This window comes from Schistocerca gregaria, chromosome 2 (assembly GCF_023897955.1).
Source record: "Schistocerca gregaria isolate iqSchGreg1 chromosome 2, iqSchGreg1.2, whole genome shotgun sequence".
Taxonomy (NCBI): Eukaryota; Metazoa; Arthropoda; class Insecta; order Orthoptera; family Acrididae; genus Schistocerca; species Schistocerca gregaria.
This window is the reverse complement of record NC_064921.1, coordinates 427,848,778-428,816,648: the sequence shown is the minus strand read 5'-3', so window position 1 is coordinate 428,816,648 and position 967,871 is coordinate 427,848,778. Positions and strand designations below refer to the sequence as shown.

Genomic DNA, 967,871 nt, shown 5'->3' with positions numbered 1-967,871 from the left:
ACTGATTAACGACTTCATGTAACGCCAGACGTTCATATGCTTGAGTGGTGAGATTTCGTTTCGTAGCAAACAATTCTCTGCTTCTTTTCCTCTGCAATGAGTTGTATCATTGAGCTGTATTACAACCAGTTCAGATACACACATCCTACCGTTTTTCATAAGCGAAATAAATGGAGAAATACGTATTGTTTAGAAATGGCACAAAACGTTTTTGCTGTTGCGGTTTCATTCTCGATCTCAATGATAGTGCTGGATTTAAAGTGTTCCTCTACCGCCATATTGCCATTATTTCTATTTTACAAACAAATGAATAGTTGCTTCATTACTCGAGAAATTGTTCCAGTCACACTGTCGTTCTTTTCAGCAAATGTCGAAAATTCTTACAAAACGTCTGCAGAGCAGAGCTTGTAGTTAGCTTAGGTCTGCTGCAATCATTCGTATAGACTTCTTCTTTCCATTGGTGCTGACGACTGAATATGGCTGTCTCCACTGATTACTACCGAGTCCATAGATTGTAACTCATACCTGGCTCCTCTTAGCCTCGGTTCTTTAATTAACTGTATCTTCTCTGTCGTATTATCTTGAGAATCGGGACACGAACGCCTTCAAAATTATCGTCTAAATACGTGCGGGGCATAAATACCACTCTCTTTGTTTGAATTCATCCACACGCCTGTTTTACAGTATGAAAAAAATTGAAATGATCGTATGGCATTGCTGGCCGGAATGTCCCATTCGTGTTCGGCCGCCAAATGCATGTGTTATTTAAGTCGGCGCCACATCGGACGACTTGCGGCCGATGATGAGGATGAAATGGTGAGGGCAACACAACATCCAGTCCACGAGCGGAGAAAATCTCCAACCCTGCCGGGAATCGAACCCGGGCCCAGTGCATGGGAGGCAAGCACCTTACTACCTAGCTAAGCAGGGGACTACTTTACAGTTTCTAATGGTTAATCATTACGGACACATTAAAAAACATGCGAGATATGGCGAGGGAATTGGCATCCATTGAGGAAGCCCTCACAGCAAGTGACGTGGAACAGCTTCATTGTACCTGGACGCAAACTGACCATTGGCAACTGTAAGGGAATTACTCCATAGAATGTTCCTGTTATAGTTGCAGTGAAACGAACGGTCTTTGACTCTAGCCATGAGCACAGATGTCAGCTGTAGCATTTACGACGGCGACATGTTAAGCTACTGATGTAGGCTGCCACAGAAGCATCCTGCGCATAAGTGTATGCGTAACAGAAAACTGCATTTTTTTATCATGAAATAAAAGTAATATTTTTATGAAGCACGGAGTACCTTTTTAATATATTCAAGCGTAATCCCAATGTAAATCAATTTAATGGCTTTTAGAGCTTTTGCTGTATCTACACAAATATTAAAATCATCCTTAGCTCGATTCATCTCCTAAAGCACTTTTTATTTTCGACAGCTTCTTATAAATCCGCCGTCGCATGCTGGCATACGAAAATGGAACAGTGAATACTAAATAGCTTTTTCGTATTCCCTGTGTGGTCTTTATCACAAACGAGTATTCATTCATAAACGTCTGTAAAACAGATTGTAGAGGGTACTGATGGTAGTAAGTATGTCGAGTTCAGCACAAGGAAGTGATGGAAGATGGCAAGAAAAGAAACGCATCATTAATAACATAACAGAGCTCCAAATGTGGAACATCTGATAAAGGTAGCAGAATCTATGGTGTGTACGTGCACAGTGAAGCCACGAATCACAAATTTTCATTCGTCGCTTCAGTCTTCACATAATCAGTTTGCTGTACACCTAGCTGCGCCCCTGAATATCTTCGATGTGTCGCTTCACCATACTTTTAGTGACCTTGTCACCAGCTGGAACAATCTTACTATTGTTGTCGCTTACTTACTTGTTGAAGAGCCTGTGCACTTGACGAGTTCTAAAAACTCGCTAGCACTATTCCTAGTCGAAATCAATAATATAGCTGTTGTACAATCTCATATGAATTTCTGTCCTAGAGTTGTAAGCTGCAAATAAGAGGCAGACGAAGTGAAAAAAATTAAGTCATGCGTCACCCACTGTCCAGCTCAGGATCACTTCATCGGTCTTTCGTAAATGAATGAGGCTCACGAGCAGTTATGGTTGCCTAACAGAAACACACGGACGGGGTGTGTTATATCGCTATTCTACTGGGTAAAATAAAACATGAATGTATAAAGATCATAAAGTACGTTGAATTTTTAACACTTTTGTCGTTTCCGACTCTTTGGCTGATTTCCCCCAACGTGACAAAATAACTTCAACACAACACTGGAAAGCAACGGGCATTTCCGCTTGTTTATTCTCAATATGTTGCATTTGTTTATTTTGAGCGTCAACTGTCAGTCCCTGCACCAACCATAGAGTAGAAATATCTCTGGAGTGAGCATTGCGTCCTGCGCATGTTGTCAACATTAAACTGGAATTGTGACGTGATCTAGGGACGACGTCGATTGTTTAGCGCCAATTCGCGTCCGCCATCAGGTAACATCACGTCTCGTCATATAACACCAAAAATTCTACAATACCTTTGGAATGCAGGCATTCGCACAGGTCGTAAACGGAGCATCACGTCATTTCACGGTACGTCAAGGTTTCTCGGGAAGAAAATTTTAACGGTACCAGTCGGTTAACATCTTAAGTTACTCTATGGCACCAACCATCGCGCCTCTGTTCGCCTTCCCGAGTTTCGCTACGATTTTCTCGCTTTCCGATCCTTAACGATTCCTCGCAGACTTTGGGAGTTGGGGACACAGTGCAAATCAACCACACCGGACCTTACAAACATCAGAATGATCAGAACATCGACCTACACTGGGTTGTCAGTACCAGCCTTCATACAAAAGAATATATGTGCATAAATTTTTGGATTGTTTATTGTTGACGGCACAACACCATGATGGTCGAAACCATTAGGTGAAGGAAAATAGTGGACGGAGGAATAACATTTGTGGTCATAGAGGTGTGTCGTATTGTTCGTCGGTGACTTTGCAACACACCGAAATCGATGAGGTCTCAAACGCCAAGGCTTCTTATACCAACTGCAGTCAGCAACGCACCATGACATTACTGTATCTACATCTGCTGGAACAGCTGTGTGGGTAAAGAACATGACAACATACTCAGGAAAGATGTTCACTGTCTGTTGCTCTAAAAAAGGAGGATACCGAGAAATAAGCACGGCATTAACCGCGTGCTGCCTGGTTCGAGGAACGGATTGAAATAAATGAGAACTCTCCTAAATAGAAATCTGATATTTCATAAATCATAAAATCAGATCCGGAGAAAGTGAGTGCGTGATATTGGAGTATCAAAAATTTCTATGCAGTCTGTTCCGGCGTAACGAGAAGTGCTGGCACGCAGATCAAGAACGGAAAAGCAGAGAGGGCTGTGGGGCGACGTCAGCCAATAGCACGCTGACTATGACGTCACCACGACAGGAGCGGCCTTATGACCTTGTGTGATTAGCTTGCATGGAAACTGTATCTATCAAAGGACATTGATTATTTGCATGTCGCCAGTTGCTTGCGACCAGTCATGTAGAAACAAAAGTTAAGTATTGTCAATTCAGTTACTGTAATAAACTCCATTAATATGATTTGCTTGCAAGTTGACCAGTTATCCGAGAAAACAGCTTCCTAGGCATCCTATAAGAGACGAGTGGGCAGGATCTCATACAGTCTGCTTGGACATCATGAAATATCAAGCAGAAGAAAACCTCAAAGCATAGCAGGTCATCCAAGAAAGTACTAGCATATGCGTCAAGCAGCCACGGTTGATGAAAACAAAGGTGCAATACAGAGCGAAACTTTTCTGGCACTATTGTGAACACGTCACACAGAAATGCAGCACGTGAGATCTGGTAGAAAACCAGGAAAATGAAGGCACAGCATGACATTGCGACTAATCATAAACAGAAACTGTCGTACATTGTCTATGAATAAGAAGGACATTTAATTGTGTAAAATTAGTTACTTATAAATGTAGACTAGATTTGGCACGAAATTGTAAAATGACAATAATAAGATGTAGCTAGTTAGTAAGTTCCGTTTTCTAAAACTCATATTCAGGAAAACTTTTTTATGAGGAAAGTGTCAATACTGCATAGAATGTATACATATTAGTGAGCACATAGGTTTTTTTTAGTTATATTTGAAAATAAGTCTTTTGTTTATTGGAAATTTTATTTCCATAGCCCTTTTACAAAATAATTTTATAGCTGTGAACATCACTGCTTTCTGCGCAAAGAATCCTTTTTGCTAGTGACGTGTCCTCCGAATATCACCCCGCAGGGCATCTTAAATGAAAATATGTGGACTACGTTAACTTATCGATTTCTAGGTTTCCGAAGTTGGCAATCACCCTTAAGGTAAACGTTTTAGCTAATCTACTATAAGGCTTTTTCATTTTAAATTTTAATCAATATGCACACTCTACAACTGAGAACTTTTTGTGTGTCGTAGTAGGGCAAGAAACCAATTCTACTGTTTTAACTTCTGGAGGAGGTCGAGAAGCTTCTACAATATTTAAACATCATTAGATCAGTTTAAATAAAAAAATTAAATAATAAACACTTATCTTTAGAAAATATTCATGTCGATATGTGGGACGATAATACACAACAGAATCTCAGAACACAATCCGGAACTGATCTTCATATCGAATAATAGTACTGTTGTAGTTACAACTGTTTATAGTTCCTGTACTCAATAATTGTTCTACAAGGGTGAGTCAAAGGAAAACCTAATTTTTTTTAAATATTATTTATTGTGCAGAAGTGGTACAAAGCTGTATCACTTTTCAACATAATCTCCCCCACGCTCAATGCAAGTCCTCTAGCGGTTACAAAGTGCATAAATTCCTTTGGGAAAAAATTTTTTTGGTAGTCCGCGCAACCACTCATGCACCGCATTGCGTGCCTCTTCATCAGAACGGAACTTCTTTCCTCCCATTGCGTCTTTGAGTGGTCCAGACATACGGAAATCACTTGGGGCAAGGTCTGGTGAGTATGGTGGATGAGGAAGACACTTAAAATGCAGGTCTGTGATTGTTGCAACTGTTGTACGGGCAGTGTGGGGCCTTGCATTGTCATGTTGGAAAAGGACACCTGCTTGCAGCATCTGTGTATGATGCACTGGTGATCCTTCTACTCATGTAATGCTCCAAAATAACGCCTTTTTCGTCCCAAAAGAGAGTCAGCATAACCTTCCATGCTGAGGGTTCTGTTCGAAACTTCTTTGGTTTTGGTTGAAACTTAGGCTGACGCGATGGAATGTGGCGTTCGATCGACGAGATGCAGAGGATGCAACAGGTTATGGTGACGCCAACATTGTAATAAGTCTGCTGGCGACTTCTCGTCATTTGGCAAGGAACGCTTGGAGGTACGGAATTTAAACGTGTGGACGTTCTAAAGAACCATTCAAAAATGGGTTCAAATGGCCCTGAGCACTATTGGACTAAACATGTGACGTCATCAGTCCCCTAGAACTTAGAACTACTTAAACCTAACTAACCTAAGGTCATCACACACATCCATGCCCGAGGCAGGATTCGAACCTGCGACCGTAACGGTCAAGCGGTTCCAGACTGAAGCTCCTAGAACCGCTCGGCCACACCGGCCGGGTAAGTAACCGTTAGACTGAGGGTAAAAAAGGCGGAAGAGTTACATAGTGTGTGCCACTGTCAGCACAAAACTGTTGAAAACCGCTGACGATGTTTGGTTTTTGCGGCGCTCAGCTGCACGGTCATCAGCCCCTGTACAAATTCCCAATTTTGACACACTCCAGTCTACCCACTGTCACGAATGATGATGAAATGATGAGAAGAACGCAAACATCCAGTCCCCGGACAGAGAAAATCCTCAACCTGGCCGGGGATCGGACCTGGAACCTCGTGATGTAAAGGCCCAAACGCCTACCCACTGGACCACGACCTGCGGACAAAACCGGTTGACGTGAACAGCGGTTCATAGTTCATGACAAGAAGCTCAGGAAATAGAGGATAAAGTCGATACAGTACTAACGGTAGTGATAATGAGGACTGATTGCGTCTACCGACAACAACCATCTCGTTTTCCAGAACGGACCCGCGAATTGGATATGCAAGCGCTGCCACGCTCCGAACGAACGGGGCTACTGAAAAAAAGCCTAGAGGGGGAGCGGGATGATGCCCCGCACAAGCTGTGCAGCGAGAGGTCATTTGCTGAATTTGGTCATCCGTGTGTTACCAAATACAATGACGTCGGGGCGTTGCTTTGTGCCAACCTACCGCAGCATAGCATCTGACCGCGGACGTGTTATTATGCGAAAGGTAGTGACTTGTAGCTGGGTGTGAAATTTCTTTCAAACTACATAGCTACCCATAGTGCACATATTGCAAAAGTTCCCAAAGAACTGGCACTGCATATTTTTATTTGCAAATGTTCGTAGGGAGTGATCTGTCATTGGTAAATATGAAAGTCTTCTGCAGCCAACATCGCTTGGTACATTTATTTTATTTCACAATAGCCAATTTCGACAGAATCTTGCTGCCATCATCGGATCTTCGAGCATTATTATCAACATATATACATGTCACAAACACAATGAAAAAACTTTCCACTCATAGGAAACGACACCACTTTGTCTTGTAAGACTCGTAAAAAACAACATAAAATATTCATTGCGTCAGTTGCGTTCCCATGAATGAAAGTGAATAAACAGAATTTGCAGTCGTGGCCCAAGCATGTTACATGAAAACTTCCAAAGATCAAATGATGGGAGTCACTGTGAAATAAAATAAATGTGCCGAGCGATATGGCTCGACAAGATTTTCCTACTACCCAAAGAGCTGAACCGGAAGCATGTTGCTGCAGTAATACGCCAAAAACGCAAGGCGAAAATTTTGAAGAATTACGAAATCTTGAGAGTCAATTTGTTAACATGATTCTTCAGACGAATCAAACGCTGTGTCGCTACTGACCGGTAACCGAGATAAGCAATCAGTGTTCGAATGTTGTGCAATGGAATTGTTCAACAACTTGCACAGCGTTGACCGCGATGGCACAGCCTTGGAAGGAACAAAGCTGTTGACGGCAGATGATCAATAATCTAATTACACTCTGTAACACCACAAACAGTGGCGTGTACCTCGTTTTCAATGCAGCGCTTTATTGAGAGTTTTGAGACAAAAGCAATAGGCTTATCAGACGAATCAGTTCTATGGGAGAGCACTGCTTCAATCCTTAAGAAGCTCTATATACAGTTCACACAAAAGCCTTAGCTGCATCGAAATGAACTAGACAACTGCGACTTAACAAAACGTCCTTTAAATGCTGAAACGCATCTTGATCTTCGTGGGACCACACAAAGGGAACACCTTTCCGACACCGTCTGTTCAGTGGAGCAGCAATTTAGGCAACATTAGAAATAAAATTAATGTAATAGGTCAGTTTCCCCAGGATGTGCTGTAAATTATTAATGTTATCTGGCGCCGGCAAATCGTTAATCACAGACAAATGCAGGGCAAATACCTTGTGCATTTATTACTTTTTTAAAAATACTCATGTTCTTCGTGGCAAAGGAGCACTTTTTCCCTTTACGCTTTAAGCCAGCCTCGGTGAGAACATAAAACAAACATTCTAAATTTGCCAAATGTTCAGCAGGAGAACGACCCACCACAACTATATCATCCACATAGTTTGTACATAAAGCGACTTTAGCTGTTAATTGTTCCAGGAAATGTTGAAAAATAATAGGCGCTGAAACGCTTCCGAATGGTAGTCTTTGAAACTGCAACGATCCCAGGTGAGTATTATCCCCAAAAGATTGCCTGGACTGCTCATCCAGCTACAACAGTAAATATACCTCAAGTAAATCAATCTTCGAGAAGAATGCCCCCATGCATTAATTTCTGCAGGCGTGACAGAGGAAAAGAATCTACGATACTTTATGGATTTATCATGGCTTTGAAATCAGAGCGCAGACTTGTATCTCCCGACAGCTTTTTACGGATCACCAGGGGGATGCCCCAAGGCCTGCACAAATGGGTTGTATCAGTCCATCGTTGCATTTCATTTGCAACCTGCTCAGTTATTACACGGGGGACAGTGTCTAGCAGCATATACTCATGGTTATGTATTATCTTTAACAATGAACAGCATATAAAATTCTCTAGCCCTTCGTAATCCTGGTTCTAAAAGTTCACTGTACCTATTGCACATGCCAGAAACAGGGTATGAGACACTTTCTTACATGCACAGATCGAACAAGTCAAGCAATACTAAATTAAAAATATTCATTTTGTGACAAGAACTTTCGCAAACACCTGTATTCAGACCAATTTTTTTTTTTTTATTAAGGCGCTGCCGATTTCTTAACTTGTTGCTACATCATTAGGCGCGTATAAACATTAAAACATGGTACAAAACGTGGCTAAGAATATAAAAGGCCCAAACTTCTTAGTTGAAACTATAATGTCCGCAGCGCGGATAGTCAATAAATAAAAAGTTTGGATGGGGAAAACCTGCATGAAAACATCAAATCATGGTAACCAACATGATGGAAAATGTAGAAAGTTCAGTATTTATAGTCAAAATCTTCATGTCCGTATGGAAGATAGTCAGTTGGTAAATAAAGTTGACATATTGACTATCTGTCCCACGGACATTAAGTCTTTAACTGTGAAGGTTGGGCCTTCTACATTTTCCACTATGTTTGTTACCATGTTTTATATGCAGAAGTTTTCCCTCGGCCAACGTTTTAGTCATTGACTATGCACCCCACGGACATTAGGGTTTTAACAAGAAGCTTTGACCTTCTGCGGTCTTTGCTATGTTGTGTACCATGTTTTAATGATCCTGTGTGGTTACAAGCCAGGAAACCGATAGTACCTTATTAAAATTGGATTAAATACAGCTGTTGGTGGAATTCTTGCTACAAAATGTACTACCACAACTGCGGATACCCAAACCATACATTCGTATGCGAAAACGTTCACACTGTTTCTGGAACACAGTACATGGAATGAAACACTTACTAACATCGCGAAAAGTTGCTGGCACACTGCAAAAGCCTGGTACTGGTATTTTGTGTCCATTATAAGCAGACAGAAGTAGGCTTTCGTAGCCGTGGCTGCCAAACATGTCATAGACGTCTTTAGTGATCAGGGAAACAGACATACCTGCATCTAATTGAAATTTAACTGTTTTATGAGGCACTATTAAGTGGGCAAAAAGTTTGTTCTGTCTCTGGACTACAGTAGAAGGTTTCCACTATGCAGAAAAGTGAGATCTTGTTTGTGCCTGCCGCTCGGGCTCAGTCGTTACAATATTAAATTGCTGTTACCTACTACGTGGCTATGCATTACACTAGTGCCCTGTCTGGCGGGGCAGTAAAGAGATATGACCTTGCCACACTGGAAGCAACGCTTCACGACATGGTCATGCTTTCTTACCATGGATAGAAAAACACTGTGGACAAGTCTTCAGTACCTTATTCTGACTTACACCTCGTGTACAACGTGACCAAAATGTTTCACCTTTACCTGTGCCTGAGTGGATTGTGCACTATGAACAAGAAAAACACATGGATCCTCAAAATCAACTTTAGTTGTGTCCACAATGTTCAGTCTCTACTATTGACAGAACTGGTTTCAAACCCAGATCTTGCAATTTTAGGACAGCAGCCCGTATGCGTGTATCTGACATGTTTTGCGTGATTACATTATGTAACATAACATGAATATGATTTTTCTCGCAAGAACAATTGAACCTGCAATGTATTCTTAGCCTCCTAAGTTCAGCAATCCATTGTTTAATAACTGGCCAGGGTGGTTCTCAAGATTAAAAAAAAATGAATCTCTCTGCAGCGACATCATTTTGCGCCTCCTAACGCTCGTCACGTTTTCTAACTAGTTTCTCATGTTCAACATCAGTATCTGGACGACAGTCGGGAAACAATTTGAGACATAGACGATACCTGTAGATATCACGTCCGAAAGTGGACAGAGAGAATACAATGCACAATGTGACTAATTCTGTAGGCTGAGAAATGCGCTTCCAGCTGAGCGCGATATTCCGACCAATCTTCTTCCTTGCAGTTACGCGGGCAAAACCTGGGTGCAGCAACCGACTGTAGTACTGCTTACTGCGTTAGCGAGCCCGTCCTCTGTTGAACACTGAGCAACAGTCAGTCAGTCTCCTGCACCTGAAATGAAGAACTTCTGTTACTGATTGTTCACTAGGCCCTCAGAGATGGTTAGAGATTGTAGACTAGATTTAAAAAATGATTGCCGCTGCGACCAGCGGAATACAAGATACGTCCGTGTTGGCAGGTGAAGACGGAATTCGATTCAAAAACTCCTCGTCGCCATTTTCAGATGTCGTAATAAGCCTAGAAGAAATTTCCATGGTTTCAACGCCTGGAGGAGGTCGAGAAGCTTCTACGACACTTCAGTATCATTAGAGCAGTTTCAGCAAAAAACTTTATGTTGTGTACATAGTTCCGCATAGTCAGCGAGTACACAACTTTCCCACTAGATCCCGCCCCGCTACGCACAACAGCGCAGGCGCAGCGCTCGTCCGTCTCCGCTCTTCGAGATGGCGCTGCCATAAAGACGGACCAAATTCTGCTTCTGCCGATCCGCGTATTAATATGTAACGCAGCCAATGAGATTGTTGCTAACGTAGAACCTTTTCTCCTCGCGGATCTCACTCGCGCAGTGATACCTGAACGCGCGAGGTATTATAACATGTGTACAGACCTCCGATTACTCAGTCCTCATTGGTCTGCACCAGTCTGTACCAGTCTATAGTCAAGTTTTAGTCTGCGCCTAATAAGATTACCATATTCCTGAACATAGCCATGAAGATAAATGAATAGACACTTTGTCAAGTATCAGATATATGTGAGAATAAGATTAACGCACCAAGACCAAGGGAACTTCAGATTGTCAGTTGTAAACATCATCCAGAATCAAGTTACGTAATATCTATGATTTTTATTATTTTAATAAATGTGTCTGAAAATTAATCAAGTTTTGTTTAAAGTTGGTCACCGTCAATCTGATACTCTAAGCGTGCAAGTGGCATTTCTATCGTCTGACCTAAGGGCAGAAGATAAACACGCCACGATAAGACAACGAGACATATTGCTGACACACGCCTACTTCGTTAGAGCGGCAAGTCAAATAATCTGATGGTGTGTGTACCGAAGGTCTTACAGTAAGCACACCACACTTTAATAACAAATACTTATAAGCAGAGAGAAGTAGGAAGACATCCGTGTCTATAAGTGGGACGATAATACACAATACAATCTCAGAACACAGTCAATGATAAACAGTCTTTTGCCTCGAATAATACACTCCTGGAAATGGAAAAAAGAACACATTGACACCGGTGTGTCAGACCCACCATACTTGCTCCGGACACTGCGAGAGGGCCGTACAAGCAATGATCACAAGCACGGCACAGCGGACACACCAGGAACCGCGGTGTTGGCCGTCGAATGGCGCTAGCTGCGCAGCATTTGTGCACCGCCGCCGTCAGTGTCAGCCAGTTTGCCGTGGCATACGGAGCTCCATCGCAGTCTTTAACACTGGTTGCATGCCGCGACAGCGTGGACGTGAACCGTATGTGCAGTTGACGGACTTTGAGCGAGGGCGTATAGTGGGCATGCGGGAGGCCGGGTGGACGTACCGCCGAATTGCTCAATACGTCGGGCGTGAGGTCTCCACAGTACATCGATGTTGTCGCCAGTGGTCGGCGGAAGGTGCACGTGCCCGTCGACCTGGGACCGGACCGCAGCGACGCACGGATGCACGCCAAGACCGTAGGATCCTATGCAGTGCCGTAGGGGTCCGCACCGCCACTTCCCAGCAAATTAGGGACACTGTTGCTCCTGGGGTATCGGCGAGGACCATTCGCAACCGTCTCCATGAAGCTGGGCTACGGTCCCGCACACCGTTAGGCCGTCTTCCGCTCACGCCCCAACATCGTGCAGCCCGCCTCCAGTGGTGTCGCGACAGGCGTGAATGGAGGGACGAATGGAGACGAGTCGTCTTCAGCGATGAGAGTCGCTTCTGCCTTGGTGCCAATGATGGTCGTATGCGTGTTTGGCGCCGTGCAGGTGAGCGCCACAATCAGGACTGCATACGACCGAGGCACATAGGGCCAACACCCGGCATCATGGTGTGGGGAGCGATCTCCAACACTGGCCGTACACCTCTGGTGATCGTCGAGGGGACACTGAATAGTGCACGGTACATCCAAATCGTCATCGAACCCATCGTTCTACCATTCCTAGACCGGCAAGGGAACTTGTTGTTCCAACAGGACAATGCACGTCCGCATGTATCCCGTGCCACCCAACGTGCTCTAGAAGGTGTAAGTCAACTACCCTGGCCAGCAAGATCTCCGGATCTGTCCCCCATTGAGCATGTTTGGGACTGGATGAAGCGTCGTCTCACGCGGTCTGCACGTCCAGCACGAACGCTGGTCCAGCTGAGGCGCCAGGTGGAAATGGCATGGCAAGCCGTTCCACAGGACTACATCCAGCATCTCTACGATCGTCTCCATGGGAGAATAGCAGCCTGCATTGCTGCGAAAGGTGGATATACACTGTACTAGTGCCGACATTGTGCATGCTCTGTTGCCTGTGTCTATGTGCGTGTGGTTCTGTCAGTGTGATCATGTGATGTGTCTGACCCCAGGAATGTGTCAATAAAGTTTGCCCTTCCTGGGACAATGAATTCACGGTGTTCTTATTTCAATTTCCAGGAGTGTAGTACTGCTATTGTTGTAACTGTTTACAGCTCTTCTACTGAATAATTCTTCTACACAGAAATTCCGTCAGCCTAACATGAGTCAAACATGACTTGTTACATTTAACTCTGAACTTTAGTACACTGTCCTGATTGACGGCGCTAGATCGCTGGTGGATCTGAGTACGTTGAGGCTGCTATCAACGTAGGAGAGCGGCTCTGCGCTATGATGTAAGTAGACTTCAAGCAGCGGCGGAGTACGGAACTACTTGCGAGCGTGTCTTCGCCGACGTCTCGTATTCACGGCTGCGGGAGCGGCGGCTGACTTTGATTTGTGATTCCGTCGTGAGATACCAACTTTACTATGGGATTTTACTCTACGGGCGACATTACAGAACTTGCTATCCTACTTATTTTTTGTTACATTTCATTAAAAGCCTTTGGAGTATATCTGAGAGTACTAAACTGTTTCAGGAATGAAGCTAGTTAAACGTGCAAAAGTAGGTAATAAATGTAACAAAAGCTTTACTTAGTATTTTCTCTGCGGATATTTCTTTGCTTGCCTTGCGGATAATACTTAACATCAATTGCAAAAATTAGTGAAATGCAATGGCAGGAAGAACAGGACCTCCGGTCTGGTGGTGTACAGGGTTAACAACGTATAAGGGTAATGCAGGAGTAGCTCTAATAGTGAATAAGGAATTAGCAGTCTGGGTAAGTTTCTATGCACAGCGTAGCGAGCTGATTATAGCAGTAAGGTAGATATGTCGGCAACATCCATCAGAGACGAACGAGTTCAAATGCTTTTGGCTCCGCAGATAATGAAGAGATTGAAACAATGTTTGATGAGATAAAAGAAAATATTCATACGATTAAGGGAGATGAACATTTAACCGTAATGTGAGACTGAAATTCGGTATCAGGAAAAGGAACAAAAAGAGAAATTAGTAGGAAAACATTAAGTGGAGATAAGCAATTAAAGAGTATGCGGGCTGGTAGAATTTTTCATACTTTAATCGTTGCTAAAGAGTCGTTAACAATCATGAAAAACATTTGTATACGTGGAACAGACTTCGAAACACTGGAAATTTTCAGACATTATATAATGATAAGACGTTATATAATGATAAGGCAGAGATTTTACCGAACGTGCTGGTGCAGTGGTTGGCACACTGGACTCGCATTCGGGAGGACGACTGCTCAAACCGCCTCCGGTGACCCTGATTTAGGTTTTCCGTAATTTCCCTAAATCGCTTCGAGTAAATGCCGGGATGGTTCCTGTAAAAGGGCACGGCTGACTTCCACATCCTTCCCTAACCCGATGGGACCGATGACCTTGCTGTTTGGTCCCATCCCCCAAATCAATCAACCAACAACAGATTTCGAAACCAAATTTTAAACTGTAAAACATTTCCAGGGCAGATGTGGGCTCTAATCATAATTCATTGGTTGTGAACTGCATATTAAAGCCGAAGGAAGGTTGGAAATTAAGAACACATGACCTGGATGCATTGAAAGTATGAGAGGTTGTTGAGAGTTTTAAGGAATTTTTTAGACATCGGTTGACTGAAACAGGGGATGAGAATATATTAGAAGACGAGTGACTTGCGTTGGGAATTGAAATAGTGTAGGCAACAAAAGATCGAATAGCTAAAACTACAGGGCCCATTAAAAACCCGTGGATAAGACACGATATATTGAACTTAACTGACAGTAAGACAAAATATAAAAATGCATTAATGAAGCAAGCAAAAGAGAATAGAAATGTCTAAAAAATGAGATTAGCAGAATGTGCGAAATAGTTCAGCAGGTGTGGCTAGAGGAGAAATGCAGTGCTGTAGAGGTGTACATGACTAGGGAACAGATAGATGGGCCCTGCAAGTGCATTAAAGAGAAGCAGCTATAAGGATGTCAATACCTCAGATGGAAAGACAATACTGACCCGCCTGGGTAGCCGAGAGCGCTAACTCACTGCTTCCTGACTCGGGTAGGCGCGCCGGCCCCGGATCGAATCCGCCTCGCGGATTGACGACGGCGGCCGGTGTGCTGGCCAGCCTGGATGTGGCTTCAGTTGGCCTTTGGCTGTGCTGCGGTGAGGACGCGCTGTTTGTGTTCCTGCCGCGGAGCGAGCGCTCGTGTTTGTTTACATCGTACTCGGCCGTTTCGCGCGTGCCGTACTCAGCATATAGATCACTATGGCGCACCAATACAGAAAATCGACGCTGAAATTTACGTTCCGCAACGAATTTGCACGGCCCAAAGCACTCGAAGTCGAACGATTTCTACGAGAAGAAGTTAAAATTCCGGCGACCGACATTCTCGGCTTTCACTTGTCCATTGTGAGTAATATCGTATATGTCAAGATCATCAACGATGCAACATGTGAACGGATCCTTCGGGACACGAAACAGGGCCTCCGTTTCTGCCATGCTGATGGCAATGTGGGGACTGTGCACGTCAATTATTCTGGCATGGGATTTCGCAAGATCAGAATTTTCGAACTTCCTTTCGAACTACCGGCGGAGGACGTCGTGACAGCGCTGCGCCCCTACGGCACGGTCCATGATCATGTTGCGGAAAAATGGACACAATTCCAGATATATCCTGTGCTGAACGGAGTCCGCCAGGTCCGAATAGAACTTAAAAGACATGTACCTTCATATCTGAATATCGGTGGCTGCCGTGCCATCGTCATCTACTATGGGCAACCGAAGACCTGCTCTGGTTGTGGGAAGGAGGGACACCTCAGATCAGAATGTATCCAACGCCGAATCACTCAACTGCCGCCATCGCAGCCGACGCTGCTTCCCGTGAACTATGCAGCAGCCCTCACGACAGCTACCACTTCACCACGACAGCCGACATCCACTGTTGGGTCGCTGCTCCATGCTCCAGTACAGGGCGATGATGACGCACCCGTTCCACAAGCTACGGATTCAACTCCGATGCCGCCTCCCCCGTCGACGGATAACAACATACATGACGATAGCATGGCCGTCGACTCGCTTATTGTGCCTACGGCTGCCTTTGTGCCCGAACGTCGTGAATCGTTGCTATCGTCTGACACAGAAGGACATGCCAGGAAGCAACGCTCTCCGAAGCGACGGAAGCGGAGGCGTACAGCAACCTCCGAACGGGATGCGACACAGCCTCCAGAGGATGGCGTCTCCACCTTCAATGACGACGCTTCCACAGAGGCAGCCGCCATTTGCTTCAGTGTGGCACCACCGAACGGAACTGAGGACGAACCACATATATCTACAGTGGCAAAATCGGATGCCGAAATGCAGGACAGATGATGCCCACCACCTTCTGGAGTGCAAGCACCCATGCCGTGTCCTGAGGAGGCCGATCTTGCTTTGAGTTCCCCGACGTGGGCGGATGACCACGACGACGACGGCACCATGCAAGTCACGCCAACGGGGCCCACGCCATTGGCGCCGGCTCTCTAGAAAGGATTGCAGGTGAGGTTTGGGGGGATGCGGAGGTGTTTATTAACACCTCCGCACCCCCCCAAACCTCACCTGCAATCGTAATTCCAGTCTTAATGGATAACTTAGCACCTGCGGTTCGGCAACAAGCTTATCGTATCGCCACGCTTAACCTCAACACGATACGAACGGCAGTGAAGATCCAGTTGCTGCGTGAGATGCTTCGTTCTTCGGATGTTGACATTGCCCTGTTGCAAGAAGTATATATAGCGGCCCTCCCCGTTTTCTAAGGTTATGTGACATATGTGTCACCGGCGGACCGGAATGGCAACGGTACGGCAGTACTAGTTCGCGACGGGATTGCCATCGAAGAAGTGAATTACCTTCCGTCAGGAATGGGGCTGGCGATCACAGCACTTGGCACGCACATCATTAACATTTACGCGCCATCAGGAACTGACCAACGCCGCGAACGATCGCTGTTCTCCTCGGAGGATATCGCTCCCCTTTTTATCAGCCGCTTCGATCAATATATCTTCGGCGGCGACTTTAACTGTGTGCTCCACCCCAAAGACCAAGTCCCAGATTTCTCGACTTGTCAAGAACTTCGGCTCCTGGTTCGAGATCTGCTTCTCACCGACACGTGGGAGGCAGTGCATGGTGACCGTCCTGGGGCTACATACCTTACTAGTCACTCAGCCAGTCGCCTAGACCACATTTATGTCTCACGAGTTCTAGCGCCGGGAGTATTTGACGCCGAACGTTGGCCGCTTGCCTTCTCCGATCATAGCGCTTTCATATGCACATTCACTCTACAACAGCAGCGGTTATGGCGCAGCCGAGGACCCTGGAAGCTGAATGTGGCACGTCTTCAAGTCCCGGAATGCCGTCAGATTATCGCCAACACATTGCTGGATTCCGAACGTCGTCTTCCCCGATACCCATCGACTCTAACATGGTGGGTGGACTGTGCAAAATCAGCGTTTCGGCGTGTGCTAACACAATTAGGAAAAGAAATCGCAGCTTGGCATCGTCACACATTGGACTTTTATTACACGATGCTTCGCGAACTCGACAGCCAACTACCATCTCCAACCGACAAATGGAAAGCCGCCGAATCAAAGGTAAAATATTGTCTCTTACGAGGAAACGTTTGGAGTGGGTCGTAGTGCGAACGCGACGTCAAGACCGAGCGGAAGGAGAAACCCCGTCTATGCATCACATCGTGCTCGACAGCCGCCCACGCCGACAGCAGCTGATCACAGACCTCGTATTGCCAGGTGGTAGGGTCGTAATGACTCAGGCGGCGGTTACAGAGGCCTTTGCATATCACTATCGCCGGTTTTACGACGAGGTGAATACAGAGGACGAGGAAGCGGACGATCACGACATACTGCAGCACGTGTCGCACACCCTTGAAAATGCAGCAGCGGCGACGCTGTTAGCTGGACTTACGAGGGACGACATCGAGGACGCGCTTAACAATGGAGCACTCAACAAATCTCCCGGGCCAGACGGACTGCCGCTCGAGTTTTATCGGACTTTCCGCGATCTAATGATGCCCCGATGGATCATCATGTACCAAGAAATGATGACCCCCGGTTCCCACGTGCCACCTGCATTCGTGGAAGGCCTCCTTATACCGATACACAAGCCTTCCAGAGGTCGGACGGTCGAGGACTACAGGCCAATTACAATGCTCAACGCGGACCATAAGATCTTTGCCCGACTACTCGCCAGCCGCATACAGAAGGTTCTGCCCCTACTCCTCTCAATGGAGCAAACGACACAGGGCGGAGTGACCAACATGCAACGGCAACCGGCGAATGCAGGGATTTAATAGCCATTGCCACATCCTGTCGCCTTCGAGCTGCTCTGATCTCCATTGATTTCGACCACGCCTTCGACAGAGTTCACCACAAGTTCCTTCTGTCTGTTATGGCCAGCATGGGCTTCCCGCCTGACTTCCTCGACATCTTTCAGCGCCTTTTCCGTGGAGCTGCATCCCGTGTACTGGTGAATGGACGAATTGCGGGTCCCTTTCCGATCCGACAGTCAGTCCGCCAAGGATGCCCACTCTCCATGATCCTTTGCGCGATCGCACTCGAACCACTAGTCGGAGGGTTGAAAAACAGGCTCTCGGGCATGTCATTGAGGGTTCACACCTTTCACTGCAGGATATATGCTGATGACCTTCTATTACTTGTCCGATCTGGTGACGAGGTACGCTCGGTGATACAATGGATCAATCGCAATGGATTGGCAGCGGGCAGCCTCATGAATGTGGCCAAGTCGGCAGCGATGCCCATTGGGAGAGGTCTACAGGACGCCGCTTTAGCCCCACTCCCACTAGTTAACAAGATCCGGTTCTTGGGCATAACATTTACACAGGTTGTGCGCCGCACGGCTGCCATGAACTATGCACGATTACTACAGGCAATACGCACAGAAGTTCGCCGGAACTTACTTCGACGGATGGACCTCCTACAGCGTGTGGAATACCTCAACCTTCACGTGGCAACTAAGATGATTCACATGGCCCAGGTCCTACCGATATCGACAGCGATGGCACACAGACTGCAAGCAGCGTTTGGATATTACCTTACCGCCGGACACCTATTCAAAGTCCGCTACGAAACACTCACACTCCCTCCGCTTGATGGCGGGCTGGGACTTATAAATGTACGAGCGAGGGCTAGAGCATTATACTTGTGCAGAATGATGAAATTGTGGACCCACACAGATGCTTCCCTTACGGGACGTCTGTTAGAGGAATTGCTGCCGGCGTCTCTTCTGCCACCTGTCACGGTTGCGCACATTACACCCTCAGTCTCGCACCTCTCGACATTTATTCTTGAGTATAGTTACGTGCACCCAGACCTTCCCAACACTCGCACTCCCAAGGCGAGAGACGTTTACAGACTGCTGCTAAAGTCCATCCCTCCTAATGTGATGGAGAGGAAGAGCCCTACGACCCTATGGCCTGCAGTGCGGAGAGCGGTCCAGAAGCCGTTCCTCCCCACGAGGGTAGGAGCCGCGTGGTACCAGGTGGTGAACGAGAAGGCTGTAACACGACAAAGGCTGCACGCTATTGGGATGACGGATTCCCCCCTTTGCCCACGTTGCCATCTGCTGGATGCTGACGAACACCGTTTGACATGTGGATCGGCGTTAGAGGTATGGCTGCTAGTGCAGAAGATCCTCGCCTGCTACCTATGTATCGCGTCTCGCACAATTGAGCCACAGCTCCTCTTTTGTCCAGAGGATACTTATTTCCCACCTGCGAAGACTCACGCTTTCACATGGTTTAAAGGCATGTCCATATACTACCTCTTTCGAGATGACGAGAAGATGGTGCTTGATTACTGGCAATTTCTCCAGGACAGTCATAGCACATTTGAGTGTACACCCCGATACCGACAACTATTGGCGAACTACTTGCGCAGTGTCTTCGATAACCCCCCTTACAGTTGGGGAGAAACGGGCAGAGGATGACCGCCTTCATGGGGCACCACACGCTGCGAAATGTTGTACCAATTGGGAACATGGAATCTGTACGTAGATGGGCCATGCACATGGAATGGCGTGCGGGATTTGGTTACATTTTTCTTTCATTATTATCTATCATCACACTATTAGTTTCAAATTCTATTTCATAGTTCAGAAGGAACTCTTGTTCTGTTGTTGCTACGGATGTACATTCTAATATTGTTTGTCGTAACTGAAAGACGCCTTTTTCCATATATATATAAAAAGAAGAGGTTTGCAGAGGAAGTAATTTACAATTAAAAAAATAAAAAACAAAAAAGACAATGAAAAACACAAAAAAGATGGGAAAAAGTGGCAAGCGAGCGAGGCTCCCGTCCAATCGACTGTGGTTTGAGATCCCTCTATGCTACTTTTGTTTTCTTTTTGTTTTTCCAAATTCTTGTTTTAATTTATAATTACTCATGAAACTTTTACAAAGAATTGAAAAAAAGAGCGCTAACTCACTGCTTCCTGATTCGGGTAGGCGCGCCGGCCCTGGATCGAATCCGCCTGGCGGATTAACGACGGCAGCCGGTGTGCTGGCCAGCCTGGATGTGGTTTTTACGCGGTTTTCCACATCCCGCTAGGCGAACACCGAGCTGGTCCTCCCTTTCCGCCTCAGTTACACGCGTCGCAGACATTTGACACACGTCCGCACTATTTCACGATTTACACTAGAGGCAGACAGTTGCGGTACACTGATTCCGTCGTGGGGGGTACGGGATGGCGGCAGGAAGGGCATCTGGCCAACACTAACACTGCCAAATCTGTTATAACCACGTCGACCCTGCGATCGCTACGGGACTATGGCGAAAGCAAAAGAAAGAAAGAAAGATGGAAAGGTAGTACTGAGCAAAGAAGAGAAAGCTGAAAGGTGGAATGGCTGTTCAAGAGAACTGAACTTGAAAGCAATAATACGAAAAGAGAAGAGGAATTAGATGAAGATATGGTGGGAGGTACTATACTGCAAGAAGAATTAATAATTCTAATTTCAAATTGGCTGGTACTCAGAAGTGCGAACACTACCAAACCATCAGTTTAACAAGCAATGATTGTGAAATATTGATATGAATTATTATTCATAGAAGAATGAATAAACTGGTTGATACCGACTTCAGGGAAGACCAGTTTGGATTACGGTGAAATGAGGGAACAACCGAGGCTATAATAAACCTAAGACATAATTTAGAAGACATATTAAAGAAAGAGAAACTTCGGATTACAAAAATTGAAGTTTTTGAAGGACTTTGTCAATGTTTACTGGAATACACCCTTTGAAATTCTGAAGATAATACCGATAAAACACAGGGAGTGGAAAGTTTTCTTTAACGTCTTCAGGAACCAGACTACAGTTATAAGAAACGAAGGAGCAGTAGTTCTCAGGGGAGAGTGACAGGATGTTATTTAATTACTCACACTGAGCAAGCAGTAAGGAGAAATTTAGAAAGAGAGTTCAGTTAGAAGAAATAAAAAGTTCGACGTGTGTCGACGACGTAATAATTCTGCTAGAGACTGCAAAAACCTGGAAGAGAAGTAGAACGAAATGGTTAGAGCCTTGAAAAGAGCATATAAGACGAACCACAATAAAAACAAACTAAGAGTAACGGAATGTAGTCAAATTAATTAAGGCGGTGCTGAGAATATTTGATTCAGATGTGAGGAACTAAAAGTAATAGACGGGTATTGCTATTCGGGCAGCAAAGTAACTGCAGACGTCTGAGGCAAGAGAGGGCATGAAATGCAGAATGACATTCGCAATCGGATTTCAGAAAGATGGAAATTCGCTGACAAGAAATATGAATATAATTATAGGGAAGTTTCATCTGAGGATATTTGTCTGGAGTGATCCCTTGTAAGGAAGTGGGACATGGACGATAATAATCGATACATGAAGAGAATAAAAGCTTTTAAAATCAAGGAGGCGACAAAAGTGATGGGATAGCGGTATGCACATGAACATTTGACGGTAGTATCGCGTACACAAGATATGAAAGGGCAGTACACTGACGGCACTGTAATTTATACTCAGGTGACTTACGTGAAAAGGTTCCGACGTTTAAAGTACTTACGGGCATTCAGCCAGGTTGAATTTTCGACAACTGCCGATATTTCGGCGGATGCACACTCCGCCATTTTCAAGGCTTAACTGCAACGACCAGACGAAGTGCAGAAAACACGAGAGCTCGGTTCTGCGAGTTTACAGGAAAGATAACACACACCAAAACAAGAGCCACCAAAGATGAACGAAGTCAGAGCTATCGATAGTAAGAAACTATGGACTGGTAGTTGAGGAAACGTTAACTCTGTCCCTATGTTTTTTAACAAGTGAAAGAGCAGGATTCCAGGCCGAGTTTAAACAAAAGCCTCCATCCCTATTCACAAGGTTGCTAGCCAATTTAATTTCAACAGACTCCTTAATCACACTATCCCAATAGCCGGACGTGCATGCTAATATCTCGGTATTATTATACCACATGGGGTGACCAGTGTCCAAACAATGTTCGGCAATAGCAGATTTGCTAGGCTGCTGTAGTCGCGTGTGCCGTTTATGTTCAATACACCGGTCCTCCACGGTCCTGATGGTCTGACCAATGTATGCCATGCCACAGCTACAAGGAATGCGATAAACACCTGCCTTACGTAAACCAAGATCATCCTTAACAGACCCCAAAAGCGCTTTAATCTTAGATGGAGGTCGGAAGACACATTTCACATTGTATTTCCGTAAAATACGACCTATCTTGTTTGAAGTGCTTCCTACGTAGGGCAAAAAGGCAATAGATTTAGGAGTCAACTGAGAATTATCATCAGTCACCTGGCGCACAGTTGGTTGATATCGCAGCGCCCGTTCAATCTGTCTTTCACTATACCCGTTGTGGCGGAAGGTAGCCTCAAGATGGGCCAGCTCAGCAGGCAAAGTCTCAACGTCGGAGATGACATGTGCCCTGTGTACCAGGGTACGAAGTACCCCTTCACGTTGGGCCGGATGATGACAACTGTCCGCCTGCAGATACAAGTCAGTGTGAGTACGCTTCCTATAAACTGCATGTCCCAACGATCCATCCACCTTCCTCCTAACCAAAACGTCAAGAAAGGGAAGGCAACCATCCTCTTCCACCTCCATGGTAAAACGAATGTTGGGGTGGATCGAGTTTAGATGTTCTAAAAAGGCATTCAAATTCTCCCTGCCATGCGGCCAAACAACAAAAGTATCGTCAACGTATCTGAAAAAACAGGCAGGTTTCAATGGCGCCGACTCCAATGCACGCTCCTCGAAGTCTTCCATGAACAGATTTGCAATCACAGGAGATAACGGGCTACCCATCGCAACTCCATCTGTCTGCTCGTAATACTGGTCATTGAATAAGAAATACGTGGACGTCAACACACAGCTCGGAGGCTGATCCTATCTCCCAACGTTCTGTGATAAATCTCACAGAGAAATCCCTTGACGACGCAGCGTTATCCGTGCTAGGGAAGGGTTTAAATTTTGCACCAACACCGAAGAGTTTGCCGGTAGTGGATTTTATCAGTTCGATTGAACAGGCAGTTTGCAAACTACCTCCTGTTGATGCAGAGGATGTCAGGAGGGAGACATGTCGTGTTTTGACTAGGGCTCGTCCACCCAAGAGCAATGTGACATCAGCGGAGATGGCTGCTTTACGCTCTCTCAGAGCTGATCCGGACATTGTCATTTTACCTGCGGACAAGGGCAATGCCACCGTTGTTTTGAACAAACATGACTATGTACAAAAGATGAATTGTTTATTATCTGACTCAGCGTATCGCAGGATCGATGCTGACCCCACGAAAAGCGTTGAGAGGAAGACCAACAACCTCCTGAAGAAAAGTGGTTTGCCACAGGACACTATCAAGAGTCTTAACACCTATAGTGCTGTTCCCCCCAGGTTATATGGCCTTCCGAAACTACATAAGGAGGGGGTCCCTCTCCGCCCCATAGTCAGCAATATCGGTGCTCCAACATATCGTGTGGCTAAGCACCTTGCTTCAATGTTAAGCCCACAAGTTGGACGTTGTGAACATCATATTAAGAACTCAGCTGACTTCTTACGGCGTTTGGAGGGAATGCAGTTGAATGACTCTGATATGTTAGTAAGTTTTGATGTGGTCTCGCTCTTTACTCGTGTTCCTTTGTCTGATTCGTTGCGGTTAATTGAAGTGAAGTTTGGACTGGAACTAACTAATTTGTTTCGACATGTGTTGACGTCCACGTATTTCTTATTCAATGACCAGTATTACGAGCAGACAGATGGAGTTGCGATGGGTAGCCCGTTATCTCCTGTGATTGCAAATCTGTTCATGGAAGACTTCGAGGAGCGTGCATTGGAGTCGGCGCCATTGAAACCTGCCTGTTTTTTCAGATACGTTGACGATACTTTTGTTGTTTGGCCGCATGGCAGGGAGAATTTGAATGCCTTTTTAGAACATCTAAACTCGATCCACCCCAACATTCGTTTTACCATGGAGGTGGAAGAGGATGGTTGCCTTCCCTTTCTTGACGTTTTGGTTAGGAGGAAGGTGGATGGATCGTTGGGACATGCAGTTTATAGGAAGCGTACTCACACTGACTTGTATCTGCAGGCGGACAGTTGTCATCATCCGGCCCAACGTGAAGGGGTACTTCGTACCCTGGTACACAGGGCACATGTCATCTCCGACGTTGAGACTTTGCCTGCTGAGCTGGCCCATCTTGAGGCTACCTTCCGCCACAACGGGTATAGTGAAAGACAGATTGAACGGGCGCTGCGATATCAACCAACTGTGCGCCAGGTGACTGATGATAATTCTCAGTTGACTCCTAAATCTATTGCCTTTTTGCCCTACGTAGGAAGCACTTCAAACAAGATAGGTCGTATTTTACGGAAATACAATGTGAAATGTGTCTTCCGACCTCCATCTAAGATTAAAGCGCTTTTGGGGTCTGTTAAGGATGATCTTGGTTTACGTAAGGCAGGTGTTTATCGCATTCCTTGTAGCTGTGGCATGGCATACATTGGTCAGACCATCAGGACCGTGGAGGACCGGTGTATTGAACATAAACGGCACACGCGACTACAGCAGCCTAGCAAATCTGCTATTGCCGAACATTGTTTGGACACTGGTCACCCCATGTGGTATAATAATACCGAGATATTAGCATGCACGTCCGGCTATTGGGATAGTGTGATTAAGGAGTCTGTTGAAATTAAATTGGCTAGCAACCTTGTGAATAGGGATGGAGGCTTTTGTTTAAACTCGGCCTGGAATCCTGCTCTTTCACTTGTTAAAAAACATAGGGACAGAGTTAACGTTTCCTCAACTACCAGTCCATAGTTTCTTACTATCGATAGCTCTGACTTCGTTCATCTTTGGTGGCTCTTGTTTTGGTGTGTGTTATCTTTCCTGTAAACTCGCAGAACCGAGCTCTCGTGTTTTCTGCACTTCGTCTGGTCGTTGCAGTTAAGCCTTGAAAATGGCGGAGTGTGCATCCGCCGAAATATCGGCAGTTGTCGAAAATTCAACCTGGCTGAATGCCCGTAAGTACTTTGAACATAGTTTACGCCAGGAGAAGCTCAGGTTACACAGGTTCCGACGTGATTATGGGCACACGATGGAAATTAACAGAGTTTGATCGCGAAACGATAATTGAAGCTAGACGCGTGGGACATTCTATTTCGGAAATCGTTAATAAATTTGATATTTCGAGATCTACACTGTCAAGAGTGTGTAGAGAATACGAAATTTCAGCGTTACCTCTCACCACGCCCAACGCAATGGCCGATGGCCTTCACTTAACGACCGAGAGCAGTGACATTTATGTAGAGTCATCACTGCTAGCAGACAAGCGCAACTGCGTGAAATAACTGCAGAAATGAATGTGGCTCGTAGGACGAACGCATCCGTCAGGACAGCGTGGCGAAATCTGGAGTTAACGAGCTATGGCAGCTGACGACCGAAGCGAGTGCGTTCGCTAACAGCACGAAGTCGACTGCAGCGCCTCTCCTGGGCTCGTGACCATATCGCTTGTAGCCTAGACGACTGGAAAACCGTGGCCTGGCCAGATGAGTCCCGATTTCAGTTGATGAGGAGAGATGGTACAGTTCGAATGTTACGCATACCACGCGGAGCCATGGACCCATTTTGCCAACAAGGCACTGTGCGAGCTGGTGGTTGCTTCATGCTTTCGCAGCTACGGACGGCTATAGAGGCAGCATGGCTCAATATTTCTGCAGGTTACTTCCAACGACTTGTTGAGTCTATGCCACATTAAGTTGCTGCACTATGCTGGGTAGAAGAAGATCCGACACGACATAAGGAGGTATCCCATGATTTTTGTCATCTCAGTGCATGGTACACTGCAAAATGCTGAAGATTAAATGCATAGGTCCGTAATTAATGAGGTCATATTGAACTGGGAATAAAACAAATTTAAGGCCCAACTAGACAAAAGAAGAGATCGTTTGATAGGGCGAGGTATCACGGAATCGTCGGTTTAGTGATGGGGGGAAGTGTGGATGGTAAGAATTATAGAGGGAGGCCAAGGTTTGAATACAGTAATTTGGTTCAAACAGGTACTGCAGCAGCTAAGAAGATACGAAAAGGCTTGCACAGGATAGACTTGCTTGGAGAGCTGCATCAAACCAGACATCGAACTGAAGACTGCATAATTCTCTTGATTCAGATAAAATGGTAGATCGTTAACATAAATGAACTCTGTAATGGGTCCATGACCGACGACTGCAGGACACCGGTGGTACGTCTCCCCACGCAGATGATGTTCAGTCTCAATTTGTATCACTCAAATATCGTAAGGTAACTTTATGTGTCCTGTTTCTCAACCGTAGCAATACCAAGAGTAGGGTGGGTGTACTTTATGTCCACCGTCTGAAAATATTTTACTCTAGCCAGTTACTTAATATTTCAAAATGAAAAAGAATATTTTTGTTTTTAATTAATACTTCTTGATAGAAGTAAATGTCATAAATATTTCAGTTAAACTTAACCCAAAAATTTAAGTCTTAGCTGTAAACGACATATTGAATATTTTCTGGCTCAGAATCTTAGTTACACATCAATATCTTTTTAAAAAGTGTGTTCAGATTTAGAGTCAACAACAATTAATTAAATTTGCATTTTTTTGTGGTCAAGTACTCCAGCTTGCCCACTCTAAAGCGCTGCCTCCCAAGCGGCAAGGCATGCCGGTCCCAGGCACGAATCCGCCCGGCGGATTAGTGTCGAGGTCCGGTACGCCGGCCAGCCTGTGGATGGTTTTTAGGCGGTTTTCCATCTGCCTCGGCGAATGCGGGATAATTCCCCTTATTTCTCCTCAGTTACACTATGTCGGCGATTGTTGCGCAAACACTGTCTCCACGTACGCGTACACCATAATTGCCGGCCGTGGTGGTCTAGCGGTTCTAGGCGCTCAGTCCGGAACCTCGTGACTGCTACGGTCGCAGGTTCGAATCCTGCCTCGGGCATGGATGTTTGTGATGTCCTTAGGTTAATTAGGTTTAAGTAGTTCTAAGTTCTAGGGGACTGATGACCACAGCAGTTAAGTCCCATAGTGCTCAGAGCCATTTGAACCATTTTTACACCATAATTACTCAACCATGCAAACATTCGGGGTACACTCGTCTGGTATGAGACGGGGTGGATGGACTGCTGTGGCCTGTTGTGGGGTTGTGAACCATTGAAGGCTACTGAGGGAAGAAGCCTCTCCGTCGTTTCTAGGTCCCCGATTCAATATACACAACACACACCCCAGCTTGGTAGAACACTTTACTGAAAATGCGTTGATATTGGTAATGGTGTTCTAAAAGCTATTTCAGGTTCTGGACCGTACTTACACATGAATATCTCTTTAAAAGCTATGTTTTAATGTAAGTTCAAAAATAGTTTACATGGCTCTGAACACTATGGGACTTAACATCTGAGGTCTTAATGTAAGTCAACACCAAATAACGATTTACATTTTTTTATAACTTTTTTATGGTGTGGACACTCCCTCCATCCCTTGGTAATGTGCGTTATGGGGTATGCGTCGGTACTACTAGGGTTAAACCAAGTACTTGCTGAATCATGTGTCTAATAAAAAGTTAATTTATATAACAGAACGTGATGAGTGGCACGTTCAAGTGTTTTCGATAACTGGAGAAAGAAACACAAGAGGAAAGGACTATAAAGATTTTGAATGTGTAACATTCTACATAGATCGCAAGGAACAAACGGACACAAGTATGCGTATGCGGACACACACACACACACACACACACACACACACACACACACACACAGAGAGAGAGAGAGAGAGAGAGAGAGAGAGAGAGAGAGCCCAGCATTCGACGTTCCCTGCCTCTCGCGCGGCACAGACCGCTTGATGCTGTTTGTGTTGCTGCCGCCGCGGCTGGCACCGAGCGACTTCCTCTTGGCCCTTGTTGCTTTTAGCCTGTGCGCAGCCGACTCGCGGCCTCGATGTGGTCAGCGGCGTTGCCCTCTGTTCTGGAGGCCACTGTGCAGTCTGTTTGGTGAGCAGCGCCGTACTCCACTGACGTAGGTAAGTGCCTCCGCCTACAGATCCCGCTTCCACTTTTCCGAGAACACTTTCATGTATCGTGCCGGGATGGAGCTGTGATGAAAGATGTAACCGGTCTCTTGTAAAATGTAGGACTGTAGGGCTTTCCTCTTGGGGCGTTTCGTCTCGCAAAGGTCCTTACCATCAAGGCTATCATGATACTGAGCATTTTCCTATTTTCAGTCGTGTCTATGATATCGCAAATAAAATCATGCTATTATACTGAAGGATGGAGTTTTGCAAATGTGAATGTGATGTGTATGACAATGTATGCAGCCCATAAAGTATGTCGGTGTCATGTTTGGATACAGCCTCTGTTGATTTCCCTTACAATGGATACAGGACTCAAAGAAAGGAGTCTTCTGATTTGGGCCTGGCCAAACTGCGCTCCGTTAGAGCGAATGTTCCGGCGGCGCTCCTCCTAGCTCTTTTTTTTTAATCTCATTTTGTTCGTTTTAGTTCGTTGTATCTGCTCGGGGCGGGCTTCGCAAGACACCCGTTTCAGTTCGATGTTGATCCATTAACTCAGTTTGTTTTATTACAGAGGGCAGCTAACCCTCTGACCGAACACGCTGACTTACCCTGCCGGCTAGCTCTCGGAGCGCAGCGAAGCGGGGCTGAGGGGTGGCGAGGAAGAGGCAAAAGAAGGCTGCAGCTGGACGCCGCTAGAGCGACGTAGTCAACGGATCAAATGGCTCTAAGCGCTATGGGACTTAACGTCTGAGGTCATCAGTCCCCTAGACTTGGAACTACTTAAAACTTAACTAATCTAAGGACAGCACACACATCCGTGTCCGAGGCAGGATTCGAACCTGCGACCGTAGCAGTAGCGCGGTTCCAGACTGAAGCGCCTAGAACCGCTCGGCCACAACGGCAGGCCCAAAGTAGTCACTTTGTCAGATCCCAAGCAGTTTGCTGAGATAACTATTTGTATTGGCACCTTGGGGCAACAGTACCTGGGAAACTGATGCATACAGCTATTTGTGTGCAAATAGCTGCCGGCATTCTTTGCAGATGATGGGTGTTCTCAGAACTTTTAGTTCACAGAACACATAACATTTCCAATGACAGCAGTCTGCAGGCCGAGCTCCATTTAAAGAGACTTTTTGAAGTCAGTGGGTATTCTCAACAGCAGAGACGTAAGACGCTACGAATGAAATCAAAGGTTGCCGTAAGCAATGCAGAAGAGGACGCAGTAAGATATAAATCATATATAGCCGATCAGAGTGGCCGTGCGGTTCTAGGCGCTACAGTCTGGAACCGAGCGACCGCTACGGTCGCAGGTTCAAATCCTGCCTCGGGCATGGACGTGTGTGATGTCCTTAGATTAGTTAGGTTTAATTAGTTCTAAGTTCTAGGCGACTGACGACAGGAGAAGTTAAGTCGCATAGTGCTCAGTGCCATTTGAACCATCTATAAATCATATAAATCAATGACATTCCTAACTCTTGTGGGAAGCCTATCGTCAAAAATAGGACGTGTACTCAACAAGCACAAAGTGAAAGTGTTTTTTCGTCCTTCACTGAAGACAGCAACACTCTTGGATTTTGTTAAAGATAATTTGATGCTTCGAAAGGCTGGACAAGAAGTGGCCTCTCATACTTTGGACTGACGATTCGTTCTGTCCATGGAAGATGTACAGTACACTGCAGGTACACCCGCCTCTTACAGCCAAATAAATCGGCTGTGGCAGAACGAAGTTAAGCGTCTACATCCTCTTTCTTGGACTTGACAGAGGCAATTCAATTTAATTAATAGAAATGGTGGCTACAACTTTGATAAGTTATGGAATCCGGTGCTTTCTGTAAGAAACTTGCGAAGACGTCGTGACACTACAACTCAGAGCGATACATCTACATCGCAACATGAATTGACTGCGCAGGCACGCGGTCAGGGAAATTAAAAGGACGGAATAAGTGCTGGAGCGTTAGTCTTTCGCCACACTCCTAAGGTAGCTGAACGATATATAGCCGAGATATTAGAAGAAGCTGAATTTATGCGGCTGCACACACGACAGTTAATGAAGCAATGATAAAAATCCTGCTTAAGTATCCTGTGTTACTTACCTCTTAGAAGCCGCGCGGGGTAGCCGCGTGGTCTTAGGTGTCCTGTCACGGTTCGCGCGGCTTCTCCCGTCGGAGGTTCGAGTCCTCCCTCGGGCATGGGTTTGTGTGTGTGTGTGTTGTCCTTAGCGTAAGTTAGTTTAAGTAGTGTGTAAGTTTAGGAACCGATAACCTCAGCAGTTTGGTCCCATAAGATCTTACCACATATTTTTTCCCCTTCTTAGAAGTAGTCTTACTGTGTTTAGATCATGTGTACTTAGTTTCCCGCATCTGCAGGCTTCAGCACGTAGCGATCTCACTCACACAGTTTCTCGGAATAGTGCTGTGATGGGGGAAACTCTGGAGCGCAAATCTTCGTCAGACCTACCTGTAGTGTACTAATGCGAGATATTTCCTTCGTAGTTGTTTACGTATCACGATCAAATGCCTGCCCCCTGCCCGGTCCCCACCCACTTCCACCACACCTGCGCTTGCACAGAGAATCTTCATCTGGCGTTAGCTGTATGACGTCTCAGAAACTTAAATCAGAGTACACATCAGAGTACACCAGTGTGAATCACAAAGTATTTTACGTGGAACAACGGACAGTGACACTGGTAAGTGTGAAAGTCGAGCTGCGAGTGCGCCGCCGTCTGCTCATGAGCTATAACTGTGTACTGCTTTGCAGCGAGTTCACTGGCGACATCGCGGGGGCGTCACATATTTACAATGTCGTCGCCAGACTAATGACTGATATCACAGAAAAATGTCTGCATCTGGATGAATCGTCACAAACGGACGCACAGCGTGGAATGTTCCATCGTGGTTACTTCTCATATCCATCAACTCGTACTCATAATCTTATAATATGTTAGCGAAATGTAAGACCCGATACACTTTCCGAAATAGAAACCAGACCATAGCGAGTAATAGGTGGCTACGAGTTACCCGGAGGGATTTGTCCTCGATGCTTCACACAGATATCGATGAGTGCTTGGCGGACGACTCACACAGCAAATACGGCGGCCTAAGTCGTGTCACATTTCTTCATTTGAGATAAAATCCATTGTGTATCGTGAACAGTGAAGCACTTATGTGTAGTTTAAGCATTATCATACGGCCATTTACAGACAGTTCCACACTTGAGGTATGACGAATTCTTCCTCTTTTTTATTTTCCCTGACGTTCTATGAATGAGACCGGTGTTTCAGCATTTTGGCAAACGTCCTTATATTATTTAGCTTCGCTGCTGGATGCACTCACTGACACCACAGTCGTCAACGTGACGTAAGGGAGGGAAATGGTGAGCACCATTTTTCTGTGAATCGTGTAAATATTGGTATGCATGTCATATTTCAACTGTTCGTGGGTTTATACACTGTAGGAAAATGTGGTACAAGCCCAGCATTTGCCTAAACGAGAGTGAGAAACCATACTCAAACTGGTCGGTGTAACAGCCCATGATCGCTAATCCGCCACATAGATATCATCCACAAGCCTGACTCAACCCCTGTGTCACAAGCTAGATCAAGGTGTGCAGCATGAAACGAAAACACTCAGCAGGGCGCGTGCTGCCACCTGACCTCGTGTTTCCCATCAGTGGTAGCAGACAGTTTGTCCTTCAGAGTTTCTCACCACATCCAGCGACGTCCATCCGTTAAGCGAAGCAAAAAGCATTACTCGCCAGGAATGACTAGCAGCCAACAATCGGCAGCAGTTCTGTTTTTACACTATAGAGCAAAGCCATGTCGCTTATGTTGCTGTACGGTCGATAACGTAGCTGTGTACTCCATGAATCTGGTACGGAATTCCCTAACTGCGAGCTACTGCACTGTAACAAGTCAATTGGATTCTACACATCATGTGTGTCGACATTCACCTCGGACAGCAATGGTGCGTGGAAATTTGTTGATGCTACGATGATTACTTCTCGTAGGTTTGTTAGTTCTCACCTAAGAAACTTTCACTTTTGACTGTCAACAGCCTTTGTCCGCCCCTGGTAGCTGAGTGGTCAGCGCGACGGAATGTCATACATATCGGCCCAAGTTCGGTTCCCGGCTGGGTCGAAGATTTTCTCCGCTCAGGGACTGGGTGTTGTGTTATCCTTAGCATCATCATTTCATCCCCATCGACGTCGAAGTCGCGTCAACTCGACAGACTTGCACCTGGCTAGCGGTCTACCCGGCGGAAGGCCCTCGCCATACGGTATTTCCGTTTTCCAACAGCCTTTGCGGTTTTTACCATTAAACCCCCCAGCACCAAACGAATTTCGTATGTGTCAGGATTTTGTATTTCAGCCTCATTTTCAAGGGCTGATGCGAGCTAACGCAGATCAACGACGTTTATCAATATCCTATGATCTACCGCACATTTCAACAGTATGAGTCAATGCGACGGATGTTGTGTTCTTTTCATTAGATCGGAAATTACCTACAGCAAAACGGAAGCTAACATCAGTACAGCCCCCATACTTCACCAGTGCGCATTACATGTGATACTCTCACGAACAACTGAACTACATGCGCCTGCTGAGCTGCAGAAAGGGTGCAGATTTCGCCACAGCGAGTAAGTTTCCCAGTTGCAGTACTCACCAAGAGACCAACTGATATTGACGGGTTTTGGCATCGTACACGACTCAATAATATTAAAGTCACCAGCCAACCGGAGTGGTAGAGCGGTTCTAGGCGCTACAGTCTGGAATCGCGCGACCGCTACGGTCGCAGGTTCGAATCCTGCATCGGGCATTGATGTGTGTGATGTCCTTAGGTTAGTTAGGTTTAAGTAGTTCTAAGTCTAGGGGACTGATGACCCCAGAAGTTAAGTCCCATAGTGCTCAGAGCCATTTGAACCATTAATGTCACCACCGCCTATGTTCGACGTAAATGCAGAAGAACTACTCACAGGCTGTAGGCGGCAGCACTGGTAGTGGAAGGTATATAAAGCGTGTCGGGGGACACGGAAAACAGTGCAGTCCTTGTCACAATGAGGAAATGGAGCGATTTATCTGATCTCGAAAAGGGAATGAGCGTTGGCTTTTAGGCAGAGGGTGGAAGCATTTCCGAAAGGGCTAATTTTGTAAATTGTCCGTGTGTCATCGTGGTTAAAGTGTACCGTGAGTGGTAAAATGTCTCTATCCAAACAGGCTCGAGGCAACAGTAGTGCACCAGGGGCCATAGATGACAGGGGGAATAGATGTGCAACTGTTGAGCAACTGTCCCCCCTGGTAAACCAAGGAGCTACATACATTGTCTCCTCGACGACCGTTCAGCGAACGTTGCTCCCTGCAGCTGGAACCTGAGTCATGCATCCGAGCTACATGATGATCGTAGTTGACAAATGCAACTGGACATCAACTGAGCTGTGACAGGTGGCGTTTTCAGGTGAATCACGTTTTATGCTCCGCAGAACAGATGGCCCTTATGATGTGCGCTGTGAAGCGCCTGAAAGCAAACACCCTGTAACAATCGTCAGAAGGGCCAGACCATAGGAGGGGAATGTTTCCGTGGCATTCCCGAAGTGATCTGGTCATTCTGGAAGGCACTGTGGTTCAACACAAGTTTACATACATCCTTCTGGACTATGCACACCCCTACATGCAGTTTTTTTTCCTAGGGGCAATGGCGTCTACCAGCTGATGTCACACAGCCCGAAGAGTATGTGCGTGGTTCGAAGAGGACCAGAATGAGTTTACCGTACACTTCTGGCCACCATACTTCTCGGATTTAAAGCAAGTCGAGAATCTGTCGGACTACCTCACTAGTGCTGTCCGCGCCACGGACCCTCAGCCGAGAAACCCAGTGCAACCTGCCACGGCACGGGAATCCACATCTCGGTCGCTACCTTCCAGAAACTCAGTAACTCTCTTCCTGCACGTCTCTCAGCGTTCGGCGATGCAAAATGAGGCTATTCGAGCTTTTGACAAGTGGTCTTATTAATGTGACTGGACAGTACACGTGCCTAAAGGAAAACAGCTTTCATTTTTTCCTAGTGCAAAGAAATTTATTGCTTTCTTTTTGTGTGAGATGAAGACGAACTATGACAGTAAGAAAATAAATGAATTGTTTCGAAAGAGAGATTCGAGCAATAATTGCGTATCCATTTGGACGCTGTAATGCCACTTCCTCGGACGAGGAATATAAATCAAAAATTAGCTCCAAATACCTCAAAGTTCCCCCCCCCCCCCCCCCAGTCCCAAATTCCCAGAAAAGTGAATAAGCCGACAAAGTTCCATTTATCACTATTATTAGGACAATTACAAGTAATTAAATCAGGAATCTACGATTTGACTATTTAACAATCTACGAAAGAAAGATTAAATTTCAGTAAAGTAAAATTCAAAATCATAATAAATCGCAAAATTAGCATAAATTAACATTCGCGAAGTAGAACCAAGGATCCAAAAGAATACTCCGTGTTAATACTCTTTGGTAATCGTGAGTAATGACTAAGTATAATTCAATGCATTGTCACTACGTTACGAGAGTTAGCCGAAGCAGGTCATATATTTGAATGATCGTACATGTAGGCGCGCTTAGATTGTTTTTGAGATTGAATAATTGCGATCAATTATGACGCAGTAATACGATCTTCTGACTTCAAATATCACGGCATTAGAATTCGAACGGAGGACTTTTACCTACTAGAATAAAGTGAACTTGTAACTACATAATTGAACTAAACATTACTTAGACAGTGATTTAGGCAACGACCACTGATAGACAATTTTCATTCATAATAGCCAGTGGTTTATGGAACTTCAGTTATAGGTCAGAAGCATAATTTAAATCCCCCCAGCACCTGGGAAAGTTTTATTCTCAAGGCTCGGTTAGGAAGTGACCGATATTGTGCAATAAAACATCCTCTCGTGCCAAGTCGTTCATTTATGACTTAAAATTCTATCAAATTATTGACATGAAATTCCCGAGTAATAATTAAGCGCAGCGATAATATTTGACTGTAGCGCTCGAAGCTCGTGTAGAATCTTTGACTCAAATAACAAGCTCACTGTTACGATTTCTTAGATACTTGAAATTACGACCAGCTTGTAGGGAATTTGTTGTGGATGTGACTCTATTGGTTTTATCATTAATATTTCACCATTAATCAGTTAAACATCGATTACGAACGATTAATTACGATTCTTGGTGAAGTAAATATCTCACGCACGTCGACATTTCGGTTCAGCACTGTTATTTTGTGTAACGTCGTCTTCGTGACTTGATAACGATCTCAACATTGTACCGACTATCGCCGAGTTTTAGGCGAGACCAAGTACAAATCAAACCAAATCATCAAGACGAAGAGGCATTATAACGCTCTTACATCTAACTATTCGCTAAAAAAGATATACACTCCTGGAAATTGAAATAAGAACACCGTGAATTCATTGTCCCAGGAAGGGGAAACTTTATTGACACATTCCTGGGGTTAAATACATCACATGATCACACTGACAGAACCACAGGCACATAGACACAGGCAACAGAGCATGCGCAATGTCGGCACTAGTACAGTGTATATCCACCTTTCGCAGCAAAGCAGGCTGCTATTCTCCCATGTAGACGATCGTAGAGATGCTGGATGTAGTCCTGTGGAACGGCTTGCCATGCCATTTCCACCTGGCGCCTCAGTTGGACCAGCGTTCGTGCTGGACGTGCAGACCGCGGGAGACGACACTTCATCCAGTCCCAAACATGCTCAATGGGGGGACAGATCCGGAGATCTTGCTGGCCAGGGTAGTTGACTTACACCTTCTAGAGCACGTTGGGTGGCACGGGATACATGCGGACGTGCATTGTCCTGTTGGAAGAGCAAGTTCCCTTGCCTGTCTAGGAATGGTAGAACGATGGGTTCGATGACGGTTTGGATGTACCGTGCACTATTCAGTGTCCCCTCGACGATCACCAGAGGTGTACGGCCAGTGTAGGAGATCACTCCGCACACCATGATGCCGGGTGTTGGCCCTGTGTGCCTCGGTCGTATGCAGTCCTGATTGTGGCGCTCACGTGCACGGCGCCAAACACGCATACGACCATCATTGGCACCAAGGCAGAAGCGACTCTCATCGCTGAAGACGACACGGTTCCTGGTGTGTCCGCTGTGCCGTGCGTGTGATCATTGCTTGTACAGCCCTCTCGCAGTGTCCGGAGCAAGTATGGTGGGTCTGACACACCGGTGTCAATGTGTTCTTTTTTCCATTTCCAGGAGTGTATGTTCATAAGGAAAAACAGACATGTAGTCTACATCGAGAAGCAAAAGGTGTCACGTAAGTACTTAAGAACGTACATGCATGATCGTGTTTCGCTTGATGGCAATAAAATTTTTATAATATATAAATTCCGGGGAACTGCTTCCGGAGCCCACGCAAACTTTTGACATTGGTCTGAAAGCAGATCTTCCACGTTTTGGCCATCACCTCAGTTTCAAAGGCTTTTCTACTCATAAATACTTCAACTCATCGAAATACCTAATTCTTCGATTTCTCGGAGGCTGTCAAGTTACGGACCTGATAGGTGTGAACAAAAGTTTCATTTTTTTCTGTGTTGTAAAAAATTCAGTGGCAACAATAAGAAGACAAAGAAGCCAAAAAATTGAAAAAAAAAAGACATTCCGTTTGCGGACATAGTGACTCTCAATGCATTTTATTTTTATTTTTGAGCTAATCACTTTTTTATAACACAATGTTAACCGGTTTCGGCTATCAAAGGCCATCTTCAGATGCTATGGGTGGTATTTACCGAACAAGTATTGATGCGTTCTCAAGGCTTGAACGCTTGTTCATCAAGTTATTAGTCAGAATATAAAATAAACTACCTAAGAACAAGATTAGTTTGCGAATATCATATTCGGGAATGCTGTAGCCGTGACCTTGTTGTGAAACACCTGAGCATCAGTAGCCACTGTGAGATGTCAAGTAGTATGCCTGTGCAACAACAACAAAAAATGGTTCAAATGAATCTGAGAACAAGGGTACTTAGAACTTAGAACTACTTAAACCTAACTAACCTAAGGACATCACACACATCCATGCCCGAGGCAGGATTCGAACCTGTGACCGTAGTGGTCGCGCAGTTCCAGACTGAAGCACCTAGAACCGCTCGGCGCAAACACCAACAGGCCACGGAAATGTAGCAATGAACACCCTCGCAATTTGATAGCTCTATGGGACCTTATCATCAACCAATTGCATAGCTGCATATGCCATACCTGGAGTAACTCGGTGAGTTTCTTTCGCGCCAAAAGGAGACTATTATCAGGGCTAGAGGGAGTTTGACGTGAAATCGGCCTAGTATCTATGGTGGATGTGTAGTATTTTGTCTGGTGTTCCATGCAGAAAGAAGTAACTTGTAAATCATGTGTGTCTGCCACTGTCAGGGCACAGTCAACGTGCCGGAAGCTGGAGTTCGGATCATAATCGGAGCCGGACAATACTAAACCTCGAACCATTTTTCTTTTCATTTTTCTGAAAAAAATGCATTTTTGTAAGACACGATTCAGTTTACCCAGACTTTGTGGCAGACAGTAATAGTAAGTGTTCATCCGGTATCACACCACGTGTGCGTCATACAGGTGGGTATAGCTGGACTGTTTTTCTCTGCAGGCCCAGCTGACTGCGCCTTTTCTCTTTGCCTACCCCAGTTTGGCGTTCCCCTTTTTTTTGTGATACGGCCAGAGGGCGTGTGGCGCGTGCTAATAATAGCGCATTTGGAACGGCGTGCGTAAGGAGGCGGGCAGTCGGTGTGTGTCCCAGTGCCATCGCTGACGCGGCTCACGTGCGCTGCCTGGTGTTTACAGCTTGGTGCCTGCTGCTTGCTGCGGTATCTGGCAGTCGCGTCTCCTACCAGGTACTGCAACTGCCGCTTGTTGTCTCTCTCTTGTAAACCCCTCTACACTAATGGAATATCCTGTCCATCAATCGAACGGTGCCATTCTGTGTGACGATTCACTGTGCAAGTGAGAATATTTATTTAGAAAAGACTGTTTTTCAGTTGTGTGTTCCAGGAAGCGACCGTGTCTTTCAGTTAGAGACTAAAAACGGTGGACAGTTAGTTGAAATAAATCAGATAATTTGCGAGAAGATAGATGACACTAGAGAAATTTTGAATGGAGTTCCACAAGGTTCAATGTTTGGTCCATTATTGCACCTCACACATTAAGTTTTCAAGGGGTGTACATTTGTCCAACATTTTACATAAGGCCAGTTCTGAGAAAGAGGGAGTATTGCCTTAATGTTTTGTGAATGGAACGATTTAGGTCCAAGATCTTTGAAACTTTCATGTAACATTTCTGGAAGCTTGCATTGACACTCAGTTCTGAAAGTGTGACTTCGGTGGTAAATGTGACACAAGAGCACAATTCTCACTGTTTAACCTGACACTTACACGTGCCGTTTCTCATTGTTACTGACGAAAAGAAATCGAGGAGTCGCGTGGAATAAGCCAGATTATCGAGGCAGCGCATCTGATGTGGGGGAAGTGGCCAATGGACGTTCACAACGTTCATTGTTCGCCCTGCTTTAGTCCTTACCCGCCAACTTTCCATAAAACGTGCATATGCCTAACATTTCACAAACGCTACAAAGATATCAATACAAGGGGTTTTCGTTGAGTAACGATGTACAATTTGGGAAAATTAAATTGGAAGGGGGGGGGGATTAGAAATTTGTGGTATGTTCCTAAGGGATCAAAAGTCCGCCCCCGGTAGCTGAGCGGTCAGCGCGACAGACTGTCAATCCTAAGGGCCCGGCGTCGATTCCCGGCTGGGTCGGAGATTTTCTCTGCTCAGGGACTGGGTGTTGTGTTGTCCTAATCATCATCATTTCATCCACATCGACGCGCAAGTCGCCGAAGTGGCGTCAGATCGAAAGACTTGCACCAGGCGAGCGGTCTACCCGACGGGAGGCCCTCGTCATACGACATTTCATTTCATGGGACCAAACTGATGAGATCATCGGTCCCTATACTTACACACGACTTAATCTAACTTAAACTAACTTACACTAAGGACAAAACACACACCTTTGCCCGAGGGAGGACTCGAACCTCTGACGGGGAGGAGCCGCGCGAACCGTGGCATGGCGCACTAGGCCGCGTGGCTACCCCGCGCGCCCAGGGGGGAAGTGGGGCGAGAGGGGAAGTGAATTGTTTTGCTTCACTTAATGCTTGTAGCTTCTTCCTGGAGTAAGACAATCAAGCAAGTATGTAGCTTTCCGATTAGAATGGAGTATTTGGAATACCCCGAAAAAGAGGGATATTTTCAGATAACTGGAGGTCTGCACAGATACGGCCATGGATATCCGCTTTAATAACTACTTTGCGAATAAAAGCCTGCGCTTTCATGCACATTTTCTTGTAAATCTTCAAATATTATCTATAAAAACTTTTTTTGGGCCTGGAAGACAGTAACAGTACTAAGAATTTCGTCCATTTGTGTAACATGAGGATGATAATGCTAAGTTTTAAGTCACTATTGTTATCCATTTGAGATGATGTGTCACTATGGTGAGTTCGACGCCCACTGTAGTGAAGAGGGTAGAAGCTTTGTTGTCATCTGCAATGGCTAAAGATGCCGACATGCCCTTCTTCCTGTTTGTCCCCATACTTACATACAAACCATGATTCCGGTGTATTGGTGCTGCCTTACTTCTGATTGACTCCTGTTTCGTCTACAGTGTAACAAGTCACGTATGTAATTAGGATAAGCTGCCACACAGGTGCCTCAAGGCTCTTCTAGGGCACTATATCCACTGTAAACTTCGCTTCATTGTCTAACATCTGTTTATGTATCACAAATGTCACAAACAATGTGCAGCACAAAATATACTAACGACCCTCTTACATATATATATACAAATACAAAATTCAACGTCTATCACATTGAGAACTATATTATGTTAACATGATTTCATGCTGTTGAATTGAAGTAAATCTGACATTAAACAGTATGCAGTAACTGACAGCATTTTGTAGCTCCATTCGACTGGCCAATTGTCCCGAAGAACATTTCACAGTAATCTTCATAACCCCAGAAAGTCGCAAGTTGTGGAACGTATCAAGAATATGATAGGTTATATTGTATTCAAATGTGATCATGATCGGTCTCTATGTTTTTAATCCGTAGAATGTACATTACAAGCTCTGTCTTGCGAAGACAAAACTTTAGGCTAGGGGTGTTTCAATGAAAAGAGCTCCGAAGAACAGGAGAGGTTAAAAAGATTAACTACATTTAATATCAGTGGATGCAAATGCGGATTACGACACTAGCGGAAGCGTATCTCTGACCTCTGTATGTAATGTTTGTCAGAGCTTGACATTTTTTGCAAACCAGCTGCATGCGACATACTACACTACTGGCCATTAAAATTGCTACACCACGAAGATGACGTGCTACAGACGCGAAATTTAACCATCAGCAAGAAGATACTGTGATATGCACCTGATTAGCTATTCAGAGCATTCACACAAGATTGGGTGTGGCCGAGCGGTTCTAGGCGCTTCAATCTGGAACCGCGCGACCGCTGCGGTCGCAGGTTCGAATCCTGCCTCAGGCATGGATGTGTTTGATGTCCTTAGGTTAGTCAGGTTTAATTAGTTCTACGTTCTAGGGGACTGATGAGCTCAGATGTTAAATCCCATAGTGCTCAGAGCCACACAAGGTTGGCGCCGGTGGCGACACCTACAACGTTCTGACATGAGGAAAGTTTCCAACCGATTTCTCATATACAAACAGCAGTTGACGGCCGTTGGCTGGCGAAACGTTGTTGTGATGCTTCGTGTAAGGAGGAGAAATGCATACCATCACGTTTCCTACGTCGATAAAGGTCGGATTGTAGCCTCTCACGATTGCGGTTTATCGTATGGCGACATTGCTGCTCGCGTTTTGTCGAGATCCAATGACTGTTAGCAGAACATGGAATCGTTGGGTTCAGGAGGGTAATACGGAACGCCGTGTTGGATTCCAACGGCCCCGTATCACTAGCACTCGAGATGACAGGCATCTTAACCGTATGGCTGTAACGGATCGTGCAGCCACGTCTCGATCTCTGATTTAACAGATGGGGACGTTCGCAAGACAACAACCATCTGCACGAACAGTTCGACGACGTTTGCAGCAGCATGGACTATCAGGTCGGAGACCATGGCTGTCGTTACCCTTGACGCTGCATCACAGACAGGAGCGCCTGCGATGATGTAGTCAACGACGAACCCGGGTGCGCGAATGGCAAAACGTCATTATTTTCGGATGAATCCAGGTTCTGTTTACAGCATCATGATGGTCGCATCAGTGTTTGGCGACTTCGCAGTGAAGTTGGAAGCGTGTATTCGTCATCGCCATACTGGCGTATCACTCGGCGTGATGATAAGGGAGTGCCGTTGGTTACACGTCTCGGTCACCTCTTGTTCGCATTGACGGCACTTTGAACAGAGGACGTTACATTTCTGATGTGTTACGACCCATACGGGCCTTTCTGGATACAGAAAATGTTCGACTGCTGCCCTGGTCAGCACATTCTCCAGATCTCTCACCAATTGAAAACCTGTGGTCAATGGTGGCCGAGCAACTGGCTCGTCACAATACGCCAGTCACTACTTTTGATGAACTGTGGTTTCGTGTTGAAGCTGCATGAGCAGCTGTACATGTATGCGCATCCAAGCTCTGTCTGAATCACTACCCAGGCGCATCAAGGCCGTTATTACGGCCAGAGGTGATTATTCTGGGTACTGATGTCTCAGGATCTATGCACCCATTTTGCGTGAAAATGTAATCAAATGTCAGTTCTAGTATAATGTATTTGTCCAATGAATACCCGTTCATCATCTGCATTTCTTCTTGGTGTAGCAATTTTAATCGCCAGTAGTGTAAATGTGAAACCCACTTGTGACGTCACTGCGGAATTTCCACTCCGTTACACGGTGCTTACTTGTACTGTGCAGGCAGTCTTTGTCTCTAAGAAAGACTCAGTGTAAACGCTGAAAAGATTCATGTCATATTCTCCCTCTTACATCAGTTTCAAAATGTATTAATTGCAGTATATTGTCCCATTTTCTAAGAAAAGCTTGGATTGGCTCAGTACCATCATAGTTAATAAAGTTCTGAACATTAATCACGCAGCAAACTACTAGCGTCTAAGCACTGTAGCCTATTCCAGCCCTCTTTGGATGAGGATGGGCGAAAAAAATGCTATGGGAGAGGACTGATAAAAGCCAAGGTGTGCAGTCAAACAGCGGTATTACTGACAGGCGTTTATTCAATTAGCGTCCAACAGCAATGTGGATTTGCAAGTACAGCTGATCGCGGAGTATGCTGAAACCCCTATCAGGAAATTACGTCCGCAGTCCTGAGTCGTGGACGGCAGCCACCGCATTACCGAGCAGCCCATCAGCAGGCTATGCCGAGCGTGTCGCCAGTGGTGAAGAACGTGGGTGCTTTGATGCAGTAGCCGACGATAGACATCCGTTGCCAACACCCGCCCCACTCGCGCTCCCGACCTCACCAGGGGTCGGAGGGATGATAGCCGGTGACGTCTAGGTGGCTACTAGGTCGCGTGGACCCATCTGAGTCCGTCGGCCGAATTCTCTCAGAGGGCCGACGTTGGCCGCCTACCTGCTCCCTGCATCGGTGAAGATTTCAGAGTCCCGCGCCACTACGCCATTGGTAGGCACACCTTGCCACAATTCGATGAGTCAGCGTGCACGGTTGTCAGTCGATCTTCAGCACCAAGAGTGGGTCGCATTTTCTCTGAAACGCAAAAGTCCAGCATTCCCTCCGATTCATGGTGCAGACAGAATCGTGACACGACTGACGAAGCTTTGAGCCCCAAAGCTCAGTTATTTATACCCTCATAGCTACGCCTCTGACGTCGTCCTGTTAGAGGCGGGCTAGTAGGTTTGCTTGTCCTGTAAGCTTTTCCTGGCTCATTCTGCCCTAAGCACAGGTTTCTAGGCCCGGTTAAATCTGCAACATGTAGATTAGATTAGTGCTTGTTTCATAGATCATGAGTACCACACTTCGTGATGATGTGGAACTTGTCAGGTTAGTGAAAGGTATCTACACAAGGTATTACATTACACAAAATATTACATGATACTTAAATTTTTCTGTGGGATTTGGGGAAATTACCCACTTACTATATCCAAAAATTCATCTAATGAGTAGAAGGAGTTGCAATTCAGAAATTCATTTAATTTCCTTTTCAATTGTAAATGGCTATCTGCCAGACTTTTGATGCTATTAGGTAAGTGAGCAAAGACTTACCCCCTTCTGAGCCAAAGTTAGATTTATCCTTGAGTAGTGAAGATCATCCTTTCTCCTAGTGCTGTAGCCATGTACACTGCTATTACTTTTGAATTCGTTCGGATTGTTAATAACAAACTTCATAAGTCAATATATATATTCTGAGGCTACAGTGAAGATCCCTACCTCTTTAAATAAGTGTCTGCAGGATGATCTTGCATGAGCTGCAGCAATTATTCTGACTACACGCTTTTGTGCAATGAACACTCTTTTACTCAGTGATGAGTTAACGCAGAATACGATGCCATGCGAAAGCAGAGAATGAAAATAGGCGTGGTAAGCTAATTTACTGAGATATATATCGCCAAAATTTGCAATGACTCTAATAGCATAAGTAGCTGAACTCAAACGTTTCAGCAGATCTTCAGTGTGTTTCTTTCCAGTTCAACCCTTCATCAATGCATACACCTAGAAATTTTGAATATTCTACGTTAGCTACCGATTTCTGATCGAAGTATATATTTATTAATGGTGTCATTCCATTTACTGAGTGGAAGTGTATGTACTGTGTTTTGTCAGAGTTTAATGAGAGCCCATTTTCAGAGAACCAGTTAATCATTTTCTGAAAAACATCGTTTACAATTTCGCCAGTTAATTCTTGTCTGTTGGGTGTGATAACTACACTTTCTAGTTAGCACGCAAATGCTCAATTTAGAAAATCTTAGTTCTCTCTTGGTCTCACTGAATTAGCTGTTATGTGCGCTCGACTGTTGCCCAGTGTCGCAAATCCAGGTTTCTCCGGATTGTTTTATCGTAATGTCGCCTATTAAGGTCCAGTGGCTTACTTGATTAGCACAACAGTGTAAGTAACCAATCATGTCTCGCACCTCACTATGCTGTTGACTCTGAGCAACTGATAAGAAACGCAATAGATGGGTTACTTGTACGAGGGGAAAAAACTGGAAATAGCTACATAGTAAATTGGATATCGAGATCATGGACTATGGGTTGAAACTTTGTGCAGCTTTGACAGTATAGGGAGAACTTACTTTGTTTGACAGTCTGGGCAGGGAGTAGATAACAGTAACCACAAACGTACCACGAATCATTACTATACAACAGAATATTTTACCCAAGAGGATGCAATTATCATTACGCCATACAGAAGAGTTGCGTACTCTCGGGAAGACATAAAGGACTAATAGAAAAAAGAGAGGTGGACCAAAGAAGTTCAGCATCCTTCGACACAGGTACATTTAGTACGCTCAAGATCACGTACGTAGTTATAGCTCATGTGGACATCTAATGGCGAATCTTATGAACAACGTCGATTCTGTAATCGATTTCGGTTCAAAGACTTCTTGGTATTAGGGTTTATGTATGACTCCGTTCAGGCTGTGTCCGTTCACTAATTGGACTATCCTACCCACCCCAGTGTTTCTATCGTTCCTAGTCCGCTGAAGGTTATCTGAATCTCAGCCTCCGGGGCGGAGTTTTACGGGCTACGTAGCCTTTCCGAGGATGCTGTTTCCAATCCTTTTGTAGACGACGCAGGTACGTGGGAATTCGAACAACAGGTTTTTCACAGTGGGTTTTCCGACCAGAGCCTCTCCCACTGATGACTGACGCCAGTCATTCAGCAGCAGCGTACGTCTTTATTGCCCTGTCAGCCGGGCAGTGCCCTCGCCGACAGCGTTTGTTTCCGTATAATTTGGTAGGCCTAGGCTACTTTGTGTTCTAGACACTGCGGGAAACTGAAATATTAATTACAGAAACAAAAGGGAAGCCGTGTCTTCTCAAGGATAGTCACCGCTACCGGATGCTCAGTAAATGAACTGGTTTTCCCGTGAATTTGGAACGGAGTCGGTGCCGAGGCCATTTAAAAATTGCAAGTGGCAGAATTATCGCTGAACAACAACATTATCGTCCACCTAACGAAGCAGATGTGCACATTGAGAAAAAAATACATAATTACAGGAAAAGAATCCACGAAGAAAAGACTGTGTCTTTCTTCCGAAACTTTATAGAGGATTTTCGATATTTGAAATATAAAAAATTTAGATTTCGTCGCAAATATGCCAGATCATAAGAACTACAAGACTACATGGTGTAAAGCTACAAGGGAAGCTACTGCAACGACACAGAACCGTGAAATTATTTTGGAGAAGAAGTTGAGTGAAGACATTTTGAAAGCAGCTGAAGGTAAAGGTTTTTTTTTAAATTACCGCTACCAGTCACAAACTTGTTCAACTATTGTATTACTTATTTATTTAGCGACATGTTTCGAGGGAGTACCTCACCTTCAGATTCAATGGCATTACAAAAACAACTTTACGATAAGGTCATACTGATGTTACACAGTCTTTTCGTAAATGCTGTGGTCATCCTGTGGAACAATAGAAAACTTAGTAAGATGCGATGTCACTTTGGAAGCTGGTCTGATGTTTGCACGAAAATGTGTTCTAACGGTTTCGTGTAAACATCAGTCCCGCTTCCAAAGTAACATTATTTGTTCAGTTGGTTAAAATACACTGAGGAGATACAAGTCACGGGATACCGATATGTATGTACATATACAGATGGCGGTGGTATTGTGTACGCGAGGTGTAATCAGGCAGTGCACTGGCAGAGCTGTCATTTGTACTCAGGTGAGGCATGGCAGAACGTTTCCGACGTCACTATCGCCGCACAACAGAAATTAACATATTTTGAACTCGGAATGGTAGTTGGAGATAGATGCATGGGACATTCCATTTAGGAAATCCTTAGGGAATCCAGTATTCCGAAAATCCGCAGTGTCAATAGTGTGCCGAAAATACCAAATTTCAGGCGTTACCTCTCACTACGGACAACCCTGTGGCTGACGGCCTTCGGTTAAGGACCGAGAGCAGTTGCGTTTGCGCACAATTGTCAGTGATAATAGACAAGCAACACTGCTTGAAATAAACGCAAAGATAAATGTGGGACGTACGACGAACGTATCCGTTAGGACAATGGGGCGAAATTTGGTGTTAATGGGCTGTAACAAGAGGCGATCGACGCCTTTCCTAACAGCACCACATCGCCCGCAGCGCCGCTCCCGTACTCGTGACCATATCGGTTGGATCCTAGATGACTGGAAGACCGTGGCCTGGTAAAATGAGTTCCGATTTCAGTTGGTTCGAGTGTGGTGCAGACCCCATGAAGCCAAGGACCCAAGTTGTCAACGAGCCAATGTGCGAGCAGGTGGTGGCTCCATTATGGTACGGGCTGTGTTTAAATGGAGTGGCCTGGGTCCTCTGGCCCAGCTGCCATTTGGAGACCATTTGTAGCCATCCATGAATTTCATGTTACCGAACGACAGTGGAATTTTTATGGATGACGCTGGTCCCTCATAGATACCCTTCCGTTCTGGCCGCATCTGTACCGTAGAGGCACGCCAAGGCACTCCATCTCGGCAAGGTCGTTGGTTTGTGGGGGAGGCAGCAACCTTAAACGTGAACACCTTTTGAAAAAAGACAGTTTTTCTTAAAATTTAATTACAAATATTTATTTTAAAATTTTTAGATTAATGCTTTCGTTATTATTTTCATTACAGCTACTTATAAATTGTTATAGGTTATTTTTAAATATGTTTTTGAACGAATTGAATTTCTGTTTGATGTTAATGCCTAAGCCACCTCCCCTCGTCCAGAAGACTTTTTGCATTGCCCCCTCCTTTACTTCACCCTTAGAATATGTAGGCGGTAATACACACACTCAGTTTGTGATCTTTCGGCATATACAGTGTGGTCCATTGATAGTGACAGGGCCAAATATCTCAAGAAATAGGCATCAAACGAAAAAACTACACTCCTGGAAATGGAAAAAAGAACACATTGACACCGGTGTGTCAGACCCACCATACTTGCTCCGGACACTGCGAGAGGGCTGTACAAGCAATGATCACACGCACGGCACAGCGGACACACCAGGAACCGTGGAGTTGGCCGTCGAATGGCGCTAGCTGCGCAGCATTTGTGCACCGCCGCCGTCAGTGTCAGCCAGTTTGCCGTGGCATACGGAGCTCCATCGCAGTCTTTAACACTGGTAGCATGTCGCGACAGCGTGGACGTGAACCGTATGTGCAGTTGACCGACTTTGAGCGAGGGCGTATAGTGGGCATGTGGGAGGCCGGGTGGACGTACCACCGAATTGCTCAACACGTGGGGCGTGAGGTCTCCACAGTACATCGATGTTGTCGCCAGTGGTCGGCGGAAGGTGCACGTATCCGTCGACCTGGGACCGGACCGCAACGACGCACGGATGCACGCCAAGACCGTAGGATCCTACGCAGTGCCGTAGGGGACCGCACCGCCACTTCCCAGCATATTAGGGACACTGTTGGTCCTGGGGTATCGGCAAGGACGATTCGCAACCGTCTCCATGAAGCTGGGCTACGGTCCTGCACACCGTTAGGCCGTCTTCCGCTCACGCCCCAACATCGTGCAGCCCGCCTCCAGTGGTGTCGCTACAGGCGTGAATGGAGGGACGAATGGAGACGTGTCGTCTTCAGCGATGAGAGTCGCTTCTGCCTTGGTGCCAATGATGGTCGTATGCGTGTTTGGCGCCGTGCACGTGAGCGCCACAATCAGGACTGCATACGACCGAGGCACACAGGGCCAACACCCGGCATCATGGTGTGGGGAGCGATCTCCTACACTGGTCGTACACCTCTGGTGATCGTCGAGGGGACACTGAATAGTGCACGGTACATCCAAACCGTCATCGAAACCATCGTTCTACCATTCCTAGACCGGCAAGGGAACTTGCTGTTCCAACAGGACAATGCACGTCCGCATGTATCCCGTGCCACCCAACGTGGTCTAGAAGCTGTAAGTCAACTACCCTGGCCAGCAAGATCTCCGGATCTGTCCCCCATTGAGCATGTTTGGGACTGGATGAAGCGTCGTCTCACGCGGTCTGCACGTCCAGCACGAACGCTGGTCCAACTGAGGCGCCAGGTGGAAATGGCATGGCAAGCCGTTCCACAGGACTACATCCAGCATCTCTACGATCGTCTCCATGGGATAATAGCAGCCTGCATTGCTGCGAAAGGTGGATATACACTGTACTAGTGCCGACATTGTGCATGCTCTGTTGCCTGTGTCTATGTGCCTGTGGTTCTGTCAGTGTGATCATGTGACGTATCTGACCCCAGGAATGTGTCAATAAAGTTTCCCCTTCCTGGGACAATGAATTCACGGTGTTCTTATTTCAATTTCCAGGAGTGTACAAAGAACGAAAGTCGTATAGCTTGATGGGGGAAACCACATGGCGGTATGGTTGGGCCGCTATATGGCGCTACCATAAGTCAAACGGATATCAACTGTTTTTTTTTTTTAAATAGGAACCCTCATTTCATTTTTTTATTACATATTCGTGTAGTACGTAAAGAAATATAAATGTTTTAGTTGGACAACTTTTTTCGCTTTGTGGTAGATGGTGCTGTAATAGTCATAAACGTATAAGTACGTGGTATCACGTAACATTCCACCAGTGCGGACGGTATTTGCTTCGTGATACAGTACTCGTGTTAAAACGGACCGTTTACCAGTTGCGGAAAAGGTCGATATCGTGTTGATGTACGGCTATTTTGATCAAAATGCCCAACGGGCGTGTGCTGTGTATGTTGCTTGGTAGCCTGGACGACATCATCCAAGAGTCCGCACCGTTCGCCGGATAGTTACGTTATTTAAGGAAACAGGAAGTGTTCAGCCACATGTGAAACGTCAACCACGACCTCCAACAAATGATGATGCCCAAGTAGATGTTTTAGCTGCTGTCGCGGCTAATCCGCACATCAGTAGCAGACAAATTGTGCGGGAATCGGGAATCTCAAAAGCGTCTGTGTTGAGAATGCTACATTAACATCGATTCCAACCGTACCATATTTCTATGCACCAGGAATTGCATGGCAACGAATTTGAACGTCGTGCACAGTTCTGCCACTGGGCACTAGAGAATTGAAGAGCATATTTCTTGACAGGTGGATTGGTCGTCGAAGCACCATACCATGGCCCGCACGTTCACCGGGTATGACGTTCCCGGATTTCTTTCTGTGGGGAAAGTTGAAGGATATTTGCTATCGTGATCCACTGACAACCTCTGACAACATGCGTCAGCGCATTGTCAATGCATGTGTGAACATTACGCAAGCCGAACTACTCGCTGTTGAGAGGAATGTCGTTACACGTATTGCCAAATGCATTGAGGTTGACGGACGTCATTTTGAGCATTCATTGCATTAATGTGGTATTTACAGGTAATCACGCTGGAACAGCGTGCATTCTCAGAAATGATAAGTTCACAAAGGCACATGTATCACATTGAGACAACCGAAACAAAATGTTAAAATGTTCAAACGTACCTACGTTCTGTATTTTCATTTAAAAAACCTACCTGTTACCAACTGTTCGTCTAAAATTGTGAGCCACATGTTTGTGACTACTCCAGAGCCATCTGTCACAAAGCGAAGAAAGTGTTCCAACTAAAATGTTCATATGTATTTACGTACTACATGAATATGTAACATAAAGGGGAGGGGATTCCTATTAAAAAAAAAAAAAAACCCGCATTTAATATCCGTTTAACCTGTGGCAGCGCCATCTACCGGGCCAACCATAGCACCATCTGGTTTCCCCCTTCAAGCTAGACAAGTTTCGTTCTTTGTAGTTTTTTTTTTCTTTTGACGCTTATTTCGTGAGATATTTGTGCGGTCACGATCTATGGACCACCCTGTATACTGCGGAAAACAGCTTTCTTGAAACGCCGTGATCGTCTCCCATTGTGACGCAGATGTTTGACATTCGGTTCAAACGTTCCTAATGCCTATCTTTAATATTGTGGAAAGGCGAGGCGCGCTGCAACGTCATCCTCGGATTCGACAGCCACTTCAAACAGGATGGTGTCGACACATGAGAGAAAAATGCCAGAGTTCGGAAGTTCATGTAAGGTAAAATGCGGGTAAATGATGTCGCATTAGCTAAAAATTTCGCTACAATTCTACCAAGCGTCACCGTAGACGTGTCATAAGATAGGGAGGTCGTAACACCACTTCTTACCCACATTCGACCCCTCGTTTTGACGCTCCTCCGATGGAGGTCAGAACTGCAGTCAAGCGGTTTTCTTACGAGTGGCTGAGATAAATATTTCAGGCACATCGCCGCTGAGACTCGACGTCAAAAGGCCGTAGGGGTGGCATAAAGGACGTCAATAAAATCACCCATTTCCTCCGAGCGTTGATTCACAGACATTTCGTGGTCGAAAACGGAAGTTTCCAGTGTGGTGAGCAGCAGGACGACGTTCGTGACAACATCTGAGACTGTTGACATCCTGCAGCCGACTCAACCCTTCTCGAAGGACACTGTGTCACCCCTTTGGAGCGCTCTGTAAACGCAGATTTTGATCTAGTGTACATGGTGGAACCACAAGGGGCCGTTCAAAGCCATTCGACGAAGTCCGAGTGCGATCCGAAGCAGCAGAGGGTGCTTATGTTTTCTTCAGCCTCTGCAGGGCGTCATGCATTTGTACCATTACAGAGGTTGGTTACTGGTATGTTTGAGCTAATTGTCAAACGTCTTCGTCGTGATTAGATTAGATTAGTACCTGTTCCACAGATCATGAATACGACACTTCGTAATGATGTGGATCGTGTCAGGTTAATAAAAGGTGTGTATACAAAATGTTACATTACACAAAATATTACATCACACATAATATTATAAATTTTTTTGGTGGTGGGTGGGGAAATTACCCACTTACTATATCCAAAAATTCATCTAATGAGTAGAAGGAGTTGCAATTCAGAAATTCATTTAATTTCCTTTTAAATGGTAAACGGCTATCTGCCAGACTTTTGATGCTATTAGGTAAGTGAGCAAAGACTTTTGTGGCAGCCTAACTTACCCCCTTCTGAGCCAAAGTTAGATTTAACCTTGAGTAGTGAAGATCATCCTTTCTCCTAGTTTTGTAGCCATGTACACTGCTATTACTTTTTAATTCGTTCGGATTGTTAATAACAAATTTCATAAGTGAATATATATATTGTGAGGCCACAGTGAAGACCTCCAGCTCTTTAAATAAGTGTCTGCAGGATGGTCTTGGATGAGCTCCAGCAATTATTCTGATTACACGGTACTCTGCAATGAACACTCTTTTACTCAGTAATGAGTTAACGCAGAATACGATGCCATACGAAAGCAAAGAATGAAAATAGGCGTGGTAACCTAATTTACTGAGATGTATATCGCCAAAATTTCCAATGACTCTAATACCATAAGTAGCTGAACTCCAACGTGTCAGCAGATCTTCAGTGTGTTTCTTTCAGGTCAACCCCTGATCAATGCATACACCTAGAAATTTTGAATATTCTACCTTAGCTACCGATTTCTGATCGAAGTCTATATTTATTAATGGTGTCATTCCATTTACTGTGTGGAACTGTATATACTGTGTTTTGTCAAAGTTTAATGAGAGCCCATTTGCAGAGAACCACTTAAAGATTTTCTGAAAAACATAGTTTACAATTTCATCGGTTAATTCTTGTCTGTTGGGTGTGATAGCTATACTTCTATCATCAGCAAAAAGTACCAGCTTTGCATCTTCGTGAATATAGAATGGCAAGTCATTAAAATATATTAAAAACAGCAGAGGATCCAAGACCGTACTTTGCGGCACCCCATTCTTGATTGTTCCCCAGTTTGAGAAATCACCAGTTTTTTGCATATTTTGTTAACTGCTCATTTCAACTTTCTGCACTCTTCCAGTTAGGTATGATTTAAACCATTTGAGCGGTGTCCTATTCATACCACAGTACTTGAGCTTATCTAGAAGTATTCCATGATTTACACAATCCTAAGCCTTTGAGAGGTCACAAAAAATCCCAACGGGAGACTTCCGGTTACTCAGAGCATTTAATCGTTCATTAGTGAAAGCATATATAGCATTTTCCGTTGAAAAACCTTTCTGCAAACCAAACTGACATTTTGTTAAACTTTATTTTTACTAAGGTGTGGAAGACAACTATGGCGTTTCGAGGAAGTAATCCTTTAACTGGGTTACACAGTGTAGATTTCAGTGCTAGCCGTTTGCATATGTTGATTTCGTGTGGAAAGAACAAAAATTTCGTATAAATTGATTTATATTTTCGCCGTATGTTTATTATTTTTCGCCAGTTTTTCATAACACGTAAATAGTAGTGTGTTATCAGTAGATTCATTTCGATTTTATATGGACGAATGTCACAGCTTTTGGAGACTGTTGAGCACACGAATTGCACAGTTTCAGGGGCTTACATCGGGGTGAAGGTGAAGGACCGCGGTCCAGCACGGCTGCAGAAGAAGGAAGAGCGAAGAAGGAAGGAAGCACCATGTGGCGGACCGAGTCCCTGCTGATGGTGCTCGTGGTGCTAGCAGGAGCGGCTGGAGGTGGTCTACGCATAGGTCAGTGGCGCCCACAAACACCAGTTACACGGAGGTCACAAAAGTCATGGGGAAGAGATATGTTGTGAGGTGACAGACTTTGAGGCGGATGTGAAGACCGCAGTTTCTGTAGTAAAAATCGCGGCAAAGTGGCAGTCAGGAGTCAGGCATGTCTTGACAGCAGCAGAATCGTGCTATTTTCAGCACTGACCAACAGATGGCGGTACTGTAAATAAAAAGAGTACGGTCAGTTTGGCGTCCAGCCACGTGACGGGGAAACTCAATGGCCGGCACGCTGCATCATGGCGGCTTTTCTCCGGGCCGCTTTTAGCACGAGCTAAAGTAAATGTATGATGCAGAAATAAATAAAAACTGATCCCTATGGGGCTCAAAGGAGCTTGTAGACTCATTTTAAAGCGGAAAATTAGCCGGTTGTACTCACATAAACGCGCCTGCATTTCCGTTGGTAGTTTTTGAATTATAATAAATCGAATATTTTAATAACTAAGTAAGATTGTGAATTGGACACCTTGGAGACGCTCTAACAAAATTTTACGAACGAAGTGCCAAATGAAAGGTCTGAATGAGGAGTAGTAAGATATCTATGTAACTTTTTTTACACGTTTTAAAAATTCAAATGAGTAGCCAGAATGCTGTTTTCGTGATAAAAAATGCAGAATTTTGATAACAAGCAATATGAACTATAAAGATAGCGGCGTTAGGAAAAAGTAGACAGAAGGAAATGGGTAATACAATAATAATATCAGTTATTTAAGCATTGAAAGTACTTTAAATAATGAAAAGTTCTCTATGAAGAACACATAAATTTTAATAATATGAGAATAAGGTCCCGTACAGAGATTCTGATGATCAATCTGAATTCAGCGGGACATTTCCGTCTGAATAGAAGTGTTACATACATTTAATTGTATCTATATTAAGCGTAAAAGTAAATTTTATGTGCAAACAAACTTGATTTGACTTCAGAGGGCTTTTAAGGGCGGCCATTTGCTGTGGTAGGGGGCAGCCATTCAGTTGAGTTGAGAGGGGAAGCACGTGTCACTGGTAAAAGTCCGTGCACGAACTGGACTTAGAATATTTTCGGACCGCAAAGTCGAGTGGAACTTATGATTTTCAGCAGTTGAGTGCTGCTGGACTTTGAATAATTCTCTGTGGTGCGTTTGTGAGACTTGTGAAAATTTCGTGCGCAAGTTGAACTTAGAATATTTTCGTACCACGAAGTCATGTCGAGCATTAAGTCTGAGCAACCGCTGTGGGACATAGTGATTTCAGCTTGAGGTTGAACTTCGGGTTGTGTTTGGTTTATTATTATTTTTCAAGAAGTATTCTCCGCTCGAAACTTTGTTCATCTTTGAGTTTCAGCTATTTTAAAAGAAACATTAAGTGACTAACAGCTGAATGATTGTAATTAATATTTGAGTGGCGCTGTTGAACCAACTCGGTAAATATCTAAGGTCAAATCAAGAACACTTAACAGTATTTCAGTCAAATCTGTCCTGAACAAGTTAAAATAAACTCCAATTAGTTAAAGCTGTGTTTGTTCACCAAACATTATTCCTCCTTGCTAACATTTGTTTTTATAATCTTGAAATTAATTAAAAATTACTGGGGATAGTGCAGCGGATGTGGCTGGCATCCCTCACACCTAACGTAGCCAATTTAGTAAATAAGCCCAACCAAATTTTACAGAACCCCAAGGGGATGCATGCTAAGTAGCTGGTTGGGTGATAATTGTTTTTTTGTTTGTTCTTTTTTGTTTTTTTTTGTGCAGAAGCACGTGGGCTCTCGAGCCATCTAGTTTTACTAGACTTTGGACTAAAATTATTGTGACCACCCATTGCAACCAGTGTGTTTCTCCTGATCTCGCGCATAGAGAGAAACCGTAGCACATCGCAAATGGTTTTCTCGACCCAGCGAAGGTCGCAAATGTGTATTTCTCGTCCGTAGTAGCTCAGAATGTACATACAAAGATAGCGCTAGGTTCGCGTGCAAGGTATAAAAGAACAGTGAACTGGCAGAGCTGTTATTTTTACTCAAGTGATTCACTTGTGAAAGGTTCCAGCGTGATTATGGCGGAACGACGGGAATCTTTAGACTTAAAACGAGGAATGCCAGTTTGCAGCTAGGCGCTTGGGATGTTCCATTTCGGAAATCGTTAGTGAATTCAATATTCCGAGATACGCATTGTCAAGAGTGTGTGGAGAACACCAAATTTCAGGCATTACCTATCACCACGGACAACACAGTGGCCTACGGCTTTCACTTAATGATCGGGAGCAGCGGTGTTTGCGTAGAGTTGTCAATATTAACAGACAACCAACACTTCTGACATAACAGTAGAAATCAATGTGAGACCTACGACGAACTTATCCGTTAGAACAGTGTGGTGAAATCTGGTGTTAATGGGCTATGAGAACAGGCGACCGACATGAGTGCCATTGCTAACAGCACGACATCGCCTGCACCGCCTCTCCCGGGCTCGTGAATATATCGAATGTACTCAAGATGACAGGAAAACCGTGACCTGGTCAGATAAGTTCAAATGGTTCAAATGGCTCTGAGCAGTATGGGACTCAACATCTGAGGTCATCAGTCCCCGAGAACTTAGAACTACTTAAACCTAACTAACCTAAGGACATCACACACATCGATGCCCGATGCAGGATTCGAACCTGCGACCGTAGCGGTCGCACGGTTCCAGACTGAAGCGCCTAGAACCGCTAGGCCACACCGGCCGGCGGTCAGATATGTCCTCATATCATTTGGTAAGAGCTGATGGTAGGGATAGAGCGTGAGGCAGACCTCACGAAGCCATGGACACGTTAACAAGGCTCTGTGTGAGGTGGTGGTGGCTTTACAATGGCGTGGTCTGTGTTTACATGGGATGGACTGGGTCCTCTGGTCCAATGAACCGATCACTGATCATTTGCAGACATTGATGGACTTCATGTTCCCAAGGTACTATGGAATTTCTATGGATGATAAGACGTCATGTCACTGGGCCACAGACGTTTGCGATTGGTTTGAAGACATTCTGAACAATTCGAGCGAATGATTTTGCCACTCCGATCGTCCAATACGAATCTCATCGAACATTTGTGGGAAATAGTCGGGGTGTCAGTTGGTGCACAAAATCTTGCACCGGCAACACTTTCACAATTATACACGGGCCTAGAGGCAGCACTGTTCAGCATTTCTGCTGGAGTCTTCCAGCGAATTTCTGCGGAATAGGAGATTAGAGATATCCCATAACTTTGGTCACAACCGAGAGAGGTGGCGCAGTGGTAAGCACACTGGACTTGCATTCGGCTGGGTTCAAACCCGAGTTCGGCAGTCCTTATTTACGTTTTCCGTGATATTCTGAAATACCTTCAGGCGAATTCCGGGATGATTCCTTTGAAACGGCACGGCCGATTTTCTTCCCCATCCTTCCGTAATCGGAGACTGTGCTCCATCTCCAATGACCTCTTTGTCGACGGGACGCTGTACATTAATCTTCTCCTCCTCGACTTTCGTCACCTCAGTGAACATATGGTCTACACTGTATTACATCCACTTAACACATTCCCGGTAGCCATGCAAACGGAGCTGTGTACGCAGCCGCGGTGCGGGAAGCTGTATGACGACTTTCACATTCATACATAAAGGGCTGGTGGTGCCCACCATTTACCAGACAGCCGTGGCCCTGTGGACGTGCTAGAAGCTTCCACTGCAGCAGCTGCCTGCCGTGCCACACACAAAGTGCAACATACGAGATGTGATCAAAAAGTAACGGGAATATTTTGATTTCGCGGGATTTATATATCAGATTTCCAAGTTTTTTGCATTGTTGGTACATGTGTTACTGATGTATGTTTTCATTTTCAGCTCTTTTCAATATTTGGTTTATTGTTGACATTCGGAAAGGTTATTCGTGTTTCCAAGCACTCGCCGAATTTTTACTTTCGATAAAAAAAATGGTTCAAATGGATCTGAGCACTATGGGACTTAACAGCTGAGTTCATCAGCTACGGTCGAGGATTCGAATCCTGCCTCAGTCATGGATGTGTGTGATGTCCTTAGGTTAATTAAGTTTAAGTAGTTCTACGTTATAGGGGACTGATGACTTCACAAGTTAAGTCCTATAGTGCTGAGAGCCATTTGAACCATTTTTTTTATCGAAAGTAAAAATTCGGTGAGCACTTGAAAACACGAATAACCATTTCGAATGTCAATAATGAACCAAATATTCAAAAGAGCTGAAAATGAACACATACATCAGTAATGTTGACTGTGGCTTTTGGTGAATCTACTGTCAGTAATACAATTGTTTACGAGTGGTATAAACGTTTCAGAGAGGGTCGAGAAGATGCCCTGGACGCCCTAGCACATCAATTGCCGACGACTATGTGGAAAGAGTAGGGAAAATGGTTCAGAAAATCACCGAGTCACCATCAGAGAGGCTGCTGATGATATCGGCATCTCATTTGTCTCGTGCCTAGACAATTTTTTCGAGTGTTTTGGGCATGAAACGTGTAGCAGCAAAGTTTGTTGAATTTCACATAAAAACCACATCGCGTAGACATAACTCAGGAACTGCAGACTGAAGTCGACAGCGATCTAGAACTTCTAAAGAACGTTGTAATAGGTCAAGAAACAGGGTATACGGGTATGACATCGAAACCAGTGCCTAGTCGTTTAGTGGAAGCTACCTAAAGAGCCAAGACCAAAAAAACTCGACAACTTCAGTCAGATGTAAAGGTTCATCCCATTATTTTCTTTCATTACAATGTGATAGTACATCATGATTACCTTCCTTATGGTCGTAAAGTCAATAAGTAATATTACCTGGAAGTTATGCGCCGTTTGCGCGAAGCAGTCCGAAGAAAATGACTAGAACTGAGGCAAAACCACTCGTGGAAATTCTACCACGGTAAGGCTACCGCTCAGATCTCAAGGGCTGTTCGTGCTTGTTTGGCAAAGAAACAAAAGTGCCCTGGTGTCTCAATCACGGTACTCGTTGGACATGGCCTCTTGCTATATCCTTCTGTTCCCGAGGCTGAAGAGAACCCCGAAAGAACGTCGTTTTGACACCACCGATGAGATAAAAATATAATCACTGAAGGAACTGAACGCCATAACGCAATGTAAGTTCCAGTAGTGCTCCCAAGATTGGAAAAACCGATGGCACAAGTGTTTACATCTGTGGGGATTACTTTGAAGGGGACAAAGTTGATTATGCTAAGTAAATAAAGGTTCTCTAAGAAAAAGTTCCTTTACTTTTTGAACGTACCTCGTATCTTTCCTGGTAACAGCCATAGGCTCGTCCTATGCCTTACTGTGGACGCCAGTTCAAAAAAAATGGTTCATATGCTTCTGAGCACTTAACTTCTAAGGTCATCAGTCCCCTAGAACTTAGAACTACTTCAACCTAACTAACCTAAGGACATCACACACATCCATGCCCGAGGCAGGATTCGAGCCTACGACCGTAGCGGTCGCGCGGTTACAGACTGTTGCGCCTAGAACTGCTCTGACACCCCGGCCGGCTGTGGACGCCAGTGCTGGCTTACAATAACCGTGGGGGAAACCATGAGATTATGAGCTGGTAATTTCTGTATTAAGTTTATATACATGCTTGAAAATTATTCATGGTTGAAACTGGCCTATTGGACGGATAATAAAAAGTATGCATCCTACTTGAACCACGTTTTCATTCTCAATACACATCCAAGAAGTGGACTACAAAAATAAAATTTTAAAACCCTGCATTCCTTCTAAATGGATTGTGCCCCAGGTCTACCAGGCTGCCTTGAGGGGTTGTAAGTTATCCGAAGGGTAAGCGGTTCGTGGTTTGTAACACTCAGTGGAAGGAATCATCTGAGAGTCCTGGTAGGAAGCAGGACTTTATAGAGAGTACTTTTGGTAGTAAGAGGAAGTGGCCGATTAGATGCGTGCATTCGGGTCCTGAAGGTGGTTCTCAGAACGACCTGAATGTTTGATGAAAGTTTCGTGGAGCAGATTTGGAGCTTGCGGCAGCGCCTCGCGAGAGTAGGAGACGAGTCGTGGGGCCTGTGGCTCAGAAGTTACGTTGTAAGAGTTTTCCGTATTACCATGCGGTAATCAGATGACCTTAGCGAATCAGGCTATTTAATTTTTGTTAATGGAGAGGTCGAAACAGTTTGTAAGTACGTCTCCCTTGTGCGGGGACAGAGTCGCTTTCAATCGACAAGGAGAGTGTTGCTTTTCGGTATACCTATTACGTCAGTGCCAAAAGTGTCGCTTGAAACAAACTGGTTAGTTGTTGTTCAGATATTTTTAAGCAAAAAATTTTGAACAAAAAATGATCAATTTATTTCAGGAAGCCCATTTAGCATCGACATAACAAGTGTTCTCAATGTTTCCATCACGTTCGCGTGGCACTTTGCGACTTTGCATTACAACTTGAGTGCTGTTGCTTTGTGAGCGTGTACGGCCTCTGTAGGCGGGGCCTCGTACACCAGAGGGTGGACTCAGTAACTTGCTGGAGGTGCTGTTCAATGGACGACGTCGATTTGACAAGGTTTAATTGAAGCCAATAAATTACATTTGTTCCCGTGAAAATTTGGACGTAGTGTGGTTGTGTGAATTTTAGCTGTTGATTTCGAACCATTTCGTCTGTTGCCGGCAGGAGTGACCGAGCGGTTCTAGGCGCTACAGTCTGTAACCGCGTGACCGCTACGGTCGCAGGTTCGAATCCTGCCTCGGGCATGGATGTGTGTGTGTTGTCCTTAGGTTAGTTAGGTTTAAGTGGTTCTAAGTTATAGGGGACTGATGACCTCAGAAGTCAAGTCCCATTGTGCTCAGAGACATTTGAACAATTTCCTCTGTTGTTGTAGAAATTTACCGGCGGAAATTGCTAGCAGTCATTTGGATGTGGTGCACTGAAATGTTAGGGGTGGCGTTTTTCAGTCCAGTGGTCGGGTCTCAGAATTTTTCTGGAAGTAAACAGATAGGAACAAGGCTGCAACTATTGACTCTGGAGTAGAGAGACGTGTATTCCTGTCTTCCGTGACATTTTTGCCCTTTATATACGCAGCACAAACAAAGACTTTTAGCCGATGCTGCCTTGCATCAGTGCGTTTGTGAAGTTAAAAGAGTGTTCTATGTTTATAGATGAGAAAAGAAAAGAACGGGAGCTGCAAAGGCGGCTATTGCATTCAGGATGTAGTAAACAAAATCGTAGTATGGTATTCATCAACTGAAGATGTATATAAAAGCGGAACGCGTCTTTGCATACGTAAGCCGACATCAAATGTGGCCTACTGCTGTATTTCGTCAAGTAATTGAATCCGCAGCCGCGGAACGCAACCACTATAATCATCGATGAATTAATTATTTAAAAACTAATCTCATATCGTGTTCCTCACAGTATTTGCTCAGATCTTTGTACCCATTTAAAAGTACTGGAAGAATTTCTCAGGATACTTGCGGAGCTCTTTAAATAGGGCGTGAAATAACCATATTTGCTACTTTTCGGTTTAATTCGATGAATTCACTTTATCGTTCTCCTTTGTCTTCATAATCTACGTTAACTAAAATTCGTGCCTGCGTTTGATCATTTTCCATTTCGCTGAGACTGTGTTGAGAGTCAGAAGGAACAATATCAAAAGGAGGGGCGAGTGGAACGGTACTGACTAAATTACTTGCCACTTTGATCTGCTGAGCTAGTTAAGATGATTCTCTTAAATCATAATAAATTTGAAATGTTTTGGTGAAAGCCAGAACAGGTCCTACTGTAGCTGACCAACATATCCAAACAGAATACTCTCACCTCACAGTTTATAACGATTCAGTAGTAGGAGTTAAAGTAGTGTCGCAGATAATCAGTATGCCGATGCCCAGACAGGATGCAATTGAACAATCCTAATCAGAATTATCTCAAAACGCCAAGCCGCATTAGTCTGATTCGGTTTGTTGCAAGATGCTTCAATGCTGAGTTAACATATCTACATAAAATTACTATACATTTCAGCTTGACATTACATTGATGTGAGGTTGTTTAGTGATCAAAAAATATAGTAAAAATACACTCGTTGCAAGCAGCTGCTAGATAAATATGGAATCACCGAGGTGTTGTGCTGCTATTCGGACATGCTGTAGGAAAAGTGTGGAATGTGCTTTCATGACGATGGGTCAGTTTTCACTTACTTAACTCGTAGTTGTCAGTTTAAGATTTACCAATCTTCATTTACATTTTACACAGCGAACACTTTCTCCAGATTTACAAGGTCTATGCCGAATTCGTTGATGAAGGAGCTGAGCCACAGAATTAAATTTCCTGTCGAACGGTGACACTTATTTTGACTCAGTTTCTTATTCATTTATTAACTTTCTGTTTCAAATGACATGAGGGAAAGCTGCAGTGATTATATAGTGAGCGACGTGTTGCATTGGTTATTTAATGGTCTTCTATTTGAGAGGATCTGGTTCAAATCGCGTCCCGGTCATTCAGATTTACGTTTTCCGTTGTTTCCCTAAATTTCTCAATAAAAAGTAGGAGAGGACATGACTGATGTCCTTCCCTAGCCTTCCCAAAACCTACGCTGAGCATCAGTTCCAACGACCTCGTCGCTGACGATATTTTGGGTCCTAATCTTCCTTCTTTTGGCCGTACCCCTGTACAATGATTGTGAAGCGTGTAACCGAAACTACTTCTCACATCTAGTTACACCGGGCGCATCACTTGTCAGTAGATGCAGGCGACACCATCGTATTGCTCAAAGGTGAGTTCCGGAGATACGTGGAAACATGTTGGCATTCGTTCAACGTTTCAAAAACATGAAAAATGTCATATGGTTCACGCTCAAAATTAAAAAAAACTACTATTCTTGTAAATTGTCTGTAAATAAAACCAAAATATTACTGAAAATTGTTCTAACAATGTTGATGAACATGGTAGCAGTTCGCCTCGTGTTTGTATTTGGTGGTGTAAGCGTACGGTGCCTTGTTATACAAGCTGATTCAAAGAGAAAGAAAAGATTTCAGCTGTTTATTACAGAAAAACTCTGAAAAATAGAAACACCCTGTGCGTGTCACTGGGTAGAAGGAAGTTCAAAGTCTTCCACAGACAATATACCGTACTCTCAACATCGGCACCATCGAAACAGTGGTCCATTTCATTCCACATACGAATGGAGAGGTCCGTGTTTAGCGAATCAGCAGCTTGAACAATTCGATTCCTCAGTTCTTGAAGTGTAGCTGCCATGTGCGGAACAGACACTCTGTCTTTTATGTACCCCCACAGAAAAAAAATCGTCAGGTGTGAAACTCAAAACACTTTCAGTTTCGGTGAGCCTGTTTCACGTTAGATGGCGATGCTAGGATATTTCTTTTACCCCCAAATTCTTACATGAAATCGGTTTATATTGCCCGATAGAAGGAACGTCGATTCGTCCATAAAGATGAGTCGACGGAATAACTGCCGAATCCTGGAGAACTGAAATGCAGAATTCGTACCTCCTCTTATAGTCGTTGGAACGCTGTTGCTGCAGTAAAAGCAACTTGTAAGTCTTCATATGCAGGCGTCGGTTCAGACGACGCCAAACCGTTGTTCCCGGAAGCTGAAGCTTCTTGGCTGCCCGTCCTGTGTGCATCCGAGGCCCCGTGTGAACGCATCTCGAATGCGCTCGACATATTCATCAGAAGTGTGTAACCGACCAGTGCTCGTCCCACTGCATATGCGACCTTGTACCAAGAATTTATTGTATGTCAATCACAAATCTACATCCGAAAAGTCCAACAAACAAAATAGTTTCTCTTGTGGTGTAGTCGCCATGTTGCAAAAAACAAACAACAGGGCAGCCGTGGTAAAATTTGTTGTACCCTCTATTCACTGACATGCGCAATGTGTTTCTGTCGTTTACAGTTTGTAATAAACAACTGAAATCTGTTTTTCCATTTCGAATCACCCGATATTTAGCGCCGATGTTAAAGGTACGAAAGAAAGATAATTGCTCGTCAGCCTTCACATGGTCTAGTCGTTTGCCACCGTATGACATATTTCTGACTGTCTAATCACAGAAAGTGTGACAGTGTCGCGATAATAAATCTTTTATCAAAGTAGTTCGTTTTCATGCTATTACCACAAAGAAGGGCCCTACATTACTTTCATACACATTGCGACGGAAGGAGAAATTGTTATGCAGGGAAAGGGCGCTCTGATTTAGAAACGTTTCTCTAAACTTGTTATTTGCTAATTAATGTATTTTTTAAGAAACACAGTTTGAATTCAGATTTATGTAATAAGACTCCTTACAGTAAAGAAAAAGATTTTGACATACCATTTTAAGAGGAAGGGCGACAAAAACTTTTTAGTTGTAAAGAAGACGTTTCATTACAGAAGAAGACCATCATATTAAGGAAGAAGCATACTTCAATATCACAGAGCACGAAACCACCTTTGTAATAGGAAAACCAGTCACAGGGAAGGAAAGCCGGGCCGAACCGGCGATCATCGGGTAGAGAAAGGAAGTCTATAAGGGAAAGTTGGAGGCGAAAGAAAAGTAAGAGAGATAACAAAGCTGGGTAAAGGCAACACCACAAACCTCAAGATCCAGGGATGCAGTCTTAAACGATCTAATCATTTTTTCCTGTTTTTTTTTTTTTTTTGGAGCTACAGTTTTATTTTGTTCCAATACGGTTTTTATTACCCTGTGCTACAGGGAACATTGCACCAGAAAATAACGGTTTGTGTGACCAGCGTGCTGACTGAATGAAGTTTTTCGGAAACACACACTACAAAAATACCGATACAAACAACCCTGCATGTAATAATGTCATAAGAAAGAAGCTGCAAGCTGGTACCATGAAAGTTTTTCAATATTAATAGTTTTCGCATTAAAAACCTTCGCACAGTAGACTCTTGAGCACTTACTTGTACTCTGTTCATGAAGTGTGTTTCTGTTTCCCACATGTTATTCGTGGTGTTATTTAATTTCTGTGATATCTAATTGATAATTGCAATTTCCTAGCCTGCGTAGTGGCTGCAATATCGGTCACTGCAGCCAAAGAAAGTGAAAATTGCTTCGGAAAAGAACTCTGCGAGCCTGGTAGGATCATTCTGGCAGAGAGCTGCAGGCCACGTGCTGCAGGGACGTAAGCTCCCAGGCGCACGGCTGACAGTTATATGAATGTTTGTCACCGGTAGGCAAGTACAAAGTGCGTCACAGTCCTACGTCTTCCCCTCACACTGCAGACCGAGGCACTCCAGAGAGCTGCTTTGTGCTTTCCAATCAAGGAGCTCTACTTATTCTAGTTTTCCTGTAGTGCTCGCCTTAATATTGTTTCATCAGCTGATTCCTTTTCTCTTTTTAGATTTCAGAATGTAACTCTTCATAATCCTTTCTAATCTCTTAGATTTATTTTTCTTTCTGCTATCTGCAGTTAAACTGGACAACAATCATTCTGCGTGACTCTACTTCAAAATTTTCCGGTTTAATTTCTTCTATTTACTTCACTACAAGAAGTTCCAAAATTCCAATCTAAAACGTATTCTCCGCTAACTGCCACTGGTGGTGAGCCCTGCATTCTCCTTTATGCCCCTGAAAGCTTTGCTGGCGGGAGCGTGTAAACTCCTGGTAGAGTCACTTTTAGCCAGGCACGCCAAGTGGTAGGATCCAGGACAACTGCAGCCGGTAATGAAGGGCAAGGAAATCAGGTGAGGTGAAACCAGTCCTGGGAGAAGGAACTCAAAAAGAAACGGGAATAGGGATGATAAGTTAGACGCATTTAAGATAACTCCAAGCTCCTCTAATCGCTGGAAACCTCGAAACACTATTCCTGTTCCCTAGGTTTTGCTCGGTTTGGTATGTCTCGTTCACCAAAATGAACAAAAGATAAGCCCTCACACATTAAATTCCAATAGGAACAGATGAATTGAGGAAAGAAAAATGATTTAGCATGGATGGATGAATGACCTGAGTAAGTTGGTTAGGAGAGGCTTGAGCCGGAAAGCAAATTAATTATATCATAAGCATGCCAAAATGAAAATAGCATGAAAATAATTTCAAAGAAAAAACAGAAATTAAAAGGATATAAAGAGCTGAAAAATTGTCATGTTTTATAGTGAAGTAACCAGGGAAAATCGTCCTTTATCTGGAATAGCTATTTAACAGAAAAATAAATAGTGTCAAATAAGGGGCTATCAAAAGGTTTCCGTCTGAGGGCGTTGCTGCAGGGCATATGCAACGCAGTGCGACTCCGATGCGGTTATACGCTGAAGAACCAAAGAAACTGGTGCACCTGCCTAATATCGCGTAGGGCTCCCGCGAACACGCAGGAGTGCCGCAACACAACGTGGCCTGGACTCGATTTATGTCTGAAGTAGTATTGGAGTGAGCTGATGCAGTGAATCGTACAGAGTTGTCCATAAATCCGTAAGAGTACGAGGGTGTGGACATCTCTTCTGAAGAGCATGTTGCAAGGCTCCCAGATACGCTCAATAGTGTTCATTTATGGGGAATTTGGTGGCCAGCGGAAGTGTTTAAACTCAGAAGAGTGTTACCGGAGCTACTCTGTAGCAATTCTGGACGTGTGGGGTGTCGCGTTGCCCTGCTGGAATTGCCCAAGTGCGTCGGAATACACACGCCCCGCACCATTACAGAGCCTCCACCAGCTTGAACAGTCCCCTGCTGACATGCAGGGTCCATGGCTTCACGAGGTTGTCTCCATACCCGTACACGTCCATCTGCTCGATACAATTTGTAACGAGACTCTTCCAATCAGGAAACATGTTCCCAATCATCAACAGTCAAATGTCGATGTTGATGGGCCCAGGATAAGGCGTAAATCTTCATGTTGTGCAGTCATCCAGTGAACAGAAGTGGGCGCCGGAAGCCCACATTGACGCTGTTTCGTTGAATGGTTCGCACGCTGACACTGGTTGACGGCCCAGCACTGGAATCCGCAGCAGTTTGCGAAAGGGTTGCACTTCTATCACGTTGAACGATTCTCTTTAGTCGTGGTTAATCCCGTTGCTGCAGGATATTTTTCCGGCAGCAGCGATGGCGGAGAATTAATGTTTTACCGGATTCTTGATATTCGCGGCACGCTCGTGAAATGGTGGTACGGGAAAGTGCCCACTTCATCGCTAACTCGTAGATGCTGTGTCCCACCGCTTGTGCGCCGACTATAATACCATGTTCAAACTCACTTAAATCTTGATAACCTGCCATTGTAGCAGCAGTAACCGATCAACAACTGCGCCGGACACTTATGGTCTTATATAGGCGTCGCCGATCGCAGCCCCGTATTTCGCCTGTTTAAGTGTCTCTGTATTTGAACACGCATGCCTATACTACTTTCTTTGGCGCTTCAGTGTAGAAGCATAAACTGTTGTGGTTGGCAGGAGAGCCAACACCGTGTTACTAGAGGAGGCCGAAAGGCACGCGATTTAGCTCACGCAGGCTGGCGTGAGGTCTGGAACAGGACAAGGAAATTAGAATTTAGAAACAACGGACGTATCTGGTGGAATACTTAACTTTAATCCATCAAGGATGAACGTCGGTCTTGACGGTACATGATTTACAATATCAATAGTAACTAATAATGGCGCCTTGCTAGGTAGTAGCAAATGACGTAGCTGAAGGCTATGCTAAACTATCTTCTCGGCAAATGAGAACGTAAGTAGGCAGTGAACCAATTTCTAGCAAAGTCGGCTGTACAACTGGGGCGAGTGCTAGGAAGTCTCTCTAGACCTGCCGTGCGGCGGCGCTCGGTCTGCAATCACTGATAGTGGCGACACGCGGGTCCGACGTATACTACCCGACCGCGGCCCATTTAAAGGCTACCACCTAGCAAGTGTGGTGTCTGGCGGTGACACCACATAAACTTGTAGGCTAAGGATTAGTACGGCATTCGTACGACATGCGTGCGATAAATGCGGAAACGTGAACTGTGGCAGCGTAATTACCAATTGCGCCCAGACAGGAATAAAATGATGTTATTCTTTTCTTGCCTGCCGAAGAACAAACTCTGGTGGACATCCATCGCAGAATGTGTAAGGGGTAGAATGTCTGTCGAAAACGACCGTTGCGATACGGTACGCCAATGGGTGCTGCTGCTTCATTATAACGCACGTCCCAACATCGCAAATGTCGTAACGCAGAACTTACGCCAACACAAGTATGGAGACACAAGCAACCGCCATATAGTCCACATCTCTCCCCATGCGATTATTATGCCAGCTATCCCTTACAAAAGGCCGTGAAGGGTCGACGAACCCTATCGGGCGAGGAAGTGCAGCAGGCAGTTACAGAGTCCTTCACGCTTCAAACTGATGCGTCGATCAGATGATTGCCTCAATGCTCACGGCAATTTTGCCTGATTGGCATTTAGATTCTGAACTGTACGGCATTCGAGAGCAAATTTTTTGATTGCTCCTTACTGAATACAAGGCTACAACTCTATGTATCAGCGGATAACTAATTCTAGCGATATAATCACTGTGTGTTATTTAACAATTCTGGCAATTTTCTCCTTACAGAAGGTGAGGAAATAAGACAGCAACGAATATTGTGAACCTTTTCATTATTTTGATGCAAAAAACAATTATTGGATCACTGAAAAGAAGACAGAAAGTCTAAGATTTTACATACTGTAGATGGCAATATCACTACAGACAGAAACCTTCCGCATTATTTGCAAAGGAATTTATGTTAAACGATTAAAAAATACAGAACATGTAAGTCGTTATACCTTCGATGGCGGCCATTGTGAGGACGTCCGGTGTGCGAAAAGGATTCCTGTAATGATTTCCTGAGAGTTGTGCGTTATCGTCTTTAACGACGAACCCGTCCCCCATAAACTGACTACACTGGTGGGCATTAAACTGGAGGTCCATGGCTCGGTACTGCGTAGCCCTCACTTTACACTCGATAATTATGAGATGCGTCTGGACAGCTGCTCGAAACATGGCTCACCTACTTCCGACTTGGATCCATTCGACTACATGCCTGAGACGTGATTTGGTGCCTGGCAGTCCTTACACTGTTCCACTATGATCATCTGGGGTCAGACAAATCCTGAACTCGCCAGTGAAGAGAACCCCATGCCACGACCTATATTCCATTCCAGGTGTTCCACTGCTAACCTTCTTCGCTGGGAGATTTGTACCTTCCTTGGTAATGGGCGCCTAGAGATCAAACTGAACTAATGGTTCAAATGGCTCTGAGCACTATGGGACTCAACATCTGAGGTCATCAGTCCCCTAGAACTTAGAACTACTTAAACCCAACTAACCTAAGTACATCACACACATCCATGCCCGAGGCAGGATTCGAACCTGCGACCGTAGCGGTTCCGCGGTTCCAGACTGCAGCTCCTAGAACTGCTCGACCACCCCGGCCGGCTCAAATTGATCAGGTGTAGACTGTTACGTACTGTCTGTGTCGGCACAACAGTTTTAGTTGCCTCTAAAAATGGCATCGCGGAGTTCCGTTAAATTCTACCCGGGGTACCTAGGAGCTATAATTTCTATACAGTGGGCATCAACAGGAGCTGATGATTGTGGACCACCTTGAGGTAAATCACAAATTGTTTTTTGCCTCAAAATAGCTGTTGAAAGACGCCGCCTTGGTGTACGTTAATTCGCCGAGACACTACCCATCTGACAATTCTTGTGGCCTTAAAGTACAGAATCTACTGTTTTTTACAATAGACAATTTGTTCTCGAAGCACCTTCGCAACACTTGCGTTTTGTTTGAACCTACCGGTAACAAATTTTGCAGCCCGCCTTTGAACTGCTTCGATGTTTTCCTTTAATCGGAGCTGCTATGTATACCAAACACTCGAACAGTACTCAAGAACAGGTTGCACAACCGTCTCCTATATGCGGTTTCCTTTATAGATGAATCATACTTCCCCAAAAATCTTCCAATAAACGGACGTCGACCATCCGCCCCCCCCCCCCCCCCCCCTACTATAATTTTCAATGTTCGTTGCATTTCATATCGTTTTGCAACGTTATACCCAGATATTTAAACGACGTGACTGTGTCAAGCAGGATACTGCTTATGCTGTAGCCTTGAATTTCTTATTCATCCACATTGACTAACATTTTCCTACACTGAAAACTACCTGTCATGCATCACACCAACTAGAAATTTTGTCTAAGTTATCAACTGCGACACCAGCATTATCAGCGAACAACAGTAGACTGCTGCCCGCCCTCTCCGCTAGATCACTTATGTGCATAGAAAAACAGCGGTCCTATCACGTTTCCCTGGCGCACTCCTGACGACATCGTTGTACCTGTAATTGTATTGTGTTTCCTAAGTACAGAAAGCAGATGGCAGTTATAAGAGTCGAGGGACATGAAAGGGAAGCCGTGGTTGGGAAGGGAGTGACACAGGGTTGTAGCCTCTCCCGGATGCTATTCAATCTGTGTATTTAGCAAGCAATAAAGGAAACGAAAGAAAAATAAAATTCGGAGTAGGTATTAAAATCCATGGAGAAGAAATAAAAACTTTGAGGTTCGCCGATGACATTGTAATTCTGTCAGAGACAGCAAAGGATTTGGAAGAGCAGTTGAATGGAATGGACAGCGTCTTGAAAGGAGGATATAAGATGAACATCAACAAAAGCAAAACGAGGATAATGGAATGTAGTCGAATGAAATCGGGTGATGCTGAGGGAATTAGATTAGGAAATGAGACACTTGAAGTAGTGAAGGAGTTTTGCTATTTGGGGAGCAAAATAACTTATGATGGTCGAAGTAGAGAGGATATAAAATGTAGACTGGCAATGGCAAGGAAAGTGTTTCTGAAGAAGAGAAATTTGTTAACATCGAGTATTGATTTAAGCGTCAGGAAGTCGTTTCTGGAAGTATTTGCATGGAGTGTAGCCATGTATGGAAGTGAAACATGGACGATAACAAGTTTGTACATGAAGATAATAGAAGCTTTCTAAATGTGGTGCTACTGAAGAATGCTGAAGATTAGATGGGTAGATCACATAACTAATGAGGAGGTATTGAATATATTGGGGAGAAGAGAAGTTTGTGGCACACCTTGACTAGAAGAAGGGAACGGTTGGTAGGACAAATTCTGAGGCATCAAGGGATCACAAATTTAGCATTGGAGGGCAGTGTGGAGGGTAAAAATCGTAGAGGGAGACCAAGAGATAAATACACTAAACAGATTCAGAAGGGTGTAGGTTGTAGTAGGTACTGGGAGATGTAGAACACTGCACAGGGTAGAGTAGCATGGAGAGCTGCATTAAACTAGTCTCAGAACTGAAGACCACAACAACAACAACAAGGGGGAGATTGAGTACCAGCCGAGCACTTGCGCAGATGGACGTCGGAAAAGGGCTCTGAAAAACCAAGAGTCGACAATCGTCCTCGCAAACTCTCTCTGTATCCGGCTCTCGTCCCTGTCCGGCAAGTTAGCACACTTTGCGTTAAGCTGTACGAGTAGGACAGGTACAAAGAAGTCTGTATTTAGCAATTCTTATAAACAGTCGACTTTTTGCATCCTTTTCTATTTACATCCTCTTCGTGCTTCGCTCCTCTCTTAAGCAAGTTCCATTTTGTGTACGTGCCTGAGTTGCATTTTCTCAGTGTGCCTTCAGCGCCGTAAATCACCTGCAACGTACAAAGGATGAAAAAGTGCCTGGCCACTATATACTTTTCGTATCGCTACCATCGGGCAGAGTTGGCTAAATGTGAGGTGGCCGCCTACCAGCGCTATTTTCTCCCTCGAAACGTAAATCGGTATGATGAATAAATCGGCCTTCCCTTGTGCACGCCTGCCAGGCACGCTTGGCCAGCGAGCCAGCAGCCGCCACAAGCGATTAACGGCGTTCTCTAGCTGGCGCCACGGCGGCCCAGCCTCTGCGTCTCGCGGTGCACATTGTGTGTACACACGACAGGTCCCAGAATCCATCTGCGCAGCCGAGACCGCTGACGCACGCTGGCACCGCGGCATCTGTGCAGAAGACAGTTCTTCGGGCCACTGATTACCCAAGACATTTCCACCACCAGAATCGTCACACATATCCAGTATGCTGGTCCAAACCGCAGGATTGTCTACGGACTCTCATGGAGTGTGCATATGTGACAACGTTGGTGGAAGGTTATTTGTCAATATTGGTGAAAGATCGGATAGCGGTGCTCGAGAGGCGTGTGTCAAAACAGGTTTCTCCCTGCTGCTTCTCAACATAAAGACGATACTGCATACCACAAGCATCTATGACCGTCACCTACAATAAACAGTTCCATTTCAGACACAAACCTCACCCTGCCACGCTCACTCTGATGCACTCCTTTTTTTTTTTTTTTTTTTTTTTTTTTTTAAAGAGAAGATTACAATTTCAGAAAATTTTAATGATTTATTCAAGAGAAAGAGCTCCACAAACTCAGCAAGTCAACAATGCGATGGTCCACTTCTGAGTCTTATACAAGCAGTTATTCGGGTGGCATTTACAGAGAGCCTTTACTAGGAGCCTTTCTCCACCCATACGGTCTGCCTGTTTCTTCCATTTCTCAACTTTCTTTCAGTTTTTCGTTTAGGTTAATATTCCTAAATCCTTTCCTTATAGGCCTATCCTCATTTCATGGAGAGCCAGTCACCATTTAATGAACAGTATTTTAATTTTTTTTGAACGGCTTTCTCGTACTTTTTTTGTGGACGGATGCCGTCTTTGTTGGTCTGTTGACTTTGCCGGGGAAAACGATTTGTGATCTCTGAGCAGACTGGCAATGACACTTAGAGCTCCTTTCCTGTAATGCACACTCCCCATCTTTTTTAAGCGCTGGACACCAGTGCTGCAGCTCCACTTGTGTCCGACCTTTAGAAGAGGCAACCTGTAACTCGATGCTACTGAGAGATGATAGCGCCGCGTAGGGAGACGATAGGACGGTGCGGGGCAGGCAGATGCGTAGCGAACGAGAACGCATAGCAGACACGTTAAGTGGCGCCGCTCGTTTTGCTCCGCTCGATCATCTCGTCACTCGCTCGCTTTCCCATGAGGTCGCGTGGTCCTTACACGAATCAACGTTCCTTCGGAGTTCAGTCTGTTCATTTTTGTATGCAAACTTGAGTTTGTATTCTCTAAAAAGTTGCTGAGACAAGAAAGAACGCGTTCAGCAATTTTTAAAGTCCCAAATAGCATCAAGCTAACTGCTTAGAGTTCCACTTGCGTTCGTCACCCTGAAAACCCAAGTTTGCTGTCGAAAGATGATATAGCAGCAGGCGTTTTCCTCATAACGTTGTATGACTATTCGGACATGACCAGCTATTCTAAATCTGTTCCTCAAGACAGCGTGTAGAACTCCTCGAAGCTTGCATATCAAATAATAAGAAACTGAGCTCTCTAGCCAAATCAAGCCCAAATGGAAGCTTTCTTTGGCACAATCATTATTAATTCACTCGTAGCGCCAGGAAGTCTCTACCAATTAGGAGGAACTCTTAAAAAACAAAAAAATATAATTTTTTACAAGCAAGGAACAAGACTGCCAGGTGAGAACACCTTGGATTTTGAAACTTACAGACCATTTGAAAGCAAAGCCGACGAAAGAATCCTTAAAAATACATCGTATCTGGGGATTGCATCCGCAGTTTCAGAATAAATTCTGAGATTTGTTATCGGATAAACCTTTGAGAAACATATTAATGTCAGTTTCCTTGAAATTTGCAAATAAAATATACAAAGTAACTAATGCACGTATGCTGACCTACAAAAATGTAAAACAAACCCAAAGATGTTGGGAGGTAGTAGAAAATGCAGCTTCCAAAATGCGAAAAAATCATCTGAAAATTTTAATGCGCGAGTTTAATGCACATTTGGGGAAAGAGAAAAGATTGAGGAAAATAGTTGGTGAATTAACTGCGCGCGAAAGGGACAATCAAAACGAAAAGACACTTGGAGACCTGTACAGAAATTTCAACCTGTTTTATGAAAAAACCCTCAAAACAAAAACATGGCGATCATCCAACAAGAATATAGGTGAATTCCTAGTTGGTCGTACCGCGATCTTGTATCTACACGACAAGAAAAAAAAAAAATTAAAATAAAAAGAAATGGAAATCTGTGATAAGGTTTTATGGGACCAAACTACTTAGCTCATCGGTCCATAAACTTGCACACTACTTAATCTAACTTAAACTAAATTACGCTATGGACAACACACACACCCATGCCCGAGAGAGGACTCGAACCTCCGACGGGGGGAGCCGCACGGACCGTGACAAGGCGTCTCAGACCGCGCGGCACATCACAAACATATTTTAAAGTACCCAAAGGAGCTAACACTGACACAGACCTCTACCTAATCGAGTGAAACGAAATTTAATGCCACAAAAATTCAATGCCGGCCGGGATGGTCCAGCGGTTCTAGGCACTACAGTCTGGAACCGCACGACCGCTACGGCCGCAGGTTCGAATCCTGCCTCGGGCATGGATGTGTGTGATGTCCTTAGGTTAGTTAGGTTTAAGTAGTTCTAAGTTCTAGGGGACTGATGACCTCAGATGTCAAGTCCCATAGTGCTCAGTCATTTGAACCATTTTTGAACAAAAATTCAGCAGTAGGATGCCATTAATGAAATTTGATAGTACTGAAATCCAATCACTGCTACTAGCAAACGCATTCGACAAAATGCAAGCTTAAAACTGAGAATAACTCAGAAACCAGTTCCTAAAAATTGCTCAGAACCAAATTTCTCTATAAAGATGGAAAACTTCCTTAGGAGAAATGGTGATTATGAAAAAGCAGTAATATCTCCTCACTAGGCATTCCAAACATGGAATAATAAGAAATCAGAAAAAGCACTAGATTCCTAGCAAGTAGGAAAAAGTTTCAGAATTAATTAAACAAACAAAAACACGATATAAGAATAGTAGCTCCGTAAAAGCGAGGAAAACATCCAAAAATCAACAGCAGGACATTTTTATAAAATTTATAACATATCTAAATTGATACCGTCCTCAAAGTTTCTTATTTAAGACGGAAAACAGAATTGGCACTTAACAACCAACAAAACTACAGAGAACGTTGCAAATTTCGAATATTTCTCTGGTACTCAGGTACTCAGTAGAGTGGCGTAATATTTCGGCAAGCCGACTTCATGCCGTCCTCGGGTGTTTTTGATAACTCATCGTCAGGAGCGCCTGAAGATGGCGAGAAGTCGGCTTCCCGAAATGTCACGCCTTCTGGGCGACGCCACCCGACTGAATACCCGACAAATATCCACAATTTTCCTAGGCAAAAATTTTACAAAGCTTACCAACTGCCTTGAACCCACAGAAATATACACTACGTGATGAAAAGTATCCTAAACCCCCAAAACATAGTTTTTCATATTAGGTGCACTGTGTGGCCACCTCAGTAGTCATTAAACATCGCGAGAAAGCAGAAGGGGGCGCTCTGCGGAACTCGCGGACTTCGAACGTGGTCAGGTGACTGGGTGTCACTTGTGTCATACGTCTGTACGTGAGATTTCCACGCTCCTAAAAATCCCTAGGTCCACTGTTTCCGATGTGATAGTACAGCACAAAAGCGTACTGGCCGACCTCGTCTGTTGACTGACAGAGACCGCCGACAGTTGAAAAAAGTGTTCAGATGTGTGTGGAATCTTATGGGACTCAACTGCTAGGGTCATCAGTCCCTAAGCTTACACACTACTTAACCGAAATTATCCTAAGGACAAACACACACACCCATTCCCGAGGGAGGACTCGAAGTTCCTCCGGGACCAGCCGCACAGTCCACGGCTGCAGCCCCTTAGACCGCTCGGCGCCGACAGTTGAAAAGGGTCGTAATATGTAAGAGGAAGACATCCATACAGATCGTCACACAGGAATTACAAACTGCATCAGGATCCAGTGCAAGTACTGTGACAGGTGGGAGGTGAGAAAACGTGGATTTCATGGTCGAGCGGCTGCTCATAAGCCACAAATCACGCAGGTAAATGTCAAACGATGGATGCCTCGCTTGGTGTAAGGAGCGTGAACATTGGACGATTGAAAAGTGGAAAAACGTTGTGTGGAGTATCGAATCACGGTACGCAATGTTGCCATCCGATGGCAGGGTGTGGTTATGGAGAAAACCAGGTGAACGACATCTGCCAGCATGTGTAGTGCTAACAGTAATATTCGGAGGCGGTGGTGTTATGATGTGGTCGTGTTTTTCATGGAGGGGGCATGCAGCCTTGTTATTTTGGGTGGCACTATCACAGCACGGGCCTACATTGATGTTTAAAGCACCTTCGTGCTTCCCAAGGTCGAAGAGCAAGCACTTCTACATGACTGCTCAACACGAACCGGTTGTATGAGCATACTCTGAAAGGAACGTAACTGGTACAGAATCTGGACCGCAGGACTAGTCATTATTAAAATAATTAAGCTGCTTCGCTATACCTTGGATATCTACTTCTAAGTTTGTCGTATTGGAAGTTGTTCTTGATTGGATTTCTGGAAAATTTAATTCGTTTTCTTTGGTAAAGGAATTTCAGAAAACTATGTACAGTAACTCCTCTTTATTTGCACTGTAATCGGTAATATTACCATTGGTAACGTGCAGTGAAGATGTTGATTGTGTCCTGCTGCTGCTGTACGTCACATATGATCAGAATCTCTTTGGATTTTATGCCAGATTTCGAGGCAGTTTCGTTGTGAAAGCTATTAAAAGCATCTCACATTGAATTCCGTGTTAACTTTCGAGCTTCGATCACACGTCGCCAGTCTTGGAGATTTTGCGTTTTTATAAAATGTGGCATGGTGTTTTCGTTGCTTCTGCAGCAGTATTCTGACCTGTTTTATATACCAGGGGAGGGTCAAGACCAGCTTTTATTAAGGTTAAAAAATTGCAACGTATCCCTGAAGGAAGGACTAATGTAGAACTTCTGAAATCAGCTAGCCGGAAAACTTTACAAGAAATTATACTGATCATGCAAAGTTGTTGAACTGAGAAAATTCTTGATGATCGGAAAACTGCATCGTTACAACCACTACGTAAAACGAAGACAGAATCGATATTGCTAGTTCTTCCTGTGCTACACAAAATTCTGTCCCACTACTCCTGGATCAAACACAACAGCAACTTGAATGTGAAATATTGAATTTCAATCAGGTTCTAGAGGAAACAGATCTTACCTAGAACAAATTTTAGTTCTGAAACTAATTCTCCGGGTATTAAAAAATTGTAATTAGAAAGTAGTTAGTACTTTTGCATATTTTAAGTAGCTTATGGTTCTCTTCCAAATTCTGAAAAAACAAGTTCTGAACTTCAAAACCAGTGCAATTAATAGCGAAATACTAAATGGTACAAAATGTAAAGTTCACGGTATATGTTTTAGAAAATTTTGAAATAGCAGTGAGTGAGATCATGGTCTCTCGCCATTACTTTTCAACTGCGTCTTAGTAAAAATAATCCAAGAGTGTCGAAAACAGAAATCAAAAGTTAAAAATTGTTGAAAGAATTAAATTAGGAAGAATTGGTATTAGGATAGACTGATTAGCTTTCGAGCCGAGCTGAAGATCATATATGAAGGTAATAAAAAGCACAAAAACCAATAGAAAGTGTTAATGAAACAGCAGAAAAAGTAGGGCTTCAAATAGTATTTAAGAAAACAAAATATGTCTAACAAATATCTGTCACCCTCTGTTCTACAACCTAAATACGGGAAAATAAAGAGAGATTCCCACTTCAAATATTTAGGCGAAACCATTCAGGAAACTTTCCTGGAAAAGACTGAATTGGTAGTCACATTTGGAAATAATTTTCAGGCTTGTTAAAGACGTCTATAACAAAAAATGCACCTCAGAATATGTTAAACTGAGGTACTACAACACAGTCGTAAAACAAGAGTGTCTTTTTGGGTTTGAAATACTAATTTTAAACAGGAAGAGGAACTTTGAAGAAATAAGAGAAAAGAACGAAAATTAATCAGAAAAATTCAGATACTATTTTTCTGAAGGAGAAACATACAGACTAAGAGAAAATAGAAATGATGGAAAGTGTACAAACGTTAATTCGGATATGGAAAAAGGCTGCCTAGTATTCTACGAGCATAGTAAAAGAACGGAACCAATCCGGTGAAGTAGACAGGTTCTGGTATTCTATGAGATCTACAGTAAAGCTGGGCTGAAACACTGAAATGGATCGGCGCAGCAAAAGAAGACCTGAAAGAAGCAGAAATAAATCACAGTGATGCACCAGACAGGAAAATTGACGACTGGACTGTTGAAGCAGCAGCGAAAGACAAGGGGACGTCGACAGCTTGGTATAACGATCGGAAAAAGCTCATTCTCAGAGTGTGACAGTAAAAAGGGCAGAAAGAAAAGCTAAAACTAAACCTGGAAAATGTCTCTTGCTGTACAATGCGTGGTCCAGTAGGACCCAATACTGAATATGTATGGTGCCCCAGAAATGTTGCAATAAACTTCGAGTGTTTGTAGAGGGATCGTGAGGAACAAAACGAGGATAAGAACCAATGTCCAGAAACATCACTTAGTGACGCTACAGAGCGTCTTACACTAGGCCACCCCTTCGGCGCCAAACGTGACTTCTTGCGCTGACAAACCGTAGACAGAACGTCTCACGCCGTTGTTTATGATTCAGTGACTGCGACTGTTTGTCACGATCGCCAGGTGGAAAGATGGAATTGCTGATACACATACAGGTTTTGTCTCCTCTGAATACGCTGATTGTTTCGTACAGGGGTTTGCATCCACAATTTATTTTTCTCCTGGAATCCTTAAAATCTCCAGGGTTTTTCGGTATACAGGAGAAAAATAAGATGCGTCAGCGCACAAAGTCACGTTTGCTGCTGCATGGTTGGTCTAGAAACAGGCGCCAGCTCCTATAACTTCGACGCTGTTTAGAGTCGTCGGATGACGTTTCCAGAAACAGGTACCTATCCTCTATCTGTTCGTCAATACACCCTCTACAACTCCTTGAAGTTTGTCGGAACGTTTCTGGAACACACTGTATATATAGGGTGAAGAAAAAATGCTGTACTTGGCTGCTGGCATGTGATCCATCATCTAAACTCAAGATAAAAGTATTGTAGCAAAACCTAGTCCCACCAAAAGCTTGAATAGAAATGCGATTTGGAAAACGAGGCTACGGCAGTGCTATAACTGAGTGCAGCGTGGCCGAGAGCAGATAGCATGAACTCTGCACTATGCCGAAGCTGTCCCATCTGTTCAGTGAGACGAGGCAATGCCGTGGGGAACGGATATGTAGACTCGCCGATATTTGAGACGCGCTGTTGCCGAACTTTTTTTCCAGTTAAAGCGTCAAACTGTATCACACCTGTTTACACCTCCACAACGCGGTATCTTGTGTATGTTTTGTTTGCTGTTGTCTTTGTTTAAACACTATGACGTGACATGAACTTCTTAGAGAGGTAAATGACCACATTGTTTTGACCATGAGACAAATGAATCCAACACAAAATAGTAGTGGTTACAGTAACATCGTCTGTACCTAGTGAGGTTCAAAAGCACAACAGGTACGGTACACTGGTTTGCAAATTACGCTACGCATAAGAATGCCATTCTGTACGTTTGACGTCCAGGATTACATTCACAGAGCCACTCGTACAAGCAATACTCGCTTTAGAGTCGATGTTCAGAGTGACCTTCTTGCATTTGCAAACATTTCTCCATTCGTTGGATCGCACTTTGATGGACCCTATGCAACACACCTGCATCCACTATTGCCCTAGTACCTTGCACGTACCTATTAGGTCGTATACAGCCGTGGGTGGAGTACTGTGAACTTGTTCCTATAAGTGTCCCCACAAATAAAAATCTAGTGGATTAAGGCCCGGCGAACTTGGAGGCCATGGCATTGGGTCTTAACGACCAATCCATTTCCCTGGAAACGCTTCATTTAAGTAGTTAAACACATTTACTCCGAAGTGTGGCGTTGTACCATCATGCTGAAACCATATCTGTCGCCGAGCATCAAGTGGAACGTCAGGCGAAGTATTTCAGGGGCGCATTCAACTCGTCCAGCCACCCATATGACGATTCCAGCCCGCAGGTTTATTTGAAAGCGTGCCTGAAAGCCACTTTACAAGTGATATGTGTGTTGTGTTCTGATCAATAATGGCTATTGTGGAGGTTGAAAATATCATCACGAGTGAAGCTAGACCTGTCAGTCCATTTTACGTTACTTATAAAATGTTCGTTATCTTCCACTTGGAGCAAATGCCTTTCACAAAACTGTGCTTGTCGAATGCTGCCTTCAGGTCGCTTGTGTTGAGTTTACGTATAATGATATAGTTGCAGTTCTACATCGTGCAACACTTCAACAATCAGTTTTTGAGATATCTGGATCTGCCTTGCAATATCACTGGTACTTCGCTGAGGCGATTGGTGAACGGTTTCAGGAATCGTTTCCTGTGCTTGTGGAGCACTTCTAGTCCTTGGACGAGCTCTGTCAATTAGTCGTGGACGAATATTAACACTTTCCCGAAGGCGTTGGTCCAGGCGACGAAAACCATTCCTGTCGGGACGGAGCCTTTGCGGCTGTGGTGCGGCGTATGTACGAGCAGCAGCAACAGCTTTGTTATCGTAAGCAGCCAGCACCAAAAGCATACGGACGCATTCATCGTTTGTGTACTCCATCAGGAAACTGCCTATATCAACTTATTAAGACTATTTATGGCAGTGCACTGAGGGGTTAGTAGACACATACAGGTATTTTAATAGATTACACTGTCATTTGATAGGCTACTGATATTGTACCGCTTACAAACATCGAACCAGAGCAAGTGGGTTTATGACACAGTAGCCTACTCATTGTGTTACAACGCCTGGTTGAGTAGGGCGGGCTCATACACATTCTTGTGTACATTCTGCTCCTCTGCCCGATGTGACACTGCTATTAGCTTCTCGTTTTCGTACATGTATTTTCAAAATGCAGTTCATCTCATTTTGATACATAAACTTTTGTCTTGAATCTGGATGAGGAATCACATGCCGACCTTTAAGTGCAGCATTTTTTCTTTATTCTGAATAAGCTCTCTACTTCTTTTTCTGACACGTTCCCCTAGCAGCCGTTTACGAACTATCACCGCCCTAGCGGTCGTTCACAGTGGTTAACAAAACAGAACTTTGGACTTCTCTGTCCTTCGGTATGTAGACTGTTCATGTTCCATTTATTTGTCATGAAATCCAAATTAATTAAATTGGGTGCATATTTTTAATTCACACTCACATTACGCTGAAACAAGGTTCATGATGCCAGCAATTACGACGACAAGTTATAAGTAATGTTAAAAAAATTCATTTAATTGCAGACAACTTATTTCGGCATATGCATAAAGTGCCATAACTACGAATCTGTCCTGATGTGTACACTTTTTAATTTGAGAATATCCTAGTTCATAGTAATTCCTCTGTGTCGTTAACCATAATTTGATGTTGTAATGTATGTACAGTGCATTCATCAACTTGAATCGCTCTGTATCATCGAATGTGGCGAGAATTTAGAAAAGTTACTCATTATTCCACAACCAAGAGTGCAGTGTTCTGTTATAAGGTCATAAATGGACCGAAGGTATTTACCATATGTTCAGATTCACATATATGTTGTATTTAAGATTAAATGCCCTGAATGGTGGCTTCGTTGTAAGCAAGTGTGTTGAGTAGAACATCGGTCATATGAGTGAATCTTTAAACGAGCCCACACAGCAGATCTCGCGTTTCTTTGCCAGGTGTTTGTTAGTGAGGTAAGATCGTAGAGGTTGGGAGGCCAGTGTGTCACGGGGCCTCAGATTGTGTTAATGGGACTTAGGATATTTTGTTGACACAAACTGAACACTTGGAAATATTTCCGGACTCTCAATTCAATCGAGACTTGGAAAATTTCAAGTCACTTTCAGTGTTTGTTTCTTTTGGAGCCACCTGAACTTTATTATTATTCATCTGTTAATAAGCAGCTGTGAAATGTAGTGACTTTTCTGCATTTTATGATTTAGATAGTGTGATGAAATTATCCCGTATGAAGTCGCAATAATCTTGATGATAATGAACCTTAGATGTCGCTTTGAATGTTAGTGAGATTTCTCGGTGTCAAACTTTTTAAGATTTTCCTATTGGTTCTTCGTATATTTAAGCATTACTCTATACACTTTTTCCACGCATGCTACTGTCTGTAAATGCTCTGTTTGCGATACTTATTTACCTTGCTACTTAGAATGTTGTTCAGCTGACTTATTAATTTGATGTGGGGACACCATTCACACATATCTGTGTGCTTGTATAAAAAAAAAAGTTTACTTAAGTTCGAAAAACACTGGATCTGACAACATCATTATCCTATGAGATTGTTCTTTCCCCTTTAATTATTTATTAGTAATGTCTAACATTCTCAGAATGGAGAAACGGATGTTTATGTGCTTTGTTGAAACATAAAAAAAAATTCAGAGATTTGCAGGTTGATGACTGATGTGATTTTTGATGGTGAACTTGTTTATTCAGCCTGTACGAATGTGGTGTACAGGCAGGCTTAGTTTTGTTGTTGCTGTTAGCTGTAAATTTGTTATTCATATTGTGTTCTAACAAATTCATGCAACTGCATGATTATTATTAGTGGTACGTCTGGTTTGTGTTCAACCTGCATTTAATATGAACGTGATCTATGGATGGTTATTACTTACGGTCGAAACTAGTCATCATATTTTAATTTTGTTATAAAGGCGATACAGGCATTAAAATATTTTTGTGAATCTTATTATAAATTTGAAAATATTTATTTACTGCTCATTTCTTGATAATTTCGCTAATGTGTGTACTTGTAAAAAGTTCCAGGTTTAAATTTGTGTTAGAATTTGGGCTTAAAAGTAAAGGTGCATGACCGACCCCTACTGATTTTAGCAAACCGTACAAAAATATTATATTGAGCATGCCTGCAGCAATATTATTGTTAAGTCGCGATTTAATTGTGACGCGTTAATGTAACAGTTTATTCTGTGGATTTTTTTTCTGAAGGTATTTGTATGTAATGTAGACCTATACGTAAGTGAAACCTGGACGATAAGCAGTTCACGCTAAAAGAGAATAGAAGTTTTTGAAACGTGGTGCTACACCCTGAGGCATAAAGGAACAGTCAGTTTGGTATTCAAACGGATGTTGGTTGGAGTAGGTACTTGAAGACGAAGAGGCTTGCACGGCAGAAAATAGCGTGGAGAGCTGTATAAGGCCATTCTTCGGACTGAAGACCACAACAGGAAATGAGCAGTATGGAGAAGACCTGTTGGAGGAAGAAAGTTTTGGTAAGGACCCAGTCGACGGTAGCGTAATAGAGGACTCGTCAGATTAGGCTTTGCAAGTGTAGAGACTAATGGATGGTATTACTCCTACCTAGGCATTACGGCTGCACTAAAACGATAATCATTTTGGTGTCCAAGCTTGCTGCACGTTTCATACCAATATTATTATATTTGAATAATGCAGGCATGGTGAGGCAAGGTGTTTCCGACCGAACAGCAAATATTTTATGAGGCAGTAGTGTAAACTGTATGAGTAAAACGATCCATATAACATTTGCGCTGCTTGCACTGATAAGCAAAATCATTATGACCACTGCCCATTGAGAGGTTGGGTGGGACCTGGTGGTGCTGCGAGAACGTGACGCGGTAAGGAAAGTACACTACTGGCCATTAAAATTGCTACACCAAGAAGAAATGCAGATGATAAACGGTTATTCATTGGACAAAGATATTATACTAGAACTGACATGTGATTACATTTTCACGCAATTTGGGTGCATAGATCCTGAGAAATCAGTACCCAGAACAACCACCTCTATTCGTAATAACGGCCTTGATACACCTCGGCATTGAGTCAAACAGAGCTTGGATGGCGTGTACAGGTACAGCTGTCCATGCAGCTTCAACACGATATCACAGTTCATCAAGAGTAGTGACTAGCGTATTGTGACGAGCCAGTTGCTCGGCCACCATTGACCAGACGTTTTCAATTGGTGAAAGATCTGGGGAATGTACTGGCCAGGGCAGCAGTCGACCTGCAACATGTGGTCGTGCATTATCCTACTGAAATGTAAGGCTTCGCAGGGATCGAATGAAGGGTAGAGCCACGCGTCGTAACACATCTGAAATGTAACGTCCACTGTTCAAAGTCCTGTCAATGCGAACAAGAGGTGACCGAGTATGGCGATGAGGAATACACACTTCCAATGTGCGTTCACCGCGTTGTCGCAAAACACAGATGTGACCATTGTGATGCTGTAAACACAACCTGGATTAATCTGAAAAAATGACGTTTTGCCATTCGTGCACCCAGGTTCGTCGCTGAGTACACCATCGCAGGCGCTCCTGTCTAAGATGCACCGTCAAGGGTAACCGCAGCCATGGTTTCCATGCTGCTGCAAACGTCGTCGAACTGTTCGTGCAGATGGTTGTTGTCTTGCAAACGTCCCAATCTGTTGACTCAAGGATCGAGACGTGGCTGCATTATCCGTTACAGCCATGCGAATAAGATGCCTGTCATCTCGACTGCTAGTGCTTTGGGATCCAGCACGGCGTTCCGTATTACCCTCGTGAACCCACCGATTCCATATTCCGCTAACAGTCATTGGATCTTGACCAACATGAGCAGCAATGTCGCTATACGATAAACGGCAATCGCGATAGGCTACAATCCGACCTTTATCAAAGTCGGAAACGTGATGGTACGCATTTCTCCTCCTATCACAAGGCATCACAACAACGTTTCACCAGGCAACGGTATATGTTGTAGCAGTCAAAGACAAGCTGACTGCTGATGGCAAGAAGCGTCGCTTCACGCTTGTTGAAGTCTTCACCGACGGCGATATAATATTTCAGCAATATAATAGTCCGAGCCTTTAAGACAGAATTGTGCTACCGTGGTTTGAGCTGTATGATTGCGAACTTACGGTGATATCTTGTCCACCAAATTCGCCTGATGTGAATCCAATGGGACCCATCAGAATCGGTGTCGGACGCCATCACAGCGTACATATATCAGCGGCTAGTAATCTATGGGAATTACATGATTTGGGCATAGACATCTGGCGCCACATACCTTCACAAAGCTACCAATAAACTGTACAATCGATGATACGAAGAAACTGTCTTGTATGAGTTGCAAAGCTGTCTCAACAAGCTATTAAGTAGGTGGTCATAATTGTTTGGTTCATCAGTGTATATTGGTTAAAGCGAAACAATTAACCACAGAAGGTGTCGAGACGCCCTGCTAAGCTCGCAGGACACGACAGGTAGTTTAAGTTGTGAAAAGGGACCAAAATAAGCAGCTGTCAGTTACACTCGAACATACAACCTTTTATTTGATCAAACAATACAAGAGCCAAGAATTAAAAAAAAAGAAGAGAACTTTATATTTGGAACTTAATTAGTTGCCGAATGCACCGTACAATCTCATGCCTTCAGAGCAAGACCACTTTAGTAAAAAAAAGCGGCTGAAAGACAATAACTTAAAGCTGAACCAAAATCAGAAATTTAAAAGGCGAAGTCTTATCTTAAAACAGTTCCTTAATTAGGCTGAAGGACCAAATAATCTGACACTTTAACAGTAAAGAACTTAAATTCCAAATCTGCTGAAGCCCCAACATATAAGACTCAATAATATTAATTTTAAAAGAGCCAAAGGCTTTACGTAAAACAGTTCTTAAATTAAGCAGAAGGCCCAAACCATCTGACGCCTTAGGGGAATAACAACCTTAATCTAAAAATCGGCTAGAAGCCATACAAGTACAAACAACAAGAACAAACAAGAAAAGGCAGTACACCCAAAGGCACTCAGAAGTTCCGAGGGTTGGCCTGGAATTTAAACACTACCGCTCTTTTAGGTGAGACAGGCAGTCGGCCCAACCATTGTCAATCCGACGACAACCCAATCGACAGACAGTCAACGGACCCACCGGCGAGATAACGTCCGCTTCACCCGACCCTCACTCAAGAGGGAGTTCAATGGAACAACGTAGAAGGTATTGGCGCCCACAACCAATTATACATTGAGCTGTGAAACTGCACACCGTGCTGGACAGCGACGACACGATGAGTAAAATACACAGTCTGAATTTACGACAACGGCCAGGGCAGGTAGCCGGAAGGTTAACGACCACAAGGTAGAAGATTCCGCTGGTGCACTTCAATTCAAATAACCAAGTGCAGTTAAACTCCACCGGAGCGTGGCTAAAATCTGCCAACTTGCAAACACACGTTGTTGGTTCAAATGGCACTATGGGACTTAACATCTAAGGTCATCAGTCCCCTAGAACTTAGAACTACTTAAACCTAACTACACTAAGGACATCACACACATCCATACCCGAGGCAGGATTCGAACCAGCGACCGTAGCAGTCGCTCGGTTCCGGACTGAAGCGCCTAGAACCGCTCGGCCACAGGGGCCGGCCACCCGTTGTTGCTCGAGGAAATATCTAAACAGCCGGCAACGAACTCCAAAAGACACAACGTGAACAGTCGTGACTTGCTGGTGGATTAAGTCAAAAGTCAACTTTCATGTCCAGGATCGGTGAGCCACGAACCACGTAGCAATGGGAACGGCACCACACACTCCGACACCGCATAGAGGCCTGGCCAAACTATGAGCTGTGGAGACTTCCTCGCCGCCTCACGCCAACCGACCAACTGCCCGCACACAGCCCAGCCGGAAACTATAAGCGCCAGGTCAAAGACAGTCCAAGGTGCGAATATCGATACACATCGCTGCTGTCACCCGCGGACAGATAGGATAACAGCATAATCGCTATAACCGCGGGAGACTAAACACAGAATAGCAACCAAGGTTTAATCAAACGCGTAGCATGAGTCAGACACGGCTGTTTTGTTAAACGGATGAAAACAATTAATTTCAGAATTGTTTCTTGGTGACTTACGCAATCGGCTTCATGCATTTTCGAAGTTTCTTGACAGTTGCACGAGTGGCTCTTTTGAGGTCCGTTCTGACATTTTTTATGAGGGCAGCAGTGGTTTAATCTTTTGCTGCAAATGAGTCTGCTTCTGATATACTGTTGTAGTGTGTCTCCGAAATTCTGTGGCTCACTCAACAGTCTCTCCGTCCGCTATTCAGAATGGAAGCGCTATCATCGGAATAGCGTTTGTTAATCGTTAAGGCATTTTACACGAGTGCGAGATATATTGTTATGGTGAGACGCGCATTCACCAGAAAGATTAATTCTAGGACCTCCATGAGATTACAGTGGTGAAAGGAAGTCCAACTGTGATGACAAAAATTAAGCATTCTTCGGTGCGAATTTTGAGTGATGATTTCCCTGTTTTTGTACAGGCTGATGAGACGTTTTGAAAAGACTCTATCCCTACATGACTCAAGAAAGAGCCACTCAAGACGACTACACGCACTCGGCCATCAGGCCACAAGTGGCCCATCGGGACCATCCGACCGCCGTGTCATCCTCAGCTGAGGATGCGGACAGGAGGGGCGTGTGGTCAACACACCGCTCTCCCAGTCGTTACTATGGTTTCCTTTGACCGGAGCCGCTACTATTCGGTCGAGTAGCTTCTCAGTTGGCATCACGAGGCTACACCCCGAAAAATGGCAACAGCACATGGCGGCCGGGATGATCACCCATCCAAGTGCTGGCCACGCCCGACAGCGCTTAACTTCGGTGACCTGAGGGGAAGCGGTGTATCCACTGTGGCAAGGCCGTTGCCAAAGACGACTACCCTCGGCTGGAATTCTGGAGAATGTCGAACGGGTGCAACTTCTATTCAATGAGGAGGCCATCTAAAAAATACCACCTCTTGCAAAGTAGGTTACAAATCAGATTAATAATGTTGCTCACGCAGCATATGTTCGTTTTATCGGGCAACAACAAAGTAATTAAACTTCCTGGCAGATTAAAACTGTGTGCCCGACCGAGACTCGAACTCAGGACCTTTGCCTTTCGCGGGCAAGTGCTCTACCATCCGAGCTACCGAAGCACGACTCACGCCCGGTACTCACAGCTTTAATTCTGCCAGTACCTCGTCTCCTACCTTCCAAACTTTACAGAAGCTCTCCTGCGAACCATGCAGAACTAGCACTCCTGAAAGAAAGGATATTGCGGAGACATGGCTTAGCCACAGCCTGGGAACATCCCCCAGGCTGTGGCTAAGCCATGTCTCCGCAATATCCTTTCTTTCAGGAGTGCTAGTTCTTCATGGTTCGCAGGAGAGCTTCTGTAAAGCTGTGAGTACCGGGCGTGAGTCGTGCTTCGGTAGCTCGGATGGTAGAGCACTTGCCCGCGAAAGGCAAAGGTTCCGAGTTCGTGTCTCGGTCGGGCACACAGTTTTAATCTGCCAGGAAGTTTCATGTCAGCGCCCACTCCGCTGCAGAGTGAAAACAAAGTAATTGCCTGTGGATTGTATCGTCAGAATGGAAATAATGAAGTCACTGTAAAAAAATCATTAATTTTAGCACTTATCTTGAATGGATTCCTACATAGATTTCGGCCGGCCGGAGTGGCCGTGCGGTTCTAGGCGCTACAGTCTGAAACCGAGCGACCGCTACGGTCGCAGGTTTGAATCCTGCCTCGGGAATGGATGTGTGTGATGTTCTTAGGTTAGTTAGGTTTAATTAGTTCTAAGTTCTAGGCGACTGATGACCTAAGCAGTTAAGTCGCATAGTGCTCAGAGCCATTTGAACCATTTTTGAACGTAGATTTCGTTGAAGTTGTTATGGCTCATCTTGTTGATTTTAGGGTGATTCCACTTTCCACTTTGACTGCTAGAAGGCCCAGATCTGTATTTTAGCAATATTTGAAGACCTAACAAATGCGTTTTTCAGGAAATTCTTAATGATCTAACATCCCAGATCAGAACAATGGTATTGTAGAAATAATTTTTGACTTGGTGTTCACGATGCTCATTTTTATTAAACTTCTTGTAAATTCACATATACTTGTTCTTAACTGTCACATCATCAAGAAAACGGTTTTGTATCAATCTTCATATATTTAATATCCATTTTAGCCAAACACAAGACATGACGGTTCTTTTACAAAGCGAAATAACAACTTAACTTCTGTAAAGTGAAACAAAGTTTGCCCTGTGAACATTCGCGCCAAAACGGTTACAAGAAGGTCAAAGATTATGACCGTCTTACAGAAGTGAATACACACAAGAACCATATCACTGTAATATATCGATATATCGGAGTACCTATACATTAATAAAACCAAAAGCGAATATTGTCACAAAAATGTGTCTGTTACTTCGCAGAAAAATAGTACGATATTACTGGTATCTAGAACTGGGGTTGGAGTGCCGTAATGGTCACGTAAATAAAGAACCATTACAACCTCTACATCAAAAAGACATTGAGCACAGCAACTCGGGATATCACGACTGTCACTGAGGATAATGAGACAGAAGTTGAACACTTCCCCTTAGAAAATACTACTGTGACAACCTTCGGACGACAGTGACATGGAGCAGCGATATTTTTTTAGCAAGAGAGATGGTTGAGGTCTTTGAAAATGGAGCAGTCCTTAGCGATCAGGATGAGCGTTGAGGCACACCTCTACCTCCATAGGGACACCAACAAACGAAATGGCACCACTGGGGTACTGTGGATGCACACATCCAAGCTGCCTGACATGTTGTGGAACAGCCCCCTTACAGTACCGACCTCAATCAGTATGGTTACTTCTGTTGGGGTTATCTAAAGGACAGAGTCTTCGAAGATGCAATTGCAGCACTCCATGCTCTGCGTGCTCCAATTTACCGAAAGATTCATAGTATGGAAAGTAGTGAACTTGAGAGATGTACCGCTCTTACAGCTGCCGTGTTCGACGAGGCGGACCCGCCGCATCTGCGGTGGGCGTACCTCGCGGCCGTGGAGGCCGTGAACCTGCAGACGGCCGGCTACCGGGTTCGCGCCAGCGGCTCCACCAGGCCCGTCCTGGCGCCGCTCAACGTCACCGTGCCGCGACACGACGGCTTCAGGACCGCCAGGATCGGTAAGCTGTCCAGCCGCTTTCACGTTTACTCTACAGGCTGTCCCACTACAATGAACAATACTCAAGGATTTGACAGTAATGACCATTCGAAGCAAAATAATCTAATAAACATGGCCTTGCAATGTATACCGTAAAATCTGTGGTCGATGCTGTGAAACAACCCTCTTCTTCTGGAAGCTCTTTGCTTCCCATATTTTGACAGGAGGTAGTATAGACCGAGATAAGAAAAAATTATCTAGTAAACACTGGTACTGAAATGCATACCTTAATATCTATGAGCACTTGTTCGGTAGAACAGACTTGTTTCACATTGAACGTTTACTACATATGTTTGCTTGAATATTCTTTCCTGTCGTTGTGTTGATTAGTGTAAAGTGTCTTTTGGAGTGAGGTGTAAAACTCTAGATTTGGTTGTTATTCATTAATTTCTTTCAAAGTGATATTTGTCATTGCTATCTCCAGCACGTTCAACATCCCATCCCGATCCCATTACCCTTTCAGTGGCTACGCATTATCATACAGAAAAATCATTTCACATCACTTATTTACAATGGTCGTATTTCTGTACTGGATTTGTACAGAAATAAAATTCTAAGTAATACTCGAATTATTAGATATAATTAAGAAATTACCCAATATATTAGAAGGAGTTGGCCACCAATAAATATAGGCTCCTATAAACTAAACTTTTTGTATTAAACTCTTTATGGCTGTTGGTGGAAATCAGTGTATCTGAATGACAGAAGCCTTTCTGGACCATAGTAACTGATTTTAAATCCTTGTGAAAGTTATTCATACTTGTGGTGCTGATTTAATGAACTGCATTGTTGGCTTGCAAAGGAAATATATTTTAAATGGGGAATTTCATTAAGCTGTAAATGTACTGGGAAGTAGCATTTTCTGTTTTTAATACGCCGTGAAACAAATCTCAGAATCACCTTCCTTAAACTGTTAAGAGTACTTGTGTCTAAGATATAAAAGGAGCAGTAAGTGTTGCAAATCAATCAGTGCCAAAAAAGTTAATCATCGTTATCGTCTATGTCTCACGTCCATACATGTCTGCACTTCATGTACAAATACCTCCAGAAAAGTCTTAGTAACACTTAAATCTATATTCCTTGTTAACAAATTTCTTTTCTTCATAAATGCCTTTTTTGCCATTGCTAGTCTCAATTTTATGTCTTCCCTATTTCGGTCATCATCAGTTGTTTTGCTACCCGAATAAAAAAAAAAAAAAAAACTGATCTACTACTTTAAGGGTCTTGTTTCCTGATTTAATTCGACTACATTCGATTATATATGTTTCGCTTTTATTGATATTCAGCTAATGTCCTCCTTTCAAGAAACTGTCCATTCCGTTCAACAGCTCTGCCAAGTCCTTTGGTATTTCTGACATAACTACAATGTCATCAGCAGACGTCGGAGTTTTTATTTCTTCTCCCTGGGCTTTAATTCCCATCCCAATTCTTTATTTGGTTTTCCTTACTGTTTGTCCAATGTACAGACTGAATAATACCGGGGATAGGCTACAAGCCTTGTTTCGACTTAGTCCATTCAAAGCTCTGTCAAATTCTTCTCGCAGTATCGTATATCCCATTTGATCTTCATCTACCTCCACTTCCCTTTCAATTAAATTGGCTTCGACTACATCTCCCTTGTGTAAGCCCGCTACATACTCGTTTGCACTCCCTGTAAATCTATTTTTTTAAATGTTTGTATTCCCTTTCGCTTGCTTCATTTGCTGTATTTTTATATTTTCTCCTTTCATCGAGTAAACGCAATATTGTGTTATTCAAGGATTTCTACTTGACCTTGTCCTTTTACTTGTTTGATCCACTGCTGCCTTCACTTCTTCATCTCTTAAAGCTACCCATTCCTTTACCCTGTTTAGCCAACCGTTGTGTAGAGCCCCATTTGAAACTCTCAACAACCTCTGGTTCCAGGTGCAACCTCTTCAATTTCCTAGCTTTTTGCAGTTTCTCCAGTTTTAATCTACATTTTATAAACAATAAATTGGGTCAGAATTCGTATCTACGCCTTGAAACTTCTTAAAATTTAAAATCTGGTTCCTAAATCTCTGTATTACCATTATAGAACCAATTTGAATTCGTCCGGTGTATCCAGGTCTGTTCCATCTACGTAACCTTCTTTTATGATTCTTAAACCAAGTGCTAGCGATGATTAAATTATGCTCTGTGCAAAATTCTATTAGGTGGCTTCGTCTTTCATTCCATTCTCCGAATACATATTCACGTGCTAGTTTTCCTTCTCTTCCTTTTCTTACTGTCGAATTACAGTCTCCCATCACAAGTAAATTTCGTCTCATTCAACTATCTGAATAATTTCTTTCATTTCATCATACATTTCTTCAATCTCTTCATCACGTGAGGAGCTAGTTGGCATATAAACTTGTACTACTGTAGTAGGCATGGGCTTCGAGCCTATCTTCGTTACGATAATGCGTTCACTATGCTGTTCATAGTAAGTTACACGAATTTCTATTTTTTTATTCGTAATGCAATCCACTTCTGCATTACCCCCATTTGATTTTCCATTTATAACTCTGAATTCACCCGACCAGAAGTCCTGTTCCTCTTGCCACCAAACTTCACTAATTCCCACTACATCTGACTTCAACCTATCCATTTCTAATCTACCTGCCCAATAAAGGGGAGTTAGAACGCCCTATCTCGACAATATTAAATTTAGTGACTTGGCTTCCCCGTATTTCAGGAACCACTGTAGCCATTGACTGAAACTTTTACAGGACATTAGACTGTATGTTATGAGTCTAATGAACTTCAGTAATTGCATTTCAGCCACTGCTTTCGGATATACAATTTTTAATTACACAGTTAAAATTTTTTGTACATTTTTGTACGTTTTCCGAAGTAATTTTAACTATACATTACATTACATTATGTTCTTCTAGACTCAGGATATGTATATTATTACTCCCTGAAAATCTGAATACTCTACTCGAAGTGGTTTTTGGGATTTAGGGGAAAATGCAACAGAAAATGTAAATTTTCAGGAATAGCTTCAGTAACTTACTTAATATACGCTTTTTTTTATTTTTAGTCATTCAGAAGCGCCATGCACCATACTGCATATCATTCTCTTGACTTTTTCCAAGCTTTTCCTTCTTTTTTTCTTTCTGGACTCCTCAGTGGCGAACTGTGCGGCACACTCTGCTTTATCAATGCGAACCTTGTCCATCCGTTCAAGTTCTCTGAGGAAGTTTGCTCCAGGATTAATTCCCATACGCTGTAGCACTTTCACCCTACCAATGTTGCCATCATTAAACGCAATAACAGCATGTCTGACCCACCACTTTGTGTCTTCATTCGAACAACAACATTTTTGGTAAGCGAGTCCATATAAGATTACTGTACGACTCATTGGGATTTTGAATCTGACCATGCAGACACTTCTTCACTAATTCAGGATTTGCAATGTCTCTGTAAATAGTTTTTGTGATATCCATGACTGATGATAGGGTAGAATGTTTATGGCTGTATGAACTCTTTGAGTACTGAGCATTGCGGTAATTTGCATCATGAATCAGGTACAGTAGGGAAAAGGTGGTGTACTGCTTTTTCACCAGTTGACAGTCTGTGGAAGAAGGTAGCCCATACTGCCTACTTAATTTCCAACAAATCCTCACTATTATTTCTAAGGGCCATCCCATAATATTGCTGTAGTTCATTAATCATTTTGTCTGCCAGCCTGCCTCTTATGGCTTAGTAGCACTACTGGGAAAATCATTGATGTTTATCAGGCACAGTATCGGTCCTAATATGCTACCTTGCGGAACTCCTATATTAATGTATTTTGTTTCTGATAAGTGTTTTACTAAATGTTTAGACCTATTTGAAGTATGTGTTATCTCTACTCTTCGTACCATATCTGTTAGGTATGATCGAAACCAGTCATTAGCTTCTCCTCTTATTCCTAATGCTTCTAATTTATTTGATAGAATCTTGTGGTCGACTGTATCAAACGCCTTAGATAGATCCAAAAATATGCCTGTGACACACTCGTCTTTATCAAGAGCATCAAGTACAACTTTTGTTAATTCTACTATGGCTGACTCCATATTTTTGCCACTTCGCTTAAAAGATTGAATTTAATCACGTAATTCATTAATCTGTCTTTCATAATTGCTTGTATTATTTTTGAGAATGCTGACAGCAGGGAAATGAGCCGGTAATTTTCTATGTCTTCTGCATTACCTTCCTTAAGCAAAGGTACAACTCTTGCCTGTTTGAACTGCTCTGGAAATGTCCTTGATGTGAAAGATTCATTTGTTATATTTGTTAAGGGGCCTTGTATAATCCCTGTGCATTATTTCAGTACACACATTGGTACTTCATCTAAACCTACTGACTTTTTATTTTTTAGTTTTTGAATTGTTTTATTGACTTCATTCTCTGTGGTTGGAAGTGACATTATTGTATTTAGTGCAACATTACTTACAGGTGTTATATTTGTTTTGGGGAATTTTTACTGTAACTTCTCTGCAATACATAAACATTGGGCATGTTAGTATGCTCTTCTCCCCTTAAAAAGTTGCTTGTTCAGCATTGTTTTCTTTGACACTTCATTTAGGGACTACGATGAAACGGCAGCTGCCTACTTAGCATGCTATGAGCGTTTTGTACAGTTATAGACCAATTTAGATGTAGAATTAGAAATGTGGCAATGAGTTGCTATTAGTAATCAAAGCAACCTCGGTCCCGGGTTAAAAGCCCGCCACTTCTTAAATTTTGATTAATAATCAAGAATGGCCGCCGAAGACTTCCGGCGTAGGAAGTCACACTCCCTCATTCTGCCAACGGCCTTGTCCAAAAGGGCGGAGGAGCGGACAGAGGTTCAGAGCACTCTCTTGTCTTTGGGATGGGAAACTGCCCCTAAAGGCAAAAGAATCAGCAATGATGAACGGCAAGAGGTTGCAAGGCGCATACCCGCAGGACATGTGGCCTATAACTGAAGAAGTGTCATGACGATCTCTCCATTAGCAAAATATTCCGACATAGTCCCCTATTAGGATCTCAAGTAGGGGACTGCTAAAGGGGAGGTGATCCTGAGAAAGAGATTGAATAACCAATGGGTGGACAACGTTCTACAAGTTGGGGCGTAGAAAGTCAGAAGCTTGAACATGATAGGGAAGCTAGAAAATCTGAAATGGGAAATTCAAAGGCACAGACTAGGTATTGTAGGAGTCAGTGAAGTGAAATGGAAAGAAGACATGGATTTATGGACAAATGAGTAAAGGGTAATATCAGCAGCAGCAGAAAATGGTATAACGGGAATAGGATTTGTAATGAATAGGAAAAAAGGGCAGAGAGTGTGGTACGGTGAACAGTTCAGTGATAGCGTTGTTCTCATCACAATAGACAGAAAGCCAACATGGGCAACTATAGTTCACGTATATATGCCGACGTCTCAAGCTGAAGATGAAGAGATAGAGAAAGTATATGAGTTTATTGAATGGGTAATACAATACGTAAAGGGACATGAAAATCTAACAGTCGTGCAGCTGCATGTGAGGGAGCTGAACAAAGGGCTACAGAAGAATATGGGCTTGGGAAAAGGAATGACAGAGGAGAAAGACTAATTGAGTTCTCTAGTAAATTTCAGCTATTAATAGCCAACAGTCTGTTCAAGAATCAAGAGGAGCACGTACACCTGTAAAAGGCCGGGTGGTACGGAGAGGTCTCAGTTATATTACATCATGGTCAGGCACAAATTCCGAAATCAGATAGTGCATTGTAAGGCGTGCCCAGGAGCAGATATAGATTCCGATCACAGTGTAGTTGTGGTGAAGAGCAGGCTGAAGTTTAAGAAATTAGTCAGGAAAAATTAAGACGCAAGGAAGTTGATACGGAAGTACTAACGAATAATGAGATACGCTTGAAGTTCTCTGAGGCTGTAGATACTGCACTAAGGATTTGCTCAATAGGCAGTACCTTTGAAGGGAAACGGACATCTCTAAAATAGGCGATCACGGAAGTTGGAAAGAAAATATAGGTACATAGAAGGTAACTATGGGTAACAGAAGCAATACTTCAGTTGATCGATGAAAGAAGGAAATACAAAACTGATCAGGTAAAATAAAAAAAAATACAGAATATAAGTCGCTAAGGAATGAAGTACATAGGAAGCTAAGACGAAATGGCGGCTTGGAAAATGTGAGGAAATCGAAAAAGAAATGATTGTCGGAAGGACTGACTCAGCGTAAAGGAAAGTCAAAATAACCTGAAACGAAAAGCAAGGGTGAAAACATTAAGAGTGCAACGGGACTTTCACCGTTGAATGCAGAGGAGAGAACGGATAGGTGTAAAGTGTACACTGAAGGCCTCTACGAGGAGAATAATTTGTCTGATGTGGTAGAATAAGAAATAGGAGTCGATTTAGAAGAGATAGGGGATACAGTATTAGAATCTGAATTTAAAAGACCTTTGAAAGGACTTAAGTTCAAATAAGGCACAAGGGATGGATAACATTCCATCAGAATTGCTAAAATCGTCGTGGTAAGTGGTAACAAAACGACTATTCACGTTGGTGTATAGAATGTATGAGTCTGGCGACATACCATCTGACTTTCGGAAAAATATCATCCACATAATTCCGAAGACTGCTAGAGCTGAAAAGTGCGAGAACTATCGCACAATCAGCTTATCAGCTCATGCGTCTGAGTTGCTGACAAGAATAATATACAGAGGAATAGAAAATAAAACTGCGGATGCGTTACATGCCAATGTGTTTGGCGTTAGGAAAAATAGAGGCACGAGAGAGGCAATTCTGAAGTTACGGTTGATAATGGAAGAACGACTAAAGAAAAATTAAGACACATTAATAAGATTTATCGTCCTATAAAAAGCGTTCGATATTGTAAAATGTGCAACGTGTTCGAAATTCTGAGAAAAGTAGGGTTCGCTATAGGGAGAGCCAAGAGGGAATAATAAGAATGGACGACCAGGGACAAAGTACTCAGATGAAAAAGGATGTAAGATAGGGATGTAGTGCCAGCCGGTGTGGCCGTGCGGTTCTAGGCGCTTCAGTCTGGAACCGCACGACCACTACGATCGCAGGTTCGAATCCTGCCTCGGGCATGGATGTGTGTGATGTCCTTAGGTTAGTTAGGTTTAAGTAGTTATAAGTTCCAGGGGACTGATGACCACAGATGTTAAGTCCCATAGTGCTCAGAGCCATTTTAACTATAGGGATGTAGTCTTTTGCCCCTACTATTCAATAAGTACATTGAAGAAGCAATGATGAAAATAAGAAAAAGATTCAGGAGTGGAATTAAAAATCAAGGTGAAAGGATATCAATGACACAATTCGCTGATGGCATTTCTATCCTGACTGACAGTGAAGAAGAATTAAATGATCAGCTGAACGGAATAAACAGGGTAATGAGTACAGAATATGAACTGAGAGTAAATCGAAGAAATACAAAAGTAATGAGAAGGAGCAGAAATAAGAACAGCGAGGAAATTAACATCAGTATTGAGGGCCAGGAAGAATTCTACTACCTGGACAACAAAGTAAACAATGGTGGAATGAGCAAGGAGGGCATCAAAAGCCGACTAGCAAAGGCAAAAAGGGCATTCCTGGCCAAGAGAAGTCTACTAGTATCAAACACAGGGCTTAATTTGAGGAAAAAATTTCTGAGGATGTAGGTTTAGAGCACAGAATTGTTTTGCAGTGAAACACTGTCGGAAAACTGGAATATAAGAGAATGGAAGCGTTTGAGATGTGATGCTACAGACGAATGTTGAAATCAGGTGGACTGATGAGGCAAAGAATGAAGAGGTCCTGCGCAGAATCGGAGAGGAAATGAATACATGGAAAACACTGAAAGGAGAAGGGACAGAATGATAAGATATCTGTTAAGACGTGAGGGAATGACTTCCATGGTACTAGAGGGAGCTGTAGAGGGCAAAAGTTGTAGAGGAAAACAGAGTTTGGAATACACCCAACAAATAATTGAGGACGTAGGTTGCAAGTGCTAGTCAGAGATGAAATAACTGCATTCTTCCACTGCTGACACTAATTCAAAGTGCCTACTTGTTTGTGTCAGGTTACACTGTTTGCTTGCTTATCATAGTATTTTAACGAGCATGTGTTTTGTGCAGTTATAGGCTTGGTCATGTCTGTTTTTTAACGTAGCCTCATTTACGCCTAAAATGAAACGACGACGGCCTTTTCGTAATTTATTATTATTATTTTCACCCATATGTATCTTGCGACAATTCAGGCATTGAGAAAGTACCCTGGCATTTAAGTCCATAGTTTCAGTAAAGTTTTAGGCATGAATTTGGATATTTTATGTGTGGATATAACATTCACATAAATATTTTGTTGCTGATGAAGTTTATGTATTTTTGCAGGCGTAAATTAACGTTGTGACACTTGATGGACATCATGTGGTACGTGGCACAATTTAGAGGTGGAAATATTTAGTTGAGTTACACAAAGTATAGTACAGTGATTGAATTGCATAAGTTCACGAGTGCTGTTTAACCTTTAAATTCATATAAACACTGAATGTGTGTGTGCATGTGTGCATGTCTGTGTGTGTGCGTGTGTGTGTGTGTGAGTGCGTGTGGATAATGCTTTTGAACATGGCACAATAGATTCATATCGTTTGGAGACGTTTGTAGATGGCGAAAATGGTGGGAAGTATATTGTGATTGACCCCTTCGTTTCAGTGGCTGTTACTGTTCCAAAAGAAGTGATGTATTGAAAATGACGTCATGGATAAGAGGACGTGGCTTGTCACTGATGATGATATCATAGACAAAGTGGTAACGCAGGCGGTTGTGGCAGTGGCGGCAGGCGAAGGCCGCCTCATCTGCAGATCTTAATAGTTTTCCAAGGAGTTGCTGATCAGTTAGGAAAAGTTCACAATCTATGTCTATTATTCATTTTGACATATGGCAGTGAAACATGGACAGTTAAAGCGAAAACCGTTAGTACCGAAGTTTGCTCAGCTAGCACTATGTCACAACCCTATATGGACAGAATTATGAAGCAATAAAGAAAAAAATTCTAAGTGCTATATCTGAGCTACTTTAGGGCCACAATAAAAATATATTAATAAAAATGCATTAAGTCATGTTTATATATTATATTTTTAGCGTTACATATTTGCTACCTTAGGCATTTAAGGATTAACTTTTGGCTTGCAAATAATTACATTTATAATATTTTGACACATGAAAATATTTAAGGATTTGAACCTTTTGACCTTCGTAGTTTTTGTTCTTTGTGAAAGTCCGGAAAACATTTCCTTTTCTTATCGGTGCAGAAAATAAAATTACGCTTCTGGCAGATAACTGATGGACCTCCCTTGCCGGCCGCGATGGTCTCGCGGTTCTAGGCGCGCAGTCCGGAACCGTGCGACTGCTACGGTCGCAGGTTCGCATCCTGCCTCGGGCATGGATGTGTGTGATGTCCTTAGGTTAGTTAGGTTTAAGTAGTTCTAAGTTCTAGGGGACTAATGACCACAGCAGTTGGGTCCCATAGTGCTCAGAGCCATTTGAACCATTTTTTGAACCTCCCTTGCAGTTCGACATCTTGCATCTACGCCCCTTGTCAAACACAACTGGCCAGTGTCCAACATTGTCTTCAAAACCAACCTTTCAGGGAATCGACTTCGATACATGCCCTATTTTCATCTTCTTTGGGTATTCATTATCTACACAACATTTTCCGTCTCTATCTCACTTATATATTTCATCATTTTGCACTTGACATCAGCTGTTTCAGCTTTTAACTGACGAAGTGGCCTCGCTTCCTTTTTGGGCACACCAAGAGAGCCACAGTTCCCCTTTTCTGTAGCCATCCACTTACTACCATCATATCAAGGAAATGAAAAAATAACCAATGGGAGCACTTTCTTGATCTGACTCTAAAGGAGCCTCTCCTCCGATAAATTTGTTGTAGAGAAGAATAATTGATACACGGTCAACTTCAAGCTTTTCTTTGGCCTTCTTATCCAGTCGGTTCACCTTACTTAGAGGTATCACTAGAGGAGGCTATAGTGAAACAGTCATCAGGCAGTCTCTCCACCATCTTCACGAGCGACAACACACCTATTCTTTCAGGATCTAAAAAAAGAACAGTTTGCTTGCGAGTGCCTAAATTGACAAATTTGTAACGTTTAAAAATAGGCTAACAAAACTGAAGAATAATGTCTACAATAATGTTTTTTATTCAAATATAACTCAAAATTACCTCAGTCGCCTAGCATTTATTTACAATTGATAACTTGTGTTATTCAAGATAAGTACTAATAATAAATATCAACATCTGAAATACAGGCGTTCATGCTAGTCAGGACTACAAAAATTCAACTATTCAAGTAGTAGAGAATTTCTCCAACTCTAAGTACAGTGCAACTTCGTGTCTTGTAGTCTGAAGCGATACGATATGCTGCGCATGGTGATCGAGAAAAAATGCTTTTCACTATCCAGATACAGAAATGTAGTCTAAGTGTTACAAATTACGGAATTACTAGGAGTGGTATGAAAATTACCAGATGGAACAGGTGTTAGATTGGACAGGAAGACAATTATCTCTGTAATGAAAGTGAAATTGAGGGTGCGGGGCATGTGGCGGTGGAGTGGATGGTAGACTGAGAAAGAAATTTCTTTTATGGATTTCCATAGATAAGAAAACACCGAGAGAACGTGCTAGTGGAATTCGTGTGTAAAACGTTAGAAAATGAGTGGTTGTAAAGTGGATGCGTTTATCTAAAGTCTGTAATCTATGGAAACGTCTCTAGGAGGTCACTACCCACGACGCATGATGATCTTGAGGATGACGATTACATGTAAGAGACTATACGTTATTTATAAACACTTTTCGAACCACTCGTTTCAGAAAACATAGAAACTCGATGTCTTAAAAGTGCCCCAGAAATAACTGAAAAGCTTAATTTACTCACCGGGTAGAACACAGAACTAAAATATACCCGTAAACGTCTCGTTTAGGTCAGAGGATACATGTACACTACTGACCATTAAAATTGCTACACCAAGAAGAAATGCAGATGATACGCGGGTATTCATTGGACAAATATATTATACTAGAACTGACATGCAGCCTCAGCACGATACCACATTTCATCAAGAGTAGTGACTGGCATTTGTGACGAGCCAGTTGCTCGGCCACCATTGACTTTTCAGTTCGTGAGCGATCTGGAGTATGTGCTGGCCAGGGCAGCAGTCGAACGTTTTCTGTATCCAGAAAGGCCCGTACAGGACCTGCAACTTGCGGTCGTGCATTATCCTGCTGAAATGTAGTGTTTCGCAGGGATCGAATGAAGGGTAGAGCCACGGGTCGTAACACAACTAAAACGTAACGTCCACTGTTCAAAGTGCCGTCAATGCGAACAAGAGGTGACCGAGACGTGTAACCAATGGCACACCATAAAATCACGGCTGGTGATACGCCAGTATGGCGATGACGAATAGACGCTTCCAATGTGCGTTCACCGCGATGTCGCCAAATACGAATGCGACCATCACGATGCTGTAAACAGAATCTCAATTCATCCGAAAGAATTACGTTTTACCATTCATGCACCCAGGTTCGTCGTTGAGTACACCATCGCAGGCGCTTCTGTGAGGCAGCGTTAAGGGTAACCGCAGCCATGGTCTCCGAGCTAATAGTCCATGCTGCTGCAAACGTCGTCGAACTGTTCGTGCAGATGGTTGTTGTCTTGCAAACGTTCCCGTCTCTTGACTCAGGAATCGAGACGTGACTGCACGATCCGTTACAGGCATGCGGATAAGATGCCTGTTATCTCAACTGCTAGTGATACGAGGCCGTTCTGATCGATCACGGCGTTTCGTATTACCCTCCTAAACGCACCGATTCCATATTCTGCTAACAGTCATTGGATCTCTACCAACGCGAGCAGCAATGTCGCGATACGATAAACCGCAATCGCGATGGGCTACAATCAGACCTTTATAAAAAGTCGTAAACGTGATGGTACGCATTTCTCCTCCTTACACGAGGCATCACAACAACATTTCACCAGGCAACGCCGGTCAACTGCTGTTTGAGTATGAGAAATCGGTTGGAAACTTTATTTTAGGTATCGCCACCGGCGCCAACCTTGTGTGAATGCGCTGAAAAGCTAATCATTTGCATATCACAGGATCTTCTTCCTGTCGGTTAAATTTCGCGTGTGTAGCGCGTCATCTCGGTGGTGTAGCAATTTTAATGGCCCGTAGTGTATTATTTTTCTTTGAAATGCTCTAAGTGAACCTCATTGTTAGAGGATAAAGAAGGTGAAGTCTTATCGGCAGTGTGCAGGCTGATGGAGCAGGGCGTGGCGGGCATCATCGGCCCGTCGCAGAGCGCCTCCACAGACATCGTCCGCTCCATCTGCGACCGGCTGCACGTCCCCCAGTTGGTGCTCAACTGGGACCCCAGTCGGCCAACCGCGGCCTCCTACCAACTCAACCTGCACCCTGAGTCTCATCTGCTGTCGCAGGTGAGCCACCAGTACTCATGTGAGCAGATATTCGTTCAAGTCACTCAGTAAGAAAAGTTATGTACAGTTATCGGTAGCCAACAATCTATGTAAAAAAAAAGTACCTTGTTAGCCAATGTCGGGTTTGGCAGGCACGAAGACAAGCAGCAGAAATTCTCGCCATGTGCAGGCGGACATAATCCTGCCGAAATGTAAGCCCAGGATGGCTTGACATAACGGGCAACTAAACGGGTCGTAAAATATCGTCGACATACTGTTGCGCTCTAAGGATGTAGGGGATGACAACGAAAGTGGTCCTGCTATGAAAAGAAGTGACGCCCCAGACCATCACTGGTTGATGTTGTGTCGTATGCCGGGCGAAAGTCAGGTTGGCATACCACTCTTGTCAGCAGCGATTCCAGTGGAATTGTCTGTAATGATGAGTCAGTCACACTTCGAGCTGAGGCTCTATGACCAGCGAAGACGTGTCTGGAGTCGCATCAGACAGCAGTGACAGCACTGGAATACCAGCCTGATCGTCGCCCGCCGTGCGGCCCAAACACCAGGAGTGATGGTCTGTGGTCCACTTGTATTCATAGCAGGACTCTTTTGGTTGTCATCCTCTACACCATTGCGACGCACCGCTACGTCGACAATATTGTATTCAGTTTTATTGCGTTTTTGTGAAGCCGTCCTGCTCTTACATTTGAGTAATCGCATACTGCGCGAGTTTTTTTTTCGTTTTTTTTTCTTTTCCCTATGGGACCAAACTCCTGAGGTCATCGGTCCCTAGGCTTACACACTACTTAAACTAACTTACGCTAAGTACAACACACACACCCATGCCCGAGGGAGAACTCGAACCTCCGACGGGGGGTTCTGCACGGACCGTGGTGAGGCGCCTCTGACCCCATGGCTACCCCGCGCGGCAGCGAGAGTTTCTGTTGCTTGTCTTAGTGTTTGCCAAACCTTCGTAGGTCAGCAAAGTTTCGAGATGTCTCATCAGTTGACAACTTTCGGAACGTTATTGGCTGGGCCCTCTAATCATCTCAAGATTTTGACGATCTAACGTGCCAATTGCACAGAATGTGCCACGATACCCCTCAGGAGGATATCCAATAACTCTCTGAACCAATTACAAGCTGAATAACTGCCTGCATAAGGGCCAGAGGTGGACCAGCGCATTACTGACTTGCTCAATTTGTTAAGCTCTTTATCTTGAATAAATCATCCGTTTTTTCTGTGATTGTAATAATTCGTTTCTCTGTGCATGTACATCTACCTATTTCTGTTCCATTCGGGCAATTCCTTTGTGATGCGTCGTTTTCATTTTAGAATGTAGCACTAAGTTTGCTCCAGCAGCCGCTCGCCAACATCTTATTTATTCGTTTATTCATACAAGTATTTCCTGATATCTACATCTACATGGATACTCTGCAAATCACATTTAAGTACCTGGCAGAGGGTTCATCGAACCACCTTCACAGTTCTCTATTATTCCAATCTCGTATAGCGCGCGGAAAGAATGAACACCTATATCTATCCGTACGAGCTCTGATTTCCTTTATTTTATCGTGGTGATCGTTCCTCCCTATGTAAGTCGGTGTCAACAAAATATTTTCGCATTCGGTGGAGAAATTTGGTGATTGGAATTTCACGAGAAGATTCCGTCGTAACGGAAAACGCCTTTCTTTTAATGATGCCCATCCCGAATCCTGTGTCATTTCCGTGATACTCTCTCCCATATTTCGCGATAATACAAAACGTTCTGCCTTTCTTTGAACTTTTTCGATGTACTCAGTCAGTCCTATCTGGTAAGGATCCCACACCGCGCAACAGTATTCTAGAAGAGGACGGACAAGCGCAGTGTAGACAGTCTCCTTAGTAGGTCTGTTAACATTTTCTGAGTGTCCTGCCAATGAAACGCAGCCTTTGGTTAGCCTTCCCCACAACATTTTATATGTGTTCCTTCCAATTTAAATTGTTCGTAATTGTAATTCCTTAGGTACTTAGTTGAATTTACGGCTTTTACATTAGACTGATTTATCGTGTAACCGAAGTTTAACGCGTTCTTTTTAGCACTCATGTGAATGACCTCACACTTTTCGTTACTTAGGGTCAATTTCCACTTTACTCACCTTTTCGATATTTCTTCTAAATCGTTTTGCAGTTTGTTTTGATCTTCTGATGACTTTATTAGTCGATAAAAGACAGCGTCACCTGCAAACAACCAAAGACAGCTGCTCAGATTGTCCCCCAAATCGTTTATATAGATAAGGAACAGCAAAGGGCCTATAACACTACCTTGGGAAACGCCAGAAATCACTTCTGTTTTACTCGATGGCTTTCCGTCAATTACTACGACCTGTGACCTGTCTGACAGGAAATCACAAATCCAGTCACATAACTGAGACGATATTCCATAATCACGCAATTTCACTACGAGCCGGTTGTGTGCTACATTGTCAAAAGCTTTTCGGAAATCCAGAAATACGGAATCGGTCTGAAATCCTTCGTCAATAGCACTCAGTACTTCATGTGAATAAAGAGGTAGTTGTGTTTCACAAGAACGATGTTTTCTAATCCCGTGTTGACTGCGTGTCAATAGACCGTTTTCTTCGAGATAATTCATTACGTTCGAACACAATATATGTTCTAAAATCCTGCTGAATATCGACATTAACGATATGGGCTTGTAATTTAGTGGATTACTCCCACTACCTTTCTTGAATATTGGTGTGACCTGTGCAACTTTCCCGTCTTTGGGTACGGATCTTTCGTCGATCGAACGGTTGTATATGTTTGTTAAGTATGGAGCTAAAGCATCAGCATACTCCGAAAGGAACCTAATTGGTATACAGTCTATCAGACTACGCAGCGTGTATTCGCCACATTGACTGCCAACGGATGGATAAAACTTTCCCTTTTATTATGTTTTCATTACCGCACTGTTAGATTATGAATCCATCTTCAGTAGCTTGTATAGTGTAACCCATCAAAGCTGACAAATCTGTGTTCGAGTTCAATTATTCATCAAACAACTTAGTGGTAAAAGTGTAAAAGGTTCCGAAGTGGTGTGCTACAAAATGGCTGTTCTAGATAGCAAAGGCGTCACATTTTTAAATTTTGAGTCTGAGCAACACCGATCAAAGATAGTCCAGACTCAGGAACAACGCTATTGGAGAGGAAAGGGACTGTACGGAATGATGAGTAGTGGTACACATTGGGAAATGCCCTTGGCACGGTTCTAACACGCCGATAACCGCCTTAGCATAACAGACGTACATTCTTTCAGGTTCTGGAGGTAGTCTCGCGAGCATCAAGATAATACGCGATTAAGCATGACCCGAGATACACATGTCATAGTCAGTCACCGGTGACTGATCCAGGAACCTAGAAGTCCGATCATGTGCATCCAAATTGTTCAAATGTGTGTGAAATCCTAGGGGACTTAACTGCTCAGGTCATCAGTCCCTTAGCTTACACACTACTCAACCTAAATTCTCCTAAGGACAAACACACACACCCATGCCCGAGGGAGGACTCGAACCTCAGCCGGGACGAGTCGCTCAGTCATGTGCATTCGTTTGCTGGATTATGGCCCCTCGCAGCCGACTCCTATGTTCAGCTTGTGCTCATGTTGTTCCCACGTTACTTGATCTCTCCCTAAGAGGACCTCTGTAATGCCATCGAGCGAGATGCCCGCATACCAGTGCCGACTTACCTTCGTGAGTTCTGCGGGTCAGCTGGATGACGGATGAGGTCGGATCTCCATCCACTACTGCCCATGTGTGGTGTCCAAGTTACTACTGGTCACCGTTACCAAAAAGGTGAAAGATGTTCCAGGACGCAGTAGGAGTGGTGTGATTGAGTTCCTCATGAGTATACAAAGATAGTGAGGAAGTAAAATTAATAGCAATAGCAGCCCTCGGTCGCAAAAAAAGGATTCTTTTGGAAAAAGTCGCGGCACTGCTCATTAGTAATAAAACTCAACTGGTAATGTCACATATTAAACTAAAAATCAAACGATAAAGTTTTAGTCACCAAATTTGTAAAACAGAATACATAAAACGCAAGCCACTATGGGCTGCTCAAATGCGTAGAGCTACGGTAGCATCATACTCTGCCTTTTATGTGGCTTTACTTTGTAAACGGTCGCTCACCACGCAGACATGTTCAAAACTTTATAGTGAGGAAGAGTAGAAAATGTGATATCATGTAGCATTCATCGATTAACGATTCTGTATTTCACGTTACTATTATATCCATTATGAATCTTTTAAAGACTTTTCCGTGTGACGGCAGTAAACAAGTAGTATTTCATTTCGATCCATTGTCCCCTCGCATCATAAGACATCAGCAATATGTTGTGCTGCATTTTTAATATATCGCCTTCTGTGCAAATAGTCTTGTTGCCCATTTTTATTCTGAGAGCGGTTTTCGTTGGGACTGCGAAGACTTGCCCCCCCCCCCCCCCCCTCCCCAGTACACAAGGTCTATCTATAAGTATCTCCAGGCTGTCAGAAGATGACAGTGCGAAAACTACAGGGCATTCACAAAAATTACACTTATCAGTAGATAGAGCATCTCTCGAAGTTTCGATTCATAATGTATGGTCAAAGAGCGCACAATTAGGTTGCAGGCACGTCAGAACACGTAGACAAATCATCTGCTCCACATTTTCGTACTGAATTAGTTCGTGCAACCCACTGAACTGATTTACAAAGCAGGTAAAGGAACTGCACGCAAGTGCTCTTTCATCCGTACTGACATTTGCCACATCGCAAGTTACAAACTTGGGGAGATGTTATGTCCACTGACAACTCTCACTTTTCGATATGCCTTGTACTTTTCACGCAGTTGTCTTCCGAAACCCCAGAGTTACTTACCAATAAGCCTTTATCTCTGATAGCGCCACATGGGCCAAGCTTTGTGTTAGTTACAGATTACGGAGGATTAACTCCTCTACTGGGATATATAAATTCCGTTTTAGTCGTCGAAATCTATTCTATTCTAAACCTAATTTATAAACTGACATATAATGTTTTCGCAACATTAGCTCATGCACGCAATTTGATACCCTAAGATCATAGATTTATATATCGACACGTTTATTTCCTCATTAGAACTTTGCATCTGGTGACTAACTGCCGAATCTTTTCAGTAGCTGTGCTGTGAGTAATAACGATCACGCCGTTGGTGCTCTACACGTTCGACTTTTATTCCAAACGAGTATGATTCAGATCCCAGTTAACCTGAGTTCAGTCAAGAGTCCTTCAGGAAGGGTCACATCTGATTTCTCTTCTCATCCTTGCCCAAACTGAATTAAGTGGAAAGGAACTGGCTGGCTAGTAGAAAGCTTGGAATCAGAGAATAAAGTATATGAGACGCCCGCTAAACCCGCAGGGCAGAACAGGTGATTAGGATTGTGGAAAGGACCAAATAAGGTGTCGGTCAGGTTCACTCAAAATTGTTATTTATTGTAATTTAATAACACCTTTCAACTAAAAAGGTACATAGCCGAACCTTTAGAGCTACGAGGTCCAAGTAGGCAATTATTTCACGGCTAAAGGCCTCCAAACACGAAATCTTAAAAGTCAACAAAATTAAAAAATGCAGCTAAAATAGCAAATAAAATAATTAAAATACATATGGTATCACAGCTAGGCTGGAAAGCCTCAAGGCAAAAGCAGATAGAACAAACATATGCAAGGTGCAATACAAGCGGATGACGGCCACAATTAAAATGAAAATTTAAAAATATATTACCATAATCTTTGAAGGCAGAAAGACGCAATGTTTTTGCTTAACTGGCAATTTCAAGAATAAGGTTTTAAGTGGCTTAAGGTCCACAATTGATTTTCCAAAATTAAAAAATGGTAAAGTCTAGTTTAAACTAGAATTTTTAAATCGTTGGCTATGATAGATTATAAACAGACAATTAAACACCTGTGAGAAGGACAGTAAAGAAAACGGCACTCAGAAGCCTCCAGGGATTTCGGTCCGCCCTCGTTCACTTAGGTGAGACAAGTGGTGAGCCAAACTACACTTGATCCATCGGAACCCAACCAAGGGACAGCCACAGACCGACCGACACAACGATTTGCTTGCCACCAATCAGTACATGAGAATTCAAACGTAAAAGGTTACGGACGTGATTATCCACAATAAAATATGTATCAGCTGTCAAAACTACACGCTATGTTGGACAGCGACAGCAGGTGAGAAAAGGACCCTGCCTGCAATTACGTTAGTGGCCAGGGAAGGTAGCCGGAAAATTAATGGCCACAAGGCAGAAAATTCCGCTAGTGCACTCGAATTGTAGCCAACCAATTGCACCGCATGGCGGCTAAATTTCAGCAATAGAAACACTCAGTGTTGCTCACAGGAAAACCTCCCCAATAGCGAACCACCGAAACAAACCACACAACATGAATGGACGTGGCTTGCCTAGTTGAAACCACTGCACAACTTTAATGTCCTAGGTCAGTAAACCACGAAGCTCGTAGCGATCGGACAGCTCCATACACGCTCCGACACTGCGCAGGGACCGCCAGCGGACCCAGTCGACTTCACCGCGCTGAGGTAACTTCCCTGGTCCGCAGCAACCGACCAACTCCGCAGAATACCGACATCTAAAATAGTCGTCAGTGGAAATAACGCCAAGTACACACACAACCTAACAAACACTTGCACGAAGACCTGAATAATACCCAACAGTCAGTAAGCACACACAAAGACACATCGGGAGTCGATATATATATATATATATATATATATATATATATATATATATATATATATATATATATATATATGTATATACAGCCGTAATGAAGGATCGGCGAGCCAAAGCGCGTCGTCCGGTAGGACGACCGATCGACGATCCACCAAGGCCGTGGCCCGGCTCAAGTGATGCGTTGCGGCAAAGGTCGGGCGAGCCATGTCGGCACAGACCTCACTGCTGCTCCAACCCGATTGCAGAGATTGCCGCATTGCAACTCCGCGACTGGTAGGTCCGGACTGCGCTCCATACGCGATCCCAGTGACTAGCAGACCCGAACTCGCAACCCGAACTCGCGACGCAAACTCTCTTACGACAGACAACAACCGGGAAGTAACAGCAGTCGAGAAAAGATACTACGAGAGGGGATATATCGATTCGCGGTGCTATCGCCGCTCACGGTCAGGCAAAGCCAGTAATAGTAGTAATTTATATTAACGTGGTGAGGTGGAAGTACGTTAAAAACAGTTTTGCACTGGCACACTAATTCGTGGACGACTCCATTTAACGTCGACCTAATGAGGTGCCCTTTAACACTCAAAAAAGTCTTATATAGGCCCAGGTATCCTCCACACAAGGAATGATGAAAGTACATAACACCAGATGGACCTGCACATAGGATGTCAGATCTTAGCCTTTCCATCATAGTAGGTATGGAAGGAAAGCAATCCCTAGATAAGCGAATACCATGGTATCTCTTCCCCTTATTTAAGCTGTTTTATTTTCAGTAATTGAGGAACAGCGTACTGTTTTCTGGCTAACCCCCCAAACAGCCCAAGGACTGTTACACACAAGCCACTTCTTCCTCGCTTTGCGAGACATCTGCTGCCTCACATTCGTGTAGAAACATTCAACTAAGGGCGAGAGCCAAGCAGTTACGTGTACTCATTATATTATGAATGTTAAAACGGAAGGCGGACATCCTCACAGCCCACTGGGTTGTTCCCTCCGTCTTCTGCGGCCTAGCTATCATCCATGTCAAGGCTTGGTTGTCGGTCTCTAGGCGTAATGGCTAATGTTCAAGATAAAACCGGAACTGCTCCAATCAAAAAATACAACTAGGCCTTCTAGTCTGTATACAGAGTACTTGCTCTCCGCCACAGATGAAACAAAAAGAATGATGAAAGCACTTAAACGTCAGAGGGACCAGCTCGTGGGGCACAACCGATAGTCTTTCTCTCTCCCTCCTTTTCTTGGAATATGACAGCCGCGGCACCTGAATTTGAGGCGTCTGCCTGTGGGAAAAACTCTCCGTCAAAATCTGATACGCCGAGGACTGGTGCACTAACCAATACCATTTTCAGTGTCCCGAAAGATGCCTGTTGAGTATCACCCCACTGAAAATTCTCAACCTTCCTCTGCAGTTGGTTAAAGGGCCATCCAGCTCCGTTAAGTTTGGAATGATTTTGTGGAAAGAATTCATAATCCCTGTGAATGGACACTTGACACAACATGCCCAAGGAATGGACCAGACTGACCTTGGCAAGTTTTATGTTTAGCCCAGCTTCCCAAAGAAAGTGAAGGACATGCCCAAAATTATCCAGGTGTTCACTGAAGATTTTGCTGCAAATAACCACATCGTCCAGATAGTTGTAGGCCAACTTAAATTTTAAGACACCCAGCAATAACCAACTCCACCAATTGCCAACTCTGACAGAACTTTGTTATATTCATGCAAAATACAGGTGCCATCACGGCCACAGAGTGCTAAAAGACTTGACAACAGTTACGGCACAATCCAATTCCTCTCAGCCTCGCGTGATTTCACACAGAAAAATGAAGTAATCTGACCTCATCTACCCCAATGCACACGGCCGGTCTGTGATCTAGTCGGCTAACATCTGACAACGACCATTGCTTGCTAATATCAAATACGGTTCACAAAAACACAAGCCACTTGGTGCTCTGCTCTGTCTTGCAGTGACCAGTTTCTCCCTGTTCTTTCGTCTCTCACAGCAGGCTAGAAGCTGTGCTCGCCGTTGCTGTACACTGCTGCTGTTTTCGCTCTGCTGTCAGTTCCACGGCGCTCTCCTTCGCAGGGTTTGTCTTCCACGAACCGCCAGCCTGCTCTGTTACGTCTCGTGAAAGCGGCCAGAGCGGTGCTCGCACCGGTTCCCACATTCTGAAGTGGCCTATTGTGGCGCGTACCGCTGCGAACCACAAGGAAACTAGGCTCTAGCGTGGGGAAGTTCAAATGTGCCGCAATACAAGACACAAAACCTTTGCACATATTCTAATATTTTGTCACTCAGCATTACCTTTTCCTTTCTGACCTCTCCTACTAAATGAGTTTTGTTTTCTTCAAATTGATCTTCATTTTGTGGCTCCCTCCTTTAGTATGAATGTCCTACAATGTTTCTGTTCATACTTTTATCCACTTCTAGAAGCATTATGCCGTCCGCAAACATCGTATTCTTCTTGCTCCAATTTTTACTCTCTTATTATCTAGTGCGCAATCTTCATTCATATTCTTCAAACGAAGATTATGAAGGTTAGGGGACACGCACTCGCCTTGTCTTGCTCCTTTTCCTAATGCAATACAGTCAGTGCTTTCTGCCGTAGCACTTGCAGTTTAAATATAAGGTGTTTATAAAACTCTTGGTTTTTCCGAAAAATTGGACTAAGCACTATGGGACATAACATCTGAGGTCATCAGTTCCCTAGCCTTAGAACTACTTAAACCTAACTAACCTAAGGACATCACACATCCATGTCCGAGGCAGGATTCGAACCTGCGACCGTAGCAACAGCGAGGTTCCGGACTGAAGTGCCTAGAACCGCTCGGCTACAGATGTCGGCTTGGTTTTTACATTCCACTCTGTTTACGTTTTATTAGTTATAAACTTATTCCAGGCCGCATTATCAGACGAAGTTTCCAGTTCTATAAAACTCCCTTATAAATCTCACAAATCATCCTACTTCGCCGAAAACGCCTTCCCAAATGTCGCATTGCATTTCACGTACCTGGATTTAAAATTTTTCTCCACCAATTCTTTTTCCTATCTTTTTTCACAATTCTTACCAAAACTTTGGCTGCATGTGAATGACGCTCATTGTCCAGTGTTCATTGCATTTCTTGCTTTCCTGTTCTTTTGTAACTGGAATTAATACCGTCGTTGAAATGTCTTCTGGCTACTCGCCAATCTTTTAGTTCTTGTTCTTTAGCCTCAATATTCAATTTATTCCTACGTTAATCTGACACTCAAGTATTTGTCCTGGTATTCGTATCTGTACCTACTGCTTACCAATTTTTTCATTGCAGGTATTGCACTCTTTACTTCTTCCATTATAATTGGTGGTCCTTTCTCACCATCATCCACATAATTCCACGAATAAAGTTCCGCAGCAGTTGGTTTGTAATCTCTGTCACATAGTTCTTTCAAATAGCCTTCACATGTCTCGGGAACTTCTTCGCTATATTTCTACACTATATTTTCGTCTTTACTGAAAATGTCCAGAGTAACTCGCTTAAACTCTTTTGCTCCCTTCTGCAGTCTTTACTGTATTACACAGTATATCATATTATATCTTCCTCTCATGTTTGTTAGTAGCATCCCACTCTCTCTGTAGCCACACTTTAATCAACGCTGCCACAAAATGTAAACTCTGAGACTGCCCTGAAATGCTGCTGCGAGTTCTTATACGTTAATTGTTACAGAAGAGAATGGTCTATGATATCTCAGGGTAAGAATCGAATGTATTTTATTTCAGTCATTCTGAAATGTGCAGAATGACGCCGCGTGCACGCATCAGCAGGGGAAGCCGCAGTAGGAGAATGGGACAGGACTGAAGCGCAGAACTTTCAAAACGCTCAGTGGGTCTTGCCAGGAGGCTACTGTAGTAGTACGTGTAGCTCACAAGGAACGCACTATACGTTTTCCATGCAAACTGTATCTAATATGACTTCGTAGGCTTTCCCGGCGTAATAAGTCTTGAAAGACTCTTCAGGTTTGCTGCCGGATCCTAAAACCAATTTGACTCGACGTTTCGGCGATCCAACTGGTCACCAAAACCATGTAGAATGCTGAGTCCCGCTGAGAATTGCCGCCAGGCTGCTTTATCACACATAGTCGCCAATTTAATTTATTTATGTAGGACTTCGAGGATATGGCACTGAGGACGTCGGCTTTGCAACCAACGCGCTTCTAGACATACGAGGATGATACTTTTTTCGTCTGGCCGCATGGACGTGATGCTCTTAACAGATTTTTGGACTTCAACTGTCTTCATCCAAGCATCAAATTTACTATGGAGGTTGAAAGTGATGGGATGCTTCCATTTTTAAACGTTATGGTTCATAAAAAAACAGATGTTACTTTGGAAAACAGTGTTCACCGAAAGCCAACGCACACAGATCGGTATCTGCATTCTAAAAGTTGTCATCCAACACACCAACGCAGTGGCGTCCTTAGGACGTTGGTACGCAGAGCATATGCCGTTTCTGACGCGGACAGCTTCTGGGTCGGAGATTTTCTCCGCTCAGGGACTGGGTGTTGTGTTGTCCTAATCATCATCATTTCATCCCCATCGACACGCAAGTCGGCGAAGTGGCGTCAAATCGAGAGAGTTGCACCCGGCGAACGGTCTACCTTACGGGAGGCCCTAGTCACACGACATTTACATTTCGTTTAACCCAAGAACTTGCGCATTTGATGGCTGTTTGTAAGGGAAATGAATACTCCGAAAAGAAGATTCGCCGGCTTTGGAGTTTGGACCATCTCTAGATGTGCATGAAGAGCAACATAGATCGGTGGCATTTCTTCCTTATGCTGGAGGCATATCGTTTAAAATAGGACGAGTTTGAGGAACTTTAACATTAAAAGCGTGTTCCGTCCACCTTCTAAGATTAGGGCACTACTCGGCTCTGTGAAAGATGACTTGGGGCTTAGCAAACCCGGTGTATACTAAATTCCGTGTCAGTGTGGGAAGGCTAACATTGGCAGTTCGATTTGCACAGTTCATGCCAGGTGTGTGGAACATCGCCGTTATACGAGGCTATAACAGAAAAATTGGCAGTAGCAGAACGCTGCTTAAATTAGGGACACGGTATGAAATTTGATGAAACTGTGGTAGTTGCCAACATTTCCGGTTTTTGGAAGAGTGTCTATAAACAGGCGATCGAAATTAGGTTGGCGGATAATTTAATCAACAGGGACAATGGGTTTGCTCTTAGCAGGACGTGGAATCCTGTATCTCGCATCAAAACCGAACGCTCTTCGGTGCGGCCCTGAGTGCGATATATCGTTGCCGCCAGTGTTCTGCTAAGGGCGGCGCCACTTCCCTGGTCCGGCCGGGGTGGCCGAGCGGCTCTAGCACTTCAGTCTCGAACCTCGCGACCGCTACGGTCGCAGGTTCGAATCCTGCAACGGGCATGGATGTGTGTGATATCCTTAGGTTAGTTAGATTTACGTAGTTCTAAGTTGAGGGGAACTGATGACTTCAGATGTTCAGGCCCACAGTGCTCTGAGCCATTTGAACCATTCTGAGCCACTTCCCTGTCTTGGAGGGCAGCAACCTTTGTGGGCGGCGCATGCCATGCGCCGTGTACTGAACGGTGGCCTATATAGGTTCTCAGCGGGGCTCATCACCAGAAGCAGCATTCTCCATGAAGATGGCGAGCAGTTGGATCGCCGAAATATCGAGTCAAGTTGATTTTACGATCCGGAAGCAAACCCGAAGAGACTTTCATGTGTCTATTATGGTTTTTGTTTGTGTAGAAATATGAGACTCAGACGTGGATTCAGACTTCGGTTCTTGGAGAATGGGGAGATGGTAGTTTGTTCCTGCCACCGTCCCTCTCCCTCCCGCAAATATAACCTACTGCCTCCCTCACTTTTAACGATGCGCAGAAGCATAACATTGAAAAAAATATATCAGTGTTTTGTTGTTATCATATGAAAACATTACATGTTATCTGTTGTCATAAGTATTTAGTAGATCGCTTCAAGATACCTATCATGAAATTGAAATTCAGATTAATACATTGTGTGAAAAACATTTGACTGAAAATTTGAGTAGTATGTGCGTCATGCAATTGTTTTAAGAACCATCAGAGCAGCAAACTTTAATATCTTTGACAACTTTCTAAAATGTATGATACAAAATCAAAGAGTGCTACCACCATTATCCGTATTTCACTTTGATCTAGGACTGTAAGCACAGATTTGCACACTATGACTATGCCACCGTATGAATGGGGGAGGGGTCTTACTGTCATTTCCATCTAAGTTCGGGGAGGCCAATCATTCTGTTATTTTATCTTAGTGTAACATCTTTCTCGTTATGTTTCGCTTTCTGTCAGCTTCTTGACGTTTCCCGGTTCCACCTGTGGAGTCACGCACAGTACCAGGGTTCTTGTTAGCAGCAAGTGTTGGCAGATCCCGCGAGTGGGCGCCCTTTCCTGGTTGGAACATTTTCTACAGCCGGTACCCCAGCAAAACAATCCTCTTTGACTGACACCCACGACGGAAACTTGAAAGTACGTTCTGTTAAACGATGCTTATAATTTCTAAGAATTACTTGCCATTATCGAGACTGTTAGTTCTCTCGATAAATCATTATCTGAATGTTAGTTGGAAAGTTTGGAAAATACTATACACTGACATATAGAAAAGAATACGTACCCTGAAAACACGATCGGATGTCAATGTAACTTCATACACGTACACTCCATCGCGGTTTAGATGGTGTAAGTGATAAGAGTTGCAGTTCTCTGGTATGTAGAATGCCCACAATAGAGCATTAGGCAAAAGCGTCTAGTGTTGTTGCCAGGCCTGGTAGGGCATTTAATTGACTTGTACAGTGTCAGATGTTGAGTGATTACTGTGAAGCACACAGAGGTGCCCCGTACTCGTGTGAGACGTCTTTATCAGCACCAAACAGTTTCAAAGTGGACTCACTGTGGGTCTCCGTTGGGTGGCTGGTCGAATCGCGCAGTATCCAAATTTGAGAGCAATCCAGATGCAAGCGTGGACCCACGTTGGACAGCATGTGAACGTGAGGGCTGGCATACTCGTCGTCAAAGTTGTAGTTGCCATGTCTGACCACAACAATGGAAGATCGACGTATTATGCACGAAGCACCTAAGCATCCGCGAACAAGTACTGGACATCCTGCAATATTCTGTGTCATCCCACCCCATTGGTGGGAGCTGGCAGTACTCGGATTAGGGTATTACCATCTCATACAAAGGCTGACATTAAGAACAAAATACAAAACGCTTCGTTTGAAGTAGTGCCTTCACGGGGAAGCATGGACCTGATGAAGGGCGTCACGTTATGGTCAGCGATGTGAGATGACCCTCCTCGGCGAGGAGGGCGGCAATCTGGGAAGAGATCCCATTCGTAAAATTTTTTGTAGAGGCACATCGGTGTTACTCCTGGCTTCGTGATATGGGAAGCCACTGATTACGACGTCAGGTCATAGCTGGCAGTGATTGAGGAAACTCTGGTAACACAAACTACATCAGGATCCTGCGTCCTCCTGTATTACTTCGTGGTGCAATTTCTCAATAGGACAATGCTCGTCCACCCATTGCAAGGTCTCTATGAACTATCTGCCTGATGTTGAGGTATTCACTCAGCCAAAAACATCCTCGGATCTCTCTCGGATGCAACATGTGTGGGACAAAATCGGATGTCAAATCCTTTACAGTTCCAAAATCTACATCTACATCTAAGTGATTGCTCTGCTATTCAGAAAAAAGTGCCTGGCAGAGGATTCAATGAACCACCTTCATGCTGTCTCTCTACCGCTCCACTCTCTAACTTCACGCGGGAAAAACGAGCACTTAAATTTTTCCGTGCGAGCCCCGATTTCTCTTATTTTATCGTGATGATCGCTTCTCACTATGTAGGTGGGTGCCAGCAGAATGTTTTCGCAATCGGTGGAGAAGACTGGTGATTGAAATTTCATCAGAAGATCCCGTCGCAACTAAAACCGCCTTTGTTTTAATGATTGCCACTCCAATTCACGTATCATGTCTGGGACACTATCACTTCTACTTCGCGATAATACAAAACGAGCTGCCCTTCTTTATACTTTTTTCGATGTCATCCGTCATTCGCACCTGATGCGTATCCCACACCGTACATCGCGGTGAACGCACATTGGACGCGTGTATTCGTCATCGCCATACTGGCGTATCACAAGGCGTGATGGTATGGGGTGCCATTGGTTATACCTCTCGGTCACGTCTTGTTGGCATTGACGGCACTTTGAACAGTGGACGTTACATTTCAGATGTGTTACGACCCGTGGCTCTACCCCTCATTTGATCTCTACTAAACCCTACATTTCATCAGAATAATCCACGAACGCATGTTGCAGGTCCTGTACGGGGCTTTCTGGTTACAGCGAATGTTCGACTGCTGCCCTGGCCAGCACATTCTCCAGATCTCTCAACAATTGAAAACGTATGGTCAATGGTGGCCGAGCAACTGGCTCGTCACAGTACGCCAGTCACTACTCTTGAGGAACTGTGGTATCGTGTTGAAGCTGCATGGGCAGCTGTACCTGTACACGCCATCCAAGCTCTGTTTGATTCAATGCCCAGGCGTCTCAAGGCCGTTATTACGGCGAGAGTTGGTTGTTCTGGGTACTGATTTCTCAGGATCTATGCACCAAAATTGCATGAGAATGTAATCACATGTCAAATCTAGTATAATATATTTGTCCAGTTTATCATCTGCATTTCTTCCTGGTGAATCAATTTTAATGGCAAGTAGTGTAGAATAGCTCGTTGCGGTGAGCGTGGACTGAAGCTGGTATGAGCTGGGCGGCCTGTGCAGGCGCTGGTGGACGTGCTGCGCGAGCTGAAGTGGCGCTCCTACACGGTGCTGTACCAGGGCGACGAGTCGCTGGTGCGCCTGCGCGGCGTGCTGCAGGAGAGGGAGCCACGGGACCCGCCCATTGCCGTCCGGCAGCTGAGCCCAGACGGCGACTACAGGTACACCTGCACCGGTTACCTCATATTCATGACAATCATTTTGTCGGTTGAAAGTTATCTTAATAAATAAGAGAGGTTAAGAAGATTTACTTTACTTATGGATTGTTTCTTTCTTTTTATAAATGTAAGCTGTTGCATACCAATAAATTCCACTCACAGAAAATAAATGTGGGCATAAGTTAACCTCACATTTACTGTTATGGACTAACTCTGTCTGCGAGAATGAGAAGCAAATCCGACTGCAAGAGTGTAATGAAGTTGCCTGTCTGAATCAAAACTGTCTGTTGGAAAAATGGTTCAAGTGGCTGTGAGCACTATGGGTCTTAACTTCTGAGGTCATCAGTTCCATAGAACTTAGAACTATTTAAACCTAACTAACCTAAGGACATCACACACATCCATGCCCGAGGGAGGATTCGCACCTTCGACCGTAGCGGTCGCGCGGTTCCAGACTGTAGCGCCTAGGACCGCTCGGCCACTCCGGCCAGCTGTCTGTTAGAAGAAAAGACTTTGATCTTTATCAAGAATAATTAACTCAACACTGTTAATTGACCCCGTGAAAATGAAAACTTGTGTGTTAAGTATTTGGGTCATCTGTGTTGTTGTTATGGGAAACGACGTGCAACTGCTCTCCTGGAAAAAGAAGAAAAGGCGTGTCTCTGTTTCTGAGCTGCTACTAATGAAGAGGATCGTGGCAGTGCAATTCGGGCTCCTAAGTACATGGATGTGAACTAGGTTATCATAAAATTAATTATCTCTCATAAAGAAGAATGTTCATCAGGTGATGGGATCTGCATAATGACAGAATAACCCGAGTTACTTTCAAGACAAAAAATTCTTCTCAAGAACCTCTATTGAAAGATAAAAAAATCTCAAAAATTTCTTGCTACTATTCCATTTACAGAATTTCACCATTGAAAGCTTGGCAAGCAATAAGGAAATATTCGATTACAAATTACAAATACGTAAGATCCACACTGCAGAAATAGAAAACTGTACCTCAACTTGAAGACTTATTCTAACGCAAAAGCGCCCACACTAATGATTAAATTATTTTCGTTTTTTCAAATCCATTATCATTGACTGTGACAAAACCTTATACAAGTAGTAAGAAATTCCTGATTTGGATGTCTGTGTTGAACCAAGAATGCCTAATTAAATGCTGCCGCAATAACGTAACACATGCTCATTCCTCACCTTAAATCCCAAACTTCTCAAAATAGTATCTATCTTAGTTTCTGAAGACGAGAAATTCGTTAACATCGAGTATAGATTTAAGTGTCAGGAAGTCTTTTCTGAAAGAGTGGAGCCATGTATGGAAGTGATACTTGGACAATAAATAGTTTAGACAAAAAGGGAATCGAAGCTTTCGAAATGTGGTGCTACAGAATAATGCTGAAGATTAGATGGGTAGATCACATAACTAATGAGGAGGAATTGAATAGAATTGGAGAGAAGAGAAATTTGTGGCACAACTTGACTAGAAGAAGGGATCGGTTGGTAGGCCATGTTCTGAGGCATCAAGGGATCACCAATTTAGTATTGGAGGGCAGCGCGGAGGGTAAAAATCGTAGAGGGAGACCAATATATGAATACACTAAACAGATTCAGAAGGATGTAGGTTGCAGTAGGTACTGGGAGATGAAGAGGCTTGCACGGGATAGAGTACCATGAGGAGCTGCATCAAACCAGTCTCTGGACTGAAGACCACAAGAACTTAGTAAACCAATCTCATTCAATACATATGATAATATTCAATTTGTAAAAATGATATCTCCCATCAGATCAATAAATTAATTTGCAAGAGCACCATGTTCTGTGTTTTCATGTACAAGCTCACTGCCGCGAAACTCCGCTGCAACTCCCTGTCCCTTCTCCTCATGATGAAGAGTTAGCACCCTTGCATCTTCGCAAAGCGAAGATCACCTAAGCATCACAGCGTCTCTGACTAGGCTGTGCGCTCGTAACTAAGCGATACAAATGTTACATGCGTGTTCTAAGACATCCAAAACAAGAAAATTGCCTATAAAATTATACACACACACACACACACCTTTCAAATCCACTCGGCCTCTCCCGCCAGAACTTTCCAGAGTTAGCTTTGTAAGTGACAAAGATTAGCGTGGAAAATTCTGTATCGAAGTTGTACAATAGGGTAGAAAAGTACATAAGCTGAAACAATGGAACAACAAAAGGATGGGCATAGAAAAGGAACTTGTTTTACAGTAATCTCAAATGCATTAAATCATCGTGCATAGGCGCACAAATAGAATAAGAAACATCATTGTGAACTAGGCACAGGTACGAAAGACGTATAATTCAGTACAATATTCAAATGGTATAACAGTATTACTTGTGGTACTCGTTCCTGTTTTCTATTTCACTATTTTGTGTACATAAAAATGGTTGATGGATACGCACTGCACATTGTATGTGAGACTACTGCAATAAATTTATTTCATCACAAAGATGAAGACAGCACATCACTGAAATGCCATATTTGTATAGCCCTGCGTGAAAGGTGTCACTGTCGTTGTCATATATGCAAGGAAAATCAGTGTCAACATGATTGTACGCAGTACAACAGTAATACGACGTGGAAGAGTGTCTCGAAATAAACATTTTGTCGAAGAGTCAGGGCAAGATAAACACTGTGTTATATCTCATGACCTCGCGAAATGTTGCATGAGAAGATGATCTCATTCGTGAATAGGCTAAGGCCAGACTCAGAGAAAGCAGTGTCAGTCCAAAAATTTTCCTCTGACACCTCGAAGCCAATGTGTCTCACAACCTTGCTGCCAGCTGTAAAGTTTCGGCCTTGCTGTGCTGGTACTGCGAACGGCTGAAAGCAAGGGAAAACTACGGCCGTAATTTTTCCCTAGAGCATGCAGCAAAGTTTCGTATTAAGACGAAAAAGTAGTTTCAGTTCATCAAGTAACTGGTGGTTGATAGCAAACTTATCATAAATCCAACTGAAGAGAGCTAGCCTTTTTTTGTTGTTAAACTGTGCATTACTTGCATAAACACATTGCAGTTCATGTGTCCAGACATAAAGAATCCTACGAATGTTTAGTAGATAAACAATGTTATAAAAGATTGAATACATAAGCTAATATTAAGACTGAAAGATATATGTTACAGTATTATAATACACTAATAGCTAAGGGAAGTTTACACAAAAGAATGAGTTTGGAGGAGGCAGTCAAACCCAATCCACAGCACAAAGCTAAAGTTGAAAATCCGAATGCAAATCAAATGACGGAAAACCATAAACATTGCATACTAAAGTGTAAATGAAATTATTCACATCAGTGGAACAAAATAATCTAGGTAAGAAATCACGAACAAAATATTGTTTCCATACTATAAATTACATGGGAATAGAAAAATTAATGCATCATGATATATTAAATCAATATTCCTGAGTGTAATACTGACCTACATTGGATAAAACACATCTACAGCAATCATAAATCAGAGTATACTTCCTACCGAATTCTCAGGCTCGAGCAACTACTAACAAGGAAACTGGACGAAAGGAGAGAACAGAGGGCTTGTGGACAAAATTGCCATTGTACTTGGTAAATGAAACAAATTGTACTGAAACGTCTGTTGTTAGCCTGTCAAACACAAGAATACTAAAATGTGTGCAACACTGCTTAGTCTATGCTCGTGCCTAGAAACAATTATCATCTAAGAACAATATGATGAATGTATCAAATGGTTCAAATGGCTCTGAGCGCTATGGGACTTAACTTCTGAGGTCATCAGTCCCCTAGAACTTAGAACTACTTAAACCTAACTAGCCTAAGGACATCACACACATCCATGCCCGAGGCAGGATTCGAACCTGCGACCGTAGCGGTCGCGCGGCTTCAGACTGTAGCGCCTAGAAACGCTCGGCCACTCCGGTCGGCCCTGAATGTATCCCACACACAAGAAAGATAATGTAAAATAAACACACCTCACAGATATACACAAAAAGATAAAGAATTAGAATATCAAATTACTACTAAATACGTTTTACCTTTTAAGCTTATGTATACTGACCATAGTTAAATAATGCGTCATTGGCCTGTTGACTGAAAAAACAAAAGTTATTAGAACACGAAAGATAAATACAAACATAAAACAGAGAACATGAACATAGTTGTTATCTACCACAAATATGAATAACCAGAGTGTACTGAAAAGCGCTTATAGACTAAAAGATCTCTCGTCACAGCAGGGCAAATCAAGTAGCATATAATCCCAACAACACCGTATCTCAGTTCAAAAGAAATCCCCATTAGACAAAAATCGCTAAACCATAATAACTGAAAGCGTGCACTACAAGAAAATCATCACATAGTCCCCCACAGTCTCTAATTCCATGAGATGTAAAACATAATTCCTCAAAAAATATCCACGTAGTGATAAAATCACATAACTTCCGAAAATCACAAAACCATCAGGTCAACTACGAAAGAAAAAAAATTATCAATAATATCAATATCCTCCATATGTGCCTAAGGTTTCTCGTGACCCTCCACTCATATAATTTACATTGCATTATTCTGTCTCAGTGGTGACTGCGGAAAATAAGAAACCCCTTCGATCAGCTACATAACATGCCAAACTCGTCCGAAGAATGTCTGATTGACATATAAGTACTTAACATCTTATGCCAGTGTCCAAATTGCTCACCATAACAGTGTATCTGTCTGTAAGATATATTTTGTTGGTTTATCCTGTATCTGATATTAATGTTACATTCTATCAATCAAACTTTTATTGTGTTTTATATTGCTATGTAATAAACATTTGTTGATTTCTCATTCCTTTGTCGCTTTACTGGAATCCGTGTTACACATACAGCAAAAATATGGGAATTATTATCTGTAACCTTAGAGCAATTCGTATTAACACAAATACATGAGGTAAAAGATATACAAAATGGTTTACACTCTCTTTAGTCTCTAAAAACCAAGATCTGCACTTAAGCTCCTACTTACATCTAACAAGATTAATGACATGGAAAATGCACATCCAAACAAATGGTATAATCTAACATGCGATTAACAATACTTATTTTGTAAATAAGCACGGGACTCCACTGCCATCACCGTATTTGAACGTGGGTTCTCTGTTGGGCGTGAGGAAGAGGACAGCGGGCGTGTGTCGACGAATGGCTGCTGATGACAGAATAACAAAATTTATTGATTGACTGCAATACATTCGTTGTTGTCCCACTGGACAAGGTTTACTTCCACGCGTAATATTCTCGGCGGCGATGAAGGCAGCCGGCGGGCGCTCTAACGTGCGCCCACTGCTGCGACTGTAGCTGTTCTTTCTTTAACTGGAAACCGACTCTGGACTGGTGGCGGTGATGAGTGGCGCAGGTTCTTGCGTCATTCCAGTGCCTCAAGACGGTCGATGATGAGCAGGTTGCCCGTTCTTAACCTTCGATTGGGCGCCCCTATGTATAAAGTGCGTCAACCACAGATAATATTCTCTCGTACTGTTCTATCATTGTTTTGCTGTTCTACATCTACATTTATACTCCGCAAGCCACCCAACGGTGTGTGGCGGAGGGCACTTTACGTGCCACTGTTATTACCTTTCTTTCCTCTTCTTCGCGGGAAGAACGACTGTCTGAAAGCCTCCGTGCGCGCTCTAATCTCTCTAATTTTACATTCGTGATCTCCTCGGGAGGTATAAATAGGGGGAAGCAATATATTCGATATCTCATCCGGAAACGCACCCTCTCGAAACCTGGCGAGCAAGCTACCCGCGATGCAGAGCGCCTCTCTTGCAGAGTTTGCCACTTGAGTTTGTTAAACATCTCCGTAACGCTATCACGGTTACCAAATAACCCTGTGACGAAACGCGCCGCTCTTCTTTGGATCTTCTCTATCTCCTCCGTCAACCCGATTTGGTACTGATCCAACACTGATGAGCAATACTCAAGTATAGGTCGAACGAGTGTTTTGTAAGACACCTCCTTTGTTGATGGACTACATTTTCTAAGAACTCTCCCAATGAATCTCAACCTGGTACCCGCCTTACCAACAATTAATTTTATACGATCATTCCACTTCAAATCGTTCCGCAATCATACTTCCAGATATTTTACAGAAGTAACTGGTACCAGTGTTTGTTCCGCTATCATATAATCATACAATAAAGGACCCTTCTTTCTATGTATTCGCAATACATTACATTTGTCTATGTTAAGGGTCAGTTGCCACTCCCTGCACCAAATGCCTATCCGCTGCAGATCTTCCTGTATTTCGCTACAATTTTCTAATGCTGCAACTTCTCTGTATACTACAGCATCATCCGCAAAAAGCCGCATGTAACTTCCGACACTATCTACTGGGTCATTTATATATATTGGGAAAAGCAATGGTCCCATAACACTCCCCTGTGGCACACCAGAGGTTACTTTAACGTCTGTAGACGTATCTCCATTGATAACAACATGCTGTGTTCTGTTTGCTAAAAACTCTTCAATCCAGCCACACAGCTGATCTGATATTCCGTAGGCTCTTACTTTGTTTATCAGGCGACAGTGCGGAACAGTATCGAACGCCTTCCGGAAGTCAAGAAAAATAGCATCTACCTGGGAGCCTGTATCTAATATTTTCTGGGTCTCATGCACAAATAAAGCGAGTTGGGTCTCACACGATCGCTGTTTCCGGAATCCATGTTGATTCCTATAGAGTAGATTCTGGGTTTCCAAAAACGACATGATACTCGAGCAAAAAACCTGTTCTAAAATTCTACAACTGATTGACGTCAGAGATATAGGCCTATAGTGTTGCGCATCTGCTCGACGACCCTTCTTGAAGACTGGGACTACCTGTGCTCTTTTCCAATCATTTGTAACCTTCCGTTCCTCTAGAGACTTGCGGTACACGGCTGTTAGAAGGGGGGCAAGTTCTTTCGCGTACTCTGTGTAGAATCGAATCCCATCAGGTTCAGTGGAATTTCCTCTGTTGAGTGATTCCAGTTGCTTTTCTATTCCTTGGACACTTATTTCGATGTGAGCCATTTTTTTCGTTTGTGCGATAATTTAGAGAAGGAACTGCAGTGCGGTCTTCCACTGTGAAACAGTTTTGAAAAAAAGGTGTTTAGTATTTCAGCTTTACGAGTGTCATACTCTGTTTTTCGTGGCCACTTGCTGATTTAACGTAACATCAGAACTTCCTAGGATTTTCTGTCAAGTCAGTATATAGAATTTTACTTTCGAATTCACTGAATGCTTCATGCATAGCCCTCCTTACGCTAACTTTGACATCGTTTAGCTTCTGTTTGTCTGAGAGCTTTTGGCTGTGTTTAAACTTGGAGTGAAGCTCTCATTGCTTTCGCAGTAGTTTCCTAACTTTCTTGTTGTAACACTGTGGGTTTTTCCCGTCCCTCACAGTTTTGCTCGCCACGTACCTGTCTAAAACGCATTTTACGATTGCCTTGAACTTTTTCCATAAACACTCAACATTGTCAGTGTCGGAACAGAAATTTTCGTTTTGATCTGTTAGGTAGTAAGGAATCTGCCTTCTATTACTTTTGCTATACAGATAAACCTTCCTCCCTTTTTTTATATTCCTATTAACTTCCATATTCAGGGATGCTGCAACGGCCTTATGATCACTGATTCCCTGTTCTGCACATACAGTTGCAAGCACATACCTAGTCTTTCATTATGGCTTCAACTAACACAGCAACAGTTTGTATCATCATACGTCCAAGCAAGCAGCAATAATAGAAAATAAACAGCGAGCTAGGTGAGAAGAAATTTATGATATGTGCAAGAAAATGACCCAATTCCGAGCGAGCAGCACACTCCCACAACGAGGCAGTTGTCTACTAGGTAATTAGTAGCTCAATAAGGCTTTCACAGGAATCTGATGAACCTACATAGTTTAATGCCCCGGTGGAGTTCATTACTGCCGAACACTTGTATACATCAACACAGCGATATAATGAAAGTTTATTCTGTTATTGTTCAATTAAACAGTTATAGTTTATTTTATTATTATTAAACCAGTATTAAACTGATTTTGGCCAGACTTGTTTACCATGGTAACATAAAGACAGCTATTCTTTACGTGTGTACAAATTACGCCATGTGCTCACTTGTGCGTCCGCTCCAGGGATAAATATGAATTTCTGCCGCTCATGATTGCGGCTCCTCCTGCCCAGTAGGTCAGTAGAATATTCTGTTGCTGCTCGGCTAGCGTAACAGACTTGGTTATTGCCCTCGATGTTGACACTCTGGCATGTGGTGAGCTGCTCCTTGTCACGTCCACCCCTGGTCAGTGACACGGTGCTCTCCTTTCTGTTGCTCAGCCGACTCACTTGTGCCATGGTACCATGCTACTGAGCTGTGCAACGGCATGTTAACACACATACGACTTCTGGCTGCCAATATGCCTTCACCTTGTAACTAACTTCATTACTGTAAGACTGCCGGCCGCGGTGGTCTCGCGGCTCTAGGCGCGCAGTCCGGAACCGTGCGACTGCTACGGTCGCAGGTTCGAATCCTGCCTCGGGCATGGATGTGTGTGATGTCCTTAGGTTAGTTAGGTTTAAGTAGTTCTAAGTTCTAGGGGACTAATGGCCGCAGCAGTTGAGTCCCATAGTGCTCAGAGCCATTTGAACCATTTTGAACTGTAAGACTGCTACCTTTAAATACTTTACTTGTACCGTATTTTCTTGGCTCACTTCCTTTCAAACAATATTTTGTGGCTTTTCACCACTAATTACATCACAGTTATTGCTCTTATACACCATTGCTCAATTACCTTCATAACTGTGCGAGCTTTCTATTTAAATAAATGAGATGGTGTGATGTGGCCCTTAACTACGTACCCACTGACTCAGAGTTGCAATTCAAATGTTTTGGCTGGTTTTGATATCTAGCGGCTAGGATACCGAGTTGCCGCATTAAAATCCAAATACTGCTGAATCTACAGTATACAATATGAATATACACGTGAATGGAATGGTCGAAGGTTCCTATCACTCGGCCATTGCGAATGTAACTTAGAAATTTCTAAATGAAAGACAGCAATGAAATAAAATCTGCAGATACCATCTTAACGACTTTAAATGATGACTACGATAGTAGAAGTACTTCTGAGACTGCGGTATATTTTTGCAAAACACTTATTGGTGTCGATTGTCGAGTAATTAAATAGAACGTAAGGTGAATAACAGGGAAACAATCGATTCTTACTTCACGTAATGAGTTACGAGCAACAACATAGCTCTCGAGATATTCACTTGTAAACGCATACTACGTCTTCACTGTAGCAACCACCGCAAGTTCACTAGTCGGCACTCGGAAGTATTTCTATCACCTGCGACCACGCGCAAACCGCGCCGCTATCTGCAAGCCTGTCTCGCGACTGTCAGTGTCCTGTGCCGTACTGCCCAGAACTCTTTGCCCTATTCCATCCAGTCTCCCCATTCACGAGCGCTGTGATTGGATAGAGCGCTCGCGCCACGTCTTCAAGCCAAAGCACCCATACAAACATAATGAAGTACATTGGAAATACTGGATTTGCATTTGAATAACTTGAAATTAAATAAATATTCCTACGGCTGGACCATAAGCACGCTCTAACACACATTATTAGATACATAAACAAATTAAATAAACATATATTAAAGGAATAGAACAAAAGGTAGGTCAGTAGCCTAATGGCTCTGTGCTTTCTAAAACACAGTAAATATTTAACCAATTTCTTCATGAATAGTATATATCGAATATAAAAAAGATATAGGTGAATAAATATATTTATAAGCATGTTGCTGCCGTTTTTTTTTTTTTTTTGTAACTCTGGAGTAACTCATGTACTATTCAAGTTACATACCTGTAATTTATATCAGTTTAGGTTTACACTAATAGCTTTCCAAGACACGTCGATCAACAAAATCGGATGAAGCGTTAAGATTTTGGAAATTCGTTGCTGGGTGATACATGTATAACTTAGTCAGATACTAAACTTTAAACTAATAAAGATATTGAAAATCTGATTACACCATCAGAATCGTCGTGCAAATAATGGTACTGCACATGTTTCTTTTTGTGGTATAATGATTCCTCTGGCTACTACTAATTTCTATATGAACTGTGAAATGTCTGCCATTATGGTTTCACAAAGCCCGCCATCTTAAACTCCCCGCGTACAAGTCTCTTTCAGTGACACAGCGTCACGGAGGAACTCCCAGCCATGCGGCTGACGGACCTCGTGCTGGTGCGCCCCTCTTACAACGGCCAATGTCCGCCGCCACGCGGCATTCCTGCCGAGCACCGGCTAGCCGAGCGACCAGTGCAGCCACGCCAACTCCGAACTTAGAATATTTTCAGGACGCACCCGTTACCTCACAACTGTTCACTCATTATACTGCTGCTTACTTCTGTAGCTTTCCACGTGCGCTAAGAATTACTCCACGGTAGCACAATCATTTTGTGTGGCGGTCATCTAATGCATAGAGGTGAGCAGGTCCTCATCAATGGTATCGTTAAGAAATGGGTGGCCAAAACTGAGGAAGGTAGGTCAGGCATATAAATTAAGTATGGACCATACTGACGACTATGGTTCCCATTATCGCAGCTGGTAAGCGGAAAGTGGTGGAACTCACAACGAGTTCCATTTTTAACCCTTGACACTGTAGAACCAGCCTTTGTGTGCTATCTAACCAGCCCTGCTCAAAACGCGCACTGATAACGACTGGCGACTCTGGCACTGAATGTAGCCAGTGGTGTCCTACCCCCTCCTCTGACAATACTTCCTTAACACATTCTGTGGTCCCCTTCTCAAAATGAAACAACACGAACTTGCAAGGCTTTGGCACTGTATGCATTAACTTAGAAAGGCAGATGGTAACCAGTTCGGTGTGGCAGCGTAGATATTAACACTTGACTGTGTCTAACTGGTACCACTACTAAGTTCTCCTGTACTTTTACTCAGACGCACTTCCGCAAAGAGTCCCATGCTACTGGGTGTGCGTGTACTGCATAGCACTGCAAACATCAGTCTCTACAAGTTAGTGGTATTTGTACGCAAACTTCCAGATGAGTCACTCTCTACTGGCTTGTACCGGTAGCCAAGCGATAGTACATAATCAACGACTCCTCTCTTGCCCGTTTAATAAGTTCCATAGGCGCTGGCATAACAATCTGGATTCCTTTGAAACACGTGAGCAATCGTTCCAGTGGTAGTAGAAGTGGTGTAAGGTGCCTGTGCGTGGCATGCCACAGTGCTTCCAGCAACTCCGCAGTTTCAACACGAGCATCCATAAAGATGTTAGCAAGATTGTGTAATAATGTGGTAATCATTAACCGTGCATCAGTATTGTTCAAGCGATCACCAATAACACGCAAATTCCTATTGGTGGTTTCAGGAGATGATCTAATATGTGACATTAAAGTAGCGGTCAACTCATGATGCTGTCGAGTGTTTTTCAGCACAGAGCTTTGGATAGTGGCGAGCTGAGTTGCGTGCAAATTCACTGCCTCCTGGTACCTTTCCGTCTGTTTCCGAAACTTCTGTAATGCCTTTTTGACATTAGCTATGTCATCTGCATCGGATACATCAACAATGTCTTTAAGATGCTACCACATAATCAAGTCCGTCTGCTTGGAAAACACGACTTCTCTTGACACAGAACATGCCTTAATTGATTTGGCCGCATACCTGTAGTACAGTAGGCCTAACACGATAAGACTCCGTGCTTCATCCCTTCTCCATGACCGAATGTGTTCCCGGATACTCCTTCCATTCTCTCACTGCCCAGGGTAAGAACGTGCGTTCTGTAGGGAATGAAAATCCTAATGTCTGTCCCACGTCCCTGCTCTAGATCTTAGTATATGCCGATAATTCGCCATATTATCCTGTTTCCTTCGCATTGCTTTTTCCTCTTTCTCCTCCTCGCTCGTCGTTTTTCCCCTCCCCCCCCCCCCTCTCCCGCCACCGTCCCTTCTAAGGAAACTGAGGTCACACGAGGCAAATTGCCCACATCGTCTTAAATTTCCGAACTCAGCTCGCGTGGTATTACCTGATAAGAGCCATTATACCATGTCACAAACTTCTTCATCTCCCATTCGGCACACAAAGACTCGTTAACATAACCCACTGAGCCACATTGTACTTGCGCCCTTTCCTGTTTCCCTAAAGCCTTCGTATTCAGTTTTTGTACTTCACTCCAGGTAAGTTTCATTGTCCTAGCGAAATCCTTTACTGTCGAGATGTCTCCTTGCGGGGAGCTATGCACAACTCAAAGAGTGACGGAATCTTGCGCCCAAAAATTATTTCTTATGGGGATAACCCTGTGCTTTGGTGAACTTTCGAGTTGTATGCAGCGATGACGTAGGCCAATAGGATGTCCCAATTGTTATACTAGGAATTTATATAAAATCTCAATATTTTCGCAGTTATCCTGTGGACTTGTTCTGTGCGACCGTTGGCTTGAGGATACAATTTTTTTTTGTCCAGTTGGAAGGATTTATCAGCTTCTGGTAACCTCTGTAATTTAATTTTCTGGTGGCTAAGTTCTGCTCTTTGAGCAGAGGGAACATATTTTTTGACGTATTGGTCCATGTGCTGTTTACACGTCATCCACCAATAGCTCTGCAGTACCCTCCTCTCCACTGCTCTTCGACACGAATGTCCCGCTAAAATCGAAACATGCGCTTGTCTCAACACTTCTTCGTGCAAGCTCTGTGGTACCACTAACTGTGGCCCATTTCGTGTCGGTAGATGCAATACCCCATCTTACGTGCACAACTGCTGTTGTTTAGCAATCTGCTGACAGTCTGTGTCAGCACTTTGTGCTGTCCTCCATCCACGTACGTCAGTGCCTGTGCATTCCTTAGCATGTGCCTTACAACTAAGTCTGTCCACGTTAGTGTGCGACCTTCCTGGCCGATGTACTACCTCGTAATCGAATTTGCTTAACCACAATCTACTCTTTGGACCTTTAAGTCTTAAAAGCCACTTAAGCGCCGCATGATCAATCACACTTTAAATCATTTACCATACTGGTAACAACGGCAGTACCCACTTCCAAAAATCGCTAAGAGCACTTCCTTATCTGTAGAGGAGAATTTCGTCCAGCATTATTGCCATGAAGCGTACGCAACGGGGCGCTACTGTACATCTATTTCCTGACTCAAAATAGATCCTAGTGCAAAATCGCTCAAATCACAACAAAGAATAAACGGTTTTTCAAAATACAGATAGACCAAAACGAGACTGGATGTCAGTAGATCTTTTAACTTCTTGAACGCCACTTCATACTCAGCTGTCCAATGAAACTTCTTTCCATAGCAATTTCTGCAGATTTTGGAATATATCTGTGATAGAAATTCGCGAGCCCCGAATAAGGTTGCAGTTCCTTTAGCTTCGTGGGCGTTGAAAAGTTTTGAACAGCCTCAATTAGCTCTGGATTGGTATGAATTCCATTCTGTCCTATAATGTGACGCAAAGTCCGAGCTTCTTGCGGTACAAAATGATACACTCATGCTCATAAATTAAGAATAATGCTGATATATGGTGAAACAACGCTCTAGTGGACGATTTGCGGGTTTAAATCACCTCGGGGTATGACCATGCTGCGAATTTGACCTGAGATCGTCGCACGGTGGTGCTGGCAGAAGTCCACATATACAGAGATGTGTTGGTGCATGTCAGAGTACGGTGCAGCGAGTAAGTGTGCAGACGTTTTCAGACGTGCTAATGGTGACTGTGTGTTGAAAATGGCTCAAAGAACAAATATTGATGACATTATGAGGGTTAGAATACTAGGGATACTGGAGGCTGCTCAAACACAGCAAGTCGTAGTACGGGCCCCCCCGTGTGCCACGATGTGTGATCTCAGGATTATGGCAACGGTTCAAGCAGACAGGAAACGCGTCTAGGCGCTACAGTGCGAGACGTCCACAGTGTACAACACCACAAGGAGACCGATATAACACCATCAGTGCCCGCAGACGGCCATGGAATACTGCATGTAGGCTTGCTCAGGACATTACCGCAACCACAGGAACAGTTGTCTCCAGACACACAGTGTATAGACGACTGAACAGACATGGTTTATTCGCCCCGAGATCTGCAAGGTGCATTCCACTGATCCCTGGTCACAGGAGAGCCCGTAAAGCCTTCTGTTAACAACACAGTACATGGTCATTGGAACAGTGGTCCCAGGTTATGTTCACGGACGAGTCCAGGTATAGTCTCAACAGTGATTCTCGCCGAGTTTTCATCTGGCGTGACCAGGAACCAGATAACAACCCCTTAATGTTCTTGAAAGGGACCTGTATGGAGGTTGTGGTTTGATGGTGTAGGGTGGGATTACGATTGGTGTACCTACACTACTGCATGTCTTTGCAGAGGAACTGTAACAGGTCAGGTGTATCGGGACGTCATTTTGCACCAGTACGTCCACCTTTTCAGGGGTGCAGTGTGTTCCACCTTCCTCCTGATGGATGATAACGCAAGGCCCCACCGAGCTGCCATCGTGGAGGAGTACCTTGAAACAGAATTTATCAGGCGAATGGAGTGGCCTGCCTGTTCTCCAGACCTAAACCCCATCGAGCACGTCTGGGATGCTCTCGGTCGACGTATCGCTGCAGGTCTTCAAACACGTAGGACACTTCAGGAGCTCCGACACTTACTGATGCAAGAATGGGAGGCTATACCCCCGCAGCTGTTCGAACACCTGATCCAGAGTATGCCAACCCGTTGTGCGGCCTGTGTACGTGTGCAAGATCGTATTCCTTATTGATGTTGGGGTACATGCCCAGGAAACAGTGTCGATTTGTAGCACATGTGTTTTCTCAACATATCACCAGTACCGTGGACTTACAGATCTGTGTCGTGTATATTACCAGTACGGTCGCAGGTTCGAATCCTGCCTCGGGCATGGATGTGTGTGATGTCTTAGGTTAGTTAGGTTTAAGTAGTTCTAAGTCTACGGGACTGATGACCTCAGATGTTAAGTCCCATAGTGATTAGAGCCATTTGAACCATCCTTCTTAATGTTTCTGTATTCCCTATTAGCGCCAGTTTTGTGTATTGCCACGTTGTGTGGCACCACGTTCTACAATTATCCTTAATTTATGAGCATGGGTGCATTTCTTTAAACTCAACTTGGACCATGCTGTGCACAGATGATAAAACAGTTTGAATACACGATTATGTCGTACAGCTACACCATGCACTGTTTTGGTTTTAATCTGTGGGACACACTATCCAGAAAATGCTGAAAGGTTGACGGCGCGTTTTAAGAGTCACGCGGTGAAGCTGAAAGTGCCCAACCAGCGTTGAGAACGCTGTTTATGGTCGGTCCTCCTACTTCTCTTTCAGCTGGTGTTAACCACTAGCATATCCAACGTTGTGAAGTACCAACACTGACACAAGTTGTTCACTGTCTCTATTATATTAGGCATATGGCACGCGTGTGACACGGTTTTCTGGTTGAGGAACCGGTAATCACAACAGGAACGATATGCTTTGCCACCATCTGGTGATTTTTGGCCTACAAATGCTATAGGGGCAGACTAGGGGCTGCAACTAGGTTTTATGACGCAGTTTCAAAGTTGCATCTATAAACTCTTCCATAATCGGCAGTAAATGCCTGAGTGTTTTGCTTCCAATAGGAATTCGGTGCTGAAAAAGCGATGTTGCGGATAAGGAGCCCGACAGATTAAATAATAGTACGTACTAATGCTCTATGCTGATGTTCAACATGTGCTACCTTACTCCTTAGCGCTGACCAATCGTCAGACCCTCCCAGAATTGTGTAATTTGCTGTAAAGTCACGCTCCAGTTCATCCTCATCTAACACTTTTAAATTCACAACCAGGGTAAACTGCCTCAACTTTACTTCCCTGGGGCCAAAATTATCAATACCGACTGGCACCACTCTAGTGCGACCTGCCTCCTGAACGCAGGACACGCTATGTCATATAAAACAACTAACTGCTTCCAGTACTTCATTATCCGCCAATGATTCAGTGATACACAAAGCGTTTTCTGGTAGGTCAGTACCAACATCAATCCAGGCTACCTTTCCTGTAGCTTTCGCTATTCAATCCCTCGAACTAACCTTAAAGGTCCTTGTGTGTAGTTCAGTTGGTTTCTCCTGGCCATAGGGGGACCTTGCGAAAGTGAAGGTAACCCGACTACAGAGCCTAGTTGAACCAAAGTTCCATTTCCTATCGTGTGCCGTTCCAGGTCGATTATGGCGCGATGTGCAACCAGGAAATCAAGTCTGAAAACGTCGTACCTACCGCTAACGACCGAAAGAACTTGTATATCCACTTGGAAGTTAATCTCCCCCACTCGAAACTTCAACATTCCAGCACCGAGTGAATTTACACGCTCTCCACCTACGTCACTTAACGTCCAGTGAATGCATTTAACACCGGCCGGAGTGACCGAGCGGTTCTAGGCGCTACAGTCTGGAACCGCGCTGCCGGTACGGTCGCAGGTTCGAATCCTGCCTCGGGCATGGATGTGTGTGATGTCTTAGGTTAGTTAGGTTTAAGTAGTTCTAAGTCTACGGGACTGATGACCTCAGATGTTAAGTCCCATAGTGCTTAGAGCCATTTGAACCATCCCTCTTAACGTTTCTGTTTGTAGCTCCCTCAAAACTGCGTCAAGAGTCCTCTGCTCTGCTTCTCGTGAAATTACCGACTTAACCCTATCATCGTCCATGAGCACTAAGGTGACGACATTGATTTTACCAATATGATCGGCGAAATTTTCAAACGTTTCATCGTGTTTACGGAAAACCCTAGTAGGTTGTTCCCGATAATATATTGCCGTGTTCTTCTTCTGATGTCTCTCTATTAACCCTTCCTCAAAATCCTCAAATGTTTAACCTCAGATTCTCATTATACGGGTACGCAACATGTGCTCTGGAATCTACCGTTAACTTCGATCTAGTAACACATAATAAATGCTCCTTACTCCACGCGCTCAGTTTGGCCGCTGTAGCCAAAGTGTCAAAAAATATATCAATATCTTCCCCCTGTTTCCCTGGAAACGGGGTAACCAATCCTGCAGCAGCACCATACTTAGAGGGTGGCTTGGGATGTCACCGTTCCCTCTCCGCCACTCTGAGCTCATTTACCTCTATCTGCAATTTAACTACCTGGTCGCCAAGGTGTTCAATAGCCTCAGCAGCTGAAAGGTACTTCGCCATGACTACAGTATAATGATGATGAAGTCCCATACTCCTTGACAGATCGTAGGGGAGCGATGTGGAAGACCCGCACCGCCGTACTAGGCAAGGTCCTAGTGGAGGTGGTTTGCCATTGCCTTCCTCCGATCGTAATGGTGATGAATGATGATTATGAAGACGATACAACACCTAGTCATCTCGAGGCAGGTGAAAATCCCTGACCCTGCCGGGAATCGAACCCGGGACCCTGTGCTCGGAAAGCGAGAACGCTACCGCGAGACCACGAGCTGAGGACTAATCAAGAGAAAAGCACACCAAAAGAATACAAAAATGGTACAGGTAAAAGAGACCAAGGGACAACACAATAGGCTCGAAACCAAAATAACTGAAATCGGCACTTAGTTTCTTTGTTGTGTGGCACACTGTCGCTGCAGGTGCCCCATACTGTTGACCCCTAACTCCAAGAGATATGTCCTCCACTACACCTCAGCAGTCTTCATGAAAGCATCGTAAACAGGCACAGGAATCCACTGACATCGCCTTATTTGAACGTGGATTCTTTGCTGGGCATGAAGGAGAGGATGGTGGGACTGTGACCACGGACGGCTACTGATGACAAAATAACACCATTTGGGTGAGGTTTGTTTCCGTTCGTAATATCCTTGGTGGCGAAGAAGGTGACCGGCGGACGTTCGCAATGCTGCTACTGTACCTGCAGTGGCCCGCTGCGGCTGGAACCGGCTCGCCGTGGGCCTCTGTTGTGACAGTGTCTGGGGAGCGTGGCAGTGGGCAGGTCAGTGCCCTGTCTCCGACGGCGGCTGTCTGGTGTCGGCTGGCCAGGGTCCTCAGCTCCAGCCCCGGTCACGGCGTTTGCGGAGGCAGCGTCCCAGGACGATGTTGACAGTGCGTTACCAAAACTCACCCCAGGCAATGGCTCCCATTACAGGTGGCTGCCTGCTGACGCCGTCCGACGAAAGTGATGGTGAAGCCTGCTGCGGCAGCGCCACTCTGGCAGGTCCCGGGCTACGACCTGCAGTGGTACGGTAACTACTACGATGACTGCGATGACAATGACTTCTACGAACTGGTGGCGGCGCCGAGTGACACACCCCGCTCTCCGTCGTCCAATACTTCCCTATGGTCGGTGAAGGCGAGCTGGGTGCCGATCCTTAAGTACGGCTTTCTGCCACTGATGTTTGTGGTTTTTCCCCAGTAGGTCGGTGGAATATTGAGGTGTTGCTCGGCTGGCGTAACTCACCTGGTTACCGTCCTCAATGTTGACACCTCGGTATGCACCGAGCTGCTTCTTTTCACATCTTCCGCTGGTCAGTGGCAGTGTTCTCCCTCATGGCCGCGCAAGATTAGCCGAGTGGTCTAAGGCGCTGCAGTCATGGACAGTGCGGCTGATCCCGGCGGAGGTTCGAGTCCTCCCTCGGGCAGGGGTGTGTGTGTTTGTCCTTAGGATAATTTAGGTTAAGTAGTGTGTAAGCTTAGGGACTGATGACATTAGCAGTTAAGTCCCACACGATTTCACACTTTTTTTTTCTCCCTCATGTTGCTTAACTACGGCCTTGCTGCAGTGAATACACAGTTTTCCGTCAGATCACCGAAGTTAAGCGCTGTCGGGTGTGGTCGGCACTTGGATGAGTGACCATCTGGGCCGCCATGTGCTGTTGCAATTTTTCGGGGTGCACTCAGCCTCGTGATGCCAACTGAGGAGCTACTCGACCGAATAGTAGCGGCTCTAGTCAAAAAACCATCATAACGACCGGGAGAGCCGTGTGCTGACCACACGGCCCTCCTATCTGCATCCTCTGTTGAGGATGACACGGCAGTCGGATGGTCCCGATGGGCCACTTGTGGCCTGAAGACGGAGTGCTTATGTTGTTTAACTCGGCACTCCGCCGAACCACTTGCGCCATGGTACCATATCATGGTACCATATCACTGAGCTGCACGACACAATGCAGCACGCATACGACTTCTGGCTTCCAACATTCCTTCACATTTTAACCAACTCCACTGCTAACTTAATCGCTCTAATCATTCGACCCTATACAACTTGCTATTGATAAATTTCCAGTCACATAATCAGGATGAGTAGTACTTTGTGTTGTCTCAACGTGAGCATATTCCCGACACTTCGTTGTACCTCGCTGTTGCATCTCTATGAGTTTGGGGATGAAATTGCTGACTCTTGCGGTTCCGAATTGCTGGAAATATGCTGCAGTGGACGGAAACGACTGTCTAACTCATTCAATGAAAATTTCTGCTGTTTTCTGAAACTGTCCCTTCTCCAGTTGTCTTTTCTCCTGTGTCCGTACCGAGCGAGGTGGCGCAGTGGTTAGCACACTGGAGTCGCATTCGGGAGGACGACGGTTCAAACCCGTCTCTGGCCATCCAGATTTAGGTTTTCCGTGATTTCCCTAAATCATTTCAGGCATATGCCGGCATGGTTCCTTTGAAAAGGCACCGCCGATTTCCTTCCCCATTCCGAGATTGTGCTTCGTCTCTAATGACCGCCTTGTCGACAATAATCTCCTCCTCCTGTTTCCCAGTAATTATACAGTAGTTTGTTGGCTGTGAGCGTATTGATTTTGTTGGTATGGCTACTGTCTATGAGTGTGCAGATTGCCGTCTCTGTAGATCACTGTTTCCGCAATTTTAGGCTGAAAGATGACTGAGATCAAGACAGAAGTAAAGGCTTGTTCATGTTACCTTCTCTCTTTTATGACTGTTTCTTGTTACGGTCAAAGTTCGGATTATGTTGGTAATTGTTTTGTGGTGATCTGTTAAAATTCTCTTTTCCCTTGTACTGATTTTGATTATGTCTCTTATTCCCGTACCAGTTGTCTCCGCTGTCATGAACTGATCATGACTGTCCCCTCTTACGTCCGTCATGATAACTGTGGTTATTGAATGAAAAAATACTGTTTCTGTTAGAATTGTTAGATTCCTCAATTTTGAGAAGATGTAAAACATCGCGAAACGAATCTTTATGGTGGACTTTTAGTAATTATATGCGTAATGATCTTGTAAATTTTGAAATGCATAGCTGGTTTAATGGGGAAGATGGGCTGTGTGGTTGTGTTAGATGCAAATTTAGTTGTATTATGTATTCGACAAATTGAATTAAAGTTGCAGACTGTGAACTTTCGGATTTTGGTGGGTTGACAAGCTTGTCCTTGACCTCACGCTGTGTTCTTTCAAACTAGTAAGCGGTAAGAAATGCCGTCTGAAATTCTTCTAATGAGTAAGACTGACGTGCTGTAGGTCGCATACACATAGCTGTTTCTCCTTCTAAAAGGCTGCAAACATATTGTAATTCACTGGCCAAGTAGGCGGTACGGAAAAACTGAATTTCTGAACCCAGTATAAAGAATGTAGCATCAGTGGGAAAGAATTTGAACTTCCTTACTGAAAAGAAATTTTTGTAGTCTAAATTGTAGTGTCTCGGAGTAACACTAAAATTGTGTGTTGAAACAAGTGCGGGGATGATCACGTTCATGAGCTACGTCCCTGTCTCGTGAAAGGCGGCCAAAATGTTGCTCTTGCACATATTCCTGTTCGCGCCCATGATGTATCTCATTGCAACCAATCGTAAAGTAATCAGGCGTCAAATTCTTCTCTGTCTCAGCGAGGTGACTGAGCAATCTATTTAGTTCCTGTTTCTGTTGTTTATTAATTGTCATTTATCCTCCCTCGAAGCGTTCTAGAGATCGGTATGCACCTGTCACAGTGAAATGTGGTGGTTGTGTACCATCAGAGTGATCGTCTGCGTTGTGCTTTCGGCATGTCTAATTGTTCTTTCACACTGAGGTCAGCCTTTCTTGTTTCAGCTTCTAAATGCTGTACTTGTTCCGAATGCTTTTGAGATTTCATTTGCAATATCGTAACCGCAAAGCCAGAAACTACCTAGTTAATCTTTGAAGTAATTAAAGTCTTGTCTTTCTTATATGTGTTTGTGATGTCTTTCACTGTCTCGTCAGCTTGAGCCTCTCTTTGAGAAAACTGTTGTTCTAACTGTGTCTGTGGAGCTGTCATTTCTTCGATTCTTGTAGTGACATTCATTAACTGTGCTTTAATTCCTCTAGTTAAATTCCCTTCGAAGTAAATTGATGTTTTCTTTTGCGTCGCGAGCAAGTGATTTGCTAGTATTTTGTTGTTTTCTCGTAATAACTGCTGAAGCAGAAGTCCGAGGTATTATGCTGCGCCGCACGGAGTAGCCGCACGGTCTGAGACGTCTTGTCACGGTCCGGGCGGCTCCCCCGTCGGAGGTTCGAGTCCTCCCTCGGGCATTACTGTGTGTGTTGTCCTTAGCGTAAGTTAGTTTGAGTTAGATTCAGTAGTATGTAAGCCTAGGGACCGACGACCTTAGCAGTTTGGTCCCATAAGACCTTATCACAAATTACCAAAGTTTCTTATACTGTAGTGAATACGTTATGTTTGTTGGGTTATGAATCAATTTTTTGTGTTTTCGGTGACGTCTATAGCTTCTGAAAATGTTTGCGTCATCCGTGCTGTGTTACTGTCCGACTGTGGAATCTGCAACATTTAATCTAGAACCTTGGGGGTCATCAACGAAAGAAATATTTTTATTCCCAAATATGTTGCTGTCTGTGTTCTGCGGAGTGTCTGTATCAATAAGAGGCTGACTGTACAGAAGGAAACAGCAGTATCATACATTGTTGTGTCAGAAATAGACTCTGTGTTATTGACAACTTAGAAGTACTTAAACCTAACTAATCTAAGGACATCACACACATCCATGCCCGAGGCAGGACTCGAACCTGCGACCGCAGCGGTCGCGCGGTTCCAGACTGAAGCCCCTAGGTTTCTCTAGAGTCAGGCATTTCTTCCCTGTCAGTTGCAACAGTTTTCAATGGATCTGAACGATAAGGAGACTTCAAGTATTACTGCTAAGTACGTTGGTTATGGCAAGGGGCATGTCTGAAACGATCTTTCGATTTAAAAACCGCTATTGTCGAATTTCTGAAGGAAAAAGGAGTGCAGGAACGAAAATTATACCACGCTGAATGGATTGCAGACTTGGGTCTTAAGTGGACTTGACTGCCCACTTCCCACAATAATACAGCACACAGTAACTTCTTTCTGATTTGATGAGGATGCATTTGAAAGGGGGACACATTCTGACAAATACAGTCCAGTTTCCAAAGCTCGCTGCTGTTAAAGAAAACGCGAGGTCTGAAGAATTCATTGTGGCCTTGAAAGAATTAGTTGTATAAAAGTTTTGAGGACACTGCCAATCTTCCCCGTGCTTTGGGCTGTTTTCCTGACAGTTTGCCATTTCAGTTGAAAGCCCTGTGCGTGTACAGACGTAAATAAGTGACCTGCAAGTTAATTGCAATTTTAATTATTTTTCTTAATTTCTCAGGTAGTGTTTCTACGTCTCCATAATGAAGTTACAAAATTGCTACAATCACAGTTTTTGTGTGAAATACGTTTCTGGGATTATGAAGCTAAATAAAACAGGATATGTAGGAACTTGAGTGCAAAACACTGAAATTGTCTACGTCTGCCCGTATGGCGAGAAGACGTGCCAGGTAGAAACTATTTCTTCAGAAAGTAAAAAATAAATAATATTGAAATTTCGTTTAGTTTGTGATTTACATGTTGAGAAATATAAAACCAAGCCGTAGGTAGTGCGACTTCCGCTGTTTTCCTGGCGGTTTTCTCCTCTTCCCCCTTCTCACGCTCAGACAGCATGCGTGCCGGCGTGCCGGTTGAAGAAATGTGCAGTGAGGCCGAGCGCTTTGGCACTCGTGCCTGGGCAAGGGCTGCAAGCCGAAATCTTGGCCTCCGCTGAGTTACAGCACGGTCTATACCGTGACCTCTTACACTCTAAAATCGATAGTCAGGCAATCGATGCTCAAAGACACACTGACCCAATCAACAATGACCGTTACATTTTTAAATTGGTTACTTAGCGTCCTTTAACATCAGCCTACTTTTGTGGCAATGGAGTACATACAGGCTAAGACAGGTGCTAGTACTTACCTTAGACAATCCGTCTGAAAGCTTTATATTTTTCTAAGATGTTACAGGAACTATGGAATGAAAAGTTAAAATTGTTTTCAAACTGAATCATGCATTTCTGAACGAAATTTATGGAAACAGGAAGGAAGAACACTTCATTCACTACCAGTATAAACAGTAAATTTTTAATCATTTATACTGGAACTGATTTCTTATACGTCAATAAATTTAAGAAATTTGTCAGAACAATGCATGACTGAACGTCCTTAATGTTTCTCTCAAGTAATAGGAACAATAAAAGACAGAAAATTCAGCATTACACAGTATTATTATGAATCGGCACTAATAATTTTGCAGTTCTCCGTGTTTTTAATGAAACAAATGCTTAACGAAATTTGTTCACTGTAATTTAGTGCAAAATAATCACCTATTTGCACCTATATCTGAAAGACTACTCTGTGGTTAACACTTAAGCGCCTGGCAGAGGGTTCAGGGAACCAACTTCATACCATTTCTCTACTGTTCCACCATCAAACACTGGGTGGCAAAAGTGAACACTTAATTCTTTCCGTACGATTTGCGATATCTCTTATTTTATTTTGATGCTTATTTCTTTCTATGTGGATTGGCTTCAATAAACTATTTGTGCGTTCAGAGGAGGAACCTAGTGATTGAAATTTCATTAAAAGTTATCAAAGCAACAAAAAGTGCCTTTGTTTTAATGACTGCCACCCCAACACGATTACCATATGCTATTTCACGGATAGTACATAACGAGCTGCCCTTCTCTGAAATTTTTCGATGTCCTTCAATCCTGTATGGTAATGATCCCATACCGCACACAAATAGCCTAACAGAGAACAGACAAGCGTAGTGTAGGCAGTCTCTTTAGTAGGCCTGTTGCATCTTCTAAGTGTTCTGCCAATAAAAAGCAGACTTTGGTTTGCCCTCCCCACATTTTCTACATGTTATTTCCAATTTAAGTTGTTCGTAATTGTATTTCCTAGTTATTCAGATGAATCGTCAGTCGTTAAATATATGTGATTCATCGTGCAACCGAAAGGTAACGTAGTCCTTTTAGTGCTCATGTGAATGACCTGACATAGTTCGTCATTTCGAGTCAACTGCCACTTTTCGAATTATACAGACATTGTGTCTAAGTCACTTTACAATGGGTTTTGATCTTGTAATGACTTTACCAGACAGTAAATGAAAGCATCATCTGCAGGCAATCTAAGGGAGCTACTCAGATTGTCACCTAAATCGTTTATATAGACTAGGAACAGCAAAGGGCTTATAATACTTCCCTAGGACAGGAAAGTTATCAGTTGTGTTTTACTCGATGACTTCCTGTCAGTTACTACGAACTGTGACTTTCCTGACAGGAAATCGCGAATCCAGTCAAACTTCTGAGACGATACTCCATAGAATGCAGTTTAATTGGAAGTGTCTTGTGAGGAACGGTGTCAAAAGCCTTCCAGAAATCTAGAGGTATGGAAACAATTTGTGACACCCTGTCTATAGCAGTCGTTACTTCGTGCGAATAACGAGCTAGTTGTGTTTCACAGGAACAATATTTTCTAAATCTGTGTTGACTATATGTCAGTAGACCGTTTTCTTCACATAACCTATTCATAAAGGTAGATATACCTGTGTCAGTAAATGCAGATACACTTTTATTGACTTACTACAGCCTAATCTATCCATGTTTGCCTTACTGGAGTATAATACGGAAAAATGTAGCCAATAGATATGTGCAAAGTTTATTGAAGATAACGAGGAAGGCTATCTGAAGCCCCTAAGAAGTTTCTGCACAGACTAATTCAGAGAAACTGTTAAATTAACTGTACTCTCGCTATGTATCTTTGAAAAATTACACACATAAAATTCAATACACAAAATGAGGGTTATTTATATTTTGAGGTGAAACTATTCATATTAACTGGAATCGATGCCAAAAGTACATTCATTTTTATTTCTTTTAGATGCAGTCACAGTTTCTGTGATTGTGAATCTCATTGTGTGACTGAATATAAAAGAAACAAAAATATAAAACATGGATAACTTTTCCCAACAGACATCACAATTCCAAAAAAGAACACCATGTGTATAACAAGGAACGTCACTAAATAAAAATCCCACAGAAAAAACGACCACTTAAAAATAAATAAAAATATAGACCTTATCTTTGCTTATCAATATGGTACAAAAACTTATTTAAATACCTACTATTAGAGAGGGACATTTTCAAAACAGAAATACCTTTGTCAAATTTGATAATCACACAGAAGGACTGTAAATGCTGTTTTGCATATTAATTTTCCTGGTGGTAATTTTGCTCTTAATTTCAGTTTCTCTCATAAACACGTCATGCTACTAGTGCAAGCTCTTCAAGGGAAAAAGCGGAATGTGTGAAGTGGAGTTTGTGAAGTGTAATGTGTGAAATGGAGTGTGGGAAGTGGAATGATTGAAGTGGAATGATTGAAGCAGAATGAATGAAGTAGAGTGAATGAAGTAGAGTGCATGAAGTAGAGTGCATGAAGTAGAGTGCATGAAGTAGCGGAATGTGTGAAGTGGAGTTCGTGAAGTGTAATGTGTGAAGTGGCGTGTGTGAAGTGGAATGATTAAAGTGGAATGATTGACGCAGAATGAATGAAGTAGAGTGAATGAAGTAGAGTGCATGAAGTAGAGTGCATGAAATAGAGTGAATGCAGTACAGGGAGTGTAAATGAGTGAGTGAAGTAGAGTAACTGAGTGTGAGTACATTGGAGTGGAATGAATGAAGTAGAGGGAGTGAATCTGTGTGAAGGAAGTAGAGTGAGCTAAGTAAAATAACCAGAATGGAATGAGGGTGGTGAACTGAGTGAAGTAGGGCAGGTGAAGTAGAGTGAATGAAGTAGAGTAAATAAAGTAGAGTGACAAAACTGGAGCAGCTGATGTAGTGTGAATGAATTTGTGACTGATGCGGTGTGAATGAATTTTTGACTGATGGGAAGTGAATATAGCGGAATGAGTGAAGCAGAGTAAGGGAAGGGGAGTTAGTGATGTAGAGTGAGCGAAGTGAGTGGATTGAAGTGAGTGTGTTGTTGAGTGAAGTAGAGTCAGCGACATGGTGTGAGTACTGTAGGGAGTAATGTGATGAGAGTTAAGCAGTGTGAACGAGATGACATGCAAATATATCTTTGTTTCTCTTAAGTTGAAATTACAATAATAATATTGTATAAATGTAGTGCAATTGTGTTTGGAGTTTGACTTTATGTATCTGCATAAATCGTTAAATCCTATTCAGTTTCATGAAATGATGGGAAGACATATAAATACTTCTTCTACTGTGTGCTTTCACTTGCAGGTCTTTGTTGAAGGAGATTCGGCAAGCGGGAGAGACTCGTCTGGTGTTGGATGTGGACGTGGAGCTGATCCCAGAGGTGCTGTGGCAGGCCAATGAAGTCAACCTCATGGGCCTCTACCAATCTTTCTTCATCACCTCACTGGTAGGCATGTTCAGGACGTTGCAACAGGTTCTTGAAGTAATATCCAGATTTACAATTCCGCCTAACTGATTTTACGATTATTGAACTGTGATACAGTAGTTTCTCCAGTTCTCTTCCTCATTTGTGGCTATTGCAGATCTCAGTTGCTCGCGGTCTGGACTTTTATCAACTGTTTGCGAATACTAGAATCCATGCATCATCTTTCTATTTAACCAGTAATTTTTCTCGACCCAGAACAATGACGTACTGTTCCTTGCATCCGACTTCTATGGTTCTGACAGTACTGGAGCGCCAAAGTTCACATTTTTTAAAAATCAATTCTCTGTTTTACTGACTAAATTATTTCATTAATCTCGATAGCCTCTTTTATTGCACTGATGCGAGTAGCACTTGACAGTGTGTGTACAAGCAGATATTGGACAAAAAGTATCAGAAATGAGGCATTACAAATGTGCTCAATGGGGATATAGACTTTGAGATAGTTCTCAACCAGCATGATTTACAACTTTTATATAAACAAATCGCACATGTCATCCAACCCGCCTTCCTCTAGCCATCCCGTCGCACAGTAGTCAGCATGGTATCTTATTCTGTGTTTATTTAAGACCTAGTTTAGAATCCTGGATATTATCCTAATAATTTATTTAACATTTAATTTATTACCTAACTAATTATACTTATCTCGATATTTACGTAACCCTTATAGTCACCGCTGTAATTTATTGGCGACAATGACCATTGCTCTATTTATGTCACCATTATCTTTACTGGTGTAATTTATTACCTAACTAGCTTACCCAGGAGTCCTCATCGCAATAATTTATTATCCAGCGTAGCCCCCGGATATTTTTACAAAATATCACAGGTCCATATATTAATTAATATAACTTATGGCACAATATGGCGACGCAGTCAAAAAATGATTCCAAAAAATGGTCAAAAACATTTTACAGGCATCGACACCACTATGATAACTATAAAATAGCACGAAATGCAAGATAATTAACAGTTACTGAGGTAATATAAATTTTTAGCATTGTTAATTATGAATAAGGATCTTAAAAAGAATTTAGATGCTGTAAGGAACTTGTGCTTACCCATGCAAAATAATCAGAAATAATTTGCAACATCATCATCCAAAGATACACGTATATTAACACAATTTCGAGTCTTTTATTGTTTAAGCAAGTTGGCCTTGTGCATATTGTAGGATACAATGGAACAGAAACATTTTTGTATGTAAACAAATAGAATGACAGAACAGTTCCATGTGCTGCAGCATACCGACAAGCTCGGGTAGGAAAAGAACAGATGTTATTTATACAAGAGCAGGTTGCTTATCATAATGTACGAGTATCATTAAAGATTTATGATTCTGATCATAGCCATCAAAACCTTCTTAAATAGATTGGGTGGGGTTTCGCAGTGTGTATCACTTTACAGCGCAAGGATACAATATAGCTGTCAAGCTACTGCCATCAAACATTTAGTGGTGACAAGATACATTAATAAGTAGAAATTCAGTACTTCACGATTACACTATTGACAACAAGGCATCAGAAACAGTAACAACTGTGTCGCTATATGCTGTGTGAAGCAGTAATGGTAAGTGTAAAACAAACTCTTTCTTTAAAGATAGTATCAGTGCTGCACTTATAAGAGGGAATCGGTAATTTCAATTCCTGTGCGATTATTCTACATGTGCGATCTGAAAAGCAGAATATAGTGGCATTAGTGTGTTTTGTGACTACAGTTCCTTAGCGAAGATTACATCTGAATCTTTCTGGCAGATTAAAACTGTGTGCTGGACCGTGACTCGAACGCGGGACCTTGCGTTTCGCGGACAGATGTCCGTTCGATTCTCGGTCCGACATACAGTTTTAATTTGCCATGAAGTTTCATATAAGCGCACACTCAGCTGCAGAGTGAAAATCTCATTCTGGAAGATTAATTCTGTTTAACAGTGAGTATTTAATTCAATTAAAATTGCCTTTGAGACGAATCCGATGCAATTCAGTACTCATAAACCTTGCTCTTAATACTACACACACCAAAAAAGTTTTGCATCACCCGGGTTCCCAGAACTCCTGCAGACAGACGTTGAACGTGGATATTGTATCACAGACACAGTCCCTTTGACTGTTGAGAGATGTCACTAAACCCGCCCAAAGATGTAAACAATCATGCATGAGCAGCGCCTATTAGACGGAGGGGGTCCGACAGCCGATCAGTTCCAGTCATTCCACCAGAAAGGAGGTACACGGCTCGTGTTGTCTGTAGTTCAACCATGCCTAGACGTTCAATACCGCGGTTCGATCGTCTGCGCATTGTTACTTTGTGCCAGGAAGGGCTCTCAACAAGGAAAATGTCCAGACGTCTCGGAGTGAACCGAAGCGATGTTGTTCGGACATGGATGAGATACAGAGAGACCGGAACTGGCGATGACATGCCTCGCCCAGGCCGGCCAAGAGATACTGTTGCAGTGGATAAATGCTACCTATGGATTATGGCTCGGAGGAACATTGACAGCAACACCACCATGTTGAATAAGGCTTTTTGTGCAGCCACAGCACGTCAGGTTACTCAAACTGTGCGCAATAGGCTGCATGATACGCAACTTCACTCCGGACGTCCATGGCGAGGTTGCAGTTTGCAACCACGACACCATGGAGCGCGATACACATGGGCCCAACAACATGCCCAATGGACCGCTCAGGATTGGCATCACGTTCTTTTCACCGATGAGTGTCGAATATGCTTTCAATCAGACAATCGTCAGAGACGTGTTTGGAGGCAACCCGGTCAGGCTGAACGCCTTAGATACACTGTCCAGCGAGTGCAGCAAGGTGGAGGTTCCCTGCTGTTTTGGGGTGGCATTATGCGGGGCCGACATACGCCACTGGTGGTCATGGAAGGCGCCGTAACGGCTGTACGTGAATGCCATCCTCCGACCGATAGTGCAACCATATCGGCAGAATATTGGCGAGGCATTAGTCTTCATGGACGATAATTCGCGCCCACGTCGTGCACATCTTGTGAATGACTTCCTTCAGGATAACGACATCGCTCGAGTAGAGTGGTCAGCATGTTCTCCAGACATGAACCTATCGAAGTCGTCTTCTGTTCATTGGTAGAATTTTGGGAAGATGTGGTGCATCTGTAAAGGAGATCGTTTATGAAACACTAATTCGGCCTATTCTTGAGTACTGCTCGAGCATGTGGGATCCCTATCACGTCGGACTGAGGGAGGACATAGAAGCAATTCAGAGACTGGATTTGTTACTGGTAGGTTTGATCATCATGCGAGTGTTACGGAAATGCTTCAGGATCTCGGCTGGTAGTCTCTAGAGGAAAGGAGGCGTTCTGTTCGTGAATCGCTACTGAGGAAATTTAGAGAATCAGCATTTGAGGCTGACTGCAGTACAATTTTACTGCCGCCAACTTATATTTTGTGGTAAGACCACAAAAATAAGATAAGAGAGATTAGGGCTCGTACAGAGGCATATATGCAGTCATTTTTCCCTCGCTCTGTTTGGGAGTGGAACAGGGAGGGAAGATGCTAGTTGTGGTACGAGGTACCCTCCACTAACGCTCCGTATGGTGGATTGCGGAGTATGTATGTAATTGTAGATGTAGAACATGCCTGGGATAGATTGAAAAGGGCTGTTTATGGACTGTATGACTCACCAATCACTCCTGAGAGATCTACACCGAAAAGCCGTTGAGGAGTGGGACAAACTAGACCAACAGTGCCTTGATGAACTTGTGCATAGTATGGAACGACGTATACAAGCATGCATCAATGAAAGAGGACGTGCTGATCGGTATTAGAGGTACCAGCGTGTACAGTAGTCTGCACCACAACTTCTGAAGGTCTCGCTGTATGATGGTACAACATGCAATGTGTGGTTTTCATGACAAATAAAAGGGGCGGAAATGATGTTTATGTTGATCCCTATTCCAATTTTCTGTACATATTCCGGTACTCTCGGAACGGAGGTGATGCAAAACTTTTTTTTTGATGTGTGTAATAACAACCTTAATTTATAATTACAAAAAGAAAACCAGCGACTTACTGATTTGTGCACTTGTACTGAAACTTCCACAAAGAGAGTATTTTTCAGTCTCATTTGAACAAAAAATGTTTCACTGATTTTCATACGTGCCGAACATTCAGTAAACAATCAGAGAATCCATTTCTGACAGATTTCTCAACAGAAACTTTGAGTACTCTCGAAAATAAATCATTATTCAGATTTTGATGCAACTACAAAAGATATCAAGATTTTTCAAAATCCTTTTAACACCGATATGTTCATTGTTGCCTGAGAATGTCAAATGCAAATGGCCGATTTACAAGGTAGTGATTTTTATAAAGATAAATATTTAAATTCCTCTTACACATTTGGATCAGTTGTTTAAATTTACTCTTGCTTTCTTCTCCACTTTCGGCACTACTTATCTGTGTGAGAAAAACATTCTCCAAAATGAAGTACAAAAAAATATTTACCGATCCAAAGTAACTGGTTATCATTTGAAGTCACTACTGATAATTTCGGTCAGTAAACTTAATCCAGAACTTCATATAGTTGTTGAGTGGGAAATTATAGCTAAATAAATCTCACTAATCATTATTACGGTGCTTAGTTTCATTATGTAAGTAGGCTATGTGTCTCACTGAAGTAAGGTATATTTTAAGGAAATCTCGAATAATAAATTAGAGTTGAAATATCCAGTTACATTATGTGTATGTCTGTTAATGTGTATCTTAATTGATCTTATAATAAAAGCAACTGGTTATTGTACGTATTCTGTATGATTTATTTGTGTTGTAAATTTTACACAGTCCAGTGTCACTTCGGTTAATGAGCGTGATTCATCCCTGAATCTTCCTCGTAATTAACTGTCGTTAAGTGAAACACTTTTTCTGTAGGAATCCATTTAGAATAAGTAAAATCGTTCCATACCGAGACAATAGGAAAACAGGTTTACGATATAGTAATGTAATCTTTTATTTTTAGGAGAGTAAATCCTGTTTTAGGACAAAGTTGTCTGAAGATGTTTGTTTATGCCCATGTATCAAAATTTAGTGGAAGATACATGGTATTATCGTTAAATCGAATCTTGGCGTGCATATCTATTGCTTTATGGGTATCCGTAGTGAATACGCGTCTGTTACCGACGACGAAACAGAATTGGAATTCATAAACAGATACTGCAAGGGAAAGGGTTGCCAGACGCCGGCGAAGAAAATCCTCTTGCAACATCATTGCAGAGAATGTGCGGCGCCGTCGCGGGCGGTACGGGTGGCGATAATTGCGGCTCGAAGCGCTTTGCGATCAGTTCTGCTGACTGAATGTATCATTTACGGGCTTTCCACTTTACAGAGCGGTAGTTTATAGGAGGACGCGTGACGTAGTGTTTATTTATGGTGGCCAAAGAAACAGATCCAGACGAGAAAGTAGGTTTGAGATGGTTATTAAAGACTGAGAAAAATAACACTTAACAGACTATGCAAAACATGATTCGTTAAGCGAGTCAGTGTTTTCATTTTCTTCTACTCGTTTCTCGAATAACCCTTTATGGGAAGCGCTCGATAGGCAAAGATCGACTGTATTAAAAAAAAAAAAAAGTGCGTCAGATCGCATACCTTGCGTGTCTGGCGTGTCACCGTGAGCCGGATTGATGATGTTCGCGGGCCGGTTTTGCCTGCGAGCCGTAGTTTGATGACCCCTCGTCTAAGGAGAGAGAATGTCGGGTTATATGAACCAAAATAGAAAGCTATATGAAGATGGTATCTGTTCTTTCGGACATGTCCGAAAGAACAGATACCATCTTCGTAAAAATAGGGCTTACTGGCCAATGATCTTCTTCAGTGCGTATGCACTCACATTGCTTAAACTCTTACGGCAATCGGTACATTGACTGCTGCGTGTAATGAGTATAGTGGGTAGGGGCACTACAAATGTAGTGTGTGGACAGTAAGCTGGAAATGTGGGTCTCGTGGGAAGCGTGCCAGAGATAAGTGCGTGCAGTCGCGTTATCCTCCGTGTCCTCGATGGCTCAGTCGGACAGAGCGTCTGCCATGTAAAGGGGAGATCCCGGTTTTGAGTTCCGGTCGGGGCACAAAATTTGCAACTGTCCCCGTTGTTATTTATCAACGCCTGTAAGCAGTTAATGGTATGCATTTCATTGCAAAAATAGAAAGCTGGTTGGTGGTATTTGGACAATCAGAGACAACATCTTTCGCGCTTTTTGGTGCTGGGTGAGGCTATTCACGCGCGGTTGAGGAAGGCTGGTGGTAGAGCACTGCATGAGCGTGGCGAATACGCGTCTGTCTACATCGCTTGCTGTGAGTTCACTCACTCGGTATGACATGGAGCTGACGCACAGAGTGACGGACAACATGCGGGTGCCCTCGCCACGCGGGTATGCAAACGTAGACTCTCCAGTCTACATAACTACGACACTAATGACCCCGGCAGACGTTCAGATGCATTTAGGATTAGAGTTTCTTTTTAGCTGTCGATTTTCTATGTTTTCTATGGAGAAGGTGTGTGCTTTGTACCTGAGATTCCCCAAGTGTTACCGCAGTGCAAGGAAAATTAATGTGATAACAGAATGGTTCAAATGGCTCTGAGCACTCTGGGACTTAACTTCTGAGGTCATCAGTCCCCTAGAACCTAGAATTACTTAAACCTAACGAACCTAAGCACATCACACACATCCATGCCCGAAGCAGGATTCGAAACTGCGACCGTAGCGGTCGCGCGGCTCCAGACTGTAGCGACTTGAACCGCTCGGCAACTCCGGCCGGCTGTGAGAACAGAATATTGAATCTTATTGAAAGATATTGTTTCATTTGTGGAACCGTATATTTTTGTAAAATAATAACTGATGAATTAGTGCTTGTTTTCCGTCAACATCTAAAATCGCACTGAGATTTAGAAATATTTTGAACCGAACAAATTAAAATCGAGTGAGGTAGCGCAGTGGTCAGCACACTGGACTCGCATTCGGGAGGACGACCTTTCAAACATGCGTCCGGCCTTCCGTGATTTCCCTAAGCCCCTTCAGGCAAATGCAGGGATGGTTCCCTTGAAAGGGCACGGTCGACTTATATCCCTAATCGAATGAGAGCGATGACATCGCTGTTTGGTACACTCCCCCGAATCAATGAACCAACCAAGAAACAAATTAAAAAGATTTTAACAGTGGACGTTACATTTCAGATGTGTTACGACCTGTCGCTCTACCCTTCATTCGATTCCGGCGAAACCCTACGTTTCAGCTGGATAATGCACGACCGCATGTTGCAGGTCATGTGCGGGCCTTTCTGGATACAGAATATGTGCGACTGCTGCCCTCGCTAGCACATTCTCCAGAGATTTCACCAACTGAAAACGTCTGGTAAATGGTGGTCGAGCAACTGGCTCGTCACAATACGCCAGTCACTACTTTTGAAGAACTGTGGTGTGGTGTTGAAGCTGCATGGGCACTAGTACCTGTACACGCCATCCAAGCACTGTTTCACTCAATGCATAGGCGTATCAAGGCCGTTATTACCGCCAGAGGTGGTTGTTCGGGGTACTGATTTCTAGGATCTATGCACCCAGATTTCGTGGAAATGTAATCACATGTCAGTTCTAGTATAATTTATTTGTCTAATGAATACCCATTTATCATCTTCATTTCTTCTTGGTGTAGCAATTTTAATGGCCAGTACTACATACCTCTAACCGTTAATCATCATTCGCATAAATTTCCCTCAAGTCCGGTGCTAGGTGAAGTACATTGTACATGTGCACACTGCAAATTCGCAACCTGTATGTAAGTGAGTGCAGGCGTGGCTACGGACAAGCCCTCACACAGTTGTGACAGCTGCGTGGCCTTGTACTTGAGTCAACGCTTGTTATTAGCATAGGTAATTTTCGACAACTTCCGCCGACGTTCACGAAGCGTATCCGCGCTCTCAATCGCACACCGCCGGCGTGTGTCGGCCACGCGATTGCGCCACGCGGTTGTAGGGCTGTAGTTGGTGGTCAGCTCTTTTGATGATAGATGATATAGCCCAGAGCGGTTTACAGTTTTGTTATGTCTAAGTAATAGCGATTTTTTGGAGTTCGTTATTTATCAGGAAAGGTTTCCGTTCGTGGAAATTTCGGCCTTTTCCTGTGGGAGTCAATACTTCCTTTTCGAGGGTAAAATTTCCGCTTGGTGTGCTGCTAGTCTTATCTGTGAACTTCCTAAGTAGAAATGTAATGATTTTCATAGTATTTAGCGAGCATTCAAAACTGTTAAACACTGTGAGTATTCACAGACCATTTATTAATCGCTGAAATTACTATTCTTCGTGTAACAGCTAGGAGTGAGAACCTTGAACGGTCTACGAGAGACTGAGATTACGCTGCAAATATGAAAGGTTGAATACAAGCTGTGCTCACCTTCGTTTTCTCATTTCTGTATCTGAATGCTGGAACAGACTTTGTAACAAATGCATACACAAAACAGTGGCAATATGGAACGGATTTGTCTATTCATTTATCGTATGGATTTATAAGCACAGTGATAAATAGAATGCAAACAATATTACAGGTAATTTACAAAATTAACATAACCAGTTGCATCATTCGGTGCTACCAGGAAATAGAAGTATCACGATAGACCCAGTTGGGACATTCTGTAATTATATGACGAACAGTTTGCCTGGCTGCTCCACAGTCACAATTTGGAATTTTATTACCCCATCTAGAAACAGAGTCTATGCATCTGCCTTTATCAGCGCGTATTCTGTTAAACATTGTCCATATACTGCGCGATTGATCAAAGGTAAGGGGTTTCTTTCTGATGCAGAGCAAGTTCTGGTCATGTGGAGGACTAGCCTCTGTCTAAGAATCGTTCTCGTGAGTCCTATAGGTTGACCTGAGATGTGTGCAGTTCCATGGCTGTATTCATGATGTTTTTTCTTGATCGAAGCCAGTTACTTTTAGGATAACCTCATCTTGGAAATGAATGGAAATGAGTGGCGTCATTGGCCGGGGCAGGTCCGGCCGCCTTGGTGCAGGTCTTATTACATTCGACGCCACACTGGGCGACCTGCGCGCCGGATGGGGATGAAATAATGATGAAGACATCACAACACCCAGTGAGAAATAGACAGAAACAGTCGTGAACGTGGGCTTCAAAAGCTCTAACAGAGAAGCCCAGGCACTTTTAAAGAATTATGTATAAGTCCTAAAAACACAAGAGGGGACGTGGTTTCTCACCCAGACAGGACTCCGAATCACGTTGTGACTACTTCCAGAATACCACAGAACAAAGCTCGCACCACCCACATCAAATAATAATTTACGAATCTGACACATGTAAACCTGATACACCGCATTTTCCCAATCATTTAGTGTCGAGGAAATAACAAGGTTTACTTTCCCTACAACATTATCTATGTGATCGGCCAATTTAAGTTATTCGCAATTATAATCTCTAAGTATTTAGCTGAGTTTACACCCTTCAGATTTGTGTGATTTATCGTGTAACTGAAATTTAACGAATCGTGGATGACTTCACACTTTTAATTTTTAGAGTGCATTGCCAAATTTATACCATACAGCTATCTTGTCTAAATCATTTTGCAATTCGTTTCGATCACCTGACTCCTTTACAGCACGATCATCTGCAAACAGTCTAAGAGGGCTGCTTAGATTTTCTCCCAAATCGTATGTAGATCATGAACAACGTCGAATTGTCGATGTGACGCCTCGTGTACCATTGCAGGACGCCCTGACTCTGGACCTGTCGCACTTACGCGGCAGCGGCGCCGGCGCCAACTTCACGCTGCTCAGGATGGTCCAGCGGGAGCAACTGCTACACGACTCTCCAGCAGAGCTGCGCTCCAGCCGCATGGTAAGCTGCTGCTAACACTCCCCTTCATGTTGCACTCTTCCCGCGCTAACCTCTTCATGTCACAGTAGTACTTGCACCCTAAGTCCTCAGTTATTTGTTGGATGTATCTCAGTCTCTGTCTTCCTCTACAAAGTTTAGCCTCTGCAGCTCTTTCTAGTACCATGGAGGTTATTTCCTATCATCCTATTCCTTCTTCTTGTCAATGTTTTCCAAATGTCTTTATTCGTCTATTCTGTAAAGTACCTCCTCATTCCTTATTTTATTTGTGCATCTAATTTTCAACTTTCTTCTGTAGCACCACATCTCAAATGCTTCTACTCTCTTGTGTTCCGGTTTTCCCATGGTCTATATTTCACTGTCGTACAGTTCTGTGCTCCAGACGTACAGTCGTGCTCAAAAGTATCCGAACGACCTGAATTACATTTCACCTGATTCGCATGCAACCCACACAACGCAGCTGTCTAGCAGGTCCTCTACTCGCTCCTCGGTGCAGTCGTTTTACTATGGAAAATTGTTCCAACAAGTCACCACTAGAAAACACTGCTCTGTATCGCAATAACTCAAAATGTAAAGTTATACCATGATACTACAAATAACAGGGAATACCTTATCACAGATGAGACTGTCCTTAAGGCTTGTAAGCTCACTTTTGTTACAATAAATGACATACCTGAAATGTTACCACTCTCATTATTAGGTCAGATAGGTAATGCACGTAGTAATTTCGTCATATTCATGATTTCCCCTTCAAAGTAACATACCGTACTTATTATTTAACACAAAATGCCATTAAAAAATAAGTTACTCTCCAGCAGCTAGTTGAGAATATGTATGAACTTCAAATGACACGACGAACCGTCTCGTTCTGCATATGGATTCAAATCCAGGTCATGCATATTAAGCAAAGATTTCGTGACTGACAGAAACTAACAAACATTCCTGACTAGGCATGCAGGGAGTGATATACCTCGATTTTAGACAGTATCAGTTAGCAAATAACTTTAAATTACATAACGTAAACATTTTTAACTGACGCGAATTCTTACCCAGCATCTATTGTCCCTGTTAATGAACTACTAGAAATGTTAAATATTGCTTCTTCACAAGTAACTTACTTGATATGCTGTGAGGTAAAGCTCTGTGTTGGACAGGGATTCAAACCCCGAACCTAATCGGATTGTTATCGAAACACAATCAAATGTGACATGGAGTTTCTAGGCAGTAGCTAGATGTTTTAACTGAAATAACGAGACGAAACAGTAATTTTTTCCTTCCCAGGACTCCAACCCGACACCTATTGCTGATATTTTATAGAGAAAACGAAGGTTAAACATGGGTTTGTTACACCAGAGGTGACATGTCAGTATGTTTGAACTAGAATTAATATGAAGAAGAGTTCAGCGCTGACTAGGAATCGAACCCCACACATATCGTTGTTGACTGCAAAAAAAAAAAAAAAGACGTCAGCTACCGAATTTTTCTCCACCAGCAGATTGGAATAACATCCTTGAACTTACAGTGATCTATCAAAAAGTTCAATCTCACTGGGAGTCAAAAACGTCAAAAATGGTTCAAATGGCTCTGAGCACTATGGGTCTTAACTGCTGAGGTCATCAGTCCCCTAGACCGCAGAACTACTTAAACCTAACTAACCTAAGGACATCACACACATCAATGCCCGAGGCAGGATTCGAACCTGCGACCGTAGCGGTCGCGTGCTTCCAGACTGTAACGCCTAGAAGCGCTCGGCCACCCCGGCCGGTTGTTAAAAATGTTTACGTTATGTAATTTAAATTTGATATTTGCTAACTGATACTGTCTAAATTCGAGGTATATCGCTCTCTGAATGCCTAGTCAGGAGTGACTGTTAGTTTCCGTCAGTCATGAAATCTTTTCTTGGTCTGCATGACCTGGGTTTGAGTCCATATGCAGAACGAGACGGTTCGTTGTGTCATTTGAAGTTCATACATATTCTCAACTAGCTGCTCTTGAATAACTTAAACTTTTAATGTCATTTTGTGTTAAATAATAAGTACGGTATGTTGATTTGAAGAGGAAATCATGAATACGACGAACTTACTACGTGCATTACCCATCTGACGTAATAATGAGAGTAGTAACATTACAGGTATGTCATTTATTGTTACAAATGTGAGAGTACAAGCCAATTATGGACAGTCTCATTGTGAGAAGGTGTTCCCTGATATTTGTAGTATCGTGGTATTACTTTACATTTTGAGTTAGTGCGATATAGAACAGTGTTTTTAGTGGTGACTTGCTGAAACCATTTTCCATAGTCAAACGACAGTACCAAGGAGCGATTAGAGGACCTGCTAGACAGCTGCGTTATGCTGGTTGCATGCGAATCAGGCGAAATGCAATTCAGATCTTTCGGATACTATTGCGCATGACTGTACATACACAGAAATTTTTACCTCAAGTTAAGGCTGATGTTTGACAGTAATAAGTTTCTCTTGGCCAAGAAGGCCCTTTTAGCCTTTGCTAGTCTGCTTTTTATGCCCTTGCTTCGTCCATCCTGTGTTATTTTGCTTCTAAGGTAGCAGGTTTTCTCAACTTCCTCTGCTTCGTGAACATCAATTTTGATTCTCCTCGTTCTTATTTCTGCTACCCCTCATTCCTTTCGTCTTCTTTCGATTTACTCTGAATCCTTATTCAGTACTCATCAGACTGTTCATTCCATTCAACAGTTTCTATAACGCTACTTCATTTTCACCGAAGTTAACGATGTCATCTGCGAATCTTATCGTTTATATCCTTTCACCCCGAATTTTATCCCAGTTTTGAACCGTTCTTCTTCTTCCACCATTTTTTCTTCGACTTAGAGATCTTGTCTCCACTCTTCTCTGCTGCTAAAATGTGCATGTTCGAACCACAAGAACTTGAGCACTAATATAAAACGAAAGTAATGCACAAAATGACCCACAAAAATGTTCCCCTTTTTCATAAGGATCACTCGGAAGCGTCTATCCAAGTCTGTTCATTTTGGTACTACTTCATTATGAACTTATTCAGCCCACTAATTCGCAACCTTCTACAGCACCGCTTTTCAAATGTTTCCAGCTTCTTTTGCGGATTTTCTGTGCTTCATACAACTAGTGCTCCATACAACATAGAGTTTAAGACGCACATTTTGAGAAACTGTGCGTGACTACATAGATTCCAATATACGTCTATTGTTGGGCGAGGTCAGACTTCGCTGTGCTTGTCTGACGATTCAGAAGAGGGCCAAGCTACACATACTGTCTGCCTGACAGAACTAAAAACGAAGTCGAAACAATATGATACGTAATAAATTGCATATCGAATCTTTCTATTGCACGGTGCCTTGAGGTAATGGGCTCGTAATGAAGCCGGGCCGACGTCACAAAATATTGTTTTTTGGCAATGATGCGAGGTTGTTACACCAGTGTTCTGTGATAGCTGACGTCACAAGGTTTTCTATGGCAGCAGTGTTCTACACAGCGTTCACAGACAGAACCAGCAGTTTTATTTACATAATTTGCGTCATATGCGCACGGTTTTTTAACAAGGCTGACGTGAGCCCTTTCACTCTAACAGTATGTTCTTCTTCACTCCATTTCCGTGCCTACACTTCGCAACTCCTCAGCCTAACCAATACCGCATCTACCCTTCTTAGTATATCAACGAGACTTCATTTCTTGTCTCCTACCATTTTGTCATAATTAACAGATGTACCTCCACTACCACTCAATCGTTACCCCTTTCGCTCTCTCGAAAGCTAGGCCAGATTACAGGACTTAGCAACGTCCATTCCCACGGCTTTGACCTCACCATTCAAAATGATTATATGCAGCTCACTACCTAGGAGTAAACTTTTTTTACATCGTTACACGCCGTTAGTTTCACTCAGTTTCTTATTGGTGGATGACGGTTTTAATTCTCTTATGGCACCCATATTCATATTTTTCATGATTTGCCTAAATCACAAAAGGCTAATGCCGGGATATTTCCATTGAAAGGGAGTAGCCGATTTTCTTCCTCGTCCTTCTCCAGTCTGGGCTTCTGCTCCGCATCTAATAAACTGGTCGTCAAAAGGAAGTTAATTTTTTTTTTGGTCATCAGTCTACTGACTGGATTGATGCGGCTCTCCAAGAATTCCTTTCCTGTGCTAACCTCTTCATCTCAGAGTAGCACTTGCAACATTCGTCCTCAATTATTTGCTTGACGTATTCCAATCTCTGTCTTCCTCTACAGTTTTTGCCCTCTACAGCTCCCTCTAGTACCATGGAAGTCATTCCCTCATGTCTTAGCAGATGTCCTATCATCTTGTCCCTTCTACAATTCAGTGATTTCCACATATTCGTTTCCTCTCCGATTCTGCGTAGAACCTCCTCATTCCTTACCTTATCAGTCCACCTAATTTTCAACATTCGTCTAAAGCATCACATCTCAAATGCTTCGATTCTCTTCTGTTCCGGTTTTCCCACAGTCCATGTTTCACCACCATAGAATGCTGTACTCCAGACGTACATCCTCAGAAATTTCTTCCTCAAATTAAGGCCGGTATTTGATATTTGTAGACTTCTCTTGGCCTTTTTTGCCATAGCGAGTCTGTTTTTGATGTCCTCCTTGCTCCGTCCGTCATTGGTTACTTTACTGCCTAGGTAGCAGAATTCCTTAACTTCATTGACTTCGTGACCATCAATCCTGATGTTAAGTTTCTCGCTGTTCTCATTTCTACTACTTCTCATTACCTTCGTCTTTCTCCGATTTACTCTCAAACCATACTGTGTACTCATTAGACTGTTCATTCCGTTCAGCAGATCATATAATTCTTCTTCACTTTCACTCAGGATAGCAATGTCATCAGCGAATCGAATCATTGATATCCTTTCACCTTGTACTTTAATTCCACTCCTGAACCTTTCTTTTATTTCCGTCATTGCTTCCTCGATGTACAGATTGAAGAGTAGTGGCGAAAGGCTACAGCCTTGTCTTACACCCTTCTTAATACGAGCACTTCGTTCTTGATCTTCCATTCTTTTTATTCCCTCTTGGTTGTTGTACATATTGTATATGACCCGTCTCTCCCTATAGCTTACCCCAACTTTTTTCAGAATCTTGAACAGCTTGCACCATTTTATATTGTCGAACGCTTTTTCCAGGTCGACAAATCCTATGAACGTGTCTTGATTTTCCTTTAGCCTTGCTTCCATTATTAGCCATAACGTCAGAATTGTCTCTCTCGTGCCTTTACTTTTCCTAAACCCAAACTAATCGTCACCTAGCGCATTCTCAGATTTCTTTTCTATTCTTCTGTATATTATTCTTGTAAGCAGCTTCGATGCATGAGCTGTTAAGATGATTGTGCGATAATTCTCGCACTTGTCAGCTCTTGCCGTCTTCGGAATTGTGTGGATGATGCTTTTCAGAAAGTCAGATGGTATGTCGCCAGACTCATATATTCTACACACCAACGTGAATAGTCGTTTTGTTGCCACTTCCCCTAATGATTTTAGAAATTCTGATGGAATGTTATCTATCCCTTCTGCCTTATTTGACCTAAGTCCTCCAAAGCTCTTTTAAATTCCGATTCTAATACTCGATCCCCTATCTCTTCTAAATCGACTCCTGTTTCTTCTTCTATCACATCAGACAAATCTTCACCCTCATAGAGGCTTTCAATGTATTCTTTCTACCCATATGCTCTCTCCTCTGCATTTAACAGTGGAATTCCCGTTGCACTCTTAATGTTACGACCGTTGCTTTTAATGTCACAAAAGGTTGTTTTGACTTTCCTGTATGCTGAGTCTGTCCTTCCGACAGTCATATCTTTTTCGATGTCTTCACATTTTTCCTGCAGCCATTTCGTCTTAGCTTCCCTGCACTTCCTATTTATTTTATTCCTCAGCGACTTGTATTTCTGTATTCCTGATTTTCCCGGAACATGTTTGTACTTCCTCCTTTCATCAATTAACTGAAGTATTTCTTCTGTTATCCATGGTTTCTTCGCAGCTACCTTCTTTGCACCTATGTTTTCCTTCCCAACTGCTGTGATGGCTCTTTTTAGAGACGTCCATTCTCTTCAACAGTGTTGCCTACTGCGCTATTCCTTATTGCTGTATCTATAGCGTTAGAGAACTTCAAACGTATCTCGTCATTCCTTAGAACTCCGTATCCCACTTCTTAGCGTATTGATTCTTCCTGGCTAATGTCTTGAACTTCAGCCTACTATTCATCACTACTATATTGTGATCTGAGTCTATATCTGCTCATAGGTACGTCTTAAATTCCAGTATCTGATTTCGGAATATCTGTCTCAGCATGATGTAATCTAATTGAAATCTTCCCGTATCTCCCAGCCTTTTCCAAGTATACCTCCTCCTCTTGTGATTCTTGTGATTCTTGAACAGGGTATTCGCTGTTACTAGCTGAAACTTGTTACAGAACTCAATTAGTCTTTCTCCTCTTTCATTCCTTCTCCCAAGAACATATTCTCCTGTAACCTTTTCTTCTACTCCTTCCCCTACAACTGCATTCCAGTCGCCCATGACTATTAGATTTTCGTCCCCCTTTACATACTGCATTACCCTTTCAATATCCTCATACACTTTCTCTATCAGTTCATCTTCAGCTTGCGACGTCGGCATGTATACCTGAACTATCATTGTCGGTGTTGGTCTGCTGTCGATTCTGATTAGAACAACCCGGTCACTGAACTGTTCATAGTAACAGACCCTCTGCCCTACCTTCCTATTCATAACGAATCCTACACCTGTTATACCATTTTCTGCTGCTGTTGATATTACCCGATACTCATCTGACCAGAAATCCTTGTCTTCCTTCCACTTCACTTCACTGACCCCTACTATATATAGATTGAGTTAAATACCAATGCAGATCTTGAACGCTTGGTGCTCCGCAGCTTTCAGGTATAAAGCCCATCTTGTACAAACCTTTAGCTGCACTAGAATGGTTTATTTGCCAAATTGGTTTTCGGTTTAATAATCCATCATTAGTACCATCTGATACCGAAGGAAAGGAAACCAACTGTATACAGGGTGGTCCATTGATTGTGACCGGGCCAAATATCTCACGTAATAATCATCAAACGAAAAGAACTACAAAGAACGAAACTCGTCTAGCTTGAAGGGTGAAACCAGATGGCGCTGTGATTGGCCCGTTAGATGGCGCTTCCATAGGTCAAACGGATATCAACTGCGTTTTTTTAAAAAATAAGAACCCCCATTTTATATTACATATTCGTGTAGTACGAAAAGAAATATGAATGTTTTAGTTGGACCACGTTTTTCGCTTTGTGACAGATGGCACTGTAATAGTCACAAATGTATAAGTACGTGGTATCACAGAATATTCCGCCAGTGCGGACGGTATTTGCTTCGTGATACATTACCAATGTTAAATTGGACCTTTTACGAATTGCGTAAAAGGTTGATATCGTGTTGATATACGGCTATTGTGATCAAAATGCCCAACGGACATGTGCTATGTATGCTGCTTGGTATCCTGGACGACATCATCCAAGTGTCCGGATAGTTCGCCAGATAGTTACGTTATTTAAGGAAACAGGAAGTGTTCAGCCACATGTGAAACGTCAACCACGACCTGCAACAAATGATGATGCCCTAGTAGGTGTTTTAGCTGCTGTCGCGGCTAATCCGCACATCAGTAGCAGACAAATTGCGCGAGAATCTGGAATCTCAAAAACGTCGGTGTTGAGAATGCTACATCAACATCGATTGCACCCGTACCTTGTTTCTGTGCACCAGTAATTGCGTGGCGACGACTTTGAACTTCGTGTACAGTTCTGCCACTGACAGATTTTTGGCACGCGTTCTATTTAGTGACGAAATTTCACTGACCAACAGCGGTAACGTAAACCGGTATAATATTCAATATTGGGCAACGGAAAATCCACGATCGCCGCGACAAGCGGAACATCAGCGACCTTGGCGGATTAATGTATGGTGCGGCATTATTGGAGGAAGGATAATTGGTCCCCATTTTATCGATGGCAATCTAAATGGTGCAATGTATACTAATTTCCTACGTAGTTTTCTACCGATGTTACTACAACATGTTTCGCTGCATGACAGAATGGCGATGTACTTCCAACATGATGGATGTCCAGCACATAGCTCGCGTGCGATTGAAGCGGAATTGAATAGCATATTGCATGTCAGGTGGATTGGTCGTCGAAGCACCGTACAATGGCCCGCATGTTCACCGGATCTGACATCCCTCGATTTCTTTCTGTAGGGAAAGTTGAAGGATATTTGCTATCGTGATCCACCGACAACGCCTGACAACATGCGTCAGCGCATTGTCAATGCATGGACGAACACTACGGAATGTGAACTACTTGCTGTTGAGAGGAATGTCGTTACACACAAATGCATTGAGGTTGACGGACATCATTTTGAGCATTTATTGCATTAATGTGGTATTTACAGGTAATCGCGCTGTAGCAGCATGCGTTCTCAGAAATGGCCGGCCTGAGCTGCCGCGCCGTGGTAGGCACTACAGTCTGGAACCGTGCAACCGCTACGGTCGCAGGTTCGAATCCTACCTCGGGCATGGATGTGTGTGATGTCCGTAGGTGAGTTAGGTTTAAGTAGTTCTAAGTTTTAGGGGACTAATGACCTCAGAAGTTGAATCCCATAGTGCTCAGAGCCATTTGAACCATTTTTTTTTCCAGAAATGATAAGTTCACAAACGTACATGTATCACATTGTAACAACCGAAATAAAATGTTCAAACGTAGCTATGTTCTGTATTTTAATTTAGTAAAATCCTACCTGTTACCATCTTTTCGTCTAAAATTGTGAGCCATGTGTTTGTGACTATTACAGCGCCATCTATCACAAAGCGAAAAAAGAGGTCCAACTAAAACATTCATATTTCTTTACGTACTACACGAATATGTAATTAAAAATGGGGGTTCCTATTTTTAAAAATGCAGTTGATATCCGTTTGACCTATGGCAGCGCCATCTAGCGGAGCAACCATAGCGCCATCTGGTTTCCCCCTTCAAGTTAGATAAGTTTCGTTCTTTGTAGTTTCTTCGTTTTACGCTTATTTAGTGAGATATTTGGCCCCGTCACGATCAATGGACCACCCTGTATACTAGGATTTGTACAAAATGACAACTGCATTTAGTAGCAGTAACATATGTCTGCTCACATTATTTGCCTCTATAGGAGTGACACTATAGGAGATGAAATCTGTTCTGTAACATAAGGTTGTCATGTATATTATTGCTGTCAATTCTTAGGGAGTGACATTCCTTGAAAACGTTTGTCATAACTAGTGTAAACATGGAATTGACAGGTCAAATACTCTACATTATCTCTCTTTTGTTATTTCTAAGATCATATTTATTATTATTTGGGACATGCATTCATGTATATGAATTACAATTTTGCGCCGGACGGGGTAGCCGTGCGGTCTAGGGCGCCTTGCATCGGTTCACGCGGCTCCACCCGACGGAGGTTCGAGTCCTCCGTCGGACACGGGTATGTTTGTTGTCCTTAGTCTACGTTAGTTTAAGTCAGATTAAGTCGTGTGTAAGTCCAAATACCGATGACCTCAGTAGTTTGGTCCCATAGGAACTTACCACAAATCACCTACAATTTTTTAACAACTACTGCAACTGCTGCATGAAGATAGAATATACAAGAGATATAAAGCTGCAAAATGATCGAACACATCACATCATATTAGACAATTTTACATGCAGGACAGAAATTATTCGGTTATAAAACTGTTGGAATTTTGTATATATATCTTCTCGGTGACACTGTTTGTTCATTAAGTTACAGTCTCTGCTTCCTCTCCGTACAGCGGCCTCTTCCTGACCCCAACACCTCCATTCCCAGCCTGCTGGTCAGCTAACGTCGACAGCCGCACCGTGCATGCCCCCCTGCCGAGTTCCCCACGACTGCCATCCGCTTACACCGTAGTGCAGGCGCTGGCCTCCAGCATATGTACTTGAATACCGAAAATTGAAACCAACAGCTGTACTGCAAATCAAGCAACTTTTATTCTAAAAGTAGTATCAATTTCGACGCGAAAAAGCGTCATCTTCAGGCCCCAAGCGTAATCTGCCATCAGCGTACGAACCACAATGACAATGACCAATGGAGTCTTCAAGTGTTAACAGTGCAACATATTAGCCACGTTAAGCAAGCATGCGCAACCAACAAAGTCGAGTGCAGTGAGGCAAAATCAACTGCATTCCGCAACTTCTAGTAACAAGCCCACCAATGGTCCAACTTAAATTCATGCATTTACTCCCGGTCGTTGTCATTTACGCACCACACGCCATATATGTTTCTAGTACCTGTCATAAACGTAACACTCTAAACGTCATCACGCTGTGTCTTGTCTCCAACCCTGGCGCCGTGCAGCTCTAATTTCAACGCATCGCCCTGACTCGATCCATTCACACACTCTGAAGACAAATTCCCGACTCAATTTCATTAGGCGTATACTCTATGTTTACTGAAATCACATACTTCAAAAAATGGTTCAAATGGCTCTGAGCACTATGGGACTTAGGTCATCAGTCCCCTAGAACTTAGAACTACTTAATCCTAACTAACCTAAGGACATCACACAACACCCAGCCATCAGGAGGCTGAGAAAATCCCTGACCCCGCTGGGAATCGAACCCGGGAACTCGTGTGTGGGAAGCGAGAACGCTACCGCACGACCACGACATGCGGGCAAAGTCATAGAGTTCAACGGAACTAACACACCTCTAAACTCCTTCCTCTGATCAGAGCTCCTCTTCCTTTCGTTTATTTCCTTGAATCTTAAGTCAGCCACAGGACTTAGTCACATCAACGGACAAATTTTAATCATCAAAATTGTACGTCTTCTGCGGCATGTAACCTCCCCAAATTCTGTAAGTCCCTGCAGATCCTCGAGTGCCATGCACTCCACTTCACTTTCCGTATATGCCTCCCGTCCCCCACACGGATCCTCTACGACCTGAATCCTTTCCCCCATCTGTTCCTATACCTTGAACATATCCACATACTCTACACCTCCCGCCGGCTTGATGCCCCTCACCCCTGGTTGCTCCTCTCCTCTCCAACCCCTGCCCTCTGCTGCGCCTTCACTGTTGTGTCCCCCCCACCCTCTGTCTCTGCACCCTTCATCTCCTTCCCCAAGGTGGCTTCCATCAACTCCCCCTCCTGGATGATGCCCTCTCTCCCTCCATTTATCCCTTGCATCACCTCTGATCCTCCTCTCCCCCTCCTTTCTCCTGTCCTTTCCCCAGGCTCCCTCTCCCCCTTTCCATCCTGTTTTTCCCCGCCTACCCTGATTCCCTCCCCCCCCCCCCCTCCGAGTCCTTTTGCATTCCTCTCCACTGCCTTTCCCGACTCCCTCTCATGTCTACCCAGCCCCCCCCCCCCCCTCTTATGAATCCTCCTCCTCCATCAGCTCCTTCCTCCCACTTCATTTTTCCTCTCCTTCCCCCCTTTTTCTTTCCCGTCATCTGTCCAGGTTCCCCTCATCTGCCCCTGACTGTGGTGTGTCATATTTGTGCCAACTTCTTAGTGCAGTGTTCAAGTGAGGGGTAAGTGTTGTGTGTTTTTCCAAAGTGTCGTGAACAGAAATCATGCTGTAGTCGGATGTGATTTTTATATCTGTTGTGAACAGAAACCAGACTGTCACTGTGTCTTTTACTTGTCTGTGTATTATTTTACCTGTCTGCTTCCTGCGTATTTTATTAGCGTCACCAACCCTTTGTTTTATGTTTTATGTTTTAAGTTCCACAACTTTCCGCCATTTTACTATTTAAGTCAACGACTTTATCGCCTACTTTATAATTTATTATCTTCATTTTTAAAACAAATTCTGTATGCAGAAGAGCGGCGTACTAAGCTGCTGCCAGCCCGCCCTTTTCGGGGGGACCCGAAACTCAATAAAGGAAAAAAAAGCGGCACGCAAGTAATGATAAATGTTCTGCTTTCTTTTTAAAGAAGTTAATCTTTTTAGTGGCAGATTCCAGTTAAAGATATTTTTTCCATCAGCACGAGCAAATTTACGACGATCTGCTTGCTGTAGTCTGCCGGAGCAGGTGAAAGCATGGTGAAGCTTTGAGAGGTAGTTAACACATAAAACATATGTTTTGAGAGGGTAAACTCAGGCTTATTCTGTTTCAGCTAGAAACAGTTACTCGTCTGTTAGCGTTGAGAACACACTGTGTAACGAGAGAAATGATTCTGCTTCTACTCAGCTACGCAAGAGTGCAGGAGTGGTGGCGTGTTGCAGACGGGAGAGGCGCTGATGCAGGACGCGGTGGACGTGTTGTCCGAGGCTCTGTTCCACCGGGACGCTCAGCGACCCCTGCGGGCTGACAGCCTCAAGTGCGACGGCCCACCCTGGAAGGGCGGCCAAGGCGTTCGCCAGGCCCTGCACGACGTCAGTACTGACACCTGCTGCTTCTCTCTCTCTCTCTCTCTCTCTCTCTCTCTCTCTCTTTGGCTGCTGTTTCACACTGTTCATTTACCTAAATTATGGCAACCATATTTCCTTATTTATTGGTATAATTTTTTATCTGTCAGCTAGACTGCACAATGTATGTAGATGTATGAGGCAGGCGAAATACCCTCAGACTTCAAGAAGAATATAATAATTCAAATCCCAAAGTAAGCAGGGGTTGACAGACGTGAAAATTACCGAACTATCAGTTTAATAAATCACAGCTGTAAAATACTAACGCGAATTCTTTACAGACCAATTGAAAAACTGGTAGAGGCCGACCTCGGGGAAGATCAGTTTGGATTCCGTAGAAATGTTGGAACACGTGAGGCAATACTCACCCTACGACTTATCTTAAAAAATATATTAAGGAAAGGCAAAACTACGTTTCTAGCATTTGTAGACTTAGGGAAAGCTTTTGACAATTTTGACTGGAATACTCTCTTTCAAATTATGATGGTGGCAAGGGTAAAATACAGGGAGGGGAAGGCTGTTTACAATTTGTACAGAATCCCGATGGCAGTTATAAGAGTCGAGGTACATGAAAGGAAAGCACTGGTTGGGAAAGGAGTGAGACAGGGTTGTAGCCTCTCCCCGATGTTATTCAATCTGTATATTGAGCAAGCAGTAAAGGAAACGAGAGAAAAATTCGGAGTAGCTATTAAAATCCATGGAGAAGAAATAAAAACTTTGTGGTTCGCCGATGACATTGTAATTCTGTCAGAGACAGCAAAGGAGTTGGAAGAGCAGCTGTACGGAATGGACAGGCTCTTGAAAGGAGGTTATAAGATGAACATCAACAAAAGCAAACCGAGGATAACGGAATGTGGGCGAATTAAGTCGGGTGATGCTGAAGGAATTAGATTAGGAAATGAGACACTTGAAGTAGCAAAGGAGTTCTGCTATTTGGGGAGCAAAATAATGATGATGGTCGAAGTAGAGAGGATATAAAATGTAGACTGGCAATGGAAAGGAAAGCGTTTGTGAAGAAGAGAAATTTGTTAACATCGATATTGCTTTAACTGTTTGGAAATCGTTTCTGAAAGTATTTGTATGGAGTGTAACCATGTATGGAAGTGAAACATGGACGATAACTAGTTTAGACAAGAAGAGAATAGAAGCTTTCGAAATGTGGTGCTACAGAAGAATACTGAAGATTAGATGGGAAGATCACATAACAAATGAGGAAGTATTGAATAGAATTGGGGAGAAGAGGAGTTTGTGGCACAACTTGACTAGAAGCAGGGATCGGTTGGTAGGCCGTGTTCTGAGGCATCAAGGGGTCACCAATTTAGTATTGGATGGCAGCGTGGAGGGTAAAAATCGTAGAGGGAGACCAAGAGCTGAATACACTAAGCAGATTCAGAAGGATGTAGGTTGCGGTAGGTACTGGAAGATGAAGCAGCTTGCACAGGATAGAGTAGCATGGAGAGCTGCAGCAAACCAGTCTCAGGACTGAAGACCACAACAACAACAGACTGCACAACAGGTCTTAAATTTCCACATAATAATTCACAGTTAATTTCTCATTTATACCATGGAACTATTACTTTTTACAGTGTTTCTTGGAAACCCTGAAACTTATACTAAACGAGAAGTAGGAAAGGTACTAAATTAACTGTGGTAACTGATTCTGAGACGAGAAAATAATGAAGACTGGAAAGATGTACATCATCCCATTACTAACGCATTCCAGGTATAGAGGCGTAGTAATAACTTCGATCCTCGTACCCCTGGACGGCACGTGTCGCTAGACTACTCTAAACTTCAGGTCATCGCCGAAAGTCCGGGGAGTGACGTTACTCTTAGCTGCGAAGGGCTCTAAACTTGCCTTTCTGAATCTGATGTCACCTCTTCACTTGTATTTCTGCTATATGTTGAGCACAAACTAACATCTTCTCTGCGCACAGTACCCAAGGGAGCCAAACAAATTTTTCCTTAAAATGGAAAGTAGGATATACCGAGAAGGCGTCAACCCTGCCAACCGACAACAGACCAACAGCCACTATACTCAGCAGTCGTGGAGGTGATGGAAGTTCTGAGTGACTACTTTTTCTGAGTCATCAATCTTTTGACTGGTTTCATTTTGATGAGGCCCCCCACCAGTTCCTCTCCAATGCCAAACTTTTCATCTTAGGTGTAACGTTTGCGGCCTACATCCTCAATTATTTCCTGGGTATATTCCGATCTCTGTCTCCCTCTACAGTTTTCACCCTCTACATTTTCTTCTAGTACTGTGGAAGTTGTCTTAAGCGATATCCTATCATCCTGTCCCTCCTCCTTGTCAAAGTTTGTCACCTATCCCTTTCTCCGCCGACCCTTTGAAGAACCTCCTCGTGCCTTACCTTATCAATCCACCCAATTTTCTACATTCTTTTGTTACACTTCACCTCAAATGCTTCGAACCTCTTCTGTTCCGATTTTCCCACAATCCACTTCTTACTACCGTACAATGCTGGATGCTAAACGTACATCCTCAGACATTTCTTCCTGAAGTTAACGTCTATGTTTGATACTAGTAGACTTCTCTTGGCCAGAAAAGCCCTTTTTTCCAGCGCTAGTTTACTTTTTACGTCATCCTTGCTCCGTTCGTGATGCATATTTTGCTGCGTAGGTATCAAAATTTCTTAATTTTTTCTACTTCGTCATCATCAGTCCAGATGTTAGGTTTCTCGTTGTTCTCATTTCTGCTACTTCTCAACACATTCGTCTTTCTTCGATTTACCCTCAATCCATATTCTGTACACATTAGACTGTTCAGTCTATTCAACATATCTGTAATTCTTCTTCACTTTCACTGAGAATAATGGCATCAACTAACGTTGTCATTGATATTCTTTCACCCTGAATTTTAATATCACTCTTGAACATTTGTTTTATTTGCGTTATCGTTTCTTCGGTGATAAATTGAACAGAAAGGGCGAAAAACTACAACCGTTCCTTACACCCTTTTCAATCCGAGCATTTCGTTCTTTGTTTTTCTTGTTGTTTCCTTTTCATTCTTGTGTATTACCCATCTTTCACTATAGCTTACCCATGTTTCTCTCAGAATTTAGAACATCTTGAAGCACTTTATACTATCGAACACGTTTTGGGTCAGAAATGTTTAGATTTTGTTCTTCTGAAATTCGAATGGTATGGCGCTAGTCTCATACATTCTACTCACCAACTTCAATAATCGTTTTGTTCCCACTTCCCCCAATTATTTAGGAAATTCCAATGGAATGTTACCCATTCCTTCTGTCTCATTTGATCTTAGATCTTCCAAAGCTCTTTTTAATTCTGATCATAATACTGGATCTCCTATCTCTTTCCTGCCGACTTCTGTTTCTTCTTCTATCAAGTCATCAGACGAGTTCTGGCCCTCATAGAAGCTTTCAGTGTGCTCTTTCCACCTATTCGCTCTCTCCTCTGCATTTAAAAGGGCAACCCTCCTCATTATAATTTTACGTGATATACAGTGGCTAATTTCATAAAGAAGTAATTGTCATTTGATAAACTGATTAATGCGAGACCTTGAGACTATAGTGAAGAAATCGACAACCTGTGTTTATTTATTGAACTCCATAATACACTTTCTTTTAAGTATCCTACTGTGTGGCTACGCATTATTTGGATCTGATAAATGGAAGTTCGTCTTCTGGATGTATTAATTCAGAGAAAGGTAGTTTATTGAATTTCTGGTGTTAACTTAAATGTTAGAGTAAAGTCCGGGAAAACGTGGATTGGCAATAGGTTCCCCCTCCACTTCAGAAAGAAGAGCTGGGCGATCATTGTGTCGTTGCCGTTTGACTGAATTCATGGTCTGCACCTCAGAGAGATCACACGGAACCTATGAAGGTGTCCGCCTTGGCAAGCAGATATTATTTCTGGGATGAAGTATACTTTAATATATGTGACCAATCCGTTCTCTTTCAGGCGATTTATAGTTAGAATAACGTTACGACAACTTTTTGCAGTAATTTTGATAGTCAGTTTTACGGACAGAACTTTGCTTTCAGATGAAAGCATGCAGACTCACTCCATTCATTGGTTTGAGCGTAATCTTTCAGTTCCTTAAGCACACATGAATAGGAATAGCTTTGCAATTCATTTAACTTCATTAATAAAGTTAACATTTAGTGTCCTGAGTAATTTCGGTCTATTTTCCTTTGTAATGTGGGCCTCACTGAAGCAGGTAATGAACAATGCTGAAGATAGTCGTGTCGTGTGAAATCAAACAGGTCATGGATGTGTTAAGTGTGAAATATTTAATGCTGAAGGCGTGTGAAGTTATTTGTTGAAATTTCATGAATGTATACGGTCGGTCTTTGCCTCTGTACTGCCTTACATGGATTTCCTGCGGCAGACCGGAGCGTTACTTTTGAACTTAGTTTGATGAGTAGGAAAAGCGTGTGAATTTGGGCATAGATGAAAATCCAAGACGATCAACGTGTGGAGTAGTAAATTATGCCATTGGTTTCGATCATTCACGTGGTGACGAACTACACAATCAATGAGCTTACAGATCGTACTTAAGGATAGCTAAGTCGAGGTTACTTGTGTGTGAATCGTGTGAGAAACTTTATTATTATCCAACGGGGTGTAAATAATTGAGGTGATTGAACTTAATGACTTGCGTCTGCCTTTGAAAGGAGATGACTGCACAGTCAACAGTGAATGGCAAGCTCTTGGTGAGATTAAATGTAATCGTGTCGAGAAATTTCTAGGATACATTAATTTAATTTTCTTTGTGCATGTACGTCCATGTTCGTGTCTGCCTACCCCAGTTTTCTGCCATTCAATTTTGTATTGTGGTTTAAAGTGAAATTATTGATACCCAATACCCTGGTTGCAAGGATTGCTAAAAACGAATGAATATGAAATAGGAACTAAAGATGACGCTCCAGCACAGGGTTCATTATGCTAGCTATATAATTCCTTTCCCATCCACTGAGCACAAAATAACTAAGAGGGACTATGCGGAGTTGCAGCGAGGTTTGAGGCGCTATGTTACTGACTGCGCGGCCTCTCCCGCCGGAGGTTTGAGTCCTCCCTCAGGCATGGGTGTATGAGTTGTTCTTAGCATAGGTTAGTCTAGGTTAGTTTAAATAGTGTGTAAGACTAGGGACCGATGACCTCAGCAGTTTGGTCCCTCAGGATTTTACACACATTTGCACATTTGGTCAATAACTAAGAGACCATTAATTTAATAAACTGGGTGCCGTCAACGCAAGACAAAAGTGTTCGTTCAGATCTCACTATTACAAGTTTGTCATAATTTTGCTCTTATCCTATGTTTAGAGAAATGATAAATTTTCGATAAAATTATTTGCGCAAAAGTTATTATCCATTTCGTTTCGCGCAATAATCTGAAATCTCACTTTTCCACTGAGTTCCCGATTTCCTGAAGAGAGTAATTCCATTCTCATTGTAACTAGTCAGCTAGTGTTTAAAAATGATTGAAATCATACTACGTAGACCATATTAGTGTGTGATGTGAAATATTCTTCTCATCATTATGAATTAACTAATTCTTTCTATCGGACCGCCCCCTTTAAATGAATCATTGAACCACAGAAGACAGTGACGTAAACAACATTCCAATCGAAATATATGCACATAACACACACTAGCATAGACTAAGAAAGATAATCAAGAGAAACAAGAGGATAGGAGTCTTTTAAGATTTCCATCCAACTTCGGCTTAACTGCCTACTGAGCTATTCATTATCATAGTATCTATAGTCTCAGAGAACTTCAAGCATATTTCTTCATTTCTTAGTACTTCCGTATCCCACTTCTTTGGCACTGATCATTTCTCAGTAGTCCGTTAAACTTCAATCTACTCTCCGTCATTACTATATTGTGATCTGAATCTATATCTGCTTCTGGGCACGCTTCACAGTCCAATATCAGATTTCGGAATCTCTGCCTGACCATGATGCAATGTAACTGGAATCTTCCTGTGTCTCCTATCCTTTTCCAATTACACCTCTTCTCTTGTGATTCTTGAACAGAGTATTCACTGTTGCCATCTGACATAAATTTCAGTACTCAATTATTCTTTCTCTTCTCTCGGTCCTCCTACTACCAAGCCCATATTCTCTACTTGTTATTTTCTGCTCCCTCCCCTAAAACCGCATTCCAGTCCCCTGCGACTATTAGATTTTCGTTCTCCGTTGCGTACTGAACTTCCCGTTGAACATTCTCGTATACTTTCTCTATCTCATCATCTTCTGCTTGGCTCTTCGCGATGTATACCTGAACTACTGTTGTCGGTGTTGGTTTCTTGTCGATTCTGATGAGAATAGCACTATCACTGAACTGTTTACAGTAACTCACTCTCTGCCCTACATTCCTATTTATAACGAATCCTACTCCCGTCATGGAAATTTCCACCACTGTTGATATTTAACTATACTAGTTTGACCAGAAATCCTTGTCTTCTTTTCGTTTCACTTCACTGGCCTCTGCTATATCTAGATGGAGCTTTAGTATTTCCATTTTCAGATTTTTTAGCTTCGCTGCCACGTTCAGAGTCTGTACATTCCACGCCCCGACACAAAGGACGTTGCCCTTTCCTTGGTTATTCAGTCTTTTTCTTATAGTCGCCTTAGACTTGGAAGTAAACTCCCGGAGATCCGAATGGGGACTACTCTGGAATTTATTGCAAATGGAGAGATCATCATGACAATTTTTCAGTTACAGAGCACATAAACTGTGGATACACATTAATGCGACTTTAATGCCTCCCCCCAGGAGGGGACTGTCAAGGCAGACGTGACCATGAGAAAGAGACTGAATAACCAGCGAAAAGATAATGTTCTACGAGACGCGGCGTGGAATATCATAAGCTCGAACGTGATAGGAAAACTAAAAAATTGAAAAGGGAAATGCTAAGGCTCAATCTAGATATACTGGCTCTCAGTGAAGTTAAATGAAAATAAAACAAGGATTTCTGGTCAGATGAGTATAGGGTAATATCAATAGCAGCAGTAGGTGGTATAACGTGAGTAGAATCCATTATGAACAGGAAGGTAGGGGAGAGAGTGTGTTACGGTGAACAGTTAAGTGACAAGGTTGTACTCATCAGGACAGAAAGCAAACTAACACCGACAATGGTAGTCCAGGCATAAACGCTGAAGATGAAGAGACAGAGAAAATGTATGAGGAAGTTGCACGAGTAATTCAGTATGTAACTGGAGTTGCAAATGTAATTGTCATAGGGGACTGGAATGCAGTTATGTGGGAAGGAGTGGAAGAAAGAGTTACAGGAGAATATAGCCTTGGTACTAGGACTGAGAGAGAAGAAAGATTAATTGAGTTGTGTAATAAATTCAACTACTAATAGCGGTTACTCTATTAAAGAATCACAAGAGAAGAAAGTATGCTTCAAAAAGGCTGAGAGACACGGAAAGATTCATCATGGTAGGACAGAAGATCCGAAATCAGATACTGGATTGTTAGGCGTACCCAGGAGCAGATACAGACTCAGATCACAATGTAGTAGTGATGAAGATATTAGTCAGGAAAAATCAAAACACAAATAAGTGGGGTGCCGAAGTACCAAGGAATGAAGAGATATGGTTGAAGTTCTCTAAGGCTGTAGGTACTACGATAAGGAATAGCTAAGTAGGCAGTACAGTTGAAGCGGAATGGACGTCTTTAAAGCGGGCAGTCACAGAAGTTGGAAAGAAAAACATAGGTGCAAAGAAGTTATCTGCGAGGAAACCATTGGTACAGAAGAAATTGATCAATGAAAGAATGAAGTACAACACTGTTCAGAAAAATTCAGGAATACAGAAATACAAGTCGCCGTGGAATGGAATAAACAGGATGTAGAGGGAAACAAAGACGAAATGGCTGCATGAAAAGTGTGATGAAATCGAAAACTAAATGATTGTCGGAAGGACTGACTCAGCACATAGGAAGGTGAAAATAACCTTCATTGAAGTTAAAAGTAAGAGTGGTAACATTATGAGTGGAGTGGGATTCCACTGTTAAATGCAGAGGATAGAGCGGTGGTGGTGGTGGTTAGTGTTTAACGTCCCGTCGACAACGAGATCATTAGAGACGGAGCGCAAGCTCGGGTTACGGAAGGATTGGGAAGGAAATCGGCCGTGCCCTTTCAAAGGAACCATCCCGGCATTTGCCTGAAACGATTTAGGGAAATCACGGAAAACCTAAATCAGGATGGCTGGAGACGGGATTGAACCGTCGTCCTCCCGAATGCGAGTCCAGTGTGCTAACCACTGCGCCACCTCGCTCGGTAGGATAGAGCGGATAAGTGGAAATAATACATTGAAGGCCCATATGACGGGGAAAATTTCTCTGATCCGATAGAAGGAGAAAGAGGAGTCGATATAGAAGAAATAGGGGATGCAGTAATAGAATCAGAATTTAAAAGGGCTTTGGAAAACTTAACATCAAATAAGGCGGAAGGAATAGATAAGATTCCATCGGTATCTGTAAAATCATTGGGGCGAAAGGGCAACAAAATGGCTATTCAATCGGTGTATAGATTGTATGAGTCTGACGATATGTTGCTTTTGGAAAAAGTACTCCGAAGACTGCAAGAGCCGAAAAGTGCGAGAATTATGGCACAATAAACTTAACAGAGTTTTAACTGTCACCCAGTTTCTGCAACTCAGTCCCGAAAAGAAATGCTAGTCACTGTTGTCGCTAGGCTGGAGTTACAGCGCGCTACAGTACTTGAACTGTCTGATCTGTCCTGGTCACGTAAATGTGCTGAAATCTGTGTGGATGGTGCTGGCTCCATGTACACAATCTGCCCTAAAAGTACGAAGACTGCTTTTATTCTAGGCATAGGAGCGATGTTAGCGCTGTAGTATATTGGACTAACAACTGTAAAAGACAGTTCTACATTAGACGAGTCAGTTGTGATCAGGCGGTGTTAGAATGGAAAGGCCACCATGGTGTATTGTGTCAAAAATCGAAGTAAAGCAACGAATGATCACATCCAAATCAAGAGTCCAAGATATTTTCGAGAATTTTTTGAAAAAGAAAGAAGTGCAAAGTCTGTCTCACACACCTTGACTCCTGAAGAAAAAAGGGCTTGTAGATGAAGACTTAATTGCAATGAAAAAATACGGACAGTTCTTTTCTGTAAACGATCATTACGGGTGATAAGAGCTGGTGTTATCAATATGAATACACCACAGAACGACAAACAGAGAATGTATCTCTGACGGCTCTTCAAGACCAAAGAAGGTGCGAATGTGATGCACGAGTTGGACATCTCAAAGTCTTGCAGTTTCACACGGTTGTGTGGACTTTCTGTGCGCTGCACTCAAGTGCATGGAGGTTGTGTAAGACACCTGAAGCATTAAAACCAGCATTTTAACGATTCTCTATTTATATTTATTAAACCAGACTCCAAATTTTTTGACTGGCGGGGAGGGTATAATCGTTTCCACCTGCAATTTGCATAACAATTCCCTTTGTCTATTTTTTATTTAATCGCAGTGCTAAGTATCTCGCATATTATCTTTTCTTGCCAGGACTTCTCCCACTTTTTGATTTATTAAAGTAACGCAGGCTATTTGTTAATATAGCTGTATAACTGAAGCTTAATGTACATTTTATTAAATAGAGAAGTAACTCATAACATCCTCTGAAATGATTAGAGATTAAAATCCTGATTTACGCTCTGCATACATTTCATGCACCTTAAACTACCTGTGCAAGCATCTGAAGGTGGAAATGTCTAGCCGAAATTAACACTGTCGATTTAGTCGCATTTGTACATATAACTCTCAGATAAATGTCCGGCTGACATCACCTATACATTCTTATTAAAGTGAGTGAATATGAGACGAAAGGGTAACTTCCTACAAGTCGAAGTTTGGAAATTTTAACATGGTAGGGAAGCTAGAAGCCCTGAAAATGTAAATACAAAGACTCAGTCTAGACATGGTGAGGAACGTAAGGTGAAGTGGAAAGAAGGCAATGATTTGTAGTGAGACGAACAAAGAAGAAATTGGTGTAACAGGAGTAGGATTCGTTATGAGTAGGAAGGTAGGACATAGTGAGTTACTGTCTACAGTTGAGTGATAAGTCTCTTCTCGCCAGAACTGACAGAAAACCATCGTCAGCAACAACAGTTAAGGTGCAGGTGCTGACATCACAAGCAAAAGATGAATAGATACAGAAAAGCTGTCAAGATGTTGAACGAGTATTTCAGTATGTAAAGGAAGGTGATAATCTAATAACGATAGGGTATAAGAATGAGGCAGTAGGAGAACGAATAGAAGAGCAAGTTAAAGGACTGTAAGGGATTAGTAATAGAAATGAGAGAGGAAAAAGTGTAATTGAGTTTTGCAATAAATTTCGACTAGTAATAGCCCATACATTATTCAAAAATGACAAGAGAAGAAGGTATACTTTGAAAAGGCCTACAGACAAAGAGATTTTCCAGGTAGATTTCATTTTGGGCAGACAGAGAATCCGAAATCCGATGTTGGGTTGTAAAGCATAGCTAGAAGCAGATATAGACTCGGATCACAATTTAGTAACGATGAAGAGTAGGATGAAGTTTAACAGAATCGTCCGGAAGAGTCAATCTGAAACGAAGCGAGTTTGTAGTTTACAGGGCTGTGGATGCTGCCATAATGAATACGACAGTAGGTAGTTCAGTTGGAGAGATACGGACATCTCCATAAAGGGAAATCACAGAAGCTTGACGCAGAAGAAATAGGCACAAAGGAGGTCACTGAGAAAAAACCTCTGTTAAAAGAAGAAATATTTCCATTGATCGACGAAAGAAGAAATATGTTCATAAAAAGACCGGAATACACAGTGATAAGTCAAAACATTGTGACCACCTACTTAAAAGTGTGATGGTCCACTACAGCAGTGATTCCGAGTGCCATGATTCTACAAGTACTTGATAGGTTTCCAGAGGTTTGTGGCAGCATATGCCTAGGCACAGATCACGCTTACCGTAATTTACGGGCGGTTGGTTTGCGGGCGCGGAGCTGGCTCCCGATAACGTCCTAGTTGGGTTTCACCGGATTCGGATTAGCTGAATTTGAAGGCCAAGACATCAACATGAGTTCACTATCGTGCTCCTCAAACAATTGCTACACTATTCTGGCCTCGTGAGACGGACAATTATCCTGGTGGAAGATGCCACCACTGCTGAGGGAGACTTCGAGCATAAGGGGTTACTGGTGATCCACAACTGTCGTGTTGCCTTTGAATGCTACCGTATGTCGCATGGAAGTCCATCTGAATATTCACCATAATATAATACTGCTTCCGCCGGCCTGCGTCAGTCGCGCGTTGCACGTTCGAGCAGCCCTTCCCCTGGCTGAGGGCGTACCTGGACAAGACCATCGATATAGTTTAACAAAAAACGGGATTTAGACGGCTATGGGACGCTATTCCATTGATCCGTTGTCCAATCTCAATGATATCGTGCCCAATGTAGTCATAATCGAGGATGTTGCTGTGTAAACATGAGAACATGTAAGAGTCCTCCGTTGCGGAACATCGTATTCAACAGTGGGCGCTGAACGGTGTTCTCCAAAACACTTGCACGTGTACCGGCACTGTACTCTGTTGTCAGATGTGCCACACATGGCCGCCTATCCTGCTTTAGAGAGCGGGAAAGCCTCCGATCCCTATGTTCTATGATGAGATATGGACGCCTGACTTCTTGTCGCCTGCTCGTTCAAAAATGGTTCAAATGGCTCTGAGCACTATGGGACTTAACTTCTGAGGTCATAAGTCCCCTAGAACTTAGAACTACTTAAACCTAACTAACCTAAGAACACCACACGCATCCATGCCCGAGGCAGGATTCGAGCCTGCGACCGTAGCGGTTCTGCCCGTGTGGCAGCATTATTCACCCACTTTGCATTGACGCTCACGACAGTAGCACTCGAACAGCCGACCGACTTCGCCGCTTCCGAGATACTCGCCCCCAGGCTTTGGGTCACAACAATCTAGCTTTTGTCAACGTCGCTTAAGTCGGCGGATTTCCGCATTTGCGCAACTTATTTGCGCTAGAATGATTCCCCATTTGTCTCTGCTCCGCTCATACGCTTCTCTAACCGCGTCACGTGCCCTCAGCAATACCAAGCAGCATATAACCTCGCATTGGGCAGTGGTCATAATGTTTTGGCTCGTCAGTGTAAGTCACTTAGGAAATAAATACATCGGGAAGGGGGGGGAGACAAGTTGAAATACTTATAGGAAAAAAGGGGACGAAATCGAAAAGTAAATTCTCTTCGGAAGGTTTGACTCAGCATATAGAACAGTCCTAACAAGGTCAATTGAAAATAAAATTCGATAATGTTAAGAGTACACTGGGAATGGCACTGTTAAACGTAGAGGAGAGGGCAGATAGGTGGAAAGAGTGCACTCAAGGTTTAACGACGGGGAGGACTGATGCGACAATGTGGCAGAAGAAGAAATGTAAGTCGTTATAGAAGACGTGGGGGATCTAGAATTAGGGTCAGAATTTAAGCTACCTTTGGAAGACACGCGATCACCCAAGGCAGAAGGGAGAGGTAACATTCCTTCAGAATTTCTAAAGTCATTGGGGAAACTGTTAAAGTTAGTTGTAGAATCCTCGAGACTGCAGACATACCATCAGACTTTTAGAAAAATATCATTCATATGATTCGGAAAATAGAAACTGAAGATAAGTGCAGGAACTATAGCACAATCAGGTTAATAACTGATGCATTGAAGTTGCTGACAAGAGTTATGTACAGAAATGTGGTAAATAAAATTTAATATGTGTTAGACGATAGTTTAGCTTCATAAAGGGTAAAAGCAACAGAGAAGCTGGTCTGCCGTTGGGACTGAAAACTTGAGAAAAATAAAGGCTCGTTTATGAAGTAAAAAAAGCATTCGACAGTGTAAAATGGTGCGAGATACAGGATATTCTCTCGAAAATGGGGTAAGCTATAAGGAAAGGCGGGTAAATAAACAGTACTCTAAATCTGATCAAAAATATCGAGACACCCCTAAGTGAAGCAGAATTAACCACCAAATGTCACGACAGGAGGACCCGCCAGTGTAAAAGGAGGCGGGGAGTATTGTATTGTCAGTAGAGAAAAAGAGACAGTGGAATGGGTCTATCAGGAAACTTCAGTGACTTCGAACATCTACTACTCACTGGTTGTCACCTGAGCTAAACGCCATCAGGAACATTTAAACCATTCGAAAGTGGCCCAAGCGACTTTTGATGTGATTGTGAAGTAGTGAAAAGGAGAAGCGACAGGTACAGCTGAACCAAAGACAGGCAGGCGTCACGTACTGGCGGACAGAGTCCGTCGAACACTGCGTAGAGCTGTTGTAGAAGGCTGCATGAAATAAGCGGAAAAAATCAGTTGTGCGGGCAGTGTGCTATCAGCAGTCCAGCTAGTACACTGTACACTAGAGAGTTAAGAAAATGGAACGCAATGGCCGAGCAGCTTTTCATCAGCCACTCATCTCTCATGTCGCTGCAAAGCGACGCTGGAGATGGTACACTACTGGCCATTAAAATTGCTACACCAAGAAGAAATGCAGATGATAAACGGATATTCATTGGACAAATATATTATAACAGAACTCACATGTGATAACATTTTCACGCAATTTGGGTTCATAGATCCTGAGAAATCAGTACCCAGAACAACCACGTCTGGCCGTAATAACGTTTCAGTAACAGTGTTATTCTGACAAATGAATCATGAAAAAAAAAAAACAGAAAAAAGGGAACTGAACGTCTGTGATGTGGTGCTAAGGATGGAAATCGAAAATTAAGTGCACTGAAAAGATAAGGAATGAGGAGTTTCTCTGCAAAGTCGCCAAAAAAGTGAACGTATGGAAAACACTGAGTAGAAGAAGGGACAGTTTCGAACGTCGCTGATTTGAGGTGGATGTTCTTACTTCTACGAACATAGTACTGCGTCATTTTTTCCGAGAGTGTTTCTTCGCAAGCTTCTGACGAGATGACCTCTGTCCGTTTTCGTATCAAGTAGTCAGACTGGACTATGGATAGCGCTCTGCTGCCACTCTACTCCTGGCGGCGGAAGAGCAGCGAGGCGCTGCTTCTCGAAATAGGTTTTCTTTATTTGCTACCACAAAAAAAGTCCAGTCTTCCACAGTGAAGCTGTCGCGGTCATGGTGCCAAGGACCATACGACTCCCTTCTGCATGGCTTGCAGTCGTATTTCTCCCGGTGCCTGTGTCCGTTCAGAAACAATTTTACGTGTTAAAGCTTGGGTTCATTGCTTGCAATTTTGTGAAACTGCTTAGGAATTCAATAGTTTCACACATTTAAAAGATTGTTGTATCCAAGACACGTCCCTTTGATTTCTTCTTGGTGGGCACCAGATCCCAGATAAATTCTTAGAAAGTGTTCATCATTTCCACCACGATGTTTAGACGAAATAGGCCTATGTGCTTTATTTATCGTAACTGACCATTTTAGAGCTTTAGTTCATTTTAAAATGTGCCTATAGCACATCACCACATAAGAATTGAACACAAGATAAAAACATTAAAGTCTCAACAGCCGAAATGGATATAACGTATTAAGTTATACAACAACAACAAAAATGCGGACACATCCTTCTAGTAATTATAAACTGACCACCCAAAAGTTTCCGAGACTGATTTTATTCCCGGGTATACTGAGGTGACAAAAGTCATGGGACAGCGATGTTCACATATACTGATGGCGGTGGTACCGTTTAAGGAAGGGATAAAAGGGTGGGGTATGGGCGAAGCTGTCATTTGCAGTCAGGTGCTGCAGGTGAAAAGTTTTATCATGGCCGCACCATGGGGATTGAATGCGGAGTGGTAGTTGGAACCAGACGCATGGGACATTTCGAAAATCGTTGTATTTTTCAATATTCCGAGATCCACAATGTCAAGGGTGAGCCGGCGATACTAAATTTCAGGCATTACCTCTTACCACGGACAACGCAGTGGCCGATGGCCTTCACCTAATGACCGAGAACAGCATTGCTTATCAGTACTAACAGAATATCAATGTTGGGCGTACGACGAACAGCGCTATGGTTGACCCGCTAGATGGTCAAACGGATATCAACTGCGTTTTTTTAAAAATAGGATTCCCCATTTTTTATTACATACGTAAAGAAATATGAATGTTTTAGTTGGACCACATTTTTCGCTTTGTGATAGATGGCGCTGTAATAGTCACAAACGTAAAAGTATGTGGTATCACGTAACATTCCGCCAGTGTGGACGGTATTTGCTTCGTGATACATTATCCGTGTTAAATTGGACCGTTTACCAATTGCGGAAAAGGTCGATATCGTGTTGATGTGTGGCTATTGTGATCAAAATGCCCAACGGGCTTGTGCTATGTATGCTGCTCGGTATCCTGGGCGACATAATCTAAGTGTCCGGACCGTTCGTAGGATAGTTACGTTATTTAAGGAAACAGGAAGTGTTCAGCCACATACGAAACGTCAACCACGACCTGGAACAAATGATGATGCGCAAGTAGGTGTTTTAGCGTCTGTCGCGGCTAACCCGCACATGAGTAGCAGACAAATTGCACGAGAATCGGGAATCTCAAAAACTTCGGTGTTTAGAATGCTACATCAGCAACTACTGCACCCGTACTATACTTCTATGCACCAGTAATTGCATGGCGATGACTTTGAACGTCGTGTACAGTTCTGCCACTGGGCACAAGAAAATTACGGGATGATGACAGATACTTTGCAAGCGTTCTATTTAACGACGAAGCGTCATACACCAACAGCGGTAACGTAAACCGGCATAATATGGAGTATTGGGCAACGGAAAATCCACGATAGCTGCGACAAGTCGAACATCAGCGACCTTGGCGGGCTAATCTATGGTGCGGAATTATGGGAGGAAGGGTAATTGACCTTCGTTTTATCGATGGAAATCTAAAAGGTGCAATGTATGCTGATTCCTTAAGTAATGTTCTACCAATGTTACTACAAGATGTTTCACTGCATGACAGAATGGCGATGTACTTCCAACATGATGAATGTGTGGCACATAGCTCGGGTGCGGTTGAAGCGGTATTGAATAGCATATTTCATGACAGGTGGAATGGTCGTCGAAGCTCCATACCGTGGCCCCCACGTTCACCGGATCTGACGTCCCCGGATTTATTCCTGTGGGAAAAGTTGAAGGATATTTGCTATCGTGATCCACCGACAACGCCTGGCAACATGCGTCAGCGCATTGTCAATGCATGTGGGAACATTAAGCAAGGTGAACTACTCGCTGTTGAGAGGAATGTCGTTACACGTATTGCCAAATGCATTGAGGTTGACGGACATCATTTTGAGCAGTTATTGCATTAATGTGGTATTTACAGGTAATCACACTGTAACAGCATGCGTTCTCAAAAATGATAAGTTCACAAAGGTACATGTATCACATTGGAGCAACGGAAATGAAATGTTCAAACGTACCTACGTTCTGTATTTTAATTTAAAAACCTACCTGTTACCAACTGTTCGTCTAAAATTGTGAGACATATGTTTGTGACTATTACAGCGCAATCTACCACAAAGCGAAAAAAGTGGTGCGACTAAAACATTCATATTTCTTTACGTACTACACGAATATGTAATAACAACGGGAATTCCTATTTTTAAAAAAACGCAGTTGATATCCGTTTGACCTATGGCAGCGCCATCTAGCGTGCCAACCATAGCGCCATTTGGTTTCCGGCTTCAAGCTAGATAAGTTTCGTTCTTTGCAGTTTTTTCGTTTGATGCTTATTTCGTGAGATATTTGGCCCGGTCATGATCAATGGACCCCCCTTTATAGTTTGATCAAAGTTACGAAGAGTTACCACTATAAAGTGAAATAATTGGCGTTATTAGCAAAAGGTGCTGATCATTTTTACCTTGAAGTGTGCAGTATAGCATGGTATCATTTTCCAGTCATCACTTGCATGTGGAACAGAAAGTGATTTACTATTGACTTACCAATAACATACTTGTTGTGAATGTAATGAACAGAAATTGTAACCTGTGTGCTGTAGATGTAGAAAAGACGTAAGCTAAAATTGTGAGCTGCATGTGGTGTTAAGGTAATGTACTGAAATTGTAACCTACATATAGTAGTTACATAATGATAATGTAAATGTAACACACTGATTATAGATGTATTATGGAAATGTAACTAGGCTGAGGGGCTATTGGGACAACTAAATGTGTGTAACACAGCTGGTTTGGGAGTTTGGTCTAGGGAAGGGGATGGCAGGGGAATGGGTGTGTCTTGGCAGAGGGAAGCGGGAAGGGGGAGGGGAGCGAGGCTTAGGGTGGGGAACAGTTAGGGGTGGGCGAGGGAGGGGAGGAGTGCGGGAAGGGGAGGAGGACGGTTATGGTCAAATCTCAAATTTGGTCTGAAATAGTCATGCATTCTTACTTGTCCTGAAAGTGTTATAGAAGCTCCCTGCAGCCTTCTACCTGAAGTTGCATCTAGTCGTCTTGAAACTGTAATGACACAAACTTCGTTGGAATCTTTCTCAGTTCTTCTGAGAGAATACTTTCACAGGTACCACAGTTTATTCCCAATATGATGTAGAGGTTTTAGATGGTGCGTCTACAGTCTAGCAGACTCAGGTCCCCCACTCTCTGAACATTTGCTGGTGTGTCGTCAGTTAACGGCCGACCGGAACGATTATCACTATCATTCGATGTTCACACGTTGGTGGAACGCTTATACCAGTCGTAAGCCGATCTCTGACATAATGAGTTCTCCATATCTTGCTTCAACATTTAATGCGTTTCTTCGGCGGTTTACTCAAGTACATAAAATTTCGTACAGAAACGCCGCTCTTCTAAGCTAACCACAGCAAAACCACAAAATCACTTTAAGACAGCAGTTGAAATACGCTTACCGCCAATTGGCCAAACTGCTCAACTTGCAGCCATCTGTCACACAGATTCAATAACTGTGAATGGCGAGACACATGGTGATAACCCGCAGTTCACGTAGCCATTTGCTGGCAAAATTCAAGTTTTTGGAACTTCTGCATGACATTTCGTATAAGGTAGTGAATATTATAGTTTAATGATTGTGAATTTTGTTGATGGATCGTAGATACAGCACGAGGGAATCTCCGGAAGCATCGCATTCGACGACCTGGGCCGACGCGTGGGCTTCTCGCTGGAAGTGCTGCAGCTGTCTGCTGCTGGATTCCGGCGCGTCGGCACCTGGACGCCGGCCCAGGGCTTCTCCAGCACCAGGACCAACAAAGAGGACATGGAGGACACCCGGAGCATCCTGCAGGGGCGGCACCTCATCGTCTCGTCCAGGATTGTGAGTATGCACAAGTGACGAGCTACCCACACATAGCTAACTTTCAGGTGCGAGTAGTCAGAACGGCCAGTTCGGGTGACAGCAAAGTCAGCACTTTCGGCGGTCTCAGATTAAAGCTGACACAATTAACTTTATTATATTCTAGGTCACCCTTTACCCTCACCTTCCCCTATCCCCCCACCCAACCCTCTCTTCTCCTTCCTCCATTTTGCTCTTGGCCGATAGGAATCATTCGAGGTCTGTACCCTGTAGTGAGAGGATCATAATGAAATGCTACCTGCAGGGAGCAGTTGCTTCCTCAAACCAGAATAAAAAAGCAGAAGAACACTGGCAGTAAGTATTTACCTATCAGATAATAACAATAATATTGTTATTAGCATATTCGGTTATACTTACGTTTTGTCTTTTTTTCGGCAGAGCAAAACACCTTTAGCAGGATTGGAAGTCTGGCCTGCACCTTTACAGCAACAGCAGCAGCCCACAGGTGGTCTTCTTAATTTATGACCCCAGTAACTGTAACACGAAGTCATATATCATGAACTGGTCTTTTAGTATACGAGGTATTGATACCGTTCAATCGAATTGTTTAGCTCAGCTGTTTTGTTCAGAAATCTCGCTACTTGCATTAGTGCTTGCTTGAACAAAATCAAATCCACTGCACAGGATACAACAAAAGGAAGAGCCAGATTTGTTATTAATTTAAATTAAGATCAACTGTATAGGGTGTAGAAAAATATCCGCTACCAGTCACAATAAAAGGTTATTTATTTGGCACACGACTGGTTTCGGGCTTGCGCCCATCCTCAGGTGTTTATACATTCATTTAAATGTTTATACCGATAGAGATCATTGTATAAATACAAAAAAAAAATATTTGCTGGTGACTACACAGATACAAGTGCGACAGTTGTAAGAGGTAAGGCAGCATTTGGCGAAAATATGTCAGTACTTACATAAAGATGAAGCACCATTATTACAGTTATGCTGTTTTTGCCAAGTAAAACTGAAATATTGACGTGAAAATGACAATAAGTGTGTAACTAAGTGGCAAAACTGTCACCACAGCATAACGGCTTTGGATCACGTGCCATGAAGTCAGAGACCTGCAAGAAAAGCAAACGTAAAAATGTTGAACAATCATGTGATAAGCCAACGGTTGCATTCCTTCCTATCTGTGGCGCTATGTCCAGCAAAATAGGCAGAGTCCTGGGAAGACTGGGTAACACATCTACACTCCTGGAAATGGAAAAAAGAACAAATTGTCACCGGTGTGTCAGACCCACCATACTTACTCCGGACACTGCGAGAGGGCTGTACAAGCAATGATCACACGCACAGCACAGCGGACACACCAGGAACCGCGGTGTTGGCCGTCGAATGGCGCTAGCTGCGCAGCATTTGTGCACCGCCGCCGTCAGTGTCAGCCAGTTTGCCGTGGCATACGGAGCTCCATCGCAGTCTTTAACACTGGTAGCATGCCGCGACAGCGTGGACGTGAACCGTATGTGCAGTTGACGGACTTTGAGCGAGGGCGTATAGTGGGCATGCGGGAGGCCGGGTGGACGTACCGCCGAATTGCTCAACACGTGGGGCGTGAGCTCGCCACAGTACATCGATGTTGTCGCCAGTGGTCGGCGGAAGGTGCACGTGCCCGTCGACCTGGGACCGGACCGCAGCGACGCACGGATGCACGCCAAGACCGTAGGATCCTACTCAGTGCCGTAGGGGACCGCACCGCCACTTCCCAGCAAATTAGGGACACTGTTGCTCCTGGGGTATCGGCGAGGACCATTCGCAACCGTCTCCATGAAGCTGGGCTACGGTCCCGCACACCGTTAGGCCGTCTTCCGCTCATGCCCCAACATCGTGCAGCCCGCCTCCAGTGGTGTCGCGACAGGCGTGAATGGAGGGACGAATGGAGACGTGTCGTCTTAAGCGATGAAAGTCGCTTCTGCTTTGGTGCCAATGATGGTCGTATGCGTGTTTGGCGCCGTGCAGGTGAGCGCCACAATCAGGACTGCATACGACCGAGGCACACAGGGCCAACACCCGGCATCATGGTGTGGGGAGCGATCTCCTACACTGGCCGTACACCTCTGGTGATCGTCGAGGGGACACTAAATACTGCACGGTACATCCAAACTGTCATCGAACCCATCGTTCTACCATTCCTAGACCGGCAAGGGAACTTGCTGTTCCAACAGGACAATGCACGTCCGCATGTATCCCGTGCCACCCAACGTGCTGTAGAAGGTGTAAGTCAACTACCCTGGCCAGCAAGATCTCCGGATCTGTCCCCCATTGAGCATGTTTGTGACTGGATGAAGCGTCGTCTCACGCGGTCTGCACGTCCAGCACGAACGCTGGTCCAACTGAGGCGCCAGGTGGAAATGGCACGGCAAGCCGTTCCACAGGACTACATCCAGCATCTCTACGATCGTCTCCATGAGAGAATAGCAGCCTGCATTGCTGCGAAAGGTGGATATACACTGTACTAGTGCCGACATTGTGCATGCTCTGTTGCCTGTGTCTATGTGCCTGTGGTTCTGTCAGTGTGATCATGTGATGTATCTGACCCCAGGAATGTGTCAATAAACTTTTCCCTTCCTGGGACAATGAATTCACGGTGTTCTTATTTCAATTTCCAGGAGTGTATTTTCCGACCTCCTAAGACAATAAAGAAGATACTACGCCATGTTGAGGACAGTCTAGGCTCAGGATCCCTGGGATTTATAACATCCCTTATGAGTGCAGAAGCAATTAAATCGGTCAGTCCATCCGCACCGTTTGCGATCGCTGTGCAGAACATCAATGGCATACTAAATACTGAGAACTGGAGAAATCTGCAGTTGCTGAGCACAGCCTCACAAACAAACATAAAATACTGTGTGACGTAACAGACGTTTTTTAGAAGATCTTCAACCATGCCGATGGATATGATCTTACTGTTGCATGAAAGCTAGCTCTCGATGCATGACTAGAGTAATGGCGCCACCACCGCAGACATTGACACCATCTGCGAAGGGGCTACGTAATCGCCGACCAATCAGAAGCTCTCTAAGGGTCATACAAGGCCACTATAGCAGCAGTTTTGGTAGTCACTTACTTCTGAGGAAGAGGTAATCGTCGAAAACTGAACGTTTCACCCTGAACAGACGTGGTAAGAAGTCCGAGGATGTTATAAACACATATTAAAAGAAGTTTTGCATCACCCGGGTTCCAAGAACTCCTAAAGACAGACGTCGACTGTGGATATTGTATCGCAGACACAGCCCCTTTGACTGTTCAAAGATGTTACTAAACCCGCCCAAAGATATAAACAACCAAGCATGAGCAGCGCCTATTAGACGGAGGTGGTCCAACAGCTGATCAGTTCCAGCCATTCCACCAGGAAGGATGTACACGGCTTGTGTTGTCTGTAGTTAAACCGTGCCTAGACGGTCAATACCGCGGTTCGATCGCGTCCGCATTGTTAGTTTGTGTCAGGAAGGGCTCTCAACAAGGGAACTGTCCAGGCGTCTCGGAGTGAACCAAAACGATGTTGCTCGGACATGGAGATACAGACAAACAGGAACTGTCGATGACACGCCTCACTCAGGCCGCTCAAGGGCTACTGCTGCAGTGGATGACCGCTACCCACGGGTTAAGGCTCGGAGGAACCCTGGCAGCAACGACACCACGTGGAATAACGCTTTTAGTGCAGCCACAGGACGTCGTGTTACGACTCAAACTGTACGCAATATGCTGCATGTTGCAACTTCACTTCCGATGTCGATGGCGAGGTCCATCTTTTCAACCACGACACCATGCAGCGCGGTACAGATGGGCCCACCACCATACCGAATGGACCGCTCAGGATTGGCATTACGTTCTCTTCACCGACGAGTGTCGCATATGCCTTCAACCAGGCAATCGTCGGAGACGTATTTGGAGGCAACCCAGTCGGGCTGAACGCCTTAGAAGCACTGTCCAGCGAGTGCAGTAAGGTGGAGGTTCCCTGCTGTTTTGGGGTGGCATGATGTGAGGCTGACGTACGGCGCTGATGGTCATGGAAGGCTCCATAACGGCTGTTCGAAATGTTAATGCCATCCTCCAACCGATATCGGCAGCATATTGCCGACGAAATCGTCTTCATGGACGACAATTCGCGCCCCCATCGTGTACATCTTGGGAATGACTTCCTTCGGGATAAAAACATCGCTCTACCAGAGTGGCCAGCATGTTCTCCAGACATGAACCCTACCGGACATGCCTCGGATAGATTGAAAAAGGCTGTTTTTGGACGACGTGACCCACCAACTACTCTGAGGGATCTACGCCGAATCGCCGTTGAGGAGTGGGACAATCTGGACCAACAGTGCTTTGATGATCTTGTGGATAGTATGCCACGTCGAATACAGGCATACAGCAATGCAAGAGGACTTGCTGCTGGTTATTAGAGGTACCGGTGTGTACAGCAATCTGGACCACCATCTCTGAAGATGGTACAACATGCAAGTGTGGTTTCCATGAGCAATAAAAATGGTGGAAATGATCTCTATTCCAATTTTCTGTACAGGTTGCGGAACTGTCGGAACCGAGGTGATGCAAACCTTTTTTTTATGTGTGTACAACATTGCCTTCGTGAGAGGCTTCGTTCTCATGCTGCTCTTTATGTTTTTATAAGGATAGGGAAGAAAAAGCGTTATTGTCCATATTTTAATATTTGTTGGTTTTGAAGTCTCTCTAAGGTTTTGGAAGAAGTATGGAGAGAGAGATGTTTTTCCGTGATTGTTCGAGATGCGTCTGTCATGGAAAAACATACTGTCACGTACCACTTTGTTCATTTAGCAATATAAACAAAGTCACTTTCAGCTGTTTTTAATACCACCGATCCCCCCCTCCCTAACCTTTAACTGACAGCAGTTGTGTCGCTAACTGATTACTCACTGCCTCTATAATCCCCCGCCACACTTCGTATTCGATAGTCAAACTTAGGCCTATTACACCAACCTAACATAGACAACTAGCGCTCCCCACATTCTCCAGTATCCTGATACACTTCAAGCCTATTTTCTCTTTCGAACAGTTAACTCATAAACATCCTTAAAACAGTGCCCTGCTACGTCGTTCCAGGTGAATTTTCCAGTAGAGCTGTTGTCCAAAAATAACAAATATTAATTTTTAATAGGAAAGAAACACTTTTCAACTAACATCGCAATCCTTTTGGTTTTTACAAACAGCCTCTGAGTTCCTGGAAGCACTGTGGTTCCATAACTACTGCAAGTATCGCAAGGGTTTCATAGCAAACATTACAGTGGGCGGGTTTACTTCGCTGTGTCTGGTGTTTTCTACGCTCTTGTACCTGAACGCATAATTAAGCGCATCTTGCCATTTCACCGCGTCGCTGTACTATATACACATGAAGCTCTCTTTCAGTGGAAATTGTTATGTAGCTAAATTTTGTTTTCCCTGCTTCCGAGATTCTGCCACCGTTCATAGCACATGTCCACCATTCCCCTTTATTTAAAGAATAGCGGGCACCGAGTTGACACATACCTTTAGATTAAGATTCAACTGAATGATACATTAAATGCAAGAATTATGTATAACCAGTTGAAAGTTTTTCCTGAAGGAGCACGAAAAAGACCAATATATTCATTCTTAAAAGAATGACAGAAGAGTGGGAAATCAGCACCTGAATCCTAATTCCACCTTCCTAACAAAAAGTTTTGGCGCAACATAAATCATTCTAAATCCTTTTACACAGTCTCTTTTTGTAGTTAGGCCTTCACATTTAGCATATCCCTCTCATAGCGACTGCATGTTTAAGTCTCTCTCCAACTGTCACCTTTTTCTCCCATTGGTTTACAACAAGGATTCCCTTCCTTTTTAGCTGGTAGACCCCTTTTTCAGGCGAAATTTCGCGACGGACCCCTTGGTAGTCAAGCGCTAAGTAACTGTTGATATTTTGCGTGAATCCCTTCGGAGTTGAAAACTTTGTAATGCAAGTGCCACTTTCACTAAACCCACGACGAATTGAGAGTGTTTCGTTTAAATATGAATAGAAACAACTTGAAACTAACGACGTTCCCATTTGTTTGAAATCCTACAACATTCAGATAATTGCTGTTGAGTTTACTCCCACTGTTGTTTGAAGGGGAATACACTGCAAAGGAAGACAACAATCGCTGGATATAACTTTAATTTTCGGTGGAAAAATATCGATGACAAGAGAATTCAATTAAATATTAATTAACTCAAACAAAATACGGATAGAAGTTATAGTCCGGGAACGTTCACTGCTCATCAGCGAAGAAAAGTACGTTTTTCTTTACTAGAGAAGAGTCTGTAATAATAATAATTGGATATTAATATGAAGGTTGAGAGTGCTTCTGCTGACACAATTCGGAGAAGTCAAGTTCAGTTCTTGACAAATGGTGACGGATTTCTGGTTCAACATCTAGATAGCTTCGGTACCTAGTTTTGTTGGCAGTACAGATCGAGAATCTGGATTCGAAGCTGTATGTTGTGGCAAATGGAAATAGAAAAGTTTTGCTTTTTTAATAATGGCGTAGAATTTCTCGTTTTCAAATGGATCCAAAAATGTGAGTAACCGTCTCTATCGAAAGTAGATTTCAAGGTTGAATATGTGGCAATTTCTATCAACAACTCATATACATTCGACGATAAACTGTTCGGCTTCTTGGATACAGCGAGTGGGTTGTCCACCCATTCGTGTCCTGCAGCTTCTTGTCATGAGGTGCTGAGACGAAAAGCTGCAACGATGACGTTATGCTTCGGAGAAATTGTAGGATATCATGAAACAAATTGTTCTCAAGCTCCAATGTCTTGTCTTTCAAAAAGTAGTTGAGAAGAGGAAAACATTCCATCTCACCCTCCTCAGCACTCTGTGTTCGAAATGTGATTTTCCTCTTGACCACTCGAACTTTGTCGTTGGCAGTGACCATTGTTATATTTTTCCCTTGCAGTGAAATACTAATTTCATTCATTTCGGAGAAAATAACTGCCAAATAAGTAACTATGCATTGACAATTTTCGTAATTAATAAGGTCAGCTAATTTGGTGTTAGTCTAAAAGTAAAGTAATTCATATAATCGAGAGAACGTTTTCCCACGTGAGAGTCACCTCATTTCTGTGCAGAGTAGCAGGAAGCGATGAAGGCTTCCCATATCCGCACACAGTATTGTGAAAAGTCTTGACTTCAACAGCAGTGACTTCATGTAATTAATAATTTGGATGGATTCATCTAAAACTTTCTTTAGGAAGCAGGCATTTGTTTCTTAGCTAAAACATATCTGTGGAGGGCATAATGACTACTGCTGCAATACTTGGAGCTCTCTTTTGTTTTAGTTAGCGCTCCGACGGTTGGATCCGTCATAGCTTTCCCGCCAACTGAGCACACATTACAAAATCGTCCAACAAATGGAATATTTCAGTACCTTCTGTATTGGCAGGTACTGGTTTGCACAATAAGAGGTCCTCTTCGAAACATACTGAGTATTCATAACGGACAAAAGCCAATAAAATCGCTAATCCAGCAACGTCAGTAGAGTCCACTGCACGGAGAGAAAATGAATTGTGTGATGCGAGAAACCAGAGGTTCTTTCACATCATTTGACTTGTCTAGTATCCCTCTCGATAGTGCTGTTTGATAGTGGCACCGAAGATAGAGGTTTTACTGCCTTTTCGTCTAGCACACAAGACGGCTGGTCCCGGCGGAGGTTCGAGTCCTCCCTCGGGCATGTGTGTATGTGTTTGTTTTTAGGATAATTTAGGTTGAGTAGTGTGTAAGCTTAGGGACTGATGACCTTAGCAGTTAAGTCCCATAAGATTTCACACAAATTTGAACATTTTTAGCATACAAGAAGCAATATCGCTAACACTCGGTTTTATGATGGTTTTCGCTAGGGTATGTGCTTTACCTGTCTTTGCCAATCGATAACTTACGAAGAAAGAAACTGTTAATTAGTTTTCATTAATTTTTGCATTAGTTTTCATGAAGTATTGAGAAGCAGCTAATTTAAGTGCTCTTCCTCTTGGAAAAGGAAGTCCAAGTTAGTATTCTCAAAACGACGGCAAACTTTAACTGGAACCATCGAACTGTTTGGAAGGACTCGCGCGCAAATTACACACTGAGCTGTAGTCTCCTCTGTATGAATAAAGATCATTTCTAAATAGCTGTCGTGGTACTTATGCATTTCAATTATTCCACTTCCACAGGGTATTCCAACTAATGGAGCACATGCAGAGTTTTAGCATAATAAATCCGGCTGTGGCGCTTCCTGCGATGGTTCTTCATTTGGCAGTCCTGCCTATTTATTAATTTTCAACCGGGAGCTTTCCTTGTTGTGAAGGCTATGGAAGAAACATCCGCGTCTTCAATGATACCGACTTCAAACATCGATGCATGTTTGAAGTAATAAACTGGCCAAAAAGGTAGTGCACTCACGAATTAAGTTTAATATTGAATGATGTCTCGGACTGTGGTGTCACCGCCAGACACCACACTTGCTAGGTGGTAGCCTTTAAATCGGCCGCCGTCCGTTAGTATACGTCGGACCCGGGTGTCGCCACTATCAGTGATTGGAGACCGAGCGCCGCCACACGGCAAGTCTAGTCTAGAGACTTCCTAGCACTCGCCCTAGTTGTACAGCCGACTTTGCTAGCGATGGTTCACTCTCTACATACGCTCTCATTTGCAGAGACGATACTTTAGCATAGCCTTCAGCTACGTCATTTGCTACGACCTAGCAAGGCGCCATATTCATTTACTATGTTATTGAGATTGTGAATCGTGTACCTAGAAGAGCGACGTTCATCATTAATGGATTAAATTTAAGTATCAGACTAATTATTTCCGCTTTCTGAATTCTCATTCCTTGTCACGTTCCAGATCTCACGTCAGTATAGTTCTACCCTCCTCACGCCAGCCTGTGTGAGCTAAAATACGTACATTTCGGCCTCTTCTAGTAATACGGTGTTGGCTTTTCAGCCAACCCAACACGGGCCACATATGCGCCAGTGAGCTCTCTAATTGATCGAATGAGCTAGTTCCTTTTCGGAATATCATATACGAAAGTTTTCTGCTCATCAACCCCGTGAGCTGGCGCGCTCGCGACCCTCGGAGTTTTGCAGGAACAGTCGAGCAGGGAGGCCGCGTCCACCTGCACTGAACTACGTGCGAGTCACCGCTTGGGAGAGAGGTGCGTCCCCTGCACGCACGCACCAACGTGGTGACCAAACCAAAAGTTCTACCGTCACCTCCGTCAACATGTTAGTTATCTAATAGGTGGATCACAGGATGCTGGGCTGTGATGTTATCCGTGCGTCTGGGTAAGAATACGCATTAACACGGTCCATAGATAGTGGACGAAACGCGAATGAGGGTAGCAATTTGAAGAGCAGAGGGAAACAAGTGCCAAGGCTCGTGCTGTGGGAAAAAAACCTCTGCGACAGTGGGATGGATAGTAAGAGCAGCAGTGGCTTACTAGCTGCGATAGTTCATGCAAGGTTGGGTTTGTCAGTGTGGGTATCATGCATCATTACCGTGGCAGGCGATGGCGATGTATCCCAGTTTGCTGCGGCTGCTGCATTCCTGGAGCAATCAGGATCCTTATATTTTAGTGGGAGATCGCCCATAGATCATCTCACTGTGTGGGGGATGTGGAGAGCTTGTCTGCATGTAGTGTACGGCATGGCTTCCCTGCGTGGTGCCAGTTATTCGATAAGTGTGTTCCAGCTGGATATTCAGTAATGGTGGCTGATAAACAGGGGCTCACCTGTACCGTTGTGTCTGCATGTACTTGGCCATAGATATTAGGTGCTTGCAAGTATGTCTTTTGGTCTTTTATGTTTCCATCTATGGTTGTGGGCGTAGTTCCCCAGATTCAGAATAAACGGGTTCCGCGAACGTTTGGAGTTTCTGTATAGTCTTGTGTTGAATTTGTGGATTACTTCCGTGAGAGTCTCAAGTTGGTATTCCCGGTGAAGGTCCGCGATGCGTGTGTATCGTGAAGCATTGCTTATGATTTTGAGTACTTTGTTTTGTATGCTCTGCAGACGGCGCAGGCGTGTGGGCGCAGCGTATACTCAGACAGGGGCTGCATACATCATCAGGGGCCGAAAAAGTGTCATGTACATGGACCTCGACTTCCTTCCGTCCAGTGCATAACGCCTGTTGAACATAGGGTAGAGCTGTTTGAGCCTCGCTCTTTCTCTGTTGATCATGTGTTGTATGTGGTCCCCCCAGAGTAATTTCCGGTCCAGCCAGACACCGATCGGGAACAGGGACCGCTGACTGGGAACGCGACCTGACGTACTAGTACACATACTTTTTGAACGATAAAAAAATAATACTGACGAATTTCCTTTTGGCATTTTTAATTAATAATTTTTCTCATTATTTTACATATTTTGGTCTAAGGTGGCCGCGGAACGCCTACAAAAAGCGGAGAGACCCCTAAAGGGTTCGTGGGCCATATGTTGTGAACTCCTGGTTTACGTTATTGTCCAGTGTCTCTGTTTCTTCTCTCACTTACACCGTCTCCTTTTGCTTTCTTTCCCTCTGCCACTGTCTCCATCATATCTCGACAGCTCAAAAATTCAATCGAGTCCAACTTACTTTTTCTCCTGCACCCACATGTTAAGGTTCTCTGGTATGTGTGGGTCCAACCTAAAGTATGATCTATAATCAACTATATTTTCATGTCCACTGTTTTCTCTCTCTTGTCTCCATCCATCTCTCTTTCTCTTTTACTGTCACCCTCTCGCTCCCAACAGAACCGATTTACCTCACTTTTTCTCCCACTGGCACCGCCTCCTCTCTCTTTCTCTCCCACTTCCACCGCCTCTCCTCTGTTCCACTGTCACTGCCTCACTGCTACGCTCTTTAAGCACAAGAATGCGCGACTATGTTCGCATGCCAAAATTTTCTTTCAGGAACGTGAAATTGATGATTCAAGCAAATGATTTCCCACTTTTCTGTCAGAGTCTTTTAAAGGGAAACGTATTCACCTTTTTTGTGCTCCGACAGTAGCATTTTTTCGCTGCTTCCCAATTTCCTTCTACTTCAGCGTAGACTGCTTATATAAAACGGATTCCATATAGGTCAGTGATGTTTGACAACTTATTTATATACTTCGACATAAAAAACAAACAAGTATGCATAATTTAAGATAAACATAAAATCGTTTGTTTCATATTCTTTTCTGGATACTTTCCTCGTCGGCCTCAACTCACCGAAAACACCCGGCTTTTGATTTGTATATTATAAGAGTAAAAATGTTATTAAAATATTTTACTGATTTTACAGTCTTCCCAGTTTTAAATAATTTTTGACAGTCATTTTAAGTTCTTTTCTAGCATATTAAGACGTTCTGAGGCCGTTTTCGTCATGGAAGTATCACTCTCAGATTATTTATACAGGCGTGAAATGGTCATTATACAGTGACTGCGTGTCATAAAGTTCTATTGGTGAAAAAATGCTGACTATAAATATAGTGTGGTGACCTCAGAACCCTTGGATAACCTAAGAATCTCTACCACGTATTCACATGTCTCTTAAAACTATGTCTGCGTCTCAGACTGGATATACCGTGCATATTTTACATGCACAAGTTCGATAAATTTGAACTTTTGGATCTCGGTAAAGGGAAATACTACAGAAAATATGTAAAGGATCCCAGAGAACATCATCTTATTGCGCCGCTTTGCCATGACTAGGAATTATAGAAGTGGCCATCACCATAATCAGTAATTTTGGTTCCCAAAAATCGCCCATGAACAAATGGTGCTTTCTTAAGCCGCCAAAGATCCACCCTACATGACACCTAATGCATGGGAAGCAAACGATTTATTCAATTTACCTATGCTGGAGGTGCTTTTAAATGTTTATTTGGACACTGTACTATGAGCTAGCTACATTATGCCCGTTCTTCCGATACGTATACAAATTATCGTTAGGCCAAGGGATATCTAAACACTTGTCTCCTTATCTCTGTGATCAATAGATACCGAGATACCGCCCCCTTAAAGACGCATTCTCGTGAGAGGCATTTTATAATATACTGGTACAGTTCACTGTCGGGCACGGACCGACACAGGGTGAACGAGAACTCCACCGACAGACTTTCATTGTTTGTTCAAGGATACCTTCTGAATATTTTGGTTACAGAGTAATATGTAATTATGAGTTTTTCGACAAAACCTCTAATATTGCCATAACCATAACGTACAAGACTAACACACAACAAAGAGAAATGCAACAGCCATCAGACAAAACATGTACATTTTAATCACATTGTGTCAAGTCTGTTATGCCAGTGTACAGTACAGCACGTAAAAAATGCTGACCGTTCCTTTACAGGCGTTGTGCAAAAGTTAGTCCGCCATGATCACGGCAGGTTGTACAGAGAGGCATCATAGACTGCATTACATGCTCAAGAACTCCAACAGTTGTGTGTGCTAATTCCACCACCATGTCCGTGCGTCTATCGACCGGAGTCTCATAAACTAGGACTAGGCTCTTCACATGGCCTCAGATTATGCAGTCCGTTGGTGTTACATCTGATTACAGAGCTGGCAAAACGGGAGAACTGAGACAAACTCTTTGTTGTCAAACGAAATGCAATAACTGTGCAACAAGCGGCCGGTGTCCCAAGGACCCTAACTCCAAAATATTTAGAAGGTATCCCTGAACAGCCTCTGAAAACTTGCCGATGGAGTTCTGGTTCACCCTATATAACACTTTTGTCTGTGTGTGTGTGAAAGAGAGGGGGAGAGAGAGAGAGAGAGAGAGAGAGAGAGAGAGAGAGAGAGAGAGAGAGAGCAATGTTAACCAGTAACAAATTACAAAAGCGTATTATACACATTGCAAGGAGTACTTTTGACTGATATACCAATGTATTGTCGTCGTTACAGGGCGCGCCGTACCTGATGATGAAGAAACCTACGACGCCCCCGCGGGTTGGCAACGACCGCTACGAGGGCTACTCGATGGACCTGATCACGAAAATCGCCGAGCAGCTCCACTTCACGTTCGAGTTCCAGCTCGCCAAAGATGGCGAGTACGGCAGCCTTAACGAAAAGACCGGCGCCTGGGATGGACTCGTCGGCGACCTCCTCGCGGGGGTGGGTATCCGACTGCTCTCCGCCATAGTCCCATACCTGACCAGGAGGGCAGTGGTGTGCGAGCACGCATAATCAGGCTAAGTAATGACACATCGTACCTGTCCTTGTCCCAACAAGGGTAGCAAGTCGTTCCAAACTTTTTCTTTCAAACTATTAACTACAGCATTCCATCGCTATGTGTGTTATTTCATCAATATTAATAAGGGCCAGATAAGAAGAGGAATTAAATCTTAGAAAGGAAGTGAATGGCATCTTCGCCCTAGGATCCAATGAAAGAAAGAAATTACATCGTATTTAAAACAATTATTCACATTCGTTCGTCAATCGGAAATACGAACCACTGTAACAAATCACATTTCTTATTATTCCCAATATGCATTTCGGAGGTGGATTTATTTCAATTAACCCTTAAACACTAAAGAAGGGGAAAATGTTGCTACTAATCCATTGTAAAATTTACTACTCCACATTTCACTCAAAGTGTAATCTACCCATCACTCACATAATTTGTTGATTGTCACTGACTTCATAATTAACTCTTTTAATAATCTTCGAGAGGTGCAATATTTACAGTAAACTTTTTACTTGTTTTCTCGTAGTTAGCTCCAGTTCTTCACGTCTAGAGCCTAAGTCTTAAAGCTGAAATTTTTGACATTATAGGTTCTCATGGTTCCAATTGACGTAAATAATGCTGAAGTATTGCATGAGTAGCTTATTTTATTCTCTCATTTTTCTATATCACACTGTCTTTACAATTTCCACTTAAAAACCATAAATTACATCGTTATTGCAAAAAAAAAAACACGTCGGATCACAACACACGCATACCCACTGCTAATCCATTCTGCATTACTAACAATACTCCAAAGAGTTTACAGATTTTCTTGACAAATCAATCTCCACAAATTTATATCCTTAATTTATAAATGTATCCAGAAGTAAACATTATACGAGTAAATATCGTCAGAGTGCGCAGTTAATAATAGGAAATTGAAGTGTGCCGGATATTTCGTAATTTCAAATATTTCTAAAAAAAAAGTAATTTTGACTGTACATACAGAGCTAGTGCACATCGACTGTAACAACGAAAATCAAGTAATTTATTTTTATGGATTATAAGCTGAAATATACCACATGGTGTACAAAATCATACGGAATTCTTTTAGAAAAGCAGCTGATATAATATTAACCTATTTAAAAAAGTTGTAATTATTTTTGGTATCGACTACTTCTGTTGAGGAAAAGTAATGCTAGAGGAAGGTGTCTCTTTAAATAAGAAGGTGCAAATTATGATTATGCATTAGTTAATTACAATTATTAGATCGCCAACGGTATATTGCATTCCAAATTAAGATAATGAAGATGCACCACGTCCGCTAAGGACAATTCAGACAAATGTCACTTTAGTGACGATAGTCCATTTTTAATTTATCCAGAATAAACCATACAAAAGGTTGAGAATAAGTATAACTTCGGTGGTCGTAACTGACGTGTAAGGGAAATGTGTAAGGATGAACTATATAGTTTTTTTGCTCTAGGTTACCACATGAGGCGGGGATTTACAAAGTCATCAGAACAGTAGCCACTGCTCCAGAACACTGTATTAACTAATGCAGTGTCGATACATCTGTAGATCGCGCAAGCACAGTATTTGCAGGACCGAGTGCTAATACATCATATGCAAAGCTGTATGTACACTACTGGCCATTAAAATTGCTACGCCAAGAAGAAATGCAGATGATAAACGGGTAGTCATTGGACAAATATATTATACTAGAACTGACATGTGATTACATTTCCACGCAATTTGGGTGCATGGGTCCGGAGAAATCAGTACCCAGAACAACCACCTCTGGCCGTAATAACGGCCTTGATATGACGGGGCATTGAGTCAAACAGAGCTTGGATGGCTTGTATAGGTACAGCTGCCCATGCAGCTTCAACACGATATCACAGTTCGTCAAGAGTAGTGACTGGCGTATTGTGACGAGACAGTTGCTCTTCCACCGTTGACCAGACGTTTTCAATTGGTGACAGATCTGGAGAATGTCCTGACCAGGGCAGCAGTCGAACATTTTCTGCATACAGAAAGGCCCGTACAGGACCTGCAATATGCGGTCGTGCGTTATCCTGCTGAAATGTAAGGTTTCTCAGGGATCGAATGAAGGGTAGAGTCACGGGTCGTAACACGTCTGAAACGTAACGTCCACTGTTCAAAGTGCCGTCAATGCGAACAAGCGGTGACCGAGACGTGTAACCAATGGCACCCCATACCATCACGCTTCCAATGTTCGTTCAACGCGATGTCGCCAAACACGGGTGCGACTATCATAATGCTGTAAACAGAACCTATGTGTGAATGCTCTGAAAAGCTAATTATTTGCAAATCACAGCATCTTCTTCCTGTCGGTTAAATTTCGCGTCTGTAGCACGACATCTTCGTTGTGTAGCAATTTAAATGGCCAGTAGCGTAATATCAACTACTTACACAGTGTAGACTAGCACAGCTTTCAGAACCACGTCTTTAATCGACTACTGGGAGATTGGCGAGGCCAAGCTGGTTTCTTCTTTACCTTGCTTGACTAGCAGACCGAAAACGAGTGCTACGCCAGCGCGCTACGATCACTGGGCCTGGCACCGCAAACAAGTGCGTTCTGTCTGACGGCTGCTGACAGTGGAGCATCACGTTTCACAAAGAAGGTGAGCACTAAAGTCAGGCGAGAGTGGTGATGGGTAACACGAGAGCCGAGAAACGGGAAATTCTCAGTTCTAATTTGTTCTCACAGAACGGCTGACCAGTATTCGATACCCAGTATTCGGTACCATATTCGGTAACGAGGCCTACACCTTCATCTGGTACTATCAAGAGAACAGTTACGAGCTGCACCCGATTTGGAGAACTGAACTTTCTAATCCTAGAACTTCACGATTTTGCCTCTTGGTAAGTGAATGTCTCTCTGATGGACCAGTCAGAAAACGAGGTCACATATGGTCATTTTAGAACAATCTGCTACGGAGTCGTAGATGAGGATGTTTTTGGTATGAGCATCTAATAAGTTGCTGATTCTTCGACGACTTACAGCATAATTGCACCACCACAGCCACGTAAAATGCTGCTGTTAAACTTCCAGTTACTTGCCAAATCGTCTTTTCGTTTTGTTATAATACTGAACAAGTAATATGGATTCCCCCGGTAGCTTCAAGCCTGTCGCTGGTTGAGACACCATGACGTAGACTAGTGAAGTTGCGCAGGATGAGTCCAGATCATTTCTGTTTACGTAAAATAGATTCAAACTGTGAAGTTGTGGGCAACTGTAATCACAATAGCGTTTGGAGCAAATAAATTTGGTACGTTCTATAATTTATAATTTGATCGCTTAACCACATCAATTCAGGTTAACTGTTAATAAAATAGAGTTAATTTAGTATTCGATTCTTTGTAAATGTATTTGGCTAAGGGTAATGAAGGAACACAAATGTGTTTACCTCTTTTGTATTTTTGGACCTTTCAAAGTGTTTGTCTTATTCTCATACGTGTCTGCAAGTTTGACACTTATCGACTCTCTCTCATAACAGGTTGTAGGCATCGAACCACGCTCTTTACTTCGCATACGTACGTTGCTGATTGCTTATTTTGTTGCAGAGGGCAGAGCTGGCTATATGTGACCTTACGATTACAGAGCTAAGACAGTCAGTTGTGGACTTCACCATGCCTTTTATGAATCTGGGTAAGGTTAAAAGCTATTCGCATATATTTTATGCTAAGAAGCTCTCAATAGAAAAATATTTAACTTACGAAAGGTTTGACGAATCAGTGAGTTTGATAATATTGAAATTTCACTCATCTTGCTGTTACTTAATGCATTGTGTTCGTTGAAGAAGACATCTTATGTTGCCTCTATCAGGCATGTTTCAAGAACGATTTCATGTATGATATTTTGTCCAGTCAATCGACAACGATCGTTTTAAGCGTGCTTACAAACATCTTCGTTTTACGTTATTGTTAATATATAAACCATAACTATTTCATGTGAATAAGAATTCGTCTTTAACAGAGGTTTATAGAGAAGCTTTTGCTAATTTCGTCCCACTATCAGTATTTTTTCCTTAGCTGGACATGAGGGTGACCGTTATGTAGGGAATATTTCCTCATGTCACCAAGAAACACTTAGAGAATATAGCAGGAAGCGTTTTCTATTCGATAGGCATACCGAGAAAACTTCTCTTTATGAGGAATTAAATGCGAATGCTTTTAAATACCGACGTAAAAACGCCTATATAGGCCATATTAAACTGAGAAATTACTTAGTCATTAAATAAACAGTACACAAATGTACAGAGTAGTAAAAATACTCACCGTCTGAAACCAGCCGTAAACAAGTGCAGATCAGACTGTGGTACTGGGGGAAGAGCAATTTTTTTCTTTAAGGCTTGATAATCCGCTTTGGGGAGCACCCCGTCCTGCACCTTATGTACAACAAAGATCTAGGAAGAATTGGGTGATTTAGACGGCTCAATATGACGCTTTCAACTCTTTATCGATATCTGCCTTAAGCTGCTTAAAGTGACATCTAAGTGGACTACACAGGTGACCGAGCCGACGACCCTGTTCGGGAGATAAGATAGTAAATCACAACTCTCTCCCTTACAAGCATCCGTCAAGACCACTCAAGTTTGATTTCAGGCCTCTCCTTCCGCCACTGCTTACGAAAGTCTCAAACAGCCATGTTGAAACCTACTCTTAGAAAAATTTGTAAATTACTATTCTGATAAACCTCGTACGTTATTTGATTTTCAAACAGTTGAGCAGAACTGAACGTACTCAGACATTTCTCTCTTTACTTATTCTGATCAACACTTAACTGACACACAATATTTTTAGCCCAACGCAATCTGACTTTCAATAATCCCTACAAAAGAATGGCACTGACTAACAATAACCTATACCTTTCATGAATCACTTACCTCACAAAAATCTTCGTTACTCGAACTACTGCAGTACAGCCAGCGCTAATGCTGCCAGCTAAATAAAAGATTTAACTACTGAAGTCACTAACTGCTGATAGGCATAGTTAGCAAATGAGATTTTTATAGAGAGCAAACGATGTATTTACCTTAATAGTGTTCAAAAGTCATAATATATATACAAGTTCATGACATCCAGCCTTACAAATTTACTGTCTCTGATGGACACACGTCCAGATCATCCGCTCTCAAAACTCCGCCATCTCTCTCCCCACATCCACCACTGCTGGCGGCTTACCTCCAACTGCTCAACGCGACACGCTGTTCACGTCCAACTGCCCAGCACTACAATCGCGAATATTACACCAATGCCAACAAGCCACAGACTGCACACAGCACAGTCAGTAATTTTCATACAGATGGCTACGTGGCGTTACCAATATAAAAACCTAAACAGCCTACTTACATAACACCAATGCTCAACACAAAAAATTTTACAACTTGTTTTGGCTACTGGCCAATACATGTTTGTTAAAATTTTTATATTAACGCTAACACATATATCAAATGCACACTTATCGATACAATGTTGGTCAAAAGCTACAATTTTCTCACAGTCCATAAAGACAATCCTGATCATTCATCACAGTATTAATTACAATGTTATGCACAAAGTCTGAGTAGTAAAAGAAAATGCAAACGGAAGTAGTGGATTTTCATGCAGTCTTCAAGAAGTAGTGTTGTCCTTCCAACAGAATCATAATGTTGACTCTTGACATGCAGACAGGTAATGGTCCACAACAGAGCAAACCCACAGCAGAGTCAGTCGAAGTTAAAGAATATTGGTAGGTAGGTCATCACAGAGCAGACCCACTATACTCGTGGTAGAGAGTATGGTATTGGTGGGCCATCAAAGGTACAGACCAACTGAAGTCCTCGTAGAAATAATGGTATTGGTGGGTCATTAAAGGTGCAGGCCCAATGCAGTCCTTGTAGTGATTGCCAGCAGTCATCTATTGTGACTGTTCAGGTGCCCAATCACCATCGAAGAGTCTTGCAGACAATATGGCAAGTCCATAAATCAACACTTGTGCACTCACAGTGATTTTGGAATTATCCTTAGAACCAGAAATGCTGTTAATCAGTCCCTTGCTGAATTATTAACACATGTGCAAACACTAACAGTTCCAACTTCTCACATATTGTGCATATACTATGACCAACAGAAATGTGTGCAGCGAAATGAAACTTAATTTGAAGAACTGGTGTCTATATAGTTATAATTTACAGCATTAGAATACAATTGCAAAGGCACAAAATACATCATTACAGAACACAATAGTAAATATAGCATTTGCAGTAATATGGACTTTACAAAAGAATAGAAATAAACTTTTACATCAGTGTCACAGGAATTATGACATAAATAAATAAATAAAATAATGATAATAGTTTTCGAAACATTAATTTCACACATGAACATTAAAACAGAACAGAATAAATAATGTGTAAACATCTTTACAAAGTAAATAAAACATTATTAGAAAAATTCTGCAACATAACTCTTATCAGGTAAACACGAAAAGACAGGAAGAACACAAATACACAAGGATACACAAACACATAGCGGAATAACACAAAAGAAAAGGACAGGGTTTGTTTTACTGCAGTATTTTGCAAACAAAACTTTCTTTACTTCTTGGAGATCTCCCTTCATTCATCATTATTCCCAAAAAGTCCTATCTATACCTGCTTTCTGCAATCTATTCATATCCTCTTCTAAAATAATTATTCTTCATTCTACAGTACCATTTTTTTAAGAAAAGAAACTTTTTTCATATAACTTCTCAATGCATTTCTTCCAATTCATCACATCTCATTCTCTTGTATAGCGTACCCCCTCCTAAGCTAACTTAAATCTACTGAGTTCAGATATAGAAGGTGAGTCACCTAACGTTACCGCTGGATATATTTCGTAAACCACATCAAATACTGACGAACCGATTCCACAGACCGAACGTGAAGAGAGGGGCTAGTGTAATTGTTTAATACAAACCACAAAAAATGCACGGAAGTATTTTTTAACACAAACCTACGTTTTTTTAAATGGAACCACGTTCGTTTTGTTAGCACAACTGAACATATAAACAAATACATAATCAGTGCCGTTTGTTGCATTGTAAAATGTTAACTACATCCGGAGATATTGTAACCTAAAGTTGACGCTTGAAACCTCCAGCGTTCAGTTGCGTATTGTAACAAACACGGGCATAAATTGGCCAGCTCGTTCTCCTGATCTTACACTACTGGACTTCTTTCTGTGGGGTACGTTAAAGGAGAATGTGTACCGTGATGTGCCTACAACCCCAGAGGATATGAAACAACGTATTGTGGCAGCCTCCGGCGACATTACATCCGATGTGCTACGGAGTGTACGACATTCATTACGCCAGAGATTGCAATTGTGTGCAGCAAATAATGGCCACCACATTGAACATCTATTGGCCTGACATGTCGGGACACAATCTGTTTCACTCCGTAATTGAAAACGGAAACCACGTGTGTACGTGTACCTCACCCCTCATGGTAATGTACATGTGCGTCAGTGAAAAAGACCAATAAAAACGTGTTAGCATGTGGACGTAATGTGCTGTTCGAGTCTCTTCTGTACCTAAGGTCCACCACCGTTCCCTTTGGATCCCTACGTAATTCGGTGCTCTCCGATATACACGTTCGAACAGCGGAGGAGTGGTACTCAAGCGTCAACTTTAGGTTACAATATCTCCGGATGTAATTAACATTTTACAATGCAACAAACGACAATGATTACGTATTTGTTTATATGTTCAGATGTGCTAACAAAACTAACGGGGTTCCATTAAGAAAACGTAGGTTTGTGTTAAAAAACATACTTCCGTGCATTTTTTTATCGTTTGTATTAACCAATTACACTAGCCCCTCTCCTCACGTTTGGTTTGTTGAATCGATTCGTCAGTATTTGATGTGGTTTACGAAATATATCCAGCGGTAATGTTAGGTGACTCACCCTGTATATACTAAGGGACGATGCAATGCAGTAGCAAAAAAAAAATTAACACAAACAGCAATGACAAAAAATGCAAATTGGCAAAGCTATCAGCAATAAATATAAATTAGCAAAGCAAATGCAACATTACAACAATATGAGCCAATGTGCATCAACAAGAAAAATAAATCAGTAGTAAAACTGGCTTAACAGAGTAATACAAAGTGAAATTCCATAGCACTATGCCTGGCAAACACGTTTGGTTTGTTGAATCGATTCGTCAGTATTTGATGTGGTTTACGAAATATATCCAGCGGTAATGGATATTATACCTAAACATGACAAACCCACAAGCAGAAAAAATAGTACACTATAGACAACAATGCAGATAAGGGAAATGTCTATTCACATCTTAACGTCTATGTCATTAAAGTGGTGCAGCACAACAACTTATTCTACAAAAAAAAAAAAAAATAAAAATAAAAAAAAATATCAAGTACTCGAAAAGAAAATTATGTATGCAGTACTGTTATTAGTCTCTTCTTGTTGTTCTTTCCTTTCCAAGTGCTCCTTTTTCGAAGAACGTGGATCATAAAATTATTATTTAAAAGATCTTTTGACAGAAACTGTTCACATTAGCAAATGCATTTAATTTTATTTTATAAAACCAATGCTGCAACACAGTTGGAAACCATATATCAAATGAAATAAGCAACTATGTACAAAGCAAAGCATAAAAACACCATTCAATGGCCATGTGGCATTTCATAAGTCAGTAGAAATTCTCTCAACTCTCGTAGAAAGACACATAATCAGGTGTGCTGATTTAAGAACATTTTCCATCAATTAATAAGCATTTCAGTAAGTAGCACAAAGTACGAGGTCCACAATATAATCATATGTTTCCAGGTAATAGCGTAGAGTGCGATGATTTCTACAAAGGAATGTCAATAGTGAGGTTAATGGCCTCTTTTTTCTCCACCTAATGGCTTTTTCTCCAGGCAACTGGCGCAGCTGGGCGCCCACAACGCATTATGTTGAGGTCACTTAGCTTTCTTACCAAAACATTTACGACAGCAGTTTGCGCTATAGTGACAGTCTCATATTAAAAATTTCACAGGTCGAGAATTTCCATTACAAATGTGTAGAAACCAAATCCTATAAATATAACAGTGTCCAAAAAATTTTCTCCGGCATTGTGATACATTCACACATGTACACACATTTCATAACTCATAAAGTACGATTCTTGGTTTCCAAAATCCTTTTTCACAAACCAGTCTCTGACCACCACTCATTATTCCTTACCTTATTACACATCTACATATTTGTCGGCACTTCTTCAATATTTCATCATAAAAAATACATGGCATAATGAAATTCCTCATATAGCATCAGCTTATTGATCATAAACATACCTAAACAGCATAATACACATCGTTGTCGTAATAGTAACATCATAACAGATCAATCACATCTCAAACCGATGCTTAAAGTTGTATAAGCATACCATATTAGCTAGGGCTCCTTGTTCTTGCCAAACACATGGTACACAAAGTAAGCGTGTACGACCCCCCCCCCCCCTCCCCTGAGGATTAATGTAATTATACCCTCATGTGTTACAGATTACAGCAATGGAATGAAATGTATCATGGAAAACCTTTGTATCTTTGTAATTAAAAAATCTTTAAAAATAAATGTTTTTAGTACGAAATTAATCACTCAAATACGTGTACTATAGCGCTAAACTATGCGTCTTGTTGTAAGATAACCTCTGTCATTACTTAAGGGTAAAAAATGTGCCCAATGTTGTAATTATCGTCGTCCGTAAGCAAAGTTCTGTAGAAGTCAATGTACTTACCTTGTAATAGACAAAAGTGAAATGCTATGCGTATAGATATCGTAGTTATTAAGTACATTACCCTGATCAAGAAAGTACTATACTGTAGCGTATTGTTGTGCTACAGAAAAGGCTGTCTCATCATAGCTATACCACAAAAGTTACTACTAAAACATGTTTTACTTTGCAGAAGAATTCTGAAAAACTGTGCAGATATAAAACAGATACACCGCAAAAGCAACAATGTAAATTGTGTCACACATTAGTAGCATTCCATACGTTCATTTCAGTTTTTGTCACTATGGTGAACCATGGAGGTATAAATGCCGTGAACCTATTCATATCTTCGGCCACAGAACAAAACAAATAGTAGTCGATCACCGTTCTAAGTCTCTCAGATCAATCCTCCCACATCTCCAAACGGTTATTTCACTTAGTTGCTATTGAGGAAAGATTTATATTTCCATAATCTGAATCTAGATGCAATGGATGTAAGTGGAGTGAAGTAAAAAGAGGACAAAGATTCTGGTCAGATGAGTGTTGGGTAACATCAAGAGCAACAGAAAATGGAATAACAGGATTAGGACTCAGAATGAGAATTTCTAGTTCTGGAAACATCCCCCAGGCTGTGGCTAAGTCATATCTCCACAATATCCTTTCTTTCAGGAGTGCTAGTTCTGCAAGGTTCGCAGAAGAGCTTCTGTAAAGTTTGCAAGGTAGAAGACGAGGTACCGGCAGAAGTAAAGCTGTGAGGACGGGGCGTGAGTCGCGCTTGGGTAGCGCAGTTGGTAGAGCACTTGCCCGTGAAAGGCAAAGTTCCCGAGTTTGAGTCTCGGTCCGGCACACAGTTTTAATCTGCCAGGAAGTTTCAGGATTAGTATTCGTTATGATTAGGAAGGTACGGCAGAGAATGAGTTACTGTAAACAGTTCAGTGACAGGGATGTTTTCAGCAGAATCGACTGTAAGCCAACACCTCCAACAACAGTTCAGGTATACACTCCGACGTCGCAAGCCGAAGATGAAGAGACAGAGAAAGTATATGAAGACATTGAACAGGTAAAAATATAATAGTCGTAGGGGACTGGAACGAGATTGTAGGAGAAGGAGTAGAAGAAAGGTTTACGGCAAAATATGGGTTTGGTACTATCAATGAGAGAGGAGAAATACTAATTGAATACTTCTATAAATTTTAGTTAATATTAGCGAATATTCAAGAACCTAAAGAGGAGGAAGTATACTTGGGAATGGCCGGGATATATGGGAAGATTTCAGTTAGATTACGCACGGTTAGGCAGAGACACCTAAATCAGATACTTGATTTTAAGGCCTACTCAGGAGCAGATATAGACTCAGATCTTAGCTTAGTAGCGATGAAGAGTAGGCTGAAGTTTAAGAGAGTAATCAGGAGGGGTCAATGCTCAAGGAAGTGGGATACAGAAGTGCTAAAGAATGAGAAGACCCGCTTGCAGTTCTCTGAGACTATAGATTCTTCCGTAATGGATAATTCAGTAGACAGTTCAGTTGAAGAGGACAGGAGGTCTATAAGAAGGGCAATCACGGACGCCGGGAAGAAAACCGTAGGTACAAGGAAGGTAATTGAGAAGAAACCGTGGATAACAGAAGAAACCGGTGAAGGAAGAGGGTTCAAAAATGTTCAGTGAAATTTAGGAATACAGAAATACAAATCACTTAGAAACGAAATAAGTAGGAAGTGCAGAGAAGCTAAGGCGAAATGTCTGCATGAGAATGTGAGGAATACGATAAAGAAATGATTGTTGAAAGGACTGAATCAGTATTGTAGAAAAGTTAAAAGAACCTTCGGTGAAATTAAAAGCAAGGGTGGTAACATTAAGAGTGCAATGGGAATTCCACTGTTATATGCATAGGAGAAAGACAGAGAGAAATAGATATGCTCAACTATATTACACTGTGTGACAAAGTGGAAAGCTTGGAGTAAAATTTACAAAGAACTTGCTAAGACAATGAACCATCTCTGCCCTGGTATATGAACTAATTGGGTTCTAATAGCCACGATATCCTCTCCCTATGAAACCTGGCTCACAGCTGTTGCAAATGGTCCTTGACATCTTGGATACTGGCACTGAGCCTAAGATGATATCCCTACGGTTACCACACGTGTTCTATTGGGGATAGATTTGGGGATCTTGCTGCCCTCGGGAATACTTCAATTTCGCACAGGCAGTTCACGGAGACACGTTTCATGTGGGGAAGAGAATTGTCCAGTTGAAAAATGGTACCACGATACTGTCACATGAGAGATAACACGTGAGGTCGCAGCATGTTTGAGACATACCTTTACAAATGTTTTTATTCCAGTCTTCAATCAAAATATCAATTCTTTTGACGATGACCGGTTTCAGTCCGTAATGACCATCCTTAGATCTCTTTTACACCATGTCCTTAAGTGGTAAGGCGATAATGACATCGTCAAAACATATAAATATAGATAGCACAGCATCGTCACATTGATCTAAAATAAGGTGTGGAATAGGCCACATCGTCCTCACAATCATTATCGCAACTGGATACTCGAGTAGCCAATTGCAATATTGAATGTAATGTCTCGCAATGGAAAGTTACTAAGAAGATAAGGGAAGTTGGTACTCTTGCCACTGTGGTTCCAGATTCTTGTGTTAGCTCGCGTCAAATCGTAAGGGAATGTGCAGTTCGTGTTCTGCATCGCCATAAATATCATCCTTACCATATCAATCACCACCAAGAATTAACTGGTATGGATTGTATGTGGTACAGTGAATTCTGCCGATGGGCTTAACTTCAGAATCATAGAGATGACACTTTATTAATTTAATTTTATTTACTGAGGAGGCTACATTCACGAACCAGGGAAATGTTAATTTACATAACGTGCATTATTGGGCAACTGAAAATCCGTGTTGGCTGCTGCAAGTTGCACACCAAAAACAGTGGCCGGTTAATGTATGGTGTGGGATTCTGGAGGACAGAATTGCAGGCCCCTATTTCATCGAAGGAAATCTTAACGGTAGGAAGTACACCACATTCCTGCAAGAAACATTAGAAACTTCCTGGCAGATTAAAACTGTGTGCCGGACCGACACTCGAACTCGGAACCTTTGCCTTTCGCGGGTAAGTGCTCTCTCGTGAATTAAATCCGTGAGGACGGGGCGCGAGTCGTGCTTGGGTAGCTCAGTTGGTAGAGCACTTGCCCGCGAAAGACAAAGGTCCTGAGTTCGGGTCTCGGTCCGGCACACAGTTTTAATCAGGCAGGAAGTTTCATATCAGCGCACACTCCACTGTATAGTGAAAATTTCATCCTAGAAACATCCCCCAGGCTGTGGCTAAGCCATGTCTCCGCAGTATCCTTTCTTCCAGGTGTGCTAGCTCTGCAAGGTTCGCAGGAGAGCTTCTGTGAAGTTTGGAAGGTAGGAGACGAGGTACTGGCGGAATGAAAGCCACGAGGACGGGGCGTGAGTCCTGCTTGGGTAACTCAGTTGGTAGAGCACTTGCCCGCGAAAGGCAAAGGTCCCGAGTTCGAGTCTCGGTCCGGCACACAGTTTTAATCTGGCAGGAAGTTTCATATCAGCGCGCACTCCACTGTATAGTGAAAATTTTATCCTAGAAACATCCCCCAGGCTGTGGCTAAGCCATATCTCCGCAGTATCCTTTCTTCCAGGTGTGCTAGCTCTGCAAGGTTCGCAGAAGAGCTTCTGTGAATTTTGGAAGGTAGGAGACGAGGTACTGGCGGAATGAAAGCCACGAGGACGGGGCGTGAGTCCTGCTTGGGTAGCTCAGTTGGTAGAGCACTTGCCCGCGAAAGGCAAAGGTCCCGAGTTCGAGTCTCGGTCCGGCACAAAGTTTTAATCTGCCAGGAAGTTTCATATCAGCGCACACTCCGTTGTAGAGCGAAAATTTCATTCAAGGAACATTAGGTCTGTTATTCGAAGAAATACCTTTAGGAACAAGGAACAGAATCTGGCATCAACACGATGGGTGTCTGGCATTTTTTTCGCTGATGGCTAGAAATGAGTTGCGAAGACAATTCCCAAAGCGTTGGATTGGATGTGTCGCGGTCGGCTTGTTCGCCACACTTGACGCCTCTGGACTATTTCTTGTGAGGATTCGTAAAAGACATTGTTTATAAAGACATTCCAAATACATCTAAAGACGTGCGAGAGAGAATTGTCAGAGCATGTGCTTCGGTAAGTGCCGATGTGATAAGGAATACCACTCAATCCATGCTAAGAAGATTGCAGCACTGCAATGGTCATCACTTCGACACCTTATGTAAATGGACGTTCATGCCAACTTTATGACCTTCGTAGACCTTCAAAGACCTTACTCTCACACATCATTTGATTCATCTCGATAGGCCCTACCAGGGATTAAGTACCAAACTATAGCATCCCATTAAAAAAAAAAAAACAAAGTTGACTTTCATATCTCTGAAGCAACCCCACCTAGCAACAAAAAACCAACGTCACATTACGGCCCGCGTTGTCTCATGCAACATTTGTCCCACAAACTTTTACGCTTCTGTCACAATTTCAGAGTTATCCTTGGTGGCAATAGTGACTCAAACTGTGTAACTTACGAGGCCTAGTAACAACACTAACCATGAACGACACCAATACACGGTGGTGGCCGTTCTACCTGCCACAAAGAACTGCAACTCTGATCTCTGTTACGTGTGTGTGTGTACATACTGTCATTTAACCAGGACATCTGGGTGCTTCACATTTTTGTCATGCACAGTATAAGCTTTCGTTAATTTTCTGAAATAGAACAACTTTTACAACCTTGTTTTTGCCAAAAAGCTGTTTCACTTATGTCCATTAGGCTGTGGTTAAGTCAAACTCTTCGCCCTATGCCGGCCACTGAGGCAGAGTGGTTCTAGGTGCTTCAGTCCGGAACCGCGCTGCTGCTACGGTCGCAGGTTCGAATCCTGTCTCAGGCATGGATATGTGTGTGATGTCCTTACGTTAGTTAGGTTTAAGTAGTTCTAAGTCTATTGGACTGATGACCTCATATGTTAAGTCCCGTAGTGCTTAGAGCCATTTGAAGCATCTCCGCACTTTTTTCCTCTTTTGCCTGCACAGCAAGAAATGCTCTGTATAGCCTGGAGAAAAACAAATCACAGATTGAAGTTTTGAATCGCCCAGTTAGATGTGCAGTTGTCACGCACTGCCACAAAGTGAAAGGATGTGGGTTCGTGTTCCGAACCGACTCACACACGAATCTACTCCAAACCTTTCTCGCACCTTATTTTGCTCAAAATGGTTCAAATGGCTCTGAGCACTATGCGACTTAACATCTGTGGTCATCAGTCGCCTAGAACTTAGAACTAATTACACCTAACTAACCTAAGGACATCACACACATCCATGCCCAAGGCAGGATTCGAACCTGCGACCGCAGCAGTCGCGCGATTCCGGACTGAGCGCCTACAACCGCGACACCACCGCGGCCGGCCCTTATTTTGCGCCAAAGTCTGAAAACCACACTCTCTTTAATATTTATTTCCCGTAACTGAGCAGCACGTTCTCTCAGTTATCATACTGACTTTAGCGTTACCGGAACAGTCAAGCTTGTTTCTTTGGGAAAATGTGCCATGCCATGCGTATCCCATTTGCAGCAAAACTCTCTTCTTATGCAACCTTGGAGTTCTTGTTCTGTGAACATATGATTAATTTAAGGAATTCTGGGTACGTGCTGAGCACTAATATGACAAATGTGTCTTGTGTAGGTATCAGCATCCTGTACAAGAAGGCTGAGAAGATGGAACGCAGTCTTTTCTCATTCATGGACCCTTTCACCGTTGACGTATGGATCTACGTGGCAACAGCCTTCCTCGGCGTCTCCCTCATTTTCTACATAGTGGCAAGGTGCGTGCGTCTAGTACGATAGATCCAGTTAATTGTTTACGTGGCCGGAATTAGTTTGGCAGGCAACGGGATACAAATAAATCATCACCTTCCATAATTCAGATCAGTAACATACACCACTTTCCAGAAATGTTGCAATAAACTTCAAGGGGTTGTAGTTGATGTCTTGAGGAAGAAATCGACGGCAGGAACCCACATCTGGAAATGTCATCCAACGGCGCTATAAAGCGTCGGAGCTATACGCGCCGGCGTCGGCCGTGCGGTCACTTTTCCGGCAGTAAACGTGACTTCGTACGCTAACGAACCGCAGGTGGAACGTCTCACAATGTTGCTTGTTATTCTGTGATAGTGACCGATTGCCACTGGAGATCACCAGTGGAGAAGATGCCGCTAGCGGCTGCGTAGATGGGCCTCGTCTGCCATGTATGTGATGCTCTGCCGCCTCGTGGCTGCCGGTCTCCATCCGCAATTTATTTTTCTCCTGGAACCCTCTAAAATTTCCGATGCTTTCGGTGTACAGGAGAAAAATATACTTCAGACAGAAACCCTTGCCCGAAATCGCCATCCACCCAGGCGCCAGAGCATCGATTTCATAGGCGACAAGGACTGCCTACGCAACAGCAGATCGGTGGCGTTTCTTCCATAAGCCGTTCAACCTAATTTGATACGGTGAGAATTTTCTAGTTTTAAGTCACCTTGGATATCAGTTAACTACTACAGATAAACACATTCATTAACACTTTTAGATATTCTTCAATAGTTTTTGTCCAACAGTTGCCCACGTAGCGTCTTTGATTGTTAATCAAAACGTCATCGGTCCAGGGTTCGAACCCCGTCTCGCGTCCGTCGGCCGTCCTAATTTAATTTATTGCAGAAAGTAATTGGTAATGGTGATTGTTGCCGACTTACGTGGTGGGCGTTAATCAAAATGATATTTCATTCAATTATGATTTACAGTTAAATGCTTTTGTGACATTCTCTTTTTTAACAATATTAATCTTCAGTGGAAATTATTACGTTAATGAACGTTAGACTCGCTGAATCTTAAAACATGAACATATAAGTTGAACAACGGAATAAACTTTTCATATTAATTTCCTCGGCTAGTCAGTTCACTTTAAAGCAAAAAATCGTAAGTTATTATTTACAATTGTGACCCACACACGTGCGAGAGTATTTATTCTTACCTCCGTTAACCATTGCATTGTACTCGGAGTCCTGGCTCTGGGCCACAGCTGTTGTACTGAAAATAAGAATCTTAAAGCTACGTGTTTTCTGCAGCGTCGGGCGGCTGTGGAGAAAAAAGTATATTATGTTAATAGCGGGCGATTGTTGCACTGTAAATTACTCGAATGCAGGTTAATTCAAGAAAGGCGGATATGAAATCGGAATCACCTCTTACATATTAAAAGTAAACAATAATATTAAATCAATAATTATCTCCTTAATTAGTACAAATATGCCTCCATTTGCCAGGACTCGCAAGACGTCCGCCTACGCGCAACCAAGACAAGAGAAGAAGTGAAGACGACTAAAAAATTAAGAAAAGAGCGTATCTTGTCGTCTCTTTAGATCATTTTGTTACATTTCTTTGCCCTCGAAACTTACACAGAGAAATTATTATAATACAGATACATGAGAAAAATGTATATTATTCAATTTTTAAATGTCTCTTCTTTATAAATACTGTTTTTAAGTCTTTTCTTATTATTTCACTGGGGACGCTATACCGGCCACCGCTTAGATTTTGAATAAAAATCATAAGCAGGGGCGATCTAAGACTTCTGGCATAAGAAGTCACCCCTCATTCTGGCAACGCCCTTGTCAAAGTGGGTGAAGCAGCGGGTACAGATTAAGAGCAATATCTCGCCCTTGGAGTGGGAAACTGCCCCTAAAGACGGAAGAAAAGGCAATGACCAACGTCATGAGGATGCAAAACGCAATAGAAAACACTGAATTAAAAACACGTAACATGTATCCACAGGCCATATGGGCTGTTATTGAAAAAGTGTCATGATGATCTCTCCATTGGCAAAAGATTCTGGAATGGTCCCCTATCTGGATCTCTGGAAGGGGTAACCATGAGAAAAGTACTGAAGAACCAACGAATGAGTAACGTTCTATGAAAAGGAGGGAGGAATGTCATAAATTGGAAAGTGGTAGGGAAACTAGAAAATCTGAATAGATAAATCTGTATACTCAAACTAGATATAGTGTAACTCAGTGAAGTGGGAAGAAGACAAGGATTTCTGGTCAGCAGTAGGAAATAGTGTAACGGGAGTGGAATTACACACAGGAAGGTAGATCAGAGAGTGAGTTACTGTGAACAGTTCAGTGATAGGATTGTTCTCGTCAGAATCTACAGTAGTCCAACACCGACAACAGTAGTTCAGATATACATGCCGACGTAGCACGCCGAAGATGAAGAGATAGAGGAAGTATACGAATTTATTGAACGGGTAATCCAGCACGTAGAGGGAGACGAAACCCAAAGACTCATGGGGTATTGAAATGCGGTTGTAAGGGGACGGGTAGAAGAAAAGTTTCCAGGAGAACATGGTCTTAGTACTTGGAATGAAAGAGGAGAAAGACTAACTGATTTCCGCAACAAATTTTAGCGAGTAACAGCGAATACTGTTTTCAAGAGTAACAATAGGACGAGGTAAACACGAGAAAGGCCAGGAGATACGGGAAGATTTCAGTTAGGCAGAGATTCCAAAATCAGATATTGGATTGTAAGGTATACCCAGGAGCAGATTTAGACTCACAACACAACTTAGTGGTGATGAAGAGTAGAGGGAAGTTTAGGAGATTAGTCAGTCCCATCGACCGAACAGAGTAGCCGCAGCTTGCGCTGTATGCGCCCGCGCATTGTCGTGCAAAATGATGGGTGGGTTGCGTTGAAAGTGTCGCCGCTTATTTCGCAAAGCTGGTAAGTAACGAGTGGGCAATAAATGTAGGGAACGACAGTGGGTCTGTGTGAAGTCAATACCTGAAGAGGCTAAAATTTGTTTGCATTTTATAAGTTATGGGCTAAAGTGATGGTGGCACATAGGCTTTTTGTTTCATTGTTTTTATGCATTGCTACCGTTTAATGTGGGTTTAACTTCTCATGGCCCTTGTTCAAACGTATCGTTATTTTGATGATGAAATAAAGGTCTATATATAAAGCCCAGACATTTAAAATAAATTTGGAGCCCACGCATATGTGATGGGAAATAAATGGAATGTCACCCTCAGAATTAACTGATGTCTCCAAGAGTAGAAAAGAAGCAGCTACTAATCTGAAAGGTAAATGAAAATAAAGAAAAAAAAAGAATATCAGAAACTGAAAAATAATGAAACCTAGAGAAATTAAAATTTTATTAAAGAAAAGATACTAGTAGTTGTCGAATGCTAGATTCTCCCGAAAAATTTCATGTGTTATTTGCTTGAGAAATGTCAATTTCGATGACATAATTTTACTAGGCGTTTTGCATCTGCAGCTAATAAAAAGAACTCATTATGTTATCAGCGTAGGTACAGTGACTGATATTAGTAGTTTTTGTAACAGTTATGGCTTATAAAAGAAACAGAAGTTTTAATCTACGTAAATCAACATTAAACAAGAACTGAGGTCGGAGGCTACGGATATGTCGCTGGCATCGACTTATGGAGAGCTTTTGCGTTACGTGCACTGTGAGGAGAAATAAATAAGTAATCTGTAGGTTGTAGGTTATGCACGTTTTTAAAACGGTGATCAAAAATAGAGATATGCAAGGTTTATAACATAATCGGTGTGCCTGGTTAGCGATGTGTTTATAACACAACGGTTTTACCTAGTTACCGGTGTGTGCATACTCTCTGTTGCCATCAAAACAAGTTATCAAAGTAAGCATACAATGTAACTATCCAAGAACCATTATTTAGCGGCGAACCCATTAACATTTTGTTTATACAAAACACGCTCTAATTAACCGAGATTAATGAAAAGCTAATAGTGTATGATTTATAGTATAGAGACGTAAAAGGAGGGAGAAACGTATTAATCTCTGGTTTATTTCGCTAAGTGGCTCTGGGCATTTTGATAGAATATCATTCAATTAGATATAAGTCAATCGAAAGTTAAAACATCGCTTATATATTGTTGCCCCCTACGTACTAATAACTTAATACGTTACCTGAGAACCTTTTGGCAGTTAGACACGTTTCAAGTTGTTAGTAGACTTATTTCGCTCAATGCTGTTTTAATAGACTATCGAACAAATGTGTATCTGGAGAGAAGGTTAACTGAATGTGAGGAAGAGACCACCAAACTTTACAGTTGCCATTTGACTCGCACTTGTTGTGGTGATGGTTTCTGGTACAGCTGTATATATGACGTGTTGCTTGGTGTTTCAGGGCGGCGCCAATGGAATGGCAGAAGGCAAATCCTCGCGATCCCAACTGCAACGAGCTGGAGAACCAGTTCAGCATGTCCAACATCCTGTGGTTCACCGGCAGCGCCCTTCTGGGAGGAGGCGGTGAGGAGATGCCCAAGTAAGCTCTGTTAAGGAAACTGTTACAAAAAATTCGAAAAAATTCAAAATCTCTCGGAAAATTGAATACATAGAAGGCGACAAGTACGTGAAAAGACATATTATGAACATGAGAGTACGTTAACTGATTATGAATACACGGCTGAATATTAACTCTGACCTTAAGAATGTAGTTTTAGTGACGAAGCCTCACGTGCTCCAATCAGAATCTCCAGACGTCATGCCCTGAAATCAGTGATGAGCTGGATATGCTGATGTGTCTCCGCGTGGGTTTGTATACGAGTCTACTTCCTCGTGGGTGGCCCCCCAGTCTTGTTTCTCGAGCCTTTCCAAAACGGTGGTTTTCGACAGATATGCTGCCACATATACATTCTTTATTCTCCGATGGATGTCTACCTGGGTTTGTCCGTCGGTAGACAAGGAAAGGTCCTGTTTGGAAGCATGTGGTAATAACGTCGCCATAGTTCCGTCTCAAACGCACGCACGTCGGAAAGAACGAATGCCACAGTAATCCTTACCTACGTATCGGTGCTAACATACCCGCACTGGAGTCTCGCTACGTTGCATATACCCTGCGACAACGCCGTTAAACGGCGCTCTTTTTATAGGATTTTACAGCACAAAACTGCACTGATAGACACAAACGAACACCTCCGGTTGCGGGCAAACTTCTGCATGTCCATCGCTGATTGGGTATCGTATTATGGTCATAGATATATAGCGATGCGTTCCCGATCCAAGGCTATTTTGGAAAATATTCTTGATTCATCATACTTTAACTAGGAAATTTTTCTCAACGTTGTTTGCAGATGCTTTAAAATGGCGTCGAATCAATACTTGACTAGAAATTTCATCCAAAGACGATACAAAATACTATCTATAGTCGCCTACCTAAACTCACCGGTGCATATGAAGAATGTGGTTGTGAGGGAGGTATTCATTGGCAGAACACATGCTTCGTGTTAAAATGTTTGTCCTATACTACGCATAACGCATTACATGATGTAATCGATACACACTGAAGCGCCAAAGATACTGGTATAGGCATGCGTATTCAGATACAGAGATATGTAAACAGGCAGAATACCGCGCTGCTGTCGGCAACGGCTATATAAGACAAGTGTCTGGCGCCGTTGTTACTGCTGCTACAGTTGCAGGTTATCAAAATATAAGTGAGTTTGAACACGGTGTTAAAGTCGGCGCACGAACGATGGTACACAGCATCTACGAGGAAGCGATGAAGTGGGTTTTTTCCCGTACGACCATTTCACGAGTGTACCGTGAATACCAGGAATAGGGCAAAACATCAAATCTCCGACATCGCTGCGGCCGCAAAAAGATCTTGGAAGAACGATGACTGAAGAGAATCGTTCAAGGTGACAGAAGTGCAGCTTTTCCGCAGACTGCTGAAGATTTCAATGCTGGGCTATCAACAAGTGTCAGCGTGCGAACCATTCAACGAAGCATCATCGATAGCGGCTTTCGGAGCTGATGGTCCACTCGTGTACCCTTGATGACCGTATGACACAAAGCTTCACGCCTCACCTTGGCCCGTCAACACCGACATTGGGATTTTGATGACTGGAAACAAGTGGTCTGGTCGGACGAGTCTCGTTTCAAATTGTATCGAGTGGATGGACGTGTACGGATATGGAGACAACCTCATGAATCGATGGACACCGTATATCAGCAGGGGACTGTTAAAGCTGGCGGAGGCTATGTAGCGGTGTTGGGTGTGTGAAGTTGGAGTGATATGAGACCCGTGATACGCCCAGATACGACTCTGACAGGTGAGACGTACGTAAACATCCTGTCTGATCACATGCATCCATTCATGTCCATTGTGCGTTCGGACGGACTTGGGCAATTCCAGCAGGAGAAAGTGACACCCCACATGTCCAGAATTGTTACAGAGTTTATTATCGAGCGTATCTGGGACGCTTTGCAACGTGCTGTTCAAAAAAGATCTCCACCCCGTCGTAGTATTACGGATTTATGGACAGCTCTGCAGGATTCATGGTATCAGTTCCCTCCAGGACTACTTCAGACATTAGTCGAGTCCATGCTGCGTCGTGTTGCGGAACTTCTGCGTGCTCGTGGGAGCCCTACACGATATCAGGCAGGTGTACCAGTTTCTTTGGCTCTTCAGTGTATGTCATAAGTATTACATTCTTGGGAACACATAGTACGTACACTTTTCAGTTTTCTATTAAAATTTACTAATATAAAAGTGGGTTGTCTTTCAGGCCTGCATTTTGCATTTTTCCCGACGAATAGACGAGTTACGTTCCTAGCTTCTATTGCTTCTTATGTACCCCTACTGATTGCCACAATGCTCAATGATGAAGGTGTGAGAAAGCTCTGATCTAGTGGCTACTGGTTTCAGTATTTTCTTAGTGCTCTGATACTTTGTTGGGATTATTTCACAGACATTCCCAGTCCGCTATTTAAAAAATCTTTGAATTGCATCGTAGTTTTTGTCAGTATCATTTTTAAACACGCTGTTGAATCAATTTATGGGAGCAGCATACTCAGAATCTTGCTTCTGCATAACTCTTACGCTACCAGCCTGTGAATGTGTTGTTCTCGCCGTCAGGGCCGTATCGACGCGGATTATGGCGGGCATGTGGGCCTTCTTTAAGCTGATCATGCTCGCCTCCTACACGGCCAACCTGGCGGCGTTCCTCACCAGCAGCAGGATGGAGTCTTCCATCAACAGCGTCAACGACCTGGCCAAGCAGAGCAAGATCAAGTACGGCCTCTACGGTTCCGGTTCCACTGCTGGCTTCTTCAAGGTAAGGGATGGAGTACAATGACGTGTAAAAAAAATGCCATGTATAATAACCACTTTCATATGGCCCATAGCTTCTCGAACGGACGGTGGGGATTCACCTTCAGGCGACGCAGAGAGACGTACAAACGTTCGCGGGCTAGAAGAAGGGGAGCGGAGGCAGAAGGCGTTCGTAAAACTCCTTCTGGTGTGTCCATATAATGTTCTTAAAAACCTAATGTAATACTTACAACAGATTTTGAAGTCAAAAAGTCAATTCGCTCGTCGATCTGGCTTCCCTGTGTGACAAAATACCGTCAGATTTGCATCACTAGTAACAACGAGACTAGTAATGCGTAAACGGTTGTAGAGTCCACAACGTATGGATCAAGTTTATACGTGTTTGTCACACAGTATTTGTCCTGATGTTACAAAATAATGGAAGATGTCGTCTCATGTGACTAGCAAACGTGCTCGGAATTATACAGAATGGAAGTCAGAGGAAAGTTCTCATCGTAAGGGATCTAAAAGGCCTAAAAGTCCACTGCTGATTTAATGAGAGAACTACAGCAGCGTCGAAGTATAGATGCAAAAACAGCGCAAAATGATTACGTAGCTGGCGCATCGGGCATACAGCGGCCAACGACAGTCAAGAAATCCTATAACCATTACTCGGCTCTATACAACCATTGTATTAAAGAGACTGATAACTATATTACGTTCTAATACGAAACAGTTGTTACGATTTTGTCGCGAAGTTTCCTGAAAAATTACGGCGCAGTCCGAACTGCGAACACAAAAACTTTTGCTTGCATAGCAACAAATAAATTCAGTTATGCTTACAGATATTCCCAGTTACTCCATGCTTTATATAACAGTATGTAGCAAAATATTAGTAACAAAGAGCAAATTTCTACTGTATGTTGTAAAATCTTGTCTTGTTAGGAATCGTCTCTGCAATTGGTGTTAGCTGAAGATTAAAGACAGTGCACGGCCTCAAGGAGTAGCAGTAACATCTCAGTATTCAATAAGCACATAGAATTAAGCATAAAAGATGATCGGATTAAAAAATTTATGGAAAAACGTTATAAATTATTAAGTCTGCCAACTTAAATACTGATCATAAGTACTTTCTCAAGCGACCGGGAGATGACGATAACGTAATTATGACGCTCATAAACCTTTTCAGCTTCGTTTCATTTATTTTCAAATACTTACTTGTGAGTCGCTTTTCTCAGTGAACTGAATATTCAAAGAAGTCTCGGACTTGCTGCCGGTTTTCGTTAACTACAATTCATGAAATTTCGAGTGGGCACCTGCCAGTCATCTTCATGTGAAGTATCGAAGACTTCGATGACTCACCTGAAGATGACTGTTACGTGTTCAGTCGAAATATCGTGGATTATAGTTAACTATGACTGGCAAAAAGTTTGTAAGTCCTTTGATTATTCAGATACGTTGTTGACTCTATCGAGAAATATTGGAAAATTAATGTGGTTGAAGCTGAGAGAGAACTGTTTTATAAATTTCCTAGTAACGCCGCTGGCCTCAACGAATTTCATTCATCATGACAAGTGTGAATGTAAATAGTGATGTTCCTTGAGAACACAGGTGCTATTCCCCCATTTTTGGGGATCGGTATGCATTAGAAATTAAGTTACAAATTATCACGAATATAGTGATTTCTGTTAAAACGGAGCTTGCTTGTTCCATAAGGGATTCTCCTGCAGGTGACGTTGGCGTCAAAACGTTTCCAGTCCCTGGCAACCTAGCATCAGAGAATCGTTTCTTAGGAACTTGCTTCAAAAAAGACGCAGTAAGGTTGGCCACGAAAGTAGGTTCGCTGTGGTCAGCCGAATGTTTTTTCCTGGATACGAGTCTTCAAATAGAACTCATGGATAATAGCCACTCTCAATTTTGAGATACGTCTCAAGGAGACATGCTCTTCTGCATTCGGTATTCTCTGCAGACAGTTCACAATTTTTCAGAATGTTCCATTAAGTGTTGTATCCGCAGAAGAATAGTTAAGGAAACCACTTTGATGAGTTATCAAATGTTCAAATGGCTCTGACATAACAGCTGAGGTCATCAGTCCCCTAGACTTAGAAGTACTTAAACCTAACTAACCTAAGGACAGCACACACATCCATGCCCGAGGCAGGACTTGAACCTGCGACTGTAGCGGTCGCGCAGTTCCAGACTGAAGCGCGTAAATCTGCTCTGCCACAGCGATGATTTATCATTTCAACTGTTTAGCTACGTGCAAGTCGTCATAACTTTCGGCTAACTTAACGAAGATAGCATGAATGAACGGTCGCCACCGTTCAGGAAACGACAAAAGGTTCTGCTGCCAATTTAGCATTACACGTCTGTATCACTCTTTTTCTTCTCATTGTCCAATGATTCTGGTTATCTGAATTTCCGAGTAATGATCGTCGGATTTGACATTTTGACAAAACGTGACTTCTGCCGCCAGACACAGGCGCGGACCGCGTTGGGAACACCCAATGTGGTGGGCGCGGAGCGACTAGGGAGCGCCCAGCACGTTACAGGCATAAATACTGGACTCGATCTGCCCATTCTTGGGTGTGTCCTAATTAACTTGTGATGATTCGTGAAAGACATTGTTTATAAAGACATTCCAACTACATCTAAAGACATGCGAGAGAGAATTGACAGACGCGCGAAATTTGGCACGTACTTCGATGCGAGATGCCTTTAATAGGTTCCACAACGAAACATTGTCTCGAAATTTGGTAGAAAATCCGAAGAAATTCTGGTCGTATGTAAATACTGTATTCAAACATTATGAACCACCTCGAAGGGAACGATCTATTGACACGTAATCAGCATTGCTTCAGAAAACATCGCTCTTGTGCAACGCAGCTAGCTCTTTATTCGCACGAAGTAATGGCCGCTATCGACAGGGGATCTCAAGTTGATTCCGTATTTCTGGATTTCCGGAAAGCTTTTGACACCGTTCCTCACAAGCGACTTCTAATCAAGCTGCGGAGCTATGGGGTATCGTCTCAGTTGTGCGACTGGATTCGTGATTTCCTGTCAGGAAGGTCGCAGTTCGTAGTAATAGACGGCAAATCATCGAGTAAAACTGAAGTGATATCAGGTGTTCCCCAGGGAAGCGTCCTGGGACCTCTACTGTTCCTGATCTATATAAATGACCTGGGTGACAATCTGAGCAGTTCTCTTAGACTGTTCGCAGATGATGCTGTAATTTACCGTCTAGTAAGGTCATCCGAAGACCAGTATCAGCTGCAAAGCGATTTAGAAAAGATTGCTGTATGGTGTGTCAGATGGCAGTTGACGCTAAATAACGAAAAGTGTGAGATGATCCACATGAGTTCCAAAAGAAATCCGTTGGAATTCGATTACTCGATAAATAGTACAATTCTCAAGGCTGTCAATTCAACTAAGTACCTGGGTGTTAAAATTACGAACAACTTCAGTTGGAAGGACCACATAGATAATATTGTCGGGAAGGCGAGCCAAAGGTTGCGTTTCATTGGCAGGACACTTAGCAGATGCAACAAGTCCACTAAAGAGACAGCTTACACTACACTCGTTCGTCCTCTGTTAGAATATTGCTGCGCGGTGTGGGATCCTGCAAAAAAGGGCAGCTCGTTTTGTATTATCGCGTTATAGGGGAGAGAGTGTGGCAGATATGGTAAGCGAGTTGGGATGGAAGTCATTACAGCATAGACGTTTTTCGTCGCGGCGAGACCTTCTTACGAAATTTCGGTCACCCACTTTCTCTTCCGAATGCGAAAATATTTTGTTGAGCCCAACCTACATAGGTAGGAATGATCATCAAAATAAAATAAGAGAAATCAGAGCTCGAACAGAAAGGTTTAGGTGTTCGTTTTTCCCGGTCGCTGTTCGGGAGTGGAATAGTAGAGAGATAGTATGATTGTGGTTCGATGAACCCTCTGCCAAGCACTTAAATGTGAATTGCAGAGTAGTCATGTAGATGTAGATGTAGATGTAGATCATGTGCTTCGACAAGTGCCACTGTGATAAGGAATACCACTCAATCCATAGTAAGAAGATTGCAGCACTGCATTGATACCAATGGTCATCATTTCGACACCTTTTGTGAATGAACGTTCATGCCAAATTTGTGACCTTCGTTGACCTTCAAAGACCTTACTGTTACACATTGGATTCATCTCGATCAGCACTTCGATCACTAAGTCCGTTGCGCGCAGCTCTTAACTCATTACCTAACTTCTTTGGGGAGCGATTTGACTCCCAGTAGATCAGGTAAGCAGATCGTTATACCAGTCGGTAAGATATCGTTCTTGGCCCGGTTGGTCTTGGCATCTGCACAGCGGATGACAGGAAACTACTGATGAATCACACTATTTTGTGTCCATCCGATGGAAGAATTTGAAATTGGCTGACCTCTGGATGACGCTGCCCACCTTCATGTATAGTGTAGTGTCATTAGTGAACTACGGAGGGGGGGGGGGTGAGGGGGTGGGAGGGGGGCCCTTGCAGTATGGCTGTGTTTTCTGGCAGCTATTCTGCGGTCCCCTTAATGGGCATGAGGAAACGCTAAATGCGAAAGAGCATGAAAACATTTTCATTTTACGTCATCGTGTACTGTTTCTAGTTGAAGGACAGTTCTGAAACGATGATTGATTGTATCAGCATGAGAAAGCAACTTGTCATAAACAAGGATATGAGAGCCAATGAAACATTGCTGAAGTGGACTGGCCTGGACAGAGTCCCGATTGAATGCAATGGAACAATTTTGGTATGAGTCAGTACGTCGACTTTGCTCCAGATCCCATCGTCCAACATTCTGCGGTTTCGGCTTTTGAGAAAAATGGGGCTGCCATCCTCGACAGACATTCAGACATCCCATTCCAAGTCTCCCCAGCACAGTTCAAGCCTCAATAAGTTGAGAGGTGGACATGTCTCGTATGAACGTCCACAAATAGGTGTTCGGCTTCTTTTGATCAGATAATGTAGAATTGTTACCCATCATTTACGTGTTCTCGTAGTAGCTGGCTCTTTCCCTGTTTTTATTTGCTGTCAGTCAGTCTCACGTACCAGAACATAACTTTCAGCATTTTTTAGCTAATTCTCGTCTTATGTACTAGTTTATGCCATGAATGTACTACAGCTTTATTTTAACAAAAGGAAAGAGCATCAAAGCACCTGCAAACATACTTTCTCTCGTGCATTGCTTTTCTCATACATATCACTGTTGATATCCAATCACTCCCTCTGCTGCCATTGCTAGACAGTCTTACGAGTATCTAATATGTGGCCACGGACCGTTGTCCTTAGAAGGTTGCTTACGAGGAAAGACATTATTCTTACTAGCCATTTAGTTCGCATTCTACAAGATAGCTTATAATCACACCGTTGTGCTGCTCTCTGAAACAAGAATAATCTTCATTGTATAGTAAGTACGCAGCTTCACCAATGGCTAATACTACTGAATAGAAATACTGGAATTAATTTCACCGTATCAGTAGCATAAGAAATATAATACACTGATATCATTGTTCCTACAGTAAGCTATTACGCATTTCCCCAATTTTGTCAAAACATAGGCAAAAGAGAAAGATAATATAGACAATGTTCCTCAAGCAACAGAGAGAGAATTTTTCGAGAACGTCTGCAAATTTATTGTTAGAATCGTTTCTTAGAGGCAGCTGCTGAGAAAGAAAGTTAACTGATGAGATACAAACGCCACATATATACGAAAAAATTTAAGTTCACACATCGAGAAACTTTCCCAATTGTTCCAATTGCAGCTGTTACAGGCAAGGCAAAAATGACATTAGATGATAAATAAATTACGTTCTGAAACAGGTGGTAAATTTCTAGCTATCAAACTGCATTTCTACAGCCGTTTACAGACAACGCTCATCAGCCATCTAACCTGATCCACAGCGACATATAACCCAGTATACCATCACTCCATCGTGATAACAGGTACTATTGCTAACGAAATAAAAACTTCTCATGCGAATAGGTCTTAAGAAATCACATACGCCACACCATCAGGAAACTTAAAAAAGGCAGTGGCACCAGCGTCGAAAGCTGTAGCTGGTACCCTTGCAAACTCAATACAGAATCACGATCAAACAGACTGATGGGAGCTAAAGTTCTTTTCGTTACGGCCGGAGATATGAAAAGTCGATGATGGGTACTCTTGTAAACGAAAATGAGAAATTCCGAGAGGATAACTGTTTACACAGATGCTTTACTCGTTAACGAAGCTGTCGTACACCTGTACTGTTGTTGGTGGTAGGTCAGTGACTTCATCCCACCTTTGCACTGACTTACAAAAAAGTTATAGTGGGACATACAGTTTAGCATGAACCTTGAACGACAGAACTTTTCTCATGTTAACATATTCTTCGCAGAGGCGAAAGAAAGTGAAATGGACAAGGATGCCCGTAAGAAGCAAGAACTGGTGGACAATAATTCGACGCTATAACGTTTGAAATATAACTTCTGAAATGTGTCCGTTTGCTTGCTGTGACCTTGCCGTTGATTCACAGGATCATATGTAATTGGAAGAATCAAGGATGAAGCAAAGTAAGGCCGTGCTGTCGTCTCTGAAATTTGCCACTCGCCCCTGGAGCACCACATGCCTACAGCTCACACTGGATAACTGCCCCCGATCAGTCTGTTATCACAATACAGTCAGAAAGCGAGGGGTATGTTGTATAGAGATAGGACACACCAATATCTGTCACTTGCAGCGCATTTTGGCTTCCATCTACTTTCGCGCAACCATAATCAAACACGCGGTGATGGCTGAGCTACGTGCGTTTACTACGATAAACGGATAAACGGATGTTAAGCTTATCGAAAAACATAGCTTTCACAACACTACAGTCTTCAGAACTACGAGGAAAGACTCAAGGATCTTACTGCTGGTTAGTATTTGTATTTTCCTTCCGACAACAACATTATTAATCGCTTGTTCTTCGTTTCCGAACGCTGAAACAGTGATCCTTTAATTCGGTCTGCCTATCATGTAAAATTATCTACATGTAACTACCACGTCTGACTAGAATAAAGAAAAAATAAAACTGTTACTAATATAGAAATGCTTTTCCTGTCAGAACGCTTTAACTGAGCAGATTTCATAAGTAGCATATAGTTCGGTTGAGAAAATTTCTCAAAATTACACTAATTCAAATTAGCAATTGAATACTTAATTTTTATAATGAACGTTCAAATTTCTACTCTGTTCTTTATTTCTTTCCTTTGTTCTAGAACTATTTGTTAGCGACATTAAATTGCTAAAGTTTTCACAGAGGCGGAAATTATTTAAGGAGTTTACACAATTTAGGTTATCAGAGTGTCAGTCTACAGTGGCAGGACACAAATTCCTTTTACAGTGCAATAAAACATCAAGTGATTAACATTGTCGATACTTGTGGCTAGCGTCCTGAGGTCGTAACTGATAAAACCAATTTATTATCACTTTTCCCTACGAAGGATCACTAGAAAAATATTTGACACCCGAAGGCACCTCTTCCTTCTAAACAAACAAAACAGTATCCGATTCACTTCATCCCAAAACGATATAACTTTTGATGGTGTTGGGACAGCAACCAGCCACAAATTTACTTTCAGATCCTTTATTCAAAGGGTACCGTTAACGGTTTCGAATCGCTGTGATTCTTCTTTAGACGATTTACATGCTTTCCTTATATCATGTGGTGTGTTTTTTCTACGGATTAATTGTCCTAAAATATAACTAATACATAATTATATGCACGCCACACACAGATGGTTGCGTTACAGATTTTCTTTGCATGTGACTTACGTGAAATGTCGGTTTGGAATGTTAGTTTTCATAACATTCGTCCAACAGATGTGAATACATTCCCACTGCACTTCTTACTGTTGCACACGTAAATTTTCTCACTGATCACTTTAGATTTGTCACTGAGAAGATTTCTACCACGTACCACATGTTTAGATACATACAAAGAGCTTACAAACATATGAATATTAAAGATGCTATGATATATCGTAACATTTGAAGATGTCCTATGTTTGGAAAGAATCATATTTTCACTTACGCAACTGAAATGCATTTTACACTAGTACAGAGAAACTGATTTTTTGAGTTGATACTGTTACATTAATCATAAAGGTTTTTTTAGTACTGTATAGGTAAAAAAGTATATTATTTAATTACATTTAGCATCATGAGAAATATAGTAACATATAATTTGCTACTTGATCTGCAGATAGGTCTACTAATATTATTTGCTTTGGAGGTTGGAAAATAATTTTTCGAAATTTTTGTGGAAAGGGGTGTTAGCTAACTCTGTTTGTTCATTGAGGACATAGTCTGAGGTGCTGTTTGTGTGTGTGTGTGTGTGTGTGTGTGTGTGTGTGTGTGTGTGTGTGTGTGTGTGTGTGTGTGTGTTTGTATTTCTATTTCTTCTCATTTATTCATGGTGGCTCCTTTTTCTGCTAGATTGTAAATTTTTAAGTTGTTCTCTATAATTCTCACTGAATGGTTTCCTTCAGCAATATGGGCTGCAAATGCAGATTTGTTCAAGTTACCCAGTCTTAAATCATCATGTGTACTTAGCATCTAATTTCAAAACTTCTGCCTGGCTATCCAATGTAGAATTTTGGGCATTTATCGCATTTGAGTTTGTATATTCCTGTTTTTCAGTATGGACACTTGGAGGTATTTACATCATGGATTACTTTTTCTTGTAATTTATTATTTGTGGAAAAGCTGATTATGATATTTTTCTTTTTAAATAAGTTTGCTATTTGGTATGATAGTGGCCCTATGTATGGGAAAGTAGCATATTTGCTGTCCCAACACCATCAACATTTGTCTTCAAATAACAGTCATGGTCTCCAACCATGTCATCATATGACAGAATTGCATGTATAACTTTTCTTTACACTCAGACGCTATCCACACAAGTAGAACAAGAAAAAGCGTTGTTGTTCGGATTGCATTGCCGGAGCAGCTGTAAACGACAGCTCCCCCCTGAACATGCGTCCGTTCTGGAAGATGGATGCAATTCGGCCCCTAGTTTCATTAAATAAACAAAGAAACAGCGGTTTTCCCCCCTTGTAAGAATGTCAGACATTGTTGCATATGCAAATATGGCTTACATTCAATGATCAGTTGTATTATTTCATAACTGCGACGTGAATGACTAATGTATTTTTTATTTGTAGGTCTGAGTTCTGTAGTCGTAGTTATACAAATATTAAAGGATAGATATCGTGGTCATTGTAACAATTTGGTTTTCTGTCTCGGGTTCCTCGGCCGACATTCATCTAATGATTTTACTGACGTTTCGCCAGCACGAGTGGCTGGCGAAAAGTTAGTAAAATCAATAGATGAACGTCGTCCGAAGAAGCCGAGACAGAAACCAATAGGCAGTTTGTCAACAAGTGGCCACGAAAGCCTTAACAATTTTGTAATTTGGTTTTCCTTACAAATCTGTTTGCAAGAACCTAGACAGTTTTCCTGTTTTAAATAACTGTTACTCTAAATGCCATCCGACCAGGCTTCGGAAGGCCCAACGGCATCGACTCTACGTGTCAACCTCAGCCGACAGGCGTCATAGGATGTGGATATGGAGGGACATGTGGTCAGTACACCGCTGTCCCCGTCTTTGTCAGTTTCTGTCCAATGACCGTTGCCCAACAGCATTAGGCACAAGAGTTTCACCCAGTAACCCCTCTTCTTCCTACTGCTAGCCAATCCGGACAGCGCGTAACTTCGATTAATGTCAATACGCTGCATCACCCACCACTGGCTGACTAAGTCTTCTGAACCTCCACCCTACTTCTGACACTGCACATAAATGTGTCGATGGGTAAGGGCTTGAGGTCCTCTGATGGAGATGGGTTGGAGGTGCAGATGATGCTGTCAGCAGTGATGGATGATACAGTTTATTGACTTTGTTATAAGACATGTCAGGAAATGCGTGCCTATGGGAACGGGCATCAGGCGGCGAGCAAAGAACCTCTGACCAGAGGGAGAGCTGCGCCACCATAGACACTTCAGCCCAGCATCAGTGCTTTTTGCCCATGTGACTTTGCAGTGAGTGACCTTGCACAGCTGTGCATTCAAAGATGCTTTGCAGTACTGTGTCAGGTAGTGCCACCTCAGCTCTCAAAAGCATGAGTGGAGTGGGTCAACCTACAGCTCAGAGATATTCATCGCTGGCTGGAGAGTAGTGGCTGCCGGTGGTGGCCCCAGTAGTTGGGAGGGCCTTCATTCGAACAACAGCCCATCTAAGCTGTGGTGGGCCATTGAGCTGGCGGTCCCATCGAGATGGCAGAAGAGCTTCGGTGGCCTCACCCGGCAGAAGCCTACACAAAGGCGACGTCGTTTCGAAGCCCAGAGGTGGTTATGATGAGCCTGGTCGGACGACCAACATCTACATACGACGGGGTAGGCCTCGTTTCTCTAAATATCACTTAAAATACTCGCCAAGTGTCGCCAAAACGGAATTAAATGTGGGTACTAACTTATACAACATAACGCTTACAGCACTAGCTTATGAAGCAGGGGCCAGTTCCGTCACTGGATTACGAACTGTTTGTATGGTACACTGGCCAGTCTTCTAAGTGGTTTTAACTCGTTTTACACTACTGGACTCCAAAATTATGACATAATAATGGATAGCAAAAAACTTAATTTTGCTTATTTTGTGTATACAATGTAGGACGAGAATACACGTTTAAATTTCTAGGTGATATGGGATTACGCGGAGTGTGAAATTCAATACACAGTGTTTCCAACCTCTGGCTGCAACAATGGCTGTAATACGTGTGGCCGTCATATCGAAGTGAGCTCGCATGACAGATAGAAGTACATCATTGCATGCTGCTTTAACTACACACTAACATTCATAATTCGTAGTGGCTGATGAGTAGTAACACGCCGGTATCTCGATATCCCAAAACAGATATTTTCTGTAGGTGAGAAATCTGGCGAACGTTCTGGCCAGGGCAGTAATCGAAAGTTCACTAAACGGAGGTACATCAGCGGATAACTGGCAGCATGCAGTTTTGCCTAATATAGTTGAAGGATAATCTCATAGGGACTCCAAAGGTAGTCCACAAACAACAGCGTTAAAACATCCAAAATGTGGTGGATGCTGTCCAAACTACCGTGTCTGTGAACGCCTGTCACATGATACCATCAAAACAGGTTCAAAATGGTTCTGATAACTATGGGACTTAACATCGATGGTCATCAGTCCCCTAGAACTTAGAACTACTTAAACCTAACTAACCTACGGACATCACACAACACCCAGCCATCACGAGGCAGAGAAAATCCATGACCCCACCGGGAATCGAACCAGGGAACCCGGGTCTGGTAAGCGAGAACGCTACCGCACGACCACAAGATTCAAAGCAGGTGCTGGGCTCGTATGACGAGGCCAAATGCAAGTTTTTCTCCTCGCAGCCACCACACACATTTACATCCATTGCGGTTCTGAGCGCAGAACTGGGAATTGCATGAAAAGACTATGTCCTGTGTTTATCATTGGGTGCAGCACTGTCTGCTGCAGTGTTAAGTAAAGCCACAACAACGGTCGCCGTGCTGACAGTTCGTGGTGCTCCAGACAGCGTCGCACTGTCTGTGTGAACACTTTTGGCTCAAGCAAACCCGTTTTTCTAACTTAATTAACGTGACGTGGATGTACGTCCCCAGTCAAGTGTACAATATGTCATCTCAGGTGTTAGTTGCGTGTGACCTTTGATGTCCTGCATAGTGGTTGGTATGCCTCTCCTGAACCCATCGATTCCATATTCATTTGACAGTTGTGGTATCTCGATCAACATGAACAGTGATACAGTGGTGTCATAAACCACAGTCTCGAGAATCCTCGATCCTGGCGCTGTTGAATTCTGACACATGATAGTAGATGTTTCTTCTGCTTACTACCCGACCACGATATTACTGAACATGGGCTCTTATGGTCACTATCCGAAACTCGCTGTGTTTACTGTACACAAGTACAGCGGTGGCAAAGGAAAACACATCATACTGTGAATGATTTCAAGACAGTTGTGCGTATGCTATCAATTCGTTGAGAGCGTCCTCGTAAAATATCACGAAAAGCTGACTGAAGTTCCCTCACTGCCAGGTGCAATAATAAAACAAACATTTAAATGTCATTTATGAATGAGAGGCACACTGCGTATTCTTTCCTTATGTACAGAACGTATACATCACCCCTCCTACCTTATATAAACAGTTTCGTTGAAACTCTAATGAATTACGTATCTCAGCAAGTATCACACTTTATGTTGCAATTTTAGTGCCCAGCAGTGTAATAACCGCCTAAGTCGATGCTGGGGTAGTTACGACGTACCTAACACAGAAAAAGTGCATGAAAAAATTTGAAACGCGAAAATACTAAGCACTGAGCATTTTTAAGCTGTTTTCCGACTATGTTCCCGTTTTAGATGAAGGTGATGTTGAAGGATCTTGTAGTATATTGCACCTGAGAAAAACTTCCAGGTTCAACATGAACGCAGATTTATCAGCACAGCATCTCTGAACAAAACAGCACCGCGATAGGACGGAAAATATGTAGGCTTCAACGACGACTGAATTTACATTAACTACCAGAAGCAACCATAGATTCATTAATAGACTGAACACTATACTCTTTCAAAATTACTGTTTGATTAGCAGTTACGAAGGAAGCAGTGAGACGAGGCTCATGCAGGAGGCACAGCACGTATCCAACCAATCTCATGAGACACGTAGCCGCAGCAACCATCAGCTGTTGCCAAATTTTCATTCCTACCACCACAACACGTCTGTGTCAACTCTTGGCTTCAATTTCTGGCTGATCAGAAAACGTAACAATAGGTTAAGTATAAACCTTAAAATTTAGTTACTGATACGAAACGGGCAATCACTTAAATCTTGAAACACGACTGGAAGATTAGGAGTCACGTGCGACTGACATTACGAGAGCTGAAAAAACAGTAAATTACGATTGGTCGCGAAGTGGAAACCACAGTGAAAAACATAAATGTTTTATCTTAGCTGCAGCTTCCATTTGCTTTCCCACCTAGGTGCCGCTCAGACTTAAGCATGAGTCGTAGTCTTCTGCCAGCTTTCAAATACCTTCGTCATAGAAGACAGCCAACTGTGCATTCCGCCAATTACCCACGCCAGTCTGCAGTTCGTTGTCTGTGCCGAAAAGCTGTCTTCGTAGCCAGCATTTAATGTGAGCTGAGTTGAAAATTTGATTGAGCACATGGTCAAACACTTCCCGTCGAAAACACTGCAAGAGCGTCTTCATTGGCCCTGCAGTATGTAGCCAAGAATTATACGAGAAAAAAAGTGGGTCAAATGGCACTGAGCACTATGGGACTTAACATCTAAGGTCATCAGTCCCCTAGAACTTAGAACTACTTAAACGTAATCAAACTAAGGACGTCACACACATCCATGCCCGAGGCAGGATTACAACCTGCGACCGTAAGTTCTAGCGGCCTGATGACCTCAGAAGGTAAGTCTCTTAGTGCTCAGAGCCGTTTGAACCATCTTTTTGTCTATGGCGCGTCGTATTTTGAGTCTATCAACCGGAGGATTTCTATCTCTAGCAGTAAAAGGTGGAAGCAATGTAGTACGAGGTTGACAACGCTTCCTTTGGCGGCTGGCAACATTATCAGCGGATGAGTACGATGCGCCGATGGACGTAGCGAGGAAGCAGAAAGTGGTCCGTGTGTGTGAGCGCCATGTGGGGGGTGGCACGCCGAACTGCTAGGCGTTAGGCGGCTAGTGGCGGCATCTCAAAGTATTCGTTGTGTACCCTTAAGCCTGGTACAGAACAACAGCTCTTCCAGACCAGATTTGTGGCAGTTCCACCCATCTTTGTAATTGAATAATTTGCTCTGACTGATTGAAACGCAAGATTATACATGGTTTCCATGCGGGATGTGGCAACTCTGCTCCGAATTCTACGTGCTGTTGCCAAAGTGTCAGTCCTAAAGTAATTCTGAAAAAGGATACAGATTATGCAGGTTTTTGTGTCAACAGGAAAAATTTTGAGCCTGAAAAGAAACCCCAGCTATTGTGGAGGGTACGAATGCTGCCTCGGGCATGGATGTGTGTGATGTCCTTAGGTTAGTTAGGTTTAAGTAGTTCTAAGTTCTAGGGAACTGATGACCTCATCTGTTATGTCCCATAGTGCTCAGAGCCATTTGAATTTTTTGTGGAGGACCCACGATATTATATGACACACGTTCGTTTGCTGTTCTCATTTATTCCCGAATGACTCAAGTTTGCAGGAAGTAGCAGATGTCTTAGATTTTGACGTATGGTGAACGTGCCAACAGAACTCGAACGACAGCCTGTACCAGCGGATGTGGACCATCATGAAGCAAGCGCGGCCGAACGTGTTCACCAAGGGCAACGCCGAGGGCGTGGAGCGCGTCAGGAAGGAGAAGGGCAAGTACGCCTTCTTCATGGAGTCCACCAGCATCGAGTACCAGACGGCGCTCGACTGCAACCTGCGCAAAGTCGGCGGGCTGCTCGACTCCAAAGGCTACGGCATCGCGCTGCCCAGAGGTGAGACGGCGCCCTGGACTCCACGGCTGCTGCTAGCGATCTGTCATAGTATGCGAAGTGGGAGGAGCATTTTGCTTAAAGTACTCTATTACACAAAAATTCAGACTTCAATATCAAAACCCAAAAACTTTGTTTTCCCTTTCACAGAATGAATAACATACGCTCTGTACTTCGTATTACAATTTCTAATAACATCATGCTTCAAGAAATTACAGTTTAACAGCCTGATGGCGATCCCCATTAAACCAAACAGCAACCACAAATTTTACGCACTGACTATATCTCTGGAAAAGAGGTGTCAAAACTCAAATGACTATCAAAGGCTTCAGATAACAACTATAAAATGACGCATTCACTTGATATAAAAGTTAAACCTTGAGCTGAGCAACGTCATTGTGATTACTAAATTTTGACTTAACCCAGTTACAACATTTCCACCTGGTCAAACTAATATGACCTTTCAGCTATAATGTAAATTATTAAACCTTGTAAATGGGGCTACGCCAGAGTTAAATTCAGTGAACAGCTTTAAAGGAAACAGTAATTACGTAACTTCAGTTAGTGAACAACTTTTGAAATTTAAAGCCAGTGTACACAAATACGAAATAACATTTATCACAGGCACACAGTCTTTCCAAACTGGTACCTATCTATAGGAGCCCATTTACTCCTTTACAAGGCACTCGGTTCAACCAGACAGTTAGACAGTAATGACAGCTTGGAACCAAATAGAAAATTTCCAAAACTTACAGTCCCCACAGTACACAGAACTTGAAAAGCAAAGTAATAACTACAACAGACTGACTTACAATAGGATTTTAAAAAATGGTTCAAATGCTCCGAGCACAATGGGACTTAACATCTACAGTCATCAGTCCCCTATTACTTAGAACTACCTAAACCTAACGAACCTAAGGACATCGTACACATCCATGCCCGAGGCAGGATTCGAACCTGCGACAGCAGCAGTCACGCGGTTCCGGACTGAAGTGTCTACGACCGCTCGGATTTAAAAATCTAGCTACAAATAATAACACACAGGTAAAGCCCCACTGTGAAATGGCTGTTCCATGCGTTTTTCTAAAACGTCAGTCACCAATGTGGCCTTTACAGTACATTAAACAGAGCAAAACATTTGGATAGAAACATCTAAATTTGCTGCCACGAGTAACCCACATATGTAAATCCTAATAGAAGGCACTTATACACTAAACAGGGACTGAATTATTGTTGTCTGTTGCACACAATCGCTACTGATTTAAAACTTAACAAAGCGGGACCAACTTGAGGTCACGATACTGTTACAAACGTGATAGGAGAAACATTACTCGGTTTTTAGGTGTAACTAGGGTTCGGGAACAGTATAATAAGCGCAATAATACTCTCCGGCTTCTGGAGAACCCGGAAGAAGAGAGCCACTGCCTCATATTATGTGTTGTGTATTGAACTGGGGACCTAGAAACGACGGAGAGGCTTCGTCCTCACCGTAGCCCTCGATAGTACACAACCCTACTACAGGCTACAGCAGGCCACTCACCCTACCGTCGCCCCAGACCGAACCCAAGGCTATTGTACAGTTCGGCCCCAGTGGACCCCGAGAACGTCTCCATACCAGACGAGTGTACCCTCAAAGTTTGCGTGATAGAGCAATTGTGGTGTACGCCTACGTGGAGACAGTGTTTGCGCAGCAATCGCCGACATTGTGTAACTGAGGCGGAATAAGGGGAATCAGCGCCCTTTCACCGAGGCATATGGAAAAGCGCCTTAAAAACCATCCACAGACTGGAGAGCACACCGGACGTTGACACTAATCCGCCGGACGGATTCGTGCCGGCCACGGGAACGCCTTCCCGCTCGGGAAGCAGCGCGTCAGTCCGATCGGCTAGCCGGGCGGACTATCGCATCATTGCTTAGTTCTCAAGACCAACTAGGAGCAACTTCGGGGTACAGGCTACCAGGGTGAAGAAGAGAAGACAAAACTCCCACAATGTCATCAACTCATTTCGGCCTGCACAAGACTACGCTGCCCGCGATTCTAGAACATCAGCACCTTGATTAATACTTTAGGATGCTGAAAGAGCTCTTACAGACGCACGTGCCTCTAGCAGTCGCAAAGCGGCCCATGCCATTAGTCAAGTGACAGCGACGTCGAACACTCCACAGCCCACTGCTCCGGCCCCTGTCACCACACTCCGCGCTACTCGCAGCACCACGTGGGGAGCCACCACACAGCCCCAGCGCTGGAATCCAAGTCTCTCAAACGGGAACGCGCACGCGCCCAAATAGCCTGCCCTTCTCTGCACAGGAAACCCTCTGACGGGAAGTTTCGAGAGAACAATCGAACCACCCAAAACAATAGAAGACGCAACAACACCAGCGCAAAAACGATTTATTAAAAGTTACCCGTGGATGGTGCATGAAGAATACTCAGTATTGTAGAACACTCAGTATAATGTCGTTTATTGAAACTGAACTACACATCTTGAACAATCACAATATACACTCACAAAAAAAGCTAATAACTAGTAGACGACCATTCATCAAGAGCGTTGGTGAGGTCCGTCGGAGCTGGTCCTAGCTCGGCGAGCAACTGGCTGTACTGCTGCTGCGCTGCCCTTATAAAGCCGGCGGAGTACTCCAACTTTCCCTGCGTCTGTGAGGCGACCTCTGCAGAAAAAGGTTCGCATGAGTCTCTAGTAAGTTCTGTTTGTTTCGAAGAATTGTTATCCTCTTGATTGCGCCTGCAAGTGCTTGTGTATGTTATATGGTACACAGAGGTGTCTTGAGTGTAGTCTGCGTGGCAGGCGTCGTCTGTGACAACGTACAGTTCAGTATGGAAGAAGGCTCAACAGGGTGGAAAAAGACATCCTAATAATTAATCAGAGAGGGGTGGGGGACATTGAATCGAGCTAAATTTTGTATCTAAGCTTGCGCCATTGAGGACCAATGTCATAAAACGGCTGCCAATCGGTGACGAGTGTATGAGAGAGGAAGTATTTGGGTGACATTTTCTGGCTGTAGCTCCTCAACGGTAGCTTTTCTTCCTGTGGTTATCTAGGAAATTTTACACGATTCGACATGCCTTACCCTGCTCTGATCTTACTTTCGGGTCGTTTTACCCCACACGGTAAGAACGGGCAATATCGTGGTCGGCGTATCCAGGAATACATACGATCAGCAAAGGCTGTACAAATCAGCTCGTTAATTGTAGTAACTGTAACTAATGCATATGATCAGGCCATGAAGACTCTAAACCTACTTGATAAGTTAGATAAACAAGACAAAGTCAGCACTATGTCATTTTAGTTATTCAAAAGGCACATACATCCATAATTTTCAATAAATAATGTCGTTTCCTTCCTACTCTGAATCCCACAATTTCTTTTAATCACTCCTAAAGAGCCGTTTTATATACGAGGATACATTCGGAATCTATCTCTTTCCATGGTAAAATGATAGATAGCTGTTTTGTGAACTCCAAAAGCTTTCTTTGTAATCTCAATAAATTCGAACGCCAATCAGTGCTGTAGTTCCCGTCTGCGGCCGTCTTAATGCGGTGAAGTGAATGAGCACTGCATACGATTCAAATTCCGCACATTGAAAATTTATTTCTTCGTCACGCTTGGGGCAGGTGGAGCAGATTAGTTCTTCCTTACCTTTCTGTGCACAAACTATGAAAACTGTAACAAAGGATTTAGTATTTGAGGAGAATATTACCGAAGTAACTAAAAAGAGTGTACTATGATTATCGTATCTGGTCGAGTTATTTATTTATTGCATTAGTAATATCAATTAACATTAACTAAAACGATACTAAACCAGGTTATAAAAATCAAAACACTCACAATAATGTTCTTCGAGTCAGCAGACCCGTTAAATCACTTGACGAAATGAACAACACAAAGGTACGACAGTCAGCTGGTTATTATCTCTGTGGGCAGAGATATTAAAGTATTATAGCTAAAGAGTGTCCTGCTCTACAGCAGCGGCACACAGACGTCCCGACATGACGCCAGTATTTGAATTCTATTACGTACTGTTTCATGACTGTAGGAAGTGGATAGGACTTTTTAGTACCGTCAGGCAGTAAACGCTTAATATCTTGCTTCATCTGACGATCGATAATCTTGTGCTCTTTTTCCATTCTCTCCACGTAACTTGCTACATCCTTCATTATGTATCAAAATGTTAAGCTCTTAATAAGGTTCAGTTTCACAATTATTCACCCAGAAGAGAGATGAAAGATCTGTAAAAGACGATAGTCTCTTCCACATCCCCTTGCCCCTCTCATGACCAGTTACCTAACAGTCGGTATGTCCACCTTCGGCACGGATAACAGTGGCGACGCTGCGTCGCATGGAAACAATGAGGTAGATCGCTGGAGGGAGTTGGCACCACATCTGCACACACAAGTCACCTCATTATTGCAAATTTCTTGGAGGGGAGGGGCGGTGAGCTCCGACGCTACGTTGAGTCATATCCCAGATGTGATCGATAGGGTTCAGATCTGGCGATCACATTCCTGATCTTGTGACAAGGCGCACTAACTTGTTGAAAAGCGCCACTGCCGTCGGTAAACACGATCATCGTGAAGGGGTGTACATGGCCTGCAATCAGTGTGCGGCACTAAATGGTTCAGATGGCTCTGAGCACAATGGGACTTAACTTCTGAGGTCATCAGTCCCCTAGAACTAGGAACTACTTAAACCTAACTAACCTAAGAACATCACACACACACACCCTTGAGGGATGTAGTGCCTAGAACCGTTCGGCCACTTCGGCCGGCAGTGTACGGTACTCCTTGGCCATCATGGTGCCTTGCACGAGCCCCAATGGGACAGCTGATGCGCACATGAATGTTCCCCAGAGCATAACGAAGCAGCTTCCAGCTTGTCTCCGTCCCGCAGTACAGGTGTCAATGAGCTGTTCACAGGAACATGGCGGTTCTTGCCCTCTCATCGGATTGACGAAGAAGATAACGTGATTCATCAGACCACACAACGCTCTGCCACTGCACCAACGTCCAGTGGCGATGTTCATGTGCCCATTTCAATCGTTGTTGTCGATGTCGTGGTGTTAACTTGGCACGTGTATGGATCATTGGCTGCGGAGATCCATCGTTAGGAGTGTTCGGTGGACAGTGTGTTCAGACACACTTGTACTCTGCCCATCATTAGAGTTTAATGTCACAGTGTGCCTCCTGTTCTGTTTTACCAGTCTTTCCAGCCTACGACGATCAACATCCTACGACGTTAGACATTTGTAAAGAGGAGTGGCCGCCCAACCCCATGACGTCTGGACGTCCACTTGGTTTCAACACTTGTTGAAGACACTCACCACAGTGCTCCTCGAACACCCGACAAGTCGTGAAATTTCCGAAACGCTCGTGCCGAATCTCCAAGCCACGACAAACTGCCCTCAGTCAAAATCAGATAGATCGTGAGTCTTTCCCATGCTAAACACAGACAGCACGCTCACTGATACTACAAGCAGTGTGAGTTTGTCTGACTAACAGCCATTCCTCGTCAGGTGACGCTTCTATCGTCTGGACTGGTTTATATCGATAGTAGTTAGGTGGTCATAATGTTGCTGATCAGTGTAAGCGAGTCTTAGAAACTCTTTGCACTCAATGGAAGACTGTGCCGTGTTAATGGTAGTATAAGAGGGTTAGCAATACTTTCAATTATCTCCTGAAAAAAAAATGCAGCAGTAGCCTGTAAACAGTCGTTCTCTGCTGTGTTTTAGTGCAAAAGTTACTAGTGCTCGTGGAACAAACATGTGTATGTAAAGACTGTGCTGTTTTACGATGCATGGACATGTGTGCTCGCACTACTTAGCAGCGTTACGAATGTATCTAACAGCAAATGACAACGACTTATAAATGTGTCGGCGTCTATAAAGTTGACATGGATTAAAGCCAGAACATCTGCTCTTGATAATGGCCTAAGGCCGAAATTGCATCAGTGGAAATAAAAATTTTACAGTCACTGGTAAACATGATGTCCTTTCTGTATAGCGTCCCCTCGATTCTCCATTGCTCATATTGAATAAATTATGTATGCAACGGGTAACACAAAATCAACATTCTGCATTTCTCATTTGTTTGACCTTTTCTGCCCACGCCCCATTCCCCATCAATTACATATGGAGACATTTCTATACGTCTTTCTCACATTCACAATACCAGATGGTGGCCAAAATTGGACTTAATTTTTTCCAGCGTAAATCGGCTCCACATTAACACATTAGAATATCTACTAATTTTCGCTGCCATACGTTAATTACAACCCACACTGGACCTCTGTGATAGCTCCGCTTTAATTAAAACACCCAGCTGGTATATGAAAAGTAGGTGTGGGGCTGAGAGTTACTCGAAAGTAAGGAAATCAATCCATCCACGAAAGAAGTGGATTCAAAGAGACTTGCTGGACCGATTCTTAAATATTGGTCATCAGTCTGGGAGCCTTACAAGTTTGGATTAATAGAAAAAATGAAGTGGACCCAACAAAGAGTGACTCGTTTTGTTACGGGATTGCTTACTCGACTCAAACGCCTTGTGGCAATAGTTACCAAACTCCAATAGTAGACGCTACAACTGAAGCGTTCTGCGTAACGGAGAGCTCTGCTGTTGAAGTGTAGAGAGAGAGTACTTCAAGAAGACTCAGGCATCTACATATGTCTCGTAAACAGACGAGAAAACGAGTGAAATTAGAGCAAACACAGAGGTTTCTCCTCAGTCGTTCTCATGTCCGAATGGATCACAGAAGGGAGGGAATAACAGCGATATCAAGGTGGCTTGCAGAGTGTAGTTGCAGATATAGATACGGAGCAATCTTAACGGATATTTCTCCAGGGAGGCTCATCTTATGTTGGTACAGACTCACCCTACCGGACAGCCATCAGCGGGGCAGTGCTGACGCTGCAGGAGCGAGGCAACCTGACCGCCCTCAAGGAGCTCTGGTGGAAGGCGCCCGAGGGCAAAGAGTGTCCCGCTGAGGAGGAGGGGCCTTCCAGCAGCAATGCCGAGCTGGGCATCCTCGACGTGGGGGGCGTCTTCCTTGTGCTGGGCTGCGGCATGATCCTCGCCATCATCATCAACGTCCTGGAGTTCCTCTGGAATTGCCGGACTATCGCCGTTGAGGAACAGGTGCGTGGAGCTACAACCATATTTGTGTAACTAGGCAGCTCATTGCTAAAGGCCTGACACATGTTACATGTGCTGCTACACCAATAACATTTTCTTTTATTCTGGAGGTGGGCTGCAATACAATCACCACTCACGTGCATCAAATGTGTGAAAGTAAACACAACAGATGAATTTAAAAAATATATATGTATAATTATTTCACATGAGTGTACACTGTGCCTCCGTAGCCGTTATTCGTCAGTGAGATATTGAAAGGTTTGTGCTAAGGTCTGATCAGGGTAGACCCAGAAAATAAAGTCGATTGTTGCCAACTTCAAGGTGGAATGAGTATAATATCTTTGCGTAGGAGGATCTTTGATGGTTAAGAGAGCCGGGCGTGCACAGTAAAAAACTGAGTAGTCTCAGCTAAGTGCTCGGAGGAAGCAGACGTCTGGTGACAGCTTTAAGGTAGGATTCGCGCTACGTATTTTTCAGGTTGTACACTGAGCAAACTTTACCACGTTTATGGGAGAAGCTATAAAACTATTTCAAAAATGGTTTTTGTTAGATACTGTTCAGAGCATGGATTTGTATGTCCAAGTTTTGACGCGGTAGGTATTTTATAAAATTTTTTGTAAGAGTGATTCGTGCCGCAAAAATGTTGGAAATGGTAGTTTTTGTATATGACTTAAATTTTTATCAATATTGTGTTTAAATCTAACAGCCTGAATCATAATCCACATCCTTTGCTTGTACGGGGTATGAAAATGAGTAGTAAAGTAAAGTTACCCACCAAATGAAACAACGTAAAGAAAATGAGGCCTCTATCAAATATATATGTGCAGTTCATGGTTCGAAATAGATTTTGGTATAACTTAAGTTATGTGAGCTAAGCTATTTCAAATAACTACTTTTATGCCATTGGACAACTGGCATTATTCAAGTTAAGATATAATTTCATTAAGTAAACATCAGAGCCAAAAGTTAATTTTTCAGTACCATCTTAATGCCACTGCACAAACGGCATTATTCTCTTAAACTTGATTGCTGAGTCAAATACATGTTTCCTTGCTGGGAAAATGGAGGAGTGCACGAAACAAGTTCGCAGACGCAGTCAGATGCAGGTTTGTTGAATAATTATTTTGGAATAATTTTATCTTTGATACTTCCATTAATTAAAAAGGAAACAATTTTGCTTAGGTACTTTCACTTTTAAAGATTATTTGGACATAATACTTTCAATTTTAAGAGGCCCTGAAGTAATCACTGCAGTGAAAATCGTTGCTCTCTTTCCAACGAACTGTCTACAAGACGTTGCATGGTGTTGAGTTCTTCATTACATTGGGCACAGATAGTTTGATACAACTGCAATGTTCGCGACGACTTGTGCATCGGCCTCAGAACAAATAAGTGCAATAAAAACGTCAAATAGGACAGACAAACAGAGCATGTTGTCTCTTATGAATGATATGAACACGCTGATCAGAACTGCGTCTATGCCTTCGTGTTTGAACAGGTGGGGTTGGTTTATACAGGGTGACTTTTTCCACCGAATTCAAACTCTGACAGATGAGAGGATACGGAACAAAAAAGATGTAATGAACTTACGTACGGAAATGCATGGTTTCCATGCTAGAGACCATTTATTCAATCATACTTTGTTACAGAGTCTGGGTCTTATACTTGCACTACCATGCAGCCACAGTTACAGTATGCATTTCCTCCAAGAGGATCATACTGTTCCTCATACGTCATGCTGCAGCGCCCTCTCCTACCTTAGTAATTGGTAATGTTGTGTCCGATTCATTTCTCTTGCTGACTCACCTTGTAGTGGATGTGATGCACCGTTGTACGCAATGGTTCCGTATATGAATCGAGAGCTTGCCGACGTGGTGTTAACTTACGGAAAGGCAAATGGCAACGGGCGGCAGGCAGCAATGTAATAGCAGGAGACCTATCTCCTCCGACAAAACCCACAGCATTCAATGTTTGCAACAGTGTTTCGCCGTTTGTCTGAGATAGGGTCGTTTCAGGATGCAGGAAATCGTGAAGGACGTACCCGAAATGTTCAGACACCAGACTTAGAGGAAAATGTGATGAACACTGTGGAAGGCGACCGCTGTGTCAGTACCGGGCAGTTGACTCTGCAGTACAGAATAAGCCAGACGACCGTGTGGAACATTCTCCATGACAACTGTTACTACCCTTACCACTTACAGCGTGTGCAGGGCTTACTAACGACAGACTTTCCACATCGGATGCAGTTTTGTCTTGGGTTTCTTCACAAGGCAACCATGATTCTGGGATTTGTGTCATCCTTTCTATTCACAGAATAGGCCACCTTTACGCGGAGTGGTATCTTCAACTTTCATAACGGTCATCTGTGGGACAGTGTGCAGAACCCCCATGATAGCGAATCATCAGCATCGGTGCAACCGGAATATGTTGGCGGGATTATTGGCGACCGTATTTTGGGGCCAGTCTTCGTTCCACGTTGCCTAACAGGCTGAAACTATCAGCGTTTCTTACGGTGGCTTTTCCTCCACAGCTGGAAGAAGTTCCATTGATGATTCGGAGGGTTATGTTGCAGCTATATGGTGGTGCTCCAGACCACTTCGCCGTTAACGTCCGGATGCATCAGAATCGTGTCTTCTGTGGTGGATGGATCGGACGAGGGGGTCCAGTTGCATGGCCTGCTCGTTCACCGGACCTCAATCCGTACAATTTCTGGTTAGGGTGCCATCTCAAAAGTATAATGTATGTAGAGCCCATTCCAGATGTGAAGACACTGTAGCAGAGAATTCCTGCTGCCTTTGACACTGTTTGGATGAAGAACGGCCGACGTGAACGTGTGAGACAGAACATGCTACGGCGCGAAGGTAAATGTGAATATGAATTGCTAAATCATACTCCAAAATTTTACCCTAAAAGATTTTCAGCAACCTTCGGCTCGACAAATGTAGACCCTCGATTCTTGGCTGCGATACTCTCCACTTACAGCCAACCAGTAAATTTCATGCTTCATAATATGATACTGGAGTCTCTGAATGTACTGCAGTAGTCAGACTTGTTTCATTTAATGGGTAGAATCAACTGAAAAAATGCCTATAATTAATGCATGCGATCTACAGAGACTCCAATGCTCTTCTCTACAGTTAACTGTTCATTTTGTTGAATGGTTATATTCTTGAAATTAACGTGGAATTAGGTGCCTTTAATACTGCACTGATTCATTAATTGCCTTTTCTTCTTTAGAGTCGTTTCTTGTGTTTTGCATTACTATAAATCCGTATACACTGTCTGGCAGTAAAAGTGAAGCACTCAGGACAGGAGTAAGAAAAAAAATGAAACTCGATGGGTTGAAAGGGCATGTGATTTATTTCTGTGATTACGAAAACGAGTCAAATCTGCTAAGAACTTGGCAGTATCAGCCCACTCATCAGTATGACGTTGCGTCTTCTCAGGCCTGGTTGCATACACTGATTCGGTTGGCAAGGGTGCCAACAAGTCGTCGTATCGTCAGATGGGGCAAGCTGGGCCACAACTGCTGTAACTTGTCCTTGATATCCTGGATACTGGTAATAGGACGGATGTGACGTCCGAGCTGGTTCCCATATTTGTTTCATTAGGGATAGATCGGGAATCTTGCTGACTGCAGGAGCACTTCTTCATCGTGCAGACAGCTCATTGAGATACGTATCACGTATGTATGAGCAGTATCCTGTTTGAAAATGGCACCACAACACTGTCACACGAGAGATAACACATGGTAACGCAGACATATCGTTGTGCTGTCAGACTTCTCTCTGTCACTATTAGCCGTGACCCGAAGTCATGCCCAACTGCTTCATACACCATGATGCCAGGAGTAACACCGCTGTGCCTCTCCAAAACATAGGAAGAGTGGGACACCTCCACAGGGCGCCACCATACTCACCAACAGTAGTCAACCACGTTAGTGCAGAACAGAGATTGATCGCTAAACGCAATGCCACACCACTCATCAGCAGTTTCACAATATCGTGATCCTCCCTTGTCGTGGTCAGACATGGTCAACCGGAAACTTGACGAGGAGTATGCCTCTCGTCAAGTTCCCATGTAGTTCCACTGTCACATCCGAATGACCCACGAGTCTGGATATTACATGATTCCACCAACCAGCCAAATCGAGGTCCACAATGAGGCCACTTACAAAGTCTGTCAGTTGCAGGCACGCGACATCTCCGTGTCCTTCACAGTGATTACTCAACATCTGACGCTATGCAAGCCCATTATATACTCTACCAGGCCTGGTAACAATACTAAAAACGAGAAACACAACTGAAAATCTCCAAGATTGGGGACATTTTACTGAAGCTCGAAACTTAGAGCGGAATTCAATGCGAGACACATGTGATAGTTTTCGCAACGAAACTCCGTCTTGAAATCTGCCGGAAAATCCAAAGAGCTTCTCGTCGTATGTTAAGTGCACCAGAAGCTATAACACCCCCCTGCTTCCCGCGATTTGCGAAATTACTAGTTGACAATGATCGTGAATTATGAATTTTGACCCGCGTCGGGATAAAGCATCCGATTCCGAAGTAAATAATGATTATTCCGGGAGGAAACAGGGAACGTTATAGCTTGATTGTTACTGAATGAGTAATTTCATTCAGTAACGATCGGTAAATGAAATAATGGAAATAATTTGGAAATAAATTTTGCCAGTGAAAATTTTGCCGAAAGAAATGATTAAGTTGCAAAAGCAATTAAAAATATCGGTCGCCAGCTCAACTGATGAGCGACAGTACTGTTAAGTACGTGAATAATTGCGTCAAAAATAAAGTTTACCTGTTTGTAGCGCAGCAGGTGGAACGGGAACTTTTACGTAAGTGCTATGTGCGGCTCAGTAGTGACATAAAACAATGTCATAACAACTTAACTACACTTAAATATTAATGGTTCACTTTTAATAAGTATCTTGATAATTATTTTGTTCATAATTTGTCAGCTAAGTGCATGCTGGCAACGCAGATAATTATCTATAGAGATTTTGAATAATGGACTGTCATTCTGTCTTTAAAATTAGGTACTTTGTACAGTTTAATCTACTGATAATGAAATATATTGCCAATAATTGATTAACTATGTTTTGAATGACAATAATTCATAAATTGGGGGATTGTCAGGTGGAATAAGCTTTATAGTTTCATGAAATATCCTTGAAATTCAGCTGAATATGCATTGAAATAAATCTTAATAATCAAATTTATTACTTCAGTCTATTATTAAGTCACTACGGTTGGCGTAAGCTTATTAAGTGCAACAAGTAACAACGATAACCAGTCTGAAATTTACTCTTCACCGTCTATGCAAATAATTTGATAATTAACATATTTTCTCTTGATAATGGCGCGACACACTCGGTTCAATAAGGTAAGGATCGGAAGGAACCTACTTAGTGTTATTGCCGGGTGGAATGTAACTGCAACACTTCGATTATAAAGTGTTTGTTATTAATTGTTAGACTTCAGAGAAAAGAACAGTCACTGGCAAGATTTCTACAATTTTATCGTACTAAAATTCGTAGATCTTACTTCCCTCGTTGTCGGTGGATCGATGGAAGTCCACGGCAGTGACACAATGTCTCAGCGGGCTTTTACTTTTGCGACTTGGGCCCACAGTGCGCTTCACATTTAAGTCCTCGTTTCTTCAGCACTATGCCCATTAATCCATAATAACTTGCCCGGCCATGCTTCTAGACATGCCGACCATTACTTTCCCGTCGTACGTAGATCCGCACACTAGCCGTTCTATGTAACACAGCTAAGTGTAGCAGCACTCGACTGTACGTCTTACTCAGAGCACAGCGTCACTGCTACTACGGCCCGCTGGCACGCTCCCGCGCCCAGTCTATCTGACTTCAACGTTAACTAAATATTCCCTGACTTGCCAGTGTTAAATATCACATAATTTAAATATAGTATTTACAATACATATTTACACTAGACAATACATCGTTTACAAACAGTTTCATGTGTTAAGTAAGCGAAAAAAATTCATAGCAAGGACTGCGTTGTAGCCTCACAAGGCAAGACACAATCAATACTTTCACCAGAAGTAATATTACCGATGACATCGTCATTAAAGCGGTGTTATTACACACAGTTTTCCGAAATTCCTTCACCAAAAAAGACAAAGTAAATATTCCAGAACTCGAATCAAGAAGAACTGCCAACATGAATAGCTTAGAAGTAGATACCCTCGGTGCAGCTAAGTATCTTAACAAAGGCAAGTCTTTGGTTTCAAATGGTATATCGATATTTAATTTTTTTGTGGTATTCAAAAAATTTAAAACCTTTCTTACACCGGCCTGATTTAGCTTCACTGATCAGGATAGTAACAACATGCGTATGTTAAGGTAATTTTCATTCACAAAGCAGGCTTATCATATTCACACAGTTCAATACTGTTCTATCCTGATTAAATAGAGCTTAACTTAAATTCCATAAGGCAGTGAATCAATTTCGAAGTCTCGGTGCGACGAAAATTGTCAGTCGATCTCCTGAAAACATTTGTAATAATTATTAACTTTCGGTGATCACATGGGGAAGACCGGAGATCTGCTGGTGAAACCGTGTTAGCCTATTTATTTGAAGTAACTGGATACCTTGAGCATACAAAACGGCAGATTCGTCCAGTGTAAATCAGACGTTCCCCACTGATCCCGTGCAACACACTGTAGTAAGCAGACACTGTCAATAATAATCAGTTAAATAATACGCGAACACACTTACGTTAGTTTAGGGGCTAGCTCAACAATACATACATATACATCCTCCTTCTTTCACGGCTAATCGGCAAGATCTCTCATTCTTTTCATAAGAGAAAACAGATAGCAGAGAAGCTATTCCATGGAGTAAATGGACGCTCCAAGGAATAATAGGGCTTGAAACTACTTTGCATTGATAATCATCGTATATTAAAGTTTAAGAATCGGTAAGATAAGAAGTGATATTTCGAGGTATGTACTGAGTTATATAATTTATAAAATTTCTGAAATCTCGCGGAGAGACCGCTGCAAGAGACATTAAAAATACTGTATGCCGATACAAGAGCCCCATACTCAGGAATCACATACAACCACTCGCTCGACGAAAGATCCGTACCTGAGACCGGGAAATTGCGCAGGCCACATTAATACTCAAGAAAGGAAATAGGAGTAATCCGACTAATAATCGACCCATATCCCTGACCTTGGTTTGCAGTAGGGTTTTGAAACAATCACCGAGTTCGAACGCCGCGCGGATTTAGCCGAGCGGTCAAAGGGCGCTGCAGTCAGGGACTGTGCGGCTGGTCCCGGCGGAGGTTGTAGTCCTCCCTCGGGCATGGGTGTGTGTGTTTGCTCTTAGGATAATTTAGGTTAAGTCGTGTGTAAGCAGTAAAGTCCCATAAGATTTCACACACTTATTTGTGTTCGAACATTATGAATTGCCTCAAAGAAAACGGTCTATTGGCTCGTAGTCAACAGGGATTCAGGAATTGTCGTTCTTGTGAAATACAACTGGCTCTTTAGTCATACAACGTAATGAATGCTGTCGACAGGGGAGTTCGATTACCAGACGCTTTTGACATCGTTCCCTACAACAGACTTCTTATCTGATTGCATGCTATGACGTATTGCTTCAGTTGTGCGACTGGATACGTGATTTACTACCAGAAAGGTCACAGTACATAATCGACGGTAAATAATCGACCAAACAGAAGGGATATCTGGCGTTCCCCAAGGAACCGTTACACGCCCTCTGCTGTTCCTAATCTTCTTAAATTGTTTGTAGATGATGCTGTCATTTACCTTTTAGTAAAGTCAACATAAGATCAAAACGAATTGAAAAAAGACTTAGACACGATATCTGTACGATGCGAAAAGTGACAGTTGTCTCTGAATAAGGAAAAATGAGAGATCATTCACATGAGTACGAAAAGCCATGGGCTAAATTTCTGTTGCACGATAAATCACACAAATCTAAAGGCTATCATTTCAACTAAATGTCTAGTAATTACAATTACAAACAATTTAAATTGAAACTATCACATAGGTAATGTTGTCGGGAAGGCAAACCAATGACCGTTTTATTGCCAGAACACTGAGAAAATGCAACAGGCCTACTAAAGAGACTGCCTACACTACGCTTTTCCGTCGTCTACTAGAGCACGGTTATTCGGTGTGGGATACGAATCAGATAGAATTGACAGTGCACATTGAAAAAGTCCAAAGAAGGGCAGACCGTTTCTGTTATCTCCAAATAGGGGACAGAGTGTCACGAATAAGCGAGTTGGGGTGGCAGTCGTTAAGACAAAGGGGTGTTTCGTTGTGGCATGATCTTTACACGAAATTTTAATCTCCAACGTCACCCTTCGAAAGCGAAAATATTTTACTGTCGCCAACCTATGTAGGGAGAAATATTCAACGTAATGAAATAAGAGGAATTAGAGCTCGTACAGAAAGACTTAAGTGTTCATTTTTCCATCGCTCTTTTAGAGAGTGAATTGGCACAGAAATAGTCTGAATGTGGTTCGAAGAAAATTCTGCCATGCACATAAATGTGAATTGCAGAACAGTCACATAGGTGTAGAACACTAATGTACTGTGGTGCCCATTCTACCCGTCACACAGGATTGCAACCCTAAACATCTGCATACCTGCCGGTGGTACAAATGTACGGGTGTGAAGTTACAATGTCATCCGACCATGTCTTGTGGGTGCTTCACTTCTTTTTCAGGCAGCACAGATTTGAAATAGCAACCACGACTATGTTTAATTCTTAACAGTGATTATGAATGTATCCTAATTCTTGTATCAGTTTGATAAAATGTGATTAGATTTGTGAGTTGAACCATCGTACAGGTCAAGATATGAGGACAAATACTGAAAATTAAAGGCTGCTACGTACTTTATTACTATGTATTCCTGTGTATCAATTGGTGGAAGATAGTATATAAGAAATTTTTTTCAGTTGAGCTGTTATTTTACAATTCAGTATAAAATCACAAAGTAATTACGTGTCTTTTTAAATAAGTGATAACAAAATGAAATCTTGGATATTCGGGAATCCAGCCGGATGTTCGCGTCGTTCAACAGCGTGCCTCGCTGTCTTCTTCAGGTGCTACCTGATATATCAACTACAACTCATAGAGTCCATATTTCTACTATAACTATTAGAGAGCTGCAAGTAACTTTAGAAAGCCTCAACTTGTTATTAAAATTAATGCAAATGCCTTTGTGTATTAAATTTTTAATGCTGGTTACTTTCCATTTATGTTGTGTGATGTTCATTATCGTTACCTAAGAGATAGAGAGTGCTGTAGAAAGACCGTTTCAAAACTGAAGGTAGCTTCCTAGATATTTTTTCTTTCTCTTATTTTTTTAAACTCAGTTCATCCTACAGTTCCCTTAACTGCATTTATTAAACTGGATTATTGTTTACACACTACCAGTAGCTGAATTTTTGGTTTATAAACAAGCACGTGGTTATAAAAGATAAGATACCTGCGATAGATCAGCGAATGTATTCATCCAAAATTTTTGTTGACATTTTTGGGGAATAGCGACCTTGTGAGAGTCCTTGTAGCGTTTCATACAATTTAAACTCCTGGTTTCGATGGAGGTAGTGTCTTACATGCATGAAAAACTTCTGTAGTCTGTCAGTGATCTAAAACTTCTGAATCACTCCTTAATGGGAAATGGAGGAGTAGACCGGAGACTCATATACTCCGAGATAGCTAGAAATTAAACCTACATGTGAGACTGTTTGGGCAAAACTCAATGTAAAGAGCGGACATTAACTTATAACTGCATATATCTATCGACAACTAGACGAACTTCCACGTGTAACATAAAGCTCCACAGAAAACTTCAGCTCGCTAGTAATTATGTACTCCAACCAAAGTGCCATCGGAGGAGGAGACTTGAACCACCAAACAATTTGTTGAGTCAATTACAGTTTTGTAGGTCGTGGGTATGAAAAGAGAGCCTGCGAATCTACATTAAATACGTAAAACCAGTTAGAAAGCCCACTCATGATGCTGATGTATTGTGTCTAATGAAAAGTAGCAGACCTCACCTCTCTGAATATATCTACGTTGAAACTGGTGTCAGTTATCACGTGGAAAATTTGGGATCGCCAAAGTGCAATGAACAAGTAAAGCTAGTAGAAGGATTTATATGTTCAGCAAACTGGCAGAAGTGGCACATCGCAAGGAGGAACTTGAGAAATGTAACTCTGGGAAGGACATGAGTAACAAGTGTGGCCCAAGTTAGAAAGAATAATTTGTCAAGTACTGCAACCCTCTGACCAACCTGTTCCACACATACACTCTGTTTCTGGCTGCAGGCTTGTCTGTACTGAATTCATGTCACCATTTTTCTTCATGAAACGGACAGTATCTTTGGTAGCACAAGTCATGGAATAAACCGCTGGAACCTCATTTACCAAACAATCGCCATCGAAAGTCTGTTTCAGGACTGTGTTCAAAACTAGTGTAATGTATGCATAATGCTGGAGAGATTGAAATGCCTTGCATATCTTTGCGCCTTGGTTAGTGACAAATGAAATATTATTAAAATGGTGATGATTTACTCCTTCGTCTAGTTCTACGTCTACATGATTACTCTGCTATTCACAATAAAGTGCCTGGAAGAGGGTTCAATGAACCACCTTCAAGCAGTCTCTCTACCGTTCCACTCTCTAACGGCACGCGGGAGAAACGAGCACTTAAATTTTTCTGTGCGAGCCCTGATTTCTCTTGTTTTATCGCGATGATCATTTCTCCCTATGTAGGTGGGTGCCAACAGAATGTTGTCGCAATCGGAGGAGAAAACTGGTGATTGTAATTTCATGAGAAGATCCCGTCGCAACGAAAAACGCCTTTGTTTTAGTGATTGCCACTCCAATTCACGTATCATGTCTGTGACACTATCTCCCACCTTATGCTGATCCCACACCGCACAGCAATACTCCAGAATAGGGCGGACAAGCGTTGTGTAAGCAGTCTCTTTAGTAGACCTGTTGCACCTTCCAAGTGTTCTGCCAATGAATCGCAGTCTTTGGTTTGCTCTACCCACAATATTATTTATGTGCTCGATCCAGTTTAGGCTATTTGTAATTGTAATCCATAAGTATTTAGTTGAATTTACAGCCTTCAGATTTGTGTGACTTATCACGTAATCGAAATTTAGCTGATTTCTTTAGTATTCAAGTGAATAACTTCACACTTTTTCTTATTCAGTGTCAATTGCCACTTATCGTACCATACAGATATATTACCTAAACCATTTTGCAAGTCGTTTTGATCATCGGATGACTTTACAAGACGGTAAATGACAGCATCATCTGCAAACAATCTAAGACGGCTTCTCAGATTGTCTCCCAAGCCGTTGATATAGATGAGGAACAAAGTTAAACAACGTTTTCTTCAAGTAGTTCTTAATAAATTCCCCAGTTTTTTCCTGTCACAAAAGTGAGTTGTCACCAATACCACATTTCGCATTGCTTAATCTTTATAAGCAAATTGCACTGTACCAGGTAGCTAACACATTATTTGATCGGCTTGTCTTTCAGCGTTTCGCGCTAGTGTCGTAGGATGAGGCTAAATATTGAAGACGTCTACATGTCGCAATTCTTTACCGATGTCTACAAGCTCCTGACAAAAAGCGTGAAATCCAACGCCTAGTATTAATGTAATTGACGAAGATCTCTGGCATGCATATCTAAGCGCATTTTATTGTCTTAGCTTTCTCGTGTCCTGCAGACATGTGTCTTCATATGTGTGGTGGCGGATCTGCGAGACGGGAGAGCAGAGCACTTGCCACAGCACTGATATCTTTGTCAGTTACTAAGGAAAATCTCAAACATTGTTACGATCCACCATCTTACTTCTTACTCAGGACATATTCCTTCGAATCAAGCTTTCACACTCTCATTCATCTCACGTTCGAGCGCCAAGATCCTACAGCGAGCGACTGAACGGCGCTCTGGTAACTAGGAGACGGTGAGGCAATTCGAGCATATGGTGCTCGAACGAAGTTCGACGATGTCGAGTACAGTTGCTAGCCGAGGCAAAAGCGATTGTACTGACACCTGCCGGAATTACGCGGAACTACTTTCACCTAGCAGTTCTAGCGAGCATAAACGTCAGATGCAGAGCTGTAAAAGTCACATATCCTGCTACCTCGGGCTACCAGATTTTGCCTCACAGTCCGCATTCTCCTGACATGGCTCCCACATACTTCTCTCTCTGAAAACCATTGTGTGGCAGGCATTTCCCCAAAGACGCGAGGTTGTTTCCGAGGTGTAACACTTCCCCAAGAGTCAAAACGCAGACCTCTACAACCAAGGTGTCCATCAAGTCATCTATCTTTCGGAAAAAGTTTGGCTTTGAAGGTGGAATGGGTAACACCATCATCAAGTTTCGTGATCGTAGCTTCATTTTTTCGAGGTGATAACTAAAACGTTATGACTAACTCTTGTAGAGGTTCATAACACAGGGTGCGTCAAAAAAATGTATACACACTTTGAAGCGTCATAGAAAATTTATTTCCCGTTCTACAATCTTAAATTTCTGAAAATGGAAAACTTAAAGTCCAATTGGAAAAATAAATATACATTCCAAATGTGATTAATGTTCAAACTGGTGGCCTTCAGCATCAATACATTTCTGAGTGCGAATCACCACTGATTCCATACATCGTACCAAAGTGTCGAATGAGATTTCTGCGCACACCGCCTGAATCTCATTCCAAAGTGTGTCGAGGTTACGTGATTTACATTTGTACACCTCATCTTTTACTGTGCCCCGTAAGGAGAAATCCAGCGGCGTGAGGTCTGGAGAGCGTGCAGGAAACTCGATTGGTCCCCTGCGTCCTATCCACTGGCCTGGCACATTGTGATCCAGGTATGCTCGTACGTCCATATGATAGTGTGGCTGGCCGCCATCTTGTTGGAAATAAAACTCATCATTAGCGTATAATGCTGGAATGGCAGGGAATATGGAGTCAGCAAGTATTGTTAGGTACGTTTCTCCAGTAACAGTACCTTCAAAGAGGAAAGGCCCAATGAGTCCCCTTGCAGACCAACCACACTACACATTTACACCAGGCAAATTCACAGCCTTTTCAACTGTAATGTGAGGATTATCTTCAGCCCAGTACACACAATTGTGCCTATTGACAGTACCATTGAGTTTGAATTGGGCTTCATCCGACCAAATTATGCTACCCATAAAACCCGGTTCACGTCTCACCATCTCCTGAACCCATTCACAAAATTCTAACCTTCGATCTGGATCATCGTCACTTAGCTCTTGCACCAGCCTTGGGATGTACACACGAAACTTGCCTTTCTTCAGGATGCGTAGTACACTACTAGCACTTACATTACTCTCACGTGCCGCTTGCCTTGAAGATTTTTGAGGCGAACGGTGAAACAGTTCCAAGACCGCAGTTGTGGGATCATCACTTGTAGCTGTAAGAGATCGCCCTGATCGACCTTCATGCACATCACACACTATTCCATGAATTTCGAATTGGTCCCGTAGACGTGTAATTGTTAACCTTGGAGGTGGTTCTGTACCATACTCACTTCTCCACTGTCTTCGAACTGCAGCTACATTCTCAAACTTCCAGTACCACTTAATTATCTGATTCTGCGCTTCAAAGCTCAAACGCACGGCCGCCATGTTGCAGTTACTTCCTTGCCACTGCTGCCACCTGTCGAAGAAACATAACATTACTTTCTCACAGATATTTAACCTTGTAGAACGGGAAATAAATTGTCTATGATAATTCAAACTGTGTATACATTTTTGACGCACCCTGTATAACGCTAGTTTTCAGGGCACTGCTCTAGGTTTACAGATCTTTTACCAAGTCAACTAAACTAACAACTTCTACTATAACAGCGGTAGGACAACAGTTTTTTTTTAAGTCGTTGTTCACTTCGTAACGATGCCCAGGTATGAGCGTACCAGGTACTGAAACCATTTTGATGGCAGACCTTCGAAATCCTCCGAACCAGGAGATCCAATTGTCTACAAGTCAGCGACAGCCTTTTATTCTAAAACGCACTGACCGCATGTTTCAGATCTCGCACTGGGACGCGTTCGTGTCTGAGCTGAAACTGGTGTCTCGCCTCTGCAGCGACGTCAAGCCTGTCCGCAAGAGCCACCTGCCACAGCCGGAAGGGCCGCAGCCGCCGGACGTGTGCGGGTAGCCGCCGCGCCTACCTCGGTGGTGTGCGACCAGATGAACGCAGTGTTAGTGCAAGTGCTCACAATCAGTCAAGTCTGTGGCTACTGGCATTGGATCCGAAGCGCTTTTCATAAAAACGACTCTCGCTGTAAGCACATAATAGGTTTCTGCAGTCTACTGGTTTACGCACCTACCTCCACATTTATACCCCGGAAGCCAACTTACTGTGTATGGAGGTGCGTACTTCTAGTGTAATCAGCTGTTGTCCTCCCTCTTCCATTCGCCGATGGCGTATGCGAAGAATGACTGTAGGTAAACCTCCGTATTAGCTCTAATTTTTCGGATTTTTTTCACTGCGGTCATTTCTCGAGATATTTGTCGTCGGGGGTGTTATATCAAGCACATGAAGGGCTTATTTTAGTAGTGGTACAAGTCCATTTTTGTTCATTCTGAGATACAGAGTCCTAAAGTTAAAAGAGCGCTGTAAAATCTGCAGTTGAGATACCAGAAATATTCAAGTACTGGGTGATCAAAAAGTCCATATAAATTTGAAAACTGAATACATCACGGAATAATGTAGATAGAGAGGTACAAACTGACAAACATGCTTGGAATGACGTGGGGTTTTATTAGAACCGAAAAAATACAAAAGTTAAAAAAATCTCTGACAGATGGCGCTTCATCTGATGAGAATAGCAATAATTAGCATAACAAAGTAAGACAAAGCAAAAGATGATGTTCTTTACAGGAAATGCTCAATATGTCCACCATCATTCCTCAACAATGGCTGTAGTCGACGAATAATGTTGTGAACAGCACTGTAAAGTATGTCCGGAGTTATGGTGAGGCACTGGCGTCGGATGTTGTCTTTCAGCATGTCTAGAGATGTCGGTCGATCACGATACACTTGCGACTGCATGTAACCCCAAAGCCAATAATCGCACGGACTGAGGTCTGGTGACCTGGGAGGCCAAGCATGACGAAAGTGGCGACTGAGCACACGATCATCACCAAACGACGAGCGCAAGAGATCTGTCAGACACTCTGTGAATTTCTTTTTTGTTCTAATGAAACCCTATGTCATTTCACGCATATGTGTCAATTTTTACCTGTCTATCTACATTACTCCTTGGTTTATTAAGTTTTCAAATTTATACTGACTTTTTGATCACCCGGTATATATACTTTAATATTTCTGGCATCTCAGTTGCAGATTTTTCAGCGCTCTTTTAACTTTACTTGAATATTTATGATATCTCAACTACAGATTTTTCAGCGCTCTTTTAACTTTAGGACTCTGCATCAGAATGAACAAAAATGGACTTGTACCACTATTGAAATAAGCTCTTCACATAGCAGTATACGACCGATAGCTTGCACAACATAATTCCGAATTTCAGTTGATAATCTCTCAGTGACGCACAACGCCTCTCTTGTACCATCTGCCATTGGAGTTTGTCGTTTATCTTGGTGACACGAACCTGCAACCAGTCCATGACGAAACTGCGACGCTCTTGGTTGAGTCTTGTCTATGTCTTCCATTAATCCAACCTGATATGTTTTACATTTCCCTCACGCTCTTTCTGTGTATCTCATTCTGTCATCTGCTTCTTCTGCTATTTGTTTCATATGATTGTTCCACTTTAGGTCACACCAGATGGTCACTCCTAGGTATTTAACAGTAGTTTTTGTTTCCAGTGATTTGACACCAATTGTATAACCGTAAAGTATTGGATTCATTCGCCTGTTCCTGCGCAACATGTTCCATTTACTTTCGTTCAAGGGTAACTACCAGCCCCTACATCAATCATAAATGCTTTGCATTCGCTATAGGCTTCTGGCGTTCCTACCATCCTACAGACAACACCATCTGCCAACAGTTTCCGCCCTTATCCACTAAATCATTTACCTATTTTGTACAAAGTAACAATCTTGTTACACTTCAAACTGTACTACTGAAATAACCTTTATATCTGTCGGTTTTGTTAAGTTGTGAACGCCGTGTTGCGTTCTATCTGCGAGGAAGTCATGAATTCAGTCTCACATGTGGTCCGACACTTTCTTTCACTTTCCTTGTAATTTATATTAACTGTTGCCAAGCAAATGTTACACCTTTCTGTGGCAACATTTGATTGGAATTTTTGTAGTAACCTAGTTAATGGCTCTCAATATAGCTCTAAAAGGTGACTTTTCGATATTTACGGAAAACAAAATAACGTATAGATAATGCTACATGGAGTCTGAATGATGGACTACTTTTCACGCTGTCGCTAACATTCTGACGCTCATAAACACCAAGTTAGAAGAACATAAAATAACTAATTAATGCGTGAAATGGTCCCGTTATAGAGATTTGTGGGAGCTGCTTTGTCTAAATGAACGCTGCTACTCGTAATATTCAGAAAAAATTGACTTAGTGAACAAGGCAAACAGCGTTATGACTTTGGAAGCAGTTTATTTTTTCCTGGCTTCGCAAGCAGGGCTACTTGGCGAATACAGTCGGGCGAATTTCGTGTACAGTGTCTTGCAAACATGGTGTTAAAAAGTATTCCGTATTTTGACGACTGGCTGTACGATCGAAGCAAGAAGAAACGTCCATTAATCATGGACTCTGAAATGCGTACTCGAAGAGCTATGAGAAGTTCATCTCCGCTCCTGCGAAACATGTCTCTTCTATAGCAAAGCTCGTTGCTGTTGCGAACGACCTACAGAACGCAGTAAACAAATGAGGACAAATTTCTCTCTTATTGTTCATGGATACAGCATGTAGTAAAAATCTGTTAGTGTTGTTACTTTTACGCTGATGGCTAAGTGCAGCTCATAAATTAGTTGTAATGGAACCACTCTGTGTCTTGACATATCTGTGAAAAGCTTTTACATTACGGTTTTATCTGTGCACTTATTAGCGTAATGGAAGTCTGTTACTTCACACGGAAATTGGCAGACGTAATATTCTTTTACTATCCGGAAAGCCCGCCTGCTTAGCTGGTTGGTAACGTGCTTGCCTCCTATGCAGCGGGCCCGGGTTTGATTCCGGGCCGGGTTGGAGATTCTCTCCTCTCGTGGTCTGGGTGTTATGTTGTCCTCATCATCATGTCATCCTCATCACCGGCACCCAAGTCGCCCAGTGTGGCATCGACTGGAAAAAGACTTGCACTCGGCGGCCGAACGTCCCCGGATGGGACATCCCTGCCAACAATGCCACACGATCATTTCATTTTATCGTACGGAAAACAGAAACAACTGTCGAATCATGTTTGCCTTTTTCCGTGTGGAATAATAGGCTTCCATTGCGCTGATAGGCGCAAAGATAAAACTAAAATGCAAAAGAATTTTAAAGACTTATCCAAACACTAATGTAGAACTAATGTATGTGCTGCACTTACTCAGAATTGAGAGTACGATTTACAGTAACAACACTAACAGATTTTTACTACATCCTGTATCAATGGACAATAACAGGTAAATTTCTATAAGTCCTTTGTGTTAGTAGAAATTACTTTTTTTTCATAGTAATGAAAATGACGTATGCATTTTTAGCTCATGATTACTGGACGTTTTTTCTAGTTTTGATTCATACTACTACCTCTCGAAACACGGAGTACTTCTTTAACACTCTGTTTGTCAGCCAGATGTTGTCAACATGGACCTGGAGGACTCCAGTACGGTTGCTTGTCCAACAGCCATATGGGTCTGCCTGTTTCAGTCACAGGCGCTTTCCGAAAATGGTTCCCATAAATAGAAACTATATCCATTAATTATTTACTAAATAATTGGACAAAGAAATTAAGTGGTAGAAGAATTTTCGTCTGTAGGTTGTCTGTACTTTCTGCAGGTAACGTTTCCATATGCATCAAAAGTCGCTCGTTGCAAAGGACTACAGTTGATTTTATATAAACTGTTAGGAAACCTAATGCGTAATTAAATTCTGCATTCACTGCATAGGATTTTGGTGAAGCAGTACAGAAAACATCAACGTCTTCAGACAAAGCTTACGAAAAGACTGCTGACGAAGTTTTTGAGATGTATATTTTATTATTGTTCTCATGAGAATCACGTTGTCAAACTGAATACTTATTTCCTGTAGCCTTAATCGTCATTGAAGCCACCACTAGTAAGAATTTTTTTAAGTCCGGGATGAAAGCCTAAAGTACTATTTCAGACTGACGATACTTTGTAGAAAATGAGTGAGTCTTTGATGATCTAGCGATTTGATTACAGATACCATAAAAGTCTGGCCACAATTTGAAAAGTAATTGAATAGGATGGTCTCCTATGAAACTCTGTATGAATTATGCTGCTTGACAAAGGAACCCTAATTTTTTTCTATCATTCGTATTTTTTAAAATTGTGTTACTAGTTCTGCGTGTTTTGGAAAACTGAAGTCAATGAGGCAGACACATTAGCCACATCTTCATGTCATTAATTATATGAAACGAGGAAATAAATTTTTGTTATTTTAATTTAGTTCATTCCTTATACTTCTCACTCCTCCTATGTAATTTTTCCCTTGTGTGATTAATACAATGTCCATTAGGGATGTAACAGTAGTGTTCGAATGACAACTTAGGTGATATTTTATTATACAATTCAGGCTCATGAGGAAGCAGATAGAGAAAATATTCTCATTCTGAAATAATTTCACAAGTATTAAAACCCACCAGCAGCACAGAACTGACTTGAAGGTAGCTTAATTTAGAATTAATTCAGTGTATAGAAAGTGCAGTGTAGGGAAACCTCTATTTTTTCTGCATTCTTGGTGCTTAAACCCATATTTATTTTTCTCGCATTAAATACTTGCATTATTACTGTTAGGGTGAGTGAACACAACTTTCAATCCGCTGTTGAACACTTATTACAGCATTTCATTTAGTTGACAGAAACATACTGCATCGTTGACGAATACAATTACTGAGGTTAGCAAGACACATATTTGCGATATACTTTTGAAAGTGTACGATTTTTGACGTGGTACACTGTACATATAACTGCTGTCGCTTATTAATGTCAAACATTCCTTCAGAATATTTTTAGTTGGCTTAACAAGTTACATTAATAATATAATTTTATTGTACTTTGGGTTAACGTTCCTGCGTAGTTACGTGGGCTATTACGTCTTGCGTCTATCAAGCCCACCCCATTCCAAAACACGAAATACACACGTACTGTGTTTTGGCTGACAGACAGCAAAATATTTGAGATAATACAATTCTTATTATTGCTCTGAATCTACCTCTAAACTTGTACCTGTTTTTCTACTCTAATTTGCAGTGAATCTACCTCTGATACGTTTCTTATATTTATTGAGATTCGCTGTGTAAATATTTTACTTACATTTGTGGTGAATACACCAGCAGATTTGTACCAGAAAGCTTCCTTAAATTTTTAATTAACCTACTTTTACATTTACATTTTTATCTGTTATTGTAAGTTGGTATAAATTAAATAAACACACTGCATTTGAGTTTTATGTTGTTAGAAGCAACAAATGCTTATCGTTTTGACGATAACGTCGTCTATGTATTTTCTATGTAAAGCTATTAAATTCGTAAATGAATGTAAGATACTGGTAAAACAATGCTGGATGTTCCACATCTTTTGTGGCAAAGACTATATATGATGCCAAAGTTTGCGCCGCAAAATATTCTTCTTAGTGATCTTCTCAGACTTAACTACTTTCCACTCAAAATATGTAGCTTGTCATCCAGGATTAGGTTGTTCATCGTTTCCTGAGCTTCTTCTAGGTAGGTATTATTTATTACCTTACCTGACCTTGGGCATCCAACGGCTATTTAGGCACTTTTAGATTGGAAATGACCCATCAATTGTTAGAGAATGGCAAAAATATCGCTGCAAGCCTAACCTCTCTGACATGTATCTCTGTTGCTATAGTGTACTCCTTGCTTTCACTGAAATAAAGCACTGTTTATCGTATTAAATTCAGTCCTCTTCTGTACTGATCTTGTAACCTCCCCACAAAATAAAATAATATGAATAATACTCTCATTTAGCGTAACTACCCAATAATGAAAATATAATACAATGTGACAAACCTATAACCTTTTAATAATTGACAGTCAATTTACCCTGGTAAATTTTGGACGTCAGAAATGCTGCGTCATGGCCCTGATACATCATTCTAAATAAACTGAAAAATCTTACCTTAATTAGATCGTCGGATAACGCGTCTATATCTGCTCCTATAAGAAATTTTCCTGGCGCAGCTAAGTGCAATGCTGGCCGATAGATTTGTCTTATAAAAAAGGAAAGAACTGACTTTTCTTTTCAGTAATCGGGATTGCCAAGGATTAGAGAAATTAGTGAATTCTTTAAATTGAGATAAATGTCAAAAGTTACTTTTTATGAGATAGATTATTATTAACAGATTTTTTAAAAAAACTTTTACATGGGACTTGATGTAACAATACTATATATGCGCGAGGCTGCTTTTAGCTTATCCTACAACGCTCAGGCTCCGCCATCGCTGCACACGACCGGCCCAGCCAACACGATACACCAGACCAGACTGCTCACTAGCAACAACATACTGCTACTGCAGTCAATACTGCTCTTTGGTCTCAGATTCTCTTCTAGCTTACATATCGCAGGCAGCGCGTGACTAATACATCGAAATTACATCAGCTCGAGTGCGCTAGCAACAAATTCTTTAATTATGGACCTCTTACAATCTTTCACAAAATTTGGTGCAGAATCCTAGGAGCAAACCAAGGAAGTAAAAGCTCGAGAAAATTTAAGAGTATTACATACTGACGATGACACTTCAAGCGACTTAGATCTTGCAGTATCGAGACGCTGAACTCGGAAGCAGTAAGTTGCCGCAACATTAGTCTTCTTTGTTTCTTACTGTGATCACGGAACTTGCACAATAGACAACAGCTTGTAATTTAGTAGTGCGCTCAAGCATTCTATAGTTAGTGTAAGTGGCCATAGTATGTTGCTGAGTGTGTGTCACCGCGATAAATATATTTCGCAAAAGCTAAAATATTCTAACGAAGTCACAACTCGAATGTAGCGCTGTGGCTGTTGCTTGTTTATTTGCCTTTGTGAGAGATAGCGTATTCTACGATCTACTGACGAAATTAGCGACCTGCAGGACACACTAGTGTGTGTGTCTTTAGAGAGGTTTGTAGCTTGAATGCACACCACCATGACTGCGACGACTCAATTTCTGTCAGAATTATGACGTATAAGTGACACACAACTCTCCGACACTGCCCGATTTATTCGCCAGCTAAGTACATTACATGTTTCCAGGCCAAAGAATAAAACTGAAAATACTCAGGTATTTTTGTAAAAAATTTAAATCCATTAGATTATAGTGTGTAAAGCATTCTTCAACATACAAAGTACGACGCTGATACTCGCAAGTGGACTATTCTCAGGGAAAACGACCTCTTCGCAGGAGCAGATTCAGTGGATGCGGATGCCATTGTTAAACCCATCTCTACACCAGTACCAAGCCAACTTATGCGTTTATCGAAATCATGGTGCTAACCATAAAATTTTAGACTTTTCCTGTCATACTGAAGCTTGTTCCAGATAATATTCAATCAGCATCACCGATAAATAGACTGCTAGCACACTGCTCATTTTCGATTTATAAAAATCAAGATTTCTGAAAACATCAATATAAGGCTTTTATTTTACAGAATTTTGAAGCAAATACTTTTCTCTTCTTTGCTGAGGAGTACTTTAACATAACACAAGAAACAACACGTTATTCTATTTAGAGCGAGGAAGTTGCAACTGGGGTTTATAATCCGAGTTTCATTCCTTATAGTGTTGTAACTATCACAGAGGGAGAAATGGCATTCGCCTTTGCAATTGGATCAAATGGCGTTCTTTTGTTTGAAACATGTTTTTTGTTATGACGCTCTTAAGTCATAGGCAATGGCGGTTTATGTGTTTCATTGTCTCCTTCCTAGTCAGTAGGTTCATTATCTATCTGCATTCCTGGCCCTGGTGCCACATTTCGTGATGGTACACGCTCAAAGAACTTGACTCTTGTGCCCGCTTCTGCTGCGCCTTGATCTTTATGTGAAACTTGAAAAGTTTTGATTTTTGGGTTGCAGTCGAAACAATATTTCCACATATCTCGCACGTAGTAAACGCTCCAAAAATTTCTTAGTTCCATAAGTCTGTTGCTCTCTGAGTTGATTATGGGCTAAGTGTAACATGTACTTTGCCCTTTAAATTCTATTATTATCTCACACAAAGGGAAAAAGTGGATTACATTATCTACCAAGTATCGGCTTTTGTAATTTGAAGTCATATTGACTATTAATCGACCATAACTGTATCAAAAATATTAAGAAGTTTCCAAATATCGCTACCAGTCACATTATTTGTTGACAGCTAAATTATTTGCTTAGCGAAATGTTTTGAGGTAATAACACATCGTCAGGTTGAACTGGTATTACGAAAACGTTTAACACATGTTTATAGAGGTATTAATAATTCTTTACATGACTGTTGTGATCATCCTGTGGAGTGAGAAAAGAAGAACTTAGTAAATAGCGATGTCACTTCGTGTATTGGTCTTCTGTTTAAACTTCTTTTCGAATTTCATTTCAGTACTCTTAAAATACTATGTACACAACATCAATATATATATGACAGCAAGGCAAAAAAATGGCTCTGAGCACTATGGGACTTAACATCTGTGGTCATCAGTCCCCTAGAACTTAGAACTACTTAAACCTAACTAACCTAAGGACATCACACACATTCATGCCCGAGGCAGGATTCGAACCTGCGACCGTAGCAGTCACGCGGTTCCAGACTGAGCGCCTTAACCGCGAGACCACCGCGGCCGGCACAGCAAGGCATACAGAAGACACTGTTACTGATATCAGGAAGAAGATACTGCTACTGATATCAGGATCCACATATCAATAGCCAAATCTAAACTAGCCTTATTTCGACCGCCTTCTTGTGTTCTGCACTGCTGATTTCTTTTGTATAACGTGCTTACTGACACCGTCGTGAAGTCTGTGAACAATGGTGAAGAAATCCAAAAGAGCCATGGAAGTAGTGCTGCCTCAACACATCACAAGAAAAGTGCTACACCACAAGGGCTAAGTGAGTGAGTGCTTTATAAAATTTTCTTGTGAACAGAAGACCAATACACAAAGTGACAGCGCCTCAACTAGGTTATCCTTCTTTCTCTCCACAGGATGATCACAGCAGTCATAAAAAAGCTTTATGTCTTTATAAACATGTGTTAAATGTTTTTTAATGTCAGTATTGCCTGATTATGAGCTATTACCTCGAAACATGTCGCTAAATAAATAATGTAGCTGTCAACAAATTTTTTGACTGGTGGCGGTATTTGAAAATTTTTTCACAAACCTTTTTGTTAAATCCTAAACAATAATAACGATGTCTTGGCAACAGTACCACATTAAACTTTCTACAAATAAATGCAAATAGTAATTATCTTGTACTCACATCATCCAATTCTCACTTGCATAATCAGTTTCAAATTTTAATTAATATTGTCGGAAATCGATTCCACGGCAAGATCTTGTTGTTCCTGATTTTTCCCATTGTGGCGGAAGGCAACTAGTCGAATTTTTACCAGTAAACCTACGCAAACTGTTGTCTATCATTGTTAGCATATAACTAACTCGGCTGGTAAAACAAGTTTGAGGGAGAAGAGTAAGGCTGACATTACTGCAAATATCGTGAGAGGATACAAGAAGTTGATTTTCTAAACGACACACATAGCTTGTATCGTCGTCATTTGCACTATTGTACATATATTTTCCGTGTAATACAGCTACGAATGAAAATATAAGTACAGAACAAACCAAAATGTCAGAAACATCGGCTTAACGAATCTCGTTCATTTTCGTGGACATATCCAAAAATTTCAGTACTTTTGAAATATGTGCACTTTAGTGCATGTGAACTGGTACTTCCTTGTCCTTCCTCTTGGTCTTTTGTCTCCTGTTGGCATTTCATGAGTCTACCTTGGTATCCTGCCAACTCACATTCATTTAACATTTCCATACCATTTTAGTTTTGTCTTTCCTATGCTCTCTCATATGGGCTTACGTCAGTTGTGTAAGAAATTGTCACTGCTAGTGACTTGTCTCTCATTGGAACTGATTCCTTGGAGTATAAAATGTGAGATGTATCGTTTACTTTAGCGCTTTTACTAAAATTACGCAGGCCGATGTGGCCAAGCGGTTCTAGTCGCTTAAGTCTGGAACTGCCTCGGGAATTGATGTGTGTGATGTCCTTAGGTTAGATAGTTTAAGTAGATCTATATTCTAGGGGGCTGATGACCACAGATGTTAAGTCCCATAGTGGTCAGAGCCATTTGAACTAAAATTTCTGTGGTAATTCCCTAACTTTCTGATATCTTTTTTTCCCTTTTCTACCATCTTCTTGAATTTTTCTAATTGTTAGTCACACTTTGTAGACCAAGTCAGGATACTTGATACGGCTCAGGTGGCTAAAGGAACCACAACTCTAAAAGAGATCCTTTGTTTGGAATTTACATTTTCTCTGGCTGATAATATTTACTTCTAGCTTGCAATAATAAAGTGATATGCTGATCATTCTCGAGGAGGAGACGCCTTTCAAAAACAGATGAAAATATTGTTGAAAATATTGCTGACGTGGCCTGCCCGGTTGGCCGTGCGGTCTAACGCACAGCTTTCCGGGCGGGACGGAGCGCCGTCCCCGGCAAGAATCCGCCCGGCGGATTTGTTCCCCTTGTTCCCCTATTCCGCCTCAGTTACACTATGTCGGCGATTGCTGCGCAAACAAGTTCTCCACGTACGCGTACACCACCATTACTCTACCACGCAAACGTAGGGGTTACACTGGTCTGGTGTGAGACGTTCCCTGGGGGGTCCACCGGGGCCGAACCGCACAATAACCCTGGGTTCGGTGTGGGGCGGCGGAGGCGTGAAGTGGACTGCGGTAGTCGTCGTGGGGTTGTGGACCACTCCGTCGTTTCTAGGTCCCCAGTTAACATACAATACATACAATTCAATTGTTGACATTGCAACGGAACTGACTACAACCCGGCCTACACCAAGCAAGTGCAAGGTAAAAGACAATTATTGTAAGATCGATCGTGAATTACAGTGATGTGCCAAGTCATGGGATAGTGACACCCACGCACCACGCATACAGATGGTGGTAGTATCACGTATACAAGGTATAAAAGGGAGTGTATTGTTGCAGCTGTCATTTGACCAGTGGCTCCTGTGAAAAGGTTTCTAACGCGATTATAGGCCCACAATGGCAATTAACAGGCTTTGAACCTGCAATGATGGCTATAGCTAGACACACGGACATTCCACTCCGATATTCATTACGGAATTCAATAATCCGAGATCCACAGTGTCAAGAGCTCATCGAGAGCAGTAAATTTCAGGCATTACCTCTCATCACGAACAACGCAGTGGCCGACGGCCTTTAGTTCACGACCGAGAGCAGCCGCCATTGCATAGAGTTGTCAGAGCTAATAGACAAGCAACACTGCTTGAAACAATCGGAGAAATCAAAGTGAGACGTACGACGAACGTATCAATTAGGACAGTGTAGCGAAATCTAGCCTTAAGAGACTATGACAGGAGACGACCGCCATGATTGCCTTTGCTAACAGCACGACATCGCCTGCAGCGTCTCTCCTGGGCTCGTGACCATGTCGGTTGTATCCTAGACGACTGGAAAACCGTGGTCAGATGGGTCCCGATTTTAATTGGTAAAAGCTGATGGTACGGTTCGAGTGTGGTGCAGACCGCATAAAGTCATGGATCTTATTTGTCAACAAGGCATTGTGCAAACTGGTAGTGCCTCCGTGGGATGGGTTGAATTTACGTGGAATGGCTGGGTCCTCTGGTCCAACTGAACCCGTCATTGCCTGTAAATGATGATGTTCGGCGACTTGGAGGCCATTGGCAGCTATTCACGCATTGTGGAAGGCAATGCGCCATGCCACTGGCTCACAGTTGTTATCTATTGGTTTGAAGAACATTCTAGACAATTCGAGCGAATGAGTTGATCATCCATATCGCCCGATACGTATCCTATAAAACATTTAATGAACATAATCTAGATTTCAGTTGGTGCACAAAATCCTGCCCCGGCAAGACTTTCACAGTTATGTGTGTCTCTAGACGCAGCTCTGCTCAGTATTTCTGCAGGGGACTTTCAACTTCTTGTTGAGTCCATGCCGCGATGAGCTGCTACGCTACTCCGTTCAAGAGGAGGTACCACACGATATTAGGAGGTATCCCATGACGTTTGTCATCTCAGTTTAAATTCAGTGCAGTCAGTGACTAACGTAATCCTAACGCACTGTGCAGTGCACCAGAATCAACTAAACTCAATAAATTCTTAGTAGTTAACACTTTCATCTATGTCGGTAAGTCTGTGTGTAATAACCAATTCACCTTCAAAGTTCGATCACTGTTAGGTATCATATATGCTTTACATCGCAAGTTGATAAACAACAATTTTACTAGTTGTAAGTCCCAAATTAATGCACACCAAAATATTTCTAACACCGAGTACACTCGAACACATTCAGCTCTCTGACCGCTCAACCTTACAAATAACCTTATCCAACTAGTAACGAGCATCAAAATCCACGAAACATACTCTGCTTTCCTCTTTGTCACTATTGTCATGATATTGCGATAATAAATAGTTCCGCTAGATGGTGATGAGCTCAGCTTTCAGAAAGGTGAAGGTACCAGAGAAGCAGTTCTTAGACTAAGGTTGAAAAGGGAAACAAGGCTTAAGAAAAATCAAAACAACTTCATAGCATTTGACGACCAAGAAAAAGTGTTTAGCAATTTAAAACTGTGCAAGATAATAATAGGAGTATGTTATAAGGAAAGACTGGTGATACACAATTCGCACAAGAACCAAGATGGAACAATAAACATGGAAAACCAGGAATGAAGTGATCGGATTAGAAATAGTGTAAGACAGGGATGCAGTCTTTCCCCTCCACTGTTCTCTCTACACATCAGAGAAGCAACGAAAGAAAGATTCAAATGGCTCTGAGCACTATGGGACTTAGAATCTGAGGTCATCAGTCCGCTAGAACTGAGAACTACTTATACCTAACTAACCTACGGGCATCACACACATCCATGCCCTAGGCAGGATTCGTACCTGCGACCGTAGTAGTCGCGCGGTTCCGGACTGAAGCGCCTAGAACCGCTCGGCCACCGTGGCAGACGAAAGATTCAAGAGTGGGATTAAAGTTCAGGACGAATAGGTATCAGTGAAAAAATTCGCTAAAGACATTGCCATCGTAAGTGAAAGTGTAGAATAATTAAAGGACGAATATTCCAATGAATACATAATATGGATTGAGAGTAAACTTAAAAAAAAAAGTATTGAGAAGCAGCAGAAATGAGATTCGCGGTAAGCTTAATATCAAAATTGGTGATCACGAAATAGACAGAATCAAAAAAAAAATTCTTTTACTTTGGTAGCAAAATAATGTGTGACGGACAAAGCAAGGAAAACTAAGAGGCGACTATCACAGCCAAAGACGGCTTTACTGGTAAAATAAGTCCACTAGTATCGCACATAGGAAGAAATTCCGGAGAATAGACGTTTGTTTGATGCACAGGATGATGGGCTGTGGAAAGACTAGAAATGAACAGAATCGTTGAGCTTCGTAGGTGGTGCTACAGATGTATGTTGAAAAGTTGACAGACTGATAAGATAAGGAATGACTAGGTTCACTGCAGTATCTGTGAAGATCAGAATAGATGTAAGAAACCGACAGTATGATAGGACATATGTTAAGACAACAGTGAATACTTTCATGGTACTAGAGCGAGCTGCAGAAGGTAAAAGCTGTAGGAGAATCCGTCCAACAAGTGATTGAGGAAGTACGTAGAATACAAGGGCTACGCCTAAATGAAAAGGATTACTCAAGAGCGGAATTCATAGACGTCCGCATGAAGCCAGTAAGTAGCTATATGACTTTAAAAATGCATCGGAATATTTGTTTTGTGGGTCAGTCGTAAGTAATAATATGAAGACCTTACTCGAGTAGGCTCGCATCTCGTGGTAGTGCGGTAGCGTTCTCGCTTCCCATGCCCGGGTTCGCGGGTTCGATTCCCGGCGGGGTTACGGATTTTCTCTGCCTCGTGATGGCTGGGTGTTGTGTGATGTCCTTAGGTTAGTTAGGTTTAAGTAGTTCTAAGTTCCAGGGGACTGATGACCATAGATGTTAAGTCCCATAGTGCTCAGAGACATTTGAACCTTACTCGCATAAATTTTATAGTTAGTTCAAGTTAATTATTGTAAATCATAAAAATACATATTCTGAAGTTTCTTACCACCTTTAGGCACAACAGAGGAACCTTTATACAGTTTCATGAACGTAATTCGATATCTTTCCTTCAGATCAGTCCATTGACAACTAGTGCAACATCAAACTTCTTCTCTGGAATAGTGTGAGGTGGCGCAGCGACTAACACAATAGACACCAACGTTTCAAAACCCTGTCCGGCCACGCCCGATTTCGTTCCCCATCCTTTCATGATCTGAGATTTAGCTCCGTCTTTAGAGACTGTGCTGTCGACGGGACGTTAAACTCTAATGACTTTCATTCCTTTCATTCTTGAATTCCTCTTTTCACCCTCGGCAGAGAATCTTACTTTATTTCTTCTATACGATAAACGGTAGCTGTTTATATAAAATGTATGGCTTTTTCAAGTGGGTTGCGTGGTATGTTTGTTTTACATAATTCTAAATTGCATTATTAGTCAAATTTGCTCCCCATCTGACCGAATAGCACGCCTCTTCCCGGATTCGGAAAGTTACCTCGGCCCTGGACCCAATCCACACGGCAGATTAATCGTGTGGATTATCGATGAAGGTCAATCTGCATTCCAGCTTGGATGTTATCTTTAAACAATACCGGGCTGGTACCACCGTCCCCTTAGATTCACGTTCGAAAACATTTAGAAAACTGCTTAGGAAAGCATATTTCAGAAAGCAGCCATTCCGCTCCTTTAATACACTATTAGCCATTAAAACTGCTACACCACGAAGATGACGTGCTACAGACGCGAAATTTAACCGACAGCAAGAAGATGCTGTGATATGCAAATGATTAGCTTTTCAGAGCATTCACACAAGGTTGGCGACGGTGGTGACACCTGCAACGTGCTGACATGAGGAAAGTTTCCAACCTATTTCTCATACACAAACAGCAGTTGACAGACGTTGCCTGGTGAAACGTTGTTGTGACGCCTCGTGTAAGGAAGAGAAATGCGACTTTGATAAAGGTCGGATTGTAGCCTATTGCGATTGCGGTTTATCGTACCGCGACATTGCTGCTGGCGTAGGTCGAGATCCAATGACTGTTAGCAGAATATGGAATCGGTGGGTTCAGGAGGGTAATACGGAACGCCATGCTGGATCCCAACGGCCTCTTATCACTAGCAGTCGAGATGACAGGGATATTATCCGCATGGCTGTAACGGATCGTGCAGCCACGTCTCGATCCCGGAGTCAACAGATGGGGACGTTTGCAAGACAACAACCATCTGCACGAACAGTTCGACGACGTTTACAGCAGCATGGACCATGGCTGGGGGTACCCTAGGCGCTGCATCACAGACAGGAGTGCCGGCCGCGGTGGTCTTGCGGTTCTAGGCGCTGCAGTCCGGAACCACGGGACTGCTACGGTCGCAGGTGCGAATCCAGCCTCAGGCATGGATGTGTGTGATGTCCTTAGGTTAGTTAGGTTTAATTAGTTCTAAGTTATAGGGGACTGATGACCTAAGATGTTAAGTCCCATAGTGCTCAGAGCCGTTTGAACCATTTATTTGAACAGACAGGAGCGCCTGCGATGGTGTACTCAATGACGGACATGGGTGCACGAATGGCAAAACGTCTTTTTTTCGGATGAATCCACTTTCTGTTTACAGCATCATGATGGTCCCATCCGTGTTTGGCGACATCGCGGTGAACGCACATTAGAAGCGTGTATTCATCATCGCCATACTGGCGAATCACCCGGCGTGATGGTATGGGGTGCCATTGGTTACACGTCTCAGTCACCTCTTGTTCGCATTTACCGCATTTTGAACAGTGGAGTTACATTTCAGGTGTGTTACGACCCGTAGCTCTACCCTTCATTCGATCCCTGCGAAACCCTACATTTCAGCAGGATAATACACGACCGCATGTTGCTGGTCCTGTACGGGCCTTTCGGGATACAGAAATTGTCCGACTGCTGCCCTGGCCAGCACATTCTCCAGATCTCTCACCAATTGAAAACGTCTGGTCAATGGTGGCCGAGCATCTGGCTCGTCACAATATGCCAGTCACTACTCTTGATGAACTGTGGTATCGTGTTGAAGCTGCATGAGCAGTTGTACCTGTGCACGCCATCCAAGCTCTGTTGGACTCAATGCCCAGGCGTATCAAGGCCGTTATTACGGCCAGAGGTGGTTGTTCTGGGTACTGATTTCTCAGGATCTATGCACCCAAATTGCGTGAAAATGTAATAACATGTAAGATCTAGTATAATATTTGTCCAATGAATACCCGTTTATCATCTGCATTTCTTCTTGGTGTAGCAATTTTAATGGCGAGTAGTGTATATCTCTATCTGAAAATTCTCCCTGGATTAAAAAGTAACCAAAGCAAGACGAATATTAGAATCGATAAAGCCCAATCTGTGTGCTTGGGGTGAGCCGATCAACGGATAATGTTATTTTAAAAAGTTTGCTTACGAAATTTTCTGTAGCGAATTTTATCGTTTTATACTCAGAGGAAGAGCAAGGAAATTCAACTCACTATTTTCGTTCTGGAATTCTTTAGCGAACACTTATCTCATGAAACTGAATAAAAGTATGAAACAACTGATCTAATTCAACATGAGTGCCTTGGAATACAAAATTAAGTTGTCAGCATTCCGAGCATAGTAGCAAATGTTCGTTCTTTGCACAGAATTATTCTGAAAGAAATCCCATGGGCAAGCCAAAAGGCTACACGCGTAAGTTCTTGCCAAACTTCCAAGTAATTGCGTTCAAGTACTATTGTAAGCAACGACATATGTACATAAGTTCAACACTTTCAGGATCTGTTAACTTTTTGTGAAGACGCAAAGTAGTGTCGTCTGGGAGATTGGTGTATAAGCTAGTGATGTCGAATGCAGCTAGCATGGCTTGCGGGGAACATGTGATTTTTCCAACCAATTAATCAAATATACTGAATTTTAACAGAAAAACTTCAGACTCATAGGCTTCTTTAAGCTTTGTATGGAGAAACGTGGCTATGTTATGGTGAGCACTGCTAGTGCTGTGAGTAGCTGGACGGATTGTGTGTCCATGTTTATGTGTCCTTATACTGGCTCCTCAGGGCCGGCCGGGATGGCCGAGCGGTTTTAGGATCTACAGTCTGGAGCCGCGCGACCGCTGATGACCACAGAAGTTAAGTCCCATAGTGCTCAGTGCCATTTGAACCATTTGGCTCCTCAGGACTGGTGGTTTGGGATCATATTTATGAGCCATTTCTTATGGAACTCTCCAAGAATTTTTTTAGTATTTTGTAAACCATTCCAATTTTTCCCTACAAACTAGTAGTCGGGTACACATCAATATCTACGATGCTATTTTCCTCAGAAAAATCTGTTAGTTTTAGCCATGTACTGGTATTCGCTCTTGTGAGTAACTATTACATTATTCCCTTTATCTGAGTTATTTACGAAAGTAAAATAGTTCTTGAGTTTGCGGCTCATACTGGTAATTAGCGTCTGTGCTACGGGGAACACGCTGTATTTAGAAGAAAAATTTTTTCCAACATCTTACAACACTCATTAGCAATCCTAACCTGTTGATATCTCTACATTTTGGAACTGTCAAGACCAATTTTAAGTTGTACAATAAAGTTTTCAATAACATTTGGATCAGTAAGTCTAGACTTCATATTATATTTAAGAAATTTACATAATACATCTGTTTTCTTCCCGTATCAAACTAATATCAGTCTTATTTACCATCCTATCGTAGAATCAGTGCCCATGCTGATTACTAGGAGTTACACAGCGTTATTAGTCACATAGCAGTTTTATTAATAATTTTGCTAATTTCTTTTCGCGTCTGTCAGTAATTTCACATTTCCGGTTATATTACAAATCATTGACACAACACCAAACATGTCTATTTGAAAATTAAATTTGTCTTTGAAAACTTTAGTTAAAATAAATAAGACATTTACGCTTCTCGTTCAACTTATCTTTGTCATCATAGGGTTTCACTACTCTGTTAGAGATAATTGGTGTTAGTTTGTTTCTACTTGACTGAGCTTTGTTACACTGTTTAACATTGAAATATGCTTTTACGTAATAGGGTATCGAACAACGTTTCTTACATTGTTTATTAAAAGCAACTGCCAGGCCCGGATCCATGGGGGGCAAAGTGGGGTATCTGCCCTGGGTGGAAATTTCAGGGGGCACCAAATTTATATCCCTGAAGGAAAAACTCTTGTTTCACAAAGCGCCTAACCTACCAACGTACTGTGGACTATCGATTAAACATATGATCTTCAAATGCACATCTGTTGGTTTCTGAACATTTTGAACTCATTCTAAGTTAATTTCTGACGGATAATAAGTTAATTTTTGAATGCATGCATATTGCAAATTATGTCTCTACAAAGGGAATCCCCGTCGCATCTAGAAATAAAAAACTTTCCCGCAGACGAAAAGGGACGGGGCTATATGAGCTGAGCCGAATAAACCCGAACGGGTGAATGGCAATCGGCGCTATTATAATTGTTGGCGAAGTCACAGATTCAAACTATCAGAGTGGAAATAAACAACTAACAGGCATAACAGGGAAGAAAGATTACGTATTATATTTTGACAGAAAATATTTGTCACATCCCTACGCTACTAAGGGCCAGTTATACAGTCCACGTTTAGCAACCGCTAAGTTCTATTCTCGGAATGGCGCGGAATATCTGTTTTACGAACACGTAATAACGCCTAACCAGAAAATAAACACCGAGTAACTGAGCCCGTGATTCTGGCAAGGTTAGTGAAGTGAACCAGAGACTAAGTTTTGACAATGGCAGGAATAGTTGCAGAGTTAGTGATGACGATATTGTTTGTTAGAACGAGGAAGGAGCAGAAACGGGGACATCCCACAAATTATACGTAAGAATATGAAGATTCCAAATTTATATAACAATTTCGTACTATTACTACTTTTCGATCTCATACCTGAGAAACTGGAGCATATGAATGAAATGTAACACTGTCTCCTAAAATAAAACTTTTTGCTCGCAGTAGGCCTAATAAGCATTTAATATTGGTATTCTCTTGTGTTGTTTACGTAAATGAGGTAGATAAAAATGACCATTTGTGCCAAAACGGTCTCGCTTATTTGGCGTATGTTACAGTTACTGCAATATTTGAAAAGCTAGTTTCGTTTTACTAGCAGTCAGTGACAAAATAGACGATAATCAAATCGAGAGACCACGCCAGTCTTAGGTACTATTCGTATTAACAGCTTTTTCAGTATTAGACAACTACATTTTGATTTGTCATGTAGCAAAACGTTTGACGAACTTTGATGAGGTAACAGGTTCTTTTGCAGGAAGGAAAGCACGCTGAGTGAAGCCTTGGCAAGGTTAGAGAGAAAAATGATGGGACGTAAGAATTGAAGAAATGCGTACTGCCTTGTTTGTCTCTTGTCTTTACTTGCTTTATGTTTCCTATATTTCGTTTTATGTCACACAAAACAAGAGTCATTAGATAATTGACAATAAAGAGTGCAAATTTTCTGAAGAGTTCTTATTCTCCTGGTAACAAATCCCACCCATTATTAATGGTGAGTTTTTTTTTTTTTTTTTTTTTTTTTTTTTTTTTTTTTTTTTTTGAGGTGTCATGATGTAAAAATGGCCGACTGGGAGCGGGAGAGGCGCAACGGGACATTTTAATTTCCACTGTTCTGAAAATAGGTTTAATGGCTTCCTGTACAAAATGTACACGTTTGAATTCCGCAAGGTGAAATACAGTGACGTGATGAAGAAGATGAAACGTCCCCTTAGAAAAATTGTACAAGACTGTGCTTAAACTGACACACAATATTTATGGCGCAACGCAATCTGACTTTCAGTAATCCCTACAAAAGAATGGCCCTGACTAACATTAACCTATACGTTTCACAAATCACTTACCTCAAAAAAATCTTCGTTACTCGAACTACTGCAATACAGCGAGCGCCACTACTGCCAGCTAAATAAAAGATTCAAACTACTGAAGGCACTAACTACTGATAGGCATAGTTAACAAATGAAAGTTTTCGATAGAAAAAAAGACAATGTATTTACCTTAATATTCTTCAAAAGTCATATTATATATATCAGTTCATGACATCCATTCTTACAAATTTACTGTCTCTGTCCAGATCATCCGCTCTCACAACTCCGCCTTCTCACTCCCCACATCCACCACTGCTGGCGGCTCACCTCATTCAGCTGCCCAACACTACAATGGCAGACAACAATGCAAACTAGCCACAGACTGCCCACAGCACAGCCAGTGATTTTCATACAGAGCGCTACATGGCGTTACCAATAAGAAAACCTAAACAGCGTACTTACATAGCCCCCACGCTCACCACAAAAAAAATTTTACAAATTGTTTTGGGCACTGGTCAATACATATTTGTTAAAAAAATTTTCACAATTACACTAACAAAGAAATCAAATGCACACAGTTATTGATACAATGTTGGTCAAAAGCTAAAATTTTCTCACAGTCCATAAAAACAGTCCTGATCATTCATCACAGTACAATTGCAGTTTTATTTTTTTTAAAGTCTGAGCAGTAAAAGACAATGCACACGGAAGTAGTGGATTTCAATGTAGTCTTGAATAAGTAGTGTTGTCCTTCCAACAGAAAGACAGTGCTGACTCTTGACATGCAGACAGGTAATGGGCCACAATAGAGCAAACCCACCGCAGAGTCTGTCGAAGTTTTGAAGAATATTGGTAGGTAGGTCATCACAGAGCAGACCTACTGTAGTCCTGGTAGAGAGTATGGTATTGGTGGGCCACCAGAGGTGCAGACCCACTGCAGTCCTTGTAGAAATAATGGTATTGGTGGGTCACCAGAGCTGCAGACCCACAACAGTCCTTGTAGAAATAATGGTATTGGTGGGTCATCAAATGTGCAGAATCACTGTTCTCCTTGTAGAGACGGCCAGCAGCCATCTGTTGCGACTGTGCAGGTGCACAATCACCATCGAAGAGTCTTGCAGAGAATATAGCAAGTCCATGTACCACCACTTGTGCACTCACAAAGTTTATGGAATTGTCCTTAGAGCCAGCAATGCTGTTAATCAGTGACTTGCTGAATTATTAACACATGTGCAAACACTAACAGTCCTCTTTTTTTCGCATATTGTCACCAACAGAAATGTGTGTAGTGAAATGGATGCTTACAAGTTACTTAATTTGATAAACTGGTGTCAAATACAATTTTATAACATGAGAACACAATTACAAAGATACAGCAAACATCATTAAAACATAATAATACAGATAACATTTGTAGTAATACAGGCTTTACAAAAGAATAGAAATAAACATATACATCAGTGTTACATGAATTATGACATAAGTAAGTATATAAAATAATGAGAATAGTTTTCGAAACATTAATTTGACTAACATTAACCTACACGTTTCACAAATCACTTTCCTCACAAAAATCTTCGTTACTCGAACTACTGTAATACAGCGAGCGCCACTACTGCCAGTTAAATAAAAGATTCAAACTACTGAAGGCACTAACTACTGATAGGCATAGTTGGCAAATGAAAGAGTTTGATAGAGAAAAAACAATGTATTTACCTTAATACTGTTCAAAAGTCATATTATATATATCAGTTCATGACATCCATTCTTACAAATTTACTGTCTCTGTCCAGATCATCCGCTCTCACAACTCCGCCATCTCTCTACCCACGTCCACCACTGCTGGCGGCTCACCTCCAACTGCGCAACGCTACGCGCTGTTAACATTCAGCTGCCCAACACTACAATGGCAGACAACAATGCAGACTAGCCACAGACTGCACACAGCACAGCCAGTGATTTTCATACAGAGCGCTACGTGGCGTTACCAATAAGAAAACCTAAACAGCCTACTACAAAGAACGCTGTGTGGAGAGGCGTGGAACTGGACTTTGGCACACTTAAGACCAAATAACATGTCTTAAATTTCCTCTAACATGTATGTTTTATCCATCAAACTCTTCATGTATGCTACAAAGTAAACATACTTTTCAAAATCGATTTAAAAAAAAGTTTGATGTCCTATATCAAACGCTCGAGGGGGAGTCGGGGCGCCACCATCAAGTTTTTGCAAGGTTCAAGAAATATCGTAGATCCGGGACTGTCAAGTGCCATGCTTGTTTTTAAAATTTTGAAAGAAATGTCCATGTACCTGGCAGCACCTTTAGATACCTGGGCAGGTACAAACTTTAAAATCTTGAACATGTCAGCACTCAGCAACTGTAGAATTATGGACACAATGGGAATCACACAGGCAACAGGTTGTTGAACATCGAAAGTTTATTCAAGGGTTCGTCTAGGTTTCGACAGACACCTAAAAATGGCTTATATTACAACCAGTATGTGGAAGTCATATGTGCAGCATAAAGAAACTTCAAAAATTTCATGGAGTGTTCTCTAAGGAATTTCAGAACGGCGATATTGAATTGAATTTCCTTGATCTTACTTTGGGTTTAAAAAACGATTAAACTGACATCAGAATCCTCCGTAAGAAACTTATCCAAGTTAATTCAGCTCACCTCCAAGCGCACAAACTTGCCTTTATCGGTTTTGATATTCATCGTGCTTTGGGTACTCCGTTATTCCCGGATAATTTTCGGGAAGAGATATACACTATTTGATCAAAAGTACCCAGACACCCCCAAAACATACGTTTATCATATTAGGTGCATTGTGCTGCCATCTACTGCCAGGTACTCGATATCAACGAACTCAGTAGTCATTAGACATCGTGAGAGAGCAGAATGGGGCACTCCGCGGAACTCACGGACTTCGAACGTGGGCAGCTGATTTGGTGTCACTTGTGTCATACGTCTGTACGCGAGATTTCCACACTCCTAAACGTCACTAGATCCACTGTTTCCGACGTGACAGTGAAGAGGAAACGCGAAGGTACACGTACAGCACCACAGCGTACAGGCCGACCTCATCTGTTGACTGATAGTGACCGCCGACAGTTGAAGATGTTCGTAATGTGTAATAGGCAGATATATATCCAGACCATCCAAACTGCATCAGGAGCCACTGCAAGTACGATGACAGTTTGGCGGGACGTGAGAAAACTTGGTTTTCATGGTCGAGCGGCTGCTCATAAGCCACACATCACGCCGGTAAATGCCAAACGACACCTCGCTTGGTGTAAAGAGTGTAAACATTGGACGATTGAACAGTGGAAAAACGAAGTGTGAAGTGACGAATCACGGTAGACAATGTGGCGATCTGATAGCAGGGTGTGAGTACGGCGAATGTCCTGTGAACGTTATCTGTCAGCGCGAGTAGTGCCAACAGTAAAATTCGGAAGCCGTGGTGTTATGGTGTGGTCGTGTTTTTCATGGAGGAGGCTTGCACCCCTTGTTTTGCATGGCTCTATCACAGCACAGGCCTACACTGATGTGCTTCCCACTGCTGAAGAGCAATTTGGGGATGTCGAGTGCATCTTTCAACACGATCGAGCACCTGTTCATAATGCACGGAGTGTGGAGCAATGGTTACACGACATTACCATCCCTGTAATGGACTGGCCTGCACAGTCCTGACCTGAATCGTATAGAACACCTCTGGGATGTTTTGGAGCGCCGACGTCGCGCCATACCACTTCTCAGTGCAGCACTCCGTGAAGAATGGCCTGCCGTTCCCCAAGAAACTTTCCATCACCTGATTGAACGTATGCCTGTGAGAGTGGAAGCTCTCATCAAGGCTAAGGGCGGGCCAACACGGTATTGAATTCCACCATTACCGATGCAAGGCGCCTCGATGTTGTAAGTCATTTTCAGTAAGGTGTCCGCTTACTTTTGGTCAGATAGTGTATCTGATTGAAGCTGTAACCGACAGTGACGGCTTCGAACTATAATTAGTAGACCGACTATTGGATAATGAAACCGCTAAAAATGTTCCATTGTGGAGCGTATAAAATAAAATGTAATGATTGTCCTTGTTTCTATACAGGGCAGAGGGAAAGCGCAGTGAAAGCTAGATTCAATGGACATTTATTGGGTAAAGGAGGCGTAATGTCTGTGGCTCTGCTTACGCCGAGCATCTCATACAATGTACACACTCCCCCGTTAAATTGTAAGACGAGCTTACTGTGCACAGAGGAGAGAAGGGTTTTAGAGTGGGCTTGTTGGAGGTATTTAAAATATTTTAAGTACAGTTTCAGTTATAGGGGCTTCATTCTTAAGGTTTAATTACAGTTTAAAAAAAGAAACTTTTGTGATAGCTTTCGGCGTTTTGTAGACTGACACAGCATCTGCATCGTATTTTCCGTGCTGTTTCCCGATTTTATTTTCCTCAAAGACACCGTTAGTTGTTATCTTACGTTAATGTACGTCATAGTTTTGGTCAACATTTACACAGGTTTATACATTTTTAAAAAAATTTTCATAATTTTTGTTGTGTTATGTTTCTTTAACGTTATTTCAACGTAATTTTGTTAACATGTCATGTGTTTTTTGTGGCTTGCAGCGCTTCTTACGTGAGCGCCACTTGGATGTAACTTCCCTGATGGCTTATCCGTTTTGTCCTGTTAGTTGTCTGTGCTGTAATGCACGTCTGCCTTAGATTTTACACGGATCATGTTAACGTTGACTAAGCCTTATGGCTATGCAATTGACTTATGTGGATCATTTCCCTCTTGACTGAGTCCTATCACTCCGTTTCACTGTTCACACAATACGTAACACGGAAGTTTACTTTATAGTTCACATGTGCGTAACTTTTGATGTTTCGTTTTGCTACACTTGTGAATTGCATGTAATGGATGTACTATACCCTACATTTACGTGTTATTACTTCTTAATAGGAAGACAGGTTCATATCTGCCGAAACCTAGGTAAAGGTTTGAATAAAATTTTGACATTCAGCTGTTCTCTGTATGATTCACGTTGCATCCATAATTGTACAGTTGCTAAGTGCTGCCATGTTCAAGATTTTAAAATTCAGAAGTCTATTTGCAGTAAATACTGTGCAGCAGACTATAGTCGGCAGCGTTGATTCGCCAACAGGTGCTGAGATATCATCCGATATCCACCGTAGACGTGGCCCATCAGACAACTAGAAAACCTTTTATTCATTTATTGGAAATTATCCTTAATATTCTTTTATTTGTCATGTCTTAGTCACTAACTTTTCACATGATATTAAAACTTCGTGAAATATTTCTAATATCTATTTTGTGTGCTTTATTTATTCTAGGAATTAGCATATTTACTCAATTGTTTAAGTGCAATGAAGGCATACATAGGAAATATTGGAGCAAACTAATACTTACTGATAAGGTTACAAGGGTTTTGGTTTGCTTGGAACGACCTTAAATTCCAGAGTTATTGAGAAACTCGTTTGCTATGGCCGTTTTGATAATAAAGAATACTATCATCTTACTGCAGATACTCAGTTTTTATACGTTCAACACATGAATCTATCGTAATCCGACAGGAAGGAAAGCATATTTTTCTACCATCGTTTGCCGGCAGCGGTGGTCTCGCGGTTCTAGGCGCGCTGTCCGGAACCGTGCGACTGCTACGGTCGCAGGTTCGAATCCTGCCTCGGGCATGAATGTGTGTGATGTCCTTAGGTTAGTTAGGTTTAAGTAGTTCTAAGTTCTAGGGGACTGATGACCACAGCAGTTGAGTCCCATAGTGCTCACAGCCATTTGAACCATTCTACCATCGTTTTGTATTCACTACGGCTTTCATTGTCATTGTTTATGGCATTTCTACGTAATAAATTTTCCATGTGATAAGCAATTGTCCAAAATAAATAGAGTTGGCAGCTTTGCAATTGGTGTTCTAACAACTTTATTACTCCTAACATAAGATTAGATGTCGCCAACTTGCAACTCGAAACTGCGACAAAGCAAAGTTATTTACGACGGAGGACTGTGGCAACGGGAGGGAGACTATGATTTAATCTTCCACCCTCACGAAGATCATCAGTTGGAGACTGTTGGTGCGGAAATGGGTTATCACTTACTTAAAAGCAGAAGGGTCATAAAACATTTGAAAACGCACTGATTCATGGACTAATGTAGGTAGAGAAGGCAATCCTTGAGAGACATGCCTGAAAGGACATTGGATTTTATTGGAACCAATGAGAAGTTACTCGCCAGTGAGGCCGCATGAGAATCGTGTATCAAATGAATTGTAGTGGGAGAGGGAGTCAGATGTGGCAACAATCGGGCATGCTGACTCCTCAGAAAACGCACTGTTAGTGAAGCTTTGCGATAAGAATGAGGAACCCGCCACAGCAGCTTTACGATCCTATCACCATAGGAAGGGTTTTCGAAGAAAAAGATCACCAAGTTCCATAGATACCTGCTGGAACGTAGAACATTTATGCAGGATGGCGATCCAGCTCATATTGCTTCATGTGTATAAGATCTTTCCCGCACATCGTTCGGGGAGATTCGTGTGCTGAATCGCCACTTCCGACTTACTTGGCTTCCGATTTCCCAGACATCAATTCGTATGATTACTAGTTGAGGGTTTACCTGAAGTCGCAAGTGAGCATGTTGAAAATTTGTTGTATAGAACATCGTATTTGCTAAAAATTAATTGTTGATCTAATAATTGCTTTTGTGTCACATGCAACGCCATCTGTTGTCCATTTTGCGCATTTTTTGGTTTCAATAAACCCATGTAATTTCAAACACATGAGTCAATTTTTACCTCACTACCTACGTTATTCCGTGAAGTATTGAATTTTCAGATGCAAACGGACTGTCGGAAATCACGGCAAACCTGAATCCTGAATTTCGGTGGCTGCAATGAGACTTTAACTTCAATGCATGGAAGCCACCCATGCCACTCAGTAATTAGAGAGCTTTCGGCGCGGCGACGAACCATAGTATTTCATAGCACAGAACTCGGAAGATACCAACAATTTGGTTCCTTGAATTCGAACACGTCTGCAAGGTCAGTACGGTTGAGGATTGCGACATGTTTTTCGAGAGAATATTGCCACGTAGAGGAAGGTGTAATTAGATGAATGACGAACACTAACTTCACTTAACGATGGTTTATTCAGCACTTGCACATACAAGCGTGCGGATCGAAGTGCCTCCGGCCAGAACACATAGTCTATATACAAATACAGAACATTCCAGTACAATGATTCTTGCCATTTGTGGATACTTCTAGAATGTACTCGAACCGGAAATAGAAATTAACGTTATACAGTTGAGGTAAGTTTTGAACTCACGACCCTCCATGCGACAGTTTAGTATCATAACCACTACAGTAATTTTTCTTAAATTCGTTGCTGATCTCATTTTGTTCTATTTTGCTCGTTGGGTATATTCGGGGCGGACGTCTCATGACACCCTTTCAGGTTGTTCGTTGATCCGTTCATTCAGTTTTTTTATTACAGAGGGTAGCTAACCCTCTAACCGAACACGCTGAGCTACCGTGCCGGCTACACTACGGAGACTGTGCTATTCAGCTTCTATTTCGACTATAGAATTCGCCGTAAGAAACTTCCCGTCGCAACTATACACTTTTAGTAGCCAACCCGATAGCGAACAGTACATCTGAGCAGTTTGATCTCAAGGTAAAAAGATGTAATCCTGATTGTAGAAATATTTACATCACCGACATTTGGCTCGATAGTGAAGCAAAAACCGTGGCTTGAAGTTCCTACTCACTGGAGTGCGAGTGCGCGCGCGCCCGTATGTGTGTGTGTGTGTGTGTGTGTGTGTGTGTTTATTGTCCGCTATCCTCTATGAATTGTTTTATGGCGTAAGACTCTTTGGATTCGCCCAGAAGATAAGGCGCATGCTTCCAATTCAGGACGAGCGCAATTGAAAACCCTGCTCAGCTGTCAAGTGTTTGACTATCTGAGTTTCGCTAATTCGAGTACTGCTAACGCTGGTATCGGCACCTTCTAAAAGGTTGGTATGGTACCTTCTAAAAGATCATTCTCCTATAAATATTCTGGTATCTCGGATTTTGCTACGTGTCTAATCATACAATCGTTGAAGGAATGTTAAAACCTAATCTTTCCGCCTTCTTTACGGAGGGAGGGAATGTGAAGTTTCTGAGGACATCCCATGATGTCGTTAAGCTCTAACGCAACTTGATGTTGTGTGCCGGCCCAACACAAGTAAGCGAATGTGCTAAACACGCTTTCACAACGGTCACAAAAGCTAGGACCTTACTGTGTTGTCATTAAACGCACATTCCGCGAAGAAGTCTACATGCACGTAGTGAAACTTTTTTTAATGAGGCAATGAACGTACAACTCGGGACCTGCTTTACCGGCGTTTATGACAATAAGCCATATTAACCCAGCGAATAATTTCACGTTTAATTTGATTCCTGCGATAACAATAATGGAATAGCAGTTTTCAGTTCGAAAGCTGATTTCTTCGTGGCAACACTTTGCTAGAGATCGTCTTATTAGAGGTGATATTTTTCTGCGGTCAGATATTATATGACTGCCTGCACTATAACGTTGGTTGTAAGTCATGGACTGAAGTACCGGCGTTTATGACAATAAGTCATATTAACCCAGCGAATAATTTCACGTTTAATTTCATTCCTGCGATAACAATAATGGAATAACAGTTTTCAGTTCGAAAGCTGATTTCTTCGTGGCACCACTTTGCTAGAGATCGTCTTATTAGAGGTGATATTTTTCTGCGGTCAGATATTATATGACTGCCTGCACTATAACGTTGGATGTAAGTCATGGACTGAAGTACCGGTTCTTTCATTTTCAAGAAGTTACATTAAGCGTAAAATAAATACTAGAAAAGATCTATAATCTCACTGAGTACCTTTCAAATAACAGCCGCACTCATTAGCCATTAACTTTCAATATTAATATCCCCACGAGTAAAGGATTAGAAAAGGAAACCGTTTTTTCATTGCATGCCGAACATATCATCGACTTTATACTTTGACACATTCAAACAGCGGCATATACAGACGCTAGGCTGACAGTATTGTCCCAGCAGCAAAAAAATGGTCAAAATGGCTCTGAGCACTATGGGACTCAACTGCTGAGGTCATAAGTCCCCTAGAACTTAGAACTACTTAAACCTAACTAACCTAAGGACATCACACACATCCATGCCCGAGGCAGGATTCGGACCTGAGACCGTAGAAGTCGCGCGACTCCGGACTGAAGCGCCTAGAACCTCTAGACCACCGCGGCCGGCGTCCCAGCAACAAATTAATGATAGTTCCAATGCTCCGATTACAAACGAGATTTTCAAGTGGTTTTCATTTTTTAAGGTATATGGCAGAGCTGGAAACCCCACTAAAATTTTTGACATTTGGTTAACTTTACACCCGAGCTCGCTGGGATTTGGCTGAAGAGAACTAAAAGTTCTACAATGCGACACCCTGCCCACGCGGAAAGTGAATTAAAGACGGTAAGTTGTTAATAACTCAATACAACAACAAGCCGCAAGGGATTAAAAAGTTTTATTTTAATGTGACAACATCAGTCGTTCCTTACACCACTAAATGAAAACTGTCTGAAACGTTAGATACGTTTCCTATAAAGTGTAAAACATCCTCTGCAACTCTTCTGTGACGCGTAATTGTTTCGTGCATGTAGAATTATGCTACATGGTTTGAATTGTGGCAGCGACTATAATGTAGAGCGCCAACATGATTATGAATCATTCTGGATAAGTCCGTACCAGCAGAATTAAGACTAATATTTGGTTTCCTCAGATGTCTGCGCACATGCCTAGTTAATTGATAATAGTTGTGACACGCTTGGCGCTAACTTAAGAGCGAACTCAGAAGACGGCGTTCTTCGACATCGCCAGCCTGCTTGTTGCTTGGCGCGTACACAACAGAGCGCGAAGAAGTGGTATCCAGTTCAGAAACCAGCATAGCCAGGTACAAACCAGTTTCCAGCTCACCATGGGAGCTGCGTCGCAAGCTGGCAACAGTCTTAGCCAACTTGACCGCTGCGAATTTCACGCCCCCTTCTAACGATGTTATTTCGTTTTATATTGGCAATTGCATAAAGCGAGAGAATATGTTATTTGATTTTGAAGTCAGTTAAAAGCGAACAAGCATCTCGCGGAAAATATGTCTACTTTATAATCCCAACGAAGAAAGCGCTTAAACCGTTTTCTCCTTATCTTCACTCATATAATAATTTACGATATACATGCAAACATTTCAGACATTGCAGTACTTGCAAGATGGAACTCAGAGACTTACAGATGTTACCGAAGATGAACTACAATAAAAGGGGTGTGTGACTGGCCACACCATTGGTGCACATATTTTAAACTTGCTCACACTATCAGAATGACGTAATAGTTTAATAATAAATGAAAAGACCCAGTTTGATTTTGTTCTACATATCTGTTAATATGATAAAATGTGCCACAAGAGCACAATTATCCGTCTTTTATAATAGATTACTGAGACAAAAAGTAAAGTCTACACAACACATTTGGTTTAACAAACAGTGTTTGCAACGCAAAATTACTCCAAAATACATCTCCATAAAGTCAAGAGGAAGATCCGCTGCTGCAAACAAAGCCGTTGACGTCGCAAGATACACGTGGATAAAGGAAAAAATGAAGAAAATATTGTAGAACAAAAGCAAACTGGTGCTTTTCATTTATTATAATGTTGCTCTACCAAGAACCGACGGAAGATTCTGTTAATATAATAGTTTAACAGCAAATTTTACATTGTAGACGTTTAAGGTAGGAATACATTAAGACTGAAGGTAAAACAAGATATCTGTTGTATGTGTTACGCGTGTTTGTAGTGCTGGTACAAGTACGCAAAAATATTCGTATTTACAAGCGCACTCAACACATGACGATCAGTGCTTAACGATCTCCTTAGCCTTCAGTATGTTATGTATTACAATAGTTTTGTGCTTAATTTTGATGAAAACGCCAATACTTTATTTTGATCGAACAACGCGCCATTACGTTTCAATGAAAGTAAGTTACCTATATCTCTTGATGGTGCATCAAGATGTCGCAGTATACAGATGTTCGTAAATATCAGGATATTTTACAGTATTTTGACTTACATTCAATACCTTCAAAAATAATTTTATAGATCCTACTTCCGTAAAATATCAAAGTACCAGCAGGATTGCTTGTTGTGTTCTTGCACTGACAGATGTTTTAATGATTCCCTTGCGTTTGGCTGTAGGAAGAGGATCAACGCTTATTGCTGGCGGCAAGACGACTTTTTTTTAAATGCAGACCAAAAGAATTGTTCACTTCTTGGGGTTTCATAGTTATTAGAGTAAAGGGATTTTGAACTGTTCCTGGGTAGTCCGCCAGATGGCGTCGTCCAGATGGTGCAACATTCGCTATTTTGGTGCCATCTTCAGCCGGTGCTGATGAATGAATGACTTCCTGCGGGTGCTTCCTTATATATTCACCTCATCCTGCTGTTGGTTGCGGGACCTCAGCGGCCACACATGGCTTCGTTAGCGAGGCAGAGGAAGGGGGGGGGGGGGGCAGTTGTGCCATCGAGGCACGAACGGCGGACATCAGTCGCCGTGTCTCAGCCGCAGTTTACAGGGCTCACCTGGAGCGGAGGAGCTATGTCGTTTTGGTACATCAGCGTGGTATAAAAGGATCTTCTATCTGACTGATATTGTTATGGCCAGACCTGTCATACTGAAACATGTATTGACTATTTTTACACCGAGCGAGGTGGCGCAGTGGTTAAACACTGGACTCGCATTCGGAAGGACGACGGTTCAATCCCGCGTCAGGCCATCCTGATTTAGGTCTTCCGTGATTTCCCTAAATCGCTCCAGGCAAATGCCGGGATGGTTCCTTTCAAAGGGCACGGCCGACTTCCTTCCCCGTCCTTCCCTAATCCGATGAGACCGATGACCTCGCTGTCTGGTCTCCTTCCCCAAGAACAACCCAACAACAACAGCTATTTTTACTACCGCTAGTTAACAGCGAAAACCATACGCACGCATAATTGTAGCTGCTGAAATGAACTGGAAGTCACCTAAACAAAATCACAAGAATGGCTGTTTTTCTTGCTTGGCGCTTGCAGTTGGAAATAGCGAGTCTCGAGCTGTCGGTATGGAGAGCGTAGCGCGCATAGTCGGAAAATGCGGTCGCCTTATCGCAGCGTTCACTAAAGAGAAATATTGCTGCAAGGTTTTGGTGAAAAAGGAAAACTAATATTCGTGTCCTTGGAATGAACTTTCTTTCAATTTCTGGTATGTATTTCGAAACATAGCGTCCTGATACTAGTTCGAGGTGCGAAACATATACTGTACATCTACATATGTACTTCGCGAGCCACTTTATGCTGAAGATTCAGTCTCCCTTCATAGGCGATAGTGAAAATGTAAATGCTTTGCTGCTGGCTACAGAGACATACAATACACGCCAAATGAAGTCATAAACAGAAAACACGCTTGAAGAGTATGTAGAGTGCGAAATGGTAATTAAACGTCTGGAAGACCATGTAAATAGCGCAGACATGTGGCTAGAAACGATTTAAACAATTGTTATCGTGGATTGCGTATCCACAGACGGCCAAGAAGCTGAAGGAAGTTGTACTTATTAAGACTCTTCGAGTGACAGAGGTACGTATAATCATCAGTTATCTCCGAATAGTAAGAAACGCCTACGTCTCACTATCGTTCAACATAAGTGTTGCTTTATCCGCTCTGAACGTGAATTGTATAGATGGAAAAAGGAACTCTCCGAATAACGTAAGATTCGACTGGAATTTGCGATTGAGTTAATGTCCGAATTTTTGAGCGAGTTACCGAAGACAGACGAAAGTCATTTATTGTCAACGATAAAGTTTTACGTGATTGAACGCTAGATACTGCAACGCGGTAGGCGCTAAGGAATTTACAGCTTCTCACAGTTGGATTAGTCACTTCAAAAGATAACATAAAATTGTGGCAAGAAAAAGACAAACTTTGTATTGTAATCAAAATGAAAAATGACGTGTTTCAAAGCGAAATTTTAGAAGTTTTCATTATGAATGCGAAGCGTAGCTTCGCTAGTGTTAGTGTATCTTACATTTACAATGGAGACCACTCCTGCCTCCACAAGGAAATGCGTGCTAAAAGAAAACATGCAAACGAGAATAGAATAGAAAGGCGACTGCGCAGCCCATGCTTTTCTTTCGTTCTGCAGGAACAAATTTCTTCTCCTACTAGATTCGCTGTCAGACCATAAAGGTTATGATTCATTAAAAGATGTATTTGGAGCTCACCCTGACAAAGAAGGAGAGATAATTCAGATTCTACCGAGCACGACGCACATAATTCAACCTTCAGAAAGAGAATTTTTCTATCAGTGGAAGGTATTCTTCAGAAAACTAACAGAAAAAATTATTGTGGACTGATCACTGCAGTTTATAGTCTACCGCCATGACAATATTCTCCAGTTTAAATTATAGTACATCATGAGTTTTCCTCTAGAGGATTTCAAAATTTAATTAAATATGCATGGAACTTCTACAAATATAATGATATAAGGCCAGATTCATTTCTAACACCGGCCCAGTTTTGTGCAAGGCCCTCTATTAACGTCTCTGACTCACTGGACTGCTATATATGGTCTTTCCTTATACGTTATTGGTGCACAAAAAACATATGTTTGGAATACTGCATCAGTATTTCGCATTTTGCGGTTGTTACAAGAAATAAAATTAACTTTGACGTGTCCTAAAACGTATATTTATTTGTGTCTATTTCATAGAAATTTGGAAAGAATGTTGTAGGTAACATCAGGTGTACTGGTCAACGAATGTTTAATTATCTTACAGTCGCTTTAAGGGGGAATCATCTCTCTCAGTGCTGGGACATGAGAACGGCGGCTAGCTAAAGTCACCTTATCCCTAGATGGCGTCGACACAACGTGGCGAGAGAGGTCAGGGCTGTAGAATACGCAATTACAAGCGCGGAAATCATGCGACAAATGACCAACTTCATACAATTTTTTTTACAGAGTTCCAGATCATATCAGCAGCTAACATATTGCGTACGGACATTTTTCAACGTTAACTCACAGCGGTAAAAAAAGAAAAGACAACATAGTTTTCTACATGCCAAGTCAGACTATTCCCGTGTGAGAAGAGCTGGATCCCATGCTTTACTAAGCTGCCAACCATTGTTACTTATTGAAGAGCTCGTCGTGTAGCCGGATCTCCACTGGTATCTTACAGACGCTGTCCCGGAAAGTATTGGCCTGTTTTAAAACCTTCTGTAAACTGTGGAGATGCAACACACTGCGACAACGTCGATGGCAGATAACAGACAACAGAATAGTACACGTGTAGTGTTGAATTACCTCACACAGCGTGAAAGTTTCTGGAACTGGTAAATGTCAGTTACCATAATTTTTCGAAATGTGTTCTTCTCAGTGTAAAAATGATGAGGAGGTTTGCAGTGATGTACCTTGGTGGCCTCTTACTGCTACTCCGGCTTAGTTCGTTGAGTCACTAATAGCGCTCGGCTCTCTACTAATTCACAATAACTTCTCCCGTCCAAATATTATGTGAATTTCCATCATCGACTAAGTCATTGGAGATGTTACAAAGTTCGTAGCTCGGACTGGAGACAAATGGGAACGAAACTAGATGAAACTTACTCGGCCTTATGTGATTTGAGATCGGCGACTGGATTTCCGCTCCTCTTGAAGGCTCTGTACCTCTTCGTCACTCTCTGTGTTGCATAGCCGATTAAGGTGATAATCTGTTTCAAATGTGGTAGTGATGTCGTCTTGTACGATGGCGAATCAAAAAGTAAGTTACACTTCCAAGTTTGGCCGCTTATTAAGGGGGGTAGGACGTCAAACGGCCCGACTTGAAGCAGGAGAGGCACCACAGGACATTTTAATTTCCACTGTCTATACTTTCACAAATAAATTCATAAAACTTTGTCAGCATGACCACGAAGGATTCAGAATTCTTACTCATAGCAGTGGAAGTTCGAAAACATAACGAAGTAATTTTTTTTTACATGTGAAATTTCATCATTTTTTTCACGTACTAATGACAGCATTTGTTGCTATAGGTACATTTTTGTTCATAAGTAAGAGGGACACGTTGATGAATTTTGCACAGCATACAAACCATACTTAAAGGTGTATGAAACTCTAGAGTTTTCCAAATCTATTAAAAACTGTGGCAAAAATTGAGGTAATTAACTATAAAATTTGTGTTTTTTCTAAACATGAAGTTTAAAATATAACAGCTCATTCGTTTTTTCATAAATTAAATAAATTCTAGAGTTTCATACACCTGTAAATATGGTATGTATGCTGTCATTCATCGACGAATCTCTTTAACTTACGAAGAAAAGCGTACCTATAGCAACAAATGCAGTCATTCGTAAGTGAAATTTCACACGTAAAAAAAAATACGTCGTTATGTTTTCGGCTGAATCCTTCCTGGTCATGCTGATAAAGTTTTATGTATTTATTTGTAAAAATATAGACACTGGAAATAAAATATCCTGTGATGCCTCTCCTGCTCCAAGTCGGCCAATTTGAGTCCTACCTTCCTTAAATGACATGTATATGGGCAACACGACTATGCCGACATACAATTTAAGTTCACTTTTCCATATAGTCCCCAAGAGACGGTAAACATTTCTAGAAAAGGTAACGAACTTTTCGATTCCGGAAGCGAAGAAATCACCTGCAGCGCTGTGTAACCACCTGACTACAACTGCTTTCACCTCCTCATCGTTGCGGAATCGTCATCCATCGAGATCCTCTTTCATATTGCCAAACACATAATAATCGCATGGCATTAGGTCTGGACTGTGTGGAGGATGTTGCCATACCTCGCACCTGAACCACTGCAGCAGTTCTGACGTTTGACGGGCTGAGTGTGGTGTTGCGTTATCGTGAACATCATCACATCGGTGTTCAACATTCTCGTCACTTTTCTTTAATTGTTTCAGTATAACAACAGTCTTGGTTGAGGAATTATTCAATCTCAATGAGGCGTTTCACCCCTCTGGGGCATCATCAGATTTTCTATAAAAACAAGAAACTCATCATTCAGTAACAGATAGAGGAAGAAGAATGGTCCTATCTTGCAAGACTGCGCAGGTAAAATAAGTGAAAGCAACGAAACTTCCGTAAAAATAGCTAGATATGAAACCCATGCGTCGAGCCTGTATAGCCATATAAAATGGAAAATGGACGCAACAGTAACTGGACGTGTAATCCATCCGACACAGAATCAAGGTGGACCTAGTTAAAAGAAAAGAAACCCGCTAGTATATCATCAAGAAGGTATAGAAAGGCGACGAACAGATTTCATCGTCGCGCGGGGTAGCCGAGTGGTCTAAGGGGACTTGCCACAGTCCGCGAGGCTCCCCTCGTCGGAGGTTCGAGTCCTCCCTCGGGCATGAGTGTGTGTGTTGTCCTTAGCATAAGTTAGTTTAAGTTATATTAAGTAGTATGTAAGCTTACGGACCGATGACCTCAGCAGTTCTGTCCCATAAGACCTTACCACATATTTCCAATTTACAAATTTCATCAGCTATCGCGTGTTACTTTGAACGCACCAACAGACACCGCCACAGTAGTACAAAATAGGCCCACGCTTACAAAAATAAACGCGGTGCGAGCCGCCCGCAGCACAATGTCCTTTCGGCGTGCACACAAATAGTACTGTGACAAAACAAGATGTAAACACAGCGTTTAGTATGACAAGATGAGCCCAGGTGGTGCGCATGACTGGCGTACACCACGTTTACGAAATATAAGAACTACATAAACCTAATGAATTAAGATACATATAAGCAAACCATTGCATTCACACGATGCCGAGAGTTCATCAAGGTAACCCCATACAAAACAGAATAATTAGTTTAAATTGTGACATAAAATAAAAAATATTCAGGAAGAGGGACATTCGTAAGCATTGCCACTATTGATTTTTTATATTTTTTATTACAATTTGAGGGACATAATTACTAGCAAAGGTTGTTTCGTGAGGACTACAAATGTATTTCTTGATAACAGCACCTAAAACACGCCTGGCCAACGTTTGGGCTCCCGAAGCGCGCCCGCACTTCGTGAGCGCAACCGAGTCTACTCAACGCTCCTGTTTTCCATATCACTGTGCTGTTCCGAGCAGGTGTTAGTGAAATGGCTGTATGAAGAAAGGCTACACATGTCCGAAACTTATAAAGACGTATTTGCAGCACAGTGCCACTACTTCTAACAGGCGAATAATGCAGCATACTTTTACAAGTACGATTTTATCGCGTGTTCATTTTCATCTTTTTACTTTTTTGTTTGTTTAATGAAATTAGTATGTTAGTGCTAACGTGGTGATAAGAGCTACAAAAAGTTTTACATACAATATTTATCATTAAGTTGTGACGTTTACAAATTCATGCTCATTTCGATTTTACAAACTGTAACATATCTAGAATTATTGTTCGTGATATCGAGTTTAACGCATGGAATTACGCAGGTTCAAATCTGTTAAACTCCAACTTTGGTGGGACGTCGTCCATCTCATAACAGAGAAGAAACTTTCGGACACATACTTGTGTTGAATCAAACATTGAAACAACTTTAGCGGCTTATCTGTGCAGTCGAGTGAGTGCGAAGCTGTACGTCTACAGCTCAAGTTGAAATTAATGACGTGTATCAGGAGCCAAAGACTGAGAACGACACGACAAATAAATCGAAATCAGTTGGAATAACTTTGGGAACTCATGATGGAATGTGTCTATCATGGAAAGGTTGTCAGTCACGTCTGGTCCACAAATGTCTGCCTTGAGTTCCGGGAAGTGCTCCATGCCACGAACTAGAGTCCGATTTTTTCTTAGAATTAATTATTGTTTTACAGTATCACTCTTTCCCGACATATCTGTTACCAGATGCTATTCCCCTTGCACTAAGAAACTTAAAGAATTCAAAAATAGGTGATGTCGACCATAAAATATTTTTTCGCCATTCTTCTTACCCTAAGCTCAGCCAGTATTCACTGTCGTATATAAAAGACAAGTGCCTCATCTCGTCTCTACGGCTAGTGTTGTAATGACGTTTCATTGAGTGTTTTTCCAGATCACGATAGTGAGAACGCAGATTAAGCACTTTGCGTGGCCTACAAACTACACACACACATAAAAAAAGCTTTGCATCACCACAATTCCGAGTGCTCCGGGACCTGTATAGAAAATTGGAATAGAGATCAACATAAACACCATTTCCACTCTTTTTGATGCTCATGAAAACCACACATTGTATGTCGTACCACCATACAGCGAGACCTTCAGGGGCGGTGGTGGAGATTGCTGTACACAAGGTACCTCTATTACCAAGTAGCACGTCCTGTTGCATTGATGCATGCCTGTATTCATCGTGCCATACTATCCACAGGTTCATCAAGGCACTGTTGGCCCAGATTGTCCCACTCCTCAACAGCGATTCGGCGTACATCCCTCAGAGTGGTTGGTGGGTCACGTCATCCATAAACAGCCCTATTCAATCTATCCCAGGCGTGTTCGACAGGGTTCATATCTGGAGAACATGCTGAGCACTCTAGTCGAGCGATGTCGTTATCCTTAAGGAAGTCATTCACAAGATGTGCGAGATGGGATGCGAACTGTCGTGTGTGAAGAATGCTTCCGCAGTGTACTGCCGGTATGGTTGCTCTATCGGTCGGAGGATGACATTCACGTATCGTACAGCTGTTACGGTGACTTCCATGACCACCAGCGCCGTAGGTCGGCCCCACATAATGCCACCCCAAAACACCAGGGAACCTCCACCTTGCTGCACTCGCTGGACAGTGTGTCTACGGTGTTCAGCCTGACGGGGTTGCCTCCAAACACGTCTCCGACTATTGTCTGGTTCAAGGCATATGCGACACTCATCGGTGAAGAGAACGTGATGCAAATCCTGAGCGGTGAATTCAGCATGTTGTCGGGCCCATCTTTACTGCGCTGCATAGTGGTTGCAAAGATGGAACTCGCTATGGACTTCGAGAGTGAAGTTACGCATCATGCAGCCTATTGCGCACAGTTTTGAGTCATAACACGACGTCCTGTGGCTGCACAAAAAGCATTATTCAACATGGTGGCGCTGCTGTCAGGGTTCTTCCGAGCCATAACCCGTAGGTAGCGGTCATCCACTGCAGTAGTAGCCCTTGGGCGGCCTGAGCGAGGCATGTCATTTACAGTTCCTGTCTCTGTAAATCATCTCCATGTCCGAACAACATTGCTTTGCTTCACTCCGAGGCGCCTGGATACTTCCCTTGTTGAGAACTATTCCTGGCACAAAGTAACAATGCGGACGCGATCGAACCGCGTATTGACCGTCTAGGAATGGTTGAACTACAGACAACACGAGCCGTGTACCTCCTTCCTGGTGGAATGACTGGAATTGATCGTCTAATAGGCGGTGCTCATGCGTGGTTGTTTACGTCTTTGGGCGGATTTGAACAGTCAAACGGACTGTGTCTGTGATCCAATTCCACAGTCAACGTCTATCTTCAGGAGTTCTGGGAACCGGGGTGATGCAATACTTTTTTTGCTGTGTGTATAATAAAAGGTTATAAATTCCCATTCTTTTGTGGCAAAGTGCATAGATGACGTAGTATTCCTAATGCAGAATGTAAATCTAATTTAGTGCAATATTGTGTGCAAACTGCTTGGAGTCTGACAAGGCGCTGCATTGCTGTAGCGACGTCCCGCTGCAGCCTCCATCCTCCTGTTCTTCCAGCCACAGACGGCTCTGCGCTGAAACGACCAGGTAGGAGCGTGGCAGGAACGCTCGCGACCGCGGAGCGCTGTTTGGCCAGACCTGATTTAAAAGAAGACAGACTGGCACGTCCTTCGACGTCTGTTTCGAGTAACGTACATACAAGAACAACAAATCAGTACTGGGCCCTCAGCTTAGTAAAGAAAACATATTGTTATCAAAAAAATTGTTATCTTGGTAACCTCTACCACTAATATTGTCAAATCCAGATTAACATGCCCACCTCGCACAGATACCGTAGCAGGCCAGGGAAATGAAGAGGAGTTTCATTGAGTAAAGTACTTTTATACGATCTTTTACAATTTTCATGTCAACATCAAACGACTAGGCAGTAGTCCGCCAGGGAATTTACTTTTATATACATGATCCATCTCATGAATATTCATTGACAATGTCGTTTCCGCGTTGGTGAGACTGAACAACAGAATGAATTTCACAGTATTACATGTTTTCTGTGCTTTAGTTTTGACGTACCCTTCACAACATCTCTTTTAATTATTAAACTTATTTGCCTTGTACACTACAGGGCATTAAAATTGCTACACCAAAAAGAAATACAGATGATAAACGGGTATTCATTCGACAAACATATTACACTAGAACTGACATGTGATTACATTTTCACGCAATTTGGGTGCATAGACCTTGAGAAATCAGATTCCAGAACAACCACCTCTGGCATTAATAACGGCCGTGATACGCCTGGGCATTGAAACAAATAGAGCGTGAATGGCGTGTACAGGTGCAGCTGCCCATGCAGCTTCAACACGAATGCACAGTTCATGAAGAGTAGTGACTGGCTTATTGTGACGAGCCAGTTGCTCGGCCACCATTGACCAGACATTTTCAATTGGTGAGAGATCTGGAGAATGTACTGGCCAGGGCAGCAGTCGAACATTTTCTGTACCCAGAAAGGCCCGTACAGGACCTGCAACATGCGGTCGTGCTTTATCCTGCTCAAATGTAGGGTTTCGCAGGGATCGAATGAAGGGTAGATCCACGGGTCGTAACACATCTGAAATGTATCTTCCACTGTTCAAAGTGCCGTCAGTGCGAACAAGAGGAGACCGAGACGTGTAACCAATGGCACTCCATACCATCAAGCCGGGTGATGCTCCAGTAAGGCGATGACAAATACACCCTTCCAATGTGCGTGCACCGCGATGTCGCCAAACACGGAAGCGACCATCGTGATGGTGTAAACAGAATATGAATTCAAACGAAAAAATAACGTTTTGCCATTCGCGCATCCAGGTTCGTCGTTGAGTAGACCATCGCAGGCGCTCCTGTCTGATGCAGGGTCAAGGGTAACCACAGCCTTGGTCTCGGAGCTGATAGCCCATGCTACTGCAAACGTCGTCGAATTGTTCGTGCAGTTGGTTGTTGTATTGCAAATGCCCCCATCTGTTACAGCCATGCGGATAAGATGCCTCTCATCTCGACTGCTAGTGATACGAGGCCGTTGGGATCCAGCACGGCGTTCCGTATTACCCTCCTGAACCCACCGATTCCATATTCTGCTAACAGTCCTTGGATCTCGACCAACGTGAGCAGGAATGTCGCGATACGATAAACCGCAATCGCGATAGGCTACAATCCGACCTTTATCAAAGTCGGAAACGTGATGGTACGCATTTCTCTTCCTTACACTAGGCATCACAACAACGTTTCACCAGGCAACGCCGGTCAACTGCTGTTTGTGTATGAGAAATCGGTTGGAATCTTTCCTTATGTCGGCACGTTGTTGGTGTCGCCACCGACGCTAGCCTTGTGTGAATGCTCTGAAAAGTTAATCATTTGCATATCACAGCATCGTCTTCCTGTCGGTTAAATTTTTCGTCTGTAGCACGTCATCATCGCGGTGATAAACATCATGATTCACTTTACAACAAGTATGATAATACATAGAGGAAGTTTATTCGGTCTGCTTACAGATATCTGTGTTACTAATTCACATCCAGTATTGCGAGAATAGCGCACATATTAAAGTAACAAAAAATTAAATGTTGGATACAGAAGACGTAAAACAAGTACTGTAATATAAGCGTGTAATAGACACTGTATCATAACCCGCTGCAGCTCACAACAAAGCTCCAGATTTATTATGCCAGTTTTCACACTGGCGGCAACATAAGAGAGGACCAAATACGAACAAGTGTTGTTGCATGATTTACAACGTGAATATCTGGGATGAGCTTTATTGTGCCTTCGTACCCACTTATGCAGAACAACTGCCGATAGCAAAAGCAAATGACGTGGTCATTCTTCATGGCAGTCGATGACTCATATTTCATACCTGCAATAAGCGTACGGATACTATAGAAGACATGGTTATGTGCTTAGAGGCTGATACGGTGGCGAGAGTCGGACACACATGACAACAACAGTATAAAATCAGGAAGTTAGTAACTTCCTGCAAGAGCCTTTTGATTAATGGCAGTACACTGGGTAGTATATTTCCATGTAGTACAGCTAACATCGAAGTAGAACAAGTATAAAATGTGATTCTGATTGAGAATAATTCCCCTTCTTCTAATATGAGAAAAACCAGATCACGTGATTTCAGTCCTGGCAGATAATTCTTCGGGCATGCTTATGGTAAAATATTTCAGAGTTAGTACTGCTCCTAAATGTGTACTATTATCATTATTGGTAGAAGAGGATAGAAGATCACAGGAATTTCCACAAACTCCGTGGATGCAATTGTGGAACTAAGAGACACATCTATCAGATGGAGAAAAAAAAATTTGTAAAAACTCATCTGCTCAGTTTATCTTAAACAACAATACATATTTTGCATGAGTGCTTCAATGCGAAGAAAATGCTGCACTGATAGACACAGGACCGTCTTACCCACCGTGACTACTAAACACCTGTTAGAATATTTATGTCCACTGTGTTCCGATCCGCCAAGGAGGGTGCCAAACCGACTGTATGGCACTTGTTGCTGAAATCAACTCTACCTAACGTTTCCCGACATTACATGGAACAGCAAAGAAAAATATAAAGATAACAATGTGTGCTGTATTAGGTTCATGCAGCCATATAAAGAGTTTGTCACATATAGCCGAACCTCAAACAGAAAGTTTTGAACTATTGGAACATCTTCCGTTATTATAATAACTCTCCACGTTGGACAAAGTACAAAAACACTCATTTTTCACAGGCCAAATATTTCAAAACACCAGCTAGACAAGTAGAAAGTAAGACGAGGAAACCACATTAAGAGGTTCCCGGGTTCGATTCCCGGCGGGGTCAGGGATTTTCTCTGCCTTGTGTTGTGTGATGTCCTTAGGTTAGTTAGGTTTAAGTAGTTCTACGTTCTAGGGGACTGATGACCATAGATGTTAAGTCCCATAGTGCTCAGAGCCTTTTGATTTGAACCGCATTAAGAAAACAATATAGTATAAGGCAATTCTAGACCAGACGTTTACATAGATTCAGCCTTGAACTGTAGGTTTCTTACTCGCAAGCAGACGCTCTGGTGAAATGTTTTCGACTGTGAAACTACATACGTTTGTAGTAAATCGACTGAGGAAGGAGTAAGTCACAAACCATGAACACTATGTTACGAAAAACCAACATTACAATGACCCTAGTTTAGGCCTGATTTCCGCTTCACAGAAAATGTGCAAGTATCGCATTTTAGCCGTAGCTGACAAACTATTAGTGACCGGGCCAAATATCTCACGAAATAAGCATCAAACGAAGATACTACAAAGAACGAAACTCGTCTAGCTTGAAGGGGGAAACCAGATGGCGCTACGATTGGCCCACTAGATGGCGCTGCCATTGCACAAACGGATATCAAATGGTTTTTTTTTAAATAGGAACTCACATTTTTTATTACGCATGCGTGTAGTACGTAAAGAAATATGAATGTTTTAGTTGGACCACTTTTTTCTCTTTGTGATAGATGGTGCTCTAACAGTCACAAACGTATAGATACGTGGTTTCAGGTAACATTTCGCCAGTGCGGACGGTATTTCCTTCGTGATACATTACCCGTGTTGAAATGGACCGTTTACCAATTGTGTAAAAGATTGATATCGTGTTGATGTATGGCTATTGTCATCAAAATGCCCAATGGGCTTGTGCTATGTATGCTGCTCGGTATCCTGGACGACATTATTGAAATGTTCGGACCGTTCGCCAGATAGTTACGTTATTTAAGCAAACCGAAAGTGTTTAGCCACATGTGAAACGTCAACCACGACCTGCAACAAATGATGATGCTCAACTAGGTGTTTTAGCTGCTGTCACGGCTAATCCGCACATCAATAGCAGACAAACTGCGTAAGAATAGGGAATCTCAAAAACGTCGGTGTTGAGAATGCTACATCATCATCGATTGCACCCGTACCATATTTCTATGAACCAGGAATTGCATGGTGACGCCTTTGAAAGTTGTGTACAGTTCTGCCACTGGCACAAGAGAAATTACTGGACGATGACAGATTTTTTTCACTCGTTCTATTTAGCGACGAAGAGTCATTCACCAACAGCGGTAACGTAAACCGGCATAATATGCAACGGAAAATCCACGATGGCTGCGACAAGTGGAACATCAGCTACTTTGGCGGGTTAGTGTATGGTGCGGCATTATGGGAGGAAGGATAATTGGCCCACATTTTATCGATGGCAATCTAAATGGTGGAATGTATGCTGATTTCCTACGTAATGTTCTGCCGATGTTACTTCAAGATGTTTCACTGCATGACAGAATGGCGATGTACGATACTTCCAACATGATGGATGTCCGGCACATAGATCGCGTGCGGTACAAGCGGTATTGAACAGCATATTTCGTGACAGGTGGATTGGCCGTCGAAGCACCATAACATGGCCAGCACGTTTACCGGATCTGACATCCCCGGATTTCTTTTTGTGGGGAAAGTTGAAGGATATTTGCTATCGTGATCCACAGACAACACCTGACAACATGCGTCGGCGCATTGTTAATGCATGTGCGAACATTACGGAAGGCGAACTACTCGCTGTTGAGAGGAATGTCGTTACACGTATTGCCAAATGCATTGAGGTTGACGGACATCATTTGAGCATTTATTGCATTTATGTGGTATTAACAGGTAATCACGCTGTAACAGCATGCGTTGTCAGAAAGGTACATGTATCACAACAGAAATAAAATGTTCAAACGTACCTACGTTCTGTATTTTAATTTAAAAACCTACCTGTTACCAACTGTTCGTCTGAAATTGTGAGCCATATGTTTGTGACTATTACAGCACCATCTATCACAAAGCGAAAAAAGTGGGCCTACTAAAATATTCATATTTCTTTACGTACTACAGGAATATGTAATAAAAATGGGGGTTCCTATTTAAAAAAACCTAAGGCAGCGCCATCTAGAGGGCCAAACATAGCGCCATCTGGTTTCCCCCTTCAAGCTAAACAATTTCGTTCTTTGTAGTTTTTTCGTTTGACGCTTATTTCGTGAGATATTTGGCCCGGTCACGATCGATGGACCACCCTGTATAGAAAGAAAATTCTTGCTAAAAGCAAGGTGGAAAGTTATGTATACAACCAAATATGGAACAAAAGTATGAATTCACAAATGTGCTAAAAATAGCTACTACGGCCATATCGCAATCTGTGTGTAACCTTATTAACGTAACACACCTATTGAAGAAATAAAAGAGTTCGCTGATTGTACACGATCCAGTAACATATTCGATGTCAACGTGCAACAATCACTCACAGACGGCAGGTGGCAGCACGAGCAGAGGTGTTGGGGTGAACGTGGGAAACAGTGCAGTCGTTGTCGTAAAGCCGAAATGTGACGATTTATCTGACGTCCAAAAGGGCATAATCAATGGCTTTACGGCCAAAGGTAGAAGCATTTCGGAAAGTTCGTAAAATGTTCGTGTATCGCAGTGCTTAAAATACACGGTGCCTGGCAAATTGGCGCTATCCAAAACAGGCTCTGAGGCAACTGCGGTGCACCATGAGTCATAGATGACAGGGTTGAACGGCGACTGCGGAGATGTGTGTGGGCGAAAAGCAACTGACCGCCCTGATGAACCAAGTGGTTATCAACAATATCTCCTCAGCCACTGTTCAGCAAAGGTTGCTGCGTATGGGCCTCCGCAGCATAGGCCTGGTATATGCACCCATGCCGACTGGTGTTCACCGGCGACGAAGGTTGGAATTGGCACGCTGGTACCACGACTGGACCTCCATTGAGTGGCAGCAGGTGCCTTTTCAGACGAATCATGTTTTATGCTAAATCGGACTGATGACCGTTGACGTGGCGTGTACGGCCCTGCAACAATCGCTAGAACCGTCCAGGCCGGAGCAGAGGCTGGGAAATATTTTCGTTTTCGTGGCATTCCCTGGGCGATCTCGACATTCTGGAAAGTACAATGCAGCAACAAAGGTATGCATGGGCACCGTATCCTGCATACAGTTTGTTTTCTCTTCGCCATGATGACATCTACCAACAGCAAATGGTTCAAATGGCTCTGAGCACTATGGGACTTAACAGCTGAGGTCATCAGTCCCCTAGAACTTAGACCTACCTAAGGACATCACACGCATCCATGCCCGAGGCAGGATTCGAACCTGCCACCATAGTGGTCGCGCGGTTCCAGACTGAAGCACCTAGAACCGCTCGGCCACACCAGCCGGCTACCAACAGCACAATGCAGCTTCTCGTACACCTTGCAATGTACGTGTGTGCTTGGCACAGCACCAGAATGAGTTCACCGCAGGCCATCAAACGTCCCTGACTTAAACCCAATCGAGAATCTGTGGGACCATCTCGATCGGCTGTTCGCGCTTGGATCCTAAACCGATGGACCCAGCACAGCTGGCCACGACACTAGAATCGGTCTCAACATACCCGGCGGCACCTTTCACTAACCCACTGACACTCTTCCTGCTCGTTTCGCAGCTTTCTGCGCTGCAAAAGGTGGCTATTCAAACTTTTGACAGGTGGTCACGTAAATGTGATTGGACCCTGAAGTACTGCAATACTAAAATATTTTTCGCTATGAGGATATTGTTTATGCACAAGGCTGCTATCTCGAATTACTTCATATGTAATCAAGTAATGAAATTTAATTGACAAAGTAAAATCGTTTGCTGACCAGGACTAGATACTGAGCCTCTGAATTTCGCAACAAATGCTCTGAGGCTATTTCATAGCTACTCGCATGACAATTTCTGTGACGCTAGCAACGTATGTAGGTGCTATTGGTAGACTGATCTCTTAATGGATGTTCTGAGGGGTGAGTACATAGCACAGTCGATCAAAACATTGATGAAGAAAAGATTCAGTATTTGTCGTTTCCATAGATTTAGACTACCAAGAAGTCTTGTGTTGTGTGCATACTGTAAGACCTTCGGTACACAAATCATCAGATTAGTTGACTTGTCGCTCTAACAAAGTAGGCGAGTGTGAGCAATATGTCTCGTGGTCTAATCGTGGCGTGTTTATCTTCAGCCATTATGTCAGACTATAGAAATGCCACTTGCACGCTTAGAGTAGCAGATTGACAGTGACGAACTTTAAACAGAACTTGATTAATTTTCACTCATATTTATTAAAATAATAACAAGCATAAAAATAACTTAACTTTGTTCTGGGTGCTATTTACAATTGACAATCTGAAGTTCCTTTGGTCTTGGTACGTTAATCTTATTCTCACATATCTCTGATACTTGTCAAAGTGTCTATACATTTCTCTTCATGACTATGTACAGGAATATGATAATCTTATTAGGTGCAGACTGAAACTTGACTACAGACTAATGCACATAGGTGCAGACTAATGCAGACTCGTACAGACTAATGCAGACTGACTAATCGGAGGTCTGTACACTCGTTATACTACCTCGCGCATTCAGGTATCACTGCGCGAGTGTGACCCGTGAGGAGAAAAGGTTCTACGGTAGCAGCAATCTCATTGGCTGCGTTACATATTAATACGTGGATCGGCGGAAGCAGAATTTGGTCCGTCTCTAAGACAGCGCCATCTCGTAGCGCCTGCGCTGTTGCACTTAGCGGGGCGCGCTCTAGTGGGAAAGTTGAGTACGCACTGACTATGCGGAACTATGTACACAACATCTTGCTATGAAACTGTACATTCCATTACAGTGTGGAAGATTAGTTTTAATTAAGTAGTGAGCTTCAAAACAGCAGAACTGGTCAACGTTCTTACTAATTATATCTGCACCTATCTAGACCTACTTCTAAAAACCGCGAGCCACCTTATGGGATGCGGCTTTTCCTGTTCCAGTCACATATGGTACGACAGAAGAATGACTGTTGGTAAGCTTCTGTGTGAACTCGAACCTCTGCTTTTACCCTCATTTTCTATGCGCAACGTATACGTAGGAGGAAGTAATAAGTCGACCGATTCTTCCAGGAACGTATGCTACCGGAATTCTAATTATAAACCACACCGTGAGGAACAGGGCCTCTCTTGGAGCATTATCCACTGGAGTTGGATGAGCACACCAATCACGATTTTCCACTTACTTAAGCAGCATACGACGAAACACTCCGCTCTTTACTGGATCTTCTCTAATTCCTCTATAGGCCCTATCTGGTATGGATCCCAGACTGACGAGCAATATTCAGATAATGACTGAACGAGGGTTTTGTAAGCCACGTCATTCGTGGATGGACTACACGTCCAGAGGCTTTTTCCACTGAATCTCAGTCTGGCACTTGCCTTTCCTGTGATTTGTTTTACATAGTCGTTTCACTTTAAATCTCTTCTTCTTAAATGTGCTTCCAGATATTCAATGGATGTGACTGCTTCTAGTTATGATTCTGCAATCGTGTGATTATACAGCAATGCGTCTTTATGTCTGTTTACTGCAGTACATATGTAATGTCTTTCTAACTCTACTGTTGAGCGACTTTCAATATTACAATGAACAGATTACCAGTAGATAATGAAGTGCAATTATTTATTTTTAAACAAAGAAACATCACATATTGCCACAGCTACCATAAATCAACATAAGACGTCATTTACATATGGAAAACAGATTCTGGAGTTATATATTTTTTAAATAAGATATTAATCACGGAAGACCAATTAACTTTTGATGGGTATAAAAACTTTTATACTGTGAAACAAAAACTTTTAACTTTTTTATTGGATAAGCTTACCTGTTTTCAGTAAGAATATGGAAAGACCTCCCGACCCCTGAACTTGACTACAATACATTAATATCGGTGAGGAAATATATGAATATCTCGGATTGTAAACAGCGACAAGCGAAAGTCGATGAGAAACAGAGTTATTGCATATGAAACATGGTATACGATGTGCCTTATTCAGATTAGTTAATAGTTTCTCGCTAAACCAACAAATCAGAGATTTATCTCAGAATTCAGATTCTCACTAATGGCAACTTTGTCAGGATGTGTACATTAATATCGCGGTAAGTTAAAGTGGCTGCCAGTTGTAGCAACGTGTGCGGCCATCATGCCAGAGTAAATGCTTTTCAGGGACGATAGTTAAAAATCCGATGATGACATGGATAACTACAGCTCAGATAAAGGTCCTAAATATATACCTGAACACAAACGCGCTTCAAAGTTTGTTGCTAATCTGTTAAATACGAATAATTCTCTAAGCAAGTAAAAAGTGCTAAGCTGTGTTCAGTGCCACTGTTTACGTTAGTTTACGTGGCAGACGTGGCAGATATGTTAAGGGACATCCTTAATATTATAACTTACTGTTTCAGGTTGTTATATTTCATTATTTTAAAACTTGGCAATGGATATCTTAGTATCATAAACTGAAACAATTCGGACTTTCTAAATTTATATCTTTGAGAGGTTTCACAATATTGTTTCGTTAAATCGCCTAGCAAGTAAACAATAGTAAGTCAATGGTAACTTATGTATTGTGCACTGAGTTTGTAAGTAAACATTGTTGAGTGCCAACTGACGTATTTTTAAGGTAAAATTTTGGATCGAATTTAAGGTTTTAACAGTTTGTCGTTACTCTAGAAATATTTTAAAACAATGGTTTAACTGTGTAAAGAATCACTGTTGATGTACTTGAAATATATGACTTATGAGATTTTATTGATATAAACTGTGCAATTTCTCGCCATCGTTTACAGCCTAAGTCTTCATTTATTTAAATTTTGGAATAAATTTTTAAATTTTAAAGATTGACAAATAATTTTTCAATACGTATGTAGTTCATTCTTAAAACAAAAAATGACATGGGTTGTAAATCTCGCTACGAACTATTGTCACATTGGCAGAATCCGATGTTCTTTATTTTCAACTTTCGAAGACCAGCCAGAAAAAATGCTATGATTTCAACTGGATTCTGGTTATTGACCTTACAGCAAGTAAAAATTTTTAAGACGTTTCTACCAGTGAGTTTCACTTGTTTCACAATATGTGTGGAACAGAAAAAATGGTGGCGTTATTACACATACTATAAGGGAGAGTGGTGTACAGAAGATGCTATTCCATTGTTGTTTTAACCACATTAGAACAGAGTGTAGATATGGACATCTGAAAATTGATAAAAATGTGAGTAACTAAGAGACCGATGGCGGGAACGAGACTTGTCGAACATTTATGTGAATGCGAGGTGTTAGGCACCTTGCATTCACATAAGCCTGGCTGAGTAATGGATCCACTTTCTTAAGTGCGAATCCTCTAAAAGATGTCCAGCCTCCTGCGGGAATCTCTGAGTGGCGAACAGGAGTATGATGGTCAGGGACTACGGATAGGTGGCGATCAGTGGGAGTATTGATCGGCCGTGAGGCGTACCGACATACTCCTTGCTGTTGTGATAACACTGAGTCCTGAATTGCGCAGTGGTAACCACACCTGCCTAGTAAGCAGGAGCTACTGGGTTCGAATCCCAGACTAGCACACATTTTCACTCTTCATCACTGATTCCGCTTAATGTCCCACTGCAGCTGACAGTAGTTATCCCCCTTCCATTTACATACAACTTGTCGAACAGCTGTCCCCCACCCTCACCTACCTTGGACTCACCATTGACCGTCACCTCACCTGGATCCTTCATCTCCGCTCCATCCAATCGGAAGCCCACAACTGCCTCCGACGCCTCAAACTCCTCTCTGGCTGGACATGGGGGTTGAAACCCTCTACCATCCTCCACACCTAAAAATCCTTAATCCGTCACATCCTCCGTTATGCCAGTCCAGTCTGGATGTCCGCCCCCCCTCCCGGAATTTTATAAGTCCCTCCAGATCGCCGAGCATCATGCTCTCCACCTCACCTTCCGTATAAGCCTCCCGTCCCCACACGGATCCTCTACGACCTGATTCCTTTCCCCCATCTGCTCCTATTCATCGAACATATCTGCGTACTCTACACCTCCCACCGCCTTGATCCCCCTCATCCCCTGGTTCCTCCTCTCCTCTCCAACCGCCGCCCTCTGCTGCCCCCCTGATCCACCATCTCTACACCCTTCATCTCCTTTCCCAAGGCGGCTTCCGTCAACTCCCTGTCCCGGATGATTCACTCTGTCCCTCCATTTACCCCTTCTATCATCTCTGATCCTCACCTCCCCCTCCTTTCCTCAGACTCCCTCTTACCCCTCCTTCCATCCTGTTTTTTCCTCACCTACTCTGTCTCTGCCTCCTTCTCCCCCCCTCCCAAGTACTTTTACATTTCCCTCCTCTGCCTTTCCCCACACCTTGTCGTGCCTGCCTAGCCCCCCCCCCCCCCCTCTTATGAGTCCTCGTACTCCGTCGACTCCTTCCCCCCATCCCCCACTTCATTTTTCCTCTGCTTCCCCCTTTTTCTTTCCCATCATCTGTCCAGGTTCCCCCCATCTGCCTCGGCTGTGGTGTGTCATATTTGAGCCTACTTTTAAGTGCAGTGTTCAGCTGAGTGTTCAGTTCAAAAAATGGCTCTGAGCGCTATGGGACTTAACACCTGTGGTCATCAGTCCCCTAGAACTTAGAACTACTTAAACCTAACTAACCTAAGGACATCACACACATCCGTGCCCGAGGCAGGATTCGAACCTGCGACCGTAGCGGTCCCGCGGCCGTTCCGGACTGAGCGCCTAGAACCGCGAGACCGAGTGTTCAATGCTGTGCGTCTTTCCAAAGTGTTGCTCACAGAAATCATGCTGTCGCTATGCGAGATTTTCATATCTCTTGCAAACAGAAACCATAATGTCGCCATGTTTTTTAATTGTCTGTGTATTATTTTACCTGTCTGCGAGCTGTGTATTTTATTAGCATCACCAAGTCTTCGTTAATGTTTTAAGTTCCACAATTTTCCGCCATTTTACCATTTAAGTCACCAATTTTATCGCCTGCTTTTATTATTTATTGTCTTCATTTTTTAAAACAAATTCTGTAGGCTAAAGAGCGGCATATTAATCTGCTGCCAGCCCGCCCCCTTCGGGGGGGGGGAATCATAACTCAATAAAGGAAAAAAAATCAGCTGTCGTATGACGTGTTCGTGGTACATCACAGTTCTAACGAGGTAGCACCACAGTGAGCCGGTGGCGGCAAACTGCGGGGGAAACAGAGAGGCAATAACGCCGTCAGACACAAACAAACAGAAATAGGCGGACGCCGTGGAGCGGTGGTCGCAACTAGTGTAAACCAGGCTGGCGATATCAGAATACGCGTGCGCGCCGCGCCGAGCGCCCTGCTATGTATAGCAGGTCGTGTGCTCAGCCTCTGACAGCGGCGCCGCTGCACCAGTCTCAAGACGCTGCCGCCCGCGCGCTGCTAGACACCCACCGACACACGGTAAGAACTCCGCCCGGTGGTTGCTTGCAGCGCATGTAAACAGCGCACGTGCGCCTTGTGATGAGAGTTCTTTTTCATCGTGCCATCTCCTGTTTTCATTACTCCACTGTGGCACTAGAAAAGATTTATCTGCAAGGCCCTTTACGATGTTATCATTCGATCAAAAGAAGAGAGTGCCTCGATGGACAGCATGTATTTCGTTAAGATATAAGGTGCAATTTACCAACGGCATTCGTATTTCTTTTTTCATTGAATTCTTTACTTAGAGAGGTGAATTTGTAGGAAATGGAAAAAGAATTTAATCAGTGTTTCGTTTCTCATTTTCGGTACAGGATTTTCTTTTCCTACCAATCACAATACGGCTCATTGCCGTCCTGCCGTGCTCGACCGGGCTACAATTACAACGGACCGCCTGTAGCACACGTATCTGGAAGACAGAAATTATTGAAAGCGTGGTGTCTGTTCTTTTACAGATGTCAGAAAGAATAGGCACTATGGATTCATATAACTGATTCACCTCGATGGGTAGTCAATCCATCACCTTCAGTCTAGATGCACAGTTACGCCCGACCTCCTGTAGGAAGAAAATAAGTCAGCCGATTAGGTCTTAGAGGTATCTAAAGCTATCTCGTCACTCTTAGTGTACGGATTGCGCGCAGCCGTACGGTGCGTTAACACGAGCTCGCCAGCCGACCTGTCTGGAATGCTGACAATCTGCTTGGTCAACAGACGCTTGTCCTGCCGCACTGCGACGGAGAGTACGCATCTGGCCGCCGTTCTCAGTGGGCAGTATTAAGCAGCCTCGCTCGCGAATATGTCACTTTTCTTAGCTCACCACGGAGCCTTTCGATAAGACCGTAATTAGGATGTCAGACACAGTGATGATGGGTGCACATAGCGTGCGTGTCTTATAATCCCCCTTTTTTAATAAAACTGTTTAAACTTACCTCTCGTGTTCGCCGGCCGGGGTGTTCGAGCTGTTCTAGGCGCTACAGTCCGGAACAGCGCGACCGCTCCGGTCACAGGTTCGAATCCTGCCTCGAGCATGGATGTGTGTGATGTCCTTATGTTAGGTAGGTTTAAGTTGTTCTAAGTTCTAGGTGACTCATGACCTCAGAAGTTAAATCCCATAGTGCTCAGAGCCATTTTTGAACCTCTCATGTTCGCCTATTGCCGTGCCTCAAGGACCCACCGCTTACAAATCCTGACAAAATATTCGTGTAATCATCATCCGGTGCAACAACACAGACTATATATACAAAGGTGCTGTAACTAAACGAGAAAGCATTGGTATGTTGATAGAGACAGTAAAAAACTCACAAACACACACACACAAATTTCAAACTTTCGCAACCCAAGGTTGCTTCATCAGGAAGGAGGGAAAGAGAGGGAAAGACGAAAGGATGTGGGTTTTAAGGGAGAGGGTAAGGAGTCATTCCAATCCCGGGAGCGGAAAGACTTACCTTAGGGGGAAAAAAGGACAGGTATACACTCGCACTCACTCACTCATATATATATATATATATATATATATATATATATATATATATATATATATATATATATATATCCATTTGCACATACACAGACATATGTAAATGCATTTACATATGTCTGCCTGTGTCTGTGTAAGTGCGGATGGATATGTGTATGTGTGTGTGTGTGTGTGTGTGTGTGTGTGTGTGTGTGTGTGTGTGTGTGCGAGTGTATACCTGTCCTTTGTTCCCCCTAAGGTAAGTTAATGTTTACATATGTAAATGCATTTACATATGTCTGCCTGTGTCTGTGTCTGTGTATGTGCGAATGGATATGTGTGTGTGTGTGTGTGTGTGTGTGTGTGTGTGCGCGTGCGAGTGTATACTTGTTCTTTTTTCTCCCTAAGGTAAATCTTCCCGCTTTTGGGATTGGAAAAACTCCTTACCCTCTCCCTTAAAACCCACGTCCTTTAATCTTTCCCTCTCCTTCCCTCCTTCCTGATGAAGTAACCTTGCGTTGCGAAAGCTTGAAATTTGTGTGTGTGTTTGTGTGTTTTTTTATTCTCTCTATCAACACACCAACGTATTCTCGTTTGGTAAGTTACTGCATTTTTGTTTTTATATATATTTTTCCCACGTGGAATGTTTTTGATAGGAGTCACATCACATCTGATGTATGACTCCTATATGTCAATAATATATGTCTGGTTTCAATGAGCACAAACATCATTTAATAATGAGACTTTATCCTTGAAACTAATTGTGAGAAAGTAAATTAACAAGTAAGTCGCTGTTGCGGAAAAGCTATTTTCTACGGAAGAACAATAATTTCCTCGGAAGGAAATGGAGTTGTCTGAGAAGAATGTGCTTGGAAGGCATATTGTAGCATCGGCAGGAACAATGGTCAGATGTGACATTACAACTGATAGTTTCAGCGGGGAGGTGATCGTCGTACCGCCCGCTGAAACGTAGTGGATTAGATTTCAGACGTCTCACTTCAGGACAGTATTCACAGACGTATCTGTTTGTGGTGCTTGTAGCACACGTATTTCAGTACAACACATACTAGGAGAGTGGATTTTATAATATAAAGCTACTTGCTACCCTGACGTTTGTTTTAGCTGGCGGCGTGGTGCCTCTACTAAATTTTTTATTTGGTATATGTCTAATGCGTTTGCTTTGAAGAGTTTAGTTCCTGTCTCGTGCTATTCTATGTTCTAGATTGTCAGTTACACGTATCTTCTGTAGCATTTCAATTGCTTCTCTTTCCTTGTGTCGTTTCTTTCATAGTTGTTATAAAATAGAGAATCCCTGGCTCTGTGTCTTTCTCTGCCTATCTCTCTCTCCCTCCCTCGCCCCCCCCCCCTCTCTCTCTCTCTCTCTCTCTCTCTCTCTCTCTCTCTCTCTCTCTCTCCCCCTCTCTCTCTCTCTGTGTGTGTGTGTGTGTACGTAGATTTTAACCAAAATCTTAACATTTTGAGATATAAGATATAACTACGTACAACTTTACTTTCAGTTTCTACCTTATACCCCATATCTTGTCAATATTTAACATTGGTTCCATAAACAATGACCCCGTTAATAGGACATATTTTTGAATTCATTAGGTAGAGCTGTAAGACCTAATTTGAATTTCAAAGGTGTCCAAGATCTTTGTTTCCATTCAATTGCACGTCACAATAAACAAAAGGCTTTCAGATGGTATATGTGATTCATGTCCCTCCCTTAGGCACATACGTTCCTCTAGTTCACTGACAGTCATTTTCATGCATATCGCTGCACCCACAGGGGTTCTTCCGCCGTCACATCACAACAATGAGAAAATGTAAATCGTCAACAAGACGAATAGGGTCGTTAGACGATGCAGTCGTTATAGTATTGTACCACACAGATTGGAAATGGTATGCAGAAGCACATTTTCCAATTCCAGCTGCCGCAGCACATGCACACGTACGTGGTTCATGTTGCGTCTGGACACATGACGGACGGTGGGCAGGTGCTCCCTCACAACGGTCTTAGTCTGCCGAGCTTCTCGCAGTCTGTGGAATGTTACTCGCACATCACAGCTGATCTCCAATGTGGTGAACTGAGTCTAGACGTGCACTGTTGTTCCACATAACGCCTTTAACCATGCCACGCAGATTTGGAAGAGTCTAAGGTTGGAAAACCTCCTAGACAGACCGAAACGATATTCGCAGCAAACGCGAGATATGTTCGTAGGTCGTAAGACGTGTACTCCACGAATAATGACTGATGACTTGACATTACGAGCTGAGTGCTTTGTTACAGTTTTGTTTTCTTACACCTTTCTGGAGTCATCATATGCACTAAGATTGAACAGGGAACTAAGCCCGGCTCCGTTTCTACCATTTTGTGAGTCAATTTCTGGGACTTCTTGCACTTGTCGCGACATAACACTGGTGACTGTTAAAGGCTGCAATGCACAAACACTCCCTTTGACAGTAGCCAAATTCTTTTCGGCAACGAAGGACGGATCTCGTAGAAAAGCCAAACTTAGTACGGCCCCATTGTGTCTTACTTCAGCACCAGTGACTGAGCAAAACCCAACAATTTAATATACCTATATCGTTATGGGAAGTCTCCAGCACCTCGTTTATAAATCTGTGTTGACGACCTTGGCTTGAAGGTTAGCTGCCACAAGCGGACGACGTGCGTCGTGTTGCTCCTTTTTTGTGAGATATACTGTCTCTTCCGCTTTCCTCTTTGGCACGTTAGTAACGTGGATTGTGCTAACTGTAAAAAGAGTGCAAATCACACATTTATTTACTTTTACTTACGTATGTAAGTCAGATTAAGGTATTTTTGTGATCTCCGAGTAAAATTACGAGCGACAGTAAAATCATTTCCAAAACTTGGGTCCACAAACGTGATGTAAAATTGAAACATGTTTCCCGTGTTTATTTTACTAAAATTCATGCCAGTGTCGTGATACGCGTGTACTGTGTAGTACTACATCTTTAATTGCAGACATGACCTGTACTTTCCAGAAACATGTATACTGAGTAGCATTGCATCGTCCGTTTTAAGGTTAACCTTAGCTTTTGAGAAATTTTTGGCCACTGTATCCTTATTTAAACCAAAATTTCCCCACTTTCATTATACATTTACATGAAAAAGGTATATATTTGAGAATTTTCGGAATTTTGTAAAATATTTCGTAATTTAGTCTCTCGTAATTCATGAACTATTTCGTAGAAACGTCACTTTAGTTTCTAAAATGTATACTGCCTGCATTTATCGTAAATTGACGCTATTCTCGAATCTTTTAACGACGACAACCTTTCAGAGAAACGACAAAGCTGGAACGAAAATTTCTTTCGTCGTAAGAGATAGCTCATGGCTCGCCAGTGTTTTAAGACAGCTGTACAGGCAGGAACACCTACGTTGGAAAACACAGAAGCAGATATGGTAACTCTACCTTCAGATGTAGATGAGCAGACATAAGACGAAAGATGCCTTGTTAGGAAAAACCTATGTAAGCGATATAACAGTTACTTCTGAAATTTTACATGCAAGAGACAACGGATACATTACTCGTGTTTCTTTCAAAAGATCCTGTAAAGAGGAAGTTAAATAGATTGATCAGATTTAGGGACGACAGCTTCTGGTCTGTCGGCTGAATTCAAAGAAATGTCGTATGACCTCACTCCCATATAATTTTTTGAAGAACTCTAAACTGAAATGTACGCTAGAGAGTGTAAGAACGAAATACCTTTTTCAGATGTACCTGAGGAAATTCTTGTATTTGTTGGGTTCTTGATCTTTACTGGCTATCGTAAATTGTCCATTGGAAGAAATTCTTGACCTGAGGTAACGATCTTGCTGTTCAGACATTGAAAGACGCCACCAATCATAGCAGGTATCTTGAACTGAAATCTGTGTTATATTTCAATGACAATAAAAAGGCTAATGATAACACAAGTAACAAATCTTTCAAAATAAAACCATTAGCAGAGGCTCTGGTTCAAAATTATCTAAGATGGGGAGCCTTTCAGGAAAATGTAGCAGTTGATGAAATCCTATAAAGTAATTTATAAGACTCAAGCCCATACGCTTTGGATATACTGACGGCTACTGTTACAACTTCTTACTCTGTTGTGAGAAGTACCAGAAGAATGGCAATGAAGATTTACCACTGGATTCCAACACTCTTTTGAAAATGCTGTCAATTATTGATGAGCCAAACAGTCACAAAGTATTTTTGACGATTACGAGTCACAACCTGCTTATCCAAGTGAAGGAACTATGATTCCATGTAAGTGGAACCATAAGAGAAAACAGAACAAGCAAGTGTCCTTTATCACCTGATAATGTAATAAAACAAAGGGGAGCGGATTTTTTAATTCAGATTTGCTAGAAAGAAGGAAATTGTGGTCACAAAATGTAATAATAGCAAGTATGTTGTACTATCAGCTAATGTTAGATATAATCTATCATTGATCCCTAGAACAAAAAACCGTTCCCAGTAGTTGGAAGAAATCACAGGTCACACCCGTCTAAAAGGTCCACAAAACGATTGCCAGTGTTCTTGACATCCATCTGTTGTAGAATCTTAGAACATATGGTGTTCTGTGCCCAAATACACTCCTGGAAATTGAAATAAGAACACCGTGAATTCATTGTCCCAGGAAGGGGAAACTTTATTGACACATTCCTGGGGTCAGATACATCACATGATCACACTGACAGAACCACAGGCACATAGACACAGGCAATAGAGCATGCACAATGTCGGCACTAGTACAGTGTATATCCACCTTTCGCAGCAATGCAGGCTGCTATTCTCCAATGGAGACGATCGTAGGGATGCTGGATGTAGTCCCGTGGAACGGCTTGCCATGCCATTTCCACCTGGCGCCTCAGTTGGACCAGCGTTCGTGCTGGACGTGCAGACCGCATGAGACGACGCTTCATCCAGTCCCAAACATGCTCAATGGGGGACACATCTGGAGATCTTGCTGGCCAGGGTAGTTGACTTACACCTTCTAGAGCACGTTGGGTGGCACGGGATACATGCGGACGTGCATTGTCCTGTTGGAACAGCAAGTTCCCTTGCCGATCTAGGAATGGTAGAACGATGGGTTCGATGACGGTTTGGATGTACCGTGCACTATTCAGTGTCCCCTCAACGATCACCAGAGGTGTACGGCCAGTGTAGGAGATCGCTCCCCACACCATGATGCCGGGTGTTGGCCCTGTGTGCCTCGGTCGTATGCAGTCCTGATTGTGGCGCTCACCTGCACGGCGCGAGACACGCATACGACCATCATTGGCACCAAGGCAGAAGCGACTCTCATCGCTGAAGACGACACGTCTCCATTCGTCCCTCCATTCACGCCTGTCGCGACACCACTGGAGGCGGGCTGCACGATGTTGGGACGTGAGCGAAAGACGGCCTAACGGTGTGCGGGACCGTAGCCCAGCTTCATGGAGACGGTTGCGAATGGTCCTCGCCGATACCCCAAGAGCAACAGTGTCCCTATTTTGCTGGGAAGTGGCGGTGCGGTCCCCTACGGCACTGCGTAGGATCCTACGGTCTTGGCGTGCATCCGTGCGTCGCTGCGGTCCGGTCCCAGGTCGACGGGTACGTGCACCTTCCTTCGACCACTGGCGACAACATCGATGTACTGTGGAGACCTCACGCCCCACGTGTTGAGCAATTCGGCGGTACGTCCACCCGACCTCCCGCATGCCCACTATACGCCCTCGTTCAAAGTCCGTCAACTGCACATACGGTTCACGTCCACGCTGTCGCGGCATGCTACCAGTGTTAAAGACTGCGATGGAGCTCCGTATGCCACGGCAAACTGGCTGACACTGACGGCGGCGGTGCACAAATGCTGCGCAGCTAGCGCAATTCGACGGCCAACACCGCGGTTCCTAGTGTGTCCGCTGTGCCGTACGTGTGATCATTGCTTGTACAGCCCTCTCGCAGTGTCCGGAGCAAGTATGGTGGGTCTGACACACCGGTGTCAATGTGTTAATGTGTTCTTTTTTCCATTTCCAGGAGTGTATAACAAAGTATCTCGAACAGAATGACCTCCTTCATCATTCACGTAAAACCCAACTCTCACTTTTCTCACATGACACTGATAGCTTTGGAACAAGGCAGTCAGGTAAATACGGTATTTCTTGATTTCCGAAAAGCACTTACTCAGTACCACGCTTATGCTTATTATCGAAAGTACGATCGTATAGGAGATCAAACGAAAGCATCGGTCGGTCTAGAAGTAACTTCAGCTGGATTCCAGGCAAGTGTGTTGAGTTCCTTGCTGTTCGTGTTGTATGGTGGTGACTTTGTGAAGAATATTAATAGCAACCTCGGACTTTTCGCAGCTGATGCTGTTATCTCTAATGAACTACAGTCTGAAAGATACTGCACATATCTTCAGTCATATCTCGATAAGATTTCAATCAAAATGGTGCAAAACGTAATACCATGTGACTACAATATCAGTGAGTCACAGCTGGAATCGGTAAAATCGATAGTCATACAAACACCTTGGTGTAACACTTAAAAGGGACATGAAATGGAACGGCCACACAGAGTCAGTGCGAGGGCGCTAATCCATCTTTTTCCAGGGAACAGCTCTTTCACACCCGTGTTCCTGGCGACGGCTCATTGTGCTCTTTTATGCCCTGGGGAAAATTCACGTGGCCGTTCATGGGTCCATTGGAGCTCGTGCAAGGCACAACGACGGATAAGGAGTACAGGACACTGGTTGCAGACCACGTACATCCCTTCATGACGCTCATGTTTCCCGACGGCAGTGACATTTTTCAACAAGATAATGCGCCATGTCAAGAGGCCAATAGTGTGACTGAGTGCTTCGAGGGACACAGTGGCGAGTTCCAATTGATGTGCTTTTCCCTCAACTCACCACATCTGAACCAGATCGAACACATCTGGGATATGATTGAACATGGCGTCAGTACTCATCGCTCATCGTCCTCCCCCCCCCCCCCCCTCCCATTTCCGGAATGTATGGTGATTAGGTGACTTGTTTGTGCAGATGTAGCACCAACTTCCTCCAGCGACCTACCAAGGCCCCATTGCTAGCTTGCCACTACGCGTCGCTGCTGTTACCCGTGCCAAATGTGGACATAACGGCCCTTAGGTAGTGGTCATAATGTTCTGGCTGATCAGCGTATACAGAGGAGCGCGGCACAAATTGTCATAGGTTTGTTTGATCGGCGGAAAAGTATCTCAGGGACGTTGGAAAAACTCAACTAGGGGACTCTTCAAGGTAAACGTAAAGTATACCCATAAAGCCTGCTTACAAGGTTTCAAGTAACGGTTTTAAATGATGACGCTAGGAATATACTTCAACCCCCTACCTATCGCTTCCATAGGGATCGGGAGGAAAGATTAGATTAATTGCAGCATGTACAAAGGCATTTAAACAGTCATTCGTCCCGCACTCCTCACGCGAATGGAACGGGGAAAAGCCCTTATAAATTGTACAGTGGTATGTAGCCCTTGCCATGAACATCACAGTGGTTTGAAGAGCGTCGATGTAGATGTAAGAGAATTGTTCTCTCCTTATAATGATGATTCGCGATGTGACTTTGACTTGTTCCTACAGCTGAAGCTGAAAGAATAGCAAATTTATGAGACTGAGAAATCCCTCCAAGACAGAAGATGACAATGTGTCCACCTCTCATACGATATTTTGCGTTGTGATGGCTGATCTCGAAAGATGCTTGCAACGTAGAGAATATTACTACAAAAAACATGAAATATATAACACAGTATTGTGAAATCTTTATAATTGCGTTAGTATTAACAGGTGTCATCATCTAAAGACGTTCTCCATTGTGACTCTCGATGTACCTAGCATATAATCTTTAGACCTGGCCCCGACAGGTGCAGTTTGTCCACAGTGGTATGAATCAAATAACACTAGAAATCGTTAGTTTCATGCCATTCATAATGGAAGCTGCGACAGGGCTAAGGCTGAATACAATTTGAATCTAATGAACCAGTTTGATTTGCAGATAGGCCCCTACGTGTCAGATGCATTTAATAAACTGGGTGCAATCGAAACGGAAAGAAGAGGGGTTGGCTCTGACAAATCAGTTGCTGGTGAGTTTTTTTTTTTTTTAAGTTAATAGTGATACCAGTGAGCAAGTGGCTCATCTCTAAATACTGAACTCAAAGATCGGTAAGTTAGACCATCGTTTACTTCAAAATGTTTTAAAGGGGGAACAGCAGATGACAAATTAATGTAATAGTTAAGTCCCTCACACATTCGAGATGAGTGGAAGTTTTAATATCAAATGCATATAGTTAACAGTTGACAGAAACTGAGCGGGAAAGTCCATGGGGAAGGGAAGAACATAGTCTGGTAACTAACTTACGGAGTCATTCGGGTAAATTAAATACACCGTTTATATAGGACATGCTTATTGCGTCGTTCTGGTAGGATTAAGAACCGAGACAATTGAATCATTGTTAAGCCATTGGCTGCCACAGCCTGACTTAAAACGACACCATCAATGCTTCACATGAAAGTGTGCCTACTCCTGTCTCATCGATAACTTCTCGCTCACTATGCTGCCAGAACGTAGAAGCTTAAGAGGCGAAGGGACAGGCTGGTGCTTCAGCACCTGCAGAAGGTATCTGCATTCGAGTGTTGCCCACACAGTGTTTGAATTTCTCGCCTCGGTCCCCGTCCAGCCGACGAGAACTGTTCCACCTCGGTCCACAAAGAGGACAGTTCATCTTCCGCCCATACTAACAGAACTTTATTGCTTCGTGTCCCCACCAGGAGAACTTCCCTAGTAGGCGTTCCGACTAAGAGTTTTTCTCTCCTCCACGCAAAGTGATCTTTTGAGCTTCGCTTCCCGACTGATAATACTTCAAAAGCGACTCTCCTCTGCGTTCTCTCTGGAATTGCCGGGTGTCCAATCAGGATGCTAGAAACAACGCCTCTGAGAGGACCGCAACTAAAATTTTCCTCTCTCTTCCAAAATGTTTGTTATTACTTGTACCATTCTCTTAGTTTTTCAATTTAAACGAATTCACAATAATTTGGTGCTAGATCCCCATCCAGGGAAACTGTGGAAGCTCTGGTCAATGCGAGAAAACTCACACATCCGCCCCTACTACAGTCGGCGCCAGTTCTCTCACTCCGGCTAATTTCAAGATGTCATTCAACTGGCGAGTGTTCTATTTCCTGCATCAAAGCTCGGCTCCATAACGCCCAAGTTGGCAGTGGCAGTGGTGAAATTCAGGAGTTGGTCTAATGTATGAGACAGTGGTTCACGTTCTCCACCAGATGTTATCTTCATCCCAAGCTACTACCCAAATTACCCAGAAGTGTCCTATCGTCTCGCCGGGCTAGTGAAAGTGCAAAGCGAGCATAATATTTAGGTACTTACTCTCCTACAGCCTCTGCAAGATTTTATTTGCATCCAGTACAACTACCCAGAACCTCTGGACACATTCTGTGCTCAGCGCTATACGCGATAGCACTGCGAATAGTCAGCGTCCACCTAGAGTGCTCGGAACTGGGCATGAGGGAGAGCCGACCACCATTCTACTGGGGCGGGGGGAGGGGGGACACTTATCTGAGGGCAGGGGTATTTGTTCTGCAGACACACTCTGCACTAAGTGATCTCTTTGCCACCAACGGCCTCCGGCGGCCATTCCAAGACTTGTAAGAAGTGCTAGCCAGAACCCACATGCAAACCGGTACGCAGTTAAGGAAAAATATTTTATTAGAGGAAAATTTTAATCGCTGCAGTCATCATGTAAGATTTGTTTGCATATCAAAGCCCGTATTATACTAACAGAAACAAAGGAGAACGAATCTCGCTGTCTCTTGATGAGTCGTTAGTACTCTCGAAAAAAAATGAAACCAGCGGACGGGCTCTATCCTTACACGTTTTAGCACCACAGGTGAGAAACTGTGTCTTTCAGAGCCAGATCTGCAGCTGATTACCTGTACAGGTAAACATCGATAATCCTTAATATAAAAGCATTCTGATTCAGACAGTGATTGTACATTCGTTATAACAACTGAGTTCACGATTCCTGAGATATGGCATCCATTATGACGTATCAGAGTTAATTCTGTATTCGCCGTATTTGTTGATAGCAGATGACTGAAATGGGTCGGTGTATGGTACGGTGTTGTTGTTGTTATGGTCTTCAGTCCAGAGACTGGTTTGATACAGATCCCCAGCCTACTCTATCCTGTGCAAGCCTCTTCATCTCCGAATAACTACTGTAACCTACATCCTTCTGAATCTGCTTAGTGTATTCATCTATTGGTCTCCCTCTACGACTTTTTCCCTCTACGTTTCCCTCCATTACTAAATTGCCGATCTCTTGATGCCCCAGAACGTGTCCTACCAACTGATCCCTTCTTCTAATCAAGCTGTGCCACAAACTTCTCTTCTCCACAAATCTATTCAATACGTCCTCATTAGTTACGTGATCTACCCATCTAATCTTCAGCATTCTTCTATAGCACCACATTTCGAAAGCTTCTATTCTCTTCTTGTCTAAACTAGTTATCGTCCATGTTGCACTTCCATACATAGCTACACTCCTTAGAAAAACTTTTAGAAAAGACTTTCTGACATTTAAATCTATACTCGATGTTAACAAATTTCTCTTCTTCAGAAACACTTTCCTTGCCCTAACCAGTGAACATTTTATGTCCTCCCTACCTCGACAGTCATAAGTTATTTTGCTTCCCAAATAGCAAAACTCATTTACTACTTTAAGTGTCTCATTTCCTAATCTAATTCCCTCAGCATCACCTGATTTAATTCAACTAATTCCATTATCCTCGTTTTGTTTTTGTTGATGTTCATCTTATATCCTCGTCTCTAGACACTGTTCATTCCGTTCAGCTTCTCTTTCAGGTCCTTCGCTGTCTCTGACAGGATTACTGAGTCGTTGGCAAACCTCAAAGTTTTTATTTCTTCTCCATGGTCTTTAACTCCTACTCCAAATTTTCTTTTGTTCTCTTTACTGCTTGCTCAGTATGCAAATTAAATAACATAGGGGATATGCTACAACACCGTCTCATTCCCTTATCAAACACCAATTTCCTTTCGTGTCCCTCGACTCTTATAACTGCCTTCTGGTTTCTGTACAAATTGTAAATAGCCTTTCGCTCACTGTATTTTACCCCTGCCACATTCAGAATTTGAAAGAGACTATTCCAGTCAACATTGTCAAAAGCTTTGTCCAAGTCTACAAAAGCTATTAACGTTGGTTTGCCCTTCCTTAATCTGTCCTCTAAGATAAGTCGTAGGGCCAGTATTGTCTCCACGGAATCCAAACTGACCTTCCTCGAGGCCGGCTTCTACCAGTTGTTCCAATCGTCTATAAATAATTCCTGTTAGTATTTTGCAACCGTAACTTACTAAACTGATAGTTCAGTAATCTTCACACCTGTCAGCACCTGCTTTCTTTGGGATTGGAAATAATATATACTTCTTGAGGTCTGAGGATATTTCACCTGTCTCATACATCTTGCTCACCCGACGGAAGAGTTTTGTCATGGCTGGCTCTCCCAATGCTATCAGTAGTTTTAGTGGAATGTTGTCTACTCCCGGGGCCTTATTTCGACTTCGGTCTTACAGTGCTCTGTCGAATTCTTCATGCAGTATCATATCTCCAATTTCATCTTCATCTACGTCCTCTTTCATTTCCATAATATTGTCTTGAAGTACCTGCAATTGTTTAGATCCTCTATATACTCCTTCCACCTTCCTGCTTTCCCTTATTTGCTTAGGTTGGTTTTCCATCTGAGCTCTTGATATTCATACAAGTAGTTCTCTTTTCTCCAAAGGTCTCTTTAATTGCCCTGTAGATAGTATCTGTCTTACCCCTAGTGATGCATGGTTCTGCAGCCTTAAATTGCCCTCTAGCCATCCCAGCTTAGCCATTTTGTACTTCGTGTCGATCTCATTTTTGAGACGTTTGTATCCCTTTACGCCTGCTTCATTTACTGCATTTTTATATTTTCTCCTTTCATATATTAAATGCAATATCTCTTCTTCCAATCTCTAAATATCGTTTGACCCACTTCGCAACGAATGTCTTTGAGTTTCTAAGAATTTTAGCAGCAGCTCCATATGAAAGCTTTGGCCCCTTTGGATGATTACAAGGATCACTGCCTCATGAGGCTTCAGCTATTTTGCACTGATTTTAAGCTGTAACCGACAATACAGGACTCTCACTTTGTTTATCCATACACTGTGCCATGCACTGGTTACAGATTCTAGACCACTGCCAGAGATGTCGCTGCGGACGTTACTTTTAAAATTATGGCGTACACTTTTATTGTGGACCTGACTGTACCGCCAAGAACTGCCATAGCACAAAAGTGTGTTGAAGACCTCCACTGCCGTGACAGGTTAGTTGACTAGAGATTTGGGGCGGCAGAGTTCAGCATCTAACATGTCGGTAACTAATAAAACATCTCACTGATCATGAACGCAACTGATGTCTTATTGAAGATTTTTTACCTTTTTACACTAATGTATTAATATGAAGCTGAAATTATTGAGTTATTTCTGTTTACCCAGTTTCCATGATTCCATCACGAAGAGGCCATTGGCTAGATATCTATCGAAGGCGTTATCACTTTTTACACAGTCATTCGAATGTGGATGTCCAATTTTCGTTTTTGTGTAATTCTGAGGAACATGCATTGGTTAGGTGATTGATAACCAGTTCGTGAGATAGCAGAAGCTTCTCTGCAGTAGCTGTAATTTTCTTTGGTTGATCTTTTCCCGCTAAAGACATTAGCCATTTTACTAGTACCAGGGTCACTTTGTAATTAGTTCACAGTGAACGTAAGAATCCGGCCCGTGTTCTTACTCTATCAGGAAATAATACTGATAGTATATAACTCCCCCCCATGAACCATGGACCTTGCCGTTGGTGGGGAGGCTTGCGTGCCTCAGCGATACAGATAGCCGTACCGTAGGTACAACCACAACGGAGGGGTATCTGTTGAGAGGCCAGACAAACGTGTGGTTCCTGAAGAGGGGCAGCAGCCTTTTCAGTAGTTGTAGGGGCAACAGTCTGGATGATTGACTGATCCTGCCTTGTAACAATAACCAAAACGACCTTGCTGTGCTAGTACTGCGAACGGCTGAAAGCAAGGGGAAACTACGGCCGTAATTTTTCCCGAGGGCATGCAGCTTTACTGTATGATTAAATGATGATGGCGTCCTCTTGGGTAAAATATTCCGGAGATAAAATAGTCCCCCATTCGGATCTCCGGGCGGGGACTACTCAGGAGGACGTCGTTATCAGGAGAAAGAAAACTGGCGTTCTACGGATCGGAGCGTGGAATGTCAGATCCCTTTATCGTGCAGGTAGGTTAGAAAATTTAAAAAGGGAAATGGATAGGTTAAAGTTAGATATAGTGGGAATTAGTGAAGTTCGGTGGCAGGAGGAACAAGACTTCTGGTCAGGTGACTACAGAGTTATAAACACAAAATCAAATACGGGTAATGCAGGAGTAGGTTTAATAATGAATATGAAAATAGGAATGCGGGTAAGCTACTACAAACAGCATAGTGAACGCATTATTGTGGCCAAGATAGATACGAAGCCCACACCTACTACAGTAGTATAAGTTTATATGCCAACTATCTCTGCAGATGACGAAGAATTTGTAGAAATGTATGATGAAAGAAAAGAAATTATTCAGATAGTGAAGGGAGACGAAAATTTAATAGTAATGGGTGACTGGAATTCTAGTGTAGGAAAAGGGATAGAAGGAAACATAGTAGGTGAATATGGATTGGGGCAAAGAAATGAAAGAGGAAGCCGCCTGTTAGAATTTTGCACAGAGCACAACTTAATCATAGCTAACACTTGGTTTAAGAATCATGAAAGAAGGTTGTATACATGGAAGAACCCTGGAGATACTAAAAGGTATCAGATAGATTATATAATGGGAAGACAGAGATTTAGGAACCAGGTTTTAAATTGTAAATTTCCAGGGGCAGATGTGGACTCTGACCACAATCTATTGGTTATGAACTGTAGATTAAAATTGAAGAAACTGCAAAAAGGTGGGAATTTAAGGAGATGGGACCTGGATAAACTGAAAGAACCAGAGGTTGTACAGAGTTTCAGGGAGAGCGTAAGGGAACAATTGATAGGAATAGGGGAAAGAAATACAGAAGAAGAAGAATGGGTAGCTTTGAGGGATGAAGTAGTGAAGGCAATAGAGGAACAAGTAGGTAAAACGACGAGGGCTAGTAGAAATCCTTGGGTAACAGAAGAAATTTTGAATTTAATTGATGAAAGGAGAAAATATAAAAATGCAGTAAATGAAGCAGGCAAAAAGGAATACGAACGTCTCAAAAATGAGATCGACAGGAAGTGCAAAAGCAGAAAAGTGGAAGGAGTATATAGGGTCTATACAAGGGCGATGTACTTGAGGACAATATTATGGAAATGGAAGAGGATGTAGATGAAGATGAAATGGGAGATACGATACTGCGTGAAGAGTTTGACAGAGCACTGAAAGACCTGAGTCGAAACAAGGCCCCCGGAGTAGACAACATTCCATTGGAACTACTGACTGCCTTGGGAGTGCCAGTCCTGACAAAACTCTACCATCTGGTGAGCAAGATGTATGAAACAGGCGAAATACCCTCAGACTTCAAGAAGAATATAATAATTCCAATCCCAAAGAAAGCAGGTGTTAACAGATGTGAAAATTACCGAACAATCAGTTTTATAAGCCACAGCTGCAAAATACTGGAACATGTGAGGCAATACTGACCTTACAACTTATCTTAGAAGAAAGATTAAGGAAGGGCAAACCTACGTTTCTAGCATTTGTAGACTTAGAGAAAGCTGTTGACAATGTTGACTGTAATACTCTCTTTCAAATTCTAAAGGTGGCAGGGGTAAAATACAGGGAGCGAAGGGCTGTTTGCAATTTGTACAGAAGCGAGATGGCAGTTATAAGAGTCGAGGGACATGAAAGGGAAGCAGTGGTTGGGAAGGGAGTAAGACAAGTTTGTAGCCTCTCCCCGATGTTATTCAATCTGTATATTGAGCAAGCAGTAAAGGAAACAAAAGAAAATTTCGGAGTAGGCATTAATATCCGTGGAGAAGAAATAAAAGCTTTGAGGTTCGCCGATGACATTGTAATTCTGTCAGAGACAGCAAAGGACTTGGAACAGCAGTCGAATGGAATGGACAGTGTCTTGAAAGGAGGATATAAGATGAACATCAACAAAAGCAAAACAAGGCTAATGGAATGTAGTCGAATTACGTCGGGTGATGCTGAGAGAATTAGATTAGGAAATGAGACACTTAAAGTAATGAAGGAGTTTTGCTATTTAGGGAGCAAAATAACTAATGATGGTCGAAGTAGAGAGGATATAAAATGTAGACTGGCAATGGCAAGGCAAGCGTTTCTGAAGAAGAGAAATTTGTTAACATCGAGTATAGATTTAAGTGTCAGGAAGTCATTTCTGAAAGTATTTGTATGGAGTGTAGCCATGTACGGAAGTGAAACATGGACGATAAATAGTTTGGACAAGAAGAGAATAGAAGCTTTCGAAATGTGGTGCTACAGAAGAATGCTGAAGATTAGATGGGTAGATCACATAACTAATGAGGAAGTATTGAATAGGATTGGGAAGAAGAGAAGTTTGTGGCACAACTTGACCAGAAGAAGGTAGGACATGTTCTGAGGCATCAAGGGGTCACCAATTTAGTATTGGAGGGCAGTGTGGAGGGTAAAAATCGTAGAGGGAGACCAAGAGATGAATACACTAAGCAGATTCAGAAGGATGTAGGTTGCAGTAGGTACTGGGAGATGTAGAAGCTTGCACAGGATAGAGTAGCATGGAGAGCTGCATCAAACCAGTCTCAGGACTGAAGACAACAACAACAACAGTATATAAATTTTCTCAGGATACTATATCAAAGTTCGTTATCCTATGACTGTCACTAATGTATACGCAATTTTCTCCGATTTGCTATGTAGTCGGCCTTCCATACCATTCTCAGCTTTGGAATGTCCATTGGAATCAGACTAGTCATCAGGTATTTCTTAGAGAAGACTTGCTTTACCGACCACATGTTCTACAAACATACAAATCTTATGTTTTGACGTATTGTACCGAGCAGCAGCTCTCGAAATAAATATGATGTATGATTTGTTGGTTGCCATTCAGAAAATTTCTCAACCACAGTGAATCTGTTCGTAGATAACACAAGTGACTCTGAAAAGACCTCTTTTAAAGCAAAAGATACTTCCCCTTTCAACAGAGATGTATTTGTTCCTCGTTTTCCAAAACTTAATTGCAATGTATTGCTCAAGGCTTCGATGTTAACACGTTTAACAGAAGTACACTGGGCAATTATATAGCGTCTATTTCTTTGTTGCTGCCTACAACCCGAAGACTAATTTGATGGAGCTTTCCCCGATAGTCTATCCTCTGTAAATCTCTTCATCTTAGTGCAGCTATTACAATGTACTTCCGCTACACCATACCGACTATATCCAAGCGTTGCTGTTGGCCCGCCTCGATAGCTGCGAGGGGCCCACTTTTGATTCCCGGCCGGCTCGGAGATTTTCTCTTTTCGGGGATTGGCTGTTCTGTTGTCCTTACTTTCATATCGTCATAACTGACATTCTACTTGTTGGATGTCAGGCCCTCCAGTTATGCAAAACACCGTTTTTTTCTCTCAGTACCCATAACTTGCGGACCTCACTGCAAAACACGGCCAATACAAGAAGCTGCAAATCAAAATGATGAATATGACATTCTACTATTGAGATAGCTGAATCGACACGTCCCAAAAGCCAATAAACTTACAAAAAGCTTTGGTCTTCCTCTACAAATTTTACACCTTACGATTCCATTTTCAAATTGATTACTCTTTGATGCCCAGAACATCTCGTATCAGTCCATTTTTTCTTCTCGTCGTATTGTGCTACACATAGTTTTCTCCCCAGTCTGAAGCGTTTTCTCTTTATTAGTCACTTCATAAATTGATAAAATGTTTTGTCTTCTTGAGTAACATTTAATGCCAGAAGCTCTGATGTCTTGTCGGTGCTGTTTGTCGTCCAGTTTTAGCCAGATACCTATTAGTGGACATTGTGGCAACGGCCTTGCCATAGTGGATACACCGGTTCTCGTCATATCACCGAAGATAAGTGCTGTCGGGCGTGGCCGGCACTTGGATGAGAAGCTACTCGACCGAATAGTAGCGGTTCCGGTCAGAGAAAACCATCATAACTACTGGGAGAGCGGTGTGCTAACCACATGCCTTTCTTATCCACATCCTCAGCTGAGGATGACACGGCTGTTGGATGGTCCCGATGGGCCAATTGCGGCCTGAAGATGTGCTTTTATCAGTGAGCATTAATATAGGGTTTTGTCCACCCATCGCCTTTATAACGACTTGAACTCTGCTGGTAACACTTTCAGTGAGGTGTATGAAGGTCTGTGAAGCAATGCCAGCCATATCTTCATCTAGACCCTCACCAGACAAGATAGAGATGTTGGATGCTGCAGTCTGGAGTGATGTCAGCGTTTTAACACATCCCAAATGTGTTCCACTGCAATCAGATTACGACACTGGATAAGATAACCCATTTCAGGAATGTTGTTGTCCACAAACCATTGCCTCGAAGATGCTGCTTCATGGTAGGATGCATCCTTATGCTGATACAGTCATCGTGCACGAACTGTTCTTCTACGGTACCCTTTGCACAATGTTGTAGATTATGTTGATATCCTTCCACATTTCTTAAGCTCAGTAAGTGAACCGCATGATAACTATGACAAACACCCCAGTACCAGTATACTACGTTCTCCGTACTTCACTGTCGGCACTATACGTTTTTCAGGAATTCGGCGAAGTCAAACCGTTCCATCGGACTTCCACAGGATACAGCGTAATTCATCACAGCAAATCACTCGTTTACAGACGTCTTGTGGTGTCGCTATTTACACCATCATAAACGTCGCTTAGCTTTGACTATAGAAATATGTGCGCCATTCTTTTTAACTCATTACTCGTTGTATTGTGCTAGATGGGTTGCTGGTAGCACTTTGGAACTCACCAGTGACTCCTTCCGCTGATTTCATGCGATTTTTTTACATCTATCCTCTTCAAGACTATCCTTGTCCTTCAGTATATAAGGTCCAGCTGGTCGGTCGACGAGATGGGGTTGTTACTCAAGTGATATCTAATGAATAGCCTATACTCGAAATCACTGAGCTCTCCTGACGGACCGATTGTGCTATTATTGCTTCTCTGTTGACAACACGGTACTCCCTTCCGCCTGACTCACTTCAATCTCAATTGTGTTGCCCGTTTCATGTGCTTCGATAGTTAACTTTAGTTTGCTTTCTGTTAAGTATGCAGGTAGCATTTGGCTGTCTGGTTTTTAGTCTTGTTACGTTGATTAGTTCGAGAAATGTATTATAGTCAACACTATTAAAAGCTTTTCCTAAATCTATAAATGGTATAAATGCGGACTGATGTTTGTACAACTTATTTCGTTGGACCAGTCGTAGGGTTTTCCGTCTCGCGTCATCCAATATACTTTCAGGACTCAGACTTACCGTCTCCCAGGCACGCTTACACCAATCGTTCACTTCTGCATAGCGTTTGTAACCACCTACATTTCGAGCTGGGCCTCAAGGACTTAGGTAGCAGAAAGGGACAAGGTAGGAGACTTCCTCCATCGAAGCGACAGCCTCTTCCCTGTTTGAAAATTCTGATCTTATTTTTTCGGTGCAGCAAATTCATTAGTTTATATGAGGCTAAAAGTTGTAGCAAGAAAATCCACAAAGGTATCTGTCAGAGCCATGTCCAGAGTTTCCTTACTTTATAGTATATGTACGAAGGTTTTTAACCAGCTGAGCTTCCAGTGATCTAGCTTTATACTTCAAAAATATTGCTGCATTTAAGAACGTCTGGGGTCACGTGGTGATAGACAGCAAATCGTAGGGTCCGAGCCTGGGATTTTTTCTGTCTCTTGCCGCTAGTTCCTCACACCGAATAACAGTTAATATAAAAAACATCAAGCCTACAACTCAAAATACGCGAAGGAGTCGAACAGAAACAATTGTTAAATTTAATACTCCAATTTATTTATGTACACAGTTATGTGTTCAACATAGAAAACGAATAATCAGAAACTTGTGACAGTTATATCTGTCCTAAGTTTCATGAAGATTAAGGGGAAAGCAGTGTCACTTTCCTATAGGTTAAGTTACTTCATTCCCTCTTAAAAATTTACTCTCTCTCGATGATCACAGTAACTGACAACTATTTAATCCTGCAATTCTCGATCGAAACAGTGATTGTAAATTGGTGACTAAAATCCGGAAGTCCACACTTTCATTACCAGTGCAAAGGGAGATGAGGCAGGCTATCGTCCTGGATTCCACAGTGCTGCGAATTACGCTCACTGTATCTGTGACTGGGCTGTGCCGAGCTTTGTGCTGCAGGCGTGCTGGTTTCTTCACGAAGACGGAATGCTCGGCATCTTTGCGAGTTTCCAAAATGTGGCACTGCGTTGCTACACCACGTCGATCAGGACACCATCACACCCTACTGGAACGTCGAAGTGGAGACTCTCACGTCCTACTGACGAGTGCTTCTCCTGCGACATTTACTTATGTCCTGCATGTTCCTTGCGACCAAAATTTGCCACTCACTAATCGCAAAATTAGGAACCACTATGGCCCAATCTCGAGACTTTTCTCCAAAAATCCCGCTAAAACATAGTGCCTCTTTTGCAGCCTCCAGTGACAACATCACACATTCCTCTACTACCAAAAGCGTTCATTTCAACGCTGAAATCTGACATCACATATCTTAACGCCTACTCCAACTGAATTAAAGAAATTCGGAGATGACCGCTACAAGACTAGAGGTTGTTTCATGGGGCCTGCGCCTTCTACAAGTCACCGATGCTAACCTACAACAGGAGTCAGGAAACACTGAGAGCCACCATACCAAACCTGGCGAAACCTTAAGCCACACACTCGTACACTATGCGATCAAAAGTATCTGGACACCTGGCTGAAAATGACTTTAAAGTTTGTAGCGCCCTCCATCGGTAATGCTGGAATTCAATATGGTGTTGGCCCACCCTTAGCCTTGATGACCGTTTCCACTCTCTTATGCGTACGTTCAATCAGGTGTTGGAAGGTTTCTTGGGGAATGGCAGCCCATTCTTCACGGAGTGCTGCACCCAGGAGAGGTATCGATGTAGGTCGGTGTAGTCTGGCACGAAGTCAGCGTTCCAAAACATCCCAAAGGTGTTCTATAGGATGCAGGTCAGGACTCTGTGCAGGCCAGTCCATTACAGCGATGTTATTGTCGGATCGCTACATTATCAACAGTGATTTGTCACTCCACACAACGTTTTCCCACTGTTCAGTCGTCCAATGTTTACGCTCCTTACACCAAGCGAGGCGTCGTTTGGCATTTACCGGCGTGATGTGTGGCTTATGAGCAGCCGCTTGACCGTGAAATTAAAGTTTTCGCACCTACCACCTAACTGTCATTATTTGGAATTCCTGAGTGATGGTCTGGATAGATTACGACCCTCTTCAACTTTCGGCGATCTCCGTCAGTCAACAGGAGATGTCGGCCTTTACGCTTTTGTGTTGTACGTGTCCCTTCACGTTTCCACTTTACCGAGGGATGTTTAGGAGTGTGGAAATCCTGCGTACAGACGTATGACGCAAGTCACACCCAATCACCTGATCACGTTCGAAGTCAGTGAGTTCCACGAGGCGCCCCATTCTGCTCTCTCACGATGTCTTATGACTACTGAGGTCAGTGATATGGAGTACATGGCAATAGGTGGCAGCACGATGCACCCAACATGAAGAACGTATGTTTTTGGGGGTGTCCGGATACATTTGTCACATGGTGTAGGTCGACTGGTCAGTCAATCCCCCTGCAAAGCGGGTCTCTCCCCAGAGATGTGTGCTTTTGTGTTGTACAATTTTATAGTAGCCGGTTCGAGGGCCCAGGTGTGTCGGCTCCACCTGTACACTGTTACCTGCTAGGCCCTAGCTCTGTCTGACACCCACGCATATGTCCTTTTCCCTTCTGTTTTGGGATAGTGAGGTCTGCCATGCAACTGGGTACAGTTAGGGTCTGACATGCAGTCGCAGTGTACCCACAGACAGTCAGACAGGTCAGCGATCTGCTCAGCAGGGGAATTGTCAGACTCTCCAGCCTGTGAATCGGTGGCTTTGGCCATAAGCAGTTATCTGTGAAGACAATGCTTGCCACCCCCTTGTGGGTTCTGGGGGAGCCTCACTTCCAAGGATCTTATATCGCCCAGACCACAGGCGTATCCATCGGTCACCAGTCTGCTTGACCGAAGTGTTTTGTGTTGCTTTGTCTCATGTCCACTTCTCTGCGCATTCGCACACACAACAGAATCATTAAAACGGTTATCGAGTTAATTAAGAGAGGCATGCAAATTAGAGTATCTTACAGCCAGTGACCACGCTTTGTAATACACTACTGGCCGTTAAAATTGCTACACCACGAAGATGACGTGCTACAGACGCGAAATTTAACCGACAGGAAGAAGATGCTCTGATATGCAAATGATTAGCCTATCAGAGCATTCACACAAGGTTGGCACTGGTCACGACACCTACTACGTGCTGCCATGACAAAGTTTCCAACCGATTTCTCATACGCTCAGTTGACCGGCGTTGACTGGAGGAACATTGTTGTGATGCCTCGTGTAAGGAGGAGAAATGCGTACCATCACGTTTCCGACTTTGATATAGGTCGGATTCTAGCCTATCGCGATTGCGGTTTATCGTATCGCAACATTGCTGCTCGCGTTGGTCGAGATCCAATGACCGTTAGCAGAATATGAAATCGGTGGGTTCAAGAGGGTAATACGGAACCTCGTATCACTATCAGTCGAGATGACAGGCAACTTATCCGCATGGCTGTAACGGATCGTGCAGCCACGTCTCGATCCCTGAATCAACAGATGGGGACGTTTGCAAGACAACAACTATCTGCACGAACAGTTCGACGACGTTAGCAGCAGCATGGACTATCAGTTCGGAAACCATGGCTGCGGTTACCCTTGACGCTGCATCCCAGACAGGAGCGCCTGTGATGGTGTACTCAACGACGCACCTGGTTGCACGAATGGCAAAACGTCATTTTTTCGGATGATCCATTCGTGTTTGGCGACATCGCGGTGAACGCACATTGGAAGCGTGTAATCGTCATCGTCATACTGGCGTATCACCCGTCGTGATGGGATGGGGTGTCATTGGTTACACATCTCGGTCACCTCTTGTTCGCATTGACGGCACTTTGAACAGTGGACGTTGCATTTCAGATGTGTTACGACCCGTGGATCTACCCTTCATTCGATCCCTGCGAAACCCTACATTTCAGATGGATAATGCACGACCGCATGTTGTAGGTCATGTGTGGGCCTGTCTGGATACAGAAAATGTTCGACTGCTGCCCTGGCCAGCTCATTCTCCAGATCTCTCACCAACTGAAAACGTCTGGTCAATGGTGGCCGAGCAACTGACTCGTCACAAAACGCCAGTCACTACTCTTGATGAACTGTGGTATCCTGTTGAAGCTGCATGGGCAGCTGTACCTGTACAGGCCATCCAAGCTCTGTTTGACTCAATGCCCAGGCGTATCAAGGCCGTTATTACGGCCAGAGGTAGTTGTTCTGGGTACTGATTTCTCAGGTTCTGTGCACCCAAATTGCGAGAAAATGTAATTACATGTCAGTTCTAGCATAATATATTTGTCCAATGAATACCCGTTTATCATCAGCATTTCTTCTTGGTGTAGCAATTTTAATGGCCAGTAGTGCATAAATAACATTCTTATATAGATTTTCGGCGCGTGGAGTGGCCGTTGTTTGTGGCGCCATGTCACGGAATGCGCGGCCCATCCCACCGGAGGTTCAAGTCCTCCCTCGGGCAAGGGTGTGCGTGTCGTTCTTAGCATAGCTTAGTTTGAGTAGTGTGTACGTCTAGGGACTGAAGACCTCAACAGTTTTGTCCCTTATGAATTCACACACATTTGTACATTTTTTTATAGATTTTCTCTGTGGTGAGCATAAGAATAATAAATATGTTCTAATTATTGATAAGATTTTCATGCAAAAAATGCTTCTCGTGTTTCACTAGGACATCAGTGTAACTCGTACTTGGACATCAGATGAGTGTAGGACATGGAGATGTTTCCTACTCCTGTGAGACGGTTATCATCACGTGACAGAGTTTGAAAGATGCCTCATTGTGGGTTTCCATTTGACCAGCTGGTCGAATAGTGGATGGGAGCACGAGGACAGGCATACTCACATAAATGTTCCGGCTGACCACGTCTGACCACTACAAGAGAGGATCATCGTATCGCACATTGTAACCCCTTCACATCTGCATCTGCCATTCGATAACAAGCGAAAGACTCTCTGCAGCAATCTGTGTGATCCAGCTCCATTGGTCAGAGACTAGAAGCAGCTAGACTAGGGACTCGTCCCAAGAATAGGGTGCCTTAACACCACAATACAAATGGCTATGTTTGCAGCGGAGTCGTGACCGGAAAGCACGGACTGTTAACAAATAAATGTCTTCATACTGTGTTCAGCGATGAATCGCAGTTATATATACTAAACTGGACGATCATCGTCAGCAAGTGTGGCGGCGACCTGCGAAGAGAATTCATTCTTCCATTGTCTTCAGGAGCACGGCGATGTTACTCTTGGCAGCAAATGTCACTAGGACCCAAAAACTGAAGCAAGAGTAAATATGTGTCTAATGATTGTTCTTAAACTTCAAATGGCTCTGAGCACTGTGGGACTTAACTTCTGAGGTCGTTAGTTCCCTAGAACTCAGAACTACTTAAACCTAACTAACCTAAGGACATCACATACATCCATGCCCAAGGCAGGATTCGAACCTGCGACCGTAGCGGTCGCGCGGCTCCAGACTGTAGCGCCTAGAACCGCTCGGCCACCCCGGCCGGCGATATGTCTTATCTCAATGGTACATACCTAATATTTGTTACTGTAATCGAATGAGAAACAGCTACTTTACACGCTAAAAATAATGATCAGTACCTTTTCCCTGATTGACATATTTCGATTCTTTCTGACCAGCTCATTTACCCGACACATCACCGTTTGAACACATAGGATTTTGTAGGGTGACTCGCACGTGATACAAATGGAATAAACAATATAGCAAAGTTCCGGTTTCAAGTAAATATTCAATATCTCGGCCGCAGTTTCAAATCTTTATTTGGTGATCCATCATGAAAATAGTTTTGCTGCAGTAAATGGTGGTTTGCTTGTTTATGTAAAGAGCCATGAGGTATCCGAATCACGGTCGCCACCTGCTGATTGAAAGTCATTAACACCACCTCAATTCCTTCGTAATGGCATCGTAATAATATTATTAAAGTTCAATTTCCCGTTCACGATTAGGAAACCCACGCTCGGAGTGGGGCAGTGGGAGGAATAAAATGGTCATGTCTAATTTTCGAGCGATCATCATGCTACAGTAGCTTCCACTTACTTTACAAATTTGGTCGTAAAGGTCCAAATTGTGGTGAGCTTGGCAAAGTGACCAGGAAACCTCCAATAGTACGACAATTTCAGCCCTAAAAAACCGCTGTAGTTCACGAAACGTTGACAGTTTATCCTTTAATGCGTATTGCATCCATACTTATGTCTGTTTGGACTGTAGTACTGACACACCAACCTTGTCAACTGATTAACGCATTCCTAGATACTACGTTCTGACGAAAACCAGCACATCTACACTACTGGCCATTAAAATTGCTACACCACGAAGATAACGCGCCACAGACGCGAAAATTAACCGATAGGAACAGGATGCTCTGATATGCAAATGATTAGCTTTTCAGAGCATTCACACAAGGTTGGTGCCGGGGGCAACACCTACAACGTGATGACATGAGGAAAGTTTCCATTCCATTTCGCATACACACACAGTAGTTGACCGGCGTTGCCTGGTGAAACGTTGTTGTGATGCCTCGTGTAAGGAGGAGAAATGCTTACCATCACGTTTCCGTCTTTGATAAATGTCGGGTTGTAGCCTATCGCGATTGCGGTTTATCGTATTGCAACATTGCTGCTCGCGTTGGTCGAGATCCAATGACTGTTAGCAGAATATGGAATCGGTGGGTTCATGAGGGTAATACGGAACGCCGTGCTGGACCACTAGCAGTTGAGATGACAGGCATCTTATCCACATGGCTGTAACGGATCGTGCAGCCACGTCTCGATCCCTTAATCAACATTTGGGGACGTTTTCAAGACAACAACCATCTGCACGAACAGTTTGACGACGTTTGCAGCAGCATGGACTATCAGATCGGAAACAGTGGCTGCGTTTACCCTTGACGCTGCGTCACAGTCAGGAGCGCCTGCGATGGTGTACTCAACGGAGAACCTGGGTGCACGAATGGCAAAACGTCATTTTTTCGGATGAATCCAGGTTCTGTTTACAGCATCATGAGGGTCGCATTCGTGTTTGGCGACATCGCCGTGAACACACATTAGAAGTGAGTATTCGTCATCGCCATACTGGCGTATCACCCGGTGTGATGGGATGGGGTTCCATTGGTTACACATCTCGGTCACCTCTTGTTCCCAGTGACGGCACTTTGAACAGTGGACGTTACATTTCAGATGCGTTACGACCGGTGGCTCTATCCTTCATTCGATACCTGCGAAACCCTACATTTCAGCTGGATAATGCACGACCGCATATTGCAGGCCTGTACGGACCTTTCTGGATACAGAAAATGTTCGACTGCTGCCCTGGCCAGCTCATTCTCCAGATCTCTCACCAACTGAAAACGTCTGGTCAGTGGTGGCCGAGCAACTGACTCGTCACAATAAGTCAGTCACTACTCTTGATGAACTGTTGTATCGTTTTGAAGCTGTATGGGCAGCTGTACCTGTACACGCCATCCAAGCTCTGTTTAGCTCAATCCCCAGGCGTATCAAAGCCGTTATTACGGCCAGAGGTGGTTGTTCTTGGTACTGATTTCTCAGGATCTATGCACCCAAATTTCGTGAAAATGTAATCACATGTCAGTTCCACCATAATATATTTGTCCAATGAATACCAGCTTATCATCTGCATTTCTTCTTGGTGTAGCAATTTTAATGGCCAGTAGTGTATTCTTCTTTCTGCGCAACCACTTACCACAGAAATCCGGTCAGTGACGTACATAACAATAACAATATGGAATAAAAACAATTACTATAATTATTTTTTTGGCCATAAAGTCACATTTCCATAGATAACGTAGGTACCAGTTGGGTACCTCTGTCTTTCCGTAAAACACTGCGCAAAGAATCAAACGGTTACTTTTTTGAAACCCCACAATTTTCCTCCATTGACGCACAATTGTAACATTTGGCTCAAAGGTGACTACTACTTCCTCTGTAATGGGGGGAAATCCTGGTGCCCTGCAAAGTCATCAATGGGTTCGGCGACGCTACAAATAGCAAGGCGTCGACACATGCGAAAAAAGGTCAGAGGTCAGAAGATCATGTGAGGTGTAAGATGGATTAATGATGTCACCTTGACATCATGTTGTTGTTTGAAGCGTCGTCGAACCCGACGGTGCCTCACTTTTGCACCATTGCAGGGGAAGGCTGTAGACACCTTTGAGTCAAATTTCACACTTCTACGTCGCAGTGGGAGAAAATGGTGGAATTTGAAAAATAACGTGACGCTTAAATTCTTTTGCGCAGTGTAGCCGTAAGGTCACGTTGTGAAGAAAATACCTTCATTACGTCTGACGTTCACTCACTACTTCTTCAAAAATTTTCCATATATTTTTTTTCACAAGTGTAGTAATTGGAATTGTGTCCTTGATTAAAGACCTACTTATGCATTTCTGAAGTTTCCTGCTTTTCTGGAAGTTCCTTAAACTGTTCCATTTTCGGAAGTTGTGCCACAGTATACGTTTCAACGTGCTGCAGATGCCAGATGTTTCATTCGAAGCGCTAATCCCTGTACTTACATTTTTACAGTTTCTCACTCCTTTTCCTCAGGGTAATTACAGTACCAATAGTTATTCCAGTCTCGTTGGCTGTCTTTTAGTCTTAGTACAGACCTGTCAAATCGCAGCCACTTAGTCGCCTTGAGTGTGAAGTAACTGTATCGTGCGTTTATACAGTACTACCTGTTACTAGCGGCTACGCTCACTTATCGGCAGTTTTGTTAGTCTGATTGTCGGTGAGTAAGCAAGCTGATAACTTATTAATTTCTGTGTATGTCGTGGTGTAGAGACGTATGTATAAGAAATTGTATGCAGTTCGGCTACGAGGATAGGTAATGCATGTGCTTCTCTTATTTTCATGTGTATCCATTCTGAAACCGCGCATTATATTTTCTAATTATATTGCAAAGATACCTCGATTAATAACATTCCAGTAGCAGAGTTCTAGGGATTTCCCCGCCTAATCTACTACTGGATGTGGAATTTAGTCACCAGAGTAACACCTACCAAACGTTTCTTCCTTCCATTTCAGGGCATTATGCTGCCTACATTTTTATCTATTCCCCTAAGATGACTAATTCGTGATTTACATAGTCAATTAATAGATCACAATCAAATGCAGTTTCACCAAAAGTCTCCAACGTTCCACACGTAACAGTACGACGTCTCTCTGCTGTCGTAGAACCTATAAATGACGCCGTTGTTGTGTGCCTTCAAGCGTCGCGGCAGCTAAGAGAGGCGCGTGACGCTCAGCGTCTAAACTAAGACGGGCCTGTGGCTGCTCTGTTGTCTCTGTTGTACTTATGGCCGGCTGACGTTCTGTATCGAAGTTCCAGTGGACATGAGACTGCCCCTAGATTAGTCGGATTCGGGAAACTTTTGCAGCTCGAGCTCTTTCAGAAAGCTGCGTTAAATCAGCCACGTTCGCGAGGCTTATCGAAATAGTTTCAAATCAGGTTGTCGGGCTTACCGTCGGATTGTATTGTTGTACCGCTAGCAAAACTCCCCAGCTATGCCAGCTCATGTAGCAACTCAATATCACAAGCCGCGTGTACAATAACATTGGACTTCACTGTGACTAGTGTGGCAGTATGGATTAAACACGTTGAGAACTGAGTAAGCAATATATTGATTATGCTCATACTACGTAGAAAACATCAAACAAAAAAAGCATTTTCTCAAATATGATAAAGTTTAAAACTGAGAGAGAAAACAGCTTTTTCAAATATTAAACATTTTTCCTTAATTTGTGTAATGTTATTCAAATCGATGAAAATTTTGTACTACACAGTTTATGAAGTAGCCTACCCTCTTCATCAGAGTTCAAGCTATCTCATGCCAAATATCACGGATATCTGTTCAGTGGTTTAGTCACGAAAACGTAAAAGAGTTACATTCGTTCTTATAATGTCAGTATGGAATTATGAATTTGCATTGATTTAACACTTTGAGGGTTGTATAAGCATTGTATCCTAGCTTTAATCACGGCTGCGTTCGCGTATCAGTAAAATGAAATTAAATGTGCGTATGGAGACATCGATTGGGATGTTCTGGAGCTTGGTGCAAGTCTTTTCATTTGGCGCCATTTCGGTGACTTGCAAGTAGATGATGGTAAAATTATGATGAGGACAACGCATACGTCCAGGCGAGAGCATAAAAATACCGACCCGGGTGGCAATTGAACCCGGGAGCCCACGAATGTGTAACAGCACCGCTAACCGGATGACCACAACCTAAAGACTGAACTCTGCGCGAACAGGCCATGAAGGCCCAACGGCACCGATCGGCCGCCGTGTCATTCTCAGCCCACAGGCGTCACAGGATGAGTATATGGAGGGGCACGTGGTCAGCACTCCACTCTCCCGACTGCATGTGAGTTTACGAGACCGGAGCCGCTACTTCTCAACCAAGTAGCTCCTCAGTTTGCCTCACAAGTGCTAAGTGCACCCCGTTTGCCAACGGCGCTCGGCAGACCGGATGGTCACCCATCCAAGAGCTAGCTCAGCCCGACAGTGCTTAACTTCGGTGATCTGTCGTGAAACGGTGTTACCACTGCGGCAACAGAGAAGTTGCAATACACGCATGAGGCTTAGCGACTAGAATGTGACGAGTTTGTGACTGATATTAGTATGAAGTACGGATTAAACTCATAGGGGATTGTATAAGCGTTATATCCACTATGTTGAATCGTATTACGTAAAACATATCAGATGGTGAAAGCAACTTCACGAATATAAAGTTCAAAAGTCAAAGCGTAAATAGCTATTTCAAAGAGTAATCATTGCTCCATATTTCGCGTTACATTCTTCAAATCAATAAATATGCTGTTCTACAACTTTTCTAATGTAGCCTATGTTCTTCCTTAGCTTTCAAGCTACCTACATACTAGATTTTATCAAAATCGGTCCAGCGGTTTAGTCGTGAAAGCGTAAAAGACAGAGTTATTTCGCATTTATATACTAATATTGACTGCCGTGAAATGCGTGCCAGCACATATCCTAATCCTCTTGACTAACACCAAGGAGCTTGACTGAAGGGCCTCTGACTGAAGGAACGCTATCAACTGTCACATGTCCTTAATGAGACTCTCTGGAGAGGTCTCACATTTAATAGCGGACTTTGGCCCAAGTGTGGTGACCAGAGAGTTTGCTTTACCATGTCTCCTCCCTTTGTCGACCAAATATAGCCCATCAAATATTTTTCCAGCTCCATTAGAATTTATCAATAATAACTACAGGTGATTTTTGCTGAGAAATGATAGAAGAGTAGGGTTCAAGATAATTAGAGAACCAGCACGAGCTAGGTAAGGGCAGGGAAGGAAACTGACCATGCCCTTTACAAAGAAACCATCCAGCCATGAGCTTTAAGTAATTCTGGGAAACCATGAGAAACGTAAATCTGGACGGTTGGGCGGTTAACGGTTACGTGAACCTTATTCTTTCGGAGTGCTAGTCCAGTACCTTACCCACCGCTTCATCTTACACGTTATTATCTGCGATAGTCGATTACCTTTGCGGTCAATAATGGTCCGCTGCAACACGGCATATGTTGTTTCTGTCCCTTGTACCACAGTAGTGTGTGTGTGTGTGTGTGTGTGTGCGAGGTTCTTTTTTAATTCTTACAAGCCACCTAAGGGCCACCTCAAAATAGCTATTGATATCTCTTTTGCTTCATCGTCTTCCAAGACTCATTTATTTTCTCAGAATGAGCTCTATTCTCTCAAAAATGGTTCAAATGGCTCCAAGCACTGTGGGAATTAACATCAGAGGTCATCAGTCCCCTAGAATTAGAACTACGTAAACCTAACTAACGTAAGGACATCACACACATCCATGCCCGAGGCAGGATTCTAACCTGCGACCGTAGCAGCCACGTGGTTCCGGACAGAACTGCCTAGAACCGCTCGGTCACAGCGGCCGGCTCTATTCTCTCCTATGACCATTTGACAACAACTGTTTTAGAGTTTGTTTTACCTTCCTGGAAACCTTTGATTTTCTTGATTTTTAGTCGGAATTTAAGGTTGTCTGTTTTCGTGATGTTGCGATATTTGGTTTGTAAAATCGTTGAGTTACATTCATTAGTCATGTATTGCGTATTTTCAAACGATGTTTGTAGCGCTACCTTTCAGATGTCTCGTTCGGAAGTTTTCGCCTTTCCTTGCATTCTGTAAGGTTCCGTTATTATCACGAGATCGTCTGAAAAAGCTAAACAATTTATTTCTTCTTCACATCTACTCAATTTTAAGTAGTTATTAACCTTTTCTTTTAATTTCTCTATTTTCTATTCCCTCATAACTTCTCCCAGCGCACACTCGAATAACTATGGCGATAAACGGTCTCGTATGACTCCTGATGTAATTTGGAGGGCATTAGAAGTTGTTTCGAGAAATTTAACTTTATACTGCATTTATAAGGGTTTGTCTCGTTTTTCCAGAGATTACCTGTCTACTGCAAATTCCTTCTGGTTTCTTATAATGGAGTCTCTTGCTATTTGATCACATGCGTTTTTAAAAACAACCGCTATTAGCGGTATCCTTTTATATGATACTGTATCTTCGTACGCCTAATTGTTTTTTAAAAGTTTAAAATTTGCTCTGGACAGGGTTTGTCATTCCTAAGGAGAACTTAATGCTGTCCAGTTTGTTTATCTCGTGGAGGACTTGATTTGTCTAGAAGAGTTTTCGACAGGTTTTTTTATCCTCTGGGTAGTAGTGAAATACATGTGTAATCACTGATATGTTTTGCTCCCACTTTTTTATGAAGCACGTGAATTAATGCAACCTTCCATTTTTGAGGAATTGTTTCGGTGTCGCAGACCTTATCTAGTTTTTCTTTTGTAATTGAGGCACCTAGGTGAAATGAAAAGATCGTGTGGCATTGGTGGGTGGCAGGCCCCAACCGGGAAAGTTCGGGCGCCGGGTTGCAAGTCTTAACTCAGGCGACAGCGCAATTGGGCGACGTGCGTGGCGGTGGTGGTGAAAGGATGATGAGAATAGTCCACGAGTGGAGATAACGTCCGACCCGGCCAGGAATCGAATCTGGACCTGCGGCATGGTAGGAAAACACGTCACCACTGCGGTGAGGCCAGCTTCACATGGGCCTTTGTTATGTTTTAAGTGTTTGAAGTGATTTTTTACGATATCGTAGCTTGGTGGTTTTCAGTTTTCATTTGGAATATTATCATGGAATTCCAGTTCTTTGATTGGTCTGTCACAGTTTTTCAAAATATGCTGTCAGTTTACTTCAGTGTAAAGTGCGAGTTTTCCATTTCCATTCCTGAACTATTGAGGAATATATCCAAACAAACCGTTCTTGAATGTTTTGTAATACGTTCTTGTGTTATTTATTTATTTATTTTTTGGAGTGTTGTTCGATAATTCTAAGTTTCTCTTTTTCAAAATGCTATATCTGTGCCCTAATAATGTTATCTGGTAGATTTTCCCATTACTGTTTGTTTTCTTGATAAACTAGTCGTCCCTAGCTTCCTTTTTCAGGGATCCATATCTAATGCCAGAAGCTGATTTATTAACTTATTATTAGACTGCTGTTATTGGATTTCTCTGCTTCGGATCTCAAAAATGGCAACATCATCTGGCTCGACAGTTATTGAATATATATTTATTTAGTTACGATCGAGATTTGGCCTATGGTATCATTATGAAGTAATAGTTCACTACGAAGTGCATCAACGTATATTCATTCTTGTTCAGAGGGTAGTATACTCAGGGCAGCTACATTTACATCATTTAATGTCAATTGCATAAGAAAATAGTGTTTCCAGGCATCTACATAAAATATCTTCAACATTTCGCGGCCCTGTCACCAACTGTATAAATATTAATTTTAATTTTAATCATCAAGAGCCTCAGTTGCACCGTTTACCTAGAATGTATATAGGTTTCAGTCGTGATAACCCAACCATCTTTAGAATAACAGTTAACTACCGTTTGTACGTTGTGGACATGGTTCCAGCGGTCGCGAAGTGGGGCCGAGTCAGTTCCAGATAAGTTTTATGGTCTGAGGATAATTTATGGATTTGTAGTTATAGCTTGACGATGTCCGCTATGGACAAACGGTAGTTACTGTTATTCTGAAGAAGGTTGGGTTATCGCGATTGAAACCTTGGTAAATTCTAGGTAAACGGTGCAACTGGGGCTGTTGATTATTAAAATTAATATCTATATAACAGCACTTCATACGATAATTACAGCTGAGTTCATCTTAGTGCTGCACTCTCATTTATCACTGTGCGTTACGAATCACGAGCGCGGTAGTACTTTGAACGACTTCCCGCCGTTGCCCGTCAGTGTGTTGCAAGTGCGCAGTTTTTGTGGCGGCTGAGTGTAGAGACAAAGCAAGGCGGGTGTGGGCGGCGACGCACCAGTGAGACCGCGTCTGGCGCGCCGCCTCCTGGCAACCGCACAAACGGCCGGACCGCCCTGGCCACGCTCTCGCTTTCCGTCTCACTCTTCCCTCCACATATCCCCCCCCCCCCTCTCTCTCTCACTCACCCGCTGCGTCCTTCTAGTTTCCCACTCTTCTTCCACTAGGCAAGACAACATCGTCTTCACGCACGATCTTTGAACCCCATACAACATTCCATTGTACTATGACTTCAGATACGACACAACCGAAGGAGAGCATAGTCCACGGCATTTTGGATACGGTTGTTAAGACAGTTAAAAATACGATCTAAGAAAAAGAAAGGACGCACTACGAAAGAATCGTCCGAATTAGACGGAAATCGTAGATGTGATTTACATGAACAGAAAAATAAATTATTACAGTTTAAGAAAAATAGGATGATTTATTCAAGAGATACAGCGTGATAAATTGAGCAGCCAATAACTCGATTGTCCACCTCTGGCCCTTATGCAAGCCAGATTGACAGAGTTGTTGAATATCCTCCTTAGAGATCTCGTGTCAAATTTTGTCTGTTCGGCCCATTAAATCGTCAAAATCCCAAGCTGATTAATATTCCAAACGTTCTTAATTGAGGAGAGATCTGGCGACCTTGCTGTCCAAGCTACGGTCTAACAAACACGAAGACAACCAGTAGAAAAATCCTCAGTCTGCGGGTATGCATTATGTTGCTGAAATGTACGCCTCAACATCAAAGGCAACAAAACGGAACGTAGAATATTATCGCGATATTGCTGTGCTGTGAGAGTGCTGCGGATGACAAGCCGGTCCGAGTCTCCGAGCGGTTCTAGGCGCTACAGTCTGGAACCGCGCGACCGGTGGATTTATGTTCTTGCTTGTGAATGTCAGTGAGTTATGTGTACAGTTTCAGAATGTTGTGAGCAACACCAGTGGGGTATGAGATAGCGAGAACAGGACAAATCGGTAGTTGTTGAGAACAGCCTCACAAGAAGCGTTAAATTACATTTGAAGAATCAAAAATCTTGCCCTTTGACCCAGCCTATTTTGAAATTCTGACATCAAGAAAGACGTCGTGATCAGAACGTAAAATTATGTCTCAGAGAACGGTAACAAATTTAGCTGTGCACAGTAGTGGACTTTAGGCACCGATGGACTACGTAGAAGTACACCAAGTTATTTACTTATGTTCGCGAGTAATAACGTTAGTGGCGTTCCTCCATCACAGACACCGACGTAACCTTTAGCAGCATAAGCAAGTTCATTCATTTCTGCATGACGTGGATTGGTCGACCATTCATGGGCTATTGGATACAAGGCTAATACGTTAAAAGCCACCATACGGTAGTCAACTGTACTGTAGCAGTGTACGCGTAACACAATTTATCGAACACAAGACAAAATACGCTTTAAGCACTGATAAAACTGTACTCATACTGATGAACATCGAATAGCCAAGTTATTAACAGAATACAGGAACATTTCCACCCAGAACCAATGATCAATCCGCAACAATTCTGTAGCAGTAGTCATAGTTAGAATTTTTGGGATTTGAGGTCTGCCAGTTATGCAACGCACCGTTTTTTTCTCAGTACCCAAACATGTTTCGACACCACTGTGCCATCATCTGTGGGTTATCACTTTTATTTATTCTGCAATGTGAATATTTTTGTTACATGATTATAAAATTATGTGCATTTTTAGTTCGAACAACAGATCGTTTCTTTTTGTAAATACCTTTACATTTGGTGAGCATGAATTTTCTGGACCACTTTTGTGATAATTATTACAGGTAGCTTGCCATCTGCAACCAAACGATGTTGATGAGAAAGATTTTTTTTGCTGAGAGTTAACCTACCATCTAGAGTGTAATTTAGTTTTTCACGATGTTTCCGCGCCTATTTTCGCTTTTACTTATGTTTTCGTGTGGCAGACACTTCCATTCTCCGCATCATGGTGGGATGTTGTGATGCATACGTAACTATAACAAGTATTTTTCACAAATACCGTAGTAAAGCGCTTTTCACTACACCAGAACACAACGTGATTGTGGTTTATTATGTTTCCCAGTTCTGTCGATGTTCATTTATTCACTAGAGAGTTCGGCGCCACATTTGAATTTTATATATATATATATATATATATATATATATATATATATATATATATATGTGTGTGTGTGTGTGTGTGTGTGTGTGTGTGTGTGTGTGTGTGTGTGTGTGTGTGTGTGTGTGTATGTGTGTGTATGTATGTGTATGTGCGCATCTGTGTGTGGGTTTTCTGTGTGTTTCTTAGCTGCGTGTGTTGTCTTTTATATGGTATTGCTATTTGTGTGCAAATGGTGCGTCTTTGCAGATTTTTGGGTACAGAGAAACAACGGTATTTTGCGTAACTGGCGGATCTCATATCCCAAAAATTTTAATTGCAAATACGGCCAATACAGGGAGCTGTAAATCAAAAGATGGATACATAGTGAGAATAGTTTGCTGGTGGCACCCAAGCAGCATTTGCTTGGAGGAACAAAACTGGATACACGGCTTCTTTTTTTCTTCATTGCTCATTTCATTCTGTCCATATGGGGACGGCTAGCAACAGCCCTATTGGTGATCTTCAACCAAGTGATGTTAAAATTATGGATATCTAGTTTTCTTATGTTACAAATAGTAAATACGCAAAAAAAATCCAGTGGCAGACGCTACAAGGGAGGCGTTGTGCATAATGGCTAGGTTTACTATTGAAATTTCGAGATATCAGTTTGCGGGAAGAGTCGAACAACATACTACTTTCTCCCACACACATTTCGCGAAATGACCACAACAAGAAAATTCGAGAAATTAGAGCTGCTAGAGGGACTTACCGACAATCATTCTTCACAGGCGCCAGTCGCGAGTGGTACAGGGTAGAAGAGGTCAGTCAGTGGCTCCAGAAGTGTCCTCCTCCACACCTGGTTAGGTGGCTTCCGGAGTATGATGCAGATGTTGATGTAAAATAATGGGTTAATGTGCAATAAAATGACTTCTTAATGGCTGTGTGGTTGATGATAAGATAATTAGGATGCTGCTTCTGGCAACTCCCTCCAGTTCAGCTCCCAGTATGCGTTCGAAGAAATTATGAAGAGATGAAGGACAACAGGAAATTCAGATAAGTGGAACGTATGTGTGGGATCGGGGAGGAGTGTGGATGATGTTCATCTGAGAAGTGGAATATGTCAGTGGCGGCTACAACAGAAAGGAACGAGGATAGGTTTATGGTGTTTACGATATTGGTCGAGATACTGAAGTTTATATATAAGGAAACAGCATGATGGATGTGGCTACTGTTGGTAGGATGAGCAGATGTCGACTGATTTCCTAGTCGGGAAGAGGGGACTTGTTGAAGTTTCCTTTCTGTATGATATGGAGGTTGTGGAGCTTGGGAAAAACTCAGTGTTTTGATATTCGAGTTTACGGAATGCTTAGGATTAACAAAAATGTTCCAAGACTCTGAGGATTATGGGGTGTGCATACGGAGAAGGTAGACGGAGTGCATAACGTCCAAGAACTTCTAAGGGGTGGTTCAATTTTGAGGGTGTGGAGATCCAAGGGTAGGGCTTCTGTAGGTGTGGATGAGTGTAATCCCGTATGTATTAAGTACAGTCTGTTGTAGGCTTTTTATTGGATGGTTAGTAGACCGGGTGCCAAGGTAATTTATGGTTAATATTTAGTCAGGATATATTAGTGTGTTAGTAAGATGAACGGGATGACTGTGAATGGATAGATAGAAAGCGGGGAGACGAAAGCAATGGGAAGTGCGTTCTGTGATTATTGCCTAGGATTTGATGGGATGAAGTACGTCCTGAAGTGATCGTCGTTGCAGGGCACCGCAGGCCAGGTTGTGGCGCTCGATGACCCTAAGTTTCTCGTCCCGACCGAGAGCAGCACCGCGACAAGTGTATTTTTTGGCGATACCGCGATCGGCGCTTTCCGTATCGGAAGGGGCCACAGGACGTTGCTACTAACGGTCACACTGAAGGAAGTCATCGAAAGCTTGAGTTCGTCTTCAAAACTGACACAACCAGAAGACTGAGGACACATTACCCTGAATTGTGTTTTCCTATGTTTCCAGAATTTTTTGAGGTGAATACTGTGCTGGTTCCTTAAAATAACTCGACATGCGATCTCCTTCTTTCTCTTGTTCAGATCGAGCCTGTGCTCTGTGTGTAATAATATCGACAGGACACTAAATTCTGTCCTTTCCCACAGTCTCGTGCAGGTGCCTGTTCATTAAAAGGAATACAGTGTGGACATGATCGTGAAGCGCTCTTTGTGTCTTTTTGCAGGTATATGGCCTCTTTACCCCCCTGAAGGGGGTGTGCAGCTGCAGTGGCGCCATGCCGCCTGGTCACCATGCGATGAGTCTCGCTAGGAGCTGGTGAGAGCTCCGGGCAGCATGTGGCGGCTCAGCACCGCTCGCTCGCTCTACACGTGGGCGTGGCTGTGGACGCTGCTGGTCGGATGTCTCCTGCAAACGCACGCCGCGCGCAGACCAGTTTATAGTATTCGCATCGGTGAGTCTCTGCCTAGGAATGTCCCTAGGTACCTGGGCCATTGAGAGAACACTGTTGTCAACACCAGCTAACTTCAAGTGAAAGGACCTGTAAAGTGCACATAGCAGCCAGTCGGTTTCAGAGTGTCGATTTTTTTTTTTTTTGTCATCGGTCTTTTGACTGGTTTGACCCAGCCCGCCACGAATTCTATCCCTGTGCCAACTTGTCATCTCAGAGTGTCTATTGCAACCTAAGTCATCAGTTATGCGCTGCATGTATTGCAGTCTCTATCTTCCCCTACAGTTTTTAGCCTCTACTGTCCTCGGTTCTACCGTTGAAGTTATTCACGACGTCTTAACAGACGTCTTGTCATGCTGTCCCTTCTTCTTGTCAGTGTTTCCCATACATTCCTCTCCCTGTGGAGGACCTGCTCATTCCTTATCTTATGGGGACACCTAATTTTCATCTTTCCTCTGTAGCATCATATGTCAAATGCTTTGATTCTCTTCTGTTCCAGTTTTCCCACAGTCTTTCTTTTACTACCGTTGAAAGGTCTCTGTTGGATTCCTTTCATGTTAATTTCTTAAAACTGTTGTCATTTACGGCATACATTCCACTTCTAAATTTACTGTGGTGTTTCTGACTATCTGGGAGGAGACTGAGCAGTGGAACGTGTTACTTTTACACATAAACAAGAACGATCTGTCGCACTACTACACTTTAAAACACTCTTTATATGTTATTCATCACACATAGTCTCATACGGAACCTACATCCGCTTCCTTTTATATACTGTACATGGTAAGATACTGTTATCCCCCTTCCCTTCTGTGTGAAAGTATGAATGATCAAATGTGTTTCTAGTTGTAAGCTTGATAGTAGCAGACAAGCCTGTCTGTTAGGGAACAGTAGGACCAACATCGGAACAGATAGCTACGCTTTCTAAAAGCAAAGAGGTTTCTGTTCTTAGTATAGTCCTGTCCGTCCCTTGTCATGTTGGTATAGGGAGCTGCCTCTCTGCTCACTTCCGTTTGTATCTGTGAAGCACCTTCGGTAGGGACCCACGGCAGTCTGTCTGCGGCGAGCGTCTGAAGTGGTAAGATCTCCGGCTAAGCGCGTCTCTGCTAAGTCCGTAGGACAATGAATTTCTTAAGTTCAGCCTAACTGAAAATTTAACCACCTTTATTTCACGTTTAAATCTAAAATATTTAATGTTATCTTAAATTGCAACGCAGTGTAATTCGAGTGTGAAGTTCAGAATATCTTCCAGTAGTTGCCACTACTTTGTGAGTAAAGTGGAACCACGTGTTGAAGATCCGTAACTGTAACTAAGATCATCAATCTTAAATGCGAATGTGCGTGAGATTATAACGTCTCGTTTTGACAATATTTTTCAATATAGCAACTTTTCTTTATGTTCAACCCACGTGAGGTGTACTTTGTGAGACCAGTTCCACGTGCTTATACCATTGTTTGACCCATCAGGTTAATAGTAAGACGATAGTAAGCACTTCGAAGTTTTTCTTTTGTAAACTAAGTTTCGATGTAATTTATTTTAATCATCAAAATTATTGTGGAGTTGCGCTCTTTGTGTAAACCAAGATGACCACGTGAAGCATGTGGTGTAATCATCAAAGTAGGCCTCAGCTATTCTTTTCCGGAAGATTTCACAGAGAGTCAGTATGAAATTAATATACCAGTGTGTGGTAATTTCATGACGGACAGGATTGCGCTACAAACGTAACTTCTTTGGGTGAAAATTGAATAGGTCGGTTGTGGTTAATTTCCTCTTGCATACGTTTCAACGTTCTTCGTGTGTTATATTATGAATACAGTGTTGTATGCAGTCTCCCATCTTGGCTCCATATTTGATGTGTTCCGTAAGATTACAAACTCACATTTTCACAATCCTAAAGAAGACACCAGTTTAGTTATGAATCAAGTTTAATATGCTGAAATTTTAAACGGAACAATGATCAATGTTAAAATATATGTCCAAATACAAACTGATTTATTTCTTTTTATTTAAATTCTCATATATATATCACCGTTTGTCGTATGACTATTAAAAGTTTATACTTAATGTTAGTCTGGTTGGGAATTTGGTACGCTAGACTGGATACCTGGTGAAACAGATGCTCTGTAATGCAAGGTTAACTTCCCCAGATAGCTCACAGCTTTTAACTCGCTTTTATTGTCTTGAATATCAGCACCGCTTTCAGAACAACTTAATGCATCAACATTACACCGTATTATTATTTACTTTCATTTTTAAATATTCATTCCCTACTGAAGTTGACAAGACAGGCGTTGGTAGATGTCGTGTGCTTTTTCAGTCAAATTTCATTGAAGATGTCGCTCACTGTGAATGTCTGGAAGGGGACTGCCAATCTGGAATTCACCTGATAACCATGGAAAAACTCCCAAAAGTATTAACCAGAACTTCGGGATTGCACCTATTTCAACTTTTTTCTGGAAGAACTTTGTTTCGGACAAAGAAAGAAGTATGTGTGCGTGAGTGAATTGTAATAGTTCCTTTTTTCTGTTACTGGCCAAGAAGTGAGTCCATTGTAGATCTCGGTTCCAATTCAGCCGTATTCTGGTTGACTGAGAGTAGAAATGGAGCAAAAGAGTTCCCAACTGAGAATATTTGGGAGAGTCTTTCAAGTTCCGGAAATCGCCTGGTAATAAAGGGAAAACTCCCTAATGTCTTGGTGGGAGCTTGAGGAATGAGACCATTTTCGTTTCACTGCCTCGGATGATGTTAGATATGGCAGTCATGCACAACGCATTGCACAACTGCGAAAGATCAGCCTCTGGTAAGAGCACAAAACGAACAAAAATTTCATGACACGTTATGAATGGCCAGTTAAACTGAATCGGGGTGGACGAGAATACATTTGTCTTTCTAACTCTTTCCCATGTCTTTCAGATATAAGAGGCGTAGAGGTTAAAGCACTATATTCGCATTTTGTAACGTAATAGCTCTGAGCACTATGGGACTCAACTTCTGAGGTCATCAGTCCCCTAGAACTTAGAACTACTTAAACTTAACTAAGCTAAGGACATCACACACATCCATGCCCGAGGCAGGATTCGAACCTGCGACCGTAGCGGGCTCGCGGTTCCAGACTGTAGCGCCTAGAACCGCACGGCCACTACGCCCGGCTATTTGCATTCTGGAAATATTTAAATGTTCATTCGATCGCCCAGATATAGAAGGTGATTCGTTAGCCTTGTTACAAACTTTCACCGATGCTGTAGAAGGGTAAGTCAATTTGAGGTAAGGGGCCCTGGCCCCGGAACGACTGATTGGAACTCAAAATCGTTCTGACACCTCTAATAGTTGAATACATGTAGCGAGACTGTCATTGCTAGGATTGTACTGTAGGTTAGGCAATCACCACGAGATATAGAGGCTGCGATGATTACTCAACCAATACAATATAGTTAGCGAACTGTGTACTGACATGAGCAATCCTGGCGTACAGTGTGTGTACTGTAGCAAACTGCAGTCTGCATTTACAAGTGGAAGTATTAATACTTCAGCTTCAACATTTCGTTGAAAAGGAACAGCAACTTAATTTAAATTCCTTAAAGCAGTTATTAACGGTTCTGTCAACAGTTGCCGACCGCGGTGATCTCGCGGTTCTATGCGCGCAGTCCGGAACCGTGCGACTGCTACGGTGGCAGGTTCGAATCCTGCCTCGGGCATGGATGTGTGTGATGTCCTTAGGTTAGTTAGGTTTAATTAGTTCTAAGTTCTAGGGGACTAATGACCACAGCAGTTGAGTCCCATAGTGCTCAGAGCCATTTGAACCATTTTTTGTCAACAGTTGCAGTATTTATTAGGCAACTAGTTTCGAATCTTAAAAGTTCAATTTCAGGCCTGGTCTACTGAGGCTGCACTGACAGTGCCTGGTCTTAATAATAAACGTTGAGTGGCAACATGTGCTCTATAAATGTTTGCACGATGAATGCCAGAATACTAACCTACCTGTTACCAAGTCTAAAAAATTTTGCAACTGTTGATATAATCATCAATAAACGCCTTAAGGAAGTACTAATGTCGATCAGCCATGAACAAGGAGAGTCGTACCCCTTGCGGAACTTGCAGACACGATTTTCGTGCATAGGCAACTAAATGGAAGTAGCGGAGAAGAGGAAGGGCTGTATTGGGTCATCGACGCTGGAGGACGCCATTTTTAAATACTGTTGTAAATGCAGCAGCTTGTGAAACTAGGACATGTGAATGGAATTCGTAAGTACTGTACAAGAGACATACGACTTCCAGTCTCTCGCTGATATCAAGTTATGTTTTCCGTTACTGGTCCAGGGAAAATTATCTGAGGATATTGGGGAATATTCAGCGGGAATTCTGTACGTCATGATCAGGATTCGGAGGTTGGGGCTCTTAGTTTGAGCGCTGAACGAGGTTAAGGCGGAACTTGAGTATATATTTGTTCATGTCTTTTGACTTGGTCGTTTCCCAACTAGGGTCCTTTACCTCAAACTCATACATTTAACCTTCTCCTTCACCCTTGAAAACTGGTAACATTACCACGGGAACACTCAGTCTATAATTAGGGTGACTTCATCGTCTTAGAGTCGTCAAACCATAATCTTGTTTCCTTTCTTTCTCCCGTCCTTTCCCTTTCACACACAATTGGACAATTCTAGTGGTGAGACACGTCCCACTTCCAGAAGGGCTTCCTAATGCCAAATTCCTTATCGGTCGAAGCTGTAGTAGAAAAATGTGAGGAAGAATAATTAGATGGAATCAAATTACAGAACTGCTGCCGTATGCACCTACTCCTTAAGGATTTCAATAGCGCATGCTTTGCCGGCGGAAGTTAGTAATAGCAATTAGTTCGACCATTTTCAGTCGGCTCATATCCCTGAATGAGTGTGGTAGCGAAACGGTTGAAGGACAGGACCATCATTGCGGAAGGTGTGGCTTAGATATCCCTCTAACCTCTGAAAAGTCCTGTGTTTTCGTCAAATCTCTACACGCGTTACCAAGATATTCCTTTCACCAAAGCCACAACTGATTTCCTTTCGATGTCCTTACCCACGTAAGTGAATATTTAATAATTATTATATTACTTAGAGGTAGATGCAATGTGTAACTCTAACCTTCTTGTCTCATGATTCCTGCAATATTCTATAGGATACATGGCGTATGGTGGCGATTCCCTACATGAAGCGGCCGCAGAATTTCCACAGTTCCTTCACGTAACACAAGACATCTCGACATGCAAACCGAATTCGTATTCTGCCAACAAACGAAACACAGCCTGGAGATCCTAATGTGACAGGCTGAAGCTTTATCCAAACATTTCATTCTACCATCAGGAACCGACTACTTTAACGATTCAGTTTAACCTTCTTACAACCTGCGCAAATAACTAAATTGTACGTAGTGAAGTGACTGCAAATATTATTCACACAGTATCATAATGTAGATCATAGAGTTTTCCATAGCAATTTACTGTGACTTTGTTGCGGTCAAGTCGACTATTACATCGAGCCCTTACAAAGAAATAGAAACTTCTCCCAAATTATTGTTACAGCTGATGAAAGTATGAAATCGAATTAATACAGTCCCGGGGCGAATATTCCCGTTTTAAGAAAGTGCATAAAATTAACACGGAAATTTCTCCCAGTAAATTAGCCACTCGTAAAACTCACTTTATTCAACTGTTTGCTCAGCTGGCGTGTTCGACGAGTCGGGCCCGCCGGCGCTGGTGCAGGCGTTCCGGTCTGCGGTGGCAGCCATCAACATGCAGACGCGGGCGGACGCCATCCTGGGCCGCCTCGACCGCCGGCCCCTACTCGACGCCCAGGAGGTCACTGTCAGCGCGCTCGACAGCTTCGGCACTGGCAGGAAGAGTGAGTCTTCGCCTTTTCTTGCCGGCGATAACTCCCAGCGAGCGTGTACAGAGCACGATAACTTCGCTAAACAACTTGTTCATCTACACTGGTTACAATAAATTAAGGAAAGAAATAGGAGTAACATATTATGTAAATTGTTGGTTGAGGGGAGGGCGGGGTTGGAAGGAAAAGAAAGGGAAGGGACTATTGGTGTCAGCTGCATCGGAATCAGTGTGCTGACAACCGAAATGTACGCCGGACGGAGACCCGAACCAGGGCTCACCTGCTTACTACGTAGTTGCGTTAACTACTGCGCATACTGGACACAGTGTTTATCCCAATAGCATGGAATACCTCGGCAGGCCTGCTTACCGACCCACGTTTCCACTCAGCTCCACCTATACACAATCCCCACCCTCCATGCTCGTTACTTTGAGTTTTCCGTAGGAGGTCGAACGTGCACTGGTGGTTGAGTATTCATTGAGGACATGTCCGAAACAACAGACACTACGCATTCATGTAACTGATATGCCTAGAAACGGAAGGAATCCACCACTTTCAGTGCGGATGCAAAGTTACGTTACACCTCCTGCCGGGATCTCACAGTAGCGACCATGAAGGACGTGGAAGTGGACTTCGGATAGGTGACGCTGGTGGGAATGTGGGTCGACAGAGAGACATACCATGACAGTCCACGCAATTGCGATAAACACTGTGAGTGGGTGGAACTATGGTTAACACAACTGCATATTAAGCAGGAGATCCCAGGTTCGATTTCCAGTCTGGCACACACCTTCACTCGTCGCCGCTGATTCCGCCTATAGTCCCAATGCAGCTAAGACCAATGGTCCCTTCACTTTCCTTTCCTTTCTCCCCCCTCCACCTACAATTTATACTATGCATCAAAGCTGCTGATTCCTCGTGGTGTCTGTTCTTTCAGACACGTTCTAAATCTTTTGTAGCGAATGTGAAGATAAATACTGACAACGCATGACACAGGAAAACGTAATTTCAGGCAGGTGGTTTAAGTTAGAAGATACACTACTGGCCATTAAAATTGCTACACCACGAAGATGATGTGCTACAGACGCGAAATTTTACCGACAGGAAGAAGATGCTGTGATATGCAAATGATTAGTTTTTCAGAGCATTCACACAAGGCTGGCGCCGGTGGCGACACCAACAACGTGCCGACATAAGGAAAGTTTCCAACCGATTTCTCATACACAAACAGCAGTTGACCGGCGTTGCCTGGTGAAACGTTGTTGTGATGCCTAGCGTAAGGAGGAGAAATGCGTACCATCACGTTTCCGACTTTGATAAAGGTCGGATTGTGGCCTAACGCGATTGCGGTTTATCGTATCGCGACACTGCTGCTCACGTTGGTCGAGATCCAAGGACTGTTAGCAGAATATGGAATCGGTGGATTCAGGAGGGTAATACGGAACGCCGTGCTGGATCCCAACGGCCTCGTATCACTAGCAGTCGAGATGAGAGGCATCTTATCCGCATGGCTGTAACAGATGGGGGCATTTGCAATACAACAACCATCTGCACGAACAATTCGACGACGTTTGCAGCAGCATGGGCTATCAGCTCCGAGACCAAGGCTGTGGTTACCCTTGACCCTGCATCAGACAGCAGCGCCTGCGATGGTCTACTCAACGACGAACCTGGATGCACGAATGGCAAAACGTAATTTTTTCGTTTGAATTCATATTCTGTTTACACCATCACGATGGTCGCTTTCGTGTTTGGCGACATCGCGGTGCATGCACATTGGAAGGGTGTATTTGTCATCGCCTTACTGGAGTATCACCCGGCTTGATGGTATGGAGTGCCATTGGTTACACGTCTCGATCACCTCTTGTTCGCACAGACGGCACTTGAACAGTGGAAGATACATTTCAGATGTGTTACGACCCGTGGATCTACCCTTCATTCGATCCCTGCGAAACCCTACATTTGAGCAGGATAAAGCACGACCGCATGTTGCAGGTCCTGTACGGGCCTTTTTGGGTACAGAAAATGTTCGACTGCTGCCCTGGCCAGTACATTCTCCAAATCTCTCACCAATTGAAAATGTCTGGTCAATGGTGGCCGAGCAACTGGCTCGTTACAATAAACCAGTCACTACCCTTGATGAACTGTGCATTCGTGTTGAAGCTGTATGGGCAGCTGTACCTGTACACGCCATTCATGCTCTATTTGATTCAATGCCCAGGCGTATCAAGGCCGTTATTAATGCCAGAGGTGGTTGTTCTGGAATCTGATTTCTCAGGGTCTATGCACCCAAATTGCGTGAAAATGTAATCAAATGTTAGTTCTAGTATAATATATTTTTCCAGTGAATACCCGTTTATCATCTGCATTTCCTCTTGGTGTAGCAATTTTAATGACCAGTAGTGAAGGATAAAGATGTGTCATAATGGTTCATCGCAAGTAGCGTTAACTTGGTGAATACGAAACAACGTATTTCGGTCATTATGCGTCGGGCACTAGCGGAGCGTCATTGCGATTGTGAGCAGCCTATGAAGTTAAATGAAGCCGGAGTGTTTCTGAAATGGTTATCGATGCGCACTCGCAAAACGGGAAAGGCAGCTGAAATCCTTGATCAACGTAACAATATCAACTAATGGACGGCTGTCAGCCGTCCCAGTAAAGTGGGGCGACTTGGACCCTCAAGTCGCGACAACACATCACCGGACACTGCCACGACCGACTAAAAACAAACAGCACACGTGTAATTCGAATCAAAATCAGTGTCCAACATGAGTAACTTAGAGGTAGATATTCTCGGGTTAGTGAAGTAACTTATATTACTAAACAAATGTAGGTCTTCGAGCCCAGGTTGTACATAAACTAGATTCTTTTCAGAGTATGCTGATGTAATAGCCGGCAGCTGTGACCGTGCGGTTCTATGCGCTTCAGTCCAGAACCACGCTGCTGCTACAGTCGCAGGTTCGTATCCTGCCTCGGGCATGGATGTGTGTGGTGTCTTTAGGTTAGTTTGGTTTAAGTAGTTCTAAGTCTAGGGGACTGATTACCTCAGATGTTACGTCCCATAGTGCTTAGAGCCATTTTTGAACTGATGCAGTAGGTCTATACCTAACAATGATAAACCACCGAACGCTTGAAGAAAGATCCGTTCCCAGAGGCTGGGAAGCTACACAGATCACGCCAGTATTTAAGAAAAGCAATAGGAGTAACCCAGTAAATTACATGCCCGTTTCATGAACGTCGGTATACAACAGGATTTGGAAACATATATTGTGTTCGAACATTATGAACTACCTTGAAGAGAACGGTCTATTGACACACACTCAATATGGATTTAAAAACATCGTTCTTGTGAAACACAAGTAGCTCTTTTCTCACACGAAGTGTCGAGTGCTATCGAGAAAGGATGGCAGACCGATTCCGCATTTCGAGATTTCCAAAAGGCTTTTGACCACGTATCTCATAAGCGACTTCTAATTAAATTGCGAGCTTGTGGAACATAGTCACAGTTACGCGACTGGATTCGTAATTTCCTGTGAGGGAGGTCACAGTTCGTAGTAATTGACGGAATGCCATCGAGTAAAACAGAAGTGCTTTCTGGCGTTCCTCAAGGTAGTATAACAGGCCGTCTATTGTTCATATAAATGATTTAGGAAATAATCTGAGCAGCCGGCTTAGGTTGTTGCAGATAATGTTACTTTTATCTTCTAGTAAAGTCTAGAAGATCAATAGCAATTGAAAAACGATTTATGTAAGATATCTGTGTGGTTCGGAAATTGGCAATTGACCCTCAATAATGAAAAGTGAGAGGTAATTCACATGAGTCCTGAGAGAAATCCGTCAGTCTTCGGTTAACGATAAATAAATCAATTCTAAAGGTCGTAAATTCAACTAAATACCTAGGAATTACAATAATGACAACTTAAAGTGATAAGAACGCGGAGAAAACGTTGGGAGGAAATCGAACCAAAGACTGCGTTTTATTAGCAGAACATTTAGAAGATGCAACATTTCTACTAAAGAGACTGCCTATGCTACGATTGTCCGTCCTCTTTTGGAGTACTGCTGCGCAGAGTGGAATCCTTACCAGATAGGATTAACGGAGTACATCGAGAAAGTTTAAAGAAGGGCAGCGCTTTTTGTGTTATCGAGAAATAGGGGAGAGAGCGTCACGTACGTGATATAGGGTTTGGGGTGGACATTATTAAAACAAAGGCGTTTTTCGTTGCTGCGGCGAGATTTTAACATGAAATTTCAATCACCAACTTTCCCTTCTGAATGCAAAAATATTTTGTTGACGGTGACCTACATAGGGAGAAACGATCATGATAATAAAATAAGGGAAATCAGAGTTCGCTCGGAAAGATGCAGGTGTTTCTTTTCTCCGTGCGCTGATTGAGTGCTGAATAGTAGAGAATTAGCGTCAAGATTATTCGATGGTTCGATGAACCTCTACTAGGCACTTAAGGGTAATTCGCAGAGTAACTATGTAGATGGAGAACTGCCGCCGGTTTTCCGCCATTCACAGCGCAAAACACGGCTCCCATACCAAGTATTTCGTGTCAGAATCATTGTACAAAATTCTGTCGGTGTACAGACAGCGCCACTTCTGAGCTGCAACTCGACCTTTCGAAGATAAGCAAAAACGTTTTCGTTAGCAGATGGTATCGGGGCAACACGATTGTAATCTGCCCTCACGGAGTGGGTACACTGCACTAGATCTTGGACCAAATGAATTCCATACACTCAAAAATTGTATTTACTCTGTTGGTAGAAACGGAATGTAAGTTGTTGTTCTTCAACTTGTTGGTCCCCCGGAAATTAGATGGAGATTGGGTCATTGAGTCTAAAGAAACCCGACGCATACAGACGCATATGAGGGCGGAGGGGGGTCGACGCATACAGATGCATATGAGGGGGGAGGGGGGTCAGTAAGTAACGCAACACATTTTTTCTCGGCAAGTTTCTGTTGAAAAAATGCGGAATTTTCTGTGGAATATCACTGGACTGTCCTTCCCCATCCATCCTACAGCTCGGATCTTGCATCTTCCGGCTTTCATACGTTTCGCCCAATGAAGGACGCACTCCGTGGAATGCAGAAGGTGGACAACATGGAGGTTGTTGATGCAACAAGATGTCAGCCGCGACATCGACCATTAGAATGGGATCATGCGGGCATAACAAGCTCTCCCAGTAAGGTCGGGTAAGGCCGTCGCATTGAACGGACATTATGCTAAAATACAGGGCTTTCTAGCAAAAAAAGACGAGAATAATATGGTGTATTGGAATCCTGAATAAACCAACTTGGTTTCAGAAAAATACACTACTGGCCATTAAAATTACTCAACCAAGAAGAAATGCAGATGATAAACGGGTATTCATTGGAAAAATATATTATACTAGAACTGACTAGTGATAACATTTTCACGCAATTTAGGTGCACAGATCTTGAGAAATCAGTACCCAGAACAACTACCTCTGGCCGTAATAACGGCCTTGAAGCGCCTGGGTATTGAGTCAAACAGAGTTTGGATGGCGTGTACAGGTACAGCTCCCCATGCAGCTTCAACACGATACCACAGTTCATCAAGAGTAGTGACTGGCGTATTGTGACGAGCCAGTTGCTCGGCCACCATTGACCAGACATTTTCAGTTGGTGAGAGATCTGGAGAATGTGCTGGCCAGGGCAGCGGTCGAACATTTTCTGTATCCAGAAAGACCAGTACAGGACCTGCAACATGTGATCGTCCATTATCCAGCTGAAATGTAGGATTTCGCAGGGATCGAATGAAGGGTAGAGCCACGGGTTGTAACACATCTGAAATGTAACGTCCACTGTTCAAAATGCAGTCAATGTGAACAAGAGGTGACCGAGACGTGTAAACAATTGCACGCCATACCATCACGCCGGGTGATACGCCAGTATGGCGATGACGAATACACGCTTCCAATGTGCGTTCACCGCTATGTCGCCAAACACGGATGCGACCATAATGATGCTGAAAACAGAATCTGGATTCATCCGAAAAATTGGCGTTTTGCCATTCGTGCACTCTGGTTCGTCGTTGAGTACACCATCGCAGTACACCAACGCGAGCAGCAGTGTCGCGATACGATAAACCGCAATCGTTATAGGCCACAATCCGACCTTTATCAAAGTCGGAAACGTGATGGTACGCATTTCTCCTCCTTACACGACGCATCACAACAACGTTTCACCAGGCAACGCCGGTCAGCTGCTGTTTGTGTATGAGAAATCGATTGCAAACTTGCCTCATGTCAGCACGTTGTAGGTGTCGCCCCCGGCGCCAACCTTGTGTGAATGCTCTGAAAAGCTAATCATTTGCATAACAAAGAATCTTCTTCCTGTCGGCTAAATTTATCGTCTGTAGCACGTCATCTTCGTGGTGAAGCAATTTTAATGGCCCGTAGTGTACATTTGGAAACTTCCCCATTGAAAATTAAGAATGATAGTGCTGGAAAAACTCTCAGTTATTTGATACAGAGACAACCGAGTAAAACTGAACGTACTCACATAGTTTTCTCTTTACTAATTCTGATCGTCACTAAACTGACACAGAATATTTTTAGCGCAACGCAATCTGACTTTCAATAATCCCTACAAAAAAAATTGTTCAAATGGCTCTGAGCGCTATGGGACTCAACTGCTGTGGTCATTAGTCCCCTAGAACTTAGAACTACTTAAACCTAACTAACCTAAGGACATCACACACATCCATGCCCCAGGCAGGATTCGAACCTGCGACAGTAGCAGTCGCACGGTTCCGGACTGTGCGCCTAGAACCGCGAGACCACCGCGGCTGGCTAATCCCTACGAAAGAATAGCCTTGATTAACAGTAACTTATAACTTTCATGAATCAGTTACCTCATAAAAATCGTTTTTACTCTAACTACACAGCCAGCGTGAATACTGCCAGCTAAATAAAATGTTCTAATTAGTGAAGGCATTAACTACTGATAGGCATAGTTAACAAATGAAAGATTTTGATAGAGAACGAACAATGTATTTACCGTAATAGTGTGCAAAAGTCATTATAAATATCACTTCGTGACATCCATTTTTACAAATTTCCTTTTTCTGACGGACACACGTCCAGATCGTCCGCTCATAGTAACCTCTCAAAACTCTGGCATCTCTCTCCCCACATCTACCTCTGGTGACGGCTCACCTCCAACTGCCCAAAGCTACGCGCTTTTCACATCCAACTGCCAAGCACTACACTAGCGAATAATCCAACAATGAGTCCAATCAGCCACAGAGTGCACTAAGCACAGTCAGCGATTTTCATACAGAGCGTTACGTGACGTTACCAACATAAAAACCTAAACAGCCTACTTACAATTTACAGTCGCCGACCCCTATAACTTCGAAGCTCCGTAGCGTCGTTGGATGACGTTTCTGGACATTGATTCATGTATATAATGTCATCTACTGACTCCCTCTACAACATCCAAAACTTTGTAATATGAATTATGAAACACCCTGTATACGTGTTATGATTTGCGCGGCTGGTGAGTGTATTTTGTCGCTAGGTTGTAGCGTATGCCGTGCCCAGTTCACTAGGGTTCTTCTGCGCTAGTGTGCAACCTGACGCTGGAAGGCGTGGCAGGCGTGGTGGGACCTCGGCAGAGCGCCTCCACGGACATCGTCCGCTCCGTCTGCGACCGCCTCGAGATCCCGCAGATCGTCCTCAACTGGGATCCAAAGCCGCCGCCTTCGCGCCGCTACCAGTTCAACCTGCACCCAGACGCCGAATTCGTCGCACAGGTGGGCAACCGACGACCGACACTGCAGTAAATTCACTACCTACTTCCCCAAATAATACTGCGAAATTGTGACACTTCAAAGTAGGGATGTGAAAAACCCGACCTCTCAAAACCGATATCGGCATTTTAGTTCTGAACCACTGGTATTTTTCGGTATTTGTCTGGTCTTAGTTATAACATGTGTTCTTTTCATTTTGTTATTAATTTATTATTAATAATCCCAAATATCAATAAGCCGTAGAAACAGTGCGGAAGTATGTCGTTTGTAAATAAATCTTGTTTTAAAAATTTGTTTGAAATATTTCGTTAGTATAGAAAATGGGAAAAACGATCAATGCTGTTTTAATAATACCGATAGAAGCGAGCGACAAAAACAAAGCATAAGTATTAGTACAGCAGTGCTGAGACAATAACTGTCCCTGTTGCCGTGTGTCGTAGCTTAAGGTATGCGTCTATGTGGAGTGTGCAAGACGTACCCCCTCCCCCCCTTCACTCCCCCCGCCCCATCGACTGATCTGTAGAGTAGTTTACCGCTGTTGTCACCGGACTTCCGTTGTACTGCAGAATGGGATCAATCCTAGATTGTAAACATTTTTATGAAGTGACGTAGCAGTGAAGTGCAATGTTTGATTTGCTTAAAATACTTGAATACTTGTCTGCTCTGCCTACGAAATAAAAATGAGGAAGGAATTATAGCAACGGCAATAAATTAAAAACTTAACAATTCATTTACAGTTTACAATAGAAATAGAAACTAGTTGATCTGTTGCCTGTATTTACATAAAATGCCTTTATCTGCTTGCAGTTTTAGAAAACGGACGAATTAACACGAAAAGTAGAGTTCTTTAATCTCAGTTTCACCCTCTAGCACTGGCTACTCATAATGCTCAAAAAGTGGTATGTTCCCCAACTATAATATGACTTTTGAGCAGGTTTTTTTTTGTTAGAATCAATAGGAGAATAATGGTGATTATTTGTAGTATTCGACCACTTATCACTTTTCGAGAAAAGCAGTGAACGAGGTACAAACTAAATTTACTTTTATTTCATTATTTAATTGGATATTTGATTCCACGTATCTTAAAATTGAGAGAGAGTTAATTTTAAATCCTTGTTCGATGTCCACGTTTATGACAGGAAATAACAGGAATAAAAAACTAAAAGTAGGCTCTTTCATAAACCGGGTATTTTGAGAGGTTTTAACCGTCAGGTTAAAATGGCGTGGCAAAAAACCGATATAACAGAAAACGTGTTGTTTTAGCGATAACCACCATCCCCACTTCACATTGATTTATCATTTTCTTGAGGCCTTATTCCCGCTGCAATGCGAGGACGGCCTGGTCACTATTGATTTCGCAGTGTTAGTTGCAGAAGGTGGCCGGATGCCTTTCCTGCCGCCACCTCCTTCAGATTCATTAACCTGGAATAAATTCTGAGATTACAGATGTAATTTTTACTTTCCAGAAGACTGTACGCTCACCTGAAAGTTCCTAACGATTACAACTGTGTGCTTGAAAGCACTCGAAACCGGATCCTTTGCGTTTCGCGAACAAGTGCTCTATTGACATAATTTTTTCTTCACCGCGTGACATCTCTCAGATTCCATCGATGGTAACTTCACTCTCTTTTTTATTACAGAGGGTGGGCCGTCCAATGAGTGAACATTGCGGCGCTGAAATATCCAGGCACGACTCACGACCTACCTTCACAGCCTTATTTCCACCAGTACGTCATCTGATACCTTCCAAACTTCACAGAGGTTCTTCTGAGTACCTAGCGGGACTATCGCGTCTGAAAGAAGGGATATTGTGTGGGTATGGCTAAGCCGTTGTCACAGCCACGTTGAAGTCCCGGTCCGGCACACAGTTTTAAAATGCCAGAAAGGTTCGCATTCTGAGGTGTTCTGTGTCTGTATTGTTCACTAATTTATTGCTCACGAAGTTACAGCTACAAGAAGACAAAGAACAGCGACTATTCCCTTGGAAAACTAGTAAGGGAGAATAAGCCGCTGCAACGGCGTATCCAAGGGGTGGTGCTAAAGGTCATTGCACACACACCAACACCACAAAAAAATAATAAAAATACAGAATGGATGCGGTTTCGTAGCATCTGGTCAGCACACCGCTCTCACAGCCTTTGTCAGTTTACGAGACCGGATCCGCTTTTCTCAGTCAAATAGTTCATCAATTTTGGGTGTACCTTGCTTGCCTACACTGCTCGGTAGACCCAAACCGTCATCCATCAATGGCCGACAGCGCTTAACTTCGATGATCTCATGGGAACCGGTGTTACCAGTGTGACAAGGATTAACATTCACAAATTTCTCAGCTTTCGGAGACTAAAGTAGCAACAAAGCTAAGATTCTCGAAAATGACAATGAATTCTAGACCTCACGAACCATGTTTAACACATAATTATTCAGTTCTAGTGTCAGGACCAGACTATTTGGATTGGCTTGGGATTTGACCGTCTGCGGAAAATATTCCAGCTAGGAAAAGGCGCTCATTGACAGACCCTGCTGTCAACAACAAACTTTAAATGGCTCGTGAGTCCACGGTACGCTCCGCAAACCACTGAAATTTTAGTAAAGCAATACAGAGAGAGAATGGCTCTCCTCTGAGAATAAAATAACAGGAAACTGACTTCCTTGACGTAGGCAGAAGCGACTAAAAGATACATCATTCCCCATATTTACAGACCGTCGTATGCGTGATCTGCAGATCTGAGTTCTCAGACGTAGTGGTGACTGAAATACTGATAATAATGAGCGCACACTTCGATTTCGAGTTTGATAAATTATAATGTTGTTGAAGCTATTAAAGTTTTATAATGTTATCATTTTTAAATCATGTACAATGGCTGTGAAAACGGTCTTTCACCTCAGCAACCACCTCGTCATCACTGGCAAAATGTTGCCTATTGATTGGTTTCTTCATTTTTCGCAAGAGGAAGAAATCTTTAGGTGCCAGATGTGGCGAATAATGTGGATATGTTAAGATTTTATAGCCAAGGAGTGAAAAAATCATTCATCGCCACTTCTACTTGATATCAAGCTACAAATTGGTGAGTAGATTTTAGTAATCCTGTGCCAGAATGATGTGTTCCCTTCTTTGCGTAGACTCTAGATTACTCCTAAAAGACAGACTGTGTAATCCTCCCACAAGAGGATTGCTCCAGTGTCTTCTTTGGTGGAGGGGAAGGTGTGTGTTTCCATTTCTGGCTCTTTTATTCACACGAGTGCTGACTGCTGATATAAATGGGATTTCGAGTTGATCCCATATTTCTAGATTTCCATAAGGCTTTTGACACCGTTTCTCAGAAGTGGCTACAAATCGCGTTCCTACGGAGTACCCTCTCAGTTGTGCTACTAGATTCGTGATTTTCTGTCACGGAGGTCACAAATCGTAGTGATGTCTGGCGTTCCCCAAGGAAGTGTTATACGCTCTCTGCTATTCCATATATTTATAAAAGGTTTGGGAGACAATGTGAATAATCCTCTAAGATTGTCTGTAGATGATGCTGTCAGTTACCGTCTAGTAAAGTCAATAGAAAATCAATACAAATTACGAAATGATTTAGACAAGACATCTGTATTGCGCGACTAGTGGCAGGTGACAAGAACAATAAATAGTTCGAGGTCCTCCGCATGAGTACGAAAAGAAATCCGTTACATTTCGGTTACAAGATAAATAAAAGAAAGCCGAGGGACAACAACTACGAACTACTTAACTGCAATCATCACACAAAAAATGTCATGGGAAAGACGAACCAAAGACTACATTTTATTGGCAGAGCACTTAGAAGAAGCGACAAATCTGCTGAAGAGAATGCATCTCTTACGCGTCCGTCCTCAGCTAGAGCGTTACTGCGCGGTATGGGATCCTTACCAAATAGAACTGACGAAACACGTCGAAAAAGTTCAAAAAAGGTATCTTGGTTTGTACCATCGCGAAATAGGGGAGAGAGTGTCGCAGATGAGATACGAGAGTTGGGCTGGCTATCATTAAAACAAAGGCGTTTTTCGTGCAGAGATGCCATTTCACGAAATCACCAACTATCTCTACCGAATGCGAATACATTTTGGTGGCTCCCACCTACGCTTTGAGAAATGTCCAACGTAATAAAATAAGAGAAAGTGGTTCTATGGACACACTGCCGAGCACTTAATTATGAATTGCAGAGTATTGATGTAGATGTAGACGTAGATTCTGTTTCTGGGCTTTATTAATGAACCCAAAAATCTTCCGTTATGAGTAAATGGATGAAAAACCCGTCTTTATTTTCTTTCAGTTTCTCTACATTCCTGCAGCAGATATCGTACGATGCTCCTTATGAATGGTCGCTGACAAACAAGGAACTCTTTTGTAACGTCCAGTGCACCATGCAGAAGCTCGTACACTCATCCTACACTACTGTCATCCTCTCTGGCGACTGTCTGCATGATAATGCACGAAGCAGATCACCTACTTTATAAAGATCCTTGGCGCTTCCAAGAAAAAAGAGTCTGTGTGACAACACTGAAACATCCTTTTCCACTTTTTCACAGTCTCATACGTAAATAGCTTGTCTCCATAAACAATCATCATGTCCTTCTGGATATCCTTTGTCGATCCCATTTTGAAATGCAAATGACGAGTCGTCGGCATACCTGGCCACGTTACGCGCCACAGTATATATCCCATTACATTTTGTTAACAGCAACGCCGGCAGGTGACGTATGACAGAAGGAATTTACGAGCAACAGGAAGACAAACAGTGGTTGCAATACGTATGGGAACATTCACATACTCGCAAAATATTTATATACTCGGCATTTGTTTGACTCTTGATTTGTTTGTTCCCCTTGTCACTGGACTTTAGCAATTTCGTGTGGAGAATTTTGTTAGCAATGCTACATACACTATGTGATCAAAACTATCCGGGTACCCCTACATAATGCTGAACAGACCACTACATGTCACGAGAGAAAGTATCGCCAGAATAAAAGGAGGCTGGGAGAATTGCAATAAGAGCTGAACGGTTCGACCAGAGGAGCTCACTGACTTCAAAAGTGGACTGGTCATTGGAAATCAACTGGGCAATTAATCTATTAGTGACATCTCACACTTTCTAAAGCGAGATGTCCAAGCAGACTGTAGGTTATGTCATTGTGAAGTGGAAACGCGAAGAAACAACCACAAGTAAAAAAAATACTGGGTTTAAGTCAAGGAATGATGGACAGGGACAGAGGCACATTGCGGATGTTGCTTGTAAAAAATTGCATGAAATCAGCGGATGGACTCACTCGTTAGTTCCAATGTGCTGTCAGAAGTCCAGGTAGTACAGTGACTGCGCGTGTGGATTTAAAAAGAATGGAGTACAGTGATCGAGCGGTTCCTCGTAAGTCACAAACTTCTGTAGTCACTGCTAAGCGACGTTTCAGGTGGTGTAAAGAGCGAAGCTATTGCTCAGTGGAGGACCGGAAACGAGTGATTTTGTGTGATGAATCGCGCCTTATCCTGTGGCAATCCGATGAAAGGGTTTGGGTTTGGTGAATGCCTGGAGGAAGTTACCTGCCACCAAGTGTAGTGCCAACAGTGAAGAACGGAGGAGGTTGTGTTATGGTATGGGGGTGTATGATGTGGTCAGGGTGAAGTCCCCTTATTGTACAACAACTGCAGAACAACTCTTCAGTGATGATCACTGGTTGTATCAGCATGATAATGCACCCTGTCACAAAGTAACGTCCGTGATGGAATGGTTTGTGGCCAAAAACTTGCTTGAAATGGATGGCTTACCCAACGTCCGTCCTGAACCCAATCGAACACTTTGAAGATGAGTTAGAAGGCTGACTTCGCTTCAAAACCAATTTCCACAGACAAGCGACGAAGTTGCAGCATGCTGCTGATTTCCGTCCTGTGTGGTGTGTTTATTGTTGTTCAAATGATCAGACAGCTCTGAGCACTATGGGACTTAACAAAAAGATGGCTCTGTGCACTATGGGATTTCACATCTGAGGTCATCAGTCCCCTAGAACTTAACAACTATTTAAAACTAGTTAACCTAAGATCATCACACACATCCATGTCCGAGGCAGGATTCAAACCTGCGGCCGTAGCGGTCGCGCGGTTCCAGACGGAAGCGCCTTGAACCGCTCGGCCACACGGGCAGGCTTACTGTTGTTGAGTCGGTCATAGTGCCGCTTTGATCATCACTGCAGCTGCAGTTTTTGTTCTTAAGCCATAGCCTGTATCGTCACACTTGTGATATGGATGGTTTGAAAACGGACACACGTGCCGAAACTGTGCGTCACCATCAAGAAATAAAAAAAGGCACTTCTCAGTACAACTTATGACGGAGCTGCAACCATTTATTTCAATCCATAGACATCCAGTTACCTAACTGAAAGTGTCGTCAGTAGTGCTGGATGGACACCACCCACATTAATATCGATTAAACGGTGTGATACACTTTTTATTAGATGGTGTAGTTGGCCAACCCGTCCAGATAACCGCGTGTGTTAGCACTCGGCTTCCGTGATCGGGAAGATGCGCCGGCTTCAGATGGAATCCACCCGGCGCACTAACGACTAGGGTCGCTGTGACTGTCAGCCTGGATATGGGTTGTAGGCGGTTTCCAACAGCCTACTATGTAAATTCCAGGTGATACCCACATCTTGCCTGACGATTCGCACACTTTTACGTGGATAATACCAGACACAGGCAGCTGGGTTGCTTTTTTTCCGTCCCAGCAGGTAAAGGAGTGGCGGCAGGACACGCATTCAGCCAGTATCGGCAGTTAAAATACCCAAACCCGAAATTTAACTAGCCGACCCCAACTCGATCTGGCATAAAGGAAAAAGAAAAAGACGAAGAAAAGTGTACAGCTGGCCAAGAATCAGAATTTATTAATACAGAGCGAAATCCACATCAGCTGCATTCTAGGGCTTGAATCCATTTACTTACGTTCATGGACTTTGCTCTACCAGTTGAGCCACACAATGCATCGTATGAACTACCCCTTCATTAAGAGGACCCGTGGCAGATTGAAACTATGAGTGAGTCTGTCAAGAATGTTGGACTCAATTGGTAGAGCACTGTTCCCTAAAGACGGACATACACTTTCTCGTTCTGGTCCAGCACACAGTTTTAACTTCACTTTCAGAATTTCAAACACAGATCACTCCGGTTCCAGTGTTTATACCACAACTAAAATACCATTTCCGTTGACGTTTAAGTGAGTCGAGCGGTAGAGGCTGTGTGGTAGCCACTCACAACTATATCCTGCGTTCCACGTGATCACTGTGTTGCCCGTGGCTTACCAAACGACGCAGGCCCCAGGAGGAAGGATGGAGCACGTGGAGACAGGCCGACACTTTCTTATATGTACAGTGGTCTGGGTGGGAAACTTGGTTTTTGTGCGCGTCCATCTCTCGATCGCTAAAGCACGTGACCTGTTGTGTACGCGCCGGAAACCCCGCCCACCAAAGACATCTTTATTATTCCTATCAAAGTGCAGAGTAGGTGATCAGTTTCTGTTACGTTCACCCATTTGATACTTTGACGCTGGTGTCGCAGGCGCTGGCGGACGTGCTGCACGAGTTGCAGTGGCGCTCCTACACGGTGCTGTACCAGGGCGACGAGTCGCTGTTGCGCCTGCGCAGCGTGCTGCAGGAGCGCGACCGCAGGGATCCGCCCATCGCGGTCCGGCAGCTCGACGAAAGCGGCGACTACAGGTGTGTGCCTGTAACCTCTACACCTAAGAAATTATTAGAATAGGCAAGGCAGTTGCACCACATTTCATTGTCGTAAAACGTGTTTTACACTGTCAGAAGGTAGTCATCCTGGCGGCAATTCCTTATAGTAACATGCATGTTACAGTCAGATTGATGTGACCACCGCCTACATTCGACGTCAACGTGCAACAACCATTCACAGACGGCAAGTGACACAACTAGTGACGGGGGTATATAATGCACGTCTGGGGAAGGGGCACGCGGAAAATAGTGTAGTCGTCGTAGTGTTGCGGAAACGTAGGTATTTGCCTGACGTCCAAAAAGGCATGGTCATTTTGGCCTTCAGGCCAAGCGTGGAAGTTTTCGGAACGCCTTTGATTGTAAGCTAATTCTGTGATGCCGTGTTTAAAGTATACTGTGCGTGGCCAAATGGGCTATCCAAAACTGGTGCTGAGGCAACAATTATGCACCACGAGCCATTGATGACAGAGATGAATGACAATTGCTGACAGTCCGGATGAATAAAGTGTTGCCAGCAGTGTCTCTCCGACAACCGTTAGAGGAGGCTGCTGCGTATTTGACTCCACAGCAGATGCCTGTTTCATGCATACATGCCGACTGCTATTCATCGTCGACGGGGCTCGAATTTGCTCGCCAATATAACTTGACCCCCCCCCCCCCCCCCCCATGAACCATGGACTTTGCCGTTGGTGGGGAGGCTTGCGTGCCTCAGCAATACAGATGGCCGTACCGTAGGTGCAACCACAACGGAGGGGTATCTGTTGAGAGGCCAGACAAACGTGTGGTTCCTGATGAGGGGCAGCAGCCTTTTCAGTAGTTGCAGGGGCAACAGTCTGGATGATTGACTGATCTGGCCTCATAACATTAACCAAAACGGCCTGCTGTGCTGGTACTGCGAACGGCTGAAAGCAACGGGAAACTACAGCCGTAATCTTTCCCGAGGGCATGCAGCTTTACTGTATGATTAAATGATGATGTCGTCCCCTTGGGTAAAATATTCCGGAGGTAAAATAGTCCCCCATTCGGATCTCCGGGCGGGGACTGCTCAGGAGGACGTCGTTATCAGGAGAAAGAAAACTGGCGTTCTACGGATCGGAGCGTGGAATGTCAGATCCCTTAATCGGGCAGGTAGGTTAGAATATTAAAAAATGGAAATGGATAGGTTAAAGTTAGATATAGTGGGAATTAGTGAAGTTCGGTGGCAGGAGGAACAAGACTGTTGGTCAGGTGAATACAGGGTTATAAATACAAAATCAAATAGGGGTAATGCAGGAGTAGGTTTAATAATGAATAAAAAAAATAGGAGTGCGGGTAAGCTACTACAAAAAGCATAGTGAACGCATTATTGTGGCCAAGATAGACACAAAGCCCACACCTACTACAGTAGTACAAGTTTATATGCCAACTAGCTCTGCAGATGATAAAGAAATTGAGGAAATCTATGATGAGATAAAAGAAATTGTTCATGTAGTGAAGGGAGACGAAAATTTAATACTCATGGGTGACTGGAATTCGTCAGTAGGAAAAGGGAGAGAAGGAAACATAGTGGGTGAACATGGATTGGGGGAGGGAAATGAAAGAGGAAGCCATCTGGTAGAATTTTGCACAGAGCATAACTTAATCATAGCTAACACTTGGTTCAAGAATCATAAAAGAAGGTTGTATACATGGAAGAGTCCTGGAGATACTAAAAGGTATCAGATAGATTATATAATGGTAAGACAGAGATTTAGGAACCAGGTTTTAAATTGTAAGACATTTCTAGGGGCAGATGTGGACTCTGACCACAATCTATTGGTTATGAACTGTAGATTAAAACTGAAGAAACTACAAAAAGGTGCTAATTTAAGGAGATGGGACCTGGATAGACTGAAAGAACCAGAGGTTGTAGAGAGTTTCAGGGAGAGTATAAGGGAACAATTGACAGGAATGGAGGAAAGAAATACAGTACAAGAAGAATGGGTAGCTCTGAGGGATGAAGTAGTGAAGGCAGCAGAGGATAAAGTAGGTAAAAAGACGAGGGCTAATAGAAATCCGTGTGTAACAGAAGAAATATTGAATTTAATTGATGAAAGGAGAAAATATAAAAATGCAGTAAATGAAGCAGGCAAAAAGGAATACAAACGTCTCAAAAATGAGATCGACAGGAAGTGCAAAATGGCTAAGCAGGGATGGCTAGAGGACAAATGTAAGGATGTAGAGGCTTATCTCACTAGGGGTAAGATAGATACTGCCTACAGGAAAATTAAAGAGACCTTTGGAGAAAAGAGAGCCACTTGTATGAATATCAAGAACTCAGATGGAAACCCAGTTCTAAGCAAAGAAGGGAAGGCGGAAAGGTGGAAGTAGTATATAGAAGGTTTATACAAGGGCGATGTACTGGAAATGGAAGAGGATGCAGATGAAGATGAAATGGGAGATACAATACTGCGGGAAGAGTTTGACAGAGCACTGAAAGACCTGAGTCGAAACAAGGCCTCGGGAGTAGACAACATTCCATTAGAACTACTGACGGCCTTGGGAGAGCCAGTCATGACAAAACTCTACCATCTGGTGAGCAAGATTTATGAGACAGGCGAAATACCCTCAGACTTCAAGAAGAATATAATGATTCCAATCCCAAAAAAGCAGGTGTTGACAGATGTGAAAATTACCGAACTATCAGTTTAATAAGTCACAGCTGCAAAATGCTAACACGAATTCTTTACAGACGAATGGGAAAACTGGTAGAAGCGGACCTTGCGGAAGATCAGTTTGGATTCCGCAGAAATGTTGGAACACCTGAGGCAATACTGACCTTACGACTTATCTTAGAAGAAAGATTAAGAAAAGGCAAACCTACGTTTCTAGCATTTGTAGACTTAGAGAAAGCTTTTGACAATGTTGACTGGAATACTCTATTTCAAAGTCTAAAAGGTGGCAGGGGTAAAATACAGGGAGCGTAAGGCTATTTACAATTTGTACAGAAACCAGATGGCAGTTATAAGAGTCGAGGAACATGAAAGGGAAGCAGTGGTTGGGAAGGGAGTGAGACAAGGTTGTAGCCTCTCCCCGATGTTATTCAATCTGTAAATTGAGCAAGCAGTAAAGGAAACAAAAGAAAAATTTGGAGTAGGTATTAAAATCCATGGAGAAGAAATAAAAACTTTGAGGTCCGCCGATGACATTGTAATTCTGTCAGAGACAGCAAAGGACTTGGAAGAGCAGTTGAACGGAATGGACAGTGTCTTAAAAGGAGGATATAAGTTGAACATCAACAAAAGCAAAACGAGGACAATGGGATGTAGTCAAATTAAATCGGGCGATGCTGAGGGAATTAGATTAGGAAATGAGACACTTAAAGTAGTAAAGGAGTTTTGCTATTTAGGGAGTAAAATAACTGATGATGGTCGAAGTAGAGAGGATATAAAATTTAGACTGGCAATGGCAAGGAAAGCGTTTCTGAAGAAGAGAAATTTGTTAACATCGAGTATAGATTTAATGGTCAGGAAGACGTTTCTGAAAGTATTTGTATGGAGTGTAGCCATGTATGGAAGTGAAACATGGACAATAACTAGTTTGGACAAGAAGAGAATAGAAGCTTTCGAAATGTGGTGCTACAGAAGAATGCTGAAGATTAGATGGGTAGATCATATAACTAATGAGGAGGTATTGAATAGAATTGGGGAGAAGAGGAGTTTGTGGCACAGCTTGACAAAAAGAAGGGACCGGTTGGTAGGACATGTTTTGAGGCATCAAGGGATCACAAATTTAGCATTGGAGGGCAGCGTGGAGGGTAAAAATCGTAGAGGGAGACCAAGAGATGAATACACTAAGCAGATTCAGAGGGATGTAGGTTGCAGCAAGTACTGGGAGATGAAGAAGCTTGCACAGGATACAGTAGCATGGAGAGCTGCATCAAACCAGTCTCAGGACTGAAGACCACAACAACAACATATAACTTGACTTCCATTGGGTAGCGACAGGTGGCCTTTTCTAAGGTCCATCAGACTAAAAGCATGCACCCTGGAACAATCGTTATGATCTGGGCAATGTTTTCGCGGCATCTCCTGGGTGATCTCGTCATTCTGGAAGGACAAAGGATCAACACACACATGCATCAATCCTCGTGGACCATGTCCACCAATATCTGCAGTTTGGGTTCGGTACGATGGCATCTGCTTGCACCCTTGTCCCAAAAGCCAACGATCATGCCCTTTTGGTCGTCAGATAAATCGCTCTGTTCCCACATTACGAAAATGACTACACTGTCTTCCGTGTCCTGTCGACACGTTTGCTGTATCCTCCACTGCTATTGCTGCCATCTGCTCTACTTGAGTGGTTATTTCACGTTGTCGTTGTGAGCGGCGGGATGCTATTCTGTCATTCTGCACAACGGATTAATTTGAGATGTACTTTTTACCCTGTGGCTCCTGCAAGATGCAATTTCCACCCCCACACTACTACAGAAGTCTGACAGACGCTCCTGACGCTCTAAAGAGAAATGCCTGAAAAACTATCAGCAATAAATATCTTCTGGAGTCGTCTGCTGTAAGGAAATGACACAAAAATTCACAAAACTTCTTACGTAACTAGTGGGATACTTGGGTACGGGAGTAGTGCTAGTTATTGTAAGAAAAACATGAAACTAACGACGATTATTATTTATTTTGCTAAAATTCTGAGAAAATCACAATGGCACTTTTAGTTATGAACTGAATAAGTTATTTCCGGGTTCTTTTTGGAACGTGAAGTTACCTCTTAACGATAAAATTCGCTAATGAAATTTCTGTACAAAGTTTAAGATTATTATTGACTTGGCAGAATGGCTGAGAGCCGCACCTACTCAACTTCAATAATTATCTGTTAGAATGTTGTTAGGTACGGTCGAGGCTGTTGCGTGTGAAATGCAGTGAAGTGTACTGTCGTGGAGGAAATATGGGGCTCGCAAGAGCTGTAGCGCACAATACCGTAAGCTGCGATGACAGCTGTCTGTGCCGCTCGCTGCTGACAAATAAGATAACTCTCGTTCTATGTGGATTGCCCTTCGACAATCAAACTCTCCCTACGCCTTGATCAAGTCAAGGACTCCTATTCGCCACTATTCTAGCTACTGGCGTGGTACACCAGTCATATAACCAGTCCACCGCGATGCCACTCAAAAATTCGGTCGTTGGCGTTTAACTATAACTCTGTCCGTTCACACTGCACAAGTGTGGCGGCCAACACAGTGAACAACTCAATACAGAGTCGCTCTCCGATTCACTCTCGACAGAGGTGCTCTTCTGAGACTTATTCCTCGCTTTTTTAGTACACATATGAGCTCCCACGCTCTCGTTACGTGTTCTCGCTCCAAGAGTGACAACGGAACGGCCCCTCTCCATGCCAGATGTGAAGGGGTATATATTTCGGTCTTTTCCATTACTCCTTCAGCTCAAGGCGTCAGAAATATCGTCTGCCAATCAGTATTGCTCTTCTAAACCGGGAGAATGACGTTTCGTTTAAGGCGACCAATCCGGAAATCTGTAGCATCGGCGTTTGGCGTTTGCTGTCTCCCTGTGAAAACCTTTGAAACTGCGTGCTATATTTGTAAAGAATGCGTAGGCTGGCCGCTCCCACACAATGCAGCGAAATTTGATTTTAAGCCGAACTCGGGGTCGTCCTTTCACTCGGGCAAACGCTGTCTGTTCTACGGGCGGTCACTGTCCGACGTCGATAGATTGGGACGGGCCTCCTGGCGTGTGGTTGCTCTCACGAACTAAAAGCTTTTGTGACCGTCGTGTCTGGAACGTATGTGTGTGTACACCAGCCTCGAGTATTTCAATCTTGGAGCGCATTTGCGATTTACTAGTTATTTGGATATCATTTACATGAATTTATACAACATTGACTTTATCTTATCGAGTTTGGGTTCGAATGAAGCGTCTTGATGTACAGAATATGATTGTGAGGGCGGAATATGTAAGCAATGAAGGTCAGGAGACCACGACGTCTTACAACTTGAAACAGGCGGTGATCATATTAATGTGTCTGGATCGTGTATTTGGCCAGCCGTGCATGATCATAGAGCGAAGACACAAACATTGAGATAGGAAATGAGCTTTGCAGCAAGAAAATATAAACACAGTCAATGTGGTGATGTGTAGAGTTCCATGGACTCTCGGAAATGGCTCTAATATTCCTGCTACCTTTGGTACGGCAGCAGAGGGAGGTATGCCAATAGTGGTGCGTCCCTTGAAAACATTGGACACCACGTCGTCTTTTTAGGCAAGCCCCGGTTCTGCGAGCAGCGACACGATGGACGCAACCGTGTCTGCAGGTTCCATGAACGTCGCCAGACTGCATTCTCCATCGTCGTATGGGCCCAGCAGCTGGCATGAAGTTATTTGGTTCCGTTGGACATCATTTCTGACTCTCACTAGCAGTATTTGGACAGCAGCCGTTACGTTTCTTACATATTAATGCTATTGACTCCGCCCTCCCTAGGAGGTCTCTGTGACGTAATTTTTCAAAAAGATAATGCAGTATCGCGTGTTGCCCGTCAAGTCCTGGCCTGTCTCGGTACAAATGGTGTTCTAGTGTTGCTCTGGCCAGCATGTTATCCAATTATCTCATCTGTTGGAGACATGTAGTCATAGGTCCTCCGGAGACTGACACTTCACCACTGACCAGCTGTTACGATTGATGAATTCTGGGATAGAGCTGAAGCAGCATGGAATGACATAACCATATCTGTCATCCAAGCTTTGTTGTTGGCATCATTGGTACCAGAGGTAGCAGCTTTATGTACCGAATTTCGTTCTCTGTGTACACTCAGGTTACTTCCATATTTAGTCGTATATTCTTTCTACGATACCTACGCAGCTTTCAGTGTTTTGGAATCCACGCTGGTGTTGCAATTCCAAGATTCACAGTGTGTTTAGCGATGTAACTGGCATTGATTTCATAAAATGAATAATCTTGACAATAGCCTCAACTAGCCACTCTCTTTGTTGTGCTTTCTGTTTCTCTTCTTTTGTTTCTGAAATATCACAAGTGTAGGGTAATACGTATCATTCTACTTTCTGTACGGTGTTTTTAAACAAGTACGTAATAAAGCAGTTCTGAACGTGTTACTGTAGTACCGTTTTCATCGTAAGTGTTTAGTTTTTAGTTTGAGTACAACTTTCTTGTGATCAGGCTAATAAAGGTATTAGCTATTTCTAGATTCACATACGACTTCGTGTCGTACATTCTTCCCGTATGTGTCCTGATGGAACTGTATTTAGTTGTCCTGTATAGTCCAACAAGTGCTCTTGTTGACATTCACGAGCACATTTCGCTATTCATACTTCGCATTTCCAAAAGTATTTTTGCGCGTGTTTACTGTACGAGTTTAAAGCGTGTAATATTGCCACCTGCGCGATTCGTTCCCCACTCCACTCTTGTGACTGTTAGGTGGCTGCATGTATATCAGTTTTCACTTTTTGTTCTGCAGGCCTGTGCGTATGATATAAACGTGTGTGTGTGTGTGTGTGTGTGTGTGTGTGTGTGTGTGTGTGTGTGTGTGTGATGGGCTACTAAGGTACCAGGAGAAGGGGGAAAATTTGGGATGGGAAAATCAACAATATTAGTTTTTATCATAATTTATGTGGGTGCTTTTTTACATAGATAGGAGGGCGATGAAAAACGACAGGAATAGACTATTTATTGTTTAACAGGGCTCTAATCTGGATCTTCATTTGTCACTGTTTCAACTATGTCGATGGCTAATACAATCAAATAATTGCTAATTATTTCATTTGGCCACTCAGTACTTCCCTAGTAAATGCGCATTTGTGCATGGAAACTTTCCTGTAAGGTTCGCAGGTTTCTGCTGTAGTTGTAGTGTGTAATAATTGTCCTGTTGTGTTCCATGTTCGATAGCTCATTACCATTCTTTATTATGTGCTCAGCAAATGTTGTCTGTCTTTTTTCATTCGCTGGAGTGTGTCGTTAAGTCAAATCCATCTACGCTGCTGGTGATTCGTTTGTCAGTTGGGAACATTTAGGTTAGCGGAATCCTTGCTGTTACTTTGGAGCAGTGGGCTTCCACATTCATAACCATCCACAGCAATATAAAAGAAGACTACTTCACATTGAACATTGAACACTGGACATTGTCACCGTACAATACACATACACATTTGAGACATAATACAGAGGGCCTAAGAAGGTAACGACCCATCTCCAGTAGGATATATAAATAAATGTACTAGGACACCTGTTAGTTGAGATGTATATTATGGAATAAGTCCACATTTCGCCTTTATGGTGGCTTGAACTCTGCTGGGGACACTATTAATTAGTCATCTGAATGTCTGTGAAGGACTAGCAGCCCATTGTTCCTCAAGAGCTGAAATCAGAGAAGGTTGTTGGATGCTGCGGTCCGGAGTGAAGTCGACTTTCTAACTCATCCCAAAACTGTTTCATTAGGTGCAGATGGAAACTGTGATAAAGCCTCTGCATTTCATTAATGTTTTTGTCCACAAACTACTCCATCTCAGATGCTGCTTTGTAACAGGGTGCATTACTATGCTGAGAAAAACAGTCATCGTCTCCAAACAGTTCCCCTACTGTACACAGTACACAATGCTATGAAATTTGTCCATAACCTTCCACACTTAGCGTTTTCTTAAATGCAGTAAGGGGATCACAGCCTAACCAAGAAAACACCCCCGTAATTCCGCACCTCACTCTTGGCACTACACATGATGGCAAGTAACGTTCTCCAGGGATTTGCCAAAGCCATCTCTTCCATCGGATTGACACAGGGTCCACAGTAATTTATCATTCCAGATCAGCAACTTCCTGTCATCCACTGAACAGTGGCATCGCTCTTTACACAACGCAAAGCGTCGTTTGAGATTGCCTACGGAAGTATGTGGCTTATGAGGAGCTGATCAACCATTGTAACCCATTCCTTTTAACTCTCAACAGCTGGTGGCACATTATAACTGATGAGTGATTCCTTCCGATGATTTCACGAGATTTTTTACAACCACCGTCTGCAATGTTCAACGGTCCCTGCCCATCACTATATGAAGTCCGTCTCGTCCTGGTTTAGCTTTGGTTGTTCCTTCACGTTTCCACTTCGTAATTACATCACCAAAAATCGATTTGTGGAGCTTCAGAAAAGGTGAAATATCACTAATGGATGTGTTACTCACGTGAATCTAATTACTTGTCCACGTTCGAAATCACTGGCCTCTCCTGACTGAATGATTCTGCATACAGTCTGCCACTGATTTTAATATTCGATGAGTAATTCTTTGGTTTGGATCCTGCGGAGAGAAAAGTCTCTGTCGCCAGAGGTGGCCGAGGAGGCTTATGTGCCTTAGACACAGTTCCAAACCTCTTGTGGTGCCTCAGTACAAACACCTGTTACCAAGGTAAGTGTTTATATTATAAATTATGTGCTAGTTTGATAACATCAGTCGACTTCGCAACAATTGTATGTGAACCACAATGGCGATGTGAATATGTCGCAGTCAGTTAGCGTCGTACCCAGAGAGAAATATGACGGGTGGTTTTAGTACAACACTCCTGGTCTGATTAGACATTCACTGCCTGAACATACCTTGTTGGATGTGACAAATATACCGGCTTTAAACCGGTTGTAGACGGAATATCCCGTATGCGTAAGCCAAGTCCAGCGGCAGTGCTTGATACTCTAGTGAACGACATACTCAACGCTAAGTAGGTATAAGCCATAATCCGTAATGGAGACAAATGGTAGAACTCGATAATCTTGTGAATAACATATCCAACGACAAATTAGGTGAATATCAAAATACCAGAAGTCTTCAACGGGAAAGTCAAGTCGACAGCAGTCATATTAGTTCATTGTGAATGTAGGACCAACCGGTTTTAACGGCTGCTACAGAAGGAGTAATATGACCCGGGCTAGAGACCAGGTCAAGACGTGGCCTCACTATCCCACAAGTTAACTGTACCGAAAACAGAGGCAAACTAACTATTAAAATAATATTTTTTTTAGTTTCACTAAGGAGGCGGGGACGGTTGTTCGTTACCGTTTTCTCCTGGAACATTCAAAGTGAAATGACTCCTGGTGAGAGTGATGGTGAAACGGTGTTGGCTTCTGGAGCAGAGTCACTCTACGTTTGTAGTGCCACCAAAATGATATCAGGAAAATTTTGCTGATGACACAGTGGTAGTCTCAAACCATAGAAACATGACGGTTTTGTGTTTGTAAGACTTCCAGTGGATTGAGTAATGTAACATGGGACAGGGTACATCAGTAATAGTCACATTGTCGTAATACAGTGTCTATTGATGATAGGTAGTCACACCTTGCTATATTTCAGTAACGGAGTGTGGACTATGAGTGCTGGAGAACAAATATCTGCACGAATAACAGGAATTAATTGCTAAGTAAGTTTAAAATTGTATTTAACGTTGCAGTTCGTAAAGATCTATTTAGTTTTAATTGTTTTGATGGTCGCTCTTAAAATACGTATTCTAGCTCTATCAGTGTATTCAACATTGCATAGCAGATGTATGAACACATTGTTTTAAACGTGTGCAGAATTACAATTTGTATTACACAACCTTAATTAGGCAAGATACTGCATGTTTAATCTGTAACAGCAATAAATAAATAAATTAATATTATCTGAGTTCGTTGAGGCATAATGCAGTACTCTCTCATTATTCGTTCACTGGATAGTGACATTAGAGTCAACGACTGCTTTGCTGTTCGTCACGTTTAGTAGACTACAAAGTTGGTGCATGGAGAGTCACCGTCTGCCACAGAACAGCCTTACTCTTTAAAAACAACTGTAATAGTCACCTGTACTATATGGCTCCACGCGTCAGGACGATAGTAACAGCTCTGCGACTTTTCCAATGTGTCTGTTCACTTTCCTTGGGTCATATTAGACAGATGTAGTGCTTAGCAACACAAACATTTATTTAACATTCACTGAATTTGGATTTGGGTTTGTTGCAGGCCAATGCTGAAGGCCATCAAGCAGTCGTCAGAGTCGCGGTTGGTGCTGGACTGTGACACTGACATGATCCTGGCAGTGCTGCGACAGGCTGCCGAGGTGAAGCTGACGGAGGTCTACCAGTCGTACTTACTCACCTCCCTGGTGCGTTTCAAACTCCGTGAGCTCTGCACCAAACTATGAACTACACTGTCTGACCAAAACATAACGACCAGTGCACACCGAGAAACTGAATGCCATCTGGTGCCACTGCGGGCATATGACGTGGAAGGAATGTATATAAACGGAGCATCAACGAACAGTGAAACATTCTACGGAGGATAAGGGCCTAAAATGGGGAAATCCACTGATATAAGCAACTTTGACAAACGGCAGATGGCTATGGGCCGGCATCTCGCAACGATCACCTCACAAATGGTAAAGCTTGTCAATTTTCTCGTGCTACTGTCATGAGTATCCATGTAATTGGGTGAAGGACACTGAGACCATAAGTAGGCGAAAAGTAGTTGGATGTCCTCACCTATCACAGAACGTGGAGGTGGTGCACTTGCTCGTTCTGTAAAGCAAGATAGGTAGCAGCCTGAGATAGATCTGATGACAGAGTACAGTGCTAGTGCAGATACATGTGTTCTTGTGTACATTGTTCAGTGCACATTCGTGAACATAGGTTTCCACAGCAGTTGAACCGTGTGTGTTCCCATGTCGCCCTAAAGGCAGCGTCAGTTACGATTGCTGTGGACAGGGGTCATCATGATTGGGTCATTGACCAAAGGAAATGAGTTCCCTGGTCAGATAAATCATATTCTTTGTTACGCCAGTTCAGTGCTCGGATCTGGATACACCATAGACGAACAGCAGTAATAGGCAAAAGCAAAAACCAGTGCATGCTGCATTGTTGCTAGATTTTCCCCCTCCTATATAGGTCATCCCATCCCCCATGCAGCGATGCCAGAGCTCCTCCCACCTTCTCAAAGTCAAGGTCACCAACCCTCTTCCCCCCCCCCCCCCCACTCTCATTCCTAGATAATGAGTTTAGCCCACCTTGGCCTTCTAGATATCGGAAATGGATAGTGGTATTGCTATTTTATTACCAGTGCCTTGATGGTGACCTTAAAAAGGGATTTAAAAATGGTTAGTTGAAATTATAGCAAGATCTTGCAAAGTGGTTGACAGCATAGCAATTCTTATTTCTTACATATATTATGAAGTTCAATAGGACTATTAATCCAATTCCTCCTTGAATTACAGAAGAACTAGTTGTTTACTTGTGGAGTTGCTGAGATGTCTGCAAGTTACAGGAAGATTATTGTGTTCTACTATTCTGATACAAAATGTTACTATGATCAGCCATCGGCACATGGTTCAGTGTCTCAGATATTCTGAAAACACTTTGTTACAAAATTATAAAACAGGGTTTCATCTCTTGATATCACTATGCCTCTCCAATATAACGAATACATCATATGACAAGAATATTTATTTCATGGCCATTGCCTCAGATGTGGTGTGCCATAGCCCATAATGCCAGCTGTCAATATATACATCACTTATTTACTCAAGACTAGAAAGAGATGTAGCTCTCCTTGTTAGTTATATTTAGTCTGCAGCAATGTATAATCTAAAATGCATCAAATGTAAAATAATCAGTGACAACGATATATCGTAATACATTTGAGGAACAATGAAAAGAGAGGCAGTTCATTAACAGACTGCGACTTGGGACTGTAAGATGCAAAAGAACTGCATCTCTTAATCGAATGGTTTTCTTAAAATCTAAAGATCAATACTGAATGGCAGAGAAATTCAGTAACAGTCGTTTTGTAATTTTTATGCATAAGTAAAATTTTTACTAGAGAACTAATAACAAAAACACATGTAGCTTTGGTTTATATAAATAAAACATATTTTTAGACATATGACAGATGTGTCAGTATGTGATTCTTCACAGCTGGCCAAGTGGCTACTGGACTCGGTATCTTATCTCAGTACATCTTGAGTTGTGGAAATATTCCACTCATATGGCCCCAGACTTCATATTGTACTGATTTCATTTAACTTTTTTGTACACATGTTTCTGAAAATACTGCCTAACTCTATCTGCTATCTCAGTAGCTTCTTAATGTTGTTGGGTAATCATTGCACATTTTTGTATTCACGCACATCTGTTCTGTTTTACTTTAGTTGCTTGCCATCTCACAGGTCTCTCTTGTCCTACACAGGAATGTGGTATGAATCAGACAGATGGATTTAATTTTCTTACACAAGATTTAGTATTGATAATAACCATTTACTTCTGCTCTTAGCTTTCTCCGCCATAATGACATTTATCAGAATATTACATGTCACTGGTTTCAACTTAGCCTACACGGACAACTGCGACATGAAGGACCATCCTCGAGTGTAGCTGTTCCTGACGTGGTTGGATGCAGTCTTGTCCAGCTCTCATCATGCTACCTGCCCTAGCGTAATTGTTTCATCATCATCTACATCCCTAATTGGGCATTTTGGTCCATTCTGCCTCCTTCAAAATTTGTTAAACAATCGCTTCATTCATCTTACTAAAGATCTTTTGCCCCTTGGTTAATATTGTTTCAGTGATTCTTCTACATAGCATAATGGTTACGTATTCTTTCCATCTTATCTGAGATTATTTTATTGTGTCGCTTGTGTTTTGCATATTCAGTTCAGCTCAAATGTCATCATTTCTGTTTTTATACCTTAGATTACATCCAGCCATGTATCTAAGGAAGTTCATTTCACATATGTCTATTCTCTTTACATTCTCTTATTATGGGTCCCGTTTCCACATCCATAGAACAGTGCATGTGTATGTATCACCTTACAGAACGTCAGCAGAGTATCTCTGTGCGCTTTCTTTCTCAATGTTCTGTGTGTAGTTTCATAGAAAGGGTTAAATGTGTCTCACTTATTTTGCGTTTCATTATTTGCCATGTATATAATACTAAGCAATAAATACTTAAATTTATTAACTTGTCCTCCTCTGATATGCTTGTCATTTTCGTTCTTAAGTTATAGCGAGTGGGTCTTGTTTGTCAACAAAATACAGAACACTTATTACATCCACTTTATTAATTTTAACTTGTCTTATTGTCTGTGCTTTATTTTTGATTACATAAAAAAGAGTGGGCGAAATGGGGACAGCCTTTCTTAACTCCTTGATTTACTACAGTCGTATTATGCTTGATGTCGGCTATATTTATTTGTATTTTGTTATTCATATACACTGATGAGCCAAAACTTTATGACCACCTGCTTCGTAGCTTGTTTATCCGTCTCTAGAACGAAATGCCGGCCGCGGTGGTCTCGCGGTTCTAGGCGCGCAGTCCGGAACCGTGCGACTGCTACGGTCGCAGGTTCGAATCCTGCCTCGGGCATGGATGTGTGTGATGTCCTTAGGTTAGTTAGGTTTTAAGTAGTTCTAAGTTCTAGGGGACTAACGACCACAGCAGTTGAGTCCCATAGTGCTCAGAGTCATTTTTTTCTAGAACGAAATACATTACTCATTCTGCCTATCAGGGATCCGACAGTTTGTTGGTGCGTTGCATCTACCCACAGATCATGTAATAAGCATAAATAACGGGCCACTGATTTGAGTGCTCGGTGACGGCGCCCAATAGCTATCCAGATGGGTTCAGTACGATTTATATCAGGCGAATTTGTTCGATGAAACATCAACGTGAGTTCACTACAATTCTCCGCAAACCACTGTAGTACGGTTCTGGCTCAGAGACACGGACAGTTACAATGCTGAAAAATGACATCGCCGTCTGGGAAGACATCAAGATGAAGAGATGCAGGTGGTTCGCTGTGTAAGCGTGTCCTCGATTACTACCACAGGTCCCAAGTAAGCACAGGAGAATGTCTCCCATAGCACAATAAATCTCCTACCAGCCTACGTCCGTGGCGCGCTGCACATTTCGAGGTGCTGGTCGCTTCAATGACGGCGTTTGTGGAGACGACCATCAACCTAGTGTAGCTAAAGTGTGATTCACATGAAGAGCAGGCCCGTTTCCATTGATCCAAGGTCGAATCCCGATGACCCCGTACCCAATGCACTCGTATCTGAAGATGTCGTTGAGTCAACATGTGAACACTTAGTGGTAGTATGTTGCGGAGCTCCATGTGTAACACTGTACGATGAACTGTGTGCTCCGAAACACTTGTATGTGCACCAGCACTGTGCTCTTTCAGCAGAGATGCCGCATATCACCATCTATCCTACATTACAGAGCAGACAAGTCTCCGAACTCCACGTTCTGTGAGTAGCCGTGGACGTCCTACCATTTAGCGCCTAGTGGTGGGTTCTCTGTCCTTCCACTTCTTTCCATAAATGCTCACGACAGTGCACCTGAACATTCGACCAGTTTCGCCGTTTTCGAAGTAACCGCTCCCAGCCTCCGTGTAATAGTAATGTGCCCTTTGCCAAAGTCGCGCATGTCAATAGATTTCCCTATTTGCTGCCCATATCTTCACTAGGGTGATCCCCCTTCCGTGTCTGTTCCGCGTACATAACTTTTGCTATCGTGCCACGTGCCCACAACGCCATCAGGTGACATTAACGTCGCGGTGGGCAGTGATCATAATGTTTTGGCTGATCAGTGTAGAAACACTGGATGTCACTTATAAGGTAAAATAGGATCCCGCTGTTTCTTAAAATTTCTCACAGTTCATTTCGGTTCATTTTATCGAATACCTTTTCGTAGCCAGTAAAAGGCAAGAGAAGCTGGTGAACTGAATTAATGGTATTTTTCTATTGGCTGTGTCATAGTGAAGAGACAGCCTGAAGATGATTTTCCGTTGCAGAAGCTATGGTGGGCATCTAATATCGTCTCAGCGATAGGAAACAGTCATTTTGTAAAATTTCTAGCACATAATTATTACATATAATTACACTATTGACCAATAAATTTCTTACACCAAGAAGAAATGGAGATGATAAACGAGTACTCATTGGACAAATATATTATACTAGAACTGATATGTGATTACATTTTCACGCAATTTGGGTGCATAGATCCTGAGAAATGAATACCCAGAACAACCACCTCTGGCATTAATAACGGCCTTGATACGCCTGGGCATTGAGTCAAACAGAGCTTGGATGGCGTGTACAGGTACAGCTGCCCATGCAGCTTCAACACGATACCACAGTTCATCAAGAGTAGTGACTGGCGTATTGTGATGAGCCAGTTGCTCGGCCACCATCCACCAGACGTTTTCAATTGTTGAGAGATCTGGAGAATGCGCTGGCCAGGACAGCAGTCGAACATTTTCTGTATCCAGAAAGGCCCGTACAAGACCTGCAACATGCGGTCGTGCATTATCCTGCTGAAATGTGGGAATGGCAGGGATCGAATGAAGGGTAGAGCCACGGGTCGTAATACTTCTGAAATGAAACTTCCACTGTCCGAAGTGCCGTCAATGCGAAAATGAAGTGACCGAGATGTGTAACCAATGGCACTCCATACCATCACGCCGGGTGATACGCCAGTGTGGCGATGACGAATACATGTTTCCAATGTGCGTTCAACGTGATGTCGCCAAACACGGATGCGACCATCATGATGCTGTAAACAGAACCTGGAATCTACCGAAAAAATGACGTTTTGCCATTCGTGCACTAGGTTCGTCGTTGAGTACACCATCACAGGCGCTCCTGTCTGTGATGCAGCGTCAAGGGTAACCGCAGCCATGGTCTCCGAGCTGATAGTCCATGCTGCTGCAAACATCGTCGAACTGTTCGTGCAGATGGTTGTTGTCTTGCAAAAGTCCCCATCTGTTGACTCAGGGATCAGGACGTGGCTGCACGATCAGTTACAGCCATGGGGATAAGATGCCTGTCATCTCGACTGCTAGTGATACGAGGCCATTGGGATCCAGCACGGCGTTCCGTATTACCCTCCTGAACCCACCGATTCCATATTCTGCTAACAGTAATTGGATGTCGAGCAATGCGAGCAGCAGTGTCGTGATACGATGATCCGCAATCGCGATACGCTACAATCCGAACTTTATCAAAGTCGGAAACGTGATGGTACGCATTTCTCCTCCTTACACGAGGCATCGCAACAACATTTCACCAAGCAACGCTGGTCAACTGCTGTTTGTGTATGAGAAATCGGTTGGAAACTTTCCTCCTGTCAGCAAGTTGCAGGTGTCGCCACTGGTGCCAACCTTGTGTGAATGCTCTAAAAAGCTAATCATTTGCATATCACAGCACAGTCTTCCTGTCGGTTAAATTTCGTGACTGTAGCACGCCATCTACGTGGTGTAGCAATTTTAATGGCCAGCACATATTCCTAAAATCGAGTATTCTTATTTTTACAATGTTTGGTGCAAATTTTAACAGTGCTATGTCAATCATGTTACATGTAGGAATCTTCCTGTTCTTACTGTACATTACTGCTTCTTGCAGTTCTCGCAGCGTCGTTAAATTTATATTCCCGTGTGCTTCACCAAGAATAATTCATGTATCTTGGATATCTCAGCAGAGGCTTTTGTAACAATTACTTTCAGAAATAGTGTTGAGTTCTAGATTGTCCATACCTTCTCTATTTGAATGTTTCATGATTTTTGGGTGCTTTGTCTTGTCTTCTTCTTACTTCGTTTTCATTATCTGTAATATATTTTTTTCCAGTTATGGTTTTAACTTACCTGAGTGTCTTTTCCACTACTGCTAATTTTCTTTTATGATTCAATCTCTTATCTTGTTCATCTGGGGAATATAACAGTTTTCTTGTTTTCTTCTTTGTTTTTCGGCTTTCTTTTTCTGCAGTTATAGATATGCAAGTTGTTTAGGTTAGCAACCGTCTTTTGCAATTCTAATGAAAGTCTTATTGTGACCAAACGCATTTCGCTTTATTCTAAAGCATCTTCAATGGTCATTGTAACAATATGGGTTTGTTTTTTTTACTATTTTGTTTCCTGTAACACATTTTTAAACAGACTTGTTGCTAATCTTCAATTAGACTCCATATTTCATAAGAATCACAGACCTATTAAAAGAAGCTTACTTTTCTTTCTTGTAACAAGTTGCTACTTCAGTTATTACTTCCTTTATATTATTCCTTTCCTGGTTATGTTATACACTTTTAAATTTCAATGTATGTACTCTTCAAGCCTTTTCCGATAAAGTAAGCAGATGTTCTCTCCTTTAAGTAAATGTACTTTAAAAGTTGTATCACCATGATTTTGTTTCTCTTTAGAAATTGTCTTCCATATTGAAAGCAGTTTTAGTTTTGAGGACAATAACAAATAATCTGAGGACATACGGAATCTTTGTCTACTCTTGTGTCTTGCACTAGAGGCGAAATCTTAATATTTGCTATTACATAGGCTACAATTGTGGATAAGTCTCTCCCGTGTCAGCTATGTTTGTAGATCTGTTTATTCCTGCAGAAGGTGTTTGATATCCTTAACTCATTATTCAATGAGAACATCTTCATCCTATATCCATTATTATTTATTTCATTTTCCCCTGCAGAACCAATAACATTTGCCTTGGAGATCTTCCCATCCTTGCATTTAAATCTCCTTGTATCATCAAATAATTACTTCTCTTTATCTTATACAGGATTCTTCGCAAAATGTTGTATTCTTCAGAATATCGTCCCATCCCTACTCCATTATCAATGAATACCGTTTTATATCTTTGTTCTGACCATAATTATTTGTTCATTGATCAAAGTTGAAGATTGTATTTTGTTCATTAAAGTGTTCTTCCACACAACATCAATTCCAGTACAGGCATTTTTCTTTTTAGGGACTCCGCTGCAGATCATATCATATCTGTTTATGTTGGTTTCAGTTATAATAGCCATGTCAATATATTGTGAATTTAGTTCATTTTATGCTTCTTTATCTCTGCGGACGTTCGAGCTAGCCAATTTGAATACACTGTCTATTCAAAATCGTTTGTTATCTTGTATGACAAGATCGTCTTCGGTTTATCCATCTGGCTTATTTTTCTGGAGATTCTCGGTATTTTTACGGCTCCACCAGAAGGAGTTATTGACTGCTTGCTGGAGAAAGTGAGATAAAGGGGCTTCCATCTCAAGGCCTTGTGATGTGCCTGATTTTCTGTCAGCGTTGGCTCTCTTAGCCGAAACACCTCAATTTTAAGACACCTGGGACTTGCCTGTCCTCTTCCGCTGGCTACACTCCAAATTAAGTACTTTGTATGGAGTTATTTCCTGGTAGAGCTGCTAAGAAACTGTATAGTCATTTCTCAAAGATTTGTCACCCTGCCTCAGCTATCATGGGTCAGTGCCCTTGAAACTATGCAAGACTTAAGATTCACAATAATTGTTTAACAACAACTCCTCACCCTTACCCAACATCTTGAAACACAAGGAAGCTAGATCCACCATTTTGGATCGAGGGGGACAGGGAGAGGTGGGAGGGCGTGGATGACATTAATGTTGAACCTGTGATGGAGGGGTTGGGGGGAAGTCTGGAAACGCTGCATGGGGAATGGGGAGGACTTGATCTTGAGAGGGAGGGTGGAATCTGGCGTAATGTGGCCTACACTGGTTCTTTCCTTTGTCCATTACTAATGGCTGCTCAAAACATGCACTGCACTACAGCCATGGAACAGTGGTTGCAATATTACACTATGAGGAACATGCATCTGGGCTTCCATGGCTACTATAGTAGTAATCCAAAGCACCACTTTAATACATTCATACCCGATGTCTTCCATAATGGCGATGATACAGGGTGTTTCAAAAATGATCGGTATATTTGAAACGGCAATAAAAACTAAACGAGCAGCGATAGAAATACACCGTTTGTTGCAATATGCTTGGGACAACAGTACATTTTCAGGCGGACAAACTTTCGAAATTACAGTAGTTACAATTCTCAACAACAGATGGCGCTGCAAGCGATGTGAAAGATATAGAAGACAACGCAGTTTGTGGGTGCGCCATTCTGTACGTCGTCTTTCTGCTGTAAGCGTTTGCTGTTCATAACGTGCAAGTGTGCTGTGGACAACATGGTTTATTCCTTAGAACAGAGGATTTTTCTGGTGTTGGAATTCCACCGCCTAGAACACAGTGTTGTTGCAACAAGACGAAGTTTTCAACGGAGGTGTAATGTAGCCAAAGGACCGAAAAGCGATACAATAAAGGATCTGTTTGAAAAATTTCAACGGACTGGGAACGTGACGGATGAACGTACTGGAAAGGTAGGGCGACCGCGTACGGCAACCACAGAGGGCAATGTGCAGCTAGTGCAGCAGGTGATCCAACAGCGGCCTCGGGTTTCCGTTCGCCGTGTTGCAGCTGCGGTCCAAATGACGCCAACGTCCACGTATCGTCTCATGCGTCAGAGTTTACACCTCTATCCATACAATATTCAAACGCGGCAACCCCTCAGCGCCGCTACCAATGCTGCACGAGAGACATTCGCTAACGATATAGTGCACAGGATTGATGACGGCGATATGCATGTGGGCAGCAGTTGGTTTACTGACGAAGCTTATTTTTACCTGGACGGCTTCGTCAATAAACAGAACTGGCGCATATGGGGAACCGAAAAGCCCCATGTTGCAGTCCCATCGTCCCTGCATCCTCAAAAAGTACTGGTCTGGGCCGCCATTTCTTCCAAAGGAATCATTGGCCCATTTTTCAGATCTGAAACGATTACTGCATCACGCTATCTGGACATTCTTCGTGAATTTGTGGCGGTACAAACTGCCTTAGACGACACTGCGAACACCTCGTGGTTTATGGAAGATGGTGCCCGGCCACATCGCACGGCCGACGTCTTTAATTTCCTGAATGAATATTTCGATTATCGTGTGATTGTTTTGGGCTATCCGAAACATACAGGAGCCGGCGTGGATTGGCCTCTCTATTCGCCAGACATGAACCCCTGTGACTTCTTTCTGTGGGGACACTTGAAAGACCAGGTGTACTGCCAGAATCCAGAAACAATTGAACAGCTGAAGCAGTACATCTCATCTACATGTGAAGCCATTCCGCCAGACACGTTGTCAAAGGTTTCCGGTAACTTCATTCAGAGACTACGCCATATTATTGCTACGCATGGTGGATATGTGGAAAATATCGTACTATAGAGTTTCCCAGACCGCAGCGCCATCTGTTGTTGAGAATTGTAACTACTGTAATTTCGAAAGTTTGTCTGCCTGAAAATGTACTGTTGTCCCAAGCATATTGCAACAAACGGTGTATTTCTATCGCTGCTCGTTTAGTTTGTATTGCCGTTTCAAATATACCGGTCATTTTTGAAACACCCTGTATCTTCCAGCAGGACAACTGTCTGTGTAAGAAGATCATAATGGTTGTAAAATTGTTTCAGAAGCATAATAGTGAACTCACGTTACTGTCTTGGTTACTAGACACACCTAACCTGAACCATGTGGAACATTTCTGGGATACTTTTGGACGTCAGCTCGGCGCTTGCAAACCAGTGCCCCATAATTCAGACGGATTGTGAGACCTTTGTGTAGACGTCTGATACCATAAATGTTTAGAAATCTTTCAAGGACTTATTGAATGCATGCCACAAATGATCGTTTCTGTTCTGTATATTAAATTATAATATAGACCATACAAGAGTTTTACATACAACTTCGAGACATCCTAAAGTTTCCCGGTATCCAAACGATTCGAAGACAGTCATTTGCTTCAATTTTAACGGAGCCTATGGTATCTTTTCACTTCGTTGTTAGTAACGTTTTCAATAACAAAAAATTGCCGATGAATCATGGTAATGGAACCGCTTTTTCCTAACTCTTTCTTGGCTTTTATGACTTCTCCGTCTTCTTCTTTTCCTGGCCCAAACCCTTATTGAGCGACAAATTCTCAATTAATATTTTTTACGGCCTTGTCGTACTTTCCTCTTCTTGTTTTCGAGTGCAGGAGTGTGTAACGTCTTACTCTTACGTTGTATCATTTCTGGCATTGCGTCCAAATCTAAGATTTTCTTGGCAGCATGTAGATTCTCTTCGCAGTTTCACTGGGTCCGATAACTAATAAAATAATGATAAGTTAATTGCCGTTTAGAATCACAATGTTGCCACATAATCGCCAAAGGACGATGACACGATCTCAAATCTGAATGCGGTTAGCTGTTCGTTAGGGATTCGGTTACGCACCGTCGCTTTTAGCTCGTTTATGAGCATGGACCTCTCATGAGGCGCATTAACCTATATTTTACTACCTTTACATATTTCGAACATACGTTACATACACATTCAGATAATTTCCACTTTGATGTTATATTAGTGCATGATAACCATCGCAGAATGACCATCTTTTATTTAGTCTTTATGGAACAGCAAGGAACTAGTTTAGTTCACGTCTTTATTCAGCTTGCTGCTGCAGTACTACGCTACTTGAATGGTCATCTTATAGATATTAACTTACCAAATTCTCATCAAAGAAACACAAGAAATTGGGATAACAGAGCAAATCATTCATGGCGATGCTGATCTATAGTGTATATGTGAAGAAACTATTGTTTTGGAACTACAATTTAAAATATTCAAAAACTTTTATAACATTTTGCGTATTTGTTCAACAATAACACAACAACATTTAATAATTTTATTTATTTTTAGTCAACATTTAATAATAACAACATTTGATAGCTCCCTACAATGTCTACCCAACTAGATGTCATCGCATACGTACCGTCTATGTAGCATTTTGAATCGGTTTTACAGACAATTTTGCGTATAAATGTTAATAAATTTGCTAATATTTACTTCATAAATACAGTAATAACTTTAGTGAGTTCGTCTCTTTATTGTGATTTCAATGTATCACTACATTTTCTGTAGGACGTGTGCTGTGTCGTGTTTTTAGCAAATATTCAAAGCTCTAGTTTCACCATGTATTGCTGGGCATCCATAAACATGCAGTGGCACAGTTTATCCCACCAACATGGGATTTCCAAGCCCCCAGCGCACAGCAGCTCACTGGACAGCTGTTCCTCCTGTACCTTTCGCTGCAGTGATTGCGGAAAGCTGCTTAGTGTCCTCTTACCTGGTGCAACCATATCACGGCACTCGACAAAACTCTCCATTTTAGAATACCATGCATAGCAGACATATTAATCGTAACGTTACAAGTCTGTCCACTATTCTGTCCAAATATTCTGAATCCAATTCAAAAACCAACAACAAACTCCATCTTTTCTGATCTAATGGAACCTAATGAACAACTTCCTTGGTACAGCTACCGACCTTGCCAATCTACTTACATGTTCCTCTCAATTCCATTTATTTTGAATGACAGTAATAATTTCGTCATCCATTTCAGTCTTCTCCGTGATCCACTTCTTCGCTTTCCTGTTTCCCAAGTAATTCCAACATACCTCCTTTGGTTGATCAGCAAACCACATTTGGAGAAAGATATTCACATTAAGTGTCTATATCTTACGGCTGTAAGTCAAAACTGGTAACACACAATGTCTGTAAGTTCTTGTTTTTTGAAACTTCGAAGTTTTTATTTATTTATTTGATACTTTGCTTGATTTTATAAAAGGTCTCTGTGCCACTTTCATCCATCTATTCATTTATTTTGCTTTCCGTCCAGCTACTCTTCCTGTGGTTTTGTTGTAAATTGTTTTCTTTTCGATATGTTAATTATACCTTATTGCAGTACTGATTTTCTGGCCTGGTTTCAGTTTTGCTCTGATAAGGTAATCAATTCATAGTTGAAATCCAAGTATTTTAAAAAATGTTATGTTGCCTCTCTGCAGCAAAGTTTTCCCATAAAATGTCCTCACAAATCTTCACCAAGCAGCGGGAAAGCTCAGCCAGTGACTACCAACTAAATGTTAAGAAACGGAGAACATCCCATCTATCAGATATTTTAAGCCACTCAGCGAGGTTCTTTTCTGGGTTGACAGAGAGAAAATTTTTGTGTCCGTGAGATCTTGCAAGCAGATGGCACTACTCCTCCCTCACAAAAATGAGAAAATCTTTAACAGTAATTGCCACTCAGCTTCCCGATGTGAGAGTGGCGAGTAGTTATCTTTTGCCCAGCACGGGTCCCTCAAGATTTTTTGGAAGGCTTTCAGCGAAAAACGCATCCCCGAGATGTTCTTTTAGCAGGGACAGCAATGTCATTTATGGATTTCGTACAGTTAGTTGAAGGTGTAGCCAGATGCCCTTCCTGTCACCTTTCCATTACCCACTGGGACGAAACGTGAATACCCCGACTGTTTGGGTGTTGTGTTATGCACGTGAAAGTGAGCGAAGGTTTTCTAAATGTTTCCGAATCGTGTAACTGAGGTGGAGCTTGGGTATCAACCCGGTATTCACCTAGAGGTAAGTGAGAAACCGCCTAAAAACTACATCCATGCTGGCTGGTACACCGACCCTCGTTATTAATCTGCCGTGCGGATTCCTTCCAGTGCCAGTGCACCTAGTTGTGCCAGAAGTGACTCTTTAAGACACAAAACTAGCCAGGTGGACATCATTACCCTTGACAGCGTCATACAGATTTATGTAAGTCGGAGCAATAAAAGAGAGACATGAAACGTACCAGCCGAACATTTGGCTTATACATTTCAGAAAATATTTTTTTATAGAGATTCCTTTAATATAGTTTTTATTCGTCTAGTTCACAACTAAGGCCACAACTGACTTTCCTTTTTAACGAAACAAATATCCTCTTGTAAAAATATGTTTGTGTTTCGTCTTTTCGTCGCATTTCCGATACCTCTAATGTATCTCGTTTGACTTTGTTTGATTCCTTTACCAAATACGTTAAGCTTCGTTTGGTTTCTAAAGTTCTGAAAATTATTGTCATTGTACAGAATATACGCATTTTTTTCCTTTCACTTTCGCAGTTTAGTCATCTAAGTGGTGTTTCAAGAATATTAGACTAACAGAAGCGTGTTTTGTACAGGAAGAATTTTTTTGTATTTTTTCATTCCTTTCAATGACCAATGAGAGTAAGTTACTGCTTTTAATCACAAAATTATCATCGCGGACAAAACCATTCTGCAGGATTCTATCGCCATTTTACCAACAGACTCCAACTAACATAATATCTTCATAATTTAGTGGTCTCTAGAATGCAGTTGTGCAGTTTAAGAAATACCTTTCAATACCTAATAATGTTAATAGTAATCAGAGAATCAGTAATCAAAGACACTTAAAAGCATGAATTGGTACCACTAGTTCCAACTTCTTCGTGAAATGGAGTGATATTGATACCACCAGAAAGTTCTTCGTGTCTGTGAAAACTGCAAGGAACTGAACAATTGCTATAGACTCATTTGTATCACTTGATTCGCGCTATGAGACCATATGCGAAGTTACCGTTGTATCCAAGTGCATTCAGTTTTACTATTCTCTACAAATTCTACTAACATGATGATTTCTCTTATTTCTGATAACCAAACCAACTGTGTGTTTTGGGCTACGTATTTCATTTACCCTTGGTACTACTACGTAGAAACTCCGATAAATGTAAAATTTTTCTCCTTTTACGGTACAAGAACTCAAAGGCACACATCCTTATTCACATTTCCGATCATACTCTAGAAGACATGATTCGAAGACACGCCTTACAGCTAATATGTGTACCCGCCGCCGGTTTATAATTCTCCCGAAATATTTTTATAGTTGAAACTGAACGCGGTTGGAAACATAAACTTTTCAAAATTCCTAGATATTTCTTGATACAAAGTGAATTGTTCATTAGTTACTTCTTTACTATATTCCAGTAAAAATTAAAATAGCATAATTACAAAATTCAGAAAACCAAATTCTATTAACCAAAACACGATTTTCAGTAAGATCACTTTAAGTTTCTGTCATGGTTTTATATCCATAGTTCGATATTTTGAAACGTTAATGTCTCTTTGAAACAGACAAATAGCCCTCATTCTTTCTTTCATATATTTTCCTTATTAATACGCAGGATGTTATGATTTTATGTTGACAGGATGCCCACACTTTGGATTTGACTCAGTTTCGTCTCAGTGGTACCAACATCACAACACTGCGACTCATCCAGCCTGACAGCGAAGCCGTTCTGAAGACGATGCAGGACTTCGAATACCGTTGGAATAAAACTCCTGTCACAATCACTCCGCATACGATGCGGGTATGTTTTATTCTTGCTAAACTCCTCACTTAAGCATCGTTGTCTGTTTATTCTTTTTATTAATAGAACAAACAGCAATTTATATTTAGTGATGATTGGAAGTTGCCAGTAATAATCTAACAAATTTCTGCCTTGAAGCCACATTAATTGTAATTAATCTCAATGTCGTATTCTTGCTTCCACAAGTAAATTTAGTTAGAAACGATGGCATAATACCGCTGAACTGCATTGCAAAACCTAAATTTTGATTATTATGTAGCATATGTATGTGGTAATCAGCATAACTGGAACAAGCAGTGTTTCGGTACCTACAGTATTAAAGCAGTGGTAACATAATTCGACCCTGCTCTATGACATATGTTTGATACTGGATCGGTGTACCTTGTTGATCAGATGTGGTTTTTTTAATATTAGTGTCTGTCACTGCGCGTGATTAGAATGTGAGGCAGGATACAGTACTTCCCAGACGATTTCGTAATAGAGATAGTTTGTTATCGGCCTGCTCCTACTTGTGAGTTATACAACAGCTGTGAAGTTGTATTATGTGGACAGTTGTTATGAGTGTTTGTGAAATATATAGTCGTTTTGTGTCTGTGGCTAACAGTTATTACGTAACTGAAATGAAGAGACGGGGTGTTGCCTGGTTCTGATTCATTAGTTGCTCGTGCGTAAGCACCAAGGGGCGGCAGAAGACCAACGGACAAAAGTGTCTTACCTTCATTCCGTGGGAAGTCGTGAAGACCTATTGATTTAACTCATAATACTGGTGCGTAGGTTGGTATACAGGAACTCTACTCCATTGTATATCCATCCTTGTTGTCGTGGACTGATACCTATTCATTCATAGCATGGATACTCGAAGGGTGACACTGAGGACCATATAGTCTAAAATAATTACCGCATCCATTTTTCCAACTAAGAGTCTATTAGCAGTGAGTATTAACACACGAAAATCAGCACTCACGAGTGATATCGTTAACTGCTGAACAGATAATCCGACATGAGTGATGAGACAGTTCAGTCATCAGCTTGAACAACTTGCTTCTTCAATGAAAAGCTAAATGCTTGTAGAACGTTGACTACACTGAATTTCTGTTCACTCAATGAAAGCGTTACACGATGTAAATGGTGCTGAGATCATGTCCTGCACGACAAAGGTTACTGAAATTCGTTCATGTATCGTGTTCTGAAGATTCCATCAATAAGGATACCTAGTCAAGGTATACATTTACAAAATACAAGAGAACCTTTAAAAAAATTGTAGTATAATCTTTATGCTGTATTATCAAAAACTATCACTATACTGCTTAGTAATATTTGTGCTTGTGCCAGCAAAAGCTTACCTCACAAATGAGGGAGACAACTGCTACTTTAATAAAACCAATGTTGTCTCAGTCATATTAAAGAGTTGTTGTTGACCTCCTATTGGTACCTTGATGTCAGCTTACTTACATGGATATCTTTCAAAGAATGTAAATGGCTACATTTGTTAATACACAGTCTTTCTTACAACACAAAATCAGTTGTAACACAACTTTACCACAAAAACTGCTATTTCCCATGTAGCTAACAGAATTTTTCAATCCTTAAATCCAAATATTCAGATGGTTTGCAAAAGGGGTGTCTAAAGGGTGATGTTCTTTTCTGTTTTTATTTTTAATTCGTTAGGATTACCAATTTCTTGCTTCGATAAGACATAACTTCTTGTTGTTGAAGGGTTGCTTTCTTTTAGCATAATGCATGTTTTTCTCTTTGTTAATAACAGACGAGGATTTGGAAACAATGATGGGAATGATGTTTCATCTGTTGACTACAGGTCGTCCTCTGAATTAGATACTCTCTCTTTCTAGCACAATATTCTTTAATCACAGGAGTTATCAATATTTTATCCTTGATTCTGTTCAGTTTCTTCTCAGTTAGGTGAAAACAGACGTATAGTTATCAAAGATAAAAATGTTTCAAGTCTCATTGCTATGTCTTATCACTGTTTTCAAGCAGCCATTTCGTGTGACGTGTGAAGGATATAACTGTGCTGTGTGTAGCACAGACAGGGCATGTCAAATGTTAGACTCATTTGTTATGGATTAATAATAAAATGTAACAAAGGAAGAAGATAAATCAAGGCCTGTGCAGATAAATTACTGTTCTCAAAATCTGGCAAGGAAAACTTTACGCTTTCATTCTGTGAGTGAGTAGGGAATTCGTATGCTCCCGTTCCTTCTTCGAAATACTATAAGTTATTTAACTTCACAGCACTCCGGTATTCCGAAGGAAGACAACTTACAAAAGATGATGGCTGACATATGATTAACGCGTGCCCCGCTGCCCGGAAGTGCTCATAATTAATTGCCACACAAAATTAATAATTAGTGATGTCAACGAACCTCTTCAAGTAAACGAGATGTCCTTTGAATTAGTTTATTAATTTTAAAGCAACAAAAAAGGTGTAACTACGTCCTTCCCATTCACACTGATATAATTCACAAATTAAAGTCCGTTTCTTCTACAGTTTGTTCATGTTAGTTCAGTACGAATCTGATTATAAAAGTAGTAATGTCACCTATGGAGTTATTCAGCGTGCTGATGTCCACGCTAACACGTAAATTTACTGCCCCTCAAGGCGAAAATTTGTTAAATTTATGTCTACTGACTAATCTTCATACAAGGCCCGACAAAAAAGTATAGTACCGAAAGGACACGGTGGGATAGAGAAGGTATAGTACCCAAGGGGCATGACTGAATATCAATATAACTTCGTATACGTACACACCATCGCCGGTTACGTAAATAATTTGAGTGACCATATTCTGTAAGGGTCAAAATGGCTCTGAGTACCATGCGACTTAAATTCTGAGGTCATCAATCGCCTAGAACTTAGAACTAATTAAACCTAACTAACCTAAGGACATCACACACATCCATGCCGGAGGCAGGATTCGAACCTGCGAACGTAGCGGTCGCTCGGTTCCAGACTGTAGCGCCCAGAACCGCACGGCCTCTGTAACGGTCACCCGGGTGCCTTAGTGTGGCTGGTGTTTAGCGTTGTTACCTGGTAGAGTAAGTAAGGGGGATGAACAGCGTCAGATGTTAAGTGAGCTCTGTGAATGGCAAGGAGATGCCGTGTGTGAGACAGGGTTATCAGCACCGGACAGAGTTTGATAGGTGCCATGTTGTAAGTCTCCAATTGGCCGGAAGGTCATATCGTGCAATATCCAGATTTGTGGGGCTTTCGGATCTGTCACTGGCTCCAAGGAAGAGTGACTGCGTGTGAATACAGGAACGTTGATCGTCAAGGCCCCCATCAATCATGTCTGACCCCGATATGGGAGGCTAGCCGAACTGTGCGCTTCACGTCCGCGCCGGCCATCCGAGAAAAGGTTATGAGCTCCCTGCAACATTCTACGTCGTCCCGCATCTTTGATCGGAGACCAGCAGCAGCCGGACTAGGTAACTACCGTTCCATGGGTAGGCTGCCGTTTAACACCACAACACAAATGAGCTGCGTTTGGAGTGGTGCCATGACTGGGAAGCATGGACTGATGATTATTGGCGCCGCATTGCCTTCAGCAACGAATCGCGGTTCTGCGTTACCCCCCAATGACTATCATAATATAGCGTCGGCCCGGGGAGAGGCTCTGTTATTCCAATTTTACTCCCGGCTTAATGGTGTAGGAAGCCATCCGGGCCGGCCGGTGTGGCCGTGCGGTTCTAGGCGCTTCAGTCTGGAACCGCGTGACCGCTACGGTCACAGGTTCGAATCCTACCTCGGGCATGAATGTGTGTGATGTCCTTAGGTTAGTTAGGTTTAAGTAGTTCTAAGTTCTAGGGGACTGATGACCACAGATGTTAAGTCCCATAGTGCTCAGAGCCATTTTTTTGAAGCCATCCGGTGTAATTTAACGTCGCAGATGGTAGTGACTGACGCACCTCTGAAACACAGCTGTACGGCAAGGACATCCTCCATACTCACGTGTTACCTCTCATGCGACAATATCGTGGTGTCATTTTTCAACATGACAGTACTCGTCCACACGTGGAACTAGCCTCTACGAACTATGTGCGTGGCGTTGAGGTACGCACTGGGCGAGTAAGATCATCAGATGTGTCCCCGACAGAACCATCTCGGACATAAACGTTATCCCAGCACCAGTACCCTGGATCTCGAGGACCAGTTACAACAGTTGTAGGCCAACTGGCCTCAGAAGAGACACTCTATCCAAGCGAATCGAGCTTGTATCCAGGACAGAGGGGGTGCAACGTCATACCGATAAGTAAGCACATACTCCCAAATTCCTTTTAAAATTGACTTGATTTTGTAATCACTGAAATAACGTCACCCTCTCAAACCCTGAAGCTTCTTTTCCTCCTCCACTTCAAGGAGCTTCACTTTTCTTGTCAAGCACTGTATTTGAAATTATATAACCCTGTATATAACAGCTTGAACACCTACCACCTTAACTATCATGTGTCTGTTTCCCACCTTAGGTGTTAACTCAGCCGCCCTCAACTTCTACCTTCAAAATCACTATGACCCCGCGAGCTGGTGCTGCAACCATTGTCTGAACTACACCACAATTGCTAACCACCAGAAAATACGCATAAGGTAATGTTTGGCAGCTATCACATGCAAAGCCAAAGATAACGAGAGTCTAAGACACGATGCTCGTACACATTTTGCAGACTTTACGTGTTTAAATCAAAACTTCTGTCCTGAATAAGGTGGTAGAAGTGTATGTCCTGTCGTCTCTTATTTTCTTGCTATTGGTATTTCTAAAGCAAAATTTCTTCGTAGCACCGGAAACAGAACCGAACAAGTTTAGAATGGGTGCCAGTGCCAAAGCTGCAAATCACAGTGAATATGTATGTAGGGTGATTTTTTTCCAAGTGGTACAAACTCTAGAGATTAACCGCTGAGAGGATACGCAAAAGAAGCTCTAATGAACTTGTCTCTAGGAATGCATTGTTTCCATGCTAGATACTATTTATTCAATCATAAAATGTTACAGCGACTCCGGTCTAGTGCGCGCTGTACCATGCAGCCGCAATTACAGTATGTTTGGAAAATGGTTTCCACGTGGCTCAACGCATGCATGTAGCTGACCGCGGTGGCCGAGCGGTTCTAGGCGTTTTAGTCCGGAACCGCGTGACTGCTACGGTGGCAGGTTCGAATCCTGCCTCGGGCATGGATGTGTGTGATCTCCTTAGGTTAGTTAGGCTTAGGTAGTTCTAAGTTCTAGGGGACTAATGACCTCAGATGTTAAGTCCCATGCTACTCAGAGCCATTTGAACCATTTGAGCATGCATGTATGAGCCTAGCATGTTCTGCCTCACACGTTCACGTCGGACAGGTTGCATCCGAACACTGTCAAAGTCAGCATGAATACGCTGCTCCAGGTGTCCACTTCTGGAATCGGCTATGCATACACGAAACTTTTGACATGGCCCCATAACCAGAAATCACACGGGTTGAGATCCGGTGAACGAGCAGGCCATGCAACTGGACCCCGACGAGAGAAGACACGACTGAAGTGCGTCCGGGCGTTAACGACGAAGGGAGTGGGTCTGTTAGGCGAAGACTGGTACCAAAATACGATCGCCAATTATCGCGGCCCACGCATTCCAGCTGCATCGACGCTGATGGTTTGCTGTCACCATACCACGGTGATCACTGATACGAAAGCTGAAGATACCACTCCGCGTAAATGTGCCTTCATCTGTGAATAGGGTGGATACACAAATCCTGAAATCGTGGTTACCCGGTGGAAAAACCATTGACAAAACTGCTCCCGATGTGCAAAATCTGTCGCTAGTAAGCCCTGCACACGCTTAAGTCATAAGGGCAGTAACAGTTGTCATGGAGAAGGTTCCACACGGTCGTTTGGCTTACCCTGTTGTGGCGGGCCAACTGCCTTGTGCTGGCAAGACTGTCGCCTTCCACAGTGTTCATCACATTTTCCTCCGAGTCTCGTGTCCGAACATTTCGGGTAAGTCTTTCATGATTTCCTGCTTCCTGAAACCACTCTGCCTCAGAAAAATGGCGAAACCCTGTTGCAAACATTGAATGCTGTGGTTGTTGTCGGCGGGAGTAGGTCTCCTGATACAACCTTGCTGTCCGCCGCCCGTTGCCATTTGCCTTTCCGAAGGAAATACCATGTCGACAAGCTATCTATTCGAATACGGAACCATTGTGTACAGCTTATATCACATCCACTACAAGGTGAGTCAGCAAAAGAATTGATAGACGCAGTATTAATTATTACCATGGCAGGAAAGGGCGCTAGGACATGAAGTATGAGGATCAATACCACCCTCTAGGAGGAAACCATGCACACTGCAGCTGTGGTTGTATGGTACAGCGCGTATTAGACCCCAGTCTCTGCAACAATGTGTGACTGAATAAATGGTCTCTAGCATGGAAACCATCCATTTCCGGGCGTAAGTTCATTAGACCTTTTTTTATCCGTATCCTCCATCGATCAGTCCTGGGTACAAAAAAATCAACATGTATATACATCCTGAATGGTGATAAGCAGGCCTCGGCGCACTAGAACAGATACGATGTATATTCACTGGTCTCAAGGATTTGTATTTATACGATGTCAGCGCTCCAGAGATGTAACGATAGCTGTTGTTGTTAAATGGCTGGAGTGTAAACATAGTGTAAACAGAAATCCTTAAGACCAGTTAATATACATGGTACCTGTCCTAACGCACGGACCGTTGGATATTTCTATTCAGTTTGCTTAGGGGTCTGACTATGATAGCAATGTAATGTCAAAACTGGTCGTGTAATTAATTTTGTTGTTGTGGTCCTCAGCCCTGAGACTGGTTTGATACAGCTCTCCATGCTACTCTATCCTGTGCAACCTTCTTCATCTCCCAGTACCTACTGCAACCTACATCTTTCTGAATCTGTTTAGTGTATTCATCTCTTGGTCTCCGTCCACGATTTTTACCCACCACGCTGCCCTCCAATACTAAACTGGTGATCCCGTGATGCCTCAGAATATGCCCTACCAACCGATCCCTTCTTCTAGTCAAGTTGTGCCACAATTTTCCCTTCTGCCAGTTCTATTCAATACCTCCTCATTAGTTATCTAATCTTCAGCATTCTTCTGTAGCACCACATTTCGAAATCTTCTATTCTCTTCTTGTCTAAACTATTTATCGTGCACGTTTCACTTCCATACATGGCTACAATCCGTACAAATACTTTCGGAAACGACTTCGTGACACTTAAATCTAAACTAGATGTGAACAAAATTCTCTTCTTCAGAAACTCTTTCCTTGCCATTGCCAGTCTACACTTTATATCCTCTATACTTCGACCATCATCAGTTATTTTGCCCCCAAAGTAGCAAAAATCATTTACTACTTTAAGTGTCTCATTTCCTAATCTAATTCACGCAGCATCACCCGATTTAATTGAAGTACATTCCATTATCCTCGTTTTGCTTTTGTTGATGTTCATCTTATATCTTCCTTTCAAGATACTGTCCATTTCGTTCAACTGCTCTTCCAGGTCCTTTGCTGTCTCTGAAAGAATTACAATGTCATCGAAGAACCTCAAAGTTTTTATTTCATCTCCATGGATTTTAATTCCTACTGCGAATTGTTCTTTTGTTTCATTTACTACTTGCTCAAAATACAGATTGAATAACATCGGGGACAGGCTACAATCCTGTCTCACTCCCTTCCCAACCGCTGCTTCCCTTTCATGCCCCTCGACTCTTATAACTGCCATCTGGTTTCTGTACAAATTATAAATAGCCTTTCACTCCCTGTATTTCACCCCTGCCACCTTTTAGACTTTGAAATAGAGTATTCCAGTCAACATTGTCAAAAGCTTTCTCTAAGTCTACAAATGCTAGAAACGTAGGTTTGCCTTTCCTTAATCTTTCTTCTAAGATTAGTCATAAGGTCAATATTGCCTCACGTGTTCCAACATTAATCTTCCCCGATGTCGGCCTCTACCAGTTTTTCATTCGTCTTTAAAGAATTCGTGATAGTATTTTGCAGCCGTTTCTTATTAAACTGATAGTTCGGTAATTTTCACATGTGTCAACACCTGCTTTCTTTGGGAATTTCATAAAAAGCACCACTGCTGGTATTTCTTACTCCCACAATTTTATGACCAGCCGCAGCCCGACATCCACATCAATGATGGCTCATCTTAAACTAAGCAGAGCTTTCCCCATGATTGGGTTGCAGGTGGAGTCAGCGCTGACGTACGACGCCGTCCGCGTGCTGGCCGCGGCGCTGTTCCAGGCCAGCACCATCGGTCGCCTGCGGACCTGGCCGCTAAGCTGCCTGGACGAGGAGGCCGTCTGGGACCACGGCATCAGCGTGAGGGACTTCATCCGCGACGTGAGTAAGCGCCACCGTGACAAGTACCATGCATCGTCAGACGTGGATGTCTCGGCGTATAAAATGCTCAAGGAGCTTACGGGAATGTACCCGCATGATGTCTTAGGCAACCACTGATATTGAGCACTCCCTCATTTTTAGGGCATAATGCAACGAGAGAGCGCATCCAGCATCATAACTGTCATCATCCTACTCATTGAGAAGGGTTACTCCGTACCTTGCCGACGTCATCTGAGACCATCAATTTCAGCCTCGAAGTCACGCTTCGCCAGAACAGTTATAGTGAAAGAGTGATCAGACATGCATTGCGCAATCCACCTACAGTGAATAGTGTAAGTAGTGAAAATAACGGGGTGTACTTATTTCGACGGCATTTTTGGCTTACGCAGGTAGCATTTCCAACAAGATTGGTCGAATTCTGCGGAAACGCACGAGAATTATGTATTTCGACTACCATACATGGTCTATAAAGTATAACCTTGGTTTGCGTAAGACTTCTGTTTGCCGAATTCCTAGCAGTTGTGGCTTTTCGTGCATTCGTCAGACCATCAGGACTGCGGAGGAACGGTGCATAGAGCATAAGCGTCACACACACTTGCAAGAGCCAAGCAAATTCGCTGTTGATGAATATTCCCTTGGTACCCGCCGTCCTATGCACTATAACAACACAGAGTTTCTGACGTGCACTTCCAGCTATTTGAAGAGTTTGCTAAGGAAGCAATTAAGATTAAATTAACAGGTAACTTTATACTTAGAGACGGGGGTTCTTACTTAAATTCTGCTTACAATACATCTTTTTGCCAAATCAAACAGCAACGGGAGAGTTTTATTATTACTTAGACATCAGTTAGTAATTAATGTTCACTATCGGTAGGTTATGACGTTGGTCATTCTTGACTGTGTGGTGGCGCCAGTGTGTGTGTTCTCTTCATGTACACGACGTACTTGGTTCTTCGTCGGTGTAGCCCGGATACCGATACTTTAAATGTCCTTACACAGCACTCTGTCATCGCATTGGTACCTTGAAAATGAGGGGCTATTCACTGTCGAAATATCGGCAGTTGTATAAGACTTAACCCGTCTAATTCTCGTAAGTTGTTTGGATACCGTACGTTCCGAGGACACGGAAAACTCATGCAGTGAAGACACAACACCAGAACATCAAACGGCTACAGGACTTCGTGCTGCTGCCAAGATAACAAAGAAACATAATTTATCGAGCTGTATGAGACGCATTCTATGAGATTTCCGAATTGCAACTGAATGATACCAATTTCTAACCACGATATTTCGTCCGAAAGCCAGACAGCTTTCATCAGATAAATTTTACAACTGCTGATTTCTGACGTGAACCACTAAGTTTATACCACAAGCTTGCGCAGTGGCCCATACACGTGACTGACTTCGCTTGGTCTTAGCGCACTCTGTTGAATGCTGCTCGTCTGTCATGCGCCTGTGCATGCGAGGATAAAATTAAATGGTAAAATCACTAAAAGTAGCTTGACTTTACACTAGGCGTAAAATTTAGTGTCTGTGAAAAAATTAAAGCGTTATGTCTTCCAGCAAACAAATGTTCACAGATTCCTCAATATTAGAATCCTTGAAGGATTTCATTATGGAAAAGATTTTCGTGCCACTATAATCGATGGAATGTCCCGAGGAGACGCAACGCTCAGCTATGGCTGAACTAGTAGCCTTTGTACGTCTCCATGGGAGGGCAGGTGCTGTATGTCAATTCCATGTACACCAGAAGTTCGCCAGTGCCCCTGGTTGCACGTGTTTGTGCTACGTATTTCTTGAAACACAGTATCCGATCAGTGAAACAATAACAAGTGACTCATATTGCAGAGAGATAAGGTGCATGTAGGCCCTGCAGCGCTCTCCTTCCTGACAGCATACCACGCAGTGTGACACTCAGTCATTGCAGATCCGTCAAACGAAGTGGAAACCTGCAGAGCAGGTACCATTGCTCCTCGTCAATGTCAAAGGACCTAATATCAGCATGAGGGTGACTCCGAATGGAGCAGAGTGACTGGTCTCCAGGTAACGCGTTTGTCGTACTGAGACATTGCAGTCGATACAGGGCACACAGGTGCGATAGTGGTGCGTGTGTGGCGCCAGTGGAAGGAGACATACACAGTGACCAGTGACTGCTGGGCCACAAGATACGATCACAGTGCGGATGATCGTCATCTTGTTCCCTCGTCTGAGTCGACGATTCGACGCCATCGGCTGTGGGCTGGACTGGTGGTACGCATGCGGTTGGGTCGACTTCCGTTTATCAAAAACCACCAACACCTCACTCTGCAGTGGATAGGTAATCACCGTCACTGGCGTGCTCAGTGAGAAAATGTAGTGTTCTTGGACGAGTCCCACTTCAACTGTTCAAACCGTGATGACTCTGTAAGTGTTAGATGCTACCGTGATGAAGACAATAGGGCTAACAGCATTGGGGCACCATTGGATATGGCAAGCGACCTGGTCTCGCACGTATTGAAGGCAATCTGAACAGTAACTGCTACATGAAGGAGATTTTAGAACTCGAGACTCTACCCCCACTGCAGGCGCGTGTCTTATTTCAGCGGCATAATGACCGGTCACATGTGATGTGGAATGTACAAGATTCCTTCGAAGAATGATTGGTACCACTGCTTCCCTGGCCTGCACTTTCGCCCGACATGTCGCCCATCAAACTTGTCTGTGATATGTGCATGGGGGCTTAATTGAATATAATGCAAATATTTTTAGTTTTAGTCGCTGTTTGTCCGGATACGCAGCCTCGTAACCGGTTGGCCCTGAATAATATTAGTACGCAATCTGACTGCATAGAATAACAACAAAGAATGAAAGGAAATTTCCGTTAACACAATTAATTAATTAAGTCCCAGCAACTATAAAAGCTACGAAACAAGAAAGCATAAGTGTAGCTGTTCTGTGTGTGGAAGTGTGATTCAACGTACACATCTGGCACGGTTCTTCTTCAATACGACAAGATGCTTTAAACGTCATTTACAATGAAGTAATTTAAAAAACCAGAAATACTATTATTGCACATAGAAACCAGAATTACAGTCTAATACAAGAACGCGAGCCAGATGCTTTGTTGACTGAACCTGTGACCAAGGGGCATTGTTATTTAGGACATCTAAAATAAAAAAATTTCTTTACCTTCATATATATTGACGAAAAATACACTTTGATCATTACAACATCCCCAATCGAATAACATATGGTGTCTTTCCCAACAGAACAACTGCATACGACATGTTCACAACTAGTACTCTATCGACAACGTCTCAACAAGCACTGATCACGCCTACCTCAGAACTACAACTGCCCACTGCAAGTTCTGAACAAGCACTGCCAGTGGAGGCAGCTGAATAATACTCTTTGGCCCAATCTCTGGCGCTGTGACTCAGTGTAGCCACCTTACATATGCCCCTCCTCCACGGGCTACAATTTGATGGTATTTTTGCCAGCATTGGTGGCAAGATGCAATATTTTGTAGAGCCAGGTTGACAACTTCAGAATGCCGCAGTTTCCGTGAAGGCGGAAAAGGAACGATTTCAGAAATGCGATTTGTCGGTGCTTTATTTTTTAATATCAATAGAAGCGGTAAAGAAGTTAAATCATTAGGGAGTTCATTCAGAATGTTTTGAAAAATATGAAGATACTGATCCCACGTTCTGTGATTCTGATGACAATAAACTCAACACAATTTTTTGATTTCCTTCATCCATCTCTCTGAAGCGTTGATTGAGGGTGAAAAAGTGAAATGAAAATCGGTTTAATCTTACGACGCCGTAGGGTCGAAACTGTGATCCATTATCTGATATAACCTTATCAACATGTCCCATTTCTTTAAGAAAATGTTTGATGAAAGCATTAGATACTGAACGAGCTGTTGCTTTGCGTAAAGGTGTAAAACACACATATTTCGACGTCAATTCCACTGCTAGCAAAATGTACGCAAAACCATTAGTAGAACGAACCACTGGACCGAACAAATCGACTGCAGCCATGTCCTTTAATTTCGCTGGAATGATAGGAGAGAACGGTGCTCTGTGAGAAATAGTTGACGGCTTAGCCTTTTGACATAATTTGCATTTGGCAAGAACAGATCGAATACGTTTTTCCATATTACTGAAGTAGCACTTTTCTCGTAATTTATGAAAGTATTTTTTGGGACCAAAGTGTGCATAACTGAAATGTGTATAACAAATCAATTTATTAACCCACTCATCAGGAACGCAAACTAACCAAACAGAGTTGTCGACCGATTTTCGTTTAAAAAGAATATCATTGCGAACTAAATAATACTGTCTAATCGCTACGCTTTCCTTCCTCCTCCACTTCTCCTTAATGTCCTTCCAGAGTGGATCCTTGTTTTGCTCCTTAGCGATGTCCTGGAGCGAAGACGAAATAAAATTTTCAAACGCAACACCTTGAATATACATCAAACAATAATTGTTTTCTTTGCAGTCCTGCTCAGCACTTTGTTTCAAACCCATAGGGACACGTGATAAAGCATCAGCAATAATATTTGAAGAACCCTGTATGTAAACAATACTAAAGTCAAATTCCTGTAGATACAGCGCCCATCGTGACAATCTTCCAAGAGTTAATTTTGTTGACTTAAGAAATATCAGAGCTCGATGATCGGTGTAAACCTTAGTATGTCTGCCATACAAAAAGATGCGAAATTTTGTGAAAGCCCAAACAACAGCCAAAACTTATATTTCCGTAATCGAATAATTCTTTCTGATTTAGAGAGAACACGTCTTCCAAATGTAATAGTTTTCTGTACTACAACGCCGTTTTCTTCTGTCTCTTGAAATAAGTGTGCACCTAGGCCTTTGTATGATGAGTCCGTCGCCAAACAAAAATCGTTAGATAAATCCGGATGTGAAAGAAGTGGAGCAGCACCTAAAGCATCACGAAGTTGTTCAAATTCTGATTGAGCTTCCTCATCCCAACACCAATTAGAATTCTTTCCAGATAGTTCACATAAACGAGGTGTGGCCAAATTGTCCAATCTAACAAAGCGTCTAAGAAAATTACAGACACCAAGGAAACTACGAACATCACGTTTTATAGTAGGAACAGCATAATTACGAATAGCGTCTAGTTTCTCTGGATCAGGAAGAATACCTTCTGTAGAAATAATATGACCAAGAAATTTCACCTGAGAACGACCAAATTCAGATTTTTTCAAGTTCACTGTAATGCCAACTCTTGCAAAAATACGTAATAATGTATCCAAAATTTTGTTATGCTCACTCCAAGAACGTTTAGCAATAAGAATATCGTCAACATATGAAGTAATATTGTCACGAAGATAAACAGGTAAAATTCGGTTTAAACTACGAATGAATGCTGCTTAAGATACAGTAAGTCCAAACGGTAATTTCCGAAACTGATAACAGTTACCAAAGGCTAAAAAGGCAGTGTATTTTCTACAATCAGGGTGAAGTTCTATTTGCCAAAAACATGCGCTCATATCAATCGTGGATGTAACTTTAATTCCACGGAAATGTTGAAGAAGTTCATCTAGATTTTGTGGACGGTCAGTTTCAGGAATTATGATATTATTTATCTGTCTGGAATCCAGAACCAAACGAATTAACCCATCCTTTTTAAAAACAACGTGTAATGGGCTGGTATAAGGACTGACTGCTGGCTCAATAATGCCTTGATCTAACATGTATTGAAGTTCACTCTTAACCTTGTCTCTGTAAGCCAAAGGAATAGCGTACGTTTTTCCTCGAAATGGTGTGTGTTCTTTTACTTTAAATAAATATTGTTAGCCTTGTATAGTTCCTGTGTCATGACTACATACTGTAGCATGTGAAGTCAAAGTTTGGTGCAGTTCTTCTCTTGCAACATCATCTGGCACTTCAGCTTTCTTAACCCTTTCATTAATTAATTCTTCGCTATTAATTATATCATCCATCGCGTCTCTGTATCTTTTGTCGTTGTCATGAATGAACACATTGTCGTCATAATGCTCAGCGAAAACATCAGAAGTAAGAAACCTTAAACATTTTGTGTCTGATTCAAATTTTGTTAAACACTCGAAAAATTTCAAACGTTTCGGCATTTCAGCAACAGTCAAGTTCACACTTCCTTCCTTAAAGTTTAAAATTGCCTTATGTGTGTTAAGAAATTCCATACCTAATATAATTTGTGTACTGAGTAATGGAACAATAATAAAATTAGCAGAAAATTCATGTCCTTGACAAATGAAATTTAAGTTGGTCTGTTGTTTGACTTCCACAGTTTTTCCGGAAATAGCTCCTCGAATTGTAGTTTTAGAAACAGGTAACACAGGGCAAGCAATAGTTCTTACACATATACAAAAAACTGATTCAGTAATAACATTCAATGGGCTCCCAGACTCTAAAACTGCAGTGAACGTATTCTTACCCACACAACTTCAATAACAGGATGTAAAAATGCGTCTACATTGTTTTCCTTTTCGTCTAGCAAAATGTCTATCATGTCTTCCAGGCATACGTAGTGTAAAGTCGTAGTGTCATTACTTTCTGAACCGTCTATATTCCTGCCAGAAGCCGAAGCTACAAGTCATTGGCGATTGTTCGCGTCACGTCCTTGATTCTTCCCGTCATTTCGCGGATCAGTTTCTACGATTTGCACTTGTCTCTCTGAATTTCTGTAACGCGGAGAATGCCAATTAGGTCCCTCCTGTCTGTTAGATGTACATTCTTGGTTGCGTCTGTAATTAAAATTTCTATTTTCCTGTCTATCTGCATGACTGCTTCTTGTGTAATTTCGACTGTCACTTCTGAAATTATTGTTATATCTACTACCCTGGTTATTTCTGTAGTAAGAATTTCTATTATTGTATGAATAATTTCTGTCTTGATGATACCAATTACTGTTTCCGTATGACTGATCATTCCGGTAGGAATTTCCGTTATTATAATTGTCTGAGTAATTTCTGTTAGACCGTCTGTTATTTTCATAAGGCTGGTATCTATTGTCCTGCCTGTTACGTCTGTCATTTTCAAAATTACCGCTATAACGTCCGTTCCGATCACTATCCCTTTTCTCTGAAAATCTATTGTAATTTCTGTTACTGAAAAAATTACAAGAAGTCCCGTCGTCCGTGTCATACTCAAGTTCTTGTAGCAACGTCTTAAAAGTCTCAATGTCGTCTTTACATCTTCCGGCTAAAGCAATTTGTCTTATCGATTGTGGCAGCTTAGTTAAACAAATGCGAATTAATTCAGTCGGGCTATAACGGTTAGAAAGGAACTGATACTTTCGAATCATGTCTTCAAAGTATTCTGCTGGCGTGCGGAACTCAGACTGTATAAAATTACGGTGCATAATAAGACTATGTTTGACTCTGTCTTGCGTGTTTTCGGACCAATATGCCGATAGAAATGCATGATAAAAATCATTTAAATTATTAGAATCTCTAATAAGTGCGCGCATGCGAGTCGCCGGTTCGTTTTCTAAATATCCACACATAAATTCCAGTTTGTGACTTAGTGGCCAATTTGGTGGGAGTGCGTACATAAATTGATCTAACCATGAACATGGATGTATGTCATTCTTAGAGTTGCTAAAGATCTTAAATTTCCGAACAGTTAAGAAGTGTTTATAGTCAAAGTTTTCGCCTCGTTGCGACAAAGACCTACGGCGTCTGTCCCCGTCCCAATGTCGATTATTGTCAAGTTCGAGCGACTGGCGCTCTCTTGTTGCTTCTCGTAAATGAAATAAATTAGTTTCTTCAAAGCCCTCTGCTATTTGTGATTCTAAATTTCTTCTGCTGACTTTTCCTACGATTTCGCTTTCAATTTGTTTGACTTGCTTTCGTAACGCTTCAAATTGCCTTTTTACGCGTTCATTAAATTTTCCCTGATTTTCAGCATGTTTATTTAAATTCTGGTACTCTTCTGTTTCTACAAATGACAATGGAGCTGTATCATCTGAATCTCTGTCCCCATTTATATCAAGACTTGTCAATTTATCTGAAATCTCCTCAACTCTTTCCAATAAGTGACCTATTTTTTCTTTCTGTTTATTTACGTCTTCCGTAAGTGTCGCGACTCGGGTTTCAGTATTGAAACATTCAGTAGTTAACTGTTCATACTGTTGTGTTAGGTTATTTATTCTGTCATTTGGTACCGATTCCTCGATTCTTTCAAATATTTCTTCCTTATCGTGTGCACGTTGTAAATTTAACTCTGAAAATTTTTGTACTATCACGCGATCTCTTTCTTCCTGTTCTCTATCCTGTTCCTTTTGTCTGATTTCTATTGAAGTTAATCTATTATTGTGAGCATTCAAAATCGGTTGTACTTCTTCTCTAATTTCTTTCTTTAATTCATCTTTCATGTTTTTGAAACATGTCCCTATTCGTGAGTCTAACCGTGTTTCCATTGTTCCCATATCAGTTTTAATTGTTCCTATTTGTGATCCCACTGTAATTCAGATCCTAACTCTGATCCCAGTGAGTCTAACCGTGTTTCCAGAGATCCCAGTGAGTCTAACCGTGTTTCCAGAGATCCCAGTGAGTCTAACCGTGTTTCCATTGTTCCCATATCAGTTTCTAACCGTGTTGTCACTGTTTTTAATTCAGATCCCAAATTTAATATTGACACTCATCAACTGCTCCATATTAACTGGTTCGAAATTCTTTACGCCCCTAACATTTCCCGCAAAACCAACTTCCTTCGTCATAGGTGTAAAGCTATCTGCGTTCGATACTATTCCAGAATCTTCTGTCGTTAATCTCGAATTCTGAAAATTTTTTGATTGTGAAAAATTTTGAACTGGTTCCGGACTATTTTCTCGACTTATTAAATTGTTTTCTACTTCATTATTCATCATACTGTTCTCATGTGTTGGCGAGAGTTCGCCCTGTTAACAATTTCGTCATTCTCACTACCCATCATTTTTGCCTTTTACATCGATCGCGTAATCATTTACAAAACATACAAAACTCGTCACAATAAGAAAATTACACAGAATATAACACTTTATCACCAACAATACCATTCACACGAAATGATTCCCGACAAACACGCCTAATTAACAATTAAAATCTTCATAGTTGCATAAAATTGTCAAACCCATATACAAGACATCAAAAATTAAATTCTGCCAAAATACCATTAAAAGAATGACAAGACAACTACAAATGTTCAGTTACCAAATCTACACATGCAATATAGACTACAATTACTAAACTACAAATTACTACAACAATACTACTGTCTGCTATTTTTACTATCAAGAGAATTCCAAGGGACGATCCGAAGCAGCGGTCTCCACGTGATGGTGGTTTAATTAAATAAAATGGGAATAATTTTAATTTTTAGTAGCTGTCCGTCCGGTTACGCAGTCTCGTAACCGGTTGGCCATGAGTAATATTAGTACGCAATCTGACTGCATAGAATAACAACAAAGAATGAAAGGAAATTTCCGTTAACACAATTAATTAATTAAGTCCCCAGCAACTATAAAAGCTACGAAACAAGAAAGCATAAGTGTAGCTGTTCTGTTTGTTGAAGTGTGATTCAACGTACACATCTGGCACGGTTCTTCTTCAATACGACAAGATGCTTTAAACGCCATTTACAATTTAGTAATTAAAAAAAAAAAAACAGAAATACTATGATTCCACATAGAAACCAGAATTACAGTCTAATACAAGAACACGAGCCAGATGCTTTGTTGACTGCACCTGTGACCAAGAGGTATTGTTATTTAGGACATCTAAAATAAAAAATTTTCTTTACCTTCATATATATTGACGAAAAATACACTTTGATCATTACAACATCCCCAATCGAATAACATATGGTGTCTTTCCCAACAGAACAACTGCACACGACATGCTCACAACTAGTACTCTATCGACAACGTCTCAACAAGCACTGATCACGCCTACCTCAGAACTACCACTGCCCGCAGCAACTTCTCAACAAGCACTGCCAGTGGAGGCGGCTGAATAACACTCTTTGGCGCAATCTCTGGCTCTGTGACTCAGTGTAGCCACCTTTCATATGATCTGATGAGAATTGTTTCGTCTTCGTCAGCGTGCAACCACTGTCAGTGCTTCTGGCCGCTCCTATACAGTGGTAATGTGTTCCCCAGCCGCATATCCAGGTTCTCTTTTATTCCATGCCACAACGTGCAGAGCCTCTGATTGCAGCATGGTACCGCTTCACACCGTACTGAATTCTCACGGTGAAAGTGCATGTACAGTTCCGTAACTCTAATCATTTGTTTATTGTCTTGTTCAAATGGCTCTGAGCAGTATGGGACTTAACATCTTTGGTCATCAGTCCCTTAGAACTCAGAACTACTTAAACCTAACTAACCTAAGGACGTCACACAACACCCAGTCATCACGAGGCAGAGAAAATCCCTGACCCCGCCGGGAATCGAACCCGGGAACCCGAGCGTGGGAAGCGAGAACGCTACCGCACGACCACGAGTTGCGGACTATTGTCTTGTCCCTAATCAGTGGAATGAATTTCAGTGTAATCATATGTCTCCTTCTTGGTGCCGCAATTTTCATAGACAGAGGTGTACGTAGTTGCAGCCTTTTCCTGTGGTGTGGTTCTGGGCCGAGTTGATAAATAAACGTTTTGTCATTAACGCTGGTGCAGTGTGTTGTTCTATGACGGACACGCAGTAAAGTTCACGAATACCAATGCAACTATGTTATAACGTTGACTTCTCGCTACAAAGACAGTGGACCTCATTACAGAGAAAAGGTGTCTTCAGGAAAAGCTATACCCAAGGTTATAGAGAAGTATAACAGCTATGAGTAAGTACAAAATTGCGGTGGATCCTTGACAAAGCCCACTTATAAACGATGTAAACGATGGAGAAGTCTAGACTTTTGTTAACCTGTACAGAGAAGACATAATAATGTCGTCTCGGTTTTACCACAAATTTCCGAAACTCGAATTCAATAGTTAACATAAAAAAATGAAATGTAAAAAAAATGAAAGGTAAAGCATTATTGATCAGCTAGTGAATCTGATGAAGATTAGTTAAACTGATGAAAATTAGTTAATTACTGTGTTCATGTAAGTATATGAAGCGAAACATGATGGCAGCTGTCCACCATGAGACTGAAAGAGGTATAACAAGGACAGTTCTGTGTATTGATGGTGACGACGATGATGTTATCGGTGAGGCCGGCCGCTGTGGCCGAGCGGTTCTAGGCGCTTCAGTCCGGAACCGCGCTGCTGCTACGGTCGCAGGTTCGAATCCTGCCTCGGGCATGGATTTGTGTGATGTTATTAGGTTAGTTAGGTTTAAGTAATTCTAAGTTCTATGGGACTGATGACCTCAGAAGTTAATCCCCATAGTGCTCAGAGCTATTTGAATCATTTTGAACTTGGAATACGAGGACCAGCTTAACAGTGACGTCAGAACCCAAGATGGATGACTAATAATGAAAGACAGCGATCGATCAAGGCGACTGTGTCAAAATACAGCTCATACTCGTCGGGCTCTTTACAAAAGTGTGGAATCCTGACATTCTGTCCCATTATCTTGAGAAAATAGCATGGCTCTACTATGACGTCAGAAACCCAAGTTGGTGACCTAGAATACAAGATGGCAATCGACCACGGCGAACAGGCCATACTGGGACAGGCTCTATGTCATGAGAGCCTGAGTTTCGGAACACTGGCACTATGACGTCAGGGACAAAGAATGTTTTTGTATCTCCGTGCCTATCCGTTGACCTACTTGATATGTTTTTGACTCAAGCTACTATTCACTCAGAGGTGTAAGTTTGGATGGGTTTTTATTTTAAAAAACAGCAAGATTGAATTGGCTTTCTGACACGCCCCCATACCACCGCCCTTATTAACCTTAACAAGGAGTGCTCCCTTTCGGCAGTCGTGAAGTTCATGGTCACCAGACCTCTCGATAAGTACGCCACAGCCCGTCTGCAGTAGCCCGCTAAGAGCCATATCAAAGCGCACCACTGCGGCCAAAGTCGCAGTGCTCGCCTAAGACGTAGAGCTCTACCCACCTGGACTTACACCACCGTCTGTGACAGCTCCAGGCAAGGAGGCACCACAGTATCAATTCTTATCAGCCCCGAATATGCTAAGAACATAGTAAAATTTGAGTGTGTTTTATAACACTTTTTCTCCCCATAGTCAGAAAGTTTTTGACAGCTTTCCCTTAACATTAAATGTTTATTAATTTTCGCTTTTGATGCAGTGTTCCCCATTTGAAACACTAAGAACGAATCATCAGTTTCTGTTTCAGAAATAGGTAACCAAATAAAGAAATTTCTTTATTCACGATATTTATCATTACTTTTCTATTTTTCCTTACTTTTTCACGCTATAAAAGACAACCGTAAGAGTAGTGTCCATCAGCTGAACAACATTTCCATAGAAGACTTTCTGGTGCCACAGGATGTTGTGAACTGTGCTAATAGTGCAATGAATGAAACTAATCGTATCTCGTGGAAGTGCTCTTTTTATTACTTTCGGGTGTGAGTTTTTGGAGTATATCGTGTAAGAATATGATCAATATACCAGCGATGCCATCAGGTAACAATACAAAATAATCACTGTTCCCTCTTCACACATTGTGGTGAGAATGAAGCTGTATTGTACGTTATCTTCCTTTTACACCTAAAATAGTTTACATCAGGAATAGTGCTTTAGACAACTATCACGTCACATTCCTTTTTTCATTGCATGAGTAATGTACGACGGGCAGCCAAACGAAAACCTTTAATCTTTTAAATTTTTTGTTGAACAAAAGTGGAACACAAGTATGTTATTTTTCGACATAGGCTTCCTGTCATTCAACACAATTCCTCCAGTGCACAGGAAGTGTACAAATTTCTCTGAAAAAAAAAATTCTTTTGGTCGTGTGCACAGCAATTTAAGGATTACTGTTAGTGTAGTTGCTCTCCCGAACAGCACCCCCTATGAGCAAACAAGTTTCGTCTTTACCTGCCGCTACTCATACTTTAGGTACATGGGCTGTGCATTGCTCTGTTTAAAAATAATAGCTTGATGTAGTTATAGGGTCAAGCTGTGCATGTCTACTTTCATGCCTCACAGTTAATTCGCTGAAAATAGTAACTTGTAGATGTGATTGTGTAGTCAAATATTTTATGCTTTAGTTAAAATTGCGAGTTAATAAAATACACACAAACACAAAGTTGAATAATTTAATAACTAGCGTCCCATTGTAGTCTCGTGAATCGATGTAGACGATAGGGAATTATGGTGAATAATGTTTATTCAAGAAATGACATGTCAAATATATGGAAAGGGATCCTACGATATTCAGTTAACATACAGAAAGGAAATAATCTTATCAAATTCAGTAAGTTTCGTTGAGAGCGGTACGAGACCGGTAATAAAATCCACAACCTAAATAGTCATTAAAGATACAAGGAAACTGAGACCGTTCCGTGATTACAATACATGAAATATTCTACTGCTCAAAAACATTCAGAGTTCAACATGATGATTCACAAATTAACATATGTGATACAAAGAACAGTAACTCACACTCTGTCTATCCTAAATTCGTAATACAAGTGGAAAAAGGTAGTCCTACACTTGGGCTCATTCAAACCTTTAAAAACAACAGTTCCTTCAGAAGTTAAGCTATGGTGGTGGCCGTTCACTGCCCAGCATTAATCACTTACCCAGTCGAACACCTCTTCTTAACACAGGCAGGTCTACCTCCTTCAAGAACAAACGTTAGAGTGCCAAGAATCTCTCCCTTGAACTTTTTATTCATAAAGTCCCAGTCTCCACTTGACTCCCATAGTGTTCCAATACTGTATGGATTTCCATTGGCTGAACGATGTCCCCGCCAAAAATACATCTTTTTAAGCTCTAGGCGCTCCAGACTAAAGTAACTCAGTGTGGGGCAAATAAAAGTGGCTAGGGGACAGAGCTCCAGGGTACAAAGACACACAGCAGAGGAACGTAAATGCAGTACTAACCTGAGTGTAGCAGATGTTGAAAGCGACCATCATTCATCTCTTGGTAATTTTGGGCTCAGGTCAACAAGTTGCCGAAAGCGGATCGAAGCTGGACAGCTACAGTTGCTACAGTCTCATCGGAAATGTTCTGCTGCAGTTCTTGAAGGCTATGAGGATTGTTGTGATACACCTCACACTTGGGGGTTCCCCACACAGAGTAATCGCACACTGACAGATCACGTGACCTGACTGGCCAGCTAGGGCTGCGATCAGACTGATCTCTGCTAACAACTTTGTCAGACGTGAAGACTGTGTAAATGTGCTCCAAGGTTCTGCTGACTGTATTGGCAGTTGCTCCATCCTGTTGAGAGTAATTGTAAGTCTTTTTCTCCTCTGTTAATGCAGCGACAAATGGTCCAGGCCACTTTTATTTGCCCCACCCTGTATATTACAACAATATTTAAGTAAAGAAATGTTATAACATTTGGTCTTACTCATACCATTCACAATAAATATAAACAAAGGTTTGACTATAAATAAAATAGCTTTTCAGAAACGTCTTTTTACACTCTTTTACAAAGGTGACGTCAGATAACACATGCAACTGACTACTTAGTAAATTACTATGACTTTGTATTATCAATTGTAATTAATGTTTAAATAGAATTACTTGCTAAATAGTAAACGTTTCCTTAAGTAAATACACAAGTATGACAAAGTATGAGCTATTCACGATGTATTATTTTGCTATGTAATTATGGAGGATACGGTGTTCTGATTAACATTTGCATAATAACAAGATGTTAAACATATCATAAATCAGTAAATAAAACGGAAAGAGATGAGTGGCTTTGGGGGATGACAGCTATCAAGTAATGCTATCATCTGAGACACTGTGTGTTGAAATCGCATGCAGCGTTTAAAAGTTATTAATACAGAGGTTCATTGCGAAAACGTTTATTCGTTGTAAAACATTAACTTCTGTATTTTTAAAGATATTGAAAATAGTATTGTTTCATTGGATGTGCCTCATTTTTATGAGATCGCAAATATATTCAGATTTTCTTTAACACATGACTGTAGATTATTATAGATTCTCAAGGAGCTGCAAGAAGTCATCTTTCAACGTGTCTGACACACCGCTATTGTTGGTGCATCTCCTGCACGAAGGCCATGTTCTAAACATTCATGATGGTGTCAGTTTGTTCTATATCGTGTCTCCCCACCACTTTCGCGCAACGATGCTCTGAGCGTGTTTTTTAGGGAATTGACTAGTTTGAACCTGGGACCTGTTGCTGGTAGGGAGACGCCAGACTACACATGACATGTAGAATTCAGAAGAGTTCAGTGAGACTAGCGATGATATAACCAAATACTTAATGATTTCAGCGTCAGCTCCACTGCACTCCCTGTAAAAGAATCTTAATACTAACTAAATTTAGTGGAAAGGGTTCAAGGCTTTCCTATTTTTAGTTAGCTGGTAAAATAATGTCGAAAAAGCAGTTACGTCTACCATTGGAAATTTTATTCTACTCACAAAACATCGTTTATAAATTGCACTATTGATAAAAGGAAATGTTTTAATACAGGATGGTAAAAACCAACTGCGTTCAACAAAAATGTGAACGAATATTCTCTGAATGGGTTTCCAAGTTCTACATTGGATCGAAGGATGACCTATGCCATATCACATCTATAATCTAGGTTTAAATTAAGTTTCACAAAAGAGAAAAACTATCAAAATGGTCTACAGTGACCCTCAATGATCTTTAATAACTTATCTAACTTGTCGTAAATTACAGTGGCTTATGTGGCTTCTCAACAATTATATAACAGAGAAATCAACGCGTTTCAGAGTTTTACTTCAAGTGGCAAATGTGAACACCATGAGCTTTAATTTACGATCGACACTAGTATTACGCAAAAAAAAGGATGTGTAACAGATGAGACTTCTGCAGTTCTGAGTGAAGCCTTATGCGCTCAAAAATGCAGCATCGCGTGCGTTCATTACGTTGTCGGTGTTTAGGCAGCGTCAGGGCGGCGGGCAGCACAGCTCCGCTCACCTCGCCATCTCGGAAACAACTCTCCTCACTTTTCTCCTTACTCATATTTACCGAAGTTGGTTAAAAAAAACCACAACTATCTGACTGAGTTTTCATCTGACCAGTCGGGGTCTCAATGTTAACCTTAAGCTCCGCCTACATAAATTCTGTCTATCCAATGAGAAACGTTATACTTTTCGTGTTGGGGCAATGTTTTTAAAGTTTGCAACGTAACAGAGACGCGGAAAAGTCTCACGTTAAAACTCGCAGCTGGTGTGGTCCTTTTAGCGTTATCGTAAGATCTACACTGTTCTTCTGGAGGGCTCTATCTTTTAACATGGGCTGGGGGGGGGGGGGGGGGTGGTCCAAATGTAACAGACACGCGAAAAAGTCTCACGCTAAAACTTGAGGGTAGTGTGGTCCTTTTTGTGTTATCGTAAGATCTATACTGTTTTTCTGGAGGGCTCTAGCTTTTAACATGGGCTGGGGGTGGGGGGTGGGGGCTCCTTGACGTAACACAGACGCGAAAAAGTCTCACGCTAAAACTTGCGGGTGGTGTCGTCCTAATGGTTAGCTGGCGACATGGGTGTCCAGTCCGTCCCTTATCGTAGGGCATTCTAGCTTAACACGGTTCTGCTCTCGGCTTCTGTTCTCGTTTCTCCCCTCGGAACTGTGTCGGTCGCACGGTGGAAGGGTACGACATGCATTTAGGCATTCTTGTGTTAGTCTGTGGTATTCCATTTGCTCACTCGTTACTTGTATTACTTTGGTTAATTTAATGTCACGATTTATTCGAAGCTATGTGACATACTGGATTTGCTTATCATGTCAGGGTTTTCATGGAAGGTGTTGGGTTTGCCTGACACCTTACAATGTGATTAAAAGGCGTCCAAATTCTTAGCTTTGGGATTTACCCATTTTCAGCAACGCTGCTCGTCTTTGCACCTGGACTCACCCGTACTGGCCACCTATATGGTCCTGCCATGTGTCATGGTCCGGCTAGCACCCTGCTCCCCTCAGATCTCCTCCAGGAGGCCAAGTCGCTCGCCTACATATGCGTAAAGTTACAACCACTTGCTGCACCTCTTCAATGACACGAAATTTCTTTCCCCCATCGCCTCCTTGAGTCCAAACTTGTGGTAATTCCTCGCTGCGATGGAGGAAGTATGAGAGTGCAGGTCATCGATGGCTGCAAGTGTTGCACGAGCAGTATGAGGCCGAGCATTCTCATGTTGCAAAATGGCGTCTGTAGTGAGAAGTCCACGTTGTTCTCATCTTATTGGTGGCTGCATCTGCTTTTTTTCTTTTTTTAAAGATATTTGAATTTTATGCACTGGTGATGGTGTGTCCTCTAGTCAGTAGTGTTCCGAGACAACGCCTCGTTCATCCCAGAAGAGAGTCGCGAAATATCTTCCCTGCAAGTGGCTGTGTCTACAACTTTTCGAGTTTTAAATTTTTATCCACTATGGATGAGGAACACTACGACTGTGATGAATAAAGGCTTCTTGAAATTTCTGGAACCAGTCCCCTTTTCTTTTGTTTTTCAATTTTTTTATTCAATTACCGGTTTCGAACCTCCTAACAATTCATCACCCAATGGTACATATTTATTAATTGTCTGCAGCAGTGTTGCTATGACAACAAGTACAAACGAAACATGTAAGCACTCAGTGTAGCGAGAATTATTGACATCACGAGATCGATATTGTTGCTTTACAGCTCAAAATGAGTCGAGTACTATGTGACTTAACATGTGTGGTCATCAGTCCCCTAGAACTTAGAACTACTTAAACCTAACTAACCTGAGGACATCACACACATCCATGCCCGAGGCGGGATTCGAACCTGCGACCGTAGCACTTGCGCGGTTCCTGACTGAAGCGCCTAGAACCGCTCGGCCACCGATGCCGGCTCACTTACAGTGATTAGTATCAGTTGGTCGCATGTTTTCCAAAATGTTGCGTACATCAACATCCAACCAACGGTTCCTAATCACTAACTAAATCAATAAAATCGATCTCATAACGTGAATAATTCTCGCCACAATCAGTGCTTAAATGTTTCGTTTATCCATCTTGCCGCAGTTACACGGCTCCCACACTGCTCCAGACAATTAATAAGTGTGTGCCATCGTATGATGAATCGCTAGGTGGTTCGAGACCGGTTGTGGAGTAACAAAGAAAAAAAAAATGGAGAAAAAAACGAAACGGGACTGACTGCAATAATTACAAGAAACTTTTCTTGGGTATTGATGACTTGCTTGCTTGCTCTCTTTGTATCGAGTTGGTGCTAGTGTACGCCGGCCGGTGTGGCCGAGTGGTTCTAGGCGTTACAGTGTGGAACCGCGAGACCGCTACGGTCGTAGGTTCGAATCCTGTCTCGGGCATGGATGTGTGTGATGTCCTTAGGTTATTTAGGTTTAAGTAGTTCTAAGTTCTAGGGGACTGATGACCTTAGAAGTTAAGTCCCATAGTGCTCAGAGCCAGTTTTTGCTAGTGTACAAAGGTCCCGTCTCCTCTGACGGTTCACGTGAGGAAGCAGTCATGCTTCAAAACGCCACAGATGTACATCACAAACGTCAACCCATCGCTCTTTGATTTCTGCAGAGACCTGCCATGCCACTTATGTTGTAGACACTTCATGAAACTTAAGTACTTCACGAAGGTTGAGATGTGCTGAGCCGTAACTAATGTTTAGTTCTGCTGCTGCAGCCACCGCCACACGGCGATTTTCCATCACAATAGCTTCAGTTGCTGCACCAGACTCTGGAGTCACAACGCGGTGCAGCTGACCCGGGCGCTGAGCGTCCGCCACAGAAGTCACGCCATTTCCGAACAGCCGCGCGGGGCACCCGTGCGGACTGAGGCGCCTTGACAGGGTGGTTCGAGTCCTCCCTCGGGCATTACTGTGTGTGTTGTCCTTAGCGTAAGTTAGTTTAAGTTAGATTAAGTAGTGTGTAAGCCTAGGGACCGATGACCTCAGCAGTTTGGTCCCATAGAACTTACCATACGTTTTTCCATTTCCGAACATTCTACAACACTCATACACTTTCTGCAGTGATAGATATACATCACTATGCAGCACCTTGATTCGCCGACGCATTTTAATAGGTATCACACCAATCACTGCTCAAAAAACGTATTGCAGACCGCTATTCTTCCTTGGCGCACGTCACAAGCATGGCAGCCTTTTGAACGAGTATTGTGACCGGGTTTCGCTTGTCTGTGGTATGCTGACACGTGTAGGACATTTCTTACATCATTAGTAAAAGTACTTCCAACTTAAAGAACAATGACGTGAAATAGCATTTTTTATTATACTTTTAAGGTTTTCACTTGATCTGCCCTCTTACGTTTCGTGTCCTAAACATCTTCTCTCCAACTGTAGCACTCTGCTCTTAGCATGAAAGCATCTGCTTATTATAGGCATATTACATACGTTGAATTGACAGTGTTCTTGTTTCTCTAATTATGAAACGGGTTCAGCTAGATGTTCATTCTATTCTCTTGCTTGTCTTGCGGTAGGTCAGTTATGGTTAGCGATAATCATAGTGTTCGGCAACTACTTACAATTAACGCTGAATTTCAGTTCTATTTTTCTAATAAAATTTTCTTTTTTGGGTTTTCGTGGTCTGTTCTTGCTTCATTCATGACGATATCAGGAATAGTGGCGATGTTAAAACCTGTTGCTCCAGCCGGCTACACATCATTGATGTACAGTAGTTCCAACATTATTTTGTACGATTTTTTGTAGGTAGGCTTGATAAAGTTACATTGCAGGCAGTATATACTCTTTCTACATCCTCCTTGTCTTCCTTCCATAAGTTTCTGTGATACAATAAGTGCATCACCTTGCATATACAGTTCACTGACTATGCACTTTGGTGTTTCCACTCGTGCGTGCCTGCTCGCAGATGCGGCACGAGGGCCTGTCTGGCAACATCGTGTTCGACGCGGAAGGACGCCGCGTGGGGTTCTCGCTGGAAGTGCTGGAACTGTCTGCGACAGGCTTCAGACCCATAGCCAAATGGACACCGGAGGAAGGCTTCGTCAGCAGCAAGACTGAGAGCGAGACGCTGGAGGAGAAGCAGAGCATTCTCCAAGGTCGCCACCTCATCGTTTCATCCAGAATAGTAAGTAATGTACTTGATGATTTCAGATGGACTGAGTGTAATCTTCGTCTATCCCAAATGTACGAAACTAAGCTTACACTGCCGGCAGCGGTGTTCTCGCGGTTCTAGGCGCGCAGTCCGGAACCGTGCGACTGCTACGGTCTCAGGTTCGAATCCTGCCTCGGGCATGGATGTGTGTGATGTCCTTAGGTTAGTTAGGTTTAAGTAGTTCTAAGTTCTAGGGGACTGATGACCACAGCAGTTGAGTCCCGTAGTGCTCAGAGCCATTTGAACCATTTTTTAAACTTACACTGCCCGCCCGGTTGGCCGTGCGATCTAACGCACGGCTTTCCGGGCGGGAAGGAGCGACTGGTCCACAGCACGAATCCACCTGGCGGATTTGTGTCGAGGTCCGATGAACCGGCCAGTCTGTGAATGGTTTTAGACGGTTTACCATCTGCCTCGGCGAATGCGGGCTGGTTCCCCCCATCCTGCCTCAGTTACACTATATCGGCGACTGCTGCGCAAACACGTTCTCCACGTACGCGTACACTACCGTTATTCTCCCACGCAAACATAGGGGTTACACTCATCTGGTGTGAGACGTTCCCTAGGGGCTCCACTGGGGGTCGAACAGCACAATAACCCTGGGTTCGGTGTGGGGCGGCGGAGGGGTGAAGTAGACTGCGGTAGTCGTCGTGGGGATGTGGACTACTGCGGCTGCAACAGGGACGGAGCCTCTCCGTCGTTTCTACGTCACCGGTTAAAATACAATACAATACAAACTTACATTGACGGAATACCAATTTTGGAGCCCTATAAACTTTAACATAGACTGCACTCGTGTTATTGGCCTATTTAAATAACCTTCCAAGAACTTTCAAGGACTATTAAAAACTATTATTTGTTCATGACAGATGTCTGAAAACTTTTTAAATAAAACATCTTTATTCTTCAAGCCTACATATTTGTTTCCCAACATAGACACACTGGCGAGGAAAAAGTTTGTCCAACGAGAGGCCTATTTGTTGATACCGTAACTGTAGAATGTTTGACATTGTTGACGGAGCCACAATGTCGCCTCTGCTTGGACCGCTTCGTCAGTATCCGAGCGAATACCTCGTAGATGTTCCTTAATTTTCGGAAACAGATGAAAATAAGATGGGGATAGCTCGAGACTGCATGCGTAGTGATCGGTAACAGCGAACCCAAAGCGTCGGGTTGTTGCAGATGCCACAGAGCTCGTGTGTGGCCTGACGTTGCCAGCTGAAGGAGAGGGTGCTCCATGTGTGGATGAATTCTTCGAATTCGAAACTCGATTACAGCACGCTATTTCTCGCGCACCGATATAGTTCAATTACACACTGCCGTCTTACATACTACACTAGTTGCCATTAAAATTGCTACACCAAGAAGAAATGCGCATGATAAACGGGTATTCATTGGACAAATATATTATACTAGAACTGACATGTGATAACATTTTCACGCAATTTGGGTGCATAGATCCTTAGAAATCAGTACCCACAACAACCACCTCTGACCGTAATAACGGCCTTGATACCCCTGGGCATTGAGTCAAACAGAGCTTGGATGGCTTCTACAGGTACAGCTGCCCATGCAGCTTCAACGCGATACCACAGTTCATCAAGAGTAGTGACTGGCGTATTGTGACGAGCCAGTTGCCCTGCCACCATTAACCAGACGTTTTCAATTGTTGAGAGATCTGGAGAATGTGCTGGCCAGGGCAGCAGTCGAACATTTTCTGTATCCAGAAAGGCCGGTACAGGACCTGCAACATGCGGTCGTGCATTATCCTGTTGAAACGTAGGGTTTCTCAGGGATCGAATGACGGGTAGAGCCACGGGTCGTAACACATCTGAAATGTAACGTCCACTATTCAGAGTGCCGTCAATGCGAACAAGAGCTGACGAGACGTGTAACCAACGGCACCCCATACCATCACGCCAGGTGATACGCCAGTATGGCGATGACGAATGCACGCTTCCAATGTGCGTTCACCGCGATGTCCCCAAACACAGATGAGACCATCATGATACTGGATTCATCCGAAAAAATGACGTTTTGCCATTCGTGCACCCAGGTTCGTCGTTGAGTCCACCATCAAAGGGGCTCCTGTCTGTGATGCAGCGTCGAGGGTAACAGCAGCCATGGTCTCCGAGCTGATAGTCCATGATGCTGCAAACGTCGTTGATCTGTTCGTGCAGATGGTTGTTGTCTTGCAAACGTCCCCATCTGTTGACTTAGGGATCGAGACGTGGCTGCACGATCGGTTACTGCCACGCGGATAAGATGCCTGTCATCTCGACGGCTAGTGATAGGAGGCCGTTGGAATCCAGCGTGGCGTTCCGTATTACCCTCCTGAACCTACCGATTCCATATTCTGCTAACAGTCATTGGATTTCGACCAACGTGAGCAGTAATGTCGCGATACGATAAACCGCAATCGCGATAAACTACAATCCGACCTTTATCAATGTCGGAAACGTGATGGTACGCATTTCTCCTCCTTACACGAGGCATCACAACAACGTTTCACCAGGCAGTGGCGGTCAACTGCTGTTTGTGTATGAGAAATCGATTGGAAACTTTCCTCATGTCAGCACGTTGTAGGTGTCGCCACCGGCGCCAACCTTGTGTGAATGCTCTGAAGAGCTAATCATTTGCATATCACAGCATCTTCTTCCTGTCGGTTAAATTTCGCGTCTGTAGCACGTCATCTTCGTGGTGTAGCAATTTTAATGGCCAGTAGTGTACAATTCGGAGTCCTCTAGCGTCAGAGGGTTGCAGTTTGCATCTGCGAAGCGCCTAAGTCGACGGAGTAACATACTTTACATGTAATAATCAATACTGAGAACAGAATCAAAAAATTCGGAGGCATTACTTTTCAGTACACCCAGTGAATAAATGGACACTGTACATCTCAGTCAGTCTATGTTTCAAATAACGCCATTTCGGTTAAATAAATATGACTTGTTACTCTCAAAAACTGACCGTATTTTAAGTGAAACGGTGTTCGTATAACTGCCCAGAGTTCAACAGATAGTCTCTTCCACTATTGCTCCACAAGGCACGTGTGCCTGACGAGCCATTTGGTAGTGCATAGGAAGTACAGGCAACCTACCGGTTGGTGGTACTGCTGAAACTTCCCCTTTGAATGTAAAGAATGACTGCTCTGGAAAAACTTCTACGTTACTTGATTTTCAAACTCCAGCTCGAAACTGAACGTAGTGAGCCTGTTTTCTCTTTACTTATTCTGATCATTTCTAAACTGACACACAAGTTTTTAGCGTAACGCAGTCTGACTTTCAATAATCCATACAAAAGAATGGCCCTGACTAACAATAACCTATACCCTTCATGACTCACTTATCTCACAAAAATCTTCGTCACTTGAACTCCTGCAGTACAGCGAGAACCAATACTGCCAGCTAAATAACAGATTCTAACTACTGAAGGCACTAACTACTGATAGGCATATAGTTAGAAAATCAAAGATTTTGGTAGAGAACAAACCATATATGTACGTTAATAATTTTCAAAAGTCATTATATATATATATATATATATATATATATATATATATATATATATATATATATATATATATATATATATATATATATATATATATATATATCGTCCTGTCATATTAACATCTCAAAACTCTGGGATTTCTCTCCCCACATCCATCACTCCTGGCGGCTCACCTCGAACAGCCCAACGGTACGGGCTGTTCACATCCAACTGCCCAACACTACACTGGCGAATAACTTCCAACAACGAGTCCAACCACTCACAGACTGCACACAGCGCAATCAGCGATTCTAATACAGAACGCTATCTGGCGTTACCAACATGAAAACTTAAACAGCCTACTTACACTGCAAATCGTTTTGTGTACACACAAGCCACTTGACTACTCTGTCAGTGGGCGTGGATCTACCGTGAGCATGGCGAGATAAGTCCCCGCCCAGGGGGCAAGTATATAAGGGGACCAAAAACTGATCCTCCCGCTACGAAAAAAAAAAACATGTTGAGAATTAATGAATTAATCAGGAGCTACTCTGGCTGCGAGAAGAAACGTTATCCTCGACCCGAGAGTATAAACGTACGCTGTTATCACGCCGGCCGGAATGGCCATGCGGTTTTAGGCGCTACAGTCTGGAGCCGAGCGACCGCTACGGTCGCAGGTTCGAATCCTGCCTCGGGCATGGATGCGTGTGATGTCCTTAGATTAGTTAGGTTTAATTACTTCTAAGTTCTAGGCGACTGATGACCTCAGAAGTTAAGTCGCATAGTGCTCAGAGCCAATTTTTTGCTGTTATCACAGCGTTATTTCGTCCAAGTAGCCTCATAAATAATCCCTCGCAGTATCAAAGGGGGCTGGGGGAGGGGTACTTTACGCCACCCTTTCGATAATATTATAATCTAGCCAGTTACCTTATATTTTAAAATTCTGAAAACAGTATTTATTATTTTTAATAAATTCTTCTAACAGATTATATACATGCCTCAAATTTTAATTTTTCTTTTAAACTTAACCCAAAACTTTAAGTCGCAGCAGTAATATCACATCCCCCAATGAATATCGAATTCATATTTCCACATTCAGTGCCTTGTTGTTGTTGTTGTGGTCTTCAGTCCTGAGACTGGTTTGATGCAGTTCACCATGCTAATCTATCCTGTGCAGGCTCCTTCATCTCCCAGTACCTACTTTGCAACCTACATCCTTCTGAATCTGCTTAGTGTATTCATCTCTTGGTCTCCCTCTACGATTTTTACCTTCCACGCTGCCCTCCAATGCTAAATTTGTGATCCCTTGATGCCTCAGGACGTGTCCTACCGACCGATCCCTTCTTCTAGTCAAGTTGCGTCACAAACTTCTCTTCTCCGCAATCCTATTCAATACCTCCTCATTAGTTACCTGATCTACCCACGTAATCTTCAACATTCTTCTGTAGCACCACATTTCGAAAGCTTCTATTCTCTTCTTGTCCAAATTATTTATCGTCCACGTTTCACTTCCATTCATGGCTACACTCCATACAAATACTTTCAGAAACGACTTCCTGACATTTAAATCTATACTCGATGTTAAGAAATTTCTCTTCTTCAGAAACGCTTTCCTTGCCATTGCCAGTCTACATTTCATATCCTCTCTACTTCGACCATCATCAGTTATTTTGCTCCCCAAATAGCAAATCTACTTTACTACTTTAAGTGTCTCTTTTCCTAATCTAATTCCCTCAGCATCACCCGACTTAATTCGACTCGATTTCATTATCCTCGTTTTGCTTTAGTTGATGTTCATCTTATATCCTCCTTTCAAGACACTGTCCATTCCGTTCAACTGCTCTTCCAAGTCCGTTGCTGTCTCTGACAGAATTACAATGTCATCGAAGAACCTCAAAGTTTTTATTTCTTCTCCATGAATTTTAATACCTACTCCAAATTTTTCTTTTGTTTCCTTTATTGCTTGCTCAATATACAGATTGAATAACATCTGGGACAGGCTACAACCCTGTCTCACTCCCTTCCCATCCGCTGCTTCCCTTTCATGCCATCTGATTTCTGTACAAATTATAAATAGCCTTTCGCTCCCTGTATTTTACCCCTGCCACCTTTAGAATTTGAAAGAGAGTATTCCAGTCAACATTGTCGAAAGCTTTCTCTAAGTCTACAAATGCTAGAAACGTAGGTTTGCCTTTCCTTAATCTTTCTTCTAAGATGAGTCGTAAGGTCAGTATTGCCTCACGTGCTCCAACATTTCTACGAAATCCAAACTGATCTTCACCGAGGTCGGCTTCCACCAGTTTTTCCATTCGTCTGTAAAGAATTCGCGTTAGTATTTTGCAGCTGTGAGTTATTAAACTGATAGTTCCGTAATTTTCACATCTGTCAACACCCTCTTTCTTTGGGATTGGAATTATTATATTCTTCTTGAAGTCTGAGGGTATTTCGCCTGTCTCGTACATCTTGCTCACTAGATGGTAGAGTTTTGTCAGGACTGGCTCTCCCAAGGCCGTCAGTAGTTCTAACGGAATGTTGTCTACTCCCGGGGCCTTGTTTCGAATCGGGTCTTTCAGTGCTCTGTCAAACTCTTCACGCAGTATCATATCTCCCATTTCATCTTCATCTACATCCTCTTCCATTTCCATAATATTGTCCTCAAGTACATCGCCCTTGTATACACCCTCTATATACTCCTTCCACTTTTCTGCTTTCCCCTCTTCGCTTAGAACTGCATTTCCATCTGAGCTCTTGATATTCATACAGGTGGTTCTCTTTTCTCCAAAGGTCTCTTTAATTTTCCTGTAGGCAGTATCTATATTACTCATAGTGAGATAAGCCTCAACATCCTTACATTTGTCCTCTAGCCGTGCCTGCTTAGCCATTTTGCACTTCCTGTCGATCTCATTTTTGAGACGTTTGTATTTCTTTTTGCTTGCTTCATTTACTGCATTTTTATATTTTCTCCTTTCATCGATTAAATTCAGTGTTTCTTCTGTTACCCAAGCATTTCTACTAGCCTTCGTCTTTTTACCTACTTGATCCTCTGTTGCCTTCACTACTTCATCCCTCAGAGCTACCCACTCTTCTTCTACTGTATTTCTTTCTCCCATTCCTGTCAATTGTTCCCTTATGCTGTCCCCGAAACTCTGTACAACCTCTGGTTTAGTCAGTTTATCCAGGTCCCATCTCCTTAAATTCCCAGTGCCTTATTTGCACATTAATATCTCTTTAAAGAGCACTTCGAGAATAAAAGTCAACAACAATGAACGAAATTTACGATTTTAGAAAAATTTTTGTGGGTCATAAAGTCGGCCGCACACGTTATCGAAAGTACGGTACGTTGACATTTGTAAGAGTGCGCTACAAGATATTTTCAGGTTCTTAACCATACTTACACATCAATATCTCTTTAAAAAGTATGTTGTTAATATAATTCAACAACAACTAACGAATTTTGTTCTTCCTTTAATTTTTTTGGGGCGCACCCAAAGTACTCCAAGCTTAGCAAAGTGCATTATGGAAAATGCCTTGGTAATACTAGGATAAATGATATTACCCAACAGGTGTCACATGGTTTATGTGTCAGCAGTGTGCTTTTGTTCGTATAGATGCTGTCTATGTTATCAGCTCAAGTTCAACAATGGAGTTTTTCCTGCGCGTTCGCTACAGTATTGTAGGACCTCAAAGGTTGCCGAGTGGGTGCTGAGCCAAATATGCTACCTGAGTAAAGGCTTCCAATTTTTGTCTATTTCTGCCAACTGAGGACTGGAGTGGAACTGTTTAACCTAGGGTTTTTGTAAACCCTCGTCGCCAGTTTTGTGAAAGCCTCGTCGCTGTTGCTGTGGAGGCCGAGTTGCCACTGTCGAAACGGTAGGCCGAGTTTGTGAGTTCGTGAAACGGCTTCTGGTGCAGTACATCACTAAGACAAAATCTCTCTTCCACTCTTACACGGTTATGTACCAGGATTAGGTAAAAGGATAGAAGAACGAAGATTCTACAACACACTAAGAAATTAGTAAAGAAGTCACGCAAATGAGTAAGAAAGGTTTACTTATCTTTGTAAATTGTCGACTAATGAAGTGTGGAAAACTGCATGTAATGTAAGGTAAACTTAGCAGTACATAGGAAATGCAATTTAAAAGAACTATCTGCAGGCTTCTAAGAGTTCACCAAACGACGTTCTCTGTCTAAGTCAGCCCTGGACGATGATCTATACTGAAGTGAGTGAGAGTTGCTCTTCTGTCTTCCGGTCATTGGTGGATTGGGCTCGGCCGGCAATTGGTCGAGGCGACGTCGATATCTTCATCCTCAGCGCCGCTCATGGAGCCGATGGATCTCGCGCAACTGGCGAGCCTCTATGAGACTGGCACCAGCTGACATCTTTGCGCCTGTGTTGCTTTTGCCCTGGCGGTGTGTTGTTCGAACGACACAGCAAGGGTGCTTAAGGTTATTTCATAGTATAATACGCTGAGTCATGGAATACCTCCTAATATCGTGTCGTACATACTTTTTCCCGGTACAGTGCAGCAACTCGACAAGACACGGACTCAACAAGTCATTTGAAGTCCCCTGGAGAAATTTTGAGTCATGTTGCCTTTATAGCCGGCCATAATTGCAAAAGCGTTTTGTACACGAACTGACATCTCGATTAAGTCCCATACGATTTCCTAAATGTCCCATGTGTCCAGCTCCAATGACCTATCCGCGATCAAGGCTCTTTAATTTCCATCGTGCGTCCTTAATCAAGTCAGAAATCTTTTCACACAAATCTCCTAAGTAGAAAAGACAGCTCCGCCAATGCACTGCCCTTTTTGTACCTTGTGTACGCGATACTACAGCCATCGCTATCAAATGACTTTTGTCACCCCAGTGTAAGTGAAAAGGAAAACAGATCTCTCATATATCATAGCATTTCATCTCACTTTAATTTCCTGTTAACAGTGTCATAAATGGGTAACTTATTTTGATATTTTGGTAACAAATTTAACAGGAATATCAAACAGCTAAGCTAGTTAAGGAAACAATGGCTTTCAAATGATCAAGAGCATAGACAAAGTTTCCCATTCGGATGTTTTGAAGGTTGTATTTCTTTTTTTAATGTGTTACGAGCCACTTATCCGAACATCGAAATAGCTTTGAGAATCTTCATGACGATTTCACTCAAGGTAACATTTTTATAGCCTTTTATTTTATTTTCGACCAATAATTTATGAGAGCAAGAAAAACCTGTTGTGATAATATATCATACTAAAATCAGTATGTAGTAATTGACAAGTGAAATTAGTACAAATGTCTTTTACATTCGGTTTTTTTAGAAAGTTAACTAAATTTGTAATTTATTTACAACAATCATGGATTTAATTAGTTGTGTGCAATATTTTTCATCTGTTGGTATGGTCGTCAGTTCGGAGACTGGTTTGATGTAGTTCTCCACGCTACTCTACCATGTGCGAACCTCTTCATCTCTGCATAACTACAGCAGTCTACGTCGATTTGAACCTGCTTGCTGTATTCGCCTTGGCCTCCGTCTACCAACACTTACTTCCTTTACGAAAGTGATAATTCCTTGATGACTTAGAATGTGTCCTAACAACAAATACCTTATTTTAGTGTTGTTGTGCCCTAATTTCTTCTTTCCTCATTTCGATTTATTTGTTATTCCGTCTACTCATCTAATTTCGAGCATTGTTCTGTAGCACGAATTTCAAAATCTTCTGTCTCCTTCTTGACTGAATCACCTTTCATCCACGTTTGACTTCCATAAAAGACTATTCTCGGGATAACTACCTTCAGAAAAGACTTCCTGTCACTTAGACTTGTATTAGATGCTAACAAATCCCACTTTTTTTATTTCTTCCATATTTCGGCCATCAGCAGTTATTTTGCTGCCCAAATAACAAGACTCATGTAATACATTTAGTGCCTCGTTTCATAATCAAATTGCCTCAGGATCGTTTGATTTGCTTTACTAGTATGGTATCCTAGTCTGGTGTAAAACGACAGGCAGCACATCTGGAAACCAGCTGTATGTGTCACAGAGAATCGCAGCATTAAACTATGATTTGGTAAAATGAATATACTGTGTGCTGATACCCAGCTCAAATGATAGTTTTAATTTGGATTAAGATTAATTTGAGACTTCCATTAGATAATGAGTTTTTATTGCTAGTATTTATTTCTTTGTGTAATTAATATAATTTTTCTTCTCTCATTCTCATTTATATGATGGTGGTAGTAGTTGTACGGTTCCCTTTCGTTTCTAGATACAAAACCAGAGATATAATAACAAATCAATAAAAAATAAAACGAAATAGCGACATTCAGTTAGAGCGCATGCAAGGTATCACACATTTGTCAGCAAATTAATATTAAAGTTCTATCATTCAGTTTGCCTGTAATGTTTCAATTCCAAGCTTACAATTGTTAAACACACTGAAATTAACAGTGATGCAAATAGTAGCGGAATTATTCTAAGGCCCTGCACAGCTACACAGAGTCTGAAACATTCCGATTATTCTTCGCATTATTCTAAGTCCAAAACATTACTATCTTAGACAAACTCTTTCTCTTTTGTAACACCTTCAAATTCAGTTTACCCACAATTATTCTTACTCTTCATAAACATACACTGTTGTGAATAACATATTAAGTCGATCATACAACTTCCAAAATGTGGAAAGGGTCCTTCCGAATGCCATGAAGGGTACAGGTTGCAGCCAACTGCACGTGATGGCTCATGTCGACAGTAATGACGTGTGTCGCTATGGATCGGAAGAGATTCTCTCTGGTTTCCGGCGGCTAGCTTGGTGAAGACTGCCAGTCTTGTTAGCGAGTTGAAGACAGAGCTCACTATCTGCACCATCGTCGACAGGACCGATTGCGGGCCTTCGGTACAGAGGGTCTCAATCAGAGGCTCAGATGGTTCTGCGACCGTGCAGGCTGCAGATTCCTCGACTTGCGCCATAGGGTGGTGGGGTTTCGGGTTCCGCTACAATGGTCAGGTGACCGCTACACACAGCACACAGGAGGCAGCTACACGGATATCAGGAGCTGTGTGGCTTGGAGTGGGCGGTTTTTTAGGTTAGACAGTCTCGGGAAACATCAAAAAGGGCTCCAGTCTCAAAGGGTACGAGGCAAAGAAACGACTAGAATCGATCAAGCAAAAGTAGGTATTGTAGTTGTAAACTGTCGTAGCTGTGTTGGAAAAGTACCAGAGCCTCAAGCGCTGATAGAAAGCACTGAAGCTGAAATCGTTATAGGAACAGAAAGCTGTCTAAAGCCGGAGATAAATTCTGCCCAAATTATTACAGAGGCTCAAATAGTGTTCAGAAAGGATAGATTAAATAATGTAGGTGGTGATGTGTTGGTGTCTGTTGGTAGTAGTTTATCTTGTAGTGAAGTTGAAATAGATAGTTCTTGCGAATTACTATGGGTAGAGGTTATACTCAACATCCGTACCAAAATAATAATTGGCTCCCTCTACCGACTTCCCGACTCAGATGAAATAATAGCTGAATGCTTCAAAGAAAACTTGAATCCCATTGCAAATAAGTACCCCAGTCATACAATTATAATTGGTGAAGACTACAATCTACCCTCGATTTATTGGCAAAAATACATGTTCAAAGCCGTTGGTAACCAGAAAACGTCTTCCGAAATTGTACTTAATGCTTTCTCTGAGAACAACTTTGAACAATTAGTTCGTGAGCCCACAGAAAATTGTAAATGGTTGGGGAAACACACTTGACTTCTTAGCCACAAATAATCCTGATCTAATAGAGAGCGTCATGACGAATACAGGGATTAGTCAACACAAAGTCATTGTAGCGAGGCTCAAAACCATGTCAACCAAAACCACTAAAAATAAAGCCAAAATATATCTGTTTAAAACAGCAGATAAAAATTCGCTTGATGCCTTCCTAAGAGAGAGTCTCCATTCCTTCCAAGTTAATTATGTAAGTGTAGACCAGGTATGGCTCAAATTCAAAGATACAATATCGACAGCAATAGATAGATTCATACCGCATAAGTTAATAAGAGACGGGACTGATCCACCATGGTACACAAAACACGTCAGAACACTATTGTAGAAGCAACGAAAAAAGCATGCCACTTTCAGAAGAACACAAAATCCCCAAGACTGGCTAAGTTTCATGGGAGCTCGAAATTTAGTGCGGACACCAATGCGAGATGCTTTTAATAGTTTCCACAATGAAACATTTTCTCAAAAGTGATTCTGGTCGTATGTAAAGTACACCAGTGGCAAAGAACAATCAATACCGTCACTGTGAGATAGCGATGGAAATATTACAGATGATGGTGTCACTAAAGTGGAGTTACTAAGTACAGTTTTCCGTCATTCCATCACCAAATAAGACAAAGTAAATATTCCAGAATTCGAAACCAGAACAGCTATTAGTATGAGTGACATAAAAGTAGATATCTCAGTTATTGCGAAACAACTGAAATCACGTAAGAAAGGCAAGTTTTCCAGTCCAGATGGTATACCAGTCAGGTTCCTTTCAGAGTTCGCAGACACAGTAGCGCCTTTCTTAGCAGTCATATAAAACCGCTCACTTGACGAAAGATCTGATCCTAAAGACTGGAAAGTAGCACAGGTCACACCAATATTCAAGAAAGGAAATAGGAGTAGGCCATTGAATTACAGACCCATATCACTGACCTTAATTTGCAGTAGGAGTTTGGAGCATATACTGTACTCGAACATTATGAATCACCTTGAAGAAAATGACTTATTGATACATAACCAACACGGATTCAGAAAAGATCGTTCTTGTGCAACGCAGCTAGCTCTCTATTCGCATGAAGTAATGAGTGCTGTCGACAAGAGATCTCAGATCGATTCCATATTCCTAGATTTCCAGAAGGCTTTTGATACAGTTCCTCACAAGCGCCTATTAATCAAATTGCGTGCATATGGAGTATCGTCTCAGTTGTGTGACTGGACTTGTGATTTCCTCTCAGAGAGGTCACAGTTCGTAGTGATAGACGGTAAATCATCGAGTAGGACAGAAGTGATATCTGGTGTTCCGTAATGTAGTGTCATAGACCCACTGCTGTTCCTGATTTACATACATGATCTACGTAATAATCTGACCAGCCCCCTTAGATTTTTTGCAGATGATGCTGTAATTTACCGTCTAGTGAAGCCACCAGACGATCAATTCCAATTACAAAATGATCTAGAGGGAATTTTTGTATGGTGCGAAAAGTGGCAATCGGCACTAAACAAAGAAAAGTGTGAGGTCATCCATATGGGTACTAAAAGAAATCCGATAAATTTTGGGTATATGATGAGTCTCACAAATCTAAGGGCTGTCTGTTCGACTAAATACCTAGGAATTACAATTACGAGCAACTTAAAATGTGAAAGACCACATACATAATATTGTTTGGAAGGCGAAACAAAGATTGTGCTTCGTTCGCAGAACACTTAGAAGACGCGACAAACCCACTAAAGAGACAGCCTACGTTACATTTGTCCGTCCTCTGCTAGAATATTGCTGTGCGGTGTGGGATCCTTGCCAGATAGGATTGATGGAGGACATCGAAAAAGTGCAAAGAAGGGCAGCTCGTTTCGTATTATAGCACAATAGGGGTGAAGTGTCACTAATATATTACGCGAGTTGGGGTGGCAGTCACTGAAACAAAGGCGGTCTTCTTTGCGGCGAGATCTATTTACGAAATTTCAATCACCAACTTTCTCTTCCGAAAACTAATATATTCTGTTGACATCCGCCTACGTAGGGAGAAATGATCCTCATAATAAAATAAGAGAAATCAGAGTTCAAACGGAAAGATTTATGTGTTCCTTTTTCCCGCGCGCTGTTCGAGAGTGGAATGGTAGAGAAGTAATATGAAAATGGTTTGATGAACGCTCTGCCGGGTGCTTCAGTATGAATTGCAGAGTAACCATGTAGATGTAGATGTAGCTGCACTTTGCTATATATTTAGTGTCACATAAAGTATTTTGTTACCGGATTTTTCTGAAACGTAGTGTTTTGTTGCAGTTCGGAGGTAATTTGTTACAGTTTGAGGTTTTTTCTTACAGTTTGGGAGAATTTGTTGCAGTTTTGCAATGCGATGGTTGAAATCACGCGGTATCCTTGTGAGTGCCAGAGGGAACCCAGATACACTGTCTTTCAGATTCGGCACGAAAAAGCCTCAATATGTTGCATAATGGTGAAGCCATCACTTTTCTTGAGGGTTGTATTCCACAAATTGTGTGGTCGAAAACGACAGTTCATAGTGAGATGAGCAAGAGGAAGACATTCTTCACAACCTTTAACACTGCTGACACCCTGCAACGTTTCAACCCTTCTCTAAAGACGTTATGGGACTGCTTCCGTATCGAACGTGATCGAACTCATTTGGAGCGCCGCAGGACACCAATTTTGGCTCCGTGTGCAGTCTGGATACACTAGGGACTATTCAAAACGATACATCGAAATACGAAATGGATACGAAGCAGCTAATGCTACTTATGCTTTTGCAGCGCTCCTGCTTTGTGTCTTCCTGTAGCGTGATCAGGGGTGGATACGGCATTCGCGCATGCTTGAAGAAAACAGCATAGGATCCATCTATGACCTTATAACGTCGCAGTCTGGCTAACGAGCGGTAGAACTGTATATATTGACGTTATATAAAAAATCTATTTGCGCTGCGCTGAAATCCGACGGAGTGCGTATTATTTGTCTCGATCAAGTCAAGTAATTACGTGCTCCCCGGTGAATTTAAACACAGCTACACGTAGGGATATATCAGTTCCTATTCCGGTATTAATCATGGCTTCATTACATGGACAACACCAATATCTCCACTAAAGTTATTCATTTTACTAGAGCCTTATAGTTGGTAACAGAGCGATAATTTGTTAATGCGGCAAAGAGTACTTATGCACGCCGCGATCGTTGGACAATCAATGTCGTCGTACAATAATTATTTACTGATTACATGGTATTGAATTGATTGGCAGAAGTTATTAAAGCAGTAATAACACTGAATGCTGGTTTATTGCACTATTTTCACATCCTAACATTGCCGTAAGGAAGTAGTTTTTCCTATCTGAGTGGAATTAAAGACGTATACTTCAGTCAAAGATATTACGCAAGTTCCAGGGTCCATTAACTGATTTTACGAAAGTTAATTCTTTTCTCATAATTCGGTTTTAAAGTTGAGTTTCTATATGGGTCCATCATTAATAGTTTCTAACTTTGGGTAATTACCAGTCTTTTATTGAAAATATTCAATTTAAGACAGTTTCGAATCTTTCACTATCCGGATTCTACGTGATTTACTTCTTACAAGTTCAGTGCGTCGTAGTAGACCACAAATCTTTAGCGTACAGAAAAGAATCTCGTCGCGCCCACGTATACGAGCACACGCTGAGGTACGACTTGCTCCGGCAAACTCTCGTAACACAGTAACAATGCATGGCTCTTTCTTAGGGGTTACGCACGATTGTCAAAGGGTACTCGTCCGTCCGACTCCGTGATTTCTAATTACGGTACTTTGCGATCTACTATGATTTTATTTTGAAACTAATGGGATTCTATCTTTTTTATTTCTTTCTTTTTCAAGACACTAAGCTATTTGGTACTAAATTTCTTTTCTATCTACGTGCTTCTATTCAAGCAACGTTATTCCAAAAGGGGATTTTGTTTTTTTTAATGCAATTTGCAGCTTGATTTTTGGGACATTTGGATTTTGGGGTACTATTTTTATATTCTTCATTTCTCGTCCAAAGGAAGTGGCGTTACAACCTCCAGATCGGCAAATCTGTCCGTGGCACCCACCCACCTTCATTGAGAATTTTAAAAATGTGTCCTTGCAGACGGAACACGTGAAGACGTCCTACTCTCTTGGACACCGGCAATACCTTTGATTCTGTATAGCTTGCTCTCAGACACAAGGGCAGTGTTGTAGCAGTGAAACAGTAGCAATCTAGTCTGCCTGAAGGCACCTGGTAATCTCGTCACGGACTCTGTCTTTAGAGGTACATTTTTAAATTCTCAGTAAAAGCTGGCGGGTGCCACTGAGGTTTAAGCCGAATTTCGGGTGGGGGCTCGAAGCGAGACTCTTTGCCGTTTTATTCACGCATGTGTCAATGTCTCACCTCTCCCTGATCACGCCACAGGAAAGTTGAAAAGCATGATGCTCCGGATCATTTTCAAATTTCGTGGAATGGTTTTGTACGGTCCCTACTATTTCCTGCCTGTACACGAGAGCAAAACTTATTGCCGCGCTGCACTCCAAATTGGTGCGCTCAGCTTCAGTGGGAATGCAGTCCCACAATGTCCTTAGAGAACGGCCGAAACGCCCGATGGTGTTGGCAGTGTCAAAGGTTGTTAAGAACGTCTTCATGTTGCTTCCTGCACTGTAAAATATCGTTTTCGTCCGTGAAATGAGTTGGAATAAACACCCCAGGAAACGGGGTGGTTTCACTGAAGCCGTTTATGCCACCCCTTGGGGCCATTTCGTGCAGATTCTGAACGGAGGCATGTATGGAATGTTTTCCGCGGCCACTCGTGAGAAAACCACGTGATTTAAACGATGGGCGTCTCGGTTCAGGCCTTCATCACAGAGGCGTCAAAAGGAGGAACGAAATGTGCGTAAGAGGGGGTGTTACGACATTCTGATCGTTTGACAAGTCCACGGAGGCTTTGGGCAGAATTGTAATGAAATTTGATGCCAATGTGAGATCATTAATGTTCCTTACACGTCACATGAAGTGGTCTTTTTTTCGCAAGTGCCGATGCCTTCTGTTTGAAGCGTCGTCGATCCCGTGGGAATTACGGGATTTCGAAAAAGTGATAGAGTAATTCTGTTGCACAGAGTAGATTAAGTTATGATCACTTACTTTCATAAAATGGTTTATTTGGACCACAGGTGTTAAATTTCAGTGCGCTTTACTAAACACAAATTCAAAGCAATTAACGTCTTTCCATCACTATTTCCGAAGTAATAAAATTATAATATGTGTATTAAACTACGAAGGTAATCTCAAAAGTAAGGTCTTCTATTTTTTACAAGTACATAGACCTCTTTATTTCTACAATGGTTTACATCAGTTTACAGCTTGAACATTTAGCTATTTTTCGACATAATCAGCATTTCTGTCGATGCATTTTTGTAGACGCTGTGGCAGTTTTTGTATGCCCACGTCATACCAGCTCGCCGCCAATCTCTTCTTTCACCTCGTCGTCGGAGCTGGATCACTGTGACCACAATTAACGCTGACTAGTACTGTGAGACTCTGAAGAAACTCAAACGGGCAATTCAGAAACTGGGAAGAGGGATGTTGAGCAAGGACGTACACATTATCCATGACATCGCTCGCCCACACATCGCTCGGCATATCGTTGCTCTCCTGCAACAGTTTCAGTGGAATATAATCACCCATCCACCCTATAGTCCTGACTTGCCGCCCAGTGACTATCACCTGTTCCCTAGGTTAAAAGAACATTTTGCGCCCAGTGACTATCACCTGTTCCCCAGATTAAAAGAACATTTGGCCCGAAAGCGATTCAGCTCCGACGACGAGGTGAAAGAAGAGGTTCATAACTTTGTAAACAGCATGGCGGCGAGCTGGTATGACATGACCATACAAAAACTGCCAGAGCGTCTACAAAAGTGCATCGACAGAAATGGTGATTATGTCGAAAAGTAGCTAAATGTTCAAGCTCTAAACTGATGTAAACCGTTGTAGAAATAAACAGGTCTATGTACTTATAAAAAATACAAGACCTTACTTTTGGGATTACCCTCGTAACTGAAATGTCTCTGATTCATTTCGCGTGTTTTTGCAGTTAACATTCAGAGACAAGCTGAACGTTGGCAGGCTGACTTGGTACGGAGTGCTATAGTGGCCGTCATTTACTGGGCAATCATTGGACTGTAGGCAGTGTGCTGTTTGCCTTTGCATCGTAATCGACAGGGAGCGAAGGTTTCCAAGGGGTTTATGGCACAGTCTGGAGCAGACCTCCGGTATTAAGACGACTGCTAAGGATCAAGCTTGTTTGTCAAATTCGCTATTTACTGTTCACGAATATGTCAAACAAGCGCGCAAAAGTACTAACCTTACTTTTGAAGCAGCTGTCACACAGTGCATATCGTGTTGCCAAGTATTTTGATACTAGTGGCAATAGCTACCAGTACAGACAGAACATTTCTCGCACTGAATTTGTCACTGTGTAAAAATATGAAAAAGAAAGGAAGCAAGACTCTGGTCCATGGAATGGCTTAAACTGAGAAATAAACAAAACGTGTGAAATCTTATGGGACTTAACTGCTAAGGTCATCAGTCCTTAAGCTTACACACTACCTAACTTAGATTATCTCAAGGATAAACACACACGCCCATGCCGAAGGGAGGACTCGAACCTCCGCAAGGACCAGCCGCACAGTCCATGACTGCAGCGCCTAGAGCGCTCGGCTAATCCCGCGCGGCAGAAATAAACACACCTAAGAAAATCTCCTAAAGGGAATTCAGCATCTGATGATTGCATCAAATCTCCCCGAAAGACAGTTACACCTTTAAGTAACTTATTAGAATTACTTCGTACTCACACAGAAAAAAGAGTCACAATTATGCAAAAACCTATTTTCTTCTATTGAGACCTCTGGTGAAAATTCATTAAAATACTGCCCTTTGGGAACTAATACATCGTCCTTGGAGGAACTGCCGAGCTTCGATATTTTTTTTTTTAATTTTATTGCATTTCCGCTTGCATGTCTTTGTAGTATAGTCATTTTCTTTTCAACGTCTTCCTGCATAATATACGGCTAGGAAAGTCGCAACATCTCTACCGTTTTGGTAATTGCCAGTCTTCTTTTGTTTTTATCCCTGGTCGTATTTTCGACAGTTGTGGGAACTCACAATGTAGGGAGATAAATTTTTACAGAAAGTCTTTCTCTCTAAGGTTTCGCGGCGAAGAGGAGAGGGGCTAGTGTAATTGTTTAATACAAACCATACAAAAATGCACGGAAGTACGTTTTTTAAATGGAACCCCGTTAGTTTTGTTAGCACATCTAAACATATAAACAAATACGTAATCAGTGCCGTTGGTTGCATTGTAAAATGTTAATTACATCCGGAGATATTGTAACCTAAAGTTGACGCTTGAAACCTCCGACGTTCAGTTGCGTGTTGTAACAAACACGGGCCACGGTCGGCGAGCAGCATCTGCAGGGACAATTTATGATGACGACCATGTTTACGAGTGTGGCTGTAGTGCACTGTTGTGGTTTGGTCTAGCTGCCGCAGTGTCCGCGTGTAGCGCTTGCTGCTATTGTTATTCTGCACTCGTCTCCGCATGCAGACCAACTATAGTACACCGTGTTACCAGACATCTGTGATAGTGTAGTGTTGTAGGAACTGTGACCATAGTGTATTCGAACTCTGAAAAGGCGGAGATAATACTCATCTATGGCGTATTTGTTTATATGTTCATGTGTGCTAACAAAACTAACGGGGTTCCATTTAAAAACGTAGGTTTGTGTTAAAAAACATACTTCCGTGCATTTTTTTATGGTTTGTATTAACCAATTACACTAGCCCCTCTCCTCACTTTCGGTCTGTGGAATCGATTCGTCAGTTGATGTGGTTTACGAAATATATCCAGCGGTAATGTTAGGTGACTCACCCTGTATATGACAAAACTGGTGAAATTTGTCAAACTTTTTTATCTTGTAGCGGCTCCTTTAGTGGTAGCTACTCCCACTAACTGCCCCGAAGCAAACACTTGAGTGACTTCCGATCTGTAGCGAAATATGACCGACTAAGGCTCGTATCGATGTTTCTACTCTGAGGTCTAGCAGCAAGCTGCCACTCTAGGACTATCACGTCCCTAATGTTCAACAGTTTTCAAAGGGCATAACCATACCATCTGATTGAGCATCTCAAATTCTTCTTTTACATAGTCAAATGGTTCAAATGGCTCTAAGCACTATGAGACTTAAAATTTGAGCTCATCAGTCCGCTAGACTTAGAACTACGTAAACCTAACTAACCTAAGGACATCACTCACATCCATGCCCGAGGCAGGATTCGAACCTGCAACAGTAGCACCCTTCTGGTTCCAGACGGAAGAGCCTACAACTGCTCGGCCACAGCTGCCGGCTTCTACAGTCAAATTCTTCAACAACGACTCTATTAGCTTTTGCGTAAACCCCACTTTTATCACTCTAAAAGATACATACTTGCCTAAAGAGTTTATCTCCAAAATCACTCCTTCGTTAAGACAAGTTGTGTTTCTCTCAGTACCTACAGACACCTGATGTCCAGAAGACGTCTCCTTTTGTCAGCTTTGCCTTTGAAAATCTTTGTTGTTGTGTGAATATATGCATGCCAGCAGCTGGCTTACCCATGGGTAAATAGTACTGCATAGCCTCGTGTAGTGGCATTCTCGGCCTGTGGTAACGTACGTCATATTCTGCCTTGGCCGTAGGCGTCCCGCTTGTCTCATTTACTGTCTGACGTTGGCAGAGCGTCTTGACACATTCATTACAATCTCCATTTCTCACCCATTGGAATGAAAAAATGGTACATGTATTATGTTTCAGGGAGCCCCGTACTTGATGGAGAAGGAGCATACGACGCCGCCGCGTGTCGGCAACGACAGATACGAGGGCTACTCGATGGACCTGATCACACAGATATCAGAGATTCTCAACTTCACGTTCGAGTTCAAGCTGGCGCCCGATGGGCAATACGGCAATAGAAACGAGAAGACAGGCATCTGGAACGGGCTCGTTGGCGAGCTGATCGCAGGGGTAACGAATAACTATATCATCATTATCATCATCCCCATCATCATTTCCTGCACGTATTAGGCTTCGCTTGTTACGCCTACAGATAGCGATTAGTCCAAGTCCTTCCATTTGATCTTGGCTCTCCCTGTGTTTCTTCATCTTGTTCGTTTGTATGTGTATGGTATATTTGGTAGTCTGTCACCCTCCATCTTACTGATGTGCTCTTTCCATTTATTTCTGTGTTCTTAGATTTTATTTATTTAGAGATTCTAATCCTAGTTTTGCTCTCATTTCTATATTTCACTTTCGATCTTGTGCGTTACATTCTGACAGCACCGCTCTGGCTTCTGATGGCTGCTACCGCCAAGCAGCGGCTCTTCTCAGTAGCTGTTGGAGTACTGATTATCCTCCGTGTTTTACTGTCCCTATTAATACTCATCGATAAAACAAATATTCAACTAGACTAATTCTGGACCGTTCTATCAAATGGACACCTGAAATTCCGCTTTAAAACTCATTTTGCTTGTAACGGGAAACAAACCGACGCTTTTCGTCGAAAACGTGTGTCACATGAGAGACCTGACGAATAGTATTTGTGTGGGATGACTCCACATACACAATGAAAAACGAAGTTGCAAATATCTGCTGAAACGTCAGAGGAATACGTATTGAGACGAACCGAAATGACACTTTTATTCAAAGACAATAATTACACTGAAGTCACCGGGGTTCATGATATTCTCCTAGACACAACAAAAGGCAGCACATGGTTCTTAATAGCGTTCTCGACCACCACGTACTGCAGTGCAGCTCTCCGACGTACTCTCTTGTTGGGCACACGGGAGGCTTGGAGATGTTGTGGTAGGAGGTTTGAATCCATCACCAGCGCGACTGGCAACTAGTGGATGGTCGTTTGCGCATATAACGTACTGCATTACGCACCGCGCACGTGCTCGATGGATTTTAAGTCGTGGGAATTTTTGGAATACTAGGAAAAATCGTCAAAATTCGAATGAATTACGCAGCAACTCTAAATAACGTCATATGCTCGCGTTGTCGCAGGGCACGTATGGTGGTGCTTGCTGCTAAACATTTAGAATCCCGTAATTATGTGCGTATTCTTGAAATGTGGGAGCAGATCAGCAAAATAGCCCCAGGACTATGACAACGTCATACGTTGCAAAAAATACCACTGGCAGCGGTACTCGGCTGGAAACTGTGAAAAAACACCCCGAAACTGTGAATAGTGGCATACAGAACAGAAAATATTCTGTTAGAAATTACAAGAAAACGAAATTGCAAATATCACCTGAATTTGTCTCTGCTGACGCTACTGTTGCTCAAGCGAGGTACAGAGCCCAAATGGCAAGTCAAGTCTCAGATTCTCGGCATTCTAAGACTGGGGTGGTGTGTGGGCTGGTGGAGAAGGAGCAGCAGGAGTACACTGCACTAGAGGGGGAGAGTAGGACGCCGTTTTGGGAAATAAATTATGGTAATTAATATTAGGCTAGAAGCAGCTGGACACAGGGGTAAACATGGGACACTCTGCAGCCATCTTGGGTCACAAATAATGGTACTTATATTGGCCGTTTCAGGTTATTAATTACATCTTAAATGAACAAAGCAAATGCCAAAATTTGCAGTTCTTTTGCTTACTGGTTATTAAATTAGGATAGGGCAAGTGCCTGGTTTGTTTACATAAGAGAATCTTGCAACACTTTGTCCAGAACATACATTGCCCAACTAGTAAGTCATGATTGTAAAATACTGACTCCAGTTATTTACAGAATAATGGAGAAACAAATAGAAGCCGAACTCGGTCAATATTAGTTTGGGTTCCGTAAAATGTAGGAACACATTAGGTAGTCTTAACCTATTTTAGAAGAAAGCTTAAACCTACATTCACAGCATTTTTAGATCCAGAGAAAGATTTTGACAGTGTTCACTGGAATACCCTCTTTGAAATACTGAAGATAGCAGACATAAAATGCAGGAGGTGGAAAGTTATTTACATTTGAAAAAAAAAACAGACTGAAGTTACAAGAGTAGAAGTACATGAAAGAAAAACGGTAATTGAGAAGGAAGTGAGACTGGGCTGTAATCTAATCCCGATGTTATTCAGTCTCTATGGTAACCAAGCATAGAACAAAACCAGATTGAAATTTTAAAGGAAAATGAAGTTCAGGGAGAAGAACTGAAGACTTTCTGGTTTGCCGATAGCATTTTAATTCTCCCAGAGACAACAGAGGACGTGAAACTGAAGTCGAGCGGAACAACCAGCAGCTTCAATAGAGAGTATAAAATGATGTGTCAACAAAAGTAAAACAATAGTAATTGAATCTAGTCGAATTCAATCAATCAATCGACGCTGAGGGAATTGGAGTAAGAAATGAGACACTGAAAGTAGCAGTTGAGTTTTGTTATTTGGGTAATAATATAAGTGACGATGGCTGAAGTAGTCAGGATATAAATTTCAGACTGGGAATTATAAAAAAAAAGCACATCTAAAAAAGGTGCATTTGCCAACATCGAATATAAATTTAAACTTTAGGAAATTTTTTGTGCAAGGTTTCTGAATGGGGTTTAGCCTTGAATGGAAGTGAAACGTGGACAGTGAACACTTCAAATAAGACTGGAATAGAAGCTTCCGAAATGTGGTGCTACAGAAGAATGCCGCAGATTAAATGGATAGATAGAATAACTAGAGAAACGAAAGATATGGTACAACTTGACTAAAAGAAGGTAGCAGTTGATAGGACGTCAAGGAATCATCAGTCAGTTAGTGGAGGGAACTGTTAAGGGGGGGGGGGGGCTAAAATTGGAGAGGGAAACAAAACCACAAGCATATTCAAATTGACGTTGACTGCAATAGTTTTGCAGAGACGAAGAGACTTGCACAGGATAGATTAGTATGGAGAGCTGCATCAAACTGGTCTTTGGACTGAAGCTACAACTAACACATAATTTTTATATATACATAAACGAAGAATTATTTGTAAATAAAATTTCACATTTAGAAAACTACCAGATTAACATATGACATTCCCTTTTTACCATTTAATACTGAAGTTGAGAGTCACTTCTTCTGCACGGTATTGTATCATAGATCTTACGCGAAACTAAATACAGATAAACAATGCAAGTACGAATACAACGTATATTATGCGTCAGCTTACGCTATCATTGTGATAAACTGGTACATTGGTAACTGATACATAACAGTCACGAGTACTGATGTCGGTACTTCCTACGTAGCGTTGTTAGCACCCTTTGTAGACAATTCTGATGATTTAAATGTACAGCAACATGGGCTATTACCAAACAATTGTTATAATTTACAGACACCTGCGTAGCACACGGATACTACGCAAATTTCTCCCCGACAAGCTGAATGATACACGTCATCACGGCCGGTAGGTGTAAGTTAATGTATGCCCCTCTCAGGTATTTTAAGGTCAACACTGGCACATTAAAGTTACTTTCACGTAAGACGCTAAATGAATAATAACTCTGTGAAATTTTCGTGTACTCACTCTTTCATTCGATTTGCTTCTGTTCCAGAGGGCAGACCTGGCCATCTGTGACCTGACCATTACGGAGGAGCGGCAATCGGCCGTTGATTTCACCATGCCCTTCATGAACCTAGGTGAGTACTCGTATTATTTACCAACCATGCTGTAACTTTTAAGCCTTCACTCCCCCAGTGTAACTTTTCAACCTTAATATTCCACTAGTGTAACTCTTGAACTGCGTTATCCAATGTTACATGCTTGTGCTAACTTTTCAATGCAGAGTTTTTAGTTTTACGTCTCAGTGAAACTTTTAGATTTTAACCTGACTGCGTACAAGATGTAACTTTGTGCTGACTAGTGCCTGTATGTAACCATTAGCTATAATACCTATGAAGGTACGTACGTGCATAATTGCATTTATTATGTGTAATCGTTATGAACAGTACCCATCTGACCTGCCGCATATGAATAACCATATTGCTGTATACACCTTACACATAACCTCAGTATTTAAATCTTCAACAAAAACACTCACACAGACACTAAGCTAAATAATATCAAAATAAGTATCGAACCAGTTATTCTTTCACTGAATGTAATCTGAACAGGTAATCACAGTTCCCTAAATGCAGAAGATAACGTTTAGTTCTATGCGACCTCGGATAAACAGGTAGTTGCAATGCAATTGCATTTCTCTGGAATAGGCTGAAAGAAATCACGCTGTTTTCTCCATTACTAAGAACAAGACTTGCAAGTGTATTCGCAGGTTGCAATGCAAGACCGCATTGCTTAAAAAAGAAGAGAATATAATATGTAGGCTCAATGCTGAGTAATTTGAAAACTACCTACATGATTGGACATTCTTATTGCTAAATTATTATACTTTAGAAATAAACAGTAAGTTTACAAACTCTCAATACAGAAATGTCGTGAAAATTAATTCTTTAATCAAATTTACATTCACTGCATTGAAGGAAAAAGGGGTAAAGATTGATGTGAGTCTTTCTTGATTATGTGTGTATTCTGCACTACTTGAAACAACAGTACCAAATGGTCAAACAATGCAAGTTACGAAATTTGCTACCCAGACCTCCAAAGGTTCTTCAAACACGACATCCTACCATTCTGCAAAGCTAGTGCACGCTTCACATTGCCCCTTTACTGTACACCAAGTAGCGGCAACAGCATTCCGAACTGAGGCCACATCACCAGTACATACAACAACCTCAGCCAGTGCTCCACACCGAAGTCTTGTTCAAGCAGACTAACCACTTCTCAGCAGTATAATCTTTGGAATCCAGCAAGTCTTATTTACACTTGTACTCAGCAAAAGCGTTTACTGTGGCATATATCACAAACAAACTGTCACTTATTACAATGTAACAACCTTTCTATGTGATATAATGGCTGGATAAGTTGTCGCCAATAGACATGAATTTGAAACACAAAAAAAATCATAAAATGAAAAGAGAAATTATAGACACATCATATTTGTCAAAGTCGTAAATATGGTAATAATGGATAGATCCCTAGGTGGAGCACTACCTCTCGTCACTAAATGAGTCTTGGCGAAGCTCCTAACGATGTGAGACGACCTTGTTAATCCTTCGGCTGTTCAAGAAGACTAATGTGGGTCAACAACTGTCTCGGCCCCAACTCGCCTTCTTATTCAACTGCTGAGTCTTCACCAGTTTCATATGTCTTATGACCAGTCTCGTGCAACGCCTCCTGCAACTAGATTGACAAGTCATTGTTGTTATTTACAAGTTTTTTCTCCCTCGTGAGAATCAAGAGATCGTGTCATATACGACAATAGCTAATAAGTCTAAATTTACAAGAGTAATTTAGTTCATTCAAGCTGTCCTAACAAAATCTGTATGTAGTAAACTGTATGGGAACTACCCAAATTTTCATACAACTAAGGGCGACAATGTCTAGATTTAGCTGTTAGCCACTTTCTTCTTCTATCAAAACGTTCTTTTTTTTCCAAAAAAATGGTTCAAATGGCTCTGAGCACTATGGGACTTAACAACTATGGTCATCAGTCGCCTAGAACTTAGAACTACTTAAACCTAACTAACCTACGGACATCACATAACACCCAGTCATCACGAGGCAGAGAAAATCCCTGACCCCGCCGAGAATCGAACCCGGGAACCCGGGCGTGGGAAGCGAGAACGCTACCGCACGACCACGAGATGCGAGCTCTTGTTTTCCAAAGTAGTTCTCTTTTTGATCAGTGTCCTTTGCATGAAGTTTTTCCAATGAGTAGATGCTGTATTGGAAGTGTTATTCGCCAAAATCTGCAAAGTTTCCACATAGAAATGCCATAACCTATCCATCGGTCTAATAACATTTCCCAGCTACAAATTTCTGATAAGTGAGAACAGGTTGAATTCAGATGATGTCAGAACTTGTGAAAATTCCACAATTCGTAATATAAATCCCTCCATCTTCCTATAGCCAAAGTAACTTTGTCCTGATGAAGAGTGTACAATACTATAGTTGAATTCTTTTATCTTGGCGGCTCACGCATGCCCGCCCAGACTTGGGAGAATGCTGCGTTGTCAGTTGCACACGACGCACGCGCCAATAGAAGCAGCGCCATAGTATAGCATAGTTCGCAAGCTTACGTATAATTGGGAGCGCGCAGTTCATGAAGTAAAGCCACCACGGCCGCATTAACCCTTTCGTTGCTACAAAGACGTACTCCCTGCATTCCGCGCGGTGTGTGATTTTGTCACTGCACTGCTCGCCTGTGCAGACACATCGTGTTCCGACTGCTTTGACACTCTTATCATTCGATTGCACAAAAACTATTTCGCTCAAAAATTAGATTTTTACACATCTTCTTGACTGATACCTTCCCCCCCCCCCCCCCCCCCATAAATAACTTAATTTTGTTTCGATGTTCAACGCAGTTATTATGCAGCATTAAATATAGTAAACCATTGCACGAAATTTTGAAGAGTTTGCAGAAGGCCGGCCGCGGTGGTCTCGCGGTTCTAGGTGCTCAGTCCGGAACCGCGCGACTGCTACGGTCGCAGGTTCGAATCCTGCCTTGGGCATGGATGTGTGTGATGTCCTTAGGTTAGTTAGGTTTAAGTAGTTCTACGTTCTAGGGGACTGATGACCACAGATGTTAAGTCCCATAGTGCTCAGGGCCATTAGTTTGCAGAGATAAAAGTCCATACAGTATACTTTCCGGATGGTCGATTTTAGTTGCCACAATGTTGAGAATGAAATGTGGACAAGATACCTAAATTTCATATACAATTTACTGTATAACAATATCAAATTTAAGTACCACATAGGTGTCGTATGTAATATTGAGAAATATTCCGTCTTTCGCGACTGTAACAAAAGTTTTATTTACACTGAGCATATTTGGCTTTATTTTAAAGCACTTCAATCAATCAAAAGGAAGTAGACAAAATACATTAAACAAAACTGTGGACTTACAAAAATATTAAGACTTCAATATACCGTCTATCAGTGAAGTGCTCTGAGCTATGTCAAATATAATTTTTGTGTGCGGGAAACACAAACATCATTTATTTGCTAAAACACTGATCAGCCAACACAAACGTTGAATATTGTGGTACCGCAACACAAAACTACGAAAGGTGACTTAGCAATGGAGGAGAGAAAATACTGTCCACTGAAGATGCTTCAAAAGAGAGAAACGCGTCTGGTCTAAATAAGTCGCTTATACTGTCCACTGAAGATGCTTCAAAAGTGAGAAACGCGTCTGGTCTAAATAAGTCGCTTATTGCAGTTGCAGAAGAGGAATATATTTCAGTACCATTGGTAAAACTGCGACTGTATAACAAAAACAAGAAAGAGAACATGAGTACCATTGTGTATGTGCCATGCCTTTCATTGATTGTTGTGCTTTAAAATAAAGCCAAACGCGTCCGGTGCAAATAAAACTTTTATTACAGTCGCGAAAGACGGAATATTTCTCAATATTACATATGACACCTATGTGGTACTTAAATTAAATGAGATATTTTTATACAGTAAATTTTATATGAAATTTAGGTATCTTGTCCACATTTTATTCTGAACATTGTGGCAACTAAAATCGACCGTACGGAAAGTATACGCTATGGATTTCTACCTCTGCAAACTCTCCAAAATTTCGTGCAATGGTTTACTACATTTAATGCTGCATAATAACTGCGTTGAACATCGAAACAAAATTAAGTCATTTATGGGGGGAAGGTATCAGTCAAGAAGACGTGTAAAAATCAAATTTTTGGGCCAAACAGTTTTTGTCAAATCGAATGATAAGTGTGTCAAAGCAGTGGGAACACCATGTGCCTGCACAGGCGAGCAGTGCAGTGATGACAAAATGGCGCACAGCGCGGAATGCGGAGAGCACGTGTCTGCAGCAGCGAAAGGGTTAATGAAGAGACAAAGCACTAGAAATTTCAAAAAATTGCGTTCAAACGAATATAATTCGTGAAGTAAGGCACTTCGATATTGTTTTTAAATAATGAAAGTATTAAGCAGCACACAAGGTTTGAACTCATAACCCTTAGCGTAAAAGCCCAACACCTTAACGGTTGCGCTAACGCAGCTCGTCTGACTACAAAATGCCTTGAGGGCTCTAACACGTCACGCAAAATACTGACACTATTGGTATGACTATGAATTTCTCACGTTTCGTCGAAATACAGCAGGAAATAAACAATTACCGCTGTTCTTTATTGCGGAAAAGCGGTTCGTGAGTTTGATACAAACACCTTTCCTTGCTATCGCCTGAATTAGGAGTCTTATTGCTTGTTTGGTTTAATTAATTAATAGAATATGAAGCAATTGGTATAAAGAATGCTTTTTCCAAACTTTCTATAAAAGAAAGTCTGCTATCAAGACAATGCTTTTGTTCTATTATTTTATTTCTGACTGAATGTTTCTAAAAATGAGGACACTCGTCCATGCTCTGCACTGCAGTCGAGATCTGGCAACGTCGTTCTCTCTTCATTGGCTGACTGTATATTGTGACGTCAAATGCGCAGAACGAACCTAAACTCGGCCGCCAACATAAATGACGCGCACTTTATTTAGTGGCGACAAAGCACACTGTTCGGTGTACGTCGCAGAACATGGGCTCTGTAGCAGACGACTCTACGGATTCCCACGCTGACCCAACGACACTGTCAATTTCGATTTCAGCGGAGACGGGTTCATCGAAACGGACTGTAGATCGGTGGAAACACGTTGTCTGGTCGAATTAATCATATTTCTTATTACACCAGGTCGACGCTCATGTGTTGATACATAACAATCAAGGTGAATAGTTTCTCGAAATCTACACTGCGTTACCGAAACAAACCGGTGTGGCTCCATCTCCGAAGGCAATGTCATTTTGCAGCAGGATAACGTTTTGTGTCACAAGACCATCATTGTGTTACAGCCGTTTGCGAATCATGATAGTGAACTCATGTCGGTGTCTTGCCCACCGGATTCGCCTGTTCTGAAACCGATGAAACACATCTGAGGCGATGTCGAGCGCTACCTCACCAGTCCTTAATTTATGCGAATTGCCTCACCTGTGCCACATCCCTCCAGAAACTTACCATGAACTCATCGAATCCATACTACACTACCAAACTGTTGTTTTGCGCTCCAAAGGTGGACTCGTACGCGAATAAAGAGTGTTCTTAACGTTTTAGCTGATCAGTGTATCTTTAATCCTGAATGGTCCAATACCATCCTCTCGTTTTTCCCGATGTTCTCATTTGTGGTTGTGAATTTAGGACATTAATCGCGTAGATTATGTTAATGAGAAGTAAAGCCACGTTTGAAGTCAGCTGTTTATTTCTTTTAATACGATGAAGTAGTTTCCTTATCAGTCTTCACCATCTTTGGATAAATTTCCATTGGCGGTGGAACAAAACAAATTTTTATGACTGCACAGATTCCCAGTTTCTACAGTTTCATTAAAGACACTGAACAGTATAAACTAATCTAATGTGCTGATAACGTTGACACTTGACGTGTACTATTGTGATGCAAGTACCTGAAAAAGCGAAACAAATATCTGTGATTCTAACACCATCTCTGTGCCATTCCGACAGTTTGCATCTTGCCCTGATACCATAGATATCTTCCACGTATCTGTTGTCCCGTAGTATGCTCACAGTCCATCCCCTGTAATAATACGATTCTGATTGAAATCGTATCGAGTCACTGTCTCTTCTTAATGACTTTATGAGGTTTTTTGAGTTTCCTTATCACCCAGCGTGGGAAAGTCTTTCTCAACCGAACTGTTCGCAAATGATTAAGTGCACACTGCCTGATATCTACAAGGCATTAGCAATATCAGTTTCGAATATTACGATGTTCCTTAAGCAACCCTTCAGTATAACATACATTTCTATCTCTGATGGATGTATTCCGATGAGCTGAAAGTATAGCGTGATATCTATTTGCCTCGTTTTCAAAGAAAGCATTCCCAATTCTGTATCTCGAAGTCCTCCAGGTCCTGGCTTCTTTACTTTTACTAAGAAAAGTGATTAGGTTTAGAAGAAAAATACGTATTATATCATCCACAACGAGAGATTAAAAATTCAAAGGGATCGAACATGCTAGTCATTTAGTAATTCATTATTTCCGTGTTACTCCTGAAGATACCAAGCAACAAACAAAAGTCAATTTCCTTGACCTTCATATGATTTCTATAACACAGACCACGAAATTCTTGTTACAGAATTTTAACATTACAGTACTGTAGTTCTGAAGTGACTGAATACCGAAGTTTAAATGAAATCGTATGACACATATTAATTCTTAAACATACTCGGAATACTTTCACCTCAAAACAAAAATCTTCTTCAGATAAATGGCTTTAAAAAAAAAAAACATAAGGATAATATTTACATTCACAATGTTCTCTTTCCCTCACCAAGTGAAATAATTTTTTACGAAGGCTATTCAGACACGAATAAACCTTAATATAAAAGATGTATTTCATTGTAAAAAATACACGTGCGAGCATTTGGTGTCTGTTCGCCCAATGAAATAAGTTAGTGATAGTAAATATGATTGGCCTGTAAATTGTTGTGAGAGTGTTCCACTCAGTTTCACAAGCTTCTTTATCTCGCCCTTGTTTCTACTGTACAAATTGAGTACGTTATGAAAATTAAAACTACGTTATATTATTAAGTTTACGCAGATGCATAGACGTGAATGTATGCAAATGCATACACCTTTTTGCTGTAATATACATAAGGAATAAATCTGTGGTTAGTTCTCCATCTGTTGCATGTGAAATAGATACACAGCAATAAATAATGAAGATTTAGATAAAAATTTGTACATACACTCCTGGAAATGGAAAAAAGAACACATTGACACCGGTGTGTCAGAACCACCATACTTGCTCCGGACACTGCGAGAGGGCTGTACAAGCAATGATCACACGCACGGCACAGCGGACACACCAGGAACCGCGGTGTTGGCCGTCGAATGGCGCTAGCTGCGCAGCATTTGTGCAACGCCGCCGTCAGTGTCAGCCAGTTTGTCGTGGCATACGGAGCTCCATAGCAGTCTTTTGGTAGCATGCCGCGACAGCGTGGACGTGAACCGTATGTGCAGTTGACGGACTTTGAGCGAGGGCGTATAGTGGGCATGCGGGAGGCCGGGTGGACGTACCGCCGAATTGCTCAACACGTGGGGCGTGAGGTCTCCACAGTACATCGATGTTGTCGCCAGTGGTCGGCGGAAGGTGTACGTGCCCGTCGACCTGGGACCGGACCGCAGCGACGCACGGATGCACGCCAAGACCGTAGGATCCTACGCAGTGCCGTAGGGGATCGCACCGCCACTTCCCAGCAAATTACGGACACTGTTGCTCCTGGGGTATCGGCGAGGACCATTCGCAACCGTCTCCATGAAGCTCGGCTACGGTCCCGCACACCGTTAGGCCGTCTTCCGCTCACGCCCCAACATCGTGCAGCCCGCCTCCAGTGGTGTCGCGACAGGCGTGAATGGAGGGACGAATGGAGACGTGTCGTCTTCAGCGATGAGAGTCGCTTCTGCCTTGGTGCCAATGATGGTCGTATGCGTGTTTGGAGCCGTGCAGGTGAGCGCCACAATCAGAACTGCATACGACCAAGGCACACAGGGCCAACACCCGGCATCATGGTGTGGGGAGCGATCTCCTACACTGGCCGTACACCTCTGGTGATCGTCGAGGGGACACTGAATAGAGCACGGTACATCCAAACCGTCACCGAACCCATCGTTCTACCATTCCTAGACCGGCAAGGGAACTTGCTGTTCCAACAGGACAATGCACGTCCGAATGTATCCCGTGCCACCCAACGTGCTCTAGAAGGTGTAAGTCAACTACCCTAGCCAGCAAGATCTCCAGATCTGTCCCCCATTGAGCATTTTTGGGACTGGATGAAGCGTCGTCTCACGCGGTCTGCACGTCCAGCACGAACGCTGGTCCAACTGAGGCGCCAGGTGGAAATGGCATGGCAAGCCGTTCCACAGGACTACATCCAGCATCTCTACGATCGTCTCCATGGGAGAATAGCAGCCTGCATTGCTGCGAAAGGTGGATATACACTGTACTAGTGCCGACATTGTGCATGCTCTGTTGCCTGTGTCTATGTGCCTGTGGTTCTGTCAGTATGATCATGTGATGTATCTGACCCCAGGAATGTGTCAATAAAGTTTCCCCTTCCTGGGACAATGAATTCACGGTGTTCTTATTTCAATTTCCAGGAGTGTAGATACGGAGGAACACTAGACGCTTCTAAATAGAATCGTGTTATTACTTTAAGGAACAACTGACAACACGTTCAGTTTTGAAAACCAGGAGTTCTTTCACCGTTAGCAATTGAAGTTTTCTTTTGATCGCTCGGAATGAATTTCAGTTTGCAGTATCAAGTCACAATTTTTATGTTCCAGGTATTAGCATCTTGTACAGTAAGTCCGAGAAAGCGGATCCGAACCTTTTTTCTTTCCTGGATCCGTTCACCATTGACGTTTGGATTTACATGGCTACGGCATATCTTGGAGTATCTTTAACTTTCTTCGCACTGGCAAGGTTAGTAAACCCTTCAGCACTGTCGCACTACTGCGGCATAGAGATTTCTAACCTATTTGTTGAAACAGATTTCTTTTCTGTTCATCATTGTCTAGTAAACTCACTGCCGGTGGTATATTAAATTTTAAAATTTGGTTAAAATTTCGGAAAATGTGGCAATGATATGACAAACTACCCCCGGTGACTTCACTCCGAACACATCTAGACCTGCTCCAGTTGTGCGACAAGTAAAACGTAGCTATTTCCTCAGTTTCCTTTGTTTGTACGAGGGTGTCCTGGAAAGTAATGATACCGAATTTTTTACGTGAAACCTCTTAAAGTTTAAAAAAATAAAACAAATGTTATTAACATCCGACATCTTTATTCTATATGCCTACATATTTATTTCTCGACATAGTCACCCTGATGACGAACGCGTTTCTGTCAACGAGAGACTAGTTTTTTGATGCCGCCACTATGGAGAATCTGACTTTGTTGACGCAGTCGCAACCTCACCTCTGCCTGCACCGCTTCATCACTATCAAAGTGAAGTCCTCGAAGGTGCTCTTTCAGTTTAGGAAAAAGATGAATATCGATGGGCCCAAGTAGAATCTGTATGGAGGATGATCGATGACAGTGAAACCAAGGTGTCGGGTTGTTGCAGACGTCGCAGCACTCGTGTGTGGTCTGGAATCGTCACGCTGAAGGAGAGGGTTCACCATGAGTGGACGAACTCTACGAATTCGAAACTCATTACAGTACGCTGTTTCACACGCACCGACATAGTTACGTTATACATCGCCTTATTACACGCTAAAATTCAGAGCCATCTAGCGGGTCAGACGTCTGCAAATTTGTAATCATGAAGAATAAAAATGAACAATATTAATAACGTTTGTTCTATTTAAATCGCTTTTTCACATAAAAATTATGGAGACATTACTTTTCAGAACGCTCTCCTGTTTCTCCCTGAGCCCTTCATATATCATTTACATCCTAATTTTTCATCGCTCTTCTCTATGTCCTTTATCTCCATCTGCAAATGTTTCTTTCAGATGGTTTTCCCTTTTCTGATAACTACATTGCTTGTCCTGTTTCCTGCATTTACTCATACTTATCATCATTTGCAGTGAAAATCGACTGTATTAACAGCACACTAAATAAACATTACGTTCCACCCCATTCCAATCATGTGTTCTCGTCACTTTCTCCTTATTTTTTCATTATATTAAATTCAAATCATTGTTTAATTTTTGCTCGAGATTGCAAATGTAAAATTCAGCTAATAGTCCAATAAGACTGCCGCTCATTTATTCAACCTTAATTACGAGTTTCATCGTTTAATCAAAGGTTTATTTTATTTATGATTCTGTATTCCACACGAGGTCTGTGACTTCATGTCTTTGCTCCTTTACCGTCTTTGTAATTAATTGTTAAAAACTATTCAGTAGCGATCGCATAATTTTTTTTTATTTAAGACAACCAGTTTCAACATGCCATGCTGTCGTTTTCAGGTCTTAAAATATTTTGTTCTAAAACATGTTCACTTTAACGCTGGCATCACGCACAAGATGTCAAGTGGATAAAAATAGCACTTTGTAACATATTTGTCATCGCTAAAATATTTAAAAACACCAAGCACCTTGTGTAACAGTATATATAATTGATCACAGTTACTTGTTGCATCAAACAAAACACGGTTTGCTTTTTCGTTGTCCTCCCTCCCCGGACAACGGGAAAGCAAACCGTGTTTACATATGCTGGACAAGCAACTATGAGCAATATGTTCATGGACATAGCCTGTTGCACAAGGAGATTATATTTTTAAATATTGTACCGATGACAAACCTTTAATAATGTACTATTTTTATCAACTTGATACCTTGAGCGTAACGCCAGAGTAAAATTAAGGTGTTTTACAACAAATGATTTCAGGACCTGAAGATGACAGCACAGTCTGTCGAAACTGGTTGTCTTAAATAAACAAACTGTTTTACGCGGTCTTGGTTGTTGAATGGTTTTTAAAAATTAAACAGATTGCCCTCCAGTTCTGTCGAAATGAGAAAATTCAATTTGGAATTAATGTTTTTGCTTTCTTTAGCAACGTGAAGGTGGGCTACGTTTTGTGAATATTGATCGTAGTGTGTGGTACCTTAAAACATTGAATGGTGCATATTAAATCGATAATTATTGAATTATGTAGCACATAAGTAGTGCACATACCACATATTGAAGTTTATACTTGTCTCAGGTTGTTATATTCAAGTTATAATCCTTATACGAGCGTTAATCAATTATTATCCGCAAAGTAGTTATAAAATTTTGTTGCAAATCAAATAGGAAACTTACAAGAACATCATTTTTCGACATAGTCTCCTTGCGTTTCAACGCACTTGGTCCATCGCTGTACAAGCTTCCTGATGCCCTCATAAAAGAAAGTTCTTGGTTGAGCAGCAAGCCAGGAATGCACGGCTTCTTTCACTTCTTCGTCCGAGGCAAATCGACGGACCCTCAATGCCTGTTTCGGCAAACCAAACACGTGATAGTCAGAAGGGGGAAGATCAGGACTAAATGGAGGATGATCCAGTACTTCGAATTTGAGTTTCTGGAGCGTTTCAGCAATGTGGGCAGCAGTATGCGGACAGGCATTGCCTTGCAACAACACAACACCTTTTGACAGCAAAGCTCGGTGTTTGCTTCGAACTGCAGGCTTTAACCTGGCAGTAAGCTTCTCACTGTAACGTACACTGTTTATTTTTGTGCCCCTTTCCCCATAATGTTCCAGTACTGGACCTTGTGCGTCAGATTTCCTGCGGAGGGTTGGGTCTTAAACTTTTTCTTGCACGGTGAATTTTAATGTTTCCATTTCATACTCTGCCGTTTACTCTCCGGCTAGTAATGAATCCATGTCTCGTCACCATTAATGACACTGTCTAAGAAGTTGCCCGCTTCGTTACTATAACGATCCAAATGTTTTTCGCAGATGTCCAAGCGCGTTTGTTTGTGCAATTGTGTGAGTTGTTTTGGGACCTATCTTGCACAAACTTTATGAAATCCAAGTCTGTTGTGGATGATTTCGTAGGCAAAGCCGTGACTAATTTGCAGACGATGTGCCACTTCGTCAATAGTTAGTCGTCTGTCTAAGAGAATCATTTCACGTGGACGCTCAATGGTTTCTTCATTTGCGGCTCCTTCATCGTGCGTAACACTTGTGCGACCATTTCGGAATTTTTCAATCCATTGCCGGCCGTTGTGGCCGAGCGGTTCTAGGCGCTTTAGTCTGGAACCGCGCGACCGCTACGGTCTCAGGTTTGAATCCTGCCTCGGGCATGGATGTGTGTGATGTCCTTAGGTTAGTTATGTTTAATTAGTTCTAAGTTCTAGTGGGTGATGACCTCAGATGTTAAGTCCCATAGTGGTCAGAGCCATTCAATACATTCGTAGACACTCCGTTGTGGCAAAACACTGTCCCCGGACCGTGCTGAAAGTCTTTGATGAATTTCGGCGCCTGATACGCCTTCAAACCACAAAAAACGGATCACTGAACGTTGCTCTTCTCTGGTTCAAATAGTCAGCGGAACAGCCATGTTTAACAGCACAGCAGCGATAACGAAACTAACCTAGCAGCTTAAAAATTGCAAAGATATTACAACAAATAAACAAAGCATGCGACATCAACGTAAAACTACAGACTACCAAAATAAACAAATGTAACTAAATTGCAGATAGTAATTGACTTACCCTGTAACTCTATTGCAGCCACGTTTTTCAAAATTATTTTCGAGAAGATAGTAAAAAGATTTCTGCTTAGCGTCCCATCGAGGTTATTAGAGACTCAATTCTTGCTCGAACTGAAGAAGAATGGAGAAGGAAGTAGGTCGAGTCCTTTATAAAGAAAGATTGTAGCGTTTTCCTTAACCGGATTACAGAGACAGCGGAGATCCTTAATCGGGATGGGGTGACTATGATTACAACCACCGTCGTTCAGGCTGTGATTTTACTGTTTTACCCCTGCACCCTAATGGAAACATCAGTCTGGTTCATCTAAAAATTGCGTTTCAGATGTGAATTTCTCTGGAAGAGTACTCTAGTATTTAGTACTAGTTGCGACACTATACGAATTTTGTACATTTTTTCCGAAGTCTAGAATTACAGCACTATCGCACCCCTAATTATATCTTACCTCCATCTTCATAGGTTGACATACTACAGAAACGCACACAGGAAGTTAATTGCGGGGCATGTGGCTGTGAATTGTGAATTTATCGTTCTACGATAAAGACAGTCTCCCCTTTTCCTCTTGTGCTCGCGAAACACACCGTTGAAAGCGAATACTTTCGAAACTGTCACTGTCACTGCTGAGAATATTAAAATGAGCAAAACAGATAAACGGACCGGTATTGCTTACAGGTAGTCTGTTGAAAAGGGAAGGGCTATTTTTGGGAATTTATCTTGATACCCCTACATAACAGCTTGCCAAACGTGGAACTCTGAGACCGGAAAGATCTCGTAGAGCGGTCCTGCTCGTTAGTTCCTCTGCTCATTATTATTCCACGTGACAGTTCTGCTAGTTGGACTCGTTTCCACACCTCTTTACAAGGCAAATCAAGTAGATCACAGCGTGTAGGCTTTCACGGCCGGCGTCTTCAGTAATTAAAACTTCCAGGCTAAGAGACCGTGGTTCAATAGTAGAAATACTTCTCCCTGACGTTTCGTTGCCACCTGCGGGCAACATCATCTGAGGTGAGTCTACGACTGGCTGCTAGACCGTGGAGGTCCTGTTTATATAGAGCGCGTAGAGGGCGCCACCACTCGTCACGTGTTGTCAACAGTGAAACTGTCTCTGGCTGGCGTCATTACTCTCGACCGAAGGCAATCGATTGTCAGTTCTTTGGTACAAAGTCGATCGCCATATCTTATCTAACTTCAAGCCTTCTTCTTTCCTGTTAAAATTATTGTGGTGTTTAAAAATCTCTACAGCCTCTCTACACATACGTGCATAATAATGCGATGTCTTAGCTAGCACGCTCGTCTCACTAAATTAGCCTGGAAGTTTTAAGTACTGAAATCAAGTAGATGTTATTTAAAAATGTGTTTTGTGAGTTCCTTAGGTCTTCATTTCTTCTTTCCACTACATGATACGACACTGGTCCGTGATATTGCAGGATGGCCCCTGGCGAATGGGACAAGGGTCACCCCTGCGACCCGGAACCAACGGAGCTGGAGAACACGTTCAACATGATCAACATCTTCTGGTTCTCCATGGGCTCCCTCATGGGACAAGGCTGCGACCTGTTACCCAAGTAAGTTGACATTCTTACTCTGTATATCAATATATACTGAAGCGGAAAAATTGTAACAGAAAACGCAAATAAGTTGTACTGTCGTTTCCATATTGCATGTCCTTCACTCATACTAGTGTGACACCTGAGATGTTTGGCAGCACTGTGCTGTGTCCGTCTCTCATCACTGCGACAATTAATTGTTGTTCGTTGGTATCACACTTGAAAATGGCTAGTAATGGTGAGAAAATAAACTATAATTTTTGGCATAAGCTTACAGCCCCGGCAAACCGCAGTTTTAATCTTTAATAAATATACTCTCAAAGCTGAAACGTAGAACTCTACAAAAAAAAAGAAAAAATGTTAGTATTCACTTTCATCACTATGCTCACTACAAGACCTCGAAAACAAACAAAATAAAAAAAGGTATTACAGCCATTGCGTGAACTATGAGAAGATTCCCTTTCCTACCAGCTACGCGAATGAAATACATTACTGTATTTTCCAAGAATAACAGAGATATATTTATTGGTAGAAGTCTCTTGCTATTTCGACACAAACATACTAGATTCTTTTTAACGTCAGCAAATTATTGGAAGAATTAATATCTTGTAATATGGTTCCACAGCAACTACAAAAATTTTAAATGAATTCAGATTCCCTCCAGCTGTTACTGTTGGAAATATGCCATTTTCAGGCGTTTTCAAAACGCAATCCAGCGTAGTGAGAACTGTGTGTAGTTGTAATAACAGTGCTTATAACCAATTTTGTAGTTTATTGAAATTTATAAACTTAAAAGATTTTGACATAGGGTTTACATAAGGCGGAGATAACAACTTCATATACGTATCATAGAACAAATAATAAGCGAAATCAGACAACATTCCATTTTGCGTACTACAGTGGATTCTGTACACCACGAAAGGTTGACGCTGAAAGTGCAAATATCCAAAACAATCTAGATTTTATTTATTTCTGAGGTGTGCTTGTTCAATGAATATGTATTGTGGTTTCTCCGTGGAGGCGCTATAAATTTCAGTTTCTTCTGGGGCGTCCATTAATATGCCTTTCTCTATACCACGTAGTACCTCTGAGAATTCCTCGAAGCTACTTGTGTTATGATTGTGGTTCCATAGATGCTCACTAAATCAAGATTTATCATTCTCACTTAGATTGTTTGTTTTCTTAATGTGCTGGAGAAACATCTACCTGCTTGCACCACAGAAAAATTTCCATGTTCACCACAAATGATTTTAAAAAGGTGTAAATGGTTTTGTTTTGTGACTGGTGTATTTGACTGTAAGTGTTCCTAGTTTGTTGTTCGTGCAGAATCCGATTCGTACATTGGTTTCACAAAATTTAGCAGCTGTTCTGTATTATTTGGCACTATAATAAGGTAAGGCAGTGTATTTCTTGTTTTTTTTCTTTTGCTTCTCTTGTTGTTGTTGTTGTTGTTGTGGTCTTCAGTCCTGAGAATGGTTTGATGCAGCTCTCCATGCTACAGTATCTTGTGCAAGCTTCTTCATCTGCCAGTACCTACTGCAACCTACATCCTTCTGAATCTGCTTAGTGTATTCATCTCTTGGTCTCCCTCTACGATTTTTACCCTCCACACTGCCCTCCAATACTAAATTGGTGATCCCTTGATGCCTCAGAACATGTCCTACCAACCGGTACCTTCTTTTTGTCAAGTTACGCCAGAAACTCCTCTTCTTCCCAATTCTGTTCAATACTTCATCATTAGTTATGTGATCCACCCATCTAATCTTCAGCATTCTTCTGTAGCACCACATTTCGAAAGCTTCTATTCGCTTCTTGTCCAAACTATTTATCGTCTATGTTTCACTTCCATACATGGCTACACTCCATACAAATACTTTCAGAAAACATCTATACTTGATGTTAACAAATATCTCTTTTTCAAAAACTCTTTCCTTGCCATTGCCAGTCTACATTTTATATCTTCTCTACCTCGACAATCATCAGCTATTTTGCTCCCCAAGATGTTCATCTTATATCCTCCTTTCAAGACACTGTCCATTCCATTCTACTGCTGTTCCAAGTCCATTGCTGTCTGTGACAGAATTACAATGTCATCGGCGAACCTCAAAGTTTTTATTTCATCTCCATGGATTTTAATACCTACTCCGAATTTTTCTTTTGTTTCCTTTACTACTTGCTCAATATACAAATTGAATAAAATCGGGGAGAGGCTACAACCCTGTCTTACTCCCTTCCCAACCACTGCTTCCCTTTCATGTCCCTCGACTCTAATAACTTCCATCTGGTTTCTGTACAAATTGTAAATAGCCTTTCGCTCCCTGTATTTTATCCCTGCCGACCTTTAGAATTTGAAAGAGAGTACTCCAGTCAACATTGTCAAAAGCTTTCTCTGTGTCCACAAATGCTAGAAACGTAGGTTTTTCTTTCCTTAATCTTTCTTCTAAGATAAGTCGTAGGGTGAGTATTGCCTCACATGTTCCAATATTTCTACGTAATCCAAACTGATCTTCCCCGAGCTCGGCTTCTACCAGTTTTTCCAGTCGTCTGTAAAGAATTCGTGTTAGTATTTTGCAGCTCTGACTTATTAAACTGATAGTTCCGTAATTTTCACATCTGTCAACACCTTCTATCTTTGGGATTGGAATTATTATATTCTTCATGAAATCTGAGGGTATTTCGCCTGTCTCGTACATCTTGCTCACCAGATGGTAGAGTTTTGTGTGGACTGGCTCTCCCAGGGCCGTCAGCAGTTCTAATGGAATGTTGTCTACTCCCGGGCCCTTGTTTCGAATCGGGTCTTTCAGTGCTCTGTCAAACTCTTCACGCAGTATCATATCTCCCATTTCATCTTCATCTACATCCTCTTCCAGTTCCATAATATTGTCCTCAAGTACATCGCCCTTGTATACACCCTCTATATACTCCTTCCACATTTCTGCTTTCCCTTCTTTGCTTAGAACTGGGTTTCCATCTGAGCTCTTGATATTCATACAAGTGGTTCTCTTTTCTCCAAAGGTCTATTTAATTTTCCTGTAGGCAGTATCTATCTTACCCCTAGTGAAATAAGGCTCTACTTCCTTTCATTTGTCCTCTAGCCATCCCTGCTTAGCCATTTTGCACTTCCAGTCGATCTCATTTTTGAGACGTTTGTATTCCTTTTCGCCTGCTTTATTTACTGCATTTTTATATTTTCTCATTTTATCAATTAAATTCAATATTTCTTGTGTTACCCAAGGATTTCTATTAGCCCTTGTCTTTTTACCTACTTGATCCTCTGCTGCCTTCACCACTTCGTCCATCTTCTACTGTACTTCTTTCCCCCATTCCTGTCAGTTGTTCCCTTATGCTCTCCCTGAAACTCTGTACAACCTCTGGTTCTTTCAGTTTATCCAGGTTCCATCTCCTTAAATTCCCACCTTATTGCAGTTTCTTCCGTTTTAATCTACGGTTCATAACCAATAGATTGTGGTCGGAGTCCACATCTGCCCCTGGAAATGTCTTACAATTTAAAACCTGGTTCCTAAATCTCTGTCTTACCATTATATAATCTATCTGAAACCTTCTAGTATATCCAGGATTCTTCCATGTATACAACCTTCGTTTATGATTCTTGAACCAAGTGTTAGCTATGATTAAGTTATGCTCTGTGCAAAATTCTCCCAGACGCCTTCCTCTTTCATTTCTCTCCCCCAATCCATATTCACCCACTGTGTTGCCTTCTCTCCCTTTTCCTACTCTCGAATTCCAGTCACCCATGACTATTAAATTTTCGTATCCCTTCACTACCTGAATAATTTCTTTTATCTCATCATACATTTCTTCAATTTCTTCGTCATCTGCAGAGCTAGGTGGCATATAAACTTGTACTACTGTAGTAGGCATGGGCTTCGTCTCTTATCTTGGCCACTATAATATGTTCACTATGCTGTTTGCAGTAGCTTATCTGCACTCCTATTTTTTTATTCATTATTAAACCTACTCCTGCATTACCCCTATTTGATTTTGTATTTATAACAGTGTATTCACCTGACCACAAGTCTTGTTCCTCCTGCCACCGAACTTCACTAGTTCGCACTGTAACTAACTTATCCATTTCCATTTTTAAGTTTTCTAACCTACCTGCCCGATTATGGGATCTGAATTCCACGCTCCGATCCGTAGAACGCCCGTTTTCTTTTTCCTGATAATGACGTCCTCTTGAGTAGTCCCCGCCTGGAGATCCGAATGGGGGACTAGTTTACCTCCGGAATATTTTACCCAAGAGGACACCATCATCATTTAACCATACAGCAAAGCTGCATGCCCTCGGGAAAAATTACGGCTGTAGTTTCCCCTTTTTTTCAGCCGTTCGCAGTACCAGCACAGCAAGGCCGTTTTGGTTAGTGTTACAAGGCCAGATCAGTCAATCATCCAGATTGTTGCCCTTGCAACTACTGAAAGGCTGCCGCCCCTCTTCAGGAACCACACGTTTGTCTGGCCTCTCAACAGATACCTCTCGGTTGTGGTTGCACCTACCGTACGGCCATCTGTATCGCTGAGGCACGCAAGCCTCCCCACCAATGGCAAAGTCCATGGTTCATGTTCTCTTGCTAACGTTCTTTGTCTATATTGTTACTTTTTTATGTAATTTTAGTATACATTTTTCTATAACATCAGCATTGTAGCAGTTATTTGTACCTATTTCTTTTACTATACAATACTCTTCGATGCTTTCATTATGTACTAATTGGAGATTGAGGGTTCTGTTTGTCATAGAGTGAAAAAAGGTTTTCTTATGTGTTTCTGGGTGGCTCGAACTGTTGGGGATTACGCTGTCAGTACGTGCTGGTTTCCGAAATATTCTGAATTTGTGGGCACCATTGCCATTGTTTATTATCGATACTAAAAAAATAAAGGACTGTTGTTTTCCTAGTTGCCGGCCTGAGTGGCCGCGACTTTCTAGGCGCTACAGTCTTTAACCGAGCGACCCCTATGGTCGCAGGTTCGAATCCTGCCTCGGGAATGGCTGTGTGTGATGTCCTTAGGTTAGTTAGGTTTAATTAGTTCTACGTTCTAGGCGACTGATGACATCAGAAGTTAAGTCGCATAGTGCTCAGAGCCATTTTTGTTGTTTTCCCAATTCCACAATAAATATAATATTTGAACGTACACTGCTGAGTTGTGAAAGCATACTTTCGATTTCAGCAGTTGTGCCAGCGAAGAGAACAAGATAGTCGTTTACTGACCTCTTGTAATACAAAATCTTACTAGTGTTATCAGTAAACTTTTCTAAGAATTGGTTCTCATTATGATTTATGGAAACATCTCCAGTGTGCTAGCAACATACTTCTTCATTGCAACGTATCGAGGTCACGTTTAGTTAGCAGCATCTTTGGAAAGAACGATCAGCAAGTTTCAGCCACATTGGCTATTTCTTTGTGTTTGGCATTCGTGTGAACCAAGGAAGTCGAGTGATTGTTAAAAAATGGACGAAAAATAATTTCGTGTGGTGATTAAACATTACTTTATGAAAGGCAAACGCCTCAGGAGACTAAAGAGAAGCTTGATAAATATTACTGTGACTCTGCAGCTTCGATTAGAACTGTTTATAAATGGTTTGAAAATTTTCGGAGTGGCAATATGTGCACAAGTGATGCTGAACGTTCGTGACGCCCTGTGGGGGTTACGACTCCAGAAATCATTGATGAAATTCATGATATGGTGATGGATGACAGAGGAGTTAAGGTTCGTGAGATTCCTAGTGCTGTGGATACCTTGAATGAATGGGTACATAATTGTTTTCATGAAGATTTGGACATGAGAAAGCTATCCGCGAGATGTGTTCCGCGATTGCTCACGCTTGAGTAAAAACGGAGTCGTGTGAATTGTTGCAAGGATGGTCTGCAGCTGTTCAGGAAGAATCCGCAGGACTTTAAGCGTCGTTACGTCGCTGTGGATGAAACATGGATACATTACTATTCTCCTGAGACAAAACAACAACCAAAACAATGGGTTACCAAGGGAGAACCTGCAACAAAAAGGCGAAGACCATTCCTTCGGATGAGAAGATTATGGCGACTGTCTTTTGGAATTCGCAAGGGACAATGTTCATCGACTATCTGGAAAAGAGTATAACTAGTACACGTGCATATTATTCATCATTATTGGACCGATTGAAAACCGAGCTGCAAGAAAAACGCCAGCGATTGGACCACAAAAAAGTCCTCTTCCATCACGACAACGCACCGGCACACACCTCAGCAGTTGTGGTCGCAAAATTAATGGAAATATAATTCCAACTCGTTTCACATCCCCCCTGTTCTCCTAAATTGACTCCTTGGACAACTATTTGTTCCCCAATTTGAAGAAATGGTTGGCGGGACAAAGATTTTATTCGAACGAGGAGGTGATTGCAGCAACTAATAGCTGTTTGGCAGACTTGGACAATTCCTATTATTTGAAAGGGATCAACAAATTAGAAAAGCGTTGGATGGAGTGTATAAGTCTAAAAGGACACTATGTCAAAAAATAAAAAAGGTTTACCCCAAACACGTAAGTAGTTTATATTTTTGCAAAGACTTTTGAAACGCCCCTCGCATATGTAAAAAACACACGTGGACTGCAGACTGCCGATGGTAACACAGAAGTACCACACGAACCATGAACAAAAAATCGATACTGTGTCAAAATAGAATGGCCTGTATTGTTATTAATGAATGCACATATTATTTCAAGTCAAGACACATGTGGTGCTGCTGTTGTAACTTAGTTGTTCTATAGGAGTCAGAAATACACATGGGTCCCACATTAATACCACTGATAAAATCACGTTATATCATTGACTGGTTGTGGCATATCCATAAAGCAGCCACATCAGTATAAACGAGCGATTGGATAACATCAGTAGCTCCATAAGGCAGGTCGTAGATGATGCGGTTGTCTATAAAAAGATACCAAGGCCAAATGCTAAGGAACTGCATGGAGACCTGCAGAGGACCGATGACTGGTACAGGGACAGGAAATTACCACTGAATGTTAGTAAATGTAACATAGTGTCCATAAATAGGTCGTGAAAACCAGTACTCTACGATTACACTATTATGTCAAATCAATAGAAACAGTAGCAATCGTAAAATACTTGGTATCAATCATCCAGAGCGACCTAAAGTGGAATGACTACATAATACAAAATTCGAAAATTACCTGGAAGTAAGCATCTGGAGTGACCTGAAGGGAAATGACCACATAAGACAAAATGTAGCAAGCATGAGAGCACTATGAAAATGCTAAGCAAACTCCAGTAGTAGACGCTACAAGAGAGAGGTTATTCATTACGGAGAGGTGTACTGTTGGAAATCCAAGAGACTATGTTCAGGGAAGAGCTGAACAACATATTACTTTCTTTCACATACGTCTCCCAATAGAACAAAAAAGAGAAAATCTTAGAAATTAGACCTAATACAAAGGTTTATAAATAATCATGCCTTCCATATGCTATTCACGAATGGAGTAAGGAGGGGATTAAATGACAGAGGTGCCACATGTACTTTCCATCACACGTCGTAAGGTGGCATGTGGGTGTTACACATCTGCTTTTCGGCGCACTCATTGTATAGAGAGTAGCATCGGCTGGTAAAATGTTAAAAAGCGTAAAACGTTATCTATTATAAACAGCAAAGGGCACACAAGTGCGGATAAGATAAGGCTGGGTAGGTAAGTAGCTCATCTCCTTTTCCAAGTAGTCATCACGTCTATCTGGTAACGAGTAACGATTCCATACCACGCAGAAATACCCTGAAAGACGCCTGACAGTCGTAGTGTGGGCATTCTGTTTTAGTAGTTTTTCTGGATATCCTAACTAATATGGCATTAAAATTTAACCTTCGCCTCGCACTCTCACATGACCAAAATACTTTTGAGACGGGTAATCACACTATTTCGCCACATTTCTGTGAATGCACAGATTTTATTTAGAAGACCTTATGGTTTTGTAGTAGAAACCTTTGATCCTTAACTGGTGTCATACGTCTGTTGAACCTTTTTTTGGTCAATTCCTTCTCTTCTGAAGTTTTTCATCATTTCCCCGCGTATCCTCCTTGCTGTGAATTGGGCAAGAGGGGGAGGGGGGGGGGGGGTGATACCGTTTTCATTACTCGACTTTCAGTGGCCGGTGGCCGCAATACCTGGCTGATGTATGATACCAGTTGCGTTATTATTTTTATCAGACGTGTTTATCAACATTTCGAGTTTATAGCGATTATTATGGTGTATTATATTAGCGCTATTACTGACACTGTCTCGTAATTAAACCGCGTAATATGGAGCCTCTAGCAGGCCCAGCCTACAATCAAAAGCAGCCTGAACGGGCTGGTTACTCCTGGTGAGTCATGAGAGGAAATGAACCAAAGTTTACAATGCATTTGGAAGAAATGACGAGTGAAGTTTTCGACGACAGTGATATTGATCCAGATTACGAAACAGAAAGTGAAGATGATACAAATTCAAAACATGACATGCATGGCCATGATGTTGATGACGATGATGATGGAACCTAGGACAAACGAAGAGTTACAGATGATCTAAGTGAAAAACAGCCATACTGCCGTGAGTCCTACTTTTGTAGCAGTGGAAACTGTTTCAAATCGAGAAAAGCACAACCAGCAACTAATGCAGAATAAGACGATATAACATTGTGTTGCAGATACCTGGTCTGCGTCTAAGAATTGACGCATTTGGTAAGAATCCATATTTGAGCAAGTATGAGGTCTAGCTTTTACTCAAGACATTTTAGATGAGACTGTATAGCGGTCAAAAAATAAAATCGGTAAAATAAAACTACTTTCATATCTAATGTACATGATAGTGATATCGTTGAGATGAAAACTTTCACAGCCATCTCCAAATCTGGCAATGTATCCATAGGTAAATTTTTCTCATTGGGTGGAAAAAGGCGTAACATTTTTCACAGTACTATCACACCTATAACTCTTCGATTCGAAAAACTAGATGGCAGGAAAGAAATAAAATTAGAGTACCGCAGTGTCTAATATTTTAATAGATTTCTTGGGACTGTGAGCAGTGTTACTCTTCAGTCAAGATATGGTGAACACATGCTTCAAAATCGCTCTCGCTAAGAGAATATAATAATAATCAGGCAAGCAAACCTCAAAAACCATAAGCAAAAATACATGCATCCTAAGTGAACAACACTGCAAAACGCAAGAGAGATAGTCTAAAACTAACACTCAGAATACTGCCTCTTAACGAGAACGCGGAGATCCCACTTCATTTAGATGGAAGACAATAAAATAAAATAAGATAAGATAGAATAAACATAGTAGCAATCAGCCACTGCACAGAGCAGTAGACAGTGCCACAAATAATCTAGGCCATAAGTATAAGAGACTGTGTAATAACCAGTCACTGCACAGAGCCGTAGTGATGCTACAAGCATAGATTCTGAGCACAAGCAACATGTAGCAACCAGCTACCGAACAAAGCAATGGACACTGTAAACAAATAGACAGGAGTGATTTAACTATCAAATCAGAAGTGTTAAATTTAAATTTTTATTTCACTAAAAATGAATGAAGTTTTGTTGTAAATTGTAAGTGTAATAAAATACCTATGGTTTTGAAAGCTTGTCGCTAACTAGAGCAAGAAAATGCTCTCAAGTAACCCGTCGTTTCCCCCCCTAGGGGTGCAAGTATAAAGAAAATACATAAAAATCACATGACACGTAAATGTCATTCGGAAGCTTAAGTAAAATGTATACTTCAAACAAGTCATTGACTTTGCTTTGGATAAACAGTAAATGTTCAATTAAACCAAGTTTTCATACATTTTGTATGGGACTAATGGTGGAAGAACAAAAATATATATAGTAGCCTTCCGCCGATTCTGACCAAGGTTTTCGGGAGCATTCCCTTGGTTGTTAGGCAAATGCTCAGACTGGAAATCCCCCCTCCCCTCACAAATACTCCCAATCGTGATTCCCTATGCCTCGCTACCAGCTCGCCTGGTATATAACTGAAAACTCGCTGACTCTACATTGGATCATTACTCGAACAGCTCGCTGTACCTAAAGAATGAAAAGTGAGATAAAAAGAAAACACACACACAACGGTCACCACTTGATAATGGCCAAGATGTGCTCCTTCAAGAGCTTATGGATGTTTAGCCACTTGAAGCGGCTGGACGTTTGAGAAAATGTAATTGAAACATCAGTTACTTCCCTTGTTATTCTTCAACAACAAAAAATAATTATTTTCCTTATTTTCGGCACTATGTTAAGTAATTCACATTACAATACCAAAAATCATTGTGCAAGTCCTCTAAAGCTTGTCTATGCTTCCAATAAGCTCCCCTGTCTCTCTCTATGCACATCTCTTGAGCCTCCTCTCCTCCTGGCTACATTCTCTCTCTCCCTTCCTTCCTCCCTTTGTCCTTTACCCTCTCTGTCACCCCCTTCCCTCTCTTTCTATCTCACCTTCCTCATATTTCTCTCTCTCTCTCTCTCTCTCTCTCTCTCTCTCTCTCTCTGAGTGTGTGTTTGTGTGTGTGTGTGTGTGTGTGTGTGTGTGTGCGTGCATGTATTGTGCTTTTTTGGGGGGAGGGGGGGGGGGGGGGGGGGGAGCTCGCATAGCGCTTGCAGTGCGATCGTTCACCTCATTCACTCCATTGTCTTGTCGATAGCAGAGCCTGAAGTGTGTGATTGGTGTTGACGTTACAGGGCCGTCTCGACGCGGCTGATAGCTGGCATGTGGTGGTTCTTCACGCTCATAATGATCGCCTCCTACACGGCCAACCTCGCGGCGTTCCTCACCAACAGCAGAATGGAGTCTCCCATCAATGGCGTAGAAGACCTGGCGAAGCAAACCAAGATCAAGTACGGCACTTACGGCAGCGGTTCCACAGCGGCCTTCTTCAGAGTGAGCAGATGTCTCTTTTTGAGAGGCCCGTCCCAAGGCATTAAATACTAATACTTAAATACTTCTCGGAGTGATCACTGAACTGCAACCACCTTGCTTAGTTATCAACTCAGCAACGAGACCACATGATGCTGACAAGTCAAAGCAGATGTCGTTTTTGCATTGCGATAGATCTAATCAGTCAGTCAGTAGGCAGAGAGAAACGAGCCCGTAGGCAGCTGAAAGGGTTTGCCGGTGTTTGACACTGAGAAAGCAACGGGCGCTTGATGAAATAATGTGGCGATCTCTCAGTTGGTTACATCCTTTAGGGGTTGTAATTAATCACGGTCTGTGACTGACATTGGACGCATGCTTTGATATCACAATTTTTGCCTCATGTAATTCACATAGTTCCTGATCTGATCCAAACGATAGTGTACACAAACCGATAAGTCCGTAATGATTTGGGTTTTCCTACCGTTTACGGGTGTCGCTTTCCGTTTATACACTAGAATACGACAAGAAAACGGTACTTAGATCATTACAGATATTTGTTTATCGTTTTCGACAAAAATATCTTCAGACTTCAAACACAAAGGCAGCGAAAAATCAGAGTGTTGCTCAGTCTAACTGTCGTGCAGTTTACAATATATGAGAAGATAAACATCACTGGTCTTCTATTTGGCAATTTAGACATTTTTGCACGTCTGCAAACAGCCGACTGTGAATGACCAATGCTTTAGGAATAATAACTTCACCTGCTCTACAGCTTAAAGAATTTCGTTCCTGAAGAGTACGAGCAGCGTTCGACATACGTAATGTACTCCGAATCCGAATGATTTTTAACAGATGCTATTTGCCAGAATATAATACATATTTACAGTTAACTTTTTTATCTGTTCGGCGATGAAGTTATACAGAGGTGCAATCTTTAGTACTTCAGGTTAGAGTTTCTACTTATAAAATTTGGAAATCATTATAAGGTGCGTGGAAGAGAGAACATTTTATTATGCCAAGCACGAGGTTTTATCCTATCCTCTACAAGGATGGAGCATGAAACGAATACCTGATTATACGAGTATGTTTCTGTGCGAGCACTAGTCTGCCATCACAGTCTACAGAAATACTACGAGGGCTAGAAAACTGGATCCTGAAAAACTGATTTTGGACCTTTGGAAGAAAGAATTTTTTGCGAAACAACTGTTCTGCTTCTTCACGGGTCCCTTGTTTGAGATATTTTTAGCATTATTGTTACAATTCACCAATCTTTTGTGTTTGAAGCAGATGTTTCCGCTTTACCTAACATGGCCCCACATATCTCAGCAGTATTCCAGCATATGTTGTAGAAAAGTTTTATAAGCACTCTCTTCCGAACACTAATTTTGGCAGTAGGGGAGAGTGTTGTACCTGGAAGAGTATCGTACCTAGGAACACATGAGGCTTCCTGTTCGGTGTTTCAATCTAATGATCTATTTTAGAATGACGTGAACGCACACGTACTAGAGGCCGCTGTAAGCATTTTCCGGCATTTTTTACTATTTTTGTTGTTGTAGGACCACGAGGCTGTGTTTTGAGCAGCGTTTGTAAATATCAAGAGTTCTGCATTTTAAAGTGCTGTACAATATATTAAGCCATTTTGAGGATATTTTTAATTCATCTGTTGCAGACTTCTATGGTGAGTAAAATCGTGTAAATTTTTAAAACTAGTTCCATAACATGCCGACCGTTGTCAGCCGTGCACCATCTTGTATCTTGAAACAGAAAGTCTCTTTACTATGTAACATGTGATATTTGTAAATGAACTGAGTTTCTTTAATGTCTTAATAATTTTCCCTCTCTCAAAAATGAAAAATTATGTTAGTTGCCAATAGCTTCTACTTCAATTGTTTTTAACTTATAATTCGTTTTGGATAATACTTCTACTTAATTTGACTTCACTTACTGATTACTGGTGTGTAGTAGAGTAATTTTCTAACACAGTCTATTAAACACAGTAGTGGCAAGATTTTTCAACTGTCACACTTCTAAATTTGAATTGGATATTTATTCCTAGGTACGTGTCATGTTGTACCTTGGAAGAGTTTATCACATTTGGAAGAATCTTACCTTTACAAAACTATTTTTGTAATTTCCGAAAACGACTGATGTACTGATACAGTGTGTGCTAGCATTTCAAAACAAAATAATTAAATATAATAAACTTCCATTAGAGGGATAAGCCTAAAAAGTGTTCCAAACTACAACTCTCTCTCCTACCTTTAACAATACCTTTAGCCGGCCGGTGTGGCCGAGTGGTTCTAGGCGCTTCAGTCCTGAACCGCGTGACCGCTACGGTCGCAGGTTCGAATCCTGCCTCGGACATGGATGTGTGTGATGTCCTTAGGTTAGTTAGGTTTAAGTAGTTCTAAGTTCTAGGGGACTGATGACGATAGATGTTATGTCCCATAGAGCTCAGAGCCATTTTAACAAAACGTTTACCCAAACGACGACTGAGCTTTCGTGAGAGCCCTACTTCATATCCCCAAGTACTTTGTCTCCAAGATATTTTTATGACAATATTCTCTACCATTCTGCTTCGTTAAAAGTGTACTCAGCGTGTAGCCCACAATGTGCTGTAATCTGCCTCCCAATAAATGTCGCATTCCGTTAAAAAACATAGTCGCATGTCTCAAAAGAACACATTTTCTTCATCGTGTGTCAGTGCACTACTTAATCAAAGATTTTTCCAAATCCACGAAAGACACTTCCGCCAAGTTATTTTGATTATGGTTATTAGAATACCCGATCAGTGTCGTCAGTAACCCCATTACTTAAAGCTTTTCCTGTAATTTTTGCCTGCTACTTTGCACAAGGTAACTTATAAATTTCGTAAAGCTCTAGGTGCGAGTCCCCGTATATATTCAGTATCGCATGAACGTTTCGTGTCCGCAGAACTCGAATGATTCGCTGTTCTCTCGGATGTACACGGTGATGAGGCAGGCGAGACCCGACGTCTTCACAGACGGCAATGCAGAGGGCGTGGAGCGCGTCAGGAAGGAGAAGGGCAACTACGCCTTCTTCATGGAGTCCACCAGCATCGAGTACCAGACGGCGCTCAACTGCGACCTGCGAAAAGTCGGCGGGCAACTCGACTCCAAAGGCTACGGCATAGCACTGCAGCTAGGTGAGTGCAGCACAGGCGACATTGCGCTGTTTCTGTAATTACTGGTGTGAGAGGTGCTCCTTTTGTAGGGTAACCTCTAAAAATACTCCCTCTACATACTGCAGGATTAGAGAAATTGGGACGCACATTTAAGCATGCACCAAGCTGTTAGACGCTTCAAGCATAAATTTATTAATCTTACTTTCTTAAGAGAACAAGGAACCGGAAATTTAACTGATGTAGGCTACTTGTCATCTATCTCAACACCATAATATACAAGATTAAAGGTATAAAATGCTGAAAATTATAAATTATCAGATTCTTACTACAGGAGCAAACCGGAGAAAAGAGCACTTGTGCGCGTGAAAAAAATTGCAAATTCAAACTATAGACACAAACAGTTTTCGCACAGAACAATAAATGGAAGCATTTGCATGTGAAATCATAGTGCCTAATATCACAATTGTAATTATTACACTTTACAGATCCTTGTGAGAAATTTTCAGAACTTCGCCTAAACGAGGCAAATTATAAATTTCATGATTTAAATTTCATTATTTTGAAAGAGTATGAGAAAAAAATTACACAAAAGTTTTACGTAATACTAATAGCAAAACTTCTCGTAAACTTTCACAATGGAATTGTGCAGAACAATAGCATCTCAGAAGAAAATATTTTTGTATATGTGGACATAATGAGCAACGTTATAACCAAAAGAGTTATCAGACTGTGATAGTCAGTTAACTGTAGTAGATAGTGTCCTCTTCTTCTTGTGCTAGTGCCTTTGTCCCTCATTTTGCGCAGGGTCGGTGCGGTTAAGGTCGCATTTGGCATGGTTAATTTTAAGGGGTGACTTGATGCCCTCCCTGTCGCCACCGCACACCCCCTGGGACAGTATGAGTGTACCCCAGCTGTCTGCATCTATTATAAAAAAAATGAAACAGTGAGAACGTTTTTTAAATGTCTGTGAGGCGTGTAACTGTGGCGGGACTTGGGGATCAACCTGGTATTCACCTATTGGGATGTGGAAAACCGCCTAAAAACCACATCCAGGCTGGTTGGCACACTGGCCCTTTTCGTTAATCAGCTGGGCTGATTCAATCCGGGCCTGGCGCGCATACCCGAGTCCAGGAAGCAGCGCATTAGCACTCTCGGGTAACCTAGTGGGTCAACTGTAATAGATAGTATGACAAATCTAAATCACATATCAAGCAGAAGAACCATTAGAACTCGCAACAGAAACCTGTAGAAGGAACATGTATAGCATCAGTTGGAATTACAAACACGAGGCAGTGGATGTAAATGTTAATTTTAATGCAATCGTAAATAACTTCATCATTGACTTTGACAGCTGTTTCCCAAAGACAACTGCGAAATACGGCACCATTTGCGTATCAAAGAAACCAGGTACAGCAAATTACATTAATGTATAATGTAGAAGAAAGAGAGAACTATATCTGATAGTCAGGAAAATCCCAGATATGCGACTGCTGTCATATTATAAAACGTATATTTCTGTATTGAAAAGACTTGTAACCCGCATCTCGTGGTCGTGCGGTAGCGTTCTCGCTTCCCACGCCCGGGTTCCCGGGTTCGATTCCCGGCGGGGACAGGGATTTTCTCTGCCTCGTGATGGCTGGTTGGTGTGTGCTGTACTTAGGTTAGTTAGGTTTAAGTAGATCTAAGTTCTAGGGGACTGATGACCATAGATGTTAAGTCCCATAGTGCTCAGAGCCATTTGAACCAAGGCTTGTAAGAAAATCAGAGAGCTCATGTCATACCACAGACTAATAATTCTGAAACTTTATCAGGGAACAATATGGTCTAGAACTTAACGATAATAACCAAATGATCCATGACATCGAACATATAGCAAGTTTCTTTAACAATAACTTTTTCAATACATCTTAGGAACTCGATACAGTCAGTTCAACTTAAGACGAAATCTAGTATATGCGACAACACCACAAGCAGTGAATCGAAACTCCTTTAACTTCGTTACTGGAAGCAGGAAAATGAGTAATTCTCTTAACATCAAAAATGCCCCTGACAAAATTTCAAGCAAAATATTAAATCATGGTCTTCTGTTATAGCTTTTGTACTTAGCCATAAATTTAATACATCACTTTCACAAAATACCTTTTCAGGCGGACTTAAGTACACCACTGTTAGATCTCCTCTTTAAGAAATGTAGTAGGACCGATATTAATAACTAACGACTCATTACACTATTAACTTCCTTCTCAGGAAAGTTGGAAGTGGTAATTCATTAAAGAATGCGAACATTTTTAGGCTACGCTTTACTGTGACTATTGTTGAATGCAACGACAAGCTTTCTGTTACCAATCACTGTTTATTTATTTTCACAACGCATTTCGAACATTTAAACCTCCATCATCAGATGGATTTATGTGTTTTAATATGGCATGCATGTGTTTTGTTACGAATTTGAGGAAGCCAGTGGCACTTTCTGGTAGAGAAACACAAAACATTTGACTAAAGATTGTAAGTAAATGTAAATATGTAAGTAAAATAATTAAAATAGAGTACCTCCAATGGCCACAGGCTGCTTTTCCTGTCGGGATACATCACATATAAACGATCACGCTCTGTAAACACTTGGAGAATAAAGATGATGTCTAGAAATGAATAAATAAATTCAAATAACATATGACAAAAAATTCAAATAACATATGACAAACACTATCTCACAGTACAAAGGACACATAGCAAAGAACAAACAGAAAAAAATTTCAGAGCAAGTCTTAAGGCATTATGGAGGTCTTTGATTGTGTAGATCAGCAGGTATGTTAGCGTAAATATCTCTGGTGGTACATAAACTATTTTCTATTAAGTGCACATAGCTATAATTTCTTACACATGTCGAAAACATTAAATGTAGTAACTATATTGCCAAAAGAGGCAAAATTTATGTAAAAATAATCCTTTACTTGTTATTATTATGTTACATTGGTTAGTATGTGTTTGTCTGTCTGTATGTCTGTCCGTCTCTCTCTCTCTCCCTCCGTCTCTCTTTCCCTCTCTCTCTCTCTCTCTCTCTCTCTCTCATTCTGTGTGTGTGTGAGAGAGAGAGAGGGAGAGAGAGAGAGAGAGAGAGAGAGAGAGAGAGAGAGAGAGATCGCGTAATAGACTACATACAGAAGAATGATCATCGTGATGATCAAAGCTCATATAAAAAGATGTAAGTGTTAGTTTTTTGCCCGCATTGTTCGAGAGAGGAACGGTAGAGAAACAGCTTGAAGGTAGTTGGATGAGCACTCTGTAAGGCACTTAATTATGAACTGCAGAATAGTCATGTAGGTGTGGATGCAGACATTACGTGTTGTAACTAAGTAAAGGTTGAAGTATTACATTGGTTATGAATTAAAATATGCAAGTAGATATAATATGCAAGTAGATACAAATAAACAGATACGTATACTCTCACGCCGACAGAGGGTACAAAATGCTGGTTTTCCGTGAATCTGTTGAGCTTTATGTATGGAGATCAGTTTTTTATTTAGATTATCCTTGACATTCTCACCATTGTATACCTTGAGAATATGATTTATGTGGCCTAGGTGGCATAGATTATAGCTTTATTGTCTCATGATTCTTCCCAACTCTTTTGTACTGCTTTCAATTGCATGTCTTTAGAAACATTGCCACTGTAAATGTGCTTTCACTTTAAATAGAAAGGTGGATGAAAACATTACTTGATAATGTTTATCCGCTAAGGTAAAAAATGCTCTTGTATTAATATTTTTATTTCCTCTCTGAATGATGACACTATGGGTCAACATAGATAAATATAGTGATTTATCAACTCTTCTTTTATGATATGATGTTCCCACTGGTGGATAATAACCTAATCTCACGTTCTTACTGTCAAATTAATGTTCATTCATGTTCGGTATAAAGCTTGGTATCAATGCCAAAATGTTTCCACTCATGGAGAGTGGGTATACACTCCCACTTTAAAGTGGGAGGTTCAGTTCTATTGAAAACTGATTAACAACAATTTATAATAGTTGGTATTTACTATGACTAATTGTAAGCCTTTTACATAAAAACTTAACTACAAGAACTCTAACCTAATCCTAAGACCGAATAACTATAATGTATGCTTTTTGAGAAATACTGTATGAGAAATACTGTATTTTGTGACTATACAACTTAAGTAATTTTTGAGAAAACGTTTTACCATGTGCACAGGTAGATCTGGAGATGGGATGGGAGGTCACTAAACCGACCATGAAATAAAATGCTATAAAACCGTCTTTTCAGCCTATGGCTATTTCATTTAACGTTATTGTTGAAGTAATACATTATAAGAAACCGAAAATGTGCAGATAGATATACTGTTAGTAACAGAAACATATATTTTACACAGGGTACAAACTGATGGTTCATGGGTAGATCTGTTGAGTCTTATGAGTTGGGCTAGTCTGTTGTTCATTTAGAAAATATCAAGGAAACATGCAAATAACCAAACTAATTTATGGTGTAAGCTTACCCTCCCACACACCAGTATTAAATTTTTCCTTGTCTACTTGATTACTCTGCTATTCACAATAAAGTGCCTCGCAGAGGGTTCAGTGAACCACCTTTAAGCTGTCCCTCTACCGCTCCACTCTCGAACGGCACACGGGAAAAACGAGCACTTAAATTTTTCTGTGCGAGCCCTGACTTCTCTTATTTTATCATGATGATCAGTTCTCCCTATGTAGTTGGGTGCCGACAGAATGTATCGCAATCGGAGGAGAAAACTGATGATTGAAATTTCATGAGAAGATCGTCGCAACGAAAAACGCGTTTGTTTTAATGTTTGAAACTCCAATTCACGTATCATGTCTGTGATACCATCTCCCCTATTTCGCGATAACACAAAACGAGCTGCCCTTTTTTGTACTTTTTCGATGTCATCCTTCGGTCCCACCTGATGCGGATCCCACATCTTACAGCAATACTCTAGAATAGGGCTGACAAGCGTGGTGTAAGCAGTCTCTTTAGTAGACCTGTTGCACCTTCTAATTGTTCTGTCCATGCATCACAGTCTTTGGTTTGATCTACCCACAATATGATCTATGTGATCGTTCCAATTTAGGTTATTTGTAATTGTAATCCCTAAGTATTTATCTGAATTTACAGCCTTCAGATTTGTGTGACTTACTGCGTAATCGTAATTTCGCTGATTTCTTTTAGTACTCATGTGAATAACAGGGTATCTACATTAGTTTCAAGAGCTTGGAGAGGTGTAAGATGTACAAAAAAAGAACTTTTTACTTACCTTCATTTTCTCTAATTGTTGTTGGCTCCACTTCTTGTGTGCAGGGGTACATTTTTGCGGCTGAAATTTTGATTTAACAAAGTGGATTCCTGATGATTAAATAACTGATGGAAAAACTGTCTGTTGCTGGGATTTTATTTTATTTCATCCGATTCTTCTATGTCACACTGACTTCATAATCTCCATATTCAAACAATCCTCAATTATATTTTCAAGACAAAATTAAAAAACACATGCATTTCCATCAGAGGCATTACCACTAGCCCCTACATTCTGCAGTACTCAGAATATTCCAAAGAGTTTACAAAGCAAAAGAGTTTACAATTCAAAAGAGTTTACATACTTTCTTGACAAAAGAAGAATCTTCGCTAAATATATCATTTTTTGTAAATGAGTCCAGAATTAAATGTTATAATTATCAACAAAATATTGTAGAATTAATAATAGGAGTTTTAAGTATTCCAGAAATTTCGTAATTTCGTATATTTTTAATACAAGAGTAATTTTAACTGTCTGTAAATAGTACTACCAAATTAATTTCTTTTTATATCTTTTAGCCTGAAATTTAGTATCATATGAAATCCTTTTAGTTAATGTTCACCTACACAAGAATCGATAGTATAAATGGTATCCATTATAAGAAAAACATACAATAATACATTAATATTATTTAAAAGATATGTTTAGATAGGTATACGAAGAGAGATATTCACTCAAGATGACATGGGGTACAAACTGTTGGTGTGTTGTTGAATCTATCAGATTTTATGAGTCATGCTAGTCCATTGCTTATATAGAAAGTATCTTGGAAAGGCGTGAATGGCTAACTAATTTGAAAGGGAGGGTGTAGGCAATGTGAGTGTATGGACAGACAGATGGACCAGCCGAGATCAAAGAGTATATACACTACTAGTTATTAAAATTGCTACACCACGAATATGACGTGCTACAGACACGAAATTTAACCGATAGGAATAATATGCTGTGATATGCAAATGATTAGCTTTTCAGAGCATTCACACAAGTTTGGCGCCGGTGGCGACACCTACAACGTACTGACATGAAGAAAGCTTCTAACCGATTTCTCATACACAAACAGCAGATGACGGGCGATGCCTGGTGAAACGTTGTTGTGATGCCTCTTGTAAGGAGGGGAAATGCGTACCATCAGGTTTCCGACTTTGATAAAGGTCGGATTGTAGCCTATCACGATTGCAGCTTATCGTATCACGAAATTGCTGCTCGCATTGGTCGAGATTCAAAGAACTGTTAGCAGAATATGGAATCGGTGGGTTCAGGAGGGTAATACGGAAGTTACAGCAGCGCAAGTGTAGCTGATATCAAACATTTTGCGATTATCTATAATGTGTGATTTCGAATTTAAGTTCTGATCAGCCTGCACATTCAGGACTTTGGACACTCAGTTTACATATTTCGTTTTCTTCATGGTATACTGTTAATGTTGAAGATATGTCTTGTCTTGTACAGAATTGAATGAACTGTGTTTTTTAAGTGCCAGATCATTTATTGAGAATCAATCAATTATACTTTTGAACGTTTCGTTTACAGCTCGTTCTGCTGTAGTAGCTCTCTTGGGCTTGATTGTGGTGCCTTATGTCAGTAAATGGCACAATTTATTCTTTATCAGTGTAAGATTGAGGGTTGTACTTACATAGCTAGAACAAGAGTAGTGCCAAAATTGAACCCTGTGGAAGACTAGTAGCAATTTATCTCCATTCAGAAAAAGATTCACCATGAGAACCGCCTTTGCTTCCCATCAGCCAGATATGAAGACCACCAGTTTCTGTATGTATTTCAAAGTCATAAGCTTTACGTTTATCTCAAAGAATGTTGTCAACTGCGTAGTCACATGTCTTAAATGGATCACAAATAATCTCACTAAGTGAAGCCTCTTCATTCAGAGATTGTAATACATGGACAGTGAAATAGTACATGCATGTTCAGTGGAGTGGTGCTAGTGGAATCCAATTTGGGACTGACTATTAATCTTTAATTTACAATATGCTCGATCATTGGTTGACATCGAAAGAACGAACAAGTTTATCTTCATCAATCACTATGTATTTCCAGAACACTTTTCGCATGTTTACCTTTTTCATCATATGGCTTTAAATACATTAATATGACATGTACATACCATGTTATGAGTATCGAATACCTCTGGCACGATCTAGTAAGGAAAAACAAAAAACTGTTTAGGAACATGACTGTGCAAAGCTCTTTGACTGGAGATTGAACCTAAATGCAAATGTGAAAATAAAATATCTAAAGCCCAATGTCTATAGCAGTCACAGCTTCCTGTCTGTGTTATGGTACATTATATATGAACCATGACCCTTTTTAACAATGGGAGAACAAAGATAGGATCTAGAAATAAACAAATGCAAAGAACATATGAAAAACACAGTAACACCATCTCACAATGCAAAGAACATAAAGAAAAACAAAGCACAGTAACCAAAGGTCTTAAAATATTCTGGAGATCTTTTAATTGTGTAGATGAACAGATAAATCAGTGTAAATGTCTCCCATGGTACAAAAATCTTTTCATGTCAAATATATATAGCTTACATTTTGTACACATGCTGAAAACATTAAGATTAATTATTATGTTGCCAAACGTGGATAAATTTATGCAGAATGAAAGGACTGACAGAAAGTGAACACTGTTTTGGTTATTACCAGAGGTGCAGGTTTCTTAAGATTACATCTCTTAAGCAATACAACTAAATAAAGTTTGAAGTAATACATCGCTAACGATTTAAAATAATGTATGTAAATACACACTACTGGCCATTAAAATTGCTACACAAAGAAGAAATGCAGATGATAAACGGGTATTCATGGGACAAATATATTATACTACAACTGACATGTGATTACATTTTCATGCAATTTGGGTGCATAGATCCTGGGAAATAAGTGCCCAGAACAAAACACCTCTTGCTACACAAAGAAGAAATGCAGATGATAAACGGGTATTTATGGGACAAATATATTATACTACAACTGACATGTGATTACATTTTCATGCAATTTGGGTGCATAGATCCTGGGAAATAAGTGCCCAGAACAAAACACCTCTGGCACTTATATAGGCCTTGATACGCTCGGGCATTGAGTCAAACAGAGCTTGGATGGCGTGTACAGGTACAGCTGCCCATGCAGCGTCAACACGATACCATAGTTCATCAAGAGTAGTGACTGGCTTATTGTGACGAGCCAGTTGATCGGCCACCATTGACCAGACGTTTTCAATTGGTGAGAGATCTGGAGAATATGCTGGCCAGGGCAGCAGTCGGAACATTTTCTGTATCCAGAAAGGCCCATACAGAACCTGCAACATGCGGTCGTACATATCCTGCTGAAATGTAGGGTTTCGCAAGTATAGAATGACGGGTAGAGCCACGGGTCGTAATACATCTGAAATGTAACGTCCACCTTTCAAACTGCTGTCATTGCGAACAAGAGGTAACCGAGACGTGTAACCAGTGGCATCCCATATCATCACGGCGGGTGATACGCCAGTATGACGATGGCGAATGAACGTTTCCAATGTGCGTTCACCGCGATGTCGCCAAACACGGATGCGACCATCATGATGCTGTAAACAGAACCTGGATTCATCCGAAAAAATGAAGTTTTGCCATTCGTGCACGCAGGTTCGTCGTTGAGTACACTATCGCAGGCGCTCCTGTCTGTGATGTAGCTGCAAACGTCGTCGAACTGTTCGTGCAGATGGTTTTTGTCTTGCAAAAGACCCCATCTGTTGACTCAGTGAACTAGACGTGGCTAGACGATCCGTTACATCCATGCGGATAAGATGCCTGTCATCTCGACTGCTAGTGATACGAGGCCATTGAGATCCAGCACGACGTTCCGTATTACCTTCCTGAACCCACTGATTCCATATTCTACTAACAGTCACTGGATCTCGACCAACGCGAGCAGCAATGTCGCGATACGATAAACCGCAATCGCGATAGGCTACAATTCGACCTTTATCAAAGTCGAAAATATGATGGTACGCATTTCTCCTCCTTACACGAGGCATCACAACAACGTTTCACCAGACAACGCAGGTCAACTGCTGTTTGTGTCTGAGAAATCAGTTGGAAACTTTCCTCATGACAGCACGTTGTAGGTGTCGCCACCGCCGCCAACCTTGTGTGATTGCTCTGAAAAGCTAATAATTTGCATATCACAGCACCTTCTTCCTGTCGGTTAAATTTCGTGTCTGTAGCACGTCATCTTCGTGGTGTAGCAATTTTAATGGCCAGTAGTGTAATTATAACATCGGTATTACTATATATAACACGAATTTGAAAATACAAAAACTATATATAAGAAACTAGCTAAATGTCAATATCTAGGTCCCTATTCCATATAAGAGCCGTACATCAGCTTTCATGAGGTCGCTCCAACTCCCCTAGAAGGAATGCAAGGAGCATTCAGCTCTAATGTGCTTGATTGTCTGTTTCGGAGCCCCACAGTCACACCCGGAGACTCTGCAGCACACCATTTGTAATGAGAGTCCGCTCATCGACTACGCCCAGTGCGAGCTCTGTTCAATTTGACCCACAGTTTCCTGTCGAGTTCTGTGCCAGCAGCATCACAATTATACTTTCGGAACAACTCAGGCTGTTCAGGATTTTCAATACGTTGACAGCTTTGGTTCCACAAGTCTCTCACACTAGAATTAGTGGCATCTAGCTTTTCTGGTTGCCGTAATGTTGGGTATCTTGAACTGAGTCTATTTCGTCGTAAACTTCGTATGTCTTCCAGGTTCACCTTTATCTTGCGGTATGCCCTAAGCAAGGCGTCGTTTCTGCGGATTGAGGGGGGGATATATGTTGGCAGAGGAAGCCACTAAATCGGTGTTGGTCGGATTGCCCCTGTTATTATCCGCATAGTGTGGTTCAACTGGAAGTCAATCAAGTTAGCGTGGCAGCTGATACTCGGCTACTGAGAAGACCAGCGCAATGGTTGAAGTGCGCAAGGTATCTGCTGAAGCTCCCCACGTCATTCCACACAGTTTTCGAATAATATTGTTACGAGTTTTTGTCTTGGCATCAGTATTTTCAAAATGTCTTCTATATGAAAGGGTGCGGTCAATGGTGACACCAAGGTACTTGGGGTACTTGTCATGGCAAAGAGTGTTTCCGTTAAGTTTCACTCTGAGCTCCGCATTAGCTTGTTTGTTTTTCAGATGGAATGTAAATGCTTCAGTTTTACTTGTACTGGGTTTAAGTCACCGCTTGCTAAAATAGGCGCTCATGATGACTGGATATTCTGTGAGAATTGTCTCCTCTCGTCCTAGATCCTTGGTTTTGCAGGCAAGAGCGATATCGTCCGCGTAGAAGAATTTCGTTGACCTAGTATTAGGGAGGTCGGAGATATATACGTTGAATAGTAGTGAGTCTAAGATGGAGCCCTGTGGTAGTCCACGTATAGGTTTTCATTTTCAGCCCAGTCGTTGAGTCCAATACCACACTCACTTTCACGTGCATAGGTCCAGTGACCATGGGGACTATTAAAATCTCCAGTATAAATCGATGGGTGGGCAGTAATTGGTAGAACTTCCAGTGGCCATTGCACATTTTGTACCTTGTAAATATAATTTATAATGGTCTCCTCCACTTGTATAGAGGCATAATGGATCTCATTACCTGTATTTGTGGAAATGAGACGACCATGCCCGACATTTCTCCTTACATAGGTGGCAACACCATAAACACTGTGATATGTAGCACCCATAAGGTCGTAGCCATAGATCCTACCTGTTCTACGCAGGTCATCCATAGTTAGAGCATGTGTTTCCTGGTTTAGAACAACGAGTTATGTGAACAAGGTCCACGTCATCTTGGAACGAAGCATCACTACTGGGGAGCAAACATTATACCATGACATGAATCTGATCAGCCAAAGTGGTCACATAATCCTTGGCAGTAATGGAACATTGTAGAGTAGCCATGGGGCTTATGGAATACTAAGATACGGCTGCCCAAATCAACACGGAACCTATGCCATGTTTCACGCTTGGGCCGTGAACTCTGTGGCAAGTTTGAAACAATGCTAATCCGGCCAACTAACTTTCTTACACTGCTCCATAGTCCAGGTTTTATGGCTTTAGCACCATGTTCTTTGGTTATGGCTGTTTGCATCACTGGTTTTGTAATTCCAGTTCGCCCTGTAATTCCCTACTTCTGCAGCCCCCTTCGTGTTGTTTTGATTCTAACGGGGTTCGCGAATGCGACACTCAGTACTGCAGCGACTTTTGCAGCAGCTGTCCTCTTATTTCTATTATTTTCAATGATTGTCCATCACGGAAACTCATCACACACTTTCGTCCGCGTTTTGACTTAGCTGATGATGTTCTTTCGCTTTCCCTGTTTGCGGTTTAAATCTTCGATTCGATGTCTCCTGAAACAACAAACTGCTCGGTTCCCTTGGTTACGAAAGCACCCACCACCAACAATCTGTCCACGTTCAAGTTCACTTATTTCGGTCATAATACACTTACGAGTACACAGAATACCGTTCTGACCACGACTGACGCTTGCAATGATTGAGGACATTTCACAGGTGCTGTTAGTGGTCAGATAGAACAGCACATGTGGAATGTCCTCAGTACATTGCACATGTGCAATGTCTTCAATACATTGGAGGATTGACTATCATCTACATTTATGTTCAAGTACACATTTCTCATTGTGCTTCCATATCTTTGTCCACCCCTGTATACACATAATGTTATAATTCTCCCATAATCTTACAAAAAAAAGAAATACTGTACATCTGGTTTTACAATATGAAATATTTACACTGAAATTATAAAATACGTGTGGTCAACTTGAGGAAAAAGCGTCCTTCTGTCCTCCAGATACGTTTCCTTTTATAATTTTGTTTTACTTTTTATTATTTGCACGTCCGTAGCTATTTAACGTAACTTTCATTAATGGTCATTTACATAAATAATCATTTCATGTATGTCTAATCGTTAACTTGAGTAGACATTAACTGGAATGATTAGGTGAAGAACTAGGTAACTCACAGTGCCTTCACACAACGTGTGGCTTGTGGATGATTTGTAATCATGGATCATTTGTTTATGTAACTTTTATAAAATTGTTTGTAACTTTTGATATAGTTGCAGGATTTTCGATGCAGCCTATTGTGATGTTCGATGACATCGCAAGTTTGCCATTTGATACTTCATATGATGAGATTGGCCCAATGGTTTAATTGTTATTAATTTCTACTGATAATTTGAAACAATTGTAACTCTCTTCATATTTATTTTGCAGTCATACTTAACGTCGCATTGATGGCAACTCATTCCTGTGATTTTTATGCTGTATTTGATGTTATCGCGTAACGCTTGTAATCTCTATCGTAGTTTCGTTAAAATTGAATATCTGTCTTATATTTCGCCGCGCGGGATTAGGCAAGCTGTCTAAGGCGCTGCAGTCATTGACTGTGCGACTGGTCCCGGCGGAGGTTCGAGTGTTCCCTCGGGCATGGTTGTGTGTGTTTGTCCTTAGGATAATTTAGGTTAAGTAGTGTATAAGTTAGGTACTACGTGCTATCACGGTAAAAGTGTATATTTTTATTTTTATAATTATATATTTTATGATTTTGGTTGGGGTTGCTTTAAATATTGTGGGCTAGCATGAGACTTTTAATTAACTTATACCGCGATAACACTCGTACGGACATCGGCTGCCCAGAAGTACGTACGATGTAGTATTTTTTTTAAAAACACAACGTGCGACTCACCGCCTTCTAATAAATAGTTTGCTTGAGCGCTAGTATTTAGAAAAGAAAATATGCATATTCTTTTGCAAACTATAATTATTAATATGGTCTCAGGGGCTACTGGTTATTTATGTACCAAATTACAAGAAGATTAAGTGAGATATTGCGGAATGTAATGCTTTTCAATATTTTTGTTCATTTATTTGCAAGGCAGAATTGGAGAGAATTTCGTCTGCCGTTAGGCGGCCAAAATGAAACATACTGAACTCACTCAGTATTCTAAATATTAATAAACCAAATCTATTTTGACTCTTTTTAACTTTGAAATTAATTAAAGATCAAAACTGAGAAGTCTCTCGCATTTACATTTAATATTATGACATGATATTTTAATTAAATAATGCAGCCAGCATAATAGCCGACTAAATCCTGCTAGGGAAGATGACCTCCCTGTACTGCGAAGTTCTGTAAAAATTTTGTTAATTGTAACTAATGGTTGCGATCATGAGAGGTGACAACTAAGTCAATAATACACACTTTCTAATGTCAATTTTTATTATATTTTTCAAAATACAGATAAAACTACGTTAATTATCAGACAGCACTACAATGGCGGCGTACCGCTAGACGAAACAAAACAGGAGAGCTAGATCAGTCAAAGCATTGTCTCTGATCTTCATGGCCATAGGTTATACAAAAAACTGTGTTTTGTTTATTACATCGATATTTGTGTTTTGATAATAATAACTTACGCTCTTTACTATTTGTTATACATCGCGCACACGTACACAGCCTTGAAATAATTTATAATTCACACGTCTCTTAACAAAAACTTCGTCTCTTTTGCCAAATGTCCATTTATGTGACGTACCGTCACAGTGCCGACTCCTCCGCGGTTGCGTGAGCTCCCAGCTGCCCCACGAAATGGTTTCCAAATTCAGTCCTTTCAGCCAGACAACCTCAGAAGCAAACTACAGACAACTTCTTTAGTGATTTCCTGCTCCAAACTAACGTAAGTCCTCAGCAAAGTGTTGAGTCGCGCACAGGTACAATAACAAGACTGCTAACAAAGTAAGCTGTCGGCCAAAAGGCCTTCTTCTGAATTACACAACACACGCACACACTTTCATGCAAACGCAACTCACATACACATGACCACTGTCTCTGGCTGCCGAGGCCAGACTGCACATGATGGAAGAAGCAATCTGGCTGATGGGGGTGTGGAGGAGGCTGGGGCAGTGAAAGTGGGGGATAGCAGGATAGCTGTAAGAAACGTAAAGTGTTGATTGTGATATTGTGTAAAATATCGACACAATAAAACATCTCAAGCTCGTTAATGAGATTTTGAACTGCATTCGAGTGATTAGGGCCTGTAAACTTATTATGATCACATTTGTTAAAATTCGAAGCCTTTCAAACCATTTCACATTTCATATTACACTATTGGCCATTAAAATTGCTACACGAAGAAGAAATGCAGATGATAAACGAGTATTCATTGGACAAATATATTATACAAGAACTGACATGTGATTACATTTTCACGCAATTTGGGTGTATAGTTCGTGAAAAAATCAGTACCCAGAACAACCACCTCTGGCCGTAATAACGGCCTTGATACTCCTGGGCATTGAGTCAAACAGAGCTTGTATGGGGTGTACAGGTACAGCTGCCCATGCAGCGTCAACACGATACCACAGTTCGTGGTGACTGGCGTATTGTGACCAGCCAGTTGCTCGGCCACCTTTGAGCAGACATTTTCAGTTGGTAAGAGATGTGCAGAATGTGCTGGCCAGGGCAGCAGTCGGACATTTTCTGTATCCAGAAGGGCCCGTACAGGACCTGCAACATGCGGTCGTGCATTATCCTGCTGAATTGTAGGGTTTCGCAGGTATAGAATGAAGGGTAGAGCCACGGGTCGTAATACATCTGAAATGTAACGTCCACCTTTCAAACTGCTGTCATTGCGAACAAGAGGTAACCGAGACGTGTAACCAGTGGCATCCCATATCATCACGGCGGGTGATACGCCAGTATGACGATGGCGAATGAACGTTTCCAATGTGCGATCACCGCGATGTCGCCAAACACGGATGTGGCCATCATGATGCTGTAAACAGAACCTGGATTCATCCGAAAAAATGTCGTTTTGCCAGTCGTGCACCCAGGTTCGTCGTTGAGTACACCATCGCAGGCGCTCCTGTCTGGGATGCAGCGTCAAGGGTAACCGCAGCCATGGTCTCCGAGCTGGTAGTCCACGCTGCTGCTAACGTCGTCGAACTGTTCGTGCAGACGGTTGTTGCCTTGCAAACGTCCCCATCTGTTGACTCAGGGATCGAGACGTGGCTGTACGATCCGTTACAGCCATGCTGATAAGATGCCTGTCATCTCGACTGCTAGTGATACGAGGTCGTTGGGATCCAGCACGGCGTTCCGTATTACCCTTCTGAACCCACCGATTCTATATTCTGGTAACAGTCATTGGATCTCGACCAACGCGAGTGGCAATGTCGCGGTACGATAAATCGCAATCGCGATAGGCTACAATCCGACCTTTATCAAAGTTGGAAACGTGATGGTACGCGTTTCACCTCCTTACACGAGGCATCACAACAACGTTTCACCAGGCAACGCCGGTCAACTGCTGTTTGTGTATGAGAAATCGGTTGGAAACTTTCCTCATGTCAGCACGCTGTAGGTGTCGCCACCGGCGGCAACCTTGTGTGAATGCTCTGAAAAGCTAATCATTTGCATATCATGTAAGTTAAATTTCGCGTCTGTAGACGTATTCTTCTTGGGGTAGCAATTTTAATGGCCAGTAGTGTAATAAGGACATTATTCACAAAACAGGACGCAGGTTGGTCGGCAGCACACGTGACCAACTTATTTTCTGTCTATGATTCTGGTGTAATACCTCACTTAATCGTGTGATCACGGCATTTATTTGACCGAACTTTTTACAGCGAGTAGCTTCCTATGATGTATAATGGGTAATGAGAATGAGAAAGCCCACCCAATTAGAAAAATTAGGAATTAAGAAACTTACGTGTGTATCCGCACATTTACTATAGAATGAGAGCATTGGTGCCTTCATTCACAAATAGGTAACGACACGAAGTCCTATTCATGTTCACATAGTTCTACTCTTTTGTGCTTTATTCTAAATGATTGTAAATCCTGCCCTAATGATTGTAGCAGAATACAGACGTAACTATGTCAAAATTGTCAACAGAGATAAGTACAGTTCAAGTCAAGAATCGATAGATTAAGAAATTGAGTTTGCTTGGTTGCCATCTTTGGGATCAGTTGTGTACTAGAAAATGGACGTATAAACCGAAACACACGGTGTACAGCAATAATAAAATTTCTGAAGCAAAACAAAAAAGTGCTTCCTTTAGTTAATACACTACACAATGTTTAACGAAGAACCCACAGTTGAAACAGTTACAGAAAAAGAAAGAACTTTTATCACTCATGACTCGGCTGTGCAGAAACGGAGCGAGACGGATCGGTGATTAAGATATTCGACCCAGTCATTGTTCAGATATCTTAGAGACTCATTTTTATGGCTTTTGTGAAAAATTTTGCGGAATTCTGAAAATGATCCTCCAATACGGCACTGCAGTGCGTATGTTGCTCAGAAGTACAATGCAATGTGGCGACTACAGCTCTCATTAAATACATAAAATGTAATCACAGTTGCAAATATGGAAAACCATCAGCTGTATAGTGGAATGACGACAGTGAAAAACTGTTCCCGACCGGGACTCGAGCCGTATTTCCCTCTTGACGCGAGCAGTCTCCTTACTAATAGGCTACCCGCGAACGCTTCACGGCCAGACCCCTAACTTCCAAATGGCGTCAACCACATGTCTACAACCTGCTCTCGTACATCGATTATGTACACTGATAAGCCAAAACACTGCCCATCGCCACATTGGATCGGGCACGTGACGCGATAAGGAAAGCATGTAAGCGTAGCAGACGCGGACAGGGGATTGCCCAAGCGAAGATATGGGCTGCAGGTGGGGTAACGCATTGAGGTAAGCGTCTGTGACAAAGGGCAGAAAATGATTACGCAGAACCTGTGAACGAGTATGTCGAAAACACGGCGAAGCTGGTTAAAGCCACTCGAGCTACTATCGTGTGCATCTACGGAAAGGGGTGAAAGGACCGTGAAACTACCACTAGGCGTCGAATGGTTGGACGACTACAACTCTTCATAGAACGCTGGGATCGAAACCTTGTCTGCTCTGTGAAGTAGGATAGATCGTAAGCTGTGGCATCCCTACCGAAAGAGCACAACGCTGGTGTGCGCACAAGCGTTTTGGAGCACACCATTCATCTTACACTGTTTAACGTGGAGTTTCGCAGCAGACCACCCCTGCATGTTCGCGTGTTGACCCAACGATATCGTCAGTTACGGTTGCAGTGGGCACAGGACCATCGGGATTAGAGTATCGGTCATTGGAAACTTGTCGACTCTGCGGGTGAATCACAATTTTGCTGTACTAGGACGATGGTCGTCTCCGCAAACGCTGTAACGTTCTTTTTTTATTGAATTATTCGTTTATGTTAATGGATATGCAATGCGTGATGTTTGTCTTACGCGATTCTACTGTGTAATGTGTTGTTGAGCAAATGGTGTGCTTAATCGGTTTTACTGTAATCCACAGAAAAATTAAACAAATTGATCTGGAAAACCAGTATGTAATGCCTATAATGAAATCAGTCCCTCTGAAATTTACTCGTCTCGTCAGCACCGAGTTCTACGGCCCTGTGCAATAAACTTATAAAATTCCCTCTGCAAATAACTAACAAAATAAACTTTCCTTAGCTCTTGAGTCGCAACGGATGTAATCTTGGTATTCTGTTCTCTTTACAGTAGGCATACAAAATATTCAATCTTGGCTCAGCGAAGTGCAGTGCTGCCCGCATAAACACTGTTACAAACATTAATACTTTTCTGATTCTGCCACATAAATATTTTTCTGACTCTACATGAAAAATCATTTCTTTTCAAAAATATTAACTGGATTTAAATAAACATTATGTGGAAGGGGATGACATACTGATAACGAGATGCTCCAGTTCACAAATTGTATTCAAAATAAAGTTCCTCCTTCACAAAATCTAATACGAAACATTTTACATTAGCTTCAAAATCAGTGAACTTCTTAATTCTTCTACAATTGTCACTTACTGACGTAATTAAAGATTAGATTAGATTAGTACTTGTTCCATAGATCCTGAATACGACACTTCCTAATGAAGTGGATCGTGTCAGGTTAATAAAAGGTGTCCATACAAGATATTACATTACACAACATATTACATGACACTTTATTTTTTTGTGGGGGGTGGATAAATTACCCACTTACTATATCCAAAAATTCATCTAATGAGTTGAAGGAGTTACCATTCAGCAATTCTTTTAATTTTCTTTTAAATGCTATATGGCTGTCTGTCAGACTTCTGATGTTTTTAGATAAGGGGCTAAAGACTTTTGTGGCAGTATAATTTACCCCCTTCTGTGCTAAAGGTAGATTTAACCTTGAGTAGTGAAGATCATCCTTTCTCCTAATGTTGTAGCCATGTACACTGCTATTACTTTTGAATTCGTTCGGATTGTTAATAACAAATTTCATAAGTGGATATATATATTGCGAGGCTACAGTCAAGATTACTAGCTCTTTAAATAAGTGTCTTCAAGATGATCTTGGATGAGCTCCAGCAATTATTCTGATTACACGCTTTTGTGCAATGAACACTCTTTTACTCAATGATGAGTTACCCCAGAATATTATGCCATAAGAAAGAAGTGAATGAAAATGGGCGTGGTAAACTAATTTACTGAGATGTATATCGCAAAAATTTGCTATGACCCTTAAAGCATAAGTAGCTGAACTCAAACGTTTCAGCAGATCCTCAGTGTGTTTTTTCCAGTTCAATCCCTCATCAATGCACACATCTAGAAATTTTGAGTATTCTACCTCAGCTACCGATTTATGATCGAAGTCTGTATTTATTAATGGTGTCATTCCATTTACTGTGTGGAACTGTATATACTGTGTTTTGTCAAAGTTTAATGAGAGCCCGTTTGCAGAGAACCACTTAATCATTTTCTGAAAAACATCGTTTAAAATTTCGTCAGTTAATTATTGTCTGTTGGGTGTGATAGCTACACATGTATCATAGGCAAAAAATACCAGCTTTGCATCTTCGTGAATATAGACTGGCAAGTCATTAATATATATTAAGAACGGCAGAGGACCCAAGACCGAACCTTGCGGCACCCCATTCTTGATTGTTCCCCAGTTTGAGAAATCACCAGTTTTTTGCATATTATGTGAACTGCTTATTTCAACTTTCTGCACTCTTCCAGTCAGGTATGATTTAAACCATTTCAGCGCTGTCCCATTCATACCATAGTACTTGAGCTTATCTAGAATTATTCCACGATTTACACAATCAAAAGCCTTTGAGAGATGACAAAAAAATCCGAAAGGGTGACTTCCGGTTACTCAGAGCATTTAATATTTCATTAGTGAAAGTATATTTAGCATTATAAGTTGAAAAACCTTTCTGGAAACCAAACTCACGTTTTGTTAAAACTCTATTTTTACAAAGATGTGAAGCTACTGTACAATACATTACCTTTTCACGAATTTTTGATAAGGCAATCAGAAGAGAGATTGGGCGGTAGTTGTTGACATCAGACATATCCCTTTTTTTATACAGTGGTTTAACAATGGCATATTTCAGCCTATATGGGAAAATACCCTGCTTGGATAGTTACATGACAAAAAAATCTATCGTATAAAAAATAATTCCAAAATTTAACTTGTCTGTATCAGGATTACAACACACACAAAATATCACAAATCAGGTATGCCTAATAAACCTATACATTAAATCTGATGGCAAATACATTCCTACATCCAAGGGTCACTACTGTAAAATTATCAAAATCCACATTGCGTTGCTGCATACTTAAAACTACATACACAAAATTTCGTCACCTTACAAAACTGTACTATGCTGCGTCCATACGCCAACAGCTTAATCCTCACAGCTAGTTTTACCACAGTCAGTGACATGACGCCTCAAACCACGCGACCCGTCCCTGCGGCTACAACACTTTGGAAATCACGCACACGTGTCACAAGCAAAGGGCGACACACAATATAATCAATCTTCTTCAGTATAAACAATCCTAAGTCTGTGCCACATAAGAGAGTACAAGCGACGTATCTAGCGGTAAAGCTGCCTGTTAAGTCGCTAATCTTGAAGCTGCTATTGAAGTGGCCGTCACCAGTGGGTCGCAGCGCTTATGTCCTCTTCACATAGGGGCCGCTACGGTCGCGTTGGCGTCCTGAAGGCACGTCCAGTCAGCGTGCGATTGGCTGACTTCTCACAGCCTTCTCTGCACTGTCGTTCCCGACTGCCATCCCGGTGATTGACTTTACGCCGTAACGTTAATGCATACCAGTAACATATCATTGAAAATATAAAATGCGGTGAATAAGCATAGAAAAGCATCGATAGCTGTAATCATGCAACAACATGCTTTCGTAATTAAAGAAATGGCTCTGAGCACTATGCGACTTAACATCTGACGTCATTAGTCCCATAGAACTTAGAGCTACTTGAACCTAACTAACCTGAGGACGTCACACACATCCATACCCGAGGCGGGATTCAAACCTGCGACCGCAGCGGTCGCGCGGTTCCAGACTGAAGCGCCTAGAACCGCTCGGCCACCACTGCCGGCTAATAAAAGACAGATCATATGTGTGAGTGAAATGCCAGTAACATAGGTTCTGCTTGCTACAAATCGCATTAAGACAACCGTCTCCCCCCTGATATTCTCAGGCTTCACAGAAGAATACCATATGATAGTGTCTGTGTTGTTCGGAAGTATGAAGTGTTCCTTCGGACATACAAGGTTGACGAAACATGGAAGTTTGGCTCTGGCCGTGGCACATACCTAATGGTAAGGTGACCGCTCAGGGTTCGAGTCCCGGTCCGGTATAAATTTTCAGCGTCGTCGCTGAGTTATACAGCTGATGGTTGTCCATATTCGCAACTGCGAATACATTTCATGTAAGGTCCTGCAAAGTGACGACCGCTTTCCTTCTAAGCTCCGCCTCTTACCAACTTGAGGTCGACATCGTGCTGTAAGCTAAGCCGTGTACTTTGTGGGCGTAGACTCGCCGTTCCGGACGGCGGTGAGCAGCGCCGTGCTGCAGCTGCAGGAGCGCGGCAACCTGAGCGCGCTCAAGACGCGCTGGTGGAAGGCGCCCGAGGGCAAGCAATGCCCCTCCGACGTGGACACGGTCGACAGCGCGGAGCTCGGCATCCTCAACGTGGGCGGCGTCTTCCTCGTGCTCTTCTTCGGCACCCTGGCCGCCTTCTTCGCCGCAGTCCTCGAGCTGCTGTGGAACTGCCGCACCATCGCCGTCGAAGAGAAGGTCAGCCACTCTTCTCCCACTGGCGCACTCACCTACCTCCTGACAATATTTTTGCAGTGAAAATGGCAGCGTATCAATCACTGAAAGTCCTATCTGAAGAAAAAAGTATAACATGAATACTGTAGAACGCTTACCCCAATAGCTATATTTAATTACGCATTAGTGAGAGATGCGCTCGATAACTAACAATAAGTCTCTGTGCTGGGATCTTCTTCAGAATTTCTCTGGTGTCCCTGTACGACCGTTCACTGTCGAAAGACAGACTCGCCTTTACCCATAAAAGGCTGTTTTCCCGTACTGTCCTGGAGAAGTGAGCGTACTCGGTAAAATTTTTCAGGTGCTATTGCTGGTAAGTAATGGCCCTCCCTCAGTGGTAACACAGGTTCCCCTAAAATCAGAGAAATTAAGCACTGTCGGTCTTGGCTAGCTCTTGGATAGGTGACCGTCCAGTATGGCGAGCGCTATTGGTACGCGGGATGCACTCAGTCCTTTTGAGGCACATCCAGAAGCTACCTGTTTTCGAAGTAGCTGCTTCGGTCACAAAAGCTGACTACAGCCGGGAGAGCGGTGTGCTCATCTCACGCCCCTACATATCCGCATCCAGTGACGCCTAAAGGCTAAGGATGACACGGCGTTCGGTCAACACCGTAAGCGTCTGCCGAGACCTGTTCAGATGGCGTTAATTTTCGTTCTGGTGGTACGTCATCACTGGGTAAACACTGAAAGCACATACTGAAGGACACAAAGAATCTAAAATATTAATGTTGTCTCACCACGGTTGTTCCCTGGTAGTTCCTTCTTCCCGGTGTCATTTTCATGACAGCGGGTAGCCACGAAAACAGGAGCTTATGTTCGTACCTCTATTGAAATTTTATTTATTTTTCGATATTATAACTGCTTCACATACTTTGAACATTATTTTATCTGCATAGCACTAGTATGTTGTTACAATCCACAGTATGGTCAGAAACAGTCTGAACAACTTGTAAGGATATTGCAGGGATGGTAGTACTGAGAAATATCTGTTAACAAACAAATTCCATGCATTGTACCATTTCCGAGTTATTTAGCATTGAAATTAGCCAATGAGGTTGTTGCATGCAAATTCAAGGAGCCTGCCCTAGACAGTGTCGACAAACATACCGTTTCTTTGGTTCACATAGTTTCAATCTATAGCTTCCGAACAGGCACGTTTTAACTGGTAATGAACACTTGAAAAAGTGGTCACCCACGGACCCACAGCCTTTTATTACGGCAATTTAACGCATACAAGTGCTTTACTTTGCCTGCGCGACGGCCTTATTGACTAACGTCAATGCCGAATACCTTGGAACGGCGCAATGTATCGATTTTTTTCTTAATAATTATTTCTCAGCACGGTCTCCCTTGTAACATCTTCACAAACTTTTCTGTCTTGTATAATCTGATTAGAATGTATTTCTTTATTCCCGCCAGTGATCACAAAACTTTGGTCCTTACTCCACCGGTTTCTGTCAGCAATGACCACCTTCAGATCTGTTTTATAACATGCCCTAATAAAGTCGCAGTGGCATTATATTAACACATACAAATGTGAAGATTGTCATTGTTGACCGAAACCGGTAATCTAAGGACCAAAATTTTTGTGGTCATTGGCATCAATAAAAGAAATATATTGTGCACTTCCTGGATTACTGTTTTAATTCATAGCAATGCCGCAACTTTTGTAACCTAATTAGATCCTCCTCGGTGCTCCGCTGTCACTGATTTTAATATTTTCCTTAAACGTTAATGGCGTTCGTGCACTTTAACTGGACCTTTTATTGCACTTCCAGTTTCCCCCCAGGTATACTTTGCCACGAACGCACGTCTACATCTACATCCATACTCCGAAGCGGAGGGTACCCTGAGTACCTCTATCGGTTCTCCCTTCTATTCCAGTCTCGTATTGTACGTGGAAAGAAGGATTGTCGGTATGCTTCTGTGTGGGCTCTAATCTCTCTGATTTTATCTTCATGGTCTCTTCGCGAGATATACGTAGGAGGGAGCAATATACTGCTTGACTCTTCGGTGAAGATATGTTCTCGAAACTTTAACAAAAGCCTGTACCAGGCCTCTCTCCTGCGGAGTCTTCCACTGGAGTTTATCTATCATCTCCGTAACGCTTTCGCGATTACTAAATGATCCTGTAACGAAGCGCGCTGCTCTCCGTTGGATCTTCTCTATCTCTTCTATCAACCCTATCTGGTGCGGATCCCACACTGCTGAGCAGTATTCAAGCAGTGGGCGAACAAGCGTACTGTAACCTACTTCCATTGTTGTCGGATTGCATTTCCTTACGATTCTTCCAATGAATCTCAGTCTGGCATCTGCTTTACCGACGATCAACTTTATATGATCATTCCATTTTAAATCACTCCTAATGCGTACTCCCAGATAATTTATGGAATTAACTGCTTCCAGTTGCTGACCTGCTATTTTGTAGCTAAATGATAGGGACCTATCTTTCTATGTATTCGCATCACATTACACTTGTCTACATTGAGATTCAATTGCCATTCCGTGCACCATGCGTCAATTCGCTGCAGATCCTCCTGCATTTCAGTACAATTTTCCACTGTTGCAACCTCTCGATACACCACAGCATCATCCGCAAAAAGCCTCAGTGAACTTCCGATGTCATCCACCAGGTCATTTATGTATATTGTGAATAGCAACGGTCCTATGACACTCCCCTGCGGCACACCTGAAATCACTCTTACTTCGGAAGACTTCTCTCCATTGAGAATGACATGCTGCGTTCTGTTATCTAGGAACTCCTCAATCCAATCACACAATTGATCTGATAGTCCGTATGCTCTTACTTTGTTCATTAAACGACTGTGGGGAACTGTGTCAAACGCCTTGCGAAAGTCAAGAAACACGGCATCTACTTGGGAACCCGTGTCTAAGGCCCTCTGAGTCTCGTGGACGAATAGCGCGAGCTGGGTTTCACACGAACGTCTTTTTCGAAACCCATGCTGATTCCTACAGAGTAGATTTCTCGTCTCCAGAAAAGACATTATACTCGAACATAATGCGTGTTCACTTCATACTGTTTCATACTATTTTGACAAATGGGGACCAGCTGCAGGATCAAATGGGCATATGGTGTGAAATGCATTCTAAGGAAGTTACACGCCCTTTAAGGCGGAGATAATAAATACTTGACAGTGTAGGTTTCAACGACTGAAAGCACACATGATAACGTGCAGGTGAATTGAAGTTGTTCTGTCTATACTAGTATTTTGGCTCCACACTCAAGACGGCAGTGGAGCATCGTCATATATACATATCAAAAAACGGTTTACATCACCCCCGTTGCCAGAACTCCTAAACAAAGACGATCACTGTGGATATTGTATCACAGACACAATCCTTTTGACTCTACAGAGATGTCACTAAACTCGCCCAAAGATGTAAACAACCATACAAGAGCAGCGCCTATTAGACGGAGGGGGTCCGACAGCCAATCAGTTCCAGTCATTCCTCCAGGAAGGAGGTACATGGCTCGTGTTGTCTGTAGTTCAACCATGCCTAGATGGTCATTACCGCGGTTCGATCGCGTCCGTATTGGTACTTTGTACAGCAAGGGATCTCAACAAGGGAAGTGTCCAGATATCTCGGAGTAAACCAAAGCGATGTTGTTCGGACATGGAGGAGAAACAGAGTGACAGGAACTGTCGATGACATGCATCGCTCAGGCCGCCCAAGGGCTACTACTGCAGTGGATGACCGCAACCTACGGACTGTGGAACCATGACAGCAACGCCACCATGCTGAATAATGCTTTTCGTGCCGCTACAGGACACCATGTTACGACTCAACTTTGCGCAATAGGCTGCGTGTTGGGCAACTTCAGTCCTGACGTCCATGGCGAGATCCATGCAGCGAAGTACAGATGGACCCAACTTCATACCGAATGGACCGCTCAGGATTGGCATCACGTTCTCTTCACTGATGAGTGTCGCATATGCCTTAAACTAGACAATCGTCGGAGACATGTTTGGAAGCAACCCGGTCAGGTTGAACGCCTTAGACACACTGTCCAGCGAGTGCAGCAAGGTGGAGGTTCCCTGCTGTTTTGGAGTGTCATTATGTGGGGCCGACGTACGCCGATGACGGTCATGGAAGGCGCCGTAACGGATGTACAATACGTGAATGCCATCCCCCAACCGATAGTGCAACCATATCGGCAGCATATTGGCGAGGCGTTCGTCATCGTGGACGACAATTCGCACCCCCATCGTACACATCTTGTGAATGACTGCCTTCAGGATAACGACATCGCTCGACTAGCATGACCAGCATGTCCACCAGACATGAATCCTAACGAGCATGCCTGGGATAGATTGAAAAGGGCTGTTTATGGACGACATGACCCACAAACCACTCTGAGAGATCTACGCCGAATCACTGTTGAGGAATGGGACAATCTATACCAACAATGCCTTGATGAACTTGTGGATAGTGAGCGACGACGAATACAGGCATGCATCAATGCAGGAGGACGTGCTGCTGGGTATTAGAGGTAGCGGTGTGTACAGCAATCTGGACCACTACCTCTGAAGGTCTCGCTGTATTGTGGTACAGTATGCAATGTGTGGTTTTCATGAGTAATAAAAAGAGCGGAAATGATGTTTATGTTGATCTCTATTCCAATTATCTGTACAGGTTCCGGGCCTCTCGAGACCGAGGCGATGCAAAGCTTTTTCTGATGTGTAGCCATATTACCCTTTGTATCAGTAAAGGCATGTCTTCCAACAGTGGAGGAAAGGTCAACCACAGGAAGTTCTTATATGCATTGCCTGTGAGGCGATGTGGCCAGGCGATGTGGTCCCACGAGGAGATGGCCAATAATCCCCGTCTGAGGCTGAATGGGTGCTGATGGTTCGCTGCCACCGTGCCACGATGATCCTCATAGACCACAGATGGGTGTTGTAAAGATTGATGACACTACCCCTCGCATAGGTAGGCTCATGTCTGAATAGGGTGGATGACAGAAATCCCAGTACTGTGGTGGCCTGTGCAACGAACCAGTGAAAACATCGTCGCTGCGAAGGCAAGTCCGAGGGTAATAAAGCTTCTTGTTAGGGAGAATGTTCCATGAGGTTGTCTGGCTTACCCACAAAATGGCAGACCACCTGTCCAGCACTGATACCGGCGTCACTGTCAAAGATCTTTTATATCCACCTTCGAGTGGGTGTACCTCCATTTGGACGCATTTCGAGCCATATATTCATACAAAAGTTTTTGCTCCTTATCCTCTCAGGACCGTATTCTAAGTTTCCCCCCATTTAACAAAATCACCCTATATACTCGCACAGCATCGAGGAGCTCAGGCATGTGCGTCACAGGTCGGAAGAATTCTTTTGTCTTTTTTTGACTGAAAAATGTAGTACGTATACCATTCCTCCAAAGATTCTGCTTATGTGGTCCATTAGTCTAGTCTAGTCTTGTTTGCATTATTATTATTATTATTATTATTATTATTATTATTATTCCTCTTCACCTGAACGCCCCATTTATAGCAAAGTTATCATAGTCATAGGCCATTAATGTTTTCCTAAGAAAATCAAGCTCTGATCACTAACTCTTATTGTCACCGGTGCGAGTTACGTGCAACAAGAGAATGCACACGAACTTCTTCGCGTGTTTTCCCTCGTTCCATGCAACTCGCATTTCAAGCAGCCAGGATTTAATCGACCGGATGTCCCCTCATTCGCCTTCATGCAGGCCGGCACTCGCCCATTGCGACCCAGAACCACATGTCCTACCATTCGGCGAAGGAAGCATGGCGAAATTTAGATTCAGCCTAGTCTTAAGTTCAGCCTAGACTTAAGTTCCTTGTATAACTATGCTCGAGTGAATCACCACTTTAAGAGGCCTGAATAAAAATCCCAAAAAATAATAATGTTACCAGTACAAAAACCATAACTTCGGCTCTAGATTAACATCAGACAGCAATTAAGTTTGTTCTGCCACTCCGGCACCGCTGAACACAATCACCGATTTATAGGGCGACCGACCAACCGAGCAACTTGGTGGCAGCCTCTACTCGACCGACAAACAGAACGCAATGATCGCAGCATCGCCCTGTCGCTACCGCTGGCTGCTTGTTGTTTACGTTAGATTTCTTGACATCACATTGCTCGAGGTGCTGCTCAGTACAACAAAGACACAAAAACTTACCTTCTCCTTGATTGTTTTAGAATTGAGAAGGTCTGCAAATGTCAGAGAAAGCTATAGGAAAATAAATTGCTTCGTTAAACAAAGAAATTCACCCACGCTTCATTTCTGAAGGATATGGGATTCGACGATTTCCGAATTCTTTAGAATGGATAAGAAATAGTTTTCTGGGCTGCTAAAAGTCGTTAAGTCACTTTGAACGAAAACGAAAACCATTCGAGTGTTGAGAGAAGCTATAAGCTGAGAGGAGAGGCTCTTAACTGTGTTAAGGTTCTTAGCTCCGGCACTGACAGAACTTATCAAGACCTATAGTTCACTCCAGCTATATCTCCACAGCTATTGTGTGAAATTATTCCTGAAACCGACAATGTTATTTGCCCAAGAAATAAATCACAATTAAAAACAAATGGTGTTCATGTAAATTTTATGTATTTACTTATATTTATAGCATAAAAGATGTCTCCAATAAGTTTAAGCAACTCATTACAGATTGGAAGTAGAAAGACTACAAATCATGTAATAAATACATAAATAAATAAAAATACAAATACAAATAAATAAATACATAAATAAAAAATAAATCATGTAATAAATACAGCAACACATACATAAGAAATGAAACATTTAGCAACTGTTTTAGCTGTATCAAAATTCTACACTTTGTTCTTCATAACAGTAGCCTTCACGATAGGACTAGCTTCTAGCAATGAAGCGAGAATGTTGTTGTTGTTGTGGTCTTCAGTCCTGAGACTGGTTTGATGCAGCTCTCCATGCTACTCTATCCTGTGCAAGCTTCTTCATCTCCCAGTATCTACTGCAACCTACATCCTTCTGAATCTGCTTAGTGTAGTCATTTCTTGCTCTTCCTCTACGATTTTTACCCTCCACGCTGCCCTCCAATACTAAATTGGTGATCCCTTGATGCCTCAGAATATGTCCTACCAACCGATCCCTTCTTCTGGACAAGTTGTGCCACAAACTTCTCTTCTCCCAAATCCGATTCAATACTTCCTCATTAGTTATGTGATCTACCCATCTAATCTTCAGCATTATTCTGTAGCACCACATTTCGAAAGCTTCTATTCTCTTCTTGTCCAAACTATTTATCGTCCATGATTCACTTCCATACATGGCTACACTACATACAAATACTTTCAGAAATGACTTCCTGACACTTAAATCTATAATCGATGTTAACAAATTTCTCTTGTTCAGAAACGCTTTCCTTGCCATTGCCAGTCTACATTTTATATCCTCTCTACTTCGACCATCATCAGTTATTTTGCTCCCCAAATAGCAAAACTCCTTTACTACTTCAAGTGTCTCATTTCCTTTTTCAGTGCTCTGTCAAACTCTTCACGCAGTATCGTATCTCCCATTTCATCTTCATCTACATCCTCTTCCATTTCCATAAATTTGCCCTCAAATACATCGCCCTTGTATAGACCCTCTATATACTTCTTCCACCTTTCTGCTTTCCCTTCTTCGCTTAGAACTGGGTTTCCATCTGAGCTCTTGATGTTCATACAAGTGGTTCTCTTATCTCCAAAGGTCTCTTTAATTTTCCTGTAGGCAGTATCTATCTTACCCCTGGTGAGATAAGCCTCTACATCCTTACATTTGTTCTCTAGCCATGCGTGCTTAGCCATTTTGCACTTCCTGTCAATCTCATTTTTGAGACGTCTGTATTCCTTTTTGCCTGCTTCATTTACTGCATTTTTATATTTTATCCTTTCATCAATTAAATTCAATATTTCTTCTGTTACCCAAGGATTTCTACTAGCCCTCGTCTTTTTACCTACTTGATCCTCTGCTGCCTTCACTACTTCATCCCTCAAAGCTACCCATTCTTCTTCTACTGTATTTCTTTCCCATTACTGTCAATTGTTCCTTTATGCTCTCCCTAAAACTCTGTACAACCTCTGGTTCTTTTAGTTTACCCAGGTCCCATCTTCTAAAATTCGCACCGTTTAGCAGTTTCTTCAGTTTTAATCTACAGGTCATAACCAATAGAATGTGGTCAGAGTCCACATCTGCCCCTGGAAATGTCTTACAATTTAAAACCTGGTTCCTAAATCTCTGTCTTACCATTATATAATCTATCTGAAACCTGTCAGTATCTCCAGGCTTATTCCATGTATACAGCACTCTTTTATGATTCTTGAATCAAGTGTTAGTTATGATTAAGTTGTGCTCTGTGAAAAATTCTACCAGGTGGCTTCCTCTTTCATTTCTTTGCCCCAGTCCATATTCACCTACTACGTTTCCTTCTCTCCCTTTTCCTACTACCGAATTCCAGTCACCCATGACTATTAAATTTTCGTCGCCCTTCACTATCTGAATAATTTATTTTATTTGATCATACATTTCTTCAATTTCTTCGTCATCTGCAGAGCTAGTTGGCATATAAACTTGTACTACTGTAGTAGGTGTGGGCTTCGAGTCTATCTTGGCCTCAATAATGCGTTCACTATGCTGTTTGTAGTAGCTAACCCGCATTCCTATTTTCCTATTCATTATTAAACCTACTCCTGCATTACCCCTATTTGATTTTGTGTTTATAATCTTGTATTTACGTGACAAAAAGTCATGTTCCTCCTGCCACAGTACTTCACTAATTCCCACTATATCTAACTTTAACCTATCCATTTCCCTTTTTAAATTTTCTAACCTACCTGCCCGATTAAGGGATCTGACATTCCACGCTCCGATCCATAGAACACCAGTTTTCTTTCTCCTGATAACGACATCCTCTTGAGTAGTCCCCGCCCGGAGATCCGAATGGGGCACTATTTTACCTCCGGAATATTTTACCCAAGAGGACGCCATCATCATTTAATCATACAATAAAGCTCCATGCCCTCGGGAAAAATTACGGCTGTAGTTTCCCCTTGCTTTCAGCCGTTCGCAGTACCAGCACAGCAAGGCCGTTTTGGTTAGTGTTACAAGGCCAGATCAGTCCATCATCCAGACTGTTGCCCCTGCAACTACTGAAAAGGCTGCTGCCCCTCTTCAGGACCCACACGTTTGTCTGGCCTCTCAACAGATACCCCTCCGTTGTGGTTGCACCTACGGTACGGCTATCTGTATCGCTGAGGCACGCAAGCCTCCCCACCAACGGCAAGGTCCATGTTTCATGGGGGGAGGGAAGCGAGAATATTTTACGAATAAGAGCCTGCCGACTGTCTGTATCTTTGTTTGTAGCTTTCATTCCCACCACCTACAGGAAATTAAATTTAAAAACCGAAATACAGTGGGTGGACTTTTATTTATTTAATATATATCTATTATTATCTGTGTGGTCCACTTAAAAACTTAGCACACTTCTTAAAAAATTAATCAAGTGCTTCATTTCCTGGGTCTCAATTGTCATACTCCTCGCACAATATAACCCAATTACTATTTCTTTCTTCTGTCTTATGCTTACTGCAATTAATTAAAGAGTATTTTACACCAGACGTATTTCGCTTTTATTTGTTAAGCATGTTCTGTGGTCATTCTGGAAATATCGATCCATAGTCAGGGGATTCCTCCTAATGTCGTGTCGGACCTCCTACAGCAGCAACTCTACGTGGCATGGACTCAACAAGTCTTTAGGTATCCCCTGCATAAATACTGAGCCATACTGCCTGTATAGCAGTCCATATTCGCCAAAATGTCGCCGGTGCCAGATTTTGTGCACGAACTGACTTTCTCGATTATACCCCATAAATGTTAGATGGGATTCACGTCGGGCGGTCTGACGGTACAAGCCAGTCGCTAGAACTGTCCAGAGAGTTCTTCAAATCAGTTGCGAACAATTGTGACCCGGTGACTTGCAGCATGTCATTCATAAAAATTCCATTGTTGTTTGGGAACATGAAGTCCATGAATAGCTGCAAATAGTCTCCCAGTAGTCGAACATAATCATTTCAAGTAAACGATAGGTTAAGTTGGACTAGAGGATCCAGTCCATTCCATGTAACCACGGCGCACACCAGTATCGAGCAATCACCGACTGGCACAATGGCTTGTTGACAACCTGGCTCCATGGCTTCGAGTGGCCTGCGCCACATTCCAGTCCTCGCTTCAGTCTTACCGACTGGAATTGGGGCTCGTCTGACCCACCCGATGTGGTCGCGAGACTAGGAGAGGCGCTGCAGGAGATATCATGCTGCTAGCGTCGGTCGTCTGCTGCCATAGCTCATCATTGACGAATTTCCCTCACAGCGTCCGAACGGATACGTTCGTCTAAGTTCCACACTGATTTCCACGGTTATTTCACACAGTGTTGCTTGTCTGTTGACACTGATGACTCTACGTAAAAGCCGTTCTCGGTCGTTAAGTGACCGCCGTCGGCCACTCTGTTGTCGGTGGTGGGAGGTAATGCCTGAAATCTGGAATTCTTGGCCCACTCTAGACACTCGTCAATCTTGGAATACTGAATTCTCTAATGATTTTCGAAATGTAGTGTCCCATGCCTCTAGCTCGAACTACCATTCCACGTCCAAAGTCTGTTCATTCCCGTCGTGCGGCCATAATCAAGTAGGAAACCTCTTCACATGTAACATCTGAGTACAAGTGACAGCTTCGCCAATGCACTGCCCTTTTGCACCTCCTATACTACCGCCATCTGTATACGTGTATATCATGTTTGTACTTTTTGATTTTTATAAATTAAAAACATTATTTCTTTATAAAGTTGTCTTGCAGTTTAATTACGGTGTTCCTGCCTCCTGTTCACATATTCTGCAAACTACTTCTGTTTCCCTCGTTGTTAGCGGATGCTGCCGTCGAAAGAATCTTGGTTGTACGTTAACTCTTCGCAGTTTTTCGCCTTTTTTGAAACCACTTTTCCTTACGCTACATTGGCGCTATTTCCACTTCGTTTCACTTTCTAGAACTTCTCAACAGAAACAAATTGCAATTACATTTGTTTCGCGCTCAGCAGAATGTTAAGGTTTATTCGCTTGATTTTCCGTGAAGGCTGTGTGTGTTGCCAACCGCTGCATGCGTATTTTTATTTCATTTATTTGCTTTTATTTGTGTGTGTGTGTGTGTGTGTGTGTGTGTGTGTGTGTGTGTGTGCGTCTGTGCGAGCGTAAGGGTAGCAGTGTGTGTGTAAATTAGTGAAGATTTCTTATATGCTCAGTAGAGACGTGTGTGGGAGGAGAGGAATAGAGTAGTGTGGTTCGAGTGTTGGGGAATAGGGATTATAGGTGACATTTGTAAGGATGTGGTAATAAGTCTATATTTGAAGCTGTATTGTGGGGGTCTTAATATCAGAGTTCCGTCCTACTCACACCCTGTCATGATAGTCGTATTCCAAAAGCGTTTATCCTGCTCGCAGTGACAGAAGATGAATTTTCATCGGGCGGTTGGCAAGACAGCGGTACACCCGGCACAAATTGTTAGGAGAAGTGGCGGCGATGAGGGGAAGAGGCCGTGACAGTTGGCGGAGGAGGAAGGGGGGGGGGGGGGGGAAGTGGGAAGGTGGCTGTCGGGTGGTCACTCCCAACAAATCGCCCGCCAAGGAATACCGGTGTGTCGGTAGCAGCAAGCATACACACGTACGATCTGTTTATCGGTCGGCCGGTAAATTTTGTGTGAGTAGGGCCCATAACTAAACAACTGAACACACAACTTTAATTTCCGGAATAAATTTCCATTACTCATGGTACGTTGTGAAAACTGGAAACAACCGACAAATGATGTAATACTTTCATATCTTTGCATTAAAATTACAAGCACTCAGGCTCGTAGAAATAAGCTTGCACAGCCTTAAAAATAACTGTAATAGCCTTAGCCTAGTAAAACTTTCCGACACGTCAGTCTAACACGAATACAAACAGGAGCGAGCCATTTCACGATCAAACTTTAATTGTTTCTATTTAAAACAAATCCATTGGTTGGCTATGTAGTGCCTCTAGTTCCATGGTGACTCTTCAGCTCCTCAGCTGCATTCTCATAAATCCGCGGAACGCATTGCTGCTTGCCAGCTCAGCTGTTCTTTGCCGTATAAAGACAAGAGATTTGTGCTGAACTTAATTAAAGAATTTTTCCCACTTTTCGCCCTCCTCCTTCCAATCATAAACCATTAAGGCTCATTAACTACCAATGAGTATATCGATTTAATACTTTAGGGGGAATACAAAAATGTATGTAACTGTACGCCTACAGTATTATTGCAATCCAGTTCTCTTTATCACCATTTCATAATCAATTAAGAGTTCTACAGCACCGATAACATTTGGAAAAAGCTTGAAGTAGATAAATGCTTACTAGTGTGTATTTGTGGAGTACGTATTCTTATATAAACCTTTGAGAAAAGTATTAAAAAGGCTGCTTAGTGGATTCGCAGAGTCGAAATTAGCAACAACCAAACATCTCAATTAGAAATTCTTGAAGAAGGAGTCACGGTAAGCTATTTCTTATGGGTGTCACGAGCTCGGATGTTGCCCTTAACGCTACACTGTGTTTGCAGATAACGCAGTGGGAGGCGCTGACGTCGGAGCTGAAGTTCGCGATGAACTGCAGCAACGACGAGAAGCCCGTCCGCAAGACGCACGACGAAGACGCTGGTGGCGGCGGCGACAACGACGCGGACGTTGACGGCGAGGACTTGGAAGGGCTACGTTACGGCAGCCGCTAGACGCCTCCCAGCGCAAAGGCGCCTGCTCGGTGGCGCTACTGCTGCTTGGGCTATGTGGTTTCGTGGCATTTTCCACTAAGTGGATGGACTCTGTGTCCTGTGAAGCCCTGCCTTAGGATACCACTCAGAATTTTTGTTCATCCCGGTTAAATCATTAGCATGTATCGTAAGATTCAAGAACGTACATTAGTGTTGGGTTACTATCGTGGCACGTGAAACATAACGCTGAAACAGAAACATGTTTGAATTTCAAGGTCTGTGTTATCCATCTAATTATAATTACTGCGAGTCTTAGCCGGAAGATAAAAATACGAACCTAAAAAAAAATGTTTTTGAGGCACTATGTATGTTTCGGGAGCACCTTTCTATGTGCTTGCAACATTCCTTCACCTTCGGTCATAAGCTTTTATGGGCGTAGACAGTTAGAATAAAATACTTCTGGTTATGAAAGTGCGCCGTGAGGTTCTTTCTTGAAGTAGTGTTTTTAATATTTTTCATTACGTAGGTAGAGCTAACTGTTCAGGTTGTGTTCCGTCAACGACTTTTCAGCTAAATAACTCGCTCGACATTACCATGTACCCAGTCCCAATTGTGTTTGACCAGCACACCTGACTTCTTCGGCCATCTGGACTGGACCGATACAGATGCTGTTGAAGACGACTTCCCGCATGGCATTTCACTTTATCAGTGGGCTGTACCACTCCGTTTTGGCTCATGTAGGGCGTGCTACGATGTTGTTGTTGTTGTTGTTGTGGTCTTCAGTCCTGAGACTAGTTTGATGCAGCTCTCCATGCTACTCTATCCTGTGCAAGCTTCTTCATCTCCCAGTACCTACTACAACCTACATCCTTTTGAATCTGCTTAGTGTATTCATCTCTTGGTCTCCCTCTACGATTTTTACCCTCCACGCTGCCCTCCAATACTAAATTGGTGATCCCTTGATGCCTCAGAACTTGTCCTACCAACCGATCCCTTCTTCTAATCAAGTTGCGCCACAAACTTCTCTTCTCCCCAATACGATTCAATACCTCCTCATTAGTTTCGTGATCTATCCATCTAATCTTCAGCATTCTTCTGCAGCACCACATTTCGGAAGCTTCTATTCTCTTTTTGTCCAAACTATTTATCGTCCATGTCTCGCTTCCATACATGGCTACACTCCATACAAATACTTTCAGCAATGACTTCCTTAGACTTAAATCTATACTAGATGTTAACAAATTTCTCTTCTTCAAAAACGCTTTCCGTGGCATTTCCAGTCTACATTTTATGTCTTCTCTACTTCGACTATCGCCAGTTATTTTGCTCCGCAAATAGAAAAACTCCTTTACTACTTTAAGTGTCTCATTTCCTAATCTAATTCCCTCAGCATTACCCGATTTAATTTGACTACATTCCATTATCCTCGTTCTCTGCTTTTGTTGATGTTCATCTTATACACTCCTTTCAAGACACTGCCCATTCCGTTCAACTGCTGTTCCAAGTCCTTTTTCTGTCTGTGACAGAATTACAATGTCATCGACAAACCTCAAAGTTTTTATTTCTTCTCCATGGATTTAAATTCCTATTCCGAATTTTTCTTTTGTTTCCTTCACTGCTTGCTCAATATACAGATTGAATAGAATCGGGGAGAGGCTACAACCCTGTCTCACTCCCTTCCCAACCACTGCTACGGTAGTATTGCTCAAACAAAGAATTAATTATGTAAGTTTTTTTCGAGGTTATAATTGAAACTTGATGCTACCCCTCACACCCAATGGACGCTTCATAAAAAGTTGGTGCAAGGCAACGACAGGTCACATGCGCCTAGATAGCAACACTGTGGTATTTTTACATATTCACTGATGGAGTAGAGCACCGAGTTTGAAAGTACTACGAGTGTATTATAAGGTTTAGACAGTATAACGATTCGAGTGTGAAAGAACATAAAAAAATGTCCTTGTAGACTCATATTCTTGCTAAGGAGCCACTTGTTGTTAAGGGAAAGATAAGACACTGTTAAAATAATTAAAGATCATATTAACATAAACCTCCTCAACAATCTTTCGTCATTTTCTCTGACACAATAGCTTATCGGTTGACTGCATCCGTGTACCTACTAGTTGTAACTACCGACTGCCTGAGCGATGTCCAGGAGGAGAGTCGATCAGACTCTCGAGGGCATCGACTGGGAAGTGGAGCCATGCCGACTGCAGTGCCGTGTCCAGCACCGCTAGATATCTCGGTTGAGGGTACCTGGTGCAAAGAGATCGATCGAGGTGGTCACACAGATTATCGATTGGGTCTAAATCCGGGGGTTTGGTGGCGATGGAAGTATGGTAAACTCATGCTGGTGCTCTTCGAACCACGCAAGTACTGTGTAACGCATTGCTTTGCCCTGCTGGTAGATATCATCATTCCGAGGGAAAATGTAGGGTGGACATGGTCCCCAAGGATAGATGCGTACTTGGTTGAGAAACTGTACCTTCCAGTATTACGAGATCACCCAGGGAATCCAGCGAAAATATACCATAGATAATGACACTCCCTCCTCCGTCCTGGACTTCCGAAAATTGTTGCAGGGTGTTTTCCTTCAGAAGTTTCGTGCCCGATGTAGCATAAAGCGAGATTCTTCTGCAAAGGCCACCTGTCGCGACTCGGTGGACGTCCAGCTGCGGTATTGGCATGCAAATTACAGCATTCATCACTGATGAACAGCAGTCAGCATGGGTGCATGAACCGGCGCCTGCTGCAAAGACCCATATGCAGCAACTTCGCTGAACGGTCGTTTAGGAGACACTGTTGGTATCCCTTTTTCAACTGGGTGTACAGCTGCTCAACAGTTGCATGTCTACTCGGCCGTACACAACTCCACAGCCATCGACGACACCTGTCATCTATGGTGTATGGTGCCCCAAACTAGCCTAGGCGCCGGTTTTGGATAGCGGTATCTTGCCATGCAAAATACTTTAACCACAGCGGCACGAGAACAGTTTACAAACTCAGTCATTTCGGAAATGCTTCTACCCTTGGCCCGAAAGCCAATGATTGGGTTCTTTTGGACGTCAAATAAATGGCGCCGTTTCCGCATTATGACAACGACTGTACTGTTACCGCGTCCCGTTACACGTTTTATAGACGCTCCGCTGGCAGTGCTGTCACTCACCCTCTGTGAGAGGTTATTGCAGGTTGACGAACATAGGCAGTAGTTACTTAACGTAATTGGTCCGTGTAAAAACTAATATTTTTATTTTTAATTTTTTAGATCGGGATGAGTGGCGCAGCGTCGCGGCAGATATTTATGTCTTTACTTTGTGACAACAATCATATGAAAATTATTTCGAATTAAGCACGCTCCTTCTTCCCTGTTCGCATTATCCAGCCACAATACGAGTTCTTTGACACCAGTGTCAACAAGGAGCAATGTGACGCAGCAGTATAAAGATAGCCATACTGCCATAAAATTACCAATACATTGATAATCCTGACGAAGACCACTCAGTAGCCCCAACATTGGAGAATTTTATCCTATGACTCCATAGCAGTGTGATGAATTTTATTGAAATATTTCGTTACGTCGTATCTCACGCAATAGTAACCTACATTCGCATATTTTGTGAACCCTGAAACGAGCTTTTCGAATTTCGGCTGAAGAAAAGATTTCACCTGCTATGTCAAATACTTTACATCAATCTCTTGATCTTCAGAGACATTTTCGAGAGTCTTCAACTCTGGAAACAAGTGAAGGTCACTTAGAGTAAGACTATCACGAATTGCGGAAAATCCATTTCGATTCTCCTTCTTTTCCCTTCCCTCATCCCGAGTCTTCACGGGGTCGGTGTGTTAATCTGTGTTTGGCTATGCTACTGGGAGAGGGTGACCGGGTGCCGTTCTTGTTGCCACCCTATCCTCCCGAGACGGATTCTGTGTTTTGCATCAGTCTGCGTTTACCCATATGACAGTGTGAGGACGTATTTAAAATGCTTGCAATTGAGATGGGATCGAGTACCAGCCCGATATTCACCTAGTCGTATGTAAGAAACCGCCCAAAAACTACATCCAGGCTGGCAAGCACACCAGCCCTCGTCGTTAATCCACCGGGTGGAGGAAAATTCGTTTAGATTGCCATGTTCATTAGCATTTTGGATACTAAGAGACGGGGCAGCTTTCAGTTCCCCACCTGCCTCTAATTGTTATCATGTTTTGGATTGAACACAACCATTTCCATCAAACTTTTGATCGCAGTAGCGGAGCAATTGAGATGTGGTGCACAGTGGATCATTCAAAGGCAATAGAAAAACGTTTGTGGAGGGGGCGTTGTAACAACTGTCACATTTTTATTAGAGTTGCACCTTTATTTACCTTGTACCTCGTGTTACTGTGCATCTTTACCTCTTCGCACCTAGTGGGCAGAGGAGAAAAAACGCTCTGGGGAAATTATGTTTGATAGAATATATATGCTAATGGAAATAAAAAGCAAAATGCATTTCACTTTTCACCTTTTGCTCTGAAATGTAGTATTTCTATGTTATTTTTTCGTTTACTGACCATTAGTTATTACCCGTCAACATAGCGTTGGAGGTTTTCTGTCCTCTGTCTCAGTAGTACTCGCCTCAAACATACCACACAGACTGCATTAAGCAACTGAAACAATACGTGCATTTACCGTAAAAAGACTGTTAACACTGCATAATAACTTTTTTTGAAGAACTGCTTCTTGATAAGCACGACACAAATCGACGGACTACGAACATAGTTTGCATTTCCTGTCTGACTTAGAGTCATCACTGCCGCTGAATATTTTTAAGTGTGCAATTAGCAAGAAGTAACATGTAATTTCTAGTTAAAGATAACAAAAATTTTTATACCATATTATTAATTTTGTCTTACAAGACAAAGAGGATCTTGTACAAAGTAAACCAAATTTACAAAATGAGGCATCAGAAACCAATTTTAGCATAAAATACACAGTCACATATCTGAGTACACATAATATTCTAATCACACCAAGTCAGCATGTGTAAAAATGGTACAAAGTCATAAATCAAACAAATTTCGTCGTATTTATGTAAAATACAAGTACCACATCCACAACTGTAACACAGAGGTTGACTCTATACAGCATCTTGTTAGACTCCGTGAGGTAGCTTATAGATCCAGAACTTGGTAGAATCATGTCCATAGTTACAGAAACATGACAAATAATATTTTATAATTTAGTGATTTAAGAATTATTGTTTTATAATAATTTTTTAATTATATTTAATGTAAAAATTAAAAAGTTTTATATATGTATATATATTATTATCAGTCTGAAAAAATAAAAGCTGATTGGTGAAATGTGTTGTCTTGTTGGAGAAAATACCTTTGCACGAGCACTGATTCTGTGGACTATTTTTAACATCGCTCGTTGCCGACTTCGGAGTAGCTAACATGGTGGTTCCGGATTAAATTCTTGGCAACTACGCCAAATTTTATACGATCAAATTTGCCTGGGCTGTAATCTATCCGCTCAGGTGAAGTCAACTGAGGAGTTACTTGTACCATCTATTGATGTGAGATCAGCACTATGCACTAGAATGTGAACCAGTCAAGGATCTGTTCAATACGGAGAGATAATAGGACCACTAAAGCCGTATTAACCTTAAGCTCGATAATAGTAAGAGCCTGTTAAACAGAAAATCAGCATGTTTGTAAACACAGGTGTCAACTATTACATTGCGGAATGCTCATAGACAAAGCTATGCATCTCTTTACGTAACTAGCCGACACATACCACGAACGGCGAAATAGAAACAAAACAATGTTCCTTTTAAACAAAAGCCAAAAAACAACTACAAATGTAAAACTGGCTAGCTCACATGAACATCAAGATAAGAAAGGTTACGCCTGCAAGTGAAAGCAAGACAGACAAAAATCATGAGGAAGAGCGATAAATTTCCAGCAAGTTGACTGGCGAAAGGCATTCTTTACGTCAAGTAAATGAAGTAGCAACGTTGAGAAATGTTTTAATTAGCGCTTCCATTTCAAACTTGTGTATCAACAAGAATTGCTTTAATGTAAGGAGATATACAAAAAGAAGACTGCTGTTTCAGTAACATCGTCACAATTCCTTCTCGTAAAGATGACGCTATTATCATTGTGGAACCTCACACAAGATACACCTTAATCGTTGAACATTCAAAATAAATGGGAATAATTATTTACGAATATGTTATTTTAAATTTTAAAAGTGATTCCGTTTTGGACACTCAGACCACTAATCTACAAGACCGGAAATAAAAAATCAAGAAAGAAGTAATCGTAAAAGCGATATGCGGATTGCGTGAAGCACAGTAGCGCCCCTGGACCGTAATACGCTTCGAGAGAAGTCGTACATTAAAAGCTAGCGCTTGGCAGTCCACGTGTGTGAGCTATTCTTAGACAAAGAAGTCGGACACATAGAAACTGCAGATGCGGAAGTTCTCTCTATCGGCACTGGACATTTCTTTTCCAGCGTATCTAATAATTATCTGAATGGAAAACAAAGTTCATTATGCTACTAATAAATAAACTTCGAGTAATCACGGAGAAACTGCTGATAAAAATTAACGTACCTCACAAAGAAACCGTTGGTGGTGCAAATATCTCTGGAACAACGTGGCTGTAAATAACATTATCAAATTCAATAATTCACTGCTAGCAAGAGTGTACACACATAGCTCCTTGAAGGATGCTTTGCTTGCACAACAGAATTCGAAAATCAGGAATCCGGAAAGGCTTGTGCAGACTCCTGGGTAAGCGTCTACCAATTAGGCGAACTAAAGACTCCAACGTATATAAAATCATCGTCTCTAGGCCATAATACTGATTAATCCTTCCACATATCACTAGTAAATGTATTTTGTACTCAGCTTTTTTGGCTAAGAGGTAAACACCATTATTCAACGCGAGTTATTCTTAATGTAATGTGTATCGAGTACCACTCTCTGCTTTCTGTTAATTCCATACCCACATTTAAGCACAAAAACGTAAGAGAACGCTGTGCAAGCACTACGGTTAGATTTTTTCACACATAAGCAAGTGAAGCGAAGGGGCAGACATCTGTTACCTAAAACGACTGCTGTACAATTTTACGTACCTCAGAAGTAACCTTTACACTGCTGTTTATAGGACACTATATAAACAGAAGCCTAAACCGCTCTTTAAGGATGAGTAGAGAGGTATCTTAATCAATACTGTTAATCTTTCCTTACCTTTCTTAAGAATGACAAGATATTTTACCTACATTTCATCATTCGCTTCCACCCTCGCGTCTGCATCAGAATCAGTTATTCACGCCAGGAGTTGAGATATCCCAGTATTAACTTCCAGTCGATTTCTGGGCCACAGTCCCAACCTCTGCTTCATCCGTCATTAGTCTTTATTCTGTAGTCGTCTTTTGAAATTTTGCCATGCTTGCGACAGCATGGTGCTGTTCTAACTTGGTTGTCCTGCCCATATGGGCTTCAGAAATGAAATCTACGTACACACACGTGTCGCTTCCTGAGCACCCGTCAGCTCACTTACTCAACTCACACAGAGCGAGGTGGCGCAGTGGTTAACACACTGGACTCGCATTCGGGAGGACGACGGTTCATGCCTTCGTCCGGCCATCTTGATTTACGTTTTCTGTGATTTCCCTCTATTGCTTCAGGCAAATACCGCGATGGTTCCTTTGAAAGGACACGACAGACTTCCTTCCCTAATCCGATGGGACCGATTACTTCGGTGTTTGGTCCCCTCCTCCAAATCAACCAACTGAACTCTGCTAAACCTCGGGTAACTGTAAAACTAGCGACCCATCAGCGATTAGCCGGAACAGATGCACTATTTGCTCCACCGCTTTTGAACGTCAGTCTCAGTTTATTCTTCCTCACTTATCAAATGCCAGAAGGAAGATCATTGTGGCGAGCGTGTGTGTAAGCAGTTAAAGCTGCCCAAATGAGTACAAATGAAAATATTTATTTAGCACAACCAAACAGATGTCTCCTAAGTGTATGTACGAGTTTGGTGACCTAGCGGAGGCCATCAGAGTGAGCTGTGGGCAGTTAACTGACAGCACAAAGACTATTTTAAAAAGTGCTCACGCCACCGCGGTTCTGAATGAGGAGGGAGTTCTTACGCCATCGTCACGGTTTTCTTTCAATCAGTTTTTGCCACAAGAATTTCCGTCTTTAAAACACGTAAGCAACGCCCAGAATGCACCCAAGCAAACATGTTCTAGCCACTCGGCTATCAAGGCGGTAAGCAAATAATGGTATGCACGAGTGCAAACAAGTTTCTCACAAGTCAGTAGTGAAGTCCGAAACCGCGTCAGAACCCAGTTGTGTAGTTCTCCTCTGGTCCAATATGAAAGCGGCGGGCCTGAGACAGCGACAGCGGATGAGTCTCATCGCGGAGTGTCATCTTCGTTCTCCTTTCCTTGTGTGTGGCTGGTGGCTTCTATAGCCTCCTTGAGCTATTGTGGCGTTAACATTCCTCTCTAAACCTATTTTGCTACATTTAGTAATGTCACAAATCTACTCAGAGGCTGTCTTTTACAGACAAATCATATTTCGTTTTCCAAGAATGAACAAGTAAGACATAGCTTTATTAAGGAGAATATCCTAACACAAAAACTACACGCTATCTTTCTCCCCAGTTGCTATTCTTCCGCGGATGCTAAACTTGCCTTCAGGTCACAAACGTGGCTTCCTTTTATTCGGCCTACCATGTCATATACTGCCCAACAAAAAAAGACAAAAAGAAAAAAAGAAAAATTGAAGAATCTTTCATCATTTACAAAATCGAATGAAATTTACCGAGAACTTGGCAGCAGGAGCCCACTTTCCAGTATGACATTCCACGCACTCTGGCCTAGACCCACACACTGATTCCGTTGGTAAATGTGTCAGAAAGGAGTTATATCTTATGCTGAGGCAAGAACGCAGACAGTTCATACAGACAGGTGCCTTGTGAGGACGAACATTGTCCTGTTGGAAATTGGCACCACGATGCTGTCGAATTAGAGGTAGTGGTTGTGGACGCAGAACGTTCGTGACGCACCGTTGTGCTGTTACAACTCCTTCAATCACTACCATACGTGAATTCAGGTCACACCTAATGACCCCCACGCCACTCCCTAATAATAACACCCCCCGCCTCGCCAAAACATAGGAAGAAAGTTACTTCTCTCCAGATCGCTGCTATTCTCACTGACGATGGTTATTTGGGACAGTAAATAACCAGGACTCAGAGATAGACACAGTGTCACACCATTCATTACCAGTTAATGATTCCCCGCTACGGCATCACTCGAAATGCAGCCGTTTGTGTTATGTTTTGTAAACGACAGTCTAAGCAACGGTAGTTCCCTTCTCCGACTGCTGATAATCTCCGGTCACTATTATGAGACACAGAATGTTCTGTTGCATGCTCTCGCACGGCAGGCGCGGATGGGAAGGTGATAATGATAGGCTTGGCTAATAATACGGCGAACTTCCCTTGAGTTGTCAGAAGCGATCGACCGAAAATTCGACGACCATAACCGTTCCTGCCCTCATGTTCCTATGCCCCAGCGTGGGGCAACTGTCACACCCGAATGTCCACCAAATCTCGATACTGCACGATTCGGTCAGCCGGCCAAATGGAGACTCCCAGTGAGGCCCCTTTGAAACTCTGTGAGGTGCTGATAACGCTGTCTCACATGAGGACGCGGCGTCTGCGTGTCCTGTGATCACTCAACATCTGACACTGATCATGCCCCTTATACAGGGTGTTCCACTGATAGTGACCGGGCCAAATATCTCACAAAATAAGCATCAAACAAAAAAACTACAAGGAACGAAACTCGTCTACCTTGAAAGGGGAAACCAGATGCCGCTATGGTTGGCCCACGAGATGGGGCTCCCATAGGTCAAACGGATGTCAGCTGCGTTCTTTAAAATATGAACCCCCATTTTTATTACATATTCGCGTAGAACGTAAAGAAATATGAAAGATTCAGTTGGATCAATTTTTCGCTTTGTGATAGATGGCGCTGTAATACTCACAAACGTAGAAGTACGTGGTATCACGTAACATTCCGCCAGTGCGGACGGTATTTGCTTCGTGATACATTCGCCGTGTTAAAATGGACCGTTTACCGAATGCGGGAAAGGTCTATATCGTGTTGATGTATGGCTATTGTGATCAAAATGCCCAACGGTCGTGTGCTGTATATGCTGCACGGTATCCTGGACGACATAATCCAAATGTACGGAGTGTTCGCCGGATAGTTATGTTGTTTAAAGAAACAGGAAGAGTTCAGCCACATGTGAAACGTCAACCACGACATGCAACAAATGATGATGCTCAAGTAGGTGTTTTAGCTGCTGTCGCGGCTAATCCGCACATCGGCTGCAGACAAACTGAGCGAGAATCGGGAATCTCAAAAACGCCGGTGTTGAGAATGCTACGTCAACATCGATTGCAGCCGTACCATATTTCTATGCAACAGGAATTGCATGTCGATCATTTTGAATGTCGTGTACAGTTCTGATACTGGGAACAAGAGAAATTACGGGACGATGACAGAATTTTTGCACGCGTTCCATTTAGCGACGAAGCGTCATTCACCAACAGCTGTAACGAAAACCGGCATAATATGCACTATCGGGCAACGGAAAATCCACGATGGCTTCGAAAAGTGGAACATCAGTGACTTTGGCGGGTTAATGTACGGTGCGGCATTATGGGAGGAAGGCTATTTGACCCCCATTTTATCGATGGCAATGGTACATTGTATGCTGATTTCCTAAGTAATGTTCTACCGATCCTACTACAAGATGTTTCACTGCATGACAGAATGACGATGTACTTCCAACATGATTGATGTCCGGCACATAACTCAAGTGCGGCTGAAGCGGCACCGGATCTGACGCCCCGGATTTCTTTCTGTGGCGAAAGTTGAAGGATATTTGCTATCGTGATCCACCAACAACGCCTGACAACATGCGTCAGAGCATTGTCAATGCATGCGCGAACTTTACGGAAGGCGGACTATTCGCTGTTGAGAGGAATGTCGTTACATGTATTGCCAAATGCATTGAGGTTGACGGACATCATTTTGAGCGTTTATTGTATTAATGTGGTATTTACAGGTAATGACGTAACAGCATGCGTTCTCAGAAATGATAAGTTCACAAAGGTACATATACCACATTGGAACAACCGAAATAAAATGTTCAAACGTACCTACGTTCTGTATTTTAATTTAAAAAACCTCCCTGTTCGTCTAAAATTGTAAGCCATATGTAGTTTCTACTATTACAGCGCCATCTATCACAAAGCGAAATAAGTGGTCCAACTCAAACATTCATATTTTTTTACGTACTACACGAATATGTAGTAAAAAATGGGTGTTCCTATTTTAAAAAACGCAGTTGATATCCATTTGACCTATGGCAGCGCCATCTAGCGGGCCAACCATAGCACCATCTGGTTTCCCCCTTCAAGCTAGACAAGTTTCGTTCTTTGTAGTTTTCTCGTTTGACGCTTATTTCGTGAGATATTTGGCCCGGTCATGATAAATGGACCACCCTGTATACCTCACAATACCTGGCAGTAACGCTGAACACTAACAACGAAGATGCATCTTGATGACCGTACTACCTGTCACAGAAAATCGCAGCTGTAATCATTTACAAGCTCACCGATAATGCGTACAGGCGTGAAGGTACATTAGTGTACGACCGTATCTTCTGGGTGTTTCGCTTTTAAGTGAGGCAGAGCGTTTGACAATCAAAGTTGCTCAATAAATACACACACGGTCTCTGCTTTTGCCACTAAAATCGCCGTCTTCACAAGGGTGGCAATCTACAATTGACATCAAAATTTTCTATTTATTTTACAAAATAATGAAACACTAGCGCTAGCACATTAGACTTCCTGTCGTTTCTCAACTTCGTGGAATGTTTTCTTCGCCAGCCACGTGGATCCCCGTACGACAGACTGGTTTTGGCACATTAGAGTAAGCTGCAAGGAGCAGTTCGATGAGTGATGACGACGCGGAGTGTGACACAAGAGTTAGTTTGCCAGGTGGGCGCTATTAGGGGAGGCGAACGCGTGCGCATTGGGTCCACTCGCCGGCCTCTATGAATAGCGACAGGGCAGGCGGCTGTGACAGTGGCGCGGCTGCGGCCTGTCAGCGAGTGCATGCCGTTCTGTGGCTGCCTACAGCCAGGGCCTGCGGCAAACCAGCTGACTCAGCAGCGCGTGCTCGGCGACTGCTGGTGGACTGCAGGTGAGTGAGGAACGACCCGCACACTGATATCTTCAAAATGGTCCCAAGTACTATGGGACTTAACATCTCAGGTCATCAGTCCCCTAGAACTTACAACTACTTAAACCTAAGGACATCACACACATCCATGCCCGAGGCAGGATTCGAACCTGCGACCGTAGCAGCAGCGCGGTGCCGGACTGAAGCGCCTACAACCGCTCGGTCACAGCGGCCGGCCTCTGATATCTTCCGTCACTCCTTAGCGCCTCTGATATCTTCCGTCACTCCTTAGCGCCTCTGATATCTTCCGTCACTTCTTAGCGATAAGAATCGAGCGCTTCATTGTTACCGTCGCATCGTGGAAAGAATAGACAAGAATTCTTATTTTACCGTAAGGCATCGTTGGGTTCTATCAATGCCACACACGCGCAGTTCTTCCTGTGCTGTCTACGAATCCCTCGTCATACCCATCCTACTGCTATTGAGGTGACTTACCACTGTTTAAGCCCACTGGTAAACAGCCTGTTGCACAGCGTATACGAACCTCTACGGCCCACTGTAGCCGTTTTTCACTATGGCGACAAGCAAAAAGGAAAACTGTAGTGTCTATTGTATTATCTTATCCTTCACGAAAGACAAAAGTAGATAACCAGTTTTACATCCCAATTTCACCTCGTTGTAGACCATTAAATGTTTAATGTTTCCTCCTGTAGACGATTATAGTTTTATGGACTGTCAGACCTGGCAGTTATAAAGCTGAGAGGAAACTGACAAGTAGTGCATCGGAACTTTTTATTCTTTTCTCAATATTGGTTGCGATATTACATGTCATGCGTATTATTCCGTCGACTTTCCGCTTCGCTGACTGTAGTTGCTACTCTCTGTCGCTAGAGGGCTCCGAATTGGAGTGTGTAACACGGCAGTGTGTAACGTAACTGTGTGTCGGTGCATGAGAAACAGTGTGCTGTAATCGAGTTTCTGACCGCAGAAAACGTACCTCCACGCATGGAGTTCCCCCTCCTTCAGCATGATAACGTCAGACCATACACGAGAAGAGGTTAGGTTGTGACTCCGTCAGCAAAAACAAACATTCGACAGTATCAACAAACTGGTCACTTGCTGGGAAAAATGTATTTGTCGTAAGGGCGACCATGTTGATAAATAAATTTGTAGACATGAAGAATAAACATGAAGAATGTTAATAATGTTTCTTTTGTTTAAAAAGCTGTTAGATATTTCACATACAAACTCAGCTTGTCCTCGTAAGAGTTTTACAGTTACGGTCGCAGATTCGAATCCTGCCTCGGGCATGGATGTGTGTGATGTCCTTAGGTTAGTTAGGTTTAATTAGTTCTAAGTTCTAGGCGACTGATGACCTCAGAAGTTAAGTCGCATAGTGCTCTGAGCCATTTTTTGAAGGGTTACAGTTAGTACTGGAGATAGGCTCACTATATGAATAACACCGCTGTTAATGGTTGTCAGCGGCGAAGTTACACCTTAGTTGCCAGTTATTGGAAGTATAAGCATACAAACTTTTCCAGAATTAACTCCGAAGAGATGTTGGTCGAAGGCAGTAACTATTTACCTCACAAAATCATTGTCAACAATTCCGCTTATCTTTCTATACTCCGAACAGTAGTGCATATCTTCCTGTATTGTTCTGCAGGATTTGACAAAAATGTGCCAATACCGAGAGAAATGCATGCTTGCACATAAAGACAGATACTAGGCAAGCCTGCAGGTTGCGCTCTTGCATCTGACCAGGAACGGCACCTGTGCGATGCCCTCCAATACACTGGACGTATCAGTTGTGGTCAGAACAGTATTCTGTGTAGTCGTGAGTGCTTTACGCCGTGCCTAAGTGAACTCGAAGATGAGCAAATTGTTGATGCTAATGTTGTGTTCTTCTGTAACAGCGGAGACCGATGTGTTTGGTGTTTTAAGAGGCACCGTATCGAAGATTTTTACAGCGTATAGGGCAAACGAAAAGTCACAACGCGGGCGAAAGTGTTTGTTGAGTGATTGTGACAGACAAAGAGGATTTTGACGAAAAATAAAATGACGATAGCTGCAAACGTCTCTGCAGAACGAAATGTCGTACTCGTCTAATCCCGCGCGGCCAACCGGAATTCCAGAACCACTAATTGGTGATCCGAGCGCCCTTATTAGGGGTACTTGGCATCTAAACCATATTACCTGGACGGTGATGCAACAGAAGAATGTTATGTGGTCGAACAACTTCACACTTTTTGCAACCGAATTATGTCAAAAAACATGGCGTAGGATCGACAGTGATTTGGTAAGCTTTGTCGTCCTATTCCATGGGCCCCATGGGTACTCTGCAAGGTCTCATTACTGCCAAAGGTTATGTGACCATTTTTGCCGATCAATTTCATCCTACTGTATAATGTCAGTTCCCCAGTGGTGATGTTGTGTTCCATAGACGAAAAGAGCTCTATTTACACAGCTTTCATAGTCCAGGACTGGTTTCGTGAGCGTGGGGATGAACTGCCCCATCTCAGCCTGGCCACCACAATCATCAGACCTCAATATTACTGAGCCTTTGTGGTCTGCTTTGGAGAGAAGGGTGCGGGATCGCCATCATCATTACCTGAACTTGCCACTATTTTACAACAAGAATGGTAAACGATTTCCTTGGAAACCATTCAGAACCTTTATTTTTCCTTCCCGAGAAGTGTGGAAGCTGTTTTGAATCCTACACCATATTAGGCATGTTAATGTGTCGTGTTTTGTTTGTTGTCATTGCCCCTGTATAAGCATTTTCTTAAGTTGGGTGTTTAAAACGATCGAATTTACTTTCTATAACAATGGCCATTTTTGGTGTACACTGCATTGTGCAAACATAAAACGCCTCGAAATCCGGAGACAGAAGAGATGGAGAGTGGACAAGGGAGGTAACGGTGAGCACCTGAGTAGCATGGGCAACGAAGCTCAGAGATATGTCGTCAGGCGCTGAATATGGATCTAAAACCAGCAACGAATTTACTAAACCAATATTACTCTCTTGTTCATACTTCTAAGTCCAGTCCTTTTGCTACAAAAAAAAGCTGTCCTATAAATATCAGAATAAATTATTCGTATTGTTGTTGATCGTCTCAAGTAAAACTTTATGAAACAGTTTACCTTTACTATTACTTTTTTAATAACTTGAAAAAATATTAAAATAAATTTTACACACATGTTGCTAATCATCTCCAGTAAAATTTTCTAAACAGAATGCCCTTAGCTATCACTTTGTTAATGACATGAATTTTTTGTAAATTTCCAGACTATAAACACACGTAACGTAGATGATGTTTTTGTGATGTTAAATGGAAGCGCTAATAATACTGACGTCTTCGCACAACGGATATGTTCTGTTCATCCAAGAATAAACTTCACCACTGAAATAGAGGAGAATATCTCTATGAGCTTGTTGGACTTAATAAACTTTAAAACTAACAGTAGGTACACATTCGGTATTTTTAGAAAAACTGCATGTACTGACAACATTATTGACGGTAAATCTCTCCACACAATTTGATGCAAGAGATCGTTCCTTCCGTCCGTAGTTTACCGACTTATCCACCTGCCATCAGATAATAAAGAGTACGTAAGTATACTAAAAAAATAGCAGAAGCCAAAGAGTAGATAGAGAGCTTTGTCAGACGTCCAGACAACAAAATAAAAAAAGAGCAATATAAACAGTAAACAGTAAGAAGAAATTTGTCCGGGTGACATATTGCGGACAAGTCACTCAGCAGTTAGAGAAGAAATTAGAGAACACAATCGTCAGATGCGGATTTCAAATAAATATCACTCCAAAGTCGCAGTTTAGAGATAGTGTAGGTGGCAAAACGTAATAAGCTTTTGAACTTGAGTGTTTGTGGAATACAATCAGTAATTGTGACAAGTTTTGTCTTGGACAGACGGGCAGTAATGTTGACAATACCTTTAACAAACACACATATACACGAAACAGAACTGCATTTTGACAGCCTACCGCAACTAACATTGGTTGTACACACTGTGCCTGAGGGACGTCTATTGGATCCTTTGGAAGAAATAGAGATTTACGAGTACGTAAACAGGAGACGCCATCATTCCAAACTTCTTAATGAACACAATGAATTTGCTTTGCTACGTTTTCCCTTTCCTTACTTTCTACTTTCTTATGTCGCATTTTCCTTCTTTTCCTGCTTTCTTTGCGTGTGTGTTTCAGTTTTATTAGGTCTGTCTACATTCGTTCCCTTTAATGCGTGTCAGGGCGCTGATGACTTCGACGTTGAACGCCCATAAGCCCCAACACACACACACACACACACACACACACACACACACGAAGCCTAGTTTTCATTATGTGGCATACTGTTGATGTTGTATACCGGTGTAGCTCTGTTCATCCCCCGATCCTGTACTGCCCACGTTGCCCTTTCTTGGATTCGGCGAGCCAACTGTGTCCTCAGCCTTCTTATAGCTTGATCCGTTTTGCACCCATGTCAGAAGCGTGGAACACGAAGACAAAAAAGGAGCAAAAAACGACTACCCGTTAACCCAAGTCGACGGAAGGAAATGCAGCTAAAAACGAACTGGAGAAAGGTCCATTATCGTGTTTTGATATGTTGCTTTCCATTAGCTTAATACTTAACACGCAACTAACAATCAGCTTTCATAAAATGAAATGTCATTATGTTACCTTTAGTTAAGCTTTAGAGCTTTTATTGCTTGTGTTTCTGATACCATGTCTTGGATCCGCACTTGGTATGCTCGCTGTGCATGTGATTTTTTATCTTTTGACATCCTGCTGTCAATTGACTTTATTTTACTGCATATTTCACAGACACTTATTTGAAGCTCCATTTTATGATGCAACCTAATATTTCTCTTTGGACCCATGTTAAAAGTCTAGCTCTTTCTTAAAGTGCATTTTAATGTATTCCGTTTAGTTTTATGCAGAATGTCTAAGATCAAATTTCTGACTTTTTATCATTGCATATCGCGTTCCGTCAGCGACATCTAGCGGCCTTGCCTCCTCAGCTGTTTGCACCGTAGTTGTAAGCATAGTTCGCCAGCGACGACCCGACATTACGGGTAATACACGTTGACGATTTTATCATTTTTACTCCATGTGATGATGTCACTTACGGATATATATTTTGTATGGTTACTCTGATTACATCCTGAAGACAAATAATTTGCTTACATTTCAGACTAAGTGTACCTTGTAATACTTGACAGTCTACTATTGGATTGGAGCATAAATAGGTAGCTTTTTTCTATAAGTATAATAAAGACAACATATAAACGTAATAGAGACTTTAGTCATTAATAATATATTCTCCTTCACTATTCATAACAGTCTGCCAACGCCGGGGTACCTTTTAAATTCCGCAACTGTAGGAACGACGTGGTTTTGAGGCGAAGAACTTGTCGAGTCATGTTCGGAGCGCATTTTCATCCGAAAAGGAAATTTCTTGAAGGTTGTTCGACAGAGAGCGGACAAGGTGAGAATCTGAGGACGCAAGATCAGATGAACAAGATAGGTGTGGAAGGACTTCCCAACCCAATTCCTGAATAGTGTTTTTTGTCAGTCTAGAAGACTGCGGACGGGCGTTTTCATGGAGCGGTATCACTTCACGCAGTGTTCCTGGTAGTTGTTCCTGCATTGCTTCTCAAGAACGCCTCAGATGTTAACAATATATGTCAGTAGTGACAGCTAGACGTTCCTTGTGCGGGAAGTTACTGCTTTGTTTGGGCTCAACCATTCCTTTCTTTTCGTTATGTTAGGATAAAGGCACTATCTTCACCAGGAACGAAACAGGATAAGAACCAATAGCGATACAGGATAAGAATGGTCGGTGTTATTCACGAGCCAATTGATGATGAACAAGCAGAGATGTACATATGGCCACCCACTGATTTTTATGATTTTGGCTTAGAGCATGGGGTACCAAAGCGCCTGATTTTTTAACTTTCCCCATTGCATGCAAACCTCGCACGATGGTGGAATGTTCAGAGTTCATCACACCTGCCACTTCTAGTGAACACTGACGTGGATCATTGCGGATTAATGAGTTTAAACGATCTCCGTCAAATACCGAAGGTCTTCCTGGACGTGGAGGGCTACTATTGTCAAAACGATCCTCCTTAAAACGAGAAAACCATTTTCTTACCGTGCTTTGTCCATTGGCATTGTCCCGACACACGACGCAAATGTATCTGGTTGCCTCCGCTGCCGTCACCCCTCTACTGAACTCAAACACAAGAATATGTCGGAAATGTTCCGACCTCTCCTCTTGGCACTTCACTTTCTTGCGTCCACAGCTCCACTCTCTATCTCCAAATGACAATATGTAAACTCATATAGCAACAGTGAACTGCAAATAAAAAAGGCAATCGATAAAAAAAACCATAGGAACCGGAATACCAACATGCAAAATGAGACCGCGGCGAACTTTTGCATCAACCTAATATTACCTACATTACGTCATAAATATGCACATTTTCTCTTGTCACGTCAATCTGAAGATGTTCATAATGACTTTTGCAATCAGATACTGTAGTGATAGTTGTAAAAATTTCATAATATTGGATCGCTGTCACTTTCATATTAACTGTCTGCCGTCACTCTAAGGTTGTCTTCCTCTAAAGACTTCGTCATCGACAGGAAGTTAAATCGTTAGCTTACTCAGCTTCCTTCCTTCCAGAACACTGCCCCGCTCATTTTGTTACCGTTTCTACAATGGCAGTGAGATTTACTCTTATATCAGAACAGTCGTCGTGTATGCACATTCTCTGTTAACGAAAGCGCTTTCCAATATGTTAGTCATTTCACATGGCCAGCATTATCAACAGAGTTGTCACTCAATCTAGATGTAATTTACGTGACGGATGTTCAGTCTGGGCTGCGTTATTGGCTACATTCATTGATGCAAACAGCCGGCTCTTACCTTAAATGACGCTTAAATCTCCCGTAATATTGTGTCTATGCAAGACTGCAGAACTAAATTATAACTGAAGAATGTTATACGAGGATCAGAAATAATTGTCCAAGACACTATTTGACAATATACATCCAGAATAATGCGTGAATAAATTTTACTGTCATGTGGGACCATATCTTCACAATGCTTTTACCCATTGGCGAATTATACGACCATTGTGTCTTCATTGGTAGAACTATTTACGGTGAAATGGTTTCCACTGACTGTTCATCGTTAAGCGGTGAAATGATGTTTTGTACAAAATGCGAATATTGTCCAAGCAATAATTATGATATGATGTGGAGCCAGGAATCTTATAAGCCGAGAAATATTCACCTACAGAAAAAATTTGTGTGAACGTGAGATAATACGCAACTGGCTCCCTGCTAAGGCGAGTGTTTGCTACAACTACACCATCACGTCAGTTGACACGAGAGCAACGGTTCGCAAACCACCTTAGAGATCCCATACTTCTCTTTTCTTCCTGACGTTATGCAGAACTGCAGTTTATATGTGAATCTGGCACTTGTTTCCTTGGCTGCATGCCGCCTCTGATGTCACACTCTCACATTAATCTACAGGAAAGAATGTCATGTACGCCACCTGTCTGCTGATCATTTGAAATGTTTTCTATATGCCTTCGTGATTGAACCTCTTCGTACGAGGGCTCATCAACAAACACCCAAACTAATTTTTTTCTTTAGCTTCCGTGATAGTTTCCTATCTGCACCATGAATATTTGAAAACAGCTGGTATTTATGTATGAAATCCATAGGTGGGAGCACACTGTATCGGAAGGTTAGCAGTAATCCTCTACTTTGTATACACTCTTTGCATTTCGCATGCCAAATAATGGAGGCGACGCGACAGGACAGTACGGCGCAAGAAAAGTTTGTGTTCGTTTAAGCCATACAGCCACTGAAAATTACGAAAAGCTGCAGTAAGTGTACGGTGAAGATGCACTACCTCTTGCGACAGTGTTTAGGTTATTCAAGGACTTCACTTGTCTGTGTCTAGTAAGTCGGACATGGTGTGTCGGCTAATGCTGCGTCGACATCAACATAGTTGCTCTGATTGTCCATGAAGGTCGGCGGATAATATTACCTAACTGTGGTGAATTGTTGAGAATTTCATATGGCAGAATCTTTACGATTATCTATGATCATCTTCTTATGACCAGTTTTTGTCCCCGCTGGGTACCATATTTTCTGACTCCAGAACAAAGGAAGGACTGTGCGAATGGATGTGCTGCGTCTCTTTGCTGATGGAGGGATCGCGTTTCTCGAAGTGTTTATTATCGGTGATGAGCCATGGCTGCATGATCCCGAAGGAAGACTAGCTAGCACAGAGTGGAAATTGTCAGGTTCTCCATGTCAGCATCGGTGAAACTGAGAAAATACATTACAAGGAAATTACCAGAACCTTCTCATGCCATGTAGCGACTTCATCATGACAATACAGAAGTTTTTTTTATTTTTTATTTATTTTATTTTTATTTTTTTATTTTTTTTGTCGTCAGTCTACTGACTGGTTTGATGCGGCCCGCCACGACAATTATTTGCTTGACGTATTCCAATCTCTGTCTTCCTCTACAGTTTTTGACCTCTACAGCTCCCTCTAGTACCATGGAAGTCCTTTCCTCTCCGATTCTGCGTAGAACCTCCTCATTCCTTACCTTATCAGTCCACCTAATTTTCAACATTCGTCTATAGCACCACATCTCAAATGCTTCGATTCTATTCTGTTCCGGTTTTCCCACAGTCCATGTTTCACTACCACAGAATGCTGTACTCCAGACGTACATCCTCAGAAATTTCTTCCTCAAATTAAGGCCGGTATTTGATATTAGTAGACTCCTCTTGGCCAGAAATGCCTTTTTTGCCATAGCGAGTCTGCTTTTGATGTCTTCCTTGCTCCGTCCGTCATTGGTTATTTTACTGCCTAGGTAGCAGAATTCCTTAACTTCATTGACTTCGTGACCATCAATCCTGATGTTAAGTTTCTCGCTGTTCTCATTTCTACTACTTCTCATTACCTTCGTGTTTTTCCGATTTACTCTCAAACCATACTGTGTACTCATTAGACTGTTCATTCCGTTTAGCAGATCATTTAATTCTTATTCACTTTCACTCAGGATAGCAATGTCATCAGCGAATCGTATCATTGATATCCTTTCACCTTGTATTTTAATTCCACTCCTGAACCTTTCTTTTATTTCCATCATTGCTTCCTCGATGTACAGATTGAAGAGTAGGGGCGAAAGGCTACAGCCTTGTCTTACACCCTTCTTAATACAAGCACTTCGTTCTTGATCATCCACTCTTATTATTCCCTCTTGGTTGTTGTACATATTGTATATGACCCGTCTTTCCCTATAGCTTACCCCTACTTTTTTCAGAATCTCGAACAGCTTGCACCATTTTATATTGTCGAACGCTTTTTCCAGGTCGATAAATCCTATGAACGTGTCTTGATTTTTCTTTAGCCTTGCTTCCATTATTAGCCGTAACGTCAGAATTGCCTCTCTCGTGCCTTTACTTTTCCTAAAGCCAAACTGATCGTCACATAGCGCATTCTCAATTTTCTTTTCCATTCTTCTGTATATTATTCTTGTAAGCAGCTTCGATGGATGAGCTGTTAAGCTGATTGTGCGATAATCCTCAGCTCTTTCCGTCTTCGGAATTGTGTGGATGATGCTTTTCCGAAAGTCAGATGGTATGTCGCCAGACTCATATATTCTACACACCAATGTGAATAGTCGTTTTGTTGCCACTTGCCCTAATGATTTTAGAAATTCTGATGGAATGTTATCTATCCCTTCTGCCTCATTTGACCGTAAGTCCTCCAAAGCTCTTTTAAATTCCGATGCTAATACTGGATCCCCTATCTCTTCTAAATCGACTCCTGTTTCTTCTTCTATCACATCAGACAAATCTTCACCCTCATAGAGGCTTTCAATGTATTCTTTCCACCTACCTGCTCTCTCCTCTGCATTTAACAGTGGAATTCCCGTTGCACTCTTAATGTTACCATCGTTGCTTTTAATGTCACCAAAGGCTGTTTTGACTTTCCTGTATGCTGAGTCTGTCCTTCCGACAATCATATCTTTTTCGATGTCTTCACATTTTTCCTGCAGCCATTTCGTCTTAGCTTCCTTGCACTTCCTATTTATTTCATTTCTCAGCGACTTGTATTTCTGTATTCCTGATTTTCCCGGAACATGTTTGTACTTCCTCCTTTCATCAATCAACTGAAGTATTTCTTCTGTTACCCATGGTTTCTTCGCAGCTACCTTCTTTGTACCTATGTTTTCCTTCCCAACTTCTGTGATGGCCCTTTTTAGAGATGTCCATTCCTCTTCAACTGTACTGCCTACTGCGCTATTCCTTATTGCTGTATCTACAGCGTTAGAGAAATTCAAACGTATCTCGTCATTCCTTAGAACTTCCGTATCCCACTTCTTTGCGTATTGATTCTTCCTGACTAATGTCTTGAATTTCAGCCTACTCTTCATCACTACTATATTGCGATCTGAGTCTATATCTGTTCCTGGGTACGCCTTACAATCCAGTATCTGATTTCGGAATCTCTGTCTGACCATGATGTAATCTAATTGAAATCTTCCCGTATCTCCCGGCCTTTTCCAAGTATACCTCCTCCTCTTGAGATTGTTGAACAGGGTATTCGCTATTACTAGCTGAAACTTGTTACAGAACTCAATTAGTCTTTCTCCTCTTTCATTTCTTGTACCAAGCCCATATTCTCCTGTAACCTTTTCTTCTACGCCTTCCTCTACAACTGCATTCCAGTCTCCCATGACTATTAGATTTTCGTCCCCCTTTACATACTGCATTACCCTTTCAATATCCTCATACACTTTCTCTATCTGTTCATCTTCAGCTTGCGACGTCGGCATGTATACCTGAACTATCGTTGTCGGTGTTGGTCTGCTGTCGATTCTGATTAGAACAAGCCGGTCACTGAACTGTTCACAGTAACACACCCTCTGCCCTACCTTCCTATTCATAACGAATCCTACACCTGTTATACCATTTTTTGCTGCTGTTGATATTACCCGATACTCATCTGACCAGAAATCCTCGTCTTCCTTCCACTTCACTTCACTGACCCCTACTATATCTAGATCGAGCCTTTGCATTTCTCTTTTCAGATTTTCTGGTTTCCCAACCACGTTCAAGCTCCTGACAATCCATGCCCCGACTCGTAGAACATTATCCTTTCGTTGATTATTCAATCTTTTTCTCATGGTAACCTCCCCCTTGGCAGTCCCCTCCCGGAGATCCGAATGGGGGACTATTCCGGAATCTTTTGCCAATGGAGAGATCATCATGACACTTCTTCAACTACAGGCCACATGTCCTGTGGATACACGTTACGTGTCTTTTAATGCAGTGGTTTCCATTGCTTTCTGCATCCTCATGTCGTTGATCATTGCTGATTCTTCCGCCTTTAGGGGCAATTTCCCACCCCTAGGACAAGAGAGTGTCCTGAACCTCTATCCGCTCCTCCGCCCTCTTTGACAAAGCCGTTGGCAGAATGAGGCTGACCTCTTATGCCGGATGTCTTCGGCCGCCAATGCTGATTATTTATCAAAATTTAGGCAGTGGCGGGGATCTAACCCGGGACTGAAGACGTTTTGATTATGAATCAAAAACGCTACCCCTAGATCACTGGTAGGTCCATTGATAGTGACTGGGACAAATATCTCACGAAATAAGCGTCCAACGAAAAAACTACAAAGAACGCAACTCGTCTAGCTTGAAGGGGGAAACCAGATGGCGCTATGTTTGACCCGCTAGATGGCACTGCCATAGGTCAAACGGATATCAACTGCGTTTTTTTAAAAATAGGAACCTCCATTTTTTATTACAACGTTCAAAGTTGTCGTCATGCTTTTCCTGATGCATAGAAATATGGTACGGGTGCAATCGATATTGATGTAGCATTCTCAACACCGACGTTTTTGAGATTCCCGATGCTCGCGCAATTTGTCTGCTACTGATGTGCGGATTAGCCGCGATAGCACCTAAAACACTCACCTGGCCATCATCATTTGTTACAGGTCGTGGTTGACGTTTCACATGTGGCTGAACACTTCCTGTTTCCTTAAATAACGTAACTATCCGGCGAACGGTCCGAACACTTCGATGATTTTCTATTACATATTCGTGTAGTACGTAAAGAAATATGAATGTTTTAGTTGGACAACTTTTTTCGCTTCGTGATAGATGGCGCTGTAATAGTCACAAACGTATAAGTACGTGGTATCACGTAACATTCCGCCCGCACGGGCGGTATTTACTTCGTGATACATTACCGGAGTTAAAATGAACCGTTTACCAATTTCGGAAAAAATCGATATAGTGTTGATGTATGGCTATTGTGATCAAACTGCCCAGCGAGCGAGTGCTGTGTATGCTGCTCGGTATTTTGGACGACTTCATCCAAGTGTCCGGACCGTTCGCCGGATAGTTACGTTGTTTAAGGAAACAGGAAGTGTTCAGCCACATGTGAAACGTCAACCACGACCTGTAACAAATGATGATGCCCAGGTGAGTGTAGTAGCTGCTGCCGCGGCTAATCCGCACATCAGTAGCAGACAAATTGCGCGAGAATCGGGAATCTCAAAAACGTCGGTGTTGAGAAAGCTACATCATCATCGATTACACCCGTACCATATTTCTGTGCATCAGGAAATGCATGACGACAACTTTGAACGTTGTATACTGTTCTGCCACTGGGAACAAGAGAAATTACGGGACGATGACAGATTTTTTGCACGCGTTCTATTTAGCGACGAAGCGTCATTCACCAACAGCGGTAACGTATACCTGCATACTATTGGGCAACGGAAAATCCACGATGGCTGCGACAAGTGGAACATCAGTGACCTTGTCGGGTTAATGTATGGTGCGGCATTATTTGAGGAAGGATAATTGGCCCCCATTTCTCAATGGCAATCCGAATGGTGTAATGTATACTGATTTCCTACTTAATGTTCTACCGATGTTACTACAAGATGATTCACTGCATGACAGAATGGCGATGTAGTTACAACATGATGGATGTCCGGCACATAGTTCGCTTGCGGTTGAAGCGGTATTGAATAGGTTGATTGGTCGTCGAAGCACCATACCATGGCCCGCACGTTCACCGGATCTGACGTCCCCGGCTTTCTTTCTGTGGGGAAAGCTGAAGAATAGTTGCTATCGTGATCCACCGACAACGCCTGACAACATGCGTCAGCGCTTTGTCAATGCATGTGCGAACATTACGGAAGGCGAACTACTCGCTGTTGAGAACAGTAATCACACTGTAACAGCAAGCGTTCTCACAAATGACAAGTTCATAAAGGTACATGTATCACATTAGAACAACCGAAATTAAACGTTCAAACGTACCTACGTTCTGTATTTTAATTTAAAAAACCTAGCTGTTACCAACTGTTCCTCTAAAATTGTGAGCCATACAGTTGTGACTATTACAGCGTCATCTATCACAAAACGAAAAAAGTGGTCCAACTAAAACATTCATATTTCTTTACGTACTACACGAATATGTAATAAAAATGGAGGTTCCTATTTTTAAAAAACGCAGTTGATATCCGTTCGACCTATGGCAGCGCCATCTAGCGGGTCAACCATAGCGTGCATCTGGTTTCCCCCTTCAAGCTGGACAAGTTTCGTTCATGTAGTTTTTGCGTCTGATTCTTATTTCGTGAGATATTTGGTCGGGTCACGGATAATGGACCACCCTGTATACGGCCTCACGTCGTAAATCAAGTCATGCAGTTTCCGGCACAATTCAATATTACTTGCGTACCGCGTCGCCCTTATAGCTCCGACCATCCACCCTATGATTTTTATTATTCCCACCGCTAAAGGCAGAACTTGGAGCATTCGATTGCAGACCTCGGAAGCACTGCTTAAGAAAAGTGAGGGGATTCTCAAGGGCCCAACAAATAATGGCTTGTATCATGTGTTCGAGGACTGGCAGAGACGCTATAAAATGTGTACACAAGGTGAATACTGTGAAAAAGATCATGAAAACAGAGACATGGAGTAACAAATAACTGCGGAAAAAAACAGCCTCAGTCTCTGTTGATCAGCCTTTGTATTGTATTTCTAAGCAGAGGTGGAGAATCCACCTGGCTTTTGCCTGTTTCAGAATTGGAGGTCGACATAAAACCATATCCAGTTTGGCTGGACTGCAACAATAACTGCCGTTACTGCGCCGTATTCCACTTGGGACAGTCCTCTACGTCTTTCGCTCTCGGTACCAACCAACGTCTCACTGAACGTTTGTGATAGGATAAAGAATGTGAGCTTTGCAACTGCTTGATAGTTCCTCCTGACGACTGTCGCTCGGAGAAGTGAATGTTATCATATTCGTTCGATAATTTCCAGGTAACATACACGCCTGCCAGAAAGACAAACAACGAGAAACAAACGATGAAGATAGCAGTGACATACCGCATAACCATCTCAGCCCAGCATCGACCGGGGGGAAAAGGTCACTAATTTTTCAACACGAGCAAACAATTGGTCACTGGCAATGGGTTTACGAAGGAACAACATACCCATCTTGCACTCATATTGACTAAATGTATAATCGTCAGATATTCTGAATGATACCGCCAATGAAACTGAGCCTGTACTCAAACGACAGCGTTTCGCAAAGGAAACGGAAGGCCTTTGTAATGTCGGGGCTGGCTGCGTCACTGTCTCGCAAAGTGCAGATTACAGATCAGCGTCCCCACTTGAACATGGAGGTGGATTTATAAAATATGCCGCCACAACGTGTGTCCGTTGTTGTGACATCCGTAGTTGTGACACCAGAAATACGTACATTGTGTGTGTGTGTGTGTGTGTGTGTGTGTGTGTGTGTGTGTGTGAGTGAGTGTAGAATGCATAGAAAAAAAGATTTGGAATCAGTTGTAAGAGAGTGGTCAAAATTATGTGGCCCCGAAAAACATTTATAAATCTAATAACTACGGAGCGATGTGGCGTGGTGGTTAATACACATGTTTATCGTGGTTTTCTTAAACTGCGTAAGGCATATTCTGGGGTGGTCCCTTAGAAATGACAGTGCCGATTTCCTTCCTCATCTTTCCCTGATCAGAACTCATGCTCCGTCTTCCATGACCATGTGGTCCACGGGACGTTAAACCACAACCTTCTGTCCTTCTACAAAACAAGTTTCCCTAGTTAACGAACAGGATGACTACTCTTGAGGAAAGTTGCTGACTATGACCACCGTCGACGTCCATTCAGAGTCGTGTTAGACATGCATAACAGATGAATGGTGAAATTACTTTTTCATTGCCCTCATAAAGCTCTTCCATTGTGTGCTAATTGTTAATTACGCATTACTAGGGATATAGCTGTTGGTGCCTAATATTTTACAACCTTACACCGTGCGTACAAAAAGTTCCGCTAAGTTAACTTATCCCAGGCGTCAAGCGACGTCAGAGCAGTAACTGCAGTGGCATGTTGAACAAACAACTGTAAGCAACAAACGTGCATTTGAAAGTTCAGTTGTGAGTAGGCCGTGTTAAACAGTGGACGTACCACCGTAGTCAGTGTTGTTGTGTTACAAATCATTGAAACAACATCTCCAAAAAAATGTTCGAGACACCCTCCGGAATGTTCTTAGAGGCAAAAGCTGTGTGCAAAGTTCATCCCACACATCTTGATCCGAGACCAAAACAACGATGCGTGATCGCCTGCCGCGACTTGATACAAAACGCAGATAATTATTTTATAGAAAAAAAAGTCACATCTGAATTAGACTTGTCACCAGCACGAATCTGCCACAAAGCGACAATGTGTAGATCTGCGTATGAAGGGCCAAAGCTCCTAATGACATAACTGACATTCAAGCCAATGACACACGAGCTGAACTGTTTCCAAAAGAAGACTTTTCTTTCCTGTTCTTCCGGAGAATGTCCTCATTGCTCGCAGTCTCACCAGATCTCCACAAAACGTCCGAAGGAACAGACAACACACATATAAATATAGGGTGTTTGGAAATTTCAGTTAGAAACTTCTAGGACTTGTAGAAGGGAGGGAGCATATAATATTTTGAATAGGAACCCATGTCCAGAAACATGCTGTTTTCGTGCTACAAACGTTTGGAAACATTTGTGCTAGATAGGTGTGCAAAAGGGCTGTCATGACGGAGGGTGTTTACGTCGGATCGGCGGATGTCCTACCTCTCTCACTGGTTCGAGCCTCATTTACGTGCCTGTGAGTGTTAGAGCAAAACGGTTGAGCATCCGTTCGCAGAATACACCGACATGTTCCTTCTGAATACCGAAGCTCATGGAATGGAACAGCTGCTCGTCACCTTTATTAAGATCTTTCTCCACAACGTCCTACTCCATCGCGTACTCTTTCCGCCACAATTACGCAACGGCGTCGAGAAACAGCACCTTCACCGTCAGCAGGTGTGACTCAGATGTTCCAGGAAGACGACGCACTCCCAAGTTGGAAGAGACCGTACTGCATCACATTGAAAAGAAACTGTCAACGAGTACACGAGCGATTTCTTTGGCTATTAATCAGCGGAATTGTTAAACAAGTGATATACTTCGTCACGATTCATCAATTACTTTTAAAGCTGTGGCGTTACCAACATGTTTTCAAATGGCTGTAACACGGAAACGATATCTTTCCGCACATTGTTTCCACTTTAAAATACACTACTGGCCACTAAAATTGCTACACCATGAAGAAATGCAGATGAGAAACGGGTATTCATTGGTCAAATATATTATACTAAAACTGACATGTGATTCCATTTTCGCCGGCCGCGGTGGTCTTGCGGTTAAGGCGCTCAGTGCGGAACCGCGCGACTGCTACGGTCGCAGGTTCGAATCCTGCCTCGGGTATGGATGTGTGTGATGTCCTTAGGTTAGTTAGATTTAAGTAGTTCTAAGTTCTAGGGGACTGATGACCACAGATGTTAAGTCCCATAGTGCTCAGAGCCATTTGAATCATTTTCTTGATTACATTTTCACGTAGTTTGGGTGCATAGATCTTGAGAAATTAGTACCCAGAACAACCACCTCTGGCCATAATAACGGCCTTGATACGCCTGGGCATTGAGTCTAACACAGCTTGGATGGCTTGTACAGGTACAGCTGCCCATGCAGCTTCAACACGATACCACAGTTCATCAAGAGTAGTGAATGGCGTATTGTGACGAGCGAGTTGCTCGGCCACCATTGACCAGACGTTTTCAGTTGGTGAGAGCTCTGGAGAAAGTGCTGGACACGGCAGCAGTCTAAAATTTTCTGTATCCTGAAAAGCCAGTATAGGACCTGCAACATGCGGTCGTGCGTTATCCTGCTGAAATGTAGGGTTTCGCAGGGATCGAATGAAGGGTAGAGCAACCGGTCGTAACAAATCTGAAATGTAACGGCCACTGTTCAAAGTGCCGTCAATGCGAACAAGAGGTGACCGAGACGTGTAACCAATGGCACCCCCATACCATCACGCCAGGTGATACGCCAGTATGGCGATGACGAAAACACGCTTACAATGTGCGTTCACCGCGATGTCCCCAAACACGGATGCGACAATCGTGCCATTCGTGCACCCACGTTCGTCGTTGAGTACACCATCGCAGGCGCTCTTGTCTGTGATGTAGCGTCAAGGGTAACCGCAGACATGGTCTCCGAGCTGATAGTCCATACCGCTGCAAACGTCGTCGAACTGTTCGTGCAGATGGTTGTCTTGCAAACGTCCCCAGCTGTTGACTCAGGGATAGAGACGTGGCTGCACGATCCGTTACAGCCATGGGGATAAGAAGCGTGTCATCTTGACTATTAGTGTTACGAGGCCGTTGGGATCCAACACGGCGTTCCGTATTACCCTCCTGAACCCACCGATTCCATATTCTGCTAACAGTCATTGGATCTCGACCAATGCGAGCAGCAATGTCGCGATACGATAAGCCACAATCGCAATAGGCTACAATCCGACCTTTATCAAAGTCGGAAACGTGATGGTACGCATTTCTCCTCCTTACACGAGGCATCACAACAACGTTTCACCAGACAACGACGTTCAACTGCTGTTTGTGTAAGAGAAATCGGTTTGAAACTTTCCTCATGTCAGCACGTTGTAGGTGTCGCCACCGGCGCCAACCTTGTGTGAATGCTCTGAAAAGCTAATCATTTGCATATCACAGCATCTTGTTCCTGTCGGTTAAATTTCGCGTCTGTAGCACGTCATCTTCGTGGTGTAGCAGTTTTAATGGCCAGTAGCGTATCATCTACTTCCTTCCTTCTACAACTCCTAGAAGTTTGTATATTAGCCTTGATGACAAATAATGATACCTTCAGTGATAACTTGTTCTTCGACGTCTTGTGGGAATGAGTTGAGGCTGCGCGCAATGAAAATAATGGGCAGGGGATAGTACGCATGTAGTGTGTGGCATATGGAAATTTGGGTAGGACGGGAAACGTGTTCGGATAGCTGAAGTTGTTAAGGCGACAGCTCGCAATAAGCGGGAAATCCGGGTTCGATTCCCAGGCCTATACAAATTTTCATTTGAATTCCTAATTGCAGATGACTTCGGAATTTTTATTTCGTCAAGGACTTTTCTGATGGTTTCACATATTTGGATGAACGTTCTTTTTGCGCTGTAGTCAAGGGGGAGAAAACTATGCAGAAGCCCTGTGTCACGTTCTGAGAAGGAGTAAGAAGGACTGCTGCTAGCGCGACAGAAGAGCTTATCTCGTGCTGTGGAGTTCGCTGAGTATAACTGGTGCTGGACTTCCTGATGATTTGCCGACCTCAGCTGAAAAGCAAGCTTTGAGTGATGCAGAGTACGGAACTCGGTAAGACTGCTCACGGAGAAGGGGATAAGTGGCCAACTACATTTCTCTATATGCAAGTCCATAACTACCATGCCCTAATGCAACGTTTCCTAAGTCCAATATGCTCTCCACTTTAGCCAAGGCTAGCGAAATAAACAAAGTCCTAATCAGACTGATGAGCGTCGTGGAGACCGTGTCATCTGCTCATAACTCGTGCCGCTCTCCCCAGTAGTTCTATTTATATGGCTTCGCCGAGCAGGATTAGCTGAGCGGTCAGGGCCGCTGCAGTCATGGACTATGGGGCTGGTCCCTCCCTCGGGCATGGGTGTGTGTGTTTGTCCTTAGGATAATTTAGGTTAAGTAGTGCGTAAACTTAGGGATTGATGACCTTAGCAGTTAAGTCCCATAAGATTTCACACACATTTGAACATTTTTTTATGTCGCTTCATTTGCACTCAGCACTACTACTAGAACGTTCTAAATTCTGTCCTGTGCCCTGATCGTGGCTGATCACGCTGTTGACGTGTGGTGCCCTCTACATATGGTACGCTTGGTATTTTCCTGCCTTACGTCTTTGCAGTCTGCAGCCGAGAGGCTGGACACATGCCGCTGTTGCGCGTCCTAGGCTCGTTACCGAGTTCAAATATTAGCTCGCCTCTTCCGGAGTCAGCGCTGTGCACGGCTGACACTCATTCAAGAACTCTTTCTTAAACTGAATTAATGGATTGTTTGGAATATTTCTTACATTCGAGACACCTAAAGTATTAAAACTACCCTCTCTCTACTTTTTATTAGGCTGGAAACTCCTTTGGGCTGAAAGGGTATGGTTTATTGCACTGCACCACAGGATGCAGATATTTCGCTTCTGGAATTAATGGACACGATGTCGATTACTATATTTTCCGGCGAGCACTTCACACTTACCTGTCGCGTGTCGATCACGTGTAGAATGTAATTTGCAATTTAAGAATGGCCCAGATAGAGCTCTCGCAGGCTTGAGCAAACAGATGGAACAGGCGTCGAATGCACCGCTGTTCTGGCCACAGACAGGCCAACCCCGTCTGACTGACTGCCGTATCGTCCTCAGCCAATGCCATTACCGAGATGGGGTAAGGACTTGTGCGGTGTCAGCACGACTCTCTGCCGGCCGTTGTCGGGTTAACGGAGCTGGTGCCATTACCACTCGGTCAAGTAGAACTACAAGGCTAAGTGTAACCCGTTTCAGTTCTCTCAACAAGGAAAAATCTCTGCCAGTTCTGAGAATCGAACACGCGCTTCGATAATGGCAGTCAACAACGCTGATCACTAAGCTACGGCAACGGACAGGCACAGAATGGTGTGGCCTATATGTGACCTTCACCAAGGAATACAGCTCAATATTATACTTGTACTTTGGCCTGCATGACCCAATAACAGGTTTTTTCAACTCCATTCCTCATCTGCAACTATGGAATCTCTTGGCTTATTAGTACAGAAAAGCAATTATTTCCTTATTCGATATACTGTATATCCACTATGTTATTTGATACGTGACACTTACTGGGATTAAGGAAAACGTGGAAGGGAGGACCCATCAATATAACTTTGTTTTCACACAACCTGTTTATTTAACAATATATAAACTGTGTTTTACAAATAATCGAAGCATTTAACCATAAAATTTTCTTTAACAAAGTCAACAAAGTTGCAAAATTCTTTTGATTTTAAACTGTAGGCCGAATAAGCTTTTAATGTTTGCAAAAGAAATCTGAAGTGCTGTATTGCAGAACACAGGCAATATGGCAATGATTACCAGACGACCGCATCTGCGCCCCGCCCGTTATCGGGTGAAACAGCGGTGCAGACTACCGCGCTGGGACGGTCGCGGTGGCCTCGCGGTTCTAGGCGCGCAGTCCGGAACCGTGCGACTGCTACGGTCGCAGGTTCGAATCCTGCCTCGGGCATGGATGTGTGTGTTGTCCTTAGGTTAGTTAGGTTTAAGTAGTTCTAAGTTCTAGGGGACTGATGACCACAGCAGTTGAGTCCCATAGTGCTCAGGGCCATTTGAACCATTTTGAACTACCGCGCTGGACACAGTCTGTCTTATTAAATGCCCTTCTGCAACACGTGAGAACTATATAAGCAGGATTGACGACAAGAGTGATTCAGTTACTCAAACCAAATGACTTAACTTTTAATATGAGGGATGTATGTCGAAAGATTCGGAGTTAAGATGCACACCTGCGCTTAAAGGTTAAACAGATTAACAAACAATATGACAATGATAACGCTTAATTCGAAGCAAACAACCTCTTAATTTCAATCGGCAGCCAATGTGCAACTGGATCCCAAACCATACCTTCTGACAATTTCATTTTAACTAAAGCCTAGGTGACAGTTGGTTGTTAATATTTTCAAACTTAAACTGACTGTCAGTTATTAAGATCGCTCTGAAGGAACGTCTTAAAACATTAGTTGTGAACACTTATTACAAGAGAACTCATTCGGCGGAACCACAAGGCCCTGCTAAAATACACAAATAATACCCGGTCATTCAAACAGAGAAACAAAAGCTTAGTACAACAAGCTGTTCAAATTATAAGTAATGACTAAGAAATGCAATTACAATCAAAGAATTGAACCGATTAACAGCTAAATCTAACCACAAGCACCCTCTTTTGTTTAACGGCAACCTGTGACTAAGTACATTTGCTCCGCCTGTATTTACGACCAAGAGCTGATTAATTACAACATTAATGATCGGGAACAAAGCAGAAAGGAAAGGCAATATAATATCCGGACAAATCTTCAAACGACATCTAGTGTCTTAATACAGTAGTACTACCTATACTTACGAGCAAAGAGCCGGCCGCGTAAAACTCTAACGGTCCGGTAGAAACCATAAAAATATAAGGAGGGCAGCCGTCCACAATACGAGCACGAAGAGTCTCCACATTTGGTACCGGTGTTGTGTAGACAAGAGCTTTCAAATGCCCCCATAAATGAAAGTCAAGAGGGTTGAGGTCAGGAGAGCGTGGAGGCCATGGAATTGGTCCTCCTCTACCAATCCATCGGTCACCGAATCTGTTGTTGAGAAGAGTACGAACACTTTTACTGAAATATGCAAGAGCTCCATTGTGCATGAACCACATGTTGTGTCGTACTTGTAAAGGCACATGTTCCAGCAGCACAGGTAGAGTATCCCTATGAAATCACGATTACGTGCTCCATTGAGCGTAGGTGGAAGAACATGGGGCCCAATCAAGACATCATCAACAACGCCTACCAAAACGTTCACAGAAAATATGTGTTGATGACGTGATTGTACAATTTCGTGCGGATTCTCGTCAGCCCACACATGTTGATTCTGAAAATTTACAATTCGATCACCTTGGAATGAAGCCTCATCCATAAAGAGAACATTTGCACTGAAATGAGGATTAACACATTGTTGGATGAACCATTCGCAGAAGTGTACCCGTGTAGGCCAATCAGCTGCCGATAGTGCCTGCACACGCTGTACATGGTACGGAAAAAACTGGTTCTCCCGTAGCACTCTCCATACAGTGACGTGGTCAACGTTACCTTGTACAGCAGCAACTTCTCCGACGCTGACATTAGGGTTATCGTCAACTGCACGAAGAATTGCCTCGTCCACTGCAGGTGTCCTCGTCGTTCTAGGTCTTCCCCAGTCGCGATTCATATGCTGGAATGTTCTGTGCGCCGTAAGACGCCGATCAATTGCTTCGAACTTCTTCCTGTCGGGACACCTTCGTTCTGGAAATCTGTCTCGATACAAACGTACCGTGGCACGGCTATTGCCCCGTGCTAATCCATACATCAAGCAGGCATCTGCCAACTCCGCATTTGTAAACACTGTAATGACTGCAAAACCACGTTTGTGATGAACACTAACCTGTTGATGCTACGTACTGATGTGCTCGATGCTAGTACTGTAGAGCAATGAGGCGCATGTCAACACAAGCACCGAAGTCAACATTACCTTCCTTCAATTGGGCCAACTGGCGGTGAATCGAGGAAGTACAGTACATACTGACGAAACGAAAATGAGCTGTAACATGGAAATTAAGCGTTTCCGGACACATGTCCACATAACATCATTTATTTATTTGTGTGTGAGGAATGTTTCCTGAAAGTTTGGCCGTACCTTTTTGTAACACACTGTATATATCGGCAAGCAAAGACCTTCTAAGTACACAACCCACAGAAAAGGGGCCGTAAGAGGGATAGTCGATACTACAACTGAGCCAGTGGAGCCAGTCTACTAACTCAATGTCGCCACGGCTCATTATTTATGAATATATAAAAGTAACTTGGAAACGACCTAACAAAATTTCTACATTGTCGTATCGATTTATTTATTTTTGTATATGATGTTCCCTTTTTTTTAATTTGATTTTCTACATTTGCGGAAAAAATGCTATGATGGCCGTGAACGCTAGTTACCTTTCAGACAGAAAATAATAGGTTGGTGTTGATGTTAGTGAAGACAAAGACGCCATTATCAACACTTCATTGTGTTTGAACGAGGTAATAATAGGGCCACGAGAAGCTGGTTGTCCCTTCTGCCATACTGCAGACAGACTTGGTACGAATGTAGCCACTGTACATGGTCGCTGGCAGCGGTGGTCACGAGAATGTAATGTCGCTATAAGACCGGGTTACAGAAGGCCACGTGGCACTACCGAGAAACAAAGCCATCGTGATCGGCGTATGCTTCTGTCGAATGGCAGTGCATCTGCAGCAGCTATTTGAGCAGCAGACGGCACCATAGTGACACAACGAATTGTTATGAATCGGTTACTTCAACGGTAGCTCCGAGCCAGGCGCCCTGTAGCGTGCATTCCAGTGACCCCAAACCACCGTTATTTGCTACTTCCGTGGTGTCAAGCGAGAGCCCGTTGGAGGGTAGGGTGGAGGCCTGCTCTGTTTTCTAATAAAAGTTGGTTCTGCCTCTGTGCCAGCGGTGGCCGTGTGTTGGTTAGAAGGAGGCCAGTTGAAAGCCAGCAACCAACCTGTCTGCGTGCTGGACACACTGGACCTAAGTTATGGCCTGGGGTGCGACGTCGTATGACAACATTAGCATTCCCGTGCTTACCTCACGCACCTTGACTGTAAATATGTACGTCAGTCTGCTGATTCGACCTGTTGTGTTGTCATTTGTGAACAGCATTCCAGGGGTTGTTTTCCAACAGTACAATGCTTGCCCACATACCGGTCGTCTCACACAAAATGCTCTATGTAGAGTCGACATGTTGCCTTGGCCTGCTCGATCGCCAGACCTGTCTCCAACCGAGCACATATGGGACATCATCGGCAAGAACTGCGGTGTCATGCGGTAAGAGCACCAACCGTCCACTTATTGACCGACCAAGTGCAACAGGCATGGAGCTCCATTTCACACACTGACATCTGGCAACTGTACGACACAATTCAAGCAAGTTTGCATGCTTGCATTCAACATTCTGGCGGTTACCCCATTTACTATTGTGTCATCACTTCACATTTGCAATGGCTTACCTTGCGCTTACACTAACCTGCGATCTTGCGATGTTACCTAGACAAATGTATTCCCGAAATTTCATTACTCTGCCTTAATTATTTTTTCCGTCAGTTCAGTATCACTACTGAAACATGATTTGTCAGTTTAATTTAGGTGTACACTTGCGCGTGCTTCTGCAGTTTTGACTTCTACTGACATTGCTGTACAATGGCTGTCTGATGTAACATATCATCTTTAGCCGCAAGTTACATTTTGTCTAATACGAAGATTGCCAACAGATTCTTTACCTATAGCTGATACGGTACAAAAAAACAATTTAGGGCAATGGATGGAGAACTCCATCAAACGAACTCCATTGTCTATTACCTAAACAAACAAGAAGTGTAATTTCCTTGGAGCAACGGTACCTATACTGAGACATGTTTGACACCTCGCAACAATACCGCTCGTTATACTAACTTCCCGCATTAGGGAGGACGACGGTTCGATCCCGCGTCCGGCCATCCTGATTTAGGTTTTCCGTGATTTCCCTAAATCGCTCCAGGCAAATGCCGGGATGGTTCCTTTCAAAGGGCACGGCCGACTTCCTTCCTCGTCCTTCTCTAATCCGATGAGACCGATGACCTCGCTGTCTGGGCTCCTTCCCCAAAACCAACCAACCAACCAACTAACTTCCCGGCAAATCCTTACGTCCTGTAAGGTCTATAACAATACAGTGCGTGGTGTAAGAGATAACCATTTCAGCAAATCATAATTATGCTCGTTACGTGTGTCAGTGTTACCACGATCTTCAGTCATTGCTACCAACACCTCTCTCAATGTTCCATGGGAATATAGTTTTTCTACGTCATGTGTTTATGTGTTTCCGTTTCTCGTTTTCTGCTATTGCAGATTTAACCTAAAAACAAGTCTGTACTGTATCGTAGCTATACATACATACATCCACATGTACATCTATATTCTACAAGCCACCTTACGCTGTGTGGCTAAGGGTACTTCGTATACCACCGTCACTTAACCCTGTTCACTTTCTAGTCGTGAGGGGTACGCAGAAAGAACGAGAGTTGGTAAGCCTCCGTCAGAGCTCTAAGTTTACCTTCATACTCTTTCCGTAGGAGGAAGAAATATATTGATTCTTCTAGGAAGACACTCTTCTTTCAACAGTAGAGCACAACGTTATGCAGACCGCCTCTCTTGCAGCGTTTGCCGCTAGAGTTGGTTGAGCATCTCTGGGACCTTTTCGCGCTTACTAAATGAACCTGTAACGAAACAGGTTGTTCATCTTTGGATCTTCTCTATTCCATCTATCAATCCTGTGTGGTGCCGATCCTAGATTGACGAATAATATTCAAGAAGTGATCGAACGAGGGTGGGTGTACTTCACCTCATGTCCTCTCGACTAATCTTAGTCTGGCACCTACCTCATCTGCGATTAGTTTAATGTTTTCGTTCCACTTCACGTCGCCCCATTTGCCTACTCCTAAGTATTTTATGAATATGGTTTTTTCCAGTGACTGTTCTATAGTCGTGTAACTACACGATAATGAGTTTTTCTGTCTATCCGCAACACGTTAGATCTGTGTATACTGAAAATCAACTGCCAATCCCTGTATCAAACGTCAATTCTTCCCGCATTTCGGTACAATTTTCAAGCGTCATCTGCGAAAAACTTCATGCAACATCCGACGCTAACCACTCTCTTCTTCTTCGTCTTCTTTTCGTAGCGACCATCTCTGGACTACGCTTCTTCAACTGCACTTTTCCTTTTCCTTGCTCCTGGAACCTAACTGTAGCCCAGCGTTCCCATTCGTTCCATCTCCTGTTCCTTCTTCACTTCAGTCCATATTTTTCCAGTTTTCAGTTTTGACCTTCTTGAAAACTCGGGTGCTCTTGGGGTTTATTCTTAAGCGGAATGAGTTTATGGATATTCTGCAATGTTGTTCCCACTTCTTGTAGGTCATTTTCTATCTCGATGAACGGCGTTTTCTTGGTTTCCTTGCTGAGAAAGTAGCAGTAGATTCGATCGCATGCTGGCAGTGTGACCATAGATACCAACCCTCCTCCTATGCATTGAATTTGCCATCATTATTGCATGTGTATGAAGCTCAAGGTTGTGTTGTTGCCTGAATTCGTCCTTTCCTTATATCGGGACTAGATTTTTTCTCAATACCTGTCTTTCCCTTACTTCTAATTTATATATCAGAGCTTTTCTGCTCATAGCAAGGCACTCTAGGTCATGTAGAGCCTGTAGTCATATTATTGCACAGTGAAGTCGTATCTTGACATTAACTGGTATTGACGTCTTGCTGTTTCCATTTTTCTGATCAACGATGCCAGGCTTCTTTTCCAGAGCAGTTTGGCTGTAATATTTTAAACATAGCTGTACAACAGCAACGATTTCACGTAATAAAATTATAAACAGCTGACCAGTTGCAATTGATAAAGAAATTCTTTACCTAGGTTTCGACAAATATAAATTTATCTTCTTATCCAGTGCAACTGGTCGGCTGTTTGTAATTTTATTCAGTTTGGCTGTATTCATTCTTCCGGACACTCAAAGATACCCTTCTGTTTCATTTCTCCTTCTTCTATCTCTAGTCTTCTGGTTGGTGACTTGATGTTTGTAAGAAATACAGTTTTCTCGAAAGAGACCTGCAGTTCCGTCTTTGCCGAATATCTCTTCAGTCCATTGATATATTTTGCGTCCGTATCTATCGAATTAGAAAAAAATAAAGAGGTCATCTGCAAATACCAGGCAGTCAACAATCAAATAAATGTTGCTAGAGCCAAGCCTGATGCCGTCTACAACACCTTTGTCACTCATTCCTTTTCGCCACCTTGCCAAGTACACAACTAAAAAGTCCATCCCATTGCCTGAGTGCCGGCCTGATAACAAAACATATGAAATTGCTCCCACGAGCTTCGTTTTGCTGGTGGTGTCAGTAAGAGTCTGTCGGATAACAGCTCTTGTGTTGTTTTGTGAGACGAATCCTTTGATGGTTTCGAGAAGAGTTATTCGGTCAAGTGAATCATAAGCCTGTTTTGAAATCTACGAAGGCCACTGCAAACTTTTTACTTCCGCGTTTCCGGTCTGGGAGAACACATTGAAGATTCACAGCCGGTTTGGCAAATGAACGCCATTTCCTGAACCCTCTCTGATATTTACCCGTCTGTGGGCCCAACTGATTTTCTGCCCCTCAGTCTGCCTAGTTCACAAGCTCATATACATGAAAAGTAATGGACCTACAACAATCCGTAAGGGTATACCCCAAGTTAATTGTACTTTTGAAGATTTCTCTCCTTGCTATATTCTGTTTCCAGGAAACTCCTCAATCAATGCAGTCAAAGAGCTGGTCTGATATTCCGTACTCTCTTCTTTTTTTCTTCAGGCAGCAGTGCGGCTCTCGATCGAATGTCGGTATCTACTGTCTTCTGGGTCTCGTGGACGAACAGAGCGAGCTGGGTTTCACACGATAGTTCTTTAAGTGTAAATAATTGGGTGCAGCTATTTAGTTAATAAAACAATAGAGTAAAATAAGCTAAATGAAATTGGAATAGCATGACTAAATCGTAATTCCAGCACGAGTAATTAGACATAAATGTCAAAATATTGGCTTTGCAGCCTTCAAGCTATCTCCCAAAAGTTCACTGGGTACTCCACACTTCTTTTTCATTTTTGTACGATATAACGAAAGCCAAGCTTACATCTCTACAGTTGATTTAAAATACATAACAAAACATCAATAATGCAGAAAGTTCTCAAAATAAATCTCACAGAAATAACACGTCTGGTACAGATCAGACAGAATTTTTAACGACCACTATTCTTTCACCTCCAATACATGGCAATATTCAGAGATTAGTGCATCCCTGCATTTTGCACTGAACGGACCTGTAATTACAATGTTGAGAACGAGCTTCGAATAACTTCGAGAGACGTTCCAAGCCACGCAGTCGATTACTGGGGAGCTCCGAAGTGTGCGATGCAAGTCCTGAATATAGAGCACTCAAGACGTCGAATTTTAAGCCGCGAGCCCAGCGTAGAAGATTTTGGTGGCAGTTCCCTTGTAAACACTGTAGCACAGGATGTATCTGTTAGTAAATGAGACCTAGGTATTTCGAATTCGGAAAGTTGAGAGAGATGATATTGTACTGAATGCGCTCTGCTGTGCCCTTTATGGCCGACCGGGGTGGCCGAGCGGTTCTAGGCGCTACAGTCTGGAACCGCGCGACCGCTACGGTCGCAGGTTCGAATCCTGCGTCGGGCATGGGTGTGTGTGACGTCCGTAGGTTAATTAGGTTTAAGTAGTTCTAAGTTCTAGGGTACTGATAACCTTAAAGTCAAGTCCCATAGTGCTCAGAGCCATTTTTGTGCCTTTTAGAGTCGTCAGGATACTTAAAGTGTGCAGCAGGTACACGAGCAGCCACGCTGGTTGGCCCGTGGGGCTTAGCCAGGAGGCACCAGCGGTGTTCAGTTGTGTACTGATAGAACTCACGCCACGAGTGACTGAGGTAGAAATTTCACCAAAACATGCTTGCAATAATTAAATGTGCCCCTTCCCCCCCCCCCCCCAAATTCCGACAGCATGCAAAACAAGATCACATTATTTTCAAAACGTCCACACCATTACTTAATATTAAAAATGTGGAAATTATTTACATCATTGCTTAGCAATGCAAAATTGTTGTTAACATAATATTTTATGAGTAGCTATTCTTCCAAGCATATAGTGTTTGATGTCATTTTGTCCCTCTTTTGAGTGTGATTTATTGTGAGGCTATTTTTGAATGTTTGCCAATTGGCCCAAAAGCTATATTTGGTCCAAAATCTTTATTAAAATACGAAGGCTATTCGGAAAGTAAGGTCCGATGTGACGCGAAATGGAAACCACTTTTAAGATCCGATGAATCTTTGCACAGATGTGTTGGCCAGTGTGTCTACTATGCCCGTCGATCGCATCAAGTCGCTCCTTTCAGGCCTGAGCTCACAATCAGCACCGAAAGATACCTTGAAAACTGTGTCTCCCGCCAAGTGTAGGTGTCCGCTGAGATGTTTCGCCTCATGTTATGCAGCCCACATAACATAACTGTGATGCGTTTCCTTCTTCATGGCGGTTCTCGGCTACACTTTGGAAGGGTAACAAAGACGCTCCCACAGCCTTTCCGATGGGAAGTGTCGATTACCACCACACAACCCGTAATTGGCTCCCCTAAGTTTCATCTCTGCTAACATGAACCACTGGCTTTGAGGACAACATTTTGGCACAGACAACTAATTGCGGACGAGCGTAGAGAATTGCCAGAAAGCGCAAGTGGCAGCCTTCTATGAGAAGAGTGTTGAAATATTAGTACCAGGCTACGACAGAAGTCTCAGTCGGAGCAGCGACTATGTAGAGAAGTAGCTGAAGGTGTAGCTTACTGTTGCAAATAAAACATTTTTTATTTTCGCTGTGATTGCCAGCTCACGACCGGTCGGACCTAGCTTTCCGAACAACCCTCGTATGACACAATTCGCGTCACTAGGATGGAGCGGCACAGAAGGGAAGAGACGATAGTGGCAACCAAAGGGAAGCGAGCTAAGAGAAGTAGTGGCGGAAATGCATAGTAAACTGATCTCGGCCGTCAGTACCGAGTGCAGCTTGTTTTTAAATTCGAAAGGATGGGGAGCTCTATCTACAGGACGAAAATTGGTCACGTTTATGTGATTTAATTTGTGGATGTCAAGTGGCCGACCAGTGCAACAACTGAGACTTTGATTACTTCCCATCGAGACTTAGACTTTTTCTGTGAGTGAGACTATAGAGGAAGACTAAAGTTTTCATACGGAAGATATATGGTACACATTGTGGAATTCATAGTTTGACCAGCTATTCGTGAGTTTCAAGGGACACTTTGAGCCTGCTTTTCACGGATTTGGCTACACGTTGGAGTTTCTGAAATAATTAGTGCTGCTACAACAGAGCTATGTTTTAATGAGTAAACTGTTGAATTTCGAAGCTATTGCTTGTACCGCTTAGCAAATTTGATATAACCAACTCTAGCTACATTCATTTGTTTATGTTGCAGCAAACAAGAATGCAAAGAACTCAGAAACTTGCAGCAGCGTGTTTTCGCTCTCTACACTAAAGTCGATGGGTTAAAAATCAGATCGGATAAATGTGATAGAGCATTTATAAAATAACAGGTCCCCATCCAAGATATGTTTATTGAAACAAGGTGGTACCTAGTAATGTTTTTCTAACTTAGTAAGATAAATCCTTTAATAAGGGATTCTTTTAGTAGTTTAACCACAAATTTAATATCATTAGGTCTGGTCATAGTCTGACCATCCCATATGAATGATCAGCAGAACTCATGTCTCTGTAGAATATTTTTTTTTTAACGATGTATTTCACTGCATTATTTTTCTGGCCGCCACAACATTTTTACCGGTTATTAGCCTAAGAACGTGACTGATGCATATCTGGAACATACCGGGTGATCAAAAAGTCAATATAAATTTGAAAACTTAATAAACCATGGAATAATGTAGATAGAGAGGTAAAAATTGACACACGTGCTTGGAATGACATGGGGTTTTATTAGAACCACCCCATATTGCTAGACGAGTGAAAGATCTCTTGCGCGCGTCGTTTGGTGATGACTATGTGCTCAACCACCACTGTCACCATGCTTGGCCTCCGAGGTCCCCAGACCTCAGTCCGTGCGATTAGTGGCTTTGGGATTACCTGAAGTTGCAAGTGTACCGTGATCGACCGACATCTCTAGGGATGCTGAAAGACAATATCCGACGCCGATGCCTCACAATAACTCCGAACATGCTTTACAGTGCTGTTCACAACATTATTCCTCGAATACAGCTATTGTTGAGGAATGATGGTGGACATATTGAGCATTTTCTGTAAAGAACGTCATCTTTGCTTTGTCTTACTTTGTTATGCTAATTATTGCTATTCTGATCAGATGAAGCGCCATGTGTCGGACATTTTTTGAACTTTTCTGTTTTTTGGTTCTAATAAAACTCCATGTCATTCCAAGCATGTGTGTCAATTTGTACCTCTCTATCTACATTATTCCGTAATTTATTCAGTTTTCAAATTTATACTGACTTTTTTGATCACCCTGTGTCTTAGTGTGAACTGAAACAGAAGTGAGCAAAAGCAGGAGTCGTCTAAGATGCTACAGTGGAAACACAACTTACGGTAACAAATTACAGGCAGGGAACATGTAGACAATAATACATAATTGTTAAAAAGAAAAACAAATACGTAACAAGTAACGAACAAATAAAATAAACTGCTCATAGGAAGTTTTGCATTGCACTCGTGCTGTACACTCTTTCTACGGAAACGTCTTTCTCAATTCTCTTTTGGCCACAGGAAATCGCTTCGTACAGCTTTGTGTAATGAAGGTAAAAGTCAACAGGCATTCTCAGTACACACCAGTAGAGTGCACTGTGTCTACAAATCACTTCGTCAACATCCTTTGCAGCATCATTTCAAACTTACGCCCCACGCACTGTTATTACGTAAGATGAGTTGCCAGCACGGGAAGTTTGCCCGTCAAGTTGACATACACGGCAGCGGCGTCATTAGAACATTCAACCACAGTTGTTACGCAAGGCACTGAATGTCCTTCTCGTGGTGCACTTCCGCGGTCAGCAATTCCAGCTGATGACGACTACCTGCAAATTATGTCTCATGGGTACCTCGAGCAGGAAGCTACAGAACAGTGGACTGCCTTTTTGGAGGAAACTGGGACGGCTGTGTCGCCCCAGGTAGTACACAACTATCTTCACACCATTAATTTTACCTCTAGGTGCACATTATGAACAAGTGTGCTCCACAAAGAAGGTGGTGAACGTACGGATGTCGGACGACCCCCATCGCTACTGCTCGCGAGCCCTGCTCTGGTCCGCGCGCCTTAGCGCTCTCCTTCCCGCACAGTTCCGCCATCACTACGCCACGCTCTCTGAACGAGAGGGAGGAGGTGGAAACTACGAACTCGTCATATGTAGATGGCAATGCAGTTGCACTGCATAACACTTTGTTTCACATTTTATATTTCTCAACTACTTAGATCTCAAACGAAACAAATTTTCAGTATTATTTGATTATTGCTGGTACGCTGAAGACATGATTCAAATTTTATCTGGCACAGACTGTTGGCATACAGACAAATGCTGACAATTACACAGATTTTCGCACTCAGACTGCTATGTAGTCATGACTTATTTAGTTCCATAATCGAAAAAAGGTCTGCTACACACATATGTTGATTGAAGTATTGTAGAACTTCATCAACCTTCTTTTGGAGACTTGGAAACCCTGCCTAAGGAGAACAATGTAGTCATCCTGGACAGTTTTAACGTAAAAGAATTTTTCTTTACAACGGAATTACATTATAGGTCAATCAGTTATTTTGATTTCATTTTTAAATGCGTCCCTATCAGATTAGAAGCTAGTTGTTTCTCACCTTGCAATGTCTTACTGTGGCCAACGACCTTGCCGCATTAGTAACACCGGTTCCCGTCAGATTACCGAAGTTAAGCGCTGTCGGGCTGGTCTAGCACTTGGATGGATCACCATCCGATCTGCCGAGCGCTGTTGGCAAGTGGGATGCACTCAGTCCTTATGAGGCAAAATGAGAAGCTACTTGATTGAGAAGTAGCGGCTCCGGTCTCTGAAACTGACCTACGGTCGGGAGAGCGGTGTGCTTACCACATGCCCCTCCATATCCGCATCCAGTGACGCCTATGCGATGAGGATGACACGGCGGCCGGTCGGTCCCGTTGGGCCTACCAAGGCCTGCTTGGACGGAGTTTAGTTTTTTGGTTTTAATATCTTACTGTGGACAATGTGCAGCAAGCTTACTTAAAATGCTAGATCTGAAATCCACTCTGGACATTCTAATGTTCGTTCCTGCACTCCTTTCCCGTTCATAAACTCAACAATAGGGTGTTTACAAACGAAAAATAGTTCCAGGTATGCCCCTTGACTTAACCAACGTACTTTCCAGTAGTACATAGTCTCCACACTCTTCGTTAAGTCCTATCGAAAATTTTTGCAACTGAAAATGGAATACTACACGCGACTTCAGAAATTTTGCAGTTCGTACCACCAGTTTCTTCAAGTGCTCCGTGGCTGAAAATTTAGCACAAAGTGCTTCTTGATGTACAGATCAAAGGATCGTAACTGTCGATAGTTATGATTTTTGCTCTTTCATTATCAACTCCGTCTTCAGGCCACGAGTGGCCTACAGGGACCATCCGACCGCCGTGTCATCCTTCGTGGAGGATGCGCAAAGGAGGGGCGTGGGGTCAGCACACCGCTCTCCCAGTTGTAAGATGGTATTCTTGACCGAAGCCGCTACTATTCGGTCGAGGAGCTCCTCAATTGGTACCACGAGGCCTAGTGCACCCCGAAAAATGGTATCAGCGATGGCGGCCTGGATGGTCACCCAACCAAGTGCCGACCACGCGCGACAGCGCTAAACTTCGTTAATATCACGGGAACCGTGTATCCACTGCGGCAAGGCCCTTTCATTATCAACTAAATGTTTCAATTCTTTCTGCATAATATTATTACGTCGTTTCATAGCAAATTTGCAGTACCTGTGGATTATGCCACTGTCTTATAGACAATGAGAATTATCATCTCTCTCTTCTGTCATTACCGTTCATTTCTAAAGGCTTGTGATGATATTTCACTAGACTGCCTCTTTTTGTGCAAACAGCCATTGGAGCTGTGAACGTCCTTCATTTCATGATCAAACAGTGAAGAGCAAATAACGCCGACACCACACTTCAGCCGAAATGAAGAGAGTTGTGACGACCGAAAAAATTCACCCCGCAATACTAAATGATATGTCGTGCTCGCAAGCATCCCGCATATCCGACTCACGTGCAGTCTGCAATGGAGTCGCCTTTACGTACGAGCATAACGCGTCCACCTCGTGAACAGCAATGTCTTGATCATCCTGTGGAGAGTATGCCACGTAGGATACAGACGTGCGTGTAGTGCGTAAAAGCTACACAGATTTTCCTTTATTTCGGTCATTCTTTTGTTTATGTAAGTAGTTTCATAAGGCTTATACTTTCATTCCCTGCTCGTCGTGAATCTGTCAAGGATAGGTTAGATCCTGAAAACCCATTGATTTTAACTTTGGTGCACTAGTCAGAGGCTACTCCCAAGGAAATCCTCTAAAAGGGTACAGGTCACTACGGTTACATTTATAAAAAAAAAATCCTGGTTAAATGTGACAAAGAGTGGCTTCGGACTGGCATGCCGAAGCTCTTAGAAACCAGCGTCCAGACATGCAAGTGATGCAAAACTTGCTTTCAGCATTCCACAACTTTATATTATTTTGTTTCTCTGCGTTCATGTTAACTCCAGTTTGGATTAACTTGTTTGCCCATAAACTGCCTATTTTGTATGTTATTACACTAAAGAGCCAAAGAAGCTGGTACACCTGCTTGTCCGTGTAGGTCCCCCACGAGCACACAGAAGTGCCATAACACGACGTGACATGGACTCAGCTAATGTCTGAAGTAGTGCTGGAGGGAGCTGACACCATGAATCCTGCAGGGCTGTCCATAAACCCCTAAGAGTACGAGGGAGTGGAGATCTCTTAACAAGGCATCCCAGATATGCTCAATAACGTTCGCATCTGGGGAGTTTGGTTACCAGCGGAATTGTTGTAACTTACAAGTGTGTTCCTGGAGCCACTCCGTAGCAACTCTGGACGTGTGAGGTATCGAATTGCCCTGCTGGAATTGCCCAAGCTCGTCGGAATGGCTGCAGACAAGATGCTTACGTAGTTATCAACTGTCAGAGTCGTGTCTAGACGTATCAGGAGTTTCATATCACTCCAACTGCACATGCCCCACACCATTACAGAGCCTCCACCAGCTGGCAGAGTCCCGTGATGACATGCAGGGTCCATGGATTCATGAGGTTGTGTCCATACCAGTACACGTCCATCCGCTCGATGCAGTTTGCAGTTTATGTCTTGTTGAACGATTTTCTTCAGTCTTCGTAAATTTCGTTCTTGCAGGATCTTTTTCCTGTCGTGGCGATGTCGGAGACTTGGTGTTTTACCGGATTCTTGTAATTCACGGTACACTCGAGAAATGGTCGTATGGGAAAATCCCCACTTCATCACTACCTCGGAGATACTGTGTCCCATCACTCGTGCGCCGACTATTAACACCAGTTCAAACTCACTTAAATCTTGATAACCTGGCATTGTCGCAGCAGTAACCGGTTTAACAACTGCGGCAGACACTTGTTGTCTTATGCAGGCGTTGGCCTCCACAGCGCCGTATTCTACCTGTTTCCATTCCTCTGTATTTGAATACGCAGGCCTATACTGGTTTCTTTGGCACTTCAGTGTATATGTTAATATAAGAATACCAAAATGAAAGATGATTACGTTGCACAACATTCCGACAGCCCACTGGTAAAACGGTAAGTCAGTAGTAGAAACATATCTCATCTGTCCCGCCAAAGAGGTCCAAAGCTGTTCAGACAAGTTCCATTAAGGTGAAGATGACCTTTTTCTTCGACTAAAGGGGTCCTCTACTCGTCGAGTTCCTCGAGCGTGGAAGCACAATCAATACGCACCGCTGTGAGGACACCTTACAGAAGCTGCGACGTTCCATCAAGTCAAAATTCCCAGAACTTCTGTCGGTCGGAATCATCCGAGCACACGATAACGCCCGCCCAGACACTGCCAATAGCACGAAAACTACTCTTCAGTGATTTGGTTGGGAAGGACGAGGAAGTGCAAGAGTAGGTGCGGTTGTGGATCCGTTAGCGGGCGGCTGCGTTCAACGTAACAGGAACTAATCGTCTCGTTTCGCAGTGGGACAAATTCTTAATGCGTGTGATGATAACCTTTGAGTGGAATCATTCCGTGTCCCCGTTGGGGGGGGGGGGGGGGGGGGGGCGGGGAGGGCGTGGGGGGGGGGGGCATTTGGTTGTCATTTGACTGCTCCTTATAGTTTCTTAGCAAAGCTAGATGTCATAACTCAACGGGACTACATCGGGAAACGTCATATCTATTTTCTTTACGTCGGAATTACACTGATAGTAAAAAATTCATTATTAGTCTGTTGTCCGCTAATAGGCAATAATTTGCAGTTTCATAATACAACTAAAAACTTCTAATCTGTCGGAATGCAAACCTCTACGGCTCTCAGTATGATGGCGAAGAAAATTTATAGCCGGTGCGACGGTCGCTGCACGGCACTGCGAAGTATTTGCGTCAGCTGGCAGCGATTCCCGCCACACTTCGGGGCCACAATAGTTGTGCTGTTGCCAGGAGGATAATCCAGACCGTTGTCCAGCAGGAAACGAGCTACATTCCAAGTATTCGAGGGTTTTTTTTAATCAGTAATAAGGTACAGTCATGAGATATACTGTGCATAGTGACCTGTTTGATATATCAGTAAAGTCAAGCACTATGTGTAACTAACTATGCACATTTGCTACTTAACGTTACCTACTTGTGTGGAAGAGCCTGAAGTTTGTGTCTAAAGTATGTGTCACGGCACATCCATTGCGAATGTGCCACATATCATATCTCGCGTCCATGTTGGTCAGATACAGTAATTTTTGTACATACGCTGTTGACTTAACGTAGCCCCACAAAGAAAAGTCTGTAGGCCTAAGGTCGTGGCTGTTAGGAGGCCATGGTTTAGGTCCACCATGACCGTTGAGTATCAGGTTTAATTGTTCCCGCACTAAGAGAGCCCAATGCGGTGGAGCACTGTCCCGTTGATAGTTAATGGCCTCCAGTAGCCCAACCTGCTGTAATTGAGGGATCACAAACTAGCCGACCGGGATGGCCCCGCGGTTCTAGACGCTACAGTCTGGAACCGCGCGACCACTACGGTCGCAGGTTCGAATCCTGCCTTGGGCATGGATGCGTGTGATGTCCTTAGGTTAGTTCCGTTTAAGTAGTTCTAAGTTCTAAGGGATTGATGACATCAGAAGTTAAGTCTCTTAGTGCTTAGAGCCATTTTAACCATTTGAACCACAAACTGCTTGATCATTTGAAGGTAAATAACAGGACGAGCAAGTCTCCCCGCAAAAAACAATGGGCCGATAGCGCTGTACCGATCTGAAAGCTCGCTGGATCTCTATGACACTCCAAAATTTCGCTTACTGTACGGCACATAAAGCGCATTGCTGTGGCGTAGCGATCATTTTCATTTAACAGTCACACTGAGCGCGCTGGCTCGGGCCATCTCCATACTGTGTCTTTCTGACATTTGGTGTTTGCGCTCTGATGCACGCTCTTGGCATGTCTCCCGCAGCATGGTCACCCATTCTCAACTCATATTATTTTCACGTACATTACAGAAATAACCATTCTGATATCTTAGCGCATCACCCTATACAATCTACATATAAATTTACATGATTACTCTGCAATTCACAATTAAGTGCTTGGCAGAGGGTTCATCGAGCCACAATCACAGTATCTCTCAACCATTCCACTCCCGCACAGCGCGAGGGAAAAACGAACGCATAAACATTTCTGTTCGAGCTCTGATTTCTCTAATTTTATTTTGTTGATCATTCCTACCTTTGTAGGTTGGGCTCAACAAAATATTTTCGCATTCGGAAGAGAAAGTTGGTGACTGAAATTTCGTAAATAGATCTCGCCGCGACGAAAAAAGTCTTTGCTTTAATGACTTCCATCCCAACTCGTGTATCATATCTGCCATACTCTCTCCCTATTACGTGATAATACAAAATGAGCTGCCACTTTTTGCACCCTTTCGATGTCCTCCGTCAATCCCACCTGGTAAGGATCCCACACCGCGCAGAGGACGAACGAGTGTAGTGTAAGCTGTCTCTTTAGTGGACTTGTTGCATCTTCTAAGGGTCCTGACACGTTCTACATCATTACGAAGTGTCGTATTCATGATCTATGGAACAAGTATTAATCTAATCTAATCTAACCTAATCTCCAATGAAACGCAACCTTTGGCTCGCCTTCCCCACAATATTATATATGTGGTCTTTCCAACTAAAGTTGTTCGTAATTTTAACACCCAGGTATTTAGTTGAATTGATAGCTTTGAGAATTGTACTATTTATCGAGTAATCGAATTCCAACGGATTTCTTTTGGAACTCATGTGGATCACATCACACTTTTCGTTATTTAGCGTCAACTGCCACCTGCCACACCATACAGTAATCTTTTCTAAATCGCTTTGCAACTGATAATGGTCTTCGGATGACCTTACTAGACAGTAAATTACAGCATCATCTGCGAACAGTCTAAGAGAACTGCTCAGATTGTCACCCAGGTCATTTATATAGATCAGGAACAGTAGAGGTCCCAGGACGCTTCCCTGGGGAACACCTGATATCACTTCAGTTTTACTCGATGATTTGCCGTCTATTACTACGAACTGCGACCTTCCTGACAGGAAATCACGAATCCAGTCGCACAACTGAGACGATACCCCATAGCTCCGCAGCTTGATTAGAAGTCGCTTGTGAGGAACGGTGTCAAAAGCTTTCCGGAAATCTAGAAATACGGAATCAACTTGAGATCCCCTGTCGATAGCGGCCATTACTTCGTGCGACTAAAGAGCTAGCTGCGTTGCACAAGAGCGATGTTTTCTGAAGCCATGCTGATTACGTGTCAATAGATCGTTCCCTTCGAGGTGATTCATAATGTTTGAATACAGTATATGCTCCAAAACCCTACTGCAAACCGACGTCAATGATATAGGACTGTAGTTAAATGGATTACTCCTACTACCCTTCTTGAACACTGGTGCGACCTGCGCAATTTTCCAGTCTGTAGGTACAGATCTATCGGTGAGCGAGCGGTTGTATATGAGTGCTAAGTAGGGAGCTATAGTATCAGCGTAATCTGAAAGGAACCTAATCGGTATACAATCTGGACCTGAAGACTTGCCCGTATTAAGCGATTTGAGTTGCTTCGCAACCCCTAAGGTATCTACTTCTAAGAAACTCATGCTAGCAGATGTTCGTGTTTCAAATTCTGGAATATTCCATTCGTCTTCCCTGGTGAAGGAATTTCGGAAACTGCGTTCAATAACTCCGCTTTAGCGGCATAGTCGTCGGTAACAGTACCAAAGGCACTGCGCAGCGAAGGTAATGACTGCATCTTGCCGCTTGTGTACTTTACATACGACCAAAATTTCTTCGGATTTTCTACCAAATTTCGAGACAATGTTTCGTTGTGGAACCTATTAAAGGCATCTCGCATTGAAGTCCGTGCCAAATTTCGCGCGTCTGTAAATTTTAGCCAATCTTCGGGATTTCGCGTTCTTGTGAACTTCGCATGCTTTTACCGTTGCCTCTGCAACAGCGTTCGGACCCGTTTTGTGTACAATAGGGGATCAGTTCCATCTCTTACCAATTTATGATGTATGAATCTCTCAATTGCTGTTGCTACTATATCTTTGAATTTGAGCCACATCTCGTCTACATTTGCATAGTCAGTTCGGAAGGAATGGAGATTGTGTCTTAGGAAGGCTTCTAGTGACACTTTATCAACTTTTTTAAATAAAATTATTTTGCGTTTGTTTCTGGTGGATTTGGAAGAAACGGTATTGAGCCTAGCTACAACAACCTTGTGATCACTAATCCATGTATCAGTCATGATGCTCTCCATTAGATCTGGGTTGTTTGTGGCTAAGAGGTCAAGTGTGTTTTCGCAACCATTTACAATTCGCGTGGGTTTGTGCACTAACTGCGCGAAATAATTTTCGGAGAATGCATTTAGGACAATCTCGGAAGATGTTTTCTGCCTACCACCGGTTTTGAACAAGTATTTTTGCCAACATATCGAAGGAATGTTGAAGTCCCCACCAACTATAACCGTATGAGTGGGCTATTTATTTGTTACGAGACTCAAATTTTCTCTAAATTATTCAGCAACTATATCATCGGAGTTTGGGAGTCGGTAGAAGGAGCCTATTATTAACTTAGTTCGGCTGTTAAGTATAACCTCCACCCACACCAATTCGCACGGAGTATCTACTTCGACTTCACTACAAGATAAACCACTACTGACATACACAAACACTCCACCACCAATTCTGCCTAATCCATCTTTCCTGAACACCGTCTGAGACTTCGTAAAAATTTCTGCAGAACTTATTTCAGGCTTTTGCTACCTTCCTGTACCTATAGCGATTTCAGCTTCTGTGCTTTCTATTAGCGCTTGAAGCTCAGGTACTTCCCCAGCACAATTACAACAATTTACAACTACAATTGCGAGTGTTCCTTGATCCAAGCACGTCCTGTATTCTCCATGCACCCTTTGAGATTACAGCCCACCCCGTACTTTCCCGAGGCCTTCTAACCTAAAAAACCGCCCATTTCACGCCACACAGCATCCGCTACCCGTGTAGCCGCCAGCTGGTGTAGTGAACTCCTGACCTATTCAGCGGAACCCGAAACCCCACCACCCTATGGCGCAAGTCAAGTAATCTGCAGCCAACACGGTCGCAAAACCTTCTGAGCCTCTGATTCAGACCCTCCACTCGTCTCTGCACCAAAGATCCGCATTCGGTTCTGTCAACGATGCTGCAGATGGTGAGCTCTGCCTTCATCTCGTAAGCAAGACCGGCAGCCTTCACCAAATCAGATAGCCGCTGGAATCCAGAGAGAATTTCCTCAGATCCAAAGCGACTCACGTCATTAGTGCCGACATGTGCCACCACTTGCAGCTGGCTGCATCCTGTGCTCTTCATGGCATCTGGAATTACCCTTTCCACATCAGGAATGACTCCACCCGGAATGCACACGGATTCCACACTGGATTTCTTCCTCTCCTTAGCCGCCATATCCGTAAGGGGCCCCATTACGCGCAACTACAGTGGATTCATCGTAAAGGAAGTGTGCTGTCCATGACAACATTTAGCGTCACACATTACAACAACGTCTCGGACCGTATGGAAGACGGGAGCCACATTAACGGCCGTCAGTCTGGTTTACGGTTTAGTTAATTTGTTAATTTGAAAGTGGTTTAGTGTAATTACCCACTCAGAAGCAGTACGTCTCACAGACAGTTAAAACTCTCAAATATCCACTACAGTTTACACTACAGTGACGGATAAATGGTGCCGGCCGGGGTGGCCGAGCGGTTCTGGGCGCTACGGTCTGGAACCGCGCGACCACTACGGCCGCAGGTTCGAATCCTGCCTCGGGCATGGATGCGTGTGATGTCCTTAGGTTTGTTAGGTTTAAGTAGTTCTAAGTTCTAGGGAACTGATGGCCTCAGAAGTTAAGTCCCATAGTGCTCAGAGCCATTTGAACCATTTTGAACGGATAAATGGTGATGCAACATTTCTCCCACCAGATGAAGACGGATGCAGATCGTAGATGAGCAAAGTATCAACTTTTGTGAATCCAGGAATGAAAGCGGAATAACACCCTGCAGAACAAAATCAAAACATCTCCCCTAACACTACCCAGAATTTTTCGCTAAAGCGGCTACTGGTGTGAGGAAACAGCTCTAAAACGAGGTAACACCAACAGGAGAGGGTTTAAATCTTTCATTGCAGAATAAGACATGAATAATGCGGCCGAATTTCATGACTGTGGTACAAAACAGCACAGAAAAGTTCGTGTTTTGGGTGAAATCTCCTTTCACCCTCAATGACAAGTGGTAAGTTTATGCAACTGAAATTTGCCTCTAGCAACGCCCATGCACAAAGTTCGACCCATTTCGAATACTTAACAAGAAATTTCATGATATCTTCCCAGAATAGGTAATTCCGGATAACAGACGTGGTGCATATTTCGACTTGCACATGTGGCAAACGGAATAAACGAAAGAAACAAAAAATTGAAAACACTAATCCTTCAATCTCACGTCGACGCAGTTTGTAGCATCCTTAATAATACAAAATTAAACCTGCTGTTTCTCCTTTCAAGTGTATTCCCCTATTTAGTTCTGTCGAGGCAGTAAGTTGCTCATGAGTTCCGTGCAACTCGTAAGCAAGACCGGCAGCCTTCACCGAATCAGATAGCCGCTGGAATCCAGAGAGAATTTCCTCAGATCCAAAGCGACACACGTCATTAGTGCCGACATGTGCCACCACCTGCAGCTGGCTGCACCCTGTGCTCTTCATGGCACCTGGAAGGACCCTTTCCACATCAGGAATGACTCCACCTGGAATGCACACGGATTGTTCACTGGATTTCTTCCCCTCCTTAGCCGCCATATCCCTAAGGGGCCCCACTACGCGCCTGACATTGGAGCTCCCAACTACCAATAAGCCCACCCTCTGTGACTGCCCGGACCTTGAAGGCTGAGAATCATCCTCTGAAACAGGGCAGGCAGCTGCATCTGGCTCAGCCAGAGACAGTACCTGAAACCTGTTTGTCAGACGCTCCGGGGGGGGGGGGGGGGGGGGCTTTCTGATCAGCCTCCGGGGGGATGTCTTTCGCTGTCTGCTACGACTTGGAACGACCTCCAAATCAACCACAGGCGAGGGCTCAGCCCCACTGCAGGCAGCAACTGGGGAAACCACAACGGCAGACCGATCTGGGGAGAGACGGGACGAGGTTGACATTTCGGTGATACGCAAGCCCGGCTCCCCACAGTGGTGCCCATTGGCAACAGCAGCAAGCTGCGCGACCGAAGTCAGCGCCGCCTGCAGCTATGAGCGAAGGGATCCAACTCAGCCCTCATCCGAACACAGCAATCACAGTCCCTGTCCATTCTAATCGATATTGAACAACAGTTACTGAAACATGAGGCCGTGCCTAGATAATGCCTGAATTACCGATTACAGTAACTAAAACTCGAAATTACACCTCCTATACGAAACTCACACGCAATATAAGTAAGAATCTACGAAGTAAACACAGAAAAGAAGCTATATACGTATCTTTCTGCGCTGTCGATGTGCACCAATTGGGAGCTCAGGCCACACTCCCATTTGGACCTCTGAGTGGCCTGTCTACTCTGGGAGTAGCCTTCTGTGATTTTGTGATCTTCCATACTTGGTTCGTAATGTAATCTGCAATTTCGAGTTTCTCTTCCGAAATGACTGTGCTCTTGTAGTTTTTGCTTTACATGGGCTTCTAGTCGCCTAAGCAAGAGATGGTTGGCGGGGTCAGGGTAACGTTGCCACTCCCTCCTAGCGCACCGCTTGGTGATAATCAGGTCCCTGGCATTAGGTTCGGTGGTCATCTTGGTGCAACACATGCCTGGGGGAGGACTCGAAACTCTGACGGAAGTGAACACGCAGTCCGTGACATGGCGCCTTCAACCGCCACTCCCCGCCATTCCGCTAGGCTCGAGCACAGATCTGAAGGACCTTTGTAAAATACTCAGTTGCTGAGTCCACCTCTCTTTCATCGCCTATCTGCGGTATGTCCTCCAGATGATGTCCTACCGGGGTGGAATATTGTTCAAAATAGCTCTGAGCACTATTGGTACTCAACTTCTGACGTCATTAGTCCCCTAGAACTTAGAACTAGTTGAACCTAACTAACCTAAGTACATCACATACATCCATGCCCTAGGCAGGATTCGAATCTGCGACCTGAGCGGTCTCGCAGTTCCAGACTGCAGCGCCTAGAACCGCACGGCCACTTCGGCCGGCGAATATTGTTCCACAGTAGTGGACTGTGGCTGCCGTTCTCCACTGTACTCCCTTGCACAGGAAGATATCTAGGATATCTTGACTGTGCTGGTCGTCGCGCGGGATATGAGTAGACTCTCCAAAGGCGATTACCCTCACTGAGGGATCGCCCTCTGAAAACCTCCTCAGTCTCCCGAAACTTGTATTCGCAGATCGGCATCCCGTGTCACCATGTTTGTAGTTTAGGACCCGTACTACTAGTACACGCTCGAAGGAATTCATCAATATCTTGAGGCCCTGTACACTAATGTTCCTATGGGGCGGTTTGTAAGCGGCGATTATTGTGGGAACGGTGTTCCCTACCTTTAATTCTACACCGGCAGCCTCGACCGTGACCAGATTTGGCGCCGGCCAGTGTGGCCGAGCGGTTCTAGGCGCTTCAGTCTGGAAACGCGCGATCTCTGCGGTCTCAGGTTCGAATCCTGCCTCGGGCATGGATGTGTGTGATGTCCTTAGGTTAGTTAGGTTTAAGTAGTTCTAAGTTCTAGGGGACTGATGACCTCAGATGTTAAGACCCGTAGTGCTCAGAGCCGTTTGAACCATTTTTGAACCAGGTATAGCATGTCGACTGTCCGATGGCAAATCCTCTGCCGCACAAGGACGGCCTCTCCGCCGCCAGGCCTCCGTCCGCGAAGTTGGCAGGGCCTGTCGGCCCTGTGGACGGAGTAGTTGCACTTTAAGCGGATCGGTCTGTGGCAGATGCGTCTCTGAGATACAGGCGACGTCTATAGTATGCCAGTGAATAAATGATGAAGTTGAATAGTTTTGTCAGAATTTCCGTTTTCATTCCAATTTAGGACTTTGAAACTTTTATGCCTAGGGGCCATCGAAAAATGTCAAGGGGGCTTGCACAGTGATCATCGCTTTCGTGAGTTAGTCTGGATCTGCGCGCACTTTTGCCATGGTGTCCTTTAGCTTCTTTATTATGTAGCTAAGGTTAAATCCAGCAAACAGCACTTTGAAATACACTCCTGGAAATTGAATTAAGAACACCGTGAATTCATTGTCCCAGGAAGGGGAAACTTTATTGACACATTCCTGGGGTCAGATACATCACATGATCACACTGACAGAACCACAGGCACATAGACACAGGCAACAGAGCATGCACAATGTCGGCACTAGTACAGTGTATATCCACCTTTCGCAGCAATGCAGGCTGCTATTCTCCCATGGAGACGATCGTAGAGGTGCTGGATGTAGTCCTGTGGAACGGCTTGCCATGCCATTTCCACCTGGCGCCTCAGTTGGACCAGCGTTCGTGCTGGACGTGCAGACCGCGTGAGACGACGCTTCATCCAGTCCCAAACATGCTCAATGGGGAACACATCCGGAGATCTTGCTGGCCAGGGTAGTTGACTTACACCTTCTAGAGCACGTTGGGTGGCACGGGATACATGCGGACGTGCATTGTCCTGTTGGAACAGCAAGTTCGCTTGCCGGTCTAGGAATGGTAGAACGATGGGTTCGATGACGGTTTGGATGTACCGTGCACTATTCAGTGTCCCCTCAACGATCACCAGAGGTGTACGGCCAGTGTAGGAGATCGCTCTCCACACCATGATGCTGGGTGTTGGCCCTGTGTGCCTCGGTCGTATGCAGTCCTGATTGTGGCGCTCACCTGCACGGCGCCAAACACGCATACGACCATCATTGGCACCAAGCCAGAAGCGACTCTCATCGCTGAAGACGACACGTCTCCATTCGTCCCTCCATTCACGCCTGTCGCGACACCACTGGAGGCGGACTGCACGATGTTGGGGCGTGAGCGGAAGACGGCCTAACGGTGTGCGGGACCGTAGCCCAGCTTCATGGAGGCGGTTGCGAATGGTCCTCGCCGATACCCCAGGAGCAACAGTGTCCCTAATTTGCTGGGAAGTGGCGGTGCGGTCCCCCACGGCACTGCGTAGGATCCTACGGTCTTGGCGTGCATCCGTGCGTCGCTGCGGTCCGGTCCCAGGTCGACGGGCACGTGCACCTTCCGCCGACCACTGGCGACAACATCGATGTACTGTGGAGACCTCACGCCCCACGTGTTGAGCAATTCGGCGGTACGTCCACCCGGCCTCCCGCATGCCCACTATACGCCCTCGCTCAAAGTCCGTCATCTGCACATACGGTTCATGTCCACGCTGTCGCGGCATGCTACCAGTGTTAAAGACTGCGATGGAGCTCCGTATGCCACGGCAAACTGGCTGACACTGACGGCGGCGGTGTACAAATGCTGCGCAGCTAGCGCCATTCGACGGCCAACACCGCGGTTCCTGGTGTGTCCGCTGTGCCGTGCGTGTGATCATTGCCTGTACAGCCCTCTCGCAGTGTCCGGAGCAAGTATGGTGGGTCTGACACACCGGTGTCAATGTGTTCTTTTTTCCATTTCCAGGAGTGTATTTTAGTTCACGCATAAGGTTTACGAGCTCGCTTCCTGTACTTCGTGGACTTTGCGGTTGTTGTGTTGCCGGCGACGGTTCTGACGCGGCATTGGCAGTGCTACAGTCGGCGTTATGTGTCTGTAGCTGGAGGAGGTGGTCCCCACCGAGAGGACGTTGGTGGGGCGACCGCAACAGCGGGGCGGAAGGAGGAGGTTGACACATTGCGTGTCGGTCAGGGTCTAGGAAACTTCGCTTGCTTCATTTGAAAATCTGTTTGTCGATTTGCTTGTTGTTCTTGCACGGACGCAGGTGCAACAATACTTGTGCCCGCTTTCTGTTGCTTCTGGGCGCGCACTAATTTTTGATACACCTGGCAGCCTCGATTGCAGCTACGCAAACGGGGTCTGCTTTCCTTTCTTATTGGCACAGTTAGTTGTGGGCCGGCACATTTTCCGCACCTGGGTTTCATGTGGCAGTCTGACTGGTATGATTGTATCTTGGGCAGCGGTGACACTGTCTAGGACCTCTAGACTTATTGCATTTCTCGATAATAACCCTGAAACCCAAAATGAATCTGACAGAGAAAATTCTTTGGGCGTTTTCATTATTTTAGATTATCGCTAGAAGGTTCGGTTCTTTTTTGCGATCACCTCCCTCGTCCCTTTGTTGCGGAGCAAGATCGACAGCATGACTCACAGGAGCATGCAGAATGAACTCGAACGCTGCACTGAGCGACACAAGAAAAAGTTTGAAAGGTGCTGGAAGTAGGCTGACAAGGTGATTCCAGACGTGTCACGCACAGTGGTCAACCTCACTGAACGACAATTGACTGAAGAGGAAGTGTCTGTTCTTCGAGAAGGAGGGAATTTCTCTATCACGCCGAGAACTATACTTATGAAGGACATCACTGCTAATGCCGAAGCGGCCATTCGGAACCTTCCTTGTGAAAGAGCAGAGGAAATGCGCACTGAAATATCCAGGATACTGTGCCGAGCAAAATCACCAGCTTGCAATCTGTTAAAAGAAGAGGTAGAAGCTATTAAGAATCTTAAAGCCGACGAGATTATATTGGTACTGCCTGCCGATAAGGGAAATGAAGCCGTCGTAATGAAGACCGAAGATTATTAGCAAAAGAGACCTATTAGATCCGACGACGTACCGAAAACTAAGCGCAGATCCGACGCAGCGTATCACACGGAATACGAATCGGTTAATCAAAAAGTCTTCTCTGCAAGCGGACATACAGAGAAACCTGCGCAACACTGAAGCCCTACCACCTCGGCTGTATGAATTGCCTAAAATCCACAAGAACGACGTTCCACTAAGACCGATTGTTAGCGGTCCTGGCTCGCCAAGGTATAAACTGGCAAAACACTTGGCCTCTCTGATCCAGCCGCACGTGGGAAAGACTGACACATACGTAAAGGACTCAGGACATTTCATTGAGAAGCTGAAGAAACTAATACTTGCACCAAACGGCATCCTGTTAACTTGTATATTGTTTCTTTGCTTACGAAAGTGTCACTCAGTGACTTTCTGGAGTTCAGTGGTTCCATTTTCCCGTAAGCCATCAGAAAGCTCTTTCATGCATCTCTCACCACGAGAAATTTCACGTGGAATGGCAATTTCTACGAACAGCTGGAAACCGTTGCAACAGGTAGTCCTCTTAGTCCAGCGGTGGCCAACTTCTTCATGGAACATTTAGAAGCACAGGCATTGGACTTGGCGACTTGTAACCTAAGGTGTGGTAAAGATACGTCGTTGATACTTTCGTTGTGTGGAGCCATGGTGAAGAACAGTCGGTGACTTCGTAAAACACTGCAACAGCCTCCATATCAAGATAAAATTTATCATGGAAGTAGAAAATGACAAAAAACTACCATTTCTAGATGTAATAAGTCTCCCTTAATTTACGTCTATGGTCACAAACTTCTACTTAAAAGATTACCGGTTTCGTCTTTAATGACCATCATCAGATCTGTAGTATTACTGGCAACATGACTCGTGCATGTGATGTTATTTATATGTATCTGACCATGCTGGTGCTGATTCCGCATTTAACATTTTACGATGCCACTATGGCTGCAGTACATTAGGACTTTGTTTTTATGGAACAGATCTGATTATGGTCATTAAAGACCGAAACCGGTAATCTGTTAACTAAAAGTTTGTGACCATAGACGTAAATTAAAGGAAACTTATTACATATACTGGTCACTGTTTTTTCGCGACGATATCGCAGCTTGTGATTTCTATATGTGCTGGTCACAAGGGATGGCTAAAATCTGGGACACAGCGTGTATCGAAAACCGACACACACTGACCGATACCTGCTCAAACTATCAAACCACCACCTGAGCCATAAAAGAGGCATGATTAATACGCTCGTAACGCGAGCACGACCAATATGTGAGCCGCAGCACCTCAGACGAAAAATGCAACACCTGGAAAGTGTTCTGAAGAGCAATGGGTACTCCACTAGCTATATTAGAAGTGCAACAGAGCCAAACGCTCGGCGCAGTGGCAAATTAGGAGAATAAATGTCGGGTACGGTCTTTCTACCATACATTCCCAGAGTGACGAACAGAATTGGCCGTATACTGCCCAAACAAGGCGTAAAGAAAATTTTCGAACCGACAAAGAAGATCAAAGAGTGTCTTAGATCGGCAAAGGAGAAAAGGGACCCACTTGCAGTGTCGGGAATATACGACATACCATGCATATGCGGAAAAGTTTGTCGGAATGACTGAACGATGAATGAACATCAGGATCAAAGAACGCAAACGACAATGCAGGTTGGGGAAGGCGGAGAAATCGGCCGTGGGAGAGCAGGCAGGCACTGTGTGACACCGACCAAGTAGTAAAATTCGCTGACACGGAAGTTCTGGCTATAAAGAAGCACTATCACACCTGCTTGTTCAGAGAAGCTATTGAAATACAAAAACTTGGGAATAGCTGCAACAAGAAAGAAGAAAGCCTTAAGTGCAACGGATCCTGGCTTCCCATGCTGCAGCGAACGACCTTCTCAGGTAGCAAGAAGAAAACCGCACCGGAAATGAGCGCGGAGAAGCCCTCGGACGTTGACGCGCCAGGTACATATAGTCTGCGGCCACGAAATCGGCTCCAGTTCACCACCAGCAATGGAGGTTGAAGCTTTGACAATGCCACCCACTCGTAGTGGCGAAACGCCAGTAAAATTATCGGACGAACGTCGGCCAAGGAACCAGAGACACCAGCCAATAGTCACTTTGTCATGTTATGACTCATGCTTTCCGTTCTGGAAGTCTTGATTCTTCAATTCCTTTGTTGTAACATAGTTCACACCCGATTATTTGTTGTTTTCATTTTTATGAGAGGTCTATGCTGCCTTTCCCCTGCTCTGACTATTCATTACATATACTTTCGACGGTAATATATTCTTACCACACAACTCATTTTCTGTATAGTATGATAGTTGTCAAAACTACGGTTCATTCTCCCGCTTTGCACTCCAATATTGTGACCACACATCCACGACGCTATGATTCTTGCAATACGCTCGATGTTGAACATGTTGAGCTTGGACCATTCACTGTTTCTATTTCCCTCTTTTTTTCACAGTTCACTGCACCTTCTTGCTGTTTTCATGCTTGATCTGCATTCAGTTTTTCAAGGGCCGTCCACTGGGACTTTTTACCACCGAATCTGAGGGTGTTGCGATGGAGAGTTTCCCTCGTAAGAGCCGTAGATATAAAATCGGTGACACTCGCTGAGTTTGTTTTGTTTCCACATCGCCCTGTCCTCTTATGACCACGCATGGCAGATCAGACTAGACAACTCTTACGTTAGTGAGATTGTCTGTGTGAGTACTGAACTTCCTGCCCAGAAGATCGCAGAGCTTATGATGTGAAACTTCCTGGCAGATTAAAACTGTGTGCCGGACCGAGACTCGAACTCGGGACCTTTGCCTGTCGCGGGCAAGTGCTCTACCAACTGAGCTACCCAAGCATGACTCACGCCACGTCCTCATAACTTTACTTCTGCCAATACCTCGTCTCCTACCTTCCAAACTACGGACCCGCAGTAAGACTTTATCAGATTCCCTATTCATGCTGACTGAAGCACGAATGACGTCAGTAATTCAACGTTCACGTTGAACTTCCAGGAACAGTACCTTTACAACACGACGCGCTGCAGAGCGCCACGCACTCACGAATCTGTCCGTACTCGCCTCTAGCCACAATTGCACTGCCATTAAACCATATAAAGTCATCAGAATGAGATTATCACTCTGCAGCGGAGTGTGCGCTGATATGAAACTTCCTGGCAGATTAAAACTGTGTGTCGGACCGAGACTCGAACTCGGGACCTTTGCATTTCGCGGGCAAGTGCTCTACCAACTGAGGTAGGAGACGAGGTACTGACACAAGTGAAGCTGTGAGGACGGGGCGTGAGTCGTACTTGGGTAGCTCAGTTGGTAGAGCACTTGCCCGCGAAAGGCAAAGGTCCCAAGTTCGAGTCTCGGTCGGGCACACAGTTTTAATCTGCCAGGAAGTTTCATATAAAGTCATGTTGACCATTAACACGGCTAAATGAAAAACGTTAAGTCACTTTTAACAATGCACAAATTATTAAATCCAACTGCCGCGATGTGGTACAGCGGCCTGTTCCAGCTGCCTGAGCCGCGTCTTTGCCGCTTGTTGGATGACGTTTTCAGACACGCGTTCCTATGTAAAACGTGATCCACTAAGTCCGCTGGACTATCTCTAGAAGTGTGTAACATTAATTGTGAAACACCCTGTATGTCCTCACCCAGTCTGTAGACAGTTCACCGCTGCCGGTTTCTATTGGAATCTGGAAAGACACTGATCGCACACTGAAACCAAGGGATCGAAATGAGCCAACGCCCTATAGGTACGCAAGGTACCTAACTCACAGGTAAGACTTATGATTTTCACTGATCAAAAGCTACTAGGAAGACTACCGTGGGCTACGCTTACTTATGATAATCTACAGTAGCCTACGGTAGTTTTGCAGTTCTACCTGGAGCTAGTAAACATCATCGCTTGTTGCTAAGCATAGCGAAAATCAACAGCTATATTACGATAAAGTTTTATCGAGTTTGAACAGTCAGTCTTAAAACAATAGAGCCTCAATTTTTCAGAGAATGGGTACCTGTAGACCAATAAATAAACAATAAATAAAAGAACTAGTGGTGCACAAGGAGCTGTAAATGGCCAACAAAAATATTTTTAAATCTCAACGTTGCGTGTCGTAAGTCAGTCAGTCATGTACGACAAGGTGAAAGTAAAATTGCGTTCTGAGTACAGTCCAGCACAGCACAGCTTTCTGTGACTCCAGTTATGAACGGACCAGTATCATGTATTAAATGGAACGACTCTCATATCAATACGAGAGTAATTTGAGGGCTCTGCAGTGTCAGAATAGGTTCCTTCCAACCTTCTATCCAGCGCTACAGTCAACACTTCGGCGATAGTTTCACCCTTCAAGAGAATAATTCAGGAGCACACTGCACCCACGTACTCACCTAACGAACAGTCCTACAAGATAGAACATTGCAGTGCTTATGTTGTTCATAAATACGATGCAGTGCAATACCATGCAAATACATATATGCATGTCCGAAGGAATAGGCACTACGGCGACTACAGCCGTTATGAAATACATGAAATGTATTCGCAGCTGCGAATATGGTCAACTGTCAACTTATAACGGAGCGACGGCCATGAAAATTTGTGCGGGACTGGGACTTGAAGCCGGATTTCCCGCTTATCGCATGCGGTCACCTTACCATTAGGCTTTCCTTGCACGCCTGACGGCACATAGTTGACAAGATACGGAAGTCTGGATCTGGCCGCTAGGTTTGCTCGGATAGCCTAATGGTAATGCAGGTTCGAGTCCCAGTCCAGAAGAAATTTTCATGGTCGTCATTCCATTACACAACTGATGTTTGTCTGTATTCGCAACTGCGACTAAATTTCATGTATTCCTGCAAGAGGTTGGAATTAAACGAATGGAATTGCCCTCCGTTTCATCTGACATGTCACAGTAAAGCACTTTTTTTTAGTTGCATGATGCTTATTCTTCCATTCCCTGTTTATCTCATATCTGTGCCTAAACACATTGTAAGATGGTCAGAGTATATTTTATGTAATTCCATCGCCTAGAGCTACAATATCTTACAGTGACTAGTGAGTCACTGCGTATAACGTCCTGCAAAAGAGAAGAAGATTAATACGTTTCCGTCATGGCTATCTCACATAATCATTCAGTAAGGAGTCGATCATATAAATTGGTACTGTAGTCTCCTTGTGAAAACCAGTTTATTTGCCAAGATCGCTATGTTAACACAATTATTGGGTTACTGGTTTCAGTTTATTTATTGCCATCTTCATATATATAAAAAGAAAATGTGCCGAAGTTACAGGCTAACAGTCATATAAGAACTATAGTAGGGCATACACAACAGCTCAGTCACAGAAATTGCATACCCATAATACCGGGCTATGATAATTATATCACTCAATGCCTAAACCACTGTACTTCAAAAACAACAACAACGTGCACAATTATTAAACTAGAAGAAGAAAATGACATCCATTGTTCCACATTAAGATTGCCTTTAGCACAAGAAGGGGTGGAATAGCGCCGTCACTAAACTCTTTGATCACTCAAACAATGTTATTAAATGCTTCACAGATAGGAAAATGTAATCTGTAAACAAACTAGAAAAGTTTCTCACTGATAACTTCTTGTATCACATACAAGAATATCTGTTTATGTAGTAATGTGGTTGACAGGACTTCCTAATTCATTTCCATATTTAAAAAGAAATTGTAAATTGCCAACAAATGGTTCAAATGGCTCTGAGCACTATGGTAATTAACTAGCCTAAGGACATCAGACACATCCATGCTCGAGGCAGGATTCGAACGTGCGACCGTATCGGTCACGAGGTTTCAGACTGTAGCAGCTAGAACCGCTCTGCGACACAGGCCGGTCAAATTGTCAACATAAAGCCATTTTCACATATGATTGTGTAATATGATTGTGTAATACGATTGTGTAATGACTCGTTCAAAATCATTGCGATTAATTGCACAACATAAAAGTAATAAACATAAAAATATATAGGTAGAAACAAAAACTATGTTTGTAAGGTTAATGAAGTGATGTCCGCAGTCTTAAATTCTACAAGGTAGCATTTTCTAACAGAGGGATTTGTATGCAGAGGGCATTAAAAAGGAAATGATATGAAACAGGATATGGGATGAGTTCTAGGAACGGTAAATGGAAAGGGTGCACTTTGTAGTAGGCGGGTTGCATTGCATTCGTGCAAAGAAAGGATATTTTTCAGCATTTCGAATGGAAGAACTGGCGTATGTTGTAGTTATCAGAATGTCTCCGGAATGAATTCACGCCTGTGAGAGGGAGACAGTTAAAATTTCTGAAGGAAAAGACATGGAAAGTGTGGAGATATTAGGAAAGTAGAACGACAGGAGATGAGGCTTCTCGAGAACAGAGGAAGCAATGGGGTGTTGGCATTCGATTTTGCTGTAGGCGTACGACCGCGAAGGTATGTGAGGAGATGTGCTGTATCTTTATATGCCGGTACAGGATACGCATAGGGGAGGGTAAACGAATTCAGAAAGCTAATTGAACATAAGGACATTCAAGTATTTCTGACGATTGCTAAAACTTGGAAGGGGCAGAGATCCAAGCAATATTTGATGAGCTAAGGATGTGATTTGTAGGCGTGAGCGATAGTCGAGGTAATTTGTGTCTCATGTTTTGCTGGTTAGTAGTTTCAATAGTCTGTTGCGGAGTTTCTTTTGGACGAGTAATGGACAAAGTTACAAGTTAGCATTTGACCTATGCTAGTTCAAGATACTGCAACGTAACTTTCATGGCTATAAACTCAGCATCAGGATTAAAGCTATTTAGAATATCAAGCCGGTCGGAGTGGCCGTGCGGTTCTAGGTGCTACAGTCTGGAACCGTGAGACCGCTACGGTCGGAGGTTCGAATCCTGCCTCGGGCATGGATGTGTGTGATGTCCTTAGGTTAGGTAGGTTTAAGTAGTTCTGTGTTCTAGGGGACTAATGACCTCAGACGTTGAGTCCCATAGTGCTCAGAGCCATTTGAACCATTTTTTAGAATATCAAGCGTCGTCCAACACGTGTTCGTACATAATTGTCTAAACCCTGTACGCATCGTGACGCACTGTATAGTGTTAGCGGTGTACTTGACAGGTGGTGGCGTTTGCCGAAGGCGCCGACATGGCGGATGGCCTGAGGCATAGGCTGAGGCTGCTGCCGTGGTTGGTGGTGGTGGTGGCGGCCAGCTGCCTCCTGGGTGCGCACGCCAGCAACAACCCGACCTACAGTGTCCGCATCGGTGAGTACCGCCATCGGCTGCTGCTCCTTCTCGTCTCATTTAAGACTGTGTGAAGAGTATCATCACCCACATCTGCCCTCCTCAGTACCGAACTTTAATGATGTGCAAGGTACAAACCTAAGTCCGAACATCACAAATTAGGATCCCGGCGGTTGGCAGAAATCGACTCATCTGAATTCCGGAATCGTTTCTTCACAGGGAGATAAGTTGAACTACACGGCCGAGCAACATTAATGTCATCACTGCCGATGTTCGACGTCAACATGCAGTAACCACTCACAGACGCCAGGTGGCAGCACTAGCAGTGAAGGGTATATAAAGCATGTTGAGGGAACAAGGGAAACAGTGCAGTGGTTATGGTAATGCGAATTCAGAGTTATTCATCTGACATGCGAAAGGACACAATGCTTTGCTTTCGGGCCAAGAGTGACAGCGTATCTGAAACGACGAAGTCTGTAAACTCTCCGGGCGCCGCTGTCGTTAAAATGGCAAACTGGCGCTATTCAAAACGGGCGCCGAGATAACTGTCGAGCACCATGGCACTATCGTGCAGTGCTCAAAATATTGCAATCTGCTGCTGACATTAGAGGGCTCCAAGATACCGTTAATTCATCTTTTGCAGTCTAAGCTTGGTGACCTTGCAAAGAGCTTTAAGTTACTACTCAGAAAAACTTCTTAAACTGCCAGAGCAAAGTACAGTTAACATCACTCTTCCAGTCTGTAGGCAGAGCAAGTCTTACAAAACTGAACCACTTGATGGAGTGTGATACAGGAAAAATTGTCATTTCTTCCTTAGGTAAATTGTTTGATACGAGAAACATAATAAAAGGCAATTTAGGCAGCGCTGAAATCTCTCAGCTGATAAAGAAAATTCTCATTCTACAAGAACTTCCAACGCCAGAATTTCTTGTACCATACACATTGTTGAGGGATTTAGTAGCTAGTTCTTGTAGAGAAGGTAAAGATGTTGATGTGATTGGTATTCTTCTTTCCCTGAAAGTAGAGTATGGACTTTTTGTGGAAGCTGCAGTGAAGGCTTTGAGGATCCCAGTCAGTAATGTTGATAGTGAGAGATCATTTTCTAGGTATTGCAATATAATATCTGGCAGGAGAACAGCTCTGACTCCCAGTAACGTGGAAGTCATGGTATTCTTGTCTTTCTCAGACTGACTTGAGTGTGGTGTACATAGACTAGGACAGGATAAATGTATTCAAACTTGTATTTGTGGCTTAATAAGATTTATAATTTTTATGCTTTTTCAATTTATGTAAAATAAAAGATTTTTCACTGCAAATGTGCCATAAATGTATTTCCTTTACCTTTTACTGCTGAAAAGTAGATAAAATTTAGCGAAATTATTGACGAAATGGAAGTAAACTAGCGAAAAATATACCGATATAACTTTTTTTTAAATGACGAAATCGGGCAAACATTTTCACCACAAACAGGTGCCTCTAACCATAGGTCACAAAAGAGAGACGTGAATGACGGTTGCGGAGTTGTTTGCGGGCGAACAGAGATGCAAATGACGGCCAACTGACTGCGCAAATGAACTAATAGTCTACCGACAGTGTCTGCTCAACGACCATTCTGCGAACGGTGCTGCGTATGGGCTTCTGAAGCAACCACCTGGTTCACGCACCCACGCTGACTGCTACTCATCGGCGACGAAAGCTGCAATCTGCACGCCAGTACCGCAAGTGTACATCCACTGAGTGGCGTCAGATGGCCTTTTCATATGAATCACGTTTTATGATCCATCGGACTGACAGTATATATCCTGCAACGATCGTCAGAAGGGTCCAGGCCAAAGGAATGGTGTGAGGAATGTTTGCGTGGAATTCCTTGGGTGATCTCGTCATTATAGGCACACTGGCTCAATACAAGTATGCGTCTAGCCTTGGGGACCACATCCACCCCTGCATGTAGTTTGGCATGATGAAATCTACCAGCAGGACAATGCAACGTGTCACACAGCTCGCAGAGTACATTCGTGGTTCGAAGAGCACCGGGATGAGTCTACCGTGCTCCCCTGTCCACCAGAATCCCCAGATTTACACAGAATCGAGACACTGTAGGACATCTCGAACGGGGTTTCTCAACCTAGAAACTTGGTGCAGCTGGCCACGGTATTGGAGTCAGCATGGTTCGACATCCCCTTCGGTACCTTCGTGAGCCTCGATGATTCTCTACCTGCACATCTCACAGCGGCCTGCGCTGCGAAAGGTGGTTGCTCGGGTTTTTGAAAGGTGGTTGACATTACTGTGTCTGGGCAGTGTAGTAGTCCTTCACTAATAGCCTCGTACTCGAGGGGATATTAAACTGTGACCTTCCCTTCTCTCAAGCAGAGATGGCCATGAAATTAGTAAGGACACTGGATTCCTATTTGAGAGAAGCGATATTTCTTACCGAGGGAGGTGGTGATGTAGTTAAAGCAGTGGATCCGCATTCGGAAGGAGCGATAACCAACTCACCGTCCAGCCACTCAGATCAAGATTCTCGTGGTTTTCCAAAACCAATTAAACTTAACGTCAGCATGGTTCGTTTGCAAAGGAGGCTCCCAGTTTCTTTTCGCAAATGGTTTCTCGTGGTTCTGAGTACTATGGGACTCAACTGCTGTGGTCATCAGTCCCCTAGAACTTAGAACTACTTAAACCTAACTAACCTAAGGACATCACATACATCCATGCCCGAGTCAGGATTCGAACCTGCGACCGTAGCAGTCGCACGGTTCCGGACTGCGCGCCTAGAACCGCGAGACCACCGCGGCCGGCTTCTTTTCGCATCCTTGTCCTATGTAGGCCTGTGTTTCTTCTTTAATGGTCTCATTATACGATTGGGGATTTTCTCTGTGAATGTGTAATTTAAATCCTTATGTACGATTTTCCGGCAACAAGACTTGCTGCCATCTTCAGCTGCCTACTGATAACTGATTCGAACTTGATAACTAAAGACAGTGGCTTCCGTCTCAGCAAGGCTAGGGACACGACGCTCGGCAAACTGACGGAGGAGCGTGGAGGCAGGACATGAACCCACAGGCAGAAAAGCTGCAACTGAGCCGCCAGAGCCCGCCAGCCACCTTACCCCGCCGCGGGGCCTTACCGGAAGGGGTGGAGAAAGGGGGGGGCAGGGTACCTGTATAAAGGCATGCACCGATGGACGAATCAGTCATCAGTAGGCATGTGAAGGTTGCAGTAAACCTTGTTGGCGAAAATTCGTGCCGTATCAGCGACTGTACCCGGCTTAACAGAATTTAAACGACTTCACTGTTAACGGGCGTTACATCTTCATTTTTCTTTCTTGCCTTAGTGAGGGTTATTGAACGAAATGGTATGAAAAATTGGAGGCAAATGAAAATATGCGTGTGTACAGATGACTGGTACTTCGCTCCTCTGTTTCTCATAGATATTGGCAACAATGTCTGTCAATAATATACTGTAGCACTTCTGCTACTAAATGTAACTGGGTTTTCTCTTTTGATGCTAGTCAATTGTCAGGATGAGCATTACTGCAATGGGCATTTAAATCTAAAGCATTATGTCAGGGTGAAAATACTAAATAAATTATTTTTTCTCTCTTAACAACATGTGGGCAGGGTGGGTTCTTCCTTGGCGCAGGTATGAGGTAGAATGAAACAGCATTTTTACATAAGATAACTTTTATTGAAAGTTTTGTACAACTGTTTCCTTACTGGATGTTCTGGCTCGGAGAGCGGCAGCTGTGTCGTTTGCGAAGTCTTCTGCTGCGGCAGCGGCGGCGTCTGATTACGCGTGGCTGTGTGTATCTCAGTTGACTGGAGACGCGCCTCGTGCTGTGGCCCGTTTAATTACTGAGAGCGAAGTCGTGCATCGGATGGTGATACCTTGGATGTAGCGTCCCAGTGTTTCTCTTCTCTAAGCGGCCGCGTGTGTTGTGTCGGCCAGCGGAGCGGCGCGGCGGGGGAGGCCAGTGTCCCGGACTCGAACAACGGACTCCCGCTTTCCAATCTTCGGCTGTCAGATCTTCATCCCAGCTCACAGGTGACTGCTGATGTGAGGCCGTCTCCTTTCCGTCCTCACGCGTCACCCGGGTATGTAAAAATCCGTCTTCAAATATCTTTTAACTTCTGTCTTCTGGCGCCGAGGCTGCTGCTTGCTATTCCATTACAGCGGCGGACTTGATGCGTCTGTGTATGATGTAGTCTCTTCTTACATGACGGTCTTCAGCACCGAAACTGACTGCAAACTACTGCTCTTCTTCCTTCTTACTCTGTCGGGCCCAATGCGTCTCGCGTATTTATTCACTTCAGTTCACTGGAGGTGAACGACTTCACGGTCATTGCCTCTCCTGTCATATTGAAAAGCTTCTCGAAGAATCTTCTTAACGTCAGTCATTGGCTCCTGGAATGTAGGCGAGGACCTTTGATCACATGTGACAATTGAGAAACACGTGAGCCGGTCGGGCGATGCCCTGAGGGCTGAATCGACAGCTTTTGTTTATCTGGGGAGGGCGATGGCTTCTCCTAAACGTGCTGACTTCATGATCATTGGCTCTTCTATCACTGCTGCTCTGCTCGCTGTTTGCCCGTGTATAACTCTTCTAAACTAAACTAAGTTTTTCATTTATTTTCTAATTTCTACTTCACTTCACATTGATTTCACTAATTTATTCACCTATCTTAAGTACCACTCAACACTACTGTCAAGGACTACCATGGACTAAAGCGCGCGCCGATTTCTAATTTTTGCTACTTTGAAAGAAACATAGATTAATTCATTCACAGCAACCGTCTCTCTCTGCTGCAGCTACTGAGAGGGTGTTTGCGAAGTAACAGCACGATTTTCAGGTACACTAGAAAATGACGTGGACGTGAGGGCCGAAACCAGTCGTGAAGTTAATGTGTATTAGAAACTGGAGCGGCCTTTCATTAATTTTATATACATTTGCGGAATAACAGCACTTTACGAATATGAAGAAACTAACAATACGTCTCTAGTATGCTCACAAATAAGTACACTAGTTTGCAGATCAATGGACAACCGTCCCCTTAGCAAGTGAATCTCAGTTCACATAGTAAAGAAAGTACACGCCTGTTTCTTTTTTATGCGAAGCTCATTTGTAAAGAGTCTACATACAGGGTTCGAATGGAACTGAGACCAATCCCGTTATCATCCATCAAACATTTGTGCGGACATACTTTCTCCTATTTCTTTTGATGGACAAAGAGGCCATATTATTTCACGTAAAACTGTAGATGTTCATCCATTAGAAGTGACATCTTTGTTTTTCTGTTCTTTCTATGTTTGAGGTCTTGTTTGAATGTTCTGTTTCTTTATATTCCCCCAGATACTCATATTTTTCCAATCTTTGAACTTTTCATATTTTATATACAACTCTTGTGTTTTGTTGTTCTTTCATTCCACGCATTGTGTTTCTCGTAAGTAGATCTGTTTTGCAGACACTCCATGTAAGTGTTCAATTGCTTCTTCTATTTGTGTATTGTTGCTGAGTATTGCTAGCTCATCTGCAAATGTCGGGTATTTTATGGTTTTTTTGTTCACACTTCTTCTTCCTAACAGAATCAGTTTAACTTTTCTTCCCATTGTTTGATCATTTTGCCCAAGACCATTTTGGATAAAAGAAGGAGCGCTCCTTGCCTGTTCGCTATGTTTACATCGGTGGTTCTCAGGCTTCTGCAATAACCTTTTTTTATATGGTGTCTGTGAGTATCTGTTTTATGTGTGCCCTAGTTCTTCTATCTATTCCATTCTTGTATTGTGTCAAAGAGAGTCTGCCTGTCTATGGAGTCATAGGTCATAAAGTCAACAAATGTGACTATAGTCACACCTTCAGGTGTTTTCACATTTTACGAATCGTTTCAATGCCTGATCTTTCCTTTCTGGGGCCTGCTTGATATTCACTTATCTGTATTTCAGTTTGTGGTTCTACTCTGCTGAGTAATCCCTTGGAATTTTGTAAGTGACCGGTAACAATGAGACATCTCTGTAATTATTAGGCTCTGTCTTGTTGCCCTTTTTGTACAATGGGTGCATCGACGCTCATTACTGTCCACATGGGATTTTTCTGTAATCCAGACTTAAGTGACAATTTTTTTTAATATTTTGGTCTTTGAGTTTCCAGATCTCAGAGATATGCTATCTTTTGCTGGGGCTTTGTTGTTGTTTTTTTTTTTTTTAATCTCCCCTACCTCTGTGACAGCGGGCGGCTTCGAATCTGGATTTTTGAAGTTTATTTTATTTTATTTTTTAGACTTTTCGTAGTTGAGGAGTTTATCAAAGTATTGCGAATTTTGCAGCTTACATCAGTTTTTGTGTCTAGAGATCTATTTGTTCTTTTGAAACAGATTATTGGGGGCTTATAATCCTTTATGATGCTTAAAATTCTTATCTGCGTCTTACCGCGTCACTGTACAAGATACTTCAGTTATAAACTGTAAAATCGACGTCTCGATCGTGTTACTAAGTCTTGCCCTCTAGGAAGGCTATGGTAATACGGTCGAAACGTCGGTTTTGCAGCTTATAATAAAAATATTTTATACAATGACGCAGTACAACAACCAAGAAAATTTGAATCAGCACGACACCTGCTGCGGAAGCCTACGTAGTTATGTCTCCAACCTTTTATATTTCCCACGAATATTCAGAAGAAATTTCTCAAGCTATTTCTCATAAGTCTTTCCAGATTTATTTAGTCTACTTTTGTCGTATGTTCCCGTTACTCTTCTAATACCTTTCTAGTACTGCTTCTGAACTTTGTGAATAACCTTAAATGTTTCTGTTTTTCTGTTACTGCTAAATTTCCTCCATGCCTGAATTCTTCGTTCAATGGCCTGATCACAAGTAGCGTTCCACCGCATATATTTGCGTTTCCTGCAAGAAGATTAAAAATTTGCAGCAGCCGCACTAATTTGTGAACAGCCGCCGATCACTAGCCGCTGGACTCCAGAGCTGACACTATTAGGTTAAATTTATGTTAGTGTTTGGTCTTCCTTGGGTACTTCATTTCCCCTTACCACCGATATGTATCTGCCACCTAGGGAAACTCCCGATCGGAGATCTAATAACAGTCTCTTCTCGCACAGGAGGTCTCCCGCAGCATGATTCATCAGCAAGGTTAACAGATCTTTGCGATTTATTGACAAGTAACAGATATTTGCTCTTGCTGGTGCAGGCTTCTACATCTACATTTATATCCATACTCCGCAAGCCACTTGACGGTGTGTGGCGGAGGGTACTTTGAGTACCTATATCGATTCTCCCATCTATTCCAGTCTCGTATTGTTAGTGGAAAGAAATGGTATGCCTCTGTGTGGGCTCTAATCTCTCTGACTTTATCCTCATGGTCTCTTCGTGAGATATACGTAGGAGGGAGCAATACACTGCTTGACTCCTCGATGAAGGTATGTTATCGAAACTTCAACAAAAGCGCGTACCGAGCTACTGAGCGTCTCTCTTGCAGAGTCTTCCACTGGAGTTTATCTATCATCTCCGTAGCGCTTTCGCAATTGCTAAATGATCCTGTAACGGAGCGCGCTGCTCTCCATTGGATCCTCTCTATCTCTTCTATCAACCCTATCTGATACGGATCCCACAATGATGAGCAGTATTCAAGCAGTCGGCGAACAAGCGTACTGTAACCTACTTCCTTTGTTTTCGGATTGCATTTCCTTTCGATTCTTCCAATGAATCTCAGTCTGGCATCTGCTTTACCGACGATCAACTTTATATGATCATTCCATTTTAAATCACTCCTGATGCGTACTCCCAGATAATTTATGGAATTAACTGCTTCCAGTTGCTGACTTGCTATATTGTAGCTAAATGATAAAGGAAGTTTCTTTCTATGTATTCGCAGCACATTACACTTGTCTACATTGAGATTCAATTGCCATTTCCTGCACCATACGTCAATTCGTTGCAGATCCTCCTACATTTCATTTCAATTTTCCATTGTTACAACCTATCGATATACTATAGCATCATCCGCAAAAAGCCTCAGTGAATTTCCGATGGTATCCACAAGGTGATTTACGTATATTGTGAATAGCAACGGTGCTAGGACACTCCCCTGCGGCACACCTGAAATCACTCTTACTTCCGAAGATTTCTCTCCATTGAGAATGACATGGTGCGTTCTGTTATCTAGGAACTCTTCAATCCAATCACACATTTTGGTCTGATAGTCCATATGCTCTCACTTTGTTCATTAAACGACTGTGGGGATCTGTATCAAACGCCTTGCAGAAGTCAAGAAACACGGCATCTACCTGGGAGCCCGAGGCTATGGCCCTCTGAGTCTCGTGGACGAATAGCGCGACCTGGGTTTCACACGAACGTCTTTTTCGAAACCCTTGCTGATTCCTACAGAGTAGATTTCCAGACTCCAGAAAAGTCATTATACTCAAACATAATAATTGTTCCAAAATTCTACAACTGATCGACGTTAGAGATATAGGTCTATAGTTCTGCACATCTGTTCGAAGTCCCTTCTTGAAAACGGGGATAACCTGTGCCCATTTCCAATCCTTTGTAACGCTATGCTCTTCTAGAGACCTACGGTACACCGCTGCAAGAAGGGAGGCAAGTTCCTCAGTGTACTCTGTGTAAAATCGAACTGGTATCCCGTCAGGTCCAGCGACCTTTCCTCTTTTTAGCGATTTTTTTTCTATCCCTCTGTAATATATTTCGATATCTATCATTTTGTCATCTGTGCGACAATCGAGAGAAGGAACTACAGTGCAGTCTTCCTCTGTGAAACAGCTTTGGCAAAAGACATTCAGTATTTCGGCCTTTAGTCCGTCATCCTCTGTTTCAGCACCATTTTGGTCACAGAGTGTCTGGACATTTTGTTTTTATTCACCTACCTACCGCTCTGACATAAGACCAAAATTTCTTGGGATTCTCTGTCAAGTCAGTACATAGAACTTTACTTTTGAATTCATTGAAAGCGTTTCACATCGCCCTCCTCACACTACATTTTGCTTCGTGTAATTTTTGTTTGTCTGCAAGGCTTTGGCTATGTTTATGTTTGCTGTGAAGTTCCCGTTGCTTCTGCAGCAGTTTTCTAACTCGGTTGTTGTACCATGGTAGATCTTCTCCATCTCTTACGATCTTGCTTGGCACATACTCATCTAATGCATATTCTTAAACTTCCGAGTGAAATCCCGTTGTATCTACAGATAGATAAACCGGACAGTTGCGGGCTAACGACTTTTATCGTAAGCATTCTTATTGATTATCCTGATAAAAAAGAATAACCTCATATTATCACAAAAATTGATTATAGTTATGTATTAAGTAAGTGAATCCACTATTTCTTTGAAATCGATGAAGACTTTATTATCAACGTGCATTTTTAATAGCGTTAAGCTGTTTGTTCCCTTGTTCGTGAATGAACGTTTTTGACAATTCATCAACCTCCTATTCACTCCAAAGCGTATTCTGATTTTTTAAAAAAAATCTGCAGGTGCAGGCGCATCGAAGTGAGTCATACCCCAAGCACCAGCATACAGCTTGGAAGGAGGTGGGCGGAGCGGAAGCTGCAGAGAGAGTGTGGGCTAGAGTTTAGGGTGACCACGAAGATGGTACCTGTACAAGTCAGTGTCTGACTCGTTCAGCGTGAGTAATGTGGTTGCTTTGTGACTGACTTCAGGAGCTTTAGAGGTCGTCTTGCGGAGTAAATGATGGATTTCGCACATATATCACCACGCGCTAGCCTTTGCTTTTTGCAGCGGTAGCAAAGATGCTGTTTACCAGACAACGCCTCGGGGCATATCAGTCTGATGCGTTAATGCAGTGCGCTGCAGCTAGGGACACTAACCAGTGGATGGCTCTATAAATAAAGGGAGATACGTTCCACTCGTTTCGTAACTACCGCGAATGTCCTAGAACAGCTGCGTTCCCTGTGCTTTTAGCAGTACACTGCTCCCAAGCGCCAATTCTAATCTTGCTGAAGTGCAGTAACCAGAGAGAACCACAAAAATGTTTAAGGTTGAAGTTTTGGCCTGTCTCTGTGTCTGTGGGGTATTTAACATAACAAACACCAACAGGCAGAATGAAACCAAGCTCCCAACAGAAGGGTCTTACGTTTTCGTCACACTTAAGTCTACATGTCATTGCGGTCACAAGTAAGAAGAGTTGCAAAAGCTGTGAACCCAATGAACGACATAGACAGATGAGAATCTCATTTATGGATAAACAGACCACAACCTAAAGTGTTCAATAATAGGAGAAATGAATCCAATGATTAGAATTGTACTAAAGCTTTAACTACGGTGTTCAATACACTATTGGCCATTAAAATTGCTACACCACGAAGATGCTGCAGACGCGAAATTTAGCCTACAGGAAGAAGATGCTGTGATATGCAAATGATTAGCTTCTCAGAGCATTTACACAAGGTTGGCGCCGGTAGCGACACCTACAACGTGCTTCGATAAAGGTCGGATTGTAGCCTATCGCGATTGCGGTTTATCGTATCGCGACATTGCTGCTCGCGTTGGTCGAGATCCAATGACTCCTAGCAGAATATGGAATCGGGGGGTTCAGGAAGGTAATATTGAACGCCATGCTGGATCCCACTGGTCTCGTATCACTAGCAGTCGAGATGGGAGACATCTTATCCGCATGGCTGTAACCGATCGTGCAGCCACGTCTCGATCCCTGAACCAACAGATAGGGACGTTTGCAAGACAATAACCATCTGCACGAACAGTTCGACGACGTTTGCAGCAGCATGGACTATCAGCTCGGAGACCACGGCTGCGGTTACCCTTGACGCTGCATCACAGACAGGAGCGCCTGCGATGCTGTACTCAGCGATGAACGTGAGTTCACGAATGACAAAACGTCATTTTTTCGGATGAATCCAGGTTCTGTTTACAGCATCATGATGGTCGCATCCGTGTTTGGCGACATCGCTGTGAACGCACATTGGAAGCGTGTATTCGTCATCGCCATACTGGCGTATCACCCAGCGCGATGGTACGGGGTGCCATTGGTTACACGTCTCGGTCACCTCTTGTTCTCATTGACGGCACTTTGAGCAGTGGGCGTTATATTTCAGAATAATCAACCTTCATTAGATCCCTGCGAAACCATATATTTCAGCAGGATAATGCACGACCGCACGTTGCAGGTCCTGTACGGGACTTTCTGGATACAGAAAATGTTCGACTGGTGTCCTGGCCAGCACATTCTCTCCAATTGAAAACGTTTAGTCAATGGTGGCCGTGCAATTGGCCAGTCACTACTCTTGATGAACTGTGGTATCGTGTTGAAGCTGCATGGGCAGCTGTACCTGTACACGCCATCCAAGCTGTGTTTGACTCAATTCCCAAGCTCATCAAGGCCGTTATTACCGCCAGAGGTGGTTGTTCTGGGTACTGATTTCTGAGGATTTATGCACCCAAATTGCGTGGAAACGTAATCACATGTCAGTTCTAGTATAACATATTTTTCCAATGAATACCCATTTATCATCTCCATTTCTTCTTGGTGTCGCAATTTTAATGGCCAGTAGTGTAAATATGGGTGGATATGATTATTGTATTATGGGAATTTATCCTTCGGCTAGCGTAAATTGTAAAGGATGTAAAATATGCTTAAGTATATTCATATTTTTGTAATAATTTAGCAACTGAATAAATATTTCAAGCTAATTATGTCTCGAAATAGCAGATTGACGGACTCTCAAGTTCTTTTCGTAATTCGTACAAATTAGCTTTCTTGTGATTATCAATCAGAATCCTAATTATTCTTGATTTTTTATTTTTGAGAGAATGATTATTTTTATTGCTTAAATACCACACACAGCTATTAGTACGTCGATTAATTAGAGGTATCACTTCTTATCATTAACTAACAGTATTAAGTATTTCACACAGGCCACTTTTTAGTTTTTAGAACAAAAATTATTTTTATTACAAAATGCACACAATACTATCGAATGCATAAGATGATCACTTCACTTCTTAGTCTATTCTACTCTTTTTTTACCTTTTGCTGCTTGAAGTGAAGGTCAGTAGACTTGTAACGTGCTGAAAAGCGTTTAATTTGTGTTTTTGGAATCTCAAGGAAATTTCTAACTAGCTTCTCGCCTCGTGAGATGTTGAGTATGATTTAGTTTAATCTCGTGAGTATCGAGTTGGCATCGTAAGAAAAAATGTGGAAGAGAAAACTCTGTAACATTTATAAATTGGGAATTTGTGATTGCCACTACGAAATGAAAGTAGAAATGTTGAACAATTATTATTTAACAAAATAAGTTTTTTGTACCGAAATCTAACATTTTGTGAATAATTCTCACAGTTTTGAACATAACCAAGAATTATGCCGTATTTCAGTGAAATACTTGGAAATTACAATAATCTTATCTCAGCTCTGGAGTGAAATAATAAAGTATTCATAATAAGATCCTATCAGTAGTCGCCGTTGGTGACAATAATGGAATGATTAAATAAATTCCTAACAGGAATACAAGATTAATTCATTTGAACAAAATGGTAGAAAAAGGGAGCCTGTTATCGTAAAATGCTGTCGGAAAGGCGCGCGATTAAAGAAGAAGCAGAAGAGCAAGAAAAGACGGGCGCGCATTCTTATGTAGAACAAAACACAGATATTAATGATACGCTGCTCACATTATTCTGGGCGTACATATTCGCTGACTTCCAGCGCAGTTCATTGATTTAGTGCTTAAATTATATCGTTAAATCATAATACTTCAATAGAAAAAGGAAATAGTATGTTATTGCGTCTCGGGCAGGGCACAATTTTATATAGTTCAGAAGTGAAAAAATTATGTTATTTTCAAAGCAACATTATACAAAACTGGTCGAAAAAAGGGAGGCACCATAATCAAATTGACGCTGGTTTAATAAAGAAAGCCGGCCGAGGTGGCCGGGCGGCTCTAGGCGCTACAGTCTGGAACCGCGCGACCGCTACGGTCGGAGGTTCGAATCCTGCCTCGGGCATGGATGTGTGTGATGTCCTTAGGTTAATTAGGTTTAAGTAGTTCTCAGTTCTAGGGGACTGATGACCTCAGAAGTTAAGTCCCATAGTGCACAGAGGATTTTAACCGTTTTTAATAAAGAAAAAAAAGAGATCTACTGCCTTTAAAGACTGAAAAGGAATTGAAGAATATGTTTTCGCGGCAGTACGTCTGGAACTTAACATCGTTTAGACCTGAGACGTGGACGGTGTAAAAAGCAAAGAAGTAGAAGTACCCACGGGCTTTCGAACAGCGTTAAGAATAATGAACGAGGTAATGAAACCATGGAAAACTCCTACTAGAAGGAGGCTAGTGTTCGGAAGGTATTTGTAAAGGCATCCAAAAATAGCTACCTCGGTAGTGGTGTAGTACATCTCGGTGGTGGAGTAGTAGAGACACGGTTAGAACATGCAACGCATATCTTTCCTTGTTATTTGAAGTAGGTATACAAAGAAAGATGGAAAGCGTACTAGAGTTCGAGAAACTGGTAAGCAAACTATCGCGTATTCGAGTGTTCCTGTAACCATCGGTGAAATTTGGAGCACTGTTTTCAATCTGAACTAGAAACGTGTCAGTAAGGCCTCCGACAACCACGACATACTGACCCGCCAGGGCGGGAAGAGTTTTGCGAGACATGTGACGCCCGAGTCCTTCCAAGTGTCAGAGCCTGTGTCCAGCACTACTACACTGCCGGGAAAAAATGCAAAACACTCAATAACAAGATCATTTTTTTGATGGGATGGGATGACAGATAGTTCATAATAACATACTTGTCATAGTAAAAGATGCCCAAGTAGACCCATTTACACATAGTGTACCCCTCTCTAGCAGCAACTTAGGCATGTATTTTTGCATGTAAACGACCATAAAAGTGCCGGCCGAATGGAATCCTACGCTAGATTGTCCAAAGCATCTTACGCCCTTTGTTGCAATTCTGCAATGGTTCTTACGGATCCTGAAGAACGTGTAAGTCCCCGCTTCGCCATGTTCAATCGGCAAGAGATATGGTGATCTTGCTGGCCAGGATAGTTGTTGTATTCGACGAAGAGCACGTTGCTTCCCAGAAGCCGTTACGGTCAAGTGCATTGCCGTGCTGAAAAAGCACTTCACCTTACTTTCTATGAAATGGCAGTAACACATGGATAACATCCCGTGCAATGTAGCGTGCACTGGTTACTTTACCCTGCAGGAGCACCAAATGTGTCCGCGAGTTGTAACTGGTAGGCCCCCACGCCATGAGGCCTGGGATGCGATCTGTGTATTGTGGGCGAATGGCACTCTGTAACAGTAGTAGTAGTAGTAGTAGTAGTAGTAGAGGGGTTTTGGGCGCACGACAGCAAGGTCTTCAGCGCCCGTTCAGTAACTTAGTGAGACGGGTGTCAAGAAAAATCCCAGAACAGGAATATAAAACAGAACACAAAACATGGGTAACAATCGTTGAAAAACATGTGCTCACCCACACCAAAGCGTGGGATGAAGCAGAGCGCCAGCAGTAAAACATGGACAACACAGGAGGAAAATGTTAGAGGGAGCTAAAACAATGTAGCGGATGGAAGTGGCTGGCTGACCGTAAGGAAAAAAGGGGAGGAGTCAGCCACTCTGCAATACACTAAAACCTCCAGCCTAAAAGTTTAGGCCAGAGTCCAGGCACATCACAAAACTTAAAAACCCTAGACACACACGTCTCGTCAATAGCTAAAACAGAAGGTAGATCCCCATCGACTTGTGCTTCTGCCCGTGCATCACGGTATAAAATGCAGTCTGTTAAAATGTGCTGGACAGAGATGTGCACACCACAAGCATCACAAAACGGAGGATACTCCCGCCGTAATAAAAAGCTATGTGTGAGAGGACAGTGCCCGATCCGAAGACGTGTGAGGGCCACCTCCTCCCGCCTGAGCAACCGGCAGGAGGAACGCCACGGCCGAGTGGTTGACTTTATCAACCGCAGTTTATTGGCCGTCGCCGCCAGCCATTCGTCCTCCCACAACTCCATGCACTTACTGTGGAGTGCAGCGATGACTGACTGCAAGGGAATAGGACACTGGACCACGTCCTGCTCTCTGCAGGCCTCCTTGGCAGCCCGACCGGCCTGTTCATTGCCCCATATGCCGACATGACCAGGCACCCAGCAGAAGGATACTTCTGTACCCCGCCGTTGGAGCAGGTACAGTTGGTCATGTATCAGCTGGACTATCTCCTCAGTCGGGTACAGGTTCTGCAGTGATTGTAAGGCACTAAGAGAATCGGAGCAGAGAAGAAGTACTTGTACGTATGTCACTCGCAAACAGCAAACAGGACCTAGTCCCATCACTGATTCCATTCCCCAGCCAACTGTTTCTCGATACCGGAGTACCCACGCTTGGCGGTGTCGTGGTGACAGTGGCAGCATGGCCAGAGCCACACGTGATCTTAGTCCTGCGCAAGCAGACGGTTCCCAACGGTCTCTGATTACACATCAGCAGCAACATGTGCCCGGAATTCGTCCCTCGATTACTTCCGGTCTGCCGCTGTTTCTCGCAAAATGCGTCGATCTTGCAGTAAGTCTGTAGTACACGGGCGTCCAGAATCTGGTACACAGGTGTGAGAATGTTCCACAGAGGAGTATTGAAAGCAGCGACGCAGTGCACCGATACATCGGCCCCAGCAAGTGCAGCAATCCATCGATACGTTCACTAGCTTCCCGCAGACCCACAGTGTGAGCCCGTTCGAATGGCTGAAGCTTTTCCACGGGAATACGTATGAAAACCACCCAGCTATAGTCCTTTCTAGACAGACACACTATAGATGTCTCAAGCACTACGGAGACGAATCTATTACCGAAAAATCGGTTAAATACTTTATCCACAGGACAGGCAGGCTCGCCCGTGATTGCTGTGGCGAAATGGTAGCTGTCCTTGTACGTCAGAGGATTTGCCACCGAACAGTCGATATACCAAATCTAGTCACAGCTGAGGCTGCAGGTACAGAATTAAAAATAGGAAACTATGTCCGTATGATACTTTCAGCATACAATACTTCCCATAAATACATCAAGTACAGGGTCTTCAAGCATTGTCCGGCAATTTTGAGGGTGTAATAGTAGCAAGCGATCTGAACGACAAATACAGTGAGTGGAGTTGCAACTACAAAAACGTCAGCGGGACGAGACGTGTTATTTGCTCAGTTCAGGCTGGATATCCTAGACATCTTCCACTCCAGACGCGTTCTGTGGAGAACTGCGACCACACCTCACTATGAGCTGGACTCAGACCACAGCCCAGCGCTCCTGGAATGTGGCAGTGTTGAAGGGATAGTCTGGAGGAAGGCAAATGGAACGTATGTCATTGACTTGGGAGCAATATAACTTCCTGGTAGGACATCACCTGGAGGATACAGTGCAATTGCGGAATGAAGGAAAGGTTAATTCTGCAGTCGAGTATTTTGCAACAGTTCTCCATACCGGTGCTGGAGAGATAAGCATCACACTGACAACAGAACACGGTTCCACGGACATTCTGTGGTCCTGTGGACCTGTGGACCTGTCGACCTGGGACCTGACAGTCAGTAAGCGGTGCGTGAGGAATGACCTATTCGCAGACGACATGGCAGTGTATAAAAGCTCCAGTAATCCAAAAATTCTAGTACGAAAACTGCAGAAACAGCTCACTGTAGCAATATCTAGAAAATAAATCCAGAAAAAAACGTCGTAGTCATGTTTGCCAATAAAATAACCCTCGAAACAGCCATTCAGTTACAAAAAAAACCTCTATCTTCATTAATCATTAAGCCATGCTGGAAGTCAGATGGACATAGCCTTGCAGTGCTTCCATGAGATAAAATCCAGACACCGAGATGTTGTGTTGTCAGTAAATAAGCCGCAAGAGTGGAATGGGTCGGTCAGGAGAAATCAGTTATTTCGAACATGGACTGTTTATGCTGTCACCTGAGTAACAAATGTATCAGGGAAATTTCTACCGTTCTAAAGCTGCCCAAGGTGATACGGCTGCGAAGCAGAAACTCGAATAACCGTAACTCAACCAAGATAAGTCAAACCTTATGTACTGAAAGACAGGGTGGGCAGTGCATTACAGAGCGTGTTGTACAAAATCAATTGAGATCAGCAGAAGAGAGCATTCCGGAGGCCAAACTGCTACCAACAATCCACTTAGCAAAAAGGCTGGGAGCTAAAAAGAATGGATCACGAGGGTCGAGCAGCTCATCATAAACCACTCAATTTTGTATTCAATGCTAAGCGACGCTTGAAGCAGTACAAAGCATCGTATGCCGCTGAAATGACGATGTGCTGCGACGGCGGCCAGCTGATGCTAGCCCTGCATTGTTGTAGGCCGTAGCGAGTGCGGTTAGCGCAGGTGATGTCATCGATGTCCGTTACGTTCTCAGGATCCCATAAACAGCCCAGCGTCGTGAAACCTTGGGACCCAAAAGAGGGTTGCCAAAGGCTGCCTAGCGGAGACTGACTGACCCGAGGCCACAGTCCGCTGCGCACGTGGGTGCTCTTCGAGATTGCCAACTTTCAGTGTACCCACGCCAATTTCTTTTGCTATTTGGTGATCAAGGCATGCACAGCCGATTAATACAATGCTGCATCAGCGCGTAGAGTCAAGGGGGTCTTGCCATACGTTGGCGTAACGCTGGGGGGTGGTTAGCAAGACTGATGTATCAAAGGCCGTGGGCCTTTAGAGTGATAAGTGGATCACTGTGCCTCGACACTCTTCTCTGTCTTGGTATTCCATCCGCATCGCGACACACCTCTCTTTTTTTTTTTTTTTGAGAAATTAGTTCTCCAAATTAGCAAGGTGCTACATCAACGAAAACTAGCTGCGAAGGTGCTAGGTGCTAGAAATAGAAATATTCACATTCTGTAGCCGCAATTCTGTTCAGAATATGTAAAGCTTTACTCACTGGCTGAAATTCTCTGGTTTGCCGATGGCATAATCTTGTAGTTGGATGGACGTCGGGGCTGGCATTTGGATGCCTTAATGTCTGTACTTGCAGCCGGTAATATTAAGAAGATAAGTGATGAAGCGGTTCCCAGCACGGTGGCTTGGTGCTGCTAGTCCTTGAGATATTGAAACTCATGTTGAAATGATTGTTCCATTTTTATTCTGTTGTAGATTAAAGCTACTGTATTTCATAGCAAGGAGATGGAGGTAGTTTTGGGTAGTATTTGTTGTCCAGTGTGGAAGTGGCGGGTATTCTGCAGTACTGAGTCCTAAATATGGGCTGTTACGAAACTTCCTGGCAGATTAAAACTGTGTGCCGGACCGAGACTCGAACTCGGCACCTTTGCCTTTCGCGGGCAAGTGCTCTAGCAACTGAGCTACCCAAGCACGACTCACGCCCCGTCCTCACAGCTTTACTTCTACCAGTACCTCGTCTCCTACCTTCCAAACTTCACAGAAGCTCTCCTGCTAGAGCACTTTCCCGCAAAGGCAAAGGTCCCGAGTTCGAGTCTCGGTCCGGCACACAGTTTAATCTGCCAGGAAGTTTCATATCAGCGCACACTCCGCTGCAGAGTGAAAATCTCATTATAGGCTGTTACATTCGTGATAGTCGATGGTGAGCCGTATCATCAACATGTTGTAGCCCAAGGCATTGTTTCCTGATTCACGGTACACGCCTGACACGGCGCTCGCGGAGATGCAGTGACCCGTGCATGGGTTGCAGACAATCACACTCCGTTCAGATCCGCCGATATGTGCACTTTGCCCATACTGCGATACACTCCGACGGTCAGTATAAGGTCCGACGAAAAACTGTGTGCATGGCATGCCAAACTACTTCATTTGCTGATAGTGGGAGCGCCGCCCTCCAGAACAGCAACCTATAACTCTATTCCTCAGAAGTGTATTCTACCCAGAAGGCTATACTATGTGGGGTCAGTACGTTCACTGTGCGTATATGGAAGTAGGGTCCAGCGTTATGTACGAACTAATGAGGCTGCATAATCTTGTATAGATTTTCAGTTAAAAAACAATTTACTTCTATTTCTTTACTGTTCTCTGGTTCTTCCACATTCAATATGAAATGTGAGCAGATGGCATAACAATGAAAAGCACAAAGTGAAGTTACAAACTCCAGCTGTGCCGTTGCCTCTCGTTTCGCCTACTGTGGCGTAATCAACAATTCACTGTCATCTACCAAAAGTCTTTCAAGTTCCATAATACGAAGTAAGATCTTTGCAAACAATGTTGAATGACCAGTGAAACGTTATGAAATTTTTAAAGCTCGTCTATGGATTGAATAGGGGTGGACGCAGTTAATACTACTGTCACGTGCTGTTCTTCATCTGTACATAACAGTTGTAACCAACATCGACTTGAATCTGATTATTGATGTCAAACCTGCCTCTACCTTGACAGTTTTTCTTCCTCACACTCCTCTCCCTTACCAAACAAATTATTCCTTTGTTCCTCGGAATGATGTAAAGCGAAATAGATGACGCTGTTGAAAATGTCGAACCTTCATTACATGTCTTGCTCCGTCAGCGAATTTTTTTAAAGCCATTGTCATTTTATTTAAATTGTATATTCCAGCATTACGGCACATAAGCGTTATCGTCACCTATTTTGGACTGTTACTCAACCATCCCTTCAGCCGACAAGTTACTATGGAACTTAATCAAATGATGGAAGTAAGTCGAAATCGGTAACGTCAACACTTGTCTGAAATGAGGCTGTTTTATATAATAACAAAAATAATTAAAAGTTGGTTACTGTTTCCCTAAGCCAATGTCCAACGTCTGTGTAGACAGCTGTCAATTCCTTTATACTGGTTTTAGTTTCAGAGCTTGAGAGCGCAATCTATATGGTATAGTGATTCAATAAACGATGTAACTGATAGCAATCAAAATGTTATGCATGTGAAGAGATGAATTAACATGGTCCACCTTCGGAATGCAATCCAGCGGTAATTCTGCGTGACATTGATTCAGAAAGTCCTTAGCAGGTTTCCGGAGGTGCGTGGTGTCAGATGTCAACGCACAGGTCACGCAATTTCCGTAAATTACGGGTCGGTGTTTTCAGTGCACGGAACTTGCTTCCGATTGCGTCCCAGATGAGTTCCGTCGCCTTCATGTCAGACGAATATGGTGGCCAGCACATCGTCAGTACACTATAATTCTCGTAAGATCACTATAGCAGGACTCGGGCCTTGTGCCAAGGACATTTATCACCCTGGAAGATGCCACAGTCTTCGTGAAAGAATCTGCCAGAGTCTCTTATCTAAGTGGATTTCCCCATTTACGGCCAGCGTCGTCACTAGAATCAGTCCTCGTTCGTCTTTGCTCCCCTTATATACTCTTACTTCCCTTACTGCGTAGAGCTGAGCTCTACCACAGCCGCCGCTGTATGGTGCTGCAGCGCTCAGGTGCCCCGACCGTCCGTCTTCGCTACTTCCTGTGTCAAGCAGAATCAAAACACCTGTGCGGGCTTCTCCACCCAGCGCTTGATTTAACCCTGCTGTTTCATTTCCTCTGCCGTTCGGGCGTATGTGTGCATTCGCACAGAAATGATCCTTGGATTGTGATCGCCGTAATTGTATGTGTATGGTGTCTATTCTTTCGGACGCGCATGCAACACACATAACGAATACGTAGTGCATGTAGAACCTTAACTGACCAAAGCTACCGTAGTCTGTCCTTTCTTACGGTAGTCTACGGTAGCCTACGGTAGTTTTACAACTGTATTACTGCATCACGTGCCTGCTACGTCACCAGGTGGCATTCAGCTTCACGCTAGCCAATGATCATAATGTTTCGGCTCATCACCATGAGCCAGCAGTGAATAGACAGTCACATGGGATGAGTTACGTTGTCACTGGACTCAGTAACGGGTACAAGGATTCACTCCGCTAACCAAGCCTTTGAACGCTTCCTATGCTCCAGAAATTCCAAGCGAGTGTCTGAGTTGCAGTGGGTAGAACGGTGTAGAGTGAGAACCGTGGTGCTCACAGCCGGCATCTTCGAGGAGACTGACCCGCCGGCGCTGCGGCACGCCTTCCTGTCGGCGGTGGAAGCGGTCAACCGGCAGACGACGATGGAGTTCGTGCTGGGCAACGCCGGCCACCGCCCGCTGCTGCGCTCGCACGTCGAGGTGCTCAACGCGGCCGACAGCTACAGCGCCAAGCGCAGGGGTACGCACTCGCTCCTTCTACTGCCGTTGACTGCATTAACAGCACCTTTCATTCCTATTCCAGGGGCTATCAGGTCCTCTTCTACAACCCACAAATGTCTTCAAAAAATATGAGCAACTTGCAGCAGTGTCTACTAAAAGTAGTAGAAGCTTCCAGCATTTTTCTTGCAGTCTCAGTAGAGATAATAAGGGATCCTGCGATTTAAACACATGTAGCGCACTCTTTTATTGTGTAACTTTTGCATGCTTACCTCTAATCCAAATGTTGTGGTGCATGTAATTTGTTTGTTATCAAATTAAAGACATACCTCACTTTCTTGTCGAAATACACTACTGGCCATTAAAATTGCTACACCAAGAAGAAATGCAGATGACAAACGCGTATTCATGAGACAAATATATTATACTAGAACTGACATGTGATTACATTTTCACGCAATTTGGGTACATAGATACTGATAAATCAGTACTCAGAACAACCACCTCTGGCCGTAATAACGGTCTTGATACGCCTGGGCATTGAGTGAAACAGAGCTTGGATGGCGTGTACAGGTACAGCTGCCCATGAAGCTTCAACACGATACCACAGTTCCTCAAGAGTAATGACTGGCGTATTGTGACGAGCCAGTTGCTCGGCCACCATTGACTAGACGTTTTCAAATGGTGAGAGATCTGGAGAATGTGCTGGCCAGGGTAGCAATCGAACATTTTCAGTATCCAGAAAGGCCCGTACAGGACCTGATCAAATGAAGGGTAGAGCCACGGATCGTAACACATCTGAAATGTAACGTCCACTGATCAAAGTGCCGTCAATGCGAACGAGAGGTGATCGAGACGTGCAACCAATGGCACCCCATACCAACACGCCGGGTGATACGCCAGTATGGCGGTGACGAATACACGCTTACAATGTGCGTTCACCGCGATGACGCTAAACACGGATGCGACCATCATGATGCTGTAAAGATAACCTGGGTTCATCCGAAAAAACGACCTTTTCCCATTCGTGCACCCAGATACGTCGTTGAGTACACCATCGCAGGCGCTCCTGTTTGTGATGCAGCGTTAAGGGTAACCGCAGCCATGGTCTCCGAGGTGATAGTCCATGCCGCTGCAGCCCGCATCTCGTGGTCGTGTGGTAGCGTTCTCGCTTCCCACGCCCGAGTTTCCGGGTTCGATTCCCGGCGGGGTCAGGGATTTTCTCTGCCTCGTGATGGCTGGGTGTTGTGTGATGTCCTTAGGTTAGTTAGATTTAAGTAGTTCTAAGTTCTAGGGGACTGAGGACCATCGATGTTAAGTCCCATAGCGCTCATAGCCTCAAAGAGGGCATGCCGCTGCAAACGTCGTCGAACTGTTCGTGCAGATGGTTCTTGTCTTGCAAACGTCCTCATCTTTTAACTCAGGGATCGAGACGTGGCTGCACGATCCGTTATAACCATGCGGATAAGATGTCTGTCATCTCGACTGTTAGTGATACGAGGCCGTTGGGATCCAGCACGGCGTTCCGTATTACCCTCCTGAACCCACCGATTCTGCTAACAGTCATTGGATCTCGACCAATGTGAGCAGCAATGTCGCGATACGATAAACCGCAACCGCGATAGGCTACAATCCGACCTTTATCAAAGTCGGAAACGTGATGGTACGCATTTCTTCTCCTTACACGAAGCATTACAACAACGTTTCACCAGTCAACGCCGGTCAACTGCTGTTTGTGTATGAGAAATTGGTGTGAAACTTTCCTCATGTCTGCACGTTGTAGGTGTCGCCACCGGCGCCAACCTTGTGTGAATGCTCTGTAAAGCTAATCATTTGCATATCACAGCATCTTCTTCCTGTCGGTTAAATTTCGCGTCTGTAGCACGTCATCTTCGTGGTGTAGGAATTTTAATGGCCAGTGGTGTATGTTCTCCCTAAACTGGTTACGTTGTAATATATAGATCTTTTAAGATTCAGTTGATATTTGTTGAGTCTGATTCAAAATATTTCTTTAAAGTTTATATAGAAAATTTATTTCTTAGATTCTCTGATAGAAAGTCGTATTCTAGATAATTTTCTTCTTGTTGTATATAAATTCTACATGGTTCTTGTTTCATCTTAATATACAGCTCTGTTTGTGGAATTACAGTGATTACTTTATGTAAACTAAGCTTTCAAAAATTTTAATTCATGTGTCATGTTGTCGCATGAGTAACTGTCAATATTCAAAGTCGAAAAAAAATACTAGTAAACAAGGACTCCAAAATGCACACCCTAAGAACCATAAGCAATTCTTCATCTTCGATACTGTGAAACAAATCTCTTCTACTGCAAGGTCTTTGTTTCATTATTATGTGAGGTGGTGATAGGTATAAAAACAAGGAAAAGATGTCCCGTAACATGGATCTCAAACTGCATATTTAAGAACTATGAGCTCTTATTCATCTTCGCTACTCTGCGAAACGTCTCTTTTACTGTAACACGTCCTCGGGCATGGATGTGGGTGATGTCCTTAGGTTAGCTAGATTGAAGTAGTTCTACGTTTTAGGGGACTGATGACCTCAGATGTTAAGTCCCTTAGTGCTCAGAGCCATTTGAACCATTTGAACTGAACACGTGCACTTATCTCTCAAGTTATGCACTTTTGACCCCGTGTTTACTAGACTTTTCTTTGTCCATACCGCCTCCTCCCAGAATATGAGAAGCAAAGAGCTTGAAATAGAAGAGATTTGTTTCACAGTATCTAAGATGAAGAAGTGCTCATTGTTCATAGAGTGCACGTAATCTGCTGTGTCATTTCTTTTAGTTCGTATTCTTAACGCGCTTTTCTATAATTGAAAATGGGTTCTGTGTCTCATGTATTTGATCCCAATCAACTGTTTCCTTAACCGAAAACCTAGTTTACGTAAAGAAAGTTTGCAACTTGTAGTGTGTTTGGATTCCGGCTCCACGTTTAAGTGCTTATTTACATAATTGGCTCTTGCATTAAACAGATAAGGTTGACGCCCAACATAAAGGTTGCAGGAAGCGAACCGCATGCCACTGAAAGTAGATGTTTGTGCAGAGGTGGCGTTCTATCTCGCTGCAGCTATCTGGTCGAAGGGGAATGATACACTACATCTCGAATAATGCTAGCAGCTCCGTGAGAAACAACTAACAATAATTTATTAAACGAATGTACATAATAAATTCTCAGTTTTAGTTTGATGAGTTGGCGTGGCATTGAAATAAAAGTTTTCAACACTGGTTTAGCCTCAATGAACGACTATCGGTATCTCAGTCTCTTATGCTGGTGACACGAAACTAATGCTGTAGGTAGATAATAAATTAAAACAAATTTACACACATTTAAAGAAATTTAAACGAATTTACAGAAATTTATAAAAATTATATTCGAATTGAATGTAAGCTATTACAGCAAAAAATTCGAAATTCAAGGAGGATAGAGAACACGCTTTATGGCTGTACTGTTTGTAATTGTTTAAATAAAGACTTATGTCCGGAGCTGAATGAGTGCATGTGATAAAGATATTAAAAGACTGAGAAACTGATATCTCAACCTCTTATGGTGGTAACACAACACTAATGCTGTAGGTAGATAATAAATTTAATGAAATTTAAATAAACAAATTTATAGACGTTTAAAGAAATTTAATAAAATTTATAGCAATTATATTCGGATTAAATGAGCAGCCTCTAGTGGAGGTGACACCTTACCAAGTCCGCTCAACAAAATTTTCGAGAGGATGGCTAACAAAATTGATGTAATTGTTTAAATAAAGACTTATGTCCAGTTCCTAAGAAGAGATAAGTGGTAGTAGCCCTCTCTTCCCCGCAATTTTCTTAGCTTAGTAGAGGTAGCCAACTTAGCTATCTTCCCACCAAAATTCAAACTTACCGCCAGGGGGTGTGGCACTTTCTTAGGTTAGTACAGGTAGCGCAATTGAGCTATCTTACCGCCATCTTGAATGACGTCAATCGCGTCATCAGCTGACGTCACGTGACGTCACATACTTGAGTTACGGCCGCTATCTTGGATTTGGGGCGATGTCCTTGTCTTGGGTGACCTACTTTGTTGGGGCGTCCTTGTTGCTCCACTACTGTCGCCCAAGTGTGACGACCTCAATGGAGGAACGCCGTATTGTGCACCGAACACAACGTAACACCTTTGGCATCAGCGTCTGTCACCGTAGAGCACGTTATAGGCTTTCTGGAACATACTGTATCGTCCTGGGCCACTGGTAGTTGCAGCCGGACTAGGGAATTACCATCCTATTCGTAGTCTATTATTAATACCACAACGCAGACGGTTGCATTTGGAGTCGTGCCTTGTCCGGGAGGTATGGACCGGTGATAAATGGAGTCGCATTGTGTTCAGCAGTAAATCACGGTTCTGCACTACCCTCGATGATATCGAGTAGGGTATGGCTGCGGCCTGGTAAGAGGTCTCGTTTTTCTAACGTTTTGGATAGGTACAGCAGTGTGAACCCATGGTGTGGAGAGACATTGGGTATAACTTCAGCTTACGGATGGTAGCGATTGAGGTAACTCTGGCAGCACAACCATACTTCACAGAAATCCTGCGTCCTCATGTGTTCCCTCTCAAGTGACAGTGTCGCCGTGCCATTTTTCAGCAGGAAAATTCTCGTCTACACATGACAAGTGTGTGTACGAACTGTCCGCATGATGTTGAGGCACTCTCTTGGCCAGCAAGATGCTCAAATCGGTCCGCAATAGAACATGTGTGGAAGCAGCTCGGATGTGCGCTCTGTCCCAGAACCAGTAACCAGTATATCAAGGACCCATTACAACATTAGGTGTCAGCTTGCCTCAACAGATCGCACAACCGCTTTACGACACCCTCCCCAACCGAGTCAGTACATGCGTCCATGCGAGACGGAGGTGCAACTTCATACTGATCAGTGGGCTCACACTGCCATGTTCTTTGTAAATCTGGCAATTTTGTAATCATTCAAATAAACTCGTATGCCCGTAAATTCAATAAGTTTCATCTCGTCTCCTCCTCTCCTTATGGGCCTTTTTTATTTTTGTTTGGTTTGTCAGGCAGAGTAGATTACGAACCGAGACACTAAAAAAAGTAGATAAGTTTTGCTATTTGGGCAACAAAATAACTGATGACGGACGAAGCAGGGAGAATATTAAATGTAGACTGGCAACAGTAAAGAAAGCATTACTGAAAAAAAATTCTTAGGATGGAATGTAAATTTAAATAGTGGGAAGTCTTTACTGAATGTATTTGTCTCGAGTGAAGCCTTGTACGAAAGTGAAACCTTTTTGAGAAATGGTGCTATACAAGAACGATGAAGATTAGATGGGTGGTTCGAATAAATAACGAGGAAGTAATGAACATAATTATGAAAAGAATAACACGTATGGAAAAATCTGACTAAAGGAAGAGATCAGTTGATTTTACAAGTTCTGAGTCATCAACGAATCATCGACATTTTCGTCACAGAAGAAAAAGTGGGTGTGTTGGCAGGAGGATAAAAATTGTAGAAGGAGGCTTGAATATAGCGAGCAGGTTCAGATGAATGTGGGTTGTTAGCAGTAATCACAGCTGAAAAGAGTGGTCCAAGATTGTCTAGCGTAGTGCGCTGCATCAAACAGTCTTAGAAATGAAGATCAGAATAACATAACTTTTCCCATTTTTATATCTTTTTTTTATTTTTCTCATCAAGTTAAAAATAATACCGAATACAGGGTGGTCCATTGATAGTGACCGGGCCAAATATCTCACGAAATAAGCGTCAAACGAAAAAACTACAAACAATGAAAGTCGTCTAGCTTGAAGGGGGAAACCAGATGGCGCTATGGTTGGCCCGCTAGATGGAGCTACCATCGATCAAACGGATATCAACTGCGTTTTTTTAATAGGAACCCCTATTTTTATTACATATTCGTGTAGTACGTAAAGAAATAAGAATGTTTTAGTTGGATAGATGGCGCTGTAATAGTCATAAACATATAAGTAGGTGGTATCACGTAACATTCCGCCAGTGCGGATGGTTTTTGCTTCGTGATATGTTACCCGTGTTAAAATGGACCGTTTACCCATTGCGGAAAACGTCGATATCGAATTGATGTATGACTGTTGTGGTCAAAATGCCCAACGGGGGTGGGCTATGTACGCTGCTCGGTATACTGGACGACATCATCCAAGTGTCCGGACCGTTAGCCGAATGTTTAAGGAAACGGGAAGTGTTTACCCACATGTGAAACGTCAACCACGACCTGCAACAAATTTTGATACTCAAGTAGGTGTTTTAGCTGCTATCGGAGATAATCCTCATATCAGTAACAGACAAACTGCGTGAGAATCAGGAATCTCAAAAACGTCGGTGTTGAGAATTCTACATCAACATCGATTGCACCCGTACCATATTTCTATGCACCAGGAATTGCATGGCGACGACTTTGAATGTCGTGTACAGTTTTGCCACTGGGCACATGAGAAATTACGGGACGATGACAGATTTTTTGCACGCGTTCTATTTAGCGACGAACCGCCATTCACTAACAGCGGTAACGTAAACCTGCATAATATGCACTATTGGGCAACGGAAAATCCACGATGGCTGCGACAAGTGGAACATCAGCGACCTTGCCGGGTTAATTTATCTTTCTGCATTATGGGAGGAAGGATAATTGGCCCCTATTTTATCGATGGCAATCTAAATGGTGCAATGTATGCTGATTTCCTACGTAATGTTCTACCGATGTTACTACAAGATGTTTGACTGAGATGACGGAATGGCGATGTACTTCCAACATGATGGATGTCCGGCATATAGCTCGCGTGCGGTTGAAGCGGTATTGAATAGCATATTTCATGACAGGTGGATTGGTCGTCTAAGCACTATACCAAAGCCCGCAGGTTCACCGGATCTGACGTCCAAAGATTCCTTTCTGTGGGGAAAGTTGAAGGACATTTGCTGTCGTGATGCACCGACAACATGCGTGAGCGCAGTGTGAATGCATGTGCGAACATTACTGAAGGCGAACTACTCGCTGTTGAGAGGAATGACGTTACACGTATTGCCAAAGACATTGAGGTTGACGGACATCAATTTGAGTATTTACTGCATTAATGTGGTATTTACAGGTAATCACGCTGTAACAGCATGCGTTCTCAGAAATGATAAGTTCACAAAGGTACATGTATCACATTGGAAGAACCGAAATAAAATGTTCAACCGTACCTAAAAGTTCTGTATTTTAATGTAAAAAACCTACTGTTCGTCTAAACTTGTTAGCCATATGTTTGTGACTATTACAACGCCATCTATCACAAAGCGAAAAAAGGGGTCCAACTAAAACATTCATATTTCTTTACGTACTACACGAATACGCAATAAAAATGGGGGTTCCTATTATAAACAAAACGTAATTTATACCCGTTTGACCTATGGCAGCGCCATCTGGCGGGCCAACCATAGCGCCATCTGGTTTCCCCCTTCAAGCTAGACGAGTTTCGTTCTTTGTAGTTTTTTGGTGTGACGCTTATTTCGTGAGATATCTGGCCCGCTCGTGATCAGTGGACCACCCTGTATACATGACAAGTTTTCTTAAATTGTGATCTATTAACTGTTTCCCAGAAACACACTTTTACTGAAGTAGGCCGTGACTTTGTACCACAGTACGGAACACTGTGATGTATAGTGAGCAGTGATCGCCTCGCTGACTACTGTACCCCGCACAGCCTGCAGCCTGGTGGAGGAGGGCGTGGCCGGCGTGGTGGGTCCCCGGCAGAGCGCCTCCACGGACGTGGTGCGCTCCATGTGCGACCGGCTGGAGATCCCGCAGATCATCGTCAACTGGGACCCCTACCCGCCGCCCATCGCCTCCTACCAGTTCAACCTGCATCCGCACGCTGACTTCATCTCACAGGTCAGCCACCACCACTCTGCACTGCACTGGCGCCTTCAAGGCACCCTAATACTATTATCATATAGCCGGAGTGAAAAAAAATCAGACTCTAATCGACGTATAGTCCATTGCCATACAAATATTAACTAGTCATTAATTAGATGTGTCAGCATCAAACTCTTTCTTCGACAGAATCACAATACAGAATGTCAAATCGAACACCTTTCAGCCGTCTATATTTCCAAACTGTTATTTTATTGGCTACCGTTTCACCGATAATTACGCCGTCTTCAGGCCCCTTAACAGACTTTCTGGGAGATTCCCACCGTTTGTCCACTGCAAATAGGGACCAGCCATCGGCAGGAGATATTCAGAGTGGACACTGTCACAAAAATCTACCAGTCTTTGAATGCTGCTCCCTATTTCGACTGGGTCAAAGGTGGTTCAAAATGGCTCTGAGCACTATGGGACTCAACATCTGAGGTCATCAGTCCCCTAGAACATAGAGCTACCTAAACCTAACTAAGCTAAGGACATCACCCAAGACCCAGTCATCACGAGGCAGAGAAAATCCATGACCCCGCCCCAAATCGAACCCGGGAACCCGGGCGTGTGAAGCGAGAACGCTACCGCATGACCACTAGCTGCGGACTTCCTACAACTCACTCAAGTGGTATGAAGACGGCGTAATGTTCAAAAATGTTCAAATGTGTGTGAAATCTATGGGACTTAACTGTTAAGGTCATCAGTCCCTAAGCCTACACTCTACTTTACTTAAATTTACTTAAACACACACAGCCATGCCCGAGGGAGGACTCGAACTTCCACCAAGACCAACCGCACAGTCCATGACTGCAGTGCCTTAGACCGCTCGGCTAATCCCGCACGGCTGGCGTAATGTATCGCCGAAACTGGTAGCCCAATAAAATAACAATTTGAAAATTTAAACCACTCAGAGGCGTTTTGATTCTTCATTCTGTACTGAACAGCCGAGGTCCCACAACAATCTGTGAAAAGATGGACATACAGAGAATCACAGTAACTTCTGCTGCTAATTTGGTGGTCATAAAAAAGACAAATTGCAAAGCGATTCACTCTCAGAAATCCGATAAGTAGTTAGAAAGAAATTACAGAATTGAGACTTTTGTATTTTTCTGTTGGGAACTTCAAACCAGTTACTGTCGTATTTCATATTCATGTTGCCACACGGAACTGTCGCACACCACTGATGCAATTAAGAGTCCATTCTCCTCAGTCAGCCTATGAGATAAGCAATTTATACGATTTTCTTTTAGGAAAAACTAATTAAGCAATCAACGTGAATCTTTTTGTGTATTACTTATTGATTCTTGATATACTCCTTCTGATTTTTTTAAAAGAATTAGAGTGATCATAAAGCCCCACATTCGAGAAGCTAAATTTGGTCTGTCCAAAATGAGGTGTTCCCACGACGGAAGACCTGCAGTCTACAAATCTTATGAAATCAGTAACAACTATTTTCTTAATCTATACGATATTGTGCATGGAATAGTAGCACACTATTATGAAATCTGAAAAAAGTGGCAGACGGTTGAAACCAAAATGTAGTTTTGTCCTGCTTGTTTGGTCACGCCCATTGCAATAACCAATGAATGTACTTAAGCACAAAAAATTAGCCTCTTACTGCTTGCGGACATGTCCGAGGAGTAATTCAGGCAAAGTTCGGAAGGCTATCTTTATTAGGCTGCCCGTAATCTATTCTGGCAGGCTGAAAAACACTGTATAGAGAAACGCGCGCCTGAACATGAAAGTATGATTTATGTCAGATTGAAAACGGATTTGTGTAAAAATTTTCATACTCCCCGCTAGTCTGCTATATCGGCACCTGACACGAGTCCTTCCGCGAACTGAAAATCCTTCTGCTCCACAATTCTCCTGTCGCATGTTTCCCGACCGCCCGCGCTTCGCCTGAATCGTATAGCGCGCTGAGGCGAGCGTCGTACAGTCAATAATGGTCGCGATCGGCAGCAAATTTTTCTGCATGGTATCCAACTTCGACTTCCACGATTTGTAGCAGTTTCCAGATGGACTTGAAGCCTTCATTGAAAATCGAAGCTGCCATAAATGACGATATTTCATTGGTTCTCGAGCCGCAAACTGACGCCCAAGTGTGGTATCAAATAGTTCACCGAGTGCAGAGCGCGCCCGCATTCGTATCTGCTCTCCGGCGCGCCACAGGGACCCCTTTACGCCAACCAAACGACGCGTAACTTTGTTCCTACTTCAGATCTGAGCTTGGGATTTTGATATGACAATCTACACACTTGTAGCTTAAAAAAAACATTAAATGAAAAATCTGTTTTCTGAAGCTCACTGAGGAGAGTGGACCGTTCAGTGGAGGTGATAACTAACTCGAAATAGTGAACAGGCACAATACAAAGCTGTATTTCCTCTCTGCGTCTTAACATCCGTATTGCAGCGGTGCAGAATATGGTTTATTTCCTCATCCTATCAGGCGTATTTCAGTATCTCGGAACTAAAACACAGAGTTCTGCGTAAGACAGCAAACCGTTTGATATTCTAAACAGAGAAATCGTAAGTTATAAATCCTTTAGCTTTTTTTAAACTACTTATCGAATTGTTGAGAATGGAAAGCGTCTGAATTCGTTTTTGTATCTATGATAGTAGTATCGTAAATTATTGTGGTTTCATTTGAAAATTACAGCTGTAATTAATTTTACTTCGACTTGAGGATAATGGTATAGCGAGGACTTTCGTACAATTCGCCTGGGTAACAACACGATTATGACATTATCAGCGACTTAGGAAATATTAGGTGCACCGCCCTGTAAACCATTGACTGTTACGTAGATAGCACAATATGAAAATATCTTTTGTATGTCCATTCTTTTAGTAGGACGTCCCTGGGACGACGGCCGTTTACTATCATGACAAAAAATAAAAACACCTACAGCCGTCCTTATGATTTTATTTTATTTTGTCGCTACCAGTTTCGACGCTTCATTGTGTCATCTTCGGGCTGTTTTGATGCGGTACAGGTTGATACGATCCCCATGCATAACACATCATTTGCCAGCATTACTGGATTCGCAGATAATGTGTCAGCACTCCAACCATGGTTGGCAACTGATAGGTTATGGTAGCGACAAAACAAAATAAAATCATAAGGACGGCTGTAGGTGTTTTTATTTTTGTCACTAATATGTAAATACGTAATATTGTAATTACAAAATAAATGTTAATCATTCCCGCTGGTAAAAAGTTTTAGTGGTAGTTTTTTTCGATTTAATAATGTTATATCCTCAAGAATTCTGACCACAATTTTACTTATAAGTGTTGTTAAATCTACATCTGTACTCCACAAACCACTCCAAGGTGCATAGCGCAAGAGTAGTTCTGATATCAGTATCACGACCAACCCCACCCTCTTTCCGTGTAATTGACGTACGGTGCTTTGGACGAATGTCTGTCGGTAACCATCTCCGATTTTCTCATTGTCTTCAGTTGACGACACGTATATGGGAGGGGGTAATACCTGCCTGACTTGCAATGCGCGATCTCGGAATTCCAATAGAAAACCTCTCCATTATGAACAACGCCTCTGTTACACGGTACTCCACTGGAGCTCGTGAGCATCGAAGTAACGCTCTATCACTTGTTAAACGATTCTGCGACAAAACGCGCCGCTGTTGTATTAATCCATCCTGATGAATGGTACACTGAGGTGACAGGTTATGGGCTAGCGATACGCACTTAACTACTTATAATGCCATGTGCTATCAGTGTGGCAGTGGCATTAATACATCTCGATCAGAAGTGCTGTACATCAAAAGAACAAACAGGCATCTGTACTGAAGACATGGTACGTACTGTAAAATACAATTATAATTTTCATGTAGCTGTATTAATAACATTGCGATATAGATATGACAAGACTAAAATATACAATGTATGATCTATAATAGTGTGATGATGCTTGTTATCCGAAAGTGATACTGATGATAAAGGATGTATAGATAACTATGTATCATGAATGCCATAAAATACACTGAGGTGACAAAAGGCATGTGATACTAATAATATCGCGTCGTACCCCCTTTTGCCCTGCGTAGTGCATGCACTCAGTAACTCGTTGTAAGTCTGCTACGAAAATATTGAGCCATGCTCCCTCTGTAGCCGTTAATAATTGTGATAGTGTTGCCGATGCAGGATTTTGTACGCGAAATGACCTCTCAATTATGTCCCATAAATATTCGATCGGATTCATGTCGGGACATCTAGGTGGCCAAATCATTTGCTCGAATTGTCCAGAGTGTTCTTCAAGCAGGTGTCATGGCCCATTGAAATGGATAAAAATTACATCATTGTCTGGCAGCAGCTGATTCAAAAAAATGGTTCAAATGGCTCAAAAGCACTATGGGACTTAACATCTGAGGTCATCAGTCCTCTAACGTAGAAACTACTTAAGCCTAACTTACCTAAGGACAGCATACACATCCATGCCCGAGGCAGGATTCGAACCTGCGGCCGTAGCAACCGCGAGGTTCAGGACTGAAGTGCCTAGAACCGCTCGGCCACAGCGGCCGACTCACCGATGGCGGCAGGAAGGCATATGCAAGGTACAAAACGGCAGTGTACTGGCAGAGCTGTCATGTGTACTCAGGTGATTCATGTAGAAAAGTTCCCGACGCGATTATAGCCGCACGACGGGAATTAACAGACTCTGAACGCAGAACGGTAGCTGGAGATAGACCCTTAGAACATTCCATTTCGGAAATCTTAAGGGAATTCAATATTCCGAGATTCACAGAGTCAATGGCTGCTGAGAATACCAAAGTTCTTGCATTGCCTGTCAGCACGGACGATATAGTGCCCGACGGCCTTCACTTAACAACCGAAAGCAGCGGCGTTTGCATAGAGTTATCAATGCTAAAACACAAGCAACACTGGGCGAAATAACCGGTGTGGGACCTACAAAGAACGCATCCGATAGCACAGTGAGGCGAAATTTGGGGTTAACGGGTTACGGCAACAGAAGGTCGACGCGGGTGCCTTTGCTAACAGCATGACATCGCCTGCAGCACCTCTCCTACGTTCGTGAGCATATCAATTGGACACTAGATGACCGGAAAACCGTGGCATGGGCAGATGTCCCGAGTCAGTTAATAAGAGCAGATAGTAGGATTCTAGAATCACGCAGACCCCAAGGAGCCGTTTACCCAAGTTGTCAACAAGAGACTGTGCAAGCTGGTGGTAGCTCCATAATGGTGATGGGCTATGTTTGTATGGAATTTACTGAGTCCATTGGTCCAGTTCAACCGATCATTGACTGGAAATAGTCGTGTTCGGCTACTTGGGTACCACCTGCTGGTCCGCAACCGCGCTGCTGCTACAGCCGCAGGTTCGAATCCTACCTCGGGCATGGATGTGTGTGCTGTCCTTAGGTTAGTTAGGCTTACGTAGTTCTAAGTGTAGAGGACTGATGACCTCAGACGTTAAGTCCCATAGTGCTTAGAGCCATTTGAACCAGTTTTTTTGAACCACCTGCTGCCAGACAACGATGTAATTTACATGCATGACAATGGGCCATGTCACCCGCTTGACGAACTTTCTGGACAATTCGATCAAATGATTTGGCCAGACAGATCTCCCAACGTGAATCCCATCGAATGTTTATGGGACAAAACTGAGAGGTCATTTCGGGCACAAAATCCTGCATCGGCAACACTTTCGCAGTTATTAACGGCTACAAAGGCAGCATGGGTCAATATTTTTGCAGGGGACTTAGCAACGACTTGCTGAGTGCATGCCACGTCGAGTTGCTGCACTACGCAGGCCGAAAGGGGATACGACGCGATGTTATTAGTACCACATGACTTTTCTCACGTCAGTGTATTTTATGGCTATCATGGAAAATAGCTATCTATACATCCTCTATCATCACTATCACTTTCGGATAATAAGCATCATCAGACTATTATACACTCCTGGAAATGGAAAAAAGAACACATTGACACCGGTGTGTCAGACCCACCATACTTGCTCCGGACACTGCGAGAGGGCTGTACAACCAATGATCACACCCACGGCACAGCGAACACACCAGGAACCGCGGTGTTGGCCGTCGAATGGCGCTAGCTGCGCAGCATTTGTGTACCGCCGCCATCAGTGTCAGCCAGTTTGCCGTGGCATACGGAGCTCCATCTCAGTCTTTAACACTGGTAGCATGCCGCGACAGCGTGGACGTGAACCGTATGTGCAGTTGACGGACTTTAAGCGAGGGCGTATAGTGGGCATGCGGGAGGCCGGGTGGACGTACCGCCGAATTGCTCAACACGTGGGGCGTGAGGTCTCCACAGTACATCGATGTTGTCGCCAGTGGTCGGCGAAAGGTGCACGTGCCCGTTGACCTGGGACCGGACCGCAGCGACGCACGGATGCACGCCAAGACAGTAGGATCCTACGCAGTGCCGTAGGGGACCGCACCGCCACTTCCCAGCAAATTAGGGACACTGTTGCTCCTGGGGTATCGGCGAGGACCATTCGCAACCGTCTCCATGAAGCTGGGCTACGGTCCAGCACACCGTTAGGCCGTCTTCCGCTCACGCCCCAACATCGTGCAGCCCGCCTCCAGTGGTGTCACGACAGGCGTGAATGGAGGGACGAATGGAGACGTGTCGTCTTCAGCGATGAGAGTCGCTTCTGCCTTGGTGCCAATGATGGTCGTAAGCGTGTTTGGCGCCGTGCAGGTGAGCGCCACAATCAGGACTGCATACGACCGAGGCACACAGGGCCAACACCCGGCATCATGGTGTGGGGAGCGATCTCCTACACTGGCCGTACACCTCTGGTGATCGTCGAGGGGACACTGAATAGTGCACGGTACATCCAAACCGTCATCGAATCCATCGTTCTACCATTCCTAGACCGGCAAGGGAACTTGCTGTTCCAACAGGACAATGCACGTCCGCATGTATCCCGTGCCACCCAACGTGCTCTAGAAGGTGTAAGTCAACTACCCTGGCCAGCAAGATCTCCGGATCTGTCCCCTATTGAGCATGTTTGGGACTGGATGAAGCGTCGTCTCACGCGGTCTGCACGTCCAGCACGAACGCTGGTCCAGCTGAGGCGCCAGGTGGAAATGGCATGGTAAGCCGTTCCACAGGACTACATCCAGCATCTCTACGATCGTCTCCATGGGAGAATAGCAGGCTGCATTGCTGCGAAAGGTGGATATACACTGTACTAGTGCCGACATTGTGCATGCTCTGTTGCCTGTGTCTATGTGCCTCTGGTTCTGTTAGTGTGATCATGTGATGTATCTGACCCCAGGAATGTGTTTCCCCTTCCCGGGACAATGAATTCACGGTGTTCTTATTTCAATTTCCAGGAGTGTATATCATAAATTGTATATTTTTGCCTTGTCATATCTACAGGGTGGTTCATTGATAGTGACCGGGCTAATATCTCACGAAATAAGCATCAAACTAAAAAATTACAAAGAACGAAACTCGTCTACCTTGAAGGGGGAAACCAGATGGCGCTATGGTTGGCCCGCTAGATGGCGCTGCCATAGGTCGAACGGGTATCAACTGCGTTCTTTTTTTAATAGGAACCCCCATTTTTTTTTACATAATTGCGTAGTACGTAAAGAAACGTGAATGTTTTACTTGGACCACTTTTTTCGCTTTGTGATAGATGGCGCTGTAATAGTCACAAACGTATAAGAACGTGGTATCACGTAACATTCCCCCAGTGCGGACGGTATTTGCTTCGTAATACATTACCCGTCTTAAAATGGACCTTTACGAATTGCGGAAATGGTCGATATAGTGTTGGTGTATGGCTTTTGTGGTCAAAATGCCTAAGAGGCGGGTGCTATGTGTGCTGCTCGGTATCCTGGACGACATCATCCAAGTGTCCGGACCGTTAGCCGTTAGTTACGTTATTTAAGGAAACAGGAAGTGTTCAGCCACATGTGAAACGTCAACCACGACCTACAACAAATGATGATGCCCAAGTAGGTGTTTTAGCTGCTGCCGCGGCTAATCCGCACATCAGTAGCAGACAAACTGCACCAGAGGCACCAGAAATTGCATGGCGACGACTTTGAACGTCGTGTACAGTTCTGCTACTGGGCACAAGAGAAATTACGGGACGATGACAGATTTTTTGCACGCGTTCTATTTAGCGACGAAGCGTCATTCACCAACGGAAAATCCACGATGGCTGCGTCAAGTGTAACATCAGCGACCTAGGTGGGTTAATGTATGGTGCGGCATTATCGGAGGAAGGATAATTGGACCCAATTTTATCGATGGTAAATCTAAATGGTACAAAGTATGCTGATTTAGTACGTAATGTTCTACTGATGTTACTACAAGATGTTTCATTGCATGACAGAATGGCGATGTACTTCCAACATGAGGGATGTCCGGCACAAAGCTCGCGTGCGGTTAAAGCGGTATTGAATAGCATATTTCATGACATGTGGATTGGTCGTCGAAGCACTTTCACCGGATCTGACGTTCCAGGATTTATTTCTGTGGGGAGAAATGAAGGATATTTGCTATCGTAATCCACCGACAACGACTGACAACATGCGTCAGGGCATTGTCAATGCATGTGCGAACATTACGGAAGGCGAACTATTAGCTTTTGAGAGAAATGTCGTTACACGTATTGCAAAATCTATTGAGGTTGACGGACATCATTTTGAGCATTTATTGGATTAATGTGGTATTTACAGGTAGTCACGCTGTAACGGCATGCGTTCTCAGAAATGATAAGTTCACAAAGTGAAATTTACCACATTGGAACAACCGAAATAAAATGTTCAAACGCACTTACGTTCTGTATTTTAATTTAAAAAACCTACCTGTTACCAACTGTTCGTCTAAATTTGTGAACCATATGTCTGTGACTATTACAGCGCCATCTATCACAAAGCGAAAAAAGTGGTCCAAGAAAAGATTCATATTTCTTTACGTACTACAGGAATATGTAATAAAAAGTAGGGGTTCCTACTTTTAAAAAGGCAGTTGATAGCCGTTTGACCTACGTCATCCATCTAGCAGGCCAACCATAGCGCCATCTGGTTTCCCCCTTCAAGCTAGACAAGTTTCGTTCTTTGTAGTTGTTTTAGATTGACGCTTATTTCGTGAGATAATTGGCTCGGTCACGATCAATGGACCACCCTGTATAGGAAAATATACCTTTGTCGACCCCATATAAGATGATCAAAAATTGTAAACTGTCAATTACCTATCGCTTCCGTCGATCGTGCGTAATGAAGTTGCGGGATGGTTTTCTCAAAATAGGGGTACGGGGCGGAGGGTGAGCTAAAATATCTTAGAGTCGTTCATTTTCAGTTGTACACAAGCGATATGCCAAATCGGCCGAATTGGTTCGCCGTGTCCAGGCTTTCCCCTTGTTAGGAAATCAGATACGCGAGCAAAAAACGTGTTCCACATTTCTGTAAAATGGTATCACCAATTATGCCTATAGTTATGTGTATCTCACTGTAGAATAGTTCTCAAGTAGCCGGGCGGTCTAAGGCGCTGCAGTCATGGACTGTGCGACTGGTCCCGACGAAGGTTCCAGTCCTCCCTCGGGCATGGGTGTGTGTGTTTGTCTTTAGGATAATTTAGGATAAGTAGTGTGTAAGCTTAGGGACTGATGACCTTAGCAGTTAAGTCCCATAAGAATTCACACACATTTTATTTCTCAAGTTTGTATCATATCGGATTAATAGGGAATACTGAGCGTATACAATGGCAGCACGGTTGGTCATAGGTTTGTTCCAGACTTTTAATAGCGTCACTGAGATGCTGAAAAATCTGAAATTGCCGACACTTTACAGGAACGCAGTGGAAACTGCTAAGTATTGCTTCGAACGGAATTTCGAAGACAAGGTTAGGTGCAGCGCGCAAAGAGGCGTATAGTCAATCAATATTGCCGCGCTCCGTAGAAGCAGTCATTAAGTAAGTGGTGCAATGTAAAATACTCGTTTCTATGCACTTGAAAGTGGTTTGCAGAGTGTAGATGTTGTGTTACCTCACGATGTTTGCGCCGCCGTCGAGTGCAGCGGGAGTGACAAGGAGTTGCGTGCTTCGCAGGCGCTGGTGGATGTACTGCACGAGCTGAAGTGGCGCTCCTACACGGTGCTCTTCCAGAACGACGAGTCGTTGGTGCGCCTGCGCGGCGTGCTGCAGGAGAGGGAGCCCCGTGACCCGCCCATCGCCGTCCGACAGCTCGACGAAGACGGCGACAACAGGTGCTGCAGGCAATCTGCAAAATACTTCCCTGTTAGAGCCTCACTGTCGTCAATCCATTACACAGCTGATGGTTGTCCATATTCGCAATTGCGAATACATTTAATGTATTTCATAATGGCTGTAGTCGCCGCTGTACCTAGTTCTTTGGACACCCATGCATAGCCAAAGGAACTTTGCATCTTAATTCAGAGCAACACAGGCGCTGCTCTATCGTAAGTTGACGGCAAAGATGGCATTCCTGCCCAAAATAAGTTGCTAGTATTAAACTATCAGACGTCTGTTGTCCTCTTTGCCAGTCCTGGCATCTTTTTTACGTCCTCTTTGCTTCGTCCGCCATGTGTTATTTTGCTTTTCGGAGAAATAATCAAGACACAGCAACCGGACTTTGTAAGGCACAGTCCACGTAGCTGCCAAAGTCGACGGGTCAACATGAGAACATCTAGGGGTCTACCGCTGCGGATCCCCATTTTCAGCCATGTAACCAATGGCACCCCATACCATCACGCCGGTTGATATGGCAGAATGACGATGATGAATACACGCTTCCAATGTGCGTTCAACGCGATGTCGCCAAACACGGATGCGACCATCATGATGCTGTAAACTTGGATTCTTCCGAAAAAATGACGTTTTGCCATTCGAGCACCCAGGTTCGTCGTTGAGTACACCATCGCAGGCGCTCCTGTCTGTGATGTAGCGTTAAGGGTAACCGCAGCCATGGTCTCTGAGCTGCTGCAAACGTCGTCGAACTGTTCGTACAGATGGTTGTTGTCTTGCAGACGTCCCCATCTGTTCCCTCAGGAATCGAGACGTGGCTGCAGGATCCGTTACAGCCATGCGGATAAGATGGCTGTCATTTCGATTGCTAGTGATACGACCCCGTTACGATCCAGCACGGCATTCCCTATTACCCTCCTGAACCCACCAATTCCATATTCTGCTAACATCATTGGATCTCGAGCAACGAGAGCAGCAATGTCCCGATACGATAAACCGCAATCGCGATAGGCTACAATCCGACCTTTATCAAAGTCGGAAACGTGATGGTACGCATTTCTCCTCCTTACACGAGGCATCATAACAACGTTTCACCAGGCAACGCCGGTCAACTGCTGTTTGTGTATGAGAAATCGGTTGGATACTTTCCTCATGTCAGCACGTTGTAGGTGTCTCCACCGACGCCAACCTTGTGTGAATGCTCTGAAAAGCTAATCATTTGCATGTGGGTCATTTGCATGTGGAGTGATGTGGAACCCGTGATAGGTGCAGATACGACTCGACAGGTGACACGTACGTAGCATCCTGTCTTATCATCTGTATCATTTGCATAACACAGCATCTTCTTTACGTCGGTTAAATTACGCGTCTGGAGCCCCGGCCGGCTCAGTCGGAATGCACATCAGACAAGAATGGATACAATTTGAAACGAGACTCGTCCGACCAGGCAACATGTTTCCAGTCATCAACAGTCCAGTGTCTGTGTTGACAGGCCAGGTGAGGCGTAAAGCCTTGTGTCGTGCGGTCATTAAGGCTACATCACTGGTCCTTCGGCTCCGAAAGTCCATACCGATGACGTTTCGTAGAATGATTCGCTCGTTGGCATTTGTTGATGGCCCAGCACTGAAATCCGTAGCAATCTGCGGAAGGTTTGCACTTCTGTCATGTTGAATAATTCCCGTCAGTCGTCGTTGGTCCCGTTCTTTCAGGATGTTTTTCCGGCAGCAGTGATGTCCCGGATTTGATGTTTTATCGGATTCCTCATATTCACGGTACACTCGTGAAATGGTCGTACGGGAAAATCCCCACTTCATCGCTACCTCGGAGACAGCGTGCCCCATCGCTCGTGTGCCGACAATAACAGCACGTTCAAACTCACTTAAGGGGAGCCGGAGATGGTCAAATCCAACAAATTACGATTTTTTTTGCTACCGAAAATTAATTGGAACATTCATCTTTAATTTAAACTTTGAATTATTGTTCTACTCGCCCTAGAAGTGGAGTTATTACCATTTTCCCCCACGCGCGCAGAGGAAATGGGCTGCCGCTGAATGCATCTAACACCCTCTCGTGACTTCCTGGCGAACTGCTTGGGATTTTCTCGGCCTGTTACGCATACAGCGCCTTATGTTGCGCATACAGCGAGTGTGCAAGGGTTGGCTACGTTGTTTTCTGTGACAAATGAAGCGCTAAGAGCGCGCAACATCGTCTCTTTGCTGTTTACCGTTTCCAATTAGTTCAGTGTTGCGCCTGTTGTTGGTAGTATTATACTTCTTGTGTAAAGCGTTGTTCTGGTTACGATGCCACGTTTTAGTAACCGTGTATATAAGAAGAGGAAGAACGTAGGGAAAAGAACATTAACACTAATACCAAGTTGCGATACTACAATTACTGAAACAGTGCGTTCTTCTGCTAAGCAACACATGGCCGGCCATAGCCCTGTGACATCTTCTAGCAAGAAGCTGACTGGTGGAAGTGACAGATTTCGTGAATATGTTAGTGACAGTGATGATATTTTTCATGACTTAGCACAGCTAGAATTGTTACACAAATGTCTACACGGAAAGACGCAGAATCCTAATGAGAGTGTAAACAATTTGATTTGGAAAGTGATTCCTAAAACGGTGTTTGTAAGCATAAAACACTGCACTTTGGCGTTTATGATGCAATAGCAACCTATAACCAAGAGAACAGTGTGAAGTGTGAAGTTCTGAAGGCATTAGGTTTTACAGCTGGGGTGAACACTGTACGAGCGCTAAGAAATATTGACAGAGAAAGAATAAGAGGAGCAGAAAGAAGAGAAAGGCATATGAAGTATGATGGAACAACAGGCCAGAAAAGAAGACAGGAGAGGAAGATTTTGGAGGATGAAGAAGAAGACACTGATAATCCATCCTATAGTGCAGGAATGTATTAAGAAACTTTCATAGCCATTTCCCATAAATTAGAATTTTTCGAATATAAGGAACATTTTCTCAAAATCCACTCAAGCTAGAGAGATGAAATTTTTATACAGCACTCCTAGTGGTCAAACTTACATGGTAACACAGCCATTTGGCAATATGTTCAGTAGTTTCATTTCAGTCTAATTATAAAGCAATATTTGTAAAAAAAATTGGGTCATTAATAAAAAAATGGAAGGAAACTAGAAAAGATACTCCAAAATTCCTCTGTCATAACTGCAATACTAAACCACTCTATATGTAAAAAAAATTCAAATTTTTATATTTGGTAGTTTATTCATAAATGTTCCTCAAACTTAGTGATTTTAACGTGGCCAGCATAGGCACCTCCGGTTCCCCTTAAATCTTGATAACCTGCCATTGTAGCAGCACTAACCGATCTAACAACTGTGCCAGACACTTATCGTCTCATGTTCTTGTCGACCATAGCGCCGCATTCTGCCTTTTTATATATCTGTGTATCTGAATACGCATGTCTGTACCAGTTTCTTTGGTGCTTCAGTGTAGAAATGTGCTTCTCTCTTAAACGGGAATACACAGCAAATTAAAATAGTTTAGTAAAATACAAAGAACAGAATACAATCACTGTAGCACGAAGTACTGACATGAGTGGACACAGTCCCGCGCTTATACAGTCGCTGCAAATGTGTCTGAACACTAACGAACTAGGTGTCAACAACAATCTAGTACAGATCAGTGAGTTGTGCGCTTTAGGACCAAATTAAACAAGTACCATATTGTAGTGCCTTTGTTATTCTGAATTACGATGCAAACTTCCTTTGGACATGCACACATGTCTGCACTGCAATACTGTGGTAGGTAGTATTACTGTTAAAGAGAACGAGACCATCCTAATCAAAAGTACACAAGTAGATAATGTATTTAACAATAAATAACAATTTCACGAGAGGTTGTTAGGTGAAGCTTAATCTGACTATTTTTTTCAAAAGAGACTCTTCCATGTACTGCCTAGCTCTTTCCTTTTGAACGGTTCTCTCCAACCTTTTCTCCTACACTTAAGTGTGAAATAACTAGAATTATTAAATCTCTGAAAAATAAATGTTGTGTTGGAGGAGATGCCATCTCTAATAAGATATTAAAACAATGTGGAGCAATTACAGCTGATGTTCTGAGTCACATATGTAATGCATCACTAACTCAAGGTATTTTCCCAGACAGGTTAAAATATGCCATTGTCAGGCCTCTCTACAAAAAGGGGGACACCACAGACGTCAATAATTATCGGCCAGTATCCTTGCTTACAGCATTCTCAAAAGCCTTTGAGAAAGTAATGTACTCAAGAGTGGTTAGCCACCTCAACAGTAATAGAATACTTAGTAAATCACAGTTCGGATTTCAAAAATGCTGTTCCACTGAGACACCAATATACAATTTCACTGTCCACACAATAGAATCTTGAAATCGTAAAATGCCACCAATAGGAATTTTCTGTGACTTGTCCAACGCATTTGACTGTGTGAAACACGACATTATGTTACAGAAATTACAATTCTATGGTATAAATGGAATAGCATATGAGTGGTTTAAGTCATACCTACAGAACAGGAAGCAATAAGTTTCGTTATAGTGGTCAAGTGATTTAAATAAGTTTGCCACTTCATCTAACTGGGATGAATTTACATTAGGTGTTCCACAGGGATCAATCATGGGTCCCCTTCTATTCTTGATATATGTGAACGACCTCCCTTCCTATCTGAAACAGGAATCTGAACTGACACTGTTTGCTGATGATATAAGCATCATTATTAATCCAGTAAAAGAAAGTCCAATTGAAAATTATTCCAATAAAGTCTTCGGAAAAGTCATTAATTGGTTTTCTGTAAATGGGCTTGCTCTAAACTTTGAAAAAACTAAGTGCATCAAATTTTCTGCTGCAAAAAGTACAGTTCCTTCAATAAATATAACATCAACAGAAGTCCATAGACAACATAGAGCAAACTAGGTTTTTGGGTGTACATATAGATGAGAATCTTAATTGGAAAATTCATGTTTTGGATCTCCTAAAGCGACTAGGTTCAGCAACTTTTGTGATCAGAATAATTGCCAATTTTGAAGATATAGAAACTAATTAGGTAACATACTTTGCATACTTTCACTCTCTGATGTCATACAGAATATTTTCGGCTTACTCAACATTTATACAAAAGTATTCACTGTTCAAAAGAAAGTGGTTAGAATAATGCGTGGGGTTCATAGTCGCACATCTTGTAGGCATATTTTTAAAAGATTGGGAATTCTTGTGACAGCCTCACAATACATCTACTCACTAATTAAAATTGTTCTCAACAACATGGACCAATTCATGATTATAACACCAGAAAAAAGAAAGACTTACACTATCCTTTGCTCAACCTATCTTTGACGCAAAAAATGGAAAAATATGATGCTATAAAAATTTTCGTCAAATTACCAAGTGATGTAAGCCGTCTGACAGACAGCAATAATAGCTTCAAAAATAAATTGAAATCATATCTCCTTGACAACTCCTTCTACATCATAGATGAATTCTTGAATAGGAATAAATAAATCTATAAATATAATATATGCATTTTGTGTCATTTAAGGGAATGGGATAAATAATAGAAATATTAATCTTTAACTGTGTATTGTTATATATATGTATATTAAAATTTTTTGTTTTATATGTGCATTTCTTGTGCACTTGATATGTTCCACATCATAACGGCCACTGTACCGTGCAATTGATCAATGGGACACGCAACCAACTAACTAACTAACTAACTACCATATTTATCCGCCGATACGATACAAGCGGCTTTCGAGTAAAATGTCTCACCTGTACGGGAATATGCATAATGAACGTACGAGTGCAGGTTGTGGATGCGTGGTTGACAACGTACGGAGGTTTGGATCTGGCCCTGAGTTGCTCACGCATAGCTAAATGGTAGGGAGACCGCTCGCTGTAAGGGGGGAAATCCGGGTTGATTCTCAGTCCGGCACAAATTTTCATTGTCATCATTCCATTCTCCAGCTGATAGTTGTCCATATACGCGACTTCGAATACCTTTAATGTAAATTAAACGTTACCTGAAACTTACAACGACAGTTAGACACGGCCACAAAATATTTCAACACTAAATAGTAATCAAGAAACGCCTACAAGGGCAAAACTCAATACAACTTACTTATATACTGGAAATGACTGGTGCTATGCACGAGCTAAGACTAACTCATCTAGACTGATGAGTACTACTTGCACATAATCCTATCTCAGAATATCTGACCATACACTCTCAAGTAATAAATTGGCAGGCACACTTACACTAGGCAGGCCTCACTACTGTGAACGGTCGGTGAACTAGAAGACGAGCGAAACCCGTGGTCTTTACATTTAAGTATTTCCAAAAGTGAGCTTCTCATAAGGCTTGCAACTTCTCGAGTGTGTTAGTGACTAGCCCGGCCTCACCCCAGGTTCTGTCAGTGCTAAAAGAACTACACGCGCCTCCATTCCGTCTCGTCCAGAGGTCGACTGCCACCGCTAGGGGTCATCAGCCCAGTTTCCTCCAACAGCCGCAGCGGCTCTGCCCGACATCTCCCCGTTCCAAAGTCCTGCTCCCCTCAAAACCCCTCTGGCCTCGGGCAGGCACCAATCTTCATAGCTTGTAACGGTGGGTATACCGATACGCAAGAAACCATCGATTACGCGCTGCTCGGCAAACACAGTTATTACATTATTACATTTCCTAACCACCCCCCCCCCCCCCCATGAGTACGACCTCGAGCTGGGAGATGCCTAGCGCCTGTTGGCCGTCGTCTGTTGCAGGCCGCTGCTGAAGGAGATCAAGCAGGCGGCGGAGTCGCGGCTGGTGCTGGACTGCGACACGGACCTCATCTTGCCCGTGTTGCGCCAGGCCGCCGACATCAAGCTGACCGAGGTCTACCAGTCCTACCTGCTCACCTCTCTGGTAGGCCAGCTCACGGCGCTCTAGCCCTATGCGACACATTCTAAAATTGTTTCTGTCACATGTGATCAATGGCCTACTATTCAATTTGCTACATTCAGTTGTTTCATGAGGTGACATAGAACATCTTGTGAGACAAAGTTTCCCGGCGAATTGAATGTTCAAATAACTTACAGAGTTTCTGCTGGATGACGTCGTCGACCACCGGTGATATTTCGACAGGAGCACACCCTGCCATTCTCAAGCCACAACTGCAAGGACGAAGCAATGTGCAACGGAATTTAATACCTCGGTTCACAGAGGAGAAACAAGGGAGATACCACACACAGAACAAGTAACCACAGAGTCAGCACAAAAAAAAAACGAACATCAGAAATATCGATAGGGACTATTAATCATCACCAAGATAAGCAACATCAGAATTGTCACTATCCGTATTTCTGATGCTGGTTATATTTGGTTGTGTATTGACTCTGAGGTTACTTGTTCTGTGTGTGGTATCTTCCTTGTTTCTCCTCTGTGAACCAAGGTATTAAATTCCTTTGCACATTGCTTCCTCCATGCAGTTGTGCCTGGAGAATGGCAGGGTGTAGTTCTGTCGAAATATCGGCGGTGTTAGACGACGTCACCCGGCAGCAAACCCGTAAGTTATTTGAACATAGAACATCTTCTCCCCGAGTTTGTTGCTTGTAAATGTGAAGGTGGCTCTATAATGTATCACTTGGCTACGTTTACATACACAGCTTGCCCGCATCTCGTGGTCGTGCGGTAGCGTTCTCGCTTCCCACGCACGGGTTCCCGGGTTCGATTCCAGCCGGGGTCAGGGATTTTCTCTGCCTCGTGATGGCTGGGTGTTGTGTGATGTCCTTAGGTTAGTTAGGTATAAGTAGTTCTAAGTTCTAGGGGACTGATGACCATCGATGTTAATTCCCATAGTGTTCAGAGCCATTTGATCCATTTGAACATACACAGCTTAACAAAAAAGTGTAGTATCCAGAAGAGGAGGAGAAACGAAATGAGAAGAGAGAAGGAGATATGTGATGTTATTTCAGTGATTACAACATCGAGTCAAATTTACGAAGAACTTGGCAGTATGCACCCACTTATCAATATAACCTTGCAACTCATCTGGACGGTATGTGATCTCTCTCTCTCTCCCTCTAACATAGATACATACCGTGTAACGGATATAAGAGCTGACACTTCTATATGTAGTACCTTAATATGTACATAGAGCAGTGTGTTGGTTGTTTTTTCTCTGCATCGAACAATCTTCCCACAAATTTTACAGCCTGATGTTTTCTGTACGGGCGTAAATGCACCATTAAATGGACTGAACCTGTCAGAAGAGACTAACCGTTTCGTGTCCAAGTGTGCACACTTCAGCACCTGACCTGCTGCACAGGGGAAAAAAATGCCTTAATGGCTTGCCCTTGCCACATGTACTTTATGGTACTAACCATTCAAAAAACATACGACTTGTAATAGCTATAATTATCAGGACGCAAAAGCGAAGCACCCAGAAGAGAATGAGGAAGTAAAATAACTTCTTGGGTTGAGAGGGTATGTGATGTTATTTCACTGATTACAAAAACGAACCAAACTTCCAAAGAACTTAATAGTGTGAGTCCACTAATCAGTACGACATTGCATCTCCTCTGGTCTGGATGCATTCATTGAGTCTGTTGAAAAGGACATCATAAAGCCGTTGTGCACTCTCCTGAGGCAAGCTGGCCAACGACTGTTCCACTGGTCCTTAATATCCGGATACTGTCACTGGAACAAAGTTTACATCCATACCACACCAACATCTGCTCTGTAGGGGAGAGATCTGGGAATCTTTCTGGTCATGAGAGTACCTTTGCACCATGTAGATTGCCTGTATGGGCACGACTCATATGTGGACGAATACCGTCCTGTTGAAATATGGCACCATGATACAGTCTCAGTAAGATGACATATGAGGACCCAGGATGTCTGTAATGTACCCTTGTATAGTCACTGCTCCCTCAGTCACTACCAGCTGTGACCTGAATCACATCCACTGGCTCTCCCACATCATGATGCGATGGGTAAAACCGCTGTCCATCACAGGACATTGAAAGAATGGGACTTCTGTCCCAGTTGCTGCTATACTGATCGGTGATTGTCATCTGGTGGAGTGCAGAATCGCGATCAATCACTGAACACAACGCGACGCCACTCATCAGAAGTGCATATTTGCTGCTGACTGTTTCACTCCAAACGCAGCAACCTGTGCTATGATGTTCGCAGCTTGCTCTGCAAGGGATGGTAACTCCCTACTCTGACTGCTGCTTGTCTCCAACCAGTGGTCCAGGACGACACAGAATGTTGCAGGGAGTTCACTATTTGTTCTCGTATCGCAGGTGCGGATTTGAAGTGGTTACGGTTTTCTTCATGCACAATATGTCGTTTCCACGTTGTGGTGATGAGAAATGGTCCACCGGAAACTTGACAGCAAGTGAGACTGCCGTCACTTTCCAACGCAGTCCAACATCGGCCCAATGTCACATGTGAATGCCCCACATTTCTGGAAAATGCGTGATTCCGCCAGACGGCCAAATCGGGTCCTAAGGTGGTGTCCCTCTCAAACTGTGCCAGCTGGTGATAACGCTGTCTCACACTTGGACTTAAGTCGTATTACTGTTCGCATTACCTGCGACCAGCTTTGCGAAAGAAGCGGCGACACTTTCTGCGTAACCCACCCATCATTTTGCATGACAATGTGCGGGCGCATACAGCGCAAGCTGTGGCTGCCTGTTCGGTCGATGGGACTGGGAAGTACTATACCATCCACCATACTCCTCGGACATAAATACTTGTGACTTTGATTTGTTTCCGAAGATGAAGGAACCACTTCGTGGCATTCACTTCAGAACTGTCCCAGAAATTAGACAGGCTCCATTCGCAACATCAACAGAACAGGCTCTGCTAACGGTATACTACGCCTTCCACATCGCTTGACAACGGGTTCTACAAAACACTGGTGACTACTTTCAAAGACAGTAGCAGGTGCAAACATGTAACTCTTTTGTATTGATTGTGAATAAATAGTTGCCACTATTTAAGTTCCAACCCTCGTAAACTAACAAAATGTCTGAAAGGAAAAAAGAGCACTTACCATTTGGCACACCAATTATCTGCCGAGTGCCTCAAAATCATACTGATGATTGCTACTTCTGTTTGACTAATGTAACTGGCTTTTCAGCAAAGAATAAGAAGAACATTAAGTACGCTAACCCGTCCTCAGCAATTAGACCTATTCCCCACCGAGAAGACCTGCCAGATCCAACTCCTCCACTAGTGTGGGAAGAAGTTCCTAATTCTGATCGTGAATCTACAAATTCTGAGGAAGCACAATGTCAATCAAGTGAAGAGGAGCACTTTCCAGAACAAAGGCCACATTTAATTACAGAAGCAGACTTGAATGACCTAGTTCGTGGTTTATACTTATCCAAGCAGCGTACAGAAATTTTATCTTCACATCTGCAGGAATGGAACTTGCTTCATGAAGAAATATACTTCATGAAGAAACAAGAATTACTCACTTTAGGCAATGTAATAAAGATCTGATGACATATATACCGTATGGCGGGCACCGCTTGTACTTGTAGTGATGTAGCAGGATTAATAAAATAGTCAAACATACCATACGATGCTGCTAAATGACGCTTGTTTATTGACGGTTCCAAGACGATTTTTACCTGTAGGGTGCTCTGTGACTATGAAAGAGAACTACGTAAATTTGTCAGAGATATTTGAAGCTATTAAGTATAAGGAAGAAAATTGGAAAACATGAGGTGATCTTAAGGTGATTGGTTTACTAACTCGTCTCCAAAGGGGTTTCACAGAGCATGGCGTTTCATTTCTCTTTGGGACAGCCATGCAACAGATAAACACTATACAGTTAAACAGTGGCCACCACGAGAGAAATTGGCTCCAGGGAGAGAAAATATGAAATATGTACCTTTAGTGGATTCTGAAAATGTTTTCATTCCCCGACTGCGTATTAAGCTCTGCCTTATGAAGAATTTTGTCAATTCTAGTGGTTTCATGTATCTACGTCAAGTGTTCCCAGAATTAAGTGACGCCGGATTGAAAGAGGGGATTTTTATTGGGCCACAAATTAGGAAGTTAATGCATGATAAGAACTTCGAATAAAAATTAAGTCAGTTAGAACTTCCAGCCTGGCGATCTTTTAAGGATGTCTTTGAAGGTTTCCTAGGGAATAGAAAAGCAGAAAACAGTGATTTACTAGTGGGAACTCTTTTAGAGAACTATAAAAATCTTGGATGCAGAACGTCACTAAAAATGCGCTTCCTCCATTCTCATTTAGATTTCTTCCCTACCAATTTGGGAGTGGTTGGTGACGAACACGGAGAAAGTTTCAATCAGGGAAAGCTGCTTTAAAGGTAGATGGAACCTTACAATATATATATATATCCCACAGAAGGAAGTTGTCATCAAAAAGACTCAACCCTCCACCCATCATCAAGTAAATGAATGTTGCAATTTTATAAAAATGCCTATTAAGCCCAGGCCACTAGAGTAGGATAGTTTTATGGCATTAAGTATGTTATATATTGTCAAAATTTAGTGTAGGCCACCCCAGACTCTGTCTTTAGATATAGGCATTTAAAAACCTCCGTAACAAAAAATTGGAGAGTGATGGCGAAAATTTAACTGCATTTTCAGATTCAACAAGTCCAAATTAAATAGGTCCACCATGGTTTATCTCTATATATGCAAAAAACCTTTTTTGTTGTGTAGTGTAATCATTTACACATCTGACGATGGTGAGTGCGTGTACCAAGTTACAGTGACATCTGATCATGCCTTCCTGCTGCTTTACTTTTTTTCAGGCAGTGTAATTACTACACTCCTGGAAATTGAAATAAGAACACCGTGAATTCATTGTCCCAGGAAGGGGAAACTTTATTGACACATTCCTGGGGTCAGATACATGATCACACTGACAGAACCACAGGCACATAGACACAGGCAACAGAGCATGCACAATGTCGGCACTAGTACAGTGTATATCCGCCTTTCGCAGCAATGCAGGCTGCTATTCGCCCATGGAGACGATCGTAGAGATGCTGGATGTAGTCCTGTGGAACGGCTTGCCATGCCATTTCCACCTGGCGCCTCAGTTGGACCAGCGTTCGTGCTGGACATGCAGACTGCGTGAGACGACGGTTCATCCAGTCCCAAACATGCTCAATGGGGGACAGATCCGGAGATCTTGCTGGCCAGGGTAGTTGACTTACACCTTCTAGAGCACGTTGGGTGGCACAGGATACATGAGGACGTGCATTGTCGTGTTGGAACAGCAAGTTCCCTTGCCGGTCTAGGAATGGTAGATGGGTTCGATGACGGTTTGGATGTACCATGCACTATTCAGTGTCCCCTCGACGATCACCAGAGGTGTACGGCCAGTGTAGGAGATCGCTCCCCACACCATGATGCCGGGTGTTGGCTCTGTGTGCCTCGGTCGTATGCAGTCCTGATTGTGGCGCTCACCTGCACGGCGCCAAACACGCATACGACCATCATTGGCACCAAGGCAGAAGCGACTCTCATCGCTGAAGACGACACGTCTCCATTCGTCCCTCCATTCATGCCTGTCGCGACACCACTGGAGGCGGGCTGCACGATGTTGGGGCGTGAGCGGAAGACGGCCTAACGGTGTGCGGGGCCGTAGCCCAGCTTCATGGAGAGGGTTGCGAATGGTCCTCGCCGATACCCCAGGAGCAACAGTGTCCCTAATTTGCTGGGAAGTGGCGGTGCGGTCCCCTACGGCACTGCGTAGGATCCTACGGTCTTGGCGTGCATCCGTGCGTCGCTGCGGTCCGGTCCCAGGTCGACGGGCACGTGCACCTTCCGCCGACCATTGGCGACAACATCGATGTACTGTGGAGACCTCAAGCCCCACGTGTTGAGCAATTCGGCGGTACGTCCACCCGGCCTCCCGCATGCCCACTATACGCCCTCGCTCAAAGTCCGTCAACTGCACATACGGATCACGTCCACGCTGTCGCGGCATGCTACCAGTCTTAAAGACTGCGATGGAGCTCCGTATGCCACGGCAAACTGGCTGACACTGACGACGGCGGTGCACAAATGCTGCGCAGCTAGCGCCATTCGACGGCCAACACCGCGGTTCCTGGTGTGTCCGCTGTGCCATGCGTGTGATCATTGCTTGTACAGCCCTCTCGCAGTGTCCGGAGCAAGTATGGTGGGTCTGACACACCGGTGTCAATGTGTTCTTTTTTCCATTTCCAGGAGTGTATAAAGGGCAGTGATGACGTCCAGGGAGATACTGTGTGTGTAAATCTAGTGTCTCTGTCAGATTATCTTGCGTATAAGGAATCTCTCCCACTGAAGATTTTCGTGCGCAGCCCATTGTTCCGATGGCACCATGCAGTATTCTTACCTTGCGTAAGCACCGATGAACACCCAGCGACGCATGTAGCATCTTCTTTAAAGTTTAGAGACATGGCGGGCTTCCCAGAAGGAGGACTTGCACCTATTATTGCTTATTTTGGATTAGGGACAGAGGACTATATGTATATTGCGACCGTTCATTTTTATTCCCATACCGTCTATTTACGGAATGGTCCTCGGAATATCTCAGGAGAAGGAGACTGAAAAGGAGCCATACTAGTGTTCCTATAACGGACTAACCGAGTCGTGTTTCTTACCGAATGACAGTTCGTGTGTTACTTCGGAATGGCGACAGCATTACACCTTACAGGTCCTCTCTGGTGGCAACATTCATTGAAGATCTTCGCATAGAACAGAGTGTGTTTAATCAGACAGCCTTTCGCCCCATGTTTATAAATTGGAGACTATCTAATGGAAGATAGGTGGGATAATCTTGTATGTGAAGCGACATTATGAACACAGTAAATTTTGCAGAACAAACATTTTTCACTTCTTACTGTATTTCCATAGCAAAGGTTCCGTCATTGTCAGTGTCCAAAGCCTAAACACATTCTACTCCTTCATTTATATATAAATGTTTCATTGACTAAATAACCAGAAAATTTGGTTAAAATATGGAAGTGGAAGGGAAGTAAATTTCCGTGGCGTTTTTTGGGAATTAGACCGGGAAACCTCGATAATGAATTAGGATAACCAGGAACCACATAAAGCACTATGCTGGGATTTTAATTTAGGCTCTCCCGAATACCAACCCATTGCGTAAGCTCGGAGCTGATCGTTCGATTATTATTGCTTCCTTAGTGATTGCAGACTGATCGACATTCTCGTAAGCGACCTATCGGAAACGAGCACCCATCCGCAGGCGTTGCTGAGTGCATAGCCACTGTCTCTGCAGTAGTGTCTGATGAGCATTCTGATTTCAGCGAACTTTTTAGTAACTGTGTCCCGGCAGAAGCAGGCGCAGCAGAGAATTTTTGTTTTGTGAAACGTAATATTGTGCTAGGTCTTGTAGGTTTCTGTATACATTGTAGAGATAATGTTGAGAACAGCGTTATGCAACAGTAAGGCTAGACTGTACTGAAAGTTGCTGTCACATGCATATTGAACTGTAATTTTTGGAATTACGAGCCAAAACTACATTAAGCGTGGTGCAACGTCCTTTTCCAGTTGCTAGGCCATCGATAAGCAGGTCCTAAAACTTCTTGCCTTGGATACAACATATACTACTTTGTATCGTTTCAAACAATGTTAGAGGTGGGGTCACTGTACCCTTATCACCGCTATTGCCAAATCCAGAATAAGACGCCGACCCGTGGTGATGCAGGATAATGCTTAGGCACAAGAGGAAATAAGAAGAAATGACTTCCAGCATTATAAAATGTTTCCCATCTGTTCTGGGAACTACATACTACCATATACTACTGTTACTGTAATTTTCCTGAAATTATATTGAAATCGTGGCCGTTCGAATCTCGTATACGCCTAGTCGAGTTTAATTGAAAATACGGTATCACACATTCCAAATAAGATGAAATTCATTTTAATCGTGATTATTTATTAATCTGCACTTGTTCATTAAGTTAAGCTTACTGTATTTTCTGTCTAGACTAAGCTCCACTTAATGTAGTAGATATTCATTAATGAAACCGTTTTCCTCTGACTTCAGTATATGGAGTGAAATGGGTGTAAGTTCAGAAATTTGTATTTTTGTCTCAAGATGCTATCCTCAACAACATGACCTCAGTATTTACGTCATTTCCAGTCTAGCGAATATAGCTATTAGGAGCCTTAGGTTGGTTAGTACCTCCAAGTGCATGCGGGAAGAGCAAGCCATTAATGTCTATTGTCCCGTGGGCAGCATGTCAGGTGCTGAAGTGGACGCGAAAGGGTAGTATACACAGACAGCAGTGGGCCACTCAGTAGTGCAGTTACGACCGTGCAGAAAACATCAGTTCGTGCAGTTTGTGACGCGTTTGTGGGAAGACAGTTTGACGTGGAGAAAAACCCAACACATTGGTGAGTGTACATATCAAAATATCCAAACTCGTACCCTCTACATCCAGTATACAGTTCACAAGGAGATGGCTGCAACTACAGGAACAAATACCACTAACAAACACTCCGTAGCCAGCCGGAGTGGCCGAGCGGTTCTAGGCGCTTCAGACTGGAACCGCGCGACAACTACTGTCGCAGGTTCGAATCCTGCCTCGGGCATGGATGTGTGTGATGTCCTTATGTTAGTTAGGTTTAAGTAGTTCTAAGTTCTAGGGGACTGATGACCTCAGATGTTAAGTCCTATAGTGCTCAGAGCCATTTGAACCATTTGAAATACTCCGTACTCTAACCTTTAGAACAACAACTTCTGTTGGTGCATATGAACAACTACTTGTGCAGGACGCCCATACAATGGACTTCACGCAGTTCCGCCTCAGTGGTACCAACATTACCATCTTGAGGCTCATCCAACCCGAAAGCGAAGCGGTTATGAAGACGATACAGGATTTCGAGTACCCAGGAACTGAAGTGGCCGATACGATAACACCGCAGACGATACGGGTAAGGAATGAGTTCTGTCAAATTAGTACTATTAATCGTCACAACATATGCTGTCTGGCCAGCTGGAGTGGCCGAGCGGTTCTAGGCGCTACAGTCTGAAACCGCGCGGCCGCTATGGTCGCAGGTTCGAATCCTGCTTCAGGCATGGATGTTTGTGATGTCCTTAGGTTAGTTAGGTTTAAGTAATTCTAAGTTCTAGGGGACTGATGACCTCAGAAGTTAAGTCCCATTGTGTTCAGAGCCATTTGAACCATATACTGTCTGACGCAGATAAGAAGTGAGGAACAATGTATCAAATACATCACTTAATGCTTTTCAGTGATACCAGATTTCTCTGAGAATCATCTCTTGTCATTTATCTGAGCTAGATCAAAAAAATATGAATCACTAGGTATTAAAAGTAATAAAGTCTAGTGAAGTAGCTGTATACAGGTACCACATCTTCGGATTAGCTAGTTGGAGCGTACTATAATGATTCAATATTATCTTTTTCATTTATTTTTTAAAAACTGTCTGCAACAACACCTTCTTTTTTTGTCACCTACAGGACTTTCTGTACGTTTTTAATTGTATTTTAAAATTTAAATTGGTTGATTGGTTGATTTGGGGGGGGGGGGGAGTGGGTCAAAGAGCGAGGTCATAGGTCCCATCGGATTAGGGAAGGATGGAGAAGGTAGTCGGTAGTGCCCTTGCAAAATAACCATCCCAGCATTTTCCAGAAGCGATTTAGGGAAATCACGGAAAACCTAAATCAGGATGGACGGACGCGGGTTTGAACCGTCGTCCTCCCGAATGCGGATCCAGTGTGAAATTTAACTTATTCGGCTAACTGAACATGGAAAGAAAACGGAGCTGTCCATGAGCATTGGTATGTAACTTTAGATGCAGACGCGAATTTCAGGGTCCGTTAAGAAGTTGGTCCTCCTCGGCAGGAATACAAGTTTCAAAGATGTTTGATAAATTTATTGTTACGTTTATTTGTTGCGTTTTAGTTAGTTAGTAGAGTAAGAATTTTACTACTGTTCGGCTACCATTCACGCTCATAGGCAAAAAAAAAAGAAAAAAAACGATAAGATACTGTTGAGTAATGCATAAACCTGACATTGAACATCTGTTAGAGTTTTCTAAGCTGAGCTTCCAATGCCTCTGGAATGGAAAGTTTACAGTCGGAGTGAATTACCTGTTTTGAACCGGCACACAAGTCGCCCAATGTGGCGTCGACTGAAATAAGACTTGCACTCGGTGGCCGAACTTTCCCGAATGGGCCCCGGCCAACAATAACATAGCTAATTTCCATATTACCTGTTTTGAGATACAGTACTCCTCGAAAGCATTTTGGTACAGTGTATTTGTACGATAAAGTTGGCACTAAGCAAGCACACTGGCCAAGTTGAAGACTGTAAGGGTACACAGGACTCAGTGTTCGTTCCAAGATACCGCAGAGTCGACACGGGTAGTTACGTATGTGGATATAGCAACTGCAGGTCAAATCAGTTTTGACGTAATATTTTAAAGGCTTCTTTCCCTAATTCTTGATCATTATTCTTTCCAGACAAATCCAAAGTCAGTAATACAAAATTATGTCACCACCGAAGCTTAAAGAATAGTCCACACATTTGAAGGAGGAAGTTGCATGCTTTGAAAGAAGATAAAACACGGGCTGATGATGGTCGTACTTTTGGAGTGCCTAGACAGCTGGTGTCTTTTTGGAATAAAATTTCTAGAATCCATGGTCATATTAGCAACATACCACAACAAGGCCAACGACGATCAATGTAGTTAGAATTATTACGCTGTAGCACACCCTTGAAAGATAGCGCGAGAAATAAGTGACGATCCAAACAAAAATTGTGACGTATAAGTTGACGTTTCCACAGTAAAACGTCGACTTCGCGATCATGGCTTGCCAGGCCGCCGTCATTGCGAGAAACCCTTCGTCTGTGCAGCAAACTGCAAGGAGAGAGTTGACTTTACTTTAAAATACTGGAAACGAACAGTAAAACATTAATCTAGTTCATTATGGAGCAACAAAAGTAAATTTAATTTTATGTCTTCAGATGGGATTCGTTGCGTTCTACATTCTTCACGTGTAGCTGCAGTCCATGAAACTGGATTCCAACCATGATACGTGGAGGAGAAAAAGTTATGGTATGGTAAAGCTTCTCCGCCAAAGGTATGGGTCCTCCAGAGTGCATAGAGGGTATCATGAAAAGTCTGATGATAAGGACATTTTGGACAAACAAATGCTAACATTTGCTGAAAAATATATGCCACAAAACTAGGTCTTTCAAAGCGACAAGGATCCCAAGTATCGTTCAGTGTATGACGATGAATATCTTAGGAAGAAACAGCAAAACATTTTGAAGTGGCCAAGACAAAATCCAGATATAATCGATAGACTGTGTGTGGAAGGTAAAAGACGTATATGCTGATTCGATTCATGCTTCTTCTGGATGGTAGGTCCGCAATTGTATAGTATTGAAGAAATTTGATTTTTTTTTTTTACTTTGTCTGTCTCCGTTACTGCAGAAAAAATTGTATATGCACGCAACTGAGATGGACAAAGCAAAAAAATTATCAAATTTCCTCAATAGACATATAAGTTAGACGGATATATTGTCGAAATAAAACAGATTTCAATGACATTTTGCCCTGTGAATGGAAAAAGATGTCTCGTGACACAACAGTATGCTGTGGTGTTGCGGGCACGTGACGCGATAGCAAAAGTATGTAAGCGAAGCAGACACGGGCAGAGGGTCACCCTAGCAAAGATATGGGCTGCAAATGGGGAAATCCATTGAGATAAGTGACTTTGACAAAGAGTGGGTTATTACGCAGAGCCTGTGAACGCCTATCTGGTAAACGGCAAAGCTGGTTTAATGTTCATGTGCTACTGAAATAGGTAAGGCAGCGAAACTACCATCAGACGCTAAATCATTGGACGTCCACGACTCTTCACTGAACCTGGGTTTCGGAGTCTTGTCTTCTCTGGAAAGAAGGATAAATAGTGATCCGTGGCATCTCTCACGAAAGAGCGCTTCGGATCTTCGGGTGAATCACATTTTTGCTACACTAGGTCGCTGGTCGTCTTCACAAACGCCCTCATCTAGGGGACCGGTGGCTCGAAACGTGCAGCGCGCCACGGACACAGGCTGGTGGGAAAAGTATTACGCTGTGGGAGTCATTACCATGCGCTCACACGGTACCTGTGGTAGTAATCGAAAAGACGCTGACAGTTGCGAACTATCTGCATCCCTCCACGTTTGATATCTTCCCCGACGGCAATGTCGTCTTTCAGCAGCGAGGTATGTGCATAGACGTCCAATGCCACATACCTCCAAAAACTAACAAACTGTCGGATCCGTGATACGCAGAATCAGTCACGTATTTTGTTCCAAAAACAAACAAACAAGCTATTAAGCATGTGGTCATAAAGTTTGGTTCATCAGAGTAAGCGTCTCTCCCAAACTTTGCCACTCTCCTTCCACCTACCCACGTTCTCTGCCCAGTCATATGTACCTAGTGTCATGTTCAGCTGGAGCCATGTCCGTTAACGGTGCACTGTAATGACATTGTTTACAGCTTATAGCATAACCTCTCGATGAACTGCCTCCTCGCCACCTGTCATCGTCGGCCTTGTGGTTATCCGCAATCTATCCGTTACTATTTTCTCACAAGACTTGGCTTTTTTTCTGTAGAAGCTACATCTGTATTTACACTCCCCGCTCCCCCTGTCAGTTTCCTAACATTAGTGCTGAAAAATCATTGCCACTGTCGTCAATAAGCCAATGACCCCCAAACCTATGAACTTGATAGTAATATCAGGCGTTGTCTCACATTTTTACATGTCACGTCTTTCCATCCCCACCTCCACCATTAGACGCGATTGGCGTATATTACCCTCACTACATTTTTATGCAAATAGTTGGACAAATAATGAGCCATGTATACGCACACATCAAAAAAAGGTTTGCATTACTTCGGTTTCGAGGGTACCGGAACCTGTAAAGAAAACTGGAATAGAGATCAACATTAACACACCCATTAACATGTTGTACCACCATACAGTGATACCTTCAGAGGTGGTGGTCCAGACTGCTCTACTCACTGGTACCTCTAGTACCAAGCACGTCCTCATGCAACGATGCATGCCTGTATTCGTCATGGCATACTATCCACAAGTTCATCAAGGCACAGCTGGTCCACATTGTCCCACTCCTCAATAGCGATTCGGAGTAGATCCCTCAGAGTGGTTGGTGGGTCACGTCGACCATAAACAGCACATGTCAATCTATCCCAGGCATGTTCGATAGGGTTCATGTCTGGAGAACATGCTGGCCACTCTAGTCGAGCGATGTTGTTATCCTAAAGAAAGTCATTCACAAGACGTGCACGATGGGGGCGCTAATTGTCGTCCATGAAGACGAATGCCTTGCCATTATGCTGTCCATATGGTTGCACTATCAGTCGGAGGATGGCACTCACGTGTCGTACAGCCGTTACGGCGCCCTCCATGACCACCAGCGACGTACGTCGGCCCCACATAATGCCACCCCAAAACAGCGGCACTCGCTGGCAGTGTGTCTAGGGCGTTCAGCATTACCGGGTTGTCTCCAAACACGTCTCCGATGATTGTCTAGTTGAAGTCATAAGCAACACTCATTGGTGAAGATAACGTTATGCCAATCACGAGCAGTCGATTCGGCATGTTGTTAGGCCTGCGGGCTTTCAACGCAAAAGAATGTGATGAGTGGTGGCCCTCAACTACGTACCCACTGACTCAGAGTTGCGATATTAAATGTTTTGGCTGGTTTCGTTATCTACGGACTGGGATACGTAGTTGCCGCATTACAGGCCAAATACTGCTGAGTTAACAGTATACGATAAGAATAAACACATGAATCCAATGGTCGAAGATTTCTATCAATCGGCAATTGCGAACTATGAATGTAACATACAAATTTATAAATGTAAGATTGCAATTAAATAAAATCTGCAGGTACTATCTTAACGACTCTAAATGATGAGTACGATAGCATAAGTACTTTTGAGAATGCGGTATATTTCTGAAAAACACTTATTGGTGTCGATGGTCCAACAATTAAATAAAATAAAAGTTGAATAACAAGGAGACAATAGATTCCTACTGCATGTAATTAGTTATGAACAGCAACATAGCTCGCAAGATATTCACTTCTAAACGCATGCTACGTCTGCACTGTAGAAACCACCGAAATATCACGAGTTCACAAGTCGGCACTCCAAAGTATTTCTATCTCTCGCGACCACGCGCAAACCGCTCCGCACTCAAAGCCTCTCTTGCGACCGCCGCCATGCCGCCACGCCGCCGCTCCAACACTTCCCGTGTCCTGTCCCGTACTCTCGAGCACTACAGCGTGTCCTCTGTCTCCCGAACTCGCTTACATCTCCCCATTCACGAGCGCTGTGATTGGCTAGAGCGCTCGCAGCATGTCTTAAAACCAACGCACACACACAAACATAATGAAACACATTCGAAATACTGGATTTACATTTAAATTCACTCCTGGAAATGGAAAAAAGAACGCATTGACACCGGTGTGTCAGACCCACCATACTTGCTCCGGACACTGCGAGAGGGCTGTACAACCAATGATCACACGCACGACACAGCGGACACACCAGGAACCGCGGTGTTGGCCGTCGAATGGCGCTAGCTGCGCAGCATTTGTGCACCGCCGCCGTCAGTGTCAGCCAGTTTGCTGTGGCATACGGAGCTCCATCGCAGTCTTTAACACTGGTAGCATGCCGCGACAGCGTGGACGTGAACCATATGTGCAGTTGACGGACTTTGAGCGAGGGCATATAGTGGGCATGCGAGAGGCCGGGTGGACGTATCGCCAAATTGCTCAACACGTGGGGGGTGAGGTCTCCACAGTACATCGATGTTGTCGCCAGTGGTCGGCGGAAGGTGCACGTGCCCGTCGACCTGGGACCGGACCGCAGCGACGCACGGATGCACGCCAAGACCGTAGGATCCTACGCAGTGCCGTAGGGGACCGCACCGCCACTTCCCAGCAAATTAGGGACACTGTTGCTCCTGGGGTATCGGCGAGGACCATTCGCAACCGTCTCCATGAAGCTGGGCTACGGTCCCGCACACCGTTAGGCCGTCTTCCGCTCACGCCCCAACATCGTGCAGCCCGCCTCCAGTGGTGTGGCGACAGGCGTGAATGGAGGGACGAATGGAGAAGTGTCGTCTTCAGCGATGAGAGTCGCTTCTGCCTTGGTGCCAATGATGCTCGTATGCGTGTTTGGCGCCGTGCAGGTGAGCGCCACAATCAGGACTGCATACGACCGAGGCACACAGGGCCAACACCCGGCATCATGGTGTGGGGAGCGATCTCCTACACCGGCCGTACACCTCTGGTGATCGTCGAGGGGACACTGAATAGTGCACGGTACATCCAAACCGTCATCGAACCCATCGTTCTACCATTCCTAGACCGGCAAGGGAACTTGCTGTTCCAACAGGACAATGCACGTCCGCATGTATCCCGTGCCACCCAACGTGCTCTAGAAGGTGTAAGTCAACTACCCTGGCCAGCAAGATCTCCGGATCTGTCCCCCATTGAGCATGTTTGGGACTGGATGAAGCGTCGTCTCACGCGGTCTGCACGTCCAGCACGAACGCTGGTCCAACTGAGGCGCCAGGTGGAAATGGCATGGCAAGCCGTTCCACAGGACTACATCCAGCATCTCTACGATCGTCTCCATGGGAGAATAGCAGCCTGCATTGCTGCGAAAGGTGGATATACACTGTACTAGTGCCGACATTGTGCATGCTCTGTTGCCTGTGTCTATGTGCCTGTGGTTCTGTCAGTGTGATCATGTGATATATCTGACCCCAGGAATGTGTCAATAAAGTTTCCCCTTCCTGGGACAATGAATTCACGGTGTTCTTATTTCAATTTCCAGGAGTGTAACTAGAAATTAAATAAATATTCATACGGCTGGACCATAAACACGCTCTAACACATCGATATATACACAAATTAAAGAAACAAATATCAGAGGAATAGAAAAAAAAGGTAGGCCAGTAGCCTAATGTCTCTGTGCTTTCTAAAACATAGTATATATTTAACCAGTTTCTTCATGAATAGTGTATATCGGATATAAACAAAGACATAGATGAATAAATATATTTATAAGCATGTTGCTACCGCTTTTTCGTGTAACTGTGGAGTACCTATGGCCTAACGCGATCGATAGTAATCAGCCACTTTGACCTCTAATAACTCATGTATTATTCAATTTACATGCCTGTAATTTATACCAATTTAGGTTTACAGTAATACCTTTCTAAGGACATGTGGATCGACGATATCGGATGAACCGTTTGGATTTTTGAAATTTGTTGCTGGGTGTTACTTGTATAATTTACTGTCAGATACAAAACTTTAAACCAATAAAGATATTTAAAATCTGATTACATCATCAGAATCGTCGTGAAAATAATGTACATGTTTCCTTTTGAGGTGTCGTGATACATCTGGCTACTATTAATTTCTATACGAACTGTGAAATGTCTGCCATTAAGGTTTCACAAAGTCCGCCATCTTTGGCCCTCCCGACGCACAGCGTCACGAAGGAATTCCCAGGCTCGTGCTCGATGGACCACGTTCTCCGGTTGTTGTAAGGCACCACGCCGATGCTACCGATCTCGGCCCTGCCGCGCGACCCGAGGGGTTAACGCCAACTCTGAACTTAGAATATTTCCAGGGCGCCGCAGCTCGCCCGTTACCTCACAGGCGTACGTGTACCGCGCTGCATGGTGTCGTGGTTGCAAAGATGGACCTCACCATGGGCGTCGGGAGAGAAGCTGCGCATCATGCAGCCTATTGCACACAGTTTGAGTCGTAACACGACATCCTGTGGCTACACTGAACATGGTGGCGTTGCTGTCAGGGTCCCTCCGAGCAAAATCTGTAGGTAGCGGCCATCTACTGCAGTAGTAGCCCTTGGGAGGCCTGAGCAGGCGTGTCATCGACAGTTCCTGTCTCTCTGTATCTCCTCCATGTCTGAACAACATCGCTTTCGTTCACTCCGTGGTACCTGGACACTTCCCTTGCTGAGAGCCCTCCCTGCGGACGCGATCGAACCGTGGTATTGACCGTCTAGGCAGACAAGACGAGCCGTGTACCTCCTCCCTGGTGGAATGATTGTAACTGATCGGTTGTGGGACTCTCTCCCTCTATTAGGCGCTGCTCATGTGTTACATCTTTGGGTGGGTTTACTGACATCTCTGAAAAGTCAGAGGGACTGTGTCTGTGATACAATATCCACAGTCAACGACTATCTTCAGGAGTTGTGCGAACTGAGGTGATGCAAAACGTTTTTTTGATGTATGTACAAAACTTGATTGAAATTACTCCTGAAATTCAAGGGTTAAGCTACAGTTTCAACCTCGTCCCTAAGGGTGATAGGTGGTTTTCACCTTCACAGAAAACTTCGCGGGCGGACACATAGTAACTCACCAAAGAGTCGTTGTAATGACATGAATCATATACGCTACTGGCCATTAAAGTTGCTACACCACGAAGATGACGTGCTACAGACGCGAAATTTAACCGACATGAAGAAGATGCTGTGATATGCAAATGATTAGCTTTTCAGAGCATTCACACAAGGTTGATAAACGTCGGATTGTAACCTATCGCGATTGCGGTTTATCGTATCGCGACATTGCAGTTCGCGTTGGTCGAGATCCAATGACTGTTAGCGCAATATGGAACCGGTGGGTTCAGGAGGGTAATACGGAACGCCGTGCTGAATCCCAACGGCCTCGTATCACTAGCAGTCGAGATCACAGGCATCTTATCCGCATGGCTGTAAAGGATAGTGCAGCCACGTCTCGATCCCTGAGTCAATAGATGGGGACAACAACCATCTGCATGAACAGTTCGACGACGTTTGCAGCAGCATGAACTATCAGCTCCGAGACCATGGCTCCAGTTACCGTTGACGCTGCATCACAGACAGGAGCACCTGCTATGGTGTACTCAACGACGAAGCTGGGCACACAAAAGACAAAACGTCATTTTTTCGGATGAATCCAGGTTCTGTTTACAGCATCATGATGGTCGCATCCGTGTTTGGCGACATCCCGGTGAACGCACATTGGAAGCATGTATTCGTCACCGCCATACTGGCGTATCACCCTGCCCAATGGTTTGGTTACACGTCTCGGTCACCTCTTGTTCGCATTGACGGTACATTGAACAGTGAACGTTACATTTCAGATGTGTTACGACCCGTGGGTCTACCCTCCATTCGATCCCTGCGAAATCCTACATTTGAGCAGGATAATGCACGAATGCATGTTGCAGGTCCTGTTCGGGCCTTTCTGGATATAGGAAGTGTTCGACTGCTGCCCTGGCCAGCACATTCTCCAGAGTTCTCACCAATTGAAAACATCTGGTCAATGGTGGCCAAGCAACTGGCTCGTCACAGTATGCCAGTCACTACTCTTGATGAACTGTGGTATCGTGTTGAAGCTGCATGGGAAGCTGTACCTGTACACGCCACCCAAACAGTGTTTGACTCAATGCCCAGGCATATCAAGGGGCTTATTACGGCCAGAGGTGGTTGTTCTGGGTACTGAATTATCAGGATCTATGCACCCAAATTGTATGAAAATGTAATCACACGTCAGCTCTAGTATAATATATTTGTCCAATGAATACCCGTTTATCATCTGCATTTCTTCCTGGTGTAGCAATTTTAATGGCTAGTAGTGTAGAAACGCATAGAAGACTACCAAATATTCATTTTTATACACTGACGGAAAAAATCATAACACCAAAAAGGAGTTGTGCGACATAAACGAAAATTGGTGTATTTTTACATTTGGAAGATGACGTCTATTCCAGTCGCAGAAGAGTGGCGCTAGTAGTGCCACTATGGGGACACAAATCAGGTCTGCTTTAAATACACGCTGTATCGATCGTGAGCGGTAGTTACCTTTGCGATTGGACGTGATGAGTTGATATTAGTCAAGAACGACTTCGAGGTGACAGACACACCATTATCACCATCTCACCGAGTTTGAACGAGATCGTGTAATAGAGCTACGAGAAGCTATATGTTTCTTCTACGATACTGCAGAAGGACGTGGCAGGAATGTGGCCATTGTTAAGTGACTGCTGGCAGCGGGGCTCACGAGAATGTACGGTCGCATCAAGACAGGGTTCCGGACGATCAGGTGGCGCTACCGATAGGCAAGACCATCCTGATAGCAGTGTGGCTCTGGCGTATTGAACTGCGTTCAAAATGTTCAAATGTGTGTGAATTCTTATGGGACCAAACTGCAGAGATCATCGGTCCCTTTACTTACACATTACTTTAAAGTCACTTAAACGTACTTATGCTAAGAACAACACATACACTCATGACCGAGGGAGGACTCGAACCTCCTGCGGGAGGGACCTCGTAATCCGTGACATGACTCCTCAAACCGCACGGCCACTCCGCGCGGCTTTTACTGCGTCTGCAGCAATAATTTGAGCAGGAGTTGGCACCACGTCACACAATGAACTCTTACAAACCGGTTGCTTCAAGGATAGCTCCGAGCCAGACGCCCTGTATCGTACATTCCAGTAAATCCTAAACACCACCATCTGCAACTTCAGTAGTGTCAAGCGTGAGCACACTGGGGGGCAGGGTGGAGGTCTGTTGTGTTTTCTGATGAAAGGTGGTTCTGCCTCGGTGCTGGTGATGGCTGGGTGGTGGTTAGAAGGTGGCCAGTTGAGGTCCTGCAACCAACCTGTCTCCGTGCTATACACATCAGATCTACACCTGGAGTTACGGTCTGGAGCGGGATTTCGTATGACACCAGGAGCTCTCTTGTGATTATCTCACGCAACCTAACTGTAAATCTGGTGATTCGAACTCTTGTGCTGCCATATATGAACGGCATTCTAAGGGGTGTTTTCTAGTAGGATAATGCTCTCCTACATACCGCTGCTGTAACCCAGTTGGCCAGTTGAGGTCCTGCAACCAACCTGTCTCCGTGCTATACACATCAGACCTACACCTGGAGTTACGGTCTGGAGCGGGATTTCGTACGACACCAGGAGCCTTCTTGTGATTATCTCACGCAACCTAACTGTAAATCTGGTGATTCGAACTCTTGTGCTGCCATTTATGGACGGCATTCTAAGGTGTGCTTTCTAGTAGGATAATGCTCTCCTAAATAGCGCTGCTGTAACCCAACATGCTCTACAAAGTGTCGACATGTTACCTTGGCCTGCTCTATCACCGGATCTGTCCCCAGAATCGAGCACTTATGGGATGTCATAGGACGAAACCTTCAGCGTCATCCATTAACGGCATTAACTGTCCCTGTATTCACTGACCAAGTGCAACAAGCGTGGAACTCCATCCCACAAACTGACATCTGGCACTTGTACTACACAATACATTCATGTTTCCATACTTGCAGTCAACACACTGACGGCTACACGGTTATTAATGTACCAGCATGTCACATTTGTAAGGGCTTACCTCGTTTTTACATTAACCTGTGGTCTTCCAATGTTAATCACTTAAAAATGTTATCCAGACAAATGTATTCCCGAAATTTCTTTACTCTACATTAACTATGCTGACCCCGAGGAAGATCATTTTGCATTCCGCAGAAATGTTGGAACACGTGAGGCAATACTGACCCTACGACTTATCTTAGAAGATAGATTAAGGAAAGGCAAACATACGTTTCTTGCATTTGTACACTTAGAGAAAGCTTTTGACAGTGTTGACTGGAATACTCTCTTTCAAATTCTGAAGGTGGCAGGGGTAATATACAGTGAGCGAAAGACTATTTACAATTTGTATAGAAACCAAATGGCAGTTATAAGAGTCGAGGGGCATGAGAGGGAAGCAGTGGTTGGGAAGGGAGTGAGACAGGGTTGTAGCCTCTCCACGATGTTATTTAATCTGTATATTGGGCAAGCAGTAAAGGAAACAAAAGAAATTAAAATCCATGGAGCAGAAATAAAAACTTTGAGGTTTGCCGATGACATTGTAATTCTGTCACAGACAGAAAAGGACCTGGAAGAGCGGCTGAACGGGATGGACAGTGTCTTGAGAATATAAGGTGAACTTCAACAAAAACAAAACGAGGATAATGGAATGTAGTCTAATTAAATCGTGTGATGCTGCGGGAATTAGATTAAGAAATCAGACACTTAAAGTAGTAAATGAGTTTTGCTATTTAGGGAGCAAAATAACTGATAATGGTCGAAGTAGAGAGGATATAAAATGTAGACTGGCACTGGCAAGGAAATTGTTTCTTAAGAAGAGAAATTTGTTGACATCGAGTATAGATTTAAGTGTCAGGAAGTCGTTTCTGAAAGTATTTTTATGGAGTATAGCCATGTATGGAAGTAAAACGTGGACGATAAATAGTTTAGACAAGAAGAGAATAGAAGCTTTCGAAATGTGGTGCTACAGGATAATGCTGAAGATTAGATGGGTAGATCACATAACTAATGAGGAGGTATTGCACATAATTGGAGAGAAGAGAAATTTATGGCACAACTTGACTAGAAGAAGGGATCGGTTGGTAGGGCAAATTCTGAGCAATCAAGGGATCACCAATTTAGTATTGTAGGGCAGCGTGGAGGGTAAAAATCGTAGAGGGTGACCAAGAGATAAATAGAATAAACAGATTCAGAAGGATGTAGATTGCAGTAGGTACTGGGAGATGAAGAAGCTTGCACAGGATAGAGTAGCATGGAGAGCTGCATCAAACCCGTAACTGAACTGAAGACCACAACAATAACTTTAACTGTTTTCTGTTGTTGCAATTTTTCCTTCTATGTATATTAGACTGTCTCAATTACAAGCGTACCTCGCTCTCTGACGGTCACTGAGCTATGTGGTGCACAGGCTAGCACATTGGATTCGCATTCGGGAGGACGACAGTTCAAATCCGCGTCCGGGGATCCCGATTTACGTTTTTCGTGATTTCCCTAAATCGCACCAGGCAAATGCCAGAATGGTTCCCTTGAAAAGGCACGGCCGATTTCTTTCCCCATCCTAAAAGAATCAGAGCTTTTGCTCCGTCTCTAATGACCTCGATATCGACGGGACGTTAATCCCTAATTTCCCTTCCTGACGGTCTACCCACTGTAAGGCGTCTGTTTACACAAAAAGCAAAAAGTTATTTCGCAATGTTTATTTCTAAAATAATGAATACCACTGCGCAGAATCACTCTGAAAACAGCTACTGTATGACACCCTTACCTGCACCTGAGCGTTTCTCTAGGTGCAGCGAAGCTTGGAACCTCGCCAAACCTGTTTCGGTTGGTCTTGTTTCAGACGGAGACGGCGCTGATGTACGACGCGGTGCGTGTGCTGGCGGAGGCGCTGTTCAAGACGAGTACCATGAACTGGGTGCAGGAGCAACCGCTCAATTGCTCGGACGACACCGCCGTCTGGGACCGCGGCGTCAGTGTCCGCGAGTTCATCAAAGACGTGAGTGCCGAGGCGTCCACGCTGACTTGACAAGGACGGCTTTACCACATGTTGGTCGCACTAGATGGATGAAACCCACATTCCCAATCCAGTATATTCATGGCAAAGTAAGCCATCTGGACGAAATATTAGTCACTCCTTCAAAGCACACAATTCAGTGGTATAACTGGTACCATGCTGTCATGTTAAGCCTTTGCTGCTGATGTAAGTGATGTCAGTGAGGTGGTAGCGTCTGCCAGTAGGTTGTATAATGAAGTGACAGAAGTCATGAGATCGCGATATACCGAATGGTTCTGCAATCGTGTTAGTCCTTTGGAGGCATACGATACTGCCCTGGTGCACTTGAACCAGCCAAAACAGGTATCTACTTCTGGTAGCGTTATGGAATAGAGAACTGCCTTGACATTAAGTTCTCTGCAATCTAGTATTGGCTTAGGTTTGCCAGGTGGCGTTGGCACAAGAAATACAGGTGCGGAATATGCCGACTTAAAACGGCAAATAAATCCTTACCTCAACATTTCTTCCACTGAACCCTTTAGTCTGTTCCTGCCTGGTGGCCACAGGCGACATGGTGGTGACGTCACCGACACACAATAAGCTAATTCAGTCTGGAATTTGATCACAATTATCAGCTTACATCTATCCATTAGCATGTCAATAAATTCACTGCATAATCGCTGTACTTGTTCTCTCGGACTAGGCAATAGACGATTTAATTTCCCTACAACACTCCCCCCTCCCCACTGTTATCCTGCCGCTACTGAAAATTCAAAATGAAGGCAAAACAAGAGTATCCTGTTGCTGCAAAACTGGAAGGTGTAGTGATCTTGCGCCCAATTCGGAATCAGTCTTGTCCACCTAATTACATCAGGCCCCAGAACAAGTGTTGTTGGTAGCCCTTCCACTATTCTTAGCTTGACTTTCCATGTGGACTATTCCCATATTCTCAGCTCAGAAAAATCCCACAACGTCTTCAATGCAATAGAAATGGCCGTCAGATATGGGGTGTCTTCTGTATTGAACTTTGGCTAGGCACACTGCCTATTGCGTGTAAATCCACTTGTCACTTATGACAGTCCCTGACCTACCGATATTAAGTAGACCATATACCGGTTCACTACTAATTTCACGGCAAATGAATCGTATCCTTTGTTGCAGACACTTTCATTCCTCTGCGGGGGGGGGGGGGGGGGGGGGGGGGGGGGGGCAGAGATTGAACTGAATTCACGCCCTTCCCTGCACCCTTAGGACACAATCAGCAGCTAGTATCCTACCTATTCTTATGCAGTGGGCAATCTTTCTGTAAATGTGTTATAAGACCACACAGAAAGCAACTATTAAATTTCGAAATCCCTTCTCGCCATACGTTCTTTTCACATATCACATTCGCATGCTGTTTGCCATTACTGCCTTGGTTCACTTATGTCAACCCTTCGACCCCAAATGCTAGTTCTTCTGAATCCTTGAAGGTAAAAAGGGGTTGTGACCACCACACACGAACTATCAGCTGGTTTAATGTTTTCCATGATATGTAATAAGGAAATGTGGTTCTACCTTGAGCAAGCACATGTTTCACAGAAGTTTTTTGATCTTCAGTTGAACAGGACACAAATTTTTGTGCATTGTGATTATAGTATTTACACTACAATAAGTATTGTCAGAAATATTAATATGGAGAATACATATATATCTTATTATTACATACTAGTGTCCACAAGTCTGTTTGGTATTTGTAGCACAGCAGCAATTATTGCCTTCCAGTATGTCTTCTCCAATTAATAAATGTTCAGCAATTCTTTGAAATTTAATTCATCGGAGAGAAAAAATCTATAAAATCATATTAGGCCTAAAAATGTGATAAATTACGTAACAAAATATATGTAATAATAAGGTACATATTTATTTTTCATTTCAGTATTTCTATCATGGAAATACTATAATCTCAGAAAACTGGTAAATATCATAATGCATAAAATATTTGTATACTGTTCGATAAATGATAAATAAAACTTATTGAAGACGGGGAAACTTCTCTGATACATGTATGTGTAGTAAAATAACAACAAATGCGTTTGCTCAAGGCAGAACCACATTTTTTATTATTTTTTATTTTTATTAATTATTTATTATACATTTTAGTAACAAATGTGGACAAGGAAAGGGTTTCGACCACAAAATGATTAGCTTTCCACAATACCAGCCACTACCTCGACCTCTGTGGCTGGAAGATAAAATACACATGTAGCTGTGTGAACCCAGTTATCACTCAAAACTGTTCGTTTTTTCACAGTCCACATCTGTAATACACGCCCATCAATTTCTACATTGTGCTTGCAGGAACTATCCCTTTACATAACTATTGGCGGGAAGTTGCTACAGTATCTCTGTCAACTACGGCTCTCGCAGTCCTGCTTGCCAGTCTACCTCCAGCATGAGGATACATCAGCTGCAAGGCTTCCACATCTCTCACGGCAAACACCGGCTCCTGTCTCCTCATTAATACCATATTATAGAAACACTTCCCTGTATTGGTAATAAAGTCTATCGAAAATTTCTTTTTATTTAACATACCTACTAAAAGATGGGGTATCACGGCGAATTGCATTTGCCATCCACTTCTCTACTGTTCTAACACCTCTATTTTATCTGCTTGTTTAACCTCATTTGCTAACAAATCACTAAATAAGACTTTAATCCTTGCCATTTCCTCGGGTAACTCATTCAGCACAGGCCTAATTTCCCCATCAGCTACTGCCAACAAATAATTAATTCTATGTGCTTAATGCATTGACCCTGCTTGCAGCCTATGCACCTGACCATGGGAAGGTGACTCAAGTTAGAGAAATTGTTATACTAACTCGATCTCCAAGATGGCCAACCAGTTACTATTTAATTGATTATTCATGTCCATCTGCTCTCACAAAGTCAATGGCTCTGGTGCGTCCATAACCTGCTGAAGCTTCCTTGACCGCACTGCCACCGTACTCACAGGTGCACGCTCACAAATAGTCGTTTCGTAAGACAACTCCTTCTTGAACTGCCACACTAAAGCTGACACTTCCCTAGTGACCATATCTGCAACACCATACAGGGTTGCAAGACACAGTCTCTTGTGTACAATCCAATACTACCAGCCTATGGGCACCATGCCCGCACAATACACAACCACACTCGTCTACCAACTGTAGTGTAGGATTTGGTGAAGTGGGGTTTGGGCTGGTGGTTGCGTTTTATCAAGCCATAAACATCTCCCTTGACAATTAACAAAATAACAATCTGACAAACAGAATTTAAATATATGGCTTAGTTGTAGTTTCTGAAGCAGCAGCATTAGAACAACACAATAAATTAATTACAGTTTCTTCAGCTCAATAATAAAACAATTAACATTGACCTAGTAACACTAAAATTGAGGGAAACAACAAGGAAACTAACAGTTTACAAAACGACAATAGCTTGCAAGCAAGAATATTTAACTTGGCTTTCATATGTTTGCACTAAATTAAGTACTAGGTCTACTAATCACTCCTACTCCTGGATTTGAGCTGTTACTCTCCCAAAAGTTAGTTCACTTTACTGACCACTACGCCACTTCCCTGGGTTTCATAGAAAAGATGTGCACATTACGAAGAACAGTTTTGTATCATTTATTGCCTACATTATGGATCAGTTCGTGTCAGAAAACCGACAGACTCTGACTGCACCCACGTGGTCAGCGAAAAGAAGTCACCTGCCAGAATCCCTTAACTGCGTACATTAAACTTTCCAGCGTACTGAATAAATATCAAAACAATACGAGACACCCATTTCCTTAATTTAAACAATAGATATTAAAGCAACACCATGCTTGAAGGGCCTCACGAACTGCAAGCAAAAGCACTGATAATTAGTCCAAGGCTCAGCCATAAAACGATTTTAAACAGATATCCTAGAAGATTGCACTTTGATGCAACACCTTGATGCATCCACAGAAGATGTTACCAGCTTCTACAGAATTGTCACGCAATGCAATATACCTTGGTACAAGAAGAGCAGCCAGGCGTGTAAAGGCCCATCGGTTCTCCTTGTCAGTCCACTGTAACCGCACCCAAGCCTCCACTTCCCAACGGTCCACACCTCAGACAGAATGCGCCGCCACTATAACATGTTACTGTCAACCTTGGATACAGAGCTATAATGACTTCTCTGCCCAACGACTGTGTGTGCAAAACTGAGAACCACAGACCGACTACCAAGTACCAGCTTCTGAGGTCTCATCTATTTACAGCCATGTTCATCTCCGTAACTATGTAGTCTGCGTGTTTGGCGCCTATGCGGAGGACTCGCTTTCAAATCCCAGTACTGCTAGGGATTTTCCTTGCTGGGAGGACAAGAACGGAGTGCGCTCAGTCTTGTGATACCAACTGAGAAGTAACACCCCCAAGATCTGGAAAGCTGACAACGGCCAGGGTAGAACTGTGCCAATACCATGTCCCTCCACGCCATATTTAATGACGCCATTTGCATGACGATAACACGTCTGCCAATAGGGCCCAAGATGCTAGTAGGCGGAGCTTTACGTTTTCACTTACAATTACCAAACCGGTAAATGTTTAATACAATAAACAAAGTCTTGCAGTTTGAATTTGACCCCTAGATTTTTCACCAATGGGACGTTACTTCTTAATTCTGCGTGTATTGTGCAAAAGACTCAGCCACATCATTCATTTTTTCCCTTAGCGATGCTGCGCAATATTAAGCTAGAAAAACTTTTGAAAAATGCGGCCATAGCAGAGGCGTTACACACACTCTGCGAACATGGAAACTACTCATTGAGTTAACATCGTTTATGAACAGATAGAGGGAAGACCACATTATACTTTCCACTTCTTCAAATTTTTGATAAGGATTCATTAAAGAACACACCTCCAAAGAGTGTTGTCTAAAGTAAGTCCACCTTCGTTCTGTCTATAACGGTCAATTTAACCGACAGGAAGAATATGCTGTGATACGCAAATGATTAGATTTTCAGAGCATTCACACAAGGTTGGCGCCGGTGGCGACACCTACCACGTGTTATCAGGAAAGTTTCCAACCGATTTCTCCTACACAAACAGTAGTTGACCGGCGTTGCCTGGTGAAACGTTGTTGTGATGGCTCGTGTAAGGAGAAGACATGCGTACCATCACGTTTCCGACTTTGATAAAGGTCGGATTGTAGCCTATCGCGATTTCAGTTTATCGTATCGCGACAATGCTGCTCAAGTTGGTCGAGATTCAATGACTGTTAGCAGGATATGGAATCGGTGGGTTCAGGACGGTAATACGGAACGCCGTGCTGGATCCCAACGGCCTCGTATCACTAGCAGTCGAGATGACAGGCATCTTATCCGCATGGCTGTAAAGAATAGTGCAGCCACGTCTCGATCCCTGAGTCAATAGATGGGGACAACAACCATCTGCACGAACAGTTCGACGACGTTTGCAGCAGCATGGACTATCAGCTCGGAGACCATGGCTCCAGTTACCCTTGACGCTTCATCACAGATAGGAGCGCCTGCGATGGTGTACTCAACGACGAAACTGGGTGCATGAATGGCAAAACGTCATTTTTTTTCGTATGAATCCAAGTTCTGTTTACAGCATCATGATGGTCGCATCCGTGTTTGGCGACATCGCGGTGAACGCACATTGGAAGCGTGTATTCGCCATCGCCATACTGGCGTATCACCCGGCGTGATGGCATGGGGTGCCATTGGTTACACGTCTCGGTCACCTCTTGTTCGCATTGACGGTACTTTGAACAGTGGCCGTTACATTTCAGATGTGTTACGACCCGTGGCTCTACCCTTCATTCGATCCCTGCGAAACCTTACATTTCAGCAGGATAATGCAAGACCGCATGTTGCAGGTCCTGTACAGGCCTTTCTGGTATACAGAAAATGTTCGACTGCTGCCCTGGTCAGCACATTCTCCAGATGTCTCACCAATTGAAAACGTGTGGTCAATGGTGGCCGAGCAACTGGCTTGTCACAATGCTCCAGTCACTAATCTTGATGAACTGTGGTCTCGTGTTGAAGCTGCGCGGACAGCTGTACCTGTACACGCCATCCAAGCTCAGTTTGACTGAATGCCCAGGCTTATCAAGGCCATTATTGCGACCTGAGGTGGTTGCTCTGAGTACTGATTTCTCAGGATCTATGCACCCAAACTGCGTGAAAATGTAATCACATGTCAGTTCTAGTATAATATATTTGTCCAATGAATACCCGTTTATCATCTGCATTTCTTCTTGGTGTAGCAATTTTAATGACCAGTAGTGGTTATCAGTTGACTTAAGGTTTGTTATGATAAACGTATGAGGTTGGACAAAATGTGACCGTACGCGTGTCACTGTCTATAGTGTGGAAAAGGTTAATCTCGTGTGTTCCTCTATTTGAGCAGATGCGGCACGAAGGCATTTCTGGAGAAATCAAGTTCGACGCGAGAGGTCGGCGAATGGGCTTCGAGCTAGAGGTGCTGGAGCTGTCAGCGGCTGGCTTCAAGAGGGTTGGCACCTGGACGCCGGAGGAGGGCTTCCTGGGTACCAGGACGGAGACGCAGACGCTGGAGGAGACGCAGAACATCATCCAGGGCCGGCACCTCATCGTCTCCTCTAGACTGGTCAGTACTGGGGCACCGCCCGCACGTGTAGGGCTAGTGTCCTACTGTAACCTTAAACAATATCTGCAGTCCTGTGTTGGTCACAGTTCTCAATAATTGTTTTCATAAAAAATCTGTAATTTTTTATAATTATGCAGCTATATCTAGGTTGTTCAGACTGCAAAAAAAAAAAAGCTACCCATATAATTACAAGGTCTGGTACAGATCAAAACGAAATAAAACTAAAAAAGTTATTCACTTATATATGCCATTCCTTTGCAACTCTGCCTGAGTGTCCTTACAAGATCATGAAGCCTGTTAATACCCTGAGATATAAGCCCAGGCACTGGATATGAACAATTAGTAGCGTGATCTGACATAAAACTGAGCATGGAGACGGCACGGCAACGATTGCGCAAAGCACAGCGAAAGGCAGAGGAGAGAAGGGGGGGGGGGGGGGAATTCGAAAATAGCACAATTGAGTATTCAGTTACATCATTAACCGTTAACCTCGTATCACACGACCACAGGTGACATAAAATCTTGTCTTATAAGTTCGATTCGTCTCTTGCCTACACTACTCACTAGCCTGAAAATACACTGAGGTGACACAAGTCGTGGGATAGCTATACGCTTCTCGTATGCAGATGGCGATAGTATCGCGTATACTAAGTATAAAAGGTCAGTGGATTGGCGGAACCGCCATATGTACTCAGGTGATTCATGTGAAAAGCTTTCCGACGAGATTGTGACCGCGCGACGGGAATTAACGGGTTTTCTACACGGAGTAGTAGTTGTAGCTAGACGTCATTTATGAAATCGTTAGAGAATTCAGTATTCCGAGATCCACAATGTCAAGAGTGTACCGAGAATATCGAATTTCAGACATTACCTCTCACCACGGACAACGTAGAGGCCCACGCCCTTCATTAGGGACCGAGGGATAAGAATATCCTGTAGAACAAAGTGGCAATTATATCAAAACGTTAGAAACAGTCAAAATCTAAATGCAGTAGCCCATTACAAACAGTACTGTAAAGGTGCTTAAAAATGTTATTAGGAAGGCAGAAAAGTATCTGGTATTAGGTAGAATAGCGAAGTCTCAGGATAAAATTTAAACCATATGGTGAGTCGTAAAGGAAGTGGCTGGTCTGCAGAGACTGGTCGAGGATATAGAATCAGTGCGTAGTGGGAATGTCCGTGTTACTGATAAGTCGCATATATGTACAGTATTAAATAATCACTTTCTGAATATAGCAGGTGAACTAAATAGAAACCTAGTCCCAACAGGGAATCATATAGAACTCTTAGAAAAAAGTGTTCCGAGACTGTTACCTGAAATGCTTCTACATGATACTGACAAGAGGGAGATTGAGTTAATAATTAAATCACTGAAGACCAAGAACTCTCATGGATATGACAGAGTATCTAGCAGAATACTGAAGTATTGTTCTATGTACCTTAGCCCAGTACGAAGCCAGATCTGTAACTTTTCCTTTAGGAATGGTCTGTTTCCTGACCGATTAAAGTACTCGGTAGTGAAGCCACTTTATAAAAAGGGAGACAAGGATAATGTTGACAATTTTAAACCTATTTCTAAGCCATCGGTGATAAAATTATCGAGAAGGTTGTATATAAAAGTTTACTGGAGCATTTAAATTCACATAATTTGCTGTCAGATGTACAGTTTGGTTTTAGAAATGGTTTAACAACTGAAAATGCTATATTCCCTTTTCCCTGGGAGGTTTTGTACTTATTAAATAAAAGGTTGTGAACGCTAGGTGTTTTCTTTGATTTAACAAAGGCTTTCGACTGTGTTGACCACAGAATATTACTGCAGAAGCTGGACCATTATGGAGTAAGGGTAGTAGCTTACAATTGGTTCACCTCTTACTTTAAGAACAGAAAGCTGAAGGTAATTCTGTGCAGTATTGACAGTGGTAGTGATGTTCAGGCCCAATATAGCACTGTTAAGTGGGGCGTTCCCCAAGGGTCGGTGCTGGGGCCACTGCCGTTTCTTATTTATATAAATGATACGCCTTCTAGTATTACAGGCGATTCAAAAATATTTCTGTTTGCTGACGACACCAGCCTGGTAGTGAAGGATCTTGTGTGTAATATTGAATCAGTATCAAATAATGTAGTTTATGAAATAAGTTTGTGGCTTGTGGAAAATAATTTGATGCTAAATCACAGTAAGACTCAGTTTTTACAGTTTCTAACTTACAATTCAACAAGAACCGAATTTTGGATCAAACAAAATGGGCGTATTATAAGCGAGACGGAACAGTTCAAGTTCCTAAGCGTTCGGATAGATAGTAAGCTCTTGTGGAAAGCCCATGTTCAGGATCTTGTTCAGAAACTAAATGCCGCTTTATTTACCATTAGAACAGTATCTGAAATAGGGCTGTTCGAGCTATATGTGGTGTAAGTTCGAGAACCTCTTGTCGACCACTTTTCAATAGTCTGGGAATTCTGACATTGTCCTCGCAGTATATATTTTCTTTAATATCGTTTGTTGTTAGCAATATTAGCTTATTCCCAAGAGTTAGCAGCTTTCACTCAGTTAATACTAGGCAGAAACCAAATCTGCATGTGGAATGCACTTCCTTGACTCTTGTGCAGAAAGGAGAGCAGTATTCTGCTGCATCCCTTTTCAATAAGCTACCACAAGAAATAAAAAATCTTGGCAGTAGCCCAAACACTTTTAAGTCTAAACTGAAGAGTTTGCTCATGGCTCACTCCTTCTGTTCTGTCGAGGAGCTCCTGAAAGAGCTGAAAAATTAAGCAAATTCCAGTGTTACATTGTTGATTTTCTTTATTTAAACTTACGACTTCTCTCCTGAATATGTTTCTTATATTTCATTTTATCTGTTTTTACTACCGTGTTATAATTTCATGTATTGACTCGTTCCATTCCATGACCATGGAGACTTCTCCTTAATTTGGTCCCACAGAACAATAAATAAATTAATGAATAAAAAAGGGAAGCGGAATTTCCGTAGAGCTCTCAGTGCTTAAAAACAAGCATTACTGTGTGAAATAACCACAGAAAACAATGTGGGGATTATGACTAGCGTATCCGTTAGGAAATTGCTATGAAATTTGTCGTTAGTGGAGTATGGCAGCAGACTACGAACACGAATGCCTTTTCTAACAGCACAGCATCCCTTGCTGCGCCTCTCCTTGGCTCGTGACCATATTGGTTGTACCCTAAATGACTGGAAAACCGTGGCCTGCTCAAATGAGTTCCGATTTCAGTTGGTAAGAACTGATGGTAGGGCTCGACTATGGCGCAGATCCCACGAGGCCGTGGACTGTTCAAGGTGGTAGTAGCACCATAAATGTGTGGACTGTGTTTCCATAGCATGGTCCAACTGAACTGATCATTGACTGAAAATGGTAGCGTTCGCCATCTTGGAGACCATTTGCACCTAATCATGGATTTCAAGTTCCCAGACAATGTTTTCATGTCGCCAGGCCACAACTATTCTTAACTGATTTGAAAAATACTCTGGACATTTCGAACGAATGATGTGGTCACCCAGATCGCCCAACTTGAATTCCATAAAAAAATTATGGGACATAATCGGGATGTCAGTTTTTGCACAACATCCTGCACCAGCAACGCTTTCGCAGTTTTGGAGGCTGTAGGGGCAGTGTAGTTCAATATTTCTGCAGGGAGGTTCCAACGACTTACGTAGTCAATGCCACACAAAGTAGCTGCAGTATGCCGGGAGAAAGGAGGTCCGACGTGATATTGGGAGGTATCCCATGACTCATCCACTCAGTGTAGTGAGCTTGTTTGATGAAGGCGACAGTTTACTATGGTGTCGTCTCCGCATTTGTGTAACTCCTCAAACTTCTTTACATATGTCATACATGGATTTACTGAAAAATCTTGCAAAAAAATAAATAACGCACTGCAATGATGCGTTGCACCAGTCTTGATCAGATTGGAGTAGAAGTAAATGGTGCCAGAATTTGCAATGACCATAATAGCATAAGTAGCTCAACTCACTGTTTCAGCAGATCCTCAGTGTGTTTTTTTCCATTTCAACTCCTCATCAATGCATACACCTAGAAATTTTGAATATTCTACCTTAGCTACCGATTTCTGATCGAAGTCTATATCTACTAATGGTGTCATTCCATTTACTGTGTGGAACTGTGTATACTGTGTTTTGTCAAAGTTTAATGAGAGCCCATTTGCAGAGAACAACTTAATGATTTTCTGAAAAACATCGTTTACAATTTCACCAGTTAATTCTTGTCTGTTGGGTGTGATAGCTATACTTGTATCATCGGCAAAAAGTACCAGCTTTGCATCTTCGTGAATATAGAATGGCAAGTCATTAATATATATTAAGAACAGCAGAGGACCCAAGACCGAACCTTGCGGCACCCCATTCTTGATTGTTCCCCAGTTTGAGAAATCACCAGTTTTTTGCATATTATGTGAACGGTTTATTTCAACTTTCTGCACTCTTCCAGTTAGGTATGATTTAAAGCATTTGAGCACTGTCCCATTCATACCACAGTACTTGAGCTTATCTAGAAGTATTCCATGATTTACACAGTCAAAAGCCTTTGATAGATCACACAAAATCCCAATGGGTGACTTCCAGTTACTCAGAGTATTTAATCTTTCATTAGTGAAAGTATATATAGAATTTTCTGTTGAAAAAACCTTCTGGAAACCAAACTGACATTTTGTTAAAACTTTTTTTTACAAAGGTGTGAAGTTACTCTACAATACATTACTTTTTCAAGAATTTTGGATAAGGCAGTCAGAAGAGAGAGTGAGCGATAGTTGTTGACATCAGACACATCCCCTTTTTTATGCAGTGATTTAACAATGACATACTTCAGTCTATCTGGGAAAATACTCTGCTTCAGAGACCTATTACATATGTGGCTAAGAATCCCACTTGTTTCTTGGGAACAAGCTTTTAGTATCCTGCTGGAAATGCCATTAATTCCATGTGAGCTTTTATTCTTGAGAAAGTTTATTATCTTCCTAATTTCAGAAGGAGAGGTGGCTAGAATTTCAATTGTATCAAATGGTGTGGGTAAAGCCTCTTCCATTAGCTGCCTTGCTTCTTCTTGAGAACATTTAGATCCTGTTTTCTCTACAACATTTAAAAAATGATTATTCAAAATGTTTTCGACTTTCAGCTTGTTGTTTATCAAGTTCCCATTCACTTTGATGATGATGCCGTCATCCTGTACTCTTGGTTCCCCTGTCTCCCTTGTAATAATATTCCAAATTGTTTTGATTTTGTTATCAGAGATGATGCACATGCTTCTGGACTTTTTAATAACCTTTCTTAATGTAGCACAGTAGTTTTTATAATATTTGGCTGTTTCTGGGTCATTACTCTTTCTTGTTGTTAGATATAGTTCCCTTTTGAGGTTACAAGATATTTCTATTCCTTTAGTAAGCCAAGGTTTTTTGCATGTTTTCTTACAATTAGATTTAATTACTTTCTTGGGGAAACAGTTTTCAAATTCTCTTACAACTGTATCATGAAATAAGTTATATTTTAAATTAGCATCGAGTTCGTTGCACACCTCATCCACATCTAACTGGTGAAGATTTTCTCTGAAATTTCTAATTGTTGAGTCATTAATTGAATGCACTTCTTTGGAGAGTAGTTTTGAAGTACCGAATGGAGCTATGTCATATACTGTAAATATTTGAGCATCGTGATCAGAAAGCCTATTCTCAACAGGACAAGAATTTATGTTTTTAAACCTATTTTGGTCCATAAAAGTGTTATCTGTCAATGTGCTGCTGTCCTTTGCTACCCGAGCAGGAAAATTAGTGACAGATGTCAAATTGAAAGAACTGAACAAGACTTCCAGGTCATTCTTCCTATTACACTCTTTCAGTGAATCAACACTGAAGTCCCCACAAATAATAATTTGCTTTCCCCTATCTGACAGATAGCACAACAAGGCATCCAAGTTTTCCAGGAATAAATGAAAGTTTCCTGAAGGGGACCTATATACTGTTACAATTATGAAAGAGCCCTCCTTCAGTTTAAGATGACAGACACAGGCTTCTGTATGTTGCTCTAGACAAAACTTTTTTGTATCTAAGCTTTCTACACAGTGATAACTTTGGACATGTATGGCAACTCCTTCTCTCACCTTATTCTCTACTCATATGTGCAGCTAGTTTATAACCACTGATATTTACCTTTTCCATATCAGACACAATGTGATGCTCAGACAGGCATAGTATATCTATTACATTATCAGATTCAATGTCATCTAAACAAACCAGGAGCTCATCTACCTTATGCTTCAACCCCGGAATATTTTGGTGAAAAATGGTAATATTATTTTTTACTTTACTTTTGTGGGAATCTACTTTATTCTTTAATCCACCAATATTTTGGTTAAACATGGTAACATTATTATTTTCTTCCTTGTTGTGAGAATTTTGCAAGTTTTGGACCTCTGTAGCACCTGCCTGCCTGAACTTCTCATTGGACACTGATATTAGTCTAAAAAAAGAGGTACATCCATGAGTACTAGTGCCCCCCCTTATGGATTTCGCTAACAACCCTGCCAGTTTACCCTTCCCTTTCCTATTGAGGTGTAGGCCATGCCTTGTGGAATCCCCCCTATCAATAGCCTCGACAGGAACCAATCCAATGTCTGACAGATTGGCCCCCCTGCGCAACTGATCCAACTCCATGTTTACCCTCCTGACAGAGCAGTTCAGCTGGAGCTGATCATGCCGCACGAAAGCAGGCACCAGCCCAACATTGGTATGGGTCGTTGCTGAGGCTATTTTCACCAGGTCACACTCAATACTGTAGCCCTGATCACTATCAATACTGTTTCCCGTTCCACCCACTATCTTCACATGATCCTGCTTTGTGAAACCCTTGCACAAGGAACCTATATCCTCTACCACCTGGCTAAGATTTGCACTTGGCTTGAAAAAGTTTGTGACCTGGTACCTGTCACCTAATTTTTCCTGCAAAATCTGGCCCACACCTCTTCCATGGCTGCTACCTAGCAACAGAACTTTTCTCTTACTTTCTACTTTTTTTGAAACAGTTGGTTTCCTAGTGAGATTCTGTTGCATCTTAGCTACATCTACTTCTACCTCGCCTCTTCCTTACTTAACTGTGGTAGCAAGGCAAATCTGTTGGTTGTACCAATTGGGAAACTGTCAGACACTGTCCTCTTTCTGTGGCCCCTGTTCCCAGCTACCACTTCCCACTGCTCTTTACCCTCCTCCCTTCTTAACCTCTTCAGTTCCTCCCTCGCTCTGTCCAAATCAGCCTGAAGGGCTCTAATTTTTTCCTCCTGTTCAGCTATAATGCAATCTCTTGAGCGAAACCTGCAAAAGAATGGAAGAGTCTCGTTTGCTTCCCCAATTCCCACGCCGCTACAATTTCCCCAATGAAACCACCTGTCACAACAGCTGCACAAAACCCCTGAACTAACTTTCCTACTGCAGCTCACACACTTAGTATCCATCGCCAGTGTCAAAAGTGTGTCGAGAATACCAAATTTCAGGCATTACCTTTCATCACAGACAACGCAGTGGCTGATGGCCTTCACTCAACAACCGAAAGCGACGTTTGAGTATATTTGTGTGGTAACAGACAAGAAACACTATTTGAAATAACCGCAGAAATCAATGTGAGACGTACGACGAATGTATTCGTTAGGATAGTGGGGCGAAATTTGGCGTTAATGGGTTATGACAGCAGACGACCGACGCGACTGCCTTTGCTCACAGCACGACATCGCTTGCAGTGCCTCTCGTGGGCTTGTGACCCCATCGGTTGGATCTTAAATGACTGGAAAACCGTGGCCTGGTCAAAATGTCCCGATTTCGGTTGGTAAGAGCTGATGGTAGGGTTCGAGCGTGGAGCAGCCCAACGCAGCCACGGACTGTGCTAGCTCGTGGTGGTGTGGTGGTGGCTCCATAGTTGTGTGAGCTGTTTACATGGCATGGACTGGGTCCCCTGGTCCAACTGAACCGATCATTGACTGACTAGTTGGTAATCATTCGCAGCCATTCATGGATTTAGTGTTATCAAACAATGATTTCATGTCAGCAGGCCACAATTGTTCGCAACTGATTTGAAGAACAGTCTGGACAATTCGAGCAAATGATTTGTCCACCCAGATCATCCGATATGAATTCCATCGAACATTTATGAGACATAATCGAGAGGTCAGTTCAAGATCCTGCACAAGCAACGCTTTCGCAGTTATGGACGGCTATAGATGCAGCATGGCTCAATATTTCTGTAGGGGAGTTACAACGACTTATTGAGTCCATGCTGTGTCAGGTTGCTAAACTACGCCAGGCAAAAACAAGGTGGTCTGACACGGTGTTAGGAGGTGCACGTGACGTTTGTCTCCTCAGTGTATATGCACTGCCGCTACGTAATTTGGGAAAGAATTGTTTTGCGAATAGATGTATATGAAGACATGGCTGGTAGTCCTGAAATCGGCAACGGCAAAAAAAAAAAAAAAAAAAAAAAAATTGAGAACCATCGTTGCAGCCAGAGGCTAATTTATTTATAATTTCAGTATCCACCCTTCTCTTCATTCTCAGATACTCCCCACCCCTTCCCTGGAAAATCTAACTACTCCTTTTCGTTATACCCTGATATAAATCCTTGAGATCTGCCTGTTTTATCACCTGTAACCTACCGTACCTGCTCCATACCGAATGTAGTCTCCACCCTACTATCTGGCCTTTACCGAATGGAATTTTGTCGCAGGGCCCTCCGTACCTGAGGGAGAAGCCGCCGACGAGCCCCCCGCGTGTCGGCAACGACCGGTACGAGGGCTACTCGATGGACCTGATTGCGCAGATCGCCGAGATTCTCAACTTCACGTTCGAGTTCAAGCTGGCGCCCGATGGAAAGTACGGCGGCAAAGACGAGAAGACGGGAAACTGGAACGGCCTCGTCGGCGAGCTGATGGCAGGGGTAATGCCATCCTGAAGCAAGTCTAAGCTGGTATACTGACGAAGAGACAGAGACAGAGAGACACAGGATACAAAAGACACACAGACAGAGATACACAGGATACAAAAACTACTCGATTTTATTTGACTGCAAAATAGCATTTGCTTACAAATAATCACAAAATATATTTGTAACTAACGGAAAGTTGCGAGAGGCGACAACGATATTGGGACAACAGAAAAAACAGTGTTGTCGGCCACAGGCAGGCATACAAACATACATCCCCCAAGCCAGCGGACTGCCATCAGAAGTGATGTATTTTTATTGCCAGTCTTTCTGCCCTATATCCCGTTTTCAATTATTTCTAATACGACTGCACGAAGAGATTATTTTTTCAGTTACGTTTGCGTATTATTCGTTCAGTACCAACGTACTTCCGAATTTTCCATAACGTGTACTACCTAGGAGGAAGGGAGGGAGAGAGGAGGGTAGGGAGGAGTACTTTAAGCATTTCGTTAAATGCCATTAACTTTATGAACAATATACTTTTAAAAAAATACTGATGTTCAAGCAGCGTCCGGAAAGTGAAGATATCCTTTTTTCACGATCATTTCAATACCAAAGCTTTTTCCATGATGTGACATTTGTCGTGAAAACTCACATTCTCAACTTATAAGACTGAAATTTTGGGCTATGTTTTACTGAAAAATTTAAAACGATATGGGAATCTCGTATAAGAATTCATTAAAAGCATCAATTTTTTTCAGAATTTTAAAATATAAAGAACATCACTAAATTACAATATCTTCAAAAGGTAGACAAATCCACCCCCCCCCCCTCCTCCAGCCCACCCTTGGCATTGTGTATTGTGACACTTAATACTCGTGCTAGTACACGGACATTTTGTAAATATACGAATATTAAGTCCGTGTTAACTTCGCCCTCTACTTCTGACCAATATACACGGAATATCCACTTCCCAGTATTTGAAACTAGTAATATGACACCATTTACAAACTACTTAGACGCACTGAAAACAGTGTCGTCTGCTATAGCTAAAGTTGACAAGGTTGGCAGCGACGAGAAAGCTGTCGGTATTGACTGAATCAACTACCGAAGCAGCTACTTCCGTCAGACACGGCACCAAATGTCTTTTTGAGGAAAGCAATAAATACTCTAGAGGTTAGTATTGCTGTTTACTAACTTAACGATCAAGGTCTTGATAATAGGTTCAACTCCGATTTTTATACGGTGGAAAGGACTGGAACGCCGTCAGATCACATTCTTGAGGCCAAAAATGGGAGCTTCTAGAATAAATAAGAAGCGGAACTGAAACACGTCGAATTGGCATCAAATCGAAATGCTGGGAGCTTTGTCGTAGTTCATTTCGTCTCTCGGCTTCATCGGAATTGTGCTCGACCACGATTAGACTACAAAAATTTGAAAAATCATACTTCTTCACAGACACACACACACACACACACACACACACAGAGAGAGAGAGAGAGAGAGAGAGAGAGAGAGAGAGAGAGAGAGCGCTGTGGCACGTTCATGATGACAGCAGAAGTTTTAGTAACAGAGTTTTAGGAATTTTATTTGCGGAAGTACCAGTGATTTTCCCTTTGTTGGAAAATTGTAACAGGGTTCTCTTAGCTTCGTGAGGACGTCTGAACGACTGCCCGAACATACGGGATTCCTCGGCAAACTTCAGTAATGAAATCATCTCAGGTATCAGGCGAGCAACACCATCAACTTGATGCTATATTTTGATAAGATTCTTGTTGTTGTTGTTGTTGTGGTCTTCAGTCCTGAGACTGGTTTGATGCAACTCTCCATGCCACTCTATCCTGTGCAAGCCTCTTCATCTTCCAGTACCTACTGCAACCTACATCCTTTTGAATCTGCTTAGTGTATTCATCTCTTGGTCTCCCTCTACGATTTTTACCCTCCACGCTGCCCTCCAATACTAAACTGGTGATCCCTTGATGCCTCAGAACATGTCCTACCAACCGATCCCTTCTTCTCGTCAAGTTGTGCCACAAATTTCTCTTCTCCCCAATCCTATTCACTACCTCCTCATTAGTTATGTGATCTACCCATCTAATCTTCAGCATTCTTCTATAGCACCACATTTCGAAAGCTTTTATTCTCTTCTTGTCCAAACTATTTATCGTCCATGTTTCACTTCCATACATGGCTACACTCCATACAAATACTTTCAGAAATGACTTCCTGACACTTAAATCTATACTCGATGTTAACAAATTTCTCTTCTTCAGCAACGCTTTCCTTGCCATTGCCAGTCTACATTTTATATCCTCTCTGCTTCGACCATCATCAGTTATTTTGCTCTCCAAATAGCAAAACTCCTTTACTACTTTAAGTGTCTCATTTCCTAATCTAATTCCCTCAGCATCACCCGACTTAATTCGACTACATTCCATTATCCTCGTTTTGCTTTTGTTTATGTTCATCTTATATCCTCCTTTCAAGACGCTATCTATTCCATTCAACTGCTCTTCCAAGTCCTTTGCTGTCTCTGACAAAATTACAATGTCATCGGCGAACCTCAAAGTTTTTATTTCTTCTCCATGGATTTTAATACTTACTCCAAATTATTCTTTTGTTTCCTTTACTGCTTGCTCAATACACAGATTGAATAACATCGGGGAGAGGCTACAACCCTGTCTTACTACCTTCCCAACAACTGCTTCCCTTTCATGTCCCTCGACTATTATAACTGCCATCTGGTTTCTGTACAAATTGTAAATAACCTTTCGCTCCCTGTATTTTACCCCTGCCACCTTTACAATTTGAAAAAGAGTATTCCAGTCAACATTGTCAAAAGCTTTTTCTAAGTCTACAAATGCTAGAAACGTAGGTTTGTCTTTCCTTAATCTTTCTTCTAAGATAAGTCGTAAGGTCAGTATTGCCTCACGTGTTCCAGTATTTCTACGGAATCCAAACTGATCTTCCCCGAGGTCGGCTTCAACTAGTTTTTCCATTCGTCTGTAAAGAATTCGTGTTAGTATTTTGCAGCTGTGGCTTATTAAACTGATTGTTCGGTAATTTTCACACCTGTCAACACCTGCTTTCTTTGGGAGTCGAATTATTATATTCTTCTTGAAGTCTGAGGGTATTTCGCCTGTCGCATACATCTTGCTCACCAGATGGTAGAGTTTCGTCAGGACTGGCTCTCACAAGGCCGCCAGTAGTTCTAGTGGAATGTGGTCTACTCCGGGGGCCTTGTTTCGACTCAGGTCTTTCAGTGCTCTGTCAAACTCTTCACGCAGTATCGTATCTCCCATTTCATCTTCATCTACATCCTCTTCCAGTTCCATAATATTGTCCTCAAGTACATCGTCCTTGTATAGACCCTCTATATACTCCTTCCACCTTTCTGCTTTCCCTTCTTTGCTAAGAACTGGGTTTCCATCTGAGCTCTTGATATTCATACAAGTGGTTCTCTTATCTCCAAAGGTCTCTTTAATTTTCCTGTAGGCAGTATCTATCTTACCCCTAGAGCGATAAGCCTCTACATCCTTACATTTTTCCTCTAGCCATCCCTGCTTAGCCATTTTGCACTTCCTGTCGATCTCATTTTTGAGACGTTTGTATTCCTTTTTGCCTGCTTCATTTACTGCATTTTTATATTTTCTCCTTTCATCAATGAAATTCAATATTTCTTCTGTTACCCAAGGATTTCTACTAGCCCTCGTGTTTTTACCTACTTGATCCTCTGCTGCCTTCACTACTTCATCCCTCAAAGCTACCCATTCTTCTTCTACTGTATTACTTTCCCCCATTACTGTCAATTGTTCCTTTATGCTCTCCGTGAAACTCTGTACAACCTATTGTTCTTTCAGTTTATCCAGGTTCCATCTCCCTAAATTCCCACCTTTTTGCAGTTTCTTCAGTTTTAATCTACAGGTCATAACCAATAGATTGTGGTCAGATTCAGCATCTGCCCCTGGAAATGTCTTACAATTTAAAACCTGGTTCCTAACTCTCTCTCTTACCATTATCTAATCTACTTGATACATTTTAGTATCTCCAGGGTTCTTCCATGTATACAACCTTCTTTTATGGTTCTTGAACCAAGTGTTAGCTATGATTAAGTTGTGCTCTGTGCAAAATTCTACCAGGCGGCTTCCTCTTTCATTTCTCTCCCCCAATCCATATTCACGTACTACATTTCCTTCTCTCCCATTTCCTACTACTGAATTCCAGTCACCCATGACTATTAAATTTTCATCACCCTTCACTATCTGAATAATTTCTTTAATTCATCAAACATTTCTTCAATTTCTTCGTCATCTGCAGAGCTAGTTGGCATATAAACTTGTACTATTGTAGTAGGTGTGGGCTTCTTATCTATCTTGGCCACAATAATGCGTTCACTGTGCTGTTTGTAGTAGGTTACCCGCATTCCTATTTTCCTCTTCATTAATAAACCTACTCCTGCATTACCCCTATTTGATTGTGTGTTTATAACCCTGTAGTCACCTGACCAGAAGTCTTGTTCCTCCTGCCACCGAACTTCACTAATTCCCACTATATCTAACTTTAACCCATCCATTTCCCTTTTTATATTTTCTAACCTACCTGCCCGATTAAGTGATCTGACATTCCACGCTCCGATCTGTAGAACGCCAGTTTTCTTTCTCCTGATAATGACATCCTCTTGAGTAGTCCCCGCCCGGAGATCCGAATGGGGGACTATTTTACCTCCGGAATATTTTACCCAAGAGGACGCCATCATCATTTAATCATACAGTAAAGCTGCATGCCCTCGGGAAAAATTACGGCCGTAGTTTCCCCTTGCTTTCAGCCGTTCGCAGTACCAGCACAGCAAGGCCGTTTTGGTTAGTGCTACAAGGCCAGGTCAGTCCATCATCCAGACTGTTGCCCCTGCAACTATTGAAAAGGCTGCTGCCCCTCTTCAGGAACCACACGTTTGTCTGGCCTCTCAACAGATACCCCTCCGTTTTGGTTGCACCTACGGTACGGCTATCTGTATCGCTGAAGCACGCAAGCCTCCCCACCAACGGCAAGGTCCATGGTTCATGGAGGGGAGGATAAGATTCTTACCTGACGAAAATAGGAAACTTGACAACCTTTACTTCAAGACAACGAAGTAGCTGCTAGAAGTAGAAGTATGGTTCCGATTTTGAAATTCGTGATTGACCCAGATAAGTGTAGTACCAAATATGTGAACCCCCGTGCTGCCATCCTAAGATATTTTAGAAACATCCAGCGTTCGGTAATTCCTTAGGTTGTCCCAACAAATTGCAATAGAATTACTTACGTTCTTCATTTAGCTCTTAAAACAGCAACAGTTTTGAAGACCTAGCAAGCTTTGTAAATATTTGTGTTGCATCAGTTTTCAGTGTGGGTATTTATATGGTCCAGCGGGAGATTTCGACTGCCTTGTACAGTCCGACTGTCTGGATACTGGTCTCAACTTTCAATTCACAAGAAATGATAAAGAAAACCTGGTTATGACAGGAGTCATCGCGATGGTTTCCTTGAGAGCAGCAAATTTCAGAGAGGATCATCAGCTCAATCGACGACGGGGCCAGTAATAACTGATATCACTTTTTTAGAAACAGTTTATATCTAAGCCTTTCTGCACGTGATGGCGGCTTTCGGCACTGAGACAGTCCCGGAGAGGACGTTGAGGTATGAGGAGAAGTGTTGTGAAGGCTGCGTTAAGCTCTGAAGTCCAAGTGTCAGATGCAAATTATTAAACAGACAAATTGATAATATATATATCTGTTATTTTTGCTGTTATATGCATAATATTTGCTATCTTCTATTCATGACGGTACCTGTAGGAGTGAATCTCATTGTAGTCCGTTTCATTGTTTGTATGCACTTCAATATGACATTTATTTATATGAACATGTAATCACGCCCAAACTGATAGTGACATTTCGATTTCTCACTGTACTACTTATTCTCCAGTGATGATGTTTGTCATAAGTGAAACCGGTTGATAAATAAGGATGCACATGAGCAGCTGAAGGCTCAAGATGCTTTGCTTCAAATATCTGATGGCTGTAAGCAGTTACTTTTTAAAGTTCTTAAATATTTATTTATTTATTCGTTGGCTCATGAGCTTATGCAGGACTTCCTAGGTGACGTTATGTCAACAGCCTGAGTGCAAATTATCTCAAGTGTAACTGTTTTAGTATAAGTCACTGTATTGAGGGCATGTTAACTGTATTTACTGTAAATATACGTGTAAAGTACACTGAAGTACCAAAGAAACGGGCACACCTGCCTAGCCCCGCGAGCACGCACAAGTGCCGCAACACGACGTGGCGTGGACTCGACTAATGTCTGAAGTAGTGCTGGAGGGAACTGACACCATGAATCCTGCAGCGCTGTCCATAAATCCGTAAGAGTACAAGGCAGTGGAGACCTCTTCTGAACAGCACGTTGCAAGGCATCCCTGATATGCTCAATAATGTTCGTATCTGGGGAATTTGAGGGCCAGCAGAAGTGTTTAAACTCAGAAGAGTGTTCCTGGAGCCAGCAATTCTGGACGTGTGGAGTGTCGCTTGGTTCTGCTGGAATCGCCCAAGTCCGTCGGAATGCATAATGGACATGAATGGATGCAGGTGATCAGACAGAATTTTTACGTACGTGTCACCCGTCAGAGTCGTATCTAGACGTAACAGGGGTCCCATGTCACTCCAACTGCACACGCCCCACTTCATTACAGAGCTTCCACCAGCTTGAACGGTCGCCTGCTGACATGCAGGGCCCATGGATTCATGAGGTTGTCTCCATACCTGTACACATCCATCCGCTCGATACAATTTTAAATGAGATTCGTCCGACCAGGACATGTTTCCAGTTATCAACAGTGCAATGTCGGTATTGACGGGCCCAAGCGGGGCGTAAAGCCCTGTATTGTGCAATCGTCAAGGGTACACGAGTGGCCCCTTCGGTCTGGAAGCTCATATCGATTATGTTTCGTTCAATGGTTCCCACGCTGACACTTGTTGATGGCCCAGCATTGAAATCTGCAGCAATTCGCGGAAGGGTTGCACTCCTGTGACGTTGAATGATTCTCTTCAGTCGTCGTTGGTGCCGTTCTTGCAGTATCTTTTTCCGGCCTCAGCAATGTCGGAGATCTGATGTTTCACCAGATTCCTGATATTCACGGTACACTCGTAAAACGGTCGTATGGGAAAATCGCCACTTCATCGCTACCTGGGAGATGCTGCGTCCATAACTCGTGCGCCGGCTGTAACACCACGTTCAAACTCACTTACCTCTTGATGACCTGCCACTGTAGCAGTACTAACAGGTGTAACAATTGCGTCAGAGCTTGTTGTCTGATAGAGGCGTTGACGACCACAGCGCCGTATTCTGCCTGTTTACATGTCTCTGTATTTTAATACGTTTGCCTATACCATTTTGTTTGGCGTTACAGTGTATAAAGACAGGACGAAGTTCGTGGCAATGAGGTTAATACCAGAGCTGAATGTAGTGATGGAGCAGGAATTAATCCTCAATTACTAGCGAAGCTGGAGATTAATTTTAATCATTAAACGTGTCAGGGGTAGAGAACTAGATTTTCTTCCGAGGGACGTCACGTATCGCATAGTCCCCTTTAAATGGGGAGCCACAAATTTACATGGGGGACTATAACTGGTGCACAGCTTTCGATATCCCGGTGGATTTAATTTAAATTGAGTTGTACTTATTGCTACTTAGAAAGTAAATGCTTTCAATTAGTAAACTTCTTTGTTTTTACCCGGGGCTGGATATACTTAAACTAGGAGTGAAGAGTTCTGTCCACGTTATCCATTACATCCACGTTATAATGAAATACCTGTATATATCACCTGTTCATATCGCCTACACATTACTGAATAATGTTGAACTTCATCAAAAGAATTCGTTGTGCTTTATTCGACATATAATGAGGTGACAAAAGGAATGGGATACCTCCTAATATCGTGTCGGACAACCTTGCCCGCCCCAGTGCAGCAACTCGACGTGGCAGGAATCAACAAGTCGTTGGAACTCCCCTACTGAAATATTGAACCATGCTGGCTCTATAGTCGTCCGTAATTGCGAAAGTGTTGCCGGTATAGGATGCTGTGCACTAAATGTTCCATAAATATTTGATGAAATTCACGTCGGGTGATCTGGGTGACCAAATCATTCACTCCGATTGTCCATAGTTCCTAACAGTTGTGGCCCAGCGACAAGACATCGTTGTTTCGGAACATGAAGTTCCATGTAAACACAGCTCACACCGTTATGGAGCCACCAACAGCTTGCACAGTGCCTTGTTGACAACTTGGGACCATCGCTTTGTGGGGTCTGAGCCACGCTCTAACGCTACCATTAACTTTTATCAACTGAAATCGGGCTCATTTGGCCGGGCAACAGTTTTTCGGTCATCTAAAGTGCAACCGATATGGTCCAAAGCACAGGAGAAGCGCTGCAGCCGATGCCATGCAGTTAGCAAAGGGACTCGCTTCGGTCGTCTGCTGCCATAGCCCATTAACGCCAAATTTCGTTGACTCTCCTAACGGATACGTTCCTGAAACGTCCCACATTGATTTCTCCCGTTACTTCGCCCACTGTTGCTTGTCTGTTTGCACTTGCAACTCTACACAAACGCCGTTGCGCTCGGTCGTTACGTGAAGGTCTTCGGCCATTGCATTGTCCGCGACAAGAGGCAATTTGGGATTCTTGGCACACTCTTGATACTGTGGCTTGAATTCCCGAACCATTTTCGAAATGGAATGTCCCATGCGTCTAGCTCCAACTGCCATTCCGTCTTCAGAGTCTGTTCATTTCCGTCGTCCGGCCATAATTACTTCGGAAACCTTTTATCATGATTTATCTAACTACAAACGACAGCTGCGGCAGTGCACTGCGCTTTTAATCTTGTGCACGTGAGACTACCGCTATCTGTGTGTGTGCATATCACTAGCCCTTGACTTTTGTCACCTCAGTGTACATGAATGAGTTGTGAAAAGCTTAGGTTGGTTTCCCACTGTTTCCTCAAGGGGCAGTTCAACCGCAGCCCATAGTGGTGTTATGTATTTCTTCATTTATGCAATTATCTAAATGGTGCTGCACTCCAACGCCTCCCTCATTTCAAAGCAAGTATATATATGTGGTTGTGACGTCTCCTCGACATGTCAAAAGCTTGCCAGACAAAATTACAGTCAAGCCCTTAAAAGAGCGCACTAGCCGCATTGTACCGCTGCAAATGATGTTTAATTTCTACCAGGCTGTTAAGTAGTTGATGTGGCAGTCAGCTGTGCTGAATTAGCGGAACATGGGTCGACATGAGAATGTGACATTATGGTGGGAAGGGGCTATCGTGTTTGGACGTGTCTACGACCACACTGTGAATGTTGGTGTATATGGTGTATCAGTGCGGACTGTCCAATGTGTCTACGAAGAATGTTGTACCATTCGCTGCCTTGTGACATGGTGGTTCTAAAGAGCTCCTATCCTACAGGGACCAGACATGGTCGTCATGCCTTATCAACAACAATAGGTTTCAAGACAGATAGCAATTGCTGCTGTTCTCGACACAGCTTACTGGTGGAATGTAGTGTGTCCATTGACTCAAAACTTTGCATCTCCTCAAATGCTGCAAGGCATCGAATGCACCAGTGGCCCAACGATGGCGTTGGAATGTGTAGTTCAGGCTGCAGGTGGTTCTGGTGGTTCTGGCACCATGATTTGGGTCATTCATTTGGCTTACCATGAACACGAATGAGGAAGTTTATATCCGCTTGACGTTCGTCTACATTTTCATGTTGAGTACACTGCAGACAGTCCCATCTTCCAGCCATGATCAGATGGCTGTGCACATATGTTCTAGGGCTGAAGAAGATTCACACACTCTGTTGCATATTCACTGTTGCCCAAGGAAGGGAAGGCAAATGAGAAGGTGAAAGAAGAAGAAAGGGGGGAGGGTGAAGAAGGAAGGGGAAAAAGAAAGAAGGGGAGGAAGGAAGGGAAAAGGGAGAAAGGAAGCACTAAGGGGGGAAATGGAGGAAACAGAAAGGGGGAAAGGGGGAAGGCAAGAAGGGAAAGGAGCAGTGGAGGAGAGAGGAAGGGGAAAGGGGCAAGAGGGAAAGGGAAGAAGGGGAAGGAATACAGGGAAAGGAAGAAAGGGGATGGGGTAGGGGGAAATGGAGGAAGGTGAAAGAGAAAGGGGAGGAAATGAGAAGGGTGAAAGGGAGGACGTGGGAAGGGGTAAGAGAGAGGGGAAAAAAGTGAAGGGACTATGGGGGAGAGAGGAAGGGAAAGGGGTAGGGGGGAAAAGGAGGAAAGGGAAAGGACAAAGGAGGGAAGGGGAAAGGGGAAATGGAGTGGAGGAAGAAAGACAGAAAAGGAAATTGAACTGAAATTAAGCCGAAAGTGAACTGGATATGCTGTGGGCACTCCAGTCTTCCAAAATAACAGCCGAATTCATAGGGCTGCATACGTAAGTTCTGTAGTTCATGCACTCAGGCACCATTTCACACATTGACTCGTCCTATAAATCACCCAATTTTAATCTCATTGGAAGTTCCTATGACTAAGAAGTAACAAGCGATTGTAGCACCCTCAGTAGCTGCAATGTCGTAATTCTAAGGGATGTCATCCCCTATTAGTGGCTTCAGTTGGATATTGGACACATGAAGAAACTTGTGCTCTTCTTCACTGTTTTGAGGCCTTTGTCAAGCCGAGAGGCAGTGTCAGTACAGGGTTAAATTGATGGCTCCTGAGAGCGCCTAATGTTTGTTAGGTATGTTGATTTGTGTACGGATATCTCACACTGATAGATATCCACCATGAGAGCGATACAGGGTATTGTCAATCCGTACATCAAGCTGGTACCATTTTTTTTTTCTTTTGCTGTTGTGGAAGCTGCTAATTTCCTCATAATTACCTCTCTTTATTCAAGGTGTCGACGTCAATTTCTTTTCAGAGAGCAGACCTGGCTATCTGCGACCTGACTATCACCCAGGAGAGACAGTCTGCTGTGGACTTCACGATGCCTTTCATGACCCTTGGTGAGTAGACATTTGGTTATGTGACCTTAACATAGGAATCTACTACACAACGAAATAATTCCACAATGAAATTTACCTGCAATACTCGCAAGAATGTGTTAACACAAGCTGACCGGAGTGGCCGTGCGGTTCTAAGCGCTACAGTCTGGAACCGAGTGACCGCTACGGTCGCAGGTTCGAATCCTGCCTCGGGCATGGATGTGTGTGATGTCCTTAGGTTGGTTAGGTTTAATTAGTTCTCAGTTCTAGGCGACTGACGACCTCAGAAGTTAAGTCTCATAAAGCTCAGAGCCATTTGAACCATTTTGTTAACACAACCCTAGCTGTTTGCTTATTTATTTAATGAAATAATAGAAAATCCAGGATGAAAGGTAACAACATTAAGAGAAGGGAAGTTGCTACTCACCACACAGCAGAATTGCAGAGTCGCAGTTAGACATAACAAAAAGGCTCTCACAGTTAAAGCTTTTGGCCATTAAGGCCTTTGTCAACAATAGACACACATACGCACATGCACACATGCACACATACGCATATGCATACACACACACACACACACACACACACACAGACACACACACACACACACACACACACACACACACACACATACATACACACAAACGTAACTCATATACACGACTGTAGTCTCAGGCAACTGAAACCACTCTTTTTTTTTATTTATTTAGTTATTCTTATGAAATCTCAAACATTTAGCTAGAAAATAGTCTTCTGTTTCATAAGAGTGACAGTATTATACTATATAATGATCTTACGCTAGTGAAGACATCACTGGGCCGTTTGTTAAGGGGCATTTACAGAACCTACTAGGAAGCTACAATTTTAAATCAATGCTCTAGTTGAAGTTCAGTCTGTAGTTTTGTATTTTATCTGTGCCGTCGGTATCTGTAGGCCCCTCACAGACAAAGGTATTCAGACATCTAACGAGCACATACAGTGCATTTCTAAATTCTTCACGCCTGCTTCTAGGGCTGTAGCACGGAAACGGTATTTTCTTAATATCAGTAGCTACAGTTTTCAAAGCTCATCCAACCAGGACATTTCCAAGGAATTTAAGAGCAGACCGTACCCATAACGGATGTGAAGCCGCCGTTGTGCTAAATTTGTAAGATCAAATGCAGTCTCAGCCACACACAATGCGAAGTATTCATTTTTATGCGTTTCGAAGAAATATGCTTCCCACGTCACAATCTTCACAGAAGACTCTGCATTGCACAGAGACTATTGAAAAAAGTTCAGTGTGTGTGAAAGAAAGAAAGAATCAAAGAAAAATGACAAGTGTCTTTATATGAATGTAAAACACATCGATATAAAAGTCAACAAAAATTTTGTGGTCACCTTCCTTGTAACCGCGTCCTCTTCTTAAAATGCAGTGCACCAGCGACCGTACTTTAGCAGATTAAGTTAGCTAATGGAAACGGTGAACTCTGGTAGTGTCACAGCGATAGCAAATCGTGTGTGAGACCTCTTATCCTCCGGAAAAAGCACGTCCGGAGGTAAACACATAGGCAGCAAGCTGCAAACCACACTCAGTACATGGGACCAACGTCACTAAAGGGTAAAAGACACTAAAACATACAGGAAAGCGTGCATAAAAATTGGATGCATTGTATTTTGTTTTCCAGCTACTCTCAGTTCCAAAGCATTATCAAAACAGTACAGTTTGGGATAAAGCACAACAATACAGTCCGCATCCCGGACCTTTTTTGGTGAAGTAGTCACATGTAAACCAGCTGCGACCTTTTTTCTGACACCATTTCAAATAAATTCTTTATGCAGAACCCATTCCACTGTCAAAGAAGTTCCTCAGCACATAGAAGGCATCGCTCAACAAATACACGGTCCACTCATATTAATGTGACTAACACCTAGTTCGACGTAAATGCGTAGTACCCACTCATAGAAGTCAGGTGCTAGCACACACACTGGACGATATATAACGTGTGTCGGGGATGCGGAAAACAGTACAATCGTTGTAGTAATACAGAAATGGAGCGGTTTGTATGGCGTCCAAAAGGGCATGATTACTTGTTTTTGGGCCAAGGGTGGATACATTTCCGAAATGGATAAGTTTGCAAACTGTTCGCGTGTCACGTGTCTAATGTATACCATGCAAGGCAAAATGCACTATCCAAATCCAGCGCCTAGGGAACTGCGCTGCACCACAGACCATAGATGACAGTGGTGAACGACAACTGCGGAGATGCGTACAGGCAAATACAGGTGTAAATAATTGCATTTAAATACACTGGAAGTGAACAGCGAACAATGTGATACAAATATTTACTATCGAAAACAGTCTTGATCACAATTTATTTATTACGGTGACTGGTTTCGACCACTACTGTGGTGATCTTCAGACCTCACAACTGCAAACAGGAATGTAAAACATAATATTTCTATTTATAGAAAACCCACATCAACCGATGTAATAATAAATGCTACATCGTTCCATCCATTAAAATATAAAATGGCATTTTCTAAAACAATGATACATAGGATATTGAAATTACCTCTTCAACCTCATGCAATTCAGAAGGAAATTGATACTTTAAAACATATAGCAGTTACTAACAATTCCCATCAGATTGATCTGTTATATCAAAAATCACAACAAACATATGATGCTCTTATAAATTCCGAGAAGAGATGTACTAAAATAACCTACATGTGACCTATTTCACATAAAATAAACGTATTATCTAAGAATACAAGTGTGACAACAGCATTCAAAACCAATAACCCACTACAGATGAAACTGCAACACACAATTGGGGAATCAAATATATACCAAAAGTCAGGCGTTTACAAAATACTGTTAGAAACAGTATATTGGCCGAATGGCCAAACTGGCCGTAACTGTCTGACACATTTTAAGGAACATACTACTGGTACTGCAAGTACCAAATCAATATTTGGTCAACATCTTAATAGACACAATCATTCTGAGGGTTGCATTTCTAACAATTTGAAAATATTACATACTGTGCCAAAAGGACTAATGCTAAATACTTTAGAAGAAATTGAAATCTATTCACTTTGCAAAAGTAAACCATTATCTATCTGTTTTAAATGAGCAACTTGAATTCAAAGAAAACATTTCTTTGAGTTATTTGACAATCTGCTTTAGAATGCTCACTCGTCAACCCTTCGTTTTTAAAATTATTAACACCTTTAGGAAACATTTTATTTTTACTTTGTAATTTTATTTCGCCAAACATTATTTTATGACTGACTATCTGTTTTTAGAATGTTTGCTTATATGCTTTAAGACTGCATATTGCTAATTCACATCCCTTTATTTTTGACACTACGGCTCATAGTATTATAATTTTAAATTCGTTTTATTTTCATTATTTAAGACATAGCAATGCCTTTTAAAAATTGTCACTTATAAAAAAAATTGTATCTACATATGAACTTCATACCAATATTTCATAAATATGCACAACTACTGTGCCCTCTCGTTTCTTTTTTCCCCTTGGTATTGATCTGTAACTATTATTATGTAATCTATGTAAATAGAAGTCTTTTATTACACCAGTAAATCGTATCTGTGCAGCATGTACTACACATGTCAGTTAACGATTATTGCAGCCTACTCATTGAAAATCGTTTCAGTAAAGACATGTTTCTGCTTAATAGTACATTGTCCGACGTGACAGTTTTTGCCATTCCACGTTCGAAACAACTTCGTTAGAAAGAAGCTGCTGCTACATCTTTGGACTGTAGTTTATCATCACCATGCAACCACTAGTTTGCCTATCGACTTAACAACGTCAGTGGAAAGAAGCCTACTGCCACACCTTTGGAATGGCGTCCAACTTCACCATGGCAACCAGTGGTTCCAAATGGTTCACTAAGAGGCCTTGAGAGGGCAACCCATGTACTGTCAAAACGAAGTTCATTTATCCTACATGTTTAAATATTTTTAGGGCTTCTTAATAGACGATAGCTGTTGAACAAGCTAAGTTTGGTGTGTGTTTGTTTTCCTTTCTTGACAATGTTCTTTTAAATAAGAAATTTTACATTGTTATGCGACCTATAACCCATTGATTAGTAATGACATCATTGCGTTAGAAGTGGGAGGAGCCTCCATTATATACAGGGTGTTCCATTGAGCGTGACTGGCCCAAATATCTCAGGAAACAAGCGTCAAACGAAAAAATTACAAAGAACGAAACTTATCTAGCTTGAATAGGGAAACCAGATGGCGCTATGGTTGGCCCGCTAGATGGCGCTGCCATAGGTCAAATGGATATCAATTGCGTTTTTTTTAAATAGGAACCCCCATTTTTATTACATATTCATCCAACTAAAACATTCATATTTCTTTACGTGCTACACGAATATGTAATAAAAAGGGGGGATCCTGTTTTTAAAAAACCTAGTTGATATCCGTTTGACCTATAGCAGCGACACCAAGCGGGCCAACCATAACGCCATCTGGGTTCCCCCTTCAAGCAAGACGAGTTTCGTTCTTTGTAGTTTTTTTTTGTTTGATGTTTATTTCGTGAGATATTTGGCCCAGTCACTATCAATGGACCACCCTGTATAGTAAGACGTGCAATGGTTTCTCCAGTAGTGATTTACCACCAGAAGGAGGTTCTTACTCATTAGTAATTTATCGTTTTATAGCTTTATAACTTTATGTATTGTCTTTAATTAAAGCTTTGTACACTCTACTTGTAGGTCTGAAGATGACCACAGTGGCGGTCGAAACCGGTCACCGTAGTAAATAAATTGTGATGAAGACTGTTTTTGATAGTAAATACAGGTGTAACTGTTGAGCAGCTGATCCCCCAGACGAACCAAGAAGCTGCCAACAATGTGTCCTCAACGACCGCTCAGCGAACGTCATTGTGCTTGGGCCTTCGCAGTAGGTGCCTGGTTCATTCACACACGCTCACTGCTGTTCATCAGCGACGAGGGCTCGAATTTTGCACGCCAATACCGCAACTGGACGTCCATTGAGAGGCGATAGGTGGTCTTTTCAGATGAATTTCATTTTGTGCTCAATCGGAAAGATGACCATTGCCGTGTACGGCTTGAAACGTCTAAAACCTAAACACCCTGCAACAATAGTCAGAATGGTCGAGGCCGCAGGAGGGAGCGTTATCATCTTGGGAATGTTTTCGTGGCCTTCCCTGTGTGATCAAGTCGTTCTGGAAGACACAATGAATCAACACAAGTATGCATGTATGCATAGGGACCATGTCCACAGCTACATGAAGTTCGCTTTTCGTCGGCACCATAGTATCAAGCAGCAGGACGATGCAAGGTGTCACACAGCTGCAGTGCACTTTCGTGGTTCTAAAACCACCAGAATGAGTTTACCGTACTCCCCTGGCCACCACATTCCCCGGATTTAAACGCAGTCGGCAGTCTGTGAGAGCACCTCGATAGGACTGTTCGCGCCATGAACCCGCAAGTAAGAAACGTAGCGTAGGTGGTTCAAAAAATGTTCAAATGTGTGTGAAATCTTATGGGACGTATGTGCTAAGATCATCAGTCCCTAAGCTTACACACTACTTAACCTAAATTATGCTAAGGACAAACAGGCACACCCATACCCGAGGGAGAACTCGAACCTCCGCCGGGACCACCCGCACATTCCATGACTGCAGCGCCCTAGACCGCTCGGCTAATCCCACGCGGCTACGTAGTTGCTCATGGCATAGGAGTCGACGTGGTCTCACATCCCAGTCTTGCAGAACCTCACTGACTCTTGTTGCACGTCTCGCAACGGCCCGTGCTGCAAAAATTGGTTGTTGAAGCTTTTGACAGTTGATCATATTAACAAGTTAGTGTGTAACTCTTGGGTACTTCAATTAATTTACACTGTTTGTTGAACGGAAAAGACATATTAATTTATTTAAAAAAATGGAGGCTACAACCTTTTCCAACTTTTCGGATGAGAAATGGATTCTATGATACAAACGATTCAGGTCCGTTCGTGGAGCCAGTTTTCGAGATCATTAAAAGATATGTAGTGTTGTTCAGCAAGGCCATGCTGCATGGATCGAAACAAATAGTAATCGGATAATTGGAAGGGGCGATATCTGGTCCCTTTGGTTTCCAGCATGTGAACTGGCATTGCCATGAAGAAGAAATTTTCATTGTCATACACTACTGGCCATTACGATTGCTACACCAAGAAGAAATGCAGATAATAAACGGGTATTCATTGGACAAATATACTAGAAGTAACATGTCATTACATTTTCACGCAATTTAGGTGCATAGATACATCTGAAATGTAACGTCCACTGTTCCAAATGCTGGCAATGCGAACAAGAGATGACCGAGACGTGTAACCAATGGCACCCCATACCATCACGCCGGGTGATACGCCAGTATGGCGATGACGAATACACGCTTCCAATGTGCGTTCACCACGATGTCGCCAAACACGGATGCGACCATCATGATGCTGTAAACAGAACCTGGATTCATTCGAAAAAATGACGTTTTGCCATTCGTGCACCCATGCTCGTCGTTGAGTACACCATCGCAGACGCTCCTGTCTGTGATGCAGCGTCAAAGGATAACCATAGCCATGGTTTCCGAGCTGATAGTCCATGCCGCTGCAAACGTCGTTGAACTGTTCGTGCAGATGGTTGTTGTCTTGCAAACGTCCACATCTGTTGACTCAGGGATCGAGACGTAGCTGCACGATCCGTTTCAGCCACGCGGATAAGATGCCTGTCATCTCGACTGCTAGTGATACGAAGCCGTTGGGATCCAGCACGGCGTTCCGTATTACCCTCCTAAATCCACCGATTCCATATTCTGCTAACAGTCATTGGATCTTGACCAACGCGAGCTGCAAAGTCGCGATACGATAAACCGTAATTGCGGTAGGCTACAATCCGACCTTTTCAAAGTCGGAAATGTGATGGTACGCATTTCTCCTCCTTACACGAGGCAACACAACAACGTTTCACCAGGCAACGCCGGTCAACTGCTGTTTGTGTATGAGAAATCGGTTGGAAACTTTCCTCATGTCAGCACGTTTTAGGTGTCGCCACCAGCGCCAACCTTGTGTGAATGCTCTGAAAAGCTAATCATTTGCATATCTCAGTATCTTCTTCCTGTCGGTTAAATTTTCCATCTGTAGCACATCATCTTCCTGGTGTAGCAATTTAAGTGGCCAGTAGTGTATGTCTGAGCATATTGTGGGCGTTGGTCTTTAAGTGTGCATCTACAACTACATCTACATGTACATGGATACTCTGCAAATCACATTTAAGTACTTGCCAAAAGGTTCATCGAACCAAATTCACAATAATTCTCTATTATGCAAATCTCGTACAGTGAGGTAAAAAACGAACACCTATATATTTCCGTGCGAGCTTAGATTTCCCGTATTTTATTACGATAATCGATCCGCCCTGTGTAGGTCGATATCAACAAAATATTTTCGCATTCGGAGAAGAAAATTGGTGATTGTGAAAGGAGTCTACTGGGGCACACTTGTATGTGGCACCCGAATACGATAAGAATATTAATGTTAACTAATCTGACACTATGGTATTATAAAAGAGGTATGTCTCTGATAGGCTTTATAAAGTGAACCGCTGGCTGTGCTCGACCGCAGAGCCAAACATACTGCTTCTGGTCTGAGATTGTAGTGTTGGAGTAAGAGCGCATGGCACCCACTTGCAGGTAGCTGTCTGTAGTGAAGGACGATGGAGTAGGCAGTTTTTGTGATATGCTGTATGAGGCCACTAAGTGTTAGATTAATGTAGGGATTACGTGAACATGTAAGCACAAGTCTTTCCATAAGCAAGGTAATGATGTTATATAATTATGATTTTTGTTTTTCCAGCGTGCTAGTATAGATGCGTTGGCTGATAATTTGTAATTGTTAAGTAACCCCAAAATATATCTAAACTGATTTGATAAAAAGGGTAGTTAGATGTTTCATTTTTTAATGTTTCTAAGATTTGTTAACAGAGCTATATGCAATTGGATGATTTGCATTTATACTGATTTAGTGAGGATAGATAATACTTGTAGACATCTAATTTTTTGTGGATCAATTAGTAAATATATATTATTCTTACCAATGTAACTTCAGTTGTAGATGTTTTTGAAAAGACAAACTTTACATACAATATAATTTTGCTAAACAAATTCAGTGTTAGTAATACACCACAATCAGTACCGCATCCCTGTTCTGGTCATATGTTTTTCAAAGAGGTTGGGTTATTCATAAATGTTTTCATTTATCACCCAAAACAATTTCATGTGCATTTCAAAGTATTACAGCCACCACTGCACACCGCAGAGCCTGGAGCTAGCAGTTTATATTTTTTGTGAGAGACCAGAATATATCGCGTTCCACCGTTGCTGCTTGAGAGGTAAGATAATTTAATTTATTTGTTATGTGCACAGGGACCAAAGTGATCAGTACTGAGCAGGGCCAGGGGACTCAGTGCCTAAGGGACTGAATGTATTTTGCAGTGACTGTATTTCTCTATTGGTATTGGGAGTTACATTAACAATACTGTTCGTATAACACAGAGTTAGCACACCACTTGCACTTACAACACGCTACCCCATAATTCGTGTTTAGTATGCATTCCACAGTTCAGACATTCATTTAACGTAATCGCAGAGTTTTCATCGTTTTGTGAAATTTTTTATATTTAAATAGGTTCATATATTCTGTCCTCTCAGTCACTGTGTAGCGATAATAATAGTTAAATTTTTAGCGCAACGAGGTACAAAATTTTTGCGCAGTTCACCGGTATTCTTACGCTCTCCCTTGTTTTACGTGGATTTAATTGTTCAATATTTTTTGTCTTTGGACTTGCACCCTGTATGTGATTTACGATGCCGCGCAAAAATGTTAAGTTTCCGGCGCGTAATCTGACAGTTAGCGATATTGAAATAGATGTTTTTCCGATTATTGACAACAATGTTGAGGATGATAGTAACCACTCTGCTGTGCACCAGATGCAAAGCACTATAGAAAACGCGTGTTCCGCTTCCCAGAGTAATGCACAGTTTACTAACAACATGATTTCACCTAGTTTACCATCTGCTCAGACTGTCGATTCCGGCATAGCGGACGACGCTGAGGTAGTTTTTGCTAACACGCAGATATCAGAACACGATTCTTTATCGAATCGGTCAATGAACTTCTTAATTTTGGAAAAAAACGACATTTTTTCAATGGAGTGAGTGATTGATTACTTTGTAGATTTTTTTGTTTATTTAGAGACACAATCACATTCTTATGACACAGTCATAACCGGTTTCGGCCATGCAATGACCATCTTCAGACTCTAAAGGCAGCATACACTGAACACAGCTTCATGCGTAGTCAAACTCACGCATGAACCTGTGTATGCTTCAAAAACTAATGCAAATGATGATTAAACAGAAAACTTAGTTGCGAGAACTACTAGTTGACACCATGGCTCAGTTACGAGAACTATGTGTTGACACCACCACTCAGTTACAAGAAATACGAGAAAAACAATTTGACAGCACCACTCAGTTCAATGAACGATTTAATGAAAATGATGATCATTTTTCCAGCATACGTTACGAGCTTAAATATACACAGAAACGACTGATGAGCGTTTTAAACAGGTAGACACAGATATTAAGGTCAGCGAAAAACGTCTTTGCGATAAAACTGAAGCTATAGCCAGGCAATGAGACACAGATATTAAGGTCAGAGAAAAACGTCTTTGCGATAAAATTGAAGCTATAGCCAGGCAATGAGCACAAAGTTCACACTGAGATCTCAGAAACGCTATACAAAGACTTTCTCCGTAAACACACAGAGGAAAACAATCAGTTTTTACAGTCATTAGCAGTGCAAAGACAGGAAGTAGAGCAAACAGTTGCTTAATACTCTTACAACCTCATTACAGATGAGGTTAACAGAGTAAAACTATCACAGAACCAAATACAGATGTAACTGATTTTCAAAACCACTGTTGACACACGAACCCAAAAAGTTGAAGAAAAGTGCACAGATGACACTGAGTCGTAAAGTTCCCGTCTTGAATAAATAGAGCTGGTGCAGGACACTGACACAATTAAAGCAGATTAAAAAAAAAAAAAAAAAAAACGATGAACAAAGCTACACGCAAACTACAGAAGCAAAGAACGCTTTAGATTCAAACAATTCCGCACACATTCTTACGCTTACGGAAAGATGTGATGAGCTATCAGCAAGATTAGAAACACCTGAAAACCAAACTGAAAGTAAATCAGACGACACAGCAACTATTGCGTTTACTGAATCTCAGGAATATCAGGTCACGCAGCAAACATTAAACCAACTTGGGGTGCGCATAACAGTTCGCCACACACGAAAGTTAATAGTTTACTTCAGGAAGTAGCCAATATCAGAAAATTTTCTCCACATAGTCAGTTTCAATCTAACATGCAACAGCAACAGTCATCTACGTTTCAGTCTCACAATAATATGAGCAGACTACAAAGAGCGCGTGACATTAATGCAAACCAGTCGTCACACAATCAAAGTTCTTATGTCGTTGAACCTTCTGAAAATCTACAACATGTTTCATTCGTCTATAAACATTTCCTGTCTGTAAAGAGATTCAAGGTATTTAGAAATAACCGCACAAACCTGCATCCCCTTGATTAGGTGCAGCAACTTTCATTTTCGCTGCCACCAAACTGGCAAGTGACAAACAAACTCGAATTTATATGTAGCTATTTAGAGGGAGAACCTTCGATGCATATGAGACTTATAGCAAGGCAATGTTACTCCGTCGAAGGGTTCCAAAATGCCTTTGCATCTGCGTATTGGTCGGAAACGACTCAGCGAGGCATTAAAGACCAACTAATCAGTTTCCCCAACTTTGAACACTCCAGTTTTCGCACTGTCACCCAGTTTTTTGAGTGTATGGTCCAACAAAACAAGTACCTGACCGATCGCATAGCCAATTATGCAATTATGCATCGCAAAACATTACGAGTTTCCCTTCTCACTGGACAGCAAAAGGAAAGTATTTCAGCGTCAGGGACTTATTACAATTATTAGAAATTCAGCACTCGGACTACTCATTTGGCCATAGGAATTTTAATAACTGCAATCAAGGGAATAACTCATTTGGTTACAACGAGCAAGCCCGCTCACTCCATAACAAAAGAAATGAAAGATGTAGTTCCGATAACGATTTTGATAGACATTTTAACCCTTTGTGCGTCACATTTAGTAAAACATGGGCGAAATTTTTTTGTGATGAATATTTACTGTATATGTTGCTCATAAGCCATATCCATTGCAAAAGTTCTTTTGAAGCTATTGGTTAATAAATAAAATAATGATTCCAAATGGCATCATTAGAAATTACATAATAATTACACAAAAAATGCATACATAACTGTATTGTAAACTTGCCGTATTTCTTTCAAACAATGGTTCAAATGGCTCTGAGCACTATGGGAGTTAACTTCTAAGGTCATCAGTCCCCTAGAACTTAGAACTACTTAAATCTAACTAACCTAAGGACAGCACATACACTCCTGGAAATTGAAATAAGAACACCATGAATTCATTGTCCCAGGAAGGGGAAACTTTATTGACACATTCCTAGGGTCAGATACATCACATGATCACACTGACAGAACCACAGGCACATAGACACAGGCAACAGAGCATGCACAATGTCGCCACTAGTACAGTGTATATCCACCTTTCGCAGCAATGCAGGCTGCTATTCTCCCATGGAGACGATCGTAGAGATGCTGGATGTAGTCCTGTGGAACGGCTTGCCATGCCATTTCCACCTGGCGCCTCAGTTGGACCAGCGTTCGTGCTGGACCTGCAGACCGCGTGAGACGACGCTTCATCCAGTCCCAAACATGCTCAATGGGGGACAGATCCGGAGATCTTGCTGGCCAGGGTAGTTGACTTACACCTTCTAGAACACGTTGGGTGGCAAGGGATACATGCGGACGTGCATTGTCCTGTTGGAACAGAAAGTTCCCTTACCGGTCTAGGAATGGTAGAACGATGGGTTCGATGACGGTTTGGATGTACCGTGCACTATTCAGTGTCCCCTCGACGATCACCAGAGGTGTACGGCCAGTGTAGGGGATCGCTCCCCACACCATGATGCCGGGTGTTGGCCCTGTGTGCCTCGGTCGTATGCAGTCCTGATTGTGGCGCTCTCCTGCACGGCGCCAAACACGCATACGACCATCATTGGCACCAAGGCAGAAGCGACTCTCATCGCTGAAGACGACACGTCTCCATTCGTCCCTCCATTCACGCCTGTCGCGACACCACTGGAGGCGGGCTGCACGATGTTGGGGCGTGAGCGGAAGACGGCCTAACGGTGTGCGGGACCGTAGCCCAGCTTCATGGAGACGGTTGCGAATGGTCCTCGCCGATACCCCAGGAGCAACAGAGTCCCTAATTTGCTGGGAATTGGCGGTGCGGTCCCCTACGGCACTGCGTAGGATCCTACGGTCTTGGCGTGCATCCGTGCGTCGCTGCGGTCCGGTCCCAGGTCGACGGGCACGTGCACCTTCCGCCGACCACTGACGACAACATCGATGTACTGTGGAGACCTCACGCCCCACGTGTTGAGCAATTCGGCGGTACGTCCACCCGGCCTCCTGCATGCCCACTATACGCCCTCGCTCAAAGTCCGTCAACTGCACATACGGTTCACGTCCACGCTGTCGCGGCATGCTACCAGTGTTAAAGACTGCGATGGAGCTCCGTATGCCACGGCAAACTGGCTGACACTGACGACGGCGGTGCACAAATGCTGCGCAGCTAGCGCCATTCGACGGCCAACACCGCGGTTTTTGGTGTGTCCGCTGTGCCGTGCGTGTGATCATTGCTTGTACAGCCCTCTCGAAGTGTCCGGAGCAAGTATGGTGGTCTGACACACCGGTGTCAATGTGTTCTTTTTTTCCATTTCCAGGAGTGTACATCCATGCCCGAGGCAGGATTCGAACTAGACTGTAGCGCCTAGAACCGCTCGGTCACCCTTGCCGGCCCGTATTTATTTCCCTTGTCCTTGAGAAACAACGTAAACTTGGTTCCATAACCAAGAATTTCAGTATACACAGAATAAAACACACACAAACACTCACAAATGCAGTTGCACAACTCACGACTCTTCTCTGTTCAGCACTTGAAACAAACGGCGAGTCATGAAAGCGAACGCCACTGTGATCTGTTGGCCAAATTTGGAACTCCGTGAAGCGATGCCAAACGGTATCATTGGAGCATTGGGAAGCTCAAAAAAGCCAGGAACACTTCATGATGCCATTTGGAATCGCAGACACAGAAAGGGTTAACAAGAGACACCATTTTAACAAGCAGTATATTCAGCAGCAACAATAATATATATCAGAATTGCGACGCCGACAGTCACAGTTTCCACCCGCAATTCTTGCCGCAGGCGCAGCAGCCTGGAAGTATTCACCAACAGTACGGTCCACAAGCTCAACCGAAGGTCAATTTGCAGCCGCCAAGCTTTGTCAGTACAGCCCAATCTAATAGTTTTACGCAACCGCAAGAGAATAATTTCTCCCTCAAAAACCACAGTCACATCGAAATGATCAACAGCAAAGTAATTTTCACAACAAACATAAAGGGTATAACCACCAATTTAAGAGTAATTTCGGCAACTGCAACTTTCATCAGAATCAGCCTCAGGTCATTCTTAATTAACCTAATATTCGTTTCCATCCACGGCAGCATTCTGCAGACCAAAGCCATCGTACAGGACAAATAATGGACCTACCATAGCAATCTTCTGCCTCCAATCAGCCCGCTAGTAGTGTATGACTAGAAAATGTACAATGTTATTCTGCTACTCATGATACCGTTCAGCAAAACGTCATAACTTTTGAAAATATTAGGTATACACTATTACAAGAGAGACACCAGACTAAAAAGAGTATTTCTCACCCCACAGTTGAAATTAACATTGGCTTGTATTTATTTTCTGAAGTGATCGACTCTGGTTCACCTGTAAACAGCATTTCAAAAATGTAACGCCTACAATACCTGTCCTACATTTCCACTTGGTAAAACAAAAGTTCGAGGCGCAGTCTTCAACAAGGGAATAGATGTGAAACTGCAAAACCACCTTTTTTTTTATACTTGCTGATCACACTTTTCATGTTACTTTCTGGATCGTTCCACTCTTAACAACAGACGTCATTCTTAGAACAGATTTCCTTGTCGAGCAAGATGTGTTATCAACTTTAAGAAGTTATTGCTTATATTGAAATCAGATACGCAACAATTATCTGTCACTTTCCAGAATACTTTGTCAACTGAGGAGCAAGACATTAACAGAGTAGAGTTCATTTCAACACCTAAGAATATCCATTGCCATACAACGCTCTTTACGGACACGTATTTCCGTAGTAAGAATGTCCCTGATGAATTTGATTATGACGTTGTGCAGACGATCACCAGTAAGATGAATTAAAGTAAAGCTTCGATGAACGAAGAGCGCCGACAGTTGCAGGATATTCTAATACAGCACTCAGAAGTATTTAATAATGTACCAGGAACGATGTCAAGTTTTGTTTAACCCTCTTCACGTTGTTAACAAGAAAAACAGCTCACTTTGTCTTGTGTTGGAATCACGTTCAGATCAACGACATCATCATTGCTGAAACCGATCGTCCGCAAACGCTGGAAGAGTTCTTGCAAAAATTTCACGGGACGTCAATCCATTCCACTTTAGACCTAAAATTTGGATCCTGGAAAATTCAACTGCATCCTAATTGCCGAAAATACACTGTTTTCCTTTGTTTTGGCAACTGCTACCAATTTTGTAAATTGCCTTTTGGGTTAACGATTAGCTCCGCTGCATTCATCCGTGCGATGAATACTACTCTCCCAAATGAATTAAAAGACAGAATCACCATACAAATTGACGACATTTTAATTGCAGAACCTTCTTCGCATGCTACGGCAAACTTTTCTTACAGAAGGCGTTACAGTGAACTCTCATTTTGGCAAGCCTTCCCTTAAATTTCTAGGTCACGTAATTTCGGCTGACGGCATTACGCCCGATCCCTACAAACAACAAGCCATCCTTGACAATTCCGCCTACCGAAAAACAACTTCGCATCTTCCTCGGCTTGATCAGTTTCTTCGACGTTTCATACACCACTCTGCACTAGATACGCCTAGATTGTCATCTTACTGGTAAAAACACTATCGGGTCTTGGGATGACCAAGCACAGTCCGAGCTTTACTTAACGCTCCGTTTCTATCACATCCTGACACGACAAAGAATTTTTCGATTGCTACAGACAGCTCCAGGACTGCTCTTGGCGTCCATGTAATTCAGGAAATAGAGGAAAATGGTACAACTGTTAAGAAAAACATCACCTTTGCTAGTCGGGTGTAAGAAATTATTCTATCATTGAACTCGAAACATTAATGTTGTTTGAGCTTTCACTAACTTCTGTCTTTTTCTCTACGGGAGACACACAACAGTATGCACAGATCCACAGAGCTATTCAGTTTTTTTGTCAGCTAAATTCACACATGACTGACTTCGTCGTTGGAAACTTTATTTGCAGGAATTTGATTTTATGATTGTCCACGTCCCAGGAACCAAGAATACTGTAGCAGAAGCACTTCCACGCTCACTGTACAGTAAAGAGCAAGAAATCGCCGCTAATTTCTGTCAGACTAATTTCAGCCTTCTCTACATTAAACAGGTAGCTTTTGCAAATTTTATTTCAGCATCGTTAAAAAAACATCGCCAGAGAGCAGACCAAACACGACCTCTGGAAAGAGATCAAACTTCTGTGCCGTGACATGAGCTAGACAACAGACAGAAGTTACTACACCACGCACAATAATATTCTGTTTTAGTGAAACGTTCTTTAAAAAAGAAAACTTTACGATTACGTTGAATGAATGTCTGAACTGTGGAATGGATGCTAAACACGAATTATGGGGTAGCGTGTTGTAAATGCAAGTGGTGTGCTTACTCTGTGTTATTGTTAGCAAAAACTTTATACGAACAGTATTGTTAATGTAACTCCCAATACCAATAGAGAAATACAGTCACTGCAAAATACATTCAGTCCCTTAGGCACTGAGTCCCCTGGCCCTGCTCAGTACTGATCACTTTGGTCCCTGTGCACATAACAAATAAATTAAATTATCTTACCTCTCAAGCAGCAACGGTGGAACGCGATATATTCTGGTCTCTCACAAAAAATATAAACTGCTAGCTCCAGGCTCTGCGGTGTGCAGTGGTGGCTGTAATACTTTGAAATGCACATGAAATTGTTTTGGGTGATAAATGAAAACATTTATGAATAACCCAACCTCTTTGAAAAACATATGACCAGAACAGGGATGCGGTACTGATTGTGGTGTATTACTAACACTGAATTTGTTTAGCAAAATTATATTGTATGTAAAGTTTGTCTTTTCAAAAACATCTACAACTGAAGTTACATTGGTAAGAATAATATATATTTACTAATTGATCCACAAAAAATTAGATGTCTACAAGTATTATCTATCCTCACTAAATCAGTATAAATGCAAATCATCCAATTGCATATAGCTCTGTTAACAAATCTTAGAAACATTAAAAAATGAAACATCTAACTACCCTTTTTATCAAATCAGTTTAGATATATTTTGGGGTTACTTAACAATTACAAATTATCAGCCAACGCATCTATACTAGCACGCTGGAAAAACAAAAATCATAATTATATAACATCATTACCTTGCTTATGGAAAGACTTCTGCTTACATGTTCTCGTAATCCCTACAGTAATCTAACACTCAGTGGCCTCATACAGCATATCACAAAAACTGCCTACTCCATCGTCTTTCGCTAACAGACAGCTGCCTACAACTGCGCCAAGCGCTCTCTTACTCCAGCACTACAATCTCAAACCAGAAGCAGTATCTTTGGCTCTGCGGTCGTGCACAGCCAGTGGTCTACTTTATAAAGCCTATCAGAGACATACCTCGTTTATATTATCATAGCTTTAGTTTAGTTTACATTAATATTCTTTACATATTCGGGTGTCACATACAATTGTAGATCCCTTTCAATTGAAATTGCGTGAGAAGATTCTGCCGCAACGAAAAACCCCTTTGTTTTAATGATATCTACCCCAAATCCTATATCATTTCATTGACACACTCTCCCCTGTATCTCAATAATACAAAACGTGCTGTCCTTCTTTGAACATCCTCAGTGTACTCTGTCAATCCAACCTGGTAAGGATCCCACACCGCACAGCAGTATTTTAAAAGAGGACGGACAAACGTAGCCTAGGTAGTCTCTTTAGTAGATTTATTACACTACCTAAGTGTCCTGTCCATAAAACATAATCTTTGGTTAGAATTACCCACAAGATTTTCTATATGTTCCTTCTAATTTAAGTTGTTCGTAATTGTAATTCCTAGGTATTTAATTAAATTTAAGGCCTTTAGATCTGACTGATTAATCGCGTAACAGAAGTTCAACGGATTCCTTTTAGCATTCATGTGGATAACCTCACGCTTTCGTTATTTAGGGTGAACTGCCAATTTTTGCACCATACAGACATTTTTCTAAATCGTTTTGCAGTTTATTTTGATCTTCTGATGACTTTACTAGTCGATAAACGACAGCATCATCTGCAAACAACCTAAGATGGCTGCTCAGATTGCCTTCTAAACCGTTTATATAGATAAGGAACAGCAAAGGGCCTCTAACACTACCTTGGAGAACGCCAGAAATCATTTCTGTTTCACTCGATGACTTTCCGTCAATCTTTGATAGGAAGTCACGAATCCAGTCACATAACTGCGGCGATATTCCGTAAACATGCAATGTCACTACAAGGCGCTTGGGTGGTTCAGTGTGAAAAGCGGTTCAGACTGAGTAATTGTGCTTCGTAGCGTTTAGCGTTCTCTGTTTGACCCTGTTGCCGCGACTCACGGTATATAACGCCGTCCAAGACGCATTTTGTCACTTATCTCAAAATCGTTGTCTTTGAGTCACCTCCGCACGTTGTTTCCGACTGAGCATCTTCTGCATACGCCTCCACTGGCAAATAATGGCTTTCCACAGCATATTTCTTGATAAGAAAGCAGAAGAATAACACTTCGCGTAACTGCAACAAGTGATACACTCAAGGCACTATAGTAGTATGTTCTTTTCATTCCACCCGAAATTCGCACACTGTTCTGCAATCCGAAAGTTTCTTATGTTAAACAGGTCTCGTGTCACTGTTTGTTTTGCTGCGCTAGAACAGCTACTGGCTCTCTTCGCCAGCAACGTGAATTAATTCAAATTCTTAATACTTTAACACAATGAAAGAGTAAATTGATGCAAATCAGTGTCATTTCAGATGAAAAGCTTATATATAAGACACCTGGCTTCTCCTCAATGAGAAAATGAAGATTTAGAGAGCGTCAGTTTTACGTAGTCTAATAATTTGATGATGAGAAATCGCAATCAGTCATGCAAAAGAAATTTCACACATAACAACACACTGGCGCTTATACAGGGTGGTTGATTGATCGGGACCGGGCCAAATATCTCACGAAATAAACATCAAACAAAAAAACTACAAAGAACGAAACTTGTCTAGCTTGAAGGTGGAAACCAGATGGCGCTATGGATGGCCCGCTAGATGGCGCTGCCATACGTCAAACGCATATCAACTGCGTTTTTTTTTTTTAACAGGAACCCCATTTTATTACATATTCGTGTAGTACGTAAAGAAATATGAATGTTTTAGTTGCACCACTTTTTTCGCTTTGTGATAGATGGCGCTATAATAGATATAAACATGTGGCTCACACTTTTAGACGAACAGTTGGTAACATGTAGGTTTTTTAAATTAAAATACAGAACGTAGGTACGGTTGAACATTTTATTTCGGTTCTTCCAATGTGGTACATGTACCTTTGTGAACTTATCATTTCTGAGAACGCATGCTGTCACAGCGTGATTAACTGTAAATCCCACATTAATACAATAAATGCTCAAAATGATGTCCGTCAACCTCAGTGCATTTGGCAATACGTGTAACGACATTCCTCTCAACAGCGAGTAGTTCGCCTTCCGTAATGTTCCCACATGCATTGACAATGCGCTGACGCATGTTGTCAGGCGTTGTCGGTGGATCACGATAGCAAATATCTTTCAACTTTTCCCACAGAAAGAAATCCGGGGACGTCAGATCCGGTGAACGTGCGGGCCGTGGAATGATGCTTCGACGACCAATCCACCTGTCATGAAATATGCTATTCAGTACCGCTTCAACCGCACGCGAGCTATGTGCCGCACATCCATCATGTTGGAAGTACATCGCCATCCTGTAATGCAATGAAAAATCCTGTAGTAACATCGGTAGAGCATTACGTAGGAAATCAGCATGCACTGCACCATTTAGACTGCCATCGATAAAATGGGGGCCAATTACCCTTCGTCCAATAATGGCGCACCATATATTAACCCGCCAAGGTCGCTGATGTTCCACTTGTCACGCCATCGTTGATTTCCGTTACCCAATAGTGTATATTATACCGGTTTACGTTACCCCTGTTGATGAATGACGGCTTCGTCGCTAAATAGAACGAGTGCAAAAAATCTGCCATCGTCCCGTAATTTCTCTTGTGCCCAGTGGCAGAACTGTACACGACGTTCAAAGTCGTCGCCATGCAATTCTTAGTGCATAGGAATACGGTAGGGGTGCAATCGATGTTGATGTAGCATTCTCAACACCGACGTTTTTGCGAGTCCCGATTTTCGCGCAATTTGTCTGCTACTGATGTGCGGATTATCCGCAACAGCAGCTAAAAACACCCCCTTGGCCATCATCATTTGTTGCAGGTCGTGGTTGACGTTTCACATGTGGCTGAACAGTCCCTTTCCTTAAATAATGTAACTATCCGGCGAACGGTCCGGACACTTGTATGATGTCGTCCAGGATATCGAGCAGAATAGTCATACATCAACACGATATCGACCTTTTCCGCAATTGATAAACGGTCCATTTTAACATGGGTAATGTGTCACGAAGCAAATACCGTCCGCACTGGCGGAATGTTACGTGATACCACGTACATATACGTTTGTGACTATTACAACGCCATCTATCACAAAGTGAAAAAAGTGGTCCAACTAAAACATTCATATTTCTTTACGTACTACACGAATATGTTATAAGAAATGGGGGTTCCTGTTTTAAAAAACGTAGTTGATATCTGTTTGACCTATGGCAGCGCCATCTAGTGGACCAACCATAGCGCCATCTGGTTTCGCCCTTCAAGCTAGACGAGTTTCGTTCTTTGTAGTTATTTCGTTTGATGCTTATTTCGTGAGATATTTGGCCCGGTCACTATCAATGGACCAACCTGTATTACACAATTGTTTTCCAATTTTAACATCCCTCAGATAAAAGCAAACACACACAATAGCCCCTAAACGAAGCAAGATGAGACAAATGCTCATAAGAACGTATCTATTTTTTCTTTGTCAGCCGGTGACACGTATCTAACATACTCGTATATTACTCTACCCTGGTGTATAAAAAGTTCATTGTAAAAAGTTATGAAAAATCAATAATTTATGTCACTGTCTTGTGCACATCGGTACTTTATGTATTGTGACTACACTTTGCGCGAGACCGGAATCTGGACACTGCTTGTTGTAAGCAACTGCTTTAATCTATTAACCCTTTCGAGCACGTTCCACAAACGATTTATGATTGCAATGTCTCTGATTTTTTGTTCCCTTACTTCAGAGCACTGAAGCTAGCGTTTCTCCTACCGGGTATCTAGGGAGAACGCCGCCGAGGGAATGGATACAGCGCAGGCACCGGTTGTACCAAACACCCGAGGACGTTAATGTTCGTGAAAACTCTGAACTCAAAAAAAAGCGTGAAACTGAATTGAAATGGCTTCTCTGTTTTAAGTGTTTTCATGGATGTTATATCCCGTGGTCTGTGATACAGCGCGACGCCTCCACAAAAACCGTTCCTTCAATGTTATTTTTCCCACATTATTCACAGTAGGATACGTCAGCGACAATTTTATATCTGTCCAGGAGCGTATTGCAATTACCTAATCTTTTGAGGTTACCGCTCGCGACAAGCAAGAGATCCCAGTTCGAATGAGATCTGGCAAAAATTTAAAGTGTTATGGTGGATTAATATTATCGCAGCGACAGCGATAATAAACAGATTTTCTTCATTTTAATTGTTTATTGGATGTGGCACTTGAACAGATTTTCCTTCAGTCGGTGTTCCTTTCTCATCTCATTGTTTCAGGAATAAGCATTCTCTACAAGCAACCAGAAAAGGCAGATCCTAATCTGTTTTCCTTCCTGGATCCTTTCACGATAGACGTTTGGATCTACATGGCAACAGCGTATCTTGGAGTCTCTGTTATATTCTTCATATTGGCAAGGTTAGTATACAAACAATTTTTGCACTATGTAAAGGATAATGAATGTACCACGGGAAGTTTTACCAAACAACAGCCCTGTTAGCAAATTCTGGAAAGTATATGAAATGCATAAATAAACTTCCTGTATTTTTTGGTTGATACCCACTAGAAAATTCACCACAGATTTTGTCATTAACATTTTGGAAAAAATACTAAGCTCTATTTCGAAAAACTTGACTACGTTTGACGAAAAGCTCTCGGCTTTCCAGATGTGTCATACTCTGTGAAAAAAACAGCATACTGACCATAGCTGTTAAAGGACTCATTAGGTTCTTATTTTTTTATATACTGGGTGATCAAAAAGTCAGTATAAATTGGAAAACTGAATAAATCACGGAGTAATGTTGGTAGAGAGGTACAAATTGACACACATGCCTGGAATGACATGGGGTTTTATTAGAACCAAAAAACACAAAAGTTCAAAAAATGTCCTACAGATGGCGCTTCTTCTGATCAGTATAACAATAATTAGCATGACAAAGTAAGAAAAACCAAAGATGATGTTCTTTACAGGAAATGCTCAATATGTCCATCATCATTCCTCAACAATAGCTGTAGTCGCGGAATAATGTTGTGAACAGCACTGTAAAGCATGTCCGGGGTTATGGTGAGGCATTGGCGTCGGATGTTGTCTTTCAGCATACCTAGAGATGTCGGTCGATCACGATACACTTGTGACTTCAGGTAACCCCAAAGCCAATAATCGCACGGACTGAGGTCTGGGGACCTGGGAAGCCAAGCATGACGAAAGTGGCGGCTGAGCACACGATCATCACCAAACGACGCGCGCAAGAGATCTTTCACGCGTCTAGCAATATGGAGTGCAGCGCCATCCTGCATTTTGGTTCTAATGAAACCCCATGTCATTCCAAGCATGTGTGTCGATTTTACCTCCCTATCTACATTATTCCGTGGTTTATTAAGTTTTCAAATTTATACTGACTTTATATCACCCGGTATTGTATATGACACAATGACAGTGTATAAAATCTGGAAAGTAAACATCTTCATATTGGCATCATTCGAAGCTGTATGTTTTTTTTATTTATGCTGGTACGTGAATGAAAGACAGAATAGTTTACATCATACAAACAGCTTCCACTGCCCACCACGAGACTGGATGCCTCCTTGGGGCGTCGTAGGCACGGTCGCGGTAAGGAAAATATGCAAGAGGAACAAAGACAAACTGGAAGTTATTCTGGTGGAGAAACGGGCCACAGATAGGGAAATCCACTGACATTAGCAACCTTAACAAACGGCAGATTGCCGTAGCCTGGGGCCAGGGAAACAGCATCCGGTAAACAGCGAAGCAGGTGAGCCGTCGGCTTGCTGCAGTCATGAACGTCTAAGGAAACGACACTGAAACAATGACTAGCCCCTCCACTTGGCGTGGATGGCGAAGGCTTGCGCGATAGGTGGCGATCTATGGCATATCGGACAACAAAGTACTATATTAGTGCGGGCAGAAGTGTTTTCGTGCACACCATTCAGGGCACATTGAACATGGAGCTCGGCATCAGACCACCCCTACGTCTTCCCACGTTGACTCGATGATGTAATCAATTTCGATTGCCCTAGGATCATGGGGATTGGACCTTGGATTAATGGGAACGTGTAGCCTCTTCGGATTACATTTCTTGTTAATTACATTTCTTGTTACACAAGGTCGATGGTCGTGTCGGGATACGGCGTCATTCCCGCTAACGGCTGCTCGGAACAAGCACTTCGTCATAGGCGTAGGCTGCTTGTGGGCAGGATTGTGGTATAAGAGACATTGATCTGGGCTTCTGTGAGACTTGTGATTGAAGGCAACATGGCAGTTGTGTACCAAGTGAACATTATTACGGACTACCTTCATCCGTTCATGGTTGGTGTCTTTCGCAGCGAAGATCCCATTTTCTAGCCGTATAACTGTCCATCTCACAAGGACAGAATCCTGCTACAAAGGTTTGAGGAGCGTGATAGTGAACTCACACTGATGTCTTGGGCACCAAATTCGCGTGATTGGAACTTAGTGGAACACATGTGGGGTGCTATCTGCCACCCACAAACCACCCGTCCGTAATTTATGGAAAGAGCGTGACCTATGCGTAGACACTTGGTGCCACATACATCCAGAAACCTATCAAGGGCTTACCGAATCCATTACATGTAGAATCGGTCCTGTATTGCGTTCCAAAAGTGCGCCAACATACTATTAAACAGATGATCATAATGTTTTGGCTCATCAGGTTAAGTCTTCTTGACGATTCGCTTCATAAGAGATACTAAGACAAACACCTGCTCATGCAAAGTTCGGCAGGGGAGACACAGAGGTCAGTTCGATTCAATAACCCAATAAATTTCATATACACGATGTGACTGGTATACGTGCAGATATTTCTATTGGTGGCTGAGGACGACGTACTAAACAACATTATATCAATATTTACGTCATTTTCCGACTAATAATATAGCCATTACAAGTCGTATGATTTTAGGATGATTAGTACCTCCAAGGACATGCGGCAAAAGTAAGACGTTAATGATTATCTCCCCCTGGACAGGAGGTAGGGAGCTGAAAAGTGGACGCGTGTGTGCAGTACAGTTAGTCTATAGTGTCAGGCGTAGTCCACTTACTGGTGCAGTACGACCATCCAGAAAATATCGGGTTGTAGAGTTTGTGACGTGTTTATGGAAGACTTTTAGACTCAGAGAACTTACACCGATAAGCCAAAACATTATGACTGCTGCCCAGCGCGACGTTGGATGCCGCTGGTGTAACTGTGGGCAATGCGCATTAAGAAAGGATGCGCTGCAAATGGGGAGATCGATTGAGATACGATACTTCGGCAAAGGGAAGACTCTTATTACGCAAAGACTATGAACGAGTATCTCAAAACGGCGAAGCTGGTCGAATGTCCACGTGCTACTGTCGTGAGTATATATGGAAAGAGATAGAAGGACTGTGAAACTACCACCAGGCGCTAAATGGTTGGCCGTCCACGACTCTTCACAGAGCGTGAGTTCGGACGCTTGTCTGCTCTGTGAAGGACAGATGGTGATCTATGGCATCTCTGCCATAGAAAGAGCATAATGCTGGTGCACGCACAAGTGTTTTGGAGCACACCGTTCGTCTTAAATTGTTGAACGTGGAGCTCCGCAGCAGACCACTCCCACATGTTCACATCTTGACCCAACGACATCGTAAATTAGAATTGCAGCGGCAATGAGACCATTGGGCTTTGGCCGTTAATCAACGGAAACGTATTGGTGCTTCGGGTAAATAGCATTTCAGCAGCCCCACGACGATGGTCGTCTCCACAAACGCCGGCAACGAAGTAAACGGCGGCTCGAAATGTGCATCGCGCCACGGATGCGGTGTGGATGGTGCGAGCAGTATTGTGCTGTGGGAGACATTCTCCTGCGTTTTCGTGGGATCTCTGGTAGTAATGGAAATATGCTGACAGCTGCGAACCACCTGCATCAGTTCATGCTTGAGATCTTCCCCGACAGTGACGCTATCTTTCAGCAGTACAACTGTCCACGTTCCGGTGCCATAGCCGGACTATATTGGTTTTAAGAGCATTATAGTGAGCTCCTATTGATGTCTCGGTGACTAAATTCGCCTGATGTAAATCCTATGGAGCCCATCTGGGTGTCTATCGGATGCCATCAGTGCGAACGCAAATCAGCGGCCCGTTATTTACGCGTATTTCATGATCTTTGCCTTGAGATCTAACGCCACCTCCACAAACCTACCAACGAACTGTCGGATCCTTGATACGCAGAATCAGTGATGTATTTCGTTCCACAGTCGGAAAAACAAGCTATTAAGCAGGTCATCCTAAAGTTTTGGCTCATCAATGTATGTATGTACATATTAATGTACCACTTATAAAAATACATATGCTTATTCCCATTACATCCTGTATAACATACGATGTAAAATAAAAATTTTGAGAAGTTTACTCACCGATACAGATGAATTAATGGCCTTCATAATATAACCTACTTCAGTACGAAGGCTATGCTAATTCGAAAACACTTCTCACATGACTGGCATCCTGGAAGAGGCACGTGAGTTGCCTACCTACGGGGGGTAATGAAGTCACATGCCACACCATCTTATCTACAACATCATCATCGTAATATGACATGTCACCCCTCTTTTTAATAATGTCAGCTTAGTATTTTAGCGGCTGTTAAAATTAAGCAGCCAATCAAAATCTAGAATTTTTTCAGGCATTAATACATGGAAGCCAATCACATTGTAGCTGTGAAATTACGTAAGCTTCACTTGAATTATGTAAAAAGTCTGTAAACATCATTACATAAATTGGTGGTATCACACACACACACACACACACACACACACACACTGCATAATTTTCTACCTCTGTATTTCATCTATCTCTATGTTTCTGTCAAATACTGTACTACCTCATCTTTGGATTTATGCTCACATGTGTGCGCACAACACCTAAATGAGGTGTACAATATTTTCACATGTGTCTCAGTATCACACCACCATAACCAGTAAACTGCATCTCTCTCATTTACACACCATAAAAATGCTTATGTGAAATATTATACTACCCCCCCCCCTCCTGTCTTCTAATGTTTAACGACGCAACAATAATAAAATATTTTAAAGAAGGAATGAAAAAACAAGGAACTATAGATATAAATGTCACATTTTTTTACATCATCGTACACTAAATAGCGTTTTCACGCACTCATTAAAATCACAGTTAAGTTTAACATTTTATCCTATCACACAGTGGAAACGTTCGAATTAATACACATTGTGCTCAATCTTGATTTTTTTCTAAATCATCTACTGTAAACAGTCGGTTGTTACATTTTACTCTAATGTTTCAGATATCTCCATTAGATAACCAAGTTTGGCAGCTGTATCTGCTTTAATAAAATCGAAATGACGCTGAATTCCATTTAGTGGGCAAATTTTGTACAATGTAGATACCATATCCTTAATATAGCAGTACATCTACCCTGTCCCGTAGCTTACATCCCCACACCCTCTACCTGCCACCCCCCACATTAGCTAATGTCCCTCCCCCGGTAGCTGACACCCACTGCACATACACACTGTCGCTCTGGTGTTACAATTCATGGTTGTAGGATCTAAGTTATGGCACAAACACTGTCAAGTTACTTCAGATACACAGTCAGCTTCTGGCTTTGGAATATCATTTCAGTCCCGAATGCTTATTTTTTGTGTCTACTATTACTAACTGTGTACTTGGCGTTGTAATATCCACTGTTTATAAGTTTATACCCCGAACACGGGATCGCTATAATATCTGACCGTCGTTTCTTACCTACATGAATGTGTATTAGTACTCTCCACTACCTAATTTCATTGAAGTGGCACGTAGTTTGCAACGTGTGACAGTATGATTTAGCATCAGCATCAGAAGATGACAAACGTTCCATACTGCAACATAAAGTTAATACCCTAGCAAGGGGTCACTATACTGGTCGACTTTGATGTCGGTGTTAACTGAACTAACATGAGTTTTTATCTGTAAAACTACTGCAGTTAATAGCAATAGTTTCTTAGCAAGGCAGTTCAGCCTCCACCGACGGAGGCTGTAATTGAAGCTGAAAACGTATTTAGAGAAATGAAGTACTTAGATAAATAATGCTTTCCTCGAAAGCTGCTTGTTTTACAGAGTTTCTAGTTTCTGGTAGGTCTGGATCATTTGCAGTAAAAAGCAATAATTGCCAATCAGCATCATCGAATATATATTTCTAGTGTTAAAGATTGTTGCTTGCTGAAATGAAACATTGCTGATAAACTTATAAACACTCCGGCGATGTCAGTTCTTCTATGAACCATCAATAACATAGACTTAGATGAAAATTCCAACACCCGTTACGTATTTTAGACATGGAGATAGCGCTGTAATACTTGATGTAAACAGTGTGAGTGTTTGTGTGTGTATGTGTGTGTGTGTGTGTGTGTGTGTGTGTGTGTGTGCGTGTGTGTGTTTTCTGCTGATGTATTTTAGATTTGTAAATACTGGAGATACTAAAAGGTATCAAATAGATTATATAATGGTAAGACAGAGATTTAGGAACCAGGTTTTAAGTTGTAAGACATTTACAGGGGCAGATGTGGACTCGGACCACAATCTATTGGTTATGACCTGTAGATTAAAACTGAAGAAACTGCAAAAATGTGGGAAATTAAGGAGATGGGACCTGGATAAACTGAAAGAACCAGAGGTTGTACAGAGTTTCAGGGAGAGCATAAGGGGACAATTGACAGGAATAGGGGAAAGAAATACCGTAGAAAAAGAATGGGTAGCTCTGAGCGATGAAGTAGTGAAGGCAGCAGAGGATAAAGTAGGTAAAAAGACGAGGGCTGCTAGAAATCATTGGGTAACAGAAGAAATATTGAATTTAATTGATGAAAGGGGAAAATATAAAAATGCAGTAAATGAAGCAGGCAAAAAGGAATACAGACGTCTCAAAAATGAGATCGACAGGAAGGGCAAAATGGCTAAACAGGGATGGCTAGAGGACAAATGTAAGGATGTAGAAGCTTATCTCTTTAGGGGTAAGATAGATACTGCCTACAGGAAAATTAAAGAGACCTTTGGAGAGAAGAGAACCACGTGTATGAATATCAAGAGCTCAGATGGCAACCCAGTTCTAAGCAAGGAAGGGAAGGCAGAAATGTGGAAGGAGTATATAGAAGGTTTATACAAGGGTGATGTACTTGAGGACAATATTATGGAAATGGAAGAGGATGTAGATGAAGACGAAATGGGAGATACTGCGTGAAGAGTTTGACAGAGCACTGAAAGACCTGAGTCGAAACAAGGCTCCCGGAGTAGACAACATTCCATTAGAACTACTGACGGCCTTGGGAGAGCCAGTCATGACAAAACTCTACCAGCTGGTGAGCAAGATGTATGAGACAGGCGAAATACCCTCAGACTTCAAGAAGAATATAATTATTCCAATCCCAAAGAAAGCAGGTGCTGACAGATGTGAAAATTACCGAACTATCAGTTTAATAAGTCACAGCTGCAAAATACTAACGCGAATTCTTTACAGACGAATGGAAAAACTGGTAGATGCGGACCTCGGGGAGGATCAGTTTGGATTCCGTCGAAATGTTGGAACACGTGAGGCAATACTGACCTTACGACTTATCTTAGAAGAAAGATTAAGAAAAGGCAAACCTACGTTTCTAGCATTTGTAGACTTAGAGAAAGCTTTTGACAATGTTGACTGGAATACTCTTTTTCAAATTCTAAAGGTGGCAGGGGTAAAATACAGGGAGCGAAAGGCTATTTACAATTTGTACAGAAACCAGATGGCAGTCATAAAAGTCGAGGGGCATGAAAGGGAAGCAGTGGTTGGGAAAGGAGTGAGACAGGGTTGTAGCCTCTCCCCGATGTTATTCAATCTGTATATTGAGCAAGCAGTAAAGGAAACAAAAGAAAAATTTGGAGTAGGTATTAAAATTCATGGAGACGAAGTAAAAACTTTGAGGTTCGCCGATGACATTGTAATTCTGTCAGAGACGGCAAAGGACTTGGAAGAGCAGTTGAACGGAATGGACAGTGTCTTGAAAGGAGGATATAAGATTAACATCAACAAAAGCAAAACGAGGATAATGGAATGTAGTCAAATTAAATCGGGTGATGCTGAGGGAATTAGATTAGGAAATGAGACACTTCAAGTAGTGGAGGAGTTTTGCTATTTGGGAAGTAAAATAACTGATGATGGTCGAAGTAGAGAGGATATAAAATGTAGACTGGCAATAGCAAGGAAAGCGTTTCTGAAGAAGAGAAATTTGTTAACATCGAATATAGATTTATGTATCAGGAAGTCGTTTCTGAAAGTATTTGTTTGGAGTGTAGCCATGTATGGAAGTGAAACATGGACAATAATTAGTTTGGACAAGAAGAGAATAGAAGCTTTCGAAATGTGGTGCTACAGAAGAATACTGAAGATAAGGTGGATAGATCACGTAACTAATGAGGAGGTATTGAATAGGATTGGGGAGAAGAGAAGTTTGTGGCACAACTTGACTAGAAGAAGGGATCGGTTGGTAGGACATGTTTTGAGGCATCAAGGGATCACAAATTTAGCGTTGGAGGGCAGCGTGGAGGGTAAAAATCGTAGAGGGAGACCGAGAGATAAGTACACTAAGCAGATTCAGAAGGATGTAGGTTGCAGTAGGTACTGGGAGATGAAGCAGCTTGCACAGGATAGAGTAGCATGGAGAGCTGCATCAAACCAGTCTCAGGACTGAAGACAACAACAAATACTGCAATTACATTACACCCTTCATGTAATTTTTTTGATAAATATTTATGGTACAATAAATTCTGATATTTTTGAGCATAGCCAGGCTACACTGCGATTGGCTGTTTAATGGCCACTAAGAACTACATTGTGATTAATTGTTTCATTCTAATGGCAGGTAAAATACTATCCTCTGATTGGAGGAGAGGAGAGGGGTGGAGATTAGGAGGGCTCGGGGTGAGGGGGAGGGGATGGGCGATGGGCGATGGGGATGGTCATGATGGCACCACTAAAAGGAGGTGTGATGTGTCATGTGATGATGATATCATAGATCAGTGGCATTGTGACATCATTATCCCTGCAAGCAGCAATCGGCGTGGCTCTTCATAGGTGCTAGTCGAGTAGAAAATGTTTTCGAATTGGTTTACGCTTCCATCTTGCTTCTATAGAGTAATGTGGGCAGCATGGACACTACTCAGAAAAATTTAAAAACCACTGAACAAAAAGTTACTGATCTAAACTAAGGAGAAACAATCCCCATCCAAGATTTCAAAATTCTCACGTTTTAAAGAATCAAGATGAAAACCGCCAGTTATGGTAGAATAAAGTTGGACATTTTTAAATGGTTCAGACGGCGCCATTATCTGTTTTTAGGATGGCTCCTGGTGAGTGGGACAAGAGCCACCCTTGCGATCCAGACCCCACGGAGCTGGAGAACACATTCAACATGATCAACATCTTTTGGTTCTCCACTGGTTCGCTTATGGGCCAAGGATGTGATCTTCTGCCCAAGTAAGTTGACTGTTATCCTTATCACTAAGAAAACAATGTACCGAGAAATCCAACGAAATTAGTAATTCCTAGATCATTAATAGTTAATTAGTTTAGTGCTTGTTTGAAAAATTTCTCTTAACTCATTGTGTACCATCCAAAATAAAAGCGCTCCTTGGATATCAGAAGAATAATTTGCGACTAACACTGCCCGACGTGTATAAAATTCTGCGTTCCTGTGGTAAATTCGCTGCACAAGACTTCAACAAACGGAAAATTCCGCTGCAGCCGAGCATTGTTTAAGTGAGATGAACTGGGTTGAATACGAGGACATACAGAATCTGATGTTAGGATTCGGCTGCTTACCCTACAAGTAAACCAAATTCTTTCATTCGTTTCTAAAACCAAAATTTCAGATACTCCACCTCGACATGTTATACTTTCTTGTCGAAATTAAATACGCTGCGCATCGAAACATGAAGACCTGTTCAGGTCGATCTCACCTAAATTGAAGAAAATAAAATTTGATCAAGGCTAGGAATCTGCCTATTATAAAGAGAAGAGGATCAATTAGCTTGTCTATTAGCAGCTCTGCGTCTGATGACCACATGTGGTGTTGCAGGGCTGTGTCGACGAGGCTGATAGCGGGAATGTGGTGGTTCTTCACTCTCATCATGATCGCCTCGTACACGGCCAACCTGGCGGCGTTCCTCACCAACAGTAAGCTGGACGCGCCGATCGAGGGCGTCGAGGACCTGGCCAAGCAGACCAAGATCAAGTACGGCACCTACGGCGGCGGTTCCACCGCAGGCTTCTTCAAGGTAAACGACGCCCACTGACAATACAATCACATAAAACACGCCGCACTACGGAAAATAAGTAACCCTCAGATCTCTCTCTCCATCTCTTTCTTTCTCTCCTTCTCTCTCACTCTCAGACTTTCACACATTCTCATATTTTCTCACTCTCCACTCTCCAATGCTCTCTGCCCCTCACGCGCTCTCAAACTACTTCATGTTCACACTCTTTCTCGCACTCTCTCTTCTCTCACACTCTCTAATACTATCTCACGTTCTCACACTTCCTCACACTCCCTTCTCTCTCACTCCCTCTCTTATCTCACAGTCTCTTCATGGATAGCAGTTCGATGGACTTGGGACTCTGTAATGCTTTGACTAGTGCCATTGGCATACGGAGCCTTCCTCTCCAGCCTGCAGTGTATCTCGTAGCTAGAGGTCTGTGCTGACAACAAAAATGCTATCCACATCGCATCCGCAAGTGCCTTATCTGCAACCGGAAGTATTTTATTGACATCTGCAGACATGACAATATTGTAAAGAACATTAACCTCAGTGCTACGCTGGAGTTCTAACGATAGCGTAGTAGCTGGTCTGAACTTTGGTCTGCTGAAATCGGATCTCGTAATTTTCATTCCATGGACGCCTATCATGATTACATTTTATTACTGTAGCCTGTCGTGTTCTTGACATGTTGCCTGTGTTACACCTTTCTTTTGTAACTACTCTAACGCATTTGTCAGAGGTTTCTGCAGAATATTTCCTTAAAATCAGGATTTCAAAGTCGTGATACGGGTTGCCGTCGCACCTTGCATATTGCTTAATGTTAAATCCTGTTAGCGTGCTGCCCCATGTAATAAGCGTTGCGCAGTCTACTTGCGAATATAACCAACATAAACTTTTATAGGCCACTGATTATATGGTAGCATAGTTGCTGGTACGGTAGGATGTGTGTGTCCTTGTCTTCTTCTGCCTGGTCTTATCCTGTCTCCACAAGGGGTCAACATGCTATTTTGGATTTTGTTCATGGCCAGGTGCTCCTGAAGCTTCCTCCCCCCTCCCCCCTCCTACCCCTCTCCGTCCACCCGTGGCTCCTGGTCAGGACGCACCTATGTATCCCATCTCATCTCACTGCGTCTAGTGTTATGTAAAAGTGTGAAAACATTTTCTAAATGTTTGTAAATCCTGTAACTTGGGCGAGATGTGGGCACCAGACTAGTATTCACCTATTCAGGTGTGGAAAATCACCTAAAAACCACATCCTGGCTGGCCGGCACACTGTCCATCGTCGCTAATCCGCTGGTGTTTCAATCTGGAACCAGCAGGCCTCCAAGTCTCCCTGCAGTTGGAGCCCTGAAGTGCTCGACTTACCGGGCGATATGGCGATCTTCCTGGTTTTCTACACAGTTACATGTACTATCATACTCAAAACTATCCGAACGACCTGAAATGCATTTCCCCTGATTTTCATGCAGCCGTCACAACGTAGATGTCTCGCATGCCCTCTAATCTCTTTGCAGGACAGTCGTTCGACTATACAGAATGGATAATAGAAGAGATCACTAGATAATACTGTTCTTTAAGGTAATCGTTCCAGGTGTAAATCAACACCACAATGCTGCAAGTACTAGGAACGCCGTCATTAGAGATGAGACAGTCCTTAAAGCTTGAAAACTCAGTTTTATTGTAGTAGTTGACATTTCATAATCAGTACCACGCTCGTTAGAATTTGAGGTAACTATGCCATGTAAATCACTCCAGTGATCTTTCGGCAAAATTAACTATTTTTATGACCAAGATATTGTGATACAATGTCTAGACTCCTAAATTTTTATGAAAACTATAAGCATTTTTGCTCTTTAAAAAGTTTTCCCATACCTGTGAAACGTCGTTCCTGATGCGACTGGTCTGTCATGAACTGCATGTTTAAACTAAATTTGAATTAACCAGTTAAAATCAACACAATTAACAGCGGCTAGAGCTCTATGCAAACCTCAAAATTAGCATTGTATCACTAGTAAGTTCACTGTATTCATGAGTGAGCAATTATTTGTCCATATGTCTGACTTAAAACAACATGACGAATTTTTTTGTTCTGGGTGTGGATTGAAACCAAGCCATTGAAACTAAGGAAAGATTTGTTGCCTAAGCGAGACTCGATCACAGCACCATTCATCACTGGTGACTAGGTCGAGAAATATCAGAGTTTCCACCAATATCAATTAGCAAATCTGAACTTGAAAATTTTTGTGCTCTGCCTGGAATCCTGCCTTATCTTCCTGCTAGCTAACCGCGAAAAAAGTTTGGGCCTGTTTAAAAATGTAGCGTGTAACATTTTGTGGACGGGCCTCGAACCCAATATGTAATCATATCATCAACTAAGTAAAATCAAATGTTTGTCAGCAATATTTTCACCAGCAGCGAGATATTCGGATTTGGAATGATGATACTACTTTTTGGCTCATGGAGAAACGACCCCTAACACCTACGGTTATTGTGTTATATTCACGAACACTTTGCTCACCAGTAGTGAGGTGTGTACATGTCTGATTAGACAACATGGCAGCTGTTATTATTGTTAAAAACACATGAAGAGACACTAAAAATGAAACTTCTTTATCACTGTAGTTCTATGTACATATGCTAGAGCTTGAAATGAAACCATGTATATTTTTGTGTAGTACCTGGATTCCAACCCACATACGTGACTTACGTGGAGACCTAGAGTAGTTTGCAATCTTGGGGAAAACAACGAAATGATCGAACTACATCGTACCGTGTGGGTCAGATGTCAAAAATTAAAAAAAAGTTCCAAATTCGAATCCCAGTCCAGCATCAAATTTTTTAACGTCTGGAGTTCTGATAAAATAAGGGCCCTTTGTTCTGAAGTGACCATTGACTCATTAAATAAAATAAAGTTACTAGTATAAGGAACCTCACTGGCGACAGAGTTTCTGTTTGTCGTGACTTCCGCCTGCTACGGCCCTAAACCTGCCCTGCGCCGTTTGGTAGCGAAGGGATATGATGTTTGTAATGCGGATTCTGAACTACAGAGCAACCTGACATTTTCCACTTGGCATTGCTAGACATGACTGTGTGGTAACGTATGATGAACTTAGCTTACAAATTAGACACTGTGGAAAAAATTCAGTTCTCTAGTAACGGGTCAATTATCAGCAGGTTTCTGACGTGGAAATTATGCTCGTCTCATGTCAGCGAGACGTAAAGGCACTTTTAGCCATTATAGCCTCTATTCGAAGCAGTTTTGAAATTTTCACTGTTTCAGATCGAGAAATACCATTGTAAAGTTTGACGTTACCATGTACTGCCGTTATCGCTATTAACACTTTAAATCTGCTACTGCAACACGTGTGCTGGAAGGAAGCATTTAATGCTTCTTTGTCATTTTTGAAGTAATTGTTCAAAAACTGGTAAATATTCAGTTCACAGCAAACGGTTGAGGCGTTGTGTGACCGCAACAATTAGTTGTTTAGTTCTTTCAGTGTCTAGGAAATACTTTTCACGTTAATATCGAACATCTCCAATCATTTGTAAATTACATTAAAACTAATTAACTGCTAAAGACCGTTACTTCACATCAGAAATTGCGTTGCACAATTTCATTTACCTGCGCTTAGCTAAGAAGCTTGCAAAATGCTAAAACTGGAGCAGCAGACACAACTTTCAAAGCCTGAGGATGTTAGTGTCTTTTATTAAATGTCATATTCATTCTCTCCAGATGACTTGGTCGACGTCACCTATTTCTGGTATACAAGGAGGGAAATATTGCATAAAATCAACTGTTTTCGTTAAACTCATTTTAAATGGTTGTCCAAGTCTACATTTTCGCCGAATTTCTCTAATTGTAGTATCCACTTCAAACATGTAGAAAAATATTTTAGCGTTGCAAAACGGACATCCACAATCAGCGGCCAACCAGATGTTCTAACTCTGTCAAACACCAGTTTCAGTAAATTGATGTAGCGAAGACTGTTAGTGGTGTTGAAGCTATTCAATCTCTGTTGAGCAATAACTTCACAGGTAAAAATTAAGTGTAGCCTATCATATTATGTAGTGATAGTCTGGTGTTATGATTCAGCAGCATATGGAGAATCTATGCAAATTGTAGAACCGTCTGCCCATCCGTGCCGCGCAATAGAACTTTATGATTCTTATATGACTATTGTGATAACATACAGGTGTCGTTAATATGAAAATGTTAGAGGCTAAATTAATAACACTCTGCGCAAGCGACGCACAGAACCTCAGCGGTATGAGAAACCTGTTGCTAATTCCGGTTCTCTCTGTATTAAGCATACTGCGCGAAGAAAAGCTCTTTAACATTGGCGCTTTTCGCTTTTATTGACAAAGCATCAGCAGCCGATACATTTTAACGATAGGTATCTATCTTTTAGTATTTATGGACTGTATGACAGTTTTGCTCAACGATGATTTATTTTAGACACTATACTATCATGCTTTGGTGTTCCTTGTTGCACTTTCTGATAACAAGAGCTTTTTTTTCTTTCGTATCAGCAAAAGGTGGAATCGAATTTGCGCTACATATATTCGCTAGTTTAAATTACAACGGAATTCTGAATCTGAATTTTCTGTCATTTCTTATGGTTTCCTACATAGAAGCCTTTCTTGATTTGGAACTTCATATTATTCGCAGTGTAGTCAAATTAAATCGGGTGATGCTGAGGGAATTAGATTAGGAAATGAGACACTTAAAGTAGTAAAGGAGTTTTGCTATTTAGGAAGTAAAATAACTGATGATGGTCGAAGTAGAGAGGATATAAAATGTAGACTGGCAATGGCAAGGAAAGCGTTTCTGAAGAAGAGAAATTTGTTAACATCGAATATAGATTTATGTATCAGGAAGTCGTTTCTGAAAGTATTTGTTTGGAGTGTAGCCATGTATGGAAGTGAAACATGGACGATAACTAGTTTGGACAAGAAGAGAATAGAAGCTTTCGAAATGTGGTGCTACAGAAGAATACTGAAGATAAGGTGGATAGATCACGTAACTAATGAGGAGGTTTTGAATAGGATTGGGGAGAAGAGAAGTTTGTGGCACAACTTGACTAGAAGAAGGGATCGGTTGGTAGGACATGTTTTGAGGCATCAAGGGATCACAAATTTAGCATTGGAGGGCAGCGTGGAGGGTAAAAATCGTAGAGGGAGACCGAGAGATGAGTACACTAAGCAGATTCAGAAGGATGTAGGTTGCAGTAGGTACTGGGAGATGAAGCAGCTTGCACAGGATAGAGTAGCATGGAGAGCTGCATCAAACCAGTCTCAGGACTGATGACAACAACAACAACATTATTCGCAGCTCATGAAGCCTCCCTATCGATGTTACATTTTGAAATTAGTGCTTTCTTCATTTGTGTGCTTGTCTTACATGGAAAATGCCATTGACATAGATCTCAAGAAAATCTTTCCAAGCCTATTATTATGAAAGAGATACATTGCCTACTTGTAACATTTACAGTGTAACTACGGGAGATACTCTAAAAATGTGAAACATGACTGGTGATGAGCTTTTTAGTTTCAGTACACTTAAGAGAAAAACAAATAATTTTGACAATTAATGATTTGTGTTGCTTGCAGTCAGCGGATCTGAGTATTACTAGTGACAATACTAACTCTTAAACCCAGTTACAGAAATGCAAATAAAACTCATTGACATATGCTTTGGATATTTCGACACTCGGTCGCCACGTCTTTGAGACCCAAACTGCAGTCACTTCCTAAACCTCTCAAGGCTGGTGTTCTTCCTGCTAGAAGTATAACTGAAGATTATTGGGAACAATGCAGGATATGTTTGGCAACTCCTGAGATCGCCGAGTTACTTCCTGGACGATAGAGATGTAGCCTACAGAATTCACTTGTTATATTCGTATCATTTCCATTAAGAAATCAGAGTAATTTCCACATAAGGTGTGAAATAAAGTTATTAATTTACGTTTTTGAGTCCAGGAAAGTGATTCAACGTGGAGCTGCACTTAATCTGGTCTTACATTGCGAGCTTATCTGTCCAAGCCAGCACTAAAGCAATAATGCAGAGCCAGCGCTGCATTATTCCGCCGCTTGTGGGTAGCATGGTCAACTGTAAAACAGGGACTGCTATGGTCGGCGGTTCCAGTCTCACTGAAGGGTAGATTTATAGGTGTTTCGTTGCAGATCTACAAGCAGTCAGATAGAAAATAAATAAGGAAATTTTATTTATTTTATTTCAAAAATGCAACATTTCCATATTATTTCATTGCAACAAAGGATAACAAGTAAACACAGACCATTTGGAGGTCCAGAATGAGTAATATCTTACTAATTTGTGTTGATATACACTCGTCTTGTTACAGATACTTTATGTTTTATTAAAACAGACATTCATTGTAAGGATGTTGTGGTAATTTGTATTTCATTTGAATTAGGACAGTGCATATTTTAATAGCGTTGTCCGTTATTTTATTGAGCACAACAGTACATATCAGAGAGAAATTAATCATGAGCAGTGTATTCTCTCACATTACATAAAAGAGTGCAACAACGCACATGCAGAGTACCGATTCCACACCTTTAGAAACCTTCTGTGTTTGAGTTAAAGATGTTGTCAAACCGGGTTTTATGGGTATTTTCGACCATAGAAGAATTTTCTTGACTGTTTTTCGATAAGGAGCTTGAAAGGTAAACATTTGAACGGGGTAAGATCAGAAGGATAAGTGCGTGAGGAATGACTTCAAATTCCTGGATAGTTTAATTAGTGAAATTGGTAGTGTGTTATCATGTAGTATCAATACTTGATGAAGTTTTGTAGGTCATTTTTCTAACGCTGCAACCTATATGTGTCTTAGCTGTTGGCAAGAAATACCGTCTAAGTATACTCTCCCATGGGGAGATTTTGGTAATGCACATCGCACTTTTTGAGCCACCAGAGGGAAAATATTCTGTTCATACTGTCCCTTGCTCGAGTATATGTCTTTTATTAGGGCTCAACCATTAATTCTTCTTAAGAAGTTTATATAAAGACATCATAACTAGTCATCAGTAGAAATATTGCATTGGAATTCTCATTGAGCCAACTAATGACGATCAATTGGAAATTTGTAGTAAGGTCTTATGGGACCAAACTGCTGAGGGCATCGGTCCCTAAGCCTACTCACTACTTAATCGAACTTAAACTATCTTACACTATGGGCAACACACACACCCATGTCCGAGGGAGGACTCGAGCCTCCGACGGGGGAAGCCGCACGGACCGTGACAAAGCGCCTAAGATCGCACGGCTACCCCGCACGGCCAATGACGATCAAGCAAAACTGCATTAATAGTTCGTTGTTTTAAATTAGAACATGCCGTGCTACTGCTTCCTACTCCTGAATTTTGGATCTTGAATTCAAATGATACACGACTCTTAAATAATCGGACTTCATCATATTTATCTGTTATCGAGGCTCCCTGAATGTGTACAATTATTTATGCCAGTAAGACCTTTCCTGAAGCAAAAGATCATTTGCTTTTCCCAAAAGCATTCGACCCACACACAGTGCAAAGGTTCAGAACTGCCTCTGCCGTCTTCATCTCTTTACTAAAGCAAAAAATCTTTTCATGGCTCGTTTTGCCCAAAAGCACTCACCCCACACACACAATACAAATGTTCAGAACTGCCTCTGCTGCCCTCACCCCTTTACTTAACCCAAATCGAACAACGTGTCACAAATGTCGGACATTTTTCCGCTTGTGACTGCATTTCATCACACTTGAACTACGTCCATAAGTTTCAGGCCTGCAAAATCCAAGTCGTAAATGCGACAAAAATACGACAATTTCAAATAAGAAAATGACTGTTGATAAATACACTTATAGCACTGTGCGACATTCACCTGCTTGGAGTCGTCTGACGTTGGCAGTGAGAGGTGTATGGCCCATAGCCGGTAGCTGCTGTGGGGCGAGAAAACCCTCGAGCATAAACTGTTCTGATCTTCACACAACCATGAGGTGTTTGGCGGAAATGTCTCTGGAAGTTTTTACTAATTATGTTTGAGGTTCTGCAAGCCGATAACTGAATCAGGTATCTGATATGCGATTTATGAAACTGCGGAAAGGAGTGGATTCAAACATGCGACATTATGTTTACAGAGCAAAAACCTTACCACTCGACCCCAGGCAGATACTTTTTAGCAACAGCTCGAGAAGACTGACAGACTTTCCTACATACATTTCTGCGTTCTCCAGTGTTGCCAGATCGTGCATGTGCCCAGACTTAGAATTATTAGGTGTGGTCGGGAATATTGCCCACCTTAAGTGAACAACTCTGGCTTCGTCACTGTGCCGGCAGTAAGTGCAGGATCCAATATTGAACTTCCCTGTAATCTCAACGAAATACTCTGAATGGCTTTCAATTAAGGTGTGACACTGAGCAAGTAAAACTCATTGTTTGAACCCAGATTTGACATTTGGCACCTAAGCTACAATTTCTCTTTACTGTCACGTTCCGAGCAATCTACATTAGAAAATATGGACGTAGTGATAAAAGCAGTACCACAGCACTATCATATTGGCATGGTGGTAACACGCTTGATTTCCTAAGCGCTGGTTGACATGTAAATCGCCTCCGATCTCAATGGGAAAGCTCCACGGTTCGCAAGTATTTCTCTCGTTTTCTTTGCTCGATCTGCAAACGGCCAGAACGAAATCCCGTAACTACATGATAAGACGAGCCCTGCATCATAAGCCATCTCACAACCTCCATTCAATACATTTTAGCTGTGAGCTTAAATGTCTGTTTTCTAAATAATGGGTTACTCCACAAGAATGCCTCAGAAAAAGCTCAAAGCAATCATTAATTACAGTAAACTGTGTGTTGCTTGTCTTTAGGGAATCATTAACTGTTACCTACTTGCCGTCTGGAGTGGCCGTGCGGTTCTAGGCGCTACAGTCTGGAGCCGAGCGACCGCTACGGTCGCAGGTTCGAATCCTGCCCCGGGCATGGATGTGTGTGATGTCCTTACGTTACTTAGGTTTAAGTAGTTCTAAGTTCTAGGCGACTGATGACCTCAGAAGTTAAGTCGCATACTGCTCAGAGCCATTTTGAACCATTTGTTACCTACTTTACGGAAGCAATGAACATTCTGAGGTAAATCTCGAGATGAAAAGCGTATTGAATAGCAGAACTGTAAGCTTTTTCATATCTTACTTTCGGTAATTGCATCAGAAGATATGAATTTTTATTGCAAATATCATTTCAGAGCTGTGACTGAAACAAACCGTTTTCTTTTATTGCATAAACTTACGTCATAAGATAGATATGATAAGTGTACAACTCAAATGAATTTCCTGATGCCGGCCGGGTTGGCCGAGCGGTTCTGGGCGCTACCGTCTGGAACCGCACGACCGCTACGGTCGCAGGCTGGAATTCTGCCTCGGGCATGAATGTGTGTGATGTCCTTAGGTTGGCTAGGTTTAAGTAGTTCCAAGTCCTAGGGGACTGATGACCTTAGAAGTTAAGTCCCATAGTGCTCAGAGCCATTTGAACCATTTCCTGATATATTTCAATCATGGTGACAGAATGTATGCTTCAAAGATTCGCAAGCCATTTTCTTCTACAGCAATTGCCGCATAAGTAACTTTTCCATTACTGTGTCGAAATTTAATGATACTTGCGTAAGCTATTAAATTCTCACATTCAACCACACGCGGCGTCTCCAAAACAAGCAGATCTGATAAAACTTAGCAGAATATTTACTGCGTCACTTTCAATTAGTTGATATTCATAGAAAAGGTGTAGCATCACAGGCCGTATCATGCCCTTTTGTAAGTATAGCATACCGGATTGATAGAGTGGCGTAGTCATTAAGACAGTCAGTTTCTAAGATTCAGGTAGAGAGGGTTCGAGTCCTGTCATATCTGTGAAGTTGCAGTACGCTTACGCTGTTGATGTCGGTATGACGTTACAGTACCTGGAGCCTGAAATTACGCAGAGTCAGATTAACTGAAATACACATAACTACAGGACATGACACTGTTAAATTCTGCAATTTGTATGCATTGCTAACACACGAAATTACTGTTGCAGTATTGTTATAGAGCCCAGTAAATCAATGGCATATTTTTCGGTGAGAAAGAGCAATGGTAAACAGTTTCGCCACGTCAGTTTACTGAAACTGGTGTTTCACAGTGTTAGAATTTGTCGTTGGCGACTAAATGTTAGGCCGCCCGCCCGGTTAGCCGTGCGCTCTAAGGCACTGCTTTCGGGCGGGAAGGCATGCCAGTCCACGGCAGCAGATTAATGTCGAGGTTCGGTGGGCCGGCTAGTCTGTGGATGGTTTTTAAGGCGGTATTCCATGTGGTGTCACCGCCAGACACCACACTTGCTAGGTGGTAGCCTTTAAATCGGCCGCGGTCCGGTAGTATACGACGGACCCGCGTGTCGCCACTATCAGTGATTGCAGACCGAGCGCCGCCACACGGCAGGTCTAGAGAGACTTCCTAGCACTCGTCCCAGTTGTACAGACGACTTTGCTAGCGATGGTTCACTGCCTACTTACGTTTTCATTTGCCGAGAAGATAGTTTAGCATAGCCTTCAGTTACGACATTTGCTACGACCTAGCAAGGCGCCATTATCGGTTACTACTGATATTGTGAACTATGTACCGTCAAGAGTGACGTTCGTCAGTAATGGATTAAAGTTAAGTATTCCACCACCTACGTCCGTTTTTCTAAATTCTAATTTCCTTGTCCTGTTCCAGACTTCACGCCAGCCTGTGTGAGCTAAATCGCGTGCCTTTCGGCCTCCTCTAGTAACACGGTGTTGGCTCTCCTGCCAACCACAACATTCCATATGCCTCGGCGAATGCGGGCTGGTTCCCCTTGTTCGGCCTCAGTTACACTATGTCGGCGACTGCTGCGCATACACTTTCTCCACGTACGCTTACACCATAATTAATAATTACTTAACACAGTGTAATTACACTCGTCTGGTGTGATTTGTGGGGTTGTGTACCACTGCGGGCTACGGCGTGGACGAAACCTCACCGTCATTTCTAGGTCCCCAGTTCCATACAGTACAGTACAACACAAGTGTAAGGCCTCTGAACCGGATGTCAGTCAGCATTGTTGAAATATTCTTCTACATGGTTGAAGTGGATACTACAGTTAGAGAAATTCCTCGAAAATGTGAATGTGGACCAACATGTAAAATGAGTTTATTGCAACGAAAACTGTTGACTTTCTGCAATATTCTTCTCCTTGTAGTTCTTGAAAAACATACATCAAAAAAAGTTTTGCATCACCGCAGTTCCACAACACCAGAAGATAGACGTTGATTGTGAACATTGTATCACAGACACAGTCCCTTTGATTGTTCAGAGATGTCACTCAGCCCACACAAAGACGTAAACCATCATGCATGAGCAGTGTCTGTTAGACGGAGGGGTCCGAAAGCCGATCAGTTCCAGTCATTCTACCAGGAAGGAGGTACATGGCTCGTCCTGTCTGTAGTTCAACCATGCTAGACGGTCAATACCGCGGTTCTATCGCGTGGGCAATCTTACGTTGTGCCAGGAAGGGCTTTCAACGAGGGAAGTGAACGAAAGCGATGTTGTTCGGACATGGAGGAGCTACAGAGAGACAAAAACTGTCGATTTCTTGACAAACTGGAGCATATGAATGAAATGTGAAACTATTTCCTAACGTAAAACTTTTTGCTTGTAGCAGGCCTAACAGGCATTTGATGTCGGTACGTCGTGAATCATATTCCGTCTTGTTATTTGTGTAAATGAGGTAGATAAAAATGAGCCTTTGTGCCAAAACAGTCTCACTTATTTGTCGTGTGTTAAAATTGCTGCAATATTATACAAACACCTATTTCGTTTTATCTAGCACACAGTGACAAAATAAAAGATATCAGATCGAGGAACCACACCAATATTATGTACTAATCCATATTAACAGCTTATTCAATATTAGTCAGTGACATTTTGATTGCCAGCCGCGGTGGTCGTGCGGTTCTAGGCGCTCCAGTCCGGAGCCGTGCTGCTGCTACGGTCGCAGGTTCGAATCCTGCCTCGATCATAGATGTGTGTGATGTCCTTAGGTTAGTTAGTTCTAAGTTCTATGGGAATGATGACCACAGCAGTTGAGTCCCATAGTGCTCAGAGCCATTTGAACCATTTTTTGAACATTTTGATTTTTCATGTAGCAAAACGTTGGACAATGGTTTTTTTAATCCAGTCTTTGATCACAATATAAATTTATATTTAGATCAAAGACTGGAATAAAGAAACATTTGACAGTATTGGATCATTGTTCATATTCGCTACTATGTCGCAGCAGGTGAAACGTTGACAATCTTTGATGAGGTAATAGATTCTTTCGCAAAAAGGAAAGCATTTGTGTAAAGCTGTAGCAAGATTAGAGAGAAAAAATGCTGGGACCTAAAGATTTAAGAAACGTGCACTATCGTGTTTGTTTCTTTTCTTTACGGGTTTTATGTTTGCTGTATTTTATGTCACACAAAAGAGTAAATTTTCTGAAGAGTTCTTAGTCTCCGGATTATAAATAATCCCACCCAGTATTAATTGATTAATTTCCACTGTCCTGAATAGAGGTTTGATGGCTTCCATTAAAAAATATAGATGGTTGAATTCGAAAGAACGAAATACAGTGACGAGCGATAGAAGAATGTTGTGTGAAGAGATGTGGCACTGCACTTTGTCACACTGTCTTACATGTCTTACATTTACTAGAACATATATTTTTAAATATCAAACTCTTCAGAAAGACGTGCGCTACAAAGTGAACATATTTTTGAAAAATCAATTTTTTAAATATCTTTGACGTGTTATCTCAAACGCTAGAGGGGAGCGGCAGGGTGGGAGGAGCGCAACTATCTAGTTTTTTTGCTCCGGTTCAGAAATATCGTAGATCCGAAGCTGGTAATGTGTACGCTCAGGAAGCATTAAGGTAAACCAAAGGGAAATTTCGAAAGGGAAGTAAAAAATTTTAGGGAGAAGAGAAGCAACGAATCTGGAAGATCAGTTAAACGAAATGGATAGTGTGCTGAAAAGAAGTTATACGATGTACCTCAACAAAAGTGAGACAAGGGTAATGGAAAGTAGTTGAAATACCATTGGTGATGCCGAGGAACTGGGATTAGGAGATGAAATATTGGAAGTGGTATTGCAACTTGCAGAGAAAAATAGCAGATAATGGCAGAGCAAATAGGATACAACGCGCAGACTTGCAAAAACAAGAACAGCGTTTCCGAGAAAGGTAGATATTTAACATCTAATTGAAATATAAATTTTGGTAAGTCTTTCCTGAAAGTATTTATCTGAAATATAACCTTACACAGAAATGAAATGTAGATGATAAACAGTTCAGGTAAGAAGAGTACATAAGCTTTTGCAATGTGGTGCTATAGAAGAATGCTTAAGATTAGATGGATAGATCAAATAACTAACGAGCAGGTACTGGATCGCTTCAGGGGAAACTGTACCACAACTTGACTAAGATAGGACACGTCAATAAGACACATCCTAATACATCAAGGGATAATTAATTCAAAAATGGTTCAAATGGCTCTGAGCACTATGGGACTTAACAGCTGAGGTCATCAGTCTCCTAGAACTTAGAACTACTTAAACCTAACTAACCTAAGGATATCACACACATCCATGCCCGAGGCAGGATTCGAACCTGCGACCGTAGCGGTCGCGCAGTTCCAGACTGAAGCGCCGAGAACCGCTCGGCCACTCCGGCCGGCGATATTTAATTCAGTTATAGAGGACAGTTTGTGGGTTAAAACTGTAGAGGGGGATTGAGGTTTGCCTACAATAAGCAAGTTGAAGTTGATGTAGATTGCAACAGTTATTCAGAAACGAAGAGACTTGCAGAGGATCCTATCCAGAACGACGACTACAGAAAACAAATAGCAGGAGTAGGTGTCATACTGAGATTCACAGGAAGAATCTTCAGCAAACGTCATTCATCCACGATAAAAGTGGCTTCCAGGGCGCTTGCTCGACCGATTCATGAGTATTGTTCGTTAATCTGAGACCGTTACGAAGTAGGACTGATAAAAGGTAAAGAAGGTCCAACGAAGCGCGACGCGTTTCGTCAGGCGGTTTGTTTAATCGGCGCGAGAGCTTTACAAACATGCTCAAAAAACTCCAATTGCAGACACTGAAAGAGAGGCGTTGTGCACCGGGGACAGGTTCACTATTAAAATTTCGAGAGTACTTTCGGGGAAGATTCGGACATCATATTACTTCTACATACGTCTCGTGAAATGACCACAGCGAGAAACTTCACGAAATTAGAGGAAATAAAGTGGCTGACCGACTTTCATTCTTCTCATGTGGCATTTGCGAATGGAATAAGGAAGAGGGGATCAGTTAGTGGTGCCAGACGTACCCTCCGCCACTCGCCATCAGTTGCCTGCTGATTATTGATGTAGGTATAGGATACAGAATATTGCTCATTTGTTGGTTCTCTCTTGTATCTGCAGAGGAAGTCATTCACATGCAGAGGAACAGAGTTTGTATCACTATTAATCAGAAAGAAAGAATCGGTTAACCTGGTGCCTTCCTTTTTCCTGCCCCGTCTGGCCCTGGTAGAAGGATAGCAGCAGTGCGGCTTCTCTTTCCCAATACCCCACCAGTTCAATTTCTGATAAGACGCGCGCTTATCACTGAACGTAGGATGTATAATAATTAATAGCGAGAAGAGACACGGCTTTCAGTGTATTATAGCAAAGATAAATAAGTTGCAGTAAACAAGCCGTTTACAAGACAATTGCAAATGTGTGATTACGAGCCGCCACTGGCTTCACTATATAATGTGGTACAAATGTATTTCTAATGTAAACATTACGATTACATCCCCATCTGACAGGTCTCAGATCTGTTCGTGAGTCACATAACAACACTGAATGTCCGGTTATCGTCTCATTGGCCACACATTCTTCCTAGAAAACTTGATGGACGAGAATACCTTCCGTTTCTGCGGTGAAGTCTTTCACAATTGTTCGATGACGTTCGCTTTTGTCCGCAGCTCGTGGTCGTGCGGTAGCGTTCTCGCTTCCCGCGCCCGAGTTCCCGGGTTCCCGAGTTCGATTCCCGGTGGGGTCAGGGATTTTTCTCTGCCTCGTGATGACTGGGTGTTGTGTGATGTCCTTAGGTTAGTTAGGTTTAAGTAGTTCTAAGTTCTAGCTGACAGATGACCATAGATGTTAAGTCCCATAGTGCTCAGAGCCATTTGAACCATTTTGAAACGTTCCCCTTGCGCGACGCCGGCCGTAGTGGCCGAGCGGTTCTAGGCGCTTCAGCCCGGAACTGCGCGGTCGCAGGTTCGAATCATGGTGCTGATGTAATATGACAACTAACTCGCCAATACAGTCCAAGACATATACGTCACTTCCAATACATTTGTACTAACTAGGACAATATCCCGTACTGAAGTCAGTGGGTGCTCGTAATCACAAATTCGCAATTATCTCGCAAACGGCTGGTTTAGCGAACCTGTGTTTACGGGAATGTTTTTGATTCCATTATCATGTACGACGGACTTTCAGTAAGTAGTGCAACACAATTTTTTTCTGAAATCAGGTTGGTTTTATACAGGATTCCAACACACCATAATATTTCACGCTCTTTTGGTTACAAAATCCAATTTTGCAACACTACGACCTTAGGCCACCGTAAGGAGGGCATTTTCTCCCACACGGCACTACTGTGCTGGACGACGTCGGAGCCAATCTCTTGCTGTATCAATAACCTTTCCATTAACCACGCACTGCTTCCACGGAGTGTATCCCTCACTGGGCCAAACTCCTTGCTTCTTATGGTGTTGTGTTAGGCAGCGAAGAACCCAGCGGTCACACTCCTTTGAGTATCCCAACTGGTGGAAGAGTTGGTCGCCACTAACAACAGACACTTCCAGTTGTTCAGCGAGGTGTTTATTATGATCCGTCGGTCACTTCGAATGAGAGTGTCCGCACGTTCAATATTGCAGGAATCACAGCAGTGTGCGGCCGGCCGGCACACAGGAGACTTGACAGGTTTGTGGAGTCTCGTTGCAATGATGACAGACGCCTCCCGCACCGACTCACCGTGCTTTTGTTCACTACCAGGTTTCCGTACACATTCTGCAAGCGCCTACGAATGTTTGCGATGCTCTGGTTTTCCGCTAAAATAAACTTTATGGCAGCGCTGTGCTCGGGACCCACCTCCGTTACAGATGCCAGTTTGAATGCTACGTATACCGCTGCCACGTATCGGATCTTCATGAAACTTTAGGAGCTTGATGTCCCACAACAAATTCCGCATTTTTTCCATCGTAATTGGCCGAGAAAAAAAAATTGTTGCATTACTTATTGAATGCGTCTCGTACTTCCATTTGTGTCTGTTTTTGGTGTTTATTCTGTAACAGTATATGGCAAGAATCTTGTGCGTAAGGTCGTAATTGCCATTCAAGCATTGTAAAGAAACGCATTTTTTGCAGAATTCCAACGATTCCCTGTACCAGCGGATGTGGCTAGTCATGAAGCAAGCGCGACCAGACGTGTTCACCGTGGACAACCAGGAGGGCGTGGAGCGAGTGAAGAAAGAAAAGGGCAACTACGCCTTCTTCATGGAGTCCACCAGCATCGAGTACCAGACGGCGCTCAACTGCGACCTGCGCAAAGTCGGCGGACTGCTCGACTCAAAAGGTTACGGCATAGCGCTGCCCAGAGGTGAGCAGCAACAGGTGTTACGTCACATGCACTGCTCGCCATTAAAAATGCTGTTCCATAAATGTCAAACTGTCATTACTAAATGCCTGGGTGAATGATGACCATTTCAGCACAATCGCACACTGTCGTTTTCTTTATTGAGATTCCATTCCCCCCGAAGGGGGCGGGCTGGCAGCAGCTTAGTACGCCGCTCTTCAACCTACAATTTTTTTTTAAATGAATAAATAATAAAAGCAGGTGATAAAATCGGTGACTTAAATCGTAAAATGGCGGAACATTATGGAACTTAAAACATAAAACCAAGGGTTGGCAATGCTAATAAAATACACAGGAAGCAGATAGGTAAAATAATAGACAGTCACTTTAAAAACATTGTGACAGTCTGGTTTCTATTAGCAAGAGGTATAAAAATCACACCCAGCGACATCTTGATTTCTGTTCGCAACACTTTGGAAAAGATGCACAACACTGAACACTCACTTGAACACTGCACTAAAAAGTTGGACAAATATGACACACCACATCCCACGGCAGACAGGGGGAACCTGGACAGATGCTGGGAAAGAAAGGGGGAAGGAGAGGAGAAACAAAGTGGGGGGAGGGCCGGCCGGTGTGGCCGTGCGGTTCTGGGCGCTTCAGTCTGGAACCGCGTGACCGCTACGGTCGCAGGTTCGAATCCTGCCTCGGGCATGGATGTGTGTGATGTCCTTAGGAAAGTTAGGTTTAAGTACTTCTAAGTTCTATGGGACTGATGACCTCAGATGTTAAGTCCCATAGTGCTCAGAGCCATTTCTTTTTAAGTGGGGGGAAGGGGGGAAAGGAGCTGATGGAGGACAAGGACTCATAAGAGGGGGGGGGGGGGCTGGGCAGGCACGAGAGGGAGTGGGGAAAGGCAGAGGAGGGGCATGTAAAAGGACTTGGGTGGGGGGGGAGAAGGAGGCAGAGAGAGGGTAGGTGGGCAAGAACAGGATGGAAGGTGGGGTAAGAGGGAGCCCGAAGAAAGTACAGAGGAAAGGGGAAAGGAGGGGGAAGTAAGGATCAGAGTTGATAGGAGGGATAAATGGAGGAAGAGAGGGCATCATCCTGGAGGGGGAGTTGATGGAAGCCACCTTAGGAAAGAATATGAAGGGTGTAGAGATGGAGGGTAGGGGGGACACAACAGTGAAGGCATATCAGAGGGCAGGGGGTGGAGAGGAGAGGAGCACCCAGGGGATGAGGGGGATCAAGGCGGCGGGACGTGTAGGGTATGTGGATATGTTCGAGGAATAGGAGTAGATGAGGGAAAGGAATCAGGTTGTAGAGGATCCACGTGGGGATGAGAGGCTTATACGGAAGTTGAGGTGGAGTGTATGGCCCTCAGGGATCTGGAGGGACTTATAGAATTTTGGGGGGGGGGGGGGGATATCCATTCATTACTGGCATAACAGAGTATGGGACGGATTAAGGATTTGTAGGTGTGGAGGATGGTAGAGGGGTTCAACCACCATGTCCGGCCAGAGAGGAGTTGGAGGTGGTTGTGTGCTTTGGATTGGAAAGAGGGGAGATGAGGGATCCAGGAAGGTGGTGTTGAATGGTGGCGGCAAGGTAGGTGACGGTGGGGGAAAGGCAGACAGGACGGGCACAGATGGTAAGGGAGAAATTAAGGAGCCGGAAGGAGCGAGGGGTACGACCTACAATGATTGCCTGGGTCTTGGAAATTGATTTTCAGGAGCCACTGGTTACACCATGTGCCAAAAATGTCAAGATGATTCTGGAAAATGCGTTGGGAGCGTTGGAGGGTAGGAGCAAGGGCAAGGTATGCGGTGTCATCGGCACACTGCAGGAGGTGTACTGGTGGTGGGGAGGGGGGTCATATCTCCCATGTACAGGAGGTAGAGGAGAGGAGAGAGCTCTGGGGCACACCTGCAGAGGGGTAGAAGGTGCGGGAATCGGCGTTATGGATGGTAATGTAGGAGGGGCGGCGGGAGAGGAAGGAGGCAATCAGAAGGACCACAGCGTCAGTAGGTGTAACGTCTTCTACATTTATCTGCCTTCTTATTCTTCTTCGTCTATCGCTAGATACATAAATTGAAGTCCCTCGATCGCTTCTGTCTATAAGTTCGGTCCAGTCTACGGAAGTGCTGTGGAGCTTTTGACGCTGTTTTACTAACAGGTACACTGATTTACGAGGAAGGTTTGTGCATATAATTTACAAATATTTCGTGCTAAGTGACTGAACCATGATGATCTGAAAGTCTCCTGCCACTATGAAAACAATGTGTCTGCCATCTAGTGGCAATCGTAGATAGGCCGGCCGCCTATCGCGTCAAGCAGGAGGAAGTATCACCTGAAATTTTATGCTGACGACTCCTTCAGTGTCTGTAACGATTCAGAGCAAAGTAGTACAGTACTGGTAAACTGATCCAGGACTGCACGTTCATTATTTGGGATGAGGTTCCGATGTCTCATAAAATATCCGTAGGACCGGTACACAGAACAATGCGAGATTCGCGGAACAACGATAGCTCTATGACTGGCTCCACCATTTTATCCTCTGGAGACTTCCGTCCAGTCTTACCAGTATCTGCAATAGGGGCGATAGCAGACAAAGTCGAAGCATCTGCCACCACCATCTAGCAGTGAAATTCAACCCCTTGAAACTATCCACGCAGATTATACATTACATTTTTCCTCTGCGTTTATCTGTTTTCGCGCCGCTGCCCCACCGTCCATTTGCAGGACGATGCGAGTGGCTGCCATCGCGTCGGTTATCTTCACTTTCATTATTACGACGTCTCTCGCAGCGTGCCCTGTTGGTGCATGATGGAGACCGTTCGTTTCATTTTGGCTGCTACCTGCGGCAGTTCTCCGCTCGCTCCGAGACACCATTGTCGGTCTCGTCCGACCTATCGTCGTTTTCTGTTCTGGGGTTCCTACCTTCTGCTTCAATACATATTAGAAGTTGAAGTCCATAGACGCGGTTTCTGTCCGTATTTTCAGGCTCATCTCATGAACTGCTTCCCTGTATTCATACCGTTTTCACTAAAGCCGTACTCTCACAGGACAGCCGGCCGTGTTGGCCGAGCGGTTCTGGGCGCTACAGTCTGTAACCGCGCGACCGCTATGGTCGCAGGTTCGAATCATACCTCAGGAATGGATGTGTGTGATGTCCTTAGTATAGTTAGGTTTAAGTAGTTCTAAGTTCTAGGGGACTGATGACCTCAGAAGTTAAGTGCCATAGAGTTCAGAGCCATTTGAACCATCTCACAGGACGTGAAAAAGTACGTGGACGAGGAGCTAGTGACGTCACAGGATGGAGTTCCACATTCCACTACATTGTGAAGCCTGGGATGAAGAACCTGGGTGTTCTGTCTCGTCAAGAGGAATGTGGCCAATTAGACGCGGATTTTATGTGACCAGCATAGCTTGGAAGACGCCATATTGTTTACAATTAACTCCGTATTTGGTTTTTTAATTACAGAGTAGGTGATACGAATATAGGCTGTTTCAAGCCATCAGAACATTGAGGACGTCTCGAAAACGCATCGTTTTAGGTGCGATTTGTTATAATAAAATGACGAAACTGCATACCGGTAGTTAAAAGCTTCCCATATTGATGATTTTACTGTTATAACTAGGGTACTATGAAAGAATAGCGTTTCAATCCTGTGGCACATTGATGATTTATCGAAAGCGCATCAGTTTGTCACAGCTAAATATCGAATAATAACATTCTCAGATACAAAAAATGGCTCTGAGCACTATGGCACTTAACATCAGAAGTCATCAGTCCCCTAGAACTTAGAACTACTTAAACCTACTACTACCTAAACCTAACTAACCTAAGGACATCACACACACCCATGCCCGAGGCAGGATGCGAACCTGCGACCGTAGCGGTCGCGCGGTTCCAGACTGAAGCGCCTAGAACCGCTCGGTCACACGGGCAAGCATTCGCAGATACAGCCGTTGTACAATGTATACCATATAACTCAGGCGCTTTTAGCGTGTCAAGTCGCAGCGTAATCGATAGCGTTGTGAAAGGTAGTGGGCTACTTGCAAATTTTTTCCATATTTCGTTTTCGAGAAGATGTTATTTATTTTAAATAAAGTGCTTGCTGCAATTCTTGTTGCATAGGCCAATGACCGGTATGTTCCCCAATGGCGAGAAATATGTTAGTAAGGAGCAATCGATGTCAGAAAGTAACTGTTGGTCATTACTTCAGAAACGTTAATCCATACAATAACGTTGGTATCCCACCACTATTTGGGGCGCCTCCAGATACGTTGTCGACCTAGAATCTCGTTGACTGGAGTAAGATTGACTTCCCCCGCCTCTTCGAATGAATCCTGATGGCCAGTAAAGACGTGTCTGGAGACGCCCTGGACACCAGTGGGATACCACCGGCCTTCCATTCGACCCGACAACCAGGAGTTATAGTCTGAGGTGCCATTTCGTTTGATAGCAGGACCTCTTTGGTTGTCATCCGCGGCACCCTTACAGCATGGCGGTCCGGCAACGATATTACTCTCTCCTTTTTGTTGCCCTTCATGGCAAGCCAACCTGGGCTTGCACGGCGACAGTTTCTACTGCTTCTCTCCGGGCTTGGCAAACACTACCTTGGTCAGCAAGGTCGCCAGATTGCTTCCCCACTGAGAACGTTTGGATTGTTATAGGCAGTACCCTCCAACCATCTCAGGCTTTTAACGATCTAATGTGCCAATTGCACAGAATTTGGCGCGATATCCCTCGGGAGGGCATCCAACAGCTCTATCAATCAATGCCTAGCAGAGTAACTGCTTGCATAAGGGCCAGAATGGACCAATGCATTCTTTACTTGCTCGGACGGTGAAGCTCTTTCTCTTGAATAAATTTTTCCGGAATCGCATCATTTGTTTGTCTACAGATTTCCATCCCATTCAGATACGAGGGTCACTCCAAAAGAAATGCACACTATTTTTTTTAATCCATCTTTTATTCTACATGTTTGAAAATTTTACAGTGTGTAGATACATCCTTTAGGAACAATATTTTCATTTCTCCACACCATTTCCATCCCTCTCAACTGCCTTACGCCATCTTGGAACCAGCGCCTTTTTCGACCTCTTGTGAATGTTTCCCACTCTCTCATTTTCACAGCACAGGAATTCTATGACAGCACGTTGCTTTTGACGAACGTCAACTGTAGCACCCAGCTTGAAGACATGCTGTGACGGTGTCACTCACGGGAACAGGTTGAACTAAGTTTGAAAACAAGCGGGGAGGATGTGTCTACACACTTTAAAAATTTCACACCTGCTGAATGAAAACTGTATTTTTACAAAAATAGTGTGCATTTCTTTTGGTGTGACCCTCGTAATTTCTTCGTGGTGCATCTTTTTTTTTTCATAGGCTGTACATTCGCCTTCAGCGTTGGAGGAGAATCTATAGCCATTCTTCGGTGTCATGTGAAATTCGTAGCACCCCTCCCCCCCCCCCCCCCCCCCCAGTTTCGTAGTAGTGGAATGACTATTTAGGAAAATAATGAGGGAATGGTACACAAATAGACGGTTGCCGCCTTGTGAGGTCATGACTTTAATTACGACTTATTATTCGAAATATTCTCACGTGCCGCGCGGGGTGGCCGCACGGTTTAAGGCACCATGTCACGGATTGCGCGGCCCCTCCCGCCGGAGGTTCGAGTCCTCCCTTGGGCATGGGTGTGTGTATTGTTCTTAACATAAGTTAGTTTAAGTAGTGTGTAAGTGTAGAGATCGATGACCTCAGCAGTTTGGTCTCATAGGAATTCACAAACATTTGAACATTTTTAGTCTCATGTAATACAAATATCCTTATAAGGCTTTTTTAAGACTGGCTGCATTCCGTGTCCCCCTGCAGTGTCACCCATCAACAGGATACGGTCTGTTGGTCTTATCGTGGCCAGAGGTTGGAGTTATCTTGACCGCTGGCTGTCTCAGAAGCTAGACAGAGAGCGGCTACTCTCTCTCTCTCTCTCTCTCTCTCTTTCTCTTTCTCTCTCTCTCTCTCTCTCTCTCTCTCTCTCTCTCTCTCTCTCTCTCTCTCTCTCTCTCTCTCTCTCTCTCTCTTGCTTTCACTCATTTATCAAATACCCAGGATGTTTCCGCCAGTTTCTAGCAGTTAAGGCGTATTGAGTGCTGTCGGTTGCAAATACCTGCATGGGCTGAGTAGTTCTCGGTGGTACTTCATCAGCCTTCAACCTGTGGTGAGGCGGCTGGTTGTATCTGACAGCATCGGATCGTCTCAGCAACAACAGCCCCTAGCCACTGCACAGCGGCTTGCTATGGCGAGATTCACACGGACTATGGAGATGTTAAATATGGGACTCCATCTAGGAATGGGAAAAAACTATCTCTTAAAGCCGATACCAATAAGTTTACCTGTGAATATTTTTCAGTGTTTGTTTGGTCTCGGTTACAAAAGGTGTTCTTTTATTTTTTACTAACAACTGGGTAAAAGTCCAAAATATCAATTAATCATAGCAGTAGTGCTAAAATTTTTGGTTTATTAATAATCACTTTTTAAAAAATGAGTAATTTTTATTCATGAAATTTCTATTGCTTTGAAATTGTGTTATTTTACGTAGAAAATGGGAAAAGCGATCAGACAAAAAAGAGCAAGAAACACATGGCATAAGATCTGGCACAGCATTGCTGAGACAATGGATGATATATTGTAAGGTATGCATTGTGTCAGACTTACGCCACTTCGTCTATATGGTAATTTCCTGCTGTTCGCCATTAGTTGTATTACAGAATGGCACCATCTAACTAGTCGAGAAGTATTTTATGAAGTGCAGTATCAGTGAGGTACAATGCTCACAAACAAGTCCCTTACAGATGTAAGTAGCTGAAGGAGGTGGGGGGGGGGGGGGGGGCTAGGGACCCATATAAGGTTACATCCGAGAGCTTGAGCGTACCACACACAATAGTTCGTCAGGCATGAGTGGAGTATAAGATCACGCCGTTATCTTATGAAGTGGCCCCTGATATTCATCTGGAGTAGAACAGGTATAGTTCCAACTCAGAAAATCCAAAAGTCCTCACAAAGTCATTATCAACACAAAACTGACTAGTCTATATAGCAGTCTGTAGTCCAATGCCATGGCAGGTAGCCAGGTTCCAGTAGCATGTAACGATGATGATGTTTAGAGCCTCCACCCGGCGGCGATATTACTGTGGAGCTTCCGGTCGCTGCTTAGAACGGCACTCAGGCCTCTAGGTGCAGCACAAAGTGATTCATCAGAAGTGCCTCCTACCCATTGATTCCTGCTCTTCATCCACTTTGACACGATAACATTGATATCTTCTGCAATCGACATTGCAATCTGGGCAATACACAAGCGTTCACTTTAGGCACATATCGAAGCCAAATATGAAACTGCTTGCGCCAAGCCACATGAGTCGCTAGTTCTCTCTCATTTACTCTCATCGTACCTACGAGACATAAATTTACGCCGCACGGCCTGTAGTCATCACGCGCTGACCTGTCCTTCCTGGTGTGCAGACTCGCCGTTCCGGACAGCAGTGAGCGGTGCTGTGCTGCAGCTGCAGGAGCGCGGCAACCTGAGCGCGCTCAAGACGCGCTGGTGGAAGGCGCCCGAGGGCAAGGAGTGCCCCTCTGACGTGAACACGGTCGACAGCGCGGAGCTCGGCATCCTCAACGTGGGCGGCGTCTTCCTCGTGCTCGCCTTCGGAACGCTGGGGGCCTTCTTCGTCGCCATCCTGGAGCTGCTGTGGAACTGCCGTAAGATCGCCGTCGAGGAGAAGGTCAGTGGGAACACTGTGGAGACTCTGCTGTTAGCTTCTCACCTTGAGCTGATGGCTTGCTGAGGCACGCATAGGGTGTAACGGAGGGGTGTAGCAAAGGGATCGGGCACATCTGTCACTTATGGAAAAAGGAAGTATATTACAGTAATTGATCCGAAAACGCTTTTTGAGGGTTTGTCAAGAAGTCTAAATTACCATCTCGAGACAAAAATTTGAAAAAAAAAATCACATACATTTTTATGGTCCTGGCACACTCACACCCATGCCACAGTACCGTAGCGCGCTGCTAGAGGCAACAGAACGAAACAGGGTGGTCCATTGATAAATACAATAGCTCTTTCAGGCGTCTCCGAAAGAACAGACACCATTTTTGATCGTGCAACACATTTGAACATGATACAAAAGAAAGAGAGACATTAGCTGCCATTAGTCATTGAAATATTTCACTGGGGAAGTTAAAAATTTGTGCTAGATTGGGGACCTATTCTGTATCTTTCATACCGATCGGTGCAGTATGTTAGCCTCAGTAGTGACGTCATTTTCGGCTCTTTATCCGAAGTTCCTATTCAGTAAGTTTCTGAGACTTGTTACCAATCAGTCCTCCTGCCGATTTTTCGACAGTTATACCGAGAGGTTTTAGATTTCGGTATGGCATTCTCGTCGGTTTCTGTGTGGTTTATTTACACCTAGAATTTGTTATTTTAAACATATTGAGAGGTTTTAGCTTTGGGTTTAGTGATAGTGTTACTGAAGAGTCACCAGGACATGTCCAGGTGAAAATATTGAACTTTCTGTTATGAGATCCTTCCTCTCCACCAATTTCCATATATTCCATACACTGCCTTGAATCCCCTAAGCCACACGGGATTAGCCGAGCGGTCTAAGGCGCTGCAGTCATGGACTGTGCGGCTGGTCCCGGCAGAGGTTAGAGTCCTCCCTCGGACATGGGTGTGTGTGTGTTTGTCCTTAGGTTAATTTAGGATAAATAGTGTGTAAGCTTAGCAGTTAAGTCCCATAAGATTACACACACATTTGAATATTTTTGAAGCCCCTAAATTGTTGAAATAAACAATATTCAACACAGTGTGTAAATTGTTTAAACAATATTCCATACATAACAATCGATTTCCCTCCAAATGACAGATCAAATGAGTCTTTTTCCACCAATTTCCAGGAGGCATCGTTGGAGGGGATGGGGGTTTACCAGAGGGGGAGAGGTTAATTAATTGATCAATTTAATTAAGTAGTCAATCAAACTGATAAGAGTGATAGGGGCTATTCCAATAACTCAGACCTGAAAGTGTACCTGTAGCAGTGAGGGGGAGGGGGTGGGTTGGACGTTTCCTGAGGGGGGAGGGGAGTGGAAGGGGGTGGGGGAACGAAAGGTTGTGCCTGTAAATCAAAGGGAAGGATCCTTTTTGCAGAACAATAGGCTAAGTATCTGTCAATCAAAGGAGAACGATAGGTTTGCCTCTAAGTGCATACCTGCCCCTGATGTAGGCAAGCTGCACTAACAAAAGGACTGGCGACCACTTTGTCCTCCTACTTTCGTCGTTTAGTGCCCTAAACCGCTAATCATCATCATCATCAGACCCACATCCTCTTGGTGATAACTCACTGGAAATGGTAACAGCAGTGAAATATATAGTACTGAGATACATGAAGTGGGAGCGTCACCTAAAACTATTTGTAGGATCATCACATATTGCAATGCATCCACGAAAGAAATGGCTTATACAACAATCGTTCGTCCAATTCTTTAGCATTGCTAGTTCATGTGGGGCCCTTGCCTGGTAGGATTAATAGCTGCAAATGAGAAGATCGACAGAAAACCGGCGCATTTCGTCATTTTTTTTTTCGTTTATTAAATGCGCCAGTGTCAGGAAATCCTCATCAAACTCCAGTGGCAGACGCTGAAAGACAAGCGTTGTGCATCATAGACAGGTTTATTGCTGACATTTCCAGAGTGGACTTACTAAGGACAGTCAGCCAACTTTCAGTGTACGTAGAAAGAAATACAAGAAATTGAAAGTCGACAGCACTGTAGGAGTTTGGGGGGGGGGGGGGGGGGGGGGAGCAGCTGCCTAATTTGAATAAACCAGTAGCAGAGCCGATTACATTAACAACCATCACACTCAAATTGCTGCACAAAAAAGTGTTACACTAGGATCTGAATACGCTTGATGGCCCTTGTGCAACGCCACTTGAGTTTGGTCAATTTCACATAAATAAGTAACCAAAAAATTAAATGATATTTACCAAATTCTGTGATCGGGAAGTGAGTATGGATACCATTTTTCACTACTGAAATTACATTAAGTTTTTATATCACAATGAGATTTATTTAAAACAAACACATTCGTGTGAAAAATGATAATGTACTAGAATATTAAAATAACATTAGTCTCAAACATTAAGTACAAGTGAAACTGAGAATGTGTGGTTGAGGAGGTTCACCATGAGTCGCAACTACTTTCTTTGAGACCTCGTGCAACCTAGTGTGTGCTGGAGGGACACAAGATCAAATGTGAATTAATACACCACTCACCAGTGACTGATCACTCTGGGAAGACTGCTGTGGAGCACGTGCAACTGATTCGTACTGCAGCCTCCGTGCAGTTGACTCTGTTACAGAGGGAGCAATTGAACAGCCTATTAATCCACTAAATGCAGGAGCTGTGCATATTAGCACTACTGTTGTCGCCGTGCATTTGGCTATGGCTGATGGCTGTGTTGAGTGAAGGCTGATTGTTCGATCTGGGCGGCAGCACACCAGGTCGATCAAAGGACGCTGGAGTGAACCCACGACAGCAGGGTGTCCGCAAAGTTTATACGTTTTGCTTCTGGTGGCAGAATGACGCCCAAAGTAGACTCTCCAGTGGTCCAGAAGAGAATTCCCTGTCGTTCTGCCCAGCAACCATTCAAACCCACGGTGCTGAATCCTTCAAAAGCCCTTAACTGCCAACCCTGGCCAGCGACAAACTCCGCGTCAATTACACCTCCGAAAATAGTGCACTGGACTCCCATCACACATATAGATAAATAACACCCTCCAATGGATAAGGTTCCCGCCAGAGTAAATTGTGCCAGGAAATGTGAGTTGATGTAGCAGCTGGCCCATCAATCGCTGAGCTTGCAGACTGCACAAGAGAGAAGCCATAGACATGGGAGCTCGAAAACGCAGTATGCAAAGATGGCGGCATAGGCAGACCCTCGTCATTTCGCACACAAGCGCCGTGCATCCATCAGAATATGCCACACCTCCCATCCTTCCAAGAACCGACAACCTCGACACACTAACGCATCCCTCGGCTATATACCTCGACTGCATCACGTGGCTACAAAACGGGAAGAAGAAAAAAGCGCTGGAAATAAGTGAGTTCCACAACCCACATGTAATTGGACTATCAAGTCGTTATAGTACATAGTGTTCAATCACTGTGACTACATGTAAGAGATCGGCCGACACACAATAAATAAACTTTGCCTAAAAGATAAAATTAAAGAGAGATGCTGCTGAAGGACCTGCCATCTAGGAGTTAGACGGATCAGAAGTGCCTGCCATCTTTTATTGCCCCTCACTCTCACCAGATTTTTGCGCCGTGTGTGACTCACATTAAAGAAGTAAAAATCTGCAAAGCACTGGTCACTAGGAACTGGCTAGAGGCACGATGAGACAGAAATGGTTTGAATGTTGCCAACCTCTCAGCCTCTATAAACTACTGTATCTCATCTAACACAGACACATCCACAGGGACACCTACAGTCACCCATGCAATTTCTCACTCACTCACAAGATTGCTGGGCACCAGGCTGAAGATCGAGCTGGGTGTTGTCATAGTATTTTGTTGGATCACACAGTCCTGGCAATCATCCCTCACTCATATATCAGACAGTCGAAAACAGAGACTTATGCCCAGCACAAACATATTCATACAATCCAAAAATAAATTAGTGCATTACAACGATTTATCTTTAAAATATACCTAGTAACTTCATACATTCCGTCTCCATGAGCAAAAATAACAACGGTCAGACGAAATGTTGACATGACGTAAGGTCCATTTAGTTGACTTTCACTCTTACAACATGTAAGAGGAGACATACATTCTGCACTCAAACCCATTTAGAAGATGTAATCAGTGTTACTATACATGACATGCAGTGCAACATTGTGCAAACCATAAGTAAACACAAATGATAAAATCAGAACAAATTAAACCAATATGGAAAATGGTGAAACACATTAACAAATGAGTAATTAGACAGTTCAGATGATGTACATCATGACGACAATAAATATCTAAGCTGAAAGCAACAACATGAAATCCCAAGGCATTAGTGTGACAATTTCTACAAGATGAAAAGTGTTGAAAATGTACAGTTATGACGAAGTGAAAGAGTGAATTTATCATTGTTTATGCATGTTTATCGGGCTACAGTGAAATCACACAAACATACAAAAAGGAAGACAAATGTCACCAGAGAAGCGGTGGATTTAGGTATCACAGAGGATTGTCATATGTCCAACAAGACATACACTACTGAATAACATAAACAAGACAAGAATCAACGATTAAAAGAAACAATTACATGAAAATCTTGTACATGACATAAATCTTTGAAACAAACTATCGGTTGCGGAAGACAATGCCAACCATATCGACATGGCACAGGTTTGTATGTCATAGACCTAATATTTAACTGTACAGAGCAAGACTTCACAGGCTGATGCTGAGTGCCACACCGGCACTCAACACTCAAAGTGTATTCTCTGTTCAAGAAGGTGGATGGGAGTTGTTGCTTGTTACTGTATGATGGAGCGTGTGGGAAGTTCTAGGGACCATGCACATGGGTTTGCCAATGAGTGTGGCACAGCTATTGGCTGCAGGGAGCAGCACCAGACATCCCCCCATTCGTTAGTCGTCACATTGGTAGGACCATGTAGTTTGTGGTCGACTTCTGGTGGTGTGGAGTGACAGGAGCGAAGTATGGGAAGATGCATTGGCTACTGTCAAGCAAAGAGCTGCGTTTTACGTGCAGACTGGCTGGTGGCAAGAGTGCCAGGAGTCAAAGATGGTTGTGATAAGCTTGCGTCCTCAAACAGACATCTACAGATCATGTTGTCATAGCCTTTTACCCTGGCAAGAACCCTTTGACTTCTTATCCCTCGTTCTCTATTCGGCGGTTTAATCACATATCAAAGTACACGGCTGAAATAAATCGCACATACATTACTGGAGACACGACAGAAACACTCTTGTAGCTGTTCTGAAGCAACAATGATCATGTGGCGAACTTTAAATCATGGATATTGATTTATCTCTTTGGCAATATAAAAAAGAATGATGTAAAGAATTATCAACATTAGAATCAAGCTACAGCACCAGATGGAATTTAACACAATGGTGCGTTTCAGCTATCAAGGCCTTTTGCAGGTGGTCGTGGATGTACACAGTCTGCTGAAACTGATCGTGATGTTAAGAAAATAAAAATCCAACTGCTGCTATAATACGGTTCGAAATACTTAGTATAGTAGTGGACATCCTGAACTGAATCACCGTGTTCAAGACACTGAACAAAAGAAAATTATCAACGTCACTATCGTCAGCATCACCAATTGTCACTTGATGTCCACTACTTGATAAAGACCTCGTCTAAATTCCATGCATGGCCTTCATTTTCTCGCGACCATTCAGTTCTCACATGTTTCCTAAAGCCATCGACCCAGCTTCCATTGTGTTGGCCTCTCTCTCTTTTCTTTTACATCCAGCAGAGAACTTCGATGATACACCCACTCTCCCTCCCTCTGGCTACTTCTGATGCCCACTGTCATTTCATTGTCACTGCAGCATAAGTACGTCGTACCCTCCAGTCTATTCTCTGATCCATTTGCTTTCTTTCACGTATTTTCTGCCGGAACTCAGCATGTGTCTCTCTATTTCTCACCGCGCAAATTTAGTTTCTGAATGCTTTTCTGCACTAGAAATTCAAGTAATGGACTCCTTACAACTTTCTATGTCATCCCGCACCATTGGTCAGAGACTAGCAGCAAGCTGGACCATGGAATTACCATCCCGTGAGCGGGCTGTCGTTAACACCATAACACAAACGGGCGCTCTTAGACTGGTGCCATGACTGGGAAGCATGGACAACTGATGACTGACATCGCATTGTGTTCAGCAATGAATCGCGTTTCCTCATGTATTACCTCCCGTGGGATGGCGGCGTGGTGACGTTTTTCGACAGGAAAATGCACGTCTGTGCATGTAACATGTCTCTCTGGACTGCCTGCGTGAAGTTGAGGTACTTGTGTGTCCAGCATGACCCCTAGATCGGTCTCTGATAGTACATGTTTGACTCAAGCTCGTCGAGAACCCTATTTCAGTGCCAGTGTCCAGGATGTAAAGGATCAGTTGCAACAGTTGTGGGCCAGCTTGCCTCAGGAGACAGTACCATGGCTATATGACACCCTTTCAAACCGAAGTACTGCATGCATTCACGCTATAGTATATACAGAATACATATCATTAGAATAGCCAGAAGGTTTCAGCGAATGTCACCAATTATCTTACCATAAATACTCAAGAAGCTTTGCTTTAGCAGTGAAGCTTACAACGCGCACTCCTTGGAATGAAAAAATATGAAAATCTTTCTGTTATAATAATAAAACCTTGTCACATCTTTTGGTCTGCGTTTTAACATTACTGCTTGCATTATTACTGATGCCACTTGAGCACTGACTCCAACCAGTTGCAACAACCCCTATGACTGCCTCACATCACACAACATATGTCTTGTGCGATGTCACGGTCCATTTACCTTCTGGGATTTTCCTCCCGATATCTGTAAGTGTAGTTTGTATTGTCTTCATTTTTTATATCCATATGTCTTTATAGCTAGTTTTATTTATTTGCTTTCAATAAAATTACCTTCTGCATAGCAGGTCACGCCTCTTAGTTCTGGCGTTGTGATAAATACAACCACCCAACACCCTGATTAGTCTGTTATCTGACGGCTTTGCTTTCCTATGGAATTTGAGTGCAGTTTAATCGGATAGTTTGAAGAATGGTGGAACCTTGATAAAAAATCTAGTGGTAGATGAAAGGCAAGACTCAAGATCCAGTTTTGCATTCACTGTAGTTTGATTATATGACAGTCAGAAGAATTCCCGCATCAGTGGTGTATTTAAGTTTACAAAAATAAGTTTTCACTAACCCTTTTCTGCTTACAATGAGCATATATATTTTACAAAAAAAAGACAAACACAAATCAGAAAATGATTTTTGTTTGATTGGCAAAGAATTCATTGGCGTGTTCGCTGGTTTGGATAAACCAATTTGACTCACAGAATTGTAAAATGTCAGACGGCCAACTCAGGACGAATAAGTTTAGCCTCGTGACACATGATATGTCTGAGATGATATGCAGTTCCACTGTCGGTATAGTTGGAAACTACCATTGCACTTAGGCCACCCCAAGTCTTACCCACTAGGGAAAGACCTGAAATTCTCCACCAGAGAAGGACCAGAAGATGAAGTAGGTAAGGAATCACGATCACTTTCAACCAAACCCCTGTACGGGAGCCGAATTAGCAGAAAAAACCCGCCTCCCCATTGTACAAACCATCAAACTATCCTCTAGTCATTGAATCTCACCTCTTGACTGTTGTGCTGGCCTGATAGCACTACGGTTTCCACACTGGGGGAACAAGGTTCTACTTTGCATGTCCTTAGAGGAGCCAGCCAGTCAGTCAAAATCTCTCTTTTCTGAAAAAAAGATTTTAGACTACGTTGCCGTCATTCTCACGATAAGCATGGCCATATTTCGGCAAAAAAGTCTACCTGTACGGGACCAAAGTCCCTCATTTACGGAGAGCTCTAATATTTCCAGGCCAACCATTTCCAGTTTCTGAAAGGAGGCTGTTAAGCTTCCCAGACAGTTATGGCAATGAAACATATGTTTTTTGCTGCTCACTAAACGAACCTGACGACTTCCTGGTGTCAGGAGAGTTACAGTGTTGCCTCGACTAAACACATGCACCAGCCGCTCTGTTCATATATTCCCAGATTCTAACATGGGAATGCTTGTATTTTATGACCATCTCACCACTCACACAAAAGTTCAGTTTACAGTAATCTCTCATGGCTTCCTCCACCCACTTTCCGCCAACTGGCCGCCTTTGCGGTGGTCTGTCACCCGACCCAGGTAGAACGTTTTGCTAACTGCCGCCCTCCTGCTTCGACTCTAAGTGGGAACAGTGGAGTGTCATAGCCCGAAGTCCCTTTGCAGATACAATTCATGGAGCGCTTCTTCCACGAATCACTCGCACAGGCAGGTCGCTGGACACTCCATCTTTCTCGCTGTTCTCTGTCACCTCCGCTACGGCGCCTCGGGTGCATGCTCTCTGCAGGCTGCATATTCAGTTATATGAACAATGTGCCAGCAATTTCCTCCTGTAAAAGAGTCATAAACCAGAAGTACCAAATGCTCTACTGGGAAATACCTTGATCATAACCTAAAATATGAATGTTTATCTGACCAACAGCGCAGTGAAAGTGTGAGAGTGGCATGCCACCTCTCATGTGACAGGATTTTTAACCAACAAAATATTATTAGATGTACTGGTTAACACCTGGGAGAGTAGACTGAAATAATACCAATTACACAGCAATACATAGGCTAACTTCCTCATATTACAGTTACAGATTGTGTATAAAATTGTATCTTGTTTGAAAATACAGAATAAAAGACCACTTTTAGTCAACCCTTATATTAAAGTGCAATGGTGAACAAATTTCCAGCTGTTTCTTGACATTTAATTGAAATACACTTATTTACAAAATAATATACTGACATAGCCTCTCGTTGTAAAATGGTCTCATCTTCTAATTAAAGTTGAAATAATGCAAGAATCCAGCGGATCTTAAAATTAAAGTACAATAGCAAAATCAATTTCAGTCATTTCTATTTGCTGGTTAAAATACAAAATACCGTTACTAATCATGTCTTCACATTGTAGTTGATATGCAAGTGTATAACAAACATGGTCTCTGATTTCAACAGATCATAGAGCAAGTGAATGAATTTAAATATTTAGGGTGCATTATTACATGTAGGGCGAATAATTAAATACAAAAGAAGATGGACCTGTTTATCTACATTACTGGCCATTAAAATTCCTACACCAAGAAGAAATGCAGATGATAAACGGGTATTCATTGGACAAATATATTATTCTACAATTGACATGTGATTACATTTTCACGCATTTTGGGTGTATAGATCCTGAGAAATCAGTACCCAGAACAACCACCTCTGGCTGTAATAACGGCCTTCATAAGCCTGGGCATTGAGTTAAACAGAGCTTGGATGGCGTGTACAGGTACAGCTGCCCATGCAGCTTCAACACGATACCACAGTTCATCAAGAGTAGTGACTGGCGTATTGTGACAAGCCAGTTGCTCGGCCACCATTGGTGAGAGATCTGGAGAATGTGCTGGCATTTTCTGTATCCAGAAAGGCCCATACAGGACTTGCAACATGCGGTCGTTCATTAACCTGCTGAAATGATGTAGGGTTTTGCAGGGATCGAATAAAGGGTAGAGCAACTGGTCGTAACACTTCTGAAATGTAACGCCCACTGTTCCAAGTGCCATCAATGCGAACAAGAGGTGACCGAGACGTGTAAACAATGGCACCCATACCATCAGGCCGGGTGATACGTCAGTATGGCGATGACGAATACACGCTTCTAATGTGCGTTCACCACGATGTCGCCAAACACCAATGCGACCATCATGATTTTGTAAACAGAACCTGGATTCATCCGAATAAATGACGTTTTGCCATTCGTGCACCCTGGTTCGTAGTTGAGTATACCATCGCAGACGCTCCTGTCTGTGATGCACCGTCAAGGGTAACCACCGCCATGGTCTCCGAGCTGACAGTCCGTGCTGCTGCAAACGTCGTCGAACTGTTCGTGAAGATGGTTGTTGTCTTGCAAACGTCCCCGTCTGTTGTCTCAGGGATCGAGACCTGGCTGCACGATCCGTTACAGCCATGCGGATAAGATATCTGTCATCTCGACTGCTAGTGATACGAGGCCATTGGGATCTAGCACGGGGTTCCGTATTACCCTCCTGAACCCACCGATTCAATTTTCTGCTAACAGTCATTGGAATTCGACCAACGCGAGTAGCAGTATCGCGATACGATAAACCGTAATCGCGATAGGCTACAATCCGACCTTTATGAAAGTCGGAAACGTGACGGTATGCATTTCTCCTCCTTGCACGAGGCATCACAACGTTTCACCAGGCGATGCCGGTCAACTGTTGTTTGTGTATGAGAAATCGGTTGGAAACTTTCCTCACGTCAGCTCGTTGTAGGTGTCGCCACTGGCGCCAACCTTGTGTGAATGCTCTTAAAAGCTAATAATTTACATATCACAGCATCTTCTTCCTGTTGGTTAAATTTCGCGTCTGTAGCACGTCATCTTCCTGGTGAAGCAATTTTAATGGTCAGTAGTGTATTTGTATACAACCACACACAGGCTGTTAGGAAAAATAGTCCGCAAGGGTAGCCTACTGAAGTTCTCTAAGCTTTGGCTATACCTGTGCTGCTCTGTGTATGCGAAAACTGGACTCTTAAGAAGAGAGACGAAAAGAGAAGAGAAGTATGTGAGATGTACTTTACTGGATGTATCGCTGGATATACTTTTAGTGACAAAAAAAGAAATAATTACATTCGAGCTGAAATGAATTTGCAAAACGTAACTGACACAATAGCACAATACCATGTGCCACATGCAACAATCACTAAAACAATAAAAGAATGTAAACCAGGAGGTAAAGTATCTTTAGGAAGCCCAATAAATAGATGGGTTGACCAGTTTTGAAGGAGATGGAAAGGTCCAAAAGCGCCAGCCCTTCATGTATATGATGATGATGTTAGCCGGCATTAGTATGACCACTTATAAAATCGCAAATTCAAGTAAAACATTAACACTGAAACTGCTGCACATTTAAAAGAGAGAAGGAAACGACAGAACTATGTAATGATTTAAATACAAGAAAACAATATGTGGATAACGAGAACCAGCAATAAATGACAAGCTGGTTTTTATATATCTCGATTGCCTCAGACTCCTCTGTATTGTATGACTGTATATGATGTGACAACGTAGTCTCAAACTTCACGAAATTTATTCGCGGATTGCGAATTCTTTGACATTAGCTGTATTAGATACAGCGCACGTGATAATTTGTGGCGGTCCCGGAGTCAAACCCGGATTTCCCGATTTTTGGGAGCGGTCGCCTTAAACCCTTTGGATATCCATGCACGCTCCCTGGACCGATCCAGACCTCCATGTGCCACGCTTTATATCTCTCATAATGCTCACAACGTCACTTGGATTCCCGTAATAGGGAAAACGGGACTACATTGGTTAAGGCTCAGCCAAAAAAATATATTTTGAAACCTTATTAAAGGTAGTAAATAATTTATAAACGATCAAGCATTAGGGACGGCACCTTCAGTCGGGGAAAATCGTGAAGAACCAGTGAGGGGTCTTACAATCCGATGAGAATGCCACGGAAGTTTTCGACTTTTTATTAATTCTTTAATTCGTTTTAATAGTAAGAAGTTTGTAATTTTTTACTCCATGAATTTGGCCTTGTAAACTTTGCTTCGTGAGTATTTATCTCAATGACGAAATGTTTGGTAAATCCTTCTGGTTATGTTAACTTCTACGTATTTTGTGTATTTAAATATACTGGAGCTTTCGACTACAGCTCACACAAAATATTTTGTACACTGAAAGCTTAATTTTGAAAATCTCATTTACTTTACCAAAAACGCTACTGCTCACTTTTTACTCTTCCACTATCTTCTCTTGCTGGCAACCCAGTTGTTGCCTTCAACTGCCCTATATACAAAAGCTCATTATCTTGTTCTATAACTTCGTTGCTAATTCGTACAGGTTTCCTTTAGGTGGCTTGTTTGCTCAGATTGTCTTGATTACTGGGATTCTACTCTTTTTTTATGAATACAATTAAAGAATAACTTTTTTCCTGAGAAAATGCGTCAATAACAGCACAGATAAGCGCAATCTTTCCTTACAGATTTCATCCAGAGATCTTAAGTATTGAACTGAGGCCGAATAATCAATTTAAATTGGACTCCCGGTCGGGTGTGGGATGGAATTCAGCCGCGAGACGCACTGTGCTCTTTATTTAGGACCTAAGCCGGCGGACTGGCGAGGCGCCAAGGGTTCTGCTTTCGGTGATGCAAGAAAATGCGCCGCGGGCGACTCCGTCGGAATCCGCAACGACTCGTTGGCCAACCCTGGATAGGATCCAATCCCTCAAACGCCAGCGATTTTGCTAGTATATTCCACGAAACCTTGCAGTTCTGCAAAATACAAAAATGTACTTCACTTTTAAGAGCTCCTCCACTCTTGAGCAGATGCCCTGCGCTCCTATTCGCCAGCTTTCGCGATCATGGTAGTCTTCCTCTTTCAGATCTCTCTTCACCGTCATTCCAAGTACTAGTGCCGTCCACGTTAATCTCGGCCATCAGGACTGCTTTTGGCCATCGTCCTTGCTCCATTCGCCGTAAATGGCCATACAATTGAAGAGCTCTATTCTCAGTCCTTTGCACGACTGGTTGTTCCATATCCATTACCTCCTCACTTTTTCTCCGCTCTTACCTGGGTACCCTCGCTGACTTCCTTCTTCCAGCCATCTCTGCTGCCTGTATTCTGCTTCTCTGCCGCTCCCCCAGGACCCATCCTTCTGCACCGTATTTCAGTATTCTTTCCACTACTGTTTGCACAATCCTCTTCCTTGTTTCTTTTGATGTTGCTTAGTTCCATTGAACTCCATTTAACATTTTAATTAGCTCCTCTTGCCTGCTGGATCCTGCATTCCAAATCTGATTCCCGAGGAATGGATAATCGATCGTAAGTATTTAAACTGTTTCGTAGCTTTAATCATTCCTTGTGGCAGTACTAAACTCATCAGGCAAAACATTGTGCCCTCTGCCCATAGTGTCGTTGGACGCTGCCTTGTGTCGTTGCGGGCACGTAACGCACCATGAAAAGTATGTAAGTGCAGCAGAGACGGATGGGGGATCACCCTAGCGAAGATATGGTCTGCAGATGGGCAAATCCACTGATATAAGCGTCTTTTCAAAGGACAGATTATTATTACGAAAATCCTGTGAACGAATGGCAACGCCCTTCCCGCAGTGGAAACACCGGTTCCCGTCAGATCACCGAAGCTAAACGCTTTCGGGCGTGGCCGGCACTTGAATGGGTGAACGTCCGAGCCGCCATGCGCTGTTGCCATTTTTCGGGGTGCACTGAGCCTCGTGATGCCAATTGAGGAAGTGCTCGACCGCATAGCAGCGGCTCCGTCAAAGCAAACTATCATAACGACCGGGAGAGTGGTGTGTTGACCACACTCCCCTCCTATCCCCATCCTCAGCTGAGAATGACACGGCGGTCGGATGGTCCCGATGGGCCACTTGTGGCCTGAAGACGGAGTGCTGTGAACGAATATATTGAAAACGGCGAAGATGGTTCAATGTTCACATGCTACTGTCGTGAGCGTCTACGGAAAGAGATAGAAGAATAGTAAAACTATTACTATCCAGTGAATGGTTGGACATCCACGACTCTTCGCAGAATGTGGGGTTTGGAGGCTTGTCTGCTCTGCAAAGAAGAATGAATGGTGATCTGTAGCGTCTCTGTGAAAAGAGCACAATACTGATACAAGCACAAGTGTTTCGGAGCACACCGTTCATAGCAGATTGTTGAACATGGAGCTCCGCAGCAGACCACCCCTGCGTGTTCACATGTTGACCTAAACCCAACGACATCGTCAATTACGTTTGCAGTGTGCACGGGACCTCAGATATTCGACCGTCGGTCAATTGAAACGTGTCAGCTGCTCAGGTGAATCACGTTTTTGCTACACTAGGTCGTCTCGAGGTCGTCGAGGTGAACGGCGGCTCGAAACGCGCAAAGCTACAGACATAGACAGGTGGGAGCAGTGTTGTGCTACAGGCGTTATCCTGCACTTGCATGGGACCTGTGGTAGTAATCGAAGACAACCTAACAGTTGCGAACCACCTACATCCCTTCACGCTTGATGTCTTCCCCGACTGTGAATTCATCTTTTCAATGGTAAAATTGTCCATGTCTCGCTCTCAGAGCCAGAACCGTGTTACAGCGGTTTGAGGAACATTATGGTGAACTCGCGTCGAAGTCTCGGCCACCAAATTCGCCCGACGTAAATCCTATGGAATCCATGTAGGTCACTATGGCTCGTCATCACCGCTTACGCAAATCAGCGGCCCATTATTTAAGGGAATTACGTGACCTTTGTGTAGACATAGCTCCAAAAACCTACCAACAAGCTGTCGGATCCGTGATACGCCGGAATCAGTGATTTAGTTCGTTCCAAAGATAGACAAACAAGGTATTAAGTAGGTGGTCTAAATGTTTTAACTCATCAGCTTATATTTCTTCCATTTCCTCCCACAGCTCGACATTCTGTTTTGCTCATATTTATTCTAAGCCCACTTCGTTCAGATGGTTCCCTTAATTTATTTATCATAAACTTGACATCCTCTCTATACCATCAGCGCCTGATCATCGGCAAATAATAATGATTACGTAGTACTATGAAAGAAAGAAAACCCCACCCTTCCAGTATATACCGGATATGTATTTTAAACAGCGTCAGCGACATACTGCAGCCCTGTCTAAGTCCTTTCGATGTTTGGAATGTCTCACTCAGCTTTCTCACAGTTTTAACTGCTGCATACGATTGGTGGTATTCTTTGAATTAGGGAAGTTTTTGTTGTGCTTCTACATCCATATATCAGTCGCTTCACATAGTCTATGGATGGGTACAGAATCATACGCTTTTTATAAATCCACATGTACTAGGTATACTTCCTGACCATTAGAACACACCTTCTCACTTATTTGTCTAAGGCTACAAGTATGATCCATACAAGATCATCCAAATGTAAAGCCTACCTGTTCTTCTTGCATCTTTACCACGGTCTCATTCTTCAACCAGTTTTTCAGTCCAGCGCTATAAAGTTTGTTGATAAATGTCATAACACTAATTCCCCTTCAATTATTTGAGTGCTTCTTGTTTCCTGTTTTGTAGATAGCAGTTATGTATGATACGCATCAGTCTTTTGGTATTTCCTCTCCCTCCACAGTATGACTGAACAATCTGCATATACGTCTCACCATTTGAGAGGGACCATATTTCCACAATTCCATGATAACTCCTCCCAGTCAAATTGCCTCTTCACTTTTGCCTTTCTTAGCATCTCTTTTACTTTTTCCTCTAGTATAGGTTCTATATTACGTAATTTACTGCTTCTGTTGTAAACTTTTATCACGTGGTCTCTTCTTTTATTACTAAAAGTTCTTCAAAGAGCTTTTTTAACTGTCCAATAGATATAGGCTGTATTGTGGGCGCGGGATTGCTAGCCATTTTCATCTTATTCATCATCCTCCATTCTTCTGCCGATATCCTTCATCCAATTGAATGCTCTATTGCCCAACATACACTACTGGCCATTAAAATTGCTACACCAAGAAGAAATGCAGATGATAAACAGGTATTCATTGGGCAAATATATTACACTAGAACTGACATGTGATTACATTTTCACGCAATTTGGGGGCATAGATCCTGAGAAATCAGTACCCGGAAAAACCATCACTGGACGTAATAACGGCTTTGATACGCCTTGGCATTGAGTCAAACAGAGCTTGGATGGGGAGTACAGGTACAGTTGCCCATGCAGCTTCAACACGATACCACAGTTCATCAAGAGTAGTGACTGGCGTATTGTGACGAGCCAGTTGCTCGGCCACCATTGACCAAACGTTTTCAATTGTTGAGAGATCTGGAGAATGTGCTGGCCAGAGCAGCAGTCGAACATTTTCTGTATCCAGAAAGGCCCGTACAGAACCTGCAACATGCGGTCGTGCATTATCCTGCTGAAATGTAGGGTTTCGCTGGGATCGAGTGAAGGGTAGAGCCACGCGTCGTAACACATCTGAAATGTAACGTCCACTGTTCAAAGTGCCGTCAATGCGAACAAGAGGTGACCGAGACGTGTAACCAATGGCACCCCATGCCATCACGCCGGGCGATACGTCAGTATGGCGATGACGAATACACGCTTCTAATGTGCGTTCACTGCGATGTCGCCAAACACGGATGCGACCATCATGATGCTGTAAACGGAACTTGGATTCATACGAAAAAATGACGTTTTGCCATTCGTGCACCCAGGTTCGTCGTTGAGTACAGCGTCGCAGGCGCTCCTGTCTGTGATGCAGCGTCAAGGGTAACCACAGCCATGGTCTCCGAGCTGATAGTCCATGCTGCTGCAAACGTCTTCCAACTGTTCTTGCAGATGGTTGTTGTCTTGAAAACGTCTCCATCTGTTGACTCATGGATCGAGACGTGGCTGAACGAACCGTTACAACCATGCGGATAAGATGCCTGTCATCTCGACTGCTAGTGATACGAGGCCGTTGGGATCCAGCAGGGCGTTCCATATTACCCTCCTGAACCCACCGATTCCATATTCTGCTAACAGTCATTGGATCTCGACCAATGCGAGCAGCAATGTCGCGATACGATAAACCGCAATCGCGATAGGCTACAATCCTTTATCAAAGTCGGAAACGTTATGGTACGCATTTCTCTTCCTTACACGAGGCATCACACCAACGTTTCACCAGGCAACGCCGGTCAACTGCTGCTTGTGTATGAGAAGTCGGTTGGAAACTTTCCTCATGTCAGATCGTTGTAGGTGTCGCTTCCGGCGCCAACCTTGTGTGAATTCTCTGAAAAGCTAATCATTTGCATATCACAGTATCTTCTTCCTGCCGGTTAAATTTCGCGTCTGCAGCACGTCATCTTCGGGGGTTAGAAATGTGAATGGCCAGTATTGTATTCTTTCCCATTCTTCCTCCTTACACCTTGTTGTTAATTTTTTTCCCTCATTTTATATACCGTACGCTTATTCCAGTACTCTTCACTCCCGGAGCTTACCCGTATATGATACAGTTTCTTCTTTCCCTCAACTATCTCCAACAACTCGGTGGTCATCCATTCATTTCGTACTCTTCTCTCCCCCTAGACCCCTCTCCGCTGATTCCTTAATTGGCTGTTCCTGGAAACTGTATAGGTCATTAGCACCCCAGTCTTGCTCCACAATATCCAATCGTAGCTTTAATCTTTGTTACTAGAAGTTTTCCCGCTTTCTTCTTGAAGCAGACGTAACCTTTATTTTGGACCCTTTATAGTTCTACTATCATCATCATCCTCTTTCTCCTCCTGTTTCCTCTTGGTCTCAAACGGATAAGCTGCTTTTGAAGTAACTAAAAAATGATTGGAACCACACTCTGTTTCTATTTTTACCCTTACATCTTGCACCTTAATTACCCACTGTCTCTGCTCTATTACATAGTCAATAACTGATTTTATTTTCCTTAACGGATTGGACCAGGTGTATTTATGTATTTCTTTAACCGGGAATTGGCCATTCATAACGGTACCAAAAAAAAACAAAAAAAAAAGTTGTTCAGATGTGTGTGGAATCTTATGGGACTTAACTGCTAAGGTCATCAGTCCCTAAGCTTATACACTACTTAACCTAAATTATCCGAAGGACAAACACACACACCCATGCCCGAGAGAAGACTCGAACCTCCACCGGGACCTGCCGCACAGCTCAGGACTGGAGCGCCCTACACCGCTCGGCTAACCCCGCGCGGCATAACGATACACTTCTGAACCTTACAGAAGTTGATCAACCTCCTGAAAATCAAAATTGAAAAAATAAGGAACTGGTGAAAGTTGTAAAAGAAGATTCCCTGGTATTGCTGAAACGTTCCTTTCTTCTGTCCTCGGGGCTTTCGAGACGCGCGCGCACTTCCAGTTGGTGCTGCGATCAGAAACCACACTCTCCACCAAAGTGTGGCACGCGAGACAATTTATGCGACGCATTGCTCCGCCGATTTACTTGGAAACGCTTTTAGGCTGACCCAGATTAATTACCTGCAATGCATTATTGTTGTTGTTGAGGTTATCAGTCCCAAGACTGGTTTGATGTAGATGTCCACGCTACGCTATCCTTTTCAAGCATCTTCATCTCGGAGTAACTACTACAGTCTACATCCTTCTGAACCTGCTTACTCTACTCGCCTTTTGGTTTCCCTCTACTATTTTTATCACGGTGGGGGACGTCCAACACCTTGTTGCCTACACGTGGTTTCATAATCCTTCAATCACTTTTCATAGATGATCATTTTAGTAGTACATGAAGAGCCATCAGTATCATCCTTTGCGAATGCTCGTTCTCAGGCTCCGGCCCTTACCAATCTGGCCTGTGTCAGAGTCGCCGCTGCCAGTGGATTTCCCCATTTGTGGCTCATATCTCCACTGGAATGATTCCTCTTTTGTTTCCGCTCCGTTTGTGGCCTCGCGGTATGAGCTGGTGATAATGTTTTGGCTCATCAGTGTATCGTTTTCGGTAGCGCCTGTGTGCTCGTCATGTCCGCTATTGTGGATGCAAGGTAATTTCTGGTATTACCTGAGGGGACAGACATTTTAGACCTTCCTGGACATGATGGGTCGGTATTTCTAAAATCTGCCCAAATGTATTGTGTTTTAAAGTTGTTATCATTTATGAAGTAGGAAGTTAGTAATCATTCTTTATTAGTGAGATGATTTTTCCAGTATGGGAACCTATTAATATTCGAAAATGAGCTCTAATACGAGGCCGTGGAATTTGGCTGTCGTGCTTTCCAGTTTTCTGGGCGAGTGTAGCAGCTTTATGAGCGAGCACGTGATTGATCGACAGGCCGCTGGTGCCAGTTCGAGGAGCCATTAGCGTACTTGGGTGGTTGAGAAAGTGACGGACTTAATGACGTATAACTGAAGCCAATAAATTCCATGTTTTGGAAATTTGAGTGTGGTGTTTTTGTGTGACCTTTCTCCTATTGAGTTTAAATTGTATCCTCTTTTGTTGTTGTGGAGATGTCGGTGGAAGCTGCTTGGAGCCAGCTGGAGGGGGTATATGAACTATTAGCGTTGACATTTCCCAGTCCGGTGGTCTCGGAATCTCCCTGAAACTGGTTAGATACTCGCAGGCATTTTTTTATTGATTTTGCAATAGGAGTAAGTTTAACCAGGACTCGCGGGTCAAACTAGGCTGGCAACACGTATTTAGACTACTTTTAGTGTTATGAAGTTTTTTCTAAAGGTGTTTGTCTGGAGTGTAGCCTCACAGCACGTATTTAGACTGCTTTTAGTGTTATGAAGTTTTTTCTAAAGGTGTTTGTCTGGAGTCTAGCCTCACAGCAAAGTGAAACTTGGTCAGTAAACAGTTCCAGTAAGAAGGGAATAGAAGCTTTTGAAATGTTGTGCTACAGAAGAAAACTGGACCATCCGCATTCCTTCATGGTTGATGACTTGCTGGTCGGCTGGATAACTGTACGTGTCACAAGGCTAGAATCGTGGTACAGTGGTTTGAAGAGCGTGAGAGCGAACTCTGTTTGTTGTCTTGGCAACCAAACCTGCATGATCAGTACACAATGGAATACATTTGGGACTCTATCGGGCGCCAGCTCGACGTCCATCATAATATATGGGGACTGCACGATCTTCTCATAGATATCTGGTTCCACACACCTCCGGAATCATTCACAGGTGCTAGTCGAATCCACGCCACGGATACTCGCTTTTTTTCTTTTTAACATACCTTATCAGACTCCCAATTCCAAGAGTAGATGTCCGAAACAGCAAGCAACCCGACAGTTATTGACTCCTGTAATGCGCTATGACAGACAGTGAGAGTCCTTTTGAAATACTAATACTATTTCAACATATCAGGATCGGTGCCTGGCATTGGCTTAGACATAATCACAAATTAATTGCTTCAAACATCAGGTGTTACATTAGAATCATTTATTGCTGTGTGCTGCATGTGTACAAGCAGTTCGCATCGGGATCAGCTTCTAACACATTTCTTACATATTAACTGCTTTGGCATATATTGTGCGGAAACATGGCACTAAAGTAATGCCTACCTTAGTCTGTTAGTGATCACTGCCTACCTAAGTCTTACCGTGGCTTGTAAGTGGCCACACTAAGATGCCATATCGGGAACCCAACTGTCTACAGCGCCATCTCAGGAAGAAATCCTCGTTCAAAATATTCGGTGCGTTCCTGAACTTGTGAACAAGGGAATGATGCTTTGCCCAATATCTGGCCAAGACTACCGGAATTCTTCCCAAACCTCAGTGGCAGCAGACACTGATTCGTACAATTTCGCTCCCTTGGAAGTTCAACATAATATTGTTTGCGAAACCGTGGGATTTGGTGCCTGGCCTGGTGGACGTCCCATATACGGTTTCCAGCACCACTCTACGCTGCAACTTGGACGGCTCTGGCAACAGCATTTCCAGGCGCTTAAATTCACCGTAGAGTCTTATCTCTGCTCATTTCGCTTAGTAAAATAGTTTATATCCTTTACCCTCTCAGTGTGATAGACCCAAACGGCGGGGTACTGTCTGTAATTCTTCTTGCGCTTTCTCGCAACTCAAAGGGTTTATTAAGTGTTTGACCGATCTAATGTTTGTTGGTATCTCGCAGATTGTCAATCATCTGTAACATTACCATACACATTGTTCTATAAAATTTTAATAATTTTATCAACTGCGGGAATGATTATGATCAGTGCAGTAAACTGATTAATGTTTAGATATAAAAATGTTTATTAAATATTTGTTTAATTTTGAGAAAATAACAACAACAGACAGAGTCACTAGCTAGACACAGTCACTAGCTAGATTGCGAAAGTCCTAAATCAAACACACTATGTTACTATTGAAAGGTCACGGAGATAGGTGGAAAACTTCACCCAAGTCCAACGTGTTACGGCTCAAAGTTTAGAACCCATAAAACCAACTGCCGAAAAGTTTGCAAGTCCTAACACGATGCTGTTCTCTAAATTAAAGAGTTCACCGAGCTAACTGTCGAAATCTTTCTGTTTCTAGACTCCTGCACAAAAGTTTATATTTCCATGAAACCATCACCCGAAACTTCAGTAACTTAGGCCGCGATCGACAGACCGTTCGTCAAACCATGCTTCTGGCCTCGTTCAAATCACAAAGCCGACTGTCCTCGGGTAAAATGGCCGCCGCCATTAAAGAAACGTGATATTTCGTTGTAAAAATCTCTCAGTTACATTTAACCTGTTGTTGCTACACCCGTTACACACGTGTTAAGACTAGAATTAGAGCAAGACTTCCGAGGTACCATTAGGTTTTGATGGTATCCTAGGTTTTTGTATTTTAGCCAGTAAGCCAGTCGACTTACCTTTAAAAATAATTAAAATTTACATTTTTACAGATATTTGTGATCATTCATACTATCCCTAGCTTTATTCGTTTGTAACTGATTTCGCATTAAACACGTTTAATTCAGACATTAACATTCTGGCTGATAATTCAAAATGTATTACATTGACAAAAATTCTAAAACGGTTTTGCAATAGTGCCGTTGAAGCGCTACCTGTGGGCACTTCTATACTCACAAATCGCTTAGGGCGTTTGGAAGTTATTAATTTCTTAGTCAATAGGTATATTTAAATCTAACCTTCTCAATATCTTTTGTCTGCCGAATGGGCGTTCAAAAGCACATTGTCCTCTCACTTTTGTCTTAGGTTTTGTGTCATTTCTTATTTTTCAACTGTATTGGTGTCGGATTTTATGTATTTTGTGGTGATATTTCGGCCTAAGACTCCGCGCCGGGATAGCACTTAACCCCACAGGCAGCCAGCAACGGCCAAACGCGCGGTTGTTTCACGCTCGCAATGATTCTCCAGGTTACCTGCTGCCCTTATGTAAGCCGACTTCCTTCGAAGCTCTCTTATTCCACTAACAGATATGCTCAATGGATCCGGAGTCAGCACTCGCTCGTGCTGCGTCACACATCAAACCAGAGCGCGTCCAGCCGCGCCTGTCTGTAATGTCTCAAGATGCACACAGTCACCTTGTTTGTCTCACTCCGCCGCCTAAGTAAATATAACCGTCAGGTCCTGATTGACATTCCCTAACACCTTCTACGTGGTTGGCCGCCTGTTTTCCCCACTCCTCCTTAAAAATACCACATATAGACAGCTAAACACACGGAATATAGCTGGCATAATACCCGGGGCTCATTTCGCAAACGTGTTTCGCCTGTCACTAATGCTGAAGCTTGAGTGTGACGACAGGGAAGACACCCAGCCGCAAAAATAAAATACCACTAAACCCGGGGTAGACATTTTTCCGTTGTGCGCAACTATACAATGTGGCGGTCAAAAAGGAGAAAAGCAAGTTATATTGGTGAATCACATTCACATGTTACTCATGACAAGTAATATTCAACGAAAATCCTCAGGTGTAATTCAAATCTATGGATAAAATTAGCTTTCTACATACTCTGATCAGCCAAAACATAATGACCACTGCCCACCGCAACGTTGGATGCCTCCTGGTGGCGTTGTGGACACGTCAAGCGTTAACAAAAGTATGTAAACGCAGCAGACACGGGCAGAGAATAACCTAGAGAAGATATGGGGCTGCAAATGGGGAAATCCTCAGAGATAACTGACTTTGAAAAAGGGCATATTATTGTTAAGCAGAGCTGGGAACGAGTCTCCAGAAAACGGCCCAGCCAGTCGAATATTCGCTTGCTACTGTCGTGAGCTTCTACGGAAAGCGGTACGACAGCTACCACTAGGCGCTGAGTGGTTGGATGTCCAGGACTCTTTACAGGACGTGACTTCGGAGGCTTGTCTGCTCTGTTAAGTACGATAGATGGTGATATGTCGTATCTCTGCCGAAAGAGCGCAATGCTGATGCACGCACAAGTGTTCAGAGCAAACCGTTCACAGTAGACTGTTGAACTGGGAGCTCAGCAGGAGTTCACCACACGTATTCACATGCTGACCCAACGACACTGTCAATTAAGATTGCATTGGGCTCAGGACCATCAGGATTCGACCTTCGGTCACTGGAAATATGTTGGCCGTTCGAATGAATCACATTTTTGCTGCACTAGGTCGATGGTCATCTCCACAAACGCGGCCGTCGAGGTAAATGGCGGCTCGAAACGTGCAGCACGTCACGAACGCAGCCTAGTGGGAGCCCTATTATACAGGGTGTACATAAAGTATTATTGAACAAGAATCAAACTTTGTACAGATGTCATAAATATTCTTGCATTTTGAAGAGAAACTCTGAAGGGTGTTTTTTTTTTTTTTTTTTTTTTTTTTTTTACAAACATTTGATATGCGAACCATAAGTGACACGGGAGACGTCAATACGGTAATCGAATTCTTGCCATATGCCCAACATGGTATCATCGACTGTGGCAGTCGCTTCCCGTATTCTCTCACGGAGCTCTGCTACATCATGTGATGGAGGCGGTACATACACCAGACATTTAATGCGTCCCCACAGAGTGATATCTGGTGATCGGGGAAGCCATTTCATGAAACAAAATGGTTCAAATGGCTCTGAGCACTATGGGACTTAACTTCTGAGGTCATCAGTCCCCTAGAACTTGGAACTACTTAAACTTCACTAACCTAAGGACATTACACACATCCATGCCCGAGGCAGAATTCGAACCTGCGACCGTTCATGAAACAGCTGTCCTCTTCTGTAGCACAGCCGATCCATCGATGCGGCAGCTCCGTGTTCAGGTAACGACGAACTTCACGATGAACACGGGGTGAAGCCCCGTCCTGCTGAAAGATTAACGGAGAGTCAGATTGCATTTGAGACATCAGCCGTTGCTGCAACATGTCCAAGTAGGAATATCCAGTGACAGTGCTCTCGGCGAAGAAGAATGGCCCGTACAGTTTTCGATGTGACAAGGCACAAGAAACATTTACCTTTGGGTAAGCTCACTCAAATTCAATGCAATCGTGTGGATGCTTTGTACCCCAGATTCGACAGTTATGCTTGTTCAATTTCCCATTAGTGTGAAAAGTGGCTTCGTCGCTAAAAACTAAGCGATGAACAATGCCATCCCCAGCCTCACTCAATTGCTGCAACTGCGAACAAAACTCAAAACCCTTATCTTTGTCGTCGTCATTGAGCTTTCGTACCAGCTCCAATTTGAATGGTTTCATAGACGGCTTCTGTCGCAGGACATTCCAAAGTCATTTGAGCCATTTCGAGTTCACGGGATGCACGACGTACCGATTTCTCTGGACTCCTTATGAATGTCTCCCGTACGCGCCCCACATTCACTTCACTCACACTGGGATGTGCTGTTCTCTTTGCCGGGCACAAGTAACCCATCGTAACGAATTTGTCGTGCCAGTGGTAAGTGGCCTTCCTTATTGGTAGCTTTTTACCGTACTAGGCTCTAAACATCCTTTTAACAACTGTAGCTGGTTCTAAACGGATGTTTAGAACCAAGTACGGTAAGAAGCTACCAACAAGGAAGGCCAGTTGTAGCACACTTGTTTTTGTCGAACTCCAACACACAGAAAGCTCGCTCCGCACCTGAACTCACAATGTTTGCGACTAGAGCTGACTATCGGCAAATTACAAAACTACGTGGTAGCGATACACATTAAAAAACTTTCAGGGTTTCTCTTCAAAATGACATATGTATGATATCTGTCCAATGTTTGGTTCTTCTTCAATAAATAATTGAAAGAGTTCCCTGACTTTATGTACACCCTGTACTATGGGACATGTTCTTCTGCGCTTGCATAGGACCTGTCGAGTAACCGAAGAAGACACGCTGACATCTGCGGACCTTCTACATCCCTTCACGCTTGATGTCTTCCCCGATGGCGATGTCGTCTTTTAGTGGTATAATTGTCTGTGTCTCGGAGCCAGTATCGTGTTGCAGTGGTTTGAGGATCATTGTAGTGAACTCACGTTGATGTCTCGGCCACCGTATTCGCCTGATTTAAATCCTATGGAATCCATCTGGGTCTCTATCTGGTGCCTTCACCGCTTACGCAAGTCAGCGGCCCGTTATTTACGTGATCCACCCGGCCTGTGCGTTGACAATCTAATGCCACATACCTCCACAAACCAACCAACAGACTGTCGGTCCCTGATACGCAGAATGAGTGATGTGTTTCGTTCCAAAGATGGACAATCAAACTATTAAGCTGGTGATTATAATGTTTTGGCTCGTCAGTTTACATACTCGTGTTCCGCAAGCCTCCATGTGTTGTATCTTCTCAACTGAGAACCCCTCAGATTCCCGGGATTTGTCTAAAATAACCTATAGTTCTGCAACGGCTTGCCCTGTCCACATGGAAAAGGAGCCCACTAGGTAGACAGAATAGTAGTTAAGACATTGAAGATGAATGATTTGAAACGAAATGTAGTTGTGTTGTATCGCCGACGTGCTGCTGATTGACAGCACCAATAGAATGGTCCCTCACTTTAGCTGTGACTGGGTGTAATCTTTACAGTGTTGATCGCTTCAATCATTTCATCTGACCACTGCACCCTACATTGCCCAGAGGTGTTTCTTGTAGCCAAAGCGTCTATGAGAGGTGCCTGAATAGAGCGGGACAAATATCTGCAGTAGAAATTTACCATGGCGAGAATATAACACAAATCACAGTAAGTCGTGGGTAGGGCGATATCACTGATGAATTCAGTGTGATCAGAAGTCGGGTGGATGCCGTCAGCGTTGGCTATGTGACCGAGAAAGCTTACACTTAGACAGCTTCATTGGAATTTGTTGTAGTTGATTTCCATGCCGTTGTCGTTTAGGGCAGCCCGAACCTGGGCAAGGTGGTGTTCATGTTCCTTGACAGAGGGGGAGAACGTGAGGATATTGTCGAAGATGGCGTAGCAACGACAGATTGAACAAGGGAGAGTTGACAGGCCTTTTCCATGTCTGAGCAGCGCTTTTTAGGCTGTAACCCATACAGTAGAACTCAAATAGGCCGAATGGTATAATGACTGTCGATTTAGTGATGCCGTCTTTGAACATAGGGATCTGAAAGTACACTTTCTAGCAGTCAAGAATACTGAACACTTTTACCCCATTAAGCAGTTGAGTGAAGTCCTGGATGTGAGGGATATCATAGTTGTGAGCAAATAGTTTCTAATAGTGACCACACAACCATAACGAGCTGTCTTTCTTAGGCAAAGTTGAATGGCTGAAGAGCAGTTATTTTCTGAGGGGCGTACAGCACCCACATTTAGGTGCGAGGCTGCGAGCCTTGGGGCACACACGAGGGTCTTCTGTCGTTGTTATCCTGTGGCAGGTGCCATTAGTGATGGCGTTTAATTGTATGTCTCGTGCACACGAAAAATTATCACAGGTTTCCTCGCATGGAAGGTCACACCATCAGACGATACACTGGGAAACTGGATGTCACTAACTTTAAGGTGTAGATGCTGAGGCCCCAGTGGGGGCGAGTCGGCTGCAGGAGTTTTGTCTGTAGCGTGCGTCGCTCGCAAGCCGGAGAGACGGCAGAGTGTGAACAGAAAGGCGACGTTTTGTAGAGCACTCGTAGAGGCGAGCAGAAGTGGTCCACTATTTTGAGAAGGGGCGTGGGCCTAAGGACCGAAAGAAAACAGAGTGCGAGTGCTAGTAGCATGGCGCAGTAAGGATACGTCTTTAGATCCGGCAATAGGCCGAAATGCTTGAGGTAATCGACCTGAAGGGCTAGTTCGTCGACACCAGCAACGTGGAATGTCCAAGTAACCTCAATTCCCCGCGTAAGTTGGACCTGAAGTTCGGCTGCACCACGAACACCGATATGGGATTTGTAGGCGACACATAAGGAGAGTTTCGCCTGAAGGGTTACATGGACAGTGTAGGTTTCTAGTACTAAACTCGGTGGAGGTAAACACAAAAGATAACACATTATTAATTTGTCTCACAAAAACGCTAAAAACGAGCATGATCGTATCAACACTCCTCAGCAAAAAACCGGGCTAAAGGCAAAGATCTTCGTTTCTATAGTGGAAGCTGTTCAGTTCACTGTCAATAGCCATCACAACCCCGTATAGTTATGGCTTGTGCGCTAGGAGCGCTACTGTCACATCACGTGATGAGGTGGCCCATGAGCTTAAAGTGGCGCCAAGGCGTCAATAATATTGTGCAATAATACTGTGGTTTGGAATGTTGAACGAAAACGACGCTTTCGTGTACAGGGAGTTCATTTTAACTGAAGAACTGAAATACCTCGTAAACTACACGTTGGAACAAAAAACGTTATAATTCCAATTGGTTTGTCTCGGAGGGGGACATGTTCAAATGTTCAAATGTGTGTGAAATCTTATGGGACTTAACTGCTAAGGTCATCAGTCCCTAAGCTTACACACTACTTAACCTAAATTATCCTAAGGACAAACACACACACACCCATGCCCGAGAGAGGACTCGAACCTCCGCCGGGACCAGTCCCACAGTCCTTGACTGCAGCGCCGGCCGATGCGGCCGAGCCGTTCTAGGCGCTTCAGTCTGGAACCGCGCGACCGCTACGGCTGCAGGTTCGAATCCTACCTCGGGCATGGATGTGTGTGATGTCCTTGGGTTAATTAGGTTTAAGTAGTTCTAAGTTCTAGGGGACTGATGACCTCAGATGTTAAGTCCCATAGTGCTCAGAGCCATTTGAACCATGACTGCAGCGCCCCAGACCGCTCAGCTAATCCCGCGCGGCTTGAAGGGGGTCTTCCAATGATACCACACTCGACCCCCGTACCCCAACCCGTGCGTGGATAGCGATGGACAACTTTTTTTTTATTATTTCGAATTACTTTTCTACGGGAATATCTACATATCTCTTTACTGGAGCATTTTCTCTATTTCGCGACAGATGGCACTGTAATCGGAGGAATAGAAATGGGTTATATATGTTCACAGGACAGAAGCACAGGCGTTTCTGATGCGGTCGACCATGTCTTCAAGCCTGTTGGCACTTTCTAGTACACCCTCCCTTTTAAATATCCCCACGGAGAAAAATCCGGCGACGTCAAATCCGACGAAATAGCAGTCCAATTTATGGGGCCACCTGTACCGATCCACTGACTAGTGTAAACACGGTCTAATATCTCCCGTGCTTCAGTTGCATAATGCTCTGGGTAACTGTCATGCTGAAAGTACACCAACTGTTGAATGCCCAGGGCAAAATTTTGCAGTAGTACTGGTAGTTCCTGTTCCAAAGACGTTCGACATTTGCATCCATTCAACGTGCCGTCGATAAAATGCTGACCAATGAGTTTGTTCCCTATTAGTCCACACCATATGTTAACCGACCCGGGATGTTGACGGTCAGCTTGCCATAACCAGTAGGGATTGTCTACACTCCAGTAATGCACGTTATACCGTCAACGCTACCATGATTTTGCTCGTCGGAAAATAGTACCTCGGAAGGAGCTTGGGGATCGATTGCACTTGTTGACATGCCGATTCACAAAACACAACCCGGTTACGAAAATTGGCGCTATGACGTTCTTGATGCTGTGACACGTAGTGTGAATAGGACCTATAACGATGCGGTATTGTGGCAACACTACCTACAGGTACACAGGAATCCGGTGTAACTGCTTCGGTTGTGGTGCAATGCCGCTAGTATGGCTACTTCATTAGCTTAACCTCTAACACGTTTGCTTCGTTTCCTTATGCCGGTCTGTACGCTGCTATCAGACATGGAGGCATTCGCAGCCTTGTAAGAGAACGAACGAGAGCGAGCTTTCTCTGGAAAACGCTCAGCAAAGAAGACAACAGCAGCCTCAACATTTCTCCTATTTTCTCCGTAAATCAGGATCATTTCAGTTTTTTGTGCTTGCAAATCCATCGTCCACTTGCATGCCTGTTCTCCAACAGATAGGTACATGTGCACGCAATAAACACAGTGCAAGTACAGTAACGTTTCGAGTCGCTATCTGTTCTACATCTGCACGACACGGGAGCTCCAGTCGCACTGTATTTCTTCTTATGATACGTCGCAGTTTGCTACACGGCCACGGTGACGCGTTGAGTAGTCCTCTGTTCGGTATGTCGGAGGAATACAACGTTGCGAATGGGGTGTCTAATTAGAAGTTTCGAAATACTGGCCTGTCCTACCCTCGCAGCATGGAGGTGAGTCCCCACGTGCCATTGGATATTCAAAGACCATTGAGTAGCATGTCGTAAATTACGATTGTTTACCCCTTCCTGTTCCTCCGATTATAGCGCCATCTGCGGCGAAACGAAGAATATGCTTCAGACAAAACGTATGTAGAGTTTTCCGTAGAATCGTAATCTGCAATAAAAAATGGAGATTCCCATTGCAAAGTTACTCCCCCCAATTACCTATTCACAGGACTGGGTAGCTGGTCCGGTGTGGTATCGATGGATGTCCCCCTCCGAGATAAACAAATTGGAGTTATAACTTTATTTGATCTGACGTTTAGTTTTTAAGATATTTCAATGTCTTCAGTCAAAACTAATACTCTGTATATTACACATGTTTGGTTGTTGATGGTGCAATAGTTGATACGTAACTGGAAATAGTTATCACCATATATTTGAGTCCCCATACATACGCACTTCCCCGCCAATCGACGCCACTCAAGACCATTTTTCACCAAATTATTGATAACTTGTTACTAATGTGTATGAAATAGAAATAACATGTTACATAAAATAACAACACACAGCTGAAAGTACAATTGTGAGTCGGAGAAGTAGTTTATTGTTCAGAATACGGGAGCACGAAGAAAATTTCTTGGTCTCGCATCGAGATGGCGTTGACAGGAACGAAATTTTGTTTTAGGGTTTTCGAAAGTAGCACTATTTCCTTCAAACAGACAAACTGAAATCATGAGACATCACGCAGTTCTTCGGCCTGTAAGATCTATTGTCAATGGAGGCTCATCCAAGGTTGTTGAATGGCTATAAGAATTTAAGGAGTTAAGAAATGGGTGACTATTCAAATGTGCCATACTTCTCTTGCAAGTTATCCACGCCAAAACAATCCCAAAACTGTAAAACTAATTTAGCACAGAACTTGATTATAAACAGCAATTTTAGTTTTCTTACCAGGAAAAACAATAAATACGACACAAAAGAACAAATAACATTTAGCTGCTAGTGGGCGTTGATTCATGTCAATGAGTAAAGTTGAAAATTTGTGCCAAGCTGGCATTTGAATCCGGGTCTCCTAGTCACTAAGCAGGTGGTATGACCAGATTTTTTATCGCTTTTTCTTTGGTACTGTTCGCTATATTTGTTCGGCGCGGACGTCCCTTGACGCTCGTTCAAATTCATCGTTAATCCATTAACACAGTTTTTAAATTTTTTATTTTATTTTTTTAATTACAGAGGGCAGCTGACCCTCTGACCGAACGCGCTGAGCTACCACGCCGGCAACCAGTAAGCCCTCTGGACACAGCAGTCACGGCAACGGCACGGACTAACCTAGCACGCCTCTCGTCAGACTCCAATTGTCAACTTAACCACCCACTACCAATGTAGTGAACAGGCACCACACCTGAAGTACATAAACAGCTGCGTGAATAAAAATAAATACATGTGAATTCGTGTTCCAGTGTAACTCTGGAACGCCTGAACAAATTACTGTGCCACAGTATTATAATCCTACCTTCTTCTGAACCCTCCAACTTTAATGTATAAATGTGTGTGTATAGGAAGAAGAATAATTTCTCAAAACTGGGAAAAATTTCCTTAAGACTCCACATTGTTGTTGTTGTGGTCTTCAGTCCTGAGACTGGTTTGATGCAGCTCTCCATGCTACTCTATCCTGTGCAAGCTTCTTCATCTCCGAGTATCTACTGCAACCTACATCCTTCTGAATCTGCTTAGTGTATTCATCTCTTGATCTCCCTGTACGTGTTTTACCCTCCACACTGCCCTCCAATACTAAACTGGTGATCCCTTGATGCCTCAGAACATGTCCTACCAACCGATCCCTTCTTCTAGTCAAGGTGTGCCACAAACTCCTCTTCTCTCCTATATATTCAATACCTCCTCGTTAGTTATGTGTTCTACCCATCTAATCTTCAGCATTCTTCTGTAGCACCACATTTCAAAAGCTTCTGTTCTCTTCTTGTCCAAACTATTTATCGTCCATGTTTCACTTCCATACATGGCTACAGTCCATACAAATACTTTCAGAAACGACTTTCTGACACGTAAATCTATACTCGATGTTAACAAATTTCTCTTCTTCAGAAACGCTTTCCTTGCCATTGCCTGTCTACATTTTATATCCTCTCTACTTCGACCATCATCAGTTATTTTGCTCCCCAAATAGCAAAACTCCTTTACTACGTTCAGTGTCTCATTTCCTAATCTAATTCCCTGAGCATCACCCGACTTAACTCGTCCACATTCCATTATCCTCGTTTTTCTTTTGTTGATGTTCATCTTATATCTTCCTTTCAAGACACTTTCCATTCCGTTCAACTGCTCTTCCAAGTCCGTTGCTGTCTCTGACAGAATTACGATGTCATCGGCGAACCTCAAAGTTTTTATTTCTTCTCCATGGATTTTAATACCTACTCCGAATTTTTCTTTTTGCTTCCTTTACTGCTTGCTCAATATACAGATTGAATAACATCGGGGTTAGGCTGCAACCCTGTCTCACTCCCTTCCCAACCACTGCTTCCCTTTCATGTCCCTCGATTCCTATAACTGCCATCTGGTTTCTGTACAAATTGTAAATAGCCTTTCGCTCCCTGTATTTTACCCCTTCCACCTTCAGAAATGAAAGAGAGTATTCCAGTCAACATTGTCAGAAGCTTTCTATAAGTCCACAAATGCTAAAAACGTAGGTTTGATTTTCCTTAATCTTTCTTCTAAGATAAGTCGTAGGGTCAGTATTGCCTCACGTATTCCAATATTTCTACGAAATCGAAACTGATCTCCAGCTTCTACCAGTTTTTCCGTTCGTCTGTGAAGAATTCGCGTTAGTATTTTTCAGCTATGACTTATTAAACTGATACTTCGGTAATTTTCACATCTGTCAACACCTGCTTTCTTTGGGATTGTAATTATTATATTCTTCTTGAATGTCTGAGGGTATTTCGCCTGTCTCAGACATCTTGCTCACCAGATGGTAAAGTTTCGTCAGGACTGGCTCTCCCATAGCTAATTTTATTCGACTAAGCGTCATCTTAGGACTCTTACTGGTCAGCCTAGAGAACTTGAAAACTAAATATTAGTCACCACCTTAAAACGCCGCACAAGTCAATCCAGAGACCTGTAGACAGCGTAGAATTGGCACCAGGCACCCATGTCACCCACCTGCGTACGTGCCAGTCGTGTATACGGAACCTGCACAGTAAGATAACGCGGAGACTTCACAGAACGACAGAAAGGTGTTATCGTGTCTCGCCTACTCATGACAACACCGTGAATAATAAAGTTGCCCGATTTCTAGCTGTGTCAACGCGGACTGTAAAATGTGTACAAGGAATGGAGTGTTATTCGCAGTAATGTATCTCGGCGAGAGAACAGTGGTCTTTAAAGGGACCGGAGACAACTATCCCGCCTGGTTAATGAGAATCCATTTCGGACATGACAGGGTACCATGCAAAGGCACATAAAGCTACGTGTCTTCAATGGGCTAACAACACTGAAATGGGACCGTCACTAAGTGGAGGTGTGTAGTTTGCTCTGATGAGTCACAATTTAGTCTCGTTTCATATGACACAAGATGTCGAGAGCACAGAAGGCCTTAAAATCGCAGTTTCAGGAGACTTAGTTCAAGACAGAGGTAGTTCTGTGATGTTTCGCAGGTGTTTTTTGTACCATTTCTTGGGCCAACTGATTCAAGTTACTCTGAACATGAGTCCCATTCTATTTCTACACTCTCCGTGAACAAGTGCTGCATTTTCTTTTACATATTCATGATGAAAATGCTGTCGACATTTCTGTTTTCCAAGATGATTCGCAGCAATGAGTGACACGTGCCAATCAACATGCCAGCAGTCTGATAGCTATACAGGGTCTACTGAATATCATCAATTATTGGCGTTAGCTGGAGACTGAATACCTAAAGAAAGTTGTCGATTCTCTTCCTCACTGATTTAAAGCCCTTATGAAGGCTGTGTATGGTGTTATACGAAACTAACGTGATGTACCTTTGGGGTGATTTTTTAGTACAGTATTGTTAATCCAACGGTAATATTAGTAATTACTAATTACTTTGGGGTGTCATCCCTGGTCACCCTCTTCCATTCCTTAAAGAATTTAGGAGTGCCTTATCCTTACAGTAGCCTTTCTTAAGTTAGGAAGTCCTTTGTGTACATATTGCTCGAAGCACTACATAGCATTTTTTACATACACTCCGTTCCCATCACCAATTTCTCTGCTTTGTGTGACAGAGGTGTCTAATCACCATAAAAGATTTTTCTGGAACAAAACCACAGACCCACGTACATCAATAAACTGGCCTATAAAAGAGGCAGGCATCTTGTCCAAGATTGTAACCATATTCGTTGAAAGATGACCAAAACCTAATGCAAAAGCAAAATTCTCACCAGTCTTTGGACGGTTTAAAAACAAATTCGCCAATCTCCTGTGCCAGTTTGTTACTATAGATGGAAGTCAGTTACCCCGCGCTGAACTGGTGAAGCCTAGTTCATCTGATTGAAAGATTATGGGCTGTGTTACTGATTACTTTACAAAGGGCAAAATGTAACTGACGAATAGTATGAAAGTTTGACGGACCCACTAGACGAAAAAATAGTGTAGAAGAGGTATGGACAGAAAAGAAAAGCATTTCGGTATCATGACAACACATCTGCCAACAAAACTGCTTTGACCATAATGTACCCCGAGGGATCTGAAGAACGAATTGTTGGAAAATATACATTGTTCAGCGGCTCAGTTCTCTCTGAATTCCACCTATTCCCATGTTAACAGAAATCTGTGGTTTGAAAAGGGGAGTGTAATGGCAGATTAAGAAAGGTACACCTGTGAACTTCCAGAATTGCACTCCACGGTTTTAATATACAGGGTGATCAAAAAGTCAGTATAAATCTGAAAACTTAATATACCACGGAATAATGTAGATAGAGAGGTAAAAATTGACACACATGCTTGGAATGACATGGGGTTTTATTATAACTAAAAAAAAAAAACAAAGTTCACAAAATGTCTGACAAATGGCGCTGGACAGCAAAACTGTTACCGTGACGGGTGAGAGGTACGCCGATATGTTACAGAATCGCATCATCCACATCCTGGCTGATAAATACCTGCTGGAACGTACGATGTTTATGTAGGATGGCATTCCACCCCATATTGCTAGACGCGTGAAAGATCTCTTACACGCGTCGTTTGGTGATGATCGTGTGCTCAGCCGCCACTTTCGTCATGCTTGGCCTCCCAGATCCCCAGACCTCAGTCCGTGCGATTATTGGCTTTGGGGTTACCTGAAGTCGCAAGTGTATCGTGATCGACCGACATCTCTAGGGATGTTGAAAGACAACATCCGACGCCAATGCCTCACCATAACTCCGGACATGCTTTACAGTGCTGTTCACAACATTATTCCTCGATTACAGCTATTGTTGAGGAATGATGGTGGACATATTGAGCATTTCTTGTAAAGAACATCATCTTTGCTTTGTCTTACTTTGTTATCCTAATTATTCTTATTCTGATCAGCTGAAGCGCCATCTGCCAGACATTTTTTGAACGTTTGTATTTTTTTCTATATTTTATTTTAGTTCTAATAAAACCCCATGTCATTCCAAGCATGTGTGTCAATTTGTACCTCTCTATCTACATTATTCCGTGATTTATTCAGTTTTCAAATTTATATTGACTTTTTGATCGCCCGGTACTCAACTGAAAAAAAGAAAACATTAGGAAAAGAACATTAACTTAATACGAAACTGCACTGATAGAAAGGTGTTCCACTGGCAGGACGAGATCCACCTTGTTCCGGAATCCATATTGCTGCATCTTGCCGTGTGTTAAATGTGAACAACAGTGATTGTGACATGCGCACCTCTCTGACTTCTCTCTTATTACTTCCAGATAACACCTTGGGAAGCGCTGACATCCGAGCTGAAGTTCGTGGTGCAGTGCAGCAACGACGAGAAGCCCGTCCGCAAGCCGCCGGACCCCGAGGGAGACAAGGACGACGAAGCGTCACACCTTCAGTACGGCAGGCTGTCTGCAGACAAGTAACCAGCTCTCGACTTGCAGCAACCCCTTACAGAAGCATGCTGTGCATGCAGTTGGACTGATTGCGCTGATACAGTGTTGTGTCTTCAGGTTCTACCTATACCTACAGACTTTCACAATAATTGTATCTTGTGGCGTATGTGAGATACTGAAAAATAAATCTTTTGTTCGTGTTTCAACTTTATCATCGTGTGTGTGTGTGTGTGTGTGTGTGTGTGTGTGTGTGTGTGTATGTGTCTGTGTGTGTGTGTGTGTGTGTTGGTGTTTCAACTTTATCATCTTGTGTGTGTGTGTGTGTGTGTGTGTGTGTCTTACAAAAAGAATACCTTTTTTTTTCACTATAAATCTGCATTCAATTTCACACTGAGTACATGAATTACTCAGCTCCTGAAGTTGCGCGTGAGATACTCTACTGGTCAAAAGCTTTCGATCACCTGTCACAGCTGTGGATTTCTACTTAAAATAAGGTTTTCGTTTTGAATATTCCTCCACATTCCTATTCAATGATAGAATGAGTGTAAATATGTGAAAACATGTTACGTGTTCGGTAGTTCGCATAGAGGGGCACCGATGAGCATCCACAACAATACCTTTACCTGAGATGGTTCCGCCTGAATAGGCCTCTTTCCACCAGCTGCCTGTGTAGCAATCAGTTTGTGTTACTTTACACCACACTCTGTGCATCTAGCAGTGCTATTCTACACTACTGGCCATTAAAATTGCTACACCAAGAAGAAATGCATATGATAAACGGGTATTCATTGGACAGATATATTATACTAGAACTGACATGTGATTACATTTTCACGCAGTTTAGGTGCATAGATCCTAGGAAATCAGTACCCAGAACAACCACCTCTGGCCGTCCTTACGGCCTTGATACGCCTGGGCATTGAGTCAAACAGAGCTTGGATGGCGTGTACAGGTACAGCTGCCCATGCAGCTTCAACACGATACCACAGTTCATCAAGAGAAGTGACTAGCGTATTGTGACGAGCCAGTTGCTCGGCCACCATTGACTAGACGTTATCAATTGGTGGGAGATCTGGAGAATGTGCTGGCCAGGACCTGCAACATGCGGTCGTGCGTTATCCTGCTGAAATGTAGGGTTTAGCAGGGATCGAATGAAGACACGGGTCGTAACACATCTGAAATGTAACATCCACTGCTCAAAGTGGCGTCAATGCAAAAAAGAGGTGACCGAGGCATGTAACCAATGGCCCCCCATACCATCACGCCGGTGGTACACCAGTATGGAGATGACGAATACACGTTTCCAATGTCCGTTAACCGCGATGTTGCCAAACACGCATGAGACTATCATGATGCTGTAAACAGAACCTGGATTCATCCGAAAAAATGACGTTGTGCCATTCGTGCACCCAGGTTCGTCGTTGAGTACACCATCGCAGGCGCTCCTGCCTGTGATGCAGCGTCATGGGTAACCGCAGCCATGATCTCCGAGCTGATAGTCCATGCTGCTGCAAACGTCGTGGAACTGTTCGTGCAGAAGGTTGTTGTCTTGCAAACGTCCCCATCTGTTGACTCAGGGATCGAGACGTGGCTGCACGATCCGTTGCAGCCATGGGGATAAGATGCCTGTCATCTCGACTGCTAGTGATAAGAGGCCGTTGGGATCCAGCACGGCGTTCCGTATTACCCTCCTGAACCCATCGATTCCATTTTCTGCTAACAGTTATTGGATCTCTATCAACGCGAGCAGCAATGTCGCGATACGATAAACCGCACGATAGGCTACAATCCGACCTTTATCAAAATCGGAAACGTGATGGTACGCATTTCATCTCCTTACACGAGGCATCACAACAAGGTTTCACCAGACAACGCCAGTCAACTGCTGTTTGTATATGAGAAATCGGTGGGGAGCTTTCCTCATGTAAGCATGTTGTGGGTGTCGCCACCGGCGCTAACCTTGTGTGGATGCTCTGGGAAGCTAATCATTTCCATATCACTGCATCTTCTTCCTGTCAGTTAAATTTCGCGTCTGTAGCACGTCATCTTCGTGGTGTAGCAATTTTAATGGCCAGTAGTGTAATTGTATATTAAAGACGGAAGGACATCACAGGATACTGATCAGCAATGCAGCTTCATGTGTTGAGAGACTGATTAGTCGTGGGTTTGTTCTGCAGCAGGACAATGATCCCAAACATGTCTCTAAACTGTGCAGAGGATATATGAATAGAAAAGAGAAATTTTTTCATAGGTGCTCGAAAAGTTGAGACCAGTAGTGTTTAACAACAGTGTCCACAAGGGAGGACTGGGTTTCAAATGCCTACACAGCCTCTCCAATTTGATGTCTATGTCAGCCGAAGAAAACAAATAAAAATTGGACTTGGCAAGGAACAGAAATTCACAATATTTTACCGAAAATGTTATTGATATTGGCACCTTATGAAAATCTTATGTGATTTTAGTTTTTCCCGTAAAAATAGGGTTTGATGATGCTATTACGTTAGTCTTCTTTCATAGATCGAATAGAGTGATATCTGAATTGTAGAATATAGTCAGTGATGTATATTAAACTTAATTAAGGTGCAATGTAGTGAAATGACTTAAAGTTACTAAAGACTATTGTATACCAGTGCTAATTATAATTACAAAAAACGTAATGCATTAAATGTAAAAATTTCCATGAAGATATTCTTCAGTAGAACAGAAAGAGTTGCCAGGCAGAATGTTGTTTAATTCAGTCTTGAGTTCCACATGTCATCTGAATGGCATTTAATATACTCTGGTAGGTTGTTGAATTCATGATTGCTCAGGTATCTGACTCCTGTTTGTACTTATGTTAACCCCTTGAAGTCTTCATAGAGGTTGTTTTAGGTCCTATGTCACCTTAATGTTTCTCTTTCTTTTTTATTAATCCAGTCTCAAAAGACTTCATAAACTGATTTGTGTGTGTGTGTGTGTGTGTGTGTGTGTGTGTGTATGTGTGTGTGTGTGTGTGTGTGTGTGTGTATGTTTTTTTCTTTTTTTGTGGTTCCCCAGAAAATTGTTCCACAACATATTATTGATGAAAATGTACAGAATAAATTAGTCCCCTCATTTTTAAATAAACTGTAGAGGTACTCGCCCGTATTTCAAAGCCAGCTCAACGAAGGTGCTTCATTAATTCTAGGAAGGTGGTTTTTTAATTAAAGTTGTAATCAACCAAAAATGCAACACTTGCTACTTCTTATCTTCAGTGGTTTTAGAATTCTATTTTTATAGCTTCTGGAGAAGAAATAAACTGTGTTTTCGAGCCTTCTTAAAACTTCAATGATAACCCATTTGTCATTCATCATCTGTTGATAATATCATAAAATAAGGGAAAGGCAACCGGTCACCTGTAGTGGGCTGATGTGTGGAGCAAAAAAACAGGTAACATAAAACAGTATTCACACAACATACTCCACTGTAGCACAAATTTCTCTGCACTATCCAGGTGGGAATAGTCTCTCCAGTACATCTCACACTCTTGCAGTCCCCATGGCCAAAACCTCCAATAACCTGTTTCCTACTGCCTCATCTTACCTTTTCCTTTCTTTCTTCTGTCCAAACCATCCCTTACCCATCCAAATTGTGTACTGTCTTCTACCAACACGCTTCCCTCCTCCTCCCCCCCTCCCAAATCACCAAGTGGATATCCTCTCCTTCCTTCCTTCCCCCCGTTCTTCCTTTCTCTTCACCTCCATGTCTCCTCTTCATCTTGTTCTTCCTATACTCCCTCCTCCACCCATCTTCCTCTATCTGTATTTCTTATATGCTCTGACATCTAAACTCCTCTTGTCATCTTGTGCAGCAACTTAGTCATCTGTCTAAAGATCTGCCTCAGTATAGCCCTCCCTATCTACTTCATCCCAGGGAATTTCTTTCAATAATCGAACAATGGAAACCCCATGTTGGAATATCAACATCAGGAAAAGAATAGACTGTCACTGACTGTAAAGATGACATGCTGAGTTGCAGACAGGCACAACAAAAAGCCTATTACCTATTTGCTTTCAGCCAGAGCCTTCTTCAGAGAAACGCAAGCGCGCGCACACACACACACACACACACACACACACACAGACACACACACACACACACACACACACACACACACACACACACACACACACACATATCACGAAAGCAAGCACACCTCAAGCACATATGAATACCATTTCAAGTAGCTCGGGCCAGAATACCGGAGATGGCAGTCAAGTGTGTCTGAGGAGTACTTGCTTGTGTGTGTGTGTGTGTGTGTGTGTGTGTGTGTGTGTGTTTGCGTTTATGGGTGGGTGGCTGTGTGAGGGGTGCATGTGCAGTTATCTGAAGAAAGCTGCGGCCGAAAAGTACATGTGTAACAGTCTTTTTGTTGTGCCTGCCTGAATATGAATGTGTCACCTTCATGATGAGTAGCAATCTATCCTTTTCTTAATACTGTTACTCTTTCAACAACCAGTCTCACTGTGCCCACGGGTGTGTGCATTTGGATGTCGGTGTGTTGTTAAATTATTAACTGATCTAATCTCTATACTTCCTTAAAGACAGAATCCTAAAAGGAAAAGGTGGATGTTAGAATCTTCATATCACTGTAGTTCATGGAATGCCCTATATCAATTTAATACATAGAGATAATCGATTTAATTTGGACGAAGCATGGGATCCTGCCCTTTGGATCATGAAATTGCAGAGGAATTGTCTTGGTGTCATCGCCGCCGAACATACATCGATAAGTGAATCGAATGACGGTGCGCCTTCGCCGGAGGCGGCGCGTGTGTAAGCGTATCTCTTGCTGATGACCAGCGCCTGTAATTCGCAGGTGCGTACCGTCACGGTGGAGCACCGGTTTTCTTGCCGCGTCAGTTCTGGATAAAATATCAAGCATTCGGCGATTTCCTCCATCGTCATCGTCAGGAGCAACTGATTGTCTTCACTGCTGCTGTGGAAGCTCTTTCATATCCTGTGGACGGCCTCTGATTAGTCGGCTTATGATTGGTCGGCGATTACGTACTGCTCTCGCAGACGGTGTCAATGTGTGCGCCGGTGGCGCCACCGCTTCCGTTGGAACGTAAACCTTCGAAGGATCGTCTCCGCTGCTCCTCTGCATCAAGCGCTCGTTTCCATGCACAGCTCAGATGGTATCCGTTATCGCGGTTAAAGTCCTTTTGGCTCCTTCTTTTTTCAACAGCCTCCTTAATAACAGAATCCCAGTAAGTGGAGGCATGGGACAGAATTTTTGTTCTTGAAAGGAACGTCTCTGCTGCTTCTCTGCATCAAGCGCTCGTTTCCATGCACAGCTCAGATGGTATCCGTTATCGCGGTTAAAGTTCTTTTAGTTTATTCTTATTTCAACAGCCTCTTTAATAAAAGAATTCCAGTACGTGGAGGCATGGGATAGAATTTTTATTTCATCGAACAATATGTTGTGAGTGTTCGTGAGGCTGTGTGAAGCAATTTCCGATTTCTCCAGTCCTCTATTTTTAATATGGTGTTGGTGTTCTGCACAGCGGTCGGAAACGGTACGAATCGTCTGACCTATATAATTGCTTCCACACTCACCGGGGATATTATAAACTCCAGGGGCCCTGAGGGGAAGCCGAGATTGTCCGTAACAGGGCGCATCATCCCCTTAATTTTATTAGGAGCACGAAAAATCTGTCTTATACCTCCTCTACGCGTGACTCTTCCTATTTTGCTGGAAATCGCGCCACAAAAAGGAAGACCCGCAATCGGTGTTTCATCCTGTGCGTGGGCAGCGTTTTCACGTTTTCTTTTTTTGGAGTTCCCTGCCTTTATATGACGTGCACCATAGCTATTCTTTCGGAACACGTACTTCAGATGGTTAATCTCGGACCTTAATTGGTCCTCGTCAGAAACAGTTTTTGCTGTATATACCACCATGTTCTGAGCAGGATGATGGAAACTCTGTGCATTGAGGTATAAATCGGTATGCGTCGGCTCTCGTCAGGGAATGCAATGCATTTTCCTACTCTGTCTACTGTGCGAGAACAGAATTGCAAAGAATATGTTCCCGTACTTAGTGCAATAAAAGACGAATTTCTCAAGTGATTTGGGGATATATCATTTATCCCAAGCTTTTGAATGGTTCTGCCGGCCTCGGTGGTCTTGCGGTTCTAGGCGCGCAGTCGGGAACCGTGCGACTGCTACGGTCGCAGGTTCGAATCCTGCCTCGGGCATGGATGTGTGTGATGTCCTTAGGTTGATTAGGTTTAAGTAGTTCTAAGTTCTAGGGGACTGATGACCACAGCAGTTGAGTCCCATAGTGCTCAGAGCCATTTGAACCATTTTTTTTTTTTTGAATGGTTCTCACGACCATTTGCTGTTTCTGTAATTGATATTCATCCCAATTTGCCAATTTAATTAATAGATCTACAGTGTAATTCTCGTCTGAGAGACGAGTTACTATAGGCAAGGCGTGTAATAGAGTTTTGCCCGGCCGGAGTGGCCGAGCGGTTCTAGGCGTTGCAGTCTAGAGCCGAGCGACCGCTACGGTCGCAGGTTCGAATCCTGCCTCGGGCATGGATGTGTGTGATGTCCTTAGGTTAGTTAGGTTTAATTAGTTCTAAGTTTTAGGTGACTGATGACCTTAGAAGTTAAGTCGCATAGTGCCCAGAGCCATTTTATTTTTATTTTTTATTTTTTTATCTTTTGTAATAGACTTTTATCACGACTTGCCACAGCAAGAGTTTTCTCATCTCCATCGTGAAGCCACGAAGATATGTCAGTGTTTGGCTCAACATACGTTTGTGAAAGATTTTTTTCTGTTATGAAAATTAATAAGTCTCGGTTAAGAGCAAACATCAGTGATGAAAATTTACGTAACTGTTTGTGTTTGTCTGTATGTAGAAATTTTGTTTCAGACTTTAAAGGTATTGTAAACTCCACCTGTGATAATTAAATAAAACGTATCGTAGGTGATAGGTACTCTTTCAAAGCATGATTTATTTCAAGCACTCCTACTAACCTTATTCCTTCATTCCAAGCTAGGAAATAAAACGCATTACAGAGGAAGAAGCGGAGAGACGGTACAGCGGGGAGGGGAGAGAAGCGGGAGGCCAGCTTGTCCCTATGTGCACGCAGAACACCTGTTAACTGCACACGAGCAAGTGCACCGCACACGTCCAGGATTCCTGCCCGCCCCTGCCTAGGACTTTGAGGAGCTCAGTCTCCACGACAGGGGGGCACGCCTCTAAAAACCCGATAGGGTCGCGGTCCTCCATCCCGGATTCTCAATCCTTGTGAAAGGTGAAAGAGATGCGCCCCTCGAAAGCACTAGCAACAGCTGAGTATTCTGGGGGGTGGGGGGGGGGAGGTCATTACACCATTATTCTGATCCACTTCACTATCAATAGGACGGGGGAGAGCACTACGGCTAGCCACAGGAAAATCACTGTTACTATTAGTACTACAGCTGGGTGTCCAGCCCGTCGAAGACGGGGCTGCTGATGGCACGTCATCTGTATGGATGGGTACACACACCTTGTGTTGGCGGCGAGGGTGAGCTGTAGGAGGAGGAGGAGGCGGTGATTGCCAGCTGGAGCAACTGGGCTGCGGCGATGGCCCTCGGGTTGGGATGTTCCCGTTACTGACCAGTGGCGTGGGAGACCGACGAACCTATTGTTCACGTTCTTCCACCGACTGAGTTGCCCATGGGCGCCAGAGGATTGCGGTGGCATGCGGGGGGGGGGGGGGGGGGGAGGCACTGCGGCCGCCTCTAGATTTAAAAGAGCAATAAATAATAAGACTAGAAAATGGTAATTATCATCTATAATGATAAAGTTCAAAAATATTAACCTATTAACTTTCTCCTTTCTGGCTCCATGGCTTGTGCAACTCATCTGCACATTCACTGAGGTCTTCCACCCACTCGGGAATATTGACCTCTTCCTCTAAAAGGGGCATAATATGACGCCTTTCAGATTCTTGTTGTTGTTGTTGTTGTTGTTGTTCTGCAGTGGCCGCCATCTCATGTATCCAGTTAGGGATTTCACCCCTGCCTTGCACGCCGTCTTCGGTGCCCCCCTCTCTGTGTGTGGAATCATCTAGAAAGAAAAGGAAAGAATATGTCTCAGAAAGCTCAATCTAGACACTTGGAAAACCACTGTAAATATTACAGGAAATTATTTCATCTAAGAACTATATTTTCTACTAATGTACTTACATTCGCGCTATGCTTGAGCCCTGTCGACCTCTTGCTGCTGGTCTAGCTCAGCCAGCATTCGCGGGATGTATTCTAGAAAGATGGAAAAGACCGAGTATAATATCGAGTATGGATAAAAAAAACTCTATAGCAAAACACACAAACGCGCGCGCAATCAGTTAAAAGGTGCAGCAGTCTGTGGTCCAAAAACAGATATAACATGGAGACATAAAATCCGTTAAAGGGCTCATCAATCTGTATAGAGTGCGGTCCAAAAAAGATATAACACATAACACAGACATAAATTCCGTTAAAGAACGGGGGGGTGGGCGTAGCTCAGATGGTAGAGCGCTCGCTTAGCGTGCGAGAGGTACTGGGATCGATACCGAGCGCCTCCAGAATTTTAAAATGAGTTCCAAAAGAAATCCGTTGGAATTCGATTACTCGATAAATAGTACAATTCTCAAGGCTGTCAATTCAACTAAGTACCTGGGTGTTAAAATTACGAACAACTTCAGTTGGAAGGACCACATAGATAATATTGTCGGGAAGGCGAGCCAAAGGTTGCGTTTCATTGGCAGGACACTTAGAAGATGCAACAAGTCCACTAAAGAGACAGCTTACACTACACTCGTTCGTCCTCTGTTAGAATATTGCTGCGCGGTGTGGGATCCTTACCAGGTGGGATTGACGGAGGACATCGAAAGGGTGCAAAAAAGGGCAGCTCGTTTTGTATTATCGCGTTATAGGGGAGAGAGTGTGGCAGATATGATACACGAGTTGGGATGGAAGTCATTACAGCATAGACGTTTTTCGTCGCGGCGAGACCTTTTTACGAAATTTCAGTCACCAACTTTCTCTTCCGAATGCCAAAATATTTTGTTGAGCCCAACCTACATAGGTAGGAATGATCATCAAAATAAAATAAGAGAAATCAGAGCTCGAACAGAAAGGTTTAGGTGTTCGTTTTTCCCGCTCGCTGTTCGGGAGTGGAATAGTAGAGAGATAGTATGATTGTGGTTCGATGAACCCTCTGCCAAGCACTTAAATGTGAATTGCAGAGTAGTCATGTAGATGTAGATGTAGATTCTGTACAGAGTGCGGTACAGAACAGATATTTTACAAACACAAAATACGTTAAAGGACGCAGCATTCTGGGTAAAATGTGGTCCAAAACAGATATAACACATAACGCAAACATAAAATCGGTTAAAAGGCTCAGCAATCTGTATAGAGTGCGGTCCAAAATCAGATATGACAAGCATACAGCCTGTTGTGGTTGGCAGGAGAGCCAACACCGTGTTACTGGAGGAGGCCGAAAGGCACGCGTTTTAGCTCACGCAGGCTGGCGTGAGGTCTGGAACAGGACAAGGAAATTAGAATTTAGGAAAACGGACGTAGCTGGTGGAATACTTAACTTTAATCCATTAATGATGAACGTCGCTCTTGACGATACATGGTTTACAATATCAATAGTAACTGATAATGGCGCCTTGCTAGGTCGTAGCAAATGACGTAGCTGAAGGCTATGCTAAACTATCGTCTCGGCAAATGAGAGCGTATTTTGTCAGCGAACCATCGCCAGCAAAGTCGGTTGTACAACTGGGGCGAGTGCTAGGAAGTCTCTCTAGACCTGCCGTGTGGCGGCGCTCGGTCTGCAATCACTGATAGTGGCGACACGCGGGTCCGACTTATACTACCGGACCGCGGCCGATTTAAAGGCTACCACCTAGCAAGTGTGGTGTCTGGCAGTGACACCACATTCCTCCCCCGCAAATTGGCGTACGGTTGTGGTATAAAGTTTCCGCCCGCCGTGGGGAGGACCCCATGTTGACGTATGCGACGAGGTGGGGAGCCTAACAACAGGCGAGAGCTGTGCCACCCGCACCCTGCCATTCGGACTGCGGGGAGCTAGGAAACGTCTGAAAATCTGCTCCAGGGTGCACGCCAACATGCGGTGGATGCGCCCGTAGAGAGACAGGAGGGGCCGAAGGGTCGACCTCCATCGGGCCGGAGCACCCGACGGGCGAAGACGACACATGGTCCGGAGCGGGCAAGAGTTCCATGTCGGAGGATAACTGGTCACGGGAAGCGAACGGCGGCGCGTGGCCCAGGGAGACGCCCGGCGGCTGCAGCGAAGCGTCCACTGCGGGCGTCGCCGGCGGGAGAACAGGCGGCGTGGCGGCGCGTCGCCATGGGGCAAAATGGAAGGCAGCGTCGGTAACATCTGGGGCTGAGGCGAGCCAGTAGATGGGTCCCCAGGGCGCTGACCGGACAGCACCGTCGCTGAAAGCAGACGGGGAGCAGCAGATCCCGTGCGACGACAGAGGCGCTGCTGATTGAGATGCCGACGCACCTCACCAGAGGCCCCCAAAACCAGATACATAGCGCGGCCGAGGCAGCGAAGAATGCGCCCTTCGAGCCAACGCCGTGAACCTCGATAGTGGCGATAGTAGACAACGTCGCCTGGAGCAAAAGCAGGTGTCTGCCGCTGCACAGGAACCTGATGTGGCGGATGTAGCAAAGACATCAAGGTTCGATGATGACGACTGTGGAGCAACTCAGCCGGCGAGCGACCATCTCGGGGTTCAGAGCGTTACGAGGACAAAAAGAGTAATATCGCGTCCTCCCGAGACTGCGACTCTTTTAACATCTGTGACTTGAAAGTCCTGACCAGTCGTTCAGCGGCTCTGTTTGACTATGGCGAAAACGGCGCGGACGTCAGATGTTGAATGCCATTGGCCTTGCAGAATGACTGAAATTCTGCGGACATGAATTGTGGGCCATTGTCGGAAACTATAGTCTGTGGAAGACCCTCAATGCAAAAGATAGCAGATAACGGTTGGGTGGTGGCAGATGACGTCGTGGAAGACATCCGGACAACAAAAGGAAAATTACTGAATGAATCTACCACAACCAACCATCGAGCATTCCAGAATGGACCAGCAAAATCGATGTGTAAGCGTTGCCAAGGGGAAGTGGCTTTTGGCCATGCAAAGAATTTTCGCGGTGGCGCTCATTGTTGTTCGGCACACACCCTGCAAGAAGAGCACATGTTCATAATCGCGGCATCGATTGGGAACCAATTACAGTGCGGACTAGCAAGTTGTTTCGTTCTCACTATACCCCAGTGTCCTTGGTGGAGAAGCTGTAAGACAGAGGACTGCAGCGAAACCAACTTGAGGGCCAGCCCAGTGCCAGGGGCATGCCCAATGGGGTTAGCTCGGTGGGCCTGGCCAACATATACTAGATTTATAGTAGCACTGGCACACCTGTAACGGTGCAGGTAGCATTAAGTCCTTAGAGTAAGTAGCTTAGAACCCCATAGCGGTCAAGTTATAGTAATAACAATAGTAAAATTACCTGTAGTACAGCGTAGTGTAGTGTAGAATAAAAAAGCTGCAATTCCTTGTATCATTATTAGGACCCACTAATGTAGTTAGGTAGTGGGTTATTATGTATAATACAATAATTGAATAAAGAATTTTTTTTAAAAAAAAGACAGAGGACTGTAACGAACGTGGTACCACGACCCTGGACTGATCATTATCAGAACGCAACAGCAAAACACCACGTCGTACAAAAAGTCTCTCCTGGTGAGCAAAAAATCGGCGAACCAACGGATCCCCGATCCGTTACTTCGACAAGGCCCACTGCGTAGCAACAAAACGCAGAACGGTAGCAAGGACAGGGTCGGCAGCTGTGACTGTAGCTACACGACGAAAATCAATCGGAAACGATTCGACTACGTCATCGGTTTCCGAATCAATGAACATGCAAGCAAGTTCGGAGGAATCGAATGCCCTATCCTCAGCAACAGGCAAGCGGGACAACGCATCGGCGTTTCCGTGCTTAGCAGTGGACCGCTACAAGATATCGTAGCAGTACTGCGAAGGGAAAATAGACCAGCGAATGATTTTCTGCGCTGTACGTGGAGATACAGGCTTGTTCGGATGAAAAAGCGATGTCAAAGGTTTGTGGTCTGTGATGATGGTAAAGTGTCGACCATACATGAAATCATGAAACTTTGTAACACCAAATACGAGAGCCAATGCTTCTTTCTCGATCTGTGAATAATTTCTTTGCGCAGACGAGAGCAATTTGGACGCAAAGGCAATAGGGCGATCGTGCGATCCATCTTTGTGCGCAAGTACAGCACCGATCCCGATATCCGATGCACCCACCATCAACAAAAGGGGCTCTGGGGATCGAATGGCGTAAGGCAAGTATTGGAAAGCAACGCCGATTTCAACTGGCGAAAGGCGCGTTCGCATTCCGTCGTCCAGACGAACGGAACACCTTTACGGCGTAAGCGATGAAGCGGACCTGAAATGGAAGAGGAGTGTGGAACATATCGGTGATAATAGTAGATTTTTTCCAGCACATTCTGAAGCTGCTTCAAATACTACGGCGAAGGCAAGTCTTGTATGGCACGAAGGTGCGTGGGACTGGGATGTATGCCTTGGGCATTGAGTACATGTCGCAAGTATGGCAAGTCACGAGCAAAAAACACACATTTGTCCTTCCGCAAGCGAAGACCATTTTGCCGAAAGACCTGAAATAATGTTTGTGTGGAATTTTGTTTTGTTGTCAAGTGACCAGAGACAATACCGACTTGAAGTGGGCCAAGAACTGATTAACTGGACTAAAAATGACCCAGATTTGATAAATAGGGTAATTACAGGTGACGAATCGTGGGTATGTGGATATGATCCTGAAACCAAAGTGCCGTTTTCTCAGTGGAAGACTCCAGGTTCACTACGACCGAAAAAAAAAAAACCACGGCAAAGTCGGTCGAAGGTGAAGACAATGTTGGTTTATTCGGTTCTACCTGTATCGTGTATCATGAATTTATCCCTAGAGGACAGACAATTAACCAGGAGTACTACAAATGTGTCATTGACCGCTTGCGTGAAAAGGTGCGGAAGAAAAGGCCTGAGTTGTGGAAAGGAAGGAGTTGTGAGCAACACCAAGGCAATGCTCTGGCTCATCGTGCCTTCTACATCGTTGAATTTTTGACCAAATTCAAAATTCCTGTGCTTCCACAACCGCCATATTCCCCTGATTTGGCTCCTGCGACTTCTACCTGTTTCCTAAACTGGAATTTTCACTGAAAGGGAAGCGATTTGAGTCTTTTGAAGACTTCCAGGCAAATACGGAGAATGTCCTTAACACACTTCAGGAAAAAAATTCCAGGAATGTTTCCAAAAGTGGAAACGCCGTTGGAGACGGTGTGTTCAGTCAGAAGAAGACTATTTTGAAAGAGATGCATCACAGTAGCATGTAAGTATTACTATAGTACAACTACAAGCTCATTCTTAAAACTTTCACATCACACCTCGTTTGCTAGCTGAGTGCTTGTGTGTTCCTTGAGTGCACTGTGACTTTCTTGTCGGTTAGTGTGTGATATTTCAAGCAATAGGTCGTGAGTGGATGATGAGATTTACCATTGCAGAAAAAGCCGATATGCTCATGGCGTAGGAGAGTGTAAGCAGAATGCAGTTCATTCTTGTATGGTGTACACAGCAAGATATCCCTGTAGACGGCAGTCATCTCGGCAGTTATGTAAGAACCTCTTCAACCATTTGCGTGCAAGTGGTAGTGTAACACCTGGACAACATAACAGGAGGAAACAAGTACGACAGAAGAGCGGAAATTATTGTTCTTGCTCCTGTTGCAGTAGAATCCGCACGTTAGCTCCCGAATAATTGCACGAGGATGTGGCATGAGTCAGGCAAGTGTCCTATGCATTTTCCATCTACACAGGTTCCAGCTCTATCATACCTCTCTCTCTCTCTCTCCATCAAGAGCTGCATGAAAACGATTATGAGGATCATGTTAACTCCTGTACACGGCATTAAGACAGGATTCTTCAATGACTACTGTAACACAATATTGACACATGATATTTCACAAATCCCAAAGCAATTCTCGTCGTATGTAAAGGCTGTTAGTGGCACCAAAGTTAGTGCTCAGTCCCTGGTGAATGAGAGAGGAACTGAGACTGAGGGCAACAACGCAAACGCTGTAACGCTTAACTCCGTTTTCAAATGTTCCTTTACAAAGGAAAACCCAGGAGAATAGTCCCAATTTAATCCATGTACCATTGAAAAGATGAATAAAATCAGTATTAGCTTCAGTGGTGCTGAGAAACAGCTGAAATCCTTAAAACTGAACAAAGCTACAGGGCCAAATGGAATCCCTGTCAGATTCCATTCTGAATTTGCGGCTAAGCTTGACCGTCTTCTAACTATAAACTATCTTAGATCCCTCAAACAAAAAACCGGATCCAGTTCATGTAAAACAGCACAGATCACACACGTCAAAATGAAGGATAGTAGAAGTGACCCGAAAAACTACCGTCCAATGTCCTTGACCTATAATTGTTGTAGAATTTTAGAACATATTCTGAGCTCGTACATAATGAGATACCTTGAACTTAATGACCCCCTCAGTGCCAGCCAGCGTGGATTTCGAAAACATCGATCATGTGAAACCCAAGTCGCACTTTTCTCGCACGACTAACTGCAAGCTTTGGATCAAGGTAGTCAGGTAGATGCAGTATTTCTTGAAAGAAATTTTCACTCTGCAACGGAGTGTGCATTTATACGAAACATCCTGGCAGATTAAAACTGTATGCTGGACTTAGATTCGAACTCGGGACCTTTGCCTCTGGAAGAGCACTTGCCCGCGAAAGGCAAAGGTACCGAGTTGGAGTCTTGCTCCAGCACACAGTTTTAATCTGCCATGACGTTTCGTTGCAGTATTTCTTGATTTCCGGAAAGAACTTGACTATGCTGATCGTCAAAAGTACGATCATGTGGATGTGGCATGAGTCAGGTGAAATTTGAGAGTGGACTGAGCACCTTTTGGTAGGAAGGACGCAGCATGTTATCTTGGATGTAGAGTCATTTGATGTAGAAAAAACTGCCGATGTGCCTCAGGAAGAGTGATAGGATCGTTGTTGTTCGTGTTGTATATTAATGACGTTGTAGACAATATTAGTAGTAACTTCGGACATTTTTGTAGATGCTGCAATTATCTACAGTGAAGTACTGTCTGAAAGAAGCTGCATAAATATTCAGTCAGCTCTTAATTAGATTTCAAAGTGGTGCAAAGATTGGCAACTTCCTTTATATGTTCAGAAATGTAAAACTGTACACTTCACAAAACGAAAAAACATAGTATCCTCTGACTGTAATACCAGTAAGTCACTGCTGTAATTGGCCAGCTCATACAAATACCTGGGTGTAACACTTTGGTGGGATATGAAGTGGAATGATCACGTAGGCTCAGTCGTGGGCAAAGCAGGTGGTAGACTTTGGTTTATTGATAGAATACTTGGGAAGTGCAATCAGTCTAAAAAGGAGATTTTTACAAATCACTCGTGCGACCTGTTGTAGAGTATTTCTCAAGTGCGTGGGGCCCATACCAGGTAGGACCAGCAGCAGATATTGAACGAATACAGAGAAGGGCAGCACGAATGGTCACAGGTTTGTTTAATCCGTGGGAGAGTGTCACAGAGATACTTAAGGAACTGACCTGGAAGATTCTTGGAGATAGACATAAACTATCCCGAGAAAGTTTATTAATTAAAGTTTCAAGAACCGGCTATAAATGATTTCTCTAGAAATATACTATAAACGCCAATGGATTACTCACATGCAGATTGTGAGGATAACTACCACACACAGGGAAGCATTCAGATAAGCATTCTTCCCCTGCTCCATACGTGAATAGAACAAGAAGAATACGTGAATAGAACAAGAAGAAACTCTAATAACTGGTACAGTAGGATGTGCATTGTGCCATGTATTTCACAGTGGTTTGTAGAGTATAGATGCAGATGTAGATTTTCCTTATTCAGTGATGAAGCCACATTTACCAATCATGGCCAGGTAAGCCACTGAAACATGCACTATTTGTCTGTTGACAAACCCTGTTGGGTTCGTCTGGTGGAATGTCAACATCCATAGAATGTAAACATGTGATGTGAGATAATGAACAATCAGCTCATAGGCCCATTTTTCATAGACGAGACACTGAAGGTGCACAAGTATCACAGCCTCCTAACGAGCCATCTTCCACGGATGATAAGAGACATTCTTCTGCAGCCTAGGAGGGACCTATTGAAGCCACATGATGGCTGCCCAGCCCATAGTGCATGATGTACTACAGTATGTCTTCAAATATTGTTTCCAAATTGTTGCGTTTGATGCAGAGAACCTGCACCTTGGCTGCCGTGTTTCCCAGATTTGATGCCTGTAGATTTTTCTGTGTGGGAAATGCTGAAAGACTCTGACTACAAGGACATACCGACTACACCCGATGATATGCAATGACATAAACTGCAGCCTGCTCAGACATCTCTGCTGAAATGCTAGGAAGCGTGCGAAAGTCGTTCGATATCAGACTGGAAGTGTGCATTGCCGCTGCTGGTAGTAATTTTCAATACAACCTGTGATTGTCAACTATCTCGTTACTGGTCAGAACCTGCAAAACTAATGTATGCACTTGCGCTGTTTTTTAGTGTGTGCTACCACAGGTAGTGTACAAGTTCCGGAGCGGGAAATTTTCAAAATAGGATATCTTTTAAATGACTCGCACTAAAATCCTGCAGCAAATACTGCCGTTGTTCTAATTTACTGTACTTTTAATTTGTTAATGTAGTTGGCATTGTTACATTTGTTCAAACAAAAAAATACACTTTTTAGCTACTATTACGATCTGTTGATTGGCTAACAATACATGCCCCTGATTATCAGTCCATTCTGTGAAAACTGCACGTCAATAGTATTTTCCATTTCTGCAATATTTGTGATGCTAGTAGGTGATTAGTAGGTCACTGCAGGTTCTTGCTGAATATGCTAACTCATTATCTATCAGCACTTTTTTTATCCAGTGTCATATTACAGCCGAGGCAATTGTGCATGTCATTTTAGCTGATGTCAGCATGAGCACTTCCTTAACTCCAAGGTCATTCCAGGAATCATGACATCCTGCACCACGTGCCAAGATCATGGAGGGGAGGGTCTCCACACCCGCTGCCCTTCTGCAAATTTCGCATGAAGAGCCCCCTCCCCCCAACCCTGAGCACCCCCTACCCCTCGATCTGCAGCCAATTCCATGCATATTCATCTCCCCACCCCCTGAGCATTTTTATAGTAATACAATTGGTTGTGATTGTCAACTATCTCGTTATTGGTCAGAACCTGCAAAACTAATGTATGCACTTGCGTTGTTTTTTAGTGTGTGCTACCACAGCTAGTGTACAAGTTCCGAAGCGGGAAATTTTCAAAATAGGATATCTTTTAAATGACTCGCACTAAAATCCTGCAGCAAACACTGCCGTTGTTCTAATTAATTGTACTTTTAATTTGTTAATGTAGACAATCATTAGCTGTCCAGAATGAAATTCTGCCAGCAGCAGCGATCAGCTGAGATGAAGAAGGAGAATAATGGTACGTACTATATCAATTCTTCTCTAATTACTATTATTTTTAACAATATTATGAAAAGGATAGATTGATACTCACCATATAGTTGAGATGCTGAGTCGCAGACAGGCAACAACAAAAAGACTGCTAACCAAGTACGCTTTCGGCAATGCCAGAGTTTACCTCATGGGACACGAAAATATGTCTAAAACGTCCAAGTGCTGCCAAACTGAAAGATCTGTAATATGTGTTATCAATTACCACTGAGAGTCTGTGTCATTGGTGAGAGGAGCATACCATGAATTTGCTGAGTATTGGTGCAACAGCAGTTTTATATATTGATAAGTGGAGCAGTGCATCAATGCCTGTATTCCTCCTGCACCAAAGTGTGCAAGAGTTGAGCCTGTAAATATAAAATCTGTGGAAGCTGAATGGCCAAATGTGCAATTGCACATTTAGGCCTGAATACGACTCAGGCTGAATTCAAAGCGTATAAAATACAATTATTTGGCTCTTTCTGTAAATCTGAATGATTGTGTGTAAAATAAAAGAAATGTTCTATAGAAGTGTTCTTCTTTACTTCCACCCTACAATAACTTTTAACTGAGAAAGGCACAAATGATAAAAACATATATATGGCGAATTAACTCATTGTTTATTATTAGAAACAGTACATTTTTTCAAAAACATAATGCATAAATGCAGAATCATTTTTTAGACAACAGCTACTGATCAACTATACAATAATTTTTACAACAACTAAGTTGCATTATAGCAGTGACAGTACTTCTGTTTTTTTTAAAAAAAAAGAGATTGTGTAACTGCAGAATGATTTCACTTACGTAACAGCAACGAATGAACTAGCAGAGATACTTTCTACTAAGATAAATTTTATTATTATTTACTGTATTTACAGAGTATAAAGACTAGCAGTGGCAGGTGAAAAACCTCCCCATCTCCCACACATACAAAAATTGTTTGAGCGAATAGTGTGAGAATGGGAGTGAACCGATCCCATCCACAACATGAGGCGTTTGTCATTACGACATGGCAGACTGACTTTCAGTTGCAGTGCAGTATCTACCACTTTCAAAATGTAAACTTTCACGGCCGGAACTGTCATGATTAATAAAATTCTTTTCCGGGCTATTATGCCGTGGTCTGATGGATTTCGCATTGTAACCCAACGTTTCGTCCCCATCTGCGGAGGACATCTTCAAGGGGGTTCGTGGCTTCTGTTAACTTCCGAAACACACACTGTCTCACTACTGACTGCAGCAAATTTTTGTTTTCGCGTGCTCCCGCGCATAGGCGTGACGTCACATGTTTCGAATACGCGAGCGCAATTGGCCGTTGTCGGTTGCCGCCGTCCGCTGTTGCTATCATCCCATGGCGGAAGACTGGTACACATCTTCTTCAGCACCGGCATCCAGATGTCATTCAATTTCACGCTCTCCTCCTTCCTATTAAAATTCCTGGGGTGTTTCATAATCTCTATAGCCTCTCTGTAAAGCCTTTCATGATATCCGCTTGTGGCTGCCAGTACTTGAGTTCTATCAAAATAAATGTGGTGGTCTCCTGACTGCAAAGCGTGTTCCGCAACAGCTGATCTATCAATATCTCCCCTTCTACAATTGCCCTTGTGCTCTTCTAGTCGTTTTTTGGCCGTTCTTTTTGTGGTACCCACATATACCTCCCCACAACTACACGGGATCCTGTAAATTCCTGCTTTTTCCAGCGGTTTACGAGCATCCTTAGCCAATCTCAGGTGTTCTTGTATCTTCCGGCTAGGTTTGTAAATCACCGCGATATTCCGTTTTTTCAATATTTTCCCTATGCGGTCAGTGACGTCCTTAATAAAAGGCAGGAAATCTTTCGATTTTGCAAGCGCTTGTGCATTGCTATGATTTTCACGCGGCGGTCTTAACGCTCTTTTTATCTCAGCAGCCGAGTAACCATTCCTGAGTAATGCATCAGTGAGGTGTTCCAGTTCCGTATCCAGTAGCCCAGGTTCACAGATGTTCCTCGCTCTATCCGCCAACGTTTTTATTATGCCTCGCTTTTGTTGTGGGTGGTGGTTCGAATCCCGGTGTAGATAACGATCCGTGTGCGTGGGTTTCCGGTAAACTGTATGGCCTAAGCTACCATCCTGTTTCTTGTAAACTAGCACATCTAGAAAATTTAGTCTCCCTTCTGCCTCCTCCTCCATGGTAAACTGAATCTTCGGATTAATACCGTTTAGATGTTTGTGAAAACGGCCTAGTTCCTCTCTGCCATGCCTCCACAACACAAACGTATCATCTACGTAGCAGAACCAGATATTCGGTTCTTTTTTTTTTTTTTGTTGGCAGTATCTAGAGCCTGCGCCTCGAATTTTTCCATGAAAAAGTTAGCTATAACCGGGCTTAAGGGGCTCCCCATTGCCACGCCATCAGTCTGTTCGTAGAACTTATCGTTCCATTTGAAATATGTGGTCGTAAGGCAATATTTAAATAGTTCTTCAATGTCGGGAGGAAAAATTCTATTCAGCTGTTGCAACACCTCATTGAGAGGAACCATAGTAAATAGCGATGCCACATCGAAACTGACTAACATGTCCTCCGGCTGGACCACAATGCCGCTTAATTTACTGATGAAATGTGCAGAATTCTTGATATAGGAGTCCGGTCGTCCGACATGCGGCCGTAATAGCGTTGTCAAAAACTTGGCAATAGAATAGGTGGGCGAACCAATGGCACTCACTATAGGTCTCAGAGGAACAAGTTGTTTATGAACCTTCGGCAAGCCATAGAGTCTTGGTGGCAGCGCAACTGAATTGAACAGACTTTTCTGAACATTCTGTTCGATAGAGGACTTCTTAATTAACCGCGTAACCGTTCTAAGAACTTTGTGGCATCGCTATTTACTATGGTTCCTCTCAATGAGGTGTTGCAACAGCTGAATAGAATTTTTCCTCCTGACATTGAAGAACTATTTAAATATTGCCTTACGACCACATATTTCAAATGGAACGATGAGTTCTACGAACAGACTGATGGCGTGGCAATGGGGAGCCCCTTAAGCCCGGTTATAGCTAACTTTTTCATGGAAAAATTCGAGGCGCAGGCTCTAGAAACTGCCAACAAAAAAAAAAACCGAATATCTGGTTCCGCTACGTAGATGATACGTTTGTGTTGTGGAGGCATGGCAGAGAGGAACTAGGCCGTTTTCACAAACATCTAAACGGTATTAATCCGAAGATTCAGTTTACCATGGAGGAGGAGGCAGAAGGGAGACTAAATTTTCTAGATGTGCTAGTTTACAAGAAACAGGATGGTAGCTTAGGCCATACAGTTTACCGGAAACCCACGCACACGGATCGTTATCTACACCGGGATTCGAACCACCACCCACAACAAAAGCGAGGCATAATAAAAACGTTGGCGGATAGAGCGAGGAACATCTGTGAACCTGGGCTACTGGATACGGAACTGGAACACCTCACTGATGCATTACTCAGGAATGGTTACTCGGCTGCTGAGATAAAAAGAGCGTTAAGACCGCCGCGTGAAAATCATAGCAATGCACAAGCGCTTGCAAAATCGAAAGATTTCCTGCCTTTTATTAAGGACGTCACTGACCGCATAGGGAAAATATTGAAAAAACGGAATATCGCGGTGATTTACAAACCTACCCGGAAGATACAAGAACACCTGAGATTGGCTAAGGATGCTCGTAAACCGCTGGAAAAAGCAGGAATTTACAGGATCCCGTGTAGTTGTGGGGAGGTATATGTGGGTATCACAAAAAGAACGGTCAAAAAACGACTAGAAGAGCACAAGGGCAATTGTAGAAGGGGAGATATTGATAGATCAGCTGTTGCGGAACACGCTTTGCAGTCAGGAGACCACCACATTTATTTTGATAGAACTCAAGTACTGGCAGCCACAAGCGGATATCATGAAAGGCTTTACAGAGAGGCTATAGAGATTATGAAACACCCCAGGAATTTTAATAGGAAGGAGGAGAGCGTGAAATTGAATGACATCTGGATGCCGGTGCTGAAGAAGATGTGTACCAGTCTTCCGCCATGGGATGATAGCAACAGCGGACGGCGGCAACCGACAACGGCCAATTGCGCTCGCGTATTCAAAACATGTGACGTCACGCCTATGTGCGGGAGCACGCGAAAACAAAAATTTGCTGCAGTCAGTAGTGAGACAGTGTGTGTTTCGGAAGTTAACAGAAGCCACGAACCCCCTTGAAGATGTCCTCCGCAGATGGGGACGAAACGTTGGGTTACAATGCGAAATCCATCAGACCACGGCATAATAGCCCGGAAAAGAATTTTATTAATCATGAGTATCTACCACGTGGCCCCATGGCCAAAAGACCATGTGCTGCACCATGTAAGGAGATTCATCATCAGAAAACAGACGCTCCTTGTAGTCTTCAATCGTGAGCCCCTGTGAGGTAGCACGATGCACACCCCTAGCCTGTCTCTGCGTGGCACCTCCATGTACATAATATGCATACGTCTTCGACCTGAGACCCACAGACTCCACAATTTGCAAGTCACTCGCCTCATCCTTCATCAGGCTAATAACTTTCTTGTACTGAGGTGTTATTCCATAAGGATTATGGGCCATAAATCTACACATGCCAAATTACTCTGGACTTCACGTGGATCCAAACCTTTGACTCAGTGGATCCATATAAAGCAACTTGACGACAGTGAAGTCCGGTTTCGCAAACTTACAATCGAACTGGTACATGTGAAGTTTGGAGATATCAAGAACACACATATCAATATAGACAGGCTTCATCATCTATACCAAAACCTTCACCATCTCCATAGCGGCTAGTCCTGCATTGAAGATTGTGACCTGCTCAAAATTTGGCCTGGTGACGTAGTCTTTTGCACCATAAGGCCCATCCCAACAGTGGACTAAATGAATATTATGACAGTTTCTAACATTCTCCATGGTTTTGGCGAAAACTGAATTACTCATCAGTTTACAAAAATTATTTTCAAAATATATGTCACGAGCATTCTCTGTTCAATGTTCAAATCAATATACTCCTTCAACAAGGGACACTGCTTGTAGATGCCATAGATAATTCTCAGAAGTCGCATCCCCAGTCTCAGACATGGCTGGAGGTTTCCATAGTGTACAATGTATCTCTGCTTATTCCCCATGATAGTCATCAGCTTGGGGATGGAACCATTTTGTGAGATTAGGCACTCAGGACACAACAGCAGGTCACTGTGTGCATCTTGCAAATCAGTGAGATATTCCAGGTCTGCCTCCAGGACATATCCCCTAACAGAATCAGCAGCCACACTGAGAAACCTATCGTTCACACTAACGCTTTAAACTTTGGACAGCCATCAGAACCTTTTGCATGACCTGTTTGTATAGATCGTTCACATCCATGTTAAGCATGTAACTGAGATCGTCATATGGTTTGTAACCCTCCCACTCAGTCATGGGGTATTCACCTTGGTGTACCTGTGAATGAACTGTCAAAGTCTCCTGCGACTCCCACCTTCCAAAACAGTAACATATCCACATAAGTCAACAGTCTGCAGTTCATTCATGTATTTTTTTAAATTACATCCCATGAAAGCCCCAACATTGTGTAATAGAATGCAGGATCCATAATGAATGTACCATGAACTTCTCAAAAACATCCACAAGCAGGAACACATTTGTCTCCATGCACAATTCAGCATAAACCTCTAAATCAAGTGCGTTGAACTCCTGCCAAGTACTCACTGCGTGTCTATACTCTGCATCCGTTACGGCAGTGCAGTTATTTTGGCCAAATGGTTCTGTGGAGTCTCTCCATTGGATGCAGTTGTTTGTATAGAAAGACCCCATTCTTTGTTACAAGCTGAAAATTCAAATCACTGAGAAATGCAGATCAAGTGATAAGTATGTCCTCTCAATGCATAGCCCCAGTAAGTTTCTGAAGAAGTGTCTGTATAAATCACAGTGATATGATACTCACCTTATCATTCTCTAACCCTAAAGCACCGAAGTGCTCAACAAGAAAGTCAGAATCATACCTGCTAAAATTAGGTAAGAAGACAGGTATTTGTTGTGGTGTTTGTACTTCAATCTGTTTTAAGCTGTACCATAGAACTTCCCCATTAGATGACATGGGCCTCTACATGGAGTTTCTGCCTTTCTATCCAAATGCAGGTCGCAAATATGACATTTAACTGACTGCTTGTATAAGGCACCATTCTCCTGTGAGTTGGTCATTAGAATGTTTGTGCTATTAAGGCCATCAACATTCCTTGAACGTTTTTCGAGCTCTGAGAGCTACTATCCTGCAGCATTATTCCTGACAGATGAGTCAAATTTGTTGCGACTGGAATCATATGACCATATGACCTGATTCCCTACCGCATACTGTACGTGTCGTTTCGTAAAAGTAAAGAGAGTTGTTGGGATCATCTTCACAACACGCCACAGGAACTAGTAAACACGCAGAGTCAGTGGATACGACAAATGGGCATCATTCCTGGCGGTGGGCATAACCGGTTCCTTGCACGAGCAATCAATCAGGTACCTTTCTAAATCCTCGCATTTAGCAAAAGAGTTGAAGACATCTGTAGCAAAAATGTCTTGTCCCTTATTTTTACTCGTTTTGGTGAGAAGTATGTAGGACATGTTTTCGATGAAAAGGTAGTGTTGCTTCTCGCCTTTGGAGAATAGCAATAATTCGGCGTATTTACGATGCTGACCAGCTACTCTGGAAAAGTAGAGGCGTTCAGCTACCTTACACTTCTTCTGGCTTCTGGCTTCCTTTTGCGCTCATGACTTGAACCGAGTAAACAGGATTCTGCATCTCGATTTTTGTTCAATCTGTGGCTGTTATAGGGAATGAGATGCCTTCAGAGTTATAATCCTTGCAGACATTAGTTATTTCATATGCATGTTTTATGTATATATGGATGTAGTTCCATGTGTTTGAGATGCATCTTCTGGGTAATTTCCATTGCAAGCCAGAAGCGACATGCGAAGCAGTATTCGTCCTTATCATGTGGACTCTGGACATTAATACATGCCTTCTTAGTAGCAATTTTGTCTGGGAGAGGGACGAAACTGGACTACCCATTAAAGTGAACAGAAACATGTGAATACACACCAAGGTGGAGTACACATCTACACTCCTGGAAATGGAAAAAAGAACACATTGACACCGGTGTGTCAGACCCACCATACTTGCTCCGGACACTGCGTGAGGGCTGTACAAGCAATGATCACAAGCACGGCACAGCGGACACACCAGGAACCGCAGTGTTGGCCGTCGAATGGCGCTAGCTGCGCAGCATTTGTGCACCGCCGCCGTCAGTGACAGCCAGTTTGCCGTGGCATACGGAGCTCCATCGCAGTCTTTAACACTGGTAGCATGCCGCGACAGCGTGGACGTGAACCGTATGTGCAGTTAACGGACTTTGAGCGAGGGCGTATAGTGGGCATGCGGGAGGCCGGCTGGACGTACCGCCGAATTGCTCAACACGTGGGGCGTGAGGTCTCCACAGTACATCGATGTTGTCGCCAGTGGTCGGCGGAAGGTGCACGTGCCCGTCGACCTGGGACCGGACCGCAGCGACGCACGGATGCACGCCAAGACCGTAGGATCCTACGCAGTGCCGTAGGGGACCGCACCGCAACTTCCCAGCAAATTAGGGACACTGTTGCTCCTGGGGTATCAGCGAGGACCATTCGCAACCGTCTCCATGAAGCTGGGCTACGGTCCCGCACACCGTTAGGCCGTCTTCCGCTCACGCCCCAACATCGTGCAGCCCGCCTCCAGTGGTGTCGCGACAGGCGTGAATGGAGGGACGATGAGAGTCGCTTCTGCCTTGGTGCCAATGATGGTCGTATGCGTGTTTGGCGCCGTGCAGGTGAGCGCCACAATCAGGACTGCATACGATCGAGGCACACAGGGCCAACACCCGGCATCATGGTGTGGGGAGCGATCTCCTACACTGGCCGTACACCTCTGGTGATCGTCGAGGGGACACTGAATAGTGCACGGTACATACAAACCGTCATCGAACCCATCGTTCTACCATTTCTAGACCGGCAAGGGAACTTGCTGTTCCAACAGGACAATGCACGTCCGCATGTATCCCGTGCCACCCAACGTGCTCTAGAAGGTGTAAGTCAACTACCCTGGCCAGCAAGATCTCCGGATCTGTCCCCCATTGAGCATGTTTGGGACTGGATGAAGCGTCGTCTCACGCAGTCTGCACGTCCAGCACGAACGCTGGCCCAACTGAGGCACCAGGTGGAAATGGCATGGCAAGCCGTTCCACAGGACTACATCCAGAATCTCTACGATCGTCTCCATGGGAGAATAGCAGCCTGCATTGCTGTGAAAGGTGGATATACACTGTACTAGTGCCGACATTGTGCATGCTCTGTTGCCTGTGTCTATGTGCCTGTGGTTCTGTCAGTGTGATCATGTGATGTATCTGACCCCAGGAATGTGTCAATAAAGTTTCCCCTTCCTGGGACAATGAATTCATGGTGTTCTTATTTCAATTTCCAGGAGTGTAGATGCGTTACCAGACTCTCCTCCCCTCATATTGGAAAAATGCTTTAATATGATGCTCTCAGTAAGTGTTCATACCACTCTGCGAAAGACGTGTCCTATGATGTCACACCGTCCTTCCCCCACAGTTTGACGATACTTGTCTCTGCAGTATCACTTATTCTTTCTTCATGAAGGTGCAACAGCTCACAGTAGATAACCGCTTTCCACCTAATAGTGGGACACTGCGGGGCATTGATGATTTCAAGAAGCTCCCTTTTCAACACTGCTTGACAGGCATGAAGGAATGACAAGCATGAAGGAAGGTAGCCATATTTCAAAATCTAGCACTGTCTTTATCAATGTGGGACTGTAAGATCCCATCCCTAAAAGCAGCAGCAATCACAGAGTAGTCTAACATGGTTGTGTGATTTACCTGCTGTTGGTGAACAACATGGTCTGTGGAGCTGCTACTGCTAGACCTGGCATGGGGTGACCATGATGACACTGGCAGCACTGCCCTGTTACCGCTAGGCTGAGGGCAGTAGCCTGATGATCCCAGGTGAGATGGTGAGACGGTGGTGACGACATCGATGGCGCCACACTACTACTTGCAGGTTGGAGGCTGTAACTGTTGCCCTGGCTGAGGTGATGCAGATTTCGATGGCACAACCCCACTGCCGCTAGGCTGAGGTGATTAAGACGTCGACACACACGTCAAGAAAAGGGTCCAGCGGCGGTGTTGTAAGACCACTTCATTCTGCAACAGAAGAAGAATCCAAATTAATTAGTATCACACACGGATGCAAGGAACAGGCATATACCAACCACTAACAATAACCAAACTCTGATATAAGTCAAGGTTCAACAATGATAAGTGCTTTCAGCCACGCAGGATGGTAAAAACTATTTGTGTCCTTTGGAAGTCCGATCTGAAGTTGGAGAGATTAAACAAGAATCCCTAATCGTTCTTTCCACCAACCTTTCGTCTTCTAAAGTTGTTTTCTCAGTGCAGAAGACAGCTCATAGTTTGTAGGATATTCTTCGGTGCACGCTGCTATGCTGTCATCTTGAACATGTGATTGTGCTTTTTATGTGATGACACTTGCTCAGGTTAGTCTCTGTATCTACAGAGTGTAAGATCTGTAGTACTGACAATGATGACAGGTGACACTTCTCATTAATGTTTCCTGTTTCATTATTATTTAAATCGTCATACATTTTACACGGTCTTTTACAACACTCAACATAGTTTTCTTAATTGTACAGTAACTTTTCTGACAACTTCCGATATAGAGTACGACATGTCTGTCCCAAAAAAGAGATGCATGCCCAGCTCTGAAGAATGCCCGAAACAGTCTGACAAGCGCAGCTGATGTTCTTGGTTTCCCAGATGCGCCAAAGCGACCCAAATTATTTTGTTTGCTATATCGTTAATCGTATGTTTCTCAAAACCGGTGAAATTTAATAAACAAAAACGATAAACTCGTAGGGTAACCATGAGAGATTGTCATACTGAAAACTATATTTGACTTATGTGAAAAACGAGTTTTTAAAATTACATCAGATAGGTAAGAAAATTACTTTGCTTTCAGCTACCTAGTTTCAACTAATGTATTAATGTATTGATTAAAAAAAAAGTAAATTATATTAAAAATTTTATTGATTTTTAAAAACTGAAAAAGAACTCCACAATGTCCTACACACATTTTTCTGTGTTTCAGACTCCTCTGACCCTATGTACACAGCGCTACACGAAGACTAAGTTCTGAATTAACAGAACTGCTTCATTTATTCGGGCTGTTATTAAGTACATAGGCGAGTGTGTTAGATGTTTTAGCCAAATGGCTAGCACTCTCCACACAAATACGCTATATTGACCTTTGATATGCACACTCTCATTGGTCAATGATTGTGTGAAGTTTGGCAGAAGTAAAGGAGCTTGAAGATTGTATATGTAGTTGGACTTCTACCTACAAAGTATCTTCTAAAGATCAACTTCTTCATCAATTAATTTCAGGCTCAAATTTATTATTTTCTTAACATTATTCCGTTTTAAAATTGGAGAACAAGTGTGAATAATTGATGAACGCGATTTTGAACAACAAAATTAAAAACAAAAATAGAGAAAATTATATCTAAAGTAAAGTACGTTCTCACATTAAAGTAAATGGAACTAACATCAGTGCCATCTCTTGACAGAAGTTAGAATCTAGTCAGTTAAGACTAATGTTCACAGATTTCCCTCTAAGTACAGTTTGATACATATAAAGCGGAGTACAGTTTCATACATACAAAATGTATCTACCATGACTCAGCACTTTTGGACTTAATATTTTATTTAATCTCAAGACTACGTAAATTCGTTTTTTTCCACAACATTTTTATTTTTATAGATATTTGATTTCTGGTTGCATTTTGGTTGGGTCTTTTTCCCCTTAAAATCCGCTACCCGCAATACAACAAAGTTGTGTTGCATAGCACACAGGGGCAATTTCTCAGTAAAATATTAAAAGATTTTAAAAATTCAAAATGCTAACATAATCTACATAAAAAGAGCTATCCATAAACAAATATAATAAAATAAATCAGAAATCATTTAATAAGAAACATACTAAAATTTTCAGTATTTACTTTTTCTATCCTTCTTAAAATGTGTCAGAAATGTATATAAGCAATAAGTTAACATATTATAAATTTTTTAAGTTTTTCATTGATTTATGTATAAGCAAATATAAAATTTTCAGTAAGTATTCTATGTTGTGCATCTTATGTAAGATTCTTTTTACCATACATAATTACATCAGCAAGTGTATCATTCGGAATTTTATCATTAAAATTAGCATTAAGTTTCATAGTAGTTTTCTCTGTAGTTACAACATTCTTTCTGTGTGTCATATTGATTACATAAATTGAATAATTAGTTATAAAACTATACGAATTAATATCAATATACGATTTTAGTAAAGTAATTCGTTTAAAATCTAGAAATGCATCAAAAGCTTTAAGAAAATTATTTGGCGTATTAATATTCCGCATTTCTTGAGGAAAAACTTCATTATTACCATTTTTAAATAAACATTCTGTAGTTTAACATGATCAAATAATGACGAATCAACTAATTGAATATTTTTTCGATTTGTCTGAAATACAGCAAAAACAAAATATCTCATCAAATTCTATAGAGTTATAGTAATTTGTTATATCTAGTTCAAAATTATTTTTACCACATAATCCAGCAGCTTCTTGTATTTGAAGTTCATAAAAAGAAATAGGAATTTTAGGATTTTCTTAAAAATATTTTCACTTTGTTCAAGTTCGTAATTTGGTTCATATTTAACGACAGGTACACGAATTTTCATAGATTCTACAACTAATTTTCGTTCTTTAGGAAGTGTATCTTTTATTTCAACTCCAGCATCATTTTTATGAGCCCAATGAAGAATTACGTCTCCAGAGGATGAACTACATGTAGAAAATTACAGTTAAATCTCCTTCCCACATAATTTCCTTATAATCTTTAAAAAATCCACCAAGTAATGATAATGGATAAAATACTTCTTTTTTGTCAGTAACAGATGAAGTTAGATGAAGTAAAACTGATGAAGAAATAAAAGGATGCTCAATTCTAGATAAAATATTATTTTCTTTCTTTATTGTTATAAAATCAAACAGTTTTGCTACATAACTTTCAATTAATTTTTTGTTTGATTTTCCATCATAATTTGGATAAGCTATACCATCATATCCAATAATACTAAAATTCATGTCTCATTGTGCATGATTTGGATGAAGCCAACCATCAGCAATATTTATTTCAATTTCTGTATCTTTGTTAGGAATATTTAAATTATTTTTAGTTCTCTCATTCAAAGGAAATGAGTAAAACTAATAACTTTCAATTTTATTCATAATTTATTAAGGAAAAAATTTCTTTGCCTCAGTAAAGCAGACTTCAGTCTGCGACTAAGATATTTCTGAATCAAGTGTTACAGTAGCACCATTAAAGTCAATTGTCATTTTCATCAGTTACAGTAACTTCTAAATCTTGAATAGTATCAAAAATCGGAACATTTACAGAATATTTTCATTCCTAAATTATTGGACCACCAAATGCTGCATTAAAATTAAATGAATCAGTAATATGAGTTTCTTTATGAAAATGATCATTATATTTTACATAGAATCCATCAGCAACACTAAAATTTATATTTATTAATTCAAAAGGAATTATTTTAGGAACTTCTTTAGCTACAGCTTTTTCATTAGGTAAAACAACTTGATTAGTAAAACCAAGTAAACTTCAATTACTATCTTTTATATCGATATATAATTTTACGTCACTTTCAATAGCAATTCTGTTTAAAATTTCATCTGCTTTAATGTGTATATTGAGCTTTTTCGAATGAATTTTTAAAACTATATTGACCTACAGGAATTTCTATCGTATCCCCATCACAACTAAATTTATTATTTTTTGTTGTAGTATTTGGCATTAAAAAAGTGCAATAAAAACCAACTAGTGAATCATTAGTATAATTATCACATATTAGAAGTATAGATGATTAATCACTAAATTGAATAATCTGTTCATTTATTATTGAAAAAAATTATTAATAAATGATCAAAACAGATTGGAAACCTAAAGTAAGAATTCCAGAAAATAAGTTAAAAAACAAACATGGTAAACTTCTACCAAATCATATTAGATATCCAATAATTAGGCCAAGTGGTGGTGAAAAGCAACATTAATGATAGATAATTATATTTTAGCTCCAGGATGGTTGAATTGGAATAAAATGAATCATTTGTATGTTTATTCTAAAAGTTTAGATCAGCCAAAGTATCAAGAGGTTATTAAAAGATGTGAAAAATTGAGAAGAAACATAATGAGAAGATTGCTACTTTCATTGAAAATAGTGATGAAATTATTACATTAGAAGAATGTGAAAATAATTCAGTTGTGGTATTCGATAATTTCATTTTAGAAAATCAAGATATTGCAAGAGAATATTTTACTAGAGGCAGACACAAAGGTATAGATTGTTTTTACTTAGCTCAAGCTTATGGAAAAAACCAAAACAGTTAGTTACAGATAATTTAATTTTTTTAAATATTTTTAGACAAGATGATACAAATCTAAATCATATTTACCATGAGTTTGTTTGTGGAGATTTAAAGTTTGATCATTTTAAAGAAATGTGTAGCAAATGTTGGAATCATGAATTTGGATTTTTTACAATAGATATGTCTAGATTACCAAATGAAGGTAAGTTTGGAAATAAAATACAACATTTTATAAACCTTTAATTATATTTATATCTAATAAATGGACACTTTGAAAAATTATATTGCATATGTGTTAGTCAATGATTTTACTTGAACATCTAAACGAATTAACTGAAGCTTAATTTAAAATAACATGAAAAATCAGAAAAAGTAGAATCAATTTATGGCCAACATTTTACAAATTGTTCATGGTCTTACGATAGTGCTACATGTGGGCCAGACACATGTATTTGTTATTAATATGATAACACATTATCTTATTAATTTTTATAAAAACAAACATTAAACATAAACATACATGATAAACATAAACATATACATAACTAATGTTTTTCTTCCTTAATAACTGTCTGCAAATTATTATGAAAAAGTTGTAAAACAAGCTAAAGAAAATAAAAAGAAAGCATAAAAATTAAAATAACCATTTAAGCTTTGGAAAAAGCAATCAAGAACAGAATATGAAAAATATAAAAGGAAGATCAACCTGTTACTGATGCTACTGAAAAAGTAAATCAAGGTGTTGAAGGGTTAGGTGATAGTGTTTTAAAAGCTATTGAATAAAATAGAGAAAATGAAAAACAAATGATTACATATCGTCATCGTATAGAAGATTTTGGGGACTTATTACCAATTAAACCATTAAAAGATTGGTCTCAGGATAATATTTCTGGAAAATTTGATTATACATTAAGTGAATCGATTAAAGATATATTTAATAAATATGAACAAGAAAAAAATTAAAGAAAACAACAGAAGAGAAGCAATCTGATAATGCCACAAAAATAAAAGAGGTACAGTATGATAAGGACAATATTGATGAACCACAAGCAGATGTTGGTAAAAAAGTTAATAAATGTAAGTGAAACAATGTTAAAATATATTAATCATAGTGATGATCCAACTTTTGTATTAAAACCTGTTGAAGCATTTAAATTTGTTGGTAAATTACCTGTAATATTATATGGTGATCGATTAAAAGTTGGTGCAAAAGAATATGAAGGTACAGAGGGATGAATGAATCTTTTAACTAAAACTATAGATGATTTAAATGAAAAGTTCAATTCTGTTGATTTATCAAATTATGCAGATATATTATATCGTTCAAGAGCACTATATTCTGAACGTAAACCAAATAAAATAAAATCAAGTAGAGGTAAAAATATAATAAACTGATAAAAGAAACATCTATTGTTAATATATATTTTCCAAAAGGATATCAACTACCATCATCAGATTCTTCATCAACAATTGAAGCAGATTCTTCATCAACAAGTAAAGCAGATGTTTCTATTGGATATGGTAGAGTTAAACAATATACAGATAAAGCAACTGAATATGTGTGGATGAATTATGTTAGTCAATTAATTGATAGATTAGCAGTTATTCATGGTGAAGAAATAGCTGGAAATAATAATTATCACAATGAAAAAGGTAGTATTGCACAAATGTTAACAAATAGGTTTAGTGATTTTATAATTGATAAATCAAATGGAATCGACATATTTAATTAGATTTTTAAATAATCTTCCACATGCATTTTGGAAAAGCGATATGGAAAAGAATTAGTAAATACTTTAATTAACAAACTGACATTTCAAATGCACCTTCCTGATTAACGATTTTGTTGTCCGGGAACGAAATTAGAAGAAAGATTAGCTATAGGAGATGAAGGAATAAATCCATTGCATGAAGCCTTTAAAAAACTTGATATTCCTTATAGAGATAGTAAAGATTTATAAAAAAAGAGATATAGCACATAAAGAACTTCAATTAGCTGCAAAAGAAAGAATGTATGCAAATGATGCTTCATTTGGAGAAAAAGTTGCAGCAACAGCTGTTAGAGGAATCATGTTTGGAAAACGAAAATTAGGAATGTGAATTAATGTTGATGAAAATTGTTGGGGATTATAAAAAGATCTTTACTAAATTTTTAACTATATAAATGAATAACTTTACAATTGATTACACATTACAACCTAAGGCAAAAAGAAAAAAGACTTTTAAATTAAAGTTAAATAATGAACAATTAAATGCAATTGAACCATTTTAATAGATGTTCAAAAAAGAAAGAAACAAAAGAAGGTAGGTAAAAATTTACTTATTACATTAGGTATTCCTGTTGTTAAAAGAATTATTAAATATCTAACAAAAAAGAATGATGTTAAAGGAGTAACACAACATGAAGGAGAATTTTTACCATTACTATTAGCTGCATTACATTATTTAGCAACAATTGGTTCTTTAGCTGCTGGATCTGAACACAATAGCAAATGCAGTTGTAATAGGTAGAAAGCTGACGAAGAATAAGAGGAACAAAAAAGACATAATTTAGAAACGGAAAAGTAAGCTTGTAATGGAACAAAGAAAAAAAATTTTCGAAAAAGTAATTGATAAATATCCTAATGCATTAAATAATTTTTAAATAGAAGAACTTACTAAACAATTAAAAATTAAACACTTTCATGGTATATATATGTTTGATGATTACCAAATAAGTCATCTCATAATTCTGGTACACGTTGGATTTGTTACCTAAAAAAATTATGATAAAAAATAATAAAGAAATAAACGATATGAAAAGAAATCTTATTAATGCTTTAAATATAATTGATTCAGTAGAAAGTTATGATAAATCATTAGAATCAGAAATTAAAAAAAGCTTACAACAAAAAGTAGCTAAAGATCTAGAAGTATTGGAACAATTAGATTAATTTTAATTATTTTTAAATTTTTAATCTATATAAATGGAAAATTATAGTTCACACGATTTTCGTATTTACTGTTTAAAATGTAAAAAGTTTACTGACGCACATAATCCACATAGAGTAACAACTGAAAATGGAATTGAAGGCCGTACAATATGTAAATCTAAAAAGAATAGATTCATTTAAAAAGTATTGTGGGTGGTGAAATTTTAAATAACAATAATAAGAATAATATTCGTGAAGAAATAATTTGTGAATTACATAAACCAATGATAAAGAATTTTAAAAGAAGAAATGTTATTTCATTTAATATTGACGATTTATGGCAAGCTGATCTAGTTGAAATAGATTCAGGTAATTTAAAAGGTATATCAAAAATAAACAAAGGATATAAATAGTTATTAACTGTTATCGATGTTTTCTCGAAATTTGCTTGGACTGTTCGTATTAAAGATAAAACAGCTAAAATTTGTATCGACAGAAAACCGCATAATTTACAAACAGATAATGGTAAAGAATTTTATAATAAATAATTTAAACAGTTATTAAACAAATATAACATTAATAATTATTCAACTTATTCAGAATTAAAAGCATCTGGTGTTGAACATATTAATAGAACACTTGAAGAAAAAATGTGGAAGAAATTTGCTTTACAAGGAAATTCAAAATGGATAAATTTAGTTAAAGATCTAATTGATGAATTCAAAAACACAAAATATTCTACAATAAAAATGAAACCATAGAAGTAAATGAAAAAAATTTAAAAGAATTAACATTGTATCTAGTGAGCAAGTTAAATTTAAGAAAGGTGATAAAGTGAGAATTAGTAAACTTAAAGGTCTTTTTTAAACAGGATATACAGCTAATTGGTCAACAGAAATATTTGAAATTGAAAATGTAATTTATTCTAATCCAGTTAAATGTAAATTAAAAGATATAAAAGGAAATTTTTATGAACAAGAACTACAAAACCGAAATATCCAGATGTATACTTAGTCCTTGGATAGCTCTGTTGGTAGAGTACTTGCCCGCGAAAGGCAAAGTTCGCGAGTTTGAATCTCAGTCCAGCACATAGTTTTAATCTGCCAGGAAGTTTCATATTTTCTGAAGCGGTCATAACCCCTTGTTATCCATATCTCTTCTTCTTCAATTGCTTGAGGACGAGACATGGCTCTGTCTCCAGCTCCAGGACATACATATGTTTATAAATTTCCTGGAACCAGAAACTCTTCTCACAGACTGTGAAAAACTATGCTGTCTTTATGGGCATACACTTGGTGTGACGGCACCATATCTTTACCACATCATATCACATTCCATTCCATTCCATTCCATTCCATTCCATTCCATTATCGTTCCAGCTTCTTACACAGTAAAATCTAGTCAACCATATGGCAGTTTTTCGAATTTTAGCACACTCACTGCTTGGATGATGCAAGAATTGTTGAATACCTCTTTAGTACTTGACTGACGTCAGAGAATGAAATAGACGCCACATCTTTAAACAAAAATTGTGCACACTCATTGTAAAACCCTTGAGTGTTTGCAACAATCTTTGTCTGTTGAGGTATCGTTGTATAATGCCTTGTATGTTGTGTAATGCTTCTACATTTAAACCACTGTTGTAAAGTTCCTGTTAGCGGTGAATAATTTATATGACGGTTGTGTAGTATTATTGCATACTCTACAGTGCCCACAGAAAGATTTTGGACGATTCGAATGCAATACGTAGCCTACACCCACAGTTTCAGTCTTCACTGCCTCATGTTGCTTAGAACAATATGTCACCACTATGAGGGCTAGTTCCTTAAACCTCTGTGGGCTAAGCGTGCATCCAAAACCATTATAAAATCTTGTATACATACCATACAATAGTCCATAAGCATTTCTGATCCAGCTGCGTTGTAATTTATAGTACAGAAAAAAATTGGAAGTTTAGGTAAACTCTTCCACTAATTCGATTAAAATTGTCAAATAACTTTGAATCCTATTCAAGGCTCATTTTCCCTCTGTTTGCAGTGCTAGATTAATAAAGTGAGTCATTTCTAGTTGGATAGAAGTCTTAAGACTCCCTGCTTGCGATATGGCTCTGGAAGTGTCAGGTATTCAAACAATTCCCAAGTATAAAAAGTTAAGGGCAGTTGCACTCTTGAATTGAGAATACGTAATAGTTTCAGATTCTCTTCATCTGATAGTCAAAGGTGCAGTACTTTCCATGTCAACTTATCTAGAAAAAATTTATGATACTTTTCTCCCTGTACTAGAATGTATGAGTTGTTATCTGTAGCGCTTCAAACTAGAATCAGCTCCTGCTTAGCATTCACCAAAATTCGATTTCTGTTTTCAAAGAAACCCATTAATAATTTGAGTGGAATGCACACTCTAAAGGAGTTATCTATTGACCCATCTTTGAACCAACGTGCTTTTTGTAGAGCCTTGAGATCTGATGATGATGTAGACATGTATGTCTTGAGTGTAGACGTGATATCCACATTTCTGCTGCAATTGATTTCAACTCAATTAAGCTCACATCTTATTTCTTGAAACATAAACCCAATTGCATTAATTTTAAGGTACTGATTGTGCTGCAACTTTCTTAGGTGTAATTACCCCTCCATATACGGGAAGCTCTTGTTTGGATGTGTCAGTCCACATTGATGCTTAATAATAATTCGTACCTCACCATTATTATTATCAAACGTTGCTGCAGCAAACTGATTGTGGGAATAACGTACTTGGCTAATGTCACACTCATAGTATTGAACTGGACTCGTTACTTTGAGTGACATCACTGTGAAGTTTCAATCCAATGGACTGAAGATACTCATAGTTCTCGTAATCACGTTCTGCATCTGCTGCAAAGTGGTCTTCCGATGTCTTGGAAAGCCGTATTTATACTTCACACTCTAATTTTGCATCAGATGAAGACGTGCTATAATTTCCTCACTGCAAAAATCAACTAGATTCACCTTGTAATCTATGATATTCAGCCTGAGTTGCTCTAATGTCTGAATAGCCACATGGCTACTGCGAATCTGTGCAATTTTATGACTGGATCCCAATGTAGGAAAGAATGCTTATATACATAGTATGTCCCAGTCTGACGTTAAGGTATATTATACTCTACGCACATTGTACTGACTGGGGGGATATATCAACTGGCTTATTCAACTTATAAATTTTATCAGTACTATGTTCCAGCATTTGTGCCCCCTCCCTCCTCCTGAGTAACCTAGTAGTGACTCTATTGAACTTTCTTGACTAAAGTGCTCTGTCTCTTCTGTTGTTTTTATCTCTGTTTTAAATGCATTAACGTTTGCATGTAGCTCAAATCCTTTCACAAGTAGTTTTATACACCGATTAAAATTGTCAGAGTCGTAGCAGCCAGGAGGTATCACCACAACTTTCCCACTACCTACTTGCAGTTTATTACTTACTTCACTGACATTAGCTATACTGCTGTATGTTTCCAAACTGATCAATTCTATACTTCACTCCCCCCCCCCCTGCTCACTGCAACTTCCCCACTATCTACATGCAGTTTATTACTTACCTTTTAATTCTGATGAACATTCTTTCAGAGCTAGAGTGAATGACATTGCATCCCAACCTCAAATGATGCTGTTCGCTTTTATGCAGTTGTCAGGAGAAATATTGGTCAGAAATATCCACAGAGATCTGGACTGATTTTTGCTAGCGTCGAGAGTTGCACAATACCTAGTTCCCGTCAGTGAAGTAATGTCACAATTCTTTAGGTGGTCTTACGTAGCCAAATGAGTCAAAATAATAAATCAAGCAATGGAAAATCAGTATGGATGCTATCCCTCCCCCTCCCCAACCCAGCCTCCTCCTTACCCCCACCACCTGATTGCCTCTCCCATCTTGCACTGCTGCTCACAGTCTGGCTTCAGCTGCCAGAAACTGTTGTCTGTTATGATGAAGACCTGTTTGGTTGAAAGTTATGTCTGACAGTCTTTTTGTTGTGCCTATCTGCGACTCATCATCTCTCCTATATGGTGAGTAGAACTACCCTTTTCAAAATATTGTCAAAGTAATAGATGGTATTCCAGTTTTTTTTCAAACATAGGCAACCCAGTGCGTTCTATACCCTCCAACAACATCTATGTTGACAATCTCACATTCTTTGGACTTCCACATTGACTCAGGCAATGTATCCCGCACAAACACATCGTGAAATCTCAGGATTTTGAGTTTTCTAACGAGTTTAAGCAGTTCTGTGTTTGCAAGTTAGCTGTCTGGTAGCATCGCTATGAGCATTTTTTTCTTTATGGACAACCCAACGCCTTTCCTGTATGATTTTAATTATAGATCTTAACTGATGGGGATGGCCTCCATAATATGTTATGTATTTGAGCTTATTTTAATTTCTTATCAACATTCCAGGCATTCTTTACTGCTTCAGTTATGGCAGCACCTCTCCCAGCTAACAAACGAATGGCTAATAGCCCAACAAATACAGTTATTAGAAACAGAATTATTGTGGCACATGTCTTTGGTACTGCTAGGACCTTAGGTGTTCTAACAGGTCTTTTCCTTCCTCCCTTCTGACTCAAAGCGCCTTTCCCACTTTCAGCGTTGATTCAATGGCCCTTTTTAGACATCCCATAGGTTTTTTCCTTCTTTATTGTGCAACAAGCTGCATTCATTATTTGCTTGTAGTTTATTCCCAATTTAAGTTTGGCATGGATTGTCTTATTGACCACAAATGCAGCAATACATTGTCCTATATCAATATCCGTTCTTCGATATAACCATCTACAGTTACAAGCTCATATTTGGTTTGCAAGGTGACGACTTTCAACTGTAGCATAAGCAATATCGTGCTCTTTGCATATGCTTCTAGGATATTAATTCGTTAATCACTATGGGCTAGGCGCTGTTTCAATTTTGTTCCAGATCCACAAGAATTGTATTGAAGGATATAGCATTTGAATGATAGATTCTCAAGAATACTGCCTCCAACTCTGTTGATACATTTCTTGGCACTCATGTCACACCATTGCATGACTTGAGGTTTATTTTTCTTTTTATGTAGAAAATTGTGTGAATTCACCCAACTGTTGTGGTTTGATGGGAAACCGATCTATTTCACCAGTGCCATGTTCCCTCAACATCTACGAGGAGCATATTCAGTTCAGATCGTTTCTGTAATTCGTCTGTGTAAAAACTGCCTGCGATTTCTTCATCATCACTGTCTTTTAAGATGTATGTTCTCAGGTGAGCGTGCCGCACTTTATAAACTGTAAATGTCTCCGCTGACCTGTTTAGTAGGTAGTACTTCTCAAAAACAGTTTTGCATTTCGAAATACATACCAAATCATTTTTTTAAAACTTGTGCTTGTGTGGTTCCATCATCTTAACATGGTTGTATACTGTATTTAGTATTCCATTATCATGAACGTCAATGGGTCTCTTCCTAACTCTACTGTGAGTAACACTATTACACTCATCAATGATTAGTGGTAGGATATTTAGTCATTTGTACATCCCTTGAAGATTAAATTACTTCCACACCCAGCTTTTGGTAATCCTGTTGAATCTTCCAATTCTGCGAGCTTTCAGATGAGAGAATGTTGAGTAGTGATTTACCCCATATCATTCCATGTCTGTTGTAAAATGTGGCACTGAGAGCACAAGCGGACTAACCCACACTTTTTGTGCATTTGAAGTACGGTACTGACATGATGTGATAACGATATACGATTATTATGCAATACCTGTTGATCTGTTCGTTTATCTGAAGGGTTGTCTCATTTAGCAACGTACACATTGCTGTTGCACTCAATCTCCGATTGATACCGTTCAGAGCAGGAGTGGACTATGCGTCATAGTCCATTTGTGCTCTGTGCTCTCCATCCACTGTCACTGCGCGTGACGCCGACGAACGAAGGACTTGTATGTTCAGTGTGGAACAACGTATTGTACCAGTGACCACGTGGAAGTGTATGCCAGTAGTAAGGCATAGAAGCCCCTGCGAAAAGCGTGGAGGAGCAATTGCAAAGGTAGTTGTTGTTGTGTTCCTTTCTTTTGCTTGTGGATAACGTTGTCGAATGTACACTAACATGTTCATACTCAAAGACGTCCAGAGGTATCTCGAATTGTGACTTTGTTCACAAATTGCAAGAAACATAATAAAATACAAACAATACTTTATTTATTGCTATAATGTGCAATCGATCACTTTTAATGTTATGTGAACAACAATTTTTTACCACTCCCCTAGTCGTGTTGTGTAATTGCGTCGCCTGTGGATACCATTACCTACGTTAACAATTACTGTTGTGTAGTTAATATTACGTTGAGGGGTGGATATTTTTATTACAGAGATGTTTGAGCCTGATGGAGAAGCGCCAGGAGAAGCGAGAGCAAGGATGGCTGCAGCTTCAACTTTTCCAGAGGACGTGCCAGAGGCAAACAACGAAGCTGTGATACGGGGCGACGGAAGTAGCGCCTTAGAAACGAAGATAAATGGTTTAGTAACGTTAGAAAAATATAACCTTGTACCGCGAAAGGAACTGCGGACAATCAGCGAGTGTTAGTGCCGGTATGAGTGCCTCACAAACAACAAACAAGAACGGCACGAACAAGTGTTCAATGAGTTTTATAATTTAGGCAGCCATGATCTGCAGCCAGCTTTCCTGTTTACCATGATTAAAGTTGTTGATAAAGCACGGTCTTACGTAGGTTAGTAACATTCACGCAGGGAGAAGACAAAATTGTATTACTTGCTCAATTCAAATGGGGCTGAAACTAGGGTGTGCAAAAGATTCTTTCAGAATACTTTAGCCGTATCTGCTGGAAGAATTGATAGGGTACTCAAGAATAAAGCGAAAAAGCGACCTCTCCTCATGATGGTAGAGGTAAAGATGAACCCGGTAATAAAACACCTCCTCACAAAGTTGGTGTACTAAAACGTTTCATAGAAAAATTTCCGGCTTATGGAAGCCATTATGCGTATCATAAAGATGATGGTAGAAAGTATTTAGGACCAGATTTAAATTCATCAATCATACACACATCAAAAATGTTTTGCATCACCACGATTCCCAGAACTCCTGAAGATAGACGTTGATTGTTCAGAGATGTCACTAAACTCTCCCAAAGATGTAAACAACCATGCATGAGCAGCGGCTATTAGACGGAGGGGGTCCGACAGCCGATCAGTTCCAGTCATTCCACCGGGAAGGAGGTACACAGCTCGTGTTGTCTGTAGTTCAACCATGCCTAGACGGTCAATACCGTGGTTCGATCACGCCCGCAGTACTTTGTGCGAAAAAGGGCTCTCGACAAGGGAAGTATCCAGGCATCTCAGAGTGAACCAAAGCGATGTTGTTCGGACATGGAGGAGATACAGAGAGGCAGGAACTGTCAATGACATGCCTCGCTCAGGCCGCCCACGGGCTACTACTGCAGTGGATGACCGCTACCTATGGATTATGGCTCGGAGGATTCCTGACAGCAACGCCACCATGTTGAATAATGCTTTTCGTCCAGCCCCAGGACGTTGTGCTACGAATCAAACTGTGCGCAACAGGCTGCATGATGCGCAACTTAAATCCCGACGTCTTTGGCGAGGTTCATCTTTGCAACCACGACACCATGCAGTGCGGTACACCTGGACCAAACAACATGCCAAATGGACCACTCAGGGTGGGCCTCACGTTCTCTTCACCGATGAGTGTCGCATATGCCTTCAACCAGACAGTAGACAACTACGTGTTTGGAGGCAACCCAGTCAGTCTGAACGCCTTAGACACACTGTCCAGCGAGTGTAGGAAGGTGGAGGTTCCCTGCTGTTTTGGGCTAGCATTATGTGGGGCCGACGTTCGCCGCTCGTGGTAATGGAAGGCGCCATAACGGCTGTACGATACGCGAATGCCATTCTCCGACCGATAGTGCAACCATATCGGCAGCATATTGGTGAGGCATTCGCCTTCATGGACGACAATTCGCGCCCCCATCGTGCACATCTTGTCAATTACATCCTTCAGGATAACTACATCGCTCGACTAGAGTGGCCAGAATGTTCTACAGACATGAACCCTATCGAAAATGTCTGGGATAGATTGAAAAGGGCTGTTTATGAACGACGTGACCCACCAACCACCCTGAGGGATCTAAACCGAATCGCTGTTCAGGAGGGGGACAATCTGGACCAACAGTGCCATGATGAACTTGTGGACAGTATGCCACGACGAATACAGGAATACATCAATGCAAGAGGACATGCTACTGGTATTAGAGGTACCAGTGTGTACAGCAATGTGGACCACCACCTCTCAAGATCTCTATGTATGGTGGTACAACATGCAATGTGTGGTTTCATGAGCAATAAAAAGTGCGTAAATGGTGTTTATGTTGATCTCTATTCCAATTTTCTGTACGGGTTCCGGAACTCTTGGAACTGAAGTGATGCAAAACATTTTTTTTTAATGTATGTATATTCACTGTACTGTGAAGAGGAGCAAATGCCCGTTTCTCATTTTATTTTCCGCAAAAATTTTTACGAAAACTGCAGTTTGTCATTTCATTCATCAGTGTGTGACCCTTGTCGAATATACAACGCTTTGCAGGGATAATGATAAGGAGGGAACGGAGTTAATTGCAGAACGTGAGTTCCATCAGCAAAAAGCTGAGTATGCACGGGGTGTTTTACAGAGTGAATTAAATGGTAACGTTACTGTGGTAACATTTGATTTCATGGAAACTTTGCCTACACCGGTTATCTCAACTGGAGTTTGCTATTACAAACGTCTGTTCTGGACACATTGCTTTGGCATCCACAATATGCATAATGATGATGCATACATGTTTCTGTGGAATGAATCCATTGCGGCGAGAGGGCCACAAAAAATTGGTTCTTGTTTGCTGTATTTTATACGTTATTTTGTCAGGACTGAAAAACTAATTATGTACTCTGACCAGTGTGGAGGTCAGAATATAAACAAAAGTTGCTGTACTGTGGCAACACATTGTAAGCAGCTCAGAGTTCCCTGTGAAGGAAATAGACCATAAATTATTAGTTAGCGGACGCTCGTACCTGCCCTGTGATCAGAATTTTGGCTTGGTTCAGAAATGAAAAAAGTATTTTTCCGATATTTACCTTCCTGAACACTGGAATTATGTGGTACTGAGTAAAGGAAAAAAAAGGAATTCGTTCAAGGTAAACAATATGAATGCAGAATGTTTCTTTTCAACAAAACAACTCGAAAGAAACATCATGAATCGAAAAATGTCTTGTGGCAATTATAAAGCACAATGGTTTAACACACAGTGGCTGCAGTTTAAAGCAACGAACGGATTCAAAATATGATACAAATACTCGAACCAAAGCCAAGAGCCATATCAGGAAACTAATTTGGCCAAACGAACATCCACATGCATCAGCAATCTCGAACTGCTTTATCCTAATGGACATGTAATTACAGAAGCAAAAGAGAAGGATCTGCTGCTCAGTTTTCTTCCGTATGTATTCCCACTTCATCACGATTTCCACAAAATTTTAAAAGTACCTTCAAATGCTGTAGAAACATGCCTGTGGATGATTTTGAAACGCAACATAGTGCTTAAAATTATAGAAACCAATGTAAAATGTTACAAGTAATCCGTACAATGTATAATAATAGGGTATACTATTATCACATGCAGTCTGTGATGGACTTTGTGCAATGAACAGCATGAATAATCAGCGTACTAACGGACCAGTCATTGAGAATGTTCAACTACTCGGAGCGAAAATGAAAAGCCACAACAAAACTGCTAATATTCTACTATATAATTAGCGTTTGTAATGTATCTATGTCAGAATATTATTCAATAAAACCACAGTACATCGTATGCATGTTAAAAGGCTGAAATGCATCGTGGAAGAACATTCTTTGTGAGCCCTTATTATTAGGCCTGTTTCCTCCATAATGACTTCACCGGGATTAGTCGAATTATGCTCTCAGTGGCTCAGATTCACCTGCATACTTGTTCTAAAGGTTGCTGGGACAACAGTTCGTTTCGGTCTGCAATAATTGTTCGACGACCTCCGAAACCTACATCCTCATCTTCACCCTCACAGGTAGGAATACATAGATCCACGGCCATTAGAATATATTTCAAACTGTTACTCGATTGTAACCAGTCTCGCATATCTATGTGATCAGCCTGCCATAAATCACCCAATCCCTATATTATTATATGTCTGTGCAGAAATGTTCTGCGTGCAGGTCAATGAAGCTCATGAACAACTGTCTACATAATTACTCGATGATGTGCCTTTCTCGAAGCTTAGATATGATCGACAATATCTGTTTCGTGTGACCTGCATTCCCTGCCGCAGCTGACACTGTAAGTAGTCATAACCTATGAATTCATTCAGGTCGTTGTAATATACCTATTCTGGAGGTAGATTGTTGAGTCTTTTATGCTGCACTTCAACCCCTTATTCACACTATGTGCAGCTGCTAATTATGGTTCAATTATATTCATGTATTTGTCACTCTTTGAGACTTTTATTTGTTCTTTTGGGGTTCCATGTGCACTGGCCATGCTTTCATGTCTTTTGGGGTATACTTCTTTGATGTTTGACATTAGTTGTTTACCTATCATATATAGTTTCATCCTGCTGACCCCATATGTTCTATCTCAGCATTACAGTAATGATTAATGATGCCCGTAATTGCACTTACTCCCTCATCATCATCATTTTCTTCTTCCTCTTCTTCTTCTTCTTCTTCTTCTTCTTCTTCTTCTTCTTCTTGTTCTTTTTCTGCCCCCTTCCATAGTGTATGACAGCTCTTTCAAACTGTGGGTTACTGGATTAAACGTTTCCGAGAGATGCTGATCTCATTGCCTTCTGCACCTCAACAACTTTATGCTTCCTTGACGACATGCTGCTGTATATTAAGCTGTTTTGGGGATAGTTTAGCACTTACATATACTTTGGGGCTAGTCAAGTTTCTTAGCTATCACTTTGATGTGTCTATGCATATCTGTTAGTTTTATGTCGACTTCTTCAATTTTCTCATTGGCGTATAGTTCACATTGCTATATAGTTCCATTAGTTGAGCACTGATTGCCTCACTTTTTCCATCAAATACACACATGTGCTTTGTGGCCCCTGAGCGAGTGTGCAACAAAGTGCAAATTTCCCCACACTCTGCAGAATACTCATACAGTCCATTTTGATACACTTCCTTTTATACAGAATCTCATTTAATAGTTTCGCTTGTATGGACCCTAATTCAGTTTCCTAGTTTTGTTTATAATCAGAAAGTCATACTAAGAGTTATTCCAGCAATCTCCACATATGATAACAAAGTCATTCAATGACATTAAGTTTCCGTACGTGTTTGGTAAACAAGCTTTAAATTCAGATTATCCTGTTTAAAAATAACAAGATTCGCATTATCTCCGACTACGTGCTTTGGGATCTTTGAAAAATCTGGCTCAATTAAAATATCTGTGGATATCATCGTGATTTTCCACTGCAACATAGACAAATATGAATATGCTTTTTGGCGTTACTTTTGCGAACGGCTGAATATCACTGCTTTCGTTTAACACCTGCTATGTTATTCCCTCAATGCCGCGCAAAATCTCCTACAAGAAGATTAATTTTACCAGGACCAATAACCAAAGCATGTATAATATCGGGAAGTAATGACCCACTCATCTTGATCTTCTGGTTTCCAGATACACCAGTGTAACACGCGTCACTTACTACAAGACCCTTGTAGTGAGGTGGTTTCGTCTAATCAGTCATAGTCATAACATGACGCGGCTCGTGGTTTCCATAGCGCGGAAGGCTGCGATGTTAATCGGTCGGAACTAACGTAGGCCTCGGGCTACGCTACAGATCGGCATGTCATCACAGTCAAGATTACGGGGGGAGGGGGAGTAGGAGTGTAGCGGGAGGGGGAAGGGGAGGGGGACGAGGAGGGGGCGCAATATCACACTAGAGCCGAACGTTTACATGTTGTATCTTCCTTCCGTATTATAATCAGCAACTAAATAACATCGAAAGCTAACTCCAAGATAAAATCTATAGGTAGCTTATTTATTCCCGACTTTGTATTTCCCCACTGTTTACCACAACAAATCGTATTAAAAGACGCGTTTTGCATAGATCTTTCATGCGGTATACATTAGCTTTTTGCACGCTTAACGTTTCTGGTATTTTCATTTCTAAACTTTGGACGTTTAGTGTGCTCAAACTGCGGCGTTTGAGTTCGCGTGACGAAACAGTGACGTTTCCGTGACGTCACGGATATTGCGCTGTGACAGGCTGCTACGCGTAACCACCATGTTAATTTACATACCTTATTTGTCGTACTATTTATATTTTCTACATTACGAATTTATGCATTTTAAGTGATCTAGAGTACGAACTATCTCTCCCAAACGTGTAATTTTTAGTAGAGTTCCTTGTGCTAAAGTGTCGGAATATTTGACATTTAGCACAAGAAGCCGTACGATAAATGAAGATGGGTTTCGCGAAGTGTCGCGTCAGTAGCTAAAAATTTCACTACCCTTTTTGATGCACCTAATTTCGTAAGAACAAATGAATTGCTTCTTATCATCTATTTCCCTACCTTAATTCATTTGTTTGTAGACGAAGTCAGCTGGCCTCCCCTTCTGCGCCGCAAAATGGTCTATGACCATTTGGCTGACTCTCTAATTCTTTTTCGAGGGAACAAATCGGTAGTGCACGAAGTCTGTCCTCATTCATAGTATTGCTTATAAATGTTTTCACTCGCTTTAATGTAGAGAAGCGGCGTTTTGTCTCTCCTGTTGTCATGAAAAGGTTACTATTATCTGCAGAAGCTTAACACTATCAGGAAAGGCTTTTGCCGAATTGTTTTCATAAAGAAAGATCAACAAATTCAAAGCACTTGGCGCTTTTATAAAATCATTTGTGGTTTGTAGTACATTCAGTTCATGACGTAAGCCTGAACACCATAATTTAAAAAAACAAATTGACAGCTTTTTCTGGGAAAGCAATTTCATGTTTGGAAGATAATGACTGATCAAAGAGTTTGCAATCGACAAGTGATCATTAAGACTGAATCGATCACTAATTTGAGCCATGATGCGGTCACAGACGTCTCGTACACACATCATTCTCTATTTGGTGACACATCCTCGTTTAGCAGTTGGCTCTTCCTGTTACCAGTGAGCATCAGTGTATAGCGAAGCCCTAAGCTGCAAACAGAGATACATCTTCAACAGATTTCACAGCATCAATATTCTTTTGCTGCAGTTGGTTGGACAGAATGTTTCAATCGGGGTTAGTTTAATAATAGTAATAATAATAAAAAAATGTAGCCAGAAGTGGAAATCTTCGTCCTGCAGTGAGCCTTGAGCAGCCGCTGGTGAAGTATCAGTGCAGCAGCAGTGCAGTAGCGAGTCGCATAGTTAGCTTTCATATTTGTTTTGTAGTTTGATTCTTATTTCTTTCTGAGTGTTTGTGCGCTTGCACATTTAATTACATAAAATCCTTGCGTATTCACGTATTTGAGAGGAGTAATATTGATATTGATAGCCGTAGAGTATAAATTCGCGGAGTCGTTAGATATTAGCAGTAGGATGGGTAGGGTGTGTGCGTGCTCTGTGCGGGCGCAGGAGGAGCTGGCCGCGAGCAGCTGAGCGTGCTGTTGGCCACGGTCAGCCGCCTTCAGGCTGCAGCCTCGAGGTGCAGCGACGGCGGAGGGTCTGGCGCGTCGCTTGACACCACCAGTATCGCTTGCTGCGTCCGCTGATTCAGCCGCCGGGGCACCTTCTAGTGTACCCGGCGCGTTGGGACCGCCCTCACCTCAGGGTGAGTGGCGGACTGCAACGCGTTCGTGTCGCTCGAGGCGGAGGGTCAATGCGGAGGCTGGCCGGCTGGCCGGCTGGCCTCGCCCGTTCATCCTGTCAGTGGGCAGGTGGCCGCTCCTTCAGCAGGGCCCGAGCAGGCACGCGGGGGCAAAGGCTTGCTATGCCATACAGGATCAGCTAGTGCATCACCCCCTATTTCTAAGGGGGTGCTGGTTAGTGTCAACAAAGTTGCAGTCATATGTCTACCAATTCTATGAGACGTTGTGGAGTACTCCACTGGAGGTAGCTCGCCAAACACTCTGTCCATCGTAAGAAACCGGAGCTCAACTCTACGGTGCACGCTGCGCATTGGTGGAGGTGGATGTGTATGATTCAACATTACCAGATGTGGGCACTGGATTACGAGCTATTTTAAGTTCGTTTTAATACCCAGTTATTTGTAAGAGTTTATAAAAGCCATTGTATTCTTATGTGAACACACAGGTACGATCACACATGGCTACTAATGAAAGGCTCTGAGGCGGAGACACTCCAAAATATTTATTAAAATAAATTTCTGAACATGTTACCGCCTTGAAATACGACTTAGCTGTCTGTAGTAGATGCTTTGGGGCGCCGGCCGCCGTGGCCGAGCGGTTCTAGGCGCTACAGTCTGGAACCGCGCGATCGCTAGGCTACGGTCGCAGGTTCGAATCCTGCATCGTGCTTAGATGTTTGTGATATCCTTAGGTAAGTTAGGTTTAAGTAGTTCTTAGTATAGGGGACTGATGACCTCAGAAGTTAAGTCCCATTGTGCTCAGAGCCATTTGAGACATTTTGCTTTGGGAGGTGGCTTCGATTGAGTACAGCTCTTATAGTAGTTGCTGGTCGTGCAGTGTTAGCGTGTCCTATCAACCTCCACACAATTTTCACGATCCTCTGCTTCTACCAAAAGAGAATGAACAGATCTACAGAAACTTCGCTGTCGAACCGCTGTCTCTGTATGTCGCTGTTATGCTTTGATGCGACATGCATCGACGTTCAGTATTATTGTTTTGAAAGCTCTTTGGATAATTGTATTTGTTTTTCCATAGGCTATCCTTTCCACTGTTAAAATGAATGTGAAAATCTCTCACCAGAGTGCACCAGGATATGGTAAGACATATCTCAACACATAGCGAGAGTTTCACGAACAATTAGTAGAACAAAGCGCACGAAATGTGGTCCGTTACTTTATTTGCCTTCTGACAGTGTTAGTGGGTGATGTGCGTTATATTTGTGATTGTGTTTTTCGTTGTGAGGATATTGTGCCTGACTGAAGTGACCTATACTATCTCCCGAGTAACTGCAGCGTATCGTGAGTTCAAAAACAGCACAATATGAATTCCTAATTTATCAGGTAAAAATTTTGAACATACCGATAGGATAAAAGTGAAGGAACATGGAGCGCCCAGACCAGACGTGAAAATCAGTCAAGAACAAAGATAGTGTAAATGCAGGCAAGGATATACACGAGGTTTTAACGGAACAATGTACAATGAAGCTGACTGGTTTTGTGGTTGTGGAGTGACAAACATTAGTGACAGACCCAGGACTGAGGATGGTATCGCAGGCTTAAAAAGTTTCCACGCAAAGGTGAAAAACACAGTTCTAGTGAAAAACATTTATGTGGTTTTATTGAATTTTCGGTGCTAGGGTATGTTGACATTATGAGCCAAGTAGACAGTACTTAACCCCTTAACATAAAGACATAAAATGAAAATGTCTCAAAAACCGGTATATCTTGAGTAAGCAGATTATGTTTTGCGGCAAATTCGAGCTGGGCTGAAGGGGCCATGACGAAACGGAAAATTCCAAAAACCTAGGAATTTTTCGATGACTAGTTGATGTGATGGCAGAACTTGATGTCTTGAAGCAGCACATCGAAAAATAGGAAAACCGGATTTTCTTTGGCCTTTCGAAAACAATTCAAAATGAACTGTTGGAATCAATTTACGAGCTATGCCTTAAACTGATCAGGAATGAACTGTCAAAGACAAATTTTCTTGCTGTCGAAGTTGACGAAGCCACTGAATGTGCACATTTATCACTATTGGTCATAGTAATTCACTAGGAGCTGCTGGGGATAATCATCGAAAGATTTAGTTCCTTTGTACGACCAAAAAGTCACACTGCAGATGATGTAACTGCAGCTATTCTCAGCGAGGTAGAAAAAATGAACATAAATGAAACATCTCAGAAACTGATAGCTCAGTCTTGCCACGGTGCTCCTGTAGTGAGTGGAGTTCAAATCAGAATTAAAGAGGTGAATAAAAATGCTCACTTCATCCACTCTTATGCACATCAGTTAAAGTTAATTGTAGAACGTTGTATGACAGGCAATAAGCAATGGCGGATCTTTTTCAGAAACTTGGAAGGAATTTGTACCTTTTTTCCCCAGTCGCCTAAACGCACAGCCATTCTTGATGAGACAGTGAAGAAACGCATTCCTAAAAAAATGGCTCTGAGCACTATGGGACTTAACATCTATGGTCATCAGTCCTCTAGAACTTAGAACTACTTAAACCTAACTAACCTAAGGACACCACACAACACCCTGCCATCACGAGGCAGAGAAAATCCCTGACCCCGCCGGGAATCGAACCCGGGAGCCCGGGCGTGGGAAGCGAGAACGCTACCGCACGACCACGAGATGCGGGCTAAACGCATTCCTACTTGTCCTCTGTTCATCAGGTGGAATTTCAAATCACAGAGCGTAACAACTATGCACAAATACGAGAAGAAAACTGTTGAGAGCATGGAGAAAATTCAAATTACTTACGGGCTTGCTGCCGGGTGACGTCGGCGACCGCCGCGGATATTTCGACAGGAGCACACCCTACCATTCTCAAGGCACAAGTTAAGTACTCACATGGGGAAAATCATTGATGATGATGATGATGATGATGATAGTAATGATTACATGACAATGAAAAAGGTTAGAGGACCCAAGGGTTTCCTGCATCTACATCTACATCTACATACATACTCCGCAATCCACCATACGGTGCGTGGCGGAGGGTACCTCGTACCACAACTAGCACTTTCTCTCCCTGTTCCACTCCCAAACAGAACGAGGGAAAACTGACTGCCTATATGCCTCTGTACGAGCCCTAATCTCTCTTATCTTATCTTTGTGGTCTTTCCGCGAAATATAAGTTGGCGGCAGTAAAATTGTACTGCAGTCAGCCTCAAATGCTGATTCTCTAAATTTGCTCAGTAGCGATTCACGAAAAGAACGCCTCCTTTCTTCCAGAGACTCCCACCCGAGTTCCTGAGGCATTTCCGTAACACTCGCGTGATGATCAAACCTACCAGTAACAAATCTAGCAGCCCGCCTCTGAATTGCTTCTACGTCCTCCCTCAATCCGACTTGATAGGGATCCCAAACGCTCGAGCAGTACTCAAGAATAGGTCGTATTAGCGTTTTATAAGTGGTCTCTTTTACAAATGAACGACATCTTCCCAAAATTCTACCAATGAACCGGAGACGACTATCCGCCTTCCCCACAACTGTCATTACATGCTTGTCCCACTTCATATCGCTCTGCAATGTTACGCCCAAATATTTAATCGACGTGACTGTGTCAAGCGCTACACTACTAATGGAGTATTCAAACATTATGGGATTCTTTTTCCTATTCATCCGCATTAGTTTACATTTATCTATATTTAGAGTTGGCTGCCATTCTTTACACCAATCACAAATCCTGTCCAAGTCATCTTGTATCCTCCTACAGCCACTCAACGACGACACCTTCCCGTACACCACAGCATCATCAGCAAACAGCCGCACATTGCTATCCACCCGATCCAAAAGATCATTTATGTAGATACAAAACAACAGCGGACCTACCACACTTCCCTGGGGCACTCCAGATGATACCCTCGCCTCCAATGAACACTCACCATCGAGGACAACGTACTGGGTTCTATTACTTAAGAAGTCTTTGAGCCACCCACATATTTGGGAACCAATCCCATATGCTCGTACCTTAGTTAGGAGTCTGTAGTGGGGCACCGAGTCAAACGCTTTCCGGAAGTCAAGGAATATGGCATCCGTCTGACACCCTGCACCATGGTTCGCAAGGTATCAAGTGAAAAAAGGGCGAACTGCATTTCGCAGGAGGGATGCTTTCTAAAGCCGTGCTGATGCATGGACAGCAAGTTCTCTGTCTCAAGGAAATTCATTATATTTGAACTGAGAATATGTTCGAGAATCCTGCAACAAACCAATGTTAAGGATATTGGTCTGTAATTTTGAAGATCCGTCCTTGTACCCTTCTTATATACAGGCGTCACCTGCGCTTTTTTCCAGTCGCTCGGGATTTTACGTTGGGCAAGAGATTCGCGATAAATGCAAGCTAAGTAAGGAGCCAAAGCAGTAGAGTATCTCTGTAAAACCAAATTGGAATCCCATCAGGACATGACGATTTATTTATTTTCAACCTATTCAGCTGCTTCACAACCCCAGGGATGTCTATCACTATGTCCTTCATAAGGGAATCTGTACGAGCTAGAATTCATTTAACTCTTAAAAGTCTGCTCCTGCACATGTATGCACTCTCTGTTGTTAAATATTTTAACTGTGTCAGGGAAGTTGCACACAGAAATTGTATATTCAGCCTAGGAGAGGAAGCATTTTCCATGGAACACAGCCGAAATCTGCATTGACACATTTCGTAGTCGAAATCATCCATCCATGGATAATATTAATTTGACGTCACTAAATCGAGGGTTTTCAAATACTATCACTAGGTAGAACTCCTGACTAAACTGATTATGTTCATATCAGGTACCTGCTGCTGTAACGACTACACGATGCCTGGAAGGAAAACACACAGTTAATTAAGCTTATTTGCTTTTTCTTTTCATCTGCATTCACGTTAATACTTACACTGCCTCACAGCAGGAAGTGTAGATATAGTACGTCTCCACATCTTTATCTTCGACATATATCTCATAAGTGGGGGAACGATTTACCAATCACTGTAAATACATTTATTGTAATCTCTATTATGATGATGATGATCACCGCCATCATCATCACACAAACCTTCATCATACAAATCTTCATCACTCATTTTCAAGACACAAAGGCAACAAGTGTGTGTTATGAATCGATATTTAAAACAAGACTAAAGCCTGTTGAGTAACAAAACATAATTACAATTATAGATAGATCAATACTTACATGTTTACACTTCACACACAGGTGTGGAGGCATGTGGGGCACGGGGTGCTTCATCTAAATTTCCAAGAAGCACAGAGTGTGCGGATGTTGACATCAGTGAAATATGACATTGATCTGAACTGCAGTCGAGTCTCACTAGCATGAATGTGGGAGGGCGCTAGGGGGTGAGAGGTTATTTCATGCAAAAATTTGTATAAGTGCAAGGAGATGGGGAGGCCCTTTCCTCCTTAACGTTGGCATGAAGCACAGGATGTCAGTTCCTGGAATGACCTCGGAGATAAGGAAGTTCTGATGCTGATGTTAGCAAAATAGGACCTGCAATTACTGACGGATAATGAGTCAGCATTTTCTGCCAGAACCCTCAGTGCCTTACTACTTGAATACTCAGAACATTAAAAAATATTTAACATGAGCATTACTGTTAACCTTAATTAACATCCCAAAGAGCAAATGATTATAAATATTGGAGGGAGAGGAGGGCTAACAGAGTACTCTTTTCCTTTGATCTAGAACACACAAGAATTTTCAAGAAGGGACATGCATGACTTGTCAGGCGTCATTAGATGTTGTGAGTTATCTACACTCCAGTTTTTGTGCTGTCTGGCCCACTGTAGGTGACAATTTTGTTCCACAGGGTGTCATCTGCAACCATTTACACCTTAAAGTAGATAAATTGTTTAAGCCAAAATTACGATTTGGAAATTGTTATTTCTATACCTGAAATTAATTAATTGTTTGTTTGTGTGTATGTGTGTGTGTGTGTTTACATTATGTTTCACTACATTTACTTTTTCCTCATCTTCATCACCGTCAAACACTATATATAGAGTTGTGACTGTCACTATGTTTCACTCTTCACCAGCTGTAAAACCAAACATGGCTGACAGTGGAACAGTTGAAGGTGTTCCCGGCGGCTGTCTTGAATATTTCAGAATTAATTAACGTCAGTCATAGAAATAATTTTCAAACCCTTATTTTGGCTTAAACAATTTATCTACTTTAAGGTGTAAGTGGTTGCAGATGACAAGCTGTGGAACGAAGCCGTCACTGTAGAAACACAACCCATCAGAAAAACCACATCATGTGGTAAAAAGGTATGAATTCATAATTTGTGTGTTTTTCACATATCTATAATTACGATTTAAAAACTAATAGTTACATGTATACAGTGTGGTATCGAAAGCAGCGATGCCATGGCGTATTAAAGTTATTAGGTTAGCACTACGACAGACACCGATGACAGTGCCCTCTAGTTGGTGCTGTCCAAATCTACGTGCTCCGCTCCAGATTCAGCCCCATTTCATCGAGAGCAGACGGCCTGGAACATCACTTAAACTACAGTGTGTGTTGACTTGCTATTGGGACGTTGTACTACTCATGACGGGATGCACGCCAAGTTATGTAGCCATTCCTGAACATAGTTTTGTCTATAGTAAACATCTATTATTTTAATCGCAGTACCAAAGTGCTTGTCCCCTCCTGCTCCTGCTCCTCCTCGCTTTCTTCATTTGGCCCACCCATCAGTTTGCAGAAGCAGATCCACGCGCCACTTTCCAGGTGGGATACAAGTAGTTTTGGCGACGAGACTATTTTTTTTCCTCTCCTATCATTTCCTTTTTTGCTTGGTACTGCTTTCCTTCCGTGCTAGTCTCAGTATAAGACTTTCAATAGTGTAAACCATGGCTTCGCCACATGAACAGGCTTTGCTGTCCGATCTTTTAAGTTTTCAGCCTCAGCAAATGACGCCACTGCTTGCTGCCATAAATGGACTGGTCACCCAACAAACTGCAGCTACTTTGGCGTCTCCGACGCCTCCGCTTGTACCGCCGCCGTCGCCGACGGCGCCGTCATTTCGTGCCTTCAACCCTAGCGTTGAACACTGGCCAGAATACATCGCCCAGCTCAAGGCACACTTCACAGCTTACAACATACCAGGTACAGAGCGGCTTGCCTTTTTCATTGCCAACACGGGTGTTGTGTTATACCAAGTGCTCATCAAGTTGTTTCCCACCACCTGCCCAGAAACTAAAACATACGAGAAAGTGATTGATGCTTTGAACTCCCACTTCTGTGACAGTGAGTAGAGGGACTAAGTCTGTGCCAGCACCTGTTGCATTGTTGCCAAATTTATTCAAGATGGCGGCGATGACATCATTCAAGATGGTGGCATATAGACTTGGCAACATCGCATGACGTCATCCAAGATGGCGGCTTTGGCGGGAAAATAGTCCAATTATGCTATGTACACTAACCTAAACCTCCAGAAGGAAAAATGGCGAGAAATTTTAATTCCAACAGGATAATGCATGCAGACCGTACTTCTCTTTTATTATTATTTATTATTATTGATTATCATTCATTATCATTCATTAACATTCATTATTATTTATTATCATTTATTATTATAGGCCAACCTCCACTACAAAATTGCGCCAAATTCAAATTCCAACACGATATTCTCTCGAAAACTGTACTTCTATTTATTATTATTTATTATTTATTCAAGATATCTGATTTTCTCGGTGAGAAAGCCATTTTCCTTACACCCATAACAAAAATCTATCACAAGTTCAAATCCCAACACCATAATTGATCACACGTACGAACTTTCTCCCTCACTTATCTTTTTTCACTGGTAGCCTATCATAATCACATCAAATAATAAACTTCTCTTATAGTAATGCAAGTCATGTCCTTTGATTTTGCAGGGGGGGAATGGACTGAAGACTTTATTTCAAGCAGTACGGTCATCACTTGTTCTCCAACACAGTCAGCACACACATCTTTGATATCGCAGTGCAGTCACCACGATATCCGTGCTCCAACTGAATTAGTTCAAATCCTCATCACCCCCCGCCCAGCGTGCAGAGACACTGCCTACGCCTGTCACGTGAGGCGGCCAGCCACTAGCTCGGGGGGCGAGCACTGTGATCGCTCCCACGTCGTAAACATGTTTTCGCTGGACACACTGGAACTTGTCGAGTTTGGCGTCACAGTGGCCTCTTGTCTGCTCACCACGTGTATTCGTCGCCTCCCCTCGTTTCCCGCCAAAATTGTCTGCCTCGGAGCTGAATCACACAACGTTCGACTGTTCGCTGCCACACTTTTGGCGCCACGTTCAAACCTGTCGATTCCGACCGCTTACCATCCACCATGTTTCCCTGTGCGAGCAAGAATGCAGTGCTACACTTTTGGCAGCAAAGTTTGCTCGACAGTGAAATCCATCATGACTATATAATAGAGGTGGGCCAAACGGTTATTCTGGAGTAACCATTATCACAGTTCCAGTTATTCTTTGATAACCGTTATTTTTGACAGTTACTAGTAACTGCCAAGTTATTTTTCGCTAGCGAATACCAAATACTCCGAGGGGCTACAGTTAAATAACGACATAGTTGGAATCCATCAGTTTAGTTATCAGTATAATTGCGAGTAGTGTGATATGGCAGGAATGTCGTATGAATCATGACATAACCTTAGCTTATTAACTTCGGGTACATTTTAGTTAATGTTAGAACGATTATTAGTGTTTCATATTACATGTTTATAGGTTATCGGTCGCTATTAGAAATATTATCTTCGCAGCGGCAACAGAAAGTTCACGGAACTTCGCCACAGCACTGTTTAAGTAAAATGTTAACAACGTGAGTTTTTAACTATGAAGTAATATGTAGACTGAGTACTGTAGGTTAAATTCGAAGCTTAATTTCTTGTGCTGCTCACATAATAGAATGAAATGTATAGCCTTGTAATACAACAAAAAAATCTACGTAATGTGACAGATTAGTTTACTCCCTTGCTGTAAAAGATAGTCATATTGGGGAAAGTGTGAGTACGCTAATCCAAGTTTTATGTGAGATTTGGAAACTGCTAGATTTCTTCAGCTACAGCATGTTTATGACATATGAAGCCATGCAGATCGAAAAGGTTGACAGTGTTACATTTCTGGGACTACAACTCGATAATAAATTCAGTTGGGAAGGGCATACCACATTTTTTCACTCTATTATTTCATAAGGAAGCATATTCTAAGGTAACTGATCAAACGTAGCAAAAGTTTTTCGCATGTAAAAGCGTTTAATAAAAATCGTTTGTGGTATAAATCAAAGAACATCATGTAGGAACCTGTTCAAGGAACTTTGTATTCTAACCACTGCTTCCTAGTATATTTATTCATTATAAAATTTGTTACAAGTATTGCCAACCAATAGCTCAATACATAATATCAGTACTAGAAATAGGAACAGCAATCTACATAAAGACCTAAAATCACTTACCTTGGTCCACAAGGGGTCCAGTATTCGGGAACATGCATTTTCAATAAACAGCCAGCAAGTCAGCAACCATTAAAAACTTGGTTTCAGATAAAGCACGGTTTACATTGTGTTTGAAAGACTTTATGATTCAGAAGTGTCTGATTCCACCCATCATTAAGTGTGTCTATGACGTCACTACATACACATGGCAACAAACAACGAAGATACAAACCATAGGTGACCTTACCAAAACACAAATACCCACAACTAAAAGCACGAAAATTGGAATTTGATATTTCCCATGACCTACATAGGTAAACCTCAGATGACGATACCAAAACATCAACACGTACAACTATGAAAATGGGAATCAGTCATTTCCAGTGACCTACATAGGTCAACCACAGCTACTGATGCCAAAAAACCAACACCTACAACTGCGAAAAATAAAACCACAATCCCAAAAGTTCACAAATCAATCATCCCTACATAAATTAAATCACATTCAATACTCCATAAAAACACAAAACATCACAGATAGAAAAAAATAATAATAGTTACCACCAGCAAATTCCGGGACTGCAAACTAGATCGGCAAGCCCCCCTCCACACACACACACACACACACACACACACACACACACACACACACACTGTGCCATAATGACATTTACACACCACAACACCTTTTTACGCCGAAACAGACGGGTGGAATCAGACGGTTCCATTGACCTCTAATTCTACTCTGTAGATGAATATCGTAACAGAGACTGATAGACCAGCTTAGATAAAAATTCTGCTGTATTTCAGCTTTTACAGCACTTGGTTGCAACAGTCAAAATCTGGTATTCTATGTATGATAAATTTATTAAAAGTGCGTAACTGTGTTTTATTCTGACAGTGTATCAATTCTGTAAATATTAGCAGTTACTGTAATATATTCACATATTTTGAAAATCTCCTGACAAATGATGAGGATAATAATTATTATATTCAACTGTATTATGTTATACTTCCTGACATGTTATTTGTCATTCGCGATGGCCAGAGGCTATTTCCCAAGAAGTACGTAAATATTTGTTCGCTCCAGTAACTATCGTCTCTGAAATATCACTGGGCTCTAAGACTGGAGTCATTGTGTCAGGAACACAGACACACAGTTATTCCGTTACCAACTTCCAGGTTATCTGTAATGGTAGCCCGATAACTGCCAGAGAGCGAGAACTGTAAGCCAATAACGATAACTGCCAGAGGAAAATTCCGATCTCTGACAGTTATTTCCACAGTCGCTCGAAGTGGTACCTCTCTTTATACCACCCGTCCAAGCTAAATTGGCATATGAGGCGGTGGCTTAAGGGAACGACCGTACTTGTTAATGCCTGTACTGCAGCTCGTATCAGCCACCGCTCGGACATTAACTTTATTTAATTGTTTGTGCTAAAAGTAACGAAGACGCACGATATAGTACACAGTTCTTATCAACAGATGGCGCGCAGTCTCACAGTTATTCCCAAGGCCTATAGAACGCCTTCCTCTACTTAGTTCTTAGCCAGATCTCCGATGAGTTGACGGGAAAGCGTAGTACGATCTTCGGTCAACAGATGGCGGGAGGCACTGTTGACATTAGACAGTTATTGAAATAACTGCCTGTATCAGAGGAACGGTTATCGCAGTAACCGTTACTTCTCAGTAACCGGTTATTTCTAACAGTTACGTTATTTTTTGCCACATCTACTATATAACAGCACGTTTGGACCGCACTAGAACGCCCGCTAATTGACTCGCTCTTGTACGCGCGTAATAACTGTACAATAACTGCGCTGCCGTCCCGCTTACGTCACACACCCTCCATACACGCGACTGACATAGCCTTCTGTAAATACCTGGAAAATGACTCTTTATTTCAGACATTACGGTCATGCAGGTGTGTCCCAACTGACTTTTCCATGCTCACACAGCCAGACTCCAGAGGGAAGCTGACGTACACACGGCTGGCTGAGCCCACTCCATCGGACACTATGGAACCCGTCAACCGCATGCTGGACAAAGGACACGTTTGGCGCCAGAGTTTAACCGACATTGGAATCTACCATGACTGTATAACGGCACATTTGCTCATCGCGAGAACGCTCGCTAATTCACTCTCACCACCCTGCTATATTAAATAATTGAATTTACAATTTCATATACGTGTGCAAACGTGTTCAACTCCCTAATTTCAACTACTTTTCGAGGACCAGACCGCCACCTCCTCCTCCTCCTCCTCCTCCTCCTCCTCCTCCTAGGAACCAGCGCCAGGTTTGAAATCTGCCAATATACAAAGCTCACTTGCGTTTCCGCCACCAACCTAAGAAAATTGTTCCAAACTAAGGCACCAACACTCAACATCTTCCTACACATTTCTGGTAAACGGACTAACTCTGCACTAGGTCCATGGATGGAGGAACTAATTTACTTTATTTAGGAATGGAGTATATGTATTAAACCGACATGTCCCACATCATACAGACCTGCAAAACATCCTACATAAATCATTTATAATGTTCTAGACACACGCTTTCTAATTGTAAACAGTTAAAAATAACTCATAGCACAGCCTACAGACATGCGAACCACTCGTAAATAATGCAAAATATTTACCTCCAAATAGCCAAACAACTGCTAATTTTCGGAGATGATTTCAGTGCATAGGCTGATGGAAGGAGGAACGAGTGTACATTATTTATTTGCGACGTATCTTTTTGAAACTTTTACTTCTCATAGGTTTAGGTGTCGAAAATTTAATAGTCATGAGTGACTGGAATTCGGTAGTAGGAAAAAGGAGAGAAGGAAACGTAGTAGGTGAATATGGACTGGGGCAAAGAAATGAAAGAGGAAGCCGCCTGGTAGAATTTTGCACAGAGCACAACTTAATCATAGCTAACACTTGGTTTAAGAATCATGAAAGGAGGTTGTATACATGGAAGAAGCCTGGAGATACTGACAGGTTTCAGACAGATTATATAATGCTAAGACAGAGATTTAGGAACCAGGTTTTAAATTGTAAGACATTTCCAGGGGCGGATGTGGACTCTGACCACAATCTATTGGTTATGACCTGTAGATTAAAACTAAAGAAACTGCAAAAAGGTGGGAATTTAAGGAGATCGGACATGGATACCCTAAAAGAACCAGAGGTTGTACGGAGTTTCATGGAGAGCATAAGGGAGCAATTGACAGGAATGGGGGAAAGAAATACGGTAGAAGAAGAATGGGTAGCTTTGAGGGATGAAGTAGTGAAGGCAGCAGAGGATCAAGTAGGTTAAAAGATGAAGGCTAGTAGAAACAGAAGAAATATTGAATTTAATTGATGAAAGGAGAAAATATAAAAATGTAGTAAATGAAGCAGGCAAAAAGGAATACAGACGTCTCAAAAATGAGATCGACAGGAAGTGCAAAATGGCTAAGCAGGGATGGCTAGAGGACAAATGTAAGGATGTAGAGGCTTATCTCACTAGAGGTAAGGTAGATACTGCCTACAGGAAAATTAAAGAGACCTTTGGAGATAAGAGAACCACTTGTATGAACAGCAAGAGCTCAGATGGAAACCCAGTTCTAAGCAAAGAAGGGAAAGCAGAAAGGTGGAAGGAGTATATAGAGGGTCTATACAAGGGCGATGTACTTGAGGACAATATTATGGAAATGGAAGAGGATATAAATGAAGACGAAATGGGAGATACGATACTGCATGTAGAGTTTGACAGAGCACTGTAAGACCTGAGTTGAAACAAGGCCCCCGGAGTAGACAACATTCCATTGGAACTACTGATGGCCTTGGGACAGCCAGTCCTGACAAAACTCTACCATCTGGTGAGCAAGATGCATGAGACAGGCGAAATACCCTCAGACTTCAAGAACAATATAATAATTCCAATCCCAAAGAAAGCAGGTGTTGACAGATGTGAAAATTACCGAACTATCAGTTTAATAAGTCACAGCTGCAAAATACTAACACGAATTCTTTACAGACGAATGGAAAAACTAGTAGAAGCCGACGTCGGGGAAGATCAGTTTGGCTTCCGTAGAAATGTTCGAACACGTGAGGCAATACTGTACCTACGACTTATCTTAGAAGAAAGATTAAGGAAAGACAAACCTACGTTTCTAGCATTTGTAGACTTAGAGAAAGCTTTTGACAATGTTGAATGGAATACTCTCCTTCAAATTCTGAAGGTGGCAGGGGTAAAATACAGGGAGCGAAAGGCTATTTACAATTTGTACAGAAACCGGATGTCAGTTATAAGAGTCGAGGGGCATAAAAGGGAAGCAGTGGTTGGGAAGGGAGTGAGACAGGGTTTTAGTCTCTCCCCGATGTTATTCAATCTGTATATTGAGCAAGCAGTTAAGGAAATAAAAGAAAAATTTGGAATAGGTATTAAAATCCATGGAGAAGAAATAAAAACTTTGAGGTTCGCCAATGACATTTTAATACTGTCAGAGACGGCAAAGGACTTGGAAGAGCAGTTGAACGGAATGGACAGTGTCTTGAAAGGAGGATATAAGATGAACATCAACAAAAGCAAAACGAGGATAATGGAATGTAGTCGAATTAAGTCGGGTGATGTTGAGGGTATTAGATTAGGAAATGAGTCACTTAAAGTAGTAAAGGAGTTTTGCTATTTGGGGAGCAAAATAACTGATGATGGTTGAAGTAGAGAGGATATAAAATGTAGACTGGCAATGGCAAGGAAAGCGTTTCTGAAAAAGAGAAATTTGTTAACATCGAGTATCGGTTTAAGTGTCAGGAAGTTATTTCTGAAAGTATTTGTATGGAGTGTAGCCATGTATGGAAGTGAAACATGGACGATAAATAGTTTGGACAAGATGAGAATAGAAGCTTTCGAAATGTGGTGCTACAGAAGAATGCTGAAGATTAGATGGGTAGATCACATAACTAATGAGGAAGTATTGAATAGGATTGGAGAGAAGAGAAGTTTGTGGCACAACTTGACCAGAAGAAGGGATCGGTTGGTAGGACATGTTCTGAGGCATCAAGGGATCACCAATTTAGTATTAGAGGGCAGCGTGGAGGGTAAAAATCGTAGAGGGAGACCAAGAGATGACTACACTAAGCAGATTCAGAAGGATGTAAGTTGCAGTAGGTACTGGGAGATGAAGAAGCTTGCACAAGACAGAGTAGCATGGAGAGCTGCATCAAACCAGTCTCAGGACTGAAGACCACAACAACAACAGGTTTCGATATGTAAGGCTGACATAAGGCAGTTTCTGAACTCCAGTATTGCACTGCACTTGGCAACACAACCACACCCATCAAGATATTCATTCCAATCCAGACCTGTAATTCCTCTACAGATAAATTTGTCCAGTTATTTGTCTACTCACTCACTTTCTGACCAGATTGCAGTTATTGCGCAAAAACAGCTCAGACTGCACTGTACTGCTCGGAGAAGTAAGGAAGGGCTGCACTCTATTTATTTGGAGCCCTTTTATTTAGTCGTGGAGTATATTTGTCACAAAACACCCACACTGATCCTACTGTGGTCATCTGACACAGGCCACAAACACGTAAACAACTCTTAATTGCACCACACAATAGCAAACAGCTCTTAAATAATGCAGTACACAATATCAGCAGACGAGCTCTGTACTCTTAAACTCTCCAAATAAAGCACCGCACGGTGCACAGACATGCCCGCAAAATAGTGCAACAGACGCATCCAAACACCAACAACTGCCAAACAGACCAATATTCTCTGCTCGGCCTCCCCCAAACATGACCTCAACACAGTCGCATTCGCACCTATCATCGGAGAAATTGATAACGCCTATGCCCCTTAGATTAAGCTCCAAGGCAGGCCGCGCGCACATGCGGTTGGCGGGGAAGGGGATTCCAGAGTCTCCAGCCAAGTTCAGCTTCCGAGTGCTCATGACAGTCGACACATGTGAAAGCTGCATTGTTCTTCTCATGTATACCACCAATGTCTCAGGTCTGGACCTGTCTTCACGTCTATTCTCAGAATAGCTCATAGCTCATTGACACACTCGATTAACATGGCCAGGAAAACATTTACTACTCGCATGCAACCGAGATGGTGACGGAAAACCAATCACTCTGATCTGCGCTGCAGGCACGTGTAATCATTGAGAACACTATTTATTTTTTTGAACAACTTATTTAACCATACAGTGTATCTATCACGCTATAACAAAACACCAATCCCAGATGTGCCCTCGGCCATGTTGCACAGCCCACAGACACATGTCCAATCATAATTTCAGTACACACTATAGCAAACTGCTACTAAATAATACATCACACAGAGAGTTATTAGCAGCCGGTACATCCTACAAGCAAACAGATACTTATAACAGCAGCGTCCAACATGTGAAAATTACAAGTCATCCCGTCACCGACTCTGTAAACACCCATCTGTCAGGTAAGCCCCTCAGAAATACCCACAGCTAACTTAGTTATGACGCTCAAATCTCGATTTTACACCAAGCATGCGACAGGGTGGGGATCGTGTAAATCAAAGTGCGTTTAGAGGATTGTGTCAACTTTCATCACAAAGGAGATGGAAGTCCTCTGATGACCCACGGGTTCACCATTAACGATTGCAAGTAGACAGTGCTTTAAACCACATACCGAACACGTACCCGCATACGACTAGAATGCTGGCTATATCATGTGACTAAAGCATCCAAATAGAATACTCGAAAAAAAAAAATCTACCTTCAGCAACTTGTCCTTCTCTAGAATAAATGAGTCAACGTTTGAATCGTACCTAGTTGCAGCTCTGTCTCAATCGATCATCCCGTACACCCTCTGTTATCATTTAACACAGATGTGAGTAAGTTTAGACGTGAATGATTCTCTGTCCTCCTGAACAGCGTCAAATACAGTATTCAACTCACATGTATCACTGCTACCTCAGTACACATACACTATAATACAAACTCAACAAGAAAAAATTGACTGCCTTCCTTATTCGGCTCACTTCCACATCATTGTTTTCCTGCATTCCTCTTGTTGCCACGTACTTGACTCCATGTACAAATTCCCCCCTGCAAACCAGAAGATAAGCAAGTACATTCTCATTTTCACCGCATTTCGGTGTATGTTCGGTTAGTTTATATCTATGCGCTAATCAGTTTTATGTCAGATCCATCCATGCAACTGCAACATAAGTTATCGTTCTGTGTTCTAAAATTGTCTCTAAATGTAACCAAGGCGTATCCAGTCACCTCCACATTCAGAAAGTGTTTGCTCTGTTTTCTGTACCTCTATGTACATGCACGCCTCGCGGAAGGCTCGCAGTATCGGTGGTAGAGTAGGATTAACGTTAGAATGTGGATCTGCCGCGAGTTATATGAAGAGCGGTGTTCATATGCGGATCCACAATACGCTGCGTACGGGGTAGCGTTTGAAGGTGGATCCGCCTCGCGCAAGGTAGGAAGCCAAAATTCAAACTTCCCGCCATTTTTTCTTTACGTTAGGTTAGTGGACATAGCACAATTGGTCTATTTTCCCGCCAAAAGCCGCCGTCTTGGATGACGTCATGCGATGTTGCCAAGTCTACATGCCGCCATCTTGGATGACGTCATCGCCGCCATCTTGAATAAATTTGGCAACTATGCAACATGCGCCGGCACAGACTTAGTCCCCCTACTACAGTGTAGATGTGGTAGCTGCATGCTACAAATATCTTTCGTCTCCGGCATGTCCCTACTCAGTCAAATAAATATTGGTTAGCGGACCTTCAGGGACTAACATCTGATTGTGACTTTAATTGCTCATGTGGACGCTCATATGCGGATATAATGATTAGAGACGCTATTGCGCAGAATGTGGCGGATCACCGCACCCACGAACAAATCCTCAGATTTAAAAACCCGTCTTTGCAGGAAATAGTGGACCTGCTAGACAGACAAGATACATTAGACATGGCTACTTCTGCGTTCGACATGACTCCGGGTGATTGTACTGTTAGCGCGGAACAACACGTGCCCTCCCACCTGCCAGCACAGGCAGCCACACCACGCCGCGAAGCGTCGCGCCGCTCGTGCGCATGTAAACATGGTTCAAACCAGCTACCCTCTAAGAAACTGAAAACATATCCGAACCGCTATTGTGCCCGCCCACGGGACAGTTGCCCATCCCGTCAAGCACAGTGTATTTTTGTGCTGCTGTGTGCAGTAAGAGAAACTCTAAATCCGAACTTGTCTCCCGTTCGCGTGACTTGCGTGGACGTCACCGCACCGCCAACCGCCATGATCCTGATTCACATCAGCCTATGGATGTTAATGCCATTTATTCACAGCCTTCAGCTTCACGTGCTTCTACAGCTCGTCGTGTGAATCAAGTTTTGCCAGACACTTCCTCTCACATTCAGTGCGATGCGAGGAAACTTTTTGTTACTTTGAACATTTGTGGACGTTCTGTTTGCACGCAGATGGACACAGGTGCGTGGTGCGTGTGTTTCTTTATTGAACAAATTAACGTATGACTTGCTTGGTTCGCCCCCTCTTCGTCGTTTGCATGCCACGCTAACTGCATTTACTGGACAGGAAATCTCAGTGCTTGGCCTGTGTAGTTAGCAAGCCACGTATGGTGCAATGTCCCGTACATTGACTTTCCATGTGCTCCGCTCTAGTGATGCTACAAACATTTTTGGCATGGATGCATTTGAACTTTTTGGCCTCGCAATTCAGGACAATGTACTTTGCATCAACGCTAGTCACCATGCAGACAGTGTTGCCGCACTATGCAATGGATTTTGCTGAACTGTTTTCTGATGGCCTTGGTTGTGCCACAGACTTCGTAGCGCATGTTGTAGTTAAAGACTCCTACTGGATCTTGACAGCGCGTTCGTATTGATTTTGCGGGTCCTTTCTGGGATACCTGTTTTCCGGCGTGCACAGCCAGTGCCGCATGCACTGCGCGACGCCGTAGCTTCTGAACTTTAGCATTTGCAAGACATTGGTGTCATTGAACCTGTTTCTGCTTCGCCATGGGCTTTGCCTATAGTGAGTGTGAAAAAACCAAACAGTCGTCTCCGTATTTGTGCTGACTTTAAGTCTACAGTTAATCCCCAGACAGTGGTAGCTACGTTTCCCTTACCGCGTCCTTAAGACATTTTTGATAAGCTTGGTGCAGGAAAATTCTTTTCAACAATTGACTTTCTGGACGCATACTTTCAGATTCCGCCCGATGAACAGTCGCAGCGCTATTTTGTGATCAACACCCACCTTAGATTGTTCAAATTTCGCACCCCTGACGAACATTTGCAGAATTTGCGTGCCTTATTTACTGTACTTTTGCGTGCAGGACTAAAGTGTAACAGAGACAAGTGCAATTTTTTTCAAACTGAGATTCAGTATTTAGGACATATGATTTACGGACAGGGTATCCACCCCTCGCCATTACATCTCAGTGCCATTAGAGACTTGTCAGCGCCCAGGAACTTGAAAGAACTTCAGTCTGTGTTGGGCAAAATCACTTATATTCGGAATATACCAAATGCAGCACAGATTGCAGCGTCTTCGCATCACCTTTGGCGTAAGAATGTTCCTTTTGTTTGGTCTTCAGAATGTGACGCTGCTTTCCACAAGCTCAAATCTGCTTTGTTGAGTGATCGCTGTTTGATTCCTTTCGATCCCTCCAAATCAGTTGTTTTGGCTGTCAATCCATCTTCTCACGGCATCGGAGCGGTTTTCTCGCACCGCATTAATTCTGTAGATCGCCCGATCGCTTTAGCGTCTAAGTTGCTCAATTCTGTCCAGCAAAACTATTCTCAAATCGAGAATGAAGCTTTAGCTATTGTCTATGGAGTGACTTAAGTTTAATAATTTTTTTTTGTACGGTCGTTATTTCTATTTGGTCACCGACCATAAGCCTTTGGCATCTTTGTTCCACTCGTCAAAGCCCATTCCGGCCCATACTGCAAAGTTGCAACATTGGCCTTTGCTTTTGTCTAAATACAATTACAAAATCTTGTTTCGGCTTATGGCCCAGCATGTCAATGCTGATGCTTTGCTCGTCTGCCTGTTGGTCCTGACGAAGTGTTTGACTCTTCCGAACCGTCCTGCATGTTTATTGATTCACAAGATAAGGAATTAGCTGATGGTTTTCCAGTGGATTTTCGTCGCCAATGCTTATTTGCAGATTCTTTTGCAGAATATTTGTACTCAATGGCCTCCATCTGCTACGCAGATTCACGAGAGAGAGAGAGAGAGAGAGAGAGAGAGAGAGAGAGAGAGAGAGAGAGAGAGAGAGAGAGATATTACCCCCAAGTGACTGAACTTCAGCTTTTGGGAGAGAAGTGTTTAATGCAATGAGTTCTGTGTTGCAATCTCAATAAATATAAACCAGATGGGGTGGGGGGTATAAAACAGTTCTCTTTATTGAATTTCTTATCCAGGAAGTGTCCTGACCCATTTGCAAATATCTTCTGTCGATACTAGTACATCCCATATTACTTCAGACTCTAGTGACTTTATAGTGAATACAGCAACTTGCAGTGACCCACTCGTTCAACGTTACTTTGCGCAACATCACAACTTGTCTGACAATGATCAGTCTTGGTGGTTGTACCTCGCCCGTTGCAATCAGAAATTCTCCGCTTGCTCCACGCTAGTCATTGGGGTATAGTGCGGATGAAGCAATTAGCGCGTCTTCACTGCACTTGGGTTGGCATTGATAAACAAATTGAGACTTTCCTTGCTAACTGTCGCTCTTGCGTGGAGCATCAATCTGTTCCTCGACCGCACTTCTTTGCGTGGCCGACTCCTACTGCACCTTGACAGCGCGTTCATATTGATTTTGTGGGTCCTTTCTGGGATACCCGATGGTTGATAGTTATTGATATGTATAGCAACTTCCCTTTTGTTGTACCTTCTACTACATCTGCAAATACTATTCAGGCTTTGACGTCTATTTTTTGCACAGACGGCCTTCCTGAAGTTATTGTCTCCGACAATGGCCCCAATTTGTGTCCTCAGAGTTCGAAGCATTCTGTGCCGCTAATGGCATTCGCCATCTGACCTCAGCCCCGTACCACCCCCAGTCGAACGGCGAGGCTGAATGCTTTGTGCGTACGTTTAAGTCGCAGATGAGCAATTTGCGTGCCACACACTCTCGCTAGTGTGCGCTCTGGACTTTCCTCGCTTCGTATCTCTCTCAGCCGCGCGTCACCCGTTCCGCAGCAGAATTGCTACATGGCTGCACTTATCGGTCGCTCCTGCAGCTATTGCACCTGCCGCAGCGCGCTCCCGCTGCTTTGCCTCGTTCTTCTGACAGGCAGCACTGGGAGTAGGGCCACATTCTTCGGCAGCTTGGCCGCGCCTTATTTGTGATTAATGGTCTCTGCGGCACTGTCAAGCAACACTGGAACCAGATCCATTTGTGCTGTCCTCGGTTTTCTGCCGCTGGTTGTCTTCCGGCAGAATTGAAGGCTTCGCAGCTTCCGCCGCCTCAGCTCACGACTTGACCAACAGCTCCACCGCCGCTCACGCCTCCACCTCCGCCGTGGGCGCGCCTGCCATCGCCGCCGCAGCCGGTCTGGTCACCTGCACCGGACGGGCGCCTCTCGTAGCCGCCACGGCCCCACCTCCAGCCGCTGCCGTCATGTTCCTCCGTGATGCCGGAACCGATGGATGCTGAGGCTGCTTTTACGCCGCCGCCGCCGCCGCCCATGGCGGTCGTTGCTCCGCCTCCTCATCCGAGCATACCCAGTGGCGATGCGCGGCCTGACCAGGTTTTCCACAGGGCGTTTTCCTCGCCCCCTAACGAGCAATTCGGGGTCGCGGGTGTGCAGCGTGCCCCTGCAGTTCCACTGTCTGCCCCCCCTCAGCTGCACCGCCCGAGTCCCTCCACTAGCCATTGGAAGCCGTACTCAACGACGGTGCATCGTTTCAGGGGGGGGGGGATGTGGTATCAATAGCAACGATGCCACAGCGTATTAGAGTTATTAAGTTGGCACTACAACAGACTCCAACGACAGCGCCCTCTAGTCGGTGCTGTCCAGATCTGTGAACTCTGCTCCAGTCTCAGCCCCATTTCATCAAGAGCAGATGGCCTGGAACATCACTTAAACTAGAGTGTGTGTTGACTTGCTATTGAGACATTGTACTTCTCACGACGTGATGTACACAAAGTTATGTAACCATTACTCAACTTGTTTTTGCCTATAATAAATATGTAATATTTTAATCACAGTACCAAAGTTCTTGTCCCCTCCTGCTTCTACTCGCTTTCTTCATTCAGCCTACCCATCAGTTTGCAGGAGCAGATCCACGGGCTGCCTTCCAAGCGGGATACAAGAAACAGTAAAAAATATTCTTTATCTTTAACAGATGAAAAATAAAAGCCCACTGAAGATGCTGCAGCTGCAGTGAAACATGTTTGGATTATTAAACAAACTTTTGTTTTGCTAAAGATGGACCCTATCCAAAAACATACGTGTGTACACACACACACACACACACACACACACACACACACACACACAGAGAGAGAGAGAGAGAGAGAGAGAGAGAGAGAGAGAGAGAGAGAGAGAGAGAGAGAGAGAGAGAGAGAGAGATTACCCCCAAGTGACTGAACTTCAGCTTTTGGGAGAGAAGTGTTTAATGCAATAAGTTCTATGTTGCAATTTCAATAAAAATAACCCAGATTGGGGGGGGGGGGGTATAAAACAGTTCTCTTTATTGAATTTCTTATCCAGGAAGTGTGCTGAACCATTTGCAAATATCTTCTGTCGATACTAGTACATCCCATATTACTTCAGACTAGTGACTTCATAGTGAATACAGCAACTTGCAGTACTAGATGGGATGTCTGACAATATGAGAGCTCATATTGATGGCTTCTGTACAGAAAGATTGTAGCAATCGGTGTGGGCACCAACAGAAGACTACATGCTCCCAGTTGTCTCAAAGAGATATTTTCTTTTGAAAACAATGGCTTCTCAGATACTCCTGGTTTGCTTGCTTCCTGACAAAACGACAGAAAAGGATCTGAATATCTTGTGTGTGTTCAGTATGTAATTTAGAAGGAAATAATATTCATAAACACTTCCTCATGTTTGTACTGCTACACACGTAATAGCTTATGGTCTGATGAACATGTTGTCTACTCAAAACTAATCAGTGCTATCTGTGAATTTTCGGTTGTCCAAGTGTCGGCCAGCGACAAAGCAGCAGCAGCAGCAGCAGCAGCAGCTTATTTTTTTTTTTGTTTCTGTTGTTTTCTGTGACTCACAAACTATCATTGGATGAGAATACACCCATTACGCTGCCTTCTCTTTAAATCTAGCGTTAACCAATTCCTTTTCCCAGCAGACTCAACAGGAATTGCATAGGGAAATCACAGTCCATCAGAAATATGTATAGGAGTTCCACTGAACAATGAAATGATATTCAGAAACAATCTGTCAAAGATCTACTGTAAAAGGTGGCAGCGTGTATTGTGGATGTTGGGATCACAGGCTCTCTGACAAGAGGTGGGAGGGTGTGGACAGCAGGCAACTCCTGACAGCAAATACAAAGCCTTTACGTTAGTAACAAGTTATTGCAATTGCTGTATGGCCCTCAGGATGAATTTTCGTATCCTCGTATATATTATGATAGGCTACCTCGTAATACACCTGTGGAAACAGCAGCTAGCGATAGGCACTGGGGATCACTCGACTGCCCAGCTGGAGTCGTTCATGGTCTGGCCAGCAATCGCTAAATATGCTGCTCCATCACTGATGTCTGCTGTTTTCCTCTGGTCAGTAGAACGATGGAACGTTTTAGCATGGGCCAATGCCTGGCTGATGTAATTGATGCACAATTAATGGAACCTATGTCGTCACTTCGGTGTGAAGCATGCCGACGACCGTTATATAACCCACTTGTCATCTTGGTTTCACCATCCTGTAACCCATTTATTGTTGCCCTCATTTCACCATCCTGTTGTCTTACTCAGCTTACTTGCGACACATCCTTGTTATCCAGTTTTCAGCGTTCTGTCAAAGTCCTTTACTGACGAAATGTTACCCTCAGACAGTAGTTTACGAAATTCAAACAGTGACGGCATTTTACAATCAAAAATCACATAGTATGGGTACAAACTTGCGTCTTTAAGGATTTTTTTAAATTATAAGTAGCTGTGATGCAAGCCAGTAGTATCTCCAAATTTTTGTGCTGGGAATTAATATAACAACTTAACATTTTCTCAATCACTCTGTGAACCCATTCCGTTTGACCATTGACCTGCAGATGCAGAGCACTCTTTCGCAGTTCTTAATATGCAACAACTTACACAATTGCTGCATCAACTCCGACATAAAATTCGATACTTGCTGTGTTATTATGATCTCCTGTGTCCCAAACCTGAGTATCCATTAATTCACCACTGCCTGAGCCACTGTTGTGGCCTGTCGGTCCAGTGACGCTATCATAGAAATGAAGGGCGAAAGATGACCTATTATTGTCAATACGTAACAGTTCCTGCCGGCGTTTGTGCTAGGGGCATCAAACTATCCAATCACTTTCTGGATGCCGAGTTCTGCTCTCTGCGTGGATGAAATACAGTCCCTCATGTAATGGTTTACATCCTGTCTGTGCATCATGCATCAGTAATTTTGTGCTACTCTCCACTCATTCACCCTAAATATCCTGCCAAAACAGTCGTGGGCCAGCCTCAACACCTTGTTTCATAACCTCTTCAGCACTACCAAGAGTGGTCCATTTCTTGTTTTCCTATAAATCGCTCCATAAATTGTGCACAACTGCAGGTGCTTGGTAAAAACTATTAACAATCTGAATCAGTGATTTGTGCTGCCTCCATTCATGCTTGTCTACACCAGCACATTCCACGGCACGTGCCTTGCACCTGAGCCAATCAGCGTTTGCATGACACCTTCCTAACCGATATATTATTTCAGATTCGTATTCACTCCCACCTTGTTATCCTATTTGTTGGTCTGAGTCCAAATTGCCATTTCAGTGCTGCATGGTCGGTTATCATCTTACAACGTCAACTGTACAAGTAACATCAGAAATAAATTATTAAGAAAATTAATGCATACGTTTCCTTCTTTGTCGTTGAGCAATTTCTTTCTGCCCCATTCAGTTACCCTGAAGCATAAACTGTGGTGTGCTCCTGACTACCTACTTCTTGCCTCAATAAACCTAATGCGAAGTTGCTTGAGTCACGCGATCTGTTTCTGGAAAAGCCTGGATTAGATGTTAACATACTTTTTAGTTTTTCAAATACTGCTTCGCATTCCGGCGTCCAATGGAACTTCACCCCAAGGTCTTGCAATCTATGTGAACTTAGGCAAGTACTGTTGCTAGAACTTTTCGGGGTCCACATATTATTGCAACTACTTCACTGTAGTGGGCGTCGGAATTTTTTTACATCCTCGACCAGCCGCAGGTAAGTGCAAACACCTTTCCAGCTTATAACGTGACCCATGTATTGGACTTCTTTTACCACAAAATGGCACTTCTCCTAGCTCAGCGTTAACTGTGCAGCACTTACACGATCTAAAACCTCATATAACTGTACAATATGCTCTAGGACATCCCTGCAATACATGATTATATCATCCAGATATTCCATGCATTGCTTCAGCTTCAACCCTCGCAATACACCATCCAACAAATGCTAAAAATTTGCAGTGGGCATTCTTAAGCCAAAAAGGACATACAATAATATTGGAAATGCCTGGTTGATGTCGAAAACAGTTTTTGGATGGATTTCAGATATCACTTATAACTGATGGTAACCATTTCAAAAATCTACAGTCTTAAAATGCCACTGACTAAGATTACCTAACGTTTCTGTTCGGTTTGGCATTGGGTATGCATCCAACACCAGCTGCTGATTCAAGAAATCGTAGTCGCAACAAAACCAATATACTTTTCCTCCACAACAACTACCGGGGCAGGCCACAGACTATTACTTGTTACTATTATTCCGACCTGAAACTGCTGACTGATAAAAATCCTACATAAACAGCTGTAAATATTGTAGGACTCCATACGGCTTGTTATAGATGGAGCTTCATTCCCATTGGGAATATGGTGATGTACTAGTGGCATAGCAGGCAACACACCTGAAGGATTAAACAAATCAAAGTACTCTTCCAAAAGCTTCTCCATTGCCTCCCTGTTTTGACCCTCCAGATACACTACCTTATCTTTTAGTGCAATCCAGTTAAAAGACTCCCAGTGTTGTGTAACTAACTGTAAAATGGCTGTCCATCTCCTCCTCCTCCTCCTCTGAACTTATAAACTTGCTCTCAGGCTACCCAGTGATAACTTTCACTCTTTGGAGCCAAAATGTCATGAACACAGAACACATTAGACCACACAAAACATTTGACTGCATCCAGTTTTTCGTTCTCAGACAATGGTTTGGTGATACATACAGAATTTACTGGCAGATTAGTGCCCACATCAGCCCAGATTATTTTCCGCGCACCTTCCATACAAAATCCCACGAGTTGGCACTGCTGAGCAGAGCAGCTCCATGTATCTGTGGACAGTGCTGCCTTGAAGGCATTGGCCCTTACACCAGGGCAGCATGACTGGGTGTTTAGCCATTTTTCCCAGGTTTACAGATCTGCTACAGCAATGGTATTCCAGCCATAGAGCACAGATGAAACTATGTTCCATCTATACCCCCGCCGGCGAAACATTGCACTTGACAGTTCGCTTTTTGTCTAGTTAGGTTGGCTATACTGTAATAGCGATGTTGCAACAGCAGCCCCTATACACACAGCAGACGATACAGTTTTCCGTCCCGTCTCGTAAATGCAAGCGATTGAGCAATTAAAATGTATATAAAAACTCGTTTTTAGTTGTACTACAATTACAGGAAGTAAACAACCGTATAATAATGCATGTAAAAGCATAACAATGCGCACCCTTTCGTTAACGGAGCAAAGAAATACAAAAAACAAGCATCTGACGACTGGTAGTTTAAAACCAATAATGTACGTAGTTTACAAAATAAATAATAACCGAGATTGCAATAAATAACCAATATTAGAATTTTTTCACTCACCAATTTACAGCGATAATGGCGCAATTCCATCCAGCTCGCCATCGTCACTGTTGTCCGATTCATCGCTAAAACCGTCTTCATCGTCGTCATCGGCAAGACAAATCATTAATTGTTCATGGCCACTGATGATGCCTTCTATTGTCTGTGCTGCTCGTATAAGCTTCTCAACGTGCTCTACTTTTTTTCTCCAAGAGGCTGCATCCACAGTCACAAGAACTTCACGCAACAGCTTTTCCACCTCTGTTATTGTAAAGGACTTGTTGTTGTTCCTTACATACATTTTTACGTCACTCCATACTAACTCAATAGGGTTGAAATGGCAGTGATATGGTGGCAGCCTTATTACAGTTTGACCCTGCTCCTTGGCAATTTCGTCTACTACGTATGTAGGTGTCGTAGGCTTATTTTCTTTAACAAGAGAATATAACAGAACCTTTGTCATACCCATATCCGCTGCAATATTTCGAGCCTGTAACCACTGCACCATAATTTCTTTCCGATCATTTGTAGTTGGGGCTTTGTTCTGTATCACCAAATGATATGGAGCATTGTCCATTACAATTGTTGTAGGGACAGGAAATTGTTTTAAAAGGTTCCTGAAACACTCAACAAATCGTGCGTGATCCATATCTTCATGGTAATCATCAGTCTTTTTGATCTAAAAACTGAAAGTGCGTCAGGGACAAAACCACTGCAGGAGCCTGCATGGACCACAATTAATCTAGCTCCTCTTCCCGTCGGCTGACGGCCGCTACTGCTGGGTGTGTTATCCGTCCAACATTTACTGACAGCTTCCCGGCATTAACCCACGTTTCGTCTAGCCAAATTATGGAATGAATGTCTCTGCCCACAATTTTGTGCAAGAAAATGCTACGAGCGGTAACAGTATGTGCCCTCTCTAACAGTACTTTGCGTCCGTCTAGCGTTTTGTAACGGAAACCCATATTTTTTAGCACAATTTTTAGTAATGTTTTACCACCCCTGAAGAGTTCACTTTCTTTTAAAGAGATTAATAACTTAGCTACAGTCGGATACTCTTTTCTGCTGTAGTAAGCATAAACATGCCTACGAACTGCATCAGTCTGGAAAGAATCTAAATCTGTGATAGGACTACGCCGCTTTTTCTTCTTTCCCGGGGTTGATAAAAATGTATTATTTGATCCAGACAGCTCGGAATCATTACAGCTCACTTCAGTATCTTCCAAGTTTTGTAGTAATACCCCATTACTTACTACCGTTCTTGCACTAATACCAAGAGTTTTCGACGTACGTTCCACCACTTTGTCGGCAGGAATTGATGGCTGTCCATGAATGCTTACGTAGTTTTTCTCCTGCTCGTAAAACTCACGAGTTCTGCGTAGCAATTCCAGTGCCGGGCTGTTTAGCGGCACCCCTCGACGCAAATGATTGTCACTAGGTGAACGAAGTCTTTTCAGTGGCATTTTCCAAGTACGTAAACTCACAACGTAACAAAAGTCACAACGATATAGCACACAGTACAACGAAAACACGCGGTAAACAACACACAACTCACGTTGTATACACATTCACTAAACAAAGCCGGCAACGCGGGAACTTTGACGTCACAGCACGTGAGTAACAGCAGTGCTCACTGCGCTGTGATTGGCTGACGCCCCACGCTGAACGCCTAGCGCCTATCGTTCTTCACTTGTTACTCTGTTATGCTGCCAACTTCATACGCAAACGTCAAGTGCAATGTTTCAGCGGCCCGGGTATAGTTCCATCGTTTGCCGTTCCAAGTCAACTTTGGCATGATTTGCAACCTGGAAATCTAATTCGAGAATGACATTGTAGTTACTGTCAACTATTGAAAGAATTTCTGCATTAACCTGGAAGTTAACTTCTCCCACTCAGAAATTCAACATCCCTAATCCGAGTGACCTCACTATACACTCTAACCACCTTCAGTTGGTGCTTTTAACTCCTTTTTCCCCAGGTGATTTCCATCGCTTAGCATAACACCAGCAGAAACTCCATTCGCACCTTCCTTGACATTTCATTTCAGGCTGTAATCTCCATAAGAGTACATCATGAGCACTTTGCTCGGCTTCCTGTAAGGTAGCCAAATTGCCCTCATTTCCACGAGTTTGTAAGTAGCAATATTAATCTTGCGGATGTGATTCACAAAATTCTCAACCGACTCCCCAAGTCTTCAATATACCCTATTAGTTGTTCGTAACAGTAGCTTGCTGTGTTCTTTCTCTGATGCCTATCTATCAGTCTCCTCCCCCACCCCCACTCGAAATTTCCATAAAATTGTGGACCGAGGTGGTTAATGCAGCAGTAGTGTCAACGATGACGTTGACAGCTACGGTCAGGCCATAAATTGGCAATTAGACTTTGGTCCCAGAGAGATGACTGAAGTTGTCCCACACAACGGAAGAGGGTGTGAAACTGTTAAAATAATTAGTAAATGAGTTTCAGCTAACTTTTTTGCTAGTGGCCGTGGCTACATCAACTTCCTGTGTGTCCGCATCAATGCCCTCCCTACTGGGGCGAGGACTCAGCAATGCTGACATAAGGTGCCAGGCAATTGCAATGTGGTACAGGTATGCTCCCAGAGTCATGAGGTCCACATCAGAAGGCATGATGCCTTGGCTGAGTATGTGGCACAGGGCCTGAAGTGAAGAGGCTTTGAAGTCTATAGAGAGCCGCACCTCTGAACAACCGAAGGACTCTGGAAGCCGGCTATCATTGTGGTCCACAGCTGCACTGCAGGTGTCGTCAGTGACGAAGTTGTCGGCGACCAACAAGTCTCGACCAGTTTTACTGGAAGAAAGTCACACTGACAGGGAGACTGCCCACAAGAAGCTGCAAACATCCATCACCACCATTCAGCATATCATCACAACTTCAGTCACCAGAATCTGCTACGGCTCTTTGGGTATTGGGCTTCAGCAAGGCTGAATTGGCAATGACGGTGACATGTCCTCCTAGGCACCCTGATGGTAACGAGGCAATTCAAGACTTACTGCTTGTAGCACGAAGCCCTGGACTGACACTGGGTAGATTCTCCCATCTTTGTGTTGCACTCCCGCCTGGCACTCTTTTCAGGCATAATTCCATCGTTCATAGGGTATTTCTTTCTTGTCCTTGTCTTATTTACATTATATGTGAATTTGTAAACCCAAACTGTACTTAACCTACTTTTCTGTACTGTTCACTATGCGAATAAAGATGGCTATATACTCCACCTGCTCATTACAGGTGGGGAAATGTTGTTCGTCGAAGGTTGACAGTGATGAGTAATGCCTCCAGTTGGCCTTAGAAAGCTTTCAGCTGGCTTTACATGCAAGTGGGGTAGAAGTCAGCAAATGGACAGCACAATGGAAATGGTCACTTGAGTACATATCAGAGAGAACAGACCACTCAAGAAGAAAGGCAAGCTTGGAAGCGCAGAATGAGAGGTCCAAATAGGAACAGGTATGCATGGAGTGAGCTGGCCAGTAAGCTCGAGTAAGTCCGCCCTGGTGACAGAACGATGGAGGAATATAGATGTTACAAAGAGAAAAGGTGAAATGAGGAAGGAACATGTGAATGCAACAGTTTGCAGGCGTATGTTCAATGGGATGGTTTGGTTCTGGATGTCATCCCAGAGAAGCAGAATGACTCCCCCATGAGATGGAATACAGTGGACAGGAAGGAAACTCTAAAGGTCAAAATGGTCACGAGACCATGTTTTTTTTTTTTTTTTTTTTTTTTTTTTTTTTTTTTTTTTTTTTTTTTTTTTTGCAGGCAAAAAAAAGCTGGAGGACAGAATAAATGAATGGAAGACACCTAGGCAACTGGAGTGCCATCCTCAGGAGCCTCACTGCTACAGGGTACAGAGGGTAGAGGATCCTGTTCCATGAAATCTGTGGAGGTGTCTGCATTCTCCCTGTGTCAGCATGGGGACTCTAGGACAGAAAAATGGTACGCAATGTGCACCAGCGAAATGTAGGTCAGCCAGTTGGGGATAGCATGCAGCGACACCGTTGAAAAAGATGGAGATTACCCTTTGCCTTTGTTTGATTTCTTACAGCCTTTGCAATTGGCAGATGAAGACTGACTCAGATGTTTATTGCCTGGAGAGATGTAAAAAGTCTTCGCAGGAGTATTCCTGTGATTTTGCGGAGGGGGGGGGGGGGGGGGGGGGATTTGGTGGCTTGTTGCACAGCTGTAGGAAAAGGAGACAGGGATGCTACCATGACATTGGACAATTGAAGTCTCAAGTCTGCATGGTCATGTCCTTCATGGAGTGAAACATACCACTACCAAGAATGGTACTGTAAGTGGTTGATGGTAAAACACAGGGCTTTCGACTAGCCAACATCTTGCGAGCAGAAGGGTAGAGTCCGTTTTCCTTCACCCCGATCTTCTGGACTGTTTATGACTGCCTGTTCAGCAACTCTGAGCCTGATGGGTGCATCTGAATGTGGAATTGTGACATGAAACGTGTGTGTGTGCATTCAAGAGAGAAATGCCTTGAGTGTCTTGAGACTGCACTTACACCCCATCCCAACTTTCACATAGCATTTTTCACCGGACTTCAAAAATGTCTGTAGTAAGATACTTTTTGCTCATCCTTGGCCACTGAAGTGGTGGGGGGGGTTCAAGGTTACTTAAGTGATTTACTTTATTGAGTCATTGGGATACCTCGTATACTATTAATATTAATGTTACCAGTCATGGGCTACAAAAGTGACCGAGTAGGTGTACATCTTCGATTTGCAGCTTTCACTATAAGAAGTGAACTGAAAAGTAAAGTGTCATAGAAACCAGCATTTTGTTGAAAAATCATGTTACTGAAAATGTGCAGGATTTTGTATAGGAGGCCTTCTGTATCCATTCAATAAGGACACAATTTTCACTGTTCAACTTCAGTCCAAATATTTATTGATATCGTGCAAACAATCAAAAGCAAAGCAGCTGCCAGCACTTGGCTTCAGCAAGTGTTTATCGATTGGCATTGTGGAAAAGTAAATATTTGGTCAGAATGAATTGTCGTGCTCTGATGCTTGGAAGAGAGCAAGACCACTGTTTGTTTATCTGCATTCACAGTAATCAATATACAGGGTGACAATTATTGAACTATATGAAACAGAAGTGTCATAACTTCTGAACGTTTTGTGTTAGGACACTCAAAATGCACAGTTGGCCATGAGGCATGAGGAGAATTAGTACGTGCATGTGCATGCACCTTGTTGTTGTTGTTGTAAGCCATTTGCACATGAAAATGTCACAATGCCTGAGCCTATAGCACTTGTGAAGGCACACTATGCAAGCAATAACAGCCCAACTGCAGCTCAAGGGAAGTTTGTGTCTGAGTCCATGCCGAAGATAATCAGTCGAAGTGTGCTAACAATCGAGAATTTGATTTGCAAGTTTGAGAGAATGGGTGGTGTTTTTGATGACAGTATTGGCAATGTCGGTCGTCCAAAAAGTGTGAAGATGCCTGAAAACATTGAGAAGACACACACTGTGTTTCAAACCAACGACAGGAAATCAAACGAGCAGCAAAACAGGTGGGAATCAACTGGGACCACCAATGCTACTGCCCACAGAATTGACAAACAGAACTTTGATATGAATACGAATTGATTTAGCGATGAAGGCCACTTTCATTTGTATGGGTTCATCAATAAGCTAAATTGGTGCATTTGGGGGACTGAGAAAACGCATTTTGTGATTGAGAAGTCTCTTCACCCTCAACAGGTGAGTGTGTGATGTGCAATGTCCAGTCATGGAATAATAGGTACACTACTCCTTGATAGCACGGGAGTACCGAGCGGTACATGAATGTTTTGGAAAAATGATTTCAGCCCCATTATCCAAAGTGACCCTGATTTCGGCAAGATGTGGCTTAAGTACAACGGAACTCTAACCCATCAAAGGATGAGAATGTTTCACATCCTGAAGGTGCAATTTGGGGACTGCAATCTGGGGTAGCCACAGGCCACTGGCTAGGGGCCTGAACTAGCTTCCATGCTCTCTGGATCTGAACATGTGACTCCTTTGTGTGTATTAAAGACAAGATGTACAGCAATAACCCCAAAAACCATTGCCGAGCTGGAAACAGCCATTCAGATGTCATGCAGAATTTTGCTATTCGTCTGCACCCCATCATCACCAATGGGGCAGGCATATCAAACATGTCAACCTAAATCCAAATACCTATAGTGACGTTTGCATGTTGAATGGTGTGTTCAGGCCATAGTTTGTAATTAATTTATGTATTTTTTCATATACTTCAATAATTGTCACACTGTACATAGTGCATATAGGCGACATTATCTAGATATGGTCATCAGAGGTAAAAAGTGTCCTGCAATGAGGGACAGTTTTCCCTGGCCACTTGTTTCAAGTATTCTTACTACTAGAATATTGTCTGATATGATATGATTAGGAAGTTTGGCCATTTAGCATTTCACAGTGACGTGTACACACGACAATTGTGTCCACAGAAATAATTAACCCTACAATGGTCGTGTAGACGTGGTATGTTCAGGGTTATAATTAAATTTTAAACATTACCAGGATTCTTGTTTCTTGATACAAATCATTTTTAACCAGCAAAAAGATTTTGTACCCGAGTATCCCATCAATGGATGTAGAGAAGATGTGCACAATATGTAAGTAATATTATGTTTCTACTACAGTTGAAGTTACGAATGACAGCGAGTTTAGGCTCTTTCTGCGCATCTATGTAACTCATTCTTTGACAGCCAAGGACCATTCAGTAGTGCTCTGAGGGCTCTGTTGTGAATATTGTATGCAATGCGAGCATTATGCACGATTGTAGCAATTTTAGTGAATATTTATTCCATCTGTTGTGAGTTGTCACGGCTGATGATGGTGGTAAGTGATAATTTCTACACAAGGATGTGAGACGATTTGCAGAATGCACACTGCCATCAGGTGCAAAGCACTTTTATGCTCTTACTGCAACTGCCATACTTTGAACTGGCAACAATGCAGTCCCCGCCTGTTTCTAGACCTGCACAAACATCCACATCATTCATGGATTGGACTATAGTGTATATAGGAAAAGTTTTGTGTTATCAATATCAATGAGCATATATTTGTTTACTTAGCCTCTGCATCAGCTACAGGCCCAAAATGGGCCTGACAAATATTTTTGAACTGCAGCTGCGCATACAGTCCCCCCAACGCACAAGACTTTTTTTGGATGACAATATTGCTGCTGCTTACATAGCCAGCTCAGTGTGCCAATTTTTAGCCAAAAGTGGCCATTTCCCTTATCCCACTATCTGTATTACTGAACTGCTGTCCTGGAAGCAGATTATAGATGTAGGCTGCCCATCTGATTCCAGAGGCTACAAAAGTTTGATTTCCACTATCTTACATAATTATTGACAATTCAAAAATTTAAAATGCTGTATAATCGACTCAATAAGAGTTATAATCTTACATTAAAAGTTCAGTAAGTAGACAAGTCCGCCAGAAAAACACACACACATTCTTTGTCAGGCTCTATCAAGATATCGATATTGTCATTTGATTTGAGTTACAAGCGTGTTGTAGTATGGTCTTTGGCTCAACAGATGTTAGTACTTTCATCTACATATTGAGAAAACAAGATGGATGGAGCAAGCTTGACATTCGAGCAACGAAATGTATTGTGGAGTGGTTTTTCAAGTTTGATAATGCCATTGAAGTGCAACGTCACTGGAGGCTGAAGTTTGAGACAGAACCACCAACCCGCTTAGCAATTAAACACATCATTGACAAGTTTGAATTGCATGGAATGGTTTGTGATATTCACAAAGGAAGATCAGTAAGACAGCGAACAGCTACAAGCCCTGCTTCGACAGCTCCCGTGTTGGAAATGTTTGTTAATTCTCCACAAAAGTCTGCTGTGCAATGTGCACATGAAGTGGGGATTAGCAGTACCAGTGTACGAAGAATTCTGGAAGCTGCAAAGTGGAAGTTTACATTCCACGATTACTGCACGCAATTAATAATGACGATACTGATGGCAGAATGCAATTTTGCATATGGTATCAGCAAATGGTAATGAACAATTTGTGACGCAGGTAATGTAAAGTGACGAGATACACTGATTCATGGTTCCATTAATTTTAAATTGTAACAATGTGTACTGGGCACCGGAAAATCTGCATGTTTGTGGATAAAGCAGTCAATCTACCAGGGGGCCATGTGTGGTGTGGGTCATCATTTAGGGGTTTAGTAGGACACAATTTCTTTAATGCTACTGTCACTGGAGAAGTGTACCTATAAATGTTACACACATCAATTTTGCCAGGTATACATGCACTTTATGGAGCTGATGCAGAGGTCTTCTACCAATAGGATGTGACGCCACCACACTATCACCTACCTAGTCGTATGAGCTTTCCAGGATGACAATTTGCCGGGGCATTGGATTGGACAAGGAGGGCCCATTGAGTTCCCTCCATCGTCGCCAGATCTAATACTATGGACTTTTACTAGTGGGGAACTGTGAAAGATAATGTCTATCGAAGTAAGCCATGCACCTGCACACTGGAGGAACTTCACCAGGAGATTACAGCAACATGTGCAGCAATCTCCACTGCAACATTGACTGACATAGTTGCTGCAACTGCTTGTTGTTCTGTTATGTGTATAGCTGCCAATGGTGAACATTTAAAATAACCATGTGCTAAACTGAAGGTTGTGCAACATGTGTGATCAATTATTAAATGTAGAACAAACACACAAGTAATACTTTTTATTCCTTAAAGTGTGTATACATTTTTCTGGTAGACTGTACAACAGAAACTGTACACGACTCAAGAGTGCAACACATGGTGCACAAACAGCTGAACTATATTTCATTTAGTATCTGAAACAGAGCACATGCAATTTCCAACAAATTTTAAGCATAATTTCTAACCTTTCCTAAACTTTTTCTCACGTACGAGGTATGTTCAAAAAATTCAGGAACATTCGTAATTTCAGGCCATTGGTGTGTTGGAGTAAAATGTGGTTGGAATCCCTGTACATACCTCTTTTTAATGTGTAACTGCTGCAGGCTTCATTATTGTCTGTCACTGTGGCACAGTTAGAGGAGCAACACCTCTGCATTACATTTTGCATGAAACTAAATAAAACCATTGCACATACACACACAGCAAATGATGTAAGAAGCCTTTGGTGATGTGTGCGTAAACCATACTCTGTGTTATGGATGATTCACATGATTTAAAAATGGTCAGACAGAAGTTAAAGATGACCCTCAATCACGAGTCCTCTCTGACTTTGAAGAATTAGTACATGAATTCGTGCCACAGGAACAAACTATTAACCAATGATACTATTGGGATGTGTTGCAACATCTGCGTGAAAATGTGAGAAGAAAGTGGCCTGAAATACAGTGATACAATCTATAGCTCTTGCATCACAATAATGCAAACGCATATTCATCTCTGTTGGTGCGTAACTATTGCGCGAACAACAAAATCACTGTGCTGCCTCATCCTCCCTCCTCTCCAGACCTGGTCCCTTCGGACTTTTATATTTCTGAAGCTGAAATCCTGGCTGAACGGACAAAGATTTGCAACAATAAACAAGGTAAAAGAAAATTTGCAGACATCGCTTCAAATGATCTAGCAAGAGTCATGCCAAAGACTTCTACCAGAATTGGAAACAGCATAGAGAGTGGTGTATAAATTGTGGAGTAGAGTATTTCGAAGGAGACCATGCACAACAACTAAAAGGTAAGCATAGAAAAATTTTGTGGACAAAGTTCCAGAATTTTTTGAACACATCTCATACACACTTAAAGTCAAATATTTAATGTATTAATTCATTTGTGAAGTAAACTGAACTCACTGATTGGACAAAGGTATAATTGAGAGCAGTTTAAAATCAAATATTTTACTTTTACTCTCCTGCCCTTGTATTGTATACATCGTAAGAACATTACACATTAAGCTGAGAGACCATGGCACTACTGTGTTGAACTGCATTGTTTATTACACAAGGCCTATTTGGGCAAGACAGCATCTTCACGTTATATCTGCTGGTATTGATATCCGTATGACACTGATGTCTCACTGCTGTCACCCTACTATGTAAGTTTGCTCCTTTTACGTTGGCAGAGCTATGGTAGGTGTTCAACTTTCACTGGAGCAGTTCATTGCGAAGTTGACAAATTACAAAAGATTATTTCATACTGATGTTACATGCCAGCTGTACTAACAGTTGAGTCAGTGGTGGTTAAACGCATATTACAGCTCCAACAATATCATAGGTACTAACTTCTAGTGTAATGTGATAGCATACTGAGATGTCAATGTCATGTGGATATCAAGACCACCCATTATAACCTGAAGGTGGTGATCATGCTGAAATAGGTCTACAGCAATGAACAATACAACGTAACAGCATCATCTTTGTCTCTTAGCATAATTAGTTTTTTTTAAGTTCCTTGTTTTTTGGTTAACTCTCCTTGCAGGTTTGCACGATAGTGATAATTATGTAATTAAGCAAAATAACCGTAGCTCACCCTGCTTATCAGTGTCAGCACAGCCAATATTCTAAGCTGGATTTTAATGCCAAAGCGCACTGAGGAAATCCCAAAGGCATTCTGCATAATATACCGCACTCAGTATAATTGTCAGTTTTACTTTTTGTGCAATCTCCAGTAACTGATTCTACAGTTAAAGGAACATCTATCAAAATCTTACCTTTGTGTTGAATTTGCCATAAAGCTACACACTAAGCAGTAATCTGTCACACTGTAATGAAGGGTATTACATCTCAGTTTTCATAATTTATTTCAGTTAATGTTTATAACAGATAGAAAGCATACAAAAAACAACCACCTCAGGTTCAAAAGAGGCTAATTTTGAAATAAATCTGAATAAAAACACAAGTGTACATACCACCAGGGTATTCCGTGTTTTTCATTCCTTTTCTGCACTCAAGGAACAAGAAAAATATCAAACATAAAATAAATACAATTATGTTTTACAAAGCATGCACTGCACAGGCTTGAGATATGAAGCACTACACTGAAAAACACTAACAATGCCCACATAGAAAAACTTAGCAAGTTTCCACCACAAATCCTTTGTTGCAATGTTCTCTGTAACGGCAAAAAGTATCATGCTTTTATCAAAATTCTGAGTAAATGAAACTTCTTAGCAGTATAATACAAAGAACCTTAGACATGCTGTCTCGTTTGCTGAACAGTGTTAGTTTGATAAAAATGTAAATGTTTTTGTCCTTTAAAAGTTACAGAATAATTTTTGTACTAGTGTAACAAAGTACCAACTTTATGTGAAACACTCATGTGTGGTCATTCCATTTTCTGTGCCAAACTACTTTCGTAGAACTCTTCGCCGAACCAGCTTTTATTTTGTTCAAGGTACCTGTAAAATTAAAATTTTCAAGTTATTACTGAGTATCATAAAAATGATAGCAGTAAGTGTAATTTTTTTAGGTGCATCACTTATCAGTTATTTATTCCTGTATACTAATTGGGCTAGAGGGATAGTCCACTACCTACAGCCACTCACTCTAATGATTGCTGTTCGCTTTCACAAAAACATAACAATTTAACTGGACGTTTCTTGTTTGCTTGTGGATGGTACAACTTTCTCTATCCATGTTATGTATCTGTCTATTTCAACAATGGGCTTTAGCACAAGCCAAGTTTTTCACACTCAAAATAATTTCCATCATTACACATAGTGAGAGAAGCTGATTCCTCCAAACCCATGGCATATTCTGTCATTTAACTTTTTAATAATTATACAACATACTGCGTTCTTTCTGAGAGGCTTGTCCTGGAACAATGGTAGATCATTCAGCCTACATCCACAGGGAAGTCTGTCAATAATCACAAACTTTTGATCATAGGAGTATCAACAGAGCTCAAGAGCATCTGATGAAGTTACATACTGTAACTTAATAGCTGTATCTACACAGGTAACTGCAAAGCAGACCATCTGATGGGCGGGCACTGCACTGCTCTGCACCAAGTTTCAGCAATCTCTAGCTAAACAAATCCAGGATGTCACCATGCAGGATGGGCTGCTCCACACAACGCAGAAGAGGCCATGCACTGCACATCTCTACAACAAAGTGTATATGAAAGGGGGGGGGGGGGGGGGGGGGGATATCACAGACTTATCTCCTATTTCAGGTTAAAAATACTTTTTTCCTGGGTGAAAAATCTTTTCCTAGGTGAGAAATACTTTTCATAGTAAAAAAAAAAAAAAACGGTACCCCTGGGGAAAGCACGTTTTTCCCCATTGAATGACATACTTTCCCTTAGAGCAGTACACTTTATTAATTCATTGAATAATGAATGTTTTATACACCAGCACAGAACTTCCTGTCACTTTAGGAAACTGAACCATGGAAAAAAATGTTTCTGGAAAGATCCTCAATGCATACCAACTTAACAATGAATACTTACATAATAAAAAAACTATAAACTGAAATTCCAGCAAATATGCTATGGCACGACAGCCTCCGAAGCACTGACATCAAGATTGCAATGCGCTTTTGTCAGCCAATCTTAACTCTTGCCATGTGACCTCACCACTAAAGACAGCAAATATTCAGTGCATATGACATGTGGTGACGTCAGCCAATAGCATCATCATCATTAAGTAGTGCAAAAGCCAATAGCAATGCTAATCAAAATGAGGCCCACAAAAAGGACACGTCAAAAGCAGTCTATTGTTACGAAGTATTGCGTAATTCTTGACATTTTACTGTCAGCAGGCACTTTTGTGTACACTGCTTTTCACCATAGTAAATAGTGCATTTTATTTGCAACTAAAGTTTTATTTTGGTGTTATTCCCCGTTTCATATTTTATTGCTTCAGTAATATTCTGCAATAGTGGGCTACAGCAAAAAATTCTATGTTAGAGTATCAGTCCTTACAAAAATTTTAACTGAATAACTAAAACGATGAAAAATTCACATAATTTGAAAAACTTCCCAGGTTTTTCCTGAATTTTTGACAGATGCAAAAATTTCTGTGTTTCTACTGTATTTCCTAGTTGTCCTGGGGCGTATACACTCGATACAATCATTTTAATGCTGTTTGCAATAATTTTAGTTTTTATTCCCAGAACTGGAAAACATGCTTCATTTTCTCATTAATTTATGTACCTCTATTTCATATATGAAGTTATACTCTAATGACATCAGAACTACATGCTGTGGGCATAGCCGCACACAGTATAATTAGAGCTACATCGGGAAGAATGTTTCCGTCAACACATGTAGCTCAGGGTTGTAACTGGATCATCTACATGGCACTGCCATTTTGTAAGACTTAATTTAATTATTATAATTATCTACTAGATTATTAAGTTAATTTTAGCATGCCAAGGTTTCTGAAATTAAGTATCATTTTTTTAGTGTGAAAAGTTGCAATATGAGTAAGTCTATTGCAAACAATCCTAATGTGAGAAATTTCTCACTGCTGGTGTGTGTTGTCATGGACTCGCCAAATATTTGCTTCTGCTCGCAAAAGTTTGAGATCTTGTCAGATGTATGCAAACAACTTTAAATAACAATTCTTTCTCCAATGCTGTATGCATTATGGCAAAAAATGGTTTACCTCACTATGTAAGGAGTGTTAATATGTAATAAGATATGCAGCATGTGAAGTACTGCATGGAATGTGAAACAAAAGTAATCTGGCCACATCTGTTGGCCCAGATTATTTTTAAATTAAGTCCAATTTGTATAAATTGAAAAAATTGTTTGTTTAAAAAAAGAAAAGGTAAATGTGTTACATCGGTGAAATATACGGAGTAATTCGTTACTGGCGACAGTGTCAACGATTTTATTTTGGTTTCATTTGCTAACTGAGGGAGTCTGCATAATGTGTTTGTCTGTATTCATCAGAGGACATTATATTTATTAACGACTGTGTCAAAATATCGACAAACTTAATTGGTTGGTTGTTCCCGTATGTTCCTACTACAGCACAGAATTATTTTAAATTTCACTAGCTGCATCTGCACCCCTCATTCAATAACAAAATGCTTTTACTGCTTCCATGTACCCCAATCATACAATAACACGTTCACTCTCTTTTCTCTACTTTCGTCATCTTTTTCAAAGGCTATTTTCCAATGGGCTTATCGAAAAGGACTTTGATAACTGATTCACTCACTTGTTCTACAGACACAGTTTTGGATCAATTTATAGCAAAATACATCAAGGGTTTGTCTTTTACCATGTACCTGAACATCCAAACAGTTAAAAATGGCTTTCATTGGTTATGTTACGAACATTCCATCTGAAGACTATCTCTTGCCAAACATGCTGCACCAAGTCAGGCGTGACTCATTCAATTGCAAAGTTCCTTCTAGCCCCGAGTTCTGGAACATAAGCTGGTAAGGTTGGGGAGAAGACACTACGATTAATTACGTCGAATGAATAAGTTTCTGTCAATATTAAAAATTATGCAGTCCTTTTTGAATCACCCTATATACACTTACTATTTCGTGCACAGCCTACATCACAATCACACAGAGACTTCATTATCAATATATCGTGACCTCTGTAGTTACCCACAAACGTAACGGATGGTTAATAATTAAAGTGCAGCTACTGACACAGATCCAGAGTGGGCTGTAATTGTCATATGAACTAGGTAGTTATTCTTATGAGTTAAGGCAGAATTGATGTATGCCGCTAAAAAATATTTCAAATTTTGGCCACCAGGTTCAAGTCTACTGCTGTAAATGCAAAAAACACAGAAATGTTTTCATTTATAAAGGGTTAGAACAGGATGTAGACAGAAAAGGGCAGACAAGGAAGAAAGGCATAATATTTATTTTATTATTAACCACACTTACAGACTGTGTTCAATATGAGCACATGAGACTTCAAGATTCTGTGCAGCACCAAATATACACTTGGTGGTCATAACTGGAACTATGGTGGTCATAATTGGAACTAATTTTCTTCTAATGGAAATAATTACAGCACACACTGGACCTCCTCCAACACATCTTTTATCAGAAATCTTCGATTTCCACTTTAGAGTTTAATCTATGGGACTATACAGATTTTTTTACTAGTCTTTGCAGAAGTGCTTATAAAAAAAGGCATTTTGTAGCATACTGCTACTTAGTTCATTGCTGTTTTTCCTCACACTGGCTACTTTATTGCCTTTCTAGCGACACTGGTCACCTCAGCCATTTCCATACACACTGTTTACACTTCTTTAATTTTTGTAATCAGTATGGCTGTAATTGTACAATACTGTGGCACCTTCAGTATTTAATGTTTTGCAAGGGTACTATGTCTTATTATCTGTCAAAATAAGTGATGAGAGAATACTGATCTTACGTAACAGACCCGCATTTTTGTTACTAGAGGAGATGAGTGTGGTAATTTCAAGTGGTTTGAAAAGAAAGGGAACTTTTTAAAGAAAACGGGAACTAGAACAAAAAAACTTATGGCTGGTGAGTACAGGACCAAACAGCCTAATCCAAATCTCAAATCCAATTTGGAGGATGTTAAAGTCTATAGTAGATGGTGGAAGCAACAGTGTAAATTGTTTGATGTGTGGAATGTAATGAACTTCACCTGGACACTGAAGATCAATCTAGCACTTCACGTGTTTCATGCCATTCATGTGTGTCAACAAACAAGTGGCATGTGTTGACCAAAACTCCTACCCAAATCTACTCACAACAAGGTTAGTGTCAAACATGTGGCCATGTGTGCAAGAGACTTTGCACTTTATGAAGCTCTTGGAGATGAAGGACTTTTGGATCTGGCTCAGACTTTAGTCGACATTGCAGCTACTTATGGAGAAGCATCTGAAAAAGCTATTATACCTCACCAGCAACTGTCTCACAACACTGCCCAGAAAAAGTAAAAAGCGTTAGAAGTGCATGTGTTGGACATGGGCCATGACTGGACAATGGATGCATGTGACAATTTGAGAATTTGGGTAGGACAGGCAGTGTGTCTGGATGGCCAAGGTGGTTAAGGAAGCTGCTTGCATTACTTGGGAGATCTGTGTTTAAAGTCCCTGTCCGGCACAAATTTTCAAGATTCCTTATCAAATTATTCTGATGACAGATTGTGCCTGGCATCTGTCTTTCCTTCAAAACCTTAGCAATAAAATTATGAAAAGGTAATTTACTATGTGAACAGAGGTGAATGCTTGGTTATCACAAATATGTGAACATGTAGGACAAGTAGAAATTATTACCTGATGAACTGATTCTTACTTTGTTAATTCGAATCTCAGATCATTAGTCTTGTTGGTGGCCTGATTTACATAAAAGCAAAAAATTAGAAAGGAATTGTTGAGAAGATTTAATTTTCTTGGTATTCGCAAGAATAGTCTCAAAGCTGAGCCTTTTATGACTGATCAAGGTGCCAAAATTATCACTGCCACTTCCTGTCAGACTGAACACAGCACTAAGAAATGCATTTAATCTACAGTACATGTCCTCATGTTGTCTCCAGCCTCATTCTGTTCTCACTGTGGTGCAGGAGCTTGTGACATTTAAAACAAAGTTGTCTTGCTCATAGTCTTGATATAACACTGGGACTAAAAAACTAGAAACAAAGATCACCTACACTGCAGCCCCTGTTACAATTGATGATGCTTATTTAAACACTTAAATGAACAACCTCAAGACAGAAAAGTCTCCGATATAAACCTTTTCCAAATCCACCTGAAAAATTGTATGGACGAAAGTTAGTTATTCAGGGGTAGCTACTTTCGTGTGGGCATCATTTCACTACCTTACAATGGTGTCTATCTCAGAGGTGTGAAGTCATGGGAGAGGTAAACACATACAATCCACTACCTACTACACAGATAATTTCGAGTGACCAGTCACAAAAGGACACGGGCTCCTCAACTGCAGTCTACCACAGAAAACTAAATTCGGTTGCAGGAATGATGGTCACCTCAGGTATATTCTCGCCTAAATAATAGCGAAATACAAGTGAACTGTGTGTCAGCTTGTCCAGGTAGAATATGAGAGTGACGCTGGCTATGTCCTAAATGCTGGAAAATAATTTAAATATTTTTAAGAATGGAACATTTGTTTTTGTTTTTAGTGGTACTTTTACATTTGGTATATTAAAAGTCTTCCGCCCCCCTCCTCCCCCCCCCCCTCCTCCTCCTCCTCCTCCTCCTCCTCCTAGACCAACAGGCAAAAACCTTACAGAGGAAGAGGTAAGTGAAAAACGGAAGAAACTATTTACGCAACAGATCATCATCAAGTATCATCACCAAAAGAAGTACCAAAGCTTGCTTTGTGGGTAGATGAAGTTGACAATCTGACACCTACAGATGAGTTAAAGAGGTACTTAACCAGAATTTTACACCGGTCAAAAATATGGCTTCTTATTGGGAAGAAAATGGGAAAAATTTTCCCATCTCCAGAACATCCCCAGAAAAATTTTGTATATACAATCACATTAAGCTCTGCAACAGAGAGAAATTTTAGCACTGCAGGTCTCATTCTAACTGCATGACTGTGTCACCTGCACAATGTTGACATGTTTCTCTTTCTTCACAGGAACACCAGTATCAAAGACAATGAGTGTAGGAATACATTTAAATGTTTATGGTTTTATACACCAACATAGAATTTTGCGGCACTTTAGTAAGTGAAACTCGGGAGAAAAAACCTGTTTTGGAAAGATCTTTGATGTGTAGCAACATGTACATTGCATATTTTCGTGTTACGGAGGAATAAATTCGAATTCCACCAAACACCACTTGCTACTTTCCGAAGCATTGAAATCAAGTTTGTGATGTGCTTTTGTACGCCAGTCATAGCGCATGTCATTTGATCTCGCCAGCTGATGACAGCATAGGATACGTGATGAAGTCAACCAATAGCAAAATCACTCTTGAGTAACACAAACACACAAATGAAAGAAGTTAATGGTTTAAATTAATATACATAATGTTGCTACAAGAGCAGCAAAGCTCCCACACATAATATTGGTCTCTGATTAATAAGCTGCAAGAGAAGCTGAGCTTCCACACAATGTTGATCTTTCTTGCGCATGTTACACTTTAAGATACATCACACAAATGTGCCAGTAAAATTCTTAATAACAACGCAAATGTCTGATCATCTGCGCTCGAAATTCTTCTAAATGGTCGTCCTGAAAGAGTTGACTTTTAAATGCGAGTTAAACGCTCTGCAATTTAAGAAATTCATCATAAATTCTCGCACATATTTCATCTTGAGGAAAAGGATATTTACTTTGAAAGTAATGCTCTTCAAACCACCATTCACAATATTCTCCCACGAGCTGTCAGGAACAGATTTCTTCCAGCAGTTGCCAGAGAGTGCCAGATAACAGGTGTCACCGCACTTGCGCAGCTACGATGATGCAGGAAGTCCGTATGTTCGTACGTGTAAAACATTAAAATATCTTACATTATGTCCTTTGAACAAGACCTCAGAGGATACTTTAAAAACATTGAAATTTCATGAACCATACTAAAATGCATAATTCGACTTGAAGCACAGATTCGGATGTAAATTTGGAGTACCAGTACTGTAATATCTCATGTTTGGTTCTTTATTATGATATAATGCCATACATGCTAGAAGATGGAAAATGTGCACTTTAAATGCAGAGAACAGTTTAAACTATCCAATAGTGTGAAATTAAACACTTCGTTTCAAGTAAATTGACTGCCTCAGCTGAAAAGATTGATAAAAGTCAAATCTCTTTAGCAAACCAACAAAAATAACTTCATAGTTGTGCAAGGTGACTAATGCTTGACTGTCAGAAAAGTGGAAATAAAATCTGAAACTAACAACATATTTTAGCCTTCCATAATTATGGGAATGTATCTGAATTCATTTGATAGCTTCCGGCCACAGAAATCCGTTTTGTTTTCATTTGCTGTGAGAGTGATGAATGAGGGAACAGCAAAATCACTAAAAACAGGTGACATGGAGACTACCCACCTCCCCACTACAACTCAGACTGCTCTGTACATCAGCCCCGGATCTACGATATTTCCGAACTGGGACAATACTAGATAGTGGTGCCCAGCCACACATCTGTAGCCAGATGCAGGAGAACATACTATTCATACGCGACTCAACAGCGAATGCGCAAGAGCCCACCCGCAAGTGCTCAAATGAATTTAGCCTAGTTTACATTACAACACTAGGTCGCAGGCAACTGCGCTACCGACCACTGTGCGTGTGCGCCACGGGTTTGCGCAAATCGTCGGTGAAACTTAACACTTTTCGCGTGTTCCAACTTTGGTGACACTAGTTGCAAGAGTTTTGAGGTTGTGTGTGTGCGTAGAGTGTAAAACTGAAATATGCAGTGACAAATGGAGAATAATGTTGACTTTTTGGGTATCTATGCTTTGTGTAGGTGTTTGTGGGATTTCAGTGATGCTGCTTACAAAAATAAGTAATATATTGTTGCTCCCGAGACCGTCATGTGCCATCAGAACAGATAGTTTGACAATATCTGAGCTGCAGGGCAAAATTTAATGAATTATTAGCACATATACAACTCAATTAAGAAAAATACAAGCAAATGTAATTTTAGCTGTGGTAATGCTCTCGTCTACAAGACGAGAAATCCCATCGTTCGAGTTGGCAGACTTTTTCTAAGGAATATTGCTGAGAGGAGGGAAGGCTGCAAAAATCAAGAAGCTGCAGTCTTTATTCAATATTCACCTATTTAAAACGTCGCAGCAGTGCTATCCATTCACACATGTTTGAATTTTGAAATATTGCCACTGTACAGATCTATCTTCAAAAGATTAGTTTGCAAACCATTCTCTGCTTAATGCGATCCCCTTGGAATAATTACTGCTGTTAATGTTAATAATTATTACTGTTAATGTAAATACTTATTTGTGTTAATGACAAAGCGTCATATAGCACGCCGAGTGTTCTTGATTGTAATGCATGCAATGTGATGTATAATTTCAGTTCCGGTGACAGTGCTTCATGCATTACAGTACCATTATTCCTTATCGCATAATGAACTCTAGAAGAGCCGTGAACAGTTCTAGTGACATTCTAAGATAATTGAAAGAACTTCTTGGGTCTTCCATTACAAATTACTTCAGCAAGTATGCTGAGCAACCGATTGCCGCGTTTCCTTCAACAGGTCACGAATCTAAAGACATTTCCTATTTTTTTATTATTATGCAGCGATTCCACACAACAAGCTTTAACTCCGTCACAACTCATGTGACGTGCAGCTGCCAAAACTTTCATTTTAGACACGATTCAGGAACCCACAAAACGAAGAAACTTAAGCGTATACTGGTTTTACCATGTCTACAGCCAAATATGAAACCATTTGCGTACAACTCCTTCCACACAACGAGTGGCGCTACTAAATGTCGTCGTGTAAAAGGCTTAATGTAAACAGTTGTGACATTACGCTGGAGGTGGTTTTTTGTTGTGAAGCACTGCATAGTCTTTCTAAAGCCTTTGGCACACTTTCTTGTTAGCAGACACTTGTATAAGCACTGTGTTTGTTGTTGTATATGGCGTATTTCCTTTGCAATTTAAGTTTTATCTTTTTTTTTCTCTTTCATTTTTGTTGCTGTAGTATTCTGGGATACAATAATACCTTTAGTTACAGTACTGGTTTTTAAAAATCAAAAATCACAAAAATTTAAATGGAAACATAAACAATGAAAATTCCAGTAATTCTACAAAATTCCTGGGTTTTTCCCGGTTGTCCTGGGTCGTATACACCCTGTGTAGAGATGCTGGCAGTTTTATTGCGCCCCAAGGTACAGTGAAAATCATTTTAACACAAAAACAGTTCATTGATAATTCACCAGCACAAAATAGTACTGTCAGCCCACAGTAATACCATACTTAACTGTTCTTTGGAATGTAAGAAAAATGGTTTGACATGACAATAACCCACTTAACTGGCAAATCAGATATGCAGCTGCAGCAACACTGAGAAGTTGGTTCTAATTTTTATCGAACTAGATTCTGGAAGTGTCGAAAATGAGTATTGTGTGTCGAAAACCTAATTTACAAGCATAATGGCAGAGAAATCTCTACAAAAACAACCCTTTATTTCACATAAAATGAAGATATTCAAAGTGTAAATGAAAGCATCTAATCAGATGTCCATATAAGCCCGATACACTGCGGATTTGGATAGAGTGCCTCGCCTGGACCCACCAACACCAAAATTGGACTGTTGATGACTGAAAAACTGTTGCCTGGCTGGACAGGTCTCGTTTCAAATTGTATTGAGTGAATGGACGTGTAGTACATGTATGGAAACAACTTCATGAATCCAAGGACCCTGCATGTAAGCAGGGTACTGTTCAAGCTGGTGGAGGCCCTGTAATGGTGTGGCATATGCAGTTTGAGTGATATGCCACCGCCCCCCTACCCCCTCTATTACATGATTAACCGGAGACAAGTGCATAAGTATCCTGTCTGATCACCTGCATCCCTCATGTCCATTGTGCATTCTGACAGACTTTGACAATGCCAGCAGGACAATGCGACACCCACACATCCACAATTACAACAGTATGGCTTCTGGAACACTCTTCTGAGCATAGCGAGTAAAAGAGGAAGAGTACTGACTCCCCACCTGTTAACACAGGCAGCATAGGACAGGTGGCATGCCGTCGAACTATGAGGAGCACTGTCTCTTGAGACTCAAGTTCGCACGGTTTTGCTTTATCCGAAGGTGTGTGTCCCTACTGCCTATGCTTATTTTGTGAGTATATTTATGGTGTGAGTGAATGTTGAAGAGTTGAAGTCTGTGGTGAATAAGTGGTGTTTAGGGATAAAAAATGCCGACTTGTTTCGTTCCAGCGTGCAGATCTGGCTACCGAGAAAGTAAAGGTAAACATTTCTTTAAGTCTCCAAAAGATGAAGTAGAATTTGCAAAATGGGTCAGAGCAATTCCTCGGAAAGATAGAATTCGAACTCACAACTGTTTCATGTGTGATTCACATTTCTGTGGGGAGCTTCTTATAAAAGCTGAACTGTTTATCATCGAGGGTAAACAAGTTAAAATTCCAAGACAAAGGTGGTCTCTAAAATCAGGGGCAGTTCTTCATTTATTTCAAAATGTACCGAAATATCTATCAACAATATTACACGAAAGAAAACCACTGCCAGTAAAACACTCGCAAAGGAGTAGCTGCTGTAAAGAAAACGTTCAACAATAAGTTCCAATGTTTCCCAGCGTTTCATCTGTCGAGGAAAATGTACAGAAGGTACCAGAAGCAGTGTAGTTATGTAATAAACTAAGAACAGGGAATGCAGAAATCCATCTACTGCGAAAGCAGCTGTCAGACAAAAATCATAAGACAGCTCAATCAAATTTCCTAGATCATTCCAAACTGAGTAAGAAACAGAAAATGATAGTAGACACTATGATAAAGAAAGGCCAATTAAAAAGCACTAAGGGAATGCAGTATGAAGACAAGTTTCTTTTGGACAGTGTGCTCTTAAAAATTAAGTCGCCCAATGGATACAGACAATCTTCAAAATTTAGTAAAGGGTCTCAAATGTTCATATGGAATCAATATACATGCTGTGGAAGCCATTAAGAATTATTTTCAGGAAGAACAAGATGAAAACCAAACACTTAGATGTGCTGATTTTTGATGAAATTAAGCTCCAAAAATAACTGCAATTTAATAATTCCCAGAAAGTTAATGGTTTCGTCGATTTAGAAGATTATACTCCAGACAACTGTAAGAATAAACTTGCCAATCATGCTCTCATGTTCATGTTTGCTCCTCCGTTGCATAACTGGATCCAACCTGTTGCTGTGTATGCAAGTCGCAACGCAACGCAACTCCAGGCGACATCATCTTTCAGATATTAATTCAAGTGATTATCCAGCTGGAACAAGAATTATTGCATACTTGTGATTTCAGTCAACCGAATAAAAATGTCTGGCAATGTCTTGGAATTAGTGGGAGGAAAAAGAAGTAACTTGCTCTACATAAAACCCTGTTGACAAAACCAGAAGGGTTTGATCATTTTCAGATGCTGATCACACAAAGTGTGTAACAAATACTGTCTGTTATAAAACTGAAGTAATTTTTAATGCTGAGATTGTCAACTATAATTTTTATTGCAGAGTCTATCAAGAAGATAATTTCCCAGGATTTTCCATATTAAAAGTTTGCCACAAGTTAACTTCCACCCACTTGAAACCGATGTCATTTGAAAGAATGAATGTTAAGATCAGCCATGCAGTTATTCAGTAACTCAGTAGCCAACAGCATAAAATTCTTCAGGAAAATTAAAGCAACAGGATCCGAAGGCAGTGAATCAATGGAATCATTCACTTGATGTAGGAACAACATAGTGGACGCACTTAATTCTTCGTTTCCTAAGGATGCATTGTACAGAAATTCTAGGCTCACAAAACATTAATGAACATAAAAAAACAGCTTTGCTTCCAAAAGAACTCCAGTCTCTAAGAGTAACCACTGAAAGTACATTGGAGATATCTGAATATTTGTGGGACAAAGATTTCAACTATATCTTGACTGCAAAATTTAATCAGGACCCACTTGAATATCATTTCAGTATCGTAAGGTCTCCGAGTTGCAATGATCACCCGTCATTAATAGACTTCTTGAGCTTACACATGTTACAGTGTGTTTGCATTCATATAAAACTAGCCCTATCTTCTTCTGGCAAAAACTGCGAACATAAATGTTAATTTTCATTGACATCATATGTATGCCAAATGTGGATGTTTGCCAGACATTCGCCGCAAAAGAACAGAGACGGAGTTCTGGAAACGGAAGACATAATTAAAAAAACACTGTTCCACACAACTTCACAGAGGCTCATCCCAATCCACAACATATTCCTGAGAGTCTTAACCACAGGCAAGGAATGTTTAGTTTATCATCTGGTACGTTATGTGGTGCATCAAGCAAGAAAAGCCGTAAAATGCCGCAAGTGTTTGTGCTTCTAAGTGGATATTTGTCTGACATCCCGTTCTCTTTACTTACATCTATTAAAGATTACGGATCTTCTACAGAAAAAACACTGCTCACATATCCATCAAAAGGCGTCTTCAATGTTCTTCTGCAGGTGGAAAATATAGTCGCGGTAAAACTCCGTGAGGACAGTTTATGGAGTGACATTTTTTTTGCGACTGCCTCAATAGATTGGATTACATAACTGTTTAAATATTTAACACTGGATGCTGCAAAGATCATGTGATGGACATTGTTCCCAAGCTGATTCATCATTATACAAAATTCCAGTTTTTCACTGGCATTAAACAAATTCAGTAGGAGTTGAAGTCGTCACAAACTTCCAAGACTGCCTGGAAACTATCCAAACCAGCTGACAACTGATGTCTACTGAGGTAAGTTAATTAAATCCATCTAGTGGGGGGGGGGAGAGAGAGGGGAGAGAGAGGGGGGAGAGAGAGAGGGGAGAGAGAGGGGGGAGAGAGAGGGGGGAGAGAGAGGGGGGAGAGAGAGGGGGGAGAGAGAGGGGGGAGAGAGACGGGGGAGAGAGACGGGGGAGACAGACGGGGCGGGAGAGAGAGGGGGCGGGGAGAGAGAGGGGGCGGGAGAGAGAGGGGGCGGGAGAGAGAGGGGGGGAGGGAGAGAGAGGGGGGGAGGGAGAGAGAGGGGGAGGGAGGGGGAGAGAGGGAGAGAGAGGGGGGAGGGAGGGGAGAGAGAGGGGAGAGAGAGGGGAGAGAGAGGGGAGAGAGAGGGGAGAGAGAGGGGAGAGAGAGGGGGGGAGAGAGGGGGGGAGAGAGGGGGGAGAGAGGGGGGAGAGAGGGGGGAGAGAGGGGGGAGAGGGGGGGAGAGAGGGGGGGAGAGAGGGGGGAGAGAGGGGGGAGAGAGGGGGGAGAGAGGGGGGAGAGAGGGGGGAGAGAGGGGGGAGAGAGGGGGGAGAGAGGGGGAGAGAGGGGGGAGAGAGGGGGGAGAGAGGGGGGAGAGAGGGGGGAGAGAGGGGGGAGAGAGGGGGGAGAGAGGGGGGAGAGAGGGGGGAGAGAGGGGGGAGAGAGGGGGGAGAGAGGGGGGAGAGAGGGGGGAGAGAGGGGGGAGAGAGGGGGGAGAGAGGGGGGAGAGAGGGGGGAGAGAGGGGGGAGAGAGGGGGGAGAGAGGGGGGAGAGAGGGGGGAGAGAGGGGGGAGAGAGGGGGGAGAGAGGGGGGAGAGAGGGGGGAGAGAGGGGGGAGAGAGGGGGGAGAGAGGGGGGAGAGAGGGGGGAGAGAGGGGGGAGAGAGGGGGGAGAGAGGGGGGAGAGAGGGGGGAGAGAGGGGGGAGAGAGGGGGGAGAGAGGGGGGAGAGAGGGGGGAGAGAGGGGGGAGAGAGGGGGGAGAGAGGGGGGGAGAGAGGGGGGGAGAGAGGGGGGAGAGCGCTTTCCAGAAATGCTTTGCCTATCAAAGTGTTTTAACTTTGTGCCATATGTCAAGGGACACGTAAGTTGCTCAGTCACCTGGTATTCCAGCAATGTCTGGGGAGTCTCTAGACACGTCTTCATTGGTCACTGGGGTTAAATTTCAAGTGGGGCTCATCACCGAAGACAATTTTACTCCAGTCAAAGAGATTCCAGGCCAAAGACACGTCTGGAGATGCCCCTGACTGTGGTGGGATACCAACAGACTGTTGCCCACCATATGGCCCAACAGGCAGGAGTGATGGCCCTGGGATGCCATTTATTTTCATAGTAGGACCCCGTCAATGAAAATCTATGCTGTGTTTTGTTGCCCTCCATGGCAAGTCACCTGGGCTTATATTTCAGCAAGCTAATGCCCACCCATACAGGGTGGGAGTTTCTACAGCAGGTCTTAGAGCTTCAGCCCTACTTTGGCCAGGAAGATCACCAGATCTATCCCAAGCTGAGAACATTAAGGACATTATGGGATGCGCCCTCCAACCAGTTCAAGATTTGGATGATCCAACAATCAATGCCATACGAAGTGACTGCTTGCAAAAGGGCTAGAGGTGACTTAACGCATTACAGACTTGATCGATTTGTGAAGCTGTTTTTCTTCAATAAATGATCCATTTTTTCCCGACATTGTCATCATCTGGTTCTCTGTACATGTACACCATATCTACCTATTTCTGTCCCAGTTGGATAATTCCTTTGAGTTGAAGACTTCGTCAACTGAGTGACATATGTGACACTGAATTGCGTCTTGTGTGGAAGGATCCACTAAGGTGCATTTTTCGTTAGCATTTTGTGGGTGTGTTACCACATCTGATGAAATCCCAAGTAAAAGGGGCAGGCCCTGGAATTGGGGTCCAAAATTCCAAGCACATCAAGAAAGAAAGCCGGTCAAGGAAGTTTAGATGAACTAGCCAATTGTTGTGGCAGTTTGACAACAGCAAACGGTTTCGTCATCATGTTGAGTGTTCTGATTGGAGGAAACCTGCTCCCGTGTTTTAAGTGTCAATCCGCAAGTAATTTTAATCAGGCTACAGTTAAACTAAAGGAAATCAACAGCTGCGGTTTAAAAAATTACAGTGAAAATTATACTAACAGGCTTAAATATTGCATTTTATTATTTCTTTACAGACCGATAACTGTAGCTTTTTCATTGCCACTTGGGAGTCTGATGCTATAATGTCTCAAGATGCAATTAATAAAGAAAAAAGAATTACAGTACTTACTTTAGAATTAGCTGCAAGTGTCTCAACACAAGCTTAAGTTTTCTTGCCTGCATGTCTGTGTTATGGAGGAGGCCTGGTAATTTCACTGGAAAATAATTCACTTTATATAATCTGTCAAACGATTAATATAATGACATACCTTCATTCTGAACCTTTGCCAATTATAACTTACCAAATAGTCTTGCCAAATGCACTGCTCCATAAACAAGAGAAGGTGGTGATGGTTTCTCTGTATACATCGACTCGGGAACTAGATGCCACTCCAAAACTTGCGATGAAAGAAACTTCAGAGCTGCAGGTGGACAACCCCTGGAGCGTAACATATCTTCTACAGATGACACACTTGGCACCGAACCGGAAGTTTTACATTTCAAGGAGCTGTTTATGGTGCTGAAAGCAAGAAATCAGAACATTTGATCTTCATAATATAATAACAGTTCATACAAATATCTGCAAAGCCAAGGGAAAAAAGGAAGATGAAGAGGAAGAAACAAAGAATGAAAGAAGCCTATTGAAGAACTGAAAAAGTGACGGGAGAAATTTGCAAACAGTGAAATGTGTAGGAAAGCCCACATGGCACAAACAACAAATGCTATTATAGGAGTCCTCAATCATATAAAATCAAGTCTTCACAGAGTTCAACAGAATCAGAGCAGTTGGTTTACTAATATGTGGTAATTACTTGTTTCAGGTTCTTCAATGGTACAATATGTGTGAGTGGAGGCGGCAGTGGATGCCTCAAATTTTCACACAGGTGGTAGTCTTTGTCTGCCAGGGATTGCCTGGCTTTTGAATGGCCCACAGATGAATGGCTAATGTACTTAAACTACAAGGTGTAAAATTTGCTTCTGCCATTTGCCACTAGGTGGCGACAACTGTAAGTAGCAGTCAAAAGAAACAGACGTCAGGCAGTTGGCTCGGACCTCGGTCAACATAACATCATTCCAACACAAGTCGATTTGCGTCTGCATCATGAAGTTGTTCTTGATTGAAAATGTCTGTTTACAAGCCTAATTCTTGTCATTTGCGGGAGATGTTACTGTTTTGTTTCAACATGAAGAAAACAGTGGCCAAGTCTCATTGAATGCTATCAAGTACAAATGGTAAGGACACTATTAGTGAAAGAACGTGTCTGAAGTGGTTCCAACGCTTCAAGAACGGTGATTTTTAACATCTTAGACCGGCATAGCGGTGGAAGAGAATGTTTTCGTAGATGCAGAATTCGAGACATTGCTGAGTGAAGACTCACGTCAAACTCTAGAAGAATTGACACGATTAGTGGGAGTGACACAGCAAGCCATTTCAAAACGTCTCGAGGCTATGGGTAGGATTCTGAAAGAAGGAACTTGGGTCCTGTGTGAGCTGAAACCAAGAGACATTAAACAGCATTTGCGTGTTTGTGAACAGTTGCTTCAGAGGCAAAAACGGAAGGGATTTCTGCATCGCACTGTGACCGGGGACGAAAAATAGGTTCATTATGATAACCATAAATGCAAAAAATCATGGGGATATCCCGATGATGCTCCCACGTCTATAGCCAAACCGAATATTCATGGCTCCAAGATCATGCTCTGTATTTGGTGGGACCAGCTCAGCATCGTGTGCTATGAAGTGTTAAAACCACGTGAAACAATCAAAGGTGTTTGTCATCGAACGCAATTAAAGCGTCTGAGCAGAGCATTAAAAGACAAACGGCTGCAATACAGCGAGAGGCATGATAAATTGATTTTTCAGCATGACAACACTCGACCCCACGTTGCAAAAAGAGGTCAAAATGTATTTGGAAATGTTAAAATGGAAAGTCCTACCCCACCCGCCGTATTCTCCAGCCATTGCTCCCTCTGACTATCACCTGTTTAGATCAATGGTGCACGACCTGGCTTACCAACACTTCCAATCTCATTAAGAAGTCACAAAATGGATCGATTCATGGATCGCTTCAAAAGATGAGCAACTTTGTTAGGCAGCATTCGTACACTGCACAAAAGATGGGAGGAAGTACTGGCCAGTGATGGAAAATACTTTGATACATGTGTAACAGATTTGTTTCATTAAAGCCTCAAATTTTGCTGAAATCAATTCTTTGTTAATACGTATAATGACAGATTGCTACTGACCACATAGATTAATTGTTAAGCAGAGGCCAGACTTTTTGAAAGACTGCTATTTAGCCATCCGACACACACACACACACACACACACACACACACACACACACACACACACACACACACACAGAGAGAGTATGTAAAGTCAGTCAGGAGCTGAACATTATCTATTCAGTACTCAGTGACCATTTAGTCACTGGAATGGAAGGAGATGGAAGAAGGTCAAAATACTAAATTCAGTCTTCCGAACGCTTTCACCTTGGAAGATTGCAGTACGGTCTCATTTCAATTACTGCACCAATGCTGGAATGACATATTGACACGAGAGATCATGGAACAGAAACTTAAGTGTGACTGCTTAGCAGTGGAAAGCCATCTGGAGTAGATTAGTAAAATGTAAGATAACAGATTATGCGAAAGAAACTGCTATTCTTGTAGCGGCCATTTATAGTAGAGTCTCGATTATCCAATCTTCAGTTATCTGACCTATGTTATCCGACCCTTTCACCGTGCCGGTCATGCCCCAGCCAATGACAGGCCAGTGGCTAACGTGTTGTTTGTTCATACTCAGTTCATCGTTGCCGTCTGCTACTCCTCACTCCTGAGTGCTATCTTAGATCGGTAGTGGAGTGGATGTGTTGCACTTTGTTTATTGTAAAAATTTGTGGTGATGGGCTTCAAAACGGAAAAAGGTGGTCATTTCAATGGAACAAAAACTTAAAGCTTTAAAAAGAATAGCAATGGTGGAACTTTATTAAAAGTGGCGCAAGATTATAATGTCACGAAAACAACAGTTGGAGACTGGAAAAGGAACCGCAATGAAATTTAGTGTTCTCAGCGAGCAACCTCGGCCGTTTTGGAAGATCAGAAAACCATGAAAAAATGTGATTATGAAAAAGTAAGTGAAGTTTTGTTCCTACGGTTTACTTAAAATAGAGATAAAGCTGTACCCATGTCGGGACCTATTTTGCAGGAAAGAGCCTTAAAGTTTCGTAATGAACTAAATGAAGGTGAACCTTTTTTCACAGCTAGTGTGGGCTGGCTCGATAGGTGGAAGAAAAGATATGGAATTTGGCAACTTATTGTCTGTGGTGCAAAGCTTTCAGCATATTCTGAAGCTGTTCAATTGTTTAGCATAAACTTCACAAGTTATTGGACAAGGAAAACTTAACAAGCAATCAAATTTTTAACTGTGATGGGACTGGTCTAAATTACAAAATGTTACCGGAAGAAACATTAGCATCAAAGGCCAAAAAGGCAGCTGCAGGCCACAAACATAGCAAAGAAAGAGTCACAATTCTTGCATGCAGTAACGCCATAGCACATTTGAAAATGAAATTGTATGATAGATAAGCCAAAAAAAATGAGAGCCTTTAAAAATGCATCTAAAAATGCTTTACCAGTGAAATATTACAACCAAAAAAATGCTTGGATGAGTTCAGACATTTTTAAAGAATGGTTTTTTAATGAGTTTATGCCACAAACTGAAAAGTTTTTGAAAACCAACAACTTGCCCCACAAAGCACTGTTGCTTCTAGACAATGCCACTTGTCATCCTAATGAAGATGAATGTCAAGATCAAGATATAAAGGCCATTTTTTTGCCTCCAAATGTCACATCCTTATGTCACCTATGGACTAAGGGACCTTAGAGACAATGAAGAGAAACTACCGCAGAAACTTGCTTTCCTCTTTAATTAAGACTATGGACAAGGGAGAAGACATGCTAGAGTAGTTGCGCCGTATTAATCCGAAAGACGTAACTTATGACTTGGCCCAATCTTGGGAGAGTGTTGGAGCAAATATAATTGCAAAATCCTGAAAAATTTTGCTACAGGAAAATCAAGAAAATTCTCCAGATGATGAAAAATCTACAGCAGCATACCGAACCAGAAAATACTACCCTGCTTTCATTGTTATGAAAAGTTCCAGGATGTGCTGACGCCACAGAAGATGACATAAATGAATGGATTGCCCAAGATAAAGAATTTGAAGTGACAGATAAAAGGCGAAGAAGCAGATGTAGATGTAGATGAGGAAAGTGTGCCAAAGATTTCTCACAACGAAGGACACAAGGTCTTAGAAACTGCTTTAAAATACGTAGAGCAACTGGAGGAAACATCGTCTACCAAGGTTTTTCTTCTTATGTGTGTTTTTTTTTGTATTATTTCCTGTGTTATCCGACCTTCCTGCTTATCCGATCTTGCCGCAGCAGGTTTAGATCGGATAATCGAGACTCTACTGCATTGTATGTCACTGGGGCAAGGAAAGTTACCAATCTAGTTAAGTGTGAACAATGAAAATACAAGATTTACCCATTCTCAAGAAGCGTTGTACAACAGTTGCACATAATAATATGTCGTTATCATTTATGTCAATCTGTTTTAGAATTTTTGAATATGTTTATGCTCACGTAAGTCATTCTTGGAGCCAAACTCAGCTTGCTCTGTTTATCCCTGTGATCCGGAGACCATAGATACTTGTCCTCAGGTTGATGCCACGTTTCAAGATTTCATAAACGCATTTCATCCAATTCGACAATGTCTGGGAGGAAACTAAGAACTTACTGGGCATTGGACCATATTTCTGACTGGATTCAAGACATCCCTGCAGACAGAATTCAACACACCACTCTTAACAGAACAAAACTGATGAATGTTAAGGTAATTTTGGAAGTACCTGAAGGAAGTATGACAGGCTTACTATAAAATCTAGTGGACGACATTAGAAGTTCCATGAGGCTGTCTGCAGATGAATCAGTTGTCTTTAAGATGGTAGCAATGTTAGAAGATTGTAGCAAACTGCAAGACAACCTACACAGGACTGACAAATTGTAGAGGCACTGGCAATTGACTCTGAAAGCAATTATACGTAAAATATTGCACATACTGTACACAGGCCATTGCATGCCAATAATTTAATTTCATGGGAAATTCCCACGTGACTATCAAAGATTTCGATGAAATTTTGCATGAACATTTGCACATGTTCCCAATAAACATTGATAAAGTTCATAATCACTAATTCAATACTTCCATAAATATAATCATTTGTTTGACCCCGTAGTGCAGCTATGAACAGTGCATTCATGAGTTTTCCACAAATTTGAGACATCATCTCCGGCAATATTTTCTTGAAAGAAACAAAATTACTCTACCTTGTACCACATCTTGTGCTCACTTTAGTGAAATAATGAAACAAGATTCACTACAGCCGCAGGTTCGAATCCTGCCTCGGGCATGGATGTATGTGATGTCCTTAGGTTAGTTAGGTTTAAGTAGTTCTAAGGCTAGGTGACTGATGACTTCAGATGGTAAGTCCTATAATGCTCAGAGCCATTTGACAAATTTTTTGAAAAAGAGATTTCCTGGCAATTTTCATATGGATAATCTGAAGCAAATCCTGTCAAAAAACAGACACTAGAAAAAATGTGAAGTTTAGCTTTTTTATATCTCCAGAAGTAATTGTGGGATAAGCCTGAAACTTTACAAATAGTTTACCAATACGAAGTCTTACAATATAAAGTTCCATTCTCCTCCTGCTTTCCAATAGTTTACACACTGAGGGCAAAGTTGACATTTTTTGTAACTTTGTCAAAAATTGATATATTTAACCAACTTTTACAAACAAGTCCTCTGCAAACTCTTAACTATTTTTGTTAGAAAGACCACATTCTAAAACCCCTAAAAACTAAGCTGGGTTTTGCAATGCAAGCGTAAAAGCTCTAAAGGACAACACATGGTGGAGGTCCTTAAATGGGCCTACATTCCACTACTACTTAAACTAAATCTGACATCTTTTATTATGTTCTACAATTGTTTAATACTCACTATGGAAAATAAATTGAAAGTCCTGATGACTAGGGAATGAGCTTGACAGGTAAACTGCAAAAGTAGTTTTTTTTTCTTCGCACACAGCTCTTCAGCATTCAGTTGTACAAATTACTTTCATAAAAAATGAAATGGAAGAAGGAATCCAATAAAGGAACAGCTTTCTCTTTTTTGTGGCTCTAATAATTTGAGATAACCACATTTAGAAAGTGCAACATTTGTGTTGTCTTATTAAGACTTCTTCCCGAACAATGTCATCAGTGAGATGATCTGGCTGGTAATATAGATTTTTCCCCAACATTCTACAACAAATTAATGAAACCTGTGAAAAATCAAGTAGCTTAAGGCAAGCATAAGCTTAGGACCTAAGAGAGACCTCTTCTAGCTTTGGTCTCTGACATTTAAGGAAATGTTTCATCAGGCTTTGGATCCTGTGTAAACAAACCCACTTGTGGCAGCTATTTTACAGTTATTGGGCTTTTTCCCTACACCAATGGGAGTGGGTTTTCCCACTTTAAAAAGAAGCACCTGTAGTTAGATCACCATGGACTACAGAAACACATTTGTACAATTTTCCATCAGTACACTAATGTTCCACATAAACTGTAAACTACTCTGCTAATACAAAGTACACTATACTTTAAACTGGAATTAAAGTAGCATATCAACAGCATTACACAATAAAAAACCATGCAAGTAATTCCTATAACATGAAACAATTACAGAAAATGTCAGGAAGACTACTATGAACTTCACCAAAATTTACACTATGTGACAATAGTATAAAAACTTAAGGTTATCTACATGATGTGTGCTGCAGCTGTTGTGGAACAATTTGACTACTCTATCTCCACTGCCTTGGTAACACACAGCTAAACTGTGAAGTTTATAACCAATTTGATTCTGTAGTTACAGAAGAAAAACAGAATGAAATATTTGGTGAGTAATGACAGAAGATACCCCTTTTATGAAGTTCAAGTTATTGGGACTTCATCTCACTTCCTATTTATCAAGACACTTCATATTCTTTTCCTCCGAAAGTACAAAAATTTTAGAATATAATAAAAGAGGTCAGATTTGAGCACCAGCAGAATATGGACCCCATTTTCAATGCACCTCCACCTTGTTATTTTTAGGGCCTTATTCAGTGTGCCTCACACACACTCATTACAAAACCAAATGTTTTTTTAGGTAGTTCAGAACCTGATCTTTCTAATGCAAATGGTTTTGCAGAAGACACTTTTGTAAATGTGGGTCAAAAAAGTCTTTTTGGAGTTCTGAGAAAAATCTTCAACTCTGCTCTCAATTTGTAAACTACTGGAGAGCATTGGAAGAATGAAATTTTATATCCTAAGGCCTTGTATTGGTAAGTTATTACGTGCCAAGCTCCAGGCTCATCTGACAATTACTTCTGGAGAAATAAAAAGGTAAACTTCACTTTTATTGAGAAAAAAAAAATTTAGCCTACTTGGCTTCGAATCACCCATATGAAAATTCTAGGAAATATTTTTCATTATTTCACTTAAGAGAGTGCAATAAGTTGTACAAGATGGTTTAGTTTTGTCTCTTTCAAGAAAATACTGCCAGAGAATTATGTATAGAAGTTGCCAAAAACTCACAGGTGCACTGTTGATAGCTGTACTTTGAGGTCAAGCAAATGACCTTATATTCAGAAATATCAAATCAGTGATTGTGAAACTTCATCAATGTTTATTATTAGCAAGTGCAAATGTTCATACAAAATTTCAGAAATATCTGTGTTGGTGCTGTGGGAACCTCTGGACAACTTGGCATGGAATAACTTATGTAGGAGAAGAAAACCACTACTGTACCATTAAACTATGAGTAATTAACTGCTGCAAATACTAACTACCATAAAAAAACTTAGAAGTAACCATACTGAGCCACCTGAAGTGAAATAACCACATAAAATGAACAGTAGGAAAGGCAGATGCCAGACGGAGTTACAGGAAGAATATTACAGAACAAAAATTTAGTTCATCCATGTAATATCTGGCTTACAGAACACTTGTTTGACTAGTTATTGAACAATGCTTATCAAATCAAGATCATTACCAGTTTGGATTAACAGAACAGATAGACAAGGTGCAATGAACAGCAATGCATTACGTCACTGGATCACTTAGTTTACAAGGGAGCTTTATGGAGATGCTAAGCAAACTACTGACAAGAGGCAAAAAGAGTGGTGCTGTGCATCACAGAGGTTTACTACTGAAATTCCAAGAGAATACATTCCACAAAGAGTTGGATAACTTAGTATTTCCTTCCGACACATCTCACGAAATGACCATAACAAGGAAGTCCGAGAAACTTAAGAGTTAATATGGAGATTTAGTGCCAATAATTCTTCTCGAGTGCCATTCAGAAATTGAATAGGGAAGATGGGGGCATTAGAGAGTGGCAGTAGAAGTACAGTCTACCACACACTGTCAGGTGGATTCCAAAGTATGGATGTAGAATACGAACTGTGCAGCTGCACTTGCTAGCGCATGTCATCTACCTGCCCATATCCCTTGCTGTGCTCCCACTTCACCCTCACACATACATTTTATCCCTCCAGTGCACTTCCATGGTGCTCCCCCCCCCCCCCCCCCCTCCCCTCATCCCATTCCCCCACTCCACCAACAGCAGAGCCTCCCGATGCTGCAATGAACAGCCCATCGTCCCATCCCTGTCATGGTCCCACATGCTCCCAAACACCGCCACAGCATCTTCCACCATACCTATCCTGCTATCCCCCCTCCTTCGCACAACTTCTGGAACCCTCTGCCCCCAACTGAAATCACCTCTCCCTCTAACTGGGTCACGGTGCCCAGAGATAACAGTCAGCCAATCTCTGTCTCTCTCCCCCTATCTCCCTCCCTGTGTGTGTGTGTGTGTGTGTGTGTGTGTGTGTGTGTGTGTGTCACTATCTACTTTTGATGTAGATGGCCGCTCCACAATGCTTCCTTTATGTGATCTGTAGCAATGTACCCTAACTTATAACCATTATTGTGCCCATGATTTTCCTACGTTTTATTTCTTTGTCAAGACTGATAAGAGTATTTCATAATAAAATCAAGTTGTCTATGCTGCAAAGGTGTGCCAATGTTTCATTGCAACAGAAATATTTTTGTACAGAAGTGCATTTGCACTTACTCCAGAGTTAATACAGTTATTATGCAAAATCCTCATTGATATCGAGTCTGATATAGATTTAATGAGTACCTACAATACCTGAAGAAAGTTGAGGGAGAAGCCAATCTGCCACAACTAAAAGAATGTATACACTACTCCAAAAGGGAAGCAAATTTCCTAAATCCACCAAATGTAACATCACAGCATCTAAAAACGACATTACAGACTGAGCAGTGACAGGTTGATGAAGGGATAAGAAAGAAACTGAAAATAGCCTTCTACAAGAAAGAACTCTTGTATACTTAATTGTGATTTAAAAACATTTATCCTAAATACATGCACTTAAATCTACATATGCTATGGCACTGATGTGGTTATTCACACTGTAATTAGCAACTACTTTTATTACCACAAGGGTTTAGTATACAATAAAGAACAGAATGTTTTAACTTAAGCACATGCTCATGCTCACATATGCACACATGCATTACTTGTTAAAACTATTTTACATTTAGGCAAATAATATATTCAAGAGAATCTTCAGTACAAAAAACCTCACGTCTTTATGCTAGATTCAAATTTAACATAGAACAGTAACAAAACATAAATAAATGATGTTCTGTAAATGCATCTATAATCAGTTTAACTATACAACTTTCTAGACAATATCCAAAATTTGATAGCACCAACTGCAATTAGAATTCTACAATTGATTCAAAGTTCTGAAATTTTAGCATGCAGATGCTAACAGGCAGTGCAGTATTCTCTGGATCAAGAGTTGTTGATATTTATTAGCATTCCAATGGTAAACTCAGTGGGTTAGCAATGTTTATCAGTTTTAGTCCAGTGAAACTGCATTACAGACTAAGAGATACTTCTGTGTTTGCAAATCACCACAGATTAATGACCTATGCTAACTCCCAATCTGACCCACTGCACTCATCCACTGATAGTCCGATCCTCCCTCCACAAGAAAATTCCTTCATAATACATCTTAGTATGCAGCTATCAACACCTGACAAACACCCTGACTTTTATGGATAGCCCTATGGACTATATTGTCATTTGCTGTTTGTTACTAACAACATTTTGGACAGTGCAGTTTGTTTTCTTAAAACAATATTTGTTCTTTAATACCACTCGAGACACCGCTTCTGAAACAGTAACTAAGTTCAGATTGATAATCTACAACAGACATCAGTATTTTTTACACATTACAGATAGAAACAAAGGTTTCTGACTGGCACATTATTAATCTTCATAGTAAGTTTACTTTCACTTTCAAAATCTGCAAAAAGAAGCCTTGCAATCCTAATCCTTACACTGTCTGTACAAACTGAATAAAATTTGTATTCCACAGCAGTTTTAATTTTATCTGTGTCTGATGACTTGTGATGGGAACCGGATGGTGTCTGAGCAAAAACTAAAGAGCGACACTTGTTATTTTACACACAATAATTTTGCAGTTTTGAGAGTTTTAACAGGTTCATATGCGGAGCAGGTATTAAAATCCATGGAGAAGAAATAAAAACTTTGAAGTTCGCCAATGACATTGTAATTCTGTCAGAGACACCAAAGGACTTTGAAGAGCAGTCGAACGGAATGGACAGTGTCTTGAAAGGAGGGTATAAGATGAACATCAACAAAAGCAAAACAAGGATAATGGAATGTAGTCGAATTAAGTCGGGTGATGCTGAGGGAATTAGATTAGGTAATGACACACTTAACGTAGTAAAGGAGTTTTGCTATTTGGGGAGCAAAATAACTGATGATGGTCGAAATAGAGAGGATATAAAAATGTAGACTGGCAACGGCAAGGAAAGCGTTTCTGAAGAAGAGAAATTTGTTAACTCCGAGTATAGAGTTAAGTGTCAGGAAGTCTCTTCTGAAAGTATTTGTATGGAGTGTAGCCTTGTATGGAAGTGAAACTTGGATGATAAATAGTTTAGACAAGAAGAGAATAGAAGCTTTCGAAATGTGGTCCTACAGAAGGATGCTGAAGATTAAATGCATAGATCACATAACTAATGAGGAGGTATTGAATAGACTTGGGGAGAAGAGGAGTTTGTGGCACAACTTGACTAGAAGAAGGGGTTGGTTGGTAGGACATGTTCTGAGGCATCAAGGGATCACCAATTTAGTACTGGAGGGCAGCGAGGAGGGTAAAAATTGTAGAGGGAGACCAAGAGATGAATACACTAAGCAGATTCAGAAGGATGTAGGCTGCAGTAGCATGGAGAGCTGCATCAAGACCACAACAACAAGAACAACAACAACAACAACAACAACAACAACAACAACAACAACAAGCCTGGTACCTGTCGTCAGTATTGGAATCAATGGACACACACTAAGCATAACAACATTGTTTTGAAGAAAAATTATATATTTAAGAACTAAGCAAGAAATTTTACTGACAGTGGAATTTCTGGCAGACCAATTGTATACCGAATTGGGACCCAAAACAGGAACGTCATCTTTCCCAGATAACACTTTAACCATGTAGAACTGATCATGCATTTGGCTGTATCAGTTACACATTTATTTTATGCTATGACTGGTTACAACCAAGGTCTATCATCTTCAGATCTATGTAAACAATAAATTTTAAATGTCAATTCAGTTGCGGCATCTCTCGCAATGAATGTCGGCAAAAGTGAATACCCATTACCAGCTGAGCTATACAGACTTAAGTCCCAAGCTGCCTTCACAACATTTCTTACTAGTAGGTGTTGGTGGTGGTGGTGGTTAGTGTTTAACGTCCCGTCGACAACGAGGTCATTTGAGACAGCGCGCAAGCTTGGGTTAGGGAATGATTGGGAAGGAAATCGGCCGTGCCCTTTCAAAGGAACCATCTCGGCATTTGCCTGAAACGATTTCGGGAAACCCTAGCAGGTGTTGCCAAGCCATTTTGTTGCAATGTCCTTTCATCACCGAGCATTAGTCAAGAAAGGCATACGAAAGGTTCTGTTACGTTTGAAAAGTAGGAGGCAATGTGCAAACAGAAGTGGAGCAGTTAGGGTATGCCATGACTCGCACTTTGATAGCTCAGTAGACCAGAACACTAAGCACAAGCTGCATCACTAGAACATCAAAAACTCTTACTATGTTGTGCTTGATGGCAAACAAGTCATTTTTTAGAGTAATCCCCCACCTGGAAATGCAATGTTTCCACCTTGTGAGGCATCTACATGATGTAGCACAACATTTGCGCTTTTTCAGATTAGGCAGTATCCTAAATAGGCAACCCACCAGCCATCAGTGTGAAGTGGACATGCTGATTTTACCTGTGAAATGCTTAGTATGTTGAGCAAGACAGTAAGTTTTATTTTATTATTTGGATTTTTATTTTAGAATCTAGATAATTGTGAGGGAAGACAGTAAACAAATCACCAGCAAACTTCACAGATATTTCTGAATCACACTGAAATGAATCGACTTTGCTACCCTGTAGGTGCAACATGTGTCAATAAAATGCTTGTACCTTTCCACAGAGTGTGTGGGTTTAGAATGTGTATGACAAACTGGCAAAAGAAGCCTTGAAAATTCAGTGCCTGGCTGATGAATGTACAGATATGCATACATTTATCCCACAAAACGCAGCAATGGTCACATCCTAACAAACCATAAGAAAAGTCAGTGTTACTACATATCCTGTTTTACAGTTGACAAAACATAGTGAATACACACAGAAAAACACACAGTGAAACTGGTACTCGTCATTAAAAGTAGTCAATGAACCTAAGACACCATCTCTCGTAGGCCAGTATGCTGAAAAGAGAGATTCCACAGCAATTTCTACCCAATAAGAATCAAGTTGTGAAGACACCTCATCATGATTTTACTGCAGACATGACACTGGTTTTCTTTGCACCCAAGAAGTCTATAGCTGCAATACTAGTCTCCCCTGTGTGCCACTCTGTAAACAACGAGCATGACACACGTAAACCAGAGATCATCATGTTATATAATGCAACAAAAGATGGTATGGTGTGTCTCAACCAAATGCATGCAACTTATGAATAAGTCAGTGGACGTTGTTTGTGCTGTGAATTATTTTGTGTGGCATCAAGCTTACCCAGTTGCGAAAGTATTGGTGAGATTTATCTTCATGGAGACTCTAGCGAGAGTCTGTAATAGGAGCTGAGTGACAGCATCAGAAGAACACATGCCAAACATGGAAAGAACTGTTTGAAGAACTAAATACATGTGCCTTTGGTCCTCTTTGTCTGAAGAGAAAAATGAGATATCCATATGAACAGTTCCAGTTAGTTGTGAGTGCTCTAGCAAGGTCTGCTCGAGATGCAAGCACGCTGAATGTGGTTAAAATTTGATTCAGGACTTCTTAAGAACACCATTTTTTTCTAATACATCTTTTAAAATTAAAATACAGCAAAGTTTCCCCCTCCATAGAATTATGGGGAAAAGTAGTTGCTCTACACTGAAACAATGAGTAGTGAACTCAAAGTTTATTTCATATACAATTTCTTATAACTGAAACATATTTTTATATGTAATTGAGTTGAAAATCTACATTATCTTGATCATGATGATCTGTGAATGAATAGAGATGAAACACTGGATTTTGTGAGCGAATGTGCCTCTGAAGTTACAAACATCTGAAGTGCCACTACTTTATCAAAAACATAACATGGAAGCACCAATAATTAGCAAAGTGACTAATAAAGAGTTAACATGTAAAAAAAATATTGTAAAAGGAAATGTAATATGGAAACGATAAGGATACACCAAACACTGAGTATGCTAACATGTACATGAATGTAAACCACCTGAATATGGGCACAAGCCTGAAACTTGTGTTAAGCAGCACCTTCTGTTGTCACTGGTAGCAGTTATTATTCTACACCTCAAAGGAACACTAACAGAGTTAAACTGCAGCTATTACTAATAAAATACAGATAAGTAACTACCTACTGTTATTTTAATAATCCATAAACTAAAAATCTAAAGCAAATTTGTTGTTTTACTTGTCCTAATGTTTTAAATCATGCACTTTTCAACAATCAAATTTCCATGAAGTGTACTTCCAAGAAAAGTATTGAGCAACAGGAAACCCTGAAATATATATTCACCAAAACAATGATTTTATACATAGAAAACAGAAATGTAGTTTGGGACACCCCACCATAACAACTGTGTTCCTGCTAACTTGCACCGTACTGAAGTGCTGACCTAAAATGTTTCCTTCAATTTGTTAAATGACAAAGTGTCAAATTCCATGTTTTAATTGCTGTCTCTTGGATGCAATTTAGAGTCCACATTTCTACTATTGTTATAAAGCAGCTGATAAAGTCAGTAAAACTGACTATTTCAAACAAATCTAAACATTCTTATGCAAGAATTCATATGAGCATAAGGATCTTGAAATAGCAATGAGCTCATATGCTTTCAAACAGGTATCAGTAAGCACAGAATTCTAAATTTTTATCATAACTCATTATTTGTATATAATCTTTGATATTTAATGACTGCATGGCCATACTTGAATGCAGCAGCCCTCTTCTGAACCATCAAAAACAAAGAGCAAGTATCTTGTGAGGGTAAAACTGAAGTCTTCGATTGGTTTTCTATATTAAAAATGTGCCTTTGCTACAAATGTTAATAGAGTTACAATTTTCACACATAAAAGTAAAAAACCAATTACCTAGTAACTTACTTTGTATTGAATTGTCTCCAGATGAACCATTACTAGTTTCGAACTGTTTTATTTTCTGAACATAAATAATGTATCGACAAAACATTTTTCTCCTCTCTCTCTCTCTCTCTCTCTCTCTCTCTCTCTCTCTCTCTCTCTCTCTCTCTCTAAACCCATCTGTCTTCTGACTGATTTGATGTGGCCCATCACAAATTCCACTCCTGTGTCAACCTCTTCACCTCTAACTAGCACTTGCAACCTACGTCCTAAATTATCTGCTGGATGTCTTCTAGTTTCTGTCTTCCACTCCAATTTTTTCCATTGATAGCTCTCTCTAGTACCATGGAAGTCATTCCGTGATGTCTTAACACAGGTGTCTCCAAACTACAGCCCGCAGGCCAAAACCGGCCCGTAATGGTCGGCAAACCGGCCCGCGTTAGCTGGCCGGACATCATTGGTATCCGGCCCACCAAATATTTGAGGTGGTACCTATATATTGCCAACAATTGAGTTTCGAGGCTTATCGCGACCAATACACCGCGACATTGTCGGAGCTCTATCTTTACAAAGCGGAAGGTCATGGTTAAACTTGTGGCTATCCACAATAAACAGACAGACCATTCTTGGTGTGATAGTGAAAAAAAAGAATGGTTAACAGACTAGTTTGGCGAAAACATTTTAAGTAAAAAAATTCTTTGCATTTTATTCTACTCACGAATCTGGTGCAAGTCTTTCAAATAGACGCCACTTCGGCGACTAGCATTAGTAATCAATCACTATGGAATACGCTTCTTTAGCGAGGTTTCACTTTCTTTTGATTAAGTTGTAAAATACACGTAGCACGTAAATCATATAAAATATTTTTATTTAAAGACAACTTAAAAAAATACAATACCTGGTGTAAATAATGATATAGGATACTTTAGTTTTAACTGATGTATAAAAATAACTGTAATTAATTTATATCTTGAAAAGAGTATTCACATAAAGAAATTTAACATCTTAGCGATAATTAGTGACTTTTATGTAGATGTAACTTTCCTTTCATAATTACCTCCAGTTGTGGATCAAGTTTACTGGTAGAGATAATCATCAGCGACTTTAAATGCTCGTCACTTAATTTTGATCTGTAAATATTTTTCATATGTTTCATTTTGGAGAAAGTTTTTTCACGCAAATAAGCAGTGCCAAAAGCAGAAAAAAGTCACGGGCAAATTTATGTAAATTTGGAAACTGTGTCGATGGAAGACAATTACAAAATTTCGGTAATGTTGACTTCGAATGTTTTTCTTGAAAAAAGTTGCTACATTGAAAAATCAATAATTTCAAACTGAAGTCCTGCAAGTAACACTTCTATATCGACATCAAAGGGATTTTGAAATATCTTGATATCATTTGAATTTGCATCGATGTCTGAAAAACATGATTCAAAATTAATTTTTAAAGCACCCAAAGCTTAAATTGCGAAACTTACAGGAAACGGAATCTCAGTTTGCTGACAATGTTTGGCATGTATTTAAAAATGTGTGAAGCATACTTTGTTCAACTGAAACTGAAAAAACAATCTTAACGAAAGGACTTTACTTGCGTGTATAAATCAGGCAGAAGCTGGTTTTCACCTTGCAATTTTAAATTAAGGTCATTCATACGTTTAGTTAAGTCTGTATAAAATGCTAGCTTCCACAACCACTCACCGTTCCGTAACTCAGGCAGAGGGCTATTCCTTTCATTCAAAAAAATTTCAATTACTGTGTGGATTTCAAAAAACATGTCAGAACTTTACCGCAGCTAAGCCAGTGCACTGCAGTATGATATGGCAAGTTGCTTTCCTCAATATTTTCAAGAAAGTCGCGGAACTGGCGATGACTGAGTGCATGGGATCTAATAATTGACAACTGAAATAACTGGCTTTAAAACTTCTGACATACCTAAATGTTTTCCACACAAAGACTGTTGGTGAATAATACAATGCCCTTCTAAAGGTTTTGAGCTACCGTCATTTTCTAAGGCCTTAGAAAGGAGAGCAACAACACCTTTATTTTTCCCCACAAGTTTTTGCCACCATCAGTTGTAATACATTTTAATTTCTTCCACTGAAGATTGTTTTTCTGAACTGCCCTTTCAACTCTTTTAAAAATATCTTCGCCAGTGGTCGTCCCGTGAATACTGTGAACATCAAGGAGCTCTTCATACACTTCATAATTTTTGTCAATCCCTCGAATAAAAAGTAGTACTTGAGCAGTATCTGATACATCTGTTGACTCATCCACGGCCAAAGATAACCAGTCTAAGTCTTTATTTCTGTCACGCAGTTCTGCTGATATATTTTGTGCAATGTCATCTATTCTACGAGCCTTAGTATTTGCCAAAAAACTTATGTTTTTAAATAAATTAACTTTTTCTGGACACATTTCTTCTGCTGTTGGAATAACGCAGTTCTTAATTAATTCACTGTTGGTAATTACTAAATGAGCCACACGAAAACTAGCACGAGTTGCTGCATGTTGTTCAGCATTTACTTTCTTAAACAGCAACTGCTGGCTTTTTAGCTGGCACTTCAGAGACTCATACATTTCTAATCATTCACATCCTGTAAACTGAGTAATTATGAGTGTGCTTAGTCTCATAATGACATTTTATATTGTATTCTTTGGAGACTAATATTGCTTCATTGCAAATAATACACATTTGTTTGTTGCTTGACTCCACCACGGAATTTGGCATCCCCATTGCTCTTTAAAAATTCTACATTCACTGCCAACCTTTTGTTTCTTTTCCATATTTGTACAGAACTTCACAAAAGATTGTAACCTGAAAATAAAATTGTGCTATTTAATACTAATAAAACTAGGGAGTAGTCTGCCTAAACAAACTCCAATGAATTTATTTTTAAGGTACTTTAATTACTAAATCAAATACTCACAATTTCACTGTAGTTCCACTAAAAAATACAGTGAAAAAATACTCAAGTTGTGCTATACGTATTTCGATTGTCAGATTTTCCTTGTCTCGTCAAATTCAAACCTTGAATTGTCCCACACTTCGTCGTCTCACCTACTAGTACAGTGCATAAAACACTAAAAGAACTCAGGAGACACTCGCAACAGACAATCACGCAACAGAACTATCAAATATATGCTCTGACTGCTACTTGCTACAAGACTACAAGACAACTTATTGTTGTGCCACTTGAAATAACAATACGTTGACTTACTCTACCTCTGTTACGTCTTGCAGTAATAGTGTTGCTAACAATGAATGAGATTTTGTAAACTTTCCAGGACGCTTTCATGAAGAATGTGCAGTGACATACTTTTTTGTCGGTGAAATTTGCCAGAATTTCTGTCAGGTACGTCCACCAATCAAAATTATGTAATTAAATGAAAATCTTAGTTCGTTTCAGTGCTAGCTATTCCCACAACCTTAAATTTTTGCGATTTCATCTTTCCTTTAGCCTTACATTACGGTGATCATGGAGTGCTAGGGTGCTTTAATCTCACTAGGTAGATCTTGGCCCTTACAGCTTCGTGGAGGAGTCAATGTGGCCCGTGGACTAAAAAGTTTGGAGATCCCTGTCTTAACAGATGTCCTATCATCCTATCCCTTCTTCTTGTCAGTGTTTTCCACATAATCCTTTCCTCTCTGTTTCTGCACACAACCTTGTCATTCCTTACCTTACCAGTCCACCTAATTTTCAACATTAGTATGTCCCACATTTCAAATGCTTCAGTTCTCTTATATTCCAGTTTTCCCCACAGTCATGTTTCACTGTCATACAATGCTGTACTCGAGACATATATTCTCAAACATCTTCCTCAAATGAAGGCCTGTGTCTGATACTAGCAGAATTCCCTTCACCAGAAATGCCCTTTTTGCCAGTGCTAGACTGTTTTTGATGTTGTCCTTGCTCTGTCCATCATTGGTTATCTTGCTGGCCAGATAGCAGAATTCCCTTATTTCATCTACCTCGTGACTGTCAATCCTGATGTTAACTCTCTCGCTGTTCTCATTTGTGCTACTTCTCATTACTTCCGTGTTTCTTCAATTGTTCTCAATCCATATTCTGTACTCATTAGACTGTTCATTCCATTCAGCATATCTTAATTCCTCTTCACTTTCACTCAGGACAGAATGGCATCAGCGAATCTTGTCATTAACATACCATCACCTTGAATTTTAATTCCACTCCTGAACCTTCTATTTCTATTCCTGTTTCTTCAATGTACAGACTGAACAGTAGGGGCAAACGACTGCATCCCTGTCTTACACCCTTTTTAATCCAAGCACTTTGTTCTTGTTGTCCAGTCTTATTACTCTCTCTTGACTGTTCTACATATTGTATATGACCTGTATCTCACTATAGTTTACCCCTATTTTTCTCAGAATTTCGAACATCCTGCACCATTTTACATTGTCTAGGGCTTTTTCCAGGTCGACAAATCCTATCAAAGTGCCTTGATTTTTCATTAGCTTTGCTTCTATTATCAACTGCAATGTCATAATTGTGTCTCTGGTGCCTTTGCCTTTCCTGAAGCCAAACTGACTGTCATGTAACACATCCTCTATTTTCTTTTCCATTCTTCTGTATATTATTTTTGTCATGAACTTGGTTGCATGAGCTGTTAAGCTGATTGTGCAATAATTCTTGCACTTGTCAGCTCTTGCAGTCTTCAGAACTGTGGTGTTATTTTTTCGAAAATCTGATGGTATGTCACCAGACACACACTCTACGTACCAATGTTAACCATCAGTTTGTTGCCACTTCCCCGAATGATGTTACAAATCCTGATGCAATATTATCTATTCGTTCTGCCTTATTTGATTTAAGCCCTCCAAAGATCTCTTAAATTCTAATACTGGATCCTCATCTTTTTTTTAAATTGACTTGTTTCTTCTATCACATCAGGCTTTCAATGTATTCTTTCCACCCATCCACTCTCTCCTCTGCATTTAACGGTGGAATTCCTGTTGCTCTCTTAATGTTACTGCCATTGCTTTTAATTTCAATGAAGGTTGTTTTGACTTTCCTGTATGCCGAGTTAGTCCTTCCGAAAATAATTTCTTTTTCGATTTCTTCCCATTTCTCAAGCAGCCATTTTGTCTTAACTTCCCTGTACTTCCTATTTATTTCATTCCTCAGCGATTATTATTTCTGTATTCCCAAGTTTCACATGGTCAGCTGAAGTATTTCTTCTGTTATCCATGTTTTCCTTGCAGTTACCTTCTTTGTATCTATGTTTTTCTTTTGAACCCCTGTGATTGCTCTTTGTAGAGATGTACATTCCTCTTCAACTGTACTGGCTACTGAACTATACTTTATTGCTGTATCTATAGCCGTAGGAGAACTTCAAGCATATCTCATCATTCCTTAGTACTTCTGCACCCCACTTCTTTGCATATTGATTCTTCCTGACTAAAGTCTTAAACGTCTGCCTACTCTTCATCACTACTACAGTAAGATCTAAGTCTATCTGCTCCTTACAATCCAGTATCTGATTTCGGAATCTCTGTCTGACTGTGACGTAATCTAACTGAAATCTTCCCGTATCATGCAGCCTTTTCCAAGTATACCTCTTCCTCTTTTGATTCTTGAACAGAGTATTCACTATTATTAGGTGAAATTTATTACAGAACTCAATTAGTCTTTCTCCTCTCTCATTCCTTGTCCCAAGCCCATATTCTACTGTAACATTTTCTTCTACTCCTTCCCCTTCAACTGCATCCAGTCCCTCATGACTATTAGATTTCCAACTTCCTTTGCATACTGCATTACCCTTTCAGTACCCTCATACTTTCTCTACCTTCTAATCTTCAGCTTGCGATGTCTGTCGGCATATATACCTGCACTATCATTGCCGGTGTTGGTTTGCTGTTGATTGTGATAAGAAGAACCCTATCAATGAACTGTTAACACACACACACACACACACACACACACACACACACACACACACACACACACACACACACACACACACACACACACAGCCCTAGCTTCCTATTCATAACTCCTGTTATACCAGTTTCTGCTGCTGTTGATATTACACTATATTCATCTGACCAGAAACCCATGTCTTTCCATTTCACTTCACTGGCACTACTATATATAGCTTGAGCCTTTCATTCCCCTTTTCGAATTTTCTAGCATACCTACCACGTTCAGGCTTCTGACATTCTACATCCTGATTCTTAGTACATTATGTTTTTGTTGGTTATTGTATCTTTTTCTCATGGTCATCTCCCCCTTGACAGTATCCTCCCAGAGATTAAAATGGGGGACTATTCCAGAATCTTTTTACTAATGGGAAGATGATCATGACACTTTCACTTACAGGCAACATGCCTTGTAGATACACATGTTATCTGTCTTTAATGCAGTGGTTTCCACTGCCTTCTGCACACTCATGCCACTAATCATTGCTGATTCTTCCACCTTTAGGGGCAGTTTCCCACCCCAAGTCCGCTACTCGTGTTCATGTTCTCGCTTCCCGGGCACAGGGACCCGGGTTCAATTTCCAGTGGGGGTCAGGGATTTTCCCTGCCTTGAGATGATTGGGTATTATTGTGTTGTCTCCATCCATCCATCCATCCATCCATCCATCCATCCATCCCCTTTACTGTCAGAGGAAGGCAATGAATGGCGAACCACCTCCACTAGGACCTTGGCTAGCATGGAAGTGCGAGTCTCCCGCATCGTTTCACTACGCTCGTCACGGAGTATGGGACTTCATCACCATCACCATCATCCCACCCCAAGGACAAGAGAGTGCCCTGAACTTCCATCCGCTCCTCTGCCCTCTGACAAGGCTGTTGGCAGACTGAGTGAGACTTCTTATGCCTGAAGTTATCAGCCATCAATACTGATTATAGATCAAAATTTAAGCGGTGGCACATTTTGAACCCTGGACCAATAAAATTCTGATTACTAAACAAAGAGGCACCCCTAAACCATGAGGTTACTCGTTATGTAAGAAAACTTAGTAAAAAAGAGATGCACCTCTGCACGAAGTAAATGACACATTAGTGCACTTTTAAGTTTTGTTCTGATGCTACTATGTCTTTTAGGTAAGATACCTCTACAGTATATACACCATGTATGACATAATAGAATTCTGGTGTGGGAACTGATATATAACAACAAATGTGCAACCTTCAGTTTCATCTGTTGTGTTGGTTGGCATAGGTCGTAACATTATAAATTTATGTATATGAGGGGACTATTCAGAAACTATATGCCACAGTTTAAAATTGTTTTCAGTACCCTTTTTTTAATAGTTTAAGCCAGAGAAAGATAATGTAAAAACCACCTCACATCAGACATGCATTATCTTCACTGACAAGAAACAGCTGTTCCTTCTCAACACAGAATCTTAAGTTGTTGAAAGCTTAACCAGTGCTGAACGAAGCGAACAAGATACTACCATTTCAGGGAAAGAACTGTTGAAGTTTTAAAAACAAACATTCCATTTAAAAAGCTGAGAAATAATGTTCCATGTGTGGTTTGCTAAAATCCTCAAAGATTTACTTTGTGTGAGGGCTCTATATGAAAAATATTTGACAGACTGAATAACAGGCTATATGTTAGAAACAAGGGAAACTGCCCTCAGGTGTGGTGCTTAACTCTTGTGTACAGTAAGTGTTGTGTACTCAACAATAATATATTTATCTGCACAATCTTTAAGTAGTGAATAGAACTGCACATTCAATTTCTATTTGCTGCTGTAAGTAGTCACTCTTAAATTCCATGAGAGGAATGTCAGTGATAGGCACATGTCTAGAATGCCTTTTTTTGTTGACAAGAATAAGACATTTTTAAGCCAAGCATGTCAATTTATAAATGTCAAGCTGTTACACTGCCTTTCACCAACACGATCTTTTACAGTTTCCCAAGACTGGCAGAGTGATTGGAATCCAAGTCTTTTGTCCAGTCCTCCAATCACCTCTCTCACTACTCTAACCTGACCTCCTCTTTCGCACATGCTTTCTTTTACTCCTTGTAATTCCTTTCCCCTTGGGTTCCTTAGATCTCCTGCCTTCAAAAGATTTTATACACGAGTTGGAAAGTCACTCTGCACCCATGTTATTCACTTTATCTTGCACTCTCAGATCCAAACATAGCTTGACGAGTTCGTTTACCTCCATTGGTTTCCTCTTTTCATCCACTTTTGAAATGGCTGTAACATTTTGATCTTTATTCTTTTATCTACCATGGGTACCTCATGTGTTACCTCCCCCTAATCCTTTCCGTGTTTTTTATACCTATCTAACTTCTCAAAAATATGCTTGCACCTTATTTTTCCTTTTATTCATGATCCAGATTTCTGCAACATTCAACATAATTGCTATGTAATGTGACTAGTGTGTCACATTCTTATTTTTCTCAGTAACTTTGTTCCTCATTACTGCTCTCATACGACTTCTCACATACGTGAAACTTTTCAGTTTCCAACTGCTCCTCAACTGTGTCATGTTTTCTTTCCAAACATTTAATTGTTTCTGTACTTCCTTCTCATTCCTGTACCCAATCAAATCATCTCTCTCGTCACTTGTCATCCCTCAACACCACAAAAAATAACAGAGGGTGAACTTCCTTGTTACTAAATTTCTCTGCTTTCTGCCTACCCATTCTCCTACTTCCAACTCTGACGTTATTTTCACTTTGTAGTTGAATTCCTGTAGCTGCCTCACAGCACAGCACAGTCGTCCTGGCCCAAAGCCATTCTGTTTTCTCAGATGCTTCCACTGTTCTCCAGAACCTTCTCAAAAATGTTTGCAATAGTTTTTACGTCCCTTCAGCTTCCCTTCTTGAAGAGACATGCAATTATTATTCCCCCTCCTGCCACTCTGCTTTAAGTCATGCTTTGACATCTGTCATTAGAGCACTTGTCAAGTGAAATGCTGAAGTCCTGGGTTTAAGTCACAGTCTGGCACACTATTTTAACTGCCAGGAAGTTTAATATGGAAGTAACTGTGTTTACAGAATTTAGAATCTCCTTGCTCTACTTATAAGTTAATCAGTTCTCTTCAGAATTTCTTAAATATTGGGTTGATGCCTAAGTTTGTAGCATTTTCCAAAGGTTTAACAAACACATACATATAATATACTTTAGTTATCAATGATATATTCTCATTCACTATTTACAACAGTCTGCCAATGCTGGGGTAATTTTTCAATTCCGTGACTAGAAATCATGTGGTTTTGGAGCAACGAACTCGTCAAGCTATGTTTGGATCTGAGAGTGCAAGATAAAGTGAATAACATGGGTGCAGAGTGACTTTCCAACTCATGTATAAAATCTTTTGTCAGTTCAGCACAATGCGAGCAGGCAGGTGTTTGATCATTGTTCTTGGACTGCGTCTGCAAGAGTCCTCAGTCCCTGAATGTAAGTCAGCAGTGGTGGTCACATCTCAGGAGAGCAGTTCATAATACACCACTCTGTCGCCATTTCACCAGACAAGTAACATGATCATTTGTTGATGAACGCACGTCTCCGTACGGGGAGTTGTTGCTATGTTTGGGCTTGACCATTCCTTTCTTTTTATTATGTTAGCATAAAAAAATTATTTCTCGTCATCAATAATGGTATACAATAAGAATGGTCGGTGTTCACAAGCCAGCTGATGAGCAAGGAGAGATGCACGTATGACCACTTGCTGATTTTTGTTACTTTGGCTTTGAGCATGCTGTACCTTACACTATTTGTGAGCCTTCTGCATTGCTTGCAAACATTACACAATGGTGGAATCATCACAGTTCATCACATTAACCAGTTTTAAACCTCTTATGTCTGACAGCACAAGATAGTTCAAAAGTCTGAGGCAGGCAACAGCACTTTGCCTCCAACAGGACCAAATCTAGTAAAGCACGTTATTCAAAATCAGAAAAGGTTAACCTGTTTACTTCATTGCTACACATAATATGTGTAACCATACATAATTTTTTGCTGAAATGTGCAATACTTCCTTTTGGGCAATAAAAATGCATATTTAAAATACTTACACCTAATATCTCAGTTTTATTTTTTCCATCAGAAAGACTGACAATATGGTAGTAGTTAATAAAACCAATTTGGTCACACACAGATGCCACACTTTCAGACATCTCAATGTAACAGTGTAAACACTAAAAGTGAATTTTGCTTTATTTAAGTGGTTGGTGAGATAGTGAAGTTGTGAGGCTAAGGAGTGAAAGATTTGAACATAAAGTCTCAAGTACAAGTTGTTCTAAATGTTATATCCTAACATCTTCACAACAGGTGTTTTCTACTGAGTACTACTAAAACTTGAAGTAATCTGATAAATTAACCGCAAATTCAGGCATGAAAGAACAATAAATATCATGCATCAAGATTCCAATGAAATTACAACTGGAAGACAAAAACTTTCTACATCAGATTAGTATAAACTGAGGAAAGTTACCTGGGCAATTTATCATGTTCTTCCGACAATGGTTCTTTCTTTGGTACAACCAGAACAAAAAAACTGCCATTATTGGCACTACAGTCAGGGTTTCTCATAAGAGGTTTCTCTGACTCTTTGTCGTCCACCTTAGATGTGCTACCTGTGGTTATGAAATCTTTTGCCTCTATGTCTGTATGACAATGGCTCCGTGAATGTCTTTTCAAACTGTTGGCACCTACTGAAATTATGGAAAAGTACACAATTACTAGTGCTGAGAATAAATTCTGAAAATGAAAATTTAAAGATAAAGTGTGTGTGTGTGTGTGTGTGTGTGTGTGTGTGTGTGTGTGTGTGTGTGCGCTTTCATATTAGAAGTATTAGAACAAGTTGTATTATATTAAATTAACATGTGATATTCCTCAGTTAAAATATTTCTGCTGATGAATGTGGGTTTTCTGTGACGAGGACAAGGTGTGATCTCATCTTCTGACAATCATGATGTAAGATCTGACTGAAATGTGCATCACAACAGCTACTGTTTTGATCAAGTGGTTAAATGTGAGTACTGCAATTAAGATTACTTCGTTCACTGAGATTTGCAATATAAGAAACTGGAAATATAGTTATGCCTATGTGATGTTTAAACTAAAATCTGGCCATTGTCCCATACTGGCAAATTTATAATTTTCTTCATCCTCCTCCTCTTTTAACATTTTATATTGCCAAACATGTCTATTACTATGTAAAAGACTTAGCTAAGATTAGATATATTACGGCAGTAAATTACAATCCACTTTTTTGAGGACAAAGTGAAAATTTCTTGGTTTGGCAGCAAGTGGTTTTTTTCCAGGTGAGAAATGTATTAATTTTTTCAGCTTAATTCCCTTATGCATATTTACTTTGGCTAACATATTTCCACCGGCAACCAATTTCTTTAGACTATGTATATCTATATACGGGATGGTTGTGGGACCTCAGCTGTTCAATATGAAGTATGAAATCAAACACTTTCAGCCATCTAAGTTCCCATTTTTATTTTATTTTTGCTACCAGTTTCAATGTTACACTACACATCTTCAGGCCCCCTAACTGATGTGTAGGAAGAATCCTTCCTCTTGTACAATGTAATTAGATGTCAGCGTACAGTCACTGATATCTGTAGACTTTTTTTGATGAAGTGATTTCTTTAGAGGGATTCTTCCTACACATCAGTTAGAGGACCTGAAGATTGTATAATGTAATGCTGAAACTGGCAGCAGAAATAAAATAAAACTGAAAATTTAGATGGCTGAGTGTGTTTGGATTTGACATTTCTTTATATGTGCACGCAGGTGGCTGTGAAGTAGTGAGAGTTGATGAATGGGGATAACATTCCAATTATTTGTATTCAAATTCATCAATTTTACCATTTGAGAATTATTTTTGTGCCAAGTGCATATCCTTGCAAGGTTATATGTATGAAGAACAGAAAACACAAACAATGTTACTGGCACATGAAACCATTTCGCCTTTTTGTGTAAATCCACTTGTTACTAGCCTGTGCTGCTTGTGTGTGAAACTGTGGGTTCTTTCTAAGATGAAACAGCCACTGCCCCCCCCCCCCCAAAAAAAAGGGAAAAAAAACAGTTTCTGCACCTCTATTCCTTGTTCGTCAAAGCAAAGAGATGGGTTTGCATCTGACTGCAAGCTGTCATTAAAATCTCTACCCTTCACCCTTCACCCTTGTAGCTCAAATGGTTCAAATGGCTCTGAGCACTATGGGACTTAACATTGGAGGTCATCAGTCCCCTAGTACCATAGCGGTTGCACGGTTCCAGACTGAAACGCCTAGAACCGCTCTACCACAATGGCCGGCTCATCCTTGTAGCAATTGAAAAACGCTACAACCTCTTTCAAACTGTTTATATACTGGAACCGTGATCCACCATCATTTTGCATCCTCTGAAGTACTGCACACAAAGAGTGAAGAGTGTAAGCGGCAGTGAAATGAAAATGAAATAGAAGGAAAAATAAGTACACTTTTTATTATTTCAAAAGTAATCACCATAACTGTTCACACATTTATCCAACTGTAAGACAAAACCATCTACGCCTTCATACAAAGATATTTGTTGTTGCCTATAGGACCATGATTGTAGCTAGGTGTGCACCTCTTTGTCCAAAGCGAATCAACAGCCATATATGTCTTTCCTCATGGCTTCAAAAACGTGGAAGTCACATGGGAAGAGATTGGGACTCTGAACAGGATGATGTGCTTCATGTGGACACTTTGCAAAAACCAAAAGAACACAATCAAGTCCAAATGCCCAAGAACGTTGACAGACAGTATCATTCTTTTTCAGGGTAGTGTCCGTCCACATTAAGCTGCTCAAATTTTGCTGTTAAGCCCTTGCACATCCTCCAGTGGCCCAATTTCTCTCCTTGCGATTACCATATTTTTGATGCCCTAAAGAAAGGTATTTGTAGCCATCAATTTGCTTCAAACAAACAGGTGATTGATTGCCTGGGTACAATCACAGTTCCATGAAGACATTGATCGTCTTGTTTCATAACGGGTTAAATGTATTAACAGTCACCGTGATTATTTTGAAATACTAAGCTGTTCGCTTTTTTCCATTTGTCTCATTTTCATTTGACTGCCCCTTATACCACTTACACCAACCTACAGTGAGATTCAGACAACAGTTATGATTCTTAACAGGTTACACAAAGACAGAAATGGTTTCAGTACTTCCATTCGTGTCATTCTTTGAGACAACAGAAGATTCCTTTCTCACATAACAACCAAGCATGGGGCCAGACTTGGGCTGTGATTGGTTTCAGTCTGGGAGACGGGAGGACACTTGAATTGTACTTCATTTTTGTATTATTTCTGCTAATGCTCAAGTAGCCTCAGTTTTGCAGATCCTGACATGAAATAATGAAAGTTTTGCTTACTCCAAGCATGCGCAATGCCGTTTCACCTATGTGGGATTATAACAAGGAGAAACAATTTCCAGTCTGTGTGCGAAGTTATGGTCGATGGGTTGACACATGTGGAGGTTGGTGGGGGGGGGATAGCTCACTACATTGAAGTGGGTGCTTGGAGACATTTTAACCTCTGGATCAGTGCTAACAACATACAGCTTGTTGCCTGCATCTGTGCTACACATTGATACATCACAAAATGTTGGTAGTAGGCAACAAAGTAGAGAAAATTACTGACTACTCATGAAATGTGCTAACTGGAACAATGGTAGCAGGGCCCACAACTTGGTGACCAAACTAGTTATCTGCTGTCAGTTCATGCATTAAAGCGAATGCTAGTTTGTCAATTTTGTACAAGTGCTTTTGTGCACTTTTGCTGAGTTTATTCGCAAAATGTCTAGTATTAACAACAGAAAAGTAAATGCTGAGTCTTGTCACTTTCAAGGGAAATGTAGAGAGCAGTATTTCTTTACATGTACAAACATAAATCAGTTTGCTTGTTGTGTCTTGTGAATCACTAACTGTTTTAAAGCAATATAAAGTGAAGAGGCACTTTTCTATGAAACACACAGTTTAACAATAGCTTACAGTACAATTGCAGAAAGCCAATATCAAAATATTAATTTCCAATTTGGAAAGCAACAACAAATGTTTCCCAGATTTGGACACAGTGGGACAGTTTAGTTAAAGCTTGTTTTATACTGAGGGCCCCTTTGACATTCTAGACACACAAAGTCCCAATAAATAAATAAAAAGAAAATCCAACAAGTAAGTTTATCGAGACGAAAATTCCTTCACAGAATTGTTATGATAGCAAATGACACTGCAAAAAGTTTGTGATGACTTTGCACTATGTGACATTTGTGAGACAACTCAATTAGCAATTTTTGTTCAGGGTGCAGATGTGAAGCTAACATAATGGAAGAATTATTAGCCTTACAACTAAAAGGTACTACTATTGGTGAAGATATTTTCAAAGAAGTGAAAGAAATCATCGAAATGTTTGATCCGCAATGGAGTCAACTTGCTGGAGTTTGTTCTGATGGAGCACCTGCAATGGTCATTTCATGAAAAGATTTTATTGAATACCGAGAAAGCCAATTTAACAATTATTCACTGCATTATCCAGCAACACAGTTAATGTGCTAAGTAAATTAAAATAAAAATGTCATGGATATGGTTATCACTATCATCAATTTTGTGACATCCATCCACTAAATAATCACCAGTTCGAATAGTATTTGAGTGACCATTGTATCCAAACAAGCCACCTACCTCGCCACTGATTTCCTTCAAAATTTCCTTTCAAAAATGGGGGGGGGGGGGGGGGGGGGGGAATCAATCTTTTGAGGGAGCAGTGTCTCTGTGTACTATGGTTGCTGTCTGTGAAATAAACAACATGATAAATTTCAACTGGTGAACAGAGCAACAAAGTTTGAAAACTTTTATGCTGCTAACAACCTGCACTTGTACTCACGGAAACCAAGCATAATGCTGCTAAGTGCTGCAGTCTATGTAAGCCACTACTCTGAGGTGGGTAACACACTACGAATTCAACAATATCAGGAATAGTATAAATCGCTACTCACCATAAAGATGACCTACTGAGTTGCAGACAAGCACAATGATAAGACTCTTACACATGATGTAGGTATTGGACACAGCCTTCCTCAGCAAAGAAAACATACGCGCATTCCCATAAGCAAGCACAGCTATAGCGCCCCCCCCCCCCCCTCCACACTCTCTCTCTCTCTCTCTCTCTCGCTCATATATATATATATATATATATATATATATATTAAAAACAAAGATTCCAAGACTTACCAAGCGGGAAAGCGCCGGCAGACAGGCACATGAACAAAACACACAAACACACACACAGAATTACTAGCTTTCGCAACCGATGGTTGCTTCTTCAGGAAGGAGAGGGAAAGACGAAAGGATGTGGGTTTTAAGGTAGAGGGTAAGGAGTCATTCCAATCCCGGGAGCGGAAAAACTTCCCTTAGGGGAAAAAAAGGACAGGTGTACACTCGCGCGCGCGCGCGCGCGCACACGCACACACACACACACACACACACACACACACACACACACACACACACACACACATCCATCCATCCGCACATACACAGACACAAGCAGACATATTTAAAGGCAAAGAGTAAGGGCAGAGATGTCAGTCGAGGCGAAAGTACAGAGGCAAAGAAGTTGTTGAAAGACAGGTGAGGTATGAACGGCGGCAACTTGAAATTAGCGGAGGTTGAGGCCTGGCGGGTATCGAGAAGAGAGGATATACTGAAGGGCGAGTTCCCATCTCCGGAGTTCGGATAGGTTGGTGTTGGTGGGAAGTATCCAGATAACTCTGACGGTGTAACACTGTGCCAAGATGTGCTGGCCATGCATCAAGGCATGTTTAGCCACAGGGTGATCCTCATTACCAACAAACACTGTCTGCCTGTGTCCATTCATGCGAATGGACAGTTTGTTGCTGGTCATTCCCACATAGAAAGCATCACAGTGCAGGCAGGTCAGTTGGTAAATCACGTGGGTGCTTTCACACGTGGCTCTCCCTTTGATCGTGTACACCTTCCGGGTTACAGGACTGGAGTAGGTGGTGGTGGGAGGGTGCATAGGACAGGTTTTACACCGGGGGCGGTTGCAAGGGTAGGAGCCAGAGGGTAGGGAAGGTGGTTTGGGGATTTCATAGGGATGAACCAAGAGGTTACGAAGGTTAGGTGGACGGCGGAAAGACACTCTTGGTGGAGTGGGGAGGATTTCATGAAGGATGGATCTCATTTCAGGGCAGGATTTTAGGAAGTCGTATCCCTGCTGGAGAGCCACATTCAAGGTCTGATCCAGTCCCGGGAAGTATTCTGTCACAAGTGGGGCACTTTTGGGGTTCTTCTGTGAGAGGTTCTGGGTTTGAGGGGATGAGGAGGTGGCTCTGGGTATCTGCTTCTGTACCAGGTTGGGAGGGTAGTTGCGGGATGCGAAAGCTGTTTTCAGGTTGTTGGTGTAATGGTCGAGGGATTCAGGACTGGAGCAGATTCGTTTGCCACCAAGGCCTAGGCTGTAGGGAAGGGACCGTTTGATATGGAATGGGTGGCAGCTGTCATAATGGAGGTACTGTTGCTTGTTGGTGGGTTTGATGTGGACGGATATGTGCAGCTGGCCATTGGACAGATGGAGGTCAACGTCAAGGAAAGTGGCATGGGATTTGGAGTAGGACCAGGTGAATCTGATGGAACCAAAAGAGTCGAGGTTGGAGAGGAAATTCTAGGGTTCTTCACTGTGAGTCCAGATCATGAAGATGTCATCCATAAATCTGTACCAAACTTTGGGTTGGCAGGCTTGGGTAACCAAGAAGGCTTCCTCTAAGCGACCCATAAATAGGTTGGCATACGAGGGGGCCATCCTGGTACCCATGGCTGTTCCCTTTAATTGTTGGTATGTCTGGCCTTCAAAAGTGAAGAAGTTGTGGGTCAGGATGAAGCTGGCTAAGGTGACGAGGAAAGAGGTTTTAGGTAGGATGGCAGGTGATCGGCGTGAAAGGAAGTGCTCCATTGCAGCGAGGCCCTGGACGTGCGGGATATTTGCGTATAGGGAAGTGGCATCAATGGTTACAAGGATGGTTACAAGGATGGTTTCCGGGGGTAACAGACTGGATACAGATTCCAGGCGTTGGAGAAAGTGGTTGGTGTCTTTGATGAAGGATGGGAGACTGCATGTAATGGGTTGAAGGTGTTGATCTACGTAGGCAGATATACGTTCTGTGGGGGCTTGGTAACCAGCTATAATGGGGCGGCCAGGATGTTTGGGTTTGTGGATTTTAGGAAGTAGGTAGAAGGTAGGAGTGCGAGGTGTCGGTGGGGTGAGGAGTTTGATGGAGTCAGCTGAAAGGTTTTGTAGGGGGCCTAAGGTTCTGAGGATTCCTTGAAGCTCCGCCTGGACATCAGGAATGGGATTACCTTGGCAAACTTTGTATGTAGAGTTGTCTGAAAGCTGACGCAGTCCCTCAGCCACATACTCCCGACAATCAAGTACCACGGTCGTGGAACCCTTGTCAGCCGGAAGAATGATGATGGATCGGTCAGCTTTCAGATCACGGATAGCCTGGGCTTCGGCTGTGGTGATGTTGAGAGTAGGATTAAGGTTTTTTCAAGAATGATTGAGAGGCAAGGCTGGAAGTCAGAAATTCCTGGAAGGTTTGGAGAGGGTGATTTTGAGGAAGAGGAGGTGGGTCCCGCTGTGATGGAGGACGGAACTGTTGCAGGCAGGGTTCAATTTGGATAGTGTCTTGGGGAGTTGGATCATTAGGAGTGGGATCAGGATTGTTTTTCTTCGTGGCAAAGTGATATTTCCAGCAGAGACTACGAGTGTAGGACAGTAAATCTTTGACAAGGGCAGTTTGGTTGAACCTGGGAGTGGGGCTGAAGGTGAGGCCTTTGGATAGGACAGAGGTTTCGGATTGGGAGAGGGGTTTGGAGGAAAGGTTAACTACTGAATTGGGGTGTTGTGGTTCCAGATTGTGTTGACTAGAATTTTGAGGTGTTGGGGGGAGTGGAGCTGGAAGTGGGAGATTGAGTAGATGGGAGAGACTGGGTCTGTGTGCAATGAGAGGAGGTTGAGGTTTGTTGGAAAGGTTGTGGAGGGTGAGCGAGTTGCCTTTCCGGAGGTGGGAAACCAGGAGATTGGATCGTTTTTTGAGGTGGAGGGTGGCATGATGTTCTAATTTGCGGTTGGCCTGTAGGAGGATGCTATGTACAGCCGGTGTGGATGTGTGAGAGGAAAGATTGAGGACTTTGATTTGGGATAGGAGTTGACGGGTGTGTTTATTGGCCGAGTCGATGTATAGGTGAAGGATTAGGCGGGTGAGGGCTATGGATTGTGCTGCTCCTAGACGTTGACCTCCATCTGTCCAATGGCCAGCTGCACATATCCGTCCACATCAAACCCACCAACAAGCAACAGTACCTCCATTATGACAGCTGCCACCCATTCCATATCAAACGGTCCCTTCCCTACAGCCTAGGCCTTGGTGGCAAACGAATCTGCTCCAGTCCTGAATCCCTCGACCATTACACCAACAACCTGAAAACAGCTTTCGCATCCCGCAACTACCCTCCCAACCTGGTACAGAAGCAGATACCCAGAGCCACCTCCTCATCCCCTCAAACCCAGAACCTCTCACAGAAGAACCCCAAAAGTGCCCCACTTGTGACAGAATACTTCCCGGGACTGGATCAGACCTTGAATGTGGCTCTCCAGCAGGGATACGACTTCCTAAAATCCTGCCCCGAAATGAGATCCATCCTTCATGAAATCCTCCCCACTCCACCAAGAGTGTCTTTCCGCCGTCCACCTAACCTTCGTAACCTCTTGGTTCATCCCTATGAAATCCCCAAACCACCTTCCCTACCCTCTGGCTCCTACCCTTCCAACCGCCCCCGGTGTAAAACCTGTCCTATGCACCCTCCCACCACCACCTACTCCAGTCCTGTAACCCGGAAGGTGTACACGATCAAAGGGAGAGCCACGTGTGAAAGCACCCACGTGATTTACCAACTGACCTGCCTGCACTGTGACGCTTTCTATGTGGGAATGACCAGCAACAAACTGTCCATTCGCATGAATGGACACAGGCAGACAGAGTGTGTTGGTAATGAGGATCACCCTGTGGCTAAACATGCCTTGATGCATGGCAAGCACATCTTGACACAGTGTTACACCGTCCGAGTTATCTGGATACTTCCCACCAACACCAACCTATCCGAACTCCGGAGATGGGAACTCGCCCTTCAGTATATCCTCTCTTCTCGATACCCGCCAGGCCTCAACCTCCGCTAATTTCAAGTTGCCGCCGCTCATACCTCACCTGTCTTTCAACAACTTCTTTGCCTCTGTACTTTCGCCTCGACTGACATCTCTGCCCTTACTCTTTGCCTTTAAATATGTCTGCTTGTGTCTGTGTATGTGTGTGTGTGTGTGTGTGTGTGTGTGTGTGTGTGTGTGTGTGTGTGTGTGTGTGTTTTTTTTTGTTCATGTGCCTGTCTGCCGGCGCTTTCCCGCTTGGTAAGTCTTGGAATCTTTGTTTTTAATATATTTTTCCCAGGTGGAAGTTTCTATATATATATATATATATGTGTGTGTGTTTGCTTATGTGAAAGTGTGTGTGTTTTCGTTGATGAGAAAGGCTGTGGCCGATAGCTGCATGTGTAAAGATTTTTTTGTGGGTCCATCTGCAGCTCAAGGGGTCATCTATATGATGAGAAGCAATCTATCCTATACCTAATATTGATGATATTCCAAACTGGAGTTCCCATTGTTTGAGACAGTGAATTCACTCCCCTACACAGTACACGTAACTGTTACACTTATCTCTGTCCTGTTTCCATTCAGTTTACAGATCAATTCCAGTCTGCATCCATTTGGTCTTGTACCACCAAAACTTTCTTACATTGGGATTTTGTATAATAATTTTTACTGTATGCCAGCTGTATGATTAAATGAACAGCTGTTTGAAATATGTATGTTATAATTTTATCCCCAATTCCTTAACTTACAGATAAAGAATTTCTTTATGGTGTAATACAGTATTTGACTTTTCTGAAAATTATCTTAAGTGATTGATTATGTCATTTTATGCTCCCAACATGCTGTTTTTCCTCTTGATTTCACTATCTTTTATAAAAACAGAAATGTAATTAAAATAATTAACACACCCACTAAAACACACTATTCGAATCATGTGATGCCAGGGACATCACTGGCTAGATCACTGCTCCTAATGTCATAATGGTAATTAACAGTGATGTCTTGTTTTGGAATTTACGTTACATATGATGTTCAATACCATACTGTAAAAATACATCTACAAGAATCCCTGAAAAGTTGTTTTTGATTATTCCATAGAATGAGAAGATGCATAAAATGTGGTTGCACTGTACTGGCAAATTGCCACCATGTTGACACAGAAGTTCACTATCTTAATTAAAATGTCTTGTGCTGTGAAAATGTTAACTTATCTCCAAGATATGCTCTCCCACTGTTAAAACAAAAAATAGCATCACACAAGGAAATTAAACTTAGTGAAAATTGACATTTTAACTAATGACACCGCAGTCATTCGGTAGCTCAGTTGTTGTAAACCATCGAATTTTATAAGACTGTCCATAGATCACTGGTTTGAATGTGGCACGAAAGAACATTTTAACTTATTAGTAAAATGTCCCTTCATAAGAAAACCAAATCACAAACTTCACCACACACAACAGAAACAGAATATTAGTGTTTTCCTTGTTATTTACATGTGCTCACATCTGCAACAGCTGTTCACTCAAGTCAAGTTCAAAAAGATATTTTTTACTCAAGGTGAGCACACACTTTTTACTTTATTAGAAACAACGTTTGCACCTTCATACTGTCTAGCTATGATCCTTACTGTTTAAACTTCGGCAGTTTCATTATCTTAGATAAAGATGAAGCCAGTCTGCTTCAGATGCTAACATTAGTTTACACTCATACCACAGCCGTTACGTCTGTGTCACCTCGACCTCATAGTCTACCTCGTTGTACTGAGGACATATAGTGATATCTTCACTCTACCAGCAATGCTTTCCAAAGAAGTGAACTGTTTTTTATTAAGTAAATGCATTTATACCCTATTGCCAATTTCTCAGACAGACTAATGCAAAGCCATATATAATACGGCCTAAGATCTGAACAGCTGCTACAACCAGTTCTTGCTAATGTTATTTTTGTATTGTGTATAAACTTTTAGAAATATATGATCCTCCCAGGTTTCGAACATATGACCTCTTACACTGGAGTCAAACATGCTATGTGTTGCGCTATGCAATGTGTGACATGAGCAGTACTCATCTGAGTGTCTTCTATACAGGACTAAATATTGCCAAGAATAATTCTGCTATACTTTGGGTCATAACTCATGATTTATACTTAACAATCTAGTTATAATATATGGATCCTTTTGCGGAACTTCTACAATTCCTTAGTTTTGAGCAAGTTTAATAATGTTGCAGGAAGCAGGTGAAGGTCCATCGTCGCACATATCGCCGCTCTAAATGGGTGGAGCATGAACACATCAACTTTGGTAAGGTTTCCACAATCAGTACTCACAAAATTCATTTTTATTGTTACTTCAAAGTTGTAACAGCATTTTCCACCACTAAACAGATGAACTGCTTGCAGTAAAAGTATGTTAAAAACCCCCAACTTCAGCTAACCCTACTATAACCCAAGTATAGCTTCACCTTATTCATAGCATGTGACATCACCAGACCATCAGCCAGTAACAGAGGGTTTCTGATCATGTGGCCAGATCTTGATATTTAAAGATTTTTCAGCTTCAATTACATAAAAACATCATTTTGTGAGAATATTGACAATAAATACTATTTAGATGTTACAATCAACCAGAATAAACCATATGTTTAACACAGAAAAATAGCCTATTGTTTTAATTTTACTGAAAAAAATATCTTGTTTCAAAGGTTACTCCACGTCATTGGTACAAAATTCTAGTAAGTGCAAAATCAAGTGATTCTGCTGAAACGTGAGAAAGACACCTGACAATAATAAGTTTAAAGCTGAAATGGCATCACCTTGATAATCAGAAGTCTGCATTTATGAAATAGATTTTTATGCGCACATTAGTTCTTTCCATCATTGACAACACGAGGAGCTGAAGTTTATCCCAACAGCAGATGGAATGTTTTCATGGTTAAATTAGTACTGAACTATAAGCAGCAGAAATTATTTTTCTTTACTGATGAAATACCATTTCAATGAAATCTGGAGCTATTAACTTCTTATAACATAACTATTTATTTCCGATGACACTAGTATACACATCCTGATCATACACATGATGGGAAAGTGATTATTCTGAAGTACATACTAACCACATTTGTTATCATATGAAACTTCATCCAAATGGCTGGTGCTTGGTTCACTCAAATGACTGACATTACTCTGACGGAACTTGGCATTCTCTCCATCTTTATCAACTGCAGCATATATCCTAACAAATACACAACTGCGTAAGATATTACAATTGGTTCAAATTTTGATACAAGAATTTTTATGCAGAAGGGCAAGGTTTTCTAATAAATTATTCATCACTGCTATCGTTTTTCTCTCCATTGCAGAAGAATTCACCCTTAAGTGACTGATGCCCCCCTTCCAAGAGTTAAAATCAAATAAATCATGCACACAGAAATTGGGCTATTAACAGGCATACCCTGCCTGGTACGTAACTATCCCATTCTGGAAGAATATTATTTTTATTATTCAGTTTCTCAACTAACTTTAAATCTATCATCTGTTTCGTTATTCACTTAGCTCTGCAAAATAATTATGTTAAGTTATGGTTATTAGTATTTAGGAGCAAAGTTTTTATCTTTTGCGAAAGTACAATAAATAACTTCTGCTAGAGAGAGGAAAAAGAGGCAGAGCTACAAACTTTAAATGTTTCTTTAAATGGAAAACTGGGCAATACAATTAACAGAAAACTCCATCTACAAACCACATATTGTACCAGGTATGACTTAAATGTATGCCGATGGTGTGAAAGCTACAAATTTCGTTGAAGCTGTTTTGATTATGCAATAGTAATGGAATTCAAGAATTCAAATTCTACGGACAAGAAACAATTACAAACTAAAGAGCCATTTACTGCATCAGAAAATTACACATGCCACTTAGGACAGATTTTGTGCACATGCAAAGTCATCTCTTGTTGCTATGTAACTAGCAGATTCATAATGTATATAACATTAAAGTGCCAGTTCAATAACATGGAAACATACTTATTCAGACACACTTCACTGTTTCCAATCTAAATATCAGCTCTATCACAACAATCATTCAATGTAATAGCTCGAAAGCCAATCTCTCCAACAGTGTTCATTTTAGGAAAATAAACTTCACTTTTTGAGTTAACATTCTAATATTTTTGGCTACATAGGCCCCTCCTGCCCACAAATTGGCACCTAAACGAAATGTCTGATTATCACCATTTTGATAGTACGTGTCAAGGTGAAAGCAGAGTTTTTAATGACAATAGTGCAACGCTTCCTTTTTTTAAAATCAAAGACCATTCCAGCTGTCTGAATCTGAATTTCAAAATTTAAAATTTCTGGATGAAGAAGCATACACATTGTATAAGGAAATTGCACATGCTGTATAACATTTCATAGGAAATGGCAAACAAGATTTTTATGTAACAAATTTCTAAGAACTGTGGTTTTTTCCAAGTGCGCAACTAATGGGAGTCAGGATATCTAATATAACGTGGAAGAACTTATTTCGCAAATAAACTGGCTGCTTGTTCTGATAAGCAGCCCATTCATGTTACTGGAAGTCAATAATCTCTTGTTGGTGCATTTAAATGAGCTATTCTTGCCTCAGCAACAGTAATGAAATATTCAGCTGGTCAAGCATAGTGTGTTGCTGAAGTCTTCACCTTCATGGCTAAATTTCTTTTACAGTTGTCGACAAATTGCAATATCTGGTAAGCTTCAGCTTGAATAATACAGAAACTCAATCTTATTTTCAATCGCATATTTTGGTTCAAGAGTTCTCCATTCCTAATAGCATTTTCTGATGGGAACAAATGTCTGACTACAGAACACACATTACAAGTAGTCTTTTATACCTATCGGTAGACAGAATTCAAAATCCACTGGGGGGAGGGGGGGGGGTGACTATTTTGGCAATAGTTACTAGTATATTTTCATTCCAAAGTAAAACCATGCAAAGTCTCACAAAAGGTATATGCACTGTACTTACAGTTCTGACCATGGTAATTACTAAGTATCCACACAACTGTAAGTATTGGAAAAAACTACATGCACACACACAATTTGACTTTATGCTGCATACAAAGAAACAGAACTGACAACTACACATTAACTGACAATAAATTAACTACTGCTACACAGACAATATGAAAATGCAGAGGGTTGATTTGCAAGAAACACTATGGCTTGTAGCACTCCTACCAACATTCAAATGTTATCCGTGATCACTTAACATTTATCCAACACAAAAAGTGTTAACCCACCTGAAGTACATTAAGTTAGTATTCCATATAACGAAATGCTAAAAGACCAAATGGAAGGTGTTCTGCATCCACCTATTTTCTTTGGATTAAATTCAAAAAGCCGTTTCAAATTAAAAGAAGTGCTTGCTGTGAGAGCAGAACAGAAAGCTCAAACCAACTATGCACTAAAACAAAAAACAGGACAACGCATTGATCTGAAACTTCCTTCCAGAGTAAAACTGTGTGCCAGACAGACTTCAGGTCGGGACCTTTGCATATCGCAGGCATGTGCTCACTGACTGAGCTACTTGAGCGTGACACACAACTTGTCCTCACAGAAAGCCATAGATCCCGAGTTAGAGTCTTGGTCCGGCACACAGTTTTAATCTGCCAAGAAGTTTCACGTAAGTGTACACTCCATTGCAGAGTGAAATCTCATGCTGGAAACACACTGAGCCTTTCTTTACATTGCTGCTTATTAAAAATGCACCCTTGCTGTCTTTGACACACAGTGCATTACCAATACTCACACCTCAACCATGCAAGCATAATGCATGTTTTGATGTAGACAACAAATTATGAAGTCTGTATGAAATTCCTTTTTCAAGTGATTATTTGATTAAGTGTGAACAGAAACCTGAACATATGCACACAGAATCAAGAGAATGAAGAATGACTGTTTCAGGACTCTGTATCAGTGCATACCATCACATTTTTAATTAAATCCACAACTGTTCGCAGGCCTGAGGAGGGATATTTTGCAACTGATGTCACCTACTGAAGAAACCATTACACAGTCACCAACAGCTTGACTGATCAACATCAATGACTAAATAACATAACACAATGGAATATTTTTGTAAACTTCTGGTACTTTAGAAGTCAGACACTCCTGAGAATTAAGACAGAATCTCTCCCTCCCCTCCCCCCCCCCCCCTTTTCAAGGATGGATTATTTCCATCGCCTACAAATCTCTTCACATGGTGATCACAATTTAACTTCCCTTGTTTTGTAGAATTGTGATGACAGAAATAGCTGACACACAAAAAGAAAGAGAAAAATGTTACCTCAACAATAAATCTCTCTTCGATAGTCTATACAGATGGTCTGAGGAACCAACTACACAGCAATTAAGTAGACAATTATCACGCGAATTGGAACAGAGACAAACTTCATTTAATGCTGTAATGTACCTACTTTGTTTTCCTTTTTTACCTTCTGGAAGATTTGAATTGTTTCAGTGCAACTGTTTCAGCATGAAAAGTAAACTATGAGCATCAATTGCATTCTAGCAATTGATTTGCAGGCAAATGTAGTCAGCATGTTGGAGTCCACAATCAAGGAGTAACATGTACCACAGAGTCACTACTAGTGGCAGTGATCTTTCTGCCTTCACAATTTTCCCCACACCCTAAAAAAAAGGGGGGGGGGGGCACAGAACTAATCAAACAGCCATTCTCAAAGTTAGTAATAGTTACTTTTTACAGCATGCAATTGTTAGCAAGTTCCAGTTATTAACATTTTAGGACATTATCAGATCACTGAAGCAGGTGTTTAATACTTTACTATGCTTTGAACACCAAACACAACTTACCCCAGATCGGTCTCCCTTTTAATATTCATATTCCGAGTTTGTTCATATTGGTCTTTTTCTTCATTGTACAATAACAGGCCACTCAGAGTGAAGTCAAAATAAATTCTTACACCGTCTGCAACTTCTTTGCATATATTTATACTGCAAGAAAGAGGGCAAAACACATTTTATTACTGGATGATTTCATCTCAAAGCATACAGGTCATATCAACTTGGAGTGACGAATTCCTCTGAAAAAAAAAAAAAATATACATTACTCCTGTACACCATAAAGCATTTTTGTTTCATCTTAATTTTTGTAAATGATACAGCCGTTTGAAAAATATATATTTTGTAATTAGCTCTTACAACAGCAGAGAACAAACAAGCTTAACTAATAAACCAAAAGTACTGGAGACCTGGCACATGTTTCGCAAGCTCCCTCTGAGCGTGTTTGAAATTTAATTTACAACCACACACTTATGTGCTTCCTTTAACTTACAAAATTTAAGATGAAAATTTGAAGTTTTTTCGCATCATCACTGAATTTCTTGCGTAAAATACGCATGTTGGCAATACTGTTTCCAGCACTCTTCAGTTTATAACAAACAAGTGAGAACTTGCACCTAAACCATTCTACATCGGGTTGTGTGTTCAGTTTGAACTGTTTGTTAGATACAATGTCAGAGAGGAAATACAGCTGTTTGAGAGTGAGGTGTGTGGACCATGAAAGAGAGACAAAATATGGTCACTTTGAAGAAAAGTGAAAAACATTCCACAGTTATTTGAAATCTGTCAGAGTTATCTCAGAGAAATATCTTGGTCCCAAAGTAACAGCATTAACATCACACCCATTGCGCAAAAATTGCTACACTCACTGCAAGGAGAAATTTAGTGACAAACCACCTGAACAATCACCATCACCGGAATGTAAAAACACAGAAGACAGTGAGGTGTTTATATTCCTGGGTGTAAATTTGTTGATGTGTTGAATGTTAGCATTTCTGCTGTAGCCCCTACTATATCCCCTTTTAAACATCCAGGAAATGTAAAAAGCTCAAGAAGAAAACAGTATGCAAAAAGGAAAGTGGAAGAAATTTAAACAAGTTTTGCACAAGCAACATCTTCAAAACTTTGTGAAGTGTATAATGTAGATGCACTTTGTGCAGAACCTGATGGTAGCAACACATCCACAAAATGTTATGCGTCGTTTCAAAATGTAAATACAGCTATCTCAGCACCCACTTATACTGAGAAGGTACAGTTACTGACACTGATACCAGGTAGCTACTCTAAGCAGCAGATACAGAAATACATACCTACTTCCTCACATTGTTTGATTTCAAAATCTCGTAAAATAAAGAATGAGTAAAGTATTTGGACGTGCCCAGATCCTTACTGTGGGCATCTATTGCAAGATGATACGTTTACTGTTGCTATGGAATATTACCTATGTGATGACAAACATTGCAGCAGGCAAAGTCCTGACTAGGCTGATGTAATCTCTGTTAGTGAAAATGATGAAAAAGGTAAAAGATATATGACAAGATCAATAAAAAAGCGTATCTCCTGATGAAAAAGGAGAACCCGAGTTCAAAAATTGGTCCCAAAATTCTACTCCTTATGTCCAAAATGGGTAAAATGCCAACCAGTGGAGGAAGTAAGCACATGTATTTACTGGACTAATTTGAAACTTGTTTGTTTCAGCAGTGTCACAGAAAAGAAGTACACAGAGATGGACCTGGTGCTTTTTTGTATATATGTCAAGAGCTGCAAGATAAATGTTGGTTGCAGGCGTGTGCAATGTGTCCTGGTGGTGAAGAGATGACTGTTTAAGCCTAACATCTTCAGGATACTGACAGTGACGTAACTTACACATTGTGGGAGGGAGGAGAGTTGGTGAAGAAGACAGTACAGCAATAAAATTTCGGCATTGTGTCATGAAAGCAATAAGTCACCATCATATCCTGGGGATTCAATGACAGGCCACGGCAGAAGTAAAATCGGTCACATCACATAATACTGACACATTAGTTTCATTTCCAATTTGCTGAGAACTGGTCTGTTGCTTTCTACAATCAAATTCAAAGTTACCAATGGCACACATCGCAAGTATCAACATTTACATGTGTTGCTCACTTCCTTGGAACATCACACTGTTTTGCTGATGTCAGTGATGATATCATTCATCACAGTGCACTTGCGTGCTATGCTGTCTACATAATTATTGATGACATAGCATCTAGAGGCCATACATTTCCTAAACATATGTATGTGACACATGGTGCAGCGTCTCATTTTAGAAACTGTTTTCAGCTTTGCGTGGTCAACACTGCATTACAGGACACAAAGAAGGTATTTTCAGCAACAGGTCCTGGAAAAGGCACATGTGATGGGGTAGGACGTCTCTGTAAACATTTTGCAACAAGATTTAACCTCCAGCATGAAGTTGTTGATGCTACAAGAGATGCTACTGGATTTGTGCACACCATATCAACATTAGTAATGGTCATTGAACACTGAATTAAAGTACTTTAAGGGAATTCCATTTAAAAAACGAGAGGAGAGTGTTCTGCAATGATGCCTATGGTAGGAATCAAGTCACTATTGGGTTGCATCCTGAAGTGACACACACATTGCAAGAACGGTTTTCCACGAAATGGAGCCTGTTACTGTGTATGAAATGCAGCTACCACAGTACACATTGAACAACTTTGTACTGAGCCACTTCATTTCTTGTGTGTATGACAATCAGTGGTGGATGGGACAGATAATATGTCTCATGCGCTGCAAGATATAACTGTCTCCTGCTAATGCTTTCAAATGGCCATCATCAGAAGATCAGTCTGCAGTTCCATTTCCCAAGAACTGCTCTTGTTGGATCATCCTTGTCCATGTGCAAATTCAGCTTCACTATACAAGTTCAATGAGAAGTAGATGGAAAAAAAAGAAACCTCCTTCCAAATGTGCAGTGTTGATCATTACATTGTAGGCCACTAATTCACGGAAAGTCACGAAGTAATAAAATCGTGACAGAAGACCGTAATAATGTGAGAATAATATCATAAAAAATAAATATTATATATCTCATTTTTGTTGTAAAATGCTTTCGAACAAAATTATAAATTGTTTTCCCACTTCCTTATAATGCTTTAAATAATTATTCTGATTCAAAAATACCAGTTTAGCATGACATTTACTTAAAATAAAAGCTCAATTTAAAATATTTAAATGTCCACGATTTTCTGACCTGGAGAGTAGAGCTAGGTCTACGTAAAAAAATTCTCACATTTTGTACAGACAAGTATTGCCCACTCTGATTGTACAGTCCCTAAGTACTATGACCAATTAACATACTATGAAATGTTTAGAAAATTTAGGATGAGGGTTTTGGAAAAAATGATTTGTAAGGAACCAAAAAGTTTCAGATTCTTTTATCTTTATGTACCAATATTTTGACAGTTCAAGAATTTCATGCATTAGTACCATAGCCGACAGTTAGCAGTCCTTCCACTTTATGATTTTGTAAGACGGTTAACATTCTATTCACATTTTCAAAACTTAGATTTGAAATTTAAAATAGTTACAAATTTTCATAGTTTATTAAAGAAACCTCAGAAGTGTGTATACAGGGTGAGACAGCACCCCTTGTATCTCCCCAACCGTAATAGATACAAAGATGCCCTTCGCATAGTGAATTGCAGGGACAGGGGCTACTTGAATAAATCACATTTCATGTTCGTATAAATTTTTATTACAGAGATATGAGGCCATTTTTTTAAAATAGAACCGTATGTTAAATTTTAGCCCAACATGATGGGCTTTTTTTTTAAAAAAGTTTCATCTACATCTACATCTACATGACTACTCTGCAATTCACATTTAAGTGCTTGGCAGAGGGTTCATCGAACCACAATCATACTATCTCTCTACTATTCCACTCCCGAACAGCGAGCGGGAAAAACGAACACCTAAACCTTTCTGTTCGAGCTCTGATTTCTCTCATTTTATTTTGATGATCATTCCTACCTATGTAGGTTGGGCTCAACAAAATATTTTCGCATTCGGAAGAGAAAGTTGGTGACTGAAATTTCGTAAAAAGGTCTCGCCGCGACAAAAAACGTCTTTGCTTTAATGAGTTCCATCCCAACTCGTGTATCATATCTGCCACACTCTCCCCCCTATAACGCGATAATACAAAACGAGCTGCCCTTTTTTGCACCCTTTCGATGTCCTTCGTCAATCCCACCTGGTAAGGATCCCACACTGCGCAGCAATATTCTAACAGAGGACGAACGAGTGTAGTGTAAGCTGTCTCTTTAGTGGACTTGTTGCATCTTCTAAGTGTCCTGCCAATGAAACGCAACCTTTGGCTCGCCTTCCCCACAATATTATCTATGTGGTCCTTCCAACTGAAGTTGTTCGTAATTTTAACACCCAGGTACTTAGTTGAATTGACAGCCTTGAGAATTGTACTATTTATCGAGTACTCGAATTCCAACGGATTTCTTTTGGAACTCATGTGGATCATCTCACACTTTTCGTTATTTAGCGTCAACTGCCACCTGACACACCATACAGCAATCTTTTCTAAATCGCTTTGCAACTGATACTGGTCTTCGGATGACCTTACTAGACAGTAAATTACAGCATCATCTGCGAAAAACCTAAGAGAACTGCTCAGATTGTCACCCAGGTCATTTATATAGATCAGGAACAGTAGAGGTCCCAGGACACTTCCCTGGGGAACACCTGATATCACTTCAGTTTTACTCGATGATTTGCCGTCTATTACTACGAACTGCGACCTTCCTGACAGGAAATCACGAATCCAGTCGCACAACTGAGACGATACCCCATAGCTCCGCAGCTTGATTAGAAGTCGCTTGTGAGGAACGGTGTCAAAAGCTTTCCGGAAATCTAGAAATACGGAATCAACTTGATATCCCCTGTCGCTAGCGGCCATTACTTCGTGCGAAGAAAGAGCTAGCTGCGTTGCACAACAACGATGTTTTCTGAAGCCATGATGATTACGTGTCAATAGATCGTTCCCTTCGAGGTGATTCATAATGTTTGAATACAGTATATGCTCCAAAACCCTACTGCAAACCAACGTCATTGATATAGGTCTGCAGTTAAATGGATTACTCCTACTACCCTTCTTGAACACTGGTGCGACCTGCGCAATTTTCCAATCTGTAGGTACAGATCTATCGGTGAGCGAGCGGTTGTATACGAGTGCTAAGTAGGGAGCTATAGTATCAGCGTAATCTGAAAGGAACCTAATCGGTATACAATCTGGACCTGAAGACTTGCCCGTATCAAGCGATTTGAGTTGCTTCGCAACCCCTAAGGTATCTACTTCTAAGAAACTCATGCTAGCAGATGTTCGTGTTTCAAATTCTGGAATATTCCATTCGTCTTCCCTGGTGAAGGAATTTCGGAAAACTGCGTTCAATAACTCCGCCTTAGCGGCACAGTCGTTGATAACAGTACCATCGGCACTGTGCAGCGAAGGTATTGACTGCGTCTTGCCGCTTGTGTACTTTACATACGACCAGAATTTCTTCGGATTTTCTACCAAATTTCGAGACAATGTTTCGTTGTGGAACCTATTAAAGGCATCTCGCATCGAAGTACGTGCCAAATTTCGCGCGTCTGTAAATTTTAGCCCATCTTCGGGATTTCACGTTGTTCTGAACTTTGCATGCTTTTTCCATTGCCTCTGCAACAGTGTTCGGACCTTTTTTGTGTACCACGGGGGATCCGTTCCATCTCTTACCAATTTATGAGGTATGAATATCTCAATTGCTATTGCTACTATATCTTTGAATTTGAGCCACATCTCGTCTACATTCGCATAGTCAGTTCGGAAGGAATGGAAATTGTCTTTTAGGAAGGCTTCTAGTAGCACTTTATCCGCTTTTTTAAATAAAATTATTTTGCGTTTGTTTCTGATGGATTTGGAAGAAATGGTATTGAGCCTAGCTACAATGACCTTGTGATCACTAATCCCAGTATCAGTCATGATGCTCTCTATCAGCTCTGGATTGTTTGTGGCTAAGAGGTCAAGTGTGTTTTCGCAACCATTTACAATTCGCGTGGGTTCGTGGACTAACTGCTCGAAATAATTTTCGGAGAAAGCATTTAGGACAATCTCTGAAGACGTTTTCTGCCTACCACTGGTTTTGAACAAGTATTTTTGCCAACATACCGAGGGTAGGTTGAAGTCCCCACCAACTATAACCGTATGAGTGGGGTATTTATTTGTTACGAGACTCAAACTTTCTCTGAACTGTTCCGCAACTGTATCATCGGGGTCTGGGGGTCGGTAGAAGGAGCCAATTATTAACTTAATTCGGCTGTTAAGTATAACCTCCACCCACACCAATTCGCACGGAGTATCTACTTCGACTTCACTACAAGATAAACCACTACTGACAGAGACAAACACTTCACCACCAATTCTGCCTAATCTATCTTTCCTGAACACCGTCTGAGACTTCATAAAAATTTCTGCAGAACTTATTTCAGGCTTTAGCCAGCTTTCTGTACCTATAACGATATCAGCTTCTGTGCTTTCTATTAGCGCTTGAAGCTCAGGGACTTTCCAGCGCAACTACAACAATTTACAACTATAATTACGACTGTTCCTTGATCCAAGCACGTCCTGTAATTGCCAAGCACCCTTTGACATTGCAGCCCATCCCGCACTTTCCCGAGGCCTTCTAACCTAAAAAACCGCCCAGTCCACGCCACACAGCCTCCGCTACCCGTGTAGCCGCCAGCTGAGTGTAATGAACTCCTGACCTATTCAGCGGAACCCGAAACCCCACCACCCTATGGGGCAAGTCAAGGAATCTGCAGCCAATACGGTCGCAAAACTGTCTGAGCCTCTGATTCAGACCCTCCACCCGGCTCTGCACCAAAGGTCCGCAGTCAGTTCTGTCAACGATGCTGCAGATGGTGAGCTCTGCCTTCATCTCGTAAGCAAGACCAGCAGCCTTCACCAAATCAGATAGCTGCTGGAATCCAGAGAGAATTTCCGCAGATCCAAAGTGACACACGTCATTAGTGCCGACATGTGCCACCACCTGCAGCTGGCTGCACCCTGTGCTCTTCATGGCATCTGGAAGGACCCTTTCCACATCAGGAATGACTCCACACGGAGTGCACACTGGATTTCTTCCCCTCCTTAGCCGCCGTATCCCTAAAGGGCCCCATTACGCGCCTAACATTGGAGCTCCCAACTACCAGTAAGCCCACCCTCTGCGATTGCCCGGACCTTGAAGGCTGAGAATGATCCTCTGAAACAGGGCAGACAGCTGCATCTGGGTCAGCCAGAGACAGTGCCTGAAACCGGTTTGTCAGACGCACCGGGGAGGCTTTCTGATCAGCCTCCGGATCTGGGGACAGACGGGACGAGGTTGACATCCCCGTGATACCCAAGTCCGGCTCCCCACAGTGGTGCCCATTGGCAACAGCCTCAAGCTGCGCGACCGAAGTCAGCGCCGATTGCAGCTGTGAGCGAAGGGATGCCAAGTCAGTCCTCATCCGAACACAGCAATCGCAGTCCCTGTCCATTCTAATCGATGTTGAACAACAGTTACTGAAACACGAGTCCGTGCCTAGATAACGCAAGCGAAACACGCAAAGAATGTATCAACTAACCTGTACAAATGCCTAACGACTGCGCTACAATCTGCTGAATTTACGATTACAGTAACTAAAACTCGAAATTGCACCACCTAATACGAAACTCACATGCAATTTAAATAAGAATCTACGAAGTAAACACTAAAGCGCGATGCTACAACTGTCAAATACTATAATACGCCTGAAATATATGAATTAAACAATGCAAGTACCCAAAAACACGCAAAGAAATTTATTAAACTATCTAACAAACAAGTAAGCTAGGGTTATACAACTTGCTGCTGCAGCTGCTTATCCAACGGCGGCAGGGAGTGTTCACCATAATATTTGGGCAAATAGTTTGAGAGACATATGTTTCTGTATTGTGTTCGTCCTTAGAAGCGGCAGCATCCAATGCGACCTTTCCTGCTGTGTAGAGTACATGGTAAAAGTCACGATTCCGTCCTTACACTAAAATGTCCATTTACTCGACAACAGTAATACATACTGCAATATTTTGTACAATACTTAACTGATGATGTCGTGCAAATATTATTCAGTCATTTGACAACTGTGACGCAAAAATAGTATACAACATGCAGTATTAAAATACTACAAGATGTTAATACATTTTAAGTAACAGAAAAACAAATGTAAATAGAGATGTCCTTATTGGTCACAATTATTTCATATGTATTTTTTTTTTATTTGAAAATATTTACTATTGATCACAATATGAAGCAAATACACACAAAGAAGTGAAATACATACTGTACATGATACAAAACTTAACTGTAGCATGGGCTAAACATGCTTCCCCTCTGCTGCAATGCAGATTTGTAGTCGCCGTTCAAATGATTTGTGAATGGCTGCGAGAGTGTATGTATAAAATAATTGAGAGGGATCAGATCAGGAGACCAGGCTGGCCATTTCACTTCAGCATGTCGTCTTATCCGACAATCTGGGAACTTTTCATGTAACAGCTCTGTAGCAACATCGGAAGAGTGAGCAGGACAGCCGTCATGTTGGAACCACATGCACCAATTTGTAGCAAGTGGTACCTCTTCCAGCAGGAACTGTGCATAATTACTGCCATTTAGTATACCCAGACTGACGTATGGTCCCACAATGACATTTCTGACAATGCTGCACCACATGTTAACACTCCACTGTTGCTGATGCTATACCTGTTGAAGCCAATGAGGATTCTCTATTGATCAGTAATGCATATTATGCAAATTCACATTACCGTGGTTGGTGAAAGTTGCTGCATCAGTAAATATCATCCGTTGAAAAAAAAATGTTGGATCATCTTTTAGGCACTGCAGAGCAAACCGGCAAAATTCTTGGTGCTGTTCGAAATCCACACCAGATAAGGCTTAATTTAATGAGAGGTGAAACGGGTGAAATCTATCCCAGTGCAAAATGCGTAGAACACTTGTCTGACTTATACCACATTCCGAACCAATAGGTCACGACGAAACAGTAGGGTCATTACGCGCAAATGCTAGAACGCCCTCTTCATGTATCTCTCCAGTTGCAATTTTCTGTCCTGTTATCTGTTTGGTGTTCCATGATCCCTATTCAAGTAGTTTCTTGCAAATACGTGCAAGAAGCTGGTACATAGGATGCTCATGATAAGGATACAGCTCTCTGTATCGCTTTAATGCTTTAACAGCATTTCTCCTGCTTTCACCATACACCAGAAGTATATCTAACTTTTCTTCGTTGGTGTACATGTCTGCTCCAAGAAATTGTGAAGGAGATGCGATATATCATTACCCCAGCAGCACATTTATGCCCTTCTCTCCAGCTACCTCATGCGTCACCTGGCGACGTTATCAAGAAGCAGTAAAACAATGCCTTCCCTTATAAGTTCCTCAACGGTAGACAGGAAAGGTCGCATTGGACAATACCGCTTCGAAGGACGAACACAATACAAGACCATATCTTTGTCTCAAAAACTATTCACCTAAATATTGTGATATACACATATTTGAAGCCATCTTTTTAAGCCCATCCTGTTACGCTAAAATTTTACATCGGGTTCTAGTGGAAAAACCAAAGAGTGACCTCATATCTCTTAATAAAAAAAATAGCACAAACATGAAATGTGATTTATTGAAGTAGCCCCTGTCCCTGCAATTCACTGTCCAAACAGCATCTTTGTATCTATTACAGGTGGGGAGATACAATGGGTGTTATGACTTAGCTGCCTCACCCTGTATATTGATCATGTATCTTAGTATTGGGAAGAAAGTATTTATTGGAAATAAATTCGGATCTTTATCATTTTGGTTTCTTTATTCCAAATTTGCAATTTTCCTTTTCATTACAACATTTTCACAAATGTTCTCATTTGGAGAAGTCTGTAGAGTTTTAGCAAATCACAAAATCCCAATATTGGTAGTTTTAGAGAGGTGTCATGTGGAACTTTAACGTAATTTTTTTTTCCAGCAAAGTTTGAAATAGTGATGAGACACATTCACTCTTTACCTGTATGAATTGAGATGAAATCGCCCTACTGAAAATTTCTTCAATTGGTAAACAACATTTCATACAAGAGATGCTGGCATCTGCAGATAGCACACATGCCCAGAAAAATAAAGCAACATTAGCAAAGAGGAAGATTGTTTTAGTCTACTTTAAGCATAGAGGGAGTGGAAACTGCTTTCATGGGTGGGGTAGAGAGGGTTGTTCCATGTTGCCATGCTACAAAGTGTTGATGCAGAATGAATGAAATTTATCCCTGAATAGAACTATTATCACAGTCCAGTGTTGTAGAGAAAAGTTATCACTGTCCACTGTTGATTATAAAAGGCAACGTAGTGGAGGTGAGTACACTGAAAAGTTTTAGTTGAGATACCACCTGAAGTGACAAAAACTGCTCAGACTGCAACAGTTTTCTATTTCAAAATTCGAAGAAGCTGTCTAGCAACAATGACTACCTGGCAAAAAGATAGCCATTTCTACTATCTCTCTACATATAACTTTTACTAAAGCCAATCTGTTCCCCATGAGTTCATCAAGGGCTCTCTCTACAACTGCTGTTCTGTTCATTAAAATTTTCCAATTCTTGTGGGCACACTTTTACACATTTCCCGTGTTTAACATTACACTGTAATAATTACATTCCATTGGTCTCACTGGGAAGACACTTAGAACTGCGCATTTCATTTCCATACAATAGAATATAATAGGAGTGTATAATATGGGCAAAATCATACCTTCTGTTTATTCGTTCTATATCAAGTGGTCCATTCTGGTGATTGTGACGCCGCCTGTACTTTCGGCGTAAGTTATCTGGAGTACCACAGATCTGATTAATGGCATATTCTCTGACATAAGATTCCAGAATTGTCACAACATTTGGCTTTGCTGGCAATATCACAAGCTGAAATAAAATTTGCACTTCATTTGCAACTGAAAAATATTTTTTACAACTATACAGAAACATGTAGACAAGACATGATGCAGATTTCAAGTATATCAGTGTTTCTTCCAGAACCAACAGCCTCAGATAACCTACAGCACAGTGAAACATCACAAGTAATAAGAGCCCTATATAAATATTCTCAATCAGTAACTCTCAGCATATATACATAGCTGTAATATACAGGTCGTAGGTAAATGACTTCTCAAATAACAGCCTTTCTGATAAGTTATTGATTAATTACCTACAAATACAACACAGAGCTGCTGTAACTTGTGAGAGTGGTTCATCAAAAACATGAACCATGTTTGTGTCTTCAGGGTTTATATATGGACAAGAAAAAAAAAATTCCCAGATGTCCCGGTTAAAAATACACTTTCTCCCAGGTAAAAATACACTTTTTCCGTGTCAAGTGAAAACTTTCTCTCGGAACCATAAACCTTGTCAATCCTTTGAATGAGCATAGCCACCAGCATAGAACTTCCCAGCACTTTAGAAAATGAACACCCCGCCTCCCCCTCCCCCCCCCTTTTTTCAACCACCATTCACAATATTTTCCTGCAACCTGTTAGAATTTCTTTCAGCAGTTGTCAGAGAGCCTCAGAAAACGGTTACTGCACGTGCGCAGCTATGACTACTTAGGAAGCCCACATGTTAGCATTAAGAGATGTTACATTATGTCATAAACGAAACAGAATGTCAGAGGGTACTCCCAAGAGCATTGGAATTTCGTAAACCAGACTAAAATGCATAATTCGGCTGAAAGTGCACATCCGTATTTGCAGATTCACAAACAAGTAAGCCCCAACCTTACATCAAGCTTTTCATTGTGGTTTTCCGACTGCAAATTTTCTTGGTGTACCAGTACTGTATTATCTCATGTTTGGTTCTTTATTATGGCATAATGCCGTTAAGTGCCACATGGTAAAAATGGCCATTTAATTCAGCAAACACTTGACACTAACTAATTCTGTGAGAAGAAACACTTCGTTTCAAATAAATTGACTGCCACAACAGAAATTTTTGCCTTCCATAAGTATGTGAATGTATTTTATTCACTTGCTAGCTCTCAGCCACAGAAATCAGTTTTGTTTTCATTTGACACGAATTGTAAATGAAGAAGAAACAGCAAAACACGGGTCATGTTGAAACTACCACCCTCGCCACTGCAACTTACACTACTCTGAGCATGCGCGAATCTGTCAGCTTGGGCTCACCAGAAGAATTTTCCGGCTAGCGTCTGGCTGCTTGTTGCAAATTGGCAGACATTTACATGCGCATGCCGTTTTGTTGTTGGAAATGGCGCATTTCCTTTGCAACCCAAGTTTATTTTGGTTTTCTGTCCCTCATTTATGTTTTATTGCTGCAGTATTATTTTGCATTAGCGGGCTAAAGTAAAAATCTTTGTTGGAGTATCAATTATTACCAGTCAAAATTACAAAAAGTAACTGAAAACTAAAACAATGAAAAATTCCCGGGTTTTTCCCGGTTGTCTTGGGCTGTACACACCCTGGTCTTCATACCACAGATGAGCATGCATGTGAGGTCACACATCACACTGTTGCTTTCAGTCCAAAGACTAGTTTGATGCAGCTCTCTAGGTTATTCTATATTATTAACTAATTATTTCAAAACAAAGATTCCAAGACTTACAAAGCGGGAAAGTGCCGGCAGATAGGCACAATGAACAAAACACACAAACACACACACACACACAGAATTACTGGCTTTCGCAACAGATGGTTGCTTCTTCAGGAAGGAGAGGGAAAGACGAAAGGATGTGGGTTTTAAGGGAGAGGGTAAGGAGTCATTCCAATCCCGGGAGCGGAAAGACTTCCCTTAGGGGAAAAAAAGGGCAGGTACGCACGCACACGCACACACGTCTCCCGGGATTGGAATGACTCCTTAGCCTCTCCCTTAAAACCCACATCCTTTCGTCTTTCCCTCTCCTTCCTGAAGAAGCAACAATCAGTTGCGAAAGCCAGTAATTCTGTGTGTGTGTTTGTGTGTTTTGTTCATTGTGCCTGTCTGCCGGCACTTTCCCGCTTGGTAAGTCTTGGAATCTGTTTTTAATATATTTCTCCCATGTGGAAGTTTCTTTCTATTTTATTTACATAACTAATTATTTCGGAATAGAGAGATGACACAAAGAAAGGCAGAAACGCTACGTCATCGACAGATACAAAAACAAAAAATACAGAGCTTTGCTACTACAACTATTTAAAAATATGCAGCTGAAATGGGTTTTGTGGAAATTTATGTTCATTATTGACCAAAGAGCTGTTGGTGGAAAAGGCAAGAGTCAAACTCTGTCAATTACAGAATATGCATGTAAGTATCTCAAATTAAAAAACTAAAGTAACAGTTTTAAATGCTGAATAATTATGCAAAAGCATCAAGCTACTAAGAATTATGCCACTGTCAAAGTAAAAGGCCTAACAATTGCAAATTTTAGGTAACTACAAACTAACACTGACTGCTCTGCATAACAACAGATCAAATGTGTGCTGCCTCCAGATGTAGTTCTTTAACACATTATCACAAGATTATCACACTGATGGCTCTTCCTTTGAGGCAGTTGTGACACTATGTGGTTGTGTGACCTCTAACCACTTTCAATAACTCTTATGTTACCAATACAAATGTTTTCTGTCACAGTATTTTAAGTTCACTAACTGGCAAAATAAATTTCTTTTTGTCAGCATATTTAATATTTGAAATTCCTACTTACAAATTGTCAGCAGTTATAGGGTCGGACAAGAATTGCTTATTTTTAGAACAGGCCAAGATCAGGCAAGACAAAGGAATAGCAAGGAATGACAGCTAACAAAATACTCTGTTTTTCTGCATTAGCTTGATGATGCTGCTTCAATTTTTCAACTTCTGTTGCTCATGACCATGGATTCCACCGCACACTATTTGAATTACAATTTTACAGTAACAAGAAGGGCTGAATGAGTTGTGGTAAGAGGGATCTGCTCTAAGCAGGATTTCATTAGTTGGTTGATAAACATTTACGGATGAAGGCTGTGGTTATAAAGTCTTAACTGTGCCTGTCTGCAACTTGACATATCTTCTGTATGGTCAGTGAACATCTGTCTTTTCCTACATTACTGATATTTCTACCTGGAGTTTCCATTGTTTGAAATATTACATCCAGTAGCACTCACATTATGTGCCCTTTTATGGCAACTAATAAATGAGAAGGGGACTGACTGGTGTGCTATATGCCATTCACACATCTATTTCACCTTCAGCCTGATATGTCAGTGATTTTCATCTCAGGAATGTGGAATGTAATGGAACAAGTCACAGAGCAGCGAAGAAAGCCAACATGTATCAATACGTGTTGACAGTTGTTCCGGAACTGAATGTCAATTACAAAGACAAGCGCATTACATCTTGCAACTGGTTTCAGCAGTTTATTACTCAGAGGCCAGAAATATTGCAATATGTGGTTCAGTGATGAGGCATGGTTCCACCACCCCAGCTATGTAGACTTCAGAATACATGTTTGTCGTGTAATGAAATTCCACATGCACTGGTCAAGCAACCCCTGCCTTCAAAAAAGATTGGCATGTTCTGTGCAATATCATAGCATCGCATCTCCGGACCAATTTTTTTGAATTTACTGTGACAAGTGCTGTTTATGTTTAAATATTTCGGGAATTTGTAAATCAGATGGACAAACGTACCCTAAGCTGGGACCAACAGGATGGCGCCACACGTCTCAAGTGACCATGGCTAAGGTCTAATCATTTTTCTCTGGCAGAGTGGTTTCGAAAGGACTGTGGCCCCCAAGGTCACTCGATTTAACACCACCTGACTTTTTCCTCCAAGGAGGCTAAAAGGCAAGGTCTACAGCAACAATCCACACAACTTTGAAGATTTACGAGACAACATTACCCACGAAATTCAGGCAATACACCAGAGGTTCTGGGAGCAACATTTGAGCATCTGCAGCATCATGTTCAATAGTGTTTACAAGGCGAGGGCAGTCAGTTCGAGCGCATTTCATGATTCACCTTTATTTGCACATGGACAAGGTATGACATGATCATTTCATGATCATTTCATTTCATTTCCTTTCCCGATTTTTATGCAAAGCCTTTAAGCATAATTTAGCAAAGATATCTCTGTGGGGCTTCTTTCCAGTGGGACATCTCCTTTTGGAAGCATCTCTCATTGAAGTCAACAACTTTCAAGTGCCAGTAAAACATTGCCTATCTCTGGGATTTTGGGTTCATTTAAAAATGGCATGCTTCTTGTTTCTGCAGCAGTTTTCTAACCTATTCTGTGTAATAGGGGGTGGAGGATCAGCTCCAATTCATTAATTTATGTGAATATCTGAACTCCCACTGATAATAGTACTTCTCTGAATTTAAACCACCTCTGATAACACTTCAACACCCAGATTAGGAGTAGTGAAGACTGTCTCTTAGACTTCAAGTGCATTTTTATCTGCTTTTTGTAAACAGCTATATTTTTTGTTTATCTGCAATGGATTTGGATGTTACGCTTTCAGTCTCTCATCAACAACCTTGCAGTCACTAATTGTAATATCTGCTGTGATGCTCTATTTGCTTTGGATTATTTGTTGCTAAGAGATCAAATATGTTTCCACCCAACCAATTATGCTTAGAGTGGGTTCCTGAAGCAACTGTTCAAAATAATTTTCCAAGACAGCATTCAGTACAATTTCGGATGGCATTTTGTGCCTACTATCATCTTCAAACATGTATTTTCACCCACATATTGAGCGTAGTTTAAGTCAACACCACCTCTAATTGCATAAGTTAAGTACCTACTTGAAATGAGGTTCATGTTTTCTTTGAACTGCTCAGCAAGTTTATCATCTGAGTCATTAACTTAATCCAACTGTCAAGTATAACCTCTATCCAAACTAACTCACATTACCCACTTCAGTTTCACTATGAGATAAGCTACTGCAACCAGCAACAAACATGCTAATACAAAATGTTAATCTATTTTTTCCGAACATTTATGTCCTTTATGAAGTTTTTTGGCTGAACTTCTCTCTGACAGTTTTTAGTACCAACAACAATTTCAACTTCAGTGCTATCTCTTAGCACTTCGAGTTGTGGTTCTTTCCTAAAACAGCAACAACAATTTACAACTAAAATACCAATTGTTGCCGTGTCTACCCTTGTCCTGTGTTTTCTCTACACGCTTCGAGACAGAAGCCATTTCTGTACTTTTCCTCTAACAAACTGCCCAGTCGACACCACAATTCCCCATTACCTGTGTACCTATCTGCTGTTTAATTAAAATACCTGACCAAGTTAATGGAACCCAATATCCCATCACCCTAATGTGCAAAGTAAAGGAATTTACACCCCACATGGTTGCAGAACCGTCAGCCTCTGACATATATCCTCCACTCGGTTCTGTAACTGAGGACCATCAATCACCCCCTATGTGATGCTACAGATGGTGAGCTTGCCGTGAGCTCCTGTGCATGTCTGGCAGCCTTTGCCACTTTAAATAGCTTATCCAGAAGAACACTCATCATTGGTATGGACATCAGCCACAACCTGCAGTTGGCTGCACCCTGTGCCCTTCATGGTGTCCTGAAGCACTCTTTCCACTTCTGGAATGACTCCCAGTAGGCACACCAAGTGGATACTGGTCTTCTTCCCCTCTGTGGCTGAGATACCCTTAATGGACGTAATTAGGTGCCTAACACTGGAGTAGACTGGAACTCCAGGCTAATTCCACCATCTTCCTTTCAAATAGGACAAGTGACAACATCTGTTTCAGGATTGTTATCAAAGACAGATGGTGCCTGAAGCCTGTTTGTCAGAGAAGTGTAAACATTGTGTATCTTTCTGCAGCATCTGAACATGGACATAATGCTCTCTGTTGAAGTCAAATATGAAGTAATAGTTGAGCAGAAATGAATCTCATTCCTTGAGGGGACACGAAACTGCATTCCACACGCTCTGCGTACGTTTGTTAGTGTCTGGAATTCTGTAAAAAACAACAGACTGTTAGATTGTTTCACAAAAGCTACGTTTGGTATATCAGTTACTACTGAACACAGTTTTGTCCCAGAAGAATTAAGTATTATCACTGACTTCTGAAAATGTGACTTCCCAGGACTGTTTGTTCTGATGATGCCCTGAATTCCAAACATGACACACATGAAAATGAGATGTGTAAATTGCTTGTGAAAGAACATTATCACTTAGGAGCTGGAGGTGGTGCACCAAGTTTCACTGCCACTGTGCGAGAAATTTATATTATCAGGAATTTATTTTCCTCTATATCTACATCTACATGGTTACTATGCAATTCACACTTAAGTGCCTGGCAGAAGGCTCATTGAACCATTTTCATACTACTACTATACCATTCCACACACTAATGGTGTGTGGGAAAAAGGAACACCTAAATCTTTCCTTTCGAGCTCCAATTTCTCTTATTTTATTATTACGATCATTTCTCCCTACGTAGGTGGCTGTCAACAAATTTTTTTCATATTCGGAAGAGAAAGTATGCAATTGAAATTTCATAACTAGATCTCGCCGCAAAGAAAACTGCATTTGTTTCAGTGACTGCCACCGCAATTCGCGTATCATATCAGTGACACACTCACCCTTATTGCACAATAACATGAAACGGGCTGCCCTTCTTTGCATTTTTCCATGTCCTCCGACAATCCTACTTGGTAAGGATCCTATAGCACGCAGCAATATTCCAGCAGAGGACGAAGTGTATTGTAGGCTCTCTCTTTAGTGGGTTTGTCGCATCTTCTAAGCGTTCTGCCAACAAAGTGCAGTCTGTTTTGCCTTCCTCACAATATTATCCATGTGGTCTTTCCAATTTAAGTTGATCATAATTTTAATTTCTAGATATTTAGTTGAATTGACAGCCCTTAGATTTGTGTGATTAATCGTATACCCAAAATTTATCAGGTTTCTTTTAGTGCTTATTTGGATGACATCGCACTTTTCTTTGTTTAGTGCCAATTGCCATTTTTTGAACCATACAGAAATTCTCTCTAGATCATTTTGTAACTGGACTTTATGGTCTAAAGATTGTACTAGACAGTAAATTACAGAGTCATCTGCAAACAATCCAAGGGGGCTGCTCAGATTATCACCTAGATCATTTATGTAAATCAGGAACAGCAGAGGGCCTACGACACTACCTTGCAGAATCCAGATATCACTTCTGTTCTACTCGATGCTTTACAGTGTATCGCTACTAACTGTAAGCAATCGGGCGTCCCCTGGAAACGACCTAGTCGTCCAATCCTGCAAATACCGGAGCACCAAAATTGGTGCATCCGGATACGGAAGAAGAAGAAACTACTAACTGTGACCTCTCCGAGAGGAAAGTGCGAATCCAGTCACACAACTGAGACGATACTCCATTTGCACACAATATGATTAATAGTCGCTTGTGAGGAACAGTGTCAAAAGCTTTCTGGAAATCTAGGAATATGGAATCTATCTGAAATACCTTGTCGACAGCATTCATTACTTCATGGAAATAAAGAGCTAGCAGTGTTGCACAAGAATGATATTTTCTGAATCAGTGTTAGTTATGTATCAAGTTCTTTTCTTCAAGGTGATTGATAACGTTCGAGTACAGTATATGCTCCAAAATCCTACTGCAAATTGAGGTCAGTGGTATGGGTCTGTAATTCAATGGGTTACTCCTATTTCCATTCTTAATTATTGGTGTGACCTGTGCTACTTTCCAGTCTTTAGGAACAGACCTTTCATCAAGTGAGTGGTTGTATAAGATTGCTAAGAAAGGCACTATTGTGTGTGCATACTCTGAAACGAACCCAATAAGTATACCATCTGAACTGGAAAACTTGCCTTTCGGTAAGTGACTAATTGTTTTGCATCACCTAAGGTATCTACTTTTATGTCACTCATGCTAACAGCTGTTCTAGTTTAGAATTCTGGAATATTTACTTTGTCTTCTTTCGTGAAGGAATTGTGGAAAACTGAATGTAGTAACTCCACTTTAGTAATATTTCCACCGCAGTAGCACAGTGACAGCATTGACTGTTTATTTGCCACTGGTGTACTTTACATATGACCAGAATCTACTTGAGTTTTCTACCACATTTTGAGACACTGTTTCATTGTGGAAACTATTAAAAGCATCTCACATTCACGTCCACGCTGAATTTCGAGCTTACATGAAACTTAGTCTTAGGGATTTTGCATTCTTCTGAATTCGGCATGCTTTTTTCCATTGCTTCTGCAACAGTGTTCTGATGAGTTTTGTGTACCTTGGTCGATCAGTCCTGTCTCTAATTAACTTATGCGGTATGAATCCATCTATTGCTGCCGATACTGTTATCTTTGAATTTGATCCACATCTGGTCTACACTTACATAATTAGCTAGGAAGGACTGGAGACACACTTAAGAAGGCATCAAGCAAAATACCTGTTTTAAATAGATGTATTCTGCGTTTATTTTTAGTGGTTTTGGTAGATATGGTATGACCTTGTTTTCACTAATCCCTGTATCCGTCATGCCATTCTATTAGATCACGATTATTTGTGGCCAAGAGGACAAGAACATTTTTGCAACCATTTACAATTCATGTGGGCCCATGAACTAATTGTTCAAAGTAATTCTCAGAGAAAGCATTTAGCACAATTTTGGAAGATATTTTCTCTCTTCCACCAGCTTTGAACATGTATTTTTGCCAACAAATCGTGTATAGATTGAAGTTTCCACCAATTTTAACTGTATGAGTGGAGTACTTATTTGTAATGAGATTAAAGTTTTCTTTGAACTGTTCAGATATTATATCATCTATGTCAGGGGATCGGTAGAAGGGGCCAATTACTGTTTTGGTACGGATGTTGAGTCCAACCTCTAGCCATAGTAATTCGGAGGAACTATCTATTTCAACTTCACTACAAGATAAACTACTACCAACAGACACAAACTCACCATCGTCTTACATTTTTTAATCTGCCCTTTCCGAACACTGTTTGCATCTGTGTAAGAAGTTCGGCAGAATTGATCTCCAGCTTTAGCGAGCTTTCTGTTCCTGTAATTATTATAGCTTCAGTGTCAAACAACCCTACCACAACAAAGGTCAAAACTTAATGATTGTAGTGTCGTTCACAATGCTAAATATATCATTTTTGGGCAACAACAAAGTTATATTGTGTGTTAGGTGTCATTAGAGCACAGTTAATAAAGTCATTTCTTGAAATAATGGATAAACTAGACACTCATCTTTCCGTGTTTCCCACACTGGTCTCGTCGTGAACTCGTGGCTCAATCGTCGAGAATCTAGGTAGTGATGATTCCAAACTCAGGTGCAAAGACGCCTAGGTGTTATTCTGCGATATTCAAAAGTTTTATAGATGTGTTTCATAAACCATTCTTGAAGATTAAACTTTTGCAAATTAGGAAAATGGTGATGTAAAAAAGTAATCAGCTCTCCGGATTTAAGTTACACTTCTTTTTTATTACTTTTGTTGCATCATCATTTAACTCGTTCCAAAACATCACTTCACAATATAAAACGTACTTGAAAATATCTTCCTCAGAAAATATCTTCCTCACTGTTAAAGTTCACATAAACTGACTACAATTTGCATCATTTTAACATGACGACCAAAGCTTGACTCTCTAATAACCACTTATGCGACCAAAAATCAGAGTTACAAGTACGTCAAAGATCATAGTGACAAAAGAAAGAACACACATAAGAAAATATCACTGCAATACATATCGATGCATCGAAGTACCTCTACATTAATGAAATCAAATCTGAATGCTGTCACAGAAATATGTCAACTATTTTACAGAAACACAGTAGAATATTGCTGGTATCGAGAGGTTGAGGTGAGGTGCCGTAATGGTTACGTAATTCAAGTACCATTACAAATGCTTTCCATCAGTGCTTCAGCTTCAGCTCTGGTACTTTTCCAACACAGCTACGACAATTTACAACTACAATACCAATTGTTGATTGGTTGATTCTCGTTTCTTTGCCCTGTATCCTTTGAGACTGGAGCCCTTTTTGATATTTCCTCTTTCAATATAGATAAATCAGTTCCAACTAATAACAACCAACTGAAGGAACTACTACCTTTGCTACAACCTGCCATATGGACTGTCATATGATGGTTATGTCGCTGACACCACCACTTATCTTTTGATTGCCTTGGCCATTTCCTGCATCCCCATGTATCTTTCACTAAGGTATGAATATTCGTTTGTGGAGTATTATATTATCAATCAATAGGATCATGTGGAAAGCACACCAATCGGCTATCACAAGGGTCTATTGCCTTGTGAGCTGTCAAGTAATTGTGTAGGAGGACTGCAACAATTAGTCAGGGAATGATCACACTCAAAGAGGGCAAATCACCTCCACTGGCTTGAGGGCAGGACACTGGAGCTACAGACTGAAAAATTAATGACGGAACTGGTTTCATGTGACACACTAAAATGAAATGAAGTGTCACGGTTCAATGAAACACAGATCAAAATCAACAATAGTTGCTCTACAGTGCCTCCGTTGGCTGTGGCCGACACTTAATGCTCACCGCCCACTAGGGGGTGGGAAACTCTGGAAATGTTACACAATTTTAAAGTTACAAAAAAAGAATCATTCGTAACTTGTGGTCTGCACAGCAGAGGGCATCATGTCAACCATTATTTAAAGACCTAAATATATTAACTGTCCCCTCTTTATACATCTTTGAGGTGGTTCTTTACCTACACAGCAGAGCTGATCTATTCAAAAAGAAATAATTTTGAACACTCATATGACAAGACACACAGAACTTTATGCTCACCTCTCGTCACTTAAAACTGTGTGCTCTGACTCCTCAGTATATCGCCACAAAAATTCACAACACAATAAAAGGGTGCAACATAATGAATATGAAGATAAATATTTTAAAAAGCAAGTTACATGATTTTCTAATTGAATGATGCTACTACTATTCTGTGGTAGATTTCACGAAGTGAAATGGAATAAAAATGTATTATTGTCATAGTAGATGCTAATACTGTAAGTTAGACAAATTGCATGTAAGTAAATGCTCCACAAAGTATTATTGTAAGTGTGACAATATTTTAAATAAGCAAGTTGTAACCTTGACATGTCTTTTGTATATCAGGCATATGTTCTGAAATTGTGTACGTTCTGAGATGAATAAATCACATAACATTACACATTACATGTTGTGATATGACTCTGTATCTGCTCCCGAGTACACCTTACAATCCAGGATCTGATTTCAGAATTTGTCTGATCATGATGTAATCTAAGTGAAATCTTCCTGTTCCACCTGGCTTTTTCCAAGTATACCATTCCCTCTTGTGATTCTTGAGTAGTGGACTCATTATTACTCGCCGAAATTTGTTACAGAACTCAGTCGTCATCCTCTCATTCCTTATCCCAAGCCCATATTCTCCTGTAAACTTTTCTTCTACTCCTTCCCCCTACAACTGCATTCCTGTCTCGCATGACAGATTTTCATTTCCCTTTACATACTGTATTACCTTTTCAATATCCTAATACTTTATCTTTTCTTCTTCAGCTTGCGATGTTGGCACTATACCTGAGCTACCATTCTCAGTGTTAGTTATTCGTAACAGAACCAACAGTAAACCATCATTGAACTGTTCGTAGTAACACACACTCTACCCTACCTTCCTATCGATAACAAATCCTACTCCCATTACATTATTTCCTGTTGTTGATATTACCCATACTCATCTGACAAGAAGTCCTTGTCTTCTCCCCATTTCACTTCACTTACCTATACTGCATCTAGATACAGCCTTTGTATTTCCCTTTTCAAATTTTCTAGCATCTCTACCATGTTCAAGTTTCTGACATTCCACAGCCCAATTCAGAGAATATTATCCTTTTGCTGATTATTCAATCTTTTACTGCTCTATCATGCTTCTGGATGAACTAGAGTTGCATCACTGACCAAGCCACATTGTATCCCTTTGCTGTGTTACTAAGAATGTAACAATGAAAAACAACTGAATTGTCTATTTCCAGCTGCTCAGTACAATTCTGTGGCATTTAATGCTTTTCATTCAAAGCTGATAAGAGTACCAAAGGAAAAAGTTGTCTAGTGTAAGAGAGAAGTTCTATTTTATATGGCACTGCAACACAAAAGTATTTTGGCACATGACATCATGGGAGTGATTACAATATTGATACAGAATGACATTTTGCAACAGCACATGGTAAAAATACTTGCAATGTACTTGGGAGCACTGTCAGACATGATTTAAGAGGAGGGAGGGAGAATGTGCAGGGGGACATGAGAGCGACCAAAATTGTGAACAAAATTTTGTTGGCTCTTCATTCACAACATGGTACTAAAATTTCAATTCCTGAACATTAAATCCAGTTCCACTCCAAAGTGTGATAAAAATGATAATTGACTTTCGTTTATTATGTTCGTTTGCAAGTGGTTCAAGGGGTTTACTACAGAGGACAAGCTAAGCAAACACTGCTTGAGGATGAAGAGGAGTGTGTGTATCATTTGCAATAGTTCACTGACAGAAGGTAAGGCCTTGTACAAACACTATCAAATCTTTGATTCAGGTTTCCCGTAGCTTACCTGCTGGAAACTTTATTTAACTCTTCCTCATGAACTTCTGTCTGTACTCAAATTTGGTGTGCAACTAGTCAGAAGTATAGTGAAATATTTTGTGGAGGGGGTTTTCATTTAATGCAGTACTAAGGCATTTACGCAACAGAAAGCCCTAAAAATTTAGTACATTTTTCACAAATATTTGGAGAATTGCAAAAATTAAGCAAAAGATCAAAATTCTGTTCAACAGATATTTGCAATAGCAACATATAAAAAATGCATTAATGCATTGATTTTGTTCTTAGATTTTTCAAAAATGAATATATGCACTCACCTTCTAGAAAAAGTTCTACTGTTTATAATTAAAAATGTAAATAATCAATAAGCATGAAAACCTTTGTGTAAACATAAAGCTTCTTAACAACTGGGCCAAAGTTAGTTAGCCTACACTGTCTTGAAAACTTTAAACTTCATAAGGCTTTTTTCTTCAAAGTATTTGCATTTTGAGAATGTCCTACCATAACAGCAAGTTTACAAAAGCTATATGAAATTGAGAATGTGACATCTCAGGGGCAGTCCACTCTTACTCAAGAAACCACTCCTGGAATCCATTTTTAATTATGTACAACAACATAACGTGTGCCGTCTCCAGTGGAAATATTGCAAAAAACTAATGTAATATTTAAAAAACAAAATGTACGAGAGATTTTATCTCGATATTAAATACTATATTGTGCGTGAATACTGACCCTTCAGGTGGTAGATAATTTTTCTCCATCATCATTTAAAATTCTGTTAGAAACTTGAGAGCAAAGAATAAAAAAGATGCACTCTGACAATAATGGACAATGTAGATGAAAAAGGACTTTAATTGATATATATATATATATATATATATATATATATATATATATATATATATATATATATATATATATATATATGTGTGTGTGTGTGTGTGTGTGTGTTGTAAATAAAATAGAAACTTCCACATGGGAAAAATATATTAAAAACAAAGACTCCAAGACTTACCAAGTGGGAAAGTGCTGACACACACACACACACACACACACACACACACACACACACACACACACAGACAGACACTTGTAAAGGCAAAGAGTTCGGGCAGAGATGTCAGACGAGGTGGAAGTACAGAGGCAAAGATATTGTTAAAAAGACAGGTGAGGTATGAGCGGCAGCAACTTGAAATTAGCGGGAGGTTGAGGCCCGGCAGATATTAAGAAGAGAGGATGTACTGAAGGGCAAGTTCCCATCTCCGGAGTTCTGACTGGTTGTTGTTAGTGGGAAGTATCCAGATAACTCTGACGGTCTAACACTGTGCCAAGATGTGCTGGCCGTGCACCAAGGCATGTTTAGCCACAGGGTGATCCTCATTACCAACAAACACTGTCTGCCTGTGTCCATTCATGCGAATGGACAGTTTGTTGCTGGTCATTCCCAAATAGAGAGCTTCAGAGTGTAGGCAGGTCAGTTGGTAAATCACGTGGGTGCTTTCACATGTGGCTCTGCCTTTGATCATGTACACCTTCCGTGTTACAGGACTGGAGTAGTTGGTGGTGGGAGGGTGCATTGGACAGGTTTTACACCAGGGGGGGGGGGGGGGGGGGGGGGGGCAGTTACAAGGGTAGGAGCCAGAGGGTAGGGAAGGTGGTTTAGGGATTTCATAGGGATGAACAAAGAGGTTATGAAGGTTAGGTGGACGGCGGAAAGACACTCTTGGTGGGGTGGGGAGGATTTCATGAAGGATGGATCTCATTTCAGGGCAGGATTTGATAAAGTCGTATTCCTGCTGGAGAGCCAGTCCCTGAAAGTATCCTGTCACAAGTGGGGCACTTTTGTGGTTCTTCTGTGGGAGGTTCTGGGTTTGAGGGATGAGGAAGTGGCTCTGGTTATTTGCTTCTGTACCAGGTCGGGAGGGTAGTTGCGGGATGCGAAAACTGTTTTCAGGATTCCGAACTGGAGCAGATACGTTTGCCACGAAGACCTAGGCTGTAGGGAAGGGACCGTTTGATGTGGAATGGGTGGCAGCTGTCATAATGGAGGTACTGTTGCTTGTTGTTGGGTTTGATGTGGACGGACGTGTGAAGCTGGCCATTGGACAGATGGAGGTCAACGTCAAGGAAGTGGCATGGGTTTTGGAGTAGGACCAGGTGAATCTGATGGAACCAAAAGAGTTGAGGTTGGAGAGGAAATTCTGGGGTTCTTCTTCACTGTGAGTCCAGATCATGAAGATGTCATCCATAAATCTGTACAAAACTTTGGGTTGGCAGGCCTGGGTAACCAAGAAGGCTTCCTCTAAGTGACCCATGAATAGGTTGGCGTACGAGGGGGCCATCCTGGTACCCATGGCTGTTCCCTTTAATTGTTGGTGTGTCTGGCCTTCAAAAGTGAAGAAGTTGAGTCAGGATGAAGCTGGGTAACGTAATGAGGAAAGAGGTTTTAGGTAGGGCGGCAGGTGATCGGCGTGAAAGGAAGTGCTCCATCGCAGCGAGGCCCTGGACGTGCGGAATATTTGTGTATAAGGAAGTGGCATCAATGGTAACAAGGATGGTTTCCGGGGGTAAGAGATTGGGTAAGGATTCCAGGCGTTCGAGAAAGTGGTTGGTGTCCTTGATGAAGGATAGGAGACTGCATGTAATAGGCTGAAGGTGTTGATCTACGTAGGCAGAGATACGTTCTGTGGGGGCTTGGTAACCAGCTACAATGGGGCGGCCGGGATGATTGGGTTTGTGAATTTTAGGAAGAAGGTAGAAGGTAGGGGTGCGGGGTGTCGATGGGGTCAGGTGGTTGATGGAGTCAGGTGAAAGGTTTTGTAGGGGGGCTAAGGTTCTGAGGATTCCTTGAAGCTCCACCTGGACATCAGGAATGGGATTACCATGGCAAATTTTGTATGTGGTGGTGTCTGAAAGCTGACGCAGTCCCTCAGCCACATACTCCCGACGATCAAGTACCATGTTCGTGGAACCCTTGTCCACCGGAAGAATGACGATGGATCGGTCAGCCTTCAGATCACGGATAGGTTGGGCTTCAGCAGTGGTGATGTTGGGAGTAGGATTAAGGTTTTTTAAGGAGGATTGAGAGGCAAGGCTGGAAGTCAGAAATTCCTGGAAGGTTTGGAGAGGGTGATTTTGAGGAAGAGGAGGTGGGTCTCACTGTGACAGAGGACGGAACTGTTCCAGGCAGGGTTCAATTTGGATGTGTGTTTTTTCCCACGTGGAATGTGTTTCTCTCTCTCTCTCTCTCTCTCTCTCGAAACATTCCACGTGGGCAGGTCGATACACACACAAACATACACACAAAATTCAAGCTTTCGCAACCAACGGTTGCTTCTTTAGGAAAGAGGGAAGGAGAGGGAAAGACGAAAGGATGTGGGTTTTAAGGGAGAGGATAAGGAGTCATTCCAATCCCGGGAGCGGAAAGACTTCCCTTAGGGGGAAAAAAGGACAGGTGTGCACACGCACATCCATCCGCACATACACAGACACAAGCAGACATATTTCATGTAAACCAATATTTTTTAAACACAAACATGAATACATCAAAAAAGCGAAATGGTATTTTTTATTCTGAAGTACTGTCTTTACAGACACTTGGCCTGGAAGACATAGCACATAACTCTGCAGAAATTACATATGTGACAGGGGAGGAAAATAAACTAATTAAGAAAACTGTTGCCTTTGACAGTTTCATTGGTGAACTATGTAAATGCTCAGTGAAAGCAGTAATACACCAGCATCTGAAGAAATTGCAACAACAACACATTGGAGAAGTGAAAGAGTGTGTACAGGCTGAAAAACTGTAGTTCTTCACTGTGATTTTGCTCAGAACTCATCTGTAATTCTCCCACGACTAGTACAAGAGTATAACTGGAGTAATGGCCAGGTTTAAAATTTTACAGGCGTGACATATTTTCAAAGCACGACCACAAGTGTTGCAGTTATATGTAGAGGCACCTGTTTGTGGTGAAAATTTTTGCCCAATTTCGTTTAAAGTTATTTCGGTATATTTTTCGCTAGTTTTTTCCATTTTGTCAATAATTTCGCAAATTTGATTTCCACTTTTCACCAGTAAAAGGTACAGGAAATAAATTTATGGCACATTTGCAGTGAAAAATCTTATTTTACATAAATTGAAAAAACATAAAAATTATAAATCATATTAAAACACAAATACCAAATTGTGAAGGTTTGGAAAAGTTTTATCCTGTCCTAGTCTATGTACACCACACACAAGTCAGTCCAAAAAAGACAAGGATACCATAACTTAAATATTACTGGGAGTCAGAGCTGTTCTCTGTCAGACATTATATTGCAATATCTAGAAAATGATCTCTCACTATCAACATTACTGACTGGGATCCACAAAGCCTTCTCTGCAGCTTCCAACAAAGAGTCCGTACTCTGCTTTCAGGGAAAGAATACCAATCACATCAACATCTTTACCTTCTATACAAGAACTGGCTACTAAATCCCTAAACAATGTGTATGGTACAAGAAATTCTGACGTTGGAAGTTCTTGTAGAATGGTAATTTTCTTTATCAGTTGAGAGATTTCAGCACTGTCTAAATTGCCTTTTATTATGTTTCTCGGATCAAACAATTTACCTGTAGAAGAAATGATAATTTTTCCTGTATCATACTTCATCAGGTGGTTCAAGTTTTGTAAGATTTGCTCTACCTACAGACTAGAAAAGTGATCGTAACTGTAATTGCATATGCTCTGGCAGCTTAAGAAGTTTTTCTGAGGTTGTCTCGCAAAAAAATCCATCCTCTAGTAACTTAAAGCTCTTTGCAAGGTCATCCAAGCTTGGACTGCAGAAGATGAATTAACGGCATCTTTGAGCCCTCTAATGTCAGCAGCAAATTGCAACACTTTGAACAGTGCTCAAGAAGAAAACTAGCTAGGCATTGAATATATATTTTTTTTTGCTTCAGCAGAAGTCAAAGCTCTAAAATAATTGACAGCTACACCCATCTTCAACAGTTTTAACAAATTCTACTACATAACAGAGATATTCTCCAAGGTACTTGACACCTGGAAACCGTGAGTTCCACCTGGTGATGACAGGAATAGGGAAAAGTTTAGCTTTTGTGTGCACCTACATATTTCTGAGCTAAGAACTGAATGTATGCATGCTTTCTCTTTCAGGTATTAAGGAAGATGTGTTTTGTCTGCAAAACACAATGGTTCAAATCACTAAGTTCCACAGCCCACACATTTCCAACCACATTTTATTATAGAAACTACATTTCTGTACTGAATTTCAAGTTTCTGTATTACACTCATAATTGCTTGTGCACATTCTGTAGCATTTGCATTTTCAATAACTTTCACTCCCCCGACAATTTCTGAACTACACCATCACCACAACTAAGTACTTATCAGAACCACGAACAAACACTGCCCTTTTCTGTCTGTCGTTTCATCACAAAGAATTTAAACTCTTTCGTCTTTCACAGCTCCTTTTAATCTTTCCTCTTCTTTGATGATTTGAGGTATGTAACCTTCCTGTAGTCTTCCAGCTAAGGGTAAGTCTCCAGTGCCTTGAAAATGTCAATAGAACTGCTATTAGATTAATATGTATCAAATTAAATTACCACATTACCCAATAAGACTTTTTAAGAGAGTGCTCGAGGAAAAATTATTTTTAATGTAGGCGTATTCCGACCAACAAAAATTACTGGCTATCAAGATTACCTAATCTTTGCCACGATTAGCAGACGGTAAATTAATTATTACACAAACCTGGTATGTATGTGTTCATCCATTCTCTCAGCTTTGGATGATCAACTTTTTCCATCGGAATGTTAGCCTCAATGAAAGCTCGAGTAGTCAATAAAATGAATTATTCTTTATCATTTTTCGCTCGTTTTGCCACTGCAGTGACTTCCGTGAGCGTAGCTTGTCTTTTTATACAAGTAGTTGTTAGTGCCATCTCCTTGTGCTTCTTATGGGAAGAACTTATTAATGTGTTTTAGGCACGTGTCCTTCCTCTGCCACTCAATACACACACTGCAGTCGGGAATACTTGATATATTATATATATCGAAATGGTGTACAATCAGTATCCAGATTGTATTACCATAACTCCAATCTAATTTCTGCAGTTAAGTTCAAATGGCGAGATTTTGCAAAGTTTCGTCAATTATTTCACGATTTGGCTTAAAAGTAAATAGTTTCGCGTTTTCAGCAAAATGTGTAAAATTTTGTGATTTCGCACTTTGCGAAAAACTGGTGCCTCTAGTTATAAGCAATGTGCAAAATTCTGCAACTGTGAACAGGGGCAGAAAAGGTCTTTATTTCTGATGGTGTTCCTAGCCATTTTAAAAATCATTACTAGCTGTTTGAATGGAGTAAATCGCTTGTGCCAGCTGACTGGGTATACAGTGCTACTGGTCACAGGAAGGAGCCCTGTGATGGTGTAGGCAGCCTGCTGAAGCACGATGCTACAAAACAATCTTCCCAGACCAAATACAGCTGTGAATCAGAACGCTGAATATTTTACGAGAGTCGTGAACTCTTACGCATCCACAGCCCTCAGTCTTTTGTCCAAAGAGGAAATCAAAGAATTCCATAACCAGAAAAGAATGGTCCAAACAAACTACTACTGTGAAAGGAATTCAGAAGACATTTTTGGACTAAGTGATGAGCGAACTCGTATTGCAAACACTTTAAAGAGCAGCAACAAAGAAGAAATTTCATTTGTTCAGTCAACACCTCAAACAGCAGTATAATATTCAGATTCACAGCATGGGAAGGGTGATGTTTGTGGCAAGTGTGTATGACTGTGACTGGTGAACTGCAGAGATTATAGACATCAGTTATGAGTTAAACGAAACTGTAGTGAACTTAATGCTACCACATGGACCAGCAGCTGGATATAGGTTTCCAGCTGAAGGACAGCAACAACGCTATCAGTGATCACTTCCTGTTTACAATGTTTCGAAGACTATAAGAGCTCCATTCCCTATTGCTTCAAAAGGAAGGCATTACTCTACATCAAAAGAAGATACTGAAGCAGTGAAACATTTCAATTCACTGACTGGCTACTTTCAGTACAAAACAGAGTGCACAGAAGTTGTATAAATTGAAACCTTTAAGTCTTTGAACCTTTCACACACATTTTGAAACCATTTAAAATGCTTAACAAAATGAGTCTCTTACTCATCATTCAGAAATAAAATTACGTTAAATAAGGCTAGAGTTTGGTATGCAATAATGTGGTAATAAAACAGGTTTTATGTATAGCAAATATTTCAATTGTTTATAAAACCTGTTCTACCTAAAAGTGGAAGTTCTCCTTTTCAGGGAATTTAGAACTATATGGTACTAATCAACAGAAAATTTTATGGATTGGTATTTTTTTAAAAAAATCCACATATTATACGAAAGTTCAGAATGCTATAATGAAAGAACTTTGACAGGTAGGGCCAAATGGAGGATTTCGTTGTAATCTTAGCAATTATCTTTCAAATTTAAAAATCCCCATAAAATAACAAACTGTTCCAGAGATACAGCATTGTAAAGTTTCCAAAATTTGCATCTTCAAAATGGCATGCAAAGTGTCAGGGTGTATACGTGGACAAGGAAAAAAATTCCACGATTTTCCCCGGATCTCCTGGTTAAAAATACATTTTCCATGTTAAGTGACAGTATACTTTCCCTCGGATCTGTAAAACTTATCCTTTGAATGGTCATGGTTTTATACAGCAGCGTAGAATTTCCCGGCACTTTAGAAAATGAAACTCAAGGTGTGTGTGTGTGTGTGTGTGTGTGTGTGTGTGTGTGTGTGTGTGTGTGTGTGTGTGGAACAAATTTTGTTTGGAAAGATCTTTGATGTACAGCAACATGTACGCTGCATATTTTCATATTACGAAAGTATAAATTCGAATTCCACCAACAGGAAAAGTTAAAGGTTTAAATTAATATGCATACTGTTGCTACAAGAAAAGAAAAGCTTTCCCACATAATATTTGTCTTTAAGATTAATGAGCTACAAGAGAAGCTAAACTTTCACATATAATGTTGATCTGCTTAGCTCATGTTACACTAAGATCATCACACAAATGCGACAGTAAAATTTTTAATACCGACAAATCTCTGATCTTCTGGACTCGAAATTAGTCAAAGATTTTATTTTTAAAAGAGAGAAAACGCTCTGTGATTTAAGAAATTCATCGTACATTCGCGCGCATAGTTCATCTTGCGTAAAAGGCAAATTTACTTTGAAAATAACGCTTTTCAAACAACAACTCACAGTATTTTCCCATGACCTGTTAGAAAGATTCACTTCAGCAGTTGCCAGGTAGCGCCAGATAAGAGGTATCACCATACTTGCGCAACTACGGTAACGTAGGAAGCACCTATGTTCATACGTGTAAAACCTTAAAAGACCTTACATTATGTCATAAAAGAAACAAGACATCAGAATACTCTAAGGGAGTCGGAGTTTCGTGAACCATACTAAAATGCATAGTTCACCTTACAGTGCACATTTGTATGTCCAGATTCCCAATGACGTAGGCCTCGACCTGATATAAAGCCTTTCAGTGTGGTTTTCGGGACGTAAATTTTCTTGGAGTGCCAATACTGTATTCTCATGTTTGGTTCATTATTATGGCATAATGCCATATGTGCTAGAAGACGAAAACGTGCACTTGAATTGCAGCGAAAAGTTGAAACTAACCAATAGTGTGGAATTAAACACTTCGTTCCAAATAAACTGAGTGCCTCAGCAGGGAAGCTTACAAAAAGACAAATTTCTTTAGTAAACTGACAAAAATAACTTCATTGTTCTGCAAGGTGATTAATGCTTGACTGTCAGAAGGTGGAAATAAAATTAAAACTAGTAACCTATTTTAGCCTTCTGTAATTAAGTGAACGTATTTTAATTCACTTGATAGATACCAGCCTCAGAAATCCGTCTTGTTTTCATTTGACGTGAGAGCAGTACAGGAAGAGGAAAAAGAAAAAATCACTAAATGTAAACACGGGTCACGTGGAGACCATCCCCACCCCACCACTGTAACTCAGACTGCTCTGCACATCAGAACGTCAAAAATTAAAAAACTTTTCAAAACAATATCTTTATCAAGAGTCTGATACATAAAACATATCTTCAAGTAAATTTAAGACACGTTATTTTGTCTTAAGTGTGCAGTGCAGTGCCACACCTCTTCAAACAACGTTCTTATACCGTATGTCACTGTAATTCGCTCTGTGGAACTCACAAGTGTATATTTTGTAATGAATGTCAAACTTTTTCAGGACAGTGGAAATTAAAATTTCCTGTAGTGCCTCTCCTGCTCCGAGACTGCCGGTTTGACATTCTGCCCTCTTTTTTTTAAATAATAAAAAACCTGCAATTAATGCTGGATAGTATTATTTGTAACCAGGAGAACAAGAACTCTTCAGAAAAACTGGACACTCTACTGCTTATTAGCTAATAACTTGCTCTTCTGTGCGACAAAATTAAATATAGGATACCTAAAAGACAAGAGAAAGGCAAGGAAGTACACATTTCTTCAATCCTTTGGTTCTAGTGATTTTTCTCTCTAATCTTGCTACAGCTTCACATGGCGTGCATTGCTTTCAGCAAAAGGACTATCACCTTATCAAAGTCCGTCAAACGTTTTGCAACATGAAAAATAGAAATGTCGTTTTGTAATACTGAAAAAGCTGTTAATACAAATAGTACCCAAAACTGATGTGGTTTCTCGATCTGATTACGTCTATTTTGTCACTGTGTGCTGGATAAAACAAAATAAACCTTTCAAATATTGCACCACACACCAAATAAGTGGGACAGAATATAATTCACTTAGTACCAGTACGAAATACCTGTTTGGCCTACTGCAAGCAAAAGGCTTTATGTTAGGAAACAGATTCACATTTCATTCATACGCTCCAGTTTCTCATGCACGAGGCCGAAAAGTAGTATGACGGAATTTTTGTATGAATTTGGAATCGTCATATTCTTCCATAATGTATGTAATGTCCCCGTTTAGTCTTCTTCCTCGTTCTAACAAAGTCTTGTCATCACTAATTCTGTAACTATTTCTACCACTATCAAAACTCATTCTCCGGTCAACTTTGTGTTTATACAATGTGTTTTCCGCACTACTCTCAGAATGGAACTTAAGCGGCTGCTAGCCGGAGACTAGAACTGGCCCTGTCTAGTTTAGTGATCTGGCCAAATATTTTATGTCAAAATTTCACTTTCTTGGATACACCAAGAAGATAATACGTAATCTTTCTTACCTGTTATTCCTACTAGTCGTTTATTTCCACTCTGGCACTCTGAATCTATGGATTTCACTAGTAATTATAGCAACGCTTAGCATTTACAAACCGAATCAGCCACATAAACAAGAAGCAGTTGGCATTCACCGGTTCAACTTTATTCCGCTCAGCTCACATAGCCCCATCCCATGTTGTCTGCAGGAAAGTGACGGGGATTCCCCTGGCAGACACATCACGTGCACTATGCACACATTCAAAAATCAACTTATAATTCAATTAGAAGTCAACTTAGAATGTGTCCAAAAATCAGCAGGGGTGCGTTTTAAAAATCATATGAATAAAATTGATAGACCGACAGGCACTGGATGCTAGATGCTTAGTGAAACAAAGTTTTTTCTTGAAGAATATAATTTGCCCCCCTGCCACCGAAATTGTCACCTGGTTCAGTTACCCCGGTTTGCTAGCAGCCCCCACTAGATCCCTATCAGCCCCCACTAGATCTGGGCCTGCTGCGCACGCATGAATCTGGCGGCTTGGGCGCACCAGTAAAATTTTTCTCAGTACAATGTGGCTGGTTGCTGCAAATGCTGCTTACACTGCCAACAGCCACATTTGTGTAGCCAGAAGTGGGAGAAGGCACTGTTCATACGCGACTCAACTGCATGTGTGCATGAGCTCACTCTCAACTGATTAAATGAGTCTAATGTAAACAGTTGTGACGTCACATTCATCGGAGGCAATTTGTTGTTTTGAAGCATTGCATAGTCTTCCTAAAGCCTTTGACACATTTTGCTGTTCGCAGACACTTGTACGAGCACTGTGTTATTTTGTACGGCACATTTCCTTTGCAATTTATCTTTGTTTTTTTTTCTCTCGTTCATGTTTTAATGCTGCAGTATTATTCTGCAGTAGTGGGATACAGTAATATTCTTTGTTAGAGTATCTGTTCTTACCAGTCAAACTTATAAAAATTTAACTGGAAACTAAAACAAAGAAAAATTCCCGGGGTTTTCCCGGATCTCCCGGTTGTCCCAGGTCGTATACACCCTGAGTGTCATCTTTGAAGGGCTGTATCTCTGAGCAGAAATTTTTTGGAGAAAACTAAAACAAAAAAAAAAGTTTTCCTCACTTAGTCTTTCATTTTAACATGTGCTAAATTCAATAACATTCGAGACTATGAAGGAAGATCTTTATCTAGCCTGCCTGTATTGAAATGGACTCCCTGTTGGGTGTGAGAATAGTAGGTTCAATGACAGTATTTCACACAGTTTTATTCTGTGAACAGGTAGGTTTACAAGGTTTTGGATGATCCAGTTTCCAAAGGTATTTCAAACCGATATGCCATAAAAACAACTTTCCTGTTTCCTGCCAGGCTTACTGAGGAAATACACTGTTGGGTATATAATTTCTGTTTACAATTATAGGTAAGGAGAATGAATTTGTATGGAAGGTACAATTTGTCTGATGGCTGAAACATCCTATCACATTTAAAAATAAGTAATTGCAAGAAAGAAACTAAACCACAGATTTTCACAAGATAGCATTTTCTTTCTCGCAGTCTCCTTAACAGAAAACTTACACTGTTGTTTGAAGAATGTATAGCTATGTCTGTTTCTTCCAGTATTGTGTAAAAACTGGAGGTAAATCAGTCAAGAAAATTTCTAGTTTTTTTGCAACAACACATTATGAAACATCTTGTTATATATATATATATATATATATATATATATATATATATATATATATATATATATATATATATATAAAGTTTCCACATGGGAAAAATATATTAAAAACAAAGATTCCAAGACTTACCAAGCGGGAAAGCGCCGGCAGACAGGCACATGAACAAAACACACACACACACACACACACACACACACACACACACACAGAGAGAGTTACTAGCTTTCGCAACCGATGGTTGCTTCTTCAGGAAGGAGAGGGAAAGACGAAAGGATGTGGGTTTTAAGGGAGAGGGTAAGGAGTCATTCCAATCCCGGGAGCGGAAAGACTTACCTTAGGGGGAAAAAAAGGATAGGTGTACACACACACACACACACACACACACACACACACACACACACACACATCCATGTGTGTGTGTGCGAAGATTTACCAAGCGGGAAAGCGCCAGTAGATAGGCACAATGAATAAAACACACCACACACACAGAATTTCGAGCTTTCGCAAGCGGCGGCTGCTTCGTCAGGAAAGAGGGAAGGAAAAGGAAAGATGAAAGGATGTGGGTTTTAAGGGAGAGGGTAAGGAGTCTTTCCAATCCCGGGAGTGGAAAGACTTACCTTAGGGGGAAAAAAGGATTGGTATATACCCCACACACACACACACACACACACACACACACACACACACACACACACACACACACACACACACACACGTCTGCAGTCTCAGAGCTGAAACTACACTGCAAGCAGCAGCATCAGTGCATGATGGGAGTGGCGAATGGGTGGGGGTAAGGAGGAGACTGTGACGGGGAGGGATAGTATGGTGGGAGTGGCGGACAGTGAAGTGTTGCAGTTTAGATGGAGGGTAGGAGAGAAGGTGCTGAGGGGGGACGCAGTAAGTAGCAGAAAGGAGAGAAATAAAAATTAATTAAAAGACTGGGTGTGGCGGTGAAATGACGACTGTAGTGCTGGAATGGGAACAGGGAGGAGGCTGGATGGGTGAGGACAGTGACAACTGAGGTTGAGGCCAGGAGGCTTATGAGATCGTAGGCTGTTTTGCAGGGAAAGTTCTCCCCTATACAATTCAGAAAAGCTGGTGTTGGTGGGAAAGATCCATATGGCACATGTTGTGAAGCAGTCATTGAGATGAGGGAGTATCATGTTTGGCAGCGTGTTCAGCTACAGGGTGGTCCACTTATTTATTGGCCACAGTTTGTCGGTAGCCGTTCATGCAGACAGACAGCTTGTTGGTTGTCATGCCTACATAGAATGCAGCACAGTGGTTGCAGCTTAGCTTGTAAATCACGACTGGTTTCACAGGTAGCCCTGCCTTTTATGGGTAGGTGAGGTCAGTGACTAGACTGGAGTAGGTGGTCGTAGGAAGATGTATGGGACAGGTTTTGCATCTAGGTCTATTACAGGGGTATGAGCCATGAGGTAAGGAATTGGGAGCACGGGTTGTGTAAGGATGGACGAGTATATTGTGTAGGTTCGGTGGACGGTGGAATACCACAGCAGGAGAGGTGGGAAGGCTAGTGGGCAGGACATTTCTCATTTCAGGGCACGACGAGAGGTAATCAAAACACTGGCGGAGAATGAAATTCAGCTGCTCCAGTCCCGGATGGTACTGAGTTATAAGGGGCCAGACTGTGGGACTTTCGGAGGTGGTGGGAGACTGGAAAGAAAGCTTATCATGACTCAGCTCCGCTATATGGTGAGTAGCAACTTTCCTTCTCTCGTATTGTTACATTTCATGCTGGATTTTCCATTGTTTGGTTATGCACTTTTGTCAACCAGTCATAGGTCACGTCAGGTGATCTCGCCAGCCAATGACAGCAGATATTCAGAGCCCAAGACCCATGATTTAGTCGACCAATAGCAACACCGTTGTTCAGCAGTGTAAAGAGACAAATAGGTGAAGTTAATAGTTTAAATTAATATACATACAGTACAGCTGCAAGAAAAGCTATGCTTTCACGTATAATATTAGTCATCGAAACTTTTTTTGCTGTGTTTTACTTAGGGTGTGGTTAAGCAGAGTCCTAAGAGCGCAGCTTAAATTGCAGTGGCAGCTGAATATATCGAACAAAAGCAAATCTAAATGTCACTTCTGTGCATCACGCATTCCATCAAGAACTTCGACTTTTCCATAGGAAAGCCAATTGCTCAAGACCTCAATTTGCAATTTTTTTAAGGATACTCATAGTTTATGCCGTTGTTATTGCCCAATTTGTAATTTGTGGAAGAACTAAAGTAAAAATTGCCCTGAAGCTGTCTTCCTTTAATGTGTGTTACTCAAGATATATTGAACACAAATGTGCCAGTAAAATTTTAAATAATGGTATAAATGGATGGTCTTCTGGGCCCAAAGTTTTTCGAAGTGGCTGATCCTCGAAGTCTTAAGTTTTGAATGAAAGTCAAACACACCGTAATTTAAGAAATTTACGGCACATTATCATACATAAGATAATTCGACTTGCGTAAAAGAAAATTTACTTCAAAATTAACGCTTCCCAAACCACCATTTGCAACATTTGCCCTGCGACCTATTAGAAATGTCAACAGTTGAGACTTCACACTGATCAAAATGAGGGGCATGAGAAAGGTGCATCTAAAGAAGTATGTAGTTACAAAACATTGCACAGCCATCGACACATTTTGTTGTTGTCAGACACTTGTGTGTCCACTGTGTTTTGTTGCTGTAAAGGGCACATTTTCTTTGAAACAAAAATTTTATTTTCATGTTAGTCTTATTTATGAGTCATTTCTGCAGTACTATTCTGCAGTAGTGGGCTAAAGTAAAATTCTTTGTTAGAATATTGGTTCTCACCAGTCAAAATCACAAAAATTTAACTGAATACTGGAACAATGAAAAATTTGCACAATTCTAAAATTCCACGGTTTTTCTCAGAGAAAAAATTACAGGATTTTCTGAAGATTTTCCAGTTGTCCTGGGGTGTATACACCCTCAGTAGGCTAATAAACATTTCAAATTACACTGCAATAGACCCATGTTGGGAGCGGATACTGTCAGGACCCGTTCAGAACATCTGCCGTATTTAGGGCGAGTTGAAATTTGGGGAAGGTGGGAAGATTGCTGTCCAGATGTGTTTCTAATTCTGTAATTATGATGTAAATAAAATAGAAAGAAACTTCCACATGGGAAAAATATATTAAAAACAAAGATTCTAAGACTTACCATGCGGGAAAGCGCCGGCAGACAAGCACAATGAACAAAACACACAAACACACACACAGAATTACTAACTTTCGCAACTGATGGTTGCTTCTTCAAGAAAGAGGGAAGGAGTGTCCTTTAAGAGTGTGCGCGTGCGTACACCTGTCCTTTTTTTCCCCCTAAGGGAAGTCTTTCCGCTCCCGGGGTTGGAATTACTCCTTAACCTCTCCCTTAAAACCCTCATCCTTTCGTCTTTCCATCTCCTTCCCTCTTTCCTGAACAAGCAACCATCGGTTGCGAAAGGTAGTAATTATGTGTGTGTGTTTGTGTGTTTTGTTCATTGTGCCTGTCTGCCGGCACTTTCCCGCTTGGTAAGTCTTGGAATCTTTGTTTTTAATATAATTCTGTAATTACTACAACATGCGACTTCCTTCTTATCGCTATTTCACAAATTTGACTATCAGTTTGTATGGAGTGTAGTAAGCAATTTTTACATGTCAATGCTTTTTACACCATCAACTTTGTTTTGAACTTCATCATGCCTGTGCCTGCAGAGGAAACCTCAGAGAAACTTGGATGAAACGTTAGAATGTTTGTAGTGATTTATTACATGGACGTATACAAATGACTTTCCGTAACTTTGCTCTAGTATTGTAGTCCATTAACATAACAAAATACCAGCATTAAACCTTAATTTGCAGCATTTTGTAACATTAATATAGAATTGTAATGGACCATATGTGTGAACCTGATGACCTCACTTAGTCCCTCACTGTCAAGACTAGAATTTTGTGTGTACTCCGTCTTTGAATAAGAACCTAACAACACTGAAATTCATTACAAATGACAAAAACTGGTGCAGCAGTAAACACTGCCATGTGAAAAATGTAATTAACACCTATAAATCAACTAGCAGACAGGAAAGAAGTTAACACCACACAAATTTATATCAACACATTTGTGGTATTGGTCAAATGTAACTATATCAAATGTTTTCCTATCTGAATCAGAAAAGCAACAATTTACGTTCAAAAAAATTAAAGTTCATGTAGAAAGTAGCTATCTTACCTTATTTGTATTTTTAATAAGTTCATTATCCAAATCCAGTATGTCTCTCATAACAGCAGTAAATTCCAATGGGAAGTTTTCTTCTGCAGTGTCTTGAGCCCCTTCCTCTGACTGGCTAATATCCTCTGCATCTTCTCCACTGGCTTCATCTTCAGTGGTACACTCACTATTATCAGAGTTGTTATGATCAACAAAATCTTCTGAGTCTTGATCACAAGCGAGATCACCATCACCACACTGATTATGATCATCCACTTCATCATCACTGTGTGCTTCTCTGCTATCATCACTATCACTTTCACGTTTTACACCATAGTCATCACTATCGTCATCTTCATAAGCATTGCCTAAGTGTTCATCTTCCATCACACTCTTTTCTCTCTTTTTTCTGTGATCAGTAACACGTTTCCTCCTATTACTTTCATCTTTGTCCAAGGAAGTGTCGTAAGTACTGCAAGAATCAGGGCTACCTTCCCGGGAGGTTGTAGCAGATGCTGTGCGTTGACCAGTGCTACGTTCCGATTTGTTATTTCTCTTGAAGGATACCTCGTTACCTTTCGGCCCCTTGTGATCTCGCCGATACAGGTATGCAGTTCTTCATGAAACAGAAAAATTTTTTTTTAATTACACAAGAAATAGTAATCTAAATACAAATGAATTGCTTTTCACTTCCTATCTGAATCACTTTCACATTTGCACCACTGCACAACAAAATGAATTGTTAACAACCAAACACTATCACAAAGAAAAACTAAGTTAAAGTGGAAGTGTCACGTTCACACCAGAATAAGAACCAGAAACATTTACTACCAAAAAAACCATAACGTTCAATTTTTTTCTGTCTTTTCTTTCTCAGTTACTTAAATTTATTCTCTAATTTATGATGTAAATAAAATAGAAAGAAACTTTCACATGGGAAAAATTTATTTTATTCTCTAATTTAGTTCACAGGCACCAGATGGAATGTGTGTTCATAAAATATGTGTAAGAATGAAACTATTTCGCTCTACAGTAGCAACTGGGTTTATGAAAACTCCGGATACCCTATATGAGCTCTACATATGATGTCATGATATAATGTACATCTGAGTGGATAATAAGATCAAGCATAATGTGCCTGTTTTGTGGATGTGCTTTCTGTATGAGTAAGTCAATGGAGGAATTGACTAAATTTCAACGAGTCACAACTATCCAGGCCCAAAAAGCTCACACCTCATCACGAATTTCACAGTTCCTATCAATGTTATTATTAAGTGGAAAAGGCAGACACACTTTATGCTGAATTATCATCCTGGTATGCACGGGTAGTAATAGGTAAGGGCCACCAAACTTCAATATGTTTGGCGTAGACATACCCGTATCAACCACTGCAGTAGCCAAAGTACAAGACTCATCGAAGTAACACACTGATAAGACAGAGGCCTCAGTTATTCATTTGTCATTATCACACTGCTGCCCAGAAGCCAACAACACCAGGGAAGATTGAGACAAAACTTAGACAGCAAAATTTCCATTGCACTTTGGAGAAGTGGAAAGAGGTTTTATGAAGTTGCAATTTGTGGTGCATAATGTGAACCTGTCCAACGAACAGTATTTACGGGATGAGCTGGTTGACATTCGAAAATCGCCCTGACTGCTATCAAATGCTTGGCAGCTCCTGGGAATCAGTGTGTTGAAAGAGCTCCCAAGAGTCATGTACCTATGATACCTATACCAGAGTGAAGAACTATCCTCTCTTTTGGATCCTGTCTCCTTTGCAGAAAGTACAGGATGTGACTTTACTCGTCCACTTCATTGTGAGTTGCATGTTAATAGTAGATCTAGATGTCCTATACAGGATGGACTGGGACCAAGGACTCAGGGTGTTATACCAGTCCCCTTAAAAAACAAGTTTGAGGTGCTGTCTTTCACTGAAAATCAGAGCCAGTGGGACTCACTTGGGGAAACTCACCTTTCTCCAGTGCCAGGAGGCAGCACACACAAAATGTTAGGGGGTCTATTAATAGTCAGCGGCTCAAATGTATGGTGAATGATGGTACACCTTCGGCAAATGGCAGCAAAGGACAGGAAAGGACACCGGATGCATTCAGTGTGTCTGCCTGGAGGCCTCATTCAGCACTTAGAAGAGAGTATTCCGGCAGTCATTGAGGGAACACGGTGCAACCAACTGCAGATTGTGGTGCATTTTGGAACACATGATGCCGTTCCTCTGGCCTCGAGGCCATTCTAGCGACTGGCAAAGAAGGTTCAGAAGACCAGCACGGGGTTTCAACAAAGTTCACAATTTGCAGCATTGTCCCCAGAAATGAGTGTAGCCCTTCAGTTATAAGTCAAGTGGAAGGACCGAACCAGAGACTTCAAAGATTCTGTGACAAGCTAGGGTGCAACTTCCTGGACTTGTGCCATAGGGCTCAGAACTATAGGGTTCCCCTAAATATGTCAGATGTGCACTGAGCATCAGCAGAGGCTGCTACTTTGGTAGCTGACCATGTGAGTGCATACAAGGGTTTTCTAGGTTAGGCGACTCTCCATCCAATCCATATAATGATGCTGTAAGAAACTCCGAAATATCTGTGTAACATTTGAGAGAAAAAAGAAAAAACAAAAAACCCCAACGATGAGAGTATTAAAATCCTAATGGTAAACTGCCAAAGGATTCACTATAAAGTCTGAAGTGCTCATGAAAAGCAGTGATGCTCACATAATACTAGGCAGTGAAGGCTGGTTGAAACCTGAAATTAGTACCAGTGTGATTTTTGGGGAAAATTTAACTGTACATCAAAAGGATAGGCAAATGGGAAATGGATTGGCATCTTTGTTACAGTAGACAAGAACCTCCAATCAACCAAGATAGAAACTGAAGCTGCATGTGAGACTGTTTGGGCAAGGCTCAGTATCAGAGGAGGGCATAAAATGATAATTGCATTCTTCTATCACCCACTAAACTTATCTCCTGATATAACCAAAAGCTTTAGAGTAAGCCGCAGTTCACTTGTACATAAGTTTCATACTGTAATCATCAGTGGAGACTTCAATCACCTGACAATTAATTGGGAAAATTGCAATTTTGTTAGCAGTTGGTGTGATAAGACATATTGTGAAACATTACAAAATGCCTTCTCTGGAAACTACCTAGCACAGATAGATAGAAACCCCATGCATGATCTAAATACACTGGATTTAATGGCAACAAATAAACATGAACTATCTGGAGATGTCCACACTGAAACTGGTATCAGTGACCATGACACAGTTGTAGCAATAATTACCAATGTACAAAGGACAACTAAAACAAGCAGAAAGACATGTATGTTCTGAAAATTAGATAAAATCAGTACTGTCATATCTCAGTGAGGGACTTTAAACTTTCAGCACAGGACATGAGCATGCAGAGGAACTTTGGCTTAAATTTAAAAGAATAGTTGACCATGCAGTGGCTACATCTACATCTACATCTACATCCGTACTCCGCAAGCCACCTGACGGTGTGTGGCGGAGGGTACCCTGAGTACCTCTATCGGTTCTCCCTTCTATTCCAGTCTCGTATTGTACGTGGAAAGAAGGATTGTCGGTATGCTTCTGTGTGGGCTCTAATCTCTCTGATTTTATCCTCATGGTCTCTTCGCGAGATATACGTAGGAGGGAGCAATATACTGCTTGACTCTTCGGTGAAGGTATGTTCTCGAAACTTCAACAAAAGCCCGTACCGAGCTACTGAGTGTCTCTCCTGCAGAGTCTTCCACTGGAGTTTATCTATCATCTCCGTAACGCTTTCGCAATTACTAAATGATCCTGTAATGAAGCGCGCTGCTCTCCGTTGGATCTTCTCTATCTCTTCTATCAACCCTACCTGGTGCGGATCCCACACTGCTGAGCAGTATTCAAGCATTGGGCGAACAAGCGTACTGTAACCTACTTCCTTTGTTGTCGGATTGCATTTCCTTAGGATTCTTCCAATGAATCTCAGTCTGGCATCTGCTTTACCGACGATCAACTTTATATGATCATTCCATTTTAAATCACTCCTAATGCGTACTCCCAGATAATTTATGGAATTAACTGCTTCCAGTTGCTGACCTGCTATTTTGTAGCTAAATGATAAGGGACCTATCTTTCTATGTATTCGCATCACATTACACTTCGCTACATTGAGATTCAATTGCCATTCCGTGCACCATGCGTCAATTCGCTGCAGATCCTCCTGCATTTCAGTACAATTTTCCATTGTTGCAACCTCTCGATACACCACAGCATCATCTGCAAAAAGCCTCAGTGAACTTCCGATGTCATCCACCAGGTCATTTATGTATATTGTGAATAGCAACGGTCTTATGACACTCCCCTGCGGCACACCTGAAATCACTCTTACTTCGGAAGACTTCTCTCCATTGAGAATGACGTGCTGCGTTCTGTTATCTAGGAACTCCTCAATCCAATCACAGAATTGATCTGATAGTCCGTATGCTCTTACTTTGTTCATTAAACGACTATGGGAAACCAGCAGAGTTCCTAATGGGAGGGAACCTCCGTGGTATACAGCCACTGTAAAGAAACTCCTGAAGAAACAGAAATTAATGTAGATCAGGGGTAAAACAAAGGGTAGTGCTGTACATAGACACATGCTGAATCGAAAATTGTATGGCTGTCAAGGGTGCAGCACAATGCCTTCAATCACTAATGCAGCAGAATATTGTCAAATGATCTTTCACAAAACCCAAAGACATTCTGGTTATATGTAAAGGCTGTTAGTGGTACCACCGTTACTGTCCAGTCTGTAGCAAATGACAGGAAATGACCCCTGATGGTAAAGAAGCAAAAGCTGAAACGCTTAACTCAGTTTTCAAATGATCCTTTACAAAGGAGAACACATGAAAATTGCCTCAATTTAATCATTGCACCACTGAAAAGATGGATAAAATAAGTAATGTTATGGTGTTCAGAGACAGTTGAAACCGTTAAAATCAAACAAAGCTCCATACCCTGATGGAATCCCTGTCAGATACTATACTGACTTTGTGGCTAAATTAACCCCTCTTCTAACTATAATCTATCTTAGATGTCTTCAACAAAAAACCAAGCCCAAATCTTAGAAAACGGCACAGGTGGCACCCATCTACAAGAAGGGTAGTAGAAGCAACCCACGAAACTACTGTTCATTATCCTTGACGTCAATTTGTTGTTTAATCTTACAACATATTCTGAGCTAAAACATAATTATGTCTCTTCCTGGCAGATTAAAACTGTGTGCCTGACAGACTAACTCGGGACCTTTGCCTTTCAGGTAGGCAAAGGTCCCGAGTTTGAGTCTCGGTCCGGCACACAGTTTTAATCTGCCAGGAAGTTTCATATCAGCGCACACTCCGCTGCAGAGTGAAAATCTCATTCTGGATAATGATATCTCTAACAGAACGACTTCCTCAATGCCAACCAGCATGGATTTCAGAAACATCTGACATGTTAAACCCAACTCACTTTTCTCACACGATTGGATCAATGCAACCAGGTAGACAATATTTCTTGATTTCCAAACAGGATTTGCCTCAATACCGGACCTACGCTTTTTGTCGAAAGTACGATCATATGGGGGTATGAAGTGAAATTTGTGACTGGATTGAGGACTCGCAAACAGGGATGACACAGCAGGTTGTCTTGGATGAAAGTCATCATCAGATGTAGGAGTAACTTACGGTGTGCCCCAGGGAAGTGTGTTGGGACCCTGGCTGTTCATGTTTTATATTAATGAACTTGCAGACAGTATTAACAGTGAAATCTGGCTTTTTGCACATGATGCAGTTACCTGCAATAAAGTACTATCTGAAAGAAGCTGCATAAATATACACCCAGATATAGATATGATTTCAACATGGGGCAGAGACTGGCAACTCTGCTCTAAATGTTCAGAAATGTAAAACTTTGCACTTCATAAAACGAAAAAATGTATCTTATGACCATAATATCTATGAGTCACTATTGGAATTTGCCAACCCATACAAATACCTGGGTGTAACACTTTGTAGGGATATGAAATGGAATGATCACAAAGATTCAGTCATGGGTACAGCAGGTGGTAGACTTCGATTTATTGGTAGAATACTGGGGAACTGCAGTCAATCTGCAAAGGTGACTGCCTACAAGTCACTTGTGCGACCGGTTCTAGAATATTATTGGAGTGTGTGAGACCCATACCAGATAGGACTAACAGCAAATATTGAACAAATACAGAGAAGGGTAGTATGGTCACTGGTTTGTTTAATCTGTGGGGAAAGTGTCACAGAGGTACTCAAGGAAAAGAACTGTAAGAGTCTTTAAGGTAGACAAACTATTCCGAGAAAGTTTGTCAATAACATTTCAAGAACCAGCTTTAAATGATTACTCTAAGGTTACAAACCCCTACATATTGCTCACATAGGTATCTTTAGGACAAGATTAGAATAATGACTGCATGCTCGGGGGCATTCAAATCATTCTTCCCACATTCCATATGTGGGAATGGAGCAGGAAGAAACAAATACCGGTACAATGGGACGTACCCTTTGTCATGCACCTCACGGTAGTTTACAGAGTATAGAAGTAGATGTAGAGCAGATAGTAGTGACGAAGTCTGAATAAGAGGGTGTTGAAATCAACTAGGGGTGATCATCTTTGTCTAGGCTCATACCATGACAAACATGCTTTCATTGCATTATTTCTCCAAGATTGTTTGGTGCTAAGAGGTCAAGTATGTTTTCGCAATCATTTACATTTCGAGTGGGCTCGAACTATTTGTTCAAAATAATTTTCTGCAGAAGCATTCTGTACAATTTTGTATGACTTTTACACCTGCTTTAAATATTTAATTTTTCCAGCATATCAAGGGTAGACTGAAATTAGACCCAAGGGGGGCAGTAAAATGATCCAATTAGTAGTTTAGTCCAATTGTCAGGTGCAAACTCTACCCATAATATCTCACAGGAACTATCTACTTCAATTTCACCACAAGGCTAAGTACTTCTGACAGTAATAAATACTATTTAATCTATGCTTTCTGAACACTGTTAGATCGTTTGAAAAAACTTCAGCTCAACTTATTTCCAGCATTAGACAGCTTTCTGTACCTATAACTATTTGAGCTTCAGTGCTTTATATTAGAGCTCGGTTGGAGCTCTGGTTCCAACCAACACAGCTACAACAATTTACAACTACAATGCTGATCGCTTCTACAACTACCTTACTGTGTTTTTACCTGCCCCCTTTAGACAGATGCTCTTTCTGTTGTTCCCTGCGACCCTCTAATCTAAAAACCCATCTAGTCCCTTCCATACAGCCCCCGCTACCCATGTTACCACCTCCTGTGCACCCTGGACTCCTGACCTATTAAGCAGAACATGGAAACCCAACACCCAATGGCGCAAGTCAAGGAATCTGCACTCTACACAGTCAGAGGATTACCTGAGCCTCTGATTCAGAAACCTCCACTCGGCTCTGCACCGATGTTCTGTTGATGATGCTCCAGATGGGGAGCTCTGCCTTAATCTCTGAAGCAAGACTGGCAGTCTGCACCATTTCCATTTGCCATCCGAAACCAGAGATGATCTCCTCCAATCGAAAGCGACATACATCACTGGTACTGACATGAGTCACCACCAGCAGTTGGCTGCACCCTGTACCCTTTACATCATCCAGAAGCACCCTTTCCACACCCGGAATGATTCTCCCCAGTATCCACATGGAGTGTGGCTTCTTCTTCCTTGGTAGCCATGTTCCTAAGGGGCCCCATTACGTACCTAACGTTTGAGCTCCCAACTAACTACCACTGCATCACTTCAGTTACATAACATTACTATGAGGGTGGTTGGATAAGTCTGGTAAAAAAGCAAAGAAAAAATGTTTGCTCCATAACCATTTACCTTATTTGTCTAGAATCTTCTATCAGAAAAATAGGTTCTGTCAAACTCTATGAAATACTCTGACCACAAATATCACGTCTGATCTGACAAAAACTTCTTCCCAGCAAGGCAAAGAATCAAGTTGTGGAACAGAAAGATGTCACTTGGGTGGATGGGCAGATGAGGAAGCAAGTAAATGTCCCTTTCATGCGCTTTTGGCATTGCTATCTCTGATGTGTGGGAGGTGAAAGAACACTTATCCATGCCAACCTTGGTCTTTTTTCATTTTCAAACAATCTACCAATGAAGCATAATACGGTTCAATTATTGCTCTTCCTTTTCCAAAGTAATCTATGATTATGCCTTGGAAATCAAGAAACATTGGCCATCAACTTACCAGCTGATAAAAATGGTCTCTGCCTTCTTCGGTGTACTTATTCTGACTGCCGTTTTAACTGGTGTTTAGGTAAAACCAAACCCAGGTTTCATCAACAGTCACAAATTGGCACAAAAGTCTTGAAGATCGCACTTAAACACTGCCACACATGGCGTTGAAATGTTGTGCCCGATACCCTTAAGGTTGACTGAGGAACCGCAGCACCCACATCACACACAGCATCTTCGTGAGCAATTTTTGGTGCAGTATATTATGCACTAACTCAGTTGAGAGATTTTGTCAATGGTTTCCTTCTAGGTGACCTCAACTGGATGGCCATAGTACACTTCATCTTCAATACTTGTCCAACCATGTTTCAATTATTTATCCAAAGGTAAACTGTTTTCAATGATGATGCAAGTCCACGTGACATCATCAACTACGGCCTGAAAATGGTGCATTGAAGCAACTAAACTGGTAGCTACACAATAAGTAAGACCAAAAGGACAGCTGTAGACTTTCATTTTCTTAGAAAAGTAAACCTCCAGTCAAAAGGATGAACAGACAAAAACTTCATACAATTCAGTTTTGATTTGTGCAGCAGCCAAACCCTCCAAATGAAAATGTTTATTAACACGCTCCAACACCATTGACACACTAACTCTGGCAACTGTCAACAATTAACTGTACATTGTTGAACTTTTTTATATCATCCTTGGAATAACCAAGCTTTCCAACCATGAAGTTGCAACAAAAATGTTCCATTCTTTCATGGAAATTTACCAGTCTTGTCAAACCACCCTCATACATTTGTTTTCAAAAGACGCGTTACTACTTATTGGGAAAGGCTGAATTTTCTAAAAGTGTATGTTTCAAAATATACTGGATAGTGTGAGTCAACAAATTGTCACTAGGATCTATTATACTGGAATGAAGATTTTGAACAGATCATCATGCCAAAATTTTTCTATGAATTAAAGCACAACAGTACATAAAGCAGTGTCATAAATAAATGGCCCATTTCACCACATTATATTTAATATCATAATAAAAGATATTGTGATAGATCCCATAGGCAACAATTTCTGTACATTTTGTCAGAACATTTTTATGACACTAATTTAAGAAAAGTTTACTTCTGTACAATAAAATTTGTATTATACTATGTCTGCACTTTCATTAAATCTAGGTGGCTGTGCAATATCGGGTGAATTACAAAAATTGTTCCACATAAATTCAATAATTTACAGCAGACTAATTACTTTAGCACTATATTACATTATTAGAAAATTCTTACGGCCTTAGCTGCGCTTTCTCTGCAAGTTCTTTCTGAAGCTTCCAGTTCTCTTCTGTGTGCTTCAAAATATGATCCTCACTAACATAGCGATCCCAAGAGGAATTCCAGCCCTTGAAAAAGATACATCATTAGGCCTGTACATTGTATAACAGTAATGGTTCTTATTTAGCTTTGGATTTTCAGTAAAATTAAGAACAAACCACACAAATGCACGGATTCTACACACATTTTTAAATGTCCCTACCCTTTCCAGAAATTGAATAAGATTATCACTTACAGAGAAACAATATACTGGGTGTATCAAAAAGAATCCTTCAATTTGGCACATCTAAATTTCTGAAACTAACAAACATATGCAATGAATTTTGTTTTTATGATTTAGAACTTCATGTCATCGTTCTGTACCACATAGTCTCACATGACAGTTCACCTTTCCATTTAAATGGAATGTTGCTTCGTCACTAAACACTAAGCGTAGAAGAAAATTGTCATCCTTCATCTTCCCAAGAAAGAAAGAAATTGCAGAACCCCACACATAGTTGGTTGCACTTTCATGAAGAGCATGTAGTGGCTGACTATTGTATGGTTTCTTTTGTAAACGTCGACACACGTCACACAGACATGGTGTGGGGGGAGGAGCATGTTGAGCTGCCAAGCTGCACAGCGAACTGATTTCTGCAGACTTCTTGTGAAACTATGGTGGAGGCATTCTGACGTCTGTGTTGGACATTTGGGGACAGCCTGGTGATTTGTATTTACACAAACAACCTGTTTCTCGGAATTGTTCGTGCCAACGCCTAATGCTCTGTGTTGCAGGAGGATACACACCATCCATAGTACAAATGTCATACTAATAGTTATTACTGACCAGAACTGTGTAAAACGTAGAACACAAAATGCTTTCTGTTGTCCTGACACCAGTCGGTGCACACTGCTGCTACCTAGCAGGAATCATGTAAAACTCGAGTTTGCTCTTTCCAACAGTACATTGTTCACACACATCTAAAACAACGAAGATATGATTTTTAAAATCTGATGATTCTTTTTGATACAACCTGTATTATCAGACTGGTTTCCTATATGCCAACCTGAATGATATTTCGGACCAAGTGTGTCAGGATTCCAATATGCTCTAATATGTAGTATAATTTGGCAGTCTTCCATTTATATTCTAAATGGCAACAGTTGAAATTTTGGTTCATTCCCTCTAATAGATAGATCTGGAGGTGTTCGAACTGGATAAATAATTTTTCTTCTCAATGAAATTTCCTCCAGCATCTTCAGAGTGTCATTCTTCTCAACAAACATAGTAAATATGTGAAGAAGCCAAATACTGTGGACACCTATCAGCCAAAGCTACTGAACGAAAAAAACATATCCCTACTTTGGATATTAAGTGTGTAACACTTTTTGTCCATATTGGACAGTAATTTGGAAACTGACTGCTTATGATACAAATGGTAAAACTTAAGTGCTAAATGGCAAAGATTTTCCTTAGATTTCCCTTATGGCATCAAAATATACCAAAAAGGTGTGGTCCCCTCCAAAGAATTAAAAATTAACTTTGGTGCAGTTTATTTTTTCAACTTAGTTCATATCTAATACAACTCTGTGCCTCTTAAGAAACAACATAGGGTTGTACTTCAACAATTGAGATAAAATAAAATGTTACGTGTTCTGATACGAGCAAACTAAATTGAAATCACAAACATTTCTACTTAAAAAACCATTACTGAAGATAGGGAAAAGTGGGGAGAGGAAAGGGAAAAGTGGGGAGAGGAGGAGGTAGGGGAAGGAGCAGATGTGTGGCCTTGAGCTATGAGGTTACAGAATAGTATCACAAATTACACTGAAGCAATTAAATGACTTTGAAACAATCATTCACAGAACAGTCATATTCCAAAACTAATAGGAAAACCATACAGTGCCTGAGTAATGTAATTAACACAATTTTTAAACAAATGGAAGTTTTAATGAAAAAAATTAAAACTGGAAGCAGACAATGCCTATCCAGCACTTTCTTTTCAAGTGGCCAATATCTTAGCTCTGTTAATACATACAATTTATGTAGAAAAAAATGTAACCTAATCTTTCAGTGGCCAACTAATAACTATGCCATCTTGAGCCAGGAATAAGGGATAGGTTGGGAAAGGCTGGTTTCATTTGATGTTGTTGTTGTCTTCAGTCCTGAGACTGGTTTGATGCAGCTCTCCATGCTACTCTATCCTGTGCAAGCTTCTTCATCTCCCAGTACCTACTGCAACCTACATCCTTCTGAATCTGCTTAGTGTATTCATCTCTTGGTCTCCCTCTACAATTTTTACCCTCCACGCTGTCCTCCAATACTAAATTGGTGATCCCTTGATGCCTCAGAACATGTCCTACCAACCAATCCCTTCTTCTGGTCAAGTTGTGCCACAAATTTCTCCCCAATCCTATTCAGTACTTATGTGATCTACCCATCTAATCTTCAGCATTCTTATATAGCACCACATTTCGAAAGCTTCTATTCTCTTCTTGTCCAAACAATTTATCGTCCGTATTTCACTTCCATACATGGCTACACTCCATACAAATACTTTCAGAAATGACTTCCTGACACTTAAATCTATACTCGATGTTAACAAATTTCTCTTCTTCAGAAACGCTTTCCTTGCCATTGCCAGTCTACATTTTATATCCTCTCTACTTCGACCATCATCAGTTATTTTTCTCCCCAAATAGCAAAATTCCTTTACTACTTTAAGTGTCTCATTTCCTAATCTAATTCCCCTCAGCATCACCTGACTTAATTCGTCTACATTCCATTATTCTCGTTTTCCTTTGTTGATGTTCATCTTATATCCTCCTTTCAAGACACTATCCATTCCATTCAACTGCTCTTCCAAGTCCTTTGCTGTCTCTGACAGAATTACAATGTCATCGGCGAACCTCAAAGTTTTTATTTCTTCTCCATGGATTTTAATACCTACTCCGAATTTTTTTTTCGTTTCCTTGACTGCCTGCTCAATATACAGATTGAATAACATCAGGGAGAGGCTGCAACCCTGTCTTACTCCCTTCCCAACCACTGCTTCCCATTCAAGACCCTCAACTCTTATAACTGCCATTTGGTTTCAGTACAAATTGTAAACAGCCTTTCATTCCCTGTATTTTACCCCTGCCACCTTCAGAATCTGAAAGAGTATACAAGTCAACATTGTCAAAAGCTTTCTCTAAGTCTACAAATGCTACAAACGTAGATTTGCCTTTCCTTAATCTTTCTTCTAAGATAAGTTGTAACGTCAGTATTGCCTCTACGGAATCCAAACTGATCTTCCCCTAGGTCGGCTTCTACTAGTTTTTCCATTCCCCTGTAAAGATTTCGTGGTATTATTTTGCAGCTGTGGCTTATTAAACTGACTGTTCGGTAATTTTCACATCTGTCAACACCTGCTTTCTTTGGGATTGGAATTATTGTATTCTTCTTGAAGTCTGAGGGTATTTCGCCTGTTTCATACATCTTCCTCACCAGATGGTACAGTTTCGCCAGGACTGGCTCTCCCAAGGCCGTCAGTAATTCCAATGGAATGTTGTCTACTCCGGGGGCCTTGTTTCGACTCAAGTCTTCCAGTGCTCTGTCAAATTCTTCACGCAGTATCGTATCTCCCATTTCATCTTCATCTACATCCTCTTCCATTTCCATAATATTGTCCTGAAGTACATCGCCCTTGTATAGACCCTCTATATACTCCTTCCACCTTTCTGCTTTCCCTTCTTTGCTTAGAACTGGGTTTCCATCTGAGCTCTTGATATTCATACAAGTGGTCCTCTTTTCTCCGAAGGTCTTTTTAATTTTCCTCTAGGCAGCATCTATCTTACCCCTAGTGAGATAAGCATCTACATCCTTACATTTGTCCTCTAGCCATCCCTGCTTAGCCATTTTGCACTTCCTGTCGATCTCATTTTTGAAACGTTTGTATTCCTTTTTGCCTGCTTCATTTACTGCATTTTTATATTTTCGATCCTCTGCTGCCTTCATTACTTCATCCCTCAAAGCAACTCATTCGTCTTCTACCGTATTTCTTTCCCCCATTCCTATTAATTATTCCCTTATGCTCTCCGTGAAACTCTGTACAACCTCTGGTTCTTTCAGTTTATCCAGGTCCCATATCCTTAAATTCCCACCTTCTTGCAGTTTCTTCAGTTTTAATCTACAGTTCATAGTCAATAGATTATTGTCAGAGTCCACGTCTAAACCCGGTAATGTCTTACAATTTAAAACCTGGTTCCTAAATCTCTGTCTTACCATTATATAAACTATCTGATACCTTTTAGTATCTCCAGGGTTCTTCCATTTATACAACCTCCTTTCATGATTCTTAAACCAAGTGTTAGCTATGATTAAGTTGTGCTCTGTGCAAAATTCTACCAGGCGGCTTCCTCTTTCATTTCTTAGCCCCAATCCATATTCACCTACTATGTTTCCTTCTCTCCCTTTTCCTACACTAGAATTCCAGTCACCCATCACTATTAAGTTTTCGTCTCCCTTCACTAGCTGAATAATTTCTTTTATTTCATCATAAATTTTTTCAATTTCTTCGTCATCTGCAGAGCTAGTTGACATAAACTTATACTACTGTAATAGGTGTGGGTTTCGTATCTATCTTTGCCACAATAATGCGTTCACTATGCTGTTTGTAGTAGCTTACCCGCATTCCTATTTTCCTATTCATTATTAAACCTACTCCTGCATTACCCCTATTTGATTTTGTGTTTATAACCCTGTAGTCACCTGACCAGAAGTCTTGTTCCTCCTGCCACTGAACTTCACTAATTCCCACTATATCTAACTTTAACCTATCTATTCCCCTTTTTAAATTTTCTAACCTACCTGCCCGATTAAGGGATCCGTAGAACGCCAGTTTTCTTTCTCCTGATAACGGCATCCTCTTGAGTAGTCTCCGCCCGGAGATCCGAATGGGGGACTATTTTACCCAAGAGGATGCCATCATTTAATCATACAGTAAAGCTGCATGCCCTCGGGAAAAATTACGGCCGTAGTTTCCCCTTGCTTTCAGCCGTTCGCAGTACCAGCACAGCAAGGCCATTTAGGTTATTGTTACAAGGCCAGATCAGTCTATCATCCAGAGTGTTGCCCTTGCAACTACTGAAAAGGCTGCTGCCCCTCTTCAGGAACCACATGTTTGTCTGGCCTCTCAACAGATACCCCTCCGTTGTGGTTGTACCCACGGTATGGTTATCTGTATCGCTGAGGCACGCAAGCCTCCCCACCAACGGCGAGGTCCATGGTTCATGGGGGGTTCATTTGATAGGAGATGAAATAACTCTACTGTTGGTATATTACTGTAACAGCTACAAAACTAATTTCACAACTCTGTCCCCTTCAAACATTATTTTCTGCATTTACTACACTTTGCTCTCGTTCCATCATGTGACTTTTCATGGTCATCAAATGTCAAAACTCAATATTAACCCAATTTATACGAATATATCACACTCCCAGATATGCATTAACATCTGACAGGACTTCAAATTTGACCGAATCACAAATATGATTTTATTGCTACTCTTTACAAATTAACAACTAATGAGATTACAGCTATGCATTACTTTAAAAAAAAAAATTGCATGTGCACTTTCAGTAGCTGAAATAAACATTTGACATTTGAACATATCACAATATAAGAAACCAAGGTACAAGTGGAAAAAGGTCTGTTTGATTCTTAAGTGATTAACCTTTAAGAACCTATTTGCTCTATACAAGTGTGAGCTGACATTACTGCGAACTAACCTGAAAATGAATAAGATATTCCACAGCTTTACGTCCTTTTTTATCTCTGTTCACGTTAACTTCAAGCACCTGAAAGCAAGAAATACAGAAACATCAATGATTTACTTTAATGATTTAACAAAGTAAATTTTCTGTGTGTTAACAGCAGAATATTAAATAATGTTATCCCAATAAAATAGAATTTCCTATGTACCAGTGCTTTCTGGGTTCAGGATGTCATGACCAATCAAGAAATTTCCAAAGGGAGCAAGGACATCATCCTGTAAACTGCTACTGCAGTCAAAACTTATTGGGTATTTTATTTACCTCTTACTGACTGTGTTTATATGTTGATGCAATTATTTATGCAGCTGAATCAATGCTCATGGTGACAAACAGTGGCTCTCAACTAACAGTGTTTTGAAACTACATTGAGTTACACTGGTGTAATGATTAACTACATTCCAGGAGGGGAAAAAACTGTTAGTCACTAGTGTAAGAATGCTTTTACAAAATGAATTACCATTTTTTATCTATATTGACTTCAGATAGGGTGAAGTGGGTAAGTGTAACCACATTTAGGCATAGTTCAACTTTGACACCAAATTGCCAACTTGTTATTGAAGATATGAAATTTCTCATACTTGAAGTTTGACTTATTGACTTTTAACCAATCTACATTTTGTTTTTGAAAAAAGGAATTATATGGTGAATTAATTGCTTTCAAAATTTTGTGTTTGAGGTTACACTTGCCCCATGGTTTGGCGCAAGTGTAACCCCACATCTTCGTATCCATACAGAGCATTGTAAAAGAGACTTGGGTTAAGTGACCTGATTACCCAATTTTTACTGAATTTGAGGATTTTTAAATTATTAAAGTATCTTAAATTTTACTCAATATATGAAATTTTTTGCACATGCCTCTTTGTATATTATGAAATACACAGAAAATGTTAGCTAAACTAAAAAGTAAGCCTTAGCCTAAACCATAAAACACAAACAGAATGCTTCATAGATGATTTATTTTTGTTTTAGGCCAGTAATTGATTGGTTTAAATTCTACAAAAGTAATAGTTTTTCTTTAGTAGGCAATTTAACAAAAATAATAAAATATCAAGAGAAAATAAAAATTCACTTGATAAGTTCACTTTCTATTATTTTTCATGGTAATTGAACTAAAGTTGTTGGCAATTTGTGTTTAACACTAAACTGCCCTAATTCAACTTCTTATATTCACACTTAGGCCCTAACTATTATTTAGTCACTGAATGTTGTATGAATCAAGTGTAACACCAAATGTCAGGTCTCCCCTGCGACTCAAAGTAGGCTCAGGCAACACTGAAATGACATCAGAGGTTGGAACTTCCCTCTCATCTCTTCTATCAGGCCATTAGAATGTGGTGCCATGCTTTTATTTTTGCATCTGAGGAAAATCACTTCTGGATCTCCTAAATCACTAACTTTGGTAACTTGGCCAATAAAATGAACTTTCTTACATTTTGTTGCAAAAGCTACCAGAACATATTTTCCAGCTGTAATTTTATCTTTGGCTTCAGAAAAGTTTGCCCCTTTTTCTTCTGCACAGTTTATCATTTCTTTCCTGATATTGTCCAGTGTTATTATGGCCCCATTTTCTTCATCGCTACTTGTTAAAGATAGGCCTCCTGCAGTTTCACTTTCTTCACTTGTTGATTCAACTTCCAATCTTTTTTTCTTGTTACCCACATGAGCAATCGGGGATTTTTTCCAGAACATTCCGAGATGCCATTTCAAATAAAGTAACAGCACTTTGTTTGGAAGATATACTTTTCATTACCAAGCCCTTTTTATGTTGATAATGCTTTTTCATTTTGCTTTCTCCTTTTTATTCTTGTTTCCTTTAAAATCTTTTTCTTTATAGATGGCATCTTGAAAAAGTGATAACTTCAGCTCCTGGTGCAATCCTTTTCTTCTTTATTTTACCAGTGGGACTACACTGTTGGACTGTGTCATATTTTATAAAAGGAAACTTGGTTTAAAAATATAGTCGACTTAAAAATAAAATCTCACACAAACTCAGTAGGCCTACAAATCCAGCACATCAAGTACTCTGGTATCCATATGTACAGGAAGGCCAGTTTAGTTGATCTAGTGTGATAGCAAAAACAAGGTTATGGCTTAAATAAATAAATCTGTTCCGGTAAGTTTGTTTGGGTTATACTTGCCCCAGCCTGTTGGTTACACTTACCCCACATGCAAAAAAGTTGGGGTAAGTTTAACCATGCTTGGCATATAAAGAGCTTTATCAGTGGAGTAAAATGAATCTCATATTTGAAATTGTCATGCAAAAGTTAGTTTGTAACCAAAAAATTCTGCAGTTATCTTTAAAGCTGCAAAAATGACAGATCACCAAATTCTGAGCATGTCACTCACTCGCAGAGTGAAAATGTAGACGTCAATTCAAGTCCAAAATTTAATTACCAATTTATGCCAGAGGGAAAAAATACAGCTTCTTTAAGACACCATAAGCCGTAGTTACACTAACCCCATGGTTACAATTACCCCACTTCAACCTATACCCTTATCAAACACATTAAAGAATTCTACTGGCCAATTCAAGATATTGCATGAAAGTTAAAAAAAATAATACCATCTCCTACATGCAGAAAATAATTTCTGAATCTACATTTTTAAGCACCCACACAATGTAAGGGTTCATACATGAGCAAATCTGCTATTAACAAAGCACTATCAATTTATTTACTCTTACTATAGCTCGAAGTTACAGTCGCACATTTGCTTCTCTTCATATTCTTTGTTACTTATCAAGTCACAGTTAAATGATACGTAAAATTTTTGCGTATTCAGGACTTCCAATAGCCCCAATTCTATTTTTAATGACATCTAAATTGCATACATTAAACATCGCAATGCACCTACTTTATTTTTCAACTTCAACCAAAGTCTTTCGGAAATAACGAGTAGTCAGCATATGCTTCCACACACAACCGTGAAGGAAACACACAACACTATACATTAAGAGTCGTATTATTCTGACGCTGTCCTTAGCCAACGCAGCAATATCGTGTTAATCACATACATCGTGTCCATCACATGGTACTTCGATGAAATTACAATTACTGTGCCTTTACTGTGATTGTGAGAAATACCCTCAACTTTTGGGTTTCGATTTTACGAATGCATGGTAACACTGATCACGGATCTTCCCGTTATTTTCTATCGCGAAATCGGTGCGATACCAGGAAACAAATGCATCAACATTTTTTTCGAACTGGAGTTCCATCTGCCACCTAAAGGATTGTGAAAAACAATGAAATATGCTTCCCGTGAAAATTGTATCCTTAATGCTTAATCATTAACGCCAAACTCTATATGAGTCTTCCATTCTACAATCACTCGCGACAGAAGTGTCATACGAGAATCCACCAATTCTGAAGCTGCTGCCATTTCCGCTTTGCAGCCCCCCCGCACATAACTTTGTAATAAGAACTGTAAGTATTATTGCAAAACGAAGGAAAACACTCACAATTCACTTCAGTTCGCCTTAGTATACCACCAGTATTTAACTTCACATAGAATTTCAAAGAATAATTCGCTTACGTCAACATTGTCCGATACACACTTGAGAAAAAAATAAATATGTGCCAAGAAAATACAACACGGAGAAATATGAACACTGACCAAACTGCACGGACGAAATATATTCCTTCCGCCTATCCTCTTAACATTGAAGTCCGTGGGGGCTTTACCTCCACCGCATTCCGAGGTACCTAGCTATGTCCGCTTGTCGACAGTGGCGCTCACACGGCTGTCTCCGTCTGATCATGAACATTACGACTACATTACAGCTTATTAAACATTAATTTATACACTACTCTAGATCGACGGAATGACGCAGAGTACGTCAAAATTGACGTGTCATCTTCGAAGATATGCGTATCATAAATGTATATAAATTCAGAAATACTGTGTGTCACACGAACTAAACTTCAAAGCTATTAACAAAAAAAAATTAAGGGATGCATGAAAAGCACGGTAGCCTTTTCCGGGTAAACCATAAAATTACTTTGTCAGTTAACTGATTCAATACATTTTATTTTAAAACCGTGTACATAGTTGTCATAACGGTTAAAATGAAGTACAAGTTTCAGTAAGAAAACTTCACAAATATCCTCAATAAGCCACATAAAAACATATTTCTTCCGTACAGTTTGTCTTTTCGCAGGACTGTCAAATATGGTCTTCTGAAGGTCATTCAAGCTCTGCATTACGAAGAGTTAACTGCTAAATAAAGCTTTAATTCCAGCTAAAGTGACATCACTTAACGAAAAGCTACATACCTTTTTACTGGTGAACTAACGTAATGCCATTTTTTATGTCAACAACAACTTGCTGTTGACTGCTAGTGTTTAATGCAGAAATTACCTTGGAATCGTACAACACCCTCGCCTTCGTTGGATCTGGTTCATAGCACAACACTTTTTCTCCCTCCTCAAATTTGAACTTCGAGCCGCGCATAGGCACCATTCTTTAGCATTAATAACGCTAGGTGAAAAACCCCGCCATAACCTCGTTCAAACTGTTTTCGGGACCACCGTATGTTCGCGTTTGAACATCTTTGCCAAGATGAAACCATCGGCTTAATTGAAGCAACAAATGGAAAGCTATTTTAGACCCCTGATACGTACAGCCACGCACTCACTCTACTAAAACACATGTTATGACATTACTACTCTTCACTTTTTCTAGCGTTGTTCCAAGCTCACAGTAGTACACTCTCGATCTGCATTTGTTGCAGCGATATTTGTATGTGTCGATAGATGAATTCGATAGAACGAAAAATAGTTTTCCTGTTGACTGTTACATTTTGCACTGTACCAACTAGGAATGAAGTATTACATTTGTCACCGAAATTAAGTTCTGTGAGAATTAACTATCTTACAGAGGCAAACATAGCAAACTGTGATCAATATGAGTATTACTTTCTAGCGCTTCAAGTCAAGAAACTTAATTGCAAATTGCTGATGCCTGAGAATGCTTCACACGGACTTGTGAGAGTTCATAATTCTCGAAATTATAAATAAAATGTTCTGCATAGTGCTACAGCAGATTCTGTGAAATCTGCTTGTTGATAAAGTTATTTCATAGCTTTAGCACAATGTCAACATCTACAACAAGAAGGCATGGATGTACGAAACAGACCAGTCAGTAAAACGTTTCTTTGTACAAAACTCCAGTCTTCTCCTTACCATTATATCTGATCTCATAAAAGTTTTAATGTAAGCTGCTTCTTATGAGAGATGAAAAAAATCTTTACGACTGACACACATTTAGAGAGAGGAACATAAATATTAGTGGTGCAATATGCTTCACGCCAGGTGAAGTATTGTAAATCAAAATAAAACCAGGCCAAAAACACCACTGCCAAACGTAGTTATACCAGAAAAATGTCCATGCTGAGACACTTATAGGTGTAAGCATAAATTAGGAGAAAATTCTACTGCTAACGACATTTTACATGACAAACAAAATACCTAAGGTAAAATAAATTAACATTTTTAATAGCTGTAAAGACCAATTTAGTCACAATGTACCCATGCCGTCGACAAGTTTAGATGCAACATATGGCGTGACATTCGCTTGCTTTTAGACCTCAGTCCTAATTACTTAGTTCAGTTATTGAGAAGTATGTGTATAGTCTTGTATTTCCTTCCTGTTTGTTCACAAGAAGTGTTGCTTGTAGGAGTGTGTACAATTTTTTACTAATTTTAATCTTTTCAGTGATTAACAACATTTTTAATGATTCGTTGATTTGGGGGGGCGACATAAGATTGGATTAGGGAAGAATGTAGAAGGACATCGGCTGTGCCCTTTCAAAGGAACCACCCCGGCATTTGCCTGAAGCGATTTAGGGAAATCAGGGAAAACCCATATCAGTGTGGCTGGACGCAGGTATGAACCGTCATTCTCCAAAATGTGAGTCCAGTATGATGAGCACTGCACCATCTCGCTCGGTAGTGTTTAATGATGTTACATCGGTTTTACCAATTTGTTTTCAGCAACAACAAATTTCCAGTTCAATCTCTCACCTTTAGTGCATCTGTTTACGTAGAATGGTTTGTTGTGCTTTTAATCTTGTGAAATCTGTAAGCAGGTAAACAAGATGATTTTATATCAATGTTAATGGAAACTGGTGTCTTATGGTTGAAGTGCTATCTTTGCTTTTTATGCAAGTAATAAGACTTATTCATCACAAACTGCAATAACTAGATTACCGTCTGTCCAACAGGTTATGGGCCCAGTGATAAATATTCATTATTTGGGGTAATGTCTTGTTTTTGTTCTCCATGTCGCTCCATTCTCTCAGGAAGGTTCAGTGCAAGATGACTAAGCAGGGATGGCTAGAGGACAAATGTAAGGATGTAAAGGCTTATCTCACGAGGGGTAAGATAGATACTGCCTACAGGGAAATTAAAGAGACCTTTGGAGAAAAGAGAACCACTTGTATGAATATCATGAGCTCAGATGGAAACCCAGTTCTAAGCAAA

The 967,871-nt window shown here is 42.3% G+C and overlaps 4 protein-coding genes across 5 annotated transcripts; 3 read left to right on the top strand and 1 right to left on the bottom strand.

Moving 5' to 3' along the window:
* Nucleotides 1-38,106: 38,106 nt before the first annotated feature.
* On the top strand, nt 38,107-257,491 carry LOC126324336 (glutamate receptor ionotropic, kainate 2-like). The gene is made up of 17 exons (XM_049994950.1): nt 38,107-38,182; nt 52,872-53,032; nt 88,810-88,989; nt 101,322-101,509; nt 117,062-117,219; nt 143,744-143,885; nt 153,660-153,788; nt 166,077-166,226; nt 184,358-184,576; nt 197,498-197,707; nt 201,351-201,435; nt 213,282-213,420; nt 217,801-217,938; nt 220,534-220,732; nt 235,066-235,297; nt 242,176-242,444; nt 256,544-257,491. The coding sequence occupies exons 2-17, from the start codon at nt 52,960-52,962 to the stop codon at nt 256,670-256,672; spliced, it is 2,640 nt and encodes an 879-aa protein (XP_049850907.1). The 5' UTR covers nt 38,107-38,182; nt 52,872-52,959; the 3' UTR covers nt 256,673-257,491.
* A 51,852-nt stretch (nt 257,492-309,343) lies between these two features.
* On the top strand, nt 309,344-515,390 carry LOC126324303 (glutamate receptor ionotropic, kainate 2-like). The gene is made up of 17 exons (XM_049994948.1): nt 309,344-309,454; nt 348,185-348,412; nt 354,104-354,283; nt 361,868-362,055; nt 369,611-369,768; nt 380,759-380,900; nt 395,708-395,869; nt 404,081-404,236; nt 424,158-424,376; nt 444,477-444,686; nt 448,227-448,311; nt 457,106-457,244; nt 462,389-462,526; nt 473,220-473,418; nt 476,329-476,560; nt 497,820-498,082; nt 510,753-515,390. The coding sequence occupies exons 2-17, from the start codon at nt 348,295-348,297 to the stop codon at nt 510,918-510,920; spliced, it is 2,757 nt and encodes a 918-aa protein (XP_049850905.1). The 5' UTR covers nt 309,344-309,454; nt 348,185-348,294; the 3' UTR covers nt 510,921-515,390.
* Nucleotides 515,391-523,015: 7,625 nt separating this feature from the next.
* On the top strand, nt 523,016-764,506 carry LOC126324287 (glutamate receptor ionotropic, kainate 2-like). The gene is made up of 17 exons (XM_049994947.1): nt 523,016-523,182; nt 577,774-577,918; nt 598,863-599,042; nt 606,741-606,928; nt 617,026-617,183; nt 623,950-624,091; nt 632,951-633,112; nt 646,475-646,630; nt 653,053-653,271; nt 662,016-662,225; nt 673,171-673,255; nt 694,562-694,700; nt 703,665-703,802; nt 704,404-704,602; nt 721,089-721,320; nt 728,825-729,087; nt 764,184-764,506. The coding sequence occupies exons 2-17, from the start codon at nt 577,801-577,803 to the stop codon at nt 764,334-764,336; spliced, it is 2,742 nt and encodes a 913-aa protein (XP_049850904.1). The 5' UTR covers nt 523,016-523,182; nt 577,774-577,800; the 3' UTR covers nt 764,337-764,506.
* An 85,066-nt stretch (nt 764,507-849,572) lies between these two features.
* LOC126324245 (male-specific lethal 3 homolog) lies at nt 849,573-966,135 on the bottom strand. Of its 2 annotated transcripts, XM_049994944.1 has the most exons (11): nt 965,749-966,135; nt 961,345-961,413; nt 955,551-955,660; nt 946,013-946,607; nt 917,025-917,191; nt 906,184-906,324; nt 902,449-902,567; nt 890,575-890,794; nt 865,597-865,814; nt 865,425-865,509; nt 849,573-850,186 (listed from the first exon to the last, which is right to left on the bottom strand). In XM_049994944.1, exons 1-11 carry the CDS (start codon nt 965,848-965,850, stop codon nt 850,114-850,116), a joined length of 1,899 nt encoding a protein of 632 aa, XP_049850901.1. In that variant the 5' UTR covers nt 965,851-966,135; the 3' UTR covers nt 849,573-850,113. The 2 variants fall into 2 exon arrangements, with proteins under 2 accessions (XP_049850901.1, XP_049850902.1); XM_049994945.1 differs by lacking the exons at nt 890,575-890,794; nt 902,449-902,567.
* Between the last annotated feature and the right edge of the window lie 1,736 nt (nt 966,136-967,871).

What these genes read in the sequence shown, in the direction of transcription:
- LOC126324287 (XM_049994947.1), top strand. Translation starts at nt 577,801, where the DNA reads ATGGCGGATGGCCTGAGGCATAGGCTGAGGCTGCTGCCGTGGTTGGTG. An exon ending in GATGCCTTTCATGACCCTTG is followed by an intron (nt 673,256 to 694,561) that starts GTGAGTAGACAT and finishes TCATTGTTTCAG; the next exon opens with GAATAAGCATTCTCTACAAG. An exon ending in CCACCGCAGGCTTCTTCAAG is followed by an intron (nt 704,603 to 721,088) that starts GTAAACGACGCC and finishes CATTTTTTGCAG; the next exon opens with AATTCCAACGATTCCCTGTA.
- LOC126324245 (XM_049994944.1), bottom strand. Translation starts at nt 965,850, where the DNA reads ATGGTGCCTATGCGCGGCTCGAAGTTCAAATTTGAGGAGGGAGAAAAA. An exon ending in TTCATATGATAACAAATGTG is followed by an intron (nt 890,795 to 902,448) that starts GTTAGTATGTAC and finishes CCATAATTTCAG; the next exon opens with TAGGTGCCAACAGTTTGAAA. An exon ending in GAACATGATAAATTGCCCAG is followed by an intron (nt 865,815 to 890,574) that starts GTAACTTTCCTC and finishes TCTTGCTTTCAG; the next exon opens with CACCATAAACAGCTCCTTGA.
- LOC126324336 (XM_049994950.1), top strand. Translation starts at nt 52,960, where the DNA reads ATGTGGCGGACCGAGTCCCTGCTGATGGTGCTCGTGGTGCTAGCAGGA. An exon ending in TGGAGGTGGTCTACGCATAG is followed by an intron (nt 53,033 to 88,809) that starts GTCAGTGGCGCC and finishes CCGCTCTTACAG; the next exon opens with CTGCCGTGTTCGACGAGGCG. An exon ending in CTATCGCCGTTGAGGAACAG is followed by an intron (nt 242,445 to 256,543) that starts GTGCGTGGAGCT and finishes CGCATGTTTCAG; the next exon opens with ATCTCGCACTGGGACGCGTT.
- LOC126324303 (XM_049994948.1), top strand. Translation starts at nt 348,295, where the DNA reads ATGTGGCGGCTCAGCACCGCTCGCTCGCTCTACACGTGGGCGTGGCTG. An exon ending in ACGCCGAATTCGTCGCACAG is followed by an intron (nt 362,056 to 369,610) that starts GTGGGCAACCGA and finishes CTGGTGTCGCAG; the next exon opens with GCGCTGGCGGACGTGCTGCA. An exon ending in CATGCCCTTCATGAACCTAG is followed by an intron (nt 448,312 to 457,105) that starts GTGAGTACTCGT and finishes TTTATGTTCCAG; the next exon opens with GTATTAGCATCTTGTACAGT.